The following is a 1153433-nucleotide window of genomic DNA, read 5'->3' on the forward strand; positions in this document are numbered from 1 at the left end:
CTCCTCCCCGTTCTGTGAAGTGGACATTTAGGTTTCTAAATAGGTCCCAGGTTGCGTTTGTATACTTTCATGCTTGCAATCTGTCACAGTTGATACATATATGAGGGTATGGTTGAATTGTAAAAGAAAACTCAACGTCTGCACAAAGGGGTTGGGCCGATATATGATTCGAAGGTGTTACTTCAGAAGCGGTGCGATGCTGTGCAGAGTCCGATGGCGCCACCTGTTGGAGCACAAGAGCAATTGATGAAACGTTTCCAATGCAGTCTGAGGGTCTTCAAAAGGTGAGGAATCTGCGGTCAGACAGCGTATCCACCAGAAAGAGCACTACAGAGGGTAAGTAACTTGTTCACCAAGGGGGGGATATGTATAATGGCCAAAGTGAGAGTGGAACGAGGTATCAGCATTGACAGCAGAGAGGGCACTGGGGGAAGAACGAGCCTGCACCTACCATGGCAAAAGGGGAAGGGAGAGGTATCTAGCCACAGTGGGGAGGAGGTGGGTTAACTGTGCAGAGAAAGGAAGATGCTGGACCAGTGGGTCACCGACTCCATCTCTAAACTATGCCCAGTCTTCTCAACTGTACTAGATTTAGCCATTTAAGGCTGAAATCAAGCTATGTTAATAGTAGTTCTGCAACCCAGGGTCTTCATTGATAGTCATGAACATTAGAATAATTCCCTGATGCATGCAGAAACCCTGAGCACTGCATTTGAACATATATGTCCATATATCATCAGGAAGAGTGAGAAACTAACTTGCCTGTATATTGCTTAGCACCGTCCAAAAGCCCATCACAGGCTAGATTTTCTGTTTTTAGACTGTTAGAAGCCTCCCAAAAACGCTGCTGACACATCTAAAGGATGAGGAAATGTGCAGCCTGATAAGCCAACATTTTAAGTGTTGAAGGCATCCTTTAAGGCTGTGGGATCCTGTGCTATTCATGATGTCTTGTGCTGGCTCTTGGCTCATCCACTCAGTTCTTTTTTTCTGGCTTCTGTGAGTAGGATTCTATAACACACTGTGTTTTCACACCTGCTTTTTTCAGAGATATTTCTCCCAGAATTTTTTTCTTCCTTCTCTCAACATCTTTTACACGTGACAAGTGAGCAAAGCCATTCCGAGGGCATTGAGGCCTCTGAATGCGCCACCTTCTCACACTGATGTCTTTATGCGCCTGCCAATGAGGATCTGTAGCCTTGAAATCCTGTCATACCAGGCAGCGATTTTTCTCTCAAACCTATAACAGCGTGCAGCATCTCACCTCCTAACACAACAGGGTTCAACCTGTGTCGTGTCTGTAATAGACATATGTTGGTTACTGACACCCACAACGACTGTTACTCTGATGCCTTGGCACCAAACACACCCATGCCAACGGCCAATATCCTGATGCTAGGCCCGACGTCAGTGAGTTTTATCGCACTCTGAAATGAACCTATCTGGACCCTGACACTGCACACAAAACTCATGTGCTCACTGAGGTCCTCAAACCTACACAAACATACTTGGAACCTCTTGTGGTCGATACTTCTAACCATAGATTCCTCACTTTGTGAATTTCCCCAGATGCCTGACTGGATCCAGAAGCATTCATAGCAATTCCTTTGCGCATTGACAGGTGACATCGTGGAGCTCCGCGTTAATTCCGCCCCACCCTGGACATGATGTCGGGACCACTGTATGTGTGCTACATCCACTCACTGGCATCAGTTCCTTTCTTTTTGCGTCTGACGGAGATTTTCCCCTCAGATTACTTCAGTGTGCAGACAATGTCACCCCCTAAAACAATAGGGTTTAGGCATTCTCGTGACCATTAAATGTTTGTGACGGAAACCTCAACGTCTCTGTATGGGCCTTGGCCCCAAACATGCCTCGGCGTCATGTCCATGCTGCACAAAAATGAACAAAAAGGCCATCTGTATCTGGGCAGCCAAACTAGCAGTTGCCAATAAAGAGGAGGATGTGGAATCTTGAACCCTTTGCCAGGAGTCGTTAAATCCCATTGCAGGCGGGGGCGTGGCCGGCGACCAATGGAGCTACACGCGGAGCGCGGAGCTCCGAACAGCATCCACCGGGCCTGATATAATCCTGACATCAAATAGCCTTAAATCAACTACAGAAACAGAGTTCCGATAATCGGAACATCCAGAGCACATACTGGGAGAATGGCTCATCTAAATAAGCACTAAAAAACAGAGAAAAACAGAAAAGAAAATCCCGATCAGCAAATCCAAGATGGCGGCCGCAAGTCCACGCTGAAAAAAGAAAAGTTCCCACGACGATCAGAGTGGCGCTGGACATCCCCCGAAACCCTCAGTAGGTGCAAGCCCCTAAGCACCCTCTCCTCCAACCCTTAAGATGAGAGGGGGTAAAATCCAAGTATGGCAAAAGACTCTGCCGAGAGCTCGGGGAAGAAGTGTAATGCAAACAGGGTGCGGCTGGGTCTGTAAGGGCCTAGAAGAGAGCGATGAAGCCATAATGGGACGGCCTACATTGATTCTGGCGACACGAGGGGAGGTGGAGCACTGAAGACCCTGCCCCAGAGGGCGAAACAGGAATACTTACAGCAGCTTAACTCTTTAACACTAACAACGAGTACCTCCTAAGCTGTAATTGACAAAACGTTCTTACTGAGGGAGCGCGGAGCTCAGAATAGCATTCACGGGCCTGATATTTCCCTGACAGCAAATAGCCTTAAACCAACTACAGAAACAAAGTTCCGATGACCGGAACATCCAGAGCACATACAGGGAGAATAGCATACCCAAATAAGCACTAAAAAAACTGAGAAAACCAGAAAAGAAAATCCCGATCGGCAAATCCAATATGGCCGCCGTAAGGCCACGTTGAAAAAAGAAAAGTTCCCACGACGATCAAAGCAGCGCTGGGCATCCCCCGAAACCCTCGGTAGGTGCAAGCCCCTATGCACCCTTTCCTCCAACCTTTAAGAGGAGAGAGGGAAAAATTCAAAAATTGGCAAAAGTCTCCGCCGAGAGCTCGGGGAAGAGGGGAAACGCAAACAGAGTGCAACTGGGTTTGGAAGGGAGCGGTGAAACTGAAACGAGACGGACTACATTGATTCTGGCGACACGAGGGGAGGTGGACACTGAAGAACCTGCCCCAAAGGGAGAAACAGGAATACTTTACAGTAACTTAATACCCAACACCTAGAGAAGTAGTATACAACTGAATAATAGTAACAAAACTCTCCAACACTAACATCGAGTACTCCCCCGAGCAGAAATTGACAAATCGATCCTATCGAGGTATCGAGTGGGAGATGAGGAGCAGGTGGGGAGCAAAGAGAGCGACTGGATCTGAGTGAGTCTGGAGAGGAACAGAGAGACCGAAGCACAGCGGTCATCCTTAATTCTAGCGATACGAGAGACGGAGGAGCACGGTAGACCCTGCCCCAGAGGGAGAAGTAGGAATACCTTATTGCAGCTTAACTTCCAGCACCCTGAGAAATAACATCTCGGGAAATGAGAGAGTCATAAATCTGGTACGAAGAGAGCAGCTGAATCTGAAAGTGTCGAAGGAGGAACGGAGAGACTGAAACACAACGGCCCTCCCTGAATCCGACGATTCCAAGGGTAATGGAACTCTGAAGACCCTATCCCAGTGAAAGAGGCAGGAATACCTTACAGCAGAGTAATACCCAGTACCCAGGGAAATAGGGTACAATTAAATAAAAGTTGCGGACTGATCCAACGCTAACAGATAGAGCGCCCTTGCCAGAAACGCAGAACGACCACTGACTATCTCCGACCTTCAGCCCTCACAATAACGATCTATAGCAACATCAAAGGGGAACCTAACTCTCAGATACACAGATCCCTAATCAAAACAAGCAAGCTCTCGGAACACTACAAAATGGGTAAACCCAAGAAAAGAGAAGGTCCTGAACGAGAGGAAACTGCGTTGGTTCAACCCACATCTCAAACACAAGCAGTAACAACAAACATTAACTCTCCTTCCACAGAAACCACGCTGGATATGATACTAACAGCGATAAATGACTCCTGAGAAGCACTAGAACAAAAAATAGACTCCCTGACATCGGACCTCTCGCTTTTAAGAGATGATCATAGAAAACTGTCAGATAGGGTAAGTGCAAACAAGAGAACACTGGAACAAATGATTCCGGATCAAAAATCCTACACCACCAACCTGAACAATCTAACAACTAGAGTGAGGCAGCTTGAAACTAGAGCTGAGGATGCCGAAAACCGCACCCGAAGGAATAACATTTGCATAGTAGGTCTCCCTGAAAAATCAGAAAATAGATCACAAGGCATGGAAGCGTTCCTTGAAGACTGGATAAAACAAATAATCCCACCAGAAGGGCTGTTCCCTTTTTTCGCAATCGAAAGGGCGCATAGAGTGCCAACCAGACTCCCCCCCCTCCAGGAGCAGGTCCAAGACCAGTGGTGGCCAAACTACTGCACTTTAAAGATAGAGACTACATCCTTTCACAGGCAAGACTCAAAGGGGACGTCATCCTTGATAATCAACTAATAATGCTGTTTCCAGACATCACCAAAGAAACTCAGAAGCAAAGAGCATCCTTCAGAGACACCAAGAAACGACTCCGAACCATGGGAACTCAATATGCCATGCTCTTCCCAGCCAAATTAAGAGTGGCACACGGAGATAGAACTCACTTCTTCACTTCACCCCAACTAGTGTGGGACTGGCTGGAAACGATGGAACAGCCCACACCCACTCCACAAAAAAAAAAGACAGACGGCCAAAAAACAACGGAATGATGCAATCAGCCGCAACCCAAGAAGAACACCAATAGACCAGCTACCATCTAAAGAAAGACTAGAAGCGGTATCTAACGTAGCTATAATAAGTGGAGGAGACCTGGCCATCATGAGATCAATGGAATCACTATCTGACCAAGACTCCAACTCGGGCCACACCTCCATTTCCTCCCAGGGCACTTCAGTCAGCATGCCAAAAGTAACACCAAGGTCCTCAGAAGAACTTTTTTGATCCTTTATTCTCAAAATAACAAGAACTCGAGGGAAAACACAAAAATATAGGTCACTCAGATACCTCCAAAGAAATGAACAAAATACAGGAACCGTAAGAAGCAGTTGGGAACTCCAATTTAAATACTAACATTGCCTAATGACTCCTAGCCTCAACAAACTGTAACATTCTCTGCGAGGGAACTTAATACTTAGAGTCATTGACCTAAATGTGACAAGAACTATGCTTGAAATGTTTGAGATATAATAGAATGTACATGGCCTGGAGGTCCAACCTAGAGATAGGTTTGGAGTCCCTGGTACACTGCCTCACCCAATAGTTACCAATCTTAGATTCAAAAGTTTGGACGGGGATAGTTTTAAATACCGGTCCTGGGGTAGGGAGGGGGGGAGTTGGGGAAATTTACATTCGAACAATAGGGGAACTACATCCAGCACCAATATGCTAATCACATTGTACCGTATGGAAGCAAGAAGAAAGAGGACCCTGGGAGAGGATCATAAGGGAGGTCACAACACATATCACTTTGGCCATGTAATAGGGATTCCCACCTGAAATACAAAATTCTTACTTGGAATGTTAGAGGCCTGAACAATATGAACAAAAGATATAAAATTTATAAGCAACTTAAAAGGAGAGGCGCCCATATAGCAATATTACAAGAAACCCACTTACTGGAACAAGAGATCAACGCCCTGGCGAAACGATGGCGAGGCCAGGTTTTCGCAACATCGTATTCAGCATTTGCCAGGGGAGTGCTAATTTGGATACGCCCAGGGGTCCCCTTCCAGAAAACCCAAGAGATACTCGATAAAGAGGGCCGTTATGTTCTGATCACTGGAAGCCTAGCTGGGAGAGATATTACAATAGGAGGAGTGTACGCCCCAAACCAGGAACAGGGTTCCTTCCTAGCTAGGATCTCAAGGGAATTAGGTCCTACCTTTACTCAAGCCACCCTAATAGGAGGAGACTTTAATTGCAATGCGGACCCTTTGCTTGATAGATCACCCCCCCCCCCCCCCACAGGGATCACCAACCATTAAAACAGCTAAACAATTTTCATAGTGGCAACACCAGTGGGGATTTAGTGACTGCTGGAGACATGTCCACTCCACTACCAGAGATTACTCGTTCCATTCTACAATTCATGACCTACATGTTAGACTAGACACATTCCTAGCCTCCCCCGAGTTACAAAGTGGAGTATGCTCGGCAGACTACCTGTGTCGTACTCTCTCTGATCATAACCCATTCATGATTTCACTGTCCTGGGAGAGGGAGAGAACCTGCATTCCGACGTGGAGACTAAGGGCGGAAATGCTGGAAGATGTAGCTTTCAAAAGCTCCATATCGGAATCCATCAAATAATTTTTCAATATCAATACGGGAACAGCAACTAGCAGGGCGATAGAATGGGAGACTTTTAAGACCGTAATCCGAGGGAAATGTATAGCAGAAATGTTGGGGTGAGGAGATCACTGGAACAAGATATCCCAAAATTTGAGAGAACCCTTAGAGAACTAGAGCGCCAGAGACCCGAACACCCAGAAATTGCCTCTGACATCACATCTATTAAAGAGAAAGTAGCGGAGGCCACAGAAATACTATGTAAATTTGACTATAAGAAATATCTAGATAGACAACACACAGAAGGGGGACAAAGCGAGCTCACTCCTAGCTTGGATGGCGGCACCCCCGAGACAGCAATCAATGATAGTGGAAATAGAAGATATAGATGGAAACCATTTATTTGAACTAAAGCAATTAACCAAAGATTTGCAAACTATTATGCACAACTATACGTCCCTCCCCCAGAACTGCTAACCTCCTCTCAGGTGAAATCTCTAGAAGATCTCGACATCCCACAGCTAGAGGAGAGAGAGTCACTAGCCCTTGCTGAACCTAATTCGATACCCGAGATTAGAACTGCAATACAAAACATGGCCAGAGGGAAAGTACATGGGGCAAATGGTCTCCCTGTGGAGTTCTATAGTGAATTCCTCGAAAAACTTGCCCCACAGTTATGTAACCTATATAAAGAAGCCAAAGAAAAGAAAACCCTCCCTCTAACCACCAATGAGGCGATTATGATCCCTCTACTAAAACCCAATAAAGCAATGAGAGACGTACGTTCATACCGCCCTCTTTCCATGCTAAACCTAGACTACAAAATACTTAGTAAAATATTAGCTTCCCGGTTACTGCCCCTTATGTCACAACTAATCCATAAAGATCAATCTGGATTCATTCCACAGCGCAACACTGCGCAGAATATACGGAGACTATTATCAATTATCCAATCGAGTTACCATCCCTACAACAGGCCGCAATAATTTCTGTTGACATAGAGAAAGCATTCGATAGTCTACGATGGGACTATCTGGAAAAAGTAATGCTGAAGCTGGGCCTCGGGCCTGAATTTGTGAAATGGACGCAACTGCTTTACACGAAACCTACAGCACGGGTACGCACGGGCAAAATAATCTCAGACTCCTATATAATCGGTAGAGGCACCAGACAGGGCTGCCCACTGTCCCCATTACTATTCGCCATAGCAGTGGAACCACTGGCCAGAATGGCCAGATCAGGGGTACACTATGGGGGACTTCTAGTAGGAGCACAGAGACACCATATTGCATTATATGCGGAGGATATGCTAATTTTCCTTGGAGACAAAAACAAGGAACTCCCCGGGGCGATGGCCATGTTAGAGAGCTTCAGCAAAGCATCAGGTCTTAAGATAAACTAGAAGAAATCCTCAATCTTCCCGTTGGTAGACGGAGTTCAAACGATGGCTGATACCAGGGGTCTCCCCTGGACTCCCACCACATTCCGATATCTCAGCATCAATATATATCACAAACCCTCAGACCTATTAGATGGGAACATATACACGGCAATCAGGAAACTTAAAACTGATATACAGTTCTGGAAGACACTACCCCTGACAGTTACGGGAAGAGTAGCAATATTAAAAATGACAGTTCTTCCAAAATTTCTATATTTCTTCTCCGCCATTCCTCTAATCATACCCAAAACAGTATTTAATGACGTAAACTCTATCATGTCTAACTTTATATGGGGACCGGGCAGACACAGGCTAGCTCTGAATACGCCAAGAGACCTACCCTAGAGGGAGGACTTGCAGCCCCTGATATGGAAACCTACTACTGGGCAGGCCAACTACAATGGCTGGCAAAATTCCTAAGCGAAGATGCGTCAATTTTGGAATCACAGAACAATACTAGATCGTTATCTCATACACTGTTGGAAGTGCTAATATCCCCAGGAGGGAAAAAAAAAATATCACTGCCCCCAGACTGGCAAGCAGTCAAATTCTCCTGGGAAAGAGTGGTCAGACGCTCACATCTGCACACTCCATACGCACCTGACATTCCAATAACGAGCCTGGTAAGTCTGTTAGGAAACCAAGCTTTAACCGGTTTAAATAAACTAATCAGACACAATATCACCACCCTGGGAGACTTATACCATGACGGGCAACTTAGGACCTTCACCGAATTACGTGCGCAATTTGATATTCCTCCAGGAACATTCATAATATACTCGGCAATAACTAGAACCATTCGAGGAACCTGGAAACAGGGAACACAAGAACCACCCACACATGAGGGCTGCAGAGTTATTTGTACCTGAGGAGGTGATAGGGGCTTGGTATCCACACTATACAAAACACTACACAAAGACACTCTTACCCAACTAGATAACCTTAGACTAAAATGGCAAACTGAATTAGAGACCACAATAGAAACACAACAATGGGATAGAATTACCGCACATATATACCCAGTATCAAGAAATGCTCGTTTTAAACTAATAAACATGTACATTTACCATAGAGCCTATCTCACTCCCCGTAGACTTGCCAAAATGTTCTCCTCCAGCGGAAACAACTGCCCCAGATGCAAGGAACCAGAAGCAGGACTAGAGCATATGCTTTGGAAATGCCAGCAGGTAGTCCCAATCTGGATAGAAGTATTTAAAACCTTGGAAACGATAACGGAACGCAGACTGCAACCTTCCCCGATGTCAGCACTGTTGGGGGACTTTCCACGCCCAGCCAACAAAAAAACAACGAATAAATTTATCGATTTAGCATTACTGCTAGCTAAAAGAGAAATAACGAGTCACTGGAAAGCATCGACCGGCCCTCAAATACAAGGATGGTTAAGTGCAGTGTTAAAATGGGCGGAAACAGAAGGACATATATTACATAGAGAGGCAGCCCAAGGAAGGAGACCCAGAGATACAGCAAGCCAAGGGAACACAATAATAGACGAACTTAAATACCCCGAAGAACGAGAATCAGATCACTCACAACACGTATCAGAGTTAAGCTCTGATGAAGCCTCATAAAATACATGACAAGAAGCTAATGACCTGAAGAAACACGGACTCACTATACGGTACTCAATTATGTATTAGGAAATAAACAAGAAATGTAATGGTTGCTGGATGTAAGAAGGGAGGGAGGGTACAGTTGGGGAGTATTTAAGACTTTGCAAATGGGAATGTTTACCCTTATTTTGAAAATTAATAAAAGATATTGTAAAAAACAAACAAATATATCCCATTGCAGGCTATGTGTCCTGTTACGAACCTAAAATACAGACTCGACATGGCACACTACCTGTGTGCCCTGACCACTATACACTGCATACACTATGGGTAAGACACCCCTCTGGCAGGCCTTACAACCCTAAAGTACATATAATGCACCATATTATATGTGAGGGCACAGCTGCATGAGCAATATGCCCCTACTGTGTCTTTGCCAAATCTGTGACATAGTGAGTGAACAGAGCAGACACTTTAATACATGTACTGGACACTGGTCAGTACGAGTTTCACAGCTACATGATGGCTGCTCTGAACTGTGGGTTGTTTGGTATCAAACAACTCAGAATGATAAATTCAGACTGGTACCAGTATTGGATTTATTACCGAATGTACACAGGTTTGACCATAGAGTTGTCCCCTGCAAAAGCTAACTACCCTAGCATGGTTGCTGACCGGTCCTATCCAGCCTGCCACTGCCAGACACCAGTCTACAACCTGGGGGAGATAGATCCTTCTCCCTGGGTTGCAGAACAAAGCCCTTCCTGGGTGGAGGGGCTAACACCCCCTCACTCAGGAATGTGCACTCCCCTGGCGAAGTGCACTCCCCTGGCTGACCGCCTTTGAAACTCGACCCCAGGCCTGCTGCTAGCAGCTGATGGCTGCCACTGTTGCAAACCCCCACTTTTGGTGGGAGCAACCACGGGGAATTCAAACAAAGGGCAGGAGGATTGGCCGTACTTGGCATGCACCACCCCTAAGGTGTTGCCTGCGAGGTGGACTCCCCATTTCATTTTCCTCCATCTTGGATGGAAGGAAAGTAGCCAGTCAGGTGTAGTCACTTAGTGGGTGTAGCCACCCTGAGGTAGATGACACGTTGGTCAGTGCCAGGTTCCCTCTAAAACGCCCACTAAATACAGCATCTAGTGGGCATCCCTGGACCAAGAAACCAGATACGACGGACAGAAGACCAACAACAACAAGATCAAAAGGCACAACAACTGTGGACCTGTTGCAAAGGCGCCAAACCCTGCTTGTCGCACCCAGGACCTGACAATCTCTGCTGCGGAGCTGCTGGACAACTGTAAACATTCTAAGAATCCCCAGAGGACCTACAGGCTTTGCAAATTGCCAGAGAACTCCCTCCAGAGTGGCGGTACCACTCTAAATCCACAAGGAAACAACTAGCCAGTGAGGTCCACTTCACTGATTGGACGCTAACTCCGGAAACGGATGCCACAGCCAGACCAACCTTCACACCGACGGCCGCGAGGTCAAACCCTGCCAGTGTGCCATATTTGGTGGCACTGCGCCCTCTAGCAGCTGAATCGTACCAGTTCCTTGGGTATTGGTCACCTAACTTCGAAACATCAAGAAAAACAGCCCACCCGGGACTGAAAAGGATCAGGAGGAAGCCCCAACCGAGTGACTTCAGAAACAACTTGGACCTCCTGCCAGAGTGCTGCTGTTGTCCTGCAAATGACGATTGAACTGACCTACCTCCTGCTTCTGAGGGCATCCTTGCACACAGCTCCTGGTTCACCGATTTGCTCTGCACCCGGCCACCCTGTGCCCTGCACAGAAGAACCAGCTGTGCCCTAAGGGTGCCCCATCCCTTGCAACCTCGACACTCCAAAAGGACCCCCAGAGTTCACCCAGAATTCACCTTTAAATTTACCTGTGCAGTGCTTTTCCAAGTGTTCCCTCGCAGCAGCCCTGCACCAGCTCCAGAGACCTTCTCCTGCTGCTCCTGGGAGCCATCCGAACTTCTCCAGCTGGCACAGTGTACCCACCGATGACCTTGACCAACCTGCAAAAGAAGAACTTGGTAAACCCACTGTGTGATTTTATACTTATTTTTAAAAGTTATCCTTCAGTGATTCCTATGGTGCATAATTACGCACAAAAAGACTTTATTAAACTTCAAAAAGTCATATCTTGAAAAATACTTAACCAATTTTGATGATCTTGGTCTTATAAATTATATAAAAATCTGAAGCAAGTTATTCCTTTGAGTGTGTGAGTTGCACGATTGATGCTGTGAGTACAACAAATGCTTTGCACTTTTCCAAGAGTGGCCTAACTGTTCGACCAAGCTACCTTAAGAATTAGAGCATTAGGTGGTCTACTTTTTAGGCCGGTAAACCAGCGTGTTCTTGCCTGGACCCCCTGCACAGTATGCCCAGCTTTGCAGACTACATATTGGACCAGCCTCCTACACCCTGGGTCAATCTATTCAACACCTCAGAGCACATGCAATGTCAAAGCGCCTGCGTGTTGGAGTTCCCAAGGCAGCCTGCTCTAGGAGATGCCATTTGCCTGCACTGTGGCTTGGGAGCCCCTGCACACCTTTCCGCCCCTCCCTCTCCTGGACTGAATACCATCAAGAGACCGGAGACAGGTGTTCCGAAGTGCCCCGGACTTGGCGTGGAGAGTGTGGTTCCCAGAACTTCTGGACATGAGCATTTGTCCTCCAATCCAGCTGTCCCTTCAGGAGTGCCTCCTTATGCAGCAACAGAACCGGGTCCTGCACCCAAGCTTGCAAAACCTACACCTTTATGCGTGGAGATTGAGTGGCGACAGTTGGTGGCCTTCGATCTTCCTTCTGACGTGGTTGGTGTTATTCTGTCAGCCAGGCATTCATCTACCAAAACTGCATATGCAGGATGCTGGGAGAAGTTTGTTGCTCAGTGTTCTTCCCCTAATTTTCAACCCTTGGCAAGTGCATCTGAGATTTTTCTGTTTTTTCACTCACCAAGCAAGGCTTTGTTATGACCACAGTTAAGTTATCCATCAACCCTTTCAGCCGTGCTAGGTTTACTGGATCAACCTTTCTTCAAATCACCTGTTGGGGTGCACTTTTGAAGAGCTTGACCCACAAGTTCCCGCTAACACATTTCTGATGCTGCAATGGGCTCTCACCTATCTCATGGGCACTCCTTTCAAGCACATGCACAGTAGTCGTCCATCCAAACAGTCTTCCTCATCACCATAACATTGGCCAGGTGAGTGAGTGAATTGCAGGCATTGCCTGTGGTACCACTGTACGCTTCGTTCTTTCCAGACTAATGGGTACTCCGGACAAAAGCAGCATTCCTGCTCAAGGTAGTCACGCTCTTCCACATAGGCCAATCCACCAACTTGACGGCTTTCTATGTACCACCTCTTACATCCAATGAGAAAGAACAGCTCCTCCGTCTTGACCGAAAAAGAGCCCTCAACGTTGATCACTCACGAGAATTCAGACAAGATTATCAACATTTCGTTGTAGGTGAGAAAAGAAAGCGGTGCAGAAGAGAAATGTCTCCTGATCGATTGTACTACATATCATTATCTGCAATTGGCTATCCACAAAGCAACCCTGAAGACAGGGCTGGCTTTAGCGATGGTGGCACCCGGTGGAAACAGTCGTTGTTGGTGCACCCCCGTGAGCTCCCCCACAAATTCCCTCACTACCCGTCTCCAACAGTGTGCCTCATCTGTTCGATGGTATGTGTAGCTGCGGATACACATGCTATGCATTATTCCGCCATCTAGTGTTGGGCTCGGAGTGTTACAAGTTGTTTTTCTTCAAAGAAGTCTTTTCGGAGTCACAGGATCGAATGACTCCTATTCTCGGTCATACTGCTCATGGGCATCGACTCCATTGTTAGATTGTTTTCCTGCAAAAGGGTGTAGGAAGGAGTGATAGAGTGTAATAATATAAATGTTGTATATAAATAGTAAGTAAAAATAGATGTCCATGCAAATGTAAATGTATATACATATGTACAAAAAATGAAAACACTGCAACAACTACAGGCTTCTGGGGAGGAGAGAGGGTTCATGTGAATCTGCAGCAGAACATGCCATGAACAGATTACACTGGATAAGGGACATTATCCGTTCGATGGCATGTGTAGCTGCAGATACACATGCCCCGCATAGACTACAAAGCAGTTACTCTCCCCAAGAAATGCGGTGGCTAGCCTGTAGGAGTTGGAGTTGTTTGAAATAATGTTCCTAAAACAGCTTGACCAACATTGGCCTGTTGCTTTGAAAATACATCTGCACAATAATGCTTTGTAAATGTATGTGGTGTAGACCAGTTGGCAACTTTACATATGTCTGCCATTGGTAGCATTTTCCTAGTGGAATGTGCTTTAGGTGTGATTAAAAGTTATCTTTTTGCCTTGATGTAACATGTTTGTATACATTTAACAACCCATTTTGCTAATCCTTGTTTAGAGATAGGATTACCTTTATGTGGTTGTTGAAAGGCAACGAAAAGCTGTTTAGTTTTTCTAAACTCTTTTGTTCTATCCACATAGTACATAAGAGCTCTTTTAAGGTCAAGAGTGAGAAGGGCTCTTTCTGCAATTCAATCTGGCTGTGGGAAGAAGACTGTCAATTCCACTGTTTGGTTTATGTGAAAAGGTGATACCACCTCTGGCAGAAATTTTGGATTGGTTCCAAGTACAACTTTGTTTGTGTACTTGGAAAAAAGGTTCTTCAAGAGTGAATGCTTGTATTTCACTAACTCTACGTAATGAAGTAATAGCTACTAGGAAAGCAACTTTCCAGGTTAAGAATTGAATCTCACAGGAATGCATGGGTTCAAAAGCTGGGCCCATTAATCTTGTGAGTACGATATTGAGATTCCAAGCAGAAACAGGTGGTGTACTGGGTAGAATAATATGTTTTAGTCCTTCCCTGAAGGCTTTTATAACTGGGACTCTAAAGAGTGAGGTATGTTGTACAGTCTGTAAATATGCTGATATGGCAGTAAGATGAATTTTAATAGATGAGAAAGCTAAATTTGATTTCTGTAAATGAAGTAAATAGCATACAATATCTTGTATTGATGCTGTAATTGGGTCAGTATATTTAGATTGACAGTAATAAACAAATTGTTTCCATTTGTTAGCATAGCATTGCCTAGTTGTAGGCTTGTGTGCTTGATTGAGAACTTCCATGCATTCTAATAAAAGTCATAAGTATCCAAATTCTATGACTTCGGGAGCCAAATCGCTAACTTGAGAGCACTGGGATTTGGATTTGTGTATTCCTGGGATGTATTCTGCTAGTAGATGAATTTGATTGTGAATTGCCCATTTCCATATTGTTTGGGTTAGAAGGGACAGTTGAGATGAATGTTTCCCGCCTTGTTTCTTTAGGTAATACATGGTCGTCTTATTGTCTGTTTTTATCAAGACAGTCTTGTGTTTGAGAAGCAGCTGAAATGCTTTTAGGACAAGGAACACAGCTAATAATTCTAAATGGTTTATGTGATAATTCAGCTGTTTTGAATCCCATTCCCCTTGTTGGGGAGATGACCTCCCCAACCTATCATTGATGCATCTGTTATTGTGGTCTGAGGCACAGGGCCTTGGAATGACTGCCCCATCATTAAATTGCTGAGATTCCACCATTTAAGGGACCTGTGCGTTTGGCGGTCTAACAACATAGATCTTGCAGTTGACCCTGTGCTTGAGATCATTGCTTTGAGAGGCACTGTTGTAGTGTTCTCATGTTTAATCTTGCATGTGGTACTATTGCTATGCAGGATGCCATCATTCCTAATAGTTTCATGATAAATCTTAGTGTATTATTGATTTGGCTGCATTTGTGGTATGAGATTTTGAAAAGCTTTTATCCGTTGTGTATTTGGCAGAGTAATGCATAGCATGTGAATCTGCAGCACTACATGCCACGAACAGATGTACACTGGACATTTTCCCTCCATAGCCCCTCTCTGACATACATTTCATTTTTTATAGCTCTACTCATAGTTCACTCACACTCAGTTCTGTGATCTGCACATTACAGGTTCTTTGCAGCAGGCACATTAACCCTCCACGCTACTTTATGATAAGTCAAAGCTGCCACTAGACAAAACTCCGATCTCTTACCAGTAGGAACATTATTCACTAAAGTCATCATGCATTTTTATTGTTGCCTGAAAACTGCTGGATTCACAAGGAAGTTCATGTGCTTTTAAACCAATTATTAGTTTTAAACAGCGCCCCCACTAGTCAGGGCTAGTTGCGGCTGCACCAGTCACATCACCCTAAAGCCAGCCTTGCCTAAACATTTGTGGGCCCATGCCACGTGGGCAAAGGCCGTTACTACTGCTCTGGTGCATGGTGTGCCAGTCTTGGACATCTGAAAGGCTGCTCCATGGGTGTCCTTCCAAACTTTCACTAAGCATTACTGCCTGAAAGCCTGGTTCTGGTGAGTAGGGAACTTGGCCAGATCTGTCCTGCAGGATTTCCTGGTCTGAGCCATTCAGCAAGGGGGATGTACTGCTTTGGTATCTATTCAAATGGTGAGGAATATGCAGTCAGAAGTCTGTATCAAAAGAAGAAGCTACCAACGGAATGACCTTTTCTGGTAGAGAGACTATCTAACTGCAGATACCTTGCGGACCCACCCTCCTGTTCGTTTGCTGTGGAATGGACTCATACTGTCCATTAATAAGGTTCCATTGATTGAAAACATCTGCACACTTCACATGTTGATTTCTATGGGCTCCACGTCTGTTGGCACATAAAGAGTTCAGAAAGAAACTGACGTCAGTATATGGAGCTTATTGGCGCCCCAATGCCATATCTGGGGTTAGATGGATCCATGGCAGAACTGCATGACACCACCCACCAATGCTCAATAGAACTGCTACAAAGGTTCCTTCATCCAGACTGAGCCCTGGGGATATTCACAAGGTGAGGAATCAGCATTTGCCTAGAGTCTCTGGCATAAAAGGCAGAACTGAAGGTAAGTAACTTGTTCTTTAAACTGTACCACATGTACAAGAAGCAGATGCCAGTCTTGTGATGTGTGACTGCACTCAACTACAAGTCATGTGACAAATGGTCCCTGATGCAGCCCCTCATCACTGAGCAAGAGGCGAAGCTCAACATCACTGAACACAACAAGCGAGGTAGGTTGCGTTCCAAACAGCGGATCCGCTTCAGGTTAAAGTCAAGAGACAAATCGTTCCCCTTGTGCAAGAGATCCAAATATGACTTGTCCCTATATGGCCTGTCCTTCAAGAGAAGTTGTGCAGTCAGCACTGCAACGACCCGACTCAAACCTTCTTCTGAGGCTGGTCCCAGCACACCCGACCTCACAGCAAATAGAAGCTGTAAGGAAATGTCTCTTTTTATGTGGCCACCCCAAGTTATTGTACTAATGCTGCTGGTTGGTTCGATTCTGGGAGTGCACTGAGGCTGCTAACCAGATCTTAGTGCTAGTACCCTGACCCCAAAACATGTATATGTTACATTGGCTTTACCCAACTGGAATAGGCAGACTTACCTGTAAGTCCATAGTACATGGTACTCAGGGCGTGAGGTTAGAGAATCACCCCAGGGATTGCAGCACTGGTTGTGCCACCCTCAGTGTGACACAGGTAAAACGAGTCTCCCAGCCTGCTATGGCGGACTGGAAGAACACTTTTAAAGTGTTAGCTTGACTTTGATATTTAAAGCAATGGCAAAGCCAAACCTCCCTCTGCAATAAGTGTAAGCCACCCCTGTAGTAGGCCCACCAAGCCCTAAGTCAGGTTGCAGCATATTTCACAAGCAGAACATGTATCTTACATGTTCTGGCAGTAAAAATGAGTAATGGTTGATTTTTCTGTAGAAGGACTTGGTTGCCCGATTGGCGAGTACAGCGTTACATGCTGATCCCTCAGCTATGCTAAATCCTGAACGGCGTGACCAGAATTGATACTCCAAAGTATCAAAAAACTTCTTACATTGAGACCGACTTGATTCTCAAGTCTAAATTAATTTAACATGTTGTAGTGTGCAACTTTTACAAATATGCTACTTTGTTGCCTTCATTCTTGTGGCTCTCAAGTGTTGTAGGAGGAGCCTGTCCCCGAAAGAGCATTCTGCCCTCCTGAGGAGAGGTGTTACCTCCCGCCTGCAGGAAGTCACATGCGTGTTTGCCCAAAAAGCGAGCTTCAAAGGAGAAGCCGCCTTGGCAGGGCAAGTGGGTAACACTTGGGAGAGGGGCTGCTCTTTTGTCCAGGTAAACAGTCTTCCTCATCCCCATACCATTGGCCAGGTGAGTGAGTAAACTACAAGGAGAAACCAGTTGCCTTACTGATTTTCCAGAAGCTTGTAAGCCCTTTGGTAGCCACTCATCTGGGTTTGGCATAGGATCTTTGGATGAAGAGAGAGGAGTTCTGCCATAATGGGAGTGGGCAGAATGGTGCACCTTGGGCTAGCCAGATGCACTTCTTCCCAGGAAGTGGTCCTCAGGAGGGAGGGAACCTAGTAGCCCATTGGCTAATGACTATGTCTACCCTAAGGGTACTTTCTGAAGGGAAATAGGGCACACCTGGCACTCAGAACTCTGATCTCAACTGAACTGAAAGACGGATCAAAAAAAGGACTGCCCTTCTACAGAGTAGGACCAGCAAAGAGAGGCCGCACTGCTGACCCTGGTGGCTAGCAAAGAAGAGGGCCTGTGCCTGCTGCCTCCTGCTTGAGGAGAAGTCGCCTCCAGAGTGCAGCCAAACCAAAGAGACTTCAGGGGTCAGTTGGCTGACCTGTTGACAGGACACGGCCACAACTGCTGCCTGGAGACTGCTTCATCTGTGGAGGTGACTGTTTCTTAGGACCTTGTTAGTGTCCCGGCCTACTGTTGGTTGCCAAAAGTGAGTTGAAGTGGCCGCAATACAACTAGCCAAACTTAATGATGAAAAAGGTTTTGTGTGTCCAATTCGTTGAATTTAACATTGCTTGTTTTCAGTTGAGTGAAGTGCTTTGATTCACTATACTTTGGAAATTGTATATCTCTGGAAGGCTCCAGTGGATCTTTTTTGTTGTGATGCCAAAACAATACATAACAATAAGGTCTATTTTCATAATCTGGTCTGATTTCTTCAATTGTTTTTGTGCTGTTTAAATGCTTTACACTTGTTCTTTTGTGTAAACCTTACTGCACAGAGCCACAGCTACCCGAGGTTGAGCTGGTTTTGACAAACGAAAACTACTGGTGGGGTTAGTAAGTGTATTACACGGTGAGGTCACACACCCACACCATATACTAAGCCCCATTTCCTCACAGTAATGTCTAGCGGTGGGATCCAGAACCTGTGTTTATCAGAACCAGACAGTTGGTAACGTTGAGACTACTGAGAATCCACATAAGGTGACACCTAAAAAGACGGTCTTGTGCCTCTCAAGCAGTTAGTGAGATGTTGTTGACCCCAAAGGACTGTTTCCAGAGGATTCAAGAAGTTAGGGAAAGTATGACGAAGTTGTGGCAAAGTTCCTAAAAGTTTCAAAAGGTTGAAAAAAGTTTAAGGAGACACTTTTTCTGGAAAAGCATGGAGCTCGACATGGCTGAATTGTCCTCCAAGAGAGGTGAGCTGAGGGCACTTTTGCAGAGATAGGAAAATCAACATGGGAACCAGAGCAAGGAAGAATGAGCCCTCAAAGCTTGGGAGGAGGCCCACAAAGTACCTCCAGACCTGGAGAAGGAATTGCCCCAAGGTAGTGGGGAAGAAGATAATGTGGAGGAACCGGGTAATGGTATCCTGGAGCGAGCAGGTGTGAGCCTTCCTGCCTACACCAGGCCCAGGGTGGCTTCCAGAGTAGGCTCCATCAGTAACCGGGGCTCCCTACAAGAGAGCATGGCACCACCAAACCTGGGGAAGAAAGCCATAGCCCTGGCTGAGAGAAGATTGGCCCTGGAAGAGAGAATGACCAGGCTGGGCCTAGAGCCAGAGAAGATGCTGACAGCAAATGTGTTACTGGAGGTGTTGACAGGTGTGCCCCCGATGTCAGATTGCCCAAAGGGATTTTCCCTAGTTATGTCCGGGTGTTGGGGGTGACATTGACAAGAGGCTGACGTATATGAGAGTGCCCTAAAAATGAGGAAGGTGGGTACACAACACGGGGGAACACTACTATAGGAGTTAGTACCAGTAGTTGCTTGGGACAGACTGCACTGGGGGAAGAGACAGCACGGTCCTACCTATGCATGAAGGCAGCACTCAGTTTGTTGATACTAGTTGGTTGGATTAACCCCTTCACTGCCAGGCCTTTTCCCCCTCAGGTGCCAAGCCTTTTTTTTGGCTATTTGGGGCAGTTTGCGCTTAGGCCCGCATATCTTTTTGTCCACATAAGCTACCCATGCCAAATTTGCGTCCTTTTTTCCAACATCCTAGGGATTCTAGAGGTATCCAGAGTTTGTGGGTTCCCCTGAAGGACACCAAGAAATTAGCCAATATACAGCGAACATTTAATTTTTTTTTCTTTAAATGGGAAAAAGGGCTGCAGAAGAAGGCTTGTGGTTTTTCCTCTGAAAATGGCATCAACAAAGGGTTTGCGGTGCGAAAATCACCATCTTCCCAGCTTTCAGGAACAGGCAGACTTGAATCAGAAAACCACATTTTTCAACACAATTTTGGCATTTTACTGGAACATACCCCATTTTCACTATTTTTGTGCTTTTAGCCTCCTTCCAGTTTGTGACAGAAATGGGTGTGAAACCAATGCTGGATCCCGGAAACATTTCTGAAAAGTACACAAAATTCTGAATTCAGCAAGGGTTCATTTGTGTAGATCCTACAAGGTTTTACTACAGAAAATCACAGCTAAAATAAAAAAAATATTGAAATTGAGTTGAAAAAAACCAGCCATTTTTCTCCACTTTTTACTCTGTAACATTTTCCTGTGATGTCAGATTTTTTAAAACAATATACCATTACGTCTGCTGGACTCTACTGGTTGCGGGGATATATAGGGCTTGTATGTTCATCCAAAACCCTTGATACCCAGAGCCAATAAATGAGCTGCACCTTGCAGTGGGTTTTCATTCTATACCGGGTATACAGCAATTCATTTGGTGAAATATGAAGAGTGAAAAATAGGTATCAAGAAAAACTTTGTATTTCCAAAATGGTCACAAGATAAGGTGTTGAGAAGCAGTGGTTATTTGCACATCTCTGAATTCTAGGGTCCCCATACGAGCATGTGAATTATAAGGCATTTCTCAAATAGATGTCTTTTTTACACACTGTCTTGCATTTGGAAGGAAAAAATGTAGAGAAAGACAAGGGGCAATAACACTTGTTCTGCTATTCTGTGTTCCCACAAGTCTCCCAATAAAAATGGTACCTCACTTGTGTGGGTAGGCCTAATGCCCACAACAGGAAACGCAACATGGACACATCACATTTATACATTGAAAACTGACGTGTTTTTTGGAAAGTGCCTAGCTGTGGATTTTGATCTCTAGCTCAGCCGGCACCTAGGGAAACCTAGCAAACCTGCACATTTTCTAAAACTAGACACCTAGGGGAATCCAGAATGGGGTTACTTGTGGGGCTCTCACCAGGTTCTGTTACCCAGAATCCTTTGCAAACCTAACAATTTGGCCAAAAAAACACTTTTTCCTCACATTTCGGTGACAGAAAGTTCTTGGAATCTAAGAGGAGCCACAAATTTCCTTCCACTCAGCGTTTCCCCAGGTCTCCTGATACAAATGGTACCTCACTTGTGTGGGTAGGCCTAGTGACTGCGACAGGAAATGCCCCAAAACACAAGATGGCCACATCACATTTTCCCAAAGAAAACAGCTGGTTTTTGCCATGTGCCTAGCTGTGGATTTTGGCCTCTAGCTCAGCCGGCACATAAGGAAACCTACCAAACCTGTTTTTGTCTAAAACTAGACACCTAGGGGAATCCAAGATGAGGTGACTTGTGGTGCTCTCGCCTGGTTCTGTTACCCAGAATCCTTTGCAAACCTCAAAATGTGGCCACAAAAAAAACATTTTCCTCACATTTCAGTGACAGAAAGTTCTGGAATCCGAGAGGAGCCACAAATGTCCTCCCCCCCCAGCATTCCCCGAAGTCTCCCGATAAAAATGGTACCTCACTTGTGTGGGTAGGCCTAGTGCCTGTGAAAATAAATGCCACAAAACACTATCTGGACACATCAAAATGATCAAATACAAAACTACCTGTTTTTGCGGGGGGGCACCTGCGTTTTTGGTCCTGGGCTCAGCAGGTGTCTTGGGAAACCTACCAAACCCAGACATTTCTGAAAACTAGACACCTGAGGGAGTCCAGGGAGGTGTGACTTGCATGGATCCCCCAGTGTTTTCTTACCCAGAATCCTCAGCAAACCTCAAATTTAGCTAAACAAATCAAAATTTTCCCACATTTCTGTATAGGATCACCGCTCCGGGACAAATTTCCTACCACCCAACATTCCCCTCAATCTCCCTGGAAAAATGATACCTCACTTGTGTAGGTGGGCCAAGTGCCTGTGACAGGGAAGAGCCAAAAACATGTCAAAATTAAGGGGGAACCAAAGTGGGCCAAATGGGCAGTTTGAAAAAAAAAAAAATTTAGGCTGACAAGTGGGGCAGAATGTTTAATGGTATAGATGAGACAATGCCTGGTGGTAGGAATTTTGTGGATTCCTGCAGATTCTGGAAGGTTCCATCACAAAAATGTGGGAAAAATGTGTGATTTCCAGGAAAGTTGGAGGTTTGCAGGGCATTGTGGGTAAGAAAATGGTGCGGGTGCATGTGAAGCACACCACCCTGGACTCACCCAGATGTTTAGTTTTCATATGTGTCAAGGTCTTGTGGATTTTTCTACATGGTAGCGTCCCAAAGTCCAAAAAGTGCAGCCCTCACCATTCCAAGTGGGACGATTTTGAGAGTTAGCCAAGCTCTCATGGCCCAAATGTAAAACCAAAACCCAAAATAATCAAATGTCCTCTTGCTTGCCGTGGGATAAGATGTTTTAGTGTGCGGGGGAGAGCTGAAAGACTGTTACCCCCTTCAGTTGGGATGGAGGCATAACCATGCCCATACTGGTTGGTAGCCACCACCCCACTATATTTTTATTTTTTTATTCCCTGGCATCTAGTAGGCTTTCTGTCCCTGGGCAGAATAACTTTGGCCCCATTTATTTGGGGTGGGGGTATGGCCATACCCCATCCTCCTATTTTGAAAAAAAAATCTTCCCTGGTCTCTGGTGGGCTTTCTGCCCCACTTGGGGGCAGATGGGCCTTCCAAAAATAGGCCGATCTGCCCCCATATGGAGGGACCCTTGCTCAAGGGGCTGGCCCCCCAAACAAAACACACACACCAAGTGGTTTCTACCCCTCTGGGGGCAGATCGGCCTAATAGAAATAGGCTGATCTGCACCCAAGGGGAGTAGAAATGGCCTAAAATAAATTTGCCCCCCAGGGGAGAAACCCTTGCTTAACGGGTCACTCCTCTTGTGTGAAATTGTCGCAAAAAAAATCCCCGGGGCCTAGTGGTTTCTGCCCCCCTTGCAGGCAGATCAGCCTAATAAAAATAGGCCGATCTGCCCCCAAGGGGGCCAGAAATGGCATAAAAAATATTTGCCCCCTGAGGGGAGTGACCCTTGCCCAAGGGGGGCAGAAATGGCCTAAAATAAATTTGCCCCTCAGGGGAATGACCCTTGCCTAAGGGGTCGCTCCCCTTGGGTGAAATTGATGCAAAAAAAAATCCCTGGTGTCTTATGGTTTCTGCCCCATTGGGGGCAGATTGGCGTAATAAAAATAGGCCGATCTGCCCCCAAGGGGGGCAGAAATGGACTAAAGACAATTTGCCCTCCAGGGGAGTGACCCTTGCCTAAGGGGTCGCTCCCCTCACGTGAAACAGCCATAAAAAAATATCCCTGGTGTCTAGTGGTTTGTGCTCCCCTTGGGGGCAGATTGGCCTAATAAAAATAGGCTGATCTGCCCCCAAGGAGGCCAGAAATTGCCTAAGGGGTCGCTCCCCACGTGTAAAACATAAAATAAACAAAACAAATCCCTGGTGTCTAGGAGTTTCTGCCCCCCCCCCCCCCCCGCCCCGGGGACAGAACAGCCTAATTATAATAGGCTGATCTGCCCTCAAGGGGGTGCAGAAAAAGGCCTAAAAATAATTCCCCCCCAACCCCCAGGGGAGCGGCTCTTGCCCAAGGGGCAGCTCCCCATATACATAAACAAACAAATAAATAATTCTATGGTGTTGAGTGGGCATTTCTGCTGCAGAAATGTTGTGAAACATGAAAGGAGAGGAAAGGCATTTTCTTTCCTTTAATGCCTCTCACGCCCCCTCCACGTGACCGGAGGAGACATGCTTTTGCATTTCTCCTCCAATCCGCGAGGGTTAGGCCTCTGATGAGGGCACCGACGTCATCAGACACCACGGGGTGGGGATGGAAGGGGAAGCGATTCCCCTGCCATCCCCGACCAAGGGAGGGGGTGCGAGGCCCCTGGGGGGAGCGCTAGCGTTTCCCCCGAGTGCCCCTACCAGGACGTAATGGTTACGTCCTGGGCACCCGAGCGGTGCTGCCCAGGACGTAACCATTACGTCCAGGGCACCCAAGGGGTTAAAAGCAACAAAGTAGACACCTGTGAAGGGATCTACAATTTAATTGTCAAGGAGCACATTTTCACAAATTGTCACTCAGAGAAGTTGCATAAGCACCTGGTTGACTCTGGTGACCCTGGTCAACTAATGTTTCCTGGTCTTAGTTCCCATGTTGGTCTTCCTTTCTCTCCAGAAGGCTGTCAGCTCATCTCTCTTGAATGCGGACAGGTTGGCCACGTGGAGCTTCATGTTTCCTTGCTGAAAACATGGCTCCTGACTTTGTCAAAAACATCTTGAAAACCTTTGTCAGACTTTTGAACTTTTCAGGAGCTTTGCCACAACTTTCCCAAAACTTTTCACAATTCTTTGAAAAGTGTTTGCGATCCTTTGGAACAATTATGGAGCCTACAACTACTCAACAGCTGCTTGGGAGGCACACAGACATCACCTTGGATGGTTTCTCAGTTTCCCAACTTCAAAAACTGTATGGTAGTGTTAAACACCAGTTCTAGAACCCACCGCTAGGCACCAATATGAGGAAATGAGGTGTATCATATGATGTGATTGTGCCCCCATCATGCAATACACTTAGCAATCCCTTTAGGACCAGTAGGTTTCATTTGTCAAACATTCAGGTCAACCCTGGGCAGCTAGGGCTCTGAGCAGCAAGGCTTACACAAAGGAAGAAGTATAAAACATTTAAACAATTGAAGTAGAAGTTGACATGACACTAAAGAAATCTGACACCAATTTATGAAAATAGATTGTATTTGCAGGAAGCACAACTCAACTGCAAACAAGCATTGGCAAACTAGTTGTAATGATGTTGATTAGAGTCACTTTAGGCGATCAAATCCAGTAGAGGGCCAGTCGGGGGGACCTGCAAGGCTCTCAGAAACAGTTACCTCTACAGAAGAAGCACCCTTCAAGCAGTTCCAGGTGCTTTATCCTCAGTCCAATTGATTTTTATAGAGTAGTCCTGATGCTGAAGATAAAAGATATTGAAGAATTCTGTGGATGCGATGTGGTCTATGGGGGGGTCTTCCTGTATGTACACCTAGGTTCACAAAGGTGATGAGGGGTACAGGGTACAGATTATGACATCACAGAGGGTTCTCTCCTGTCTGGCCGAGGTCCAGTCGCCACACACTACCTGTCATCCGGTGTTGCAGTCACAGCCATTCTGTCTCTGGGCTTTAGCTAGCCGTCTGGGTGATGAAGCTGCATTCCGACCACTCTTCCAGTCCCAGCAGAGCCTGGTGCAACTTCTGAGCATCAGGTCCTGATATGTGCTGCTGCATGACGGCAGAGAGTGGCAATCCGGGGATCTGGGCTACGACTCGCCCTTAGCAGGCTTCTTTAGCTGTTGTGTCCCTGTGCTGCGAACAGGAGGCCAGTCGGCTGGCCCTTGGAGTCTTCTGCTTTGGTTAGGCTCTGGAGACAACTTCACGTTGAGCAGGACCCTGCAAGCCTAGAACATCTTTGCTACCAACTAGGTGTGCACAGGTGCAGTCCACGTTGGTGCAGCCTCTCTTTGCTGGGAACATGGTGCAGCAGGGCAGTCCTTCTTTGGTTCTTCTTCCAGTCCAGTCGTGATCTGAGTTCTGGGTGCAAGGGGACCCATACTTATGCTCAGAAAATGCCCTCAGGGCAGGATTTAGTTGGTAACCAATGGGCTACAAGGTTCCCTCCCACCTGATGACCACTGCCTGTGAAGTATGGCACCTGACTATTCCAAGATGCACCATTCTGCCCACTCCCAACATGGGAGAACTTATCTCTATGTCCAGGGCTCTCTAGCACAATCCAGAGGTACCAACGGAGCTACACACACTTGGAAAACCTGTTTGACAACTGTCTTCCCGTCTCTGTCCCAAGTGTCAGCCTGTCTGCCTGAACAGTGGAGCTGCTCCTCTCCCAAGTGTTACCCACTTGCCCTGCCAAGGCGGCTTCTCCTTTGAAACTCACCTTTTGTGCCAACACCCGTGTGGCTTCCTGCAGGAGGGAGCTAACACTTCTCTCTAGTTCAGGCCCCTATTGTCTCCTTTCCTGGGGGTCGTTAGCACGTCTCCCAAAGCAGCCAGAAATCTGTCTCAGTGTAGGAGGCTGGCCTGGCTTGTAGTGGGTTCCAAAGGTACTTACACCTTGTGCCAGGTCCAGTCATCCCTTATTAGTAGAATAGAGGTGTTCCTAGCAGCTTAGGCTGATAGAAGGTAGCTATGGCAAATCAGCTTAGGCTGAACTAGGAGACATGCAAAGCTCCTACTATACCACTTATATCATATGCACAATATCGTAAGAAAACACAATACAGAGAGTTACTAAAAATAAAGATACTTTATTTTTATGACAATATGCCACAAGTATCTCAGTGAGTACCCTCAGTAAGAAGGTAAGTAATATACACAAGTTATATGTACACAAACCAAAATCAGGTAAGTAAGAGTCAGAAAAGTAATGCAACCAGTGTAGAATTACAATAGGTTGCAATAGGCAAGCATAGGTATAGGGGCAACACAAACCATGTACTCCAAAAGTGGAATGCGAATCACGAATGGACCCCAGGCCTATGTGAGCTTGTAGAGGGTTGCTGGGACTGTAAGAAAACAGTCAGGGTGTCCAAGTTACCCCACCCCAAGACCCTGAAAAGTAGGAGTAAAGTGCACCTACTACCCCAAAAGAGCACAATAGTCGTGATAGGGGGATTCTGCAAGAACCACAAACACCAGCAGTGCACTGACAACGGATTTCCAGACCTGAGGACCTGCAAGGCAAGGGGACCAAGTCCAATAGTCGCGACAGTGTCCAGGGGGGGCAGGAGCCCAGGAAACCCCGGATGAAGGTGCAAGGAAGCTGCCTCCGGATGGAAGAAGCTTGGAAAGAAAAGGGAGGACTAGGAACTTCTCCTTTGGAAGACAGATGTCCCACGTCGCGATGAAGCTTGCAGAGGTGTTCCCACGCAGAAATACCACAAACAAGCCTTGCTAGCCGCAAGGGTCGCAGTAGAGGTTTTTGGGTGCTGCTGAGGACCAGGAAGGACCAGGATGTCGCCTTTTGGAGGAGGAGACAGAGGGGGTGCTCAGCAACTCAGGGAGCCCTCACAGAAGCAGGCAGCACCCGCAGAAGTACCCCAACAGGCACTTAGAAGAATAGTGAACCGGAGTGCATGCGAAGTTACAAAAGAGGGTCCCACAACGTCGGAGGCCAACTCAGAGGGTTGTGCACTGCAGGACGGAGTGCTGGGGACCCAGGCTAGGCTGTGCAGGAAGGAAATCCTGGAAGAGTGCACAGGAGCCAGAGCAGCTTCAAATCACACAGTACACAGTTTTGCAGTCTAGCGTGGGGAGGCAAGGACTTACCTCCACCAAACTTGGATTGAAGAGTCACTGGACTGTGGGAGTCACTTGGACAGAGTTGCTGTGTTCCAGGGACCACTCTCGTCAGGATGAGAGGGGACCCAGAGGACCAGTGATGCAGTCTTTTGGTGCCTGCATTAGCAGGGGGAAGATTCCGTCGACCCACGGGAGATTTCTTTGGAGCTTCTGGTGCAGGGTGAAGGCAGGCTACCCCCAGAGCATGCACCACCTGGAAACAGTCGAGAAAGCCGGTAGGATTAGGCGCTACAATGTTGCTGGTAGTCGTCTTGCTACTTTGTTGCGGTTTTGCAGGCGTCCTGGAGCAGTCAGCGGTCGATCCTTGGTAGAAGGCGAAGAGGGAGATGCAGAGGAACTCTGGTGAGCTCTTGCATTCGTTATCTGAAGAATTCCCCAAAGCAGAGACCCTAAATAGCCAGAAAAGGAGGTTTGGCTACCAAGTTAGGAGGATTGGCTACCAAGAGGGGTAAGAGCCTATCAGAAGGAACCTCTGACGTTACCTGCTGGCACTGGCCACTCAGAGCAGTCCAGTGTGCCCCCAACACCTCTGTTTCCAAGATGGCAGAGGTCTGGGACACACTGGAGGAGCTCTGGGCACCTCCCCTGGGAGGTACTGGTCAGGGGAGTGGTCACTCCCCTTTCCTTTGCCCAGTTTCGCGCCAGAGCAGGGATGGGGAATCCCTGAACCGGTGTAGACTGGCTTATGCAGAGATGGGCACCATCTGTGCCCATCAAAGCATTTACAGAGGCTGGGGGAGGCTACTCCTCCCCAGCCCTTCACACCTTTTTCCAAAGGGAGAGGGTGTAACACCCTCTCTCAGAGGAAATCCTTTGTTCTGCCTTCCTGGGCGCCAGGGCTGCCTGGACCCCAGGAGGGCAGAAACCTGTCTGAGGGGTTGGCAGCAGCTGCAGTGGAGACCCCGGAAAGGCAGTTTGGCAGTACCCGGGTTTTGTGCTAGAGACCCGGGGGATCATGGAATTGTCACCCCAATACCAGAATGGTATTGGGGTGGCAATTCCATGATCTTAGACATGTTACATGGCCATATTCGGAGTTACCATTGTGACGCTATACATAGGTAGTGACCTATGTATAGTGCACGTGTGTAATGGTGTCCCCGCACTAACAAAGTCCGGGTAATTTGCCCTGAACGATGTGGGGGCACCTTGGCTAGTGCCAGGGTGCCCACACACTAAGAGGGTCATTACAACATTGGCGGTAAAAGGCGCTTACCGCTGTGCCGAAGACCGCCAATACACCGCCACGGCGGCGGGAGACCCCCACAGCTATTATGACACACATCACGGAATCCGCCGAAATTCAGACACCCACACAAGTCCGCCACACCAAAGGTCAGCGATAAATATGCGGAAACAAATCCTCCACCTCCACGCCAACAGAAACACGCTGTGGGAGGCTGGACTGGCTTGTAGTGAGTACCTAGGGGTACTTGCACCTTGCACCAGGCCCAGTTATCCCTTATTAGTGTATAGGGTGTCTAGCAGCTTAGGCTGATAGATAATGGTAGCTTAGCAGAGCAGCTTAGGCTGAACTTGGAGACGAGTGAAGCTCCTACAGTACCACTAGTGTCATATGCACAATATCATAAGAAAACACAATACACAGATATACTAAAAATAAAGGTACTTTATTTTTATGACAATATGCCAAAAGTATCTCAGTGAGTACCCTCAGTATGAGGATAGCAAATATACACAAGATATATGTACACAATACCAAAATATGCAGTAATAGTATTAGAAAACAGTGCAAACAATGTATAGTTACAATAGGATGCAATGGGGACACATAGGGATAGGGGCAACACAAACCATATACTCCAAAAGTGGAATGCGAACCACGAATGGACCCCAAACCTATGTGACCTTGTAGAGGGTCGCTGGGACTATTAGAAAATAGTAAGGGTTAGAAAAATAGCCCACCCCAAGACCCTGAAAAGTGAGTGCAAAGTGCACTAAAGTTCCCCAAAGGACAAAGAAGTCGTGATAGGGGAATTCTGCAGGAAAGACACAAACCAGCAATGCAACAACGATGGATTTCCAGTCGAGAGTACCTGTGGAACAAGGGGAACAAGTCCAAAAGTCACAAGCAAGTCGGAGATGGGCAGATGCCCAGGAAATGCCAGCTGTGGGTGCAAAGATGTTGCTACTTGACAGTAGAAGCTGAGGTTTCTGCAGGAACGACAAGGGCTAGGAACTTCCCTTTTGGAGGACGGATCCCTCACGCCGTGGAGAGTCGTGCAGAAGTGTTTTCCTGAAGAAAGACCGCCAACAAGCCTTGCTAGCTGCAAATCGTGCGGTTAGGGTTTTTGGATGCTGCTGTGGCCCAGGAGGGACCAGGATGTCGCCAATTGCGTCTGGGGACAGAGGGGGCGTCGAGCAAGACAAGGAGCCCTCTCAGAAGCAGGCAGCACCCGCAGAAGTGCCCGAAACAGGCACTACGAAGATGCGTGAAACGGTGCTCACCCGAAGTCGCACAAAGGAGTCCCACGTCGCCGGAGGACAACTTAGGAGGTCGTGCAATGCAGGTTAGAGTGCCGTGGACCCAGGCTGGACTGTGCACAAAGGATTTCTGCCGGAAGTGCACGGAGGCCGGAGTAGCTGCAAAAGTTGCGGTTCCCAGCAATGCAGTCTGGCGTGGGGAGGCAAGGACTTACCTCCACCAAACTTGGAATGAAGAGTCACTGGACTGTGGGAGTCACTTGGACAGAGTTGCTGGATTCAAGGGACCTTGCTCGTCGTGCTGAGAGGAGACCCAGGGTACCGGTGATGCAGTTCTTTGGTGCCTGCGGTTGCAGGGGGACGATTCCGTCGACCCACGGGAGATTTCTTCGGAGCTTCTAGTGCAGAGAGGAGGCAGACTACCCCCACAGCATGCACCACCAGGAAAACAGTCGAGAAGGCGGCAGGATCAGCGTTACAGAGTTGCAGTAGTCGTCTTTGCTACTTTGTTGCAGTTTTGCAGGCTTCCAGCGCGGTCAGCAGTCGATTCCTTGGCAGAAGGTGAAGAGAGAGATGCAGAGGAACTCGGATGAGCTCTTGCATTCGTTATCTAAAGAATCCCCAAAGACAGAGACCCTAAATAGCCAGAAAAGAGGGTTTGGCTACTTAGGAGAGAAGATAGGCTAGCAACACCTGAAGGAGCCTATAAGAAGGAGTCTATTACGTCACCTGCTGGCACTGGCCACTCAGAGCAGTCCAATGGGCCAGCAGCACCTCTGTTTCCAAGATGGCAGAGGTCTGGAGCACACTGGAGGAGCTCTGGGCACCTCCCAGGGGAGGTGCAGGTCAGGGGAGTGGTCACTCCCCTTTCCTTTGTCCAGTTTCGCGCCAGAGCAGGGCTGAGGGGTCCCTGAACCGGTGTAGACTGGCTTATGCAGAAATGGGCACCATGTGTGCCCATGAAAGCATTTCCAGAGGCTGGGGGAGGCTACTCCTCCCCTGCCTTCACACCATTTTCCAAAGGGAGAGGGTGTAACACCCTCTCTCAGAGGAAGTCCTTTGTTCTGCCATCCTGGGCCAGGCCTGGCTGGACCCCAGGAGGGCAGAAGCCTGTCTGAGGGGTTGGCAGCAGCAGCAGCTGCAGTGAAACCCCGGGAAAGGCAGTTTGGCAGTACCAGGGTCTGTGCTACAGACCATTGGGATCATGGGATTGTGCCAACTATGCCAGGATGGCATAGAGTGGGCAATTCCATGATCATAGACATGTTACATGGCCATATTCGGAGTTACCATTGTGAAGCTACATATAGGTAGTGACCTATATGTAGTGCACGCGTGTAATGGTGTCCCCGCACTCACAAAGTCCGGGGAATTGGCCCTGAACAATGTGGGGGCACCTTGGCTAGTGCCAGGGTGCCCACACACTAAGTAACTTAGCACCCAACCTTTACCAGGTAAAGGTTAGACATATAGGTGACTTATAAGTTACTTAAGTGCAGTGTAAAATGGCTGTGAAATAACGTGGACGTTATTTCACTCAGGCTGCAGTGGCAGGCCTGTGTAAGAATTGTCAGAGCTCCCTATGGGTGGCAAAAGAAATGCTGCAGCCCATAGTGATCTCCTGGAACACCAATACCCTGGGTACCTCAGTACCATATACTAGGGAATTATAAGGGTGTTCCAGTAAGCCAATGTGAATTGGTAAAATTGGTCACTAGCCTGTTAGTGACAATTTGAAAGAAATGAGAGAGCATAACCACTGAGGTTCTGATTAGCAGAGCCTCAGTGAGACAGTTAGTCATAACACAGGTAACACATTCAGGCACACTTATGAGCACTGGGGCCCTGGCTGGCAGGGTCCCAGTGACACATACAACTAAAACAACATATATACAGTGAAAAATGGGGGTAACATGCCAGGCAAGATGGTACTTTCCTACACACGCCCATGCTATTACGACCCACGAATCCACGCGGCGGTCTTTCAACCGCGGTATTCCATTGGCGGTACACACCGCCGCGCTCAAAATACACACACCTCTCCAAAACACCGCCACATTGGACAATTCAAAATACACACACCTGATACACATACAAACACCACTCCCACACATCCAATACAATATAAAACACACACTCACATCACCCACAAACCCCTACGACCACAAATTAGAGACGAAGGCCAGAGAGAGACAGCACAGAATAGATAACACCATCACACAGAGGCACACTACACCATCACCCACACAACATCCACGCACAAAACACCACATACCACTACACCCACCACACTCATCAACACATACACCACCCCACACATCACACACACCACCCCATGTCACGCCAAAGACACCCCCGCTTCTCCGAGGAGGAGCTCAGGGTCATGGTGGAGGAAATCATCAGGGTAGAGCCACAGCTATTTGGCGCAGAGGTACAGTACACATCCATAGCCAGGAAGATGGAGCTATGGCAAAGAATAGTCGACAGGGTCAACGCTGTGGGACAGCACCCAAGAAATAGGGAGGACATCAGGAAGAGGTGGGACGACCTACGGGGGAAGGTGCGTTCAACGGTATCCAGGCACCACATCGCGGTACAGCGGACTGCCGGCGGACCCCCACCTCCTCCCCCACTACTAACAACATGGGAGGAGCAAGTCTTGTCCATCTTGCATCCTGAGGGCCTCGGAGGAGTCGTTGGAGGAACGGACACTGGTAAGTCTAATCTTCACTATCATATCCCCCACCCTACCTGCATGCTATCACACACCCCAACCCTCACACCCTCCCCTATCACCCTAACTCCTCACTAATCTACCCATAAGACCAACCACCCATCCCAACCCCAAGACCTGCATGACACAACTAAGCATGGACACCCATCACTAAAGCATGTCCACTGCACAGACCCACAACACCCCCCAACCATCACCACACAAGCCCCCACACAGGAATGCCTGTACTGGGGTTCACGCACACCCATCCATAGCACACCATGAAACACACACATGCAATAATCATGTTCTCATACCCCTGCAGGAACCCGAAGGACCGTCACCACACCAGAGGGTCCAGACAACACCACTCCACCCCCAGAAGAGGCCCACAGTGACGACAGCAGCTCTGTCCTACTGGATCTTGATGACCAGCCCGGACCATCGTGGGCCTCAGGACAGTCGGTTCCCCTTGCCCAGCCACAGCCCAACACCGAACTGCCACCCTCTGGGAACACCAGCACAGCACCCACCCAGCGGACCCATACCTCCCTACCCAGGACAGGTCAATCAGCGGTGTGTCCACCACTACAGGGCACCCAGGCTAACCCACCACCCCAACAACAACAGGGACCTGGGGGCAGTGGTAGTGGGCACACGGTCCAGGGGACGGAGGCACAGGAACACTGGGGAACTGGGAGGGCTGATGTGCGACAGAGGGAGGACAGGCCAAGGGAACCCACTCTCCACGAGGCCCTATCCTCCATCATGGGAGCATACCACCACTCCCAGGAGACGAAGGCAACGGCCCTGGACAAGTTGCAGGAGACCCTGCGCCTGCAGGAGGAGCAGTATTTGGGGTTCAGGGAGGAGCTCAGGACCATCGGCTCCGCCCTGGGCACCATCGTAGGGGTGCTGACGGACATTCAAAAGACTTTGAGGGACACCGTGGCACTCCAAGGGGCCCCTGACACTAGCCAGGACGACGAACTGCCCACCACCTCCACCGGCGCTAGTGGACAGGAGGCCCGGCCACAGGACCACCACACCAGCACCCCACCCCCTGCAGACGGACAACCACCACGCAAGCGGGCCCTGAGATCCAGGAACAGGACACAGCAAGATGGCAAGACCCCCGCCAGGAAATAAGACTACCTTGATTGTCCCCCCACTGTCCCGCTTTGTTACCCTGTCCAGATTGGAACTGCCCCAGCTCCACTTCCAATGGCCAGATGTGCAATGTACCTGTGAGACTAATAGACTGGACTCTGCCATGGACATTATTCCACCATGACCTCTCCCCATTTCACAACCCCCCTACATTTTTATGCACTTCAATAAACACCCTTGAAACCTCAATAATATTGGAGTCAGTCAATGATTGTGAACTTTGTATTGTCAATTACAGTGTTAAAAAAGGTTAGCCATTGGAAGGTCAACATACCTATGTCACACATCACAAGCTTTTCAAGGGTGCAAGCTGTTGACACGTAGGTCAACACATTAGTGAAACTGAAATGGAAGGGGACAACTCAGTTAACAAATAGGGAGTGAAATGTAGGTACAGGATAGAGGTAGACGTGTGAGAGGTAATATAATGTGAAACATGCAATTGTACTCACCTGTGTCTCATTGAAAATATTGCTGTATCACTGACTCCCTGTTGTCGTTTTCATCTTCATCAGCTTCATCCTCATCACTGTCCACAGGCTCCACAGGCTCCCCCGCTGCAACAACACCGTCATCTGGATCATCCTCCTGCAGAAAAGGCACCTGGCGTCGCAATGCCAAGTTATGGAGCATGGAGCAGGCGATGATGATGTCGCACACCTTCTTCGGTGAGTAGAATAGGGACCCACCTGTCATATGGAGGCACCTGAACCTGGCCTTCAGGAGGCCGAAGGTCCGCTCGATTACCCTCCTAGTCCGCCCATGGGCCTCATTGTAGCGTTCCTCTGCCCTGGTCCTGGGATTCCTCACTGGGGTCAGTAGCCAGGACAGGGTGGGGTAACCAGAGTCCCCCAATAGCCATACACGGTGCCTCTGGAGTTCACCCATCATATCAGGGATGCTGCTATTCCGCAGGATGTAGGCGTCATGCACTGAGCCAGGGAACATTGCATTTACCTGCGAGATGTACTGGTCTGCCAAATAGACCATCTGGACATTCATCGAATGATAACTCTTCCGGTTCCTGTACACCTGTTCATTCCAGCGGGGGGACCAGAGCTACATGGGTCCCATCAATGGCACCTATGACGTTGGGGATATGTCCAAGGGCATAGAAGTCACCTTTCACTGTAGGCAAATCCGCCACCTCAGGGAAAATGATGTATCTCCTTACGTGTTTCAGCAGGGCAGACAACACTCTGGACAAGACGTTGGAAAACATAGGCTGGGACATCCCTGATGCCATGGCCACTGTTGTCTGAAAAGACCCACTTGCTAAGAAATGGAGCACTGACAGCACCTGCATGTCAGGGGGTATTCCAGTCGGATGGCGGATTGGTGACATCAGGTCAGACTCCAACTGGGTACATAGTTCCCGGATTGTGGCACGGTCAAACCGGTAGGTCACGATGACATGTCGCTCTTCCATTGTCAACAGGTCCACCAGCGGTCGGTACACCGACGGATTCCGCCATCTTCCAATATGTCCCAACGGACGGTGCCTGAGAAGGACAACAGAGAAAAAACTGTCAGCATTCCTCCAGGTATGTACCCACAGTCATACACAAGACTACACCAGACAATTAACCCATCCGGGAAAGTTTTTGAGTGTAGGCCTCGGTATGTGTGACGCAGTAGTAAATTAAGCCATGTGGGACCCTGAAATGGTGGCTGCCTGACCTCTAAAATGGGACAATGGAATTGTGGGGTAACTGCGCTGGCGTTGCACACCGTCGCGGTAGGCGGTCGTAGAGCGCGGCGCAATGCTGCATTGGTTAACATTGGACCCTATGGGTCCCAGCAGCCAATGAACAGGTGCGCTGGCGGTGATGATGCGCACCGCCGCGGACGTCACCGCCATTTTCTATCTGTTCAATCACTAGATACCTGACCTTCGACAGGAGAGGACCTACACTGCTAGTGCTGCTGTGACCTCGGTCTGGAAGAGACGATGGCTGCTGCGTCTGGGGAAAGGGCCCCTGCCTTCACTGCACAGGAGTTGGAGAAACTTGTGGATGGGGTCCTCCCCCAGTACACGCTACTATACGGTCCTCCAGACCAACAGGTTAGTACACAGTGAGCAAGTTGTATGGGCTAGGCCTGGGTGGAGAGGGCTGGGTGGATGAGGGAAGGGGGCAGAGTACATAGAACAGTCATGCATGGGGATGAATGGGCCACAGGGATGGAGTGGGGAGGGGGCCAATTACAACGACAGTGCAGTAGGTAATGACTGTTCCTCTTTCCTTGTGCATGTCATGTAGGTCAGCGCCCACCAGAAGAGGGACATTTGGCATGCCATCGCCAAAGAGGTCCGGACCCTGGGGGACCACCAGAGACGGGGCACCCACTGCCGTAAGAGATGGGAGGACATTCGCCGTTGCAGCAAGAAGACGGGGGAGGCTCAGCTGGGGATGGCCTCCCAATGTGGGAGGGGTGCCTGTCGCACCATGACCCCCCTGATGTTCCGGATCCTGGCTGTGGCCTACCCGGAGTTGGATGGGCGCTTAAGGACATCACAGCAGACACAAGGGGGTGAGTTCAACCTCATGCAATGGACTTTGCGTGCTGTGGAGCTGTCTGGGTGGGGGTGGTGGGCTGTGGGTGTCCCCAGGCCAGGGCGAGTTAGGTAGGCAAGGCCCCTCCGTTATGTAGGCCATGTGGCACTCTACCCCAGCTAAAAAAAAAAGGCAAATTGATGTATAGTTGCCCCTTTGCCATCCATGTGGGCAGATGTCTACCATTGCCATGTAGGCCATTTCCCAGGAATTGCATGTGCAGAGGGCAGGAGCAAGGCGTAATGCAGGGGGCTGCTGCGTTTGTCTTGTCCGCCAACGGTAGCGGTATGCCATGCACTAAAACTCTCTTTCTTCTGTCTCCACCCTTTTTCTGCTCTCCCTGTCCTTCTGTACATCAGCATCATCCGGCGGAGGTACAGTGGCACCGGAGCACGAGGGAGCTGCATCCCACATGGCCATGGAGGGCCACACCACAGACTCTGATTTCACCAGTGGGATGGAGGGCGAGGGGAGCTTCACGTCGGCCACATGATCACCAAACAGCGATACGGACTCGTCCCCCGATGGGAGCTCCCCTGTGGTGGCGGCACCATCTGTGCGCCCCACTTCTACAGGTACAGCCGCCACCTCCCCTACCAGCACCGCCCTCCCAGCAGCCCCTCAGCGTTTGCCCCGTGCCCGCTCACCCAGGAGGGTGGGCATCACCTTCGCCCCAGGCACCTCAGGCCCTGCACCTGTCACCCCTGCTGCCCTCAGTGAGGAGGCCATTGACCTCCTCGGGTCACTCACTGTTGGGCAGTCTACCATTGTGAATGCCATCCAGGGTGTAGAACGAGAGTTGAAACACGGTAATGCATTCCTGGAAGGCATTCATTCTGGTCAGGCTGTCCTTCAGCGAACCCTGCAATCTCTGGCCTCAGCACTGATGGCAGCCATTGTCCCTGTGTCCAGCCTCCCCCCTCCAACTTCCTCCACCCAGGCCCAATCCCCTGTACCCCAGCCCATCCCAAGCACACCTACAGACCAGCATGCACACAAGTCAACACCCAAAAGTAGCTCAAGCAAACATAGGCACCACACTCACCACAAGCACTCACACAAGCATCAGACCCATACAGACACAGCAACATCCACTGTCTCCACTGTGTCCCCCTCCTCCTCTTCTCCCTCCTCCCTCCCAGTCTCGACTACACACACACCTGCATGCACCACATCTACAGGCACTAGGACTCGCACCAGGACACCCAGCACCACAAGCCGCTCACCTGCACTCACCACCTCCACTGCCATATACACGTCCCCTGTGTCCTCTCCCAGTGTGTCTGTGACGCCCCCTCCCAAAGTACACAAACGCCGGCAATCACTCACCCAACATCCATCCACCTCATGACTGCCTCCAGTACCTGCACCCAAAACACCTAAAGTGACACCTCCTACAACCACCTCCTCTTCCTCCACTCCCAGAGCCCCTCCAACTACCCATCCCAGTGTACGTCCGAAACTGTCCCTATGTCAAATTGACCTTTATGCCCCCACCCCCCCCCTCCAATTCATCAGTCCCGTCGTACACCTCAGCCAAAATGCCTCCAGTACCAGTGGTGCGTGTTCCAGGTTTTTGGAGTGCCCCGTCCACCAGGGCAGGCAGGAGGACCCGGAGCCAAGGCACTGTCAGCCCACCCCCTGTGAAGGCTCCGAAATTGGAGATTGGACGACGGGACCGTGTCAAGACTCCTGGTGGTACAAACAGTGAAATGGGATCCAAGGCGATTGGTGAGTCATCTGTAACTCAAAAGAAGGTGGGGAAGGTCCCGAGGAAGTCTCCCCAACCTGTTGTGAGTGTCACGGTGGAGAAGTACGCCATCATTTCCGGCGGTCCAGACACAACCGTCAGCACCCTTTGTTACTGGTCAGGAGACCACCGCCAGAGTCATAGCCCAGGAGGGCTCAAGTATCGTTACTGGTCAGGAGACCACCGCCAGAGTCATAGCCCAGGAGGGCTCACGTATCGTTACTGGTCAGGAGACCACCGCCAGAGTCATAGCCCTGGAGGGCTCAAGTATCGTTACTGGTCAGGAGACCACCGCCAGAGTCATAGCCCAGGAGGGCTCAAGTATCGTTACTGGTCAGGAGACCACCGCCAGAGTCCTAGCCCAGGGGGGCTCAAGTATCGTTACTGGTCAGGAGACCACCGCCAGAGTCCTAGCCCCAGAGGGCTCAAGTATCGTTACTGGTCAGGAGACCACCGCCAGAGTCATAGCCCCGGAGGGCTCAAGTATCGTTACTGGTCAGGAGACCACCGCCAGAGTCAGAGCCCAGGAGGGCTCAAGTATCGTTACTGGTCAGGAGACCACCGCAACCGCCGGAGTCACAGCCCAGGAGGGTCCAGAATCTCACAGCCCCGCTGGGCAATGATGGAACGTCATGCCACACACCAATGTCAGTATCTGAACCGCCATCTTAGGCTACCACTGAACAGTCCATAGGCAGCCATGGCAAAGCACCGCTGAACAAGGCCAAGACCGCCATGGTGAAGACCGCTGAACAGGGCAAAGACCGCCATGGCAAAGCACCGCTGAACAGTCCATAGGCAGCCATGGCAAAGCACCACTGAAAAGGGCCAAGACCGCCATGGTGAAGACCGCTGAACAGGGCAAAGACCGCCATGGCAAAGCACCGCTGAACAGTCCATAGACAGCCGAGGCAAAGCACCGCTGAACAAGGCCAAGACCGCCATGGTGAAGACCGCTGAACAGGGCAAAGACCGCCATGGCAAAGCACCGCTGAACAGTCCATAGGCAGCCATGGCAAAGCACCGCTGAACAAGGCCAAGACCGCCATGGTGAAGACCGCTGAACAGGGCAAAGACCGTGTGGGTATGAATAGTCCGGCACATCAGGCATCGTTCTCCCATGTGCAGCTGGGACAGTGACAGGACAGGTACTTTCACGGGGAGACTCATCCAGTCTGGGCACCAGTCCCCCTCCAGAACCAGTGGAGACCTGCATCTGAGAGACTGTGGCTTTGCACTCCCCAGGATATGGCAGTGGGCAATCCACCCACTGTAGAGACTTGAGAGACTGTGGCTTTGCACTCCCAGGATGGCACAGTGGGCAATCCACCCACTGTAGAGACTTGAGAGACTGTGGCTTTGCACTCCCCAGGATGGCACAGTGGGCAACCCACCCACTGTAGACACTTGAGAGACTGTGGCTTTGCACTCCCCAGGATGGCACAGTGGGCAAACCACCCACTGTATGGACTTGAGAGACTGTGGCTTTGCACTCCCCAGGATACATCAATGGGCAAGGAGCCCCGTCGTGGATCTGGCTTCGCATTCATGTGGCTGAGGTGCCCCCCCCTTCCCTTCCCCCTGAGGTGCCTGTAGTGTTTCTATCAGATGCCCCGGCAGTGTTCTCTCGGATTTTGGTCAGGTATCTATTGTGGGCGTCGCCCATGCATTTTTGGACTGTGGGTGCACGGACATTGTTGTGTACATATCTGCACTACTTCTTGTTTTGTATATTTATTTTTGACAGATTTGGTGATATAGATCCGTATATTTTTTAATGAGTTGTATATTGGCTAAATACAAAGTTTGGGCGCTATTCGCTTTGTCATTGCATTCTTCCGGGGGGGTTGTGGGTTGTTACTGTGATTTTTGTGACTGCATTGGTGTGTATGTTGTAATATGCGAGGGTGGGGGTGGGGGTGTTTGGTGGGTGTCCCCGTAACTTTTGCCTCCGCCCTCCCCCGTGTCGTAGGTGCAGTACTCACTGGTATGTTCTGCCCCTACGTCGCTGTTGGTCGTAGATGAGCAGGAATGCAAGGGCAGGTAAGATTTGTAGTTCCGGGTCCATGGAGTCCTCGTTCCTCGTGGGATGTGTTGTGGTGAGCGTTTTCCCATTGCAAAAGCTGTTTCCGCCGTGTTTTTATCCACGGTGAATCCGCCCTGGAAAAGGTGGCGGATTGGTGTGTTGTGATAGTGTGGGCAGTACATTGTCTTCCGCCTGTCTGTTGGCGGTAACCGCCGCACTGTTTGTCTGTAACGCCCTGGCGGGCGATGTGTTAAAGTGGCTGTCTTTGTTGGCGGTTTCCGCCAGGGTCGTAATTCCATTTTTTTGTCCGCCGGCCTGTTTGCGGTATTACCGCAGCTTTAACGCCGTCCGCCAGGGTTGTAATGACCACCTAAGTAACTTGGCACCCAACCTTCACCGCAGAGGCAGAGAGAGGCGTCACGTCAAGGCGCGGCGTTACAGTAGGTTCCCTCCCCGAGGCCCCAGGTTTGTCAGGATGACTGTAAAAAAACAGGCAAACCAAACGGGAAGCATGGACGGAGGAAGCATCCTCCCAAGAACAGTCACTGAGAGGGTAGCCCTTCCAGTGAACCAAATATTGCAGTCTGCGCCGAGAAAATCGGGAATCACAAATTTCCTGCACTTCATATTCAGGCTGTCCGTCAATGGAAAGAGGAGGAGGACGCTGGAAATGTCGGTGGCATGGATCAGGAACAAAGGGTTTTGACTGGGACACATGAAAAACTGGATGAACCCTCCAGGTATGAGGTAAGCGCAGACGCACACCAACAGGATTCAAGATTTGCAAAATCCGAAAGGGTCCATAATTGAATTTATTGATAGAAAATCGGGAAGGTAGAAATCTGGAGGAAAGCTACACCTTGTGACCCACTTGATACGAAGGTGCCGTTTGTCGATAACGATCCGCTTTTCGTTTCATTGCTTGTTTCGAAGCTAAGAGAGTTGTATGAAGTAGGCCCTGAATTTGGCGGATCCGACGTGCAAAAGAAGTGACTGCAGGAACAAAAGAAAATGTTTGGGAAACAGTAGAGATGGTGCTCGGATGAAATCCATAGGTGCAATAAAAAGGTGTGGCCTTGATCGCACTATGCACTGTGTTATTATAGGAGAACTCGGCAAGAACAAGAAACTCAACCAATTACTTTGTGTGGCTGTAGGAGGCTGGCCTGGCTTGTAGTGGGTACCAAGGGGTACTTACACTCTGTACCAGGTCCAGTTATCCCTTATTAGTGTAGAAGAGGTGTTTCTAGCAGCTTAGGCTGATAGAAGGTAGCTATAGCAGAGCAGCTTAGGCTGAACTAGGAGACATGCAAAGCTCCTACTATACTACTGGTGTCATATACACAATATCATAAGAAAACACAATACACAGATATACTAAAAATAAAGGTACTTTATTTTTATGACAATATGCCAAAAGTATCTCAGTGAGTACCCTCAGTATGAGGATGCCAAATATACACAAGATATATGTACACAATACCAAAAATATGCAGTAATAGCAAAAGGAAGTAATGCAAGCAATGTAAAGTTACAGTAGATTGCGATAGGAGCACATAGGTATAGGGGCAACACAAACCATATACTCCAAAAGTGGAATGCGAATCACGAATGGACCCCAAACCTATGTGAGCTTGTAGAGGGTTGCTGGGACTGTAAGAAAACAGTGAGGGTTAGAAAAATAGCCCACCCCAAGACCTTGAAAAGTAGGTGTAAAGTGCACCTATATTCCCCAGAGAACACAGAAGTCGTGATAAGGGAATTCTGCAAGGGAGACCAACACCAGCAATGCAACCAAAGTGGATTTCCGGACGAGAGTACCTGTGGAACAAGGGGACCACGTCCAAGAGTCGCGACAAAGTCGAGAGTGGCCAGATGCCCAGGAAATGCCAACTGAGGGTGCAAAGAAGCTACCACCGGATGGTAGAAGCTGTGGATTCTGCAAGAACGAAGAGGGCTAGAAACTTCCCCTTTGGAGGATGGATGTCCCATGTCGTGAAGAAGCTTGCAGAGGTGTTCCCACGCAGAAACACTGCAAACAAGCCTTGGTAGCTGCAAGGGTCGCGGTTAGGGTTTTTGGATGCTGCTGTGGCCCAGGAGGGACCAGGATGCCGCCACTTGGATGAGGAGACAGAGGGGGCACCCAGCAAGTCAGGGAGCCCTCACAGGAGCAGGCAGCACCCGCAGAAGTGCCAGAACAGGCACTACAAAGAAGAGTGAACCGGAGCTCACCCGAAGACACAAAAGGGAGTCCCGGAGGACAACTCAGGAGGTTGTGCACTGCAGGTTAGAGTGTCGGGACCCAGGCTTGGCTGTGCACGAAGGAAATCTTGGAAGAGTGCACAGGAGCCGGAGCAGCTGCAAATCACGCGGTACCCAGCAATGCAGTCTAGCGTGGGGAGGCAAGGACTTACCTCCACCAAACTTGGACTGAAGAGTCACTGGACTGTGGGAGTCACTTGGACAGAGTTGCTGAGTTCCAGGGACCACGCTCGTCGTGCTGAGAGGGGACCCAGAGGACCGGTGATGCAGTCTTTTGTTGCCTGCGGTTGCAGGGGGAAGATTCTGTCGTCCCACAGGAGATTTCTTCAGAGCTCCTAGTGCAGAGAGGAGGCAGGCTACCCCCAGAGCATGCACCACCAGGAAAACAGTCGAGAAGGCGGCAGGATCAGCGATACAAGGTTGCAGTAGTCGTCTTTGCTACTTTGTTGCGGTTTTGCAAGCGTCCTGAGCAGTCAGCAGTCGATCCTTTGGCAGAAGGTGAAGAGAGAGATGCAGAGGAACTCTGATGAGCTCTTGCATTCGTTATCTAAAGAATTCCCCAAAGCAGAGACCCTAAATAGCCAGAAAAGGAGGTCTGGCTACCTAGGAAGGAGGATAGGCTAGCAACACAGGTAAGAGCCTATCAGAAGGAGTCTCTGACGTCACCTGCTGGCACTGGCCACTCAGAGCAGTCCAGTGTGCCAGCAGCACCTCTGTTTCCAAAATGGCAGAGGTCTGGAGCACACTGGAGGAGCTCTGGGCACCTCCCCTGGGAGGTGCAGGTCAGGGGAGTGGTCACTCCCCTTTTCTTTGTCCAGTTTCGCACCAGAGCAGGGCTGGGGGATCCCTGAACCGGTGTAGACTGGCTTATGCAGAGATGGGCACCATCTGTGTCCATCAAAGCATTTCCAGAGGCTGGGGTAGGCTACTCCTCCCCAGCCCTGACACACTTTTCCAAAGGGAGAGGGTGTAACACCCTCTCTCTGAGGAAGTCCTTTGTTCTGCCTTCCTGGGCCAAGCCTGGCTGGACCCCAGGAGGGCAGAAACCTGTCTGAGGGGTTGGCAGCAGCAGCAGCTGCAGTAAAACCCCGGGAAAGGCAGTTTGGCAGTACCCGGGTCTGTGCTAGAGACTCGGGGATCATGGAATTGTCTCCCCAATGCCAGGATGGCATTGGAGTGACAAATCCATGATCTTAGACATGTTACATGGCCATGTTCGGAGTTACCATTGTGACGCTGTACATAGGTAGTGACCTATGTACAGTGCACGCGTGTAATGGTGTCCCCGCACTCACAAAGTCCGGGGAATTTGCCCTGAACGATGTGGGGGCACCTTGGCTAGTGCCAGGGTGCCCACACACTAAGTAACTTAGCACCCAACCTTTACCAGGTAAAGGTTAGACATATAGGTGACTTATAAGTTACTTAAGTGCAGTGGTAAATGGCTGTGAAATAACGTGGACGTTATTTCACTCAGGCTGCAGTGGCAGGCCTGTGTAAGAATTGTCAGAGCTCCCTATGGGTGGCAAAAAAAATGCTGCAGCCCATAGGGATCTCCTGGAACCCCAATACCCTGGGTACCTCAGTACCATATACTAGGGAATTATAAGGGTGTTCCAGTATGCCAATGTGAATTGGTAAAATTGGTCACTAGCCTGTTAGTGACAATTTGGAAAGCAGAGAGAGCATAACCACTGAGGTTCTGGTTAGCAGAGCCTCAGTGAGACAGTTAGTCATCACACAGGGAACACATACAGGGCACACTTATGAGCACTGGGGCCATGGCTGGCAGGGTCCCAGTGACACATACACTAAAACAACATATATACAGTGAAATATGGGGGTAACATGCCAGGCAAGATGGTACTTTCCTACAGTGGCATTACAGTAACATCTCAGATACTGTTGAAGTTCCTGATTCACTCTTTCAGTTTGACCATTTGTTTGTGGATTGAAACCAGAGGATAAGGAGATCTCAATGTTTAATGAGGCACAAAAGACTCTCCAGAAACGTGACACATATTGAGACCCTCTGTCCGAAATGACCTCTTGCGGGAGACCATGGAGGCGAAAAATATCCTGCATGAAGATGTGACTCATTTCTGGGGCTGTCAGTAGTTTCTTTAAGGCTGTGAAGTGTGCCATCTTGGTGAATGAATCTACTGTCACTATGATTACGTGGTTACCAGAAGAGGTAGGTAAAGAACATATGAAATCTGTGGATAGAGTACACCAAGGAGCTGAGGGAACCAGTAAAGGCCTTAATAAACCTGCTGCCTTAGTTCGGGGTGTCTTAGTCTGAGCACAGACTGGGCATTGTAGGAGGCTGGACTGGCTTGTAGTGAGTACCAAGGGGTACTTGCACCTTGCACCAGGCCCAGTTATCCCTTATTAGTGTATAGGGTGTCTAGCAGCTTAGGCTGATAGATAATGGTAGCTTAGCAGAGCAGCTTAGGCTGAACTAGGAGACGTGTGAAGCTACTACAGTACCACTTAGTGTCATATGCACAATATCATAAGAAAACACAATACACAGTTATACTAAAAATAAAGGTACTTTATTTTTATGACAATATGCCAAAGTATCTTAGAGTGTACCCTCAGTGAGAGGATAGGAAATATACACAAGATATATATACACAATAGCAAAAATATGCAGTATAGTCTTAGAAAACAGTGCAAACAATGTATAGTTACAATAGGATGCAATGGGGAAACATAGGGATATGGGCAACACAAACCATATACTCCAAAAGTGGAATGCGAACCACGAATGGACCCCAAACCTATGTGACCTTGTAGAGGGTCGCTGGGACTATTAGAAAATAGTGAGAGTTAGAAAAATAACCCTCCCCAAGACCCTGAAAAGTGAGTGCAAAGTGCACTAAAGTTCCCCTAAGGACAAAGAAGTCATGTTAGAGGAATAATGCAGGAAAGACACAAACCAGCAATGCAACAACTGTGGATTTCCAATCTAGGGTACCTGTGGAACAAGGGGACCAAGTCCAAAAGTCACAAGCAAGTCGGAGATGGGCAGATGCCCAGGAAATGCCAGCTGCGGGTGCAAAGAAGCTTCTACTGGACAGAAGAAGCTGAGGTTTCTGCAGGAACGAAAAGGGCTAGAGACTTCCCCTTTGGTGGACGGATCCCTCTTGCCTTGGAGAGTTGCGCAGAAGTGTTTTCCCGCTGGAAGGACGCTAACAAGCCTTGCTAGCTGCAAATCGTGCGGTTAGCGTTTTTGGACGCTGCTGGGGCCCAGGAGGTACCAGGAGGTCGCAAATTGGACCTGAAGAGAGAGGGGACGTCGAGCAAGACAAAGAGCCCTCACTGAAGCAGGTAGCACCCGGAGAATTGCCAGAAACAGGCACTACGAGGATGCGTGAAACGGTGCTCGCCGAAGTTGCACAAAGGAGTCCCACGTCGCCGGAGACCAACTTAGAAAGTCGTGCAATGCAGGTTAGAGTGCCGTGGACCCAGGCTTGGACGTGCACAAAGGATTTCCGCCGGAAGTGCACAGGGGCCGGAGTAGCTGCAAAGTCGTGGTTCCCAGCAATGCAGCCCAGCGAGGTGAGGCAAGGACTTACCTCCACCAAACTTGGGCTGAAGAGTCACTGGACTGTGGGGGTCACTTGGACAGAGTCGCTGGATTCGAGGGACCTCGCTCGTCGTGCTGAGAGGAGACCCAAGGGACCGGTAATGCAGCTTTTTGGTGCCTGCGGTTGCAGGGGGAAGATTCCGTCGACCCACGGGAGATTTCTTCGGAGCTTCTGGTGCAGAGAGGAGGCAGGCTACCCCCACAGCATGCACAAGCAGGAAAACAGTCAAGAAGGCGGCAGGATCAGCGTTACAGAGTTGCAGTAGTCGTCTTTGCTACTATGTTGCAGGTTTGCAGGCTTCCAGCGCGGTCAGCAGTCGATTCCTTATCAGAAGGTGAAGAGAGAGATGCAGAGGAACTCGGATGAGTTCTTGCATTCGTTATCTAAAGTTTCCCCAGAGACAGAGACCCTAAATAGCCAGAAAAGAGGGTTTGGCTACCTAGGAGAGAGGATAGGCTACTAACACCTGAAGGAGCCTATCAGCAGGAGTCTCTGACGTCACCTGGTGGCACTGGCCACTCAGAGCAGTCCAGTGTGCCAGCAGCACCTCTGTTTCCAAGATGGCAGAGGTCTGGAGCACACTGGAGGAGCTCTGGACACCTCCCAGGGGAGGTGCAGGTCAGGGGAGTGGTCACTCCCCTTTCCTTTGTCCAGTTTCGCGCCAGAGCAGGGGCTAAGGGGTCCCTGAACCGGTGTAGACTGGCTTATGCAGAATTGGGCACCTCTGTGCCCAACAAAGCATTTCCAGAGGCTGGGGGAGGCTACTCCTCCCCTGCCTTCACACCATTTTCCAAAGGGAGAGGGTGTCACACCCTCTCTCAGAGGAAGTTCTTTGTTCTGCCATCCTGGGCCAGGCCTGGCTGGACCCCAGGAGGGCAGCTGCCTGTCTGAGGGGTTGGCAGCAGCTGCAGTGAAACCCCAGGAAGGGCAGTTTGGCAGTACCAGGGTCTGTGCTACAGACCACTGGGATCATGGGATTGTGCCAACTATGCCAGGATGGCATAGAGGGGGCAATTCCATGATCATAGACATGTTACATGGCCATATTCGGAGTTACCATTGTGAAGCTACATATAGGTAGTGACCTATATGTAGTGCACGCGTGTAATGGTGTCCCCGCACTCACAAAGTTCAGGGAATTGGCTCTGAACAATGTGGGGGCACCTTGGCTAGTGCCAGGGTGCCCTCACACTAAGTAACTTTGCACCTAACCTTTACCAGGTAAAGGTTAGACATATAGGTGACTTATAAGTTACTTAAGTGCAGTGTAAAATGGCTGTGAAATAACGTTGACGTTATTTCACTCAGGCTGCAGTGGCAGGCCTGTGTAAGGATTGTCAGAGCTCCCTATGGGTGGCAAAAGAAATGCTGCAGCCCATAGGGATCTCCTGGAACCCCAATACCCTGGGTACCTCAGTACCATATACAAGGGAATTATAAGGGTGTTCCAGTAAGCCAATGTAAATTGGTAAAAATGGTCACTAGCCTGTTAGTGACAATTTGGAAAGAAATGAGAGAGCATAACCACTGAGGTGCTGATTAGCAGAGCCTCGGTGAGACAGTTAGTCACTACACAGGTAACACATTCAGGCACACTTATGAGCACTGGGGCCCTGGGTTACCAGGGTCCCAGTGACACATACAACTAAAACAACATATATACAGTGAAAAATGGGGGTAACATGCCAGGCAAGATGGTACTTTCCTACACAACCCCCCCCCCCCCAAACGAAGGACAATAAGACTAGCCATGACCTGATGAGTCTTCATTGTCTAAGTGGAAATATCTGGAGAGTCCATCTGCATTGGAGTGGCTACTCCCAGGTCTATTTTCCACTGTATAGTCCATTCCCTGTAGGGATATGGACCACCTCAACAATTTAGGATTTTCACCTTTCATTTGTTTTAGCCAAAGTAGAGGTTTGTGGTCTGTCTGAACAATGAAGTGAGTGCCAAACAGGTATGGCCTCAACTTCTTCAGAGCCCACACCACAGCAAAGGCCTCCCTCTCAATGGCAGACCAACGCTTTTCTCTAGGGGTCAACCTCCTACTAATAAAAGCAACAGGTTGATCCTGGCCCTCAGAATTAAGTTGTGATAGGACTACCCCTACTCCTAATTCAGATGCATCAGTTTGGACATAGAATTTTTTAGAGTAACAAGGGCTTTTCAGGACAGGTGCAGAGCACATGGCCTGCTTCAGCTCCTCAAAAGCTTTCTGACAGTTTGCTGTCCATAATACCTTTTTAGGCATTTTCTTGGATGTGAGGTCATTAAGAGGGGCTGCAATGGAGCCATAGTTCTTAATGAACCTCCTGTAATACCCAGTGAGGCCTAGGAAGGCTCTCACCTGAGTCTGAGTGGTAGGGGGAACCCAATCAATAATTGTTTGGATTTTCCCCTGAAGTGGTGCAATCTGTTCCCCACCAACAAGGTGTCCCAGATAAACCACCTTACCCTGCCCTATCTGGCACTTTGAAGCCTTGATAGTGAGGCCTGCCTTTTGCAGGGCCTCCAAAACTTTCCATAGGTGGACCAGGTGATCATCCCAGCTGGAGCTAAAGACAGCTATATCGTCCAAATATGCTGCACTGAAAGCTTCCAGCCCTTGCAGGACTGTGTTCACCAACCTCTGAAAAGTGGCAGGTGCATTTTTCAAACCAAAAGGCATTACAGTAAACTGGTAATGTCCTCCAATGGTAGAAAATGCAGTCTTAGATTTAGCATCTTCTGATAATTTGATCTGCCAATACCCTGCAGTCAAATCAAAAGTGCTTAGATACTTGGCAGATGCCAGTGTATCTATAAGCTCATCTGCCCTGGGTATAGGGTGAGCATCAGTTTTGGTTACCAAGTTGAGACCTCTATAGTCTACACAAAACCGCATTTCCTTCTTTCCATCTTTAGAATTGGGTTTTGGTACCAGTACCACAGGAGAAGCCCATGGACTGTCAGAGTGCTCAACCACTCCTAGTTCCAACATTTTCTGAACTTCTTGCTTTATGCAGTCCCTGACATGGTCAGGCTGCCTATAGATCTTACTTTTGACAGGTAAACTGTCTCCAGTATCTATAGTGTGCTCACACCAAGAAGTGGTGCCTGGCACAGTAGAGAAGAGTTCTGAAAATTGTCCTAGGAGATTTATGCAGTGGTCTTTCTGCTCAGCAGTAAGACAATCTGCCAAAACTACACCTTCCACAAGAGCATCTTGTTCTGTGGAAGAGAAGAGATCAGGTAGAGGATCACTGTCTTCTTCCTGTCCCTCATCAGTTGCCATGAGCAGGGTGAGATCAGCCCTGTCATAGTAGGGTTTCAGGCGGTTGACATGGAGCACCCTAAGGGGACTCCTGGCAGTGCCTAAGTCAACCAAGTAGGTGACTTCACCCTTCTTTTCAACAATTGTGTGGGGTCCACTCCATTTATCTTGGAGTGCTCTTGGGGCCACAGGCTCCAAGACCCACACTTTCTGCCCTGGTTGGTACTGAACCAAAACAGCCTTCTGATCATGCCATTGCTTCTGGAGCTCTTGGCTGGCCTGAAGGTTTTTACTGGCCTTTTTCATGTACTCAGCCATCCTTGATCTGAGGCCAAGTACATAATCCACAATATCCTGCTTAGGAGCTTTTAAAGGTTGTTCCCAACCCTCCTTTACAAGTGTGAGTGGACCCCTAACAGGGTGTCCAAAAAGAAGTTCAAAGGGGCTGAAGCCCACTCCTTTCTGGGGTACCTCCCTGTAGGCAAAAAGGAGGCATGGTAGAAGGATATCCCATCTCCTGCGGAGTTTTTCAGGGAGACCCATAATCATGCCTTTGAGAGTTTTATTAAATCTCTCCACCAGTCCATTTGTTTGTGGATGATAGGGTGTTGTGAACTTGTACGTTACACCACACTCCTTCCACATGGCCTTTAAGTATGCAGACATGAAATTGCTTCCTCTGTCTGATACTACTTCCTTTGGGAAGCCCACCCTGGAAAATATTCCCAGGAGGGCCTTTGCCACTGCAGGAGCTGTAGTGGTCCTTAAAGGAATTGCTTCAGGGTATCTTGTGGCATGGTCCACTACCACCAAGATAAACCTATTGCCTGAAGCAGTAGGAGGGTCAAGGGGGCCAACTATGTCAACCCCTACCCTTTCAAAGGGAACCCCAACCACAGGCAGTGGGATAAGGGGTGCCTTTGGGGTGCCACCTGTCTTGCCACTGGCTTGACAGGTTTCACAGGACTTACAAAATTCCTTTGTGTCCTCAGACATCCTAGGCCAATGAAACAATGGAACCAATCTGTCCCAAGTTTTCATTTGACCCAGGTGCCCAGCTAGGGGAATGTCATGTGCCAGTGTTAGGAGGAACTTTCTGTACTCCTGAGGAATCACTAATCTCCTGGCAGCTCCAGGTTTAGGATCCCTATGCTCAGTGTACAAGAGGTTGTAAAAACCAGTAAACTCTGTGAGAGTCACTGACATCCCCATTAGCCTGTTTGACAGCTTGCTGTCTGAGACCCTCTAATGTGGGACAGGTTTGCTGTGCCACACTCAGCTCCTCTCTGGCAGGCCCCCCTTCACCCAAAAGCTCAGCAGTGTCTGCTTCCAGCTCCTCTGGTGTAGGTTCTGCACAGGGAGGGAATTCTTCTTCCTCAGAAGTAGAATCCACTGTAGAGGGAGGGATAGTAGGAAGTGGTTTGCTTCTACTAGCCCTAGCTTTAGGGAGCACTTGGTCCATTGTTCCAGGATCCAAGCTTCCCTGTCCTTTTTGCTTTTTGGCCTGAGCCCTTGTCAAAGCAAAAATATGCCCTGGGATGCCCAGCATTGCTGCATGGGCCTCCAACTCCACATCTGACCAAGCTGATGTCTCCAAATCATTCCCTAATAGACAGTCTACAGGTAAATCTGAAGCTACCACAACTTTCTTTGGACCAGTTACCCCCCCCCAGTTGAGATTTACAACAGCCATGGGGTGGCTTTGTGTTATGTTGTGAGCATCGGTTACTTGGTACTGGTGTCCAAGTATGTGTTGTTCAGGGTGCACCAGTTTCTCAATCACCATTGTGACACTGGCACCTGTGTCCCTGTAGGCCTGGACCTCAACACCATTTATTAGGGTTAGTTGCTTATACTTCTCCAAGTTATGGGGGCAAGCAACCAAAGTGGCTAAATCAATAGCCCCTTCAGAGACTAAAGTAGCCTCTGTGGTCTCCCTAATCAGACCAACCCCAACTAAGTTACCAAAAGTGAGCCCAGCTACTCCCTTGGATTGGCTATTAGTAGGTTTGCTCCCACCACCACTGCTATTAGTAGGGACACTAGGTGTAGCAGTAGGGGTTGTAGTGGTAGGAGCTGTGGTGCCTTTCTTTGGACAACTGGGATCTGTTGTCCAATGGCCTTTTATTTTACATAAATAGCACCATGGTTTCTTTTCCTTGTTCTGATTAAAGGAGGATTTGGACCCACCACCCCCACCAGAGTGTTTTTGTGGGCCTGATGAAGACTCATTTTTAGATTTGTCCCCACCCTTGTCAGAAGACTTACCATCCTTCTTTTTGTTGCCATCTTTGTCACCCCCTGTATGAACTTTTCTGTTCACTCTTGTTCTGACCCATTTGTCTGCCTTCTTTCCCAATTCTTGGGGAGAGGTCAGATCAGAGTCCACCAAGTACTGGTGCAACAAATCAGACACACAATTATTAAGAATATGCTCTCTCAGGATCAAGTTATACAGGCTGTCATAATCAGTAACTTTACTGCCATGTAACCACCCCTCCAAGGCCTTCACTGCCTGGTCAATGAAATCAACCCAGTCTTGTGAAGACTCCTTTTTGGTCTCTCTGAACTTTATCCTGTACTGTTCAGTGGTTAAGCCATAACCATCCAGGAGTGCATTCTTAAGAACTTGGAAATTATTAGCATCATTTTCTTTCACAGTAAGGAGCCTATCCCTACCTTTTCCACTAAATGATAGCCATAGGATAGCAGCCCACTGCCTTTGAGGGACATCCTGTACAACACAGGCCCTCTCAAGTGCAGCAAACCACTTGTTAATGTCATCCCCCTCCTTATAAGGGGGAACTATCTTGTGCAGATTCCTGGAATCATGCTCTTTTGCAGGATGACTATGGGGAATACTGCTGCTGCCACCATGGGTATCTAAACCCAACTTCTGTCTTTCCTTCTCTAATTCAAAAGACTGTCTATCCAAATCCAGCTGTTGCTTTTTAAGCTTCAGTCTGGTTTGTTCCACCCTCAACTTATTGAGTTCCCTCTCTAACATTCTGTCATCAGGGTTGGTGGGAGGGACATTTTTAGAAACAGAGCTATGATGGGAATGAACAGAAGGAGACCTGTCCCTTACAGAAGCTACCCTAACAGCTTGGTTTACAGAAACATTACTACCAGTATGGTGAGAATAAATGCTTTTGCTATGATGTGAGACAACACTATTTATTTGGTGTGGCTCATCATCATTACCATCTATGCTAGATTGTCTAGTAATGGGCAGGCTAGGAAGTTTCTTTCCTGAATCTTTTCCTGGGGGAGTCCCTGAATCAGATTGGGAACTATTAGGTACTTTTTCAACAGATGGGGCACCTATGGCCTTATCCTGTTCTCTAAGCATGTTAAGTAACAGTTCCAAGGAAGGATTTTTCCCTACACTCAAACCTCTCTCTATACAGAGACTCCTTGCTCTTTTCCAGCTAAGGTTGTCATATGCAAGTTTGGACAGATCAACACTTTGGCCTGTGCCAGACATTTTTTAGAGAGAGTTAAAGTGATAGAAAAAGAGAAAAAAGTTTTCAGAACTTTTTGGAAAGACAGAAAAAAACTTTTAAAACTTGTAAGAACTTTTTGAAAGTTTAGAAGTACTTTTCAGCACTTAGAAAAGAGTGAAAAGAGGAAATGCAAAACTTTTTGGCTATGGGTATATACACTGACCTTGTTTTGTATATTTTTCTCTTATGAAAAGTACAATGACAAGAGTGGTAAGCAGTCTCAAGCACTTATCCCACCACTGCACAACCAATGTAGGAGGCTGGACTGGCTTGTAGTGAGTACCAAGGGGTACTTGCACCTTGCACCAGGCCCAGTTATCCCTTATTAGTGTATAGGGTGTCTAGCAGCTTAGGCTGATAGATAATGGTAGCTTAGCAGAGCAGCTTAGGCTGAACTAGGAGACGTGTGAAGCTACTACAGTACCACTTAGTGTCATATGCACAATATCATAAGAAAACACAATACACAGTTATACTAAAAATAAAGGTACTTTATTTTTATGACAATATGCCAAAGTATCTTAGAGTGTACCCTCAGTGAGAGGATAGGAAATATACACAAGATATATATACACAATAGCAAAAATATGCAGTATAGTCTTAGAAAACAGTGCAAACAATGTATAGTTACAATAGGATGCAATGGGGAAACATAGGGATAGGGGCAACACAAACAATATACTCCAAAAGTGGAATGCGAACCACGAATGGACCCCAAACCTATGTGACCTTGTAGAGGGTCGCTGGGACTATTAGAAAATAGTGAGAGTTAGAAAAATAACCCTCCCCAAGACCCTGAAAAGTGAGTGCAAAGTGCACTAAAGTTCCCCTAAGGACAAAGAAGTCGTGTTAGAGGAATAATGCAGGAAAGACACAAACCAGCAATGCAACAACTGTGGATTTCCAATCTAGGGTACCTGTGGAACAAGGGGACCAAGTCCAAAAGTCACAAGCAAGTCGGAGATGGGCAGATGCCCAGGAAATGCCAGCTGCGGGTGCAAAGAAGCTTCTACTGGACAGAAGAAGCTGAGGTTTCTGCAGGAACGAAAAGGGCTAGAGACTTCCCCTTTGGTGGACGGATCCCTCTCGCCTTGGAGAGTCGTGCAGAAGTGTTTTCCCGCCGGAAGGACGCTAACAAGCCTTGCTAGCTGCAAATCGTGCGGTTAGCGTTTTTGGACGCTGCTGGGGCCCAGGAGGGACCAGGAGGTCACAAATTGGACCTGAAGAGAGAGGGGACGTCGAGCAAGACAAAGAGCCCTCACTGAAGCAGGTAGCACCCGGAGAAGTGCCAGAAACAGGCACTACGAGGATGCGTGAAACGGTGCTCGCCGAAGTTGCACAAAGGAGTCCCACGTCGCCGGAGACCAACTTAGAAAGTCGTGCAATGCAGGTTAGAGTGCCGTGGACCCAGGCTTGGCTGTGCACAAAGGATTTCCGCCGGAAGTGCACAGGGGCCGGAGTAGCTGCAAAGTCGCGGTTCCCAGCAATGCAGCCCAGCGAGGTGAGGCAAGGACTTACCTCCACCAAACTTGGGTTGAAGAGTCACTGGACTGTGGGGGTCACTTGGACAGAGTCGCTGGATTCGAGGGACCTCGCTCGTCGTGCTGAGAGGAGACCCAAGGGACCGGTAATGCAGCTTTTTGGTGCCTGCGGTTGCAGGGGGAAGATTCCGTCGACCCACGGGAGATTTCTTCGGAGCTTCTGGTGCAGAGAGGAGGCAGGCTACCCCCACAGCATGCACAAGCAGGAAAACAGTCGAGAAGGCGGCAGGATCAGCGTTACAGAGTTGCAGTAGTCGTCTTTGCTACTGTCCTGCCATTTGATAAAGTTTGTTTTGACCAATGACTTTGTGTTTCACCACTGCGCATATTAGTTGCTCAATGTTCACCAGTAGCACATGGTATGTTTTGTTCAGTTGAGCCGCCTATTGGCTTTGACATGGCATTAGCCATTACTTTCTGTATTCAGTTTAGCCGCCTATGGGCTTTGACATTGCATTAGTCATTACATTCTGTATTGTGCCTATTGGCTTTGACATGGCATTAGCCATTACTTTCTGTATTCAGTTGAGCCGCCTATGGGCTTTGACATTGCATTAGCCATTACATTCTGTATTCTGCCTATTGGCTTTGACATGCTGTATCCAGTCTAGCCGCCTATTGGCTTTGACATTGCATTCCTATTGACTTTGACATGATGTATTCAGTTTAGCTGCCTATTGACTTTGACATGCTATTAGATATTCTGCCTATTGACTTTGACATGATATTATATATTGCATTTTGTATTCAGCTCAGCTGCCTATGGGCTTTGACATGATATTATATATTGCATTTTGTATTCAGCTTAACTGCCTATTGGCTTTGACATGATATTATACATTGCATTTTATATTCAGCTCAGCTGCCTATGGGCTTTGACATGATATAAGACATTGCATTTTGTATTCAGCTTAGATGCTTATTGGCTTTGACATGACACTAGACATTGCATTTGATATTTAGGTTAGCTGCCTATTGCCTTTAACATGACATTGAATTTGATATTTAGGTTAGCTGCCCATTGCCTTTAACGTGGAGTTCTGTATTTTTCCAAGCTGTGTTTTTGCACCAGAGAACCAAGATGTTTTGCTCTCACAGTAGACTAGACCTGATAAGAGAGAGTACATGGGCGTCGTTTCTCTTCCCTTGAGCTTGGGAACAGGAGTAGTCTTGGAGACCTGGCCAGTCTCCAAAAGGCTTGCTCAGTTTCCCAGGTCTGAGGGGAGGGGGCACACCTTTGTAACGAATGTAACAGGCTGCAGAGAGTCAGATTCGAATCTGCCGGACCTCGTGCTGGAGCTTGGCGCCAGCTGCCAGCATCCCGTGTGGGTAGATGACACTCTTTCTCGCGGCTGACAGGGGTCATCAGCTTGCAGACCTTAGAAAGATGTAGCTGTAAATAGTTCCTACACGGTGAAGTATTTGTTTTGCTTTGCATTCAATATTTTATAAATATAACCTGCTGTGTATATTGCAAACTGATATATTTTGTTTGATTAACGCGGACTTGAAAGCTACTAATTCGTCATTCATTCATAAACATTGTGGTTGGGGAAGAATAAAATAACAATAAAAGTCTTCTTTGACCTCAGAAGTGCATTTCTGTTGTGTTATGTTAGTGCTTAGAAACTAAATAAGAGGAAAGCACTACAATTGGTACCTGGAGTCGTGGGGTCGGTCATTAAGAGGTGATTAAGAAGGGGTTTGACGAGTTAGTAGATTTCTAAGTGCACACTTTAGAAAGTGTAATTGTTTTTTTGTTGTTTGGAGAATTACAGAAATTGTTTTCTGTTTGGAGAATCACAGTAGCACGGCAGACCATGTCTGAGAATACATGTGTTGATGAACTGCCTGATGGTGCTAAGAAAAACTGTGAATTGTTTTCTGTTTGGGGAATTACAGAAGAAAATGCATGTGTAGCTAAAAGGCCTGATAATGCTTTGAGAAATAATTCCCGTTGTATATATGTAGAAAACGTGTGTTTTGGAAGTAATGATGACAGAAAGGTCTGGATACCTTTATCTGCTTACAGAGAAATGCAGGAGAAATGTAGGAAGTTGGAACATGAAAATAGGAATTTATGTGAGCAAATTAGCCAGGATACAATAATTCAAAATAAGACGGAAAGTTATAAAAGGGCTGTTTTTGAAGAATCTTTCTTGTCCCATTCCAGTAATGAGGGGGTTAAGACAGCTCCGAGCTGCACTGAGTTTCCATGTGAGCCAGGGTTTTTGGCAGACAATATGCATTCCTTAACTGATAACATGGACGAGAGAGCTCAGAATGTGATTTACGAGTTACTGTTGCAAAATGCACAAGTAAAACTAAGGATTTTAGAGCAAGACACCCCGAGTTTCATTAGCTTGTTTGATTTTTGGAAAAAGAATAGCCCTCATTTGAGAGAAATCCTAACACTTTTGTACATGGTCACTGTGAAAAATAATATGCAGCTGCGCGCTTGTGATTTGGCAAATGAAATAATGCAGACTTTAGGTTTTTGCGCAGTGCAAGAAGGAAATACTTATGTACATTTAAATCATGAACAAGGAAAGAAAATAGTGCCCCTAGATAGAATCATACAATGGATCTGGTACTTGCAAGACAGGGCTAGAGTACCACAGATAAAAGAATTACCGATGAAATTGTGTGCACCATTTGAATTCGTGTCTACTGAAGATAAAAAGCATGTTTGTTTTACTAATGATTCATTGACTGAAATGTTGCTTTCTGGCACCGTAGAAGGAACAGCGTTGTATAATGTGTGTCAGATTTTAAAGCAAGAGCTACGTGAGATGTGTCATTTTTATGCTGATTTTTGGTTCTTTGATAATGTTTTAGCACCTAACTGGTTCAATTACCTTGCAGATGTTAATGAGAAAAATGCAGAGAGAGAAGTGTTCACCCAGAATTCTGCCTTAGTGGGGATAGCTATGTGGGTGCCCCAGAAATGTGAAAAGGCCACTTACAGGTGGGCAGAGATGAGAGAGATGCCCATTCCCCTAGATTTGATAAAAACTGTGCAGCATGCACAAAAGCAATCTGTCATGCAAGCAGTCACAGAGCAGTTGGGGAGAGGAAAGTTACCAGGACAGAAATGGCAAAGTGATCAGGTTTTAGGGAGAGTGATTGCTGCAAATTACCAAGGAAAAATCGAAATTATGCTGATACCTAGAAAAGAATCTGATTTATTCATACAAATTGGAGACAGAATGGCCCAAATTGGCGAAAATGCAGTGAATGGAGGTTTGGTAAAGAAGGAGTCTGCCCCAGCCCTTCTGACAGTGCAAGAAAAAGGAAGCTGTGGCGCAGCAGATAAAAACCTCAGTACTGATGTGTAGGCTGAAGCCCCAAGTGACCCTCCAGAACCTGCAGAAAATATAACAAAGGGCCCCAAAAACGTCCTGCTGATTATAAAACAGGGAAAGAAAGAGGAAGGGTGCAGTTTAAATGAAAAATGTTATTTGCAAGAAAAGTCATACTTGTTTCTTTTGCAGATCCGACCACGTTTCGCCACTGTCCCTGAGTGCGCTGTGTGGTCCCCCTTCCGGTGTGTGCGTGTGGGGTCGGGGAAGGGACCGAATCCCCAACCTGAACCTGGCTGAGTAAAGTGCCAGCACCATGGATCCACTTTGCGCAAACTGCGCCTTCAGTTCAAGTTCAACTTGTTTGCTGTGTTTTTTTTTTTTCCCCTCTCGTATGGAACTCTGACTTTTGCTTACCTTCCAGAAAACCTTTCAGGTGGACCGTGCACCTTTACATGAGCAGAATTCATGCCACATCAAATTGCTAACACTGTTGAATTAGAGACTCATTCAGAGAAAAAAAAAAAAAAAAAAAATTGCCCAGTCTTTTCTATGTAGATGTATCTGATGTGAAAGGTTATGAGATCAATGTGTTAATTCACTTCTATTGCTTTACAGGGATTGCTTTGATCATAATGTTTTTGTTTTTTGTGCTGATGTTTTTTTTTTTTTTGTTTGTTTGAAATATGAGATATGTGAAACAAAAATTCATTGGTCAAAGGGCGGAATGTCCTGCCATTTGATAAAGTTTGTTTTGACCAATGACTTTGTGTTTCACCACTGCGCATATTAGTTGCTCAATGTTCACCAGTAGCACATGGTATGTTTTGTTCAGTTGAGCCGCCTATTGGCTTTGACATGGCATTAGCCATTACTTTCTGTATTCAGTTTAGCCGCCTATGGGCTTTGACATTGCATTAGTCATTACATTCTGTATTGTGCCTATTGGCTTTGACATGGCATTAGCCATTACTTTCTGTATTCAGTTGAGCCGCCTATGTGCTTTGACATTGCATTAGCCATTACCTTCTGTATTCTGCCTATTGGCTTTGACATGCTGTATCCAGTCTAGCCGCCTATTGGCTTTGACATTGCATTCCTATTGACTTTGACATGATGTATTCAGTTTAGCTGCCTATTGACTTTGACATGCTATTAGATATTCTGCCTATTGACTTTGACATGATATTATATATTGCATTTTGTATTCAGCTCAGCTGCCTATGGGCTTTGACATGATATTATATATTGCATTTTGTATTCAGCTTAACTGCCTATTGGCTTTGACATGATATTATACATTGCATTTTATATTCAGCTCAGCTGCCTATGGGCTTTGACATGATATAAGACATTGCATTTTGTATTCAGCTTAGATGCTTATTGGCTTTGACATGACACTAGACATTGCATTTGATATTTAGGTTAGCTGCCTATTGCCTTTAACATGACATTGAATTTGATATTTAGGTTAGCTGCCCATTGCCTTTAACGTGGAGTTCTGTATTTTTCCAAGCTGTGTTTTTGCACCAGAGAACCAAGATGTTTTGCTCTCACAGTAGACTAGACCTGATAAGAGAGAGTACATGGGCGTCGTTTCTCTTCCCTTGAGCTTGGGAACAGGAGTAGTCTTGGAGACCTGGCCAGTCTCCAAAAGGCTTGCTCAGTTTCCCAGGTCTGAGGGGAGGGGGCACACCTTTGTAACGAATGTAACAGGCTGCAGAGAGTCAGATTCGAATCTGCCGGACCTCGTGCTGGAGCTTGGCGCCAGCTGCCAGCATCCCGTGTGGGTAGATGACACTCTTTCTCGCGGCTGACAGGGGTCATCAGCTTGCAGACCTTAGAAAGATGTAGCTGTAAATAGTTCCTACACGGTGAAGTATTTGTTTTGCTTTGCATTCAATATTTTATAAATATAACCTGCTGTGTATATTGCAAACTGATATATTTTGTTTGATTAACGCGGACTTGAAAGCTACTAATTCGTCATTCATTCATAAACATTGTGGTTGGGGAAGAATAAAATAACAATAAAAGTCTTCTTTGACCTCAGAAGTGCATTTCTGTTGTGTTATGTTAGTGCTTAGAAACTAAATAAGAGGAAAGCACTACAGCTACTATGTTGCAGGTTTGCAGGCTTCCAGCGCGGTCAGCAGTCGATTCCTTATCAGAAGGTGAAGAGAGAGATGCAGAGGAACTCGGATGAGCTCTTGCATTCGTTATCTAAAGTTTCCCCAGAGACAGAGACCCTAAATAGCCAGAAAAGAGGGTTTGGCTACCTAGGAGAGAGGATAGGCTACTAACACCTGAAGGAGCCTATCAGCAGGAGTCTCTGACGTCACCTGGTGGCACTGGCCACTCAGAGCAGTCCAGTGTGCCAGCAGCACCTCTGTTTCCAAGATGGCAGAGGTCTGGAGCACACTGGAGGAGCTCTGGACACCTCCCAGGGGAGGTGCAGGTCAGGGGAGTGGTCACTCCCCTTTCCTTTGTCCAGTTTCGCGCCAGAGCAGGGGCTAAGGGGTCCCTGAACCGGTGTAGACTGGCTTATGCAGAATTGGGCACCTCTGTGCCCAACAAAGCATTTCCAGAGGCTGGGGGAGGCTACTCCTCCCCTGCCTTCACACCATTTTCCAAAGGGAGAGGGTGTCACACCCTCTCTCAGAGGAAGTTCTTTGTTCTGCAATCCTGGGCCAGGCCTGGCTGGACCCCAGGAAGGCAGCTGCCTGTCTGAGGGGTTGGCAGCAGCAGCAGCTGCAGTGAAACCCCAGGAAGGGCAGTTTGGCAGTACCAGGGTCTGTGCTACAGACCACTGGGATCATGGGATTGTGCCAACTATGCCAGGATGGCATAGAGGGGGCAATTCCATGATCATAGACATGTTACATGGCCATATTCGGAGTTACCATTGTGAAGCTACATATAGGTAGTGACCTATATGTAGTGCACGCGTGTAATGGTGTCCCCGCACTCACAAAGTTCAGGGAATTGGCTCTGAACAATGTGGGGGCACCTTGGCTAGTGCCAGGGTGCCCTCACACTAAGTAACTTTGCACCTAACCTTTACCAGGTAAAGGTTAGACATATAGGTGACTTATAAGTTACTTAAGTGCAGTGTAAAATGGCTGTGAAATAACGTGGACGTTATTTCACTCAGGCTGCAGTGGCAGGCCTGTGTAAGGATTGTCAGAGCTCCCTATGGGTGGCAAAAGAAATGCTGCAGCCCATAGGGATCTCCTGGAACCCCAATACCCTGGGTACCTCAGTACCATATACTAGGGAATTATAAGGGTGTTCCAGTAAGCCAATGTAAATTGGTAAAAATGGTCACTAGCCTGTTAGTGACAATTTGGAAAGAAATGAGAGAGCATAACCACTGAGGTTCTGATTAGCAGAGCCTCAGTGAGACAGTTAGTCACTACACAGGTAACACATTCAGGCACACTTATGAGCACTGGGGCCCTGGGTTACCAGGGTCCCAGTGACACATACAACTAAAACAACATATATACAGTGTAAAATGGGGGTAACATGCCAGGCAAGATGGTACTTTCCTACAGGCTTGCTGACACATAGGTTTCTGTATCTGTTTTAAGCTAAGGCCACCAAAATGATTGTTGAAGCAGCTCCTGGGTCTTCCTGATTCCTTAATGCCCGGCTATCGGGGAATCATGAGACATTTGTAGTGCTTCTGTCTGAACTTTCTTGGTAGGTAAGAAAAGAGCATGTTGATGATAGAAGTAGTCGTCCTTCTTCTGCAAAAAAGGGTTCACTCTATCCCATTCTGAAGTAGACAGAAACTGGTACTCTGATTTAACACGTTCTTGAAAAGATTGAGTAGCTCCGATGATTCTACTAGACTCTATAAGATGTGGAGAAGAGTTCTTGGCTACATCAGGATATCTACGGGATAAAGCATCTGCCACTGAATTCTGGGAGCAAAGTATGTACGTGATCACAAAATCGTATTGGCTAAAGAAGAAAGCCCATCTTGCTTGACGACTATTGCGACACTGAAAACTCCGAAGACATTGTAGATTGCGATGGTCAGTCCTGGCTTCAAAGGGCTCTCTGGAACCTATCAAGAAATGTCTCCATTCCTTACAAGTTACTTTGAGAGCGAGTAGTTCTCGTTCCAGTACTGAAGAATTGCGTTCTGCTTCTGATAAGATATGAGAAAGATAAAAGATAGGATGTTCTAATCCATCGTTGTCTTGTTTCTGCAGCAGAACTGCCCCAATGGCTCTGTCTGAGGCATCAGTCACAACAATAAATTTCTTGGCAATGCCAGGGTGTCGCAAAATGGGTGCTTGGGTAAAGGCCTTCTTCAATTCTTGAAAAGCACGTTTAGCATCCTTGGTCCAGACGAAGCCCTTCTTCAGGTTCTCTTTCCTAATTGTTTGTGTAATTAAACTTTGTAGGTGGGCAAAGTTCTGAATAAACTGATGATAGAAGTTTGATAAGCCAAGGAAACATTGTGTTTCCTTTATAGATGCTGGAGAAGGCCAATCTAAAATGGCTCTGACCTTGTCAGGGTCCATGGATATTCTGTGTTGATTGATACTGAACCCCAAATACTTTACTTCGGTCTTATGGAATTCGCATTTCTCTGGTTTACAAAATAACTGGTTCTTCTTAAGTCTTTCCAGGACCTGCAGTACATGTTCTGTATGTTTCTCATGATCACGGGAATATATCAAGATATCATCCAAATAGATTACTACATATTGGTTTAATAAATCAGAGAACACTGAGTCCATAAATCGTTGGAAAACAGAAGGTGCATTGGTCAATCCAAAAGGTATGACACGGTACTCATAATGCCCGAAAGGGGTACGGAAAGCTGTCTTCCAATCATCACCATCCTTGATCCGAAGAACATGATAGGCACCCCTTAAATCTAATTTGGTGAACATCTTGGCTCTTTGAATGGCATCCAATATATCCCTTATTAAGGGCAACGGATATTGATCCTTAATCGTTATTCTGTTGAGTTCACGAAAGTCAACACATGGATGCAGATCCTTAGTCTTCTTGGGGACGAAGAAAAGAGGAGCCCCAGCAGGGGATGTGCAAGGAGCAATTAGTCTGTTCTGTAAGTTATCATATAAGTATTCCTTTAGCACCTTCTTTTCTTGGTTTGTCAGAGAATACATTTGACCAAAGGGTACGACTTCCTCAGGAACTAAGGGAATAGCACAGTCATAGCTTCGATGAGGCTGTAGAACCGGATTACTGGGTTTCTGAAAAATCCCGATATATTCCTGATAATCTGGAACTCCCTGGATCATATTTATAGTTTGTACTTAGTTGACTGTCAGGGCCTTTTAGTAGTCCAATAGCAGTTATTGGAATAGCAGTTCTAGTGACAAAACAAAGACGTTAGAGATATAGTTCTCGTTCCCCAATTGATATAGGGGTTGTGTCGAGTTAACCAGGGCATTCCTAAAATCATGATGTGATTTGGTGAGGCTATGAGATCAAAGGCAACATGTTCTTGATGCCCCCAAATGTCAAACAAAGTATAGGAGTTGAGGTCACCACAGAACCTGAGGTTAACGGAGAGCCATCAACCTCGTGTACCTGCTCAGGAGTTTCTTTAAGAATACAGGAAATTCCTTTACTCATGGCCCAGGTCTCATCCAAATAGATTCCACTGGCTCCGCAATCTATGAGCGCCAGGAGATGTTCTTCTTGATTCTGTGAGCTTTGTAACTTGACCGAGAGGATTAACAGGGTCGACATACTTTCTCTGGAGGAACATATTGATGGTACTTCAGCTCCTCCCGTCTTGAAACGGGAGTTGGAGTTTCCTGCAGGTCTTGAGGGACGTAGCGGACAACTACGAATCAGATGGCCAGCCTTATCACAATACAGACAAAGTCCCTTTCGTCTTCGATCCTCCCTTTCTGATTCAGTCAATGGACCACGAACAAGATCAATCTGCATGGGTTCTTCAGGGGGGGATGGAGAGGCTTCGGATGGAACTTCTTCCGTTCGCCAACTACTAGTACGAAAATTACCAGACTGGTATGGAGCTAGCGTTCTACATCTCTCCATCTTGCGCTCTCGAAGTCTATATTCGATGTTCATAACTTGATCCATCAATTCCTTCAAGGAACAAGCTGGAGAAGAATGTAAAAGCTCATCTTTAATTTCTTTACGCGGGCCTCGGCTGAATAAGGTTATAAAGGTGCGTTCCACCCAAGAGGTTTCAGCTGCCAGCTGTTTGAAACAAGTTATATACTGCAGAACATCCTGATTGCCCTGCTGAATGTCACATAAGGCCTCTTCAGCTGCTGCTTCTACCCAGGCCTCTCAAACATTTGTTTGAAAAGAGTCAGGAAAGCAGGATAATCAGCCAGGACTGGATCTTCTGCAGAAACCAGAGAAGTCGCCCAAGCAAACGCTGGACCAGACAAGGCACTGATCAGATAGCCCACCTTAGCCTTATCAGAGGAAAATTGGAGTGTTCGAAAAGCAAAGAAGACCGTTAAGGCATCCAGAAACTCCTTTATCTTCAGAGGATCTCCTGAATATCGAGGTGTAGCAGCAGATACAGGTGGTATATCTATTGACCGGGAAGACAGGACTTGTCGTAGTGCAGTGTTTTCAGCCCGTAATTGCTGTAACTCTTGAGCTTGATGTTGGACTGTCTGCAGAACGGCTTGAGCATTTTCTGCCGCCTCTCCCTGTGGATCTTCCATGGCTGCCTCACAACGCAGAATCTTTTGGCGTTACAATCTGTCACGAACTGCACTTGACTTCTCACCTTTGGATACAGGGTTGGAGAATACACCCAGTCTTCTACAGGTTCTGCATAATCCCAGATAGGGGCGACCCTTTCTAGTAGCCACGGTGCCGCTTGACAGGAAACGCCATAGCAGACCTTACCCTCCAGAAGGAGTCTCAGAGGAAAAAAAAACAAGCACTGGGGAAAAGCCTCAAACAGGAACTCCTGAAAAAGATGAAGAAAAAACAGGACTTGACAACAGGAATAAAAATAGGCAAAAATACTCCAAGGCAAAAAGCAGGAACGAAGAACAGGAGCGAAGAGCACAACCAAAGGGAAGTGTTTGCAATGCAAGGTAGAGCAAGACTGACTGGCTTATATACTGAAAAAAAGGGAAGTGACATCACAGGAAAGGGAAAGAACACCATATTGAATTGGGAAAAGCTCATAGACAAGAATAGGGAAAAAGAAAGCAGTATACAAGAAAAGAGAGCATGCTGGGAATACAAACAGGAAGAAGACAAGATGGACATAACATGGACATGAAGAAGACAAAGGCAAGAAGGAAAAGGACCAGAGAAAAACCACCACCGACAGAAAAGAAAAAAAATGTTTTACAGGTAAGGGTAACGCGACCAGGAGCATAATACACGCTTCCCAAGACGCGCTACCACTGAAACCAAAAAACGCAGGGAACAGCGCTCCGATTGTCGGCAGCGCGGTCCTGCCGTGGAGGCAGAGGGAGACGCTGCATCAAGGTGCGGCGTTACACCGGGGCAAATACAAGCTAGTGCCCCCAGGACCTGGGCCACCTAGGGGAAAACAACAAAAAAAAAGGCAGGAGACCGTTGAATTTCCAGACATGTAAAAAAAATGCTTTTTAGCTCCGGCAGGGTCCATAAGGCACCCTAAGACCAGGGCTACGCGTTCAGGGTGACCCTACCCTGGCCCCTTTCTATTTTCCACTTTTTTGTGGGACTCTGCTGAAGATGGCTTCCTTGTTGAAGTGTTGGCAGCCAATCAGATATCAGCAACGGGACAGTTCAATGTACAGAGGATCTGCGTCCCTAGCTATCTATATTTTTTTACCTTACATTTTCCAGAACTACTGAGTGGATTTACACCAATCTGTGCAACAGGATCTACCTTCCTGCCGAACTTGGTGTAATTCCGTTCAGCAGTTTGGGCTGTACGTATGTCTAAAGATCCTATGGGAAAATAAATGGGGAAAACCCATTTTGGGCCCCCCCCTCTTTTTCTCGGCCTTTGTCTTGGACCCCACTTGAAGCATCACCCCAAAGCTTTTAAAACAACAGCTGAAGTGACCAAAGTATGAGTTTTGACAAATTCATAAAGATTAGTCAAGCGGTTCCAAAGTTATTGGCAAATCAAAAAACACTCTTCCTATGGAAACTAGGTCCTAACTATAACTACCTACTGGCGACTGCCAATAGGTAATGGTGTTTGTTTACTCTGGCGATTATTAATCATGAGTACTAAGTCTCTTGGAGTGCTGCATTTCCATTTGGTGATTACATTTATATATATATTCTTATGTGTAAGGAAATGCCTCCTTGACGTGGTTACCCCCTAACTTTTTGTCTTTTGCTGATGCCAGTTATGATTGAAAGTGTGCTGGGACCCTACTAACCAGGCCCCAGCACCATTGTTCTTTCCCTAAACTGTACCTTTGTTTCCACAATTGGCATAGCCCTGGCACTCAGATAAGTCCTTTGTAAATGGTACCCCTGGTACCAAGGGCCCTGATGCCATGTAAGGTCTCTAAGGTCTGCAGCATGTCTTATGCCACCCTGGGGACCCCTCACTCAGCACATGCACACTTCCTCACAGCTTGTGTGTGCTGGTGGGGAGAAAATGACTACGTCGACATGGCACTCCCCTCAGAGTGCCATGCCAACCTCACACTGCCTGTGGCATAGGTAAGTCACCCCTCTAGCAGGCCTTACAGCCCTAAGGCAGGGTGCACCATACCACAGGTGAGGGCACAAGTGCATGAGCACTATGCCCCTACAGTGTCTAAGCAAAACCTTAGACATTGTAAGTGCAGGGTAGCCATAAAGAGTATGGGGGTTATTCTAACTTTGGAGGAGGTGTTAATCCGTCCCAAAAGTGACGGAAAAGTGACGGATTTACCACCAGCCGTATTACGAGTCCATTATATCCTATGGAACTCGTAATACGGCTGGTGGTATATCCGTCACTTTACCGTCACTTTTGGGACGGATTAACACTCCTCCAAAGTTAGAATAACCCCCTATATGGTTTGTCAAATATGAACTCCACAGTTCCATAATGGCTACACTGAAATATGGGAAGTTTGGTATCAAACTTCACAGCACAATAAATGCACACTGATGCCAGTGTGGGATTTATTGTAAAATGCACCCAGAGGGCGTCTTAGAGATGCCCCCTGAATACCAGTCCGACCCCTAGTGCTAGGCTGACCTGTTTCTGCCAGCCTGCCACAACCAGACGAGTTTCTGCCCACATGGGGAGAGTGCCTTTGTCACTCTGTGGCCAGGAACAAAGCCTGTACTGGGTGGAGGTGCTTCTCACCTCCCCCTGGAGGAACTGTAACACCTGGCCCCTTTTGTTACAGCACCCCAGGGCATCCCAGCTAGTGGAGATGCCCGCCCCTCCGGCCACTGCCCTCACTTTTGGCGACAAGGTTGGAAGAGATAATTAGAAAAACAAGGAGGAGTCACCCACCAGTCAGGACAGCCCCTAAGAAGTCCTGAGCTGAGGTGACCCCTGCCTTTAGAAATCCTCCATCTTAAGTTTGGAGGATTCTCCCAATAGGATTAGGCATGTGCCCCCCTCCCCTCAGGGAGGAGGCACAAAGAGGGTGTAGCCACCCTCCAGGACAGTAGCCATTGGCTACTGCCCTCCTGACCTAAACACACCCCTAAATTTAGTATTTAGGGGCACCCCAGAACCCAGGAAATCAGATTCCTGCAACCTGAAACAAGAAGAACTGCTGACCTGAAAGCCCTGCAGAGACGACGGAGATGACGACTGCTTTGGCCCCAGCCCTACCGGCCTGTCTCCTGACTCGAAGAAAACTGCAACAGTGACGCATCCGATGGGGACCAGCGACCTCTGAAGCCTCAGAGGACTGCCCTGAACCAAAGGACCAAGAAACTCCTGTGAACAGCGGCTCTGTTCAAATCCAGCAACAACTTTGCAACTTTTAAGGACCTCACTCTTCCCGCCGGGAGCATGAGACTTCACCCTCTGCACCCGACGCCCCCCGGCTCGAGCTCCAGAGAACCAACACCACGGGGAGGACTCCCAGGCGACTGCGACCTTGTGAGTAGCCCGAGACGATCCCCCTGGACTCCCACAGCGACGCATGCAGAGAGAATCCAGTGGCTCCCCCTGACCGCGACTGCCTGTAACAAGGCACCCGATGCCTGGACCAAGCACTGCACCCGCAGCCCCCAGGACCAGAAGGATCCGAACCTCAGTGTAGGAGTGACCATGAGGCGACCCTGTGCATAGCCCAGTCAGTGGCTGGCCCGAGAAGCCCCCCTGTGCTGTGCCTGCACCACTAGAGTGACCCCTGGGTCCCTCCATTGAATCCTATACAAAATCCGACGCCTGCTTTGCACACTGCACCCTGTCGCCCCTGTGCTGTTGAGGGTGTGTTTTGTGTGCCTACTTGTGTCCCCCCCAGTGCTCTACAAAACCCCCCTGGTCTGCCCTCCGAGGACGCGGGTACTTACCTGCTGGCAGACTGGAACTGGAGCACCCCTATTCTTCATAGGCACCTATGTGTGTTGGGCTCCTCTTTGACCCCTGCACCTGACCGGCCCTGTGCTGCTGGTGTGGTAACTTTGGGGTTGCCTTGAACCCCCAACAGTGGGCTGCCTATGCCCAGGAACTTAGACTTGTAAGTGCTTTACTTACCTGACAAACTAACCATTACTTACCGCCCCCAGGAACTGTTGATTTTTGCACAGTGTACACTTTTAAAATAGGTTATTGCCCTTTTTAACTAAAACTGTGTATGTTACTGCTCTAATTCAAAGTTCCTAACTTACCTGTGTGGAGTACCTTGCATGTTATGTATTTACTTAAAATCTTGAATCTTGTGGTTCTAAAATAAATTAAAAAAATATATTTTTCTGTATAAAAATTATTGGCCTGGAGTTAGGTCTTTGAGTGTGTGTTCCTCATTTATTGTCTGTGTGTGTACAACAAATGCTTAACACTACCCTCTACTGCTCGACCCCACTACCACAAAATAGAGCATTAATATTATCTAATTTTGCCACTATCAACCTATAAGGGGAACCCTTGGACTCTGTGCACACTACCTCTCACTTTGAGATAGTATATACAGAGCCAACTTCCTACAGTGTCCTTATCTCTGAAAAAACACTTTGCCATTAACATGGCGACCCCGCAGCGGGTAGTGATTGCAGTAAATATGCGACCGCCCCTTACTGCACACTTATCAGCACATGGCCTAACGGCTCAGGGGGTTCAAGTCACATTTGTCGTTGAGGCTCATCCAGCCTACTGAACAAAATCATTTAATTCCTGGGTCATTTTTCCATCAGTTGATGGGAACACAAATACATTTCATTACTATACACCTGCCCTGCAAATATACTTGCACAATGCCGAGCTTATGTAAATTTAGAAATACCCTTATCTTATCAAGACCATATAAATTGGCTTGATGGCACCCTACCACATACAGTATTACATGATAGGTTAATTCCTCTTAGTAATGATGACCGGACCTGGCCTTTACTGGCCAGATATACACCGCACCCTGATGCAGCAACCATAGCGGTAGCTGAGGTTTGCCACTTATGTACAGATCTTACTGGAGTATACAGACTGTTAGTACAGTTTGTAATGCAAACATTAAATACTGACTGAGCACGAGCTGCCTCAGTGCGACCACATGCAGTTACACCAGGCATTAACCTGGCAACTGTACATTTGCTCACTGGTAAAGCACCCGCTAAGCAGGAGGAAATTCCGTTTTGGTTAACTCAAAAAAGAAATGCACTGGAAGCAGACTTCCCCCATACGGGTCCTCAGGATAAACATAGAATCCTCACTATGGGCTTGCCATTTGGGATGGTTCTCACAGTAGATAACTGCAACACATAGTGCACAGTATTTGCCACGCTGTATACTACCGCACCCAGTACACCAACACTTGCCAATCTTCCAGAGGCATTAAAACAAATTCAAGATGAGTACAGGGCTGCCCCGGCCCTGGACTTGGGGATGCAATTAATTAACAGTTTTGCCAATGCGCCTTCAATCATATTAAGTATCCTGAAGCAGTTGCACTAGCAGTGCGCATGCGGTTCCGGGATGTTCCTGTACAGGATCAAGAACGTGAACTGCCAAAGATTATCACTGAGACCAGACTAGTATTGGACGAGATAGTCTGGGGGCCAGACCAATTAAACAACAATTACAAGGTAGATCTAATAAATATTCTACTAAGCCAGCACCTGAAGGTTCTAAAAAGTGCTGGTATAAAAAATAAAAAAAACACCTAAAAAAGAAAGGGGAGAATCTCTGCAATCAGGGACCCCTCAAAATAGATATAATCTTAGAAGTAGAGATAATATAAAAACACCCGACAGATATCAATATATTGATACATGCCAATCTCGTTCCATTCAGGACTCACTGGAAAAAACCCAGTGAGAGAGGTGGGCGGTCAGACCAGCGAACAGAGTACTTGAAACCGAGAAACGTCTCACAACGCTTGTCCGAAGTTTTTGTTAAGAAAGAAGTGAAACTTCCTCAACAAAAACCCCAGTTCTCAACAGTGAGGCAGGGGTCACAATAGTTGCCGGAATGCTCAAGAGCATCCGGAGGTGAAATCAACTGATGACTTCTTACAAGTTGAGACTGCGGACATGCGTGTCTCCACACCCGACAGGGTGTATAAAGTAACTATACAGTTGGAGGTAGACACTGAACACACAATCAACGCTATCTTTTCGGACTGCTTCATCACTATTTATGATATTTTACTGGCCGAAAAAGATTGGCCACCAGAATTTGTCTGTGATCTCCCATTTGGAAAAGAGATTATTGAAAAATCCTTTTCGACCCTTGTTCCCAGAAAGCTCATGTAAATACACGCCATTGATTGGGTAGTGGCACAGGCACCTGTGTTATGTGGGATAAAGATTCCCCCTATCCTGTAATACTAATTAAATCCCAACCTCAACCCCAATATGCAATAAAGCATGAAGCTAAAGCACCCGTGAGGGAATTCCTCAAACAATTAGAACACCAGGGCTTAATTGATCTCTGTGTTACACCAATGAACAATCCATTCTTTCCTGTCGCTAAACCCAACCATTCTTACAGAATAGTCTTAGACTATAGACATTTAAACAGTCATAAACGCACATTTGCTATATAAAATGCACACAGCACAGCACTTATGAATAATGTAGTGCGCAAAAAATACAAAACTACCCTGGATATTTCCAGTGGGTTCTTCTGCAAAAATATAGTTCCTGAAAGTAGGGACTTAACAAGTATCATCACTTTAGGCTCTCAGAAAAAATTCTGCCAACTCCCACAAGGGTAGAAGAACAGTCCAGGACTGTTCTCAGCTTGTTTTACATCTATTTTACATGACATTGACCCTGAGGTGTTGTCATACGTGGATGCTATCTACCGTACGGACGACGACCTCATGCAACATATAAGACGAGTAGCCCGCATTGTTGTACGATTTGCCGAATTCGGCTACAAATTTAGCTTAAAAAAAAAAAAATAGCCTTCCTTAGCATCCTGTTTTTGGGATACGAATTATCAGATGAAGGCAAGAGCCTTGCGCCCCAATCTTTGGAAAAATGCACACAACTACAACCTCCAAACACCATCAAATAGCTCTGTACTGGTCTTTTTAAATTTTGGCAGAACATACATTCCAGACTATGCACAACACATTAAACCATTATATGACTTAATACGTCCTGACTTTACCAGCAAATACTGGACAGTCGAACACACATGCATTCTCAGAGCATTACAGAAAGACATGCTTGAAGCAAAACACCTACATACAAGGGACAACAAAAAAACACCTGGTTATCAGGTTACTTGCTGGTGCCACTGGTTTCACCTATGTAACATTTAATGAGAATGAGAACGTCCCAATAGCATACAAATCACATTTGTACTCTACTGCTGTTAGGATGGCTGTCATTAAAGAAAGACCACTGGCCCAGGGAAAACGCATTATTGTCATATCCCCCACACCATCTCTCGAGGCTGCTACCAAAGCTAGCATTTCTGACACTAAGGCATTACATCCACATTGGATCCAATGGACAACGTCTCTGACGGCCACTGATATTGACTATATTTTTTACTCAAAATTACAAACCCAAGAGTTTTTGCAATACAAACTTGAATACTTGAACACATTGCCTATTGAACAATATCAAATATAGACTATTGACTACACTGATGGTTTAGCCCAACCAGCAATAGGCACTAAACATTAGTATTCCACCGCTTGTGCAGTTGTGAGTGGATACATGAAAGATGGCAAGTTCCATCCACAACATACTTACACGCAGACCCTAGGGGACTGCACTGCACAACTTAAAGAGCTCAAGCCTCTGGTGAATGGCACTGGAACATACGGACCCTGAGCAGATGACGCTGATTGTCTGTGATTTGTACTATTGTGTCCTGTCCTTCAATAAATATCTGCATTACTGGTGCCAGAATGGGTTTGGAAATTCAAAAGGAAACACCATTAAACACAGTCTTCTGTTGGGGAAAGTAGCAGATCTGAAGGAAACGCTACCTCATGTCCATGTAGTACATACACTAGGACAGGGTTCTGCAACAGAAGCCGTAGCTACTGCTGATTTGTCTGCTTCATCAGCCAAGATGTTGCCTGCAACTTGTATTCCAACACGCTGATGTCCTAGATCAGGGTTCTACAAAGTCGGTCCTGGAGAGCCGGGACCATGCCAGGTTTTTATCATATCCACATTTAGAAAAAAGATGTTTCAGAAATCTATATTTTTCTAAATGTGGATATGCTAAAATTCTGGCATGGACCCGGCTCTCCAGGACCGACTTTGTAGAACCCTGATCTAGGACATCAGCGTGTTGGAATACACGTTGCAGGCAACACCTTGGCTGATGAAGCAGCCAAATCAGCAGTAGCTACCGCTTCTGTTGCTGCAGTAACTCGTTCTAGAACAAAATTGGATGATGAAACACTGGCAGCTGTGAAAGCTTCGACTGACGGCACGCTTTTACCAAAAGCATATCCTGACAAATATTCCTACTGCATATCATGCCTAAATACAGCCCTAGCAGTTATACCAGGGGTGGATAATTGTGTGATTCCCTACAAAGACCAAAGACCAGAATTGATCAAAGCAGCGCTTGAGGAAGTTGCTTCTGCCCATGCTGGACTGGCGGCTACAGTATCATTGTTACAAGCATGGTACTGGTGGCCAGGTCTCTAAAAACTGACCAAGCATTATGTCATTTTTTGTGACATCTGTCAGCAAATAAAAGGTTCCAACGTCAAATGCCCACCGTAGACACCCCTCCTAATATCCAACAAACCATTACAATGTGTGTACTTGGATCATTGTGGTCCACTGACACTTGATAGTGAATACAAATACATCTTAGTCGCTGTTGATTCATACTCCAGATTTCTATGGGTTTGGCCACAAAGCTCGGCTGATGCTCAACTGTTATTAAAGATTTACAAGTCTTTATCAGCACATATGCTGTTGCGGCTTTCCAGTCGGACCAGGACCCTGCTTTTGCCTCAAGGGCTATCAGGGATGACATGGCTTCGTTAGGGGTCCAATTGCACTACCCGTCTCCATTTCATCCCGAGGGAAATAGTGTTGTGGAATGACAAAACCGAAATTTAAAGCTATCCTTAACAACAAGAGTATTGGGCACGAGTCATAATTGGCTTACACACCTGTATGGAGTCCAGAGAGCACTTAACAATCTGTCCAGAAGGTCCCTGGGGGGGCGTACTTCATACGAATGCCTGTTCGGAACTCCAATGTATGTTCCAGATCTTGATGGTCCTGACGTGGAGGCGGCAGTTACACCTTTTGACATAAATGAACGTGTCACTGTCTTGCAGGACTTACAACAGTTCCATGATGACAACGTATTGCCAGTGCCGCCTCCTTGGGAATAAGGGATGTACCAGTAACATCTACTGGCTGGATTCCAAAAGTTGGGGATCTAGTGTGGGAAAAGATTGCTGTGAAAAAGGAGTTCGGTCCCTCTTATCGTGCACCGGTTACAGTCCTGGGAATGTACGGTACCAGAACTGTCAGTCTACCACCGCTGCCTGATTCTAATGAAAATCACTTTGTCTCCATCGACAGTGTCAAGCTACACCATATGGCTGATCCTGCACAGCAGATCTAGCGGACTCCTGGGTAGTACCCGAATCCCTCTCACTACAGACCAGTATGTTGCTCTACAGGTTTTCAGCCATAACACTGACACCTCTCCGAACTTGGGGAGGGTGGAAAATGAGCTTTCATTGGTTCCACTAACTTCTACTACTACAAATAACACCAATAATATTGATCTATTTTATTCAGATTCTACACAAATGGATGGCATAGTCTTGTCACAACCTACTCGTTGTCTGTGTCTGTGGCCCACTGGAAATGTGGCGAGGTTCTTGTTCTGATAGGTTCTGCCTTGGCCCAAATAGGGCCGACCCTTTCTGGTAGCCACGCTGCTGTTGACAGAGGGAACGCTAAAGGCAGTCCGTGCCCTCCAGAAGGAGTCCCCGAGGGAAAAAAAAACAAAAGGGGAAAAACCTCAAAAAGGAACTCCTGAAACAAAAAATGAAAGGTAAAAATAAATCAGAACAAAAAGGCAAAAATGACAAAGAAAAAGCTGGAACAGGCTCAGAAAATCAATATCTGACTCAGAAGAACAGCAGCGAAGATCACCACCAAAAGGAAGTGTTGCAGCGCAAAGAGGAGAGGAATCACATACCTTATATACCCAAAGAACAGGAAGTGACCGGCAGGAAGTAAAAGTCACCATATTGGATTGGGAACATATCATAGAATTCCATATTAAGTAAGGCTCCAAGGCATGCAAGGAAAAAGAAGGCATGCTGGGAAGGAGAAGGGAATCATGGGTAAGAAAGAAAGGCATAAAGTTAGGAAGAAAACAAGGATGACAGAAAAGAAGGAAAAAGAAACAGAAGGTAAGTGGGGAAGAAAAGGGAGAGTGGGGGAGAGGCAGGAACTAACGTGACGCGCCGTGCCAATGCAATAACGAGGCCCCATGCCCAATTTGGGGCCTCGACAAAGATAAGAAAGTGTAGGGGCACGGTGTGTCTTACTGCCGCGTGCCGCGTCCCGAGCCAAATGTTCAGCTTGCGCCGCGGCACGCGGCGCAACAAGTCTACTATGAACCACCGAGGGAGGCTTCTACAAGTTCTCCTCTTCTAAACACGGCTGCAGTTTTTGTACAAACTGCTTGTGGATATTTTGCCGAAATCAATGACACCTTCACTGACTCATTTGCCCCTACTGCAACAGAACTGTCAAGAGCACGTAAGCTGATAAATTGGCTCAAAATTAATGCTCTAATTCTTCCATGGAACTATCTATAGCTATTACTAACTGCACTTGCCTTTGTCCTTTGGATTGGGTTTGTCATTGTTTTCTTCTTACTTATACATGGTCATTAACTTCTTCAACGCTCTACAGTTGAACTGGTGGATGAGGTCTTAAAACCACATTTTTCTTCATACAAAGTCTGCAGAGACTTGTCCCTAGTGAATATTTCTGTCATACCAATTCCTGATGGGACTGTTTGGGATAAAGTATTATTTGTTATATATGGCCCGACGGAAGTCATTCAAATTCCATATGTATTCAAACTTCCCATGAACAATGTCATTACTCTGGAGTGGTTTCTGATGATTGGGATGTGAAAACAGTTCATGCTATGATGTCTGATTTGCAGTATTATACTATATCGGAAAATGGGGATGTGTATCAGTCCATAGAAAATTATGGAGAAATGTTCTGTTATAATTATTATGAACATCATTTCATTCACAGATCAAGTACCCCAAAGACTGTTTTTAATTGCACACAGTGAGAACATTGTCCGACTCCACCAATGAGGAGTTCCAAAACGTATACTGAAAAATGTGCATATTTCTCTGGGCACAATGTTAAAAATGCTGAGTCATATTATTTTAAATTGCCAGTGATGGAAAGTCAGCATGTTTTATTGACTGAAACAAAATTGATTTATTCTGATTCCTTTGTTTCCTGGTTAGCTATAGAAGGCTATGATTATTGGTTACAGTCAATAGACTTGAAAAGTATGTGGGGAACTGAAAATTGGCAAATAAGGGAAATGGAAGATTTATTTAGACCATGCCTGATACTTGTTCAAATGATATGTGTAAATGAAACTCTACAACAAACGAGTTATTTAGGCTTATCAAGGATTAAGGAATTGAATGTGCCCAGTATTTTTACCCCTGCAAAATTTTACAAATGGCAAAAGTAAATAAATGCATCTGACGATCAGCTCGATGAATGGGTCCAGAGTGGAACATTTAACACATCACTTTCATGTCCAGGTGGGTGGTTATTGTGGCCTCTAGACACCAATGGGTGGCATACACGTTTTGTAAACTCCACAGGGGGGTTTCGGACCCTCGCTATGTGTCCTCAGAACGCTTGGGTATAGTGACAACATACAGCGTAGGGAAACTATGCCAGCAATGGTTGAAAAGTTCCTCACTAGATGCTGTTAAAGAACACCTCAGTCTCCTGTCTAATGATACAGATTTACAGGACTTCCTGTTAGGTCCCAGAAGACAACGCAGAAAATGCTTCTTATATGCAGTATATAATGAGATTTGGAAACTTTCCCAACAAGAAGCGGCTGCCCAGTTAAGGCAAACTGATCAGGAAAATTTACAGAAAGCATTAGCCGTTGTAGATAATGGTATTAACACCTTGTCCGACTGGATATACACTTTAACTAACATTGTATCCTCTGCAATAGACATAGTACGGGGTAACATGTCATCTTTACACCCTGGACAGAGTCTGCTAAGGTCCATTGTGCAGTTAGGTTCGACACTGCAAACACTGAAAGCAGATCGCTTTCCCTGGCAGCACGTTAGAGCAAGGGACATATTTACAACATTTAATTTAACGTGACAACAACAAATAATGGCTAAGAAGGAAGCGACTTATGTAATGCTAAACATCGAGAAATTAGAAAAGTTTCCTTTTACTGTGGCTGAAATACCATGTCCTGAATGGCTAATACACAGGGTTATGAATCTTCCAATTTCAACACTTCAATTTACATCATGTTTGAAACACATTCCAGTAGGCAGATGTAGGAAGTTGGCTCTGTATGTTCTATTTCAAAGTAAGAAATAGCATGCACAGAGTCCAAGGGTTCCCCTTGGAGGTAAAATAGTGGCAAAAAGAGATAATTCTAATGCTCTATTTTGTGGTAATGTGGTCGAGCAGTAGGCTTATCAGAGGGTAGTGTTAAGCATTTGTTGTACACACACAGGCAATAAATGAGGAACACACACTCAAAAGACAATTCCAGGCCAATAGGTTTTTATATAGAAAAATATATTTTCTTAGTTTATTTTAAGAACCACAGGTTCAAGATTTACAAACAATACTTTAAATGAAAGGTATTTCACTCAGGTATGTTAGGAACTTTGAATCATCACAATAGCATGTACAGTTTAGGTAAAAATGGCAATAAGCTATTTTAAAATTGGACACAGTGCAAAAATCAACAGTTCCTGGGGGAGGTAAGTATTTGTTAGTTTCACAGGTAAGTAAAGCACTTACAAGGTCCAAAGTTGGGTCCAAGGTAGCCCACCGTTGGGGGTTCAAGGCAACCCCAAAGTTACCACACCAGCAGCTCAGGGCCGGTCAGGTGCAGAGGTCAAAGTGGTGCCCAAAACACATAGGCTTCAATGGAAATAGGGGTGCCCCGGTTCCAGTCTGCCAGCAGGTAAGTACCCGTGACTTCGGAGGGCAGACCAGGGGGGTTTTGTAGGGCACTGGGGGGGACACAAGCAGGCACAGAAAGTACACCCTCAGCGGCACAGGGGCGGCCGGGTGCAGAGTGCAAACAGGTGTCGGGTTTGCAATAGGATTCAATGGGAGACCCGGGGGTGTCTTCAGCAATGCAGACAGGCAAGGGGGGGCTCCTCGGGGTAGCCACTACCTGGGCTAGGAAGAGGGCCGCCTGGAGGTCGCTCCTGCACTGGAGGTTGGGTCCTGGGGGCTGCGGGTGCAGTGTGTTTCCCAGGTGTCGGGTTCTTTGAAGCAGGCAGTCGCGGTCAGGGGGAGCCTCTGGATTCCCTCTGCAGGCGTCGCTGTGGAGGCTCAGGGGGGTCAACTCTGGCTACTCACGGGCTCGCAGTCGCCAGGGAGTCCTCCCTGTAGAGTTAGTTTTCCACAGGTCGAGCCAGGGGTGTCGGGCGCAGAGTGGAAAGTCTCACGCTTCTGGCGGGAAACGTGTGGTCTTTGAAAGTTACTTCTTTGTTGCAAAGTTGCAGTCTTTGTGGGACAGGGCCGCTGTCCTCTGGAGTTTCTTGGTCCTTTTAGATGCAGGGTAGTCCTCTGAGGCTTCAGAGGTCGCTGGGCCCTGGGGGACGCGTCGCTGTTGCAGTTTCTCTTGAAGTGGGGAGACAGGCCGGTAGGGCTGGGGCCAAAGCAGTTGGTGTCTCCGTCTTCTCTGCAGGGCTTCAGGTCAGCAGTCCTTCTTTGTCTTCAGGTTGCAGGAATCTATCTTCCTCGGTTCTGGGAGCCCCTAAATACTCAATTTAGGGGTGTGTTTAGGTCTGGGAGGTTAGTAGCCAATGGCTACTAGCCTTGAGGGTGGCTACACCCTCTTTGTGCCTCCTCCCGGTGGGGAGGGGGTCACATCCCTAATCCTATTGGCGGAATCCTCCATCTGCAAGATGGAGGATTTCTAAAAGTCAGACTCACCTCAGCTCAGGACACCTTAGAGGCTGTCCTGACTGGGGGGGTGACTCCTCCTTGTTTTTCTCATTATCTCCTCCAGCCTTGCCACCAAAAGTGGGGGCAGTGGCCGGAGGGGCGGGCATCTCCACTAGCTGGGATGCCCTGTGGCGCTGTAACAAAGGGGGTGAGCCTTTGAGGCTCACCGCCAGGTGTTATAGTTCCTGCAGGGGGAGGTGAGAAGCACCTCCACCCAGTGCAGGCTTTGTCCCTGGCCACCGAGTGACAAAGGCACTCTCCCCATGTGGCCAGCAACATGTCTGGTGTGTGGCAGGCTGGCAAAACTAGTCAGCCCACACTGGAAGTCGGGTATGTTTTCAGGGGGAATCTCTAAGATGCCCTCTGGGGGTGTATTTCACAATAAAATGTACACTGGCATCAGTGTGCATTTATTGTGCTGAGAAGTTTGATACCAAACTTCCCAGTTTTCAGTGTAGCCATTATAGTGCTGTGGAGTTCGTGTTTGACAGACTCCCAGACCATATACTCTTATGGCTACCCTGCACTTACAATGTCTAAGGTTTTGCTTAGACACTGTAGGGGCATAGTGCTCATGCACATATGCCCTCGCCTGTGGTATAGTACACCCTGCCTTAGGGCTGTAAGGCCTGCTAGAGGGGTGACTTACCTATGCCATAGGCAGTGTGAGGTTGGCATGGCACCCTTAGGGGAGTGCCATGTCGACTTAGTCATTTTCTCCCCACCAGCACACACAAGCTGGCAAGCAGTGTGCATGCGCTGAGTGAGGGGTCCCAAGGGTGGCATAAGACATGCTGCAGCCCTTAGAGACCTTCCCTGGCATCAGGGCCCTTGGTATCAGAGGTACCAGTTACAAGGGACTTACCTGGGTGCCAGGGTTGTGCCAATTGTGGAGACAAAGGTACAGTTTAGGGAAAGAACACTGGTGTTGGGGCCTGGTTAGCAGCAGATATGAAAGGCCGGGAGATAGTTACATACACAAGGTGTGGGAGCTTCCTTTTTCGTACAAATGCTTCAGTGGCATGAAAGAGGTCTTTGTTAGCGGAAGTGAATGTGAGATTTCTGTGAGACATTCAATGGTCTGTAAGCAGTTGTCTTTGCACGGGGCGTGTAACGCCTCAGCAGCAAACTTAGCTTGCTATCTGAAGGGAGTTCCCGTCCTCTTGATTAGACCTGTGTTCCAGGTGCGCTCCAATGGCAGCTATGTGCTCCTTAATAGTGAGAGCTGTTGTGGAATGCGAGCCAGAATAGCTTATGTCATTTCAGTCTCCCAACTTGTCACATGTTGCGGGAATGTCTTTTTTCTCCTACTCAGCAAAAAGGAGTATGAGACGTTTGTCGGCTCAAGGCTTTATTGTTTCAAAGACATGTGGCACTTACATTTGCACACGAGATCTATGCGCTTCAAGACACTTTGGTGAACTTGTGGGAAGAATATTAAATGCGTCCAGTACTACTGGTATCACACATTTCTTTAAGGCTGTTGGTTCTGGTTTCGTTCACACCTTCTCCTCTATATGTTCTTTGGGCCGGGGCAATGCTGCTGAGCTTGACAAGAGCGTGGTCTGTCCAGGACACTGGTGTGGGCTCGTCGACTCAGATGTTGTTAAATTTGGTGAAAATAGAGTCCTGGAGGTGTACTGTGACGTGGGTAGGTCCCTTTACTCATTGGTTGAGGAACAGGCTTCCAAGGCCTTCAATCCTTGCTCTTGAGTTGGTATCAACGTGGTCATCCAGGTGGGAGTCCGGGTCTCCGAGTTGGATGTAATTGCTACCATTGAGGGCAAATGGTGCAATTCAGTCCTTGATGGTGTTTGAGAATTTGATGCGTGGTCCTGGTGCTCTGTAGATAAGAGTGATGCTTAGATGAAGATGGCTGTGATGTAGAGCTTGAGCTTGTTCCATGTTGGATAATGGCATGTCCATGCACGTGGTGTGTCAGATGGTGTTCTTATGGATTATGGTGATTCCACTTGTGAAGTCTGTCTTGACTGGCAATCTTGTAGCCGGCAGGAATGGCTGTGATGATTTCAACTGCTGATGGAAAAGATAGGTCAGGAACATTTTGCAGATCTCTGTGGTGTGTTTGGTGAATGACCGGGTATTAAGGGGCATGCATACAAGTGTGGAGTGTTCTTGTGGGTGGTTGCAAGACTGTGTGAGTGTAAGAGAGTGGGGTGTTGGGTGCTGTCAGTATGATGAGCGTTTGGGTATGGGTAGTGTTGGAAATGGCCCTTTTTGCAGGGTTATCGCCAAACTTTTTGCCTTCTTCCTCCTATTTTCTTAGGTCTGTTTTTGCTGGTTTATTGTCTCTGCACATGTTACCACTGCTAATCAGTGCTAAAGTGCAAGTGCTCCCTATAGAAATTGTACTGTTGATTGGTTTATCCATGATTGGCATATTTGATTTACTAGTAAAGTGCACTAGAGGTGCCCAGGGCCTGTAAATCAAATGCTACTAGTGGGCCTGCAGCACTGGTTATGCCACCCACATTAGTAGCCCTGTAGACATGACTCAGACCTGCTACTGCAGTGTCTGTGTGTGCAGTTTTAAACTGCCAATTCGACTTGGCAAGTGCACCCAATTGCCAGGCCTCAACCTTCCCTTTTACTACATGTAAGGCACCCCTAAGTTAGGCCCTAGGTAGCCCCATGGGCAGGGTGCACTGTATGTTTAAGGTAGGACATATACTAGTGTGTTTTATATGTCCTAACAGTGAAATACTGCCAAATTTGGTTTTCAGTGTGCAAGGCCTATCCCTCTCATAGGTTAACATGGGGGCTGCCTTTAAGTATCCTTAAAGTGCAGATTCCCTTTGAGAGCAGATAAAAATGTGGAGTTTAGGGTCTCTGAACTCACAATTTAAAAATACATCTTTTAGTGAAGTTGGTTTTTAAATTGTCTGTTTGAAAATGCCACTTTTAGAAAGTAGGCATTTTCTAGCTTATACTTGACTCTGCCTGTGTGTGGATTGTCTGTATGGGTCAGTTTGACAATTGGGCTGTTCACACCTCTCCTCTAGACAGTGACACAAAGGGGGCTGGGGTGTAGCCTGCATATCTTGATTAGCCATCTGTGCTGGAGAGGAGGGGAGGAGTGGTCACTCACACCTGAAAGGACTGTGCCTGCCCTCAAACAATGCCATCTGCGACCCCCTGGTGAGTGTCTGGGGCCTGGCCTGGCCAAAGAAGGATCTTGCAAACACTTGAGACTTTGCTTTGAAGTTTGCCAACTTCAAAGGCAGAACTGGGTATAAGAAGAAGACCCAAAACCCCAGGCTTTTAGAACCTTTCTAAAATCAAGAGGAACTTCTGCCCAGGAGAAGAGCTGAAGGAGGAGTACTGTCCCTTTGCTGTGTTGCTTTGCTGGACTGGCCGGCAGTTGCTTCTTCTGCCTGAAAAGAGTGCAAAGGGTGAACCTTGCTGTGTGTCCTGCTTGAGAAAATTCTCCAAGGGCTTGGAGTAGAGCTTGCCTCCTGTTGGAAGTCTCAGGGACACCAAAGATTTCAGTTTCCTCGACCTACATCACTGGGAACTATGTGTTTTGTGCTGTTCAAGAGGAGAAACCACCATGACGCCGCCAACTATGCCACTGGCCTGCACCATGACCTGCTGACGCCACACGGAGTCGCATTGCCCTGCTTCGCACCGCGATCTTGGTCTCACCGACGCCGTCATCGGACGACTTCACCGAGCCGCTGCTCGCATCGAAACCTGTGGGCCCCGCACTCCAGCATCTCCTGCTCACACCGCAGCCTGGGCATCCCCGACGAGGCTGTTCCTGCTGACATCAGCGCCGCTGCCTGCACTGTGGCCTGTGGACACCGCTCGTGTGGTACCGTCCCATCCCGCACTGCAGCCCCAGTCCACCGACACCAGCACCATCGACTCCTGTGTCGTCACAAGGCATCCTGCCTGCACCGCGGCCTGTGGGCACCGCTTGTGAGGGTCACGAAGCACCATCCCATCCTGCACCGCTGGCTTGGGCCTATCGGTGACAGCGCTTCAGCAACGACGATGCCGCTGCCTGCACCGTGACCTGTGTCACTGCATGTCGCACCGCCCCGCTTCACACCGCAGCCATGGTCTCACCGATGCCGCTGGATAGCATCACTGAGACGCTGCCCACGCCGTGACCTCTGGGCATCGCATCGTCCCGCTTCGCACCGCAGCTTCGACGCCATCCACACCGGCGCACCTGACTTCATCAGCCTGGAGTTCGATCTGCAACGCGTGTGACCTCAAGGGCCCGACGACTCCTGCACCGACTCTGGACCTGATTTGGCAATGGGGTAGTTAGGTAATTGAGTTCATAACTTAGTAAAAGTGTCATGGCCTCATTTGACAACAGTTCATAAAATAACTTCCATCGCGACTGTTCGTATTCTGAACCTGCCTATGTGAAACCTATCGATGTTTAATGTTGTTTTTGTGACACTTTGGGGCATATTCATACTCAGTTTGCACCAAATTTGCGTCAAAATGTTTGACGCAAATTTGGCGCAAACCTAACACCATATTTATACTTTTATGCCCGACCCCGCAAACGTAAAAATTCTGCAGTGTGCGTAATTTTCTGAATGCGTGAAACTGCCTTGCGTTAATGACATGCAAGGTAGGCATTGCCGTCCCAAAAATGACTTTAAGGCATGTGCACCTTATTTATACTCCTGCGTCATTTTGATGCACAGGAGGGGGCGGGCCTTACAAAATGGCACACAGCCTGATTTGCGCAGTCTTTTAACGCCTGGGTGAGGGCAGGCGTTAAGGGACCTGTGGGCTCATTTCCATGGTCTCTGACCATGGAAGCAGTCCACAGGTGCCCTTCCCTGCCCCCAGGGACACCCCCTGCCACCCTCGCCCACCCCTGGAGGACACCCATGGACTGGAGGACCCATGCCAGGTAAGTACAGGTAAGTAGAGATAAATCATTTTTTTTGTTTTTTTAAAGTGGCATAGGGGGCCCTAGATGTCCCCTGGGCATGGCCATTGGGCAAGGGGGCAAGACTCGTGTCTTTCCTAAGACAGGAGTCATTTCAATGGGGTTTGAGCGTCAAAAAATGGTGCAAGTCTGGTTAGTGCCATGATTTTTTACTCTAACCTGACTTGCACCATTTTTTGACGCACAACCCCCATTTTCCCCTACGCCTGCGTTGCCCGGTTAGAGTCATGTTTTTTTTTACTCTAACCAGGCCGCAGCGCCGGCTAACATCAATCCATAAATAAGGTGCCCGCCTGGCGCGTTGGAATGACGTGAGCCGGCGGTAAATGTTTTGACGCAAACCAGCGCTGGCACTGGTTTGCATCAAAAAGTATAAATATGGGCCTTTATCTTCTTTTGAATTAAATCACTCTTCTCTTTGAGCATCATAAACCTTTATTAATGCCATTCATTGTTTCCCTTTAATGCATGAGAGAGCGATCCATCGTCCTCTGTTGGATACCCACAAATTACAAAAATATTTGTTCACAACATTCTGTTATGGAGTCTGACCCTAGCAAAGCACCCCTTTGGTGCCCTGCTAAACCTGTACCATTGTAGTCATTACAGGACCCCTTTTCAGATATCCCAGACTACATCCATCCTGAAGGCTACTTAACGTGTCTACAAGGAGGCTCTAACACTGTCCCAACGCTGGATTTATGGACACTAGCAGATCTTATGCAGCCATATGCCAATCTTGTGACTGCTGTAGGTGTTCATGTGTACTGATTTTCCAGAACGTTCACCCTCTCTCCATACATAACACTCTCTAACAGAGCTCTGCATACTTGTGGTGCCAAGCTGCATAGAACTAGATATGATGCTGCCCCGGTTCAACCCATACATTTGTTTGTATAATCACTCAATCGTTGCTTACCATGCTGACTCTGACAAATGGGACATTAGACAGTTTAAATATATAGGTGCAATTGTTCCTACTTAAATCGTTTACTATGTATTCATCTCAGAAGGATGAAGGTGAGTTTATCTTGACATGATTGGATCTTGTCACCTACAGATCCCAGCAGAGCTTAGGTGTGACTGTGAACTCCATCTGGCTCTCCAGAAACAAACCTCCAGTTTCCTGCCCACTTGCCAACATCTTCTCTTCTGTGTTCATATATTTTACAATGTTATGTTATGTTGATTTGTATAGCGCACTAATCACCCAAGAGGGTATCATGGCACTTGGATACGATACCCCACTATTGCCCAATTTATTTTTTTGTCCAGGGCCCAAAATGTCAAAGGTTTTTTGCCTACATTTTTTGTTCAAACGTTGCCATATGGTATTTTCTTGAACATATAACCATGTGGTACGTTCTAAAACTCTACTTTGGTAAGAGCAAGCACGCTCAAACCTCCTCATTGCCTTATCACATGACAAAGTCACATCTGCTTGGTTCCGTATAAACTCAGCACATCTGCTTTCCTCTGTAGCTGCATATGTAAATAAGAGGGTTGTCACTCAGCCATATTAGACCCAGGTCATATCTATAATATAGGTTTGGGGATATACTGGGGGGCATTGCCAGCAGATCCAAGATGGCAGCCGAGTTTTAATTTAAGGCTCATGATCCGACAACACCCACCACCATCCGTGCTCTCTTAACTCAAGCTCGAGCAGGGATGTATCGTGGAGACTGGGCAGCGTCCTACCAGTCATCTTTCAAGCCATCCTGACTGGTGGCCACCTATGCAACGTAGCCTGTAGTGACTGGAGCAGGCCCCAGACCTGCGGCGGCCTTGAGCACACCATAAGCAGCTCGCAAGCCGAAGGGGAGGATTGAGCAGGCTTTCTGCATCTGCGAACACCCAAAGGGCGCTGGATGGAGCACAGCCCTGCCAAGTGTCACGCATCTTGCGTTAGATTAACGCAGATCCGGTCATTTTCCTGCATTACAGCAATCCCTGAGATTGTCACACAAAAGAACCGAGTCCTGAAGTGCGGTAAAACCTCTTGTTCCAGTTTCTCAAGCTCCGAGTAGTGTTTATCAAAGACTACAAGGTGACCAACGGGAGGTATAGGATTCTCGATAAATTACGATATTTCTATGGTTTCCTCATCTTCATCGCTTGATTTTGCTCTCGACAAAGTGTCACTCCTAGCCGTTGAAATGTCATTCATAATTACATTGAAATTATGAACATGTCACATGTACCAATCTGAAACCCTGGCAGCTATGGCCCGGGGCTGAAGAACGGCATGAGCAGCCCTGGACCCCTGTGGGGTAAGGTGAGACAACTTCAGGGGGGCCTAAAAAGACACTGCAACCCCACTATGCCTGTCCCTCTACATTGCAGGATTGAACGCTGCTCCCCACTGGTTTGGTCCCCCTCCCTTTACTGTTTCCTGGCATGAGCACCATAATTAGCGCCAAAAGTGAACTGGGGGTGTGCAGAAAGGCAAGAAGGGCAAGCAGCCCTACCCCCACCCCTGGGAGCCCTAAAGCCACATGAAATGGTAGCCCAGTGTGCCTGCAGCTCCAGACCTCCAGAGTGCACCACGCTTCCAGGACAGAGGGGGATCCCCCACACACATAACAAACAAACATGCTGGGTGCACCCCTCATGGGGGGGTACTCTACGCTCTCAACGAGCCATGCATAGTTGTGGACCCTGGTGAAGGGGTGGGGGGGCTGTGTGAGCTTATCCGCCCTAGAACATGCACCAGACACAGGATTCCCAAGGTCACATGAGGACACTGCGCCCATTGACCAGCCCCTACGGAGGTGCTGGACTTCTCGCTGTCCCTGCAATGAGTGCATGATTTCCCTCCCAGAGAGGAGGCAAGCACCCGCAAAAGGGACGAATGGCACCGGGGCCCTGACCCCTCTCATCACTGACAACATTTTGGAGTCCACTGCTGACACCAGGCAAGATCTACAGAATAGGGTTGACGCAGTGGCAGTTGAGGTAGGCCTACTGCCTGACAACCAGAGAAAACTCTCAACCAGTGCCACACATGGAAAGTGTCATAAATGAAATTTGCCCAACACTATCTGATTTGGAAGGAAAAGTCTGATCCCTCACTGAAAAGGTTCAGGAACTGGGGAGTAGGGTTGAAGACTCTAAGGGCCAATCCCGTCAAAACAACCTCTGCATTGTCGGTTTCCCGTAGGGGGCAGAGGTTGTGGACCCAGTGCGCTTCTTTGAAACCTCATTGGCCCAGGTGGCGGGCCTGACAAACTATCCCCCCACTTCTTAGTGGAACACACACATCAAGTACCAGCGAGACGACCGTTCGTGGGTGCATCCCACCAGACTGGTAGTAGCCAGGATAATAAGTTATAGAGAAAAGAGACTGTATTACGGGCGACTGAGAACGCAGAACCACTCCTGTATGAAAATATCAGAATATTCATTTTCCCAGACCACATCCTTGCAGTGCGATGCATCCTTCCTGGGACTGAAGAAGAAACTGTGCCAGGCCGGCCTCAGTTACTCACTGCTATTCCCAGCAAAACTGAAGAAGATGGTCAAACACTCAAGCTACTTGTTCACTGAACAGGCTGATGCCTGGGACTGGGTGGAACAGCGCAGATACAAACCCTCAGCCCCATCCTCACCATCCCCCCAGGCCTCGCTCAGACAGAAACATGAGCTACAGCAAACACGGGGTCTGAGATGCTGGAGTCGTTAAAATTTAGGGAGTCCACACCCCTGCGCAGGCTAAGGAGGAGCAGATACAGGTACTATCGACTGCAACTATGCTGTGGGCGGACTGACTCCTCAAACTTCAGACAATGTACTTTCGGAGACTGACTCAAGTGCATCAGCAAGCAGTGTTCCGGACGTGACCCCTGCAAATGGCAGACACCACGATGTGATAGACTCTCAGACCATACGTCACTGCCTAATAAGTTTGAAACCATCCATCAGCGACTATACAGGATGCCCGACATCACAGGCTGCACTCTTAGACACTTTACATTCCTGATAGATACCATACAGAAATGGGTCAACTAGCCTCTCTTAGATATGCAACAGTCATGTCTCTCAGTCTGGCCATGTCTGGTATTAACGCTTCGACCACCCCCATACTCCCGCGCCTTTCTCCTGGGCAGCAGTAGTACCCACTGAGGTGTGATTAGGAGACCCCATTAATGGAATTGTCTGTCTGTTTGGTATCTGCAGGTCTGTGACTGCCCTGGGTTGGGAGCTGATGGTTCTAGTTTTATTCTTTGCCAAGTCATACAGTGCATCCTGGTCTCCCCCTGTGAAGTACATCTCCCATGAACCGGTACAACAAGGGATCGCCATAAAACTCGCCTTCCTCACCCTAACCTACTCCTTACCCGAGAAGCCACCATGACTAGGGTGAACATGTTTATGTGGGATGTCCGTGACATGGGCACAGCACGTAAGAGACATGCATTGCAGCAATATATCAGAAGCAGAGGTACTCAGACTGCACTCTTACAAGAAACTCATATTGCAGGGGGTGAAGATGAAGGTTACAGGGGCGCTGGAGAGGCCAGTGCTACTGGTGGGAGTCAGTGCAGACCTGCATAGAGACCTGATGTGCATAGAAGCTTCATTGGGGACCTTGGAGACTGCGGCTCACCCCGACCCTGCAGGACAGTGCGTACTAACTGCAGCCAGACTAAGGGCCTGATTACAACTTTGGAGGAGGTGTTAATCCGTCCCAAAAGTGACGGTAAAGTGACGGATATACCACCAGCCGTATTACGAGTCCATTATATCCTATGGAACTCGTAATACGGCTGGTGGTAAATCCGTCACTTTACCGTCACTTTTGGGACGGATTAACACCTCCTCCAAAGTTGTAATCAGGCCCTAAATGTCCAATTGTGCTGCCTGGACATTAGGGCCCACCAGGAAAAAATGCATGCGGAAGGGAACAAGTTGGGACGCCTTTTATTGTGGGTCCAGAGGAGTACAACGCCAGTTTCCTCAGTCACCATGATTAGACTGACTCCAACACTCCCGGTTACTAATCAAGTCAACATCCATAATGCGTTCAGTGCTCACTACCAAGCCTTATATGACCCTCCTTCTGTAGACCGTCAACCCCGCATCTACAATTTCCTCAGCAAGGTTATGTTATCTGCCCTTGAGCCCCATTTTAGGGACAAGCTTAATATGCCTCTCACAATATAGAAAATCTGAGGAGACATAAGAGGTGCAGCTACCATAAGTCCCCTGGGCTAGACTGATTCCCTATAGAATTCCACAAAGCATAGAAACATCTGCTCACTCCTAAGCTCCTAGAATTATATCAGACAGCGCTAACGAAAGGCCACCATAGCTCGGAGAGTCCCTCCTTGTAGCCCTCTCCAAACCTGATAAAGACCCCTAGAGTTAACTTCACACCTCCCATTATCTATGCTTGGATCCGATTATAAGATACTAGGCAAAATCATAGCAACCCGACTCAGTGAGCATATGCCTACACTAGGTCATTTGGATCAGAATGGCTCTACCCCAGGCAGATCCACCACACCCAAAATCCGCAGACTACATAAAGTGATGGAGGTTTCTCCCGCTCACTGGCCCCATGCCAACTGCATGCTGGTAAACTTAGAGAAGGCATTTGATACAGTGGACTAGGAGTATTTGTTCTCAACCCTAACCGCTTTGGACACCACGGGCCGGTTGCGTATACGCCTCTTCTATACAGAGCCCACGGCCCGAGTGAAGATCAAACAATGCATTGCACCCTGTTTCAGGTGAGCAGAGGGACGTGGCAAGTTTGTCCCCTGCCTCTGCTTCTCTTCACCTTAGCTATGGAGCCTATGGCACACAGACTTCGACAACAGGGTCAGATGTGGGGCATTCCTCTAAATGGTTTGATGCGTATAGTCTTGCTATATGCGTAAGATGTTTTAATCTATATCCGCTGTTGGAATTTCAAGCAGCCTTGGGCCTAGGAGTAAACCGAGCCAATTCCTGCCTGCTTCCACTGCACCTGGATTGCCTGTCACAGCACTTATTGGTATGCTCAAACCCACTGTGATGGGAGCCCCGCACATTCAGCTTTTTAGCCATACATATCTATCATATGACCCAAGACCTCATAGATGGAAATCTCACCAAGGCCATCACTTCCCTCCACCCTCAAATGACATTTTGGTGTAGGCTTCCACTTGTAGTCTAAGGGAGAGTGTCTCTATCTAAAGTGGTCATGGTTCCACGTTTTCTATACTACTTTCATAATCTTCCTGTGCACATCCTTGAAGCACATTCCATGCACATCATGCCACGCTAGGCAGCTTCATCTGGAATAAAGGGAGACGCAGAGTTGCGCTGTGCAAACTACAACTACACGTAGACATAGGGAGCCCCCAACTTTGAGCATTACTATCTGGCAGCACAGCTTCAATGGCCCACTTGTTGGTTAGCGGGCTGCCTATTGGAGGAGCTAGGACTACCCTCTCTTGATCACACATGCCATGTGGTACAAAAGGTTCCCCTCTGTAGACGAGACCCCCCCCAGTCCAATAATCTACTATGTATAGCACAGAACTGCTTCTGCCGAAGTTTACAATTCATGCCACCCATCCCACTGTCATGCCACCCACCCCACAGTGCTCTCCTGAAATCCGGCTTAGCTCTACTGCCCCCTTCCGCAACATCATCAGGATGGAGGGCATGTGGGCGTGGATAGCTGCTGGGATGGGAACACTTGGAGCCCTATTTCATAATGGCACTCTCACACCATTTGAGCAGTTACAAACAAACTGTCAGCTACCAGCCGGACACTTCTTGGCGCATGGCTGACTATTGGCTGAGCGGGCCCAGTTGTGGCGCATCACAGACACAACCGGAGTAACACCCATTGGTGCACACACTCCACGCTATAGGCAGTGGACGCTGATTAATCACTTGGTTTACTCAGGCCCTGGCAGACACCACACATGACCCTTTATCACCGACCCGTAGTTGTTGGGAACGGGACGTGTGCACTACAGAAGGTTTGCTGTTGGGGCTTTTTAACACACAAAGGGGGTCATTCCAACCTCGGCGGTAAAAGGCGCTTACCGCCGTTCAGAAGACCGCCATAACACCGCCGCAGTAAACCGCCACGGTCATTCTGACCCACAACAGGCAAACCGCCAAAATACAGACATCCACAAAAGTCCGCCACACCACAGGGCAGCGGGAAACTGGCGATGACCAAACCTCCACCGTCACGCCAACAGATATACGCCCACACTATCACGACACACGAATCAACTCGGCGGTCTTTCAACCGCGGTATTCCATTGGCGGTACACACCGCTGCGCTCAAAATACACACACACTTACAAAACACAACCACATTGGACAATTCAAAATACACACACCTGAGACACATACACACACCACTCCCACACACCCAATTAAATATAAAACACACACCCACATCACCCACAAACCTCCACTCCTAGAGATTCGTGAAAATGCACCGAGAAAAGACATCCGAGCACCCAGACGCCCAATTCACTGTCACCCAGCAATATTTGCACGCACTTCACACAACACAACAATACACATCACCACACTTAGCACCACACAATCCACCCTACACATCACCCACACCACCCCATGGCACCGCAAAGACACCCCAGGTTCTCTGATGATGAACTCAGGGTCATGGTGGAGGAAATAGTACGAGTAGAGCCACAGCTGTTCGGGGCACAGCTGTTCGGGGCACGGGTGCAGCACACCACCATTGCCAGGAAGATGGAGTTATGGAACAGAATAGTGGACAGGGTCAACGCTGTGGGACAGCACCCAAGAAATAGGGACGACATCAGGAAGCGGTGGAACGACCTACGGGGGAAGGTGCGTTCCAGGGTATCCAGGCACAACATCGCGGTGCAGAAGACTGGCGGCGGACCCCCACCTCCTCCCCCAGAATTTACAACATGGGAGGAGCAAGTCTTGAACATCCTGCATCCTGAGGGCCTCGCAGGAGTAGGCGGAGGAATGGACTCTGGTAAGGCAAATCTTAACTACTTCTCCCCCCCACCCCACCTGCATGCCAACTCATACCCCCACCCTCACCCTCACCGCCATCACATCCTACTCCTTGCAACTGTCTCACCATCACAACCCACCCATCCCAACACCTAGCCCTGCATGCGTCCACAAAGCATGGACACCCATCACCTAAGCATGCCCACTGCACATACACATACAAACCCCCCCCCCCAACCACCGTCACAACAGCCCCCACAAAGGAATGCCAGCACTGGGGTACTTGGGCACCCACCCATTGCACGCTATGACACACACAGAAGCAATAACCATGCTTTTATACCCCTGCAGGACCCGAACGCCACGTCACCGCGCAGGAGGGTCCACAAATGTCCCCTCCACCCCCAGAAGGGGCCCACAGTGAGGACAGCAGCTCTGTCTCCCTGGATCTAGATGACCAGCCCGGTCCATCGGGGACCTCGGGACAGTCGGTTCCCCTCACACAGCCACAGGCCAAAGTAGACCTTCCCCCCTCTGGGAACACCAGCACAGCACCCACCCAGCGGGCCCATACCTCTGTCCCCAGGACACGTCAATCAGCGGTGTGTCCACCACTACAGGGAACCCAGGATAACCCACCACCCCAACAACAACAGGGACCTGGGGGCAGTGGTAGTGGGCACACGGTCCAGGGGACAGAGGCCCAGGGAAACAGGGGAACTGGGAGGGCTGCTGTGCGACAGGGGGGGGGGACAGGCCCAGGGAACCCACTCTCCACGAGGCCCTCTCCTCCATCATGGGAGCATACCACCGCTCCCAGGAGACGATGGCGACGGTCCTGGCTAGGTTTCAGGAGATCCAGCTTCTGCAGGAGCAACAGTATATGGGGTTCAGAGAGGAACTAAGAAACATCAGTTTCGCCATGGGTACCATCGTAGTGGCCCTGAATGAGGTAGTCACGACATTGCGGAACACTGTGGCACCTCAAAGGGCCCCTGACACTAGCATGCACCAAGAACTGCCTACCACTTCCGCCGGCGCTAGTGGACAGGAGGCCCCGACACAAGACCAACAGGCCACCAGAACCCCACCCCCTGCAGAAGGAGAACCACCCCGCAAGCGGGCCCTGAGATCCAGGAAGAAGACAGAGTAAGATGTCAAGACCCCCGCCAGCCAAGGATACCGCCCTGAATGTCAACCACTGTCCCACATTGTCACCCTGTCCAACCTTAAACTGCCCCTGCTCCACTTCCCACAGGCATTTGGACAATGCACCTGTGAAACTGATAGTCTGGACTCTGCCATGGACAATCCTCCACCATCACCCCTCACCGATTTGCAACCACCCATCCAATTTAGAGCACTTGAATAAAAACACTTATTGCACAAAACAATCTGGAGTCTGGCTGTGATTTAGAACAAATGTATTAGACATGACCGTGCCAAAATGTTCATTCACATTGTGATGCTAACAAACCACTGTCACACAGCTGTAGTCCATGGGGAAACAAAGCAGATGTCACGCAGTGGGGCCCACAGCTCTGAAAACGGAAGGGAAAGTCACAACACAGTTACCATACACTGGGGGAAAAAGTCAGAGAGTGGAGAGGTAGGAGTCATTAAGTAAATGTAATATGCCGGTGTCTACTCTTACCTGTGTGTCACTGAAAATACTGCTGTATTACTGTGTTCCTGTTCTCTATGTCGTCCTCTTCGGCTTCCTCCTCTTCACTCTCCACAGGCTCCACAGCTGCTACAACACCACCATCTGGACCATCCTCCTGCAGAAAAGGCACCTGGCGGCGCAAAGCCAGGTTGTGAAGCATACAGCAGGCCACGATGATCTGGCACACCTTCTTTGGTGAGTATATTAGGGATCCACCTGTCATATGGAGGCACCTGAACCTGGCCTTCAGGAGGCCAAAGGTTCGCTCGATCACCCTCCTAGTCCGCCCATGGGCCTCATTGTACCGTTCCTCTGCCCTTGTCCTGGGATTCCTCACTGGGGTCAGTAGCCAGGACAGGTTGGGGTAACCAGAGTCCCCTAATAGCCACACCCGGTGCCTCTGGAGTTGACCCATCACATACGGGATGCTGCTATTCCGCAGGATGTAGGCGTCATGCACTGACCCAGGGAACTTGGCATTAACATGGGAGATGTACTGGTCAGCCAAACACACCATCTGTACATTCATGGAATGATAACTCTTCCGGTTCCTGTACACCTGTTCACTCCTGCTGGGGGGTTACAAAGCAACATGTGTCCCATCAATGGCACCTATGATGTTGGGGATATATCCAAGGGCATAGAAATCACCCTTCACTGTAGGCAAATCCCCCACCTCAGGGAAAACGATGTACCTCCGCATGTGTTTCAGCAGGGCAGACAACACTCTGGACAACACCTTGGAAAACATAGGCTGGGACATCCCTGATGATATGGCCACTGTTGTTTGAAATGACCCACTTGCCAAGAAATGGAGTACTGACAGAACCTGCACTAGAGGGGGGATCCCTGTGGGTTGGCGGATGGGTGACATCAGGTCTGGCTCCAGCTGGGCACACAGTTCATGAATAGTGGCTCGGTCAAGCCTGTATGTCAGTATGACATGTCGTTCCTCCATTGTCGACAGGTCCACCAACGGTCTGTACACGGGAAGATTCCTCCATCTCCTCGCATGTCCCAGCGGACGGTGCCTATGAAGGACAACAGCGAGCAGAGAGTCAAGCAACCCACAGGTACGTAACCACAGCTTGCACATAGCACGATTCCCAATGCATTGAATGGGTTGTATGAGTGTTGGTGCATGGCCTAGGTATGTGTGACGCAGTTGGTAATTAGGCCATGAGGGCCCTTGAAATGGCGGCTGCCTGACCTGTGAAGTGCGACAGTGGGATGTGAGGTCAATGCGCTGGCGTGGCACACCGCAGCGGTAGGCGGTCGAAGACCGCGGCGCTAAGCCGCATTGGTTAACATTGAACCCTATGGGTTTCAGGAGCCAATGACGATGTGCGCCGGCGGTCGCGGTACGCACCGCCGCAGGCGTGACCGCCATTTTCTATCTGCTTAATCACTCGATACCTGATCTTCGACAGGAGAGGACCTACACTGCAAGTGCTGCTGTGACCTCGGTCTGGAAGAGACAATGGCTCATGCGACTGGGGAAAGGGCCCCTGCCTTCACTGCAGAGGAGTTGGAGAAACTTGTGGATGGGGTCCTCCCCCAGTATGCGCTACTCTACGGTCCTCCAGACCAACAGGTAAGTACACTGGGACCATGCTTAGTGGGCAATGCCTGGGTTGAGTCGGGTGGATGAAAGATGGTGGGGAGGGGAGCGATTGAGGCATGCATCAAATGACAGATGAGAGCATGTGCCACATGGCAAGGGTGGGGATGGGGGGCCACTCACATCGAGCATGCAGAAGGTGATGACAATTTTTCTCTCCCTGTACATGTCACATAGGTCAGCGCCCACCAGAAAGTCGCGATTTGGCGTGCCATCGCCAAGGACGTCCGGACCCTGGGGGTCCACAACAGACGGGGCACCCACTGCCGGAAGAGGTGGGAGGACATCCGACGCGGGAGCAGGAAGACGGCGGAGGCTCTGCTGGGGATGGCCTCCCAACGTAGGAGGGGTGCCAGTCGTCAATTGACCCCCCTGATGTCCCGGATCCTGGCGGTGGCCTACCCCGATTTGGATGGGCACGTGAGGACATCACAGCAGACACAAGGGGGTGAGTACAAATACATTCTGGTGACTTTGCGCGCAGTGGAAGTGTGTGGGTGGGGGAGGAGGGCTGTGGGTATCCCTAGGCCAGGGCGATTTCTGTAGGCTAGGCCCCTCCGTAAGGCATGGCCCTGTGCCCCCTCCCCCCACCTCTGTAGGGTGCCAAGTACAGGTATCCATGGCCCTGTGTCATCTATGTGTGCAGTTGTCGTCCATAGGCTTGTAGGCCATGTCCCACAGATTGCGTACTGGACCTCAAGTGCGCGGCGTAGTGCAGGGGGCTTCTGTGTCTGTCTTGTCCGCCAACGGTAGCGGTAATCCATGCACTCAACATGTCTTTATTTCTCCTCCACCCCTTTTTTGTGGTCTTCCTGTTCATGTGTGCATTAGCATCATCAGGCGGAGGAGAAGTGGCATCGGAGCACGAGGGAGCTGCATCTCACATGGCCATGGCGGGCCATGCAACTGACTCAGATTTCACCAGTGAGACGGAGGGCGAGGGGAGCTCCACAGCGGGGACTCGTGCTGATGTCAGTGACAGCGACTCGTCCTCTGAAGGGAGCTCCCTTGTGGTGGCGGCAACATCCGTGCCCCCCGCAACAACAGGTACAGCCGCCACCCAGCGCACCAGCACCGCCCTCCCAGCAGCCCCTCAGCGTTTGCCCCGTGCCCGCTCACCCAGGAAGGTGGGCATCTCCTTCGCCCCAGGCACCTCAGGCCCTGCCCCTGTCACCCCTGCTGCCCTCAGTGAGGAGGTCATTGACCTCCTAAGGACCATCATTGTTGGGCAGTCTACCCTTTTGAATGCCATCCAGGGTGTACAAAGAGAGGTGCACCAGAGTAATGCATACCTGGAGGGCATTCATTCGGGTCAGGCTGCCCATCAGCGATCGTTCAACGCTCTGGCCTCAGCACTGACGGCAGCAATTGTCCCTGTCTCTAGCCTCCCCCCTCCAACTTCCTCCACCCAGACCCAATCCCCTGTACCTCTGCCTATCCCAGACACACCTACAGACCAGCCTGCACACACCTCAACACCCAAGGGAAGCTCATCCAGACATAAGCACCACACATCACACAAGCATTCACACAAGCAACATCCACATGCAGACATACCAACAGCCACTGCCTCCACTGTGTCCCCCTCCTCCTCGTCTCCCTCCTCCCTCCCTGTGACGTCTCCACTCACACTTGCATGCACAACATCTTCAGCCACTACGTCCATCACCAGCACACCCACCAGAACACTCCGCACACGTGCAGTCACCACCCCCACTACCATTTACACGTCCCCTGTGTCCTCTCCAAGTGTGTCTGTCACCCCCTCCTCCAAACTACACAAATGCAGGCAGCCACCCACCCAACAGCCATCCACCTCACGACAGCCTCCAGCCCAAGCACCTGCACCCAAAGACACCAGACTTCACACTCCTACAACCACATCCTCTTCCTCCACTCCCATACACACTACACCTACCCATCCCTCTCTTTCCAAATTGCTTTTCCTTTCCAAACTTGACCTCTTTCCTACAACTCCCCCACCCCGTCCATCTCATAAGACTCCAATCAGCACCTCAGCCACCACAAAACCGGGACCAGTGAAGACTGTTGTCCATGGACTGTGGAGTCCCCCACCCTCAAGGGCATCCAGTTCAGCTAGGAGCCAAGGCACGGCCAGCCCACCACCGGAAAAGCATCCTAAGATTGCCAGTGCCCGGCGCGAGCGACCAAAGACCCCAGGGACCAAAATCCCTACATTGGCTCCGTCAGGAAGTGAGGTGCCACCTGGCACACCGCCAAAGGTGGGAAAGGGCCACAAGCGTGCAGGGAAGGGTGGGAAGGGCAGCACGCCCGACAAGTCCGGCAGCAGGCCAGCTGGCCAGGAGGGCCCCACCAGCCCCATCCCAGGTGTGCAGGAGGACACACACAGGCCCGGTACTGCAGCCCAGGAGGGCCCCGCCAGCCACAGCCCAGCTGCCCAGGAGGGCCCCGCCAGCCACAGCCCAGCTGGGCAATGAAGGACCGCCAGCCACAGCCCAGCTGGGCAATGAAGGACCGCCAACTCAAGCACCGCTGAACATGGCAAGGACTGCCAAGGCAAGCACCGCTGAACAGGGCAAGGACCGCCAAGGCAAGCACCACTGAACAGGACAAGCACCGCTGAACAGGGCAAGGACCGCCAAGGCAAGCACCGCTGAACAGGGCAAGGACCGCCAAGGCAAGCACTGCTGAACAGGGCAAGCACTGCTGAACAGGGCAAGGACCGCTGAACAGGGCAAGGACCGCCAAGGCAAGCACCGCTGAACAGGGCAAGGACCGCTGAACAGGGCAAGGACCGCCAAGGCAAGCACCGCTGAACAGGGCAAGCACCGCTGAACAGGGCAAGGACCGCTGAACAGGGCAAGGACCGCCAAGGCAAGCACCGCTGAACAGAACAAGCACCGCTGAACTGGGCCCTTCATCTCAAGCACCGCTCCACTGGGCACCGCTGTCTCAAGAATCGCTGAACTGGGCCCTTCATCTCAAGCACCACTGAACTGGGCCCTTCATCTCAAGCACCGCTGAACTGGGCCCTTCATCTCAAGCACTGCTGAACTGGGCCCTTCATCTCAAGCACTGCTCCGCTGGGCACCGCCGTCTCAAGAACCGCTGAACTGGGCCCTTCATCTCAAGCACCGCTGAACAGGGCCCTTCATCTCAAGCACCGCTGAACTGGGCCCTTCATCTCAAGAACCGCTCCGCTGGGCACCGCCGTCTCAAGCACCGCTGAACTGGGCCCTTCATCTCAAGAACCGCTCCGCTGGGCACCGCCGTCTCAAGTACCGCTGAACTGGGCCCTTCATCTCAAGCACCGCTGCACTGGGCCCTTCATCTCAAGCACCGCTGCACTGGGCCCTTCATCTCAAGCACCGCTCCGCTGGGCCCATCATCTCAAGCACCGCTCCGCTGGGCACCGCCGTCTCAAGCACCGCTGAACTGGGCCCTTCATCTCAAGCACCGCTGCACTGGGCACCGCCGTCTCAAGAACCGCTGAACTGGGCCCTTCATCTCAAGAACCGCTCCGCTGGGCACCGCCGTCTCAAGAACCGCTGAACTGGGCCCTTCATCTCAAGCACCGCTGCACTGGGTCCTTCATCTCAAGCACCGCTCCGCTGGGCACCGCCATCTCAAGCACCGCTGAACTGGGCCCTTCATCTCAAGAACCGCTCTGCTGGGCACCACCGTCTAAAGAACCGCTGAACTGGGCCCTTCATCTCAAGCACCGCTGCACTGGGCCCTTCATCTCAAGCACCGCTGCACTGGGCCCTTCATCTCAAGCACCGCTGAACTGGGCCCTTCATCTCAAGCACCGCTGCACTGGGCCCTTCATCCCAAGCACCGCTGCACTGGGCCCTTCATCTCAAGCACCGCTGAACTGGGCCCTTCATCTCAAGCACCGCTCCGCTGGGCACCGCCGTCTCAAGCACCGCTGAACTGGGCCCTTCATCTTAAGCACCGCTGAACTGGGCCTTTCATCTCAAGCACCGCTGAACTGGGCCCTTCATCTCAAGCACCGCTGGCCCATTGGCGGAAGGGGCAGGCCCGCATCTATCAGTCAATCAATCAATCAATCAGTGAATTTATAAAGCGCGCTATGTACCCGACAGGGTTTCGAGGCGCTGGGGGTGGGGAGGGGGGTGCTGCTAGCGTTCGAAGAGCCATGTCTTGAGGAGTCTCCTGAAGGTGAGGAGGTCCTGGGTCTGGCGTAGTGAGGTGGGGAGAGAGTTCCAGGTCTTGGCGGCGAGGAAGGAGAAGGATCTGCCGCCAGAGGTCTTGCGCTGGATTCGGGGGACGATGGCGAGGGCGAGGTTGGCGGAGCGGAGTTGACGTGTGGGGATGTAGAAGTTGAGTCTGGTGTTTAGGTAGGTGGGTCCGGTGTTGTGTAGTGCCTTGTGTGCGTGGGTGAGGAGTTTGAAGGTGATCCTTTTATCCACAGGGAGCCAATGGAGGTCCTTCAGGTGGGGGGAGATGTGACATCGGCGGGGTATGTCGAGGATCAGGCGGGCGGATGCGTTCTGTATGTCGTTTGATGTCTTTCGTTGGGATGCCTGTGTAGAGTGCGTTGCCGTAGTCAAGTCTGCTACTGACGAGGGCTTGAGTTACTGTCTTCCTGGTTCCTGTTGGAATCCACTTGAAGATCCTGCGGAGCATGCGGAGGGTGTTGAAACAAGAAGAGGAGACGGCGTTGATCTGTTTGGACATGGTGAGGGCAGAGTCGAGGACGAAGCCGAGGTTTCGTGCGTGGCTGGTTGGGGTGGGTGGGGGTCCGAGGGCGGTGGGCCACCAGGAGTCGTTCCAGGCCGAGGGGGTGCGTCCGAGGATGAGGACTTCCGTTTTGTCGGAGTTGAGCTTCCGGCGGCTGTTGTTCATCCACTCAGCGATGGATTTTAGTCCCTCGTGGAGGTTGGTTTTGTCGGTGAGCGGATCTTTGGTCAGGGAGAGGACGAGCTGGGTGTCGTCGGCTTAGGAGATGATGCTGAGGTTGTGATGACGGGCCAGTTGTGCGAGGGGGGCCATGTAGACGTTGAACAACGTTGGGCTAAGAGAGGAGCCTTGGGGGACGCCGCAGATGAGGTTGGTGGCTTTGGAGCGGAAGGGTGAGAGTCGGACTCTCTGGGTTCTGTCGGAGAGGAAGGATGAGATCCAGTTGAGGGCTTTGTCTTGGATGCCGGCTTCGTGGAGACGGGTTAGCAGGGTGCGGTGGCAGACTGTGCCGAAAGCGGCTGATAGGTCGAGGAGGATGAGGGCTGAGGTTTCGCCGTTGTCCATTTGTTGTCTGATGTCATCTGTGGCGGCGAGGAGTGCGGTCTCAGTGCTGTGGTTTCGTCTGAATCCAGATTGTGAGGGGTCTAGGATGGAGTTGTCTTCTAGGAAGTGGGCGAGCTGCGCGTTGACGATCTTCTCGATGACCTTTGCTGGAAAAGGGAGGAGAGAGATCGGTCGGAAGTTTTTGAGATCGTTGGGGTCAGCCTTGGGTTTCTTGAGGAGGGGTTGGATTTCTGCGTGCTTCCAGCTGTCTGGGAAGGTGGCGGTGTTGAAGGAGAGGTTGATGATCTTGCGGAGTTTGGGGGCGATGGTGGCGTCAGCTTTGTTGAAGACGTGATGTGGGCACGGGTCCGTGGGAGATCCTGAGTGGATGGAATTCATGGTTGTTAGGGTTTCGGCGTCGTCTACTTGGGTCCAGGTGGTGAGGCGGCAGGCGTGGGAGGAGTCGTCGGGGGTGGGGTCTGGCGGAGGTGCGGTGTTGAAGCTGTCGTGGATGGCTGCGATTTTCTGGTGGAAGAAGGTGGAGAGATCGTCGCAGAGTTTCTGGGAGGGAGGGACGTCGTTGACATTGGCGTTAGGGTTGGAGAGTTCCTTCACGATGCAGAAGAGTTCTTTGCAGTCGTGGGCGTTGTTGTTGAGGCGTTCTGTGAAGTGGGCGCGCTTGGCGAGTCGAATCCAATGGTGGTGTTCACGGTTGGCGTCCTTGAGGGTGGCAAGGTTGTCGGGTGTGCGCTCGAGGATCCATTTCTTCTTGAAATCTGTGTAGGGCAGGGCTGCACGAAGCACTCTGGGCATTAGTCCCCCTCCAGTACCAGTGGAGACTGTTATCCACTTGAGAGACTGTGGCTTTGCACTCCCCAGGATGGCACAGTGGGCAACCCACCCACTGTAGAGACTTGAGAGACTGTGGCTTTGCACTCCCCAGGATATGGCAGTGGGCAAGCCACCCACTGTAGAGACTTGAGAGACTGTGGCTTTGCACTCCCCAGGATGGCACTGTGGGCACCCCACCCACTGTAGAGACTTGAGAGACTGTGGCTTTGCACTCCTCAGGATGGCACAGTGGGCAACCCACCCACTGTAGAGACTTGAGAGACTGTGGCTTTGCACTCCCCAGGATGGCACAGTGGGCAACCCACCCACTGTAGAGACTTGTGAGACTGTGGCTTTGCACTCCCCAGGATGGCACAGTGGCCATGGAGGCCCCTCGTGGATCTGGCGTCGTGGACTCATCTGGCTGAGGTGCCCCCCTTCCCTTCCCCCTGAGGTGCCTGTAGTTTTCCTATCTGATGCCCCTGCAGTGTTCTCTCCGTTGGAGGCAGGTATCCTGTGTCGGCTTTGCCCATGTGTTTTGGCCCAGTGGCCCACGAACAATAGCTGATGGACATATCGGACTGGACAATTTATGTATATAAAGTTATAGATGTGTGATATATTTTATACTCAGTCTTACAATATAATTCTATATTTATAATCATTTCCTTTTGCCTTTGCATTCTTCCGGGGGGTTTGGGGGTGTAACTGTGATGTGTTGCTATGCATTGATGTGTGTGTTGTAGTGGTTGAGGGTGAGGGTGGGTGTGTCGCATATGTGTGTCCCCGTAATTTTTTGCCTCCCACTCCCCTGTGTCGTAGGCGCAGTACTCACCTTTGTCTTCCGCGCCGGCGTTCGTGCTCCTGGTAGAGGAGCAGGAAGACAATGGCTGGTAGGATGTGTAGTTTGGGTTCCATGCTGTCTAGATTCCTCGTGGGGTGTATGGAGGTGAGCGTTTTCTGTTTGAAATGTCTGTTTCCGCCCTGTTTTTATCGGCGGGGCTACCGCCCCGGAAAAGGTGGCGGATTGGTGGGTTGTGATAGGGTGGGCGGTACATTGTCTCCCGCCTGTCTGTTGGCGGTGACCGCCGCGCTGTTTGTTTGTCCCGCAGTGGCGGGCGGTGTGTTAAGTGGCGGTCTCTGTTGGCGGTTTCCGCCAGGGTCGGAATTGCATTTTTTTTACCGCCAGCCTGTTGGCGGTTTGGCCGCCGCTTTAACACCGACCGCCAGGGTTGGAATGACCACCAAAATCCAAAAAAGCTCGGAATTGCTTTATTGCTGTAGCTCTGCTGATAGCTTTCAGAATTATTTCCATGCACTGAAAGGCCCATATGCTCCCGGGGTTAAAACACTGCTGTGCAGCAATATTAAGGTGGGGCAGAGCTGAGGCGAGAGGAGGCATGCGCACTGCGTATGGCCCTATAGCTGCAGATTGGGAGGCACTACTTCATGATCTGCAAACATTTAAGGAAGAGCTCCCTGTATTTAGGTGCCCCTTTTGGCATGGTTACACCCCCCCAACACACCTTTTGCCTGATATTGATGCTGACTTGACTGAGAAGTGTGCTGGGACCCTGCTAACCAGGCCCCAGCACCAGTGTTCTTTCACTAAAAATGTATCATTGTTTCCACAATTGGCACAGCCCTGGCACTCAGGTACGTCCCTTGTAACTGGTACCCCTGGTACCCAGGGCCCTGATGCCAGGGAAGGTCTCTAAGGGCTGCAGCATGTCTTATGCCACCCTAGGGACCCCTCACTCAGCACCTGCACACTGCCTCACAGCTTGTGTGTGTTGGTAGGGAGAAAATGACGAATTCGACATGGCACTCCCCTCAGGGTGCCATGCCAACCTCACACTGCCTGTGGCATAGGTAAGTCACCCCTCTAGCCGGCCTTACAGCCCTGAGGCAGGTTGCACTATACCACAGGTGAGGGCATAGGTGCATGAGCACTATGTCCCTGCAGTGTCTAAGTCCATTCTTAGACATTGTAAGTGCAGTGTGTGTGGAAAAAATGGCCCCTTGTTGCAGTACCCCCTCCCCACGTTTTGCCTGGTTTCTGAATGCAACTTGGCCTGGAGTGCAGTGTTCCTACCCTAAAACATTGTAAAAGTGATTGGATACACCTTTAGCTACCACTATAAGTCCCTAGTGAAAGGTACTTAGGTACCTAGGGCATGGGGTACTATGGGTAGGCCCCTGAGGGCAGCAGCTCCGATTGTGTCACCCTCTAGGGCCATGCATCCAGATGCACCCAGCACTGCCATGGCAGGCTGAGTGTCCTGGTGCAAACCCAAAACTCAAACTCGACATGGCACACTGCCTGTGTGCCCTGTCCACCATACACTGCATTTACTATGAGTAAGACACCCCTCTAGCAGGCCTTACAGCCCTAAGGCAGGGTGCTCCATTGTATGTGTGGGCATAGCTGCATGAGCAACATGTCCCCACTGTGTCCTTGCCAAACCTGGGGCATAGTGAGTGAACAGAGCAGCCATTTTATTGTAGGTGCTAAACACTGCTCAACACAAGTTTCCCAGCTACATAATGGCTACTCTGAACCCTGAGTTGTTTGGTATCAAACAACTCAGAATGATAAACCCAAACTGGTACCAGTACTGGATTTATAATATAAAATGTACCCAGGGGTCACCTTAGAAGTGCCCCCTGCAAAAGCTAACTATCCTGGCATGGTTACTGACTGGTTCCAGCCAGCCTGCCACATCCAGGCAGCCAATATACATACCTGGGGGGACAGTCCTGTCTCAATGGTTTGTAAAACAATGCCCTTCCTGGGTGGAGGAGCTAACACCCCCTCCCTCAGGAATGTGCACTGCCCTGGCAGTGAGCTTCAAAGGGCTGCTGCCCTTGAAACTCGAGCCCCCAGGCCTGCTGCCAGCAGCAGATGGACTCCCCCTTTGCAAACCTCCACTTCTGGAGGAATCAAAGGCAGGAAACCACACAAACGGCAGGAGGAGTGGCCTCACATAGCCTGCACCCCCCTAAGGTATTGCCTGCGAAGTGGACCCTCAAATTCAGTTTCCTCCATCTTGGAATGGAGGCAAATAGCCAATTAGGTTTAGGGCAGTGACCCTTCCCACAGGAAGTGGTCACTATAATGGGTGTAGCCACCCAAAGGTAAGTGTCCCATTGGACACTACCAGGTTCCCCCTAAAATGCCCACTACATTCAGTATTTAGTGGGCTCCCTTCAGATTCATCTGGGAGAAAAGAAGACAGCACCAAAGAGCCCGACAGGATGAGAACAGAGGACCTGTTGCACCAGAAAAGGATCCAAGACCCCTGCTTGCTGAACCAGAGTCCCGACAATCGCTGCTGCGGAGGAGCTGACCACTGGACCGACCTCAAAAGACCCTGAGGACCTCCAGGCTTCACAAATAGCCCAAGATCTCCCGTCCTGAGTGGAGGCACCACTCAAGAAACTAAAGAAACCTGCAATGAACCAGCAAACCGGTGAGGGTCACTTCTCTGACCGGACGATACCTCCGCAACCGGAACAGCCTGGATGAGACCTGCAAGTGTGCCAACCATGGTGGCACAGTGCCCTCCCGTGGGCGAGTTGTGCCAATATCCCAGGTACTGGTCAGTGCACGTCGAACAACCCCAAAAACAGCTCAACTGGACCAGGAGGAAGCCCCAGTTGAGGGACTTCAGAGACACCCCGGACCTCCCATCAGAGTGCCCACGATGTCCTGCAAGGCCCACAGAAGAAGACTTATCTCCAGCTCCAAACAGTCCCTTTACGCACAGCATCCAAGTTCTTAAAATCGCCCTGCACCTGGCCCCCCTGAGCCTTGCATTGCGGGATCTTCTGTGTGCCACGGGTCCACAACCCCTTGTGACCTCAACAGCCCAAGGGGACCCCCAGGCACCATCTTTAAATCTGCAAATCAGCTCCTTTTCCAAGTGGCCCCTCCAGGTGGCCATGTGCCAAGAGGTTTTCCAACGCTGCTCCTGCTGGAACCGGGAGCCGCCCGAGGCTCTCCAGCTGGCATAGTGTGCTCGCCGACTACTTTGACCACCCTGCAAAAGAAGAGACTGGCAACTCAATTGTACGATTTTTAATCCATTTTTAAAGGTGACTATCCATTGATCTATGGTGCGTAATTACGCACAGAAAGACTAACTTTATTAAAACTTTGAAAAGTCATATCTCAAAAAGCACTTAACGTATCTTAAAGATCTTGGTCTGAAAAATTATATAAAAGTCTGAAGTATTTTTATAAATTCTGGTCTCAAGTTATTCATTGAGTGTGTGCGGTGCATGATTGGATTTGTGAGTACAGCAAATACTTAGCACATCTCCTGGATTAGCCTAACTGCTCGACCAGCTACCACAAACATTGGAGCATTAGGTGGTCTAATTTTTACCTCTGGAAATCAACATGTGGTTGCCGGGACCCCCTGCACAGTGTACTTAGTATTGCAACTCCATGATGGCTTCAGTGAAGACTGGGAAGTTTGGTATAAACCTTTTCAGCACAATAAACCTACACTAATGACAGTATTGGATTTATTGTACAATGCACCTAGAGGGCATCTTAGAGATGCCCCCTGTATTTTAACCAACCCTTTAGTGTAAGGCTGAACAGTCTGTGCCAGCCTGCCACTAAAAGACACGTTTCTGACTCCATAGGGTGAGAGCCTTTGTCCTCTTTGAAGTCAGAAACAAGGCCTGCTCTGGATGGAGGTGCTTCACACCTCCCCTCTGCATGAACTGCAACACTTGGCGGTGAACCTCAAAAGCTCAGGCCTCCTGTTACAGTGCCCCAGGGAACTCCAGCTAGTGGAGCTGCCCACCTCCCGGACGAAGCCCCACTTTTGGCGACAGGTCCGGTGGGAAAATTAGGAAAAACAGGGTGGAGTGAACACTCCAGCTAAGACCAACCCTAAGGTGTCCAGAGCTGAAATGACTCCCTCCCTACAGAATCCTCCCTTTTGATTTGAAGGAGAGGGACCAATAGGGTCAGGAATGTGCCCCCCTCCCCAAAGGTAGTGGGCACAGGAAGGGTGTAGCTAACCTCAGGGACAGTCGCCATTCGCTACTGCCCTGTGACCGCTGTAACACCCCTAAATCTAGGATCTAAGGGCACCCCTGAAAATAGCTCACCAGAGTCCTGGCGACCTCAAAAAGAAGAAACAAGAAGAAAGATGAAGGACTGCTAAGTCGACCCAGCAGTGAAGACTCCAGACGCCAATTGATTTGGCCTCAGCCCTACCGGCCTGTCTACAGCTTTAAAGACCTCTTCTCCAAGAAGGCGACACATCCTGCAGGACCAGCGACCTCTCCAAACCCACAGAGGACTGCCTGCCCAACAGAGGACCAAGAACTCCTGAGGACAGCGGCCCTGTCCACAAGAAACTCCAACAAGGACTCCAGAACTGCCCCAGATCCGCGAGTCCTGCCCACACTGCACCCGATGCCCACGGTCTGTGTCCAGGTGGTCCACCAGTCCAGAGCAGGTTCCCAGGCGATTCTGACATTGTGTCCACCTTGGGTTGACCCCTCCTAGCCAACACAATGACGCCTGAAGCCTGAAACCCGAGGACCCTCCTGACTGCGACAGGATCCGACGAAAATTCCCAACGCCTAAAGGTATCCCTGCACCCGCAGCCCCCAGGCTTTGGGGAATCCGACCGATGGTCCAGCGACGTTCAGCAGGGTGCCCTCTTCCTTGTCCAGCCTGTGGTTTTCCCGAACCGACTGCCTGGACCCAGTCTGCAGCATCTTTTGTGATCCCAGGATCCCCCTATTGAAAAGCATTTGGCACCCAGCCTCGTGTTTGCACCCTGCACCCGGCCGCCCCTGTGCCGCTGAGGGTGTGTGTTTGATGTGATTCTGTGCCCCCAGGCTTTGGGGAATCGGACCGATGGACCAGCGACATTCAGCAGAGGGCCTACTCCTTGTCTATCCTGTGATTTTCCAGAACCGACCCCCTGGACCCCACCTGCAGCATCTTTTGTGATTCCTGGGGTCCCCCCCATTCAAGAGCATTGGGTGCCCAGCCTTGTGTTTGCACTCTGCACCCGGCCGCCCCTGTGCCGTAGAGGGTGTGTGTTGCCCCCTATCACCCCCCACACCCCCCCGTAGCTGACCTAAACCCCCAGCCTGTGTACTGGAAACATGGGTACTTACCTGCAATATGCTTTCTACCGAGCACCCGCAGTCCTCCTAGGATTCAATTGCAAACCCAACGCCAACTTTGACCTTTGCACCTAGCCAGCCCCGTGTTGCTGGTGGTGCACTTTTGGGGTCACCCTAAACTTTGACCTGTGTACATCCTAAATCCCGAAGACTGAAATGGTAAGTCGTGTACTTTCCTGTTTTCTGTGCTAACACTCCCCCCCCCCCCAAAAGGACTCTATTGACTCCTGTAAACAATTACAGGGTGTCAACTTTTGAAATAAAAAATTGCTACTTACTTGTAAACTGTTTTATTTGCTAAAAGCAAACAAGATACATTTGATACATATGCTTGATACCTACTTACAACTGTACTTACCTGCAACAAAGTTCTTCATAAAGTAACAAAATACATTTTTGCCATATAAAAACAATTGTCCTGGAGTTTGACATGGAGTGTGTGCCTCATTTATTGCCTGTGTGTGTACAACAAATGCTTTGCACTACCCTCTGATAAGCCTAACTGCTCGACCGCACTACCACAAAAAAGAGCATTAGTATTATCTACTTTAGCCTCTGTTAAGCCTCTGGGGAACCCCTGGACTCTGTGCGTACTATTTTGCATTTTGATGTAGTATATACAGAGACAGCTTCCTACATTGGTGGAGCAGCGGTGGATCTATGACTCTGCATTTGCTGGACTATTCAGACAATATCTGATCACAAAAGTAAGTTCTAAAATTGCCTTTAGATTCAATTGATTTTTGAATTGACAAGTTTTCTAAAAAATGAAAAAAAATCCTGCTAGGGCCTTAGTTAAGCCCCCTTAGCATTGCCTTTTAGATTTAAAAGTTACCATAGTTAGAGGTTAAGTAGCTTTTAGTTCCAAAAAGTAATCCCAAACTTTAGCAACATAATGAGTAGCTCAGAGGACATGCGTGTGGAGCTCAGCCTCACCCCTTACCTCCATCTTGGGATGAGAGAGTTAAGGTCCCTCTGCAGGATCCATTGAAACATGTATTGCTACATTCCCTTTATGCACTAAGGACGATTACGCTGCACATTTCCCCCAAAAGCCCTCACCCCTGGATGCTTCTTTCTGCACTAATAATAGCAGAGATTTCTTCCCATTGCAACATATATAATCCCATGAAGGTAGTGTTATGTTTTTCACATGATGGTTATGTTTGATGATTATAAAAATGTTTACAGGCTTATGTCAAGAGATGCTCTTTGGTAGACCTCCGACTAGGCAATGTTCAGTTATACTGTGATACTGTTTGTGATGATAATAATTCGCTCAGTGAAACGATTTACTGTAATGTCTCAAATAACATTACTAAATCAATAAAAGAAAAGGTCCCTCTGCAGGATGAAACAAACCAAAACGGGTTCCAACCCTATCAAGACTAAGCTCCAGGAGCTCTTGGCAGAGTATACCAACGAACGCCCTACTGAGGATGAAGACCTCCCCTCAGATGGGGATGAAGCTAAGGATCAGGAGGATGAACTCCCCCTCCTAACCTAACTAGGGAGGGCAGGGTCCAAATGCCCCTGACTCCAAGGATAGTACTCACAGGATCCGGATCTCCCACAGGGGTCAAGCTCCCCTGGGAACATTGAGGGCAGCCTCAGTGAAGAGGATTAGCCTTGTAGAGACAGCTCCTGGGTATAGAAAGGGAGAGATCAGGAATGGGATTAGCACCAATTAATGGTGGCAGCAACTTAATAGCTAGGGACAGAGAGCACTCTGACAGCCTAAAATCCCAAAAGGGATTGTCTCAAATGTGAGGAAGGTGATGACATCACCAAATGGTTCATAGCCTTTGAGAGGGCTTGTGGAATATTAAAAAAGTCTCACTGGGGAGCTCTTCTTTGGGAACTGTTCACTGGTAAGTGTAGGGATAGGCTCCTCACACTCACTGGTGTAGATGCTGAATCCCGTGACCACATGAAAGCTACCCTGATTGAGGGCTCAGGATTCACCACTGAGGAGTATAGAATTAGGTTCAGGGGGGCTCACAAAACCTTGAGCCAGTCCTGGGTTCATTATGTAGACTACTCAGTGAAAACACCAGATGTTTGAATAACTTGCAGCGTAGTGCATGAGTATGATGGGCTTTATAATCTGTTTGTGAAAGAACCCCTTTAAATAACTGCTTCAATGACAAGTTGCATCAATATCTGGTATAACTAGGTCTACTTTCTCCCCAAGAATTGGGAAAGAAAGCAGACCATTGGGTCAAGACTAGGGTGACCAAGACTTCCACTGGGGGTGACCAGGTGGGATGAACAGTATGCCCAGAGCAAATTAGGTTCCACTGTTGTAATTTAGTAGCGATTAGATTAAGCATTAGCAGAAGACATCTTGTATTTAGCAACTATTGTGAACATTTCGCGGAATCCATTTTGTATTCATGGCAGCCATTTTCTCTGCCATGTGCTCGCCATGTGCTCTGTCCTACCTTTCTGTTAACTACTCTTGAAAATCTGTCTAGTGACAAGTTATATTTAGCATCTCCCACTTTCGCACATGCCCAGTAAGATCTGCAGCTGTTAGTAATCAGTGACAGACAGTAATGTGTCAACTAGTCCTTGAAAACTGTTAGCCCCTCCTACCTGTCGACTGTGCATTTCCATATGACCTTATATGTATGTAAGTCTTGCTTCTATAATTGTACCACCTTCGTTTAGCCCCTGCGTGGGTATAAAAGGACCATGCTCTCTTAGTTCAGTGTGCTACTTCAAACATTACCGAAGGGTGCTGTTTAAACTGTAGTACCACCTCATGAGGTTTAATAAACTTTGTCTGTTATTTCAGTTTCTGTGCCAACTTCTTCCTATATGGTCTGAGGACTTTGTGCAGAGAAGGGCGAACCCCTTGCACTAGTAGGCCTTGCTGAGGCTTACTTCGACAAATTGGCGCCCGAACAGGGACTCATCAGCGACTCGGACGCCCGACGGATTGGTCGCGACTAAGGATTGGGATCTCGCTGCGGACGATCAATGCCTGAGGAGACCTGAGTCTTGGCAACCACAGCGTTTTTCCCTTCTTTCTGATTTGACCATCCATGTGGCGCCGGTCCTCGACTGAGATCCTTTTTGTTCATTCGTCATGCAGTGACCATTTGGTCGATTTTAGAACTTGGCAGTTGGAACCTGGACGCCCTGTGATTGGTAAGAGCCGTTTTACGGCACTTGCTGTGGGTTTTGATGCCTTTGTTTGGTAATGAAGTTTAGCACCACTTACTGTGGCTCTCGTGTTTTGGGTGACTAGTCAATTTGTGTCCTTTGAATTGATATATAAATTGCAATTTATATAGGCAGGTAATGAGGAGAATTTTCTCCAATTTAATTTTGATTTGAACGGCACCTTAAGTGCTACTTTGATTATAATGTTGCATATTCTGCACTATTTTTGGCATGCCTGTTTTTAGTGCAGTTCGTAGGATGTGTTGCTTTTGTAATGGTACCAATTTGAGACTGGAAGAATCGCAACCGGCACCCCCAGAGGGGACGCCCAATAGAGATATGTATGTTAAACATGGTCTTTCTTCTATAATGTACAGCACATTATGGAATAAATACACTCGTGTGGATCCTGAGTTACGTTGGCCTATGCATGGATCATTTGATTTGCGAAAGATTGAGTATGTGGAACAATGTATGTGTAAGCGAAGGTCTAGGCAAGATATGTTTGACTGTGTACGAATGTGGGAGAAAGAAGTGCGTGGACGAGTGAAGCGTGAGCAAGCCTTGCTTGAGAAAGAGCAGCGGAAGAATGTATATGTGAAAGCATTGGAAATGAGAAAGAAAGAAATAAATGACTTAAAGGAGCTAGAAGAGAAAGAACGTAAATTACAGGTAACTTGCCAGTACACTGTTAGGCAACCTCTCTATCCTATCCTTAATAAACCACACAATGATTTTTTGTTACTAGATCGCCCTCCACCTCCGTATGGCGTTCCTTCTGCCCCTCATGAGTTAGCTGAGGTCTCCGGTTCGGAGCAACAGAAGATACAGGACAGTCGCTCTATGTTGCCTGCTGACCGTGCGTCTGAGCTTAGATCTATTGCTCGTAAAACAATTTGTAGCGTTGTCTCTCCTTCTGAACTTTTAGACAACATGAAAGGGTGGACGGAAAAGGAGCAGCTATATTTTACTGAGGCATTTGGCACAGAAGTTATTTAACTAATTCGGAAATATTCTGATGAGTTAGATCCCGATGATGTAGCAGCTGATCATAAGCAAATGTGTGATCGTCTTTTTGTTTTCTCCCAGGTGGCTGATGCAATCAGGCATTTGGTGAAATTATGTGTTGTGGCAGTCCTTTTGCAAGAGGAGAAAAGGGCCGTGGACGTAGTTGCACGGACATCTCAGACCGGCGGGGTGCAAGCTTCCATCTTCGGAACAGATAAGACTATGATAGTTCACGTGAAACCAATGCGGGAGGCCGTGCCTTTGTATGTTCCTCCTAAAGGATTGGGTACAAGTGATGATAAAACTTTTGTTGATGCTAAGGGTTATTTTATTTATGATTGGGTGTATACTCCTTGGAATAGGGCAGATGTAATGACACTTAAAACAGCATTACCTGACCCGCGGAAAAATCCAGCCGCCTTTTATGAGGAAGGTGAGGGAGCAATTAGTTCTTGTACTATGACTTTGGCTGACATTGATTTATTTTACGGATTGATATTACCGCCAGATATGTGGAGAACTGTTCGTAAAGTTGATTACTGTGTAGTTTTTGGGGCGTCATGGAAAGAATTAGAACAGATGGACGGGGATAGGGAACCTGCGAAAAAGCCATATCAGTTGATTCTAGGTCTTCCCGCAGCCATATTAGTTAAGTAAAAAACGATTATTCCCCCTAAAAGATAGATTGGACTGTTTTAACATCTTGTAAGCATAAGGCAGATGAATCAGTCTCTGATTTCTTTACACGCTTTGAAGTAGCATTTCATGATTTTAGCGGCCAGTTATTGTCAGATGATACGGGCAGACATTTGTTTGTTGATAAATATGTTGCAAATCTGTTACCAGGAATAGCTAGTCGTCTAAAAGCTAGTGAAAGTTCATGGACTACCTCTACTCCGGTTTTTCTTTTGACTATGGCTCAGTATTATGAACGTCAGGAATTAGAAGCAAAAGGTAGCGAGGATAAAAAGATTAAAGAATTAAAGACGAAGGTTATGTTGGCTCAAGCTTATGGTCCGCCTTTTAGAGGTAGTGATAGAAGTGGACGTGGATCTTATGGTTCTTCTTACACTCGTTCGAATTTGTCTGTTGATCAGTGTGCCTATTGTAAGAAATTTGGGCATTGGGCTGCCGATTGCCCAGCACTACGTGTTCAGCAGTGTTCACGTGGTCGGGGACAAATGAGAAATCGCTCAGGATATTCAGGGCCAAGAAGAAGCACGAATGATCATGCTAGGGTTGATGCTAATGTACGAGGGCAGGATGGGTTTAACACTTTCGATAGACGGAACCAATACCAGATGTCTAACTATGTGCAGCCTGATTTCAAAGATTCTGCTTATGTATAGGATTGCCTAGGATGGGGTAAGGAATCAGTTGAAGTTCCAGTAGATCAGCGGGGTCCCTATGTTACAGCACATGTTTTGGGTTCTACTGATCAGTTTCTGGTTGATACAGGAACTACTTGTAGCGCCTTGTCTAAACAATTGATTCCAAGGGCTCCCCTGTCTGGCTTAACCATTACATCGATAGGTTTCGATGGAACCCCTTCCCCTAGCCCATTGTCACAAACACTTGCATTCCATGTTGATAAATTTACTGCTCCATGTCCATTTTTGCTTTCTCCAAATACACCAGACAATATTGTGGGTCTTGATATACTCAAGTATTTCAGGGCTACAATACTATGCTCTCCTGAAGAGGTGCGTGTTATTTTGAATGATAATCATCCTGTGATGGAAAAAGTTTGTCTTGTTAAAGAGGATATTGCATTAGCTTCACTGCCTAGTACTTTGTAGGCTACTTCAGATACTGATGTGGGCCAAATGATTATTCCACTGGTACATATTAGTGTCAAGGAGGGAGCAGTATTGCCACGTTTGCCTCAATACAAAATTTCACAGGAGGGCGAAGAAGCACTCACACAAATTGTGCATGATCTTATTGCAGTTGGAGTTGTTGAGGAAGTACTGTATAATATTTGTAACAGTCCGATTGTTCCTATTCTGAAAAAGGATACTGATACTAGGATTTATCGATTCATTATTGATTTACGAGAAGTCAACAAGATTGTGGTACCACAATATCCTGTGGTATCTGACATCACAACACTTCTTACTTTGGTTCCTCCGACAGCAACTACGTTCTCTGTGATAGACTTGAAGAATGCTTTCTTTTCAATCCCTATTCATCCTGACAGCCGATATTTGTTTGGTTTTACTTTGAAGAAATGATCAAATAGATTTTGCAGAGTTTCTCAAGGCTATACTGAGAGTCCTAGTATTTATAGTTAAAATGACAACTTGATTCTTTTGTTTTGCCTGAAGGTGTGGCTCTCATACAATATGTTGATGATATTTTGTTGGCAGCTGATGCCCCTGAGCAATGTGAAAAGTGCACACTGTCCTTACTTTCTTTTCTTGCTTCACACCATCATAAAGTGTCACGAAAGAAATTGCAATATTGTAGACCAAAGGTAACCTATTTAGGTCACCTTTTGTCTAAGGAGGGCCGTGCACTTACATCAGATCGTATTCAAGCAATTTTAGACACACCAGTACCCTCTACTCAGAAAGATGTTCGTGCATTCCTTGGTCTTACTTCTTTTTGTAGGCAATGGATATTAGGGTTTTCACACATTGTCAAACCTTTGCTAGCACTTTTGACTAAAGATACTCTAATGCCCCTCCCATGGACAGATGAATGTGAGACTGCTTTCCGGCAGCTACGACAAGCCCTTTGTTCAGCACCAGTGTTAGGTACTCCAGATTACACAAAGCCTTTGGCACTTTACGTACATGAGAAAGATGGATGTGCATTGTCAGTTTTAGTACAGACACATGGCGATAAGCAGCGTCTCTGTGCATATTTTTCAGCAGTACTTGATCCTGTCGCTCGAGCGTTGCCTGGGTGTTTTCTTTCAGTTGCCGCAACAGCTGTGTCAGTACGTCAGAGTGAAGGGATAGTTTTGTCACATAAGCTGTTGGTGTTAGTACCCCATGCGGTTGATGCTCTTTTAAATCAAACAAAGATGCAACATGTAACTAGCGCTCGCATGACAGGATATGAATTGACATTGCTGGCTCCTCACATTACACTGAAGAGATGTGCAACACTAAATCCAGCCACTTTGTTTCCATATCCGGTGACTCAGCCTCAGTCGCAAGAAACACATGATTGTATATTCCTTACCAAAGAACAGACAAAGGGTCGTATTGATTTACAAGATACGCCCCTTCCAGATGTAGAGGGGGAATTGTGGGTTGATGGGTCTTGTTTGAAGTTGCCAGACGGTACGACCTCAGCTGCATATGCAATCACCACAATACACATGGTAGTGGAGACAGCTCGTATACCACAGAAGTCAGCTCAAGCAGCTGAACTAATAGCTTTGACACGTGCATGTGAGCTTAGTACTGACTTATGTGTGAACATTTATACAGACAGCCGCTATGCTTTTGGAGTGGCTCATGATTTTGATTTGCTTTGGAAGGAGAGAGGCTTTCTTACATCCCACGGGATGCAGATAATGCACGGAGAATTAGTGCATAACCTCTTGACTGCATTGACATATCCAAAGAAACTAGCTATTGTGAAATGTAGTGCACACAAGAAAGTGACCGATAAGATAGGGCAAGGTAATGCCCTTGAGGACCGCGTAGCACGTGAGACTGTGATGCAGCGAAGTACTACTTCTATGGATGTAGTGAAGTCACAAGCTGAACGTTGGCATAATGCTAGACAAGACGTATTAGATATACAGAAATCTGCTTCTGTGAAAGAACGTGAGCAATGGTCTGAAGAAGGAGAATTGGATGATGAGGGCTGTTGGCAGAATAAGCAGATGGATAAATGGAAATTGCCTATAGCTTTTGTACAACCTATGGTTCAGATGGCACATGGGCTGGCACATGTTGGAGCTTCAACAATAACGAAGTTGCTTACGCAAGTTTGGGAGCATCCAGAAATTTCCAGTACAGCTAAGAGAGTAGTATAGTCTTGTTTGATCTGTTTACAATACAATCCTGGAAAAGGGCCACAAACTCCTGCGGGAGGGTTTGCTACACCAACTGCACCCTTCGAAGTTCTACAAATGGATTATATTCAGCTTGAACGCTGCAACAATTTAAAGTATATCTTGGTTGTGGTATGTGCCTTCAGTAAATGGATAGAGGCGTACTCCACAAAGGATAATACTGCCATTACCACAGCAAGGGTGCTTTTGAAATAATTTTTCCCTAGGTTTGGTGTTTGCAGACTTTTATGGAATGATAATGGACCTCATTTTGTTGGGGAAGTTATTAAGTATGTCCTGAAAGGATTAGGGATCAAACCGAAGTTCCATGCGTTTTTCCACCCACAATCAGCAGGGTTGGTGGAAAGGTATAATGCTACTTTGAAGCTGAAGTTAGCGAAGATACAGGCTTCCACATCCTTAACTTGGCCGGATGCGTTACCGTTGGCATTATTGTCTATTAGGTCAGTGCCACACTCTCGAATAGGCCTTACGCCCTATGAAATAGTATTTGGAAGGCCAATGAACATTCGGGGAGTTTCTAAGCCAAATTCTGTATATGATGTACCTTGTGTCCTGATGAATGATTATTTGGCACAGTTAACAAACAATTTGGTTTCTATTCATCAACAGGTTCAAGAAGCACTTCCTGACAGATCTACAGGTGAAGGCCATGAACTCCGACCTGGTGACCAGGTGATGATTAAGTCCTTTGAAAAATCAAGCAGCTTGGAACCAAGGTGGCGAGGCCCAGAGCAGGTGCTCCTTGTCACAAGGACAGCAGTTCGAGTGACGAACCGAAAGAATTGGGTCCATAGTACTCACTGCAAGAGAGTGCTACCTACCTTGGTGGAACCTGCTGTGCTGACCGATCATCGAGAGATTTTGACTACGGAGAAAGGCTGTGCTAAATCACCTGACGAATCTGCGGAGTTCTTCCCGGACCATACGATTTCTGGAGTGTAGCGATATAATTTGAGACCGAGGAAAGACCCTGTAGTGCTGGAGAAAACTGGTTGAGCTACCGCCCTGGGTTAGTGAAACGGAGAGCCAATGTGGCAAGGGGGGGGGATCAGCCATGCATTAGAGTAGTGACACCCGTCTTGGCCCGTGGTGAAGAAATCAGCGGCTGCCCAGGGATAAGAGCTCCAACGATTGTTTTTAATTAATTTCTGAAAGGGTCGATTATCACTGTTGCTAAAATGAATAACAAACTGATCATTAGTACTATGGGGTTTGTTGTTGTTTTGGTGGTTATGGCAATTATCACCTGGTTTGTTGAAAAGAAGGCTCCTGCTCGTGAGTTTTTTGTGGCCACTACTCAAGTACCAGAGGATCACTATAACTTTATGCTTCCCTATCAGGAGCAGAAGCACCGTCAATCGTACTTCAATAATACTTTCATTCAGATGTTGCATCATACTCATAATGCTATAAATACTACTAACTGTTGGGTATGTGGAATGATACCTGCGCATCAAAAGAAAGGAGGAACACCTTTCATTCCTCTTCCTTTTTCACACAATGGTTCTTGTCAAGCTTGGTATACACTTTTGTTTGCATCTGGAAAACATACAGAGGGCGTCCTTCTTTTTCGCCTTAATAAAGTATGCTACCAAGACAAAGATGGGTATCCCCAAGCCAAAGGAACTAAATGGGAATGGGAAGAGTATCAACTGGAATGTTTCAATACCATATGTCTTCACAAATATAAGAGACTCTCACAAGAAAGAACAATTTGTGATTTCTGTTACAAAAACTAAAGCAGATTTATGTATACGTAGCATTGGGCGAATTCCAGTGGGGATAAGCGATTGTACATTGATTTTAACTATTGAGGGTGTAAATAATAGTAGTTTTACAGCTTCACATAATACATATTTTGTTTGTGGTAACTATGGATATTACCAACTACCTGTTGGGTGGTCAAGTGTGTGTTATGTATCTTTTCTATTACCCCCTGTGTTTTTGGCACCTGCATCATATCACCAAGATTTTAAACTGTTCAATGACATCATTAAAAATAGATATAAAAGGACAATAAGTACAAATGAGGTAGACCAAACGGACACTAGCCTGCAAAAATATGTTGATTTTAATTTAGGGTTGTTCTCCTTTGTGGGTGCTGCGTTAAACAGTAGGAAAGTGAGACGATTGACTAGGGTTGTGGAAGCTGTTACCAATCAGGCAGCTCTGGCACTTGGGAATATTACTGAGGAGCTCCAGATTGCGAGGATTGTAGCGCTCCAAAATCGTATGGTACTAGATGTGATATTAGCTGATCGAGGTGGTGCATGTCGCATCATCGGTAGTAGTTGCTGCGTTTTCTTTCCAGATCACTCACCTTCAGTATATGATGCAATATCTAAATTGCATAAAATTGCTGCAGAAATCCACACAGAGACTGGTACTTGGACTTTTTCTGGCTGGTTTTGGGCTCTTGTTTCCGCTTGGGGCTGGAAACTACTGACTATCCTGTGTGTAATGATTGCAATATTTTTCACATGCTGTATCTGTATTCAGTGTGGTCCAATGTTCTGCTCCATGTGTATTACTGCTTGTATGCCTACCAAAAGAAATATTACAGAAATGAAAGCACAACACATGTTAGATAAGGAAATAGCTGAAATGATGAGCATAAATACACAAGATGAATATTTAGATTATCCCAGAAAGACAAATGTCTTCAGCTAATGCTGAAAGGGTCGTCTGTTGTAATTTAGTAGCGATTAGATTAAGCATTAGCAGAAGACATCTTGTATTTAGCAACTATTGTGAACATTTCGCGGAATCCATTTTGTATTCATGGCAGCCATTTTCTCTGCCATGTGCTCGCCATGTGCTCTGTCCTACCTTTCTGTTAACTACTCTTGAAAATCTGTCTAGTGACAAGTTATATTTAGCATCTCCCACTTTCGCACATGCACAGTAAGATCTGCAGCTGTTAGTAATCAGTAACAGACAGTAATGTGTCAACTATTCCTTGAAAACTGTTAGCCCCTCCTACCTGTCGACTGTGCATTTCCATATGACCTTATATGTATGTAAGTCTTGCTTCTATAACTGTACCACCTTCTTTTAACCCCTGCGTGGGTATAAAAGGACCATGCTCTCTTAGTTCAGTGTGCTACTTCAAACATTACCGAAGGGTGCTGTTTGAACTGTAGTACAACCTCATGAGGTTTAATAAACTTTGTCTTTTATTTCAGTTTATGTGCCAACTTCTTCCTATATGGTCTGAGGACTTGGTGCAGAGAAGGGCGAACCCTTGCACTAGTAGGCCTTGCTGAGGCTTACTTCGACACCACACTGCAGCTACTTTAGTTTCTGAGGGTGGGGTAGATGTAGTTACAAAAATAAAGGTACTTTATTTTTAGTGACACAATGCCAAAAATACCTTAGAGACTATATACTCCCTTAGGAGGTAGGTAATATCCACAGTATATACACTAGAATGCAGAAATAGCTGTAACAACAGTTAGAAAACAGTGCAAATAGTGAAAATAACAATAGGTTGCAATGGGCCTAGGGAGAACACAAACCATATACTAAATTAGTGGAATGCGAAAGTCAGTCTCCCGCCTAGGCAAGTGTAGTGTGTAGAGGGGTGCTGGGAGTGTAACAAAAAAAAAAAAGGTAGGTAATAGAGCCTACCCCAGAGCCCAGGAAAACAGCAGTAAATCACAGTAAGTTTCCTAGAACACACAAGAAGTCGTGATAGAAGAATATGCAAGAACCAGAAGAGACTGCAAGACACCAACGATGGATTCCTGGACCTGAAGACCTGTGGAAGAAGGGGACCAAGTCCAAGAAGCACTGTAGAGTCCAGGGAGAACAGGAGCCCCTGCTAACCCGGATGAAGGTGCAAAAGAAGAACCACAGGTGAGAAAACAAAGTCAGTTATGCACCCAAGAAGACAGATGCAGGTTCCTGGTTGGTGCAGAAGATGTCCCACGCCGGATGGATGATTGCAGTCTGGTTTGCGTAGCTGGATTCCGTCAACAAGCCTTGGCACATGCAAAACTCACAGTTAGCGGAAAATGGCGCTGTCCGGGACCAGGAGGGACCTGGTGGCCTCTGCCAAGGAGGGGGGAACAGAGAAGGCTCTCAGCAACTCAGAGAGCCCTCAGAAGATCAGGCAGCGCGCATAGGAGGCCCACAGAACAGGACAAAGGAGGTGCAAATGGAGACCCACGCAGCATGACACAAAGGGACCCCATGCCGCCGGAGAACCACTCAGGAAGCTGTGCTTCGCAGGAAGGAGTACTGTGCGCTGGAGCTGTGCTGTCCACGAAGAACTTTGTGGAACGTCGCACACAAGCGGTGCGCAGGGGTACTGTGTTGCATGAGGAGGCAAGCTCTTACCTCCACCAAAGTTGGGCAGCTGGGCCTTAGGACCGTCGGGCCAACTTCAGCCCACCACCTGTGTTGCTGGATCCACACACTTCGTCAGGAGAGGGGACCAATTAAACCGGTCGTCGCTGCAGAGGGGTGCCTGCTGAAACAGGGGAGTGACTCAGTTACTCCACAGGAGATTCCTTTGGTTCTTCTGGTGCAGGCTAAAGACAGGCAGTCCTCTGAGGATGCACGACCTGGAAACAGTTGCAGTTGCTGGCAGGAGCTGAAGATACAATTTTGCAGAAGTCGTCTTTGCTTCTTTGTTGCAGTTTGTAGAGTTCTTGGAGGGTCCAGATGCAGTCCCGTCGGTAGAAGATGAAGTAAAGGATGCAGAGGATTCCTGCTGGAGTCTTGCAATCCGAATCTGAGGAAACACCCACAGTAGAGACCCCAAATAGGCCTGAAAGGGGGATTGGTCAGCTACACAGGTAAACACCTATCAGGGGAGGGCTCTGACGTCACCAGCTGGGACTGGCCACTTAGATGCTCCCAGAGTGCCCCACCACATTGGAATCCAAGATGGCAAAACTCAGGAACACTCTGGAGGAGCTCTGGGCACCACCCCTGGGGTGGTGATGGGCAGGGGAGTGGTCACCCCCCTTTCCTTTGTCCAGTTTCATGCCAGAGCAGGGACTGGGGGTCCCTGAACCGGTGTAGACTGGATTATGCAAGGAGGGCACCATCGGTGCCCTTCGAAGCATTTCCAGAGGCGCTGAGAGGCTACCCCTTCCATGCCTGTAACACCTATTTCCAAAGGGAGAGGGTGTACCACCCCTCTCCTAAAGGAAATGCTTTGTTCTGCCTCCTGGGCTTGAGCTGCTCAAGCAAAAGGAAGGCAGAAACCTGTCTGTGAGGTGGCAGCAGCTGGGGCTGCCTGGAAAACCTCATAAGGCTGGTATGACAGTACTGGGGGTCAACTGTGGAGCCCCCAGGGTGCATGGGATTGTACAACCAATATTAGAATCAGTATTGGGGTACAATTCCCATTTGTTAGACACCTTCCATGGCCATATTCGGAGTTACCATTGTGAAGCTGGACATAGGTATTGATCTATGTCCAGTGGAGGTGTAAAATGGTGTCCCCATACTCATGAAGTCCGGGAAAATGGTCCTTTACAACGTGGGGGCACCTCTGCTAGTGGGTGCCCACACACAGGTACTTTGCACCCATCCTTCAGGGTTGGAAGGCCTGACCTATAGGTGACTTATAAGTGACCTGGTGCAGTGTAAATGGCTGTGAAATTGTGCATGCATCATTTCACACAGGCTGCAATGGCAGTCCTGTAGAAGCCTTTGCACGTCCTCCCTATGGCTGGCAAAAGTAATGCTACAGCCCATAGGGATCCCCTGGAACCCCAATGCCCTGGGTACCTAAGTACCATATACTAGGGACTTATAAGGGGTGACCAGTATGCCATTTTGGGATGAAATACTGGGTTACCAGTATGTAGTGACAAATTTGAGAGGAGAGAGACCATAAGCACTGGGGTTCTGGTTAGCAGGACTCCAGTGACGCAGTCAAACACACTGACATCAGGCAGAAATTGGAGGTAACATGCCAAAAAGAGGGTACTTTCCTACACCTATCACAAGTACCAAGATCAGTAAGGCAAGGACACAGCCACAAGAAAAGACTAGTGAAATGGGTGGACAACATGATCACAGGAGTGGGTGTAATGGTACCATCAATAGGGATTGCTAACAACAGCCATAGAACAGAGTTAGCTAGGATGATTGAAAATATGGCTGACTCAAGTGCTGCTGCACTAGGAAATGTCACTGAGGAATTAATTATTTTAAGGGCAATGGTTATACAGAACCGCAATGGCCTGAATGTCATCCTGTCCAAGGAGGGAGGAGTGTGCCAGGTTGTACACCACAGGTGCTGTTCTTACGTCCCCGACAATAGCTATAACATTGTGGCTGCAATAGGAAATATGAGGGAAGTAGTGCCACAGGCACACAACATATGGAGAGGGAGACATATGGGCATCCCTATCACCCTGGTTGGGGGCCTGGAGAACATGGCTGGTGCAAGTTTTGGTAATTGGTGTAGTGATAGTAGTAACATTGTGTGTTCTTACCCAGGTGGTGCCACCGTGTCTCTCATACTTGGCCAGGGGTTGTTTTGGAAGAGCACATAAGACCTCTCCAGTGCAGCAATGTGTAAAAATGAAAGTGTTATGCCAGAAGCGGTGTTTACTAAGAACAGATATATTGGTGCCAACACCTACTGAGGACAATCAGGGATGGGAAGGAGCAGTATTTAAAGAGAAGTAGGTGTGGTTAGGGGTCATAATTAATTATCAGAGGAGGGGATGTGGAAGACATTTTTTAATGGAATTCAGTTAGTCCCTTCACCCTGTCCTGTGATAGTCAGTGATGACAAGGCCAGCAAGATGTGCCAGAAGTCGGATGACCTCAGGTAAATGAATGTAATCTGCTGAACAGCCTGTAACGCAAGGCTTACACAAAAGGACATCTCATGTGGTATGCATTGCCTAGCTCACCCAGCAATAGTTAGCCATAAATGATCATATATAGCCAAAGGCCTAGAGACCTACATTTTATTGGGAAGGAATTGTGCAGAATCTGTATATTTACACATTGAAAAGTCCCCTCTATCGGACATGCAAAAGTCACACCTCCAGACATCTTGTATCACGCTTTTGCCACAAGTTGCTATTTCATTTTGATTGGCTGGATACTTGATCATTTTGTAATTTCTGCACGTTCAGATAAACATCACCCCATGAATCTAAATATAAGGATGAAGTAATGATCTTTTCTGTATCACGAATAGATGAGCATTTTCATACCTTTTGTGGTTTTCATGAATAAAAGACTGAATGCAAGTTCTGCTATTTGGGACATGCAGCTGCCAGCTCTTGTTCCCGTGAATCATGAATAAACCTTTGAATATGAAACTTGACAGTTGTCTATGTTTCTTTATTGAGGTTTAACATGAGCACATGACGCAGCTGGTTTACGTTAGTGGAGTCAGATGTATTTTAAAAATGGGCACATTTAGGGCATACACCAGTTTTATTAATCATGAAGGTCCATAACGAGTACTGGAAATGGTAATAAATTACTTCATGATGCTATAAATTGGGGGCAACGGTTGGCAGCAGAAAGTGGTCAGAGGCCCGAAGAGTAGAGGCTGTCAATCAACTTATACATTTATTTTTTAAAACCTCTGCCTCAAAAAATGGGCAATAAGGACAAATGCAACAGTAGTTATTCATTGGGATTGTGGCATTTATTAAATTCAGGAATTCTGTGACTCTCAAATACCAGCACCATTATGGGGTGATCAGGTCACTTTCTGGATGTTTTAGTTAGTACTGGTAGCCCCATCAAGCCGAGATATTGATTTTTGTGTGTTCCTGAACATAGGGAGTCAACCATACTTATTGTCTGGTAGAAATGCTGGGATGATTCTTTTTTGTCCAATTCTCATTGGAAATTCTTACAATGCATACAAGATTTATTTCATTCAAAGCTTGAAAAAAAGTTAAAAACCTTGCCCGCCCCCTTGTCCCACCCTTATTCAAGCCTCAAACTCCACCCCTAGCCAACAGCTCCACTTGGTGAGTACTTGCACCTATTTTTGCCATTTAAAGCACTGCTCATGGGTATGGTAAATCCACATGAATATAGATGACATTGCTGATGGGCATGGTAGAGGCACTGAATGTAAGACACAGTGTTCATGGGTGTTGTATATGACCACAATGTAGGGCAAACTGCTCACAGGTATGATAGGGCACTAGTGCTCATCTGTATGTTACGCGCATTTAATGTGGGACACTGTGCTCATGGGTATGGTAAACGCACTGAATGTAGGTCACATTGTTCATGGGCATGGAAATGGCACTGAATGAAGGTCACATTGTTCATGGGCATGGTAATGGCACTGAATGTATGTCACGTTGCTCATGGGCATGGTAATGGCATTGAATGTAGGTCACCTTGTTTAGGGACATGGTAATGGTACTGAATGTAGGTCACATTGTTCATGGGCATGGTGATGGCACTGAATGTAGGTCATGTTGCTCATGGGTATGGTACAGGAACTGAATGTAAAGCCTAGTGATCATGGGTATTGTAACTGCACTGAATGTAACGCACAGTGCTCATGGGTATTCAATGGGCACTGAATGTAGGGTATAGTGCTCATGGATATCATAGGGGCACTGAATGTAGGGCATGGTGCCCACAGCAATTTTAAAGTAGGAACAGGATCACTGAGTAAAGAAACTGATATATGGGATGCAGGGGTCAAAAGTGGGTGGGATCTGAAGGGCACGATGTGTCCATAGTTTTTTATTTTAATAAAAGCACTTCCCCCTACTTTTTGTAGAAAGACAACCTTCCAAGGACAGTTTATTCTGACAGTTAAAATGCTTCAGCTGAGGCGTAAAGCAGGAAGTATCCTGTGCTGTGAATCCGAGGAAGGGGCAGAAAGCTAAAAAAACCTTATTGCCAAGACGCCTGCTTCTATGAAACAAATGTAAATGTGCACATCTGGTCAATCTGCTGATGTCAAGAGTGCTTGGAAGCCACTATTGGCTTTAATTAACAGATTCACTTGAAGCACTCTGACACAGATTTATTCTTTTTGAGTGGTATTTCAAGCAAGCTACCATGATAAGAGTGTGTGTTCAAAAAGGCAGTTATTAAGACATGCAGGTCCTCATTACAACTTTGGCGGTCTTTGCAAAAGACCGCCAAACCTGCGGGCGCCAGTATACCGCCAGTGCTGGCGGTATATCTGGCTCCCTATTATGACTTTTCCGCTGGGCCAGCAGACATTTACAGTGTTTCCGTCCGCTGTGCCAGCGGAAAAGTCACATCAGCATTGCAGCCGGCTCGTAAATTGGGGCAGTGAAATGCGGGATGGGGCTGTGCCTGGGGGCCCCTGCACTGCCCATGCCAAGTGCATGGTGTAGGAAGTTGGCTATGTATATACTATCTCAAAGTAAGAGATAGTGTGCACAGAGTCCAAGGGTTCCCCTTAGAGGTAAGATAGTGGCAAAAAGAGATAATTATAATGCTCTATTTTCTGGTAGTGTGGCCGAGCAGTAGGCTTATCAGAGGGTAGTGTTAAGCATTTGTTGTACACACACAGGCAATAAGTGAGGAACACACACTCAAAGACTTAACTCCAGGCCAATAGTTTTTATATAGAAAAATGTATTTTAGAACCACAAGATTCAAGATTTGAAGTAAATACATAAAATGCATGGTACTCCACACAGGTAAGTAAGGAACTTTGAAGAGCAGTAACATACACAGTTTTAGTTAAAATGGCAATAAGCTATTTTAAAAGTGGACATTGCAAAAATCAACAGTTCCTGGGGGGAGGTAAGTATTGGTTAGTTTTTCAGGTAAGTAAGGCACTTACAAGTTCAAGTTCCTGGGCATAGACAGCCCACTGTTGGGGTTTCAAGGCAACCCCAAAGTCACCGCACCAGCAACACAGGGCCGGTCAGGTGCAGAGGTCAAATGAGGACCCAAAACACATAGGCACCTATGGAGAACAGGGGTGCTCCGGTTCCAGTCTACCAACAGGTAAGTACCTGCGTCCTCGAAGGGCAGACTAGGGGGGTTTTGTAGAGCACTGGGGGGGACACAAGTAAGCACACAAAACCCACTCTCAGCGGCACAGGGGCGGCCGGGTTCAGTGTGCAAAGCAGGCATCGGGTTTTGAATAGGAATCAATGAAGGGACCCGGGGGTCACTCTAGCGGTGCAGGCAGGGCACAGGGGGGCTTCTCGGGCCAGCCTCCGACTGGGCTAGGCAGAGGGTCACCTGATGGTCAATCCTGCACTGGAGTTCGGTTCCTTCTGGTCCTGGGGGCTGCGGGTGCAGTGCTGGGTCCAGGCGTCGGGTTCCTTGTTACAGGCAGTCGTGGTCAGGGGGAGCCTCGAGAGTCTCTCTGCATGCGCCGCTGTGGGGGTCCAGGGGGGTCGTCTTGGGTTACTCACGAGGTTGCAGTCGCCTGGGAGTCCTCCCTGTAGTGTTGGTTCTCTGGAGCTCGGTCTGGGGGCGTCGGGTGCAGAGGGTGAAGTCTCACGCTTCCGGCGGTAAGAGTGAGTTCTTTAAAAGTTGCAAGAAAGTTGCAAAGTTGTTGCTGTTTTTGAACAGTGCTGCGGTTCACAGGAGTTTCTTAGGGGGTCATTCTGACCACGGCGGGCGGCGGGAGCCGCCCGCCTGGAGGGAGCCGCCAAATGGCCGCTACGCGGTCGAAAGACGGCGGAGGCCATTCTGGCTTTCCTGCTGGGCTGGCGGGCGACCGCCAGAAGGCCGCCCGCCAGCCCAGCGGGAAACCCCTCCCCACGAGGAAGCCGGCTCCGAATGGAGCCGGCGGAGTGGAGGATGTGCGACGGGTGCAGTGGCACCCGTCGCAAATTCCAGTGTCTGCAAAGCAGACACTGGAATTCAAAGTGGGGCCCTCTTACGGGGGCCCCTGCAGTGCCCATGCCATTGGCATGGGCACTGCAGGGGCCCCCAGGGGCCCCACGACACTCCTCACCGCCATCCTGTTCCTGGCGGTCGGAACCGCCAGGAACAGGATGGCGGTGAGGGGGTCGGAATCCCCCATGGCAGCGGAAAACCGGCGGGAGACCGCCGGTTTTCCTGGTCTGACCGCGGCCAAACCGCCGCGGTCAGAATGCCCTGCGGGGCACCGCCAGCCTGTTGGCGGTGCTCCCGCATCCCCGGCCCTGGCGGTCCTTGACCGCCGGGGTCAGAATGACCCCCTTAGTCCTTCGGGCTCAGGGCAGTCCTCTGAGGCTTCAGAGGTCGCTGGTCCCTGTTGGATGCGTCGCTGTGCAGGTTCTTTGAGTCTGGAGACAGGCCGGTAAGGCTGGGGACAAGACAGTTGTCGTCTCCGTCGTCTCTGCAGGGCTTTCAGGTCAGCAGTCCTTCTTCTTTGTGTAGGTTGCAGGAATCTGATTTAGAATACTGAATGTAGGGGTGTGTTTAGGTCAGGAGGACAGTAGCCAATGGTTACTGTCCTGTAGGGTGGCTACACCGTCTTTGTGCCTCCTCCCTGAGGGGAGGGGGGCACATCCCTAATTCTATTGGGAGAATCCTCTAAAACCAAGATGGAGGATTTCTAAAGGCAGGGGTCACCTCAGCTCAGGGCACCTTAGGGGCTGTCCTGGCTGGTGGGTGACTCCTCCTTGTTTTTCTCATTATCCTCTCCTGCCTTGCTGCCAAAAGTGGGGGCAGTGGCCGGAGGGGCGGGCATCTCCACTAGCTGGGATGCCCTGGGGTGCTGTAACAAAAGGCATGAGCGTTTGAGACTCACCCCAGGTGTTACAGTTCCTGCAAGGGGAGGTGAGAAGCACCTCCACCTAGTGCAGGCTTTTTTTTTGTCCTCGAAGAGCACAAAGGCTCTCACCCCAGGGGGGCAGAAACTCATCTCAGTGGCAGGCTGGCACTGACCAGTCAGTCCTGCACTGAAGGATTGGGTAAATTACAGGGGGCATCTTCTAAGATGCCCTCTGTGTGCATTTGGTAATAAATCCAACACTGGCATCAGTGTGGGTTTATTATTCTGAGAAGTTTGATACCAAACTTCCCAGTATTCAGTGCAGCCATTATGGAGCTGTGGAGTTCGTTTTGACAGACTCCCAGACCATATACTTAATATGGCCACACTGTACTTACAATGTCTAAGAATAGACTTAGACACTATAGGGGAATATTGCTCATGCAGCTATGCCCTCACCTGTAGTATAGTGCACCCTGCCTTAGGGCTGTAAGGCCTGCTAGAGGGGTGACTTACCTATGCCACAGGCAGTAGTTTGTGGGCATGGCATCCTGAGGGGGATGCCATGTCGACTTTGCCTTTTTCTCCTCACCAACACACACAATATGCAATGGCAGTGTGCATGTGTTAGGTGAGGGGTCCCTTAGGGTGGCCCAACACATGCTTCAGCCCTTAGGGACCTTCCCTGGTCATAGGGCCCTTGGTACCACTGGTACCTTTTACAAGGGACTTATCTGTGTGCCAGGGGTGTGCCAATTGTGGAAACAATGGTATATTTTAGGTGAAAGAACATTGGTGCTGGGGCCTGCTTAGCAGGGTCCCAGCACACTTCTCAGTCAAGTCAGCATCAATATCAGGGAAAAAGTGGGAGGTAACTGCAACAGGGAGCCATTATCCTACACATGGGCAGTGCAGAGGCCCCCAGGGGCACCCTGAGTCCCTTAGCGCCAGCCTTTCCATGGAGGTGTTTACCGCCGTGGACAGGATGGCAGTCGGGGACTCATAATCCCCAGGGCAGCGGTGCGTGCACCGCTGCCCTGGGGATTATGACCGCCAGGCAGAAGCCTGGCGGTATGTTGGAGGGGCCGGCGGTATGGCCGTGGCTATTGCGCCACGGTCATAATAGCTGGCGGAACACCGCCAGCCTGTTGGCGGTGTTACCGCCAGCTTACCGCCTGCCGCCAGGGTCGTAATGAGGCCCACAGTCTGGATATGACCAACATCTATATTTCTGCAGCACTTTTATTTTAAACCTTTTTGTGTATGTTGTAGCAGCCTATTTTCTACTGTGTGTAATGCAAGTTTCAGAAAATGACTTACATATTCACAATGCTTTCTGCCTGCCACAGACTGATCTTGTAGCACTAAACAAATACAAGTCACTGTTCTCACTGCACCAATCAGGATTCAATTCTGTGCCTCTCTGGTTACACACAGACTTCTGCAGTCCATTAACTAAAGGTTTCATGATGTATGACAGTGTACTATTTTAAATGTATTTTTACCTGAAGTAAAAAAATGGAATATATTTTTTAGCCACACCTTTGGTCCCATCCCTGTGCTAGCTTACCACGTCTCCATTATGCGCAGCATCACAGTTCCATGTCAGGACCGGAGGCTCCGATTATGCTTCCCTTTCTTTACTACACATAATACAGCAGCCAATCAGATACAATAAAGAAATACTGCAATAAACTACTAATCCCATGAACCCCAGTTTGTGAATCACATGGGCCAATCCCCAACTGTCTAGCCCTTCAATAGTCACTGCCACCATCTTAACCTCCTCTTTCTTTTCTGCCCGGCAGCCAGTTAAGTCAATTTTTATTTGTTCTCTGATGCGTGCACTGTACTAATCGCATTGTGTATTTCCATTGGTTATGTTTCTGTGGGAACCGTGTTGCTGTTGACACCGGATCACGGGCCATCAGCATCGCATTGTGGGTTTCTTGTTTCTGTGGCAACGGGTTGCAGACGCCGACGACTCATGGGCCGTCAGCAACGTGTGTTCACAAGGGCCGCCCCACGCTCCGACAATATCCCGATTGTTATCTGTGTGTGTCCTGTTACAAGGGAGCGCTCCGGCCTCCTGAGGCTGCGGCGGCTGTAGCGTGCCTCTTTCTCTTGTGGAGCAGGAGCAGGGAGCGGCTGCCATTTTGAGCTGACTGCTAATCCCCACTCTAGTCCTTCTGGACTATAGCACTCGCACGGATGCGCGTTATCACCCGCGCGTCTTTCGAACCCGTATTTTTAAGGGAATACTTCGATCCCACTGTACCCTAGAGGCTTGGAGCATTGTTTTGGGTGAAATCATACTTAGAATTGTACTACTTGGCTCCCTATGCTCTGAGTCCAGGGTCATATAAATCGTGCATAGGCTCTGCCTAGAGTGCTATCAGGCGTCTCCCTCCACGCTTTATATTGTTTGCGCCTGATGGGGTTGTACTCCCCATCATACAGTTCACAGACTTTTTGCCCTTGTTGAGGGGTTGCCCTTTCTAGTCTGCGCTATGGCTAACTATGACACCTATGAGGAGGAGTTTGGGCAAGAGATACCTCCTTCATTTGAAGACAGTCTGGTGGAGGCATTGGATTCCAATGTCCAACTCTGTGAATAAGGCTTTGGCCAAAGCCCTCGGCCCCCTGACGTCACACCTTAAGGGTTTTGCACGCCAGCAGCGCTGGTTGCCTTCGGTAGCGGCCGCTGCAGAGACACCTCCACAGCCGACAAAGCCTTCCAGAGCGAAATCTAAGGCTAAGAAGTGGGCGCACTCGGAGGCCTTCGAATGGTTGTCAGCCACCGTTCTGGATGGACATGGCTACAGTAACCCTCGTGCCCAAGAGCCCCCCTCGGATAATTCCGAATGGGCAGGTTCTGATTCCTCTCAGGAGACCTCAGATAGTGACCAGGAGGAAGAGCCTGGCCCCAGCAAAAGGAAGCGCCCAGACCATGCATCAGTCCACCAGGCACCTCTCAAAGTGCTAACTTTCGATTCTACGGAGATAGTGCACCCACGTTCCACCAACTGGACACCCTCCCTGAGGTGGTTAGCTATGTCCCGTCACACCTCCATCAGGGTTTCGACAAGGACATCAGATTGAGGCTCAGGTCGGAGTGTCCTAGACCAGACTTGGAGGGCAAAGTTTCTGATACAACAGAGGTAGATCCCACCATGGTGACTTTTATGAAGAAATGGGCCAAGGACCCCAAAAAGAGCTGGACAGGGACTGGCGGCCCTGTCAAGATAGATTGCTGGATATTTCAGGCCCCTTGACTAAGATCCTGGAGATGGGGGTCCAGGCTAAGGAAGCCGGGGTGACAGTGGACCTGGACATCCTCATTGGATGTGTGCAGCGTGCCGTCTGCCAGCTGGGCAATGCCAATGTTGCGATTTCAACAGAACGTAGGTGCTATATCCTAATGCGGATAGACCCTAAGCTCAACAACCTTGCTTCCTCAGAGGCAGGTCCGGTTGCGCAGGGTCTCCTATTTGGTGGGCCATTTGTAAAGGACCTGGCCAAGTTTGCAGCGACGTATACCACCTTAGACAAGGTGCACTTGTCTTTGAAAAAGGTCACCTTTTTGGCAGGGCCGGACGATATAGAGCCTGTTCGTCAGGCCGAGGTGTGTATCAGAGATGCCAAAGAGAAAACTTTAATCACCCCCGGGGAGGTTGGCAGGATCAGCAAGCCGATCAAACCTTCAACCCCACCAGGAATCATGAGGATCGCCAACGCTTACGCAGAGGTTACGGCAGTTGCCGACAAAGGAACAACCCTGAACCAGGATATTCCGGTGAGTCTCATTCCTTTATCAAAGGTGATTTTAGGGGGCAGGATCAGAATGTTTATTCACAACTGGAGGTCGCTGACTCTGGATCCTTGGGTTCTTGAGTCTGTCAGGGGGTACAAGATGGAGTTCTACAACTCCGTGATACAGACAGATCCTCCTCAGGAACTATGTTTTTCCCAACAAGATCGAAACCTCATCTCAAAGGAAATTTCCGCTCTTACGCAAAAAGACGCCATATGTGTTTCTGCTCCCCATTGCGGGGGATTCATCAGCTCTATATTTCTGGTCAGCAAAAAAGGAGGCGGATCTCGCCTTGTGCTTAACCTAAAGACTTTCAATTCTTGGATTGTCTATCGGCATTTCAAGATGGAAGGCATTCATCTTCAGGATCTACTGCAGGAGGGGGACTGGATGGTCCAACTGGATCTGAAGGACGCATACCTTTCAGTCCCCATTTTTGCTCCCCATAGGCATTTCTTTCAGTTTTACTGGCTCTGTCAATTTTACGAGTACAAGGTCCTTCCTTTTGGTCTCTCCTCGGCTCCATGGTGTTTCATCAAACTGATGAGACCAGTGGTAGAGGCTCTTCAAGCTCGCAGCGTCAGGTTAATCATCTACCTCAACGATATCCTCATTATGGCCCAGGATCCTCAGACAGTCTCCCTGCACTTGTCTTGGACAATTCAACTTCTGCAGGACCTGGGTTTCATCATCCATCAACCAAAATCCTGCCTTGTTCCCTCCTGGCAGATGGAATTTTGGGGATTCCGGATAGATTCGGTGTTGTGCCACTTGATTCTTCCATCGCAAAAAGTCCAGTCGATCAAGAAGTAATTGAGAGCAGCACTGCAAGGCCAGACAATATCATTGAGGTCAGTAGCTTGTGATTGTGGGCTTTCTGGCCTCTTCCATCCAGGCCATTTTTCCGGGTCCCCTCCATTACAGGGCCCTTCAATGCCTCAAGATACAACATCTTCAGAAGGGGTTGAGTTACTCTGAACTGATTCACCTCTCGTTGGAAGCCAGGCTGGAGATGAATTGCTGGTTAGCCCACATGGAGGCTTGGAATGGCAGGGCAATTTTTGGCAACATCCCTGACATTATCTTGGAGTCAGACGCCAGTAGGCGGAGATGGGGAGCCAGATGCGGGTCCCTCTCCACAGGTAGCCGTTGGTTGGAACAGGAACTTCAGCTCCACATCAACTGCCTGGAGCTTCTAGTGGGCTCCTTTGCGGTCAAGAGTCTATCCCCGTCCAAGACGGACTATTGCATTTTACTGCGGATGGGCAACATCTCAGCAGTCAGGTATGTCAACAGGCTGGGAGGTAAGAGGTCCCAGATGGTGGCAAAGATTGCCAAGGATTTTTGGCATTTTTGTCTGCAGCACTGGATTTCTCTCATAGCGGAGTATCTGCCGGGATCAAAACATTCGGTGGCGGATTGGCACTCTCGCCACCTTCGGAATTTCAGTGATTGGAGGTTACACCAGAGGGTGTTCTCCATTCTCAATCGCAGATGGGGCCCATGTTCAGTGGACCTCTTTGCATCGCGGCTCAATCGTCAGCTTCCAAAGTTTTTCAGCTGGTGCTTTTCCCCCATTCAGCATGATTCCCAGGGTATTGGCTCAGACGAGATGCCAGAAGGCTGAGATTGTTCTGGTCACGCTGATATGGAGGGCTCAGCCTTGGTTCCCCATGGTGTTAGGCATGACACGCGAGGTTCCTCTCCTAATTCCATCGAGGCACAATCTCCTTCTGGACCCGGTGAGCCTTACACATCCCTTGATCACATCAGACCAATTGAGGTTAGTAGCTTGGAGGGTTTCCGGAAACAATGGAGTTTGCCAGGCATTTTGGCACAGGCTTCGGCCTACATTGAGCAGGCCTGTGCACCTAGCACTCACAAACGATATGCCTCTGCGTGGCGGAGATGGGTATCTTGGTGTACCGAATGGAATGCAGAGTTCTCTCGGGCAGATGTCTGTCTGGTAATTAATTTTCTATTCTCATTGGCTGACTCTGGTTTTGCTCACAGGTTGGTAAATAACTACAGATCAGCTATTTCAGCAGGCCATTTCCAGGTTAATAGAAAACATGTTGGCGAGGATCCTTTGGTGTGCAGGTTAATGAGAGGCATTAAGTTTTCTAAACCTCCCCATGCCAGGTATTCGTCCTTGTGGGACGTGAACATTGGGCTTAGACACTTGGGGGGTTATTCTAACTTTGGAGGAGTGTTAATCCGTCCCAAAAGTGACGGTAAAGTGACGGATATACCACCAGCCGTATTACGAGTTCCATAGGATATAATGGACTCGTAATACGGCTGGTGGTAAATCCGTCACTTTTCCGTCACTTTTGGGACGGATTAACACCTCCTCCAAAGTTAGAATAACCCCCTTGATCTCTTGGCCTCATCACAAGGATTTATCACGTAAGCAATTATCAGCTAAACTGACTATGCTATTGTGCCTCATTTCTTGCACAAGGGTCTCAGATGTACGAGCTCTAGAGAGGTAGGAAATTTTCTCCTGAAGGGGTTGGTTTTTCAATATTCTGTAGAATGAAGACTAACATCAGGTCAGTGTCTTATCCGGCTTTTCCTTCTGACAAGAAACTTTGTGTGGTAGAGTGTATCAAAGCATACGAGGCAGCTACCAGTGAATTTCGTGTGGAGCCTTAGGGACAATTGCTCATCGATCCCCGGAAACCTTTTGGACTGGTGTCATCAGCAACCGTGGCTAGATGGATTCAATGGTTGTAATCTGAGGCAGGAATTGACACTTCGATTCTTGGTGCTCATTTGGCGCGAGGTGCTATGGCATCAAAATCTTTTGCTTTGGGATCTCGTTTGGAGGATGTCATGAAGGCACCGGACTGGTCTTCGGAATCCACGTTCAAATCTTTTTTATTATAAACCGATTGTGGATGTAGCGTCGGTTGTGGTAGCACGGCTTTGAACAAGCATAATCAGAGCCTCCTATCCTGACATAGAATAAAAAAAATTCTAGCTAACGCAATAAGAATTTTCAATTCTATTAAGGACACAGAGGTGAGGATTATCCCAACCTGAGTGTTGGCATTACTACGTAATTCCCACCCGTTATGGTTATTCTTTATGCATGCTATGGATACAGATTTTATGGCTATGGTTCCTCTCCTAGGTAACGACCAGAAGCAAGCATGAATTGGAGTTTTGGTTCCACGTGGTTTGGCAGTTTACAATGTCTTCTTCTGAAGCTCTTCGTTCTTGACCAGGAAAGTTTACGGAGTTCCAGGTCCTGTTTGTGTCCATTCAGACTTGTTCTATCTGACGGATTTATGGAAGTTTGACTTTTACTTCAGCCTCTGCAAAGAAAGAGAAGGGTTAAGATGGTGGCAGTGGCTATTGAAGGGCTAGACTGTTGAGGACTGGCTGATGTAATTCACGAACTGGGGTTCATGGGATTTGTAGTTTATTGCAGTTTTTCTTTATTGTATCTGATTGGCTGCTGTATTATGTGTAGTAAAGAAAGGGAAGCATAATCCTCACCTCCTTGTCCTTAACAGAATGAAAAATTTGCAGGCAATTGCGGCAAGAATTTTCAATTCTATTAAGGACACAGAGGCGAGGATTATGCTTCTCTCTCTTTACTACTCAAAATTTCAGCAGCCAATCAAAACACATAAAATACATCAACTACATTTCCCAATAGTCATTGCACAAAATGTCCACCAATCAACAGCCCCTTTGACCATATTAGAGTCCACAACCTTTCTGGAACCTCCTCTTTCTTTGCTTCACTTACTGCGTACTAAGAATTCATAACCAAGAACTTGAAAGAACGCCCAGGAAAGAAACAGCTGATTGAAGACAAACATTCACCCAGCAAGAACGTCCGAGCCAAATGTATCGTGCCAGAACTCCCTGCTATTCCGCTTTTTGCTCCGATCCTAGGCAGAAAAAATAACAATAATAATAATAGCAATGATAGCGTGTTCATCTATATAACAGCTGTATAACTCGAGCGGGAACATTAAAACATATCCCAATAGAAACTGCAATTAACATATTGGTGCCCAAAAACAACCACAATCCTTGGGAGGGATAATTCTCGCCTCTGTGTCCTTAATAGAACTGAAAATTCTTGGCGCGATTGCTAGCACATTTTTCATTCTATGGCAGGACCGGAGGCTCAGATTATGCTAGTTCAAAGCTGTCTGAAACACTCTACATGCAAAATCACCAACTGGCTTGTAATAAAACTGTTTGTAAGTGGAATCCGAGGACTAATCAGCTGATTTCATAATATCCAGCACTGACACACCCAAACCCACAGATTTGGAAGCCATCGCGCCCCGAACAGAGTGTGCTCCAAATAAATGTGTATCGATACCCGCTTCAACCATTACAAAACGCAACCATCTGGCAATGGTTGCCGCAGAGACAGGTTTAAAAGGTTTACAAAGTGAAATCAACAATTGGCCCGTCAGATTCTGCCTAAGAGATCTAGTACATTGCTCAAACTCTTTCAAGCAAGCAATGACACACAACTTTTTAGAAAACGGAAAAGCAAAGTATTCAATACTGGTAGACATTGTTTTAGTTCTTCTAGATATGGATAAAGAAACACCCTCAGGTGTAAAAACTCTACCTGCAAGATCCAAGGCCATCACATCAGAAGATCGTCGACAAGCTGCTAGGCATAGAAGCATTGCTAACTTCACTGATAATTGCTTCCTAGATAGATCAGAGTTATCAGGCCATCTCTCAAACAAATGGAGAACTAAGTTCACGTCCCAAAGGAACGTATACCTGGAAGAAGGAGGGTTGGAAACCCTCACACCCTTTAAAAGCTTAACCACCACCGGATGCGTACCTACCGGAACTCCATCCACTTTGACATGGCCTTCAGAAATGGCTGAACTAAAATTATTTACCGACCTGTACGACAATCCTTCGTCAGCTTTCTGTGACAAAAAAAATCACAATTTGGACAAGCTTGGTTGCCACGGGATCCAAATGTCGTTCCAGGCACCAACTCCTCCAGATTCTCCAAGCGGAGAGATACCTCTTCCTAGTGGAGGGCGCCCAAGTCCCACTGATAAACCTCTGAGCAGATCGCGAAATGCCTGGCAAGTGCCACTGTTGCCTGAAAGCCATCAGCTGCAACTGTCTCTCCGGCACCAGAGGATGCTTCTTGCCTTGCGGACCCAGAAGCATATCCGGAGACCAAGAAGGAAGTAGAGGAGAGTCGCACGCCAGCTCCAACAGCAACGGGAACCACGGCTGTGCTCTCTAAAGAGGAGTGATCAATATCACCTCCGCTTTCTGTCGTTTGATCTGAGTCGCCACCCTTGGTATCATGGCGAATGGAGGAAAAGCATAATTGAGGGATCCTTCCCAATCCTGAAAGAAAGCGTCTGTGGCCCTCGCCAACGAATCCGGTCTCCAACTGAAAAACTCTTGTAACTGCTTGTTCAGACGAGAGGCAAACAGATCTATCCTGCATTGGCCCCACAGTTGCTGAGTCAAAAGAAATAACTGAGGCAGAAGCCTCCAGTCGCTGTAATCCCTGAGATACCGGGAATTCCAATCCACCACCACATTGATCTGACCCGGAAGATACTCCGCCGTCACCCGCAGACGGTGCTCCAAACAGTAATGCCAAAAATCCTTGGCTATCTCGGCTAGGACAGGCAACCGCGTGCCCCCCAGCTTGTTGATATACCTGACTGACGCAACATTGTCCATCCGAAGCAGAATGGAACATGAAACTCTCTTGGGCGACAGAGTCCTTATTGCAAAAGAACCCGCTAATAACTCCAGGCAATTGATGTGCAACTGAAGTTCCTGCAAGGACCATCTCCCCGTCGATATGTCCCCGCATCTCACCCCCCAGCCCCAAAGACTGGCATCCAACTCTATCACCGTCTGGGGCTGGGAGCTGAAGATGGCTCTGCCATTCCATGTGTCGACCTGGGTCAACCACCAGTTGAGCTCCGAACTAACCTCCTCCGTCAGAGGAACCAAATCCGAATAGGTCATGCCCCTCTGGAGATGACGGATTTTGAATCTCTGTAACGCTCTGTAATGGAGGGGTCCTGGAAAAATCACTTGGACTGAGGATGCCAGAAGCCCCACAATCTGAGCGATTTTCCTCAGGGACAATGATGTTCTGGTTAAGGCCACCTGAAGCTCCTTCTTGATGGCCCGAAGCTTGGACTTGGGAAGAACCAGAAGCGATCTGTCGGAATCTATCAGAAAACCTAAGAATTCTACAGTCTTGGAAGGCACCAGGATCGACTTCTTGTCGTTTATGACAAAACCCAGGTCCTGAAGAAGGGCTATGGTTGTGAGCCCGTGCTGCCTGAGCAACTCTTGGGATTGCGCCATGATCAGAATATCGTCTAGATAAACGATCAAGCGAATCCCTTTCTCCGTCAGAAAAGCCACTACAGGCTTGAGCAACTTGGTAAAACACCAAGGCGCCGAGGAGAGCCCAAAGGGAAGGACCGCATACTCCATCCAAGAGTCCCTCCACCTGAACTGGAGGAAACGCCTGTGAGGATGCCAGATGGGAATTGTCAAATATGCATCTTTGAGGTCCAGACGCATCAGCCAGTCTCCCGACTGAAGGAGGTCTGGTAAAAGATGAAGACCCTCCATTTTGAAATGCTGGTAAACTATGAAAGTGTTGAATTCTCGAAGATTCAAGACCAAACGGTGACCTCCTCCACTTTTCTGTACTAGAAAAATGTTGCTGTAGAACCCTGATGGATGGGGTTCACAAAAGGCAATGGCTCTCTTCTGGAGCAACTCCTGAATCTCGGAATCTATGACGCTGGCGTCTTGTCGGAAAAAATGGACAGGAGGAGGAATACTCTCCTGCAGCGGAGTCTGATAGAACTCCAGACGAAAACCCTGGACAGTCTGCAACACCCATGCATCCTGAGTCATGCGAGACCAATTGTGGAGGAAAAACTGTACACGACCCCCCAACTGAATGAAAGGACCATCTTGAATTCTCACCTGCAGACAAACTTGACTGGGAGTTAGATCTTGAGCCGCCTCGTTGGCCACGCCGACGAATGAATCGGGAGCGGGAGGGGAAGAAGGCACCTCCTCTGACATAGTCCTGGCCCCTGAAAGAGCCTCGCTGGGAGCCTTGGAAGGTTGGACGGCCTGACGAGTGGCCCCTGCCTCGCCTGTCCCGTCCAAAAAGGCCCGATTGGAAAACCTTTTTGAGATTCGTCTGCGCCTTATCCAGGGTTGTGAAAGTTGCCACATACTTGGCTATGTCTTTGACGAATTTGTCACCAAAAAGACGACCGTCCGCCAAGGGACCTGCATCAACCGTCGCCAACTCAGTCAAGGTAGAATCAATCCTCATGAGAAGGGACTTACGCCGCTCCGTTGAAATGGCACAGTTAGCATTTCCTAATAAACATATCGCCCTCTGCGTCCACTCAGCCAGGGTGTGAGGATCAATTGGCTCACCAGACTCTTTAGCCCTTAAGGCCATTTCCAATATTTTGGCCAAAGGGCCTGAAAGGTCCAAAAGCTTGTCCTGACATGAGCACCAGGCCCTGTCAATGCCTTTCTTGGGGTCCTTGGCAAATTTCTTAAGGAAAGTCAGCATACTGGGATCAATGTTTGGCGTCTACGCCACCTTATCCGGAATCTCCGGCCTAGGGCACTCAGCCCGCAACCTATTCCGTACCTCCTTGTCAAACCCTTTCCTTGGCTTATCATGGAGGTAATCCGCCACGGCCTGCGCCGGGGCCCAATCCGCTGAACAAGGATGAATAATGTTCTCCGGATTGAACTGAAATGGATTAGAGGGCGACTGAGACCTTTCCTTGACATGGGAGGAGCTGGATTTCCTAGCTCTCTTGTGCTTACGCAGGGGACTGCTAGAATGAGAGGAGTCAGAGGAAGCTGAGTCAGAGACAGACGAAACTGCAGCTTCCAGGGAAGATCCCTTGGAAGTAGACGGATGGGAACAATACACGTGGTCAGAAGAAGCCTGAGTCAACGCTGACAAGGTGCCATCATGAGGCCATGAAGAGGTCTGCGGAGTAGCCGCAGCTGAAGGGCCTTCCTCCATCACCTTATCATCTGGCAAGGGAGCCGACCCTTGTTTCTTGACAAAACATTCAAATTGCTGAGTGATGGGCTTGAGAGCTGCAGGAACAGCTTGGTTGATCCTTTGCAGTACGGACACCGCCAGCGCCCTGCTCAGAGACTGAGGCATTAATTACCTCAGACAAACCTGCTCCCAACTGAGGACCTCCTCAAAACCATGCCCAATCTCCTCCTCATCAAAGGGCAGCCACTTGGTCATGGTAGCACAATTAACTGCCGCCGGCAAGCCAGTCTCAACACTGTGATCAAAAGAGAGGGGAGCCACCCCAGGTGCAAAGGAAAACTTCCAGCAAAGCTCCTCGGCCACAGCTGTATAAAAATGATTGCATCCCCCCAAAAAATTTAAGGGGCGTAAATGAGAGCCCAAAAACAACCTTCCACAAGTGTGCATACCGCTATCTAGGCAGGGCAAAGCTCAATTCTTGCAGCCAGGCGTGGAATGCCTATGACTAACACATCAGGAATGCAAAAAACGCGCAATTCCTACGTGCTGTCAATGGCTGGAGGAGGATAAATTGACAACGGAATGCGCATAGCCCAACTTGTAGATCTAGTAGGTTATGGGCTATGCGCTCCGTCGAGCTCTCAGACGTGGACGGTATAAGTGACAGGCACCGGTCAAGTGCAGACGCGCTAAATACACATCAAAAGAGGGAAAACAGATTGGAAAACCAACAGGGCTACGAGGCAACAAGGAGAGACACACAAGAGCAAAGCAGGCGCAACGGTAAGCAAGCGCACGCGCCACCAAATGTGACAAACACCCAATATCAAGAGATGAGAAACTTAACTCGCCTACGAGCAGCAAAGAAAGAGGAGGTTCCAGAAATGTTATGGACTCTAATATGGTCAAAGGGGCTGTTGATTGGTGGACATTTTGTGCAATGACTATTGGGAAATGTAGTTGATGTTTTTTATGTGTTTTGATAGGCTTCTGAAATTTTGAGTAGTAAAGAAAGAGAAGCATAATCTGAGCCTGTGGTCCTGCCATAGAATTGCAAATTCTTATTGCGTTAGCTAGAACAATTTTTACTCTCATACTTTATTTAATGCACTTCATCTGCTGAAGGGATGAGGAGGGCGAACGGGTGGGGGCTACCACCAGTGTTTAATTTGTAAAAATATAAGTGCCAGGGCCCTTGCCAGGAGGCCACTGCATCTTGTACCACCTTTTACTACCGCCAGTGCTATCAATGAAGGTAACAACACAAGTACTGCTCATCAACCTGTGCTGCTAATCCATAAATTACACAAACGGCGTCCCCATGTGACAGCTGCGATTAGTGCAGAGTAACGGCTCAAATAAAAAAAATGCTAGCTATCGCGTCAAGAATTTTCAATTCTATTAAGGACACGGAGGCGAGGATTATGCTTCTCTTCCTTTACTGACTTAAACACAGCAACCAAAGAGTTAAACATGAAAAACTACAACTCCCATAAACGTCTGTAGTACAGGCTGCCCAATCACAGGCTAGCCTCAGCTATAAGTGGCACCATAACAACGACTCCTCCTCTTTCTTTGCGAAGACGAACCAAACTCCAGCTCTTCTAAAACGTGCAGCGGAACATGCCAACGAAGACCCTCCGATCATAGACATCTGTCGTCCGAGAAAAAGGGAACTCAATCGCCTTTAGTAACTGCACCTAAGGGAAACAGAACAAACCAGTAGTGGTCTTGGAAAGAACCAGTAAACCTCAAGGGGGGGGGGAAATATTAACATATGTCAAAGACATAATATGCAATTGACAATAATCATCACAGTTAATATTACAAGATTGTATCGTTTAACGGGTGGGATAATCCTCGCCTCCGTGTTCTTAATAGAATTGAAAATTCTTGACGCGATAGCTAGAATTTTTTTTATTCTATGTCAGGAACGGAGGCTTCGGATTATGCTAGTTTAAAGCTGACTTACTACAGTAGATGCTATGTCAACAATAGGTTTATGATAAAATACTTTAAACGTATTGTCTGAAGACCAATCAGCCGCTGCCATAATATCTTCCAGTCTGGAACCCGCTCCAAAAGATTTGGAAGCCATGGCTCCCCGAATGGAGTGGGCCCCAAACATAGAGGTATCAATGCCTGCTTCTCCCAACAACCACTTAACCCATCTGGCCAAAGTGGCCGCTGAGACAGGACCGTAAGGTTTCTGCAAGGAAATCAATAATTGACCTCCCGAATCTCTGCGGGATTCTCTCGTACAGCTTTCATAAGCTTTCAAACATTGCAGCACACACAATTTCTGATTATGCGGGAAAGCTGGATAGGAAATACATCTAGATGCAGTTTTAGTACGCTTTGAAATTGTGAAAGAAACTCCCGTAGGAGTAAATACTCTACCTGTCAAATCCAAGGCTTTAACGTCAGAAACGCGTCTGCATGAGATAAGGCATAACAAAACTGTTAATTTAGCGGACAATTGCTTGCGTGACAAATCGTCATTACATGGCCAAGCCCTAAGGAAATGAAGAACAATATTAACATCCCACAAAACCGAATATCGCGCTTGAAGGGGATTAACCATCCGAATACCCCGAAGTATCTTCGAAATCAATGGGTGCTCGCCAACCGGTTTACCATCTACATGGGGATGACCTGCCGAAATAGCAGACCTAAAGTTATTAACTGTCCTGTAAGCGAGCCCCTGCGTTGCTAACTCAGAATGAAAATTAGCAATCATGGAAATTTGGGCCCCCAAGGGATCACTACTCCGTTCACTGCACCAACCCATCCATCTCTTCCAAGATGCTTCATATCGCTTATGGGTGGAAGGAGCCCAGGATTGGGACAAAAAGAACAAAGCTTCCCCTGAAACTCCTGACACTTGCCAAGAGTCTCCGGAAAGTCTCCATGCCATGAGGCTCAGTTGATTCTGTATTACCATCGGGTGAGGGCCCCCCACGGGATCCAGAAGAAGAGATGGGAACAATGGCAGAAGAACTGGCAAGGCACACGTTAGTGACATTGTAGGAAAGTACCATCTTGCCTGGCATGTTACCCCCATTTTTCACTGTATATATGTTGTTTTAGTTGTATGTGTCACTGGGACCCTGGTAACCCAGGGCCCCAGTGCTCATAAGTGTGCCTGAATGTGTTACCTGTGTAGTGACTAACTGTCTCACTGAGGCTCTGCTAATCAGAACCTCAGTGGTTATGCTCTAACATTTCTTTCTAAATTGTCACTAACAGGCTAGTGACCAATTTTACCAATTTACATTGGCTTACTGGAACACCCTTATAATTCCCTAGTATATGGTACTGAGGTACCCAGGGTATTGGGGTTCCAGGAGATCCCTATGGGCTGCAGCATTTCTTTTGCCACCCATAGGGAGCTCTGACAATTCTTACACAGGCCTGCCACTGCAGCCTGAGTGAAATAACGTCCACGTTATTTCACAGCCATTTTACACTGCACTTAAGTAACTTATAAGTCACCTATATGTCTAACCTTTACCTGGTAAAGGTTAGGTGCAAAGTTACTTAGTGTGAGGGCACCCTGGCACTAGCCAAGGTGCCCCCACATTGTTCAGAGCCAATTCACTGAACTTTGTGAGTGCGGGGACACCATTACACGCGTGCACTACATATAGGTCACTACCTATATGTAGCTTCACCATGGTAACTCCGAATATGGCCATGTAACATGTCTATGATCATGGAATTGCCCCCTCTATGCCATCCTGGCATTGTTGGTACAATTCCATGATCCCAGTGGTCTGTAGCACAGACCCTGGTACTGCCAGACTGCCCTTCCTGGGGTTTCACTGCAGCTGCTGCTGCTGCCAACCCCTCAGACAGGCAGCTGCCCTCCTGGGGTCCAGCCAGGCCTGGCCCAGGATGGCAGAACAAAGAACTTCCTCTGAGAGAGGGTGTGACACCCTCTCCCTTTGGAAAATGGTGTGAAGGCAGGGGAGGAGTAGCCTCCCCCAGCCTCTGGAAATGCTTTGTTGGGCACAGATGTGCCCAATTCTGCATAAGCCAGTCTACACCGGTTCAGGGACCCCTTAGCCCCTGCTCTGGCGCGAAACTGGACAAAGGAAAGGGGAGTGACCACTCCCCTCACCTGCACCTCCCCTGGGAGGTGTCCAGAGCTCCTCCAGTGTGCTCCAGACCTCTGCCATCTTGGAAACAGAGGTGCTGCTGGCACACTGGACTGCTCTGAGTGGCCAGTGCCACCAGGTGACGTCAGAGACTCCTTGTGATAGGCTCCTTCAGGTGTTAGTAGCCTTTCCTCTCTCCTAGGTAGCCAAACCCTCTTTTCTGGCTATTTAGGGTCTCTGTCTCTGGGGAAACTTGAGATAACGAATGCATGAGCTCAGCCGAGTTCCTCTGCATCTCCCTCTTCACCTTCTGATAAGGAATCGACCGCTGACCGCGCTGGAAGCCTGCAAACCTGCAACATAGTAGCAAAGACGACTACTGCAACTCTGTAACGCTGCTCCTGCCGCCTTCTCAACTGTTTTCCTGCTTGTGCATGCTGTGGGGGTAGTCTGCCTCCTCTCTGCACCAGAAGCTCCGAAGAAATCTCCCGTGGGTCGACGGAATCTTCCCCCTGCAACCGCAGGCACCAAAAAGCTGCATTACCGGTCCCTTGGGCCTCCTCTCAGCACGACGAGCGAGGTCCCTCGAATCCAGCGACGCTGTCCAAGTGACCCCCACAGTCCAGTGACTCTTCAGCCCAAGTTTGGTGGAGGTAAGTCCTTGCCTCACCTCGCTGGGCTGCATTGCTGGGAACCGCGACTTTGCAGCTACTCCGGCCCCTGTGCACTTCCGGCGGAAATCCTTCGTGCACAGCCAAGCCTGGGTCCACGGCACTCTAACCTGCATTGCACGACTTTCTAAGTTGGTCTCCGGCGACGTGGGACTCCTTTGTGCAACTTCGGCGAGCACCGTTTCACGCATCCTCGTAGTGCCTGTTTCTGGCACTTCTCCGGGTGCTACCTGCTTCAGTGAGGGCTCTTTGTCTTGCTCGACGTCCCCTCTCTCTGCAGGTCCAATTTGCGACCTCCTGGTCCCTCCTGGGCCCCAGCAGCATCCAAAAACGCCAAACGCACGATTTGCGTGTAGCAAGGCTTGTTGGCGTCCTTCCGGCGGGAAAACACTTCTGCACGACTCTCCAAGGCAAGAGGGATCCGTCCACCAAAGGGGAAGTCTCTAGCCCTTTTCGTTCCTGCAGAAACCTCAGCTTCTTCTGTCCAGTCGAAGCTTCTTTGCACCCGCAGCTGGCATTTCCTGGGCATCTGCCCATCTCCGACTTGCTTGTGACTTTTGGACTTGGTCCCCTTGTTCCACAGGTACCCTAGATTGGAAATCCACAGTTGTTGCATTGCTGGTTTGTGTCTTTCCTGCATTATTCCTCTAACACGACTATTTTGTCCTTAGGGGAACTTTAGTGCACTTTGCACTCACTTTTCAGGGTCTTGGGGAGGGTTATTTTGCTAACTCTCACTATTTTCTAATAGTCCCAGCGACCCTCTACAAGGTCACATAGGTTTGGGGTCCATTCGTGGTTCGCATTCCACTTTTGGAGTATATGGTTTGTGTTGCCCCTATCCCTATGTTTCCCCATTGCATCCTATTGTAACTATACATTGTTTGCACTGTTTTCTAAGACTATACTGCATATTTTTGCTATTGTGTATATATATCTTGTGTATATTTCCTATCCTCTCACTGAGGGTACACTCTAAGATACTTTGGCATATTGTCATAAAAATAAAGTACTTTTATTTTTAGTATAACTGTGTATTGTGTTTTCTTATGATATTGTGCATATGACACTAAGTGGTACTGTAGTAGCTTCACACGTCTCCTAGTTCAGCCTAAGCTGCTCTGCTAAGCTACCATTATCTATCAGCCTAAGCTGCTAGACACCCTATACACTAATAAGGGATAACTGGGCCTGGTGCAAGGTGCAAGTACCCCTTGGTACTCACTACAAGCCAGTCCAGCCTCCTACATTGGTTGTGCAGTGGTGGGATAAGTGCTTGAGACTACTTACCACTCTTGTCATTGTACTTTTCATAAGAGAAAAATATACAAAACAAGGTCAGTGTATATACACATAGCCAAAAAGTTTTGCATTTCCTCTTTTCACTCTTTTCTAAGTGCTGAAAAGTACTTCTAAACTTTCAAAAAGTTCTTAAAAGTTTAAAAAGTTTTTTCTGTCTTTCCAAAAAGTTCTGAAAACTTTTTTCTCTTTTTCTATCACTTTAACTCTCTCAAAAAAATGTCTGGCACAGGAAAAAATGTTGAACTGTCCAAACTTGCATATGATCACCTTAGCTGGAAAGGAGCAAGGAGTCTCTGCATAGAGAGAGGTTTGAGTGTAGGGAAGAATCCTTCTTTAGAACTGTTAATTAATATGCTTAGAGTACAGGATAAGGCCATAAGTGCCCAATCTGTAGAAAAAGTAGCTAATGGTTCTCAATCTGATCCAGGGACTCCCCCAGGAAAAGGTTCAGGAAAGAAACTTCTCAGCCTGCCCATTACTAGACAGTCTAGCATAGTTGGTACAGAGGTTGAATCACACCATACTAATGGTGTGCTCTCACATTATACTGGTAGCCAAGCTGTTAGGGTGCCCTCTGTAAGGGACAGGTCTCCTTCTGTTCATTCCCATCATACCTCTGTATCTAGAAATGTCCCTCCCACCCACCCTGATGACAGATTGTTAGAAAGGGAGCTCAATAGATTGAGAGTGGAACAAACCAGACTGAAGCTCAAGAAGCAACAGCTGGATTTGGATAGACAGTCTTTAGAAGTAGAGAGGGAAAGACAGAAGTTGGGTTTAGATACCCATGGTGGCAGCAGCAGTATTCCCCATAGTCATCCTGCAAAAGAGCATGATTCCAGGAATCTGCACAAGATAGTTCCCCCTTATAAGGAGGGGGATGACATTAACAAGTGGTTTGCTGCACTTGAGAGGGCCTGTGCTGTACAGGATGTCCCTCAAAAGCAGTGGGCTGCTATCCTATGGCTATCATTTACTGGAAAAGGTAGGGATAGGCTCCTTACTGTAAAAGAAAATGATGCTAATAATTTCCAAGTTCTTAAGAATGCACTCCTGGATGGTTATGGCTTAACCACTGAACAGTACAGGATAAAGTTCAGAGAGACCAAAAAGGAGTCTTCACAAGACTGGGTTGATTTCATTGACCAGGCAGTGAAGGCCTTGGAGGGGTGGTTACATGGCAGTAAAGTTACTGATTATGACAGCCTGTATAACTTGATCCTGAGAGAGCATATTCTTAATAATTGTGTGTCTGATTTGTTGCACCAGTACTTGGTGGACTCTGATCTGACCTCTCCCCAAGAATTGGGAAAGAAGGCAGACAAATGGGTCAGAACAAGAGTGAACAGAAAAGTTCATACAGGGGGTGACAAAGATGGCAACAAAAAGAAGGATGGTAAGTCTTCTGACAAGGGTGGGGACAAATCTAAAAATGAGTCTTCATCAGGCCCACAAAAACACTCTGGTGGGGGTGGTGGGTCCAAATCCTCCTTTAATCAGAACAAGGAAAAGAAACCATGGTGCTATTTATGTAAAATAAAAGGCCATTGGACAACAGATCCCAGTTGTCCAAAGAAAGGCACCACAGCTCCTACCACTACAACCCCTACTGCTACACCTAGTGTCCCTACTAATAGCAGTGGTGGTGGGAGCAAACCTACTAATAGCCAATCCAAGGGAGTAGCTGGGCTCACTTTTGGTAATTTAGTTGGGGTTGGTCTGATTAGGGAGACCACAGAGGCTACTTTAGTCTCTGAAGGGGCTATTGATTTAGCCACTTTGGTTGCTTGCCCCCATAACTTGGAGAAGTACAAGCAATTAACCCTAATAAATGGTGTTGAGGTCCAGGCCTACAGGGACACAGGTGCCAGTGTCACAATGGTGATTGAGAAACTGGTGCACCCTGAACAACACATACTTGGACACCAGTACCAAGTAACCGATGCTCACAACATAACACAAAGCCACCCCATGGCTGTTGTAAATCTCAACTGGGGGGGGGGTAACTGGTCCAAAGAAAGTTGTGGTAGCTTCAGATTTACCTGTAGACTGTCTATTAGGGAATGATTTGGAGACATCAGCTTGGGCAGATGTGGAGTTGGAGGCCCATGCAGCAATGCTGGGCATCCCAGGGCATATTTTTGCTTTGACAAGGGCTCAGGCTAAAAAGCAAAAAGGACAGGGAAGCTTGGATCCTGGAACAATGGACCAAGTGCTCCCTAAAGCTAGGGCTAGTAGAAGCAAACCACTTCCTACTATCCCTCCCTCTACAGTGGATTCTACTTCTGAGGAAGAGGAATTCCCTCCCTGTGCAGAACCTACACCAGAGGAGCTGGAAGCAGACACTGCTGAGCTTTTGGGTGAAGGGGGGCCTGCCAGGGAGGAGCTGAGTGTGGCACAGCAAACCTGTCCCACATTAGAGGGTCTCAGACAGCAAGCTGTCAAACAGGCTAATGGGGATGTCAGTGACTCTCACAGAGTTTACTGGGAGGACAACCTCTTGTACACTGAGCATAGGGATCCTAAACCTGGAGCTGCCAGGAGATTAGTGATTCCTCAGGAGTACAGAAAGTTCCTCCTAACACTGGCACATGACATTCCCTTAGCTGGGCACCTGGGTCAAATGAAAACTTGGGACAGATTGGTACCATTGTTTCATTGGCCTAGGATGTCTGAGGACACAAAAGAATGTTGTAAGTCCTGTGAAACCTGTCAAGCCAGTAGCAAGACAGGTGGCACTCCAAAGGCACCCCTTATCCCACTGCCTGTGGTTGGGGTTCCCTTTGAAAGGGTAGGGGTTGACATAGTTGGCCCCCTTGACCCTCCTACTGCTTCAGGCAATAGGTTTATCTTGGTGGTAGTGGACCATGCCACAAGATATCCTGAAGCTATTCCTTTAAGGACCACTACAGCTCCTGCAGTGGCAAAGGCCCTCCTGGGAATATTTTCCAGAGTGGGCTTCCCAAAGGAAGTAGTATCAGACAGGGGAAGCAATTTCATGTCTGCATACTTAAAGGCCATGTGGAAGGAATGTGGTGTAACTTACAAGTTCACAACACCCTATCATCCACAAACAAATGGACTGGTGGAGAGATTTAATAAAACTCTCAAAGGCATGATTATGGGACTCCCTGAAAAACTCCGCAGGAGATGGGATATCCTTCTACCATGCCTCCTTTTTGCCTACAGGGAGGTACCCCAGAAAGGAGTTGGCTTCAGCCCCTTTGAACTTCTTTTTGGACACCCTGTTAGGGGTCCACTCACACTTGTAAAGGAGGGTTGGGAACAACCTTTAAAAGCTCCTAAGCAGGATATTGTGGATTATGTACTTGGCCTCAGATCAAGGATGGCTGAGTACATGAAAAAGGCCAGTAAAAACCTTCAGGCCAGCCAAGAGCTCCAGAAGCAATGGCATGATCAGAAGGCTGTTTTGGTTCAGTACCAACCAGGGCAGAAAGTGTGGGTCTTGGAGCCTGTGGCCCCAAGAGCACTCCAAGATAAATGGAGTGGACCCCACACAATTGTTGAAAAGAAGGGTGAAGTCACCTACTTGGTTGACTTAGGCACTGCCAGGAGTCCCCTTAGGGTGCTCCATGTCAACCGCCTGAAACCCTACTATGACAGGGCTGATCTCACCCTGCTCATGGCAACAGATGAGGGACAGGAAGAAGACAGTGATCCTCTACCTGATCTCTTCTCTTCCACAGAACAAGATGCTCTTGTGGAAGGTGTAGTTTTGGCTGATTGTCTTACTGCTGAGCAGAAAGATAATTGCATAAATCTCCTAGGACAATTTTCAGAACTCTTCTCCATTGTGCCAGGCACCACGCCAGGCACCACTTCTTGGTGTGAGCACACTATAGATACTGGAGACAGTTTACCTGTCAAAAGTAAGATCTATAGGCAGCCTGACCATGTCAGGGACTGCATAAAGCAAGAAGTTCAGAAAATGTTGGAACTAGGAGTGGTTGAGCACTCTGACAGTCCATGGGCTTCTCCTGTGGTACTGGTACCAAAACCCAATTCTAAAGATGGAAAGAAGGAAATGAGGTTTTGTGTAGACTATAGAGGTCTCAACTTGGTAACCAAAACTGATGCTCACCCTATACCCAGGGCAGATGAGCTCATAGATACACTGGCATCTGCCAAGTATCTAAGCACTTTTGATTTGACTGCAGGGTATTGGCAGATCAAATTGTCAGAAGATGCTAAACCTGAGACTGCATTTTCTACCATTGGAGGACATTACCAGTTTACTGTAATGCCTTTTGGTTTGAAAAATGCACCTGCCACTTTTCAGAGGTTGGTGAACACAGTCCTGCAAGGGCTGGAAGCTTTCAGTGCAGCATATTTGGATGATATAGCTGTCTTTAGCTCCAGCTGGGATGATCACCTGGTCCACCTATGGAAAGTTTTGGAGGCCCTGCAAAAGGCAGGCCTCACTATCAAGGCTTCAAAGTGCCAGATAGGGCAGGGTAAGGTGGTTTATCTGGGACACCTTGTTGGTGGGGAACAGATTGCACCACTTCAGGGGAAAATCCAAACTATTATTGATTGGGTTCCCCCTACCACTCAGACTCAGGTGAGAGCCTTCCTAGGCCTCACTGGGTATTACAGGAGGTTCATTAAGAACTATGGCTCCATTGCAGCCCCTCTTAATGACCTCACATCCAAGAAAATGCCTAAAAAGGTATTATGGACAGCAAGCTGTCAGAAAGCTTTTGAGGAGCTGAAGCAGGCCATGTGCTCTGCACCTGTCCTGAAAAGCCCTTGTTACTCTAAAAAATTCTATGTCCAAACTGATGCATCTGAATTAGGAGTAGGGGCAGTCCTATCACAACTTAATTCTGAGGGCCAGGATCAACCTGTTGCTTTTATTAGTAGGAGGTTGACCCCTAGAGAAAAGCGTTGGTCTGCCATTGAGAGGGAGGCCTTTGCTGTGGTCTGGGCTCTGAAGAAGTTGAGGCCATACCTGTTTGGCACTCACTTCATTGTTCAGACAGACCACAAACCTCTACTTTGGCTAAAACAAATGAAAGGTGAAAATCCTAAATTGTTGAGGTGGTCCATATCCCTACAGGGAATGGACTATACAGTGGAACATAGACCTGGGAGTAGCCACTCCAATGCAGATGGACTCTCCAGATATTTCCACTTAGACAATGAAGACTCATCAGGTAATGGCTAGTCTTATTGTCCTTCGTTTGGGGGGGGGGGTTGTGTAGGAAAGTACCATCTTGCCTGGCATGTTACCCCCATTTTTCACTGTATATATGTTGTTTTAGTTGTATGTGTCACTGGGACCCTGTTAACCCAGGGCCCCAGTGCTCATAAGTGTGCCTGAATGTGTTACCTGTGTAGTGACTAACTGTCTCACTGAGGCTCTGCTAATCAGAACCTCAGTGGTTATGCTCTCTCATTTCTTTCTAAATTGTCACTAACAGGCTAGTGACCAATTTTACCAATTTACATTGGCTTACTGGAACACCCTTATAATTCCCTAGTATATGGTACTGAGGTACCCAGGGTATTGGGGTTCCAGGAGATCCCTATGGGCTGCAGCATTTCTTTTGCCACCCATAGGGAGCTCTGACAATTCTTACACAGGCCTGCCACTGCAGCCTGAGTGAAATAACGTCCACGTTATTTCACAGCCATTTTACACTGCACTTAAGTAACTTATAAGTCACCTATATGTCTAACCTTTACCTGGTAAAGGTTAGGTGCAAAGTTACTTAGTGTGAGGGCACCCTGGCACTAGCCAAGGTGCCCCACATTGTTCAGAGACAATTCACTGAACTTTGTGAGTGCGGGGACACCATTACACGCGTGCACTACATATAGGTCACTACCTATATGTAGCTTCACCATGGTAACTCCGAATATGGCCATGTAACATGTCTATGATCATGGAATTGCCCCCTCTATGCCATCCTGGCATTGTTGGTACAATTCCATGATCCCAGTGGTCTGTAGCACAGACCCTGGTACTGCCAGACTGCCCTTCCTGGGGTTTCACTGCAGCTGCTGCTGCTGCCAACCCCTCAGACAGGCAGCTGCCCTCCTGGGGTCCAGCCAGGCCTGGCCCAGGATGGCAGAACAAAGAACTTCCTCTGAGAGAGGGTGTGACACCCTCTCCCTTTGGAAAATGGTGTGAAGGCAGGGGAGGAGTAGCCTCCCCCAGCCTCTGGAAATGCTTTGTTGGGCACAGATGTGCCCAATTCTGCATAAGCCAGTCTACACCGGTTCAGGGACCCCTTAGCCCCTGCTCTGGCGCGAAACTGGACAAAGGAAAGGGGAGTGACCACTCCCCTGACCTGCACCTCCCCTGGGAGGTGTCCAGAGCTCCTCCAGTGTGCTCCAGACCTCTGCCATCTTGGAAACAGAGGTGCTGCTGGCACACTGGACTGCTCTGAGTGGCCAGTGCCACCAGGTGACGTCAGAGACTCCTTGTGATAGGCTCCTTCAGGTGTTAGTAGCCTTTCCTCTCTCCTAGGTAGCCAAACCCTCTTTTCTGGCTATTTAGGGTCTCTGTCTCTGGGGAAACTTGAGATAACGAATGCATGAGCTCAGCCGAGTTCCTCTGCATCTCCCTCTTCACCTTCTGATAAGGAATCGACCGCTGACCGCGCTGGAAGCCTGCAAACCTGCAACATAGTAGCAAAGACGACTACTGCAACTCTGTAACGCTGCTCCTGCCGCCTTCTCGACTGTTTTCCTGCTTGTGCATGCTGTGGGGGTAGTCTGCCTCCTCTCTGCACCAGAAGCTCCGAAGAAATCTCCCGTGGGTCGACGGAATCTTCCCCCTGCAACCGCAAGCACCAAAAAGCTGCATTACCGGTCCCTTGGGCCTCCTCTCAGCACGACGAGCGAGGTCCCTCGAATCCAGCGACGCTGTCCAAGTGACCCCCACAGTCCAGTGACTCTTCAGCCCAAGTTTGGTGGAGGTAAGTCCTTGCCTCACCTCGCTGGGCTGCATTGCTGGGAACCGCGACTTTGCAGCTACTCCGGCCCCTGTGCACTTCCGGCGGAAATCCTTCGTGCACAGCCAAGCCTGGGTCCACGGCACTCTAACCTGCATTGCACGACTTTCTAAGTTGGTCTCCGGCGACGTGGGACTCCTTTGTGCAACTTCGGCGGGCACCGTTTCACGCATCCTCGTAGTGCCTGTTTCTGGCACTTCTCCGGGTGCTACCTGCTTCAGTGAGGGCTCTTTGTCTTGCTCGACGTCCCCTCTCTCTGCAGGTCCAATTTGCGACCTCCTGGTCCCTCCTGGGCCCCAGCAGCGTCCAAAAACGCCAAACGCACGATTTGCGTGTAGCAAGGCTTGTTGGCGTCCTTCCGGCGGGAAAACACTTCTGCACGACTCTCCAAGGCAAGAGGGATCCGTCCACCAAAGGGGAAGTCTCTAGCCCTTTTCGTTCCTGCAGAAACCTCAGCTTCTTCTGTCCAGTCGAAGCTTCTTTGCACCCGCAGCTGGCATTTCCTGGGCATCTGCCCATCTCCGACTTGCTTGTGACTTTTGGACTTGGTCCCCTTGTTCCACAGGTACCCTAGATTGGAAATCCACAGTTGTTGCATTGCTGGTTTGTGTCTTTCCTGCATTATTCCTCTAACACGACTATTTTGTCCTTAGGGGAACTTTAGTGCACTTTGCACTCACTTTTCAGGGTCTTGGGGAGGGTTATTTTGCTAACTCTCACTATTTTCTAATAGTCCCAGCGACCCTCTACAAGGTCACATAGGTTTGGGGTCCATTCGTGGTTCGCATTCCACTTTTGGAGTATATGGTTTGTGTTGCCCCTATCCCTATGTTTCCCCATTGCATCCTATTGTAACTATACATTGTTTGCACTGTTTTCTAAGACTATACTGCATATTTTTGCTATTGTGTATATATATCTTGTGTATATTTCCTATCCTCTCACTGAGGGTACACTCTAAGATACTTTGGCATATTGTCATAAAAATAAAGTACCTTTATTTTTAGTATAACTGTGTATTGTGTTTTCTTATGATATTGTGCATATGACACTAAGTGGTACTGTAGTAGCTTCACACGTCTCCTAGTTCAGCCTAAGCTGCTCTGCTAAGCTACCATTATCTATCAGCCTAAGCTGCTAGACACCCTATACACTAATAAGGGATAACTGGGCCTGGTGCAAGGTGCAAGTACCCCTTGGTACTCACTACAAGCCAGTCCAGCCTCCTACAGACATCGCTACCGGAAACCAAGCTTGAGCTTTCCAAAGGGGTGTCACTAAAATGATGTCGGCCAACTGCCTCTTTACATGAGCCAGGACTCTCTGAATCATTGAAAAACGGGGAAAAGCATAAAGGAGGTGCTGAGACCAATCATGAAGAAAAGCGTCCGTTCCCATTGCCAACAGATCCGGTCTCCAACTGTAAAACTTTGGCAGTTGCGCATTGAGCCAGGAGGCAAACAAGTCTGTCACACAGGGCCCCCATCTCTCTATGAGTTTCCGAAAAATCAGTCGGTGCAACATCCAATCGCTGCTGCCCCTCAAAAATCGTGAGTTCCAGTCCGCTACCACATTGGAGCGACTCGGAAGGTATTCCGCTATAACATGAATCTGGTTCTGAAGGCAAAAATCCCAAAAGTCTCTGGCAATCTCCGCCAACAGGTGAGACCTGGTCCCCCCCCAGTCGTTTGATGTATCGTACTGCCGAAATGTTGTCCATTCTCAAAAGAATGCAACAGCTGGCTTTGTTGGGGGAAAGAGACCGAATCGCAAATGCTCCCGCTAGGAGCTCTAAGCAACTGATGTGGAGCCTCAACTCCTCCGAGGACCACCGTCCTCCCGTCTCCACCGAGCCACAATGAGCTCCCCAGCCCCAACGGCTGGCATCCGACTCTATGACAATCTCCGGAGAGGAGGCAAAAATGGCTCTGCCGTTCCACGCCTCCATATGACTCAGCCACCAGACGATCTCCGTCTTGGCCTCCTCTGACAGCGGAATCTGGTCCGTATAGGACAGGCCCTTGCGCAGATATAAAATCTTCAGGCGCTGGAGAGCTCTGTAATGTAATGGGCCCAGAATAATCGCTTGAATGGAAGAGGCTAGAAGCCCCACCAACCGGGCTAAGATCCGTAATGATATAGTTGGAGAGACAAGGGCTTTCCGTAACTCTTTCTTGATAGAAGTCCGTTTTGCCAAGGGTAATTTCAGTTGAGCTAGCACTGAATCCACCTGAAACCCTAAGAATTCTATACATTGCGACGGACGGCTGTTGATCAAGAAACCTAGGTCTTGAAGGATCTGAATTGACCAAGAGAGATGTCTTAGGACCAATTCTTTGGACTGAGCCATGATCAACAGGTCGTCGAGATAAATGATGAGGCGCACGCCTCTCTCCCGAAGAAATTGGGCTACCGGACGGAGAAGTTTCGTGAAACACCATGGGGCTGAAGACAGGCCGAAGGGAAGGACCTTGAACTCCAACCATTGGTGTTTCCATTGAAACTGAAGAAAACGCCGATGAGGGGCGAAAATAGGCACTGACAGATAAGCGTCTTTGAGGTCTAAACGCACTAACCAATCTCTTTCTTGAAGCAAATCGTGTAACATGTGGATTCCTTCCATCTTGAAATGATGGTAGACTATCCACTGGTTGAAGTCCTTCAAATTCAACACTAGGCGAAAGCCCTTTTCTTTCTTTGGAACGAGAAAAATCGTGCTAACCCGTTTGTCTGGGGCATAGAGGAGACAATCGCCTCTTTGAGAAGGAGGCTGTCGATTTCTGCGTCTATAAAACTGCTTTCTGCTAGGGAAAAATGGAGAGGGAGCGGGGAACGTCCCTGGATCGGAGTGGAGTAAAAATCCAACTTGTACCCTCGGACTGTCTGCAGTACCCAAGAGTCCTGAGATATGCGAACCCATGCTTGAGCATGTCGCTCTAATCTTCCCCCAAGAATCACTTCTGAAAAATGAATAATTCTCATCTGAATTAGTGGAGTCTTGAGAGCCATCGGCTCCACGACCTCTGAAGCCGCGGCCACGGCCTCTTCAACCTCTGGAGGGGTAGAAACCAGAGGATTGATAGTATCCTTGACCTCTGGGGGCATAGTTGGTGGAGGTCTGTTGGAAACCACGGCCTGACGCTCGAGCTCGGTAGCGTCCGGCCCTGGTAAAAAGGCCACCAGTGAACATCTGTTTCATGGAAGATTGGGCTTTGTCCAGGGCCGTGAACATAGAGACGTATTTACCCATATCTTTAACAAATTTCTCTCCAAAAAGGAGACCATTGGCCAAAGGGCCCGGCTCAGAGGGGGCAAGCTCTGCCAATTTTGGGTCAATTCTCATGAGAAAATACTTTTTTCATTCGGTAGACATGGCGCAGTTTGCGTTTCCGAGAAGGCAAATGGCCCGTTGGGCCCATTTCATTATCGTCTGAGGATCAAGCATAGTATTAGATTCCTTGGCCTGGACTGCCAACTCCAGGATTTTAGTAATGGGGCCGGCCAGGTCCAGCATCTTGTCTTGACATCCTATCCAGGCACAGTCAAGCCCTTTTTTGGGGTCCTTTGTAATTTTTTTCAAAAAGGTTGCTACACTGGGATACAGTTCCGGGGTGTCAGCCACCTTGCCCTATAGAGAGGGTCGAGGGCATTCTGATCGCAGAGTACTGCGAATATCTTTGTCAAATCCTTTGCGTAACCTGTCTTGGGCATAATGGGCCACCTCAGCAAAAGGAACCCAATCAGTGGATGTAAGATGAACAATGTTCTCTGGGTCAAAAAGTAAATTCCCATGAGGGAAAACTTCCTCCGCAGCATAGTGTTTAGCTTTCCGCTTGCGTTTGCCTCCTATTTTGGGTTCAGATAAGTCGGAATCTGAGTGAGACTCAGAGGACTGAGACAATTCTCCAGGCGCCCCCGAGGGGGGAATGAAATTGCTAGAGGGAGGTTGAAGATCCGAGCTATACTCGTGATCATTGATTACCGCTGATGCCATCTGGGCTAGAATTTCCGCTGAAGGCGGCAGAGCCAACGGGCCCTTACCGGGTAAACCAGTATCTCGGGGTGTAGGGTCTCTAGCCCCTGATCCAGTGGGAATAGGCCCCATCAACTCTCTCTGTCCATATCGGACTAAGGGCGCCGTAAAAGGTTTCAGGGCTTTAATTAAGGCCTGGTTAACAGAGTCCTGAACATGGTGCCCAAGAGCCTGAACCAATCTCTCCTCCATCTGCTCAGGGAAGGGAGCTTCCATTTCCTCTTGGTAATATCCCCCCCCCCCCGCAAAATAAGACATGGCAGAAAACAGATAGAGTTAAGCCCTGGCTATCACCATGTTGTAAACATAACTGTTTCTGGGTGCCACCAGCAGGACCAGAGAGAGCTATGCGTCCTCTACGCCAAGAGCGTGCGTGATGAGCTCACCGCTGCGACCGCGCCGGATATCCGGACCGGAGCAACGGTCGCTCATTGTCCCATTGCGAAGGCGGGGCGACAGCAAAGGCCTGACCTACATCTCTTTTGGCCGCGCCCCTCGTACGCTGCGCGTGAACGCTTGCGTGATGAAGTCACCGTGACGTCACAAGCACTGCTCTGGCGGAGCCTGCTTAGCGCCGTTCTCACTATTCCGTGACCTAACTCCAAGATGGCGGCGTACGGTACGGGGCGCATGCGCAGAGGTGTTTCCGAAGGCGCGATCCCGCCTGACTGAAGCCGTCATCGTGAGCGCGCACGGGTGACCCGGAAGTGACGACTCCGAATGGAAGCGGCCAATGGGAGAGTGTAACGGCTGTGCGCGCCTGCCAATAGGCTGAGCGGACATTGGCCCGTGAGAAATTTGAAATAGAAGCTGAGGCTCCGCCGGGGCATAGCGCCGAGAAGCAGGTAGGCCCCCGTGCCAGACAGCGCCCCAGTGCGGTCTCGCAGACGTGTGCACGCGCGGGACAGACGGGGTTGGTGTCAGAGCGCCCCCCCGTGGCTCGGCAGCCACTGCCTTCCGGGAGAGCTGAAGTACCCCCCGCTGACCACCGGTGGAGGGAGAGGCAAGGTGCGGTACCGGGGACCCCTCAGAGGAGTGGGTCAGAGGCACGGGAGGCCCCGGGGGCGGCACTGGAGCGAGCTCTTCACACCTGACCCCCCCCACCCCCCACCGCAGGGGGCTGTCAACATCTGGACCAGCTGTCAGTCCCTGGGGGCAGCCCCCCCACCCGGAACAATGTCCACTCTAGCGCCCCCCCCCGGGGGGCAATGTCCACCCTGCCCCCCCCCAAAAGGAGCAATGTCCACTCTAGCGCCCCCCCCCCCGGGGGCAATGTCCACCCTGCCCCCCCCCCCCCAAAAAGGAGCAATGTCCACTCTAGGCCACCCCCAAGGAGCAATGTCCACTCTAGCGCCCCCCCCCGCCCCCCCCCCCCAAGGAGCAATGTCCACTCTAGGCCACCCCCAAGGAGCAATGTCCACTCTAGCGCCCCCCCCCCCGGGGGCAATGTCCACCCTGCCCCCCCCCCCCCAAAAGGAGCAATGTCCACTCTAGGCCACCCCCAAAAGTAGCAATGTCGACTCTAGCCCTCCCCCCAAGGAGCAATGTCCACTCTAGGCCACCCCCAAGGAGCAATGTCCACTCTAGGCCACCCCCAAAAGGAGCAATGTCGACTCTAGCCCTCCCCCCAAGGAGCAATGTCGACTCTAGCCCTCCCCCCAAGGAGCAATGTCGACTCTAGGCCACCCCCAAGGAGCAATGTCCACTCTAGGCCACCCCCAAGGAGCAATGTCCACTCTAGCGCCCCCCCCCCCCCCGGGGGCAATGTCCACCCTGCCCCCCCCCCCCCCCAAAAGGAGCAATGTCCACTCTAGGCCACCCCCAAGGAGCAATGTCCACTCTAGCGCCCCCACCCCCCGCCCCCCCCCCCCAAGGAGCAATGTCCACTCTAGGCCACCCCCAAGGAGCAATGTCCACTCTAGCGCCCCCCCCGGGGGCAATGTCCACCCTGCCCCCCCCCCCCCCCCCCCCAAAAGGAGCAATGTCCACTCTAGGCCACCCCCAAAAGTAGCAATGTCGACTCTAGCCCTCCCCCCAAGGAGCAATGTCCACTCTAGGCCACTCCCAAGGAGCAATGTCCACTCTAGGCCACCCCCAAAAGGAGCAATGTCGACTCTAGCCCTCCCCCCAAGGAGCAATGTCGACTCTAGCCCTCCCCCCAAGGAGCAATGTCCACTCTAGGCCACCCCCAAGGAGCAATGTCCACTCTAGGCCACCCCCAAGGAGCAATGTCCACTCTAGGCCACCCCCAAGGAGCAATGTCCACTCTAGGCCACCCCCAAGGAGCAATGTCCACTCTAGGCCACCCCCAAGGAGCAATGTCCACTCTAGGCCACCCCCAAGGAGCAATGTCCACTCTAGGCCACCCCCAAGGAGCAATGTCCACTCTAGGCCACCCCCAAGGAGCAATGTCCACTCTAGGCCACCCCCAAGGAGCAATGTCCACTCTAGGCCACCCCCAAGGAGCAATGTCCACTCTAGGCCACCCCCAAGGAGCAATGTCCACTCTAGGCCCCCCCCCAAGGAGCAATGTCCACTCTAGGCCCCCCCCCAAGGAGCAATGTCCACTCTAGCCCCCCCCAAGGAGCAATGTCCACTCTAGCCCCCCCCAAGGAGCAATGTCCACTCTAGCCCCCCCCCCCCCCCAAGGAGCAATGTCCACTCTAGCCCCCCCCCCAAGGAGCAATGTCCACTCTAGCCCCCCCCCCCCAAGGAGCAATGTCCACTCTAGCCCCCCCCCCCCCAAGGAGCAATGTCCACTCTAGGCCACCCCCAAGGAGCAATGTCCACTCTAGCCCCCCCCCAAGGAGCAATGTCCACTCTAGCCCCTCCCCAAGGAGCAATGTCCACTCTAGCCCCCCCCGCCCCCCCCCCCCAAAGGAGCAATGTCCACTCTAGGCCACCCCCAAGGAGCAATGTCCACTCTAGGCCACCCCCAAGGAGCAATGTCCACTCTAGCCCCCCCCCAAGGAGCAATGTCCACTCTAGCCCCCCCCCCCCCCCCCAAGGAGCAATGTCCACTCTAGGCCACCCCCAAGGAGCAATGTCCACTCTAGGCCACCCCCAAGGAGCAATGTCCACTCTAGGCCACCCCCAAGGAGCAATGTCCACTCTAGGCCCCCCCCCCAAGGAGCAATGTCCACTCTAGGCCACCCCCAAGGAGCAATGTCCACTCTAGCCCCCCCCCCAAGGAGCAATGTCCACTCTAGCCCCCCCCCCAAGGAGCAATGTCCACTCTAGCCCCCCCCCCAAGGAGCAATGTCCACTCTAGCCCCCCCCCCCCCCCCCCCCCCCAAGGAGCAATGTCCACTCTGGCCCCCCCCCCCCCCCAAAAAAAAAGGAGCAATGTCCACCCCCGGGAGTAATGTCTACTCTAGCGCGCCCCCCCCCCCCCCTTTAAAGTGCTTCCCTGTAGGTTCAGCCCTGTCTGAGTGGTGCCCCAGGGTAGACACCTGTCTGCGGTGCAAACACTGCAGGTTGGCTTGTATAATCCTAAACACATTTCAAACATGCCGACCATCTCCGGTGGTTTCTGACCAGTGGGAGCAGAGGAAACGCTTCACTTTCAGATCCACGGCTTCTAGAAAATATCTGCTTCGCTGCCTTCTCAGGCCACGCAAATTACTTATCAGTGGCGTGATTATAAACCCTCCTTTAAACTGCTTTGTTAATCGTACTTCTAATAACCCACACTCCTCCTGCATTTCTTTACATTTTTAATTCAACTGGTTATAAAACTGTATTTGATTTCTGTTCACTCATCTTAAGTTATTTCAAAAGTGCGTGAGAATAAATCTGTTGAGTATCACAGATAAGTCAGAAAAGGGCAACCGCTGATCAGTATTATTGTTTACGCTCTGGTAAACCTTACCTCGTAAAGTATACCCCAAGACATCTAAGAACAAAATATTAATATTCATTGTGTTCCAAAATACCTTTAGTTCTTATGAGGAGTTAAGTCACTTAGCTGAATGCTTTGTTTCGTACATTTTTAAATAGGTTGATTATCCCTTAAAAATGAGTTCTCTTCCCACCACGTGAGCATGTCATATCCTTTTGCTGACCCACAGTTTATGAACTTTGCAACAGACAACTGATTAAAGTGTTTATTTTTTTTATTTGTTTCTAGAACTGTTTGGTGCGTATGTGATGCATAAGCAGTTGTAGGGTGTGTCAGTCGTACAGGGTTGGTGTTTCCGAAATAAAATTCTCGCTAAGTAGTAGTTTCGCTGGACAGTTTTGTATATCGTGTACTTAGCAATTCAAACTTGATTTTGGGGAATGCATATCCCTACGTCAGTGACGGAAGCATGGAATGCGAGATACAGCTCAGGTCTAGTTTGAGGAGCTTCAAACTTCCCAAAATTCTGGGCATCACAAATGCATCTGGCGTTGCTCATTAACTCACATATTGAACACTCATGACCTGTTCTATGGCATCACTGCTGACAACTCTGTGCACGGTAAGGGCACACCTGTTAGCTACTTCAGATGACGATCACTGTTGCATTTCAGTAGTTAGTTCAAACCATTGCTTTTAACTGACATTTTCGCCTTAAAACATCCCTTTAACCTTTGTTTTTGTAGTGTGTGTGTGTGTGTGTATATATATATATATGTGTATGTATATTTGATCTGCCCTAGATTACCCCTCGAGTTAGTATCTTGCATCCACCTGCTGAACATGTACCATAAATACAAACCTTTTCTGTTTCAAGAGCCCAGGATATGGCTCAAGCCCATAGTTGAATAGGAAGGTAAGAGTACATCTTGCGAGCAGAAAGGGCTGAATGCAGACCAGGTAACTGGAATCATGTAAAGGAGCCGAGTGTTAGCTATGACATTTAAATCAAGAGGTTGTCTAGTGACTGCATCTGGTTTGTGCACTGGGGAAGCTGCGGCCGAGGAGGTGAGTCAGGTGTGTGCTTGTGATTAAGATTTAGATGCATAGCCTTGGGACGGGTAAAGTGGTAAATCTGCGGCAGTTACGGGGGCCGTCTGTCAAGTAACGTCAATGATTGAATTGATCTTAATTGTACTTTCAATAGCTGTGAGGCACAGTAAGCCATCCCCTTCCGGTGTTACCGTATAGCTCGTTGTAGACTCCTAAACTAAGCTGAGACCAAGATTCTGCCCCCCCACCCCCGACTTCCCGAGTAGAGGAATACCCACCCATTCGCTAAAGTATCATCAGTTAAGGTGCTTACTATGGGTGCTCCACTATAAAGTTGTTTCTACCCCGGGTGTTGCCCTGTCCTCCGAAATGTAGATAAAGAGAAATTATCTAGAGACAGACCTCACCAGGAGAGCCCCACAAATAAAGCTCCCTTACTGACTTTGTCCTTTCTCCTCCTAGATGAGCTGTTCCCACTGACCTCGCAGCACTAACACCCGCACTAACTGTCTGAAAGGTGCTTTATTAGAGCTCAGAGGAAAATGTTCTGACAAAAGAAGCCTCCCTGCGGATGTCCCTTTAAATGTAAGACCCCCACACTAGAATCCAACAGGACTGTTCCCCTAACATTACCAGATAAGCCAGTCCTTCAGCATACATCACTTCTAAAGGCAGTCTCCCAGATCCTTGCTTTCTGACCCAATAATCCAGTCTCTCCCTGGTCTGGTGCCCTTTGCGTGAGCAGTGACCGCTCTGGCAGGCCGTGCTGTTCTAGTAGGCTGCTCCATGAATGGGTATTTTTTGCAGGGATCTTCAGCTTCGGTGGACGTTCCCGACAGATAGTTTGCCTTTTTGAATAGTTTATTTATGGCAAGGTGGTGTACGCGACCTTGTTGTGGAAGGAACCTTTACCGCAGATGCCCATGATATCTGGGTGGAGTTATATATTTGCTTTGCTAGTGGCTTTTATCTGTTGGAGTTGTGTTTTGTCGAGGCCCACTGTCTGGCTCTCTTTCGTTGGGACTTGTATCTGGTAGGGAGTGTAGCCTGTTAGGGTCCATCGTCTCTTTTCAAAGCCGTGTATCTTTGGGGACCTGCTGTCAAGGGTGGGTCTTTATGGTAGGGGTCTGATCTGCCAGGGTCTGTGTGGTTCTTTGTGGTAGGGGCTTGCATCTGTTAGGGGACTGCTGTCTGTGTTTGCCGTGGGACATGTATCGGGGGTCTGATGTCTGCATGTGTTTGGTAGGTGCTCACTTTTTGTGTATTTCTGTGGCAAGGGCCACGGTCTGTGTATGTTTGTGGTAGGGGAATGTATTTGTTAGGGATCAGCTATCTCTGTATGTTTGTGATAGGAGCTTGTGACAGACGCATTCTGTCCCTATGTGGTAGGGGCCGGTTTGTGTGGTAGAGGGCCCCTGTCTGTGTATGATTGTGGTAGTGGCCTGTATATTTTAGGGGCCCACTGTCGGTGGTATGGGTTTGTATCTGTTAGGGGCCTGCTTTGTGTAGGTTTATAGTAGGGGCTTGTATGTGTTTGGGGTCCACTGTCTGTTCGTGTGAGGGGCCATGTGTGTTAGAGGCCCACTATGTATTTTTGTAGTTGGGGCCTGTATGTGTTGGGGGCCCTCTGTCACTGTATATTTGTGTTGGGGGTCCTGTATTTGTAAGGGTTCTGCTGTCTGTTTGTGGTAGCAGCTTGTCTGGAGCCTTCTGCCAGTATGAGAGGTAAGGGCCTGCATGTGTTAGGGGTCCGGTTAGAGTATGTGAGTGAAATCCAGATCTTCTAGGGGTCCAATATCTGGGTCTGTGTGTGTTGGGGACCCACCGTCTGAGTGTTTGGTAGGGGCCAGATTTTAGGGGCCCAATGTTGTGGTAGGGGGTCTGTGTGTTTGAGGTCGTCTGTAGGTTTGTGGTGAGGGCTTGTCAGGAGCCCGCTGTTTGTACCGGGGAGTGGGGGTGCTGTGGGAGAGGCCTGCATGTTTGGGTACCACCTGTCTCTGTGGTAGGAGCCCGCTGTCGGCCTATGGGAGAGGGCTGCGTGTTTGGGGACCGCTGTCTGTAGGTTTGTGGTAGGGGCCGTATGTCTGTTAGGGGCCTTCTCAATGCTTGTGGTAGGGGCCCTTTGTATGCTTGTGGTGGGGCTATGCCTGTTAGGTGGGCCCTCTGTAGGCTTGTGGTAGGGGCCCTATGTCTTGGGGGCCTACTGTCTGGGTTGCTCAGGCTGGCACCTGCCAGCTGTTTCCGATGAGCCCTTCTGGTCCTCCCCACTCTCCTCCCAGGCTGGCCCTCCCCTCTCTCCTCCCAGGCTTGTCTTCCCATGGCCGTCTCTCTCCTCCCATGGCTGGTCCTCTCCACCCTCCTCCCAGGCTGGCCCTCCCCTCTCTCCTCCCATGGCAGTCTCTCTCCTCCCAGGCTTGTCTTCCCATGGCCGTCTCTCTCCTCCCATGGCTGGTCCTCTCTACCCTCCTCCCAGGCTGGCCCTCCCCTCTCTCCTCCCATGGCAGTCTCTCTCCTCCCAGGCTTGTCTTCCCATGGCCGGCCCTCTCCTCCCAGGCTGGACCGCCCCTCTCTTCTCCTCTCCTCCCATGGCCGGCCCTCTCCTCCCAGGCTGGTCCGCCCCTCTCCCCTCCTCTCGCCTCTTCCTTCTCTCCTCCCCCAGAGGCGGGCTCCTTGCAGAGATGATGCCGTCTCCCGGTTGCTAGAGCCTCCCAGGCGGACTGTGAGTGTTGGTGGTGGGGTGGGGTCGGTGGTACGGGGTGCCTGAATGCTCCCAGGCCCCCAGGATGTGGGTCCTGGCCCCGCGCACCGGGGCACTGGCAGCCGCTGCCGCCGCCTGGTAAACAATGCGGGAGGGAGGTGCCCCCTGGAGTCGTGGACACGGGGGAGTCCTCCCTCCGGCTGCTGCATGGCGAGGATGCGCCCCACTGCTTGCACTGGGGGATCCCTGTGCATCAAGGGTCCCCACTGTGCTCCCACTGCTTTCAGTAGGGTGATCCGTGTGTTTTTGGGGGTCCCCTGAGTGTGGTCCCTACTGCTGGCTCTAAGGGGCGGTGTGGGTTCCCGGTGCTGCACACTGTCTACTGGCTGCGTGCACAAGGGATGTGGGCCTCGGTGCTGCGCACTTGAGGTGCCCTGGCTTGCACTAGGGTGACTGTTGTGGTTTGGGGGCCTCCTGGGTACCGCACACTGGGGTGATAGGTCTGTGGTGCTGTGGGCCTCGGTACTGCGCACTGGAGGTGCCCTGGCTTGCACTAGGGTGACTGTTGTGGTTTGGGTGACTCCTGGGTACTGCACTCTGTGGTGCTGTGGGCCGCGGTACTGCGCACTGGAGGTGCCCTGCCTTGCACTAGGGTGACTGTTGTGGTTTGGGTGACTCCTGGGTACAGCACTCTGTGGTGTGATGGGTCTGTGGTGCTGTGGGCCGCGGTGCTGCGCACTTGAGGTGCCCTGGCTTGCACTAGGGTGACAGTTGTGGTTTGGTTGACTCCTCGGTACCGCACACTGGGGTGATGGGTCTGTGGTGCTGTGGGCCTCGTTGCTGCGCACTGGAGGTGCCCTGGCTTGCACTAGGGTGACTGTTGTGGTTTGGGGGACTCCTGGGTACCGCACACTGTGGTGTGATTGGCCTGTGGTGCTGTGGGCCTTGGTGCTGCAACGAGGTGCATACCTCCACAGTGTGCCTCTGAATGCTACAACCAGGGAGTGAGCCTCGTAGCTTCACTCTGGACGTGCTACGGCCCGCTGGTCTATAGAGTGGTAGGTTTGCAGGGGGTAGGCCTCCTTGATTCACTCCAGGGTGGTAGATGTGGAGGCCTCGTCCCCCTACTTTGCACATGCTCAGGCTGCTGCACTCTAGGTGGTAGATGTGAGCCTGCTTGCTTCACTCTAGGGTGGTAGGTGTGTGGTCCTCCTTGCTTTACTCCAGGATGGTAGGTGTGGAGGCCTCTCCCCCTTACTCAAGACGTGCTACGGCTGCTTCACTCTAGTGTGGTAGGTGTGTGGTCCTTTCTTAACTCTGGATGAGCTCTGGCCTGCTGCACTCTAGTGTGGTAGGGTGTAGGCATCTTTGCTTCACTCTAGGGTGGTAGCTGTGTGAGCTCACTTGCTTCATTCTAGGGTGGTAGATGTGAGCCTGCTTGCTTCATTCTAGGGTGGTAGATGTGAGCCTGCTTGCTTCACTCTAGGGTGGTAGGTGTTTGGTCCTCCTTGCTTTACTCCAGGATGGTAGGTGAGGAGGCCTCTTCCCCTTACTCAAGACGTGCTTCGGCTGCTTCACTCTAGTGTGGTAGGTGTGTGGTCCTTGCTTCACTCTGGACGAGCTCTGGCCTGCTGCACTCTAGTGTGGTAGGGGTGTAGGCGCCTTTGCTTCACTCTAGGGTGGTAGTTGTGTGATCTTACGTGCTTCATTCTAGGGTGGTAGATGTGAGCCTGCTTGCTTCACTCTATGGTGGTAGGGATGTAGACCTCTTTGCTTCAATCTAGGGCGGTAGGTGTGTGAGCCTGCTTGCTTCACTCTAGGTGTGTAGTTCTTGTAGGTAGGTGTGTAGTTCTTGCTTCACTCTGGGCGTGCCCCGGCCCGCTGCACTCTAGTGTGGTAGGGGTGTAGGCGTCTTTGCTGTACTCTAGGGTGGTAGGTGTGCGAGCTTACTTGCTTCACTCTATGGTGGTAGATGTGAGCCTGCTTGCTTCACTTTAGGGCGGTAGGTGTGTGGTCCTCCTTCCTTCACTCTTGACGTGCTCCAGCACATTGTACTCTACTGTGGTAGGGGTGTAGGCGTCTTTGCTTCACTTCTAGGGTGGTAGGTGTGTGAGCTTACTTGCTTCACTCTAGGTTGGTAGGGGTGTGGTCCTCCTTTCGTCACTCTGGACATGCTCCAGCCCGGTGCACTCTAGTGTGGTAGGGGTGTAGGCATCTTTGCTTCACTCTAGTGTGGTAGGGGTGTAGGCATCTTTGCTTCACTCTAGTGTGGTAGGGGTGTAGGCATCTTTGCTTCACTCTAGTGTGGTAGGGGTGTAGGCATCTTTGCTTCACTCTAGTGTGGTAGGGGTGTAGGCATCTTTGCTTCACTCTAGTGTGGTAGGGGTGTAGGCATCTTTGCTTCACTCTAGTGTGGTAGGGGTGTAGGCATCTTTGCTTCCCTCTAGTGTGGTAGGGGTGTAGGCGTCTTTGCTTCCCTCTAGGGTGGTAGGGGTTCAGGTGTCTTTGCTTCACTCTAGGGTGGTAGGGGTTCAGGTGTCTTTGCTTCACTGTAGGGTGGTAGGTGTGTGGTCCTCCTTGCTTCACTCTAGACGTGCTCCGTCACGCTGCATTCTAGGGTAATAGGGGTGTAGGCGTCTTTGCTTCCCTCTAGGGTGGTAGGGGTGTAGGCGTCTTTGCTTCACTCTAGGGTGGTAGGTGTGTGAGCCTGCTTGCTTCACTCTAGGGTAGTAGTTGTGTGGGCCTTTTTGCCTCACTATGGACATGCTCTGGCCGCTTCACTCTAGGGTGGTAGATGTGTAGCGGTGTGGGCCTCCTTGCTGCACTCTGCTTATGTAATGTTTGGGCTTCCCTTTAGCGCTCTAGGGTAGTAGGTGTGTCTCTCTCCTTGCCTCACTCTAGGGTAGTAGTTGTGTGGGCTTTCTTGCCTCACTATGGACATGCTCCGGCCGCTTCACTCTAGGGTGGTAGATATGTAGAGGTGTGGGCCTCCTTGCTGCACTCTGCATGTTTATTGTTTGGGCCCCTGTGTGGTACACTTGGGGCGGTCGCCTCGTGGCTGCTCTCCGGTGTAATGGGAGTGTAGTTATGTGGGCCTCAGTGCTGAATACAGGATTTGCTCCCAACTGTTGCAAACTGGAGTAAGATGGGGTGTGTGCCTCGTTTCCGCACACCTGGATGTACTTCCTGCTGCACTCTAGGTTTACTGGAGTGCTTGGGGACATCATTGCTGCAGTTATATTATGCTTGTTCTTATATTGCACTTCTTTCACCTGTTACGCTGTTGGCCATTAGGCGGTGTTAGCTTGGAAGACTGCAGGAATGCAGGGTGGCTTTTGTGGGAAGTGTTGATGCTTGTGAGTGGCAGGTGCCTCTCGTGCATTGTTACTGTTCTGTAGTTCTAGAGCTGTTAATGTGATGGCCCAGAGATGAACCTTGAGTATGCTGTGGGAAGTGTTGATGCTTGTGAGTGGCAGGTGCCTCTTGTGCATTGTTACTGCTTTGCAGTTCTAGAGCTGTTGATGTGATCGCCAGGAGATGAACCTTGAGTATGTTGTGGGAAGTGTTGATGCTTGTGATTGGAAGGTGCCTGTCATGCCTTGTTACTACTCTGCAGTTCTAGAGCTGTTGGTGTGATGACCAAGAGATGAACCTTCAGTATGTTGTGTGTTCCATTGTCTTTAACCCTTCTTGTTGAGATGTCACTGCGGTGGCTGTTCTCGTAGCAAAGATTACTCTCGCCCTGGTTGTCCCAGCAAAATGATCTGGGCTCATTACAGTAACCGTTGCTGCACACTGTGGGATGTGCCCAGTGCTGCAGGCTCAGGAAACTAGTAGGTTCTGCTCATCTAGTGGAGGATGACTGCTAGAAACTGGAAATTCTGGACTGCTGCATCTTGGGATGGTGGAGGTGACCTCATGAAGGGTTGCAGCATTCTACGGGAGAGGAGCACAATCAAACCATGCTGCCACATCCTTTAAGAGCTGCCTGCTGCACCCACCCCTGTTTGAGGACTCTTGGGTGACATGCAGCTCGCACATCATAGTGCCTGAGGGGAAGAGTAGAGGATGTTGGAGGAGATACTGCTGTACCCTGGATAGAGTTGAAGTCGTGGCTCGTAACTCTGGCCTTGGAAGTAGGTCACTGCGTCAGCCCAGGTTAATGGTTGGTGGTCTATGGATACTTATGTGGTTCTGGTGCATGTCTGGGCCCTGCTGAGGCCAGGGGACACTGCTGTGTCCTGGACGGGAGGAGAGGGGGGTGCTGCCTGAGTGCTGCTCTAAAATAAGTTTCTTATTGTAGTCTGATGGTTACTGAGTTTGTGAGCAAGTCTACGCTGTGCTTGTCCTGGGTCCACGGCTCCTCAAGTGTGGACGTTGCTGGTCATGGGGAAAGAGGAAACTTGCCTGGTGTGGGTGCTTCAGCATATATAGTTACTGCCTACTCTCAGCATTGTTTTGTACTGCTTTGTCCCTGAAGTTGCTGGGCCCTGAGAACTTCTCTGCCATCTACACTGCTGGGTCTGGTGGCAGTGGAAGGGGGTTGATTGGGTCTTCTTTCATAGATTCCGCTGTTTCTTTTGATGATCTCTCCGGGAGGTACTGCTCAGGCTTGGGCACCGCTGGCTCCAGTTGACTAGCCCTGGTGCTGCTTGTACCTAGGAGTCCTGACCTTCAGGCCCGGTTCTTCTCTGGCCTGGGCCCAGCTCCTCTTGACCCTGTTCCTTTCCTGGGAAAGAAACCTATCTAGGATGAGATGCATAGGTTTTCTATGCAAAAGCTGTTCCATAACTACCTAACCATAATTACCTGTTCAGTTGGACTCTAGGGGTAGCGCTGAATAAAGTAGTGGCTTGTATGCCCTCAAATGCAAAGTGATAAATACGTTCTCTTGGTTTACAAAGCTGTGTAAAGGAGAAGATGTTAAATCGGGGCTTGGGTGCTATAAAGTGAAGTACTAAAGGTTTTGCTTTTGGCAGTCTGCTAATGTTTTGCTTGTAGGAAATAGGTGACGCAGTGCAATAGTGGGTACGATCAGGGTGTCTAGTAGCTTTGGAATAATAGAGAAGTGTTTCTTTAGTACTGGGTCCTTTCCAGGATTTAAAATGTATTTTTTAACCACTTTAACTATTTGACTAAGAATTGCCTAGTTCTTGATATGAGGGCGATTGATTTTGGGACAGTAGGTTAAAAAGTTATCCCAGAGTTCAACAGCATTTTGTGTAGTGATTGTGTGTGGATGTGTAGTCTAAAAAAACTGCAAATTAAGACTGATCAACACCCTAGCAGGATGGTTTGAGCATAATCATTCCATATGGAACACTGTGTGGAGATGGAGTATTTTCAGTCTAATAATTCCATATAAACGGTGAATATTGAATTCACATTGCAGTATTAAGAACATCCCTTGACTACACAGGTGCTGAGACCAGACTTTTGTGCTCTCCAAACATTGTGTGTCCTTAGGGTCTATGTATCCTAGTTTCAGAGTGTACAAAGAATGCACACATTCACTCACCTAAGCGACTCTGTCTTCGGACATGAATTCACTTGCAATTGTTTTTATAGCCTTGGTATACTCTGAACCGTTTTTCATTTGAGGAGGCTCTATACCTTTTATCTTCACCAAATTTTTGTTCACCTTAAGTGCTGCCTATCCTCTGTGTACCCTAAACAGCCATGTGACTGTACTCTTTGTGCTCTCGACTTCATTCACTTGAGGGTGTGTATCCTTGGTGTGTTTTGCCTCCTAAATATTACTTACGCCTCCTGCCCCTCCTGTGGTATAGGCCATCAACCAGGACTCTCCAGCCACCTCTGTCCTGGGCTTTTCTTTCATTCTGACTCCATGTGTAACCAATCTCCTTGCAGTCAGCCTCGAGACCTTGGTGCCACGTTTGGTGGCCTTCCTCCTTTTCTTTCCCCTTGAGGGTTCCAGTTTAGAGCTTGCCTGGTGGTGGTTGATGCAGACTTACGGAGGGTTGGCCTATCCATCCCCATCATATTTCCCTAAATTCTTCATGAGCAGGGAATTGGAAAGTCTGCTGCCATAGGGTGTTGTTTCTGATGGTGTTTGGCCAGCGGATTTGGATGATTTTCCTCAGACAGGGTGAAGTCCTGCCAGGTCATCAGCAAAGTCAAGGTGGTCGAGCTGGCTCCTAGATGTCAACTGGCTCCCAAAAGGTGAGAGCAAACACCCGTGGCTGACTCCGGTCATCACTTGGAAGGCTTCAATAAGTTGTCATCTGTGGACTATCTTGCAGGTCCTTCCCTCATAATAGTTCCTGATGATTCTTAAACATTTATCTGGCACACTGTAGTGGTGGAGGAGTTTCCAAAGGGGGCTTTGTCCTTACACTGTCAAATTCACATATAGTGTGATATTATAAGTAAGGCCCCCCCCTTCCTAAAATAAATGTAAGTCTGGGTTCAAGGGTTAAAAACAAGCATATAGCCGATCAACGTCCCACGTGACCTGTATTGCTTCTACTATGCTTCAAAAGATGCTATCAGTTCTGATCCCCGTAAACAATAATATCCTAAACAAATTAATTCAAGTAAATAAATGTATTTACTTATTTCATCCAAAAATATCAATGACATATATGCTAGAAAAATATTGCATCATTTTTCTCAGTGTTTTTCATTTTTAGTGCAGCTTTTCACAGGCAAACTCTACAACAATTAATATGAAGAAAACTGACAAAATATATTAAATATGAATTCCAACCCCCCCCCAGCTGTTCGCTCACTCTTGATCACATACAACAACATTCTCTCACCCTTAAGTTCATATCCCATTCCAGCCATTCAACACATACAAGACTCCATACAATGGAAAAATATGATTTTCAGCCACTGCACTGTTGTGAGCTGGAGTCCTCCCAAAGATAGGTTTACACTGTTGAATGTCTTCTGCTACTCAATGAAGTTGATGTAGGAGGGAGTGCCATACCATTGACTGCTCAACGATGATGTGCAATGTTTTATCTGGTCTGTGCAGGATTTATTTTTGCAGAAGCCAGCTTGCTGGTCTTGCAACACATTGTCAATTTGTTCCTTCATTCTGTTCAGGATGAGGCTGTTGAACACTTTGCCTGGGGTTGATAGAAGTTATCCCAGTATAGTTTGCATGTTTCTTTGTCACATTTCTTGAAGAACTGTCCCTTCTTCCAGTCTGATGGCACCTTTTCCTCTTCCCAGATCCTTCCAAACATAAGGTGTAACATGTCTACTGATGTTTCAATGTCTGCATTCAGTGTCTGCCGTCATGTTGTCAGGTACTGTTGCATTTCCATTTCTTAGATGTCTGATGGCTTGTGTATTTCTTCCTTGGTTGGTCTGCCGAAGTTGATTGGCAAGTTCTTGTCAGCTCGCTGTATGGTGGAAGACTGCAGCACAGGCTGGTTCAGGAGGTCTTCTAAGTGCTCAACCCATCTTTGTTGTTGGTCTTTATTACCCTTGATTGTCTTCCCCGTTTGGTCTTTTACAAGTCTTTTTAGCTTGCTGTATCTGCCGGGAGAGATTCCTAGTATCGTGGCGTTCTTCCGAGTTTCCTTGGCTTGCTGCTTCCTGGGCTTCTGTGGCAATACCATCAATGAATCTTTACTTGTCTGCTCTTAAGCTCCTCTTTGCTTCCTTGTTGGTTTTGGTAAATTAACCTTGAGGTTTCTTTTTCTGCTCTTGTTCGGCTTGTGTTGACGGCAACTTTCATTTCCTTTGTCCCCTGAATTTTGCATAGTCTCTGTGGAGATCCATTCTTTATGCTGGTGTTTCTTGGAACCTAGTTCCTCCTGGCAAGTTGATGTCACTGTTTCTTTGATTTTCTTCCACTGAATTTCTACTGGGTCTGTCACCCTCTAGTTCTTGCAGGCCTTGAAACTGGTTACAGAGGGTGACTAAGTATTCACTCTGTTCTGTGCCTCTTCGAGGAGGGTAGTGTTATAATAATTGCGGGAAGCAAAAGTTAAAATCAATAGTTATTTTAGGATGGATTGTTATTTTTAAGTATTAAAGCATACAGAAAGGGATTTTGTTATATGAAATGCCACATATTACCTTTGTAGGGAAGTTTTTTGGTGTTGGTTACTGCCTCTGAAAAACTTTATGGCTAGAAGATTTGCACTGTGATCAATCTTGCTAGAATCTCTTCATAGCTGCCTGCCAGGATATTTGATCAAATAAACATTAAAATACATATCCGCATTTATAGGTGTGTATCTATATAGATTACAGAAGGGCTTTGTGTCCGCTCTGCCACTGATCCGTCTGTCATTTACTCTTTGCTTCCATCTGTGATCGTGTGCAGCATGGCGGAATGGCTCATTCCACAAGTCATTGGCTCTGCCCTGCAGATTACTGCATTTTCTGATCACATGTGCACATCCACCTGAAAATGAGTGCACTTCGGTATCGGGACTATCTGGCTTTTCATTTTGTCTTCATTTTTCTTTTTATCATTCCCTTTTCAATTCTTTGCTTTATTTTGTTCTTAGGAGGGTACAACAGCTCTCGAGGCAGTGCTAACAGGTGGCTTGTTTGCCACTCATTTAATCTGCAGTGCACCGCATCCCACGTGGCCACTTCGTCGAAACTAAGAGACCATTGTGTACTATTATTTTACCGTTCCAGAATGGTCAAAACATCAGTTTTAATTGTTCTTGTTATGCAGTAACTTTAAAACAATTAAAGTCTATGCAAATTCTTGTAAAAGACCAACTCCCACTATTGTTTAGTTGCTTAATTGTCGGTGTATGCCTGCAGTGTTTCGGTGGTAGCATGTTTTTTTTTTTTTACTTGTATTTTAATTTATCTTGCCTAGGTTGTTTGCGTATTTTAGTATTCTATTGCAGTTGTCAGAGGGTGTATGCAAGAATGAGTCAGTGGATGCAGGAGTGCAAAGGCGAGTGGCAGTGAGTGTATGTGACATCCGTGCCTAACCCCTTCAACGACACACAACCCTTTTTCATTCATAAGCCCAGACCTGTTTGCGTTGCTAATACTTATTTACATTAGGAACTGTATTGGTTTTTCTTATTCTTATTTGGAGTTGTTTGCTTGTGGTACTCTGAAAATGTATTTACGTTGGAATCTGTGAATCCTTCTTGTATTGTGCACACTTTATTCCAGCTACTGGGCTGGGTATGTTTGGTGTAAATTGGATTCTTTACGTGTCTCCACAAGCAGAGCTCATCAGATCATAGAGCATCACCATACTCTCCTATGCTGAGAAAACGCAACTGAAAATCTCTGCAGTCTGACAAGACCCCCACCACAAAAAAACAGTTTTGCCACGTGCATGACCGCTGTAACCTCATGGATTAAAACGAACTCCCTCAAACAAAAACAGGCAAAACTGAACTAGTGATCGTTGTAGAGAAAGCATCTACCTAGTGGCCAACTAATCTCTGACCCTCCCCCACCACCAGCTCAAGTTGGGAATCATCCTGGACCACAAGCTCGGCATGATGGAGGACCATTCACATGCTTGCACATCCTTAAGATGGTACAAAAGATCTTCAAATCAGTGCTAAAGTGCATATGCTTTCTCCTTAAAACGTGATGACATTGGCTCATACCCAATTGGCCTTATTTAATTTACTTGCAAGTCCCTAGTCAGTACACTACATGTGCCCAGGGCCTGTAAATTAAATGCTACTAGTGGTCTGCAGCACTGGTTGTGCCACCCACATTAGCCACCTAACCATGTCTCAGGCCTGCCATGGCAGGGCCTGTGTGTGCATTTTCACTGCCACTTCGACTTGGCATTTAAAAGTAATTGCCAGGCCTTCAACTCCCCCTTTTCTACATATGTCACCCCTAAGGTAGGCCCTAGGTAGTCCATAGGGCTTGGTGCCTTGTAGGTAAAAGGAAGAGCATGTACATGTGTGGTTTACATGTCCTGATAGTGGAAAACTCCCAAATTCGTTTTCCTCTACTGTGAGGCATGCCCTTTTCATAAGCTAACACTAGTGCTACCCTCATATACTGTTTGAGTGGTAGATTCTGATAAGAAAGGGGTAAGCAGGTCATATTACTATTATAGAAATGCTACTTTTAGAAAGCGATCATTTCTCTACACTCAAATCATTCTGTGCCTTACAATCAACGCCTTGCTAGGTTTGGTTGACAGCTCCCTTGTGCATTCACTCAGATAACCCCAAACACAGGATGATCAGTCACACTTGCACACATTTGCATACTGAATGGGTGTTCTGGGCTGGGAGGGTGGGGGGACCTGACACTTATATGTCAAAGGACAGTGGCCTGCCCTCCCACAATGGACTGCCCCACCCCCTACTGGAACCCTGGGAGACAGGATGGAACTGAAAGGGGACCTTGTGCACTTCTAAGCCACTCTTTGAAGTCTCCCCCACTTCAAAGGCACATTTGGGTATTTAGGCAGGGTCCTTGTCCCTACCAACTTAGACACTTCTGGACCTGTATCCGGCAAGAGGAACTGCCTGGCTGCCCAAAGGACCCACCTGACAGCTTTTCTGCAAAGGACTGCTGCCCTGCTGCCTTGCTGCCCTCTGACTCTGCTGAAGAAGTGCTCTCCCAGGGCTTGGATAGAGTTTGCCTCCTGTTCCTTGAAGTCTTGGGGCCAAAAAGACTTAATCTCCGCAAAGAACTCCTTTTGCGGCAAAAATTTGATGCACAGCCTGCCAGAAACGACGCACAGCCTGCATCGCAGTGAAAAAATCACTGCACACCAGAACGACGTAGCCCGGCTCCCCGAGTGGAGATAGACGCAGTGCCAGCATTGCGACTGGAACTTTGACGCACTGCCCACTGGATCGACGCATAGCCGAACCGGAACACAGCCTAACTTCCTGTGAGAAGAATCAACACAGCACCTGCCATGTGACACAAATTTCACTGTATTGCCCACCGGATCGACACAGCTCCTGTGACTTTGTCCTCCATGCCCAGGATTTCTCCGCATCGTCCCCAGGGGTCCAAATAACCCGCAACCTGAAGCGGATCCAAGCCAGCGCCCTGGAAATCAATCCAAAGCCTTTCCTGCATGGAAAATTATCGACACATCGTCCGTGTGTGCCCAGAGTAACCGACGCACACCTCCTCGTTTTCCACGCATCTCCTCCTCTGCCGGCCCATTGTGGATAACTTCGACGGAAACCAGGTACTCTGTGCTTGTAAGAGACACTTGTTGCTTTTTAAGAACTAAAGACTCTTATCATTTTCTAAAGTGATATCTCAACGTGTACTTATGAACCAGATAAATATTCTATAATTTTCCAAACACTGTGTGGTGTATTTTTGTGGTGGTCTACTGTGTTATTCCACCAATACTTTACACATTGCCTTCTAAGTTAAACCGGACTGCTCAGGGCCCAGCTACGAGAGGGTGGGCACAAAATAATTTGGATTGTGTGTGACTTACCCTGACTAGTGAGGGTCCATGCTTGGACAGAGGGTAACCTGACTGCCAACCAAAGACCCCATTTCTAACAGTGCATAATTCCACTTCATGAAAATTGCATTACACTAGTTTCCTATATTTTGCACACATATTAGTTTCTGTTCAGACTGTTTTCCTAAGAGAGGCTTTCTGCTTGAAGCAATCTCTAGTTGGCTTCTCAGTCACAAGATCATGGCAAACCACATAGCACACTAAACGCGTACCTTTAAGTGCTTATGAAGCTTGGTGGAATACCACCAGAAAAATATATGCAATGCCATACACCTCTAGTCTACACTGCACTCTTTAAAACAATTGGCTGTGTACAACAGTTTTTGCAACATGATAGGTTGTATATGGTGTACAGAGGATTTGTTTTCTACCTGGCTGCATAGCCTTGGGGTACACTGAGATGGTTGCATGGCCCAGTGGAGTTGGATATTCCCCTTGACTCTTCAGAGTCAACATCATTGGGATCTTTGGCAAATCCCCTCATGTGGCGAAGCTTCTGTATTCTGCCACATGCTGGTCTTTGTAAGACCTTGCTGGTTAAACTCCTTTTGCTTACCCTCTAATGCAAGCCTCAGTCATTGGCCTCCTGATATTATCTTCATTGTGCACACGCCCTTGTTCAGCCGTGTCTCCTATGGGTCCTGCTCTTTTGAACTGTAGCGCAGCTACGATTGTTTGGCATTGAAACTTCCTGTTCTTCCAGTTCTTTGCTAACTCAGCAGATGCATCCTTTCTGGTCTCCTATTAAATGTTTGATACTTTGAAACTTTACCTTGCATAATCTTTAGGTTGCGTGTGCTAGAAATCCATTGCTTTGTCTGTTGCCAAGCATTCTGGGGTTTGAAGGCAGCCCACTCAATGCTTATCATTGGCTGGCTTTCCTTGTCACTCATTTGCCTGCTTCTTATTTGTCTACTTTAGCCATGTTGTGCAGGATCTGGGGTGCTGTTTGGGAGCCTTAAAACCATTGTCAAAGCCAATAGATCACAAAGGTGACCTATTGTCTGCCAATGCTTGTTAATAAGAGCTTTTGGGTCTGCTTGGAAATGCAATGGTTGATATGGAAGGGCTTTGTCCTACGTTAAATCACATTTTAACTTTCTATGACCATGAAATGGCTCATTTATTTTGATTAACCATTGGCATAGCTGAATTTGAGCATCTGGACATTTACTCTTACCTTTACTGCCTCAGTACCAGTCTTGCAGGAAATGTGGGACAAACACTGTCCGAAACCATTTACTGAAAGGGGTGACTGTAAAGAAGCTCTTGGAGTTGTCTAGCACTGCAAGGCTGTACAGGGTGACCATGTTGTTGTCAGTGGGTCGTATTTCCTGCTATATTGACTTCCAGAATGGGCTCTTCCGCCATCAAAGCAGAAGAATCTTATTGACCTTGTTCATCCTCACCCTTCCATGTTCCCTTGTCACGCTTCTTTCTGCTCCCATCTCTTTTTGCATCATTTTCTGGTTTCTTTAGTACACAAGCATTGTCCCTGTTGTCAACTGTTTCCACTCTTTGCACATCCCTCTCTAATAAAGAATCAGTCTTTCTATAAAGTTTCCTCTAGTTTGAAATGTCTGGTAACAGCACTTTTCTGTTTTTCTAGGTGGAAACAGTAGCGGCTCATAGAAGTCAGAAGGTTAAGAAGCACTGAGTTAGACAAATACTTTCTCTAGTGCCGATGTGGGGTATAGAGGCACACAGCTTCAGACCCAAATCAAAGATGCGAATAGCTAATTCTGACGTAGCAGAAACTCATTTGCTGTAAAGCAGCTCTTCTCTGGACCGTCACTAACCACTTGCCATTCCAATGAGCTATTAAAACCCTACTCTCACCACCTAAAAACACGGGGTCCATGCATATACCCCGTCTCCTGTATGCTGATGACCTGATCTTCTTAGATTATACTGCCAATTGGTTTACAGAGAGAACCTAATGTCCTAGAATTTTACTGTAAAGAAAACTTGTTTATGATAAACATCAAGAAAAGATTATGGTTTTTGGGGTAAAAAGTGAACAACTTTAAATGGCACCTTGATACGATGCAGATTGAGCCAATAAATCAGTATAACTATCTGGGGATTACAATCTCCAGTAATTTGAGGTGGGAAAGCCCACATGAAAATGTTAACAGCTAGGGTTTTGTTACAAACGGGGTCATTTGTCATTCTGCTTCATGGAGGACTTTCATTCCCCCCCACTCCCCAATGTAATGATTTTAATTGCACTTTTTGATTATTTTATTGGTTCCTATGTACTTTATCTGTTTTTATCATGTTTAAACCGATTTACTTAAAGCTACTCTCCATCAGCTAAAAACGGGGCACACAAAATAAGAAAAAAGTGGTCTCTCCTATAGTGGGAGGAAGGATGCTTTTAGTACTCTGCTTGTTTCTCTAAGCTCAATGCCTGTCTGGACTTTCAGGCGGTAGCTTGTCTCTTGCGTCCTGCTTATCTTTTAACCCTTGGCTAATGTTTACACTCATATCATTGTACAACATGCGAATTATTTATATATATATATATATATATATATATTTTTTATTTTTTATTTTTTATTTTTTGTTTATTTCCAGAGAAAAAAGCTTGACCTGTTAAGATGCTGAATCTTCACCCCATCCTTAGTTTCTCTTGAATAAGCTTCTCATTGAGTTCTACGGACAAGTGAAACCTCTGTTCCACTTGTTAGACCAATTGCTTCTGACTGCTGACCTAGTGTAGAAAACTGGGTTCTGGTTGTAGTACCCCAACACTTTTTGCCTGGGTTTTTGATGCATGTTTGACTGAAGGGCACTCGTTTCCTGCTAAGTAGGTCCCAAATGCCAGTGTTTTTTTTTCCTAAACAAGACACCTGATCTCAAAGTAGGCAGGCCATTTAGCTCCTCTAAGTCCCTAGTAAATGGTACCCCTTATACCTATGGCAGGGGTCTTAAAAAGGGGGCCTGAAAGCTGTAGCACAACTTGTGCCTCTCTTAAGTGACCCAGCACCAACCTCATGCAGACTGCCATTGTAGGCTGCGTGACAAGATGCTCCCTAAAAGTGAAAACATGACACAGCCTGTGTGTAATGTCCCTTAAGCACTGTATGCAAGTCACCCCTGCAGCAGGCCTTAAAGCTGCCCTAACAGGCTGCATTATATTACATGTGAGGGCATATCTGCAAGAGAAGATATGTCCCTGCTATGTCTGTTGATTCTTTAGACATAGTAACTGGGCAGGAAAGCCAATTTAAATACAGATGCTGAAAACTGGTCAAGACGAATGCTGCAGCTACATGATGGCTTTACTGAAGTTAGGGATGTTTGGTATCAAACATCTCATATTGATAAGCCCACACTGATCCCAATGTTGGATTTATCAATACATGCATCCAGAGGGCACCTTAGAGGTGTCCCCTGAAAACCTACCAACCTCTAGTGTGCATGCTGACTAGTTTGAGCCAGCCTGCCACCACCAGACACAAGTCTGGACCCCTAGGTTGAGAGCCTTTACTCTCTGGCAGTTGGTGACAACCTGCTGTTACACCCCGCCCCTCCAACCACCACCACTAAACAAGTTGACCTGCAAATCTGCAATCCAAGGCTGGTAGCTTCAAAGAAGCCCACCGTCCTTGGTATACAGATCTGGCTTTCCTCACATGGGAAATGTTGACCCCCTGCCTCAGGGTCTATTTGGCATCTGGACAGGTGGAACATTTAGTATTAAGAAAGGTATGTCCACCCCTCAGGTCAGTCTCACCCCTGAAGGGGGTTGCCTTATCTAAATACCACATTTCAGAATCTACCATCTTGGTGTTGGCAGATTTTGGAATTCTGTGACAGGGTTATGCCCACTTCCCATAGGAAGTGGTCGTATACAGGGTGTTGTGACCCCATTGGCTACTACCATACATTCCCGTAACACCCCTAATTTCAGTGTTTAGATGAGCCCTTGGCACCATTGAAGCAGACCCTGTTGGCCTAAGAAGTCCAAGGACACCAAAGAGCTGCAAGAGTAGACCAGGAGAAAAGCAGCTGACCTGTACCAGCCCCACCGTCTTGTCTGCATCCCTTGTCAAAATTTGCACCAAAGTCGACTCGTCCTGCAGCTGGGACTCCTGGAAACTGGGAGGACTGCCTGCCTTCGAAAAAGACTCAAGACCACCTGTGAACAGCAGACCTGTTTTCCAAGAAACTGACTCCTCTGGGACCATAAAAACCAGACACCTGAAGTCACCACTGCACCCGCTGTCTCCGACCCGAGTTGAAGTAGACCACCGGTGCCAACAAGGTTCCCACCCCTCCAGAGTCTTGAGTCCATTGTGGTTTCACCCTTCCTGGACTCTCCGATGACACCTGCAGTCTCTGCATTCAGCCTCCCCCCACCCCCCCACTACTGCAACTGCTCCGGTCAGAAAAAGCCTGACACCTCTGCACCAGTCACCCCAAAGCTGTGGCAAAGAGGTCTAAGCAGCGTGAGGCATGAGCCCCGCTGTTTCAACCCGATTGGCCATCTGGACAAAGCCTGCAGCCTCTTTTTGCAGTGACCGATCTCCATTGAAACAATTTGAGCAGCAGACTCTGTTTTGCACCCTGTGCCGCGGATGGTGTACTGCAGGTGCTGCCTTGGACTTTGCCCTCCACTCATCCTAACTCCTGGCGATTGGTCTTGTAAGTCACTGTACTCTTCTTGTTTACAGAACTTGTTTTTCCTCCTGCAGGATAACATTGCGGAACTCAGAAATTGCACAGTGTCCGCTTTTTAAAGTAAAAAGAATTTCTATTTAAAAACACTTACCTGAACGATTTTTCTCGAATGCCTAAACATATATAAAAATACTTGCTTTTTTTAGGGTCGACCCTGCGTTGCATGCGTATCGCAGCGAGACGCTTTAGTTACTAGAAAAGGGCTTGGAGCCCTGTCGACATGTTTCATTGGTTCGTGGGCTTGCATAGTAAAATCTGCTTGCTTTCATTAGTGGAAGGCATGCACACGTCATGCCTTTTCCGGTGGTTAGCCCTCCTCGAGCGCAGGGACCAAGTACAGAAAACATGCGAGGCTTGCTGTTTTCTGTCGGATCGTGGACTACTTTTTCTCTTTTACTAGTGCGATTTCTCTTGGCAGAAGTCGAGTGCTTTACACAGTTAATTTCACTTTTTCGGGTTATGTACATAAAAGCACTTTTGCCGATAGATGAAAAGTCGGGTTAGGAGTTTACAACACGATCAGCTCTAACATGAGCAAACGCGAGACCTATTGCATTGCAAATGCTTGTTATAAATTGGTTTGGATCTACTTTTTGAGTTCTCATTTATTGACTATTGTGTGTACTTGTGGATGTCTTCCACTCATCTGTGCTAAGCCTTAGGCTGCTCGACCACACTACCTCAAACTTTTAGGCTTGCATAGCAAGCCCTGTCCACTCCTGGGGGAATCCCTCGACTATTTAAACAATCTATCTAGTTACTGATATACCACATTGTTAGACTTTTCATCCTTGACGTGGCCTCCCTTAACTTTTTGCCTCTGTTTCCCTGGTTGTTGATGTGTGCTGGACTCTGTTTGCTATTTTTGTTACTCTGGGCACTTTACCACTGCTAACCAGTGCTAAAGTGCAAGTGCTCCTATACAAAATGTGTATGTAATTGGTTCATCCATGATTGGCATATTCTATTTACTAGCAAGTCCCTAGTAAATTGCACTTGAGGTGCCCAGGGCCTGTAAACCAAATGCTACTAGTGGGCGTGCAGCACTGGTTGTGCCACCCACCTAAGTAGCTCTGTAATCATGTCTTAGACCTGCCAATGCAGTGTCTGTGTGTGCAGTTTTAAATTGTAAGTTTGACTTGGCAAGTGTACCCACTTGCCAGGCCTAAACCTTCCCTTTTTCTTTCATGTAAGGCACCCCTAATGTAGGCCCTAGGTAGCCCCAAGGGCAGGGTGCAGTGTATGATTAAGGTAGGACATATAGTAATGTGTTTGATATGTCCTGACAGTGAAATACTGCTAAATTCGTCTTTCACTGTTGCAAGGCCTGTCCCCCTCATAGGTCAATATGGGGGCTGCATTTAAATATGATTAAAGTGTAGGTTCCCTTTGGGAGCAGATAGACGTGGAGTTCGGGGTCTCTGAGCTCACAATTTAAAAATACATCTTTTAGTAAAGTTGATTTTAAGATTGTGTTTGAAAATGCCACTTTTAGAAAGTGGTCATTTTCTTGCTTAAACCATTTGTGGATTCCCTGTCTAGGTCAGTTTGACAGTTGGGCTGGTTGCACCTCTCACTAGACAGTGACACAAAGGGAGCTGTGGTGTAGTCTGCCTTTCCTGACGAGCCATCTGTGCTAGGAGGGAGGGGAGGAGTGGTCACTCAAACCTGAAAGGGCTGTGCCTGCCCTCACACAATGCAGTCTCCAACCCCCTCTTGTGTCTGGGGCCTGGCCTGGGCAAGGCAGGATTTCACAAACAAGAGACTTTTCTTTGAAAGTAAGCAAGCCTACTTCAAAGGGCAAAATGGGTATAAGAAGGGCACCCAAAACCACAGACTTTAGAACACTTCTGGAAACCAAGAGGAACCTCTGCCTGGAGAAGAGCTGAGGAAGAAGAGCTGCCCTACCTGTGACTGTGCTTTGTGGAGCTATCCTGCAGTTGCTGCTTCTGCCTGTGCTAGAGGACAAAGACTGGACTTTGTGTGCCTTCCTTCTTGTGAAGAACTCTCCAAGGGCTTGAATTAGAACTTGCCTCCTGTTTGAAGTCTCAAGGACAGCAAAGGCTTCTCTCTGCCAGCACCTGGAGCCTCTGCTGAGACTCCTACTCTGCCAAGTGGTGCCCATCCAGTTCTTGGGACCCTGAAAGGAGATGCTGACAGATCAAGAGTGGGAAATCCACGCACCGACCGCCGTGCCGGGAAAAGATCGACGCAACTCTGATCCGCGGCTGAAGAATCTATGCGCCGCCAGCTTCGCGGCTGAAAATTGACACTCGCCTACTGCGCGACTGAAAGATCGACGCACGCAGCTGGAAAAATGACACGCAGCATCGCTGACGGAGGCTGGTGAGATTGCACCCTGCGCTGTGTGGTTTTCGGATCATCATGCGGCTGGATTACCGACTCAAACATCAGTGGGCGCATAAAAACTATGCAAGGCCTTCCAGAACCCGAGAGTGCAGTTCGAATAGACACATCGCTCTCCTGCTGAGAGAAGAAACTACACACACCGACTCGACTGAAGGAGAAACGACGCATGGTCTTGCTCGTGAGTGATATTGATGCATCGCAAGCCCTTTTTGTCGCACACTCGCCCATACGGGTTTATTTTTGACACACCCAGGTATATTTTCACACTAACAGCGTTGGCATTGTGTTTAAAATTACATGAAGACTCTTTTTGGTTTTTAATTGATATTTTGACTTGTGTATTATGGATTTTTGTAGTTTTTGGTCTTGTGGTGTTTGGATAAATATTTTCTATTTTTCGAAACCTGTGTTCTGTGCATTTTGTAGTGTTTTCATTAAGTTACTGTGTGTGTAGGTACAAATACTTTACACCTAGCTCTCTGAAGTTAAGCCTGCTGCTTGTGCCAAGCTACCAAGGCGGTGAGTGGGGGTTAGCTGAGGGTGATTCTCTTTTACCCTGACTAGAATGAGGATTCTTGCTTGGACAGGGTGTAGCCTGACTGCCAACCAAAGTCCCCATTTCTAACACACATAAACAGCTAGCTTCCTACACCTAATAACCGTTCTTCCAACCCCTGAATCTCCAGGATACTATCCTTTACCTATCTTCAGTGACTGATAATCTGAAACATTAACAAACTGTCACTAGATGTAGAAGTGCTCTTTTCTACCCACATGCTTCTTCTCGACACAAATATATGTGCATGATTCTCCTACCATACAAGCCCCCCCTTCAAGATATGTCCCGCACTCTTGAGACGGGCACAAATGCTGCAAGTTCATATTTCTGGCAGAGGTTTGCTAAATACATGTAATTAAGTAATATTAATCTGTTGCTGGATTCTGACTACTGCTTCCCTTTATGTAGCCCCTTCCTTTCTGTTACTTATTTGTAAGTGCTAAAGATATCTTAATCAGTCAGATAATGTACTTGGAACTCTGCTCCTCCTTCCATGTGAAGCTGGACGGATCCCACCCAGCCACAGCTTTTCTCAACTTCGTTTTAGTACATTTTATTTTCCATACATAGAAACAAGAAAGGGACAAACCAATATAGGGATTGATATCTTTGACACATCATTTTAAAACATTTATCCTTGGAGTTGTACTAAGGCATAGACCTTCGAGTCTGGGGACCGTCATATATTTGCCGTCTAGCTTGGTGCTTACTGCCTTTCACAGGTCTGTTCAATCCGACCATCCCACTGTTCATTCCTATACCACTGTATGTTCCTTACTTGCAGCCTTATGCCTGGTTAGTCCCGGATACTTCCACAGGCTCCAGATCTTGTTAAATGTCTGAGGTCATCCTTGTTGTCTAGTGTCCCCTGCTTGTATACACCAATCCATTGTGTCAACTTGGGTACCTTGTTACTCCCCCATAACCTTATCTCGCGTGGCCCGAACCAGTTTTGCTGCTCGCTGCCCCCCCACTTTCTCTATAAATAGTTCATAGTGCTTGAAATAGGAAGATGCAGTTCAAACAGCTCTTGGGAAATAGAAGGGGACTCTCCCCTGTAAGATGTTTTTATGGGAGCCTAAAAGCTGCAAGAAGAACAGAACTTGCTCTTTGAAGCCTGATCTGCATTAGTCTGTCAAAAGCAACTAATGGAATCAGTCTAATTAGCTCTGCCAGTGGTATCTTTTGAAAAACGATTTAAAACTCGTTTTAAAATCTGATGATTTGTAACAGACAGCAGATCATAGAGTTACCAAAATGTATGCCTTCCGTAAATATCTTCCTGTGTAATCTTTTGCCTGCACTTAATCCCATGGTGAAGAAATATTCTAGGACTGGAGTTGGAATAGTAAATTAATCCAGTACAAAATTATGTGAAACTTGAGTTTGGTGATGTGTTGGAGTAGAAAGCATTGTAGGAAGACATTTAGGCAATGAGATTTTGGCTATTTAAGTGCAAGTCCTCTAGCACTTTGATATCAGATTTTTGTACAGATGCTTGTTACATTTCTGCTGGCGTTTCCGGTCTGTTAAATGGTCCATTTCAGTAGGTTGAACTATCAGTGTAGGTAAGGTGGAGTTATCTTTAAGAGTTGTTTTGGAAATACATTGGCATGTTGAACAACAGTCACAGTACAAGACACAGTAATAAGAGTCCCATCAACCTGAATAGCAGATGTAATGTCAGCAATAACTTGGGAACAGCCCAGGGTGCAGGCAACTCACTGGCCAGAACAAGTACTACCAAACAGCTGAGACATTCCTCTGGCATTCTAAAACAGCAACATAGCGCAGAAGAGGCACAAAGCTGTAAATAGTAGAAATAAGTGACTATATGGTTTCATAAGTAAGGGAATCGAAAGTGATTGGGGAGGGGGGAGGCTAGAGGGTTAATCAAACATCCCACCATACAGTTGTATCCCAATGGTGCCACCATTAAAGTAGCATACGTTACAGAATAGCAGGAGTGTCGGATCTGGGTTTGAAGGAAGTGTTTTCATATTTGTGCATTACGGCTAAATTAGCCCTTCACCCGATATTGCATGCACAGCTATCTCTGCCATCTCCAACTACTGAACTATATTAGCATGCCAGAGAATACACATTCTTGTGGTTGCCAATGCTGTGGAAACACTGGAATGAATTGAGAGGCCTGTTATCCCTGATCTGTCATGGAGAGGTGTTGCGTATCCTGGGGTCTAGGGCACAGGTCTACAAGATTTGAATTCCTAACCCATAAATGCAGGGACTTGGGCCACTGAATTATTACTGAGTAAGGAAATCTGGATTATTTCTGTCCCACACAAACCACTGAACATTTCTGCAAGCATATCAAGTGAGGGTTTTGCAAAATCTGAGATGCAACCGGTTTAAACCAATGACTCGTACCTCAATTCCGATTAAATGTTTATTTTACATGTCCTGTCTACTGGTAAACCTTGAGACATAGATATCAAGTAGCTCGTGGCAGACTTGTCTGAAGCTATAACAAATTAGTGTTCAGATTATGAGAGAATTTCTGCTGATTGTGGACCAAAGCTAAATTGATGTTTTCAAAATGGAGTCTGACTTGGGAGTTCACGACAGTGTGAGTTCCCCTGTCAAGGTGAACGAAATGTAAGTAGAGGAGAGCTTCTCTTGTGCACTTTGCTAGTAACTGTATATTGGACAGGACCACAGGTTTTTACTTGGTCTTTTCTTGTAATTACTTCATTTAATCTCTGAGTTACTGTTCTCCACAATTCATTGGTGTCTGACTCAATAGGCCTGTTCAACTCTCTCCCATTTGTTTCTGACCTTGTTCACCTGCCAGTTTCTTTATCTTCACTCTTTTGCACCCATGTCTAGACAGGCTTCTCTAATAAGTAGTACTGGCAACTCTAGCAACCTGGAAGTACCTCTCCTCTGTGCAGCCTTGCCTACTAAATTAGCACCTTTTGCTTGGTTGAATGAGTATATGTATCCCAAAAATAGTGTGAATTTGCAGTAAATGTATGCATTTTCAGAACGCATAAACTGAAAAACTGGATTAAAAAATATATTTAATTTGATCTTTGAGTAGTAAATCATGCAATATCACTATTATTGTTACCTTGATGTCAGTGGTATTGTGGCTGTCATGTATTACCCATGTAGAGATGCTCCAAAAAACGACAATACATTTGTACATTGCTGCTGGCATTCCTGCCTGATGTGCTGAGGTGATCACTACTGGTAATCTGGCATATGGTGGCCACTATTGTAAACGTCCACATTGTGGTCACTATTACAACCCTGCTAATAGCTCAGAACGATTTTCACTGAAGATAAGTAGCTCTTAGTGCAGAAGAGATTGGAGACCCCTGATCTAGAACATATCAAGATGATTTCACTTGCTGTTTCACTGTCCTATCATCTTCAATAGTTTGTTCATTGCATGCCTTCGCTTACTTAGTCTTGACCTTCAGTTGTGACATTTTTAGACGTGTAGTGCTGAAAACATTGGTTAAACAGAGGCATAATGGATTAAATACATCCCTTGTTTCTGGTACTGTGCCCATTGCATCAAAATCCTTAGAATGCTGCAGAATCATGTTGCTGTGTGTTGTTTTTAATGAGGTGTCCACGCTTGTTGTGATAGGTAGCTCTATACAGAAAACAGGCTCCTTTGCATGCCTGGAGATTGCTTGACTTCTCTCTGCGGTTCTTTTTCACAGTATTGATGCTATTTTCATTCGATTGGATCTTAACATTGATTTTAAATGCTAGAGTTTCTCCCTACATCAGATGTCGTAAACATTGATACTTTTAATTGGATGTCTGTAGTACTTGGGAATGGCTTATTGAAGCACAAATGGTTAGTCCTTGAGCAGATAACGTCTTTACTCTATGCAGAGTAATCCAGAGTATTACATTTATATAAGTGAGATTTGGTTTGGGGGAATGAGTTGGACCTGAAATGTAACCTATTGGAAATGAGTTGTGATGTTCTAAAATGGCCAATGTTGCCTTCTTCTAGATTAATGTGCAGATCTGACATTGAATTCAGCAGTACTTTACACAAGTCAAGTGCTACATCAGATCTTCTAGTTCCAACTATATTAGAGTACTATTTACACTTTAGTTGGCCTCATACTGCCCACAGGTTTAAGTCTTAACTGTACTCACCCATTCGAGCATCTATCTGTGTGTCCCATCAGCTGTAGGAGTTAGGTTTCTTAGGTCAAGCTCGAATTCCTGACAGATGCTTGAGGTCCAGGGTGAGGGTTAATGTTTCAGTCCAGATTGATACACGTGCTTCCCTTCTGGCTGTGGAAATAAGTGCTGAAGATTTAAGTAAAGGGTGAAATGAGAAAATTTGAGCCCGAGATATCTGGGATATTACAGCAAGACGACAGTCTGGAGAAGACTAAACATGGCCGTGTTCACGCAACAGGCGTGTGGAATGTTGTATTGAATTCAATTGCTCCCTGCTTTGGAATCCATATTGGTGAACCAATGTTTATTGTATTGTACTTATGATTAGGTAGGTTCCTAATGGGTTGCTCTTCTGCTCTCCGCTGTCCCAATGCAAGGCACTCGTGTACAGACAACACTACCCACCTCTGAAGAGCTCTGGCAGGGTAGTGTACAGGTCTTCAGATCGGTAAGGTGACTTAAATGGGCTGGTGTGTCCCCTCATGCGTAGATGGTCTGTTAATGTTCTCAATGTGGAGAAGCTTTAGCCCTCCATGTTTGGCTGGACTGCCTGTAAGGATGCACTGTTCCTTATATAAGGGTGATGCTGTCTCAAATACTTTACTTCACAACACCTCAAATCTGAACGTGTCCCAGTTTGACTCCCCTATATAAGTAAGGCTTCTTAATCCGCCATCTCCTTACATACGTTTGTGTTGTCTGGTCAATGGTGCCGCTATAAGCATTCACCTGAGCAGTCCAGGCAGTTGCTATAGGGACCCGAGAGAACATCTTACAACCATATCATTAGTTTGAAGTATCGGTACCAAAAATTAGGTTAGTCTTGGGCTTCTGGATAAAATGTAATGTTAAAGTATGATTTTTTTTTTTTGATTTTTTTTTTTACTGAGATTGTGTGCTTTCTTTTTTTGTGATTAAAGGTGTGGGATTAAAGCTACATGGTGGTACTCCCAATTTTAAAGGTATATCTTGCTGGCAAATTTAATTGTTTGTCTTGATGGTACAGTTGCCGATCTTCTCGGCTAGGCTTGTCAGTGGTTGCTGTTTAACCAATCCTGTAATCTTCCTGTTATTTTAGGTCTGGTGTTAAGTAAAATCAAAAGGTTTTGGCTAAGTTAAATCTATAATGTTCTTCGTTAGAAGGGCTTTCAGCCAATTTTTTTTAAATGAGTCTGACCTTCGCTTTTTAAAAAAAAAAAAAATTTCCTGCTCACTATGGGGAACTGATCAGCACAATTCATCCATTGGTTAACCTCACCGTGAGTGACTGCATTTTTGCTCTTTCACAAGAAGCACATTTACAACCTGCTTTCTGTTGTATACAACTACCTGTGGATTCATCACCTTATGAATTCTCCCAATGCGCCAGCATTCAACTGAAATTTTCTTCCTAGCGCCTCACGTCGACGAAGTCACAATTGCATGACTCCATACGCGACTCCGTCTGACGTCATCGGAGCAATAAGTCCTTGCCGGCGTGCTGACATCAGTTCCCTTTTTTCCGCACCTTCAGCGCTAACGTTTTTTTCCTACCTCCTTGGCAGTTACTGTTTTGAGGGAATGTCTCCACTGAAAAAATCGGTATTTAAGCCTTGTAGCAGTGTGAGGGACCACATGTCTGTGACCGATCCGCACGAAAATTGCCTGTGATACCTAAGCTCGGATCACAATATGGAGGGGTGCGTGTCCTCCCAGAGGATGAAACCGAAGGCCTTGAAAGGGAGAGGCTAAGCTTTTCTTGGCAAAAGCTAAGGGCAGAGAGGTCCACTGAAGCAACCCAGACCGCAACAACTTTAATCCAGAGATCGGTCTTTGTCTCCTCTGAGACAGTGCCACGCAAGGCTGGTGAGTTTTTGGACTTACCACTACTGTCGTCATAGACCAAAACAAACATTTTAACTGAGTTGTTGCATCCATCGGCTACGTCTTCTGAACCTCTCTTCCCTTTCAATGATGCCCTTCCTGAGCCCATTTTAGAAATTTGCCTGTCAACACCGGCGGTTTACAAGGCTTTGGCTAGGAGGTACAGAGTTGCTCCAGGAGATCCTCATTTCCTATCACAGCATCCAACGCCTAAGAGCTTGGTGTGGTGCAAGCCTCTTGTTCTGTGTGGTCGGCTCCTGGTTCGTTACCTACAACTCCATCTGATAGGGAGTCTAAACATATGGAGCAGACAGCTAAGAAGTGCTTCTCCAGCAGTATGGACACGGCAAGAGCAGTTGTACAAAATTTGCCTCAGGATGTGCAGGGGCACTTTAATGAACTCCTCCTGCAGGACAGTCAAGTGGCGGCATAGCAGGTCATTCAATCTCGTTTGGACACTTCAGACTCCGATGCTAGGACTATGGACACTTCTGTAGCAACAAGGAGGCATGCGTGGCTCAGGTTCTGGTTTCTCCTCTGATGTTCATGCTACGCTAATGGACCTTCCTTTTGATGGTGAGAAGCTGTTTGGGACTAAAGCGGACTCTGCTTTGGAACGATTTTAAAGAAAGCATTGCAACTGCTTAATCTTTGGGTCTCCAAGCATCCTCTTCTGCACTCTTTAGGTCTTTTCGGAGATTCAGAGGATTTGGCTGTGGGTCTTATTTCGTGGAAGGCTACAATCCAATGTCCAGCAGCCTACCATTTCTCTTTACATGTCTTATGGAGACTGAGGGAGGGTTAGAATGCAAGGAGCCACACAGCAGCCTTCCTCTTCATCCTCTTCCTCTTCCTCTGGGGGAGCCCTAGTTTTCTCTCCATATTCCAGCATGTTTTACCCCTAGGGGGAAGGCTGTTACATTTTCTCTACAGGTGGGAGTTGATTACATCGGACTCTTGGGTGCTGAGTATAGTGGGAAAAGGTTATGCCTTTCCTTTTCAGGAGTTTTCTCACTCTTCCCTCCCCATCATTCATTTTACATGGAAGAGCATCTCCTGTTGCTTCAGCAGAGAGTGCATGTCCTGTTAAAAGGTGCAGTGGAGTTGGTTCCAGAACAGGAAAAGGGTCAGGGATGTTATTCAAGGTATTTCCTGATTACCAAGAAAAATGGTCGATTGAGACCTATCCTGGATCTGAGGATTTTGAATTGGTTCCTCGAACAGAAGTTCAAAATGCTGACCCTTGCCCAGGTGCTTCTTGCGTTGAACAAGGGAGACTGGATGGTGTCTATCGATTTACAGGATGCTTATTTTCATATCCCTATTTTGAAGTCGCACAGGAAGTATCTCCGGTTTGTGCTAGGGTCGCAGCACTACCAGTTTGTGATCCTTCCTGTAGGAAAGTACCATCTTGCCTGGCATGTTACCCCCATTTTTCACTGTATATATGTTGTTTTAGTTGTATGTGTCACTGGGACCCTGGTAACCCAGGGCCCCAATGCTCATAAGTGTGCCTGAATGTGTTACCTGTGTAGTGACTAACTGTCTCACTGAGGCTCTGCTAATCAGAACCTCAGTGGTTCTGCGCTCTCATTTCTTTCCAAATTGTCACTAACAGGCTAGTGACCATTTTTACCAATTTACATTGGCTTACTGGAACACCCTTATAATTCCCTAGTATATGGTACTGAGGTACCCAGGGTATTGGGGTTCCAGGAGATCCCTATGGGCTGCAGCATTTCTTTTGCCACCCATAGGGAGCTCTGACAATTCTTACACAGGCCTGCCACTGCAGCCTGAGTGAAATAACGTCCACGTTATTTCACAGCCATTTTACACTGCACTTAAGTAACTTATAAGTCACCTATATGTCTAACCTTTACCTGGTAAAGGTTAGGTGCAAAGTTACTTAGTGTGAGGGCACCCTGGCACTAGCCAAGGTGCCCCCACATTGTTCAGAGCCAATTCCCTGAACTTTGTGAGTGCGGGGACACCATTACATGCGTGCACTACATATAGGTCACTACCTATATGTAGCTTCACAATGGTAACTCCGAATATGGCCATGTAACATGTCTATGATCATGGAATTGCCCCCTCTATGCCATCCTGGCATAGTTGGCACAATCCCATGATCCCAGTGGTCTGTAGCACAGACCCTGGTACTGCCAAACTGCCCTTCCTGGGGTTTCACTGCAGCTGCTGCTGCTGCCAACCCCTCAGACAGGCATCTGCCCTCCTGGGGTCCAGCCAGGCCTGGCCCAGGATGGCAGAACAAAGAACTTCCTCTGAGAGAGGGTGTGACACCCTCTCCCTTTGGAAAATGGTGTGAAGGCAGGGGAGGAGTAGCCTCCCCCAGCCTCTGGAAATGCTTTGTTGGGCACAGAGGTGCCCAATTCTGCATAAGCCAGTCTACACCGGTTCAGGGGACCCCTTAGCCCTGCTCTGGCGCGAAACTGGACAAAGGAAAGGGGAGTGACCACTCCCTTACCTGCACCTCCCCTGGGAGGTGTCCAGAGCTCCTCCAGTGTGCTCCAGACCTCTGCCATCTTGGAAACAGAGGTGCTGCTGGCACACTGGACTGCTCTGAGTGGCCAGTGCCACCAGGTGACATCAGAGCCTCCTTGTGATAGGCTCCTTCAGGTGTTGCTAGCCTATCCTCTCTCCTAGGCCAAACCCTCTTTTCTGGCTTTTTAGGGTCTCTGTCTCTGGGGAAACTTTAGATAACGAATGCAAGAGCTCAGCCGAGTTCCTCTGCATCTCTCCCTTCACCTTCTGATAAGGAATCGACTGCTGACCGCGCTGGAAGCCTGCAAACCTGCAACATAGTAGCAAAGACGACTACTGCAACTCTGTAACGCTGATCCTGCCGCCTTCTCGACTGTTTTCCTGCTTGTGCATGCTGTGGGGGTAGTCTGCCTCCTCTCTGCACCAGAAGCTCCGAAGAAATCTCCAGTGGGTCGACGGAATCTTCCCCCTGCAACCGCAGGCACCAAAAAGCTGCATTACCGGACCCTTGGGTCTCCTCTCAGCACGACGAGCGAGGTCCCTCGAATCCAGCGACTCTGTCCAAGTGACCCCCACAGTCCAGTGACTCTTCAGTCCAAGTTTGGTGGAGGTAAGTCCTTGCCTTCCCACGCCAGACTGCATTGCTGGGAACCGCGTCTTTTGCAGCTACTCCGGCCCCTGTGCACTTCCGGCGGAAATCCTTTGTGCACAGCCAAGCCTGGGTCCACGGCACTCTAACCTGCATTGCACGACTTTCTAAGTTGGTCTCCGGCGACGTGGGACTCCTTTGTGCGACTTCGGGTGAGCACCGTTTCACGCATCCTCGTAGTGCCTGTTTCTGGCACTTCTCCGGGTGCTACCTGCTGCTGAGAGGGCTCCTTGTCTTGCTCGACGTCCCCTCTCTCTCCTGGTCCAATTTGCGACCTCCTGGTCCCTCCTGGGCCACAGCAGCGTCCAAAAACGCTAACCGCACGATTTGCAGCTAGCAAGGCTTGTTGGCGTTCTTTCAGCGGGAAAACACTTCTGCACGACTCTCCACGGCGAGAGGGATCCGTCCACCAAAGGGGAAGTCTCTAGCCCTTTTCGTTCCTGCAGAAACCTCCGCTTCTTCTGTCCAGTAGAAGCTTCTTTGCACCCGCAGCTGGCATTTCCTGGGCATTTGCCCATCTCCGACTTGCTTGTGACTTTTGGACTTGGTCCCCTTGTTCCACAGGTACCCTAGATTGGAAATCCACAGTTGTTGCATTGTTGGTTTGTGTCTTTCCTGCATTATTCCTCTAACACGACTTCTTTGTCTTTAGGGGAACTTTAGTGCACTTTGCACTCACTTTTCAGGGTCTTGGGGAGGGTTATTTTTCTAACTCTCACTATTTTCTAATAGTCCCAGCGACCCTCTACAAGGTCACATAGGTTTGGGGTCCATTCGTGGTTCGCATTCCACTTCTGGAGTATATGGTTTGTGTTGCCCCTATCCCTATGTTTCCCCATTGCATCCTATTGTAACTATTCATTGTTTGCACTGTTTTCTAAGACTATACTGCATATTTATGCTATTGTGTATACTTATCTTGTGTATATTTCCTATCCTCTCACTGAGGGTACACTCTAAGATACTTTGGCATATTGTCATAAAAATAAAGTACCTTTATTTTTAGTATATCTGTGTATTGTGTTTTCTTATGATATTGTGCATATGACACTAAGTGGTACTGTAGTAGCTTCACATGTCTCCTAGTTCAGCCTGAGCTGCTCTGCTAAGCTACCATTATCTATCAGCCTAAGCTGCTAGACACCCTATACACTAATAAGGGATAACTGGGTCTGGTGCAAGGTGCAAGTACCCCTTGGTACTCACTACAAGCCAGTCCAGCCTCCTACACTTCCTTTTGGTCTTACTTCCGCACCTCAGGACTTCACGAAGGTGATGGCAGTGGACCTCGAAAGGAAGGGAATATCTGTATTCCCTTACCTGGACGATTGGCTGATCAAAGCCAGGTCCCCAGAGCTTGTGCTGCATCACTTGCAGGTGTCAACCCAGTTGTTCAACCTGGGCTTTACGGTAAATGTGCTTAATTCTCACCAGGTGCCCTCTCGGCGCCGCAGTCTGTTCAAAGGGGCAGTAATGGACACAATATTGAATCCGGCCTCTCCTCCTCAGAGGATTTAGGACGTTCAGGCGTTGATTCCAAAGTTTCTGAATGGAGTGGTTGTTTCAGTGCTCAAGGTCCGTCTGCTCGATCTGTTTGCTTCCTGCATTCTGTTGGTCACTCATGCACGTTGGCATATGAGGGCTTTCCAGTGGTGCCTCCGCAAGCAGTGGTTTCAACACAAAGGGGCTCTCGAGGAGTCTTAACTATCTCCAGAGACGCTGCAGCGGATCTACGATGCTGGGCTGTGGATGGCAACCTTTCCCATGGAAGGCCGTTTTGTCTACCGTCTCCAGTGACCCCAGTCATAAACGATGCTTCCACTCTAGAGTGGGGAGCTCATCTGGGGGACCTTGAGATCAAAGGCCATTGGTCTCCAGTGGAACAGATGTTTCACATCAATCTGTTAGAATTGGGGGGGCGATACGTCTGGCTCTACAGGCCTTCCTCCCGTCCATTCGCAGTCAGTCAGTTCAAGTCTTGACTGACAACTCTACCGTGATGTGGTCCATCAACAAGCAGGAAGGAGTGGGGGGTCGCACCTTCTCTGCAGAGAGGCTCTGGTCCTGGGCGCAGGACCATCGGATTTGCATAGAAGAAAACAATTTGGCCAGAGTACATCTTACCGTACGTGTGGACAGTCTCTGTCGGCACTTCCCGACAGATCACGAGTGGAGTCTCCATCCGGATGTGGTTCTTCACGTATTCCAGATGTGGGGAATTACTCAGACCTGTTTGCAACTCAGAGAACGCACACTGCCTGTCGTTCTGCAGCCTCCAGTATCCAGTGCAGAGAGCGTTGCTGTGACCAACTGCTTTGCGTGTTTCCTCCCATACACTTGATTCCGCGAGTTCTGAGGAAGATTTGCCAAGATCGGGCTCAAGTCATTTTAATCGCTCCGGATTGGCCAAGAAGGGTGTGGTACACAGACCTTCAACTCTCACTGTGCCTTCCGCTCTGTCTCCCTCACAGGGTAAACCTCCTCTTGCAGGGGCAGGTTCCACACCCCTCCCATCTCCAGAGCCTACATGCCTGGAGATTGAACGGGGCAATCTGAGTTCATTTTCTGTCCCTCCAGAAGCGGTGGACGTTATTTGTCAGTGCTGTCTGCCTTTCTTTGCCTTCCTGATCAGCCTTCCTTATTTAAGTCCCCTGAAGGCTTAACTAACAACCAGTTTCCTCACACTTCGTTTGTAATGCCTCAGTGGGATTTGAATTTAATTCTGACTTTTTTAATGGGTTCACCGTTTGAGCCTATGCATTCTTGCCCGTTGAGAATTTCTTTTAAAAACAGTTTTCCTAATGGCTATCGCGTCAGCTAGAAGTGTGAGTGAGCTTCAGGCTCTTAGTGTTAAACCTCCTTTTACAAGCTTTCATGCTGACAAGGTGGTGCCGAGAACCAGGGCGTCTTTCCCACTAAAGTAGTCACTCCCTTTCATCTGGGACAATCTAACACTCTTCTCCTTTTACCCTCCTCACCATCCATCAAAGGAGGAGGAAAGACTGCACCGCTTGGATCCAAGAAGGGCTCTGAGTTTCTACATTGAGAGGACGTGAGACTTTAGAATTGATTATCAACTCTTCATTGGATATGTGGGCAAAATGAAGGGTAAAGCTGTCCACAAAACTCTGTCCAGGTGGGTCATTCTTTGCATAAAGATTTGTTATTCGCTAGCAAAGAAGGTTCCTCCTGAAGGAATTGGGGCCCTTTCCACCAGGGCTATGTCTGCCACTGACTTTAGCTAGAGGCGTACCAGTTATTTGTAAGGCAGCAACTTGGGGGGGGGGGGGGGGGGTTAAATCAATGAGGATCTGGCTACTTCCAGAAGAATAAAGTTTTCAAAAACAAATTGACAAATCCAAAAGGCTGGACTTGTGAAACAGCCTTCTGTTTCTGTAATTTTTCTACTCTTCAGAGCCACATGAGGGGGGTATTTCTGTGGGGGGAGGGACAGTAATGCATTTCTTAAGTTGCGTTCCACAGTACGCTCCTATAAACAAGCTCCAAGATGCACATCTTGTGCACAGCGGAGTGCTGGCTCTTCAGCATTATTGCAAAAACAGTTGTGTATTTGCTAATTTGCTTGACGAGAGGAGAACCTATGCTGCTCTTGTGCTATATATTTGTGAAATTTGTTTGTCATCACATGCGGTGAACATCGTCTCCAGAATGTAAATGTGCTTCAGATATATACTTGTGATCCTTTGCTATTAAATACGTTTTTCTGTTTTCAGATTTTGCAGTAATTGTAAAAGACACCACTATTCACGATGGGGGATGACAGTGAATGGATCAAGCTCCCTATTGACCAGAAATGCGAGCACAAGGTTAGTGAAACCCTCCTGCAGTGGCAGTTTTGTGGAGTGTTCAGTGTTGGTTTACTGTGAATGCTTTCCGCTCGTGGTCTGCTGTAGTGTTATTAAGCTTTGGTTAATCATCCTGGATTTTTTTTAATCCTTTAGTATTTGGTAGGTGTTTTGTTGGCCCTGATTCCTCTAGTTCATTGTAGTTTCATTTGAGTAATACTTGTCTAAAGTCAAAGCAGTGCACGGCACAGAACCCCAGCTCCCTTTCGCCTTTAAATTTCACATCCCCTTTCCCAGACCTGTGGGCTCTACTTGTTCTGACACTTTTAGGCCACCACTGTGATGTTGACAGAATGTCACCAAGACAGGCCACTTGCTAGAAACCCATTGCAGGTCCTAGTTTTCCTAAGTTTGTTCCATGTGTTGGGAATGGTACACAAACCTTGCGTTAATGCAGCTTGAGATAGTTTAGGTAACCCTTACTTTTGCTCTACAAGTGTACTATCAGAAATGGACACTTTTGTCATGGGGGTGCTCTGATACAGATGGGTTTATGCTGTTTGACTGTCACTTGGAACTGGACCCTGTTAACTCCTCTTCCCTTCAGTGGAGACCGATGTAGTACTTTTCTTTCCACAGTAAGCACTGTTATGTTGCTGTGCCTCTATTCACCCACGAAAAGCACATGGGGTGCTAGGTTTACAACACTGTTGCCGGTAAATGTAATATCACCTGAAATTGGCCTCCTGATTGCAAGCAGTACGGTTCTTATAATTAGAAACATTCTATGTTTCTCAGCTGTGGAAAGCACGCTTGAATGGATACGAAGAGGCGGTGAAGCTATTCGGGAAAATAGACGAGAAGAGTCCAGAATGGTCAAAGTACCTGGGTCTGATGAAAAAGTTTGTGACTGACTCTAATGCAGTGGCTCAGCTGAAAGGCTTAGAAGCGGCTCTCATCTTCGTGGAGAATGCACACATCGCCGGAAAGTGAGTATCCCTGGTGATTGAAAATACTTGTAAATTTCATAGTTGCCTACCTGGTGCTCCTATAGAATGCTTTGTATCCCTAGTGTGGGCTTCAGGGAGAGCCCAGCCTTAGAGGGTGGTAAGATGAAAGGGTTGTGCTGCTTTGCCCTCATGTTTACTCTTTGGCTTTGTGTGTATTCCTGGTTCTCTTATTTTGCCACTAAAACATTGGAGTTCTCTGATGTGAAGGAGGCTGACCAAGCGTACCTCATTTTAAAGGGTACGTTTCTTCATAATAGTTTGTTATTGGATTCTTCACTATTCTTAAACTACTGTTGTAGGACTCTTGTAGGATCAAGACTGCTGGATTTTGAGCAAGAGCACCACTAAGCTTTGGGAGCGGAGTCTCATCCTACACAGTGTGTCTACTGTTGGCCAAAAACCTTTGACTAGCTAGCAGCACCTCTCCAGAACCCAAGAGTAAAGGTGATTTGTGGCAGCCTATTGCATGACACTCTTATGACTCCTCAGAGAAGTCATAGTGGAACATATCAAACTCCTTTCTCTCAGTTACACATGTCTCATACAGGCAAAGAAGAAAAGAAGTAGGATTTGGTTGAATAGATTTATTGAAGCAACTTTTTTCTATGTAAAAAGGCATGAATTGCTGTTATTAAGATAAACACAATGCCATTAAAGTGGTAACTAGGAAAGTGAAACTGAGGAAGAGTCCCACCATACTATCACAATCTTCTATCCCTACCTGCACTTCTAAGATTCTAAATGAGAGCAATAGCAGTGTTGGCCCTAAACCGCCCATCTAGTCCCTGGAAGGAAACCCAGTCTGTGTACTTGGACTATAAACTGCAACAACGTGCAGCATGAGATGGCAAGCTGGCCGGAAGGTCCTCTTTATGATGGTAGGTGGGCAGTGTGGTGTTTTATAATAAAACATCTGATGTTTCAAAAACTGCCCATGTGTGACAACACACATTCCTCCTGTGTAGGGTAGACATCGTATTCTTTGTACCATCAAGACCAGGTAGACTGTCTTGTGCACCCTTGGGTTGAGCACAGGATGAAAGTGTCATGCAAAGAAATGAATAACAAATTCTGCGTGAACGAGCAACTGATAGGAAAAAATAAAACCTCTCCACTAAAATGAAACTGTGCTAAAATAATAAAAATAAAATGTAGCTAGGTAAAAGGGCACGGACCGCAGGCCTGGAGCTAAAATGTACCCATGGAAATGGTAAAACAACCCCACAACACTACCTTCCACCCGTATGCTAATACCGCAGTTCCTCAAAGATGACATATTGGCACAATTAAATGAGTGAACCTGGCATCTGTCAACTACGTACTAGAGCATTCATCCCGAGTCCATCTGCCTCTCCTTCCTGGAGCACTGCCCCTACATCTCTCCTCCAAGGTTCTTGTACAGTTGGCCTTTTTCTGATGGATACTTACTGCAGATTCCTCACCTTGTGAATACCGGCATGTGGCAGACATCATCTGGATTCTTAGCTCAGCAATTCATTTGCACATCAGTAGGTGGCGTCGTGCAGCTCTGCATCAGGTCCATCCTGCCCCGGAAGTGACTCCTGTGTCAGCATGATTTCTTTGCTTTCTATGCCTTATGACATGGATCCACACTCTGCTCCCTTGGTTCTGAATCCCAAGGCTGTTTGAAACTGAGGCCAAACTCTATCGCTGAGTACTACAGTAAAGTGGTTAATGCCTGCTCTTGGTGTAAGTAGTGAACCCAGATAAGTCGTCAAGAAAAGTCTTGATCTTGTTCTAAGTCATCGGGTAAAAAAATAAAAAATCACTCGTCAAACGTAAGTTGAAGCATGAGCCTCCTTCTTGCCTCTCTCATCCAGGCAAAACATGTGGATGCCCGGGTACCTCATGGCCTCTGTCCCAGTCTACCATGGAACCAAACCATCACCCTGCTCTATGTGCCGCCCCAATTTCTGGTGCCATCAGCAATACCCATCAGATCCAGGCCTTCAAAAGCGGCATGTGTTTCTTTTGGTACCCTTCTAGTGTGCCTCTGGGCCCCAATTATCTGTGGAACCTACAGTCTGGCTACCACTAGTACATATATCTCCCCACATGCACATCTCAACCCTAATTCGTGGCCTACCCCAACACAGGACCATCATCCGCTTCAACTCCTCACGCAGCAGAAAGATCCTCGCAGGTTGCCTGTGCATCAACAACTCCTGAGGAAGACCCTTTTGTCTTATTGGACTTGGAATTAACCCACCACAAGCACGTTTTGAGTCGCACCACCTCAACCCCAGATTCACTTACATTTACAAGGTACGCTCCCTTTGGCACAATGCTATTCAGACCAGGAACCAATGTTAACAACGTTGTTGTGGATTAGAAAACTGTCACTTAAAAAGGTGCCCTGGTGCTAAACTAAACATAGACCCATCGAGGCATGTAATAACTTTAGATATTATAGAGCCAGGCCTTTAAGGCTTTCCTAAGGGCGTAGAGATTGCTAATAGAGCAAAGACAGTCTGCCATACTTCCATAGGCAAGCTGCCTGTACAGAGAATGATCGACCACCGGGGCCAGCTTTCTTAAATGTGGGACTTGGAGCAAATGGGCATTCGCAGAGTGTAATGATCTAGTGAGAAGATATCATTGCAGTTTACGGGAAAGTGGAGGGGGACCAGTGTGATGACAAGCTCTCTGCCATGCACAGTGCTCTAAGCTTTATATACTTGTCCGCGAGGAGCCAGTGAAGAGATTTCGGAGCCGCTGACGTAGAGGAAGATTGTGGCTCGGATAGAATCAGTTTTGTAGCTCTGCTTATAAACAATGGAGATGTTGTACAAGATGCCACCTAAAATGGCATTGCCATAATGAAGTCTGGCAGCAGAGGTAGAATTTTACATCATACCAACATTACTCCAAAACAAGTGGAGAATAGTTTAAGGAGTGGCGAGAAAAAGATTATCCATATCTTACTGCTCACACTGCAGTCGGATCGGAGCCATCCTCAGGTGGCCAAAAGGTCGCTGCCAGTGTTTTCAAAAGAGACCTTGAAAGACAATTACCTCAGACTTGCCTCCCTTAATTTTCGGGAAGTTAACTCTAAGCCACTATGAGACATCTCATTTGCATTCATGGAAAGCTGCCATTGGAGAATGTGAGGTACGATCCGAGGTGAGGGTTAGTTGTCAGCCTAATTCACAAATCTTGGGGCATAAAATTTAATAAGCTTAGCCAGTGGCCTTAATGATGCATTAAATAATGTCAGGCTTAGTGATGAGTCCAGGACTTTCCCTGTGTAACTGATTTAGAAGCAGAGCAAAAGGTGAAAGGGTGTGGGGGTGGAGGGTGTAAATGAACAGTCTGTGTTCTTTCTTCCAAGAAAGAAGCCAGCCACTGCAGAGCTTATCCTTTCACTGTATTTGTGGTGGCCTGGTGAGCAGCACGTCATGACAGTGCCAAACGCAGTATATAGGTCCAGTAGTACCAAATCTACCGGATGACCCTAGTCTGCTGCCGTACGCAGATCTAATGCAGGAACTCTCGTCTGCTGCCGTACGCAGATCTAATGCAGGAACTCTCGTCTGCTGCCGTACGCAGATCTAATGCAGGAACTCTCGTCTGCTGCCGTACGCAGATCTAATGCAGGAACTCTCGTCTGCTGCCGTACGCAGATCTAATGCAGGAACTCTCGTCTGCTGCCGTACGCAGATCTAATGCAGGAACTCTCGTCTGCTGCTGTACGCAGAGTTTTTTTTTTTTATGGCAGCACTGTGGGCTCAAACAAAAAAAATAAAATTAACTTTCAAAATAATGATTTTATTGTTGCAGCGGACCAGGCAAATAGGCATCCTAGTTTTGGTTTGGCTGTTCCTGGCTGCTCATTGAAAGTGGGGAGGGAAATAAGACGGATACGAGATTCGACCTGGGAAAGCAGAGATCAGAATGGGGGGGAAGATGCATCAGACATACAGGTGAGGCACACAAAAGCATAGATTTGTGCGAGTGAGACGGTGTAATGGAGCGAAAGAAATTAACAGATATTGGAAGAAATGAGGATAGAGTGCAGAGGTAATGAAAACAGACCGACTCAAAATAAACTGCAGACTGCCAGAGGGTAAGACAGGTGAGAGATGTGACAGGTATTCAGATGAGAGAAACAGTTAAGTGAGAGAGAGAAGCATAGGGGAGAATGGTGTGGAAAACATGATGGACAGCCTTGAATATTATCGGGAGGTCAGGTGAGGGAATAGGTGGAAGACATCTGAGAGGAGGAGAGATAAATGAGAGGCTCAGAAGTGAGACCGAGGAAGAGACTGGTGAGAGACCTGTAATAGAGAGATGCAGGATGGGGAGCTGATTTGGGGTGGGCGGGGGGCTGATTGGGTGGGGTGGGGGAGCTGATGAGGGGAGGGGGGGAGCTGATGAGGGGGGGGGGGAGCCGATGGGGAATGCAGAACTGGATGACTAGTCACCAGGGGTCAGAGCTGTGAGCCCTGACCTGCCCCTTCTTTCCACTGTCACTGCTTTTATAACCCCTGACCTCAAAGGGGGGGGGGGGGGGAGAAAGAAGTGTGAAAAGATAGGAAGGAACGTAAGAGGGGATAATTGAGAAAGGAGAGGATTGCATGAAAGCAAGCAAGGAAGGGAGGGGCATGAAAGGAAAAATAACTACTTTTTTCCGAAGTCAAAGCTGCATCATTCTGCACTGTCTGGCTTCGGGTTTAAGGAGCTGCTTGATCAGGTGGGCAGCTGTATATTTCGCAGCCTGCCGATGGGCATTTACTGCCTGCGAGCTGCTCGGTGGCAGCCTGCAAGATACTGTTGCTTGTGATCAATCTGTTAGACTCCTGTAGTGGAGGCAGTGCTTGCTGTGGGAACATCTGACACACAATGCTGCTGCTGGCACGCTGATGGTACTTCTTGGCATAAAGGCAGGTGTGGAAAATCCTTCCTTGAACCCTTCTTGAAGAAGTTGAGCTCACTCCCTACCCCTCAGGGCGCAAGTATCATCTTGGTTAAGGTTGTGAAATATCACATAGTGGGTCAGTAGTTGAATGAGTCTGGGTCAGGTGTCATATGTAACTTCCTGTGATGTCATTCAGGCCAAAAGTTGAGTGTCACTCATGCTACCTCTTCATTCTGATGAATTGACACTCATGGTCTCAACTCTTCTCATGGGCTTTATATTGAAGAATCTCCATCTTTTGTCATGGTGTATCAGGAAGTCTTTGACATCTAACTGCCTATGGGGGAGGTCACTACAATTGGCCTGATGCATGTTTTGCAAACAGGGCAGCCAGTGTTCTTCAGAACTGCTCCTCCCTTTAACAAATCCCCCACAAACACATTAGTGGGCACTTCGGCAAATCAAGGATTTTGATGCCGAGTCAAAAACAAATTAAGCGGCTTGGACCTCCTGGAGCCGTTCTGTCTTTCCTCCTCCAGCATTCCACACCAGAGAGTGTTCAAGTACAAGCAGGTTGAACCCTAACTGTTTTCCAACCATACCTACAGAGAGAATCTAAACTAATGCGGGCCTTCGGGGAAAATTGATCTCCTCTACCAGCCCCGCCCTCGAGTCTGCGTATTCGAGTGCCTTCTGGGACCTAACTCACTAGGATTGTGGGACATGGTGGCAAGATTTGGCTCAAGGTCCTCTGGCCTCTGAGCTAATTTGGCACTGAAAATACAAGATTCAGCGAAGGGTGTCATCAGGTCAGGCCTGTACTCTGACTGTTTAGGTAGTGCAGTTAGTACCACCGCGGTGCTCTGGCACCACGCAGGCATAAGCTCCACAGGCTTCTCAAATTATGTCCAGGAATCGTGGATGGATATGCAATTTGATGGCTCCTGTATCTTTGGGGGATAAAGACTGCCTTAGAGCACTTCAAAGAAAGCAGATGTTTGGTGGCATGTGTAGCTGCAGATACACATGCTGTGCATAGTCCGCCGTCTGGTGTTGGGTCGGAGTGTTACAAGTTGTTTTTCTTCGAAGAAGTCTTTTCGAGTAACGAGACCGAGGGACTCCTCCTACTTTGGTTCCATTGCGCATGGGCGTCGACTCCATGTTAGATTGTTTTTTTTCCGCCATCGGGTTCGGACGTGTTCCTTTTCGCTCCGTGTTTCGGGTCAGAAAGTTAGTCAGAATCAACGGAAAATTTGTCGGTATTGTTTCGTTCGGTATCGGGTTAGATTAGAATCGACACCGAATCTTGAAGAGCTCCGGTAGCCCTTCGGGGTAATTTCGATCCCCCGTCGGGGCCTGGTCGGCCCGACCGCGTGCAACATCGAGACTGATGGAACGGACCCCGTTCCGATTCTGTCCTAAATGCCACAGTAAATATCCCTATACAGACCAACATTTGGTCTGTAACTTGTGCCTGTCACCCGAGCACAAAGAAGAGACGTGTGAGGCCTGTCGAGCGTTTCGGTCGAGAAAAACGCTCCGAGACCGAAGAGCCAGAAGGTTGCAGATGGCGTCCACGCCGACAGGACAACAACGGTTCGAGGAAGAGGGAGAAGAAGAAACATTCTCCATCCACGAATCGGATTCCGAAGAATTCGACGTCGAAGAAACCGTGAGTAAGACGTCGAAACCAGCATCACACAGAAAAACAGACAAAGCCCAGGGGACGCCACTGCCGACAGGCCATGGCTCAACCCATAAAGTAGGTGACCGTCCATCGGCACCGAAAAAGGGCGAGCTGGTGCCGAGATCGTCCGACTCAGGTCGAGACACAGGCACGCAGCAATCTCGGGACTGAGAAAGTGCCGCAGAAAAGGGTCGACACAGAGACAGCGGCACCGAAGCTGCTCGGCACAGAGATAGCGGCACCGAAGATGGTCAACGCCAAGAAGGTACGACACCGAAAAAGAGGAAAATCTCTTCGGAGCCGAAAACAACAAAAGACACGGTTTCGGTGCCAAAACGCCCAGCAACCGAAAGCCAGTTCCTACTCAGAGGAACAATTACTGTCCTCCCAACTTCAAAAACACAGATTTGAGGAGGAATTACAAACAACAGCTGTAGATCACACGCAAAAGCGGATTGTAAGGAAATGCCTCCTTGGCATGGTTGCCCCCTGACTTTTTGCCTTTGCTGATGCTATGTTTACAATTGAAAGTGTGCTGAGGCCTGCTAACCAGGCCCCAGCACCAGTGTTCTTTCCCTAACCTGTACTTTTGTGTCCACAATTGGCAGACCCTGGCATCCAGATAAATCCCTTGTAACTGGTACTTCTAGTACCAAGGGCCCTGATGCCAAGGAAGGTCTCTAAGGGATGCAGCATGTCTTATGCCACCCTGGAGACCTCTCACTCAGCACAGACACACCGCTTGCCAGCTTGTGTGTGCTAGTGAGGACAAAACGAGTAAGTCGACATGGCACTCCCCTCAGGGTGCCATGCCAGCCTCTCACTGCCTATGCAGTATAGGTAAGACACCCCTCTAGCAGGCCTTACAGCCCTAAGGCAGGGTGCACTATACCATAGGTGAGGGTACCAGTGCATGAGCATGGTACCCCTACAGTGTCTAAACAAAACCTTAGATATTGTAAGTGCAGGGTAGCCATAAGAGTATATGGTCTGGGAGTCTGTCAAACACGAACTCCACAGCACCATAATGGCTACACTGAAAACTGGGAAGTTTGGTATCAAACTTCTCAGCACAATAAATGCACACTGATGCCAGTGTACATTTTATTGTAAAATACACCACAGAGGGCACCTTAGAGGTGCCCCCTGAAACTTAACCGACTATCTGTGTAGGCTGACTAGTTCTAGCAGCCTGCCACAAACCGAGACATGTTGCTGGCCCCATGGGGAGAGTGCCTTTGTCACTCTGAGGCCAGTAACAAAGCCTGCACTGGGTGGAGATGCTAACACCTCTCCCAGGCAGGAATTGTCACACCTGGCGGTGAGCCTCAAAGGCTCACCTCCTTTGTGCCAACCCAGCAGGACACTCCAGCTAGTGGAGTTGCCCGCCCCCTCCGGCCAGGCCCCACTTTTTGGCGGCAAGGCCGGAGAAAATAATGAGAATAACAAGGAGGAGTCACTGGCCAGTCAGGACAGCCCCTAAGGTGTCCTGAGCTGAGGTGACTCTAACTTTTAGAAATCCTCCATCTTGCAGATGGAGGATTCCCCCAATAGGGTTAGGATTGTGACCCCCTCCCCTTGGGAGGAGGCACAAGGAGGGTGTACCCACCCTCAGGGCTAGTAGCCATTGGCTACTAACCCCCCAGACCTAAACACGCCCTTAAATTTAGTATTTAAGGGCTACCCTGAACCCTAGAAAATTAGATTCCTGCAACTACAAGAAGAAGGACTGCCTAGCTGAAAACCCCTGCAGAGGAAGACCAGAAGACGACTACTGCCTTGGCTCCAGAAACTCACCGGCCTGTCTCCTGCCTTCCAAAGATCCTGCTCCAGCGACGCCTTCCAAAGGGACCAGCGACCTCGACATCCTCTGAGGACTGCCCCTGCTTCGAAAAGACAAGAAACTCCCGAGGACAGCGGACCTGCTCCAAGAAAGGCTGCAACTTTGTTTCCAGCAGCTTTAAAGAACCCTGCAAGCTCCCCGCAAAAGGCGTGAGACTTGCAACACTGCACCCGGCGACCCCGACTCGGCTGGTGGCGATCCAACACCTCAGGAGGGACCCCAGGACTACTCTAAGACTGTGAGTACAAAAACCTGTCCCCCCTGAGCCCCCACAGCGCCGCCTGCAGAGGGAATCCCGAGGCTTCCCCTGACCGCGACTCTTTTGAATCCAAAGTCCCGACACCTGGGAGAGACCCTGCACCCGCAGCCCCCAGGACCTGAAGGACCGGACTTTCACTGGAGGAGTGACCCCCAGGAGTCCCTCTCCCTTGCCCAAGTGGAGGTTTCCCCGAGGAACCCCCCCCTTGCCTGCCTGCAGCGCTGAAGAGATCCCTAGATCTCCCATTGACTTCCATTACAAACCCGACGCTTGTTTCTACACTGCACCCGGCCGCCCCCGCGCTGCTGAGGGTGAAATTTCTGTGTGGGCTTGTGTCCCCCCCGGTGCCCTACAAAACCCCCCTGGTCTGCCCTCCGAAGACGCGGGTACTTACCTGCAAGCAGACCGGAACCGGGGCACCCCCTTCTCTCCATTCTAGCCTATGTGTTTTGGGCACCACTTTGAACTCTGCACCTGACCGGCCCTGAGCTGCTGGTGTGGTGACTTTGGGGTTGCTCTGAACCCCCAACGGTGGGCTACCTTGGACCAAGAACTGAACCCTGTAAGTGTCTTACTTACCTGGTAAAACTAACAAATACTTACCTCCCCTAGGAACTGTGAAAACTGCACTAAGTGTCCACTTTTAAAACAGCTATTTGTGAATAACTTGAAAAGTATACATGCAATTTTGATGATTTGAAGTTCCTAAAGTACTTACCTGCAATACCTTTCGAAGGAGATATTACATGTAGAATTTGAACCTGTGGTTCTTAAAATAAACTAAGAAAAGATATTTTTCTATATAAAAACCTATTGGCTGGATTTGTCTCTGAGTGTGTGTACCTCATTTATTGTCTATGTGTATGTACAACAAATGCTTAACACTACTCCTTGGATAAGCCTACTGCTCGACCACACTACCACAAAATAGAGCATTAGTATTATCTATTTTTACCACTATTTTACCTCTAAGGGGAACCCTTGGACTCTGTGCATGCTATTCCTTACTTTGAAATAGCACATACAGAGCCAACTTCCTACATTGGTGGATCAGCGGTGGGGTACAAGACTTTGCATTTGCTGGACTACTCAGCCAATACCTGATCACACGACAAATTCCAAAATTGTCATTAGAAATTGATTTTTGCAATTTGAAAAGTTTTCTAAATTCTTAAAAGACCTGCTAGGGCCTTGTGTTAGATCCTGTTTAGCATTTCTTTTAGAGTTTAAAAGTTTGTTAAAAGTTTGAATTAGATTCTAGAATCAGTTTTAGTCTCTTAAAAAGTATTCCAACTTTTAGAAGCATAATGTCTAGCACAGATGTGAATGTGGTGGAACTCGACACCACACCTTACCTCCATCTACAGATGAGAGAGCTAAGGTCACTCTGTAAACTAAAGAAAATAACAATGGGCCCCAAACCTACCAAAATACAGCTCCAGGAGCTTTTGGCAGAGTTTGAAAAGGCCAACCCCTCTGAGGGTGGCAACTCAGAGGAAGAGGATAGTGACTTGGAGGACAATTCCCCCCTACCAGTCCTATCTAGGGAGAACAGGGTCCCTCAAACCCTGACTCCTAAAATAATAGTCAGAGATGCTGGTTCCCTCACAGGAGAGACCAACACCTCTGAAATCACTGAGGATAGCCCCAGTGAAGAGGACATCCAGTTAGCCAGGATGGCCAAAAGATTGGCTTTGGAAAGACAGATCCTAGCCATAGAGAGGGAAAGACAAGAGATGGGCCTAGGACCCATCAATGGTGGCAGCAACATAAATAGGGTCAGAGATTCTCCTGACATGTTGAAAATCCCTAAAGGGATTGTAACTAAATATGAAGATGGTGATGACATCACCAAATGGTTCACAGCTTTTGAGAGGGCTTGTGTAACCAGAAAAGTGAACAGATCTCACTGGGGTGCTCTCCTTTGGGAAATGTTCACAGGAAAGTGTAGGGATAGACTCCTCACACTCTCTGGACAAGATGCAGAATCTTATGACCTCATGAAGGGTACCCTGATTGAGGGCTTTGGATTCTCCACTGAGGAGTACAGGATTAGGTTCAGGGGGGCTCAAAAATCCTCGAGCCAGACCTGGGTTGACTTTGTTGACTACTCAGTGAAAACACTAGATGGTTGGATTCAAGGCAGTGGGGTAAGTAATTATGATGGGCTGTACAATTTATTTGTGAAAGAACACCTGTTAAGTAATTGTTTCAATGATAAACTGCATCAGCATCTGGTAGACCTAGGACCAATTTCTCCCCAAGAATTGGGAAAGAAGGCGGACCATTGGGTCAAGACAAGGGTGTCCAAGACTTCAACAGGGGGTGACCAAAAGAAAGGGGTCACAAAGACTCCCCAGGGGAAGGGTGATGAGACAACCAAAACTAAAAATAGTAAAGAGTCTTCTACAGGCCCCCAAAGACCTGCACAGGAGGGTGGGCCCAGAGCCTCTTCACAAAACAATGGGTACAAGGGTAAAAACTTTGATCCCAAAAAGGCCTGGTGTCATAGCTGTAAACAGCATGGACACCAAACTGGAGACAAGGCCTGTCCCAAGAAAGGTTCCACTCCAAACTCCCATCCAGGTAACACTGGTATGGCTAGTCTCCAAGTGGGATCAACAGTGTGCCCAGAGCAAATCAGGGTCCACACTGAAGCTACTCTAGTTTCTGAGGGTGGGGTGGATTTAGCCACACTAGCTGTCTGGCCGCCTAACATGCAAAAATACAGACAGCAACTCTTAATTAATGGGACTAGAATAGAGGGCCTGAGGGATACAGGTGCCAGTGTCACCATGGTGACAGAGAAACTGGTTTCCCCTGGCCAATACCTGACTGGAAAAACGTACACAGTCACCAACGCTGACAATCAGAGAAAAGTACATCCCATGGCAATGGTTACTTTAGAATGGGGAGGGGTCAATGGCCTGAAACAGGTGGTGGTCTCCTCAAATATCCCAGTGGACTGTCTGCTTGGAAATGACCTGGAGTCCTCAGCATGGGCTGAGGTAGAACTAAAAACCCATGCAGCAATGCTGGGTATCCCTGAACTGGTGTGTGTGAAAACAAGAGCACAATGCAAGGCACAGGGTGAAAAAGTAGAGCTGGAGTCTGGAAAAATGGCCCAGCCTACCAAGAGAACCGGAAAGTCAGTTGGGAAACCAACTGCAACACAGCAAAAGAAAGGGAACCTCTCTTCTCAGGAAGAAGTTCTGCCCTCTGAGGGAACTGAGCCTTTGGAGCTTGAACCTTACCAGGTTGAGCTCTTAGGCCCAGGGGGACCCTCCAGGGAGGAGCTGTGTAAGGGACAAGAAACCTGTCCCTCTCTTGAAGGCCTTAGGCAGCAAGCTGCTGAAGAGTCCAAAGGCAAGAAAAATGGAACGCATAGGGTCTATTGGGAGGATGGACTCCTGTACACTGAGGCCAGAGACCCCAAACCTGGTGCCACTAGGAGAGTGGTAGTGCCTCAGCTGTTCAGAGAGTTCATCCTAACATTGGCCCATGACATTCCCCTTGCTGGACATTTGGGACAAACCAAGACGTGGGAGAGGTTAGTCAACCACTTCTACTGGCCCAATATGTCCAACATGGTTAAGGAGTTTTGCCTCTCCTGCCCCACCTGTCAAGCCAGTGGTAAGACAGGTGGGCATCCAAAGGCCCCCCTCATTCCACTTCCAGTGGTGGGGGTGCCCTTTGAAAGAGTGGGTGTGGACATAGTTGGTCCACTGGAACCTCCCACAGCCTCAGGAAATATGTATATCCTGGTAGTAGTGGATCATGCTACCAGGTATCCTGAAGCTATTCCCCTTAGGTCGACTACTGCCCCGGCAGTAGCCAAGGCCCTCATTGGTATCTTTACCAGAGTGGGTTTCCCTAAGGAGGTGGTATCTGACAGAGGTACCAACTTCATGTCAGCATACCTAAAGCACATGTGGAATGAGTGTGGAGTGACTTATAAATTCACTACACCTTACCATCCACAAACTAATGGCTTAGTTGAGAGATTCAACAAGACATTAAAGGGCATGATCATGGGGCTCCCAGAAAAACTCAAAAGGAGATGGGATGTCCTCCTGCCATGTCTGCTTTTCGCTTACAGGGAGGTACCACAGAAGGGAGTAGGGTTCTCACCCTTTGAACTTCTGTTTGGTCATCCTGTAAGGGGACCACTTGCCCTTGTTAAAGAAGGCTGGGAGAGACCTCTCCATGAGCCTAAACAGGACATAGTGGACTATGTACTTGGCCTTCGCTCTAGAATGGCAGAGTACATGGAAAAGGCAACCAAAAACCTTGAGGCCAGCCAACAGCTCCAGAAGTTTTGGTATGACCAAAAGGCTGCACTGGTTGAGTTCCAACCAGGGCAGAAGGTCTGGGTTCTAGAGCCTGTGGCTCCCAGGGCACTCCAGGACAAATGGAGTGGCCCTTACCCAGTACTAGAGAGGAAGAGTCAGGTCACCTACTTGGTGGACCTGGGCACAAGCAGGAGCCCCAAAAGGGTGATCCATGTAAACCGCCTTAAGCTCTTCCACGACAGGGCTGATGTCAATCTGTTGATGGTAACAGATGAGGATCAGGAGGCAGAGAGTGAACCTCTCCCTGATCTTCTGTCATCAGACCCAAAAGATGGTACAGTAGATGGAGTGATCTACTCAGACACCCTCTCTGGCCAACAGCAAGCTGATTGTAGGAGAGTCCTACAACAGTTTCCTGAACTCTTCTCCTTAACCCCTGGTCAGACACACCTGTGTACCCATGATGTGGACACAGGAGACAGCATGCCTGTCAAGAACAAAATCTTTAGACAATCTGACCATGTTAAAGAAAGCATCAAGGTGGAAGTCCACAAGATGCTGGAATTGGGAGTCATTGAGCGCTCTGACAGCCCCTGGGCTAGCCCAGTGGTCTTAGTCCCCAAACCTCACACCAAAGATGGAAAGAAAGAGATGAGGTTTTGTGTGGACTACAGAGGGCTCAATTCTGTCACCAAGACAGATGCCCATCCAATTCCAAGAGCTGATGAGCTCATTGATAAATTAGGTGCTGCCAAATTTCTAAGTACCTTTGACTTGACAGCAGGGTACTGGCAAATAAAAATGGCACCGGGAGCAAAAGAAAAGACAGCATTCTCCACACCTGATGGGCATTATCAGTTTACTGTTATGCCCTTTGGTTTAAAGAATGCCCCTGCCACCTTCCAAAGGTTGGTGAATCAAGTCCTTGCTGGCTTGGAGTCCTTTAGCACAGCTTATCTTGATGATATTGCTGTCTTTAGCTCCACCTGGCAGGATCACCTGGTCCACCTGAGGAAGGTTTTGAAGGCTCTGCAATCTGCAGGCCTCTCTATCAAGGCATCCAAATGCCAGATAGGGCAGGGAACTGTGGTTTACTTGGGACACCTTGTAGGTGGAGGCCAAGTTCAGCCACTCCAACCCAAGATCCAGACTATTCTGGACTGGGTAGCTCCAAAAACCCAGACTCAAGTCAGGGCATTCCTTGGCTTGACTGGGTATTACAGGAGGTTTGTGAAGGGATATGGATCCATTGTGACAGCCCTCACTGAACTCACCTCCAAGAAAATGCCCAAGAAAGTAAACTGGACTGTGGACTGCCAACAGGCCTTTGACACCCTGAAACAGGCAATGTGCTCAGCACCAGTTCTCAAAGCTCCAGATTATTCTAAGCAGTTCATTGTGCAGACTGATGCCTCTGAACATGGGATAGGGGCAGTTTTGTCCCAAACAAATGATGATGGCCTTGACCAGCCTGTTGCTTTCATTAGCAGGAGGTTACTCCCCAGGGAGCAGCGTTGGAGTGCCATTGAGAGGGAGGCCTTTGCTGTGGTTTGGTCCCTGAAGAAGCTGAGACCATACCTCTTTGGGACTCACTTCCTAGTTCAAACCGACCACAGACCTCTCAAATGGCTGATGCAAATGAAAGGTGAAAATCCTAAACTGTTGAGGTGGTCCATCTCCCTACAGGGAATGGACTTTATAGTGGAACACAGACCTGGGACTGCCCATGCCAATGCAGATGGCCTTTCCAGGTTCTTCCACTTAGAAAATGAAGACTCTCTTGGGAAAGGTTAGTCTCATCCTCTTTCGTTTGGGGGGGGGTTGTGTAAGGAAATGCCTCCTTGGCATGGTTGCCCCCTGACTTTTTGCCTTTGCTGATGCTATGTTTACAATTGAAAGTGTGCTGAGGCCTGCTAACCAGGCCCCAGCACCAGTGTTCTTTCCCTAACCTGTACTTTTGTGTCCACAATTGGCAGACCCTGGCATCCAGATAAATCCCTTGTAACTGGTACTTCTAGTACCAAGGGCCCTGATGCCAAGGAAGGTCTCTAAGGGATGCAGCATGTCTTATGCCACCCTGGAGACCTCTCACTCAGCACAGACACACCGCTTGCCAGCTTGTGTGTGCTAGTGAGGACAAAACGAGTAAGTCGACATGGCACTCCCCTCAGGGTGCCATGCCAGCCTCTCACTGCCTATGCAGTATAGGTAAGACACCCCTCTAGCAGGCCTTACAGCCCTAAGGCAGGGTGCACTATACCATAGGTGAGGGTACCAGTGCATGAGCATGGTACCCCTACAGTGTCTAAACAAAACCTTAGATATTGTAAGTGCAGGGTAGCCATAAGAGTATATGGTCTGGGAGTCTGTCAAACACGAACTCCACAGCACCATAATGGCTACACTGAAAACTGGGAAGTTTGGTATCAAACTTCTCAGCACAATAAATGCACACTGATGCCAGTGTACATTTTATTGTAAAATACACCACAGAGGGCACCTTAGAGGTGCCCCCTGAAACTTAACCGACTATCTGTGTAGGCTGACTAGTTCTAGCAGCCTGCCACAAACCGAGACATGTTGCTGGCCCCATGGGGAGAGTGCCTTTGTCACTCTGAGGCCAGTAACAAAGCCTGCACTGGGTGGAGATGCTAACACCTCTCCCAGGCAGGAATTGTCACACCTGGCGGTGAGCCTCAAAGGCTCACCTCCTTTGTGCCAACCCAGCAGGACACTCCAGCTAGTGGAGTTGCCCGCCCCCTCCGGCCAGGCCCCACTTTTTGGCGGCAAGGCCGGAGAAAATAATGAGAATAACAAGGAGGAGTCACTGGCCAGTCAGGACAGCCCCTAAGGTGTCCTGAGCTGAGGTGACTCTAACTTTTAGAAATCCTCCATCTTGCAGATGGAGGATTCCCCCAATAGGGTTAGGATTGTGACCCCCTCCCCTTGGGAGGAGGCACAAGGAGGGTGTACCCACCCTCAGGGCTAGTAGCCATTGGCTACTAACCCCCCAGACCTAAACACGCCCTTAAATTTAGTATTTAAGGGCTACCCTGAACCCTAGAAAATTAGATTCCTGCAACTACAAGAAGAAGGACTGCCTAGCTGAAAACCCCTGCAGAGGAAGACCAGAAGACGACTACTGCCTTGGCTCCAGAAACTCACCGGCCTGTCTCCTGCCTTCCAAAGATCCTGCTCCAGCGACGCCTTCCAAAGGGACCAGCGACCTCGACATCCTCTGAGGACTGCCCCTGCTTCGAAAAGACAAGAAACTCCCGAGGACAGCGGACCTGCTCCAAGAAAGGCTGCAACTTTGTTTCCAGCAGCTTTAAAGAACCCTGCAAGCTCCCCGCAAAAGGCGTGAGACTTGCAACACTGCACCCGGCGACCCCGACTCGGCTGGTGGCGATCCAACACCTCAGGAGGGACCCCAGGACTACTCTAAGACTGTGAGTACAAAAACCTGTCCCCCCTGAGCCCCCACAGCGCCGCCTGCAGAGGGAATCCCGAGGCTTCCCCTGACCGCGACTCTTTTGAATCCAAAGTCCCGACACCTGGGAGAGACCCTGCACCCGCAGCCCCCAGGACCTGAAGGACCGGACTTTCACTGGAGGAGTGACCCCCAGGAGTCCCTCTCCCTTGCCCAAGTGGAGGTTTCCCCGAGGAACCCCCCCCTTGCCTGCCTGCAGCGCTGAAGAGATCCCTAGATCTCCCATTGACTTCCATTACAAACCCGACGCTTGTTTCTACACTGCACCCGGCCGCCCCCGCGCTGCTGAGGGTGAAATTTCTGTGTGGGCTTGTGTCCCCCCCGGTGCCCTACAAAACCCCCCTGGTCTGCCCTCCGAAGACGCGGGTACTTACCTGCAAGCAGACCGGAACCGGGGCACCCCCTTCTCTCCATTCTAGCCTATGTGTTTTGGGCACCACTTTGAACTCTGCACCTGACCGGCCCTGAGCTGCTGGTGTGGTGACTTTGGGGTTGCTCTGAACCCCCAACGGTGGGCTACCTTGGACCAAGAACTGAACCCTGTAAGTGTCTTACTTACCTGGTAAAACTAACAAATACTTACCTCCCCTAGGAACTGTGAAAACTGCACTAAGTGTCCACTTTTAAAACAGCTATTTGTGAATAACTTGAAAAGTATACATGCAATTTTGATGATTTGAAGTTCCTAAAGTACTTACCTGCAATACCTTTCGAAGGAGATATTACATGTAGAATTTGAACCTGTGGTTCTTAAAATAAACTAAGAAAAGATATTTTTCTATATAAAAACCTATTGGCTGGATTTGTCTCTGAGTGTGTGTACCTCATTTATTGTCTATGTGTATGTACAACAAATGCTTAACACTACTCCTTGGATAAGCCTACTGCTCGACCACACTACCACAAAATAGAGCATTAGTATTATCTATTTTTACCACTATTTTACCTCTAAGGGGAACCCTTGGACTCTGTGCATGCTATTCCTTACTTTGAAATAGCACATACAGAGCCAACTTCCTACACGGATCTTTATACAAAGTGGTACAGGGAAGATCAGCACCCTTCCCCCAATCAGAAGAAAAAGGAAACTGGATTTCCAACAACAAGAAAAAATACCACAAGCAAAAGTGGTAAAGAAGGTAACTCCACCACCCTCTCCACCACCGGCAACTCGTATATCACCGGCACAGACTCGTCACAATCACCAGCTCATACCACCATGAGCCAAGATGACCAGGACGCATGGGATCTCTGACGCCCCAGTATCGGACAATAGCCCTGAGTCGTACCCCACTAAGCCCTCACCACCTGAGGACAGTACAGCGTATGCTCAGGTGGTAGCTAGGGCAGCAGAGTTTCATAACGTATCGCTACATTCAGAGCCTATGGAGGATGACTTCCTTTTTAACACCCTGTCCTCCACCCATAGCAATTATCAAAGCCTTCCTATGCTTCCGGGAATGCTAAGGCACGGTAAACAAATCTTTAAGGAGCCAGTTAAAAGCAGAGCAATAACCCAAAGGGTGGAGAAGAAATACAAGGCACCACACACAGACCCTGCTTTTATTACATCACAACTGACACCAGATTCAGTTGTCGTAGGAGCAGCTCGTAAAAGAGCCAACTCGCACACATCAGGCGACGCACCACCTCCAGACAAGGAGAGCCGAAAGTTTGATGCAGCCGGGAAAAGGGTTGCAGTACAAGCTGCAAATCCGTGGCGCATCGCCAACTCGCAGGCACTCCTAGCGCGATATGACAGAGCCCATTGGGACGAGATGCAGCATCTCATCGAGCACTTCCCCAAAGAATTCCAAAAACGGGCAAAACAAGTGGTTGAAGAGGGACAAAACATATCCAACAACCAAATCCGTTCTTCTATGGATGCAGCAGATACAGCTCCAAGAACTATAAATACTGCTGTAACGATAAGGAGGCACGCATGGCTGCGCACATCCGGCTTCAAACCTGAGATACAACAGGCAGTGCTCAATATGCCGTTCAATGAACAGCAATTGTTTGGCCCAGAAGTGGACACTGCAATTGAAAAATTAAAGAAGGACACTGACACAGCTAAAGCCATGGGCGCACTCTATTCCCCGCAGGGCAGAGGCACATTTGGCACATTTCGCAAAACTACTTTCAGAGGAGGGTTTCGAGGTTAAGCCACACAAGCCAGCACCTCACAAACAACACAGTCTACCTACCAGGGACAGTATCAAAGGGGAGGCTTTCGGGGCCAATACAGAGGGGGCCAATTCCCAAGAAACCGGGGAAAATTTCAAGGGCCCAACCCCTCAAAACAAGCAGTGACTCACAAGTCACTCAACCCCTTCACACAACACCAGTGGGGGGGAAGACTAAGCCAGTTCTACAAATCTTGGGAGGAGATAACAGACACTTGGGTCTTAGCAATTATCCAACATGGTTATTGCATAGAATTTCTCCAACTCCCTCCAAACGTCCCACCGAAAACACAAAATATGTCAAAACAGCATTTAGACCTTCTACAACTAGAAGTTCAAGCATTACTGCAAAAAGACGCAATAGAATTAGTACCAGGTCCACAAAAGAACACAGGAGTTTACTCACTGTACTTTCTAATACCAAAAAAGGACAAAACTCTGAGACCGATATTAGATCTCAGAACATTAAACACCTTCATCAAATCAGAACACTTTCACATGGTCACGTTACAAGACGTAATACCACTACTGAAACAGCAGGACTACATGACAACCTTAGATCTAAAAGACGCGTATTTCCATATACCGATACATCCCTCGCACAGGAAATACCTACGGTTCGTATTCAAAGGAATACACTACCAATTCAAAGTGTTGCCATTCGGAATAAGAATCGCGCCAAGAGTCTTTACGAAATGTCTAGCAGTAGTAGCTGCACATATCAGAAGGCAGCAAATACATGTGTTCCCGTACCTAGACGATTGGTTAATAAAAACCAACTCGCTAACAAAGTGTTCACACCACACAGATTATGTTATAAAAACCCTTTGCAAACTGGGTTTCTCCATCAACTATGCAAAGTCACACATTCTGCCGTGTCAAACACAGCAATACTTAGGAGCGACAATCAACACAACAAAGGGGATAGCCACTCCAAGTCCACAAAGGGTTCACAATTTTCACAAGGTGATACAAGCTATGTATTCAACACAAAAAGTACATGCAAAGATGGTATTAAAACTCCTAGGCATGATGTCCTCATGCATAGCCATTGTCCCAAACGCAAGATTGCACATGAGGCCTTTACAACAGTGCCTAGCATCACAATGGTCACACGCACAGGGTCAACTTCTAGATCTGGTGTTGATAGACCGCCAAACATATATCTCGCTTCTATGGTGGAACAGTACAAATTTAAACAAAGGGCGGCCTTTCCAAGACCCAGTGCCACAATACGTGATAACAACAGATGCTTCCATGACAGGGTGGGGGGCACACCTCAATCAACGAAGCATACAAGGACAATGGGACGTACATCAAAGAAAGTTTCATATCAATCACCTCGAATTGTTAGCAGTATTTCTAGCGTTGAAAGCATTCCAACCCATAATAACCCACAAATACATTGTTGTCATGTTGTCTGTTTTGACCAGAATGTATTATTTAAACAAACGGGGGGACACACTCAACACAGTTGTGTCTCCTAACACAAAAAATATGGCATTGGGCAATTCACAACCACATTCGCCTAAAAGCACAGTTTATTCCAGGGATCCAGAACCAGCTAGCAGACAGTCTCTCTCGGGATCACCAACAGGTCCACGAATGGGAGATTCACACCCAAATCCTGAACACTTACTTCCAAATTTGGGGAACACCTCAAATAGATCTATTTGCAACAAAAGAAAACGCAAAATGCCAAAACTTTGCATCCAGGTACCCACACCGGCAATCTCAAAGCAATGCTCTATGGATGAATTGGTCAGAGATATTTGCATACGCTTTTCCCCCTCTCCCTCTCCTTCCATATCTAGTAAACAGATTGAGTCAAAACAAACTCAAACTCATTCTAATAGCACCAACATGGGCAAGACAACCTTGGTATATGTAGGAAGTTGGCTCTGTATGTGCTATTTCAAAGTAAGGAATAGCATGCACAGAGTCCAAGGGTTCCCCTTAGAGGTAAAATAGTGGTAAAAAGAGATAATACTAATGCTCTATTTTGTGGTAGTGTGGTCGAGCAGTAGGCTTATCCAAGGAGTAGTGTTAAGCATTTGTTGTACATACACATAGACAATAAATGAGGTACACACACTCAGAGACAAATCCAGCCAATAGGTTTTGTATAGAAAAATATATTTTCTTAGTTTATTTTAAGAACCACAGGTTCAAATTTAACATGTAATATCTTGTTTGAAAGGTATTGCAGGTAAGTACATTAGGAACTTTGAATCATTTCAATTGCATGTATACTTCAAGTTATTCACAAATAGCTATTTTAAAAGTGGACACTTAGTGCAATTTTCACAGTTCCTGGGGGAGGTAAGTTTTTGTTAGTTTTACCAGGTAAGTAAGACACTTACAGGGTTCAGTTCTTGGTCCAAGGTAGCCCACCGTTGGGGGTTCAGAGCAACCCCAAAGTTACCACACCAGCAGCTCAGGGCCGGTCAGGTGCAGAGTTCAAAGTGGTGCCCAAAACGCATAGGCTTCAATGGAGAGAAGGGGGTGCCCCGGTTCCAGTCTGCCAGCAGGTAAATACCCGCGTCTTCGGAGGGCAGACCAGGGGGGTTTTGTAGGGCACCGGAGGGGACACAAGCCCACACAGAAATTTCACCCTCAGCGGCGCGGGGGCGGCCGGGTGCAGTGTTAGAACAAGCGTCGGGTTCGCAATGGAAGTCAATGAGCGATCAAGGGATCTCTTCAGCGCTGCAGGCAGGCAAGGGGGGGCTTCCTCGGGGAAACCTCCACTTGGGCAAGGGAGAGGGACTCCTGGGGGTCACTTCTGCAGTGAAAGTCCGGTCCTTCAGGTCCTGGGGGCTGCGGGTGCAGGGTCTTTTCCAGGCGTCGGGACTTAGGTTTCAGAGAGTCGCGGTCAGGGGAAGCCTCGGGATTCCCTCTGCAGGCGGCGCTGTGGGGGCTCAGGGGGGACAGGTTTTGGTACTCAGTCGTAGAGTAGTCCGGGGGTCCTCCCTGAGGTGTTGGTCCTCCACCAGCCGAGTCGGGGTCGCCGGGTGCAGTGTTGCAAGTCTCACGCTTCTTGCGGGGAGTTTGCAGGGTTCTTTAAAGCTGCTCCTTTGGATAAAGTTGCAGTCTTTTTGGAGCAGGTCCGCTGTCCTCTGGAGTTTCTTGTCGTCGAAGCAGGGTAGTCCTCAGAGGAGTCAGAGGTCGCTGGTCCCTTTGGAAGGCGTCGCTGGAGCAGAGTTCTTTGGAAGGCAGGAGACAGGCCGGTGAGTTTCTGGAGCCAAGGCAGTTGTTGTCTTCTGGTCTTCCTCTGCAGGGGTTTTCAGCTAGGCAGTCCTTCTTCTTGTTGTTGCAGGAATCTATTTTCTAGGTTCAGGGAGAGCCCTTAAATACTAAATTTAAGGGCGTGTTTAGGTCTGGGGGGTTAGTAGCCAATGGCTACTAGCCCTGAGGGTGGGTACACCCTCTTTGTGCCTCCTCCCAAGGGGAGGGAGTCACATCCCTAATCCTATTGGGGGAATCCTCCATCTGCAAGATGGAGGATTTCTAAAAGTTAGTCACCTCAGCTCAGGACACCTTAGGGGCTGTCCTGACTGGCCAGTGACTCCTCCTTGTTATTCTCATTATTTTCTCCGGCCTTGCCGCCAAAAGTGGGGGCCGGGGCCGGAGGGGGCGGGCAACTCCACTAGCTGGAGTGTCCTGCGGTGCTGGCACAAAGGGGTGAGCCTTTGAGGCTCACCGCCAGGTGTTACAGCTCCTGCCTGGGGGAGGTGTTAGCATCTCCACCCAGTGCAGGCTTTGTTACTGGCCTCAGAGTGACAAAGGCACTCTCCCCATGGGGCCAGCAACATGTCTCTAGTGTGGCAGGCTGCTGGAACCAGTCAGCCTACACAGATATTCGGTTAAGTTTCAGGGGGCACCTCTAAGGTGCCCTCTGTGGTGTACTTTACAATAAAATGTACACTGGCATCAGTGTGCATTTATTGTGCTGAGAAGTTTGATACCAAACTTCCCAGTTTTCAGTGTAGCCATTATGGTGCTGTGGAGTTCGTGTAAAACAGACTCCCAGACCATATACTCTTATGGCTACCCTGCACTTACAATGTCTAAGGTTTTGCTTAGACACTGTAGGGGCACAGTGCTCATGCACTGGTACCCTCACCTATGGTATAGTGCACCCTGCCTTAGGGCTGTAAGGCCTGCTAGAAGGGTGTCTTACCTATACTGCATAGGCAGTGAGAGGCTGGCATGGCACCCTGAGGGGAGTGCCATGTCGACTTACTCATTTTGTTCTCACTAGCACACACAAGCTGGTAGGCAGTGTCTGTGCTGAGTGAGGGGTCTCTAGGGTGGCATAATACATGCTGCAGCCCTTAGAGACCTTCCCTGGCATCAGGGCCCTTGGTACCAGAGGTACCAGTTACAAGGGACTTATCTGGATGCCAGGGGGTGCCAATTGTGGAATCAAAAGTACAGGTTAGGGAAAGAACACTGGTGCTGGGGCCTGGTTAGCAGGCCTCAGCACACTTTCAATTCAAAACATAGCATCAGCAAAGGCAAAAAGTCAGGGGGTAACCATGCCAAGGAGGCATTTCCTTACAGTATACAACACTACTAGACCTGTCAGTAGTACCTCATGTCAAACTACCCAACAGGCCAGATCTGTTAACGCAAGCAACAAATCAGGCATCCAAACCCAGCATCGCTGAATCTAGCAATTTGGCTCCTGAAATCCTAGAATTTGGACACTTAAACCTCACACAGGAATGTATGGAGGTCATAAGACAAGCTAGAAGGCCATCCACTAGACACTGCTATGCAAGTAAATGGGAAAGATTTGTTTGCTACTGCCATAATAATCAAGTACAACCATTGCATGCATCTCCAAAAGATGTTGTAGGGTATTTACTACATTTGCAAAAGTCAAATCTAGCTTTCTCTTCCATAAAGATACATCTCGCAGCAATATCTGCATACCTGCAAATTACTCATTCAACTTCCCTATTTAGAATACCTGTCATTAAAGCATTTATGGAAGGCCTAAAAAGAATTATACCACCAAGGACACCACCTGTTCCTTCATGGAACCTCAATATTGTCTTAACAAGACTCATGGGTCCACCTTTTGAACCCATGCATTCTTGCGAAATGCAATATCTAACGTGGAAAGTTGCATTTCTCATTGCCATTACATCTCTAAGAAGAGTAAGTGAAATTCAGGCATTTACTATACAAGAACCATTTATTCAAATACACAAAAATAAGGTAGTTCTAAGAACCAACCCAAAATTCTTACCAAAGATCATCTCACCGTTCCACTTAAATCAAACAGTAGAATTGCCAGTGTTCTTTCCACAGCCAGACTCAATAGCTGAAAGAGCACTACATACATTAGACATCAAAAGAGCACTTATGTACTACATTGACAGAACAAAACTAATTAGGAAAACAAAACAACTATTTATTGCATTTCAAAAAACCTCATACAGGAAATCCAATATCAAAACAAGGTATAGCTAGATGGATAGTTGGGTGCATCCAAACCTGCTATCTTAAAGCAAAGAGACAGCTGCCTATTACACCAAAGGCACACTCAACCAGAAAGAAAGGTGCTACCATGGCCTTTCTAGGAAATATTCCAATGAACGAAATAGGTAAGGCAGCAACATGGTCTACGCCTCACACATTTACTAAGCACTACTGTGTAGACGTGTTATCTGCACAACAAGCCACAGTAGGTCAAGCTGTACTAAGAACTTTATTTCAAACTACTTCCACTCCTACAGGCTGAACCACCGCTTTTGGGGAGATAACTGCTTACTAGTCTATGCACAGCATGTGTATCTGCAGCTACACATGCCACTGAACGGAAAATGTCACTTACCCAGTGTACATCTGTTCGTGGCATTAGTCGCTGCAGATTCACATGCGCCCACCCGCCTCCCCGGGAGCCTGTAGCCGTTTGGAAGTAATCTTCAACATTTGTACATTTGTAAATATATTACTTTAACCTTCATTTTGTACATACTTATTCATTCCATTGCATGGGCACTATTACTAACATACACAACTCCTACCTCACCCTCTGTGGGGAAAACAATCTAACATGGAGTCGACGCCCATGCGCAATGGAACCAAAGTAGGAGGAGTCCCTCGGTCTCGTGACTCGAAAAGACTTCTTCGAAGAAAAACAACTTGTAACACTCCGACCCAACACCAGACGGCGGACTATGCACAGCATGTTAATCTGCAGCGACTAATGCCACGAACAGATGTACACTGGGTGTAGGAAGTTGGCTCTGTATGTGCTATTTCAAAGTAAGGAATAGCATGCACAGAGTCCAAGGGTTCCCCTTAGAGGTAAAATAGTGGTAAAAATAGATAATACTAATGCTCTATTTTGTGGTAGTGTGGTCGAGCAGTAGGCTTATCCAAGGAGTAGTGTTAAGCATTTGTTGTACATACACATAGACAATAAATGAGGTACACACACTCAGAGACAAATCCAGCCAATAGGTTTTTATATAGAAAAATATCTTTTCTTAGTTTATTTTAAGAACCACAGGTTCAAATTCTACATGTAATATCTCATTCGAAAGGTATTGCAGGTAAGTACTTTAGGAACTTCAAATCATCAAAATTGCATGTATACTTTTCAAGTTATTCACAAATAGCTGTTTTAAAAGTGGACACTTAGTGCAATTTTCACAGTTCCTAGGGGAGGTAAGTATTTGTTAGGTTAACCAGGTAAGTAAGACACTTACAGGGCTTAGTTCTTGGTCCAAGGTAGCCCACCGTTGGGGGTTCAGAGCAACCCCAAAGTCACCACACCAGCAGCTCAGGGCCGGTCAGGTGCAGAGTTCCAAGTGGTGCCCAAAACACATAGGCTAGAATGGAGAGAAGGGGGTGCCCCGGTTCCGGTCTGCTTGCAGGTAAGTACCCGCGTCTTCGGAGGGCAGACCAGGGGGGGGGTTTTGTAGGGCACCGGGGGGGACACAAGTCCACACAGAAATTTCACCCTCGGCAGCGCGGGGGCGGCCGGGTGCAGTGTAGAAGCAAGCGTCGGGTTTTCAATGTTAGTCTATGAGAGATCTCGGGATCTCTTCAGCGCTGCAGGCAGGCAAGGGGGGGATTCCTCGGGGAAACCTCCACTTGGGCAAGGGAGAGGGACTCCTGGGGGTCACTTCTCCAGTGAAAGTCCGGTCCTTCAGGTCCCGGGGGCTGCTGGTGCAGGGTCTCTCCCAGGCGTCGGGACTTTAGGTTCAAAGAGTCGCGGTCAGGGGAAGCCTCGGGATTCCCTCTGCAGGCGGCGCTGTGGGGGCTCAAGGGGGACAGGTTTTTGTACTCACAGTCTTAGAGTAGTCCTGGGGTCCCTCCTGAGGTGTTGGATCGCCACCAGCCGAGTCGGGGTCGCCGGGTGCAGTGTTGCAAGTCTCACGCTTCTTGCGGGGAGCTTGCAGGGTTCTTTAAAGCTGCTGGAAACAAAGTTGCAGCTTTTCTTGGAGCAGGTCCGCTGTCCTCGGGAGTTTCTTGTCTTTTCGAAGCAGGGGCAGTCCTCAGAGGATGTCGAGGTCGCTGGTCCCTTTGGAAGGCGTCGCTGGAGCAGGATCTTTGGAAGGCAGGAGACAGGCCGGTGAGTTTCTGGAGCCAAGGCAGTTGTCGTCTTCTGGTCTTCCTCTGCAGGGGTTTTCAGCTAGGCAGTCCTTCTTCTTGTAGTTGCAGGAATCTAATTTTCTAGGGTTCAGGGTAGCCCTTAAATACTAAATTTAAGGGCGTGTTTAGGTCTGGGGGGTTAGTAGCCAATGGCTACTAGCCCTGAGGGTGGGTACACCCTCTTTGTGCCTCCTCCCAAGGGGAGGGGGTCACAATCCTAACCCTATTGGGGGAATCCTCCATCTGCAAGATGGAGGATTTCTAAAAGTTAGAGTCACTTCAGCTCAGGACACCTTAGGGGCTGTCCTGACTGGCCAGTGACTCCTCCTTGTTGCTTTCTTTGTTCCCTCCAGCCTTGCCGCCAAAAGTGGGGGCCGTGGCCGGAGGGGGCGGGCAACTCCACTAAGCTGGAGTGCCCTGCTGGGCTGTGACAAAGGGGTGAGCCTTTGAGGCTCACCGCCAGGTGTCACAGCTCCTACCTGGGGGAGGTGTTAGCATCTCCACCCAGTGCAGGCTTTGTTACTGGCCTCAGAGTGACAAAGGCACTCTCCCCATGGGGCCAGCAACATGTCTCTAGTGTGGCAGGCTGCTGGAACCAGTCAGCCTACACAGATAGTTGGTTAAGTTTCAGGGGGCACCTCTAAGGTGCCCTCTGTGGTGTATTTTACAATCAAATGTACACTGGCATCAGTGTGCATTTATTGTGCTGAGAAGTTTGATACCAAACTTCCCAGTTTTCAGTGTAGCCATTATGGTGCTGTGGAGTTCGTGTAAAACAGACTCCCAGACCATATACTCTTATGGCTACCCTGCACTTACAACGTCTAAGGTTTTGCTTAGACACTGTAGGGGCACAGTGCTCATGCACTGGTACCCTCACCTATGGTATAGTGCACCCTGCCTTAGGGCTGTAAGGCCTGCTAGAGGGGTGTCTTATCTATACTGCATAGGCAGTGAGAGGCTGGCATGGCACCCTGAGGGGAGTGCCATGTCGACTTACTCATTTTGTTCTCACTAGCACACACAGGCTTGTAAGCAGTGTGGCTGTGCTGAGTGAGGGGTCTCTAGGGTGGCATAATGCATGCTGCAGCCCTTAGAGACCTTCTGTAAGGAAATGCCTCCTTGGCATGGTTGCCCCCTGACTTTTTGCCTTTGCTGATGCTATGTTTACAATTGAAAGTGTGCTGAGGCCTGCTAACCAGGCCCCAGCACCAGTGTTCTTTCCCTAACCTGTACTTTTGTATCCACAATTGGCAGACCCTGGCATCCAGATAAGTCCCTTGTAACTGGTACTTCTAGTACCAAGGGCCCTGATGCCAAGGAAGGTCTCTAAGGGATGCAGCATGTCTTATGCCACCCTGGAGACCTCTCACTCAGCACAGACACACTGCTTGCCAGCTTGTGTGTGCTAGTGAGGACCAAACGAGTAAGTCGACATGGCACTCCCCTCAGGGTGCCATGCCAGCCTCTCACTGCCTATGCAGTATAGGTAAGACACCCCTCTAGCAGGCCTTACAGCCCTAAGGCAGGGTGCACTATACCATAGGTGAGGGTACCAGTGCATGAGCATGGTGCCCCTACAGTGTCTAAACAAAACCTTAGACATTGTAAGTGCAGGGTAGCCATAAGAGTATATGGTCTGGGAGTCTGTCAAACACGAACTCCACAGCACCATAATGGCTACACTGAAAACTGGGAAGTTTGGTATCAAACTTCTCAGCACAATAAATGCACACTGATGCCAGTGTACATTTTATTGTAAAATACACCACAGAGGGCACCTTAGAGGTGCCCCCTGAAACTTAACCGACTGTCTGTGTAGGCTGACTAGTTCCAGCAGCCTGCCACACCAGAGACATGTTGCTGGCCCCATGGGGAGAGTGCCTTTGTCACTCTGAGGCCAGTAACAAAGCCTGCACTGGGTGGAGATGCTAACACCTCCCCCAGGCAGGAGCTGTGACACCTGGCGGTGAGCCTCAAAGGCTCACCCCTTTGTCACAGCCCAGCAGGGCACTCCAGCTTAGTGGAGTTGCCCGCCCCCTCCGGCCACGGCCCCCACTTTTGGCGGCAAGGCTGGAGGGAACAAAGAAAGCAACAAGGAGGAGTCACTGGCCAGTCAGGACAGCCCCTAAGGTGTCCTGAGCTGAGGTGACTCTGACTTTTAGAAATCCTCCATCTTGCAGATGGAGGATTCCCCCAATAGGGTTAGGATTGTGACCCCCTCCCCTTGGGAGGAGGCACAAAGAGGGTGTACCCACCCTCAGGGCTAGTAGCCATTGGCTACTAACCCCCCAGACCTAAACACGCCCTTAAATTTAGTATTTAAGGGCTACCCTGAACCCTAGAAGATTAGATTCCTGCAACTACAAGAAGAAGGACTGCCTAGCTGAAAAACCCCTGCAGAGGAAGACCAGAAGACGACAACTGCCTTGGCTCCAGAAACTCACCGGCCTGTCTCCTGCCTTCCAAAGATCCTGCTCCAGCGACGCCTTCCAAAGGGACCAGCGACCTCGACATCCTCTGAGGACTGCCCCTGCTTCGAAAAGACAAGAAACTCCCGAGGACAGCGGACCTGCTCCAAGAAAGGCTGCAACTTTGTTCCAGCAGCTTTAAAGAACCCTGCAAGCTCCCCGCAAAAGGCGTGAGACTTGCAACACTGCACCCGGCGACCCCGACTCGGCTGGTGGCGATCCAACACCTCAGGAGGGACCCCAGGACTACTCTAAGACTGTGAGTACAAAAACCTGTCCCCCCTGAGCCCCCACAGCGCCGCCTGCAGAGGGAATCCCGAGGCTTCCCCTGACCGCGACTCTTTGAATCCTAAGTCCCGACACCTGGGAGAGACCCTGCACCCGCAGCCCCCAGGACCTGAAGGACCGGACTTTCACTGGAGGAGTGACCCCCAGGAGTCCCTCTCCCTTGCCCAAGTGGAGGTTTCCCCGAGGAACCCCCCCCTTGCCTGCCTGCAGCGCTGAAGAGATCCCTAGATCTCCCATTGACTTCCATTACAAACCCGACGCTTGTTTCTACACTGCACCCGGCCGCCCCCGCGCTGCTGAGGGTGAAATTTCTGTGTGGACTTGTGTCCCCCCCGGTGCCCTACAAAACCCCCCTGGTCTGCCCTCCGAAGACGCGGGTACTTACCTGCAAGCAGACCGGAACCGGGGCACCCCCTTCTCTCCATTCTAGCCTATGTGTTTTGGGCACCACGTTGAACTCTGCACCTGACCGGCCCTGAGCTGCTGGTGTGGTGACTTTGGGGTTGCTCTGAACCCCCAACGGTGGGCTACCTTGGACCAAGAACTGAACCCTGTAAGTGTCTTACTTACCTGGTAAAACTAACAAATACTTACCTCCCCTAGGAACTGTGAAAATTGCACTAAGTGTCCACTTTTAAAACAGCTATTTGTGAATAACTTGAAAAGTATACATGCAATTTTGATGATTTGAAGTTCCTAAAGTACTTACCTGCAATACCTTTCGAATGAGCTATTACATGTAGAATTTGAACCTGTGGTTCTTAAAATAAACTAAGAAAAGATATTTTTCTATACAAAAACCTATTGGCTGGATTTGTCTCTGAGTGTGTGTACCTCATTTATTGTCTATGTGTATGTACAACAAATGCTTAACACTACTCCTTGGATAAGCCTACTGCTCGACCACACTACCACAAAATAGAGCATTAGTATTATCTATTTTTACCACTATTTTACCTCTAAGGGGAACCCTTGGACTCTGTGCATGCTATTCCTTACTTTGAAATAGCACATACAGAGCCAACTTCCTACATTGGTGGATCAGCGGTGGGGTACAAGACTTTGCATTTGCTGGACTACTCAGCCAATACCTGATCACACGACAAATTCCAAAATTGTCATTAGAAATTGATTTTTGCAATTTGAAAAATTTTCTAAATTCTTAAAAGACCTGCTAGGGCCTTGTGTTAGATCCTGTTTAGCATTTCTTTTAGAGTTTAAAAGTTTGTTAAAAGTTTGAATTAGATTCTAGAACCAGTTTTAGTTTCTTAAAAAGTATTCCAACTTTTAGAAGCATAATGTCTAGCACAGATGTGAATGTGGTGGAACTCGACACCACACCTTACCTCCATCTACAGATGAGAGAGCTAAGGTCACTCTGTAAACTAAAGAAAATAGCAATGGGCCCCAAACCTACCAAAGTACAGCTCCAGGAGCTTTTGGCAGAGTTTGAAAAGGCCAACCCCTCTGAAGATGGCAACTCAGAGGATGAAGATAGTGACTTGGAGGGAAATTCCCCCCCTCCAGTCCTACTTAGGGAGAGCAGGGCTTCTCAAGCCCTGACTCCACAAATAATAGTCAGAGATGCTGGTTCCCTCACAGGAGGGACCAACAACTCTGAAATCACTGAGGATAACTCCAGTGAAGAGGACATCCAGTTAGCCAGGATGGCCAAAAGATTGGCTTTGGAAAGACAGATCCTAGCCATAGAGAGGGAAAGACAAGAGATGGGCCTAGGACCCATCAATGGTGGCAGCAACATAAATAGGGTCAGAGATTCTCCTGACATGTTGAAAATCCCCAAAGGGATTGTAACTAAATATGAAGATGGTGATGACATCACCAAATGGTTCACAGCTTTTGAGAGGGCTTGTGTAACCAGAAAAGTGAACAGATCTCACTGGGGTGCTCTCCTTTGGGAAATGTTCACAGGAAAGTGTAGGGATAGACTCCTCACACTCTCTGGACAAGATGCAGAATCTTATGACCTCATGAAGGGTACCCTGATTGAGGGCTTTGGATTCTCCACTGAGGAGTACAGGATTAGGTTCAGGGGGGCTCAAAAATCCTCGAGCCAGACCTGGGTTGACTTTGTTGACTACTCAGTGAAAACACTAGATGGTTGGATTCAAGGCAGTGGTGTAAGTAATTATGATGGGCTGTACAATTTATTTGTGAAAGAACACCTGTTAAGTAATTGTTTCAATGATAAACTGCATCAGCATCTGGTAGACCTAGGACCAATTTCTCCCCAAGAATTGGGAAAGAAGGCGGACCATTGGGTCAAGACAAGGGTGTCCAAGACTTCAACAGGGGGTGACCAAAAGAAAGGGGTCACAAAGACTCCCCAGCAGAAGGGTGATGAGACAACCAAAACTAAAAATAGTAAAGAGTCTTCTACAGGCCCCCAAAAACCTGCACAGGAGGGTGGGCCCAGAGCCTCTTCACAAAACAATGGGTACAAGGGTAAAAACTTTGATCCCAAAAAGGCCTGGTGTCATAGCTGTAAACAGCATGGACACCAAACTGGAGACAAGGCCTGTCCCAAGAAAGGTTCCACTCCGAACTCCCATCCAGGTAACACTGGTATGGCTAGTCTCCAAGTGGGATCAACAGTGTGCCCAGAGCAAATCAGGGTCCACACTGAAGCTACTCTAGTTTCTGAGGGTGGGGTGGATTTAGCCACACTAGCTGTCTGGCCGCCTAACATGCAAAAATACAGACAGCAACTCTTAATTAATGGGACTAGAATAGAGGGCCTGAGGGATACAGGTGCCAGTGTCACCATGGTGACAGAGAAACTGGTTTCCCCTGGCCAATACCTGACTGGAAAAACTTACACAGTCACCAACGCTGACAATCAGAGAAAAGTACATCCCATGGCAATGGTTACTTTAGAATGGGGAGGGGTCAATGGCCTGAAGCAGGTGGTGGTCTCCTCAAATATCCCAGTGGACTGTCTGCTTGGAAATGACCTGGAGTCCTCAGCATGGGCTGAGGTAGAGCTAAAAACCCATGCAGCAATGCTGGGTATCCCTGAACTGGTGTGTGTGAAAACAAGAGCACAATGCAAGGCACAGGGTGAAAAAGTAGAGCTGGAGTCTGGAAAAATGGCCCAGCCTACCAAGAGAACAGGAAAGTCAGTTGGGAAACCAACTGCAACACAGCAAAAGAAAGGGAACCTCTCTTCTCAGGAAGAAGTTCTGCCCTCTGAGGGAGCTGAGCCTTTGGAGCTTGAACCTTATCAGGTTGAGCTCTTAGGCCCAGGGGGACCCTCAAGGGAGGAGCTGTGTAAGGGACAAGAAACCTGTCCCTCTCTTGAAGGCCTTAGGCAGCAAGCTGCTGAAGAGTCCAAAGGCAAGAAAAATGGAACACATAGGGTCTATTGGGAAGATGGGCTCCTGTACACTGAGGCCAGAGACCCCAAACCTGGTGCCACTAGGAGAGTGGTAGTGCCTCAGCTGTTCAGAGAGTTCATCCTAACATTGGCCCATGACATTCCCCTTGCTGGACATTTGGGACAAACCAAGACGTGGGAGAGGTTAGTCAACCACTTCTACTGGCCCAATATGTCCAACATGGTTAAGGAGTTTTGCCTCTCCTGCCCCACCTGTCAAGCCAGTGGTAAGACAGGTGGGCATCCAAAGGCCCCCCTCATTCCACTTCCTGTGGTGGGGGTGCCCTTTGAAAGAGTGGGTGTGGACATAGTTGGTCCACTGGAACCTCCCACAGCCTCAGGAAATATGTATATCCTGGTAGTAGTGGATCATGCTACCAGGTATCCTGAAGCTATTCCCCTTAGGTCGACTACGGCCCCTGCAGTAGCCAAGGCCCTCATTGGTATCTTTACCAGAGTGGGTTTCCCTAAGGAGGTGGTGTCTGACAGAGGTACCAACTTCATGTCAGCATACCTAAAGCACATGTGGAATGAGTGTGGAGTGACTTATAAATTCACTACACCTTACCATCCACAAACTAATGGCTTAGTTGAGAGATTCAACAAGACATTAAAGGGCATGATCATGGGGCTCCCAGAAAAACTCAAAAGGAGATGGGATGTCCTCCTGCCATGTCTGCTTTTCGCTTACAGGGAGGTACCACAGAAGGGAGTAGGGTTCTCACCCTTTGAACTTCTGTTTGGTCATCCTGTAAGGGGACCACTTGCCCTTGTTAAAGAAGGCTGGGAGAGACCTCTCCATGAGCCTAAACAGGACATAGTGGACTATGTACTTGGCCTTCGCTCTAGAATGGCAGAGTACATGGAAAAGGCAACCAAAAACCTTGAGGCCAGCCAACAACTCCAGAAGTTTTGGTATGACCAAAAGGCTGCACTGGTTGAGTTCCAACCAGGGCAGAAGGTCTGGGTTCTGGAGCCTGTGGCTCCCAGGGCACTCCAGGACAAATGGAGTGGCCCTTACCCAGTGCTAGAGAGGAAGAGTCAGGTCACCTACCTGGTGGACCTGGGCACAAGCAGGAGCCCCAAGAGGGTGATCCATGTGAACCGCCTTAAGCTCTTCCATGACAGGGCTGATGTGAATCTGTTAATGGTAACAGATGAGGATCAGGAGGCAGAGAGTGAACCTCTCCCTGATCTTCTGTCATCAGACCCAAAAGATGGCACAGTAGATGGAGTGATCTACTCAGACACCCTCTCTGGCCAACAGCAGGCTGATTGTAGGGGAGTCCTACAACAGTTTCCTGAGCTTTTCTCCCTAACCCCTGGTCAGACACACCTGTGTACCCATGATGTGGACACAGGAGACAGCATGCCTGTCAAGAACAAAATCTTTAGACAGTCTGACCATGTTAAGGAAAGCATCAAGGTGGAAGTCCACAAGATGCTGGAACTGGGAGTCATTGAGCGCTCTGACAGCCCCTGGGCTAGCCCAGTGGTCTTAGTCCCCAAACCTCACACCACAGATGGAAAGAAAGAGATGAGGTTTTGTGTGGACTACAGAGGGCTCAATTCTGTCACCAAGACAGATGCTCATCCAATTCCAAGAGCTGATGAGCTCATTGATAAATTAGGTGCTGCCAAATTTCTAAGTACCTTTGACTTAACAGCAGGGTACTGGCAAATAAAAATGGCACCTGGAGCAAAAGAAAAGACAGCATTCTCCACACCTGATGGGCATTATCAGTTTACTGTTATGCCCTTTGGTTTAAAGAATGCCCCTGCCACCTTCCAAAGGTTGGTGAATCAAGTCCTTGCTGGCTTGGAGTCCTTTAGCACAGCTTATCTTGATGATATTGCTGTCTTTAGCTCCACCTGGCAGGATCACCTGGTCCACCTGAGGAAGGTTTTGAAGGCTCTGCAATCTGCAGGCCTCTCTATCAAGGCATCCAAATGCCAGATAGGGCAGGGAACTGTGGTTTACTTGGGCCACCTTGTAGGTGGAGGCCAAGTTCAGCCACTCCAACCCAAGATCCAGACCATTCTGGACTGGGTAGCTCCAAAAACCCAGACTCAAGTCAGGGCATTCCTTGGCTTGACTGGGTACTACAGGAGGTTTGTGAAGGGATATGGATCCATTGTGACAGCCCTCACTGAGCTCACCTCCAAGAAAATGCCCAAGAAAGTGAACTGGACTGTGGACTGCCAACAGGCCTTTGACACCCTGAAACAAGCAATGTGCTCAGCACCAGTTCTCAAAGCTCCAGATTATTCTAAGCAGTTCATTGTGCAGACTGATGCCTCTGAACATGGGATAGGGGCAGTTTTGTCCCAAACAAATGATGATGGCCTTGACCAGCCTGTTGCTTTCATTAGCAGGAGGTTACTCCCCAGGGAGCAGCGTTGGAGTGCCATTGAGAGGGAGGCCTTTGCTGTGGTTTGGTCCCTGAAGAAGCTGAGACCATACCTCTTTGGGACTCACTTCCTAGTTCAAACTGACCACAGACCTCTCAAATGGCTGATGCAAATGAAAGGTGAAAATCCTAAACTGTTGAGGTGGTCCATCTCCCTACAGGGAATGGACTTTATAGTGGAACACAGACCTGGGACTGCCCATGCCAATGCAGATGGCCTTTCCAGGTTCTTCCACTTAGAAAATGAAGACTCTCTTGGGAAAGGTTAGTCTCATCCTCTTTCGTTTGGGGGGGGGTTGTGTAAGGAAATGCCTCCTTGGCATGGTTGCCCCCTGACTTTTTGCCTTTGCTGATGCTATGTTTACAATTGAAAGTGTGCTGAGGCCTGCTAACCAGGCCCCAGCACCAGTGTTCTTTCCCTAACCTGTACTTTTGTATCCACAATTGGCAGACCCTGGCATCCAGATAAGTCCCTTGTAACTGGTACTTCTAGTACCAAGGGCCCTGATGCCAAGGAAGGTCTCTAAGGGATGCAGCATGTCTTATGCCACCCTGGAGACCTCTCACTCAGCACAGACACACTGCTTGCCAGCTTGTGTGTGCTAGTGAGGACCAAACGAGTAAGTCGACATGGCACTCCCCTCAGGGTGCCATGCCAGCCTCTCACTGCCTATGCAGTATAGGTAAGACACCCCTCTAGCAGGCCTTACAGCCCTAAGGCAGGGTGCACTATACCATAGGTGAGGGTACCAGTGCATGAGCATGGTGCCCCTACAGTGTCTAAACAAAACCTTAGACATTGTAAGTGCAGGGTAGCCATAAGAGTATATGGTCTGGGAGTCTGTCAAACACGAACTCCACAGCACCATAATGGCTACACTGAAAACTGGGAAGTTTGGTATCAAACTTCTCAGCACAATAAATGCACACTGATGCCAGTGTACATTTTATTGTAAAATACACCACAGAGGGCACCTTAGAGGTGCCCCCTGAAACTTAACCGACTGTCTGTGTAGGCTGACTAGTTCCAGCAGCCTGCCACACCAGAGACATGTTGCTGGCCCCATGGGGAGAGTGCCTTTGTCACTCTGAGGCCAGTAACAAAGCCTGCACTGGGTGGAGATGCTAACACCTCCCCCAGGCAGGAGCTGTGACACCTGGCGGTGAGCCTCAAAGGCTCACCCCTTTGTCACAGCCCAGCAGGGCACTCCAGCTTAGTGGAGTTGCCCGCCCCCTCCGGCCACGGCCCCCACTTTTGGCGGCAAGGCTGGAGGGAACAAAGAAAGCAACAAGGAGGAGTCACTGGCCAGTCAGGACAGCCCCTAAGGTGTCCTGAGCTGAGGTGACTCTGACTTTTAGAAATCCTCCATCTTGCAGATGGAGGATTCCCCCAATAGGGTTAGGATTGTGACCCCCTCCCCTTGGGAGGAGGCACAAAGAGGGTGTACCCACCCTCAGGGCTAGTAGCCATTGGCTACTAACCCCCCAGACCTAAACACGCCCTTAAATTTAGTATTTAAGGGCTACCCTGAACCCTAGAAGATTAGATTCCTGCAACTACAAGAAGAAGGACTGCCTAGCTGAAAAACCCCTGCAGAGGAAGACCAGAAGACGACAACTGCCTTGGCTCCAGAAACTCACCGGCCTGTCTCCTGCCTTCCAAAGATCCTGCTCCAGCGACGCCTTCCAAAGGGACCAGCGACCTCGACATCCTCTGAGGACTGCCCCTGCTTCGAAAAGACAAGAAACTCCCGAGGACAGCGGACCTGCTCCAAGAAAGGCTGCAACTTTGTTCCAGCAGCTTTAAAGAACCCTGCAAGCTCCCCGCAAAAGGCGTGAGACTTGCAACACTGCACCCGGCGACCCCGACTCGGCTGGTGGCGATCCAACACCTCAGGAGGGACCCCAGGACTACTCTAAGACTGTGAGTACAAAAACCTGTCCCCCCTGAGCCCCCACAGCGCCGCCTGCAGAGGGAATCCCGAGGCTTCCCCTGACCGCGACTCTTTGAATCCTAAGTCCCGACACCTGGGAGAGACCCTGCACCCGCAGCCCCCAGGACCTGAAGGACCGGACTTTCACTGGAGGAGTGACCCCCAGGAGTCCCTCTCCCTTGCCCAAGTGGAGGTTTCCCCGAGGAACCCCCCCCTTGCCTGCCTGCAGCGCTGAAGAGATCCCTAGATCTCCCATTGACTTCCATTACAAACCCGACGCTTGTTTCTACACTGCACCCGGCCGCCCCCGCGCTGCTGAGGGTGAAATTTCTGTGTGGACTTGTGTCCCCCCCGGTGCCCTACAAAACCCCCCTGGTCTGCCCTCCGAAGACGCGGGTACTTACCTGCAAGCAGACCGGAACCGGGGCACCCCCTTCTCTCCATTCTAGCCTATGTGTTTTGGGCACCACGTTGAACTCTGCACCTGACCGGCCCTGAGCTGCTGGTGTGGTGACTTTGGGGTTGCTCTGAACCCCCAACGGTGGGCTACCTTGGACCAAGAACTGAACCCTGTAAGTGTCTTACTTACCTGGTAAAACTAACAAATACTTACCTCCCCTAGGAACTGTGAAAATTGCACTAAGTGTCCACTTTTAAAACAGCTATTTGTGAATAACTTGAAAAGTATACATGCAATTTTGATGATTTGAAGTTCCTAAAGTACTTACCTGCAATACCTTTCGAATGAGCTATTACATGTAGAATTTGAACCTGTGGTTCTTAAAATAAACTAAGAAAAGATATTTTTCTATACAAAAACCTATTGGCTGGATTTGTCTCTGAGTGTGTGTACCTCATTTATTGTCTATGTGTATGTACAACAAATGCTTAACACTACTCCTTGGATAAGCCTACTGCTCGACCACACTACCACAAAATAGAGCATTAGTATTATCTATTTTTACCACTATTTTACCTCTAAGGGGAACCCTTGGACTCTGTGCATGCTATTCCTTACTTTGAAATAGCACATACAGAGCCAACTTCCTACACCTTCCCTGGCATCAGGGCCCTTGGTACCAGAGGTACCAGTTACAAGGGACTTATCTGGATGCCAGGGTGTGCCAATTGTGGGATCAATGGTACATTTTAGGTGAAAGAACACTGGTGCTGGGGCCTGGTTAGCAGGGTCCCAGCACACTTCTCAGTCAAGTCAGCATCAGTATCAGGCAAAAAGTGGGGGGTAACTGCAACAGGGAGCCATTTCTTTACACTGGGTAAGTGACATTTTCCTTATAGTGTGTTGTTTTGGACTTTCAGCACCTGTGCAGCAGTTTCCCCAAGAATGTACCCCTTTCAAGACTCCGAAATGGGCTTTACCATAAGCAGCACCAAAACCCTCCACAACAGCAGAACTCTCAATCCTTTTTATGTAGGCGACCTAGCTGACGGCCTCAAGGAGCAATGTACTACACAGTCCCCTGCCACCGCTGCACCAAAGCGCTTTTAGTTTGTTTAGAATGTTTTGTTATATTGATTTGTATAGTGCACTAATCACCCGAGAGGGTATCCAGGTGCTTGGGCATGTGTTGTCTTCAAGTGGTTATGCGAAGAGCCTGGTCTTCAGCTTCTTGCGGACCTCAAAGTGAGGAGTAGGCTGATGTTTTGAGGGAGGTTGTTCCATTTCCTGGGTGCAATGAAGGAGAATGAGCAACCTCCAGTTTTTCTTTTGTGGATATGGGGAATGTGTGCTAGTGGAGTGAGGCAGAGTGCAGTTGTCTGATGGGTTGGTGAAAGTGCTTACAGCTGTTCATGTATTATGGTCCTGTGTTGTGTAGGGCTTTGTATGTTTGTGCGTAAGAAGTTTGAATTGGCTGCACTTGTAAATAGAGCGTCACTGAAGCTTCCCGAGTTATGGTGTGATGTGGGTGTGACATGGGAGGTCGAGTAGGAGTCTTGCAGCAGTGTTCTGAATGGTTGAAGTCTGTAGGAGTTGTTTGAAGATTCCACCGTAGTGTTGCTGTAGCCCAGCCTGCTGTTGATTGCTTGCATGACTGTCTGTCTTTTATTCTGGGGCAACCATCTGAAGAGCTTGCATAGCACACTTACGATGTGGAAGCAGGACGTGCACACTGCGTTGGCTTCAGCCATCATGTAGAGGTTGTCTAGGATGATCCCTAGATTTCTTGGTCTGTGGGAGTCTGTTTTAGCTCTGATGGCTAGCAGGCTGGGTGCCATAGGGAGGTCTTGTTGCCAAAGACCAGTACTTCCGTCTTGTCAGAGTTGAGCTGCAGTTGTTTGGCATCCAGTCTGCCACAGTGGTCATGCAGTTGAAGTTGATTGCGGGATGCTTGTCTGGTTAGCTAGGAAGAGTTGGGTGTGATTGGCATAGGAGATGAGTGCCTTGTGATGAGATGATGTTGGTGAGTGGTGTCATGTATATGTTGAAAAGGGTTGGGCTGCGCACATCAATTTCTTGGCCTGTTGTGAAGGGTGGCAGCCTGAACTTTTTATGCTCTTCTTGTGAGGAAGGAGCAGATCCATTTGAGCAGATCCTTGTATGCTAATGTCAAGGAGTCTTCTAATGAGGGTGTTATAGGAGACAGATGAGGGCTGTGGTGTCTCCTCCGTCCAGGATGGTTTGAATATCGACATGGGCCACGATGAGTACTTTTGGTGCTGTGGTTCTTTGCAAAATCTGATTGGTGTTGTCTAGAAGATGGTGAAGTTCGAGGTGAGTTGCTTGTAGATGGCCTTCTCAATCACTTTGGCTGGGTAGAGAGCAGGGAGAAGGGTCAGAAGTTGTTCAGTTGATTTGGGTCAGCTGTGGACTTCTTCAGGAAGTTTCCATTCATATGGGAAAGTGGCGAACATTATAGAGGTGTTGAAGTGGTTTAGGGTGGTGGTAATTGGTGATGTTCCAGGTTGTAAATGTAGTGTGGGCATGGGTCCATTGGAGCCCCTGAGCAGACTGTCTGCATGATTGCCACAGTTGTTCCTGGTGGTGAGGGTTGTCCATTAGGTCAGGGAGCTGTCTGGGTTGGTGGTGAGTAGCTTAGTTCTCTTGGGTTGGTTTGGTGTGCAAAGTTGCTGTAAATGTTTATTTTGCTGTGGAAGATGTTGGATAGGTTGTCAGAGTTGTTGGGATGCAGCAATGTTGACAGTGGTTGAGGGTGGGGTTAACAATCCCTAACTATCAAGATCATCTCCTGCAACTGTTGGAGCTTATTTTGATGCTGCCTACCAATGCTTTTTTCTTGGTCTCTTATTTACTGGTGATGGTGTCTGAGTGCAGCCTTGTAGGTTGTTCTGTTGGTGGTGTCATTGTTGGCTCTCCATTTCCTTTCGAGGTTGTCATTTGGTGTCTCTGAGGTTTTGTGTGTATCATCTGGCCTGCTTGTTTGATCTACTATGCTTGTGAGTTTCAGTGCAAGGTGGTCCGTGCAGTTCTTGATCCAGTTGAAGTTTTGTTGAGGTTGTCTGTGGTGCTAATTTGATCAGTGCTGAAGGTGCTGATCCGGTCTTCTGTGAATTTGCCTATACTGCAGCTTTGAATGCTGAAGTTGGTAGGGGTGCTGACTTGATGTGTTGATTTGGAAGTGAATGATGGAGTGGCTGGTCCATATGAGCACTGTGATAGAGTTGTAGTTGATGCTGTTGCTTGTAGTGAAGATGTGGTTCGGTTTGTGGATTCTGTGACAAGCTTGATGACTTGATGTTGCTCATGCTTTTGAGTTTGGTGGAGCAGGGGTCGTTTAGGTCTTCCAGGTGAAAGTTGAGGTTCCCCAGGAGAATGTAGGCTCTGGAGTCGATGGTGAGTGCAGGGGTGTGAAATTCCTACAGCCTGACTCCCAAGACTTATTGTTTGGGATCAAGGACAAAAAGTTTACATGTTTATTTTTTCCTTGGGAGAGAGGTAGGTCCATCCCCTACAGCACAAACTCTTTGGCTGCCAGTACCACATTATGGGGCAGGGAAAGGCATTGTCTGCTGTTAACGTAATGTGTCCATATATTATTAATGCAAAGCTTTCGTTATGAAGGTGAGAGCTTTAAGGAAATATTGTAAGCTCAGCTGTACGGCTGATAGGGGGCCTAGTATTAAAATGTGTCCACAGGTTTGCAAAGTTTAACCATATGCGGCTACGTGTTGTTGTAAGCTCGGCTGTACGGCGGACTGTGGTCCCAGTATAAAAATGTGTGTACACGTTTGTAGAGTAACAGTGCTAAGCAACATATAATGCTCCCAGAATGCTCTGCTCAGATGCAAATACTGTCAAGCTTGAAAGCAAGATTGTTTGTTTTGAAATGAAATGTTCACAAAAAATACAACTAGACAAAAAAAAATGTTAATCTACTTTGAAATTGTAGGAACTATTCCTTTGAAGCCTCATCTACTAAAATGTGTTGATAGGACAGTATTCCCCAAAAATTTTCACAATGGAAAATCGGTGCTACCAGTTTCAAGAAGCTTAAAATGAAAATAGAGAATCAAAGCCGATAGGTCTGATGTTGGTGTTGAGCCTTTTGGTTTTGTCTGTGTGTGTGTATTGTTTTAACATAGTTTTTGTAAAACGTTATTATTGTGGGAGCTGCCAGGCCCTCACCATTATAACAATCTCAAAAAGTACACGTTGCCACGGTGGTCTCTGGCACTGAACCAAATCTTTGTATGCTGAGGAGCTCTTTGTGAAAGAGCAGAATTCTCTCAGTGAAGCCAGTCTATAGATGGACCCGCATAATTTTATTTAAAACATTTGTGCTTGGTTAACTGAAGACCTAATTATGGGCCCAGTTAAAGTCACAAACGTGCACCCATGGTATATGCCTTTGAATTAGTGCAGATTTATAGCTTTCATGAATTCTCAACAATTTACATAAGTATGCCAGGCAATCGTACTCCTAGAAAATATTAGAACTACATTTCAGCACGAGCAAATATGCAGGTGTAGGTTTCGCTCAAGCAAAAATCTGAGCGTTTACAAGTTCACTTTCCCTCCACCCACTTTTTTCCCCAAACGTGGAAGAAATTTTCTTTCTGCCCTTGTCAGGACCAAATTTCAACCTCTCTCAGTATGGGAAAAGATTAGAAAAGAGCTGGTAAACTCCCAAAACATGCAAGCTCATAGATTTACACAGACTTCAAAAGGCATTCTACTAATGCTTACCATTATCTCCAGACCCAGTATGTAGATCTGTGGAAAGGTGGCAAAATGCAGGAGTTGCTAGAATTCAAACCCTACTATAATACGAGCCATGATCTAATCAGAGGGGCTATTTATTATTAGTACTTGTATTTGAGATTGCTGCCATAATTTGTCACAGCACTATCTGGCACCTAAGGGACAGGTGGATTTATTTACAGGGCAAGTAGATATATTAAGCAACCTGTCCCATGAGCAAGTAGATATTTTATTAAAAATCCACACCCCTGTGAGTGGAACGACAGAGTAATGAGGTTGGTAAAGGTTTGCCACAGTAGTGGCAGCCCTATTGCCCAGAACCAGGGGCAGTCGAACCATATGAAAGCTGCAATGGTGCTAGGAGATAATGTACCTTTTGAATGAAAATAAAATACCTATATATTATACATTTTAAAAGAAAATAGAATACCCATGTTACAATTTTTCAATGAAAATAAAATACCTATATACCACACATTTTCAATGAGAATTAATCTGTGCCCATAAGAAAATTCTTTTTTAGATGATTTTACACAAAGCTATCACAATACAGTATACAAACCATGTGTGCTCAACATATTACTCTAAACAAACACACATTATACAGTGTAAACAAACAGTGTCAGAGGGCCTTGAATTCAGTTAAGTAGTCCACACAGGATGGAACCTTTCGCAGTCAACGTTTCTTCCCTGGTTTGCCAAGGAGACATTGGTAAAGGTGGCTTGTGGTCCAGGAGGTCAGTGGGCGAGGGTTCTGTTCAGGGTGAAGTTTTCTGAGATTTAGAGCTTGAAGTGCAGGTGTTCCATAAATGGGGTGGCGTAGTCTGTGGGTGTTGTACATTTGATGGATTCCTTGTAGATGATGGAGAGGAGTCGTCGTGGCTGGTGAATGCAGTCCTGTCCAGCGATCTTGTAGCCCGCAGTGATTGCAGTGGTGATGTTGGGAGCTGATGAGGGGTTGATACCGGTCTCTTTGAAGAGGATGTGTGGTTCGTCGCTACTGAGCCAATGCCATATGTGTTTACGGAGTGATTGTGTGGTGAGAAGCATGCATGTGAGTGGGCTTTGATATGCAGGTTTGCTGTGGCATGTGTTGAAGGGTGGTGGTGTGGACGATGGTGCTTGTGTGGCAACTGTGTTGGGAGAGGGTGTTGAGGGCGTTGTTAGTATCTGGGTGATTGCTGGAAACGGCAGTGGATGCAACTGAAACCACCTACTGTGGTATGAGGTGCAGCTGCAATTGTGGGAACAGCATCTGGGGTTAAGTGACCTAAGGAGTGCTGTGGAGTATTGTGGGCAGTGGTTGGATGAGGGTTCCTTACGCTGGATGCGCTCCAGGCGCACCTCAGCTTGCCAGTGGTGTCCTAGTGTTGCAGCTGCCGTTAAGTAGGTCTTGGGTTGTGTGGGGTGATGGGGGGGTTTTGCAGGTTGCTGTGATGTAATTTCCAATGCTGATGGTTGATGGCAATTGAAGTTCACTTGCTTGACTTCTTCTTTTAAAGACTTTGGTGGGAAAACTAGTAACTTCCTTGCATGGAAAATGGATAGAGGACTTCGTCCTATTTTAGATCTTGCCCTGAACTACTACTACTACTACTTCAAAATGACTACCTGGCCCAGGTTTGGTCTGTTCTGGATCTTGGCAACTGGATGATGGCGTTGGACTTAAAGAACAGCTGTTTTCACATTCCTGTCCGATAGGCTTTACCTGCATTTTCAGATTGGCCATTCACCCTTTATTTCTTTGTGCTCTCCTATGGCCTCACCGGTGCCCCGGGGGTGTTCAGTGATGGTTGCTCCAAATCTTTGGAGGTTGGGAATACCAGTCTTCCCATAACTTGACAACTACTTGCTGAAGTGAAGGTCCCGTTCAGTCCTGGACCCCCTCCAGACGATGGCGAATTAGATAAAATCTTTAGTATTCTTGGTCAGTGTGCCAAAATTGCACTGGACTACTTCACAGAAGCTACCCTTCTTCTGAGCCATTCAAGATCTGGTGCTTTTCAAACCTTTCCTCCCCCTCAGCGAGTTCAGGACATTGTGGCTATGATCCTGATGTTTCAACCATTGACCTGCCTCTCTTTAAGAGACTTGTTTGACTCATGCATTCTGCTAGCGGGCCATGCCAGGTGGCACATGCGAGCTATGAAGCTATCTGAAGTGTCTGTGCCCTCTGCACGAGGGGAAGATTCAGGTATCAGAGGAGACTGCCGCAGACCTGAAGGCCTGCAGTGCTGACTGCTATTGGACCGGGTGCAGGCCTTCTCCATACTACCATAACACTTAGAACCAACAGTAGTGACAGATGCACTGTTGCTGGGTTGTGGAGATCATCTGAGAGATATGAAGATCCGAGGAGTCTGGTGTCCTGCAGATACTTGTTTCCACACAAGTCTGTTGGTGTTGCTGGTGACTTGCTTGGCCTCATGGACAACACAACCGACACATGGTACGGTAACAAGCCAGGTAAGGTTGTGAATCCTATGCCAGGAGGGTCTGTCTCTGGAACTGGCTGAATTGTCTGGGCAACTCTGGTTGTACAATACCTGACAGGGTCTTAGAACTGCAGAAGGTCGTCCTATTGAAGCAGCAGGGCCATGTTATGCACAACTTCACTTTCATTTTTGGGGGATTGAGCAGAGACCGTTACTGCTTTCCATCTTCCTCCCGAGGTAGTGAATGTAATTGTAGCAGCCAGGCATTATTCCTCCAAAACCATTTATGCTTGATGCTGGGTGTTAGAAATGGTGTCTCTAGCTGGCAGTCGGTTTGCACCCTTTCCAGGTAGGGACCTTCACTCTAGTCTGGATAAGGGAGATACCCGATCAGGTAACCCCTGCTCACCCCCTTGGTAGCTTGGCATGAGCAGTCAGGCTCATTTCAGAAGCAATGTCTAAAGCGTTTTCACATAACACACAGTAATAATTGAAAATACTACAAAAGGATACTACGCAAGTTTCAGAAAAATATCCAATATTTATCTACATAAAACAAGACCAAATACAATAGAAATCCACCATACAGTAATATATATATGAATCCTGCAAGATTTACTCAAATACAGTTCCTTGAAGTCGATAGCTCCACCTTGGGCTATCACGGTGTTGTGATCAACAAAACCAACTGTTTAGTCTAGCCGCGGTGTCGTGGGCCAGCTACAGTGTCGGGAAGACCCGCAAACAGTACCTTTGGAATTGCAGGGCGTCGTGATCCTCATGGTGAGCTCCGGAGAGCGGCGTCGCAGTGTCGATTCTGGAGTCTGTGCAGGAGTCGTTGGGCCCTTAAATTCACACACCTCGAATTCCTGGCTGATGAAGTCAGGAGCGTCGGGGCTGCGGTGCAGTGCGAAGCAGGACGATGCGATGTGCAGTGCCCACAGGTCATGGTGCAGGCAGCGGCTCGGTGACTGCGTCCAGTGGGGTTGGTGAGACCAGGGCTGCTGTGTGAAGTGGGGTGGTGCAGTGTCACCAGGTCACGGTGCAGACAGTGGTGGTGTCGTTGCTGAAGCGCTGTTGTCGGTAGGCCAAGCCAGAGGTGCGGGATGGGACGGTGTTTCGTGCCCCTCATGAGCGGTGTCCACAGGCCATGGTGCAGGCAGGATGCCAGGTGACTACACTGGAGTCTGATGCTCATGTTGGTGGACTGGGGCTACAGTGCGGGATGGGATGGTGCATCGTGTACCTCTCGGTGCAGGTAACGGTGCCGGTGTCAGCAGGAGCGGCGGCATCTGGGATGCCTAGGCTGTGGTGTGAGCAGGCGATGCTGGGTTGCGGGGCCCACAGGTCGCGGTGTGAGCAGCAGCTCGGTGAAGTCGTCTGACGGTGTCAGTGAGACCGGGGTTGCTGTGGGAAGCGGGGCAATGTGACTGTGTGGCGTCTGCTGGTCACGGTACAGGCCAGTGGCTTTGTTGGCGGCCCAGTGGTTTTTATTCTTGAACAGCACAAAACAGTTCCCAGTGCTTCAGGTGAGACTTCCAACAGGAGACCAGCTCTGCTCCAAGCAATTGGAGAACTTTTTCAAGCAGGACGCACAGCAAAGTTCACCCATTGCACTTTTTTTCAGGCAGAAGCAGCAACTGCCGGCCAGTCCAGCAAAGCAACACAGCAAAGGGACAGAACTCCTCCTTCAGCTCTTCTCCTTGGCAGAGGTTCCTCTTGATTCCAGAAAGATTCTAAAAGTCTGGGGATTTGGGTCTTCTTATATCCCATTCTGCCTTTGAAGATGGCAAACTTCAAAGCAAAGTCTCAAGTGTGTGTAAGATCCTTCCTTGTCCAGGCCCCAGACACACACAGGGGTTCGGAGATGGCATTGTGTGAGGGCAGGCACAGCCCTTTCAGGTGTGAGTGACCACTCCTCCCTCAGCTCCAGCCCAGATGGCTCATCCGGATATGCAGGCTACACCCCAGCTACCTTAGTGTGTCTCTGTCTAGAGAGGTGTAAACAGTCCAACTGACTCAGACAGGGAATCCCCAAACAGCCAGAGTCAGACTGGCTTAAACAAGGAAATGCCTAAATTCTAAAAGTAGTATTTTCAAACTCAGAATCTAAAAAACAACTTCACTAAAAGATGTATTTTTAAATTGAGTTCTGAGACCCCAAATTCCATATTTCTCTCTGCCCTCAAAGGAAGTCTGTGCTTTAAAGTTATTTAAAGGCAGCCCTCATGTTAACCTATGAGGGAGATTGGCCATGTTACAGTGAAACCCGAACTTGGCAGTATTTCACTGTTAAGGCATGTAAAACACACCAGTACATGTCCTACCTTTTTAAATAGACTGCACCCTGCCCATGGGGCTACCTAGAGCCTACCTTAGGGGTGCCTTAGATGTACCAAAAGGGAAGATTTGGGTCTGGCAAGTGGGTACACTTGCAGATCGATTTGGCAGTTTAAAACTGCGCGCACACACACACACACTGCAGTGGCAGGTCTGAGCCATGTTTACAGGGCCACTCATGTGGGTGGCACAACCAGTGCTGCAGGCCCACTAGTAGCATTTGATTTACAGTCCCTGGGCACCTCTAGTGCACGTTACTAGGGACTTAACAGTAAATCAGATATGCCAATCTGGAATAAACCAAACAACAATACAATTTACACCAAGCGCATATGCACTTAAGCACTGATTAGCAGTGGTAAAGTGCCCAGAGTCCTAAAGCCAACAAAAACTGGTCAGAAAAATTGGGTGGAAGGAGGCAAAAAGATTGGGGATGACCCTGCAAAAAGGGCAAGGTGCAACACTGGGGGAAGTAGATTTATTGGTTTTCTTCTCAGCATGTACAAGTTTTTCTTTTTTTACACTATCCAAACCCGGCAAGGCCTTGTGTAGCTACTCTCAAAGGTTAGTTGTCGACCCTGTCAGCTTTTTTGCGATTGCCTGATCAACCATCTGTTTAAGTCACCTGTTGTGAGGTGCTTTCTGTAAGGAAACAGGCTTTTTGTAGGTTCACACCCCCTATACACCCCCACTTTGATGATTAGGTACTGGTGTAATGACTGAAATGCCCGGAGCTTTGACAGTCCGAACTCTCTGCATGTTTTGTTTAATTGTTTTATACCAGTTGGCATAACATAACATACCTGTAAGTCCCTAGGATTTGTTGGCACTTACACCCCAAACCTGTAAGTTAATGTCCCCTCAGGGGCTGCAGCACTTGTTCCTACCTGAATGGGACAAAGTAAATCCTAGCTCCCAGTGTGCCGCTGGAGACTGGAAGGGCAGTTTTAGAACTGGTAACTCGACATTGCCTTCTAAAGTAACGGCAAAGCCCAGTCCTCCCATTTTAATGTCTCCCCTAAGAGAGGGTGCTGTATATTAAAAAGTGGAACATGTAATATTACATTTTCCAGCAATAAAACCCTAAATTGTTTTTATTGGGAAAGACCTAGTAGCCCTGTTGGCAAGTACAAAGTTAGACTGACAATGCAGCACTGAGAACCCTTGAATGGGACATCTAAGATTGGTCCTGTGAGGTAGCAAAAGAATCAGATCATTAAATCAGGTTTAACTTCAGAAGTTGCCATTTTGGTTGCCAAGATTTCTGGTGTCACTGAGACAGTTGCCTGCTCTCCTGGGGAGATGTGTTAACGACTTCCAGGAGAGAGAACCATTGAGTATTGTCAATGGAGGAGGTGTTTACCTCCTCCAGACAGGAATCATCATAGTTGTTGGCCCAAAAGGTGAGCTACGGAACTTAAGCTACCTTAGGAAAGCAAGTAGAGGAACTCTTGCAAGAGAGGTAGCCCTATTTTTTAGGTTGATAGGCTGGCACTTGGGAATGCAGGAAAACCAGTTGCCATACTGGTCTTTCGGGGGCAGGTAGTCCCCTTGATAGCCACACCTCCGGTTTGGGCTAGGGCGATCTGGACGCAGAGAAGGTTCTGCTGTGTTGTGAGTGAGCAGAATGTTGCATCTGGGGCAGCCAGATTCCACACTTCCAGGAAGTGTTCATCAGAAGGGAGGGAGGGAACCTGATAGTATCCCATTGGCCGTGTTCTACCCAGAGGGCATTTTCGGAGCACAAATAAGAGACCCTCGTAGGAAGCTGCCTTTATGTGGTGGCGCCAGTGTAAGAGCACGAAGTGAAAGGTCAGCATAACCCTTTGGTTCACAAGGTTTACTTCAGTAATCCCAAGTGCTCAGTTTGCGGTAGTGTGGTCGAGCAGTTTAGGATTAACAGAGGGAGGTGTTGAGCATTTGTTTACCCACAGTCAATAAATGGTTCACACACTCAATAAGACGTCTGTGACCAATTTATAAAAATAGAGCAGATTTTTTGGGACTTTAGACACCAAGATCTTTAGAATAACTTTAGTACAAGTGGTGATATCGATTTTAAAAGCAAACAGAAAAATAGCTCAAATAACAGTTTTGGGGAATGTGCCTCGAACACTACAATGTTATCCTATGGTAGAAAAACACCTATCAAACAGGTACTGGTAGGTGGAGTCCAGGGGTGCCCTTTTGTACTAAAGGTGCTAGAGGCTGTTTGTGGGCGGTAGCCTTGAGCGCTGCACCGTTAGTTACGGAGTCCAGAAGAACCCAAAGGGGGAGCTCAAATCGTGGGGACTCCTAGGTCAAAGGGAAGCAGACAGAAGTTGTGGACCCAGCCTCGGGCTCGTGTGCAGAGGGTCTTGGCTGACGGGTCACTTGTGTTTGAGGCTCCCATGATCAGGCAGTTGATCTGCAGAGGGGAGAAAAACAAAACAGGGCCACTCTTGTCGTGGGTCTCATTGGTCCTAATGCCACTCGATGTGCAGGACGACTTTTTTTTTTTCCTCCTACATATCTGTGACAATCAGTCAAGGCATTGTTACAAATGAATTAAAACAGTTAGGCACATGTCGAATCGATAACAGCCCCTGTAGCAAGGATGTGTACATAAGGTCTGAGTGGGCCCGTTCCAGCACGCCTAACAAGGATGTGTACATAAGGTCTGAGTGGGCCCGTTCCAGCCTGTGCAACAATGATCTGTATATAAGGTCTGAGTGGGCAGTTCCAGCACGCCTAACAAGGATGTGTACATAAGGTCTGAGTGGGCTCGTTCCAGCCTGTGCAACAATGATCTGTATATAAGGTCTGAGTGGGCCCGTTCCAGCCCGTGCAAAAAGGATGTGTATTTAAGGTCTGAGTGGGCCTGTTCCAGCCCGTGTAACAAGGATGTGTATATAAGGTCTGAGCGGGCCCGTTCCAGCACGTGTAACAAGGATGTGTATATAAGGTCGAGTGGGCCCGTTCCAGCCTGTGCAACAAGGATGTGTATATAAGGTCTGAGTGGGCCCGTTCCAGCCCGTGTAACAAGGATGTTTATATAAGGTCTGAGTGGGCCTGTTCCAACACGTGTAACAAGGATCTGTATATAAGGTCTGAGTGGGCCCATTCCAGCACGTGTAACAAGGATGTGTATGTAAGGTCTGGTTTTCTCTGTCCTCTTCTTTTCCTCCAACATTGGCACACAAGATTGTATTCCATCAAATCCTTGCAGCTTCTCTAAAGCAATGCAGTATCAGACCTCTGTCCACAATTACTGTGTCCATATATTTACCACAAAGAGAGGCAAAATGCCTGAAGTACAACCTCCCCTACAAGAACATAGCACACAACTGGTCTTTAAGTCCATAAAGTGAACAATTAGTTCACTCCCTTATCTCGACCAGCAGGTTTGTAAAGGAAATGGGTAGGACACCTCATCACATAGTATAGTGTCATGGTTAATCAATGGTGACCTATCCACACCAAGTTAGGTAGGTACCGGCTGACTCAACCGATTTGTGGGAGTTCAGACAAACTTAACATATTGGCAGGTAAGCAGGTTACTGTTAAAAATACCTGGAGTTATACACCTTTGGGATATTCCACTTTTTTGATTTAGGACCCCACATATGATCAAAAAATCTGCCATGTGGATGCTGGATGAGATCATGAGCCATCCATACGCTTCATACTTGGCCTACATGTTTCAGCCTTCTCAAATGCCTCTGCGGGTCAGCAGCCTTTGTGAGGGCTTTAACTAGTTTACGTGTACCTGCTCTTACTTGTCTCATACTATGAAGTGCAATAAGGAATGCAAAAAATTACATATGTAAAATTGTTTTTTAGAATGCTTCTGTATGGGTTAGTAATACGTCTTGGACCTGATGAGGTGCCGCCCTGGAGTAACGCACTTGTCAAGGGTTAGCAGCCTCACAAAAACCTAACGATCTCGCATCTGTCACATGAGAAGACCTGCTGCTTGACTTAGAGGAGTGAACTAATTGGTCAATTTATTGACTAAGCTCCTCATTTGTGCCATACACAGTTGACTCTGTTACATACTATGTATTATAAATATTTTAAAATAGCCATGTGCTGGATTTCTAAACGCCCCATAAATTCTGTTCTCTTTACGTTTGCCACATGATGCATACTAAAGCTTTGTTGATTGATCTTTGTAGGACAACTGGAGAAGTGGTTTCAGGAGTTGTAAACAAAGTCTTTAACCAGCCGAAAGCCAGAGCAAAGGAGCTTGGTGTTGACATATGCCTCATGTATGTGGAGATCGAGCGTGGAGAGCCTGTACAGGAAGAGTTGCTAAAAGGGTTGGACAACAAGAATCCCAAGATCATTGTGGCATGTGCTGAAACCTTGAGGAAGGCGCTATGGTAAGGCTTCGTGCTTTCCTTACACATGACTAGTTTCTGTTTTGGCAGCAGGCTCTAATCAATCAATCAATCATGGTATTTATAAAGCGCGCTATGTACCCGTCAGGGTTTCGAGGCGCTGAGGGGGGGGGGGGGGAGCGCTGCTGGATTAGCGGTCGAAGAGCCAGGTCTTGAGGAGCCTTCTGAATGTGAGGAGGTCCTGGGTCTGGCGAAGAGATGTGGGGAGAGAGTTCCAGGTCTTGGCGGCGAGGAAGGAGAAGGATCTGCCGCCGGATGTCTTGCGCTGGATTCGGGGTACGATGGCGAGGGCGAGGTTGGCGGATCGGGGTTGACGTGTTGGAGTGTAGAAGTTGAGTCTGGTGTTGAGGTAGGAGGGTCCGGTGTTGTGAAGTGCCTTGTGAGCGTGGGTCAGGAGTTTGAAGGTTATCCTCTTGTCTACCGGGAGCCAGTGGAGTTCCTTTAGGTGAGGGGAGATGTGACTTCGGCGAGGTATGTTGAGGATCAGTCGGGCGGATACGTTGGATGCGTTTGATGTCTTTGGTTGGTATGCCTGTGTAGAGTGCGTTGCCGTAGTCAAGTCTGCTGCTGACGAGGGCCTGGGTCACCGTCTTTCTGGTTTCTGTTGGAATCCACTTGAAGATTCTGCGGAGCATTCGAAGGGTGTTGAAACAGGAGGAGGAGACGGCGCTGACCTGTTTGGACATGGTGAGGGCGGAGTCCAGGATGAAGCCGAGGTTTCTTGCGTGGCTGGCAGGGGTGGGTGGGAGTCCGAGGACGGAGGGCCACCATGAGTCGTTCCAGGCCGAGGGGGTGCGTCCGAGGATGAGGACTTCCGTATTGTCGGAGTTGAGTTTCAGGCGACTGTTGTTCATCCAATCGGCGATGGATTTTAGTCCCTCGTGGAGGTTTGTTTTGGCGGTGAGCGGGTCTTTGGTCAGGGAGAGGACGAGCTGGGTATCGTCGGCGTAGGAGATGATGCTGAGGTGGTGTTGGCGGGCCAGTTGAGCGAGGGGGGCCATGTAGACGTTGAACAACGTGGGACTGAGGGAGGATCCTTGGGGGACGCCGCAGATGAGGTTGGTGGCTTTGGAGCGGAAAGGGGAGAGATGGACTCTCTGCGTTCTGTCGGAGAGGAAGGATGAGATCCAGTGGAGGGCTTTATCTTGGATGCCGGCATCTTGGAGGCGGGTCAGTAGGGTGCGGTGGCAGACGGTGTCAAAAGCGGCTGATAGGTCGAGGAGGATGAGGGCTGAGGTTTCGCCTTTGTCCATTTGATGTCATCTGTGGCGGCGAGGAGGGCAGTCTCAGTGCTGTGGTTTCGTCTGAATCCGGATTGTGAGGGGTCCAGGATGGAATTGTCTTCGAGGAAGTGGGTGAGCTGAGTGTTGACGATCTTCTCGATGACTTTCGCTGGAAAAGGGAGGAGAGAGATCGGACGGAAGTTTTTGAGGTCGTTGGGGTCAGCCTTGGGTTTTTTGAGGAGGGGTTGGATTTCTGCGTGTTTCCAGCTGTCCGGGAAGGTGGCAGAAGTGAAGGATAGGTTGATGATCTTGTGGAGTTCGGGGGCGATGGTGGCGTTGGCTGAGTTGAAAACATGGTGGGGGCAGGGGTCCGTGGGGGAGCCTGAGTGGATGGTGTTCATGGTTGCTATGGTTTCTGCCTCGTCCACGTGGGTCCAGGCGGTGAGGCGGCAGTCGCGGGAGGAGACGTCGGGGGTGAGGTCTGGCGGTGAACCGTTGATGAAGCTGTCGTGGATGGTGGTGATTTTCTGGTGGAAGAAGGTGGAGAGATCGTCGCAGAGTTTCTGGGAGGGCGGGATGTCGTTGGAGTTGGCTTTCGGATTGGAGAGTTCCTTCACGATGCCGAAGAGTTCTTTGCAGTCGTGGGTGTTGTTGATGCGTTCGGTGAAGTGGGCGCGCTTGGCGGTGCGGATCCGTTGGTGGTGTTCGCGGTTGGCGTTTTTGAGGGCGGCGAGGTTGTCGGGTGTGCGTTCTTGGATCCATTTCTTTTTGAGCTTCTGGCAGTTGCTTTTGGAGGTGGTGAGATCGTCTGTGAACCAGGCTGGTTTTTTCTTTCCTTGGATGGTGGTGGGTTTCTTGAGAGGGGCAAGGGTGTTGGCGCAGTCGAGGATCCATTGATGGAGGTTGATGGCGGCTGTGCTCGGGTCGATTGCGTCGGGTGGAGGGTTGTTGCTGAGGGTGCTGGTCAGTTGTTCTTGGGTGACTTTGCCCCAGCGGCGGTGGGGAGGTAGCTGGATGCGGTGTTGCTCTGTGGTTTTCTTATAGGTGAAATGGACACAGTGATGGTCAGTCCAGTGGAGTTCGGAGGTGTGGTTGAAGGAAATGTGGTTGCTAGAGGTGAAGAGGGGGTCAAGGGTGTGACCGGCGATGTGGGTAGGCGTGTTGACTAGCTGTCGGAGACCGAGGTTGAGGAGGTTGGAGGTCAGTGACGCGGTGTTGACGTCGTTGGCATTTTCCAGATGGTAGTTCAGATCTCCCAGGAGGATGTAATCCGGGGAAGCGAGGGCATGGGTGCTTGCAAGGTCAGCGATGGTGTCGTTGAAGGGGGCTCTTGGTCCTGGTGGGCGGTAAATGAGGGTTCCTCTGAGGGTCGTGTTGGGGTCCGTGTGGATCTGGAAGTGGAGGTGTTCTGCTGTCCTGAGGGTGTCGTCCGAGTGGGTGTGGATTTTGAGGGTAGCTTTGTGAGCGATGGCTATTCCGCCGCCGATTCCGTTGGTTCGATCTCTTCTGGTGATTTTGTAGCCGTCCGGTATGGCGATGGCGATGTCCGGAGACGAGGAGTCGTTCCACCAGGTTTCGGTCAGGAAAGCCACGTCAGGAGCAGTGGTGTCGAGCAAATCCCAGAGCTCGATGGCGTGTTTTCGTGCGGGGCGGGTGTTGATGAGGATGCAGTTCAGGTGGTTGGGGTTGGATGTTTTCGTAGTTGGAATGGTCGTTCTGGTGCAGGAGAAGTTGCAGGTACGGCAGGAAAAAGGTCCTTTCGTGTGCTTCGGGGATGCCCGGTAGCATTCAGTGGAGGGGCCGGGGTTGAAGGCGCGGAGTTCGTTGATCGAGTAGCGGATGCGGGGGGCGCGAGGGCCAGGGAGTGTGGCGCTGGGCGCGGTCCAGGCACGGACGGGCGCAGACAGGCTTGCCTCTGGCGCGCCAGCGGCGCGCGTCCGCTGCGCGGACGCGCAGCGCCAGCCATTAAGAAGGGAGGGGGGAGGGAGGAGCAGCTGGGAGGCGGGAGGCGGGAGGGAGCGGCAAATGGGGGCGCGAGGGGGGCGGGGCCGCAGGGAGGCAGCGGCAGGGAACGAGGAGCGCACAAGGGGCAGAAACACTGAAAAACGAGCAAAATACGAGCAGATACAATAAGAAAAATCACACAATCAGAAAAACAGTATGGCACAATTTACGATCGGGGAGACAGCAATCAGGGGGGCACAAAGGGGGCAGAAGCGCCGGCGGCGAGGCGCTGAAAAAGCGAGAAAAATGAAAAAACACTTACGGGACAGCGGAAGCGGCACACGGGTCAAGCGAAGCTAGTCAGAGCCCACTAGACCCCAGGGATGAGGCGCAGGAGGATGCCTGCGGGTGGAGGAGGGCCTTGAACACGCAAACAGCAGCGTGGTCAGGGGACAGAGGCAGGAGGCAGCAGGTTGGTGCTGCGGTCGTGGGGGGCGAGCTCAGGACCTGAAACAAGTCAGAGGTCGCTCCAGGCTCTAGGTATTTTTAACTGGCTCATCTTGTTATTCCAGCACATCTGATGTATGTAAAGGATTTCCATTTCTTTTGAATTTAACTTGTTTTTTTAGAGCGCCAGTGTGCTTTAAGTATTTTTCTTTTTTCCTTGTTGAAGCTTTTAACTTCCACTACGAATGATGGATCATATTTAGTTGTGAGGTTCTAGCAAAGAGATGATTGGTCGGGAGATTATTCTGCTCTAAGCCTTTCCTTAGCTGCTCCTTCCTACTTTTTCTTTAAATTGGTATTCCTTACTGGCGTCGTGCCTCAGTGAATTAAACGCTGTCTGCAGAGATCTGTACCAAATCAGAAGTTCGAGCTGTATTTTAAATCTCCTGCAGTTATGAAATACATTGAGTACAGTTTTCATGATACGTGGGTTGCTTTTAAGAGTCTGCTATGTCGAAAATATTTTACTGCACAATGTGCCTTTGTCTATTTAAACAGTCATGACAGCGCCAATGTGCAGTCTGTCCTTTATGGCCATATTCAGCCCGTTTCTCATGGACATTTCTACTTGCACCCAGGTACCAGAATAGATCTGGAAACCGGGAATAATTCTCCTGCACAGGTAGATGGTGTTGGCTTGCTTTTAAGTCTATTTTACAAATCTGACATCACTGGAGCCATATAGTGACTTTCTGGTGCCCTGACATAGGTTCCAGTTTTATGCTCCTTTCAGTGAGGATCTGCAGCTGCTCTCATTCAATTACTATGAAAAAAGTTCTATCTTTTGCAGTTCTTTAGGGATATTTTCTCCAAAGAAATTAGATTTTAAGCCTTACCACTCCTGTCTTGAACAGACATCCATTTCAGCTCACCACAAGGTCTGTTTGTGATACTTGGGCGTGAAGCAGAACTGTTGTGTGAGCATTGCAGTCTCTTAAAGACAAGTGATCAAGGAGCAGAAGGTAAAACTATGCAAAGAAGGTCAAATCATCCTGATTGCTCCCAACTACTGAACGGTGTAGTATTCTGAGCACCTGGGATTATATTTCGCTCTCCAGCTTCCTCTCTGCTTCAACCTCCTGGCAATCAGTGGACCAGGTTCTACACTCCAACCTCCAGAGCCTCCATCTTCATGCCTGGAGAGTAAGCTGGAACAGCTGACCACTTTTCACCAAGTGCTGGAAGTGGTTGTTGATTTGTCAGCATGTTGCCCCACCATGAAATGTTTATGCCAGATGTTTTTGTTCTCTGGTGGGCAAATAAGTAAGACACTCCTTTCTTAGGTTTTTCACTCTTGTTGGTCTAGCAATGTTGTGCAGTGGGACAATTAAAGACTATAGCACATCTTTATCTGCATTTGTTTTCCAGATCAACCTATGTTAAAGTTCCCCAATAGTTATGAGGTTTCTGCAAAGGCTGCTGTACAGGTTTCCTCCTTTACTGTTCATTATGCCCCAATGGGACGATTATCTGGTCCCAAGGTTCTTCATAGGGGACCCTTTAGAACCTCCACCCTCCCCAGAGAAGAAAGGGGACATCATTTATTTGCTGCCGTTCAAGACAGTTTTTACACTTCATCACTTACAAGATCACCTGCTGCCACTAACCATAGTTCACTTAATCATTGTTTGAATCCTTGGGTCATTTTTGTCCTGGATGAGGTTGAGTGACTTAGAAGCATGACAGAAAGAGGCACCTTCATACACACTGTACCCTTAATTAACCATACAGCCCTACACCACACTCCAGCCCTGAAGTGAACTGAAGTTTGATAGTGCGTCACAGGCTTTGGGCCTCAGTGGTGGAAGTGTACCATCATAAGAAAACGTTTTGTAGAAAACACTGTACTTTTTAAATATACATTGAGCACTGTCCTTTGCATTATAGCCTCTTATGACCGTCCTTCTTCTAGGACTCCATCTGATAAGGAAGGGTCATGTATGACAGAAAATACATGCCTGTAAATACAGATTGCATGTGCTATTGATGGGTACTTAAAGCCTTCTTTGTTTAATCAAGATTCACTTTGTGATTGCTTAGATTTACTTGTCTTTGGCTTAGATTTCACTGAGGTTTGAGAGGCTTTGGTCTTCTATATCCTAGGCTTGTCAGTCCTAAATATTAGAATAATTTGAAGTTGTGTGTGGGCATCTATTGTAAAGTGTGTAACCATTTAATCCCTCCTCTTAAACCAACAGTTGTTGCTTTCTTATTATATCTGCTTATAACTGTAGATTCCTCACCCTTTAAATATTCCTCTGGCACCAGACTGGAACCAGATATTTGAAAGCAGTACTTCTGTCTGCTGATAGGTGACGTTGTTCAGCTCTGCGTTAGTGTTCTGCTCTGTAAGTGCCACCCCTACATGCTGACCTACAGATCTGAAGTTTCTCTAACATTAGATATTTTATATATTCCGATGCTTGAATCATTCCTTGTTGTCAGGCTGGATCCGCCCCTTTCTGCCGCACTGACTCCAGCGAGGGCGTCAGCTTGCCTTTTGCTGTTCCTCCTGATATCCATCAGAGCGGATGTCTGCCCCTTAAGCACCCAGTGCTTTTGCAGCAAGTACAGTCCTTCAGAGACCATGCTGCATGTTTTGGGCACTTTACCCGGTCTCTCTGGCGTACCTTCAGTCCCTGAACGCTATACAGAGTTACTCCAGTCCGCCTTCTCTCATCGGGTCCTCTTGGTGAAGTCTGTGCCCCTTGAACTCGCCTCGGGTCAGGCAGCAGCTCTGGTGCAGACTTTGATTCCGGTGCCTCTTATTCCTGTTCCCTTTGCACTGATGCCACCGACTCCGGAGGGGATTCACAGGCCAGTGTGTACTGCAACAGAACCGCATTTACATCGTAGCCATCAGGCCATTCGGACACTGCCCTTATCACGTGGAAGGAACCTGCTCAGTCTTCTGGGTTCTGACTCGGACAGTGAGTATTACGATGAAGGGAATTAAGATAGTCCTATGAATCTCCGGAGAAGAGCTGCTATGGAAAACTCCCAAGATGCTATTGGTGTGGACACGTCTACAGATACTTGCCTTGTCTGTCCCACAGTCCTACTAATTGAGAAAGTGCCACTATTAGTTATACAAAGGGCAGTAGAAGTGTCAGACCTACAACTCACTACTATGGAGGAGACTGCTATTGTTTTGTCTAAGGTGCTTCAGCCTGGTTGGGCCCCTACGGAACCTCTATTCCCATTTAGTAAGGCCATCATGGATCACCATGTGAGCACAATGGTGAAACCATGTTCAAGGCCACCTGTTAATAGGCAGAATGTTAATCACAGAACCTAGTGTTACATAACATCCAATGCCACAGTTTGGTGGTACAGGTGGCCACCTGTAAAGTGAATCCCAAAACCTTTTCTGCACTCTGCCTGATGGAGTCAAAACTAATGGAAACAGATTTTTTTCTATGAGCCTGATTGAGGTCTGTGAATGCTGCTGTTTTCTAGGCTGCTATTCCCATGGCCTTTGGTACACGGCGGCAAGTTTTACTGAACAACCTTTGGACACCTCAAACTATTCAGGGTGCTTGCCATCCACCAAAATTAGTCATGTTCTTTCTGGGACACGAAGGATTGATCGGTCCCAGTGTGGGACTACGATGCTGTGCCTGGTTGATATCTGCGGTCTTCTCTGGGGATGTCCAAGCGTCCTGGATGGATGTTTGGCTCCTGCCTCGGTGAAAAGCAGGCTGTGCCTTGAAACAGTTCAGTAAAGCAGGGCCCCCTGTATTCTCTTTGGGTCTTTCTGCCCTCACCAGAAAATTCTGCCAACAATTTCACCCCCTGTGGCTGTGGTCTGGGTTTTCATTTTTGCCAACAGACCGCCTCACCAGTCCAACAGGCCTTAGTCCTTTCTTGGCCGAGGCCACAGTTCTCAGGCCTTGCCCAGGACAGCAGGGAGAACATGCAGCTCAGTCTCATGGCCTTCCTCTCTTGGCATCCACCAAACTGTTTAGTGTGTCCTTGCTTCACACAGCCACCCTGTCTCAGGCAGGAACTGATGTTTTTCCCAATGTGTGATAGGCCATTGATTCAGTCAGGTAGGTCCTCCAAATTGTACAATGGGGCTATGGCCTTCCATTTCTCTCCACCCTGCCGTACATTCCACCGCCTGATGAAGGGCCCCTTTTTGTCTTGCAGGCCTTTTTGGGCAGAGCGGCCACAGGAAGGGTTCCAGCCTCAAATAGGAACTGGGTACTACTCCTGCTGCTTCTTGTGCCAAAAGACTGAGGCCTGTTTTAGATCTCCGCGCTCAGTACCTTCATGAGGAATGACAAATTCAAGATGCTCACTGTAGGAAGTTGGCTCTGTATGTGCTATTTCAAAGTAAGGAATAGCATGCACAGAGTCCAAGGGTTCCCCTTAGAGGTAAAATAGTGGTAAAAAGAGATAATACTAATGCTCTATTTTGTGGTAGTGTGGTCGAGCAGTAGGCTTATCCAAGGAGTAGTGTTAAGCATTTGTTGTACATACACATAGACAATAAATGAGGTACACACACTCAGAGACAAATCCAGCCAATAGGTTTTTATATAGAAAAATATCTTTTCTTAGTTTATTTTAAGAACCACAGGTTCAAATTCTACATGTAATATCTCATTCGAAAGGTATTGCAGGTAAGTACTTTAGGAACTTCAAATCATCAAAATTGCATGTATACTTTTCAAGTTATTCACAAATAGCTGTTTTAAAAGTGGACACTTAGTGCAATTTTCACAGTTCCTAGGGGAGGTAAGTTTTTGTTAGTTTAACCAGGTAAGTAAGACACTTACAGGGCTTAGTTCTTGGTCCAAGGTAGCCCACCGTTGGGGGTTCAGAGCAACCCCAAAGTCACCACACCAGCAGCTCAGGGCCGGTCAGGTGCAGAGTTCAAAGCGGTGCCCAAAACACATAGGCTAGAATGGAGAGAAGGGGGTGCCCCGGTTCCGGTCTGCTTGCAGGTAAGTACCCGCGTCGTCGGAGGGCAGACCAGGGGGGTTTTGTAGGGCACCGGAGGGGACACAAGCCCACACAGAAATTTCACCCTCAGCGGCGCGGGGGCGGCCGGGTGCAGTGTAGAGACAAGCGTCGGGTTCGCAATGTTAGTCTGAGAGATCTCGGGATCTCTTCAGCGCTGCAGGCAGGCAAGGGGGGGTTTCCTCGGGGAAACCTCCACTTGGGCGAGGGAGAGGGACTCCTGGGGGTCACTCCTCCAGTGAAAGTCCGGTCCTTCAGGTCCTGGGGGCTGCGGGTGCAGGGTCTCTCCCAGGCGTCGGGACTTTAGGTTCAAAGAGTCGCGGTCAGGGGAAGCCTCGGGATTCCCTCTGCAGGCGGCGCTGTGGGGGCTCAGGGGGGACAGGTTTTGGTACTCACAGTATCAGAGTAGTCCTGGGGTCCCTCCTGAGGTGTTGGATCGCCACCAGCCGAGTCGGGGTCGCCGGGTGCAGTGTTGCAAGTCTCACGCTTCTTGCGGGGAGCTTGCAGGGTTCTTTAAAGCTGCTGGAAACAAAGTTGCAGCTTTTCTTGGAGCAGGTCCGCTGTCCTCGGGAGTTTCTTGTCTTTTCGAAGCAGGGGCAGTCCTCAGAGGATGTCGAGGTCGCTGGTCCCTTTGGAAGGCGTCGCTGGAGCAGGATCTTTGGAAGGCAGGAGACAGGCCGGTGAGTTTCTGGAGCCAAGGCAGTTGTCGTCTTCTGGTCTTCCTCTGCAGGGGTTTTTCAGCTAGGCAGTCCTTCTTCTTGTAGTTGCAGGAATCTAATTTTCTAGGGTTCAGGGTAGCCCTTAAATACTAGATTTAAGGGCGTGTTTAGGTCTGGGGGGTTAGTAGCCAATGGCTACTAGCCCTGAGGGTGGGTACACCCTCTTTGTGCCTCCTCCCAAGGGGAGGGGGGTCACAATCCTAACCCTATTGGGGGAATCCTCCATCTGCAAGATGGAGGATTTCTAAAAGTTAGTCACCTCAGCTCAGGACACCTTAGGGGCTGTCCTGACTGGCCAGTGACTCCTCCTTGTTTTTCTCATTATTTTCTCCGGCCTTGCCGCCAAAAGTGGGGCCTGGCCGGAGGGGGCGGGCAACTCCACTAGCTGGAGTGTCCTGCTGGGTTGGCACAAAGGAGGTGAGCCTTTGAGGCTCACCGCCAGGTGTGACAATTCCTGCCTGGGGGAGGTGTTAGCATCTCCACCCAGTGCAGGCTTTGTTACTGGCCTCAGAGTGACAAAGGCACTCTCCCCATGGGGCCAGCAACATGTCTCTAGTGTGGCAGGCTGCTAAAACTAGTCAGCCTACACAGATAGTCGGTCAAGTTTCAGGGGGCACCTCTAAGGTGCCCTCTGTGGTGTATTTTACAATAAAATGTACACTGGCATCAGTGTGCATTTATTGTGCTGAGAAGTTTGATACCAAACTTCCCAGTTTTCAGTGTAGCCATTATGGTGCTGTGGAGTTCGTGTTTGACAAACTCCCAGACCATATACTCTTATGGCTACCCTGCACTTACAATGTCTAAGGTTTTGTTTAGACACTGTAGGGGCACAGTGCTCATGCACTGGTACCCTCACCTATGGTATAGTGCACCCTGCCTTAGGGCTGTAAGGCCTACTAGAGGGGTGTCTTACCTACACTGCATAGGCAGTGAGAGGCTGGCATGGCACCCTGAGGGGAGTGCCATGTCGACTTACTCATTTTGTTCTCACTAGCACACACAGGCTTGTAAGCAGTGTGTCTGTGCTGAGTGAGGGGTCTCTAGGGTGGCATAAGACATGCTGCAGCCCTTAGAGACCTTCCTTGGCATCAGGGCCCTTGGTACTAGAAGTACCAGTTACAAGGGACTTATCTGAATGCCAGGGTGTGCCAATTGTGGATACAATGGTACATTTTAGGTGAAGGAACACTGGTGCTGGGGCCTGGTTAGCAGGGTCCCAGCACACTTCTCAGTCAAGTCAGCATCAGTATCAGGCAAAAAGTGGGGGGTAACTGCAACAGGGAGCCATTTCTTTACACTCACGCAAGCCCAGGTCCTATCGAACGTGAACCCTTGAGTCTTAGTGACCTTTGGACTCCGAATGCTTTTTTCCATCTCCCACCCCGCATGCGTACAGGCGCTACCTGCGTTTCACAGTCTCGTTTTCAAGTTGTACTGCTCCGTTTTGACCTCACCAATGCCCCTTGAACTCTTCTGCGTATGCTATACTCTTGTGCCTTTCTCTTGAGTGTAGCCACCAGGACATTCAGGCTATGATCTCACTATTTCTCCCTCTGTCCTGGATCTCAGAGCAAATGACTGAGGCTGGTAGGATTGTTGACCTCCTGCTGGCCAAACATATCAGGCGGCACATACAGGCTCTAGTAGAACCTCAAGTGGGCACATCGGGGGAATCTGTTGCATTATATCCAGATTTCGAAGAAGACTGCAAAATATCTGCAGTGGTGGCTGCCGAACCAGTATTGAGTCAGTGGCATACTCCTCTCCCTACCCCACACAGAATTGACAGGGATGACTGATTCATTGCTTGTGTTGGAGTAAGCCATTTAGGGAGGGGTGGAGATCAGAGGCCTCTAGTCTTCATCGGAACCTTAGCTCCACAACAATGTGTTGTAGTTTATGGCGATTTGCTGTGTTGGTATTCCTTCCTGCCCACCTTGAGAGGGTCACTGGTGCAGGTGTTTAGACACCACCACCGCCAAGTAGCACAGTTGGGTTCTTGGGTCCTGTGCCAGGAAGCTCTCAGTCTCCGGTAGTGGCTAGGCCAACAGGGAATCTGTTTTAGTGGCAAGCCACCTGGCGGGATCTTTAAGTACCAGGGCAAACTAGTATAGCTGCTTATGCTAGGCGGATCGTGAATGGGTATTGCAGCCAAAGTGGGGGGCACAAGGTTCTTTCTAGCAATAGAGTAAACCCTGGCTGGATATTTCTGCTACCGGTGAGAACGTGCAATGTCACCACTTCCGCCTGTGGGTGTTTCCAAGGCGGAATTCTTTTGAAGATGCTTTCTGTCTAGATTGGAGGTCAAGACACTTGTATACCTTTCTGCTGCTGCCACTCCTGCCCTGAGTTCTGGGGAAGATCGAGAGCAATTGGGCCCAAGTCCATGCTAGTAGCACCGGATTGTGACAGTGTTACCTGGATGCTCTGCCATGAGCATCCCTACTCTGATTAACCTGCCTGGATCTCTGGTCACAGCAGCATTGCAGGGTACTCTAAAGGGGCCTACACACTTTCTATCTGCCTGCTTGGAGACAGAGTAGCAGCAGTTTACATCATTCAACCTTCCCCTTGATGTTGTATTTACCTTCACAAAATTTGTGTACAACAGTCCAGTTATTCTCATTGCATGACTCTGGCTGGCTGCAGCCTTACCCAACATTTTTCCCAGATAAATCTGTGTTGATGGTCTGAGCGTCCTTCCTGCCACATCCGTCACTGCATCCCATGTCATGCAGGCGATCACTCTTCTGGTCCCTTAAAGGGCACTAGGCTTGTATATTGATTGCACCAGTGAACATTGAGTGCATGATCACCGTTGTGGGGGTTTGCAAATGGGTATCCAGATGGAATCTTCTCTGCATTAAGATCTGGTACACATTGATGAAGAAGTAACCTGCAGAAGGCTTACAAGCTCATTCCACCAGAGCTAAGGCTGCTGCTGCTGATCAGTCATACGGAGTACCTGTCCTGGGACTGTTGGCAGGGGCTACATGGGCATCTGTACATGTGTTCCAATAACACTACTGCCTCGAATTGTCACAGATCTGCCGCCTGGGGAGCTTCTGCTGTGCTGTGTATTATAGGTGAGGAATCTGCATTTAGAATTCTCTCAGAAGAACAAGTTACATCCCTTTGGTAACTATCTTTCTGGTGGATACTCTAACCATAGACTCCTCACTGACCCTCCTGCCTCCCTGTTCGGTGAACTTAACGTTTTTCTATCTTAAAAGGTCTCACTTTGGCACAAGCAGGGCGCAGATCTCTAATCTGCCAATAGGTTTGCATCTGTGGGCACCTGCAACCTAAGAAAGCAATAGGCGTCACTGAGCATTGGTGCAGAGCTGCGTGATACCACCTACTGGCGAGCAGGAGTACTAATTGGAAATTTTCAGGTTTAGTTTGACACCAGGGGAATTTTCCAACGTGAGGAATTTCTAGTTAGAAAGAGAATCAACTAGTGACTGAAAGATTGCTACTGAAGAGTAGTATCTTGTTCTTCTCTACCTTCACAGCTGAGTTGCATTTTTGCCTGCCCTATATCCTGACTTGTGTTGGCATTGCTACTGGCAAGGCCATCTTAGTCCTGCTAGAGAAAAAAAAAACAAAAAAAAAACAGTTGTGCGTAAACCTCTTTCCTGTCGTGGTGTGAAAAACACCCCAAGACATCAGTAGCAGCCTCGGCAAGCTTCTATTTGTGGTTCTTTTTTTTTTTTTTAGGTAGGGATCAGTAGGGTAGAAGAGCCCCTTAGGCAGTTCCTTGTTTCAAGCCCCCCCTCGCAAGGTGGATTTTTTTTAAAACATTTTTTTTTTTTTTTTTTTATAAAGTTGGTAGATTCATGCACCTGTTATTAATGGTGCTTAGAAATGGCAAAAGTGTGGCGGGGAAAATATGACACCCGTTTTATATATTTTTCCATTGGATTTCTTGTGCCATTCACTGCCTTAGCATTAATTGTGTACCTTCTGCATTGTAGACCAATGGATAGGAGGTTGATAATTGACTAAGCATTAGTTGGCAATCCTAAGGAGCAAGTGTCAGGGAGTCCCACCTCCTTGTCGGGATGGGGGACGATGAAAGCTGTATGGCTGAGGCAATGCTAGGGAAGTATAGTTGCAGTAAGTAAATCTTTTAGGTTGAGTATTGCAGCATGCAATTTTCCGGCATGTTACCTATTTGGGCTTTTAACCACGCCCACCTCACACCCATCACTTGCTCGTTCATGGGATTGCCCTTCAAAAATCTTTTATCATTGGTAAATGCTTTACGTTTGTCTCTCCTTGGGGCGGTTTGGTTACTGCCTTGGACATTGACCCCGTTACGTGGCTAATTGCACTTTTGCCGATACGTTTGACTGCGAGCGAACTTCTTTTTCCTTTTGTGTCTCCTTCACGCTCATGGCGAGGGGCTTTGAATTGTTTTCCTTATGTGAAACTATTACTTTAGATTTCAATTTATGTGGCACTAAAAAGTCCGGTTAGGAGTTTACAGTGCTAGTAACTGACTCGAGCAAATGTGAGACCTGTTGCATTGCAAATGCTTGTTCTTTCATACTGTTTCAGCCAACTGCCCACTTACTTTGATTCCTGCCAGTGGAGCCTCTCAGAATAGTACTTTTTATTTCATTCATCCCACTATAGTAAACTTGTATAGAATATTTTTTCAGACTTCTTTTTTTTTATCAATGAAAAAGGTGAAATCAAAAGAACACAATATTCTACTTTTCTCAACCCTCAGTGCTTTCAGTCTTTCCACTCTTCATAGTGCACCCCTTTCTGATGCTGTGTAAAACCGCTCACCCAGGAGAGTAGTCACTTCCTTGGATCTCATCCTATGCATAGCCCAGTGATCCCTGGTCTGCCAAGTAAACACACTTTTAAAATCCTATCCGACTAGAAACATAGGCTAAGACTCATTTTAGAATTACTCATTAAAAGGTAAAATATGCTGGAAGGAAGGCTGTATCCTTTTTCTTGCAGGAATTGAGGGCCTCTGCTTCAACAGAGCCAACAACTACTCATTCCGTTAATGCAGTATCAGTTGGAAATCGTTTAATTGTTGCTCTTTAGTGATCGCTAAACTCTGCTTTGGTTTAGTGTTCAACTTGGAGGGATAATCTTCTGGGTTACATATCTTTGCAGAGCATTTCTCTCAGCTTTTCTCAGGCTTTTTGTTCAACTTAAAAACAGTTTGTAATGGTCCTGCTTTTATTCTGATCACCGTGCTTTCACTTCAACTTGCCATTTCATGTGAGAACAGTGCTGGGTCAGTCTCATTTTGTAGATGGAAGTCCTCTTCAGCAGAGGTTGTCATGAACAATTAATCGCACTTTGACTAAGAGGAAAGCTGGGAATTGCATGGTACTGATGCTTGTGCCGAACATCTGCCCTCTGCTCACAGCTGGCAGGATGAGGATGTGCAATGGGTAATGATGGCATCCATGCTGGAGAACCAGCTGCAGCATTGTCCAGGGCTTTGGTAATGCCATCTAAGCTAGTGTGTAGTGTAATTGCGCTTCTTGCATGTTTGTAAACACATCAGATGTTTAGGGGCATGTCTCCAAATATCTTTGGAGACCTGTTATCCCATGAGGAGCTTGCAGTTTAACTGTTGGGCTAGGCATTTCAATCTTCTGCCAACGGCTACTCTCTTCTGGCACTCTTTTTTTCCTTTCACCTGTGCCACTGTGATACAATGTACGGCACACCTAACAACACAATTATTGTACAAATAAGAACTACATAAGTAATTTTGAGGAAATCAATGTCCATTTTTAATACACGTGTGAAACGTCCAGTCCAATTCACAGATCCAAATAATTTCTTCGAAATATGTGAACGTTGCGATTCTACTGTAATATGATCTGGAAGTGCGTTATATAATCATACACCAATTATTCGACTAATTTTTGGTCATTTACGTGTGGGATAATGAAAACCTTACCTATTAGGATTTGGACTCTGAACTAAAGGAGTTCGGTCTACAATTTACATACCAGATTATTTTGATGAATACTGTGGATGACTTACAAAGATGGTGAATCCTATCAGTCAGGAGCCCTGAAGAAGTGGTTCAGGATTTGAACAAGAATTTCCGATGACGAAACACGTGTTGGCTTAAGTTGTACTTTCATGGAGGTGTTTTGAAACAATTGAAGAAATTATTTGGATCTGTGAATTGGACTGGACGTTTCAAACGTGTATTAAAAATGGACATTTTGATTTCCTCAAAATTACTTATGTAGTTCTTATTTGTACAATAATTGTTAGGTGTGCCACACATTGTATCAATGTATGTGTGGTTTTGCTTAAACCTGTAAGGGATGGGTGTGTTCCCTTGTGCTGGCACCCTTTTCTTCTTTTTCTCTTTTTGTGTCCCTTTTTTTGATGTTTGAATCATTTTTGTGCCATTTATGATCCTGAGCGCCTGCACAACCCTAACTTCTCACCCCATTAGCATATTCACCTGTGCCACTGTGCAGTTGGAACCTTTTGAAATAGATCCAGTTCAGGTCAGATGTTGAGTTCAGCTTTGTGCTGTTTAAGGTGTGTGGTGCTCTGTTGGATTTCGGTAGAAAGTATTGATGCTTTAATAACTTGATGTTCATTTACTTGGTGCTTCTGTGTGGCTGTTTGGTGATGGAGACCCTGCCAGTTCCTAAGCATCGTTTCCAAAATGTCAGTCTTGCTAAGCCTCCAATGAAATAGGTCTTGGTTCCAATTCAAGTGCTCACCAATTGCCGTAAATTCGTTCAGCGGAGTCTGGTAGAAAAAGGAGCTAAATATGCAGTGCCTGAATCGCTTGTAAAAAAAACAAAAAAAAAACTTTCTGATGGATACAACTACTTTTGGATTCCTCACCTATTGAATACTCCCCTTGCGCCAGCATCCGACGGAAATCTTCTTCCTAGCTTCTGCACGTCGACGAGGACGTCACAATTGCCCACGCGACGCCGTCTGACGTCATACAGGCAATAAGAGGTCCTTGCCGACGTCAGTTCCCTTTTTTCTGTGCCATTCGAATGACTGTTATTCTTCGAGGGAGCTACTGTTACTACTCGACGTAGTTAGTTATTTTTGCTTTTTCTTCTTTGAGACAAGATAGAATGTCGCAAAGAAAATCTGGTTTCAAGCCCTGCAATGAGTGCGGTGGCAAAATGTCAGTTACGGACCCACATACTGACTGTTTGTGGTGTCTTAGCTCCGACCACGACGTTGACAAATTAGATTCTTGTCAACGGATGAATCCAAAGGCCTTAAAGGAGCGAGAAGCAAAGCTCTTTTTGGCGAAGTCGAAGAAAAAAGAAAAGCGACATCGCAAGTCATCTTCTCCGAAGTTGCATCGGCGTCATCGTGACTCCTGGCGCCATCGGGAATCTCGGCACCGGTCGAGTAGGGAGAGATCGCCTTCAACTCGACGCCGGAAGACATGGGAAGTGAGTCCCACCATCTCTCCCCAGCCGCAGACTCCGTTTGCATCACCGACATCCCCGACTTCGCCAACGTCGCCTGTGAATCCTCCTTCGGTATTCGAGGTTTCTCTGTGTCAGGAGTTTTCTCCAACTTCAGACACCGAGACTGGCATCAATGTCGCCTCCAACCCAGGCTCCTCAGTACCCGGCTTTCCCGGCCCCTGGAGCCGACAGTTTCGCATTCTTGAATGTGATGTTCTCAGTTTTTCAGCAGATGGCTTCAGGTGGTGGACCGGCTGATACTTCAGGCCCATTGGCCTACAATATGGGTGCTCCTTTTATGCCCTTACTTCCTATGGGAGATGTGGGCTCGGTGCCGGCGCCTATGGTGTCAGCCTCTCAGCCGGTGACGCAGAGTAGACCTGTGGCTCCGGCGCCGGAACAGTCTCCTGTCTGCCCTTCTCCTCGTTCGGCGCCAAAGAAATCCATGGTGCCAATGGATCCGGCGTCTGATGGATCTGAGGATCGGCGTCAAGCTTCGACGTCTGCTGAATTCATGTCGACGCCGAGGATTGAGGAAAGGTTACACTCGAGGAGGCTTGCTGTAAGGAAATGCCTCCTTGGCATGGTTATCCCCTGACTTTTTGCCTTTGCTGATGCTATGTTTTGAATTGAAAGTGTGCTGAGGCCTGCTAACCAGGCCCCAGCACCAGTGTTCTTTCCCTAACCTGTACTTTTGATTCCACAATTGGCACACCCTGGCATCCAGATAAGTCCCTTGTAACTGGTACCTCTGGTACCAAGGGCCCTGATGCCAGGGAAGGTCGCTAAGGGCTGCAGCATGTATTATGCCACCCTAAGAGACCCCTCACTCAGCACAGACACACTGCTTACCAGCTTGTGTGTGCTAGTGAGAACAAAATGAGTAAGTCGACATGGCACTCCCCTCAGGGTGCCATGCCAGCCTCTCACTGCCTATGCAGTATAGGTAAAACACCCCTCTAGCAGGCCTTACAGCCCTAAGGCAGGGTGCACTATACCATAGGTGAGGGTACCAGTGCATGAGCACTGTGCCCCTACAGTGTCTAAGCAAAACCTTAGACATTGTAATTGCAGGGTAGCCATAAGAGTATATGGTCTGGGAGTCTGTTTTAAACGAACTCCACAGCACCATAATGGCTACACTGAAAACTGGGAAGTTTGGTATCCAACTTCTCAGCACAATAAATGCACACTGATGCCAGTGTACATTTTATTGTAAAATACACCCCAGAGGGCACCTTAGAGGTGCCCCCTGAAACCTTAACCAACTATCTGTGTAGGCTGACTGGTTCCAGCAGCCTGCCACACTAGAGACATGTTGCTGGCCCCATGGGGAGAGTGCCTTTGTCACTCTGAGACCAGTAACAAAGCCTGCACTGGGTGGAGATGCTAACACCTCCCCTAGGCAGGAGCTGTAACACCTGGCGGTGAGCCTCAAAGGCTCACCCCTTTGTCACAGCCCCGCAGGACACTCCAGCTAGTGGAGTTGCCCGCCCCCTCCGGCCCCGGCCCCCACTTTTGGCGGCAAGGCCGGAGAAAATAATGAGAATAACAAGGAGGAGTCACTGGCCAGTCAGGACAGCCCCTAAGGTGTCCTGAGCTGAGGTGACTCTAACTTTTAGAAAACCTCCATCTTGCAGATGGAGGATTCCCCCAATAGGATTAGGGATGTGACCCCCTCCCCTTGGGAGGAGGCACAAAGAGGGTGTACCCACCCTCAGGGCTAGTAGCCATTGGCTACTAACCCCCCCCAGACCTAAACACGCCCTTAAATTTAGTATTTAAGGGCTTCCCTGAACCTAAAGAGTTAGATTCCTGCAACTACAAGAAGAAGGACTGCTGAGCTGACAAACCCCTGCAGAGGAAGAACAGAAGACACCAACTGCCTTGGCCCCAGACTTACCGGCCTGTCTCCTGCCTTCCAAAGAAACCTGCTCCAGCGACGCTTTCCAAGGGACCAGCGACCTCTGAATCCTCTGAGGACTGCCCTGCTTCGAAAAAGACAAGAAACTCCCGAGGACAGCGGCACTGCTCCAAAAGAACTGCAACTTTGTTACAAGGAGCAGATTTAAAGACCCCTGCAACTCCCCGCAAGAAGCGTGAGACTTGCAACACTGCACCCGGCGACCCCGACTCGACTGGTGGAGAACAACCAACTCAGGGAGGACCCTCCGGCGACTCTACGACTGAGTAACCAAAGTTGCCCCCTCCTGAGCCCCCACAGCGACGCCTGCAGAGGGAATCCCCAGGCTCCCCCTGACCGACTTTCTGAACTCCATTTCCCGACGGCTGGAAAAGACCCTGCACCCGCAGCCCCCAGCCCCTAAAGAAACGGAACTTCTGTGCAGGAGTGACCCCCAGGAGGCCCTCTCCCTTGCCCAGGTGGTGGCTACCCCGAGGAGCCCCCTCCTTGCCTGCCTGTGACGCTGAAGAGATCCCTTGATCTCTCATTGACTTCCATTGAAAACCCGACGCTTGTTTGCACACTGCACCCGGCCGCCCCGCGCTGCTGAGGGTGTACTTTCTGTGCTATCTTGTGTCCCCCCCGGTGCCCTACAAAACCCCCCTGGTCTGCCCTCCGAAGACGCGGGTACTTACTTGCTGGCAGACTGGAACCGGGGCACCCCCTTCTCTCCATTATAGCCTACGTGTTTTGGGCACCTCTTTGACCTTTGCACCTGACCGGCCCTGAGCTGCTGGTGTGATAACTTTGGGGTTGCTCTGAACCCCCAACGGTGGGCTACCTTGGACCAAAAACTGAACCCTGTAAGTGCCTTACTTACCTGTTGAAACTAACAATAACTTACCTCCCCCAGGAACTGTGAAAATTGCACTGTGTCCACTTTTAAAACAGCTTATTGTGTTTTATGTGAAAAGTATACATGCTAAAGTAATGATTCAAAGTTCCTAGAGTACTTGCCTGCAATACCTTTCAAAAGAGCTATTACATGTAAAATTTGAACCTGTGGTTCTTAAAATAAACTAAGAAAAGATATTTTTCTATAACAAAACCTATTGGCTGGATTTGTCTCTGAGTGTGTGTACCTCATTTATTGTCTATGTGTATGTACAACAAATGCTTAACACTACTCCTTGGATAAGCCTACTGCTCGACCACACTACCACAAAATAGAGCATTAGTATTATCTCTTTTTACCACTATTTTACCTCTAAGGGGAACCCTTGGACTCTGTGCATGCTATTCCTTACTTTGAAATAGCACATACAGAGCCAACTTCCTACACTTGCTCTTCGCCTTCTTGAGGAGCAAGAATATCAGACACAGGCGTTCGAGGAAGGAGAGATTGAGGAATCTCAAGGAGACCTCCATGGTTTAGACACGGCCAGTGGTCTGGACACCTCTCCAGAATGGGACTTATCACCTGGAGAGTATACGTAGGAGGCTGCAACATTTCATTCAGTCATCAAGAAAGCAGCTGATTTTTTAGACCTCCCTTTGCCGGTGTCTGAGCCTAAGCCTAATATTTTAACGGAGGTGTTGCATCCTGCTTTAACAGCTGCAGAGCCACTTCTGCCTTTTAATGAGGCTCTGTTGGATCCAATCCTGGAAATTTGGAAGAAGCCGGTGTCCTCTTCGGCAGTGAACAGATCGGTGGCTCGACGATATAGAGTGGCTCCTGCTAACCCAGGCTTCCTCTCCAGGCACCCAACCCCTGAAAGCCTGGTGGTTCAGGCTTCATGTTCAGCCTGGTCTGCCCCAGGATCATTTCCAGCAGTGCCCTCAGACAGAGACTCTAAGAAGATGCACCTTTCTTCAAAAAAGGCTTTTTAGTCATGTAGCATGGCTTTAAAATCCACTAATGCTACCTGTATTTTAGGGAGATACATTTACGCCCTGATGGACGAAATAGTCGTCTCATACTGAGGTGCCCCAAGAGGTTATGAGCCTAGTTTCTGATGCTCAAGCAGCGGCAACCCAAGTAATTCAATCTGGACTAGATACGACTGACTCTGTAGCCAGGGCTATGGGTACTGCTGTTGCTACAAGGAGGCAAGCCTGGCTTCGTAGCTCTGGTTTCTCGTCCGATGTACAGGCAACCCTCTTGGACCTTCCCTTCGATGGCGATAAACTTTTTGGCTCCAAGGCAGATTCTGCACTAGAGAGGTTTAAGGAGAGTAGGGCCACGGCGAAGTCTTTAGGTTTGCAGGCCTCCTCTTCTGTTTCCTCCAGACTTTTTAGGAGGTTTAGAGGGTTGGGTCATGGTTCCTCCTCCTTTCGAGGGAGATTTCAGCAACAACCCGCCTCTGCTCTCTCCTATAGATCCTACAGGGGGAGGGGTAGGGTCCGAACCAGGGGAGCTGCCCAGCAGCACTCTGCCTCTTCCTCTGGCGGGGTGCAGCATGGGAAGTTTCTTAGCCTTCCACCAATTCCTTCTCATACCACTCCTGTAGGGGGGAGGTTATTGAACTTTCTCCACAAGTGGGAGGTTATAACATCAGACTCCTGGATCACCAGCATTGTAGGGAAAGGCTATGCCCGTCCCTTTCGGGAGTTTCCTCCCCCCATCCCGCCCCGCCCATCCTACTGTTCAGAAGAGCATCTCCTGTTACTAGAACAGGAGGTTCAAGTCCTCCTTTCAAAAGGTGCAGTGGAGTTGGTTCCAGAGCAGGAGAGGGGTCAGGGTTGTTACTCAAGATACTTCCTGATCCCCAAGAAGGATGGTCGGTTGAGGCCGATCCTGGACCTGAGGATCTTGAATTGGTTCCTCAAACAGGAGAAGTTCAAGATGCTGACCCTAGCTCAGGTGCTTTTGGCGCTGAACCATGGAGATTGGATGTTGTCTGTCGACTTACAGGATGCTTATTTTCATATCCCAATACTCAAGTCGCACAGGAAGTATCTCCGGTTTGTGGTGGGGTCGCAGCACTTTCAGTTTGCGGTCCTTCCGTTTGGTCTTACTTCAGCACCCTGAGTCTTCACAAAGGTGATGTCTGTGGTTGCGGCAGAGCTCCGAAGGAAGGGGATAGCAGTATTTCCTTACCTAGACTGGTTGATCAAAGCCAAGTCTCCGGAGCTGGTGTTGCATCACCTTCAGTCGACAACCCAGTTGTTGTTCGACCGGGGTTTTTCAGTGAATGTGCCCAAATCTCACCTAGATCCCTCTCAGCGCCTCCTGTTCATAGGGGCAGTATTGGATACAACATTGAATCGCGCCTTTCCTCTGCCTCAGCAGATTCAGGACATTCAGGCGTTTGTTCCAATGTTTCAAAGTGGAGCGGTCGTTCCAGTCATCAAAGTCCTACGCCTGCTCGGTCTGTTTGCTTCTTGCATACTGTTGGTCACGCATGCTCGCTGGCACATGAGGGCTCTTCAGTGGTGCCTCCGGAAGCAGTGGTCTCAACACAAAGGGGATCTCGAGGGTTCGGTGAAGATCTCAAGAGATGCTGCTGCGGATTTAAAATGGTGGATTGCGGACTGCAATCTTTCCTGAGGAAGGCCGTTCTCGCAAACTCCGCCGGTGGCCACAGTAATAACAGATGCTTCCACTCTAGGGTGGAGAGCTCATCTGGGGGACCTGGAGATCAAAGGTCTTTGGTCTCCAGTGGAACAGATGTTTCTTATAAATCTGTTGGAGTTGCGGGCTATACGTCTTGCTCTCGAGGCCTTCCTCCCATCCCTTTGCGGTCAGTCGGTTCAGGTCCTGACGGACAATACTACTCCGATGTGATATGTAAACAAACGGAGGAGTAGAGTCGTACCTTCTCTGCAGAGAAGCTCTACGGCTTTGGTCCTGGGCAAGGGACCATCAGATTTGCTTGGTAGCAAATCTGGCCGGAGTCTTGAACGTGCGTGCAGACAGTCTCAGTCGCCATTTCTCGACCGATCACGAGTGGCGTCTCCATCCGGATCAAGTCTGTCAAATCTTCCAGATGTGGGGGATCCCTCGGATAGATCTGTTTGCCACTCGGGAGAACTCACACTGCCCATTATTCTGCAGCCTCCAGTATCCGGTACAAGGAGCGTTTGGGGGGGTGGGGGGTGCAGATGTCCTGGTGTGACCAGTTGCTTTACACGTCTCCACCTACCCCCCCCCCCCCTACCTTTGATTCCTCGAGTTTTGAGGAAAATTCGCCAAGAACGGGCTTACGACATCTTAATAGCTCCGGATTGGCCAAGGAGGGTATGGTATTCAGATCTTCTCCAGCTCTCTGTGCCCCCCCCAGCTCCGTCTCCCTCTCAGGGCAGACCTCCTCTTGCAGGGGCAGGTTTTCACCCCCACCTCCAGAGCCTGCACTTTCATGCCTGGAGATTGAACGGGGCAACCTGAGTTCCTTTTCTCTCCCACCTGACGTAGTGGATGTTATTTTATCGGCCAGACGACACTCCACTAAATCTATCTACGCTAATAGGTGGGCTAAATTTGTGAATTGGTGTGGAGAGAAGCAAATTGACCCCCTACGTGCCCACTTATCGGATATCTTGTCTTTTGCGTTGTCCCTGGCACAGAGGGGTTGTGCAGTGGCTACAGTCAAGGGATATTTATCTGCCCTGTCAGCCTTTCTATGTCTTCCGGAACAGCCTTCTCTATTTAAATCCCCTATAGTGCTAAGATTTTTAAAAGGTCTTGTAAGGAAATGCCTCCTTGGCATGGTTGCCCCCTGACTTTTTGCCTTTGCTGATGCTATGTTTACAATTGAAAGTGTGCTGAGGCCTGCTAACCAGGTGTAAGGAAATGCCTCCTTGGCATGGTTGCCCCCTGACTTTTTGCCTTTGCTGATGCTATGTTTACAATTGAAAGTGTGCTGAGGCCTGCTAACCAGGCCCCAGCACCAGTGTTCTTTCCCTAACCTGTACTTTTGTGTCCACAATTGGCAGACCCTGGCATCCAGATAAATCCCTTGTAACTGGTACTTCTAGTACCAAGGGCCCTGATGCCAAGGAAGGTCTCTAAGGGATGCAGCATGTCTTATGCCACCCTGGAGACCTCTCACTCAGCACAGACACACCGCTTGCCAGCTTGTGTGTGCTAGTGAGGACAAAACGAGTAAGTCGACATGGCACTCCCCTCAGGGTGCCATGCCAGCCTCTCACTGCCTATGCAGTATAGGTAAGACACCCCTCTAGCAGGCCTTACAGCCCTAAGGCAGGGTGCACTATACCATAGGTGAGGGTACCAGTGCATGAGCATGGTACCCCTACAGTGTCTAAACAAAACCTTAGATATTGTAAGTGCAGGGTAGCCATAAGAGTATATGGTCTGGGAGTCTGTCAAACACGAACTCCACAGCACCATAATGGCTACACTGAAAACTGGGAAGTTTGGTATCAAACTTCTCAGCACAATAAATGCACACTGATGCCAGTGTACATTTTATTGTAAAATACACCACAGAGGGCACCTTAGAGGTGCCCCCTGAAACTTAACCGACTATCTGTGTAGGCTGACTAGTTCTAGCAGCCTGCCACAAACCGAGACATGTTGCTGGCCCCATGGGGAGAGTGCCTTTGTCACTCTGAGGCCAGTAACAAAGCCTGCACTGGGTGGAGATGCTAACACCTCTCCCAGGCAGGAATTGTCACACCTGGCGGTGAGCCTCAAAGGCTCACCTCCTTTGTGCCAACCCAGCAGGACACTCCAGCTAGTGGAGTTGCCCGCCCCCTCCGGCCAGGCCCCACTTTTTGGCGGCAAGGCCGGAGAAAATAATGAGAATAACAAGGAGGAGTCACTGGCCAGTCAGGACAGCCCCTAAGGTGTCCTGAGCTGAGGTGACTCTAACTTTTAGAAATCCTCCATCTTGCAGATGGAGGATTCCCCCAATAGGGTTAGGATTGTGACCCCCTCCCCTTGGGAGGAGGCACAAGGAGGGTGTACCCACCCTCAGGGCTAGTAGCCATTGGCTACTAACCCCCCAGACCTAAACACGCCCTTAAATTTAGTATTTAAGGGCTACCCTGAACCCTAGAAAATTAGATTCCTGCAACTACAAGAAGAAGGACTGCCTAGCTGAAAACCCCTGCAGAGGAAGACCAGAAGACGACTACTGCCTTGGCTCCAGAAACTCACCGGCCTGTCTCCTGCCTTCCAAAGATCCTGCTCCAGCGACGCCTTCCAAAGGGACCAGCGACCTCGACATCCTCTGAGGACTGCCCCTGCTTCGAAAAGACAAGAAACTCCCGAGGACAGCGGACCTGCTCCAAGAAAGGCTGCAACTTTGTTTCCAGCAGCTTTAAAGAACCCTGCAAGCTCCCCGCAAAAGGCGTGAGACTTGCAACACTGCACCCGGCGACCCCGACTCGGCTGGTGGCGATCCAACACCTCAGGAGGGACCCCAGGACTACTCTAAGACTGTGAGTACAAAAACCTGTCCCCCCTGAGCCCCCACAGCGCCGCCTGCAGAGGGAATCCCGAGGCTTCCCCTGACCGCGACTCTTTTGAATCCAAAGTCCCGACACCTGGGAGAGACCCTGCACCCGCAGCCCCCAGGACCTGAAGGACCGGACTTTCACTGGAGGAGTGACCCCCAGGAGTCCCTCTCCCTTGCCCAAGTGGAGGTTTCCCCGAGGAACCCCCCCCTTGCCTGCCTGCAGCGCTGAAGAGATCCCTAGATCTCCCATTGACTTCCATTACAAACCCGACGCTTGTTTCTACACTGCACCCGGCCGCCCCCGCGCTGCTGAGGGTGAAATTTCTGTGTGGGCTTGTGTCCCCCCCGGTGCCCTACAAAACCCCCCTGGTCTGCCCTCCGAAGACGCGGGTACTTACCTGCAAGCAGACCGGAACCGGGGCACCCCCTTCTCTCCATTCTAGCCTATGTGTTTTGGGCACCACTTTGAACTCTGCACCTGACCGGCCCTGAGCTGCTGGTGTGGTGACTTTGGGGTTGCTCTGAACCCCCAACGGTGGGCTACCTTGGACCAAGAACTGAACCCTGTAAGTGTCTTACTTACCTGGTAAAACTAACAAATACTTACCTCCCCTAGGAACTGTGAAAATTGCACTAAGTGTCCACTTTTAAAACAGCTATTTGTGAATAACTTGAAAAGTATACATGCAATTTTGATGATTTGAAGTTCCTAAAGTACTTACCTGCAATACCTTTCGAAGGAGATATTACATGTAGAATTTGAACCTGTGGTTCTTAAAATAAACTAAGAAAAGATATTTTTCTATATAAAAACCTATTGGCTGGATTTGTCTCTGAGTGTGTGTACCTCATTTATTGTCTATGTGTATGTACAACAAATGCTTAACACTACTCCTTGGATAAGCCTACTGCTCGACCACACTACCACAAAATAGAGCATTAGTATTATCTATTTTTACCACTATTTTACCTCTAAGGGGAACCCTTGGACTCTGTGCATGCTATTCCTTACTTTGAAATAGCACATACAGAGCCAACTTCCTACATTGGTGGATCAGCGGTGGGGTACAAGACTTTGCATTTGCTGGACTACTCAGCCAATACCTGATCACACGACAAATTCCAAAATTGTCATTAGAAATTGATTTTTGCAATTTGAAAAGTTTTCTAAATTCTTAAAAGACCTGCTAGGGCCTTGTGTTAGATCCTGTTTAGCATTTCTTTTAGAGTTTAAAAGTTTGTTAAAAGTTTGAATTAGATTCTAGAATCAGTTTTAGTCTCTTAAAAAGTATTCCAACTTTTAGAAGCATAATGTCTAGCACAGATGTGAATGTGGTGGAACTCGACACCACACCTTACCTCCATCTACAGATGAGAGAGCTAAGGTCACTCTGTAAACTAAAGAAAATAACAATGGGCCCCAAACCTACCAAAATACAGCTCCAGGAGCTTTTGGCAGAGTTTGAAAAGGCCAACCCCTCTGAGGGTGGCAACTCAGAGGAAGAGGATAGTGACTTGGAGGACAATTCCCCCCTACCAGTCCTATCTAGGGAGAACAGGGTCCCTCAAACCCTGACTCCTAAAATAATAGTCAGAGATGCTGGTTCCCTCACAGGAGAGACCAACACCTCTGAAATCACTGAGGATAGCCCCAGTGAAGAGGACATCCAGTTAGCCAGGATGGCCAAAAGATTGGCTTTGGAAAGACAGATCCTAGCCATAGAGAGGGAAAGACAAGAGATGGGCCTAGGACCCATCAATGGTGGCAGCAACATAAATAGGGTCAGAGATTCTCCTGACATGTTGAAAATCCCTAAAGGGATTGTAACTAAATATGAAGATGGTGATGACATCACCAAATGGTTCACAGCTTTTGAGAGGGCTTGTGTAACCAGAAAAGTGAACAGATCTCACTGGGGTGCTCTCCTTTGGGAAATGTTCACAGGAAAGTGTAGGGATAGACTCCTCACACTCTCTGGACAAGATGCAGAATCTTATGACCTCATGAAGGGTACCCTGATTGAGGGCTTTGGATTCTCCACTGAGGAGTACAGGATTAGGTTCAGGGGGGCTCAAAAATCCTCGAGCCAGACCTGGGTTGACTTTGTTGACTACTCAGTGAAAACACTAGATGGTTGGATTCAAGGCAGTGGTGTAAGTAATTATGATGGGCTGTACAATTTATTTGTGAAAGAACGCCTGTTAAGTAATTGTTTCAATGATAAACTGCATCAGCATCTGGTAGACCTAGGACCAATTTCTCCCCAAGAATTGGGAAAGAAGGCGGACCATTGGGTCAAGACAAGGGTGTCCAAGACTTCAACAGGGGGTGACCAAAAGAAAGGGGTCACAAAGACTCCCCAGGGGAAGGGTGATGAGACAACCAAAACTAAAAATAGTAAAGAGTCTTCTACAGGCCCCCAAAGACCTGCACAGGAGGGTGGGCCCAGAGCCTCTTCACAAAACAATGGGTACAAGGGTAAAAACTTTGATCCCAAAAAGGCCTGGTGTCATAGCTGTAAACAGCATGGACACCAAACTGGAGACAAGGCCTGTCCCAAGAAAGGTTCCACTCCAAACTCCCATCCAGGTAACACTGGTATGGCTAGTCTCCAAGTGGGATCAACAGTGTGCCCAGAGCAAATCAGGGTCCACACTGAAGCTACTCTAGTTTCTGAGGGTGGGGTGGATTTAGCCACACTAGCTGTCTGGCCGCCTAACATGCAAAAATACAGACAGCAACTCTTAATTAATGGGACTAGAATAGAGGGCCTGAGGGATACAGGTGCCAGTGTCACCATGGTGACAGAGAAACTGGTTTCCCCTGGCCAATACCTGACTGGAAAAACTTACACAGTCACCAACGCTGACAATCAGAGAAAAGTACATCCCATGGCAATGGTTACTTTAGAATGGGGAGGGGTCAATGGCCTGAAACAGGTGGTGGTCTCCTCAAATATCCCAGTGGACTGTCTGCTTGGAAATGACCTGGAGTCCTCAGCATGGGCTGAGGTAGAACTAAAAACCCATGCAGCAATGCTGGGTATCCCTGAACTGGTGTGTGTGAAAACAAGAGCACAATGCAAGGCACAGGGTGAAAAAGTAGAGCTGGAGTCTGGAAAAATGGCCCAGCCTACCAAGAGAACCGGAAAGTCAGTTGGGAAACCAACTGCAACACAGCAAAAGAAAGGGAACCTCTCTTCTCAGGAAGAAGTTCTGCCCTCTGAGGGAACTGAGCCTTTGGAGCTTGAACCTTACCAGGTTGAGCTCTTAGGCCCAGGGGGACCCTCCAGGGAGGAGCTGTGTAAGGGACAAGAAACCTGTCCCTCTCTTGAAGGCCTTAGGCAGCAAGCTGCTGAAGAGTCCAAAGGCAAGAAAAATGGAACGCATAGGGTCTATTGGGAGGATGGACTCCTGTACACTGAGGCCAGAGACCCCAAACCTGGTGCCACTAGGAGAGTGGTAGTGCCTCAGCTGTTCAGAGAGTTCATCCTAACATTGGCCCATGACATTCCCCTTGCTGGACATTTGGGACAAACCAAGACGTGGGAGAGGTTAGTCAACCACTTCTACTGGCCCAATATGTCCAACATGGTTAAGGAGTTTTGCCTCTCCTGCCCCACCTGTCAAGCCAGTGGTAAGACAGGTGGGCATCCAAAGGCCCCCCTCATTCCACTTCCAGTGGTGGGGGTGCCCTTTGAAAGAGTGGGTGTGGACATAGTTGGTCCACTGGAACCTCCCACAGCCTCAGGAAATATGTATATCCTGGTAGTAGTGGATCATGCTACCAGGTATCCTGAAGCTATTCCCCTTAGGTCGACTACTGCCCCGGCAGTAGCCAAGGCCCTCATTGGTATCTTTACCAGAGTGGGTTTCCCTAAGGAGGTGGTATCTGACAGAGGTACCAACTTCATGTCAGCATACCTAAAGCACATGTGGAATGAGTGTGGAGTGACTTATAAATTCACTACACCTTACCATCCACAAACTAATGGCTTAGTTGAGAGATTCAACAAGACATTAAAGGGCATGATCATGGGGCTCCCAGAAAAACTCAAAAGGAGATGGGATGTCCTCCTGCCATGTCTGCTTTTCGCTTACAGGGAGGTACCACAGAAGGGAGTAGGGTTCTCACCCTTTGAACTTCTGTTTGGTCATCCTGTAAGGGGACCACTTGCCCTTGTTAAAGAAGGCTGGGAGAGACCTCTCCATGAGCCTAAACAGGACATAGTGGACTATGTACTTGGCCTTCGCTCTAGAATGGCAGAGTACATGGAAAAGGCAACCAAAAACCTTGAGGCCAGCCAACAGCTCCAGAAGTTTTGGTATGACCAAAAGGCTGCACTGGTTGAGTTCCAACCAGGGCAGAAGGTCTGGGTTCTAGAGCCTGTGGCTCCCAGGGCACTCCAGGACAAATGGAGTGGCCCTTACCCAGTACTAGAGAGGAAGAGTCAGGTCACCTACTTGGTGGACCTGGGCACAAGCAGGAGCCCCAAAAGGGTGATCCATGTAAACCGCCTTAAGCTCTTCCACGACAGGGCTGATGTCAATCTGTTGATGGTAACAGATGAGGATCAGGAGGCAGAGAGTGAACCTCTCCCTGATCTTCTGTCATCAGACCCAAAAGATGGTACAGTAGATGGAGTGATCTACTCAGACACCCTCTCTGGCCAACAGCAAGCTGATTGTAGGAGAGTCCTACAACAGTTTCCTGAACTCTTCTCCTTAACCCCTGGTCAGACACACCTGTGTACCCATGATGTGGACACAGGAGACAGCATGCCTGTCAAGAACAAAATCTTTAGACAATCTGACCATGTTAAAGAAAGCATCAAGGTGGAAGTCCACAAGATGCTGGAATTGGGAGTCATTGAGCGCTCTGACAGCCCCTGGGCTAGCCCAGTGGTCTTAGTCCCCAAACCTCACACCAAAGATGGAAAGAAAGAGATGAGGTTTTGTGTGGACTACAGAGGGCTCAATTCTGTCACCAAGACAGATGCCCATCCAATTCCAAGAGCTGATGAGCTCATTGATAAATTAGGTGCTGCCAAATTTCTAAGTACCTTTGACTTGACAGCAGGGTACTGGCAAATAAAAATGGCACCGGGAGCAAAAGAAAAGACAGCATTCTCCACACCTGATGGGCATTATCAGTTTACTGTTATGCCCTTTGGTTTAAAGAATGCCCCTGCCACCTTCCAAAGGTTGGTGAATCAAGTCCTTGCTGGCTTGGAGTCCTTTAGCACAGCTTATCTTGATGATATTGCTGTCTTTAGCTCCACCTGGCAGGATCACCTGGTCCACCTGAGGAAGGTTTTGAAGGCTCTGCAATCTGCAGGCCTCTCTATCAAGGCATCCAAATGCCAGATAGGGCAGGGAACTGTGGTTTACTTGGGACACCTTGTAGGTGGAGGCCAAGTTCAGCCACTCCAACCCAAGATCCAGACTATTCTGGACTGGGTAGCTCCAAAAACCCAGACTCAAGTCAGGGCATTCCTTGGCTTGACTGGGTATTACAGGAGGTTTGTGAAGGGATATGGATCCATTGTGACAGCCCTCACTGAACTCACCTCCAAGAAAATGCCCAAGAAAGTAAACTGGACTGTGGACTGCCAACAGGCCTTTGACACCCTGAAACAGGCAATGTGCTCAGCACCAGTTCTCAAAGCTCCAGATTATTCTAAGCAGTTCATTGTGCAGACTGATGCCTCTGAACATGGGATAGGGGCAGTTTTGTCCCAAACAAATGATGATGGCCTTGACCAGCCTGTTGCTTTCATTAGCAGGAGGTTACTCCCCAGGGAGCAGCGTTGGAGTGCCATTGAGAGGGAGGCCTTTGCTGTGGTTTGGTCCCTGAAGAAGCTGAGACCATACCTCTTTGGGACTCACTTCCTAGTTCAAACCGACCACAGACCTCTCAAATGGCTGATGCAAATGAAAGGTGAAAATCCTAAACTGTTGAGGTGGTCCATCTCCCTACAGGGAATGGACTTTATAGTGGAACACAGACCTGGGACTGCCCATGCCAATGCAGATGGCCTTTCCAGGTTCTTCCACTTAGAAAATGAAGACTCTCTTGGGAAAGGTTAGTCTCATCCTCTTTCGTTTGGGGGGGGGTTGTGTAAGGAAATGCCTCCTTGGCATGGTTGCCCCCTGACTTTTTGCCTTTGCTGATGCTATGTTTACAATTGAAAGTGTGCTGAGGCCTGCTAACCAGGCCCCAGCACCAGTGTTCTTTCCCTAACCTGTACTTTTGTGTCCACAATTGGCAGACCCTGGCATCCAGATAAATCCCTTGTAACTGGTACTTCTAGTACCAAGGGCCCTGATGCCAAGGAAGGTCTCTAAGGGATGCAGCATGTCTTATGCCACCCTGGAGACCTCTCACTCAGCACAGACACACCGCTTGCCAGCTTGTGTGTGCTAGTGAGGACAAAACGAGTAAGTCGACATGGCACTCCCCTCAGGGTGCCATGCCAGCCTCTCACTGCCTATGCAGTATAGGTAAGACAGGCCTTACAGCCCTAAGGCAGGGTGCACTATACCATAGGTGAGGGTACCAGTGCATGAGCATGGTACCCCTACAGTGTCTAAACAAAACCTTAGATATTGTAAGTGCAGGGTAGCCATAAGAGTATATGGTCTGGGAGTCTGTCAAACACGAACTCCACAGCACCATAATGGCTACACTGAAAACTGGGAAGTTTGGTATCAAACTTCTCAGCACAATAAATGCACACTGATGCCAGTGTACATTTTATTGTAAAATACACCACAGAGGGCACCTTAGAGGTGCCCCCTGAAACTTAACCGACTATCTGTGTAGGCTGACTAGTTCTAGCAGCCTGCCACAAACCGAGACATGTTGCTGGCCCCATGGGGAGAGTGCCTTTGTCACTCTGAGGCCAGTAACAAAGCCTGCACTGGGTGGAGATGCTAACACCTCTCCCAGGCAGGAATTGTCACACCTGGCGGTGAGCCTCAAAGGCTCACCTCCTTTGTGCCAACCCAGCAGGACACTCCAGCTAGTGGAGTTGCCCGCCCCCTCCGGCCAGGCCCCACTTTTTGGCGGCAAGGCCGGAGAAAATAATGAGAATAACAAGGAGGAGTCACTGGCCAGTCAGGACAGCCCCTAAGGTGTCCTGAGCTGAGGTGACTCTAACTTTTAGAAATCCTCCATCTTGCAGATGGAGGATTCCCCCAATAGGGTTAGGATTGTGACCCCCTCCCCTTGGGAGGAGGCACAAGGAGGGTGTACCCACCCTCAGGGCTAGTAGCCATTGGCTACTAACCCCCCAGACCTAAACACGCCCTTAAATTTAGTATTTAAGGGCTACCCTGAACCCTAGAAAATTAGATTCCTGCAACTACAAGAAGAAGGACTGCCTAGCTGAAAACCCCTGCAGAGGAAGACCAGAAGACGACTACTGCCTTGGCTCCAGAAACTCACCGGCCTGTCTCCTGCCTTCCAAAGATCCTGCTCCAGCGACGCCTTCCAAAGGGACCAGCGACCTCGACATCCTCTGAGGACTGCCCCTGCTTCGAAAAGACAAGAAACTCCCGAGGACAGCGGACCTGCTCCAAGAAAGGCTGCAACTTTGTTTCCAGCAGCTTTAAAGAACCCTGCAAGCTCCCCGCAAAAGGCGTGAGACTTGCAACACTGCACCCGGCGACCCCGACTCGGCTGGTGGCGATCCAACACCTCAGGAGGGACCCCAGGACTACTCTAAGACTGTGAGTACAAAAACCTGTCCCCCCTGAGCCCCCACAGCGCCGCCTGCAGAGGGAATCCCGAGGCTTCCCCTGACCGCGACTCTTTTGAATCCAAAGTCCCGACACCTGGGAGAGACCCTGCACCCGCAGCCCCCAGGACCTGAAGGACCGGACTTTCACTGGAGGAGTGACCCCCAGGAGTCCCTCTCCCTTGCCCAAGTGGAGGTTTCCCCGAGGAACCCCCCCCTTGCCTGCCTGCAGCGCTGAAGAGATCCCTAGATCTCCCATTGACTTCCATTACAAACCCGACGCTTGTTTCTACACTGCACCCGGCCGCCCCCGCGCTGCTGAGGGTGAAATTTCTGTGTGGGCTTGTGTCCCCCCCGGTGCCCTACAAAACCCCCCTGGTCTGCCCTCCGAAGACGCGGGTACTTACCTGCAAGCAGACCGGAACCGGGGCACCCCCTTCTCTCCATTCTAGCCTATGTGTTTTGGGCACCACTTTGAACTCTGCACCTGACCGGCCCTGAGCTGCTGGTGTGGTGACTTTGGGGTTGCTCTGAACCCCCAACGGTGGGCTACCTTGGACCAAGAACTGAACCCTGTAAGTGTCTTACTTACCTGGTAAAACTAACAAATACTTACCTCCCCTAGGAACTGTGAAAATTGCACTAAGTGTCCACTTTTAAAACAGCTATTTGTGAATAACTTGAAAAGTATACATGCAATTTTGATGATTTGAAGTTCCTAAAGTACTTACCTGCAATACCTTTCGAAGGAGATATTACATGTAGAATTTGAACCTGTGGTTCTTAAAATAAACTAAGAAAAGATATTTTTCTATATAAAAACCTATTGGCTGGATTTGTCTCTGAGTGTGTGTACCTCATTTATTGTCTATGTGTATGTACAACAAATGCTTAACACTACTCCTTGGATAAGCCTACTGCTCGACCACACTACCACAAAATAGAGCATTAGTATTATCTATTTTTACCACTATTTTACCTCTAAGGGGAACCCTTGGACTCTGTGCATGCTATTCCTTACTTTGAAATAGCACATACAGAGCCAACTTCCTACACCAGGCCCCAGCACCAGTGTTCTTTCCCTAACCTGTACTTTTGTATCCACAATTGGCAAACCCTGGCATCCAGATAAGTCCCTTGTAACTGGTACTTCTAGTACCAAGGGCCCTGATGCCAAGGAAGGTCTCTAAGGGCTGCAGCATGTCTTATGCCACCCTGGAGACCTCTCACTCAGCACAGACACACTGCTTGCCAGCTTGTGTGTGCTAGTGAGGACAAAACGAGTAAGTCGACATGGCACTCCCCTCAGGGTGCCATGCCAGCCTCTCACTGCCTATGCAGTATAGGTAAGACACCCCTCTAGCAGGCCTTACAGCCCTAAGGCAGGGTGCACTATACCATAGGTGAGGGTACCAGTGCATGAGCATGGTACCCCTACAGTGTCTAAACAAAACCTTAGACATTGTAAGTGCAGGGTAGCCATAAGAGTATATGGTCTGGGAGTCTGTCAAACACGAACTCCACAGCACCATAATGGCTACACTGAAAACTGGGAAGTTTGGTATCAAACTTCTCAGCACAATAAATGCACACTGATGCCAGTGTACATTTTATTGTAAAATACACCACAGAGGGCACCTTAGAGGTGCCCCCTGAAACTTAACCGACTGTCTGTGTAGGCTGACTAGTTCCAGCAGCCTGCCACACCAGAGACATGTTGCTGGCCCCATGGGGAGAGTGCCTTTGTCACTCTGAGGTCAGTAACAAAGCCTGCACTGGGTGGAGATGCTAACACCTCCCCCAGGCAGGAGCTGTGATACCTGGCGGTGAGCCTCAAAGGCTCACCCCTTTGTCACAGCCCAGCAGGGCACTCCAGCTTAGTGGAGTTGCCCCCCCCCTCCGGCCACGGCCCCCACTTTTGGCGGCAAGGCTGGAGGGAACAAAGAAAGCAACAAGGAGGAGTCACTGGCCAGTCAGGACAGCCCCTAAGGTGTCCTGAGCTGAGGTGACTCTGACTTTTAGAAATCCTCCATCTTGCAGATGGAGGATTCCCCCAATAGGGTTAGGATTGTGACCCCCTCCCCTTGGGAGGAGGCACAAAGAGGGTGTACCCACCCTCAGGGCTAGTAGCCATTGGCTACTAACCCCCCAGACCTAAACACGCCCTTAAATTTAGTATTTAAGGGCTACCCTGAACCCTAGAAGATTAGATTCCTGCAACTACAAGAAGGAGGACTGCCTAGCTGAAAACCCCTGCAGAGGAAGACCAGAAGACGACAACTGCCTTGGCTCCAGAAACTCACCGGCCTGTCTCCTGCCTTCCAAATATCCTGCTCCAGCGACGCCTTCCAAAGGGACCAGCGACCTCTGAATCCTCTGAGGACTGCCCTGCTTCGAAAAGACAAGAAACTCCCGAGGACAGCGGACCTGCTCCAAAAAGACTGCAACTTTATCCAAAGGAGCAGCTTTAAAGACCCCTGCAATCTCCCCGCAAGAAGCGTGAGACTTGCAACACTGCACCCGGCGACCCCGACTCGGCTGGTGGCGATCCAACACCTCAGGAGGGACCCCAGGACTACTCTAAGACTGTGAGTACAAAAACCTGTCCCCCCTGAGCCCCCACAGCGCCGCCTGCAGAGGGAATCCCGAGGCTTCCCCTGACCGCGACTCTTTGAATCCTAAGTCCCGACACCTGGGAGAGACCCTGCACCCGCAGCCCCCAGGACCTGAAGGACCGGACTTTCACTGGAGGAGTGACCCCCAGGAGTCCCTCTCCCTTGACCAAGTGGAGGTTTCCCCGAGGAACCCCCCCCTTGCCTGCCTGCAGCGCTGAAGAGATCCCTAGATCTCCCATTGACTTCCATTACAAACCCGACGCTTGTTTCTACACTGCACCCGGCCGCCCCCGCGCTGCTGAGGGTGAAATTTCTGTGTGGGCTTGTGTCCCCCCCGGTGCCCTACAAAACCCCCCTGGTCTGCCCTCCGAAGACGCGGGTACTTACCTGCAAGCAGACCGGAACCGGGGCACCCCCTTCTCTCCATTCTAGCCTATGTGTTTTGGGCACCACTTTGAACTCTGCACCTGACCGGCCCTGAGCTGCTGGTGTGGTGACTTTGGGGTTGCTCTGAACCCCCAACGGTGGGCTACCTTGGACTAAGAACTAAGCCCTGTAAGTGTCTTACTTACCTGGTTAACCTAACAAATACTTACCTCCCCTAGGAACTGTGAAAATTGCACTAAGTGTCCACTTTTAAAACAGCTATTTGTGAATAACTTGAAAAGTATACATGCAATTTTGATGATTTGAAGTTCCTAAAGTACTTACCTGCAATACCTTTCGAATGAGATATTACATGTAGAATTTGAACCTGTGGTTCTTAAAATAAACTAAGAAAATATATTTTTCTATAACAAAACCTATTGGCTGGATTTGTCTCTGAGTGTGTGTACCTCATTTATTGTCTATGTGTATGTACAACAAATGCTTAACACTACTCCTTGGATAAGCCTACTGCTCGACCACACTACCACAAAATAGAGCATTAGTATTATCTATTTTTACCACTATTTTACCTCTAAGGGGAACCCTTGGACTCTGTGCATGCTATTCCTTACTTTGAAATAGCACATACAGAGCCAACTTCCTACAGGTCTCATTAACAAATTTCCTCCCACTCCTTTCATTATGTCTCCGTGGGATCTAAACCTAGTCTTGACTTTCCTTATGGGTTCACCGTTTGAGCCTGTGCATTCTTGCCCCTTGGTTTGACCATTCAGGCACCCTCCACCGAGTGCGGTACTGCTTTGGGACTCTTCAATAGGTGAGGAATCCACAGGTAGTTGTATCCATCAGAAGAACGAGTTTGTTACCTTCGGTAACAACTTTTCTGGTGGATACATTAGCTACCTGTGGATTCCTCACGGTCCCACCCGCCTCCCCGTTGCCTGTCTTGTCTAACCAAGTTATTCTTGGGTGTGCTCCTCTTGGTATTTGAGGGCTTGTACATATACTGTATATATTTATTTATGTATTTATTTATTTAAAAAAAAACAAATCTTGAGTTTTTGGAATTGTTTTTATCTTGAATGTTATTAAATATTGTTATTTGATTCTCAATGGCCTATTAGTCTCAGGCACGTAAAAAATGTTGGTACTGACGTCGGCGAGGACCTCTTATTGCCTGTATGACGTCAAACAGCGTCGCGTGGGCAATTGTGACGTCCTCGTCGACGTGCAGAAGCTAGGAAGATTATTTCTGTCTGATGCTGGCGTAAGGGGAGTATTCAATAGGTGAGGAATCCACAGGTAGCTAATGTATCCTCCAGAAAAGTCGTTACCGAAGGTAAGTAACTCGTTCTTTTAGTTTAAATGATTTAAAGAAATAAGATTTGAATAATATTAACGAAAGACTGCTGCCTTTCCTGTGTTATACGTGTTTCTTCCTTTTTGGAGCTCGGTCCGCAGAGTGATAGTTTTTCTTTCGAAAACACTTGATGATTGATGAGATCAAACTCACTCTAGACGGTTCATCTACGAAAGAGACGGTTCATGCCTACATCTGTTGTACTTTTGGCTTGGTCTGCAGCGGGATTGTGAGCTGAATCTGCCCCTTTCTCGGTGTTCTGCGGCTTGTGTTTTCCCATCCTGCAGATGGCAGCTCTATTGCTCCCCGCCTCTTGCTCCACAGTGAAAGCTGTCCGTTTTGATATGTCCAGTTTCTTTTACTGCTGTACTTGCTGTTCTGCATGGATGAGAGAAGTGTGCACAGTCCTGCTCCTTCTCTTCCAGTGGGAGGAAGTGTGCATCGATGCTTTCTGTAGATTGTTTTTTTTTCTTCTTTTTCTTATGGAAGCTTGTACAGCTGCAGCCCATGCTGTTCCTCTGCTGGGGAATCTCCTTACTTTTTTCACTGTACAAAAGCGTAAATGATTAAAATTTGAAGTGCTCCTTTTCCGCCAGCTGACTTACAACTGTCACACTAACTGTACCTTGGTCCATGTACGCATTTCTTTTTGTGAGTCGTCCTTACCCTGCCCCAGACATTTGTGAGCCCTCCTAGTCTCTTGTACCTTGCATCTCACTATCCCCGCTTTGTGTTCAGTGTCTGCTGCTTCAGCTCCTACAACCCCATCTTTCAACTCTATCCTCCACATTCCTCTCCTGGCACGTCGCAAATTGGGCAGAGCAGTACGACCTGGTGCAGCTGCAACTGTGGCTTAGCTTGGAAGCTGCATGTGGTATTTCCATGTTTCCATTGTACCCGTGTGTTTCAGATGTGAGGTTTTACTGCTATGTGTCTGTAGATGATCAGTACCTTCATTTCTACATTTGTTATCTTTCAACACCGGTTTGTCTGGCAGTAGTGATGGTGAAATGTCACTGCTGATTGTTCTACTTTAGAGTCATCTTGGTAGTTTCAAGCCCTGATTTGGTATCTGAGTCATCAGACCTATCTTCATTAGAGCTGGGTGTACTTATGTTAGTAGGAATACGTATGTCTTGCGTATGTTTCTTGGTCCTTATCTGCTGAGACTCTAGTGGAGTACATTCAGGCATGAGATGTGCTTACTGTCTTTTTTTGGTAACCCCGATGTTGTGCACTCTTATCTCTATACTCATTGACTGTTTCTTCTCTATCTAGTGAATTTGGTTCGAAAACAGTTGCCCTGAAGCCAATCATCAAAGTTTTGCCAAAGTTGTTTGAGTCTCGAGAGAAGGCAGTTCGAGATGAAGCCAAACTCTTCGCAGTGGAGATTTACCGCTGGATACGGGATGCTTTGAGACCTCCATTGCAGAACATAAACTCTGTTCAGGCAAGTGGTGACTTTCTAATATTCCAGTGGTTGGGATGGGGTAGTGGTCTCCATAAGAGTCTCAGCATCTCCATCATGAAATGGCTACAGAATGTCTAGTCAAACTAACTTATTGTAGGAAGTTGGCTCTGTATGTGCTATTTCAAAGTAAGGAATAGCATGCACAGAGTCCAAGGGTTCCCCTTAGAGGTAAAATAGTGGTAAAAAGAGATAATACTAATGCTCTATTTTGTGGTAGTGTGGTCGAGCAGTAGGCTTATCCAAGGAGTAGTGTTAAGCATTTGTTGTACATACACATAGGCAATAAATGAGGTACACACACTCAGAGACAAATCCAGACCAATAGGTTTTGTTATAGAAAAATATCTTTTCTTAGTTTATTTTAAGAACCACAGGTTCAAATTTTACATGTAATAGCTCATTTGAAAGGTATTGCAGGTAAGTACTCTAGGAACTTTGAATCATTACTTTAGCATGTATACTTTTCACATAAAACACAATAAGCTGTTTTAAAAGTGGACACTTAGTGCAATTTTCACAGTTCCTGGGGGAGGTAAGTTATTGTTAGTTTTCACAGGTAAGTAAGTCACTTACAGTTTTCAGTTTTTAGTCCAAGGTAGCCCACCGTTGGGGGTTCAGGGCAACCCCAAAGTTATCACACCAGCAGCTCAGGGCCGGTCAGGTGCAAAGGTCAAAGAGGTGCCCAAAACACATAGGCTTCAATGGAGAGAAGGGGGTGCCCCGGTTCCAGTCTGCCAGCAGGTAAGTACCCGTGTCTTCGGAGGGCAGACCAGGGGGGTTTTGTAGGGCACCGGGGGGGGCACAAGTCAGCACAGAAAGTACACCCTCAGCAGCGCGGGGGCGGCCGGGTGCAGTGTTAGAACAAGCGTCGGGTTTTCAATGGAAGTCAATGAGAGATCAAGGGATCTCTTCAGCGTCGCAGGCAAGGGGGGGGGCTCCTCGGGGTAGCCACCACCTGGGCAAGGGAGAGGGCCTCCTGGGGGTCACTCCTGCACAGAAGTTCCGTTTCTTTAGGGGCTGGGGGCTGCGGGCTGTGGGTGCAGGGTCTTTTCCAGCCGTCGGGAAATGGAGTTCAGACAGTCGCGGTCAGGGGGAGCCTGGGGATTCCCTCTGCAGGCGTCGCTGTGGGGGCTCAGGGGGGACAACTTTGGTTACTCACAGTCGTAGAGTCGCCGGAGGGTCCTCCCTGAGCTGTTTGTTCTCCACCAGTCGAGTCGGGGTCGCCGGGTGCAGTGTTGCAAGTCTCACGCTTCTTGCGGGGAGTTGCAGGGGTCTTTAAATCTGCTCCTTGTAACAAAGTTGCAGTTCTTTTGGAGCAGTGCCGCTGTCCTCTGGAGTTTCTTGTCTTTTTCGAAGCAGGGCAGTCCTCAGAGGATTCAGAGGTCGCTGGTCCCTTGGAAAGCGTCGCTGGAGCAGGGTTCTTTGGAAGGCAGGAGACAGGCCGGTAAGTCTGGGGCCAAGGCAGTTGGTGTCTTCTGGTCTTCCTCTGCAGGGGTCTTTCAGCTCAGCAGTCCTTCGTCTTGTAGTTGCAGGAATCTAATTTCTAGGTTCAGGGAGAGCCCTTAAATACTAAATTGAAGGGCGTGTTTAGGTCTGGGGGGTTAGTAGCCAATGGCTACTAGCCCTGAGGGTGAGTACACCCTCTTTGTGCCTCCTCCCAAGGGGATGTGGTCACATCCCTAATCCTATTGGGGGAATCCTCCATCTGCAAGATGGAGGATTTCTAAAAGTTAGTCACTTCAGCTCAGGACACCTTAGGGGCTGTCCTGACTGGGCAGTGACTCCTCCTTGTTGTTTTCTTTGTTTCCTCCAGCCTTGCCGCCAAAAGTGGGGGCCGTGGCCGGAGGGGGCGGGCAACTCCACTAAGCTGGAGTGCCCTGCTGTGCTGTGACAAAGGGGTGAGCCTTTGAGGCTCACCGCCAGGTGTTACAGTTCCTGCCTGGGGGAGGTGTTAGCATCTCCACCCAGTGCAGGCTTTGTTACTGGCCTCAGAGTGACAAAGGCACTCTCCCCATGGGGCCAGCAACATGTCTCTAGTGTGGCAGGCTGCTGGAACCAGTCAGCCTACACAGATAGTCGGTTAGGTTTCAGGGGGCACCTCTAAGGTGCCCTCTGTGGTGTATTTTACAATAAAATGTACACTAGCATTAGTGTGCATTTATTGTGCTGAGAAGTTTGATACCAAACTTCCCAGTTTTCAGTGTAGCCATTATGGTGCTGTGGAGTTCGTGTTTGACAGACTCCCAGACCATATACTCTTATGGCTACCCTGCACTTACAATGTCTAAGGTTTTGCTTAGACACTGTAGGGGCACAGTGCTCATGCACTGGTACCCTCACCTATGGTATAGTGCACCCTGCCTTAGGGCTGTAAGGCCTGCTAGAGGGGTGTCTTACCTATACTGCATAGGCAGTGAGAGGCTGGCATGGCACCCTGAGGGGAGTGCCATGTCGACTTACTCATTTTGTTCTCACTAGCACACACAAGCTGGTAAGCAGTGTGTCTGTGCTGAGTGAGGGGTCTCCAGGGTGGCATAATACATGCTGCAGCCCTTAGCGACCTTCCCTGGCATCAGGGCCCTTGGTACCAGAGGTACCAGTTACAAGGGACTTATCTGGATGCCAGGGTGTGCCAATTGTGGAATCAAAAGTACAGGTTAGGGAAAGAACACTGGTGCTGGGGCCTGGTTAGCAGGCCTCAGCACACTTTCAATTCAAAACATAGCATCAGCAAAGGCAAAAAGTCAGGGGGTAACCATGCCAAGGAGGCATTTCCTTACACAACCCCCCCCCCAAACGAAAGAGGATGAGACTAACCTTTCCCAAGAGAGTCTTCATTTTCTAAGTGGAAGAACCTGGAAAGGCCATCTGCATTGGCATGGGCAGTCCCAGGTCTGTGTTCCACTACAAAGTCCATTCCCTGTAGGGAGATGGACCACCTCAACAGTTTTGGATTTTCACCTTTCATTTGCATCAGCCATCTGAGAGGTCTGTGGTCAGTCTGAACTAGGAAGTGAGTACCAAAGAGATATGGTCTCAGCTTCTTCAGGGACCAAACCACAGCAAAGGCCTCCCTCTCAATGGCACTCCAACGCTGCTCCCTGGGGAGTAACCTCCTGCTAATGAAAGCAACAGGCTGGTCAAGGCCATCATCATTTGTTTGGGACAAAACTGCCCCTATCCCATGTTCAGAGGCATCTGTTTGCACAATGAATTGCTTGGAGTAATCTGGAGCTTTTAGAACTGGTGCTGTGCACATAGCTTGTTTCAGGGTGTCAAAGGCCTGTTGGCATTCTACAGTCCAGTTTACTTTCTTGGGCATTTTCTTGGAGGTGAGTTCTGTGAGGGCTGTCACAATGGATCCATATCCCTTCACAAACCTCCTATAGTACCCAGTTGTAGGAAGTTGGCTCTGTATGTGCTATTTCAAAGTAAGGAATAGCATGCACAGAGTCCAAGGGTTCCCCTTAGAGGTAAAATAGTGGTAAAAATAGATAATACTAATGTTCTATTTTGTGGTAGTGTGGTCGAGCAGTAGGCTTATCCAAGGAGTAGTGTTAAGCATTTGTTGTACATACACATAGACAATAAATGAGGTACACACACTCAGAGACAAATCCAGCCAATAGGTTTTTATATAGAAAAATATCTTTTCTTAGTTTATTTTAAGAACCACAGGTTCAAATTCTACATGTAATATCTCATTCGAAAGGTATTGCAGGTAAGTACTTTAGGAACTTCAAATCATCAAAATTGCATGTATACTTTTCAAGTTATTCACAAATAGCTGTTTTAAAAGTGGACACAGTGCAATTTTCACAGTTCCTAGGGGAGGTAAGTATTTGTTAGGTTGACCAGGTAAGTAAGACACTTACAGGGCTTAGTTCTTGGTCCAAGGTAGCCCACCGTTGGGGGTTCAGAGCAACCCCAAAGTCACCACACCAGCAGCTCAGGGCCGGTCAGGTGCAGAGTTCAAAGTGGTGCCCAAAACACATAGGCTAGAATGGAGAGAAGGGGGTGCCCCGGTTCCGGTCTGCTTGCAGGTAAGTACCCGCGTCTTCGGAGGGCAGACCAGGGGGGTTTTGTAGGGCACCGGGGGGGACACAAGCCCACACAGAAATTTCACCCTCAGCGGCGCGGGGGGCGGCCGGGTGCAGTGTAGAAACAAGCGTCGGGTTCGCAGTGTTAGTCTATGAGAGATCTCGGGATCTCTTCAGCGCTGCAGGCAGGCAAGGGGGGGATTCCTCGGGGAAACCTCCACTTGGTTAAGGGAGAGGGACTCCTGGGGGTCACTTCTCCAGTGAAAGTCCGGTCCTTCAGGTCCTGGGGGCTGCGGGTGCAGGGTCTCTCCCAGGCGTCGGGACTTTAGGTTCAAAGAGTCGCGGTCAGGGGAAGCCTCGGGATTCCCTCTGCAGGCGGCGCTGTGGGGGCTCAGGGGGGACAGGTTTTGGTACTCACAGTGTCAGAGTAGTCCTGGGGTCCCGCCTGAGGTGTCGGATCTCCACCAGCCGAGTCGGGGTCGTCGGGTGCAGTGTTGCAGGTCTCACGCTTCTTGCGGGGAGCTTGCAGGGTTCTTTAAAAGCTGCTGGAAACAAAGTTGCAGCTTTTCTTGGAGCAGGTCCGCTGTCCTCGGGAGTTTCTTGTCTTTTCGAAGCAGGGGCAGTCCTCAGAGGATGTCGAGGTCGCTGGTCCCTTTGGAAGGCGTCGCTGGAGCAGGATCTTTGGAAGGCAGGAGACAGGCCGGTGAGTTTCTGGAGCCAAGGCAGTTGTCGTCTTCTGGTCTTCCTCTGCAGGGGTTTTCAGCTAGGCAGTCCTTCTTCTTGTAGTTGCAGGAATCTAATTTTCTAGGGTTCAGGGTAGCCCTTAAATACTAAATTTAAGGGCGTGTTTAGGTCTGGGGGGTTAGTAGCCAATGGCTACTAGCCCTGAGGGTGGGTACACCCTCTTTGTGCCTCCCCCCAAGGGGAGGGGGTCACAATCCTAACCCTATTGGGGGAATCCTCCATCTGCAAGATGGAGGATTTCTAAAAGTTAGAGTCACCTCAGCTCAGGACACCTTAGGGGCTGTCCTGACTGGCCAGTGACTCCTCCTTGTTATTCTCATTATTTTCTCCGGCCTTGCCGCCAAAAGTGGGGCCTGGCCGGAGGGGGCGGGCAACTCCACTAGCTGGAGTGTCCTGCTGGGTTGGCACAAAGGAGGTGAGCCTTTGAGGCTCACCGCCAGGTGTGACAATTCCTGCCTGGGAGAGGTGTTAGCATCTCCACCCAGTGCAGGCTTTGTTACTGGCCTCAGAGTGACAAAGGCACTCTCCCCATGGGGCCAGCAACATGTCTCGGTTTGTGGCAGGCTGCTAAAACTAGTCAGCCTACACAGATAGTCGGTTAAGTTTCAGGGGGCACCTCTAAGGTGCCCTCTGTGGTGTATTTTACAATAAAATGTACACTGGCATCAGTGTGCATTTATTGTGCTGAGAAGTTTGATACCAAACTTCCCAGTTTTCAGTGTAGCCATTATGGTGCTGTGGAGTTCGTGTTTGACAGACTCCCAGACCATATACTCTTATGGCTACCCTGCACTTACAATGTCTAAGGTTTTGTTTAGACACTGTAGGGGTACCATGCTCATGCACTGGTACCCTCACCTATGGTATAGTGCACCCTGCCTTAGGGCTGTAAGGCCTGCTAGAGGGGTGGCTTACCTATACTGCATAGGCAGTGAGAGGTTGGCATGGCACCCTGAGGGGAGTGCCATGTCGACTTACTCGTTTTGTCCTCACTAGCACACACAAGCTGGCAAGCAGTGTGTCTGTGCTGAGTGAGAGGTCTCCAGGGTGGCATAAGACATGCTGCAGCCCTTAGAGACCTTCCTTGGCATCAGGGCCCTTGGTACTAGAAGTACCAGTTACAAGGGACTTATCTGGATGCCAGGGTCTGCCAATTGTGGATACAAAAGTACAGGTTAGGGAAAGAACACTGGTGCTGGGGCCTGGTTAGCAGGCCTCAGCACACTTTCAATTGTAAACATAGCATCAGCAAAGGCAAAAAGTCAGGGGGCAACCATGCCAAGGAGGCATTTCCTTACACAACCCCCCCCCCAAACGAAAGAGGATGAGACTAACCTTTCCCAAGAGAGTCTTCATTTTCTAAGTGGAAGAACCTGGAAAGGCCATCTGCATTGGCATGGGCAGTCCCAGGTCTGTGTTCCACTATAAAGTCCATTCCCTGTAGGGAGATGGACCACCTCAACAGTTTAGGATTTTCACCTTTCATTTGCATCAGCCATTTGAGAGGTCTGTGGTCAGTTTGAACTAGGAAGTGAGTCCCAAAGAGGTATGGTCTCAGCTTCTTCAAGGACCAAACCACAGCAAAGGCCTCCCTCTCAATGGCACTCCAACGCTGCTCCCTGGGGAGTAACCTCCTGCTAATGAAAGCAACAGGCTGGTCAAGGCCATCATCATTTGTTTGGGACAAAACTGCCCCTATCCCATGTTCAGAGGCATCAGTCTGCACAATGAACTGCCTAGAATAATCTGGAGCTTTTAGAACTGGTGCTGAGCACATTGCTTGTTTCAGGGTGTCAAAGGCCTGTTGGCATTCCACAGTCCAGTTCACTTTCTTGGGCATTTTCTTGGAGGTGAGTTCAGTGAGGGCTGTCACAATGGATCCATATCCCTTCACAAACCTCCTGTAATACCCAGTCAAGCCAAGGAATGCCCTGACTTGAGTCTGGGTTTTTGGAGCTACCCAGTCCAGAATAGTCTGGATCTTGGGTTGGAGTGGCTGAACTTGGCCTCCACCTACAAGGTGGCCCAAGTAAACCACAGTTCCCTGCCCTATCTGGCATTTGGATGCCTTGATAGAGAGGCCTGCAGATTGCAGAGCCTTCAAAACCTTCTTCAGGTGGACCAGGTGATCCTGCCAGGTGGAGCTAAAGACAGCAATATCATCAAGATAAGCTGTGCTAAAGGACTCCAAGCCAGCAAGGACTTGATTCACCAACCTTTGGAAGGTGGCAGGGGCATTCTTTAAACCAAAGGGCATAACAGTAAACTGATAATGCCCATCAGGTGTGGAGAATGCTGTTTTCTCTTTTGCTCCAGGTGCCATTTTTATTTGCCAGTACCCTGCTGTCAAGTCAAAGGTACTTAAGAATTTGGCAGCACCTAATTTATCTATGAGCTCATCAGCTCTTGGAATTGGATGAGCATCTGTCTTGGTGACAGAATTGAGCCCTCTGTAGTCCACACAAAACCTCATCTCTTTCTTTCCATCTTTGGTGTGAGGTTTGGGGACTAAGACCACTGGGCTAGCCCAGGGGCTGTCAGAGCGCTCAATTACTCCCAATTCCAGCATCTTGTGGACTTCCACCTTGATGCTTTCCTTAACATGGTCAGACTGTCTAAAGATTTTGTTTTTGACAGGCATGCTGTCTCCTGTGTCCACATCATGGGTACACAGGTGTGTCTGACCAGGGGTTAAGGAGAAGAGTTCAGGAAACTGTTGTAGGACTCTCCTACAATCAGCTTGCTGTTGGCCAGAGAGGGTGTCTGAGTAGATCACTCCATCTACTGTGCCATCTTTTGGGTCTGATGACAGAAGATCAGGGAGAGGTTCACTCTCTGCCTCCTGATCCTCATCTGTTACCATCAACAGATTGACATCAGTACTGTCATGGAAGAGCTTAAGGCGGTTCACATGGATCACCCTCTTGGGGCTCCTGCTTGTGCCCAGGTCCACCAGGTAGGTGACCTGACTCTTCCTTTCTAGTACTGGGTAAGGGCCACTCCATTTGTCCTGGAGTGCCCTGGGAGCCACAGGCTCCAGAACCCAGACTTTCTGCCCTGGTTGGAACTCAACCAGTGCAGCCTTTTGGTCATACCAAAACTTCTGGAGCTGTTGGCTGGCCTCAAGGTTTTTTGTTGCCTTTTCCATGTACTCTGCCATTCTAGAGCGAAGGCCAAGTACATAGTCCACTATGTCCTGTTTAGGCTCATGGAGAGGTCTCTCCCAGCCTTCTTTAACAAGGGCAAGTGGTCCCCTTACAGGATGACCAAACAGAAGTTCAAAGGGTGAGAATCCTACTCCCTTCTGTGGCACCTCTCTGTAAGCGAAAAGCAGACATGGCAAGAGGACATCCCATCTCCTTTTGAGCTTTTCTGGGAGCCCCATGATCATGCCTTTTAATGTCTTGTTGAATCTCTCAACCAAGCCATTAGTTTGTGGATGGTATGGTGTAGTGAATTTATAAGTCACTCCACACTCATTCCACATGTGCTTTAGGTATGCTGACATGAAGTTGGTACCTCTGTCAGACACCACCTCCTTAGGGAAACCCACTCTGGTAAAGATACCAATGAGGGCCTTGGCTACTGCAGGGGCAGTAGTCGACCTAAGGGGAATAGCTTCAGGATACCTGGTAGCATGATCCACTACTACCAGGATATACATATTTCCTGAGGCTGTGGGAGGTTCCAGTGGACCAACTATGTCCACACCCACTCTTTCAAAGGGGACCCCCACCACTGGAAGTGGAATGAGGGGGGCCTTTGGATGTCCACCTGTCTTACCACTGGCTTGACAGGTGGGGCAGGAGAGGCAAAACTCCTTAACCATGTTGGACATATTGGGCCAGTAGAAGTGGTTGACTAACCTCTCCCACGTCTTGGTTTGTCCCAAATGTCCAGCAAGGGGAATGTCATGGGCCAATGTTAGGATGAACTTCCTGAACAGCTGAGGCACTACCACTCTCCTAGTGGCACCAGGTTTGGGGTCTCTGGCCTCAGTGTACAGGAGCCCATCTTCCCAATAGACCCTATGTGTTCCATTTTTCTTGCCTTTGGACTCTTCAGCAGCTTGCTGCCTAAGGCCTTCAAGAGAGGGACAGGTTTCTTGTCCCTTACACAGCTCCTCCCTTGAGGGTCCCCCTGGGCCTAAGAGCTCAACCTGATAAGGTTCAAGCTCCAAAGGCTCAGTTCCCTCAGAGGGCAGAACTTCTTCCTGAGAAGAGAGGTTCCTTTTCTTTTGCTGTGTTGCAGTTGGTTTCCCAACTGACTTTCCTGTTCTCTTGGTAGGCTGGGCCATTCTTCCAGACTCCAGCTCTACTTGTTCACCCTGTGCCTTGCACTGTGCTCTTGTTTTCACACACACCAGTTCAGGGATACCCAGCATTGCTGCATGGGTTTTTAGTTCTACCTCAGCCCATGCTGAGGACTCCAGGTCATTTCCAAGCAGACAGTCCACTGGGATATTTGAGGAGACCACCACCTGTTTCAGGCCATTGACCCCTCCCCATTCTAAAGTAACCATTGCCATGGGATGTACTTTTCTCTGATTGTCAGCGTTGGTGACTGTGTAAGTTTTTCCAGTCCGGTATTGGCCAGGGGAAACCAGTTTCTCTGTCACCATGGTGACACTGGCACCTGTATCCCTCAGGCCCTCTATTCTAGTCCCATTAATTAAGAGTTGCTGTCTGTATTTTTGCATGTTAGGCGGCCAGACAGCTAGTGTGGCTAAATCCACCCCACCCTCAGAAACTAGAGTAGCTTCAGTGTGGACCCTGATTTGCTCTGGGCACACTGTTGATCCCACTTGGAGACTAGCCATACCAGTGTTACCTGGATGGGAGTTTGGAGTGGAATCTTTCTTGGGACAGGCCTTGTCTCCAGTTTGGTGTCCATGCTGTTTACAGCTATGACACCAGGCCTTTTTGGGATCAAAGTTTTTACCCTTGTACCCATTGTTTTGTGAAGAGGCTCTGGGCCCACCCTCCTGTGCAGGTTTTTGGGGGCCTGTAGAAGACTCTTTACTATTTTTAGTTTTGGTTGTCTCATCACCCTTCCCCTGGGGAGTCTTTGTGACCCCTTTCTTTTGGTCACCCCCTGTTGAAGTCTTGGACACCCTTGTCTTGACCCAATGGTCCGCCTTCTTTCCCAATTCTTGGGGAGAAATTGGTCCTAGGTCTACCAGATGCTGATGCAGTTTATCATTGAAACAATTACTTAACAGGTGTTCTTTCACAAATAAATTGTACAGCCCATCATAATTACTTACACCACTGCCTTGAATCCAACCATCTAGTGTTTTCACTGAGTAGTCAACAAAGTCAACCCAGGTCTGGCTCGAGGATTTTTGAGCCCCCCTGAACCTAATCCTGTACTCCTCAGTGGAGAATCCAAAGCCCTCAATCAGGGTACCCTTCATGAGGTCATAAGATTCTGCATCTTTTCCAGAGAGTGTGAGGAGTCTATCCCTACACTTTCCAGTGAACATTTCCCAAAGGAGAGCACCCCAGTGAGATCTGTTCACTTTTCTGGTTACACAAGCCCTCTCAAAAGCTGTGAACCACTTGGTGATGTCATCACCATCTTCAAATTTTGTCACAATCCCTTTGGGGATTTTTAACATGTCAGGAGAATCTCTGACCCTATTTATATTGCTGCCACCATTGATGGGTCCTAGGCCCATCTCTTGTCTTTCCCTTTCTATGGCTAGGATCTGTCTTTCCAAAGCCAATCTTTTGGTCATCCTGGCTAACTGGATGTCCTCTTCACTGGGGCTATCCTCAGTGATTTCAGAGGTGTTGGTCTCTCCTGTGAGGGAACCAGCATCTCTGACTATTATTTTAGGAGTCAGGGTTTGAGGGACCCTGTCCTCCCTAGATAGGACTGGTAGGGGGGAATTTTCCTCCAAGTCACTATCCTCTTCCTCTGAGTTGCCACCCTCAGAGGGGTTGGCCTTTTCAAACTCTGCCAAAAGCTCCTGGAGCTGTATTTTGGTAGGTTTGGGGCCCATTGTTATTTTCTTTATTTTACAGAGTGACCTTAGCTCTCTCATCTTAAGATGGAGGTAAGGTGTGGTGTCGAGTTCCACCACAGTCACATCTGTGCTAGACATTTTGCTTCTAAAAGTTGGAATACTTTTTAAGAATCTACAACTGGTTCTAGAATCTAATTCAAACTTTTACAAACTTTTAAACTCTAAAAGAAATGCTAAACAGGATCTAACACAAGGCCCTAGCAGGTCTTTTAAGAATTTAGAAAACTTTTCAAATTGCAAAAATGAATTTCTAATGACAATTTTGGAATTTGTCGTGTGATCAGGTATTGGCTGAGTAGTCCAGCAAATGCAAAGTCTTGTACCCCACCGCTGATCCACCAATGTAGGAAGTTGGCTCTGTATGTGCTATTTCAAAGTAAGGAATAGCATGCACAGAGTCCAAGGGTTCCCCTTAGAGGTAAAATAGTGGTAAAAATAGATAATACTAATGCTCTATTTTGTGGTAGTGTGGTCGAGCAGTAGGCTTATCCAAGGAGTAGTGTTAAGCATTTGTTGTACATATACATAGACAATAAATGAGGTACACACACTCAGAGACAAATCCAGCCAATAGGTTTTTATATAGAAAAATATCTTTTCTTAGTTTATTTTAAGAACCACAGGTTCAAATTCTACATGTAATATCTCATTCGAAAGGTATTGCAGGTAAGTACTTTAGGAACTTCAAATCATCAAAATTGCATGTATACTTTTCAAGTTATTCACAAATAGCTGTTTTAAAAGTGGACACAGTGCAATTTTCACAGTTCCTAGGGGAGGTAAGTATTTGTTAGGTTGACCAGGTAAGTAAGACACTTACAGGGCTTAGTTCTTGGTCCAAGGTAGCCCACCGTTGGGGGTTCAGAGCAACCCCAAAGTCACCACACCAGCAGCTCAGGGCCGGTCAGGTGCAGAGTTCAAAGTGGTGCCCAAAACACATAGGCTAGAATGGAGAGAAGGGGGTGCCCCGGTTCCGGTCTGCTTGCAGGTAAGTACCTACGTCTTCGGAGGGCAGACCAGGGGGGTTTTGTAGGGCACCGGGGGGGACACAAGCCCACACAGAAATTTCACCCTCAGCGGCGCGGGGGCGGCCGGGTGCAGTGTAGAAACAAGCGTCGGGTTCGCAGTGTTAGTCTATGAGAGATCTCGGGATCTCTTCAGCGCTGCAGGCAGGCAAGGGGGGGATTCCTCGGGGAAACCTCCACTTGGTTAAGGGAGAGGGACTCCTGGGGGTCACTTCTCCAGTGAAAGTCCGGTCCTTCAGGTCCTGGGGGCTGCGGGTGCAGGGTCTCTCCCAGGCGTCGGGACTTTAGGTTCAAAGAGTCGCGGTCAGGGGAAGCCTCGGGATTCCCTCTGCAGGCGGCGCTGTGGGGGCTCAGGGGGGACAGGTTTTGGTACTCACAGTGTCAGAGTAGTCCTGGGGTCCCGCCTGAGGTGTCGGATCTCCACCAGCCGAGTCGGGGTCGTCGGGTGCAGTGTTGCAGGTCTCACGCTTCTTGCGGGGAGCTTGCAGGGTTCTTTAAAGCTGCTGGAAACAAAGTTGCAGCTTTTCTTGGAGCAGGTCCGCTGTCCTCGGGAGTTTCTTGTCTTTTCGAAGCAGGGGCAGTCCTCAGAGGATGTCGAGGTCGCTGGTCCCTTTGGAAGGCGTCGCTGGAGCAGGATCTTTGGAAGGCAGGAGACAGGCCGGTGAGTTTCTGGAGCCAAGGCAGTTGTCGTCTTCTGGTCTTCCTCTGCAGGGGTTTTCAGCTAGGCAGTCCTTCTTCTTGTAGTTGCAGGAATCTAATTTTCTAGGGTTCAGGGTAGCCCTTAAATACTAAATTTAAGGGCGTGTTTAGGTCTGGGGGGTTAGTAGCCAATGGCTACTAGCCCTGAGGGTGGGTACACCCTCTTTGTGCCTCCCCCCAAGGGGAGGGGGTCACAATCCTAACCCTATTAGGGGAATCCTCCATCTGCAAGATGGAGGATTTCTAAAAGTTAGTCACCTCAGCTCAGGACACCTTAGGGGCTGTCCTGACTGGCCAGTGACTCCTCCTTGTTGTTCTCATTATTTTCTCCGGCCTTGCCGCCAAAAGTGGGGCCTGGCCGGAGGGGGCGGGCAACTCCACTAGCTGGAGTGTCCTGCTGGGTTGGCACAAAGGAGGTGAGCCTTTGAGGCTCACCGCCAGGTGTGACAATTCCTGCCTGGGAGAGGTGTTAGCATCTCCACCCAGTGCAGGCTTTGTTACTGGCCTCAGAGTGACAAAGGCACTCTCCCCATGGGGCCAGCAACATGTCTCGGTTTGTGGCAGGCTGCTAAAACTAGTCAGCCTACACAGATAGTCGGTTAAGTTTCAGGGGGCACCTCTAAGGTGCCCTCTGTGGTGTATTTTACAATAAAATGTACACTGGCATCAGTGTGCATTTATTGTGCTGAGAAGTTTGATACCAAACTTCCCAGTTTTCAGTGTAGCCATTATGGTGCTGTGGAGTTCGTGTTTGACAGACTCCCAGACCATATACTCTTATGGCTACCCTGCACTTACAATGTCTAAGGTTTTGTTTAGACACTGTAGGGGTACCATGCTCATGCACTGGTACCCTCACCTATGGTATAGTGCACCCTGCCTTAGGGCTGTAAGGCCTGCTAGAGGGGTGGCTTACCTATACTGCACAGGCAGTGAGAGGTTGGCATGGCACCCTGAGGGGAGTGCCATGTCGACTTACTCGTTTTGTCCTCACTAGCACACACAAGCTGGCAAGCAGTGTCTCTGTGCTGAGTGAGAGGTCCCCAGGGTGGCATAAGACATGCTGCAGCCCTTAGAGACCTTCCTTGGCATCAGGGCCCTTGGTACCAGAAGTACCAGTTACAAGGGACTTATCTGGATGCCAGGGTCTGCCAATTGTGGATACAAAAGTACAGGTTAGGGAAAGAACACTGGTGCTGGGGCCTGGTTAGCAGGCCTCAGCACACTTTCAATTGTAAACATAGCATCAGCAAAGGCAAAAAGTCAGGGGGCAACCATGCCAAGGAGGCATTTCCTTACACCAGTCAAGCCAAGGAATGCCCTGACTTGAGCCTGGGTTTTTGGAGCTACCCAGTCCAGAATAGTCTGGATCTTAGGCTGGAGTGGCTGAACCTGGCCTCCACCTACAAGGTGTCCCAAGTAAACCACAGTTCCCTGCCCTATCTGGCATTTGGATGCCTTGATAGAGAGGCCTGCCGATTGCAGGGCCTTCAAAACCTTCTGCAGGTGGACCAGGTGATCCTGCCAGGTGGAGCTGAAGACAGCAATATCATCAAGATAAGCTGCACTAAAGGATTCCAGCCCAGCAAGGACTTGATTCACCAACCTTTGGAAGGTGGCAGGGGCATTCTTTAAACCAAAGGGCATAACAGTGAACTGATAATGCCCATCAGGTGTGGAGAATGCTGTCTTTTCTTTTGCTCCAGGGGCCATTTTGATTTGCCAGTACCCTGCTGTTAAGTCAAAGGTACTTAAGAATTTGGCAGCCCCTAATTTGTCTATTAGCTCATCAGCTCTAGGAATGGGATGAGCATCTGTCTTGGTGACAGAATTGAGCCCTCTGTAGTCCACACAAAACCTCATCTCTCTCTTTCCTTCTTTGGTGTGAGGTTTGGGGACTAAGACCACTGGGCTAGCCCAGGGGCTGTCAGAGTACTCAATTACTCCCAATTCCAGCATCTTGTGGACTTCCACCTTGATGCTTTCCTTAACTTGGTCAGACTGTCTAAATATTTTGTTTTTGACAGGCATGCTGTCTCCTGTGTCCACATCATGGGTACACAGGTGTGTCTGACCAGGGGTTAGGGAAAAGAGCTCAGCAAACTGCTGCAGGACCTTCCTACAGTCAGACTGCTGTTGGCTAGAGAGGGTGTCCGAGTAGATCACTCCATCTACTGAGCCATCTTTAGGGTCTGATGAGAGGAGATCAGGGAGAGGTTCACTCTCAGCTTCCTGGTCCTCATCTGTCACCATCAACAGATTTACATCGGCCCTGTCATGGAAGAGCTTAAGGCGGTTCACATGGATCACCCTCTTGGGGCTCCTGCTTGTGCCCAGGTCCACCAGGTAGGTGACCTGACTCTTCCTCTCTACTACTGGGTAAGGGCCATCCATTTGTCCTGGAGTGCCCTGGGAGCCACAGGCTCCAGAACCCAGACTTTCTGCCCTGGTTGAAATTCAACCAGTGCAGCCTTTTGGTCATACCACAACTTCTGGAGTTGTTGGCTGGCCTCAAGGTTTTTACTTGCCTTTTCCATGTACTCTGCCATTCTTGAGCGAAGGCCAAGTACATAGTCCACTATGTCTTGTTTAGGCTCATGAAGAGGTCTCTCCCAGCCTTCTTTCACAAGAGCTAGTGGTCCCCTTACAGGGTGGCCAAACAGAAGTTCAAAGGGTGAGAATCCTACTCCCTTCTGAGGCACCTCTCTGTAAGCGAAAAGCAGACATGGCAAGAGGACATCCCATCTCCTTTTGAGTTTCTCTGGGATCCCCATGATCATGCCCTTTAATGTCTTGTTGAATCTCTCAACAAGGCCATTAGTTTGTGGATGATATGGTGTAGTGAATTTATAAGTCACTCCACACTCATTCCACATGTGTTTTAGGTAAGCTGACATGAAGTTGGTACCTCTGTCAGAAACCACCTCCTTAGGGAAGCCCACTCTGGTAAAGATACCAATGAGGGCCTTGGCCACTGCAGGGGCAGTAGTCGACCTAAGGGGAATAGCTTCAGGCTACCTAGTAGCATGATCCACTACTACTAGGATGTACATATTTCCTGAGGCTGTGGGAGGTTCTAGTGGACCAACTATGTCCACACCCACTCTTTCAAAGGGGACCCCCACCACTGGAAGTGGAATGAGGGGGGCCTTTGGATGCCCACCTGTCTTACCACTGGCTTGACAGGTGGGGCAGGAGAGGCAAAACTCCTTAACCTTCTGGGACATATTGGGCCAGTAGAAGTGGTTGACTAACCTCTCCCACGTCTTGGTTTGTCCCAAATGCCCAGCAAGGGGAATATCATGAGCCAAGGTCAGAATAAACTCTCTGAACCCCTGAGGCACTACCACTCTCCTAGTGGCACCAGGTTTGGGATCTCTTGCCTCAGTGTACAGGAGTCCATCTTCCCAATAGACCCTATGTGTTCCATTTTTTCTTGCCTTTGGACTCTTCAGCAGCTTGCTGCCTAAGGCCTTCAAGAGAGGGACAGGTTTCTTGTCCCTTACACAACTCTTCCCTTTAAGGTCCGCCTGGGCCCAAGAGCTCAACCTGATAAGGTTCCAGCTCCATAGGCTCAGTTCCCTCAGAGGGCAGAACTTCTTCCTGAGAAGAGAGGTTCTCTTTTTGGTGTTGTGTTGCAGCTGGTTCCCCAGCTGACTTTCCTTTTCTCTTGGTAGGCTGGGCCATTTTTCCAGACTCCAGCTCTACTTTTTCACCCTGTGCCTTGCACTGTGCCCTAGTCTTGACACACACCAGTTCAGGGATACCCAGCATGGCTGCATGGGTTTTCAGTTCTACCTCAGCCCATGCTGAGGACTCCAGGTCGTTTCCAAGCAAACAGTCTACTGGGATATTTGAGGAGACCACCACCTGTTTCAGGCCATTGACCCCTCCCCACTCTAAAGTTACCATTGCCATGGGATGTACTTTAGTCTGATTGTCAGCATTGGTGACTGGATAGGTTTGTCCAGTTAGGTATTGGCCAGGGGAAACCAGTTTCTCTGTCACCATGGTGACACTGGCACCTGTATCCCTCAGGCCCTCTACACTTGTCCCATTAATTAAGAGCTGCTGCCTGTATTTTTGCATGTTAGGGGGCCAGGCAGCCAGTGTGGCTAAATCCACCCCACCCTCAGAGACTAATGTAGCTTCAGTGTGACACCTGATTTGCTCTGGGCACACTGTTGATCCCACTTGGAGACTGGCTGTAAGGAAATGCCTCCTTGGCATGGTTGCCCCTGACTTTTTGCCTTTGCTGATGCTATGTTTACAATTGAAAGTGTGCTGAGGCCTGCTAACCAGGCCCCAGCACCAGTGTTCTTTCCCTAACCTGTACTTTTGTATCCACAATTGGCAGACCCTGGCATCCAGATAAGTCCCTTGTAACTGGTACTTCTAGTACCAAGGGCCCTGATGCCAAGGAAGGTCTCTAAGGGCTGCAGCATGTCTTATGCCACCCTGGAGACCTCTCACTCTGCACAGACACACTGCCTGCCAGCTTGTGTGTGCTAGTGAGGACCAAACGAGTAAGTCGACATGGCACTCCCCTCAGGGTGCCATGCCAGCCTCTCACTGCCTATGCAGTATAGGTAAGACACCCCTCTAGCAGGCCTTACAGCCCTAAGGCAGGGTGCACTATACCATAGGTGAGGGTACCAGTGCATGAGCATGGTACCCCTACAGTGTCTAACCAAAACCTTAGACATTGTAAGTGCAGGGTAGCCATAAGAGTATATGGTCTGGGAGTTTGTCAAACACGAACTCCACAGCACCATAATGGCTACACTGAAAACTGGGAAATTTGGTATCAAACTTCTCAGCACAATAAATGCACACTGATGCCAGTGTACATTTTATTATAAAATGCACCCCAGAGGGCACCTTAGAGGTGCCCCCTGAAACTTAACCGACTATCTGTGTAGGCTGACTAGTTTTAGCAGCCTGCCACAAACCGAGACATGTTGCTGGCCCCATGGGGAGAGTGCCTTTGTCACTCTGAGGCCAGTAACAAAGCCTGCACTGGGTGGAGATGCTAACACCTCCCCCAGGCAGGAATTGTCACACCTGGCAGTGAGCCTCAAAGGCTCACCTCCTTTGTGCCAACCCAGCAGGACACTCCAGCTAGTGGAGTTGCCCGCCCCCTCCGGCCAGGCCCCACTTTTGGCGGCAAGGCCGGAGAAAATAATGAGAAAAACAAGGAGGAGTCACTGGCCAGTCAGGACAGCCCCTAAGGTGTCCTGAGCTGAAGTGACTCTAACTTTTAGAAATCCTCCATCTTGCAGATGGAGGATTCCCCCAATAGGGTTAGGATTGTGACCCCCTCCCCTTGGGAGGAGGCACAAAGAGGGTGTACCCACCCTCAGGGCTAGTAGCCATTGGCTACTAACCCCCCAGACCTAAACACGCCCTTAAATTTAGTATTTAAGGGCTACCCTGAACCCTAGAAAATTAGATTCCTGCAACTACAAGAAGGACTGCCTAGCTGAAAAACCCCTGCAGAGGAAGACCAGAAGACGACAACTGCCTTGGCTCCAGAAACTCACCGGCCTGTCTCCTGCCTTCCAAAGATCCTGCTCCAGCGACGCCTTCCAAAGGGACCAGCGACCTCGACATCCTCTGAGGACTGCCCCTGCTTCGAAAAGACAAGAAACTCCCGAGGACAGCGGACCTGCTCCAAGAAAAGCTGCAACTTTGTTTCCAGCAGCTTTAAAGAACCCTGCAAGCTCCCCGCAAGAAGCGTGAGACTTGCAACACTGCACCCGGCGACCCCGACTCGGCTGGTGGAGATCCGACACCTCAGGAGGGACCCCAGGACTACTCTGATACTGTGAGTACCAAAACCTGTCCCCCCTGAGCCCCCACAGCGCCGCCTGCAGAGGGAATCCCGAGGCTTCCCCTGACCGCGACTCTTTGAATCCCAAGTCCCGACACCTGGGAGAGACCCTGCACCCGCAGCCCCCAGGACCTGAAGGACCGGACTTTCACTGGAGGAGTGACCCCCAGGAGTCCCTCTCCCTTGACCAAGTGGAGGTTTCCCCGAGGAACCCCCCCCTTGCCTGCCTGCAGCGCTGAAGAGATCCCGAGATCTCTCATAGACTAACATTGCGAACCCGACGCTTGTTTCTACACTGCACCCGGCCGCCCCCGCGCCGCTGAGGGTGAAATTTCTGTGTGGGCTTGTGTCCCCCCCGGTGCCCTACAAAACCCCCCTGGTCTGCCCTCCGAAGACGCGGGTACTTACCTGCAAGCAGACCGGAACCGGGGCACCCCCTTCTCTCCATTCTAGCCTATGTGTTTTGGGCACCACTTTGAACTCTGCACCTGACCGGCCCTGAGCTGCTGGTGTGGTGACTTTGGGGTTGCCTTGAACCCCCAACGGTGGGCTACCTTGGACCAAGAACTAAGCCCTGTAAGTGTCTTACTTACCTGGTTAACCTAACAAATACTTACCTCCCCTAGGAACTGTGAAAATTGCACTAAGTGTCCACTTTTAAAACAGCTATTTGTGAATAACTTGAAAAGTATACATGCAATTTTGATGATTTGAAGTTCTTAAAGTACTTACCTGCAATACCTTTCGAATGAGATATTACATGTAGAATTTGAACCTGTGGTTCTTAAAATAAACTAAGAAAAGATATTTTTCTATACAAAAACCTATTGGCTGGATTTGTCTCTGAGTGTGTGTACCTCATTTATTGTCTATGTGTATGTACAACAAATGCTTAACACTACTCCTTGGATAAGCCTACTGCTCGACCACACTACCACAAAATAGATGTAGGAAGTTGGCTCTGTATGTGCTATTTCAAAGTAAGGAATAGCATGCACAGAGTCCAAGGGTTCCCCTTAGAGGTAAAATAGTGGTAAAAATAGATAATACTAATGCTCTATTTTGTGGTAGTGTGGTCGAGCAGTAGGCTTATCCAAGGAGTAGTGTTAAGCATTTGTTGTACATACACATAGACAATAAATGAGGTACACACACTCAGAGACAAATCCAGCCAATAGGTTTTTATAAAGAAAAATATCTTTTCTTAGTTTATTTTAAGAACCACAGGTTCAAATTTAACATGTAATATCTTGTTCGAAAGGTATTGCAGGTAAGTACTTTAGGAACTTCAAATCATAAAAATTGCATGTATACTTTTCAAGTTATTGACAACTAGCTGTTTTAAAAATGGACACTTAGTGCAATTTTCACAGTTCCTGGGGGAGGTAAGTTTTTGTTAGTTTTACCAGGTAAGTAGGACACTTACAGGGTTCAGTTCTTGGTCCAAGGTAGCCCACCGTTGGGGGTTCAGAGCAACCCCAAAGTTACCACACCAGCAGCTCAGGGCCGGTCAGGTGCAGAGTTCAAAGTGGTGCCCAAAACACATAGGCTAGAATGGAGAGAAGGGGGTGCCCCGGTTCCGGTCTGCTTGCAGGTAAGTACCCGCGTCTTCGGAGGGCAGACCAGGGGGGTTTTGTAGGGCACCGGGGGGGACACAAGTCCACACAGAAATTTCACCCTCAGCAGCGCGGGGGCGGCCGGGTGCAGTGTCGAAACAAGCGTCTGGTTCGCAATGTTAGTCTATGAGAGATCTCGGGATCTCTTCAGCGCTGCAGGCAGGCAAGGGGGGGGTTCCTCGGGGAAACCTCCACTTGGGCAAGGGAGAGGGACTCCTGGGGGTCACTTCTCCAGTGAAAGTCCGGTCCTTCAGGTCCTGGGGGCTGCGGGTGCAGGGTCTCTCCCAGGCGTCGGGACTTTAGGTTCAAAGAGCCGCGGTCAGGGGAAGCCTCGGGATTCCCTCTGCAGGCGGCGCTGTGGGGGCTCAGGGGGGACAGGTTTTGGTACTCACAGTATCAGAGTAGTCCTGGGGTCCCTCCTGAGGTGTCGGATCTCCACCAGCCGAGTCGGGGTCGCCGGGTGCAGGGTTGCAAGTCTCACGCTTCTTGCGGGGAGCTTGCAGGGATCTTTAAAGCTGCTGGAAACAAAGTTGCAGCTTTTCTTGGAGCAGGTCCGCTGTCCTCGGGAGTTTCTTGTCTTTTCGAAGCAGGGGCAGTCCTCAGAGGATGTCGAGGTCGCTGGTCCCTTTGGAAGGCGTCGCTGGAGCAGGATCTTTGGAAGGCAGGAGACAGGCCGGTGAGTTTCTGGAGCCTAGGCAGTTGTCGTCTTCTGGTCTTCCGCTGCAGGGGTTTTCAGCTGGGCAGTCCTTCTTCTTGTAGTTGCAGGAATCTAATTTTCTAGGGTTCAGGGTAGCCCTTAAATACTAAATTTAAGGGCGTGTTTAGGTCTGGGGGGTTAGTAGCCAATGGCTACTAGCCCTGAGGGTGGGTACACCCTCTTTGTGCCTCCTCCCAAGGGGAGGGGGTCACACTCCTAACCCTATTGGGGGAATCCTCCATCTGCAAGATGGAGGATTTATAAAAGTTAGTCACCTCAGCTCAGGACACCTTAGGGGCTGTCCTGACTGGCCAGTGACTCCTCCTTGTTTTTCTCATTATTTTCTCCGGCCTTGCCGCCAAAAGTGGGGCCTGGCCGGAGGGGGCGGGCAACTCCACTAGCTGGAGTGTCCTGCTGGGTTGGCACAAAGGAGGTGAGCCTTTGAGGCTCACCGCCAGGTGTGACAATTCCTGCCTGGGAGAGGTGTTAGCATCTCCACCCAGTGCAGGCTTTGTTACTGGCCTCAGAGTGACAAAGGCACTCTCCCCATGGGGCCAGCAACATGTCTCGGTTTGTGGCAGGCTGCTAAAACTAGTCAGCCTACACAGATAGTCGGTCAAGTTTCAGGGGGCACCTCTAAGGTGCCCTCTGTGGTGTATTTTACAATAAAATGTACACTGGCATCAGTGTGCATTTATTGTGCTGAGAAGTTTGATACCAAACTTCCCAGTTTTCAGTGTAGCCATTATGGTGCTGTGGAGTTCGTGTTTGACAGACTCCCAGACCATATACTCTTATGGCTACCCTGCACTTACAATGTCTAAGGTTTTGTTTAGACACTGTAGGGGTACCATGCTCATGCACTGGTACCCTCACCTATGGTATAGTGCACCCTGCCTTAGGGCTGTAAGGCCTGCTAGAGGGGTGTCTTACCTATACTGCATAGGCAGTGAGAGGCTGGCATGGCACCCTGAGGGGAGTGCCATGTCGACTTACTCGTTTTGTCCTCACTAGCACACACAAGCTGGCAAGCAGTGTGTCTGTGCTGAGTGAGAGGTCTCCAGGGTGGCATAAGACATGCTGCAGCCCTTAGAGACCTTCTCTGGCATCAGGGCCCTTGGTACTAGAAGTACCAGTTACAAGGGACTTATCTGGATGCCAGGGTCTGCCAATTGTGGATACAAAAGTACAGGTTAGGGAAAGAACACTGGTGCTGGGGCCTGGTTAGCAGGCCTCAGCACACTTTCAATTGTAGACATAGCATCAGCAAAGGCAAAAAGTCAGGGGGCAACCATGCCAAGGAGGCATTTCCTTACAATAGAGCATTAGTATTATCTATTTTTACCACTATTTTACCTCTAAGGGGAACCCTTGGACTCTGTGCATGCTATTCCTTACTTTGAAATAGCACATACAGAGCCAACTTCCTACACTGGCCATTCCAGTTTTAGCTGGATGGGAGTTAGAAGTGGTATCTTTCTTGGGACAGGCCTTGTCTCCAGTTTGGTGTCCAGACTGACTACAGTTACGACACCAGGCCTTTTTGGGATCAAAGTTTTTACCCTTGTACCCAGAATTGTTTTGTGAAGAGGCTCTGGGCCCACCCTCCTGTGCAGGTTTTTGGGGGCCTGTAGAAGACTCTTTACTATTTTTGTTTTTGGCTGACTCACCACCTTTCCCCTGGGGAGGTTTTGTGACCCCTTTCTTTTGGTCACCCCCTGTGGAAGTTTTGGACACCCTAGTCTTGAACAAATGGTCCGCCTTCTTTCCCAATTCTTGGGGAGAAATTGGTCCTAGGTCCACCAGATGCTGATGCAGTTTATCATTGAAACAATTACTTAATAGGTGTTCTTTCACAAATAAATTGTACAGCCCATCATAATGATTTACACCATTGCCTTGAATCCAACCATCTAGTGTTTTTACTGAGTAGTCTACAAAGTCAACCCAGGTCTGGCTCGAGGATTTTTGAGCCCCCCTGAATCTAATCCTATACTCCTCAGTGGAGAATCCAAAGCCCTCAATCAGGGTACCCTTCATGAGGTCATAAGATTCTGCATCTTTTTTAGAGAGTGTGAGGAGTCTATCCCTACACTTTCCTGTGAACATTTCCCAAAGGAGAGCACCCCAGTGAGATTTGTTCACTTTTCTGGTTTCACAAGCCCTCTCATAAGCTGTGAACCATTTGGTGATGTCATCACCATCTTCATATTTAGTTACAATCCCTTTGGGGATTTTCAACATGTCAGGAGAATCTCTGACTCTAGTTATGTTGCTGCCACCATTGATGGGTCCTAGGCCCATCTCTTGTCTTTCCCTTTCTATGGCTAGGATCTGTTTTTCCAAAGCCAATCTTTTGGCCATCCTGGCTAACTGGATGTCCTCTTCACTGGAGTTATCCTCAGTGATTTCAGAGAGGCTGGACCCTCCTGTGAGGGAGCCAGCATCTCTGACTATTATTTTTGGAGTCCGGGCTTGAGAGGCCCTGTTCTCCCTGGATAGGACTGGTGGAGGGGATTCTTCCTCCAGTTTACTATCATCCTCCTCTGTGTTATCCACAGAGGGGTTGGCTCTATCATACTCTGCCAACAGCTCCTGGAGCTGTACTTTGGTAGGTCTGGAGCCCATTGTTGTTTTTCTTATGTTACAGAGTGACCTTAGCTCTTTCATCTGGAGATGGAGGTAAGGTGTGGTGTCGAGTTCCACCACATTCATATCTGTACTAGACATTATTCTTCTAAAAGTTGGAATGCTTTTTAAGAATCTAAAACTGGTTCTAGAATCTAATTCAAACTTTTACAAACTTTTAAACTCTAAAAGGAATGCTAACAGGGACTAACACAAGGCCCTAGCAGGACTTTAAAGAATTTAGAAAAATTTCAAATTGCAAAAATCAATTTCTAATGACAATTTTTGGAATTTGTCGTGTGATCAGGTATTGGCTGAGTAGTCCAGCAAATGCTAAGTCTTGTACCCCACCGCTGATCCACCAATGTAGGAAGTTGGCTCTGTATGTGCTATTGCAAAGTAAGGAATAGCATGCACAGAGTCCAAGGGTTCCCCTTAGAGGTAAAATAGTGGCAAAAAGAGATAATACTAATGCTCTATTTTGTGGTAGTGTGGTCGAGCAGTAGGCTTATCCAAGGAGTAGTGTTAAGCATTTGTTGTACATACACGTAGGCAATAAATGAGGTACACACACTCTGAGACAAATCCATCCAATAGGTTTTGTTATAGAAAAATATCTTTTCTTAGTTTATTTTAAGAACCACAGGTTCAAATTTTACATGTAATAGCTCATTTGAAAGGTATTGCAGGTAAGTACTCTAGGAACTTTGAATCATTACTTTAGCATGTATACTTTTCACATAAAACACAATAAGCTGTTTTAAAAGTGGACACAGTGCAATTTTCACAGTTCCTGGGGGAGGTAAGTTATTGTTAGTTTTCACAGGTAAGTAAGTCACTTACAGTTTTCAGTTTTTGGTCCAAGGTAGCCCACCGTTGAGGGTTCAGGGCAACCCAAAGTTATCACACCAGCAGCTCAGGGCCGGTCAGGTGCAAAGGTCAAAGAGGTGCCCAAAACACATAGGCTTCAATGGAGAGAAGTGGGTGCCCCGGTTCCAGTCTGCCAGCAGGTAAGTACCCGCGTCTTCGGAGGGCAGACCAGGGGGGTTTTGTAGGGCACCGGGGGGGACACAAGTCAGCACAGAAAGTACACCCTCAGCAGCGCGGGGGCGGCCGGGTGCAGTGTGCAAACACGCGTCGGGTTTTCAATGGAAGTCAATGAGAGATCAAGGGATCTCTTCAGCGTCGCAGGCAGGCAAGGGGGGGGGGGCTCCTCGGGGGAGCCACCACCTGGGCAAGGGAGAGGGCCTCCTGGTGGTCACTCCTGCACAGAAGTTCCGTTTCTTTAGGGGCTGGGGGCTGCGGGTGCAGGGTCTTTTCCAGCCGTCGGGAAATGGAGTTCAGACAGTCGCGGTCAGGGGGAGCCTGGGGATTCCCTCTGCAGGCGTCGCTGTGGGGGCTCAGGGGGGACAACTTTGGTTACTCACAGTCGTAGAGTCGCCGGAGGGTCCTCCCTGAGTTGGTTGTTCTCCACCAGTCGAGTCGGGGTCGCCGGGTGCAGTGTTGCAAGTCTCACGCTTCTTGCGGGGAGTTGCAGGGGTCTTTAAATCTGCTCCTTGTAACAAAGTTGCAGTTCTTTTGGAGCAGTGCCGCTGTCCTCGGGAGTTTCTCGTCTTTTTCGAAGCAGGGCAGTCCTCTGAGGATTCAGAGGTCGCTGGTCCCTTGGAAAGCGTCGCTGGTCCCTTGGAAAGCGTCGCTGGAGCAGGGTTCTTTAGAAGGCAGGAGACAGGCCGGTAAGTCTGGGGCCAAGGCAGTTGGTGTCTTCTGGTCTTCCTCTGCAGGGGTCTTTCAGCTCAGCAGTCCTTCTTCTTGTAGTTGCAGGAATCTAATTTCTAGGTTCAGGGAGAGCCCTTAAATACTAAATTTAAGGGCGTGTTCAGGTCTGGGGGTTTAGTAGCCAATGGCTACTAGCCCTGAGGGTGAGTACACCCTCTTTGTGCCTCCTCCCAAGGGGAGGGGGTCACATCCCTAATCCTATTGGGGGAATCCTCCATCTGCAAGATGGAGGATTTCTAAAAGTTAGTCACTTCAGCTCAGGACACCTTAGGGGCTGTCCTGACTGGCCAGTGACTCCTCCTTGTTGTTTTCTTTGTTTCCTCCAGCCTTGCCGCCAAAAGTGGGGGCCGTGGCCGGAGGGGGCGGGCAACTCCACTAAGCTGGAGTGCCCTGCTGTGCTGTGACAAAGGGGTGAGCCTTTGAGGCTCACCGCCAGGTGTTACAGTTCCTGCCTGGGGGAGGTGTTAGCATCTCCACCCAGTGCAGGCTTTGTTACTGGCCTCAGAGTGACAAAGGCACTCTCCCCATGGGGCCAGCAACATGTCTCTAGTGTGGCAGGCTGCTGGAACCAGTCAGCCTACACAGATAGTCGGTTAAGTTTCAGGGGGCACCTCTAAGGTGCCCTCTGTGGTGTATTTTACAATAAAATGTACACTGGCATCAGTGTGTATTTATTGTGCTGAGAAGTTTGATACCAAACTTCCCAGTTTTCAGTGTAGTCATTATGGTGCTGTGGAGTTCGTGTAAAACAGACTCCCAGACCATATACTCTTATGGCTACCCTGCACTTACAATGTCTAAGGTTTTGCTTAGACACTGTAGGGGCACAGTGCTCATGCACTGGTACCCTCACCTATGGTATAGTGCACCCTGCCTTAGGGCTGTAAGGCCTGCTAGAGGGGTGTCTTACCTATACTGCGTAGGCAGTGAGAGGCTGGCATGGCACCCTGAGGGGAGTGCCATGTCGACTTACTCATTTTGTTCTCACTAGCACACACAAGCTGGTAAACAGTGTGTCTGTGCTGAGTGAGGGGTCTCCAGGGTGGCATAATACATGCTGCAGCCCTTAGAGACCTTCCCTGGCATCAGGGCCCTTGGTACCAGAGGTACCAGTTACAAGAGACTTATCTGGATGCCAGGGTGTGCCAATTGTGGAATCAAAAGTACAGGTTAGGGAAAGAACACTGGTGCTGGGGCCTGGTTAGCAGGCCTCAGCACACTTTCAATTCAAAACATAGCATCAGCAAAGGCAAAAAGTCAGGGGGTAACCATGCCAAGGAGGCATTTCCTTACACTTATGCTATGTAGTATCCTTGTCGGTGATCCTGTCTGTAGGAAAGTGAATTGTTCGGGGAATGTGGACAGTTGTCCACCTCAAAGCATAAGGCTACCATCTGCTAGATGTCCTGCAAATTAAACCATGCTCAGTCCCTGGTAATGTGACAGTCAGCCTTAAATCAAAGGGCAATGTGTAAAGTGCTTAAGCAGTACGTACACAATAGAAAGTGACATCACAGTTTTTTTAAATGTAGAGCAGTATTTTGAGTAAAATAAGAATAAAACTACAAAAATCACCTGGTACGAACCAGAGATGAATCTTTGAAGATTTGAGTGAAAATAGTACCAGGGATGGTCTATGTAAGCGGCAGGCAGCACCTAAGCACCAACAAGGTCCAGTCCAAGTCCAGTCCAAGGTCATATGTTAATTGTATGAAGCAGTCTTGTCCATTGTAGTAACTCAACTGGTGATGTGGGTCTACTAGGGTTGCATCATCATGACTGGGTATATATCCAGAGCCTTCACAGGTGGTACCTAGCATGACAGGAAATACCCTTCTGAAGTATAAAGTTATTTTGCCACCTGAAATGAACTATCAGGGGAAGAAAACACCTCCCCAGAAGCCTGCATGAAGTAGTGATGTTACCTGTCCCTGGCAGGAAGCCACAGTTGTTAGCCCAAAATGCAAGCTTCAAAGGAGAAGCTGCCTTTGTAGGTCAAAACGCAGCACTTGGGAGAGGGACTACTCTATTGTTTAGGTAGACAGGCTGGCACGGAGGATGGAGAGGAGAAGAGAAGCCAGTTGTCAAACTTGTTTTCCAATGGCATAGTGCCCCCTTGGTAGTGAGACCGCTGGGTTGGGCTAGGAAGTTCTACATGAGACATGGGTTCTGCCGTCTTGAGAGTGGGTACATGAGACTTCTGTGATGCCACACTTCACTGAAAGGTAGCATCAAACAGGAGGGACCCTGGTAACCCATTGGGTTAGTGACTTCACTGATGGAGTTTTCTTGGCATAGAAAGGGTATCCGTGGCACCTACTCTGATCTCATTGCACTGGGGATGAGGACCGGAGGACTGCCCTGCTGCGTCAAGGTCCCAGCAAAGAGGGGCTGCTCCGGAGTGGGCTGTACCTGCTGAGCCTAGTGGCTAATGAAGGTGAAGGAACTGTCCTTTTTATCCTGCTCGCAGAGAAGTCAACTCCCAAGCTTTGGCATCGCCCAAAAGACTCCAATGTTCAGGTGGCTGACCTGTTTCCAGCACAGGGCCACAACAGTTGAAGCATGCTGAGGAGAGTTAGCTCAGATTCCTGAGCCAGATGCTCAAAGGTTGCTCCTGATTCAGCTTGACCTGGGAGAGTCATGGGAGTACAGTTTGTTTGCCCAGAAGGCAAGTTACCGCCAAAAGAAGGGAAATGCTGAAACCACTGTCCTTGCGACTGGTAGCCCATTGGTGACCGGACTTCTGCCAAGCTTGAGAGAGCTTGGAGGGACGTTGACCCCTGGGGCCAGGAACGCCTCACCAAACATGTGGACTGAGTAGTAGCCCAAGGAAGACTCTGTCCACTGCAGCATCTTGAGAACCACTGACCATCTTCAGCATCCTGTATCCCTTGCATCAGTAGCACTCCATAGAAGTTGGTGGCAAGGAGCCACTGATGCTGAAACTGGTCTGAAGACTGTTTCTCCGCTTGAGATCTTTCTGAGGACCTTGCTTGTGCCCTGGCGCAGTTGGTTGCCTGAAGTAATTCTAATTAACCGCATTGATACTTGCTAAAGTTTTTCTAGAAAGCTTCTTGGTGCCAAATTAGATTTGCCAGTGCTTGTTCATGGTTCAGTAAAAAGTGCCTGTACTGTACCCTGTATATTCTGTATGTCTAAAAATATGTAAAAATGTTTCATGCTTATAAATTGGTGTCACATTGCTTGAGTTGCTCAGTTATTTCTTCATTTGTTCCGGTGCTGTTTAAATGCTTTACACTTGTCCCTTTGCTTAAGCATTTCTGCTCTGTGCGACAGCTAACCCGTGTTGAGATAAGCTTTAACAAAGACTGCTGATCCTAAAAGGGTTGGTAGATGTGTTAAACGGTGATGTCTCTCAAACTCACCAAATACACCACATTTCCTCACAGATTCTGAAAGAAGTGATTGGTCAGAGGGGCCTGGACACATGTCAGGAAGGAGATGGGGCTGATAGGAGAATCAAGAAGGGCACAGGCTGGTGGACCTTTGTAGACTTTTGATTAACTTATACCAGGGAGACTGGCATCTAGGTATCACCCTGTAGCCACTCCTATGGGGTGCCTTTTGCAGCTGACCAGTATGGAGACACTCCTGTGACAGACCACTTCCTGAAAGAAGGATCGGACTAAAGAGGGGGTACTTTGAATTTTGGGTTGTTAAGGCTCAATCAGTAACTTACGTTTTGTCTGGAAATGGATTATAAAAAGGGGAGCCTTGAGTCTCCTAACTTTTGTAAACCTGAAGCTATTTATCAGCGTGTGGAAGCTCAGCTTGGCCTAATATGAAAAGTGCAGGGTTTGGCCAAATAGCTTGGCCAAAGCCTGCATTTCATTTTTGTGAAGGAGAGTGTAGGAAGTTGGCTCTGTATGCACTATTTCAAAGTAAGGAATAGTATGCACAGAGTCCAAGGGTTCACCTTAGAGGTAAGATAGTAGCAAAAAGAGATAATACTAATGCTCTATTTTGTGGTAGTGTGGTCGAGCAGTATGCTTATCAAAGGAGTAGTGTTAAGCATTTGTTGTACACACACAAGCAATAAATGAGGAACACACACTCCGAGACAATTCCAGGCCAATAGGTTTTTGTATAGAAAAATATATTTTCTTAGTTTATTTTGAGAACCACAGGTTCAAGATTTACATGTAATACTTCAAATGAAAGGTATTGCAGGTAGGTACTTTAGGAACTTTGAATTAGCAAAATAGCATATACAGTCTTCACATAAATCACACATAGCTATTTTAAACTAGAGACAGTGCAATTTTCAACAGTTCCTACGGGGAGTAAGTTTTAGTTTTTGCAGGTAAGTAAACCACCTACGGGGTTCAAGTTTGGGTCCAAGGTAGCCCACCGTTGGGGGTTCAGAGCAACCCCAAAGTGACCACACCAGCAGCTCAGGGCCTGTCAGGTGCACAGGTCAAAGTGGTGCCCAAAACGCATAGTCTTCAATGGAGAAGGGGGTGACCCGGTTCCAGTCTGCCAGCAGGTAAGTACCCGCATCTTCGGAGGGCAGACCCAGGGGGGTTTTGTAGGGCACCGGGGGGGACACAAGTCCACACAGAGTACATACTCAGCAGCACGGGGGTGGCCGGGTGCAGTGTGCAAACAAGCGTTGGGTTAGCAATGGAAATCAATGGGAGACCAAGGGGTCTCTTCAGCGATGCAGGCAAGGGGGGGGGCTCCTCCGGGTAGCCACCACCTGGGCAAGGGAGAGGGCCTCCTGGTGGTCACTCCTGCATTGGAGTTTGGATTCTTCAGGTCCTGGGGGCTGCGGGTGCAGGGTCTTTACCAGGCGTCGGGATCTGAGGAGCAGGCAGTCGCAGTCAGCGGGAGCCTCGGGATTCCCTCTGCAGGCGTTGCTGTGGGGGCTCGGGGGGGGTAACTGGCTACTCACTGTCTCGCAGTCGCCGGGGAGTCCTCCCTGAAGTGTTTGTTCTCCACAAATCGAGCCGGGGGCGTCGCGTGCAGAGTAGCAAGTCTCACGCTTCTGGCATGAAAAGCAGGTTGTTTTAAAGTTGCTCCTTTGTAACAAAGTTGCAGTCTTGGGTGAACAGAGCTGCTGTCCTAGGGAGTTCTTGGTCCTTCTAGAGCAGGGCAGTCCTCTGAGGATTCAGAGGTCGCTGGTCCCTGGGGAAAGCGTCGCTGGAGCAGTGTCTTTAGAAGGGGGGAGACAGGCCGGTAGAGCTGGGGCCAAAGCAGTTGGTGTCTCCGTCTTCTCTGCAGGGTTTTTCAGCATAGCAGTCCTCTTCTTCTTAGGTTGCAGGAATCTGAGTTCCTAGGTTCTGGGGAGCCCTTAAATACTAAATTTAAGGGTGTGTTTAGGTCTGGGGGTTTGTAGCCAATGGCTACTAGCCCTGAGGGTGGGTACACCCTCTTTGTGCCTCCTCCCTGAGGGGAGGGGGGCACATCCCTATTCCTATTGGGGGAATCCTCCATCTGCAAGATGGAGGATTTCTAAAAGTCAGTCACCTCAGCTCGGGACACCTTAGGGGCTGTCCTGACTGGCCAGTGGTGACTCCTTGTTTTTTCTCATTATCTCTCCTGGACGTGGGGGCTGGGTCCAGGGGGGGGGCGGGCATCTCCACTAGCTGGAGTGCCCTGGGGCATTGTAACACGAAGCCTTAGCCTTTGAGGCTCACTGCTAGGTGTTACAGTTCCTGCAGGGGGGAGGTGTGAAGCACCTCCACCCAGAGCAGGCTTTTGTTGCTGTCCTCAGAGAGCACAAAGGCCCTCGCCACATGGGGTCAGAAACTCGTCTCTCAGCAGCAGGCTGGCACAGACCAGTCAGTCCTGCACTGAACAATTGGGTAAAATACAGGGGGCATCTCTAAGATGCCCTCTGTGTGCATTTTTTAATAAATCCAACACTGGCATCAGTGTGGGTTTATTATTCTGAGAAGTTTGATACTAAACTTACCAGTAGTCAGTGTAGCCATTATGGAGCTGTGGAGTTCGTTTTTGACAGACTCCCAGACCATATACACTTATGGCTACCCTGCACTTACAATGTCTAAGGTTTTGCTTAGACACTGTAGGGGCATAGTGCTCATGCACCTATGCCCTCACCTGTGGTATAGTGCACCCTGCCTTAGGGCTGTAAGACCTGCTAGAGGGGTGACTTACCTATGCCACAGGCAGTGTGAGGTTGGCATGGCACCCTGAGGGGAGTGCCATGTCGACTTAGTCATTTTCTCTCCACCAGCACACACAAGCTGGCAAGCAGTGTGTCTGTGCTGAGTGAGGGGTCCCTAGGGTGGCATAAGACATGCTGCAGCCCTTAGACTTTCCTTGGCATCAGGGCCCTTGGTACCAGTTACAAGGGACTTACCTGGGTGCCAGGGTTGTGCCAATTGTGGAGACAGTGGTACATTTTAGGTGAAAGAACACTGGTGCTGGGGCCTGGTTAGCAGGGTCCCAGCACAAATCTGTCAAGTCAGCATCAGGATCATGCAAAAAGTCGGGGGTAACTGCAACAGGGAACCATTTCTTTACAGAGAGGGCTTATCAGGGCTCTACACCTGTGTCACCCATGACTGAAGAGCTACACCATTTTGAATTTGGAAATATTGATGGGAAACAGATTCTTCCTAATAACAGTCACCCTCATCTAACAGTCAACTAGGCCCCAACAGCTATCACGCTGAAGAAACTCGTACTCTGCAACCTAGATCTCCTTACTTCCTGTATTGTTAAAGGAATAAGAGCTACAGGTTGAAGTCATACCCCCTTAAAAGTCCCATTGAGGACGAAACGTTTCAACTGATCATCATATATTTGGTGCCCTCACAGTTATTGTACATATACAAGTATTCTTTCTGTAGACTTTCTACACAGACTAGTTTAGTACTCTGCAACATCTGTTGTCAGAGCTACCTATCTCTATTTTTCACATAGATCTGTTTAACTTGTGCAGTATTTTTCTTTCTTAGCTAGAATTTTATTTTTTTATTTTTTTAATGAAGCAAGTAATTAGGCAATTAGTTACTGGTTTTTCCGGTGTGACAGTTTCAAAACCCAAATGTCTCCTGAAGAAAGGCTTGCCTCTGCTCCTCTGACAGGCCATTGGTAGAAGGGCGTACTTGGCTATTCAGTTTTAGTACGATAGTGGTGTGGTTTCATGACAACCTTAGTAAACAACCCTGCCAGTTAGTGTCTAGTACCCCCAAGTAGAGGCCTCTCAGAGTGTAATACTCGGCAAGTTAACATCTGCCGTTTCATTGTGCTCCAGTATCTGCCCATAGATTGATTCAATTGCTCAGGGGACGGCCCTAGGAGACATCAGTGTTTGTGTGCTTGTAATTTATGCATCAATTTTTAATGTGTTTTATCCGTTGAAAAGTATGTATTTGTTACTTAACAGAAATCTCCTTCCATACCTACGATGTTTTTGTAGATTGTCACAATAGCTTGGTGTAGAAAAGTGCCAGTTTTTCACATGGTTGCCCCACACTTTCGGCTCAGTATCCGATGTGATTTCAACTGGAAGTGCACCAGTTTCCTGCTAACCAGATTCCCAGTGTCAGATCTTTCCCTAAACTGTAAAATTGTTTCTACAGTTGGCAGATCCCTTAGCACCTCTAAGTCCCTAGTAATTGGTACCCAGGGCCTGAGGTGCTAACGAGGGTTTCTAAAGGCTGCAGCACCAAGCACATGACAGGCTGTCTTTGCAGGATGCATGTCTAGGTGAAGACAAAAGTGAAAACTCAGCATGACACACAGCCAATGTTTGTGCCGTGTCCCCAACACTGGATGCAATATATGTAAGTCACCCCTACTGCACGCCTTCCGTCCCTAAGGCAGGGTGCATTATATTACATGAGATCTGCAAGAGTAGATATTCCCATGCTATGTCTGTCAATTCTCAGACATAGCAAGTGGACAGGAAAGCCATTTTAAAAGCATGTGCTGTACACTGGTCAATACAATAAAAGTTCCCAACTACATGATGACTTCACTGAACATAGGGATGTTTAGTATCAACCGTCTCATATTGATAATCCTACACTGATGCATTTTTAAATACATGCACTTGGAGAGCCCCTTCGAGGTGCCCCCTGAAATCCGACCAGCCTCTGGTGTGCTTGCTGATTGGTTTCTGCTAGCCTGGCACCCGAGATACTCTTTTGGCCCCCAAAGGGGAGAGCCTTCTGCTCTCTGGAGGCCCGGGAAAAAAAAGCCTGTCTAGGAAAAGGGTGTAACGCCCTCCTTCCCTAGGGTGACCTACTGATTAGCCTTCCTAAGGCGGCAAGCCTCAAAGGGCTGCTGCCTTTGAAATGCAAATCTGACTCCCCTCACAGGAAAAGGAGCATCCACCCCTTCTCTAGAGCGCCCCCATGGCACCTGGACAGGCAGGAAAATTCGCTAGTCAGGGAGGCGTGCCACCTCCTGGCTTGTACCACCCTTACAGGTGTGCTAAGTTGAATTAAACTCGATTTTTCAGAGGTAGCCATCTTTGAGATAGTGTACCTAGGAATTCTGGGACCGGGCTATGCCCACTTCCCACAGGAAGTGGTCCTATGGGGGAGTATTGATCACAAGGGTCAGTAGCCCATTGGCTACTACCATACACACTCCTAATGCACCTAAATTAAGTATTTAGGGATGCTCCTGGCACCAGAGAAGCATATCATGACAACCTAAGACTAGTGACACTGAAGAGCAGTGGCCGGTCTGCATCCCTCATCGAAATCTACACCAAAGTTTATTCGTCTTGCAGCTGTGACTCCAGAAAACCTGGGAGTACTGTCTGCCTTTGAGAGATTCAAGACCTCCCATGAACAGCAGATCTGTTCTCCAGTAAACTCCAAAGAATGGACTCTGAAGCCTCCAGAACTTTCAAAACCTGACACCTGAAGTCACCACTACACCTGCTGTCTCAGACATGAGATGTAGTGGACCACCGGTGCCAATAGGGTCCCTCATTCCTCCAGAGTGAGTCAATTGTGGTTTCACCCTTCCTGGACTCCCTGACCACTCCTGCAGTCTTTGCACGCAGCCCCCTCTACTGTGACCACTCCGGTAAGGAAAACGGACACCTAAAGACACCTCCTGAGCTGTGGAGAAGAGGACCAAAGGTCCTGTGCCTAAGCATTGTGAGGCCCGAGCCTGGCTGTAAGTTCAGCCCGACTGGCTTTCAGGCCAGAGCCTGCAGCCTCTTCAGTGACCGATCTCCATTGAAACCTATTGAGGAGGCAAATCTGTTTTGTACCCTGCATCTGGCCACCCCTGTACAGTGGAGGGTTTACTCCTGGTGCTGGCTTGGACCTTGCCCACTACTCCCCTTTACTCCTGGAGATTGGTCTTATAAGTCGCTGTATTCTACCTGTTCGCAGGACTTGTTTTTCCTCCCATAGGGTAACACTGCAGAACTCAAATTGCTCTGTCCACTTTTTAAAGTGAAAAGAATTCCTACTTATCTGATTGATTTTTTTTTTTTTTCTCTGTTGCCTAAACATATATAAAGATACTTGCTATTTTTATACATTGGTGTGAATCTCCTTTTTGAGTTCATTTATTGACCAGTGTGTATTTCTAGATGTCTTGCACTTCTCTGTGATAAGCCTAAGGCTGCTTGATCACACTACCCCTAAACCGCAAGCCCTGTCCACTGACTGGGGAGCCCCTTGACACTTTACATGGTATTGACCTACCACATACAGGGCCAGCTTCCTACTCTTGGCCTCACAGCGGTTGTTCTATGTGAAGGCTTAAACTACCACTCAAATAACTTCATTGTAGAAGCAAAGCAGCAAACTCTCGTATGCCTACAGTTTGTAGGTTGTGATCAGAGAAAGTAGCTGTGGCATTCGTAGTTGCCGATGATACCCCTTTGTATTCTGGTAGTTTCATTGTCTTCCTGTCGCACCTGTGAGTACTGAGGTGTCCGGAGAAGACTCATGGCATTTGGGATGAAAGCCTACACCATGGCTTTTGAATGAAGCTTTAAACATGGGATGGCTCGTACTACGTTGTCTAATATTCAGTGAACTTCCAAATTTTCCACAATGGGATTTTGAGTAGTTCATAAGTGTTGAAATAGCTCTGCCTGTGGTAGGATCGCAGAACAATTATGTATGTTTGTGTGTGAGTGTACATTTTTTTTTTTTTTTTTTTTTTTTGACATCTTTAAGAGCTTTGTGTAACCCTTTCCCTAGTAAGTTTCCTCTGGAAAGATTACGTTAGACAAACATGGGAGGCATTGGTATAGGAGGAAAGTTGGTACCTTAATGGTTTTCACACACACTACCCTGTTTTGAGTTGTTGAGCTGTGAGTTTTAAAAATGTGGTTTTCCAGTGTTCCTTTAATGTGTATTACTATTACCTGCTTTGATTCAGGCTAGGATCCTGATTTCCCAGGATCTGTTGTCACTTTGAGCATTTGTTGGTTATGTGCAGTGTCTGAGTATAGGTGGTGATGGGGGTAGTTTTTGTTTCGTGTAGTAGACTTCAACAGAACGCAAATAAACGTGAACCTTTTGTGTATAAGGTGGCAGTGATGCGCTATTGGGGCTTCTTTGTGGTCTCATTCATGAAGGTTCAAGCACATTCTCCAACCTCTAGAGACTGAGGCGCTTCCTTGCAAGGCTTCTAGGGAGGACATCGCAATAGACCAGACATTCTCTTATGAATGATCTAGTGAGCTCTAACCACTACTCAGTTTGGAGTGGTGGGAGGGCTTTTATTGATTTGTCCTGCAAGTTGACTAATTGGCCCTTTCGCTTGGCGTATGATCAAGAACTCTTACAGGAGCAACCTTGGGCAGCTTCTCTGAAAGCTAGGCTTTCTTCATTCAGTTGATTCCGTCTTCGAGGCAAGGTTTGCCTGGGTCTGTTTTCCATCCGATCACGGCTGCAAATGCCTATCATACTGCACCTCGTCAATGACTGAACCAGAAAATTCTCTCAACACCTACACTTTTACGTATCTTTGGGCACCTCCTGCAGTATCACTCCAGATCATGTTGCCCTCCTGAAAGGGGCTCCAGTTTTTCTAATTTTGTTTCCCATTTCAAGCCAGGCAGTGGCGCAGGTTGTCCAGTCCTATGATATTTAAAATCTTTAACTAACGTCTGTGCTCTGTGAATTAGTTGCTTATATTTGGCACCCAACCACGCATTTAATCCATTCCTTTCTGTTGGTCAATGTAGACTCTTAAAAATTGTGACTGATCAGAGGTGGTTTTGTTCCTGTATTCATGCTGCTGTTGTATTGCTCTTTTCACGTTTTACCTAGTGGTTTGATGTTTGTTAAAAATCGTGTGTAATTGTTTTATCATCTTCAAGGAGAATTACCATATTTGAGAGATACCAACAAGCAATGGGATGATTGTTTTAATGGATGAGACTGGCCACCGTTCATTGGTAAACCAATTGCATTTCTTTTAATGGCCGGTTTCAGCGCCGCTTCAGTCTCCAGCCGTCTGGATGTATTGAAGTTGGTTTGAAGCTTTGGGGTATTGCGTTGAGGGAGGGGGTGCTGGAAGGGTCTTGAAATGGCACTCTGTAGTTGCTTGCAGTGGAAGAACGTAGGTTTTCAGTGTTGTTGAACAGGGGTAGTTCTTAGAGCAAACGGGAACAGACTATTGCTGAAAATTCTTGAAGAGCACCCTATTTCTTTATTTTGAAGAATAATGCATTTTAGAAAGTGGTTTCCTTGAATCCCCAATGTTTGCCGCATCCTTGTCTTCAGCAGTAGGGTTTGTGGTTAGTGGTCTGCAATTTGCACCATTTGCACTCCAGATTTTGACTGGTTTGTTTGAGCTAAGCTCGTTCCCCTTTCAGTTTGGCAAGTTTTATTTCCATATTTGGGGTGATCATGTGCGGTGTGGTAGATGTCAGAATCAAGCAGTACCTGGAGCTCTGCTGCACTAAGGCTTGACTCGGTGTGGTAGGTTGCCTCTGCCTGTTCCTGTGATGTCTGGTGAGTACGGGGAACTCTATAGCTGTACTTCAGGTTTGAGAGTTATTCAGAGATCTAGGAATGACTTTAAATTTAGAAGTTTCAGCTGTGGCATGGCTGTGTTATGCTGTAAGGAAATCTGCACCTTACGAGCCTGGCATCTCCGTAGAGGAAATGGAAGGAGGGATGAAATGGTGAGCACCAAACTCTGATAGTGGTCATCATTGTCAGCGGGCGCAACACGGGCATTGTTGGCAAGTGTTTTACAAACAGAATTTTTGTCGTCACTCTAGTTGTATTTGTGAGGAGTGCTTTTGTTGCGTCATAGGCATGCTTTAAATGTAGGTTGCAATTTTGTGCTGCTGCTTTTGGGTGTATGCATGTCCTTTTCAGCCATGCCTGACCAACTATTGTCCTTCGGATCACTGCCAGGTTAGACCTGTGCAAATCATGGGACTATCTAGGTTACTTGTTCTAGCAGGCGTCTCTCTTGAGCATTTCACGGACTGCATCTCACTCCGATTCTTTGTAGCCTTGGCAAAACAGTAACTGCATTGCAACTGGATGAGCATGTTAATCAGTAACAATCTAAAACACACCTGCCTTCCCTGCTCCATGCAATTCTTACTCTTCAGCCTGAAGCTTCCTGTGAGTGGCTTGTTGTACCTAATATCACTAATCATTTATTTGTCTGATTGTTCCAACTTGTGTTTCCCGCAGCAGTATGTACACTTTGGATGATTACTACATGTTTTAATTCTTTGCCTCCAGTTTACCTATAGCTTCTGGGCTAGTAAATCTTGAGTTAAACAACCCCAAAATAATCTTGACCCTTGCTGCAGACTTGTAGATGGGTAGGGTTGACTTGTTCTTCACTAGTTTTCAAAACTTCCTTAAGTAGTTTGGTCATTGCCACTGATTGGTGTCCCCCTTCTCCAGCTGAGATGGTATTTTAATATTTTTCTCTTTTGTAAGTCATTTGTTTGTTTTGTTATACCTAGAGACAGTAGAAGTTTATTTTCAAATTGCTGGCGGTCTCTGCCTTAGAACTTGCTGCTGCTTTCTAAACACAGATTTCCTTTTTTCAGTTGAAGGAACTGGAGGAGGAATGGGTGAAGCTGCCTCAGACTGCCCCGAAGCAGACCCGTTTTCTGCGCTCCCAGCAAGACTTGAAAGCCAAGTTTGAGCAACAGCAGGCGGCCGGTGGAGATGCTGATGCTGGTAAGTCAGTCTCCCGCGGCCATCACTAATGCAAATGGGCAAGTATTTATTGAACGGGGTTTAACGTAGTCTTCACTTGTATCATGTTATCTGCCTTTAGCTGCGTTCTTTGAATGGTGATTTGGCAGCATGCAAGACCTCTGCTTCTGTTTGCCTTGGCTACAGTATACGTTTAGTGTGGACCTATCTTTCTGGGTAACAGAACATACAGCATAGAATATTCTAGCAGCAAAGATTGGGTGGGGGTAAAAATAACTAGCAGTCAAACACCTTAGCATTAAAATGAAGTAAAGAAAACTTCAACAATACAGCAGAAGAGATTATAGCAGGGAAAACGCAGAGTGCAGTACACTGTAGCTGAACCTTGGCTGAGGATACTTGGTAAGAGGACTTGTTCGAGGTCTGGATTTACTTCCAATTTTAAAGATTTCTGTTGAGGTGTAAGGAAAGGCCTTTTTTGTGTGGTCACCCCCAAGTTTTTTGGCTGATGCTGCTAGTTTTTCAGCTCGGCAAGCACTGAGGCCTACTAATCATGCCTTAGAGCCAGTGACCTTACCCTAAAGTATAAGTCAAGTTGCCTGTACCCAATTTTAAAGGGCCAACTTACCTTAAAGTCCTTAGAGTATGGTACCCTGGTATGTAAGTTGGAGGAGTACCCTAGGGCTGGTTGTGCTACCCTGGAGTTCCTCCAAGTACGAGTCTCTCGGGCCACTGCAGACTGGTAGAGCAGTCGTGCACTGCTAGCCCGACTTTGCCTTTGAAAACAAGGGCAGAGTCCCCACTTCCCTGTACATCTTTGTCACTCCTCTGTCAGGCCTGCCCAGTCCTTAGGCAGGAAGCTACATATGTTCCGAACATGGAGTTAACATGTCTTGAAAGTAAACATGTGAAAATACATTTTTTTCTGTGGAAAGACTAGGCCACCCAATTGGTGACCCCCACATCCCCCCCTTCAGCTTTGTTAAAAGGTGCGACCAAAGTGGATGCTCCAGGATATCAAACAGCTCGTTGCGTTAAACCAGAGTGGTATCTCAAGCTGATGGTAATGTAACTTGTTGCAGTGAGCAACTTGTAGAAAGCTGCTACCTTGTCATTAAAACTCTGGTGCCTCCCCAAGCACTCATTATGACTTTTTCTTTGTGCCATCTGGTTTGGACGGGTGCTCCAGTTAGACAGTTGTGGAGCTCTTCTGTTCACTCAGTTCCTTCCCTCCATCTGTAGTGTACTTAGATCGTGTCTCCTTTACTTTGTCTCAGGCCAGTGTTTCATTACTTCTCTTGAGTGGGGTCTTGGTTGACCATGGCCCCACCTGGGCCTCGCTCTTCAGGGCCTACTCCCGTCAGTCATGTCTCAATGGTGTTGGAATGGATGCCATTGAGCTGCCCAGTCTGGGATTGCAGAGCACTTCCTCGCGCTTTGCGGCATGGAGGGCCACTGTATGGAGCCTGGGCTCTGCCCGAACTCTGAACTGAGGGCGCCCACAGCCTCCCTCCCTTCCAGAGAAGAAGGGAGAGGGCTTCCACCTTTGCCAAGCCCCGCTCGCTCTTAGGAGAACTGGTAAGCACTGAATTGGTTCTGGTTACGATGCCTCATGGGTGGCGGGACATCAACAGTGACTGCCATTCAAGACGGAGCCCAGGCATCTGCAGACATTTTCCTTGCATTCCTCGGTTCATGTTCCAGCTAGATGCCTGGGGGCTGGACCTTCGTGGAGGGATGGTTTGCCACAAACAGATGGTTACAGAGTAACTAACATTATCCTAATTGTTCACTTTCACATAGCAATTAGCTTTATGCAGGGTAGTCCGGCGATAATTTAAACTTTAGGCGGACCACAACTGCTGTTATACAATCAAAATAGGACAGCGTCAGTGTTTTTTGTTTTTTACTGACCCAAGAGAAAGAATGAAGTTTCAGGGTTTTTTGTTTAAAAAAAAAAAAAAAAATCTTTAGATACAGTTGGAAGGAGACAGTTTTGTTGCGTTAGGAATTAATACATTTTGTAGTTGAGAATAGAGCTAAAAAGGGAGATATATGTACAGGAGGAAGGCTGTTTTCACTGGGTTTAGATTTAAGCGGAGGAAAGAAAATTAGTTTTTCTCAGGAAGATTTAGGGTTATATATCAAAGAGAACTGGGTTAGAGGTCCAGTGTAGGCTCTTTTGTGTGATTTGTGGGCACATTCCTGATCTAGAATTTTAACTTAAAGTGCTCTATGCCTTGGGCCAATATAGTCACAGAAAAAACCAAAGGTTAAAGTAACGTGTGTGTTAGGAGTGATTAAAAATAGGTGAAGGTGTAGGTTATCTCTACTCCGGACTATTTTTTTCTGTGGACTGTTATTGCCAGGCATGCATGTGTCTCAGTTGTCCTTTGCAGAGGCCTCCTGTGGCCTATTCTGGGGACTCCTTGATGTCCTGGAAGACTTCCCTCATTTCCTTAAGGCAGTGGTTCTCAAACATGTTAATGCTGCGCCCCCCAATGGGGGAAAATAAAATTATCAGGCCCCCCCCTCAGAGTTGTTTACAATTATTCTATTAAGTTGGCTGTTTAAATATGTCTAAACTTATTTAAACTTTGCAGTTAAGTTGTTACCTTTTTAAAAATGTAGTAAAAGTATTTCTGCTTTAAAAAAAAAAAAAAAAGCAGTTATCTGCATAATGCCTCTTTTGGCCAGAGCCTGTTCCCTCCCATCCCCCCCGGGATCACTTGAGCCCCCCAGTTTGAAGACCCCTTCCTTAAGGGGTAGTTTGGGGTGTGGGGATGGACTACTAGCTTCTTGAAGTGAGCATCTGAACTCTTGTTCATGCCGCCTCTGGGACCATTCCTTTCCCACGTCTCAGCTTCCTCCCATTAAAAGAAAGTTATTATAATTGACTTGTTCCTTGGTGCCTTGCTCAAAGCTGTTTCCATTTATCTTCTGTGCTAGGAGGTGATGATGACGATGAAGTGTTGCCTCAAGTGGATGCCTACGAACTGTTGAGTGCTGTAGAGATCCTCTCTAAACTACCCAAAGACTTCTATGACAAAATTGTAAGTAAACGAGTTACGTTTGGTTTAAGAAAGCCTCTTCTTAAACCTGCTACCTAGTAATGTGACTTACTGGCTTTGCCTAGGAGGAGACATGAAAAGGTGTAAGTCACATCTTTGGGAAGTATTGACTTGGCTATACTTTTTAGCCATATTGTACATCACCGCCGGTGCTGTGCAGTAAGACTTTAAGAAAATAAATCCTATTATTTTGTAGGTGCCTGCCCCTACAAAAGGACACAGCCACATGTTTTTCTTTTTATTTACCGATCCAGCTTGCATCTGCAAATAAAAAGGAAAAAGTATGTGTTGTAGGGGCAATGCTCAGGGGGGGGGGGGAGGGGTGGTTGAAACCACCTGGGTGGAGAAGTGAAGACAAAAAAAAAGCAAACGGGCAAGAGGTCAACTTGCAGCTAGGAGGGGGAGAAACACTCCGGAGAGAAAGCAATGCAGGTGGAGAGGGCACAAGAGGGGAGCGTATCACGGGAGGGAGGGACTTAACCCTTGGAGCTGTAGTTGCATCAGCCCCGCTCCCAGACCCATGAGGACTCCTTTGGTAGTGTGCTACCTCAGCAGCAGTCAAAGGGGGTTAGTTTCCTTGCTTGCACCAGGGCCCATGGCATCTTTCCTACACTATTGGTGGAGAATCACCCGGGCAAGAGAGCAACACTTGGGGAGGGAGAGAAGCACATTAGGGAGACAGCAGAAAAGACATGCCCTCTCTTGGAGTGCGTAAGTGAATAGGAAAGAAGTAACGCCTAAAGTGAAGTGTAAAGGTTCAGCATTGCGCCCCTGCTCCTGCAGAGGGGACACAGACGAAGGGAAGCCCAGACATGCTAATGAGTAAGAAACCAGCTGAGTGACTCTGACAGTAGGTCTCACAACAGACCACGTTTGTGCAGTATAGCAGCTGGGACCTTGAAGTCGGTCAGCTGAGCTTAAAGAAGCTCGGCTCGTTTGCAAGATGAATGTGATCCTGTGCTTGTGGTGATACCGGCAACGTTTCTTCAAACTATATGGCACTCGGCAGTGCATTATCGTTGCAGACACCGCAGCCAAGCAAGTATAGGGTTCACGAAAAGGCTGCAGTGCATAAAATGGACTTGTAAGAGCCTTGAAGCTGAAATGAGTGGCACCGGATAGGCTTGATTAGTGAATTGTGTGTTTGTTTTTCTCCAGTAGCTCTTGCCTGAGCCTTGCATCCTAAGCTCATTAAAGTTTGAGATGCACGAACGCCTTGCCTACAGCAGAGGCCTTTCATAAGTCTCCCCAAGCACACTGGTCAGTCGCCTGCAGCACTTGAGTACCTGATCGTGTGGCACGTCTGACTCCAGACCAGTAGCGGCGTCTTTAGATCACTTTGAGAACCAGCTCCTTTACACTTCAAAGTTGAAAGCTACTACTTTGTAGAATTTGCTAAATCAACAAATTAATTCTGTTGAAAAACACTTCTGTAAAAAAATGTGGATCAAATAGATTTGGATTTATAGGGGAAAAATCGGTTTCTTGTAAATAGCTGTGTGCGTACTGGGCTTCGAGATGCACTGAGCAACAAAACAGCGAGTGCTGGTCCCTTGGTCGTGTGTTGCGTTAACGCCACTCCGTGGTATTCCACCTCACTGCTTCTTACCTCAATAACTCTGCCTTAGAATCTTCCGCTGATCGGCAGCAGAGGACTCTGTGCCATCTGGAGATGGTCGAACGCGAGGAATCCTTCTTTCCAGTTGTGGCATAAAAGACAAGAATAGGCAAAGTAAACGGGTCTCTCCTTCCAGGCCTGTTGATTGCTAAAGGACACGAAGTGGATTGGGGAAGACTTCAAAGCAATGCTGAGGGTGGGGAGCCGCACAGAAATGTGATGACCAGTATGGAGATTGTGGCTAACAAAGGATGTGGTGTCCTGGTCAGGGCTGCCACGGGGAACTGGGGTTGAGTCCCAGTGTCTGCTCACTTGTGTGATCCGTGCGCACGTTCCGAATCTCCTTGTGCCAAATAAATGAATGCCGCCTTGTGTAACATAACATGGTTCCTGCAATGCGCTCAATGCCCTGGGCTGATATATTCATTGAAAAAGTCAAAGGTTAATTAATGTAACGTTCTGGTTAGGTGTGATATTTTTTTATTTTTTTAAATACAACCATTAGAAATTCACAGAAAAAAGCAAAGGTTAAAGTAACATTCTAGTTAGGTGAATGTCGGTGGCAACTTTAACGCACAAAAACACAGAAATTCACAAGTTACCACAGCTAACTATTAGCTGTGTCCTTGCCGTACACTGCTTATGACCTAACCTAATTTGTCATCACTGCTGCCATACACCCTGGAGACAGCTAGAGCGCTTTCTCCCATGGGCGTCTGACTCCTCTGAGTGAGCTAGGTCCCTAAGTCCAAACAGAACGCTTTCTTAAATAGACTTACCTCGAGAGTCTCTTTAGCCTCTGTCACACAGAGCACAATCCGTGGGCGAAGATCTAGCTTCTTCCAAATTTGGAGTCATTTTGTTCAGCAGTTTTTGTTGTAGCCCTGCCGAAAAATTTATGGAAAATGCATTAATAGTTTGCATTTTGGGACCCTCTTTCTTGTACTCTGGTTAACAGATCACCCCAAATCTTTCCATGCACAAACTAGTCAAAAGGTAGCACCTTTTTTAAAAAAAAAAAAAAAATTTTTTTTTAGGGATTTGTCAAACGGGCTGTAGGAAGTTGGCTCTGTATGTGCTATTTCAAAGTAAGGAATAGCATGCACAGAGTCCAAGGGTTCCCCTTAGAGGTAAAATAGTGGTAAAAAATAGATAATACTAATGCTCTATTTTGTGGTAGTGTGGTCGAGCAGTAGGCTTATCCAAGGAGTAGTGTTAAGCATTTGTTGTACATACACATAGACAATAAATGAGGTACACACACTCAGAGACAAATCCAGCCAATAGGTTTTTGTATAGAAAAATATCTTTTCTTAGTTTATTTTAAGAACCACAGGTTCAAATTCTACATGTAATAGCTCATTCGAAAGGTATTGCAGGTAAGTACTTTAGGAACTTCAAATCATCAAAATTGCATGTATACTTTTCAAGTTATTCACAAATAGCTGTTTTAAAAGTGGACACTTAGTGCAATTTTCACAGTTCCTAGGGGAGGTAAGTATTTGTTAGTTTTACCAGGTAAGTAAGACACTTACAGGGTTCAGTTCTTGGTCCAAGGTAGCCCACCGTTGGGGGTTCAGAGCAACCCCAAAGTCACCACACCAGCAGCTCAGGGCCGGTCAGGTGCAGAGTTCAAAGTGGTGCCCAAAACACATAGGCTAGAATGGAGAGAAGGGGGTGCCCCGGTTCCGGTCTGCTTGCAGGTAAGTACCCGCGTCTTCGGAGGGCAGACCAGGGGGGTTTTGTAGGGCACCGGGGGGGACACAAGTCCACACAGAAATTTCACCCTCAGCAGCGCGGGGGCGGCCGGGTGCAGTGTAGAAACAAGCGTCGGGTTTGTAATGGAAGTCAATGGGAGATCTAGGGATCTCTTCAGCGCTGCAGGCAGGCAAGGGGGGGGTTCCTCGGGGAAACCTCCACTTGGGCAAGGGAGAGGGACTCCTGGGGGTCACTCCTCCAGTGAAAGTCCGGTCCTTCAGGTCCTGGGGGCTGCGGGTGCAGGGTCTCTCCCAGGTGTCGGGACTTAGGATTCAAAGAGTCGCGGTCAGGGGAAGCCTCGGGATTCCCTCTGCAGGCGGCGCTGTGGGGGCTCAGGGGGGACAGGTTTTTGTACTCACAGTCTTAGAGTAGTCCTGGGGTCCCTCCTGAGGTGTTGGATCGCCACCAGCCGAGTCGGGGTCGCCGGGTGCAGTGTTGCAAGTCTCACGCCTTTTGCGGGGAGCTTGCAGGGTTCTTTAAAGCTGCTGGAAACAAAGTTGCAGCCTTTCTTGGAGCAGGTCCGCTGTCCTCGGGAGTTTCTTGTCTTTTCGAAGCAGGGGCAGTCCTCAGAGGATGTCGAGGTCGCTGGTCCCTTTGGAAGGCGTCGCTGGAGCAGGATCTTTGGAAGGCAGGAGACAGGCCGGTGAGTTTCTGGGGCCAAGGCAGTAGTCGTCTTCTGGTCTTCCTCTGCAGGGGTTTTCAGCTAGGCAGTCCTTCTTCTTGTAGTTGCAGGAATCTAATTTTCTAGGGTTCAGGGTAGCCCTTAAATACTAAATTTAAGGGCGTGTTTAGGTCTGGGGGGTTAGTAGCCAATGGCTACTAGCCCTGAGGGTGGGTACACCCTCTTTGTGCCTCCTCCCAAGGGGAGGGGGTCACAATCCTAACCCTATTGGGGGAATCCTCCATCTGCAAGATGGAGGATTTCTAAAAGTTAGAGTCACTTCAGCTCAGGACACCTTAGGGGCTGTCCTGACTGGCCAGTGACTCCTCCTTGTTGCTTTCTTTGTTCCCTCCAGCCTTGCCGCCAAAAGTGGGGGCCGTGGCCGGAGGGGGCGGGCAACTCCACTAAGCTGGAGTGCCCTGCTGGGCTGTGACAAAGGGGTGAGCCTTTGAGGCTCACCGCCAGGTGTCACAGCTCCTGCCTGGGGGAGGTGTTAGCATCTCCACCCAGTGCAGGCTTTGTTACTGGCCTCAGAGTGACAAAGGCACTCTCCCCATGGGGCCAGCAACATGTCTCTGGTGTGGCAGGCTGCTGGAACTAGTCAGCCTACACAGACAGTCGGTTAAGTTTCAGGGGGCACCTCTAAGGTGCCCTCTGTGGTGTATTTTACAATAAAATGTACACTGGCATCAGTGTGCATTTATTGTGCTGAGAAGTTTGATACCAAACTTCCCAGTTTTCAGTGTAGCCATTATGGTGCTGTGGAGTTCGTGTTTGACAGACTCCCAGACCATATACTCTTATGGCTACCCTGCACTTACAATGTCTAAGGTTTTGTTTAGACACTGTAGGGGTACCATGCTCATGCACTGGTACCCTCACCTATGGTATAGTGCACCCTGCCTTAGGGCTGTAAGGCCTGCTAGAGGGGTGTCTTACCTATACTGCATAGGCAGTGAGAGGCTGGCATGGCACCCTGAGGGGAGTGCCATGTCGACTTACTCGTTTTGTCCTCACTAGCACACACAAGCTGGCAAGCAGTGTGTCTGTGCTGAGTGAGAGGTCTCCAGGGTGGCATAAGACATGCTGCATCCCTTAGAGACCTTCCTTGGCATCAGGGCCCTTGGTACTAGAAGTACCAGTTACAAGGGACTTATCTGGATGCCAGGGTCTGCCAATTGTGGATACAAAAGTACAGGTTAGGGAAAGAACACTGGTGCTGGGGCCTGGTTAGCAGGCCTCAGCACACTTTCAATTGTAAACATAGCATCAGCAAAGGCAAAAAGTCAGGGGGCAACCATGCCAAGGAGGCATTTCCTTACACAACCCCCCCCCAAACGAAAGAGGATGAGACTAACCTTTCCCAAGAGAGTCTTCATTTTCTAAGTGGAAGAACCTGGAAAGGCCATCTGCATTGGCATGGGCAGTCCCAGGTCTGTGTTCCACTATAAAGTCCATTCCCTGTAGGGAGATGGACCACCTCAACAGTTTAGGATTTTCACCTTTCATTTGCATCAGCCATTTGAGAGGTCTGTGGTCAGTTTGAACTAGGAAGTGAGTCCCAAAGAGGTATGGCCTCAGCTTCTTCAGGGACCAAACCACAGCAAAGGCCTCCCTCTCAATGGCACTCCAACGCTGCTCCCTGGGGAGTAACCTCCTGCTAATGAAAGCAACAGGCTGGTCAAGGCCATCATCATTTGTTTGGGACAAAACTGCCCCTATCCCATGTTCAGAGGCATCAGTCTGCACAATGAACTGCTTAGAATAATCTGGAGCTTTGAGAACTGGTGCTGAGCACATTGCTTGTTTCAGGGTGTCAAAGGCCTGTTGGCAGTCCACAGTCCAGTTCACTTTCTTGGGCATTTTCTTGGAGGTGAGCTCAGTGAGGGCTGTCACAATGGATCCATATCCCTTCACAAACCTCCTGTAGTACCCAGTCAAGCCAAGGAATGCCCTGACTTGAGTCTGGGTTTTTGGAGCTACCCAGTCCAGAATGGTCTGGATCTTGGGTTGGAGTGGCTGAACTTGGCCTCCACCTACAAGGTGGCCCAAGTAAACCACAGTTCCCTGCCCTATCTGGCATTTGGATGCCTTGATAGAGAGGCCTGCAGATTGCAGAGCCTTCAAAACCTTCTTCAGGTGGACCAGGTGATCCTGCCAGGTGGAGCTAAAGACAGCAATATCATCAAGATAAGCTGTGCTAAAGGACTCCAAGCCAGCAAGGACTTGATTCACCAACCTTTGGAAGGTGGCAGGGGCATTCTTTAAACCAAAGGGCATAACAGTAAACTGATAATGCCCATCAGGTGTGGAGAATGCTGTCTTTTCTTTTGCTCCAGGCGCCATTTTTATTTGCCAGTACCCTGCTGTCAAGTCAAAGGTACTTAGAAATTTGGCAGCACCTAACTTATCAATGAGCTCATCAGCTCTTGGAATTGGATGGGCATCTGTCTTGGTGACAGAGTTGAGCCCTCTGTAGTCCACACAAAACCTCATCTCTTTCTTTCCATCTTTGGTGTGAGGTTTGGGGACTAAGACCACTGGGCTAGCCCAGGGGCTGTCAGAGCGCTCAATCACTCCCAATTCCAGCATCTTGTGGACTTCCATCTTGATGCTTTCCTTAACATGGTCAGACTGTCTGAAGATTTTGTTCTTGACAGGCATGCTGTCTCCTGTGTCCACATCATGGGTACACAGGTGTGTCTGACCAGGGGTTAGGGAGAAAAGCTCAGGAAACTGTTGTAGGACTCTCCTACAATCAGCCTGCTGTTGGCCAGAGAGGGTGTCTGAGTAGATCACTCCATCTACTGTGCCATCTTTTGGGTCTGATGACAGAAGATCAGGGAGAGGTTCACTCTCTGCCTCCTGATCCTCATCTGTTACCATTAACAGATTCACATCAGCCCTGTCATGGAAGAGCTTAAGGCGGTTCACATGGATCACCCTCTTGGGGCTCCTGCTTGTGCCCAGGTCCACCAGGTAGGTGACCTGACTCTTCCTCTCTAGCACTGGGTAAGGGCCACTCCATTTGTCCTGGAGTGCCCTGGGAGCCACAGGCTCCAGAACCCAGACTTTCTGCCCTGGTTGGAACTCAACCAGTGCAGCCTTTTGGTCATACCAAAACTTCTGGAGTTGTTGGCTGGCCTCAAGGTTTTTGGTTGCCTTTTCCATGTACTCTGCCATTCTAGAGCGAAGGCCAAGTACATAGTCCACTATGTCCTGTTTAGGCTCATGGAGAGGTCTCTCCCAGCCTTCTTTAACAAGGGCAAGTGGTCCCCTTACAGGATGACCAAACAGAAGTTCAAAGGGTGAGAACCCTACTCCCTTCTGTGGTACCTCCCTGTAAGCGAAAAGCAGACATGGCAGGAGGACATCCCATCTCCTTTTGAGTTTTTCTGGGAGCCCCATGATCATGCCCTTTAATGTCTTGTTGAATCTCTCAACTAAGCCATTAGTTTGTGGATGGTAAGGTGTAGTGAATTTATAAGTCACTCCACACTCATTCCACATGTGCTTTAGGTATGCTGACATGAAGTTGGTACCTCTGTCAGACACCACCTCCTTAGGGAAACCCACTCTGGTAAAGATACCAATGAGGGCCTTGGCTACTGCAGGGGCAGTAGTCGACCTAAGGGGAATAGCTTCAGGATACCTGGTAGCATGATCCACTACTACCAGGATATACATATTTCCTGAGGCTGTGGGAGGTTCCAGTGGACCAACTATGTCCACACCCACTCTTTCAAAGGGCACCCCCACCACAGGAAGTGGAATGAGGGGGGCCTTTGGATGCCCACCTGTCTTACCACTGGCTTGACAGGTGGGGCAGGAGAGGCAAAACTCCTTAACCATGTTGGACATATTGGGCCAGTAGAAGTGGTTGACTAACCTCTCCCACGTCTTGGTTTGTCCCAAATGTCCAGCAAGGGGAATGTCATGGGCCAATGTTAGGATGAACTCTCTGAACAGCTGAGGCACTACCACTCTCCTAGTGGCACCAGGTTTGGGGTCTCTGGCCTCAGTGTACAGGAGCCCATCTTCCCAATAGACCCTATGTGTTCCATTTTTCTTGCCTTTGGACTCTTCAGCAGCTTGCTGCCTAAGGCCTTCAAGAGAGGGACAGGTTTCTTGTCCCTTACACAGCTCCTCCCTTGAGGGTCCCCCTGGGCCTAAGAGCTCAACCTGATAAGGTTCAAGCTCCAAAGGCTCAGTTCCCTCAGAGGGCAGAACTTCTTCCTGAGAAGAGAGGTTCCCTTTCTTTTGCTGTGTTGCAGTTGGTTTCCCAACTGACTTTCCTGTTCTCTTGGTAGGCTGGGCCATTTTTCCAGACTCCAGCTCTACTTTTTCACCCTGTGCCTTGCATTGTGCTCTTGTTTTCACACACACCAGTTCAGGGATACCCAGCATTGCTGCATGGGTTTTTAGCTCTACCTCAGCCCATGCTGAGGACTCCAGGTCATTTCCAAGCAGACAGTCCACTGGGATATTTGAGGAGACCACCACCTGCTTCAGGCCATTGACCCCTCCCCATTCTAAAGTAACCATTGCCATGGGATGTACTTTTCTCTGATTGTCAGCGTTGGTGACTGTGTAAGTTTTTCCAGTCAGGTATTGGCCAGGGGAAACCAGTTTCTCTGTCACCATGGTGACACTGGCACCTGTATCCCTCAGGCCCTCTATTCTAGTCCCATTAATTAAGAGTTGCTGTCTGTATTTTTGCATGTTAGGCGGCCAGACAGCTAGTGTGGCTAAATCCACCCCACCCTCAGAAACTAGAGTAGCTTCAGTGTGGACCCTGATTTGCTCTGGGCACACTGTTGATCCCACTTGGAGACTAGCCATACCAGTGTTACCTGGATGGGAGTTTGGAGTGGAACCTTTCTTGGGACAGGCCTTGTCTCCAGTTTGGTGTCCATGCTGTTTACAGCTATGACACCAGGCCTTTTTGGGATCAAAGTTTTTACCCTTGTACCCATTGTTTTGTGAAGAGGCTCTGGGCCCACCCTCCTGTGCAGGTTTTTGGGGGCCTGTAGAAGACTCTTTACTATTTTTAGTTTTGGTTGTCTCATCACCCTTCTGCTGGGGAGTCTTTGTGACCCCTTTCTTTTGGTCACCCCCTGTTGAAGTCTTGGACACCCTTGTCTTGACCCAATGGTCCGCCTTCTTTCCCAATTCTTGGGGAGAAATTGGTCCTAGGTCTACCAGATGCTGATGCAGTTTATCATTGAAACAATTACTTAACAGGTGTTCTTTCACAAATAAATTGTACAGCCCATCATAATTACTTACACCACTGCCTTGAATCCAACCATCTAGTGTTTTCACTGAGTAGTCAACAAAGTCAACCCAGGTCTGGCTCGAGGATTTCTGAGCCCCCCTGAACCTAATCCTGTACTCCTCAGTGGAGAATCCAAAGCCCTCAATCAGGGTACCCTTCATGAGGTCATAAGATTCTGCATCTTGTCCAGAGAGTGTGAGGAGTCTATCCCTACACTTTCCTGTGAACATTTCCCAAAGGAGAGCACCCCAGTGAGATCTGTTCACTTTTCTGGTTACACAAGCCCTCTCAAAAGCTGTGAACCATTTGGTGATGTCATCACCATCTTCATATTTAGTTACAATCCCTTTGGGGATTTTCAACATGTCAGGAGAATCTCTGACCCTATTTATGTTGCTGCCACCATTGATGGGTCCTAGGCCCATCTCTTGTCTTTCCCTCTCTATGGCTAGGATCTGTCTTTCCAAAGCCAATCTTTTGGCCATCCTGGCTAACTGGATGTCCTCTTCACTGGAGTTATCCTCAGTGATCTCAGAGTTGTTGGTCCCTCCTGTGAGGGAACCAGTATCTCTGACTATTATTTGTGGAGTCAGGGCTTGAGAAGCCCTGCTCTCCCTAAGTAGGACTGGAGGGGGGGAATTTCCCTCCAAGTCACTATCTTCATCCTCTGAGTTGCCATCCTCAGAGGGGTTGGCCTTTTCAAACTCTGCCAAAAGCTCCTGGAGCTGTACTTTGGTAGGTTTGGGGCCCATTGCTATTTTCTTTAGTTTACAGAGTGACCTTAGCTCTCTCATCTGTAGATGGAGGTAAGGTGTGGTGTCGAGTTCCACCACATTCACATCTGTGCTAGACATTATGCTTCTAAAAGTTGGAATACTTTTTAAGAATCTAAAACTGGTTCTAGAATCTAATTCAAACTTTTACAAACTTTTAAACTCTAAAAGAAATGCTAAACAGGATCTAACACAAGGCCCTAGCAGGTCTTTTAAGAATTTAGAAAACTTTTCAAATTGCAAAAATCAATTTCTAATGACAATTTTGGAATTTGTCGTGTGATCAGGTATTGGCTGAGTAGTCCAGCAAATGCAAAGTCTTGTACCCCACCGCTGATCCACCAATGTAGGAAGTTGGCTCTGTATGTGCTATTTCAAAGTAAGGAATAGCATGCACAGAGTCCAAGGGTTCCCCTTAGAGGTAAAATAGTGGTAAAAAATAGATAATACTAATGCTCTATTTTGTGGTAGTGTGGTCGAGCAGTAGGCTTATCCAAGGAGTAGTGTTAAGCATTTGTTGTACATACACATAGACAATAAATGAGGTACACACACTCAGAGACAAATCCAGCCAATAGGTTTTTGTATAGAAAAATATCTTTTCTTAGTTTATTTTAAGAACCACAGGTTCAAATTCTACATGTAATAGCTCATTCGAAAGGTATTGCAGGTAAGTACTTTAGGAACTTCAAATCATCAAAATTGCATGTATACTTTTCAAGTTATTCACAAATAGCTGTTTTAAAAGTGGACACTTAGTGCAATTTTCACAGTTCCTAGGGGAGGTAAGTATTTGTTAGTTTTACCAGGTAAGTAAGACACTTACAGGGTTCAGTTCTTGGTCCAAGGTAGCCCACCGTTGGGGGTTCAGAGCAACCCCAAAGTCACCACACCAGCAGCTCAGGGCCGGTCAGGTGCAGAGTTCAAAGTGGTGCCCAAAACACATAGGCTAGAATGGAGAGAAGGGGGTGCCCCGGTTCCGGTCTGCTTGCAGGTAAGTACCCGCGTCTTCGGAGGGCAGACCAGGGGGGTTTTGTAGGGCACCGGGGGGGACACAAGTCCACACAGAAATTTCACCCTCAGCAGCGCGGGGGCGGCCGGGTGCAGTGTAGAAACAAGCGTCGGGTTTGTAATGGAAGTCAATGGGAGATCTAGGGATCTCTTCAGCGCTGCAGGCAGGCAAGGGGGGGGTTCCTCGGGGAAACCTCCACTTGGGCAAGGGAGAGGGACTCCTGGGGGTCACTCCTCCAGTGAAAGTCCGGTCCTTCAGGTCCTGGGGGCTGCGGGTGCAGGGTCTCTCCCAGGTGTCGGGACTTAGGATTCAAAGAGTCGCGGTCAGGGGAAGCCTCGGGATTCCCTCTGCAGGCGGCGCTGTGGGGGCTCAGGGGGGACAGGTTTTTGTACTCACAGTCTTAGAGTAGTCCTGGGGTCCCTCCTGAGGTGTTGGATCGCCACCAGCCGAGTCGGGGTCGCCGGGTGCAGTGTTGCAAGTCTCACGCCTTTTGCGGGGAGCTTGCAGGGTTCTTTAAAGCTGCTGGAAACAAAGTTGCAGCCTTTCTTGGAGCAGGTCCGCTGTCCTCGGGAGTTTCTTGTCTTTTCGAAGCAGGGGCAGTCCTCAGAGGATGTCGAGGTCGCTGGTCCCTTTGGAAGGCGTCGCTGGAGCAGGATCTTTGGAAGGCAGGAGACAGGCCGGTGAGTTTCTGGGGCCAAGGCAGTAGTCGTCTTCTGGTCTTCCTCTGCAGGGGTTTTCAGCTAGGCAGTCCTTCTTCTTGTAGTTGCAGGAATCTAATTTTCTAGGGTTCAGGGTAGCCCTTAAATACTAAATTTAAGGGCGTGTTTAGGTCTGGGGGGTTAGTAGCCAATGGCTACTAGCCCTGAGGGTGGGTACACCCTCTTTGTGCCTCCTCCCAAGGGGAGGGGGTCACAATCCTAACCCTATTGGGGGAATCCTCCATCTGCAAGATGGAGGATTTCTAAAAGTCAGAGTCACCTCAGCTCAGGACACCTTAGGGGCTGTCCTGACTGGCCAGTGACTCCTCCTTGTTGCTTTCTTTGTTCCCTCCAGCCTTGCCGCCAAAAGTGGGGGCCGTGGCCGGAGGGGGCGGGCAACTCCACTAAGCTGGAGTGCCCTGCTGGGCTGTGACAAAGGGGTGAGCCTTTGAGGCTCACCGCCAGGTGTCACAGCTCCTGCCTGGGGGAGGTGTTAGCATCTCCACCCAGTGCAGGCTTTGTTACTGGCCTCAGAGTGACAAAGGCACTCTCCCCATGGGGCCAGCAACATGTCTCTGGTGTGGCAGGCTGCTGGAACTAGTCAGCCTACACAGACAGTCGGTTAAGTTTCAGGGGGCACCTCTAAGGTGCCCTCTGTGGTGTATTTTACAATAAAATGTACACTGGCATCAGTGTGCATTTATTGTGCTGAGAAGTTTGATACCAAACTTCCCAGTTTTCAGTGTAGCCATTATGGTGCTGTGGAGTTCGTGTTTGACAGACTCCCAGACCATATACTCTTATGGCTACCCTGCACTTACAATGTCTAAGGTTTTGTTTAGACACTGTAGGGGTACCATGCTCATGCACTGGTACCCTCACCTATGGTATAGTGCACCCTGCCTTAGGGCTGTAAGGCCTGCTAGAGGGGTGTCTTACCTATACTGCATAGGCAGTGAGAGGCTGGCATGGCACCCTGAGGGGAGTGCCATGTCGACTTACTCGTTTTGTCCTCACTAGCACACACAAGCTGGCAAGCAGTGTGTCTGTGCTGAGTGAGAGGTCTCCAGGGTGGCATAAGACATGCTGCATCCCTTAGAGACCTTCCTTGGCATCAGGGCCCTTGGTACTAGAAGTACCAGTTACAAGGGACTTATCTGGATGCCAGGGTCTGCCAATTGTGGATACAAAAGTACAGGTTAGGGAAAGAACACTGGTGCTGGGGCCTGGTTAGCAGGCCTCAGCACACTTTCAATTGTAAACATAGCATCAGCAAAGGCAAAAAGTCAGGGGGCAACCATGCCAAGGAGGCATTTCCTTACACGGGCCCATGTTATTAGCAACACATGTTTCCTATGGAATAGCTGACCCTACTATAAGTACCGAGTGGGGACCTTCTCGGCTCATATCTATTTAAAAAATGTGTCTGTATATGTATATCCCCAAGCAATCTTTGCAGCCAGAGTTGTTTGGTAGGTTTCAACCTAAAACAAAAATAAGACCACAGTGCTACTTTTTGATGCAGTGAAGCTTGAACTTATGCTCGTCAGGAGAAATTGAATGCGCCTGACTGGCCATAGTAAGAGAATTGCCTCCAGCTGCACAGGGAGGGCTGTGCTATAGGTGTTCACACTGTTATACACTTTGTTTGGTTTGTTTGTTGTAGGAGGCTAAAAAGTGGCAAGAAAGGAAGGAGGCGCTGGAAGCCGTGGAGCTCTTGGTAAAGAATCCCAAGCTAGAAGCCGGGGACTACGCAGACTTGGTGAAGGCTTTGAAAAGGGTAATGCACACTGCTTAGTGGTTAAGCGGTGCACATTCTACTGATGTATATTGTATTAAAGATCTAGCTTTGAATTGCACTTACCGTTGGAGAAATTCTGTTTTTGCTACTTTCTCCATCCCTTGTTGGAAAAGAGGAGACTGCCGTTGTAATTGAGTGAGGGAGCGTGGGGCAAATCTTTGAAGTGTTTGGTACTTATAGATTGTTCTGTCACATTACAGGTTGTTGCAAAGGATACCAATGTCTTGCTGGTGGCTCTGGCAGCCAAATGCCTCACCGGATTGGCCACTGGACTGCGCAAGAAATTTGGAACGCATGCAACACATGTAAGTGAGAATCTTTTCTTTGTACAGGTGGATAACCTTTCTGCACGGAACCATTGAGCCTTGTGGGTTAGGTGTCTGTGCTCCAGTGATACTCCACAGCTCGTATCTGTTCTGGGGTTTTTGAATTGTGTTCAGGGTGAATATGTTGAATTTTCTCAAAATATATTTAAACAAGTGGAGTTTGATGCTGGTATTTGTCACCTTGCACAAACATCCCCATTTAATTTAAATCATTCTGCAAGCTCTGGGGTGCCCCTCCATCCTACATGCCCTGGGTACCAGGCTTACACTCGTGGAGGCCTTGTTCCTGACATCTGTCAGGCGGCTAAGTTGGCATCTCTTCACATGTTTATTAAGCACTACTGTGTGCACAGTCGGGTCCTTCTTGGTGGGCATTTTGCTTGTCCAGTCCTTCAGGACTTTTTTTTGGTCTAAAACCTGTTCTGCAGACCCACGTCTAGGGAGGGACTGCCTAGGTGTCTATTCTAAGGTAAGAATCTGCGGGTAGAAACTTTTAAATGAGCAAGTTACTTACCTTTAGTAATGCATTATCTGGTAGAGATGGCTGCAGACTCCTTCTTGGCACTCCCACCTTCTCACTTGATGGACTGATTGTTGTAAGGGTCACCCTTCTAAGGACCTTAAACATGCGTTCCAGTCTGCCAGTGTCTTGTGGCTCTGTGCTTGTGGTATGGAAAGTCTAGAAAATGAACTGACGTCAGTGTGTAGGCACCACACATCACTTCTGGCGCTGTAGACTGGGCGCCAAATAACTCCACCTACCAGTGCTCAGAGGTACTGCTCAAAACATGTGAGTCCAATCTGATACCTGGGGGGGTTTACTCTAAGCTAAGCACTATGTGGCTAGTGTGTACCAGATGATTGTGGGACAGGTTTGTAGCTTGATGTGGTACCTTATGGCAAAACTGTTGGAGGAGCGTTTGTGCTGTTTTTTTAGCCAGCAAGGATTTGCTCCTGGCACTGAAAGGTTACGTGGACCTTTCATTCTTTTTTGTGTTTGCCTGTCCAATCATGATTATTCTACATTTCCACCTAAGCCCATTGTTTTGCCAAAGAAAGTTGGCCCTCCTATTTCGAATGCATAACCTTTCTGAACTGAAGCACAGTTGGTCATTGTGCATACTCTCTTAAAATGTTCTTCCTAGTTGCTATCCACCTGCATGACTGTTGAGCAAACTGCAGGCTTTTTCAGTCGGGCCTCCATATACCACCAGTTTTCCTGACAAACTGGTGGTGACCGATGTCCACATTGGACATGCTATTAAGCTTCTGACCTTCCTTGCGTCCCCATCCCTTGAAGGAGTTACAGGGAGGCTACCTCTTGGGCCCCGGCAGGGCACTCATCTCGATTGTACCAGAGAACATTGGGGGGATGATTCCCTGTTTTTTTGGGGGGATGGGGGGTTCTGGGTCAAAGAAGTATAAGACCGTGCAGAACAGGGCTGTCTCACGATGGGTAGTCCTCCGTATTAAGATCTGCTATAAATTGGCTGAGAGGGAACCCCAAGCAGCCTAAGGACCCACTCCACAAGGGCTAAGGCTGGTGCCACTGCGTTGGCACGTGGAGTGTCTGTCCTGGATATTTGTCAGGCAGCGATATGCATATTAACTTGCGTGTTCATCAAACACTATCTCATTGAGAGGGTCCTTCAAGATGGGCATTTAGCTTGGTTAGTCCTGCAGGGCGTTTAGTTTAAGCCATTCCATAGACCCTCTGGATTGGGAAGTTGTGCTTAGTTTTTATTGACCAAGTGCGAAATCCGTTTCCATCAGAAGAACAAGTTACTTCGCTGGTAATTCTTTCTAGTGGATTCTGTATCTAAAAACAAAATTTTCACTTAACTCACACTACCTCTTTCTGTGATCTGGGCTCTTTAGAAGAGGCCAGTCTAGCCATCGGCACCGTTTCCTTCAGTTTGCTTAAGGGCCGCTGAGGGTATGCAACAGTTTGTGAAAGAAGTGGACATAGGCATGGATTGGTGTTATATGCAGCTCAGTTCCACACTTCGGAGTCATGCAGCACCATCTACTGGTATTCCTGAACCGTGCTTTTGATCTATTCTTGTGTCTAAGGGAAATCCACAAAGTTGGAATCTGCTGTTAAGTAGACTATACACCAGAAAGAGTATTAGCAAAAGTAAGTAACTTTTCCATTGAGTTTTTTTTTTTATTTTCTTTTTTTTTTAAAGTGGGGGCGGGGGATGTCACCTTATTGAATTTCTGCTTTGAAGGTGAAAAACCATGAAAAGGCTTTCTAAAGTGTTGCTTTAGCTTTGGACAGTATGATACGTACTTTGTGTTGGGCATTTTCTGCTGTAGTGTTGTGATTGGTAATACTCTGGTTTATGAGCTTCTTGCTCTATCCGTCACTCCTGTAGGTCGTGTCAACTATTTTGGAGAAGTTTAAGGAGAAAAAGCCTCATGTGGTGCAGGCCTTACAGGAAGCCATTGATGCCACCTTCCTGACAGTAAGTACATTTCAAGTCACACCTTCCTCTTGCTTTGTTATAGTTGTTGGTGGTGTCTTTTCTCAAGTCTTCATGCATCCACCTGAGAAGTGTTTTTTTTTTCTTGCAGACCACACTGCAGGCCATCAGTGAAGATGTTCTCGCGGTCATGGACAACAAAAACCCCTCCATCAAGCAACAAACTTCCCTCTTCCTTGCTCGAAGCTTTCGCCACTGCATGGCCTCTTCCCTGCCCAAGAGTCTGCTGAAGCCCTTCTGTGCTGCCCTGCTCAAGGTGAACATAATCCAAAGCACTGTGTGAAGGGAGACGCCTAGGACTCTAAAGTGTTGTATAATCTTTTTTTCTTTCAATGTAGATGGATATGCTAGTGTGAAGAATGTGAATGAATGGAAAAACTGAGAAACTACATTGGAGGAAACCCAATCATTTTAAAATCAATTGTAATGGAAGACAATTTTAAGGAAGAACAGATTGTTAATTAACGGGAACATTTTATTGGAAAGATCATTTCAAGGAAACATCCGCAATCACATACTTGATTGTAAATTGGACCTAGCGAGGGCCTTTGGGTTCAGGGATGGGTGTTTTTTAGATGTATTGAGGCTATTTTAGGATTCAGGGATAGGTGGCGTGTAGGGGTGTGGAAGGGGTTTTTAAGGTTCTTGGAACAGTGTAGTTTAGGGGTAGTGGGTGATGTTTAGGCTTCTGGGATGGATGGCATGTAGGGGTGGGGAGTTTCTTTAGGTTTTATAGATGGAATTTAGGGCTGATTGGCTTTAAGGTTCAGTGATGGATGGTGAAGGGTTGTTAATATTTAGGAGTGTGTGGAGCTCAGGTTGGTGTGGGTTTTACGTGTTCGGGGTTAGATGGAGTTTATATGTTGAAAATGTTTAGGTTTCAGGGATGGGTAGCTTAGAAGTGAGGTTTTGCTCGACATTGTGTGGCTTTCATGGATGTTGAAGGGCTTTTAAAGGTTCAGTGATTAGTGGTGTTTAGATTTGGTGTGGGATTTTAGGAATGAGTGGGAGTTCAGGTGTAAACAGGGGCTTTTAGGGTTCAGCTATGGGTGCAGTTTAGTGATAGTGAGGGGTTTTAGGTTAAGGGATTAGTGCAGTTTGATTAGAGATGCCTTCAAGAGTTTGAGAATTGATGGAGTCTAGTAGTCGGAGATGAGTGGGTTTTCAGTTTGGGGAGACATTTTTGGGGGAGAGATGGATGGATGGTGTAGGATGCAGGTTCTTGGAAATCCCTGTGCAGTGTAGGCTGAGACTAAGGAGTAAAGGCATGCAGGTTACTATTGGAGTAGTACAGTATTTATACTAGTTTGGGGCAGTGTCGGACAGCCAGTGCCGTCCATGTAGTAGTGTTCACAGTGGGCAGGTAGAGATCAGATGGGCCAGAACCAGCTGGTTATTTTGCAAATCTGGCCTGGTGGCAGAGATCCCGTGGCTGCCAGCGAAGCACGGGACCTGAGTAGGAAGATGGAATTGATTAGAGAATCCATGTTTGGTGGAGAGTGCGAGGCCTTGCTTGCACCCTGGAAAAGAAAATGGGTAGGACTTTGGGTAGTAACCTACCAACACAGGAAGTGTGATTTGCCCGATCTACTGAGTAAATATTGAGATCTATTTATAATTAGTTTTAATAAAATAAGTGATAAGTGCTTAAGTCCGCAAGGTCAACTGATTGCAGCCCCATAGAATAAAATTCACCTTTGAGCAAATATTGCAGAATATCTAGTGCTTGGCGGATACATGCGGCGAAACATTTTCACCAGTAAGCTTCAAGCACCTTCTAGCTCTGTGTAGAGTATTTCGAACTCTTGTATAAAAAGCCCTTATTTTTGCCATAATTCTCTAGACACTGAGTTAGTGCTATTTTCGGGGCTGTGCTTTGACAGCTCATCATCCCAGACATCGGCTTGAGTGCTCGCTGCTTTACTAGTTGGTCAGTTATCTCGAGGTAGTCCAGTGACAGGAAGGGGGGGGGGGGGGGGGGGTGTGGTGTAAGTGGTTCTTCAGTTGGGGCGCCCCAGTGTTGTGACTCCACCCCGCACAGGTAACAGGTAAGAGGCTGTTCTCACACAGGACATTGCTTAGCGAACACTGAGATTCAGGGAACCAGGAGAGGGCCTCGCCATCCCTCCTGTGCAGCCGATGCCAATGGAGACACTTTATTGTCACTGCTTCTTCCGTCTTGGAAATCCTTTCCCCTGGGATGGGTGCAGATCTGATTTTACCTGGCCTCACTCTGTGAATGTGGCAGAAGGCGGTCTACTAGAAATGTGCTTCTTGGGTCTTCAGTTATTTGTCCATAGCCAGAATATTTTCAGTAAGTTTCTGCATTGTAGGATTTTCCTAGAAAGTCGTAAATGCTGAATAATTCCCTGCTGCCCGCGTTGACCACGGAACACTTCAAGATAACAATCTTTAAGGTTCATTATTGTTGAATGCCGTTAATCCCTCCAACAGTCCAGTGTAAATCTCTTAGATGCATTTCCTTTCTGAATGTTGAAATGTTAATTTGAGATGGTTACATGCCGGAGCCAGCTTTTCACGACTTGCTTGCTGCAGGATCTCAGTACCTCTGAGGCCTTGACAACTGGAAACATTCATTTTTCTAGTCAAATATTTTTGATCTAGTTTCACTCTGTTCATCTTTCTTTTTGAGAAAAGTATCCTGTGTGATAGTCATTATTCCGTCAAGTAGTAAACGCTGACATTTTTGGTGCTTGTGTGCAACATAAAATGTATTCTAGACAGCTGCACCCATGTTTCACTTGTGCAACTTCAAGAGTTTTCTCTAAGCCTCGGGCCTTGCAATAAATGTACTCTACAACAGCATGGGAGTGTCACCTTGTGGTGGGAGGGAGCTAATTGTGCAGTAGGTGCCACTCATAAGCCGCCTAATTAAGTTCAAGACTCCTACATTCAGGGTTGGCTTGACTGAGATGAATCAACACTCATTTTAGTACTCTATTTTGACTGAATTTGATACCCTGGGTATTTCATACCATGAGGTAAGGGACGTTGCATAGCCATGCAGTGATGTTTGTTTAGTCTGTGCCTCAATCTTGGTCTTTTCTCTTCCGATTGTAGCAAATCAATGACTCTGCTGCAGAAGTCCGAGATGCAGCCTTCGAAGCACTGGGGACTGTGCAGAAGGTAGTGGGAGAGAAAGTGATGGGCACTTTTCTTGCTGATGTCGATAAGCTGAAGCTGGACAGAGTGAGTACCGCAAGTGCTTGTTGAAGTATACAGTTTAGAACAGTGGTTCCCATCCTATGGTCTGGGGGTCCCCAAAACCTCCTCAGGGGGTCTGCGACTGCTCAGAAAATGAAATATTAACAAATTAGGTCCCCAGCTTTCAGTAATGACTCGGTGGGGGGGGGGGTCGTCCCCTGATTTTAAAAAAATGGTTCAGTGGGGGTTACCGGGTTCCAGTAACGATAAAGTGGGGGTCCACAGAAGTCAAAAGGTTGGGAACCACTGGTTTAGAACACAAGTTCTGTCTGCCAGAGATGTCATGTAAACCCACTGCTTCTGTACCTCGCACTGTCTTGCTGACCCACGAATTGGGTCCAGTCAGCCAATGGTTTATAGTGCGATTGTCCTATTTTTAACTTTGCCAATAATGCATATATGACGGTTTTTGAAGTTTGGCGATTCTGTGTGGCCCTGGTATTCTGATTGGGGCAGCGTTATTGTGAAGTGTTAATCTATCTGATCAACTTATCCATTTATCAGATCAAAGAGTGCGCTGATAAGGCAGAGCTGGCCTACGGCAAGAAGTCTGGAGGGGCCACTGCAGCAGACAAGAAAGAGGTCAAGGCCGCTCCTGCCAGCAAGGCCGCGCCAGCTCTTGGTAGTGGTGACAAAGAGGGCAAGGATTCCGCCAAGTCCTCTGGTCCCCCGAAGAAAGCTCCTGCTGCGAAGGTGAGGTCATTTGAGCGGGGTTGTTAAATGTTCAGAGATGATAGACATGGATCACTTGTCTTAAGGTCGATCTCAGAAGCGAGCATCCTTCTGTAAGCCATGGTTTTGCAGTATGAATCTTCTGTTACTGTACCTTCCTTACATTATTTAGTACATTAATTAGTGGTTGAACTCAGGACTCTCCTTTTTGTAGTTTCTTTACTTTTTTTTTTTTTCTTGTTTGGGCATCGCCTGTTGCCACCGGTTGGTGCGTAGCCCATCCTTCTGATGTCAGACGGCCACCACAAAAGCCCCTATCCGTTGTTGCCATCTTCAGGTTTGTTTTTTCTGCCATTGAGTCTGGAAGCTCTCCCGAAGACTCTGGGAAGAAACCAGGAAAGCAACACATCCTCGAATACAAATTTGTAGTAAAAAAAACAGCACCGTAGCTTAAGAACAAATATATTCAGAGCGATCCACCGATACCCACTGAAACAACCAAGTAGGAGGGGCATGTGTGCAGCCAATGGGAGGACGTCGGAGAATGAGTAGCCAAGGGCACCTTGTGCTGGGGACATGTAGAACACTACCTTTAGGTTCTGCCAGGAGTGCCACCACAAGTTTGTGCAGACATTCACCAGATGTGCAGCCTTTGCCTACTGAGAAATCACAACAACGAGGGCTGCAGGGGGTGTCCAGAGTTTGTCTAAGATGCTGAGGGCCGGGGGTGAAACTGAGGCAGCGCATTGCACCAAGCAGTTCCAGAGGGAATGTTTGTCGGTGAGAGACCTCGGCCGGTTCAGCGAGGAATAGGATACCCAATGCAAAGGAGAAGGGTTGGATGATCATTGTGTCTATTAGAAACCTCAGTTCCTGTGTGTACAGCACTGCCTTTTTCAAAAGTGTGAAGCTGCAAGAGCTGACCTTTTGCTTCAGGGAAAGCCTTGTGTGACTGCAGAACATACACGAGCATTAAAGTGACAGTGCTTGATGCTGATGCTGTAAACCTGTGCAGGTTGGTGGCAGCAACTGAAGAATGTGATGCACTTGTAGGCTGATGATGCAAACACCCCCAGTAGTGAGTTTTGCATCTGTTGACCTAGGACCGAGGAATCTTGTGGCTGCTTGTTAGGGGGTTTGACAGCAGAGTTTTGTCGCTGGGCACTCATTCACAGGCCCATCCCACTTGCAGCTTCTCGACAAATTCCACTGGCGCGGCTCACATTTCTCCTTCAGTAAGATAAGAGCATGAAGGTTTAAAGCCTGTGGTGCCTACCAAGGTAGAGCAAACCTTTTCTAAAACTGTTGTAGGAAGTTGGCTCTGTATGCACTATTTCAAAGTAAGGAATAGTATGCCCAAAGTCCAAGGGTTCCCCTTCGAGGTAAGATAGTGGCAAAAAGAGATAATACTAATGCTCTATTTTGTGGTAGTGTGGTCGAGCAGTAGGCTTATCAGAGGGTAGTGTTAAGCATTTGTTGTACACACACAGGCAATAAATGAGGAACACACACTCGGAGACAATTCCAGGCCAATAGGTTTTTGTATAGAAAAATATATTTTCTTAGTTTATTTTAAGAACCACAGGTTCAAGATTTACATGTAATACTTCAAATGAAAGGTATTGCAGGTAGGTACTTTTAAGAACTTTGAATTAGCAAAATAGCATATACAGTTTTCACATAAGCGACATATAGCTATTTTAAAACTAGACAGTGCAATTTTCAACAGTTCCTGGGGGGAGTAAGAGTTTGTTAGTTTTTGCAGGTAAGTAAACCACCTACGGGGTTCAAGTTTGGGTCCAAGGTATCCCACCGTTGGGGGTTCAGAGCAACCCCAAAGTTACCACACCAGCAGCTCAGGGCCGGTCAGGTGCAGAGGTCAAAGTGGTGCCCAAAACGCATAGGCTTCAATGGAGAAGGGGGTGCCCTGGTTCCAGTCTGCCAGCAGGTAAGTACTCACGTCTTCGGAGGGCAGACCAGGAGGGTTTTGTAGGGCACCGGGGGGGGGGGACACAAGTCCACACAAAGAAAACCCTCAGCGGCATGGGGGTGGCCGGGTGCAGTGTGCAAACAAGCGTCGGGTTTTCAATCGAAAGCAATGGGAGACCAAGGGGTCTCTTCAGCGATGCCGGCAAAGGGGGGGGGGGGGTGGCTCCTCTGGGTAGCCACCACCTGGGCAAGGGAGAGGGCCACCTGGGGGTCGCTCCTGCACTGGAGGTCGGATCCTTCAGGTCCTGGGGGCTGCGGGTGCAGTGTCCCTACCAGGCGTCGGGTTCTTAGAAGCAGGCAGTCACGGTCAGGGGGATCCTCCGGATTCCCTCTGCAGGCGTCGCTGTGGGGGCTCAGGGAGTGGCAACTCTGGCTACTCACGGTCTCTGTCGCCGGGGAGTCCTCCCTGAAGTGATTGTTCTCCACAAGTTGAGCTGGGGGTGTCTGGTGCAGAGTGCCAAGTCTCACGCTTCCGGCGGGAAACACAAGTTGTTTCAAAGTTGCTTCTTTGTTGCAAAGTTGCAGTCTTTGGTGAACAGAGCCGCTGTCCTCTGAGTTCTTGGTCCTTCTAGATGCAGGGCAGTCCTCTGAGGCTTCAGAGGTCGCTGGTCCCTGTGGAAAGCGTCGCTGGAGCAGTCTATTTAGAAGTGGGGGAGACAGGCCGGTAGAGCTGGGGCCAAAGCAGTTGGTGTCTCCGTCTTCTCTGCAGGGTTTTTCAGCTTAGCAGTCCTCTTCTTCTTAGGTTGCAGGAATCTGAGTTCCGTGGTTCTGGGGAGCCCCTAAATACTGAATTTAGGGGTGTGTTTAGGTCGGGGGGGTTAGTAGCTAATGTCTACTAGCCCTGAGGGTGGCTACACCCTCTTTGTGCCTCCTCCCTGAGGGGAGGGGGGCACATCCCTAATCCTATTGGAGGAATCCTCCATCTGCAAGATGGAGGATTTCTAAAAGTCAGTCACCTCAGGACACCTTAGGGGCTGTCCTGACTGGCCAGTGACTCCTCCTTGTTTTTCTCATTGTCTCCTCCGGCCTTGCCGCCAAAAGTGGGGCTGTGGCCAGAGGGGGCGGGCAACTCCACTAGCTGGAGTGCCCTGGGGTGCTGTAACAAAGGGGGTGAGCCTTTGAGGCTCACCGCCAGGTGTTACAGTTCCTGCAGGGGGAGGTGATAAGCTTCTCCACCCAGTACAGGCTTTGTTACTAGCCACAGAGTGACAAAGGCACTCTCCCCATGTGGCCAGCAACATGTCTGGTGTGTGGCAGGCTGCTAAAACTAGTCAGCCTACACGGATAGTAGGTTAAGGTTTCAGGGGGCACCTCTAAGGTGCCCTCTGGGGTGTATGTTACAATAAAATGTACACTGGCATCAGTGTGCATTTATTGTGCTGAGAAGTTTGATACCAAACTTCACAGTTTTCAGTGTAGCCATTATGGTGCTATGGAGTTCGTGCATGACAGACTCCCAGACTGTATACTCTATGGCTACCCTGCACTTACAATGTCTAAGGTTTTGCTTAGACACTGTAGGGGCATAGTGCTCATGCACTTATGCCCTCACCTATGGTATAGTGCACCCTGCCTTAGGGCTGTAAGGCCTGCTAGAGGGGTGACTTATCTATACTTCATAGGCAGTGTGAGGTTGGCATGGCATCCTGAGGGGAGTGCCATGTCGACTTAGTCTTTTTATCCCCACTAACACACACAAGCTGGCAAGCAGTGTGTCTGTGCTGAGTGAGGGGTCCCCAGGGTGGCATAAGACGTGCTGCAGCCCTTAGAGACCTTCCCTGGCATCAGGGCCCTTGGTACCCTTGGATTTTTGCACTGTGTCCACTTTGTAAAAATGGCAATAAGCTATTTTCAAAGACTGTATATGATATTGCTTTTATTAAAAGTTCCTAAAGTATCTAAGTGAAGTACCTTACATTTAAAGTGTTTAATGTAAATCTTGAACTTGTGGTTCTTAAAATAAACTAAGAAAAGAGATTTTTCAATATAAAAACCTATTGGCGTGGAGTAAGTCTGAGTGTGTGTTCCTCATTTATTGCCTGTGTGTGTACAACAAATGCTTAACACTACCGTCTGATAAGCCTACTGCTCGATCACACTACCACAAAATAGAGCATTAGAATTATCTACTTTTGCCACTATCTTACCGCTAAGGGGAACCCTTGGACTTTGTGCACTCTATCTCTCACTTTGAAATAGTGCATACAGAGCCAACTTCCTACAGTGGACCCTTCCTTTTTGGAGCACATCAGGTAGACCACCTTAGGCGGTGTGACTGCCCTGGTAGTGCACCAGACCTACTTGTATAGTACTGGTGTCAGATGGGCCTCAGAGCAGGGTGTGGCATCTCCAACGTCTGTGGGAAGCCAAGATCTCCTATCCAAGGGCGGCAGGGACTTTGAGGCCTCCAGCCCAGGTAAGCTGATTGATTAGCCATCCTATTGGCCATCCTGGTAGAGGAGGTGATAACACCTTCCTCTGGATCAGGCATTGTTTCTGGCCACTGAGTGCGGGCTTTAACCTCCAGGGGATCAGACACTTGCCTGTGGTGCAGGCTGGTTGATACCAGTCATCCAGCACACTAGAAGACTAGTAGGTTTGGGGGGGGGGGGGGGAGGGAGCATGAGGTAAGAGGAGATGTCGTGTTTTCACGCATGGCTCGCACCCGGACACGTCTGTGACACGCTGTGTGCAACTTGTTTTGCCCCCCCCCCCCCCCCCCCCCCTATTTTGGGTTCAGCCTGATCGGTCACCATGCCCCTACTTGCAGCCTCTCTTCTCCAGCAACGTTTCGCATTAAATTAAATGGGACACGTTGCGTTGTACTGCACCTATACCCCTGAATGCCCAGTGCCCCCCGAAGGGAGCTCTTAATGCTGCCTTCGAGCTTGCCCCCTTACTCATCGAACTCCAGAAGACTGGTGCTTTAAGTCGTTGCTAGGTGCCTGAATGCAGTATGCATTTTCTAGTTCTTGAAAAATCGCTAACTTGAAAAGTACTAACCCGATTACGATCTTGGTGTTTAATATAAAAATCTGTTATTTTTATAAATGGTGATTTCTTTGAGTGTCCTGCTTACTGGCTCTGTGCGTGCAATAAATGCTTAACACTATCCTCTGTAAGCCTAACGGCTCGCCCACACTACCTCGAAGAGCTCTTAGGGTTATTTTAACCCCTGTCAGCCAATAAGGGTCGCCCTGGACTATCTGCATAGCGCCCCCTAGCTTCCTAAACAGGTAAACAACATTCTCAAAGTAAATAATCAATGGTTGTATTTGGTGGGCAACTTTGAATTATTACCAGCCTGATATTTATCCTTGTAATCCTGTTCCAATACTAAAAGAATTTCCATTTTATATTATCTTTTTCCCACAAACAGCCTGGTGGACCTGCTAAGAAAGGGAAACCTGCAGCATCTGGCGGGGCTGCTGTCAAAGGAAAGAAGGGGGCAGAGATGAAAGAAGTTATTGAGCAGGAGTTGTCGGTATGCTTTTTGTACTGTTAGTTATTGGGGAGTGGGGGAGAGAGGAAAGATCTAGTGTGCGCTGTTTAAACATTGCGTCCTCTATACAGATTGAAGCTTGCGAAGAGAAAGCCGCAGCTGTCCTTCCAGCGACATGCATGCAGATGCTCGACAGTGCCAATTGGAAGGAGAGGCTTGCCAGCATGGAGGAGTTTCAAAAGGTCGGCTGGGCATCTTGAAGGGAATAGTCAGTCTCTTTACACATGTCTTGAGTGCCAGTTTTTTGTTGAATTCTCTTATCACCCCTTGTAATGAGGAGGCATTTGCCACTTGATCTTCAAGTGTAAGGGGAAACCCTAAATTGAAGTAATTTTTAAAGTAGGACTTTCTCCTGAAAGGCGATCGGAGACATGTTTGGCTTAGTTTTGTTCAACTAGTCTCCATTTGGTGGGAAAGGTACTATGTCTTGGGGGAGAAGGGTTGGAAAGAAGTCTTAGAGTATACTATTAGCGTTTGATGAAGTGGGTGTTTTACTTTGTCTCTTCTGCTTCCGGGTAATTTAAAGTGGAGTGTAGGAGACTTTCTTTGGCATTTAGAGTCTGTGATGATCAGGGTTGCGGTGATTGTGGTCATCTTGCACTGTGCAAGTCTGCCAGTCTGTAGTTTGTCACTAGCTTGTCCCTACTCTCCTGTATTTTACTGTTACCTCTTTCTGATTAGGCCGTGGAAGTGATGGAGCGAAGTGAAATGCCGTGCCAAGCTCTTGTCAGGATGCTAGCAAAGAAACCTGGCTGGAAGGAAACCAACTTTCAAGTAAGTGGTCTATTTCCTCTGTTCTCCACCGTGTAGTCCCGCCAACATGCAGGAACCCCAGACCCAGTTCTTTAATATACCTTAAGTGGAGATTTTCATCTTTCTTCAGGAAGACCTGTAAAGACTCTTAATAGACAGATAATGCAGTCTATGTACATTGGCTACAACAGCTCAATTCATCATGAAGTCAAAATTGGGCCAATACATTACAAATAAATACAATTTAAGATGTTTTGCAAGTGGTGTAAATCTCCTTCACAAACTCCTTTATATGATGGAGATGAGGGAGAGCAGGGCAGAGTACCTTCATAGGCTGCCGTTAGGTCTTAAATAGAGACTGTGCATTTAGGAACCTGTGGACCACCAGTATCCCATCATGCCCAGCAGGTGGCAGTTGCTTCAGTTCTTTACCCCCTACCCATCACCACCTCACAGCACTCACTCCATTTTTAAACCCACTGAGGTCTAGGAGCTCCTGGATAATCTCCCATGGACACAGCTCCCTATCACTAGTGAACCCCATTCCCTTTTTGTGATTATTGACTTTATATATAGGGAGTTAGTATGGGATGATTCCTATTTATTGCTTTGTTCCAATCTCCCTTTACTCTCTGTTTGTGTTATGATAGCTTGTGAGACTACTCTGCCCTACTCTCCCTCATCTGTCATAAAAAGGGATTTGTGAAGGAGATTTATACTGTTTGCAAAATATCCTAAAGTATACTCATTTGTAATGTACTGACCCTTCTTTGACTTCATGATGAAGAACTGGGCCATTGTAGCCTAGATATATAAGCTGCATTAACTCTTTCTTGAGTGTCTTTACAAGCCTTCATGAAGAAAGGTGAAAATCTCCACTGAGGAAGATATATTAGAGCTGCTCCGGGGTCCTGCACCTGAGTGGGCCTATACTATGCTTATGATTTATCATGGAAATTCCCTTACGAAAGAACAGGAGTTATTCCTTCCCTTTGAGCATTGGAAACAGAGGTTTTGGAAAGCAGTGCCGGAAGTGGCCCAGGGGCTGTAGTTTGGGGACCCCTACATTAGGCTGTTTAAGAGTAAGGGTTCTTTCTCAGACCTAAGGCAATGGGAGTGAACATAAGCTTCAAAACTACACCGAAGAAAGTCAGGGCCCAGTGCCTTGAATAGTTTGAAGTGATGGGCAGTGTGATTTTGACCACAAGGAAGAAAAGACACCGGACATGATTCGAATGGCATGTAAGATGAACAAAGTGAGCTTCTGTGTTCTGAAAGAGGGGACAGACAAAACTGTAAGAAAAAGGAGGGAGTGGTGGCGCTCATGAGAGCAGATAGTTAAACTAGTGTTCAGAAAGCCGTCACGACCAGCCCCCGCTTAGCTGTGAAGTCATGTCGTAGCCAGGACACCGGCAGACAGTATTAGAAATGAAACAGTATTGTAGGCTTCTTCCATCTGTACATCCAGGATATGGGACATCATTCCTGTATCAATAGGGACCGCCCAGAGCTGCGCCAATTTAGGAAAGATTTAACAACTCCTAGTTGAAGATGATCACTACATCGCTATGCATTAACTGGCCATATCCCAGCTTCCTCTCCTATTACTTGTTGTCTTTGACCATGCTGTCAGCGCCCCTTTGCCTTTTACCATATACATACATATAGCTACTATTGACAACATAGTGCGCAGCAGCTCAGACGTCCTAGCCAGTGTAGAGCTTTTCAAGGCCTTTCAGGTTATTCAGTAGTGGAGTGAACCATCTCTGTTGGGCACATGAATCTAGAGCATGTACATTGCAAAACTCGGCTGATTGTTGTGAAAGTCACAGAATGTTTGCTTTTTATTTTTGAGTCTCCACACATAGTGGACCGTGAAGTTGGATACATTTTCCAGTTGAATGCTAATGCAGGATTGTTGCTGCGCCTTTGCCTCAGGTTGGCAGGTCCACTGCAGCATTGTTTATTAATCAGCCTCTTCTCCTGTCTCAGGTGATGCAGATGAAGCTGCATGTGGTGGCTCTGGTTGCCCAGAATGGAAATTTCTCCAAAACCTCAGCTCTTGTGGTCCTGGATGGGCTGGTGGATAAGATCGGAGACGTCAAGTGCGGGGGCAATGCAAAGGCAGCACTGACTGCAATCGCAGAAGCCTGCATGCTTCCTTGGACAGCTGAGCAGGTCAGTTTTGGTTTTTAAATTGGTATTTTGTATAAACTGCTCTCTACCTCAAACGCGGGTAATCCTGCATGTCCCCCTCAGTCCATGGCTCTTTGCGATCATACTTTATTACAGACAGGCTGCTGCACTTTTGGCATAGTTGTGGATTTGGGTGCAGTGGGTACAGACGAGCCCAAACGTTTGTCTGCGAGACAGCGTAGGGACAAATAGAGTAACAATGTGTAAAACGAACTGATCCTAGGTGCTGTGACTGCTTGTTTAGTAGTAGAATGTAGCAATACTCGGCACGCTAGGCTTCCTAGAGGATTTTGCCCATGTGCCACTGCACTTGCTGCACCATTCACATCATAACCCTAACGCCTGCAAGAACAAATGAGGAAATAGTTCTTATCAAGTAATGTGTTCCGAAAAGGGCACAGTTGCAGACATAATACATAATTGTGTAGCTAAACATAACCTCAAAAGCTTTCATCAAAAGTGCCTTTAACCTTATGCACTCTTCAGAACGAGTAGCCTCAGACGTCGTAGATAAAGCATATGTGTAAGGAAATGCCTCCTTGGCATGGTTGCCCCCTGACTTTTTGCCTTTGCTGATGCTATGTTTACAATTGAAAGTGTGCTGAGGCCTGCTAACCAGGCCCCAGCACCAGTGTTCTTTCCCTAACCTGTACTTTTGTATCCACAATTGGCAGACCCTGGCATCCAGATAAGTCCCCTTGTAACTGGTACTGCTAGTACCAAGGGCCCTGATGCCAAGGAAGGTCTCTAAGGGCTGCAGCATGTCTTATGCCACCCTGGAGACCTCTCACTCAGCACCGACACACTGCTTGCCAGCTTGTGTGTGCTAGTGAGGACAAAACGAGTAAGTCGACATGGCACTCCCCTCAGGGTGCCATGCCAGCCTCTCACTGCCTATGCAGTATAGGTAAGACACCCCTCTAGCAGGCCTTACAGCCCTAAGGCAGGGTGCACTATACCATAGGTGAGGGTACCAGTGCATGAGCATGGTACCCCTACAGTGTCTAAACAAAACCTTAGACATTGTAAGTGCAGGGTAGCCATAAGAGTATATGGTCTGGGAGTTTGTCAAACCCGAACTCCGCAGCACCTTAATGGCTACACTGAAAACTGGGAAGTTTGGTATCAAACTTCTCAGCACAATAAATGCACACTGATGCCAGTGTACATTTTATTGCAAAATACACCCCAGAGGGCACCTTAGAGGTGCCCCCTGAAACTTAACCGACTATCTGTGTAGGCTGACTAGTTCCAGCAGCCTGCCACACTAGAGACATGTTGCTGGCCCCATGGGGAGAGTGCCTTTGTCACTCTGAGGCCAGTAACAAAGCCTGCACTGGGTGGAGATGCTAACACCTCCCCCAGGCAGGAGCTGTAACACCTGGCGGTGAGCCTCAAAGGCTCACCCCTTTGTCACAGCACCGCAGGACACTCCAGCTAGTGGAGTTGCCCGCCCCCTCCGGCCCCGGCCCCCACTTTTGGCGGCAAGGCCGGAGAAAATAATGAGAATAACAAGGAGGAGTCACTGGCCAGTCAGGACAGCCCCTAAGGTGTCCTGAACTGAGGTGACTCTAACTTTTAGAAATCCTCCATCTTGCAGATGGAGGATTCCCCCAATAGGATTAGGGATGTGACCCCCTCCCCTTGGGAGGAGGCACAAAGAGGGTGTACCCACCCTCAGGGCTAGTAGCCATTGGCTACTAACCCCCCAGACCTAAACACGCCCTTAAATTTAGTATTTAAGGGCTACCCTGAACCCTAGAAAATTAGATTCCTGCGACAACAAGGACTGCCCAGCTGAAAACCCCTGCAGAGGAAGACCAGAAGACAACAACTGCCTTGGCTCCAGAAACTCACCGGCCTGTCTCCTGCCTTCCAAAGAACTCTGCTCCAGCGACGCCTTCCAAAGGGACCAGCGACCTCTGAATCCTCTGAGGACTGCCCTGCTTCGACGACGACAAGAAACTCCCGAGGACAGCGGACCTGCTCCAAAAAGACTGCAACTTTATCCAAAGGAGCAGCTTTAAAGACCCCTGCAATCTCCCCGCAAGAAGCGTGAGACTTGCAACACTGCACCCGGCGACCCCGACTCGGCTGGTGGAGAACCAACACCTCAGGGAGGACCCCCGGACTACTCCCCGACTGTGAGTACCAAAACCTGTCCCCCCTGAGCCCCCACAGCGCCGCCTGCAGAGGGAATCCCGAGGCTTCCCCTGACCGCGACTCTCTGAAACCTAAGTCCCGACGCCTGGAAAAGACCCTGCACCCGCAGCCCCCAGGACCTGAAGGACCGGACTTTCACTGCAGAAGTGACCCCCAGGAGTCCCTCTCCCTTGCCCAAGTGGAGGTTTCCCCGAGGAAGCCCCCCCTTGCCTGCCTGCAGCGCTGAAGAGATCCGTTGATCTCTCATAGACTAACATTGCGAACCCGACGCTTGTTTCTACACTGCACCCGGCCGCCCCCGCGCTGCTGAGGGTGAAATTTCTGTGTGGGCTTGTGTCCCCCCCGGTGCCCTACAAAACCCCCCTGGTCTGCCCTCCGAAGACGCGGGTACTTACCTGCAAGCAGACCGGAACCGGGGCACCCCCTTCTCTCCATTCTAGCCTATGCGTTTTGGGCACCACTTTGAACTCTGCACCTGACCGGCCCTGAGCTGCTGGTGTGGTGACTTTGGGGTTGCTCTGAACCCCCAACGGTGGACTACCTTGGACCAAGAACTGAACCCTGTAAGTGTCTTACTTACCTGGTAAAACTAACAAAAAACTTACCTCCCCCAGGAACTGTGAAAATTGCACTAAGTGTCCACTTTTGAAATAGCTATTTGTGAATAACTTGAAAAGTATACATGCAATTGAAATGATTCAAAGTTCCTAATGTACTTACCTGCAATACCTTTCAAACAAGATATTACATGTTAAATTTGAACCTGTGGTTCTTAAAATAAACTAAGAAAAGATATTTTTCTATACAAAACCTATTGGCTGGATTTGTCTCCGAGTGTGTGTACCTCATTTATTGTCTATGTGTATGTACAACAAATGCTTAACACTACTCCTTGGATAAGCCTACTGCTCGACCACACTACCACAAAATAGAGCATTAGTATTATCTCTTTTTACCACTATTTTACCTCTAAGGGGAACCCTTGGACTCTGTGCATGCTATTCCTTACTTTGAAATAGCACATACAGAGCCAACTTCCTACATGCATATGCTTAACACATCAGCGTGAAAACCGAGCATTGATAGTTACAATGTAGCTGCCTCTTTCCTATGAAAAGATCTGATCCTGTGCTTGACAATAAATGGGCTGTAAACTGTGTAAATTGCCCAAGCTCACCATATGTTAAGCTGACACAAACTAAAAATGATCCTTGCCTCCCAAACAAGCTAAGCTTTTGTACGCCTTGGTCGTCCTCCCAGTGCTGTAACTTCATGACTGACCGAAGCTGGGGAACGAGAGATCCATCGTAGAAACTGTACATTCGACCCAGGGCCAGCGGCTGAGGGCAGATGTGTTAACCCCATGCTGAACCTTGTTTTGATTATTTGTGGCAGTTCGCGCTTAGGCCCTCATAACGTTTTGTCCACAAGTTATCCATGCCAAACTTGCGTCCTTTATTTCCACCATCCTGGGGGTTCTAAAGATACCCAAGGTTTGTAGAGTCCCCTGGATGGGAACGAGAAATCAGCTGAACAGCAAAATCTTTCGTTTTTTTTTTTTTTTTATTAAATGGAAAGAGTGATGCAGGAAAAAGCCCCAGCACACACGTGCACACCCACGCGCACACCCACGCGCACATACACACCATTAACAAAGCGTTTCTGGTGCTAAAATCAACATCTTCCCAGCTTGTAGGAACAGGCGGCAGACTTGAATCAGTAAAACACATTTCTCACCCCAGTTTTGGCATTTTAGTGGGACACAGCCGATTTCCTCTACGCCCCTCCCCCCTTATTTTTTTGTGCTTTCAACCTCTGTTCAGTTGGTGGTAGAAATGGGTGTGAAACCAATGGTGATCCCGGAAACCTATACAAAGTAATTGTTGAATAAAATATTGAAATGGAGTTGAAAACATGGGCACAAATATATATATATATTTTTAAATAAAATACCTGTGAATTTTAACTATAGCACATTTTCAAAGGCAATATATAGTTATGTCCGCTGGACCTTCTGAATTAGGTTCACCAAGAACCCGAGCTACCGAAGAGCCAGTATTTGAGCTGCACCTCACAATGGCTTTTCATTCTCTACCCAGGTTTTCAGCACTTCATTTGGTAAAATAGAGTGAAAAATAGGCATGAAGGAAACCTATGTATTTCCGAAATGGGCACAAGATATGGAGTTTAAAAGCAGTGGATATTTGCTACATCGGAGTTTGTGGTATCCATTCTAGCATGTGAATTACAGGGCATTTCTCAAAATTACTTCTTTCTTACACACTGTCTTACATTTGTGAGGTGCAAATGCCGAGAAAGACAGTTGATAATAACACTTTGTCTGCTATTCTGTGTCCTTGATACAAATTGTACCTAACTTTAGGTAGGTAGAGTGCCCACGACAGGAAACTGCCGAAATCTCAATATGAACATGTAAGGAAATGCCTCCTTGGCATGGTTACCCCCTGACTTTTTGCCTTTGCTGATGCTATGTTTTGAATTGAAAGTGTGCTGAGGCCTGCTAACCAGGCCCCAGCACCAGTGTTCTTTCCCTAACCTGTACTTTTGATTCCACAATTGGCACACCCTGGCACCCAGATAAGTCCCTTGTAACTGGTACCTCTGGTACCAAGGGCCCTGATGCCAGGGAAGGTCTCTAAGGGCTGCAGCATGTATTATGCCACCCTAGAGACCCCTCACCCAGCACAGACACACTGCTTACCAGCTTGTGTGTGCTGGTGAGAACAAAATGAGTAAGTCGACATGGCACTCCCCTCAGGGTGCCATGCCAGCCTCTCACTGCCTATGCAGTATAGGTAAGACACCCCTCTAGCAGGGCTTACAGCCCTAAGGCAGGGTGCACTATACCATAGGTGAGGGTACCAGTGCATGAGCACTGTGCCCCTACAGTGTCTAAGCAAAACCTTAGACATTGTAAGTGCAGGGTAGCCATAAGAGTATATGGTCTGGGAGTCTGTCAAACACGAACTCCACAGCACCATAATGGCTACACTGAAAACTGGGAAGTTTGGTATCAAACTTCTCAGCACAATAAATGCACACTGATGCCAGTGTACATTTTATTGCAAAATACACCCCAGAGGGCACCTTAGAGGTGCCCCCTGAAACTTAACCGACTGTCTGTGTAGGCTGACTAGTTCCAGCAGCCTGCCACACTAGAGACATGTTGCTGGCCCCATGGGGAGAGTGCCTTTGTCACTCTGAGGCCAGTAACAAAGCCTGCACTGGGTGGAGATGCTAACACCTCCCCCAGTCAGGAGCTGTAACACCTGGCGGTGAGCCTCAAAGGCTCACCCCTTTGTCACAGCACCGCAGGACACTCCAGCTAGTGGAGTTGCCCGGCCCCCGGCCCCCACTTTTGGCGGCAAGGCCGGAGAAAATAATGAGAATAACAAGGAGGAGTCACTGGCCAGTCAGGACAGCCCCTAAGGTGTCCTGAGCTGAGGTGACTCTAACTTTTAGAAATCCTCCATCTTGCAGATGGAGGATTCCCCCAATAGGGTTAGGATTGTGACCCCCTCCCCTTGGGAGGAGGCACAAAGAGGGTGTACCCACCCTCAGGGCTAGTAGCCATTGGCTACTAACCCCCCAGACCTAAACACGCCCTTAAATTTAGTATTTAAGTGCTACCCTGAACCCTAGAAAATTAGATTCCTGCAACAACAAGAAGGACTGCCTAGCTGAAACCCCTGCAGAGGAAGACCAGAAGACAACAACTGCCTTGGCTCCAGAAACTCACCGGCCTGTCTCCTGCCTTCCAAAGAACTCTGCTCCAGCGACGCCTTCCAAAGGGACCAGCGACCTCTGAATCCTCTGAGGACTGCCCTGCTTCGACGACGACAAGAAACTCCCGAGGACAGCGGACCTGCTCCAAAAAGACTGCAACTTTATCCAAAGGAGCAGCTTTAAAGACCCCTGCAATCTCCCCGCAAGAAGCGTGAGACTTGCAACACTGCACCCGGCGACCCCGACTCGGCTGGTGGAGAACCAACACCTCAGGGAGGACCCCCGGACTACTCTACGACTGTGAGTACCAAAACCTGTCCCCCCTGAGCCCCCTCAGCGCCGCCTGCAGAGGGAATCCCGAGGCTTCCCCTGACCGCGACTCTCTGAAACCTAAGTCCCGACACCTGGAAAAGACCCTGCACCCGCAGCCCCCAGGACCTGAAGGACCGGACTTTCACTGCAGAAGTGACCCCCAGGAGTCCCTCTCCCTTGCCCAGGTGGAGGTTTCCCCGAGGAAGCCCCCCCTTGCCTGCCTGCAGCGCTGAAGAGATCCCTTGATCTCTCATTGACTTCCATTGCGAACCCGACGCTTGTTCTAACACTGCACCCGGCCGCCCCCGCGCCGCTGAGGGTGAAATTTCTGTGTGGGCTTGTGTCCCCCCCGGTGCCCTACAAAACCCCCCTGGTCTGCCCTCCGAAGACGCGGGTACTTACCTGATGGCAGACTGGAACCGGGGCACCCCCTTCTCTCCATTGAAGCCTATGCGTTTTGGGCACCACTTTGAACTCTGCACCTGACCGGCCCTGAGCTGCTGGTGTGGTAACTTTGGGGTTGCTCTGAACCCCCCAACGGTGGGCTACCTTGGACCAAGAACTGAACCCTGTAAGTGTCTTACTTACCTGGTAAAACTAACAAATACTTACCTCCCCCAGGAACTGTGAAAATTGCAGTGTCCACTTTTAAAATAGCTATTTGTGAATAACTTGAAAAGTATACATGCAATTGAAATGATTCAAAGTTCCTAATGTACTTATCTGCAATACCTTTCAAACAAGATATTACATGTTAAATTTGAACCTGTGGTTCTTAAAATAAACTAAGAAAAGATATTTTTCTATAACAAAACCTATTGGCTGGATTTGTCTCTGAGTGTGTGTACCTCATTTATTGTCTGTGTATGTACAACAAATGCTTAACACTACTCCTTAGATAAGCCTACTGCTCGACCACACTACCACAAAATAGAGCATTAGTATTATCTCTTTTTACCACTATTTTACCTCTAAGGGGAACCCTTGGACTCTGTGCATGCTATTCCTTACTTTGAAATAGCACATACAGAGCCAACTTCCTACAGAACACGTCCCATTTTTCCACTGAAAACTGACACTTTTTTTAACAACCTGTCTAGCTGTGTATTTTGGACCCTAGCTCACCCGGCACGTAGGGAAACCTAGCAAACCTGTAATTTTTTTTTTAAAGTAGACACCTAGGGGAATCCAGGATGGGGTGACTCAGGTGGCTCTCACCAGGTTCTGTCACCCACAAACCATTGTCTCAAACACATTTTACTGACATTTGGTGGAAAGTGTTGGAATCTGAGGAAAGCCACAAATTTCCTACCACTCAACGTTCTTCTTGGTCTCCTAATAAAAATTATACCTCACTTGTGTGAGTCGGGCAAGTCCATGTGAGGGAAGGGACAAAAACAGGTTAAGTTTGAAAGGGGAACCAAAGCAGTTCCAAAAGGGCAGTTTTTAATACATTTTCAGGCTGACTCTGCTGTGGGCACCCACAGATGTGAAGTATCATTTTTATCGAGAGACCTAGGGAAATGCTGGATGGTAGGACATTTTTGGTTTGCTTTTTTTTCTTTTGTTAAAGACCCCTCGCCCACCAACCTAGTTGGTGGTATGCTTCTTCATTGGTGTAGGAAGTTGGCTCTGTATGTACTATTTCAAAGTAAGGAATAGTGTGCACAGAGTCCAAGGGTTCCCCTTAGAGGTAAGATAGTGGCAAAAAGAGAATACTAATGCTCTATTTTGTGGTAGTGTGGTCGAGCAGTAGGCTTATCAAAGGAGTAGTGTTAAGCATTTGTTGTACACACACAGGCAATAAATGAGGAACACACTCAGACAATTCCAGGCCAATAGGTTTTTGTATAGAAAAATATATGTTCGATGGCATCTGTCGCTGTAGATACCCATGTTGTGCATAGCCCGCCATCTGGTGTTGGGTCGGAGTGTTACAAGTTGTTTTTCTTCGAAGAAGTCTTTCGAGTCACGGGACCGAGGGACTCATCCTCTTTGTCTCCATTGCGCATGGGCGTCGACTCCATCTTCGATTGTTTTCTTTCCGCCATCGGGTTCAGACGTGTTCCTTTCGCTCCGGGTTTCGGAACGGAAAGTTAGCTATATATCGGAAAATTACATCGGTATTGTTGCGTTCGGGATCGGCTTAGTTAGAATCAACACCGAATCGAAGAGTGAAGAGCTCCGGTACCCTTGGGGTAGTTTTCGATCCCCCGTCGGGGCCTGGTCGGCCCGACTGCGTGTGAAACAACGCTGATGGAACGGACCCCGTTATGTTTCTGTCCTAAATGCCACAACAAATACCCGTATACAGACCAACATTTGGTCTGTAACCTGTGCCTGTCGCCTGAGCACAGTGAAGAGACTTGCGAGGCCTGTCGTGCGTTCCGGTCCTGAAAAACACTCCGTGACCGTCGAGCCAGAAGACTGCAGATGGCGTCCACGCCGACAGCTCACCGAGAGTTCGAGGAACAAGAGGAAGAAGGAACCTTCTCGATCCATGACTCTGACTCCGAGGAATTCGATGAACAAAGAACTGTGAGTAAGACATCGAAGCCAGCACACAAGAAGAGTGACAAGGCCCAGGGGACGCCACTGCCACCAGGCCATGGCTCGACCATAAATTCGGTGACCGACCATCGGCACCGAAAAAGGCCGAAATGGTGCCGAGATCGTCCGACTCCGGTCGAGACACCGGCACGCAGCCTTCTCGGGACCGAGAAAGTGCTGCTGAAAAACGTCGACGCCGAGATAGCGGAGCCGAAACTGCTCGACGCAGAGACAGCGGCACCGAGGAAGATCGACGCCGAGAGGGTTCGACTCCGAAAAAGAAAAAGGTCACCTCGGAGCCGAAAAAGAGTACAGACAGGGTTTCGGTGCCAAAACGACCCGCAACCGACCCAACTACCGGTTCCTATTCAGAGGAGCAATCACTGTCCTCTCAGCTGCGAAAGCATAGATTTGAGGAAGAGTTGCAATCCACCGAAGTGGACCACACTCAGAAACGTATTTTTATACAGGAAGGAACAGGGAAAATAAGCAACCTTCCCCCTATTAGGAGAAAAAGGAGACTGGAGTTTCAGTCAGACCAAGCACCACAAACAAAATTGGTGAAAAAGGTAACTCCGCCACCCTCTCCTCCACCTGTAACTAACGTTTCACCGGCACAAACTCCATCACATTCCCCGGCTCACGCCACCATGAGCCAAGGTGACCAGGACCAAGACGCTTGGGACTTATACGACGCCCCAGTGTCGGACAACAGTCCAGAGGCGTATCCTACAAAGCCCTCACCACCGGAAGATAGCACAGCATACTCACAAGTGGTGGCTAGAGCAGCAGAGTTCCACAACGTGTCCCTACACTCGGAACCAGTCGAGGATGATTTCTTATTCAACACCCTCTCCTCCACCCATAGCTCCTACCAAAGCCTGCCTATGCTCCCAGGAATGCTTCGGCACGCAAAGGAAATCTTCAAGGAGCCGGTCAAGGGTAGAGCAATAACACCAAGAGTGGATAAGAAATATAAAGCACCTCCCACAGACCCTGTTTTCATCACCTCACAGCTGCCACCAGATTCCGTCGTAGTAGGAGCAGCTCGCAAGAGAGCCAACTCCCACACATCTGGGGATGCACCACCCCCAGATAGAGAGCCGCAAGTTCGATGCAGCCGGAAAGAGTCGCAGTACAAGCTGCACACCAGTGGCGCATCGCTAACTCTCAAGCACTACTTGCGCGCTATGACAGAGCCCATTGGGACGAGATGCAACACCTCATTGAGCATCTACCCAAAGAGCTACAAAAAAGGGCGAAACAAGTGGTTGAGGAAGGACAGAACATATCTAATACTCAGATACGCTCCTCTATGGATGCAGCGGACACAGCTGCAAGAACAATTAACACATCTGTGACTATAAGAAGGCACGCATGGCTACGAACGTCTGGTTTTAAACCAGAGATACAGCAGGCAGTGCTCAATATGCCATTCAATGAGAAACAACTGTTCGGACCAGAAGTGGACACGGCAATTGAGAAACTCAAAAAGGACACTGACACTGCTAAAGCCATGAGCGCACTCTACTCCCCGCAGAGCAGAGGAACCTACAGCACCTTCCGCAAGACACCCTTTAGAGGGGGGTTTCGGGGTCAGGCCACACAAGCCAGCACCTCACAGGCAACACCGTCCAGCTACCAGGGACAGTACCAAAGGGGAGGCTTTCGGGGCCAATACAGAGGACAATTCCCTAGGAATAGGGGAAAATTTCAAAGCCCCAAAACCCCTGCAACCAAACAGTGACTCACATGTCACTCATCCCCTCCACACAACACCAGTGGGGGGAAGAATAGGTCATTATTACAAAGCATGGGAGGAAATCACTACAGACGCTTGGGTCTTAGCAATTATCCAACATGGTTATTGCATAGAATTTCTACAAATCCCTCCAAACATAGCACCAAAAGCACAGAATTTATCAAAACAACATTCAGACCTTCTGGAAATAGAAGTTCAAGCATTATTGCAAAAGAACGCAATAGAACTAGTACCAAAGACACAAACACAGGAGTTTATTCACTGTACTTCCTAATACCAAAAAAGGACAAAAAACTGAGACCAATCCTAGACCTCAGAACACTAAACACCTACATCAAATCAGATCACTTTCACATGGTCACGCTACAAGAAGTGTTACCATTGCTAAAGCAACAGGACTACATGACAACCTTAGATCTCAAAGACGCGTATTTCCACATACCAATACATCCGTCGCACAGAAAATAACTAAGGTTCGTATTCAAAGGAATACATTACCAATTCAAAGTATTGCCCTTCGGTTTAACAACTGCACCAAGAGTCTTCACAAAGTGCCTAGCAGTAGTGGCTGCACACATCAGAAGGCAGCAAATACACGTATTCCCGTATCTAGACGACTGGCTAATCAAGACCGACTCACTGACAAGGTGCTCACACCACACAGGTCATACAAACCCTCTACAAACTCGGTTTCACCATCAACTATGCAAAATCACACATTCTGCCGTGCAAGGTACAACAATACCTAGGAGCCACAATAGATACAACAAAGGGAATAGCCACTCCAAGTCCACAAAGGGTTCAAAATTTCCAAAAGATTATACAACGCATGTATCCAACACAAAGAATACAGGCGAAGATGATATTACAACTACTAGGCATGATGTCCTCATGCATAGCCATTGTCCCACACGCACGGTTACACATGCAGCCCTTACAACAGTGCCTAGAATCACAATGGTCTCAAGCACAGGGTCCGCTTCTAGATCTGGTGTTGATAGACCGCCTAACATACCTCTCGCTTCTATGGTGGAACAACATAAATTTAAACAAAGGGCGGCCTTTCCAAGACTCAGTGCCACAATACGTGATAACAGATGCTTCCATGACAGGGTGGGGAGCACACCTCAATCACCACAGCATACAAGGACAATGGGACGTACATCAAAGAAAGCTGCATATAAATCACCTCGAACTACTAGCAGTTTTCCAAGCATTAAAATCATTTCAACCAATCATAACTCACAAATACATTCTCGTCAAAACAGACAACATGACAACAATGTATTATCTAAACAAACAGGGGGGGGACACACTCGACACAGCTGTGCCTGCTGGCACAACAGATATGGCAATGGGCAATTCACAACCACATTCGCCTAATAGCACAGTTTATTCCAGGGATCCAGAATCAACTTGCAGACAATCTCTCTCGATCACCAACAGGTCCACGAGTGGGAAATTCACCCCCAAATTCTAAACACTTACTTCGAACGTTGGGGAACACCTCAAATACTTATTTGCAATAAAGGAGAACGCAAAATGCCAAAACTTCGCATCCAGATGCCCACACAGGCAGTCTCAAGGCAATGCCCTATGGATGAACTGGTCAGGGATATTTGCGTACGCTTTTCCCCCTCTCCTTCCATATCTAGTAAACAAATTGAGTCAAAACAAACTCAAACTCATACTGATAGCACCAACGTGGGCAAGGCAACCATGGTACACAACACTGCTAGACCTATCAGTAGTACCCCACGTCAAGTTGCCCAACAGGCCAGATCTGTTAACACAACACAAACAACAGATCAGGCATCCAAACCCAGCATCGCTGAATCTAGCAATCTGGCTCCTGAAATCCTAGAATTCGGACACTTAAACCTCACACAAGAATGTATGGAAGTCCTAAAGCAAGCCAGAAGACCATCCACTAGACACTGCTATGCAAGCAAATGGAAAAGATTTGTTTGCTACTGCCATCATAATCAAATTCAACCGTTACACGCATCTCCAAAAGATGTGGTGGGTTACTTACTACACTTACAAAAATCAAACCTGGCCTTCTATTCCATTAAGATACACCTAGCAGCAATATCTGCATACCTGCAGATTACCCATTCAACTTCACTATTTAGGATACCTGTCATTAAAGCGTTTATGGAAGGCCTCAAAAGAATTATTATACCACCAAGGACACCACCCGTTCCTTCATGGAACCTCAACATCGTCTTAACAAGACTCATGGGTCCACCCTTTGAACCTATGCACTCTTGCGAAATACAATTCCTAACATGGAAAGTTGCATTTCTCATCGCCATCACATCTCTAAGAAGAGTAAGTGAAATTCAGGCGTTTACAATACAAGAACCGTTTATCCAACTACACAAAAATAAAGTAGTCCTAAGGACCAATCCTAAATTTTTGCCAAAGGTTATTTCACCGTTCCACCTAAATCAAACGGTAGAGCTCCCAGTGTTCTTCCCACAGCCAGATTCCATAGCTGAAAGGGCACTACATACATTAGACGTCAAAAGAGCACTAATGTACTACATCAACAGAACTAAAAACATCAGGAAAACTAAACAACTGTTTATTGCATTTCAAAAACCTCACGCAGGAAACCCAATATCGAAACAGGGTATAGCCAGATGGATAGTTAAGTGCATCCAAATCTGCTACCTTAAAGCAAAAAGAGAACTGCCTATTACACCAAGGGCACACTCAACTAGAAAGAAAGGCGCTACCATGGCCTTCCTAGGGAATATTCCAATGCACGAAATATGTAAGGCAGCCACATGGTCTACGCCTCACACATTTACCAAGCACTACTGTGTAGACGTGCTATCAGCACAACAAGCCACAGTATGTCAAGCCGTACTAAGAACCTTATTTCAGACTACTTCCACTCCTACAGGCTGAGCCACCACTTTTGGGGAGATAACTGCTTACTAGTCTATGCACAACATGTGTATCTACAGCGACAGATGCCATCGAACTGAAAATGTCACTTACCCAGTGTACATCTGTTCGTGGCATCAGTCGCTGAAGATTCACATGTGCCCACCCATCTCCCCGGGAGCCTGTAGCCGTTTGGAAGTTAGCTTCAACTTTGTACATTTGTAAATATATTAAATCTTAGATACGTACATACTTATTCACTCCATTGCATGGGCACTATTACTAACAAACAACTCCTACCTCACCCTCTGCGGGGAAAACAATCGAAGATGGAGTCGACGCCCATGCGCAATGGAGACAAAGAGGAGGAGTCCCTCGGTCCCGTGACTCGAAAGACTTCTTCGAATTAAAACAACTTGTAACACTCCGACCCAACACCAGATGGCGGGCTATGCACATGTGAATCTTCAGCGACTGATGCCACGAACAGATGTACACTGGGTAAGTGACATTTTCATTTCTTAGTTTATTTTAAGAACCACAGGTTCAAATTTTACATGTAATACTTCAAATGAAAGGTATTGCAGGTAAGTACTTTAGGAACTTTGAATAATCACAATAGCATATATACTTTTCAAATAAATCACATATAGCTATTTTAAAACTTGACACTGTGCAATTTTCACAGTTCCTAGGGGGAGTAAGAGTTTGTTAGTTCTTGCAGGTAAGTAAACCACTTACGGGGTTCAAGTTTGGGTCCAAAGTAGCCCACCGTTTGGGGTTCAGAGCAACCCCAAAGTTACCACCCCAGCAGCTCAGGGCCGGTAAGGTGTAGAGTTCAAAGTGGTGCCCAAAACGCATAGACTTCAATGGAGAAGGGGGTGCCCGGTTCCAGTCTGCCAGCAGGTAAGTACCCGCGTCTTCGGAGGGCAGACCAGGGGGGTTTTGTAGGGCACTGGGGGGGACACAAGTTAGCACAGAAAGTACACCCTCAGCAGCACGGGGGCAGCTGGGTGCAGTGTGCAAACACACGTCGGGTTTCCAATGTAAATCAATGGGAGACCAAGGGGTCTCTTCAGCGATGCAGGCAAGGGGGGGGGGGGAATCTTCGGGGTAGCAACCACCTGGGCAAGGCAGAGGGCCTCCTGGGGGTCACTCCTGCACTGGAGTTCTGATCTTTCAGGTCCTGGAGGCTGCGGGTGCAGAGTCTTTACCAGGCGTTGGGATCTGGGAGTCAGGCAGTCGCGGTCAGGGGGAAGCCTCGGGATTCCCTCTGCAGGCGTCGCTGTGGGGGCTCAGGGGGGACAACTCTGGCTACTCACGGTCTCGCAGTCGCCGGGGAAGGCTCCCTGAAGTGTTGTTTCTCCACAAGTCGAGCCGGGGGTGTCTGGTGCAGAGTAGCAAGTCTCACGCTTCCGGCGGGAAATGCAGTTGTCTTGAAGTTGCTCCTTTGAAACAAAGTTACAGTCTTGGGTGAACAGAGCCGCTGTCCTCGGGAGTTTCTTGGTCCTTCTAGAGCAGGGCAGTCCTCTGAGGATTCAGAGGTCGCTGGTCCCTGGGGAGAGCGTCGCTGGAGCAGTGTCTTTAGCAGTGGGGAGACAGGCCGGTAGAGCTGGGGCCAAAGCAGTTGGTGTCTCCGTCTTCTCTGCAGGGTTTTTCAGCTTAGCAGTCCTCTTCTTCTTAGGTTGCAGGAATCTGAGTTCCTAGGTTCAGGGGTGCTGCTAAATACAGAATTTGGGGGGGTGTTTAGGTCTGGGAGGGCAGTAGCCAATGGCTACTAGCCCTGAGGGTGGCTACACCCTCTTTGTGCCTCCTCCAAAGGGGAGGGGTCACATTCCTATCCCTATTGGGGGGGATCCTCCGTCTACACTACTCACTCATGCCAAATTCAACCAATATGTGGGTACCTGTAAAGAGTGAGATGGGGTTCTATTTTACCTCTAAGGGGAACCCTTGGACTCTGTGCATGCTATTCCTTACTTTGAAATAGCACTGTAGGAAGTTGGCTCTGTATGTGCTATTTCAAAGTAAGGAATAGCATGCACAGAGTCCAAGGGTTCCCCTTAGAGGTAAAATAGTGGTAAAAAGAGATAATACTAATGCTCTATTTTGTGGTAGTGTGGTCGAGCAGTAGGCTTATCCAAGGAGTAGTGTTAAGCATTTGTTGTACATACACATAGACAATAAATGAGGTACACACACTCAGAGACAAATCCAGCCAATAGGTTTTGTTATAGAAAAATATATTTTCTTAGTTTATTTTAAGAACCACAGGTTCAAATTTAACATGTAATATCTTGTTTGAAAGGTATTGCAGGTAAGTACATTAGGAACTTTGAATCATTTCAATTGCATGTATACTTTTCAAGTTATTCACAAATAGCTATTTCAAAAGTGGACACTTAGTGCAATTTTCACAGTTCCTGGGGGAGGTAAGTTTTTGTTAGTTTTACCAGGTAAGTAAGACACTTACAGGGTTCAGTTCTTGGTCCAAGGTAGCCCACCGTTGGGGGTTTAGAGCAACCCCAAAGTTATCACACCAGCAGCTCAGGGCCGGTCAGGTGCAAAGGTCAAAGAGGTGCCCAAAACACATAGGCTTCAATGGAGAGAAGGGGGTGCCCCGGTTCCAGTCTGCCAGCAGGTAAGTACCCGCGTCTTCGGAGGGCAGACCAGGGGGATTTTGTAGGGCACCGGGGGGGACACAGGTCAGCACAAAAAGTACACCCTCAGCAGCGCGGGGGCGGCCGGGTGCAGTGTGCAAACACGCGTCAGGTTTGTAATGGTTTTCAATGAGAGATCAAGGGATCTCTTCAGCGTTGCAGGCAGGCCAGGGGGGGCTCCTCGGGGTAGCCACCACCTGGGCAAGGGAGAGGGCCTCCTGGGGGGTCACTCCTGCACAGGAGTTCTGTTCCTTTAGGTGCTGGGGGCTGCGGGTGCAGGGTCTTTTCCAGCCGTCGGGAAATGGAGTTCAGGCAGTCGCGGTCAGGGGGTGCCTCGGGATTCCCTCTGCAGGCGTCGCTGTGGGGGCTCAGGGGGGACAACTTTGGTTACTCACAGTCGTAGAGTCGCCGGAGGGTCCTCCCTGAAGCGTTGTTTCTCCACCAGTCGAGTCGGGGTCGCCGGGTGCAGTGTTGCAAGTCTCACGCTTATTGCGGGGAGTTGCAGGGGTCTTTAAATCTGCTCCTTGAAACAAAGTTGCAGTTCTTTTGGAGCAGTGCCGCTGTCCTCGGGAGTTTCTTGTCTTTCTTGAAGCAGGGCAGTCCTCAGAGGATTCAGAGGTCGCTGGTCCCTTGGAAAGCGTCGCTGGAGCAGGTTTCTTTGGAAGGCAGGAGACAGGCCGGTAAGTCTGGGGCCAAAGCAGTTGGTGTCTTCTGTTCTTCCTCTGCAGGGGTTTTTCAGCTCAGCAGTCCTCTTCTTCTTGTAGTTTCAGGAATCTAAATCTTTAGGTTCAGGGAAGCCCTTAAATACTAAATTTAAGGGCGTGTTTAGGTCTGGGGGGTTAGTAGCCAATGGCTACTAGCCCTGAGGGTGGGTACACCCTCTTTGTGCCTCCTCCCAAGGGGAGGGGGTCACATCCCTAATCCTATTGGGGGAATCCTCCTTCTACAAGATGGAGGATTTCTAAAAGTCAGTCACCTCAGCTCAGGACACCTTAGGGGCTGTCCTGACTGGCCAGTGACTCCTCCTTGTTTTTCTCATTATCTCTCCTGGACTTGCCGCCAAAAGTGGGGGCTGGGTCCAGGAGGCGGGCATCTCCACTAGCTGGAGTGCCCTGGGGCATTGTAACACGAAGCTTGAGCCTTTGAAGCTCACTGCTAGGTGTTACAGTTCCTGCAGGGGGGAGGTGTGAAGCACCTCCACCCAGAGCAGGCTTTGTTTCTGTCCTCAGAGAGCACAAAGGCTCTCACCGCATGAGGTCAGACACTCGTCTCTCAGCAGCAGGCTGGCACAGACCAGTCAGTCCTGCACTGAACAATTGGGTAAAATACAGGGGGTATCTCTAAGATGCCCTCTGTGTGCATTTTTTAATAAATCCAACACTGGCATCAGTGTGGGTTTATTATTCTGAGAAGTTTGATACTAAACTTCCCAGTATTCAGTGTAGCCATTATGGAGCTGTGGAGTTCGTTTTTGACAGACTCCCAGCCCATATACTCTTATGGCTACCCTGTACTTACAATGTCTAAGGTTTTGCTTAGACACTGTAGGGGCATAGTGCTCATGCACATATGCCCTCACCTGTGGTATAGTGCACCCTGCCTTAGGGCTGTAAGGCCTACTAGAGGGGTGACTTACCTATGCCACAGGCAGTGGGAGGTGTGCATGGCACCCTGAGGGGAGTGCCATGTCGACTTAGTCATTTTCTCCCATCAGCACACACAAGCTGGCAAGCAGTGTCTGTGCTGAGTGAGGGGTCCCTAGGGTGGCGTAAGACATGCTGCAGCCCTTAGAGACCTTCCCTGGCATCAGGGCCCTTGGTACCAGGGGTACCAGTTACAAGGGACTTACCTAGGTGCCAGGGTTGTGCCAATTGTGGAAACAATGGTACATTTTAGGTGAAAGAACACTGGTGCTGGGGCCTGGTTAGCAGGGTCCCAGCACACTTCTCAGTCAAGTCAGCATCAGTATCAGGCAAAAAGTGGGGGGTAACTGCAACAGGGAGCCATTTCTTTACAAGCACATACAGAGCCAACTTCCTACATTGGTGGATCAGCGGTGGGGTACAAGACTTTGCATTTGCTGGACTACTCAGCCAATACCTGATCACACAAATTCCAAAATTGTCATTAGAAATTGATTTTTGCAATTTGAACAGTTTTCTAAATTCTTAAAAGACCTGCTAGGGCCTTGTGTTAGATCCTGTTTAGCATTTCTTTTTAGAGTTTAAAAGTTTGTAAAAGTTTGAATTAGATTCTAGAACCAATTTTAGATTCTTAAAAAGTATTCCAACTTTTAGAAGCAAAATGTCTAGCACAGATGTGACTGTGGTGGAACTCGACACCACACCTTACCTCCATCTTAAGATGAGGGAGCTAAGGTCACTCTGTAAAATAAAGAAAATAACAATGGGCCCCAGACCTTCCAAACTACAGCTCCAGGAGCTGTTGGCAGAGTTTGCAAAGGCCAACCCCTCTGAGGATGGCAACACAGAGGATGAAGATAGTGACTTGGAGGAAAATTCCCCCCTACCAGTCCTATTTAGGGAGAGCAGGGCCTCTCAAGCCCTGACTCCACAAATAATAGTCAGAGATGCTGGTTCCCTCACAGGAGGGACCAGCAACTCTGAAATCACTGAGGATAACTCCAGTGAAGAGGACATCCAGTTAGCCAGGATGGCCAAAAGATTGGCTTTGGAAAGACCGATCCTAGCCATAGAAAGGGAAAGAAAAGAGATGGGCCTAGGACCCATCAATGGTGGCAGCAACATAAATAGGGTCAGAGATTCTCCTGACATGTTGAAAATCCCTAAAGGGATTGTAACTAAATATGAAGATGGTGATGACATCACCAAATGGTTCACAGCTTTTGAGAGGGCTTGTGTAACCAGAAAAGTGAACAAATCTCACTGGGGTGCTCTCCTTTGGGAAATGTTCACAGGAAAGTGTAGGGATAGACTCCTCACACTCTCTGGAAAAGATGCAGAATCTTAGGACCTCATGAAGGGTACCCTGATTGAGGGCTTTGGATTCTCCACTGAGGAGTATAGAATTAGATTCAGGGGGGCTCAAAAATCCTCGAGCCAGACCTGGGTTGATTATGTTGACTACTCAGTGAAAACACTGGATGGTTGGGTAACTGGAAATGAAGTGTATGACTATGTTGGGCTTTATAATTTGTTTATGAAAGAACACATTTTAAGTAACTGCTTCAATGAAAAGTTGCATCAGTATCTGGTAGACCTAGGTCCAATTTCTCCCCAAGAATTGGGAAAGAAGGCAGACCACTGGGTCAAGACTAGGGTAACCAAAACTTCCACTGGGGGTGACCAAAAGAAAGGGGTTACAAAGCCTCCCCAGGAGAAAGTGGGTGACACTAGAAACAAAGAAAAAGAGTCCCCTGTAGGCCCCCAAAAACCAGACCAGGTGGGTGGGCCCAGAGACACAACCCAAAACAAAGGTGGGTACCAGGGTAAGAGCTGGGATGCCACTAAGGCATGGTGCCATAACTGTAAACAGACAGGGCACCACACCAAGGACACTTCTTGTCCCAAAAACAAACCCCCTAGCAAAATCCCAGGGGTGACCAGTGTAGCCATTGGGGATGACTCCTCAGATGAGGAGGTCTTCATAGCCTTCAACTGGAAAAAGGGCCCAACAGGTGAGTTGGAGATTCCAGAGGGAAGTAGACACTTCCACCACCTACTGGTGAATGGAATCCCAGCCACTGCCCTGAGAGACACTTGTGCCAGTCACACTATTGTGCATGACAGGCTGGTGTTCTCAAACCAATACATCCCAGGTGAGATGGCCAGAGTAAGAGTTAGCCCAGACAGGGTCACTAATAGGCCTGTGGCTCTTGTGCCCATAGAAGTGGGTGGAACTTTTAGCTGGAGAAGGGTGGTAGTCAGCACAGACCTCCCCCCTTGATTGTCTCCTTGGAAATGACTACCCAGAGGTTAGTCAGAGCCCAAGAGAGGAACTGGTCCAGTGCCAGTCCTCTCCCAAGGATTCTGGAGTGCCTGCCTCTGCAGTAAATGCAAGTAGGCCCCAGAAGAAAAAGAAACAGAGTAGGAAAGGTGGACAACCTTTAGCCAAGGTTCCAGCCAGCCAAGGAGGTTCTGCTCCAGTAGGGGAGAACCCCAAAAGTGGCTCTGATAAAGTCCAACCTGACCCACAAGAAGTCCTGGCTAGTCAGGCAACTGTTAAGTCTGAGTGGGTGGCTCCTCAGCTAACAGAAGAAAGAGTGGAAGAAGGGTGTTTACTACAAGATGTGGTAACCCCCCACTCTAATACAGCAGACAGGCACCCTGAACCCAAAGAAGCCTGTAACTTAGCCCCTTCCCTTGTAGGTGAAGAGCGAAAGGTGTGGTTCTGGGCACTGACAGCTGTCAGTGGCCTCTGCTGGGTGTTAGCCTTTATGGCTGCACTATCCTTGGCATGGTGGTCAGACCCCATGCCAAATAGCAAGTTAGGCCCCCTGACCCTGTTGGTCATGGTGGGGTTACTCCAGCTCTGGGTAACCTCTTTGGGTAAGCTAGGGGTGACCCTGGCTAAGATAAGATTAGCAGAGGTGGATACCTCTAACCCCAAAATAGAGAGAATGGGTGGAGACATAAAAAGCACAGACAGGGTTTCGGTGCCAAAACTAGGTCCTATTACTGTGGAAGTGGGTCAGTTCCCCAGAGGGAATGGCCTGAACAGGAGGATGTAAGGCAGAGTAAGCCCTGCAACAAACCAGCCTATTTCCTCTACTCTTCCTCGCCTGACAGACTAGGAAGACTCTTCCAGCTTTGGCTGAGTCTCCTGGCCTGTGGGCTGGGGGGGGCTTGTGTAAAGAAATGGCTCCCTGTTGCAGTTACCCCCCACTTTTTGCCTGATACTGATGCTGACTTGACTGAGAAGTGTGCTGGGACCCTGCTAACCAGGCCCCAGCACCAGTGTTCTTTCACCTAAAATGTACCATTGTTTCCACAATTGGCACAACCCTGGCACCTAGGTAAGTCCCTTGTAACTGGTACCCCTTGTACCAAGGGCCCTGATGCCAGGGAAGGTCTCTAAGGGCTGCAGCATGTCTTATGCCACCCTAGGGACCCCTCACTCAGCACAGACACACTGCTTGCCAGCTGGTGTGTGCTGATGGGGAGAAAATGACTAAGTCGACATGGCACTCCCCTCAGGGTGCCATGCCAACCTCCCACTGCCTGTGGCATAGGTAAGTCACCCCTCTAGTAGGCCTTACAGCCCTAAGGCAGGGTGCACTATACCACAGGTGAGGGCATATGTGCATGAGCACTATGCCCCTACAGTGTCTAAGCAAAACCTTAGACATTGTAAGTGCAGGGTAGCCATAAGAGTATATGGGCTGGGAGTCTGTCAAAAACGAACTCCACAGCTCCATAATGGCTACACTGAATACTGGGAAGTTTAGTATCAAACTTCTCAGAATAATAAACCCACACTGATGCCAGTGTTGGATTTATTAAAAAATGCACACAGAGGGCATCTTAGAGATACCCCCTGTATTTTACCCAATTGTTCAGTGCAGGACTGACTGGTCTGTGCCAGCCTGCTGCTGAGAGACGAGTGTCTGACCTCATGCGGTGAGAGCCTTTGTGCTCTCTGAGGACAGAAACCAAGCCTGCTCTGGGTGGAGGTGCTTCACACCTCCCCCCTGCAGGAACTGTAACACCTAGCAGTGAGCTTCAAAGGCTCAAGCTTCGTGTTACAATGCCCCAGGGCACTCCAGCTAGTGGAGATGCCCGCCTCCTGGACCCAGCCCCCACTTTTGGCGGCAAGTCCAGGAGAGATAATGAGAAAAACAAGGAGTCGTCACTGGCCAGTCAGGACAGCCCCTAAGGTGTCCTGAGCTGAGGTGACTCTGACTTTTAGAAATCCTCCATCTTGTAGAAGGAGGATTCCCCCAATAGGGATAGGAATGTGACCCCCTCCCCTTGGGAGGAGGCACAAAGAGGGTGTACCCACCCTCAGGGCTAGTAGCCATTGGCTACTAACCCCCCAGACCTAAACACGCCCTTAAATTTAGTATTTAAGGGCTTCCCTGAACCTAGAAATTAGATTCCTGCAACAACAAGAAGGACTGCCTAGCTGAAAACCCCTGCAGAGGAAGACCAGAAGACAACAACTGCCTTGGCTCCAGAAACTCACCGGCCTGTCTCCTGCCTTCCAAAGAACTCTGCTCCAGCGACGCCTTCCAAAGGGACCAGGGACCTCTGCATCCTCTGAGGACTGCCCTGCTTCGACGACGACAAGAAACTCCCGAGGACAGCGGACCTGCTCCAAAAAGACTGCAACTTTGTTTCAAGAAGCAGCTTTAAAGAACCCTGCAACTCCCTGCAAGAAGCGTGAGACTTGCAACACTGCACCCGGCGACCCCGACTCGGCTGGTGGAGAACAAACACCTCAGGGAGGACCCCCGGACTACTCTACGACTGTGAGTACCAAAACCTGTCCCCCCTGAGCCCCCACAGCGCCGCCTGCAGAGGGAATCCCGAGGCTTCCCCTGACCGCGACTCTCTGAAACCTAAGTCCCGACGCCTGGAAAAGACCCTGCACCCGCAGCCCCCAGGACCTGAAGGACCGGACTTTCACTGCAGAAGTGACCCCCAGGAGTCCCTCTCCCTTGCCCAAGTGGAGGTTTCCCCAAGGAAGCCCCCCCTTGCCTGCCTGCAGCGCTGAAGAGATCCCTGGATCTCTCATTGACTTCCATTGCGAACCCGACGCTTGTTCTAACACTGCACCCGGCCGCCCCGCGCCGCTGAGGGTGAAATTTCTGTGTGGGCTTGTGTCCCCCCCCGGTGCCCTACAAAACCCCCCTGGTCTGCCCTCCGAAGACGCGGGTACTTACCTGCTGGCAGACTGGAACCGGGGCACCCCCTTCTCTCCATTGAAGCCTATGCGTTTTGGGCACCACTTTGAACTCTGCACCTGACCGGCCCTGAGCTGCTGGTGTGGTAACTTTGGGGTTGCTCTGAACCCCCAACGGTGGGCTACCTTGGACCAAGAACTGAACCCTGTAAGTGTCTTACTTACCTGGTAAAACTAACAAAAACTTACCTCCCCCAGGAACTGTGAAAATTGCACTGTGTCCACTTTTGAAATAGCTATTTGTGAATAACTTGAAAAGTATACATGCAATTGAAATGATTCAAAGTTCCTAATGTACTTACCTGCAATACCTTTCAAACAAGATATTACATGTTAAATTTGAACCTGTGGTTCTTAAAATAAACTAAGAAAATATATTTTTCTATAACAAAACCTATTGGCTGGATCTGTCTCTGAGTGTGTGTACCTCATTTATTGTCTATGTGTATGTACAACAAATGCTTAACACTACTCCTTGGATAAGCCTACTGCTCGACCACACTACCACAAAATAGAGCATTAGTATTATCTCTTTTTACCACTATTTTACCTCTAAGGGGAACCCTTGGACTCTGTGCATGCTATTCCTTACTTTGAAATAGCACATACAGAGCCAACTTCCTACAAAGAGCTTGCAAAAAAATGAAATCTCCTGTTAATAAAAAGGTTAAAAAAAAAGGAACCAATGACTCTGAGCTTCTGAGCTGTAAAGCCACCTCCAGTCACCAACTACTTTACAGTTGATTCACACACCTTTCATACATTACATGACGCACACAAGACCATTCACGCTGCCAGACGCGGGCCCAGCACATGACAACTCACATCAAGAGACGGCGCCATTCAAGGTCCCATCACTTTCATTAACCTGCATGCCTGACAAAGCAGTCACACTTGCTGACGGAGTGTGGACTGGTGTTTGGCTAGCAGTGTAGTGACCAGCAGCAAGTCACTACACTCACACCGCCAGTGAAATGTGGCTTGTATGGGGCTGGCTCAGTTTATGGTGTGGCGCCCTACACTGAGACCAGGTAACCCTTACTGATAATGAATAGGTGTCCAGATAGCAGACGCTCTCTAGGGGTAGCTGAGGCGAGCAGCTCAAGCTTATCCAGGTGGAATGTAAAGCACTTGAAATACCACAATAGTCAGACGGTAATTCACAAGAAAGAACCACACAAGTGTTGCAAAAATAAAGGATTCTTTATTACAGCACTACTACTAGACTAGCATTGGTATATCTCCCATTGGATATATCTACACACAAGCTATACATAAACTAACCAACAGGAATAGCATAACATACACCGGCTCTATTTTGGGGTTGGGGGAGGGGAGAGAGTTAGTGGGGGAGAGGGGAGAGTGAGGGGGGGGGGGGGGGGGAGTTATTGGGGGAGGAAGTTACTGGGTGGGGTGAGGGGGAGGGTGGAGGCAGGCAAACCATATACTAAGTGGATTGTGAAATAGTGACTCCAGCCAAAGTAAGTTTGGTAGTTAGCTAGGGACTGGGGGTCAGTTAGAAACACCAGAGGTAAGTACAGTAGGTGACCCCAGCAACAAGGCGCAAGGTAGTTACCCACCTAGTTGTCCCATCGGCTAACACAGATCAGAAGTTGGGCTTTGTGGAATTCAGGCCCCTTCCCAGTGGACCCTGAGGAAACCAGCAGGCAAGAGGATGGATGGGGAGTGCCCACATCCCAGGATACCCAGAAGATGGAGTACCCACACCAGGGGACCCGGATGCAGAGGGGAGAAGGGACTCTGAAGACTGTGAATGCATTGGATTGTCTCACTGCCGTCACGACCCATGGACCAGACCGGTGGAACCCAGAGACAGATTCCAGACGTTGAAAACCTGCAAAGGAAGGGGACAGAGTACAGCACTCTTGGAGGTGCCCAGGTGGTGCAAGTGTCAATGCCCACCCTCCAGAAGATCCCAGGAGTCGCCTACGAGCTGTCCCTTGGCGGTCACTGGATTGCAGGCAGGGTTAGTGACCAGCCAGGTCTCCAACAAGCACTGCCAAATGCTGAAGAGAAGTTTGCAAGGTTTTGGGGACCAGCAAAGTCCAACTAACTCTCTCCCCAGGAGAGGGAGTTGGGGGTGGCCCTCAGGACACAGGAAGGCTAGCAGAAATTGATGGCGCCCCCACGAGTGACCCACTTGTGCTGGACACGGAGTCACAAGGAGGCGTTACCTGCAAAGCAGAAATCCCACATCTCAGGATTTGCAGAGCGGGCTGATCTTTGGATTGCAGAGTGCTGGAGGCTGGGGCTTCTTGGAGCATGAAGATCTCCTGGAGGAAGTCAAGCCTTGGCAAGTGCAACAGTCGTGGTGCACAGAGGTTTCCGTCCAGTGGCAAGAGCAGGGACCCTCAGTCTCCCAAGTCTTTTAGAAGACCAGCAGCACCCAGACTAAGCCAAAGACTCACCACCTGTGTTGCAGAATCTTCAGATGTCCATGGACAGCAGACCCCCCCCACCAGCTGGCTGAACTGGTCTTTGAGGTGCCCGCAGTTGCAGGGGAATGACTCCTTCGCTGCAAGGGAGATTCCTTTGTGCTTCCTGGTGCCAACAGAGTCCTTGTGACTCTGAAGGATGTACCTCCTTGGATGTTGCAGATTTCTTTCAGGATCCGGAGAAACAATGTTGCAATGGGATCTTTCCCACCCAGAAGCGTACTTGTTCGGTTCCAACTAAGACCAGCAGCGGTTCCAGAGTCCAGGAGCAGATGTCTTGCAGAGTTCCTTGTAGAGTCGGGCTTGACGAATCTGAGGATCCGCCCTTGTGGGGGTGGGGGGTGGTGTCCTTAAGTAACCCTGAAAGCAAGTTGGTCACTGTGCAGTGACCCACCTATCAGACGGGGTTAGGAATGTCCTCTACCTGGCCTAACCAACAAGATGCTCCCAGGGGCCTGTGACTATCTTATTTCCAAGATGGCAGAATCAAGGGACCACATGGCAGAATGTTGTGCACCTACCTGGGGTGGTGATGAACAGGGAGGTGGTCACTCCTGTGCTTTGTGCAGTTTCATGCCAGAGCGGCAACCATGGGTCCCAGTACTTGGGCAAAGTGGATTATGCAAGGAGGGCACCAAATGTCCCCTTCGCAGTAGCCTGATGACTCTGTGGCCACCCCACCCCTGCGCTTAGACACCTAATACACAGGGAGAGGGAGCAGGGAGCCGGAAATCCTTTGTTCTGCCCCTCAGGCCTGAGCCAGACTCCTCAGCAGGAGGGCAGAGCTGTTTGAGTTCAGAAGCGGGCGAGCTCGCAGCTAGACCCCATAAGGCTTGTGCAGTAGCGCCAACCAATGAGGTGACTTCGTGTCTAAGTGCAGTGGCCAGGTTTGCTAGTGAAAGGGTGCTTGCACCATTTCACGCAGGCTGCACTGGCAAGGCTGCAGACAGTTTGCATGGGCTCCTTTGGGTGGCACAAATCATGCTGCAGCCCATGGCTGGACCCCTGGTGTACCAGTGACCTGGGTACCCAAGTATTATACACTAGGGATTTACATGGGTGCACCAGTATACCAACTGTGGGTAAAACGTTTACCAGCTACCAAATTTAGGGATGAGAGCACTGGCAATGGGGTCCTGGTTAGCAAGATCCCTGTGCACCACAGTCCAAAACCTACCAACACCAGGCAAAAATGTGGTGGTAGGGGATACTACTAGAACCCAGCTTAATACATGGCTCACGCACTGCCAGCCAAATGCAGCTCGCGCCCTCGGCCAGCCAGGGGCCGGTCTGCGCCCTCGGCCAGCCAATCTCCACTTAGATTTCAAAGGCGTTGCCTCCACATACAGACTGGGCACTAGCCTTTTGTCACCCTCGAACTCTTGGAGCTTGGGCAGGGGAAAGAAGTAATTTTCTAAGACAAGACGTGAGGTGGATTACACACCAGGGTGGCGCAAGGTATGAATATTGGACCCCCTGAGCCACTCCTCAGTTCCCTCCTGGGCCTGTCCCCAGAATGACTGTCTTGCGTTTCAGAGGACTGCCCTGCTGGTAGAGGCCTGCTTCACCGCTCAGAGGGCTGTCCTGTGGCTTGGTCTGCCTTGTACCCTCCAAAGACTTCCCTGCTGCTACCAGAGGGCTGCCCTGTACAATTAAGGGGTGACCCTGCTGCTTGAAGACTGTTTTGCTGCTTGATCCCAGGAGTACCAGAGTGACTCTAAAGGTCAGGTGGTTTGACCACCTGTTCTAAGCTACAGGAACACAAGCCACAGGCCACCTTGCAACTGCCCAGCTGACCTGCTGCAAATTACCTTGCCTGGACCCTTCTGGCCTCTACTGGAGGAGTTCCTGAATCTAAAGAGGTACCTCCTGAGGTTCTAAACCCTAGGCTGGCATTAGTTGAGCTCCTTCTGTTTAATCCTGATGTTTTGATCTTTGTGTGCCAGACTTTGATAAGGCAACCTTTTCAGCTAAACTAACCTGTATCTGGCCTGAACTTTTGACTTTGTCCCTTTCTAGCACTACCAAATACCCACAGTTAGCCTTTTCTCCTTGGCACTGTTTTTATTTAAACCTTCAAAATTGCATACCTCTGATCCTACTGTTTGAAATATTGTTGTTTTGGTCTCGTTAACTTTTCTGTACATGAATTCTGTTGTACATTTACTTTGTTTGACTGCTGCATAAAAAACATTTCATAGTACCTCTGAGAAAATACCTGGCTGCTTGTGTGCCAAGGAACCAGAGGGTTCAGTACATGTTCATTTAGTGACCTGTGGTTCACCTGAAAAGGATTGTGGTTATTGCTTGAAGGGCTTTCATACCCTCAGTGAAACCCAATTTCTTTCATTCGCCTTCTGATGTCCACCTTCAGTTTAGTTGAACAAGTTCTTTGTGCCCACTTGTGTACATCATTCCTACTGAGATTATGAGATTTTCATTATTAGTCAACCCCTCATATGACTAGAGTCCCCATGAAGAAGTAGCAATTAGAAGAAGAAATTTGTCTGGATATGGGCATTTATTACTGTGTGGGGATCTACTGTGTGGTAACTTCTGTTCTTGTTGAACTTTTGCTCTTCTAGATGTTTCTTCCATTGTTCCCACCCCCTTTTCTTTTGCTTTCAGGTGATGTCCTTGGCCTTCGCACAGAAGAATCCCAAGAACCAATCTGAGACGCTGAACTGGCTTGCAAACGCTATCAAGGAGTTTGGTTTCACTGGGTAACTATTATCACTGGTTATTAGCGGGTGGCTTTTGGTTTATGGTCAGGGATGCATTGAATACTTGGAGAGGGTCAGTAGTGCTTCTTCTAAAGGTTTGGTCATGCTAATGCTTTGCTGAGTCGACCTTTTTATAGCTAGAGCTAGCAGTGCAGTGATTTTGTTTTGGCAATGGCTTCATAGTTCTCTGCTTTGGGCCCTCACATTAGGGTTGTGTTTATCCATTGTCAGCTTTCACCCTGTTTACTCACTTAGTAGCTCCGTTGTGATGTCAAATCCAGTGAAAGGACAGTTTTGTCTGGTCTGACAGCAATTATGCTATGAAAGGACTCTTTAGCTTACTCTGCTTATGAAGTGTGCTTGCGTATACATGGGATAGTGAGAAATTGCTTTTTTGATGTGGTGATTTAGAGGGCCTTTTGTTTTTTGTAGGTGACCATGCAGCAAACCTTCTTAATTTCCCCTCAACATGTGTTGTCACAGAACCTTAACACATATATCTTACTCTAATTCAAAATCCAAAGATTTTCATCAGTCATGCCACACTTTCATATAATGTAAACTGCAAAACATTAAAGGGGCATTCACCACACCCCATCACACGGCAAGTCCCTCAATACAACCCTAACAAATCAACTTCTAGCCTTTTCTTAATGTCAGTGTCCACACATTGATATGCCATATTTCACTTATCAGAATGTGACACCATCCAAACTACTCACACCAGAGAACACTACCCCTTACATAACAAAACCACCTGAAATACCTTAATGTATCCCTATTTCTCTTCCAGGGGATCCTCATCAAAGTCATAAACATTGAATATTCCCGCCCTTGTGCGGGGACCCCGGAGCATATATAAAATATATACACATTATACATGTGTAACAAACAGTCATGCAGGCTATCATGTTAAAAACAGGCTAAAATGCTTTATTTCTATGAAGTTTTTTTTTTTTCTTTTTTTTTTTTTTTTTAAATACTACAATAGAGCATAAATAAGTACCCAAGCTCCTAAAACTAGGCTTGGGGAAGTAAGCAGTAGCAAACTCTAGTGAAAAAATAGAGAAAACTGCATTGAAAAACAATGAAGCATTCTTAGCCAATAGGCTGCATGTAGGTTAACACAGGAGAACCATAAAAACTTTGGCACTGTGCCTTTAAGACCCTGAGCACCTCCAGTATCCCACCATGCCTCAGGGGTGAAGGAAAGGTGACAGTTGGTTCACAGTTAGGCCAGTTCTTTTTTCCGGCTTCTTCTGAGAGGATCCTGGAGCATTGAGCTCTCAGTTTTTCTGAGTTTTCCTCAGAAAAATTCTTTAAAAAAGCGTTTTTTCACTTTTCACTCGACAAGTAACATCTTTGTCTGAGCTAGGAAGGTTTTTTCTGACAGAAAAATGCCTTCTCTTTTTGTCAAATGCCCTGCTTGTGGGAAGAAGGCCCAGTCAGATCCCCACTCTCTGTGCATAGTGTGCCTGCCTCAGAGTCACTGCCCTGACACTTGTAAGTACTGTAAGAACATGTCTAGGAGGACTCTGAAAGACAGGGAGAAGATCCGACTTCATGGGCTTCAGGAGAGGAAAAGAACATCGTCCTCCTCACTCCCCAGGCATCCAGAAGGCCATTCTCAGGAGAGAATGGCCCGGTCGACGTCGACAGGTAGGAAAATACCTGTTTGTTCACCGTCGACGTCGTCGCTACCACCGTCCCACCGGCATAGATCGCCGTCGACGGCGACGCACCCGACGTCGAAGGGAACGGCGTCGAGGGAACATCAGAGTAGGGGCAGGTCTCCGTCGACGGCAGCCCGCCGATCGACGTCGAGCCACCGCCGGCATGCCCGGTCGCCGCCAAAGGCTGTGCGCCCCCCGACGTCAGGACACAGGACGTCGAGATCTCCACGACGGCACGGGAAACATCCGCCGTCAACCTCCCATCGCTCCACGTCGAGGCACACGACGGCGAGCAGGTCGAGGTCCAAGGAACGCCGTTCGACGTCAAGGCACTCAACGTCGAGGCAATCAACGTCGAGGCAGGACCAACCGACTGGGCGTCCTTCGACGTCGAAACAGCCGTCGACGCAGGTTTTACCTGTCCAACAGGGAGCAGAACATCGCCCCTCGCCAGACAAGGCTCAGTCTCCAGTGGTCTCCATACCGAGCGACTCTTCTCGGTCAAGAGCATCTCCTGGGCATGTCTCGCCCATCAACCTATCTCCGAGATGGCTGGAAAGCCTCAACAGACCAGCGGCCTCCCCAGATTCGCAATATTCGCGAATGTATTCACCCACTGCCTCCCCGCCAAGAACGCCATCGCCGACAGCCGGGGCAGAACGGGCTCGTTCAGCTCCTCGACAGCTGACCGCGAGGCCTAGGCGCTCGGCTACAGCGTCCCGCAGCAGATCTCGCTCTCAACGGAGATCCAGGTCGCGCTCAAGAAGATCACCCTCTTGGTCTTCATCAGGTTCTTCTGTCAGGCGTTACTCACCTACTCTTACAGATTCACCACCTGCTAGAGTCTCACCAGTGGATGACATAACCACTTTCAACGAGGTGTTGCTAAGAGGAGCACAGAAACTCAATATAGAGGTTCCAGAACCATCTACCTCCTCATCAATCATCTTTGAGACACTACAACAGAGATCAGCGTCGAAAAAGTTGCTGCCTCTAGTGCCTGGTTTGTTGCAGCCGACCATGGACACTTTTCTGGCCCCAGCCTCGCTTAAGTCTGCCCCCGCTCGGATTCTTAAAAAGTACAAGGCTCCAGAGCAAGACCCTTTATTCCTTAGGAAGGATCCGCCACCAGACTCAGTGATCATAGCTGCCGCCCGAAAGACCCACTCGGTGGCATCTTCATCCACGGTACCCCCGGATAAAGAGAGCAGGCATTTAGACTCTCTGGGAAGAAAGATGTGCGGGACAGCGGCTTCAGCAATGAAGGTCTCTAGTGCGTCTGCGCTCCTGGGCAGGTACGATCGTTCTCTGTGGGATTCCCTCAGTAGATTTACAGAAAAATTGCCCAGAGAAGACAGGCAAGATTTCCAAGAGATTCTACAGGAAGGATGCCTGGTATCTAACCAAGTTATCAGCGCGGCAGCGGATGGGGCGGATTTGGCGGCTCATGGGTACGCACATGGTATCTGTGCGAGGAGATCTTCCTGGCTGAGGCTCACTGGCTTGAAACAGGAGGCACAACAACGTATCCTGAATCTCCCATTTGCCGGGAATTCTCTATTCGGTGCCCATGCAGACGAAGAGATGGCCCGCATGAAGACCGAGGTGGATACCATGAAGGCGGTAGGCCTCGAAAGAAGGAAAGATTTCAGGCGGAGGTACAGACCGTACCATAGACGCCCTTTCCAACAGAGGGTTCAAACCCCTCATTGGTCGCAAAGGTCTCAGCAACGACAGGGACGCCCTCTGTTTCAGCGAAGAAACACAAGGGAGCGAGGGTCAAGTAGACCTCAACAGTCCACTCCAAAAGCACCCACTAAGCAATGAAGTCTCGCTTCCCTCGACACTGTACACCACTCCGGTGGGGGGAAGTATTATTGCTCATCTTCACGAGTGGCACTCTATCACAAGAGACAAATGGGTGCTCAATATTGTCGAACATGGCTATTCTCTCCTTTTCAAGCAGCCTCCACCACACTTGCCACCAACCAAACACAATCCGGCTCATCTCACCTTGCTACGCAAGGAGGCTCTCGCCCTCCTAAGAAAGAATGCCATAGAAAGGGTTCCACCTGCCCACAGAGGAAAGGGGGTCTACTCCCGTTACTTCCTAGTAGCAAAGAAGGGTCAAGAGGGCGTTTTCAGGCCAATCCTGGATCTAAGACTGCTGAACAAATACATAAGAAACTAGAAGTTCAGAATGCTAGCGCTTCACCAAATTTTCCCTCAACTGCATCAGGGAGACTGGATGTGCTCCATCGACCTGCAGGATGCGTATTTCCACATCCCAATAGCTCCAAAGCATCGAAAATTCCTGCGCTTTCGAGTAGCGTTACAGCATTACCAGGTCAGGGTTCTACCCTTTGGCCTGAAATCTGCTCCAAGAGTTTTCTCGAAATGTATGGCAGTGGTGGCGGCGCATCTACGAAGACAAAGGATATACATATATCCATACCTAGACGACTGGCTACTAAAGGCTTCTTCTCCGGAGCAGGCGAGAAGCCATCGGGACATTGTACTAGGAGTTTGCGAAGCTCTAGGTCTTCAGGTCAATTACCAGAAGTCAACCTTGACTCCAACGCAGAGTCTTCACTACCTAGGAGCTATCATAAACACAGAACTACAAAAAGTGTATCCTTCGGAGGAACGACTGTCCTCAATAAACATGAAGTGCCAGGACCTGTTGAGAGCCAGCGCACCTACGGCACGTCAGGTGACATCACTACTGGGCTCCATGGCATTGTGCATCTTTATTGTCCCAAATGCCAGACTCCACATGAGACCCCTCCAAGAGGCATTGGAGGCCAATTGGAGCCAAAGAACAGGTCGCTGGGAAGACACAATGCGGCTACCGGAGGTAGCACTGCAGTCATTGAGATGGTGGATGCACAGACCTCACCTGTCAGTGGGCGCTCCGTTTCACCAGGTACTTCCATCCGACACTCTGGTAACGGATGCGTCTCTTCAGGGATGGGGGGCTCATCTGGGTCCTTTTCAAGCGCAGGGTCTGTGGTCAGACAAGGAGAAGCAGTACCACATCAATCTGCTAGAACTCAGAGCGGTCCATCTGGCTCTCAAGTCTTTCACACCGCTAATTCAGGGGAAAACTCTATTGATACAGACGGACAATACAACCACGATGTATTACTTGAACAAACAAGGGGGAACGAGATCCCTACCCCTTTCACGAGAGTCCCAAGCGATATGGCATTGGCTCCTGGCCAGAGGAATGTCAATCACAGCAGTTCACCTGCCAGGTCAGCAGAACGTAGAAGCAGACTTTCTAAGCAGACACCTGGAGGACGTTCACGATTGGGTCCTGCACGACGAAGTCGCAGAATACATCTTCGCGCAATGGGGTCGGCCTCAACTGGACCTCTTCGCAGACGATGTAAACAGGAAATGCCCAGACTTCGCATCCAGGTTCTACCGTCCAGGATCTCGAGGGAATGCCCTGTTGATCGACTGGTCAGGGACATTTCTTTACGCTTTTCCTCCGATTCCCCTCATTCCGGCAGTGATCAGCAAACTTTACGGATCCAGGACCAGAATGATTCTTATAGCGCCACAATGGCCTCGACAATTCTGGTACACGGATCTCCTCAACCTGTCGGAAAAACCTCACAGGAGGCTGCCGTGCAGACCGGATCTTCTGAGCAGAATGGAGGGCAGGATTCTGCATCCCAACCTACCCTCTCTGAGCTTAACAGCATGGCTCCTGAATTCCTGCAGTATGGGCACCTAGGACTCTCGCAGGAGTGCATGAACATCTTGAAAGAGTCCAAACGGCCTTCCACGCGGCGTTCCTACGCTTTTAAGTGGAAGAGATTCTACATATGGTGCTGTCAGCAAGGCCATAATCCCATACGGGCGCAGGAGGACGACATACTGTCCTATTTGCTTCACCTAGCGAAATCCGGTCTGCAGGTATCATCTATTAAGGTACATTTGTCTGCTATTACTGCCTATCGCAAGTCACCTTCTCAGGAATCCTTCTTTACGAAACCTGTAGTCAAGGATTTCTTAGAAGGTTTGAAGAAAGTTTTTCCGCCAATTCGGAGGCCTTCTCCTCCGTGGGAACTGAACATAGTCCTAGCAAAACTTATGGGCCCTCCTTTCGAGCCTATCCATAAGGCCTCCTTACAACACCTTACGTGGAAAACGGCTTTTCTGGTGGCCATTCCTTCAGCGAGGAGGGTCAGTGAGATCCAGGCCTTGTCTGCAAAAGAACCGTACACGGTTTTTCATGACAATAGAGTAGTTCTGCGAACTCACCCATCTTTCCTTCCGAAGGTGGTGTCAGAATTCCATATTAATCAGACCATAACTTTACCGACGTTCTTTCCCAATCCGGAAACTCCGGCTGAGAAAGCATTGCACTCATTAGACTTGAAAAGAGTGCTGAAATTTTATCTGGACAAGACAAAATCGATTAGAAACTCTAACCGCTTGTTTGTGAACTATGGTCATTTAAGGACAGGAGAAGCAGCATCTAAGCGAACAATATCAAGATGGATAGTCTCTTGTATTGTTAATACTTACCAGCTAGCTAATAGACAATTGCTAGCGCGGCCTAGAGCGCATTCCACAAGGGGAAAAGCGGCTACAGCTGCTCTCCTTAACAATGTTCCTATATCTGAGATTTGTAAGGCTGCTACATGGAAGTCTGTCCATACTTTTACAAGACATTATTGTTTAGACTCAGATGCAAGAGCGGATGCCCAAGTGGGGCAGGCCTCTCTAAGGAATTTATTTGCGTAAGACATGTCTATTCCTGCACTTCTATCGGACAGTCCGCTGGGTTTAGGGATGGGCTTGCTAATCTATTCAATGTTTGACTATTGATGAGGATCCCCTGGAAGAGAAGGATAAGTTACTTACCTGTAAATCCTAGTTCTCTTCCAGGGGTATCCTCATCAAAGTCATAAACAACCCACCCTCCTCCCCGGACACACGTCTACTGGAAGTGCAGGACAGACAGTATTTTGATTCAATTATACAAATTGTCACCGTAAAAAGAACTGACCTAACTGTGAACCAACTGTCACCTTTCCTTCACCCCTGAGGCATGGTGGGATACTGGAGGTGCTCAGGGTCTTAAAGGCACAGTGCCAAAGTTTTTATGGTTCTCCTGTGTTAACCTACATGCAGCCTATTGGCTAAGAATGCTTCATTGTTTTTCAATGCAGTTTTCTCTATTTTTTCACTAGAGTTTGCTACTGCTTACTTCCCCAAGCCTAGTTTTAGGAGCTTGGGTACTTATTTATGCTCTATTGTAGTATTTAAAAAAAAAAAAAAAAAAAAAAAAAAAAAAACTTCATAGAAATAAAGCATTTTAGCCTGTTTTTAACATGATAGCCTGCATGACTGTTTGTTTCACATGTATAATGTGTATATATTTTATATATGCTCCGGGGTCCCCGCACAAGGGCGGGAATATTCAATGTTTATGACTTTGATGAGGATACCCCTGGAAGAGAACTAGGATTTACAGGTAAGTAACTTATCCATCCTGCTGCTCACCATGTAAAGCTTCATAGCACCACTGTAGATAAACCATTGTACCTTAACTTGTCCCAGACTCTGTACCTTGAGCTATGGAATTGTATTTCACACACTGCTTGTTTGTGGGTGGCAGGAGAAGCTGTTAGTAGAAGGGACTGTCTGTACGTTGTTGGTGATTGGAGGTGGTGGACTGGGTGTTTCTGATCCTTATAGACAATGCCTAGATATGGCGAGTACTGATTGTGGTGATTGTCATCTTGTGATGGGAGATTGACTGTTTGGGGGAGACTTGACTGTTTAACTTCTGTGACTTATTACTTCTTTCAGGTTAAATGTCAAGGCTTTCATTGCAAATGTAAAGACTGCCCTTGCTGCTACCAACCCTGTAAGTATGTCAGCCATTCTTCTGTGATCACAAACCTCTTTCTGAGGTGGTCTCTAAATATCTCCACTATTTTGCAGGCAATCCGGACGTCTGCCATCACCCTGCTTGGAGGAATGTTTTTGTACGTCGGACCACCCCTTCGCATGTTCTTTGAAGACGAGAAGCCTGCACTTCTAACACAGATAGACGCAGAGTTTGAGAAGGTATCAGGGTACTGAAGTGATAGTTAATGCAGAATTGGCAGTCTGTTAAAATGCAGACGCTTGGACAAGATGAATGTCTCTTGAAAGCTATTGTGCCAGTCTCTTGCATGTTTTGTGGAGAGCTGTATAATTTTGACACTTGAGCCTTGAATCTGGTCCTATCGGGTTGGATCCCCAGACCTATTTAATCAGTTGTCTCATTCAGCTTCTTTTATTGAACGCTACTTTCTTGTTTCCAAAACATCTGGTCTGTAAGGTACCTGCAAGACCTTTGCACCTTTGTGCCTTTCATGTGACATTGCACCACCCTTGTTCTCAGGACTTGAGCTCCATCTGAGTAAAGGTGTTCTCTCAATGTTTTCCTTTTGGCCAAGCTTTCTTTGTGGAGAATTCCAGTTTGGACATGAGTCACCTGCCATCTGAGGTGTGGCAGCTACTCAGGATCTTTTTTTGGGCAACACTGCCCGAGTGGCTTGTTGCGAACAAGCAGCCAGAGGAGGTTTAAGATATTTGTACATTTTGGGTGGAGAGTAGCCACTGTCTTGCGCACAGCGTACTACCCAAAGTAAAGCACCATCTGTGGCATGCTCTAGGTGTGGAGTTGTCAGCCGTAGCAGCTAAGTGGGATGTCCCACACATCCTGCTTACAGTAGGCTCTTGATTTTTCCTGGAGTGATGTTTGATTTTGGAAATTAGTTTTCTAGTCAGTTTGCCAAAGATGGCAGTTGCTGCTTTTCTTCCCCAATTGTCAATGAGAATTGAGCAAAGAACCAAGTGCTAAGAGCATATAACTGGATTTAGTGTCTACCTGTTGTTCTTAGCTGACAGGCCATCTTACAAACTGCTCATTGACTCAAAGCACACAGATTGCCTTTTGTATTGTAGAACTGACAAACCTGTACATGTATGATGGGTTCATGTATGTCCCTGTAGGGCAATATAGGTAATTTCTGGTTTTACTACTAGGTGTTATATTTACAAGATAAAGGGGGGAGGGGGGAATAGTCTTTGAACGTACCCTTTCTACCTCCCAAGAGTTAGCTGTGCTTGCTATAGTTTACTAAGCTGGGTGACAAGTGTTTAAAGGAAATCTCTCATTTTTGGTGGTTTTCTGGTATTTCTCCAATTCAGACTAGGGAAACTACTCCCCCCCCCCAACCCCAAATGAAGTAAATGCAGAAATTGTTTCATTGCCCTATTTTTTGGTATCAAGGTTTTCAATGTGTTAAAACTAAATATAGTCCTTAACTGGAGAATAATGGCACATCTGGAATCCATGTTCTTAGGACCAGGGTTCAATTCCTGCCTCGGCTGTTCTTGGGCTCAATTCCCTTGGACCAGATCATTCTCACCTCGGTGCCTAATCTAATTAATGGGTCCCACTCTAACTCTGCGCAATAGCTTGCTTAATCTCCACAACGGCCTTGACAGCGCTTGGATGCCTGGCTTCACCCTGGGGGTGCTCAGGAGTGTGCGCCTCACGGGAAAAAGCCAGGAGGGGTTCCACAGCAGTATGCGTACAGCGCTTTGAGACCCTAACGGGTGAGTAGTGCGCTATACAAATGCAAAGTTTACAGTTTTGCAGTTTTTATTTTAAGAGGTAGGCACTCGGGACTGTGGCCTTCCAAGGAGCGGTTCCAGAGTTTTCATTACTAGTGGGAATGGCTAGGTTCTCTTCAAGTCAGATGGGTTGTATTGCTTCGTGCCTGCGCCTTTGACTTGGTTAAGGTAGAATTTGGGCATCTCTCCAAGATTCAAGCAGCATGGAAAAATTGTATAAAGTAGTTCATGAACCAGTAGCTCTCCTGCTATTTCCCTCTTTCTGAGCCTTGGTTGTCTTGAGAAATGGCCAAGATGCCTGGGAGTGGTTTGGTTCTTCCTTGCGTCGGAAGCTTAGGCTAAAGACCAAGGGGAATGTGCTGCTATCTCCACACCTTTCAGAGAGGACACCACCAGTCCATGTATTAGCATTTAAACTGTCCCACAGACGTCATGTTAGACATCCTTTGTGTGTTCAGGCATGATGGGGAAGGACTCCGGTTAGAGGCGCTGAATAAACCTTTTCCTAGACAATACCGGTTGTCAGATATTCCCAGTGAGAAGACTTGTCCCATACTAGGTCAGTGACAAAGCATTAAAAGCTATGCAGAGGACTTTCGCCACAGCTGTGTGTACATAACTCATTGACTCTTAGCCCCTAAATCCCTAATAATGTGATGACTTTCTTTATTTCTCCATGCAGTGTTGACTTTGGATTTCAGTCATTTCATACGTTGTTGCTTGCATACGGCAGGTTTGTGAAGTGTTCTGAGATACTCATTCTTGGTTTTGACAGATGAAGGGGCAAACTCCCCCGGCACCAACTCGTGGCAGCTCCAAGCATGGCAGCGGTGCCAGTGAAGATGCTGAGGAAGGAGACGAGGCAGAGGAGGAAGGGGTGCATGATGTTGTTGATCTCTTGCCAAGAACCGATATCAGGTGGGTTTGTATCAAGGTGCTTCAGTGGAGTCCACTGTGTTCTGACATACCTGAACATACAGCGGTTCGCCTCTTGAAGGGACTTCCATCTCTCTCCTAGCTTTTGATTTTCCAGGTGGCCTTGAATTACCCCCTCTCCGGTAGACTATGGTTATGAGGTATTTGTCTGATTGAAGATTTTGCTGTTCTGATGGACACATTGCCTTGATTCTAGTGCTGTAAGACTGGCTTTGAAAGCAGTGCTTCCTAATGTAATCTTCTCAAGCAGTATGTGTATCCAGCACGCTGTATACAGGGAGTGCAGAATTATTAGGCAAATGAGTATTTTGACCACATCATCCTCTTTATGCATGTTGTCTTACTCCAAGCTGTATAGGCTCGAAAGCCTACTACCAATTAAGCATATTAGGTGATGTGCATCTCTGTAATGAGAAGGGGTGTGGTCTAATGACATCAACACCCTATATCAGGTGTGCATAATTATTAGGCAACTTCCTTTCCTTTGGCAAAATGGGTCAAAAGAAGGACTTGACAGGCTCAGAAAAGTCAAAAATAGTGAGATATCTTGCAGAGGGATGCAGCACTCTTAAAATTGCAAAGCTTCTGAAGCGTGATCATCGAACAATCAAGCGTTTCATTCAAAATAGTCAACAGGGTCGCAAGAAGCGTGTGGAAAAACCAAGGCGCAAAATAACTGCCCATGAACTGAGAAAAGTCAAGCGTGCAGCTGCCACGATGCCACTTGCCACCAGTTTGGCCATATTTCAGAGCTGCAACATCACTGGAGTGCCCAAAAGCACAAGGTGTGCAATACTCAGAGACATGGCCAAGGTAAGAAAGGCTGAAAGACCACCACCACTGAACAAGACACACAAGCTGAAACGTCAAGACTGGGCCAAGAAATATCTCAAGACTGATTTTTCTAAGGTTTTATGGACTGATGAAATGAGAGTGAGTCTTGATGGGCCAGATGGATGGGCCCATGGCTGGATTGGTAAAGGGCAGAGAGCTCCAGTCCGACTCAGACGCCAGCAAGGTGGAGGTGGAGTACTGGTTTGGGCTGGTATCATCAAAGATGAGCTTGTGGGGCCTTTTCGGGTTGAGGATGGAGTCAAGCTCAACTCCCAGTCCTACTGCCAGTTCCTGGAAGACACCTTCTTCAAGCAGTGGTACAGGAAGAAGTCTGCATCCTTCAAGAAAAACATGATTTTCATGCAGGACAATGCTCCATCACACGCGTCCAAGTACTCCACAGCGTGGCTGGCAAGAAAGGGTATAAAAGAAGGAAATCTAATGACATGGCCTCCTTGTTCACCTGATCTGAACCCCATTGAGAACCTGTGGTCCATCATCAAATGTGAGATTTACAAGGAGGGAAAACAGTACACCTCTCTGAACAGTGTCTGGGAGGCTGTGGTTGCTGCTGCACGCAATGTTGATGGTGAACAGATCAAAACACTGACAGAATCCATGGATGGCAGGCTTTTGAGTGTCCTTGCAAAGAAAGGTGGCTATATTGGTCACTGATTTGTTTTTGTTTATTTTTTGAATGTCAGAAATGTATATTTGTGAATGTTGAGATGTTATATTGGTTTCACTGGTAATAATAAATAATTGAAATGGGTATATATTTTTTTGTTGTTAAGTTGCCTAATAATTATGCACAGTAATAGTCACCTGCACACACAGATATCCCCCTAACATAGCTAAAACTAAAAACAGACTAAAAACTACTTCCAAAAATATTCAGCTTTGATATTAATGAGTTTTTTGGGTTCATTGAGAACATGGTTGTTGTTCAATAATAACATTAATCCTCAAAAATACAACTTGCCTAATAATTCTGCACTCCCTGTATTTGCAAGCAGGGAGGGACACAGTCTGTACTGTTGCCTCGGGAGGCTCACAAGCCTTTGAACCTATTAGCAGAATGTGCCAAATTTACAAAGTGAGCTGAAGAACTTATAGAACCACAAATTGAAATTGGACAATTGGAAGTGTGACTTCCTGGTCTAAAGATGGTGATAACCCCGGGTGGATTTTTTTTGCATCAGACCAGAAGTCTAGCACTAGCGGGTAGTACAGTGTGCTACAAGCGCTATATAAAGAACAGCGCCTGCAATTCTCTGGGAACAAGGGTTTCTCCACTACAAATTGTAGGTTCATTCCTAATGTTCAGTTTTTCCTTTAAATCAAAATATTTATCAGCATTCCTTCCACTGTAGCGGAAAGTGCTTTGCACTCTCTAGACCTACGATATCTTAACTTTTACCTGCAAAGACCAAGGACTTTCATCAGTTCTTAGCCTCTGGCCTTCAAATGATGAAAGATGCTAGCAGATGAATTGGGTGTAACTCTGGTCCATGACTCCATGAACAGATCACTTGCTGGACTGTTGAAGGGCTGTCTGCAGAAAATGCTCTATTATGAAATCCCGATTAAAAAAAAATATATATATATTTAAAGCAGCAACTTGGACGTTTTCTCAAAGCAATACTATGTCTATACCAAGTTGTAAAGGGGAAGGAGTTGTACAGCTGTGCTCTGGAACTTTTTCGTAACACAAGTTTCATTTTACTGCCTCTAACTCTCTTTGGTCCTGCTTTGCTAATCTTGACCCAAGCATGTGAACCTATGAAATATCCAGTGCTGGAGAAAAAAGTGCGTTATTTTAACTTTAGCTCTGCACCACTGGTGTCTTTTCGACTGCAACCCTCCCTTGCCCCTTTTCATGAGGCTCTAGCTTAGTTCCAGTTTGACTGGCCCTTGGAGGTCTGTCTGGGGAAGAGTTGTGGGTCCTAGTGTCTGATTCACAGTTAGGTAGACAGGTTGTATGTATTCAGTTTTCTTTGTAATGTCGTGCAGTGGTACTCTTGGATTCACAGCCTGATTGACTGGTTTAAGATTAAGAATGTATAAAAGACTGATGCTGGAGCATTGACATTACAGGTAAGATTCTTTCCTTCTGACAGCAGTTGATAAGTGTTTGTCGTTGTTATGCTTGATATTGATTATTGTGGAGTGAGTGATGGACTGTGGTGTTCTGAGAGTTCCTGAAAGAGAAAGTAAAGCATGTCGCTCCTTGGTGTAGATACTGCAGTATAGGTAGGTAGATGTATGTGCTTGTTGGCAGAGGTACAATCTTTATACAATTCCATCTTTTAGTGACAAGATTACTTCGGAGATGGTTTCCAAGATCGGAGATAAGAACTGGAAGATTCGGAAGGAGGGTCTGGATGAAGTGGTGGCACTCCTGAATGAGGCCAAATTTATACAGCCAAACATCGGAGAGCTGCTCAGTGCTTTAAAGGGCCGTCTCAATGACTCCAATAAGATTTTGGTAAGTTTGCAGCATGTCTCGTACAGGGCTAAGAGGTCCGTATTCCCATTCAAAAAAGTGTTTGCTACATTTCTTAGCTTAAAGTGTATTTCATGCTGTAAAAATCTTAATCTAGAGGTGCCACAGGTTTTGTAAGGAAATGCCTCCTTGGCATGGTTACCCCCTGACTTTTTGCCTTTGCTGATGCTATGTTTTGAATTGAAAGTGTGCTGAGGCTGCTAACCAGGCCCCAGCACCAATGTTCTTTCCCTAACCTGTACTTTTGATTCCACAATTGGCACACCCTGGCATCCAGATAAGTCTCTTGTAACTGGTACCTCTGGTACCAAGGGCCCTGATGCCAGGGAAGGTCTCTAAGGGCTGCAGCATGTATTATGCCACCCTAGAGACCCCTCACTCAGCACAGACACACTGCTTACCAGCTTGTGTGTGCTAGTGAGAACAAAATGAGTAAGTCGACATGGCACTCCCCTCAGGGTGCCATGCCAGCCTCTCACTGCCTATGCAGTATAGGTAAGACACCCCTCTAGCAGGCCTTACAGCCCTAAGGCAGGGTGCACTATACCATAGGTGAAGGTACCAGTGCATGAGTACTGTGCCCCTACAGTGTCTAAGCCAAACCTTAGACATTGTAAGTGCAGGGTAGCCATAAGAGTATATGGTCTGGGAGTCTGTTTTACACGAACTCCACAGCACCATAATGGCTACACTGAAAACTAGGAAGTTTGGTATCAAACTTCTCAGCACAATAAATGCACACTGATGCCAGTGTACATTTTATTGTAAAATACACCACAGAAGGCACCTTAGAGGTGCCCCCTGAAACCTAACCGACTATCTGTGTAGGCTGACTGGTTCCAGCAGCCTGCCACACTAGAGACATGTTGCTGGCCCCATGGGGAGAGTGCCTTTGTCACTCTGAGGTCAGTAACAAAGCCTGCACTGGGTGGAGATGCTAACACCTCCCCCAGGCAGGAGCTGTAACACCTGGCGGTGAGCCTCAAAGGCTCACCCCTTTGTCACAGCACAGCAGGGCACTCCAGCTTAGTGGAGTTGCCCGCCCCCTCCGGCCACGGCCCCCACTTTTGGCGGCAAGTCTGGAGGAAACAAAGAAAACAACAAGGAGGAGTCACTGGCCAGTCAGGACAGCCCCTAAGGTGTCCTGAGCTGAAGTGACTCTAACTTTTAGAAATCCTCCATCTTGCAGATGGAGGATTCCCCCAATAGTATTAGGGATGTGTCCCCCCTCCCCTTGGGAGGAGGCACAAAGAGGGTGTACTCACCCTCCGGGCTAGTAGCCATTGGCTACTAACCCCCCAGACCTAAACATGCCCTTAAATTTAGTATTTAAGGGCTCTCCCTGAACCTAGAAATTAGATTCCTGCAACTTACCTGAAGAAGAAGGACTGCTGAGCTGAAAACCCCCTGCAGAGGAAGACCAGAAGACACCAACTGCCTTGGCCCCAGACTTACCGGCCTGTCTCCTGCCTTCCAAAGAAACCTGCTCCAGCGACGCTTTCCAAGGGACTAGCGACCTCTGAATCCTCTGAGGACTGCCCTGCTTCAAGAAAGACTAGAAACTCCCGAGGACAGCGGCCCTGCTCCAAAAGAACTGCAACTTTGTTTCAAGTAGCAGATTTAAAGACCCCTGCAACTCCCCGCAAGAAGCGTGAGACTTGCAACACTGCACCCGGCGACCCCGACTCGACTGGTGGAGAAACCACGCTTCAGGGAGGACCCTCCGGCGACTCTACGACTGTGAGTAACCAAAGTTGTCCCCCCTGAGCCCCCACAGCGACGCCTGCAGAGGGAATCCCCAGGCTCCCCCTGACCGCGACTGTCTGAACTCCATTTCCCGACGGCTGGAAAAGACCCTGCACCCGCAGCCCCCAGCCCCTAAAGAAACGGAACTTCTGTGCAGGAGTGACCCCCAGGAGGCCCTCTCCCTTGCCCAGGTGGTGGCTACCCCGAGGAGCCCCCCCCTTGCCTGCCTGCAACGCTGAAGAGATCCCTTGATCTCACATTGAAAACCATTGTAAACCAGACGCGTGTTTGCACTCTGCACCCGGACGCCCCCGCGCTGCTGAGGGTGTACTTTTTGTGCTGACTTGTGTCCCCCCCGGTGCCCTACAAAACCCCCCTGGTCTGCCCTCCGAAGACGCGGGTACTTACCTGCTGGCAGACTGGAACCAGGGCACCCCCTTCTCTCCATTGAAGCCTATGTGTTTTGGGCACCTCTTTGACCTTTGCATCTGACCGGCCCTGAGCTGCTGGTGTGATAACTTTGGGGTTGCCCTGAACCCCCAATGGTGGGCTACCTTGGACCAAAAACTGAAACCTGTAAGTGACTTACTTACCTGTGAAAATTAACAATAACTTACCTCCCCAAGGAACTGTGAAAATTGCACTAAGTGTCCACTTTTAAAACAGCTTATTGTGTTTTATGTAAAAAGTATACATGCTAAAGTAATGATTCAAAGTTCCTAGAGTACTTACCTGCAATACCTTTCAAATGAGATATTACATGTAAAATTTGAACCTGTGGTTCTTAAAATAAACTAAGAAAAGAGATTTTTCTATAACAAAACCTATTGGCTGGATTTGTCTCAGTGTGTGTACCTCATTTATTGCCTATGTGTATGTACAACAAATGCTTAACACTACTCCTTTGATAATGCTACTGCTCAACCACACTACCACAAAATAGAGCATTAGTATTATCTCTTTTTGCCACTATCTTACCTCTAAGGGGAACCCTTGGACTCTGTGCATACTATTCCTTACTTTGAAATAGTGCATACAGAGCCAACTTCCTACATTGGTGGATCAGCGGTGGGGTACAAGACTTTGCATTTGCTGGACTACTCAGCCAATACCTGATCACACGACAAATTCCAAAAATTGTCATTAGAAATTGATTTTTGCAATTTGAACTATTTTTCTAAATTCTTAAGACCTGCTAGGGCCTTGTGTTAGATCCTGTTTAGCATTTCTTTTAGAGTTTAAAAGTTTGGTAAAAGTTTGAATTAGATTCTAGAACTAGTTTTTAGATTCTTAAAAAGTATTCCAACTTTTAGAAACATAATGTCTAGTGCAGAGATGAATGTGGTGGAACTCGACACCACACCTTACCTCCATCTTAAGATGAGGGAGCTAAGGTCACTCTGTAAAATAAAGAAAATAACAATGGGCCCCAGACCTTCCAAACTACAGCTCCAGGAGCTGTTGGCAGAGTTTGAAAAGGCCAACCCTTCTGAGGATGGCAACACAGAGGATGATGATAGTGACTTGGAGGGTGATTCCCCCCTACCAGTCCTATCTAGGGAAGACAGGGCCTCTCAAGCCCTGACTCCAAGCATAATAGTCAGAGATGCTGGCTCCCTCACAGGAGGGACCAACGTCTCTGAAATCACTGAGGATAACTCCAGTGAAGAGGACATCCAGTTAGCCAGGATGGCCAAAAGATTGGCTTTGGAAAGACAGATCCTAGCCATAGAAAGGGAAAGACAAGAGATGGGCCTAGGACCCATCAATGGTGGCAGCAACATAAATAGGGTCAGAGATTCTCCTGACATGTTGAAAATCCCTAAAGGGATTGTAACTAAATATGAAGATGGTGATGAGATCACCAAATGGTTCACAGCTTTTGAGAGGGCTTGTGTAACCAGAAAAGTGAACAAATCTCACTGGGGTGCTCTCCTTTGGGAAATGTTCACTGGAAAGTGTAGGGATAGACTCCTCACACTCTCTGGAAAAGATGCAGAATCTTATGACCTCATGAAGGGTACCCTGATTGAGGGCTTTGGATTCTCCACTGAGGAGTATAGGATTAGATTCAGGGGGGCTCAAAAATCCTCGAGCCAGACCTGGGTTAACTTTGTAGACTACTCAGTAAGAACACTAGATGGTTGGATTCAAGGCAGTGGTGTAAGTAATTATGATGGGCTGTACAATTTATTTGTGAAAGAACACCTATTAAGTAATTGTTTCAATGATAAACTGCATTAGCATCTGGTAGACTTAGGACCAATTTCTCCCCAAGAATTGGGAAAGAAGGCGGACCATTGGGTCAAGACTAGGGTGTCCAAAACTTCCACAGGGGGTGACCAAAAGAAAGGGGTTACAAAACCTCCCCAGGGGAAAGGTGGTGAGACAGCCAAAAACAAAAATAGTAAAGAGTCTTCTACAGGCCCCCAAAAACCTGCACAGGAGGGTGGGCCCAGAACCTCTTCACAAAACAATCCTGGGTACAAGGGTAAAAACTTTGATCCCAAAAAGGCCTGGTGTCGTAGCTGTAGTCAGTCTGGACACCAGGCCTGTCCCAAGAAAGATACCACTTCTAACTCCACTCCAGCTAAAACTGGAATGGCCAGTCTCCAAGTGGGATCAACAGTGTGCCCAGAGCAAATCAGGTGTCACACTGAAGCTACATTAGCCTCTGAGGGTGGGGTGGATTTAGCCACACTGGCTGCCTGGCCCCCTAACATGCAAAAATACAGGCAGCAGCTCTTAATTAATGGGACAAGTGTAGAGGGCCTGAGGGATACAGGTGCCAGTGTCACTATGGTGACAGAGAAACTGGTTTCCCCTGGCCAATAGCTGACTGGACAAACCTATCCAGTCACCAATGCTGACAATCAAACTAAAGTACATCCCATGGCTATGGTAACTTTAGAGTGGGGAGGTGTCAATGGCCTGAAACAGGTGGTGGTCTCCTCAAATATCCCATTAGACTGTTTGCTTGGCAATGACCTGGAGTCCTCAGCATGGGCTGAGGTAGAACTGAAAACCCATGCAGCCCTGCTGGGTATCCCTGAACTGGTGTGTCAAAACAAGGGCACAGTGCAAGGCACAGGGTGAAAAAGTAGAGCTGGAGTCTGGAAGAAAGGCCCAGCCTACCAAGAGAAAAGGAAAGTCAGCTGGGAAACCAGCTGCAACACAACAAGAAAAAGAGAACCTCTCTTCTCAGGAAGAAGTTCTGCCCTCTGAGGGAACTGAGCCTATGGAGCTGGAACCTTATCAGGTTGAGCTCTTGGGCCCAGGGGGACCCTCAAGGGAAGAGTTGTGTAAGGGACACGAAACCTGTCCCTCTCTTGAAGGCCTTAGGCAGCAAGCTGCTGAAGAGTCCAAAGGCAAGAAAAATGGAACACATAGGGTCTATTGGGAAGATGGACTCCTGTACACTGAGGCAAGAGATCCCAATCCTGGTGCCACTAGGAGAGTGGTAGTGCCTCAGGGGTTCAGAGAGTTTATTCTCACCTTAGCCCATGATATTCCCCTTGCTGGGCATTTGGGACAAACCAAGACGTGGGAGAGGTTAGTCAACCACTTCTACTGGCCCAACATGTCCCAGAAGGTTAAGGAGTTTTGCCTCTCCTGTACCACCTGTCAAGCCAGCGGTAAGACAGGTGGACATCCAAAGGCCCCCCTCATTCCACTTCCAGTGGTGGGGGTCCCCTTTGAAAGAGTAGGTGTGGACATAGTGGGTCCACTGGAACCTCCCACAGCCTCAGGAAATATGTACATCCTAGTAGTAGTGGATCATGCTACTAGGTATCCTGAAGCTATTCCCCTTAGGTCGACTACTGCCCCTGCAGTAGCCAAGGCCCTCATTGGTATCTTTACCAGAGTGGGCTTCCCTAAGGAGGTGGTGTCTGACAGAGGTACCAACTTCATGTCAGCTTACCTGAAACACATGTGGAATGAGTGTGGAGTGACTTATAAATTCACTACACCCTATCATCCACAAACTAATGGCCTTGTTGAGAGATTCAACAAAACATTAAAGGGCATGATCATGGGGCTCCCAGAAAAACTCAAAAGGAGATGGGATGTCCTCTTGCCATGTCTGCTTTTCGCTTACAGAGAGGTGCCTCAGAAGGGAGTAGGGTTCTCACCCTTTGAACTTCTGTTTGGCCACCCTGTAAGGGGACCACTAGCTCTTGTGAAAGAAGGCTGGGAGAGACCTCTTCATGAGCCTAAACAAGACATAGTGGACTATGTACTTGGCCTTCGCTCAAGGATGGCAGAGTACATGGAAAAGGCAAGCAAAAACCTTGAGGCCAGCCAACAGCTACAGAAGTGTTGGTATGACCAAAAGGCTGCACTGGTTGAATTTCAACCAGGGCAGAAAGTCTGGGTTTTGGAGCCTGTGGCTCCCAGGGCACTTCAGGACAAATGGAGTGGCCCTTACCCAGTGCTAGAGAGGAAGAGTCAGGTCACCTATCTGGTAGACCTGGGCACAAGCAGGAGCCCCAAGAGGGTGATCCATGTGAACCGCCTTAAGCTCTTCCATGACAGGGCTGATGTAAATCTGTTAATGGTAACAGATGAGGATCAGGAAGCTGAGAGAGAGCCTCTCCCTGATCTTCTGTCATCAAACCCTAAAGATGGCTCAGTAGATGGAGTGATCTATTCAGACACCCTCTCTGGCCAACAGCAAGCTGACTGTAGGAAGGTCCTGCAACAGTTTGCTGAGCTCTTTTCCCTAACCCCTGGTCAGACACACCTGTGTACCCATGATGTGGACACAGGAGACAGCATGCCTGTCAAAAACAAAATATTCAGACAGTCTGATCAAGTTAAGGAGAGCATCAAGGTGGAAGTCCACAAGATGCTGGAATTGGGAGTAATGGAGTACTCTGACAGCCCCTGGGCTAGCCCAGTGGTCTTAGTCCCCAAACCTCACACCAAAGATGGAAAGAGAGAGATGAGGTTTTGTGTGGACTACAGAGGTCTCCACTCTGTCACCAAGACAGATGCCCATCCCATTCCTAGAGCGGATGAGCTGATTGATAAATTAGGGGCTGCCAAATTCTTAAGTACCTTTGACTTAACAGCAGGGTACTGGCAAATCAAAATGGCCCCTGGAGCAAAAGAAAAGACCACATTCTCCACACCTGATGGGCATTATCAGTTCACTGTTATGCCCTTTGGTTTAAAGAATGCCCCTGCCACCTTCCAAAGGTTGGTGAATCAAGTCCTTGCTGGCTTGGAGTCCTTCAGTGCAGCTTATCTTGACGATATTGCTGTCTTTAGCTCCAACTGGCAGGATCACCTGGTCCACCTGAAGAAGGTTTTGAAGGCTCTGCAATCTGCAGGCCTCTCTATCAAGGCATCCAAATGCCAGATAGGGCAGGGAACTGTGGTTTACTTGGGACATCTTGTAGGTGGAGTCCAAGTTCAGCCACTCCAGCCTAAGATCCAGACTATTCTGGACTGGGCAGCTCCAAAAAGCCAGACTCAAGTCAGGGCATTTCTTGGCTTGACCGGGTACTATAGGAGGTTTGTGAAGGGATAGGGATCCATTGTGACAGCCCTCACAGAACTCACCTCCAAGAAAATGCCCAAGAAAGTAAACTGGACTGTAGAATGCCAACAGGCCTTTGACACCCTGAAACAAGCTATGCGCACAGCACCAGTTTTAAAAGCTCCAGATTACTCCAAGCAGTTCATTGTGCAGACAGATGCCTCTGAACATGGGGTAGGGGCAGTTTTGTCCCAAACAAATGATGATGGCCTTGACCAGCCTGTTGCTTTCATTAGCAGGAGGTTACTCCCCAGGGAGCAGCGTTGGAGTGCCATTGAGAGGGAGGCCTTTGCTGTGGTTTGGTCCCTGAAGAAGCTGAGACCATACCTCTTTGGTACTCACTTCCTAGTTCAGACTGACCACAGATCTCTCAGATGGCTGATGCAAATGAAAGGTGAAAATCCAAAACTGTTGAGGTGGTCCATCTCCCTACAGGGAATGGACTTTATAGTGGAACACAGACCTGGGACTGCCCATGCCAATGCAGATGGCCTTTCCAGGTTCTTCCACTTAGAAAATGAAGACTCTCTTGGGAAAGGTTAGTCTCATCCTCTTTCGTTTGGGGGGGGGGGGTTGTGTAAGGAAATGCCTCCTTGGCATGGTTACCCCCTGACTTTTTGCCTTTGCTGATGCTATGTTTTGAATTGAAAGTGTGCTGAGGCCTGCTAACCAGGCCCCAACACCAGTGTTCTTTCCCTAACCTGTACTTTTGATTCCACAATTGGCACACCCTGGCATCCAGATAAGTCCCTTGTAACTGGTACCTCTGGTACCAAGGGCCCTGATGCCAGGGAAGGTCTCTAAGGGCTGCAGCATATCTTATGCCACCCTGGGGACCCCTCACTCAGCACAGACACACTGCTTACCAGCTTGTGTGTGCTGGTGAGAACAAAACGAGTAAGTAGACATGGCACTCCCCTCAGGGTGCCATGCCAACCTCACACTGCCTATGCAGTATAGATAAGTCACCCCTCTAGTAGGCCTTACAGCCCTAAGGCAGGGTGCACTATACCATTGGTGAGGGCACCAGTTCATGAGTACTGTGCCCCTACAGTGTCTAAGCCAAACCTTAGACATTGTAAGTGCAGGGTAGCCATAAGAGTATATGGTCTGGGAGTCTGTCAAACACGGACTCCACAGCACCATAATGGCTACACTGAAAACTGGGAAGTTTGGTATCAAACTTCTCAGCACAATAAATGCACACTGATGCCAGTGTACACTTTATTGTGAAATACACCCCAGAGGGCACCTTAGAGGTGCCCCCTGAAACCTTAACCGACTATCTGTGGAGGCTGACTGGTTCCAGCAGCCTGCCACAACCGAGACATGTTGCTGGCCCCATGGGGAAGAGTGCCTTTGTCACTCTGAGGCCAGTAACAAAGCCTGCACTGAGTGGAGATGGTAACACCTCCCCCAGGCAGGAGTTGTAACACCTGGCGGTGAGCCTCAAAGGCTCACCCCTTTGTTCCAGCACCGCAGGACACTCCAGCTAGTGGTGTTGCCCGCCCCCTCCGGCCACGGCCCCCACTTTTGGCGGCAAGGCCGGAGGAAATGAGAATAACAAGGAGTCGTCACTGGCCAGTCAGGACAGCCCCTAAGGTGTCCTGAGCTGAAGTGACTCCAACTTTTAGAAATCCTCCATCTTGCAGATGGAGGATTCCCCCAATAGGATTAGGGATGTGACCCCCTCCCCTTGGGAGGAGGCACAAAGAGGGTGTACCCACCCTCAGGGCTAGTAGCCATTGGCTACTAACCCCCCAGACCTAAACACGCCCTTAAATTTAGTATTTAAGGGCTCCCCTGAACCTAAGAATTTAGATTCCTAAAACTACAAGAAGAAGACTGCTGAGCTGAAAAACCCCTGCAGAGGAAGAACAGAAGACACCAACTGCTTTGGCCCCAGTCCTGCCGGCCTGTCTCCTGCCTTCCAAAGAAACCTGCTCCAGCTACGCTTTCCAAAGGACCAGCGACCTCTGAATCCTCAGAGGACTGCCCTGCTTCAAGAAAGACAAACTCCCGAGGACAGCGGCCCTGCTCCAAAAGACTGCAACTTTGTTTCAAAGGAGCAGATTTAAAGACCCCTGCAACTCCACGCAAGAAGCGTGAGACTTGCAACACTGCACCCGGCGACCCAGACTCGACTGGTGGAGAACCAACACCTCAGGGAGGACCCTCCGGCGACTCCGAGACCGTGAGTAACCAAAGTTGTCCCCCCTGAGCCCCCACAGCGATGCCTGCAGAGGGAATCCCGAGGCTCCCCCTGACCGCGACTGCCTGAACCTAAAGTCCCGACGGCTGGAAAAGACCCTGCACCCGCAGCCCCCAGCACCTGAAGGAACGGAACTTCTGTGCAGGAGTGACCCCCAGGAGGCCCTCTCCCTTGCCCATTTGGTGGCTACCCCGAGGGCCCCCCCCCCCCCCCCCCCCCCCCTGCCTGCACCGCTGAAGAGATCCCTTGGTCTCCCATTGATTTCAACGACAAACCCGACGCGTGTTTGCACATTGCACCTGGCCGCCCCGTGCTGCTGAGGGTGTACTTTCTGTGCTAACTTGTGTCCCCCCTGGTGCCCTACAAAACCCCCCTGGTCTGCCCTCCGAAGACACGGGTACTTACCTGCTGGCAGACTGGAACCGGGGCACCCCCTTCTCTCCATTGAAGCCTATGTGTTTTGGGCACCTCTTTGACCTCTGCACCTGACTGGCCCTGAGCTGCTGGTGTGGTAACTTTGGGGTTGCTCTGAACCCCCAACGGTGGGCTACCTTGGACCCAAAACTGAAAATTGTAAGTGACTTACTTACCTGCTAAAACTAACAATAACTTACCTCCCCCAGGAACTGTGAAAATTGCACTGTGTCCACTTTTAAAACAGCTATTTGTGTTTTATGTGAAAAGTATATATGCTACTGTAATTATTCAAAGTTCCTAAAAGTACTTACCTGCAATACCTTTCAAATGAGATATTACATGTAGAATTTGAACCTGTGGTTCTTAAAATAAACTAAGAAAAGATATTTTTCTATAACAAAACCTATTGGTCTGGATTTGTCTCTGTGTGTGTTCCTCATTTATTGCCTGTGTATGTACAACAAATGCTTAACACTACTCCTTTGATAAGCCTACTGCTTGACCACACTACCACAAAATAGAGCGTTAGTATTATCTCTTTTTGACACTATCTTACCTCTAAGGGGAACCCTTGGACTCTGTGCATACTATTCCTTACTTTGAAATAGTGCATACAGAGCCAACTTCCTACAGGTTTAAAAAAAAACTCCTGCAGGATTTATGCTGAATCATTGCACGATTCATGCCTCAACTTAAAAATGTCAGTAGGACTCAGTGCTTTAGTGTGCAGCCAAAAGTCATAAGAACCAGTTGTTGATTTCTAAAATTATATTAGAATGATATAAGCAAGCCAGAGTATCTGCTAAATGTTCAGAACAGCCAAGTAGACTTGGTGGGCAAACTGCACTGGCTCCCCACATACCGGATGGTATTCCTAACCTTCCCAGATGTCTCCTCCTCTCTGGTAGGAAAGTACTGATGATGCTTATTTTGGAGTCTCTAGTGGTCAGTCCCCAATGCTTGCACTCTGACCCCCAAAGTATGTGTAAAATTGGCTCATCCAGCTTAACTCCATAGTTTGTGTACAATAGGGACCCAAGGGCTTCTAAGTTAAATGTCTGTTAGTTGTGCCACCACCACCGTAACCAGGTTAAAACCTGGCTCTAGGTCTGCAATAGCAGTTCACCTGGGCAGCCTTAAATCTGCTGACTCAAGGCAAAATTAACCCTTATAAGGAAGCGAGGAGAAAACGTCAGAAAAGCAAGAAGGCAAACAAAAAAAACCCAGAAAGAATGGAGAAGTCTTACCAAGCTGGGGGAAAAGCAAGGAGAAGGCAGGCGCGATGCAGCATCACGGGTAAAGATGGGCCGCGGACCTGGTGTAGGAAGTTGGCTCTGTATGCACTATTTCAAAGTAAGGAATAGTATGCACAGAGTCCAAGGGTTCCCCTTACAGGTAAGATAGTGGCAAAAAGAGATAATACTAATGCCCTATTTTGTGGTAGTGTGGTCGAGCAGTAGGCTTATCCAAGCAGTAGTGTTCAGCATTTGTTGTACATACACATAGACAATAAATGAGGTACACACACACTCAGAGACAAATCCAGCCAATAGGTTTTGTTATAGAAAAATATATTTTCTTAGTTTATTTTAAGAACCACAGGTTCAAATTTTACATGTAATAGCTCATTTGAAAGGTATTGCAGGTAAGTACTCTAGGAACTTTGAATCATTACTTTAGCATGTATACTTTTTACATAAAACACAATAAGCTGTTTTAAAAGTGGACACTTAGTGCAATTTTCACAGTTCCTGGGGGAGGTAAGTTATTGTTAGTTTCAACAGGTAAGTAAGGCACTTACAGGGTTCAGTTCTTGGTCCAAGGTAGCCCACCGTTGGGGGTTCAGGGCAACCCCAAAGTTATCACACCAGCAGCTCAGGGCTGGTCAGGTGCAAAGGTCAAAGAGGTGCCCAAAACACATAGGCTATAATGGAGAGAAGGGGGTGCCCCGGTTCCAGTCTGCCAGCAGGTAAGTACCCGCGTCTTCGGAGGGCAGACCAGGGGGGGTTTTGTAGGGCACCGGGGGGGACACAAAGTAGCACAGAAAGTACACCCTCAGCAGCGCGGGGGCGGCCGGGTGCAGTGTGCAAACACGCGTCGGGTTTCCTTCAGTTTTCAATGGGAGACCAAGGGGTCTCTTCAGCGATGCAGGCAGGCAAGGGGGGTGCTCCTCGGGGTAGCCACCACCTGGGCAAGGGAGAGGGCCTCCTGGGGGTCACTCCTGCACAGAAGTTCTGTTTCTTTAGGGGCTGGGGGCTGCGGGTGCAGGGTCTTTTCCAGCTGTCGGGAAATGGAGTTCAGACAGTCGCGGTCAGGAGGAGCCTGGGGATTCCCTCTGCAGGCGTCGCTGTGGGGGGCTCAGGGGGGACAACTTTGGTTACTCAGTCGTAGAGTCGCCGGAGGGTCCTCCCTGAGTTGGTTGTTCTCCACCAGTCGAGTCGGGGTCACCGGGTGCAGTGTTGCAAGTCTCACGCTTCTTGCGGGGAGTTGCAAGGGTCTTTAAATCTGCTCCTTGTAACAAAGTTGCAGTTCTTTTGGAGCAGTGCCGCTGTCCTCGGGAGTTTCTTGTCTTTTTCGAAGCAGGGCAGTCCTCAGAGGATTCAGAGGTCGCTGGTCCCTTGGAAAGCGTCGCTGGAGCAGGGTTCTTTGGAAGGCAGGAGACAGGCCGGTGAGTCTGGGGCCAAGGCAGTTGGTGTCTTCTGTTCTTCCTCTGCAGGGGTTTGTCAGCTCGGCAGTCCTTCTTCTTGTAGTTGCAGGAATCTAATTTCTAGGTTCAGGGAGAGCCCTTAAATACTAAATTTAAGGGCGTGTTTAGGTCTGGGGGGTTAGTAGCCAATGGCTACTAGCCCTGAGGGTGAGTACACCCTCTTTGTGCCTCCTCCCAAGGGGAGGGGGTCACATCCCTAATCCTATTGGGGGAATCCTCCATCTGCAAGATGGAGGATTTCTAAAAGTTAGTCACCTCAGCTCAGGACACCTTAGGGGCTGTCCTGACTGGCCAGTGACTCCTCCTTGTTATTCTCATTATTTTCTCCGGCCTTGCCGCCAAAAGTGGGCGCCGGGGCCGGAGGGGGCGGGCAACTTCACTAGCTGGAGTGTCCTGCTGTGCTGTGACAAAGGGGTGAGCCTTTGAGGCTCACCGCCAGGTGTTACAGCTCCTGCCTGGGGGAGGTGTTAGCATCTCCACCCAGTGCAGGCTTTGTTACTGGCCTCAGAGTGACAAAGGCACTCTCCCCATGGGGCCAGCAACATGTCTCTAGTGTGGCAGGCTTCTGGAACCAGTCAGCCTACACAGATAGTCGGTTAAGTTTCAGGGGGCACCTCTAAGGTGCCCTCTGTGGTGTATTTTACAATAAAATGTACACTGGCATCAGTGTGCATTTATTGTGCTGAGAAGTTTGATACCAAACTTCCCAGTTTTCAGTGTAGCCATTATGGTGCTGTGGAGTTCGTGTAAAACAGACTCCCAGACCATATACTCTTATGGCTACCCTGCACTTACAATGTCTAAGGTTTTGCTTAGACACTGTAGGGGCACAGTGCTCATGCACTGGTACCCTCACCTATGGTATAGTGCACCCTGCCTTAGGGCTGTAAGGCCTGCTAGAGGGGTGTCTTACCTATACTGCATAGGCAGGGAGAGGCTGGCATGGCACCCTGAGGGGAGTGCCATGTCGACTTACTCATTTTGTTCTCACTAGCACACACAAGCTGGTAAGCAGGGTGTCTGTGCTGAGTGAGGGGTCTCTAGGGTGGCATAATACATGCTGCAGCCCTTAGAGACCTTCCCTGGCATCAGGGCCCTTGGTACCAGAGGTACCAGTTACAAAGGACTTATCTGGATGCCAGGGTGTGCCAATTGTGGAATCAAAAGTACAGGTTAGGGAAAGAACACTGGTGCTGGGGCCTGGTTAGCAGGCCTCAGCACACTTTCAATTCAAAACATAGCATCAGCAAAGGCAAAAAGTCAGTGGGTAACCATGCCAAGGAGGCATTTCCTTACACCTGGTCAATGGGGTTCATGGTGGCCTCTGTTATGTAGGTCCTGGGAGGGGTGCTGGTAGGCAGGGCTAGGGAGAGAGGCTTGAAATAACAGAGGCATGCAGGAGTGGCAATGAGGAGAAAAGGAAGGAGAAAGCAGTGAAAACGAGGGAAACGTAAGGTGAAGGCACACAAACTGGGGGAAGCAGGGAGAAAGCAGTGCAAGCAAGAAAAAAGCAGGAAGGCACACAAGAAGAGAAGAAATCAAATAGAAAGTGACTATAGCAAAACAAGGTGAAGACACTCCCCAAACTGATTGGGGGGGGCATGGTGGCTGGGGTGTGGGAGCAAAGAGAAAGCAGTGAAAATGAGGGAAAGCAAGGAGAAGACACAAAACTGGGGGGAGAGGCAAGGAGAAAGCCACGCAAACAAGAGAAAAGCAAGGAGAAGGCACAAACGAGGGGGAAAAGCAATGAGAAAGCACAAACGAGGGGGAAAAAGCAATGATAAAGCAGGAAGCGAGAGCAAAACATGAAGAATCCCTAAACTGGGTGGGGCTTCGGGGGAGCATTGAAAACAAGGGAAAAGCAAGAAGGCACACAACGGGGTGGGGGGCGGGAGCAAGGAAAGCTATGAAAGCAAAGGAAAAGCAAGGGGAAGACTCATAAAAAAAAAAAAAAAAACTGGGGGGAAACAGCAAGGAGAAAGCAGTGAAAATGAGGGACAAGCAAGGAGAAGGCCTGCACATAACTGGGGGCGAAAGCACAGAGGAGATAAGAGCGAAGCAGCGGCACCGGAGACCTGGGCCTAGCACCTGCTCATTGGAGTTGTGCTGTGACCTCCATGAAGAAGGTCCTGGGAGGAGGTAGGAGCGCTGGATAGTGGTGGGTGGGGCTAGGCGGGAGGCTGTAAATACCGGAAGTCAGGATCGGCAATGAGGGGGAACAGCAAGGAGAAAGCAGTGAAATTGAGGGTAAAGCAAGGAGAAAGCAGTGAAATTGAGGGTAAAGCAAGGAGAAAGCACACAAGGTGGGGGTGGGAGGAGCAAGGAGAAGGGGTACACAACACGGGAAAAGCAAGGAAAAGGTACTCAAACGGGGAAAAAGCAAAGACGAACAAGGAGAAGGCACACAAACGGTGGGGGTGGGAGGAGCAAGGAGAAGGCACACAAACGGTGGGGGTGGGAGGAGCAAGGAGAAGGCACATGGGCGATTGATGAGGAAAGCTAGGAGAATGCAGTGAAAAGGAGGGGAAGCAAGGACAAGGGGCACACAACACGGGAAAAGCAAGGAAAAGGTACTCAAACGGGAAAAAGCAAAGACGGGAGCAAGGGCGATGCAGCAGCATGGAGAGAGCTAGGCCTGGGACAACAGAACACATGAAACCTTGATTAGTATGGTTACTGTATGAGTGAACACGGCAAACGTTTGGATCATGGTTCACAGCACCAGCTTCCTGAATTTCTTCATCCACTCCTGTCACTTTCTACTTAATAAAATTGTCTGTACAGAGTTAGAATTGTTGCTCTGCGCACCGGTCACATAGAGAGGGCCTCCTTGTTGTCAGACCTTGAACCAGCAAGGCAAGCAGGAGTGAATCTTCTGTGATTAGAGTTCAGCTGTTCTCAGTTTCAGCTCTGTAGGCCCAACTTAGGCCCAGTCAGGACACCAGCCAATCTGGAATCTGACTTCTCCCTGGACAGCTCGAGGCGAAGACCCCTCTAATCTGAATAGTCAGATCTCAGTATTTATAAGAAACTGACCACTGTGTAATCTAAATGATTAGGAATGACCAGCAGGACAGAAGTACTGTGGAAAAATCCAGCGACGTCCAGTATTCTTTTGTTGCTTCACCTCTGTGCACATAATGGTACTATGGTATATGTACCAGTTGAACCTGAGAACATGTTGGGGCCTCTCGGCCAGACTCATGTCTCAGATGCTGCTTATAAACTAAGTAGAAACCTTGTTCAATCTGTGTAGGACGCTGCCTGGCTGGCTGGTGTGTGGTGGGTACCTGAGGTACTTACACCTTATACCAGGTATAGGTATCCCCTTATTAGTGAAGTGTAGGCAGTGCCTAGAAGGCAGGCGTTCTAGGGGTAGCTTTGGATGAGCAGCCAAGGCTTATCTAGGAGACCTGCAAAGCTCCAGCAATACCACTGTAGTCACACAGGAGGTAAGTAATACCCTAGTAATCCTAATTAGGCGTAGAAAAGATTAGAAAATTGTGTAAATAACAAATAGTGACCCAAGGGGGAGCACAAACCATATACTAAAAAAAAATGGAATGCGAACACAGGACCCCCACCTAGGTAAGTAAAATAGGTAAAATGTGTAGAGGGGAGCTGGGAGTACTAGAAAACCACAGAGGTAAGTAACACCATCCCACTCTCCCACTCCCCCCACCCACCCGGCGACCAGGAAAGCAGGAGTAAATCACTGGATTTTCCCCAAACCACCCAAAAGGAGGAAAAGAAGACAAGAAAATACACCCAGGGGAAGACTGCAAGAAAGGCCTGTGCAGAGAGGTGACAGTCCAAGAGTCACAGTGGAGTCCAGTAGGAGCCTCCTCCCACCCAGCTGCACTTGCAGGAGTTGGTCATTGGTGATGAAAAACAAGTCCACACTGCAGCCCTGGAGCCGGAGAAGAGAGTCTGATGGACGCAGATGTCCCAAGCTGGAAGGAAGATTGCAGACTGGTGTTTGTGTAGGAATTCCACAAAAGGCCAACTCAGTTAGTGGAAAAGTGGTGCTGTCTGGAACCAGCAAGGCCCAGGATGACTCAGCCCAGGAGGGGTGTCACAGGGGACACGCAGCGTCCGAGTCCACAGGAGCAGAGGCATCACCCAAACGAGTCCCACTGGACGGGGACAAGTCACAGGAGAAGCCCATGCAGCACTACAAAAGAGGATCCCACGCCACCGGAGAGCCACGCAGGAAGCTGCGCTTTGCAGGATGGAGTGCTGGGGGCTGGAGCTACAAGTCTCCTGAAGATCCTTTGGAGGAAATGCAAACAAGCCTTGGGAAGTGCAAGAGACTGGGTGCACGGGAGTACTGTCCTGAGTGGGAAGGCAAAGGCTTACCTCCACCAAAGTTGGACTGGCAGAGAGGACTACTCCAGGCCAGCACCACCCATGATGCAGGATCCACGCAGCTCAAGATGAGGGGAGATTGATGCAGCTGGAAGTAACGCCTTCACACCAAAGGACATTGCATCTTCTTGTGCAGGCTGAAGAGTTGCAGTCTTTGGAGGATGCACAACTGGGGAAATGTTGTGAAGCTAGCAGGAAACGTGGAAACAAAGTTGCAGACAAGTCTTCTTCGTTGTAGCAGTGTTGTCTGTTCCTGGAGGCTCCAGTCGCGGTTCCAGTGGCCAGAAGTCGAAGCAGAGGTTGCAGAGGAGTCCTGCTGGAATCTTGCAAGCCGAATCTTAGGACCTACTAGAGAGTCCCTAACTATCCCTGAAAAGGGGATTGGTCACCTAACCAGGTAAGCACCTATCAGGCCTGTCACTTTCCAGGCCTGGCAACTCAGATGCTCCCAGAGTTCCCTGCCAACCTAAGAAACAGGATGGCAGAACCCAGGGACCCTCTGGAGGAGCTCTAGGCACCACCCCTGGGTGATGATGGAAGGGGAGGCTACCCCTCCCAAGCCAGTCACATCTATTTCCAAAGGGAGAGGGTGTTACTTCCCTCTCTCAAAGGAAATCCTTTGTTCTGCTTTCCTGGGCTTGATCAGATCTTGCAGTAGGAGGGCAGAAACTTGTCTGAGGGGTGGCAACACCCAGGCTGCCCGGAAAACCCTGCAAGGCTGGTGGTAGCAATAATAAGGCTACTCTAAGGAGCCCCCAGAGTGCATGAAATCCTGCTTCCAATACTTGCAACAGTATTGGGGTATGATTGAGATGTTTGATACCAAACATGCCCAGGTTCAGAGTTACCATTATGTAGCTAGACATAGGTAGATTGACCTATGTCCAGTACAAGCATAAAATGGTGTCCCCCCACTCCCAAAGTCCAGGAAAATGGATCTGGAGTTTGTGGGGGCACCTCTGCTAGTGCAGGGGTGCCCTCACACACAGGTACCTGCACTGTGCCCTCTTTGCTGAGAGGGCCTACCATGGGCACCTGTAGTGAAAACAGGTGCGCACACCTGTTTCACTCCGACTGCAACGGCAGGCCTCCGGAACCCTTTGCATGGGCTCCCTGTGGGTGGCAGAATAAGTGCTGCAATCCCTGGGGATTCCCTGAAGCCCCACTGCCCTGGTTACCTAGGTACCATATACTAGGGACCTACATAGGGGACTAGTATGCCAATTGTGGGAAGACAAATGTACAGCTACTGTTGGGGGTTCAGAGCAACCCCAAAGTTACCACACCAGCAGCTCGGGCCGGTCAGGTGCAGAGTTCAAAGTGGTGCCCAAAACGCATAGGCTTCAATGGAGAAGGGGGTGCCCCGGTTCCAGTCTGCCAGCAGGTAAGTACCTGTGTCTTCGGAGGGCAGACCAGGGGGGTTTTGTAGGGCACCGGGGGGGACACAAGTTAGCACAGAAAGTACACCCTCAGCAGCACGGGGGCGGCCAGGTGCAATGTGCAAACACGCGTCGGGTTTGTCGTTGAAATCAATGGGAGACCAAGGGGTCTCTTCAGCGATGCAGGCAAGTGGGGGGCTCCTCGGGGTAGCCACCACCTGGGCAAGGGACCGGGCCTCCTGGGGGTCACTCCTGCACTGGAGTTCTGATCTTTCAGGTCCTGGGGGCTGCGGGTGCAGAGTCTTTACCAGGCGTCGGGATCTGGGAGTCAGGCAGTCGCGGTCAGGGGGAGCCTCTGGATTCCCTCTGCAGGTGTCGCTGTGGGGGCTCAGGGGGGGGCAACTCTGGCTACTCCCAGTCTCGTAGTCGCCGGGGAGTCCTCCCTGAAGTGTTGTTTCTCCACAAGTCGAGCCGGGGGCGTCGGGTGCAGAGTTGTAAGTCTCACGCTTCCGGCGGGAAATGCAGTTGTCTTGAAGTTGCTTCTTTGGAAACAAAGTTGCAGTCTTTGGTGAACAGGGCCGCTGTTCTCTGGAGATTCTTGGTCCTTCTAGAGCAGGGCAGTCCTCTGAGGATTCAGAGGTCAGAGGTCGCTGGTCCCTGGGGAGAGCGTCGCTGGAGCAGTTTCTTCAGAAGGGGGGAGACAGGCCGGTAGAGCTGGGGCCAAAGCAGTTGGTGTCTCCGTCTTCCCTGCAGGGTTTTTCAGCTTAGCAGTCTTCTTAGGTCGCAGGAATCGGAGTTCCTAGGTTCAGGGGAGCCCCTAAATACAGAATTTAGGGGTGTGTTTAGGTCAGGGAGGGCAGTAGCCAATGGCTACTAGCCCTGATGGTGGCTACACCCTCTTTGTGCCTCCTCCCAAGGGGAGGGGGTCACATTCCTATCCCTATTGGGGGGATCCTCCATCTGCAAGATGGAGGATTCCTAAAAGTCAGTCACTTCAGCTCAGGTTGCCTTAGGGGCTGTCCTGACTGGCCAGTGACTCCTCCTTGTTTTTCTTATGATCTCCTCCGGCCTTGCCGCCAAAAGTGGGGCCGTGGCCGGAGGGGGCGGGCAACTCCACTAGCTGGAATGCCCTGTGGTGCTGTAACAAAGGGGGTGAGCCTTTGAGGCTCACCGCCAGGTGTTACAGCTCCTGCAAGGGGGAGGTGATAAGTGTAGGAAGTTGGCTATGTATGTGCTATTTCAAAGTAAGGAATAGCATGCACAGAGTCCAAGGGTTCCCCTTAGAGGTAAAATAGTGGTAAAAAGAGATAATACTAATGCTCTATTTTGTGGTAGTGTGGTCGAGCAGTAGGCTTATCCAAGGAGTAGTGTTAAGCATTTGTTGTACATACACATAGACAATAAATGAGTACACACACTCAGAGACAAATCGAGCCAATAGGTTTTGTATAGAAAAAATATATTTTCTTAGTTTATTTTAAGAACCACAGGTTCAAATTTAACATGTAATATCTTGTTTGAAAGGTATTGCAGGTAAGTACATTAGGAACTTCATTTCAATTGCATGTATACTTTTCAAGTTATTCACAAATAGCTATTTTAAAAGTGGACACTTAGTGCAATTTTCACAGTTCCTGGGGGAGGTAAGTTTTTGTTAGTTTTACCAGGTAAGTAAGACACTTACAGGGTTCAGTTCTTGGTCCAAGGTAGCCCACCGTTGGGGGTTCAGAGCAACCCCAAAGTTACCACACCAGCAGCTCAGGGCCGGTCAGGTGCAGAGTTCAAAGTGGTGCCCAAAACGCATAGGCTTCAATGGAGAGAAGGGGGTGCCCCGGTTCCAGTCTGCCAGCAGGTAAGTACCCGCGTCTTCAGAGGGCAGACCAGGGGGGTTTTGTAGGGCACCGGGGGGGGGACACAAGCCCACACAGAAATTTCACCCTCAGCGGCGCGGGGGCAGCCGTGTGCAGTGTTAGAACAAGCGTCGGGTTCGCAATGGAAGTCAATGAGAGATCTAGGGATCTCTTCAGCGCTGCAGGCAGGCAAGGGGGGGCTTCCTCGGGGAAACCTCCACTTGGGCAAGGGAGAGGGACTCCTGGGGGTCACTTCTGCAGTGAAAGTCCGGTCCTTCAGGTCCTGGGGGCTGCGGGTGCAGGGTCTTTTCCAGGCGTCGGGACTTAGGTTTCAGAGAGTCGTGGTCAGGGGAAGCCTCGGGATTCCCTCTGCATGCGGCGCTGTGGGGGCTCAGGGGGGACAGGTTTTGGTAGTCAGTCGTAGAGTAGTCCGGGGGTCCTCCCTGAGGTGTTGGTTCTCCACCAGCCGAGTCGGGGTCGCCGGGTGCAGTGTTGCAAGTCTCACGCTTCTTGCGGGGAGATTGCAGGGTTCTTTAAAGCTGCTCCTTTGGATAAAGTTGCAGTCTTTTTGGAGCAGGTCCGCTGTCCTCGGGAGTTTCTTGTCGTCGTCGAAGCAGGGCAGTCCTCAGAGGATTCAGAGGTCGCTGGTCCCTTTGGAAGGCGTCGCTGGAGCAGAGTTCTTTGGAAGGCAGGAGACAGGCCGGTGAGTTTCTGGAGCCAAGGCAGTTGTTGTCTTCTGGTCTTCCTCTGCAGGGGTTTCAGCTAGGCAGTCCTTCTTGTTGTTGCAGGAATCTAAATCTTTAGGTTCAGGGAAGCCCTTAAATACTAAATTTAAGGGCGTGTTTAGGTCTGGGGGGTTAGTAGCCAATGGCTACTAGCCCTGAGGGTGGGTACACCCTCTTTGTGCCTCCTCCCAAGGGGAGGGGGTCACATTCCTATCCCTATTGGGGGAATCCTCCTTCTTCAAGATGGAGGATTTCTAAAAGTCAGAGGCACCCTCAGCTCAGGACACCTTAGGGGCTGTCCTGACTGGCCAGTGACTCCTCCTTGTTTTTCTCATTATCTCTCCTGGGCTTGCCGCCAAAAGTGGGGGCTGGGTCCAGGAGGCGGGCATCTCCACTAGCTGGAGTGCCCTGGGGCATTGTAACACCAAGCTTGAGCCTTTGAAGCTCACTGCTAGGTGTTAGTTCCTGCAGGGGGGAGGTGTGAAGCACCTCCACCCAGAGCAGGCTTTGTTTCTGTCCTCAGAGAGCACAAAGGCTCTCACCGCATGAGGTCAGACACTCGTCTCTCAGCAGCAGGCTGGCAGAGACCAGTCAGTCCTGCACTGAACAATTGGGTAAAATACAGGGGGTATCTCTAAGATGCCCTCTGTGTGCATTTTTTAATAAATCCAACACTGGCATCAGTGTGGGTTTATTATTCTGAGAAGTTTGATACTAAACTTCCCAGTATTCAGTGTAGCCATTATGGAGCTGTGGAGTTCGTTTTTGACAGACTCCCAGCCCATATACTCTTATGGCTACCCTGCACTTACAATGTCTAAGGTTTTGCTTAGACACTGTAGGGGCATAGTGCTCATGCACATATGCCCTCACCTGTGGTATAGTGCACCCTGCCTTAGGGCTGTAAGGCCTACTAGAGGGGTGACTTACCTATGCCACAGGCAGTGGGAGGTTGGCATGGCACCCTGAGGGGAGTGCCATGTCGACTTAGTCATTTTCTCCCCATCAGCACACACAAGCTGGCAAGCAGTGTGTCTGTGCGGAGTGAGGGGTCCCTAGGGTGGCATAAGACATGCTGCAGCCCTTAGAGACCTTCCCTGGCATCAGGGCCCTTGGTACCAGGGGTACCAGTTACAAGGGACTTACCTAGGTGCCAGGGTTGTGCCAATTGTGGAAACAATGGTACATTTTAGGTGAAAGAACACTGGTGCTGGGGCCTGGTTAGCAGGGTCCCAGCACACTTCTCAGTCAAGTCAGCATCAGTATCAGGCAAAAAGTGGGGGGTAACTGCAACAGGGAGCCATTTCTTTACAATAAGCATCTCCACCAGTGCAGGCTTTACTAGCCACAGAGTGACAAAGGCACTCTCCCCATGTGGCCAGCAACATGTCTCGAGTGTGGCAGGCTGCTAAAACCAGTCAGCCTACACAGGTAGTTGGTTAAGGTTTCAGGGGGCACCTCTAAGGTGCCCTCTGGGGTGTATTTTACAATAAAATGTACACTGGCATCAGTGTGCATTTATTGTGCTGAGAAGTTTGATACCATACTTCCCAGTTTTCAGTGTAGCCATTATGGTGCTGTGGAGTTCGTGTTTGACAGACTCCCAGACCATATAGTCTTATGGCTACCCTGCACTTACAATGTCTAAGGTTTGGCTTAGACACTGTAGGGTCACAGTGCTCATACTCGTGCACTCACCTATGGCATAGTGCACCCTGCGTTAGGGCTGTAAGGCCTGCTAGAGGGGTGACTTATCTATACTGTATAAGCAGTGTGAGGTTGGCATGGCACCCTGAGGGGAGTGCCATGTCGACTTACTCTTTTTGTCCTCACCAGCCCACACAAGCTGGCAAGCAGTGTGTCTGTGCTGAGTGAGGGGTCCTCACGGTGGCATAAGGCATGCTGCATCCCTTAGAGACCTTCCCTGGCATCAGGGCCCTTGGTACCAGGGGTACCAGTGGTACCAGTTAGAAGGGACTTACCTGGATACCAGGGTGTGCCAATTGTAGAAACAAAAGTACAGGTTAGGGAAAGAACACTGGTGCTGGGGCCTGGTTAGCAGGCCTCAGCACACTTTCAAATCAAAACATAGCATCAGCAAAGGCAAAACGTCAGGGGGTAACCATGCCAAGGAGGCATTTCCTTACACATAAGAAAAGGATTTGCTTGCCTGTAAGCAATGGCTGGACCTTCTGTAAACTTGGAGACCAGTTGCATTTGCACTGGGCTCCCCTTCCGCATCATATACATCAAAACCTGTGGTCGAAGATTACCCCTTAAGTTTGAGGACGGCATGGTGGCCCCAGGAAAACTCACTCTCTTCAGCATCCCTTCATCATCTTTGGCATTCTTTGCATCCTTCATCCACCAGCATCACTTCTTGCCTTGACCGCTTTACGGAGGAGAAAGACACTGATGCAAGACTGCTGACTATGACTGGTAAACTGTCACCCTGGACCTGAACGGTTGCAGTGGCTGACCCCAACTTTTTGTGGCTAGTCCAAGATCCAGGAAAATTCAGGGTTGCATTTTAGCTTGTTAACCGCCAACTGCTTTGAATGATTCATTGCATCTAAAAGACTAATACATTTTTGCTCATCTGATAAATCGTAGCTCCCATTCTCCCTCAATCGATTTGTCGTTTTAGTGTCTAGTTTAAGATAAAATACACTTGATGACCATAAATTGGTGTTGGATTTGTTTTGTGCTTAAGTTTTCCTACTTTGCACTTGTTCGTTTGATTAAGCCTGACTACCATCACATGACTGAGCAAATGGTTTATTTAAAGAAACCTAACTGAACCTGATAGATTGTGACATTACATGGGGAGGTCTCCACTTTCCTACAACCCACGTTTCTGCTTCACCCGTTCTCTTACCCGGACTGTATGTCAGCACTTTAGAAACCAGCTCGATTGAAAGCTGTTTCTACGGAGCTCTCTGCTTGTTGGCCTTACCTGTGATGCCTGTCTTGTTCGTTTCCAGGTTCTTCAGACGTTGAGCATCATCCAGCAGCTTGCCACAGCCATTGGACCGAATGTCAAGCAGCACGTGAAGAACCTGGGCATTCCCATCATCACCATCCTGGGCGACAGTAAGGTGAGTGACCTTGTGTGGGTGCCTTGAAAAAGAGCTGTGGAATGCTCTCCTTTATGGAGCGCAGCACTGAGGAAGGAGGTGGTCATGGATTTTTGTTTTCAGTGTGGATTAATAGGTTTCATCGGAATGTACTTTTTATTCTTTGCCCGTGAAGTTTGCAGCGTGTAGCTTTGTGCTTAGTCCAAGTGGCATTGCTGTAGTAGAATGATGCAAGAGGTGGGGGTTGGTGTTTGCTTGAAGAGGATGGGTGTAGCAGCATTGTAGGAAAATGGGTTCTCTCTAAGAGAGCAGTTTTAGGAAGCTTCAGACGGTTTTGATATCTGTTTCTGGTACCCTTTTGGTGTGCCGTTCTGGGTGGCGTGGCTCATATTTGAGTGCAGGTTGTGTTGCTGGTACCAGTCTTGTGTAATACAGTGAAACCACTTCTTGTAATTGTGAGAGGAGGCCTCTTTTTGTATGGTGAGCCTCCACTTTTTGCCTAATGTTGCTGTAACCTAGACATTGTAGTGCCCAGGGCCCCTGATAACCAGGTTCCCTGGGCCAGAGCTCTTTCCCTAAATCTGTTGTGATGCTTGGCACAATTGGATACTCTTACATAGCCCTGTAAGACCCTAGTACCCAGGGCATGGTATAGTAGGAGTAGGCCCCTGAGGGCAGCAGCACTGATTGCCACCCTCTAGAGCCTTGTACCCAGATACGCCCTGCCAGTGCAGGCTGAGTCTACTGGGGCAAACCTAAAAAGGCAAACTCGACATGGCGCACCCTCTGTGTGCCCTGTCCACCCTACACTGCATATGTTGTGGTTAAGTCACCCCTCAGGTAGGCCTTGGAGCCCTAAGGCTGGGTGCACCATACTATATGTGAGGGCATAATTCTATGAGCAGAGCAGCCTTTTTAAGTACATATACTGGACACTGGTCAAACACGAGTTCCCCAGCTACATGATGGCCACTCTGCACCCTGGGTTGTTTGGTATCAAACAGCTCAGGATGATAAATCCAAACTGATACCAGTATTGGATTTAACCCCAAAAGTACCCAGGGGCCACCTAACAGGCATAGTTGCGGACTGGTTCCATCCAGTCTGCCCCTTCCAGACAGCCAATATACAAACCTGGTGGAGAGCCATGGCTCTCTGGTTTGTAAAACAATGCCCTTCCTGGGTGGAGGAGTGAACACCTCCTAGCTGTGAGCTTCAAAGGGCTTACTGCCCTTGAAACGTGACCCCCAGGTCTGCTGCTAGCAGCAGATGGTCTCACCTTTGCAAACCCGCACTTTTGGTGGGAGCAAAGGTGGAAACCACACAAAGGGTAGGAGGAGGGGTCTCACTGAGCATGCACCACCCCCAGGGGCTTGCAGGGGAAGTGGACCCCGTTCCTGCATTTCATTTTCCTCTGTTAGGTGGCAGGAAAATATCTAATAGTTTAAGGAAGTAACCCTTCCCACATGAAGTGGTCACTGTAGTGGGTGTAGCCACCCAAGGGTGTGTCGCATTGGACACTACCAGGTTCACCCTAAAACTCCCACTAAATTCAGTATTTAGTGGGCTTAACTAGACCAAGAGTTTAGATTAATCTGGAAGAAGACTGCACCAAAGAACCCGACATGACTAAAACAGAGGACCTGCTGCACCAGATGAGGCTCCAAAGCCCCTGCTTGCTGCACCAGAGCCCCAAAAAGCGCCGCTGCAGAGGAGCTGACCACTGGACTGACCTCAAAAGACCCTGAGGACCTTGAGGCTTTGCTAATAGCCTGAGATCTCCCTCCTGAGTGGAGGCACCACTCAAACTAAAAGAAACCTCCAAGGAACAATCAAACTGGTGAAGGTCACTTGACCGACCAGACGATATCGCTGCAGCCAGAAGTCCCAGCTGGACCCTATGACACGCAGACAGCCCGGACGAGACCTACAAGTGTGCCAACTTCGGTGGCACAGCGCCCTCCCATGGCCGTTGTGCCAATACCCCAGGTACTGGTCAGTGCACGTCGGACAGTCCCAAAAACAGCTCACCCAGCGCTGCAACTGGACCAGGAGAAATCCCCAGTCGAGGGACTTCAGTGACACCCCGGACCTCCCATCAGAGCGCCCACGATGTCCTTTCAAGGTCCACGGAAGAAGACTCACCTCCAGCTCCAAAAGGGGCCCTTTGCCATAGCATCCAAGACCTTCACATTGCCTTGCATCCGGCTGCCCTGAGCTCTGCATCGCAGGATCTGCTGTGCCCTGGGTCCTCAACCCCTTGCGACCTCAAGAGCCCAAGGGGTCCCCAAGGCACCCTCTTTAAATCTGTAAACCAGCTCCTTTTCCAAGTGGCCCCTCCAGGTGGCTCTGTGCCCGGAGACTTTCTAACGCTGCTCCTGCCGGAACCGGGAGCTGCCCGAGGCTCTCCAGCTGGCAGTGTACTCACTGACTACTTAGACCACCCTGCAAAAGAAGACTGGTAACTCAACTGTACGATTTTTGTATGCATTTTTAAGGGTGACTGCCTATTGATTCCTATGGTGCGTAATTATGCACAGAAAAACTAACTTTATTAAAACGTTGCAAAGTAATATCTCAAAAAGTACTTAAAGTATCTAAAAGATCTTGGTCTTAAAAATTATTTAAAAGTCTGAAGTATGTTTGTAAAGAAATGGCTCCCTGTTGCAGTTACCCCCCACTTTTTGCCTGATACTGATGCTGACTCGACTGAGAAGTGTGCTGGGACCCTGCTAACCAGGCCCCAGCACCAGTGTTCTTTCACCTAAAATGTACCATTGTCTCCACAATTGGCACCACCCTGGAACCCAGGTAAGTCCCTTGTAACTGGTACCCCTGGTACCAAGGGCCCTGATGCCAGGGAAGGTCTCTAAGGGCTGCAGCATATCTTATGCCTCCCTAGGAACCCCTCACTCAGTACAGACACACTGCTTGCCAGCTTGTGTGTGCTGGTGGGGAGAAAATGACTAAGTCGACATGGCACTCCCCTCAGGGTGCCATGCCAACCTCACACTGCCTGTGGCATAGGTAAGTCACCCCTCTAGCAGGCCTTACAGCCCTAAGGCAGGGTGCACTATACCACAGGTGAGGGCATATGTGCATGAGCACTATGCCCCTACAGTGTCTAAGCAAAACCTTAGACATTGTAAGTGCAGGGTAGCCATAAGAGTATATGGCCTGGGAGTCTGTCAAAAACGAACTCCACAGCTCCATAATGGCTACACTGAATACTGGGAAGTTTGGCACCAAACTTCTCAGAATAATAAACCCACACTGATGCCAGTGTTGGATTTATTAAAAAATGCACACAGAGGGCATCTTAGAGATACCCCCTGTATTTTACCCAATTGTTCAGTGCAGGACTGACTGGTCTCTGCCAGCCTGCTGCTGAGAGACGAGTTTCTGACCTCATGCGGTGAGAGCCTTTGTGCTCTCTGAGGACAGAAACAAAGCCTGCTCTGGTTGGAGGTGCTTCATACCTCCCCCCTGCAGGAACTGCAACACCTAGCAGTGAGCTTCAAAGGCTCAAGCTTGGTGTTACAATGCCCCAGGGCACTCCAGCTAGTGGAGATGCCCGCCCCCTGGACACAGCCCCCACTTTTGGCAGCAAGTCCAGGAGAGATAATGAGAAAAACAAGGAGGAGTCACTGGCCAGTCAGGACAGCCCCTAAGGTGTCCTGAGCTGAGGTGACTCTGACTTTTAGAAATCCTCCATCTTGTAGAAGGAGGATTCCCCCAATAGGGAAAGGAATGTGACCCCCTCCCCTTGGGAGGAGGCACAAAGAGGGTGTACCCACCCTCAGGGCTGGTAGCCATTGGCTACTAACCCCTCAGACCTAAACACGCCCTTAAATTTAGTATTTAAGGGCTTCCCTGAACCTAAGAATTTAGATTCCTGAAACTACAAGAAGAAGAGGACTGCTGAGCTGAAAAACCCCTGCAGAGGAAGACCAGAAGACACCAACTGCTTTGGCCCCAGACTTACCGGCCTGTCTCCTGCCTTCCAAAGAAACCTGCTCCAGCGACGCTTTCCAAGGGACCAGCGACCTCTGAATCCTCTGAGGACTGCCCTGCTTCAAGAAAGACAAGAAACTCCCGAGGACAGCGGCACTGCTCCAAAAGAACTGCAACTTTGTTTCAAGGAGCAGATTTAAAGACCCCTGCAACTCCCCGCAAGAAGCGTGAGACTTGCAACACTGCACCCGGCGACCCCGACTCGACTGGTGGAGAACCAACACCTCAGGGAGGACCCTCCGTCGACTCCGAGACTGTGAGTAACCAAAGTTGTCCCCCCTGAGCCCCCACAGCGACGCCTGCAGAGGGAATCCCGAGGCTCCCCCTGACCGCGACTGCCTGAACTCCATTTCCCGACGGCTGGAAAAGACCCTGCACCTGCAGCCCCCAGCACCTAAAGGAACGGAACTCCTGTGCAGGAGTGACCCCCAGGAGGCCCTCTCCCTTGCCCAGGTGGTGGCTACCCCGAGGAGCCCCCCCCTTGCCTGCCTGCAACGCTGAAGTGATCCCTTGGTCTCATTGATTTACATTGAAAACCAGGCGCTTGTTTCTACACTGCACCCGGCCGCCCCAGTGCCGCTGAGGGTGTACTTTTTGTGTGAACTTGTGTCCCCCCCGGTGCCCTACAAAACCCCCCTGGTCTGCCCTCCGAAGACGCGGGTACTTACCTGCTGGCAGACCGGAACCGGGGCACCCCCCTTCTCTCCATTGAAGCCTATGTGTTTTGGGCACCTCTTTGACCTCTGCACCTGACCGGCCCTGAGCTGCTGGTGTGGTAACTTTGGGGTTGCTCTGAACCCCCAACGGTGGGCTACCTTGGACCCAAACCTGAGACTTGTAAGTGATTTACTTACCTGACAAAACTAACAAAAACTTACCTCCCCCTGGAACTGTGAAAATTGCACTGTCCACTTTTAAAACAGCTATTTGTGTTTTATGTGAAAAGTATATATGCTACTGTAATTATTCAAAGTTCCTAAAGTACTTACCTGCAATACCTTTCAAATGAGATATTACATGTAGAATTTGAACCTGTGGTTCTTAAAATAAACTAAGAAAATATATTTTTCTATAACAAAACCTATTGACTTGGAATTGTCTGAGTGTGTGTTCCTCATTTATTGCCTGTGTGTATGTACAACAAATGCTTAACACTACTCCTTTGATAAGCCTACTGCTCGACCACACTACCACAAAATAGAGCATTAGTATTATCTCTTTTTGCCACTATTTTACCTCTAAGGGGAACCCTTGGCCTCTGTGCATGCTATTCCTTACTTTGAAATAGCACATACAGAGCCAACTTCCTACAATGTTTTTTTAAAATTCTGATCTCCAGTTATTCATTGAGTGTGTGTGGTGCATGATTGGATTTGTGAGTACAGCAAATACTCAGCACATCTCCTGGATTAGCCGAACTGTTCGACCAGCTACCTTAAAAATTGGAGCATTAGGTGGTCTAATTTTTTTACCTCTGGAAACCGTGTGGTTGCCTGGACCCCCCTGCACAGTGTGCCTAGTTCTGCACACTACTTAGAGGGCCAGCCTCTTACAGTAACGAATAAAGGACTCAGGGCCTGCAAGACTTAAACCCTTATCTTCTAACTGATACTTCTAAGTGCAAACTGTTCTCCTTTAAAATACTCCCCAGGTAAAGAACTGAATGCCTGAAGCTGACAGCAGTGCTCCAGGGCATTTGAGTTGTGCCGCATGGCTCTGAGCGGAGCACCCCTGCACGTCTACGTTAGCTTCTTTATTTCAGCACCTTCAATAATGGATCCGCACTCTGCTCCGTTTTTCTTTGGTTTGACAAGCTTTTCAGACTGAATTCCAGTGTGCAAGTGGACATTTTCCCAACCTAATGCTACAGGCATCAAACAATGCCTTGACTGTATTAAACAAATATTGGTGACAGACACCCACAAGGGTTTGGGGCACCACTGTTTGAGGATTGTGCCCTCATGTACCTGAAATCGATCCGGGACAGGAAGCAAAGCTTTGTCTCTAAATATTAAAAGAAACACAAGAAGGCCAAGCTTGACTGTTCCCTTTCTTGCCACACTCTAAAGAGTAGTCCTAAGTTCTGTGAGCGGTTGACATGGTAGCACACCAAGGCTTTTCAAGAGGTCATACTGCTAATTTGTGGCATGCCTTTGGGTCCCAAGGATCTATAAGAGACCTTCAGTTGGTTACCGCCAACAGATCTGTCCGAACCCTTGGAATGTTCCTCTAGTCCACACCAACTTCAGTGCCAAACTCCATTCCAGCTCCAAGACCTGCTCTTGTCCTTTCTTCGTTGACTTTGGTTCTGACTGTGGCAGATGGGGGCCCTATGCGAACTTGAGGGAATCTGTTTTCCACATCAATTGTCTCGAACCTGACTAAGGTTGTACTCCAACTCCACTGTGGCACACCTTGCTCCCATACTGTCACATTGCACTCTATTGCCAAGCCAAGTTGCTCCACTAGCTTTTCAGGTCCAACTCTGACCAGAACTTGGTCCCACTCTGAAATGGCAATTGAGATGACTGGAATGATTTTCACCCCCACCCCATCCCCAGTTTATATATACATTCACCTTCGCCTTCTAACAGAAGATAGTGCTTCCATTGCTGTAGTCATCAGACATTCTTCTGAGGTGCAGGATCTATGGTGTTAAAGCAAATGTATGTCCTGAAGTTCTCCAGCCTAGGCTGGTGTCTTCTGAACCATCACTACTGTTCAAAGAAGCCGTAACTGATGCTCACATGGGCAGAGGATCTGAACTTTGCTCTTTCCTACCAGTGAACAGGCAGGTGACCAGATGCTACAGACAGGAGACTTGCAACCTTGCGTTACTTACACAACATCCTACTCCTGAGGTTTTTGTGGTCCGTTTCCAACCGCAATCAGACTCCTAATTTGTTTACCATATCTGTGCTTACAGTTATTTGAAAAGGATTGATGCTGTTGAGGTCCACCTAGTTTTGAGATCTCTCTCAATGCAAGTTGTCTACTAGATTGTACGCCTGCTTGCACATGGCCAGCAGATCCTACTGGTAGTACCAGAGCAGTGTAGGCTCTCCTTGATTCAAACCATTCAGGAGGCATCCAGATATGTGATTCTGGCAGACCTGGACTCTATAGATTGTTTGGGGCGGGCGGTCTGCAGTGATGTGGTGCTCTATCTCCATGCCTGAATGAGATACAGAGGCTTTTATGAAGATTTTCCGGCATGCCTTATGGATGTCTTTTGATGGATCCCTCCTTTTGTCAAAAACGGATTCTACCCTGGAGCACTTCAAGGCAATCTTATAACTCTGCACTTTCTGATGGATACAACTACCTGTGGATTCCTCACCTCATGAATACTCCCATGGCGCCAGCATTCGACGGAAATCTTCTTACTAGTCTCTGCACGTCGACGAGGACGTCACTGTCTCGCACGCGACGCCGTCTGACGTCATACAGGCAATAAGAGGTCCTCGACGACGTGCGGACGTCAGTTCCCTTTTTTCCGTGCATTCGAAACGGTTATCTTCGAGGGAGCAACTGTTACTCTTGCGGTTACAGTGTATATCTTGCTGCGTACTCTTTCTCTGTGGAAATAATGTCGCAGAGAAAGTCTGGATTTAAGCCTTGTCGTGAGTGTGGAGGCAAGATGTCGGTGACGGATCCTCATTCCGATTGCCTTTGGTGTTTGAGCTCCGACCACGACGTCTCGACTTGTGATTCGTGTCAGCACATGAATCCGAAGGCCATTAAAGAACGCGAGGCGAAGCTGTTTATGGCCAAGTCAAAGGAGAAGCATCACAAGAAAAAGTCTTCTCCAAGACATCGGCGTCATCGAGACTCCCGGCGCCGTAGAGAATCTCGGCGTCATTCAAGGGAGGCTCGTTCCAGGTCTCCGGATCGGCGCCGGAGGACATGGGAGGTCAGCCCCACGGTGACGCCGCATCCTTCGACGCCGTTGCTCTCTCCGACGTCTCCAACTTCGCCTGGACAGGCGTCGGTGATTGAGGTATTGGAGCCTCAGGTGTTTTCTCCGGCGCAGACGCCGAGGCCGGCGTCGGGGTCGCCTCCGAGTCAGGCACCCCAGTATCCGGCTTTTCCCACCCCTGGAGCCGATAGTTCCGCATTCTTGAATGCGATGTATGCCATCTTCCAACAGATGGCTCCAGGGGGTGCTCCGGCTGGGCCTTTGGCCTTTTCTTTGGGTGATCCTGCGCCTCTTCGGCCGGCACCCTTTATGCCCTTTCTCCCGTTTGGGAACGTGGGCTCGGCGCCAGTGTCGGCGCCGGTGGCCGCTCCGATGGCTTCGGAGGGATTGGCCCCAGGGATTTCCATCCCGTCGACTTCGAGATTTCGGCCTGTGACTCCGGTGGGTCCATCCGTTTCATCTGCTCTTCAGTCGGCGCCGAAGTTACCTGTGGCGCCGGATGCGGCGTCGGTGGCTTCGGAAGATCGGCGCCGATCTCCGACTTCGGCGGAGGTGTTGTCGACTCCGCGGATTGAGCAACGACTGCATTCAAGGAGGCGTGCTCTCCGGTTACTAGAGGAGCAGGAGTACCAACGAGCCCTAGAGGAAGGAGAGCTAGAGGACTCGGGTGATGGGCTGCGTGGACTGGAGTCGGCCAGTGGGCTGGACACTTCCCCTGAGTGGGACCTTTCGTCCCCGGGGGAATATACCGAGGAAGCTGCTTCCTTTCATACAGTGGTACGGAAGGCAGCTAGTTTTTTGGACCTGCCTTTGCCGGTGGTGGAGGCGAAACAAAACCTTTTGACAAAGGTGTTGCATCCGGCCTCAGCCGCGGCGGAGCCTCTATTACCTTTTAATGACGCTCTGCTGGATCCGGTTTTAGAGGTGTGGAAGAAGCCGGCATCTTCCCCAGCAGTTCAGAGCCGTGGCCAGGAGGTATCGGACGGCTCCAACTGATCCTGGTTTCCTATCTAGGCACCCTACGCCGGAGAGCTTGGTTGTGCAGGCCTCCTGTACGTCCAAATCAGCGCCTGGTTCTTTCCCGACGGTGCCTGGGAACAGAGACTCAAAAAAGCTAGAGGCGCAGTCGAAGAAGATTTTTTCGTCCTGCAGTCTGGCGTTAAAAGCCACTAATGCGACCTGTATCCTGGGGAGGTATATTCATGCTCTGATGGATGACATCTCCTCTTCGTTTACAGAGCTTCCCCAGGGTCTTTTGGATCTTGTCTCTGATGCCCAGGCTGCTGCGACCCAAATTATCCAGACAGGACTGGATACCACCGACTCGGTAGCCAGAGCAATGGGCACAACTGTGGTGGAAAGGAGACAGGCCTGGCTACGTAACTCGGGCTTTTCGGCAGATGTACAGTCCACATTGTTGGATCTCCCGTTTGATGGGGACAAACTGTTTGGGGCTAAGGCTGATTCGGCCTTGGAACGTTTTAAGGAGAGCAGGGCCACGGCTAAGTCGTTGGGACTCCAAGCTCCTTCTTCCACGGCCTCTTCCAGATTCTTCAGGAGGTTTCGTGGATTTGGGCGTGGCTCTTCCTCCTCTTCCTTTCGGGGAAGATATCAGCAACCTGCCTCTTCCCATCCCTATAGATCTTTTAGGGGGAGGGGTAGGGTCCGCACCAGGGGAGCCTCTCAGCAGCACTCTGCCTCTTCCTCATCCTCTGGCGGGGTGCAGCAGGGGAAGCAGCCTTAGGCTTCCACCATTTCCCACTCACTCCTCTCCTGTAGGGGGAAGATTACAGCATTTTCTCACCAAATGGGAGACTGTTACGTCGGACACTTGGGTTCTCAGTGTTGTGGGAAAAGGCTACACCCTTCCCTTTCGGGAGTTTCCGCCCCTCATCCCGCCCCGCCCTTCGTATTGTTCACAAGAACACCTCCTGTTGCTAGAACAGGAGGTAGAAGTCCTCCTTTTAAAGGGCGCGGTGGAGTTGGTCCCGGAGCAGGAAAGGGGTCAAGGAGTTTACTCAAGGTATTTCCTGATTCCCAAGAAGGATGGTCGTTTGAGACCAATTCTGGACCTGAGGATCTTGAATTGGTTCCTCAAGCAGGAAAAGTTCAAGATGCTGACCCTAGCACAGGTGCTTTTGGCGTTGAACATGGAAGACTGGATGGTGTCTGTCGACTTGCAGGATGCTTACTTTCATATCCCGATACTCAAGTCACACAGGAAGTATCTCCGGTTTGTGGTGGGATCGCAACACTACCAGTTTGCGGTCCTTCCGTTTGGTCTTACTTCAGCACCTCGAGTCTTCACGAAGGTGATGTCGGTGGTTGCGGCAGAGCTCAGAAGGAAGGGGATAGCAGTATTCCCTTACTTGGACGATTGGTTGATCAAAGCCAAGTCCCCGGAGCTTGTGTTGCGTCATCTGCAGTCAACAACCCAGTTGTTGTTCGACCTGGGCTTTTCGGTGAACGAGCCCAAATCTCACCTGGAGCCCTCTCAGCGCCTCCTGTTCATAGGGGCAGTACTGGATACGACATCGGGTCGGGCCTTTCCTCCGCCTCAGCGGATTCAAGATATTCAGGATTTGGTTCCAATGTTTCGAAATGGAGCGGTAGTTCCAGTCCTCAAGGTCCTTCGTCTGCTCGGTCTTTTTGCCTCCTGCATTCTGTTGGTCACGCATGCTCGCTGGCACATGAGGGCTCTTCAGTGGTGCCTCCGAAGGCAGTGGTCTCAACACAGAGGGGATCTAGAGGGTACTGTCAAGATCTCCAGAGATGCTGCTGTGGATTTGAAGTGGTGGATTGCAAGCAACAATCTTTCACAAGGAAAACGTTCCAGCAGTCGCCACCAGTGGCCACAGTCATAACGGATGCTTCCACTCTAGGGTGGGGAGCTCATCTGGGGGATCTGGAGATCAAAGGTCTTTGGTCTCCAGAGGAACAGATTTTTCACATCAATCTGTTAGAGTTACGGGCTGTACGTCTGGCTCTCAAGGCCTTCCTCCCTTCCCTTCGTGGTCAGTCGGTACAGGTCCTAACGGACAATACTACCACGATGTGGTACATAAACAAGCAGGGAGGAGTGGGGTCGTACCTTCTCTGCAGAGAAGCTCTTCGACTATGGTCCTGGGCAAAGGACCATCGGATTTGCTTGATAGCAAACCATCTGGCCGGAGTCTTGAACGTGCGTGCGGACAGTCTCAGTCGCCACTTCTCGGCAGACCACGAGTGGCGTCTCCATCCGGATCAAGTCCGTTTAATCTTCCAGAAGTGGGGGTTTCCTCGGGTAGATCTGTTTGCCACTCGAGAGAACGCGCATTGTCCGTTGTTCTGCAGCCTTCAGTATCCGATGCAGGAAGCGTTGGGGGACGCGTTTCAAATGACCTGGTGCGGCCAGTTGCTTTACGCGTTTCCTCCCATACCCTTGATTCCTCGAGTATTGAGGAAGATTCGCCAAGACCGGGCTCTAGTAATCGTAATAGCTCCGGATTGGCCAAGGAGGGTGTGGTACTCTGACCTTCTCCAACTCTCAACGTGCCCGCCGCTCCGTCTCCCTTTCAGGGCAGACCTCCTCTCGCAGTCGCAGGGGCAGGTTCTACACCCCAACCTCCAGAGTCTGCACCTACATGCCTGGAGATTGAACGGGGCAACCTGAGTTCCTTCTCTCTCCCGCCTGAGGTAGTGGATGTTATATTAGCGGCCAGGCGACACTCCACTAAATCTATCTACGCTAATAGGTGGTCTAAATTTGTTGCGTGGTGTGGAGAGAGGCAGATTGATCCTTTACAAGCTCATCTATCGGACGTTTTGTCTTTTGCTCTATCTCTGGCGCAGAAAGGTTGTGCAGTGGCTACCATTAAAGGTTATTTATCGGCCTTGTCAGCCTTCATATGTCTTCCAGACCAACCATCTTTATTTAAATCCCCTATTGTTATCAGATTCTTGAAAGGTCTTCTAAATCAATATCCTCCAAAGCCATTCGTTATGCCGCAATGGGATTTGTCCTTAGTCCTGACTTTCCTTATGGGGTCCCCTTTTGAACCTATGCATTCTTGCCCCTTGAGGTATTTGTTTTTAAAAACAGTCTTCCTGATAGCTATAACATCAGCAAGGAGAGTGAGTGAGTTGCAGGCCTTATCAGTAAAACCCCCTTATACAACTTTTTATGGGGATAAGGTGGTGTTGAGGACCAAGGCTGCTTTCCTCCCGAAGGTTGTTTCACCCTTCCATTTGGCTCAGGCAATTACTTTGTCCACGTTCTATCCTCCGCCTCATCCTTCCAAAGAGGAAGAAAGACTGCACCGTCTGGATCCAAAGAGAGCGTTGAGCTTCTTTATCGATAGAACAAAGGATTTCAGGCTGGAGGATCAGCTGTTTATTGGATACGTGGGCAAGAGGAGAGGAAAGGCAGTCCACAAGAGAACACTATCCAGGTGGGTTGTTCTTTGCATTGAAATATGTTACTCTTTGGCAAAGAAGGATCCTCCTGAGGGCATTAGAGCTCATTCCACCAGAGCTAAGTCGGCCACTTCGGCCTTAGCCAGAGGTGTTCCTGTGGTCGACATCTGCAAGGCCGCAACTTGGTCGTCCCTTCACACTTTTGCAAAACATTACTGTTTAGATTCTGAGGTTAGAAGGGACGGCCATTTTGCACGGTCAGTGCTGCAGGATTTCTTGGTTTGACCATTTAGGCACCCACCGCCGGGCGTGGTACTGCTTTGGGACTCTATTCATGAGGTGAGGAATCCACAGGTAGTTGTATCCATCAGAAGAACGAGTTACTTACCTTCGGTAACGACTTTTCTGGTGGATACATTAGCTACCTGTGGATTCCTCACGGTCCCACCCGCCTCCCTGTTGCCTTTATGGTCTTGCCAAGTAATCCTTGAGTGCGCTCCTCTTGATCTTTGAGGGTGCAATAGATGTATATATATAATATATTTATATATATATATAGGTATAGGTGTATATATCTTTATGTATATACTTGGTGTGTGTATATATTTTAAAAGAAAGAGTTTTATATATATATATATATGTACATAAAAAAGATTTACAGTTATTCATACAATGTGGTGTATTTTTACAATATAATGGATGTTGCTTTGTTCTTTCATTGCATTGCCTGGTTGTTCTCATGCACGTAAAAAATGATTGGTACTGACGTCCGCACGTCGTCGAGGACCTCTTATTGCCTGTATGACGTCAGACGGCGTCGCGTGCGAGACAGTGACGTCCTCGTCGACGTGCAGAGACTAGTAAGAAGATTTCCGTCGAATGCTGGCGCCATGGGAGTATTCATGAGGTGTGGAATCCACAGGTAGCTAATGTATCCACCAGAAAAGTCGTTACCGAAGGTAAGTAACTCGTTCTTTTGGAACTTTTAACCCCTGCCAAACTCGTCAGTTCCAGCCCTTCCAAGGGCATCCAGGGGTTTGGCTTCTGGGTGACATCAGACCTCTCTTCCCCCTGCTATAGTCACCTTGGCCCCATCATGGCCGGTGATGGGGATCAGGCAGGCAATGTGCAGGTCAACAGGTGTTCCAGTCTTTCCAATACGCCTCTGCAGCTCTCCAAGCTGGTTTAGTTTGCCCTTTGCGGCGCAGCACCCTGTTGGAGGCAGGATGCAACATTTCCACCCCAGTGGCAATCCATCACATCTGACAAGTATTCATGATAGTTCAGTGGGGCCTTGCCCTTCAGTTTCTTTCCCACCCACCACAGCTTCCACCCAACTCAAATCGTTACCTCCTCTATTTACTAGTGCCGAAGTAGGATGGAGGCCTTTGTCCTATTTTAGATTTCAGCTCTGTCTTCCCGCAGAAGGAAGGTTCAGAATGCTCACTGCGGCCCAAGTTTGGCTGCCGTGGATCCAAGCTCCTAGATGCTATCTTTGAACCTGTAGGACGTATATTTTCATGTGTCCTGTCCAGCAGTCCAACATTTAACTGCAGTTCAAGGTCGGACAAGAGCATTTTCAGTTTGCCATGCACCTCTTCAGCTCCTCTGGTTTCTGCAAAAGTGATTGGCAGTTGCTGGCCATCTTTGGTGGTTATAGTGGACCCCAAACCCCCTCCCCCCCGTGCAACCTCTGAGTAATACTTACCAACACCTTTAGGTAAAAAAGGTTTCCATTGTCCGTCCTTCAGCTCCACCCTGAACAGTGAGGCTTACACAAAGGAACAAGTGTAAGGAATTTAAACAGCACCAAAACAATTGAAGCAATTGACACAGCACTCAAGAACTCAAACGTCAATTTATACAAATAGACTGGGTTGATGGACACCACAATAACAAAAGATCCACTGGGGTGTACTGGAGGTATGGAATTTCCAAGGTATAAGTCATAGCATTTCCATCAACTTTGAACAAGCATTGGCACATTCATCAAATTTGACCTTTTCTTCAAAAGGTTGGGCTATTTGTATTATGGTCACTGCAAGACGCTTTAGGCAATCAACTCCAGTTGAGAGCCAGTCAAGGGGGACCAGCAAGGTCATCCAACAGTTACCTCAGCAGTTGAAGCAGTCTTCAGTTAGTTCCAGGCACTTTAATCCTTTGCAGAGCTTTCCTATGTTAGTGGTCCTGATGCAAGTGATGCTGCGGATGCGATGTGATCAATGGGGGGGTCTTTGTGCAGCTACTCCTTGGTCCACAATGAGAGTGAGGTGATCCTGGTCACAGGTGCAACGTCCCTCAAGGTCCTGTCGGTGCTTGTAGAAGTCCAGTTGCCCAATATCGCAGTCACAGCTAAATCCTTTTCTGGGTGAGGACTTGCCTTCTTTGTCACCAAGCTGCTTTCTGATGACTATACAGGCTCAGTGAACTCTTGTGCTACTTTGAGTATCAGGTCTTGGGGTCTTGGCGTCCTGGTGCTGCATGGTGGCTAAGTGTAGATTTTGGGCTAACCACCTGCTCCAGCAGGCTTTTCAGATATTTTTGCCCTGTGCTGCGAACAGGTCAGCCAGCTGACCGTTTGAGTCCCTTTGGTTTGGGTGCACTCCGGAGAGGTCCTCTCCACTGGCAGGACACAGCAGGCACAGTTCCTCTTTGCTAGCTACCAGGTTCAGCAGGTGCAGTCCTCGGCAATGCAGCCTCCTTGCTGGTTCCTTAGTGCAGCAGGGCAGTGCTTCAGTCTTTCTAGCCCGGTCGTGATTGAAGTTCTGGGTGCCAGGGGGTTCTCTTTCTATGCCTAGTAAGTGCCCTTTGGGGTGGCCACAGCTCATAGCAAATGGGCTACAAAGTTGCCTTTCCCATGATGACTGTTTCCTGTGAAATGTGGCGTCTGGCTATCCCAGAAGGCTGTTCTACCTTCAAGGCTTCATTCCAATGTTTGGATAGATTGCGATGGATAGTAGAGGTAGTCCTGAAAAATTTACTTTTTAAACCACGATTGTAGATTTACTGTTCTGAAGGTATTTCAGTTTAATATCATGATCACCTTTTATTGTCACTGGTCCAAAGGCAATTGACTCCTTGAATACCCATGGAGGCCCATAAAAAGTGACACTGCGAGAACGAAATACAAGCACCTGCAAAAGACTTGTTCTGTGATAGGTGGTGTTAGCAGCCCATCTTACTTTCAGTTTGTCCCCAACTCGAATTCCAGTGGAACTAGTACTACTGGTAGTCACCAGCGGCTAGGCATGTGATCACCAGCACACAATTTTCCAGTGCTAGGATCTCCGAAGGGTGAGATTCATTTCTACTGGTTCCATATTTGTAGGAGTAACTGCATTCCATTGTTGGCGTCTGTGACTTCACCTAGTGCCTGTGGTGCCAACTGTTGCCCATGCAGTGTAACATATGAAGAAGTTTTCAAATGTCTATTGTCCCCCTTAAAAGCATGTGCTTGGTGGACATACATTGACAACGTTTATGTAGAATCTTGAGCAAAGGAAAAGTTACATTTAAATCTGTGCATTTGTGTGCTTCTGTAACCCGTTAGCTTCCACTACAGTTTTAAACTGCTCCCTAATTCAAGCAGTCCTGCATTTCTTAGTACATGCTAGATCCTTCCTTTTAAGTATTTGCTTCAATAGTTTTGATTAAGTGCAACCTAGGCCATCTTTGGATGTCTGGATTGTTCCATATTAATGCCTGCTCTTACAAATGTCCTCAGTTTGCCTATTGAAACTCTCAAAGTATGTTATGGGCTATAACTACAAAGATCCATATGGAACTTGCCAAATCTTTTCAAAGTCTTAATGCTTGTGTTTTTTGGGTTTCTTGCCCTCTGCAGCTGAATGTTTTAAAAAAAAATGTATTTAAATGTTGAGTCGTTTAAACTCATTCTTGTTTGTCAACCTTTTCTTTAGAACAATGTGCGAGCTGCTGCCTTGGCTACTTTGAACTCATGGGTGGAACAGACTGGAATGAAAGAGTGGTTGGAAGGCGAAGATATGTCAGAAGAGCTCAAGAGAGAAAACCCGTTCCTGCGACAGGAGGTGTGAGGTTTTAATTTTGCCATTGAGGGGACCCATGTGCATTACTCTGAACAATCATTTAATGTCATTTAATACTGAAAGTTGATTTCTCTCTCGTGGGAGAAGTTAGTTGTCTGAAACTGATTGTGCACCTCTTCACTGTTTCTATCTTTTGTTTATCTTGTTTTGATTTTCAGCTCCTTGGGTGGCTGGCTGAGAAGCTCCCCACTCTGCGAACTGTCCCTTCTGATGTCCTCCTGTGTGTTCCTCATCTCTACTCCTGCTTGGAGGATCGGAATGGCGATGTGCGCAAGAAAGCTCAAGATGCTTTGCCCATGTTCATGATGCACCTGGGATATGATAAGATGGCCAAAGCTGCTGGCAAACTGAAGGTTTTACTTTATTATTTGACAATAGCTTGAACCTAGGAAAAATGTTGACCCTTAGTGGAATATTCTGTATCAAACGGGACTTGCACTTTTAGCTTCCAATGAGATAGGAATGCCAGTCTCAGTGCAGGCTAGAGCTGGCTTTATCAGCCTATGTCAAGATGTTATAACCAATTACCATGTAATGGGGCAGAGTCTGCGATGTCTGTTCTTTGCCATTCATACAAAAGGGTTTAGTTTGCTTGTATGTGTAAAGCCTAGCCTTGTGGTAGCCTGTCGTTTAATCAGTTGTTCCTCCATATTCTAAGGTGATCAATCTAGATTACAGCTGTAATTTCATATACTTCATAGTTTACCGTTGTAGGAAAGGGTCCCTTTTTGACATATCCCCCCCCCCCCCCTCTTTTTGTCTTGGTATCTGATGTGCTTTCAACTGAAAGTGCATTGGGTTGCTGCTAACCAGGTCCCCAGTGCCCGATCTTTCCCCAAAACTGCAATCGTTTCACCACTTAGAGAGGGGGCTAAAAGTTTTGCTGAGTCCCTAGTAAATGGTACCCCTGGTGCCTAGGGCCTGGGGTACTAAAGAGGATCCCTAAGGGCTGCAGCACAATTTCACACTCGGGGGACCCCTCACCAAGCACATGACAGGCTGCCATTGCAGGCTGCATGTCTTGGGGAGACAACAGTGAAAACACATGGGCCCTAACACGGCATGCACCCCTCTTGCAGGCCTTTCAGCCCCAAGGCAGGGTGCAATATTGCAGTGTTTGCTCTCATTGTATCAGACTGCTGGATTCAGGCGGCAGCTTCACTAGGAAGTGGGGATCTCAGTCAGTTCCACACCTTATGACAACTGTCGGCCTAACCCTTTTGACCAGCTAGCAGTACCTCACCACCTAGAAGTGGCGGTGATTTGTGGCAGCCGTGCTCATGACATTCTGATTTCTCAGGAGAACACGTGGTGGGGCAGATCTCATCCTTCTCTCTTCTCATTCATCTCACATATGCAAAGCCTGAAACAGAAATTGGTTCAATACATTTTATTGAAATAAATGCATTCTTGATAAAATAGCGTGAACTGCAAAGATTAGGATGATAAAACATAACAAAAATGTAGTTACAAGCAAAGTAAAACATAAAATCATTCCCACCATATTGCCAATATAAAGTGTTGGGATTCCTACCTACATCTCTAAAGTACTACGAGAGCGCGGCAGTGTTAGCCTAATCTGCTCTTCAGGCTCCCTAGGAATACACCCTCCCCCCCCCCCCAAAAAAAAATACCTGAATGTGGTGGTAGCAAGGAGGGACATGTAGTCTCAGCAGTAAGGGTATAACAGGTGCGGTTGCAAGTCTTCTGGCTGGAACCTTCCCTCTAACATGTAGGGGGCAAAGAGCTGTTTTATAATAAAACAGCTGCTTTTCTATGAAAGATGCCCTCAAGTGGAAATATGCATGCTTCTGTGAAGTGGCAGAGATCATGATGGAGTGTTTATTAGCGACAGCCTTGAACAAAGCACAGAATGAGAATATCAGAATAAATGTAATGAAAACAGTTCTTGTGCTAAGTGTACAAGATAAAGGAAAATAAAACCTCACCGCAGAGGAGAGCTTTTGTTCCAAAAAAGAAGTGAATGAATAAATTGTATCTAGGCTTAAGGGCATAGGCTGCTGGCTTGTGGCTAAACTACAGTGCCCAAAAGAAGCTGTTAAATAGGGCTCACTACACCCTTCCCATGTTGGTTCAAAGTGTTGGAGATAAGCCTAAAATATTAAATGCATCAAAATTAAAATATGTATATACATGTTCGGTGGCATGTGTAGCTGCAGATACACATGCTGTGCATAGTCCGCCGTCTGGTGTTGGGCTCGGAGTGTTACAAGTTGTTTTTCTTCGAAGAAGTCTTTTTGAGCCACGAGACCGAGGGACTCCTCCCACTTTGGTTCCATTGCGCATGGGCGTCGACTCCATCTTGGATTGTTTTTTTTTCCGCCATCGGGTTCGGATGTGTTCCTTTTCGCTCCGTGTTTCGGGTCGGAAAGTTAGTCAGAATCTCTGAAAAATCCGTCGGTATTGTTTCGTTCGGTATCGGGTTAGATTAGACAGATCGACACCGAATCTTGAAGAAGCTCCGGTAGCCCTTCGGGGTAATTTCGATCAGCCGTCTGGGCCTGGTCGGCCCGACCGCGTGCAACATCGAGACTGATGGAACGGACCCCGTTTCGATTCTGTCCTAAATGCCACAATAAATATCCTTACTCCAGTATTGGAACTTTCATAGATTCACATGCTTGAATCATTCCCCGTCGTCGAGATGGGAATCCCGGTATAAATTTTCATAAGTAATGTTAAAACATATTGAAGAGAAAAAGGCCCTAGGCCTCTTCAATTTGATAGTCTGTGTAACGAAATGCCTCCTTGGCATGGTTACCCCCTGACTTTTTGCCTTTGCTGATGCTATGTTTTGAATTGAAAGTGTGCTGAGGCCTGCTAACCAGGCCCCAGCACCAGTGTTCTTTCCCTAACCTGTACTTTTTGATTCCACAATTGGCACACCCTGGCCTCCAGATAAGTCCCTTGTAACTGGTACCTCTGGTACCAAGGGCCCTGATGCCAGGGAAGGTCTCTAAGGGCTGCAGCATGTATTATGCCACCCTAGAGACCCCTCACTCAGCACAGACACACTGCTTACCAGCTTGTTTGTGCTAGTGAGAACAAACTGAGTAAGTCGACATGGCACTCCCCTCAGGGTGCCATGCCAGCCTCTCACTGCCTATGCAGTATAGGTAAGACACCCCTCTAGCAGGCCTTACAGCCCTAAGGCAGGGTGCACTATACCATAGGTGAGGGCACCAGTGCATGAGCACTGTGCCCCTACAGTGTCTAAACAAAACCTTAGACTTTGTAAGTGCAGGGTAGCCATAAGAGTATATGGTCTGGGAGTCTGTCAAACACGAACTCCACAGCACCATAATGGCTACACTGAAAACTGGGAAGTTTGGTATCAAACTTCTCAGCACAATAAATGCACACTGATGCCAGTGTACATTTTATTGTAAAATACACCACAGAGGGCACCTTAGAGGTGCCCCCTGAAACTTAACCGACTATCTGTGTAGGCTGACTGGTTCCAGCAGCCTGCCACACTAGAGACATGTTGCTGGCCCCATGGGGAGAGTGCCTTTGTCACTCTGAGGCCAGTAACAAAGCCTGCACTGGGTGGAGATGCTAACACCTCCCCCAGGCAGGAGCTGTAACACCTGGCGGTGAGCCTCAAAGGCTCACCCCTTTGTCACAGCACCGCAGGACACTCCAGTTAGTGGAGTTGCCCGGCCCCCACTTTTGGCGGCAAGGCCGGAGAAAATAATGAGAATAACAAGGAGGAGTCACTGGCCAGTCAGGACAGCCCCTAAGGTGTCCTGAGCTGAGGTGACTCTAACTTTTAGAAATCCTCCAATAGGATTAGGGATTTGACCCTCCTCCCCTTGGGAGGAGGCACAAAGAGGGTGTACCCACCCTCAGGGCTAGTAGCCATTGGCTACTAACCCCCCAGACCTAAACACGCCCTTAAATTTAGTATTTAAGGGCTTCCCTGAACCTAAAGATTTAGATTCCTGCAACAAGAAGAAGGACTGCCGAGCTGACAAACCCCTGCAGAGGAAGACCAGAAGACACCAACTGCCTTGGCCCCAGACTTACCGGCCTGTCTCCTGCCTTCCAAAGAACCTGCTCCAGCGGCGCTTTCCAAGGGACCAGCGACCTCTGAATCCTCTGAGGACTGCCCTGCTTCGAAAAAGACAAACTCCCGAGGACAGCGGCACTGCTCCAAAAGAACTGCAACTTTGTTACAAGGAGCAGATTTAAAGACCCCTGCAACTCCCCGCAAGAAGCGTGAGACTTGCAACACTGCACCCGGCGACCCCGACTCGACTGGTGGAGAACAACCAACTCAGGGAGGACCCTCCGGCGACTCTACGACTGTGAGTAACCAAAGTTGTCCCCCCTGAGCCCCCACAGCGACGCCTGCAGAGGGAATCCCCAGGCTCCCCCTGACCGCGACTGTCTGAACTCCATTTCCCGACGGCTGGAAAAGACCCTGCACCCGCAGCCCCCAGCCCCTAAAGAAACGGAACTTCTGTGCAGGAGTGACCCCCAGGAGGCCCTCTCCCTTGCCCAGGTGGTGGCTACCCCGAGGAGCCCCCCCCTTGCCTGCCTGCATCGCTGAAGAGACCCCTTGGTCTCCCATTGAAAACTGAAGGAAACCCGACGCTTGTTTGCACACTGCACCCGGCCGCCCCCGCGCTGCTGAGGGTGTACTTTCTGTGCTATCTTGTGTCCCCCCCGGTGCCCTACAAAACCCCCCTGGTCTGCCCTCCGAAGACGCGGGTACTTACCTGCTGGCAGACTGGAACCGGGGCACCCCCTTCTCTCCATTATAGCCTATGTGTTTTGGGCACCTCTTTGACCTTTGCACCTGACCGGCCCTGAGCTGCTGGTGTGATAACTTTGGGGTTGCTCTGAACCCCCAACGGTGGGCTACCTTGGACCAAAAACTGAAACCTGTAAGTGCCTTACTTACCTGTTGAAACTAACAATAACTTACCTCCCCCAGGAACTGTGAAAATTGCACTGTGTCCACTTTTAAAACAGCTTATTGTGTTTTATGTGTAAAGTATACATGGTAAAGTAATGATTCAAAGTTCCTAGAGTACTTACCTGCAATACCTTTCAAAAGAGCTATTACATGTAAAATTTGAACCTGTGGTTCTTAAAATAAACTAAGAAAAGAGATTTTTCTATAACAAAACCTATTGGCTGGATTTGTCTCAGTGTGTGTACCTCATTTATTGTCTATGTGTATGTACAACAAATGCTTAACACTACTCCTTGGATAAGCCTACTGCTCGACCACACTACCACAAAATAGAGCATTAGTATTATCTCTTTTTACCACTATTTTACCTCTAAGGGGAACCCTTGGACTCTGTGCATGCTATTCCTTACTTTGAAATAGCACATACAGAGCCAACTTCCTACATTGGTGGATCAGCGGTGGGGGTACAAGACTTTGCATTTGCTGGACTACTCATCCAATACCTGATCACACGACAAATTCCAAAATTGTCATTAGAAATTGATTTTTGCAATTTGAAAAGTTTTCTAAATTCTTAAAAGTCCTGCTAGGGCCTTGTGTTAGTCCCTGTTAGCATTTCTTTTAGAGTTTAAAAGTTTGTAAAAGTTTGAATTAGATTCTAGAACTAGTTTTAGATTCTTAAAAGCATTCCAACTTTTAGAAGAATAATGTCTAATACAGAGATGAATGTGGTGGAACTCGACACCACACCTTACCTCCATCTCCAGATGAAAGAGCTAAGGTCACTCTGTAACATAAGAAAAATAACAATGGGCTCCAGACCTACCAAAGTACAGCTCCAGGAGCTGTTGGCAGAGTATGATAGAGCCAACCCCTCTGTGGATAACACAGAGGAGGATGATAGTGAACTGGAGGAAGAATCCCCTCCACCAGTCTTATCTAGGGAGAACAGGGCTTCTCAAGCCCTGACTCCAAAAATAAGTCGGAGATGCTGGCTCCCTCACAGGAGGGTCCAGCCTCTCTGAAATCACCTGAGGATAACTCCAGTGAAGAGGACATCCAGTTAGCCCGGATGGCCAAAAGATTGGCTTTGGAAAAACAGATCCTAGCCATAGAAAGGGAAAGACAAGAGATGGGCCTAGGACCCATCAATGGTGGCAGCAACATAAATAGGGTCAGAGATTCTCCTGACATGTTGAAAATCCCCAAAGGGATTGTAACTAAATATGAAGATGGTGATGACATCACCAAATGGTTCACAGCTTATGAGAGGGCTTGTGAAACCAGAAAAGTGAACAAATCTCACTGGGGTGCTCTCCTTTGGGAAATGTTCACAGGACAGTGTAGGGATAGACTCCTCACACTCTCTAAAAAAGATGCAGCATCTTATGACCTCATGAAGGGTACCCTGATTGAGGGCTTTGGATTCTCCACTGAGGAGTATAGGATTAGATTCAGGGGGGCTCAAAAATCCTCGAGCCAGACCTGGGTTGACTTTGTAGACTACTCAGTAAAAACACTAGATGGTTGGATTCAAGGCAATGGTGTAAATGATTATGATGGGCTGTACAATTTATTTGTGAAAGAACACCTATTAAGTAATTGTTTCAATGATAAACTGCATCAGCATCTGGTGGACCTAGGACCAATTTCTCCCCAAGAATTGGGAAAGAAGGCGGACCATTGGGTCAAGACTAGGGTGTCCAAAACTTCCACAGGGGGTGACAAAAAGAAAGGGGTCACAAAACCTGCCCAGGGGAAAGGTGGTGAGACAGCCAAAAACAAAGATAGTAAAGAGTCTTCTACAGGCCCCCAAAAACCTGCACAGGAGGGTGGGCCCAGAGCCTCTTCACAAAACAATTCTGGGTACAAGGGTAAAAACTTTGATCCCAAAAAGGCCTGGTGTCGTAACTGTAGTCAGTCTGGACACCAAACTGGAGACAAGGCCTGTCCCAAGAAAGATACCACTTCTAACTCCCATCCAGCTAAAACTGGAATGGCCAGTCTCCAAGTGGGATCAACAGTGTGCCCAGAGCAAATCAGGTGTCACACTGAAGCTACATTAGTCTCTGAGGGTGGGATGGATTTAGCCACACTGGCTGCCTGGCCCCCTAACATGCAAAAATACAGGCAGCAGCTCTTAATTAATGGGACAAGTGTAGAGGGCCTGAGGGATACAGGTGCCAGTGTCACCATGGTGACAGAGAAACTGGTTTCCCCTGGCCAATACCTGGCTGGACAAACTTATCCAGTCACCAACGCTGACAATCAGACTAAAGTACATCCCATGGCTATGGTTACTTTAGAATGGGGAGGGGTCAAGGGCCTGAAACAGGTGGTGGTCTCCTCAAATATCCCAGTAGACTGTTTGCTTGGAAATGACCTGGAATCCTCAGCATGGCATGAGGTAGAACTGAAAACCCATGCAGCCATGCTGGGTATCCCTGAACTGGTGTGTGTCAAGACTAAGGCACAGGGTGAAAAAGTAGAGCTGGAGTCTGGAAAAATGGCCCAGCCTACCAAGAGAAAAGGAAAGTCAGCTGGGAAACCAGCTGCAACACAACACCAAAAAGAGAACCTCTCTTCTCAGGAAGAAGTTCTGCCCTCTGAGGGAACTGAGCCTATGGAACTGGAACCTTATCAGGTTGAGCTCTTAGGCCCAGGGGGACCCTCAAGGGAAGAGTTGTGTAAGGGACAAGAAACCTGTCCCTCTCTTGAAGGCCTTAGGCAGCAAGCTGCTGAAGAGTCCAAAGGCAAGAAAAATGGAACACATAGGGTCTATTGGGAAGATGGACTCCTGTACACTGAGGCAAGAGATCCCAAACCTGGTGCCACTAGGAGAGTGGTAGTGCCTCAGGGTTTCAGAGAGTTTATTCTGACCTTAGCCCATGATATTCCCCTTGCTGGGCATTTGGGACAAACCAAGACGTGGGAGAGGTTAGTCAACCACTTCTACTGGCCCAATATGTCCCAGAAGGTTAAGGAGTTTTGCCTCTCCTGCCCCACCTGTCAAGCCAGTGGTAAGACAGGTGGGCATCCAAAGGCCCCCCTCATTCCACTTCCAGTGGTGGGGGTCCCCTTTGAAAGAGTGGGTGTGGACATAGTTGGTCCACTAGAACCTCCCACAGCCTCAGGAAATATGTATATCCTAGTAGTAGTGGATCATGCTACTAGGTATCCTGAAGCTATTCCCCTTAGGTCGACTACTGCCCCTGCAGTTGCCAAGGCCCTCATTGGTATCTTTACCAGAGTGGGTTTCCCTAAGGAGGTGGTGTCTGACAGAGGTACCAACTTCATGTCAGCATACCTAAAACACATGTGGAATGAGTGTGGAGTGACTTATAAATTCACTACACCATATCATCCAGAAACTAATGGCCTTGTTGAGAGATTCAACAAGACATTAAAGGGCATGATCATGGGGCTCCCAGAAAAACTCAAAAGGAGATGGGATGTCCTCCTGCCATGTCTGCTTTTCGCTTACAGAGAGGTGCCTCAGAAGGGAGTAGGATTCTCACCCTTTGAACTTCTGTTTGGCCACCCTGTAAGGGGACCACTTGCTCTTGTTAAACAAGGCTGGGAGAGACCTCTTCATGAGCCTAAACAAGACATAGTGGACTATGTACTTGGCCTTCGCTCAAGAATGGCAGAGTACATGGAAAAGGCAAGTAAAAACCTTGAGGCCAGCCAACAACTCCAGAAGTTGTGGTATGACCAAAAGGCTGCACTGGTTGAATTTCAACCAGGGCAGAAAGTGGGTTCTGGAACCTGTGGCTCCCAGGGCACTTCAGGACAAATGGAGTGGCCCTTACCCAGTACTAGAAAGGAAGAGTCAGGTCACCTACCTGGTAGACCTGGGCACAAGCAGGAGCCCCAAGAGGGTGATCCATGTAAACCGCCTTAAGCTCTTCCATGACAGGGCTGATGTAAATCTGTTGATGGTAACAGATGAGGACCAGGAAGCTGAGAGTGAGCCTCTCCCTGATCTCCTCTCATCAGACCCTAAAGATGGCTCAGTGGATGGAGTGATCTACTCAGACACCCTCTGGCCAACAACAAGCTGACTGTAGGAAGGTCCTGCAACAGTTTGCTGAACTCTTTTCCCTAACCCCTGGTCAGACACACCTGTGTACCCATGATGTGGACACAGGAGACAGCATGCCTGTCAAAAACAAAATATTTAGACAGTCTGATCAAGTTAAGGAAAGCATCAAGGTGGAAGTCCACAAGATGCTGGAATTGGGAGTAATAGAGCACTCTGACAGCCCCTGGGCTAGCCCAGTGGTCTTAGTCCCCAAACCTCACACCAAAGATGGAAAGAGAGAAATGAGGTTTTGTGTGGACTACAGAGGTCTCAACTCTGTCACCAAGACAGATGCCTATCCCATTCCTAGAGCTGATGAGCTCATAGACAAATTAGGGGCTGCCAAATTCTTAAGTACCTTTGACTTAACAGCAGGGTACTGGCAAATCAGAATGGCCCGTGGAGCAAAAGAAAAGACAGCATTCTCCACACCTGATGGGCATTATCAGTTCACTGTTATGCCCTTTGGTTTAAAGAATGCCCCTGCCACCTTCCAAAGGTTGGTGAATCAAGTCCTTGCTGGGCTGGAATCCTTTAGTGCAGCTTATCTTGATGATATTGCTGTCTTCAGCTCCACCTGGCAGGATCACCTGGTCCACCTGCAGAAGGTTTTGAAGGCTCTGCAATCTGCAGGCCTCTCTATCAAGGCATCCAAATGCCAGATAGGGCAGGGAACTGTGGTTTACTTGGGACACCTTGTAGGTGGAGGCCAAGTTCAGCCACTACAGCCTAAGATCCTGACTATTCTGGACTGGGCAGCTCCAAAAACCCAGACTCAAGTCAGGGCATTCCTTGGCTTGACTGGGTACTATAGGAGGTTTGTGAAGGGATATGGATCAATTGTGACAGCCCTCACAGAACTCACCTCCAAGAAAATGCCCAAGAAAGTAAACTGGACTGTAGAGTGCCAACAGGCCTTTGACACCCTGAAACAAGCTATGTGCACAGCACCAGTTCTAAAAGCTCCAGATTACTCCAAGCAATTCATTGTGCAAACAGATGCCTCTGAACATGGGATAGGGGCAGTTTTGTCCCAAACAAATGATGATGGCCTTGACCAGCCTGTTGCTTTCATTAGCAGGAGGTTACTCCCCAGGGAGCAGCTTTGGAGTGCCATTGAGAGGGAGGCCTTTGCTGTGGTTTGGTCCCTGAAGAAGCTGAGACCATACCTCTTTGGTACTCACTTCCTAGTTCAGACTGACCACAGACCTCTCAGATGGCTGATGCAAATGAAAGGTGAAAATCCCAAACTGTTGAGGTGGTCCATCTCCCTACAGGGAATGGACTTTGTAGTGGAACACAGACCTGGGACTGCCCATGCCAATGCAGATGGCCTTTCCAGGTTCTTCCACTTAGAAAATGAAGACTCTCTTGGGAAAGGTTAGTCTCATCCTCTTTCGTTTGGGGGGGGGGGGGGGTGTGTGTAAGGAAATGCCTCCTTGGCATGGTTACCCCCTGACTTTTTGCCTTTGCTGATGCTATGTTTTGAATTGAAAGTGTGCTGAGGCCTGCTAACCAGGCCCCAGCACCAGTGTTCTTTCCCTAACCTGTACTTTTTGATTCCACAATTGGCACACCCTGGCCTCCAGATAAGTCCCTTGTAACTGGTACCTCTGGTACCAAGGGCCCTGATGCCAGGGAAGGTCTCTAAGGGCTGCAGCATGTATTATGCCACCCTAGAGATCCCTCACTCAGCACAGTCACACTGCTTACCAGCTTGTGTGTGCTAGTGAGAACAAACTGAGTAAGTCGACATGGCACTTCCTATCAGGGTGCCATGCCAGCCTCTCACTGCCTATGCAGTATAGGTAAGACACCCCTCTAGCAGGCCTTCCAGCCCTAAGGCAGGGTGCACTATACCATAGGTGAGGGCACCAGTGCATGAGCACTGTGCCCCTACAGTGTCTAAGCAAAACCTTAGAAATTGTAAGTGCAGGGTAGCCATAAGAGTATATGGTCTGGGAGTCTGTTTTACACGAACTCCACAGCACCATAATGGCTACACTGAAAACTGGGAAGTTTGGTATCCAACTTCTCAGCACAATAAATGCACACTGATGCCAGTGTACATTTTATTGTAAAATACACCACAGAGGGCACCTTAGAGGTGCCCCCTGAAACTTAACCGACTATCTGTGTAGGCTGACTGGTTCCAGCAGCCTGCCACACTAGAGACATGTTGCTGGCCCCATGGGGAGAGTGCCTTTGTCACTCTGAGGCCAGTAACAAAGCCTGCACTGGTTGGAGATGCTAACACCTCCCCCAGGCAGGAGCTGTAACACCTGGCGGTGAGCCTCAAAGGCTCACCCCTTTGTCACAGCACCGCAGGACACTCCAGCTAGTGGAGTTGCCCGCCCCCTCCGGCCCCGGCCCCCACTTTTGGCGGCAAGGCCAGAGAAAATAATGAGAATAACAAGGAGGAGTCACTGGCCAGTCAGGACAGCCCCTAAGGTGTCCTGAGGTGACTCTAACTTTTAGAAATCCTCCATCTTGCAGATGGAGGATTCCCCCAATAGGATTAGGGATGTGACCCCCTCCCCTTGGGAGGAGGCACAAAGAGGGTGTACCGACCCTCAGGGCTAGTAGCCATTGGCTACTAACCCCCAGACCTAAACACGCCCTTAAATTTAGTATTTAAGGGCTTCCCTGAACCTAAAGATTTAGATTCCTGCAACTACAAGAAGGACTGCCGAGCTGACAAACCCCTGCAGAGGAAGACCAGAAGACACCAACTGCCTTGGCCCCAGACTTACCGGCCTGTCTCCTGCCTTCCAAAGAACCTGCTCCAGCGACGCTTTCCAAGGGACCAGCGACCTCTGAATCCTCTGAGGACTGCCCTGCTTCGAAAAAGACAAGAAACTCCTGAGGACAGCGGCACTGCTCCAAAAGAACTGCAACTTTGTTACAAGGAGCAGATTTAAAGACCCCTGCAACTCCCCGCAAGAAGCGTGAGACTTGCAACACTGCACCCGGCGACCCCGACTCGACTGGTGGAGAACAACCAACTCAGGGAGGACCCTCCGGCGACTCTACGACTGTGAGTAACCAAAGTTGTCCCCCCTGAGCCCCCACAGCGACGCCTGCAGAGGGAATCCCCAGGCTCCCCCTGACCGCGACTGTCTGAACTCCATTTCCCGACGGCTGGAAAAGACCCTGCACCCGCAGCCCCCAGCCCCTAAAGAAACGGAACTTCTGTGCAGGAGTGACCCCCAGGAGGCCCTCTCCCTTGCCCAGGTGGTGGCTACCCCGAGGAGCCCCCCCCTTGCCTGCCTGCATCGCTGAAGAGACCCCTTGGTCTCCCATTGAAAACTGAAGGAAACCCGACGCTTGTTTGCACACTGCACCTGGCCGCCCCCGCGCTGCTGAGGGTGTACTTTCTGTGCTATCTTGTGTCCCCCCCGGTGCCCTACAAAACCCCCCTGGTCTGCCCTCCGAAGACGCGGGTACTTACCTGCTGGCAGACTGGAACCGGGGCACCCCCTTCTCTCCATTATAGCCTATGTGTTTTGGGCACCTCTTTGACCTTTGCACCTGACCGGCCCTGAGCTGCTGGTGTGATAACTTTGGGGTTGCTCTGAACCCCCAACGGTGGGCTACCTTGGACCAAAAACTGAAACCTGTAAGTGCCTTACTTACCTGTTGAAACTAACAATAACTTACCTCCCCCAGGAACTGTGAAAATTGCACTGTGTCCACTTTTAAAACAGCTTATTGTGTTTTATGTGAAAAGTATACATGGTAAAGTAATGATTCAAAGTTCCTAGAGTACTTACCTGCAATACCTTTCAAAAGAGCTATTACATGTAAAATTTGAACCTGTGGTTCTTAAAATAAACTAAGAAAAGAGATTTTTCTATAACAAAACCTATTGGCTGGATTTGTCTCCGAGTGTGTACACCTCATTTATTGTCTGTGTATGTACAACAAATGCTTAACACTACTCCTTGGATAAGCCTACTGCTCGACCACACTACCACAAAATAGAGCATTAGTATTCTCTCTTTTTACCACTATTTTACCTCTAAGGGGAACCCTTGGACTCTGTGCATGCTATTCCTTACTTTGAAATAGCACATACAGAGCCAACTTCCTACAGTCTATCAGAGTCATTTTGTGAAAAGGACCAAACTTGATCCTCCACCAATCAGGCGACAGCACCCTTCAGAACCTCCTGAGAGAAGCTCTAGTACCTCAGATTTTCTACCGCACGTCGTGCTAGGGAGTCTCCTCAGAGCTCTGCTTTGTTTTCACACCTTTATTCAGCTCTTTTTCTCTCAGAGAAACTCAATTATTTGATTTGTCAGCTATTTTTCAACTATGTCTGACAAGGAAAAGAAAAGTCTCTTTAGAGACTGCAAGACTTGTGGGAAGAAAATACTTCATTCTGAAGATCCTCATCAAGACTGCATTTACTGCCTCTATCCAGATCATTCAGCCAAGGACTGTAAGATTTGCCGTACTTTTTCTTCTAAAACCTTAAAGGATAGAGAAGGCAGATTACTAATATGGCTGCAGAAACTGAAGCATAGGAAGGATCCAGTGTCTGATTCTGAGAGTGAGGAATCATCCACTTCCAAGAGATCAACTAAAAGAGCAAGATCTCGCTCTAGATCTCCCTCACAAACCTCAAGGAAAGCCCTCAAAAAGACTGCTTCAGGGTCTTATAAGGGTCGCAGCCCATCTTCTTCCCCAACTAGACTCAAGTAAAGAGGGGAAAAAACATTCTTCCAGTTCTGAGAGGCACAGAAAATCCTCATCTGTTCCATCTGTGCCTTTCAAAAAGCCATCTTCTGTGACTGGAAAAAAGGCCTCGTCGACGGCACCGTCGGTGGGCGCATTGCCGACGACTCCAACTACTTTAAGTGTTCCGTCGTCTACGGCTCCGTCGGCGACATCGTCGATGAGTACACCACCGTCGACGAGAACTACGACGACTTCAGCGTCGACGACTGTCTACACCTCGTCGACGGCGCTGATGTCAGTATCAGCTTTACCGTCGACGAGGACTTCGTAGACGGTAGACACGTCGGCGAAGCTTGCGGCTATTAAAATAACAGTGCGTCCAGCATCGACGGCACCGTCTACGACAAAGTCAGTTTACACGTCGACGAGATCGTCGACGACACCGTCGGCGAGTGGAAAAATACCAAAAAAGAACAAACATTAACTCCTACCCACACTTCACCTAGTAAGGTATCCTCCCTGGTACCAGTACATCTTTTGGAGGGAGATGATTCAGACGAAGATGGGCCTTTTGGTACGGCCCACAGCCCCTCTGAATTGAATGTAAAATATCAGGAAGAGGAGGAATATGAGGAAGCTTATGATCCCCAGGCTTCCTTCGAGCATCAGCAGTATCAACAGGGAACGTATATCCCTTCCGACCTGCTTACTGGCCTTAGAGCCATGTTGGTGGATTATAACAGCAGGTTTCCTCCACAAGGAGAACAGCCTCATCCATCGCCCATTTCTGGTCCTTTTACTCCACATCAAAGACCAACGTCTTTGCATCTCACAGATGTGGCTACCCCAGACATGACAATTCCCCAGGACACTGACATTTCAGATGGAGATCAAGAAGGAGAGCTCATAGATGCTCACTCAGAGTGGGACGAGTATGTTATTCCTGCTCCATCTTCTCCTTCGAAGGTGGAGTCCCCACCTGAAGACATTGGAGGTTTTCACAATCTCTTAGAGAGGGCAGCCAAGCGCTTTGCATTACCGCTACCTACGAAGCAAACAGATTGTTTCCTTTATGATTTTAAAGAGCCCTTCCAGAAGTCTGTGCGTTCCATCCCGATGGTGAACTACTTGTGGGAAGAAGGCCTTAAAGTCATGACTAATCCAGCAACAGTCACAGCAGTTTTACCACGTCTGGATAAGAAATACAAAGCTCCTGATGATGCCCCAACATGCTTGACAGGCCATCCTCCTCCAGATTAGGTAGTAGCTCAAGCGGCTCAAAGAAGATCAAAGAATCCTTCTGCTCCGATTTCCGCGCCCCCAGATAAGGAGGGTAGAAGGTTAGATAACATAGGAAAAAGATTCTCTTCTATGGCCAGCTTAGTGCTTAGAGCTGCCAACTCCTTGGCTATTTTGTCTCGATATGACAGACAGCTTTGGGCAGATATTGCACCTTTTATTAGTCAACTGCCGGAAGACGTAAAATCAGAGGCAAATAAGACTGTGCAAGAGGGTCAACGCGCGTCTGCAAAGCTTATAGACTGCGCAATGGACATAGCGACCACTGCTTTCAGACAGCTTGCAGGCGCTGCTGTATTGAGAAGACAGGGCTGGCTCAAAGCCACCTCATTTCGTCCAGAAGTCCAGAATAAGATCCTAGACTTACCCTTTGATGGCCAAGCGTTATTTGGGAAACATTTGGACGAAGCCCTACAGTCAATTAAAACGGACACTGCAAGGTCACTAGGGACCCTGCAATTTCGGAAATCGTCCTTTCGCCCTAGGGGGCGCGGCCAGCCCTCTTACAGAGGAGGGTATCAACAACAGAGATACTCTTCCTATCCGTCATCTTCACAACAATTTCGGCCATACTATTCCCAAAGACAACCGACTCAACCAGCCTATAATAGACCGGCAGGTCGTGGACGCTCAACCTGCCCTGCTAAGGATGCAGCTCGTCGAACCTGATGTCTTCGAGGCGCCGGCTACGCCCAGTCTTCCTCCTGTCACCCTGGGCGGATGAATTTCCTTATTTCTCAGTCAATGGCAAACCATTACGTCAGACAAGTGGGTCCTACAATTAGTGGAACGGGGCCGTACTTTAGAATTTGTCCAGAAACCTCCCCCCAACCCTCCCCGCAGGACTCCTTCAAGATACCCTCAACAACTCAAAGAAGAGGTCTACAAGCTCCTTCTCAAGGGAGCTATAGAGAAGGTGCCGCGGGTTCAAAGAGGAACAGGATTTTATTCCAGGTTCTTCATAATTCGAAAAAAGTGGAAGGATTGGAGACCGATCCTCGATTTAAGGCAACTAAATGTATACCTAAAGAAGCAATCGTTTCGAATGATCAGCCTGCAAGACGTCCTTCTGCGTCTCAATCAAAGAGATTTTATGTCATCGCTAGACCTCAAGGACGCATACTTCCACATACCAATCCACCCTGCCCACAGAAAGTATCTGAGATTTACCGTAGCCGGGAGCCATTATCAATATCGCGTCCTTCCCTTCGGGCTCAAATCAGCCCAAAGAATATTTACCAAATGCCTAGCACCAGTGGCAGCCTTTCTCAGGAGAAGAAAGCACCAGGTCTTTCCATACTTAGACGACTCGTTAATAAAGGCAAAGACTTACACAGGAGCACACAAGTCAACAAGAAAGTGCGTTTCCTTGCTGACCAGTCTCGGATTCACAATCAACTGGGAGAAGTCCAACCCTCTACCAGGCCGCAGTATTACTTTTCTGGGAGCAAAACTGAACACGGAATCCGGCATCGCATGTCCCACGTTAGAGAGACAACAAAGGTTACTAACCCTAGGGAGTTTCATACAAAGAAGACGAAAGGTTACAGTCCGTCTCTTCAAATCCCTATTGGGCATGATGTCTTCATGCATACCTCTGATCCCTCTGTGTCTGCTAAAGATGCGCCCCTTGCAGGAGCAGCTAAACCGTCAATGGCTTCAAGTATCAGGAACTTTCGAAGACCAGATACAAATTACTCCGATAATGATCAAAACTCTCAAGTGGTGGTCTCAAAAGCATCATCTTACAATCGGTCTCTCGTTTCTTCAACAGCCAGCCCCGTGGACCATAACAACAGATGCCTCACTGGAAGGCTGCGGCGCAGTATTACAGGACCTGAAAATAAGTGGCAGATGGTCAACTCATCTGGCATCAAGACATATCAATTGGCTAGAACTCAGGGCAGTGCACCTTGCTTTACAAGCGTTTCTCCCAAGAATCCATGGATCGCGAGTGGTGATAAGAACGGACAACACCACTACGATGCACTATCTCAACAAACCAGGAGGTACAAGATCTCTCACCCTCTCCAGGGAAGCCCAAGCGATCTGGAACTGGGCCTCGCAGCAAGGCGTCACACTGTCGGCGGTGCACTTGCCGGGAATAAACAACAAAGCAGCAGATGCACTCAGCAGACAGAAATCGGAATGCCACGAGTGGCAATTAGACCAGACGCTACTCACCCAGATTTTTTCCCAGTGGGGAACACCAACAGTGGATCTGTTTGCGAAGAAGGACAACGCCAAATGCCAGTTCTTCGCAAGTTGGCATCACCAAAAGGGATCTTGGGGGAATGCGTTTTCGATAGTCTGGTCAGACATCTTTGCTTACGCCTTTCCTCCCATTCCGTTAATCCCAAGGGTCCTCACGAAGATTAAAACAGAACCGTGCACTCTCATACTGATAGCCCTGTATTGGCCGCGCCAACATTGGTTCACAGAGCTCCTCATTCTCTCAGTCAAACCTCATATTCCGCTGGAGCCGTTACCTCATTTACTAACCATGAACAACGGCCAAGTTCAACACCCCGATCCACACTCAATGCGGTTAGCGGCATGGCTCCTCACCACAGAGAATTTGCGCATTTAAATATCCCGCAGGACTGCAGAGATATTTTGTCACAGGCCAGAGCGGATAGCACTAACAAGGCGTATCAGTGTAAATGGAGGAGATTCTGTGCCTGGTGTCATCAACGTCAAATTGACCCTTTTCTTTCACTACCAGAAGAGATGTTGCCGTATCTTAGCTCGATCTGGCCTAGCACACTCGTCCATTAAAGTTCATGTAGCAGCCATAGCTGCATACAGACGTTCAGAGGACACACCCTCGCTCTTCTCTTCTCGGCTGATTAAGAGATTTCTAAAGGGGCTGTTCAGGGTTTACCCTCCTTTCAGACCTCCACCTCCTTCGTGGAACCTGAACATTGTTTTGGCACAATTGAGGAAGCATCATTTTGAACCGATCCACCGTGCTTCCCTCAAACATTTATCGTGGAAGGTTGCCTTATTGATAGCTCTTACATCAGCTAGGCGGGTCAGTGAGGTACAAGCGCTCTCCATCCAAGAGCCATTCCTACAGTTTAAACAAGATAGACTACTAATGCGCACTAACCCGCATTTTATTCCAAAGGTTCCGTCAGACTTTCACATTAACGAACCTTTGGTCTTCAAGTCCTTTTTCCCTCATCCATCTACTCCAGCAGAGAGGGCATTACACTCTCTAGACGTGAAAAGATGCGTTCAATTTTATTTGGACAGGACAAAAGCTTTTCGACGCTCTAATCAGCTATTTGTGGCGTACAGTGCCCCTAGGAAGGGGTACCCGCTATCCAAGCAGAGTATTTCAAGATGGATCGCCTCTGCTATTCGCTTCTGCCATCAGGCAGCGGGCAAACCTTTGCAGTCATCTGTGCATGCTCACTCGACAAGAAAAGTCTCATCGTCAGCGGCACTGTTTGCCGGAGTGCCACTACAGGACATATGTAGGGCAGCAACATGGAAGAGCTGTCATACCTTTACTAAGCACTATTGCTTGGAGTCCCTCTCGCACGGAGAGGTAGCAGTGGGCCAAGCGGTTCTCAGGAATCTCTTCAGGTGAAGGTGAGCCATTTCTCCTCCATCCCTCCATCCTAGAAAAGGTATGCACATTAAAAAAAAAAAATGTATCTAAAGATAATAGAACACAATCATAATCCCATAGTAAGCGGGTTATCAGATATTGATCAGCTTACATTACTGTCTTATACTGTTTTAATACTGGTTTGTTATTTAAATTTCAGCATGTATCTTCACAGAAATATACCTATTTATATTAAGAGATAAAAACATACTGTTTATGTATATATACGTGTGTATAGATAGATGTGTATATATGTATATCTATATATAGATATATATGTAGGGACATATGTCAGTACACTTATATACTTCATCACTTTATATATGATGATGATAAGGTTTTGTGGCCTAAGATAACCTGTTTATTAATAGGGTTGTCATTTTACAATGTGCATACTTATTGCTTTCTACTCTGATTCAAGCATGTGAATCTATGAAAGTTCCAATACTGGAGTAAGAAAATAAGTTACTTACCTGTAACTGTAGTTTTCCAGTATTGGAATCTTTCATAGATTCACATGCGACCCACCCACCTCCCCGGAGAAGCTCACTTCACCTCTTTCTTTCTAGTAATACATATACTCATTGTAATATACGCACTTGTGCGTGGAAAATCTGAGGTGCTAGAGCTTCTCTCAGGAGGTTCTGAAGGGTGCTGTCGCCTGATTGGTGGAGGATCAAGTTTGGTCCTTTTCACAAAATGACTCTGATAGACTATCAAATTGAAGAGGCCTAGGGCCTTTTTCTCTTCAATATGTTTTAACATTACTTATGAATTTATACCGGGACTCCCATCTCTACGACGGGGAATGATTCAAGCATGTGAATCTATGAAAGATTCCAATACTGGAGAACTACAGTTACAGGTAAGTAACTTATTTTCTTACACGGACCAACATTTGGTCTGTAACTTGTGCCTGTCCCCCGAGCACAAGGAGGATACGTGCGAGGCCTGTCGCGCGTTTTGGTCGAGAAAAACGCTCAGAGACCGACGAGCCAGGAGGTTGCAGATGGCGTCCACGCCGACAGGACAACAACGGTTCGAGGAGGAGGAAGAAGAAACATTCTCCATCCCCGATTCAGACTCCGAAGAATTCGACGTCGAAGAGCAACCAACCGTGAGTAAGACGTTGAAACAAAGATCACACGAAAAAACAGAGAAAGCCCAGGGGACGCCACCGCCAACAGGCCATGGCTTAACCCATAAAGTAGGTGACCGTCCATCGGCACCGAAAAAGGGCGAGCTTGTGCCGAAGTCGTCCGACTCAGGTCGAGACACAGGCACGCAGCAATCTCGGGACCGAGAGAGTGGTGCAGAAAAGGGTCCACGCCGAGATAGCGGCTCCGAAGTTGCTCGGCACAGAGACAACGGCACCGAAGATGTTCGGCACCGAGAAGGCACGACACCGAAAAGAAGAAAGATCTTGTCGGAGCCGAAAAAATCAAAAGTCACGGTTTCGGTGCCTAAACGCCCGGCAACCGAACCGAAAACCAGTTCCTACTCAGAGGAACAAGGACTGTCTTCCCAACTAAAAAAAAACACAGATTTGAGGAGGAATTACAAACAATAGAACCAGATCACACGCAAAAGCGGATCTTTATCCAAAAGGATACAGGGAAGATCAGCACTCTTCCCCCAATCAGGAGAAAAAGAAAACTTGACTTCCAACAAGAAGACAAGCAGCCACAAGCAAAGGTGGTAAAGAAAGTAACTCCACCACCGTCAACCCATGCATCACCGGCACAAACTCCACCACATTCACCAGCTCATACCACCATGAGCCAAGATGATCCAGATGCATGGGACCTCTATGACGCTCCAGTATCGGACAATAGTCCTGAATCGTACCCAACTAAGCCCTCACCACCTGAGGACAGTACAGCATATGCACAGGTGGTAGCCAGGGCAGCCGAATTTCATAATGTATCGCTACATTCGGAGCCTATTGAGGATGACTTCCTCTTTAACACCCTGTCCTCCACCCAGAGCCATTATCAAAGCCTTCCCATGCTCCCGGGAATGCTACGGCACGCTAAACAGATTTTTCAAGAGCCAGTTAAAAGCAGAGCAATAACTCCAAGGGTGGAGAAAAAATACAAAGCACCGCCTACAGACCCTGCTTTTATTACATCACAACTGGCGCCAGATTCAGTAGTCGTAGGAGCAGCTCGTAAAAGAGCCAACTCGCATACATCAGGTGACGCACCACCTCCGGACAAGGAGAGCCGCAAGTTCGATGCAGCTGGGAAAAGGGTTGCAGCACAAGCTGCAAATCAGTGGCGCATCGCCAACTCCCTAGCACGATACGACAGGGCTCATTGGGACGAGATGCAACATTTCATCGAGCACCTCCCCAAAGAGTTCCAAAAACGAGCGCAACAAGTGGTTGAAGAGGGACAAAATATCTCCAACAACCAAATACGTTCTTCAATGGATGCAGCGGATACAGCTGCAAGAACAATAAATACTGCAGTCACCATAAGGAGACACGCATGGCTGCGCACCTCTGGGTTCAAACCCGAGATTCAACAGGCAGTGCTTAACATGCCGTTTAATGAACAACAATTGTTTGGGCCGGAAGTGGACACAGCAATTGAAAAATTGAAAAAGGACACCGACACAGCCAAAGCCATGGGCGCACTCTACTCCCCGCAGGGCAGAGGCACATTTGGCACATTTCGTAAAAATACTTTTAGGGGAGGGTTTCGAGGTCAACCCACAGAAACCAGCACCTCACAAACAAGACCACCTACCTACCAGGGACAATATCAAAGGGGAGGTTTTCGGGGACAATACAGAGGGGGACAATTCCCAAGAAACCGGGGAAAATTTCAAGGTCCCAAAACCCCTCAAAATAAACAGTGACTCACAGGTCACACAACCCCTTCACACAACACCAGTGGGGGGAAGACTAAGCCAGTTCTACAAATCTTGGGAGGAAATAACAACAGACACTTGGGTCTTAGCAATTATCCAACATGGTTATTGCATAGAATTTCTCCAATTCCCTCCAAACGTCCCACCGAAAACACACAATATGTCAAAACAGCATGTAGATCTTCTAGGACTAGAAGTTCAAGCATTACTGCAAAAGGACGCAATAGAATTAGTACCAGGTCCACAAAAGAACACAGGAGTTTACTCACTGTACTTTCTAATACCGAAAAAGGACAAAACACTAAGACCAATTCTAGATCTCAGAACACTAAACACCTACATCAAATCAGACCATTTTCACATGGTCACATTACAAGACGTAATCCCACTGCTCAAACAGCAAGACTACATGACAACATTAGATCTAAAAGATGCGTATTTCCATATACCGATCCATCCTTCGCACAGGAAATACCTGAGGTTCGTATTCATGGGAATACATTACCAATTCAAAGTGTTGCCATTCGGAATAACAACTGCGCCAAGAGTCTTTACAAAATGCCTAGCAGTAGTAGCTGCACATATCAGAAGGCAGCAAATACACGTGTTCCCCTACTTAGACGACTGGTTAATCAAAACCAACACGCTAACAAAGTGTTCACATCACACAAAGTATGTCATACAGACACTTCACAGGCTGGGTTTCTCCATCAACTATGCAAAGTCAAAACTTTTGCCGTGTCAAACACAACAATACTTAGGAGCGACAATCAACACAATAAAAGGGATAGCCACTCCAAGTCCACAAAGGGTTCAAACAATTCACAAGGTCATACAAGCCATGTATCCAACACAAAAGATACAAGCAAAAATAGTATTAAAACTACTAGGCATGATGTCTTCATGCATAGCAATTGTCCCATACGCAAGGTTGCACATGCGGCCCTTACAACAGTGCCTAGCATCACAATGGTCACAGGCACAGGGTCAACTTCTAGATCTGGTGTTGATAGACCGCCAAACATACATCTCGCTTCTATGGTGGAACAGTACAAATTTAAACAAAGGGCGGCCTTTCCGAGACCCAGTGCCAACATACGTTATAACAGATGCCTCCATGACAGGGTGGGGAGCACACCTCAATCAACACAGCATCCAAGGACAATGGGACGTTCATCAAAGAAAGTACCACATAAATCACTTAGAACTGTTAGCAGTATTTCTAGCGTTGAAAGCATTCCAACCCATGATATCCCACAAATACATTCTTGTCAAAACAGACAATATGACGACAATGTATTATTTAAACAAACAGGGGGGGACACACTCGACACATTTGTGTCTCCCAACACAAAAAATATGGCATTGGGCAATTCGCAACCACATTCGCCTAATAGCACAATTTATTCCAGGGATCCAGAACCAGCTAGCAGACAATCTCTCTCGGGATCACCAACAAGTCCACGAATGGGAAATTCACCCCCAAATACTAGACAATTACTTTCAAATTTGGGGAACACCTCAAATAGATCTATTTGCAACAAAAAACGCAAAATGCCAAAGCTTCGCATCCAGGTACCCACACCGGCACTCCCAAGGCAATGCTCTATGGATGAATTGGTCAGGGATATTTGCGTATGCTTTTCCCCCTCTCCCTCTCCTTCCATATCTAGTAAACAGATTGAGTCAAAACTAACTCAAACTCATACTAATAGCTCCAACATGGGCAAGACAACCTTGGTATACAACGCTACTAGACCTTTCAGTAGTACCTCATGTCAAACTACCCAACAGACCAGATCTGCTAATGCAAAACAAACAACAGATCAGGCATCCAAACCCAGCATCGCTGAATCTAGCAATTTGGCTCCTGAAATCCTAGAATTTGGACACTTAGACCTCACACAAGAATGTATGGAGGTCCTAAAACAGGCTAGAAAACCTTCCACTAGACACTGCTATGCAAGTAAATGGAAAAGATTTGTTTATTACTGCCATAATAATCAAATTCAACCATTGCATGCATCTCCAAAAGATGTAGTAGGATATTTACTACTTTTGCAAAAATCTAATCTAGCTTTCTCTTCCATAAAGATACATCTCACCGCAATATCTGCTTACCTGCAGATTACTCATTCAATTTCCCTGTTTAGAATACCTGTCATTAAAGCGTTTATGGAAGGCCTAAAAAGAATTATACCACCAAGAACACCACCTGTTCCTTCATGGAACCTCAACATTGTCTTAACAAGGCTCATGGGTCCACCTTTTGAACCCATGCATTCATGTGAAATGCAATACTTAACGTGGAAAGTTGCATTTCTCATTGCCATCACATCTCAAAGAAGAGTAAGTGAAATACAGGTGTTTACCATACAAGAACCATTTATTCAAATACACAAGAATAAGGTCGTTCTAAGAACAAATCCAAAATTCTTACCAAAGGTTATCTCACCGTTCCACTTAAATCAAACAGTGGAATTACCAGTGTTCTTCCCACAGCCAGATTCAATAGCTGAAAGAGCACTACATACATTAGACATCAAGAGAGCACTAATGTACTACATTGATAGGACAAAAGAAATTAGGAACACAAAACTATTCATTGCATTCCAAAAACCTCATACAGGAAATCCAATATCAAAACAAGGTATTGCCAGATGGATAGTACGGTGCATCCAAACCTGCTATATTAAAGCAAAAAGAGAACTGCCTATTACACCAAGGGCACACTCGACCAGAAAGAAAGGTGCTACTATGGCCTTTCTAGGAAATATTCCAATGAACGAAATATGTAAGGCAGCAACATGGTCTACGCCTCATACATTTACTAAACACTACTGTGTAGATGTGTTATCTGCACAAGCCACAGTAGGTCAAGCCGTACAAAGAACTTTATTTCAAACTACTTCCACTCCTACAGGCTGAACCACCGCTTTTGGGGAGATAACTGCTTACTAGTCTATGCACAGCATGTGTATCTGCAGCTACACATGCCACCGAACGGAAAATGTCACTTACCCAGTGTACATCTGTTCGTGGCATTAGTCGCTGCAGATTCACATGCGCCCACCCGCCTCCCCGGCAGCCTGTAGCCGTTTGGAAGTAATTCTTCAACATTTGTAAATATATTACTTTAACCTTCATTTTGTACATACTTATTCATTCCATTGCATGGGCACTATTACTAGCATACACAACTCCTACCTCACCCTCTGCGGGGAAAACAATCTAAGATGGAGTCGACGCCCATGCGCAATGGAACCAAAGTAGGAGGAGTCCCTCGGTCTCGTGACTCAAAGACTTCTTCGAAGAAAAACAACTTGTAACACTCCGAGCCCAACACCAGACGGCGGACTATGCACAGCATGTGAATCTGCAGCGACTAATGCCACGAACAGATGTACACTGGGTAAGTGACATTTTCCTTCCACCAACACACAACACACAATATGCAATGGCAATGTGCATGTGTTAGGTGAGGGATTGCATAGGGTGGCACAACACATGCTGCAGCCCTTAGGTACCTTCTCTGGTCACAGGGCCTTTGGAACCACTTGTACCTTTTTACAAGGGGCTTATCTGGGTGCCAGGGATGTGCCAATTGTAGAACAGTGGTACATTTTTAAGTGAAAGAACACTGGTGCTGGGGCCTGGTTAGCAGGGTCCCAACACACTTCTCAGTTAAGTCAGCATCAATATCGGGCAAAAAGTTGGGGGTAACTGCAACAGGGAGCCATCTTCACCCCCCTCACCCCCCAAATAGGATTAGGGAGTTGTAGCCACCCTCAAAGACGATAGCTATTGCCCCCCCCCCCATGACCCTGAACCCAGGAAATCAGATTCCTGCAACCTATAGAAAGGACTGCTGGCCGGAAAGCCCCGCATAGACAACAGACAACGTCGGACTTGGCCCCAGCCCTACCGACCAGTCTCCAGACTGAGAACCTGCACAGTGACTCATCCAGTGGGACCACTGACCTCTGAGGACTCAGCGGCCTGACCTACACCTGAAGGACCAAGAAAATCCTGAGGACATGAGCTCTGTCCAAAACGGCAACAAATAAACCAAGACTCCAGCCTCACTCTGGAACCGTGAGTCTAAACACTCTGCACCAGACACCCCCGGCTTGTGTCCAGAAGACCCCCGGGGCGACTCCAACAACGTGGACACCTGAGTCGACCTCCCAGCACCTCCACAGTGACGCCTGCAGAGAAGATCCAGAGGCTCCCTCTGACCGCGACTGCCCGGTAACAAAGGAACCAGATGCCTGGAAGAAGCACTGCACCCGCAGCCCCCAGAACTGAGCGGAAACCACCACTGGTGCAGGAGTGACCAGGGGGCAGCCCTCGTCCTATTCGAGTTGCTGTCTGGCCCGAGAAGCCCCCGTTCCCTGCCTGCATCGCCAGAGTGACCCCCAGGTCCCTCCATTGACTTCCATACAAAACCATGTTCACACACTGCACCCGGCCGCCCCTGTGCCTCTGAGGGTGTATTTTGTGTGCCTGTTTGGGGACCCTTCCCCCCCCCCCATTGCAGACTGGAACCGGGGCACCCCTGTTCATAGGCGCCGGGGTGTTTTGGACCATCCTTTGACCTCTGCACCTGACCGGCCCTCTGTTGCTGGTGCGTTGACTTTGGGTTGCCGTGAGCCCCCAACAGTGGGCCGCCTATGCCCAGGAGACTGACTGTGTAAGTGCTTTACTTACCTGAAAAACGAACCAAAACTTACCTCCCCCAGGAACTGTTGATTTTTGCACTGTCCACTTTTAGCTTATTGCCATTCAAACCAAAACTGTGTACTACTGTTTTAAATCAAAGTTCTATACTTACCTATGTGAAGTACCTTAAATTTTATGTACGTACATCAGATCTTGGATCTTGTGGTTCTAAGATAAATTAAGAAAATATATTTTTCTATATAAAAACCTATTGGCCTGGAGTTAAGTCTTTGAGTGTGTTCCTCATTTATTGCCTGTGTGTGTACAACAAATGCTTAACACTACCCTCTGATAAGCCTACTGCTTGACCACACTACCACAAAATAGAGCATTAGTATCTAATTTTGCCACTAAGGGGAACCCTTGGACTCTGTGCACACTATCTCTCACTTTGAGATAGTAGATACATGTAAGGAAATGCCTCCTTGGCATGGTTGCCCCCTGACTTTTTGCCTTTGCTGATGCTATGTTTACAATTGAAAGTGTGCTGAGGCCTGCTAACCAGGCCCCAGCACCAGTGTTCTTTCCCTAACCTGTACTTTTGTATCCACAATTGGCAGACCCTGGCATCCAGATAAGTCCCTTGTAACTGGTACTTCTAGTACCAAGGGCCCTGATGCCAAGGAAGGTCTCTAAGGGGTGCAGCATGTCTTATGCCACCCTGGAGACCTCTCACTCAGCACAGACACTCTGCTTGCCAGCTTGTGTGTGCTAGTGAGGACAAAACGAGTAAGTCGACATGGCACTCCCCTCAGGGTGCCATGCCAGCCTCTCACTGCCTATGCAGTATAGGTAAGACACCCCTCTAGCAGGCCTTACAGCCCTAAGGCAGGGTGCACTATACCATAGGTGAGGGTACCAGTGCATGAGCATGGTACCCCTACAGTGTCTAAACAAAACCTTAGACATTGTAAGTGCAGGGTAGCCATAAGAGTATATGGTCTGGGAGTCCGTCAAACACGAACTCCACAGCACCATAATGGCTACACTGAAAACTGGGAAGTTTGGTATCAAACTTCTCAGCACAATAAATGCACACTGATGCCAGTGTACATTTTATTGTAAAATACACCCCAGAGGGCACCTTAGAGGTGCCCCCTGAAACTTAACCGACTATCTGTGTAGGCTGACTAGTTTTAGCAGCCTGCCACAAACCGAGACATGTTGCTGGCCCCATGGGGAGAGTGCCTTTGTCACTCTGAGGCCAGTAACAAAGCCTGCACTGGGTGGAGATGCTAACACCTCCCCCAGGCAGGAATTGTCACACCTGGCGGTGAGCCTCAAAGGCTCACCTCCTTTGTGCCAACCCAGCAGGACACTCCAGCTAGTGGAGTTGCCCGCCCCCTCCGGCCAGGCCCCACTTTTGGCGACAAGGCCGGAGAAAATAATGAGAAAAACAAGGAGGAGTCACTGGCCAGTCAGGACAGCCCCTAAGGTGTCCTGAGCTGAAGTGACTCTAACTTTTAGAAATCCTCCATCTTGCAGATGGAGGATTCCCCCAATAGGGTTAGGATTGTGACCCCCTCCCCTTGGGAGGAGGCACAAAGAGGGTGTACCCACCCTCAGGGCTAGTAGCCATTGGCTACTAACCCCCCAGACCTAAACACGCCCTTAAATTTAGTATTTAAGGGCTACCCTGAACCCTAGAAAATTAGATTCCTGCAACTACAAGAAGAAGGACTGCCTAGCTGAAAACCCCTGCAGAGGAAGACCAGAAGACGACAACTGCCTTGGCTCCAGAAACTCACCGGCCTGTCTCCTGCCTTCCAAAGATCCTGCTCCAGCGACGCCTTCCAAAGGGACCAGCGACCTCGACATCCTCTGAGGACTGCCCCTGCTTCGAAAAGACAAGAAACTCCCGAGGACCGCGGACCTGCTCCAAGAAAAGCTGCAACTTTGTTTCCAGCAGCTTTAAAGAACCCTGCAAGCTCCCCGCAAGAAGCGTGAGACTTGCAACACTGCACCCGGCGACCCCGACTCGGCAGGTGGCGATCCAACACCTCAGGAGGGACCCCAGGACTACTCTAAGACTGTGAGTACCAAAACCTGTCCCCCCTGAGCCCCCACAGCGCCGCCTGCAGAGGGAATCCCGAGGCTTCCCCTGACCGCGACTCTTTGTATCCTAAGTCCCGACACCTGGGAGAGACCCTGCACCCGCAGCCCCCAGGACCTGAAGGACCGCACTTTCACTGGAGGAGTGACCCCCAGGAGTCCCTCTCCCTTGCCCAAGTGGAGGTTTCCCCGAGGAACCCCCCCCTTGCCTGCCTGCAGCGCTGAAGAGATCCCGAGATCTCTCATAGACTAACATTGCGAACCCGACGCCTGTTTCTACACTGCACCCGGCCGCCCCCGCGCTGCTGAGGGTGAAATTTCTGTGTGGGCTTGTGTCCCCCCCGGTGCCCTACAAAACCCCCCTGGTCTGCCCTCCGAAGACGCGGGTACTTACCTGCAAGCAGACCGGAACCGGGGCACCCCCTTCTCTCCATTCTAGCCTATGTGTTTTGGGCACCACTTTGAACTCTGCACCTGACCGGCCCTGAGCTGCTGGTGTGGTGACTTTGGGGTTGCTCTGAACCCCCAACGGTGGGCTACCTTGGACCAAGAACTAAGCCCTGTAAGTGTCTTACTTACCTGGTTAACCTAACAAATACTTACCTCCCCTAGGAACTGTGAAAATTGCACTAAGTGTCCACTTTTAAAACAGCTATTTGTGAATAACTTGAAAAGTATACATGCAATTTTGATGATTTGAAGTTCCTAAAGTACTTACCTGCAATACCTTTCGAATGAGATATTACATGTAGAATTTGAACCTGTGGTTCTTAAAATAAACTAAGAAAAGATATTTTTCTATACAAAAACCTATTGGCTGGATTTGTCTGAGTGTGTGTACCTCATTTATTGTCTATGTGTATGTACAACAAATGCTTAACACTACTCCTTGGATAAGCCTACTGCTCGACCACACTACCACAAAATAGAGCATTAGTATTATCTATTTTTACCACTATTTTACCTCTAAGGGGAACCCTTGGACTCTGTGCATGCTATTCCTTACTTTGAAATAGCACATACAGAGCCAACTTCCTACAATACAGAGCCAACATCCTACAGGAGGAATACTCCAAAAAAAGATGGAGGATTTCCTAAGGCAGGGGTCACCTTATCTCAGGGCACCTTAGGGGTTTTCCTGACTGGTGGGTGACTCCTCCTTGTTTTTCCCATTATCTCCTCTGGAATTGCCGCCAAAAGTGGGGCTGTGTCCGGAGGGGCGGGCATCTCCACTAGCTGGAGTGCCCTGGGGGGCGTTGTAACACCTGGCTTGAGCCTTTCAGGCTCACCCCCAGGTGTTACAGTTCCTGCAGCGGGAGGTGTGAGGCACCTCCACCCAGTGCAGGCTTTGTTCCTGGCCAGAGTGACAAAGGCACTCACCCCATGTGGCCAGAAACCAGTCGATGTGGCAGGAACTGGTTATACTCACACTAGTAGTTGGACTGGTATACAGGGGGCATCTCTAAGATGCCCTCTGATGCCAGTGTGGGATTTATTGAAAACGCGCACAGTGTGGATTTATTGTGCTGAGAAGTTAGATACCAAACCTCCCATATTTCAGTGTAGCCATTATGGAACTGTTGAGTTTGTGTTTGACAAACTCCCAGACCATATACTCTTCTGGTAGTGTGGTCGAGCAGTAGGCTTATCCAAGGAGTAGTGTTAAGCATTTGTTGTACATACACATAGACAATAAATGAGGTACACACACTGAGACAAATCCAGCCAATAGGTTCTGTATAGAAAAATATCTTTTCTTAGTTTATTTTAAGAACCACAGGTTCAAATTTAACATGTAATATCTTGTTTGAAAGGTATTGCAGGTAAGTACATTAGGAACTTTGAATCATTTCAATTGCATGTATACTTTTCAAGTTATTCACAAATAGCTATTTTAAAAGTGGACACTTAGTGCAATTTTCACAGTTCCTGGGGGAGGTAAGTTTTTGTTAGTTTTACCAGGTAAGTAAGACACTTACAGGGTTCAGTTCTTGGTCCAAGGTAGCCCACCGTTGGGGGTTCAGAGCAACCCCAAAGCTACCACACCAGCAGCTCAGGGCCGGTCAGGTGCAGAGTTCAAAGTGGTGCCCAAAACGCATAGGCTCCAATGAGAGAAGGGGGTGCCCCGGTTCCAGTCTGCCAGCAGGTAAGTACCCGCGTCTTCGGAGGGCAGACCAGGGGGGTTTTGTAGGGCACCGGGGGGGGCACAAGCCCACACAGAAATGTCATCCTCACCGGCGCGGGGGCGGCCGGGTGCAGTGTTAGAACAAGCGTCGGGTTCGCAATGGAAGTCAATGAGAGATCAAGGGATCTCTTCAGCGCTGCAGGCAGGCAAGGGGGGGCTTCCTCGGGGAAACCTCCACTTGGACAAGGGAGAGGGACTCCTGGGGGTCACTTCTGCAGTGAAAGTCCGGTCCGTCAGGTCCTGGGGGCTGCGGGTGCAGGGTCTTTTCCAGGCGTCGGGACTTAGGTTTCAGAGAGTCGCGGTCAGGGGAAGCCTCGGGATTCCCTCTGCAGGCGGCGCTGTGGGGGCTCAGGGGGGACAGGTTTTGGTACTCAGTCGTAGAGTAGTCTGGGGGTCCTCCCTGAGGTGTTGGTTCTCCACCAGCCGAGTCGGGGTCGCCGGGTGCAGTGTTGCAAGTCTCGCACTTCTTGCGGGGAGATTGCAGGGTTCTTTAAAGCTGCTCCTTTGGATAAAGTTGCAGTCTTTTTGGAGCAGGTCCGCAAAACCTTAGACATTGTAAGTGCAGGGTAGCCATAAGAGTATATGGGCTGGGAGTCTGTCAAAAACGAACTCCACAGCTCCATAATGGCTACACTGAATACTGGGAAGTTTAGTATCAAACTTCTCAGAATAATAAACCCACACTGATGCCAGTGTTGGATTTATTCAAAAATTCACACAGAGGGCATCTTAGAGATACCCCCTGTATTTTACCCAATTGTTCAGTGCAGGACTGACTGGTCTGTGCCAGCCTGCTGCTGAGAGACGAGTTTCTGACCCCATGTGGTGAGGGCCTTTGTGCTCTCTGAGGACAGAAACAATAGCCTGCTTGTAAAGAAATGGCTCCCTGTTGCAGTTACCCCCCACTTTTTGCCTGATACTGATGCTGACTTGACTGAGAAGTGTGCTGGGACCCTGCTAACCAGGCCCCAGCACCAGTGTTCCTTCACCTAAAATGTACCATTGTATCCACAATTGGCACACCCTGGCATTCAGATAAGTCCCTTGTAACTGGTACTTCTAGTACCAAGGGCCCTGATGCCAAGAAAGGTCTCTAAGGGCTGCAGCATGTCTTATGCCACCCTAGAGACCCCTCACTCAGCACAGACACACTGCTTACAAGCCTGTGTGTGCTAGTGAGAACAAAATGAGTAAGTCGACATGGCACTCCCCTCAGGGTGCCATGCCAGCCTCTCACTGCCTATGCAGTATAGGTAAGACACCCCTCTAGCAGGCCTTACAGCCCTAAGGCAGGGTGCACTATACCATAGGTGAGGGTACCAGTGCATGAGCACTGTGCCCCTACAGTGTCTAAACAAAACCTTAGACATTGTAAGTGCAGGGTAGCCATAAGAGTATATGGTCTGGGAGTCTGTTTTACTCGAACTCCACAGCACCATAATGGCTACACTGAAAACTGGGAAGTTTGGTATCAAACTTCTCAGCACAATAAATGCACACTGAAACCAGTGTACATTTTATTGTAAAATACACCACAGAGGGCACCTTAGAGGTGCCCCCTGAAACTTAACCAACTATCTGTGTAGGCTGACTGGTTCCAGCAGCCTGCCACACTAGAGACATGTTGCTGGCCCCATGGGGAGAGTGCCTTTGTCACTCTGAGGCCAGTAACAAAGCCTGCACTGGGTGGAGATGCTAACACCTCCCCCAGGCAGGAGCTGTGACACCTGGCGGTGAGCCTCAAAGGCTCACCCCTTTGTCACAGCCCAGCAGGGCACTCCAGCTTAGTGGAGTTGCCCGCCCCCTCCGGCCACGGCCCCCACTTTTGGCGGCAAGGCTGGAGGGAACAAAGAAAGCAACAAGGAGGAGTCACTGGCCAGTCAGGACAGCCCCTAAGGTGTCCTGAGCTGAAGTGACTCTAACTTTTAGAAATCCTCCATCTTGCAGATGGAGGATTCCCCCAATAGGGTTAGGATTGTGACCCCCTCCCCTTGGGAGGAGGCACAAAGAGGGTGTACCCACCCTCAGGGCTAGTAGCCATTGGCTACTAACCCCCCAGACCTAAACACGCCCTTAAATTTAGTATTTAAGGGCTACCCTGAACCCTAGAAAATTAGATTCCTGCAACTACAAGAAGAAGGACTGCCTAGCTGAAACCCCTGCAGCGGAAGACCAGAAGACGACAACTGCCTTGGCTCCAGAAACTCACCGGCCTGTCTCCTGCCTTCCAAAGATCCTGCTCCAGCGACGCCTTCCAAAGGGACCAGCGACCTCGACATCCTCTGAGGACTGCCCCTGCTTCGAAAAGACAAGAAACTCCCGAGGACAGCGGACCTGCTCCAAGAAAAGCTGCAACTTTGTTTCCAGCAGCTTTAAAGAACTCTGCAAGCTCCCCGCAAGAAGCGTGAGACTTGCAACACTGCACCCGGCGACCCCGACTCGGCTGGTGGCGATCCAACCCCTCAGGAGGGACCCCAGGACTACTCTGATACTGTGAGTACCAAAACCTGTCCCCCCTGAGCCCCCACAGCGCCGCCTGCAGAGGGAATCCCGAGGCTTCCCCTGACCGCGACTCTTTGAATCTAAAGTCCCGACGCCTGGGAGAGACCCTGCACCCGCAGCCCCCAGGACCTGAAGGACCGGACTTTCACTGGAGAAGCGACCCCCAGGAGTCCCTCTCCCTTGCCCAAGTGGAGGTTTCCCCGAGGAACCCCCCCCTTGCCTGCCTGCAGCGCTGAAGAGATCCCGAGATCTCTCATAGACTAACATTGCGAACCCGACGCTTGTTTCTACACTGCACCCGGCCGCCCCCGCGCCGCTGAGGGTGAAATTTCTGTGTGGACTTGTGTCCCCCCCGGTGCCCTACAAAACCCCCCTGGTCTGCCCTCCGAAGACGCGGGTACTTACCTGCAAGCAGACCGGAACCGGGGCACCCCCTTCTCTCCATTCTAGCCTAGGTGTTTTGGGCACCACTTTGAACGCTGCACCTGACCGGCCCTGAGCTGCTGGTGTGGTGACTTTGGGGTTGCTCTGAACCCCCAACGGTGGGCTACCTTGGACCAAGAACTGAACCCTGTAAGTGTCTTACTTACCTGGTAAAACTAACAAATACTTACCTCCCCTAGGAACTGTGAAAATTGCACTAAGTGTCCACTTTTAAAACAGCTATTTGTGAATAACTTGAAAAGTATACATGCAATTTTGATGATTTGAAGTTCCTAAAGTACTTACCTGCAATACCTTTCGAATGAGCTATTACATGTAGAATTTGGACCTGTGGTTCTTAAAATAAACTAAGAAAAGATATTTTTCTATATAAAAACCTATTGGCTGGATTTGTCTCTGAGTGTGTGTACCTCATTTATTGTCTATGTGTATGTACAACAAATGCTTAACACTACTCCTTGGATAAGCCTACTGCTCGACCACACTACCACAAAATAGAGCATTAGTATTATCTATTTTTACCACTATTTTACCTCTAAGGGGAACCCTTGGACTCTGTGCATGCTATTCCTTACTTTGAAATAGCACATACAGAGCCAACTTCCTACATTGGTGGATCAGCGGTGGGGTACAAGACTTTGCATTTGCTGGACTACTCAGCCAATACCTGATCACACGACAAATTCCAAAATTGTCATTAGAAATTGATTTTTGCAATTTGAAAAGTTTTCTAAATTCTTAAAAGTCCTGCTAGGGCCTTGTGTGTTAAGTCCCTGTTTAGCATTTCTTTTAGAGTTTAAAAGTTTTTAAAAGTTTGAATTAGATTCTAGAACCAGTTGTAGATTCTTAAAAAGTATTCCAACTTTTAGAAGCAAAATGTCTAGCACAGATGTGACTGTGGTGGAACTCGACACCACACCTTACCTCCATCTTAAGATGAGGGAGCTAAGGTCACTCTGTAAAATAAAGAAAATAACAATGGGCCCCAAACCTACCAAAATACAGCTCCAGGAGCTTTTGGCAGAGTTTGAAAAGGCCAACCCCTCTGAGGGTGGCAACTCAGAGGAAGAGGATAGTGACTTGGAGGAAAATTCCCCCCTACCAGTCCTATCTAGGGAGAACAGGGTCCCTCAAACCCTGACTCCAAAAATAATAGTCAGAGATGCTGGTTCCCTCACAGGAGAGACCAACACCTCTGAAATCACTGAGGATAACTCCAGTGAAGATGACCCCCTGTTAGCCAGGATGGTCAAAAGATTGGCTTTGGAAAAGCAGCTCCTAGCCATAGAAAGGGAAAGAAAAGAGATGGGCCTAGGTCCCATCGATGGTGGCAGCAACTTAAATAGGGTCAGAGATTCTCCTGACATCCTAAAAATCCCCAAAGGGATTGTAACAAAATATGAAGATGGTGATGACGTCACCAAATGGTTCACAGCTTTTGAGAGGGCTTGTGTAACCAGAAAAGTAAACAGATCTCACTGGGGTGCTCTCCTTTGGGAAATGTTCACTGGAAAGTGTAGGGATAGACTCCTCACACTCTCTGGAAAAGATGCAGAATCTTATGACCTCATGAAGGGTACCCTGATTGAGGGCTTTGGATTCTCCACTGAGGAGTATAGAATTAGATTCAGGGGGGCTCAAAAATCCTCGAGCCAGACCTGGGTTGATTTTGTAGACTACTCAGTAAAAACACTAGATGGTTGGTTAACTGGAAATGAAGTGTGTGACTATGTTGGGCTTTATAATTTGTTTATGAAAGAACACATTTTAAGTAACTGCTTCAATGAAAAGTTGCATCAGTATCTGGTAGACCTAGGTCCAATTTCTCCCCAAGAATTGGGAAAGAAGGCAGACCACTGGGTCAAGACTAGGGTAACCAAAACTTCCACTGGGGGTGACCGAAAGAAAGGGGTTACAAAAACTCCCCAGGAGAAAGTGGGTGACACTAGAAACAAAGAAAAAGAGTCCTCTGTAGGCCCCCAAAAACCAGAACAGGTGGGTGGGCCCCAAGACACAACCCAAAACAAAGGTGGGTACCAGGGTAAGAACTGGGATGCCACTAAGGCATGGTGCCACAACTGTAAACAGTCTGGGCACCACACCAAGGACACTTCTTGTCCCAAAAACAAACCCCAGAACAAAATTCCAGGGGTAACCAGTGTAGCCATGGGAGATGACTCCTCAGATGAGGAGGTCTTCATAGCCTTCAACTGGAAACAGGGCCCAACAGGTGAGTTGGAGATTCCAGAGGGAAGTAGACACTTCCACCACCTACTGGTGAATGGAATCCCCACCACTGCCCTGAGAGACACTTGTGCCAGTCACACTATTGTGCATGACAGGCTGGTGCTCTCAAACCAGTACATCCCAGGTGAGACTGCCAGGGTAAGAGTTAGCCTAGACAGGGTCACTAAGAGGCCTGTGGCTTTAGTACCCATAGAAGTGGGTGGCACTCTTAGCTGGAGAAGGGTAGTAGTCAGTACAGACCTCCCCCTTGATTGTCTCCTTGGAAATGACTACCCAGAGGTTAGTCAGAGCCCAAGAGAGGAACTGGTCCAGTGCCAGTCCTCTCCCAAGGATTCTGGAAGTCCTGCCTCTGCAGTAAATGCAAGCAGGCCCCAGAAGAAGAAGAAAAGAAAACAGAGTAGGAAGGGTGGACAACCTTTAGCCAAGGTTACAGCAAGCCAAGGAGATTCTGCTCCAGTAGGGGAGAACTCCAAAAATGGCCCTGATAAAGTCCAACCTGACCCACAAGAAGTCCTGGCTAGTCAGGCAACTGTTAAACCTGAGTGGGTGGCTCCTCAGCTAACAGAAGAAAGAGTGGAAGAAGGGTGTTTACTACAAGATGTGGTAACCCCCCACTCTAATACAGCAGACAGGCAGCCTGAACCCAAAGAGGCCTGTAACTTAGCCCCTTCCCTTTTAGGTGAAGAGCTAAAGGTGTGGTTCTGGGCACTGACAGCTGTCAGTGGCCTCTGCTGGGTGTTAGCCTTTATGGCTGCACTATCCTTGGCATGGTGGTCAGACCCCATGCCAAATAGCAAGTTAGGCCCCCTGACCCTGTTGGTCATGGTGGGGTTACTCCAGCTCTGGGTAACCTCTTTGGGTAAGCTAGGGATGACCCTGGCTAAGATAAGATTAGCAGAGGTGGATACCTCTAAACCCAAAATAAAAAGAATGGGTGGAGACATTGAAGAGGCAGACAAGAGGCAATTCAGACTAGGTCCTATCACTGTGGAAGTGGGTCAGTTCCCCAAAGGGAATGACCTGAACAGAAGGATGTAAGGCAGAGTAGGCCCTGCAACTAACCAGCCTATTTCTCCTACTCTTCCTCGCCTGACAGACTAGGAAGACTCTCCCAGCTTGGGCTGAGTCTCCTGGCCTGTGGGCTGGGGGGGGCTTGTGTAAAGAAATGGCTCCCTGTTGCAGTTACCCCCCACTTTTTGCCTGATACTGATGCTGACTTGACTGAGAAGTGTGCTGGGACCCTGCTAACCAGGCCCCAGCACCAGTGTTCCTTCACCTAAAATGTACCATTGTATCCACAATTGGCACACCCTGGCATTCAGATAAGTCCCTTGTAACTGGTACTTCTAGTACCAAGGGCCCTGATGCCAAGAAAGGTCTCTAAGGGCTGCAGCATGTCTTATGCCACCCTAGAGACCCCTCACTCAGCACAGACACACTGCTTACAAGCCTGTGTGTGCTAGTGAGAACAAAATGAGTAAGTCGACATGGCACTCCCCTCAGGGTGCCATGCCAGCCTCTCACTGCCTATGCAGTATAGGTAAGACACCCCTCTAGCAGGCCTTACAGCCCTAAGGCAGGGTGCACTATACCATAGGTGAGGGTACCAGTGCATGAGCACTGTGCCCCTACAGTGTCTAAACAAAACCTTAGACATTGTAAGTGCAGGGTAGCCATAAGAGTATATGGTCTGGGAGTCTGTTTTACTCGAACTCCACAGCACCATAATGGCTACACTGAAAACTGGGAAGTTTGGTATCAAACTTCTCAGCACAATAAATGCACACTGAAACCAGTGTACATTTTATTGTAAAATACACCACAGAGGGCACCTTAGAGGTGCCCCCTGAAACTTAACCAACTATCTGTGTAGGCTGACTGGTTCCAGCAGCCTGCCACACTAGAGACATGTTGCTGGCCCCATGGGGAGAGTGCCTTTGTCACTCTGAGGCCAGTAACAAAGCCTGCACTGGGTGGAGATGCTAACACCTCCCCCAGGCAGGAGCTGTGACACCTGGCGGTGAGCCTCAAAGGCTCACCCCTTTGTCACAGCCCAGCAGGGCACTCCAGCTTAGTGGAGTTGCCCGCCCCCTCCGGCCACGGCCCCCACTTTTGGCGGCAAGGCTGGAGGGAACAAAGAAAGCAACAAGGAGGAGTCACTGGCCAGTCAGGACAGCCCCTAAGGTGTCCTGAGCTGAAGTGACTCTAACTTTTAGAAATCCTCCATCTTGCAGATGGAGGATTCCCCCAATAGGGTTAGGATTGTGACCCCCTCCCCTTGGGAGGAGGCACAAAGAGGGTGTACCCACCCTCAGGGCTAGTAGCCATTGGCTACTAACCCCCCAGACCTAAACACGCCCTTAAATTTAGTATTTAAGGGCTACCCTGAACCCTAGAAAATTAGATTCCTGCAACTACAAGAAGAAGGACTGCCTAGCTGAAACCCCTGCAGCGGAAGACCAGAAGACGACAACTGCCTTGGCTCCAGAAACTCACCGGCCTGTCTCCTGCCTTCCAAAGATCCTGCTCCAGCGACGCCTTCCAAAGGGACCAGCGACCTCGACATCCTCTGAGGACTGCCCCTGCTTCGAAAAGACAAGAAACTCCCGAGGACAGCGGACCTGCTCCAAGAAAAGCTGCAACTTTGTTTCCAGCAGCTTTAAAGAACTCTGCAAGCTCCCCGCAAGAAGCGTGAGACTTGCAACACTGCACCCGGCGACCCCGACTCGGCTGGTGGCGATCCAACCCCTCAGGAGGGACCCCAGGACTACTCTGATACTGTGAGTACCAAAACCTGTCCCCCCTGAGCCCCCACAGCGCCGCCTGCAGAGGGAATCCCGAGGCTTCCCCTGACCGCGACTCTTTGAATCTAAAGTCCCGACGCCTGGGAGAGACCCTGCACCCGCAGCCCCCAGGACCTGAAGGACCGGACTTTCACTGGAGAAGCGACCCCCAGGAGTCCCTCTCCCTTGCCCAAGTGGAGGTTTCCCCGAGGAACCCCCCCCTTGCCTGCCTGCAGCGCTGAAGAGATCCCGAGATCTCTCATAGACTAACATTGCGAACCCGACGCTTGTTTCTACACTGCACCCGGCCGCCCCCGCGCCGCTGAGGGTGAAATTTCTGTGTGGACTTGTGTCCCCCCCGGTGCCCTACAAAACCCCCCTGGTCTGCCCTCCGAAGACGCGGGTACTTACCTGCAAGCAGACCGGAACCGGGGCACCCCCTTCTCTCCATTCTAGCCTAGGTGTTTTGGGCACCACTTTGAACGCTGCACCTGACCGGCCCTGAGCTGCTGGTGTGGTGACTTTGGGGTTGCTCTGAACCCCCAACGGTGGGCTACCTTGGACCAAGAACTGAACCCTGTAAGTGTCTTACTTACCTGGTAAAACTAACAAATACTTACCTCCCCTAGGAACTGTGAAAATTGCACTAAGTGTCCACTTTTAAAACAGCTATTTGTGAATAACTTGAAAAGTATACATGCAATTTTGATGATTTGAAGTTCCTAAAGTACTTACCTGCAATACCTTTCGAATGAGCTATTACATGTAGAATTTGGACCTGTGGTTCTTAAAATAAACTAAGAAAAGATATTTTTCTATATAAAAACCTATTGGCTGGATTTGTCTCTGAGTGTGTGTACCTCATTTATTGTCTATGTGTATGTACAACAAATGCTTAACACTACTCCTTGGATAAGCCTACTGCTCGACCACACTACCACAAAATAGAGCATTAGTATTATCTATTTTTACCACTATTTTACCTCTAAGGGGAACCCTTGGACTCTGTGCATGCTATTCCTTACTTTGAAATAGCACATACAGAGCCAACTTCCTACACTGCTTCACACCTCCCTCCTGCAGGAACTGTAACACCTAGCAGTGAGCCTCAAAGGCTCAGGCTTCGTGTTACAATGCCCCAGGGCACTCCAGCTAGTGGAGATGCCCGCCTCCTGGACACAGCCCCCACTTCTGGCGGCAAGTCCAGGAGGAGATAATGAGAAAAACAAGGAGGAGTCACTGGCCAGTCAGGACAGCCCCTAAGGTGTCCTGAGCTGAGGTGACTCTGACTTTTAGAAATCCTCCATCTTGCAGATGGAGGATTCCCCCAATAGGGATAGGAATGTGACCCCCTCCCCTTGGGAGGAGGCACAAAGAGGGTGTACCCACCCTCAGGCCTAGTAGCCATTGGCTACTAACCCCCCCAGACCTAAACACGCCCTTAAATTTAGTATTTAAGGGCTTCCCTTAACCTAAGAATTTAGATTCCTGAAACTACAAGAAGAAGACTGCTGAGCTGAAAGAACCCTGCAGAAGAAGAAAAGAAGACACCAACTGCTTTGGCCCCAGTCCTACCGGCCTGTCTCCTGCCTTCTAAAGAACCCTGCTCCAGCGACGCTTTCCCAAGGACCAGCGACCTCTGAATCCTCAGAGGACTGCCCTGCTTCAAGAAAGACAAGAAACTCCCGAGGACAGCGGCCCTGCTCCAAAAAGACTGCAACTTTGTTTCAAAGGAGCAGATTTAAAGACCCCTGCAATCCCCGCAAGAAGCGTGAGACTTGCAACACTGCACCCGGCGACCCTGACTCGACTGGTGGAGAACCAACACCTTAGGGAGGACCCTCCGGCGACTCAGAGACTGTGAGTAACTAAAGTTGTCCCCCCTGGGCCCCCACAACGACGCCTGCAGAGGGAATCCCGAGGCTCCCCCTGACCGCGACTGCCTGACTCTAAAATCCCGACGGCTGGAAAAGACCCTGCACCCGCAGCCCCCAGCTCCTGAAGGAACGGAACTTCAGTGCAGGAGTGACCCCCAGGAGGCCCTCTCCCTTGCCCAGGTGGTGGCTACCCCGAGGAGCCCCCCCTTGCCTGCCTGCATCGCTGAAGAGACCCCTTGGTCTCCCATTGATTTACATTGGAAACCCGACACGTGTTTGCACACTGCACCCGGCCGCCCCAGTGCCGCTGAGGGTGTACCTTTTGTGTGAGCTTGTCCCCCCCCCGGTGCCCTACAAAACCCCCCTGGTCTGCCCTCCGAAGACGCGGGTACTTACCTGCTGGCAGACTGGAAACGGGGCACCCCCTTCTCTCCATTGAAGCCTATGTGTTTTGGGCACCACTTTGAACTCTGCACCTGACCGGCCCTGAGCTGCTGGTGTGGTAACTTTGGGGTTGCTCTGAACCCCCAACGGTGGGCTACCTTGGACCCCAATCTTAACCCCGTAGGTGGTTTACTTACCTGCAAAACCTAACAATATTTTACCTCCCCCAGGAACTGTGAAAATTGCACTGTGTCCACTTTTAAAACAGCTAAATGTGTTTTATGTAAAAAGTATATATGCTACTGTGATTATTCAAAGTTCCTAAAGTACTTACCTGCAATACCTTTCAAATGAGATATTACATGTAGAATTTGAACCTGTGGTTCTTAAAATAAACTAAGAAAAGATATTTTTCTATAACAACACCTATTGGCTTGGAATTGTCTCTGAGTGTGTTTCTCATTTATTGCCTGTGTGTATGTACAACAAATGCTTAACACTACTCCTTTGATAAGCCTACTGCTCGACCACACTACCACAAAATAGAGCATCCTAGCCAAGTGACCACCTATTAGGAGGGGCTCTGACGTCACCTTCCTGATCTGGCCACCCAGATGCTCCCAGAGGTCCCTGTCAACCTTAGATTCAAGGTGAAAGAACCCAGGGACCCTCTGGAGCAGCTCTGGGCACCACCCCGGGGTGGTGATGGGCAGGGAAGTAGTCACTCCCTTTTCCATTGTCCAGTTTCAAACCAGAGCAGGGACTTGTGAGAAGGTAGCCTCTTTCTAGCCTTGTTACCCCCACTTTTGGCCTGTTTGTGAGTGTATGTCAGGGTGTTTGTCACGGTTTTCACTGTCTCACTGGGATCCTGATAGCCAGGTCTCAGTGCTCATAGTGAAAACACCATGTTTTCAGTATGGTTGTTATGTGTCACTGGGATCCTGCTGGTCAGGACCCCAGTGCTCATAGGTTTGTGGCCTATATGTATGTGTCACTGGGACCCTGTCACACAGGGCCCCAGTGCTCATAGGTGTGCATGTCTATGTTCCCTGTGTGGTGCCTAACTGTCTCACTGAGGCTCTGCTAACCAGAACCTCAGTGGTTATGCTCTCTAATTTCTTTCCAAATTGTCACTGACAGGCTAGTGACCATTTTTACCAATTTACATTGGCTTACTGGAACACCCTTATAATTCCCTAGTATATGGTACTGAGGTACCCAGGGTATTGGGGTTCCAGGAGATCCCTATGGGCTGCAGCATTTCTTTTGCCACCCATAGGGAGCTCTGACAATTCTTACACAGGCCTGCCACTGCAGCCTGAGTGAAATAACGTCCACGTTATTTCACAGCCATTTTACACTGCACTTAAGTAACTTATAAGTCACCTATATGTCTAACCTTTACCTGGTAAAGGTTAGGTGCAAAGTTACTTAGTGTGAGGGCACCCTGGCACTAGCCAAGGTGCCCCCACATTGTTCAGAGCCAATTCACTGAACTTTGTGAGTGCGGGGACACCATTACACGCGTGCACTACATATAGGTCACTACCTATATGTAGCTTCACCATGGTAACTCCGAATATGGCCATGTAACATGTCTATGATCATGGAATTGCCCCCTCTATGCCATCCTGGCATTGTTGGTACAATTCCATGATCCCAGTGGTCTGTAGCACAGACCCTGGTACTGCCAGACTGCCCTTCCTGGGGTTTCACTGCAGCTGCTGCCAACCCCTCAGACAGGCAGCTGCCCTCCTGGGGTCCAGCCAGGCCTGGCCCAGGATGGCAGAACAAAGAACTTCCTCTGAGAGAGGGTGTGACACCCTCTCCCTTTGGAAAATGGTGTGAAGGCAGGGGAGGAGTAGCCTCCCCCAGCCTCTGGAAATGCTTTGTTGGGCACAGATGTGCCCAATTCTGCATAAGCCAGTCTACACCGGTTCAGGGACCCCTTAGCCCCTGCTCTGGCGCGAAACTGGACAAAGGAAAGGGGAGTGACCACTCCCCTGACCTGCACCTCCCCTGGGAGGTGTCCAGAGCTCCTCCAGTGTGCTCCAGACCTCTGCCATCTTGGAAACAGAGGTGCTGCTGGCACACTGGACTGCTCTGAGTGGCCAGTGCCACCAGGTGACGTCAGAGACTCCTGCTGATAGGCTCCTTCAGGTGTTAGTAGCCTTTCCTCTCTCCTAGGTAGCCAAACCCTCTTTTCTGGCTATTTAGGGTCTCTGTCTCTGGGGAATCTTTAGATAACGAATGCATGAGCTCAGCCGAGTTCCTCTGCATCTCTCTCTTCACCTTCTGATAAGGAAACGACCGCTGACCGCGCTGGAAGCCTGCAAACCTGCAACATAGTAGCAAAGACGACTACTGCAACTCTGTAACGCTGATCCTGCCGCCTTCTCGACTGTTTTCCTGCTTGTGCATGCTGTGGGGGTAGCCTGCCTCCTCTCTGCACCAGAAGCTCCGAAGAAATCTCCCGTGGGTCGACGGAATCTTCCCCCTGCAACCGCAGGCACCAAAAAGCTGCATCTCCGGTCCCTTGGGTCTCCTCTCAGCACGACGAGCGAGGTCCCTCGAATCCAGCGACACCGTCCAAGTGACTCCCACAGTCCAGTGACTCTTCAGCCCGAGTTTGGTGGAGGTAAGTCCTTGCCTCACCTCGCTGGGCTGCATTGCTGGGAACCGCGACTTTGCAAGCTACTCCGGCCCCTGTGCACTTCCGGCGGAAATCCTTCGTGCACAGCCAAGCCTGGGTCCACGGCACTCTAACCTGCATTGCACGACTTTCTAAGTTGGTCTCCGGCGACGTGGGACTCCTTTGTGCAACTTCGGCGAGCACCGTTTCACGCATCCTCGTAGTGCCTGTTTCTGGCACTTCTCCGGGTGCTACCTGCTTCAGTGAGGGCTCCTTGTCTTGCTCGACGTCCCCTCTCTCTGCAGGTCCAATTTGCGACCTCCTGGTCCCTCCTGGGCCCCAGCAGCGTCCAAAAACGCCAAACGCACGATTTGCGTGTAGCAAGGCTTGTTGGCGTCCATCCGGCGGGAAAACACTTCTGCACGACTCTCCAAGGCGTGGGGGATCCATCCTCCAAAGGGGAAGTCTCTAGCCCTTGTCGTTCCTGCAGTATTCACAGTTCTTCAGCCTAGTAAGAGCTTCTTTGCACCAACCGCTGGCATTTCTTGGGCATCTGCCCATCTCCGAGTTGCTTGTGACTTTTGGACTTGGTCCCCTTGTTCCACAGGTACCCTCAGTCAGGAATCCATCGTTGTTGCATTGCTGATTTGTGTTTTCCTTGCATTTTCCCTCTAACACGACTATTTTGTCCTTAGGGGAACTTTAGTGCACTTTGCACTCACTTTTCAGGGTCTTGGGGAGGGTTATTTTTCTAACTCTCACTATTTTCTAATAGTCCCAGCGACCCTCTACAAGGTCACATAGGTTTGGGGTCCATTCGTGGTTCGCATTCCACTTCTGGAGTATATGGTTTGTGTTGCCCCTATCCCTATGTTTCCCCATTGCATCCTATTGTAACTATACATTGTTTGCACTGTTTTCTAAGACTATACTGCATATTTTTGCTATTGTGTATATATATCTTGTGTATATTTCCTATCCTCTCACTGAGGGTACACTCTAAGATACTTTGGCATATTGTCATAAAAATAAAGTACCTTTATTTTTAGTATAACTGTGTATTGTGTTTTCTTATGATATTGTTCATATGACACTAAGTGGTACTGTAGTAGCTTCACACGTCTCCTAGTTCAGCCTAAGCTGCTCTGCTAAGCTACCATTATCTATCAGCCTAAGCTGCTAGACACCCTATACACTAATAAGGGATAACTGGGCCTGGTGCAAGGTGCAAGTACCCCTTGGTACCCACTACAAGCCAGTCCAGCCTCCTACAGGACTGGAGGCCCCTGAACTGGTGTAGACTGGTTTATGCAGAGATGGGCACCAAATGTGCCTTTCAAAGCATATATGTGGCTTGGAGAGGTTACCCCTCCGAAGCCATGTAACCATCTGTTTCCAAAGGGAGAGGGTGTTACCCCTCCCCCCCCAAAGGAAATCATTTGTTCTGCCTTCCTTTGCCTGAGCTGGTCAAGCAGCAGGAGGGCAGAACCCTGTCTGAGGGGTGGCAGCACATGGGCTGCCTGGAAAACGCCAAAAAACTAGTAGGAGCAATGTTCGGTGTTCTCTAAGGAGCCCCCAGAGTGCATAGAATCATAGAACCAATACTGGCTATAGTATTGGGTATGATTCCAACATGTTTGATACACATGGCCAGGTTCAAAGTTACCATTATGTAGCTGGACACTGGTATTGAATGGCATGTTTCCAGTACACGTGAAAAATGGCTTCCCTGCACTTACGAAGTCCAGTGAAATGGAGCTGGAGTTCGTAGGGGCACCCCTGCATGAGCATGGGTGCCCTCACACACAGGTACCTGCACTGTGCCCTCTGGGGTAGGAGGGCCTTCCATAGGGGTGACCTGTAGTGAAAGGGTGCATGCACCCTTTTCACACAGGTTGCAATGGCAGGCCTGCAGACACATTTTGCATGGGCTCCCATGTGTGGCACAATACATGCAGCAGCCTGTGGGGGAACCCCTCGTGCCCAAATGCTCTGGGTACTTGAGTACTATATGCTACGGACTTATATGGGTGCACCAGTATGCCAATTTTGGGGTGTGCTAAGTCCTAAGAAACTAAATTCAGAGGCAGAGAGCACAGTCACTGGGGTCCTGGTTAGCAGGATCCCAGTGAACAGTCAAAACGCACAGCAGGCAAAAACTGGGGGCTACTATTCCAAAGAGGTTTTTTTCTACAGTGCTATCTTCTCCAGCAGGATGGCTAGTGAATCTGCACCCTAGGGCCAGGGACTTCAAAGCCCCTGCAGCCTTTGATGCGCCACCCCTTCTTCCCCCAGACCTGGGAGATGCTACCTCTTGTCCTGAGGCCCTTTGCTGTTCAGCAGGCCTGTTGCACTGCCACCTAAGGGGGGCTACCTGATGGATCACTTCTTTCATGGAGTACATCTTGTTTTTGATGGAGTTAGAAACTCTGGGACAGGGTTATGACCACTTCCCACAACGTTCAGGGCTATCCTTGCGACCAGCACCTCTGCTCCCGGATGTACTGGGCTCCTACTTACCTGAAGTTCAGAAGATCTAACTTGTAACTCTATTGGAAGTGTACCAATGCAGTGTATGTTTCTCCCATAGGATAACATTACCGTGTTCGAGGCTCATGCCTCAAATCTGACTGCTGTATTTTCTGTATTTTTAAATATCGCTAACTCTAAAAGTACTTAACTGATCCTGAAGATCTTGGTGTCTGTATAAATATATTAAATCTGTTATTTTTCTAAATTGGTATGAGGTTCTTCTTGAGAATCCTTTGACTGTGCAACAAGTGGTGAACGCTACCCTCTGATAAGCCTAAACTACTGCGTTCACTACCACAGAGGGCATTTGGAATAATTAAAGTACTTTAAGCCAGTAAGGATCGTCTGGGCTTTCTACATGGTGCACCTCATTTTGGTGCACTCCTTATAGTGCACTCCTTATGAAGCCAGCTTCTTCCGAGCTCGGTCCTGCCCAGAATGGGACTTGGATGCTGTTGATGACACTTCCCAACTCGCAGGAGCTGGGGAAACTTTTCTGGATCCAGTGTGGTGCCTGAAAACATTTTTTTTTTTTTAAGTGCAGGTGTGTGTGGTGGGGGGGAGAGAGAGAGTGTGTATCTTTAAAAAATAGGTTTAACAAGAGTAACTTAATCTACTGTTTGCTTCATGGTAATTTTAAATAGCAGCGACGTGACCTCTGTCATGACATTTCACAATGACTCACTGCGCACAATCTTATTTTCTTTAGCCCGCTTCCAAGGACCTGGTAGTGGGCATGCTTGAGAAAGCAAAAGCCAACATGCCAGCCAAGCCTGCACCTCCCCCATCCAAGGCATCTTCCAAACCTGCTGCTTCAGCGCCAGGCAAAGCCCCTCCACCTGCAGGTAAGAGATTTTGAACGGCACATTTTCATATTGTGAAGAGATGTGACATACCTTAACTCGTTAAACAGCCCTTCAGTGGACATTACTTGTCTCAATTTATAAAATTGTTTCTATAGCATGTTGTATGCGCTGGGCAAGAAATGTGTTGACTTTTTTTTTTTTTATTATAACCTGTGTGGAGAAGCAGGCTTGAGACCCTAGCGGACAGGTTGATCATGCTTTGTTTCCATGTTCACTGGGCCTGTTATGGCATCTTCTGATGTTCTTGGTCACTCCATTTCAACTATTGTGCATTCTTGTGTTGCTGTCTGAATATGTAAATAGATAATCTTAGTTTAAAAAAAAAATAATTAAGTACAGTTGACTGCTTACCACTTTATCAATTTCAAGAATAAGGAAAGTTACTAGACAAAAACGTAAGTATTGTTGAGTAAACTAGACTGATCCTATGAACCAGAATGCACAGCTGAGATAGTTGGAAGGAGGTTTATTTTTCCACTGAAGTTTTAAACATTTGTCTAAGAAGCTGGCTCTCTATAGTGCACTAAAATTAAGTACACCGTACAGAGCGTCCAGTGGATCCTCAGTTGGTTTGCAGGGGCCAGAACAGATCGGTCTAATGCCGTTTGTTGTAGTGTGGGCGAGCTGTTGGGCTTATCAAGGAGTTGTGTTAAGCATGTCCTCACCAAGGCAATAAATGAGACAATGAATACATCAGAGACTAATTTAGAAAAATAAATTACTTTTATATATGCTTTGAACCAAATTTGTTAAAATGAAAGCAGTTTTTAAATTAAAAAAAAACTTTGCTGTTTCAAAAACCTACCCAGAGCAATTGTCAGTCATCCTATGGGAGAAAAACAAGAATGCAGTTTTGCAGGTAAGTATTTGACTTAAAACCCCGAAAACTGGATTTTTAGGTCAACACCATGCAAGGTTCAGATTTGTATCAACAGTACATTCACAGTGGCACAATGGCGGCTGGGTTCATAGGTTAAGTTCCAGGTCGGGTGCCCAATGTTAGCCAATGGAGACTGGGGGTGAATGAATATGTGCTGCTCACAGGTGAGTAAAGCTGGGGTCAGGGCTTGATCTTCTGGGGTTAAGGCAAGCACCAAGGGGGTCACATGGTAGCACCATGCTTATACCCTCAGCAGGACAGGGGTGGCTGGGTGCAGTGTGCCAACAAAGCGTCTGGGTGCCCAGTGTTAACCAATAGGAGAGATCGGTGTTGGAAAAAGGCTGCAAGCTTTGGTCAGGAGGCTGGATGAAGAAAACCCACAGCTGCCCAGGTAAGTTCGGACGTTGAAGGACTCTGAAACCATCAGTCCAGCTTCCCAAGGTGCAGGGGCTCCAGGTGCTGGTGTGTCCTTTGACATCTGAAAACAGCTTACCAGGCGGTCGCGGTCTGGGGGAGTCTTTGGATTGAGGCTGCAGGCTTCAAGGCATATTCCAGCAGGGATCAGATCACAGTGGTCTCTGGCTCAGGATCGCTGGACAACCTACGCAAGACTGGTGGGCCACTTGGACTCAGCCTTTGGGTGCAGAGGTGGGTCTGGGTGCAGTTTTGTGGTTCCTCAGGGCAGAGGTTTTTTTTCTGTAAAGTTGGTTTCTTTTTTAACAGGTCTGTGGTTCTCTGATCTTCATTGAAGGTAGATTGTAGGAGGCTGGCCTGGTGTGTGGTGGGTGCCTAAGGTACTTACACCTTATACCATGTCCAGTTATCCCTCATTAGTGTAGTGTAGGCAGTGCCTAGAAGCCAGGCTCTGGAGGTAGCTGTGGATGAGCAGCCAAGGCTTACCTAGGAGACATGCAAAGCTCATGCAATACCACTCTAGTCCTACAGTGTAGGAGGCTGGCCTGGTTTGTAGTGGGTGCCTTTGATACTTACACCAGGTCCAGTTAGCCCTTATTAATGAAGTAGTAGCGTTCTAGTAGCTTAGCCTGCTAGAGGTAGTTATAGCAGAGCAGCTTAGGCTGAACTAGGATACATTTGAATCTCATGCAATACCACTTATAGTTACTCAGTACTTTCACACAAGTAAAGACAATACTCAGTGTTACCAAAAATAAAGGGATTTATTTGGGGAGACACAGTACCAAAAATACCTTTATAGGCAATACTCCTTATGCATGTATTATGCACAATATATACACTAGGCACCAAAATAAGGTAATTGGACATAGGATAGTGAAAACAATAGGAAATGCTATCGAATGCAATGGGAGATAAAACCATATACTAAAAGTGGAATGCGAATCTCTAATTCACCCCCCCTAGACAAGTGTAGCGTATGCAGAATCGCTGGGAGAGTAAGAATACAGTAAAGGTAAGTAAATTACCCCACCTCAGAGCCCAGAAAAGCAGGAGTTAAGTACTGCAAGTTTCCTACAGCTTGTGATTGGAATTATTGCAAGAACCAACCAAGTCTGCAAACCCAGTGGATTCCTGGAACTGAAGACCTGCAAAAGAAGGTAACCAAGTCCAGAAGTCAAAAGAAGTTCCAGGAAGGACAGGAGCCCTGCCAACCCAGAAGAAGGTGCAGAAGAAGAGTCCCCAGTTGGACCAAGACTGCAGAAATGCACTCGAAGATGCCAGCGTGTTCTTGCCTGATGCAAAGGATGTCACACGTCGTGAAGGTGGATGCAGGCGAGTTTTGGCGCTGGATTCCTCCAACAAGCCTTGAGCACCAGATATCACCCACAGGACTCCGGGGACAAAGGAGGTGCAAAATACACTACACAGGAAGGTCTCGTGCCGCCGGAGACCAACTCTGCGAGTTTAGCGTCACAGGATAGAGTGCTGGGGACCTGTGCCAGACTGTGCACAAAGGAATTTTGCAAGTAGTGCACAGAGGTCTCAGGAGATGAAGAAGACACGGTGCACAGGTGTAGGAAGTTGGCTCTGTATGTACTATTTCAAAGTAAGGAATAGTATGCACAGAGTCCAAGGGTTCCCCTTAGAGGTAAGATAGTGGCAAAAAGATAATGCTAATGCTCTATTTTGTGGTAGTGTGGTCGAGCAGTAGGCTTATCAAAGGAGTAGTGTTAAGCATTTGTTGTACATACACAGGCAATAAATGAGGAACACACACTCTGACAATTCCAGGCCAATAGGTTTTTGTATAGAAAAATATATTAGTTTATTTTAAGACCCACAGGTTCAAGATTTACATGTAATACTTCAAATGAAAGGTATTGCGGGTAGGTACTTTAGGAACTTTGAATTAGCAAAATAGCATATACAGTTTTCACATAAATCACCTATAGCTATTTTAAAACTAGACAGTGCAATTTTCACAGTTCCCAGGGGGAGTAAGAGTTTTTGCACGCAAGTAAACCACCTACGGGGCTCAAGTTTGGGTCCAAGGTAGCCCACCGTTGGGGGTTCAGAGCAACCCCAAAGTTACCACACCAGCAGCTCAGTGCCGGTCAGGTGCAGAGGTCAAAGTGGTGCCCAAAACGCATAGGCTTCAATGGAGAAGGGGGTGCCCAGGTTCCAGTCTGCCAGCAGGTAAGTACCCGCGTCGTCGGAGGGCAGACCAGGGGGGTTTTGTAGGGCACCGGGGGGGGGGGGGGGGACACAAGTCCACACAGAAAGTACACCCTCAGCGGCACGGGGGCAGCCGGGTGCAGTGTGCAAACAAGCGTCGGGTTTTCAGTAGGTTTCAATGGGAGACCAAGGGGTCTCTACAGCGATGCAGGCAAGGGAGGGGGCTTCTCGGGGTAGCCACCACCTGGGCAAGGAATTGGGCCTCCTGGGGGTCACTCCTGCACTGGAGTTCTCATCCTTCAGGTCCTGGGGGCTGCGGGTGCAGTCTCTTTACCAGGCGTCAGATCTTAGAAGCAGGCAGTCGCGGTCAGGGGAGCCTCGGGATTCCCTCTGCAGGCGTTGCTGTGAGGGCTCGGGGGCGGGGGGCAACTCTGGCTACTCACGGTCTTGCAGTCGCCGGGGAGTCCTCCACAAGTCGAGCCGGGGGCGTCGGGTGCAGAGTGCCAAGTCTCACGCTTCTGGCGGGAAACGCAAGTTGTTTGAAAGTTGCTTCTTTGTTGCAGTCTTTGGTGAACAGAGACGCTGTCCTCTGGAGTTCTTAGTCCTTCTAGATGCCGGGCAGTCCTCTGAGGCTTCAGAGGTCGCTGGTCCCTGTGGAAAGCGTTGCTGGAGCAGTGTCTTTAGAAGTGGGGAGACAGGCCGGTAGAGCTGGGGCCAAAGCAGTTGGTCTCTCCGTGTTCTCTGCAGGGTTTTTCAGCTTAGCAGTCCTCTTCTTAGGTTGCAGGAATCTGAGTTCCTAGGTTCTGGGGAGCCCTTAAATACTAAAGTTAAGGGCATATTTAGGTCTGGGGGGTTAGTAGCCAATGGCTACTAGCCCTGAGGGTGGGTACACCCTCTTTGTGCCTCCTCCCTGAGGGGAGGGGGGCACATCCCTAATCCTATTGGGGGAATCCTCCATCTGCAAGATGGAGGATTTCTAAAAGTCAGTCACCTCAGCTCAGGACACCTTAGGGGCTGTCCTGACTGGCCAGTGACTCCTCCTTGTTTTTCTCATTATCTCCTCCGGCCTTGCCGCGAAAAGTATGGCCGGGTGGGGGGGGGGGCAACTCCACTAGCTGGAGTTCCCTGTGGTGCTGGAACAAAAGGGGTGAGCCTTTGAGGCTCACCGCTAGGTGTTACAGCTCCTGCCTGGGGGAGGTGATAGAATCTCCACCCAGTGCAGGCTTTGTTACTAGCCACAGAGTGACAAAGGCACTCTCCCCATGTGGCCAGCAACATGTCTCGAGTGTGGCAGGCTGCTAAAACCAGTCTACCTACACGGGGTAGTTGGTTAAGGTTTCAGGGGGCACCTCTAAGGTGCCCTCTGGGGAATGTTACAATAAAATGTACACTGGCATCAGTGTGCATTTATTGTGCTGAGAAGTTTGATACTGGCAAGCAGTGTTTCTGTGCTGAGTGAGGGGTCCCCAGGGTGGCATAAGTTATGCTGCAGCCCTTCGAGACCTTCCCTGGCATCAGGGCCCTTGGTACCAGGGGTACCAGTTACAAGGGACTTACCTGGATGCCAGGGTGTGCCAATTGTGGAATCAAAAGTACAGGTTAGGGAAAGAACACTGGTGCTGGGGCCTGGTTAGCAGGCCTCAGCACACTTTCAATTCAAAACATAGCATCAGCAAAGGCAAAAAGTCAGGGGGTAACCATGCCAAGGAGGCATTTCCTTACACAGAGCCTCAGTGAGACAGTTAGGCACCACACAGGGAACACATATAGGTCACAGACTACTGAGCACTGGGGTCCTGGCTAGCAGGATCCCAGTGACACAGTAAAACACCATGTTCGAAAGAGGCTACTTTCTCACGCAGCGCTTACACACATGAAAGAAAACACTCAGTGTTACAAAATAAAGGTACTTTATTTTTGGTCACACAATACCACAAAGTACTAGAAGGGCAGATAGGAGTTAAGTAATACACTAATATATACACTAGTTAACAGCAATAGGCATAGAAAAGCTTAGAAAACAGTGCAGATGCCATTAGACCAAACCATACAAACCGTATACTAAAACAAAATGGCATGCGAACACAGGACTCCCACCTAAGTGGAATGTGAAGAGAGGAGCTGGGAGTACTGGAAAATCAGAGTTAAGTAACACAGTACCTCCCAGCAACCAGGAAAGCTGGAGTAAATCCCTGGAATTTCCCCGAACCACCCAAAAGGAAGGAAAAGACGACAAGACTACAAGAAACTAGCAGTCTCTTCCTGGAGAAGACCTGTGGAGAGAGGGGACCAAGTCCAAAAGTCATGGAGTCCAGGAGTAGGAGTTGGTCGACGGTGATGATCAGGTCAGCACTGCAGCCCTGGAGCTGGAGAACAGTTCCTTCGGGATGCAGAAGATGTCCCACGCTGGAAGGCAGATTGCAGACGGATGTCGGTCAAGGAATTCCACCAACAAGCCTTGGCAAAGGCAAGTATCTTGTTTGATGGAAAGTCGTGCTGCCGGGGACCAGCAAGGCCCAAGGGGGACTCCACCCAGGAGGGGGAGTCAGTGGGGAGCCTCAGCAATACAGAACCCACAGGAGCAAAGGCAGCACCCACAGGACGGTTAAACATAAGTCACAGAAGAAGCCCATGCAGCACACAAAAGGGTCCCATGCCTCAGGAGAACCACAAAGAGGGCTGTGCGTCGCAGGAAGGAGTGCTGGGGGCTGGAACTGCACGTAGCCTAAAGATCCCTTAGAGGAGATGCAAACAAGCCTTGGCAGCTGCAAGAGATGAGGTGCACAGGTGTACTGTCCTGCGTGGGAAGCAAGGGCTAACCTCTACCAAAGTTGGACAGCTGACAGAGGACCAAGAGGACTACTCCAGACCACCACCTGTGATGCAGGCTCCACCCAGCTCAGGATGAGGAGATCCACGCAGCTGGCCGCTGTTGTAGTAGTTGCCTGCGGATGCAGGAGAGTGACTCCTTTACTCCCCTCCAAGGGAGATTCCTTCTTCCTTCTTGTGCAGACTAAAGACTTGCCGCCCTCACAGGATGCACAGCCGAGGAAATGTTGCAGAAGCTGGAAAGAGCTGTGGAATCAATGTTGCAAGAAGAGTTCCCATAGATGCAGATTATTGGTTCCTGGACGGTTCAATGGCAGTTCCAGTAGCCAGAAGTAGAAGTCGAGGTAGAGGTAGCAGAGGAGTTCTGATGGAATCTTGCCAGCCCTTATGAACCTTTACGGACACCTACAAAGGCAGGAAATCTAAGACCTTATGCAACACCTCCGTGGGGATTATAAAAAGAGCCAAGGCGATCATTCAGGATGGAAAGGTCATTGAAAATACATGCCTAAAGTCTGCACTGTGTGCAGCACATACAGCCAGTAAATAGATGTGTCCAGGCACCACCCTAAGGAGACACCTGGCTCAGGGTATCAGGATTCAAGCCTGAGGTACAGGTATCAGTGATAAACCTGCCCTTCACTGGGGAGCCCTAATCGAACAAGCAGTGGATGACACCCTGCAACAAATAAAGGATGACGAGACAGCAAGAGCGCTTTGCAATTCAGAGACGTGCATTAAAAGGGCAACCCAGTAGAAGACCCACAGGCAGAACATCCTTCAATACAGGGCAGCAACAAGGCCAACAGCAGGGATCTTCTTTTCAAACCCCCCCCCCCCCCCCGCCGCAACCACCAACACCACAGATGCATCTCCAACCAACCTCCTGCTCTCCTGGATCCCCATCAACGACACCATTGAAATCATAAACACCATCCACTCCGGCTCTCCATCTGACACCTGCCCTCACCACATCCTCAACAAAGCAAGCTCAGTCATTGCACCACAACTTTGGAGTCCGCCACTTTCCCGGAGAGCTGGAAACACACAGAGATCAACGCCCTTCTCAAAAAAACCCAAGGCGGACCTAAAGGATCTCAAGAACTTCCGGCCTGTCACCCTGCTTGTAGGAAGTTGGCTCTGTATGTGCTATTTCAAAGTAAGGAATAGCATGCACAGAGTCCAAGGGTTCCCCTTAGAGGTAAGATAGTGGCAAAAAGAGATAATACTAATGCTCTATTTTGTGGTAGTGTGGTCGAGCAGTAGGCTTATCCAAGGAGTAGTGTTAAGCATTTGTTGTACATACACACAGGCAATAAATGAGGAACACACACTCAGACAAATCCAGCCAATAGGTTTTGTTATAGAAAAATATCTTTTCTTAGTTTATTTTAAGAACCACAGGTTCAAATTCTACATGTAATATCTCATTTGAAAGGTATTGCAGGTAAGTACTTTAGGAACTTTGAATCATTTCATTAGCATGTATACTTTTTACATAAAACACAATAAGCTGTTTTAAAAGTGGACACAGTGCAATTTTCACAGTTCCTGGGGGAGGTAAGTTTTTGTTAGTTTTGTCAGGTAAGTAAATCACTTAGAAGTCTCAGGTTTGGGTCCAAGCTAGCCCACCGTTGGGGGGTTCAGAGCAACCCCAAAGTTATCACACCAGCAGCTCAGGGCCGGTCAGGTGCAAAGGTCAAAGAGGTGCCCAAAACACATAGGCTTCAGTGGAGAGAAGGGGTGCCCCGGTTCTAGTCTGCCAGCAGGTAAGTACCCGCGTCTTCGGAGGGCAGACCAGGGGGTTTTGTAGGGCACCGGGGGGGACACAAGTCAGCACAAAAAGTACACCCTCAGCAGCGCGGGGGCGGCCGGGTGCAGTGTGAAAACACGCGTCGGGTTTTCAATGAGGTTCAATGAGAGATCAAGGGATCTCTTCAGCGTCGCAGGCAGGCAAGGGGGGGGGGCTCCTCGGGGTAGCCACCACCTGGGCAAGGGAGAGGGCCTCCTGGGGGTCGCTCCTGCACAGAAGTTCCGTTCCTTTAGGTGCTGGGGGCTGCGGGTGCAGGGTCTTTTCCAGCCGTCGTGAAATGGACTTCAGACAGTCGCGGTCAGGGGGAGCCTGGGGATTCCCTCTGCAGGCGTCGCTGTGGGGGCTCAGGGGGGACAACTTTGGTTACGCACAGTCGTAGAGTCGCCGGAGGGTCCTCCCTGAAGCGTTGTTTCTCCACCAGTCGAGTCGGGGTCGCCGGGTGCAGTGTTGCAAGTCTCACGCTTCTTGCGGGGAGTTGCAGGGGTCTTTAAATCTGCTACTTGAAACAAAGTTGCAGTTCTTTTGGAGCAGGGCCGCTGTCCTCGGGAGTTTCTTGTCTTTCTCGAAGTCGGGCAGTCCTCGGAGGATTCAGAGGTCGCTGGTTCCTTGGAAAGCTCGCTGGAGCAGGTTTCTTTGGAAGGCAGGAGACAGGCCGGTAGGACTGGGGCCAAAGCAGTTGGTGTCTTCTGTTCTTCCTCTGCAGGGGTTTTTCAGCTCAGCAGTCTTCTTCAGGTAAGTTGCAGGAATCAATTCTTAGGTTCAGGGGAGCCCTTAAATACTAAATTTAAGGGCGTGTTTAGGTCTGGGGGGTTAGTAGCCAATGGCTACTAGCCCTGAGGGTGGGTACACCCTCTTTGTGACTCCTCCCAAGGGGAGGGGGTCACATCCCTAATCCTATTGGGGGAATCCTCCATCTGCAAGATGGAGGATTTCTAAAAGTTGGAGTCACTTCAGCTCAGGACACCTTAGGGGCTGTCCTGACTGGCCAGTGACTCCTCCTTGTTTTTCTCATTATTTTCTCCGGCCGTGCCGCCAAAAGTGGGGGCCGGGGCCGGAGGGGGCGGGCAACTCCACTAGCTGGAGTGTCCTGCGGTGCTGGCACAAAGGGGTGAGCCTTTGAGGCTCACCGCCAGGTGTGACAGCTCCTGCCTGGGGGAGGTGTTAGCATCTCCACCCAGTGCAGGCTTTGTTACTGGCCTCAGAGTGACAAAGGCACTCTCCCCATGGGGCCAGCAACATGTCTAGTGTGGCAGGCTGCTGGAACCAGTCAGCCTACACAGATAGTTGGTTAAGGTTTCAGGGGGCACCTCTAAGGTGCCCTCTGGGGTGTATTTTACAATAAAATGTACACTGGCATCAGTGTGCATTTATTGTGCTGAGAAGTTTGATACCAAACTTCCCAGTTTTCAGTGTAGCCATTATGGTGCTGTGGAGTTCGTGTAAAACAGACTCCCAGACCATATACTCTTATGGCTACCCTGCACTTACAATGTCTAAGGTTTTGCTTAGACACTGTAGGGGCACAGTGCTCATGCACTGGTGCCCTCACCTATGGTATAGTGCACCCTGCCTTAGGGCTGTAAGGCCTACTAGAGGGGTGACTTTATCTATACCTGCATAGGCAGTGAGAGGCTGGCATGGCACCCTGAGGGGAGTGCCATGTCGACTTACTCGTTTTGTTCTCACCAGCACACACAAGCTGGCAAGCAGTGTCTGTGCTGAGTGAGGGGTCTCCAGGGTGGCATAAGACATGCTGCAGCCCTTAGAGACCTTCCTTGGCATCAGGGCCCTTGGTACCAGGGGTACCAGTTACAAGGGACTTATCTGGATGCCAGGGTGTGCCAATTGTGGATACAAAAGTACAGGTTAGGGAAAGAACACTGGTGCTGGGGCCCGGTTAGCAGGCCTCAGCACACTTTCAATTCAAAACATAGCATCAGCAAAGGCAAAAAGTCAGGGGGTAACCATGCCAAGGAGGCATTTCCTTACACTGCTCCCCTTCCCGGCAAAAGTAATTCAGAAGGCCATCAACAGACAACTAACCCGCTTACTAGAGGAGAACCGCATCATGGACCCTTCCCAATCTGGATTCCGCAGCAACCACAGCACCGAAACCGCCCTCATCGCTGCCACAGACTACATCAGAACCATACTGGACAACGGTGAAACCGCAGCCCTCCTCCTGAACCTCTCGTCCGCGTTCAACAGTCTGCCCCCACATCCTACACCCATGCCTCAGCAATGCTGGAATCCACGACAGAGCCCTGGATTGGGTCACCTCCTTTCTCACCGGCAGAACCCTAGTCCGCCTTCTCCAGCCCTGACCCCCACCATTCCGCTCGGAGGCCACTGAAATCTGCGGCGAACCCCAGGGTTCGTCCCTCAACCTGACCTTCTTCGTCTACATAGCCCAACTCGCTAACATCGTCCGATCCCACAACCTTAACATCATCTCATATGCGGACGGCACCCAACTGATCTTGTCCCTCACCAAGGACTCCGCCAAGACCTACCTCCAAAAAGGAATGAAGGCCATCCCCGAATGGATGAAGAGCAGCTGCCTCAAACTCAATTCCGTCAAGACGGAAGTCCTCATCTTCGGCTCCACCCCCTCTGCATGGGATGACTCCTGGTGGCCTGCCACTCTCGGAACCGCTCAGACTCCCAGCGACCACGCACACAACCTAGGATTCATCCTGGACCCCTCACTATCCATGACCCAGTAAGTCAACGCAATCTCCTCCTCCTGCTTCAACACCCTCTGCATGCTACGAAAGATCTACAACAGTCACCCAAGCCCTCGTAAGAGGCAAACTGGACTATGGCAATGCCCTCTATGCAGGAACCACGGCCAAACTTCAGAAGAGGCTGCAATGCATCCTGAACACCTCCGCACGCCTCATCCTGGACATCCACTGCCACATCAGACCACCTGAAAAACCTACACTGGCTCCCAGTCAGCAAGAGAATCACCTTCAAACTCCTCACCCCTGCTAACAAAGCACTGCACGACACCGGACCAGAATACCTCAACAGACTCCTACACCCCGACCTGGAAGCTCCGCTGACCCACACGTCTGCAGAACTAAAACCAGCGGTAGATCATTCTTGCACCTCATCGCCAAAATGTGGAACACACTTCCCCACCCACCTGCGCCAGACCAAAGACCTCTTTACCTTCAGGAAACTTCTCAAGCAGCACTCTTTCCCCCTCCCCGGCGCCTTGAGACTGTCACGGGTGACTAGTGCGCTTTACAGATCCCCCTGATTGATTGAAAGGGTACCTCCTTTGGGGAAAAACATCACCACAGACCAATGGGTTCTGAACCTCATCAGAATCCATAGATACTGCATAGAACTGAACAAGCAACTCCAAGGGCAAGGTTCTTTAGTGGAAAGAACTAAGTCAACTCGGAACAGAGGTGAAAAAACTACTCCTGAAAGGAGCTACAGAACCGTTCCCAACACAAGAGAGGGGTACAGGGAACTATTCCCCATTTTTCCTAGTGCCAGAACAAGATCTAACCCGAAGGCCAATCCTAGACCTCGGGTTCATAAACCAATTCAAACGAACATGCTTCAAAATGACAAACTTACTAGAGCTAATAGCAATACTGCAGGAGGGAGATTACATGGCTATCCTAGACCTAAAACATGCGTACCTACATATCCCCATGACTAAAGGCCACACAAAATATAAATGATTCATGCTAGACAAGGAATACTACCAATTCACAGTGCTGCCTTTTGTCATAAAATCTGCGCCGTGAATTTTTACAAGTGTTTTTTTATTTATTTTATTTATTTATTTTTTGCAACCATAAATTCTCAATACCAATCTCCTTCAAACAGTCCATACTGATAACTGATTATGCACAACATGTGAATCCAGGAACAATTCACTTACCTGCAACATTGCCACAGCTTCAAGGTACACAATTGTTAGATGTAGGTAGTTTTTCCTTCTGTCAAGTTTCATGTTTTTATCTGAAAACGAAGAATTTAAGGTTTATCCTCAAAAATCCTGTATTAGTAGTAGTCACTAGAATAACCTGTTTGCTTTTGGTAAAAAACAATTATCATGTATACCGCGTGGTTGCCAGTCTAGCTGCTGTTGAGTGTGATTATGGTATGTTCAATGTTTTCTGGATGTGTTCTTTGTTGCCGGTCTCTCCTCTGGTTTTATCGTGAAAAGTAAAATTAGGCGGAACGTGTCATGGGTGCAGTCTGCATGTTGTTGTCACGTTTGTTCTCCTAGATTCTACTGTTAACTTTTCCATATCTTGTTTGACGCCTGCAAATAACACATGAAGGGGGGAGACGTTTCAGGAATAGTTTTCCTTGCCCATGAAAGGATCTGGAAATACCAACACTTTGCTTGTACTGTGCTATGGAGACCCGGTGGGCGCTGGGGTTAGTGGTAGTGTTTTTATGAATTGTAAGTAGTGCTGTACTCCTGCAACTCATGCTTTCTGCGGGATATTTGTAAATCAGCTCCTGGCCCGCCAGCACCTTCGGAGGACTACGGGAGCAGCTCCGTGGAGGCCAAGCCAGACGCCAAGAAGACCAAAGCTGGAGGACCGGCTAAAAATAAGGTACAGCGCTTATTAACCATGTACGGTTTGTCAGTCTCTCACTGTTTGCAATGGCTAAGATTTGAAGGTGTTGCCCCTTTGTTCCCTAACATAATATTGTGAAGCAGACTCTTAGATAGTTCTGCAGTGCAGGACTTCAACTTGTTATCGGTGCTGTGACTTGGTCAGTTAAGACGGTTAGTTGGCTGCAGCATAATCCATGTTTCTGATACAGGTGCTAGTGGAATTTGGGTTACTAGGTGACTGGGATGTTAAGCCTGGGCAAACAGCAACCACATTCCTAGTCAGGGTAAGACCCAAGCAAAACCTCCTTATTTAACCCGTGCTCACCTCCTAATTAACCCCCCACCCCACCCCACCCCCCCACCAGCTTGGCACAGAGCAGTTACACCACACAGAGATCCCACACCATGGTATAAAAGTAGACCCTAATTTAATAAATTAAACAAGAGCAAAACAACCAACATCCAGTAAGTAGAACCGGAGTTATGAATTTTTAAAAATAGTTTCAAATATCTCCAGAAAGCACCAACTGAGGCTTTCTGATTGTTGGACTGGGTCACAGTTGGGGCGGGTGTTGGTCAGGAGCGCACTGCAGCTGGGTCCAGGAGCTGGTTGGGGAGTCTTATGTCCCTGCAGCTCAGATCAGTAGGCCAGCAGACTAGCCTTTGAGTCACTTCTAGGTTAAAAATGAATTTGCAAGTCCTGTTCTTCCCCATGCAAGAGGGAAGCAGGTCAGCCCAGCAAGGCAGCTATTCTGTTAGAGCAGCTGTCCTTGTAGCTGCTGAGCAGTCATTTCCAGCTGTCAACAGGTCCAGAAGGGTACTGAAGAGTTGGTGTCTCAGGTTGTCATTTTTGTGCCCTGGTTATGGAAGGTGGGAGAATATTTTACAGTGACTTTGAAGTGTGAATGTCCTGCCCCCTATTCTCTGGCTCCAAGCAGGCTGAAGTGGCAATTATCTGGGTGAAAGTAGAGCAAATGCTCTTCAAGTGTGTGTGTGTGTGTGTGTGTAGGGCAGTGCTCAGCTCTGTGCCCCCACCCCATCCTGTGCAGAGGCCCCTGGGAACATCTGACTAGTTAGGCCAGATAGATGACCTTCCCAACCCCCTCTGATGGGTGGGTCCTCACGTTCATCGAGAGACTCTGCAAGGAGCCCCCTCAAGACAACTTGTGCTCCTGGCCTCTGGAACCACTGCTGGTTTGCTTTGGAACCAAACAAGTCTGCTTCTGGTGGAAAGGCTCCCATTGCAACATTGTTTTGCCGCATTCTGCAACATCCAAGGCTGTGCATCCTCCAGGGTCACAAGGACTGTTTGCACCAGGAAGTACGAAGGAATCTCCATGTAGTGAAGGAGTCACTATCCTGCAACCACCAGCACCTCAAGACAACATCGACCGGCTTGTGGGGGTTTGCTGTCCAAAGACATCTGAACATCCTACAACACAGGTGGCCTCCTGAGTCCTCCTGGTCTTCTAACCAACCTGGGAGACTTTGAGCCACTGGACCGGAACCCCTGTGTACCATGACTGTTGCGCTTGCCAAGGCTTGTTGACTCTTCCTCCAGGCTCCAAGAAGCAATGGCCTCAAGCATTCTGTAAGCTGAAGATGAGCCCCTGTCCTGCGACGTGGGACTTCTGCTTTGTTGGGCTGGTAAGGTCTCCTTGTGACTCCATGTCAGCGCCTGTGGGGGCTCCATCAACTTCTGTTGTTGGACAGCTCGTAGGAGACTCTTGGAAGCTTGTACAGCTACTTGACCCTGCAGCTGGACTACTACTTCCACCAACTTGCAGAAACTTTACCTTCAGGAGGGTAGGCGTTGACACCTGCTCCAATGGGCACCTCCAAGGGTGCTGGTCTTTGTCCCTTTCGTATGCAAGCCCTCCATGTCCGAAATCTGTCCCTGGGTTCCACCATCCTGGTCCACGGGTCATGAGAGCAGTTGGACAATCCGAGGCATCCAGTCTTCAGAGAGTCCCTTCTCCCCTCTGCATCCGGGTCCCCTGGTGTAGGTACTCCTGTCTTCTGGGTGTCCTGGGGTGGGGGCACTCTCCATCCTCTTCCCTGCTTGTTTCATTAGGGTCCACTGGGAAGGGTCCTGAATTCCACAAGCTCCAGCCTCCGCTGTTTTAGCCCATGGAACAACTAGGTGGGAAACTACCTTGCACACCTTGCACACCTGGTTGCTGGGAACACTTCGTGTACTTACCTCTGTTTCTAGCTGCCCCCAGTCCCTAGCTAACTACCACACATACTTTGTTTGGGGTCACTATTTCACATTCCACTTTTTTAGTGTATGGGTTGGTCCTCCCTTAAGGCCCTGTGTATTTTTATGCTTTTTCTTATGGTAATTTGGCGTATTGCTTGTGTAGATATCTCCAAAGGGAGATATGCCAATGTCAGTTTAGAGTTGTTGCAAAAATAAAGGGTCCTTTATTACAGCAGTGTGTGTGGTTCTTTCTTGTGAGTGAGTTACTGTCTGACTGTTGTGGTATTGCAAGTGCTTTACATTCCTCATGGATACGCTTCAGCTGCTCCCCTCAGCTATCCCTAGAGAGCTTCTGCTATCTGGACACCTAAACCTTATCACTAAGGTTTGCCTGGACTCAGTATAGGGTGCCACACCATAGGTGTACACCATAAACTGAGGCAGCCTCTGACAAAGTACCTCAGATTTGTAATTGTGGAGAAACATTATCAGTTCAAAGTTTTCCTTTCAGGGTATCGACCGCCCCCAGGGTCTTCACAAAAAGTCTAGCAGTAGTTGCAGCATACCTCAGACGTCAACACATTCTTCACCTTGTTTGACGTTTGACTCATCAAAGCCAGTGCCATCCAACACTGTCTGCGTCACACTTTGGTCACAGGAGACCTCCTTCATACTCCCAATCAACACATCCCATCTCCATCTTTTGCAGATACAGCCTATCTAGGAGCAATTATCAATGCTCAGCTAGGGTTGGTATATCCAAGCCCAATTCAGATTCAAACTTTTCAAGCTTTCGTTTCTTAGCTACAGCAAAATCAGACTTGCACAGTCAGAAAAATGATGCATGTGCTAGGGATGATGGCATCTTGTATTGCCATTGTTCCCCATACCAGACTACACATGCGTCTTACAGCAATCAATCACTGCATTTGTAAAGTGCGCTACATACCCGTGAGGGTCTCGAGGCGCTGGGGAGGGGGGGTGCTACTGGTTGAAGAGCCAGGTCTTGAGGAGTCTTCTGAAGGCCAGCAGGTCCTGTCGTAGGATGGTGGGGAGAGTGTTCCAGGTCTTGGCAGCGAGGTAGGAGAAGGATCTGCCGCCAGCGGTGGTTTTTCAGATGCGGGGGACTGGGGCGAGGTTGGCTGAGCGGAGGCTTCGGGTGGGGGTGTGGAAGCTGAGTCGGTTGTTGAGGTAGGTGGGTCCGGTGTTGTGCAGTGCTTTGTGTGCGTGGATCAGGAGCTTGAAGGTGATCCTTTTGTTGATGGGGAGCCAGTGCAGGCCTCTCAGGTGGAGTGTGATGTGGCTGCGGCGGGGGACATTGAGGATAAGTCGGGCCCAGGCGTTCTGGATGCGTTGGAGTCGTCTCAGGAGCTTGTTTGTAATTCCTGAGTAGAGGGCGTTCCCGTAGTCGAGTCTGTTGGTGATGAGGGCCTGGGTAACGGGTTTTCTCGTGTCGAGGGGGATCCATTTGAAGATCCTGCGGAGCATACGTAGGGTGTTGAAGCAGGACGCGGAGACGGCGTTGACTTGCCTGGTCATGGAGAGAGTGGAGTCGAGGATGACCCCCAGGTTGCGTGCGTGGTCCGTGGGTTCCGAGGCTGTGCCTAGTGACGTGTGCCACCCAAGAGTCGTCCCAGGCTGATGGGGTGGGTCCGAGAATGAGGACCTCCGTCTTGTCTGACTTCAGCTTGTCTGGTGTCCTTCATCCAGTCGGCTACGGCCTTCATTCCTCGGTGGAGGTTAGCTTTGGCGGTGTGGGGATCTTCGGTGAGGGATATGATCAACTGGGTGTCGTCGGCGTAGGAGATGATGTTGAGGCTGTGTTGTCGTGCGACGTGGGCGAGGGGGGCCATGTAGATATTGAACAGTGTCGGGCTGAGGGAGGATCCCTGTGGGACGCTGCAGATGATCTCAGTGGTTTTGTAGCGGAAGGGTGGGAGGCGGACACTCTGGGTTCTGCCGGATAGGAAGGATGTGGTCCAGGCCAGGGCCTTCTCTTGGATACCGGCGTCATGGAGGCGTGCTGATAGGGTGCGGTGGCAGACCGTGTCAAATGCTGCTGATAGGTCCAGGAGGATGAGGGCGGCTGTTTCTCCTTTGTCCATCAGGGTCCGATGTCAGTGGCGGCGATGAGGGTGGTCTCGGTGCTGCGGTTACTGCGAAAACCGGATTGGGAAGGGTCCAGGATGTTGTTGACTTCGAGGTAGCGGGTCAGCTGTTTGTTGACAATCTTCTCAATCACTTTGGCTGGGAAAGGGAGCAGGGAGATGGGCCGGAGGTTCTTGAGGTCCGCCTTGGGCTTCTTCAGAAGGGCGTTTATCTCGGCGTGCTTCCAGCTTTCTGGGAAGGTTGCTGTCTCGAAGGAACAGTTGATTGTTTTCCGGAGGTGGGGCGTGATGGCTGCGCTGGCTTTGTTGAAGACGTGGTGAGGGCAGGGGTCCGATGGGGATCCGGAGTGGATGGAGTTCATGGTTTTGATGGTGTCTTCGTCGCTGACGTTGGACCAGACGGTCAGGTGACTGGTGCAAGTGGTAGTCGCAGGGGTGGTGGACTCGGTGGTGGGTGCTGGGAGGTCGGGGTTGAAGCTGTCGTGGATGTCGGTGATCTTGCGGTGGAAGAAGGTGGCCAGGGAGTCGCACAGATCTTGAAATGGCAGGATGTCGTTGGTGATGGAGCTGGGGTTGGAGAGTTCTTTCACGATGCTGAAGAGCTCTTTGGTGTTGTGTGCGTTGTGGTCTAGGTGGTCCTTGAAGGCGGTCTTCTTGGCGGTCCTGATGAGTTGGTGATGTCTGCGGGTGGCGCTCTTGAGGGCTGTGTGGTTGTCTGGTGTTCGGTCGTGGAGCCATTTCTTCTCCAGCTTCCGACAGGTGTGCTTGGAGATCCGGAGGTCCTCTGTGAACCAGGCGGCTTTCTTGTTGGTGTGGTTGATTGTAAATGTCTTGAGAGGGGCGAGGGTGTTGGCGCAGTCGTTGATCCACTGTGTGAGGTTGGTCGCGGCGGGGTCGGTGGGTGGTCTCATGGTGAGGGCGGTAGTCAGTTGGTCCTCGGTGACCTTGCCCCAGCAGCGGCGTGGTAGCTGTTGGGTGCGGTGGTGTGTGGTGGGTTTTCTGAAGGTGAAGTGGATGCATCTGTGGTCGGTCCAGTGTGGTTCGGTGGTGTGGTTAAAGGAGACGTGGGGGCTTGCGGAGAAGATGGGGTCGAGCGTGTGTCCAGCGGCGTCACTGGGTGTCGTTACGAGCTGTTTGAGTCCGAGGTTGGCGAGGTTGTCGATCAGGGCGGTGGAGTTGGTGTCGTCGTTGGTGTCGTTGTTGTTCTCGAGGTGGAAGTTCAGGTCCCCGAGGAGGATGTAGTCCGTGGAAGCGAGGGCGTGGGTGCTGATGAGGTCGCGATGGGGTCACTGAACTGTGGGCGGGGTCCGGGAGGTCTGTAGATGAGAGTTCCTCTGAGGGTGGTGTTGGGGTTGGTATGGATCTGGAAGTGCATGTGCTCGGCGGTGGTGAGGGTGTCATCGGTGTTCGTTGAGATTTTGATGGAGTCTTTGTGGATGATGGCGATTCCTCCTCCCACTCCGTTGGTGCGGTCTCTGTGGGAGATCTTGTAGCCCTGTCGGATGGCTATGGCGATGTCTGGTGCTGAGGTGGCGTTCAGCCAGGTCTCCGTCAGGAATGCGACGTTGGGGGTGGTGGAGTCTAGGAGGTCCCAAAGTTCGATGGCGTGTTTGGGAGCGGAGCGGGTGATGAGGAGGATGCAGCAGAGGTGGTTGGGTTCTCTGGCTGGTGGTGTGGAGGGTTGGATGCTGGTGAATCTGCAGGTTCGATGGCATATGTTGCTGCAGATACACATGTTTGGCACAGTCCGCTGCCTGGTGTTGGGCTCGGAGTATTACAAGTTGTTTTTCTTCGAAGAAGTCTTTTTTGGTCACGGGACCGAAGGACTCCTCCCTCTTCGGCTCCATTGCGCATGGGCGTCGACTCCATCTTAGATTGTTTTTTTCCGCTGTCGGGTTCGGACGTATTCCTTTTCGCTCCGTGTTTCGGTTCGGAAAGTTAGTCAGAATCTCGGAAGAAAGCGTCGGTATTGTTCCGTTCGGTAACGGGATAGTTAGGTACATCAACACCGATCATCGGAAGACTTTGGGGTAGCTTCGATTCCCCCATCGGGGCCTGGTCGGCCCGACCGCGTGCGACATCGAAGCCGATGGAACGGACCCCGTTCCGTTTCTGCCCAAAATGTCACAGTAAGTATCCTTATACAGATCAGCACTTGGTCTGTAACTTGTGCTTGTCCCCCGAGCACAAGGAGGATACCTGTGAGGCCTGTCGAGCCTTCCGGTCCAGAAAAACACTCCGGGACCGAAGAGCCAGGCGTCTACAAATGGCGTCCACGACGACAAAACAACGTTTCGACGACGAAGAGGAAACATTCTCGGTTCCGGACTCAGAATCCGGAGACTCCGACGTCGAACAACAGCAACAAACTGTGAGTAAGACGTCGAAAAGTAAAACCATCGACAAAACGAAAGCCCAGGGGACGCCACAGCCAACAGGCCATGGCTCGACCCATAAAACAGGCGACCCGTCGAAGGCGCCAAAAAAGGGCACGCCCATAGCGAAGACACCCGACTCCGGTCGAGGGACCGCCATGGAGCAACCTCGGAGCCGAGAAAGCGGCTCCGAGAGACAAAAACAAGATACCGGCACCGAAAAACATCGGCACCGAGAATCCATGCCGAAAGGAACAAAAAATCTGTCGGTGCCGAAACCGAAAAAAGATTCTCTCTCGGCGCCGAAAAATACCACACCTTCATCCTACTCAGAGGAACAAGGAATAAGTGGCCAGATGCACAGATTTGGACAAGAGCTCCAAAGTGTAGAATCAGACTACACACAAAAGAGACTGTACATCCAGCAAGACACAGGGAAGATATCAACCCTTCCCCCAATAATGAGGAAAAGAAGGATCAGTCTCCTCAAGGATGACGCACAACCACAAGCCAAAGTGGTTAAAAAAGTCACGCCTCCGCCCTCTCCACTACAACAGGCATCGCCGGCACAAACACCGCCACAAATGCACTCACCAGCGCAAACTACCATAAGTCAAGATAATCAGGATCAAGACGCTTGGGACCTATACGACACCCCAGTGCCGGACAATGATCCAGATTCATACCCTACAAAGCCGTCACCGCCAGAGGACAGTACCTCATACTCACAACTGGTGGCTAGGGCTGCAGAATTCCACAATGTCCAACTGCATTCCGATCCTATAGAGGATGATTTTTTATTTAACACCCTCTCGGCTACACATAGCCAATATCAATGTCTCCCAATGCTACCGGGGATGTTACGGCACGCAAAACAAATTTTTGAAGAGCCCGTAAAATCAAGAGCCATCACCCCAAGGGTGGATAAAAAATACAAACCACCACCCACAGATCCAGTGTTTATTACTTCGCAGTTACCACCTGACTCCGTAGTAGTAGGGGCAGCTCGCAAAAGAGCAAATTCCCATACATCTGGCGATGCCCCACCTCCGGACAAAGAAAGCAGAAAATTTGATGCGGCAGGAAAAAGAGTAGCATCACAGGCAGCCAACCAGTGGCGCATCGCAAATTCTCAAGCGCTGCTGGCCAGATATGACCGCGCTCACTGGGATGAGATGCAACTTCTCGTAGACCATCTTCCCCAAGAATACCAAAAAAGGGCGCAGCAAATAGTTGAAGAGGGACAAACGATCTCAAACAATCAAATCCGCTCTTCACTGGACGCAGCAGATACTGCAGCGAGAACAGTCAACACTGCTGTCACCATAAGGAGACACGCTTGGCTCCGCACTTCAGGCTTCAAACCTGAAATCCAGCAGGCTGTCCTTAATATGCCCTTCAACGAAAAACAACTTTTTGGCCCTGAAGTGGACACAGCCATTGAAAAACTTAAAAAGGACACAGACACGGCCAAGGCCATGGGCGCACTCTACTCCCCGCAGAGCAGAGGCTCTTTTAGAAAAACTCCATTTAGAGGGGGGTTTCGTGGCCAACCCACAGACACCACCAACCAACAAACAAGAACCACACCATTTCAGGGTTCCTTCCAAAGGGGAGGTTTCAGGGGATATAGAGGGGGTCAATTCCCAAGGAGTAGGGGAAGATTCCAGACTCCAAAAACACCTCCACCTAAACAGTGACTTTCAAGTCACGCAACCCCTTCACTCAACACCAGTGGGGGGAAGACTAAGCCAATTCTACCAATCTTGGCAACAGATTACAACAGACAATTGGGTATTAGCAATAATCCAACATGGCTATTGCATAGAATTCCACAAATTCCCACCAAACATCCCTCCCAAAACACGCAAAATGTCACCACAACATTTAGAACTTTTAGGACTAGAAGTTCAAGCACTACTGCAAAAGGATGCAATAGAGTTAGTACCAGTACAACAAAAAAACACAGGAGTTTACTCCCTGTACTTTCTAATTCCAAAAAAAGACAAAACATTAAGACCAATATTAGATCTCAGGACACTAAATACCTACATCATATCGGACCATTTTCACATGGTCACACTACAAGACATCATTCCACTGCTCAAACAGCAAGATTACATGACCACATTAGACCTAAAGGATGCGTACTTTCATATACCAATACACCCTTCTCACAGAAAGTACCTACGGTTCGTATTCAAAGGAATACATTACCAATTCAAGGTGTTGCCGTTCGGAATAACAACTGCACCAAGAGTGTTCACAAAATGTCTAGCAGTAGTAGCAGCACACATCAGGAGACAACAGATACATGTGTTCCCTTACCTAGACGATTGGCTAATCAAGACCAACACAGTAAAAAAATGCGCAAACGACACCACATGTCATACAAACCCTTCACAAACTGGGGTTTTCCATCAACTATACAAAATCACACCTAGAACCGTGTCAGACACAACAATATCTAGGAGCAACCATCAACACATCAAAAGGAATTGCCACTCCAAGTCCACAAAGAGTGCAGGCATTCCACAAGGTAATAAGTGCTATGTTTCCAAACCAAAAGATACAAGCAAAATTTGTGCTAAAACTTCTAGGCATGATGTCATCATGCATAGCCATTGTCCCAAACGCAAGACTACACATGCGACCCTTACAACAGTGTCTAGCATCACAATGGTCACAGGCACAGGGTCAACTTCAAGATCTGGTGTTGGTAGACCGCCAAACATACCTCTTGCTTCTATGGTGGAACAGCAAAAATTTAAACAAAGGGCGGACATTTCAGGACCCAGTGCCTCAATACGTTATAACAACAGATGCTTCCATGACAGGGTGGGGAGCACACCTCAATCACCACAGCATTCAAGGACAATGGGATATACACCAAACAAAATTTCATATCAATTACCTAGAACTGTTAGCAGTATTTCTAGCGTTAAAAGCCTTCCAACCCATAATAACACACAAATACATTCTTGTCAAAACAGACAACATGACAACAATGTATTATTTAAACAAACAAGGAGGAACACACTCAACACAATTGTGCCTCCTAACACAAATAATTTGGCAGTGGGCGATTCACAACAACATTTGCCTAATAGCACAATTTATTCCAGGAATACAAAACCAACTAGCAGACAACCTTTCGCGAGACCACCAACAAGTCCACGAATGGGAAATTCACCCCCAAGTTCTGAACAAGTACTTTCAAATTTGGGGAACACCCCAGATAGATTTGTTCGCAACAAAAGAAAACTCAAAATGCCAAAACTTCGCATCCAGGTACCCACACCGCGAATCACAAGGCAATGCTCTATGGATGAGTTGGTCAGGGATATTTGCATACGCTTTTCCCCCTCTCCCTCTCCTTCCATATCTAGTAAACAAGTTGAGTCAAAACCAACTCAAACTCATACTGATAGCACCCACATGGGCAAGACAACCTTGGTATACAACTCTACTAGACCTTTCACTAGTACCGCATGTCAAACTACACAGCAGACCAGATCTGTTAACACAACACAAACAACAGATCAGGCATCCAAACCCAGCATCATTGAATCTGGCAATTTGGCTCCTGAAATCCTAGAATTCGGACACTTAGACCTCACACAAGAATGCATGGAGGTCATAAAACAAGCTAGAAAATCTTCCACTAGACACTGCTATGCATCTAAGTGGAAAAGATTTGTTTACTACTGCCATGCCAATCAAATACAACCATTACATGCCTCTACGAAAGACATAGTAGGATACTTACTACATTTGCAAAAAGCAAATCTCGCTTTTTCATCTATAAAAATACACCTCGCAGCAATATCTGCTTACCTACAAACTACTCATTCATCGTCTCTATTTAGAATACCAGTTATTAAAGCATTCATGGAAGGGCTAAAAAGAATTATACCACCAAGAACACCACCAGTTCCTTCATGGAATCTTAACATCGTCTTAACAAGACTCATGGGTCCACCTTTCGAACCCATGCATTCCTGTGAAATGCAATATCTAACCTGGAAAGTCGCATTTCTCATTGCAATCACATCCCTCAGAAGAGTAAGTGAAATACAGGCATTTACCATACAAGAACCATTTATTCAAATACACAACAATAAAATAGTTCTAAGAACAAATCCAAAATTTCTGCCAAAAGTAATCTCACCATTCCATTTAAATCAAACAGTAGAATTGCCAGTGTTCTTCCCACAACCAAATTCCGTGGCTGAAAGGGCACTACATACATTAGACATCAAAAGAGCACTAATGTACTACATTGACAGAACAAAGCTAATCAGGAAAACAAAACAACTGTTCATAGCTTTTCAAAAACCACACATAGGAAATCCAATCTCTAAACCAGGCATTGCTAGATGGATAGTCAGATGTATTCAAACATGCTATCTTAAAGCCAAAAGAGAATTGCCTATTACACCAAAGGCACACTCAACCAGAAAGAAAGGTGCTACAATGGCCTTTCTAGGAAACATTCCTATGAGCGAAATATGTAAGGCTGCAACCTGGTCTACGCCTCATACGTTTACTAAACACTACTGTGTAGACGTACTAAATGCACAACAAGCTACAGTGGGCCAAGCTGTACTAAGAACATTATTCCAAACTACTTCAACTCCTACAGGCTAAACCACCGCTTTTAGGGGAGGTAACTGCTTTATAGTCTGTGCCAAACATGTGTATCTGCAGCAACATATGCCATCGAACTGAAAATGTCACTTACTCAGTGTACATCTGTTCGTGGCATTAGTCGCTGCAGATTCACATGTACCTTCCCACCTCCCCAGGAAGCCTGTAGCCGTTTAGAAGTAGATCATAAATCTTAAACTTCTGTACATTTGTAAATAATTATTATAAACTCTTAACGTACATACATATTCACTCCATTGCATGGGCACTATTTATAGCAAACAACTCCATCCTCACCCTCTGCGGGGAAAACAATCTAAGATGGAGTCGACGCCCATGCGCAATGGAGCCGAAGAGGGAGGAGTCCTTCGGTCCCGTGACCAAAAAAGACTTCTTCGAAGAAAAACAACTTGTAATACTCCGAGCCCAACACCAGGCAGCGGACTGTGCCAAACATGTGAATCTGCAGCGACTAATGCCACGAACAGATGTACACTGGGTAAGTGACATTTTCATTCCGGCAGGTGAGAGGCCCCTGGGTGCGTTTTGGGGTGGCCCGGTAGCAGGGGTGGTCTCGCCTGGTGTTGAGTGTGTGGAGGGTGCTTGCGTCGTAGTGCAGTCTGGCGTTGCGGGGGTGTGGGTTCCAGGGGTTCGGGTGCTGGGTGCGGTACAGGCGCAGACGGGCTTGCCTTAGGAGCACCTTCGATGCGCCAGCGGCGCGTCCGCTGCGCGCCCTCCATATGAGGGCAGAGGGAGGAGGAGGTGGGAGCGTGGCAGCCAATGGGAGTGAAGGGGGCGGGGCAGCAGGGGCTCAGCAGCAAGGGGATAAGACGGCGGGAAAAGACGGCGGGAGAGGGACAACAGAGCACAGGGGTACAGAAAGCAAAACACAGGGGCACAGAATGAAAAAACAAAGTGGCACAGAAGCCAAGCGCAGGGGTACAGAAAAAAGGGAGCAAGTAGTCAGGCTGCAAAAGCGGCAACGGAGGTTCAACCCACAGGGGGCTGCGTGGCAGATGGGGGGGAGCGACCTGCCTGGTGACTGTGTCAAAGGTCGCAATGTCTGTCTCGTCTGTGGTCGGTCATAGGGTCTTCTCCAAGATCTAGTGTTGGTGTACTGCCAGGCTCACCCCTCTCTGCAGTGATGGAATCCCACCAACCTTTCCAAAGGGTGGCACTTTCAGAACCCTGTGCCTCAAATCACTGACTACAGATTCATCACAGACTGGTTGGGGAGCTCACCTCAACCTCACCATACAATAAATATGCCATTCCATTCAACAAGCCTCCCACATCAATTACTTGGAGTTCCAGGCAGTTTTCCTAGCAGTCAAAGCCTTTCTGCAACAACTTTACGCCTCTCCCACTCATTCCGTCTCAAGTGCGCAAACTGAGACAAACCTCACACACCATGATCCTTGTAGCTCTCACGTGGGCACGCCAACCTTGGTTCACAACATTTCTGGATCTGTCCATAGTTCCCACGAGAAACTCCATGAGGCCGGACCTTCTCTCTCAAAATCAAGGTCCAATCCGGCAGCCAGACCCCAAAACACTCAACCTTGTGAGATCGTTCCTGAAGTCATAAAGTTTGGTTATTTAGAATTACCACCAGAATGCATGGACATTCTTAAAAGGCATGTAAACCTACAACCAGACAGTGCTCTGCTGTGAAATGGAAGCGCTTTGTATTCTTCTGTACGCCAAAACACATTGACCCACTCAGTCTGTCCAAGACATTGTTTAATTGCTGCGTTTGGAAAAGGCGATTTTAGAATACTCATCTACACGTCTTGATTCAGCGGCTATATCTGCTTACCTCTAAAAACGGGCAACAGTTCTTTATTCACAATTCCAGTTATCAAAGCCCTCATGGAAGTCCTCGAGTCCTTCCACCGATGGTTCCTCCAGCGCCTGGAATCTTAATGTTTTACGTACTAGGCTCGTGGGCCACTTTCTGAGCCCATGCATGCTTGTACCCTACAATACCTTTCATGGAAAATGGCTTTTTAGTGGATCACTTCCCTAAGACGAGTGTGGACTCCAGGCTCTAACTTTAGAAGAACCATTTTTCCAGTTACACAAAGATAGGGAGGGTAGTTTTCCGCACAAACTCTAAATTTCTTCAAAAGTAGTTTCACAATTTCACATCAATCAATTGAATTGCCTTTTTTTTCCGCACCAAGACTAGGTTGCAGAGAACTCATCACACACTAGATGTAATAAGGGCTCTTCTGTATTACATTGACAGGACCAAGCAGTTTAGGAAATCTAAACCTTTTGTACCATTTTCTAAGCCTCAAAGGTTACCCAATATAAAAAAAATGGCATAGCCAGATGGATAGTCAAATGTATGCCAATGCCAAACAGCAGTTACCTGATACTTCCAGAGCACATTCCACCAGAAGGAAAGGTGCTTCTATGGCTTTTTAGGGAACATACCAATAGCAGACACGTTAAGCTGCTACATGGTCTACACTGCATATTTACTAAACGCCATTGTGTAGATCTTTTAGCACGTCAAAAAGCCAATGTTGGCCAAGCAGTGCTCAGGACACTTTTTCAAGCAACTCTAACTCCTGCGTGCTAGCCACCGCTTACTCGTAGGGACTAATGTACACACTATGCAAAGCATGTTTATCTACAGCCACACGCCATTGAACGGAAAAATGTTACTTACCCACTAGACATCTGTTCGTGGCATGTAGTGCTGTAGATTCACATGCCCCCTCCCTCCTCTCAGAACGCCTGTGGATGTAGCATTCTTATGTAGATATTGTATATATGTATTTTCAATGGCATGTGTAGCTGCAGATACACATGCTGTGCACATCCCGCCATCTAGTGTTGGGCTCGGAGTGTTACAAGTTGTTTTTTCTTCGAAGAAGTCTTTTTCGAGTCACGAGATCGAGGGACTCCTCCCCTTTCGGCTCCATTGCATGGTCGTCGACTCCATCTTAGATTGTTTTCTTTCCGCCATCGGGTTCAGACATGTTCCTTTTCGCTCTGCGTTTCGGTTCGGAAAGTTAGCTAAAATCTCTGAAAATTCGACGGTATTGTTTGCGTTCGGTATCGGGTTAGTTACAACAGATCGACACCGAATCTCGAAGAGCTCCGGTGGCCCTTCGGGGTTTTCGATTCCCCGGCGGGGCCTGGTCAGGCCCGACCATGTGCGTCTTCAAGGCTAATGGAACGGACCCCATTCCGCTTCTGCCCCGAATGTCACAACAAGTATCCTTATACGGATAAGCATCTGGTCTGTAATTTGTGTCTGTCTCCAGAACACAGAGGATACCTGTGAGGCCTGTCGAGCGTTTCGGTCCAGAAAGACGTTAAGAGACCGAAGAGCAAGAAGACTACAAATTGCGTCGGCGCCGACAGGACAAAAACACTTGGAAGAGGAAGAAGAAACCTTCTCCATCGAGGATTCTGACTCGGACGAGGTCGATCCCGAACAGACGCCGAAAACCGTGAGTAAGACGTCAATACACAAAACTCACGGAAAAACCACTAAAGCCCAGGGGACGCCACCGCCAGCAGGCCATGGCTTAACCCGAAAAGTAGGTGACTGACCATCGGCACCGAAAAAGGGCATGCATGTGTCAGTCATCCGACTCCGGTTGAGAGACCGGCACAGAGCAGACTCTACCCCAAGACACCGGGTCAGAGCAATCTTGGCACTGAGAGGGCGGCACCAAAACGAGTCTGCACCGAGAGATCAGTACGCCGAAGATAAAAAAAAAAAGTGTTGTCGGAACCGAAAAAGACAGCCGAAAAAGTTTCCATACCGAAACATCCGGCCTCGGAACTGAAATCAAGTTCCTACACAGAGGAACAGGGCCTGTCCTCACAAATGCAAGGACACAGATTCTGACAGGAATTGGAGACAATAGAGCCAGAGTACACTCAAAGAAGGCTCCACATACAAAAACACAGGGAAGATCAGTACTCTTCCCCCAATTCGAATGAAAAGGAAACTTGCCTTCCAAGAGAAAGACAAGCAGCCACAGGCAAAGGTGGCAAGACAAGTAACCCCGCCACCATCTCCACAACTCTCTCCGCAACCATCACCGGTAGCCACTCCACCAATGATGCAGTCCCAACTCATACTGGAATGAGTCAGGATGATCCAGACTCATGGGATCTTTATGATGCGCTGGTATCAGATAACAGTCCTGACTGTTATCCAGCGAGACCGTCACCACCTGAGGACAGTACAGCCTACACACAGGTGGTGTCAAGAGCAGCGGCGTTTCATAATGTCACCCTACATCTTGAACCTATCCAGGATGACTTTTTATTTAACACACTATCGTCCATACATAGCCGGTACCAGAGTCTCCCTATGCTACCTGGAATGCTGAAACACTCCAAACAGGTGTTTCAGGAGCCTGTGAAGGGCAGGGCCATAACCCCAAGGGTGGAGAAGGAGAAGAAATACAAGCCGCCACCAACAGACCCTGTGTACATGACGCAGCAATTAACACCAGACTCAGTGGTAGTAGGGGCAGCTCGCAAGAGAGCGAACTCGCACACCTCAGGAGACGCACCATGTAGGAAGTTGGCTCTGTATGCACTATTTCAAAGTAAGGAATAGTATGCACAGAGTCCAAGGGTTCCCCTTAGAGGTAAGATAGTGGCAAAAAGAGATAATACTAATGCTCTATTTTGTGGTAGTGTGGTCAAGCAGTAGGCTTATCAAAGGAGTAGTGTTAAGCATTTGTTGTACACACACAGGCAATAAATGAGGAAAAGACACTCGGACAATTCCAGGCCAATAGGTTTTTGTATAGAAAAATCTCTTTTCTTAGTTTATTTTAAGAACCACAGGTTCAAGATTTACATGTAATACTTCAAATGAAAGGTATTGCAGGTAGGTACTTTAGGAATTAGCAAAATAGCATATACAGTTTTCAGATAAATCGCATATAGCTATTTTAAAACTAGACAGTGCAATGTTCACCAGTTCCTAGGGGGGAGTAAGTTTTAGTTTTTACAGGTAAGTAAACCACCTACGGGGTTCAAGTTTGGGTCCGAGGTAGCCCACCGTTGGGGGTTCAGAGCAACCCCAAAGTTACCACACCAGCAGCTCAGGGCCGGTCAGGTGCAGAGGTCAAAGTGGTGCCCAAAACGCATAGGCTTCAATGGAGAAGGGGGTGCCCCGGTTCCAGTCTGCAAGCAGGTAAGTACCCGCATCTTCGGAGGGCAGACCAGGGGGGGTTTGTAGGGCACCGGGGGGGACACAAGTCCACACAAAGTACACCCTCAGCGGCACGGGGGCGGGCGGGTGCAGTGTGCAAACAAGCATCGGGTTTGTAATAGAAAGCAATGGGAGACCAAGGGGTCTCTTCAGCGATGCAGGCAAGGGGGGGCGGCTCCTCGGGGTAGCCACCACCTGGGCAAGGGAGAGGGCCTCCTGGGGGTCACTCCTGCACTGGAGTTCAGATCCTTCAGGTCCTGGGGGCTGCGGCTGCGGGTGCAGTGTCCCTACCAGGCGTCGGGTTCTTAGAAGCAGGCAGTCGTGGTCAAGAGGAGCCTCGGGATTCCCTCCGCAGGCGTCGCTGTGGGGGTTCGGGGGGGGGGGGGGGCGCAACTCTGGCTACTCACGGTCTGGCAGTCGCCGGGTAGTCCTCTCTGAAGTGATTGTTCTCCACAAGCCAAGCCGGGGGCGTCGGGTGCAGTGTCAAGCTCACGCTTCCGGCGGGAAACGCAAGTTGTTTCAAAGTTGCTTCTTTGTTTCAAAGTTGCAGTCTTTGGTGAACAGAGCCGCTGTCCTCAGGAGTTCTTGGTCCTTCTAGATGCAGGGCAGTCCTCTGAGGCTTCAGAGGTTGCTGGTCCCTGTGGAAAGCGTCGCTGGAGCAGTGTCTTTAGAAGTGGGGAGACAGGCCGGTAGAGCTGGGGCCAAAGCAGTTGGTGTCTCTGTCTTCTCTGCAGGGTTTTTCAGCTTAGCAGTCCTCTTCTTCTTAGGTTGCAGGAATCTGAGTTCCGTGGTTCTGGGGAGCCCTTAAATAGTCAATTTAAGGGCGTGTTTATGTCTGGAGGGTTAGTAGCCAATGTCTACTAGCCCTGAGGGTGGGTACACCCTCTTTGTGCCTTCTCCCTGAGGGGAGGGGGGCACATTCCTATCCCTATTGGGGGAATCCTCCATCTGCAAGATGGAGGATTTCTAAAAGTCACCTCAGCTCAGGACACCTTAAGGGCTGTCCTAATTGGCCGGTGACTCCTCGTTTTTCTCATCTCCTCTGGTCTTGCCACCAAAAGTGGGGCCGTGGCCGGAGGGGGCGGGCAACTCCACTAGCTGGAGTGCCCTGGGGTACTGGAACAAAGGGGGTGAGCCTTTGAGGCTCACCGCTAGGTGTTACAGCTCCTGCCTGGGGGAGGTGATAGCATCTCCACCCAGTGCAGGCTTTGTTACTAGCCACAGAGTGACAAAGGCACTCTCCCCATGTGGCCAGCAACATGTCTCTAGTGTGGCAGGCTGCTAAGACCAGTCAGCCTACACGGGTAGTCGGTTAAGCTTTCAGGGGGCACCTCTAAGGTGCCCTCTGGGGTGTATGTTACAATAAAATGTACACTGGCATCAGTGTGCATTTATTGTGCTGAGAAGTTTGATACCAAACTTCACAGTTTTCAGTGTAGCCATTATGGTGCTGTGGAGTTCGTGTTTGACAGACTCCCAGACCATATACTCTTATGGCTACCCTGCACTTACAATGTCTAAGGTTTTGCTTAGACACTCTGTTTGAATAGTGCTCATGCACTTGTGCCCTCACCTATGGTATAGTGCACCCTGCCTTAGGGCTGTAAGGCCTGATAGAGGGGTGACTTATCTATACCTGTAGGCAGTGTGAGGTTGGCATGGCACCCTGAGGAGTGCCATGTCGACTTAGTCTTTTTATCCCCACTAGCACACACAAGCTGGCAAGCAGTGTGTCTGTGCTGAGTGAGGGATCCCTAGGGTGGCATAAGATATGATGCAGCCCTTAGAGACCTTCCCTGGCATGAGGGCCCTTGGTACCAGGGGTACCAGTTACAAGGGACTTACCTGGATGCCAGGGTGTGCCAATTGTGGAAACAAAGGTACAGGTTAGGGAAAGAACACTGGTGCTGGGGCCTGGTTAGCAGGCCTCAGCACACTTTCAAATCAAAACTTAGCATCCGCAAAGGCAAAAAGTCAGGGGGTAACCATGCCCAGGAGGCATTTCCTTACACACCACCTCCAGACAAGTAGAGTCGCAAGTTCGATGCCGCGGGGAAAAGGGTTGCGGCACAAGCAGCCAACCAATGGCGCATTGCCAACTCACAGGCCTTGCTGGCTAGATATGATAGGGCTCATTGGGACGAAATGCAACATTTCATAGAACACCTGCCCAAAGAGTTCCAAAAAAGAGCACAACAAGTGGTGGAGGAAGGACAAAGTATCTCGAACAATCGGTCAATATCAGCGGGGACTTTTTCGGGGACAATTCCCAAAGAGTAGAGGGAAGTTCCAGAGTCCCAAAACTCCACAAAATAAACAGTGACTTCAACGTCACAAATCCCCAACACATAACAGCAGTGGGGGGGAGACTAACCAAGTTCTACAAACACTGGAAAGAAATAAGACACGTGGGTCCTAGCCATTATCCAGCATGGTTATTGCATTGAATTTCTACAATTCCCTCCAAATGTCCCACCGAAAACACACATGTCCAAACAACATATGGAACTCTTACAACTGGCGGTCCAAGCGTTGTTGCAAAAAGATGCAATAGAGATAGTACCAATTCATCAAAGAGGAACAGGAGTTTACTCCCTGTACTTTCTCATACCCAAAAAAAGACAAAACTCTAAGACCTATATTAGATCTCAGAACACTAAACCTCTTCATCAAATCAGATCACTTTCACATGGTGACACTGCAAGACGTGATCCCACTGCTCAAACAACAAGACTACATGACAACACTAGACCTAAAGGATGCATATTTCCATATACCTATACATCCTTCCCTCAGAAAGTACTTAAGGTTTGTATTCCAAGGAGTACATTACCAGTTCAGTGTTGCCATTCGGTATAACAGCGCCAAGTGTTTTTACAGAATGCCTGGCAGTAGTGGCTGCTCATATCAGAAGGCAGCAAATACATGTTGTAGGAAGTTGGCTCTGTATGTGCTACTTCAAAGTAAGGAATAGCATGCACAGAGTCCAAGGGTTCCCCTTAGAGGTAAGATAGTGGCAAAAAGAGATAATACTAATGCTCTATTTTGTGGTAGTGTGGTCGAGCAGTAGGCTTATCCAAGGAGTAGTGTTAAGCATTTGTTGTACATACACATAGACAATAAATGAGGTACACACACTCAGAGACAAATCCAGCCAATAGGTTTTTATATAGAAAAATATCTTTTCTTAGTTTATTTTAAGAACCACAGGTTCAAATTCTACATGTAATATCTCATTCGAAAGGTATTGCAGGTAAGTACTTTAGGAACTTCAAATCATCAAAATTGCATGTATACTTTTCAAGTTATTCACAAATATCTGTTTTAAAAGTGGACACTTAGTGCAATTTTCACAGTTCCTAGGGGAGGTAAGTATTTGTTAGGTTAACCAGGTAAGTAAGACACTTACAGGGCTTAGTTCTTGGTCCAAGGTAGCCCACCGTTGGGGGTTCAGAGCAACCCCAAAGTCACCACACCAGCAGCTCAGGGCCGGTCAGGTGCAGAGTTCAAAGTGGTGCCCAAAACACATAGGCTAGAATGGAGAGAAGGGGGTGCCCCGGTTCCGGTCTGCTTGCAGGTAAGTACCCACGTCTTCGGAGGGCAGACCAGGGGGGTTTTGTAGGGCACCGGGGGGGACACAAGTCCACACAGAAATTTCACCCTCAGCGGCGCGGGGGCGGCCGGGTGCAGTGTAGAAACAAGCGTCGGGTTCGCAATGTTAGTCTATGAGAGATCTCGCGATCTCTTCAGCGCTGCAGGCAGGCAAGGGGGGGGTTCCTCGGGGAAACCTCCACTTGATCAAGGGAGAGGGACTCCTGGGGGTCACTCCTCCAGTGAAAGTCCGGTCCTTCAGGTCCTGGGGGCTGCGGGTGCAGGGTCTCTCCCAGGTGTCGGGACTTTGGATTCAAAGAGTCGCGGTCAGGGGAAGCCTCGGGATTCCCTCTGCAGGCGGCGCTGTGGGGGCTCAGGGGGGACAGGTTTTTGTACTCAGTCTTAGAGTAGTCCTGGGGTCCCTCCTGAGGTGTTGGATCGCCACCAGCCGAGTCGGGGTCGCCGGGTGCAGTGTTGCAAGTCTCACGCTTCTTGCGGGGAGCTTGCAGGGTTCTTTAAAGCTGCTGGAAACAAAGTTGCAGCTTTTCTTGGAGCAGGTCCGCTGTCCTCGGGAGTTTCTTGTCTTTTCGAAGCAGGGGCAGTCCTCAGAGGATGTCGAGGTCGCTGGTCCCTTTGGAAGGCGTCGCTGGAGCAGGATCTTTGGAAGGCAGGAGACAGGCCGGTGAGTTTCTGGAGCCAAGGCAGTTGTCGTCTTCTGGTCTTCCTCTGCAGGGGTTTTCAGCTAGGCAGTCCTTCTTGTAGTTGCAGGAATCTCATTTTCTAGGGTTCAGGGTAGCCCTTAAATACTAAATTTAAGGGCGTGTTTAGGTCTGGGGGGTTAGTAGCCAATGGCTACTAGCCCTGAGTGTGGGTACACCCTCTTTGTGCCTCCTCCCAAGGGGAGGGGGTCACAATCCTAACCCTATTGGGGGAATCCTCCATCTGCAAGATGGAGGATTTCTAAAAGTTAGTCACCTCAGCTCAGGACACCTTAGGGGCTGTCCTGACTGGCCAGTGACTCCTCCTTGTTGCTTTCTTTGTTCCCTCCAGCCTTGCCGCCAAAAGTGGGGGCCGTGGCCGGAGGGGGCGGGCAACTCCACTAAGCTGGAGTGCCCTGCTGGGCTGTGACAAAGGGGTGAGCCTTTGAGGCTCACCGCCAGGTGTCACAGCTCCTGCCTGGGGGAGGTGTTAGCATCTCCACCCAGTGCAGGCTTTGTTACTGGCCTCAGAGTGACAAAGGCACTCTCCCCATGGGGCCAGCAACATGTCTCTAGTGTGGCAGGCTGCTGGAACCAGTCAGCCTACACAGATAGTTGGTTAAGTTTCAGGGGGCACCTCTAAGGTGCCCTCTGTGGTGTATTTTACAATAAAATGTACACTGGCATCAGTGTGCATTTATTGTGCTGAGAAGTTTGATACCAAACTTCCCAGTTTTCAGTGTAGCCATTATGGTGCTGTGGAGTTCGTGTAAAACAGACTCCCAGACCATATACTCTTATGGCTACCCTGCACTTGCAATGTCTAAGGTTTTGTTTAGACACTGTAGGGGTACCATGCTCATGCACTGGTACCCTCACCTATGGTATAGTGCACCCTGCCTTAGGGCTGTAAGGCCTGCTAGAGGGGTGTCTTACCTATACTGCATAGGCAGTGAGAGGCTGGCATGGCACCCTGAGGGGAGTGCCATGTCGACTTACTCGTTTTGTCCTCACTAGCACACACAAGCTGGCAAGCAGTGTGTCTGTGCTGAGTGAGAGGTCTCCAGGGTGGCATAAGACATGCTGCAGCCCTTAGAGACCTTCCTTGGCATCAGGGCCCTTGGTACTAGAAGTACCAGTTACAAGGGACTTATCTGGATGCCAGGGTCTGCCAATTGTGGATACAAAAGTACAGGTTAGGGAAAGAACACTGGTGCTGGGGCCTGGTTAGCAGGCCTCAGCACACTTTCAATTGTAAACATAGCATCAGCAAAGGCAAAAAGTCAGGGGGCAACTGTAAAGAAATGGCTCCCTGTTGCAGTTACCCCCCCACTTTTTGCCTGATACTGATGCTGACTTGACTGAGAAGTGTGCTGGGACCCTGCTAACCAGGCCCCAGCACCAGTGTTCCTTCACCTAAAATGTACCATTGTATCCACAATTGGCACACCCTGGCATTCAGATAAGTCCCTTGTAACTGGTACTTCTAGTACCAAGGGCCCTGATGCCAAGAAAGGTCTCTAAGGGCTGCAGCATGTCTTATGCCACCCTAGAGACCCCTCACTCAGCACAGACACACTGCTTACAAGCCTGTGTGTGCTAGTGAGAACAAAATGAGTAAGTCGACATGGCACTCCCCTCAGGGTGCCATGCCAGCCTCTCACTGCCTATGCAGTATAGGTAAGACACCCCTCTAGCAGGCCTTACAGCCCTAAGGCAGGGTGCACTATACCATAGGTGAGGGTACCAGTGCATGAGCACTGTGCCCCTACAGTGTCTACACAAAACCTTAGACATTGTAAGTGCAGGGTAGCCATAAGAGTATATGGTCTGGGAGTCTGTTTTACACGAACTCCACAGCACCATAATGGCTACACTGAAAACTGGGAAGTTTGGTATCAAACTTCTCAGCACAATAAATGCACACTGAAGCCAGTGTACATTTTATTGTAAAATACCCCACAGAGGGCACCTTAGAGGTGCCCCCCTGAAACTTAACCAACTATCTGTGTAGGCTGACTGGTTCCAGCAGCCTGCCACACTAGAGACATGTTGCTGGCCCCATGGGGAGAGTGCCTTTGTCACTCTGAGGCCAGTAACAAAGCCTGCACTGGGTGGAGATGCTAACACCTCCCCCAGGCAGGAGCTGTGACACCTGGCGGTGAGCCTCAAAGGCTCACCCCTTTGTCACAGCCCAGCAGGGCACTCCAGCTTAGTGGAGTTGCCCGCCCCCTCCGGCCACGGCCCCCACTTTTGGCGGCAAGGCTGGAGGGAACAAAGAAAGCAACAAGGAGGAGTCACTGGCCAGTCAGGACAGCCCCTAAGGTGTCCTGAGCTGAGGTGACTCTGACTTTTAGAAATCCTCCATCTTGCAGATGGAGGATTCCCCCAATAGGGTTAGGATTGTGACCCCCTCCCCTTGGGAGGAGGCACAAAGAGGGTGTACCCACCCTCAGGGCTAGTAGCCATTGGCTACTAACCCCCAGACCTAAACACGCCCTTAAATTTAGTATTTAAGGGCTACCCTGAACCCTAGAAAATTAGATTGCTGCAACTACAAGAAGAAGGACTGCCCAACTGAAAACCCCTGCAGCGGAAGACCAGAAGACGACAACTGCCTTGGCTCCAGAAACTCACCGGCCTGTCTCCTGCCTTCCAAAGATCCTGCTCCAGCGACGCCTTCCAAAGGGACCAGCGACCTCGACATCCTCTGAGGACTGCCCCTGCTTCGAAAAGACAAGAAACTCCCGAGGACAGCGGACCTGCTCCAAGAAAAGCTGCAACTTTGTTTCCAGCAGCTTTAAAGAACCCTGCAAGCTCCCCGCAAGAAGCGTGAGACTTGCAACACTGCACCCGGCGACCCCGACTCGGCTGGTGGCGATCCAACACCTCAGGAGGGACCCCAGGACTACTCTAAGACTGTGAGTACAAAAACCTGTCCCCCCTGAGCCCCCACAGCGCCGCCTGCAGAGGGAATCCCGAGGCTTCCCCTGACCGCGACTCTTTGAATCCTAAGTCCCGACGCCTGGGAGAGACCCTGCACCCGCAGCCCCCAGGACCTGAAGGACCGGACTTTCACTGGAGGAGTGACCCCCAGGAGTCCCTCTCCCTTGACCAAGTGGAGGTTTCCCCGAGGAACCCCCCCCTTGCCTGCCTGCAGCGCTGAAGAGATCCCTAGATCTCCCATTGACTTCCATTACAAACCCGACGCTTGTTTCTACACTGCACCCGGCCGCCCCCGCGCTGCTGAGGGTGAAATTTCTGTGTGGGCTTGTGTCCCCCCCGGTGCCCTACAAAACCCCTCTGGTCTGCCCTCCGAAGACGCGGGTACTTACCTGCAAGTAGACCGGAACCGGGGCACCCCCTTCTCTCCATTCTAGCCTATGTGTTTTGGGCACCACTTTGAACTCTGCACCTGACCGGCCCTGAGCTGCTGGTGTGGTGACTTTGGGGTTGCTCTGAACCCCCAACGGTGGGCTACCTTGGACCAAGAACTAAGCCCTGTAAGTGTCTTACTTACCTGGTTAACCTAACAAATACTTACCTCCCCTAGGAACTGTGAAAATTGCACTAAGTGTCCACTTTTAAAACAGCTATTTGTGAATAACTTGAAAAGTATACATGCAATTTTGATGATTTGAAGTTCCTAAAGTACTTACCTGCAATACCTTTCGAATGAGATATTACATGTAGAATTTGAACCTGTGGTTCTTAAAATAAACTAAGAAAAGATATTTTTCTATACAAAAACCTATTGGCTGGATTTGTCTCTGAGTGTGTGTACCTCATTTATTGTCTATGTGTATGTACAACAAATGCTTAACACTACTCCTTGGATAAGCCTACTGCTCGACCACACTACCACAAAATAGAGCATTAGTATTATCTATTTTTACCACTATTTTACCTCTAAGGGGAACCCTTGGACTCTGTGCATGCTATTCCTTACTTTGAAATAGCACATACAGAGCCAACTTCCTACAGCAACCATGCCAAGGAGGCATTTCCTTACACATGTGTTCCCGTACCTAGACGATTGGTTAATCAAAACCAATACGCAACAACGGTGTTCACAACACACATTCTCTTCCAGGGGATCCTCATCAATAGTCATAAACATTGAATATTCCCGCCCTTGTGCGGTGACCCCGGAGCATATATAAAATATACACATATTATACATGTGTAACAAACAGTCATACAGGCTATCATGTTAAAAACAGGCTAAAATGCTTTATTTCTATGAAGTTTTTTTTTTATATATATTAAATACTACAATAGAGCATAAATATGTACCCAAGCTCCTAAAACTAGGCTTAGGGAAGTAAGCAGTAGCAAACTCTAGAGAAAAAAATAGAAAAAACTGCATTGAAAAACAATGAAGCATTCTTAGCCAATAGGGTGCATGCAGGTTAACACAGGAGAACCATAAAAACTTTGGCACCGTGGCTTTAAGACCCTGAGCACCTCCAGTATCCCACCATGCCTCAGGCGTGAAGGAAAGGTGACAGTTGGTTCACAGTTAGGTCAGTTCTTTTTTCCGGCTTCTTCTGAGAGGATCCTGGAGCATTGAGCTCTGTTTTTCTGAGTTTTTCTCAGAAAAATTATTTAAAAAAGTGTTTTTTCACTTTTCACTCGACAAATAACACCTTTGTCTGAGCTAGGCAGGTTTTTTCTGACAGAAAAATGCCTTCACTTTTTGTCAAATGCCCTGCTTGTGGGAAGAAGGCCCAGTCAGATCCCCACTCTCTGTGCATAGTGTGCCTGCCTCAGTCACTGCCCTGACACTTGTAGGTACTGCAAGAACATGTCTAGGAGGACTCTGAAAGACAGAGAGAAGATCCGGCTACATGGGCTTCAGGAGAGGCAAAGAACATCGTCCTCCTCACTTCCCAGACAGCCAGAAGGCCATTCTCAGGAGAGAATGGCCCGGTCGACGTCGACAGGTAGGAAAGTACCTGTTTGTTCACAGTAGACGTCGTCGCTACCACCGTCTCACCGGCATAGATCGCCGTCGACGGCGACACGCCCGACGTCGAAGGGAACGGTGTCGGGGGAACATCAGAGCAGGGGCAGGTCTCCGTCGACGGCAGCCCGCCGATCGACGTCGAGCCATCGCCGGCGTGCCCGGTCGCCGCCAAAGGCTGTGCGCCCCCCGACGTCAGGACACACGACGTCGAAATCACCACGACGGCACGAGAGACATCCGCCGTCGACCTCCCATCGCTCCACGTCGAGGCACACGACGGCGAGCAGGTCGAGGTCCAAGGATCGCCGTTCGACGTCAAGGCACTCAACGTCGAGGCATGAGCAACCGGCTGGGCGCCCTTTGACGTCGAAACAGCCATCGACGTCGACACAGGTTTTACCTGTCCCACAGGGAGCAGAACATCGCCCCACGCCAGACAAGGCGCCATCTCCAGTGGTCTCCATACCGAGCGACTCTTCTCGGTCAAGAGCGGCATCATCTGGGCATGTCTCGCCCATCAACCTATCTCCGAGATGGCTGGAGAGCCTCAACAGACCAGCGGCCTCCCCAGATTCGCAATATTCGCGAATGTATTCACCTACTGCCTCCCTGCCAAGAACGCCATCACCGACAGCCAGGGCAGAACGGGCTCGTTCAGCTCCTCGCCAACCGACCACGAGGCCTAGACGCTCGGCTACAGCGTCTCGCAGCAGGTCTCGCTCAACGAAGATCCAGGTCGCGGTCAAGAAGATCACCTTCTTGGTCTTCATCAGGTTCATCTGTCGGGCGTTACTCACCCACCCTAACAGATTCACCACCTGCTAGAGTCTCACCGGTGGATGACATTACCACATTCAACGAGGTGTTGCTAAGAGGAGCGCAGAAACTCAACATAGAGGTTCCAGAACCATCTACCTCCTCATCGGTCATCTTTGAGACTCTACAACAGAGATCAGCGTCAAAAAAGTTGCTGCCTCTAGTGCCTGGCTTGTTGCAGCCAACCATGGACACTTTTCTGGCCCCAGCCTCGCTTAAGTCTGCCCCGGCTAGAATTCTCAAAAAATACAAGGCTCCAGAACAAGACCCTTTATTCCTTAGAAAGGATCCGCCACCGGACTCGGTTATCATAGCTGCCGCCCGAAAGACCGACTCGGTGGCATCTTCATCCACGGTGGCCCTGGATAAAGAGAGCAGGCATCTAGACTCTCTAGGGAGAAAGATATGCGGGACAGCGGCTTCAGCAATGAAGGTCTCCAGTGCGTCTGCGCTCCTGGGCAGGTATGATCGTTCTCTGTGGGACTCCCTCAGTAGATTTACAGAAAAATTGCCCAGAGAAGACAGACAAGATTTCCAGGAGATACTACAAGAAGGATGCCTGGGATCCAACCAGGTTAGCGCGGCAGCAGATGGGGCGGATTTGGCTGCTCATGGATACGCACATGGTATCTGTGCGAGGAGATCTTCCTGGCTGAGGCTCACTGGCTTGAAACAGGAAGCACAACAACGCATCCTGAATCTCCCATTTGCCGGGAACTCTCTATTCGGTGCCCATGCAGACGAAGAGATGGCCCGCAAGAAGACCGAGGTGGATACCATGAAGGCGGTGGGCCTCGAAAGAAAGATTTCAGGCGGAGGTACAGGCCGTATGACAGGCGCACTTTCCAGCAGAGGGTTCAAACCCCTCATTGGTCGCAAAGGTCACAGCAACGACAGGGACGCCCTCTTTTTCAACGGAGAAACACAAGGGAGCGAGGGTCAAGTAGACCTCAACAGTCCACTCCGAAAGCACCCACCAAGCAATGAAATCTCGCTTCCCTCGACACTGTACACCACTCCGGTGGGGGGAAGTATTACGGCTTATCTTCACGAGTGGCACTCTATCACAAGAGACAAATGGGTGCTCAATATTGTCGAACATGGCTATTCTCTTCTTTTCAAACAGCCTCCACCACGCTTGCCACCAACCAAAGACAATCCATCTCATCTCAGCTTGCTACGCAAGGAGGCTCTCGCCCTCCTAAAAAAGAATGCCATAGAAAAGGTTCCACCTGCACACAGAGGACAGGGGGGTCTACTCCCGTTACTTTCTAGTGGCAAAGAAGGGTCGAGAGGGCGTTTTCAGGCCAATTCTGGACCTACAGCTGCTGAACAAATACATAAGGAAGCAGAAGTTCAGAATGCTAGCGCTTCACCAGATTTTTCCTTAACTGCATCAGGGAGACTGGATGTGCTCCATCGACCTGCAGGATGCGTACTTTCACATCCCGATAGCTCCCAAACATCGAAAATTCCTGCGCTTCCGAGTAGCGTTACAGCATTACCAGTTCAGAGTTCTACCCTTTGGCCTGAAATCTGCCCCAAGAGTTTTCTCAATGTATGGCAGTGGTGGCGGCACATCTCCGAAGACAAAGGATATACATATATCCATACCTAGACGACTGGATACTAAAGGCTTCTTCTCCGGAGCAGGCGAGAAGCCATCGAGACATTGTACTAGGAGTTTGCGAAGCTCTAGGTCTTCAGGTCAATTACCAGAAGTCAACCTTGATTCCAACGCAGAATCTTCACTACCTAGGAGCTATCATAAACACAGAACTCCAAAAAGTGTATCCTTCGGAGGAACGACTATCCTCAATAGACAGGAAGTGCCAGGACCTGTTGAGAGCCAGCGCACCTACGGCACGTCAGGTGACATCACTGCTGGGCTTCATGGCATCGTGCATTTTTATTGTCCCAAATGCCAGACTCCACATGAGACTCCTCCAAGAGGCATTGGAGACCAACTGGAGCCAAAGAACAGGTCGCTGGGAGGACACGGTGCGGCTACCGGCGGTAGCACTTCAGTCATTGAGATGGTGGATGCACAGACCTCACCTGTCAGTGGGTGCTCCGTTTCACCAGGTGCTTCCATCCGACACCCTAGTAACGGATGCATCTCTTCAGGGATGGGGGGCTCATTTGGGTCCTTTTCAAGCGCAGGGTCTGTGGTCAGACAAGGAAAAGCAGTACCACATCAATCTGCTAGAACTCAGAGCGGTCCATCTGGCTCTCAAGTCTTTCATACCGCTAATTCAGGGGAAAACTCCCTTGATACAGACGGACAATACAACCACGATGTATTACTTGAACAAACAAGGGGGAACGAGGTCCCTACCCCTATCGCGAGAGTCCCAAGCGATATGGCATTGGCTCCTGGCCAGAGGAATGTCAATTACAGCAGTTCACCTGCCAGGTCAGCAGAACGTGGAAGCAGACACCTGGAGGACGTTCACGATTGGGTCCTACACGGCAAAGTCGCAGAATACATCTTCGCGCAATGGGGTCGGCCTCAACTGGATCCAGGTTCTACCGTCCGGGATCTCGAGGGAATGCCCTGTTGATCGACTGGTCAGGGATATTTCTTTACGCTTTTCTGCCGATTCCCCTCATTCCGGCAGTGATCAGCAAACTTTACAGATCCAGGACCAGAATGATTCTTATAGCGCCACAATGGCCCCGACAATTCTGGTACACGGATCTCCTCAACCTGTCGGAAAAACCTCACAGGAGGCTGCCGTGCAGACCGGATCTTCTGAGCAGAATGGAGGGCAGGATTCTACATCCCAACCTACCCCCTCTGAGCTTAACAGCATGGCTCCTGAATTCCTGCAGTATGGGCACCTAGGGCTCTCGCAGGAGTGCATGAACATCTTGAAAGAGTCCAAACGGCCTTCCACGCTGCGTTCTTACGCTTTTAAGTGGAAGAGATTCTACATATGGTGCTGTCAGAAAGGTCATAATCCCATACGGGCGCAGGAGGATGTCATACTGTCCTATTTGCTTCATCTAGCGAAGTCCGGTCTGCAGGTATCATCTATTAAGGTACATTTGTCTGCTATTACAGCCTATCGCAAGTCACCTTCTCAGGAATCCTTCTTTACAAAATCTGTAGTCAAGGATTTCTTAGAAGGTTTGAAGAAAGTTTTTCCGCCAATTCGGAGGCCTTCTCCTCCATGGGAACTGAACATAGTCCTGGCAAAACTTATGGGCCCTCCTTTCGAGACTATACATAAGGCCTCTTTACAACACCTTACGTGGAAGATGGCTTTTCTAGTGGCCATTACTTCAGCGAGGAGGGGTCAGGGAAATCCAGGCCTTGTCTTCAAAAGAACCGTACACGGTTTTTCATGACAATAGAGTGGTTCTTCGAACTCACCCATCTTTCCTTCCGAAGGTGGTGTCAGAATTCCATATTAATCAGACCATATCTTTACCGACGTTCTTTCCCAATCCGGAGACTCCGGCAGAGAAAGCATTGCACTCATTAGACTTGAAAAGAGTGCTGAAATTTTATCTGGACAAGACAAAATCGATTAGACACTCTAACCGCTTGTTTGTAAACTATGGTCATTTAAGGACAGGAGAGGCAGCATCTAAGCGAACAATATCAAGATGGATAGTTTCTTGTATTGTTAATACTTACCAGCTAGCTAATAAACAATTACTAGCGCGGCCTAGAGCGCATTCCACAAGGGGTAAAGCGGCTACTGCTGCTCTGCTTAACAATGTTCAATATCTGAGATTTGTAAGGCTGCTACATGGAAGTCTGTCCATACGTTTACAAGACATTATTGTTTAGACTCAGATGCAAGAGCGGATGCCCAAGTGGGGCAGGCCTCTCTAAGAAATCTATTTGCGTAAGACATATCTATTCCTGCACTTCTATCGGACAGTCCGCTGGGTTTAGGGATGGGCTTGCTAATCTATTCAATGTTTATGACTATTGATGAGGATCCCCTGGAAGAGAAGGATAAGTTACTTACCTGTAAATCCTAGTTCTCTTCCAGGGGTATCCTCATCAAAGTCATAAACAACCCACCCTCCTCCCCGGACGCACGTCTCCTAGAAGTGCAGGACAGACTGTCTGGAATCAGTTATACAAATTGTCACCGTAAAAGAACTGACCTAACTGTGAACCAACTGTCACCTTTCCTTCACCCCTGAGGCATGGTGGGATACTGGAGGTGCTCAGGGTCTTAAAGGCACGGTGCCAAAGTTTTTATGGTTCTCCTGTGTTAACGTGCATGCAGCCTATTAGCTAAGAATGCTTCATTGTTTTTCAATGCAGTTTTTTCTATTTTGTCTCTAGAGTTTGCTTCTGCTTACTTCCCTAAGCCTAGTTTTAGGAGCTTGGGTACATATTTATGCTCTATTGTAGTATTTAATATAAAAAAAAAAAACTTCATAGAAATAAAGCATTTTAGCCTGTTTTTAACATGATAACCTGCATGACTGTTTGTTACACATGTATAATATGTGTATATTTTATATATGCTCCGGGGTCCCCGCACAAGGGCGGGAATATTCAATGTTTATGACTTTGATGAGGATACCCCTGGAAGAGAACTAGGATTTACAGGTAAGTAACTTATCCAAGTATGTCATAGAAACCCTTCACAAACTGTTTCTCACTCAACTACAAGTCACACCTACAACCGTGTCAAATACAACAATACTTAGGAGCAACAATCAACACAACAAAAGGGATTGCCACTCCAAGTCCACAAAGGGTACAGGCATTTCAAAACTTAATACAAGCCATGCACCCAAAACAAAAGATACAGGTAAAGTTAGTGATGAAACTACTAGGCATGATGTCCTCATGCATAGCCATTTTCCCAAACGCAAGATTGCACATGCGGCCCTTACAACAGTGCCTAGCATCACAATGGTCACAGGGTCAACTTCAAGATCTAGTGTTGATGGGCCGCCAAACATACACCTCGCTTCAATGGTGGAACACTATAAATTTAAACAAAGGGCGGCCTTTTCAAGACCCAGTGCCTCGATACGTAATAACAGATGCCTCCATGATAGGGTGGGGAGCACACCTCAACCAACACAGCATCCAAGGACAATGGGACACTCAGCAGAGACAGTTTCACATAAATCACTTGGAACTACTGGCAGTATTTTTAGCGCTGAAAGCATTTCAACCTATAATAACCCACAAACACATTCTTGTCAAAACCGACAACATGACAACAATGTATTATCTGAACAAACAGGGAGGAACACACTTGACACAGTTGTGTCTCCTGGCACAGAAAATATGCCATTGGGCGATTCACAACCACATTTACCTAATAGCGCAGTTCATACCTGGAATTCAAAACCAGTTAGCAGACAATCTCTCTCGGGATCACCAACAGATCCACAAATGGGAAATTCATCCCCAAATACTAAAAACTTACTTCCAAAGGTAGGGAACACCGCAAATAGACCTATTTGCAACAAAAGAAAACACAAAATGCCTAAACTTCGCATCCAGGTACCCACAGGCTCACTCTCAGGGCAATGCGTTATGGATGAGTTGGTCAGGGATATTTGCTTACGCTTTCCCCCTCTCCCACTCCTTCCATATCTAGTAAACAAATTGAGTCAAAACAAACTCAAACTCCTACTAATAGCACCAACTTGGGCAAGACAACCTTGGTACACAACACTACTAGACCTCTCAGTAGTGCCCCCTATCAAGCTACCAAACAGACCAGATCTGTTAACTCAACACAAACAACAGATCAGACACCCAAATCCAGCATTGCTGAATCTAGCAATTTGGCTCCTGAAGTCTTAGAATTCGGGCACCTAGACCTTACACAGGAATGTATGGAGGTCATAAAACAAGCTAGGAAACCAACCACAAGACATTGCTATGCAAATAAGTGGAAAAGATTTGTTTATTACTTCCATAATAATCAAATTCAACCATTACACGCATCTGCTAAAAACATCGCCAGCTACCTACTGCACTTACAAAAGTCAAAGTTAGCTTTTTCATCCATTAAAATAAATCTCACCACAATTTCAGCTTATCTGCAAATTACGCAATCAACTTCATTATTCAGGGTCCCAGTCATAAAAGCATTTATGGAGTCTGAAAAGAATTATCCCACCAAGAACACCACCAGTTCCTTCGTGGAATCTCAACATTGTCTTAACACGACTTATGGGTCCACCTTTTGAACCCATGCACTCATGTGACATACAGTACTTAACATGGAAAGTAGCTTTTCTGATAGCTATCACATCTCTCAGAAGAGTAAGTGTAAGGAAATGCCTCCTTGGCATGGTTGCCCCCTGACTTTTTGCCTTTGCTGATGCTATGTTTACAATTGAAAGTGTGCTGAGGCCTGCTAACCAGGCCCCAGCACCAGTGTTCTTTCCCTAACCTGTACTTTTGTATCCACAATTGGCAGACCCTGGCATCCAGATAAGTCCCTTGTAACTGGTACTTCTAGTACCAAGGGCCCTGATGCCAAGGAAGGTCTCTAAGGGCTGCAGCATGTCTTATGCCACCCTGGAGACCTCTCACTCAGCACAGACACACTGCTTGCCAGCTTGTGTGTGCTAGTGAGGACAAAACGAGTAAGTCGACATGGCACTCCCCTCAGGGTGCCATGCCAGCCTCTCACTGCCTATGCAGTATAGGTAAGACACCCCTCTAGCCGGCCTTACAGCCCTAAGGCAGGGTGCACTATACCATAGGTGAGGGTACCAGTGCATGAGCATGGTACCCCTACAGTGTCTAAACAAAACCTTAGACATTGTAAGTGCAGGGTAGCCATAAGAGTATATGGTCTGGGAGTCTGTCAAACACGAACTCCACAGCACCATAATGGCTACACTGAAAACTGGGAAGTTTGGTATCAAACTTCTCAGCACAATAAATGCACACTGATGCCAGTGTACATTTTATTGCAAAATGCACCCCAGAGGGCACCTTAGAGGTGCCCCCTGAAACTTAACCGACTGTCTGTGTAGGCTGACTAGTTCCAGCAGCCTGCCACACCAGAGACATGTTGCTGGCCCCATGGGGAGAGTGCCTTTGTCACTCTGAGGCCAGTAACGAAGCCTGCACTGGGTGGAGATGCTAACACCTCCCCCAGGCAGGAGCTGTAACACCTGGCGGTGAGCCTCAAAGGCTCACCCCTTTGTCACAGCCCAGCAGGGCACTCCAGCTTAGTGGAGTTGCCCGCCCCCTCCGGCCACGGCCCCCACTTTTGGCGGCAAGGCTGGAGGGAACAAAGAAAGCAACAAGGAGGAGTCACTGGCCAGTCAGGACAGCCCCTAAGGTGTCCTGAGCTGAAGTGACTCTAACTTTTAGAAATCCTCCATCTTGCAGATGGAGGATTCCCCCAATAGGGTTAGGATTGTGTCCCCCTCCCCTTGGGAGGAGGCACAAAGAGGGTGTACCCACCCTCAGGGCTAGTAGCCATTGGCTACTAACCCCCCAGACCTAAACACGCCCTTAAATTTAGTATTTAAGGGCTACCCTGAACCCTAGAAAATTAGATTCCTGCAACTACAAGAAGAAGGACTGCCTAGCTGAAAACCCCTGCAGAGGAAGACCAGAAGACGACAACTGCCTTGGCTCCAGAAACTCACCGGCCTGTCTCCTGCCTTCCAAAGATCCTGCTCCAGCGACGCCTTCCAAAGGGACCAGCGACCTCGACATCCTCGGAGGACTGCCCTGGCTTCGAAAAGACAAGAAACTCCCGAGGACAGCGGACCTGCTCCAAGAAAAGCTGCAACTTTGTTTCCAGCAGCTTTAAAGAACCCTGCAAGCTCCCCGCAAGAAGCGTGAGACTTGCAACACTGCACCCGGCGACCCCGACTCGGCTGGTGGCGATCCAACACCTCAGGAGGGACCCCAGGACTACTCTAAGACTGTGAGTACAAAAACCTGTCCCCCCTGAGCCCCCACAGCGCCGCCTGCAGAGGGAATCCCGAGGCTTCCCCTGACCGCGACTCTTTGAATCCTAAGTCCCGACCCCTGGGAGAGACCCTGCACCCGCAGCCCCCAGGACCTGAAGGACCGGACTTTCACTGGAGGAGTGACCCCCAGGAGTCCCTCTCCCTTGATCAAGTGGAGGTTTCCCCGAGGAACCCCCCCCTTGCCTGCCTGCAGCGCTGAAGAGATCCCTAGATCTCCCATTGACTTCCATTACAAACCCGACGCTTGTTTCTACACTGCACCCGGCCGCCCCCGCGCTGCTGAGGGTGAAATTTCTGTGTGGGCTTGTGTCCCCCTCGGTGCCCTACAAAACTCCCCTGGTCTGCCCTCCGAAGACGCGGGTACTTACCTGCAAGCAGACCGGAACCGGGGCACCCCCTTCTCTCCATTCTAGCCTATGTGTTTTGGGCACCACTTTGAACTCTGCACCTGACCGGCCCTGAGCTGCTGGTGTGGTGACTTTGGGGTTGCTCTGAACCCCCAACGGTGGGCTACCTTGGACCAAGAACTAAGCCCTGTAAGTGTCTTACTTACCTGGTTAACCTAACAAATACTTACCTCCCCTAGGAACTGTGAAAATTGCACTAAGTGTCCACTTTTAAAACAGCTATTTGTGAATAACTTGAAAAGTATACATGCAATTTTGATGATTTGAAGTTCCTAAAGTACTTACCTGCAATACCTTTCGAATGAGATATTACATGTAGAATTTGAACCTGTGGTTCTTAAAATAAACTAAGAAAAGATATTTTTCTATATAAAAACCTATTGGCTGGATTTGTCTCTGAGTGTGTGTACCTCATTTATTGTCTATGTGTATGTACAACAAATGCTTAACACTACTCCTTGGATAAGCCTACTGCTCGACCACACTACCACAAAATAGAGCATTAGTATTATCTATTTTTACCACTATTTTACCTCTAAGGGGAACCCTTGGACTCTGTGCATGCTATTCCTTACTTTGAAATAGCACATACAGAGCCAACTTCCTACAGTAAGTGAAATACAAGCATTTACTATACAAGAACCCTTTATTCCGATACATAAGCATAAAGTAGTTCTACGAACAAATCCTAAATTCTTACCTAAAGTCATATCACCGTTCCACTTAAATCAAACAGTGGAACTCCCAGTGTTCTTTCCAGAACCAGATTCGGTAGCTGAGAGAGCATTACATACATTAGACATTAAAAGGGCACTAATGTACTACATAGATAGAACGAAACAAATTCGCAAAACAATTGTTTGTTGCATTCCAAAAACCTCATACAGGGAATCCAATATCCAAACAAGGCATTGCCAGATGGATAGTTAAATGTATTCAAACCTGTTATATAAAAGCAAAAAGAGAACTGCCTATTACACCAAAGGCACACTCAACTAGAAAGAAAGGTGCTACCATGGCCTCCCTAGGAAACATACCAATGACTGAAATATGTAAGGCAGCCACATGGTCTACGCCTCATACATTTACCAAACATTACTGCGTGGATGTGTTAACAACTTCAACTTCTACAGGCTAAACCACCGCTTTTGGGGAGATAGACTAGTAAGCAGTTATGCACAGCATGTGTATCTGCAGCTACACATGCCATCGAACGGAACATGTCACTTACCCAGTGTACATCTGTTCGTGGCATGAGACGCTGCAGATTCACATGCCCACCTCCCCGGGAGCCTGTAGGCGTTCTTAGTTGTGAAAAAATTAGACTTGTACATTTGTAAATTTGTAAATATATTACTTTTAAACACATTATGTACATACATATTTACTCCATTGCATGGACACTATTACTATATACACAACTCCTACCTCACCCTCTGCGGGGAAAACAATCTAAGATGGAGTCGACGCCCATGCGCAAATGGAGCCGAAAGGGGAGGAGTCCCTCGATCACGTGACTCGAAAAATACTTCTTCGTAGAAAAACAACTTGTAACACTCCGAGCCCAACACTAGATGGCGGGATGTGCACAGCATGTGAATCTGCAGCGTCTCATGCCACAAACAGATGTACACTGGGTAAGTGAAATTTTCCATTCACTGCATGGACATCTTTATCTTTACTCTATACAAATTCTACCTCACAAGCCTGTGGGAAAACAATCTAAAAAAGGATTCCATGCCCATGCTCAATATCAGAGAAAGGAGTCACTCTATCTTGTGACTCAAAAACACGCTTCGAACAAAAATAACTTGTAACACTCCGGACCCAACACTAGTTGGCGGACTTATGCAAAGCATATGACCCTACAGTACTGCATGCTACAAACAGATATCTACTAGGTAACATTTTCCTTCCTTACATGTACACACTTATATATGAAAAACAACTCTGAAGTACATTATATGTGAATTTTTTTCACTCTTAGGACTGTTTATCTTGTGGCCTTTACTTCAGCAAGACATGTCAGTGAGTTGCAGCCACTCTGTCCTGGTGTTGAGGACTAAAGTCTTTCCTGCTTAAGAAGGTGACCTCTTTTCACCTGGGAGAGACCATCACCCTACTCACCTTTTCCTCCACCCCATCCCACCAAGGAATGAGACCGCATCGGCTGGACTCTAATGAAATGGTTGAAATTATATCAACTGGGCTTATAAGATTGTATCTATTAGCTTACTTGGAGATGCAGGCAGCAGTAAAGGCAGAACAGGACCTCAGGCTGGATCATCTTGTGCTTTAATGTTATGAGCTTGCAGAAAGGGAAGCATTCAAGGGAATCTACTCATTCCACCAAAGGGAAGATTTCAGCTTCAGGACTTATCACTCGTGTTCCTGTGGACGAGCTGTCTTACGGTGACATGGTCTTTGCCACATTTTTGCAAAGCCCTATTTTTTAAATCTCTGAAGTTAGAAGGGATGGCCTTCTCTTGTGATACAAGATTTCCTTTACAGACCAATCCTTCAGACATGCCAGCAGGGCACAAGTACTGCTATGGCATCTGTTTAAGTGATGAATCTGCAAGTAGAAATATCCGTCAGAAAAAAGTTCCTCATGGATGCCGTCCACCTCTGCATTATGAAGGATAGTCGTAGGTCACTGATATGAAAAGGTTCCAGGGTTGTTGTTGCACTGCACATCTGTGCTCAACCTGTCATTTTCCAGTGATGGAGCAAATAACGTTTGTCGGAATGTGTGAGCTATGATGACTTTCCCGATCTTCCAAAGGGCTGATTCTGCAGTGAGATGGGGTATCTACTGGTAAAATCAGTCTGAGGAAACGGAGTGTGTTAAATAATGTGGTTCTGACACCTCACCATGTAATACACTGCCAGCCCCTTTGTCAGGTTTTGTTTTCAAACCTTCAGCTCAACCCTGGGTAGCTGTGGCTGAGCAGCAAGGCTTTCACAAAGGAGCAAGTTTAAAGCTTTTAAACAGCACCGAAAGAAATTCAACGCAAGAAATCCCACATGGTTTATAAAACTAGAGTATTTTAAAAAAAATTAATTTATGCACAGTAAAATCCAAAATATCCCCTGGTAGTTTCCGGCAATATACATTTTACAGGAAATCAAGACTTTTCACTTGTGTGAACAAGCATTTGCAGATTCAACATTTAACACTTCGTCTTTTTTTAAATGTTTGTCAGTGGAATGCAGTTAGTTACTTTGGATGACCAACTCCAGCAGGGAGCCAGTGAAGGGGCCCAGCAAGGCCCAGCAGAGCACTTACCTCTTTCACTCCTGTTCTAGCTTCTGGCTCCTTGCTGTTGACTTTCCATGGAGTGGTCCTGATGCATGGGGTACGGGGTGCTGTAGATAATTTGAGGGGAAGGAGGGGGTTTCGCTCTTTGTGGGTCTGCTCCTGTGCCCATGGTCGTCCTGGTGGTGATTCTGGGCCAACACCCCTTGTGACGTCCTCAGAGCACCACCCGAGTCCTGATTAGTAGGTTTATGGCGTTTGTCACTACGCCAGTGCCTTGTAATCACCAATGGGGCATAAAGTGGAGGTGAAGCATGCAAAGTCTTTTTCCTCAATTGTTATCAAAGGTAAGTAACTATTGTCAAAGCCTGTGTTTTACGCTCGCACTGCCTGTAATGCGACTGCTTTGGCGCCAGCCTCTGCAGGTTTCTTTTGCTGATTCCTGGTGCTGCCGTAGCATGCAAAGAACAGTTGATGGATGGAATGCAGAACAAATCAAACATTCACCCCAAGTCACAGATCTGGGTTTAATCCATCAGTCACTGGATTCAAGCTAGCCTGGCTGATGAAGGGTGATACCCTGAAACCGGTCCCAGGATGCTTGTTTCCGGTCCAGGGATGACCTGGCCTGGCAATTCGGGCTGGACTGTTCCCATCGGAAACATGGTCAAGACTGATTTGCATATGGCTGGGTCCAAACTGGGGTGGCATGGTGAGCAAAAGAACGATGGATTAAACCCAGATCTGTAACTGGGGGTGAGTGTGTGCATTGTCAGCACTCCGTCCATCATCCTTTTGTGTTGCTAAAGCTGCCGTAGCATGGACCAGGGTTGTGGCCATATACTGCCATGCAAGATGTAAGATCTGCTAACCGTGTGCTTTCATGCTCTATTCTCAGAAGTAGTCATTTTTTCTTCAACAGGTAAACTGGAGTAGCATAAAGTATTATGACCTATATTTTGAGTTTAAATGGATTAAGAGTTCAGACATTTTCTTTCAAGTTTAAATTTCATGAATAGACGCTCTATTGGAGAGCTTTAAATCGGACCACTGGTAATTTGGCACTATTGATCCTCACATGGTGCCTTCCTTTATGCTTGACAACGTGCTCTCTCAAAGTAGTTTTAAAGGCCTAACTAACTAGGACCGTGATCTGCCAGGTCAGTACTCATCGGGGTCAATAGCTGGTGGTGCTTCATTCTTTGACCCTGGGGTCTGTGATTTGGTGGTTTGACACATCTGTAGCCGACATTAGTCCGGTCTGCTTCCCAGCTGCAGCCTTGTAACCCGCAGGCCTTCCTTTGTCTAGACGCCATCGCAGTCATCTGAGGGAAATAACAGCATGTCTAAAGCCAACACCAGCCAGTCAAAGGCAAAACCAGCCAAACAGGTACCAGCCGCAGCAAGTGGTGAAGGGGTTACGTTGTCACCTTTTGGGTGTTTGGGGGTGCTGCCGGTGTTCTGACCTCACACTTTGATACCCCATCCTAAAGATCCACCTGTGTATTTTCATATCGTAGCTCTTTGACACAGGGTGTGTATCGGAGGCTGGGCTCTGCTAGCCTTGACCACTTGCCAAGCAGTTCTTTCACTGTGTGCATTGTGTTTAGGGCATGCCTGGGAAGAAGCTGCCAAGCAAGCCCAACCTGAAGGATGAGGAGGACCGCTCCGGGCCCATTTATATCATTGTTCCCAATGGAAAGGAGCAGAGAATGAAGGACGAGAAAGCTCTGAAGGTAAGAAACTGCTGGTCTTGGGTAACTTCACTGAGCTCTGTCCTCGTCGGTCTGTTGTGACCTGCCCCCCAGATTCCACACCCACTTATGTCTCTGCTCGCGCAGTTTTGTTATGTTAATTTGTATAGCCATGTATTGCCATTAGCAGGGCCTTTCAGCCCGGTGTTGGTCAGGTACAATCACCCTTTGCCTAAGGATTCTGTGACACTGTTTGCTAATCCCTTGGGTTATCAGTAGTGAGGGCCGTGTGTAGCTAAAGGTCTTTAGAAGAAAGCTTTTTGCATGAATGTCGCACATCTGTACCAGTTGCACTCCTCTGTGGATATTTTACATGGTATGACTTGGATATTGAAGTATTTTAAAAGTTTGATATTTCAGTCTGTATTTCCTCCTGCTTCCTTTCTACTTCCACCACCCTTGTTTGAGTGTCTTGTATCATGTTCCTTTGGCCTTTAAATCCTTCGCCCCCCCTCTGACATCTTCCAATAGACTCTCAGCCTTCCCATCTCTTCCTTCTAAAGCCCTCAGCAGGCAGTTTTTGATTGTGTTGCAGGTGCTGAAGTGGAATTTCCCTGCTCCCCGTGATGAGTACATAGAACAGCTGAAGACACAGATGTCTGGTTCTCTTGCCAAATGGTTGCAGGATGAGCTTTTTCACTCAGACTTCCAGCGCCACATCAAGGCGCTCGCCGTGATGACTGATGTAAGTTTTATGATGGTTATTGTTTCCAGCAGACACGATTTCAAATGACTGGGTTCAAATGTGCTGGGGATGTTTCTTTAGGCATTACTTGTAGTTCATTATTGCATTTCATTTAGTTGCCGGAGTGCTTCAACTTTCTTAGCTGCACCAGAATAGGTGATCCCCTAGACCCACATGCCATGAGTGCCTCCTAACTGTCAGAGCCACGCAGCAGTATTCACTTGGGTAGCACACAAATGTGGGCCTTTTAAAGCTTTAAAAAAAGCTGCAGGTTCAGCAATAACCATGAACTTTCACTTTCGCTTTGGTGAGCCAGGCTTACTTCAAGGGGAGTAGTTGTGATGCCCAGCATCAAAATGCAGATGAATTTCTTGTTAAGTGGGTCTCGCACCTCCTGCTCGCTTGGTTTAGAGCAGTTGAACCTTGGGCTTGATTTGCTTGTGCCATCCTGCTCTGCTCAAAGCTTGTGGCTTGTCAACCTTCTATCAGCCCCCATTTAAGGCCTAAATGGTGGGTTGGGGTGTCCCAGATCAAGCGGCTTACTGTGTCCCATCTCTGGTGGTGAGGTTGTTTGTCATTGGTTTCTTGAAGCCTGCCCTACGGCTCTAACTGGGCCGGGTATACCCTTTACACTCTTGACTGTCAGAGTAACAGTCAAGCAGTTCAAAGCCGCCTTACATAAGTAGTGTGAGGTGAGCAAGTGCTCAGAATTTAAGTCAGCCAACCGACACACTAGCTTATTGTCTCGTCCTGTGCTCATCTTAAGTTAAAAAGAAGTCCCTGTAATCTCACAGCAAATCAAAATACTGCACACACCAAAGATGGTTTGGTTCCAGGCCAGAGAACTCACCAAGTTGTAGTGAAGTGCTTTGTTCTCTATGCTGTACTGATTGTTCATCGTTCCATCCATCACTTGTTCTTTTTGCAGTTGTTACCCCATGTGGGCTGGGTATGCCCAGACGTGGGTCCCATGTTCCTCGTGCCCCTGGAGTCAAGCTACCCTGGCTGAGGAGTGATACCCCAAAAGCGGCCCCAGGATGCTTGTTTCCCATCCAGAGAAGACTTGGCCTGGCAGTTTGGGCTGGACTTGTCCCATGGGGAACAGGGCCAAGACTGATTTGCATACGGCTGTGTCCAAACTGGATTGGAATGGGTAGCAATAAACTATGGATTAAGGCCCATATTTCTTCTGGGAGTGACTGTTTTATGTTTAGCATTTCGATCATCACTTGTTCTTTTTGCAAGTACTTCTCTCCTTAGCATCCTCTGGGAGCTTCCCCAACATTTATGGTGGCTTCGAAAAATATAGGTCTAGGCATTGATTGGGCAGATTTTCAAATACCTATTACCTCAGTAAATAGATTATAGGTCCGTTCAGTAGCCGTTCTACCCACAGTTCGTACTGGCAGTTGTTAGCATTCTAGCAGCAGGTTTAACCTTCGTGCAAAATGGATACGTTCTGTCAGTTGTGAAATTACAGCTGTTAGCCACTCAGTGGCAATGTTTATCAATGGTACTGGCTGGTGGATAAGCAACCTTGCACCCTCTCAATGAGGGGAGACCGTAGATAGCAGTCTCACTACTCCCTTGACAGCACCAGACCTGCTCAGTGGCTGCTTCTCGTTGGTACTTGCTCCCTCTGGCCTGGTGCAGGCAGGTGCTCGTCTTTGGCAATTGCAGCTTCTTGGCCGGTGCAGCAGCCTTTCACGGGTGAACACCATGGGCAAGCTGCAGCAACACCCGTCCTTCAGAGCCTGGAGCAGGTATGCCAGATAGGAAATGCCCTTCTGATGATATAAAGATGTGCGATTCTTCTCAACACGATTTGTCTTTATAAGCAGTCTGCTACTTCTGGGTGGGCCACATCCTGCAAATATTCTGGGCTTCTCCTGCTGGAGGGTTTATACTTCTATACGGCCAGGGACCTTCTTCCCCTCTGTGCTGGCAGATTCAGGTTTCTAAGCTGTTTGCAGGACCTCTGCTTCAGCAAGTTGCAGATGTCAAGTGATCTCCTCAACCTGTGGTAGACTGATTGTAATGTAGCCACCAGCCCTTTTAAAACTTTGCAGAGCACTTCCTTTCTTGATCCAAAATAATTTGCAGCTCGTTCAAAGTGGAGTGGTTTGGATCACACTTTTTATGCTCCTTTTCCAGACAGAGGATGTGGCTTTGCTCTCTAAGACTTTGAAACAAATTTGCATTGCTATGTTTTATAGACACACTGTGCAATCTGATGTCTTACAGCAGGTGGCAGGGTTTCTGAGATCGTCTGGCTTTCTAAAACAAGTACTGGATGAAACATGACATCCTTGCACCTGGCTACCAGTCTTCTTGAAGCAGTAATTGGAGGCGGAAAAAAAGTTCCTAGACACGAAGGAACCACTGATCCTGTCACGCTAGCAGGGCAGGGTCCAAACCTGTGGAATCCACATCTTCATGTTTGGGGATTGAGGAGCGTTAGTTGACTCTGTGATCTGGCTGAAGTAGTGGTCATCAGTGCTGCCAGATGCTCTCCCACAAGGTCCATTTATGCCGGTGCTGACAGATTAGTGGCCTGGTGTGGTATCCACCGGTTTGATTCTTTGCAAGTCAAGCTGTTGGATGTTGGTTTGTCTTTGGCCCACAATTGTCTTGTAGTGGGCACCATGAAAGCTTATTTGTCTGCTTCTTGGCCTTTCTAAGTTGCTGGGCCAACTGTCCTTGTTTAAATCACCTATTGTGATGAAGTTTATGGAAGGTTTAACTCTGCTTTCTTCAACCTTTTTGTGATGCCACTGTGGGATCTTAATTTGATCTAAACTTTTCTCATGTGCATGCCCTTAGAGCTGATGCATAGCTGCTCGCTGCATCTCTTGACTTCGAAGCCCATCTACTGCACTGAGCTTTAGGTGCCGTCAGTGTTACTCCCATACGTCACATTTATTTTTTCTCAGATAAATTAGTGTTGAAAACCTGGGTGACCGTCTTGCCTACAGTTCTGATTCCTTTCCACATTAGGCAATCTGTCACCCTGCCTGCATTCTTAGTCACCCCATGCCCCCGCATCCTGCTCCCTCCAAACTCCTTGAACGAGGACAGGATCCTTGAATTGGGCTCATAAAGGGCAGTGAGCTTCTGCATTGATTTGGACCGAAGAACTCCCCGTGGACAATAAATTGGGGTTTGGGGTTCTCTGGAGCAAATACCAGGAGTGCTATCAAGGCTATATGAAGGTAAATTGGCCTCCGCGTCAAACTCTTCTACACACTGTAGGAAGTTAGCTCTGTATGCACTATTTCCAAGTAAAGAATAGTATGCAGAGTCCAAGGGTTCCCCTTAGAGGTAAGATAGTGGCAAAAAGAGAATACTAATGCTCTATTTTGTGGTAGTGTAGTCGAGCAGTAGGCTTATCAAAGGAGTAGTGTTAAGCATTTGTTGTACATACACACAGGCAATAAATGAGGAACACACACTCGGAGACAAATCCAGGCCAATAGGTTTTGTTATAGAAAAATATATTTTCTTAGTTTATTTTAAGAACCACAGGTTCAAATTCTACATGTAATATCTCATTTGAAAGGTATTGCAGGTAAGTACTTTAGGAACTTTGAATAATTACAGTAGCATATATACTTTTCACATAAAACACAAATAGCTGTTTTAAAAGTGGACACAGTGCAATTTTCACAGTTCCTGGGGGAGGTAAGTTATTGTTAGTTTTATCAGGTAAGTAAATCACTTACAAGTTTCAGATTTGGGTCCAAGGTAGCCCACCGTTGGGTGTTCAGAGCAACCCCAAAGTTACCACACCAGCAGCTCAGGGCCGGTCAGGTGCAAAGTTCAAAGTGGTGCCCAAAACGCATAGGCTTCAATGGAGAGAAGGGGGTGCCCCGGTTCCAGTCTGCCAGCAGGTAAGTACCTGCGTCTTCGGAGGGCAGACCAGGGGGGTTTTGTAGGGCACCGGGGGTGACACAAGTCAGCACTAAAAGTACACCCTCAGCAGCGCGGGGGCGGCCGGGTGCAGTGTGCAAACACGCGTCGGGTTTTCAATGGTTTTCAATGAGAGACCAAGGGATCTCTTCAGCGGTGCAGGCAGGCAAGGGGGGGCTCCTCGGGGTAGCCACCACCTGGGCACGGGAGAGGGCCTCCTGGGGGTCACTCCTGCACTGAAGTTCCGTTCCTTCAGGTGCTGGGGGCTGCGGGTGCAGGGTCTTTTCCAGCCATCGGGATTTCAGAGTCAGGCAGTCGCGGTCAGGGGGAGCCTGGGGATTCCCTCTGCAGGCGTCGCTGTGGGGGCTCAGGGGGGACAACTTTGGTTACTCACGGTCTTGGAGTCGCCGGAGGGTCCTCCCTGAGGTGTTGTTTCTCCACCAGTCGAGTCGGGGTCGCCGGGTGCAGTGTTGCAAGTCTCACGCTTCTTGCAGGGATTGCAGGGGTCTTTAAATCTGCTCCTCTGTAACCAAGTTGCAGTCTTTTTGGAGCAGGTCCGCTGTCCTCAGGAGTTTCTTGTCTTTCTTGAAGCAGGGCAGTCCTCTGAGGATTCAGAGGTTGCTGGTCCTGGGGAAAGCGTTGCTGGAGCAGGTTTCTTTAGAAGGCAGGAGACAGGCCGGTAGGTCTGGGGCCAAAGCAGTTGGTGTCGTCTTTTCTTCTTCTGCAGGGGTCTTTCAGCTCAGCAGTCCTCTTCTTCTTGTAGTTTCAGGAATCTAAATTCTTAGGTTCAGGGAAGCCCTTAAATACTAAATTTAAGGGCGTGTTTAGGTCTGGGGGGTTAGTAGCCAATGGCTACTAGCCCTGAGGGTGGGTACACCCTCTTTGTGCCTCCTCCCAAGGGGAGGGGGTCACATTCCTATCCCTATTGGGGGAATCCTCCATCTGCAAGATGGAGGATTGCTAAAAGTTAGTCACTTCAGCTCAGGACACCTTAGGGGCTGTCCTGACTGGCCAGTGACTCCTCCTTGTTATTCTCATTATCTCCTCCGGCCTTGCTGCCAAAAGTGGGGCCGTGACCGGAGGGGGCGGGCAACTCCACTAGCTGGAGTGCCCTGTGGTGTTGGAACAAAGGGGGTAAGCCTTTGAGGCTCACCGCCAGGTGTTACAGCTCCTGCCTGGGGGAGGTGTTAGCATCTCCACCCAGTGCAGGCTTTGTTACTGGCCTCAGAGTGACAAAGGCACTCTCCCCATGGGGCCAGCAACATGTCTCGGTTGTGGCAGGCTGCTGGAACCAGTCAGCCTACACAGATAGTCGGCTAAGGTTTCAGGGGGGCACCTCTAAGGTGCCCTCTGGGGTGTATTTCACAATAAAATGTACACTGGCATCAGTGTGCATTTATTGTGCTGAGAAGTTGGATACCAAACTTCCCAGTTTTCAGTGTAGCCATTATGGTGCTGTGGAGTCCGTGTTTGACAGACTCCCAGACCATATACTCTTATGGCTACCCTGCACTTACAATGTCTAAGGTTTTGCTTAGACACTGTAGGGGCACAGTGCTCATGCACTGGTACCCTCACCTATGGTATAGTGCACCCTGCCTTAGGGCTGTAAGGCCTGCTAGAGGGGTGTCTTACCTATACTGCATAGGCAGTGAGAGGCTGGCATGGCGCCCTGAGGGGAGTGCCATGTCGACTTACTCATTTTGTTCTCACTAGCACACACAAGCTGGTAAGCAGTGTGTCTGTGCTGAGTGAGGGGTCCCCAGGGTGGCATAAGATATGCTGCAGCCCTTAGAGACCTTCCCTGGCATCATGGCCCTTGGTACCCGGGGTACCAGTTACAAGGGACTTACCTGGATGCCAGGGTGTGCCAATTGTGGAGACAAAGGTACAGGTTAGGGAAAGAGCACTGGTGCTGGGGCCTGGTTAGCAGGCCTCAGCACACTTTCAATTCAAAACATAGCATCAGCAAAGGCAAAAAGTCAGGGGGTAACCATGCCAAGGAGGCATTTCCTTACAGTAACCATGCCAAGGAGGCATTTCCTTACAGTAACCATGCCAAGGAGGCATTTCCTTACAGTGACCATGCCAAGGAGGTATTTCCTTACAGTGAGGAATCTGAGAACCAGACAGGCAGCAAACTCTCTCACACCTATGGGAGACTGAGCCCGTTAGATTGTCTGACAAGAGCGCCTACTGAGGAAAGCAGATTGGGTTCCCACATATCATGAGACTGGCCCTAGAGTCAGCCAGATAACTAAATGCCTGCTGCAGAGATCCCTGGTCAGACTCCACGGGATGAAGCGAGACACAACCTGAATGTCCTTGTGCTCTTAGCAGTATTCAACGCACTAGTCTCCATCCATGACCAGAAGGAAAACCCCAATCTAATAAGGTTAACCAAAGCCGGTGCAAACCCCTTAAAAGCCCATGCGACTTCACTTCCAGAGCTCCCTGAAATATCCATCTCTTAAAATGATTCCCTCGGATCTGACATCTTCACACGCTGCACCGCCTGCTGGATGTAAAGCCTGACTACACAACTACATGTAGCAAAGTCACCTCCAAAACAAGATGGAGGAATTTAAAAAGTAGTGTCCACTTCAGCTCTTCCACCTTCGGGGTGGGACTGGCTGATATGGGCACTCCAATCCAAGTGATTTCTTCACCTCTCTTGCCTCCAAGAAGTGGGACCAGGACAGGGGTGTTGGTCATTTGAGCCTTCTTGAGAGGACTTGGTTACCTTTCAAACTGAGCTAGGCCTTTGAAGCTTCCTGCCCTGGAATGTCCATCCTGCCTGGAGGAAGTGTCCACTCCCCCACCCAGTGCAGGCTTTTGTCCCTGGTATCTGAGATTGCTGGCTGACAACCAAAAGTGGTGAAAAGAGTTACCCCACCACCCTCTCCTCCGCCCGTGATTAACGTCTCACCGGCACAAACTCCATCACACTCCCCAGCTCACACCACCATAAGCCAGGGTGACCAAGATCAAGACGCATGGGACCTATACGACGCCCCAGTGTCAGATAACAGTCCGGAGGCATACCCTACGAAGCCATCTCCACAAGAGGACAGCACCGCGTATTCTCAAGTGTTGGCTAGAGCAGCACAATTTCACAACGTAAGCCTCCACTCAGAACAGGTCGAGGATGATTTTTTATTCAACACACTCTCCTCCACCCACAGCTCATACCAAAGCCTGCCTATGCTCCCTGGTATGCTCCGGCACGCAAAAGAAATCTTTAAGGAGCCGGTCAAAAGTAGGGCAATCACACCAAGGGTGGAAAAAAAGTATAAGGCGCCTCCTACAGACCCGGTTTTCATCACTACACAGCTGCCACCAGACTCTGTCGTTGTAGGAGCAGCTAGGAAAAGGGCCAACTCCCACACATCTGGAGATGCACCACCCCCAGATAAAGAAAGCCGCAAGTTCGATGCAGCTGGTAAGAGTCGCAGCACAAGCTGCAAACCAGTGGCGCATCGCGAACTCCCAGGCACTACTTGCGCGCTATGACAGAGCCCACTGGGACGAGATGCAACATCTCATTGAACATCTGCCCAAGGACTTACAAAATAGGGCAAAACAAGTGGTTGAGGAGGGACAGACCATTTCCAACAACCAGATCCGCTCCTCCATGGACGCTGCAGATACAGCTGCACGGACAATTAATACATCTGTAACTATCAGAAGGCATGCATGGCTCCGAACGTCTGGATTTAAACCAGAGATTCAACAAGCAGTTCTCAATATGCCTTTTAATGAAAAAGAACTGTTCGGTCCAGAAGTGGACACAGCGATTGAGAAACTCAAAAAAGATACGGACACTGCCAAAGCCATGGGCGCACTCTACTCCCCGCAGAGCAGAGGGAATTACAGCACATTCCGTAAAACACCCTTTCGAGGGGGGTTTCGGGGTCAGAGCACACAAGCCAGCACCTCACAAGCAACACCGTCCAGTTACCAGGGACAGTATAGAGGAGGTTTTCGGGGACAATATAGAGGAGGGCTATTCCCTAGGAATAGAGGAAGATTTCAGAGCCCCAAAACCCCTACTACTAAACAGTGACTCACATGTCACTCACCCCCTCCACACAACACCAGTGGGGGGAAGAATAAGTCATTATTACAAAGCATGGGAGGAAATCACTACAGACACTTGGGTTCTAGCAATTATCCAACATGGTAATTGCATAGAATTTCTACAATTCCCCCCAAACATACCACCAAAAGCACAAAATTTGACAACACACCATTCCAATCTCCTGGAGATAGAAGTGCAGGCACTATTGCAAAAGAATGCAATCGAATTAGTGCCAAACACACAAATAAACACAGGAGTTTACTCACTGTACTTTCTGATACCAAAGAAGGACAAAACGCTGAGACCAATCCTAGACCTCAGAGTAGTGAACACTTTCATCAAATCAGACCACTTTCACATGGTCACACTACAAGAAGTATTGCCATTGCTAAAACTACACGACTACATGGCAACTTTAGACCTCAAGGATGCTTATTTCCATATACCAATACACCCATCGCACAGAAAATACCTAAGGTTTGTATTCAAGGGAATACATTACCAATTCAAGGTACTGCCTTTCGGATTAACAACCGCACCAAGAGTCTTTACCAAATGTCTAGCGGTAGTCGCTGCACACATAAGAAGGCAGCAAATACATGTGTTCCCATATCTAGACGACTGGCTAATCAAGGCCCATTCGTTAATAGAGTGCTCAAATCACACAAATCATATCATACAAACCCTCTTCAAACTAGGGTTCACCGTCAATTTCACAAAATCCAAAATTCTGCCGCGCAAGGTACAACAATACCTAGGAGCCATAATAGACACATCAAAAGGAGTAGCCACTCCAAGTCCACAAAGAATTCAAAATTTCAACACCATCATACAACGCATGTATCCAACACAAAGGATACAAGCAAAGATGGTACTACAACTCCTAGGCATGATGTCTTCATGCATAGCCATTGTCCCAAACGCAAGACTGCACATGAGGCCCTTACAACAGTGCCTAGCATCACAGTGGTCACAAGCACAGGGTCACCTTATAGATCTGGTGTTAATAGACCGCCAAACATACATCTCGCTTCTGTGGTGGAACAACATAAATTTAAACAAAGGGCGGCCTTTCCAAGACCCAGTGCCACAATACGTAATAACAGATGCTTCCATGACAGGGTGGGGAGCACCCCTCGATCAACACAGCATACAAGGACAATGGAACGTACATCAAACAAAACTGCATATAAATCACCTAGAACTTCTAGCAGTTTTTCAAGCACTAAAAGCTTTCCAACCAATAATAGTTCACAAATACATTCTCGTCAAAACAGACAACATGACAACAATGTATTATCTAAACAAGCAAGGGGGGACGCATTCCACGCAGTTAAGCCTGCTAGCACAAAAGATTTGGCGTTGGGCAATTCACAACCAAATTCGCCTAATAGCACAATTTATACCAGGGATCCAAAATCAACTCGCAGACAATCTCTCTCGAGATCACCAACAGGTCCACGAATGGGAAATTCACCCCCAAATTCTGAACACTTATTTCAAACTCTGGGGAACACCTCAGATAGACTTGTTTGCGACAAAGGAGAACGCAAAATGCCAAAACTTCGCATCCAGATACCCACACAAACAGTCCCAAGGCAATGCCCTATGGATGAACTGGTCAGGGATATTTGCTTACGCTTTTCCTCCTCTCCCTCTCCTTCCTTACCTGGTAAACAAACTCAGTCAAAACAAACTCAAACTCATATTAATAGCACCAACTTGGGCAAGGCAACCCTGGTACACAACGCTGCTAGACCTATCAGTAGTACCCTGCATCAAATTGCCCCACAGGCCAGATCTGTTGACACAGCACAACCAAAAGATCAGACACCCAGATCCAGCATCGCTGAATCTAGCAATCTGGCTCCTGAAATCCTAGAATTCGGACACTTACAACTTACCCAAGAATGTATGGAAGTCATAAAACAAGCCAGAAGGCCATCCACCAGGCACTGCTATGCAAGTAAATGGAAGAGGTTTGTTTGCTACTGCCATATTAATCAAATACAACCATTACACACAACTCCAGAACATGTAGTGGGTTACTTGCTTCACTTACAAAAATCTAACCTGGCTTTCTCTTCCATTAAAATACACCTTGCAGCAATATCTGCATACCTGCAGACTACCTATTCAACTTCCCTATATAAGATACCAGTCATTAAAGCATTCATGGAGGGCCTTAGGAGAATTATACCACCAAGAACACCACCTGTTCCTTCATGGAACCTAAATGTTGTCCTAACTAGACTTATGGGTCCACCTTTTGAACCCATGCACTCCTGCGAAATACAGTTCCTAACCTGGAAGGTGGCATTTCTCATCGCCATTACTTCCCTAAGAAGAGTAAGTGAGATTCAGGCGTTTACAAAACAGGAACCTTTTATACAACTACACAAGAATAAGGTCGTCCTAAGGACCAATCCTAAATGTTTGCCAAAGGTTATTTCACCGTTCCATCTAAATCAAACAGTGGAACTTCCAGTGTTCTTTCCACAGCCAGATACCGTAGCTGAAAGGGCACTACATACATTAGATGTCAAAAGAGCATTGATGTATTACATTGACAGAACAAAAAACATCAGAAAGACTAAACAACTATTTATTGCATTTCAAAAACCTCATGCAGGAAACCCAATATCAAAACAAGGTATAGCCAGATGGATAGTTAAATGCATCCAAATCTGCTACCTTAAAGCTAAACGACAGCTGCCCATTACACCAAGGGCACACTCAACCAGAAAGAAAGGTGCTACCATGGCCTTTCTAGGAAACATCCCAATGCAAGAAATATGTAAGGCAGCCACATGGTCTACGCCTCACACATTCACCAAGCACTACTGTGTAGACGTGTTATCCGCACAACAAGCCACAGTAGGTCAAGCCGTATTAAGAACATTATTTCAGACTACTTCCACTCCTACAGGCTGATCCACCGCTTTTGGGGAGATAACTGCTTACTAGTCTATGCAAAACATGCGTATCTACAGCGACAGATGCCATCGAACTGAAAATGTCACTTACCCAGTGTACATCTGTTCGTGGCATCAGTCGCAGTAGATTCGCATGTGCCCACCTGCCTCCCCGGGAGCCTGTAGCAGTTTGGAAGTTACCTTCAACTATTTATATATGTATCATCTCAACCTTAAATAGGTGCATACTTAGTCACTCCATTGCATGGGCACTATTACTACAATTCAACTCCTACCTCACCCTCTGCGGGGAAAAACAATCGAAGATGGAGTCGACGCCCATGCGCAATGGAGACAAAAGGAGGAGTCACTCGGTCCCGTGACTCGAAGGACTTCTTCGAAGAAAAACAACTTGTAACACTCCGGCCCAACACCAGATGGCGAGCTATTGCAAAACATGCGAATCTACTGCGACTGATGCCACGAACAGATGTACACTGGGTAAGTGACATTTTCATTCTGGTGGATACTCTAGCTACAGAGTCCTCACTGCCCTCCCGCTCCGTGAAGTGGCCTCTTCAACATCTAAAAAGAGCCCAAGTTGGAAATAAGTACACTGATGGTAACGATTTTTCACACTCTGTCTCTGAGCATGAAAATAAGTTAAATAAAAAGTTGGCGGGCAGGGGTATGGTTCTACCTAGTGGCCTACTGGAGCATTCCAGGAAAGTTTCTATCCTGGCTCCTGGGAAATATTCCAAGGTGAGGAATCTGCAAACTGGCCCTTCAGTGGTAAGTATGGCAGTGGCCCAGTCTCTGAATCTTGCCACTTTCCATTGGAACTGAGGAGTTCCCTCAAGGGATTGCCTTGACTAGCAGGTCTTACAGCTTGCATAAGTCATATGCCTTCTGTCCGTAAGTGTTCTTTTAGACATTTTGTGGCAGAATTCACATGTTTGACAGAGGGCAGCCACTCCACTTAGACCTTGTGTGTCCGAAGCTGTGTTCCCCCACTCCCCCGGTCTCCCCACCCTCCCAAAGTGAGCGACACTTCATGAATAGAGGTGGCATTTTGAGTGGCAAAATGTCTCGTCAGGGCAGAAAAAATGTTTTACTCTTGGTAGTCTCTAGAGGATGAGTGATCAAACCTAGTGTGTTTCCAGTATTCCATTCTTAAGTATTGAAAAAAAGCTCATTCTGCGTGTCAATTTGCCAGTATAAGGCACTGAGTAGTCCAGTCTCCAGGAGCCTTGGAAGGATAAGTACGTATTGTCCGCTATTAATGTTAGCCTGTCACACTACTCTTTTCCTCATTGTTCATGCATTTCAAAGCAAGGTTTTACATAGGTGCTGCAACGTAGCCTGAGGAAAAAGTTCATTCCTTATGCTTTTAATGCCTAGAATTTAAAAGAAACCTTGTTTCTATAGGTTTTTGGAAAGCGTTCAGCAACGTAGATTTCTCCAATCTTTCTGCTGGATAATGGGCAATTTATAAGCCAGTGTTGAAATGTTCCAGGACACAGTGGTGAATTGTAACATACAGGACTTGATGACGATACTAAAATGCAGTTGTTTCAGACTTGGCTCTGGCTGGCTGGAGTGTGCATAGCATGGTTCAGTCAGTGCTGGTGTTTGGCATAGGATGGGCGATAGCATGGTACATTTCCTAATTGGGCTGTATGGTCAGTCCTGAATGGTCACCTTTTCTATTCCCAGCACCTGGAAATCGAGAAGGAAGGTGTGCTCGGCTCCCTGGACCTGATCTTGAAGTGGTTCACCCTGCGGTTCTTCGACACCAACACCAGCGTCTTGATGAAAGTCCTGGAATACCTTAAACTGCTGTTTGCTGTGCTGAGCCAGGAGGAGTACCACCTTACGGAAAACGAGGCCTCGTCCTTCATTCCGTATCTTGTGCTTAAGGTAGGTGACTGTACAGACGTCATGCTTATAATGTGCTTTCCAGTGTCCTCATCCCCTAAACCCTCACGCTTGCAGCCTCATCCTGGGAAGCAAAGTTAGGGTTGATGAGATGAACCAGTGGAGGCTGTAAAGCCCTCTCACTCGCTTACTCAACCTGATTACGGCCCCTTCCACAGGGGTCAATAACTCAACCTTCCTGCGGGCTGAGGGTTATTTAAACAATCTTGGAGTCCTCCTTACCTTTCTTTTTAAAGAGTAACATGCATTTACTGAAATGTTTTAGATTTGTAATGTGATATAAATGAAAAGGTTGTTTTTTTTTCTTGGTAAATTGAGATTAAAATGGAAAAGCACTCAGGTGTGCAAAGGTGTCGGTAGGTGGTGACACTGCGTCGGTTCCATCAGGGCCTGGATGTGACGTTGAAATCACTACGTCTGCTCCATGTCAGCGTGCTGATGTTGGTTCCTTTTTTTCTGTGCCTTCTGACATGGATGCGGACAGTAGTTCTCTGCATCAAGTTTTCCAGTGTGCAAGCCTCATAGCCAGCTTCCTACACTGGGTTTGAGGGAGATGTGAACGGATGTAGGGTACCTCACACAGATAGTCCAGTCGACTCTTACTTGCTTACTCCCAAATGCTCTTTGTGGTAGTGTGAACGAGCAGTTTTACGCTGATCTGAGGGTACTGTTAAGCATTTGTTTTACAGTCAATAAATGAGACTTGAAGAAAGCTGAGACCAATTTAGAAAAATAACACTTTTATATTTAGACACAAATCTTCAAGATCAGATCAGCACTCTTCGAGTTAGCCATTTTTAAAGTTACAGTAAATAGAGCTGTCAGATTTTGAGGCATGAGCCTCAAATGTGGTAATGTTATCCTATGGGGAATGTGTACACTGCATAGGGTCCCTTGCAAACGGACTGTTCTTCTGGGTTTAAGGGACTTAGGGCCCAAGTACCTAGGAAGCGCCAACAGTTCGGGTTCACCTGCCCTGTCTGGGTGCAGAGGTGCTTCCGGCGGTGGTAGCCTAGAACGCTACACGTTTAGGTCAATGGGAAAAGCACCCGTAAGAAAGTAGATTAGTAGTAGATTTTTAGGGGGCACCTGTAAGATGCCCTGTGACTGCATGTCATAAATCCAGGACTGGCATCAGTATGGATTTATTAAGAAGAGCTGTTTGATACCAAACCCCATAGGTTTTAATGAAGTCTTTATGTAGGTGGATAACTCGTTTTGATCAGTGCCCATTTCATACCTCAAGGTGGCTTCTGTTCACCTGCAGTATCTAGTAATTGAACTAGGTGTCACAGGGGCAGATCTGCTCATGCAGATGTCCTCACATCAATTATAATGCACCCTGCTCTTGAGCTTGAAGGCCTGCTGTTTGGGTCAATCATAGATTTGTAAAGCTCGGCTGATCACCCACAGGGTCTCCAGGCGCTGTTTGTGGGCGTGCTGCTCAGTCGAAGAGCCAGGTCTTGAGGTCCTTCCTGAGCTGCGTCAGTGATGCGGTGACTTGAATATATTAATTAGATGCAGTGACTGGTGCATGGCACGCAGTGTGCCGTGTCATCTTTTCACTCCTGGCCTGCACCATGTCACGCAGCCTGCGATGGCAGACTGTGTACGTTTTTAAGGAGGGCTGTAGGAAGTTGGCTCTGTATGTGCTATTTCAAAGTAAGGAATAGCATGCACAGAGTCCAAGGGTTCCCCTTAGAGGTAAGATAGTGGCAAAAAGAGATAATACTAATGCTCTATTTTGTGGTAGTGTGGTCGAGCAGTAGGCTTATCAAAGGAGTAGTGTTAAGCATTTGTTGTACATACCCACAGGCAATAAATGAGAAAACACACACTCAGAGACAATTCCAGCCAATAGGTTTTTGTATAGAAAAATATATTTTCTTAGTTTATTTTAGGAACCGCAGGTTCAAATTCTACATGTACTATCTCATTTGAAAAGGTATTGCAGGTAAGTACTTTAGGAACTTTGAATAATTACAGTAGCATATATACTTTTCAAATAAAACCCAAATAGCTGTTTTAAAAGTGGACACAGTGCAATTTTCACAGTTCCTGGGGGGCGGTAAAGTATTGTTAGTTCTTGCAGGTAAGTAACCCACCTACAGGGTTCAGATTTGGGTCCAAGGTAGCCCACCTGTAAGGAAATGCCTCCTTGGCATGGTTGCCCCCTGACTTTTTGCCTTTGCTGATGCTATGTTTACAATTGAAAGTGTGCTGAGGCCTGCTAACCAGGCCCCAGCACCAGTGTTCTTTCCCTAACCTGTACTTTTGTATCCACAATTGGCAGACCCTGGCATCCAGATAAGTCCCTTGTAACTGGTACTTCTAGTACCAAGGGCCCTGATGCCAAGGAAGGTCTCTAAGGGCTGCAGCATGTCTTATGCCACCCTGGAGACCTCTCACTCAGCACAGACACACTGCTTGCCAGCTTGTGTGTGCTAGTGAGGACAAAACGAGTAAGTCGACATGGCACTCCCCTCAGGGTGCCATGCCAGCCTCTCACTGCCTATGCAGTATAGGTAAGACACCCCTCTAGCAGGCCTTACAGCCCTAAGGCAGGGTGCACTATACCATAGGTGAGGGTACCAGTGCAGGAGCATGGTACCCCTACAGTGTCTAAACAAAACCTTAGACATTGTAAGTACAGGGTAGCCATAAGAGTATATGGTCTGGGAGTCTGTCAAACACGAACTCCACAGCACCATAATGGCTACACTGAAAACTGGGAAGTTTGGTATCAAACTTCTCAGCACAATAAATGCACACTGATGCCAGTGTACATTTTATTGTAAAATACACCACAGAGGGCACCTTAGAGGTGCCCCCTGAAACGTAACCGACTATCTGTGTAGGCTGACTAGTTTTAGCAGCCTGCCACAAACCGAGACATGTTGCTGGCCCCATGGGGAGAGTGCCTTTGTCACTCTGAGGCCAGTAACAAAGCCTGCACTGGGTGGAGATGCTAACACCTCTCCCAGGCAGGAATTGTCACACCTGGCGGTGAGCCTCAAAGGCTCACCTCCTTTGTGCCAACCCAGCAGGACACTCCAGCTAGTGGAGTTGCCCGCCCCCTCCGGCCAGGCCCCACTTTTGGCGGCAAGGCCAGAGAAAATAATGAGAATAACAAGGAGGAGTCACTGGCCAGTCAGGACAGCCCCTAAGGTGTCCTGAGCTGAGGTGACTCTAACTTTTAGAAATCCTCCATCTTGCAGATGGAGGATTCCCCCAATAGGGTTAGGATTGTGACCCCCTCCCCTTGGGAGGAGGCACAAAGAGGGTGTACCCACCCTCAGGGCTAGTAGCCATTGGCTACTAACCCCCCAGACCTAAACACGCCCTTAAATTTAGTATTTAAGGGCTACCCTGAACCCTAGAAAATTAGATTCCTGCAACTACAAGAAGAAGGACTGCCCAGCTGAAAACCCCTGCAGCGGAAGACCAGAAGACGACAACTGCCTTGGCTCCAGAAACTCACCGGCCTGTCTCCTGCCTTCCAAAGATCCTGCTCCAGCGACGCCTTCCGAAGGGACCAGCGACCTCGACATCCTCTGAGGACTGCCCCTGCTTCGAAAAGACAAGAAACTCCCGAGGACAGCGGACCTGCTCCAAGAAAAGCTGCAACTTTGTTTCCAGCAGCTTTAAAGAACCCTGCAAGCTCCCCGCAAGAAGCGTGAGACTTGCAACACTGCACCCGGCGACCCCGACTCGGCTGGTGGCGATCCAACACCTCAGGAGGGACCCCAGGACTACTCTGATACTGTGAGTACCAAAACCTGTCCCCCCTGAGCCCCCACAGCGCCGCCTGCAGAGGGAATCCCGAGGCTTCCCCTGACCGCGACTCTTTGAACCTAAAGTCCCGACGCCTGGGAGAGACCCTGCACCCGCAGCCCCCAGGACCTGAAGGACCGGACTTTCACTGGAGAAGTGACCCCCAGGAGTCCCTCTCCCTTGCCCAAGTGGAGGTTTCCCCGAGGAATCCCCCCCTTGCCTGCCTGCAGCGCTGAAGAGATCCCGAGACCTCTCATAGACTAACATTGCGAACCCGACGCTTGTTTCTGCACTGCACCCGGCCGCCCCCGCGCTGCTGAGGGTGAAATTTCTGTGTGGGCTTGTGTCCCCCCCGGTGCCCTACAAAACCCCCCTGGTCTGCCCTCCGAAGACGCGGGTACTTACCTGCAAGCAGACCGGAACCGGGGCACCCCCTTCTCTCCATTCTAGCCTATGTGTTTTGGGCACCACTTTGAACTCTGCACCGGACCGGCCCTGAGCTGCTGGTGTGGTGACTTTGAGGTTGCTCTGAACCCCCAACGGTGGGCTACCTTGGACCAAGAACTGAACCCTGTAAGTGTCCTACTTACCTGGTAAAACTAACAAAAACTTATCTCCCCCAGGAACTGTGAAAATTGCACTAAGTGTCCACTTTTAAAACAGCTATTTGTCAATAACTTGAAAAGTATACATGCAATTTTGATGATTGGAAGTTCCTAAAGTACTTACCTGCAATACCTTTCGAATGAGATATTACATGTAGAATTTGAACCTGTGGTTCTTAAAATAAACTAAGAAAAGATATTTTTCTATATAAAAACCTATTGGCTGGATTTGTCTCTGAGTGTGTGTACCTCATTTATTGTCTATGTGTATGTACAACAAATGCTTAACACTACTCCTTGGATAAGCCTACTGCTCGACCACACTACCACAAAATAGAGCATTAGTATTATCTATTTTTACCACTATTTTACCTCTAAGTGGAACCCTTGGACTCTGTGCATGCTATTCCTTACTTTGAAATAGCACATACAGAGCCAACTTCCTACATTGGTGGATCAGCGGTGGGGTACAAGACTTTGCATTTGCTGGACTACTCAGCCAATACCTGATCACACGACAAATTCCAAAATTGTCATTAGAAATTGATTTTTGCAATTTGAAAAGTTTTCTAAATTCTTAAAAGACCTGCTAGGGCCTTGTGTTAGATCCTGTCTAGCATTTCTTTTAGAGTTTAAAAGTTTGTAAAAGTTTGAATTAGATTCTAGAACCAGTTGTAGATTCTTAAAAAGTATTCCAACTTTTAGAAGCAAAATGTCTAGCACAGATGTGACTGTGGTGGAACTCGACACCACACCTTACCTCCATCTTAAGATGAGGGAGCTAAGGTCACTCTGTAAAATAAAGAAAATAACAATGGGCCCCAAACCTACCAAAATACAGCTCCAGGAGCTTTTGGCAGAGTTTGAAAAGGCCAACCCCTCTGAGGGTGGCAACTCAGAGGAAGAGGATAGTGACTTGGAGGAAAATTCCCCCCTCCCAGTCCTATCTAGGGAGAACAGGGTCCCTCAAACCCTGACTCCAAAAATAATAGTCAGAGATGCTGGTTCCCTCACAGGAGAGACCAACACCTCTGAAATCACTGAGGATAACCCCAGTGAAGAGGACATCCGGTTAGCCAGGATGGCCAAAAGATTGGCTTTGGAAAGACAGATCCTAGCCATAGAGAGGGAAAGACAAGAGATGGGCCTAGGACCCATCAATGGTGGCAGCAACATAAATAGGGTCAGAGATTCTCCTGACATGTTGAAAATCCCTAAAGGGATTGTAACTAAATATGAAGATGGTGATGACATCACCAAATGGTTCACAGCTTTTGAGAGGGCTTGTGTAACCAGAAAAGTGAACAGATCTCACTGGGGTGCTCTCCTTTGGGAAATGTTCACAGGAAAGTGTAGGGATAGACTCCTCACACTCTCTGGACAAGATGCAGAATCTTATGACCTCATGAAGGGTACCCTGATTGAGGGCTTTGGATTCTCCACTGAGGAGTACAGGATTAGGTTCAGGGGGGCTCAAAAATCCTCGAGCCAGACCTGGGTTGACTTTGTTGACTACTCAGTGAAAACACTAGATGGTTGGATTCAAGGCAGTGGTGTAAGTAATTATGATGGGCTGTACAATTTATTTGTGAAAGAACACCTGTTAAGTAATTGTTTCAATGATAAACTGCATCAGCATCTGGTAGACCTAGGACCAATTTCTCCCCAAGAATTGGGAAAGAAGGCGGACCATTGGGTCAAGACAAGGGTGTCCAAGACTTCAACAGGGGGTGACCAAAAGAAAGGGGTCACAAAGACTCCCCAGGGGAAGGGTGATGAGACAACCAAAACTAAAAATAGTAAAGAGTCTTCGACAGGCCCCCAAAAACCTGCACAGGAGGGTGGGCCCAGAGCCTCTTCACAAAACAATGGGTACAAGGGTAAAAACTTTGATCCCAAAAAGGCCTGGTGTCATAGCTGTAAACAGCATGGACACCAAACTGGAGACAAGGCCTGTCCCAAGAAAGGTTCCACTCCAAACTCCCATCCAGGTAACACTGGTATGGCTAGTCTCCAAGTGGGATCAACAGTGTGCCCAGAGCAAATCAGGGTCCACACTGAAGCTACTCTAGTTTCTGAGGGTGGGGTGGATTTAGCCACACTAGCTGTCTGGCCGCCTAACATGCAAAAATACAGACAGCAACTCTTAATTAATGGGACTAGAATAGAGGGCCTGAGGGATACAGGTGCCAGTGTCACCATGGTGACAGAGAAACTGGTTTCCCCTGGCCAATACCTGACTGGAAAAACTTACACAGTCACCAACGCTGACAATCAGAGAAAAGTACATCCCATGGCAATGGTTACTTTAGAATGGGGAGGGGTCAATGGCCTGAAACAGGTGGTGGTCTCCTCAAATATCCCAGTGGACTGTCTGCTTGGAAATGACCTGGAGTCCTCAGCATGGGCTGAGGTAGAACTAAAAACCCATGCAGCAATGCTGGGTATCCCTGAACTGGTGTGTGTGAAAACAAGAGCACAATGCAAGGCACAGGGTGAAAAAGTAGAGCTGGAGTCTGGAAAAATGGCCCAGCCTACCAAGAGAACAGGAAAGTCAGTTGGGAAACCAACTGCAACACAGCAAAAGAAAGGGAACCTCTCTTCTCAGGAAGAAGTCCTGCCCTCTGAGGGAACTGAGCCTTTGGAGCTTGAACCTTACCAGGTTGAGCTCTTAGGCCCAGGGGGACCCTCCAGGGAGGAGCTGTGTAAGGGACAAGAAACCTGTCCCTCTCTTGAAGGCCTTAGGCAGCAAGCTGCTGAAGAGTCCAAAGGCAAGAAAAATGGAACGCATAGGGTCTATTGGGAAGATGGACTCCTGTACACTGAGGCCAGAGACCCCAAACCTGGTGCCACTAGGAGAGTGGTAGTGCCTCAGCCGTTCAGGAAGTTCATCCTAACATTGGCCCATGACATTCCCCTTGCTGGACATTTGGGACAAACCAAGACGTGGGAGAGGTTAGTCAACCACTTCTACTGGCCCAATATGTCCAACGTGGTTAAGGAGTTTTGCCTCTCCTGCCCCACCTGTCAAGCCAGTGGTAAGACAGGTGGGCATCCAAAGGCCCCCCTCATTCCACTTCCAGTGGTGGGGGTTCCCTTTGAAAGAGTGGGTGTGGACATAGTTGGTCCACTGGAACCTCCCACAGCCTCAGGAAATATGTATATCCTGGTAGTAGTGGATCATGCTACCAGGTATCCTGAAGCTATTCCCCTTAGGTCGACTACTGCCCCTGCAGTAGCCAAGGCCCTCATTGGTATCTTTACCAGAGTGGGTTTCCCTAAGGAGGTGGTGTCTGACAGAGGTACCAACTTCATGTCAGCATACCTAAAGCACATGTGGAATGAGTGTGGAGTGACTTATAAATTAACTACACCATACCATCCACAAACTAATGGCTTGGTTGAGAGATTCAACAAGACATTAAAAGGCATGATCATGGGGCTCCCAGAAAAGCTCAAAAGGAGATGGGATGTCCTCTTGCCATGTCTGCTTTTCGCTTACAGAGAGGTGCCACAGAAGGGAGTAGGATTCTCACCCTTTGAACTTCTGTTTGGTCATCCTGTAAGGGGACCACTTGCCCTTGTTAAAGAAGGCTGGGAGAGACCTCTCCATGAGCCCAAACAGGACATAGTGGACTATGTACTTGGCCTTCGCTCTAGAATGGCAGAGTACATGGAAAAGGCAACCAAAAACCTTGAGGCCAGCCAACAGCTCCAGAAGTTTTGGTATGACCAAAAGGCTGCACTGGTTGAGTTCCAACCAGGGCAGAAAGTCTGGGTTCTGGAGCCTGTGGCTCCCAGGGCACTCCAGGACAAATGGAGTGGCCCTTACCCAGTACTAGAGAGGAAGAGTCAGGTCACCTACTTGGTGGACCTGGGCACAAGCAGGAGCCCCAAGAGGGTGATCCATGTAAACCGCCTTAAGCTCTTCCACGACAGGGCTGATGTCAATCTGTTGATGGTAACAGATGAGGATCAGGAGGCAGAGAGTGAACCTCTCCCTGATCTTCTGTCATCAGACCCAAAAGATGGTACAGTAGATGGAGTGATCTACTCAGACACCCTCTCTGGCCAACAGCAAGCTGATTGTAGGAGAGTCCTACAACAGTTTCCTGAACTCTTCTCCTTAACCCCTGGTCAGACACACCTGTGTACCCATGATGTGGACACAGGAGACAGCATGCCTGTCAAGAACAAAATCTTTAGACAGTCTGACCATGTTAAGGAAAGCATCAAGGTGGAAGTCCACAAGATGCTGGAATTGGGAGTCATTGAGCGCTCTGACAGCCCCTGGGCTAGCCCAGTGGTCTTAGTCCCCAAACCTCACACCAAAGATGGAAAGAAAGAGATGAGGTTTTGTGTGGACTACAGAGGGCTCAATTCTGTCACCAAGACAGATGCCCATCCAATTCCAAGAGCTGATGAGCTCATTGATAAATTAGGTGCTGCCAAATTTCTAAGTACCTTTGACTTGACAGCAGGGTACTGGCAAATAAAAATGGCACCTGGAGCAAAAGAAAAGACAGCATTCTCCACACCTGATGGGCATTATCAGTTTACTGTTATGCCCTTTGGTTTAAAGAATGCCCCTGCCACCTTCCAAAGGTTGGTGAATCAAGTCCTTGCTGGCTTGGAGTCCTTTAGCACAGCTTATCTTGATGATATTGCTGTCTTTAGCTCCACCTGGCAGGATCACCTGGTCCACCTGAGGAAGGTTTTGAAGGCTCTGCAATCTGCAGGCCTCTCTATCAAGGCATCCAAATGCCAGATAGGGCAGGGAACTGTGGTTTACTTGGGACACCTTGTAGGTGGAGGCCAAGTTCAGCCACTCCAACCCAAGATCCAGACTATTCTGGACTGGGTAGCTCCAAAAACCCAGACTCAAGTCAGGGCATTCCTTGGCTTGACTGGGTATTACAGGAGGTTTGTGAAGGGATATGGATCCATTGTGACAGCCCTCACTGAACTCACCTCCAAGAAAATGCCCAAGAAAGTAAACTGGACTGTGGACTGCCAACAGGCCTTTGACACCCTGAAACAGGCAATGTGCTCAGCACCAGTTCTCAAAGCTCCAGATTATTCTAAGCAGTTCATTGTGCAGACTGATGCCTCTGAACATGGGATAGGGGCAGTTTTGTCCCAAACAAATGATGATGGCCTTGACCAGCCTGTTGCTTTCATTAGCAGGAGGTTACTCCCCAGGGAGCAGCGTTGGAGTGCCATTGAGAGGGAGGCCTTTGCTGTGGTTTGGTCCCTGAAGAAGCTGAGACCATACCTCTTTGGGACTCACTTCCTAGTTCAAACTGACCACAGACCTCTCAAATGGCTGATGCAAATGAAAGGTGAAAATCCTAAACTGTTGAGGTGGTCCATCTCCCTACAGGGAATGGACTTTATAGTGGAACACAGACCTGGGACTGCCCATGCCAATGCAGATGGCCTTTCCAGGTTCTTCCACTTAGAAAATGAAGACTCTCTTGGGAAAGGTTAGTCTCATCCTCTTTCGTTTGGGGGGGGGTTGTGTAAGGAAATGCCTCCTTGGCATGGTTGCCCCCTGACTTTTTGCCTTTGCTGATGCTATGTTTACAATTGAAAGTGTGCTGAGGCCTGCTAACCAGGCCCCAGCACCAGTGTTCTTTCCCTAACCTGTACTTTTGTATCCACAATTGGCAGACCCTGGCATCCAGATAAGTCCCTTGTAACTGGTACTTCTAGTACCAAGGGCCCTGATGCCAAGGAAGGTCTCTAAGGGCTGCAGCATGTCTTATGCCACCCTGGAGACCTCTCACTCAGCACAGACACACTGCTTGCCAGCTTGTGTGTGCTAGTGAGGACAAAACGAGTAAGTCGACATGGCACTCCCCTCAGGGTGCCATGCCAGCCTCTCACTGCCTATGCAGTATAGGTAAGACACCCCTCTAGCAGGCCTTACAGCCCTAAGGCAGGGTGCACTATACCATAGGTGAGGGTACCAGTGCAGGAGCATGGTACCCCTACAGTGTCTAAACAAAACCTTAGACATTGTAAGTACAGGGTAGCCATAAGAGTATATGGTCTGGGAGTCTGTCAAACACGAACTCCACAGCACCATAATGGCTACACTGAAAACTGGGAAGTTTGGTATCAAACTTCTCAGCACAATAAATGCACACTGATGCCAGTGTACATTTTATTGTAAAATACACCACAGAGGGCACCTTAGAGGTGCCCCCTGAAACGTAACCGACTATCTGTGTAGGCTGACTAGTTTTAGCAGCCTGCCACAAACCGAGACATGTTGCTGGCCCCATGGGGAGAGTGCCTTTGTCACTCTGAGGCCAGTAACAAAGCCTGCACTGGGTGGAGATGCTAACACCTCTCCCAGGCAGGAATTGTCACACCTGGCGGTGAGCCTCAAAGGCTCACCTCCTTTGTGCCAACCCAGCAGGACACTCCAGCTAGTGGAGTTGCCCGCCCCCTCCGGCCAGGCCCCACTTTTGGCGGCAAGGCCAGAGAAAATAATGAGAATAACAAGGAGGAGTCACTGGCCAGTCAGGACAGCCCCTAAGGTGTCCTGAGCTGAGGTGACTCTAACTTTTAGAAATCCTCCATCTTGCAGATGGAGGATTCCCCCAATAGGGTTAGGATTGTGACCCCCTCCCCTTGGGAGGAGGCACAAAGAGGGTGTACCCACCCTCAGGGCTAGTAGCCATTGGCTACTAACCCCCCAGACCTAAACACGCCCTTAAATTTAGTATTTAAGGGCTACCCTGAACCCTAGAAAATTAGATTCCTGCAACTACAAGAAGAAGGACTGCCCAGCTGAAAACCCCTGCAGCGGAAGACCAGAAGACGACAACTGCCTTGGCTCCAGAAACTCACCGGCCTGTCTCCTGCCTTCCAAAGATCCTGCTCCAGCGACGCCTTCCGAAGGGACCAGCGACCTCGACATCCTCTGAGGACTGCCCCTGCTTCGAAAAGACAAGAAACTCCCGAGGACAGCGGACCTGCTCCAAGAAAAGCTGCAACTTTGTTTCCAGCAGCTTTAAAGAACCCTGCAAGCTCCTACACGGGTACTTACCTGCAAGCAGACCGGAACCGGGGCACCCCCCTTCTCTCCATTATAGCCTATGCGTTTTGGGCACCACTTTGAACTCTGCACCTGGCCGGCCCTGAGCTGCTGGTGTGGTAACTTTGGGGTTGCTCTGAACCCCCAACGGTGGTGTAGGAAGTTGGCTCTGTATGTGCTATTTCAAAGTAAGGAATAGCATGCACAGAGTCCAAGGGTTCCCCTTAGAGGTAAAATAGTGGTAAAAATAGATAATACTAATGCTCTATTTTGTGGTAGTGTGGTCGAGCAGTAGGCTTATCCAAGGAGTAGTGTTAAGCATTTGTTGTACATACACATAGACAATAAATGAGGTACACACACTCAGAGACAAATCCAGCCAATAGGTTTTTATATAGAAAAATATCTTTTCTTAGTTTATTTTAAGAACCACAGGTTCAAATTCTACATGTAATATCTCATTCGAAAGGTATTGCAGGTAAGTACTTTAGGAACTTCCAATCATCAAAATTGCATGTATACTTTTCAAGTTATTGACAAATAGCTGTTTTAAAAGTGGACACTTAGTGCAATTTTCACAGTTCCTGGGGGAGATAAGTTTTTGTTAGTTTTACCAGGTAAGTAGGACACTTACAGGGTTCAGTTCTTGGTCCAAGGTAGCCCACCGTTGGGGGTTCAGAGCAACCTCAAAGTCACCACACCAGCAGCTCAGGGCCGGTCCGGTGCAGAGTTCAAAGTGGTGCCCAAAACACATAGGCTAGAATGGAGAGAAGGGGGTGCCCCGGTTCCGGTCTGCTTGCAGGTAAGTACCCGCGTCTTCGGAGGGCAGACCAGGGGGGTTTTGTAGGGCACCGGGGGGGACACAAGCCCACACAGAAATTTCACCCTCAGCAGCGCGGGGGCGGCCGGGTGCAGTGCAGAAACAAGCGTCGGGTTCGCAATGTTAGTCTATGAGAGGTCTCGGGATCTCTTCAGCGCTGCAGGCAGGCAAGGGGGGGATTCCTCGGGGAAACCTCCACTTGGGCAAGGGAGAGGGACTCCTGGGGGTCACTTCTCCAGTGAAAGTCCGGTCCTTCAGGTCCTGGGGGCTGCGGGTGCAGGGTCTCTCCCAGGCGTCGGGACTTTAGGTTCAAAGAGTCGCGGTCAGGGGAAGCCTCGGGATTCCCTCTGCAGGCGGCGCTGTGGGGGCTCAGGGGGGACAGGTTTTGGTACTCACAGTATCAGAGTAGTCCTGGGGTCCCTCCTGAGGTGTTGGATCGCCACCAGCCGAGTCGGGGTCGCCGGGTGCAGTGTTGCAAGTCTCACGCTTCTTGCGGGGAGCTTGCAGGGTTCTTTAAAGCTGCTGGAAACAAAGTTGCAGCTTTTCTTGGAGCAGGTCCGCTGTCCTCGGGAGTTTCTTGTCTTTTCGAAGCAGGGGCAGTCCTCAGAGGATGTCGAGGTCGCTGGTCCCTTTGGAAGGCGTCGCTGGAGCAGGATCTTTGGAAGGCAGGAGACAGGCCGGTGAGTTTCTGGAGCCAAGGCAGTTGTCGTCTTCTGGTCTTCCGCTGCAGGGGTTTTCAGCTGGGCAGTCCTTCTTCTTGTAGTTGCAGGAATCTAATTTTCTAGGGTTCAGGGTAGCCCTTAAATACTAAATTTAAGGGCGTGTTTAGGTCTGGGGGGTTAGTAGCCAATGGCTACTAGCCCTGAGGGTGGGTACACCCTCTTTGTGCCTCCTCCCAAGGGGAGGGGGTCACAATCCTAACCCTATTGGGGGAATCCTCCATCTGCAAGATGGAGGATTTCTAAAAGTTAGTCACCTCAGCTCAGGACACCTTAGGGGCTGTCCTGACTGGCCAGTGACTCCTCCTTGTTTTTCTCATTATTTTCTCCGGCCTTGCCGCCAAAAGTGGGGCCTGGCCGGAGGGGGCGGGCAACTCCACTAGCTGGAGTGTCCTGCTGGGTTGGCACAAAGGAGGTGAGCCTTTGAGGCTCACCGCCAGGTGTGACAATTCCTGCCTGGGGGAGGTGTAAGCATCTCCACCCAGTGCAGGCTTTGTTACTGGCCTCAGAGTGACAAAGGCACTCTCCCCATGGGGCCAGCAACATGTCTCGGTTTGTGGCAGGCTGCTAAAACTAGTCAGCCTACACAGATAGTCGGTTAAGTTTCAGGGGGCACCTCTAAGGTGCCCTCTGTGGTGTATTTTACAATAAAATGTACACTGGCATCAGTGTGCATTTATTGTGCTGAGAAGTTTGATACCAAACTTCCCAGTTTTCAGTGTAGCCATTATGGTGCTGTGGAGTTCGTGTTTGACAGACTCCCAGACCATATACTCTTATGGCTACCCTGCACTTACAATGTCTAAGGTTTTGTTTAGACACTGTAGGGGTACCATGCTTATGCACTGGTACCCTCACCTATGGTATAGTGCACCCTGCCTTAGGGCTGTAAGGCCTGCTAGAGGGGTGTCTTACCTATACTGCATAGGCAGTGAGAGGCTGGCATGGCACCCTGAGGGGAGTGCCATGTCGACTTACTCGTTTTGTCCTCACTAGCACACACAAGCTGGCAAGCAGTGTGTCTGTGCTGAGTGAGAGGTCTCCAGGGTGGCATAAGACATGCTGCAGCCCTTAGAGACCTTCCTTGGCATCAGGGCCCTTGGTACTAGAAGTACCAGTTACAAGGGACTTACCTGGATGCCAGGGTCTGTCAATTGTGGATACAAAAGTACAGGTTAGGGAAAGAACACTGGTGCTGGGGCCTGGTTAGCAGGCCTCAGCACACTTTCAATTGTAAACATAGCATCAGCAAAGGCAAAAAGTCAGGGGGCAACCATGCCAAGGAGGCATTTCCTTACACAACCCCCCCCCCCAAACGAAAGAGGATGAGACTAACCTTTCCCAAGAGAGTCTTCATTTTCTAAGTGGGAGAACCTGGAAAGGCCATCTGCATTGGCATGGGCAGTCCCAGGTCTGTGTTCCACTATAAAGTCCATTCCCTGTAGGGAGATGGACCACCTCAACAGTTTAGGATTTTCACCTTTCATTTGCATCAGCCATTTGAGAGGTCTGTGGTCAGTTTGAACTAGGAAGTGAGTCCCAAAGAGGTATGGTCTCAGCTTCTTCAGGGACCAAACCACAGCAAAGGCCTCCCTCTCAATGGCACTCCAACGCTGCTCCCTGGGGAGTAACCTCCTGCTAATGAAAGCAACAGGCTGGTCAAGGCCATCATCATTTGTTTGGGACAAAACTGCCCCTATCCCATGTTCAGAGGCATCAGTCTGCACAATGAACTGCTTAGAATAATCTGGAGCTTTTAGAACTGGTGCTGAGCACATTGCCTGTTTCAGGGTGTCAAAGGCCTGTTGGCATTCCACAGTCCAGTTTACTTTCTTGGGCATTTTCTTGGAGGTGAGTTCAGTGAGGGCTGTCACAATGGATCCATATCCCTTCACAAACCTCCTGTAATACCCAGTCAAGCCAAGGAATGCCCTGACTTGAGTCTGGGTTTTTGGAGCTACCCAGTCCAGAATAGTCTGGATCTTGGGTTGGAGTGGCTGAACTTGGCCTCCACCTACAAGGTGTCCCAAGTAAACCACAGTTCCCTGCCCTATCTGGCATTTGGATGCTTTGATAGAGAGGCCTGCAGATTGCAGAGCCTTCAAAACCTTCCTCAGGTGGACCAGGTGATCCTGCCAGGTGGAGCTAAAGACAGCAATATCATCAAGATAAGCTGTGCTGAAGGACTCCAAGCCAGCAAGGACTTGATTCACCAACCTTTGGAAGGTGGCAGGGGCATTCTTTAAACCAAAGGGCATAACAGTAAACTGATAATGCCCATCAGGTGTGGAGAATGCTGTTTTCTCTTTTGCTCCAGGTGCCATTTTTATTTGCCAGTACCCTGCTGTCAAGTCAAAGGTACTTAAGAATTTGGCAGCACCTAATTTATCTATGAGCTCATCAGCTCTTGGAATTGGATGAGCATCTGTCTTGGTGACAGAATTGAGCCCTCTGTAGTCCACACAAAACCTCATCTCTTTCTTTCCATCTTTGGTGTGAGGTTTGGGGACTAAGACCACTGGGCTAGCCCAGGGGCTGTCAGAGCGCTCAATTACTCCCAATTCCAGCATCTTGTGGACTTCCACCTTGATGCTTTCCTTAACATGGTCAGATTGTCTAAAGATTTTGTTCTTGACAGGCATGCTGTCTCCTGTGTCCACATCATGGGTACACAGGTGTGTCTGACCAGGGGTTAAGGAGAAGAGTTCAGGAAACTGTTGTAGGACTCTCCTACAATCAGCTTGCTGTTGGCCAGAGAGGGTGTCTGAGTAGATCACTCCATCTACTGTACCATCTTTTGGGTCTGATGACAGAAGATCAGGGAGAGGTTCACTCTCTGCCTCCTGATCCTCATCTGTTACCATCAACAGATTGACATCAGCCCTGTCGTGGAAGAGCTTAAGGCGGTTTACATGGATCACCCTCTTGGGGCTCCTGCTTGTGCCCAGGTCCACCAAGTAGGTGACCTGACTCTTCCTCTCTAGTACTGGGTAAGGGCCACTCCATTTGTCCTGGAGTGCCCTGGGAGCCACAGGCTCCAGGACCCAGACTTTCTGCCCTGGTTGGAACTCAACCAGTGCAGCCTTTTGGTCATACCAAAACTTCTGGAGTTGTTGGCTAGCCTCAAGGTTTTTGGTTGCCTTTTCCATGTACTCTGCCATTCTAGAGCGAAGGCCAAGTACATAGTCCACTATGTCGTGCTTAGGCTCATGGAGAGGTCTCTCCCAGCCTTCTTTAACAAGAGCAAGTGGTCCTCTTACAGGATGACCAAACAGAAGTTCAAAGGGGGAGAATCCTACTCCCTTCTGTGGCACCTCTCTGTAAGCGAAAAGCAGACATGGTAAGAGGACATCCCATCTCCTTTTGAGTTTTTCTGGGAGCCCCATGATCATGCCTTTTAATGTCTTGTTGAATCTCTCAACCAAGCCATTAGTTTGTGGATGGTATGGTGTAGTGAATTTATAAGTCACTCCACACTCATTCCACATGTGCTTTAGGTATGCTGACATGAAGTTGGTACCTCTGTCAGACACCACCTCCTTAGGGAAACCCACTCTGGTAAAGATACCAATGAGGGCCTTGGCTACTGCAGGGGCAGTAGTCGACCTAAGGGGAATAGCTTCAGGATACCTGGTAGCATGATCCACTACTACCAGGATATACATATTTCCTGAGGCTGTGGGAGGTTCTAGTGGACCAACTATGTCCACACCCACTCTTTCAAAGGGAACCCCCACCACTGGAAGTGGAATGAGGGGGGCCTTTGGATGCCCACCTGTCTTACCACTGGCTTGACAGGTGGGGCAGGAGAGGAAAAACTCCTTAACCATATTGGACATAGTGGGCCAGTAGAAGTGGTTGACTAACCTCTCCCACGTCTTGGTTTGTCCCAAATGTCCAGCAAGGGGAATGTCATGGGCCAATGTTAGGATGAACTTCCTGAACAGCTGAGGCACTACCACTCTCCTAGTGGCACCAGGTTTGGGGTCTCTGGCCTCAGTGTACAGGAGTCCATCTTCCCAATAGACCCTATGTGTTCCATTTTTCTTGCCTTTGGACTCTTCAGCAGCTTGCTGCCTAAGGCCTTCAAGAGAGGGACAGGTTTCTTGTCCCTTACACAGCTCCTCCCTTGAGGGTCCCCCTGGGCCTAAGAGCTCAACCTGGTAAGGTTCAAGCTCCAAAGGCTCAGTTCCCTCAGAGGGCAGAACTTCTTCCTGAGAAGAGAGGTTCCCTTTCTTTTGCTGTGTTGCAGTTGGTTTCCCAACTGACTTTCCTGTTCCCTTGGTAGGCTGGGCCATTCTTCCAGACTCCAGCTCTACTTGTTCACCCTGTGCCTTGCATTGTGCTCTTGTTTTCACACACACCAGTTCAGGGATACCCAGCATTGCTGCATGGGTTTTTAGTTCTACCTCAGCCCATGCTGAGGACTCCAGGTCATTTCCAAGCAGACAGTCCACTGGGATATTTGAGGAGACCACCACCTGTTTCAGGCCATTGACCCCTCCCCATTCTAAAGTAACCATTGCCATGGGATGTACTTTTATCTGATTGTCAGCGTTGGTGACTGTGTAAGTTTTTCCAGTCAGGTATTGGCCAGGGGAAACCAGTTTCTCTGTCACCATGGTGACACTGGCACCTGTATCCCTCAGGCCCTCTATTCTAGTCCCATTAATTAAGAGTTGCTGTCTGTATTTTTGCATGTTAGGCGGCCAGACAGCTAGTGTGGCTAAATCCACCCCACCCTCAGAAACTAGAGTAGCTTCAGTGTGGACCCTGATTTGCTCTGGGCACACTGTTGATCCCACTTGGAGACTAGCCATACCAGTGTTACCTGGATGGGAGTTTGGAGTGGAACCTTTCTTGGGACAGGCCTTGTCTCCAGTTTGGTGTCCATGCTGTTTACAGCTATGACACCAGGCCTTTTTGGGATCAAAGTTTTTACCCTTGTACCCATTGTTTTGTGAAGAGGCTCTGGGCCCACCCTCCTGTGCAGGTTTTTGGGGGCCTGTAGAAGACTCTTTACTATTTTTAGTTTTGGTTGTCTCATCACCCTTCCCCTGGGGAGTCTTTGTGACCCCTTTCTTTTGGTCACCCCCTGTTGAAGTCTTGGACACCCTTGTCTTGACCCAATGGTCCGCCTTCTTTCCCAATTCTTGGGGAGAAATTGGTCCTAGGTCTACCAGATGCTGATGCAGTTTATCATTGAAACAATTACTTAACAGGTGTTCTTTCACAAATAAATTGTACAGCCCATCATAATTACTTACACCACTGCCTTGAATCCAACCATCTAGTGTTTTCACTGAGTAGTCAACAAAGTCAACCCAGGTCTGGCTCGAGGATTTTTTGAGCCCCCCTGAACCTAATCCTGTACTCCTCAGTGGAGAATCCAAAGCCCTCAATCAGGGTACCCTTCATGAGGTCATAAGATTCTGCATCTTTTCCAGAGAGTGTGAGGAGTCTATCCCTACACTTTCCAGTGAACATTTCCCAAAGGAGAGCACCCCAGTGAGATCTGTTCACTTTTCTGGTTACACAAGCCCTCTCAAAAGCTGTGAACCACTTGGTGATGTCATCACCATCTTCAAATTTTGTCACAATCCCTTTGGGGATTTTTAACATGTCAGGAGAATCTCTGACCCTATTTATATTGCTGCCACCATTGATGGGTCCTAGGCCCATCTCTTGTCTTTCCCTTTCTATGGCTAGGAGCTGTCTCTCTAAAGCCAATCTTTTGGCCATCCTGGCTAACAGGAGGTCATCTTCACTGAGAGCATCCTCAGTGATTTCAGAAATGTGGGACCCTCCTGTGAGGGACTCACTATTTCTGACTAACACAGTTGGAGACAGGACTTGAGGGGTCCTGTTCTCCCTATTTAGGACTGGAGGAGGGACATTGGCCTCCAAGTCACTAATTTCTTCCTCTGTGAGGTCATCATCAGAGGGGTTGGCTTTTTCAAACTCTGCCAACAGCTCCTGGAGCTGAATTTTGGTAGGTCTGGAGCCAATGGTTATTTTTTTGATATTACAGAGAGACCTTAGCTCCCTCATCTTAAGATGGAGGTAAGGTGTGGTGTCGAGTTCCACCACCTGCATCTCTGTATCAGACATTATTCTGCTAAGAGTTGGGATACTTTTTTAAGAATCTAAAACTGTTTCTAGAATCTAATTCAAACTTTTAACAAACTTTTAAACTCTAAAAAGACAATGCTAAACAGGGACTTAACACACAAGGCCCTAGCAGGACTTTTAAGAATTTAGAAAACTTTCAAATTGCAAAAATGAATTTCTAATGACAATTTTGGAATTTGTCGTGTGATCAGGTATTGGCTGAGTAGTCCAGCAAATGCAAAGTCTTGTACCCCACCGCTGATCCACCAATGTAGGAAGTTGGCTCTGTATGTGCTATTTCAAAGTAAGGAATAGCATGCACAGAGTCCAAGGGTTCCCCTTAGAGGTAAGATAGTGGCAAAAAGAGATAATACTAATGCTCTATTTTGTGGTAGTGTGGTCGAGCAGTAGGCTTATCCAAGGAGTAGTGTTAAGCATTTGTTGTACATACACAGACAATAAATGAGGTACACACACTCGGAGACAAATCCAGCTAATAGGTTTTTGTATAGAAAAATATCTTTTCTTAGTTTATTTTAAGAACCACAGGTTCAAATTCTACATGTAATATCTCATTTGAAAGGTATTGCAGGTAAGTACTTTAGGAACTTCAAATCATCAAAATTGCATGTATACTTCAAGTTATTCACAAATAGCTGTTTTAAAAGTGGACACTTAGTGCAATTTTCACAGTTCCTAGGGGAGGTAAGTATTTGTTAGGTTAACCAGGTAAGTAAGACACTTACAGGGCTTAGTTCTTGGTCCAAGGTAGCCCACCGTTGGGGGTTCAGAGCAACCCCAAAGTCACCACACCAGCAGCTCAGGACCGGTCAGGTGCAGAGTTCAAAGTGGTGCCCAAAACACATAGGCTAGAATGGAGAGAAGGGGGTGCCCCGGTTCCGGTCTGCTTGCAGGTAAGTACCCGCGTCTTCGGAGGGCAGACCAGGGGGGTTTTGTAGGGCACCGGGGGGGGACAAGTCCACACAGAAATTTCACCCTCAGCAGCGCGGGGGCGGCCGGGTGCAGTGTAGGAACAGGCGTCGGGTTCGTAATGTTAGTCTGAGAGATCTCGGGATCTCTTCAGCGCTGCAGGCAGGCAAGGGGGGGATTCCTCGGGGAAACCTCCACTTGGGTAAGGGAGAGGGACTCCTGGGGGTCACTTCTCCAGTGAAAGTCCGGTCCTTCAGGTCCTGGGGGCTGCGGGTGCAGGGTCTCTCCCAGGCGTCGGGACTTTAGGTTCAAAGAGTCGCGGTCAGGGGAAGCCTCGGGATTCCCTCTGCAGGCGGCGCTGTGGGGGCTCAGGGGGGACAGGTTTTGGTACTCACAGTATCAGAGTAGTCCTGGGGTCCCTCCTGAGGGGTTGGATCGCCACCAGCCGAGTCGGGGTCGCCGGGTGCAGTGTTGCAAGTCTCACGCTTCTTGCGGGGAGCTTGCAGGGTTCTTTAAAGCTGCTGGAAACAAAGTTGCAGCTTTTCTTGGAGCAGGTCCGCTGTCCTCGGGAGTTTCTTGTCTTTTCGAAGCAGGGGCAGTCCTCAGAGGATGTCGAGGTCGCTGGTCCCTTTGGAAGGCGTCGCTGGAGCAGGATCTTTGGAAGGCAGGAGACAGGCCGGTGAGTTTCTGGAGCCAAGGCAGTTGTCGTCTTCTGGTCTTCCGCTGCAGGGGTTTTCAGCTGGGCAGTCCTTCTTCTTGTAGTTGCAGGAATCTAATTTTCTAGGGTTCAGGGTAGCCCTTAAATACTAAATTTAAGGGCGTGTTTAGGTCTGGGGGGTTAGTAGCCAATGGCTACTAGCCCTGAGGGTGGGTACACCCTCTTTGTGCCTCCTCCCAAGGGGAGGGGGTCACAATCCTAACCCTATTGGGGGAATCCTCCATCTGCAAGATGGAGGATTTCTAAAAGTTAGAGTCACCTCAGCTCAGGACACCTTAGGGGCTGTCCTGACTGGCCAGTGACTCCTCCTTGTTATTCTCATTATTTTCTCCGGCCTTGCCGCCAAAAGTGGGGCCTGGCCGGAGGGGGCGGGCAACTCCACTAGCTGGAGTGTCCTGCTGGGTTGGCACAAAGGAGGTGAGCCTTTGAGGCTCACCGCCAGGTGTGACAATTCCTGCCTGGGGGAGGTGTTAGCATCTCCACCCAGTGCAGGCTTTGTTACTGGCCTCAGAGTGACAAAGGCACTCTCCCCATGGGGCCAGCAACATGTCTCGGTTTGTGGCAGGCTGCTAAAACTAGTCAGCCTACACAGATAGTCGGTTAAGTTTCAGGGGGCACCTCTAAGGTGCCCTCTGTGGTGTATTTTACAATAAAATGTACACTGGCATCAGTGTGCATTTATTGTGCTGAGAAGTTTGATACCAAACTTCCCAGTTTTCAGTGTAGCCATTATGGTGCTGTGGAGTTCGTGTTTGACAGACTCCCAGACCATATACTCTTATGGCTACCCTGCACTTACAATGTCTAAGGTTTTGTTTAGACACTGTAGGGGTACCATGCTTATGCACTGGTACCCTCACCTATGGTATAGTGCACCCTGCCTTAGGGCTGTAAGGCCTGCTAGAGGGGTGTCTTACCTATACTGCATAGGCAGTGAGAGGCTGGCATGGCACCCTGAGGGGAGTGCCATGTCGACTTACTCGTTTTGTCCTCACTAGCACACACAAGCTGGCAAGCAGTGTGTCTGTGCTGAGTGAGAGGTCTCCAGGGTGGCATAAGACATGCTGCAGCCCTTAGAGACCTTCCTTGGCATCAGGGCCCTTGGTACTAGAAGTACCAGTTACAAGGGACTTACCTGGATGCCAGGGTCTGTCAATTGTGGATACAAAAGTACAGGTTAGGGAAAGAACACTGGTGCTGGGGCCTGGTTAGCAGGCCTCAGCACACTTTCAATTGGAAACATAGCATCAGCAAAGGCAAAAAGTCAGGGGGCAACCATGCCAAGGAGGCATTTCCTTACAACCCGCGTCTTCGGAGGGCAGACCAGGGGGGTTTTGTAGGGCACCGGGGGGGACACAAGCCCACACAGAAATTTCACCCTCAGCGGCGCGGGGGCGGCCGGGTGCAGTGTTAGAACAAGCGTCGGGTTCGCAATGTAAGTCAATGAGAGATCAAGGGATCTCTTCAGCGCTGCAGGCAGGCAAGGGGGGGCTTCCTCGGGGAAACCTCCACTTGGGCAAGGGAGAGGGACTCCTAGGGGTCACTTCTGCAGTGAAAGTCCGGTCCTTCAGGTCCTGGGGGCTGCGGGTGCAGGGTCTTTTCCAGGCGTCGGGACTTAGGTTTCAGAGAGTCGCGGTCAGGGGAAGCCTCGGGATTCCCTCTGCAGGCGGCGCTGTGGGGGCTCAGGGGGGACAGGTTTTGGTACTCACAGTCGTAGAGTAGTCCGGGGGTCCTCCCTGAGGTGTTGGTTCTCCACCAGCCGAGTCGGGGTCGCCGGGTGCAGGGTTGCAAGTCTCACGCTTCTTGCGGGGAGTTGCAGGGTTCTTTAAAGCTGCTTCTTGAAACAAAGTTGCAGTCTTTTTGGAGCAGGTCCGCTGTCCTCGGGAGTTTCTTGTCGTCGTCGAAGCAGGGCAGTCCTCAGAGGATTCAGAGGTCGCTGGTCCCTTTGGAAGGCGTCGCTGGAGCAGAGTTCTTTGGAAGGCAGGAGACAGGCCGGTGAGTTTCTGGAGCCAAGGCAGTTGTTGTCTTCTGGTCTTCCTCTGCAGGGGTTTTCAGCTGGGCAGTCCTTCTTGTTGTTGCAGGAATCTAATTTTCTAGGGTTCAGGGTAGCCCTTAAATAATAAATTTAAGGGCGTGTTTAGGTCTGGGGGGTTAGTAGCCAATGGCTACTAGCCCTGAGGGTGGGTACACCCTCTTTGTGCCTCCTCCCAAGGGGAGGGGGGCCACAATCCTAACCCTATTGGGGGAATCCTCCATCTGCAAGATAGAGGATTTCTAAAAGTTAGTCACTTCAGCTCAGGACACCTTAGGGGCTGTCCTGACTGGCCAGTGACTCCTCCTTGTTGCTTTCTTTGTTCCCTCCAGCCTTGCCGCCAAAAGTGGGGGCCGTGGCCGGAGGGGGCGGGCAACTCCACTAAGCTGGAGTGCCCTGCTGGGCTGTGACAAAGGGGTGAGCCTTTGAGGCTCACCGCCAGGTGTCACAGCTCCTGCCTGGGGGAGGTGTTAGCATCTCCACCCAGTGCAGGCTTTGTTACTGGCCTCAGAGTGACAAAGGCACTCTCCCCATGGGGCCAGCAACATGTCTCTAGTGTGGCAGGCTGCTGGAACTAGTCAGCCCACACAGACAGTCGGTTAAGTTTCAGGGGGCACCTCTAAGGTGCCCTCTGGGGTGTATTTTGCAATAAAATGTACACTGGCATCAGTGTGCATTTATTGTGCTGAGAAGTTTGATACCAAACTTCCCAGTTTTCAGTGTAGCCATTATGGTGCTGTGGAGTTCGTGTTTGACAAACTCCCAGACCATATACTCTTATGGCTACCCTGCACTTACAATGTCTAAGGTTTTGTTTAGACACTGTAGGGGTACCATGCTCATGCACTGGTACCCTCACCTATGGTATAGTGCACCCTGCCTTAGGGCTGTAAGGCCTGCTAGAGGGGTGACTGACCTATACTTGCATAGGCAGTGAGGCTGGCATGGCACCCTGAGGGGAGTGCCATGTCGACTTACTCGTTTTGTTCTCACTAGCACACACAAGCTGGCAAGCAGTGTGTCTGTGCTGAGTGAGAGGTCTCCAGGGTGGCATAAGACATGCTGCAGCCCTTAGAGACCTTCCTTGGCATCAGGGCCCTTGGTACTAGAAGTACCAGTTACAAGGGACTTATCTGGATGCCAGGGTCTGCCAATTGTGGATACAAAAGTACAGATTAGGGAAAGAACACTGGTGCTGGGTCCTGGTTAGCAGACCTCAGCACACTTTCAATTGGAAACATAGCATCAGCAAAGGCAAAAAGTCAGGGGGCAACCATGCCAAGGAGGCATTTCCTTACACAACCCCACGAAAGAGGATGAGACTAACCTTTCCCAAGAGAGTCTTCATTTTCTAAGTGGAAGAACCTGGAAAGGCCATCTGCATTGGCATGGGCAGTCCCAGGTCTGTGTTCCACTATAAAGTCCATTCCCTGTAGGGAGATGGACCACCTCAACAGTTTAGGATTTTCACCTTTCATTTGCATCAGCCATTTGAGAGGTCTGTGGTCAGTTTGAACTAGGAAGTGAGTCCCAAAGAGGTATGGTCTCAGCTTCTTCAGGGACCAAACCACAGCAAAGGCCTCCCTCTCAATGGCACTCCAACGCTGCTCCCTGGGGAGTAACCTCCTGCTAATGAAAGCAACAGGCTGGTCAAGGCCATCATCATTTGTTTGGGACAAAACTGCCCCTATCCCATGTTCAGAGGCATCAGTCTGCACAATGAACTGCTTAGAATAATCTGGAGCTTTTAGAACTGGTGCTGAGCACATTGCCTGTTTCAGGGTGTCAAAGGCCTGTTGGCATTCCACAGTCCAGTTCACTTTCTTGGGCATTTTCTTGGAGGTGAGTTCAGTGAGGGCCGTCACAATGGATCCATATCCCTTCACAAACCTCCTGTAATACCCAGTCAAGCCAAGGAATGCCCTGACTTGAGTCTGGGTTTTTGGAGCTACCCAGTCCAGAATAGTCTGGATCTTGGGTTGGAGTGGCTGAACTTGGCCTCCACCTACAAGGTGGCCCAAGTAAACCACAGTTCCCTGCCCTATCTGGCATTTGGATGCCTTGATAGAGAGGCCTGCAGATTGCAGAGCCTTCAAAACCTTCTTCAGGTGGACCAGGTGATCCTGCCAGGTGGAGCTAAAGACAGCAATATCATCAAGATAAGCTGTGCTAAAGGACTCCAAGCCAGCAAGGACTTGATTCACCAACCTTTGGAAGGTGGCAGGGGCATTCTTTAAACCAAAGGGCATAACAGTAAACTGATAATGCCCATCAGGTGTGGAGAATGCTGTTTTCTCTTTTGCTCCAGGTGCCATTTTTATTTGCCAGTACCCTGCTGTCAAGTCAAAGGTACTTAAGAATTTGGCAGAACCTAATTTGTCTATGAGCTCATCAGCTCTAGGAATTGGATGAGCATCTGTCTTGGTGACAGAGTTGAGCCCTCTGTAGTCCACACAAAACCTCATCTCTTTCTTTCCATCTTTGGTGTGAGGTTTGGGGACTAAGACCACTGGGCTAGCCCAGGGGCTGTCAGAGCGCTCAATTACTCCCAATTCCAGCATCTTGTGGACTTCCACCTTGATGCTTTCTTTAACATGGTCAGACTGTCTAAAAATTGTTTTTTTGACAGGCATGCTGTCTCCTGTGTCCACATCATGGGTACACAGGTGTGTCTGACCAGGGGTTAGGGAGAAGAGTTCAGGAAACTGTTGTAGGACTCTCCTACAATCAGCTTGCTGTTGGCCAGAGAGGGTGTCTGAGTAGATCACTCCATCTACTGAGCCATCTTTTGGGTCTGATGACAGAAGATCAGGGAGAGGTTCACTCTCTGCCTCCTGATCCTCATCTGTTACCATCAACAGATTTACATCAGCCCTGTCATGGAAGAGCTTAAGGCGGTTCACATGGATCACCCTCTTGGGGCTCCTGCTTGTGCCCAGGTCCACCAGGTAGGTGACCTGACTCTTCCTTTCTAGCACTGGGTAAGGGCCACTCCATTTGTCCTGGAGTGCCCTGGGAGCCACAGGCTCCAGAACCCAGACTTTCTGCCCTGGTTGGAACTCAACCATTGCAGCCTTTTGGTCATACCAAAACTTCTGGAGCTGTTGGCTGGCCTCAAGGTTTTTGGTTGCCTTTTCCATGTACTCTGCCATTCTAGAGCGAAGGCCAAGTACATAGTCCACTATGTCATGTTTAGGCTCATGAAGAGGTCTCTCCCAGCCTTCTTTAACAAGAGCAAGTGGTCCCCTTACAGGGTGACCAAACAGAAGTTCAAAAGGTGAGAATCCTACTCCCTTCTGTGGCACCTCTCTGTAAGCAAAAAGCAGACATGGCAAGAGGACATCTGTAAAGAAATGGCTCCCTGTTGCAGTTACCCCCCACTTTTTGCCTGATACTGATGCTGACTTGACTGAGAAGTGTGCTGGGACCCTGCTAACCAGGCCCCAGCACCAGTGTTCTTTCACCTAAAATGTACCATTGTTTCCACAATTGGCACAACCCTGGCACCTAGGTAAGTCCCTTGTAACTGGTACCCCTGGTACCAAGGGCCCTGATGCCAGGGAAGGTCTCTAAGGGCTGCAGCATGTCTTATGCCACCCTAGGGACCCCTCACTCAGCACAGACACACTGCTTGCCAGCTTGTGTGTGCTGATGGGGAGAAAATGACTAAGTCGACATGGCACTCCCCTCAGGGTGCCATGCCAACCTCCCACTGCCTGTGGCATAGGTAAGTCACCCCTCTAGTAGGCCTTACAGCCCTAAGGCAGGGTGCACTATACCACAGGTGAGGGCATATGTGCATGTGCATGAGCACTATGCCCCTACAGTGTCTAAGCAAAACCTTAGACATTGTAAGTGCAGGGTAGCCATAAGAGTATATGGGCTGGGAGTCTGTCAAAAACGAACTCCACAGCTCCATAATGGCTACACTGAATACTGGGAAGTTTAGTATCAAACTTCTCAGAATAATAAACCCACACTGATGCCAGTGTTGGATTTATTAAAAAATGCACACAGAGGGCATCTTAGAGATACCCCCTGTATTTTACCCAATTGTTCAGTGCAGGACTGACTGGTCTGTGCCAGCCTGCTGCTGAGAGACGAGTGTCTGACCTCATGCGGTGAGAGCCTTTGTGCTCTCTGAGGACAGAAACAAAGCCTGCTCTGGGTGGAGTTGCTTCACACCTCCCCCCTGCAGGAACTGTAACACCTAGCAGTGAGCTTCAAAGGCTCAAGCTTCGTGTTACAATGCCCCAGGGCACTCCAGCTAGTGGAGATGCCCGCCTCCTGGACCCAGCCCCCACTTTTGGCGGCAAGTCCAGGAGAGATAATGAGAAAAACAAGGAGTCGTCACTGGCCAGTCAGGACAGCCCCTAAGGTGTCCTGAGCTGAGGTGGCTCTGACTTTTAGAAATCCTCCATCTTGTAGAAGGAGGATTCCCCCAATAGGGATAGGAATGTGACCCCCTCCCCTTGGGAGGAGGCACAAAGAGGGTGTACCCACCCTCAGGGCTAGTAGCCATTGGCTACTAACCCCCCAGACCTAAACACGCCCTTAAATTTAGTATTTAAGGGCTTCCCTGAACCTAAGAATTTAGATTCCTGCAACAAGAAGGACTGCAAAGCTGAAAACCCCTGCAGAGGAAGACCAGAAGACAACAACTGCCTTGGCTCCAGAAACTCACCGGCCTGTCTCCTGCCTTCCAAAGAACTCTGCTCCAGCGACGCCTTCCAAAGGGACCGGCGACCTCTGAATCCTCTGAGGACTGCCCTGCTTCGACGACGACAAGGAACTCCCGAGGACAGCGGACCTGCTCCAAAAAGACTGCAACTTTGTTTCCAGAAGCAGCTTTAAAGAACCCTGCAACTCCCCGCAAGAAGCGTGAGACTTGCAACACTGCACCCGGCGACCCCGACTCGGCTGGTGGAGAACCAACACCTCAGGGAGGACCCCCGGACTACTCTACGACTGTGAGTACCAAAACCTGTCCCCCCTGAGCCCCCACATCGCCGCCTGCAGAGGGAATCCCGAGGCTTCCCCTGACCGCGACTCTCTGAAACCTAAGTCCCGACGCCTGGAAAAGACCCTGCACCCGCAGCCCCCAGGACCTGAAGGACCGGACTTTCACTGCAGAAGTGACCCCCAGGAGTCCCTCTCCCTTGCCCAAGTGGAGGTTTCCCCGAGGAAGCCCCCCCTTGCCTGCCTGCAGCGCTGAAGAGATCCCTTGATCTCTCATTGACTTCCATTGCGAACCAGACGCTTGTTCTAACACTGCACCCGGCCGCCCCCGCGCCGCTGAGGGTGAAATTTCTGTGTGGGCTTGTGTCCCCCCCGGTGCCCTACAAAACCCCCCTGGTCTGCCCTCCGAAGACGCGGGTACTTACCTGCTGGCAGACTGGAACCGGGGCACCCCCTTCTCTCCATTGAAGCCTATGCGTTTTGGGCACCACTTTGAACTCTGCACCTGACCGGCCCTGAGCTGCTGGTGTGGTAACTTTGGGGTTGCTCTGAACCCCCAACGGTGGGCTACCTTGGACCAAGAACTGAACCCTGTAAGTGTCGTACTTACCTGGTAAAACTAACAAAAACTTACCTCCCCCAGGAACTGTGAAAATTGCACTAAGTGTCCACTTTTGAAATAGCTATTTGTGAATAACTTGAAAAGTATACATGCAATTGAAATGATTCAAAGTTCCTAATGTACTTACCTGCAATACCTTTCAAACAAGATATTACATGTTAAATTTGAACCTGTGGCTCTTAAAATAAACTAAGAAAAGATAATTTTCTATAACAAAACCTATTGGCTGGATTTGTCTGAGTGTGTGTACCTCATTTATTGTCTATGTGTATGTACAACAAATGCTTAACACTACTCCTTGGATAAGCCTACTGCTCGACCACACTACCACAAAATAGAGCATTAGTATTATCTCTTTTTACCACTATTTTACCTCTAAGGGGAACCCTTGGACTCTGTGCATGCTATTCCTTACTTTGAAATAGCACATACAGAGCCAACTTCCTACATTGGTGGATCAGCGGTGGGGTACAAGACTTTGCATTTGCTGGACTACTCAGCCAATACCTGATCACACGACAAATTCCAAAATTGTCATTAGAAATTGATTTTTGCAATTTGAAAAGTTTTATAAATTCTTAAAAGACCTGCTAGGGCCTTGTGTTAGATCCTGTTTAGCATTTCTTTTAGAGTTTAAAAGTTTGTAAAAGTTTGAATTAGATTCTAGAACCAGTTTTAGATTCTTAAAAAGTATTCCAACTTTTAGAAGCAAAATGTCTAGCACAGATGTGACTGTGGTGGAACTCGACACCACACCTTACCTCCATCTACAGATGAGAGAGCTAAGGTCACTCTGTAAACTAAAGAAAATAGCAATGGGCCCCAAACCTACCAAAGTACAGCTCCAGGAGCTTTTGGCAGAGTTTGAAAAAGCCAACCCCTCTGAGGATGGCAACACAGAGGATGAAGATAGAGACTTGGAGGGAAATTCCCCCCCTCCAGTCCTACTTAGGGAGAGCAGGGCTTCTCAAGCCCTGACTCCACAAATAATAGTCAGAGATGCTGGTTCCCTCACAGGAGGGACCAACAACTCTGAAATCACTGAGGATAACTCCAGTGAAGAGGACATCCAGTTAGCCAGGATGGCCAAAAGATTGGCTTTGGAAAGACAGATCCTAGCCATAGAAAGGGAAAGAAAAGAGATGGGCCTAGGACCCATCAATGGTGGCAGCAACATAAATAGGGTCAGAGATTCTCCTGACATGTTGAAAATCCCTAAAGGGATTGTAACTAAATATGAAGATGGTGATGACATCACCAAATGGTTCACAGCTTTTGAGAGGGCTTGTGTAACCAGAAACGTGAACAAATCTCACTGGGGTGCTCTCCTTTGGGAAATGTTCACAGGAAAGTGTAGGGATAGACTCCTCACACTCTCTGGAAAAGATGCAGAATCTTATGACCTCATGAAGGGTACCCTGATTGAGGGCTTTGGATTCTCCACTGAGGAGTATAGAATTAGATTCAGGGGGGCTCAAAAATCCTCGAGCCAGACCTGGGTTGATTATGTTGACTACTCAGTGAAAACACTGGATGGTTGGGTAACTGGAAATGAAGTGTATGACTATGTTGGGCTTTATAATTTGTTTATGAAAGAACACATTTTAAGTAACTGCTTGTAGGAAGTTGGCTCTGTATGTGCTATTTCAAAGTAAGGAATAGCATGCACAGAGTCCAAGGGTTCCCCTTAGAGGTAAAATAGTGGTAAAAATAGATAATACTAATGCTCTATTTTGTGGTAGTGTGGTCGAGCAGTAGGCTTATCCAAGGAGTAGTGTTAAGCATTTGTTGTACATACACATAGACAATAAATGAGGTACACACACTCAGAGACAAATCCAGCCAATAGGTTTTTATATAGAAAAATATCTTTTCTTAGTTTATTTTAAGAACCACAGGTTCAAATTCTACATGTAATATCTCCTTCGAAAGGTATTGCAGGTAAGTACTTTAGGAACTTCAAATCATCAAAATTGCATGTATACTTTTCAAGTTATTCACAAATAGCTGTTTTAAAAGTGGACACTTAGTGCAATTTTCACAGTTCCTAGGGGAGGTAAGTATTTGTTAGTTTTACCAGGTAAGTAAGACACTTACAGGGTTCAGTTCTTGGTCCAAGGTAGCCCACCGTTGGGGGTTCAGAGCAACCCCAAAGTCACCACACCAGCAGCTCAGGGCCGGTCAGGTGCAGAGTTCAAAGTGGTGCCCAAAACACATAGGCTAGAATGGAGAGAAGGGGGTGCCCCGGTTCCGGTCTGCTTGCAGGTAAGTACCCGCGTCTTCGGAGGGCAGACCAGGGGGGTTTTGTAGGGCACCGGGGGGGGACACAAGCCCACACAGAAATTTCACCCTCAGCAGCGCGGGGGCGGCCGGGTGCAGTGTAGAAACAAGCGTCGGGTTTGTAATGGAAGTCAATGGGAGATCTAGGGATCTCTTCAGCGCTGCAGGCAGGCAAGGGGGGGGTTCCTCGGGGAAACCTCCACTTGGGCAAGGGAGAGGGACTCCTGGGGGTCACTCCTCCAGTGAAAGTCCGGTCCTTCAGGTCCTGGGGGCTGCGGGTGCAGGGTCTCTCCCAGGTGTCGGGACTTTGGATTCAAAAGAGTCGCGGTCAGGGGAAGCCTCGGGATTCCCTCTGCAGGCGGCGCTGTGGGGGCTCAGGGGGGACAGGTTTTTGTACTCACAGTCTTAGAGTAGTCCTGGGGTCCCTCCTGAGGTGTTGGATCGCCACCAGCCGAGTCGGGGTCGCCGGGTGCAGTGTTGCAAGTCTCACGCCTTTTGCGGGGAGCTTGCAGGGTTCTTTAAAGCTGCTGGAAACAAAGTTGCAGCCTTTCTTGGAGCAGGTCCGCTGTCCTCGGGAGTTTCTTGTCTTTTCGAAGCAGGGGCAGTCCTCAGAGGATGTCGAGGTCGCTGGTCCCTTTGGAAGGCGTCGCTGGAGCAGGATCTTTGGAAGGCAGGAGACAGGCCGGTGAGTTTCTGGAGCCAAGGCAGTAGTCGTCTTCTGGTCTTCCTCTGCAGGGGTTTTCAGCTAGGCAGTCCTTCTTCTTGTAGTTGCAGGAATCTAATTTTCTAGGGTTCAGGGTAGCCCTTAAATACTAAATTTAAGGGCGTGTTTAGGTCTGGGGGGTTAGTAGCCAATGGCTACTAGCCCTGAGGGTGGGTACACCCTCCTTGTGCCTCCTCCCAAGGGGAGGGGGTCACAATCCTAACCCTATTGGGGGAATCCTCCATCTGCAAGATGGAGGATTTCTAAAAGTTAGAGTCACCTCAGCTCAGGACACCTTAGGGGCTGTCCTGACTGGCCAGTGACTCCTCCTTGTTATTCTCATTATTTTCTCCGGCCTTGCCGCCAAAAAGTGGGGCCTGGCCGGAGGGGGCGGGCAACTCCACTAGCTGGAGTGTCCTGCTGGGTTGGCACAAAGGAGGTGAGCCTTTGAGGCTCACCGCCAGGTGTGACAATTCCTGCCTGGGAGAGGTGTTAGCATCTCCACCCAGTGCAGGCTTTGTTACTGGCCTCAGAGTGACAAAGGCACTCTCCCCATGGGGCCAGCAACATGTCTCGGTTTGTGGCAGGCTGCTAGAACTAGTCAGCCTACACAGATAGTCGGTTAAGTTTCAGGGGGCACCTCTAAGGTGCCCTCTGTGGTGTATTTTACAATAAAATGTACACTGGCATCAGTGTGCATTTATTGTGCTGAGAAGTTTGATACCAAACTTCCCAGTTTTCAGTGTAGCCATTATGGTGCTGTGGAGTTCGTGTTTGACAGACTCCCAGACCATATACTCTTATGGCTACCCTGCACTTACAATATCTAAGGTTTTGTTTAGACACTGTAGGGGTACCATGCTCATGCACTGGTACCCTCACCTATGGTATAGTGCACCCTGCCTTAGGGCTGTAAGGCCTGCTAGAGGGGTGTCTTACCTATACTGCATAGGCAGTGAGAGGCTGGCATGGCACCCTGAGGGGAGTGCCATGTCGACTTACTCGTTTTGTCCTCACTAGCACACACAAGCTGGCAAGCGGTGTGTCTGTGCTGAGTGAGAGGTCTCCAGGGTGGCATAAGACATGCTGCATCCCTTAGAGACCTTCCTTGGCATCAGGGCCCTTGGTACTAGAAGTACCAGTTACAAGGGATTTATCTGGATGCCAGGGTCTGCCAATTGTGGACACAAAAGTACAGGTTAGGGAAAGAACACTGGTGCTGGGGCCTGGTTAGCAGGCCTCAGCACACTTTCAATTGTAAACATAGCATCAGCAAAGGCAAAAAGTCAGGGGGCAACCATGCCAAGGAGGCATTTCCTTACACAACCCCCCCCCAAACGAAAGAGGATGAGACTAACCTTTCCCAAGAGAGTCTTCATTTTCTAAGTGGAAGAACCTGGAAAGGCCATCTGCATTGGCATGGGCAGTCCCAGGTCTGTGTTCCACTATAAAGTCCATTCCCTGTAGGGAGATGGACCACCTCAACAGTTTAGGATTTTCACCTTTCATTTGCATCAGCCATTTGAGAGGTCTGTGGTCGGTTTGAACTAGGAAGTGAGTCCCAAAGAGGTATGGTCTCAGCTTCTTCAGGGACCAAACCACAGCAAAGGCCTCCCTCTCAATGGCACTCCAACGCTGCTCCCTGGGGAGTAACCTCCTGCTAATGAAAGCAACAGGCTGGTCAAGGCCATCATCATTTGTTTGGGACAAAACTGCCCCTATCCCATGTTCAGAGGCATCAGTCTGCACAATGAACTGCTTAGAATAATCTGGAGCTTTGAGAACTGGTGCTGAGCACATTGCCTGTTTCAGGGTGTCAAAGGCCTGTTGGCAGTCCACAGTCCAGTTTACTTTCTTGGGCATTTTCTTGGAGGTGAGTTCAGTGAGGGCTGTCACAATGGATCCATATCCCTTCACAAACCTCCTGTAATACCCAGTCAAGCCAAGGAATGCCCTGACTTGAGTCTGGGTTTTTGGAGCTACCCAGTCCAGAATAGTCTGGATCTTGGGTTGGAGTGGCTGAACTTGGCCTCCACCTACAAGGTGTCCCAAGTAAACCACAGTTCCCTGCCCTATCTGGCATTTGGATGCCTTGATAGAGAGGCCTGCAGATTGCAGAGCCTTCAAAACCTTCCTCAGGTGGACCAGGTGATCCTGCCAGGTGGAGCTAAAGACAGCAATATCATCAAGATAAGCTGTGCTAAAGGACTCCAAGCCAGCAAGGACTTGATTCACCAACCTTTGGAAGGTGGCAGGGGCATTCTTTAAACCAAAGGGCATAACAGTAAACTGATAATGCCCATCAGGTGTGGAGAATGCTGTCTTTTCTTTTGCTCCCGGTGCCATTTTTATTTGCCAGTACCCTGCTGTCAAGTCAAAGGTACTTAGAAATTTGGCAGCACCTAATTTATCAATGAGCTCATCAGCTCTTGGAATTGGATGGGCATCTGTCTTGGTGACAGAATTGAGCCCTCTGTAGTCCACACAAAACCTCATCTCTTTCTTTCCATCTTTGGTGTGAGGTTTGGGGACTAAGACCACTGGGCTAGCCCAGGGGCTGTCAGAGCGCTCAATGACTCCCAATTCCAGCATCTTGTGGACTTCCACCTTGATGCTTTCTTTAACATGGTCAGATTGTCTAAAGATTTTGTTCTTGACAGGCATGCTGTCTCCTGTGTCCACATCATGGGTACACAGGTGTGTCTGACCAGGGGTTAAGGAGAAGAGTTCAGGAAACTGTTGTAGGACTCTCCTACAATCAGCTTGCTGTTGGCCAGAGAGGGTGTCTGAGTAGATCACTCCATCTACTGTACCATCTTTTGGGTCTGATGACAGAAGATCAGGGAGAGGTTCACTCTCTGCCTCCTGATCCTCATCTGTTACCATCAACAGATTGACATCAGCCCTGTCGTGGAAGAGCTTAAGGCGGTTTACATGGATCACCCTTTTGGGGCTCCTGCTTGTGCCCAGGTCCACCAAGTAGGTGACCTGACTCTTCCTCTCTAGTACTGGGTAAGGGCCACTCCATTTGTCCTGGAGTGCCCTGGGAGCCACAGGCTCTAGAACCCAGACCTTCTGCCCTGGTTGGAACTCAACCAGTGCAGCCTTTTGGTCATACCAAAACTTCTGGAGCTGTTGGCTGGCCTCAAGGTTTTTGGTTGCCTTTTCCATGTACTCTGCCATTCTAGAGCGAAGGCCAAGTACATAGTCCACTATGTCCTGTTTAGGCTCATGGAGAGGTCTCTCCCAGCCTTCTTTAACAAGGGCAAGTGGTCCCCTTACAGGATGACCAAACAGAAGTTCAAAGGGTGAGAACCCTACTCCCTTCTGTGGTACCTCCCTGTAAGCGAAAAGCAGACATGGCAGGAGGACATCCCATCTCCTTTTGAGTTTTTCTGGGAGCCCCATGATCATGCCCTTTAATGTCTTGTTGAATCTCTCAACTAAGCCATTAGTTTGTGGATGGTAAGGTGTAGTGAATTTATAAGTCACTCCACACTCATTCCACATGTGCTTTAGGTATGCTGACATGAAGTTGGTACCTCTGTCAGATACCACCTCCTTAGGGAAACCCACTCTGGTAAAGATACCAATGAGGGCCTTGGCTACTGCCGGGGCAGTAGTCGACCTAAGGGGAATAGCTTCAGGATACCTGGTAGCATGATCCACTACTACCAGGATATACATATTTCCTGAGGCTGTGGGAGGTTCCAGTGGACCAACTATGTCCACACCCACTCTTTCAAAGGGCACCCCCACCACTGGAAGTGGAATGAGGGGGGCCTTTGGATGCCCACCTGTCTTACCACTGGCTTGACAGGTGGGGCAGGAGAGGCAAAACTCCTTAACCATGTTGGACATATTGGGCCAGTAGAAGTGGTTGACTAACCTCTCCCACGTCTTGGTTTGTCCCAAATGTCCAGCAAGGGGAATGTCATGGGCCAATGTTAGGATGAACTCTCTGAACAGCTGAGGCACTACCACTCTCCTAGTGGCACCAGGTTTGGGGTCTCTGGCCTCAGTGTACAGGAGTCCATCCTCCCAATAGACCCTATGCGTTCCATTTTTCTTGCCTTTGGACTCTTCAGCAGCTTGCTGCCTAAGGCCTTCAAGAGAGGGACAGGTTTCTTGTCCCTTACACAGCTCCTCCCTGGAGGGTCCCCCTGGGCCTAAGAGCTCAACCTGGTAAGGTTCAAGCTCCAAAGGCTCAGTTCCCTCAGAGGGCAGAACTTCTTCCTGAGAAGAGAGGTTCCCTTTCTTTTGCTGTGTTGCAGTTGGTTTCCCAACTGACTTTCCGGTTCTCTTGGTAGGCTGGGCCATTTTTCCAGACTCCAGCTCTACTTTTTCACCCTGTGCCTTGCATTGTGCTCTTGTTTTCACACACACCAGTTCAGGGATACCCAGCATTGCTGCATGGGTTTTTAGTTCTACCTCAGCCCATGCTGAGGACTCCAGGTCATTTCCAAGCAGACAGTCCACTGGGATATTTGAGGAGACCACCACCTGTTTCAGGCCATTGACCCCTCCCCATTCTAAAGTAACCATTGCCATGGGATGTACTTTTCTCTGATTGTCAGCGTTGGTGACTGTGTAAGTTTTTCCAGTCAGGTATTGGCCAGGGGAAACCAGTTTCTCTGTCACCATGGTGACACTGGCACCTGTATCCCTCAGGCCCTCTATTCTAGTCCCATTAATTAAGAGTTGCTGTCTGTATTTTTGCATGTTAGGCGGCCAGACAGCTAGTGTGGCTAAATCCACCCCACCCTCAGAAACTAGAGTAGCTTCAGTGTGGACCCTGATTTGCTCTGGGCACACTGTTGATCCCACTTGGAGACTAGCCATACCAGTGTTACCTGGATGGGAGTTTGGAGTGGAACCTTTCTTGGGACAGGCCTTGTCTCCAGTTTGGTGTCCATGCTGTTTACAGCTATGACACCAGGCCTTTTTGGGATCAAAGTTTTTACCCTTGTACCCATTGTTTTGTGAAGAGGCTCTGGGCCCACCCTCCTGTGCAGGTCTTTGGGGGCCTGTAGAAGACTCTTTACTATTTTTAGTTTTGGTTGTCTCATCACCCTTCCCCTGGGGAGTCTTTGTGACCCCTTTCTTTTGGTCACCCCCTGTTGAAGTCTTGGACACCCTTGTCTTGACCCAATGGTCCGCCTTCTTTCCCAATTCTTGGGGAGAAATTGGTCCTAGGTCTACCAGATGCTGATGCAGTTTATCATTGAAACAATTACTTAACAGGTGTTCTTTCACAAATAAATTGTACAGCCCATCATAATTACTTACACCACTGCCTTGAATCCAACCATCTAGTGTTTTCACTGAGTAGTCAACAAAGTCAACCCAGGTCTGGCTCGAGGATTTTTGAGCCCCCCTGAACCTAATCCTGTACTCCTCAGTGGAGAATCCAAAGCCCTCAATCAGGGTACCCTTCATGAGGTCATAAGATTCTGCATCTTGTCCAGAGAGTGTGAGGAGTCTATCCCTACACTTTCCTGTGAACATTTCCCAAAGGAGAGCACCCCAGTGAGATCTGTTCACTTTTCTGGTTACACAAGCCCTCTCAAAAGCTGTGAACCATTTGGTGATGTCATCACCATCTTCATATTTAGTTACAATCCCTTTAGGGATTTTCAACATGTCAGGAGAATCTCTGACCCTATTTATGTTGCTGCCACCATTGATGGGTCCTAGGCCCATCTCTTGTCTTTCCCTCTCTATGGCTAGGATCTGTCTTTCCAAAGCCAATCTTTTGGCCATCCTGGCTAACTGGATGTCCTCTTCACTGGGGCTATCCTCAGTGATTTCAGAGGTGTTGGTCTCTCCTGTGAGGGAACCAGCATCTCTGACTATTATTTTAGGAGTCAGGGTTTGAGGGACCCTGTTCTCCCTAGATAGGACTGGTAGGGGGGAATTGTCCTCCAAGTCACTATCCTCTTCCTCTGAGTTGCCACCCTCAGAGGGGTTGGCCTTTTCAAACTCTGCCAAAAGCTCCTGGAGCTGTATTTTGGTAGGTTTGGGGCCCATTGTTATTTTCTTTAGTTTACAGAGTGACCTTAGCTCTCTCATCTGTAGATGGAGGTAAGGTGTGGTGTCGAGTTCCACCACATTCACATCTGTGCTAGACATTATGCTTCTAAAAGTTGGAATACTTTTTAAGAGACTAAAACTGATTCTAGAATCTAATTCAAACTTTTAACAAACTTTTAAACTCTAAAAGAAATGCTAAACAGGATCTAACACAAGGCCCTAGCAGGTCTTTTAAGAATTTAGAAAACTTTTCAAATTGCAAAAATCAATTTCTAATGACAATTTTGGAATTTGTCGTGTGATCAGGTATTGGCTGAGTAGTCCAGCAAATGCAAAGTCTTGTACCCCACCGCTGATCCACCAATGTAGGACGTTGGCTCTGTATGTGCTATTTCAAAGTAAGGAATAGCATGCACAGAGTCCAAGGGTTCCCCTTAGAGGTAAAATAGTGGTAAAAATAGATAATACTAATGCTCTATTTTGTGGTAGTGTGGTCGAGCAGTAGGCTTATCCAAGGAGTAGTGTTAAGCATTTGTTGTACATACACATAGACAATAAATGAGGTACACACACTCAGAGACAAATCCAGCCAATAGGTTTTTATATAGAAAAATATCTTTTCTTAGTTTATTTTAAGAACCACAGGTTCAAATTCTACATGTAATATCTCCTTCGAAAGGTATTGCAGGTAAGTACTTTAGGAACTTCAAATCATCAAAATTGCATGTATACTTTTCAAGTTATTCACAAATAGCTGTTTTAAAAGTGGACACTTAGTGCAATTTTCACAGTTCCTAGGGGAGGTAAGTATTTGTTAGTTTTACCAGGTAAGTAAGACACTTACAGGGTTCAGTTCTTGGTCCAAGGTAGCCCACCGTTGGGGGTTCAGAGCAACCCCAAAGTCACCACACCAGCAGCTCAGGGCCGGTCAGGTGCAGAGTTCAAAGTGGTGCCCAAAACACATAGGCTAGAATGGAGAGAAGGGGGTGCCCCGGTTCCGGTCTGCTTGCAGGTAAGTACCCGCGTCTTCGGAGGGCAGACCAGGGGGGTTTTGTAGGGCACCGGGGGGGGACACAAGCCCACACAGAAATTTCACCCTCAGCAGCGCGGGGGCGGCCGGGTGCAGTGTAGAAACAAGCGTCGGGTTTGTAATGGAAGTCAATGGGAGATCTAGGGATCTCTTCAGCGCTGCAGGCAGGCAAGGGGGGGGTTCCTCGGGGAAACCTCCACTTGGGCAAGGGAGAGGGACTCCTGGGGGTCACTCCTCCAGTGAAAGTCCGGTCCTTCAGGTCCTGGGGGCTGCGGGTGCAGGGTCTCTCCCAGGTGTCGGGACTTTGGATTCAAAAGAGTCGCGGTCAGGGGAAGCCTCGGGATTCCCTCTGCAGGCGGCGCTGTGGGGGCTCAGGGGGGACAGGTTTTTGTACTCACAGTCTTAGAGTAGTCCTGGGGTCCCTCCTGAGGTGTTGGATCGCCACCAGCCGAGTCGGGGTCGCCGGGTGCAGTGTTGCAAGTCTCACGCCTTTTGCGGGGAGCTTGCAGGGTTCTTTAAAGCTGCTGGAAACAAAGTTGCAGCCTTTCTTGGAGCAGGTCCGCTGTCCTCGGGAGTTTCTTGTCTTTTCGAAGCAGGGGCAGTCCTCAGAGGATGTCGAGGTCGCTGGTCCCTGTGGAAGGCGTCGCTGGAGCAGGATCTTTGGAAGGCAGGAGACAGGCCGGTGAGTTTCTGGAGCCAAGGCAGTAGTCGTCTTCTGGTCTTCCTCTGCAGGGGTTTTCAGCTAGGCAGTCCTTCTTCTTGTAGTTGCAGGAATCTAATTTTCTAGGGTTCAGGGTAGCCCTTAAATACTAAATTTAAGGGCGTGTTTAGGTCTGGGGGGTTAGTAGCCAATGGCTACTAGCCCTGAGGGTGGGTACACCCTCCTTGTGCCTCCTCCCAAGGGGAGGGGGTCACAATCCTAACCCTATTGGGGGAATCCTCCATCTGCAAGATGGAGGATTTCTAAAAGTTAGAGTCACCTCAGCTCAGGACACCTTAGGGGCTGTCCTGACTGGCCAGTGACTCCTCCTTGTTATTCTCATTATTTTCTCCGGCCTTGCCGCCAAAAAGTGGGGCCTGGCCGGAGGGGGCGGGCAACTCCACTAGCTGGAGTGTCCTGCTGGGTTGGCACAAAGGAGGTGAGCCTTTGAGGCTCACCGCCAGGTGTGACAATTCCTGCCTGGGAGAGGTGTTAGCATCTCCACCCAGTGCAGGCTTTGTTACTGGCCTCAGAGTGACAAAGGCACTCTCCCCATGGGGCCAGCAACATGTCTCGGTTTGTGGCAGGCTGCTAGAACTAGTCAGCCTACACAGATAGTCGGTTAAGTTTCAGGGGGCACCTCTAAGGTGCCCTCTGTGGTGTATTTTACAATAAAATGTACACTGGCATCAGTGTGCATTTATTGTGCTGAGAAGTTTGATACCAAACTTCCCAGTTTTCAGTGTAGCCATTATGGTGCTGTGGAGTTCGTGTTTGACAGACTCCCAGACCATATACTCTTATGGCTACCCTGCACTTACAATATCTAAGGTTTTGTTTAGACACTGTAGGGGTACCATGCTCATGCACTGGTACCCTCACCTATGGTATAGTGCACCCTGCCTTAGGGCTGTAAGGCCTGCTAGAGGGGTGTCTTACCTATACTGCATAGGCAGTGAGAGGCTGGCATGGCACCCTGAGGGGAGTGCCATGTCGACTTACTCGTTTTGTCCTCACTAGCACACACAAGCTGGCAAGCGGTGTGTCTGTGCTGAGTGAGAGGTCTCCAGGGTGGCATAAGACATGCTGCATCCCTTAGAGACCTTCCTTGGCATCAGGGCCCTTGGTACTAGAAGTACCAGTTACAAGGGATTTATCTGGATGCCAGGGTCTGCCAATTGTGGACACAAAAGTACAGGTTAGGGAAAGAACACTGGTGCTGGGGCCTGGTTAGCAGGCCTCAGCACACTTTCAATTGTAAACATAGCATCAGCAAAGGCAAAAAGTCAGGGGGCAACCATGCCAAGGAGGCATTTCCTTACACTGCTTCAATGAAAAGTTGCATCAGTATCTGGTAGACCTAGGTCCAATTTCTCCCCAAGAATTGGGAAAGAAGGCAGACCACTGGGTCAAGACTAGGGTAACCAAAACTTCCACTGGGGGTGACCAGAAGAAAGGGGTTACAAAGCCTCCCCAGGAGAAAGTGGGTGACCCTAGAAACAAAGAAAAAGAGTCCCCTGTAGGCCCCCAAAAACCAGACCAGGTGGGTGGGCCCAGAGACACAACCCAAAACAAAGGTGGGTACCAGGGTAAGAGCTGGGATGCCACTAAGGCATGGTGCCATAACTGTAAACAGACAGGGCACCACACCAAGGACACTTCTTGTCCCAAAAACAAACCCCCTAGCAAAATCCCAGGGGTGACCAGTGTAGCCATTGGGGATGACTCCTCAGATGAGGAGGTCTTCATAGCCTTCAACTGGAAAAAGGGCCCAACAGGTGAGTTGGAGATTCCAGAGGGAAGTAGACACTTCCACCACCTACTGGTGAATGGAATCCCAGCCACTGCCCTGAGAGACACTTGTGCCAGTCACACTATTGTGCATGACAGGCTGGTGTTCTCAAACCAGTACATCCCAGGTGAGATGGCCAGAGTAAGAGTTAGCCCAGACAGGGTCACTGATAGGCCTGTGGCTTTTGTGCCCATAGAAGTGGGTGGGACTTTTAGCTGGAGAAGGGTGGTAGTCAGTACAGACCTCCCCCTTGATTGTCTCCTTGGAAATGACTACCCAGAGGTTAGTCAGAGCCCAAGAGAGGAACTGGTCCAGTGCCAGTCCTCTCCCAAGGATTCTGGAGTGCCTGCCTCTGCAGTAAATGCAAGTAGGCCCCAGAAGAAAAAGAAAAGGAAACAGAGTAGGAAAGGTGGACAACCTTTAGCCAAGGTTCCAGCAAGCCAAGGAGATTCTGCTCCAGTAGGGGAGAACTCCAAAAGTGGCTCTGATAAAGTCCAACCTGACCCACAAGAAGTCCTGGCTAGTCAGGCAACTGTTAAGCCTGAGTGGGTGGCTCCTCAGCTAACAGAAGAAAGAGTGGAAGAAGGGTGTTTACTACAAGATGTGGTAACCCCCCACTCTAATACAGCAGACAGGCACCCTGAACCCAAAGAAGCCTGTAACTTAGCCCCTTCCCTTGTAGGTGAAGAGCTAAAGGTGTGGTTCTGGGCACTGATAGCTGTCAGTGGCCTCTGCTGGGTGTTAGCCTTTATGGCTGCACTATCCTTGGCATGGTGGTCTGACCCCATGCCAAATAGCAAGTTAGGCCCCCTGACCCTGTTGGTCATGGTGGGGTTACTCCAGCTCTGGGTAACCTCTTTGGGTAAGCTAGGGGTGACCCTGGCTAAAATAAGATTAGCAGAGGTGGATACCTCTAACCCCAAAATAGAGTGAATGGGTGAAGACATAAAAAGCACAGACAAGAGGCAGTTCAGACTAGGTCCTATCACTGTGGAAGTGGGTCAGTTCCCCAGAGGGAATGACCGGAACAGGAGGATGTAAGGCAGAGTAGGCCCTGCAACAAACCAGCCTATTTCCTCTACTCTTCCTCGCCTGACAGACTAGGAAGACTCTCCCAGCTTTGGCTGAGTCTCCTGGCCTGTGGGCTGGGGGGGGCTTGTGTAAAGAAATGGCTCCCTGTTGCAGTTACCCCCCACTTTTTGCCTGATACTGATGCTGACTTGACTGAGAAGTGTGCTGGGACCCTGCTAACCAGGCCCCAGCACCAGTGTTCTTTCACCTAAAATGTACCATTGTTTCCACAATTGGCACAACCCTGGCACCTAGGTAAGTCCCTTGTAACTGGTACCCCTGGTACCAAGGGCCCTGATGCCAGGGAAGGTCTCTAAGGGCTGCAGCATGTCTTATGCCACCCTAGGGACCCCTCACTCAGCACAGACACACTGCTTGCCAGCTTGTGTGTGCTGATGGGGAGAAAATGACTAAGTCGACATGGCACTCCCCTCAGGGTGCCATGCCAACCTCCCACTGCCTGTGGCATAGGTAAGTCACCCCTCTAGTAGGCCTTACAGCCCTAAGGCAGGGTGCACTATACCACAGGTGAGGGCATATGTGCATGAGCACTATGCCCCTACAGTGTCTAAGCAAAACCTTAGACATTGTAAGTGCAGGGTAGCCATAAGAGTATATGGGCTGGGAGTCTGTCAAAAACGAACTCCACAGCTCCATAATGGCTACACTGAACACTGGGAAGTTTAGTATCAAACTTCTCAGAATAATAAACCCACACTGATGCCAGTGTTGGATTTATTAAAAAATGCACACAGAGGTCATCTTAGAGATACCCCCTGTATTTTACCCAATTGTTCAGTGCAGGACTGACTGGTCTGTGCCAGCCTGCTGCTGAGAGACGAGTGTCTGACCTCATGCGGTGAGAGCCTTTGTGCTCTCTGAGGACAGAAACAAAGCCTGCTCTGGGTGGAGTTGCTTCACACCTCCCCCCTGCAGGAACTGTAACACCTAGCAGTGAGCTTCAAAGGCTCAAGCTTCGTGTTACAATGCCCCAGGGCACTCCAGCTAGTGGAGATGCCCGCCTCCTGGACCCAGCCCCCACTTTTGGCGGCAAGTCCAGGAGAGATAATGAGAAAAACGAGGAGGAGTCACTGGCCAGTCAGGACAGCCCCTAAGGTGTCCTGAGCTGAGGTGACTCTGACTTTTAGAAATCCTCCATCTTGTAGAAGGAGGATTCCCCCAGTAGGGATAGGAATGTGACCCCCTCCCCTTGGGAGGAGGCACAAAGAGGGTGTACCCACCCTCAGGGCTAGTAGCCATTGGCTACTAACCCCCCAGACCTAAACACGCCCTTAAATTTAGTATTTAAGGGCTTCCCTGAACCTAAGAATTTAGATTCCTGCAACAACAACAAGAAGGACTGCACAGCTGAAAACCCCTGCAGAGGAAGACCAGAAGACAACAACTGCCTTGGCTCCAGAAACTCACCGGCCTGTCTCCTGCCTTCCAAAGAACTCTGCTCCAGCGACGCCTTCCAAAGGGACCAGCGACCTCTGAATCCTCTGAGGACTGCCCTGCTTCGACGACGACAAGGAACTCCCGAGGACAGCGGACCTGCTCCAAAAAGACTGCAACTTTGTTTCCAGAAGCAGCTTTAAAGAACCCTGCAACTCCCCGCAAGAAGCGTGAGACTTGCAACACTGCACCCGGCGACCCCGACTCGGCTGGTGGAGAACCAACACCTCAGGGAGGACCCCCGGACTACTCTACGACTGTGAGTACCAAAACCTGTCCCCCCTGAGCCCCCACAGCGCCGCCTGCAGAGGGAATCCCGAGGCTTCCCCTGACCGCGACTCTCTGAAACCTAAGTCCCGACGCCTGGAAAAGACCCTGCACCCGCAGCCCCCAGGACCTGAAGGACCGGACTTTCACTGCAGAAGTGACCCCCAGGAGTCACTCTCCCTTGCCCAAGTGGAGGTTTCCCCGAGGACGCCCCCCCTTGCCTGCCTGCAGCGCTGAAGAGATCCCTTGATCTCTCATTGACTTCCATTGCGAACCAGACGCTTGTTCTAACACTGCACCCGGCCGCCCCCGCGCCGCTGAGGGTGAAATTTCTGTGTGGGCTTGTGTCCCCCCCGGTGCCCTACAAAACCCCCCTGGTCTGCCCTCCGAAGACGCGGGTACTTACCTGCTGGCAGACTGGAACCGGGGCACCCCCTTCTCTCCATTGAAGCCTATGCGTTTTGGGCACCACTTTGAACTCTGAACCTGACCGGCCCTGAGCTGCTGGTGTGGTAACTTTGGGGTTGCTCTGAACCCCCAACGGTGGGCTACCTTGGACCAAGAACTGAACCCTGTAAGTGTCGTACTTACCTGGTAAAACTAACAAAAACTTACCTCCCCCAGGAACTGTGAAAATTGCACTAAGTGTCCACTTTTGAAATAGCTATTTGTGAATAACTTGAAAAGTATACATGCAATTGAAATGATTCAAAGTTCCTAATGTACTTACCTGCAATACCTTTCAAACAAGATATTACATGTTAAATTTGAACCTGTGGCTCTTAAAATAAACTAAGAAAAGATAATTTTCTATAACAAAACCTATTGGCTGGATTTGTCTCTGAGTGTGTGTACCTCATTTATTGTCTATGTGTATGTACAACAAATGCTTAACACTACTCCTTGGATAAGCCTACTGCTCGACCACACTACCACAAAATAGAGCATTAGTATTATCTCTTTTTACCACTATTTTACCTCTAAGGGGAACCCTTGGACTCTGTGCATGCTATGGGGAAACCTCCACTTGGGCAAGGGAGAGGGACTCCTGGGGGTCACTTCTGCAGTGAAAGTCCGGTCCTTCAGGTCCTGAGGGCTGCGGGTGCAGGGTCTTTTCCAGGCGTCGGGACTTAGGTTTCAGAGAGTCGCGGTCAGGGGAAGCCTCGGGATTCCCTCTGCAGGCGGCGCTGTGGGGGCTCAGGGGGGACAGGTTTTGGTACTCAGTCGTAGAGTAGTCCGGGGGTCCTCCCTGAGGTGTTGGTTCTCCACCAGCCGAGTCGGGGTCGCCGGGTGCAGGGTTGCAAGTCTCACGCTTCTTGCGGGGAGTTGCAGGGTTCTATAAAGCTGCTTCTTGAAACAAAGTTGCAGTCTTTTTGGAGCAGGTCCGCTGTCCTCGGGAGTTTCTTGTCGTCGTCGAAGCAGGGCAGTCCTCAGAGGATTCCGAGGTCGCTGGTCCCTTTGGAAGGCGTCGCTGGAGCAGAGTTCTTTGGAAGGCAGGAGACAGGCCGGTGAGTTTCTGGAGCCAAGGCAGTTGTTGTCTTCTGGTCTTCCTCTGCAGGGGTTTTCAGCTGGGCAGTCCTTCTTCTTGTTGTTGCAGGAATCTAATTTTCTAGGGTTCAGGGTAGCCCTTAAATAATAAATTTAAGGGCGTGTTTAGGTCTGGGGGGTTAGTAGCCAATGGCTACTAGCCCTGTGGGTGGGTACACCCTCTTTGTGCCTCCTCCCAAGGGGAGGGGGTCACAATCCTAACCCTATTGGGGGAATCCTCCATCTGCAAGATGGAGGATTTCTAAAAGTTAGTCACCTCAGCTCAGGACACCTTAGGGGCTGTCCTGACTGGCCAGTGACTCCTCCTTGTTGCTTTCTTTGTTCCCTCCAGCCTTGCCGCCAAAAGTGGGGGCCGTGGCCGGAGGGGGCGGGCAACTCCACTAAGCTGGAGTGCCCTGCTGGGCTGTGACAAAGGGGTGAGCCTTTGAGGCTCACCGCCAGGTGTCACAGCTCCTGCCTTGGGGAGGTGTTAGCATCTCCACCCAGTGCAGGCTTTGTTACTGGCCTCAGAGTGACAAAGGCACTCTCCCCATGGGGCCAGCAACATGTCTCTAGTGTGGCAGGCTGCTGGAACTAGTCAGCCCACACAGACAGTCGGTTAAGTTTCAGGGGGCACCTCTAAGGTGCCCTCTGGGGTGTATTTTGTAATAAAATGTACACTGGCATCAGTGTGCATTTATTGTGCTGAGAAGTTTGATACCAAACTTCCCAGTTTTCAGTGTAGCCATTATGGTGCTGTGGAGTTCGTGTTTGACAGACTCCCAGACCATATGCTCTTATGGCTACCCTGCACTTACAATGTCTAAGGTTTTGTTTAGACACTGTAGGGGTACCATGCTCATGCACTGGTACCCTCACCTATGGTATAGTGCACCCTGCCTTAGGGCTGTAAGGCCTGCTAGAGGGGTGACTGACCTATACTTGCATAGGCAGTGAGAGGCTGGCATGGCACCCTGAGGGGAGTGCCATGTCGACTTACTCGTTTTGTTCTCACTAGCACACACAAGCTGGCAAGCAGTGTGTCTGTGCTGAGTGAGAGGTCTCCAGGGTGGCATAAGACATGCTGCAGCCCTTAGAGACCTTCCTTGGCATCAGGGCCCTTGGTACTAGAAGTACCAGTTACAAGGGACTTATCTGGATGCCAGGGTCTGCCAATTGTGGATACAAAAGTACAGGTTAGGGAAAGAACACTGGTGCTGGGGCCTGGTTAGCAGACCTCAGCACACTTTCAATTGTAAACATAGCATCAGCAAAGGCAAAAAGTCAGGGGGCAACCATGCCAAGGAGGCATTTCCTTACAAGGACAATTCCCTAGAAACAGGGGAAAATTTCAAAGCCCAAAAACACCTGCAACCAAACAGTGACTCACAGGTCACTCATCCCCTCCACACAACACCAGTGGGGGGAAGAATAAGTCAGTATTGCCTATCTTGGGAGGAAATAACAACAGACACTTGGGTATTAGCAATCATCCAACATGGTTATTGCATAGAATTTCTCCAAATCCCTCCAAATATACCACCAAAAACACAGAATATATCAAAACAGCATTCAGACCTTCTGGAGATAGAAGTTCAAGCATTACTGCAAAAGAACGCAATAGAACTGGTACCAGGTACACAAATAAACACAGGAGTTTACTCACTGTACTTTCTAATACCAAAAAAGGACAAAACACTGAGACCAATCCTAGATCTCAGAACACTAAACACCTACATCAAATCAGAACACTTTCACATGGTCACGCTACAAGAAGTGTTACCATTGCTAAAGCAACAAGACTACATGACAACCTTAGATCTCAAAGACGCATATTTCCACATACCGGTACATCCCTCGCACAGGAAATACCTAAGGTTCGTATTCAAAAGGAATACATTACAAATTCAAAGTATTGCCGTTCGGTATAACAACCGCACCAAGAGTCTTTACAAAATGCCTAGCAGTAGTAGCTGCACACATCAGAAGGCAGCAAATACACGTATTCCCGTATCTAGACGATTGGCTAATCAAGACCAACTCACTGACCGTGTTCACACCACACAAATCAGGTCATACAAACCCTCTACAAGCTCGGTTTCTCCGTCAACTATGCGAAATCACGCATTCTGCCGTGCAAAGTACAGCAATACCTAGGAGCAACAATAGACATAACAAGGGGAATAGCCACTCCAAGTCCACAAAGGGTTCAAAATTTCCAAAAAGTTATACAAACCATGTATCCAACACAAAAAATACAGGCAAAGATGGTATTACAACTCCTAGGCATGATGTCCTCATGCATAGCCATTGTCCCGAATGCAAGACTGCACATGAGGCCCTTACAACAGTGCCTAGCATCACAATGGTCACAAGCACAGGGTCACCTTCTAGATCTGGTGTTGATAGACCGCCTGTAGGAAGTTGGCTCTGTATGTGCTATTTCAAAGTAAGGAATAGCATGCACAGAGTCCAAGGGTTCCCCTTAGAGGTAAAATAGTGGTAAAAATAGATAATACTAATGCTCTATTTTGTGGTAGTGTGGTCGAGCAGTAGGCTTATCCAAGGAGTAGTGTTAAGCATTTGTTGTACATACACATAGACAATAAATGAGGTACACACACTCAGAGACAAATCCAGCCAATAGGTTTTTATATAGAAAAATATCTTTTCTTAGTTTATTTTAAGAACCACAGGTTCAAATTCTACATGTAATCTCATTCGAAAGGTATTGCAGGTAAGTACTTTAGGAACTTCAAATCATCAAAATTGCATGTATACTTTTCAAGTTATTCACAAATAGCTGTTTTAAAAGTGGACACTTAGTGCAATTTTCACAGTTCCTAGGGGAGGTAAGTATTTGTTAGGTTAACCAGGTAAGTAAGACACTTACAGGGCTTAGTTCTTGGTCCAAGGTAGCCCACCGTTGGGGGTTCAGAGCAACCCCAAAGTCACCACACCAGCAGCTCAGGGCCGGTCAGGTGCAGAGTTCAAAGTGGTGTCCAAAACACATAGGCTAGAATGGAGAGAAGGGGGTGCCCCGGTTCCGGTCTGCTTGCAGGTAAGTACCCGCGTCTTCGGAGGGCAGACCAGGGGGGTTTTGTAGGGTCCCGGGGGGGGACACAAGTCCACACAGAAATTTCACCCTCAGCAGCGCGGGGGCGGCCGGGTGCAGTGTAGAAACAAGCGTCGGGTTTGTAATGGAAGACAATGGGAGATCTAGGGATCTCTTCAGCGCTGCAGGCAGGCAAGGGGGGGGTTCCTCGGGGAAACCTCCACTTGGTCAAGGGAGAGGGACTCCTGGGGGTCACTCCTCCAGTGAAAGTCCGGTCCTTCAGGTCCTGGGGGCTGCGGGTGCAGGGTCTCTCCCAGGTGTCGGGACTTAGGATTCAAAGAGTCGCGGTCAGGGGAAGCCTCGGGATTCCCTCTGCAGGCGGCGCTGTGGGGGCTCAGGGGGGACAGGTTTTTGTACTCACAGTCTTAGAGTAGTCCTGGGGTCCCTCCTGAGGTGTTGGATCGTCACCAGCCGAGTCGGGGTCGCCGGGTGCAGTGTTGCAAGTCTCACGCTTCTTGCGGGGAGCTTGCAGGGTTCTTTAAAGCTGCTGGAAACAAAGTTGCAGCTTTACTTGGAGCAGGTCCGCTGTCCTCGGGAGTTTCTTGTCTTTTCGAAGCAGGGGCAGTCCTCAGAGGATGTCGAGGTCGCTGGTCCCTTTGGAAGGCGTCGCTGGAGCAGGATCTTTGGAAGGCAGGAGACAGGCCGGTGAGTTTCTGGAGCCAAGGCAGTTGTCTTCTGGTCTTCCTCTGCAGGGGTTTTCAGCTAGGCAGTCCTTCTTGTAGTTGCAGGAATCTAATTTTCTAGGGTTCAGGGTAGCCCTTAAATACTAAATTTAAGGGCGTGTTTAGGTCTGGGGGGTTAGTAGCCAATGGCTACTAGCCCTGAGGGTGGGTACACCCTCTTTGTGCCTCCTCCCAAGGGGAGGGGGTCACAATCCTAACCCTATTGGGGGAATCCTCCATCTGCAAGATGGAGGATTTCTAAAAGTTAGAGTCACTTCAGCTCAGGACACCTTAGGGGCTGTCCTGACTGGCCAGTGACTCCTCCTTGTTGCTTTCTTTGTTCCCTCCAGCCTTGCCGCCAAAAGTGGGGGCCGTGGCCGGAGGGGGCGGGCAACTCCACTAAGCTGGAGTGCCCTGCTGGGCTGTGACAAAGGGGTGAGCCTTTGAGGCTCACCGCCAGGTGTCACAGCTCCTGCCTGGGGGAGGTGTTAGCATCTCCACCCAGTGCAGGCTTTGTTACTGGCCTCAGAGTGACAAAGGCACTCTCCCCATGGGGCCAGCAACATGTCTCTAGTGTGGCAGGCTGCTGGAACCAGTCAGCCTACACAGATAGTTGGTTAAGTTTCAGGGGGCACCTCTAAGGTGCCCTCTGTGGTGTATTTTACAACAAAATGTACACTGGCATCAGTGTGCATTTATTGTGCTGAGAAGTTTGATACCAAACTTCCCAGTTTTCAGTGTAGCCATTATGGTGCTGTGGAGTTCGTGTTTGACAGACTCCCAGACCATATACTCTTATGGCTACCCTGCACTTACAATGTCTAAGGTTTTGTTTAGACACTGTAGGGGTACCATGCTCATGCACTGGTACCCTCACCTATGGTATAGTGCACCCTGCCTTAGGGCTGTAAGGCCTGCTAGAGGGGTGTCTTACCTATACTGCATAGGCAGTGAGAGGCTGGCATGGCACCCTGAGGGGAGTGCCATGTCGACTTACTCATTTTGTTCTCACCAGCACACACAGGCTTGTAAGCAGTGTGTCTGTGCTGAGTGAGGGGTCTCTAGGGTGGCATAATACATGCTGCAGCCCTTAGAGACCTTCCTTGGCATCAGGGCCCTTGGTACTAGAAGTACCAGTTACAAGGGACTTATCTGAATGCCAGGGTGTGCCAATTGTGGATACAATGGTACATTTTAGGTGAAGGAACACTGGTGCTGGGGCCTGGTTAGCAGGGTCCCAGCACTCTTCTCAGTCAAGTCAGCATCAGTATCAGGCAAAAAGTGGGGGGTAACTGCAACAGGGAGCCATTTCTTTACACAAGCCCCCCCCAGCCCACAGGCCAGGAGACTCAGCCCAAGCTGGGAGAGTCTTCCTAGTCTGTCAGGCGAGGAAGAGTAGGAGAAATAGGCTGGTTAGTTGCAGGGCCTACTCTGCCTTACATCCTTCTGTTCAGGTCATTCCCTTTGGGGAACTGACCTACTTCCACAGTGATAGGACCTAGTCTGAATTGCCTCTTGTCTGCCTCTTCAATGTCTCCACCCATTCTTTCTATTTTGGTCTTAGAGGTATCCACCTCTGCTAACTTTATCTTGGCCAGGGTTACCCCTAGCTTACCCAGAGAGGTTACCCAGAGCTGGAGTAACCCCACCATGACCAATAGGGTCAGGGGGCCTAACTTGCTATTTGGCATGGGGTCAGACCACCATGCTAAGGATAGTGCAGCCATAAAGGCTAACACCCAGCAGAGGCCACTGACAGCTGTCAGTGCCCAGAACCACACCTTTAGCTCTTCACCTAAAAGGGAAGGGGCTAAGTTACAGGCTTCTTTGGGTTCAGGTTGCCTGTCTGCTGTATTGGAGTGGGGGGTTACCACATCTTGTAGTAAACACCCTTCTTCCACTCTTTCTTCTGTTAGCTGAGGAGCCACCCACTCAGGTTTAACAGTTGCCTGACTAGCCAGGACTTCTTGTGGGTCAGGTTGGACTTTATCAGGGCCATTTTTGGAGTTCTCCCCTACTGGAGCAGAATCTCCTTGGCTTGCTGTAACCTTGGCTAAAGGTTGTCCACCCTTCCTACTCTGTTTTCTTTTCTTCTTCTTCTGGGGCCTGCTTGCATTTACTGCAGAGGCAGGACTTCCAGAATCCTTGGGAGAGGACTGGCACTGTACCAGTTTCTCTCTTGGGCTCTGACTAACCTCTGGGTAGTCATTTCCAAGGAGACAATCAAGGGGGAGGTCTGTACTGACTACTACCCTTCTCCAGCTAAGAGTGCCACCCACTTCTATGGGCACTAAAGCCACAGGCCTCTTAGTGACCCTATCTAGGCTAACTCTTACCCTGGCAGTCTCACCTGGGATGTACTGGTTTGAGAGCACCAGCCTGTCATGCACAATAGTGTGACTGGCACAAGTGTCTCTCAGGGCAGTGGTTGGGATTCCATTCACCAGTAGGTGGTGGAAGTGTCTACTTCCCTCTGGAATCTCCAACTCACCTGTTGGGCCCTGTTTCCAGTTGAAGGCTAGGAAGACCTCCTCATCTGAGGAGTCATCTCCCATGGCTACACTGGTTACCCCTGGAATCTTGTTCTGGGGTTTGTTTTTGGGACAAGAAGTGTCCTTGGTGTGGTGCCCAGACTGTTTACAGTTGTGGCACCATGCCTTAGTGGCATCCCAGTTCTTACCCTGGTACCCACCTTTGTTTTGGGTTGTGTCTTGGGGCCCACCCACCTGTTCTGGTTTTTGGGGGCCTACAGAGGACTCTTTTTCTTTGTTTCTAGTGTCACCCACTTTCTCCTGGGGAGTTTTTGTAACCCCTTTCTTTTGGTCACCCCAGTGGAAGTTTTGGTTACCCTAGTCTTGACCCAGTGGTCTGCCTTCTTTCCCAATTCTTGGGGAGAAATTGGACCTAGGTCTACCAGATACTGATGCAACTTTTCATTGAAGCAGTTACTTAAAATGTGCTCTTTCATAAACAAATTATAAAGCCCAACATAGTCACACACTTCATTTCCAGTTAACCAACCATCTAGTGTTTTTACTGAGTAGTCTACAAAATCAACCCAGGTCTGGCTCGAGGATTTTTGAGCCCCCCTGAATCTAATTCTATACTCCTCAGTGGAGAATCCAAAGCCCTCAATCAGGGTACCCTTCATGAGGTCATAAGATTCTGCATCTTTTCCAGAGAGTGTGAGGAGTCTATCCCTACACTTTCCAGTGAACATTTCCCAAAGGAGAGCACCCCAGTGAGATCTGTTTACTTTTCTGGTTACACAAGCCCTCTCAAAAGCTGTGAACCATTTGGTGATGTCATCACCATCTTCATATTTTGTTACAATCCCTTTGGGGATTTTTAGGATGTCAGGAGAATCTCTGACCCTATTTAAGTTGCTGCCACCATCGATGGGACCTAGGCCCATCTCTTTTCTTTCCCTTTCTATGGCTAGGAGCTGCTTTTCCAAAGCCAATCTTTTGACCATCCTGGCTAACAGGGGGTCATCTTCACTGGAGTTATCCTCAGTGATTTCAGAGGTGTTGGTCTCTCCTGTGAGGGAACCAGCATCTCTGACTATTATTTTTGGAGTCAGGGTTTGAGGGACCCTGTTCTCCCTAGATAGGACTGGTAGGGGGGAATTTTCCTCCAAGTCACTATCCTCTTCCTCTGAGTTGCCACCCTCAGAGGGGTTGGCCTTTTCAAACTCTGCCAAAAGCTCCTGGAGCTGTATTTTGGTAGGTTTGGGGCCCATTGTTATTTTCTTTATTTTACAGAGTGACCTTAGCTCCCTCATCTTAAGATGGAGGTAAGGTGTGGTGTCGAGTTCCACCACAGTCACATCTGTGCTAGACATTTTGCTTCTAAAAGTTGGAATACTTTTTAAGAATCTACAACTGGTTCTAGAATCTAATTCAAACTTTTACAAACTTTTAAACTCTAAAAGAAATGCTAAACAGGATCTAACACAAGGCCCTAGCAGGTCTTTTAAGAATTTAGAAAACTTTTCAAATTGCAAAAATCAATTTCTAATGACAATTTTGGAATTTGTCGTGTGATCAGGTATTGGCTGAGTAGTCCAGCAAATGCAAAGTCTTGTACCCCACCGCTGATCCACCAATGTAGGAAGTTGGCTCTGTATGTGCTATTTCAAAGTAAGGAATAGCATGCACAGAGTCCAAGGGTTCCCCTTAGAGGTAAAATAGTGGTAAAAATAGATAATACTAATGCTCTATTTTGTGGTAGTGTGGTCGAGCAGTAGGCTTATCCAAGGAGTAGTGTTAAGCATTTGTTGTACATACACATAGACAATAAATGAGGTACACACACTCAGAGACAAATCCAGCCAATAGGTTTTTATATAGAAAAATATATTTTCTTAGTTTATTTTAAGAACCACAGGTTCAAATTCTACATGTAATCTCTCATTCGAAAGGTATTGCAGGTAAGTACTTTAGGAACTTCAAATCATCAAAATTGCATGTATACTTTTCAAGTTATTCACAAATAGCTGTTTTAAAAGTGGACACAGTGCAATTTTCACAGTTCCTAGGGGAGGTAAGTATTTGTTAGGTTAACCAGGTAAGTAAGACACTTACAGGGCTTAGTTCTTGGTCCAAGGTAGCCCACCGTTGGGGGTTCAGAGCAACCCCAAAGTCACCACACCAGCAGCTCAGGGCCGGTCAGGTGCAGAGTTCAAAGTGGTGCCCAAAACACATAGGCTAGAATGGAGAGAAGGGGGTGCCCCGGTTCCGGTCTGCTTGCAGGTAAGTACCCGCGTCTTCGGAGGGCAGACCAGGGGGGTTTTGTAGGGCCCCGGGGGGGGGACACAAGTCCACACAGAAATTTCACCCTCAGCAGCGCGGGGGCGGCCGGGTGCAGTGTAGAAACAAGCGTCGGGTTTGTAATGGAAGACAATGGGAGATCTAGGGATCTCTTCAGCGCTGCAGGCAGGCAAGGGGGGGGGTTCCTCGGGGAAACCTCCACTTGGTCAAGGGAGAGGGACTCCTGGGGGTCACTCCTCCAGTGAAAGTCCGGTCCTTCAGGTCCTGGGGGCTGCGGGTGCAGGGTCTCTCCCAGGTGTCGGGACTTAGGATTCAAAGAGTCGCGGTCAGGGGAAGCCTCGGGATTCCCTCTGCAGGCGGCGCTGTGGGGGCTCAGGGGGGACAGGTTTTTGTACTCACAGTCTTAGAGTAGTCCTGGGGTCCCTCCTGAGGTGTTGGATCGTCACCAGCCGAGTCGGGGTCGCCGGGTGCAGTGTTGCAAGTCTCACGCTTCTTGCGGGGAGCTTGCAGGGTTCTTTAAAGCTGCTGGAAACAAAGTTGCAGCTTTTCTTGGAGCAGGTCCGCTGTCCTCGGGAGTTTCTTGTCTTTTCGAAGCAGGGGCAGTCCTCAGAGGATGTCGAGGTCGCTGGTCCCTTTGGAAGGCGTCGCTGGAGCAGGATCTTTGGAAGGCAGGAGACAGGCCGGTGAGTTTCTGGAGCCAAGGCAGTTGTCGTCTTCTGGTCTTCCTCTGCAGGGGTTTTCAGCTAGGCAGTCCTTCTTCTTGTAGTTGCAGGAATCTAATTTTCTAGGGTTCAGGGTAGCCCTTAAATACTAAATTTAAGGGCGTGTTTAGGTCTGGGGGGTTAGTAGCCAATGGCTACTAGCCCTGAGGGTGGGTACACCCTCTTTGTGCCTCCTCCCAAGGGGAGGGGGTCACAATCCTAACCCTATTGGGGGAATCCTCCATCTGCAAGATGGAGGATTTCTAAAAGTTAGAGTCACTTCAGCTCAGGACACCTTAGGGGCTGTCCTGACTGGCCAGTGACTCCTCCTTGTTGCTTTCTTTGTTCCCTCCAGCCTTGCCGCCAAAAGTGGGGGCCGTGGCCGGAGGGGGCGGGCAACTCCACTAAGCTGGAGTGCCCTGCTGGGCTGTGACAAAGGGGTGAGCCTTTGAGGCTCACCGCCAGGTGTCACAGCTCCTGCCTGGGGGAGGTGTTAGCATCTCCACCCAGTGCAGGCTTTGTTACTGGCCTCAGAGTGACAAAGGCACTCTCCCCATGGGGCCAGCAACATGTCTCTAGTGTGGCAGGCTGCTGGAACCAGTCAGCCTACACAGATAGTTGGTTAAGTTTCAGGGGGCACCTCTAAGGTGCCCTCTGTGGTGTATTTTACAACAAAATGTACACTGGCATCAGTGTGCATTTATTGTGCTGAGAAGTTTGATACCAAACTTCCCAGTTTTCAGTGTAGCCATTATGGTGCTGTGGAGTTCGTGTTTGACAGACTCCCAGACCATATACTCTTATGGCTACCCTGCACTTACAATGTCTAAGGTTTTGTTTAGACACTGTAGGGGTACCATGCTCATGCACTGGTACCCTCACCTATGGTATAGTGCACCCTGCGTTAGGGCTGTAAGGCCTGCTAGAGGGGTGTCTTACCTATACTGCATAGGCAGTGAGAGGCTGGCATGGCACCCTGAGGGGAGTGCCATGTCGACTTACTCATTTTGTTCACACTAGCACACACAGGCTTGTAAGCAGTGGGTCTGTGCTGAGTGAGGGGTCTCTAGGGTGGCATAATACATGCTGCAGCCCATAGAGACCTTCCCTGGCATCAGGGCCCTTGGTACCAGAGGTACCAGTTACAAGGGACTTATCTGAATGCCAGGGTGTGCCAATTGTGGATACAATGGTACATTTTAGGTGAAGGAACACTGGTGCTGGGGCCTGGTTAGCAGGGTCCCAGCACTCTTCTCAGTCAAGTCAGCATCAGTATCAGGCAAAATGTGGGGGGTAACTGCAACAGGGAACCATTTCTTTACACCGCCAAACATACCTCTCGCTTCTATGGTGGAACAATATAAATTTTAAACAAAGGGCGGCCTTTCCAAGACCCAGTGCCACAATACGTGATAACAGATGCTTCCATGACAGGGTGGGGAGCACACCTCAATCAACACAGCATCCAAGGACAATGGGACGTACATCAAACAAAGCTGCATATAAATCACCTCGAACTGCTAGCAGTTTGCCTTGCGTTAAAAGCATTCCAACCCATCATAACCCACAAGTACATTCTTCTCAAAACAGACAACATGACAACAATGTATTATCTAAACAAACAGGGGGACACACACTCGACACAGCTGTGCCTCCTGGCACAAAAAATATGGCAATGGGCAATTCACAACCACATTCGCCTAATAGCACAGTTTATTCCAGGGATCCAGAATCAACTTGCAGACAATCTCTCTCGATCACCAACAGGTCCACGAATGGGAAATTCACCCCCAAATTCTAAACACTTACTTCAAAATTTGGGGAACACCTCAAGTAGACTTATTTGCAACAAAGGAGAACGCAAAATGCCAAAACTTCGCATCCAGATACCCACACAGGCAGTCCCAAGGCAATGCCCTATGGATGAACTGGTCAGGGATATTTGCGTACGCTTTTCCCCCTCTCCCTCTCCTTCCATATCTAGTAAACAAATTGAGTCAAAACAAACTCAAACTCATACTGATAGCACCAACATGGGCGAGGCAACCATGGTACACAACACTGCTAGACCTATCAGTAGTACCCCACGTCAAGTTACCCAACAAGCCAGATCGGTTAACACAACACAAACAACAGATCAGGCATCCAAACCCAGCATCGCTGAATCTAGCAATCTGGCTCCTGAAATCCTAGAATTCGGACACTTAAACCTCACCCAAGAATGTATGGAAGTCATAAAGCAAGCTAGAAGACCATCCACTAGACACTGCTATGCAAGCAAATGGAAAAGGTTTGTTTGCTACTGCCATAATAATCAAATTCAACCATTACACGCATCTCCAAAGGATGTAGTGGGTTACTTACTACACTTACAAAAATCAAACCTGGCCTTCTCTTCCATTAAAATACACCTCGCAGCAATATCTGCATACCTGCAGATTACCCATTCAACTTCACTATTTAGGATACCTGTCATTAAAGCGTTTATGGAAGGCCTCAAAAGAATTATACCACCAAGGACACCACCCGTTCCTTCATGGAACCTCAACATCGTCTTAACGAGACTCATGGGTCCACCTTTTGAACCCATGCATTCTTGCGAAATACAATTCCTAACCTGGAAAGTTGCATTTCTCATCGCCATCACATCTCTAAGAAGAGTAAGTGAAATTCAGGCGTTTACAATACAAGAACCTTATATCCAAATACACAAAAATAAGGTAGTCCTAAGAACCAATCCAAAATTTCTACCAAAGGTTATTTCACCGTTCCACTTAAATCAAACGGTAGAACTACCAGTGTTCTTCCCACAGCCAGACTCGGTAGCTGAAAGGGCACTACATACATTCGACATCAGAAGAGCACTAATGTACTACATTGACAGAACAAAACAAATCAGAAAAACAAAACAACTGTTTATTGCATTCCAAAAACCTCATACAGGAAACCCAATATCAAAACAGGGTATAGCCAGGTGGATAGTTAAATGCATCCAAATCTGCTACCTTAAAGCCAAAAGGGAGCTGCCCATTACACCAAGGGCACACTCAACCCGAAAGAAAGGCGCTAGCATGGCCTTCCTAAGGAATATTCCAATGCACGAGATATGTAAGGCAGCCACATGGTCTACGCCTCACACATTTACTAAGCACTACTGTGTAGACGTGCTATCCGCACAAAAAGCCACATTAGGACAAGCCGTACTAAGAACATTATTTCAGACTACTTCCACTCCTACAGGCTGAACCACCGCTTTTGGGGAGATAACTGCTTACTAGTCTATGCACAGCATGTGTATCTGCAGCTACACATGCCACCGAACGGAAAATGGCACTTACCCAGTGTACATCTGTTCGTGGCATGAGACGCTGCAGATTCACATGCGCCCACCCGCCTCCCCGGGAGCCTGTAGCCGTTTGGAAGTTATCTTCAACTTTGTACATTTTGTAAATATATTACTTAAACCTTAACTGGTACATACTTATTCACTCCATTGCATGGGCACTATTACTAACACACACAACTCCTACCTCACCCTCTGCGGGGAAAACAATCGAAGATGGAGTCGACTCCCATGCGCAATGGAAGCAAAGGAGGAGGAGTCCCTCGGTCTCGTGACTCGAAAGACTTCTTCGAAGAAAAACAACTTGTAACACTCCGACCCAACACCAGATGGCGGGCTATGCACAACATGTGAATCTGCAGCGACTAATGCCACGAACAGATGTACACTGGGTAAGTGACATTTTCATTCTTTGACATTGCTCTTTTCACACTTGGAGAAAGTAAATTGAGTTGTTGCTCCACTGAGCCTGGGGGTGGTCCTGGTTCCTTGTATATTTATTACTTATCTAAAATGTTTGTGGTAAAGTCCAGATCTGCAGTGAGGACACTAGCGACATACTTCCATTTAGGCTTTGTGCATCGTTGGTCTGTGCACACCTTGCTCTTTCTTGCTGTAGCTGTTTTATAATTATTTAATGTGTCAAGAAAATGGTTCTGTGTACAGTGATCTCTGCAGGCTGTTTTACGTATCACTAAGTCCTGAATACAATTACTCCTGGTACTTCAGAGGCAGTGTTGAGGATACCACCTCTTGTACGATGTAGCCCCTGCCTCATGGTGTGTTCTGTGAACTGTGTAATAAGTGTGATGGGCGGGTGCCATTGCCATTGGAGCTCTTCTCTGCATTTATCTTGATCTGGTTTGCCCTGCTATCCATCCCATCTCTTTATATGTTTCAGTTATAGTCCCCACCACTGTTTTTTCTACCTCAGGTCGGAGAACCGAAGGATCTTGTTCGCAAAGATGTGCGTGCCATTCTGAATAAGATGTGCCTCGTGTATCCCGCCAGTAAAATGTTCACCTTCATCATGGAGGGGACCAAGTCGAAGAATTCTAAGCAGCGTGCAGGTGAGCGCACTAGGGTTCGGTGTTGAGTGCGGTGCAGCGGGACCCTATTCTATGTTACCAATCGGAGTATTCCTGCACAGGGGGAGGTGTAATGTTGCTTATAACTTCTTATAGCCACAGATTCCTCACCTATTGAATATTCCTCAATCACAGAGGATCAGGAGACCTCACAGTAGCACTTCTGTGCAGCTCCAGATTGATGCTGTTCTGGAAATGACGTATGAAGCCTGTATAGGTGTTACTGCTGTGTACGGGCGTCAGCTTTGTTGCACAAATCCTTTTCTGGATTCACATGTAGTGCATTATTCTGCAAACTAGTGGTTGGGTCTGGAATCTTCTTGTTAGCCCTTTTAAGGAAACAAGCCATTCATTGAGTATGATCACGGTAGCCAAGCAGAGTAGTCCAAGGCCTACTTGGGGATCTGGCTGATTAGCTAGTAATCAGCATTTGCTGGCTCTCAATAAAACTGAGACGCAGACAGATGGTGAGGCACAACCCCATGTGACACGCCTAGGTGTGGGTGCCAGAGTTTAAGATGGATGTGCAGGCAAGCATCATTAATACCCTCAGCGCTGGATAACATCTGTTCGGGTCAGTGGTGGATAACACCCTGCAACACCTAAAAAGGCGACAAAATGGCCAAAGCCATGGGATCATTGCAGTTTCAAGGTAGTCAGTGGAGTGGAACAGCTTCCATGAGGAAACCAACAGGGAGGTGAAGTTTCTAGAGTGCACTGCTACATGCACCTTACCACCACACAGGGCAACATCAGTCATCAACGCTCTTGCAACCCCAAGCAGTCCAGTAGCAGCCCATTTGAGTCACAGCAAGAGGGAGGGGACAGCCCTCAGACTTCTGTTCCTCAACAAACTAACTCCCCTTGACCATCCCACCACCTACCCCCAGTGGGGGGGCACAATTTGCGTTCCTTTAGGAATGGAGGAGGGGGGGGGGTCACGTCATACAATTGGATCCTCAACATTGTCCAACATCTTTACTGCATAGAACTTAGAAAGATGCCACCCAGGTTCAGACCAAAGAAAAGCTCACACTCTAAAGAGGCATTGCCTGCAATGTGAAGTACACAACCTCTTAGAAAAAGAGGAGTAGAGTGCAAGAGCAGAAACCACACTTTTAAACTACTCCACATAGTCCCAAAACCGTGCTAGGCTTAAGACCAGTTCTAGAGCTCTGCTTCTTAAAGTTCATTAGTGTACTAAAATTCAAAATATCCACAGTGCAGGAAGGCGTCCTGTGGCTGCAGAAAATGGCTTTATGGCAACCATAGACTTAAAGGAAACTTGCACCTCACCTTGAACTGTTCGCACAAATAAGAACCCGGGATTGTTGTCAACCAAAACCACTACTAATTCATAGTAGTCCATTTCACAATCTAGTCCGCACAAAATACCTGCCAAGCATAGAAAATAGATTAGCAGACAAAGCAAACCAGCATCTGTACTGTATGAATGGGAACTAAGCCAGTGCTCCTAGAGGTCTTCGGGCCAGAGGGTGATCTGTTTGCAACCCCGGAAAATGCAAAATACCAAGACTTTACATCGAGACACCCAGACCACCACTTCCAGGGGAATCTATCACGACTGGTCAATGACATTTATGTCCCCTTTTTACAGATTTTCCTCATAACTTTAGTGATTGAGTTGAGTGACACTAATCCTAATTGCGCTTCAGTGGGCAAGCTGAACGTTATTCTCGGACCTGCTTAGAGATGCGACAAGGAAACGTAAAAAGGCTTCTGGCAAAGCACCTCCTCTCCATGCAGGGAGAGGAAAACAAGCGGCTTGAACCTAGAAGCCTGGCTCCTAAGGACGTCATTTGGACATTTGAACCTTTCAGAATGATCCATGGGCATTGTAAAGGAGACTAGAAGGACAAGAACAAAAGTTACACAAATGAGAGGCATGTCCACTTGTCCAGAGACAAACTGTTCTAGAACAGAGGACACCACAGTGATCAAATATCTTCAGTATGTGATAGATAAGTTTAACATATGCTTCACTATAAGTACATTTGGCAGCAATAATACTCTACTCAAGCAGACGTATAGGAAGAAACCTCTTCATAAAATAATTGATTACAAGGTTTCTAGAAGGAACGAAAAATAAGCTCCACCCAGGTCAGCACCGGTGTGGAACCTCATCCTGGTGTTAACCCAATTAACAAAGGGGTGACTTTGCACAAATTCACAAGGCAGAGCTGCAGTTTGACCTTGGAAAATCCCCACCCCCCCCTCCTAATTGTGATAACATCAATGTACAAGGTGAACGAGCTGCAGGCACTAACCACCCAAGAGACCTACCTGCAAATACAGAGTAGTCATGCAGCACGACCCAGGCTTCATCACAACAAGCCAGCTTCCATGCTTCATCCAACAACCAAAATTAAAAGCTGAAAGAAGTCTAATTGCTGGGTGGTGATGTGCTACCTGGAAAGGACAAGAGGCCAAAGGAGAGGCGTCTTTTGTATCATTCGCAGACTCCAAGGGTAATCACTGACTATGGGCACCTCAAGATGGATTATGCAAACAATCCAGTGATGCTGACAAAGCAGGCATACCATGAAAGGCAAGACCCAGAGCACAAAAGTGGCGGCCATCCCGTTCCTAGCAAAAGTGCAGACATGCATATTTATATGGCAGCTACATGGTCACCAGTCCATACTTTCCCAAAACACTATTGCGTGGGCATCCTAGTAAACAGTTGCAAGTGGGAGCAAGTTTGCAAGCCCAACCTCCATTTTAATTCTACCGCCGAGAGTGAACAGAAATCCAAATCCATGCACAGCACAACCAGAGTGTCTGGGGGCGCCCGCCACTCAAACAGATTGAAGAGTTGCCAGAGGCCATGCTCGGACTCTTAGGATCCTTACTGACTCCCCCCTTTACGCCCAATGGAGTCGAGTGGCCCTTCATATAGAACACCTCTGGCGGGTCTGCTTTGCACTGGTTGGACTGTGAGCCCGTCACTTGGCTGCTTCTGGCTCCAGTTCTGGCTCCACCGCCGTTGCCAAGGTCCACACTGATTCCTGTAACTTTGCTGTAGATTCATCGATGCCGGAAGATGAGGTATCCATTCTACCCTCTGACTCAGAGGCCTTGCCCAGCTGCTGCTGAGGTGCTGCTTCCTCCATCTGAGTCTTCACAAGGGAACAAATAATCTCTATTCCCTGTTTGGCATTAATTCAGGCAATTGACACAATGAGACTGACCAGCCATACCTTTAAGAGAATTGGTACAGTGAGTTACAGTAGGCTAGTGGCCTTGACAGCCCCTTAATTGGGGGCTCCACTCAGCCCTTGGTCGTGCCACTGCGGTGAGTGCTTCTTATGGCATGGTAATGCATATGGCTGCTGATGTCCTTGACCCTTAGCTCACCACATTGGAGGTCAAGACTGATGGTCCAGAAGTCCTGCAGTCGAGGAAAGCATCCACTAAGCTCCTCTTGCCTTTTAATGAGGCCTTAATGGATACTTTGTTGGGGGCATGGCCCAGACTTTCTTCTGCCTCCCCACCCACAAGATCTCCCCATCCTAAGTCAATCACCATATTGCACGACTCCAACCTCCCCCAGCACACAGTTTTCTTGCCATCCCTCCCCTGAAAGCTTGGAGATGTAGGCCTTTTCTAACAAGACTAATTCCAAAATATTCCTGCAAATTGTTCGGCTGGGATACATACGCCCTATCTTTCATTCTCTTGCTGCTGTACCTTCCCGTGTACCCTGCAGTTTATTTCCAGTGTGGAACACCAGCGGTTCAGAGCTGCACTGCGCCACCTAGTAACACACAGCTACTTCTGAAAAGTTTCAGGGTCCAGCCCGGGGAATTCTCGAAAGGTGAAGAACCTGCAGCTCGCTTTTACCAGTAGGGTGTTAATGTAGGTGAGTAGCTTGTTCCTCGATCTGTGACAAGTACGATATCCTAGCCGTTGGTTCAGGTTTCCGAGAGTATTACTGCAGTCAGTGCTTTCTCTTCTTGCATTTTCTTGAAGGCCTGTTACTTCTCTCTTGCCCATTAGAGTGCCTGGAAGAGCTGGGATGCTTGGTGGAATCCTACGGTATGAATGTCTGTCAGCCAACACCCAGCAAAGCCTTGAAGGAGATTGCTGTTCACATTGGAGACCGTGACACCTCTGTGCGGAATGCTGCGCTCAACACCATCGTGGCTGTGTACAATGTGCACGGAGAGCAGGTCTTCAAGCTGATTGGCAATGTAAGTCCTGTTATGACTAAAGCTTTTTTTGGACTTCAGAAAGTACTGGGCCCTGTACTAGTTTGGTGGGTAGCTACACTCTGAATGCAGATCTGGGCAATCATCCCTATTGAAACCGCTCGAGGGTGAGCCTCCTCTGTGCTCTACCTATGAAAACTGCTGTTTAAGCCCTTCTGGTGATAACCTACATCTTAAAGCTACAGAGCTAGATTTAAGTGCTTGTGATGCCTTGTAGGAAGCTGGCTCTTCATGTGGTATATTTAATAACTGGATGCACCATGTAGAGTCCAGGGGTTCCCCAATGAGGGGACCGAGCTTGCTATGCAATCATAACGTGCTCTGTTTAGGTGTAATGTGGTTGAGCAGCCTTAGGCTTAACACACAGGAGCGCAAGACCTCCGCAGATGCACACACTAGTCAATAAATGACACGACTTAAAAAAGAGATCCACACCAATTTCTAAAAATGGCAAGCATCTTTATATGTTTAGCAGACATCAGAGAAATCGTTCAGGTGAGTACGTTTGTAAATAGGAATTCCTTTCACTTTAAAAAGTGGACACTGCAGTTTCTGAGTTCTGCACTGTTATCTCATGAGGGGGACAACTATTTCTGCAAACAGGTAGAGTACACTGTTACTTCTCTCTTGCCCAGGAGTTGAGGTGAGTGGTGGGCAAGGTCCAAGGTAGCACCAGCTGTACACCACCAGGGGCACAGGGGTGGCAGTGTGCAAAACAGCATAAGGTGCTGTAAGGAAATGCCTCCTTGGCATGGTTGCCCCCTGACTTTTTGCCTTTGCTGATGCTATGTTTACAATTGAAAGTGTGCTGAGGCCTGCTAACCAGGCCCCAGCACCAGTGTTCTTTCCCTAACCTGTACTTTTGTATCCACAATTGGCAGCCCCTGGCATCCAGATAAGTCCCTTGTAACTGGTACTTCTAGTACCCAGGGCCCTGATGCCAAGGAAGGTCTCTAAGGGCTGCAGCATGTCTTATGCCACCCTGGAGACCTCTCACTCAGCACAGACACACTGCTTGCCAGCTTGTGTGTGCTAGTGAGGACAAAACGAGTAAGTCGACATGGCACTCCCCTCAGGGTGCCATGCCAGCCTCTCACTGCCTATGCAGTATAGGTAAGACACCCCTCTAGCAGGCCTTACAGCCCTAAGGCAGGGTGCACTATACCATAGGTGAGGGTACCAGTGCATGAGCATGGTACCCCTACAGTGTCTAAACAAAACCTTAGACATTGTAAGTGCAGGGTAGCCATAAGAGTATATGGTCGGAGAGTCTGTCAAACACTAACTCCACAGCACCATAATGGCTACACTGAAAACTGGGAAGTTTGGTATCAAACTTCTCAGCACAATAAATGCACACTGATGCCAGTGTACATTTTATTGTAAAATACACCACAGAGGGCACCTTAGAGGTGCCCCCTGAAACTTAACCGACTGTCTGTGTAGGCTGACTAGTTCCAGCAGCCTGCCACACCAGAGACATGTTGCTGGCCCCATGGGGAGAGTGCCTTTGTCACTCTGAGGCCAGTAACAAAGCCTGCACTGGGTGGAGATGCTAACACCTCCCCCAGGCAGGAGCTGTAACACCTGGCGGTGAGCCTCAAAGGCTCACCCCTTTGTCACAGCCCAGCAGGGCACTCCAGCTTAGTGGAGTTGCCCGCCCCCTCCGGCCACGGCCCCCACTTTTGGCGGCAAGGCTGGAGGGAACAAAGAAAGCAACAAGGAGGAGTCACTGGTCAGTCAGGACAGCCCCTAAGGTGTCCTGAGCTGAGGTGACTCTGACTTTTAGAAATCCTCCATCTTGCAGATGGAGGATTCCCCCAATAGGGTTAGGATTGTGACCCCCTCCCCTTGGGAGGAGGCACAAAGAGGGTGTACCCACCCTCAGGGCTAGTAGCCATTGGCTACTAACCCCCCAGACCTAAACACGCCCTTAAATTTAGTATTTAAGGGCTACCCTGAACCCTAGAAAATTAGATTCCTGCAACTACAAGAAGAAGGACTGCCCAGCTGAAAACCCCTGCAGCGGAAGACCAGAAGACGACAACTGCCTTGGCTCCAGAAACTCACCGGCCTGTCTCCTGCCTTCCAAAGATCCTGCTCCAGCGACGCCTTCCAAAGGGACCAGCGACCTCGACATCCTCTGAGGACTGCCCCTGCTTCGAAAAGACAAGAAACTCCCGAGGACAGCGGACCTGCTCCAAGAAAAGCTGCAACTTTGTTTCCAGCAGCCTTAAAGAACCCTGCAAGCTCCCCGCAAGAAGCGTGAGACTTGCAACACTGCACCCGGCGACCCCGACTCGGCTGGTGGAGATCCAACACCTCAGGAGGGACCCCAGGACTACTCTGATACTGTGAGTACCAAAACCTGTCCCCCCTGAGCCCCCACAGCGCCGCCTGCAGAGGGAATCCCGAGGCTTCCCCTGACCGCGACTCTTTGAATCCAAAGTCCCGACGCCTGGGAGAGACCCTGCACCCGCAGCCCCCAGGACCTGAAGGACCGGACTTTCACTGGAGAAGTGACCCCCAGGAGTCCCTCTCCCTTGCCCAAGTGGAGGTTTCCCCGAGGAACCCCCCCCTTGCCTGCCTGCAGCGCTGAAGAGATCCCGAGATCTCTCATAGACTAACATTGCGAACCCGACGCTTGTTTCTACACTGCACCCGGCCGCCCCCGCGCTGCTGAGGGTGAAATTTCTGTGTGGGCTTGTGTCCCCCCCGGTGCCCTACAAAACCCCCCTGGTCTGCCCTCCGAAGACGCGGGTACTTACCTGCAAGCAGACCGGAACCGGGGCACCCCCTTCTCTCCATTCTAGCCTATGTGTTTTGGGCACCACTTTGAACTCTGCACCTGACCGGCCCTGAGCTGCTGGTGTGGTGACTTTGGGGTTGCTCTGAACCCCCAACGGTGGGCTACCTTGGACCAAGAACTGAACCCTGTAAGTGTCTTACTTACCTGGTAAAACTAACAAAAACTTACCTCCCCCAGGAACTGTGAAAATTGCACTGTGTCCACTTTTAAAACAGCTATTTGTCAATAACTTGAAAAGTATACATGCAATTTTTATGATTTGAAGTTCCTAAAGTACTTACCTGCAATACCTTTCGAATGAGATATTACATGTAGAATTTGAACCTGTGGTTCTTAAAATAAACTAAGAAAAGATATTTTTCTATACAAAAACCTATTGGCTGGATTTGTCTCTGAGTGTGTGTACCTCATTTATTGTCTGTGTATGTACAACAAATGCTTAACACTACTCCTTGGATAAGCCTACTGCTCGACCACACTACCACAAAATAGAGCATTAGTATTATCTATTTTTACCACTATTTTACCTCTAAGGGGAACCCTTGGACTCTGTGCATGCTATTCCTTACTTTGAAATAGCACATACAGAGCCAACTTCCTACAGGTGCCCAGTGCGTTTCAATGGAAATTGGTCACTGTAAAAAAGAGGCTACAGGCTTTGGCCAAGAGGCCTGTCGGGCCGTACCAACAACTGGGTTCAGGCCTCATGATGGTCTGGCACAGGTGGGCACCTTTGGTCCTCTTCTCCATGGCTCCGGGGCGACTGGTTCAGGTGTCTTCAGTTGGATTTTGCTGACCGGATCGGTTGCGGTAGAAGGGGGCTGCGTCCTGAGGCTGCAGCTGTCGTTGGGAAGTCCGGGTGGGGTGAAACCACAATCGACTCTGACTGTGGAGGGCTAGGGAGCCTTGTTGGCACCAGTGATCGACTTTAACTGGGGTCGGAGAGAGCAGGTGCAGTGGTGACTTCAGGTGTTGGTTTTAGTGGTCCCGGAGGTTTCAAAGTCACTGTTTTGGAGTTTGCTGGAGAACAGGTCCACTGTTCCTCTGCTGTCTTGGGTCTTTTTCGAAGGCAGGTAGCTTTCTGGAGTCCCACTTCAGGACAAGTCGAGTTTGGTGCAGATTTCGACGAGGGATGCTGTAGGAAGTTGGCTCTGTATGCACTATTTCAAAGTAAGGAATAGTATGCACAGAGTCCAAGGGTTCCCCTTAGAGGTAAGATAGTGGCAAAAAGAGAATACTAATGCTCTATTTTGTGGTAGTGTGGTCGAGCAGTAGGCTTATCTAAGGAGTAGTGTTAAGCATTTGTTGTACATACACACAGGCAATAAATGAGGAACACACACTCCGAGACAAATCCAGCCAATAGGTTTTGTTATAGAAAAATATATTTTCTTAGTTTATTTTAAGAACCACAGGTTCAAATTCTACATGTAATATCTCATTTGAAAGGTATTGCAGGTAAGTACTTTAGGAACTTTGAATCATTACATTAGCATGTATACTTTTTACATAAAACACAATAAGCTGTTTTAAAAGTGGACACTTAGTGCAATTTTCACAGTTCCTGGGGGAGGTAAAGTAATGTTAGTTTTAACAGGTAAGTAAGTCACTTACAAGTCTCAGGTTTGGGTCCAAGGTAGCCCACCGTTGGGGGTTCAGAGCAACCCCAAAGTTACCACACCAGCAGCTCAGGGCCGGTCAGGTGCAGAGGTCTAAGAGGTGCCCAAAACACACAGGCTTCAATGGAGAGAAGGGGGTGCCCCGGTTCCGGTCTGCCAGCAGGTAAGTACCCGCGACTTCGGAGGGCAGACCAGGGGGGTTTTGTGGGGCACCGGGGGGGACACAAGTCAGCACAAAAAGTACACCCTCAGCAGTGCGGGGGCGCCCGGGTGCAGTGTGCAAACACGCGTCGGGTTTCCAATTTTTTTCAATGAGAGATCAAGGGATCTCTTCCGCGTTGCAGGCAGGCAAGGGGGGGGCTCCTCAAGGTAGCCACCACCTGGACAAGGGAGAGGGCCTCCTGGGGGTCACTCCTGCACAGAAGTTCCGTTCCTTTAGGTGCTGGGGGCTGCGGGTGCAGGGTCTTTTCCAGCCGTCGGGAAATGGAGTTCAGGCAGTCGCGGTCAGGGGAGCCTCGGGATTCCCTCTGCAGGCGTCGCTGTGGGGGCTCAGGGGGGACAACTTTGGTTACTCACAGTCTCGGAGTCGCCGGAGGGTCCTCCCTGAGGTGTTGGTTCTCCACCAGTCGAGTCGGGGTCGCCGGGTGCAGTGTTGCAAGTCTCACGCTTCTTGCGGGGAGTTGCAGGGGTCTTTAAATCTGCTCCTTTGAAACAAAGTTGCAGTTCTTTTGGAGCAGTGCCGCTGTCCTCAGGAGTTTCTTGTCTTTCTTGAAGCAGGGCAGTCCTCAGAGGAGTCAGAGGTCGCTGGTCCCTTGGAAAGCGTCGCTGGAGCAGGTTTCTTTGGAAGGCAGGAGACAGGCCGGTAAGTCTGGGGCAAAAGCAGTTGGTGTCTTCTGTTCTTCCTCTGCAGGGGTTTGTCAGCTCAGCAGTCTTCTTCTTGTAGTTTCAGGAATCTAAATTCTTAGGTTCAGGGAAGCCCTTAAATACTAAATTTAAGGGCGTGTTTAGGTCTGGGGGGTTAGTAGCCAATGGCTACTAGCCCTGAGGGTGGGTACACCCTCTTTGTCCCTCCTCCCAAGGGGAGGGGGTCACATCTCTAATCCTATTGGGGAATCCTCCATCTGCAAGATGGAGGATTTCTAAAAGTTAGTCACTTCAGCTCAGGACACCTTAGGGGCTGTCCTGACTGGCCAGTGACTCCTCCTTGTTATTCTCATTATTTTCTCCGGCCTTGCCGCCAAAAGTGGGGGCTGAGGCCGGAGGGGGCGGGCAACTCCACTAGCTGGAGTGTCCTGCGGTTTTGGCACAAAGGGGTGAGCCTTTGAGGCTCACCGCCAGGTGTGACAGCTCCTGCCTGGGGGAGGTGTTAGCATCTCCACCCAGTGCAGGCTTTGTTACTGGCCTCAGAGTGACAAAGGCACTCTCCCCATGGGGCCAGCAACATGTCTCGGTTGTGGCAGGCTGCTGGAACTAGTCAGCCTACACAGATAGTCTGTTAAGGTTTCAGGGGGCACCTCTAAGGTGCCCTCTGGGGTGTATTTTACAATAAGATGTACACTGGCATCAGTGTGCATTTATTGTGCTGAGAAGTTTGATACCAAACTTCCCAGTTTTCAGTGTAGCCATTATGGTGCTGTGGAGTTCGTGTAAAACAGACTCCCAGACCATATACTCTTATGGCTACCCTGCACTTACAATGTCTAAGGTATTGCTTAGACACTGTGGGGGCACAGTGCTCATGCACTGGTGCCCTCACCTATGGTATAGTGCACCCTGCCTTAGGGCTGTAAGGCCTACTAGAGGGGTGACTTATCTACACCTGCATAGGCAGTGAGAGGCTGGCATGGCACCCTGAGGGGAGTGCCATGTCGACTTACTTGTTTTGTTCTCACCAGCACACACAAGCTGGCAAGCAGTGTGTCTGTGCTGAGTGAGGGGTCTCCAGGGTGGCATAAGACATGCTGCAGCCTTTAGAGACCTTCCTTGGCATCAGGGCCCTTGGTACCAGGGGTGCCATTTACAAGGGACTTATCTGGATGCCAGGGTGTGCCAATTGTGGATACAAAAGTACAGGTTAGGGAAAGAACACTGGTGCTGGGGCCTGGTTAGCAGGTCTCAGCACACTTTCAATTCAAAACATAGCATCAGCAAAGGCAAAAAGTCAGGGGGTAACCATGCCAAGGAGGCATTTCCTTACAGATGCGGACAGGCCGGCTGGGTTGGTAGCAGTTCAGCTGCTTATTTTCTCCTCTTCTGCTTTAGTGGCTTTTTGGTGTCCTTGGGCTTCTTGGGTTGTCGGAATCTGCTTCTCTGGTGCCAGAGGCCCCTTTATGGGCGTTGGGAGTGATAGTAGCCAATAAGCTACTGATCCTTGGAGTCACTACGCCCCCACTATGTCAACTTCCTGTGGGAAGTGGCCATAACCTATTACAGAATTCCTAGTTATGTCATCTCAAAGGTGCCTACCCCTGAAAAACCGTGTTCACTTCGACTGAGCCCACCTTAGGGGTGGTACTAGCCTGCAGGTGGCACGCCTACCTGACTAGCTAACTTTCCCACCTGTCCAGGTGCCAAGTGGTCTCTGAACAGAGGGGGTGGCTTCACCTCCTATAAGGGGAGCCAGATTTTCATTTCAAAGGCGGCCGCCCTTTGGGGCTTGTTGCCTTGGGAAGGCTAATCAGCAGGCCATCCTAAGGGGAGGGGGGTGTTACACCCTCTTCCCAGACAGGCTTTTATTCTGGACCTCCTGAGAGAAGAGGGCTCTCACCGTAAGGGCAGGCTGGCGGGACCAGTCAGCAAGCACACAAGAGACTGGTAGGTTTTCAGGGGGCATCTCTAATGTGCCTTCTGGGTGCATATATTGGTAAATCCATCACTGGAATCAGTGTGGGCTTATCTACATGAGATGTTTGCTACCAAGCATCCCTAGCTCCACTGAAACGGGCGAACTTGTACTGACCAGTATCTAGTACGTGCATTGAAAATGGCTTCCCTGGCCACTTAGTATGTCTGAGAATTGGCAGATGTAGCAGGGGCATAGCTAGTTGTGCAGATATGCCTTCACCTGTAATATAATGTACCCTGTGATAGGACGGTTAGGCCTGCTAGAGAGGAGACATTCATATATTGCATGCATTGTTAGGGGACATAGTAGTAGTTGGTGAGGGGTCCCTTAGCGTGCTGCAGCCTTTAGGGGCACTCTTTAGCATCTCGGGGCCCTAGGCACCAGGGTACAATTTACTAGGGACTTACAGAGGGTGCTAAAGGGTTTGCCAGTTGGGTAAACAATTGTACAGTGTTGGGAAAGAGATCTGGCACTGGGGACCTCGCTGGGAGGAACCCAGTGCACGTCCAATCACATCAGATACCATGTCAAAAATAAGCACTTTCCTACATAGTGCACTTCAGTCAGTTGCTTCAAAAAATAGGCAAAAAGCCTGTGGGAGTATTGGAACCAGAACCCAGCTTCCTTCAACCACTACAGCAGGCATTACAACTCTAACACAAGGGTGCATTGTATCCCATGCGAGCACATATCTGCAGGAGCAGATATGCCCCTGTGCTGGCCAGTTCAATTACTGACCGTGCAAGCAAGCTGGGAAGCCATCTTAAGTTATGTTCTGGGCACTGGTCAAAGTGCGTTTCCAAGCTACATAATGGCTTCACTGAATCCTATGGTGTTTGGTGTCAAACACCTCGTATTAATAAACCCATACTGATTCCAGTGATGGATTTATTAGTACCTGTACCCAGAGGGTACTTTCAAGGTACCCTCTGAAAACCTACCAACTACCAGTGAGCTGGCTGACCAGCTTGCCACCGCAGACCAGTTTCTGACCTCCAGAAGGTGAAAGCCTAAGCTCTCTGAGGTCAGAAACAAAGCCTGCCCAAGCAGGATGTCCGGTAATCAGCATATCAAGGCAGGAGACTTTAAATTCCTCAACTACCTTTGATGTGACCTTGGCTTCCCCAGAGAGGGGAAATTCCCTGTCCAGAGCCCATTTGGCCAGGTGGGGAAATTAGCTAGTCAGGAGGTGTTCATCCCTGAGGTGGTGCTACCTGACGTGCACATGAGTAGGAAAGTTAGGTCCTATTGGTTAGGTTTATGCCTACTTTCTACAGGAAGTGGTCATTTAGAGGGTGTAGTCACGGTAAAGGTAGGTTAGCCATTTACTACTACCTGACACTCCCTGTAACACCCCTAAATATATTACTTAGGTGGCTCCCATGATGCCAGGACCAGAGATTCGATAGACCGTGTCCCTAAATGCCCGAGCGTCTTAAGGACTGACCTATTTCCCCCCACACATTGGGTTTCCACAGACTGGCTCCCCCCTGTTGCAACTTGCAGACTCTGTCACCAGACAGATGCCCCATAGACTTAAAAGGGGCATCCAATGCTGAAAAGCACCTCTGCACCCTGAGGTGACCTGTTGGTGCTGCCTTGGACCCTTTCCCATACTCACCTTAAGTCCAGGAGAAGAGTTCCATAAGTCGCTGACAAGTGCCCGAATGCAGTATACGTTGTTCGCTCATAGGGTAACATTACCACTCCAGAAATTGCACTTAGAACTTCTGAAACCTATAAAAATTCTTGTCTCAAACTACTTACCCTATACTGATGATTTTGGTATCTAAACTCATATAGGTAATTTATTTTTATAAATTGGTGTCTGACTTACTGACTGTGCAATAAATGGCTTAGCACTGCCCCCTGATAAGCCCGACCTGCTCATCCACACTAGCACAAAAGAGCTTTTAGGTCGCGTTTGCCTGGACTCTTTACACAGCGTTCCTTGTTTTGGTCTCTAACTAAAGAGCCAGCTTCCTACATATGACGTGTGTGGAGTTGCATGCGGCCATTTATGGTGCATAGGAGCACTGCGTTTGAGTTTTCCAGATCTAGTCTTGTACCTCTGGGTAAATTCACAAGCTGAGGAGTCTACGTCTTAACCCTAGAATCGCATTTGTCATTTTCCTACCAGAGATGCACCAGAAAGAGCCTTTCAGAATGTAACTGTCAGTGACTGTACTTGTTGGGGTTTAGTCCAAAGGACCCTTTTGTTACGTTGGTAATGGCAGTCAGGATTTGTAATGCAGGCATGTTCCCTCTTTCCTATACAGCTTTCTGAGAAGGACTTAAGCATGCTAGAAGAAAGGATTAAGCGTGCTGCAAAGAGGCCAGCTTCAGCTGCTGCACCCGCGAGGCAGGTAGAGGAGAAACCTCAACGGGCTGCAACCGCCAACCCCAATGCGAGCGTGCTGCGGAAGGGGCCAGCGGAAGATGTATCCTCCAAGCTCAAGTGAGTGCCCGCTTGTCCTACACTAGTCGCATCCCATTCTGTTCACCAGCATTCGAACACAAGTCATGTGAAAACCTTGTTCATACCCCTCCTGTCAAGCCTCAAACACTTTGTGCCTCCAGTTTCTGCAACACTAAGTTTCTTCTGTCCAGCCAGTTTTCAAAGCTCCCTACATCGTATTTTTGAGGTCCTTTTTCTAGCAGCCTATTTTTTAACATCGCTATCACATAATACCTTTATTGAAATGTAGGTTTTCTTTTTAGTTAAAGGCCAGTTGTAAGTGCAGATTATCTATACTCTTGTCATAGAGACCCAGACAAACTTCTTGTGTAAAAGGGGTGCTTGTGACTTGCAGAAAAGAAATCTGTGGGGCAGCTCTCCTTCAGGGTAGCTTTAGCCTCTAAACCTCCTGACTTGAACAGCTGGATGCTGCTTCATAGGCTTGTTGAAGTAACTTGCTCTGCTTGGCTTTAAATCAAACTTGATTCCAGAAACATAATGTGAAGGACTAAAGTTCACAGACCATGATTTAAGGGCCTAATTTCTTAAAAAGGTTTATTCTAACAGTTTGCATTTTTCCAGAGTTTCTGTTGTATATAAAGGATCTGAAGCACAGTAAACTATTTACTCTGTTACTCCGCTTTAATACTTCTCTCATTTGTCGAGACCTGTGCCAACCGAGACATGATCTTACCAGCAGTTTCCTGATTTCGTTACTCAAGTATACATACAGAACATCGCTGGCAATTGGCCTCTTCTCACTCTTACAATCAAAACACACAAATTGATTCAACTTTCAGTCTTGAAAAATGTGGACTAGAATGTTGTGTAACTGAATGAACACCTACTTTTATCCAAGCGTGTGCTGCCTCCAATGAAGCACTTCAGTCAAGCGCTCAGTTGTTTTGTTCACATCAGGCCTCGTCAGTGAGGTGTTGGTTGAGTCCTAACAAGACAGTGATTTATGGGTCCCACGTAGTAATCACTAGAAGTAGCACTCTGTGTGCCAGCGAAGTCTAAAAGTGATTACTGGAAATACTTGACTTAATATTAATTGGCGACATTTGAGCACCTGTCAAAATCAGGCATGCCTGAGGACCCCTAAAAAATCATCTATCTGAGCCCAACGAAATATTTGTTTGATAGCGTGTGGCTGTAGATACACAAGCTCTGCATACTCCTGCCACCTAGTGTTGGGTCCAGAAGGTTACACGCATTTGCTCAAAAGTCTATTGGTGTAGTGACTCCTCCTCTTGCTGGTAATGCGCATGGCCTGGACTTCATCTTCAGATTGTTTTCTTCTATCATCGGGTCTGGTCATGTTTCTTCAAAGCTCTAGTTCAAGACTGTAAAGTCTCTTCTGCTGGCAAACCCTCACCAACCCTGTCAGTATTGTTTCTGATTGCGTTATTCTTAATCCATTTCGATCCGGGACTGAAGAAATCTTCATGGGATTCGATTTTTCTACTCCGGCCCTTTGGGCCACTGTAGGAAAGTACCATCTTGCCTGGCATGTTACCCCCATTTTTTACTTATGTATGTTTGTTTTTGCCTGTGTCACTGGGATCCTGCTAGCCAGGACCCCAGTGCTCATAGTGTATGCCCTGTATGTGTTCCCTGTGTGGTTCCTAACTGGATCACTGAGGCTCTGCTAACCAGAACCTCAGTGTTTATGCTATCTCTGCTTTTACAATTGTCACTTCAGGCTGGTGACTAATTTTACCAATTCTGATTGGCACACTGGAACACCCTTAATTCCCTAGTATATGGTACTGAGGTACCCAGGGTATTGGGGTTCCAGGAGATCCCTATGGGCTGCAGCATTTCTTTTGCCACCCATAGGGAGCTCGGACAATTCTTACACAGGACTGCCCCTGCAGCCTGAGTGAAATAATGTCCACGTTATTTCACAGCCATTTTACACTGCACTTGGGTAACTTAATAAGTCACCTATATGGCTAACCCTCACTTAGTGAAGGTTAGGTGCAAAGTTGCTTAGTGTGAGGGCACCCTGGAACTAGCCAAGGTGCCCCCACATTGTTCAGGGCAAATTCCCCGGACTGTGTGAGTGCGGGGACACCATCACACCCGTGCACTACATATAGGTCAATACCTATATGTAGCGTCACCATGGTAACTCCGGACATGGCCATGTAACATGTCTAGGATCATGGAATTGTCACCCCAATACCATTCTGGTATTGAGGGGACAATTTCATGCATCCCCGGGTCTCCAGCATAGAGCCCGGGTACTGCAAAACGAACTTTCCGGGGTCTCCTCTGCAGCTACTGCTGCTGCCAACCCCTCAGACAGGTTTCTGCCCCCCCTGGGGCCTGGGCAGCCCAGTCCCAGGAAGGCAGAACAAAGGATTTCCTCAGAGAGGGTGTTACACCCTCTCCCTTTGGAAATAGGTGTGAAGGGCCTGGGAGAAGAGTAGTCTCCCCTGGCCTCTGGAAATGCTTTGAAGGGCACAGATGGTGCCCTCCTTGCAAAAGCCAGTCTACACCCTTCAGGGATCACCCCCCCCCCCCCCCCCCCAAGCCCTGCTCTGGCGTGAAACTGGACAAAGGGGAGTGACCACTCCCCTGACCAGCACCAGGTGCCCAGAGGTCCTCCAGTGTGTCCCAGACCGCTGCCATCTTGGATGCAGAGGTGTGAGGGCACAATGGACAGCTGAGTGGCCAGTGCCAGCAGGTGATGTCAGAGACCCCTCCTGATAGGTGCTTACCTTTCTCTGTAGCCAATCCTCCTCTGTGGGCTATTTAGGGTCTCCCCTGTGGGCATCTCACCAGATAACGAATGCAAGAGCTCACCAGAGTTCCTCTGCATCTCCCACTTCGACTTCTGCCAAGGATCGACCGCTGACTGCTCCAGGACGCCTGCATAACCACAACAAAGTAGCAAGAAGACTACCAGCAACATTGTAGCGCCTCATCCTGCCGACTTTCTCGACTGTTTCCTGGTGGTGCATGTTCTGAGGGCTGTCTGCCTTCACCCTGCACTGGAAGCCAAGAAGAAATCTCCAGTGGGTTGACAGAATCTTCCCCCTGCTAACGCAGGCACCAAACGTCTGCATCACCGGTCCTCTGGGTCCCCTGTCAACCTGACGAGCATAGTCCCTGGAACACAGGAGCTGGGTCCAAGTGTCTTCGACAGTCCAGTGGCCCTTCTGTCCAAATTTGGTGGAGGTAAGTCCTTGCCTCCCCATGCAAGACAGTAATCCTGTGTACTGCGTGAACTGCAGCTGCTCTGGCTTCTGTGCACTTTTGAAAGACTTCCTTTGTGCACAGCCTAGCCCAGGTCCCCAGCACTCTGTCCTGCATTGCCCAACTTGCTGAGTTGGCCTCTGACGTCGTGGGACCCTCCTTTGGTTCGGAGTCGACCGTCTTCCTCAGATCTTCTAAGTACCTGTTCCAGTACGTCTGTGGGTGCTCCCTGCTTCTGCGTGGGCTTTTTGTGTTGCTGAGCACCCCCTCTGTCTCCTCCTCCAAGGGGAGGTCCTGCCTGGGCCCTGGCAGCACCCAAAATCCTCAACCATGACTCTTGCAGCTAGCAAGGCTTGTTTGCGGTCTCTGCGTGGAAACAACTGTGCACCCTCAAGCACGCCGTGGGACATCTTCTGACCAATGGAGAAGTTCCTGGCACCTTCCATTGTTGCAGAATCTTCGGCTTCTTCCACCCGGAGGCAGCCCTTTTGCACCTTCGTCCGGGGTTTAGTGGGCTCCTGCCCCCCCCCCCCTGGACACTTGCGCGACTCTTGGACTTGGTCCCCTTCCTTTACAGGTCCAGGAATCCGTCTTCAGTGTTGTGCCGTCAGTTGTTGTCCTTGCAGAATCCCCTATCTCGACTTTACTGTCTCTGGGGTGGTAGGGTAACTTTACTCCTACTTTTCAGGGTCTTGGGGTGGGGTATCTTGGACACCCTTAGTGTTTCCTTACACTCCCAGCGACCCTCTACACACTACACTAGGCCTGGGGTCCATTTGTGATTTGCATTCCACTTTTGGAGTATATGGTTTGTGTTTTGTCCCTAGGCCTATTTCACCCTATTGCATTCTATTGTGTTCTACAGTGTTTGCATCACTGTTCTAACTGTCACTTACCTGATTTTGGTTTGTGTGTATATTTTGTGTATCTTACTTACCTCCTAAGGGAGTATATCCTCTAAGATACTTTTGGCATATTATCACTAAAATAAAGTACCTTTATTTTTAGTAACTCTGAGTATTGTTTTCTTATGATACTGTGCTATATGATATAAGTGGTATAGTAGGAGCTTTGCATGTCTCCTAGTTCAGCCTAAGCTGCTTTGCCATAGCTACCTCCATCAGCCTAAGCTGCTAGAACCCCTCCAATCTACTAATAAGGGATAACTGGACCTGGCACAGGGTGTAAGTACCTCTGGTACCCACTACAAGCCAGGCCAGCCTCCTACAGCCACGCCCTTCAGGTGGCCGTTTTTTCCACTCTACATCTTTGGAGAATGAGACTGATGGAACGGTTACCCTTCCGTTTCTGTCCGAAGTGCCATTCCAAATTGCCTCTGACCGATCAACACCAGGTCCACAGAGGATTGTGAGGCCTGCCAGTCCTTCTGTTTAAAAAAAGACTACGCGACAGAAGAGCTTGTAGAAGAGCTACAGAGGCAGGAAATTGAACAGATGTCCTAGATACCGAAAAGGTCGGACATCACTGCAAACATGGAGCAGGAAATCCAGGAGGCCTCAGCTGCCGAGGAGACGACTGCATTCTCATACAAGATTGTAATTCCGATACCGAAGTCACACTGGAGATACACGAAGTCCCCTGGGTCAACAAACCATGAATTAATCACCTGCCAGCCCCCACCCCCAGGAGGCCTCAGCTGCCGAGGAGACGACTGCATTCTCATCCAAGATCGTGACTCCGAAACCGAAGTCACACTGGAGATACACGAAGTCCCCTGGGTCAACAAACCATGAGTAAATCACCCCTCACCCCCAGGGAGGCCTCAGCTGCTGAGGAGACCACTGCATTCTCCATACAAGATCGTGACTCCAAAACTGAAGTCACACTGGAGATACACGAAGTCCCCTGGGTCAACAAACCATGATTAAATCACCTGCCAGCCCCCACCCCCAGGAGGCGTCAGCTGGCGAGGAGACGACTGCATTCTCATCCAAGATCGTGACTCTGAAACCGAAGTCACACTGAAGATGCAGGAAGTCCCCTGGGTCAACAAACCATGAGTAAATCCCCCCCCCCCCCCCCCCCCCTACTAATAACATACCACCTTGGAAGCCAAAACTCTCAAGCCGCCACTGCATTCCAGCCATGGCAGGCATTAAAAAACCTTTTCGGACGTCCTGCCCTCTGGCTTGGCACCAAAACTTAACCCCAAAAAATGTTGCTTCTACTCAAAGCCGAAAGCCATCCATCTTGGCACAGAAACCTTCCACCTCTATTTGATTGACTCTCTCTGCACCAAAAAGACCACTTGCCTCAGCTCAGACTACTTTGGCACTGAAACGGTCCGCTTGTGGAACCGAAAAAACATGTCCAGAACCGAAATTGTTACTAGAGCCGATCCTCCATAGAATGAAGCAGCCGCTCCAACGCAAGCCATCTCACCTCCATATCCACTTGAAAACAGGAAGGGTGTTGGTAAAAACTGTCATCTCCACACCTTCTAAAAGACAGCTTTCATTTGAGGAGGTTTTAGACAATTCTACACCTCCAGTCAAGCAGTGGAGGACAGATGTGGACATACAAGAGGCGCACCAACCCTCTTCATCTCCTCCACTGACCCCCCCCCCCCCACCCCCCCCCCCCCATGCCTCCACCACGTTCTGTCTCCACAACAATTGCATAGTGATCCCTTGGAGTTTTCACCACAAGTGTCGCCGCATTTCCCATACAGGATACTGGAGGTGACTTTGACCAGTTGCACACCGATCCCCTTGAGGATCTAGCGCTGCCTTCAAGCAGTGACTTATTTCGGCTCCTCTCGGAACACTAAACAGCTGTAGGAGGGCGCCTTCAGCCCTTTTATCATATCGTATTATCTAACATGGTTATTTTCTGGAGCCCAGTTACACACCGCCAGATATTCCACCTTGTACTCCGTCTCTCACAAGATCACATCACCCTACTTAAACAGGATGCCTAATCACTGCTTGCAAAAGGGGCATTGGAGCAGGTTCCTATTCAGCATCAAGGGGCATGGTTTTTAAAAAATAAAAAATTATTTTAATCCCCAAGAAGGATGGCTCCCTAAGACCCATTCTGGCTCAGATTTTAAATCATTACATACCAGAGTATTTTCACATGGTCACTCTTCAGGATGTTACCCCTGCTTCAGAAAGGCGATTTCCTATACGCGCTAGATCTAAACGACGCCTACTTTCATATTCCTATTCACCCGCTCATTGCAAGTTTCTCAGGTTAGTCGAAGAAGACCAGCACTATCAATTCAAGGTGGTGCCATTCAGGATCACCGCAGCACCAAGAGTGTTCAGTGTCTTGCGGTGGTAGCACATCACCTCTGCAGACAAGATCTGTGTGCACCCATACCTAGGGGGCTAGCTTATCCGAGCCAGCTCTCACAATCGGTGTCTCACCCATATTCAAACCACAATAGACTTGCTTCACTGGTTAGGGTTCACTATCAATTTTCAGAAATCTCACCCCACTCCAGATACAGCCTTACCTTGGGGCTGTAATCAATACATAGCTTGGCATAGCTTATCCAAGTCCACAAAGAATTCAGAATTTTCAAGTTCAAAGTCTTTACTTTCGCACCAATATATGGGTTTCGGTGAAGGTAACAATGAAACTTCTGGGAATGATGGCCTCCTGCATTGCCGTAGTACCACACGCATGACTTCACAAGCGCCCGTTGCAGGAATGTCTTGCTACGTCAATGGTCTCAGGCACAGGGTCACTTGGAGGATCTAGTGTTGGTAGACAACTACACCTTTCACTCTTTGCAACAGTGGAACGAAACCAACCTTTAGATGAAAGGGTGTTATCCTGGACCCTGTTCCATGGGACACCCTTGTTGCAGCGGTCTTGCCTTGCATAGACAATTTGGCATTGGGCTTCCCTATAAGGAGTCCCAGCAACCCTTAGTGCAGGAGGCTGTCATGGTGCACACCTATGGTGTGACACCCTATACTGAGTCCAGGCAACCCTTAGTGCAGGAGGCTGGCTCAGTGTATGCTGCACACTTATGGTGTGGCACCCTATACGGAATCCAGCCAAGCCTTCATGCGCGAAGATGTCTCAGTTTATGGTGTACACCTATGGTGTGCCACCCTATACTGAGTCCAGGCAACCCTTAGTGTAGGAGACTGGCTCAATTTATGGTGTACACCTACGGTGTGACACCCTATACTGAGTCCAGGCACTCCTTAGAGATAGGGTTTAGGTGTCCAGATAGCAGAAGCTCTCTAGGGGTAGCTAGGACGAGCAGCTAAAGCTTATCCAGGAGGAATGTAAAGCACTTGCAATTCCTAAAGGACCCTGAGTACCATGTACTAGGGACTTACATGGTTGCACCAGTATGCCAATTGTGGGGTGTAAATGTTACTAAGCAACTGCATTTAGAGGAGACCGCACACCCTGGGGTCCTGCCTAGCAGGATCCCAGTGTATTAGTCTAAACACATTGAGCTTAGGCAAAAAGTGGGGGCAACTATGCTAGAAAGATGCTGCTTTCCTACATATACTTCTTTAAGGTTGCATCTAGCAGCTATTGCGTATTTCCAGAACAAAGTTCTTCTCTTTTCAGAATCACTGTTGTCAACACTTTTATGGAAGAGCTTAAAAGGTGATACCACCAAGATCACCTCCAGTGTCTTCCTGGAATCTTAATGTGGTACTCACTAGCCTTATGGCGGACTGCCTTCTTAACCATTTTCCCAAATACATAAAAACAGTGGTTCTTTGTACCAATCCAAAATTTCTACCAAAAATAATGTGTTTCATCTCAGGCTATTGATTTGCCAGTTTTCTTTTCACAACCTGAACCTGTTGCTGAAAGAGCCATCCACACGTTAGACGTGAAGAAAACTCTTATGTTTTCTATTGATAGAGAAAAACATTTAGAAGGACTAAACAGCTGTTTGTTGCTTTCTCTCCACCTAATAAAGGCAACCCTGTTACTAGAGCAAGTAAAGCAAGAATGAGTGTAAAATGTACACAAACTTCTTAGAACCTAAGAGACCACTGCCTGTTGCCCCTAGAGCGCATTCAGCACACAAAGGTGCATATGTGGCTTTTCTAGGTAACATACCCATAGCTTACATCTGCCAGGCAGCGCCATGGTCAACACCTCACACAGTCACCAAACACTACTGTGTGGATGTTTTAGCACACCAACAAGCTAATGTGGGTCAGGCAGTGCTACATACTGTTTCAAAACACCAACACCCACGTTAGCCACCACTCATGAGGAGGCACTGCTTTATAATCCACGCAGAGCCACACGTGCCATCAAACAGAATGTTACTTGTCTAGTAAGCATTTGTCATATAGTGCTGTAGATTCACATATGCCCACCACCTCCATTGACACCTGTGGTTGTTGCAGTGGTCTAATGTTTTACACATATGGTCAGCATATATTGCACCTGCTTGCAGTACTCCATTCAGAACCTCCTGCAGAAAAACAGTCTGGAGGAAGAGTCCAGGACCGTGCGCATTACCAGCAAGAGGCGTTGCTGCACGCGTTACTCAAGACTATTTCAAACAAAAACAACTTGTAACCCCTCAGACCCAGCACTAGATACGCCAAGTATGCAGAGCATGTGAATCTACAGCATATGCCACGAACAGATACTTACTGGGTAAGTAACATTTTTCCTTCTCCAATGTCTGTCATACACCTACCCAAAATGTACTAGACTGGGGTGCATTTGCTTTCTTTGATTAGTGGAGTTGTCAGATGGACCTCCGATTTCCTCAGTCTTACCTGATGAATAAGCTGTTGAACTGATAGCTTCTTGGAAGATGTTTGCTTACTACTTATCTAGTTTTTCGATTACCATTACATAGACTGTGCACATAAGCGCAGAGAAAACTAATTGTCCTCCTGAACCAGGCATCATAGAGCTTTACCCATCTCCTCCTTATTGTAAAAATTTGGCAACCAACTTGCCCCAGCGGGCTTCTTCAGCTGTTTCCCAGTGCATTGAGCAGGAGGCTCCCTTGGAGTCTCTTGGCTTTGAGCTCTAGAGACAGTCTCCTTGAGCAGGACACAGCAGACAGTCTTTTTTGCTGGCCACCAGGTGCAGCCTCTGCTGGTTACTCTGTGCAGCAGGGCAATCTTTCTGTCCTTCCAGGTCATTTGACATCTGAGTTTGGGGTCCTAGAGTGCCCTCTTCATGCTTGGAAAGTACCCCCAGGTCAAGATTAGTTTGGTAACTAATAGACTACAAGGTTGCCTCCCACCTGGTGATCCCTTCCTGTGGAGTATGGCACTTTCCCATCCCAGGATGCACCATTCTGCCCCCTCTGAAGATGGCACCCACGCCGGAAAAGAGGCACCTCAGAGTTATACACCCATGGAGAAACCGATATGGCAAGTGGTGTTTCCTCTCTGCCTGCAAGTCTGTCTAAAGAATGGGGCAGCCCTCCATCCTAGTATTACACATTTACCCTTCAAAGGTGGCTTCCCCCTTGAAGCCTACCTTCTGGGGCCAACACCTTTGTGGCTTTCTGCAGGACACCTCCACCTGAACTCCCTCATTGTTTCCCTTTCTTAGTTAACACGTCCATTCAGGAGAGCGGACTGCTGTCTCTTGGAACAGGTTGCATGTGTGCCCGGGAAAGCACAGGAGTTTTAAAGACAGTGACCGCTTTTTAAAAGCAGCACACTACAGTAAGTTAGACTAACTTCGACCTGATACTAAAGTCCAACGATGTAACGAGGAGTTTGATATCTAGAAGTGCCTGCTTTGGTCGCCATGTTGAGGATTCCGCACGACTAAGGTCAGCGTGTAATCCTACACTCGCCTTTTAGGTGTAAAAACTGCAGTTTGGAATTTTCACTGTCCGAACATGTAACCTACATGCCCTGCCCGTGTCATATGCTGCACCCGCCTTAGGGCTCGGTTGGCCTGCCTGAGGGGTGATTTACAAAGTGGATGCTTTGCCGTTGCTTTCAATGGCAAATTTGGACCACCAGTCCACTCTGTGGCTACCAGTCCCAGCCCGCCCTGCGGCTACCAGTCCCAGCCCGCCCTGCGGAAAAACCTCCCGGGTGGCACAACCAGCACTACTGACCGATGGAGTTCCGAAGACTGCTCTTGCTCAGGCTTGTTCTGCTTCAAGTGGAACTCTGTAATCCTTTATGCTTTTCCGTCGATACCACTTCTGCCTTGAGTTCTCGAAGATCCGAACCTAGCACGCCAAGGTCATCTTAGTGGCTCTGTTAGGCACAGCGAGTATAGAATCCATAACCCCTAGTGTGGAGCTTGTGTCCTCCGGTCAGGCCGCCCCTCCAGGAAGATCTTCTATTGCACATCAGGATTCTGCCCCTGGTAATTCAGTCTCCACTTTCAAGCTCTGAGATTGAGTGGAACTGCTGAGCACCTGAGACCTTTTTCAGGAGGTGTTTAATCTCATTTGGGCAGCCTACGTCCCTCTGCAAAAACTGTATATGCTTGTTGTTGGGAGAAATTTGTGGCTTGGTGCAGTATTTGCCAGACCCCCTTTTTGTTTTTGTCATCCGCCTGATAAGGCTTTGTGCTCGGCACAGTTTAACAGTACCTCTCACAACATCCTCTGAGACGACACTCCTCGGTTTAACCCCAAGAGTACTGAGCTTAGGTTATACCAAAGAACACTGGGTGGATTCTCTTTAGAGGGGGGGACAGTGGGAGGGAGGGGGGGGGGAGGCAGGCCTGCAGAAAAGAACCATCTCCTCCTGAATTGTGCTTGGTATTTAGATTTGCTTCACACTGGCCAGAAAGCAGCCGCCGCAAGGACTGCTAGCGCAATCTACCAGGGCCAAAGCTGCAACCACTTCATGGCAGTTAGTCCCCCTCCTGGATTTTAACCAGTTAGCTTTGTGCATTTCTCTCCATATGTTAATTATGAGTTTGGTTCGCTGAGAGGTCATTTTGCCCCCTCGGTTCTGCAGGACCTTTGTTTTGTGTCCATCCACAGACCCACTACTTAAAACTTTACCCCAACATACTGTTACTTGATAATACATTACATTGATTTAGAAGTATTTTGTAGAATGATAATGACCTAGTAGGTGGTAAGGTTAATTTTTATAGAGTATATTTAGCATTTGCATGGGATACACTGCAAAAATAAAGCTTTGTGGCACTGTCAAAACTGTTGCAGAATCGATAAGATGGCAACAAGAACTTGTGTTCAAATGGAGTTTTATGTTTTTTGTATTTTATAGAGAAGTATTTCTTGAGTATCTTATCCTGGCCCTTACCTGTTATAAGGGTTATTCTATAGTCCTAATGAGACCTCCACACACTCGCTGTCTTGGAATCCAAGATCTTCTAATAAATTTGGTGTTGAGTTGGGCATCACAACTCCCATCTTACAACGCTGCCTAAATGTGGCTAGATTTTAATACTTTTCTAAATACTTAATGTGTGATAATATTGAAGGGAAATTGGGGTTTTCATGCAATCTTATTTTTTCTATTCCATTCCTATCTGGAGGGCTTTTCTCTGTAATCTTCTCATTGTTTGTCAGTTGTGCTGTCATCATGTTAGTCTGCTTTAAATTTCTGCTTGTTTGGTCTCTTGTCTTCTCTAAATGGTCTTGTGCCTTCTTTCACTGCTTCTCCATGGACAGAATTATGTATCGCACTTACAGAATGTAAGTACATCACTCTTGCTTCTCATTCCCTAGCAATGCCTTTCGACACGGACGGTGAAGCAAACTGCTGGACTCTTGTCCACTCTGGCCCAGATTAATGTCCATTTGTGCGCTGGAGTAGTGGTAATGTTCACTGCTGCTGCCTAAAGTGGTCAGTGCTTCACAATTGTATCCACAGGCCACTGCATTTTTGTGTGCATTGGAAGATGGCCGAATAGGAATTAAATTTGAGCCCTCAAACGCCTGGTGGCCAGGCAGTTGCATTCATGGCAACTGAAGACATTACTTTAGATTTGTGCTTCAAACCCGTGCATGGGGGTTGCTTTTGATGTGGACCCAGAGGCGTTAATTGACTGACCCGTATTAAGACTGAAGTATTTGTTGCATGTGTCATAGAGAACTGTTATGGGTTTGGTTGCTCTCGCCGTGTGGTTGAGCATTCATCATTTTGCGTTTTGTGGACACTTAAATATTTAATGTGAGAGCACTCATTTCCCAGGTGTCAATATTGTTATAAATTCTTGTTTGTACCAGCTCCTTTTATGTAATACTTGCAGAATCCGATACAGTTGCCTGTAACTGAAGCTGGTGATGTTTAATGTGGACTCTGCATGAATGTGGTGGTCTTGAGAGTTGACGGACCCTCACTCCCAGGCCCTTCCTACTCACACAGCCCGCCACACATCCGTCTGGCTTGGCTGTGTACCAGACCTTCAGCGGAGACTGGGTGAGGGTAGCAATAGAGTAACAATCTGTCCATACGGCTTATGCCACAAGCACTCCTATTATAATTTTCTATATGTGCCCAAATCATTGTATCGCCCTGATTAACAAAGTGTTTATTGTAGGTACTGAATGTTCTTCAGTTTAGATTTGAGGTTTAAAAAGTTTCTTTTTTTTTTTTTAAGAATAGGAAGGAAGCGGCAAGAAAGGGAAATTCTTATTTCCTCTACTGTGGTTTTGTGACCAGAAGACCAAACTTGAATTATGTGAAACGCTACATAGTTTAGTAATTGAGGGAACAGGCCTAAAGTAAGAAATACATTCAGAACATAGCCTGTAAGTTTCTCAGGTGAAGTTGAAAACGTGATGAAGGGTTAATTTGAGAGAGATGTAGGTTCTTGAAGGATCCAAATAACCCTTTGAAGAGATGGAACTTTCAACTAGTGTTCCAAAGTTTCCAGTCTTATGAAAATAAGAGGTGGCATAAAGATGTATTTAGTGTTGTGCCAGTGACCTAACTGGGCAGCGAGCACTAACGTGACCCTGAGGTGGGAGGGAGTTTTGGTCCCATCCCTCCATTTTGTATGTTATGTTGAATTTGGCCCAGTGGTCACGTGGGTCGCAGGTAATAGATAATGGGGGCTGGCAGGCGTGGTCAGAGCGGAGGAACCCACCCTTGGAGCCTCTTGCATACATATATTGTGGTGTTCGTGTCAGTTATTTAGCAGCGCATGATGCAGAGGCCGTGTCACCCTTTACAACACAAGCTATACACAATTTCATTTTTTCCCATCATGCAATACAAACTTAGCGATTTCAGATTCTGTGCTTGTAAACTATACCAGCCAAGGTTCCTGATCTTCATTCCACCCCCAAGTGCCAGACTGGAGCCAGATCATTTTTCAGTAGCTTCCTTGTGGACTGGTAAGGTGGCATTGTGTGGCACTGAGTCGACTCTGAACTGCACAGCCAATCTCTGCTACACCACACACAGCGCATGAGGGTTGGACCCAGTCGAAGTAAAGGACTTGGACCCATTCTCAAGCATTCCCTGACAAGGTACTGTTCCCTCCAAGTCATCAGGTAACTACATCAAAGAGGCAGCATATGAAACAGAAGCGTGACTCCTCCTTCCTGCTATTCAAGTCAGGATAGCTGCATAGATGTCAGGTTGCGCCTCAGTCCTGGTTCCCGACTGTGGAGCATATCACCCACACATTCCATTTGAACCAGATTTCCCAGGTGTAGGAAGCCAGCTCTGTATATACTATATCAAAATGAGAAAGTGTGCACAGAGTCCAGGGGTTCCTGAGAGGTTTAACAGAGGCTAAAGTAGATAATACTAACACACTTTTGTGGTAGTGTGGTCGAGCAGTTAGACTTATCAGAGGGTAGTGCAAAGCATTTGTTGTACACATAGTCAATAAATGAGGCACTCACTCAATGACTAACTCTAGGCCAATGTATTTGTATTAGAAAAATATATTGTTACTTTATTTCTAGCCCCAAAGGATCTTGTTGCAGGTAAGTACATTTGCAAATAAGTATCGAACATATGTATCTATAGCACTTTGATTAGATTTGGCGAAAAACGGTTTATAGGCAAGTAGCACTCAACTTTTAAAAGTTGACAGTGCAATTTTCAGAATAGACCCGTGGGGGAAAGTTAGTGCAGTTTTGAGGTAAGTACTTGACTTACCGTTCTAATCTCCGGTGGTTAGGATGTCCACTGGTCAGGGTTCATGATGATCCCAAACTTACACCACCTGTGGTTCCGAGAAGCCACAGACTGGACAAGAAGGGCAGAATTGTCTGGGGACCTGCTCTGGGCCAATGGACCACCTGGAATTTGGCCTATTGCTAACCCTATTGGTCCTTGTCCTCCAAACCAAGATGGAGGATTCTGCATGGAGGTGGGGTGCCCTGGGACAGTGTAACACGAGGCAGGAACCTTTGAGGCTCACTGCCAAGTTTTGCATTTCCTGCAGGGGGGGGGGGGGGCTATGAAGCACCTCCACTCAGAGCAGGCTTTGTTTCTGGGTTCAGAGCACAAAGGCCCTCACCCCATGGAGTCAAACGTTTCTGCTAAGGGGTCAGAACCGCCAGGTGTTACAGTTCCTGCAGGGGGTCAAACTCGTCCCTCAGTGGCAGGCTGGCACAAACCAGTCAGTCCTGCACTGAAGGATTGGGTAAAATAAAGGGGGCATCTCTAAGATGCCCTCTGTGCATTTTTTAATAAAGCCAGCACTGGCATCAGTGTGGGTTTATTATTCTGAGATGTTTGATACCAAAACTTCCCAGTGTTCAGTGTAGCCATTATGGAACTGCGGAGCTTGTTTTGACAAACTCCCAGACCATATACTTAATATGGCCACACTGTACTTAAAATGTCTAAGAATGTACTTAGACACTGTAGGGGCATATTGCTCAAGCAGCTATGCCCTCACCTGTGGTATAGTGCCCCATGCCTTAGGGCTGTAAGGCCTGCTAGAGGGGTGACTTACCTATGCCTCAGGCAGTATTGTGTGCATGGCATCCTTTCGGGGATGCCATGTCGACTTTGCCTTTTTCTCCCCACCAACACACACAATCTGCAATGGCAGTGTGCATGTGTTAGGTGAGGGGTACATTAGGGAGGCACAACACATGCTGCATCCCTTAGGGCCCTACCCTGGTCACAGGGCCCTTGGTACCACTGGTACCTTTTACAGGGGACTTATCTGTGGGCCAGGGGTGTGCCAATTGTGGAAACAATTATACATTTTTAAGTGCAAGAACACTGGTGCTGGGGCCTGGTTAGCCGTGTCCCAGCACACTTCAGTCGTCTGCATCAATATCAAACCAATAAGTGTTTTTGGGGGGAGGGGTGTAACTGCAACAAGGAGCCATTTTTCTGCACTGGGCTTTTGCCACTCTGCTCCTGGTGACCCACCTTACTTTCTCCAACGCCCTATACCTTTAAGTTTAGTGGTGTAGGCGTCAACAAGCATTCCCTTCTGTCTCTCCAGGTGGAATCCAAGCTTAGAGAATGTTCTCAGCCAGGCTCTCTCTCCTCAGTCAATGGTAGTTTCCTCTTGGGACACTTAATATCGTTTAGGGGACGTGGTCTGTGAGATTCTCGGTGGTCTGTGATCTTGCACATAGTCCTTGAGTAACACTGCTTCAGTCTGGCACAGATTATGCAGGATAGCCACGATGTAGTGGTGCCACATGCTGAACACCACTGGGTGCCTGAGCAGTGCAGTTGGTACCAGCGTGGTGCTCAGAATGGGATCCACAGGCTATCCGAGTGATCTTCAGGTGCCACTAATGGACCAGTCATTTGACAGCATCAATCTCTTCAGGGGAAAGGCAGAGACTGCCTTTGAGAAGCTCCAAGAGAAGAGCCACAGTGAGCACCATTGACCGTTCTGCACATGTGCAACAGTGTCCTGAACAGTATTGCCACTTTCCAGACTTCCGAAGAGGTCTGGCAAAAAGGCAATGCGGACGTCGACAACATACCACTAAACGTTTTTGGTGCCGGAGGTCTGGGTGACAAGGTTCAGGTCCTTAGTGACAACATCCTGCTTAGTCCCCTGATCCTCCTGCCTCCAGGCAGGATAAGGTAGGCACAGCATCACGTCTGGCAGATGGGTGTCAGTTCAGCAAGGATGTTTTACCATTTCTGTGCATCGGACACCCATTGCACTGACACCAGAGCAAGTGTCTGAGGATCATTTGCTCATCTTGCAGCAGGAAGTTTAGAACCTTTTAGAGAAAGGAGCCAGCAAGAGAATCATGGCATAGGAAAATATGAACTGAATGTTACTCCTGTTATTTCCTGGTACAGAAGAAGAATTGAGGGCTTCACCCCAATTTAAAGCTTCACCCTTCTTGTTTCTCGAAGGACAAGTTCCGGATGCTCACACTGGACCATGTTCTATCTGACTTGGGTCCAGGCAGCTGGGTGATGGCATGGGATTTGCAGAGCACTGATTTTTCTCGTGCCTGTCCTGCAGTCCCACAGGTGGTACCTATGGTTCTAGGTGAGACAAGCATTTCACTTTTCTGTGCTTCACCAGCTCCCCTTTGGGGATCTTGGATCTGACACCTCAATCAGTACATTATCTCAGAGCATTTCCACATGGTCACTCTAAAAAGACGTCATTCCCCTGCTACAGAAACAAGACTACATGACAGCATTAGATTTAAAAGATGCTTATTTCCTCATTCCCATTGCTCCAGCACATCGCAAATTTCTAAGATTTGCAATAGCAGGACAAACAATATCAGTTCAAGGTATTTCCCTTTGGAGTAACCGCAGCACCAAGGGTATTCACCAAATGCCTTGCAGTGGTTGCATCATACCTCAGAAGGCAAAATATACATGTCTTTCCCTATCTGGACGACTGGCTCATAAAAGCCAGCACAATTCAAACCTGTCAACAGCACACACAGTGGACACCCTACGCAACCAGGGATTCACAATCGATTACCAAAAATCACATTTACAGCCAGCACAAATGCAACCATATCTGGGAGCAATTCTGGGCACATCAACATTAGCGTACTCAAACACACCTAGAATTTTAACTTTTCACAATCTTATATCTCAACTACAGTACAACCACACTTACACACTGAGGTTCATCACAAAACTCTTGGCAATGATGGCATCATGCATAGCAATAGTACCCAGTGCACACCTAAACATGAGACCCCTGCAGCAGTCTCTCGCAACAATGGTTTCAAGCACACCGTCAACTTCAGAATCTTATGGTGTTGGACCGCCAAACTTTCCACACTGCAATGGTGGAATCACACCAACTTATTAAAAGGGCTTCCATTTCAGGACCATAATCACAACTGATGCATCAATGACCGTTTTGGGAGCCCTCCAACAACCTCACCATACAAGAGGAATAGAACTCCATTCAACAAACTATCACTTAAGCCATTTGGAATTACTAGCAGTGTTTCTAGCATGCAAAGCTTTTCAACCACAGATCACATGCAGAACAGTGTTGATAAGGACAGACATGACCACAGTGTATTATCTACAAAAACAGGAGGGGAGACACTCTTCTCCGTTCTAGCACAGACAATTTGGAAATGGGCAGTTCAGTCACATTCAACTACTAGCGGAGTATAACCCAGGGATAAACAACTAGTGCACCTAGAGAGCAGGACGCAGCAACAAATACACGAATGGGAGATTCACCCACAAGTGATTCAACAATACTTCCTAATGTGGGAACCCCACACAGAGACCTCTTTGCCTCAAGCGAAAACGCAAAATGCCCAAACTTCGCATCCAGATACCCACACCCTCAATCCAAGGGCAGTGCTCTATGGATCAATTGGTCAGGGATATTTGCTTACGCTTTTCCGCCTCTCCCACAAATTCCATTTCTGATCAACAAGATCTCACACCTCCCTCACTATGATACTCCCAGCTCCCACGTGGGCGCGTCAACACTGGTACAGAACACTGGTGGATCTGTTTGTAGTACCACATTGCAAGCTTCCAAACAGACCAGACCTTTAGACTCAGAACAAAGGTCAAATCAGGATCCCAATCCCAGTGTGCTCAACCTGGTGATTTTGGCTCCTAAGGTCATAGTTTGGTTATCTACAGCTTCCATCTGACTTTAGGAAGCGCACAAACTTACAACTAGACAGTGTTATGCAGCTAAATGGAAACGTTTTGTATATTACTGTCAACCCAAAAACATTCCCTTTAAAGCATCAGTACAGGATATTGTCTGTTATTTGCTGCAGTTATAAAAAGCAAATCTTGCATATTCCTCTATTAAAATCCATTTAGCAGCAATAGCTGCTTACCTCCAAAACAGACAGCATACTTCTTTGCTTAGGATTCCTGTTATTAACGCTTTCATGGAAGGCCTTAAAATAATTATTCCACCTAGAACTCCACCAGCCTGGAATCTTAACATCGTACTCACAAGACTTATGGGCCCACCATTTGACCCCATGCATTCTTGCCCTCTACAGTTTATCATGGAAGGTTGCTTTCTTAGTAGCAATTACTTCGTTAAGAGTTAATGAAATTCAAACATTTGCTTTAGAAGAACCTTTCTTTCAAATTCACAGAAATAAAATAGCCCTTAGGACAAACCCAAAATTCCTACCTAAAGTAGTTTAACCATTTCATATCAATCAGTGGAATTGCCAGTCTTCTTTCCACAGCCAGATTGAGTTGATGAAAGAGCTCTTCTCACCCTTGATGTTAAAAGGGCTCTCCTGCATTATATAGATAGAACAGAAGATTTCAGAAAATCTAAACAACTTTGTGGCTTTTCAACAACCTCAAAAGGGTATCCTATTTCCAAACAAGGATTAGCCAGATGGATAGTAAAATGTAATCAGAATTGCTGTCTTAAGGCTAAAAGACAGTTATTAACTCCTAAAGCACATTCTACTAGGAAGAAAGGAGCGTCAGTGGCATTCTTTGGGAATATACCAATGGCAAGCATATGTAAAGCAGCCATATGGTCCACACCACACACGTTTACTAAACACTACTGTATGGATGTGGTCTCTCGCCAACAAGCAAATGTTGGTCAAGCAGTGCTTAAAACACAATTTCAGACTACTCCAACTCTTACAGGCTAGCCACCCCTTATTCTGGGAGGGGGACTCCTTTACAGTCTATGCACAGCATGTGTATCTGCAGCTACACATGCCACTGAACGCAAAATGTCACTTACCAAGTGTACAGCTGTCCGTGGCATGTAGTGTTGCAGATTCACGTGCACCCTCCCTCCTCCCTGGATACCTGTAGCCGTTTTGGTACTTTAGGTAAGTATGTACATATACATTTCTACACTCTGTCACCCTCCTGCAGGAAAACAATCTAACAAAGGACTTGATGCCCATGCACACTATCACCAAGGGGAAGAGTCATTCAATCTCGTGACTAAAACCTTCTTTGAAGAAAAACTTGTAACACTCAGAGCCCAACACTAGATGGCAGACTTATACAAAGCATGTGAATCTGCAGTACTACATGCCATGAACAGATCTGTACTGGGTAAGTAACATTTTCCTTATGTTCTGCTTTTGATTAATCCACTGGAGTATGGGATGGGCTTGCTATTCTCTTCAGTTCTTAGGACTATTGAAGAGGATCCCCTGGAAAGGAAGGATAAGTAACTTAACTCTAATCCTAGTTCTCTTCCAGAGGAATTCTCCTCAGTCATAAGCAACCCGCCCTCCTCCCCCAGACACATCTTACTTAGAGCAGTGTATAATTAATTCAGTTATTCTTTGTTACCATAAAAAGTACTGACCTGTCACCCAACAGCCTAGGGCATGATGGGACACAGGCGGTCCTGGAGGCCTTAGAGCCACGTTGCCAATAGTGTCCTGTTGTGCTTTTAAATGCAGCCTATTGGCTAATAATACCTTTGAGTTCCTTTTTAGTTTTCATGTTAATAAAAGCTGTGGTTTTGCACCGTTTTGTTCTTACAGAAATGTTAGTCCAGTAAGAGGATTATTAAAATCTAATGAAAGTGCCATTTTAGCCTTTGCTATAGGGTGTATAGATGTGTATATAAATAATGCTTTATATATTTTTTTTTTCACCGTCTCTAGTGGGTTAACTCAAGTAACTAACTCGTGCCCTAAGGGAACTATAACTCTGCAAAATTGTCAGCTTTTCAAAGTGAATACTGTTACTTGCCTGTAAACTGTTTTATTTGCCAAACCTAAAAGTACATTTGATACATAACTAATACATACTTACAACTGTACTTACCTGCAACGAGAATCTTTTGGTTCTAGAAACAAAGTAACAAATATATTTTTCCTATACAAATACATTGGCCTGGAGTTATTCATTGAGTGTGTGCCTCACTTCTGGACTGTGTACAACAAATGATTGGCGGCACCCTCTGATAAGGCTAACTGCTCGACCACACTACCACAAAGGAACATTAGTGTTATCTACTTTAGCCTCTGTTAAGCCTACAGGGAACCCCTGGATTCTGTACACACTATACCTCATTTTGAGATAGTATATACAGTCCGCTTCTACAGAGAATTCTTCAGAAAAGATGTTACTTTTTCATTCTGAGCCTTCTAATCTAAGGCATTAAAATGTAACCACTTAAACCTTCATATGTCAGGTGTGAATTCCAGCAGGGTTGACTCCTCTCTAGTTCATTAGCCTTCATTTAATATAAACCCAGTGATACTGTAATTATGCTGCTGTGTACTGACTTAAAAGCCTCCAGCCATAGTGATGTACAAAGAAGGCGTTATCTTATTTTTAATCCTTATTTCTGGCGGTGGCTTCTGGTCATGCAGTCTAGAGCGATGCTAATTGTGTGAAGATCCTTAGGTGTATTCACTGTGCTGTATCTTTTTCACCAGTGCTGTTTTCCGCTGTCGTGCGATTGGTTCCAAGGTGTGAACCTGGCTGCCCGGTGCTGTGATGGTTCTCGTTTGGTCTTGTGGAGTCCAGAGGATTGGTTTTAGGTGGTCTGAGCCTACCAAGATGGTGTTAGGACTTCAGTCACAATATAATGTTCTTTTTCTGTATCCTTAGCCAAGCTCGGTCCATGGGCGGGCACTCCGAACCTACACATACAGTCCCTCGTGAGTTCCAGCTGGACCTGGATGAGATTGAGAATGACACCGGTGCAGTGAGATGTGAGATGCCGGTTCTCGTGCAGCACAAACTGGATGAGATCTTTGAACCAGTCATGATCCCTGAACCCAAGTAAGTTCTTCATTTGCAAAAATGGCCTTTGGGCTGCTCCCATCTTTTCACAGTGTAGGAGGCTGGACTGGCTTGTAGTGAGTACCAAGGGGTACTTGCACCTTGCACCAGGCCCAGTTATCCCTTATTAGTGTATAGGGTGTCTAGCAGCTTAGGCTGATAGATAATGGTAGCTTAGCAAAGCAGCTCAGGCTGAACTAGGAGACGTGTGAAGCTACTACAGTACCACTTAGTGTCATATGCACAATATCATAAGAAAACACAATACACAGTTATACTAAAAATAAAGGTACTTTATTTTTATGACAATATGCCAAAGTATCTTAGAGTGTACCCTCAGTGAGAGGATAGGAAATATACACAAGATATATATACACAATAGCAAAAATATGCAGTATAGTCTTAGAAAACAGTGCAAACAATGTATAGTTACAATAGGATGCAATGGGGAAACATAGGGATAGGGGCAACACAAACCATATACTCCAAAAGTGGAATGTGAACCACGAATGGACCCCAAACCTATGTGACCTTGTAGAGGGTCGCTGGGACTATTAGAAAATAGTGAGAGTTAGAAAAATAACCCTCCCCAAGACCCTGAAAAGTGAGTGCAAAGTGCACCAAAGTTCCCCTAAGGACAAAATAGTCGTGTTAGAGGGAAAATGCAAGGAAAACACAAATCAGCAATGCAACAACGATGGATTCCTGACTGAGGGTACCTGTGGAACAAGGGGACCAAGTCCAAAAGTCACAAGCAGCTCGGAGATGGGCAGATGCCCAAGAAATGCCAGCGGTTGGTGCAAAGAAGCTCTTACTAGGCTGAAGAACTGTGAATACTGCAGGAACGACAAGAGCTAGAGACTTCCCCTTTGGAGGATGGATCCCCCACGCCTTGGAGAGTCGTGCAGAAGTGTTTTCCCGCCGGATGGACGCCAACAAGCCTTGCTACACGCAAATCGTGCGTTTGGCGTTTTTGGACGCTGCTGGGGCCCAGGAGGGACCAGGAGGTCGCAAATTGAACCTGCAGAGAGAGGGGACGTCGAGCAAGACAAAGAGCCCTCACTGAAGCAGGTAGCACCCGGAGAAGTGCCAGAAACAGGCACTACGAGGATGCGTGAAACGGTGCTCGCCGAAGTTGCACAAAGGAGTCCCACGTCGCCGGAGACCAACTTAGAAAGTCGTGCAATGCAGGTTAGAGTGCCGTGGACCCAGGCTTGGCTGTGCACACAGGATTTCCGCCGGAAGTGCACAGGGGCCGGAGAAGTTTGCAAAGTCGCGGTTCCCAGCAATGCAGCCCAGCGAGGTGAGGCAAGGACTTACCTCCACCAAACTTGGGCTGAAGAGTCACTGGACTGTGGGGGTCACTTGGACGGTGTCGCTGGATTCGAGGGACCTCGCTCGTCGTGCTGAGAGGAGACCCAAGGGACCGGAGATGCAGCTTTTTGGTGCCTGCGGTTGCAGGGGGAAGATTCCGTCGACCCACGGGAGATTTCTTCGGAGCTTCTGGTGCAGAGAGGAGGCAGGCTACCCCCACAGCATGCACAAGCAGGAAAACAGTCGAGAAGGCGGCAGGATCAGCGTTACAGAGTTGCAGTAGTCGTCTTTGCTACTATGTTGCAGGTTTGCAGGCTTCCAGCGCGGTCAGCGGTCGATTCCTTATCAGAAGGTGAAGAGGGAGATGCAGAGGAACTCGGCTGAGCTCATGCATTCGTTATCTAAAGTTGAGACAGAGACCCTAAATAGCCAGAAAAGAGGGTTTGGCTACCTAGGAGAGAGGAAAGGCTACTAACACCTGAAGGAGCCTGTCACAAGGAGTCTCTGACGTCACCTGGTGGCACTGGCCACTCAGAGCAGTCCAGTGTGCCAGCAGCACCTCTGTTTCCAAGATGGCAGAGGTCTGGAGCACACTGGAGGAGCTCTGGACACCTCCCAGGGGAGGTGCAGGTCAGGGGAGTGGTCACTCCCCTTTCCTTTGTCCAGTTTCGCGCCAGAGCAGGGGCTAAGGGGTCCCTGAACCGGTGTAGACTGGCTTATGCAGAATTGGGCACCTCTGTGCCCAACAAAGCATTTCCAGAGGCTGGGGGAGGCTACTCCTCCCCTGCCTTCACACCATTTTCCAAAGGGAGAGGGTGTCACACCCTCTCTCAGAGGAAGTTCTTTGTTCTGCCATCCTGGGCCAGGCCTGGCTGGACCCCAGGAGGGCAGCTGCCTGTCTGAGGGGTTGGCAGCAGCAGCAGCTGCAGAGAAACCCCAGGAAGGGCAGTCTGGCAGTACCAGGGTCTGTGCTACAGACCACTGGGATTATGGAATTGTACCAACAATGCCAGGATGGCATAGAGGGGGCAATTCCCTGATCATAGACATGTTACATGGCCATATTCGGAGTTACCATGGTGAAGCTACATATAGGTAGTGACCTATATGTAGTGCACGCGTGTAAGGGTGTCCCCGCACTCACAAAGTTCAGTGAATTGGCTCTGAACAATGTGGGGGCACCTTGGCTAGTGCCAGGGTGCCCTCACACTAAGTAACTTTGCACCTAACCTTTACCAGGTAAAGGTTAGACATATAGGTGACTTATAAGTTACTTAAGTGCAGTGTAAAATGGCTGTGAAATAACGTGGACGTTATTTCACTCAGGCTGCAGTGGCAGGCCTGTGTAAGAATTGTCAGAGCTCCTTATGGGTGGCAAAAGAAATGCTGCAGCCCATAGGGATCTCCTGGAACCCCAATACCCTGGGTACCTCAGTACCATATACTAGGGGATTATAAGGGTGTTCCAGTAAGCCAATGTAAATTGGTAAAAATGGTCACTAGCCTGTCAGTGACAATTTGGAAAGAAATGAGAGAGCATAACCACTGAGGTTCTGATTAGCAGAGCCTCAGTGAGACAGTTAGTCACTACACAGGTAACACATACAGGCACACTTATGAGCACTGGGGCCCTGGGTTACCAGGGTCCCAGTGACACATACAACTAAAACAACATATATACAGTGAAAAATGGGGGTAACATGCCAGGCAAGATGGTACTTTCCTACACACAGATCATGGTGGTTTTCTGGGTTTCTTTTTGCTTATTGTGGGGATTTCAGAGTATAGGAAGGAATTGTTGCCACACTTTGGAAAAACTGTTTTGAATCTGTACAAACCTGCAGAGTAACAAGCTTTACTCACTTCTTTCCTTGCTCCTCAGGATGCGTACAGTCTCCCCTCACTTTGATGACATGCACAGTAACACTGCTTCAACCATCAACTTTGTGATCTCGCAAGTAGCGAGTGGGGATATTAATGCCAGCATTCAGGCTTTGGCTCAGGTAAGGTGACTTGTATCATGTCCATGTCAGTGGTTGCACAAGTTGCCATGTTGTGCGGGTGATGAGTTGCACCTCGGCAGAGCTGCAGCGTCTGTGATGCTGGCTCTGTTCCGTATCACCCTGGTGACAAAGCCATGTGCACAGGGGCCATCTGACTCGCAACATGGGAAACTTGTCACATTTCTAATCTACCTGAACTGGAAGGAATGCAACTGACGTATTTCAAATGTATTGGTTCTTTAGGGAAGGGAGGATGATGGGGTAGTGGGAAGAAGGTATGGGCTGTTCACTGTAAACATTTCACTGCCTTGTGTTAGTAAAGATTGACACACTTTAGCGGGTCAGTACTTTCTAAATGTTGATTTGGTGATTTTGGTTGCAGATTGATGAGGTATTAAGACAAGAGGATAAAGCTGAAGCCATGTCTGGTCACATCGATCAGTTCCTTATTGCCACCTTTATGCAGCTACGTCTAATCTACCATACGCACATGGGGGATGACAGACTGGACAAGGACGAGATTGTAAAGTTATACAGCTGTATCATTGGGAATATGATCTCGGTAAGAGCAGTTTTACCATATAGATCCCTTACCATACCTGTTTGTCGATGACTTTTGTCGATGTTCTCAGTCTACAGTATGGAATCTTCTTTTACAATCTTAAAAATCTTACCTTAAACAAGAGTTTTGATGGTGTTTTTGCATTGAGGGCTCAATGAAAATGTTCCAGTGATGTGAACACAGGAAGCAGTAAATCCTGCAAATGACTCTTTGTAAGGAAATGCCTCCTTGGCATGGGTACCCCCTGACTATTTGCCTTTGCTGATGCTAAGTTTTGATTTGAAAGTGTGCTGAGGCCTGCTAACCAGGCCCCAGCACCAGTGTTCTTTCCCTAACCTGTACTTTTGTTTTCACAATTGGCACACCCTGGCATCCAGGTAAGTCCCTTGTAACTGGTACCCCTGGTACCAAGGGCCCTCATGCCAGGGAAGGTCTCTAAGGGCTGCAGCATATCTTATGCCACCCTGGGGTCCCCTCACTCAGCACAGACACTGCTTGCCAGCTTGTGTATGCTGGTTAGGACAAAACGACTAATTCGACATGGTACTCCCCTCAGGGTGCCATGCCAACCTCACACTGCCTATGTAGTATAGAAAAGTCACCCCTCTAGCAGGTCTTACAGCCCTAAGGCAGGGTGCACTATACCATAGGTGAGGGCATAAGTGCATGAGCACTATGCCCCTACAGTATCTAAGCAAAACCTTAGACATTGTAAGTGCAGGGTAGCCATAAGAGTATATGGTCTGGGAGTCATGCACGAACTCCACAGCACCATAATGGCTACACTGAAAACTGGGAAGTTTGGTATCAAACTTCTCAGCACAATAAATGCACACTGATGCCAGTGTACATTTTATTGTAAAATACACCACAGAGGGCACCTTAGAGGTGCCCCCTGAAACTTAACCGACTATCTGTGTAGGCTGACTGGTCCCAGCAGCCTGCCACACTAGAGACATGTTGCTGGCCCCATGGGGAGAGTGCCTTTGTCACTCTGAGGCCAGTAACAAAGCCTGCACTGGGTGGAGATGCTAACACCTCCCCCAGGCAGGAGCTGTAACATCTGGCGGTGAGCCTCAAAGGCTCACCCCTTTGTCACAGCACCGCAGGACACTCCAGCTAGTGGAGTTGCCCGCCCCCTCCGGCCCCGGCCCCCACTTTTGGCGGCAAGGCCGGAGGAGATAATGAGAAAAACAAGGAGTCGTCACTGGCCAGTCAGGACAGCCCCTAAGGTGTCCTGAGCTGAGGTGATTCCAACTTTTAGAAATCCTCCATCTTGCAGATGGAGGATTCCCCCAATAGGATTAGGGATGTGCCCCCCTTCCCTCAGGGAGGAGGCACAAAGAGGGTGTAGCCACCCTCAGGGCTAGTAGCCATTGGCTACTAACCCCCCAGACCTAAACACACCCCTAAATTTAGTATTTAGGGGCTCCCCGGAACCTAGGAACTCAGATTCCTGCAACCTAAGAAGAAGAGGACTGCTAAGCTGAAAAACCCTGCAGAGAAAACGGAGACACCAACTGCTTTGGCCCCAGCTCTACCGGCCTGTCTCCCCACTTGTAAAGACACTGCTCCAGCGACGCTTTCCCCAGGGACCAGCGACCTCTGAAACCTCAGAGGACTGCCCTGCATCTAGAAGGACCACGAACTCCCGAGGACAGCGGCTCTGTTCACCAAAGACTGCAACTTTGCAACAAAGAAGCAACTTTGAAACAACATGCGTTTCCACCCGGAAGTGTGAGACTTGGCACTCTGCACCCGACGCCCCCGGCTCGACTTGTGGAGAACAATCACTTCAGGGAGGACTCCCTGGCGACTGCGAGACCGTGAGTAGCCAGAGTTGACCCCCCTGAGCCCCCACAGCGACGCCTGCAGAGGGAATCCAGAGGCTCCCCCTGACCGCGACTGCCTGCTTCTAAGAACCCGACGCCTGGTAGGGACACTGCACCTGCAGCCCCCAGGACTTGAAGGATCCGACCTCCAGTGTAGGAGCGACCCCCAGGTGGCCCTCTCCCTTGCCCAGGTGGTGGCTACCCCGAGGAGCCCCCCCGCCCCCTTGCCTGCCTGCATCGCTGAAGAAACCCCCTTGGTCTCTGTAAGGAAATGCCTCCTTGGCATGGTTGCCCCCTGACTTTTTGCCTTTGCTGATGCTATGTTTACAATTGAAAGTCTGCTGAGGCCTGCTAACCAGGCCCCAGCACCAGTGTTCTTTCCCTAACCTGTACTTTTGTATCCACAATTGGCAGACCCTGGCATCCAGATAAGTCCCTTGTAACTGGTACTTCTAGTACCAAGGGCCCTGATGCCAAGGAAGGTCTCTAAGGGCTGCAGCATGTCTTATGCCACCCTGGAGACCTCTCACTCAGCACAGACACACTGCTTGCCAGCTTGTGTGTGCTAGTGAGAACAAAACGAGTAAGTCGACATGGCACTCCCCTCAGGGTGCCATGCCAGCCTCACTGCCTATGCAAGTATAGGTCAGTCACCCCTCTAGCAGGCCTTACAGCCCTAAGGCAGGGTGCATTATACCATAGGTGAGGGTACCAGTGCATGAGCATGGTACCCCTACAGTGTCTAAACAAAACCTTAGACATTGTAAGTGCAGGGTAGCCATAAGAGTATATGGTCTGGGAGTTTGTCAAACACGAACTCCACAGCACCATAATGGCTACACTGAAAACTGGGAAGTTTGGTATCAAACTTCTCAGCACAATAAATGCACACTGATGCCAGTGTACATTTTATTGTAAAATACACCCCAGAGGGCACCTTAGAGGTGCCCCCTGAAACTTAACCGACTGTCTGTGTAGGCTGACTAGTTCCAGCAGCCTGCCACACTAGACATGTTGCTGGCCCCATGGGGAGAGTGCCTTTGTCACTCTGAGGCCAGTAACAAAGCCTGCACTGGGTGGAGATGCTAACACCTCCCCCAGGCAGGAGCTGTAACACCTGGCGGTGAGCCTCAAAGGCTCACCCCTTTGTCACAGCCCAGCAGGGCACTCCAGCTTAGTGGAGTTGCCCGCCCCCTCCGGCCACGGCCCCCACTTTTGGCGGCAAGGCTGGAGGGAACAAAGAAAGCAACAAGGAGGAGTCACTGGCCAGTCAGGACAGCCCCTAAGGTGTCCTGAGCTGAGGTGACTCTGACTTTTAGAAATCCTCCATCTTGCAGATGGAGGATTCCCCCAATAGGGTTAGGATTGTGACCCCCTCCCCTTGGGAGGAGGCACAAAGAGGGTGTACCCACCCTCAGGGCTAGTAGCCATTGGCTACTAACCCCCCAGACCTAAACACGCCCTTAAATTTAGTATTTAAGGGCTACCCTGAACCCTAGAAAATTAGATTCCTGCAACTACAAGAAGGACTGCCTAGCTGAAAACCCCTGCAGAGGAAGACCAGAAGACAACAACTGCCTTGGCTCCAGAAACTCACCGGCCTGTCTCCTGCCTTCCAAAAGAACTCTGCTCCAGCCAAGGGACCAGCGACCTCTGACTCCTCTGAGGACTGCCCTGCTTCGAAAAAGACAAACTCCCGAGGACAGCGGACCTGCTCCAAAAAGACTGCAACTTTGTTTCAAGGAGCAGCTTTAAAGACCCTGCAATCTCCCCGCAAGAAGCGTGAGACTTGCAACACTGCACCCGGCGACCCCGACTCGGCTGGTGGAGAACCAACACCTCAGGGAGGACCCCCGGACTACTCTACGACTGTGAGTACCAAAACCTGTCCCCCCTGAGCCCCCACAGCGCCGCCTGTAGAGGGAATCCCGAGGCTTCCCCTGACCGCGACTCTCTGAAACCTAAGTCCCGACGCCTGGAAAAGACCCTGCACCCGCAGCCCCCAGGACCTGAAGGACCGGACTTTCACTGGAGAAGTGACCCCCAGGAGTCCCTCTCCCTTGCCCAAGTGGAGGTTTCCCCGAGGAAGCCCCCCTTGCCTGCCTGCAGCGCTGAAGAGATCCCTTGATCTCTCATAGACTAACATTGCAAACCCGACGCTTGTTTCTACACTGCACCCGGCCGCCCCCGCGCCGCTGAGGGTGAAATTTCTGTGTGGGCTTGTGTCCCCCCCGGTGCCCTACAAAACTCCCCTGGTCTGCCCTCCGAAGACGCGGGTACTTACCTGCAAGCAGACCGGAACCGGGGCACCCCCTTCTCTCCATTCTAGCCTATGCGTTTTGGGCACCACTTTGAACTCTGCACCTGACCGGCCCTGAGCTGCTGTTGTGGTGACTTTGGGGTTGCTCTGAACCCCCAACGGTGGGCTACCTTGGACCAAGAACTGAACCCTGTAAGTGTCTTACTTACCTGGTAAAACTAACAAAAACTTACCTCCCCCAGGAACTGTGAAAATTGCACTGTCCACTTTTAAAGTAGCTATTTGTCAATAACTTGAAAAGTATACATGCAATTGAAATGATTCAAAGTTCCTAATGTACTTACCTGCAATACCTTTCAAACAAGATATTACATGTTAAATTTGAACCTGTGGTTCTTAAAATAAACTAAAAAGATATTTTTCTATAACAAAACCTATTGGCTGGATTTGTCTCTGAGTGTGTGTACCTCATTTATTGTCTATGTGTATGTACAACAAATGCTTAACACTACTCCTTGGATAAGCCTACTGCTCGACCACACTACCACAAAATAGAGCATTAGTATTATCTATTTTTACCACTATTTTACCTCTAAGGGGAACCCTTGGACTCTGTGCATGCTATTCCTTACTTTGAAATAGCACATACAGAGCCAACTTCCTACAGTCTCCCATTGCTTTCTATTGAAAACCCGATGCTTGTTTGCACACTGCACCCGGCCGCCCCCGTGCCGCTGAGGGTGTACTTTGTGTGGACTTGTGGTCCCCCCCCCCGGTGCCCTACAAAACCCCCCTGGCCTGCCCTCCGAAGACGCGGGTACTTACCTGCTGGCAGACTGGAACCGGGGCACCCCCTTCTCCATTGAAGCCTATGTGTTTTGGGCACCACTTTGACCTCTGCACCTGACCGGCCCTGAGCTGCTGGTGTGGTAACTTTGGGATTGCTCTGAACCCCCAACGGTGGGCTACCTTGGACCCAAACTTGAACCCCGTAGGTGGTTTACTTACCTGCAAAAACTAACTAACTCTTACTCCCCCTAGGAACTGTTGAAAATTGCACTGTCTAGTTTTAAAATAGCTGTCATTTATGTGAAAACTATATGCTATTTTGCTAATTCAAAGTTCCTAAAGTACCTACCTGCAATACCTTTCATTTGAAGTATTACATGTAAATCTTGAACCTGTGGTTCTTAAAATAAACTAAGAAAAGAGATTTTTCTATACAAAAACCTATTGGCCTGGAATTGTCACGGAGTGTGTTCTCCTCATTTATTGCCTGTGTGTGTACAACAAATGCTTAACACTACTCCTTTGATAAGCCTACTGCTCGACCACACTACCACAAAATAGAGCATTAGTATTCTCTTTTTGCCACTATCTTACCTCTAAGGGGAACCCTTGGACTCTGTGCATACTATTCCTTACTTTGAAATAGTGCATACAGAGCCAACTTCCTACAGGTATGATTCCAACGTGTTTGATACCAAACATGCTCAGGTTCGGAGTTACCATTATGTAGCTGGACATAGGTAGACTGACCTATGTTCAGTACCTGCGTAAAATCGCATCCACACTCTCACAAAGTCCAGGAAAATGGATTTGGAGTTTCTGGGGGCACCTCCGCTAGTGCAGGAGTGCCCTCATACACAGGTACGTGCACCCTGCCCTCTGGGCTGAGAGGGCCTACCATAGGGGTGACTTAATTACCTGGTGCAGTGACGTAGTGAAAATGAGTGAGTGCACCCGTTTCACGCAGGCTGCAATGGCAGGCCTGCAGTACCCTTTGCATGGGCTCTTTATGGGTGGCAGAATAATAACTGCTGCAGCCCATAGGGATCCCCTTGTACCCCAATGCCCTGGGTACCATATACTAGGGACTTACATGGGTGTACCAGTTTGCCAATTGTGGGAAGAAAAAGGTACAGTTAACAAGTTTTAAGGGAGAGAGCAAAATAACTGGGGTTTTCGTTAGCAGATACCAGTGAACAGTCCAACACAGGCATAAAATGAAGGTAACCATACCAAGAAATAGGGCACTTTCCTGCACAGGGCTTTCTGATTTGAATCAATTCAGTCGCTCTCCCATAAGGTGCTATTGTGTTACTTATTCACAAGGTGGGGTATCTTCAGCTATCAGAAGAACAAGTTAGTTATCTTCAGTAACGCTCTGTCTGGTAAACTATATAGCTGCAAACTGCCCTCCCATCCTCCCCGTTCTGTCTATACCTGTCCTTAAACAGATCCCAGGTCTAGGACTCTGCACATTCTACCAGTTTGGTTTTGGGGCTTTGTGTCTAGGGGATGCACACATTCTTAAAAAGAACTGACGTCCGTGTGCGGGAGTGGTGCCTATATAGATCCTGCACATAATTTCTGAAACTGCATCAGTGCAGAGGTACAGTGGAGACAATGTTGATCAGTCTGACGCCTGGAGCACGCCCAAAAGGTGAGCACTATATAGCTAGATAGACTCTACCAGAAAGAGCATTACTGAAGGTAAATAACTTGTTCGCCTAGTCAGTCTCGGACACCAGTTTCTCACATACTTGGTATGTTTTGTTTTCCAGTTGTTCCAGATAGAGCACCTGGCCCGAGAAGCTTCCACGGGGGTGCTGAAAGACTTGATGCACGGCCTCATCACCTTAATGTTGGATTCAAGGGTTGAAGACTTGGAGGAGGGGCAGCAGGTCATCCGGTCTGTAAACCTCCTGGTTGTTAAGGTGTTGGAGAAATCAGACCAGACTAACATTCTGAGGTATGTGAAGCTCCTTTGATAGCCTTCTCTGAGTGACCTTTAAACCAGTCAAAAAACAGTACCTGAAGAGTTTTTGCAGCTGGGTTTGTGAATGTCTTAACCTGTGACCATGTTCTTTATTCACCTTGGACTTACTCATCTGTTACAGATGGGACTGGATCCGATAGCATGTCCACTTGGGGATCCACTGGACTCTGAGTGGTGGTGTTCTTTTTAGTACACAATATAGGGAGTGAGCTTCCTACCCCAGCCCATTTAGGACCTTTAGGTTTCATTTGTGAAACGTTTAGCTCAACTCTGGGTAGGTATGGTTCTGAGCTGCAAAGCCTACACAAAGGAACAAATGTGAAGCATTTAAACAGCACCAAAGAATTGAAGAAATTGAGAAGACACTCAATCTGGCACCAGTTGATAGAAATTGACTTTTTATGCATTTTAGACACTACAACAAAATAAATACACCAGGGTGTACCGAAGATGTATATTTTAGAAGAAACAAATCAGTATTTTTCAGTTACAACGTATAGTAAATCAAAGCATTTCTCTCAACTGCAAAAAGCATTAGTAGATTTACTGAATTTGACACTTGGAAACGTTTTCCCTAAAAATGTTAGGCTAGTTGTAGTCATTTTAGGTGACCAACTCTCGTGGAAAGCCAGTCAGGGGGACTAGCAAGGTCCTCAGTGGCCTCCAAGATAGAAGCAATTCGCTGCCAATACCAGGCACATTTATCCTTTGCTATGGTTTCCTATGGAAGTGGTCCTGATGCAAGTGATACAGGATGCTAAAGATGCTCAAGGATGCAGTGCAGTCAACAGGGGTCTTACTGCAGCTACTCAGTCCTTGAAGGGGGTGAGGCACTCCAGGTCACAGGATCGACGTCCCTCAAAATCCTCTCGGGCCTGGTACAAGTTCATTCGTCACTGGCCACCAGTTGCCTTGTATCGTGGTCACAGCTAAATCATTCTTTGCGTGAAAACCTACCTTCTGGGAAACCAAACTGCATTCCAACTCTCCCGGGCTTAGTAAAAACAGGTGCAACTTTGAGCATTGTGTCATGGTCTCTGCTGTACGGTGGCAGCTGGCAGTGAGATGAAGATTCTGGGCTAGCAACTTGTCCCACCTGGCGCTGTGTGCTGTGAACAAGAGGTCTGCCAACTGACTCTTGGAGTCTTTGCTTCGGGTGGGCTGCCGAGATTACCTTTTCATGAGCAGAACTCAATATGCACAGTCCTCTTCTTTGCTAGCCCCCAGGTTCAGCAGGTGCAGTTTATACTGGCGCAGTTTTTGCCGCCTGCACTCTACAGGCAGGGCAGTCCTCCGTCCAGTCGAGATCGCAGTTCTGGGTGCCAGTGGGCTACAATGTTCCCTCCCTCCTGATTAATGCTCCCTGCGAAGGGTCGCATCTGGCGTTCCCAGGATGCACCATTCTTCCCACTCCCAACATGGCAGAACACCGCTCTCGGCGACCAGAGCACCATAGCCCAACCCAGAGGTGTGGCTTCCAAGAGGAGTATCCAAGACCCTGGAAAATCAGTTTGGCAACTGTTCCCCTTCCCTGTCCCTAGTGCAGTCTGTACGTAAACATTGGAGCAGTCGCTCTCCCAAGTGTTGCCTATTTGCCCTTCAAAACCAACTTGTCCTTTTGAAGCTCGCCTTTTGGGCCAGCTCCAGTGCAGGCATCTGTCGCCGTTACTGGGCGTTGTTAGCATCCCTCCCCAGGAGGGCAGGAAGCTTAACTTGGAGACGGGGTCCGTGTGTAACCATTTACGGCACAAGAGACTAAAGGCAAGTGGCTATTTTTAAATTTTGCACACTGCAACCAGCTACATTATGCCTGACTTGATTCGTAAGTCAAAATTAATGTAAAGAGTTGTTTCACACCTTGGGGTATCAACTTTAGTCGCACTGATCAGGAGTTAAAACAGCTGAGGGGGACAGAGAGTAACCCAGTGCTCGCCAATGGGGTTACCGAGCCTTTCCACAGAGTTTTGCTTTTACTTTTCAGAACATGTCAAATTAATGTTCTGCCCATGAAATAAGCTCTCACTTCCTTAAGGCTTGGTAGATGTGCCATAGGGGTGACTTGTATATATTGCCAAGGGGGGGGTTGGCTTTGACAGGGCTTTTTATGTCAGTCGGGCTAGTAGTTTAAAACTACTCTTCCATTCTGCAGTGGCAGACTGGGAGACTTGTTTTTATGTGTCACACCCAGGACTGTAATCCCTGTCGTGGCTCTCTAAATGACATGCTCTGGGTTCCATATACCAGCAACCTACAGGCAAGTTAGCCTATGCCAATTGGGTATAGCCAATATACCTTGCATGTTTTGGGGTCGGGCACTGGCACTGAGGTCTGGTTAGCAGCCCTCAGTACACGGAGTTGAAACAAGCTGCATTAGTTCATTTCTTTAGATAGCCCCTGCGTAGTTTGGGCACTCAAGCTGTAGAGCAGCCATTACTGGTTCACAACCACTAGCACCTGTACATAGGTCCGTAAGGGGGACTGTGTCTCCTGGAGGAACAGTAATCATGAGCACCAATCTGTGTTTGGTTACAGATTCATATCCGAATGATCCGCAAGAGACCTTGGAGGAGTTTCAGGGCCTGGCTGTGGCCACTTGCATTGACTCCTCCCCATAATTGATTTTTGGACCCATCTGTTCCCTTTCTCCTGTTTGCATCTTCCTACTGTTCCATAATGTGAACGTCTGCATTCGTTCTGGAGCTTCCTTTGCCTACTATAGAATCTAAATTAAATATCCTGACCGAGGTCCTGTAGCCCACAGTCCACACCTCAGACACTCTTCTAGACCTGGTACTAGCCACAAGGACTAAGCCATCCTCTCCCTCTGCTTTCATTAATTCAGATATAGACTGACACCACCCCCCCACCCCCCAAGTGGGCCCTTTAGTATTCAGTCCCCATACCACTCTGCAGCACCATATCCCACACTGAGCCCACACTGCGACCCCGTGAGTAGCCCGAGACAACCCCCCTGGGCCCCCCACAGCGACACCTGCAGAGAATCCAGAGGCCCCCCCTTGACCGCGACTGCCTGTAACAAGGGACCTGACACTTGGAACCAGCACTGCACCCGCAGCCCCCAGGACCTGAAGGAACTGAACCTCGGTGCACGAGTGACCCCCAGGCAACCCTCTGCCTAGCCCAGGTGGTGGCTGTCCTGAGTAAGCCCCCCCTGTGTCTGCCTGCACCGATAGTGACCCCCGGGTCCCTCCATTGTTTCCTATCTGAAAGCCGACACCTGCTTTGCACACTGCACCCGGCCGCCCCTGTGCCACTTAGGGTGTGTTTTGTGTGCCTACTTGTGTCTTCCTATAGGCCACGGTCGTTATTGAATACCGATAGAAAATAGTGGCTAACGTGTTAGCACACAGACTACTCCCACTCATAAGTAAATTGATACATACAGATCAATGTGGATTTGTAACAAACCTGTAATACGTCCCTAAATATACGCTGTTTAGATCATATTATGGAGTACGCTGGAGAGATCCTCAAGCTGGCTGCATTTCCCTAGATCTAAGTCAGGCATTTGATACATCAAACTGGGACTATGTTGGCTTGCTTGCACAACTTGGGCTCCCTAAGGAATATATGCGTAGGGTGCGACTATTATATGCCTGTCCACAGCAATGGCACGCACTGGACAGAACATATCGGACTCCTAACCAGTCTTTCAGGGCACTAGGTAGGGGTGCCCACTGTCTCACCTGCTGTTCGTCCTGGCGGTGGAGCCACTGGCACAGTGACTTTTGAGGAGCGCTGAGACATGGGGTATTGAGATGGGCACCATAATGCACTCGGTGTCTTGGTATGCTGATGATATTGTACTGTATACGAAAGATCTGGGCCAGAACCTAAAGTCAGCTGCACAGGTATTTGCAGCTTTCGCTCCCCTGTTTGGATTGGAGATTAATTATAACAAATCTATAGCATTCTCATTCAGTAAGTCAGACATAGAGACCATTACTTTATGTTGCACACCAATACAAGTAGCCAAGAATACCTTTTAAGTACCTCAGAATTTACACATATAGAACCCCAGCTGATTTATTGGACGGCAATCTGCAGAGGGCGCAGGTCCGGTTCTGGATGCCGCTGCCCACTGCTGGTCGGCTCGCACTGGCAAAGATGGTGGTTACCTCCAGTTATGTAGTATTCCATAAACCTGCCAGTAATGGCCCCTACTGCCTATTTGAAAACACTACATTCTAGTCTATCAGACCTTGTCTAGGGGACGGAGAAGCTTAGTGAAGCTGCAGATGACTGCACACCAAGGAGGTATGGGAGCCCCAGATTTCAAAGCCTACTGTATAGTGGGTCAGCTGCAGTGGCTAGCATACTGGTTAGCTGGACGCAACTTACTTGAAATATAATTCACGCAATCCATGCTCGACCGAGGTCTACTCCATTGTCTGATACGTCCTGGACTCTGCTCCCGGAACGGCTACCGCTCACTGTGAGTGGCCCTACAATACTGGAAGCTTACCCTCAGATACACTACCAACACAATTCCTTGTGCTTCGAATATCACACTGCTGGGACTCCCCACGACTGTCGGAATACTGTCCCAAAGTAGAATACAGGTGCGGACATGAAGTGGATACTATTGGGGCGCTGTTCAAGGACCACCTATTCACACATAGACGTCACTCGTGAACACAACCTGCCCCCCTCATTATTTCTATTATATGCAAATATAAGATTCTATGTTAGGGATCACTAGGCACCGGATGGAATTGAACCCCCCACACATGATTTCATTTGCGCAGTGCACACCATTAGACATGGAGGACACTTAATTAAATGGCTTTATAAGGGCCTCAGAGTGCATTCACCTCAAGCCCCCTTTCACTCCTGAGAACCAAATGGGGGGTGGATACGGGTAGAGAACTCTCTGACAAGGAGTGGTCCTACATATTGACATATCCAAAAATAATATCCTGTTAAAACTCTATTTAAATTCATACAATACAACATATAACATAGAGCATATCTTCCACAGCATAGGCTGCACTTATTCCCAACGTTGTCACTGACATGCCTGAGATGCAAAGCAGAACTACTCAATATGCTGTGAAACTGTCCTAGCATCACTCAATATTGGCACTATATTGGTACCATACTACAGAAGGTGACTGGGAGGGACAACTGGCGGACAGCACAGGCGTGTCTGCTCAGTCTTTTCCCACATGCAAAGAAGGGAAAGGTGACGTCACGCTTTGCAGACTTGGCCTTGCTCCTGGCAAAGCGCCTTTTAACTAGACGCTGGAAAGCAACAACCGCACCCTCGGTGATGCAGTGGAGTACAGAGGTGAGGGAGTGAGGCGCAGGAGAGATCGCAGCCCTCCGATGGGAGGAGAGCAGGGGTTTACGACGGTGTCCCATAGCATTAGAATGGGATGCACTCTTAGAAGTCTTTAAGAACACCTGTGAAAACGACACGAGGAATGGGTGAGGAAGAGGGTTTTGTCATCCACATAGGGCTGGGCCTTCTATGATTCATAAGTATGGAATAGAGATAGCAGACACAGGGTATGACGTCAAGAACAGTAGTTCTATAAGATATCAGCAGAGACAAGCTACTAGACCAACATCCGGCATGGATCCACGTCATAAATACATGACACATAACGGAGAACTAACGCTAAACAGTATTACAGCGGTGCCCACCACACAGGACCTCTGTCAAGTTCATGGGGGGAGGGGGGTGGGGAATGGGGAATGCTAATAGTTATTGGAGGAAACATAAGCAGGTATCGAAGTTGTGCATGTTATGGACAAATGACTAACCTATATGATGTATCGAAAAAGACCACACAGATATGATGTATGGTGGTCAAGTTGAGCAGATATATACAACAGCTGCACTTTACTTGGTAGGGATCCAGTACAGAAGACACGCTATCCTGTAATGTGAAACATGTGAATTGTCATGTCAACTGTGATGAAAAACAATTAAAAAATATATTTTTTTTTTAACCATAGTTACCCCCTACAGGGCATAACCCCATGGGGAAAAAAAGGACAAAGTAATGCAGTCTAACTAAATTAGAAGATGTTTTAGGGCTAGCAGTCCTACTGCAATGATATTGAATACAAGGCCTTTAAAACAAAACTTCATCCAGCTGTAAAACAAAGTTCTTGCCATGAGAAAGCTTAAGACACTGGTGGGAGGGGTTTATTATTTTGGGGTCCCCACTAACCTAGTGTGGGGGCCCAGAGATAATGTAGACAGAGGGTTTTTAAGGCGGTCCCATTGTCTTAGGACCACCACAGGCTGAGTTAAGAGCAAAAATGTTTTGTAGAAGTAATGCCCTGCAAAGCATTATGGGACGAGTTTCTCAAGTGCAGTGAATATTGTGGTATCAGCTCTCCCACTGTGTTGGGAGAGCATCTTGGTTCGAGGATTTCAGTTTTACATAAAGCATTAAAGTTGAAGTGTTTTAAGGGGAAAGCCACAAGAAATGACTGATTAGGTAAATGAACAATGCAACTAGCGCTCCAGTACCGCTGGTTGAGTTCATGCTGTTGTGCTTGTTCACTCTGTCAGCACCATAGCCGGCATGCAGCACGAAGGGGAGAGACAAAACAAAAAATAGTTCGCCCACGCTGAAGTATATAGTGAATTATGCAATAATCCATGTAACGGGAGCAGCCTGAAAGGCAGGACAAACGTAAAGCATTTACCAATGACAGTGATTTTTGAAAGGCAAGCCCAGCAACGAATGAAAGTGATGGGTGTGGTTAGAAGCCCACAGTAATTACAACAGGTCAAAATGCTTGCACACTGGCCTTAAAAAGGAAACTGCAGGCTGCGTAACACATCAGATCAGCATCTGGAGCTGCTCATTATGTATGCATGCTTCCAGGAGGAAACTCCCTCAAGTGCCATGTGGGGCATTTGTTCAGCTCAAGGCTTTAGCAGAGTTGTGGCCCCATGATGGCAGGGGCACCACTGATACCAAGTCGCTGCTTTTGAGGGAGAGGGGCTGCAGGAGTAGAGCAGCTCCCTCTAAGCCTAGAGGGTTTAGAAAGTGATGACCACCCAAGCATTTCCCTTGGGATTTTAAGCACGCCCAAGGCTGGAGCTTTTTCTCTACAGCTGTAACTGCAGCGCCTTTCTAGGGGCCGACTCTGGCTGCATTCCAGGCTGTTTATAAAAATAAATAAAAGGGACACACAGATGGTTTAGGCTTGAACAATGCTTTATTCAAACGTTCACAATTATGGGACCAGTGGTTTACTCAGACGTGGTCTTTAGTATATTCTCCAATGCTTTATTCAAGGGTGGTGTTATTGTTAATAGTAATGCATATTCATGAAAGGCTGAAGCAGTTTATTCATGATATAAGCACATGATTGCAGTGCTTGATTACTCATAAGTGTAGAGTAATTATTTGTTGTTTAAGTCAGTTATGAATTATTTCAACATATTTCTTGCCTTTCAGTATGGTGAAACTGCCATGATAGGTGACATCACCCTACATGGTTATGTGCTGTATTGTACATCTAGGGGAGTGGGTGGTACTGTGAATCTTGGGGTCATGACCTTTTAGGGGGTCAAATGTAATGTTGCCAAAGGTATTTCCACCAGCCTTATATATGTTTGTACGTTACTGCATAGTATTAGGTAGTGTGTGTAATAAGTGTACTTCTCCTTTCTGAAGAGAAACCACAGACTGGACAATCCCTTGAGTTGTTGCATACCGGCGAAAGGGGATTACTAGCCCACACCACCTGCCTTGAATAGACCTTGCACTGCTCAGCTGCACTACCCGGAAAGTCGAGCTCTACAAAGGGGTGTTTGTTTCCCAGTGAAGTGGGTGACACTGAACCCATTACTTGTGCAGGCCACACAACTAATGGCCGTTTCCTCACAGTTAAGTTGTGTGACCTCAAAGTGTAATTGACTACAAACCCCTTTAGGACCAGTCTGGTTTAGTTTGTAAATCCTTAGCTCAACCCTGGGTAGCTGTGGCTCTGAGCAGTCAGGCTGCCACACAGAAACAAGTGTAAAGAATTTAAACAACACATAAACAATTGAAGAAAGACACTCAAGAAATCCTAATCTATTTTTTTTAATTTGTTGTCGATTCTAATGTACTTTTTGACACCAAAACACAAGATCCTTCGAAGGGTTCCGGAGATGCAGAATTGACAAGATATAGTAAATCACTTTTTTTATTTTATCTAACCACAAGCAAGCATTGGCAAAACCAAATTTGACACTTACAAATTTTTCTTTAAAAAAGATTTTATTAGTACAAATGCTGTTACTAGGGTTTAAGTGACCAGCTTTGGCAGAGATAGCCTGTCAGGATGGATTAGCAAGCCCCACAGAAAGTTAGCTTGACAGGAGGGGCAGTCTTCAATGCAGTTTCATCATTATTGCTTCCTTGTCATTGACTTATATGGAGTGGTCCTGATGCAAGCAATATAAGATGCTAAGGATGCTCAAAGATGCTATACGGCTGACAGGGGTCTTCCTGGGGCTACTCAGTTTATGGCTTGATGAGGCGATTCTGGCCACATGTGTTAACATCCCTCGTCCTCTCGAGCTTGGCAGAAATCCAGTTGCTCTGTAGCGCGGCTTCCTTCTTTTTGCAGTAACTTGCCTTCTGAACAGCCAAGCTGCATTCTGACAGCTCTCCCAGGTCCAGTAGTCTCTGGGGCAACTCTTGAACATATGGTCCTGGTACTTGGGGTCCAAGATGGAGAAAAGGAATGATTCTGAAATCTGTGCTATAAACTCACCCCAGCAGGCTTCTTCAGCTGCTGTAGCCCTGTGCTGTGAACAGGTCAGCCAACTGACCCTTGGGGTCTTTTGCTTTGGCTGTGCTCAGGTGTCGACTTCTCCACAAGCGGGACACAGCAGGCAGAGTCCTTTCCTTTGCTATCTGTAGGAAGTTGGCTCTGTATGCACTATTTCAAAGTAAGGAATAGTATGCACAGAGTCCAAGGGTTCCCCTTAGAGGTAAGATAGTGGCAAAAAGAGAATACTAATGCTCTATTTTGTGGTAGTGTGGTCGAGCAGTAGGCTTATCCAAGGAGTAGTGTTAAGCATTTGTTGTACATACACACAGGCAATAAATGAGGAACACACACTCCGAGACAAATCCAGCCAATAGGTTTTGTTATAGAAAAATATATGTTCGATGGCATCTGTCGCTGTAGATACACATGGTATGCATGAGCTCGCCATCTGGTGTTGGGTCGGAGTGTTACAAGTTGTTTTTCTTCGAAGAAGTGTTTTCGAGTCACGGGACCGAGTGACTCCTCCTTCTGTGCTCATTGCGCATGGGCGTCGACTCCATCTTCGATTGTTTTCTTTCCGCCATCGGGTTCGGACGTGTTCCTGTCGCTCCGGGTTTCGGAACGGAAAGATAGCTGAAAACGGAAGATTTTCGACGGTATCGTTGCGATCCGGTTCGAGATAGACACATACGACGACGCGTTGAACATCGAAGCGCTTCGGTGCCCTTCGGGGTAGATTTCGGCACCCCATCGGTGCCTAGTCGGCCCGACCGCGTGGAGAACAACACCGATGGAACGGACCCCGTTTCGATTCTGCCCCGAATGCCACAACAAATATCCTTATACGGACCTACACTCGGTCTGTAACCTGTGCCTGTCACCCGAGCACAGCGAAGAATCCTGTGAGGCCTGTCGGGCGTTCCGGTCCCGAAAAACTCTGCGCGACCGTCGAGCGAGAAGACTGCAGATGGCGTCCACGCCAAAGGAGCGTCGACAATTCGAGACAGAAGAGGAACAGGAGGAATCCTTTTCCATCCAGGATTCAGACTCCGACGAGCTAGACTCTACAAAAACTGTGAGTAAGACGTCGAGATCAGAACTTAAAAAAGGAAAGAAGGCCCAGGGGACGCCACTGCCAACCGGCCATGGCTCCACCCAAATTCTCTGTGACCAACAATCGGCACCGAAAAAGGCCCATTCAGTGTCGAGATCGTCCGACTTCGGTCGAGACACCGGCACGCAGCCTCCTCGGGACCGAGAGAGTGCTAAACAGAAGCATCGACACCGAGAGTTCGGTGTCGACACGGATCGACGCCGAGACAGTGGCGCCAAAGACCATAGAGGCCAAGAATTTTCGGCACAGAAAAAGAGGAAGGTTACCTCGGAGCCGAAAAAACAATCAACAGGGTTTTCGGAGCCGAAAAAACAATCAACAGGGTTTTCGGAGCCGAAAAAACAATCAACAGGGTTTTCGGAGCCGAAAAAAGCGACATCAGACCCTGTTTCAGGCTCCTATACTGAAGAGCATTCTATGTCTTCACAAATGAAGAAACATAGATTTGAACAAGAACTGCAATCCACTGACGTGGATCACACGCAAAAGCGTATCTTTATTCAGCAGGGGACTGGGAAGATCAGTACCCTTCCACCTGTAAAACGAAAGAGAACGCTTCAGTTTACTCCTCAGCAACAAACAGCACAAAAGGTAACACCTCCTCCCTCGCCTCCACCTGTAACTCCGGCTTCACCAACTTACACCCCGTCACATTCGCCAGCTCACACCGCCATGAGCCACGATGACCAAGATCAGGATGCGTGGGACTTGTACGACGCACCAGTGTCTGATAACAGCCCAGACACATACCCAACTAGGCCATCACCACCGGAAGTCAGCACAGCCTACTCACAAGTGGTGGCTAGAGCAGCACTATTCCATAATGTGGAACTACACTCGGAACAAGTAGAGGAGGATTTTTTATTTAACACCCTCTCTTCAACCCACAGCTCCTACCAAAGCCTGCCGATGCTCCCAGGCATGCTACGCCATGCAAAGGACATTTTCAAGGAGCCAGTTAAAAGTAGGGCAGTGACGCCTAGGGTGGACAAAAAGTATAAGGCGCCTCCTACGGACCCTGTATTCATCACCTCTCAGCTGCCACCAGATTCTGTGGTGGTAGGGGCTGCCAGAAAACGGGCAAATTCACACACTTCTGGGGATGCACCTCCCCCAGATAAAGAAAGCAGGAAGTTCGATGCAGCCGGGAAGAGGGTTGCTGTCCAAGCAGCAAACCAGTGGCGCAAAGCAAATTCACAAGCGCTGCTAGCGCGATACGACAGAGCCCACTGGGATGAGATGCAGCATCTCATTGAACATCTCCCAAAAGATCTGCAAAAAAGAGCAAAACAGGTTGTTGAGGAGGGTCAAAACATTTCCAACAATCAAATACGCTCCTCCATGGATGCAGCAGACACGGCCGCAAGGACCATTAATAGGTCGGTTACCATCCGTAGGCACGCATGGCTCAGAACGTCTGGATTCAAGCCAGAAATTCAGCAGGCAGTGCTTAACATGCCAGTAAATGAAAAACTTCTGTTCGGTCCGGAGGTCGACACAGCCATAGAAAAGCTCAAGAAGGACACTGACACTGCCAAGGCCATGGGCGCACTCTACTCCCTGCAGAGGATCTTATAACACCTTCCGCAAAACACCTTTTAGAGGAGGGTTTCGGGGTCAGGCCACACAAGCTAGCACCTCACAGTCCGCACCGCCCACCTACCAGGGACAGTACAGGGGAGGTTTTCGGGGCCAGTATAGAGGGGGGCAATTCCCTAGGAATAGGGGAAGATTTCAAAGCCCCAAAACCACTACCAACAAGCAGTGACTCACACGTCACTCACCCCTCCCACACAACACCAGTGGGGGGGAGGATACGTCAATATTACGAAGCATGGGACAAAATAACTACAGACACATGGGTCCTAGCAATTATCCAACATGGTTATTGCATAGAATTCCTGCAATTCCCTCCAGACATACCACCAAAATCACAAAATTTATCAAAATACCATTCACAGCTTCTAGAGATAGAAGTTCAAGCACTACTGCAAAAAAATGCAATAGAATTAGTACCAAGCACACAAATAAACACAGGAGTTTATTCACTGTACTTCTTGATACCAAAAAAGGACGAAACACTGAGACCAATTCTAGACCTCAGAGTAGTAAACACATTCATCAAATCAGACCACTTTCACATGGTCACACTACAAGAAGTGTTACCATTGCTCAAAAAACACAACTACATGACAACCCTAGACCTCAAGGACGCATATTTCCATATACCAATACATCAATCACACAGGAAATATCTAAGGTTTGTATTCAAAGGAATACATTACCAATTCAAAGTATTGCCTTTTGGTTTAACAACCGCTCCAAGAGTATTCACAAAATGCCTAGCAGTAGTCGCTGCACACATCAGAAGGCAGCAAATACATGTGTTCCCGTATCTAGACGACTGGCTAATCAAAACCAGTTCGCTCACACAATGCTCAAACCACACAAATCAAGTCATACAAACCCTCTACAAACTAGGGTTCACCGTCAACTTTGCAAAATCAAACATTCTGCCAAGCAAAGTACAGCAATATCTAGGAGCCATAATAGACACGACAAAAGGAGTAGCAACGCCAACTCCACAAAGGATCCACAATTTCAACAGTCATTCAACACATGTCTCCAAACCAAACAATACAAGCAAGAACAATACTACAGCTCCTAGGCATGATGTCCTCATGCATAGCCATTGTCCCAAACGCAAGACTGCACATGAGGCCCTTACAACAGTGCCTAGCCTCACAGTGGTCTCAAGCACAGGGTCACCTTCTAGATCTGGTGTTGCTAGACCGCCAAACTTACCTCTCGCTTCTATGGTGGAACAGTATAAATTTAAACATAGGGCGGCCTTTCCAAGACCCAGTGCCACAGTACGTAATAGCAACAGATGCTTCCATGACAGGGTGGGGAGCACATCTCAATCAACACAACATAAGAGGACAATGGAACATACATCAAACAAAACTGCATATAAATCATCTAGAATTATTAGCAGTTTTTCAAGCACTAAAAGCTTTCCAACCAATCATAACCCACAAATACATCCTTGTCAAAACAGACAACATGACAACGATGTATTATCTAAACAAACAAGGAGGAACACATTCAACGCAGTTAAGCTTGTTAGCTCAAAAAATATGGAAGTGGGCAATCCACCATCAAATTGGTCTAATAGCACAGTTTATTCCGGGGATCCAGAATCAGCTGGCAGACAATCTCTCTCGATCACCAGCAAGTCCACGAATGGGAAATCCACCCACAGATTCTGAACACCTACTTCACACTCTGGGGAACACCACAAATAGACTTATTTGCAACAAAAGAGAACGCAAAATGCCAAAACTTCGCGTCCAGATATCCACACAAGCAATCCCAAGGCAATGCCCTATGGATGAACTGGTCAGGAATATTTGCTTACGCTTTTCCTCCTCTCCCTCTCCTTCCTTACCTAGTAAACAAATTGAGTCAAAACAAACTCAAACTCATTTTAATAGCACCAACTTGGGCAAGACAACCCTGGTACACAACACTGCTAGATCTGTCTGTAGTACCACACATCAAACTGCCCAACAAACCAGATCTGTTAACGCAACACAACCAACAGATCAGACACCCGGACCCAGCATCGCTGAATCTAGCAATCTGGCTCCTGAAATCCTAGAATTCGGACACTTACAACTTAGCCAAGAGTGTATGGAAGTCATAAAGCAGGCCAGAAGGCCATCCACTAGACACTGCTACGCAAGTAAGTGGAAAAGATTTGTTTGGTACTGCCATCATAATCAGATACAACCACTAGACGCAACTCCAAAACATATAGTAAATTACTTGCTCCATTTACAAAAAGCAAAGCTAGCCTTCTCTTCTATTAAAATACACCTTGCAGCAATATCTGCATACCTGCAAACTACCTATTCAACTTCCTTGTATAGGATACCAGTTATCAAAGCATTCATAGAAGGGCTTAAAAGAATTATACCACCAAGAACACCACCTGTTCCTTCATGGAACCTAAACGTGGTTCTAACAAGACTCATGGGCCCACCTTTCGAACCCATGCACTCTTGCGGAATACAATTCCTAACCTGGAAAGTTGCCTTTCTCATCGCCATTACATCTCTAAGAAGAGTAAGTGAAATTCAAGCGTTCACAACACAAGAGCCTTTTATACAAATACATAAATATAAGGTCGTCCTACGACCTAATCCAAAAATTTTACCAAAAGTTATTTCACCATTCCATCTAAATCAAACGGTAGAACTACCAGTTTTTTTCCCACAGCCAGATTCTGTGGCTGAAAGAGCACTACATACATTAGATGTCAAAAGAGCATTAATGTACTACATTGACAGAACAAAAAACATCAGAAAAACTAAACAGCTATTTATTGCATTCCAAAAACCTCATGCAGGTAACCCAATATCAAAACAAGGTATAGCCAGATGGATAGTTAAATGCATCCAAATCTGCTACCTTAAAGCAAAAAGGCAACTGCCCATTACTCCCAGGGCACATTCAACAAGGAAAATAGGTGCTTCAATGGCCTTTTTAGGAAACATCCCAATGCAGGAAATATGTAAGGCAGCCACTTGGTCTACGCCTCACACATTCACCAAACACTACTGTATAGATGTGCTATCCGCACAACAAGCTACAGTAGGTCAAGCTGTATTAAGAACTCTATTTCAGACAACTTCTACTCCTACAGGCTAAACCACCGCTTATGGGGAACTAACTGCTTACTAGTCTATGCATACCATGTGTATCTACAGCGACAGATGCCATCGAACTGAAAATGTCACTTACCCAGTGTACATCTGTTCGTGGCATCAGTCGCTGAGATTCACATGGACCCACCCACCTCCCCGGAAGCCTGTAGCAGTTCAGAAGTTACCTTCAATTTTGTACATTTGTATATATATTATTTAATCCTTTAATAGGTACATACTTACATTTTTCATTGCGCGGGCACTATTACTATAGTACAACTCCTACCTCACCCTCTGCGGGGAAAACAATCGAAGATGGAGTCGACGCCCATGCGCAATGAGCACAGAAGGAGGAGTCACTCGGTCCCGTGACTCGAAAACACTTCTTCGAAGAAAAACAACTTGTAACACTCCGACCCAACACCAGATGGCGAGCTCATGCATACCATGTGAATCTCAGCGACTGATGCCACGAACAGATGTACACTGGGTAAGTGACATTTTCATTTCTTAGTTTATTTTAAGAACCACAGGTTCAATTTATACATATATCTCATTTGAAAGGTATTGCAGGTAAGTACTTTAGGAACTTTGAATCATTACATTAGCATGTATACTTTTTACATAAAACACAATAAGCTGTTTTAAAAGTGGACACAGTTCCTGGGGGAGGTAAGTTTTTGTTAGTTTTGTCAGGTAAGTAAATCACTTACAAGTCTCAGGTTTGGGTCCACGGTAGCCCACCGTTGGGGGTTCAGAGCAACCCCAAAGTTACCACACCAGCAGCTCAGGGCCGGTCAGGTGCAGAGGTCAAAGAGGTGCCCAAAAGCATAGGCTTCAATGGAGAGAAGGGGGTGCCCCGGTTCCGGTCTGCCAGCAGGTAAGTACCCGCGTCTTCGGAGGGCAGACCAGGGGGGTTTTGTAGGGCACCGGGGGGGACAGCAGTCCACACAAAGTACACCCTCAGCGGCACTGGGGCGGCTGGGTGCAGTGTAGAAACCAGCGTCGGGTTTTCAATGGAAATCAATGAGAGATCAAGGGATCTCTTCAGCGTTGCAGGCAAGGGGGGGGCTCCTCGGGGTAGCCACCACCTGGGCAAGGGAGAGGGCTTCCTGGGGGTCACTCCTGCACAGGAGTTCCGTTCCTTTAGGTGCTGGGGCTGCGGGTGCAGGGTCTTTTCCAGCCGTCGGGAAATGGAGTTCAGGCAGTTGCGGTCAGGAGGAGCCTCGGGATTCCCTCTGCAGGCGTTGCTGTGGGGGCTCAGGGGGGACAACTTTGGTTACTCACGGACTGAGTCGCCGGAGGGTCCTCCCTGAGGTGTTGGTTCTCCACCAGTCGAGTCGGGGTCGCCGGGTGCAGTGTTACAAGTCTCACGCTTCTTGCGGGGAGTTGCAGGGGTCTTTAAATCTGCTCCTTCGAAACAAAGTTGCAGTCTTTTTTGAGCAGTACCGCTGTCCTCGGGAGTTTCTTGGTCTCTTGGAAGCAGGGCAGTCCTCTGAGGATTCAGAGGTCGCTGGTGTAGGAAGTTGGCTCTGTATGCACTATTTCAAAGTAAGGAATAGTATGCACAGAGTCCAAGGGTTCCCCTTAGAGGTAAGATAGTGGCAAAAAGAGATAATACTAATGCTCTATTTTGTGGTAGTGTGGTCGAGCAGTAGGCTTATCCAAGGAGTAGTGTTAAGCATTTGTTGCACATACACATAGACAATAAATGAGGTACACACACTCAGAGACAAATCCAGCCAATAGGTTTTTATATAGAAAAATATCTTTTCTTAGTTTATTTTAAGAACCACAGGTTCAAATTCTACATGTAATATCTCATTCGAAAGGTATTGCAGGTAAGTACTTTAGGAACTTCAAATCATAAAAATTGCATGTATACTTTACAAGTTATTGACAAATAGCTGTTTTAAAAGTGGACACAGTGCAATTTTCACAGTTCCTGGGGGAGGTAAGTTTTTGTTAGTTTTACCAGGTAAGTAAGACACTTACAGGGCTTAGTTCTTGGTCCAAGGTAGCCCACCGTTGGGGGTTCAGAGCAACCCCAAAGTCACCACACCAGCAGCTCAGGGCCGGTCAGGTGCAGAGTTCAAAGTGGTGCCCAAAACACATAGGCTAGAATGGAGAGAAGGGGGTGCCCCGGTTCCGGTCTGCTTGCAGGTAAGTACCCGCGTCTTCGGAGGGCAGACCAGGGGGGTTTTGTAGGGCACCGGGGGGGGACACAAGTCCACACAGAAATTTCACCCTCAGCGGCGCGGGGGCGGCCGGGTGCAGTGTAGAAACAAGCGTCTGGTTCGCAATGTTAGTCTATGAGAGATCTCGGGATCTCTTCAGCGCTGCAGGCAGGCAAGGGGGGGATTCCTCGGGGAAACCTCCACTTGGGCAAGGGAGAGGGACTCCTGGGGGTCACTTCTCCAGTGAAAGTCCGGTCCTTCAGGTCCTGGGGGCTGCGGGTGCAGGGTCTCTCCCAGGCGTCGGGACTTTAGGTTCAAAGAGTCGCGGTCAGGGGAAGCCTCGGGATTCCCTCTGCAGGCGGCGCTGTGGGGGCTCAAGGGGGACAGGTTTTGGTACTCACAGTATCAGAGTAGTCCTGGGGTCCCTCCTGAGGTGTTGGATCGCCACCAGCCGAGTCGGGGTCGCCGGGTGCAGTGTTGCAAGTCTCGCGCTTCTTGCGGGGAGCTTGCAGGGTTCTTTAAAGCTGCTGGAAACAAAGTTGCAGCTTTTCTTGGAGCAGGTCCGCTGTCCTCGGGAGTTTCTTGTCTTTTCGAAGCAGGGGCAGTCCTCAGAGGATGTCGAGGTCGCTGGTCCCTTTGGAAGGCGTCGCTGGAGCAGGATCTTTGGAAGGCAGGAGACAGGCCGGTGAGTTTCTGGAGCCAAGGCAGTTGTCGTCTTCTGGTCTTCCTCTGCAGGGGTTTTCAGCTAGGCAGTCCTTCTTCTTGTAGTTGCAGGAATCTCATTTTCTAGGGTTCAGGGTAGCCCTTAAATACTAAATTTAAGGGCGTGTTTAGGTCTGGGGGGTTAGTAGCCAATGGCTACTAGCCCTGAGGGTGGGTACACCCTCTTTGTGCCTCCTCCCAAGGGGAGGGGGGTCACAATCCTAACCCTATTGGGGGAATCCTCCATCTGCAAGATGGAGGATTTCTAAAAGTTAGAGTCACTTCAGCTCAGGACACCTTAGGGGCTGTCCTGACTGGCCAGTGACTCCTCCTTGTTGCTTTCTTTGTTCCCTCCAGCCTTGCCGCCAAAAGTGGGGGCCGTGGCCGGAGGGGGCGGGCAACTCCACTAAGCTGGAGTGCCCTGCTGGGCTGTGACAAAGGGGTGAGCCTTTGAGGCTCACCGCCAGGTGTCACAGCTCCTGCCTGGGGGAGGTGTTAGCATCTCCACCCAGTGCAGGCTTTGTTACTGGCCTCAGAGTGACAAAGGCACTCTCCCCATGGGGCCAGCAACATGTCTCTAGTGTGGCAGGCTGCTGGAACCAGTCAGCCTACACAGATAGTTGGTTAAGTTTCAGGGGGCACCTCTAAGGTGCCCTCTGTGGTGTATTTTACAATAAAATGTACACTGGTATCAGTGTGCATTTATTGTGCTGAGAAGTTTGATACCAAACTTCCCAGTTTTCAGTGTAGCCATTATGGTGCTGTGGAGTTCGTGTTTGACAGACTCCCAGACCATATACTCTTATGGCTACCCTGCACTTACAATGTCTAAGGTTTTGTGTAGACACTGTAGGGGCACAGTGCTCATGCACTGGTACCCTCACCTATGGTATAGTGCACCCTGCCTTAGGGCTGTAAGGCCTGCTAGAGGGGTGTCTTACCTATACTGCATAGGCAGTGAGAGGCTGGCATGGCACCCTGAGGGGAGTGCCATGTCGACTTACTCATTTTGTTCTCACTAGCACACACAGGCTTGTAAGCAGTGTGTCTGTGCTGAGTGAGGGGTCTCTAGCGTGGCATAAGACATGCTGCAGCCCTTGGAGACCTTTCTTGGCATCAGGGCCCTTGGTACTAGAAGTACCAGTTACAAGGGACTTATCTGAATGCCAGGGTGTGCCAATTGTGGATACAATGGTACATTTTAGGTGAAGGAACACTGGTGCTGGGGCCTGGTTAGCAGGGTCCCAGCACACTTCTCAGTCAAGTCAGCATCAGTATCAGGCAAAAAGTGGGGGGTAACTGCAACAGGGAGCCATTTCTTTACACAAGCCCCCCCCAGCCTACAGGCCAGGAGACTCAGCCCAAGCTGGGAGAGTCTTCCTAGTCTGTCAGGCGAGGAAGAGTAGGAGAAATAGGCTGGTTAGTTGCAGGGCCTACTCTGCCTTACATCCTTCTGTTCAGGTCATTCCCTTTGGGGAACTGACCCACTTCCACAGTGATAGGACCTAGTCTGAATTGCCTCTTGTCTGCCTCTTCAATGTCTCCACCCATTCTTTCTATTTTGGTCTTAGAGGTGTCCACCTCTGCTAACCTTATCTTGGCCAGGGTCACCCCTAGCTTACCCAGAGAGGTTACCCAGAGCTGGAGTAACCCCACCATGACCAATAGGGTCAGGGGGCCTAACTTGCCATTTGGCATGGGGTCAGACCACCATGCTAAGGATAGTGCAGCCATAAAGGCTAACACCCAGCAGAGGCCACTGACAGCTGTCAGTGCCCAGAACCACACCTTTAGCTCTTCACCTAAAAGGGAAGGGGCTAAGTTACAGGCTTCTTTGGGTTCAGGTTGCCTGTCTGCTGTATTGGAGTGGGGGGTTACCACATCTTGTAGTAAACACCCTTCTTCCACTCTTTCTTCTGTTAGCTGAGGAGCCACCCACTCAGGTTTAACAGTTGCCTGACTAGCCAGGACTTCTTGTGGGTCAGGTTGGACTTTATCAGGGCCATTTTTGGAGTTCTCCCCTACTGGAGCAGAATCTCCTTGGCTTGCTGTAACCTTGGCTAAAGGTTGTCCACCCTTCCTACTCTGTTTTCTTTTCTTCTTCTTCTGGGGCCTGCTTGCATTTGCTGCAGAGGCAGGACTTCCAGAATCCTTGGGAGAGGACTGGCACTGGACCAGTTTCTCTCTTGGGCTCTGACTAACCTCTGGGTAGTCATTTCCAAGGAGACAATCAAGGGGGAGGTCTGTACTGACTACTACCCTTCTCCAGCTAAGAGTGCCACCCACTTCTATGGGCACTAAAGCCACAGGCCTCTTAGTGACCCTGTCTAGGCTAACTCTTACCCTGGCAGTCTCACCTGGGATGTACTGGTTTGAGAGCACCAGCCTGTCATGCACAATAGTGTGACTGGCACAAGTGTCCCTCAGGGCAGTGGTTGGGATTCCATTCACCAGTAGGTGGTGGAAGTGTCTACTTCCCTCTGGAATCTCCAACTCACCTGTTGGGCCCTGTTTCCAGTTGAAGGCTAGGAAGACCTCCTCATCTGAGTCATCTCCCATGGCTACACTGGTTACCCCTGGAATTTTGTTCTGGGGTTTGTTTTTGGGACAAGAAGTGTCCTTGGTGTGGTGCCCAGACTGTTTACAGTTGTGGCACCATGCCTTAGTGGCATCCCAGTTCTTACCCTGGTACCCACCTTTGTTTTGGGTTGTGTCTTGGGGCCCACCCACCTGTTCTGGTTTTTGGGGGCCTACAGAGGACTCTTTTTCTTTGTTTCTAGTGTCACCCACTTTCTCCTGGGGAGTTTTTGTAACCCCTTTCTTTTGGTCACCCCCAGTGGAAGTTTTGGTTACCCTAGTCTTGACCCAGTGGTCTGCCTTCTTTCCCAATTCTTGGGGAGAAATTGGACCTAGGTCTACCAGATACTGATGCAACTTTTCATTGAAGCAGTTACTTAAAATGTGTTCTTTCATAAACAAATTATAAAGCCCAACATAGTCACACACTTCATTTCCAGTTAACCAACCATCCAGTGTTTTTACTGAGTAGTCTACAAAATCAACCCAGGTCTGGCTCGAGGATTTTTGAGCCCCCCTGAATCTAATTCTATACTCCTCAGTGGAGAATCCAAAGCCCTCAATCAGGGTACCCTTCATGAGGTCATAAGATTCTGCATCTTTTCCAGAGAGTGTGAGGAGTCTATCCCTACACTTTCCAGTGAACATTTCCCAAAGGAGAGCACCCCAGTGAGATCTGTTCACTTTTCTGGTTACTCAAGCCCTCTCAAAAGCTGTGAACCATTTGGTGATGTCATCACCATCTTCATATTTTGTTACAATCCCTTTGGGGATTTTTAGGATGTCAGGAGAATCTCTGACCCTATTTAAGTTGCTGCCACCATCGATGGGACCTAGGCCCATCTCTTTTCTTTCCCTTTCTATGGCTAGGAGCTGCTTTTCCAAAGCCAATCTTTTGACCATCCTGGCTAACAGGGGGTCATCTTCACTGAGAGCATCCTCAGTGATTTCAGAAATGCTGGACCCTCCTGTGAGGGAAGCAACATTTCTGACTATCATTTTTGGAGACAGGGCTTGAGAGGCCCTGGTCTCCCTATTTAGGACTGGAAGGGGGGAATTGCCCTCCAAGTCACTAATTTCTTCCTCTGTGAAGTCATCCTCAGAGGGGTTGGCTTTTTCAAACTCTGCCAACAGCTCCTGGAGCTGAATTTTGGTAGGTCTGGAGCCAATGGTTATTTTCTTTATATTACAGAGAGACCCTAGCTCCCTCATCTTAAGATGGAGGTAAGGTGTGGTGTCGAGTTCCACCACATTCATCTCTGTATCAGACATTATTTTGCTAAAAGTTGGAAGACTTTTTAAAGAATCTAAAACTGTTTCTAGAATCTAATTTCAAACTTTTAACAACCTTTTAAACTCTAAAAGACAATGCTAAACAGGGACTTAACACACAAGGCCCTAGCAGGACTTTTAAGAATTTAGAACAATTTCAAATTGCAAAAATGAATGTTCGATGGCATCTGTCGCTGTAGATACGCATGTTCTGCAATAGCTCGCCATCTGGTGTTGGGCCGGAGTGTTACAAGTTGTTTTTCTTCGAAGAAGTCTTTCGAGTCACGGGACCGAGTGACTCCTCCTTTTGTCTCCATTGCGCATGGGCGTCGACTCCATCTTCGATTGTTTTTTTTCCGCCATCGGGTTCGGACGTGTTCCTGTCGCTCCGAGTTTCGGAACAGAAAAAATAGTTAATTTCGGAAGATTTTCGTCGGTATTGTTGCGTTCGGGATCGGCGTACTTAGATTCAACACCGCATCGAAGATCGAAGAGCTCCGGTGCCCTTCGGGGTAGTTTTTCGATCCTCCGTCGGGGCCTGGTCGGCCCGACCGCGTGCTGAGGAACGCCGATGGAACGGACCCCGTTCCGTTTCTGCCCCAAATGCCACAATAAATACCCCTACACAGACCAACACTTGGTCTGCAACCTGTGCCTGTCACCTGAGCACAGCGAAAACACCTGCGAGGCCTGTCGTGCGTTCCGGTCCCGAAAAACACTCCGAGACCGTCGAGCCAGAAGACTTCAAATGGCGTCCGCACCGACAGCCCGACGGGAGTTCGAGGAACAGGAAGAGGAAGGTACCTTCTCGATCCAAGACTCAGACTCCGAAGGATTCGACGATACACAAACCGTGAGTAAGACGTCGAAAACCACACAAAGAAACATTTACAAGGCCCAGGGGACGCCACTGCCACCAGGCCATGGCTCAACCCATAAAATCGGTGACCGACCGTCGGCACCGAAAAAGGCCCAAACAGTGCCGAGATCGTCCGACTCCGGTCGAGACACCGGCACGCAGCCTTCTCGGGACCGAGAAAGTGCTGGAGACAAGCCTCGACACCGAGATGCCGGTGTGGACACGGCTCGACGCCGAGACAGCGGCACCGAAACAGATCGACGCCGAGAGGTTTCGGCCCCGAAAAGGAAAAAAGTCACCTCGGAGCCGAAAAAACACGCAAACAAAGTTTCGATGCCGAAACAAACTGCAAGCGACCCAGCTTCAGGCTCTTATACAGAAGAGCACTCGCTAACCTCCCAAATGCAGAAGCATAGGTTTGAGGAAGAGCTACAAGCAACTGATGCGGACCATACGCAAAAGCGTATCTTCATTCAGCAGGGGACAGGAAAAATAAGCACCCTTCCCCCCATTAGGAGAAAGAGAAGGTTGGAGTTCCAGACGGAACAAGCACCACAACCAAAAGTGGTGAAAAGAGTTACACCACCACCCTCTCCTCCGCCCGTGATTAACGTTTCACCAGCACAAACGCCATCACACTCCCCAGCTCACACCACCATGAGCCAGGGTGACCAAGACCAGGACGCATGGGACCTATACGACGCCCCAGTGTCAGATAACAGCCCAGAGGCATACCCTACAAAACCATCTCCACCAGAAGACAGCACCGCGTACTCTCAGGTGGTGGCTAGAGCAGCACAATTTCACAACGTAAGCCTCCACTCAGAACAGGTCGAGGATGATTTCTTGTTCAACACACTCTCCTCCACCCACAGCTCCTACCAAAGCCTGCCTATGCTCCCTGGTATGCTCCGGCACGCAAAAGACATATTTAAGGACCCGGTCAAAAGTAGGGCAATCACACCAAGGGTGGAAAAAAAGTATAAGCCGCCTCCTACGGACCCGGCTTTCATCACAACACAGCTGCCACCAGACTCTGTTGTTGTAGGAGCAGCTAGGAAAAGGGCCAACTCTCACACATCTGGAGATGCACCACCCCCAGATAAAGAAAGCCGCAAGTTTGATGCAGCTGGTAAGAGAGTCGCAGCACAAGCTGCAAACCAGTGGCGCATCGCGAACTCCCAGGCACTACTTGCGCGCTATGACAGAGCCCACTGGGACGAGATGCAACATCTCATTGAACATCTGCCCAAAGACTTCCAAAATAGGGCAAAACAAGTGGTTGAGGAGGGACAGGCCATCTCCAACAACCAGATCCGCTCCTCCATGGACGCTGCAGATACAGCTGCACGGACAATTAATACATCTGTAACTATCAGAAGGCATGCATGGCTCCGAACGTCTGGATTTAAACCAGAGATTCAACAAGCAGTTCTCAATATGCCTTTTAATGAAAAAGAACTGTTCGGTCCAGAAGTGGACACAGCGATTGAGAAACTCAAAAAAGATACGGACACTGCCGAAGCCATGGGCGCACTCTACTCCCCGCAGAGCAGAGGGAATTACAGCTCATTCCGTAAAACGCCCTTTCGAGGGGGGTTTCGGGGTCAAAGCACACAAGCCAGCACCTCACAAGCCACACCGTCCAGTTACCAAGGACAGTATAGAGGAGGTTTTCGGGGACAATATAGAGGAGGGCAATTCCCTAGAAATAGAGGAAGATTCCAAAGCCCCAAAACCCCTACTACTAAACAGTGACTCACATGTCACTCACCCCCTCCACACAACACCAGTGGGGGGACGAATAGGTCATTATTACACAGCATGGGAGAAAATCACTACAGACACTTGGGTTCTAGCAATTATCCAACATGGTTATTGCATAGAATTTCTACAGTTCCCTCCAAACATACCACCAAAAGCACAAAATTTAACAACACACCATTCCAATCTCCTAGAGATAGAAGTGCAGGCACTATTGCAAAAGAATGCAATCGAATTAGTGCCAAACACACAAATAAACACAGGAGTTTACTCACTGTACTTTCTGATACCAAAGAAGGACAAAACACTGAGACCAATCCTAGACCTCAGAGTAGTCAACACTTTCATCAAATCAGACCACTTCCACATGGTCACACTACAAGAAGTATTGCCATTGCTAAAGCTGCACGACTACATGGCAACTTTAGACCTCAAGGATGCTTATTTCCATATACCAATACACCCATCGCACAGGAAATACCTAAGGTTTGTATTCAAAGGAATACATTACCAATTCAAGGTACTGCCTTTCGGATTAACAACCGCACCAAGAGTCTTTACCAAATGTCTAGCGGTAGTCGCAGCACACATAAGAAGGCAGCAGATACATGTGTTCCCATATCTAGACGACTGGCTAATCAAGGCCCATTCGTTAATAGAGTGCTCAAATCACACAAATCATATCATACAAACCCTCTTCAAACTAGGGTTCACCGTCAATTTCACAAAATCCAAAATTCTGCCACGCAAGGTACAACAATACCTGGGAGCCATAATAGACACATCAAAAGGAGTAGCCACTCCAAGTCCACAAAGAATTCAAAATTTCAACACCATCATACAACGCATGTATCCAACACAAAGCATACAAGCAAAGATGGTATTACAACTCCTAGGCATGATGTCATCATGCATAGCCATTGTCCCAAACGCAAGACTGCACATGAGGCCCTTACAACAATGCCTAGCATCACAGTGGTCTCAAGCACAGGGTCACCTTCTAGATCTGGTGTTAATAGACCGCCAAACTTACCTCTCGCTTCTGTGGTGGAACAACATAAATTTAAACAAGGGGCGGCCTTTCCAAGACCCAGTGCCACAATACGTAATAACAACAGATGCTTCCATGACAGGGTGGGGAGCACACCTCGATCAACACAGCATACAAGGACAATGGAACGTACATCAAACAAAACTGCATATCAATCACCTAGAACTTCTTGCAGTTTTTCAAGCACTAAAAGCTTTCCAACCAATAATAGTTCACAAATACATTCTCGTCAAAACAGACAACATGACAACAATGTATTATCTAAACAAGCAGGGAGGGACGCACTCCACGCAGTTAAGCCTGTTAGCACAAAAAATTTGGCATTGGGCAATTCACAACCAAATTCGCCTAATTGCACAGTTTATACCAGGGATACAAAATCAACTCGCAGACAATCTCTCTCGAGATCACCAACAGGTCCACGAATGGGAAATTCACCCCCAAATACTGAACACTTATTTCAAACTCTGGGGAACACCTCAGATAGACTTGTTTGCGACAAGGGAGAACGCAAAATGCCAAAACTTCGCATCCAGATACCCACACAAACAATCCCAAGGCAATGCCCTATGGATGAACTGGTCAGGGATATTTGCTTACGCTTTTCCTCCTCTCCCTCTCCTTCCTTACCTGGTAAACAAACTCAGTCAAAGCAAACTCAAACTCATATTGATAGCACCAACTTGGGCAAGGCAACCCTGGTACACAACGCTGCTAGACCTATCAGTGGTACCCTGCATCAAATTGCCCAACAGGCCAGATCTGTTGACACAGCACAACCAAAAGATCAGACACCCAGATCCAGCATCGCTGAATCTAGCAATCTGGCTCCTGAAATCCTAGAATTCGGGCACTTACAACTTACCCAAGAATGTATGGAAGTCATAAAACAAGCAAGAAGGCCATCCACCAGGCACTGCTATGCAAGTAAATGGAAGAGGTTTGTTTGCTACTGCCATATTAATCAAATACAACCATTACACACAACTCCAGAACATGTAGTGGGTTACTTGCTTCACTTACAAAAATCTAACCTAGCTTTCTCTTCCATTAAGATTCACCTTGCAGCAATATCTGCATACCTGCAGACTACCTATTCAACTTCCCTATATAAAATACCAGTCATTAAAGCATTCATGGAGGGCCTTAGGAGAATTATACCACCAAGAACACTACCTGTTCCTTCATGGAACCTAAATGTTGTCCTAACTAGACTTATGGGTCCACCTTTTGAACCCATGCACTCCTGCGACATACAGTTCCTAACCTGGAAGGTAGCATTTCTCATCGCCATTACTTCCCTGAGAAGAGTAAGCGAGATTCAAGCGTTTACTATACAGGAACCTTTTATACAACTACACAAAAATAAAGTCGTCCTAAGGACCAATCCTAAATTTTTGCCAAAGGTTATTTCACCGTTCCATCTAAATCAAACAGTGGAACTTCCGGTGTTCTTTCCACAGCCAGATACCGTAGCTGAAAGGGCACTACATACATTAGATGTCAAAAGAGCATTAATGTATTACATTGACAGAACAAAGAACATCAGAAAGACTAAACAACTCTTTATTGCATTTCAAAAACCTCATGCAGGAAACCCAATTTCAAAACAAGGTATAGCCAGATGGATAGTTAAATGCATCCAAATCTGCTACCTTAAAGCTAAACGACAGCTGCCCATTACACCAAGGGCACACTCAACCAGAAAGAAAGGTGCTACCATGGCCTTTCTAGGAAACATCCCAATGCAAGAAATATGTAAGGCAGCCACATGGTCTACGCCTCACACATTCACCAAGCACTACTGTGTAGACGTGTTATCCGCACAACAAGCCACAGTAGGTCAAGCTGTATTAAGGAGATTATTTCAGACTACTTCCACTCCTACAGGCTGATCCACCGCTTTTGGGGAAATAACTGCTTACTAGTCTATTGCAGAACATGCGTATCTACAGCGACAGATGCCATCGAACTGAAAATGTCACTTACCCAGTGTACATCTGTTCGTGGCATCAGTCGCAGTAGATTCGCATGTGCCCACCCGCCTCCCCGGGAGCCTGTAGCAGTTTGGAAGTTACCTTCAATTATTTATATATGTATACTTAGTCACTCCATTGCATGGGCACTATTACTACAATTCAACTCCTACCTCACCCTCTGCGGGGAAAAACAATCGAAGATGGAGTCGACGCCCATGCGCAATGGAGACAAAAGGAGGAGTCACTCGGTCCCGTGACTCGAAAGACTTCTTCGAAGAAAAACAACTTGTAACACTCCGGCCCAACACCAGATGGCGAGCTATTGCAGAACATGCGAATCTACTGCGACTGATGCCACGAACAGATGTACACTGGGTAAGTGACATTTTCATTCTAATGACAATTTTGGAATTTGTCGTGTGATCAGGTATTGGCTGAGTAGTCCAGCAAATGCAAAGTCTTGTACCCCACCGCTGATCCACCAATGTAGGAAGTTGGCTCTGTATGCACTATTTCAAAGTAAGGAATAGTATGCACAGAGTCCAAGGGTTCCCCTTAGAGGTAAGATAGTGGCAAAAAGAGATAATACTAATGCTCTATTTTGTGGTAGTGTGGTCGAGCAGTAGGCTTATCCAAGGAGTAGTGTTAAGCATTTGTTGCACATACACATAGACAATAAATGAGGTACACACACTGAGACAAATCCAGCCAATAGGTTTTTATATAGAAAAATATCTTTTCTTAGTTTATTTTAAGAACCACAGGTTCAAATTCTACATGTAATATCTCATTCGAAAGGTATTGCAGGTAAGTACTTTAGGAACTTCAAATCATAAAAATTGCATGTATACTTTACAAGTTATTGACAAATAGCTGTTTTAAAAGTGGACACTTAGTGCAATTTTCACAGTTCCTGGGGGAGGTAAGTTTTTGTTAGTTTTACCAGGTAAGTAAGACACTTACAGGGCTTAGTTCTTGGTCCAAGGTAGCCCACCGTTGGGGGTTCAGAGCAACCCCAAAGTCACCACACCAGCAGCTCAGGGCCGGTCAGGTGCAGAGTTCAAAGTGGTGCCCAAAACGCATAGGCTATAATGGAGAGAAGGGGGTGCCCCGGTTCCGGTCTGCTTGCAGGTAAGTACCCGCGTCTTCGGAGGGCAGACCAGGGGGGTTTTGTAGGGCACCGGGGGGGACACAAGTCCACACAGAAATTTCACCCTCAGCGGCGCGGGGGCGGCCGGGTGCAGTGTAGAAACGAGCGTCGGGTTCGCAATGTTAGTCTGAGAGATCTCGGGATCTCTTCAGCGCTGCAGGCAGGCAAGGGGGGGATTCCTCGGGGAAACCTCCACTTGGGCAAGGGAGAGGGACTCCTGGGGGTCACTTCTCCAGTGAAAGTCCGGTCCTTCAGGTCCTGGGGGCTGCGGGTGCAGGGTCTCTCCCAGGCGTCGGGACTTTAGGTTCAAAGAGTCGCGGTCAGGGGAAGCCTCGGGATTCCCTCTGCAGGCGGCGCTGTGGGGGCTCAGGGGGGACAGGTTTTGGTACTCACAGTATCAGAGTAGTCCTGGGGTCCCTCCTGAGGTGTTGGATCGCCACCAGCCGAGTCGGGGTCGCCGGGTGCAGTGTTGCAAGTCTCACGCTTCTTGCGGGGAGCTTGCAGGGTTCTTTAAAGCTGCTGGAAACAAAGTTGCAGCTTTTCTTGGAGCAGGTCCGCTGTCCTCGGGAGTTTCTTGTCTTTTCGAAGCAGGGGCAGTCCTCAGAGGATGTCGAGGTCGCTGGTCCCTTTGGAAGGCGTCGCTGGAGCAGGATCTTTGGAAGGCAGGAGACAGGCCGGTGAGTTTCTGGAGCCAAGGCAGTTGTCGTCTTCTGGTCTTCCTCTGCAGGGGTTTTCAGCTAGGCAGTCCTTCTTCTTGTAGTTGCAGGAATCTAATTTTCTAGGGTTCAGGGTAGCCCTTAAATACTAAATTTAAGGGCGTGTTTAGGTCTGGGGGGTTAGTAGCCAATGGCTACTAGCCCTGAGGGTGGGTACACCCTCTTTGTGCCTCCTCCCAAGGGGAGGGGGTCACAATCCTAACCCTATTGGGGGAATCCTCCATCTGCAAGATGGAGGATTTCTAAAAGTTAGTCACTTCAGCTCAGGACACCTTAGGGGCTGTCCTGACTGGCCAGTGACTCCTCCTTGTTGCTTTCTTTGTTCCCTCCAGCCTTGCCGCCAAAAGTGGGGGCCGTGGCCGGAGGGGGCGGGCAACTCCACTAAGCTGGAGTGCCCTGCTGGGCTGTGACAAAGGGGTGAGCCTTTGAGGCTCACCGCCAGGTGTCACAGCTCCTGCCTGGGGGAGGTGTTAGCATCTCCACCCAGTGCAGGCTTTGTTACTGGCCTCAGAGTGACAAAGGCACTCTCCCCATGGGGCCAGCAACATGTCTCTAGTGTGGCAGGCTGCTGGAACCAGTCAGCCTACACAGATAGTTGGTTAAGTTTCAGGGGGCACCTCTAAGGTGCCCTCTGTGGTGTATTTTACAATAAAATGTACACTGGTATCAGTGTGCATTTATTGTGCTGAGAAGTTTGATACCAAACTTCCCAGTTTTCAGTGTAGCCATTATGGTGCTGTGGAGTTCGTGTAAAACAGACTCCCAGACCATATACTCTTATGGCTACCCTGCACTTACAATGTCTAAGGTTTTGTGTAGACACTGTAGGGGCACAGTGCTCATGCACTGGTACCCTCACCTATGGTATAGTGCACCCTGCCTTAGGGCTGCAAGGCCTGCTAGAGGGGTGTCTTACCTATACTGCATAGGCAGTGAGAGGCTGGCATGGCACCCTGAGGGGAGTGCCATGTCGACTTACTCATTTTGTTCTCACTAGCACACACAGGCTTGTAAGCAGTGTGTCTGTGCTGAGTGAGGGGTCTCTAGCATGGCATAAGACATGCTGCAGCCCTTAGAGACCTTTCTTGGCATCAGGGCCATTGGTACTAGAAGTACCAGTTACAAGGGACTTATCTGAATGCCAGGGTGTGCCAATTGTGGATACAATGGTACATTTTAGGTGAAGGAACACTGGTGCTGGGGCCTGGTTAGCAGGGTCCCAGCACACTTCTCAGTCAAGTCAGCATCAGTATCAGGCAAAAAGTGGGGGGTAACTGCAACAGGGAGCCATTTCTTTACAGCTGGTCCTGGAGAAAGCGTCGCTGGAGCAGGGTTCTTTAGAAGGCAGGAGACAGGCCGGTAGGACTGGGGCCAAAGCAGTTGGTGTCTTCTTTCTTCTTCTGCAGGGGTTTTCAGCTCAGCAGTCTTCTTCTTCGGTAAGTTGCAGGAATCTAAATTCTTAGGTTCAGGGGAGCCCTTAAATACTAAATTTAAGGGCGTGTTTAGGTCTGGGGGGTTAGTAGCCAATGGCTACTAGCCCTGAGGGTGGGTACACCCTCTTTGTGCCTCCTCCCAAGGGGAGGGCGTCACATTCCTATCCCTATTGGGGGAATCCTCCATCTGCAAGATGGAGGATTTCTAAAAGTCAGTCACCTCAGCTCATGACACCTTAGGGGCTGTCCTGACTGGCCAGAGACTCCTTGTTTTTCTCATTATCTCTCCTGGACTTGCCGCCAAAAGTGGGGGCTGGGTCCAGGGGTCGGGCATCTCCACTAGCTGGAGTGCCCTGGGGCATTTTAACACGAAGCTTGAGCCTTTGAGGCTCACTGCTAGGTGTTACAGTTCCTGCAGGGGGGAGGTGTGAAGCACCTCCACCCAGAGCAGGCTTTGTTTCTGTCCTCAGAGAGCACAAAGGCTCTCACCGCATGAGGTCAGACACTCGTCTCTCAGCAGCAGGCTGGCACAGACCAGTCAGTCCTGCACTGAACAATTGGGTAAAATACAGGGGGTATCTCTAAGATGCCCTCTGTGTGCATTTTTTAATAAATCCCACACTGGCATCAGTGTGGGTTTATTATTCTGGGAAGTTTGGTATCAAACTTCTCAGTATTCAGTGTAGCCATTATGGAGCTGTGGAGTTTGTGTTTGACAGACTCCCAGACCATATACTCTTATGGCTACCCTGCACTTACAATGTCTAAGGTTTTGCTTAGACACTGTAGGGGCATAGTCCTCATGCACTGGTGCCCTCACCTATGGTATAGTGCACCCTGCCTTAGGGCTGTAAGGCCTGCTAGAGGGGTGACTTACCTATGCCACAGGCAGTGTGAGGTTGGCATGGCACCCTGAGGGGAGTGCCATGTCGACTTACTCGTTTTGTTCTCATCAGCACACACAAGCTGGCAAGCAGTGTGTCTGTGCTGAGTGAGGGGTCCCCAGGGTGGCATAAGATATGCTGCAGCCCTTAGCGACCTTCCCTGGCATCAGGGCCCTTGGTACCAGGGGTACCAGTTACAAGGGACTTACCTGGATGCCAGGGTGTGCCAATTGTGGAATCAAAAGTACATTTTAGGTGAAAGAACACTGGTGCTGGGGCCTGGTTAGCAGGGTCCCAGCACACTTCTCAGTCAAGTCAGCATCAGTATCAGGCAAAAAGTGGGGGGTAACTGCAACAGGGAGCCATTTCTTTACACTATCCACGAGGAAGTTGTCATCAGGATGGAGGTAACCTGGTAGCCCATTGGCTAGTGACCATGAACTCCCCTGAGGACATTAAATAAAAAGGGCACCCAGAAACCAGCTCTTGATGCACTAGAGAAGAGGACCAAATGACTGCTCTGCTGTACCAAGGACCTGGTGAGATGCTGCACCGAGGTTGGACTGCACCTACAGCGCCTTGGGGATAGCAAACAAAAGGACTGTGCCTGCTGTATCCTTCTTGAGAAGTAATAGACTCCTCAGCCCAGCCAATAGTGGGAGACTTCAAGGGTCAGTTGGCTGACCTAATTGCAGCACAGGCCCACAAAAGCTGAGGTGGACTGCCTGGCAGGTTGGTAGCTGAAGTCTCTGGATTGAGGCTCCTTGCCCCCATGAAGCGTAAAGTACCAAGACCAGTCTGGCAGACCTGAGAGAGTAGTCGTAGTGCAGCTAAGTTACCCAGAAGGAGAATTACTGCCAGAAGAAGAAAACCACTGAGGCCTCTGTGCTGGAAGACTGGTAGCGCACAGGCGACTGGACTTCTGCCGAGCTCAAGAGGACTTTAAGGGATGTCGACACCTGTGGTCAGGATCGCTTGACCAAGGAGTAGCCCATGGAAGACACTTTGTCAACCGCACAATAGCTTCAGCATCTTTGAGCTTCAGAATCCCTTGTGCTAGGACAACTCCAATCAATGTCAGTAATTTCCAAGTGGCAATCTTGATGAATTTGCAAATGCTTGTTCGCAGTAAAGTGAAAGTTATGATTTACTATGGATTTTAAAATCTGTATCTCCATAACCCTCCAGTAGACCTTTCATTTTGGTGTCTAAATTCTTTAAAAAAATATTTTTAAGAATTTGTCAGATTGAGTGTCCAGTTTCTTTCTTCAATTGTTTTGATTCCATTTAAATGCTTTGCCCTCGTTTCTGTATGTAGGCCTAACTTCTCAATGCCCAGGGTTGAGCTCATGTTTAACAAAACCTGACTGGTCCTCAAGAGGTTGGTGATGTATTACACAGTGAGGGCACACATCCACACCATGTAATACATCCCATTTCCTCACATTATCCTTTAGAGGTACAAGTTACTTGGCGATGCATTCTGATCCTCGTGGATATTTTATCTACAGATTACTCACTGCCCTACCCCCTCCCTGTTGCATGGAATGCATTCTTTCCTAATTTAAAAAGGTCCTAATTTTCTAATCTGCTCACCGGTACCTCCTATTCCGCATTTCATGAAATGGACAGTCGAGAAAGAAACTGACTTCTGCAGCAGTGGAGAGCTTAGACGCGGCATCATTGTTCGCTTCATGGGTGGAGCAAAGCCAGTTTGGTGCTGCATGGTGGCACATACCAGCTCACGGGAGCCCTGCATTTGATATCTCACAGATCCATTTGGTTCCAGGGGGTAGTCTAAAGGTGAGTAATCTGCTGTTAGGTCAAGTTCCGACCAGAAAGATGCAGTTAGATTACCTATCCACCGGACAGTTTCCAAAGGTACATAACTTGTTCATCTGTACCTATGGAAGAAATCAAATACGGATAAGTTGGGGTTCGATGGCATCTGTCGCTGTAGATACACATGTTGTGCATAGCCCGCCATCTGGTGTTGGGTCGGAGTGTTACAAGTTGTTTTTCTTCGAAGAAGTCTTTCGAGTCACGGGACCGAGGGACTCCTCCTCTTTGTCTCCATTGCGCATGGGCGTCGACTCCATCTTCGATTGTTTTTTTTCCGCCATCGGGTTCGGACGTGTTCCTTTTCGCTCTGTGTTTCGGGACGGAAAAACAGTTAGAACTTCGGAAAATACGTCGGTATTGTTTCGAACGGTATCGGGATCAGATAGGATCGACACCGAATCGGGAAGAGTTCCAGAAACCCTTCGGGGTATTTTCGATCCCCCTTCGGGGCCTGGTCGGCCCGACCGCGTGTAACATCGGGGCTGATGGAACGGACCCCGTTCCGATTCTGTCCTAAATGCCACAACAAATACCCATATACAGACCAACATTCAGTCTGTAACCTGTGCCTGTCGCCCGAGCACAGAGGAAACTTGCGAAGCCTGTCGTGCATTCCGGTCCCGAAAGACACTCCGTGACCGTCGAGCCAGAAGACTGCAGATGGCGTCCACGCGGACAGGACACCGAGAGTTCGAGGAACAAGAAGGAGCTTTCTCGATCCATGAAACTGAATCGGACGAATTCGACAAACTTGAAACAGTGAGTAAGACGTTGAAAATAACACACAAGAAAAGTGACAAGGCCCAGGGGACGCCACTGCCGTCAGGCCATGGCTCAACCCATAAAATCGGTGACCGACCATCGGCACCGAAAAAGGCCGAAAAAGTTCCGAGATCGTCCGACTCCGGTCGAGACACAGGCACCCAGCCATCTCGGGACCGAGATAGTGCTGTCGACAAAGATCGACGCCGAGATAGCGGAGCCGAAGCTGCTCGACGCAGACACAGCGGCACCGAGGAGGATCGACACCGAGAGGGCTCGACTCAGAAAAAGAGAAAGGTGGCCTCGGAGCCGAAAAAGAGCGCAAACATAGTTTTGGTGCCGAAACGACCCGCAACCGAGCCAACTACCGGTTCCTATTCAGAGGAGCACTCAATGTCCACTCAAATGAAAAGGCACACATTCGAGGAAGAGTTACAATCCACCGAGGTGGACCATACTCAAAGACGGATTTTTATACAGAGTGGAACAGGAAAGATAAGCACCCTTCCCCCTATTCGAAGAAAAAGGAGACTTGAATTTCAGCAAGAACAAGCACCACAAACAAAGCTGGTGAAAAAGGTAACTCCGCCACCCTCTCCTCCACCTGTAACACACATTTCACCAGCACAGACTCCGTCACATTCCCCGGCTCACACCACCATGAGCCAAGATGATCAAGACCAAGACGCCTGGGACTTATACGACGCACCAGTGTCAGACAACAGTCCAGAGGCGTATCCTACAAAGCCCTCACCACCAGAGGACAGCACAGCATATTCACAAGTGGTGGCTAGGGCAGCAGATTTCCACAACGTGTCCTTGCACTCGGAACCTGTCGAAGATGACTTCCTGTTCAACACCCTCTCCTCCACCCATAGCTCCTACCAAAGCCTGCCTATGCTCCCAGGAATGCTTAGGCACGCAAAGGAAATATTCAAAGAGCCGGTCAAGAGTAGGGCAATAACACCAAGGGTGGAAAAGAAATATAAAGCACCTCCAACAGATCCTGCTTTAATCACCTCACAACTGCAACCAGATTCGGTCGTGGTGGGAGCAGCTCGCAAGAGAGCCAACTCTCACACATCAGGCGATGCACCACCCCCTGATAAGGAGAGCCGCAAGTTCGATGCAGCCGGTAAGAGGGTCGCAGTACAAGCTGCAAACCAGTGGCGCATCGCTAACTCTCAGGCGCTCCTAGCGCGCTATGATAGAGCCCACTGGGACGAGATGCAACACCTTATTGAGCATCTACCCAAAGATCTACAAAAGAGGGCGAAACAGGTGGTTGAGGAGGGACAGAACATTTCTAATAACCAGATACGCTCCTCCATGGATGCAGCGGACACAGCGGCAAGAACAGTTAATACGGCAGTAACTATAAGAAGGCACGCGTGGCTACGAACCTCTGGTTTTAAACCAGAGATACAGCAGGCAGTGCTCAATATGCCATTCAATGAGAAACAATTGTTCGGCCCTGAAGTAGACACTGCAATCTAGAAACTAAAAAAGGACACGGACACTGCAAAAGCCATGGGCGCACTCTACTCCCCGCAGAGCAGAGGCCCTTTCAGCACCTTCCGCAAAACAACCTTTAGAGGGGGGGTTTCGGGGTCAAAGCACACAAGCCAGCACCTCACATGCAACACCGTCCCCCTACCAGGGACAGTACCAAAGGGGAGGCTTTCGGGGCCAATACAGAGGAGGACAGTTCCCTAGAAACAGGGGGAAATTTCAAAGCCCCAAAACACCTGCAAGCAAACAGTGACTCACACGTCACCCATCCCCTCCACACAACACCCGTGGGGGGAAGAATAGGTCAATATTACCAAGCGTGGGAGGAAATAACAACAGACGCTTGGGTCTTAGCAATTATCCAACATGGTTATTGCATAGAATTTCTACAAATCCCTCCAAACACACCACCAAAGACGCAGAATATATCAAAACAACATTCAGACCTCCTAGAAATTGAAGTCCAAGCTTTACTGCAAAAGAACGCAATAGAACTGGTACCAAAAACACAAAAGAATACAGGGGTTTACTCACTGTACTTTCTAATACCAAAGAAGGACAAAACACTGAGACCAATCCTAGACCTCAGAACACTAAACACATACATCAAATCAGAACACTTTCACATGGTCACGCTACAGGAAGTGTTACCATTGCTAAAGCAACAAGATTACATGACAACCTTAGATCTCAAGGACGCGTATTTCCACATACCAATACATCCGTCGCACAGGAAATTCCTACGGTTCGTATTCAAAGGAATACATTACCAATTCAAAGTATTTGCCGTTCGGTTTAACAACTGCACCAAGAGTCTTCACAAAGTGCCTAGCAGTAGTGGCTGCACACATCAGAAGGCAGCAAATACACGTATTCCCGTATCTAGACGACTGGCTAATCAAGACCGACTCACTGACAAGGTGCTCACACCACACAGATCAGGTCATACAAACCCTCTACAAACTCTGTTTCACCATCAACTATGCGAAATCACACATTCTGCCGTGCAAGGTACAACAATACCTAGGAGCGACAATAGATACAAGGGGAATGGCCACTCCAAGTCCACAAAGGGTTCAAAATTTCCAAAAACGTATACAACGCATGTATCCAACACGAAGAATACAGGCGAGGATGATATTACAACTCCTAGGCATGATGTCCTCATGCATAGCCATTGTCCCAAACGCAAGGTTGCACATGCGGCCCTTACAACAGTGCCTAGCATCACATTGGTCACAAGCACAGGGTCAGCTTCTAGATCTGGTGTTGATAGACCGCCTAACATACCTCTCGCTTCTATGGTGGAACAATATAAATTTTAAACAAAGGGCGGCCTTTCCAAGACCCAGTGCCACAATACGTGATAACAGATGCTTCCATGACAGGGTGGGGAGCACACCTCAATCAACACAGCATACAAGGACAATGGGACGTACATCAAAGAAAGCTGCATATAAATCACCTCGAACTACTAGCAGTTTTCCAAGCATTAAAAGCATTTCAACCAATCATAACTCACAAATACATTCTTGTCAAAACGGACAACATGACAACAATGTATTATCTAAACAAACAGGGGGGGGACACACTCGACACAGCTGTGCCTTCTGGCACAAAAAATATGGCAATGGGCAATTCACAACCAAATTCGCCTAATAGCACAGTTTATTCCAGGGATCCAGAATCAACTTGCAGACAATCTCTCTCGAGATCACCAACAGGTCCACAAGTGGGAAATTCACCCCCAAATTCTAAACACTTACTTCAAACGTTGGGGAACACCTCAAATAGACTTATTTGCAACAAAGGAGAACGCAAAATGCCAAAACTTCGCATCCAGATACCCACACAGGCAGTCTCAAGGCAATGCCCTATGGATTAACTGGTCAGGGATATTTGCGTACGCTTTTCCCCCTCTCCCTCTCCTTCCATATCTGGTAAACAAATTGAGTCAAAACAAACTCAAACTCATACTGATAGCACCAACATGGTCAAGGCAACCATGGTACACAACACTGCTAGACCTATCAGTAGTACCCCACGTCAAGTTGCCCAACAGGCCAGATCTGTTAACACAACACAAACAACAGATCAGGCATCCAAACCCAGCATCGCTGAATCTAGCAATCTGGCTCCTGAAATCCTAGAATTCGGACACTTAAACCTCACACAAGAATGTATGGACGTCATAAAGCAAGCTAGAAGACCATCCACTAGACACTGCTATGCAAGCAAATGGAAAAGGTTTGTTTGCTACTGCCATCATAATCAAATTCAACCATTACACGCATCTCCAAAAGATGTAGTGGGTTACTTACTACACTTACAAAAATCGAACCTGGCCTTCTCTTCCATTAAAATACACCTAGCAGCAATATCGGCATACCTGCAGATTACCCATTCAACTTCACTATTTAGGATACCTGTCAAAGCGTTTATGGAAGGCCTCAAAAGAATTATACCACCAAGGACACCACCCGTTCCTTCATGGAACCTCAACATCGTCTTAACAAGACTTATGGGTCCACCCTTTGAACCTATGCACTCTTGCGAAATACAATTCCTAACCTGGAAAGTTGCATTTCTCATCGCCATCACATCTCTAAGAAGAGTAAGTGAAATTCAGGTGTTTACAATACAAGAACCTTTTATCCAACTACACAAAAATAAAGTAGTCCTAAGGACCAATCCTAAATTTTTGCCAAAGGTTATTTCACCGTTCCACCTAAATCAAACGGTAGAGCTACCAGTGTTCTTCCCACAGCCAGATTCCATAGCTGAAAGGGCACTACATACATTAGACGTCAAAAGAGCACTTATGTACTACATCGACAGAACTAAACACATCAGAAAAACTAAACAACTGTTTATTGCATTTCAAAAACCTCACGCCGGAAATCCAATATCGAAACAGGGTATAGCCAGATGGATAGTTAAGGGCATCCAAATCTGCTACCTTAAAGCAAAAAGACAACTGCCCATTACACCAGGGGCACACTCAACCAGAAAGAAAGGCGCTACCATGGCCTTCCTAGGGAATATTCCAATGCACGAAATATGTAAGGCAGCCACATGGTCTACGCCTCACACATTTACCAAGCACTACTGTGTAGACGTGCTATCAGCACAACAAGCCACAGTAGGCCAAGCCGTACTAAGAACCTTATTTCAGACTACTTCCACTCCTACAGGCTGAACCACCGCTTTTGGGGAGATAACTGCTTACTAGTCTATGCACAACATGTGTATCTACAGCGACAGATGCCATCGAACTGAAAATGTCACTTACCCAGTGTACATCTGTTCGTGGCATCAGTCGCTGAAGATTCACATGTGCCCACCCACCTCCCCGGGAGCCTGTAGCCGTTTGGAAGTTAGCCTCAACTTTGTACATTTGTAAATATATTAAATCTTAAATAGGTACATACTTATTCACTCCATTGCATGGGCACTATTACTAACAAACAACTCCTACCTCACCCTCTGCGGGGAAAACAATCGAAGATGGAGTCGACGCCCATGCGCAATGGAGACAAAGAGGAGGAGTCCCTCGGTCCCGTGACTCGAAAGACTTCGAAGAAAAACAACTTGTAACACTCCGACCCAACACCAGATGGCGGGCTATGCACAACATGTGAATCTTCAGCGACTGATGCCACGAACAGATGTACACTGGGTAAGTGACATTTTCATTACATGTGTGTATCGGTTTCTTAAAGGGGTAATGATTGGTTGTGCATTACAGGCTTGTGTGATTGCCTGGCAGCGTCCAATAGTTGCTGCCTTTTCATCCTGACCAGTTTAAAATATCACCAATGTTCAGTGTCTTAATGTTTCTCCTCATGGTTTAACGGGTGCTTTACTGAAGTTTTTTTTTTTTTTTTCTTTTTCCCCCACAGTGCCCTGCTTGTGCTGCTTCAGGACAGCCTTCTGTCCACAGCTAGTTCACCTAAGTTCTCGGAACTAGTCATGAAGGTAAGCTGCAGCCTCAATGGTATGACCGCATTAGCGCCTTACTTTCCCTAGTTTTAGATGGAAGTTTTGATCAGCTGTTTTTCCATGGGAACAGAACAATGTGTAAGGCTAATGGTTTGGATGTGGTTATTGCTGTTATGGTTCCAAAATCTGTAATCCAGTGTTAACCTAACTCGCACCCCTCAATGTTGAACCTCATATTTGAGATCCTTCCAGTATGAAAAATGTTTTCTGTCTAGCAGTCCTTTGGGCCCGTGGATGTGAGCAAATAACCCAGCACTTAACACAATTCTTGTTCCTCCAGCCCTCCAGTAATGGTGTTATTGAAACGGGTCACTCACCAGTGCTTTAGCCAGACCTACAGATGGGCAAATGATAGTTTGAATTATCTTCATTGATCTTAAGTGTTGCAAATTATTCTCTCAATTATAGATGCTTATTTAAGCACAGCTTTTCTTTTTAATCCTCCCAGGTAAAGTTAAGTTTTGTTCAAGAGTGCAGTTACACTGTGTTGCCCCTCTTTTAGTCTCTGAAAGGAGTAGATAGTAGTGAGGTCAGTTCCACTGTTCACCATTTGCCAGGTATTTTCCTGCAGGCTCCAGTACTGGGGTGCAGAGCAGAAGCGGGCCAGGGAGGTGGGGGTACAGGACAAAGACGCAAGGTGACTGCCATAAGGCCGATCCTCTGGTAAGGGGCAAAGAGCAGTGTGCTAAAAACGCTGCGTGGGGTTCAGCATATAACAGGTGTAAGGAAATGCCTCCTTGGCATGGTTACCCCCTGACTTTTTGCCTTTGCTGATGCTAAGTTTTGAATTGAAAGTGTGCTGAGGCCTGCTAACCAGGCCCCAGCACCAGTGTTCGTTCCTTAACCTGTACTTTTGATTCCACAATTGGCACACCCTGGCATCCAGGTAAGTCCCTTGTAACTGGTACCCCTGGTACCAAGGGCCCTGATGCCAGGGAAGGTCTCTAAGGGCTGCAGCATATCTTATGCCACCCTGGGGACCCCTCACTCAGCACAGACACACTGCTTGCCAGCTTGTGTGTGCTGGTGAGGACAAAACGAGTAAGTCGACATGGCACTACCCTCAGGGTGCCATGCCAACCTCACACTGCCTATGCAGTATAGATAAGTCACCCCTTGTAGGAAGGTGGCTCTGTATGCACTATTTCAAAGTAAGGAATAGTATGCACAGAGTCCAAGGGTTCCCCTTAGAGGTAAGATAGTGGCAAAAAGAGATAATACTAATGCTCTATTTTGTGGTAGTGTGGTCGAGCTGTAGGCTTATCAAAGGAGTAGTGTTAAGCATTTGTTGTACATAGACACAGGCAATAAATGAGGAACACACACTCAGAGACAAATCCAGCCAATCGGTTTTGTTATAGAAAAATATATTTTCTTAGTTTATTTTAAGAACCACAGGTTCAAATTCTACATGTAATATCTCATTTGAAAGGTATTGCAGGTAAGTACTTAGGTACTTTGAATCATTACGTTAGCATGTATACTTTTTACATAAAACACAATAAGCTGTTTTAAAAGTGGACACTTAGTGCACTTTTCACAGTTCCTGGGGGAGGTAAAGTAATGTTAGTTTTAACAGGTAAGTACGTCACTTACAGGTTTCAGTTTTTGGTCCAAGGTAGCCCACCGTTGGGGGTTCAGAGCAACCCCAAAGTTACCACACCAGCAGCTCAGGGCCGGTCAGGTGCAGAGTTCAAAGTGGTGCCCAAAACGCATAGGCTTCAATGGAGAGAAGGGGGTGCCCCGGTTCCAGTCTGCCAGCAGGTAAGTACCCGCGTCTTCGGAGGGCAGACCAGGGGGGTTTTGTAGGGCACCGGGGGGGACACAAGTCAGCACAAAAAGTACACCCTCAGCAGCGCGGGGGCGGCCGGGTGCAGTGTGCAAACACGCGTCGGGTTTTCAATGGTTTCCTATGAGAGATCAAGGGATCTCTTCAGCGTGGCAGGCAAGGGGGGGGCTCCTCGGGGTAGCCACCACCTGGGCAAGGGAGAGGGCCTGCTGGGGGTCACTCCTGCACAGGAGTTCCGTTCCTTTAGGTGCTGGGGGCTGCGGGTGCAGGGTCTTTTCCAGCCGTCGGGAAATGGACTTCAGGCAGTCGCGGTCACGGGGAGCCTCGGGATTCCCTCTGCAGGCGTCGCTGTGGGGGCTCAGGGGGGACAACTTTGGTTACTCAGTCTTGGAGTCGCCGGAGGGTCCTCCCTGAGGTGTTGGTTCTCCACCAGTCGAGTCGGGGTCGCCGGGTGCAGTGTTGCAAGTCTCACGCTTCTTGCGGGGAGTTGCAGGGGTCTTTAAATCTGATCCTTGAAACAAAGTTGCAGTTCTTTTGGAGCAGTGCCGCTGTCCTCTGGAGTTTCTTGTCTTTCTTGAAGCAGGGCAGTCTTCAGAGGTCGCTGGTCCCTTGGAAAGCGTCGCTGGAGCAGTTTTCTTTGGAAGGCAGGAGACAGGCCGGTAGGACTGGGGCCAAAGCAGTTGGTGTCTTCTGTTCTTCCTCTGCAGGGGTTTTTCAGCTCAGCAGTCTTCTTCTTCTTCTTGTAGTTTCAGGAATCTAAATTCTTAGGTTCAGGGGAGCCCTTAAATACTAAATTTAAGGGCGTGTTTAGGTCTGGGGGGTTAGTAGCCAATGGCTACTAGCCCTGAGGGTGGGTACACCCTCTTTGTGCCTCCTCCCAAGGGGAGGGGGTCACATCCCTAATCCTATTGGGGGAATCCTCCTTCTACAAGATGGAGGATTTCTAAAAGTCAGTCACCTCAGCTCAGGACACCTTAGGGGCTGTCCTGACTGGCCAGTGACTCCTCCTTGTTATTCTCATTATTTCTCCTGGACTTGCCGCCAAAAGTGGGGGCTGTGTCCGGGGGCGGGCATCTTCACTAACTGGAGTGCCCTGGGGCATTGTAACACGAAGCTTGAGCCTTTGAGGCTCACTGCTAGGTGTTACAGTTCCTGCAGGGGGGAGGTGTGAAGCACCTCCACCCAGAGCAGGCTTTGTTTCTGTCCTCAGAGAGCACAAAGGCTCTCACCGCATGAGGTCAGACACTCGTCTCTCAGCAGCAGGCTGGCACAGACCAGTCAGTCCTGCACTGAACAATTGGGTAAAATACAGGGGGTATCTCTAAGATGCCCTCTGTGTGCATTTTTTAATAAATCCAACACTGGCATCAGTGTGGGTTTATTATTCTGAGAAGTTTGATACCAAACTTCCCAGTATTCAGTGTAGCCATTATGGAGCTGTGGAGTTCGTTTTTGACAGACTCCCAGACCATATACTCTTAAGGTTACCCTGCACTTACAATGTCTAAGGTTTTGCTTAGACACTGTAGTGGCATAGTGCTCATGCACATATGCCCTCACCTATGGTATAGTGCACCCTGCCTTAGGGCTGTAAGGCCTACTAGAGGGGTGACTTATCTATACTGCATAGGCAGTGTGAGGTTGGCATGGCACCCTGAGGGGAGTGCCATGTCGACTTACTCGTTTTGTTCTCATCAGCACACACAAGCTGGCAAACAGTGTGTGCTGAGTGAGGGGTCCCCAGGGTGGCATAAGATATGCTGCAGCCCTTCGAGACCTTCCCTGGCATCAGGGCCCTTGGTACCTGGGGTACCATTTACAAGGGATTTACCTGGATGCCAGGGTGTGCCAATTGTGGAATCAAAAGCACATTTTAGGTGAAAGAACACTGGTGCTGGGGCCTGGTTAGCAGGGTCCCAGCACACTTCTCAGTCAAGTCAGCATCAGGCAAAAAGTGGGGGGTAACTGCAACAGGGAGCCATTTCTTTACACCCCTCTTGCAGGCCTTACAGCCCTAAGGCAGGATGCTCTATACCATAGGTGAGGGCACCAGTGCATGAGCACTGTGCCCCTACAGTGTCTAAGCAAAACCTTAGACATTGTAAGTGCAGGGTAGCCATAAGAGTATATGGTCTGGGAGTCTGTCAAACACGAACTCCACGAAAACCTTAACCAACTACCCGTGTAGGCTGACTGGTTTTAGCAGCCTGCCACACTCGAGACATGTTGCTGGCCACATGGGGAGAGTGCCTTTGTCACTCTGTGGCTAGTAACCAAGCCTGCACTGGGTGGAGATGCTATCACCTCCCCCAGGCAGGAGCTGTAACACCTGGCGGTGAGCCTCAAAGGCTCACCCCCTTTGTTCCAGCACCACAGGGCATTCCAGCTAGTGGAGTTGCCCGCCCCCTCCAGCCACGGCCCCACTTTTGGCGGCAAGGCCAGAGGAGATGATGAGAAAAACAAGGAGGAGTCACTGACCAGTCAGGACAGCCCCTAAGGCAACCTGAGCTGAAGTGACTGACTTTTAGGAATCCTCCATCTTGCAGATGGAGGATCCCCCCAAAAGGGATAGGAATGTGACCCCCTCCCCTTGGGAGGAGGCACAAAGAGGGTGTAGCCACCCTCAGGGCTAGTAGCCATTGGCTACTGCCCTCCCTGACCTAAACACACCCCTAAATTCTGTATTTAGGGGCTCCCCTGAACCTAGGAACTCAGATTCCTGCAACCTAAGAAGACGACTGCTGAGCTGAAAAACCCTGCAGAGAAAACAGACACCAACTGCTTTGGCCCCAGCTCTACCGGCCTGTCTCCCACCCCTTCGGAAGAAAACTGCTCCAGCGACGCTTTCCCCAAGACCAGCGACCTCTGAATCCTCAGAGGACTGCCCTGCTCTAAAAGGACCAAGAAACTCCCGAGAACAGCGGCCCTGTTCAACAAAGACTGCAACTTTGTTTCCAGAGGAGCAACTTTAAAGACCCCTGCAATTCACGGCAGAAGCGTGAGACTTGCAACACTGCACCCGGCGACCCCGACTCGACTGGTGAAGAAACAACGCTACAGGGAGGACCCCCAGGCGACTCCAAGACTGTGAGTAACCAAAGTTGTCCCCCCTGAGCCCCCACAGCGACGCCTGCAGAGGGAATCACGAGGCTCCCCCTGACCGAGACTGCCTGACTCTGAAATCCCGACGCCTGGAAAAGACCCTGCACCCACAGCCCCCAGGACCTGAAGGATCGGAACTCCAGTGCAGGAGTGACCCCCAGGAGGCCCTCTCCCTTGCCCAGGTGGTGGCTACCCCCAGGAGCCCCCCCCTTGCCTGCCTGCACCGCTGAAGAGACCCCTTGGTCTCCCATTGATTCCTATTACAAACCTGACGCTTGTTTGCACACTGCACCCGGCCGCCCCTGCGCTGCTGAGGGTGTACTTTCTGTGTGGACTTGTGTCCCCCCCGGTGCCCTACGAAACCCCCCCTGGTCTGCCATCCGAAGACGCGGGTACTTACCTGCTGGCAGACTGGAACCGGGGCACCCCCTTCTCCATTGAAGCCTATGTGTTTTGGGCACCACTTTGAACTCTGCACCTGACCGGCCCTGAGCTGCTGGTGTGGTGACTTTGAGGTTGCTCTGAACCCCCAACGGTGGGCTACCTTGGACCCCAATTTGAACCCCGTAGGTGGTTTGCTTACCTGCAAGAACTAACAATAACTTACCTCCCCTAGGAACTGTGAAAATTGCATTGTGTCCACTTTTAAAATAGCTATATGTGTTTTATGTAAAAAGTATATATGCTATTGTGATTATTCAAAGTTCCTAAAGTACTTACCTGCAATACCTTTCAAATGAGATATTACATGTAGAATTTGAACCTGTGGTTCTTAAAATAAACTAAGAAAATATATTTTTCTATACAAAAACCTATTGGCCTGGAATTGTCTGAGTGTGTTCCTCATTTATTGCCTGTGTGTATGTACAACAAATGCTTAACACTACTCCTTTGATAAGCCTACTACTCAACCACACTACCACAAAATAGAGCATTAGAATTATCTCTTTTTGCCACTATCTTACCTCTAAGGGGAGCCCTTGGACTCTGTGCATACTATTCCTTACTTTGAAATAGTGCATACAGAGCCAACTTCCTAAAACAGGCAAAGAGATACAGCCAGGAGAGGAAGCCACCCCAACAAAACATGACAATCAGTTAAGTCTTCTGCTCACTGCATGACTTCCAAATATCAATCTGCTCTCAAAAGCAGAAATATTCTGTGGCAATGGAGTATAAGAAGGCAGTTGGCAAGGAATGAGTGCAGACCAAGAATGTGGATTGTTTTTTTTTTTTTTGTTTTTTTTTGAACATTCATAAGTGATGAACACTCAGAGTGTAGAGCCAACAACTCCATAGTAACCAACATGCATTGACCGTTAACCTTTCTTTCATGTTTTTCACTCTGAGCAAGGATTTTCAAATGACGTGCATCGTGTGTGGCTGTGGATGCAGCTACAGACTCCTTCCATCTAGTGTTGGGCCTTGACCTTGCAGCGTGTTTTTAATCAAAGGTTTGATACTCAAGACTTGATATGACTCTGCCCTTTTTGTCCGCAGTGCACCGCCATACTGGCTCTACCTCAGATGTTCTTCCTCCAGCAGGCTTGGAGGTTTTGGGATGCCGGAGGTACAGTTGAGAATACACCTAGGACAACATTATCGAACGTACTCCATTCCACATTTGTCCTAGGTCTACTGCGCAATACCACCACGAGCTCTGCACCCTCTGCCTCTTCCTTGATCTTGTCGAGAAATCCTGCTAAGCTTGCCTTACCTTCCATTGTAAAAAGGCACTCCAGTTTTGGAGGGCGAGAATTTGGGAACACCCGCAGATGCAGTTGTAGGAAACTGGCCCCTTGTTGCAGGATTCCCCCCAACGTTTTTCCTAACATTTCTTATTAACTTGACAGAAGGTGTGCTGGGATCCTGCTAACCAGGTCCCATCACCAGTGTTCTTCTGCTAAACTGTACCATTGTGTAGGAAACTACCCTCTTTCTTGGCATGGTTAACCCCATTTTCTGCCTGTTGTCCGTGTGTTTGTCTACTGGGATCCTGCTAACCAGGACCCCAATAGTTGTGCTCTCTCCTCTAAATTGTACCTTTTTCTTGCCACAATTGGCATACTGTTTCCCCCCAGTCCCTAGTATATGGTACATAGGTACCAAGGGCATTGGGGTCCCAGGTGATCCCTATAGGCTGCAGCAGTTATTCTGCCACCCTTAGGGAGCCCATGCAAAGGGCTCTGCAGGCCTGCCATTGCAGCCTGCATGAAATGGGTGCATGGGAGGTTACACCCTCCTAAGCCAGTTTTCACTACAGGTCACTGCACCAGGTTACTATGTCACTCCTATGGTAGGCCCTCTCAGCCCAAATGGCAGGGTGAAGGTACCGGTGTGAGGGCACCCCTGCACTAGCGGAGGTGCACCCACAAACTCCAGATCCATTTTCCTAGACTTTGTGAGCGCGGGCCGGCATTTTACACTTATACTGGACACAGTTTACTACCAATGTCTAGCTACATAATGGGCCTTAGAGGACCCCCAGAATTGCTACCACCAGCCTTACAGTGTTTTCCTAGCAGCCCAAGCTGCTGCCACCTCAGACAGGTTTCTGCCCTCCTTCTGCTTGATCTGATCAAGCCGAGGAAGGCAGAACAAGAGATTTCCCTTTGGAGAGGAAGGTAACACCCTCCCCCTTTGGAAATTGGTGTGACTGGCTTAGCAGGGGGTAACCTCCTCAAGCCACTGGTTTGCTTTGAAGGGTGCATTTGGTGCCCTCTGTGCATAAACCAGTCCACACCGGTTTAGGGACCTCAAGTCCTTGCTTTGGCACGAAACTGGACAATGGAATGGGGAGTGGCCACTCCCCTGTCCACCACCACCCTAGGGGTGGTGCCTGGAGCTGCTCCAGAGGGTCCCTGGGTTCTGCCTACTTGTTTCCAAGGTTGGCAGGGAACTCTGGGACCATCTGAGTTGCCAGGCAGGTGACTTCAGGGCCCCCTCCTGATAGTTGCTTACCTGGTTAGATGACCAATTCCCCTTTCAAGGCTGTTTAGGGTCTCTCTTGTGTGGGTCCTTAGATTCAGCATGCAAGATTCCAGCAGGACTCCTCTGCAATCTCTGCTTCGACTTCTGTCCACTGGAACCGCAACTGGACCCTCCAGGAACCGACACGCTACTACAACGAAGACCCTTCCTCGTCTCCTGCCAGCTTTGTAATGTTTCCTCGGCCATGCATCCTCAGAAGACTGCAGCTCTTCAGCCTGCACAAGAAGTAATAATCTCCCTTTGAGTGAAGGAGTCACTCCCCTGCAACCGTAAGCACCTACAAGTGACTGGCTGCGTGGATCCCCTCATGCTGAGCTGTGTGGATCCTGCATCATGGGTGGTGGTCCAGAGTAGTCTTCTCCGCCAGCTGTCCAACTTTGGTGGAGATAAGCCTTTTCCGTCCCACGCAGGGCAGTACCCCCGTCCACCACGTCTCTTGAAACTTCCAAGGCTTGTTTACATCTCCAAGGGATCTTCAGGTGAGGTGTAGCTCCAGCTGCCAGCACTCCTTCCTGGAAAGCACACCCTCCTATGTGGTTCTGCATCGTGGGACCCTCCTTTGTAGTGCTGCGTGGGCCTCTTCTGCAACTCCTGTGTCCCCATCCTGTATGACTCCTGTGGGTGGTGCCTCTGCTCCTGTGGAGACTCTGCAATGCTGAGGGTCCCTGGGTTGAGTCCTATCCTCCTGGGCGTTGCTGGTCCCCGGCAGCACCTCTTTTCTACTAACAGCGAGTTTGCCTTTGCCAAGGCTTGTTGGTGGAATTCCTTCACCAACACCTGTCTGCAGTCTTCCTTCCAGCATGAGATTCCATCAGCATCCATCAGGAACTCTTCACTGGCTGCAGTGCTGACCTGTTCATCAGTCAACCAATTCATGCATCCACTGCTGGGAAGGTAGAGGCTCCTACTCCTCCTGAACTCCAATGTGACTCTTGGATTTGGTCCCCTATCTTCACAGGTCTTCTTTCTTCAGGAATCCACTGCTGGCTTTCTTGCAGGCTTGCCTGGGTGACTTTGTTTTCCTCTTTCCTCCTTTTGAGTGGTTTGGGGAGAATCCATTGTTTTACTCCTGCATTCCTGGTTTGTGGTATTGTGTTCCAAAAATAGTTTCTTTATTTTTGTACAACTGAGTGATTCCCTTCATGTGTGTAAGTACTGTGTGACTACAGTGGTATTGCATGAGCTTTGCATGCTCCTCCACAGCTACCTCTAGAGAGACTGGCTTCCAGACACTGCCTACACTTCATTAAGAGGGGATACCTGGACCTGGTGTAAGTACCATAGGTACCCACCACACCCCAGGTCAGCTTCCTATAAATTGCTTCCACAATTGGCACACCTCTGGCTCTCAGCTGATGCTCTTGTAAAATGTAGCAGTGTTACCAAGGGACCTATGGCCAGAGAGGGTCCCTAATGGCTGCAGCATGTATTATACCACCCTAAGGGACCCCTCACCAGACACATGCACACTGTGTAGGAAGTTAGCTCTGTATATACTATCTCAAAGTGAGATAGTGTGCACAGAGTCCAAGGGTTCCCCTTAGAGGTAAGAGAGTGGCAAAATGAGATAATTCTAATGCTCTATCTGTGGTAGTGTGGTCGAGCAGTAGGCTTATCAGAGGGTAGTGTTAAGCATTTGTTGTACACACCCAGGCAATAAATGAGGAATACACACTCCAAGACTAAACTCCAGGCCAATAGTTTTTTATATAGAAAAATATATTTTCTTAATTTATTTTTAGAACCACAAGTTCAATATTTGACGTAAATACCTAAAATGCAAGGTACTTCACACAGGTAAGTTAGAAAGAGCAATAAATACAGTTTTAGTTAAAATGTCAATAAGCTATTTTAAAAGTGGACACAGTGCAAAAATAAACAGTTCTCCTTGGGAGTTAAGCATTGGTTAGTTTTTCAGGTAAGTAAGGCACTTAGAATGCCTTAATACCAAACTTCCCAGATTTCAGTGTAGCCATTATGGAACTGTGTAGTTCGTATTTGACACTCTCCCTGACCATATACTATTTATGGCTACCTGCACTTACAATGTCTGTTTTGCTTAGACACTAGTGGCATAGTGCTCATGCATGTATGCCCTCACCTGTGGTATAGTGCACCCTGCCTTAGGGCTGTAAGGCCTTCTAGAGGGGTGACTTACCTATGCCATAGGCAGTGTGAGGTTGGCATGGCACTCCGAGGGGAGTGCCATGTCGACTTAGTCATTTTCTCCCCACCAGCACACACAAGCTGTGAGCACACCCTGAGGGGTCCCCAGGGTGGCATAAGACATGCTGTAGCTCTTAGAGACCTTCCCTGGCATCAGGGCCCTCGGTACCAGGGGTACCATTTACAGGGGACTTATCTGAGTGCCAGGGCTGTGCCAATTGTGGGAACAAAGGTACCGTTTAGGGAAAGAACACTGTGCTGGGGCCTGGTTAGCAGGGTCCCAGCCCACTTTCAATCATAACTGGCATTAGCAAAAGGCAAAAAGTCAGGGGGTAACCATGACAAGGAAGGCATTTCCTTAACCTCCATTGTATATTGTGTGTTGGTGGGGAGAAAAAGGCAAAGTCGACATGTAACCCCTCCCCGTGTGCCATGCCCACAAACCACTGCCTATGGCATAGGTAGGTCACACCCTCTAACAGGCCTTACAGCCCTAAGGCAGAGTGCACTATGCCACAGGTGACGGCATAGTGCATGGGCAGTCTCTTCCCCCCCCCAGTGTCGAAGTCCATTCTTAGACATTGTAATTGCAGTGTGGCCATATTGAGTACATGGGCGGGGAGGCTGTCACTACTCCATAGCTCCGTGATGGTTTCAGTGAATGCTGGGAAGTTTGGTATCCAACTTCTCAGCTCAATAACCAAACACTGATGCCAGTGTTGAATTTATTTCAAAATGCACACATTGGGCATCTTCGAGATGCTCCCTGAAATTCACCCAACTTTCTAGTGTGTGGCTGACTGGTTTCTGCCAGCCTTCCACCACCAGACAAGATTCTGACCCCATGAGTGAGAGCCTTTGTGCTCTTGGGACTCTGAGACAAAGCCTGCTCTTGGTGGAGGTGCTTCACACCTCCCTCTGACAGGAACAGCAGCACTTGGAGGTGAGCCTCAAAGGTTCTTGCCTTTTGTTGTGTTCACACAGGGCACTCCAGCAAGTGGAGATGCCCGCCCTATGGACCAAGCCCCACTTTTGGCGGTAGGTTCAGCTGGAAAATTAGTGAGGAGGAGAGTCCACCCCAGGTGAGACCACCCTCGGGGTGCCCAGAGCTGAGGTGAACCCCTCTGTTCAGAAACCTCAATCTTGCTTTGGAGGGTGTTAGCCAATAGGATTAGGTATGTACCCCCACCTCAAAGGGAGTGGGCACAGGAAGGCTGTAGCCACCCTCAGGGTCAGTAGCCATTGGCATCTCCCTCTGACCCTAAATCTAGAGCTTGGGGGCACCCCTGAACCGTGCATTTCATATTCCTGGCAACCTAAAGGAGGACTGAAGAGCCACACCAGCAGTGAAGACTCCAGATGCCAACTTACTTGGCCATAGCCCTACCAGCCTGTCTGCAGCTTCAAGACTCCTGCTACAAGAAGTCTCATCTTGCAGGACTAGTGACCTCTAAAAATCCTCAGAGTGCCTGCCCTCCCTAAATACTGGATCTCCTGAGGCCAGTTGCCTGGTCCACAAAAAAACTTCCAACAAGAACTCCAGAGCCCTCCAGATCGGCAAATCCTGCCCACTCTGCACCCGACACATCCTGAATCCAGAGAATACCCCCCCCCGCCCCCCAAACAGATCCAGTGAAGATACCAGACGCCTAAAGGCGTTGGGGAACCCAGCTGATTGTCTATCCCCGTCCAGAGGGATCTCTGGTCTTCAGACCGTTGGTCTTCAGTGGACCCCCCTGGACTAAGCCTGCAGCCTCTTTGTGAACCTGGAGTTCCTCATTGAAAAGCATTGGGCGTCTGATACTGTTTGCACCCTGCAACTGGCTGCCCCTGTGCTGCCAAGGGTGTTTGGTGCTGACCTGTGCTCCCCCTCAGGGCCTGTGCCCTGATACAGTGGATACTTACCTGCAAATCAGTCACTTCAGCGTGCCCCCAGTCTCCATTGGAATCCATTGGGTGCTGACACCAACTTTGTTCTTTGCACCCGGCAGGCCCCATGTTGCTGGTGGTGCACCCTTGGTGTTTTCCTAAACTTTGTCCTGTGGCACTTTAACACCCGGAGACTGGGAACGTAAGTAGAATACCTGTACACTGTGCTTGTACTCTTCCCCCTCCTGGACTACATTGCCTTCAATGATTTTTGCACTGTCTACGTTTGATATTGAAAAATTTTGCTTACCTAAAACCTGTTAACTGTGAATTACAAAGTGCATTTGATACTTGCAAGTGATACATTCTTGGAACTGAAATAACCTACAACTAAGATCCTTTTGGTTCTAGAAATAAAGTAACGAAGTATATCTTGATACATGAACATTGGCCTGGAGTTAGTCTTTGAGTGTGTGCTTCATTTCTTGACTGTGTGTGTACAACAAATGCTTAACACTACCCTCTGATAAGCCTACTGCTCGACCACACTACCACAAAAGAGCATTCGTATTCTCTAATTTAACATCTGTAAAGCCTCTGGGATCCACCAGACTCTGTGTACGCTACACCAGGGGTCGTACTCTGACGACTCAACATCGAGGGATAGATGGAGTTCCTCGAGCCAGCAGTCCAGTACACAACAGCATTGGGCCAAAGACAAAGTTTTGCTGCATGGATATCTTGTAGATTCCCATACTAGTGATGTATCCCACTTCCTAGTACTAAGGAAATGCCTCCTTGGCATGTTTACCCCCTGACTTTTTGCCTTTGCTGATGCTAAGTTTTGATTTGAAAGTGTGCTGAGGCCTGCTAACCAGGCCCCAGCACCAGTGTTCTTTCCCTAACCCAGTGGTTCCCAAACATTTTCGACCAACGGCTCCCTTGATCTATTGGCCACTGGCTGCGGCTCCCCTTTATGTTACTTTTTGTTGGCGGGTGGGGGATGTAAGCCTGGCCTAGGGAGTACATCCATTTTTCTCCCTGAAAAGAATTGGGATGACGCCAATGAAGGTATTGTAATTCTATATATAACTGTAAAAACATTTTTAACAGTTTAATTACAGCATGCATAGGGTTTTTTAGTAAGGGGAAAATATTGGTTGACGGTAACCCTAGTAAAATGGGCAGGTCTCATTTTTATGTAGTTATAACGTAACTGTTTAAATAGTGTGAAATGTAGAATCACTTTAGTTGTGTTTAACCACCTGAGGGCGCTCAAGGACAAAATTAAAAAAGAGCTGCTACAACGGAGTAGTTTTATTTTGTACGAACTGGCCCAAGGGCAATAAATAGCTCAGTGGTTCCCAAACTGTGTGCGGCGCCCCTGGCTAGTTTTGATGGCACACCAGGGAGCCGCGGCGCACAGATTGGGAACCACTGCCCTAACCTGTACTTTTGTTTCCACAATTGGTCCACCCTGGCATCCAGGTAAGCCCCTTGTAACTGGTACCCCTGGTACCAAGGGCCCTGATGCCAGGGAAGGTCTCGAAGGGCTGCAGCATGTCTTATGCCACCTTGGGGACCCCTCACTCAGCACACACACTGCTTGCCAGCTTGTGTGTGCTAGTGAGGACAAAACAAGTAAGTAGACATGGCACTCCCCTCAGGGTGCCATGCCAACCTCACACTGCCTATGTAGTATAGATAAGTCACCCCTCTAGAAGGCCTTACAGCCCTAAGGCAGGGTGCACTATACCATAGATGAGGGCACCAGTGCATGAGCACTGTGCCCCTACAGTGTCTAAGCAAAACCTTAGACATTGTAAGTGCAGGGTAGCCATAAGAGTATATGGTCTGGGAGTCTGTCATGCGCGAACTCCACAGCACCATAATGGCTACACTGAAAACTGGGAAGTTTGGTATCAAACTTCTCAGCACAATAAATGCACACTGATGCCAGTGTACATTTTATTGTAACATACACCCCAGAGGACACCAGGCATGTTGCTGGCCACATGGGGAAGAGTGCCTTTGTCACTCTGTGGCTAGTAACAAAGCCTGTACTGGGTGGAGGTGCTTCTCACCTCCCCCTGCAGGAACTGTAACACCTGGCGGTGAGCCTCAAAAGGCTCACCCCCTTTGTTACAGCACCACAGGGCACTCCAGCTAGTGGAGTTGCCCGCCCCCTCCGGCCACGGCCCCACTTTTGGCGGCAAGGCCGGAGGAGATAATAAGAAAAACAAGGAGTCGTCACTGGCCAGTCAGGACAGCCCCTAAGGTGTCCTGAGCTGAGGTGACTGACTTTTAGAAATCCTCCATCTTGCAGATGGAGGATTCCCCCAATAGGGATAGGAATGTGCCCCCTCCCCTCGGGCGGAGGCACAAAGAGGCTGTACCCACCCTCAGGGCTAGTAGCCATTGGCTACTAACCCCCCAGAACTAAACACGCCCTTAAATGTAGTATTTAAGGGCTCCCCAGAACCTAGGAACTCAGATTCCTGCAACCTAAGAAGAAGAGGACTGCTAAGCTGAAAAACCCTGCAGAGAAGACGGAGACACCAACTGCTTTGGCCCCAGCTCTACCGGCCTGTCTCCCCCCTTCTAAAGACACTGCTCCAGCGACGCTCTCCCCAGGGACCAGCGACCTCTGAATCCTCAGAGGACTGCCCTGCATCTAGAAGGACCAAGAACTCCAGAGGACATTGGCTCTGTTCACCCAAGACTGCAACTTTGTAACAAAGGAGCAACTTTAAAACCACTTGCGTTTCACGCCGGAAGCATGAGACTGGCCACTCTGCACCCGACGCCCCCGGCTCGACTTGTGGAGAACAAACAATTAACAAGTAAGGAATAGCATGCACAGAGTCCAAGGGTTCCCCTTAGAGGTAAAATAGTGGTAAAAATAGATAATACTAATGCTCTATTTTGTGGTAGTGTGGTCGAGCAGTAGGCTTATCCAAGGAGTAGTGTTAAGCATTTGTTGTACATACACATAGACAATAAATGAGGTACACACACTCAGAGACAAATCCAGCCAATAGGTTTTGTTATAGAAAAATATATTTTCTTGGTTTATTTTAAGAACCACAGGTTCAAATTTAACATGTAATATCTTGAGTGAAAGGTATTGCAGGTAAGTACATTAGGAACTTTGAATCATTTCAATTGCATGTATACTTTTCAAGTTATTGACAAATGGCTACTTTAAAAGTGGACACTTAGTGCAATTTTCACAGTTCCTGGGGGAGGTAAGTTTTTGTTTTACCAGGTAAGTAAGACACTTACAGGGTTCAGTTCTTGGTCCAAGGTAGCCCACCGTTGGGGGTTCAGAGCAACCCCAAAGTCACCACACCAGCAGCTCAGGGCCGGTCAGGTGCAGAGTCCAAAGTGGTGCCCAAAACGCATAGGCTATAATGGAGAGAAGGGGGTGCCCCGGTTCCGGTCTGCTTGCAGGTAAGTACCCGCGTCTTCGGAGGGCAGACCAGGGGGGTTTTGTAGGGCACCGGGGGGGACACAAGCCCACACAGAAATTTCACCCTCAGCAGCGCGGGGGCGGCCGGGTGCAGTGTAGAAACAAGCGTCGGGTTTTCAATGTTAGTCTATGAGAGATCAAGGGATCTCTTCAGCGCTGCAGGCAGGCAAGGGGGGGGGCTTCCTCGGGGAAACCTCCACTTGGGCAAGGGAGAGGGACTCCTGGGGGTCACTTCTCCAGTGAAAGTCCGGTCCTTCAGGTCCGGGGGGCTGCGGGTGCAGGGTCTTTTCCAGGCGTCGGGACTTAGGTTTCAGAGAGTCGCGGTCAGGGGAAGCCTCGGGATTCCCTCTGCAGGCGGCGCTGTGGGGGCTCAGGGGGGACAGGTTTTGGTACTCACAGTCGTAGAGTAGTCCGGGGGTCCTCCCTGAGGTGTTGGTTCTCCACCAGCCGAGTCGGGGTCGCCGGGTGCAGTGTTGCAAGTCTCACGCTTCTTGCGGGGAGATTGCAGGGTCTTTAAAGCTGCTCCTTGAAACAAAGTTGCAGTCTTTTTGGAGAAGGTCCGCTGTCCTCGGGAGTTTCTTGTCTTTTTCGAAGCAGGGCAGTCCTCAGAGGAGTCAGAGGTCGCTGGTCCCTTGGAAGGCGTCGCTGGAGCAGAGTTCTTTGGAAGGCAGGAGACAGGCCGGTGAGTTTCTGGAGCCAAGGCAGTTGTCGTCTTCGGGTCTTCCTCTGCAGGGGTTTTCAGCTAGGCAGTCCTTCTTCTTGTAGTTGCAGGAATCTAATTTTTCTAGGGTTCAGGGTAGCCCTTAAATACTAAATTTAAGGGCGTGTTTAGGTCTGGGGGGTTAGTAGCCAATGGCTACTAGCCCTGAGGGTGGGTACACCCTCTTTGTGCCTCCTCCCAAGGGGAGGGGGTCACAATCCTAACCCTATTGGGGGAATCCTCCATCTGCAAGATGGAGGATTTCTAAAAGTTAGAGTCACTTCAGCTCAGGACACCTTGCCGCCAAAAGTGGGGGCCGTGGCCGGAGGGGGCGGGCAACTCCACTAAGCTGGAGTGCCCTGTGGTGCTGGAACAAAGGGGGTAAGCCTTTGAGGCTCACCGCCAGGTGTTACAGCTCCTGCCTGGGGGAGGTGTTAGCATCTCCACCCAGTGCAGGCTTTGTTACAGGCCTCAGAGTGACAAAGGCACTCTCCCCATGTGGCCAGTAACATGTCTCGAGTGTGGCAGGCTGCTAGAACCAGTAAGCCTACACGGGTAGTTGGATTAGGTTTCAGGGGGCACCTCTAAGGTGCCCTCTGGGGTGTATTTTACAATACAATGTACACTGGCATCAGTGTGCATTTATTGTGCTGAGAAGTTTGATACCAAACTTCCCAGTTTTCAGTGTAGCCATTATGGTGCTGTGGAGTTCGTGTTTGACAGACTCCCAGACCATATACTCTTATGGCTACCCTGCACTTACAATGTCTAAGGTTTGGCTTAGACACTGTAGGGGCACAGTGCTCATGCACTGGTGCCCTCACCTATGGTATAGTGCACCCTGCCTTAGGGCTGTAAGGCCTACTAGAGGGGTGACTTATCTATACTGCATAGGCAGTGTGAGGTTGGCATGGCACCCTGAGGGGAGTGCCATGTCGACTTACTCGTTTTGTTCTCACCAGCACACACAAGCTGGCAAGCAGTGGGTCTGTGCTGAGTGAGGGGTCCCCAGGGTGGCATAAGACATGCTGCAGCCCTTAGAGACCTTCCTTGGCATCAGGGCCCTGGGTACCAGTTACAAGGGACTTACCTGGATGCCAGGGTGTGCCAATTGTGGAATCAAAAGTACAGGTTAGGGAAAGAACACTGGTGCTGGGGCCTGGTTAGCAGGCCTCAGCACACTTTCAATTCAAAACATAGCATCAGCAAAGGCAAAAAGTCAGGGGGTAACCATGCCAAGGAGGCATTTCCTTACATCATGCGTAAGTCAGCTGATGTCCTCCAGCTTCCCACCTTAGAGGCAAAAACTATTGTTGTGAAGGAAGGGCTTGATCAGAGTCCAGCATCTACTGAGCCCCTCCCACCCCCAATGAGGCACTTATAGATACTCTCTAAGGGACTTGGGGCGAAATCTTGCTCTGGCCCCAGTCAGTCACCACATTGCGAGACAACACTGCCTGGGTTACCCAACAATTTTTGCCCAGCGCCTCCCCCTCCCCTGAAAGATTGGTGCTGCAGGTGCCTACAAGTCAGACACAAATTCCTGTCAGAGTACTTCCATTCACCCCCTTTTTACCCACCTTTGGTATCCAAATGCATAGAGACTTTTGGAGAGGTGGTGTTTTCTTCCACCAGTTTAGCTCTCAGGTCTGCCAATGCCTGCTGGATGGCTATTACCACTCTTTGATATTTGGTAGCTCAAGTCGTCACAAGTGTCCCAGTAGATCTGTGGCTGCCTTCTGACCCAAGACAAACTGCACAGTTGACACGCATCCAAGTTCACAGTTTGGTGTGGCTTGGATACTAGAGTCCATTGAGGGCCTTTAGCACGAGTGTTGCTGTTCACCACCATGCCTGACTGGTCCGTGGGGTTTCCTGGCGCTGTCCAACCATTCATTTTGGACATGGCATTTGACAGGACTCGCCTGCATTGAGGCAAGGCAGACTCTGCTCTGGAAAGGTTCAAAGAGCAGGGAAGGGCACAGCACACTGCCTGGGCTCACGTGCACCGCTTAGTCAGCAGCATCAACCCTACTGTTCCTTTCCTGGTTTCGGCAGAGGTGCCTCGCCCTAGCTGCCAATTTAACATCCGCATGGTGCCCAGCGGTTTTGCACTCACTGTGCCCCCGTAGTCGAGCCACTTTGTCGACTTCCCCACCCATTAATACCCACCCCCAGTTGAACCCCACCCACCAAAACCCTTTAGCCTGCTCTTAGTGGTGCACAGCCCCCTGGTTGTAGGCAGGATCCAGTGATTCTTGCCAGGCTGGCATGCCATAGCAACATAGGACCAATGGGTCCTGCCGCTAATTCACAAGGGGCCCGTCCCCTCCTGGCTACTCCACTGCACCTTCTACCTTCCCCAGAATAACTGATGGACTGTCTCTTTTATAGCAGGAAGTGAAAGCCCTTTTGTCTACATGGGCTATCGAGAGGGTGTCTGCTTCATAGTTGTTACTGCTGCTACTTCCTGGTGCCAACAGAGGACTGAGGCCTTTGTACTATTTTAGACCTGTGCCCTCTCAGTTCCGTGTTCTGCAAGGGCAAATTTAAGATGTTCACTGTGGCACAGATCCTGTCTGCACTGGAGAATGGATGGTGGTATTGGACCTGCAAGGGCACCTGTTTCCATACACCCATCCTACAGGCCCATCGGCACTACCTGAAGTTCATGGTGGGACTGGAGTATTTTCAATTTGCTGTGCTCCCCTTCAGTCTTAGCTGTTCGCAAAAGTGAAGACTGATTGCAGCTCCTCTTCGCCATCACCCGTCTGTAGCACTGAAGACTTTCTACAGCGAGTTTTGTAGAGTATTTATTCATTAATTTTTTTAATTTATTTTTTAGCTTCACAGGTTTTTAGCGAAAGGTGTATTCCTAAAAGTAGTGAAAGTCCGCAATAAATCCTTGCAAAGCAAAAATGTAGAGCTTCAAAACCATAGACTCAATTAACTAGAATTACAATTAAAAGAAATATTGAACGTTCCTGGTGCGTTCTTGTAGTCTGGTGATATCTGGGGAGTTCTGAGTTGATGGTGGGTCCATCAGAAAGATCCCAAAGTTAGGTAATTTTGTCTCTGTGATGCATCTACTAATAACCAAACACAAGCAGCAATAAATGCTAGCACTTTGAATTGTTTACTTGGATAAATTGCTAAAAGACATTCAAAGCTTTTCTAGTTTGGTATTTTGGTATGAGCTATTTGCATGCTGCCGCAGGCACCCAGTGTTGCATTAACCCAGCCACTGGCATCACTATGGCTTATTTTGGAATCCGCAACAGTTGTGCATGTTCTGTGATGACAGTTCTGTGCACTTAAGTCATGAATTATGTAATAAGTTTTTAACAGCTGCTTCAGTGTTGCACAGTACAGGGTTCTGTATCCACACTTCCTTACCTCTTGCATTAATGTTTCTTCTTTCCTCAGTGTCTCTGGAGAATGGTGCGACTTCTTCCCGAATCAATAAACAATCTCAACTTGGATAAGATCCTTCTGGACATCCACAACTTCATGAAAGTGTTTCCTAAAGAGAAGCTGAAGCAGCAGAAGGCGGAACTCCCCATCAGGACGCTGAAGACGCTTCTGCACACCCTGTGCAAGCTCAAGGGAGCGAAGGTCTGTGTGTAAAATCTTTTTCCATGTTCACATTCACTACCCTCCCGCTAACATCCAGACGCTAGTGTTAAAGCACTTCTCAATGTTTGAATGCAGTGGTTTGGCTTAGCTGTCTGTTCTGTACATTGACTTGTAATGAGTTATGACTGCTAGTAGTCTGGCTGTAAAGTTCCCACTTGTGAATGAGGCAAGATCAGAAACAGTAAGATTCAGTTATTATGGCGGATGACAATGTGGTTTTGGACAATAGATTGAATAGGTCGGACTCTTGTAGGTCTTTGGGTACACCCAAAGCGCAATGTTTTTTAAAGAGAATGATGAAAGACCAAGGTCTGTGTGATATTTGGCGGAAGAAGAAAGGGGAGGCTAGAGCCTTCTCCTTTTTTAATAAGAAATATAGCCACGCGTCCCGTATCGATTATTTCCTAGTCGATTAAAGGTTGTTGGAAAACGTTGAAGTCGAATATCTGCCTCCACGTTTGTCGGATCATGCGGCAGTAATTCTGCATTTGTCTGCTCCACAGAGAAGGCTGGTTAGGAGGTGGACATTGGAGCGTGCACTATTATTAGATGAAAATGTCTTGCTGCATGTACGTAGGGAATCCGAGGCCTTCTTTAACATTAACATAGGGTCGGCACCATTATCAGTGGTTTGGGATTCTTTTAAGGCGGTAATACGAGGGGTGCTCAAAAGTATAGCATGCTACAAATATAAAGTGTTTAGAGACAAAATAAAGGCTTTAGAGCAGGAGACGCTGTTAAAAACCGAAGTGTTGGTTGGTAGAGGGATTGGGTCGCAGGAGGAGGAGACTGGAAGAGTGGAATTGGCTGAGTTAAGATCGCAACTGGCTGATATTTTGCAGGCACGCATTGCGAAAAGATGGGAGGTCAGCAAATTAAGACACTTTGAATATGGGGAAAACTCAGGGAAGCTTTTAGCTTGGAAAGCCAAATCAGTTCAGGTTAGGAGCCAGATTAAGGAAATAATGATTGAGGATACAGGTGAAAAACTGATATATAGGGAGGATATTGAACGTGGGTTTCAAGATTTTTATGTATCTCTGTATACGGAACATGTGGATGGGCAAGTAAAGCGGGTAGAAAACTGGCTAGCTCAAGATACCTTGCCACAGATTTTGCAACAAACTCGGGAATGGTTAAATGGCCCTATTACGGCTGAGGAGGTAAGGGCGGCCCTAGCGGGGGGGCAAAGACGGGAAAGCTCCGGGCCCCGATGGAGGTGTATAAAGTCTTAGGGGACCTAATAAACCCGATTTTGTTGGAATTATTTGGTAGAATCTTTTTTAATGAGATAGATATGCCTCTCTCTTGGAATGAAGCGGTTATCACGTTGATTTTGAAGCCGGGTAAAAACCCGACTAACCGTGCATCTTACAGACCTATCTCACTTTTGAATAGTGATTATAAGCTATTTTCTAAAATTATAGCTGACAGACTAAATAAAGTTGCAAATAACTTAATACACTCAGATCAGAAGGGCTTTTCAAAAGGTAGATACCTCCACGAGTTGACTTACGAATTGATTGGGGCAATAGACCTTGCGGTATCACTTGATTCCCCTTTGGGGATTATTACAATTGATGCAGCTAAAGCCTTCGATCAAGTGAATTGGGATTATCTAAAGTTTCTGTTAAGGAAGGCTAATCTGGGAACTAATGTGTGTGGGGTAGTAAATCAAATCTATAAGGCCCCCACCGCCAGAATATTAGTGAATGGGAATCTTACCGGCCCAATTGTTATTGCAAGGGGTACTAGACAGGGTTGCCCGTTATCCCCTGTACTGTTTAATTTGTATATGGAGCCTTTTGCAAGAAAGATTCGGCGGAACAGGGTGATTTCCCCTTTCCGTTGTCAGGGCTGGGAGAAAAAATTATCTCTGTACGCAGACGATCTTCTGCTTTTTACTGATAATCTTTCAACGGCATTCCCTGAGGCTATTAGGCTTGCGGAAGAATTTGGCAAGATTTCAGGGTATCAGGTGAATGTAGAAAAAACAGAGATAATGGCATGGAATATGGATTATAAATCAGTCCATTGTAAGAAGGAAATCCGATATTTGGGAATTTTGATACCTCAAAACATTGATCAACTAGTAGAGAGGAATCAGGTTAAATTACTGCTGGAATGTAAGGGCCTATTAAAAGGCTGGACCCATCTCCCTTTGTCTATTATAGGCAGGGTTAACTTGGTAAAAATGTCTCTTCTCCCAAAATGGAATTTTTTGTTCAACTTCTCCACTCCCTATGCAGAAAAAATATATAGAAAAAATGCAGTGCCTAATAAGCGATTTTATTTGGAACTCTAAGGGGGTTAGAATTTCAAGGAGAAAGTTGAGGCGGCGTAAGCAAAAGGGAGGTTTGGCATTACCGGATTTGCAATATTATGCTTGGGCTTTCCTTTTAAAAAACTTTAGAATTTTTTCCACATCGGACTCTACAACAGTTGGTCTTATGTTCAAAACAATGGCTTCTAATATTAAGGGTACGTCAACAAACTTTATTTTTAAATTTGGGGACCCCAAATTCTACAAGAAGATAAGGCTGAAAATTATGCGGGGCCTAGCGGAATGTTGGTATCGGATCAGATGATTAGTAAAACTAACCTATTATAACTCCAATGCACCTATATGGGATTCCCCGGGTACTCCAGAATGTTTTCAAGACATACTAGCGCTACCGTTAAAACAGGCGAGAGTAGAGCACTGGGGAGAGTTGTTTTTTGAAGGAGACCTGCTTTCATGGGAAGAATTAGTGTTACTAACGAGAGGAGCCTTGTCTAGGTGGAAATATTTGCAAGTTAGAGAATGGGCCAAAGGGATTAAGGAAGGTGTGGGTAAGAACAACCCTTTGGATGTGATTACCCCGTGCCCTTTAATAGGCCCCCACAAAGTGTCAGCTTGGTACTGGGGGATCCTGGAAGGGGTAGATGGCGATTTTGACCTTCCTGCAAAATTGTGGGGAGATTGTTTTTCGGAAGAACTGCTTGAAAGGTGGTGGAAGGAGTCATTAGCACTGCTCCATGGTACAGTGAAACCCGCTGTGCTAAAGAAAAAACATTATTACACGCTACATAGAGCTTACATTTCCCCAGATAAATTATCTAAAATGAAAGGAGGCCAGGGGGTGAACTGTTCAAAATGTGGGCTGGCCCAAGCTACAGATATTCATATGTTTTGGGAATGCTTGGATGTCCGACATTTTTGGGAAGAAGTATGTGGAGCAATTTCGAGTATTCTGAAACTGAGAATAGAGGCCTCCTTAAGGTTGATAATTTTCGGGCAAGCCCAGGATTGGTTGGGACGGCCTGTTACGGTGAGAGAGAAAAAGTTAGTATTCTATGCAATAGTGTTGGGGAGACGAGAAATATGCAGGAAATGGATGTCGACGGCTCCGCCAGGATATGCAGAATGGCTTAGAGATATATTAAGTATAGCAGATTTGGATCAAGCTATAGGGGGAAAGGATAAGGTGCGAGGGGATTTCTGGGCACCATTGTTGGATTGGAAAATAGATCACTGAGGGTTGTAACTTTACTTTTATTTTTATTGTTTGTTGAAATTGATATGGTTTTGTCATTGGTCCGATGATTACACACCCTACTCTGAAATCCTTGGGGACTTAAGATAGTCTAAGGATTGGTCGAAGAGAGGGTAACCCCTGGCCGAAAGTAACTTCCCATGTGTCGGTTGACAAGCAAAGGGAGCTCTATGCACTGCCTAGGGTGAATGAGGACTAAAAAATAAATAAAATAAAAATCAAACAGTGGCTGGATCAGGCCACCAAGCTTAGAGGGTTAAAATCAGTCCATTGTAGATCTGTAAGACTACAACCTCAAGGGCCAAGGTAGGAATCCACAGTGATGTTTCCCCCACCGCGCATGATTCCTCCAGGACGGTACCTTCTCCAGATTCGTATGCAGGTTATTGTTCCATACAAAGCACAAGTTTTCTACCTTCTACAGTTAATTTTCTTACAAAAGCACTACGGTCTTTAACACTTAAAATAGACTTGTTGTTTAAAAAACAAGCATGCAGGAAGCGTTCTGCTCTTTACAGAAGTCTGTGGTCCTATCCAGGAGGAAGGAGTAATAAAGTGCAGTACCAGCTGATGTTATGCTGTTTTCAACACGTTTATTTCCATTGTTATTTTCCACTTGGATTAACAGAGCTGCAGTCGTAGATGCTATAGTCCTAGTACAAGGTGGAAGTGGCATGGCATTTGTTTTCAGATTTATCATGCGGTTTGTCAAGCTATCAAAGATGTCCCTTGGATTAACTTTTGCATACTGTATCCTATTTGTGGGCCGTTTAGACTGGTGTAGCTGCTGATCATACTAGTAATGTTTCTGTATTTCCAACCTTGGTGTCTCGTTTATAGTTTAATCTAAACATAACCCATATGCTAGTTACAGACCTGCCAAAAACAAGTGTCAAACAGTAGAACATAGGGGCACTCAGATTCAATGCCAAGATACTCTGTTAACGGAGTACGTATTCATAGTCTGTAGTGAAGGGAGAAAGAATGATCAGACATCCCAGGACGTCACACCTATAACCGATACCTTGTGCATTTTTCTGGGTATTGTGTGTACGTTTAATGAATATATTGTAAACCAAAATGTCTAGAAATTGTGTGAATATGCAAGGATCTGACATAATTTTCTACCTTAAATGGATAATTCTTCCTACAGATTCCTCACCTTATATCTTTCATTCTGGATCCAGAAACCTCTGGCATAGCTCTCTGGTAGCAACAGCAGTCTTTGGCATAGATTCAGTACCAGAACCTCAGTCCTGGTGACATCAACCATGCATCAGTTCTGCTTTTCCCATGCCTTTCAACAGGGCTCTGTAGCCTGTCATCAGCTCTGAGGGGAGGAGGTTTTGCTTTCTAAATTTGTAGGAAAGTGCCCTTTTTTTTTTGCCATGGTTACCCCAGTTTCTGCCTGATCTCAGTGTGTTTGACTATGTTCACTGGGATCCTGCTAACCAGGACCCCAGTGATTCTGCGGTCTCCTTCAAATTTGGTTGCTTCTAACCTTTTCTCCCTCCCTGTATGTCCCTAGTATATGGTACCTGGGGCTTTGGGGTTCGAGCGGATCCCTATGGGCCTCAACTGTTCTGCCACCCATAAGGAGCCCATGCAAAGGGTTCTGCAGGCCTGCCATTGCAGTCTGCATGAACTGTGTGCACGCACCTAGTTTCACTACAGGTCACTGTAAGTGACCCAAATGATAGGCCCCCTCAGCCCAGAGGGTAGGGTGCAGGTACCTGTGTGAGGGCACCCCTGCACTAGCAGAGGTGCCCCCACGAACTCTAGCCCCATTTTACTGGACTTCGTGAGTGCAGGGACACCATTTTATATATGTACTGGACAATAGGTCACTACCTCTGTGCAGCTATGCATTGGTACCACCAAACCTGGGCATGTTTGGTATCAAACATTTCGGAATTATACCCCAATACTGTTGCCAGTATTGTAAGTATGATTCCTTAGAGGACCCCCAGCATTGCTGCCACCAATATTACAGGGTTTTTCCAGGCAGCCCAGGTGCTGCCACCAATCAAACATGTTTCTGCCCTCCTGTCCCTTGAGAAGCTCAAGCCCAGGAAGGCAGAACAAAGGATTTCCTTTGGGAGAGAGAGGTAACATCCTCTCCCTTTGGAAATAGGTGTTACAAGCTGAGAGGGGTAGCCTCCCCAAGCCACTGGTATGCTTTGAAGGACACATTTGGTGAGCTGCTTGCAAAAACCAGTCTACACCTGTTCAGGGGCCCCCACTCCCTGCTCTAGTGCGAAACTGGACCAAAGGGAAGGGGAATGGCCAATTGGTCCCCTCTCTCCACAGGTCTCTATCTTCATTAATCCACCGCTGATTTCTTGCCGGCTCTTCTGGGTGTCTTTTCTTTTGGTACCTTGGTACCGAAAAAAGCAGCTTCGGAGCTGAAAAGAAGCTCTTACACAGAAGAGCAAGGACTTTCCAGCCAAATGAAGGAAAGACATAGATTTGAGCAGGAATTAAGTATGGAAGAACCGGACCATGCACAAAGGAGGTTACATATCCAGTAAGCGACTGATAAAATACAAACTTTATCTCCAATCAAATCTAAAAGGGAACTTGCATTTCAGGAGACAGAAATGCAGCCTAAGGCAAAGATGGTTAGAGACAAATCACCACCACCAAGGGTATCACCACAACCGTCCCCACCGCACTCACCACAACTGTCACCAGTGGGAACGCCTCCAATGCAGTCACCCACACATACAGGGATGACACAGGATGATGCTGATGCATGGGACTTATATGATGCACCAGTATCGGATAACAGTCCGGATTATTATTCAGCAAAGCCGTCACCTCCAGAAGACAGTACTGCATATACGCAGGTACTATGCAGGGCAGCTACGTTCCACAACATAACAATGCACTCGGAGCCAATAGAGGATGATTTCCTGTTTAACACCTTAGCATCCACCCATGCTTCCTATCAGTCTGCCAATGCTCCCGGGTATGCTCAAACACGCAAAACAAGTCTTCCAGGAGCCAGTTAAGGGAAGGGCTATCACGCCTAGGGTTGAGAAGTACAAACCTCCCCCAACAGATCCTGTGTTCATAACACAATAACTTACACCGGACTCAGTGGTTGTAGGAGCAGCAAGAAAGAGCAAACTATCAATCGTCAGGAGACTCTCCACCGCCTGACAAAGATAGCAGAAAGTTTGACGCAGCAGGCAAATGAGTGGCAGCACAAGCAGCCAATCAATGGCGGATTGCTAATTCGCAAGCCCTACTTGCTCGCTACGACAGGGCACACTGGGACGAGATGCTACACATCATACAGCACTTGCCCAAAGAACATCAGAAACGTGCTCAACAGGTTGTGGAAGGACAGGCCATATCTAACAACCAGATAAGGTCCGCACTAGACTCAGCAGACACGGCAGCACGAACGATCAACACAGCGGTAACCATTCGCAGGCATGCATGGTTAAGAAGCTCTGGATTCAAGCCAGAGATCCAACAAGCGATGTTGAACATGCCATTTAATCAGGAACAGTTGTTTGGGCCGGAAGTTGACACAGCAATTGAGAAGTTAAAAAAAGACACAGACATGGCCAAAGCCATGGGCGCGCTCTATTCCCCACAAGTCAGAGGAATCTTTAGGAAACCACAATTCAGAGAAGGTTTTCGACAGCAAACATCAGAGCCTTCCACCTCTCAAACCAGACCCACCTATCAGGCACAATATCAAAGGGGAGGGTTTCGTGGTTCCTATAGAGGACAATTCGCAAGAGCAAGAGGAAGGGGAAAGTGCCAGGCAGCCAGACCAAACAGTGACTTCAATGTAAAAAAAACTCCAACACTTATCACCAGTGGGGGGAGGCTAACCGCATATTATCAAAACTGGACACATTACCACACACGCATGGGTCCTATCAATTATCCAACATGGTTATTGCATAGAATTCACAAAATTCCCGCCAGATGTGCCACCAAGAACACAATCTGTCCAAACAACACTTAGACCTATTACAAATAGAGGTCCAAGCACTATTACAGAAACAAGCAATAGAGCTAGTACCCAATCATCAGAAAGGAACAGGCGTCTACTCACTATATTTCCTAATTCCCAAAAAGGACAAAACATTAAGACCTATCTTAGATCTCAGAACACTGAATCTCTTCATCAAATCAGACCACTTCCACATGGTAACACTTCAAGACGTGGTTCCCTTACTAAAAAAGGAGGAATACATGACCACATTGGATCTCAAGGATGCGTATTTCCACATACCCATCCATCCTTCTCACAGAAAATACTTAGTTTGTAATGCCTGGCGTACACTTTCAATTCAAAGTGCTACCTTTCGGGATAACAACGGCCCCAAGGGTATTCACAAAATGCCTAGCAGTAGTAGCCGCTCACATAAGGAGACAGCACATGCACGTATTCCCATATTTAGACGACTGGCTAATAAAAACCAACACTCAACAACAGTGTCTTCTTCACACGCAATACGTCATAGAAACTCTACACAAACTAGGGTTCTCTATAAATTACCAGAAATCACATCTGCAACCATCCCAAATACAACAATACTTGGGACCAACACAACACACGAGCAATTGCCACTCAAGTCCACAAAGGGTCCAAGCGTTCCAAAATGTAAGATCAAGCATACAGTCAAACCAACACTACCCAGTAAGGTTTGTAATGAAACTTCTAGGCATGATATCTTCATGCATAGCCATTGTCCCAAATGCGAGATTACACATGAGGCCCTTACAACAGTGCCTAGCAAAACATTGGACACAAGCACAGGGTCAACTTCAAGATCTAGTGTTGATAGACCGCCAAACACAGTTCTCGCTTCAATGGTGGAACCCTATAAATTTAAACAGAGGGCGGCCATTCCAAGACCCAGTGCCTCAAGCTGTTATCACAACAGATGCTTCCATGATTTGGTGGGGAGCACACCTCAACAAGCACAGCATACAGGGTCAATGGGACAATCAACAAAAACAACTTCACATAAATCATTTGGAACTGCTAGCGGTGTTTCTAGCATTAAAAGCATTTCAACCACTGGCAGCCCACAAACCCATCCTTGTCAAAACCGACAACAATGTATTATCTCAACAAACAAGGGTGGGGGGGGACACACTCGTCACAACTGTCTCTTAGCACAAAGGATTTGGCATTGGGCAATTCACAATCACATTCGCCTGATAGCACAATACATACCAGGCATTCAGAATCAGTTAGTCGACAATCTCAGTCGATCACCAGCAAACTCACGAATGGGAAATTCATCCCCAGATCCTACGGGATCACTTCCTTTGCTGGGGAACACCAAACATAGACCTATTTGCAAGAAAAGAAAACGCAAAATGCCAAAACTTTGCGTCCAGGTACCCACACCCTCAATCCAAGGGCACTGCACTGTGGATCAGTTGGTCAGAGATATTTGCTTACGCTTCCCCCCCCTCTCCCACTCATTTCTTATCTGGTCAACAAACTCAAACTAATAATCATAGCACCAACCTGGGCTCGCCAACCGTGGTACACAACACTGTTGGACTTATCAGTAGTACCCAACATCAAATTACCAAACATATCAGATCTGTTAACACAACACAAACAGATCAGACACCCGAATCCAGCATCGCTCAATCTAGCAATCTGGCTCCTGAAGTCTTAGAATTCAGATATTTAAATCTTACACAAGAGTGTATGGAGGACATTAAACAAGCGTGAAAACCAACAAGACATTGTTACGCAAACAAATGGAAAAGATTTGTTTGCTACTGCCACACTAATCGGATTCAACCACTATATGTCTCCACAAAGGACATCGTAAGCTACTTATTACACTTACAAAAGTCTAATCTAGCATTCTCTTCCATTAAAATACATCTCACTTCAATATCTGCCTATCTGCAGATTACACATACAACATCGCTTTTTAGAATCCCAGTCATTAAAGCATTTATGGAGGGACTAAAAAGAATCATACCCCCAAGAACACCACCAGTACCTTCGTGGAACCTTAATATTGTATTAACATGACTCATGGGCCCACCATTCGAACCCATGCATTCTTGTGAAATACAATATCTGACTTGGAAAGTAGCCTTTCTAATAGCTATCACATCACTTAGAAGAGTAAGTGAGATACAAGCATTTACTATTCAAGAACCCTTTATACAAATCCGAAATTCTTACCAAAGGTCATATCACCATTCCACTTAAACCAAACTCTGGAACTCCCAGTCTTCTTTCCGCAACCAGACTCAGTAGCCGAAAGAGCCTTACATACATTAGACATAAAAAGAGCACTAATGTATTACATTGACAGAACAAAACAATTTAATAAAACAAAACAATTGTTTGTAGCCTTCCAAAAACCTTATGCAGGTAATCCTATATCCAAACAAGGCATTGCCAGGTGGATAGTTAAATGTATTCAAACTTGCTATATTAAAGCAAAGAGAATTACCTATTACACCAAGAGCACATTCCACTAGGAAAAAAGGCGCCACAATGGCTTTTCTTGGGAATATACCTATGACAGAAATTTGTAAGGCAGCCACCTGGTCTACACCTCATACATTCACTAAGCATTACTGTGTAGATGTGTTAGCAACGCAACAAGCCACAGTAGGACAGGCTGTATTAAGAACATTTCAGACAACTTCAACTTCTACAGGCTAAACCACCACTTTTTGGGGAGATTACTGCTAATTAGTCTATGCACAGCATGTGTATCTGCAGCTACACATGCCACCGAACGGAAAATGGCACTTACCCAGTGTACATCTGTTTGTGGCATGAGACTCTGCAGATTCACATGCGCCCACCCGCCTCCCCGGGAGCCGTTCTTAGTTGATTGAAAATTGTAAAGTTGTAAATAAATATTCTTTTGATACACATTAACCCCTTCGCTGCCAGGCCTTTTCCCCCTCCTGTGCCAGGCCTTTTTTTGCCTATTTGGGGCAGTTCGCGCTTAGGCCCTCATAACTTTTTGTCCACATAAGCTAACCAAGCCAAATTTGCGTCCTTTTTTTCCAACATCCTAGGGATTCTAAAGGTACCCAGACTTTGTGGGTTCCCCTGAAGGAGGCCAAGAAATTGGCCAAAATACAGTGAAAATTTCGTTTTTTTCAAAAAAATTGGAAAAAGGGGCTGCAGAAGAAGGCTTGTGGTTTTTCCCCTGAAAATGGCATCAACAAAGGGTTTGCGGTGCTAAACTCAGCAGCTTCCAGGAACAGGCAGACTTGAATCCGAAAACCCAATTTTTCAACACAATTTTGGCATTTTACTGGGGCATACCCCATTTGTGCAATTTTTTTGTGCTTTCAGCCTCCTTCCAGTCAGTGACCGGAATGGTCATGAAACCAATGCTGGATCCCAGAAACCTAAACATTTCTGAAAAGTAGACAAAATTCTGAATTCAGCAAGGGGTCATTTGTGTAGATCCTACAAGGGTTTCCTACAGAAAATAACAGCTGAAAAAGAAAAATATTGAAATTGAGGTGAAAAAAACATCAATTTTTCTCTACTTTTTACTCTGTAACTTTTCCCTGCAATGTCAGATTATCGAAAGCAATATACCGTTACGTCTGCTGGACTCCTCTGGTTGCGGGGATATATAGGGTTTGTAGGTTCATCAAGAACCCGAGGAACCCAGAGCCAATAAATGAGCTGCACCCTGCAGTGTGTTTTCATTCTATACCGGGTATACAGTAATTCATTTGCTGAAATATAAGGAGTAAAAAATAGCTATCAAGAAAACCTTTGCATTTCCAAAAAGGGCACAAGATAAGGTGTTGAGGAGCAGTGGTTATTTGCACATCTCTGAATTCCGGGGTGACCATAGTAGCACGTGAATTACATGGAATTTCTCAAATAGATGTCTTTTTTACACACACCCCTATATTTGGAAGGAATAAATGTAGAGAAAGACAAGGGGCAATAACACTTGTTTTGCTATTCTATGTTCCCCCAAGTCTCCCGATAAAAATGATACCTCACTTGTTTGGGTAGGCCTAGCGCCCGCGACAGGATATGCCCCAAAACACAACGTGGACACATCACAGAAAACAGAGCTGTTTTTAGCAAAGTGACTACCTGTAGATTTTGGCCTCTAGCTCAGCCGCCACCTAGGGAAACCTACCAAACCTGTGCATTTCTGAAAACTAGAGACCTAGGGGAATCCAAGGAGGGGTGACTTGCGGGGCTCGGACCAGGTTCTGTTACCCAGAATCCTTTGCAAACCTCAAAATTTGGCTAAAAAAACACATGTTCCTCACATTTCTGTGGCAGAAAGTTCTGGAATCTGAGAGGAGCCACAAATTTCCTTCCACCCAGCGTTCCCCCACGTCTCCCGATAAAAATGATACCTCACTTGTGTGGGTAGGCCTAGCGCCCGCGACAGGATATGCCCCAAAACACAACGTGGAAATATCACAGAAAACAGAGCTGTTTTTAGCAAAGTGACTACCTGTAGATTTTGGCCTCTAGCTCAGCCGCCACCTAGGGAAACCTACCAAACCTGTGCATTTCTGAAAACTAGAGACCTAGGGGAATCCAAGGAGGGGTGACTTGTGTGGCTCGGACCAGGTTCGGTTACCCAGAATCCTTTGCAAACCTCAAAATTTGGCTAAAAAAACACATGTTCCTCACATTTCTGTGGCAGAAAGTTCTGGAATCTGAGAGGAGCCACAAATTTCCTTCCACCTAGCGTTCCCCCACGTCTCCCGATAAAAATGATACCTCACTTGTGTGGGTAGGCCTAGCGCCCGCGACAGGATATGCCCCAAAACACAACCTGGACACATCACAGAAAACAGAGCTGTTTTTAGCAAAGTGACTACCTGTAGATTTTGGCCTCTAGCTCAGCCGCCACCTAGGGAAACCTACCAAACCTGTGCATTTCTGAAAACTAGAGACCTAGGGGAATCCAAGGAGGGGTGACTTGCGGGGCTCGGACCAGGTTCTGTTACCCAGAATCCTTTGCAAACCTCAAAATTTGGCTAAAAAAACACATGTCCCTCACATTTCTGTGGCAGAAAGTTCTGGAATCTGAGAGGAGCTACAAATTTCCTTCCACCCAGCGTTCCCCCAAGTCTCCCGATAAAAATGATACCTCACTTGCGTGGGTAGGCCTAGCGCCGGCGACAGGAAACACCCCAAAGCGCAACGTGGACACATCCTAAATTTTGGAAAAAAACAGAGGTGTTTTTTGCGAAGTGCCTACCTGTAGATTTTGGCCTCTAGCTCAGCCGGCACCTAGGGAAACCTACCAAACCTGTGCATTTCTGAAAACTAGAGACCTAGGGGAATCCAAGGAGGGGTGACTTGCGGGGCTCGGACCAGGTTCTGTTACCCAGAATCCTTTGCAAACCTCAAAATGTGGCTAAAAATACACATGTTCCTCACATTTCTGTGGCAGAAAGTTCTGGAATCTGAGAGGAGCCACAAATTTCCTTCTACCCAGCGTTCCCCCAAGTCTCCCGATAAAAATGATACCTCACTTGTGTGGGTAGGACTAGCGCCCACGAAAGGAAAGGGCCCAAAACACAACGTGGACACATCACATTTTTTTTATAAAAAGCAGTGCCTACCTGTGGATTTTGGCCTGTAGCTCAGCCGACACCTGAGGAAACCTAGCAAACCAGTGCATTTTTGAAAACTAGAAACCCAGGGGAATCCAAGATGGGGTGACTTGTGTGGCTCGGACCAGGTTCTGTTACCCAGAATCCTTTGCAAACCTCAAAATTTGGCTAAAAAAACACATGTTCCTCACATTTCTGTGGCAAAGTTCTGGAATCTGAGAGGAGCGACAAATTTCTTTCCACCCAGCATTCCCCCACGTCTCCCGATAAAAATGATACCTCACTTGTGTGGGTAGGCCTAGCGCCCGCGACAGGATATGCCCCAAAACACAACCTGGACACATCACAGAAAACAGAGCTGTTTTTAGCAAAGTGACTACCTGTAGATTTTGGCCTCTAGGTTTCTCAATCAACTACGCAAAGTCACACCTGCAGCCGTGCCAAACACAGCAATACTTGGGAGCAACAATCAACACAGCAAAAGGGATTGCTACCCCAAGTCCACAAAGAGTACAAACATTTCACAATGTAATACAGGCCTTGTATCAAAACAAAGAGTACAAGTCAAAATAATATTGAAACTACTAGGCATGATGTCCTCATGCATAGCCATTGTCCCAAATGCAAGGTTACACATGCGGCCCTTACAACAGTGCCTAGCATCACAATGGTCACAAGCACAGGGTCAGCTTCTAGATCTGGTGTTGATAGACCGCCAAACGTACATCTCGCTTCAATTGTGGAACAGTATAAATTTAAACCAAGGGCGACCTTTCCAAGACTCAGTGCCACAATACGTGATAACAGATGCTTCCATGACAGGGTGGGGAGCACACCTCAATCAACACAGCATCCAAGGACAATGGAACATACAGCTAAAACAGTTACACATAAATCACCTAGAACTGTTAGCGGTATTTCTAGCGTTAAAAGCATTTCAACCCATGATAACCCACAAATACATTCTTGTCAAAACAGACAACATGACAACAATGTATTACCTAAAAAAACAAGGAGGGACACACCCAACACAGTTGTGTCTCCTAACACAGAAAATATGGCATTGGGCGATTCACAACCAAATTCGCCTAATAGCACAATTTATTCCAGGAATTCAGAATCAGTTAGACAATCTCTCACGGGATCACCAACAGATCCACGAATGGGAGATTCACCCCCAAATACTGAACACTTACTTCCAAATTTGGGGAACACCACAAATAGATCTATTTGCAACAAAAGAAAACTCAAAATGCCAAAACTTCGTATCCAGGTACCCACAACATCAGTCTCAGGGCAATGTGCTATGGATGAACTGGTCAGGGATATTTGCGTACGCTTTCCCCCTCTCCCACTCCTTCCATATCTAGTAAACAAGTTGAGTCAAAACAAACTCAAACTCATACTAATAGCACCAACATGGGCAAGGCAACCTTGGTACACAACACTACTAGACCTGTCAGTAGTACCTCATGTCAAACTACCAAACAGACCAGATCTGTTAACACAACACAAACAACAGATCAGGCATCCAAATCCAGCATCGCTGAATCTAGCAATTTGGCTCCTGAAATCCTAGAATTCGGACACTTAGACCTCACACAAGAATGTATGGAGGTCATAAAACAGGCTAGAAAGCCTACCACTAGACACTGCTATGCAAATAAGTGGAAAAGATTTGTTTATTACTGCCATAATAATCAAATTCAACCCTTACACGCATCTACAAAAGATATAGTAGGATACTTACTACATTTGCAAAAAGCAAAACTAGCTTTCTCTTCCATAAAAATACATCTTACTGCAATTTCAGCTTACCTGCAAATTACGCACTCAACTTCATTATTTAGGATACCAGTCATAAAAGCGTTTATGGAAGGCCTAAAGAGAATTATACCACCAAGAACGCCACCAGTTCCTTCATGGAACCTCAACATTGTCTTAACACGACTCATGGGCCCACCTTTTGAGCCCATGCACTCTTGTGAAATGCAATACTTAACGTGGAAAGTTGCATTTTTAATTGCCATCACATCTCTAAGAAGAGTGAGTGAAATTCAAGCGTTTACCATTCAAGAACCATTTATTCAAATACACAAAAATAAAGTTGTTCTACGAACAAATCCTAAATTTTTACCAAAAGTAATCTCACCGTTCCACTTGAATCAAACGGTAGAATTACCAGTGTTCTTCCCACAGCCAGATTCTGTAGCTGAAAGAGCACTACATACATTAGACATCAAAAGAGCACTAATGTACTACATTGACAGAACAAAACTAATTCGAAAGACAAAACAACTATTTATTGCCTTTCAAAAACCTCATACAGGAAATCCAATTTCTAAACGAGGCATTGCTAGATGGATAGTTAAGTGCATTCAAACCTGCTATCTTAAAGCTAAAAGAGAACTGCCTATTACGCCAAAGGCACACTCAACCAGAAAGAAAGGTGCTACCATGGCCTTTCTAGGAAATATTCCAATAACCGAAATATGTAAGGCAGCAACATGGTCTACGCCTCATACATTTACCAAGCACTACTGTGTAGATGTGTTAACTGCTCAACAAGCAACAGTAGGTCAAGCTGTACTACGAACATTGTTTCAAACAACTTCAACTCCTACAGGCTGAACCACCGCTTTTGGGGAGATAACTGCTTACTAGTCTATGCACAGCATGTGTATCTGCAGCTACACATGCCATCGAACGGAAAATGTCACTTACCCAGTGTACATCTGTTCGTGGCATGAGTCGCTGCAGATTCACATGCGCCCACCCGCCTCCCCGGGAGCCTGTAGCCGTTTAGAAGTAGATCTTAAACATTTGTACATTTGTAAATATATTACTTTAAACTTCATTATGTACATACGCATTCACTCCATTGCATGGGCACTATTACTAGCATACACAACTCCTACCTCACCCTCTGCGGGGAAAACAATCTAAGATGGAGTCCACACCCATGCGCAATGGAGTCGAAATGGGAGGAGTCCCTCGGTCTCGTGACTCGAAAAGACTTCTTCGAAGAAAAAACAACTTGTAACACTCCGAGCCCAACACCAGATGGCGGGATGTGCACAGCATGTGAATCTGCAGCGACTCATGCCACGAACAGATGTACACTGGGTAAGTGACATTTTCCATATATATATATATATATATATATATATATATATATGTATATATATATACATATATATATATATATATATATATATATATGTGTGTGTGTATATATATGTATGTGTGTATATCTATAGATAGATATGGAAATGGCTCCCTGTTGCAGTTACCCCCCACTTTTTGCCTGATGCTGACTTGACTGAGAAGTGTGCTGGGACCCTGCTAACCAGGCCCCAGCACCAGTGTTCTTTCACCTAAAATGTACCATTGTTTCCACAATTGGCACACCCCTGGCACACAGATAAGTCCCTTGTAAAAGGTACCAATAGTACCAAGGGCCCTGTGACCAGGGAAGGTCCCTAAGGGTTGCAGCATATGTTGCGCCACCCTAAGGGACCCCTCACCTAACACATGCACACTGCCATTGCAGATTGTGTTGGTGGGGAGAAAAACAGTCGACATGGCATCCCCCTCAGGATGCCATGCACACAAAATACTGCCTGTGGCATAGGTAAATCACCCCTCTAGCAGGCCTTACAGCTCTAAGGCAGGGTGCACTATACTACAGGTGAGGGCATAGCTGCATGAGCAATATGCCCCTACAGTGTCTAAGTCTATTCTTAGACATTGTAAGTACAGTTGTGGCCATATTAAGTATATGGTCTGGGAGTTTGTCAAAAACGAACTCCATAGCTCCATAATGGGTACACTGAATACTGGGAAGTTTGGTATCAAACTTCTCAGAATAATAAACCCACACTGATACCAGTGTTGGATTTATTAAAAATCTTAGAGATGCCCCCTGTATTTTACCCAATTGTTCAGTGCAGGACTGACTGGTCTGTGCCAGCCTGCTGCTGAGAGACGAGTTTCTGACCCCATGTGGTGAGGGCCTTTGTGCTCTCTGAGGGCAGAAACAAAAGCCTGCTCTGGGTGCCTCAAAGGCTCAGGCTTCGTGTTACAATGCCCTAGGGCACCCCAGCTAGTGTAGATGCCCGCCCCCCTGGACACAGCCACCACTTTTGGTGGCAAGTCCAGGGGAGATAATGAGAAAAAAAAAGGAGTCATCCAGCAGTCAGGACAGCCCCTAAGGTGTGCTGAGGTGACCCCTGCCTTTAGAAATCCTCCATCTTGATTTTGGAGGATTCCCCCAATAGGATTAGGGATGTGCCCCCGTCCCCACCAGGAGGAGGCACAAAGAGGGTGTAGCCACCCTCAGGGCTAGTAGCTATTGGCTACTGCCCTCCCAGACCTAAACACACCCCTAAATTCAGTATTTAGGGGCTCCCCAGACCCTAGGAAACTAGATTCCTGCAACCTGAAGACTAAGGACTGCTGACCTGAAGCCCTGCAGAGAAGACAAAGACACTAACTGCTTTGGCCCCAGCCCTACCAGCCTGTCAAGAAAAACTGCAACAGCAACGCGTCCCCCAGGGTCCAGTGACCTCTGAAGCCTCTGAGGACTACCCTGCATCTAAAAGGACCAAGAACTCCCGAGGACAGCGGCTCTGTTCCAAAGAAACTGCAACTTTGCAACAAAGAAGAAACTTTTAAAGACCACACATTTCCCGCCTGAAGCGTGATACTTTCCATTCTGCATCCGACACCCCCGGCTCGACCTGTGGAAAACCAACACTACAGGGAGGACTCCCCAGTGACTGCGAGCCCGTGAGTAGCCAGAGTTGACCCCCCTGGGCCCCCAATGTGACGCCTGCAGAGGGAATCCAGAGGCTCTCCCTGACCGCGACTGCCTGCTTCAAAGAACCTGACGCCTGGGAAACACTGCACCCGCAGCCCCCAGGACTTGAAGGATCCGGCCTCCAGTGCAGGAGCGACCCCCAGGTGGCCCTCTCCCTAGCCCAGGTGGTGGCTACCCTGAGGAGCTCCCCCCCCCGCCTGCCTGCATCGCTGAACAGAACCCTGGGTCTCCCATTGAAACCTATTGCAAACCCGACGCCTATTTGCACTCTGCACCCGGCCGCCCCTGTGCCGCTGAGGGTGTACTTTCTGTGCTGACTTGTGTCCCCCGGTGCCCTACAAAACCCCCCTGGTCTGCCCTCCGAAGTCACGGGCACCTACCTGCTGGCAGACTAGAACCGGGCACCCCTATAACTATTGGAGCCTATGCGTTTTGGGCACCTCTTTGACCTCTGCACCTGACCGGCCCTGAGCTGCTGGTGTGGTAACTTTGGGGTTGCCCTGAACCCCCAATGGTGGGCTACCTTGGACCCAACTTTGAACCCTGTAAGTGCTTTACTTGAAAAACTAACAAATACTTACCTCCCCCAGGAACTGTTGAATTTTGCACTGTCCAATTTTAAAATAGTTTATTGCCATGTTTGCCATAACTGTACATGCTATTGTGATGATTCAAAGTTCCTAAGATACCCGAGTGAAATACCTTTCATTTAAAGTATTTTGTACATCTTGAACCTGTGGTTCTTAAAATAAACTAAGAAAATATATTTTTTTATATAAAAACCTATTTGTCTGGAATTGTCTGAGTGTGTGTTCCTCATTTATTGCTTGTGTGTGTTAAACAAATGCTTAACACTACCCTCTGATAAGCCTACTGCTCGACCACACTACCACAAAATAGAGCATTAGAATTATCTCTGTTTGCCACTATCTTACCTCTAAGGGGAACCCTTGGACTCTGTGCATGCTATTTCTTACTTTGAAATAGTACATACAGAGCCAACTTCTACAATGTGTGTTGAGCCTCTAGTATTTTCTGATACTGTTCCAAAAATAAAGTACCTTTATTTTTGTACAATCAAATGTTTTCTGTGTGTAAGTAATGGACTGTAGTGGTATTGCATGTCTCCTAGATTAGCCTTGGCTGCTCATCCGTAGCGACCCTGAATCTAGTCACTGCCTACACTTCACAGAGAGGGGATAGGTCTGTAGGAAGCTGGCCTGGTGGACACATACGGTGTTATCGACCAATACCTGTTCCTGGCTGTAGGAAGTTGGCCTGGTGTGTGGTGGAAACCTATGATGTTCGCACCATATACCAGGTCCAGGCTGTAGGAAGCTGGCCTGGTGTGTGGTGGATACCTAGGCTTTATCACCCTAAAACAGGACCTGTTAGTGAAGTATAAGTGGTATCCAGGAAGTCAGAGCTCTCTAGAGGTAGCTGTGGATGAGCAGCCAAAACTTATCTAGGAGACATGCAAAGCTCATGCAATACCACTGTAGTCACACAGCACTATCACACATACAAGAACCAGTGTTAGAAAAATATAGGTACTTTATTAGGGTAAAAAAACTAGAATACTAATATGCAGTCCCCCAACTGGAGGCAAGTGAACACACTATTATATTCACATTAGCAATCAGTAAAGAGCACAGAAAGCAATAAGCAATAAGCATTGGCAATAGCAATAGAAAATAGGGAGGGCAATGCCATGTACTAAGTGGAATGCAAGATAGTCCCCCCACCCAAGCATGTGGAATAGGAGGGGAGCTGGTGGAACCAGGAACCTCAAGAGGTGAGTACCAGAGTGACCCCCAGCAACCAGGAGAGCATAGGTAAGTACCTGGTTTTCCCCAAACCAAACAGGAGGAAAAGAATTGTGCAAGACAAACAAGATGAAGAACCCAAACATGGATTCTGACAGAGGACCTTCAAAGGAAGGGGACCAAGTCCAGTTAGTGATGGAGTGTCCGGTTGTGGCAGGAGCCACTACCCCACCTTTTGTGGATGCAGGACCAGGTCAACAAGGGACAGAGACCAGCTGTGCAGCTCAGGAAATGGAGTCCCTGAAGTGATGCAGATGGTGTTGCACACCGGCTGTCTGGTTGCAGTAGGTCAGTGGTGCACGAAGACCACCAACAAGCCTTGACAAATGCAGAAGACCGAAAGGTTTTGCAAGGCTGGAGACTGAGGTGAGCCTCCCCCCCCCCCCCCCCCCCCCCCCCCCCCCCCTACCAAGACCAGGATATCAGAGGTAAGTTAGCTGGACTTGCCAAAGACTAACAAGGGGTTCTTGGTAAAGGAATATTGCACGACCAGGACCAGTCCAGGGTAACCCAACGGTGGATTCTGGAAGAGGACACCGTCCAATCCACACAGGAGTGTCCAGTCTGGCATGAGCCCCTACCTCATCCTTCTGTGGATGAAAATCCAGGTGGGTGAGGGAAGATGATCAGATGTGGAGCCCAGGAGCTGCTGAGAGTTCGTCTGAGTCGTGCAGATGTCCCACATTGGTCATGTTGCAGGTGGTCAGGAGAACTCGCCAACAAGCCTTGGCAAATGCAAGTTGGCGCAAAGTAAGATTTGCAATGAAGAGGACCAGCAAGATCCAGCTGACTTGACCCTTGGAGAGGAGTCTGGGCTGGCCCTCAGCAGTCGTGAGAGCCAGCAGAAGCAATTACAGTAAGTTGCAGTGAGGCCCAGACAAGACACTAGGAGAGGAGTTTCATGTCGCCAGAGCAGCAGAGAGGAGACTGTCCTTGCAAGGGTGAAGTGCTGGAGGCCGGGGCTACTTGGAAAATCCTCGGAGCAGGAGTCAACAAGCCTTAGTTGCGACAAGAGTCGCCGTGCGCTGTCCTGCAAGGAGAGGCAAAGGCTCAGTCCTCTCTACCTGCTGTCCAACTTGAGAGACTAAGGGAACCACTCAGATCCACCACCTGTGTTGGAGATTCTTCCTGGAGCCGGATGGCAGAAGATCACAGCAGCTGGTCGTAGATGTCTTGGGTACCTGAGGATGCACAGGAGTGACTCCTTCTTTAGTGCAGCTGAAGCCTTGCAGACCCCATAGGATGCACATCTGTGGAAATTTTGCAGTTGCTGGAAGAAGCCTGTGAAACAATGTTGCAAGGTGAAGTCTCCTCGGGAGTTGCATAATTGTTTGGTTCCTGAAGAGTCCAGCAGCAGTTTTGGTGGCCAGGAGCAGAAGAGGTCGATGCAGAGGAGTCCTTTGTGGAGTTTTGCACGTGGAATCTGGGGATTCACCCACAATGGGAGTACTCAAATTGCCCTACCAGGGGTTTGGTCACCTATCGGAGGTGATCACTGACATCGGTCACCTGTCCTGACCAACCAGATGCTCCCAGGGGCTGCTGCACATATTGGTTTCAAGATGACCGAATCAGTTGGCCACCAGCAGGAGCTCTGGGCACCACCCCTGGGGTGGTGATGAACAGAGGAGTGGTCACTCACCTTTCTTTGTGTGCCTTCACGCCAGAGCAGGGATTGGGGTCCCATGGACTGGTGCAAACCGGATTATGCAAGGAGGGCACCAAATGTGCCCTTCAGAGCAAGCCGTTGGCATGGGGAGGCTGCCCCCTCCCCAGCCATGTAACACCTATGTCCAAGGGAGAGGGTGTTGCTTCCCTCTCCCACAGGAAATCCTTTGTTCTGCCCTCCCTGCTTGAGCTGGTCATGCAGCAGGAGGGCAGAAGCCTGTCTCAGGGGCTGCAGCAGCACGGGCTGCCAGCAAGCCCTGTCAGACTGGTCGGAGCAATACTGGGGGTGTGGGGGGGGGGGGTCTTCTAAGGAGCCCCCAGAGTGTATGAAATCATGCCACCAATACTGGCCTTTTTATTAAGTTATGATTCTGACATGCTTGATACCAAACATGCCTAGGTTCGGTGATACAATTATGTAGCACGACCACAGATAAGTGGCCAGTACAGGGGTAAAATGGCTTACCCGCATTTACAAAGTCCAGTGCATTGGAAGTGGAGTTCGTAAGGGCACCTCTGCTCGTGCTTAGAGTGACTTGGTGCAGTGAAAGGGTGCATGCACCTTTTCACGATGGCTGCAATGGCAGGCCTGCAGACACGATTTGCAGGGGCTCCCATGGGTGGCATAATACGTACTGCAAGCCTGGTGGGGGGGGTCCTGGTGTACCAGGACCCTGGGTACCTAAGAGCATATACTAGGCCCTTACGGGGGTACACCAGTATGCCAATTGTGGAGTGTAACTGGTACCAAAGCAACCAGATTTAGATGAGAGAGCGCAATCACTTGGGTCCTGGTTAGCACAATCCCAGTGAAATAGTCTAAACACCGTTAAACAGGCAAACATTCGGGGTAACTATGCCAAAAAAGTGATTTTCCTACAGTGTCCCCTCCAAGGAATTATGGGTTTAAGCCCTGCTGAAGGACTGATGGACAGATATCTCATTGCTGATGCGCCTGATGACTGTTTATGGTGTCTTGACTCAAACCATGACTTCGTCTTGTGCCCTCTGCCTCCACATGAATCCCAAAACCATACAGAGGCCAAGCTTTTAATGGCTCTCCCCGGGATGATTGCAGGGGTTATTTGTCGTGGGCCAGAACGAGATCCAGGTCACCATTGTTGTGTAAACGTGAGTTCTGGCCTAGCTTTACAAGGGTTTGCTTTCCTGCCCCCAGATGCCTGAACATAGGTGGGTGCACTTCAATGTGAAAGTCCAGGCGACGTTAGCCTCACAGCACCTCTTCACACACTTATCTGATAGTTCTAGCTGCAGATTCCTTACCTTTGAATCCTCCCCAGGTGTCTGAGTGGATCCTGAGGACTTTTCATGAGCAGTACCGCTGCGTGCTGGTAGGTGGCGTTGATCGGCTCCGCGTTAGTCTGCATCGTCAGTGCCAGAAATTAGGTTGTGGTTCCTATTAAGCACCACCTAGGTGCACCAACGTCCGTTTTCTTTCTGTGGCAGTCATTTTTTTTTTTTTACTGGCTATTTTTGGTCTTTTTGACATTTATTCCTCCTGGTGTGTCAAGATGTGACATAAGATTGGTTTTAAGTCCTGTGGCCCTTGTCATTGAGCGATGTCTGTGACAGATCTACCCCTCTTCTGCATGTGGTGTCTGGAGTGTGACTGTAGGAAGTTGGCTCTGTATGTGCTATTTCAAAGTAAGGAATAGCATGCACAGAGTCCAAGGGTTCCCCTTAGAGGTAAGATAGTGGCAAAAAGAGATAATACTAATGCTCTATTTTGTGGTAGTGTGGTCGAGCAGTAGGCTTATCCAAGGAGTAGTGTTAAGCATTTGTTGCACATACACATAGACAATAAATGAGGTACACACACTCAGAGACAAATCCAGCCAATAGGTTTTTGTATAGAAAAATATCTTTTCTTAGTTTATTTTAAGAACCACAGGTTCAAATTCTACATGTAATATCTCATTCGAAAGGTATTGCAGGTAAGTACTTTAGGAACTTCAAATCATCAAAATTGCATGTATACTTTTCAAGTTATTCACAAATAGCTGTTTTAAAAGTGGACACTTAGTGCAATTTTCACAGTTCCTAGGGGAGGTAAGTATTTGTTAGGTTAACCAGGTAAGTAAGACACTTACAGGGCTTAGTTCTTGGTCCAAGGTAGCCCACCGTTGGGGGTTCAGAGCAACCCCAAAGTCACCACACCAGCAGCTCAGGGCCGGTCAGGTGCAGAGTTCAAAGTGGTGCCCAAAACACATAGGCTAGAATGGAGAGAAGGGGGTGCCCTGGTTCCGGTCTGCTTGCAGGTAAGTACCCGCGTCTTCGTAGGGCAGACCAGGGGGGTTTTGTAGGGCACCGGGGGGGGACACAAGCCCACACAGAAATTTCACCCTCAGCAGCGCGGGGGCGGCCGGGTGCAGTGTAGAAACAGGCGTCGGGTTTGTAATGGAAGTCAATGGGAGATCTAGGGATCTCTTCAGCGCTGCAGGCAGGCAAGGGGGGGGTTCCTCGGGGAAACCTCCACTTGATCAAGGGAGAGGGACTCCTGGGGGTCACTCCTCCAGTGAAAGTCCGGTCCTTCAGGTCCTGGGGGCTGCGGGTGCAGGGTCTCTCCCAGGTGTCGGGACTTAGGATTCAAAGAGTCGCGGTCAGGGGAAGCCTCGGGATTCCCTCTGCAGGCGGCGCTGTGGGGGCTCAGGGGGGACAGGTTTTGGTACACAGTCTTAGAGTAGTCCTGGGGTCCCTCCTGAGGTGTTGGATCGCCACCAGCCGAGTCGGGGTCGCCGGGTGCAGTGTTGCAAGTCTCACGCTTCTTGCGGGGAGCTTGCAGGGGTCTTTAAGGCTGCTGGAAACAAGGTTGCAGCTTTTCTTGGAGCAGGTCCGCTGTCCTCGGGAGTTTCTTGTCTTTTCGAAGCAGGGGCAGTCCTCAGAGGATGTCGAGGTCGCTGGTCCCTTTGGAAGGCGTCGCTGGAGCAGGATCTTTGGAAGGCAGGAGACAGGCCGGTGAGTTTCTGGAGCCAAGGCAGTTGTCGTCTTCTGGTCTTCCTCTGCAGGGGTTTTCAGCTGGGCAGTCCTTCTTGTAGTTGCAGGAATCTCATTTTCTAGGGTTCAGGGTAGCCCTTAAATACTAAATTTAAGGGCGTGTTTAGGTCTGGGGGGTTAGTAGCCAATGGCTACTAGCCCTGAGGGTGGGTACACCCTCTTTGTGCCTCCTCCCAAGGGGAGGGGGTCACAATCCTAACCCTATTGGGGGAATCCTCCATCTGCAAGATGGAGGATTTCTAAAAGTTAGTCACCTCAGCTCAGGACACCTTAGGGGCTGTCCTGACTGGCCAGTGACTCCTCCTTGTTTTTCTCATTATTTTCTCCGGCCTTGCCGCCAAAAGTGGGGCCTGGCCGGAGGGGGCGGGCAACTCCACTAGCTGGAGTGTCCTGCTGGGTTGGCACAAAGGAGGTGAGCCTTTGAGGCTCACCGCCAGGTGTGACAATTCCTGCCTGGGGGAGGTGTTAGCATCTCCACCCAGTGCAGGCTTTGTTACTGGCCTCAGAGTGACAAAGGCACTCTCCCCATGGGGCCAGCAACATGTCTCGGTTTGTGGCAGGCTGCTAAAACTAGTCAGCCTACACAGATAGTCGGTTAAGTTTCAGGGGGCACCTCTAAGGTGCCCTCTGGGGTGTATTTTACAATAAAATGTACACTGGTATCAGTGTGCATTTATTGTGCTGAGAAGTTTGATACCAAACTTCCCAGTTTTCAGTGTAGCCATTATGGTGCTGTGGAGTTCGTGTTTGACAGACTCCCAGACCATATATTCTTATGGCTTCCCTGCACTTACAATGTCTAAGGTTTTGTTTAGACACTGTAGGGGTACCATGCTCATGCACTGGTACCCTCACCTATGGTATAGTGCACCCTGCCTTAGGGCTGTAAGGCCTGCTAGAGGGGTGTCTTACCTATACTGCATAGGCAGTGAGAGGCTGGCATGGCACCCTGAGGGGAGTGCCATGTCGACTTACTCGTTTTGTCCTTACTAGCACACACAAGCTGGCAAGCAGTGTGTCTGTGCTGAGTGAGAGGTCTCCAGGGTGGCATAAGACATGCTGCAGCCCTTAGAGACCTTCCTTGGCATCAGGGCCCTTGGTACTAGAAGTACCAGTTACAAGGGACTTATCTGGATGCGAAGGTCTGCCAATTGTGGATACAAAAGTACAGGTTAGGGAAAGAACACTGGTGCTGGGGCCTGGTTAGCAGGCCTCAGCACACTTTCAATTGTAAACATAGCATCAGCAAAGGCAAAAAGTCAGGGGGCAACCATGCCAAGGAGGCATTTCCTTACAGTGACCATGACCCAAAGTTATGTTCCGAGTGCCAGGCATCCAAAGTTCCTGAGGGATCAGTCCCTAAAGCTGATGGAGGCCTGGCATGCGACTGTGCAGGTCAAGGTCCCGGTCGAGAGGAAGGTCCCAGGGCTAGTTGTGGAGTCCCAGGTTGTTTGCCACCAAGTCCTCGAGGATTGGGTTAGCTCAGGTCTTGTCTGCCCTGGACCCAGGAGGCAGGATGGTAGCATTGGAGTTGCAAAGCGCTTTTTTCCATATGTCTTGCCTGTACACAGTCTTTACTTGCGGTTCGTGATAGGCCACAAGCACCTTCAATTCACCAGGCTTCCCTTTTGACTTATCAGTGCCCCTCAGGTGTTCATCAAGGAGATGGTGGTGATTGCAGGTCATCTGCACAGATCAGGATTGTCAGTCTTCCTCTATCTCATGGACTGAGGGCGGGCTCACCCTAGGCTGCCCTCTTCCATCTCCAGGCTATGGTGGACCTCCTGCATTCACTATGGTTCACCTTAAACATGCCAAAGTCACACCTGACTCCCTCTAAGACACTCCCTTTCGTCTGAGCTGTTTTGGACACAGTGCAGTTTTGGGCTTATCCTCTGGAGAGGCGAGTCTTCCTCTATCTCATGGACTGAGGGCGGGCTCACCCTAGGCTGTCCTCTTCCATCTCCAGGCTATGGTGGACCTCCTGCATTCACTATGGTTCCGAGTGCCAGGCATCCAAAGTTCCTGAGGGATCAGTCCCTAAAGCTGATGGAGGCCTGGCATGCGACTGTGCAGGTCAAGGTCCCGGTCGAGAGGAAGGTCCCAGGGCTAGTTGTGGAGTCCCAGGTTGTTTGCCACCAAGTCCTCGAGGATTGGGTTAGCTCAGGTCTTGTCTGCCCTGGACCCAGGAGACAGGATGGTAGCATTGGAGTTGCAAAGCGCTTATTTCCATATGTCTTGCCTGTACACAGTCTTTACTTGCGGTTCGTGATAGGCCACAAGCACCTTCAATTCACCAGGCTTCCCTTTTGACTTATCAGTGCCCCTCAGGTGTTCATCAAGGAGATGGTGGTGATTGCAGGTCATCTGCACAGATCAGGATTGTCAGTCTTCCTCTATCTCATGGACTGAGGGCGGGCTCACCCTAGGCTGTCCTCTTCCATCTCCAGGCTATGGTGGACCTCCTGCATTCACTATGGTTCACCTTAAACATGCCAAAGTCACACCTGACTCCCTCTAAGACACTCCCTTTCGTCTGAGCTGTTTTGGACACAGTGCAGTTTTGGGCTTATCCTCTGGAGAGGCGAGTCCAGGATAGTCTGGCTATTTTATCAATGGTTCATCCTATCCTGGGTTTGGTGAGGATGACAGAGGCTCTTGAGGCTTATGGCCTCCTGCATCCTGCTCGTGAGACATGCCAGATGGCATGTGCAGGCTCTGCAGTGGAGTATGAATATCCAGTGGGCGCAGCATCAAAAGAATCTCTCCGACATAGTCCAGGTCTGAGGGAACTGCGACAGATCTGCAGTGGTGATGAGTCAAGGGCTTTGCTTACTAATTGACAGGGGCTTGCTCTAGCAATGCCAAGGTGCTCTTTTAGGGGGTGGGGTGGTCGAGCAGCCTCAGGCTTATCTAGAGGAGCTTGGGGCATCTGCAAATACAGTCATTAAATGAGACTCACAACTCAGTAACTCCACAGCAATTTCCAAAAATTAGTATTTTTATATATGTTCAGGCACTAGAATCAATACGTTCAGGTAAGTACCTTTTTCAAGAGAAATTTTTACTATTTTGAAAAGTGCAATTTCGGAAACTGCAATGTTATCCTGTAGAGGAAAAACAAATACAGCAAACAGGTATATTACAGCGACTTATGGGACCAATCTCCTGGACTTGAGGTGGGTATTGGGCAAGGGACAGAACCACCAACCGGTCACACCAGGTGGCAGTAAAGTAGGATGGCTGAATGCAGAGGTGTAGTACAGCTTCAGGTGCGCAATGTTGGTCAGTGGGGAACGGTATGGTTGCAAGAGGCTTCGGGATTGGACAGGGAGTCCAGTCAGGGTGAACCAACCAGTGGGTTTAAGTCTTGAGTTGCTCAGGGACAAGGGGAAACCTTTGGTCCTCTTCTCCAGGGGTGATCGGTGCAGAGGTGTCCTGAGGCATGTGCTTTTCTCAACTAGGAGCACTCGCGGTTAAGGAGGCCTGCAGGCTGGTGTTGGGGAGTCCAAAGTGGGCAAGCCCAATTGGGCCCGGTCTTTGTAGGGCTGGGGGAATCACATTGGCACTGTTGGTCCACTCCAACTCTGGCTAGACAGCACAATTCAAGTGGTGCTTTCTGGTGTCAGGTTTTTGAGGTCCAGGGTCCTCTCTGGTCTCTTAGGGTGCGTGCAAGTTGCAGGGAAGCAGCTCCACTGCTCCACAGGAGTTCCTGGGTCTTTATTGAAAGTACGCCATCCTCAGGCTTTTAGAGCTACAGCAGCTTGCAAGACGAGTCGATTTTGGTGCCAGTCGGTGGAAACCGAAGTCTGACAGGGCTGGGGTCAAGTCAGGTGCTTCTTCCTCAGTCTTTGCTTTTGCAGCTCTAGAGTGTCCTTTGTAGGTCAGCATGAACCTGATTTCCTGGTGCCATCGGCTCCACAATATACTGAATTTAAGGGAGCTTAGGGAAGTATTTGTCAATAGGTAACTTACCTCTGGGGTCACAACATCCCCCATATGACCACTTCCTGTGAGAAGTGGGCATAACTCTGTCCCCAAAGTTCCTACATCTGCCAATATCTTGAGGGCAGATTTCTAAATGTGTTCACATCAGCAAGCACACCTTAGCGATGGGACTGACCTGAAGGGGGGGACTCACCTCTCTAAATCCTAAATTTGCTGCCTGTCCTGTTGCCAAATGGGTGGGGGTGCGGTCGGCATCTTGAGTGAAGCCAAATCTGTGTCAAGGGCGTTGAGTTTCTTTAAAGCCCCGCCTTGGAATGCAGGTTCGTAGATCATCTTGCTGGAAGGGGTGTGTAAATCACCCCTCTCCGGGCAGGCTTCGTCTCCGACTGCCCGAGAATGAAGGTCCTCACTCTTGGGGTCAGAAGCATGTCGGACCATTTTTAGCCAGTTTGCCACGACCAGTCTGCACACTGGTAGTTGGTAGGTTTTCCGGGGGCACCTCGGAGGTGCTCTGACTGCATGTACTAATAAACCCTGACTGATGCGAGTGATGGATTTATTAATACGAGATGTTTCATACCAAACGTCCCTATTTTCAGTGAAGCCATCATGGAGCTGGGGAACTCACATTGACCAGTGTCCAGCACATGTACGTAAACTGGCTTACCGGTTTACTGTCTAAGAATCAAGAGACATAGCAGGGGCATATCTCCTCCCTGCAGATATGCACTCACGTGTAATACAATGCACCCTGCCTTAGTGCTTTAAGGCCAGCTGTAGGGGTGACTTACATATATTAAATGCAATTTTAGGGGGTATGGTGCTTAGACTGCCATGTTGTGTTTTCACTTTTAGCTGCTCCAAGACGCACAGCCTGCAATGACAGTCTGCGTCTGTTAGGTGAGGGCTCCCGGAGGGTGGCAAAATACATGCTGAAGCCCTTGGGGACCCTCTTTGGTGCCCGTGCCCTAGGTACCAGGCGTATATTTACTAGGGACTGACCTGGGTGTGGGGGGGTTGCACAAAGGTATTGCCAATTGGGGGGAACAATTGCATAGTTTTAGGGAAAGCTATCTGGCACTGGGGACCTAGTTAGCAGTCAAAAAGGCATCATGTATCAGGCAAAAAGGGGTAGTGACCATGTCAAAAAAGGGCACTTCTGTACGCTGACATTCTGGGGGGGAAAAGAGAAGCGTACTTGTGTATCGGACCCGCTGCGCGGGGGCTAATGTATTGGAAAAAGCCAAGTATTTAGATGTTTTCTGAAAAGGCCGAGGAAGATTCTGCTTTTAACACTGTTGGTGGGATGTTCCTTAGGCTTGGTGCAGTTACCAAGGAACCTCTCGCTCCCAGAGTGAGACTATATAATCTGGGAACCTTGGCCTTGAGACCCAGGCGTGATAAACTGTGCTATAGAAGTATTGATTGAGGACAGAAATGCTTTCTTTCATCAACGGTAGTGACTCAGTTAAACCATCAAGAGCTTGTGAGATTAACTATTTCAATGACCATTTTAAGAAATCTTTGTGAACCAAGCAATGTCAGCACAACCTGGAGGGGCTACCGAGCTGTTGCTTCTAGAAAATGTTTCTAGATTTAGTGGCATTTGGGGATACGAAGGTAAGGAATCTACAAGAAGTCTTGAACAGATAGATTAACCCGGGCAAGCTCACTTCCTTTCTCCTTTCTTGTGTATGTTTCCACTTCAACAGTTTACTGGTTTGATCCTTTGCCGTGTCTGCTGATGACGGGCCACTCATTTCTCATGGTTGTATTTTTTTTCAGATTATGGATCATATGACCATGATTGAGAACAGAAAAGAATCTGAACTAGAAGCTCATCTCCTGAGGGTCATGAAGCACTCTTTGGATCAAAACGGGTCAAAGGTTGACAAGGAGACCGAAAAAGGAACGTCACATATTGTGAGTAACTGGCCTTTGTCCGTAATTGTTGGTAGTTGTAAGAAATAGGATTGCTAAACCTGGCCCAAGAGGCCTCCCTCTGGACAATGGTTCAAGTCCTACAAAAATCAACATTATGTAAATCTGTGAACAAGTTACTGAGGTGAATCCAAAGCTTAGCACTGGTAGATTAGCAGAAGCAGTAAATGTTTTTCAAAGAAATTTCTTATTGTGCAGGAACAGCAACACTTAGTTAAGACATGAAGGACCGCATTCGCCCAGAGCTGCTCCAGGTGGCAGACATGAAGGACCGCATTCGCCCAGAGCTGCTCCAGGTGGCCAGTCGAGTCTTCCATCTTGGGAATGAGATGTGCAGATGCCACTGGGAGCATCTGACTGATCAGGTGGGGTAGGTGACGTCAGTGTCCCCCTCTGATAGGTGGTCACTCAGGTGACCAGGCCCCTTCTTGGGCATTTAGTGCCTCCCTTGCGTGTGGGTTCCCAGATTCATTAGGCAAGATTCCACCAGGACTCCTCTGCAAAGACCTTCTGCTCCTGGCCACCAGAGCTGCTGCTGGACTTCACAAGAACCAAACAAGACTGCAACCCTGAGACGACCTCTCCTTGCAACATTTTTTATGCATCCTCTGGGTTTGGCAAGACTTCAGCTCACCAAACAAGCAAGAAGGAATCTCCCTTGGAATAAAGGAGTCACTCCCCTGCATCCGCAGGCACCTAAGGCAACGACGTCCGGCTGCTGGGATCTGCTGCCCTCTGGCTTTGTGAATATTCTCCAGCACCAGTAGTGGTTCTGAGGGGGTCCTCCGGGTCCTCTCTGCCTTTTGTCAAACTTAGGAGACAGTGAGTCCTTGCCTCTTCCTCCAAGAAAGAACCCCTGTGCACTGCCACTGTTGCAGCAACCAAGGCTTGTTGACTCTTGCTCTGAGGGATCTTTAGGCTCCAAATAGCCCCAGCACTCTATCTCTGCAAGGACAGTCTCCTCTCTGCTGGTCTAGTGACGTGAGACTAGTCAAGTGTGCTTTCTGGGCCTCACTGGAACTTACTGTGCCTGCTGCCAGTGGGTTGCTCGTGGGGGCTCTGACTGCTTCTGCTGGCTCTTCTGGCCTCTGAGGGTCACCCCGGACTCCACTCCAAGGGTCGAGACCCCAGGTCTTCGCTGATCCTCTTCAGCTCTGCAAATCTCCAACAGGTGCATTTGCTTGTGCTTGTTGGTGGTCCTCCTGATCTGTCTGCAATTCGGGTACCAATGCAGGACAGCTCCCAGGTGACTTCAGGGACTCCTCTGCAGCTCCTGGACTCCGCAGCTCGGTTTTCTCCATCACAGACAGCAGGGTGGGCATGGTCTCCTGCCCTCCTTGTTCATTTCTACGTGAACTGGACTCTGTCCCCTTTTGCAGGTTCTCTTCATCTGGAATCCACGGTTGGGTTCCACCAGCCTGGTCCTGTTCCTGCATTGTTCCAGTTCCTATAGCCTGTGGGACGACCAGGTAAATTACCTCTGCCCTCCTGGTTGCTGGGCATCTTCTAGATACTTACCTCTAGATACTTACCTCTTGGGGTTCCACACTCTCCCAGCCGTTGGCTAACTACTCCGTAATCTCTGGTGGGGGACCCATTCTTGCATTCCTCTATTTTAGTGTATGGTTAGGACCACCTATAGGGCCCTTGCTATTTCTAATGTTTTATAAGCTAATTCCTACTACTTGCCTCCAGAAAGGGGGTGGTTGCCTATAGAATTCTACTTCAGTGTTCCTATAATAAAGTACCTTTATTTTTGCAACACTGTGTGGTTCCTTTCAGGTGTGATAAGTTGCTGTGACTGCTGTGGTATTGGAAGTGCTTCACACTCCTCCTAGATAAGTCTTGGCTTCTCACCAGATACCACTAGAGAGCCCTGGCTATCTGGACTCTAACACTATCTAGTAAGGGTTGCCTGGACCTGGTATAAGGTGCCAACACCATAGGTGTCAACCGCACACTGGACCAGCCTCCTACATAATCCTGCTGTGATTTTCAAAATTCTCTAAGTGAATTCTACAAATTCCCACAAATTCCCCTTTTACAGCAACATTACCGAATTCCTCACTCTCAAAACTAACCTGCTACAAAAAGTAGGCAAGGCTTCTCTCTCTAATTTTCAAAAATGCCTTTTCTGACTTTACTTGAAATTCCTTTCTCTCTCGCTCGCACTCGACCTAGCGCCTCCTTTTTTATCTTCTCGTAGGATTCCTTTCCAAGCCAACCCACTCTTTCCTGGGCACGATCAGAGAAAATGCCACTTACTCCTAGGCACATCTGCTTTACCTCACTCAGTGATGGGCTTTTTCGTCCTGGCCTGTAAAGTCCCTTTCCTTGATAGCAGACAAGTGTTTGAGTACATTTGACAGGCAGCTGTCACAATAGAAAGTAACTAGAAGGCAGGAAAGGCTTTGCTTGGAAAGTCCTTGAATCATTCTACTTTTTGAAGGCTGTCTGAAAAGAAGCACATCGCCATGCGCATGCCAGGTCCCAAGGATACCATTTTTAAAGTGAAATTTATAGCACTGCAAGGCATTTGATGTTGCTTTTTCATTTTTATAAAGTAAATCAAAAAGTGACTCTAGGGGAGTTTGCCTCAGTGCAAATCAGGGATATTAGTTCATTCAGTCTGTCTTCGGCTTCGAGGGGCTAGAGAACTGCCACTCATTTAAACATCAAAACAATTGAAGACACTTGACAAGACACCGGTTAGACTGTATTTTTAGTCACCACAACCAAAAAGATACACAATAGTGTTCAGGAGATGTAGAATTTACAAGGCATGGTAAATCAAAGCATTTCTCTCAGCCGCAAATAAGCATTTACGTATTCTGTGAATTTGACACTTAGAAACATTTTCATCAAAAAGTTGGGCTAGTCGTATTGCGATCATTTAGTCACTTTAGGTGACCAGCTCCAGTGGGGACCAGCAAGGTCCTCAGAATCAGTCACCAGTCGGTTCCAAGCACTTCATTTCCTTTGCAATGGATACTTATCAGTGGTCTTGATGCAAGGGATGAAGGATGCTGAAGATGCTCATTGATGCTGGGCAATTCAATGTGGGTGACTGGTCTTCCTGCGCGGCTACTCGGTCCACGAAGAGGGTAAGGTAGTTCAGGTCACATTGTCTACATTCCTCGAAGTACTCCTGTTGTTGGTAGAAGTTGTCACTGGGTATCGCGGTTACAGCCAAATCCTTTCCTGGGCGACTAAACCTTATCCTGATGACTGTGCTCAGCGAACACTGGTGAAAATTGGCCCATTATGTCCTGATCCCTGTTGCTGCATGTCGGTCAACTCAAGATTTTGGGTTACGAACTTGCCCCAGCACCCTTCTCATATTTTGTCTCCCTGTGCTATGGACAGGTGGTAAGCTAACTGACCTTTGTAATCTCTTGCCTTGTGCCCTGTAGATGACTTCTGCTTGAGCAGTACCCAGCAGGCACAATCCCTCTCCTTTGCTAACAGCAAGTGCAGTCCATGACTGTGCAACTTCTCTGAGGGTTCCCTGGAGCAGCATGGCAGCCCTCCTTCAGTCCTTCTTTAAGCCCAGACAAGATCTGAGGTCAGAGTGCCAGGGGTGCCCTATATGTGCCCTATATGTGCCCTATATGTACTCAGAAAATTCCCTCAGGGTAGAATGCGGTTGGTAGCCAATGGACGACCAGGATCCCCCACACCTGATGACCACTTCCTGCAAAGTGTGGCATCTGGGCATCCCAGGATGCAGCCATTCTGCTCACTTACAACTTTGTCGGACCACTCTTTTGACATGTGGAGTTCCCTAGTCCAACCGAAAACCAGTTTGACACCTGGCTTCCCCTTCCCTTGCGCCAGCATGTCTGCCTAAATACAGCAGCCCATCTCAAGAGTTCCCCATTAACCCTTTGATGGGAAGCCTCCTTTTGAAGGGCAGCCGGTGCACACAGAGTAGAGCATTCTGGGATAGCTTGATGCTACACTTCACAGGAAATGTTCTATAGGCGTGAGGGGTTCAAGTAGCCCATTAGCTAGTGACTGAGACCTCCCCCGAGGGCACGCAGTATAAAAGAGGCAGCCCTGGCCCCCAGAACTTCGATCATGCTTGGACTGGAGAAGAGGACCGAGGGACTTCCCTGGTGACCCTGGAACCAGCAAAGAGGCTGCACTTGTAGTTGGACTGCACCTGCTGCTCCTTGGGCTGGCAAAGGAAAGGACTCTGCCTGCTTGTGAGAAAAGGCCTCTTTTTGACCTGGTTAGACCCACTTTTTGGCTGATATTTGATGTAGCCTAAAAATTGTAGTGCCCAGGGCCCCTGCTAACCAGGTTCCCTGGGCCAGAGCTCTTTTCCTAAAACTGTTGATACATTGGCACAATTGGATACACCTTTAACTACTACTATAAGTCCCTAGTGAGAGGTACTTAGGTACACAGGGCATCAGCACTGATTGTACCACCCTCTAGGAACATGCATCTAGATCAGCGGTCTTCAAAGCGGGGGTCATGAAGTCAATCTAAGGGGTCGCGCATCCCCGGTCGCACTTCTGCTGCCTGGAACTGCCTTGAACTGGAATCCAAAACGTTTGCTCTTCATTTTGGATTCCAGAGAGTGGCATCTCAAGGGGCTCTCTGATTGGAGGACGTTGGAAAATAATGAAACGTCATTGACGATTGTCCTCCAATCAGAGAGAATGCAGGATGAAAACCAGAAAATGCCGGGAACTGGGGCCATAAATACGAAGCTGTGCAATGCTTTGTAAAGGAGAAATGTTTTCTTCCCCGCTGCCTTGCACTCCGTCCTGCTGCCTTTCCTGGGCTTAATCCCTGCAGAACTGGTAAGTAGCACACATCTCCTTCACGATCTGCTGAAAACCAAATTGGTGTTATTCTATGTGATTTCATAATTTGAAGCAGGGGAGGTGTGAAAGCCCTCCTTCGATTCTTTCAGCATGGACACACTTTTAAAAACTTTACAGAGACCGGTATTTACAAACAGTATTAATAAAGTTCTCCGCTGTGAGCGGTAGCGTACATGAACTAATGCTTTGGCGTGTAATTTTATAAGACTACATCTTTCAGTTAATTTCAAAAGGTGAATTCAGACAATTCTACAAAGCACGCTCGGTGAATACAAGCCTTTTGGTTGACTTTTATAACATCAATTAAACATTCTTAAAATCAGTTCATTTGTATGGATGGCACTTTCATAGCAATGTAAATATTAGTAATGTATTTCCCTTTAATAAAAATATTAGGTTTGATCGGATGTGTGCTATCGGGAGTGAAATTCATTCCAAACGTGTAGAGATGGCCTAAAGCCGTCAAGCAGAAGCAAGTTGATCATATCGTAAGTGGCCAATAACTGTTAGCCTGCCGAGCCTGAGTATGCCTGTTCCAATTGAAAGGAGCAGCAGTTTAACAAAGGAGTCCTAGAAAACACAAACAAGCGGCATCTTACTTGTAACTGCATTTTGTTTTTGCTTTCAGTTGTACATGTGTTTGTTTTTCCTTTCCCAACTGATTTGTCTCATAAGGCATAGATGAGTCATAGGACTGTGCTCGAGAGTCTTCCAAGTGTCGATGCAGGTGTCTATCTGCCCCTTCTGTGTACATTTGCCGTCTCTCCGTTTTATCTCCCTGCCTCGTTTGGGAGTCAGATGTGGCTTTCACAAGGTAACGACAGAACTGACAGTGCCTAATAAATCATGTGTAACACTGTGCTGAAAACCAGAGGACTGCTTGTACATTGACAAATATAGCTGACAGCCTGAGTCCTCACCTGGTTGTTGGGAGGAGGGGGTATTCCAAGAAAGGGAAAGACATACTGAGAAAGTGAGATCCCTAGGAGTTCTTAAAGAAGATAGGCTTGCCAACTATCCCAACCAATAAAATTGCACATGCAGAGTGGCAAGAGAGGAAACAAATCTAGTCAGATTGGCACAGATGTACTATTTAACGTTAGCAAAAACCAGGTCTCAATTTGTGGGCAGTATATTTTCAATCAGGAAAAAAAACAGTAGCAGATTGAGGTGCTGGTTCTTTGGATGTTTGTGGCAAGGTATATTTACTATTTTTAGGATTGTAGGATGCTGGCCTTTAGATAGGAGCAAAACTTTGGGTTATGTGCAGGTGTTGGGTTTTAGGTACGGATTGTGAATACCAGGGTGTTGGGCGCTGGTTGATAGTTTTTGTTGGTTGTTGCATTGATATTTGCTGCTTTATGTGTACTGATGCTGACAACTGCATTTTATTTTATTGGATGTGCTAATTTTTTTGCAGAGTTCATAGGTGATGGTGTTTTGGGTCACTAGGTGCAGGCCCTTGGATTGTTTGATGCCATATTATGATGTATAATGTGAAAACATCCGTACGCACATGTAGTAAACCGTCTGGGGTAATGGGTCCAGAATAGGGGCTTTTACTGCAAGGCAAGACTCTGGCTGTATTTTTTGTAACTTTTGAACCGCTTGTCCAGGGTCAAGAGGAAGCATTTTTTGTTAACATCTGCAGATTATGCAGCAGATACTTGTCTTGCAAATGTGTAAAATTCTTAATTATGTGGAAAAGTAGAAAAACTAAATTGCCTAATTCCAGGGCCCTGCATATGGAGGACACATATTGGTAGTTTTCTTTTGGGTTGGCTCTTTACATTCAAAATCTAGACCTCTTGCTCCTGGACATCACCTGCATGCAGCTACCCATCCACCTCTGCTCCAGAGGACCTGCTTATGCAGTGCTTAATTTGTAAATAAAAACGTGTCGTTGCCCAAAGCCCTCTTCAACATGCGGCTGCTGCAATTTCTGTTTTAATCACGTGGAAGGAACTGACTGTTATTTGTGTTTTTAAAGAAAATACGATTTTTGAGATATTCTGAGAACTGCAAAGAGTTTTTTGAAAAAAGACCGCTATACCGCATGTAGCAGCAAGTCTGAGCTATTCAGTAATATTGAACTTTGGAATTTTGTACCGTAGGACAAACACACATTTGCCATGGATCGTTTCCTGCTGCAAAAAGATGGTAGGCCATTCAAACGAAAGGCTGAAACAGACGGTGAGAAAAGACCTGGAAAAATTAAGTCATATGATACCTCCTACCTGAATTTTGGGTTCACCTGCATCACCATAAATGGCGAAATCAGGCCACAGTGTGTGGTTTGTGGCATGACCTTGGCTAACGAAAGTCTGAAACCAAACAAATTAAAGCGTCACTTGGAAACTACACATGAGTTACTGGTAGGAAAAAATACAGATTTTTTTGCCAGAAAGCTGGAAGACATCATCCACCAAAAAGACACTGTGAAAAATCTGGTCTCCACGCCAACAAATGCCTTGAAAGCATCTTACCAAGTGGCATACCACATTGCCAAAAACAAACAGCCTTTTACAGATGGGGAAAAAGTGATTCTTCCAGCAATTCTTGACATGGCCAGGACAATGCTTGGTGAAAAAGCAGTGGAGAAGTTTAAAATGGTACCCATCTCAGAAACAACAGTTTGCCGTCCCATCTCTGACCTGTCAGAGGACATCCACAGACAACTCATAGCACGCTTGAAATCCAGTTTGTTTGCTTTGCAATTGGATGAAGCAACTGACTTATCCAAGGAAGCTCATTTAATTGCTTATGTCCGATACTGCCACAAAACTGTAATATTGGAAGATTTTGTATTCTGTAAACTAATCAAGGGACATGCAACATCAGCAGCCCTGTTTGATATTCTCAATGACTTCCTGTGCTCCAATGACTTAAATTGGGAGAGCTGTGTTGGGATCTGTACAGATGGTGCTCCTTCCATGTGTGGGGCTAGGGCAGGCCTAAAAGCTAAAGTGTTGAAAGTGGCTCCTCATATTCTATGGACCCACTGTATGATACACTGGGAAGCCCTTGCAGTCCGAAACATGGATAGAGAACTTAGGGAAGTGTTGAATTCTGCTGTGAAAATTGTTAATTTCATAAAGGCACACCCAACTAGAGCTCGTCTGTTTGCAATTGTAAGTGCCAAAATGGGAGCCGAACATGATGGTTTGCTTTTCCATACAGAAGTCTGATGGTTATCCAGAGGGAAGGCTTTGAATCCTATTTTTGAATTAAGAAACGAAGTACGACAGTTCCTTCTGGATGTGGACCTCTACAAAGCAGAACAGCTATGTAATCCCCGTTGGCTTGTGCTTTTAGCATACCTCTTTGATAAATTAAATTCCTTGAATTTGTGTTTTGCAAGGAGCTGAAAGTACGTCTTTCACCATGTACAAAAAAAATCTGCCTTCAAGAAGAAACTGGAGTTGTGGAGAAGACTAATTCAAGATGGCCTGCTTGAGGCATTCCCCCGTTTAGCAGAAGCTCTTGAGGACACAGGATATGAACTTGAAAGTGCTGCTGAGGTCATAATAAATCACTTGTCTTCTCTCAGGGGCAGTTAGGAAAGTACTTTCCTGAGGAAACTGATCATGACAATGACTGGGTCTTTCAACCTTTCCTAGTGGGTGCAGGTACTCGTCTTCCAGTACACCTTCAGGGAGACCTAGTTGAGGTCAAGAGTGACCGTATTCTCCAGATGCAGTTCAACAAAATCTCATTGGGAGAACTTTGGCTGGCAAAGTCTGAAGAACATTCAGGTTTGTAAAAAATTGCAGTCAAGGTTCTTCTGCCTTTTAGCTCATCATATTTATGTGAGATTGGGTTCTCATCATTGGCAGTATTAAAGACGAAGTACCGTTCAAGACTAGAGGTGGAGCACAACCTGAGGATGTCAGTAGCAAGAATACATCCACAAATTGACCGTCTCTCTGGAGAGGCACACCCATCACACTAGTTCAGACATGTGTTATCATCCAAATAGGTTTTGTTAAATTATGTTTTGATTGGGAAAAATAAAGTACCATTGCATATTTTTGGGCACTTCTTTTGGTAGATTTTTTGTTTGAACTGTGTAGTAAGTCTTCCTCCAAACCAGTCACCCACAAACCATTGATCTGCTAAATACTGTCTAATAATATTTCCTCACCATAAAAATGATTTGCCATGGATATTGGAGCCATTTATGCTTGTCGCTGATGAGGAGTATCAAGTTCTAGAATTTTGTTTTGACAGGAAGGTGTCCTCACACCTGAAAACTTTGGCAAGAGGGTTCCGGCATCCCAAAGTTTGAAGACCTCTGATCTAGATCAACCCAGCACTGCCATTGCAGACTGGGTGTCCTGGTGCAAGCCTAAAATACAAACTCGTCATGGCACACTGCACAAAAAGACTATTTATTAAACTTCAAAAATTCATATCTCAGAGTACTTAACCAATTTTGATAATCTTGGTCTTAACAAATTATATGAAAATCTGGAGTATTACTATAAATTGGTCTCAAATTATTCCTTTGTGTGTTTTAAGATTGATGCTGTGAGTACAACAAATGCTTTGCACTTCTCCAAGACTGATCTTACTGCTTGACCAACCTACCTTAGAAATTACTGCTTTAGGTGATCTAGTTGTTACCCCTGTAAACCGTGTGGTTGCCTGGACCCCTTGCACAATAAGCCTAGCTTTGCACACTACATAGAGGGCCATCTTCCTACACTGCTGTGTCCTGCTCGTGTAGAAGTAGTCTCCTGAGCCCAGCCAGAAGAACAGACTCCAATAGTCTGTTAGCTTGATTATCTGATCGCAGCACAGGCCACAAAAGCTGAAGAAGCTGTCTGGGCGAGTTGGTAACCCAGATCACCAGACTGCCGCAGCTCTGGAGACCAAGACCTGACACTCAAAAGTTGCACCGAGTCTGCTGGACCTGGGAGAGTTGTCTTCATGCAGTTTGGTCTTAGAGAAGGACAGTTCTTGCCGAAAGAAGGGAAGAGGACCTCGAGGGACATCGACCCCCATGGCTAAGGTTGCCTCTCCAGGACACAGCGTTGGCCCCCGGAAGGCCCCCGTCGACTGCACAGCTTCTTCGGCATCTTGTATCCCTCGCATTAGAAGCAGATGGCGGGGAGCACTAATGCTGGACCTGGACTGAAGGCTGCTTTCATTGACGACGTATCTGTCTTTATGGACAATGCTGTCCCTTTGACTAGCTCCATGATGGATTTGTTCTCCAAAAGTAACTCTAAGTCACATTATTTTACTGCGACTAAGGTTTTCTTCAGTTTCTAAGTGTCAGGTTTGTTGACCTTGCCAATGCTTGTTCATGGTTATAGTGAAAAGTTGTGGTTCACTGTTACTTACAAAAATCTATCTCCAGAGTCCTCCACTGGATTCATCTCATTTTGGTGTGCATAAATTCATAAGAATAGTATTTTTATAAATTCATCACTGATTTCTTGAGTCCGGTTTCTTCAATTGTTATGGTGCTGTTCCTTATTCCTTTGTGTAAGCTTTGCTGTTCAGAGCCACAGCTACCCAGGGCTGAGCTAGGTTTTGACAAACTGAACCGGACTGCTCCTAAGAAGAGTTGTTAAATGTATTACACAGTGTGTTCTTACAACCACACCATATAATACACCCATTTCTTCACAGTAGATAACGCCTTCATTTGAGGGAATCATTGGAGTTTTTGTGCCATCATTGTGTAAAATAGACAATCAGTAATACTAATTGTAGTAATTGCACTGGCTTTTGAGAGCTTCGGTGCATGTAACATTCACATATTCTGCTAGGGTTCTGGATCAGTGACTCCCTCATTCAGGAGGAGGGTGAAAATTTTGTACACAAGGATTAATGATGCAAGCAGAGATTATGGTTTGTTTCAGCTAACATGAGTCGCACGTTTCGACCTGCATGTCCTAGGACCTGCTGCAGTACTGTCCATTAGTGGACATGACATTCTGTGACACAAGTGATGACTCAATTTTGAAGGCTGGAAGTATTGATTGTTATGGACTTATGAGCTGCAGGAATCTGGTGTGAGATGTACTGTGTAAAAGACATTAAGGAGTTGATAGTTGGTGCCCTTGACTATTTCTAGCTCTATAATGTACATGCGATTATTATTGACCAATTATTCTGGTCCTGCTTTAAAAAACAAAAACAAAAAAACTGAACAGCAACTGCAAGGGAGCCTATTTTCTACTATACCTCTTACCATTAAAATAGTTGTAGTGCTAGCGAATTAATGCCAAATTCTGGGGGCAAATGTGTATTTTGCTGTTTGGGAAATGATGTGTTTTTTTCAGGTGGCTGGCATCTCTCAAGGTGTTGAGGAAAAAAGATGTAATACCTTCTGTTGGGTTGAATTTAAATTCTAATATTCTGTTTTCTTTCTAGGATGAAAAGGCCTCCAAGGCAAAGGTCAGTGACATTTTAGCAGAAATATTCAAGAAGATTGGCTCCAAAGAGAATACCAAAGAGGTAAGCACTTTGAGCACCTAGGGGCCTGCATGCATTGTGGGAAGGCACCGTCTAGTCGAAGCGTTCACTTTCAGTGTCTCAGAGACCTCATCCAGCTCTTATTTAACCACAGGGTCTTGCTGAGCTCTATGAATACAAGAAGAAATACTCGGACACCGACATCGAGCCCTTCTTGAGAAACTCCTCGCAGTTCTTCCAGAGCTATGTGGAGCGAGGCCTGCGGATCATAGAGTCTGAGCGAGAAGGCAAGGGTCGGATCACATCGACAGGTATCACCAGCTCTGTGCAGAAAGGCTACAAATAAATGAATCTTATAACCTAGTTGAAGGCTTCCTCCAAGCTTTGGTGTGAAGTGTTTCTGGTGTTGCTGCTAGAGTGCATGCGTTCCTTTCATTGGCATCATCCAGTGTTCGTGTGCTTTCTGGGGTGCTGCCTGCACAACTGTGATGCTTACTCAGGTGTTTTCAAAGCATTGGTTAGAACAGTTTGGTTATCGCTCCTCGCACGTACGCATTTGACCTTTCAGGTGTTGTGTAGATCCCGGGTGTGCTGCTTTGTTGCATGCTTTGCTTACGCTTGGAGTTGCTGCTGCTTCCTTGCACTACTTGCGCTGATTCTTCTGGCCCTGCTCGTCCGGCGCACGTTACTCCACTTCACATTGTCCGTGTGCACAGTTGCACCACAATCTGCACTTCACTTCCTTTCAGCAGCATCTAAACATGAATCAGAATGGGGTTCGTGTCGCTTGTTCCTGCAGATTCGTTTATTGTTGCGAATATCCCCAGGAACGTGACCGTAAGGTCGTATTCCATTTAAGGAAGAAAATGGAGCATGTTTGGGATCGGACTTCCATGGTATTGCCTCGCGGATGTAATGCTACTTTGTTTCCTATTTTTATGCAATCTGCAGCAAAGCAGTCTTTGTAGACCACCGCCTTTGTTTTGGCCATAAACAAGGCCTCCTGCTGACTTCACGCTTTTCAATTACTGCAAGTACCAGATTTGTGTTGTGCCTGAGCCATGTGTTGGATCATGAACTACCTTAGAGTCCTGCTGAATCCTGGATACACCGACCAATAAGAATGTGCAGCTAATGTGCCCGATTTTACCTGCCTGGAGAAGGTCTCCATGTCTTGTTACCTCTTTTGTATTGTATTTTATTGTATTGTACCTCTTAGATCGGAGCTAGAACTACAGGGCTGCTTAGACCTGATGCTAGACCTACTGCCTCTGATGGTTTAATTTTCTCCCAGACTACTCGTTATATTGCTCTGGGAAAGCTCTTTTTAAGCCGTGTTAGCCACCCCTGTCAGGTGGTTCCATGCACTTGGCCTTGACTCTGCTTCCCTCCTTGCCGACTTAAGTATATTGGCTGCCAATTGGTGGGCTGGTCTCCGTTCTTGTTTTTTGTGCTTCATGGATGCAGGCCCAGTGCAATTTGTCTCACCAGTGAATTTCCTCAGTATTTAGGGAGCGATTAGGTAAAAATGAAACCTCAAAAACATGTCTCCTCTCATACTTGCAGGTTTCAAAGTTTTGTTACAGATTGAGGAAGATGCCTGTATCGGATCCACATGACAACTGTAGGTGGTACTTCAGTTTGAAGCACGACTCTTCGGCCTGCAATCTTGTGCATCCATGTCCCCAGAGGTCATCCGGGAATAGGAGGCCAGGTTGTTTCAGGCTATTGCCCACAGGGAGGTTTTTCAGTGAGCTTAGTTTGCTGGCAGGTAAGTCACCTGCATAAGAATGATCTCCTGAAACATAAGAGACGTTATCATCCTTGATGAAACAGTCTTTCTCTCTAGACCATTAAACTTCGTGACATCAAACTTTTATCTAACAACCAGACATTGAAATGGTAGCGACTGAAGTTTAGTTTCTTCGGCCGTCTGCTGTACTGGTGCAGATTGAAACCTTCCAGAGTGCTGTATTGGATCTGTTCATAAGTGCTCCAGTAGCGTGTAGGCCATCGAATGGGGAGCATTGGAACTAGGCTTGGCAACGCCAGCAGGTCTGCCGCCATGATTCCACGGCTCTGGCCACATCTGAGGTTGAAGTCTGCCGAAGCACTGTCGCGGTTCACGCTCAGCCCCACTAGCACCAAAAGACATTGCCCAATGAGCTCACTACAGTGTTACTGCCAAAGCTGTTCACATTGGGGGAAGTTATCCTTATGACAGGCACAGCAGACAATTGACCTTTGCAATATGTGAAAAACAAGAATACATATTTGTTTGACCTAGTGCTCGGGTAGAGGTACCACTTCTAAAGCAGTTACCGCTTAGAATAGACATACAACCCGCAGTGAAAATGGAAAGTGGCGATAAGCATGGTAAGTTAAGCGAGCCTGCTTGTTCATACGGCACCTTCACATGACCTTTATTCATATAATCTAGAATACTATCCCTTTTTCCCCAATTTGACATTTGAGTTTTTACAAGTTTTTTGGGGATTTGCTCAAACAAGTTGTGTGTGAATGCTGTGACATTCCCTACAAATGATGGTTTTCTTTCTGTGTTGCGTTTCTGGCTGTCCTGTCCTGCCTAACAAAGCTCGTGCCCACCTGTATTAAACTGTCCTCTCCAATCACCATCACAGCCCCCTCTCTGTGTAAAATGTTTTCTTCCCACACACACACACACGTGTGAAGGCATGTGTGGCCGTTGATACACATGCCTGCATGCTCCTGCCATCATGTTGGGTTCGGAGTGTTGCACTTTTTTATTCAAAGGAACATTTTGTAGTCGCTGGGTCAAGTGGCTCCTCCTCGCCCCCCAGATTTTCATGGGGGCAGCGTTAAACTCAATACCGGGGAGAGCCTTTCCCAGCGAGAGGACGCAATCGCTGCTGGAAGAAACTCCCCGTTGGGGCAAGCTCGGAGTGAGGATGGTGGGGAAGATACTAGGGAAGATGGCTTTTTGCATCCCTTTAATCCCATTTGCGAGGCTTCACATGGGACCGGTACAGGAGTGGCTTCAGAGCCAATGGTCACAGGCAACAGCGAGTTGGGAAGATCTAGTGGTTGTCATGCAGGGATTACAAGAGGAAGTTTTGTGGTGGAACAAGTACATCATTGTACAAGGAAGTCGTTTTTTTTTTTTTTTTTTTTTTTTTTTTTTTTGCAACCAACTCCATCAATGACAATCACTGCAGACGCCTCTCATATGGGGTAGGAGGGCACACATGTATGTCCTAAGAGTGAGGGGGTGCTTGGAGGGAGGAGGATGTAGTACAACACATCAATCTCCTGGAATTGGAGATGGTGGCTGGCACTCAAGACTTTCCAAAACACCTTTTGGGGGGGGAGGGGGGGGGAAATCTTAATCCAGACAACACCACAACTGTTTTTATATCAACAAATATAGGGGGGGAGGCACAATCCCCATCCTTATCAAAGTATCTCAGCAACTCTGTAAATGGGTGATATATGAATATAGAAATTCATACACTACATGTGCCAGGAAAGGAAAATGTGGAAGCAGACGGGCCTCATGCTCACACAAGTGGGAACTCCAACAATAGACTTATTTGCAACATCCCAGAACGAGAGATGCCAGTTCTTAGCCTTCCAACAATCACCCCTTCAGTCTCTAGGGAATGCCCTTTCAATCAGTTGATCAGGGACATTAGCATACGCTTTTCCACCAATCCTTTGTTGCACAAGGTAATCAACAAATGCAAGTCAAATGATTAGTTGCTCCTCAGTGGGAAGACCGATTTGGTATTCAGAAATAATTCATTTAGTTCAAGGAAGAGTCCTGAGACTACCTAGACATTGGGGGTCTGTTGTCAATGGAAGGGGAAAAGTGTTACTCCCAGAGCCAGAATCATTAAACTTAGCACCCTGGCTCTCGAAGACTTAAGAGTTAGAACATTTTAAACTACTAAAAAAAGAATGGCTGTGTAAGAAAGGATTTTGTAAAAAACACAAGGCAAAACCCAGTTCTAAAATACCTAAGATCTTTCAAGAGCGACATACGTATGCATCCTTGAATGTCCATCTAGCTGTGATAGCTCATACAGGGGGTATACCAGGACAAGTTTCTTCACAGCACTCGTAGTGATACACTCTTGTAGGGAGCAACGATATAGCACCACCAAGAAAAATGCCAGCATGAGACCTCAATGTGGTACTAACACAGCTCATGAGGGCACCATTTGCACCTATAGACAGCTACCCTGCAAATGTTAACTTTTAAAACAGCTTTTCTGGTAGCAGTTAATTCATTAGGTAGTGAGCGAGTTATAGTCAGTCACACTACAGCAACCATATTTCCAAATTCACAAAGATAGGATAGCCATGAAAACAGACCCATAATTTCTACCAAAGGTGGTAACAGTTCCTTACTAACCAAAATGTGCAAATACCAAGGTTCTTTCAAAACACTAAGGCGCACGCAGAAAGAACCCTACATACGTTGGACGCAAGGTCAGTGATGTACTATAGTAAAAAGACAAAACCTCACAGGAAAACTCAATTGTGTTTTGCAGACAGGTACCTGGGAAAATCAGTAAAAAAAACACTATAGCTAGGTGGCTTGCACAAAGAATTCTATTGTTTCACAAAAATGCAGGAGAAACTCTACAAGGAACACCAAAGGCTCATTCAACCAGGACAAAAAGGTGCAACTATTGACTTTCTAGCAAATACCCTATTACAAGAAATATGCAAGGCAGCAGCATGGTCATCTATACACGTTTACTAAATATTATTGTATCGATAATGAACAAGGAAGCTCACGCTGGACAGAAGGTTCTACAACATCCATTTTCAAATCAGGTTCCATCTTCAGCCCAGCCACCAGAAGAATAAACACTGCTATAAAAACAATGCATAGCATGTGAATCTTGAAAGGATTCATGCTGCAAAATGAAACGTTTCTTACAGGTAGGTGTAGTATTGCAGCTTGAAGAATTATATGGATTCACAGGCGACCCACCTCCACCAGGAAAATGGAAAAGAAAAAAAAAATCTGACGATGACCAAAGGTGAGAACATCCAGAAAGGCGTCACCACATGGTGTTCCCTCGACGCCCACCAACAAGCAAAAAATCAACATAGAAGAAAGACTACAAACAATGAAGAATTCCAGACCCTGCCACTAGATGGCAGATTATTGCGCAGCATGGAATCCAGAAAATTCTTCAATCTGCAAAACTACACCTACAGATAAACTTTTCTTCTCTCACAACTTTCTCAAATACCACCTTCAACCTCTCCAGATAAAGCCCTATCTAGGAGCCATACTCCATGCACAACTGGGGATAGCATACCCCAGTCCAGCTCATGTGCACGACTTCCAGTCTCTCTCCCCCCCCCCAGTTTCAAGAGAATGCTTCATACACGGTAAGGTCTGTGATGTGCCTTTTAAGGATGATGGCCTCCTGTATTTCCATCATTCCCCATGCCAGACTTCACATGCGTTCCCTACATCACTCTCTCACCAGTGGACTCAAATCATAAGGAACTGGGAGGACCTAGTGGTGGTACCCTCCTACCTGCCAAGTGTGGTCAACTTGTCCCCTCTGCACCCTCCTCCTTGCCCTCAGTTGTGCCCATGGCATCTCCCTCCCCAGTCAGTTTATGGTGTTTAGGATCTAACCAGGATTCGTAGACTTACCCCTCATGCCTCAGTATACATCCCAAAGCTATCAAGGAGCAAAAGGCCAAACTCTTCATGGCCAGGGCAAGAAGAAATGTTCCCAAGGTGTCTCCTCGTAGCTATCTTGTCTGCGGAACTAGAGCTTATTGACCTGATGCCAGTGTATCCTCCTTGCAGCCCTGCTCTTCCCATGGATCCAGCTCCAGACAGACCATCTCTATTCCTGGAGCCTTCAGCTACAGCACCTCAGCCACTCAAGACTTTGTTGCTGATTTTCCACAAGTTCCTAAACACAACGTATTCCACTTTTGTAAAGGCCCCCACTCCATCTCGTGCACTTTGGACTCAGCTGCTTTTTTGTGCCTTTCATGGTTACTGCTTTCCAACCAATGCCCTTTGGTGTTGCACTGTTGGAATCTGTGCCTTCGCGACATTGCTTTTATCTGGCACTTTGCCTTTTGACACCTCAATCGATGCCGTGGATGGTGCCACTCACCTCTTCCACGGCCACCTCTGGCTCCACATTCAATAGCATTAGCAGGAGCAGCCAAACGTTGAGCCTCAAATCCATTATCTCAGGGAGTCCTAGAGAGTGTTGGAAGCCTAGGCTTATAGAGCACTTCATGAGCTTTTTGGGACAGACTCAATCTATGGATTACATTCCTAGTGATGACTGAGACCTTTTCGAATTTCAGCGCCTCTCTTCGGCCAGTGGCATGCCCACCTATCTTGAGGTAGCTATGGACTTCCCTATTTGACCACAGCGTCTGATGCAGCCTCGCTACAGTCATGTAAAAGGACACAAAGATTTTCGGTTTGCAGCTGCCAACAACTAAGACTAATGTCCTCACTGAGGTCCTCCTGCCCTCATCTGCCTCCTCAGAACCCCTTCTCCCTTTGACTTGTGCTGGCCTTGTTTGGCTTAAGGAAAGCCTAACCATCGCCCCCATACTCCGCAACATAATCAACTCCTCTTTCGACTCCACCACCTACCCAGACCCCTGGAAGCACGCGGAAATCGCCGCTCTCCTAAAAAAAAACAAGCTGACCCGGAGATCCTCCAACTACTGCCCCATCTCCCTCCTCCCTTTCCCCGCCAAGGTTTCAGAGAAACTAGTCAACGCCCACCTATCCCACTTCCTCGAAGCAAACACTCTTGACCCCTCACAATCCGGGTTCCGCAAGAACCACAGCACGGAAACCGCCCTCATCGCATGCACTGACAACATCAGGACGAAAGTCGGCAAAGGCGAGACCGTCGCACTCATCCTCCTAGACCTCTCCGCAGCCTTTGACACCGTCTGCCACCACACACTCCGCACACACCTTCACAACATAGGAATTCGCCACAAAGCCTTAGACTGGCTCACCTCCTTCCTCACCGGCCGGACCCAGAGAGTCCACCTTCCACTCTTCCACTCCAACGCTACCAAGATCATCTGCAGAGTCCCACAAGGGTCCTCCCTCAGCCACACACTCTTCAACATCTACATGATCCCCCTAGCCAACATCCTCTGAGCACACGGAATCACTATCCTCTCCTATGCAGATGACACCCAACTCATCCTCTCCCTCACCCGCAACCCCACCACCGCCAAAACCAACCTACACGCTGCTCTCCTCTACACCGCCAACTGGATGATCACGGACCACCTCAAGCTCAGCTCCAACAAAACCGAGATCATCATCATCTTCGGCCCCAACAAAACCACATGGGATGACTCCTGGTGGCCCACCACCCTAGCCCTCGCACCCACCCCCGCAAACCACTCACGCAACTTCGGCATCATCCTTGACCCCCCCCCCCACTCCACGACACAGCAAATCAATGCTCTAACCTCCTCCTGCTTCCACACACTCCGCACTCTAATGAAATTGTTTTTTTTTCCTTCAAATGGATTCCCCCAGTGACCAGGAAGACAGTCACCTATGCACTCATCAGCAGACTAGACTACGGTAACGCCTTCTATGCCGGCACAACACTCCAACGCAAACTCCAGAGAATCCAGAACACAGCCGCACGCCTCGTCCTTGGCCTCCCCTGCCACGGACGAATCTCACCACACCTCAAATCCCTTCACTGGCTCCCCATAGACAAGAGAATCACATTCAAGATCCTCATCCACACACACACACACACATCCCTCCACAACACTGGCCCAACCTACCTCAACGAAAGAGTGAACTTCCATACGCAACCTCTGATCAGCCGACCTCGCCCTAGCCACAGTCCCCCCCGCATCCAATGCACCACCACAGCAGGCAGGTCCTTCTCCTACCTCGCCCCCAAAACCTGGAACTCCCTCCCCACCAACCTTCGCAAAACCAAAGACCTCCAGCTCTTCAGAAAGAACCTCCAGACATGGTTGTTCGAACAGTGACCCTCCCTGGCCCCTTTATTCCCCCTCCCCCCCCCCCCCCGCACCTTGAGACCCTCACTGATGAGTAGCGCGCTTTATAATTTTTTTTGATTGATTGATCTTGGAGGCATGGGAGAGGCACTCCTTTGTTCTGGCTGCAGCAGCCTTGTGGACTGCCATTTTTGCTCCTCTGCTGGCAATCTGCCCTTCTGCTCGATGAACCTTCACCGGAGGGCCTCTTAACTCAAGCTTTGTTTAATCTGGTGGTGTTTTCTCAACCGCTCCCTCTGACCGTCGAAACGGTTAAAAGCTTTGGGCAAGAACTCCCTTTCTGCAGGGAGTATGGCCTTAAAATCCCTCCGTGCAAACTACCTTCTTGCCCCACTACAACCGTGCCTTGTGAGACATCCCTGCTGATGTGAATAACCTTTTGCAACAAGTGGTCAGAATTCCTCTCAGCACATTATCAAGTCTGGGCTGAACACTGCAGACTCGTTGTCTGAGCTGTGGATTTACCTCTGTTACAGTATGGCATCGTGCTTTGCTCAGAACATCCAACTTTTTCTATGATGTCCAAGCCAACCTGATGGACATCCCTTTTGAGTGCCTGTTTGCAGACAAGTCTGACTCTGTCCTTGAATGGTTCAGAGCTTGCAAAGCCACATCCAGGTCTCTGGGCCTTCAGATCCCACCTCCAACCAAAAACTACCAGTCTTTTCACCACTTTCGTGGCTTTGGAAGAAGCCACCTGTGTAAGGAAATGCCTCCTTGGCATGGTTACCCCCTGACTTTTTGCCTTTGCTGATGCTATGTTTTGAATTGAAAGTGTGCTGAGGCCTGCTAACCAGGCCCAGCACCAGTGTTCTTTCCCTAACCTGTACTTTTGATTCCACAATTGGCACACCCTGGCACCCAGATAAGTCCCTTGTAACTGGTACCCCTGGTACCAAGGGCCCTGATGCCAGGGAAGGTCTCTAAGGGCTGCAGCATGTATTATGCCACCCTGGAGACCCCTCACTCAGCACAGACACACTGCTTACCAGCTTGTGTGTGCTAGTGAGAACAAAATGAGTAAGTCGACATGGCACTCCCCTCAGGGTGCCATGCCAGCCTCTCACTGCCTATGCAGTATAGGTAAGACACCCCTCTAGCAGGCCTTACAGCCCTAAGGCAGGGTGCACTATACCATAGGTGAGGGCACCAGTGCATGAGCACTGTGCCCCTACAGTGTCTAAAGCAAAACCTTAGACATTGTAAGTGCAGGGTAGCCATAAGAGTATATGGTCTGGGAGTCTGTTTTACACGAACTCCACAGCACCATAATGGCTACACTGAAAACTGGGAAGTTTGGTATCAAACTTCTCAGCACAATAAATGCACACTGATGCCAGTGCACATTTTATTGTAAAATACACCACAGAGGGCACCTTAGAGGTGCCCCCTGAAACCTAACCGACTATCTGTGTAGGCTGACTGGTTCCAGCAGCCTGCCACACTAGAGACATGTTGCTGGCCCCATGGGGAGAGTGCCTTTGTCACTCTGAGGCCAGTAACAAAGCCTGCACTGGGTGGAGATGCTAACACCTCCCCCAGGCAGGAGCTGTAACACCTGGCGGTGAGCCTCAAAGGCTCACCCCTTTGTCACAGCACCGCAGGACACTCCAGCTAGTGGAGTTGCCCGCCCCCTCCGGCCACGGCCCCCACTTTTGGCGGCAAGGCTGGAGGAAATAATGAGAATAACAAGGAGGAGTCACTGGCCAGTCAGGACAGCCCCTAAGGTGTCCTGAGCTGAGGTGACTCTAACTTTTAGAAATCCTCCATCTTGCAGATGGAGGATTCCCCCAATAGGATTAGGGATGTGACCCCCTCCCCTTGGGAGGAGGCTCAAAGAGGGTGTACCCACCCTCAGGGCTAGTAGCCATTGGCTACTAACCCCCCAGACCTAAACACGCCCTTAAATTTAGTATTTAAGGGCTTCCCTGAACCTAAAGATTTAGATTCCTGCAACTACAAGAAGGACTGCCGAGCTGACAAACCCCTGCAGAGGAAGAACAGAAGACACCAACTGCCTTGGCCCCAGACTTACCGGCCTGTCTCCTGCCTTCCAAAGAAACCTGCTCCAGCGACGCTTTCCAAGGGACCAGCGACCTCTGAATCCTCTGAGGACTGCCCTGCTTCGAAAAAGACAAGAAACTCCAGAGGACAGCGGCACTGCTCCAAAAGAACTGCAACTTTGTTACAAGGAGCAGATTTAAAGACCCCTGCAACTCCCCGCAAGAAGCGTGAGACTTGCAACACTGCACCCGGCGACCCCGACTCGACTGGTGGAGAACAACCAACTCAGGGAGGACCCTCCGGCGACTCTACGACTGTGAGTAACCAAAGTTGTCCCCCCTGAGCCCCCACAGCGACGCCTGCAGAGGGAATCCCCAGGCTCCCCCTTACTGCGAATGTCTGAACTCCATTTCCAGACGGCTGGGAAAGACCCTGCACCCGCAGCCCCCAGCCCCTAAAGAAACGGAACTTCTGTGCAGGAGTGACCCCCAGGAGGCCCTCTCCCTTGTCCAGGTGGCGGCTACCCCGAGGAGCCCCCCCCTTGCCTGCCTGCATCGCTGAAGGGACCCCTTGGTCTCCCATTGAAAACTAAAGGAAACCCGACGCTTGTTTGCACACTGCACCCGGCCGCGCCCGCTGCTGAGGGTGTACTTTCTGTGTGGACTTGTGTCCGCCCCGGTCCCCTACAAAACCCCCCTGGTCTGCCCTCCGAAGACGCGGGTACTTACCTGCTGGCAGACTGGAACCGGGGCACCCCCTTCTCTCCATTGAAGCCTATGTGTTTTGGGCACCTCTTTGACCTTTGCACCTGACCGGCCCTGAGCTGCTGGTGTGATAACTTTGGGGTTGCTCTGAACCCCCAACGGTGGGCTACCTTGGACCAAAAACTGAAACCTGTAAGTGACTTACTTACCTGTGAAAATTAACAATAACTTACCTCCCCCAGGAACTGTGAAAATTGCACTGTGTCCACTTTTAAAACCGCTTATTGTGTTTTATGTAAAAAGTATACATGCTAAAGTAATGATTCAAAGTTCCTAGAGTACTTACCTGCAATACCTTTCAAATGAGATATTACATGTAAAATTTGAACCTGTGGTTCTTAAAATAAACTAAGAAAATATATTTTTCTATAACAAAACCTATTGGCTGGATTTGTCTCTGAGTGTGTGTACCTCATTTATTGTCTATGTGTATGTACAACAAATGCTTAACACTACTCCTTGGATAAGCCTACTGCTCGACCACACTACCACAAAATAGAGCATTAGTGTTATCTCTTTTTACCACTATTTTACCTCTAAGGGGAACCCTTGGACTCTGTGCATGCTATTCCTTACTTTGAAATAGCACATACAGAGCCAACTTCCTACAACCTGGAAAAGGAGCTGGTTTGCAGATTTAAAGGTGGTGCCTGTGTCCCCTTGGGCTGTTGAGGTTGCAGCGGATTAGGGACCTGTGGCACACAGCAGGTTCTGCGATGCAGAGCTCAGGGCGGCCGGATGCAGGGCGAGTTGAAGGACTTGGATGGTGTGTGAAATGGAATCCTTTGGAGCTGGATGTAAGACTTCTTCCTGGGCCTTGCAGGACTACGTGGGTGCTCTGGTTGAAGGGCCAGGGTGTTCCTGAAGTCCCTCGACTGGTGCTTCCTCCTGGTCCAGTTGCAGCTTTGGGTGAGCTGTTTTTGGTGTTGGCTGACGTGCACTGACCAGTGTCTGGGGTATTGGCAACTCTGCCACGGGAGGGCACAGTGCCATCTGAGTTGGCACACTTGTAGGTCTTGTCTGGGCTGTCATTGGTGTCATCGGATCAGGCTGAGTCTTCCGATTGCGGAGAAATTGTCCTGTCAGTGAAGTGACTATCACTAGTTTGCTGGTTCTTTGTAGGTTTCTTTGGTTTCTTGAGTGGTGCCGCAACTCAGGAGGAAGGTCTTGGGCTATTTGCGAAGCCTGGGGCTCCTCTGGGTCTTTTGAGGCCGATCCAGTGGTCTGCTCCTCTGCAGCAGTGATTATCGGGACTCTGGTGCAGCAAGCAGGGGTCTTGGATCCTCTTCTGGTGCAGCAGGTCCTCTGGTCTTGTCCTGTCAGATTCTTTGGTGCGGTCTTTTCTTCCTGATGAATCTGGTTTCTTGGTCTAGGGGAGCCCACTAAATACTGAATTTAGTGGGCGTTTTAGGGAGAACCTAGTAGTGTCCAGTGGGGGACACACCCTTGGATGGCTACACCCACTACAGTGACCACTTCCCTAAACTTCACTTGGCTATTTTCATGATGGAGAAAATGAAATGGAGGGTCCACTTCCTCTGTAAGTCCCTATGGGTGGTGCATGCTCAGTGAAACCCCTCCTCCTTCCCTTTGTGTGGTTTCCCTCCTTTGCTCTCTCCTAAAGTGGGTGTTGGCACAGGGGCAAGCCATCTGCTGCTAGCAGCGGGGATGGGGGCTTAAGTATCCAGGGCGGTAGCCCTTTGAAGCTCACCGCCAGGAGAGTGCACATTCCTGAGGGAGGGTAGTGTTAGCTATTACACCCAGGAAGGGCATTGCCTTACAAACCAGACACACAGGGCTCTCCCCCGGGTTTGTATATTGGCTGTCTGGAGCGGCAGGCCAGATGAAACCAGTCGGCAACCATGCCAGTTAGGTTAGCTTTTGCAGGGGCACCTCTGAGGTGAAGCATGGCTACATTTGGGGATAAATCTAATACTGGTACCAGTTTGGATTTATTATCCTGAGCTATTTGATGCCAAACAACCTAGGGTGCAGAGTGGCCATCATGTAGCTGAGGAACTCCTGTTTGACCAGTGTCCAGTACACGTACTCAAAATGGCCGCTCTGTTAACTCACTATGACCTAGGTTTGGCAAGGACACAGTGGGGAGGGGGCATATTGCTCATGCAGTTATGTCCTCACATATAGTATGGTGATCCCTGCCTTGGGGCTAGAAGGCTTGCTATAGGGGTGACTTACCCATAACCTATGCAGTGTAGAGTGGACAGGGAGTGTGCCATGTTGTTTGCCTCGTTAGGTTTGCCCCAGTACACTCAGCCTGCAATGGCAGTGCTGAGTGCAGGGCACTAGAGGGTGGCACGGTCAGTGCTGCTGCCCTCAGGGGCCTACCCTTAAAACCTTATTCCCTGGGTACTGGTGTACCCATTTATTAGGGACTTAGTGATATTCAAGAGTGTATCCAATTGTGCCAAGCATCACAACAAATTTAGGGAAAGAGCTCTGACCCAGGGAACCTAGCTAGCAGGGGCCCTGGGCACTACAACTTCAAGGACACATCAACATTAGGCAAAAAGGAGGGGTATAGAACCATGCAAAAAGAGGCCGCCTCTCACAGTCAGAAGCAGATTTGTTTGGTTTCTGCGAAGACCAGCACGGTTCTGGAGGCCAGGAGCAGACGATGTCTTGAAGAGTTCCTTGGAGAGTCTTGCTTGAAAAATCTGAGGACCCACCCATGGGGGAACCCTTAAGTAGCCCTAAAAGGGGATTGGTCACTCTCTGTAGTGACCCACCAATCAGACGGGGTCAGGGACGTCATCTACCTGGCCTAACCAGTCAGATGGTCCCAGGGGCCTCTGCACATCTTGTTTACAAGATGGCAGAATCACCTGGCCACCTGGCAGAGCTCTGCACCTGTCTAGAGGAGGAGCTGGACAAGGGGGGTGGTCACTCCCCTGTCCTTTGTGTAGTTTCGTGCCAGAGCGGGAACCAGGTGTTCCTGAACTAGAGCTAACTGGATTACGCAAGGAGGGCACTCAATGTGCCCTTCAAAGTAGCCTGGTGGGGCTCAGAAGCCACCCCACCCCAGTGCTTAGACACTGAAGATGTCTTGTGAATCTGGGAATGGGATGGAATGTTTAGGTTCTGTGATGTCAGTTGTGGAATATAGAAGACTGGGGAAGAAGAGGAGAAAAAGCCAAAGAGAGAAGCTCGGCTGGAGGTGTTGCATACTTGAAGCATAAATAAAGAAAAAAACAATATCCTTGCTGTCTTCATCTTTACACTGGCGACGAGGAACAGTCTGCGCAGGGGGCAGATTAACTGTAAAGGACACCTCCGCCCCTGGAAATATTGCCATTCCAAGCCCACATTGAAACTGTTGAACCGGAACATTGAAGGCAAGTCTATTTAGTAACTATAACTTGGTTGGAATACTTTATTAAATCCTATGGAATTAGAGGATCCTCAATAACAATACGTTCCAAAAGTTAAAGTGAACGTTTATGACTTATTGACTTATAGGTCTCATATTTTTGAAAACTCTGCTATAAAGGAAATGTCTTCGAAGTCCGAGAAAGTAAACACCGGAATGTTTTGAATGCACTTTTAGTTAAGTCCTCTGCTCGAAATAGCGAGGTTTTTTTTTTCTCTTTCAAACAAAGTGCAGCCGACAGCTCTCCGTGCGTGACCTTTCCGTTGCAGAGTAGCGCAGCAACACTGTTATGGCAACACTGTTATGGCAACACTGTTATGGCAACACTGTTATGGCAACACTGTTATGGCAACACTGTTATGGCAACACTGTTATGGCAACACTGTTATGGCAACACTGGTCATGCACTCGAGCGCGGCCACGCGAAACCACTATACGCTAGAGGGCAACAACATGTAACAGCGTTACATGTACTAGAGTGTGGCCGCGCAACGCGTCTTAACAAAAATCGGATCGCCTTAACGAAGAAAGGATCAAATTAATACTGTATCTGTAAAATAACAAGGAATTAATGCACAATACCTGACCAGTACAATACCAGAGCAGCATGATACCTGACCTAACGCGACCATCATTAACCAGGAAGTGGAAGAAGGAAGTAGAAGTAAAAAGAGGACAGCAAAGAACATAGGAAATTGTAATAAAGAGGACTAAAAGGAGTTTATTTTATTTTTTAGCTTGTTATAATAATTATATTAATTTATTATTTTAATTGTCTTAGTTTGTGTTGATTATAATATTTAGGTAGAAAAGACAGAGATTAAGGACACATACTGTACAATGGGGGATCAAAGCATGGCATCACCACCCTCTTTTCTGTGAACTCCGGGCAAACCTCCAATACCATGGAAACAATGGAAGAAGATGTTTTTGACTTACATTTTGGCAATTGGGGGTGATCGCTATAGTCCAGTAAGGAAGCAAGCTATTCTCTTCCTTCATTTGGGAGTTGAAGGGAGAAGAATCTGAGGATCTACCGGAAATGTCTTTGGGGATGGGTGATGGTCAACCAATGAATGTGTTCGATATGTCAATACAAATGTTGGACATTCAATTTATTCCTAAAATAAATTTAGTCTTGGAAAGCCACACATTTTTTTACAGAGTGCAGAAACCCGATGAGGATATCGCATAATTTGTAGCAGCATTAAGGGGATTGGCTCTATCGTGCCGTTTTGAACAATTAACTGATTCATTAATAAGATATGAAATTGTGAGATGTTCTTATGAAAAAAAAATAAGAGAAAAATTATTGATTAAAGGTCCGTCCTTAGAGGAAGCCATTCAGATTGCAAAAAGAATGGAACATGCAGCCATGTGGATGCAAGAATTTGATCAGCCGTCGCATGGAACATACTGTACTGTTGAGAGAAAAAATAAGTCTGAATTGAACAAAAATATGAGGGATAGAAAGTGTGAACAGAGTATAGAAAGAGGAAAAGTGAGCTAATTGAGAGCCAGTGAAAATTTGAGTGGGGAGAGAGTAAATGCTATTGGTGTGGGGCTCCGGGACACATTGCAACCAGTAACGTGTGCAGCAAGGAATGCATTATGTAGAAGCTGTGGGAAGAGAGGGCACTTTGCTAAAGTGTTTAGATTCAAATTGGAGATAAGTAGTGGCAAGAAAATTAATGTAGCTGATCAAGAAACCAAAGATCTGGGCGAGAAAGGTTGTCGGGTAGTTTTGACAGTGAATGGGGAATAAATGGACAGTATATCTGGTGTTCAATGTGTGGGTGGTTCAACAATGGAGAACACGCAAATAAGGATTGAAAGTACTGATGAATTGGAAAAACATGCTCAGTTAAGTTTGAACAATGTGTCTGTCAGTGTACTAATAGATTCTGGGAGCTTGTTTACACTTATTTCTAAAGTGACGTATCAGTCAAAATGGCCAAATGCACAGAATTCTCAACTTGATGAACCAGATATCAAAGCTGTGGGTTATGCTGGAAAACAAATAGAAATTCTGGGAATGAAATGGATGACAATTACCTTCAAGAATAGAGCTGTCTATGGAAGAGTGTATATTACTGATTTATGGGACAGACTTCTTAGGGTGGAGTCATCAAAAGGATCGGCGCATAATTTTAAATCCCAATGCTAAGGAACCAGTGATAACAGAAGTTAATGAAGAAATTAATGAGGTACTTCGTCAAGATTTGTATAAAAAATATCCAAAAGTATTTTCTACCAAGTTAAGTTTATTGAAAGTTTTTTCACATAAGATCATATTGAAGGACAATGCTAAACCTGTAGTTAATAAAGTCTGCAATAGTCCCTACATGATGAGGGACCCATTGAAACAGGAGTTAGACAAATTATTGGATGAGGGCATTATTGAACCCATTGAAGCTTCAGAGTGGCTAGCACCAATTGTTGTGGCGCCAAAGGATGGAGGAAAAATTTGGTTATGCATTGACCTTAGAGACTTGAATAAAAATATATGGGTTGACAGACAACCACTCCCTAATAGTTCTGAAATGCTAACCTTGGAAGGGAAAGGTGAGATATTCAGTGTCCTAGATAGGTCATCCGCTTATCAAGTAGAGCTGCATGAGCATTCCAGGCACTTAACATCTTTTGTTACGCCATTGGGAGTGTTCTGTTACAGAAGGATGCCTTTTGGTCTGGCCTCGGCATCCTCTGTTTTCCAGAGGGTGATGACAAATATTTTTGGAGATATGAAACGCGTACTATGCTTTCAAGATGACATAATGATTGTAGGGAGGAATGAAACGGAGCATGACTTGTTTGAGGAAGTGATGAGAAGACTTGAAGAATATGGTTTTACCATAAAAATGGAAAAATGGCAAATTAGACAACGTGAAGTGACGTATCTAGGACATGTTGTGAGTAGTGAAGGAATTAAACCAAAGAAGAGTATTGTAACTGCAATTGAAAATGCTCTGGTACCTAGTAGTAAGGATGAACTGAAATTGTTTCTTGGTTTGGCGGAGTATTGTTCAAAATTTGTAAAGAACTTCTCTGAAGTGGTGAAACCCTTGAGGAGACTAATGAAGAATTATTTTTAGAGTATATATGGGATAAGCAATGTGAGTCTGCTTTTAGTAATATCAAGAGATGTATTGCGCATGTGCCCACATTAGGACATTTCAATGTGACAGTGAAAACCTATATTACTACATATGCCAGCAAAGTGGGCATAGGTGCAATTCTAACACAAGTCAAGGATGGAGCGGAGTATGTAGTAGGATTTGCTTCTAGGAGATTGCAAGGTGCAGATATTTCATATTCGGTTATTGAGAGAGAAGCCTTAGCATGTTGCTGGGGAATCATTCATTTCACATTTTACATTTGGGGTATACCCTTTAATTTGAGGACAGATCACAAGCCCTTGACGTATATCTTCGAAGGTGGTAAGGGCTTGGAAGGCAGTATCACTCCGCGAATATCGAGATGGCTGTTAATGGTAATGGGTTACAATTTCCAAATTGAATTTTTACGAGGTAAAAAGAATGTAGTGGCAGATTATCAAGATTGCCAGTGGAAGTAGGAGGAAAAGAGGAGGAAGATACTGTGGTGCCGGAAGTTGGAGAAGTTTTGGGAAATGTGGTGATTAGTGTAGAAGAATCGGAACTTGGTAGAAGAAATTATGTAATCATGTATGAAGTAGAGGAGAAAATTGTGCATGGTTGGAAGAATGAGGATGGATTGAAGGGTAAGTTATCTAGCTTTTTTTAAGTTAAAGATCAATTGAGTTTACAAGTCAGTAAAGTGATGAGGAGGGAACAATTAATTCCGCCCGTTGGCGTTCGTAAACACATAATTAGAATTGTTCACGAAGGCCATTTGGGCAGAGGAATGATGAAGAGGAAAGTAAGACAATTCTTTTGGTGGCCAGGAGTGGATCGGGAGGTGGAGGAAATTGTAATTGTACAGCGTGTGCAAATAGTGTTAAGACTAAAGATGTGCGGCAACCTCCTTTGAGGGCGGTGCCAATTCCCGAGCAAACCTTGGGAAAAGTTTGCTATATATTTTATAGGTCTTATGAGTAAACTTGGTGAAAGGAGCAAGTACATAATAGTTTGAGTGGACTATCACTCCAAGTGGTTTTTGATCAAAGCCGTAGGGCAAGTGACTACGTCAGATGTTGAGTTTTTTTGAAGAAGCTTTTGTTGAAGGTATTCCTAAGATGATTGTGTCGGATAATGGTGTGCAATTTGTCTCTAGAGAGATGACTGACTACTTGGATAGGATGGGGATAACTCATGAAAGGGTTGCTTTGTTCCGTCCGCAAGCTAATGGATTAGTTGAGAGGGTGAATCGCATTATAATGGAAAATATTCAGTTGTCACTAGTTAATCATCTCCGGTGGATGCGTGAGTTAAAAAAAAAAATATGGGCGCACAGGACGACCCATCATTCAGTTACAGGAGTGTCACCGTTTGGCTCCTTGAAAGGTAGGGAGCCTGAAGTGTGAGAGTGCCCCGTGTGGCTTAGAGAGAAAGGGAAGGTGATGGTGGATCGGAAGCTTGTAAAGAAAAAAGTTGAATGTAAACAAAGAAAAGATGCTAGGTATTATAATAGGAGAAAGGGTGCCAAACCGTGCCACATACAGGTGGGAGATTGGGTTGTCATAAAGAAGAGAAATATAGTCCAAAAAGGGGAAAGTAAGTACTCGACTCCTCAAAGTAAAAGAAACCAAACATAATGTAGTGATCCTTGAAAACGGGTCGGTGTGGAGTTTAGGGAATGTGTGTAAAGTTAAAGGTTGATGCATTTCCATTGTGGTGTTTGTGTAATATAGCATTGGTGTATGGTATCATAGCATAAACTTTTTTTATTTCTGGTTATTAACATATTCAGTGTTATAAGGGGAAAGATGTGTGAAGATTTCTTGTGAATCTGGGAATGGGATGGAATGTTTAGGTTCTGTGATGTCAATTGTGGAATGTAGTAGACTGGGGAAGAAGAGAAAGAGCTGAAGAGAGAAGCTCTGCTGGAAGTGTCGCATATTTGAAGCATAAAAGAAAAAAGAAGATCCTTGCTGTCTTCATCTTTACAGACACCTAATACAGAGGGAGACGTGGTCACTCCTCTGACTTGCAGGAAATCCTTTGTTGTGCTTCTGGCCTGAGCCTGGCTCACCAGCAGGAGGGAAGAACAGTGTCTGGGGTCAGCAGCAACGTGGGCTGGCAGATAGACCCATAAGGCTGCACTGGCAAACTGGGGGAATCCTCTAAGGAACCCCCAGAGGTGATGGTATCATGCAACGTACACTGAAATCGATGTAGTTGCATGGTTTAAATATGTTTGATACCACACATGCCTAGCTTCAGAGAAGCCATTATGTAGTTGGACCAATTGTGTTGACCAGTGTCCGCTGCATGCCTTAGGATGGCTTCCCCCCTGTTTAGAGTCCAGGAATTGGCCTGGGGTTTGTGAGGGTACACTGCTTATGCAGGGTTACCCTCACACTTCTAGATTGGGCAGCAGGGCCTACCAGAGGGGTGACTTATGTCTAAGTGCAGTAGCCCTGTTCGGTGGTTAAAGGCTGCAATGGCAGGCCTGCCGACACATTTTACATGGAATCCCATGGGTGGCATAATACATGCTGCAGCCCATGGGGGAACCCCTGGTATACCAATGCCCTGGGTACCTAGTTACCATATACTAGGGACTTACATGGGTGCACCAGTAAGCCAGTTGTGGGCGTAAGTAGTTACCAGCCTAAATGTAAGGGAGCGGCACAGTCCCTGGGGTCCTGGTTAGCAGGGTCCCAGTTAACTACAGCCCAGACACACTGACATCAGGCAAAACGTGGGGGTGGCAGTGCCAGAGAGACGGCACTTTCCTACAATGAGTACCCAAACCCATCTCTTTGCCACCGCCAAGAATGCGTAATGTCCATTTGTCCATTGGAGTTCCCAAGAAGGCCTCTAGAAGAGATGCGTGCTGGCCCGAGTGAAGCTTAGGACTTTGGCTTTCATTTCCACCGCCGCTGCTCATGTCCCGAGTTCTGAAGATGAAGAAGGACCAGACCCCCAGGTATCCTAGCCTTTACAGACTGGGGCAGGAGATTGTGGCTCCTGGAAATTCTGGGCATGAGCATTTGTCCTTCAGTCATGCTGCTGCTGTGGTAGAATCTTTTTTCAGCAAGAGGACAGCAGGGTTTTGCACCCTGTTCTGTGCAATCTACCCCTCCACGTATGAAGATTGAGCAGCGGCCGTTGATTGCAGTCGATCTGTCTCCTGAAGTAGTGGATGTCATCCCAACAGCCAGGCAGCCTTCTACAAAACCTGTTTATGCTGGGTATTTGGACAGATTTGTGGCGTGTTTGGCATCCTGAACAAGGACTGATCTCAAGCTAAACTTTTTTAATTCTTTGTTTTTCCTCTTGGCCAAGCAAGGACCTGACAGTGAGCATGGTTATAGATTATCTTTCGTCCATTTTGAGTATAATCGACCATTGATTCTTATTCAGATCACCTGTTGTGATGTGTTTTCTCAAAGGTTTGGTCCACTTGTCCCTCTTTAGTGTTTTTGTGATGCCCCAGTGGGACTTTAATTTGATCCATACAATCCTTGTGCTTTTCTTTTGAGCCATTGCACTGACCTCATCGTGATAATCTCTGGTTATTGCCTGAGCAGCTTCAAGCTCTTGTCAGTTCAGCCACCTTACAACACCACCTTTCTGGGCAAACTGGTGTCTGACTAGAGTGGTCTTTCTACCAAAAGTAGTTACTGTTTCACGTTAGGCAATTGTAGGAAGTTGGCTCTGTATGCACTATTTCAAAGTAAGGAATAGTATGCACAGAGTCCAATGGTTCCCCTTAGAGGTAAGATAGTGGCAAAAAGAGAATACTAATGCTCTATTTTGTGGTAGTGTGGTCGAGCAGTAGGCTTATCAAAGGAGTAGTGTTAAGCATTTGTTGTACATACACACAGGCAATAAATGAGGAACACACATAGAGACAATTCCAGGCCAATAGTTTTTTGTATAGAAAAATATATTTTCTTAGTTTATTTTAGGAACCACAGGTTCAAATTCTACATGTGATACTTCGCATGAAAGGTATTGCAGGTAAGTACTTTAGGAACTTTGAATAATCACAATAGCATATATACTTTTCAAATAAAACACATATAGCTATTTTAAAACTAGACACAGTGCAATTTTCACAGTTCCTAGGGGAGGTAAGTAATTGTTTGTTCTTGCAGGTAAGTAAACCACCTACGGGGTTCAAGTTTGGGTCCAAGGTAGCCCACCGTTGGGGGTTCAGAGAAACCCCAAAGTTACCACACCAGCAGCTCAGGGCTGGTCAGGTGCAGAGTTCAAAGTGGTGCCCAAAACGCATAGGCTTCAATGGAGAAGGGGGTGCCCCGGTTCCAGTCTGCCAGCAGGTAAGTACCCGCGTCTTCAGAGGGCAGACCATGGGGGTTTTGTAGGGCACCGGGGGGGACACAAGTTAGCACAGAAAGTACACCCTCAGCAGCATGGGGGTGGCCGGGTGCAGTGTGCAAACACACGTCTGGTTTTCAATTGGAATCAATGGGAGACCAAGGGGTCTCTTCAGCGATGCAGGCAAGGGGGGGCCTCCTCGGGGTAGCCACCACCTGGGCAAGGAAGAGGGCCTCCTGGGGGACACTCCTGCACTGGAGTTCCGATCCTTCAGGTCCTGGGGGCTGCGGGTGCAGGGTCTTTTCCAGGCGTCGGGATTTCAGAGTCAGGCAGTCGCGATCAGGGGGAGCCTCTGGATTCCCTCTGCAGGCGTCGCTGTGGGGGTTCAGGGGGGACAACTTTGGTTACTCAGTCTCGGAGTCGCCGGGGAGTCCTCCCTGAAGTGTTGTTTCTCCACAAGTCGAGCTGGGGGCGTTGGGTGCAGAGTTGCAAGTCTCACGCTTCTGGCGGGAAACGCAGTCGTTTTAAGTTGCTCCTTTGGAAACAAAGTTGCAGTCTTGGGTGAACAGGGCCGCTGTTCTCTGGAGTTTCTTGGTCCTTCTAGAGCAGGGCAGTCCTCTGAGGATTCAGAGGTCGCTGGTCCTGGGGAAAGCGTCGCTGGAGCAGTGTCTTTTCGAAGGGGGGAGACAGGCCGGTAGAGCTGGGGCCAAAGCAGTTGGTGTCTCCGTCTTCTCTGCAGGGTTTTTCAGCTCAGCAGTCCTCTTCTTAGGTTGCAGGAATCTGAGTTCCTAGGTTCTGGGGAGCCCTTAAATACTAAATTTAAGGGCGTGTTTAGGTCTGGGGGGTTAGTAGCCAATGGCTACTAGCCCTGAGGGTGGATACACCCTCTTTGTGCCTCCTTCCAAGGGGAGGGGGTCACATTCCTATCCCTATTGGGGGAATCCTCCATCTGCAAGATGGAGGTTTTCTAAAAGTCAGTCACCTCAGCTCAGAACACCTTAGGGGCTGTCCTGACTGGCCAGTGACTCCTTGTTTTTCTCATTATCTCTCCTGGACTTGCTGCCAAAAGTGGGGGCTGTGTCCACGGGGCGGGCATCTCCACTAGCTGGAGTGCCCTGGGGCATTGTAACACAAAGCTTGAGCCTTTGAAGCTCACTGCTAGGTGTTACAGTTCCTGCAGGGGGAGGTGTGAAGCACCTCCACCCAGAGCAGGTCTTTGTTTCTGTCTTCCGAGAGCACAAAGGCTCTCACCGCATGGGGTCAGAAACTCCTCTTTCAGCAGCAGGCTGGCAGAGACCAGTCAGTCCTGCACTGTACAATTGGGTAAAATACAGGGGGCATCTCTAAGATGCCCTCTGTGTGCATTTTTTTATAAATCCAACACTGGCATCAGTGTGGGTTTATTATTCTGAAAAGTTTGATACTAAACTTCCCAGTATTCAGTGTAGCCATTATGGAGCTGTGGAGTTCGTTTTTGACAAACTCCCAGACCATATACTCTTATGGCTACCCTGCACTTACAATGTCTAAGATTTTGCTTAGACACTGTAGGGGCACAGTGCTCATGCACCCATGTCCTCACCTGTGGTATAGTGCACCCTGCCTTAGGGCTGTAAGGCCTGCTAGAGGGGTGACTTACCTATGCCACAGGCAGTGTGAGGTTGGCATGGCACCCTGAGAGATGTGCCATGTCGACTTAGTCATTTTCTCCCCACCAGCACACACAAGCTGGCAAGCAGTGTGTCTGTGCTGAGTGAGGGGTCCCTAGGGTGGCATAAGACATGCTGCAGCCCTTCGAGACCTTCCCTGGCATCAGGGCCCTTGGTACCAGGGGTACCAGTTACAAGGGACTTACCTGGGTGCCAGGGTTGTGCCAATTGTGGAGTCAATGGTACATTTTAGGTGAAAGAACACTGGTGCTGGGGCCTGGTTAGCAGGGTCCCAGCACACTTCTCAGTCAAGTCAGCATCAGTATCAGGCAAAAAGTGGGGGGTAACTGCAACAGGGAGCCATTTCTTTACAGCAATCCATCGTCCTTCTGACGTTCTTTGCTCTACATTGGTCTTTGATTATATAAAGGGCTATCCAGTGGATAATTAGCTCTTTGTGGGGTTTACAAGGGTACAGAAAGGCAAAGCGCTGCAGTTGACTTTGTTCAGATGGGTAGTCCTCAGTATTAAGACCTGCTATGCAGTGTCCACAAAGCATACTCCAGAAGGCTTAAGGGCTTCCGCCACCAGTACCAAGGCTGCTACAACTGTTAGCACATGAGGAATCTGTGGTTAGAAGTATTCATCAGAAGAACAGGTTATTTACCTGAAATGGGCTCTTTTTCCATCTAAAACGGTCCCAAATAGGTCTGCACACTGGCCAAACAATGTGTTTGGGTTCCGTGTCTGGCGTGGATGATGTCCAGAAAAACTGATGTCATCTCAATTGGACGGTGCTTGTGTGTGGCTGCAGCCGTCACTTCGGGGGGGGGGGGGGGGGGTGACGATGTCGATGCGGGGGGGCTCTGTGCTATTTACTGGTGTGCAGGGGCTATGCTGAAAAATATTCCAGATCCAGCCTGGCGCCTGGGGATATTCTAAACATGATGAATCTGCAGTGAGCTGTACTATCCACCAGGAAGGGCATTACTAATGGCAAGTAACTCTTAGTCTGGCACCTGGGAGAATAGGCTCAGGTGAGGTATAGTCAGATAATCCACCAGAAAGCTTTACCGAAAGCAGTTTGTTCTTTACTTGGATGGCCTGTTCTAGACTTGTTCTGCTACATCATGGCCTTGGTGCCTTGCCAGCTAAATTGAGACTTGGAGCAAAGCAGACATCAGCAATACAGTTTTATTTAATTTTTTCTTTAAAATGGATGGTCAATATTTTTTGTCACTTAAATGTGGTGTTTTGATTGTGATGCGTTGGAATCTTTGTATAGGTGAGAAGTCTCCAGTAAAGAATATTGAGAAAAGGAAAATAAACTACTTCGGCTGTAATGTTATTTCTGATGGGCAGTCTGTCTTCATGCCAGTACTCCTCCTCCCTGCCCCAAACTCTGTGGTTGGTTACATATTGTTTTGTCTGCCTGACATCTCTGGTTAAGGCCACATTGATAGTCGGAGCAGCACCATTTTTCAATACCATGGCACTGCTGTTATCGGTCATTCTAGCCGAACTCTTTCCTTGTGTGAGGGCCAGGAATCTTTCCATGGACAAGTACTCTGCAGGAAAAAGCTTTAGAGGTTAGTAACTTCTCATTCATCCTTAAGATATCTGATTTGTGGTATTGCTAGCACGGACATTGACTACATGTAAACGTCACTTAAATAAATCCAGTCATTAGATACTAAAAGAAGGGCTTCATAAGATAGTTAGGTGTATGCAGTCGTATGGGATGGATCATTGCCTGGTCTCAATTTCATTGAACCCAAGCAGGAAATCTGTTAAACTATTGCATTGGCCATTGCTGCAAACACCATGCCTTTCAACTAGGGTGGTTGAAACCAGGCCCTGGGACTCTTGAGCTATGTTAAGTAAACCACAAAAACTTCAAGATAATGCAGCTGTTGAGAATTTTTTTTTTTTCTTTAGCGATTTCTTCTCATTTGGCAGAGGTGACGTGTGCCCCTACATCTACCAGCACCGTGACGCACACGTCCAACAGTAATGGCGAAGAGCTGGGGCCTTCGGTTTACCTGGAGAAGTTGAAGATCCTTCGTCAGCGCTGCGGTCTTGACAATGCAAAGGTATCCTACCTCTAGTACACTGAGTGAGCTGAACCAACCCCTGCATTATCTGCCTATTGCATATCATGTGGTGGTGGTGGTGGGGGGGGTGGGGTGGGAGAGGCGGTGTTACTGCAAACCTGTCTGGTCTGCCTGCACACCATTAGGCAGTCATGTTTTTAAGGCATTTCCAAATCTCAAGGTGAGGATTCTGAGAGTAAAATTACAGACAATTCTCGCTTGTAACTTACAAATATAATTTTGAAGGTATATTTATACAAACGGTCGCCCAAGCAGTTGTCTGAGTTTTCTAGTTTACATACTGTCCTGGACCCTGCTGTTCCTAGCTAAAAATGTGTTTTCTCTGTTGCATAGCTTTTAGTTTTTTATTCTGTAATAATCCTTCGAAGGCTGACTGAACTTGACTCACTTTCTGAACTTACATTTCTTTGCTTCCCTTTGCTGGTATTAGATTTCCTCCAGGCACCATGGACCCCAGCATGCCTGCTGATGAGAGGTCAAAATTAGAATGTTAAGTTTATATTTGACACATTAATGTTGGTTAGTTCCTAACTCTTACAATTATGTACTCCACACATAAGCACGTAGGTTGAAGAGCATTGTTTGGTGCAATCGCTTCAAGTAATCTCTGGGCCGGTCCCCACCTACACTTAGCGTTCAATTAAAGTACATTTTGACCTCCTATGGAAGTCAGTGCAGGGACTGTGGACTAGGAAAGGTGGTTTATCTTTCATAGTTAAGATATCAAGCAATGCAACCTTTCCCCCCCCCCCCCCCCCCCCCTCCCCCCCCCCCCCAAGATGAAGAGCTGCACCATATTCTAGCTAAACATAGACACAGTTCACTAGACTGCCATACCGGATTTGTGGAATCCGATTGATCTTAATTCACAGGCAGGTGAGATGGAATATAGTCTTCTGCTCCTAGTTGTATTGTCCAGAAGAAAGCGGATTCTTCCCAGTACGGTTAGTCCTTTAGAATAATTCCTTTGTCTGTACTCTGAGCTGTGCACATTCTTATAACTATAAGGGAGTTTGGAGAGCAGGGGTTCTTCTGCATTTCTGCTACCAGTCGCCTGTTTTCTTGTTAGAAAGATTGTCATTTTACAAAGTTGCTTGTTTTTTTGCCCTTCTAGGAAGACCGGCCACCCGTAACCACCCTACTATCGAAAACCTCTGTTCCTGCTGTTGCTTCATCCACTGACATGCTTCAAAGTAAACTTTCGCAACTGCGTGAGTCCCGGGATCCATACCAGCATTTGGACCTGGACTCCAACCAGACCCTCTCCACCAGTGTCACGAGCACGGCTGCCTCCAACGTAACAAACATTGACGAACTGAAAAAGAGACTGGAAAAAATCAAAAGCAGTCGCAAATGAAATCTGGCTTCCAGGGGTTCTCGTGCTGCTCCGCGGTCTCATAATGTACTCGGCTAGCAACCTTCATAGTTCTTGGCCCAATCGGCCTGCTGTTCACAAACTGGTTTATGTAGAAAACTGTGGGTTCTGCGAGAAGTCAAGTTAATGTGGCACAAGTATATGTAAATACTCTTCTCTTTGAGGAATCTCGAAGAGGCTATCAATGTATGTTTGTGTACAGACTGTCCACTCTGTCTTTTCGCCTTCTTTTAATCTCATCTCTTCCGTTTTTAAAAGCGTTGTAAATTATTTTTTCATGGTTCTTATTTGTTCAGCCTTCTTTGCTTTTTGTTTCATATTTTTAATTTTGAGACGTCCTGTAACTCTAGACATGTTGGTTCTCTTTGGAATCGAATGGCATGAACTAATTTAAATGTTATTTTTTGTAAATAAAGTTTGCATTAACGACAGCCCTTATAACAAAAGCTGAATAGTTTGTTTTTGTGGGGCAGCTTCAACAGTGCTACAATCTATCCAACACCTGCAGTCTTGACTCAGTGAATCGTCACTTTTGTTCACTAAACTGACTCTAACTCTGCTGCAGAACTATAGTTTCTAATGTGACTATCGTTGGCTACCCTCCCACTGCTTAAAATTTCAGTGTATCTGCAACACTTACCTGTTTCCAGTTTCAAAGAAAGGGAACACACTGCCTACACTCCAGCAACAAGTATGACCCCAAAGCATCATGGTAAATGCAGTCGATTCATAGTCCATTAAAAAAGTAAGTCTTTCACCTCCGTCAGTGCAGCAAGTGCTGTATATCCCTGTACAGGCGTTTCTGGCTTTAGCCCGTCATCAGGGAGCAGCGTGGACTAGGGGCTTGCTTGGAATGCCGCCAAATGTCTTCTCAGGTTTAAGTACCGCTCATGGCGCACAGGTGCCTCCCAAGGCTCGTCAGCCGTGGCTCATGGGAGCCGTCAAGACAGTTTCAAAGAAAGGGAGCACACTGCCTACACTGACAATCAATACTGCTGTTACTATTCGGAGACACGCATGGCTTCGGTCAGGGTTTAAGCCTGAAATTCAGCAGGCTGTCCTTAATATGCAGTTCAATCAAAAAACGCTTTTTGGCACTGAAGTTGATATGGCCATTGAAAAGAAGAAAAAGGACACTGACACCGCTAAAGCCATGGGTGCTCTGCATACCACGCAATAGAGGTTCATTTAGAAAACCTCAATACAGGGGTGGTTTTAGAGCGAAAACACCTGAGGCATCCACCTCACAATCCAAAACATCTTACCAGCCTCAATACCAACGAGGTGGGTTTAGAGGAAATTATAAAGGCCAATTCCCCAGAGGTAGGGGGAAATAACCAACAAACCAAGCCTCACAGCCAAAACAGTGACGCTTGCCATCTCTTCCCAAATCACACCTTACCTGTGGGAGGAAGACTGCAGACGTTCCACAACAATTGGATACCACTTACAATAAACAACTGGGTATTGTCTATTATCTGCAATGGTTATTGCACAGAATTGGCACAAGTTCCCCCAGACATACCTCCAAAACCATACAAACTCTCCTCCCAACACATCTCCAAGTTTCAAGAAGTACAATCACTATTACTCAAACAAGCCATAGAACTTGTACCTCAAAAACAGATAGGAACAGGGGTTTACTTCCTTATTCCCAAAAAAGATGGAACCTTGAGACCAATATTAGGTCTCAGAACTCTCAATCTGTACATCCTATCAGAACACATTCACATGTTAACACTACAAGATGTAGTCCCACTGCTACAACCGCAAGATTTCATGGCAACATTAGACCTCAAGGATGCGTATTTTCACATACCCATCCATCCAGCGCACAGAAAATATCTCCTGTTTGTAATACAGGGAAAACATTACCAGTTCAAAGTGTTACCCTTCGGGATAACAACAGCTCCCAGAGTAATTACAAAATCTCTGGCGGTAGTTGCGGGCTATCTAAGAAGGCAACACATTCATGTCTTTCCATATCTGGACGATTGGCTAATAAAATCCAACAGTCCTACACAGTGTCAAAACCATACACATTATGTAATACAAACCCTACACACTCTAGGGTTCTCTATAAACTACCAAAAATCCCACCTGCAACCTGCGCAAATTCAACAGTATTTAGGAGCCACACTAAATACGCAAACAGCACTTGCAAGCCCAAGTCCACAAAGAGTGCAAACATTCCACAATGTATTGGCACAAATTCACTCAAACCAACAGTACACAGTCAAATTTGTAATGAAACTGTTGGGCATGATGGCATCCTGCATCGCCATTGTCCCACATGCAAGACTAAACATACAGCCTTTATAACAGTGACTTGCGCAGCAATGGTCACAGGCACAGGGTCAGCTTCACGATCTACTGTTGATAGACCGTGAAACACGCATATCACTTCAGTGGTGGAATTCCACAAATCTAAACAAAGGGCGGCCATTTCAAGACCCTGTGCCTCAGACCATACTTACAACAGATGCATCAATGATTGGATGGGGGGGCAGAGAGCACACCTCAACAATCACAACATTCAAGGACAATGGGACACCAAACACAAACAATTTCACATAGATCACCTAGAATTGCTAGCTGTATTCCTAGCACTCAGAGACTTTCAGCCTCTTCTCATTCACAAAAACATTCTTATCAAGACAGACAACATGACTACAACAAACAAGGAGGGACCCACTCATCGCAACGGTCCCTTCTAGCACAAAAGATTTGGCATTGGGAAATACACAACATTCACCTGGTAGCACAATATATTCCAGGAATACACAACCAATTAGCAGATGTTCTCAGCCGAGATCATCAACAAACACACGAGTGGGAGATTCATCCTCAAGTGCTTCAGACATACTTTCATCACTGGGGAACGCCAGACATAGGTCTATTTGCCCCCAGCAAAAATGCGAAATGCAGAAACTTTGCATCCCGGTTCCCACACCCTCTATCCAAGAGCAATGCTCTATGGATCAACTGGTCAGGGATATTTGCTTACGCTTTTCCCCCTCTCCTGCTCATTCCATTTCTAGTCAACAAACTGCATCAAAACAAACTCACTCATACTTGTAGCACCATCGTGAGCACGTTAACCCTGGTACACAGCACTGTTAGATCGGTCAGTGGTACCACACATCAAACTCCCCAATGGACCAGATCTGTTAACGCAAAACAAGCAACTGATCAGGCATCTAGATCCCAAAATACTCAATCTAGCGATTCGGCTCCTGAAGTCTTAGAGTTTGGATATCTACATCTTCCAACAGAATGTATGGAAGTAATTAAACAAGCAAGAAAACCCACTACCAGGCAGTGTTATGCGAACAAATGGAAAAGGTTTGTGTTTTACTGTCAATCTAAGCAGATTGCCTCTCTTTCAGCATCAATACAAGATATTGTAGGTTATTTGCTTTATCTGCAAAAAGCAAATTTAGCCTTCTCGTCCATCAAAATGCATCTCACTGCTATTTCAGCGTATTTGCAAAATATACAACACACCTCTCTATTTAGGGTCCCTGTTATCAAAGCCTTTATGGAAGGACTAAAATACATCATACCACCAAGAACACCCCCGTGCCTTCGTGGAATCTAAGTATTGTACTCACACGACTCATGGGTCCCCCATTTGAACCTATGCATTCATGTCAGATTCAATACCTAACATGGAAAGTTGCATTGCTAGTGGCAATTACTTCATTAAGAAGAGTTAGTGAAATCCAAGCTTTCACTATTCAAGAACCGTTCATACAAGTACACAAACAAAGTGGTACTTCGAACAAACCCAGAATTTCTACCAAAGGTGATATCACCGTTTCTTTCAATCAAAGAGTGGAACTCCCAGTCTTCTTCCCACAGCCAGACTATGTAGTGGAAATAGCCCTGCATACTTTAGACATTAAAAGAGCTCTAATGTATTACACAGATAGAACTAAATCATTTAGGAAAACCAAACATTTATTTGTGGCATTCCAAAAACCACATACTAGCTAAATGGATAGTAAAATGCATCCAAACATGTTACCTAAAAGCTAAAAGGCAGCTATTATTAACACCAGAAGCACATTCCACCAGGAAAAAAGGGGCAACAATGGCTTTTTTTAAAGGAAATATACCAATGACAGAAATCTGTAAAGCAGTCACTTGGTCAACACCCCATACATTTACTAAGCATTACTGTGTAGATGTGTTAGCAACACAACAGGCCACAGTAGGATAGGCTGTACTAAGAACACCATTTCAAACAACTTCAACTCCTACAGGCTGACCACCGGTTATGGGAGGTAAAACTGCTTTGTAATCTATGCATAGCATGTGTATCTGCAGTTACACATGCCATCACACGGAAAATGTCACTTACCCAGTGTACATCTGTTCGTGGCATGTTCCGCTGCGAATTCACATGCATCCTCCTGCCTCCCCGGGAGCATGTAGCCGTTTAAGTTAAAACATTCATTTGTACATATGTATATATATCTTTATTCCATTTGCATGGACATCTCTTTGCTTTATACCCTATCACTCCTACCTTACCCTCTGCGGGAAAACAATCTAACATGGAGTCGATGCCCATGCACAATGGAGCCGTAGAGGAGTCACTCGATCCCGTGACTCAAACACTTCTTCGAAGAAAAACAACTTGCGACACTCCGAGCCCAACACTAGATGGCAGGACTATGCATAGCATGTGAATCTGCAGCGGAACATGCCACGAACAGATGTACACTGGGTGACATTTTCCATACAGCACTTGCTGCACCAACAGAGGTGAGTCTTTATTACTTTTTTAATGGACTATGAATTCAACTGCATTTTCGATGATGCTTTGGGGTCATATTTTGTTGCTGGAGTGCAGGCAGTGTGCTCCCTCTGTTTGAAACTTCCCTGTTGTCGTTTGCCGGCATATTGCATTCTCTGGTCCGACCTGGGACACTCCTCTGATATTCCTGATGAATACTTCTAACAGCAAATTCCTCACCATAAGAATATCCCCAGGTATCCAACTGTATCTTGAGAATTTTCCCAGCAATTCTTCCAGGCACCAACTGGTCCTGCTAGAACTGTTACTTCCCTGGATCCGAGCCGCATGTAATCATGGTCTTGTGCACTGATTTAAGTTGCTTTCTTTCCGTGTTGATTCAGATCTGGACCTCTATTTCCAACTTGTTTGTTTTTTGATGACTTCAGACTATTAACAGTGTGCCAGGGATGATGTATCCACTGAAAAGACAGAGTTCAGGCCTTGCTGAGACTGCAGGAAGCAGTGTGCCTGCTATGTGTGCCTTTAGTGCTTGGGCTCCAGCAGTACTTGAAGATGTGTGATAAATGTACCCAAAGATGATCAAAGGCAAAATTCTATATCGCCAAACACCAGAAATAGTAATAGTTAAAAAATATATCACCACTCCAAGGCATGCTGCAGCTCGCGGTCCCATTCCAAGAGTCTATACTGCAACCAGAGTCCCAATCCCATTCAAAGCCTTTCACTTTGTCAAATATGTATAAGAAGGCTGCCTGGGACTTGGGCCCCATCTCACCACTTAAAATCAGATAAATGTGTGAGGGCATCATTCATAGTCATACATCACAAACATTTTTCAGCTCAGATCTGCAGCATGTGTTGTGCCACCCTAAAGGACCCCTCACCAAGCAAACGCACACTCCCATTGCAGCTTGTGTGTGCTGGTGGGGAGACAGTCGACATGGCACCCCTCTCAGGGTGCCATGCCCACAAACCACTACCTGTGGCATAGTTAAGTCACCCCGCTAGCAGGCCTTATAGCCCCAAGGCAGGGTGCACCATACCACAGGTGAAGGCATAGTTGCATGAGCAATATGCTCCTTTAGTGTCTAAGTCCATTCTTAGACACTAAGTGCAGTGTGGCCATATCGGCTGGGAGTTTGTCATTACCACCCAGGACCAAAGGTGTGCCGGTGAGACCAAATTGGAGCACAGCAGACTGAAAATGCTCCCCTCCCACCATGAACTGCAGGTAGTGCAATAGGCCTTTAGGACAGGGATATGGAAATCGCCATCCTGAATGTGCAACGCATCCATCCAGAGTCAAAGGCATGCAAGGCCAGGGTCATCATTCTCTATTTCTCCTTCCAGTGGAAGAAGAGATTGAGAAGGTGCAGAACTAAAATGGGCCAAAGACCTCTGTCCTTGGGCCCCAGGAATAACAACCATGTCCTACTTCAGTGGCCTCTTCAGCCAAAATGACTTGTACTTCCTGACACAAAATGGAGACTGTCCTCTTAGTTTTGAAAGATGCAGCAGGGGCAAAAGGAATGGTAAGGCATAGACTTTGTGAACAGTTTGAGGGACCCACCTGTCAGATGCAATAGCTTGCCCACCCATATAGAATTGGTGGATTGTCTTCCACTGTCTGACTGTGGCCCTGTAAGGATGTGTCTGACTGAGCAGCATGTTGATCTTGTCCACGGCGACAGTGGGTCCTACGGTCTCTCCTGCAAAGCTGCTGGAATAATTGCTGGTGAGGCTTAGTAGAGTGGCTGAGAGCAGGTGGTAACCCTACTCTTCTTGAATCATTCAATGGCAGAATCCACTTTTTTCCCCTGTGCATGCACATCCCGTCAAACTGCATGTACATCAGGGAGAGTTGGACAGAACCCAAGTGCCCAGTTGATTGCAGCCATGCCTAGATGAATGGCAACACTGGTGCCTGTAGCCCACCCAACTTAGTGGTGTCCAAATCACAACGAATTGTGAACTTGGCTGCATCACAACTATCTTGAATTGCCCATGAAAGAAGGGGATGAAGGTCTTCTGGAAGACTTGGAAGATGTAGTGCCATAGAGTCCCAGAGACATTGATCAATAGAAGAGCTGAGAGGATTAATAGTTTCCGGTAAATCTCCACTTTTTGCTTCCATGTCAGGAGTAGTGCTAAGGAAATTTTTTAGGCTGGTCCAGATATTGGAAATCTGCAACACAACTCTCCATAGGGGTGCTGTGACCAAAAGTCTGTCACCTGGAGCAGGAAGGTGGCACCTGGCAATTTGCTGGGTACCTGGAGTGCCAGAACAAGGCTTAGCCCTAGCCCCAAGAAGGTATCTGTCAGAAAGCTTGCCTTGGAGATCACTGGTGCAAGACGGTGGGAGACTCCAGCACGCTGGAGACCTCCCAGACCTGGTTTAGTCTCCCCTCCTGGCCCGGGCACTGAGGAGAGTGCATCTTTTGTGATGAGGGCAGCTGAGGTCCTTGATCTCTGGCTTCGATCAATAACAGTTAAAACTATTGCTAACTGATTTGACTGTTAACTAGTTTAACTGAGGTGCTGAAGCTAGGCCACTCAATAATTGAGTCCCTGCTTCCATTTAACAAGGCCTTCATGGATGTTCTGCTAGGGGCTTGTTCAAAGCCTTCTTCAGGGGCCCTAGTCAACCGGCAGATTGCCTGTCAGCCATTGCCCTGTGCCTGGGGACCTGGCATTCACCATCCCGCACCCAGAGCCTGGTGGTGCAAGATTTGGTGACAAGGGTTTTCTAACTGCATTCCGTACGACTCCGGACCAAGAGTTCAAGAAGTTGGAGACTTTAGGGAAGAGGTTCTCCTCCACCCGTTTGACCTTGCGGTCGGTAAGCACAGCATATGTATTGGGCTGATACACCCATGCATTGAGAGATTTGTTTACATAGGTGCTGCCCTTGGTCCAGAAGGAGTCTTGTGCCTTCAGTACACAAGCTAAGCTTGATGGTTGGGGTGCAGCAAAGTTCACCATCAAATGTAGATTGGACAACATGAACTCAATAGGTAGAGCCACGGGCGCCACAGTTAGGTTTTGGTGCCACACTTGGTTGTGTTCAGTGGGTTTTTTCGGGGAACGTCCAAGCGAGTCTCATGGACATGCCATTTGATGGCTCTTGCCTGTTCGGCATCAAGGCTGAGACAATGCTTGAGCACATTAAAGACAGCAGAGTCACAGCTAAATCTTTGGGCCTGTCCATTACACCCACCAACCATACTCTTTTCACATCTTCTGTGGCTATGGTAGAGGGTTTGTCTCATCCATAATTTTTTTTTCCATAAATGTTTATTTGCTTTTTGTTTAAACTTTACATTTTGTCGTAATTGGCATTCGTTTCAGTACAACATATTTTAGCTTGTAGTGCTCATATTGTTAAATGTTTAGGACACTGGTGACACGGTTATATGGCATATGTTACATTGTGTTTCTGCAATTGTTCAGTTCATCATAGTCACAACTCTTACTGGGATAACATTGTGTTCGATGGCATCTGTCGCTGTAGATACACATGTTCTGCATAGCTCGCCATCTGGTGTTGGGTCGGAGTGTTACAAGTTGTTTTTCTTCGAAGAAGTCTTTCGAGTCACGGGACCGAGTGACTCCTCCTTCTGTCTCCATTGCGCATGGGCGTCGACTCCATCTTCGATTGTTTTCTTTCCGCCATCGGGTTTGGACGTGTTCCTGTCGCTCCGAGTTTCGGAACGGAAAGTTAGTAAATATCGGAAGATTTTCGTCGGTATTGTTGCGTTCGGGATTGGCGTAGTTAGATTCAACACCGCATCGAAGATCGACGCGCTCCGGTGCCCTTCGGGGTAGTTTTCGATCCCCCGTCGGGGCCTGGTCGGCCCGACCGCGTGTAGAACAACGCCGATGGAACGGACCCCGTTCCGTTTTTGTCCCAAATGCCACAACAAATACCCGTATACAGACCAACATTTGGTCTGTAACCTGTGCCTGTCACCTGAGCACAGTGAGGAGACTTGCGAGGCCTGTCGCGCGTTCCGGTCCCGAAAGACACTCCGTGACCGTCGAGCCAGGAGACTTCAGATGGCATCCACGCCGACAGCGCACCGAGAGTTCGAGGAAGAAACCTTTTCGATCCACGAATCGGACTCCGAAGAATTCGACGATCAAAGAACCGTGAGTAAGACGTCGAAAAGCCCACATCAGAAAAGTGACAAGGCCCAGGGGACGCCACTGCCACCAGGCCATGGCTCCACCCATAAATTCGGTGACCGACCATCGGAAAAGGCCCAAACAGTGCCGAGATCGTCCGACTCCGGTCGAGACACTGGCACGCAGCCTTCTCGGGATCGAGAAAGTGCTGGAGAAAAGCAACGACACCGAGATAGCGGTGTGGAAACGGCTCGACGCCGAGACAGCGGCACCGACGAAGATCGACGCCGAGAGGTTTCGACTCCAAAAAAAGAAAAAAGCCACCTTGGAGCCGAAAAAAGATACAAACAGGGTTTCGGTGCCGAAACAACCCGTAACCGACCCAGGTCCAGGCTCTTATACAGAGGAGCAATCACTGTCCTCTCAGATGCGAAAGCATAGGTTTGAGGAAGAGCTGCAATCCACCGAAGTGGACCATACGCAAAAACGTATTTTCATACAGCAGGGAACAGGAAAAATAAGCACCCTTCCCCCTATTAGGAGAAAAAGGAGACTGGAGTTTCAAACAGACCAGGCGCCACCAACAAAAATGGTGAAAAAGGTGACTCCGCCACCCTCTCCTCCACCTCTAATTAACGTCTCACCAGCACAAACTCCGTCACATTCCCCGGCTCACACCACCATGAGCCAAGGTGACCAGGATCAAGACGCTTGGGACTTATGACGCCCCAGTGTCGGACAACAGTCCGGAGTCATATCCAACAAAGCCCTCACCACCAGAAGACAGCACAGCATATTCTCAGGTGGTGGCTAGAGCAGCACAATTCCACAACGTAAACCTCCACTCAGAACAAGTCGAGGATGACTTTTTATTCAACACCCTTTCCTCCACCCACAGCTCCTATCAAAGCCTGCCTATGCTGCCAGGTATGCTTCGGCACGCAAAGGAAATCTTCAAGGAGCCGGTCAAAAGTAGGGCAATATCGCCAAGGGTGAAAAGAAATATAAGGCACCTCCTACAGACCCTGTTTTCATCAACACACAGCTGCCACCAGATTCCGTCGTAGTAGGAGCAGCTCGGAAAAGAGCCAAATCCCACACATCTGGGGATGCACCACCCCCAGATAAAGAGAGCCGCAAGTTCGATGCAGCTGGGAAAAGAGTCGCAGTACAAGCTGCAAACCAGTGGCGCATCGCTAACTCTCAAGCACTACTTGCGCGCTATGACAGAGCCCATTGGGATGAGATGCAACACCTCATCGAGCATCTACCCAAGGACCTACAAAAGAGGGCAAAGCAGGTGGTTGAGGAAGGACAGAACATATCAAATAACCAGATACGATCCTCTATGGACGCAGCAGACACAGCTGCAAGAACAATTAATACATCTGTGACCATTAGAAGGCACGCATTGCTAAGAACGCCTGGGTTCAAACCAGAGATACAGCAGGCAGTGCTCAATATGCCATTCAACGAAAAACAACTGTTCGGACCAGAAGTGGACACGGCAATCGAAAAACTAAAAAAAAAAAGACACTGACACTGCTAAAGCCATGGGCGCACTCTACTCCCCGCAGAGCAGAGGAACCTATAGCACCTTCCGCAAGACACCCTTTAGAGGGGGGTTTCGGGGTCAGGCCACACAAGCCAGCACCTCGCAGGCAACACCGTCCAGCTACCAGGGACAGTACAGGGGAGGCTTTCGGGGCCAATACAGAGGAGGGCAATTCCCTAGGAATAGAGGAAAATTTCAAAGCCCCAAAACCCCTACAACCAAGCAGTGACTCAGATGTCACTCACCCCCTCCACACAACACCAGTGGGGGGAAGAATAGGTCATTATTACAAAGCATGGGAGGAAATAACTACAGACGCTTGGGTCTTAGCAATTATCCAACATGGTTATTGCATAGAATTCCTAAAATTCCCTCCAAACATAGCACCAAAAGCACAGAATTTATCAAAACAACATTCCGAACTTCTGGAAATAGAAGTTCAAGCACTATTGCAAAAGAATGCAATCGAATTAGTACCAAACAAACAAACACAGGAGTCTATTCACTGTACTTCTTAATACCAACAAAGGACAAAACACTGAGACCAATCCTAGACCTCAGAATACTAAACACCTACATCAAATCAGACCACTTTCACATGGTCACGCTACAAGAAGTGTTACCATTGCTAAAACTACAGGACTACATGACGACCTCAAAGACGCGTATTTCCATATACCAATACATCAATCGCACAGAAAGTACCTACGGTTCGTATTCAAAGGAATACATTACCAATTCAAAGTATTGCCTTTTGGTTTAACAACCGCACCAAGAGTCTTGGTCTAGCAGTAGTGGCTGCACACATCAGAAGGCAGCAAATACATGTATTCCCGTATCTAGACGACTGGCTAATCAAAACCAATTCGCTAACAAAGTGCTTACACCATACACATCAAATCATACAAACCCTCTACAAACTAGGTTTCACCGTCAACTTTGCAAAATCCAACATTTTGCCGTGCAAAGTACAACAATACCTGGGAGCCATAATAGACACAACAAAGGGAGTAGCCACTCCAAGTCCACAAAGAATTCAAAATTTCAACAAGATCATACAACGCATGTATCCAACACAAACAATACAAGCAAAGATATTACAACTCCTAGGCATGATGTCCTCATGCATAGCCATTGTCCCGAACGCAAGACTGCACATGAGGCCCTTACAACAGTGCCTAGCATCACAATGGTCACAAGCACAGGGTCACCTTCTAGATCTGGTGTTGATAGACCGCCAAACTTACCTCTCGCTTCTATGGTGGAACAGTATAAATTTAAACAAAGGGCGGCCTTTCCAAGACCCAGTGCCACAATACGTAATAACAGATGCTTCGATGACAGGGTGGGGAGCACACCTCGATCAACACAGCATACAAGGACAATGGAACGTACATCAAACAAAACTGCATATAAATCACCTAGAAATGCTAGCAGTTTTTCAAGCATTAAGGGCTTTCCAACCAATTATAACTCACAAATACATTCTTGTCAAAACAGACAACATGACAACAATGTATTATCTAAACAAACAAGGGGGGACACACTCAACGCAGTTGAGCCTGCTGGCACAAAAGATATGGCGATGGGCAATTCACAACCACATTTGCCTAATAGCACAGTTTATTCCAGGGATCCAGAATCAACTTGCAGACAATCTCTCTCGAGATCACCAACAGGTCCACGAATGGGAAATTCACCCCCAAATTCTAAACACTTACTTCAGACTCTGGGGAACACCTCAAATAGACTTGTTTGCAACAAAAGAGAACGCAAAATGCCAAAACTTCGCATCCAGATACCCACACAGGCAGTCCCAAGGCAATGCCCTATGGATGAAGTGGTCAGGGATATTTGCCTACGCTTTTCCTCCTCTCCCTCTCCTTCCTTATCTGGTAAACAAATTGAGTCAAAACAAACTCAAGCTCATATTAATAGCACCAACTTGGGCAAGGCAACCGTGGTACACAACACTGCTAAACCTATCAGTAGTACCCCACATCAAATTGCCCAACAGGCCGGATCTGTTAAAACAACACAACCAACAGATCAGACATCCAGATCCAGCATCGCTGAATCTAGCAATCTGGCTCCTGAAATCCTAGAATTCGGACACTTACAACTTACCCAAGAATGTATGGAAGTCATAAAGCAAGCCAGAAGGCCGTCCACTAGGCACTGCTATGCAAGTAAGTGGAAGAGGTTTGTCTGCTACTGCCATCATAATCAGATCCAACCTTTACACGCAACTCCAAAGGATGTATTGGGTTACTTGCTTCACTTACAAAAATCTAACCTAGCCTTCTCTTCCATTAAGATACACCTTGCAGCAATATCTGCATACCTGCAGACTACCTATTCAACTTCCCTATATAGGATACCAGTCATTAAAGCATTCATGGAAGGCCTTAAAAGAATTATACCACCAAGAACACCACCTGTTCCTTCATGGAACTTAAATGTTGTCTTAACAAGACTCATGGGTCCACCTTTTGAACCCATGCACTCTTGCGAAATACAGTTCCTATCCTGGAAGGTTGCATTTCTCATCGCCATTACATCTCTAAGAAGAGTAAGCGAAATTCAGGCGTTTACAATACAAGAACCTTTTATACAACTACACAAAAATAAAGTCGTCCTAAGGACTAATCCTAAATTTTTACCAAAGGTTATTTCACAGTTCCACCTAAATCAAACAGTGGAACTGCCAGTGTTCTTCTCACAGCCAGATTCCGTAGCTGAGAGGGCACTACATACATTAGATGTCAAAAGAGCATTAATGTACTACATTGACAGAACGAAAAACATCAGAAAGACTAAACAACTATTTATTGCATTCCAAAAACCTCATGCAGGAAACCCAATATCAAAACAAGGTATAGCCAGATGGATAGTTAAATGCATCCAAATCTGCTACCTTAAAGCAAAACGACAACTGCCCATTACACCAAGGGCACACAACCAGAAAAAAAGGTGCTACCATGGCCTTTCTAGGAAACATCCCAATGCAAGAAATATGTAAGGCAGCCACATGGTCTACGCCACACACGTTCACCAAGCACTACTGTGTAGACGTGCTATCCGCACAGCAAGCCACAGTAGGTCAAGCCGTGTTAAGAACATTATTTCAAACTACTTCCACTCCTACAGGCTGATCCACCGCTTTTGGGGAGATAACTGCTTACTAGTCTATGCAGAACATGTGTATCTACAGCGACAGATGCCATTGAACTGAAAATGTCACTTACCCAGTGTACATCTGTTAGTGGCATCAGTCGCTGGAGATTCACATGTGCCCACCCGCCTCCCCGGGAGCCTGTAGCAGTTCGGAAGTTAGCTTCAAATTTGTACATTTGTATATATATTATTTTAACCTTAAATAGGTACATACTTAGTCACTCCATTGCATGGGCACTATTACTACAACACAACTCCTACCTCACCCTCTGCGGGGAAAACAATCGAAGATGGAGTCGACGCCCATGCGCAATGGAGACAGAAGGAGGAGTCACTCGGTCCCGTGACTCGAAAGACTTCTTCGAAGAAAAACAACTTGTAACACTCCGACCCAACACCAGATGGCGAGCTATGCAGAACATGTGAATCTCCAGCGACTGATGCCACGAACAGATGTACACTGGGTAAGTGACATTTTCATTCCGTCACAAGTATCCAATTATTGCGCTTTGATTAAAAAGAAGCAGATAATATGAATTTTATATAGATTAACCTTAAAGTAAAAGAAAAAAGGAGGAAAGAAGAACATCTATAACAATAACATCTGCCGAGGTCAACACCTATGTGATTATTTTAGACTTAGCTGTTTTCGTGCCGCGCTGGGGATCAATCGTGACTAATCAGTTTGCAGACGGGGGGGTTGGGTCATTTGTCAGGTTTAGTGCATGCGATTTTCCCACTCCTCAATGTCGTAGCGTGTCCAGTAGTGTCCTTCATTCTATCCCTTTATATGGTGTGACCTTCTCACCCATGGATACTAGTTCGCTTTAGTCCAGTCCCTCCCCGATCGGGTGTGCCTCTGTGTTATGCAGTTGTAGTAAGAACCCCTCCCAGCGGGCGGAGATCAGAAATTGTCATAGTCCCAGGGTTTCTTCTCGTTTAAGTGCTAAGCCCTCTGCTCCCGCCCACACCTCAAGCGAGCGTCTCCAGGTCTGTATCGGCGGAAGGTCTGGCGATTTCCACCTTCGGGTCACTAGTCGTTTTGCGACAATGAGTCCTAGGTCTGTGAAGCGCACCTCTGCTCTGTTTGTCTCTTGGGAACAGTCCCAGGATGCATGTCTCCCATGTGAAGGGTATTTGTTGTGCTATGCAGTTAGATAGGTTGTCGATTACCGCCCTCCAATAGGTGTTTAGGTTAGGACAGGACCACACCATGTGCAGCATATCCGCCCGATCTCACAGCATCTGGGGCAGGCCGCATCTTGACGGGTAAAGTATTTGTTCACGCGTACAGGTGCAAGATAGGCTCTATTCACTATATAATATTGGATTAGTCTGAATCGCGAGTTGCCTGGTATGTTGAGGTGGCCTGAGAGAGCAGATCTCCATCGCGTTATCGCGATGGAGTCGCCAGTGTCCATTTCCCATGCCACACGCAGTGCATCATTATCGGAGGCAGTTTGGATTCTCAAGGCGTCCGCCAGCCAGCTGACCTGGTGTTGGCCACGGCCCACCACCTGTAGGTGGGTAGGTGGAGCCGTTGTGATGTCTCCCCACTTGGAGCCCAGAGTCCTCACCAGTGAGCAGTATAAAAGGAATTGGCCAGGTGGGAGTCCCATTTCCTGGAGTCTAGCAAACGGCAATAATTGGTTTTCTTCATATGTCGCCCAGTGTGTGTAATTCTGATTCGTGCCATGTGCGCAATTCTGAATCTGACGTGACCCTAGGGCCCCTTGGTGTACCCGCCAACGCTAAGGCGGGTGCAAATGGGATCACTGATGTTGTGAGGTGGAGCGATCTGCGGAAGCGTTTGAGCGGTTCTAAGGAACAGTTGCTGTGGGGTTTGTGCGTGTGTGAGCGGGTGGAATAAGTGCTGTATTTGTTGGAGAGTTGCGGTGTCTGCAAGCTGCATACCAGCCAACCATCTAGATATCCATTGAAGTTGGGCTGCCAGATAATAGTGCTCCAGGTTGTGGCCCGCGAGTCTGCCCTTATCAGGCGGTAGGTACAGTTTAAGGGCAACCCTGCAGCGGCCGCCGTTCCATATAATTTCCCTCAGCCCTGTCTCCAGTGCCCTGAAGAAGCTGGGGGGAACGTAATGTGGGAGGTTAGAGAAGAAGTACAGGAGCCGTGGAAGTATCACCATTTTTAGGAGTGATATCCTGCCCGCCACAGATAGTGGCAACGTCCTCCAGAACGCCATTTGGGACCTGACTGAGGATAACGCTTTTACAAGGTTACCCTCAAAATGTCTTCTTCGCTATGATAGACTCGGACGCCCAGGTATCTGAATGTGTTTGGTTGCCATGGGACAGGACTCCCTGCTAGGATAAGTCCCGGGTCTGGTAGGTCCGGGTCGAATGGGAAGAGGCATGACTTAGACCAGTTGACCTTTAGACCCGATATCGACGCAAAGTGTTGTTGGAGCGAACTGCCCGATGTGGGATCTGTGTGATCTCTGAAGTATAGCAAGAGGTCATCCGCATACAGTGACACTATGTGTAAATCATCTCCCAGAGGAATTCTCCAGCTGTTTCCCTCCTCACGTAAGGCCGCCGCCAGGGGCTCCATTGCAAGTGAGAATAGTAACGGTGAGAGTGGGAAGCCCTGTCTTGTACCTCTGCATACCCGGATTGGCTCTACCTCAGAACCCAGCCCCACCCGTATCATTGGTCTGGTATATAATAGTTTAACTAGGCGAGTGAAGGATGCTCCCATGCCGTATTGTTGCAGCACCTTAAACAGGTAGGGCCATTCCAGGGAGTCAAAGGCCTTCTCTAGATCGAGGACAAGCCAGCCCGCCCGCGGCCAGTCACGTCTCGCATACTGCATAACTCGGAATAGTCTTCTGATATTATGGGAGGTATCTCTAGCTGGTACAAACCCGTTTTGGTCAGGGTGTATTAGTTCTGGCAAGCTTGGTGCTAGTCTTGTCGCCAACACTTTGGCTAATATTTTATAATCTGTTTAGCATTGCCAGTGGTCTGTATGAGCTCATGTCTATTGGATCCCTTCCAGGTTTGGGAAGGGAGATCAATAGTGCCTCCCTTTGTGTAGCCGATAGGTAGCCCTTTTGCTCAGCTGTCTCATATACCTGAAGTAGCTTGGGCGCTAACTGCACCGCAAAGGTTTTGTAAAAGTCGACTGGTAGCCCATCTGGGCCCGGTGTCTTGCCGGACGTAAGTTCCCGGATACTGGCTTTGATCTCCTCAAGGTCGAGGGGTGCCTCAAGCGTTTCAATCTGATCATTTTCTAGGTGTGGGAGCTTCACCCTAGTAAGAAATTCAGCACTGGAGTCTCCCCCAGGGGCTGTCCTTGAGGTGTAGAGCGCCGCATAATGTCTTATAAATTCGTCCTGTATCTCCACAGGTGTGTATACTAATTCCCCTGTTTGTGAGCGAATTTCCAGTATCGGTTTCCTCTCACAATCCCGACGTATCAGCCAAGCCAGCAATTTACCTGCTTTATCCGCTGATGCATGAGTTCGCGGAGTGTGTGGTGCAGTTTAGACATCTCAGACGCTCTAGTAGCGCCTGGTGCTCTGCGCGTATTGTTGCTAGTCTCGCCTTTTCAGTTTGGTTATTGGTGGTTTCGTCTTCTGACTGGAGTAGGGTCCGCTCTATTCGGGTCAGGTTGCGTTCTATTGAACGGCGCATGTTACACTGAGCTCCCAGACAGTGCTCTCGGGTGAAGACCTTGAATGCATCTCATTCGATCAACCTCAAGGTAGCCGTGCCTTCGTTTTGTTAAAAAAAAAAAATCTAGGATTGCAGCACTTAATGATGCTCTAAAATCAGCGTCTTCTAGGAGTTCTGGCCTCAACTTCCACGTGGGGATGGGTGAGCGAGGGGATCACCAGCACAAACGTGCTATCAAAGGATTATGGTACGAGTGTGCACATCCCATGTATTCTGAGCTCACCACAAGTGGGGCGAGGCTCGCAGTGCAAAATATGCGAGCTAGGCGCACGTGTAAGGAGTGTGGGCGGAGTAGGAGTAGACTGTCTTCCCTGTGTCTCTGCCGCCATACATCCACCAGCCGCCATTGTTGAGTCCAGTTTATCAGACCGCGCTACCACTGGGGATGTAGGCAGTGGGGGAAAGGAGTGGTTCAGTTCAACGTCCAGCACGCTGTTGAAGTCTCCCCCCAGTAGCCACGGAAATGTACTCCAGTTTGCCAGGTGGTGTGATAGATTATGTAGAAAGGCAGTTTGGTCTGTGTTTGGGGTTTATATGGAGCCCAATACAACTGTGCGCCCTGCCAGCTTTCCCTTGACGAGTACGAATCTACCCTGCGGGTCTATAATCTGCTCTTCCGCCACAAAGGGAGTGCCTGCCCTAATCCAAATAAGCGTGCCCCTGGCGTAGGCTGAGTGACCTGTCACGTAAAATTGCCCTCTCCAGCGCTGGTGCAGTCAGGGAATCTCATGGTTTGTTAGGTGTCTCCTGTAAGAACGCCAGTTGAACTGAGTGTCTTTTAAGGTAGGAGTAGGTAGCATAGCTTCGCTTGGGAGTATGTATGCCTCTTACATTCCAGGTAATTGTTGTGTATGTAGCCATGTCATGAGTGTTGGGTCTTTTTTTCCCTTCACCCGCCCGAGCCCTCTAAGCTGCGCTACTTCATTAGTCTTCTGTTCCCAGCTAAAACTCAGAGAGGTTGTGTGTGACCATCAGCAAAAACAAAACATATCTAATGCCATCGGAGCAGTTAAACAACGGGTCACCGCCCAAACACTACCACAAGAACAATAACGTGCCGTCTCGTATCCATACATTTTGTGGCTCCACTGTTAGGAGTGTGGGGGGTAGGCCAAATATACCGGGGGATGGTGTAGTCTTGGGCCTTTTAGTCCGGCTGCGACGGATAATTAAGATAATTGGTGGGAGCACGGGGGCCCTCATTGCGTTTATTCACCAAAAAAGTGTAGTATGCAGTGTCAGGCATTGCATCAGTCTGTGCGCTCACAACTCCGCGTGGGCCGACACGGGTGTTTCTTAGCTACGTTTGTTGTTTGCTAGTCTTTTTGGGCAATTTGCGTAGGTGTCTCTAGTTGGATGTTTCCTGCTGTGTGTTGTTTCTTTGCATTGTTCAAGAGTCCTTTAGAAAAGTCCATCTGCGGTGGCCGGCGTCACAGGGGGTCCCTCGATAAGGCCCGGTTCTGATAAGCGATCCGGTGTGAGGGGACGGTTGCTGGTCAATTGTGAGAGTTCAGTGTCTGATCCTGAGCCCGGGGGGGATGCACCCATCGCTGCCGCAGTGTGAATCGCCCCTCTTCTCTCCTGAATTAGTTGTTCCAGGTCTGGAGCGCATTTTGTTTGTCCTGCGTGTGTTGTGTTTCTTCTCCGATCACGTCTGTTTTGACTGCACTTGGCTCGGGGGGGCCTGTTTGGCTCGCTCCGGCATGCCACCAGTGGACAGTCCTGTCGACTCAAGCCATTCCCAAGCTGCCTTAGGTGTTGGGAAGAAGTGTGTTTTATCCTCCACCACGACTCGTAGTCTGGCCGGGAACAGCAAAGAGTAGGTTATGCCCAGTGATCGTAGCTTACGTTTCAGGGGGAGGTAGGAGGCCCGGTCTCTTTGCACAGCGAAGGTGTAATCTGGGAATAGCAGTATTTGCATGTCGTCTATCTGGAGTGGTGGTGCAGCCCTTACTGTCCGCAATATATCTCTGTCCGCGTAGTGAAGGAGGCGAATGATGAATGTGCGTGGAGCGCTTCCCGGCGGTCTTGCCCGAGCCGGGATCCGGTGAGCGCACTCCAAGGGAAAAAAAGGGGTAAGCACTCCATCTGGTACCAGCCCTCGCAGCCAGCCCTCCGAACAAGTCGTCGGGTCTTGGCCCTCCGTGCCCTCCGGCAGGTTCACCACGCGGATGTTGTTTCTTATGGAGTGGCCCTCTGCATCCTCTGCTCGGCGTTCCAGCTCCGCCACTCTGGCTTGTATGTCTTCCATTCCTGCTTTCAGCTGGGTGGTCGCAGGTGTTAGTTCCTTTACTGTGGCTTCAATCTCATTGGTTTTGTCTGATAGTTTGCGGTGATCCGCGTGTAGAAGGATAAGGTCACTCGCCACCCTGTCTATCTTGGTATCCAATGACGTGCAGGCACGCTCCAGCGAGTCTCCAATGCGTTCTACTGCGGCAATCACAGAATCTAGTTTTTGGTTGTCTTGAGTTGGGAGGTCTTGTGCTTTCTCAGATCCACCTCCAGAACGAAGGCGCCCGGTTCTGGCCATAGTTCAGATTGTTGAGGAGTTCGGTTTGGTTTCTGGTCGGCGCTCTCCGTTCGACTAGTCTCCGCTCACGCTACATATCATGGATCAGTTTCCATTAGGGTGGTGTGAGGTAGGTATGCTGTTTGTCGCCAGTTCCCAGATGTTTGGTGAGAGGTCTCGCTGGGAAGTGTTTCGTTCATCTTTAATCATCAGCAGGTCTCGTGGTTTCAGCGCTGTTTCCACTCGGTTAAGCACCAGTGTTTATTGAGGGAGGGTCGGGCCCGCTTGTCGGGGGTCAGCAGATCGCAGCCCCATGGCAGCACGAGAAGCCCGGCCGATCAATTCCTCTGAGTCCTGCACCAACCATTTCTGTGTTTGTAGTGCTCCACGAATATCAGGGGGACCCGGCAGGTCGAGGGGCACAGTGTCGGCGCGGGTCTAATTTCACCGGTCTCAGCAGGTTCAACATGTGTTGAGTGGGGTCCTTATCTGTGTCTCTCCAGCTGCTTCTCACTAGGCCCCAGCCACCAGGGGAGGTTCTCCCTCTTTTCAAACGTCTCTGCCAATGGTGGAGGGTAAGGTCCCCCAGGTCTCACCGGCCTGCACAGAACCCCCACATTTGTCGTCAGGGTCCGCCTTTGTGTGACGCAGGGTCTGAATGGGTCGCACCCCCACTCCGCTTCTCCGCAGTCGGTGGAGACCCAGTCTCTGCCTCAGGGGCGCATCTGCATCCCGGGTAGGGGAGCCGCAGACCCCAGGGGGGCGCCCCAGCTTCGGTGCTCAGCCCTGGCCTCATCGGTCGTTTCCTTTCCCGTAGTAGGGCCTCCCTGTAGCCGCCCGGCGGGTCCGGTCTTCAAGGCCTCATCGCTACCCCCCAGTTGAAGATGAAGAGAATAGGGGGGGGCGGGAGGGAGAAAAGGGGGCTGCAGGCACCCCTCGTTTCTCTCCGCAGCCCCGGTGCAGCTCCCCTGTGGGACGCGCGCACGTTTCGTTGTTTTAGTGCTGAGGGGGGGAGGGCGCCGTCTTTCACCAGGATATGCTGGTTGATTGATGAGGGGGGGCCAGGAGCGTCCTGATTCTGGCGTGAGGCTCCAGCTGCGCCAGTCGCTCCCCCCTCCGCACGATCACCTCCCCAGAGCCCGGTCTCTGGGCGCAGTCCACACAGCCGCGGCGCAGGTCCACGAGCGGAGAAACCAGTCCCCACCGCAGGGGGGCGCAGCCGCAGCCCAGGCCAGGAAGCCGCCGACCCAGAGGGGGTGCCCCAGCCCCGATGCACGTTTCTGGTCGCAGCGGTCGTTTCTCCCCACTCAGTAGGGCCTCCTCACAGCCACCCGGCCGTCCCGGTCCTTGAGGCCTCGACGATTCCCCCCCAGATGAAGATGAAGAGGAAAAGGGGGGGGGAGAGGGGGCTGCGGGCACCCCTCGGCCTCACTCACAGCTCCAGGGCACCTCCCCTGTGGGACGCGTGCACACCTAGTTTTTATGCCGGGGGGAGGGGGGCGCCGCTCTCACCAGATTGTGCAGAGTAACTGCGGAAGGGGAGTCAGGAGCGCCTCGATTTCGCCACGCGGCTCCGACTGTGCCAACTGCCCCTCCTCTCGCACGGTCACCGTCTCGCGGCCCGGTCCTCGAATGCGGCCCGTACAGTCGCGCCGCAAGTCCGGGGGCCGAGGGCGCCGGAAGACTGCTCTCAGCCCAGATGGCCCGGCGTGTTCTTTGTCTCCGGGCAACCAATGTAGGGTGTTGTGCCCCCTCCTGGATGTTAGTTTGGCCGGTTGCGGCGCAGAGCTCTAGCAGCTCGTGCCCGCCATGTTTGGTGGCTTGGCCACGCCCATCTTCAGTCTCATCCATAATACCAGCTATACCTACAGGGCCAGCATGCTTCCCAGACTTTGTGGCTGCAGTCAGCGTTCCTGACACATCTTATGGACAGTGGCACCGTGCTTCCCAGTCATTCCTCCCGACTGGCTTTCGCACCCTCCAAACCTCTTTAGTTTGCCCTAAGTGACAATCCACCTTCTAGCTGGAGGGAGGATCCGGCACTTCTTACGAGAATGGCTATCTGACACCTCAGTGGAGTTACACCCTTCAGTCATAGAATCCCTGCCACCTATGTCACCATCTGTAAAACGGCTGATGGAGGACCACCTGTCCTTGTTACTTCAAGAAGTGCATGCTGTTTTGCCCAAAGGAGCCATCCAGAGGGTGCTGACGTAAGAAGCATATCACAATTGTATTGCCACTACTTACTAGTGCCAAAAAAGGATGGAGGCCTCCTCCCTATTCTAGACCTTTGCCCTCTCATTGCCTTCCTGAGTAAGAACAAAATGTGATACTTCTAGTTGCAGATGCCTTACCTTAAAATTTCCCCAGGTGTCAGTCTGTATCCAGAGCTTTTTCTTCGAGCAGTACCTGTGTGTGGTCAGGTGGCGTTTGTGTAAAGGCACCACCTGGTGTGTTGTCGTCAGTTCTTTTCACGCCAGCCTATGCACAGATCTGGAGAAGAGCTACCTCTACAGTGGCTTTTTGACTGGATTTTTGACTTTTTGTCAGGTTTCCCCAACCCACCCACACCCGACTTCTGGGGTGTTGAGATGTCACAGAAGAAAAGATTCAAGCCGTGCGACTCCTGTTATCGGATGATGTCTGTGACTGATCCGCAACGCATGTGCTTTTGGTGTCTGGAGCGCAACCATGACCTGAAGTCATGCTCAGAATGTCGGGCCATGAAGCCGAAGGCTTTGAGGGAGAGGTCCTGGAAGCTCATGGCGGCCCAGTGCTCTGTTTTGCTCAAGCGGAAGGTCACAAAGTTGAAGCTTTCTTCAACTTCACCCCGTTGTTTGGATGATGAGAGACGGGACAAGAAGCATTGACGCGCTCTGCATCGTTCCTGCCACTGCATCCTTCCCCGACAATGGTTCCAACATTGCCGCTCCAGACTTCAACTGGGCCCGCGGTTGGCATCGACTTCATACTGATTGCCGACTCCTACATAGGGCCAGACCAGTGTTGCTCAAAAAGGCTGGATCCTCCTAGAAAAAGATGTTGTCTTCCAACCTGGCATTGCGGTCTGTGAACACCGCATGCCATTTGGGCCATTGTAGGAAGCTGGCCTGGTGTGTGATGGACACCTATGGTGTTTGCACATTATACCAGGGCCAGGCAACCCATATTAGTGAGGGTGTCTCGGAAGCCAGAGCGGTCTGGTGGTAGCTGTGGTGAGCAGCCGAGACTTATCTAGGAGGAGTGTAAAGTATACCAGAGCAACTTAATACACATGAAAGGAACCACAATGTTTCAAAAATAAATGTGTTTTATTACATAACACTGAACTAGATCACTTGTAGCCAATTCCCCAACTGGAGGTAAGGACACACTATATATACACACAGTAAGTATTAGGACTTAGCATACAAAAACAACAAACATTGGCAAGAAATAGATAATAGCTAGGGCCCTATAGGAGGCCAAACCATAAACTAAAATGGTGAAATCCGAAGTTGAGTCCCCCACCCAAGGATGTGGAGTAGTTAGAAGGGAGCTGGGGGACTTGGGACCCCAAGACATGAGTATCTATGTGACCTCCATCTGCCAGGAGAGCATAGGTAAGTTACCTGGGCTTTCCAAAGACTAACAAAGGGGACTTGGAAAAGGAAGATTGCAAAGCCAGGACCAGTCCAGTGGAACCTAATTGTGGATTCTGGACGAAGAGGACCTGCAAAAGAAGGGGACATAGTGCAGTCCAGGTGGGGCGGGAGCCACTACCCACCCTTCTGTGGATGAAGATCCGGGTTGACAGGGGGAAGATGAAGCTCAGCTTTGGAGCCCAGGAGCTACAGAGAGGGCATTGGAGTTGTGCAGATGATGTCCCACACTGGTTGCTGGGTCGCAGAGGGTCAGTGGTCAGGAGGACCACGAACATGCCTTGGGAAATGCAAATCTGGGCAGATGAGGACCAACAAGGCCCAGGGGACCTGACCCTGGGAGGGGAGTCTGGGCTGACTCCCAGCAGAAGCCGACGTAACCCCCACAGACAACCGGCACAGTAAGATGCATTGAGGCCTATTCAGCACACCTGGAGAGGAGTCCCATGTCACTGGAGCAGCAGAGGAGAGACTGTCCTTGCAAGGATGAAGTGCTGGTAAAGGGCACATTTGTGGGCTCTGCAGTGAGACCTGACGTCCAGGTGGGCACAACACCATAGGAATCTCTCCGATCGGGTCCAGATTTTGGGGAGACTGAAAAAGATCTGCATAGGTTGTTGCTGAATCGCAATTGGGTCAGTGGCACACCCCTCTTCCTTCCCCACCCATGGTTGACAGTGGTGACTGATGCATCACTTCTGGGATGAGGTGGCCACCTGGGAGAGGTGTAGATCAGAGGTCTCAGGCGGAGATATGGTTTTACATTGCCTTGGGAGTGGCCATTCACTTTGTAAACCTTCCTGGTATCCATCAAAGGAAGCTGGTTTAGGTGTTCATGGACACTACCATGTTCTACTGAAACAAGCAGGGTGAGGTTTTGGACCCTGTGGCTGGAGGCTGTGCACCTCTGAACATTACTTGACCGCTAAGACATTTTCCTGGTCGTGCAACACCTGGTGGGATCTCTGAACACCAGGGCAGACAAACTCTGCTGTTAATGCCTTGTGGACCACAAATAGCGTCTACACCTGGATGTGATGCAAGGTCTCTTCCAAGAATGGGGAAAACCTTGGTTCGATCTATTTGCCACCAAAGCGAATGTGCAGTGTCAGCACTTCGTGTGTTGGAGTTTCCAAAGCAGTTCTCACTAGGAGACGAATTGCACTTACAGTGGATGCCCCGAGTTCTCAAGAAGATAAGGCCCGACTGGACACAAGTCATCCTAGTGGCTCCGACTAGGCACAGAGACTATGGTATTCTGAAGTCCTGGGCAGAGCATCCATCCTCTGCTCAGGCTGCCTCTCCGAGAGGATCTCCTGTCACAGCAGTAAGATAAGGTTCTTCATCCAAACCTGTGCATGCTCATCTGTAATGCTTTGTCATTGAGCTGAGACAGCTGATCTGTGAAGTCTTTGCGGTTAAAAAAAAACAGGTATTAAAGAAACTTGCACCAAGTATAGTCTGGGTATTTCAATTTTTTGGAAGCACTTATCTTAAACCTTTGCGCATTTTGTAGCAGTCTGTCTTATACTGTGTGTAATGCAAGTTTTAAAAAAAAATTGAGATTGGACTATTGCAATGCATTGCACTTGAATATTAACCAGTCTTCTTTAAATAAGCTCCAGCTCATCCAGAATGCGGCTGCCCAAGTATTCTTCAGTCAGGGAGGGTCTGAGGCATCTTCACTGGTTACCGATAAGGAAATGAGTATCTTTCAAGGCTCTCTGCCTTCCCTCCATTCTCAGGGCTCCGGGTATCTGCAATGTGCATTGAGTGGTATGCTCCCAGCCGAACCTTATGATCTGCAGGCCTCTTTAAGGTAACTGTATCCTACTGTAAGAAAGTTAGATGGGGTGACTGGCTTTTTCAGCTACTGTGGCTAGGCTTTGGAACACGCTCCCAGTTCAGATCAGGAGTCTGAATTCCAGTTTACTTCAGCGTGGGGAACTATTTTTTTTCTTTTGTCTCTCTCCTTCGTGCTGCATGGCGGCAATGGCGCTCGCAGTGTGAACAGGCACAACAGCGTGAACTCAATTGGAGGTATTGAAGCACTGGTCACATTGTTCAGTTACCTAATCAGTCATGTCTTGTGGCTCTCCCCTTAAAACACTTGAAATCTGTAAATGCTTTAATAAAACAAATCTTCAGAGCGAAAGCGGCTATCCTGACACAGCGGGAGAGCGATACTACAATATTCACTGTACTCGGGAAACTGGCCCCATAATGCTTTGCAGGGTTATTACTTTCACAAAACACTTTTGCTCATACCTAAGCCTGTGGTGGTCCTTGGTCAATGGGACCACCTACAAAACGTTCAGCATGATGTGCTCTTTCTATCTACATCATCTCTGGGTCACCACACTAGGTTAGTGGGGGACTCCAAAATAATGACCTCTCACAACATTCAGTGTCTTTTAAAGCACACTCATGGCTGGAACGTTTGTTTTACAGATGGAAATAGCTTCTGTTTTAAGGACCTTGTTTGAAATGTTGCTGTAGTCCTGCTACCCCTGAAAATGTGTAATGCAGTACACCCTCCAAGGGCTAAATATTTGGTTACACTACATTATTTAATGTCATTTTCCTTTGGGGTGGTTATGCTCTCTAGGGGTTAACAATACATTTACATGGCCATGTTTCTTCCAAATGCTATTTTCATTGTGGCGTAAACTTGCCCCATAATGCTTTGCAGGGCACTGCTTTAACAAAATATTTTTACTCATAACTCAGCCTGTGGTGGTCCTAGGACAATGTGACCACCACCAAAACATTCAGGACGATGCGATCTTTCGGTCTACATTATATCTGGGTCCCCACACTTAGTGGGGACCCCAAATAAACCCTCCCACTATTTAGTGTCTTTTTAAGTGCTCTCATGGCTGGAACTTTTGTTTTACAGCTGCGAGTAATTTGTTTTAACGGCCTTGTCAATAATAATATTGCCATAGGCTTGCTACCCTTGAAAATGTGTAATATACTACACCCCTAAATATATAATGTTGTATTATTTAATGCCATTCTCTTTTTGTGTGGTTAGATCCTTTAGGGGTTAACTATACAGTTACATGACCATGTTTCTTCCAAATGCAATTTTCATTGTGATGTCCTCTAGGGGCTGTTCTAAGCATTACTTATCTCAACATACTAAAATATTTGTTCCATAATGCTCTGCAGGGCATCACTTTTACAAAACAGTTTTGCTCATAACTCGGCCTGCGGTGGTCCTAGGACAATGGGACCACCTTCAACACATAGACAACAATGTGCTCTTTCTGTCTGCAGCATCTCTGGAGCCCCACACGTTAATGGGGACTCCAAAATAACCCCCTACCACTATCCATTATATTTTAAGCTCTCTCATGGTTAGAGCGTTTGTTTTACAGCTGAGAGAAATTGTTTTATGGGCCTTGTGTGTAATATCATTGCAATAGCCTTGAAAATGTGTAATGCTCATGCCTTTTAGGGGCTACGTATATAGTTAGACTGCATTACAGTTTCCTGTTTTTTTCACGGGGTTGTGCCTTTTAGGGGCTAACAATATAGTTATATGACCAGGTTTCTTACAAATAATTTTATTTATGGCATTTTAAGCATTAGAGTCTAATGCCAATGTTTATTTCTGCTAAAGGTTTATATGATTGTGCATGTTTTAATAATCTCTCCTTATCAATTATGACCATGATTTAGACCAACTTACCTCCTAATTACACTGACTGTTTGAACACTTGATATCTTTGGGTGACTCTTCTAGTTTATTTCTCCTTTCTCCATGTCTTGGGTCTTTTTGGGGGGAATTGTTAGCCAGCAGCTCTGACAGTGAGTGGTGAAAGTGGTATTCTATTGGAATTAGCATTGCAGATTTAAATTAGGATGATAAATGGCACCATTTTCTTTTTTTGATGCAGATAAAGAAAGAAAGGAAGTGCTTTAGTTATATGCAGGGCCAATGGAATTATATGGTGGAAAAGACGAAATTATGAGGCAGGGTTGACCAATTTATATGGCAAGAAAAGTCCAGTTATGAATTTACAATACCAATAGCTCTAACTCAAGCAAATGCAAGACCCATTGCATTGCAAATGCTTGTTTTTCATTTATGCTGTGCCTTGTTTTTTTTATTACCTGAAGGTGAAAGACCAAAAACAAAATGGAAGATTTTTTTTTAGGGTTTTTAGCCATGCTTTTGACCCAGCTCTCACTCACACTGCCCCCCACCCCCGTTCCCATTGCTCACAGCATCACAGTTCATGTACTGTTTTGTAAGGCACTTCGGTCACTGATCACAAGAACCAGTTACTTAACGTTAGCAACCCCCTTTCAGATGGAGATTCTGTGTAACTACAGATTCCTCACTCCCCACCATCCTCCTTGTACTGTGGAGTGGATTTTCAGAAGCAACAAGGTTACAAATTAGGTCCTGTGCATTGAAAACATTCAGAATTTGTAAGTCATGCATCCTATCTGACAATTTGTAAAATGTCATTCAATAAAGTGACATTATTGCACAGGTTGTCGTGGGGTTGTTTTAGCTCTTTGTATGGGCACATTTATTTTAGCGGTGGGCCTGTGCCCTTTGACCTACTTCATTTAGTTTATCCAATTGTATTATTTTAGCAAGGGTTCATTTTAGCGTAGATATTTTATTGCTTTTATCAGTTGCCCTTTTGCTCAGAATTAGTTCTTTTGCGCAACATTTCATCTTGGGTCTGCCCAACGCTGTACATGATAATTTAGCAAGTATTACCTGTCCAAGAATACAATGTCTACCTTGCACAGAAAAGATGCAGTATCACGTCAGGTCCGTTCTCAGAACACCACCACGTTTTGCTATAAAACGCTGCAGAAACAGGTTAGAGGGGACATTCCAGCCATCCATTTTACGCTGTACCATGTCTTCACAGCTCTGCTTAGCTTGGCCTCGTCGCTCCATCTACTTGTGAGGACTGCAAGCAGTTCACAATCCGAGAACCCCTGCTTATTCAGCTGTGTAGATTGGGCTTCCTTGCATAGAGTAGTATGGACAGATTAGGGCTAACACTACTAACACTCATGTAGATTTTTAGTAGTCCAGGTAGGGATTTTAGTTTCTCTAGTGTGAAAGGATGTTTGGGATTTTCATCTGTTTCACTTTCCTGGTCACAATAATGGTTGTTTCATCTTCATAATAATTGCAGTTCATGCATTTTTACATAAAACGGTTGCTACAATGAATGTATTGAACCAAATCCTGCTTCTGTTTCTTTGCATGTATGGACTTGTGTAACACAGAGGGGTAAGAAATGTTATACCATGACTTCCTTGAAGTCATTGAGTGTCATGCGTCAGGCTGCCACAAAACACCTTTACTTTTGGGTAGGTACTGCTAGCTAGCCAAACGGTGTGGGATAGACTCAGTCCCCCACATGCGGTGGTGCTGCCGCCTGAAACCAGCACTCTTGTCCCCATACAGAGTCCTATTTGGTGCCTGTATTCAGCTCCTATTCATGTTCAGAGGAAAGACAGATTTCAATAGAGGCCAATGGTGCCATCTTTCAGCATGCAGGAGATACAGTGGAGAGTTTTCTGCATCCAGAAAAAGTATCCACTAGAAAGAACATTACCTGAGGTAAGTAATTTGTTCATTGCAGAAAGTCACACTTTAGCCGAGCATCTCGGTAATACAGGTGCAGCCTCTCGGTCTGTAAACACATCTTGTGAGAGGGTAAAACTAAGGAACGGGTGAGGTGCTGTGCATCATTCAAGGTGTCTAGTCCTAGAAAGTTGTGTAAATACGTTAAGTGTGTGTGTGCGCTCTGTGTGATTATAATATTAAGGTGCCTGCTGTCATTCTTCATATTTGTGATTTATTTTTTAAGTCCTAGGCTAGGGGTCTCCAAACCTTTCAGTATGAGGGCCACATAATACATTTTACAAATATTCACATGCTGAAAAAAAACAGTTTGATAAATGAATACAATTTAAATGAATAAAGTTTACTTGAATCTTTTTTGTAATTGGCATGATATAATTCAGAACAAAGCATAAATGTAGCAATTACAAAGAAACAATGTCGTGCTTAAACTGAGAAATAATATACAATAAGTAAAACATCGTACATTAGCAAATTCGCTGACAAAATCAGTTATTTAACAGTAGATAACAGGAAGCCAGGTAAACTCTTGTAGAGGGACCTGGTGTGAGCCATAGTTTGGAGACCCCTGTCCGAGGCTATAATTGAAACAGTGGCTTTGGTTTGCCTGTCCGTGGCAAAGCGCTTTAACAAGCTATCTACCTGTCTGCCGCTTGGATCTTAATCTTGTCTTGGGTGTCCATGATGGGTTCACTTTCGGAACCCATCAACATTCGTCTTCAGAAATAATTGATTCTAAAGATGGATTATGTGAGTTAAGAGACTTGTCCTGTAGACGGATCCTTCATCTTTAAAGTTGTGTTTTCACGTGAAGCAGAAATATCTCTATAAGCTGGATGTCATAAGGTAAGCAAGCATTGGGAATGCCAATACACAGCTGGCTTTAAAGGAATGTTGTGTGGTAAGGTAAAGCATTACCCCTAAATAGCATGAGAATGGATATGTATTTGGGTAAAAATTCCATTGTCGTGTGCTTTTCTGAAAGTTCAAGTGTAGAGAGGAAGAGGCTAATCATCCTAAGGGGGGCATAAGAACAAGATTGTGGGACAAGAGTCTCAGCACACTAGTTGATCTGGGGTTGAATGTGACAAATATATCTGATAAAACCTTATCAGCAGACATGGTATCATTACTAAGTAAGGGGTTAGGTTTTTGCCCAACCAGTAGAGGTGATATATGCAGATACAAAATAGATTTATTTAAATTCATTAGAAGACTTAAACTAAAAAGATTTTTTACATTGAAACAACAAGTCGAACGAGAAGTGGTAACTATAAAGGAGAGATCTGAAAAAAGTAACTTTTCCATACAAGGTACTGCAACAGTACTGTCTACTGCAGATTACGAGGATCTTCCGAACATGACAACAAAGGTGCTCAGGGACCTGAATATTGTATCAGATGTACATGAGACGAGTGGTCTGAAGACTAAATCCAAATGGATACCAAGTATGAGTGGTGATACTAATATTGAGATGTTTAATAGATTAGTGTATAAAGACTTAGATAAACAGCTGTATAAAAAGGGTAATATCCAGGCAAGGAGTAATTTAACAAGTGGGGAATGGCAGGCATTGAAAACATTACAGAGAGATGAAAGCATTTTTATTAAACAAGCTGATAAGGGTGGAAACATTGTGATAACGAACAAACGAGATTATGACAATGAAGTATATAGCCAATTAAAAGATGGGGATTGTTATGAGACCCTTACATGGAATCCCATCAAGGATCTAACCAACAAAATCAATAGCTGTTTAAAAATATGGCACCTACAAGGCTTACTGGATGATGATGAATACATTTACTTAAAAATGGACCGGCCAAGATTCCCATGTCTATATATGCTTCCAAAAATACATAAAAACCTTGACTTTCCCCTGGGTAGACCGATAGTTTCTGGGATAGGAGGACCAACAGAAAAGTTATCAGAATTTGTGGACACTTTTTTACAACCTTTGGTGAATAACTTACCATTGTTCATCAGATACAAAACACATTTTGAACTTGTTGACAGATATACAATGGGAACGTGGCATGATTTTGGTCACCCTGGATGTGGTAGCATTATACACTAGTATAGAACATGCAGTGGGTATACGAGCATTAAAACATATGCTTTACAGAAGATCGGTGAGCTTACTAGAACACACAGACATGATTTTGGATATGATTGAATTGATTTTGAATCCTAATTTGTTCTTATTTAACAATAAATGGTATAGACAAAATCAAGGGGTAGCCATGGGCTCCAGGTTCTCTCCCTTGTACGCAAATCTCTTTATGGGATGGTTCGGGGAAAAGTGGGTCTGGGGACCAGGGGCGGCAAAATGGCAGACACATATTCTGTACTGGGGTAGGTATATAGATGATTGCCTCATGATATGGACAGGAACTACGGCACAGTTGGAGGAATTCTGTAATTACCTCAACGGCAATGACGCCCGTATTAAATTCACTTACCAATACAGTATGGAGAAAATAGAATTTCTGGATGTTGAATTTTTCGTTTTAGATAATAAAATCCAGAGTAAACTATACAGAAAACCAACTTCGTGCAATGCTATACTGCATGCCTCGAGTGCACAACCCAAATATCAAATAAACACAATCCCATATGAGGAATTGGTAAGGGCAAGATAGAACTGTAGCAGAACTGAAGATTTTGATATATGTATACATGATATGGGATGTTTTGTGCAAAGAGGTTACCATACTCGGGTGATTGAGAAAGCTAAACTAAAAGTCAGACAAATAAGTAGGGATGAGACATTACTATCACGGAGAACTAAGGATAGAAATCAGGATAGGGTTACTATGGTCACAGATTTCTCGGTATCCTGCAATATGCTGAGGAGGTCACTGACCCGGCATTGGGATATCCTAAGACAGGATGAGACATTGGTGGACTACATAACAAACAGGCCAGAGATAACATATCGCAGAGGGAGATCATTAATTAATTTTCTAGGTGCTAGTTACCCCCGTCATGGAAATAGAGACGACTGGGTAACAGAACGGAGCAGGGGATTTTTTAAATGTGGACAATGTGGGGTCTGTAATTGGGCTTGGCATGCAAAGGAGGAGTTTACTGATCATGATGGTCATCAGTTTAAAATACAATCAAATATCACATGTGTGACACCGTTTGTGATCTGTATAATACTATGCAAATGTGAGCGGATATATGTGGGGAGCACAATTTATCCTTTGAAAGTCAGGATTGGGGAACACATGAGGGCCATCAAACAGGAGGACAAGAGATACCCTATTGTGCAACATTTAAAATTGTGTGAAAGACCTAATGCGAAGAAAAACTTAAAATGTTTTGCCGTTGAACATGTACATGTTGACCCTAGGGGAGGCAACAGAGAACTGCAATTGAGAAGAGAATCAATGTGGATCATGAAATTACGTGTGATAGAAAAAGGTCTTAACACTGATTCAGAACTTGAGTATTTCTTAGGGACATAATGTTGATTTGTTATATATGACTCTTAGGCCCGTATTTATACTTTTTGACGCTAAACTGCGCTAACGCAGTTTAGCGTCAAAAAGTTTAGCGCCGGCTAACGCCATTCTGAAGCGCCATGCGGGCGCCGTATTTATTGAATGGCGTTAGCCCGCGCTAGCAGACCGGCGCTGCCTGGTGTGCGTGGAAAAAAACCACGTACACCAGGCAGCGCCGGCGTTGGGGAAAATGGCGTTAGGGCGTCTTAAAATGGTGCAAGTCAGGCTGACGCCAAAAAATCGCCTCCCCCCGATTTGCGCCATTTTTAACGATGCCCAGACGCCATTTACATGACTCCTGTCTTAGTAAAGACAGGAGTCATGCCCCCTTGCCCAATGACCATGCCCAGGGGACCTATGTCCCCTGGGCATGGTCATTGGGCATTGAGGCATGTAGGGGGGCACAAATCAGGCCCCCCTATGCCAATTTTTTTTTTTTTTTTAAATAAAAAATTATACATACCTGAACTTACCTGAATGTCCCTGGGATGGGTCCCTCCATCCTTGGGTGTCCTCCTGGGGTGGGCAAGGGTGGCAGGGGGGGTCCCTTGGGGCATGGGAGGGCAGCTGTGGGCTCATTTTGAGCCCACAGGTCCCTTAACGCCTGCCCTGACCCAGGCGTTAAAATCCGGCGCAAATGCGGGGTTTTTTGCCCCGTCCACTCCCGGGCGTGATTTTTGCCCGGGAGTATAAATACGACGCATTTGCGTCGCAGTCATTTTTTTAGACGGGAACGCCTACCTTGCATCTCATTAACGCAAGGAAGGCGTTCACGCAAAAAAATGACGCTCTTTCCTCATACTTTGGCGCTAGACGCGTCTAACGCCAAAGTATAAATATGGCGTTAGTTTTGCGCCGAATTTGCATCGAAAAAAACGACGCAAATTCGGCGCAAACGGAGTATAAATATGCCCCTTAGTATATATGTTTATTTAGTTGTTAGTGCTGTGTATATGAATGTTATATAATGGCCAAGCACTTCAGAAATTATTACTTGTATCATGGAATATTGGTTGTTTTCAGTACCAGTGTGCAAGTATACACATGTGCAAATGTATATATTTTACCTCATGATGGGAAGTTTATTAGGAATTTATATTAGGATACTGTTGTGATGTTTTAGACACATGATTTAAGATATTTCTTCTGATCAAAATTAATGTTGTTTTTATTTTCAGTAAGGTCCAATAATATAATATGAAAGGAACAAAGAACTATGAGATATGTATCACGATGTTTATCATATTGTAATTAGTGCTGGTTTTCTTATAAGAATGTGGACGTTACAAAATAGTCCATAAGAAACATAGGACTATAACACACTGAAACCACGATCCTTGGCTGATCTAAGCTAGTCCTATTTTTACTTCCATGGGTAGCTGACAATATATATAGTCAGAATAGACAACAGACCATTAGATAATAATGGAAGCGTACTTGCGGTGAAGTACAAAAACGCACTAATTTGGTAAGGAGATTTTGTTATTTTTAACTCGGCGTGGTGCACATGTTATATATTCACTAAGCGCCTATGAGAGAGGCATTCCAGGGAACACTATGAGTACGAACTTTCAGACTATGTTGCTTTTGGAAGCGTACTCGCAGCGAGAGTTAAGTCGCCTCTATTTGATGAGATTTCTCCTTTTTTTCTGTTCAAACTTAGCGCGGAGAGGCCTATAGCTATATTTATGCAAGAACAGCTATGAGAGGGCACCTCTAGATAACATGTCAAGAACACTATGATAGATTAACTTGGAATAACGATGGCACTATATAACACTTAACCGTTAGCGTTTCTGACAATTTGCCGATATGCCGGCTATCAAGGCATACGTCGGGATTGGAATTTCTGCCAACGCGGCTTGTTTATTTAGATTAAAGCACCAACAGAGCTTACATTTTGAGTACGGTCCTACTTAGATTGTTACCGTATTATTCAATAGATTAATAGCGCATAATGCGTTTCGATAACATCCTCAGATCTTAAGATATACGGTGTTATTAATTCATATTGGTTTCAATTACAGGAGTCATTATAGATAATAGTAAATAAGGGATACAGGAAAACCAAAAGGAAGAGTCCTTAATAAGAATCAACAGGTATTTTATTTAGGTGACGGGTATTCTTTATGTTGCTTTAAACTCACGACACACTAAATTGTGGTCATGACTACACAGGTGTATGCTTACAGATTGGGAGACTTGTTTCGGAATGAAAATCAACAATGAATCGATTATGAGTTAAATCGTATTCAAGTGAATACAGTTTATGGATTGCACTAGAACACTGCTCTAGTACTTAGGCCCATATTTATACTTTTTGACGCTAAACTGCGCTAACGCAGTTTAGCGTCAAAAAATTTTGCGCCGTCTAACGCCATTCTGAAGCGCCATGCGGGCGCCGTATTTATGGAATGGCGTTAGACGGCGCAATCAGACCGGCGCTGCCTGGTTTGCGTGTGAAAAAACCACGTAGACCAGACAGCGCCGGCGTAGGGGGAAAATGGCGTATGGGCGTCTTAAAATGGGGCAAGTCAGGTTACGTCGAAAAAATTGTCGTAACCCGACTTGCGCCATTTTTTTTCGACGCCCATCCCCCATCAACATGACTCCTATCATTGTAAAGATAGGAGTCATGCCCCCTTGCCCAATGGCCATGCCCAGGGGACTTCTGTCCCCTGGGCATGGTCATTGGGCATAGTGGCATGTAGGGGGGCACAAATCAGGCCCCCCTATGCCACAAAAAAAAAAAAAAAAAATACTTACCTGAACTTACCTTAATGTCCATGGGATGGGTCCCTCCGTCCTTGGCTGTCCTCCTGGGGTGGGCAAGGGTGGCAGGGGGGGTCCCTGGGGGCAGGGGAGGGCACTCTGGGCTCATTTTGAGCCCACTTGTCCCTTAACGCCATGCCTGACCCAGGCGTTAAAAAGCGGCGCAAATGCGCCGTTTTTAGCCACGCCCACTCCCGGGCGTCTCTTTTGCCCGGGAGTATAAATACCACGTAAAGGCCTGGGAGTCATTTTTTAAGACGGGAACGCCTCCCTTGCATATCATTAACGCAAGGAAGGGGTTCACGCTAAAAAATGACGCACATTCCGGGAACTTTGGCGCTAGACGCCTCTAACGCCATAGTATAAATATGGCGTTAGTTGGCGTTAGTTTAGCGTCGAATTTGCGTCGAAAAAAACGACGCAAATTCGGCGCAAACGGAGTATAAATACGGGCCTTAATCTTTTACGCATTGATTTTCTTTTCTCTTTTTTTTTCTTCGCTTTCCACCTTCTTGTGACGGTTACTAATTATATGATTTATCTCTTGAAATGTAAATCTTATTTTACTTGTTATGGTAGTTAATCTTTAATCACAGTAGTAGCCCATTCTTTTCTTGAGAGGTGTATAAAATTGTATGTTTTCAATGATTTCGTATTTCTAAGGATTGTATAGACAGTTTGTTATATCTAATTGCAGCCCTGACGAAGTCATGGGTTACACCCCTGACGAAACACGTGTTGGTTTCTGGCGACAATTGGCAAGTGACGATTGAATCCTATAGCGGAAATTCAAGATTTGAAGAATAAAAGACACAAAAACTGTTTTCAAATGGACTTTACGTTTGATGTGTGCCTTATATAAAGTAATAAGCAGCTAGATAAGTAAACAAAATGATCGCAACTGCATGGAGGGAAGCACTCTTCTCTATCAAAACATGTACTCCTGGCATCCAGCAAATGGGTGGAGCCAAAACTCTCTAGTGATGCTCACATAAATGTCTGGTGACAACTGCACTGTCAAGCCAGACTCTAAAAAGCAGAGCTTTTCTTCTCAACAATGTATGGGCTTCTGGGGCCTGGATACGAAGTTGTCCATCACAGATCGTCTCTTTTGCCAAATAGTTCAAGGCATCAGAGTGTGTTCCAAAATGAGAACAGATCTAGGCAAAACGGTGTAAGTGGACGCTTTTACATCAAAGATTAGATTTACTGGTGGCTTGTTGGGAACCTCGATTGGCCTGCTGTGTGGACATATGTGCATACCACCAAACATTGGAAGCTTTTTGTGTTCTCCTGGACAGCAGGGTGTTTGGAAGGGCAGTCTTATACAGTGCTCTTATCTCTATGGAGTAACATTGTCAAAATGACCCCGGTGGGTGTGGATAAGTAATTGGGTCTTTCCAGTGGCAATGTTTGTTTAGCACCCAGGCCCCACATTGTCCATCCTTTCTGCTTGTTTGGGGGTTTAACTGGAGTCAGTTTGTGATAACCAGTGAACGTGATAGACTTCTAACCACATATTCCATACCTTAAAATATCCTCCAGGCAGCCGACTGGAACCTGGAAAATCGTGAGCAATATCCTTGCACGCTAGTCGGTGGTGTCAAATGGCTATGGATCCTCGCAGGATGTGACGTGCATATATAGGCCAGTATTTATACTTTTTGACGCTAAACTGCGCTAACGCAGTTTAGCGTCAAAAAATTTTGCGCCGGCTAACGCCATTCTGAAGCGCCATGCGGGCGCCGTATTTATTGAATGGCGTTAGCCGGCGCAAGCAGACCGGCGCTGCCTGGTGTGCGTGGAAAAAAACCACGTACACCAGGCAGCGCCGGCGTTGGGAAAAATGGCGCTAGGGCGTCTTAAAAATGGTGCAAGTCAGGTTGACGCAAAAAATCGCCTCCACCCGATTTGCGCCATTTTTAATGACGCCCAGACGCCATTTACATGACTCCTGTCTTAGTAAAGACAGGAGTCATGCCCCCTTGCCCAATGGCCATGCCCAGGGGACTTATGTCCCCTGGGCATGGTCATTGGGCATTGAGGCATGTAGGGGGGCACAAATCAGGCCCCCCTATGCCAAAAAAAATATTTAAAAATAATATATATATACTTACCTGAATGTCCCTGGGGTGGGTCCCTCCAGCCTTGGGTGTCCTCCTGGGGTGGGCAAGGGTGGCAGGGGGGGGTCCCTGGGGGCATGGGAGGGCAGCTGTGGGCTCATTTTGAGCCCACAGGTCCCTTAACGCCTGCCCTGACCCAGGCGATAAAATCCGGCGCAAATGCGGGGTTTTTTGCCCCGCCCACTCCCGGGCGTCATTTTTGCCCGGGAGTATAAATACGACGCATTTGCGTTGCAGTCATTTTTTTAGACGGGAACGCCTACCTTGCATCTCATTAACGCAAGGAAGGCGTTCACGCAAAAAAATGACGCTCTTTCCTCATACTTTTGCGCTAGACGCGTCTAACGCCAAAGTATAAATATGGCGTTAGTTTTGCGCCGAATTTGCGTCGAAAAAAACGACGCAAATTCGGCGCAAACGGAGTATAAATATGCCCCATAGTTTCTTTCAAGACTGTTCCTGTGCCAGAAGCATGGAGCCATATTAGAAGGCACATCGATCAGTGTGCAGATTCTAAGAGCCTACATGGACTGGTTTAGGTGGAAAAGTCCAGTAGTTTGCAGAACCAGAGGATGAGAGGGTCAGTAAGGTATCTATGGCTAGATAGTCTCTAGCAGATAAAACGTTACTAAAGGTAAGTAACTTATTCATCTGATAGACTTCTAGCCATCAGTTCCTTTTCTTTCCACACCAACATCACAGAGCCAGAAGAAAAGAACATTTTTGTCAATTTTTTATTTTTTTTGGTAGCATTTTGCTCGCAGTGTGTTAGGTATGTCCCCTAAGAAACCAGTGGGTTTTAAGCCCTGTGGGGCCTGTCACTGACAAATGTGTGACAGACCCCCATCTGTTTTTTCTGTGGTGCCTGTAGCTGGACCACGACTCCAGGAACTGTCCGTACTGCCGCACAATGAATCCAAAGATTATGCAGAAGTGTCAGACAAAGCTCTTGTGAGACAATGCAGAACTGTCGAACATCCGAAGACTCCGGGCCACTCAAGGTCCCATTTGTGTGGAAGGTCATCAGCTTGCTTTCATAGTCGTTCCAGTTGGTCGTCATTGTGGTCAGTCATTCTCTGTTGAGTGCCACAAACATTTAAAAAAAAAATCTAAGAAATTGGATCGCTTTTCGACCTCGCAGTACCCTCCCACGTCATCAGACGAGGCACTGAAATGATGCTGCAATTCAGGTTCCTGGTCCCTTACTTCAGCCGTGGAACCTGAGATCGGGTCTACTGGGTGCTTCTCTGAATTTCTTGGAGCCAGAGCCGCCCCTGCTCAACTTAGACTTTTATGAGGCTCTGTACCTTATATTTGGGTGGTATGATCCCTTTGGAGTGCCTTCGGGCCCCAAGTGTCTGCAAGGTACCCTCACTGGACTTACACCAGCAGGTTTGCCCCTGGCGCCAGTCCGGTCTTCTGAATACTTTCCTGGATCCGAACCGACTCCAGTTGCGAACCATGACCTTCGCTAGGATTTGGCCCCATGGTGCCATTCCTGGTGAGACAGTCCATAGTAATTTCTGACACTTACTCATACCGGTGCCTCTTGATCTCAACCCCGCCTCTGACCGAACAAGGACGACTTAAGTTCAAAGACATTGCCTCCTTTCTTCGGCAGGCCCTGTGGGGATTTTGTCTGGGAGGTATCTGAGCATTCTAAGGCTACTCTGATCCCTATGAAGATCCTTTAGCCCAATTGGATGACAACAACTGATATGAAGAGCTGGTGAATGCTAGTGGCCTGTACACCTCAACATACTGGCTGGTTTCTCCTAGTTTGGCTTTGGTGAAAAGGTGCTAAGGTGGTGAGCAGGGTGGCAGAGGCCTTCGACCTCCAGCTGTCCTCAGTGGAAGTCAGGTGCTTCAGCCGAGGGTATCCCACACACAATCTCTACTGCCCTTCAATGAAGCCCTCCCTGATGTTCTGTTCGAGGTCTGGGCCAAGCCCTGCAGGGCACCTCCTTGCACAGGGTAACTGCACGTCACCTACTGCTCACTTCCTCAACTCCTCACTTCCTCAAGCAGCACCCCACAGCCTGGTGGTGCAGGCCTCAACATCCAAGGTGATGCCCGGCATGTTCTATACCACTCCACTGGACAGGGAATCTAAGAGCCTGGTTTCCTTAGGGAACAGGATTTTCTCTTCTGCCAACATTGCACTGCTTGCCTCTTAGGCCGATACAGCCACACTGTGTGGGACTTGGTTGCCCACGTGCTACCTATTTTCTTAGGGGAAGCGAAGCCATACTGAACCAGGCTATTGCCAATGACAGGGATGCAACACAATTTCCCATCAGAAGAGGACTGGACACTATTGGCTTGCTGCTCAGGGCCATTGCTTCATCGGTGACACCCCAACACCATGCCCGGCTGAGGTCAGCTGGGGATGTCCAGTCATTCCTTATGGACATGCCCTTCCATGGCACTTGCTTGTTCTGCAGCAAAACTGATTCAGCACTCAAACGCTTCAAGGAGAGTATGGTTATGGACACACACCAGCAACACTTATTTTTGCTCCTTCTGTGACTCCAATAAGTCCTGTGGGAACAAAGGCCAGAGATCTGCCCAGTCCACCACTCCTCCAGCAGCTGCAGCCTCCAAACACCTTTAATATACCCTTGCACCCTTAAGGAGGCAGGATTAGGCACCACCTGTTCCAATGGCAAGAGGGTTCTCCAAATTGTCCAGCGATGTTACACTGTCCCATTACTAGAAGCCTCACCGTCTCTGCCACCATCCTCAGATTGGTAAACAGAGGATTACCTCTACTTGTTGCACAAGGAAGTGCAGATTTTTTTGGCCAAAGGAGCCATGGAGAGGGTGACTGCATCAGAAGTAGGCCCTGGTTGCTATTCCCACTACTTTCTGGTGCCAAGGATCCGCGCTTTCTCAATACCTTCCGTAGGAAGGGGAAATTCAGGATGCTACCACTTCCTCACGTCCTGTCTGCTTCACACCATGGAAACTGAAATGAAGCATTGGACCTGCAGGATGCCTTTTTTCATTTCCCAATCCTGCAAACTCACTTGTGCTACCTGCTGTTTAAGGTGGGACATGAGTGTTTCCAGTTCACTGTGCTCCTCTTTGGTCTCACCAGTGTCCCTCAGGTGTTCAAAAAGGTGATGGCTGTGGTTGCTGCACATCTGCCGAGGTCGAGAGTTCCATTCTTCCCTACCTCAATGACTGACTGTAAAGGCAGGCTCATCCCAGGGAGTCGTCCCCTACCTCCAGACTACGGCAGACCTTGGGCATTCAGTGGGGTTTACTATCAACGTGCCAAAGTCACACCTGACTCCTTCTCAGACTCCTTCATCAGAACCTTTCGGGATGCGGCCCAGTTCTGCCCCTATCCTTCGGAGTGGAGAGTACAGGACATTCAGGTTATGATCCCGATGTTTCAACCTCAGTCCTGGATTTCGATGAGACTGAGCCTGAGACTACTGGTATGGGTGGCCTCCTCCGTCCTGCTGGTGAAGCATGCCCGATGGCACATGTGGACTCTGCTTTGAGAACTGAAGTCCGACTGGATGCAACACCACGGGCATATCCTTGACCTCGTCCAGATGTTGAGGGAAACTGCAAAAGACCTGAAGTAGTGGCTAAGAGACCACAATTGGGTCAGCGGCAGACCAATCTCCCTTTCCCACACAGAGTTAACAGTCGTGATCGATGTATCACTTATGGGCAGGGACAGCCATCTGAGTGAGATGGAGATCAAAGGCCTCTGGTGGAGGCTCGGCTCCAATCTTCTAGAGCGTAAGGCAGTTCATTTGGAATTGAAAGATTTCTTGTCTTCCATCAAAGAGAAGCTGGTCCAGGTGTTACCACCATGTGATACTGCAACATGCAGGGTTGAGTGGCGTCCTGGATCCTGTGCCATGGGGATTTTTGCCTCTGGATATGCTGGCATGTCAGGTCATTTTCTGGTCGTGCAGCACTTGGTGGTCTCTCTAAATGCAAGAACAGAGAAGCTTAGCTGTCGATGCCTTGCGGACCACGAATGGTATCTGCACCCAGAGGTAGCTTAAGGTATCTTCCAGGACTAGGGAGAACCTTGGCTAGATCAATTCACCACTGCTGAGGCCATGCAATGTCAGCACTTCTGTGTGCTGGATTTTCCAAAGCAGCTCTTGCTCGGGTACCATTCTGACTACACTGGAATATGGGACTCCTATATGCCTTCCACTGATACCTCTCCTCCCTCGAGTTCTGAAAAAGATAAGAATCGACCAGGCCCAAGTCATATTGGTGGCTCTGGATGGGGCACAAAGAATATGCAATCTAGAACTTGTGATCATGAGCATCTGTCCTCTGATCAGGCTTTCTCTGAATAGCAGGGAGGGTTCTGCACCTGACCCTATGCATTCTCCATTTTCACATTTGGAGATGGAGCGGCTACAGTTGAGGGTCTTTGACTTTCCTTCTGAATGTCTTCTTGCCGCCAGCAGCATCATCTGTATGGCTTGTAGTTGGGGCAGATCTGGGCTTGGTGCACTGACAAATACACTGACCCACTTTCTGCCCCCTGTTGTTTTTGTCCTTAGCCCATCAGGGGCTTTCTCTGGGCACAGTTAAGGGACATCCTTCCGCCATCTCTGGCTTTTATGCAGTTGCAGACCTACCATCCCTATTTAAGTAACTCCTTTTGATACGTTTTCTAAAAGGTCTTCAGCACGTTCCCTCCTAAACCTTTTATTATGCCCAAATAAAATCTAAATTTTGGTTTTAACCTATTTTATTTGCTTCCCTTTTGAACCCATGCATAGCTGCTCTCAAAGACTTGTGAAACTCAACATGAGCCAGGAAGGTCAGTGAGCTACAGGCTCTTTCTGTTCACCCTCCATACACCAGCTCCTTCTCAGACAAACAGGTTCTCCGACACCGTGCCTCTTGTCTGCCAAAGGTGGTGACACCTTTCCATGTCGGCCAAAACTTCACACTCCTGACCTTTGCTCTACCTCACCCCTCCACCGAGAAACAGAGACTCCACCTCCTGGACCCTAAGAGGGAACTGTTATTTTATATTGATTGCACTAAAAAACATTCTGTGGACGATCAGCTTTTTGTAGGGTTTATTGGATCAAAGAAGGAAAAAGAGGTGCAGAAATGAACCATCTCCAGGTGGATTGTGCTCTGCATAAAAATCTGTTATGCATTAGCCATGAAGCAGCTACCTTGCAGGCTCATTCCTCTAGAGCCAAACTGTCAACTTGTGGGTTTTCTGCACTGGACATCTGTCAGGCTGCTGCATGGGCATCTGTCACACGTTTGCCAAGCACTACTGCCTTCTCTGGTCCATTCTGATGGGCACTTTGCCCGTTCGGTCCTCAGGACTTTTTGGTCTGAGCCATTTTGCAGACCCACCTTCATGAAGGTATTGCTTTGGTATCTATTCTAAGTTACACTCTATCTACCCACAGGTTCTTTACCGATCCTCCCTGCTCTGCAAACTGGACTTTTCCCACCTAAGGTGCTCCTTGTAGGCCCTTAGTATCTGCACACTGGTAGATCAGCTTTCTGACATGGCTCCATGCTTCTGGCACCGAAATAGTCATGAAATAAATGGATGTCAGCACGTTGGGGTGGCCCCTAGATAGGCACGTCACAACCGGCACATACGCAGAGCCGCTCAACTCCATCTACCGGCAAGCAGCGGGTACTGCTCAAGATTTTCTGGATCTGTCTGACGCCTGGGGATATTCTAAGGTATGGGATCTGTGGCTAGAAGTCTCTATCATGTAAGGCGTTACCAAAGGTAAGTTACTTGTTCTTCTCACCAATGCAGCCTTCTGGCTGGTGCTCCTGTGATGCAACATAAAACAAAAGGCAGGAGACAGCAAGCCCTTCCCCAAGAATGAGTCTTTTATTGACTTGTATTTTTCAGACATTTCTAGTAAGTTTTGCTTCTTTCTCCGGATGCGCGAAGGTCCGCAGCATTCCCTCCTAGCTCCCGCACTTCTCTATGGTCTTCATCATCCACTGGCGCATGCGGTGCAGGTGGGTGTAGAATCCATACTTGCCATCCCGGTCACAGCCCTCGCCCCAGGAGACGATGCCGACCTGGTACCAGCGTTTATCGTCTGGACTCTGGACGGGATGAAGAGAGACAACAGTCATTAACCTGTCTCATCCTGTCGGAGACCAACTTCTAGAGAAAACACCAAACCCAGAGAAGAATCGACCCCTAATGCAAGGTCCGGGGAGCAGTTTCCCACGGTGAGACCTCTCCAGAGATAGCACTTCTTCTAGAAGTGTCTGGATTTTTCAATATAGCCCAAATCAATCTAAGGGCCTTATTTAGAACTTTGTGGACAAGTTACTCTGTCACAACGGTGACGGATATCCCGTCTGCCAAAACCTAAATCTCATTATATTCTATGGGATTTATATTTTGGTGGATGGGAAATCAGTCATCGCTGTAAGAGAGGAACCCGTCCCCGATATCTAAATCAGTCCCCAAGTCAGTTCAATTATGTGTTTCTCAACTCCTTCAACAACTAACTCATTGCAGCCGAGATGACCTATTGCCCATATGCAGCATATGGGGTTTACTGACCAATGGCATGCTATCCAAGGGCAGACACCCCTTTTTACTCTGTGTCACAGGGCAAAGTCCCTGATTTACCATGATGCACACTATCCTATGGCAGACCACTCTCTTTACCGTGGTGCACATTGCTTTACCACAATGCAGTCTTCCTAGTTTACCATGATGCACACTGTCCAAGGACAGACTCCCCTCTTTACCATTATGCACACTGTGACAGGACAGACCCCCTGATTTACTATGAAGTACACTGTCCTAGGGCAGACTCCCCTCTTTACCATCATGCACACTGTGACAGGACAGACCCCCTGATTTACTATGAAGTACACTGTCCTTTGGGCAGACTCCTCTCTTTACCATTATGCACACTAACAGGACAGACCCCCTGATTTACTACGAAGTACACTGTCCTAGGGCAGACTCCTCTCTTTACCATGATGCACTCCGTGTTCCAGGGCAGACTCCTGCTCTGTGGCCAGGACAGGCTGCCTGCTTTACTATGATGATTTCTGTGCCACAAGGCAAACTCCCCACTTTACTATGATGCACAATGTCCTGAGCAGACTCCCTGCTTTAGTGTGATGCTCTTTGTCCTAGGACAGACTCCCCGCTTTACTTTGATGCACATTGTCCTAGGGCAGACTCCCTGCATTAGTGTGATGCACTTTGTCGTTGGACAGACTCCCCACTTTACTATGATGCACGCTGTCCAAGAACAGATTCACCGGTTTACTATGATGCACACAGTCCTAGTGCAGACTCCTTGCCTTTGTATGTTGCACACTGTCCTAGGGCAGATTCCCTGCCTTCATGCTATGCACACTGCCTTATGGCAGGGTCCCCCTCCGCTCCGCTTACACTTTGACACCTTCAAGGCCATGACGGAGTCACAGTCCTGTTGTGGGTTCATTTAGCTCTGCTTGGGTACAGGAGTTCCTTTGTTTCACGATTGCTGTTGAAGGCTACGAGTATTAGAAAAACACTATTGATGTGAAGAGTGTATGGGGAACAAAGGATTGGCAGATATAGAGTAGGGAAGGTGTGTTTAAAGTATGCTTTCTTCCTTTGCAAATTATATTTTTAAGTGAAACTGTCCAGCAAACATCTTGTTTGGGGTTAGAAAAACTAAAAGGAAGTAATGTGCCCAGTATCCCTACACCAGCTAAATTTCACAATTGGCAAACGTTTTTAAATGTCACTGAAGATTAGCTCACTTCTTGGGTTCAGAATGGTACCTTTGATTCTCCACTCAAGTCCCAGCGGATGGTTATTGTGGCAAAAAGGACACAAATGGTTGCCAGTCACATTTTGTTAATTCCTTGTTGGGGAAGGGCGGAGTTTAAGGCAAGCTGGCCAGACCCTTACTATGTCTCGAGCCAGCACTCTAATATTGTCAGTACATACAGGGGGTTATTCCAACTTTGGAGGAAGTGGTAATCCGTCCCAAAAGTGACGGTAAAGTGACGGATATACCACCAGCCGTATTACGAGTCCATTATATCCTATGGAACTCGTAATACGGCTGGTGGTAAATCCGTCACATTTGGGACGGATTACCACCTCCTCCAAAGTTGGAATAACCCCCACAGTGTGGGCAAACTGTGCTAAAAATGGTTAGATTCTCCACCTTAGCAGCTGTAAGGGGACACTTTTGTCTCCTTTCTGAGGAAATAGACTTACAAGATTTCTTGTTAGGTCCTAGGAAGCCACACTCAAAACGTTTTCTGTATGCCACATAAAATGAGATCTGGAAGCTTTCTCAAATGGAAGCTGGTGCACGTTTAAGGAAGATAGATAAAGAAAATATGGAAAAGCCTCTAGCTGTTGTTGATAATGACATGAACACTTTGTCCAACAGAATTTACACTTTAAATAATATTGTGTCATCTGCAATTGATATTCAGAATAACGTCCTTTTTACAACATGGGCAAAGCCAGTTGCGTTCCATTATGCAGTTAGGTTGGACAGTGCAGATTCAGAAAAATGGCCACGTGCCCTGGAAACACATACAAAGCAGCGAACTATCTGCAGCTTATAATTTGTCGCAATAACAACAGATAATGGCTAAAAAAGAAGCTAGTTACATCATGCTTAACACTGAAAAGCTCAAGAAATTGCTTTTTACTGTAGCAAAAATATCAGCGGTATGGTTAATGCACAGTTATAAATCTGCCCCTTTCCACCTTTCATTTCACAAACTATTTAAAACATTTTGTTGTATGCAGATACGAGTGGCTAGGAGACAGTTATATTCACGAAGTGTGGGTGTTGTGTTTTCATTTGAAATTTCTGAACGGCAAAGCAGAGGTCTTTTTAGCGAAAGCGAATGTGAGACTACTGTTAATCATTCTGTGATTTGTAAGCAGGTGTCCTTGCATGGCCTTTGCAATGCTGAGGTCACAAACTTGGCATGCTGTCTGAAGGGTACTCCCGTCCCTTTAATTCGTCCAGTATTTCACATACTTTCTAATGGACGTTATGCGGTTCTGAACGATGGAAGCTGCTGTAGCATGAAGCCTCGACTTTCCTATGCCATTTTGGTTTCTAAAATGGTAACTTGTTGTAGCCATGTTTTATTCCCCTCCCCACAGGAGATATGAGTTTCAATATTGCAGACACAAGTTTGCGCACACAAGCTAATGTTTAGGTACATTCCGACGTCAGGCTTCTTGCAAGAACAATAACATGTGCCTTATAAAAGCATCTTGTGAGATCAAGGCCATTAGAGGAGACCCCTGCCGGGATATTCCTTCTATACTGCACGCCGTTTTGCTGCAAATCACAGCCTTTGTGTCTTTAAGGATTCTGATTTGGAGACAGGAGGACAACCTTGTTCTAAGGTAACGAGGGTGGGGATGCTTTTTATGGACACTGCACGGGCAGATTGGGTTTATCATGCCTAGCTCTCTAGGGTAGAGAATATGCTTAGGAAGGAATTTTGTCTATTCATGTTTGATTGCAGTCTTTTCAGTAAATGTATTGAAAACTATCCTGCATCTCCTTTCTTGCCTGTGTGTTTGTAAGAGACTTATTGCCATTTTCAAAGCCCTCGTCCACGCTCACAAAGCCCTCCACGACACTGGACCGGCCTACCTCAACGAACGAGTAAACTTCCACATACCAACCCGCCAGCTCCGCCGACCTCACCTTCGCTACAGTCCCCCGCATCCAACGCACCACCTCTGGTGGCAGATCCTTCTCCCACCTCGCCACCAAGACCTGGAACTCCCTCCCCACCAACCTACGCAAGACCCAGGACCTCCTAACCTTCAGAAAGCACCTAAAAACATGGCTTTTCGAGCAGTAACAACTCCCCCTCCCCTCCGAGCCGTGAGACCCTACCGGGTGAGTAGTACGCTTAAGAAATTATTTGATGAGAGGCAAGGGTAAGATTCATTTCACCACAACTTCCCTGAGGGGTTTTCAAATTCCATGTGCTAGGCTGCCAGAAATCACCTTTACTGTTTGGGTGGGGTGCTGATAGAGAGCAGGGAGGGTTGACCCCACAGTTGGCAATTGGTGTAGAAGTGAGTCAGGCACCTACAAGCAAGGGTGCTGCCACCCCTAATCTAGCAATCCCTTTGAGATACGAGAGTCCGTATGATACTCCCCCCACTTCAATAGGTCTCCCTGTGGTTAGAGAGCGTAGTTCCTAGAGTGGTCACCCCTGTCATTCAGGCAGTCACCACTCTGTGATGCCTCTACCCATCCTAGAAGTAGGGTCACAAAAACCTAGCCCTCTGTACCACAAGCACCACCTTCACGAGTGGCCCTGCAGTGCCTCTGTCCTATTTTATGGGTCACCTACCTTCATTACGAACGGGCCGCCACTGTCCCCCTCACAGGCATCTCCTCTGTTCGGATCATCTGGATTGTAACCTGTAAGGAACCGAGAGTAAGTCAGCAACAGCTAGCCTGAACCTCATTCAAGCCTGTAACATTTACTTATGTAGCCATCCATTATTTTATTCATTCATCAGAGCACTTTGTGTAGGAAAGTGCCCCCTTTTGGCATGGTTACCCTCACCCCACACACACTTTTTGCCTGATAGCTGATGCTGGAATCCTGCTAATCAGGTCCCAGCATATGTGTTCATTCCGTAAACTGTACCACTGTGTCCACAATTGGCATACCTCTGGCACACAGCTAATTCCCTTGTAAAGGGTAGGGCCCTGTGGACAGAAAGACTCCCCAAGAGCTGCAGCATGTATTATGCCACCCTAAGGAACCCCTCACCAAACACATGCACACTGCCTCTGCAGATTGTGTGTGCTGGTGTGGAGAAAAAGGTAAAGACATGGCATCTCTCCCTGGGTGCTATGCCCACAAACCACTGCTTGTGGCATAGGTAAGTCACCCCTCTAGCAGGACTTACAGCCCTAAGGCAGGGTGCACTGTACCACAGGTGAGGGCATAGACACTGTAGGAGCATATTGCTCATGCAGCTAAGTCCATTCTTAGACATTGTAAGTGCAGTGTGGCCATATTGAGTACATGGGCTGGAAGTCTGTCATTGCGAACTCCACAGTTCTATAGTGGCTACACTGAATACTGGGAAGTTTGGTATCAAACTTCTCAGCTCAGTAACCCACATTGATGCCAGTGTTGGATTTATTGTAAAAGTAACACAGAGGGCATGTTAGAGATGTCTCCTGAATGTCACCCAACTCTCTAGTGTGTGGCTGACTGGTCTATGCCAGCCTGCCACTACCATACCAGTTTCTGACCCCATGGGGTGAGATCCTTTGTGCTGCCTTTTGACCTGCTACCCTGGGGCACTCCAGCTAGTGGAGATGCCCGCCCCTGGACCGAGCCCCACTTTTGGCGGCAGGTCTAGCGGAGAAATTAGTAAACACCATGAGAAGTGTCCACGCCAGCTGGGACCACCCCTAGGGTGCTCAGAGCTGAGATGAACCCCTCCTGCAGAATCCTCCATTTTGTTTTGGAGGGTGATGTAGGAAAGCACCCTCTTTCTGGCATGGTTACCCCTACTTTTTGCCTGATATCAGTTTGCTTAGTCTGGGATTCTGCTAATCAGAACCCCAGTGATTGTGCTTTCTCCTCCACATTTTGTTGTTTGGTACTTCATACACCCCACAATTGGCATACTGGTGTACCCCTGTAGGTCCCTGGTAGATGGTACATAGGTACCCAGGGCATTGGTACATCAGGAGTCTCCCATGGGCTGCAGCATGTATTATATCACCCAGGGGAGCCCATGCAAACTGTCTGCAAGCCTGCCATTTGAAGCCTGCGTGAAATGGTGCATGCACCCTTTCACTGCTGGTCACTACACCAGGGCACTGTAAGTCACCCCTATGGTAGGCCCTTTCAGCCCAAAGGGGAGGGTGCAAGTCCCTGTGTATGGGCCCCCTGCATGAGAGAGGTGCCCCTGCAAACTCTAGCTCCAATTCCCTGGACTTCTTAAGTGTGGGGAAGCCACTTTATCTACGTACTGGCCACTGGTGGTCCAGCTAACTAATGGTAACTCCAAACCTGGGCATGTTTGGTATCAAACATGTTGGACTCATACCCCAATACTGATTCCAGTATTGGTGGCATGGTCCCATGCATTCTGGGGGTTCCTTAGAGGATCCCCCAATTCTGCTACTACCAGTCCTTCAGGGTATGCGGGCAGCCCGCGCTGCTCCCCAGACACGATTCTGCCCTCCTGCTGCTGTGAAGGAGTCCCTCCCCTGCACCGCAGGCACCTGAGGCAACGGCGTCCGACTGGTGGAATCCTCTGTCAGATCTGCAAAGATTCTCAAACACAGGTGGTGGTTCTGAGGGATCCCCTGGGTCCTCGCTGCCTTCTTTCCCATATGGGAGACGGTGAGCCCTTGTCTCTGCCACTAGGACAGAACCCCTTTGCACTGCAACTGTTGCACCAACCAAGGCTTGTTGACTCCGGCTCTGAGGGATCTTCAGGCTCCAAGTAGCCTCGGCACCCAGCACTCCACCTCTGCAAGGTTAATCTACTCTCTGCAGTTCCAGCGACGTGAGACTCCTATTCAGGTATGCTGACTAGGCCCCACTGCGACTTACTGTTTCTGCTGCCCGTGGGTTTCCTGTGGGGGCTCCAACTGCTTCTTCTGGCTCTCCATCCTGTGGGTCAGCTCAGACTCCCACCTAAGGGTCGAGTACGCAGGACCATGCTGGTCCTCCACAGCTCTGCAAAACCTCTAATAGCTCATTTTGCATTTGCCTGTACTTGTTGGTGGTTCTCCTGACCACTGACCCATCTTCAATCACTGACGGTCGAGGGACAACTCGTAGGTGACTTCAGGGACTCCTCTGCAGCTCCTGGACCCCAAAGCTGGACTTCATCCATCACTGTCGACCCATCTCTTCAGCTACAGAAGGGTGGGCATTGCCTCGTGCGACCTGGACACTCCTGAATGGACTGGACTCTGTCCCTTTCTTTTGTAGGTCCTATTTGCCTGGAATCCGTCCCTGGGTTCCACCGGTCTGGTCCTGGTTCTGCATTTCTCTAATCACAACATCCCCATGTTAGCCTATGGGACAACTGAGTAACGTACGTCTCTGCACCCGGCTGCTGGGGATCTTAATGGGAACTTACCTTTTGTGTTTCCACTCTTCCCCAGCCATTAGGTAACTACTGCATACACTCTGGTGGGGAGACACCCTTTCGCATTCCATTTTTTTATTATATGGATTGCCCCTGCCCCATAGGCCCCTAACTAATATATACTTTTCCTGAGTACTTATTAGTGTATATTTTGTGTGCTCATACCTCCAGAGGGAGATATACCAATGGTAGTCTTGTTTGGTGTGCCTATAATAAAGTAACTTTATTTTTGCAACACTGTGTGGTTCATTTCATGTGCAATAGGTTACTGTATGACTACTGTGGCATTGCAAGTGCTTCACATGCCTTCTAAAAAAGTCTTGGCTGCTCACCACAGCTACCCTAGAGCATTCTGGCTGTCTAGACACTGTAACAGTGTCTAATCAGGGATGTCTGGACCCAGTATAAGGTGTGACACTATAGGTGACCACCACACACTGGGCCAGCTTCCTACAGGTGATAGCCAAAAGGGTTAGGTATGTGCCCCCCTCCCCATAGGGAGTGGGCACAGGAAGGGTGTGGCCATTGGCTAATGCCCTCTGACACCTGGAAAGCCCCTAAATCTATTATTTAGGAGCACCCCTGAACCTTGCTCTTCAAATTCCTTGTGACCTAAAGGAGAAGGACTGAAGAGCCGCACCAGCAGTGGAGACTCCAGACGTCAACTGACTTAGCCCCAGCCCTACCATCCTGTCTGCAGCTTCAAGACTTCTGCTACAAAAAGGTGATGCATCCTTCAGGACCAGCAACCTCTACGAACTCCCAGAAGACTGCTTGCTTACCCAAGGACCAAGAACTCCTGAGGACACTGGCCCTGTCCACAAAGAAACCCCCAAGAAGGACTCCAGAACCTCCTGGATCCATGAGTCCTGCCCACTCTACACCCAACGCCCACGGCCCGAGTCCAGTCAGAGAAGGTCTCCATCATTACACATGGAGAGAGGAAGAGGGAGGAGGGGGGATAACTATGGAGGAACACTCCGTACTTAGCTCCCTATAATTCAAAGTACACACGAAAGTACGGGGTTCTCTAGAAGCGGACGTCGCGGATATTAGCGTAGTCCTAGGTTGTATGTATTCCTATTTGGAAGGGTAACGTCAGTGGAATGTCAGTTGGAAATTACCGAGTGGAACAGCGAGGGGAGGGAAGAAGGGAATTTCCTTTTACGGACTAGGTGGTCTCACACACTATATAGTGTCATGCTTCATCATTTGACCACCTAGACCCACCCAGGTAGGACAGTGCCACCTGGGCGGACTCAACCTCACTGTTAAAGGAACAGGAGGGAGTGCGTAAATAAACTTGTTTCTGGAAAGGTCGGGATCCAGCTAATCTACTGAAAAACTAAAAACACCTAAGCAGACACCTGTGAAGAGCAACAAATTTAATGGTGGTGTCTGTCTGGTGTAGTTAAAAAGGGGGGTTGGGACACCTCTGTGAGGACAAGGACTCACAGGGTCACCTAACTAATTACTAGCCAACATGTTTCTGCCCTCAAAAGTGAGCCAATGAAGGTCTCGGGGCATTCGTCAGGGCCTAGGATCCCTACGTCTCACGTTGGAGGAAAATACTCTATGGGGAAATCAAAGAGTGAGAAAATGAAAAAAGAATGATCTACATTACCCAAGGAATTACCTTGAGGCGGCCCTTTTCTTAGAGGCAGCTAGCCTCTGGTATCCAGGAGGGGGAGTGTCCCCTTATAGTCACACATACATCAAAGGGGACGCTCGCCGTGCGCCTACTTCGTCCTCTCCTTGGACCGCTTGTGACAAAAGCGACTAGGGATCCTAGGCCCTGACGAATGCCCCGAGACCTTCATTGGCTCACTTTTGAGGGCAGAAACATGTTGGCTAGTAATTAGTTAGGTGACCCTGTGAGTCCTTGTCCTCACAGAGGTGTCCCAACCCCCCTTTTTAACTACACCAGACAGACACCACCATTAAATTTGTTGCTCTTCACAGGTGTCTGCTTAGGTGTTTTTAGTTTTTCAGTAGATTAGCTGGATCCCGACCTTTCCAGAAACAAGTTTATTTACGCACTCCCTCCTGTTCCTTTAACAGTGAGGTTGAGTCCGCCCAGGTGGCACTGTCCTACCTGGGTGGGTCTAGGTGGTCAAATGATGAAGCATGACACTATATAGTGTGTGAGACCACCTAGTCCGTAAAAGGAAATTCCCTTCTTCCCTCCCCTCGCTGTTCCACTCGGTAATTTCCAACTGACATTCCACTGACGTTACCCTTCCAAATAGGAATACATACAACCTAGGACTACGCTAATATCCGCGACGTCCGCTTCTAGAGAGAAGGTCTCCAGACAATTCCGACCTTGATTCCTCCATGGGTTGACCCTTTCTGACCAACACGACAACGCCTGCAGCCTAAATCCAGAGGACCCCCCTGACCATGACCTGCTCTGGTGAAGATTGCAGATGCCTAAAGGTACCCCTGCACCAGCAACCCCCTGGTGTTGGTGAAGCCAACCGACGGTCCAGCAACATCCAGTGGGCTCTCTACTTTCCTGTCCAGCTGTTGGTTTTCTTCAGCCAACTCCCTGGACCAAGCCTGCAGCATCTCTGTGACCCCGAGGGTTCCTCCATTGAAGAGCAGGAGGTGGCCAACGCTGTGTTTGCACCTTGCACCCAGCCGCCCCGTGCCACTGCGGGTGTGTTTGGTCCTTCCCTTTGGCCACCCCCTGTTGCTGACCTAAACCCCCCAGGTCTGTGCCCTGAAGTTATGGTACTTACCTGCAACCTGTTTCTTTCCAAGCGCCCCAGGTCTCCATTGGTTTTCATTGGGCTCCCAACATCAACATTGACCTCCGCACCCAGCCGCCCTCGTGCTGCTGAGGGTGTGTGTTTGGTCCTTACCTGTGGCTCACCCTGTTGCTGACCTAAACCCCCCAGGTCTGTGCCCTGAAGTTGTGGTACTTACCTGCAAGCTGTTTCTTTCCAAGCATCCCCAGTCTCCATTGGCTTCCACTGGGAGTCCAACGCCAACATTGACCTCTGCACCCGGCCGGGTCCGTGTTGCTGGTGGTGTTTTCTTGAACCTTGCCCTGTGGACATTCTAACCTCCGAAGACTGGGATTGTGAGTTGAGCACTTACCTTTAAACTGTGTAGCTACTGTTTCTCCCCTAGGACTGCACTGCTTTCTTTGAAAATTGCACTGTCTACTTTTGAAATTGAAAAGTATACTTACCTGAAAACTGTTTTATCTGTGAATGCTAAACAGAGTGCATTTGATACTAGAAAGTGATACATTCTTGAAACTGCACCTACCTGCAACAAAGTTCTTTTTGGTTCTAGAAATAAAGTAACAAAGTATCTTTTTAATACATAAAAGATTGTCCTGGAGTTAGTCATTGAGTGTGTGCTGCATTTCTTGACTGTGTGTGTGTGTGTGTGCAACAAATGCTTAGCACTACCCTCTGATAGCACTAACTTCTCGACCACACTACCACAAAAGAGAGCATTAGTATTATCTACTTTAGACTCTGTTAAGCCTCTGGGGCTCCACTGTACTCTGTGCACACTATATCTCACTTTGATATAGTATATACAGAGCCAGCTTCCTACGGTTTGCATGACACGCCCTATACAAATGGTGACATCATCATTTCCATATCAGCTGCTGTAAGGAAACGCCTCTTTTTGTGGGGTTACCTCTTAGTTGTTGGACGGATATTGCTGGTTTATTGACTGCACTGAGACTGCTAACCAGACTTCATCGCCAGTGCCAAGACCCCAACGTGCATGTTACATTGGCTATACCCAGTTGGCATAAGCCAACATACTGTAAGTCTCTAGTATATGGCATGCATGGCATGTAAGAGTCACATCAGGGATTGCACCACTTGTTGTGCCACCCAGGGTGTTACATAGGTAAAATGAGTCTCCCAGCCACCAGTGCAGACTGGGAGAGCAGTTTTAAACTGCAAACTATGCCTCCATCTGCAATAAGTGTAAATCACCCCATGACAGACCTACCCTGCTCTATGGCAGAGTGCAGCATATTTCATAGGCAGATCATGGATTTTACATGTTCTGGCAGTAAAAACGCAAAAAGACTTGGTCATCCTGTCAGCGAGTGCAGGTTACATGCTGACCCCTCATCTATGCTAACTCCTGAACGGTCCCACAAACATTGATACTCCAAGGTATCAAAAACTCCTTACATTAAGCCTCACTAGATTGTCAAGACAAAATTAATGTAACAGGTTGAAGTGTGCAACTTTTACAAAGTTCTCAATTTGTTGCATTTAGCCTCCAGTGCCCTTAACAGTTGCACAAGGAGCCTGCCCCCAAGACAGCTTCCTGCCCTCCTGGGAAGATCTGCTAATGACTTCCAGGAAAGAAGAGAATAGAGAGATGTTACCTCCTTCCTGCAGGAATCCACACAAGTGTTAGCTCGAACGGCAAGCTTCAAAGGAGTAATGGTTGGCACTAGGGAGAGCGGTGCTCTCTTGCTTAGGCAGACAGACCAGCACCAGGAACAAAGAAGTGGAAGCCAGTTGCCAAACCGGTCTCTCGGGGCGTGTAGCCCCCTTGGTAGTAACACCTCTGGCTTGTGCTAGGAAGCTCTTGACATGATAAAAGGGTTCTGCCACATTGGGAGTGGGCAGAATCATGCATCTTGGAATAGCCAGATGCCACACGTCCCAGGAAGTGGTCATCAGAAGGGAGGAAACCTAGTAGCCCATCAGCTACTGACTGCATCTAGGCTGAGGGCACTTTCTGAGCATAGAAAGGGCACCCCTTGCACCTAGAATGCAGATCACGACTGGACTGAAAGAGAAGGGCTGCCTTGCTGCACCAAGGAACTAGCAAAGAGAGGCTGCACTGGCGTGCAGTGAATGTGCGGAGACTGGTGGCTAGCAAAGAAGAAGGGATTGTGCCTGCTGCATTGGCTCATGCACTCGTCGTCTCCGGAGCTCAGCCAAAGCAGGAGAACCCAAGGGTTAGTTGGCTTGCCTTCTGTTTGCAGCACAGTACCACAACGCTGAAACTGAGGAGGCAAAAAACCATTGGTTGGGAAGTGACCCGAGCAATTACCAGTGGCCTAGATTAATTCGAGCATTCCATCCATCACATTGTTGTTTTTGCATTTGTCGCTCTAAGTGCGCCAGGTATGCCCAGACGTGGGTCCTGGGCGAAAACAAGCTATTTCTGGCTGAAAAGCTTTAACTATGGCGAAACCAGTCCTGGGTTGGTTGCGTTCTGGTCCAGAGAGGACCTTAGCTGGCATGTCGGACTAGACTGCTTTCATGAGGAGCAAGGCCAAGACTGATTTGCATATGGCTGGGTCCAAACTGAGGTGGCATGGTGGGCAAAAAAACATGGATTGGGGTGCGGCCCGAGCAATTGCCGGTGGCTGAGAATAATTCAAGCATTCATCCATCACCTTGCTTTTGCATTAAGTACACAAAGAAGGTCATTTCGCCCAATCGGACTTACAGGACTTTCTGGTTTGAGTCCATCCATAGACCCGATTCAAATAGATAGTGATTTGGTATCTATTAAATAGATTGGAAATCTGCAAGTAGAAACTTTTATCAGAAGAGTTTCTGTTAGAGGCTCTAGCTAACCACAGATTCCTCACTGACCCCTCTCTTCCTCCCTGTTTTGTGATTGGACTCTATCCAGAGCCCAAGTCTAGGAAACTACACATTGGTCTCAACTAAATTGTTAATGGGGCTCTACGTCTGGGGGAGCAGACAACTTTGAAACCAACTGACCTTAGCATGTGCGATTGGCGCCTGCATATATGCTGCGCACATCATTTCCAGAGCGGAACATCATCAGTGTGAAGCCACTCACTGCCACCTACCAGCGCACAGAAGATTTAAGGTAAAAAGTTTCCGAATCCAGAGTGAAACCTGGGGAATATTCAAAAGGTGAGGAGTCTGCAGTTAGTCCCTCTACTGGAAAGAGCATTACCGAAGGTAGGTAACTTGTTCATATTGCCTTTGTTTTACCAGAATGGCTGATGTGTAGCATGTCTTTTGTTTTGGAGTGTATTTACCATCTTTTGATAAATAGAGCTGAAAGTGGGTGGCCTGTATTTTGTTGGTGAAGATGGGGTGATGTGGTCCCAGTTCTTTTGTTTCTGTATGTTGTTTTTTGCAACTTAGAGAGGCAGGGGTTTGCCTTGTCATTTGTTAAAGATTCAGTGATGTGTGTTCTCTTTCATGTTAGAAATGCAGTGGTGTATTTGTGCTTGTTTGTTAGGGATACAGTGGTATATCTTCACTTGTTTGTTAGGGATGCAGTGGTATTTTCCTCTCTTGTTTTAGGAATACTTTGATCTGGCTTGTCTTTTGTGTGGTATGGATTCAGTGGTCTTGACTGTCTTTTGTTTTCTAAATAGATTTGCAAGTGTGTGGCTTTTTGTTATGATCTACTTGTTCTGTCCAATGAAATTTTAACTATGTCAGAAGTTATACAATTACTGACGTATGTCATAGAGAGTGAGGACTCTGAAAAAAGCAGTTATAAAAGGAGAGCTGAAGGTGACTGGTGGTTTTTTACTTCATCTCTTAAATTCAAGAGTAAACCACGTACCTTTCAACTTGGTTAGGTGTGGTTTGTGATCATAACAATGGCAATGAGCGCCTGCAACTCCAGGCTGGAAAACCACCAGATTTAAATAGAACCCACAATGATTTTATCGTAATTCACTGTGTTAGTTCATTGTTCTTGTTGTCTCATCGAATTGCTGCTGAATCCTGAAAGGTACTGACCAAGATACGGTGGTGCTGCAGTTCCTACGCAAACGCCTTTGAAAACAAGAGAAGCACATTCGGCGGCCATCTTTACAGATTGGGAATAATTTTCATACAAGCCCAACTGAGCATAGAAATTGTCTTTCAGTGTTGGCATTCAACTGTAAAGATTGGCATAGTATTATTTTTGTTTAATAGAAGCTCCACCAACCACTAAAATTGCGTAGTTAGTATATGTGACAGCCATTTTTTAGGTCTATGCTAGACCATGCTTGCACTCTCTCTTGGAGACATGTTGTATATACTTTGTGGGCTTCAGCCTTCCCATATGCTTCCCATTTGCTGGCTCCATTGTCGCTCACCTATTCTTGCACCCCATTTGTCCATGGTATGCATTTGTCATGCCTCTTCCTGGGTTTAGCTGTCCCGAGAGCAGGTCACAATATTTGATAGACACTATTTGCAGATTCTGTCCCTTAGAATTTCCCCCAGACGTCAGTCTGGATCCAGATATTTTTATCGAGCAATACTCCTGTGTGCCGTAAAGTGGCATTGGTTGACTCCGCGTTCGTCATGATGTTGCAGGTCATATATAGGCACCACCCCGGTGTGCTGATGTTAGTTCTGTTGTTTGTGTGCCAGCCTATGTGCAGATCCGAAGAAGAACTACCCCTACAGTCGCTTTTTGACTGAACTTTCAACTTTTGTTGAAGCTTTTTGACTTCTTGGTGCATCCAGTATGTCACCACAGATGACCGGCTTCAAGCCTTGCGACTCCTGTTAACGGATGATGTCTGTGACCAATCCACACCTTGTGTGTCTCTGGAGTTTGGAATGCGACCACGACCAGATGTTGTGCTCCAACTTCCGGGCCATGAACGTGAAGGCTTTGAGGGAGCAGTCCCTAAGCTGCTTGAGGCCCGGCTCTTGGTTATGCGTCACTCCTGGACTTGGTGAAGAGGAAGATTTTGAGACCACTCACGGAACCCCCACCACTCGTTGTTGTCCCATTCGAGATCTTCAGGACACTCGGTAAGCACAAGAGAAAGTTGAAGAAGCACAAGCATTGTTTGACTGCATCCCGCCGGTTGGCTGACTCAATGCGGGAAATGGAGCATTGACGCTCTAGGATTTTGTCCTCCAAGCCTACTTCTGATTCGGCTCCGCCCCTTCCAGAGTTACCGGGAGCCGGAGCCACTACTGCCCAATTGAAGGAGTTTTACAATGCCATGCTCCTCATGTTTGGGCAGTCACAGGTTCCGTGCTGGTGGCTTCGGCCCCAGCTCCGGAGGGCACCCAGGGATCCACTAAAGGTCTGGCTTTCTAGGAGATGTCCAATCTACCCTTATGGACATGCCCTTTGATAGCACTCGTCTTTTCTGAGACAAAACTGACTGCGCTTGAGCGCTTTAAGGGGTCTCAGGCTACAGCTCAGTCTCTAGGCCTTGCAGCTGCCCCTTGCCCACCTCAGTCTGCTTTTTCGCCCCTTTCGTGGCTAAGGAATGGGCGCCCAACCATGTCCATTTACCTCCAGCACCGTGCAGCGCATGTTCACAGCCTCTGTGTGGCTAAGGATGTGAGATTCAGGGTCTGCGTGGATCAGGGAGCCAGCGGTCTAGCCACTCCACCTTGCCCTCCGCTCCAGCCTCCAAACCCTCCTAATCTGATGCTATCCCATCTGGGACCAGGCAGCAGCTGCAAATTGAAAAATAAAAATGAAAATAAAGAATGTTTATTATCGTTTTTGTTTTTCAGGGGTCGGGCCAAAGGGATGACCAGCACGGAGGGGGAGTGGTGTGCACTCCCCTCAGTGCGCATGTGTGTTTGGCCGTCTCAGGCCAGCCAAACACACACGCTCACTGTGCTCTCTCCAACCCGGCACAGCAGGCAGAGGCTCCCAGTCTGGCTCGGAGCGCCAAGCCAGGGTGCTCAATACTAATGCTGCTTTCATGCTGCCAGCTTTAGGATTGGCCGCAGTCTGCTGTGAGTGAGGACCGAGGAGCGGCGAGGCAGAGGAGGCAAGTAAGGTAAGTTTAATTTTTTTAATTTTTTTTTTCTTCTCCTCATTATTTTTTAATTTGTAATGTTGTTTGTAACCCCCCCGCCACTTTGCCCAGACTTGAGCCGCCCCTGTTTATGATACGTCTCCATGCACATTTGTTTAATTCAAGGCTACCACAGCACGTTTGTTATGCATTTGTTTGATTGGGTCATGGTAAGTACTTGGAATAATAAATTAAACTCTTTAAAAATGCCATCATGATACATTTGTGCAGAGCGATGCATGCCTGCATGTACGTCATCACATTACAGGTTTTTTTTTTTTGCCGATGTCGCTCCACATCAGAAAACAAGTATTTTATTTCTTCTTTTTCCTTCTTGCGGATGTGGACAGCATCAGCAACAACAAAAAAAGCACTGGTAAAGGCAAAAATCAGGTACCGCTAGTGAGTGGCAAGACCTGTTGCCTTTGCCAATGCTTGTTTTTAAAGGATCCTCTGTCGTGCACATGGATGCTGCAATATCCAGTGCCTGTAGGCGGTGCTAGGCACATTAATTTAAGATTTATGGGGGAATGTGGAGGCGGCGCTCAGTGCCCTGTGCCTGCGAGCGCCGTCGGGCGCACTCTTTTAATGTACTTGATATGGGATCGGCTTCCCATAATGCAGCTGTTAGATGCTGCTCTGGTTTGCTGCTGTTCACATCACATTGCTCATAGCTCAATGCTAAACCATATACCTTCCTAAAGTCACATCGTCAAACGTCCCACGACGATTTCAATTCGTCTGTTCAATTCACAGATGTGGCTGCTGCTAACCTGTGCAGTGGAATCTTAACCATCTCAGAACTTATGTCACAGAGTCAGGATGGAGTCAGGATAGAGTCAGGGCCCTGAAAAGGGCAGAGCTCAGGGTGGCTGGATAGTCATCTCCTAAATTCAAGATTAAAGCACTTACCTTTCAGGTTAGTTCTGTGTGATTGTAAACTTGTGTGTGTTTGCTGAGCCTGCAGTGAACGGAGGGTGCTACATGTCGTAAACTTGTGTGTGTTTGCTGAGCATGCAGTGACCGGGGGGCTGCATGTTGTTGTAAACTTGTGTGTGTTTGCTGAGCCTGCAGTGACTGGGGGGGGGGGGGGGGCTGCATGTTGTAAACTTGTGTGTGTTTGCTGAGCATGCAGTGACCGGGGGGCTGCATGTTGTTGTAAACTTGTGTGTGTTTGCTGAGCCTGCAGTGACCGGGGGGCTGCATGTTGTAAACTTGTGTGTGTTTGCTGAGCCTACAGTGACGGGGGGCTGCATGTTGTAAACTTGTGTGTGTTTGCTGAGCCTGCAGTGACTGGGGGGGGCTGCATGTTGTAAACTTGTGTGTGATTGCTGAGCCTGCAGTGACTGGGGGGGCTGCATGTTGTAAACTTGCGTGTGTTTGCTGAGCCTGCAGTGACGGGGGGCTGCATGTTGTAAACTTGTGTGTGTTTGCTGAGCCTGCAGTGACTGGGGGGGCTGCATGTTGTTGTAAACTTGTGTGTGTTTGCTGAGCCTGCAGTGACTGGGGGGGCTGCATGTTGTAAACTTGCTTTTGTTTGCTGAGCCTGCAGTGACGGGGGGCTGCATGTTGTAAACTTGTGTGTGTTTGCTGAGCCTGCAGTGACGGGGGGCTGCATGTTGTTGTAAACTTGTGTGTGTTTGCTGAGCCTGCAGTGACGTGGGGCTGCATGTTGTAAACCTGCGTGTGTTTGCTGAGCCTGCAGTGACGGGGGGCTGCATGTTGTAAACTTGTGTGTGTTTGCTGAGCCTGCAGTGATGGGGGGGCTGCATGTTGTAAACTTGCGTGTGTTTGCTGAGGATGCAGTGACGGGGGGTGGGTTTCTGTGACAGACATGGGGGGGCTGCATGTTGTAAACTTGTGTGTATTTGCTGAGCCTGCAGTGACCGGGGGGGGGAGGGCTGCATGTTGTAAACTTGTGTGTGTTTGCTGAGGCTGCAGTGACGGGGGGCGCATGTTGTAAACTTGTGTGTGTTTGCTGAACCTGCAGTGACCGGGAGGGGGAGGGCTGTATGTTGTAAACTTGTGTGTGTTTGCTGAGCCTGCAGTGACGGGGGGAGGGCTGCATGTTGTTAACTTGTGTGTGTTTGCTGAGCCTACAGTGACGGGGGCTGCATGTTGTAAACTTGTGTGTGTTTGCTGAGCCTGCAGTGACAGGGGGGCTGCATGTTGTAAACTTGTGTGTGTTTGCTGAGGATGCAGTGACGAAGGGGTGCGTTTCTGTGACAGACATTGGGGGGGCTGCATGTTGTAAACTTGTGTGTGTTTGCTGAGCCTGCAGTGACAATGGGTTTCTGTGACAGGCATGGAGGGAGGGGCTGCATGTTGTACAGACTGTCAGTGAGACATGGTTTATGCTGCTCTGGTGTGGTTTTGTCATGGGGCATATTTACTAACTTTTGACACTGGTCAGCACTGCAAGGCTTTCTCCTGCGCTGCCCTGCGTTGAAAGAAAAGTGCAGGAGTGCACCGTATCTACAAGACATAGCGCATTCTTGTCATTGTCCCTGGCACTGGTGCACAAACTGCTGCCTAGCGTCAACGCACGCACCCTTGCACCACGGTGCCTGCGATGCAAGGATGATTGTGTTTGTGCAGGAAGGGACACCTTCCTGCACTAAAACAATCACAAGAGGTATTCTCTTTCAATGTGTGCTGCAGAATGCAGCACACACACTGTAGGAAGTTGGCTCTGTATGTGCTATTTCAAGGTAAGGAATAGCATGCACAGAGTCCAAGGGTTCCCCTTAGAGGTAAAATAGTGGTAAAAATCGATAATACTAATGCTCTATTTTGTGGTAGTGTGGTCGAGCAGTAGGGTTATCCAAGGAGTAGTGTTAAGCATTTGTTGTACATACACATAGACAATAAATGAGGTACACACACTCAGAGACAAATCCAGCCAATAGGTTTTGTTATAGAAAAATATCTTTTCTTAGTTTATTTTAAGAACCACAGGTTCAAATTCTACATGTAATATCTCATTCGAAAGGTATTGCAGGTAAGTACTTTAGGAACTTCAAATCATCAAAATTGCATGTATACTTTTCAAGTTATTCACAAGTAGCTGTTTTAAAAGTGGACACTTAGTGCAATTTTCACAGTTCCTAGGGGAGGTAAGTATTTGTTAGGTTAACCAGGTAAGTAAGACACTTACAGGGCTTAGTTCTTGGTCCAAGGTAGCCCACCGTTGGGGGTTCAGAGCAACCCCAAAGTCACCACACCAGCAGCCCAGGGCCGGTCAGGTGCAGAGTTCAAAGTGGTGCCCAAAACGCATAGGCTAGAATGGAGAGAAGGGGGTGCCCCGGTTCCGGTCTGCTTGCAGGTAAGTACCCGCGTCTTCGGAGGGCAGACCAGGGGGGTTTTGTAGGGCACCGGGGGGGACACAAGCCCACACAGAAATTTCACCCTCAGCGGCGCGGGGGCGGCCGGGTGCAGTGTAGAAACAAGCGTCGGGTTCGCAATGTTAGTCTATGAGAGATCTCGGGATCTCTTCAGCGCTGCAGGCAGGCAAGGGGGAGATTCCTCGGGGAAACCTCCACTTGGACAAGGGAGAGGGACTCCTGGGGGTCACTTCTCCAGTGAAAGTCCGGTCCTTCAGGTCCTGGGGGCTGCGGGTGCAGGGTCTCTCCCAGGCGTCGGGACTTTAGGTTCAAAGAGTCGCGGTCAGGGGAAGCCTCGGGATTCCCTCTGCAGGCGGCGCTGTGGGGGCTCAGGGGGGACAGGTTTTGGTACTCACAGTATCAGAGTAGTCCTGGGGTCCCGCCTGAGGTGTCGGATCTCCACCAGCCGAGTCGGGGTCGCCGGGTGCAGTGTTGCAAGTATCACGCTTCTTGCGGGGAGCTTGCAGGGTTCTTTAAAGCGGCTGGAAACAAAGTTGCAGCCTTTCTTGGAGCAGGTCCGCTGTCCTCGGGAGTTTCTTGTCTTTTCGAAGCAGGGGCAGTCCTCAGAGGATGTCGAGGTCGCTGGTCCCTTTGGAAGGCGTCGCTGGAGCAGGATCTTTGGAAGGCAGGAGACAGGCCGGTGAGTTTCTGGAGCCAAGGCAGTTGTCGTCTTCTGGTCTTCCGCTGCAGGGGTTTTCAGCTGGGCAGTCCTTCTTCTTGTAGTTGCAGGAATCTAATTTTCTAGGGTTCAGGGTAGCCCTTAAATACTAAATTTAAGGGCGTGTTTAGGTCTGGGGGGTTAGTAGCCAATGGCTACTAGCCCTGAGGGTGGGTACACCCTCTTTGTGCCTCCTCCCAAGGGGAGGGGGTCACAATCCTAACCCTATTGGGGGAATCCTCCATCTGCAAGATGGAGGATTTCTAAAAGTTAGAGTCACTTCAGCTCAGGACACCTTAGGGGCTGTCCTGACTGGCCAGTGACTCCTCCTTGTTTTTCTCATTATTTTCTCCGGCCTTGCCGCCAAAAGTGGGGCCTGGCCGGAGGGGGCGGGCAACTCCACTAGCTGGAGTGTCCTGCTGGGTTGGCACAAAGGAGGTGAGCCTTTGAGGCTCACCGCCAGGTGTGACAATTCCTGCCTGGGGGAGGTGTTAGCATCTCCACCCAGTGCAGGCTTTGTTACTGGCCTCAGAGTGACAAAGGCACTCTCCCCATGGGGCCAGCAACATGTCTCGGTTTGTGGCAGGCTGCTAAAACTAGTCAGCCTACACAGATAGTCGGTTAAGTTTCAGGGGGCACCTCTAAGGTGCCCTCTGGGGTGTATTTTACAATAAAATGTACACTGGCATCAGTGTGCATTTATTGTGCTGAGAAGTTTGATACCAAACTTCCCAGTTTTCCGTGTAGCCATTATGGTGCTGTGGAGTTCGTGTTTGACAAACTCCCAGACCATATACTCTTATGGCTACCCTGCACTTACAATGTCTAAGGTTTTGTTTAGACACTGTAGGGGTACCATGCTCATGCACTGGTACCCTCACCTATGGTATAGTGCACCCTGCCTTAGGGCTGTAAGGCCTGCTAGAGCGGTGTCTTACCTATACTGCATAGGCAGTGAGAGGCTGGCATGGCACCCTGAGGGGAGTACCATGTCGACTTACTCGGTTTGTCCTCACTAGCACACACAAGCTGGCAAGCAGTGTGTCTGTGCTGAGTGAGAGGTCTCCAGGGTGGCATAAGACATGCTGCAGCCCTTAGAGACCTTCCTTGGCATCAGGGCCCTTGGTACTAGAAGTACCAGTTACAAGGGACTTATCTGGATGCCAGGGTCTGCCAATTGTGGATACAAAAGTACAGGTTAGGGAAAGAACACTGGTGCTGGGGCCTGGTTAGCAGGCCTCAGCACACTTTCAATTGTAAACATAGCATCAGCAAAGGCAAAAAGTCAGGGGGCAACCATGCCAAGGAGGCATTTCCTTACACAACCCCCCCCCAAACGAAAGAGGATGAGACTAACCTTTCCCAAGAGAGTCTTCATTTTCTAAGTGGAAGAACCTGGAAAGGCCATCTGCATTGGCATGGGCAGTCCCAGGTCTGTGTTCCACTATAAAGTCCATTCCCTGTAGGGAGATGGACCACCTCAACAGTTTAGGATTTTCACCTTTCATTTGCATCAGCCATTTGAGAGGTCTGTGGTCAGTTTGAACTAGGAAGTGAGTCCCAAAGAGGTATGGTCTCAGCTTCTTCAGGGACCAAACCACAGCAAAGGCCTCCCTCTCAATGGCACTCCAACGCTGCTCCCTGGGGAGTAACCTCCTGCTAATGAAAGCAACAGGCTGGTCAAGGCCATCATCATTTGTTTGGGACAAAACTGCCCCTATCCCATGTTCAGAGGCATCAGTCTGCACAATGAACTGCTTAGAATAATCTGGAGCTTTTAGAACTGGTGCTGAGCACATTGCTTGTTTCAGGGTGTCAAAGGCCTGTTGGCATTCCACAGTCCAGTTCACTTTCTTGGGCATTTTCTTGGAGGTGAGTTCAGTGAGGGCTGTCACAATGGATCCATATCCCTTCACAAACCTCCTGTAATACCCAGTCAAGCCAAGGAATGCCCTGACTTGAGTCTGGGTTTTTGGAGCTACCCAGTCCAGAATAGTCTGGATCTTGGGTTGGAGTGGCTGAACTTGGCCTCCACCTACAAGGTGTCCCAAGTAAACCACAGTTCCCTGCCCTATCTGGCATTTGGATGCCTTGATAGAGAGGCCTGCAGATTGCAGAGCCTTCAAAACCTTCTTCAGGTGGACCAGGTGATCCTGCCAGGTGGAGCTAAAGACAGCAATATCATCAAGATAAGCTGTGCTAAAGGACTCCAAGCCAGCAAGGACTTGATTCACCAACCTTTGGAAGGTGGCAGGGGCATTCTTTAAACCAAAGGGCATAACAGTAAACTGATAATGCCCATCAGGTGTGGAGAATGCTGTTTTCTCTTTTGCTCCAGGTGCCATTTTTATTTGCCAGTACCCTGCTGTCAAGTCAAAGGTACTTAAGAATTTGGCAGCACCTAATTTGTCTATGAGCTCATCAGCTCTTGGAATTGGATGAGCATCTGTCTTGGTGACAGAATTGAGCCCTCTGTAGTCCACACAAAACCTCATCTCTTTCTTTCCATCTTTGGTGTGAGGTTTGGGGACTAAGACCACTGGGCTAGCCCAGGGGCTGTCAGAGCGCTCAATTACTCCCAATTCCAGCATCTTGTGGACTTCCACCTTGATGCTTTCTTTAACATGGTCAGATTGTCTAAAGATTTTGTTCTTGACAGGCATGCTGTCTCCTGTGTCCACATCATGGGTACACAGGTGTGTCTGACCAGGGGTTAAGGAGAAGAGTTCAGGAAACTGTTGTAGGACTCTCCTACAATCAGCTTGCTGTTGGCCAGAGAGGGTGTCTGAGTAGATCACTCCATCTACTGTGCCATCTTTTGGATCTGATGACAGAAGATCAGGGAGAGGTTCACTCTCTGCCTCCTGATCCTCATCTGTTACCATCAACAGATTGACATCAGCCCGGTCATGGAAGAGCTTAAGGCGGTTCACATGGATCACCCTCTTGGGGCTCCTGCTTGTGCCCAGGTCCACCAGGTAGGTGACCTGACTCTTCCTTTCTAGTACTGGGTAAGGGCCACTCCATTTGTCCTGGAGTGCCCTGGGAGCCACAGGCTCCAGAACCCAGACTTTCTGCCCTGGTTGGAACTCAACCAGTGCAGCCTTTTGGTCATACCAAAACTTCTGGAGCTGTTGGCTGGCCTCAAGGTTTTTGGTTGCCTTTTCCATGTACTCTGCCATTCTAGAGCGAAGGCCAAGTACATAGTCCACTATGTCCTGTTTAGGCTCATGGAGAGGTCTCTCCCAGCCTTCTTTAACAAGGGCAAGTGGTCCCCTTACAGGATGACCAAACAGAAGTTCAAAGGGTGAGAATCCTACTCCCTTCTGTGGCACCTCTCTGTAAGCGAAAAGCAGGCATGGCAAGAGGACATCCCATCTCCTTTTGAGTTTTTCTGGGAGCCCCATGATCATGCCCTTTAATGTCTTGTTGAATCTCTCAACTAAGCCATTAGTTTGTGGATGGTATGGTGTAGTGAATTTATAAGTCACCCCACACTCATTCCACATGTGCTTTAGGTATGCTGACATGAAGTTGGTACCTCTGTCAGACACCACCTCCTTAGGGAAACCCACTCTGGTAAAGATACCAATGAGGGCCTTGGCTACTGCAGGGGCAGTAGTCGACCTAAGGGGAATAGCTTCAGGATACCTGGTAGCATGATCCACTACTACCAGGATATACATATTTCCTGAGGCTGTGGGAGGTTCCAATGGACCAACTATGTCCACACCCACTCTTTCAAAGGGAACCCCCACCACTGGAAGTGGAATGAGGGGGGCCTTTGGATGTCCACCTGTCTTACCACTGGCTTGACAGGTGGGGCAGGAGAGGCAAAACTCCTTAACCATGTTGGACATATTGGGCCAGTAGAAGTGGTTGACTAACCTCTCCCACGTCTTGGTTTGTCCCAAATGTCCAGCAAGGGGAATGTCATGGGCCAATGTTAGGATGAACTTCCTGAACAGCTGAGGCACTACCACTCTCCTAGTGGCACCAGGTTTGGGGTCTCTGGCCTCAGTGTACAGGAGTCCATCTTCCCAATAGACCCTATGCGTTCCATTTTTCTTGCCTTTGGACTCTTCAGCAGCTTGCTGCCTAAGGCCTTCAAGAGAGGGACAGGTTTCTTGTCCCTTACACAGCTCCTCCCTTGAGGGTCCCCCTGGGCCTAAGAGCTCAACCTGATAAGGTTCAAGCTCCAAAGGCTCAGTTCCCTCAGAGGGCAGAACTTCTTCCTGAGAAGAGAGGTTCCCTTTCTTTTGCTCTGTTGTAGTTGGTTTCCCAACTGACTTTCCTGTTCTCTTGGTAGGCTGGGCCATTCTTCCAGACTCCAGCTCTACTTGTTCACCCTGTGCCTTGCATTGTGCTCTTGTTTTCACACACACCAGTTCAGGGATACCCAGCATTGCTGCATGGGTTTTTAGTTCTACCTCAGCCCATGCTGATGACTCCAGGTCATTTCCAAGCAGACAGTCCACTGGGATATTTGAGGAGACCACCACCTGTTTCAGGCCATTGACCCCTCCCCATTCTAAAGTAACCATTGCCATGGGATGTACTTTTCTCTGATTGTCAGCGTTGGTGACTGTGTAAGTTTTTCCAGTCAGGTATTGGCCAGGGGAAACCAGTTTCTCTGTCACCATGGTGACACTGGCACCTGTATCCCTCAGGCCCTCTATTCTAGTCCCATTAATTAAGAGTTGCTGTCTGTATTTTTGCATGTTAGGCGGCCAGACAGCTAGTGTGGCTAAATCCACCCCACCCTCAGAAACTAGAATAGCTTCAGTGTGGACCCTGATTTGCTCTGGGCACACTGTTGATCCCACTTGGAGACTAGCCATACCAGTGTTACCTGGATGGGAGTTTGGAGTGGAACCTTTCTTGGGACAGGCCTTGTCTCCAGTTTGGTGTCCATGCTGTTTACAGCTATGACACCAGGCCTTTTTGGGATCAAAGTTTTTACCCTTGTACCCATTGTTTTGTGAAGAGGCTCTGGGCCCACCCTCCTGTGCAGGTTTTTGGGGGCCTGTAGAAGACTCTTTACTATTTTTAGTTTTGGTTGTCTCATCACCCTTCCCCTGGGGAGTCTTTGTGACCCCTTTCTTTTGGTCACCCCCTGTTGAAGTCTTGGACACCCTTGTCTTGACCCAATGGTCCGCCTTCTTTCCCAATTCTTGGGGAGAAATTGGTCCTAGGTCTACCAGATGCTGATGCAGTTTATCATTGAAACAATTACTTAACAGGTGTTCTTTCACAAATAAATTGTACAGCCCATCATAATTACTTACACCACTGCCTTGAATCCAACCATCTAGTGTTTTCACTGAGTAGTCAACAAAGTCAACCCAGGTCTGGCTCGAGGATTTTTGAGCCCCCCTGAATCTAATCCTGTACTCCTCAGTGGAGAATCCAAAGCCCTCAATCAGGGTACCCTTCATGAGGTCATAAGATTCTGCATCTTTTCCAGAGAGTGTGAGGAGTCTATCCCTACACTTTCCAGTGAACATTTCCCAAAGGAGAGCACCCCAGTGAGATCTGTTCACTTTTCTGGTTACACAAGCCCTCTCAAAAGCTGTGAACCACTTGGTGATGTCATCACCATCTTCAAATTTTGTCACAATCCCTTTGGGGATTTTTAACATGTCAGGAGAATCTCTGACCCTATTTATATTGCTGCCACCATTGATGGGTCCTAGGCCCATCTCTTGTCTTTCCCTTTCTATGGCTAGGAGCTGTCTCTCTAAAGCCAATCTTTTGGCCATCCTGGCTAACAGGAGGTCATCTTCACTGAGAGCATCCTCAGTGATTTCAGAAATGTGGGACCCTCCTGTGAGGGACTCACTATTTCTGACTAACACAGTTGGAGACAGGACTTGAGGGGTCCTGTTCTCCCTATTTAGGACTGGAGGAGGGACATTGGCCTCCAAGTCACTAATTTCTTCCTCTGTGATGTCATCATCAGAGGGGTTGGCTTTTTCAAACTCTGCCAACAGCTCCTGGAGCTGAATTTTGGTAGGTCTGGAGCCAATGGTTATTTTTTTGATATTACAGAGAGACCTTAGCTCCCTCATCTTAAGATGGAGGTAAGGTGTGGTGTCGAGTTCCACCACATTCATCTCTGTATCAGACATTATTTTGCTAAAAGTTGGAAGACTTTTTAAAGAATCTAAAACTGTTTCTAGAATCTAATTTCAAACCTTTAACAAACTTTTAAACTCTAAAAGACAATGCTAAACAGGGACTTAACACACAAGGCCCTAGCAGGACTTTTTAAGAATTTAGAAAAATTTTAAATTGCAAAAATGAATTTCTAATGACAATTTTGGAATTTGTCGTGTGATCAGGTATTGGCTGAGTAGTCCAGCAAATGCAAAGTCTTGTACCCCACCGCTGATCCACCAATGTAGGAAGTTGGCTCTGTATGTGCTATTTCAAGGTAAGGAATAGCATGCACAGAGTCCAAGGGTTCCCCTTAGAGGTAAAATAGTGGTAAAAATCGATAATACTAATGCTCTATTTTGTGGTAGTGTGGTCGAGCAGTAGGCTTATCCAAGGAGTAGTGTTAAGCATTTGTTGTACATACACATAGACAATAAATGAGGTACACACACTCAGAGACAAATCCAGCCAATAGGTTTTGTTATAGAAAAATATCTTTTCTTAGTTTATTTTAAGAACCACAGGTTCAAATTCTACATGTAATATCTCATTCGAAAGGTATTGCAGGTAAGTACTTTAGGAACTTCAAATCATCAAAATTGCATGTATACTTTTCAAGTTATTCACAAGTAGCTGTTTTAAAAGTGGACACAGTGCAATTTTCACAGTTCCTAGGGGAGGTAAGTATTTGTTAGGTTAACCAGGTAAGTAAGACACTTACAGGGCTTAGTTCTTGGTCCAAGGTAGCCCACCGTTGGGGGTTCAGAGCAACCCCAAAGTCACCACACCAGCAGCCCAGGGCCGGTCAGGTGCAGAGTTCAAAGTGGTGCCCAAAACGCATAGGCTAGAATGGAGAGAAGGGGGTGCCCCGGTTCCGGTCTGCTTGCAGGTAAGTACCCGCGTCTTCGGAGGGCAGACCAGGGGGGTTTTGTAGGGCACCGGGGGGGACACAAGCCCACACAGAAATTTCACCCTCAGCGGCGCGGGGGCGGCCGGGTGCAGTGTAGAAACAAGCGTCGGGTTCGCAATGTTAGTCTATGAGAGATCTCGGGATCTCTTCAGCGCTGCAGGCAGGCAAGGGGGGGATTCCTCGGGGAAACCTCCACTTGGACAAGGGAGAGGGACTCCTGGGGGTCACTTCTCCAGTGAAAGTCCGGTCCTTCAGGTCCTGGGGGCTGCGGGTGCAGGGTCTCTCCCAGGCGTCGGGACTTTAGGTTCAAAGAGTCGCGGTCAGGGGAAGCCTCGGGATTCCCTCTGCAGGCGGCGCTGTGGGGGCTCAGGGGGGACAGGTTTTGGTACTCACAGTATCAGAGTAGTCCTGGGGTCCCGCCTGAGGTGTCGGATCTCCACCAGCCGAGTCGGGGTCGCCGGGTGCAGTGTTGCAAGTCTCACGCTTCTTGCGGGGAGCTTGCAGGGTTCTTTAAAGCGGCTGGAAACAAAGTTGCAGCCTTTCTTGGAGCAGGTCCGCTGTCCTCGGGAGTTTCTTGTCTTTTCGAAGCAGGGGCAGTCCTCAGAGGATGTCGAGGTCGCTGGTCCCTTTGGAAGGCGTCGCTGGAGCAGGATCTTTGGAAGGCAGGAGACAGGCCGGTGAGTTTCTGGAGCCAAGGCAGTTGTCGTCTTCTGGTCTTCCGCTGCAGGGGTTTTCAGCTGGGCAGTCCTTCTTCTTGTAGTTGCAGGAATCTAATTTTCTAGGGTTCAGGGTAGCCCTTAAATACTAAATTTAAGGGCGTGTTTAGGTCTGGGGGGTTAGTAGCCAATGGCTACTAGCCCTGAGGGTGGGTACACCCTCTTTGTGCCTCCTCCCAAGGGGAGGGGGTCACAATCCTAACCCTATTGGGGGAATCCTCCATCTGCAAGATGGAGGATTTCTAAAAGTTAGAGTCACTTCAGCTCAGGACACCTTAGGGGCTGTCCTGACTGGCCAGTGACTCCTCCTTGTTTTTCTCATTATTTTCTCCGGCCTTGCCGCCAAAAGTGGGGCCTGGCCGGAGGGGGCGGGCAACTCCACTAGCTGGAGTGTCCTGCTGGGTTGGCACAAAGGAGGTGAGCGTTTGAGGCTCACCGCCAGGTGTGACAATTCCTGCCTGGGGGAGGTGTTAGCATCTCCACCCAGTGCAGGCTTTGTTACTGGCCTCAGAGTGACAAAGGCACTCTCCCCATGGGGCCAGCAACATGTCTCGGTTTGTGGCAGGCTGCTAAAACTAGTCAGCCTACACAGATAGTCGGTTAAGTTTCAGGGGGCACCTCTAAGGTGCCCTCTGGGGTGTATTTTACAATAAAATGTACACTGGCATCAGTGTGCATTTATTGTGCTGAGAAGTTTGATACCAAACTTCCCAGTTTTCCGTGTAGCCATTATGGTGCTGTGGAGTTCGTGTTTGACAAACTCCCAGACCATATACTCTTATGGCTACCCTGCACTTACAATGTCTAAGGTTTTGTTTAGACACTGTAGGGGTACCATGCTCATGCACTGGTACCCTCACCTATGGTATAGTGCACCCTGCCTTAGGGCTGTAAGGCCTGCTAGAGGGGTGTCTTACCTATACTGCATAGGCAGTGAGAGGCTGGCATGGCACCCTGAGGGGAGTACCATGTCGACTTACTCGGTTTGTCCTCACTAGCACACACAAGCTGGCAAGCAGTGAGAGGTCTCCAGGGTGGCATAAGACATGCTGCAGCCCTTAGAGACCTTCCTTGGCATCAGGGCCCTTGGTACTAGAAGTACCAGTTACAAGGGACTTATCTGGATGCCAGGGTCTGCCAATTGTGGATACAAAAGTACAGGTTAGGGAAAGAACACTGGTGCTGGGGCCTGGTTAGCAGGCCTCAGCACACTTTCAATTGTAAACATAGCATCAGCAAAGGCAAAAAGTCAGGGGGCAACCATGCCAAGGAGGCATTTCCTTACACACACAAAGAGGAAAAAATGGGGAGAAAAAAAGGTATTTCTCCTAGTTCCACCTCCCTTACGCCTCCCCTGGGAAGGCGTAGGCTTTTGACGCATTACCAGGTTTACAAAGTCTCATAACTCTGGGAATGTGTCAAGTGCCATGGGTGTTACATGGGCACTCCCACCGTAACGCCCATGGCACGCCTCCCTATCGCAGGGTGAGGCGACGCAGCAACTTGCACTGTTGACTCAGTCCATATTTACAAGGCCATGAAAGGACACACAGGGAGGCCTTGTAGATATGGCCTTGCAGTGTGCGCCGCCGGAGCGACACTAGAAGTGTTCCATCGGCACAAAGTGGCTTGTAAACAAGCCAACGTGTGTGGTTGGAAGTACAGGGAGTTATGTTAGTGATTCTGGCTCTGATTTAGCTCACACTGCAGGCTGACTCACCAGGATGTGTTGGTCTCTTACCTGCACAGAACATGTTGCCAGTGACTTTGATTTTGGTTGAGGCTTTGCAGGTTTCTTGGTCCACGATTGGCAGATTGACCTGCTGCAGGACTTGTGGAAGAGCCTGCCCCCCAGAACTCCAGGTCTCATGCAGGTTCCCCCAGCCGGACACGCGTCCTTTGTGTCTGTTCAGCATCAACCTGAAGGGTGTGGAAAGCAGGACATATTCAGTTAATCTTAGACTGGAATAGTAAAGTCAAAGTCTGGGTGCCTTGGCACAAACTATCTGAGTCTTTATGGGAGGGTAGGCCATGGTCTAATGGAGACAGAGCAGTGATGCCCAGGAGCGTGACACGGATAGACATATGGGCCTCATTTACACGAGGGCCGATGCGTCAGATTTCTTGTGCTGTCCAATGATCCCCTAATGACACCATGGATGGCACTGTATTTACAAGACCGAGCTCCATGGCGCACGTTTTCACAGATGCATCAGAAATTCTGACGCATCTGTGGCGCTAAACTCACGCATTGCTGGAATGTTGCTACTCCAGCAATGTAAGGAGACCACCAAATAGAAAAGATCTGCGTCAATTTTTTCCCTGCTCTGAGCAGGTGGTAAAATTCTGATGCAGTGAAGTTGCAGATGGTGTAGTGAAATGTAAATTTCACCACAACAGTTCTGGGTGTTTTTTCCTGTGGGAACACCTACCCTGGCGTAGGTATATTGTGATGCAAGTGTTTAAAGTTTTAAATCTGGGGCAGTAGAGAGCACTGCCAGCACCACTGCTACGTAAAAAAAAAAAAAAAAAAACCACAACTGTGGTGCAAAGACCTTGTAAATGAGGCCCTATATATATATATACATACACACACACACATGATGGGAGCTCAGAGCTCCTCAGGGTTGGATGCCTGTAGGAAAGTACCATCCTGCCTGGCATGTTACCCCCAATTTCACTGTATGTATGTTTGTTTTAGCCCTTGTGTCACTGGGATCCTGCTAGGCAGGACCCCCGTGCTCATACTATGTGCCCTGTATGTGTTCCCCTTGTGGTGCCTAACTGTATCACTGAGGCTCTGCTAACCAGAACCTCAGTGTTTATGCTCTCTCTGCTTTCTAAATTTGTCACTGCAGGCTAGTGAGAATTTACCAATTCTCATTGGCACACTGGTACACCCATATAATTCCCTTGTATATGGTACTTAGGTACCCAGGGTATTGGGGTTCCAGGAGATCCCTATGGGCTGCAGCATTTCTTTTGCCACCCATAGGGAGCTCAGGCAATTCTTACACAGGCCTGCCACTGCAGTCTGAGTGAAATAACGTCCAGGTTATTTCACAGCCATTTTTCACTGCACATAAGTAACTTATAAGTCACCTATATGTCTAACCCTCACTTGGTGAAGGTTAGGTGCCAAGTTACTTAGTGTGTGGGCACCCTGGCACTAGCCAAGGTGCCCCCACATCGTTCAGGGCAAATTCCCCGAACTTTGTGAGTGCGGGGACACCATTACACATGTGCACTATACATAGGTCACTACCTATGTATAGCGTCACAATGGTAACTCGGAACATGGCCATGTAACATGTCTAAGATCATGGAATTGTCTCCCTTTTTACCATTCTGGGATTGGGGAGACAATTCCATGATCCCCCGGGTCTCTAGCACAAAACCTGGGCACTGCCAAACTGCCTTTCTGGGGTTTCCACTGCAGCTGCTGCTACTGCCAACCCCTCAGACAGGATTCTGCCCTCCTGGGGTCCAGGCAGCCCTGGCGCAGGAAGGCAGAACAAAGGATTTCCTCTGAGAGAGGGTATTACACCCTCTCCCTTTGGAAATAGGTGTGAAGGGCTGGGGAGGAGTAGCCTCCCCCAGCCTCTGGAAATGCTTTGATGGGCACAGATGGTGCCCATCTCTGCATAAGCCAGTCTACACCGGTTCAGGGATCCCCCAGCTCTGCTGCGAAACTGGACAAAGGAAAGGGGAGTGACCACTCCCCTGACCAGTACCTCCCAGAGCTCCTCCAGTGTGGGGAGCTCTGGGAGGTGCCCAGAGCTCCTCCAGTGTGTCCCAGACTCCGCCATCTTGGATTCAGAGGTGATGGGGGCACACTGGACTGCTCTGAGTGGCCAGTGTCAGCAGGTGACGTCAGAGACCCCCTATGATAGGCTCTCACCTCTCTTGGTAGCCAATCCTCCTTTCTTGGTAGCCAAACCTCCTTTTCTGGCTATTTAGCGTCTCTCCTCCGGGGTATTCTTCAGATAACGAATGCAAGAGCTCACCAGAGTTCCTCTGCACTTCCCTCTTCGACTTCTGCCAAGGATCGCCCGCTGACTGGTCCAGGACGCCTGCAAAACCACAACAAAGTAGCAAGACGACTACCAGCAACATTGTAGCGCCTAATCCTGCCGGCTTTCTCGACTGCTTCCTGGTGGTGCATGCTCTGAGGGCTGTCTGCCTTCACCCTCCACTGGAAATCCCGCAGGCACCAAACTTCTGCATCACCAGTCCTCTGGGTCCCCTCTCATCTCGACGAGCATGGTCCCTGGAACACAGGAGCTATATCCAATTGACTCCCACAGTCCAATGATCCTTCAGTCCAAGTTTGGTGGAGGTAAGTCCTTGCCTCCCCACGCTAGACTGCAAACCTGTGTACTGCGTAATTTGCAGCTGCTCCGGCTTCTGTGCACTTCTCCAAGGATTCCTTTGTGCACAGCCTAGCCTGGGTCCCCAGCACTCCGTCCTGCAGTGCTCAACCCTCTGAGTTGGACTCCGACGTCGTGGGACCCTCCTTTGTGACTCTGAGTTGACTCCGGTTCACAAATCTGCTCCGGTACTTCTGCGGTTACTGCCTGCTTCTGTGGGGGCTCTCTGAGTTGCTGAGCGCCCCCTCTCTCTCCTCCTCCAAGGGGCGACATCCTGGTCCTTCCTGGTCCCCAAGAGCACCCAAAAACCTCTACTGCGACCCTTGCAGCTAGCAAGGCTTGTTTGCGGTATTTCTGCGTGGAAACACTTCTGCAACATCCAGCACGCCGTGGGACATCTTCTATCCAAAGGAGAAGTTCCTAGCCCTCTTCGTTGGTGCAGAATCGTTGGCTTCTTCCATCCGGAGGCAGCCTTCTTGCACCTTCATCCGGGGTTTCCTGGGCTCCTGCCCCCCACAAACACTATCGCGACTCTTGGTCGCCTTGCCTTGCACGTCCTCAGGTCCAGGAATCCGTCTTCAGTGCTTTGCTGGTGTTTGTGGTTCTTACAGAATCCCCCTATCACGACTATTGTGTCCTATTGTGGTAGTACGGGTACTTTACTCCTACTTTTCAGGGTCTTAGGGTGGGGTATCTTGGACACCCTGACTGTTTTCTTACAGTCCCAGCGACCCTCTACAAGCTCCCATAGGTCTGGGGTCCATTCGTGATTCTCATTCCACTTTTGGAGTATATGGTTTGTGTTGCCCCTAGGCCTATTGTCTCCTATTGCATTCTATTGTGTTCTACAGTGTTTGCACTACTTTTCTAAGTGTTTTATTTACCTGATTTTGGTTTGTGTGTATATTTTGTGTATTTTACGTACCTCCTAAGGGAGTATATCGTCTGAGATACTTTTGGCATATTGTCACTAAAATAAAGTACCTTTATTTTTAGTAACTCTGAGTATTGTGTTTTCTTATGATATTGTGCTATATGATATAAGTGGTATAGTAGGAGCTTTGCATGTCTCCTAGTTCAGCCTAAGCTGCTTTGCCATAGCTACCTTCTATCAGCCTAAGCTGCTAGAAACACCTCTATTCTACTAATAAGGGATAACTGGACCTGGCACAAGGTGTAAGTACCACAAGGTACCCACTATAAGCCAGGCCAGCCTCCTACAATGCCTGTGAACAGTGTTGTGTTACATGATGGGAGCTCCTCTGGGTTGGCTGCACATGGACTTGTTTGTTGTTTTACTGGTAAGAAATTTGCCTTGTTTTATGGTACCCAAGGTCTGACGACTGTTGGTAAGACTGCCACTAAACCAACACTTGTCCAAAAAGTGAGGTATTTTGAGCTGGATTTATGACTTAATGTACTCCCATTGCCAAAACATCATGACGATCCCCTTCACCAAAAACACAGAATGGACCTCCCCAGATGCCCCTGACAACAGGCACAGATCATTAGAATGGACACAACTCAGGAATTCACCAGCATCAGATCACATTTTTACACCAGCCACAGGAAAAAGTCTGTTTGCAGCTCAACAAAGGTGCCCACATGAAAGCAATCCACTGACTAACAGTGTAACACATGATCATATTTACTGGGGGAAGGAATTAGGATATTCACACCCAACTACACCACAGTCAGATGCCCGAGGTCCAACAAACCACAAGTCCATGGGTTTGGGTACACCCTAGCCAAATGTTCCATGAATAGCTTGGGCTCTTCAGGAAACAACAAATCCCAAGTTTAAGTCCTTGCTGTAAAAGACAATACCTCAGTCCTCACCGGAACATCTGGTCTTCAGCACACTGTCAGATTAAGTCTGGTCACCTCTTACTAGTATGTGTGTAATATGTGTATGTATTGTCTATACATGCTTCTCCCTCTGTGTGTGGGCATCACCAGTCTTTTATAAGTTTGTGTGTCTCTCAGGGTACCATATACTACCATAATCTTCTCCTCGCCGGTTCCTCGGCGCCAGGATGCCCCCTAGATGCACTATATAAATAAATATAAAAGATTGTTCCTATCTGGGATTCTTGTCATATTTAAAAATTTCTCAGTAATTTATTTTATGATGGACACTTCTAACTGCAGATTCCTCCTCTTGTGAATCTCCCCAAGTGCCAGACTGGATCCAGAAGCTCGAGCTCCTACCCACTGGCGGGTGGTGCCATCGGCGTCGGTCATGACTCCGTCCTGTCTCCAGACATGACAACATGGAGCCCTGTATACGACCAACCCTGCCCGGGACATCAGCTCTTATCTACCCTTCAATGTGCATCCAAAGCTACTCTTGTTCTCTTTTCAAGTTATTGACAGAAGTTTTTTCATCAAAAAAAACTTTGACAGTGTGAAGGTAAGCAGTGGGCATGCCTCAAAATCACAGTGTGAACTGCGCCTTTTGTTTCCCAAACATGTCGGTCACAGAACTGTGCATTGTCTTTGGTACTTCAGCACCAAGCCCTGCTACAAACTCTACCTAAGTCATCCAAAGGCTGCCGGGGAGCAAAAAGCACAAAAAGCAAAACTGTGCTTCTGAGCATAAGAAAGAGGGTCGGTCCCACTCCTATTCATGGGAGCTTCCCGGTCCATTCACCCTCTTCAGGTAAGTCAAACACAAGGGGGAGAGACAAATTAAACTGAAAACTCAAGAAGTGTACTCAAGGCACTTTGATTTCTCAATGCGCGCTCTCCACCACGGTTCGGTCTCCTAGTTGGCACTCTAAGGGCCTGGTGCGATGTCCAGTTCGGATCAGGTACAGGTTCTGGAGCCGCTGAGTCTCACATTCCTCGAGCCATCATTAACTCCACCTCAAACTGCAGCCTTCGAGAAAGCCCTGTGCAGCATCTCGGATGGTTCTGGATCCCACTGGCACACCTTGAACTCAGGCGATCCATCTCTGCTTCCACTAGGGTTTCGGGTTTCTGTCAGTGGGTCCTCTACCAACTTTGACTGGCACCAGAAGTTCTCCACCTCTGGAGGCGTACTCTGCCTGTTGTTCCCTTATCAGCACCTTCCCTGCTCCAGAGGCACTGGAATCAGACCCCACACTGACTAAGATTTTGGATCCAGAACTGGCTTTGGCGAGGGTGTGCCCCATTTCAGGCAATGCAATCAACAAATCCTCACCTCAGTTGAAGAAAGGCTGTTCCTGTTGGCTTGCCTCAGAAAACTTTCAGGCGGACAGAAGTCCTCTGTGGCTATAATTCTGTTCTTCAATGCCTTGAGCATGTTACCCATAATGAGGACAGTGATGAAAATGTGACCACTTGCTCCCTCCTCATACTACTGATGCTGGCTTGTATATTGCACTCCAAAATGGCAGTGGCTTGGCACTGACGCTGCCCTTAAGTCCCCAGCAGAGGAGGGTGCCTCTTTGCTTCTTTTGCCAGTGGAGGTATGTAGAGCAGTGGAGGTGTAAGACTTGCAGCTCTCTACATGGGAGACTAACCCCAGCCTTCTGACGACACTTTTGCAGGCTAGCGTTTCATCATTAAAGCCTCTAATGCTATTTAAAGTAGCCCTGACTGAGTTCCTCATGACAGCTTGGTTGAAGCCCTGCTCAACGCCCCATCGTAAGATGACACAGACCTGTACCAGTTGACCCAGTTTTCCTTACACAGGATCCTATTCCTGACACCCATAAGTATAGGTTTTGACAAGCAAAGGCAATTCAAAATGTGTCCATACTATTCCATTCGACAGAAAATTGAAAATAATAAACAGCAATGGCACGAGTCTTCATCATCTAGCCTAGACTTTCACTCTAAATGCATTTTGTCTCCTGTCTCTCTGCACTCATGCCTCTTAGGACACAGCGAATAAGGGTTTGTCTCATTTGCCTGAGAAGTTCTGAAATTCCTTTACCAAGACAGTACAGGATTGCTGGGTGCGGTGAAGTATATTTTAAGATCTAGCCTGGAAACCATGGACTCTCTTGCCAGGGGCTATGGCATCAGTGTGGTTGGGTGCACGCTGCAGGGCTTTCTGGAGACGTCCTAGCCTTGCTTGTGGATATTACCTTTGATGGGTCTAAATTGTTTGGCAACAGAGAAAATGCAGCACTGGAGCTTTTCAAGAGTAGAAGAGGTATGACTTGTCACCGAGCCACCAATCCCATCACCAGTACTGGAAGTGTCAGGGATACTTGAGGGCTCTTCCCATCGATAGTTGCCCTTTCAACAATCATTCAATCTTTTTATTGCTCCAGGGACAAGATCTGCTGTATGCAACGTGGTCAGCAACAGCATCCATTCTGTGCACTTTCCCTTCATGTTCCTCTCATTTTTGTTTAGAGGTGAGTGGATCACGCTGTTCTTCTTTCCAAAGTTGTGATTTCACTAACAATCAAACTCGTACCCAACACGCTGAGAGGCTTGGGTTGCTATTCCAGATACTTCATGTTCCCCAAGAAGGATAGGAACTGAGGCTGATTTTGGACCTGAGAGTACTGACTTTTTTCCTCAAGAAACAGAAGCTCAAAATGAAGAGGCTCAGGTTCTGCGATCGTTGGACCCCATGGACTGGATCTGTCCCTGGACCTTCAGGACTTGTACTTCCATTTGATGACCCCACAGTCTCAAGGGAACGTATCTTTGCTTTGTACTGGGGTCGGACTACCTCCAATTCACCATCCTGCCCTTGGATCTCACATTGGCCCTTTAGGTCTGTACAAGGTCATGTTGGAGGTTGCAGAGCATCTTCACAGGTTGGGGACCTATGTAGTCCGGTACATCGATGACTGGCCTTTGTTTGCGGGCACACTGAAGCACATCTCAGAACACCTCCAGACAGCGATGTTGTTAATGTCTCCTCTGGGATTTACTATCGGTGAGCCCAAGTCTCATCTTCAACGTTATCAGAGGCTCCTGCTTATTGGGCCAATTCTAGATTTCGTTGCCTTGAAGGTTTTTCTACTGCCACAAAGAGTCTGGGAGATTCAAGGTATGATCCCTACATTTCACAGGAGAGCTACTCTTCTGCTTTCCATCAAGGGTAGGTCGTTCCAGGTGCTGACAGACAACAAGGTCCCCATCTGGTACTGCAGCAAGCTTGGCAGAGTTGGGCTCTGTGCCCTGTCTAGAGGCTCTGAGTCTGTGGCTGGAAATCCACAGCATCTTCCTGATGGCGAGTTCCCTGGCGGTCCCTCCACATCACAGCAGATGAACGCAGCCGGTGCAGATTGCCGATCCCAAGTGTCAGTGCGGATCACCCGGCAGCAGCAGGCTACTTTTTCCCATTATGGCGTGCTTTCTGTAGATCTGTTCAATACCTGCAAACGCACTATATCCATATGTGCTCTAGAGTTTCGTCCTTGTGGGTGTCTAGAAGATGAGTTACGCCCTTGGTGGCGTTCTAGCCTCCGAGATACAGTTCTCCCTCTGCCGCTAATCCAGTGACTCCTGAAGAAAACCAAGCGGGACCCAACACAGCTGATTCTGGGGGCCTTATATTGGGCTATGGGAATCTAGTATTCCGAACTGCTAACCCTAGCATCTGACCTCTTTTTTGGCTATCTGTTTGGGAGGATCTGCTGTCTCAATAACAGGGAAGAATAATGCATCCCGAGCTCTACAATCTACACTTCCATGTGTGGAATTTGAGCAAAAACAGCTGAGAGGTTTTGATCTTCTATCGGAGGTGGCGGTGCTTGCTACTGCTCCACAAGGTTGCTGTGATTAGGCTGTTGGTCCTCATTCATCTCATACTGTGAAGAGAAACAGGTTGAACCTCCACAGGCTAAGTTGCCTGAGGTCCCTTTGTTTTGGCTATGTTGTGGGCATTGTTATAGGTTACTTCTTGACCCTTTGGCATTTCTTTGTTGCCTTATCAGCTCAATTTAAATCACCCATTTTATGTGCTTGAATGAGTTCTCAAAAGCGTGTCCATTCCACCTTTGGTATGCTTCATTGGGACCTCAATTTACCCTTTTGAGCCACTGCATAGCTGTACGTAGAGGGTTCTAACTCTGAGCACTGCCTCTCACTGCAACCCCTTCCGCATGGCGTGTCAGAGACCTGTAGATGTTGCAGCCCAGCTTCCGTATGCTCTCTGCTTTCTTCTCTCCAGTATATCCTCTAAGGAAGAGGAGAGGCTATGCAGTTTGGTTCCAAGTGGGTGATCAGATCTTTGCTGGATTTGCTGGTACAAAGAAAGGAAAGGCAGTTCATAAACAAACTTTATTGAGATGGATTGTCCTTTGCATCAAACCATCTTATGCCTTGGCCAGAAAGGATACTCCAGAGGACCTTTGTGCGCGTTCTACCAGATCAAAAGCCAACACAACAGCCTTGACTTGGGGTGTTCCTGTTTTAGACATCTGCCAGCCTGCCACATCGGCAACCATCCATATTTTCACAAAGCACTGCTGTGGTAATGCTTGGGTCCACACAGAGGGTAACTTTAATCACTCTGTACTTGAGTTGTAAAGTCCACTCGTTAGACGCATTTTCTCAGTGGGGATATTGCTTTGATATTGATTCACAAGGTGAGGAAACAGCGGCTAGAGGTACCCATCAAATAATCTCTTATAATGGCTATGTCCCATCAAATAGCCTATTATAAGTTCTATGTTCCATTAAATAACCTCTTAGAATGGCTACGTCCCATCAAATAACCTCTTAGAATGGCTACGTCCCATCAAATAACCTCTTATAATGGCTATGCCCCATCAAATAACCTCTTATAATGGCTATGCCCCATCAAATAACATCTTATAATGGCTATGCCCCATCCAATAACTGCTTATAATGGCTATGCCCCATCAAATAACTGCTTATAATGGCTATGCCCCATCAAATAACCTCTTATAATGGCTATATCCCATCAAATAATTTCTTTAAATGGCTATACCCCATCAAATAACTTCTTATAACGGCTATGTCCCATCAAATAACCTCTTATAATGGCTATGTCCCATCAACATCTCATAATGGATATACCCTCCCTCAAATAACTTCTTATAATGGCTATGCCCCATCAAAAAAACATCTATGTCCCATCAAATAAACTTTATAATGGCTACGCCCCATCAAATAACATCTTATAATGGCTTTGTCCCATCAAATAACCTTTTAAAATGGCTATGGCCCATCGAATAAACAATTATAATTGCTATGTCCCATCAAATAACCTCTTATAATGGATATGGCTCATCAAATAACCTCTTATAATGGCTATGCCCCATTAAATAACCTCTTATAATGGCTATGTCCCATCAAATAACCTCTTATAATGGATGCAGCTCATCAAATAAGCTATAATGGCTATGCCCCATCAAATAACCTCTTATAATGGCTATGCTCCATCAAATAACCTCTTATAATGGCTATGTCCCATCAAATAATCTCTTATAATGGCTATGTCCCATCAAATAACCTCTTAGAATGGCTATGTCCTATCAAATAACCTCGTATAATGGCTATGTCCCATCAAATAACCTCTTATAATGGATGCAGCTCATCAAATAAGCTATAATGGCTATGCCCCATCAAATAACCTCTTATAATGGCTATGTCCCATCAAATAATCTCTTATAATTACTTTGTCCCATCAAATAACCTCTTATAATGGCTATGTCCCATCAAATAACCTCTTATAATGGCTAAAATAACCTCTTATAATGGCTATGTCCCATCAAATAACCTCTTATAATGGCTATGCCTTAACAAATAACCTCTTATCATTTTGATAACCTTAACTAGCGAGTTACTATTGAGGGAACAGGCAATGTTTCAATATTTTGAAATAAATAGAACAAAAGAGTAAATAGGTGGGAAGCCATTAAAATGAATTTTAGGGCTGCACCAATGGAAAACAGGTATACATTCACGACGAGCAGAGCGGTATATGCTCACGACTATCAGACAGGTATAGGTTCACGAGTACCAGGCAGGTATACGTTCATGACTAAGAGCCGGGTATACGTTTGTGATTAGCAGACAGGTATATGTTGAAGACTAGCAGATAGGTATACATTCATGACAATAAGGCATGTATATGTTCACAACTAGCAGACAGGTAAAGGTTCGCCAGTACCAGGCAGGTATACGTTCATGACTATCAGAGATGTATACGTTCACAACTAGCAGATTGGTGTATGTTCATGACTAGCAGATAGGTATACGTTTACTCCTAGCAGACAGGTATACGTTGACTAGCAGATATACGTTTACTCCAAGCAGACAGGTATATGTTGACTAGCAGACAGGTATGCGTTGACGACTAGGAAAGGACATCAAACTTTGGCTTTGAGCATGCAGTTAGAGAACATGATGCCAGGTGTACTGGCACATCTAGAACCCGTGCAGGAAAGAAAGATAAGCTGGTAGGCTACGGTGTGATTTAGAGAGACATCAGAGAACAACATGTGTAGCTGCTACACATGGAAGGGGAAACATCTGGAAGATTACTGGCAAGAGTACATAAAATACAAGCTTATCCCAACCATCCTTAGAGCTGCAAATTATTAGAATCCATGCACTTTCACGTTCAAAAAGTAATTCATGCTATTTTCTGTGGCTACTTAATAGAATCATTTACAAGCCCACAGTCCGGGGCTTGTCCCTGATATGGCATGTTTGAAGACTGCTAGCTCCCAACATTCTCACATGAGCAAAGGTTCTTGCTCCAGAGTGAACTGTCCAAAGTTGGTATTGTTAAGAATACCCAGAACTTGACCTTCCAGCAGGATATCATACTGCTTGTGAGCAGACGTTACAGGAGGCCAAGGAACTGGGCAGGTTCCCTGAACTGATGTATGATCCTTAAACTTGAGAAAGATACCCCGACTGGCAAAATGTGCAAACCAATGTCATTTTTAGGTGTTGCAAAAAAATATGCAGCAAAACACTTGCCTTGAGATTGTAAAGGGTGGAAACAGTAATCCACCAAGATCAATGTGGATTCATGCCACACAGGAGACACACAAAACATAACCTTAGACTAGTGGTAACTATTACGGGAGAGACCTCCAGTGTAAATGAAAATCTTTGAGGGGTGATGGAAAGGTTTTGATACAACTGTTTGGACATAATTACTACAAAGGTCAAGGATGCCTTAGTACAGTTATGATAACCTAATTGATTTGCACCGGTGTCACTAATTGTGCTATTCTGACCAGTGTGATTTAGGTGTTGGCACTAGACGTGGTGACGGCTGTCACCCATGTATCTAGAGTGGCCTCAGCCAACAAACTAGGGAAGGTGCTGACAGGTCAGGGGCTAGCGGTGCGACACCCGGACCACGACTTCACTGCACTCTGGCAACGCCCTTGGGTACCTTGGAGCCAGCGGGACAACTAACACACCACTAAGAAATGGACCAGTTCAGTGTGACTTATAGTCGGATTTAACTGAGATACCTCTTTATTATTTCCATCTGTAGCCGTTAAAACAGAGCAGTGAGTGATCTCCCAGGGCTCTTCTCGAGCTGAAAAACCAGGGCTTTTAGATATCTGGGAACACAGAGTACAAATAAAGCAGTCCTCAGTCTCAACCGAGTTGAGCCAAAACACACCCCTAGTAGGACCTTAGGCACTTATAAGGCGCCACTCCTTCTGGTGCCGTGAATGCAGAGGCATGCACTTCCCTCCTAATCGTTACCTGGGGGATGCCTTCAGGTTCAGCTGGTCACTGAGCCCACTTTACTCAAGCTCACCGGTTGCACGTCTGTTGTGAGTGGAGCAAAAGATGCATGAGCATCGCCGATTGCCCCAGAGTGGGCAAGGAGGGTTTGGTATGTACCACGTGACATTGGTCAACCCTTTGCATTAAGATTTACTGCACCTTGGCCAACAAAGAGACCGAAGCTGGCATGGCTTTCAGCAGAGGCATTCCAAAGGTTGGCAACTGCCGGGCAACAACATGGTCATCTTGGCATACCTACGCTAAATAGGCACACCAGATTCTTTGCCAGAACTGTGTTGCATGACTCCTTTGGATACTCAGCACTACTCAGTCCCTCCTCCCGGAGGGTACTACTTTGGGAATCATTCACAAGGTGACTAATCTCTGGCAAAATGTATTCATCAGAAGAAAAAATTACTTCCATTTAGTATTTCTCGGGAGATGCTATGTCTTCTGATGAGATTCCTCACCTTTTGATATCCCCGGGGGTCTGAATGGATCCACAATTGTTCACAGCAACTGATCCTGCACACTGGCAAATGGCTCTGTCGGACTCCCTGGCGACCTCACCTCATCTCGAGAAGGGATGGCAGGGAGCCGGATATAGGCATCGCTCGTGTGCTGACATCAGTTCCTTTCTATCTGCAACCTTTGATGCGGATTCAGAGCTCTGCTCCTAGCTTGTGGTTTTTCAACACCAAGTCCTTCTTTGTAACAGTCTGCCAGAGGAACCTCCTTCTCTGAAGACAACAGGCTTCAAACTGCTGCAACTGCAGGAAGCAGAAGTCAGTTACGGATCCACATGATGTCTGCCTGTGAGGTTTAGGCATGATTTGAAGTCGTACAATAAATGCTCACTGATACCCTCAAAGGCTAAGAAGAAGGGGAGGCAAACTGTGGGTCACAGAACACAAAAGAGAGAGTTTACGCGTCACGCAGAGCACAAAAATAGAGGTAGGTCACACTCCAAGCGTCCTGCTCCTTGTTGAGAACCCTTTTCTGCTGCTGATCACGGTCCCCCTGCAAGCCTCCATCGTCAGAAACGAGAAGGACAAATTGCACCACCAACACATGAAGTCCAGGTGAGAGTCATCTGTATCTCGCCGTTCCTATACCAAGGGCACTCTGCACAGTTGACACACTTAGGGTCTGAAGGGAGCACTATCTTCGCCTCTGAGCCTCTTTCGAGGCTGGTCGCGGCACACCCTAAGTTCACTGGGCTATTGTCAACCCTGTAGCAGATAGCGGCCTTCAGGGAAGCCATGCTCAACTGTCCAGGACCACCTTCTGTCCTGACACAGCTACAGGGACCCCACTTGGACTTCTAATGCCAGTTTTGGCTCCAGTGCCAAATGCCCCTCAGGGTGTCTTTCCCCAGTTACCTGCTGGCACAGATTTATGCCTGCCCTCCGGTGCCACAGTCCTCATTGGCGTCTGCCACATGGACCCAGATTCTAGCAGCGCCAGCGCTGGGTCCGGTCCCAGTGCCCAGCTCAGACCCAGAAGAGTCAACAGTGACCGAGAGATAATGGGACGGACAGGGCAGCGCGTGGATGGCAGAGGAGGCAGCTGATGACAGGCTGACGAGGAGAGATCAGTGAACAAAGGAGGAGTGCAGCAGGTGGGGCAGCACTCGGATGAGAAATGCGTCAGCCAATGACAGTAGGGTGAGGAGGATGGAACTGGAAGAGGAGGAGAGAGGCAAGAAGACAGCCATCTGGTCGGCCAAGCCTGACAGTGAACCTTTCTGCGCCTAGCTGTCAGATGTGAATCAGCTTTTCAGAGTGCATGTTGCCAACCACAATATAACACTTGGACGTACACATCTTCCCAACCATGGGATGGTAGACACGGCAACTGATGACAGGGTGGTGCCTTTGCAGGGTTCCTTGCTTGGCGATGGAATTCTGAGTCACGCCAGCCACCACAGCACTGAGTCCCATTCAAGCAGGACCAGTCCAAGATCTAGTCCTGATGCCCAAGAGAGTCAGCCTGCGCCAAACCTATGTCTCATTATGAGACCACCAGGGCGCAGCCCCCAACTTTGGGGGTTGCTCTCCCTACACCTCGCCACCAGTACTGGTAGAGGCTGAAAGCCTTGTTTGGATTGGAATCTGTTTCTGTTCAAGGGCTTCAGAATGTCTCACCCGACAAAAACGATGATGAGAAGGTGCATAACTTCCCTCCCACTACACGTACGCTGGCCTTTCCCTAGATCTGCAGAAAGCCTCGAGACTTCTTCTGGGACAGAGAAGGGCTCCCACTGGGCTCCCCCTCGGAGGAGAAGGCCTCTTTCACAGTAGTAGTCCAACAAGCAGCAGATGTGCCAGGCTTACAACTGCTCATAGTGGAAACCAAGGCAAACATTTTGCAGGAACATTACAGCCCGGGCCTGTGACCTCAAGCCCGGATGCCCTTCAACAAAGCTTTGGTGGAAACTTTGATGGCGACCTGGTGTTAGCGATGTTCAGCCCTGTCTGGAAGTCACCGTCTGCCTAGGTGTCATAAGCATTACCTGATGAACCGGCCTCTCTGTGCCAGCACCTGACTCCAGAGACCCTGGCAGGTTAGGCATCTCCTAGAAAAGTGAATCCAAGCGCATTCCTTGCTGCTCGTCCAGACGTGGAATCAAAGGGCATCACCACGTTTGGTTAAAGAGTCTTTTGTCCGTCAGCTTGGCCTTAGTCTCTGAACGCTGTTTGCCTGCTGGGATGATGTTCACATGCTCAGAGAGATCTTGCTGGCCATCCATGATAAATTTCGAAACACCTTTGCTCAAGCTGTGCAAGACGGACAAGGTGCAGGTAGATCGATCTTGAGAGGTGGTTTAGCCACCATGGGTTGCGTCAGACGTGCCACGCACAGCAGGGTGGTGGTGATCTGGTACTATGCCTCCATGCACGCCACAGGGTTCTCTGGTCACATGCAGGGATCCCTGAAGAACATGCCTTTGGATGGCTCCAGACTTTTGGGTGAAAAGGCTGATTCTGTGTTGGAATGCTTCAAAGACGCTCCTTGGGTCAGACCTCTTCAGCTCATCAGTTCCGCCTGCCGTACCAGAAGGTCAGAGAACACTTGCGGTGCCTTACCTTGCAACCGGTACAGCATCCAGTACATCCATTGCCGAGCTCAAGAGGACATGGTGCTGGCAGAGAGTGTGCACATCACCAGGGACTGCAATCTTCCTCTTTTTCCTAGTCCGCCACGAATGTGTGCAAGCTGCTATATTCTCCTATAGTAGTGTTCAGCCAACAGGAGGGTGGGCGAGCAGCTTGTTCAGAGAGGTTATGCCATGCCCATCACTTCCTGCAGCCTCACATCCCTCCTGTTTTTGTTCAACTTTCAGAGCATCATGTCACAGTCCGTCTGCAGGAGGCCAGATCACTCATAGAACGGATCGCCGAGGTGGAGAAAGGAGAGGAGTGCTGCTCACGTTATTTCATGGTGCCCAAAAAATATGCAGGACTCAAGGCGATTTTAGATCTCTGCCCCCTGAACACCTTCCTGTGGGGTATCAAATTCAAGATTCTGACTTAGGCCCTTTTCACCCTGGATGCGGGTGGACTGGATGGCATTCTTGGGCTTGCAGGACACATACGTCCATGTGCCCATCATGCAGTCCTACAGACGCTACCTTTGGTTTGCGGTAGGCTCGGGGCATTTCCAATTCGCCATTTTGGCCTCGCCTCTGCCCTTCGAGTATTTAAATAGGTGTTGGCGGTGGTTGCAGCCCAACTGCGAAGGTCGGGAATATATGTAGTCCCGTACCTTGAGACCTGGCTGAGGAAGGTGGGCTTGTTGTAGTTACCACCTTCAGACAACGGTAGCCCTTCTATCACCCCTCAGATCTTCCACTTTACAGTCCCCCCTGATGCCCATGCTGAGAATTCCCTTCATAAGGACCATTCTGGACCTGGTGGCATTCAGAGTCTTTCTGTCTCCACAGTTAGCCCAGGACATTTAAGGGCATGTTTCTGCTGGCACATGCAAGCCTTGCAGTGGATATCTGCCCCCCTCCAAACGTTACCAATGCCCCATTAAGAACTAATAAGGGCCTGATTACAATCTTGGCATATACTCTGTCCCAAAAATGATGGATATCCCCTCGATGTAATTTGGAGAGGGGCCTTCATGTCGATTGCAGGGGGGGAGGGGTGCTCAATTTTGGGTACGCAAAAGCATATGATCTCAGGCCGTGGCACCAACATCAAAATCTTCCTACCCATGTCAGAAGCATCTGATCTCATGCCATGAAACCTACACCTGAACCTTCCTGACCACTCTCAGAAGCATCTAACATCACACCTTGGCACCTACACCTGAACCTTCATGTCACTGTCAGAAGCGTCTGACTTCACACCCTGGCACCTACATATGAACCTTCCTGCCACTCCCAGAAGCGTCTGACCTCACGCCTTGGCACCTACACCAGAACCTTCCTGACCACTCTCAGAAGCATCTAACATCACACCGTGGCACCCACACCTGAACCTTCCTGTCACTCTCAGAAGCGTCTGACCTCACGCCATGGCACCTACACCTGAACCACTGGCCCATCTGAAAAGCATTTGACCTCACGCTGTGGCACTACGCCTGAACCTTCCTGGCCTCTCTAAGAAGCATCTGAGCTCATGATGTGGCAACTACACCTGAACCACTGGCCACTCACAGAAGAATTTGACCTCAATCTATGGCACCTACACCTGAACTGCTGGCTCTTCGGAGAGCTCTGCTGTGTCCAGAGGCATAACAGACAGATCTCCCCTCTTTCACAAAGGTGATCCCACACGTTGGGGGCCTAAGGAGAGTGGTCTTTGGTCACCCAGAACTGAAAGAAGAAAGCCTGATGTGTCCTGTCTAATTTCTAAGACTTCCTCAGTGTCAATGTTGGCCATACCGTGCTCTGAAAGTGTTTTGATTCATTGTAAGTAGAGTTCATACCAACCAGTGCTGTCTTGGAGCTGTTGGACATAAAATGGCGCAAACATGGACAGGAGCAGAATTCTAGATTTGAACTGTTAAGAGTTTTGACATCTCGGTTTCCCTCGATCATGGGGTAAAACCAGCAGGGCCCTCGGGCGGAGGCTGTAGCCCTAGAAGGCTGGGTTGAGGTTGGCCATCCATCTTGCTCTTGGTTACATTTAGGGTATTCACGTTCCTTCCCTCCAGGTGATCCCCCCCCAACCCCCACCAGAGTGGTACTCACGTCTGGACGATTTCCTTGGTGGGCAGGCAGACCGGGTGAATGTAGTTGGTGAAGCCAATGGGTCGCTTCAGCTGGATCAGGGCGATGTCTCTGTCCAGGTTCTCCCTCCAGTTGTACTTGGGGTGGATGATGATACGTTCCAGCATTGCGATCTTCTCCTGTTGTCTCTCGTACCTGTGCGCGGGGAGATATGAAAGATCAGGGCCCTGGCACGGATGGCACATTAGCTACAGGAGTGTGCACCACTGAGCCTCTGTGCTTCTGGGTGCACGCCCCAGTAGAGCTCTCTCTGAACCAAAGGGACCAGACCCCAGGAGAGACCTCAGCAGGCACAGAATTCACCTCACCCGGTAATTACCAGATGCATTAAATACCTCACCCTTCGTTACATTTTGGCAGGTCACACCCAATGGAGTTTAACAGAAGAAAATACCATGGTATGAACCGTGACATACAGACCTGGGTGCAGTAAGCATCAAAATCGGCATGTTTTCCATCAACAAACTTAGAATGGGGTCACCCAGTAAGTAACTTGCCCAATAGAATTGCTATTTATCAGGTGCGATAAATGTTGAACTTAACGGCAGGCCATTGGTAATGAGGCCCTGGGTAGAACCCCTGTTAAAGAGGGCCCATGCCATGTGTTTCTTTAGGCCACTTGGTGACACTAGCAGTTTCCTTAAGTCCAATTGCCACCATCCCTCTGATCGTGTGAATATTGCTGTGATGCCCGAATCCATAACCCTTAGAGTGCAAGGATATTGGGACCATGCCTGTAAGTGACACCAAGGTGTGATGAGTGTATTTATGAACATGTGACTTCTCTATCCAGACCGAAAATGAGTCAGCTTCAACTGCCCTTTTCGGTATCTTTTTTTGGCTTGTTACAAAAGCTTTAATTGGCCTCTCGCAACTGCTTTAAGTATCCCATGTGATGGAGGCTACCACATCCTCTGACATATTTTCATAAACTCATGTATTTTATTATTTCATCCAGTAACCCTGGGTCCTTTAGAAGATTCTTGCCCACCTTCCAGGTTCTGGTGAGATGCTCTTAGGGGCTGTCTCTACATCACTCTGGGAAGCAGTGTGATCAGATACGAAAGTATTTCCAATGGCTGACTTCTTTTTTGGGCTGAGGTTCTCAATGAGTAAATTCTTGGAAAACCCTGGTGGACGTGTGAGTAAAAGGTAGAACTTTGGACGCCACTTTTGACAGCCCTTCAGAGATGAGCTGGCCAGGTTATACATTTTCCCCGTGTCTGCCATCAGAGCTCCATGCTGTTGAATAGTAAGTCACTACTTATCAACAGGCGGAGGTTCAGCGTGTGAAACTGAGACATCTGTCCCAGCCGCTGGGGGTTAGGGTTTTCTAGTTACCACAAGTGAGTACAGCTTGTCCAGTGTGTGTATGAAGTAACTGCCTCGTCTTCTGCACTCTGGGCTGACTCTAATGCCCTTTACGAATGATGGCAAGGGTTTCTACAGAAGTCTGCAAGACACCGTCTCATCTATAAACCATTCTTACACACAATTGATCCCTGAGACCTGATAGGCTGATTTCTTCTCTTCAGTTCCTATTCTCCAGGTCCTCGCATCTTGCAAGCATGTTGCTAGCATGGTCACATTATACTTTTCCATGGTTCAGAAATGCCTGTCACCCTCAACTTTTTGTCCACTTTGTTTTCATTTTTTAAGTGTCTATGCAAACAAATTTAGGATCTTAAGCATGGGGTTACTGGTGCCTCACTTGTGGTTACTAGTAACGGGATTGACAAGTATTATTGCTTCCTCTCTTGCAAGGTCCTATGAATGAATCAATCAATCAATGAGGCATATTTATGAAGCACAACAGCTGCCCCAACCAGGCCTCCCGGCACTAATTGATGAAGAAAAGCAACAGTCTGAGTCCCCTACTGGAAAGTAGAGTCTCAGAGTTAAACTGAGAGCCTGAGTCATATTTCTTTAAAGAGTTGTCTCTTTAGGAGAGCCTTGAAGATTGACCGTGAAGAGGTACAACTGGATGTTCTGGAAGGGAGTTCCACAGACTGGGGGCTAGACAAGTGAAGGATCTACCTCCAGCTCTTGCTTCACAGCCCCTAGGAATGCACAAAAGATTTTGGCTTGCAGAGTGCAGGGTTCTGGAGGGGCAATACTTTTTTATCTTATCGTGAACATAAGTAGGGTGTGCATCTCTTGTACAGCCCTGTGAGTGGTCATAAGGGCTTCAAATTGTATTCTTTGGCTGATTGGTAGCCAATGTTCAGCTCTCAGACCCTGTTGAATAGAGTTGCGTTTTAGAATGTTTAATACCAGTCGAGCCGCTGCGTTCTGTACCTGTTGTAGTCTGTTGATCAGCTCTTGTGGAGACCCAAGGAGAAGGACATTGGTATAGTCTATCCTTGAGGTAATTAAAGCATAGACAATGGTAGACGTGGCCAGCGGTTTGTATGAAAGGGACGTATCTACTTTTACCCCCATCTTTTTGCCACAGATGTGGGGGCAGGAGGCTTTCCCAACTCAGCTGGCCAAATTCTGATCATAGCAATTGGAGATGTACCAAATACTAAAATCACAGATTTATCTGAGTTTAGGCAAAGGCAACCTTTGTGCATTTACTCAGCTACTGCCAGAAGGCGGCCCTTGAAGTTGGCTGTGGTAGTCATCCAGGTGACTGAAGGCGCGCATCAGCTGAGTGTCATCTGCATCAGACACAACATTGAAGCCCCAGGATTGTACAATGCAAGCAGGGGGTGGGGGTGGATATAGATTTTAAATCAAGTTGGACTAAGGGCTGATCCTTGAGGAACGTGCAGTTAACTTCCATATATCCCAAATTGTAGTGCAGTAAGTATGCTGCTTGCTTTCTGTCGGAGAAGAAGGATTTTATCCAGTTCCAAACAATGCAGACTGTACAAGCTTTTTCCAACCGCTGTAGAAAGATGTCACGAGACACCGTATCGAAAGTGGTAGATACGTCAAGCAGTACTAGCATAGGTTTTTCTCCAAGATCAAGCATGGTTTTGATTAAATCTATTACCTCTAAAAGTGCAGATTCTGTACTGAAACCATCAAGAAAGCGGGACTGCGAAGGGTGCACAAAATTAGTGTTTGCCATAAACCTAGTAATCTGATGACTGACCAAAGACTCGAGCATCTTCCCTAAGGCAGAAAGTAAAGAGATGCTCTGTAATTACCGAGATTTAGTAGCTCAAGATTGACTTTTTTAATAAGCGGTAACACCAGTGCCTTTTTCCAGCTTGTCGGCACTGATCCAGAGCCAAGGGATGGATTAGATAAAGAGTCAATTTGTGGGTTTAGGGAGTCAGCTGCTCGCATCAAGATATGAGGAGCACAGACGTCCAACGGGGAGCCCGATCTAGCTTTTTGAATGATAATTTCTGAGTCATTCAAAGATATATTCTCGAAAGTGGCTAACTGAGGAACATTGCTCTGCCATTCTTGGGGTGACATGAACGAATCATGGGGCCACATGTACAAAAGTATTTAGCGTTAGCAAATGGCAAATTGGGCCGTTTGCGGATGCTGAATGGCCTTTTGCCTTGTACCAGCCCTATTTTGAGATTCGGTAACCAATTACCAAATTGCAAAATAGGGTTTGCGAGTCGGTATTAGGAAGGGGGCGTGTTAAGGGCGTCCCTTCCTAATAGCGAGTCTCATAGGCATGTATGAATGTTTAGTAACGGGAATAAGGTCGCAAAACATTCATCTTTAACTGACTCCGTGAAGGAGGTGATAACCCATTTGCAAATGGGAAGGGCTCCCCAAGAGACCCCTTCCCCTTTGTGAATGTGGAAGGCAACATTTTGTAAGAGCAGTCAGTGGCCCACTGCCTACTCTTAAAAAATGAAAATACAACTTTTTTATTTTTGTTTTTGTAACGCATCCAGTATTCCTTTAAGGAAAATGGGCTGCATTACAAACAAAATCAGCTTTATTTAAAAAGCAGTCACAGACATGGTGGTCCGCTGACCCCAGCAGGCCCCCATCCCTGTGAGTGTGGCCATTCCCAATCGGTCGCAAATTGCGAGTGCGTCATGACTATTGATGAGGCAGGTCCCTTGCGACCCATTTGGGAATTGCTAAAAGTGCTAAACACACTCTTGTCCATCACATTTTGCGAGTTCCTAATTGCGAGTCGCAAAAAGTTGCAATTAGGAACTTGCAAAATGTTGCAATCATAAATGCGGCCCATGGTCCTCATTGTCTTTGAACTTAGAGTAAATATGTATGGAAGTATGTGTAGCAAAAGGGAGGCGTAATACAAGCCAGGGATGGAATGTAAATCTACTGGGACATCGCTGCACTGAGGTCCAGTTATAACTGAGTAGACAATTGCAGGCTACCTCATGGCGCGCTGAGGCACTGAACCCCATAACGATAGGAGGGTTAGAACATCATCAGTTTCATCTCAAAATTATTAGATGCTTTGTATATAGAGCAGAACTAGGGTTCCAGTGGAGGCAGTGGATAACATTGTCACAAAAAGGAATTGCAGGTACGTTTCACCCCTAAAATACCGTACTTTTTTTGTCACAAGAGTCTCCTGACTATTCGACTTAAACCCATGGACTCCTGTCCTGCATGGAAAATTGTGAAAACTGAGGACAGAGTTAAAGAGGGAGCGCTGGCTGCGTCTAATGCATGGCGCAGACCAATCATGTTACATCATTACGCCAAAGCGCTGCGATATCATGGGAAATTTGATCAATCTATATCAAACAGGCCGGGACAGGATGTCACTCGGGAAAAAAACATCGGCTTCATGAGTACTCTGCAGGCAGGAGGGCAAGTACCAAAATCGCTAATAATTACTGTAATAAAAAATGGCTGTAGTAAAATGCTGAAGGACATTCCCAGCCAAATTAGAGGGTACAATTAGCCTCAAATATCCTATATTTCTCCATGACAATATTCTGAGGACTGCGCGGACAGGGAGGCACAGATCACAATGTTCCTTGTAATGACTATGATGAGAGTAGAGACAAAACGTACTTATATATATTTTATGAGACACTGTCCAAAGTTTGTGATGTCTCATAAGTTTTTTGTGAATATAACTTTGAAACAAGCAGGGTTGATAGAAGATGCATTGCTTATAGAGGAGCCAAAGTATTTCATCATTTAGTCCCAACCTGTGAGTCTGTAGTCATTAGATCCATCTCTGTATCTGCCTAGTAATCTGATGTTGGAAGCCCTGGTGGCGAGACTGTTTCCAACACTGCCCTGTGGGATTCCAAAAAAACGGTTGGCTATCCGTGCTGAAGCTCGGGGACAATAGATCTTATTTCAGGTGTTCCCCAGTGCGGGTCCTGATCTTTGTCAGATCAATGTATTTTAGTCCACATGGACAAATATGAGAATATAGCTCATATTCCTAGACTCCGACCCTCATATAGAGTTTGGCCGATGCCGTTACTCCGTCACAAACATGACAGATATCCGTCCACCGTATTACGATCCCATTTTATCCCATGGACATTGTAATATGGCAGCCGGGATAACCAGCACATTTGTTATGGAGTAACCCATCTGCCACACTCTAAATCAGCCCCTCTGTCTTAGCTTCCGGGGTCTACTGTCCTTGTTGGTGCTCGTCAGGGGGCCTCTGCACAGCTGGAAAATGCCCTGTAACTGGGAGGAGGCCCCAGCTTGTTGTGTGTTTGTCTGGAATTTTTTTCGGGCCCTTAGAATGCGTCCTCATTTGAAGGGGAATAAAGGGTTTTTCAATCACATTTTTCTGGTGTTCAAGATCTTCCAGTGTCTATTGATGACTTTTTAATATTGTTAGAGATCGAAGAGAAGGTGGTTATGCGTGTGATTGTTTTATCTTTAGCACACAGCCTTGGCTCAATCACCCCTCCACGGTACGATTCCGTGAGCGTTTTCTCAGTCTTGCATATCATGACATACAATTTGTAAAGGGCATCTTGGTGGCCGCTCTGAAAGGTGCATCCATCAGGGGCATTGCAGTGGCTCCCCAGTTATTTGGATAGAAATACCCTAGGGATGCTCAGTACCCAGCTGATGGAAACACGTGATGGACTGCAATCTCCTACTGAAGGTGGCAGTTTTGAAATCTAAAATGAATTGGCAAAGTCAATAGCTCTCACCTATGACAAAGCTATTGGCTTTGTCAATGTCGTTTACCTCCGTGTACAGCAGCGCAGCTGCTGGACAGCATGGCTGATAGTAAAATGAAACAAGCATCCTATGCAACAGCTATTGGCTTTGCCAATATGTTTTAGCCATGCTGCACACCAGCATGGCTGCTGCTCAGCATGGTTAAAACTTAGTGGGGTAAAGGAGAGTGGCATGAAGTGGAGTAAAGTGAAGTGTTATGGAGTGGCTTAGAGAGTCGTGCAGGGGCGTAAAGTTAAGTGGAGTGTCAGGGAGTGGCGTAGAGTGGTGTGGGGTAAAGTGTTGTGGAGCGTGGTGGGGGGGTAGAATGCCATAGAGTGAAAGGAAGGGAATAGAGTGGAGCACAGTTGAGTGGCGTAGGGTGTCATAGAGGAGTAGAGTGGAGTGGCATGGAGTGTCTTGGAGTGGTCTAGAACAGAGTCGAGTGGGGTAGAGTGTGTTGCATAGAGTGTTGTAGAGTAGAGTGTCATAGAGCGCAGTAGATTGTCGTAGATTGTCATAGAGAGGAGTGGCATAGACTGGAGTAGAGTGTTGTAGAGTCGAGTGGCGTAGACTGGAGTGGCATGGAGTACTGAGTGGCATGTAGTGGAGTAGAATAGAGTGGTGCAGAGTAAAGTGCAGTGGTGCAGAGTAGAGTAGAGCGGCGTGGAGTGGTGCAGGCTGCAGTGATGCGGAGTAGAGTGATGCAGAGTAGAGTGGGGCAGAGTAAGGTGCAGTGGTGCAGAGTAGAGTAGAGTGGTGTGGAGTGGAGTGGTGCAGGGCAGACTGCAGTGACGCGGAGTAGAGTGGGGCAGAGTAAAGTGCAGTGGCATAAAGCGCAGTGTTGCAGAACAGACTGCCGTAAAGTGCACTTGTGTATAGTAGTGTGGCATAGACTGCACTGGCATGGAGTGCAGGTGTGCAGAGTAGAGAGGTCCAGAGAAGAGTGTAATGAGTAAAATGGCATAAACTGAGTTGGCTTTGAGTGCAGTGGTGAAGTGTGGATGCATAGAGTAGATTGTTTCAGAGTAGAGTAGAGTAGTGCCAGGTAGGGTACAGTGGCGTAGAGTGCAGTGGTGTAGAGTAGATTAGAATTGCGTGGAGTGGATTGGCATAGAGTGCATTGACATAGAGTGGAGTGGTGCAGAATAGAGTGCATTGGTGCGGAGTAGATTAGAATAGCGTGGAGTGGATTGGCATAGAGTGCACTCGGAGTGGAGTGGTGCACAATAGAGTAGTGTGGGGTAGATGCACTGGCAGAAAGTGGTGTAGAGTAGAGAGGAGTAGAGTGGAGTAGTGCAGAGTACATTAAAATAGCATGGAGTGGATTGGCATAGAGTGCACTGGCAGAGTGGAGTGGTACAGAGTACAGTGCATTGGCGTAGAGTGTAGAGTAGAGTGGCGTGGAGTGGTGTAAACGTGCACCGAAGAGTAGTGTGGGGTAGATGTATTGACAGAGAGTAGTGTAGAGTAGAGAGGCATAGAGTAGACTGGTGCAGAGTAGAGTGCAGTGGTACAGGGTAGATTAGAATTGCGTGGAGTGGATTGGCATAGAGTGCACTGACATAGAGTAGAGTGGTGTAGAGTAGAGTGCATTGGTGTTGAGTGCAGAGTAGAGTGGCGTGGAGTGGTGTAAACTGCAGTGGTGCACAAAAGAGTAGTGTCGGGTAAATGTATTGGCAGAAAGTGGTGTAGAGTAGAGAGGCGTAGAGTGGAGTGGTGCAGAGTAGAGTGCAGTGGTGAAGAGTAGATTAGAATAGCAGGGAGTTGATTGGCATAGAGTGCACTGACATAGAGTGCAGAGTAGAGTGACGCATAGTGCAGTGGAGAAGAGTGCAGTGGTGCACAATATAGTAGTGTGGGATAGATGCATTGGCAGAAATTGGTGTAGAGTAGAGAGGCATAGAGTGGAGTGGTACAGAGTAGAGTGCATTGGTGTAGAGTGCAGAGTAGAGTGGCGCAGAGGGGAGTGGTGTAAACTGCAGTGGTGCACAATAGAGTAGTGTGGGGTAGATGTATTGGCAGAGAGTGGTGTAGAGAGGCATAGAGTGGAGTGGTGCAGAGTAGCGTGCAGTGATGCAGTGCTGAGTGGAGAGGTGCAGAGTAGAATGCTATAGTGTGGCTTGGTGGAGAACAGAGTTGAGTGACGCAGTGTGTAGTGGCGTGGTGAGGAGATGTGCCGAGTGGAGTGCGTTAGTGTGGATTGGTGGAGAGTTGAGTGGAGTGATACAATGTGGAGTGGCGTAGTGCTGAGATGTGCAGAGTGGACTGCAGTAGTGTGGATTGGTGGTGAGTGGCGTAGTGCGGAGATGTGCAGAGTGGAGTGCAGTAGTGTGGATTGGTGGTGAGTGGAGTGATACAGTGTGGAGTGGCGTAGTTCGGAGATGTGCAGAGTGGCGCTCTGCAGAGTAGAGTGGAGTAGTGTGGATTGGTGGTGAGTGGAGTGATACAGTGTGGAGTGGCGTAGTGCGGAGATGTGCAGAGTGGAGTGCAGTAGTGTGGCTTGCTGGAGAGCAGAGTTGAGTGACGCAGTGTGTAGTGGCGTGGTGCGGAGATGTGCAGAGTAGAGTGCTATAGTGTGGATTGGTGGTGAGCAGAGTTGAGTGACGCAGTGTGGAGTGGCGTAGTGCGGAGATGTGCAGAGTGGAGTGCGGTAGTGTGGATTGGTGGTGAGTAGAGTGGAGTGACAGTGCGGAGTGGCGAAATGCGGAGATGTGCAGAGTGGAGCTTTGCAGACTGGAGTGCAGTAGTATGGATTGGTGGTGAGTGGAGTGACAGTGTGGAGTAGCGTAGTGCGGAGATGTGCAGAGTGGAGTGCGTTAGTGTGGATTGGTGGACAGTTGAGTGAAGTGACAGTGTGGAGTGGCGTAGTGCGGAGATGTACAGAGTGGAGCTTTGCAGACTGGAGTGTAGTAGTGTCGATTGGTGGTGAGTGGAGTGACAGTGTGTAGTGGTGTAGTGCGGAGATGTGCAGAGTGGAGCTTTGCAGACTGGAGTGCAGTAGTGTGGATTGGTGGTGAATGGAGTGACAGTGTGGAGTGGCGTAGTGCGGAGATGTGCAGTGTGGAGTGCGTTAGTGTGGATTGGTGGACAGTTGAGTGGAGTGACAGTGTGGAGTGGCGTAGTGCGGAGATGTACAGAGTGGAGCTTTGCAGACTGGAGTGCAGTAGTGTGGATTGGTGGTGAATGGAGTGACAGTGTGGAGTGGCGTAGTGCGGAGATGTGCAGTGTGGAGTGCGTTAGTGTGGATTGGTGGACAGTTGAGTGGAGTGACAGTGTGGAGTGGCGTAGTGCGGAGATGTACAGAGTGGAGCTTTGCAGACTGGAGTGCAGTAGTGTGGATTGGTGGTGAGTGGAGTGACAGTGTGTAGTGGTGTAGTGCGGAGATGTGCAGTGTGGAGCTTTGCAGACTAGAGTGCAGTAGTGTGGATTGGTGGTGAGTGGAGTGACAGTGTGGAGTGGCGTAGTGCGGAGATGTGCAGAGTGGCGCTTTGCAGAGTAGAGTGGAGTAGTGTGGATTGGTGGTGAGTGGAGTAATACAGTGTGGAGTGGCGTAGTGCGGAGATGTGCAGAGTGGAGTGCAGTAGTGTGGCTTGCTGGAGAGCAGAGTTGAATGACGCAGTGTGTAGTGGCGTGGTGCGGAGATGTGCAGAGTAGAGTGCTATAGTGTGGATTGGTGGTAAGCAGAGTTGAGTGACGCAGTGTGGAGTGGCGTAGTGCGGAGATGTGCAGAGTGGAGTGCGGTAGTGTGGATTGGTGGTGAGTAGAGTGGAGTGACAGTGTGGAGTGGCGAAATGCGGAGATGTGCAGAGTGGAGCTTTGCAGACTGGAGTGCAGTAGTGTGGATTGGTGGTGAGTGGAGTGACAGTGTGGAGTGGCGTAGTGCGGAGATGGACAGAGTGGAGTGCGTTAGTGTGGATTGGTGGACAGTTGAGTGAAGTGACAGTGTGGAGTGGCGTAGTGCGGAGATGTACAGAGTGGAGCTTTGCAGACTGGAGTGCAGTAGTGTGGATTGGTGGTGAGTGGAGTGACAGTGTGTAGTGGTGTAGTGCGGAGATGTGCAGAGTGGAGCTTTGCAGACTAGAGTGCAGTAGTGTGGATTGGTGGTGAGTGGAGTGACAATTTGGAGTGGCGTAGTGCGGAGATGTGCAGTGTGGAGTGCATTAGTGTGGATTGGTGGACAGTTGAGTGGAGTGACAGTGTGGAGTGGCGTAGTGTGGAGATGTACAGAGTGGAGCTTTGCAGACTGGAGTGCAGTAGTGTGGATTGGTGGTGAATGGAGTGACAGTGTGGAGTGGCGTAGTGCGGAGATGTGCAGTGTGGAGTGCGTTAGTGTGGATTGGTGGACAGTTGAGTGGAGTGACAGTGTGGAGTGGCGTAGTGCGGAGATGTACAGAGTGGAGCTTTGCAGACTGGAGTGCAGTAGTGTGGATTGGTGGTGAGTGGAGTGACAGTGTGTAGTGGTGTAGTGCGGAGATGTGCAGTGTGGAGCTTTGCAGACTAGAGTGCAGTAGTGTGGATTGGTGGTGAGTGGAGTGACAGTGTGGAGTGGCGTAGTGCGGAGATGTGCAGAGTGGCGCTTTGCAGAGTAGAGTGGAGTAGTGTGGATTGGTGGTGAGTGGAGTAATACAGTGTGGAGTGGCGTAGTGCGGAGATGTGCAGAGTGGAGTGCAGTAGTGTGGCTTGCTGGAGAGCAGAGTTGAATGACGCAGTGTGTAGTGGCGTGGTGCGGAGATGTGCAGAGTAGAGTGCTATAGTGTGGATTGGTGGTAAGCAGAGTTGAGTGACGCAGAGTAGAGAGGCGTAGAGTGGAGTGGTGCAGAGTAGAGTGCAGTGGTGAAGAGTAGATTAGAATAGCAGGGAGTTGATTGGCATAGAGTGCACTGACATAGAGTGCAGAGTAGAGTGACGCATAGTGCAGTGGAGAAGAGTGCAGTGGTGCACAATATAGTAGTGTGGGATAGATGCATTGGCAGAAATTGGTGTAGAGTAGAGAGGCATAGAGTGGAGTGGTACAGAGTAGAGTGCATTGGTGTAGAGTGCAGAGTAGAGTGGCGCAGAGGGGAGTGGTGTAAACTGCAGTGGTGCACAATAGAGTAGTGTGGGGTAGATGTATTGGCAGAGAGTGGTGTAGAGAGGCATAGAGTGGAGTGGTGCAGAGTAGCGTGCAGTGATGCAGTGCTGAGTGGAGAGGTGCAGAGTAGAATGCTATAGTGTGGCTTGGTGGAGAACAGAGTTGAGTGACGCAGTGTGTAGTGGCGTGGTGAGGAGATGTGCCGAGTGGAGTGCGTTAGTGTGGATTGGTGGAGAGTTGAGTGGAGTGATACAATGTGGAGTGGCGTAGTGCTGAGATGTGCAGAGTGGACTGCAGTAGTGTGGATTGGTGGTGAGTGGCGTAGTGCGGAGATGTGCAGAGTGGAGTGCAGTAGTGTGGATTGGTGGTGAGTGGAGTGATACAGTGTGGAGTGGCGTAGTTCGGAGATGTGCAGAGTGGCGCTCTGCAGAGTAGAGTGGAGTAGTGTGGATTGGTGGTGAGTGGAGTGATACAGTGTGGAGTGGCGTAGTGCGGAGATGTGCAGAGTGGAGTGCAGTAGTGTGGCTTGCTGGAGAGCAGAGTTGAGTGACGCAGTGTGTAGTGGCGTGGTGCGGAGATGTGCAGAGTAGAGTGCTATAGTGTGGATTGGTGGTGAGCAGAGTTGAGTGACGCAGTGTGGAGTGGCGTAGTGCGGAGATGTGCAGAGTGGAGTGCGGTAGTGTGGATTGGTGGTGAGTAGAGTGGAGTGACAGTGCGGAGTGGCGAAATGCGGAGATGTGCAGAGTGGAGCTTTGCAGACTGGAGTGCAGTAGTATGGATTGGTGGTGAGTGGAGTGACAGTGTGGAGTAGCGTAGTGCGGAGATGTGCAGAGTGGAGTGCGTTAGTGTGGATTGGTGGACAGTTGAGTGAAGTGACAGTGTGGAGTGGCGTAGTGCGGAGATGTACAGAGTGGAGCTTTGCAGACTGGAGTGTAGTAGTGTCGATTGGTGGTGAGTGGAGTGACAGTGTGTAGTGGTGTAGTGCGGAGATGTGCAGAGTGGAGCTTTGCAGACTGGAGTGCAGTAGTGTGGATTGGTGGTGAATGGAGTGACAGTGTGGAGTGGCGTAGTGCGGAGATGTGCAGTGTGGAGTGCGTTAGTGTGGATTGGTGGACAGTTGAGTGGAGTGACAGTGTGGAGTGGCGTAGTGCGGAGATGTACAGAGTGGAGCTTTGCAGACTGGAGTGCAGTAGTGTGGATTGGTGGTGAATGGAGTGACAGTGTGGAGTGGCGTAGTGCGGAGATGTGCAGTGTGGAGTGCGTTAGTGTGGATTGGTGGACAGTTGAGTGGAGTGACAGTGTGGAGTGGCGTAGTGCGGAGATGTACAGAGTGGAGCTTTGCAGACTGGAGTGCAGTAGTGTGGATTGGTGGTGAGTGGAGTGACAGTGTGTAGTGGTGTAGTGCGGAGATGTGCAGTGTGGAGCTTTGCAGACTAGAGTGCAGTAGTGTGGATTGGTGGTGAGTGGAGTGACAGTGTGGAGTGGCGTAGTGCGGAGATGTGCAGAGTGGCGCTTTGCAGAGTAGAGTGGAGTAGTGTGGATTGGTGGTGAGTGGAGTAATACAGTGTGGAGTGGCGTAGTGCGGAGATGTGCAGAGTGGAGTGCAGTAGTGTGGCTTGCTGGAGAGCAGAGTTGAATGACGCAGTGTGTAGTGGCGTGGTGCGGAGATGTGCAGAGTAGAGTGCTATAGTGTGGATTGGTGGTAAGCAGAGTTGAGTGACGCAGTGTGGAGTGGCGTAGTGCGGAGATGTGCAGAGTGGAGTGCGGTAGTGTGGATTGGTGGTGAGTAGAGTGGAGTGACAGTGTGGAGTGGCGAAATGCGGAGATGTGCAGAGTGGAGCTTTGCAGACTGGAGTGCAGTAGTGTGGATTGGTGGTGAGTGGAGTGACAGTGTGGAGTGGCGTAGTGCGGAGATGGACAGAGTGGAGTGCGTTAGTGTGGATTGGTGGACAGTTGAGTGAAGTGACAGTGTGGAGTGGCGTAGTGCGGAGATGTACAGAGTGGAGCTTTGCAGACTGGAGTGCAGTAGTGTGGATTGGTGGTGAGTGGAGTGACAGTGTGTAGTGGTGTAGTGCGGAGATGTGCAGAGTGGAGCTTTGCAGACTAGAGTGCAGTAGTGTGGATTGGTGGTGAGTGGAGTGACAATTTGGAGTGGCGTAGTGCGGAGATGTGCAGTGTGGAGTGCATTAGTGTGGATTGGTGGACAGTTGAGTGGAGTGACAGTGTGGAGTGGCGTAGTGTGGAGATGTACAGAGTGGAGCTTTGCAGACTGGAGTGCAGTAGTGTGGATTGGTGGTGAGTGGAGTGACAGTGTGTAGTGGTGTAGTGCGGAGATGTGCAGAGTGGAGCTTTGCAGACTAGAGTGCAGTAGTGTGGATTGGTGGTGAGTAGAGTGGAGTGGCGTAGTGTGGAGATGTGCAGAGTGAAATGCAGTAGTGTGGATTGGTGGTGAGTGGAGTGGCGTAGTGTGGAGATGTGCAGAGTGGAGTGCAGTAGTGTGGATTGGTGGTGAGTGGAGTGATACAGTGTGGAGTGGCATAGTGCGGAGATGTGAAGAGTGGAGTGCGTTAGTGTGGATTGGTGGACAGTTGAGTGGAGTGACAGTGTGGAGTGGCGTAGTGCGGAGATGTGCAGAGTGGAGCTTTGCAGAGTAGAGTGCAGTAGTGTGGATTGGTGGTGAGTAGAGTGGAGTGGCGTAGTGTGGAGATGTGCAGAGTGAAATGCAGTAGTGTAGATTGGTGGTGAGTGGAGTGGCGTAGTGCGGAGATGTGCAGAGTGGAGTGCAGTAGTGTGGATTGGTGGTGAGTGGAGTGATACAGTGTGGAGTGGCGTAGTGCGGAGATGTGCAGAGTGGAGTGCGTTAGTGTGGATTGGTGGACAGTTGAGTGGAGTGATAGTGTGGAGTGGCGTAGTGCGGAGATGTGCAGAGTGGAGTGCAGTAGTGTGGATTGGTGGTGAGTGGAGTGGTACAGTGTGGAGTGGCGTAGTGCGGAGATGAGCAGACTGGAGTGCAGTAGTGTGGCTTGGTGGTGAGTGTAGTGGTACAGTGTGGAGTGGTGTAGTGCGGAGATGGGCAGAGTGGAGTGCAGTAGTGTAGATTGGTGGTGAGTGGAGTGGTACAGTGTGGAGTGGCGTAGTGCGGAGATGTGGAGAGTGGAGTGCAGTAGTGTGGATTGGTAGTGAGTGGAGTGGTACAGTGTGGAGTGGCGTAGTGCGGAGATGTGCAGAGTGGAGTGCAGTAGTGTGGATTGGTGGTGAGTGGAGTGGTACAGTGTGGAGTGGCGTAGTATGGAGATGTGCAGAGTGGAGTGCAGTAGTGTGGATTGGTGGTGAGTGGAGTGGTACAGTGTGGAGTGGCTTAGTGCGGTGGTACAGTGTGGAGTGGCGTAGTGCGGAGATGTACAGAGTGGAGTGCAGTAGTGTGGATTGGTGGTGAGTGGAGTGGTACAGTGTGGAGTGGCGTAGTGCGGTGGTACAGTGTGGAGTGGTGTAGTGCGGAGATGTGCAGAGTGGAGTGCAGTAGTGTAGATTGGTGGTGAGTGGAGTGGTACAGTGTGGAGTGGCGTAGTGCGGAGATGTGCAGAGTGGAGTGCAGTAGTGTGGATTGGTAGTGAGTGGAGTGGTACAGTGTGGAGTGGCGTAGTGCGGAGATGTGCAGAGTGGAGTGCAGTAGTGTGGATTGGTGGTGAGTGTAGTGGTACAGTGTGGAGTGGTGTAGTGCGGAGATGGGCAGAGTGGAGTGCAGTAGTGTGGATTGGTGGTGAGTAGAGTGGAGTGACACATAGTGGAGTGGCGTAGTGCGGAGATGTGCAGAGTGGCGCTTTGCAGTGTAGAGTGGAGTAGGCTATACTGGAGAATGCACGGTGTGGTCGCGCACTGCCATTACAGACAACACATCTTCATTTGAAATGGTCATTACATTTGCACAGACGTCCTATTTTACTGATGAAAGTACAGAGCACACAAATGATGTGTGGAAATGTCATCACCTAGTATATTGATTTGTTTTGATCACATCCAAATATTTCTTTCCACCGCACTTTAGAATTCCCAAACAATGTGCTTCATGTGTGCGGCCCTAATTCTGAAATATCTGTACTGTTCATTACAGGCTTTTAAATGTTGTTATGCGGGGAGGGAATGTGTGTTTTCTCTAAATGTACATATAGTGATTGTTGCTTATTGCAGTGGGGCCTATTATTGTGCGTTGAGTTGTTCATTGAGATCCACGCCTATGTTTACAGTGTGTTATTATACCTTGTGTGCTCATTGAGCCCTGGGTGGAGATGTATTTTAATTGAGCTGCGTTGGTCACGTGTGTGTGAATACAAGTTTTCTATACATACAACCTGTGTGAAGTCTCTTTTTGGGGTTGTTCAGCGGGGTGTTGTGGGAACGTGCTGTGCTGTGGCTTCACACATTGCCTCTGGGATAAGCCTGACTGCTCTGTGCCAAGCTACCCAAGGGTGAGCCCAGGTTATCTAGCAGGTGTATATGACCACCCCGGACTGCAGTAGCGCGCTCCGCCTGGCTGGGCCAACGCCTTAGCCAACCGGACCGAGCTCCCTCCAACATTTGGCAGTCAAGCGGTGGGATAGGACTTGCAGCTATGCGTGACTTCACGCGGTGAAAGGTGTTCTACTTACTAGATGAAAAGACTGGTCTTGGTACTAGTGAGGTTGGTTCCCCGTAGATCTCTAGTTCGACTCCTGCTGTTGGCACCGTCACTGGACACCTACCTAATGGGGGCCCCTTGGAGTTGGCTGAGATGGACCAGTATACAGTTAATCCACTTAGGGGTAACGCCTGCAAGGGCGGTCTTTGAGGGAGGGAAGGAGGGAGGGAGGGGCCATGAAAGGGGAATCTCAAGGGGCCCCGAGAGCATGGGCAGAAGCTCACTCGGGAAGGTCAGTGAACGGGGAGAGATCCTGAGAGTGGGGCGAGAGAAGAACTGGAGCTAAGGTTCCCAGGGGGTCCAGCTGTTGTGGGGGGAGAACCCAGTCTCTGCGAGAGGAGGGTATCCTCCCCGGCCGGTGGTAGTTCGTTCTCTGGGGACCTGTCCACTGAAAACCGCGAGGACAGGACACCGGTTGGCCATTGCCAACTGGAATAGGAGCAGGTCCTGACCCGACTGTCAGGTGACCAGGTCTGGGCTGAAAGGAGACTGGCCATGGAAGAGAAAAGCGTAGCCCATGAGCTGACTTTCCAGGAATTGGATTCGCGGGCCCTGCAAAAAGGCTCCTCCAAACAAGATGTTGGCAGCTTAGCTGCTGGGTCTGTCAAGCTATGGGGAGGACACATCCCAAAAAAAGCAATACGTAAATTCCCGGTTGTCAGGGTACATCAGGCAATGGCTGGCCAGGTACGAGGTGATGTTAACAGAGCTCAGGGTACCAGAGGAAGTCTAGAGGGGGTAACGTTGGTCTGGACGTCCCTAAGTTGGGGAGGGGCCCTTCACCTTGCATGCAGCGAGGGCCCTGCAGGCTACCAGGCTAGGAAAGCCATACTGATTTGTACGTTTGGGGAAGGACCCAAACCGTCCATCCCGTGCGGGAAGGGCCTCATATTGTATGCAGGACAGACCAGGTCGGGGGCCAACCCTCAAGAATAAGTTGGGTGGGGAAGATGCATCTGAGTAGGCAATTCCCCATGGAGTTGGATGGGGAATGGGTCTCATGTTCCCACTCATATGGAGCAGAGGGATGGAGACGCCCAAAGCCCAGGAAGTCTCATGTCCCCCCCCCACCGCTTGGGGGTGACACCAGAGATGAGCCAGTCTCCAGGGGGTCTCAAACTCTCTCTCAAGGTGAGGAATGCACCACAGGAAGGCCGAAGCCTAGGAAGCCTTAAGCTCCCTCTAATGTAAGGGGGAGCTCCAGAGGTGGGCCAATGCCAAAAACACCCATTATCCAACTAGGCGGACCAGGGCAGCCCCACTGGGGGAGCCCTGGGGGGGAGTACGGCCATAGCCGGCTGTATATACATTGAGGAGAGGCCCCTGGGAGCAGGGGGAAAGGGGAAGTCGACCGGAGCCGAGGGACCAAATGGTCACGGAGGGGGTGGAACTCCTTCCAAATGGTGGGGCCTGGTCAAAAGAGCTTACCTCGGGCCCCAGACCCACCCCAGGGCTGAGGTCCGGGGGGAAGCCAACTGCAGGAGGCCATCCCTGACTTTGGGGAACCGGAAGTGAAAGACTGGTGCCCCGCAGAGGTGACCAGGGGCCCCTCCTTTCGGTGGTCACCGAGGATTGCACCCCTTGGGTGGTTGAGTGGTGGGTTATGGGCACTGCTGTCAGCAAGCACCATCCCAGTCAACTAAAAACAGGCCCTGTGGGTAGGAAATGACCCATAGCCCCTCCCCCCCGGGAACAGCTAGGGTCCTACTTTGGGGGGAGGGAGGGGAGACCCAGGGAGCAGCACAAGGAGACCTTATGTAGGTCCGCATGCATAGAAGCCAGAGGGGTACCACCGCAGCAGTGTGCCATCATCCAATATTGATCGGCCTCCCTCAGCTGTCAGATCACTGTGACCACCCTGGCTTTAGGCTGGGAGGGGGTTGTGTTGGACATGGCTCTTCTTAGGGAAAAATCCTGAAACTTTTGCCCTCCCCCCTGCCCATGCTGTCTCCCTGTGCTGTGCCTTAGGATTCTGGACATTTTCCCACTGTCTGACAAGGGGAATGTGAGTCCCCCCCCTACCTGTAGTAGGAAGAGGCGGGGGAAGGACATGGCGGCACTGCACCCAGGTTGACCCCGGAAGAGAGGTATACTAGATACCTGGTGGGGGGGGGGTTGGGGGTGACCCTGCTTGCCAGGAAAAATAGGGGCACCTATGCTGCCCCTGTTGGCAACACCTGTAGCCACGTCCATGGCCTAATGGAGTAGGCCAGTCGGCACCTGTGCTCAGAATGAGTACCCCTCGACCGGGAGCCACCCCTGAGTGGGCCCTACCTCATTCCCAGAGACCCGGTAGAGACGTGCCCGGGGAGAGAAGGCCTCCTAAGAGAGTGGCCCCCTACTAGAGGGAAGCTGGCCGGGACCCCAAGGGGGAAAGCAAGATCCCGGATAAGTGGCAGTGGGCCACAAGGCCCTGGCCCCCTGTGTGGGCAGGAGGGAAGGGACAAGGCGGGTGCTCCCCGAATGTGGAGACTGCACTGATGCGCGTATGAGGCCCTGGGCCCTGCTGGCTCTGGGTGGACCTTGGTAAGAACCTCAAAGACCCCCAAGTCATTGTATCCCTGAGTAGGGTCCTCTGTTGTGTGGGGACACGGCACTGAGCGCTTTCTACATTGAATCGAACCGGTCTGGGACCAATGGAGGTTCCTGGCTGGGAGGGTGTCTCTAGTCCGGAGCCACGAACCTGTGACTTGTTTTGTATAATCTGAAGTGTCTGGGGTGGGTCGAGACAACACACCTTAACAGAGTCTCTTCATTCCGGATGTGCTGAACTTGGTTACTTTTTTACAACATTGGATCATCTGCAGGGCTGGGCACCTCCGAGTCTGTCGGATGGTTACAGGGACTGGGCTGGGCACAGGGACCCCCCTGAGTTTTGTAGACCTCTGAGTGAACCTCCTATTTTGAGCCTTGATCTCCTCCGTGTTTGTCAGTGTGAGGACTGTGAAATACATTTTAGCTGGTACTGCCAGCCTCGGGGATCAGCCTGATTTACATGTTACACTGATTGTGGGGGACGCGAGTGTGGGCCTAATGCTGACAGTGGGTGGGCACCTCATGCAGGTGTGGGGAGGGAATGTCTCTTTTCTCCAAATGTATATACAGCGATTGATGCTTATGGCGGTGGGGCCCATAATCATGTGTTGCTTGTTCATTGTGAGTGACACCACGTTCACAGTGTCTCTCGTTATGCGTTGTACGCTCATCGACCCATGGGGGGAGATCACATTGTACCTGAGCTGCATTGATCATGTGTGTGGTGAATGCACGTTTTCTATACATACAACTCGTGTGAAGTCTCTTCTTGGGGTCGTTCAGCGGGGTGTTGTGGGCACCTGCTGTGCTTCACACATTGCCTCTGGTATGAGCCTGACTGCTCTCGGCACAGGTTATCTTGTGGGTGGACCTGACCACCCTGGACAGGAGTGGCGCGCTCCCCCCTGCTGGGCCAACGCCTTCGCCAACTGGACCGAGCTGCCTGCAACAGCAGACGGTTGTGCTGCCTAGTAGGCTTGGACCTAAAAAAGCGCCATGATGTGGCCGCAGCCGGTCGCGCTATAGTGCTTTTGTGGTGCTGGCAGGAGGAGAGGCATGTGGAAGGGTGGCAAGAACAGAGGGTGTGGGTAACATTGATAGCGCCTGCTGCTTCAACGCCGCCTTCTTGTGAGGTGAGAGGCGGGGGCAACACGGAGGAAGAGGAGGAAGTCAGGGGGCAACACGGGGTAAGAGAGCGAGTCGTGGGGCTATAAACAGGGGGGGGGGGGGGAGATGAGAGAGACAGTGGCCAGTGCACAGACAACGGGGGTGGAGGGGCAAGCTGACGGACAGTGGAGGGTGGGAAGGGCTGGGGCAGGCAACAATAACAGGAGGAGGGTGGGCAGGTAGGGGGCAAGTAACGGAAGAAAGAGATTGGTTGGGGCGTAGGACGGAGGGCAGGTAGGGCACAGACCACAAACGAGGGAGGGACAGAGGGAGAAACATGGAGAGGGAGAAGTACATGAGGGAGCAAGCGGAAAAAGATACACTGGTAACTCCTTAAACACAAAGGAAAAAAGGTTGAGCCTAAAAAAATCAGCAGTGAAACACAAGCAATAGGTCCATGCTCCAGGGGAGGGACAAGCACACAGGGGAAGATAGCCCCTGTCAATCCACCAATAAGTAGCAAGCAAATGAGAGTGACAATGTAGCCAACCAGTGGCAAGCAATGGGTGGCCTCTAAGCCCAGTTAAAAAACAAAAGGTACCAAGGAGACTAGGCATGCGTTGTGTAGGCGAGACCTAAAAACCATGGCCCATTGTTATGGGGTTTGGCATAGGGCAACGATGCCAATCTTTTTTGTGCGTTGTGCTACGCCAATGTGAAAGGCAGGAATGCACCGCATTCATGGCGCACAATTGGCTACCTACAGCCAATGCAGGCACCCTTGCATCACGGTGCCTGCGTTGCATGCAGGATTGTTTTTATGCAGCAAGGGACACCTTCCTGCACAAAAACAATACCAAAAGGTGTTTTCCTCTTTATGCAGCAGACAGGGAAAGAGGAAAAAACGAGGAGACATGAAAATATTTCTCCTGCTTGCGCCTGCTTTGGGGGCGACCTAAGGTTTTGGCGCTTCCCGGGTTTACGTCCGGGGCAGCATCAAAACCCCTGGGTGCTGCGTGGGAAACCCCGCCACGACGCCCACGGAGCACCTCCAGCGCGCAGAGTAATGCAACGCAGCGACTTGCACTGCCTTACACCTATGTATGAGGCCTTGAAAAGCCACATAAAGTGGCTTTTTGTGGCCTCACAGGCGTGGAACACAGTGGTGCACCAGCGCGCAAGCCTCTGCTAAACTTGCCCCTCTGTTCCCTTTGTGGGCAGAGCATGGCAGGGCATTACAAATGCCATCTCTGCCCGCCGAGTGCAGCGTCCACCCTCCACTGCCCCATCCCCCCGGCGCCTCTTACTTGGCCCGGAAGTGTTTGCCGATGCGCACCAGGATGTCTTCCGTGGTGTAGTTCTTGTCCCAGGGGGGGTAAAAGATGCAGTGCGCTGCGGTGAGGACCCAGCGGTCACTGATGAGGCTGGCGCCACAGATAAGCTCCTGCGGCTGCTTCTTGAAGAGCATCACCTGCCTGCAGAGGATCAAACGGTGCGAGTTACAGCAGGGACCGTGGCTGGGGAGGGGGCTGTGAAGCAGGGCAGAGGAGAGAGAGGACAGAGGGGAAGGGAGGTGTGAACCAGGGTAGAGACAGAGGACAGGGGCTGGAGAGAGGAGATGTGAACCAGGGCAGAGGAGAGGGAGGACAGAGGAGAAGGGAGGTGTGAACCAGGGCAGAGGAGAGGGAAGACAGAGGAGAAGGGAGGTGTGAACCAGGGCAGGGGAGAGAGAGGACAGAGGAGAAGGGAGGTGTGAATCAGGACAGGAGTGAGAGGACAGAGGAGAAGGGAGGTGTGAACCAGGGTAGAGGGGAGAGAGGACAGAGGAGAAAGGAGGTGTGAACCAGGGTAGAGACAGGGGGCTGGAGAGAGGAGCTGTGAACCAGGGCAGAGACAGGGGGCTGCAGAGAGGAGCTGTGAACCAGGGCAAGGGGAGAGGACAGGGACTGGAGAGAGGAGCTGTGAACCAGGGCAGGGGAGAGGAAGGACAGAGAGAAGGGGGCTGTGAACCAGGGCAGAGGAGAGAGAGGACAGAGGAGAAGGGAGGTGTGAACCAGGGCAGAGACCGAGGACAGAGGAGAAGGGATGTGTGAACCAGGGCAGAGACCGAGCACAGGGGAGAAGGGATGTGTGAACCAGGGCAAGGACAGAGGACAGAGAAGAAGGGAGTTGTGAACCAGGGCAGAGACAGAGGAGAAGGGATGTGTGAACCAGGGCAGAGACCGAGCACAGGGGAGAAGGGAGGTGTGAACCAGGGCAGAGACCGAGGACAGAGGAGAAGGGATGTGTGAACCAGGGCAGAGACCGAGCACAGGGGAGAAGGGATGTGTGAACCAGGGCAAGGACAGAGGACAGAGAAGAAGGGAGTTGTGAACCAGGGCAGAGGAGAAGGGATGTGTGAACCAGGGCAGAGACCGAGCACAGGGGAGAAGGGAGGTGTGAACCAGGGCAAGGACAGAGGACAGAGGAGAAGGGAGTTGTGAACCAGGGCAGAGACAGAGGAGAAGGGGGCTGTGAACCAGGGCAGAGACCGAGGACAGAGGAGAAGGGCGGTGTGTACCAGGACAGAGACCGAGAACAGAGGAGAAGGGAGGAGTGAACCAGGGCAGAGACAGAGGAGAAGGGGGCTGTGAACCAGGGCAGAGACCGAGGACAGTGGAGAAGGGAGGTGTGAACCGGGGCAGAGACCGAGGACAGAGGAGAAGGGAGGTGTGAACCAGGGCAGAGGACAGGGGCTGGAGAGAGGAGCTGTGAACCAGGGCAGGGGAGAGAGAGGACAGAGGAGAAGGGAGGTGTGAACCAGGGTAGAGACAGAGGACAGGGGCTGGAGAGGGGAGCTGTGAACCAGGGTGGAGGACAGGGGCTGGAGAGAGGGCTGTGTACCAGGGCAGAGGACAGGGGCAGGAGATGGGGCTGTGAACCAGGGCAGAGGACAGGGGCTGGAGAGGGGGCTGTGAACCAGGGCAGAGGAGAGAGAGGACGGAGGAGAAGGGAGGTGTGAACCAGGGCAGGGGCAGAGGAGACAGAGGAAAAGGGAGGTGTGAACCAGGGAGGAGACCGAGGACAGAAGGATGGGAGGTGTGAACCAGGGCAGAGACCGAGGACAGAGGAGAAGGGATGTGTGAACCAGGGCGGAGGACAGTGGAGAAGGGGGCTGTGAACCGGGGCAGAGACAGAGGAGAAGGGGGCTGTCAACCAGGGCAGAGACCGAGGACAGAGGAGAAGGGCGGTGTGTACCAGGACAAAGACCGAGGACAGCGGAGAAGGGAGGTGTGAACCAGGGCAGAGGACAGGGGCTAGAGAGAGGAGCTGTGAACCAGGGCAGGGGAGAGAGAGAACAGAGGAGAAGGGAGGTGTGAACCAGGGCAGAGGGCAGAGGACAGGCGCTGGACAGGGGGCTGTGAACCAGGGTAGAGACAGAGGACAGGGGGCTAGAGAGAGGAGCTGTGAACCAGGACAGGGGGCTAGAGAGAGGAGCTGTGAACCAGGACAGGGGCTGGAGAGAGGAGATGTGAACCAGGGCAGAGGACAGGGGCTGGAGAGAGGAGATGTGAACCAGGGCAGAGGACAGGGGCTGGAGAGAGGAGATGTGAACCAGGGCAGGGGAGAGAGAGGACAGAGGAGAAGGGAGGAGTGAACCAGGGCAGAGACAGAGGAGAAGGGGGCTGTGAACCAGGGCAGAGACCGAGGACAGAGGAGAATGGAGCTGTGAACCAGGGCAGAGACTGAGGATAGGGGAGAAGGGAGGTGTGAACCAGGGGAAAGACAGAGGACAGAGGAGAAGGGCGGTGTGTACCAGGACAGAGACCGAGGAGAAGGGAGGAGTGAACCAGGGCAGAGACAGAGGAGAAGGGGGCTGTGAACCAGGGCAGAGAACGAGGACAGAGGATAAGGGAGGTGTGAACCAGGGCAGAGACAGAGGAGAAGGGGGCTGTGAACCAGGGCAGAGACCGAGGACAGAGGAGAAGGGAGGTGTGAACCAGGGCAGAGACCGAGGACAAGGGAGAAGCGAGTTGTGAACCAGGGCAGAGACCGAGGACAGAGGAGAGGGAGGTGTGAACCAGAGCAGAGACCGAGGACAGGGGAGAAGGGAGGTGTGAACCAGGGCAGAGACCGAGGACAGAGGAGAAGGGGGCTGTGAACCAGGGCAGGGTCATAGGACAGAAGGATGGGAGGGAGGTGTGAACCGGGGCAGGGGCAGAGGACAGAGGACAGAAGAATGGGAGGGAGTTGTGAACCAGGGCAGGGACAGAGGACAGGGGAGAAGGGGGCTGTGAACCAGGGCAGGGACAGAGAACAGAAGGATGGGAGGTGTGAACCAGGGCAGAGACCGGGGACAGGGGAGAGGGGAGGTGTGAACCAGGGCAGAGACCGAGGACAGGGGGAGAAAGGGACTGTGAACCAGGGCAGAGACCGAGGACAGGGGAGAAAGGGACTGTGAACCAGGGCAGAGACCGAGGACAGGGGAGAAGGGGACTGTGAACCAGGGCAGAGACTAGGGACAGAGGACAGAAGGATGGGAGGTGCGAACCAGGGCAGGGACAGAGGACAGAAGGATGGGAGGTGTGAACCAGGGCAGAGACCGAGGACAGAGGAGAAGGGAGGTGTGAACCAGGGCAGAGACCGAGGACTCGCGAGAAGGGGACTGTGAACCAGGGCAGACACCAAGGACAGAGGAGAAGGGAGGTGTGAACCAGGGTATGACAGAGGAGAAGGGGGCTGTGAACCAGGGCAGCGACAGAGGAGAAGGGGGCTGTGAACCAGCGCAGTGACAGAGGAGAAGGGGGCTGTGAACCAGGGCAGAGAACGAGGACAGGGGAGAAGGGAGGTGTGAACCACGGCAGAGACCGAGGACAGAGGAGAAGGGAGGTGTGAACCAGGGCAGGGAGAGAGGACAGAGGAGAAGGGAGGTGTGAACCAGGGCAGAGACCGTGGACAGAGGACAAGGGTGGTGTGTACCAGGACAGAGACCGAGGACAGAGGAGAAGGGAGGTGTGAACCAGGGCAGAGACAGAAGAGAAGGGGGCTGTAAACCAGGGCAGAGACCGTGGACAGAGGAGAAGGGCGGTGTGTACCAGGGCAGAGACAGGGGAGAAGGGGGCTGTGAACCAGGGCAGTGACAGAGGACAGAGGAGAAGGGGGCTGTGAACCAGGGCAGATACCCAGGACAGAGAAGGGGGCTGTGAACCAGTGGAGTCAGGGGAGCTTGGCCCTGGGATCTGTCCTGGAGGGGGCAGTGCTTGTCACAATGAGTGAGACCCGGGCACAAGGGGGCGCCACGTGCCCCTGTCATGACATGAGGACGTACCAGGGGGCGCTGCCCGGCTCCGCATCTTCTCCTTTCACGATCCGGCCTCCGATGTAGGAGTCCAGCAGCTCCTGCTCACTCTTGTCCGCCTTCTGCGTCTTCTCGAAGAGGGGGCGAAGCCCACAGTCTGCAAACAAGCACAAGCCATGTCAATACTGCCCTGGCACCTGCTGGGGAAACAGAACCCTGGGCAGAGCGTGGCCTGGCACTGCTCCGCGGGCTGAGCATAGCTTGGCACTGCTTCTAGGCTGAGCATAGCCTGGCACTGCTCCGCGGGCTGAGCATGGCCTGGCACTGCTTCCCAGGCGGAGCGTGGCCTGGCACGGCTTCCTATCCTGAGCATAGCCCGGCACTGCTCCGCGGGCAGAGCGTGGCCTGGCACTGCTTCCTACCCTGAGCAGATCCTGGCACTGCTTCCTATCATGAGCAGATCCTGCCACTGCTTCCTAGCCTGAGCACACCCTGGCACTGCTTCCTAGGCTGAGCAGATCCTCTCACTGCATCCGAGGCCGAGCATGGCCTGGCACTGCTTCCTATCCTGAGCAGATCCTGGCACTGCTTCCTAGACCAGATCCTGGCACTGCTTCCTATCCTGACCATATCATGGCACTGCTTCCTGGCACTGCTTCCTAGGCTGAGCGTATCCTGCCACTGCTTCCTGGCACTAATTCCTAGGCTGAGCGTATCCTGGCACTGCTTCCTATCCTGAGCAGATCCTCTCACTGCATCCGAGGCCGAGCATGGCCTGGCACTGCTCCGCGGGCTGAGCATGGCCTGGCACTGCTCCGCGGGCTGAGCATGGCCTGGCACTGCTCCGCGGGCTGAGCATGGCCTGGCACTGCTTGCCAGGCGGAGCGTGGCCTGGCACGGCTTCCTATCCTGAGCAGATTCTGCCACTGCTTCTAGGCTGAGCATAGCCCGGCACTGCTCCGCGGGCAGAGCGTGGCCTGGCACTGCTTCCTACCCTGAGCATAGCCCGGCACTGCTCCGCGGGCAGAGCGTGGCCTGGCACTGCTTCCTACCCTGAGCATAGCCTGGCACTGCTTCGCGGGCAGAGCGTGGCCTGGCACTGCTTCCTATCCTGAGCAGATCCTGGCACTGCTTCCTATCATGAGCAGATCCTGCCACTGCTTCCTAGCCTGAGCACACCCTGGCACTGCTTCCTAGGCTGAGCAGATCCTCTCACTGCATCCGAGGCCGAGCATGGCCTGGCACTGCTTCCTATCCTGAGCAGATCCTGGCACTGCTTCCTAGACCAGATCCTGGCACTGCTTCCTATCCTGACCATATCCTGGCACTGCTTCCTGGCACTGCTTCCTAGGCTGAGCGTATCCTGCCACTGCTTCCTGGCACTGCTTCCTAGGCTGAGCGTATCCTGGCACTGCTTCCTATCCTGAGCAGATCCTGGCACTGCTTCCTATCCTGAGCAGATCCTGGCACTGATTCCTATCATGAGCAGATCCTGGCACTGCTTCCTAGGATGTGCGCACCCTGGCACTGCTTCCTATCATGAGCAGATCCTGGCACTGCTTCCTATCATGAGCAGATCCTGGCACTGCTTCCTAGGCTGAGCACACCCTGGCACTGCTTCCTAGGCTGAGCACACCCTGGCACTGCTTCCTAGCCTGAGCAGATCCTCTCACTGCATCCGAGGCCGAGCATGGCCTGGCACTGCTTCCTATCCTGAGCAGATCCTGGCACTGCTTCCTATCCTGAGCAGATCCTGGCACTGCTTCCTAGGCTGAGCGTATCCTGGCACTGCTTCCCAGGCGGAGCGTATCCTGGCACTGCTTCCCAGGCTGAGCGTATCCTGGCATTGCTTCCTAGGCTGAACAGATCCTGGCACTGCTTCCTAGGCTGAGCGTATCCTGGCACTGCTTCCTAGGCTGAGCGTATCCTGGCACTGCTTCCTGGACAGAGCATAGCCTGGCACTGCTTCCAGGACAGAGCATAGCCTGGCATTGCTTCCTAGGCTGAGCAGATCCTGGCACTGCATTCAAGGCTGAGCATTACCTGGCATGGCTTCCTAGGCTGAGCATATCCTGGCACTGCTCTTCAGGACAAAGTGGATCCTGGCAATACTTTCCCAGACAGACACTGCTTTCTAATGTCAGCAATGCTCTCTAATGTGAGAAGCTGTCCTCCTGACACATCATATCCTGGCACTGCTTGCCACGCCAAGCATATCATGGCACTGCTCTTCAGGACAAAGTGGATTCTGGCACCACTTGCCCTGAGAAAGTATATCCAGTCACTGCGTCTGTCTGGCAGAGCATATCCTGGTATCGCTTGCCCTGGTAGTGAGTATATTGGCATCACTTCCCCTGACAGTCTGTATCTTAGTAGCAGAACATATCCTGGCACTGCTTAACATGGCACCAGTTCCTTGGTAGCGCATAAGCTGGGACCATCTTTGCATGGTAGATTGTACTGCTGTGCTCCATAAGTTGGCACTACATCCACTGACAGCGTTTCCTGGCACCGCTTCCTGCACCAGAGCTTATCCTGGCACATTTCTCCTGACAGTGTTTTCTTGCGCCACTATCTGCAGAGCCTATCTAGCTTGTCCTGGCAAACTATATCCTGGCACTTCTTCCCATGGCAGCGCTTATCCTGAAAGAAGTCACTCCGAGCTTATGCTGGCACAGCTTTCCCTGGCAGAACTTATCCTGATATGCCTTGGCACTGTGTATCCTGACACAGCTGTTCCTGGCAGATCTTACCCTGATTTGCTCTGGCACTGTGTATCCTGAAACAGCTTTCCCTGGCAGATCGTATCCTGATTTGCTCTGGCACTGTGTATCCTGGCACAGCTTTCCCTGGCAGATCGTATCCTGATTTGCCCGGGCACTGTGTATCCTGGCAAAGATGTCCCTGGCAGATCGTATCCTGATTTGTTCTGGCACTGTGTATCCTGGCAAAGATGTCCCTGGCAGATCGTATCCTGATTTGCCCTGGCACTGTGTATCCTGACACAGCTTTCCCTGAAGATCTTATCTTGACTTGCCCTGGCACTGTGTATCCTGGCATAGGTGTCCCTGGCAGACGTATCCTGATTTGCCCTGGCACTGTAGATCCTGGCACAGCTTCTCTTGGCAGCATTTTCTCTGGCCTAGCAAATCCTGCACCTGCTCCCCCTAGCAAAGCACACCCCAGAGCACTCTCAGGTGGCAGAGAGTACCCTGGCACAGACTGCTTAGGCAGAGCTTACGCCACCAACCCCCGCCTGGCACAGATCCCCGGCTCAGCTTGCCCAATCACAGCTTATCCTGGTTACCCCTGGTACAGTCTCACCGGGTACAGCTTTCTCTGGTGAGCCTATCTTGGCCTCTCCTGGCACATCATCCTTCAAGGACATGCTCCAAGGGCAGCTCCTTCCCTAGGGCCTCGCGGCGCCACGCCCCCAGAGGCGCTGCCCAGCACACAAAAACAGATGCCACCGAACATGGCCCAGCTCTGGAAGACATCATCTGTGTGTAACTTGAATGACGCCCCCTTGGCACAGCGCCTCCCTAGGAGATTCCTACACACTTGCAAAGTTTATAAAGATTAGCCCTGCTACCTCGTTTATAACTGCGGTATGTGCCAGCGCCTGGATACCCTCGCGGGTGATTAGTAGCGCTATACAAATCCTGTTTGATTGATTGACTGGTATGAAATCTTTAAACTGAGGGATCCCTTCAGTGACACCCTTTTAGGTCTTCTCATGGCCGCTTGGGGGAAACCCTCTAAGACCCTGAAGCTCACAGGCAGATAACCAGACACCACAGGCCTGCTCCAGGTAACCCCCACATTTCATCCCTCCCATCACCTACAAATGTGGTTGTCCAAATGCCCTCGTGAAGCAGAATCCGAGTGCCTTCCTCAGGTCGCCACAGGAGAAGAAACCTGGATCTGCGGACCACAAAGCCTCTGTTTCTGGCAGGATGGCCCACTGCACAGCCAGGGCCACTTGCCGTTTGGGGCTTGTGGGAACTGGCGAACCGTACAGTGATCAGCTTGCCCCACCACATGAAAATGCTGTTTTCAGATCCGGTCAGTGGCTGTTTAGCCTGGACCCTGTGGACATCATTGATTGATCTATGGGCAAGGCTGTCATGATGCAGTGGGCACCCTAAGAGGCAGGGAGACCTCCAAGCAACGCTGATGAACATGCACAGTGAAGGACCAGCATACATCAACAAACGAATGACCTTCCACCAACGACAAACACCTGTGATCTGCCTCCCTCTTCTTCCCAGACACCCCTGGGATCGGCTGATACCACAGCAGAGGACGCTCCTTCTCTCACCTGGTGGCCAAAGCTTGGAATGACCTCCCCCCTGCACCCCAAGAATGCCGCATAGCTCTGGGAATCCAGGAAAGGACTCAAGACATGGCTGTTGGAATGAACAGAGCACCGCAAAGCAGCTAGCAAGTCCAGCGCCTTGAAACCCTCACGGGTGATTTGCCACTCTTTATAAATCCTGATTGATTGATTGATTAATTAACATGCTCTTTAATGGGAACTGGCTGGTTCAAGAAAAAAAACAGCTGCCCCCTGGAGTCTTTCAAAAACACCAGAGCTATGGCTCGTGCCCTGGAGCTGGCCTCCCTCGCTTGGCGATTCCACCTGGAAAATTAGATAGGCAGTACCACCACACCAGACAACCTTCTCGGACTTTCCAACAGCTGTACTAGTCCGTTCGGGGGCAGTGGTGGATCTAGCGTACAAACCATCGACAGCAGATGCAATCTCAAAAATCATCTTCTCTCTCAAAGCACCTCTGACTCGTTCCCTTAGGTCATCATCTTCCTGTGTGGGACAGCGCCTCCTGTTTTTCCACCATTTGGGGGGCAATCACAGTGGATTGCTGGATCATCCAGATAATTTGCAAGGGCTGTGTCCTACACTCCCAACCGCTCCACCCACTCCTTGGCACATCCCTCAATTTTGGAGGTGGAGGCCTTTGCCCTACTGACCAAAGGGGCCATAGCAATGGTGCTCTGGAAGAATGGAACATGGGGTTCTCCTCCTTTTACTTCTTGGTCCCCAAGGGAGATGTAAGCATGAGGCCCTTCCTGGATCCTTCAGCAGGAACAGCACAAGATGCTGTCTCTGTGCCAAGCCTTGTTGACCTTCAATGCGGGTGATTGGTTGTCATCCATGGATCTCTGAGATGCCTATTTCCATCTCCAAGTTCTTCCCACCCACTTTACTGGATGTTCAGAGTGGGATTCCAGTGCTATCACCTGGTGATTCTATTGTTTGGACTGACGCTGCTCTACATGTCTTTATGAAGGTGTTAGCGGTTGTGGCAGCTTCACTGGTCAGGAGACCATGTATTTCTACTTAGATGACTGTCTAGTAAAAGAGGACTCCCTGGTGCTGGTCAAGGAATATCTCAAGCAGGCTTGGATCACCACCCGAAATTCTCACCCCTCTGCAATGCAGAGGCCAAATTTCATCGTGGGTGCACTGGACACGGCCTGCATGAAGGTCTTTCCTCTTCTTCAGAGGATCATGACTGTCTGGGCGATTATTCTGATGATTCTGGATCAAACTTTTCTCTCAATTCTGCAGGTCTTGGGTATTGTTGGCCTCATGGCCTTGTGTATCCCATCAGTGTCATGTGCCAGATAGTGACGCAGGACTTTCAGTGGTGCCTGAAGTCACTGTGGCTTCAGCGTAAGTGGATGTGCATGGCTGAGCTGACGATCTTTAACTCCGTGTGCCAAGATCCGCACTGGTAGATAGACTTATCCCTTTGCCCCTCCGGAGGATCAAGCTACAGTGGTCACGGATGCCTCCCTGGGTGCCCATCGGGAGAAGATGATGGTGTAGGGCCTTGGATCGTGTTGGAGCAGCTCCTGCACATATATGTGCTTGGGCTGCGGGCAGTCGGTTTTGCCTTGAATGCATGTCTCCCTTCCATCTCAGGGAGAAATATTCAGATTCTGTCATAGAAGGACACCCCTGTACCTTCATCGAGCAGGATCTCTCAGTGTGGATCTTCTCTGCCGCCTCTCATTAGAAGACCATGGGTGGGAGCTGTATCCCTCAGTGATGGGGGTGACCTTCTCCAGATTGGGTTTTCCATTCATGGTTCTCTTTTTGCCATGGGTCAAAACAGGAAGTGCCCTTGGCTTTGTGCTTTCCCAGTGTTTCCCATAACGTGGGTAGCGACCCACTGGTGGGTCGCAAGATCATTTTTGGTGGGTAGTGAAAAGTTTGTGAAATGTGAAAACTGCATCACAAAAAGGGCAGCCTCGTTTGTGCCTCCTAATAACACAGTCCCAGTGCTCTACATGTGAGCATTTTGTAGTGATTATGCATGCTCTTTGTATACTGTAAGAGTTTCTGAATTCATGGCAAAGCTTGCCCCGGCTTTCCCTGGATACCCTTATCTCTTGTACCACTAGCTGCCCCAGGGACAGCGTTTCCTTGGAAGAGTGTATCCCTGCCTCCACTGATATTATCACACTGGTGGCCTGAGCCTGGCTTCCAGTGGTAAAACTACCCCTACCCCTGTACTCCTTAATACAGCGTCTCTTGCGCAATCCTCCAGCCAAGCACTGCTCACCAACACAGATGTTGTCCCTACCACAGCCCTGCTCTTTAGCAGCATTGCTCAAACAGGAGGAAGGAACACTGCCTTAGTGTCATGTAACATTCCACTGTACAGATATGTGTAAGCACATTCTTGCTTCAGCCATACTGGAACAAAGCTTATAGTCCCCTCAGCAGCACTTGAATCAATTGTCCTAACTTTTCTAACCCTTGGACGCTATGCTGCATCTGACAGCCAATAACAGATAGTGGCGGAGTTTGCCACCCTCGATGCAGCAGCTCATGTGATCCGCATCCTAGTGCTGTGGTGGCCATGATGGGACACAAAACCTTTCTGCCAATTGCAAATGGAGCTGCTGTGATCAATTATGATAATTTCATTGCTCTTGAATTGCTTTTTGTTAATTATCCTATCCTGCTTTAGCAGTTTAAAATTGCAAAATGTAATTCAAATATTCGCTTTGAATGATCTGCGAACACTGGCAGTTTAGTACAGATCACAATTTACGCATTGTTGGCTTCCAATAAAAATAATTTTCAAAATCAGAGTTTGTATATCTAATAATGTAAGCGTTGTTGCATCAGATAAAATTAATTTTGAAAATCAAATTTCGTAATGTGTTCCACAAACAATATTTTATTTAAAGCCTATTCTATTACTTGAAAAAGTGCCACTCCGAGATGGCTGCCCATTTTCAAATCGCAGAGGTTAAGGGTTGCATGCAGGGTTTCAAAACCTCCAATCGACATGTAGTGCTGGGGTTTAGGCTCATTACTAGTCTCTGGTTTCGTTTTTCTTCATGACTGCAGCATTATTGCCACTCTCTTTGGTGGGATCAAAAAATCCTGACTTGATGGTCACCCTAAATAATCCCACAGTTAACTCCACAACAAATGGGGCGACTCACCAGCTTCACCCGACCCAAAGCACTTCTCATTGAAGAAGGTCTGGTGCTCCTTGACCACCGTCCGTCCACCCAGGGTAGAGAGATCCTCTTCTTCGATGGTGTGGTCTGTATAGACATACAATCATGCTGTTACTAACAGTGTTGAAATTGTATTCATTGAACCATTTAGTGCATGAATTGTCAACAAGTGTGTCATTACCCTGTTACCTGCAGAGTCTTATCACCGTACTTTGGCTATCGTAGAATGGCCTGTCTTTCAGTATGGACTGTCCTCCAGCCTTAGCATACCAGCTAGTCAATCTGCTGATCCAAATGTAAGCCCTACCCATCCCAAGTGCCCTCTTGGGAACGGAACCCTTGTCGGGGAGTCCATCTCTGGGATTACCTGTGAATCCTTGTGCTTGTTCTAAGATCCTGGGCACTGCCAGACTGCCCAGACTACAGTCTGATGTCACATTTCTAGGCTGCCCCGTTGTTCTCACCCATGCATTTTAGTAACTACCCCAATCAGTTCCCCAGTGCACGGCTACCAAGTGTTGCAATGTCCTATTTGGCACCTTTAGTTAGTCTTAATCTTTTAAACTACAGAATCGCCTTTGCTAGGATTTTTGAGAGTTCCAGAGTACAGCATACTTATCAACATACCAGGCCATGCACAGGGAGCTCAGATGAAACCAGTGACCATCAGGTCTTAGCTCAAGAATGTCCCAACAGCTCAGATACTTTAAAGGTGCAGTATTGTTGCCCCTGAGGCTGATGCTCCTGGTTGTAGTGCATCATTGAGGCACCAGTATGTATGCCAAGTTCTTTGTTTGTGGGGGGCTCAGAGATACATTAGTTGTAACTTTGCTGAGGCCCTTAAACACTGCCTAACCTTATCAACTAATAAAAATGTCTGTTTGAAGGTTTGGACTTCCTCAAAGACATAGATCTAAAAACTGATCCAGCCAGGAGGTTTGTGACCCTGAGACTCTGAAAGATACTATTCTAGATCTTTCCAAACGAACAGGAACTAGAGAAGCTGGATGCACAATGGGGAAAGTGAAGAGCCGAAATCCCAGCTGTCATCAATAGTGATGGCACAGAAGTCCAAGCAGTAACAATAGGAATATGTGTTGATATGCGGCTCCCCTAAAACACATCATGCACGAGTACTCCAACATAATAACTCTTAATGCCATTATAGCCAGCCCCAGTAGGGCCCATAGATTGGTGAATCTTGATGAGGTTGTCACAAGCTGAGGCTCCACAAAAACCTTACAGACATTCCAACTCTAGGAAATTTGACTATTAGCTGTGTTGCTTGCATAAGTAATAGGTCCACAATAGTCCTTACTGGGAACCAAACACCCTATTGTAGTGCGTGACTCTCACAGGATAGGGGAGGCGTCGCAGTCCAAGCCCTATCTGAGGGAGGTGGTGTGGGCTGGTAATCACTATTCACTGACACTCATTAATACCACTCAATAAATGATTGTCCAGTCAGTACTTTTTCTTTTGAAAAAGGAGAAGTACATTTATTACACACTTTACTAAATACTGCTCAATAATTTATACATATGTAAATTGAGAGATGGAACATACCATAGATGACATTGTGTGACCACTAATGACTCCCTAGCGGGTCACCCAAACCTACCAAATGAGTTTGATCATTTTATTTTGTATTAAAACACATTTAGATACATTTAGTAGGAATCATTGTCATTATTGGTGTGATCAACAAAGCACTATGAATCATTATAGTAGACTAATAAGTTATGTGCAACCATTAGGGTAAACCAGTAAAGCATTTATCAGGAATAAACCATGTGTTTGTGTATTTTGCATGCATTTGATACCAAACTGCATTTATAAAGACAGCCCCTAGAGGTCATCACATTATGATGATATTGAATTACAACCATACAGTTGGCCCTTCGAGAGTGTAACAATACCAGCATTACATTTAACACCTTTAGGCCTTCTAAAATGTCACCAATCACATGGCCCCCAGAGGGTGTAAGACTCCCAGCTGTAAAACAAAAGCTCCAGCCGTGATAGTGCTCAAAAACATGAAGGAAATCCAGAGGAGGTGATGGTTTTGGAGTCCCACCCACCTTAGAGTGGGGGCTCTGGAAACCCACTAGGAGAAAGGCTGCGCATTGCTGAGTTCATAGATGGTGACCACATCCTCCTGGTGCTAACACAAGGAGAAAAGCAGGCAAAATGATCCAGCCCACAAGGCATTATGGGGCGCTTCTCTGGGAGCAGTGAGTATTACAGTATCAGCTCTCTGGCTGTGCTGGGAGAGCCATGCTGCCTTTTTTCTTCCCTTTTTTTGGTGGCCTTATGCTGCATGCCTCTCTTTGTTTCGGGGTGCCCGGTCCCACAGCAGCAATCTGTGCAGGCACGTGTTGGGGGGCGGCCCAGGGAGTCCACCCCTGGATGCCCCCACCAACTCACGCAGGGGCAGCATCTCCTTTGCTGCCATGGAAGGCCGAGAGCGCTGTTCTCTGCCTGCCGCAGACACCCTAGGTTCTGGTGGCCCCGTGATGGGGTCCTGGGCCCCTTCCTGACATCGCTGGGGAGAGAGTGGACGTATCAGGGGTCTGGGGATGGGGTCCCAGAGCCCTAAACAGCCACTGAAAGGGAATACTGTCCCCGGGCAAGGAAAGGAAATGGAGCAGGGGCCCTACGCACTCACCCTTCCAACACTGTATCTTTTTGGCTTTTGTCTTCCGTGTGCCATCCCCCGGACCCTGGACCACCCCAGGGAAATTCACTGGACCTGCAGCAGAGCCCCACACAATGGGTGGCAGAAAAGGTTGCCAAAATGTAAAATGCCATAACTCTGGCCCTGTTGGACCGACTTGTAAGATCTAGGACTCATTCGACTCCTGGGGGCAAGCTAAAGCCACCAGGGACAGTGGCAGCAACCCTTCTCACCTCCAAAGTGATGCAGTCTTCAAAAGAGCTGGTCCTCTTGGTTCCCTGGGCCAGCTCTCCTTTTGATCTATGTTTCTTGACGTAGAAAAGTCCAGGGCTTTCCCTCAACTGGTTCCCAGGAGTTGTAAGAAGGCCAGCCTTACTGGCCACCAGGGAGACCCACTGGTCCTGGGGTTAACTAGGCAGAGTCCAGGTCCTGAGTGAGGGTCAGTGGGTTCCTCCTTCCAGTCCTTCATGGCAGTCCCGGGACTCAGCCACGAAGTCCATAGGCAAGAGAGGTCACCCCTTTAGCCAATCCTAGGGTGTCACATCACCTCTCTACCCCTGTCCCAAACATTTTGCACTGCATGCTGGTGCAGTCCAAAATGGCCTGGTCACATCAGCTCCTGGGGTCTCAGCACCACCCGTTGCTGACATCACCACCAGGGACTTACACACTAGAATTTTAAAGGGGGTCCCCCAGTGGGCTTGCTCCAGTTGTCTTGGCATGCTCCTTTGTTTAATGGGCCCGGGCAGGCCCATCCCTGGTACGGTGTGACAGCTGGGTGATTGGTGCAGATCATTCAATCCCACCCCGTTACTACCTCAGGAACTCTTTTTCTGAAGGGCCTTTGTTCCTGCTGCTGGAGAAAATGTAATTAATTGGGCACAGCAGGGTGACATGAGGCCTGGGCTCTGATTCTGAGCTGAGCTGAGCCAGGGAAATATGGAAATCCTGGATGACCTATAAGATGTACAATAACCATTTTGGAAGTTACATGTTTGGTTTTCTCACACAAGTTACACTCCAATTCAAGACGTCAATGGTCTCTGTTAGGCAAGGGGAGTGAAACTACACTTTAAAGCAATTCCCTACCTATGAGTATCATAGGGTACCACTATAGACAATGCAGTAGTGTACACTGACTTACTCTACTAGTGTGCACTACCCGTATAGGGCCTATCCCAGGTGAATACTGAATCCTGCAGGGTCCCCATTGCGCCAGGCTGCCTGGCCGCTGAGACTAGGCTGTGCCCGGCAGTAGTGTCCCACCTGCAACCCGCACATGTGCACACGTGTTTACGTGGAACCAGCCACCAGCCCCTTACCCTTGCTGCGTCACAGTGGCCTTATCTTAAAAGGCAGGCTCTGGGGTTCAAATGTGCAGTCCTTTTTCCATGTGATTACCGTGGGGGAGACACCGCTAGTGAGGTTCACCCACAGTAAAAAGTCCAAAAAACAGGTGATCAGAAATGCAAATAAATCTGGGCGTACTGAGTAGGCAGAACCCAACTGCAACACGAAGATGCTCTACAGACAGAGCTCTCCAGATATACACTGATCTTCCCTTCGGAGTGAGTGCGTTTTCCTCTGCCCCTCAATGGTGGGTCCAGTGAATGAGTCACCTCCCTCTACAGTGGATCAAGGCGTAACTCCAGACTCTGCCTGTGAGCTTGGCCGGCACCAGACTCTGCCTGTGAGCTGGGCTCCATCTTGGCCGGCAGCAGCAGCAGCTGTGTTCAGGGCAGTAGCCCGGGGCTCCCGTCGGTGTATTCCTTCCTCAGCTCTCGGAGCCTCGCCATCACCTCTGCAGTCTTTGCGCATTACCCAATCCTTCACACGTGGGGCGCCTGAGCTTGCTTGTCCCATCCAAGTCTGCCCGGCCGGGACCTTTGCCTAGTTTTGTAATGTTTGATCTGTTCTTGTTTTCTCAGCAGTGTTTGCTTTGCTGTGCACGTGCTCTGTCCGTGCACTTGTGTGCGTCTCCCCCCACACCAGGCACGTGCCTTGCAGGGGGCCCCCGCGCCTCTGTGTGTTTGTGTTCGTCAATGAACAGATATCCACACCCTCTGTCTTCTGAACATCCAGTACCTGTGGTCCAGGGGGGTCGGTACTCAGTAGTGGGCGGGACTTTGGCTGCGGGACGTCTCGTGAAGTCACCCTTGGGATGTAACTAACATCATGAATAGAGTCCCCCAGAGTCACCCGGAAGAACCCCTGACTCAGTCATCAGCATTACAAACCTCAAGAAAGGGGGGCATCGGGCCATGGACGCGCCTCCTCACCCCAAGTGCGGGCTAAGAAGAGACCCTGGTAGCCCTAGTCCATCAAAGTGGGGTCCGGGTGGTGCGGATCCGAAGCCCTCCGGGGTTGGGTCCTTTGAGTCTCCTCGCCCCATGGTACTCAGACGTGGATCGCATTAATCTGGATAAATACTCCAAGGGGACCTTCTGCCGGGTCCTGGTCCACTTTCACACCACAACGGAATGTCATCAGATGGCTGTGGAACTAGGCAGAGAGTGTTAAGTACCAGATTGTAACTCACACTTGGCAAGTCCAGTTACACACGCGAGGGTCTGTGGACATGTGGACAGAGGAGTCCAGCTGGGCTCCTCTCCAGCCTTCTTCCAGGCAGGAACCACCCAGAGGAGAGGAAAGCTTCCACAGAGGACCCTGCAGAAGAAACTGGCCAGTTCCTGGGAGTGGTCATGTGTGGCCTGCACTTCCAGTGGGGCCGGCTGCACATGGAGCCTGGGCCCCGTGTAAAGGATGCTGAACTTTGGATAGTGAACCGGATTCTTGAATATGGCGAAGACAGGCCCGCCTCTACCCGCTGATGGTGAATCAGGTCAATGCTTTTGTCATGCGTCACCTTAAGTCCAACCATCTTCTTTTCCAGCCTCCATTCTGTGTACAGTGACCAAGTTTTAATTACTGCAGAAATCCTGGAGCGCGCAGGTGGTCCGGAGGGATCTACTGTTCTGTAGTCGCTTCACGGGCACTGCTTAGTAGTTTGGGATAGGTTGTACATTGCGCAAGGTGCTCCTCACTTCAGATGATGTTTTACAGTGCACCACTCAGAATATGTTCCTTCATCCACTCAGTCTTCCAGGCAGACCCTGTTGTGACCACATCTTCAGCCTCCCCTCTTCCAAAGCAGTGATGACACCAGGGGGCATATTTACAACATATTGGTGTAGGGCAGCACCGCATGTCTTTTTGCCTTCCTACTCTACACCTATGTGAAAGGGCAGGAATGCACCATTGCCCTGAACTGGCGCACAATTGGCTGCCTGGCACCAATGCAGACACCCTTGCAGCCTGCGTTGCATGCAGGATTGTTTCTGTGCAGGAAGAGACACCTTCCTGCACACAAAACAACCCCAAGAGGCGTTTCCCTCTTTCTATGTGTGCTGCAGTCTTATACCATATCTCTGAGGCCGTGTAACACATTGCAAAGTGTCTCGTGGATACGGTTCTGCAGTCTGTGCCGTCAGAGCGCCAAAAAACGCGATGCACCGGGGGCGCAAGAGGCTTGTAAATGAGCCCCCAGGTCTTTAGCAGCCATTCTGCACAGGCAGCTCCGTGAACGCGTCTGTCTTTTGTCCCAGTGGATCACCGGCGCTTGACGCCCACGGGGATGGATCTCACAGACTCTCCCTCTCGTGTCCTGCTTTCAGGCTCATCCTACTTCGCCTCCTAGATGTCCAGGCAAGCACAAGCTGCTCTTGGTGGTCCTGCTCCTGGCCAGGAAGGCATATCCATCAGGGCCCTCATTCATCGTCCTTGCCCGGAAGCGTCCTGGAGCGTCTCTTCACCAGCACCAATACGTTGTGCTCCATCACCCTTCCAAGGTGGCGACTCAGCAGTGGGTCATCCCCTGAATGAATGAATATGAATGAGTATTGAGCTTGTATAACGCACTGTCACTCGTGACTGAGCATCCTGGCACTGGTATATGTAAGAATGTGTAGATTTGGACTTCAAAAGATACTCATCTGTTTCCAGAGGATTCTAAGGTCAAGAACCTCTTTCCTCTCGGTGACCCACTCATGCACCATGTAGAGTCTGCCTGTCGTGGGCTCAGGTGACCTGCCTCCTTGGGGTTCCACCTCTATCATAGTTCATGTGACCGCCACACTCTTTGGGGAACCCCTGGCCCTATATAGCTACAAAAATCAGGCAAAAATGTAAGCTTCTGTGGGGACCGGGACAACACAAGCCTTAACCACCTTTGTGTTGAAGTCCAGGCACCACTGTTTCTATAGGAAGACGAGAGCAAGAGCGCCTACAGTGTACATGTTGTAAATACCTGGACACGTGTGTTCCTCATATGAACCTTTACCTTTGATGGATAACTCTCTGATGGGTTCAGATACACTTTTAGCAACTTCGACTAGCCACCGAGTCAGGTGATTGGCTTTTAAACATTAAAAGGAATGAGGACCACATAGGGAACATCCTCTCCTAGCAGCCACTCACCCCCTCACAGACTAGTTTAGGGCAGACACCAGAACCGTACCCACAGAGGACCAGGAACTCAGAAACACCCTGGGTGCCTAGCAACTCCCCCCCCCCCACACACACACAGACACATTTCAGCTAAAGCATCAAACCGTGACTTACCCTAGAGCACTGGTTCCCAACCTGTTCACTCCTGAGGACCCCCAGTGAATCACTACTGGAAGCCGGGGACCCCCAAGCAATTTGTACGATTTACATTTCAAACATTAAAATAGTAATTCACAAAAAATATACAAACAAATCAATATCCCAAACAAATACACAAATTACTAAGGATATCATTATTTTATATTGAAAAAATATGCAAAAATTGAAGCGTTTTAATGGGGAGATTGGCACTGCATCTCTGCGACTAACATTTCATTGTTTGGTTTTATTTAGGAAAGCTGAATCCTCCGGCCAGATTCTACATTTCCCAAGCAAATTCTGTGTTTACTTTTTAGGTACATAAGATCTGAGAAAGCTTTATCACATAAATGTGTAGTGGGGAACAAAAGTAAAACAATAAGGGCCGCTCTCCGCTCCATAACTTCTCTGTCGCATGTAATTGGTTTGTTTTATAGCGCCTCTCATACTAGTGTAGGGTGTCGGAGCGCTTTACAGGGGACTACAAGGTGTAGGATTCACATCTCATCCGCACTGGTACGCATGTTCTAATAGTGCTTGGTCTGGAGAAGCACAAACTCAGGATTCAGAACACAACACAGTGGTTACCGTTGTCTTTAATAATAAGAATGTATTTCTACGCAAGCAAACCTTTTTAAGTAACATAAGGAAAATGAAAGACTGAGAAAAATATAACTTTCTAATGTGTACCATACAGTTTTCATGCAGCTCTTTGTTGGGGGTTCATAGCTCACTGGGCTAGATTACAATTGTAACTTATGAACTGCTCAGTAACAAAAGAATCTCTGTGACAAAAGCAGTAACCCACTGTGCTATGCACATAAAATACTGTTCTTTGCATGATACACGTTCTTTGCAGCAGGCACATTAACCATCTACGCTACCCTAGATGAGTCAAAACTGCCACTACACATAACTACCATCTCTCGCCAGCAGGTACAACAATCACCCAAGTTATCTCAATGCTTTTATTTTTCCCAAAAGTTGCTGGATGTACATGAAACTTTGCCGTGCTTTTCAAACTGCTGCACAAATGAAGTAATAAATATATAAACACACAGTGAGAAGCCCCAGCTGGAGAAGTACCTTCCTGCTGGCCCAGGCCTGTGGACCCCCTGGGCATGTGTCATGGACCCCTAGGGGTCTGTGGACCACAGGTTGAGAACCGCTGCCCTAGACGATCAAAGCCAATCACATCAAATGCCTACAGTGACTAGATCTGAATAATAAATAAAGTGGTTCATAATATTAACCACTACGTTTACTTCAAGCAGTTTACTCAGTGGTCCATGTGTAGCTCATATATATACAGACATATCCTTTCACTTCCAGTTCTGAATAGGCGTGCTCTACTTTATAATGTTCACTTTCAAAATGCTGTGTGTCCTAATGAAGGCCAGAATCTAAAACATCACAGGCCGAAACATGCCAACATTACACCTTTTTAAAATTGTGTAGCTCCGCCACTTCACTTGTCTCAACACGTGGAAACTATTAACAGTTTTGAGTACAGGCACTGGAAAATTACCCTGTGCACTATAACTTTCACTTATGTGAGTCAATCCACCATTTTCTGCCAGCAGAGTTTATTTAGATGCGTCTTCTCCCACTCTCATGTGCGCGCTCAAATCGCCAGGGCAAGTTATTTTCCCCATTCCAACATGATCAGTGATCCTGGGGTCAGAATCCACAAACCCTATCTCTCATGAGTCAATGTTCCAAACATTTGTTCAGTAAATGTTGATTTTCTGTTTAATGTTTCACATGTCTCTATGAACTAGTTTATAGAAGCTGGGAGAGAAATAGACAAACAAGACAATTTTTCTAGGGAACTTGTCTTGAATTCTCTCATTTGGTAATAATCAAATATAAACAAATATTCTCTATGATTAGCCCTTCCCACCGCTTCCCATAAAAGTGTTCTCTCACAGTAGGCTTGATCACACAACAATCTACAAACATGATTTGCAGCCCGGGGATCTTTGCCTCAGTTCCCTGCCGGGGGCCAAAGCCTCGACATCAAAGACTGTGAAATATGTGATATTACAATGTAGTTATTATCATGGTTTACAGAGTGTGTCTAAAACTTCTCTCTCTGGGTTGGCTCTCACTGACTCTTAGTGGGAACCTCTATAGTTTTTCCTGACTCCCAAACTATTTGGTGGCTATGTCCTGGATCTACCGTGATTCTTCCTTATGTGTAAAGATGGATGCCAAGCACTTCCCAGAAGGCTGTGCATCAAATAATGCATTTATAATATTACAACCTCCAATGGCTCCCCATCCAGAAGAGATGCCTGTTCAAGACTCTTACACACACATCTACAAAGCCGTACACAACCAGGGACCGGCCTGCATCAACCACCGAGTGAACTTCCACAAACCCGCCAGAAACCTGCGCTCCACCACGCTGGCCCTCACCCACACTGTAGGAAAGTACCATCTTGCCTGGCATGTTACCCCCATTTTTCACTGTATATATGTTGTTTTAGTTGTATGTGTCACTGGGACCCTGGTAACCCAGGGCCCCAGTGCTCATAAGTGTGCCTGAATGTGTTACCTGTGTAGTGACTAACTGTCTCACTGAGGCTCTGCTAATCAGAACCTCAGTGGTTATGCTCTCTCATTTTCTTTCAAAATTGTCACTGACAGGCTAGTGACCATTTTTACCAATTTACATTGGCTTACTGGAACACCCTTATAATTCCCTAGTATATGGTACTGAAATACCCAGGGTATTGGGGTTCCAGGAGATCCCTATGGGCTGCAGCATTTCTTTTGCCACCCATAGGGAGCTCTGACAATTCTTACACAGGCCTGCCACTGCAGCCTGAGTGAAATAACGTCCACGTTATTTCACAGCCATTTTACACTGCACTTAAGTAACTTATAAGTCACCTATATGTCTAACCTTTACCTGGTAAAGGTTAGGTGCAAAGTTACTTAGTGTGAGGGCACCCTGGCACTAGCCAAGGTGCCCCCACATTGTTCAGAGCCAATTCACTGAACTTTGTGAGTGCGGGGACACCATTACACGCGTGCACTACATATAGGTCACTACCTATATGTAGCTTCACCATGGTAACTCCGAATATGGCCATGTAACATGTCTATGATCATGGAATTGCCCCCTCTATGCCATCCTGGCATTGTTGGTACAATTCCATGATCCCAGTGGTCTGTAGCACAGACCCTGGTACTGCCAGACTGCCCTTCCTGGGGTTTCACTGCAGCTGCTGCTGCTGCCAACCCCTCAGACAGGCAGCTGCCCTCCTGGGGTCCAGCCAGGCCTGGCCCAGGATGGCAGAACAAAGAACTTCCTCTGAGAGAGGGTGTGACACCCTCTCCCTTTGGAAAATGGTGTGAAGGCAGGGGAGGAGTAGCCTCCCCCAGCCTCTGGAAATGCTTTGTTGGGCACAGAGGTGCCCAATTCTGCATAAGCCAGTCTACACCGGTTCAGGGACCACTTAGCCCCTGCTCTGGCGCGAAACTGGACAAAGGAAAGGGGAGTGACCACTCCCCTGACCTGCACCTCCCCTGGGAGGTGTCCAGAGCTCCTCCAGTGTGCTCCAGACCTCTGCCATCTTGGAAACAGAGGTGCTGCTGGCACACTGGACTGCTCTGAGTGGCCAGTGCAACCAGGTGACGTCAGAGACTCCTGCTGATAGGCTCCTTCAGGTGTTAGTAGCCTATCCTCTCTCCTAGGTAGCCAAACCCTCTTTTCTGGCTATTTAGGGTCTCTGTCTCTGGGGACACTTTAGATAACGAATGCAAGAGCTCATCCGAGTTCCTCTGCATCTCCCTCTTCACCTTCTGATAAGGAATCGACCGCTGACCGCGCTGGAAGCCTGCAAACCTGCAACATAGTAGCAAAGACGACTACTGCAACTCTGTAACGCTGATCCTGCCGCCTTCTCGACTGTTTTCCTGCTTGTGCATGCTGTGGGGGTAGTCTGCCTCCTCTCTGCACCAGAAGCTCCGAAGAAATCTCCCGTGGGTCGACGGAATCTTCCCCCTGCAACCGCAGGCACCAAAAAGCTGCATTACCGGTCCCTTGGGTCTCCTCTCAGCACGACGAGCGAGGTCCCTCGAATCCAGCGATGCTGTCCAAGTGACCCCCACAGTCCAGTGACTCTTCAGCCCAAGTTTGGTGGAGGTAAGTCCTTGCCTCACCTCGCTGGGCTGCATTGCTGGGAACCGCGACTTTGCAGCTACTCCGGCCCCTGTGCACTTCCGGCGGAAATCCTTCATGCACAGCCAAGCCTGGGTCCACGGCACTCTAACCTGCATTGCACGACTTTCTAAGTTGGTCTCCGGCGACGTGGGACTCCTTTGTGCAACTTCGGCGAGCACCGTTTCACGCATCCTCGTAGTGCCTGTTTCTGGCACTTCTCCGGGTGCTACCTGCTTCAGTGAGGGCTCTTTGTCTTGCTCGACGTCCCCTCTCTCTGCAGGTCCAATTTGCGACCTCCTGGTCCCTCCTGGGCCCCAGCAGCGTCCAAAAACGCCAAACGCACGATTTGCATGTAGCAAGGCTTGTTGGCGTCCTTCCGGCGGGAAAACACTTCTGCACGACTCTCCAAGGCGAGAGGGATCCGTCCACCAAAGGGGAAGTCTCTAGCCCTTTTCGTTCCTGCAGAAACCTCAGCTTCTTCTGTCCAGTCGAAGCTTCTTTGCACCCGCAGCTGGCATTTCCTGGGCATCTGCCCATCTCCGACTTGCTTGTGACTTTTGGACTTGGTCCCCTTGTTCCACAGGTACCCTAGATTGGAAATCCACAGTTGTTGCATTGCTGGTTTGTGTCTTTCCTGCATTATTCCTCTAACACGACTACTTTGTCCTTAGGGGAACTTTAGTGCACTTTGCACTCACTTTTCAGGGTCTTGGGGAGGGTTATTTTTCTAACTCTCACTATTTTCTAATAGTCCCAGCGACCCTCTACAAGGTCACATAGGTTTGGGGTCCATTCGTGGTTCGCATTCCTCTTCTGGAGTATATGGTTTGTGTTGCCCCTATCCCTATGTTTCCCCATTGCATCCTATTGTAACTATACATTGTTTGCACTGTTTTCTAAGACTATACTGCATATTTTTGCTATTGTGTATATATATCTTGTGTATATTTCCTATCCTCTCACTGAGGGTACACTCCAAGATACTTTGGCATATTGTCATAAAAATAAAGTACCTTTATTTTTAGTATAACTGTGTATTGTGTTTTCTTATGATATTGTGCATATGACACTAAGTGGTACTGTAGTAGCTTCACACGTCTCCTAGTTCAGCCTAAGCTGCTCTGCTAAGCTACCATTATCTATCAGCCTAAGCTGCTAGACACCCTATACACTAATAAGGGATAACTGGGCCTGGTGCAAGGTGCAAGTACCCCTTGGTACTCACTACAAGCCAGTCCAGCCTCCTACATTGGTTGTGCAGTGGTGGGATAAGTGCTTTAGACTGCTTACCACTCTTGTCATTGTACTTTTCATAAGAGAAAAATATACAAAACAAGGTCAGTGTATATACACATAGCCAAAAAGTTTTGCATTTCCTCTTTTCACTCTTTTCTAAGTGCTGAAAAGTACTTCTAAAACTTTCAAAAAGTTCTTAAAAGTTTAAAAAGTTTTTTCTGTCTTTCCAAAAAGTTCTGAAAACTTTTTTCTCTTTTTCTATCACTTTAACTCTCTTTAAAAATGTCTGGTACAGGCCAAAATGTTGAACTGTCCAAAATTGCATATGATCACCTTAGCTGGAAAGGAGCAAGGAGTCTCTGCATAGAGAGAGGTTTGAGTGTAGGGAAGAATCCTTCCTTAGAACTGTTAATTAATATGCTTAGAGTACAGGATAAGGCCATAAGTGCCCAATCTGGTGAAAAAGTAGCTAATGGTTCTCAATCTGATCCAGGGACTCCCCCAGGAAAAGGTTCAGGAAAGAAACTTCTCAGCCTGCCCATTACTAGACAGTCTAGCATAGTTGGTACAGAGGTTGAATCACACCATACTGATGGTGTGCTCTCACATTATGCTGGTAGCCAAGCTGTTAGGGTGCCCTCTGTAAGGGACAGGTCTCCTTCTGTTCATTCCCATCATACCTCTGTATCTAGAAATGTCCCTCCCACCCACCCTGATGACAGATTGTTAGAAAGGGAGCTCAATAGATTGAGAGTGGAACAAACCAGACTGAAGCTCAAGAAGCAACAGCTGGATTTGGATAGACAATCTTTAGAAATAGAGAGGGAAAGACAGAAGTTGGGTTTAGATACCCATGGTGGCAGCAGCAGTATTCCCCATAGTCATCCTGCAAAAGAGCATGATTCCAGGAATCTGCACAAGATAGTTCCCCCTTATAAGGAGGGGGATGACATTAACAAGTGGTTTGCTGCACTTGAGAGGGCCTGTGCTGTACAGGATGTCCCTCAAAAGCAGTGGGCTGCTATCCTATGGCTATCATTTAGTGGAAAAGGTAGGGATAGGCTCCTTACAGTGAAAGAAAATGATGCCAATAATTTCCAAGTTCTTAAGAATGCACTCCTGGATGGTTATGGCTTAACCACTGAACAGTACAGGATAAAGTTCAGAGAGACCAAAAAGGAGTCTTCACAAGCCTGGGTTGATTTCATTGACCATTCAGTGAAGGCCTTGGAGGGGTGGTTACATGGCAGTAAAGTTACTGATTATGACAGCCTGTATAACTTAATCCTGAGAGAGCATATTCTTAATAATTGTGTGTCTGATTTGTTGCGCCAGTACTTGGTGGACTCTGATCTGACCTCTCCCCAAGAATTGGGAAAGAAGGCAGACAAATGGGTCAGAACAAGAGTGAACAGAAAAGTTCATACAGGGGGTGACAAAGATGGCAACAAAAAGAAGGATGGTAAGTCTTCTGACAAGGGTGGGGACAAATCTAAAAATGAGTCTTCATCAGGCCCACAAAAACACTCTGGTGGGGGTGGTGGGCCAAAATCCTCCTTTAATCAGAACAAGGAAAAGAAACCATGGTGCTATTTATGTAAAATAAAAGGCCATTGGACAACAGATCCCAGTTGTCCAAAGAAAGGCACCACAGCTCCTACCACTACAACCCCTACTGCTACACCTAGTGTCCCTACTAATAGCAGTGGTGGTGGGAGCAAACCTACTAATAGCCAATCCAAGGGAGTAGCTGGGCTCACTTTTGGTAATTTAGTTGGGGTTGGTCTAATTAGGGAGACCACAGAGGCTACTTTAGTCTCTGAAGGGGCTATTGATTTAGCCACTTTGGTTGCTTGCCCCCATAACTTGGAGAAGTACAAGCAACTAACCTTAATAAATGGTGTTGAGGTCCAGGCCTACAGGGACACAGGGGCCAGTGTCACAATGGTGATTGAGAAACTGGTGCACCCTGAACAACACATACTTGGACACCAGTACCAAGTAACCGATGCTCACAACATAACACAAAGCCACCCCATGGCTGTTGTAAATCTCAACTGGGGGGGGGTAACAGGTCCAAAGAAAGTTGTGGTAGCTTCAGATTTACCTGTAGACTGTCTATTAGGGAATGATTTGGAGACATCAGCTTGGTCAGATGTGGAGTTGGAGGCCCATGCAGCAATGCTGGGCATCCCAGGGCATATTTTTGCTTTGACAAGGGCTCAGGCCAAAAAGCAAAAAGGACAGGGAAGCTTGGATCCTGGAACAATGGACCAAGTGCTCCCTAAAGCTAGGGCTAGTAGAAGCAAACCACTTCCTACTATCCCTCCCTCTACAGTGGATTCTACTTCTGAGGAAGAAGAATTCCCTCCCTGTGCAGAACCTACACCAGAGGAGCTGGAAGCAGACACTGCTGAGCTTTTGGGTGAAGGGGGGCCTGCCAGAGAGGAGCTGAGTGTGGCACAGCAAACCTGTCCCACATTAGAGGGTCTCAGACAGCAAGCTGTCAAACAAGCTAATGGGGATGTCAGTGACTCCCACAGAGTTTACTGGGAGGACAACCTCTTGTACACTGAGCATAGGGATCCTAAACCTGGAGCTGCCAGGAGATTAGTGATCCCTCAGGAGTACAGAAAGTTCCTCCTAACACTGGCACATGACATTCCCCTAGCTGGGCACCTTGGTCAAATGAAAACTTGGGACAGATTGGTTCCATTGTTTCATTGGCCTAGGATGTCTGAGGACACAAAAGAATTTTGTAAGTCCTGTGAAACCTGTCAAGCCAGTGGCAAGACAGGTGGCACTCCAAAGGCACCCCTTATCCCACTGCCTGTGGTTGGGGTTCCCTTTGAAAGGGTAGGGGTTGACATAGTTGGCCCCCTTGACCCTCCTACTGCTTCAGGCAATAGGTTTATCTTGGTGGTAGTGGACCATGCCACAAGATATCCTGAAGCTATTCCTTTAAGAACCACTACAGCTCCTGCAGTGGCAAAGGCCCTCCTGGGAATATTTTCCAGGGTGGGCTTCCCAAAGGAAGTAGTATCAGACAGAGGAAGCAATTTCATGTCTGCATACTTAAAGGCCACGTGGAAGGAGTGTGGTGTAACTTACAAGTTCACAACACCCTATCATCCACAAACAAATGGACTGGTGGAGAGATTTAATAAAACTCTCAAAGGCATGATTATGGGACTCCCTGAAAAACTCCGCAGGAGATGGGATATCCTTCTACCATGCCTCCTTTTTGCCTACAGGGAGGTACCCCAGAAAGGAGTGGGCTTCAGCCCCTTTGAACTTCTTTTTGGACACCCTGTTAGGGGTCCACTCACACTTGTAAAGGAGGGTTGGGAACAACCTTTAAAGGCTCCTAAGCAGGATATTGTGGATTATGTACTTGGCCTCAGATCAAGGATGGCTGAGTACATGAAAAAGGCCAGTAAAAACCTTCAGGCCAGCCAAGAGCTCCAGAAGCAATGGCATGATCAGAAGGCTGTTTTGGTTCAGTACCAACCAGGGCAGAAAGTGTGGGTCTTGGAGCCTGTGGACCCAAGAGCACTCCAAGATAAATGGAGTGGACCCCACACAATTGTTGAGAAGAAGGGTGAAGTCACCTACTTGGTTGACTTAGGCACTGCCAGGAGTCCCCTTAGGGTGCTCCATGTCAACCGCCTGAAACCCTACTATGACAGGGCTGATCTCACCCTGCTCATGGCAACAGATGAGGGACAGGAAGAAGACAGTGATCCTCTACCTGATCTCTTCTCTTCCACAGAACAAGATGCTCTTGTGGAAGGTGTAGTTTTGGCTGATTGTCTTACTGCTGAGCAGAAAGATAATTGCATAAATCTCCTAGGACAATTTTCAGAACTCTTCTCTACTGTGCCAGGCACCACTTCTTGGTGTGAACACACTATAGATACTGGAGACAGTTTACCTGTCAAAAGTAAGATCTATAGGCAGCCTGACCATGTCAGGGACTGCATAAAGCAAGAAGTTCAGAAAATGTTGGAACTAGGAGTGGTTGAGCACTCTGACAGTCCATGGGCTTCTCCTGTGGTACTGGTACCAAAACCCAATTCTAAAGATGGAAAAAAGGAAATGAGGTTTTGTGTAGACTATAGAGGTCTCAACTTGGTAACCAAAACTGATGCTCACCCTATACCCAGGGCAGATGAGCTCATAGATACACTGGCATCTGCCAAGTATCTAAGCACTTTTGATTTGACTGCAGGGTATTGGCAGATCAAATTGTCAGAAGATGCTAAACCTAAGACTGCATTTTCTACCATTGGAGGACATTACCAGTTTACTGTAATGCCTTTTGGTTTGAAAAATGCACCTTCCACTTTTCAGAGGTTGGTGAACACAGTCCTGCAAGGGCTGGAAGCTTTCAGTGCAGCATATTTGGACGATATAGCTGTCTTTAGCTCCAGCTGGGATGATCACCTGGTCCACCTATGGAAAGTTTTGGAGGCTCTGCAAAAGGCAGGCCTCACTATCAAGGCTTCAAAGTGCCAGATAGGGCAGGGTAAGGTGGTTTATCTGGGACACCTTGTTGGTGGGGAACCGATTGCACCACTTCAGGGGAAAATCCAAACTATTATTGATTGGGTTCCCCCTACCACTCAGACTCAGGTGAGAGCCTTCCTAGGCCTCACTGGGTATTACAGGAGGTTCATTAAGAACTATGGCTCCATTGCAGCCCCTCTTAATGACCTCACATCCAAGAAAATGCCTAAAAAGGTATTATGGACAGCAAGCTGTCAGAAAGCTTTTGAGGAGCTGAAGCAGGCCATGTGCTCTGCACCTGTCCTGAAAAGCCCTTGTTACTCTAAAAAATTCTATGTCCAAACTGATGCATCTGAATTAGGAGTAGGGGCAGTCCTATCACAACTTAATTCTGAGGGCCAGGATCAACCTGTTGCTTTTATTAGTAGGAGGTTGACCCCTAGAGAAAAGCGTTGGTCTGCCATTGAGAGGGAGGCCTTTGCTGTGGTCTGGGCTCTGAAGAAGTTGAGGCCATACCTGTTTGGCACTCACTTCATTGTTCAGACAGACCACAAACCTCTACTTTGGCTAAAACAAATGAAAGGTGAAAATCCTAAATTGTTGAGGTGGTCCATATCCCTACAGGGAATGGACTATACAGTGGAACATAGACCTGGGAGTAGCCACTCCAATGCAGATGGACTCTCCAGATATTTCCACTTAGACAATGAAGACTCATCAGGTCATGGCTAGTCTTATTGTCCTTCATTTGGGGGGGGGTTGTGTAGGAAAGTACCATCTTGCCTGGCATGTTACCCCCATTTTTCACTGTACATATGTTGTTTTAGTTGTATGTGTCACTGGGACCCTGGTAACCCAGGGCCCCAGTGCTCATAAGTGTGCCTGAATGTGTTACCTGTGTAGTGACTAACTGTCTCACTGAGGCTCTGCTAATCAGAACCTCAGTGGTTATGCTCTCTCATTTCTTTCAAAATTGTCACTGACAGGCTAGTGACCATTTTTACCAATTTACATTGGCTTACTGGAACACCCTTATAATTCCCTAGTATATGGTACTGAGGTACCCAGGGTATTGGGGTTCCAGGAGATCCCTATGGGCTGCAGCATTTCTTTTGCCACCCATAGGGAGCTCTGACAATTCTTACACAGGCCTGCCACTGCAGCCTGAGTGAAATAACGTCCACGTTATTTCACAGCCATTTTACACTGCACTTAAGTAACTTATAAGTCACCTATATGTCTAACCTTTACCTGGTAAAGGTTAGGTGCAAAGTTACTTAGTGTGAGGGCACCCTGGCACTAGCCAAGGTGCCCCCACATTGTTCAGAGCCAATTCACTGAACTTTGTGAGTGCGGGGACACCATTACACGCGTGCACTACATATAGGTCACTACCTATATGTAGCTTCACCATGGTAACTCCGAATATGGCCATGTAACATGTCTATGATCATGGAATTGCCCCCTCTATGCCATCCTGGCATTGTTGGTACAATTCCATGATCCCAGTGGTCTGTAGCACAGACCCTGGTACTGCCAGACTGCCCTTCCTGGGGTTTCACTGCAGCTGCTGCTGCTGCCAACCCCTCAGACAGGCAGCTGCCCTCCTGGGGTCCAGCCAGGCCTGGCCCAGGATGGCAGAACAAAGAACTTCCTCTGAGAGAGGGTGTGACACCCTCTCCCTTTGGAAAATGGTGTGAAGGCAGGGGAGGAGTAGCCTCCCCCAGCCTCTGGAAATGCTTTGTTGGGCACAGAGGTGCCCAATTCTGCATAAGCCAGTCTACACCGGTTCAGGGACCACTTAGCCCCTGCTCTGGCGCGAAACTGGACAAAGGAAAGGGGAGTGACCACTCCCCTGACCTGCACCTCCCCTGGGAGGTGTCCAGAGCTCCTCCAGTGTGCTCCAGACCTCTGCCATCTTGGAAACAGAGGTGCTGCTGGCACACTGGACTGCTCTGAGTGGCCAGTGCAACCAGGTGACGTCAGAGACTCCTGCTGATAGGCTCCTTCAGGTGTTAGTAGCCTATCCTCTCTCCTAGGTAGCCAAACCCTCTTTTCTGGCTATTTAGGGTCTCTGTCTCTGGGGAAACTTTAGATAACGAATGCAAGAGCTCATCCGAGTTCCTCTGCATCTCCCTCTTCACCTTCTGATAAGGAATCGACCGCTGACCGCGCTGGAAGCCTGCAAACCTGCAACATAGTAGCAAAGACGACTACTGCAACTCTGTAACGCTGATCCTGCCGCCTTCTCGACTGTTTTCCTGCTTGTGCATGCTGTGGGGGTAGTCTGCCTCCTCTCTGCACCAGAAGCTCCGAAGAAATCTCCCGTGAGTCGACGGAATCTTCCCCCTGCAACCGCAGGCACCAAAAAGCTGCATTACCGGTCCCTTGGGTCTCCTCTCAGCACGACGAGCGAGGTCCCTCGAATCCAGCGACGCTGTCCAAGTGACCCCCACAGTCCAGTGACTCTTCAGCCCAAGTTTGGTGGAGGTAAGTCCTTGCCTCACCTCGCTGGGCTGCATTGCTGGGAACCGCGACTTTGCAGCTACTCCGGCCCCTGTGCACTTCCGGCGGAAATCCTTCGTGCACAGCCAAGCCTGGGTCCACGGCACTCTAACCTGCATTGCACGACTTTCTAAGTTGGTCTCCGGCGACGTGGGACTCCTTTGTGCAACTTCGGCGAGCACCGTTTCACGCATCCTCGTAGTGCCTGTTTCTGGCACTTCTCCGGGTGCTACCTGCTTCAGTGAGGGCTCTTTGTCTTGCTCGACATCCCCTCTCTCTGCAGGTCCAATTTGAGACCTCCTGGTCCCTCCTGGGCCCCAGCAGCGTCCAAAAACGCCAAACGCACGATTTGCATGTAGCAAGGCTTGTTGGCGTCCTTCCGGCGGGAAAACACTTCTGCACGACTCTCCAAGGCGAGAGGGATCCGTCCACCAAAGGGGAAGTCTCTAGCCCTTTTCGTTCCTGCAGAAACCTCAGCTTCTTCTGTCCAGTAGAAGCTTCTTTGCACCCGCAGCTGGCATTTCCTGGGCATCTGCCCATCTCCGACTTGCTTGTGACTTTTGGACTTGGTCCCCTTGTTCCACAGGTACCCTAGATTGGAAATCCACAGTTGTTGCATTGCTGGTTTGTGTCTTTCCTGCATTATTCCTCTAACACGACTACTTTGTCCTTAGGGGAACTTTAGTGCACTTTGCACTCACTTTTCAGGGTCTTGGGAGGGTTATTTTTCTAACTCTCACTATTTTCTAATAGTCCCAGCGACCCTCTACAAGGTCACATAGGTTTGGGGTCCATTCGTGGTTCGCATTCCACTTCTGGAGTATATGGTTTGTGTTGCCCCTATCCCTATGTTTCCCCATTGCATCCTATTGTAACTATACATTGTTTGCACTGTTTTCTAAGACTATACTGCATATTTTTGCTATTGTGTATATATATCTTGTGTATATTTCCTATCCTCTCACTGAGGGTACACTCCAAGATACTTTGGCATATTGTCATAAAAATAAAGTACCTTTATTTTTAGTATAACTGTGTATTGTGTTTTCTTATGATATTGTGCATATGACACTAAGTGGTACTGTAGTAGCTTCACACGTCTCCTAGTTCAGCCTAAGCTGCTCTGCTAAGCTACCATTATCTATCAGCCTAAGCTGCTAGACACCCTATACACTAATAAGGGATAACTGGGCCTGGTGCAAGGTGCAAGTACCCCTTGGTACTCACTACAAGCCAGTCCAGCCTCCTACACACACCCCACGCATCCACAGCAGCCACAGTGAGGTGTGGAGGTTGCGTCTTTTCTTACACCATCGCCAAGACCTGGAACGACCTGCCCCTCCACCGATGGACGTCTCCCTCCATAGCCATCTTCAGGAGGAAACTCAAGACCTGGCTCTTCGACTGAGACCCCGCAACCTCAGCACCCATAAACCCCCCAGTGGTGATGGTGTTGCACTAAATAAATGCAAATTGACTGATTGATTGATTGACACAGTTCATCTGGTGGCCAGGTTAGGACTTTAGGTATCAACGATAAGGATCATGCTATTAGTCCAGTTGACCCAGGACCAGAAGGCTGGGCTGTTGACCACAGTCACTGGGGTCTCCGCCATGTTTGCACCCACCCTGGTAGAAGTGTACTCACCGCAGTAGTTCAGGCTGCAGTATTCAAATGTCTTCTCAGGGTGGTCGACGAAGCACCAGACCCCCTCCTGGTCTTCGTCTGGGTTCCGGCAGTAGTTCTCAACCAGCTTCACGTTGTTTGTGAACTTCCTGGTGCTACTGAGCTCCAGGGCCTTCTTGGACTGCCAGGCCAGGCATGGCAGGCCAGACACTGTGACCGCCAAGGTGCCGCTGTACAGTACACCATTGTAATCAACACATGGTTCCTGCTTGACTGTACTTCTTGGCAGGTTCTCTACCGCAGGGCGCTCAACCACGGGCACCGTGGTCCGGTTCTGCCCTAAAATGGAAAAATAAAAGATTCTGTGTTAGGATGCAGAGCGCAGACATAGGAGGGCAGAGGTAGGTGGCATGGGTTTACAACAGATAACAGAGGGTGGGATCAGATGGAAAAAGTGGGGATCAGAAGGTATGGGGGATCAGTCAGAAGGTGCAGGGTGGGATCAGACGGTGCAGGGTGGGATCAGACGGTGCAGGGTGGGATCAGAAGGCGCACAGGGGGTTCAGACGGCGCAGGCTGGGATCAAAGGTGCAGGGTGGGATCAGAAGGCGCAGGGTGGGATCAGACGGCGCAGGGTGGGATCAGACGGTGCAGGGTGGGATCAGACGGTGCAGGGTGGGATCAGACGGTGCAGGGGGGGATCAGACGGTGCAGGGTGGGATCAGACGGCGCAGGGTGGGTTCAGACCGCGCAGGGTGGGATCCGAAGGAGCAGGGTGGGACCAGAAGGAGCAGGGGGAGTTCAGACGGCGCAGGGTGGGACCAGAAGGCGCAGGGTGGGTTCAGAGGGCGCAGAGTGGGTTCAGAAGCCACAGGGTGGGAACAGAAGGCGCAGGGTGGGAACAGAAGGCGCAGGGTGGGAACAGAAGGCGCAGGGTGGGATCAGACGGCACAGGGTGGGATCAGAAAGCGCAGGGTGGGAAAAGAAGACGAAGGGTGGGTTCAGTAGGCGCAGGGTGGGATCAGAAGGAGCAGGGTGGGTTCAGAAGCCGCACAGTGGGTTCAGAAGCTGCAGGGTGGGACCAGAAGGAGCAGGGTGGGTTCACACGGCGCAAGGTGGGATCAGAAGGCGCAGGTTGGGACCAGAAGGAGCAGGGTGGGTTCAGAGGGCGTCAGGGTGGGATCAGAAGGCGTCAGGGTGAGATCAGAAGGCACACGTGAAATCAGAAAGCGCAGGGTGGGAACAGAAGCCGTAGGGTGGGATCAGAAGGTGCAGGGTGGGTTCAGATGCTGCAGGGTGGGTTCAGACGGCGCAGAGTGGGTTGAGAAGCCGCAGGATGGGTTCAGAAGCCGCAGGGTGGGTTCAGAAGCCGCAGGATGGGTTCAGAAGGTGCATGGTGGGATCAGAAGGCACAGGGTGGGATCAGAAGGTGCAGGGTGGGTTCAGAGGGTGCAGAGTGGGTTCAGAAGGCGCAGAGAGGGTTCAGAAAGCGCAGGGTGGGAACAGAAGCCGTAGGGTGGGATCAGAAGGTGCAGGGTGGGTTCAGATGCTGCAGGGTGGGTTCAGACGGCGCAGAGTGGGTTGAGAAGCCGCAGGATGGGTTCAGAAGCCGCAGGGTGGGTTCAGAAGCCGCAGGATGGGTTCAGAAGGTGCATGGTGGGATCAGAAGGCACAGGGTGGGATCAGAAGGTGCAGGGTGGGTTCAGAGGGTGCAGAGTGGGTTCAGAAGGCGCAGAGAGGGTTCAGAAGGCGCAGGTTGGGATCAGAAGGCGCAGGGTGGGATCAGAAGGTGCAGGGTGGGTTCAGATGCTGCAGGGTGGGTTCAGACGGCGCAGAGTGGGTTGAGAAGCTGCAGGGTGGGTTCAGAAGGTGCATGTGGGATCAGAAGGTGTAGGATGGGTTTAGAAGGCGCAGGGTGGGATCAGAAGGCGTAGCGCAGGGTGTGATCAGAAGGAGCAGAGTGGGTTCAGAAGCCGCAGGGTGGGATCAGAAGCTGCAGGGTGGGTTCAGAAGGTGCAGGGTGGGATCAGAAGGCGCAGGGTAGGATCAGAAGGAGCAGAGTCGGTTAAGAAGGTGCAGGATGGGATCAGAAGGCGCAGGGTGGGTTCAGAAGCCGCAGGGTGGGTTCAGAAGCCGCAGGGTGGGATCAGAAGCTGCAGGGTGGGACCTGAAGGCGCAGGGTGGGGTCAGAAGCCGCAGGGTGGGATCAGAAGATGGAGGGTGGGTTCAGAAGGCGCAGGGTGGGATCAGACGGCGCAGGGTGGGATCAGACGGCGCAGGGTGGGTTCAGAAGCCGCAGGGTGGGATCAGAAGCTGCAGGGTGGGACCTGAAGTCGCAGGGTGGGTTCAGAAGCCGCAGGGTGGGATCAGAAGCTGCAGGGTGGGACCTGAAGGCGCAGGGTGGGTTCAGAAGCCGCAGGGTGGGATCAGAAGATGCAGGGTGGGTTCAGAAGGTGCAGGGTGGGATCAGACGGCGCAGGGTGGGATCAGACGGCGCAGGGTGGGATCAGACGGCGCAGGGTGGGTTCAGAAGCCGCAGGGTGGGTTCAGAAGCCGCAGAGTGGGATCAGAAGGCGCAGGGTGGGTTCAGAACCCACAGGGTGGGATCATAAGGTGCAGGGTGGGTTCAGAAGCCGCAGGGGGGGTTCAGAGGGCGCAGAGTGGGTTCAGAACCCACAGGGTGGGATCATAAGGCGCAGGGTGGGTTCAGAAGCCGCAGGGTGGGTTCAGGGGGCGCAGAGTGGGTTCAGAAGGCACAGGGTGGGTTCAGAAGCTGCAGGGTGGGTTCAGAAGCCGCAGGGTGGGATCAGAAGCTGCAGGGTGGGACCTGAAGGCGCAGGGTGGGACCTGAAGGCGCAGGGTGGGTTCAGAAGCCGCAGGGTGGTTTCAGCAGCCGCAGGGTGGAATCAGAAGATGCAGGGGGGGATCAGAAGGTGCAGGGTGGGATCAGACGGCGCAGGGTGGGTTCAGAGGGTGCAGAATGGGTTCAGAAGCCGCAGGGTGGGATCAGAACCGGCAGGGTGGGATCAGAAGGCGCAGGGTGGGATCAGAAGGCACATGGTGGGATCAGAACCGGCAGGGTGGGATCAGAAGGTGCAGGGTGGGTCAGAGGGCGCAGAGTGGGTTCAGAATCTGCAGGGTGGGTTCAGACGGCGCAGAGTGGGTTGAGAAGCCGCAGGATGGGTTCAGAAGCCGCAGGGTGGGTTCAGAAGCCGCAGGATGGGTTCAGAAGGTGCATGGTGGGATCAGAAGGCACAGGGTGGGATCAGAAGGTGCAGGGTGGGTTCAGAGGGTGCAGAGTGGGTTCAGAAGGCGCAGAGAGGGTTCAGAAGGCGCAGGTTGGGATCAGAAGGCGCAGGGTGGGATCAGAAGGTGCAGGGTGGGTTCAGATGCTGCAGGGTGGGTTCAGACGGCGCAGAGTGGGTTGAGAAGCTGCAGGGTGGGTTCAGAAGGTGCATGTGGGATCAGAAGGTGTAGGATGGGTTTAGAAGGCGCAGGGTGGGATCAGAAGGCGTAGCGCAGGGTGTGATCAGAAGGAGCAGAGTGGGTTCAGAAGCCGCAGGGTGGGATCAGAAGCTGCAGGGTGGGTTCAGAAGGTGCAGGGTGGGATCAGAAGGCGCAGGGTAGGATCAGAAGGAGCAGAGTCGGTTAAGAAGGTGCAGGATGGGATCAGAAGGCGCAGGGTGGGTTCAGAAGCTGCAGGGTGGGTTCAGAAGCCGCAGGGTGGGATCAGAAGCTGCAGGGTGGGACCTGAAGGCGCAGGGTGGGGTCAGAAGCCACAGGGTGGGATCAGAAGATGGAGGGTGGGTTCAGAAGGCACAGGGTGGGATCAGACGGTGCAGGGTGGGATCAGACGGCGCAGGGTGGGTTCAGAAGCCGCAGGGTGGGATCAGAAGCTGCAGGGTGGGACCTGAAGGCGCAGGGTGGGTTCAGAAGCCGCAGGGTGGGATCAGAAGCTGCAGGGTGGGACCTGAAGGCGCAGGGTGGGTTCAGAAGCCGCAGGGTGGGATCAGAAGATGCAGGGTGGGTTCAGAAGGTGCAGGGTGGGATCAGACGGCGCAGGGTGGGATCAGACGGCGCAGGGTGGTATCAGACGGCGCAGGGTGGGTTCAGAAGCCGCAGGGTGGGTTCAGAAGCCGCAGAGTGGGATCAGAAGACGCAGGGTGGGTTCAGAACCCACAGGGTGGGATCATAAGGTGCAGGGTGGGTTCAGAAGCCGCAGGGGGGGTTCAGAGGGCGCAGAGTGGGTTCAGAACCCACAGGGTGGGATCATAAGGCGCAGGGTGGGTTCAGAAGCCGCAGGGTGGGTTCAGGGGGCACAGAGTGGGTTCAGAAGGCACAGGGTGGGTTCAGAAGCTGCAGGGTGGGTTCAGAAGCCGCAGGGTGGGATCAGAAGCTGCAGGGTGGGACCTGAAGGCGCAGGGTGGGACCTGAAGGCGCAGGGTGGGTTCAGAAGCCGCAGGGTGGTTTCAGCAGCCGCAGGGTGGAATCAGAAGATGCAGGGGGGGATCAGAAGGTGCAGGGTGGGATCAGACGGCGCAGGGTGGGTTCAGAGGGTGCAGAATGGGTTCAGAAGCCGCAGGGTGGGATCAGAACCGGCAGGGTGGGATCAGAAGGCGCAGGGTGGGATCAGAAGGCACATGGTGGGATCAGAACCGGCAGGGTGGGATCAGAAGGTGCAGGGTGGGTCAGAGGGCGCAGAGTGGGTTCAGAATCTGCAGGGTGGGATCAGAAGGCGCAAGGTGGGATCAGAACCCACAGGGTGGGTTCAGATGGCGCAGGGTCGGTTCAGAAGCTGCAGGGTGGAATCAGAAGGCACAGGGTGGGATCAGAAGGCGCAGGGTGGGATCAGAAGGCGCAGGGTGGGATCAGAAGGCGCAGGGTAGGATCAGAAGGCGCAGGGTAGGATCAGAAGGCGCAGGGTAGGATCAGAAGGAGCAGAGTGGGTTCTGAAGGCGCAGGGTGGGATCAGAAGCTGCAGGGTGGGACCTGAAGGCGCAGGGTGGGATCAGAAGCTGCAGGGTGGGTTCAGAAGCCGCAGGGTGGTTTCAGCAGCCACAGGGTGGAATCAGAAGATGCAGGGTGGGATCAGAAGGTGCAGGGTGGGATCAGACGGCGCAGGGTGGGTTCAGAGGGTGCAGAATAGGTTCAGAAGCCGCAGGGTGGGATCAGAACCGGCAGGGTGGGATCAGAAGGCGCAGGGTGGGTTCAGAGGGCGCAGAGTGGGATCAGAAGGCACATGGTGGGATCAGAAGGCACAGGGTGGGATCAGAGGGTGCAGAGTGGGATCAGAAGGCACAGGGTGGGATCAGAAGGAGCAAGGTGGGATCAGAAGGCACAGGGTGGGATCAGAAGCCGCAGGGTGGGATCAGAAGGCACAGGGTGGGATCAGGTGGCGCAGGGTGGGATCAGGCGGCGCAGGGTGGGATCAGGCGGCGCAGGGTGGGATCAGGCGGCGCAGGGTGGGTTCAGGCAGCGCATGGTGGGATCAGAAGGTGCAGGGTGGGTTCAGAAGGAGCAGGGTGGGTTCAGACGGCGCAGGGTGGGATCAGACGGCGCATGGTGGGTTCAGAAGCCGCAGGGTGAGTTCAGTAGGCGCAGAGTGGGATCAGAAGGCGCAGGGTGGGTTCAGAAGGCAAAGGGTGGGATCAGAATTCGCAGGGTGGGATCAGAGGGCGCAGGGTGGGATCAGAGGGTGCAGAGTGGGATCAGAAGGCACAGGGTGGGATCAGAAGGAGCAAGGTGGGATCAGATGGCGCAGGGTCGGTTCAGAAGCCGCAGGGTGGGATCAGAAGGCAGAGGGTGGGATCAGAAGGCGCAGGGTGGGATCAGGCGGCGCAGCGTGGGTTCAGGCAGCGCAGGGTGGGATCAGAAGGTGCAGGGTGGGTTCAGAAGGCGCAGGGTGGGATCAGACGGTGCATGGTGGGTTCAGAAGCCGCAGGGTGAGTTCAGTAGGCGCAGAGTGGGATCAGAAGGCGCAGGGTGGGTTCAGAAGGCATAGGGTGGGATCAGACGGCGCAGGGTGGGTTCAGAGGGCGCAGAGTGCGTTCAGAAGGCGCAGAGTGCGTTCAGAAGCTGCAGGGTGGGATCAGAAGACGCAGGGGGCGATCAGACGGCGCAGGGTGGGTTCAGAGGGCGCAGAGTGCGTTCAGAAGGCACAGAGTGGGTTCAGAAGCCGCAGGGTGGGAATAGGGGCAGCAGGGTGGCAACAGAGGCAGCAGATTGACAACAGAGGCAGCAGGGTGGGAACAGAGGCAGCACAGTGCGAACAGAGGCAGCACAGTGGGAACAGAGGCAGCAGGGTGCGAACAGAGGCACCGCAGTGGGAACAGAGGCAGCAGGTTGGCAAAAAAAGGCAGCAGGGTGGGAACAGAGGCAGGAGGGAGGGAACAGAGGCCGTAGGTTGGCAACAGAGACAGCAGGGTGGGAACAAAGCCACAGGGCAAGCAGAATCCCCCCCACTCTCTCCCTTCTCCCAGGTTGAGGTCTGCCTTGTGTAGGTTTCAGGCGCAGGTGCAGTGTTTCCTCCTCTATTGAGTTTGTGTTATTATTCGCAATTGTCATTATGTTATATGAATTTGTGAAATGCACTGTCACTGAGAAGGGTATCCTGGTGCTGAGTAGGTGTGAGCCTCTGGCTAGGGAAAGTTGATTAATTGAAAAGCCAGGTCTTCAGCTTCATGCAGAATTCAAAAAGAGGAGCGGTGGCTTTGATGGCCGTTCCACCCTTTAGGAGTGATGTAAGAGAACGCAAGTCCTCCCTTTCTGGTTCTGTGCATGTGTGGGATGTGTGTGAGTAGGAGTCTTGGGAGGGGAGGTCCCTGGGTGGTTGGTGGAAGGAGATGAGACTGTCCAGATAGGCGGGGCCTCAGTTGTACAGTGCCTTGAAAGTGTGTGTGAGGAGTTTGAAATTAGCACTTTTGTGCAAACTGAGCCAGTGAGGTGTGATGTGATGTGAGTTCTGATGTGGGGGCTTTGAGGATGAGTCTAGCTGCTGAGTTCTGGATGGTCTGTAGTTCTCTAATGAGTTGTTTGGTTATTCCCCGAACTTTGTGAGTGCGGGGACACCATTACACGCATGCACTATACATAGGTCACTACCTATGTATAGCGTCACAATGGTAACTCCGAACATGGCAATGTAACATGTCTAAGATCATGGAATTGTCACCCCAATACCATTCTGGTATTGGGGGGACAATTCCATGATCCCCCAGTCTCTAGCACAGAACCCGGGTACTGCCAAACTGCCTTTCCGGGGTTTCCACTGCAGCAGCTGCTGCTGCCAACCCCTCAGACAGGATTCTGCCCTCCTGGGGTCTGGGCAGCCCCGGCCCAGGAAGGCAGAACAAAGGATTTCCTCTGAGAGAGGGTGTTACACCCTCTCCCTTTGGAAATAGGTGTGAAGGGCTGGGGAGGAGTAGCCTCCCCCAGCCTCTGGAAATGCTTTGATGGGCACAGATGATGCCCATCTCTGTATAAGCCAGTCTACACCGGTTCAGGGATCCCCCAGCCCCGCTCTGGCATGAAACTGGACAAAAGAAAGGGGAGTGACCACTCCACTGACCTGCACCTCCCAGGGGAGGTGCCCAGAGCTCCTCCAGTGTGTCCCAGATCTCTGCCATCTTGGATTCAGAGGTGTTGGGGGCACACTGGACTGCTCTGAGTGGCCAGTGCCATCAGGTGACATCAGAGACCCCCTCTGATAGGCTCTTACCTCTCTTGGTAGCCAATCCTCGTTTCTTGGTAGCCAAACCTCCTTTTCTGGCTATTTAGGGTCTCTCCTCTGGGGTATTCTTCAGATAACGAATGCAAGAGCTCCCCAGAGTTCTTCTGCACTTCACTCTTCGACTTCTGCAAAGGTTCGATCGCTGACTGCTCCAGGACGCCTGCAAAACCGCAACAGAGTAGCAAGACGACTACCAGCAACATTGTAGCACCTCATCCTGCCGGCTTTCTCGACTGTTTCCTGGTGGTGCATGCTCTGGGGGCTGTCTGCCTTCACCCTGCACTGGAAGTCAAGAAGAAATCTCCTGTGGGTCGACGGAATCTTCCCTCTGCTAATGCAGGCACCAAAAGACTGCATCACTGGTCCTCTGGGTCCCCTCTCATCCTGATGAGCGTGGTCCTTGGAACACAGGAACTGTATCCAAGTGACTCCCACAGTCCAGTAATCCTTCAGTCCAAGTTTGGTGGAGGTAAGTCCTTGCCTCCCCACGCTGGACTGCAAACCTGTGTACTGCGTGATTTGCAGCTGCTCTGGCTTCTGTGCACTTCTCCAAGGATTCCTTTGTGCACAGCCTAGCCTGGGTCCCCAGCACTCCGTTCTGCAGTGCTCAACCCTCTGAGTTGGACTCCGACGTCGTGGGACCCTCTTTTGTGACTCTGAGCCAGCTCTGGTTCACAAATCTTCTAAGTGCCTTCTCTGGTACTTCTGCGGGTGCTGCCTGCTTCTGTGGGGGCTCTCTGAGTTGCTGAGCGCCCCCTCTGTCTCCTCCTCCAAGGGGCGACATCCTGGTCCTTCCTGGTACCCAGCAGCACCCAAAAACCTCTACTGCGACCCTTGCAGCTAGCAAGGCTTGTGTGTGGTATTTCTGCGTGGGAACACTTCTGCAACCTTCAGCACGCCGTGGGACATCTTCCATAAAAAGTTCCTAGCTCTCTTCGTTGTTGCAGAATCCTAGGTTTCTTCCATCTAGAGACAACCTTCTTGCACCTTTATCCGGGGTTTCCTGGGCTCCTGCCCCTCCTGGACACTATTGCGACTCTTGGACTTGGTCCCTTGCCTTGCAGGTCCTCACATCCAGGAATCCGTCTTCAGAGTTTTGCTGGTGCTTGTGGTTCTTGCAGAATCACCCTATCACGACTATTGTGTCTTTCTGGGGTAGTAGGGTAATTTTACTCCTACTTTTCAGCATCTTGGGGTGGGGTATTTTGGACACCCTTACTGTTTTCTTACAGTCTGAGCGACCCTCTACAAGCTCCCATAGGTCTGGGGGTCCATTTGTGATTCGCATTCCACTTTTGGAGTATATGGTTTGTGTTGCCCCTAGACCTATGTTCACTTATTGCATCCTATTGTAATCCTACACTGTTTGCATTACTTTTCTTACTATTACTTACCTGTTTTGGGTTTGTGTACATATAACTTGTGTATATTACTTACCTTCTAACTGAGGGTACTCACTGAGATACTTGTGGCATATTGTCATAAAAATAAAGTACCTTTATTTTTAGTAACCCTGAGTATTGTGTTTTCTTATGATATTGTGCTATAGGATGTAAGTGGTATAGTAAGAGCTTTGCATGTCTCCTAGTTCAGCCTAAGCTTTACCATAGCTACCTTCTATCAGCCTAAGCTGCTAGAAACACCTCTATTCTACTAATAAGGGACAACTGGACCTGGCACAAGGTGTAAGTACCAAGGTACCCACTATAAGCCAGGCCAGCCTCCTACAATGACGGTGGCCAGAGGGATCATGGTGCACCTGCTGTGTGTGTGGATGATGGTGGCCAGTGGGATCAGGATGTCCTGTTGTGTGTGCGGATGACCGTGGCCAGTGGGATCAGGATGTTCCTGTTGTGTGTGCGGATGATGGTGGCCAGTGGGATCAGGGTGTTCCTGTTGTGTGTGCGGATGACGTTGGCCAGTGGGATCAGGGTGTTCCTGTTGTGTGTGTGGATGACGGTGGCCAGTGGGATCAGAGTGTTCCTGTTGTGTGTGCGGATGACGGTGGACAGTGGGATCAGGGTATTCCTGTTGTGTGCGGATGACGTTGTCCAGTGGGATCAGGGTGTTCCTGTTGTGTGTGCAGATGACGGTGGCCAGTGGGATCAGGTTGGTCCTGTTGTGTGTGCGGATGACGTTGGCCAGTGGGATCAGGGTGTTCCTGTAGTGTGTGTGGATGACGTTGGCCAGTGGGATCAAAGTATTCCTGTTGTGTGTTCGGATGACGGTGGCCAGTGGGATCAGGGTGTTCCTGTAGTGTGTGTGGATGACGGTGGCCAGTGGGATCAGGGTGTTTCTATTGTGTGTGCAGATGACGTTGGCCAGTGGGATCAGGGTGTTCCTGTTTTGTGTGTGGATGGCGGTGGCCAGTGGGGTTAGGGTGTTCCTGTTGTGTGTGCGGATGACAGTGGCCAGTGGGATCAGGGTGCTCCTTTTGTGTGTGCGGATGACGGTGGCCAGTGGGATCAGGGTATTGCTGTTGTGTGTGCGGATGACGGTGGCCAGTGGGATCAGGGTGTTCCTGTTGTGTGTTCGGATGACGGTGGCCAGTGGGATCAGAGTATTCCTGTTGTGTGTGAGGATGACGGTGGCCAGTGGGATCAGGGTGTTCGGATGACGGTGGCCAGTGGAATCATGTATGTGTTGAAGAGGGTGGGGCTGAGTGATGAACCTTCACACACTCCGCTGATGAATTTGTAGGCTACTGAGGAGTAAGGTGCCAGGCTGACAGCTTGTGTCCCTCTGTTAAGAAGGAGCAGATCCAGTGGAGATGAGGTCCTTGGATGCCAATCTCATGCAGGTGCCTGATGAGGATGCGGTGTGAGACCATGTCACATGATGCAGAGAGGTCCAGGAGAATGAGGGCTGTCATGTCTCCTCTGTCAAGGATAATGCGTATGTCATCTGTGGCGGCGATGAGTGCTGTTTCTGTACAGTGGTTGGGCTGATTCCAGACTGCATGGCATTAAGTAGCTGTGGTTGCTGAGGTGGTTGGTGAGGGGTCGGTTGATTAGTTTCTCCTTTGTTGGGTATGGCATGAGGTAGATGGGTCTATAGTTGGAAAGAGTAGCTGAATCAGTGGATGGTTTCTTGTGCAGGGGTACGATGGTGCATGTTTCTAGGTGTCCGGGAAAGCATCTGAGTCGATTGAGGCGTTGAGAATTTGTGTTAGTTCTTCACTGATCTGTAGGAGTCCTTTGGTGAAGGTGTAGTTGGGGAAAGGGTCAGATGGGGCCCTCAAGTGGTTGGTCTTCATGGTAGCAGTGATTTCAGTGGTGGTGACAACAGCCCACGCAGTCAGGGCTCATTCATCGGTCGTGATAGGAAATTGAGTTGCAACGGTGACGGGGTTCAGTTGAGAGTAGAAGTTGCCATGCATGGGGGTAATTTGTGACAGAAAAATTCTGAGAGCTTGTTGCAAAGGTCTTGTGAAGGGGTGATGTGGCTGGAGGCAGCAAGATTCATGGTGAAATCTCACCACTGTCGAGTTTTCCTCTGCTCTTTAGCCATAGGAGGGACATACAGCATAGGGTCAGGATTCACAAGACTGTCTCTAGGCACTATTCTCCTGGCAGCACAAACCCTCCCACAGCCTACGTTGCTGTGTTAGCAGTACAGTCCAATCAAGTAGAGTACAAAGTCACAGTCAAAGCAGCCCACCCAGGCCACTTGGGCACAGCTTCAAGGTGTTGCTGTGGCACGGGCCACTCGGGTACAGCTTCAATGTGTTGCTGTGGCACGGGCCACTCGGGCACAGCTTCAAGGTGTCACTGTGGCAGAGTCCACTTGGGCACAGCTTCAAGGTGTTGCAGTGGCACAGTCCACTTGGGCACAGCTTCAAGGTGTTCCAGTGATAAAGTCCACGTGGGCATAGCTTCAAACTGTTGCTGTGGCACAACTTCATGGTGTCACAGTAGCACAGTCCGCTCAGGCATAATTTCTGTCTGCATAGGGTGCACAGCAGCATAAATAAGGGCTGTGCACCCAAAATTAAATGCATCCCTGGTGGCCTTGCACCCTGCTCCCTAGCAGTTAAAAATAGATCATGTATCTGTCCTCAGTGAGTATCGTGGTGGACCATGAAGCAATTTGGGTCCAGCTTTTGGTGCAAAAGCAGAGGATATGGAACATCCAAATTGTGAGCACCAAATTGCGAAACTCCTTTGCATCTGACATTTGCAGCAGCTATGCCCCAATGACTTGTCACAAGACATTTACATGTCGAAAGAATAGTAGCTTACAAGGCATCTCTGTGAGTTAAACAATTGCCGCTGATATCTGTTGTGACCTGACCTTCTGGTCATGAGTCTAAATACTGGTAAGGCCAACTAAACCTCCCATTCTTTCTTTACACCCTTGATAAATTGAATATTGGTTAACTGAGTGATAATAATTATTCACAGTGCCTAGAAGTGTCAGAAGTGTGCTATGAGGAGCTCTATATGAAAACAAGCTATTGTTAATATTTGTTTGCATTACTTTACTTTGACTTCATATATTTTTCTGTTCCTCAATTTGTTGGCTTTAGGACTCTGGCCACCTTACCACTGCTAATCAATGCTAAACTACATGTACTCTCTAAACTAAAACTTAGTATGACTGGCTTACACCTGTTTGGCATATTTAATGCACCTGTAAGTCATTTGTAAAGTGGTATACCATATACCCAGGGTCTGTAAATTAAATACTACTAGTGGCCCTGCAGAGCAGATTGTGCCAACCACAGAAGTAGCCTTTCAAACCTGTTTTTTGCCTGCCACTGCAGGGCCTGCGTGCAGAGTTTACTGCCACATTAACTTGGCATTTCAAACTACTTGCTAAGGCCTAACCTCACCTTTTACTACATCTAAGTCATCCCTAAGGTAAGCCCTAGGTAGGTCTCTGGGCAGGGTGCTGTGTAGGTAAAAGGTAAGACATGTACTGTTATGTCTTACATGTCCTAGTAGTGACAAAGAACCTATTTTCATTTTTCACTAGTGTAAGGGCTGCTCCTCTCATATGTTAGCATTGGGAATTCCTTTATATAATTTTAAGTGGTAATTTCTGATCTGAAAGGGGTAGCGTGGGCATGTTTGGTATGCTTGGAATGGTAGTGGAAAAACCTGCTTACTGGTGTTGTTGGAATTTATATTACTATTTTAGGAATGCCACTTTTAGAAAGTGGGCACTTCTCTGTGCTTATAACTTCAGTGTTTTGCAGACTGACTCCAACCAACATCTAGGGCTGAGAGACAGCTACACTCTATACATACTTTCCAGACAGCCACAACACAGGAAGTGTTTGGATGTGACAGGAGAAACATCTGCATACTGATAGCCACCCTAGGCTGGGGAGAGGGAGGGTCGTTCACACCTTACACGTCAAAAGGTTGTGTCCCTGCCTCACACAATGGGCTGATTTACCCCTACTGATGTCTGGATCCAGGGCTGAGTTGAAAAGGGTTGAGTTACACTTGAAAGGGTTCCTTTGAAGTCGCCCCATGAACAAAGACATTTTGGAGTATAAGTAAAAGGGCGTTGGAACTGGGACTGAACGTCTGTCAGAAGGACTGCTGCACTGCTTGAAGGACTCATCTGGACTGCTTTTCTGCTTGTTGCCCTCCTGCCTGTTTACTGCTGGGCTGCTTAAAGGACTCAACTGGACTGCTTTTCTGCTTGTTGCCCTGCTGGCTGCTGCTCCCTGACACTGCGTGGGACTTGTAACTAAACACAGCTGGCTCTGCCCATCACCAGAGGCCTGCTGTGCTGCCAGGAGAAAATGCCACCCCTCCCAACTGCTTTGTTGTGCTGGCCTGCTTCCTGCCACTGGCTGGGTTAAAGGAAAGACTGCCACTTTGCCATTTATGGGGGATGAGCTGGCATGCTGCCTGCCTGTGCCCTACCAGTGCGCTCCTAAGTATGTTGGACTGCCCCCCAGCACCTCTGCCCTGGACTCTGCTCCCTGTGAGTCCAGCAGCAGTGTGCTCTGATGTGATTTGCTGCCCATCGTGGTTCTCCCAGTGCATGGTGAAAGCTTTTCTTGCACCCCCACACACGCGCCTCGACTTTGGCCTGCTCCCCGCCTGCATGCCTGGGCTTTCGGCACCTGGCATCAGAAGGAATCCCCTTGTTTGCGCAGAATTCTCACCCTTCCCTCGTGTTGCTGGAGTAGCCTGGGGCCATCAAGGAGTGCACTCAACCGCCAAGGGATCCAGCGCTGGGTCTGTAGCGAGAACGTCGCCACAGACTCAGGTGATGCCAGGAGGGTGCTTTGCCCTTGCCCCGGTGCCCACAATACAGAGGCATTTCTGGTCCTGGCCCGCGGCTGCAGCGGTGTATGTGGGTTGAGCTAACTTATTTGGACCCGAGCGGTCCCAACAACAGTTTGCGGCGCACCTTGCCAGTGAGGGGTGATTATAAGCAGGGCCGGCTTTAGGGCGGTTCGAGCGGTGCAGCCACACCGGGTGCTGACCTGGATTGGGAGGTGCTGACCTCAGGGGGGTGCTGTGTTTAGCAATGACTTACGAGCCTTGCCATTTAAAAGCCCCTGCTGAAAAGTTCCTTGTGCTCCAGCCTTCAGGAAACAATTAAAATGTCAAGATACCTCTTGTGGTTAATGTTCCTGCTAAGGAGAGAGAGAGGAGTTTGCAGCTTTGACTCTCCATAAAGTAGCGTTGAGGGTTAATATGCCTGCTGCAAGGAGCAGAACTATATTTTATGTGGATAGCTGAGTGGATTAGTAAAGCCAGCCTTACAAGCGCTTTAAAATAAATGAATGCATGTTAAGAGGGGCTATGGAGAGATTAAGGGCACATTTGCCGGGGCGGTAGTGAGGTGGTAATGCGGTTCGGGGGGGGGGGGGTGTGCCAAAAAAGACTGTCACACATGGCGCCACCAGTGCTAAAGCAGGCCCTGATTGTAAGCATATTCTTGGAGCGGTGAATGTTGGTTGACATTATTCAGACCTGCGCTGTCTTGAGAACTTCGTTGCGCTCCCCGCAGCGGAAACTCCCTCACCCAAGTGTCCCCTAAGAAACTCTCCGCGCTCCTCACAGCACGAACCTGCTCGCCATCACCTTCACCACTGGACTGCAGCATACCGGACCCAACATCCTCTACTGCCACTGCTAACTGAGGGGGGAGGGGCATGGACGTTATTTAGGGGTTGCCAGGGGTTGCAGCTGCGACCCCTGGCTTCCCCTTGTGACCCCTGGCACTGCTTTCACGACTCCTGGCTCACACGCAAAAATTAGTACCAGGGACACAGAGGGCAGCTCGTCCTTATGAATGTCGACTGGGGCTCTATTTTTCTTGTTTTCTGTCATATTATTATTGTAACCAATAGTGAATAATAGTAAAAAATGACGTGCAATTAGCTGGAATATGACTCTCCCAGTCAGCTGAGGTAAGCAAAAAATGCTTTTAAATATACATTGTGTGCGTGGTTGCAGGGCTGTGATTATGGGAGGGACAGTGTGCACATGTGTAAATCTAACCTGTGTGTGAGCGAAAGTAAAGGCCAAATGAAGGGTGATATCACTTCTGCTACCCCTGGCATTTTGGTGAATTGACGTTCATGTTTTGGGGGGTCCCAGTCTCCTTACAACCACGGGGACATTCAGACACAGGAATCAGTCATTCAATCAATCAATCATAGAATTTGTAAAGCGCACTACTCACCCGTGAGGGTCACAAGTTATTGTGCTGGCCCTGCAAAAGCTAACGTACACCTTGTGGTGGGCGCACAGGTGCTCCTGCGGCCTACCTTCATACCTACAAGCTATTTTCTTATTCAGGTCTCCTAAAGATCACAGTAACCCCACTAATAGGGGTGCAGGGGTTCAGTTGCTTACCTGGGCTTACTGGCACTGATGTGTTTACAGTGATTTCTGTACCACTGGTGAGTTATCTCTCTCTTCCTTCATAACCCAATGAGTTTCAAGAGCCTGAGGATTGCTGATCTGATGACACCTATCGCACTGGTTCTTTTATTTCCAGGATAACCAGTGCTATGTCAGTGATTACGTGATATGCACATATTTAGGGGTTATGTGGCTTATGGTCTAAGATATGTATGTACAATATAAGACATGCATTTTTATATAATCCCGCGTGGAGTCTCTTTTGTGGTGTGTTCATTGTGTCATTGGTGTGAGTGTGCTGCACAAACGCTTTACACGTTGCCTTTGCTTGCACATGACCTCTGGGGATAAGCCTGACTGTTCTGTGCCAAGCTACCAGGGGGTGAGCACAGATTATCTTTGGTGTGTAACTCCCTCGTCCTGACTAGAGTGGTGGGTTCTGCCTGGCTGAGGTGCACACCCTAGTCACCCAGAAACCCCATTTGTAACGCCGCCCTTTCGATAATGGATGCTTAGCTGCTGGAGGCGGTCGCGTGCGCGCTGCTCCCGTGTTAGAGACATAACGTGGGCGCTGCACTCACCACAGATGGGCACGGCGCACTCCTCCCGCTTCAAGGTGCTGTCCCTCGTGTAGCACCAGGGCCCCGTCGGGCTGTTGTCGGGGTTCCGGCAGAGGTTCTTCACAAGGCTGGAGTTCGGGTGCGTATTGGGGTTCACGCTGTTAAGGGAGAGCACATTGTACATGGAGAAGTGAGATAAAAGGTCACATTGAATTATTTGATACCAGTTTAGAAAAGGAGAATGCCCAACCAAGCTTCCCCTTGTTCCTCTCTGCCTCTGCTGCCCAGCTCAGCCAATCAAACCAAACCAAATCAAAGTGTATTTATATATAGCACTGATTCTCACCAGAGCGGGTGTCCAGGCGCTGTGCTGCTGAATCAATGCACTTCACTTCTCACCTGCAGCAAGCCAGGTTATTCCAGTACTGAGGGTGACTAACAGCTCTACAAGTGCACCTGAATCCTGACCGGAAACACACATTGGGGCATATTTACGACCCCCTAGCTCCACTGGAGCGTCACTTTATGTAACGCTCTAGTGGAGCTAACCTCTGCTCCATATTTACAAGGAGGTGTAACGTCACTTTTTGTGGCGTTACACATCCTTGCAAATATGGGCCCCTCCTATGCAGTTTTCTGTGTCAGAGGGGCGTGCAGTGGGTGTTGCTGTGGGCGTGCCACAGCAACACCCATCGCATTTTGACACTGCCCCAGATTTAAGACATTTCGTAAACCTGAGGCAGCGCCAAAATCTAACGCCACCCCAGGGATGGCGTTAGCAAGGCACAACGAGGAGGAATACTTTTATTCCTCCTCATTTTTTGCTTTTTCTATTTCATAGAAAGAGCAAAATGCCAGAAATTATTGTTTATGTGCAGGAAGGTGTCCCTTCCTGCACATAAACAATCATTTGAAAATGACGCTTTGGCACTTCTGCAGCACACACAGGAGTGCCAAATCGCCATCAGTGATTGTCTATGTGCAGGAAGGGACACCGTCCTGCTCATAAACAATCACACCCCTCCACACAGATATCAGCGATGGTGCACGGATGCCTGCGTTGGTGCTAGCTGCTAAATTTAGCATCATCACAGGGGACAACACAGGGGTGCGCTGTATTCAATTAAATATGGCGCATCCCTGCGTTAGGAAAATTACGGAGTGTGGCGCTGCCAATTTTGGCGCAGTGTCGCGTTCCATCATTTTCCCATAAATATGGGCCATTGTGTCCTAGTGCAAGGACCCACACACAGCTCCACCAGTGCACCTCAATCCTGGCCTGTGACCCACATTGTGTCCTATTGTGGGTACTCATACACAGCTCTACCAGTGCACCTCGCTCCTGGTCTGTAACACATATTGTGTCCGAGTGGATGGACAGACACACAGCTCCACTAGTGCATCTCAATCCTGACCTGTAACACACATTGGGCCAGATGTACAAGGCCCTAGCGCCACTGGAGTGTCACTTTTCGTGACACTCCGGAGGTGCTGCGCACTCCGCTGTATCTACAAGGAGGCGTGAAGCCACTTTTTGTGGCTTAACGCCACCTTTTAAATACGGCCCCTTCACAGTCAGACACAGATCCTGACTGTGACACACGTTGTGTCCTAGTGCACAGACCCACACACAGCTCCACCAGTACATCTCGATCCTAACTGTGACACAGGTTGTGTCCTAGTGCACGGACCCACACACAGCTCCACCAGTGGCGAATGTTTTTTGACCCCGTCCTTTAAATTTAGATCTCAAAACCTCTTCTGCAGAGTCCCTCAAGGATCATGGATAAGCCCTACCCTCTTCAGCATCTGCATGGCGGCACACGCCCGCACCACAAAACTCCACGGAATCACACTGTCTCCTACGCAGACCACACCCAGCTCATCCTCTCCTTCACACAAAATAACCACACCACCAGGACCAACTTCACCACCTGCATGTCAAACGTAGCAAACTGGATGAAACAGAACTGCGTAAAACTCAACACGGATAAAACAGAAGCCCTGATTTTCAGAAACAAGATCTCTCCAAGGGACTCCTCCTGTTGGCCAACAGACCTAGAGCCCACCCCACCGACCAGGCCAAAAGCCTCTGCATCATCCTGGAGGACAGAGTCAAGACAGCCAAACAAGTGAACGCTGTCACCTCCCTGCTTCTTCACTCCTCGTATGCTCCGTTAAATATTCCAACGGCTCCCCACTGACACCAGATCCCCTGTCACCAGGGCCCGCATCCCCAACAGGCTGGACCCAGACCCCCTGTCACCAGGGCCCGCATCCCCAACAGGCTGGACCCAGACCCCCTGTCACCAGGGCCCGCATCCCCAACAGGCTGGACCCAGACACCCTGTCACCAGGGCCCGCATCCCCAACAGGCTGGACCCAGACCCCCTGTCACCAGGGCCCGCATCCCCAACAGGCTGGACCCAGACCCCCTGTCACCAGCGCCCGCATCCCCAACAGGCTGGACCCAGACCCCCTGTCACCAGGGCCCGCATCCCCAACAGGCTGGACCCAGACCCCCTGTCACCAGGGCCCGCATCCCCAACAGGCTGGACCCAGACCCCCTGTCACCAGGGCCCGCATCCCCAACAGGCTGGACCCAGACCCCCTGTCACCAGCGCCCGCATCCCCAACAGGCTGGACCCAGACCCCCTGTCACCAGCGCCCGCATCCCCAACAGGCTGGACCCAGACCCCCTGTCACCAGGGCCCGCATCCCCAACAGGCTGGACCCAGACCCCCTGTCACCAGCGCTCGCATCCCCAACAGGCTGGACTACATCAATGCGCTCTACGCTGGCATCACGAATCGACTCATACACAGGCTACAGACCACCCAGCACGCCACGCAACTCATCCTTAACATCCCGCAGTGCACACATCACGCCTCAACTCGGAAAGCTGCGCTGGCAACCAACCTGGAAGCGATGCCAATCCAAACCACTCACCCACGCATGCAAAGTGCTCCACAATGTCGGACCAGTCTTCCTCAACCACCTCCACAACTTCCACCAACCCACCTGGCCACTGCGCTCACCCCCTCCCCCCCCTCGCGTCTGCAGGAGCAAATCAGGAGGACGCTCCTTCTCCTACATCGCCACCAAATCCTGGAACAACCTTCCACGCCGCACCAGGACCTCTCCATCCCTACTCGAGTTCTGCAAGAAACTGAAGACCTGGCTATTCAACTAGGAGCCGGGTCAGCCGACTCACCTACTCCAGCGCCTAGATACCCCTCGGATGACAAGCACGCTATACAAATCCTCATACCATAACATGACCAATGCTTGTTTAAAGAGAGAGCTGTTGTGGACAATGGTTTGTTATGCTCCCCATGACACATATACATAGATTTATAAGCAAGAAACATTGTATGTTTAACAAGGATTCCTCAACCACTTCCTCAGTTTTTCACACCTTCTGTTCTAGCATAAAAGGCCCGCAGCCCCTGCTAGTGATCCACTGAGAGGTGTGCTGCTGAGCCAGCCCCGCCCTCTGCCCTCTCTGATTGGCAGCTGTCAATCATTGTTGAGGCGGCCCCTGGACTGGGACCTGAACACTTACAGCGTCTTGTGGGGGAAGTTGCTGGCCCAGTACTGGCACTCGATGCCCGACCTGGTCACACTCAGGTCGCCCCTGTAGTTGGCTCCGGCGCCAAAGGCGCAGTGACCTGTGGATTCAGACACAAGGGGTCAGTGGGTGAGAGAGGGCAGGGAGAGGGCAGTGGAGGGGTCTCTCAGTGGGTGAGAGAGGGCAGAGAGAGGGCAGTGGAGGGGTCTCTCAGGAGGTGAGAGAGGGAGGGAGGGGGCAGTGGAGGGGTCTCTCAGTGGGTGAGAGGGCAGGGAGGGGGCAGTGGAGGGGGCAGTGGAGGGGTCTCTCAGTGGGAGAGAGAGGGCAGGGAGTGGGCAGTGGAGGGAGCAGTGGAGGGGTCTCTCAGTGGGAGAGAGAGGGCAGGGAGGGAGCAGTGGAGGGGTCTCTCAGTGGGAGAGAGAGGGCAGGGAGAGGGCAGTGGAGGGGTCTCTCAGTGGGTGAGAGAGGGCAGAGAGAGGGCAGTGGAGGGGTCTCTCAGGAGGTGAGAGAGGGAGGGAGGGGGCAGTGGAGGGGTCTCTCAGTGGGAGGGAGGGGGCAGTGGAGGGAGCAGTGGAGGGGTCTCTCAGTGGGAGAGAGAGGGCAGGGAGGGGGCAGTGGAGGGAGCAGTGGAGGGGTCTCTCAGTGGGAGAGAGAGGGCAGTGGAGGGAGCAGTGGAGGGGTCTCTCAGTGGGCGAGAGAGGGCAGGGAGGGGGCAGTGGCGGGGTCTCACAGTGGGTGAGAGGGCAGGGAGGGGGCAGTGGCGGGGTCTCTCAGGGGATGAGAAAGGGCAGGGAGGGGGCAGTGGAGGGGTCTCTCAGTGGGTGAGAGGGCAGGGAGGGGGCAGTGGAGGGGTCTCTCAGTGGGAGAGAGAGGGCAGGGAGGATTGTGCAGTCACAGCGCACTCTGGGAAAACACATGGCATTCTCTACCCAACACCCCATCTTCTACCCTCAGTCTCCCATCCTGTGCCCTAAGCCCCTCACCCTCTACATCAGTCCCTCACTCTCTACTCTTAGTCCCTCATCCCCTCCTCCCAGTCCCTCATCCTATCCCCCAGTCCATCACCCTCTCCTCTCAGTGCCTCATCCGCAGCCCTCAGTCCCTCACCCTCTCCCCTCAGTCCCTCATCCCCTGCCACCAGATCCTCAACTTCTAACCTAAGTCTCTCAACCTCTCCCTTCAGTCCCTCATCCTCTACCCTCAGTCGCTCTCCCCTCATTTCCTCATCCTGTACCTTCATCCCCTCAGTCCCTCATCCTCTCCCCTCAGTGCCTCATCCGCTGCCCTCAGTCCCACACCCTCTCCCCTCAGTCCCTCATCCTCTGCCAGCAGATCCTCAACTTCTACCCTGTCCCTCAACCTCTCCCCTCAGTCTCGCAACCTCTACCATCAGACCCTCACCCTCCTCTTCTCTCATTCCCGCACCCTCTCCCCTCAGATCCCCATCCTATCCCCCAGTCCATCACCCTCTCCCCTCAGTGCGTCATCCGCTGTCCTCAGTCCATCACCCTCTCCCCTCAGGCCCTCATCCTCTCCCCTCAGTGCCTCATCCGTTGCCCTCGGTCCCTCAACCTCTCCCCTCAGTCCCTCATCCTCTACCCTCATCCCCTCAGTCCCTCACCCTTTCCCCTCAGTCCCTCACCCTATGCCCTCATCCTCGCCCCTCATCCCCTCACCCTCTGCGTTCACCCTTTGACCTCAGCCGTCACCCTGTCTCCCAGCCCCTCTTCCCCTTCCCTCCTCTCACCATCCAGGCAGCCATCCATCAGTTCCCTCGGCTTCTTCGTCTCAGGCTGGCAGGCTGCAGAGGGGGCAAGGAGAGGGTTCATTAGCATCACTGACCCCAGAGCAGAGGAGAGAACAGGGGCCCTAGAGAGACGACGTCTCCGAGGCCAGGAGGCCCGGGCGGAGTCAGTCACTCTGAGGCAGTTACTTCCACATCTCGGCCTGTATCCAAGCTCCTGCTACATCTGGCGCTATAATAGAGGCCACATAATCGGCGATATAGGCAAGCTTCAACATCTAGGCCTATCCTGCTACACCTGGTGCTACACCAGAGACCCCACATCTAGCACTACAGGCAAGCTTCTCACTGTCTATATCACCCAAGGTCCAGCTACATCTGGCGCTACACCAGAGGTCGCACATCTGGCACTATGGGCACGCTTCTCACTGCCTATATCACCCAAGGTCCTGCTACATCTGGCGCTACACCAGAGGTCGCACATCTGGCACTATGGGCAAGCTTCTCACTGCCTGTTTCCAAGCTCCTGCTACAGATGGCGCTATAACAGAGGACCCACATCTGGCGCTATAGGCAAGCTTCAACATCTAGGCCTGTATCCAAGCTCCTCCTACCTCTGGCACTACACCAGCGGTCTCACATCTGGCGCTATAGGCAAGCTTCCACATCTCGGCCTGTATCCAAGCTCTCGCTACATCTGGCGCTACACCAGAGGTCCCCACCTGGCACTATAGGCAAGCTTCCACATCTTGGCCTATATCCAAGCTCCTGCTACATCTGACGCTGTACCAGAGGTCGCACATCTGGCACTATAGGCAAGCTTCTACATCTCGGCCTGTATCCAAGCTCCTGCTACATCTGGCGCTATACCAGAGGTCCCCATCTGGCGCTATGTATGTATGTATGTATGTATTGAGTATTTATAAAGCGCATTCCGGCCCGAGGGCATCGAAGCGCTAACTGGGAGAGGCAGAGTCAGCTAACAAGGGGACTCCAAGACTTATTGCGGAAAAAGCCAAGTCTTGACCAGTCTCCTGAATTTTAGATAATTGTGTTCTTGCCTTAAGTCCAATGGTAGTGAGTTCCAAATTTTAGCAGCCGCAATGCTAAACGCTCTATCTCCCCACTTCGCCTTCTTAGTGCGGGATGTTTGAATTCGATAGGCAGAGGCAGATCGCAACAGCCTATTGGGCCTGTACCATTGCAGCTTAGTGGTTAGGGCTTTAGGCCCAATCCCATGGACAGCCTTGTGAGTGATGCAGAGAGCCTTGAAAGAGAGCCGCTGGGCTACCGGAAGCCAATGTAAATCTCTAAGGCACCTCTTAGCAGAGGCCCCACGAGGCAGTTTCAATAATAGCCTAGCCGCAGTGTTTTGCATCAACTGTAGCTTATTCAGCGATTCTTTATCCAAGTTGAGCAGAAGCGCATTCCCGTAATCCAATTTGGAAATGACTAGAGCCAGAGTGGCAGTAGTTCTGCAGGATTGTGGAATAAAAGGAAATAATTTCTTTAATTTCTTCAAAGTCCACATACAGGTCTTGATTATCTGGTTGACCTGAGGTTTGAACGACAATTGATCGTCAAACAATAATCCTAAATTTCTCGAGGTAGACCGTGGTACAGGGAGAGTGCCACACTCTTCAGGCCACCAGATGGAAGACAGGTGTTCTCTCCTAATCCCAAAGCACAGAATCTCAGTCTTTTCACAATTAAGTTTTAGCCAATTGGCCTTCATCCAGTTATTCACTGCTCTCATACAAGTGTTGAAGTGGATGGCCACTTCCTCCATGTCTTCGTTAATAGGGATAATAATCTGAGTGTCGTCTGCATACGAAGTAGGGATAAAACCAAAAGAGCGAATTAGCTCTGCCAGCGGTGCCACGTACACATTAAATAACGTAGGGCTGAGGGAAGAGCCCTGAGGGACCCCACACGGCAAAAGGTAGGCTGGGGATCTAAAATCACCGCTGCTAACTGTGGCCCACCTATCTGATAGAAAGGATTCAATCAGCTTGAGAGCCTGATCTCTAATGCCTACCTGATGTAGACGGTCTAGCAGAATATGAGGGGCAATGGTGTCAAATGCTGCCGACAGGTCCAATAGAACCAGAAAGACCCCCTGCCCCTCATCAACCAATCTGCATATGGTATCGGATGATGCAATGAGAGCTGATTCAGTGCTGTGAGATTTCCGGAAACCATGTTGCGAGCTGTCTAGGCCCTTTGAGGTTGACAAAAAGTCAACCAATTCTTTATTAAGATGTTTTTCCAGAATTTTGGCCGCATAGGGAAGAAGGGCTATTGGGCGTAAATTCGTCAGGTCATCGAGTTTGCCAGTTTCCTTCTTTTTTAACGGAATAATGGTGGTTTCTTTCCATGCCTTAGGATACACACCCGTAGTAAGAACTTCCTGAATAATGGGGGCCAGCATAGATGCCACTAATTCTGGCACTAATTGAAGGATGGCAGGGGGGCAGGGGTCTGTAGGGGAACCCGATTTACATTCCAGGAGTAGCTTACACATGACCTCTTGAGATGGCATTTTAAACCTAGAAAGTAAAAATGGCTTATCAGGCAGCCCATTAAGTGTCAATACAGGGTGCAGTGGCACAGCTAACCAAAGAGGGGAGTTAGCTTGATCCTTGTCTAGCATGAAGCTGGAGTAGATGTTAAGAATTTTACATTCAAAGAATTTGGCTACTTTATTGCAAAAGTCTTGGGAGTTTTCTACTTTAGGAGTACCTAAGGGAGTGGTAAGGACATTAATGGTTCTAAATAGCTCTCTAGAAGAGTTGGCTGCCTCGCTAATTTTACGTGTAAAATAGTCTGATTTGGCTACCAGACAGGCTTCTTTGTAAATATTTAGTGCTAGTTTTAGCTCTGCCCTCTCGGCTTCCCGGGGGCTAAGTTTCCAGCAGCGCTCCTTCTGCCGGTATTTTCTCTGTAAGATTTTGAGGTCTTGAGAGAACCATGGTTGGTTGGGTTTTTTCCTGGTGCGAGGGACAAAGACCCTCGCCGGTGCTAGCGAGTCCATTGCCTGCGTAATGCCCAGATTGAATCTAGCAAGCGGTGACAGAGAGGATGCCTTTAAGTCATCCCAATTATGTATTAAAGCTATTTCCAACGGTTCTGCTTCAATGTTTCTCCAGGGTCTTAGCAGTTTTTTCTGGGGAATGGGTATCAAAGGCTGCTGCCTGACCAGAAATTTGAATGTCAGGAGAGCGTGATCCGTCCACTCTAGCGGGGTCGTTAAGAGATTAAATTCTTCCTCAGGGTGGGTAAAAATCCCATCTAGGGTATGGCCTGCTCTATGAGTGGCCAGCCCATCCTTTAGGACCCAGTCCAGATCCGCCATAAGATTGAGAAATTCCACGACCAGCAGATCACTCGTATTATCGAAGTGAATGTTAAAGTCTCCCAGGATAATTGCTTTAGGAGCCATGATTAAAGGTTCCAATAATGAGGTCCATATCGAGAGGAACTTAGAGATGGGGCCGGGGGGCCGGTAAATTAGCAGGCCTTCAAAGACCAAGGATTTACTAAGGAAAAGTTTAAAAGCCATAGTTTCACAGACCTCTGGCATGTGGCTAGCACTATTCCAAATGCAGGTAAACTCAGACCTGCAAATAATAGCCAGGCCTCCTCCTCTGCCTGTATTTCTGTCTACCCTATAAAAGGAGAAGCCAGTGGGGGCTGCCTCAATAAAATCAGGGTCCGAATCAGGCCTCGCCCACGTTTCTGTTAGGAAGAGACAGTCTATGTTGAGAGTGAGAATAAGTTCGTTAATTCCAAATTTGTGTTTTGGGAAGGATCTGACATTGATAAGGGCAAAAGAGCCCACAGCTCTAGAATCCCTTATACCTCCACCCGAAGCATACTCTAAATTGTTGCCTCCTACTCCCCGAACTCCCTGAGTTTTCTGCTGTCCCACCATCGATGGTATAGGTGCCATCCAGTTACACTGCGCGCACCTCCAGACATGAGTGATGTCAGGGGTAAGTGTGTGCGTGCACCGGGGACCCGCCAAGTTCTTAAGCTCCGCTATGGTGTACCTATACTTTTCAGTGCAAGGTGCGAGGTCCCTGGCCCTCTGACCCGTTCTGGCGCGGACGGGCGCAGACGGGCTTGCCTTTGGCGCGCCTTTGGCACGCCAGCGGCGCGCCCGCTGCGCGGCCGTGTTTCTGCCCTCATTTATCCCCCTTGGTGAAAGGCAGATCAACTAGACTGCAAACCGCGGTTTCTGCCGAGAAACAGGAAGTGGGCTGTAACAGGCCCAAACTTCCTGCACCTAATGGGTCCAAAGTCTCCAAGGACCACCGGCGAAAATATGCCCCCCACAGGAGAGTATTATCGAGGTAAGGAAGGTGCTTTTTCCCAGACTAAAAGGTTAAGGCACATTAAAAAACAAATATCTCCTAAAAACTAGTAAATATCTTCTAAAATCGGCCCAGCAATAATTCGTTTTCTTTAAAAAAAATCAGTATACACAGATTCAAATTCAAACACAACAATGCGGCAAAAATGGGAACCATTAGACTAAATTTGATAAAATCGGCAGTGAACACGGAAACGCGCTCACCTCAGTCTGCGCGGCCGTGTTTCTGCCCTCATTTATCCCCCTTGGTGAAAGGCAGATCAACTAGACCGCAAACCGCGGTTTCTGCCGAGAAACAGGAAGTGGGCTGTAACAGGCCCAAACTTCCTGCACCGAATGGGTCCAAAGTCTCCAAGGACCACCGGCGAAAATATGCCCCCCACAGGAGAGTATTATCGAGGTAAGGAAGGTGCTTTTTCCCAGACTAAAAGGTTAAGGCACATTAAAAAACAAATATCTCCTAAAAACTAGTAAATATCTTCCAAAATCGGCCCAGGAATAATTTGTTTTCTTTAAAAAAAATCAGTATACACAGATTCAAATTCAAACACAACAATGCGGCAAAAATGGGAACCATTAGACTAAATTTGATAAAATCGGCAGTGAACACGGAAACGCGCTCACCTCAGTCTGAGGCAAGCTTCCACATCTCGGCCTGTATCCAAGCTCCTGCTACCTCTGGCGCTACACCAGAGGTCCCCATCTGGCAGTATAGGCAAGCTTCCACATCTAGGCCTGTATCCAAGCTCCCGCTACCTCTGGCGCTGTACCAGAGGTCCCCATCTGGCGCTATAGGCAAGCTTCCATATCTCGGCCTGCATCCAAGCTCCTGCTACCTCTGGCGCTGTACGGACTATAGGCAAGCTTCCACATCTCAGCCTGTATCCAAGCTCCTGCTACCTCTGACGCTACACTAGAGGTCCCACATCTGGCAGTATAGCCAAGCTTCCATATCTCGGCCTATATTCAATCTCCTACTACATCTGGCGCTACATCAGAGGTCCCACATCTGGCACTACAGGCATCTTAAACTCGGCCTATACCCAAGCTCCTCCTACATCTGGCACTACACTAGAGGTCCCCATCTGGCACTATAGGCAAGCTTCCACATCTCAGCCTTATCCAAGCTCCTGCTACCTCTTGCGCTGTACCAGAGGTCCCCATCTGGCACTATAGGCAAGCTTCCACATCTTGGCCTGTATCCAAGCTCCTCCTACATCTGGCGCTATACCGGAGATCCCCATCTGGCACTATAGGCAAGCTTCCACATCTCGGCCTGCATCCAAGCTCCTGCTACCTCTGGCGCTACACCAGAGGTCCCCATCTGGCGCTACAGGCAAGCTTCCACATCTCGGCCTGTATCCAAGCTCCTGCTACCTCTGGCGCTATACCAGAGGTCCCCATCTGGCGCTAAACCAGAGGTCCCAGATCTGGCACTATAGGCAAGCTTCCACATCTCGGCCTATTCCCAAGCTCCTGCTACCTCTGGCGCTGTACCAGAGGTCCCCATATGGCGCTATAGGCAAGCTTCCACATCTCGGCCTGTATCCAAGCTCCTGCTACATCTTGTGCTACACTAGAGGTCGCACATCTGGCGCTACACTAGATGTACCACATCTGGGGGTAGACTCGATCTCCCATCACATCTGGCAAATACTGCTGTGAACCTTTCGTGCACTTTAAGTGCAGAAGTGACATTCTCTGTCAGTTGTTTTGCGAAGTGTTCACACGTCATCTGGGGTACCTGAAGACACCAGGGAGAGGTCACCAGTGCTTCCTGCCAACTCATGAGATTTGTGGTGCACTGTGGTGTTTCTTGGCCACTTTCCTACCTCTTGTTGAGGCTCAACATGCTCTCACCTGTTTAGGGAGGTGGTAACTCACTTTTCCAGCACCTAGATGTGGTAGGTGATGGTAGCAGCATCAACTGTTAGTTCTGGGTTTTGATGGTGTGTGTTGGGTGTTGTCCATGAGGCCCGGAGTGTAGCTGCTGGATTGCACCAGTTGTAAGACGTGCCCCGGTCATCACACTCTGTGTGTAGTTTTTGGGTGATGTGTGTACATAGAGGTTGTGGGGTGGCAGGTGTGAGGCGATGTGTGTTGCAGATTTCTGTGTGAGATATGGTGGGATGCACTCAAACAATCAATCAATCAGGATTTATAAAGTGCGGCTAACACCCAATAGGGTATCCAGGCGCTTGCAGGTACTGGAGGCTTAGTCGAACAGCCAGGTCTTGAAGGCCATTTGGTATTCCGGAGGTGCGTGGGGAGGCTGTTCCAGGTTTTTGCTGCACCGTGAGAGAAGGAGCGTCCTCCACTTCTGCTTCGGTACATGCAGGAAGTATGGGCAAGTGAAAGGGAGGCAGAGCGTAGTCTTCTCGACGGTTGGTGGAAGTTCAGATGGTGGTTAATGTACGCGGGTCCTTGTTTATGTACAGCCTTGAGTGCGTGGGTCAGCAGCTTCAATTGGCACCTCTTCTGTATGGGGAGGGAGCCAATGGAGTTGCCTGAGGTGGGGTGTGATGTGGGTTCGTCAGGAAGGCCGAGGATGAGTCTGGCTGTGGAGTTCTGTATGGTTCGAAGTCTATGTAGGAGGTACACGGTGATTCCTATGCAGAGGGTGTTGCCTTTCTCCAGTCTGCTGGTGATGAGGGCCTGTGTCATGGTGCGTCTCATGTGTAGCGTTAGCCACTTGAAGATCTTATGTAGCGTGCACAAAGTGAGGAAGCAAGTGGAGGAGATGGCGTGGATCCGTGATTTCATGGTGAGCTTGATGTCTATGATGATTTTGAGGTTTCTGGTGTGGTCAGGAGGAGGTGTGGGTCCTAGGTCTGATGGCCACAGGATTCATTCCATGTGTTGCTGCTGTTGCCAAAGATCAGTACTTCCGTCTTGTCTGTGTTCAGCTGCGGGAAGTTATTCTTCATCCAATCAATGGCGCTTGTCATGCATCTGTGGAAGTTGGTTCTGGTAGTGGAGGGGTCATCGGTGAGTGAGAGGATGAGTTGGGTGTCGCCTGAGTAGGAAATTATGTTGACACTGTGGGATCTGAGGATGTTGACTGCGGGATCATATATGAGAAGAAGAGCGTGGGGCTGAGGAATGACCCCTGGGGGACACCGCAGGTGATCTCCTTGGGTTCAGAGGTGAAAGGTGGGAGGTGGATCCTCTAGGTTCTTCTGGTGAGGAAGGAGGTGATCCATATGAACGCGTCCCCTTGGATGCCGATATGGTGGAGTCTTTCAATCAGCACGTGGTGAGATACGGTGTTGAAGGCTGCCGAGAGGTCAAGGAGGATCAAAACTGCATGTTTGTCCTCGGTGGAGGAGGGTTCGGATGTCGTTGGTTGCTGCAATCAGGGCAGTTTCAGTGCTGTGATTACTGCCGAAGCCGGTTTGGGAGGTGTTGAGTAACTGGTTCTGCTGGTGTCATGAGAAAAATGGTCACCCATGCCCTCATCGGCAGCAGACTGGACTACAGCAATGCCCTCTATGCTGGTACCACAGCCAAGCTTCAGCAAAAAACTCCAGCGAATCCAGAACGCAGCCGCACGTCTCATCCTCAACCTCCCCCGCCACAAACACATCTCTGCTCACCTCAGATCCCTACACCGGCTGCCCATCAGAAAAAGGATCATCTTCAAAGTCCTCATCCACGCTCACAAATCCCTCCACGACACCGGACCAGCCTACCTCAACGAACGAGTAAACTTCCACGCACCTACTTCACTTCTCTGTTACGCTGACCTCACCCTCGCCACAGTCCCCCGCATCCAACGCACCACCTCCGGCGGAAGATCCTTCTCCCACCTTGCCGCCAAGACCTGGAACTCCCTCCCCACCAACCTACGCAAGACCCAAGACCTCCTAACTTTCAGAAATCACCTCAAGACATGGCTTTTTGAGCAGTAAATGCCAACCCTTCCCCCCACCCCAGCTCCTTGAGACCCTAACGGGTGAGTAGTGCGCTTAATAAATTTTTTGATTGATTGATTGATGAGTTGCTTGTTGATGATCTTTTCCAGGACCTTTGCTGGGAATGGAAGCTGGGAGATTGGCTGGTAGTTTTTGGATGTCGTTTTTGGATTTGCATTTGTGTGTATGTGTATGTGCACAGTGATCGTCAACATTTGGGTAGTGACAGTGTGTACAGTTGTTTGTATATCTGTTTGTGAGTGGTATGTGTGTGCTAGATACAATGTGTCTGAGTTTGAGGGTTGTTTGAAACTTGGGTGGTTTGACTTGTGTGAGTGTTGTGTGCATGTGTACCTGCTTGTGCAAGTGTTGTGTGTGGTGTGTATTACTTTGGTGTGTGTGCGCGTGCTACGTGTTGTGTGTGTGCATGGGTAACTGCTGGGTGTTGCGCCTGTGTGTGCAATAGTTGACTGTATGAGTGTTGTGTATGTGGTGTGTGAGTGTTGTGTGAGCGCTAGTGTTGTGTGTAGAGTGCAGGAGAGTGGTGTGTGAGTGTTCCATGTCTGTGTGAGTGCAAGTGTTGAATGCTGTGTGTATATCTGTGTGGGTGCTAGTGTTTTGTTTGTGTGGTGTGTCAGTATAGTAATTTTGTGTGCGTTCTATTGTGTGCAGTAGCTGTGAGTTCATGGGTAAGCGTTGGGTGCTGCACTTCTGTGAGCGAGTGAGTGAGTGAGTGAGTGAGTGAGTGTGAATGCTAAAGTTATGTATTATGTGCATGAGTGTGGTATGTGTGTTCTATGTCTGTATGAGTACAAGTGCTGTGCGTGCTGGGTGTGAGTGTTGTGTGTATGTGTGTTGCTATGCTAGTGTTGTGTGTCGATGACGTTGTGTTTTGCATGTTATTAAAGTCGACTCTTACCTTGGTACTTCGCCCAGAATACATCCTGTAAGAGAGCAGAGAATCTGTTAGGAGCAAATGGTATACCACCCCACATACACAAATACCAACTTGGCACGGTGCCACCCTGGGGAGGGATAGCTCTGCTGTGCCTGGACAAGCCTGTAAGAGCTTTATTAAATTCCGCCGTTTCCTCTGACACATTTGCCTCCCTCCCTTTTCTTTGCACCCCCCCACTGCTTCTAATGTCTCGTTGCCTCTAATGTAATGCACCACGCTGCGCCAAAATTGACAGCACCTCGCACCGTTATTTTCACAACACAGGGATGCTCCGTATTTAATTGAATACTGTGATGTCCCCTGCGCTGGCACTAAATGTAGCTGCCAGCGCCAATGCAGGCATCCTTGCACCATCGAGCAAGGACGTCTGTGTTGAGGGGGTTTGATTGTTTATGTGTGGGAAGGTGTCCCTTCCTGCATATAATCAACAACTAATGGCGCTTTGGCACTTCTGCGTGTGCTGCAGAATGCAGCACACCCAGAAGTGCCAAAGCGCCATTTTGAAATGATTGTTTATTGTTTATGTGCAGGAGGGGACACCTTCCTACACAAAAAAAATCATGTCTGGCATTTTGCTCTTTCCATTCCTCCTTGTTGCCCCTTGCTAAGGCCACCCCTGGGGTGGCGTTAGATTTTGGCGCAGCCTCAGGTTTACGAAAACTTGTAAATCTGGGGCAGCGTCAAAATGCAATGGGTGTTGCGGTGGCACGCCCACAGCATCACCCATTGCATGCCCCTTCCATGCAAAGGGCTGCTTGTGATGGGGTTGTATTCACAAGGTCGCGTTAAGCCACAAAAAGCCCCTAGTGCCACCTTTTAAATACGAGGCAGGGCACAGCTCCGTTGGCGCTAGGGGCTCATAAACATGCCCCTGAATGTTTATCCTTCTCTTGCTGCTGGCTTTGTAAATCTACTGTTTCTTCTCATCCTGTCCACCCCTTACTGCTACAGACATAGCGACATCTGTCACAATAGTAGTGCCTAGAGTCCAAACACTGTATTTGCAATTCCGCAACAGTTTGCAATCATAATCACTATAATGTGGCACTAGACCTATAAGTGTGGTTTTAGAACATCAGGAGTGTCAGGCTATCAGATCTGAATGACCTACCCACCCGAATGATAGGCGCTACCCAACCAGGGCCTGTACGACACATGCAGCGCGCTGTCCTTGTTTGCGCCAAGGAGCACCTTTCAAAACCTGCGACTGGCACAAACTGGAATGGTGAACCCTATTACCATAAATGCACTGCCCCCAGGGCAGCAGTGAACTCATGCATTCAGTGAAATACAGAGCTGCTCTATGTTTCACAGAGCACGCTGCAACCCGCTTGCAATTTAAAGAGGGCAGAGAGATCTCCCTGGAGGTCAGTGCGGTGTCCATCCCTCCACAGGGCTGCCCTTTGGCTTTGTAGGGCACTGTCAGTGCACTTCCTAAAGTCATGTTTGCCTCTGCACCCACATCAGTCATAAAGCAAAGTGATCACCTCATTTTCATGCAGTCACCCCCCCCCCCCATGGAAATGAGGGAACGCCCTCTCATGATAGTGTTGACACTCAGCAGCCTCTTCTGTAATGCCAAAGTGCCCTGGAAGTGCTCAAAGCGGGAGAACACACCCATGTCATCCCTTGTGCACCTGTGTAAAACAGCCCCTGGAGTTGGGATGTGACCCACTTGATTTTATTCCATGGCACAGGTTTGAGTAGGCCTCAATCCTGTATTGGTTGGCAGAGCCATAATTCAACCTGTGGCAACAAATAAGACCGCAGAGGCGGTTCTGGAACAGTTCTGAAACTGTTTAAGAACTGCCAGGATGATAGGGAAATGGCTACCTCAGCCAGTCACGTTATTTCTGTAGTACGTAATCAGTACTAGATTTGCTGATCCTGAACCAAACTATCTAAAAGTACACAAGTTTTAACCCGTCAAACCCCACCCATCATATTTTCGTATCACAGATTTGGCCTTGCGTTGCTTGATAAATCTCACTTAGGCTTTGCGTCGCCCTTTCGCACCGTTGCGAGGCACAAGGGTGACGCCTGCAGAGAACTGTACTACATGGAGAAGCATATTTGCTATGTTATGTACCACTATGCGTGGTACAACCTCCTAAGTGGTATTACCAGGTGTTCTGAAATCCAAAATGAACATGAAGATGGTCCGGCAGCTGACAGAGGTATGAAGTTAATAGGTCACTTTGCTACTGTTTTTTTTATAGTATTCACTAACATTCACTAACATTCATGAGTCGGCTTTGTTGTCAATACGCCAGCTTCTAGCTACAGTTCCTTTGAATGAGCATGAATTTGCAATAACACAAAATCATTTCATAACTATATATATCTGTAAGTCGGGATACCTTTAGTACTCATCCTGTAAAACCATACCTCAAGCCTAAGGCTGAGACTGAGTAGACAGTAAAAGTGAACTCCCTTGAAACCAAGAAAAAGTAGAAAGTTAAACAAAAAAACATGTCTTAAATTTTCTCCACAGCCGGTGTCTAAAGGGGGTGTTTATAATTTGAGGGACAGTGAAAGAAATTAGAAACTCAGATCAGTACCAGGAGGAAAACGCCTCCCAGTATTGTTTTTGTGCAGGGAAGTACCCCTTCTTGCCCAAAAGCAACCATCCTTGCAACGCAGGCACACTTGCACCATGGTGTATTAGCTCGTGGGAGCCCATCGTGCACCAGCACTGAGGAGAAGGACCTGCCTCTCATAGATACAGTGCGTTCCTGCCCTTTTCTTTTGAGGCAGAGCAGGGCAGCAGGAATCCTTGTGGCTCTGCCCTGCGCCAAAACCTTGTAAATGAGGTCCTAAGAAAGGACAGTCGCATGATGTTCAGCATAATGTAAAGAAGTACGTAGAAGAAAGTGGCTGGTTTGAGAGGAAAGAAAAAGCATGCCACGGAAAATATGAGTACTCTTGTGTACACAGAACTGTGGCTTCTGGGTACCACAGAGGAAGAACCATAGTTCACCCCGCAGCATGGGGCCATGACTCCTACTGATGAAAATATTCAGATGGAAACACCGGCTGGACATGTAAACGCCCATGCCAGAGTCTATAATGTAGAAATACAGATAGATATTGCATACTATAAAAAACATTTTCTGCTCACTTTTATCAGATGTCCATGAGATCATCAGCTGGGGATGACTAACCTTCACGCTTTACTCAATGGAGCGGGGTAATACTTGAAGGATTTTCCTCCTTAGTGACTGAGGATCTATCTCAGACGTAAATATGAATATGAAGGGGGCTTTGAAACAAGTTTCTCTGCCACATGTGATACCACTATGGAGTGAACCACAGGTACAGGCCCAATACCTACTGAAGACAGAGGTGAAACGAGATACAAAAGCAACCCTGACATAGTTACAGTATCACGGGGTGAGGGTGCCTTGTCACTCAAGAATGAACACTCCTCTTTTTCCGGTGCTTAAACCAGACAAATCATATAGAGTTGTACTGTGCTATAGAAATTTAAACTTGTGTACACATGTGGGTCAAAACGTGTACAGTACTGGACTGATGACAAATCTACTTAGGAAAAAGTATAAAACAGTTTGGGGGAGTGCTAATGGTTTTGTTATACAAAATATATCACCCATATCACAATATGTAACTGCCTTACATTTGATGGCACTCGGTATGTGTGTACACGAATACCCCAGGGATAAGAAATAGTCAGGGGTTATTTGCAGTCTAAATAATGGAAATTCTACAATACAATCCTACTGTGTTGCTGTGTATCAATGAGATATAAGTTTGTCAAAATGAATTGAATAAACACCTAGACGGAGTGGATAGAATAGTGATGATTTTACCTTGATACGGTCATAAAATACATTTTTATAAACCAAAGATTGCATTCCTTTATGTTCGTTTTAGGATTTGAATTATCCAATGCAGGGAAAGGATTTTCACTGGATTTTCTACATAAATGTGCCTCCCTCCAACCTCCAAATACATTGAGAATATTAGAAGCCCTTATGGGTTTTTGAATTTTGGAAGAGCTGCTTGCTTGACACACTGCGCTGAGTGAGTGAATCCCTTATATCATTTATTGATGCTAGCACTCAGAAGAAATGGAAAAACATGCTTACAGCTATTTTACTAGACTGTAAGCAGACATGTTGGAAACAAAATTTCTCCAGACACAGAACAAGAAAAGCCTAGTGATGGGGTTTTTCTTTGTACTTCATATGTAAAACACGAGGTACAGATGGTTTACATAGTCTATAAATCACACTGATGCTTCACAGGGGAGGAACTATTCATTCTAACTGAGGAAACTTTCGTGGCAGTGCAGACAACCATTTTAAAGGACATCCTGTGGCGCACAGCAAATATGAAAGTAAACATCTTTAATGCACATGTTCTTAACATCTGTTCTGGGTGCAATTGCCCTTGTTGCAACATTTTTGTGATATAAAGTTTGAATATGATCTCACACTCAGAACACAGGACTTTTTACAGTTAACAACAGGTGATACAACAAACTGATCACATACCTCTTATGTGTATAAGAGACTGTTCTACCTGGACAGCTGTGCACAGCTGTTGGTTGGAACTAAACAAAATATTATGCAACTTGCTCTGTAGTGCGGGGAGTTGTTCAAGATGGTGACTTCAACACACTACAAACCCGCACTAAAACCTTAAGGTCCTGATTTAGGTTTGGCGGAGGTGTTACTCCACCAAAACGTGACGGATAGCCTGTCCGCTGTATTACAAGTCCCATGGGCTATAATGGAATTGTAATACAGCGGACGGGATATCTGTCATTATTGTGACAGAGTAACCCCCCCCCCCCACCAATTACTAAATCAGGCCCTAAGTGTTTCTGCTACACAAATAGCTGAGAGTCATGCACTCGTCCTTGCCATTCAGAGGGCTGAACAGTTTCCACACACGAAATTCACTCTTAAACGGATTCAGTGATTCAGAAGGTAAATCACTACATGTTAATGAGGTTTGGAGAAAGGTGGCCATCATCTAGAGTTAGGAACCAAAGGCCCACCTACAACATGCAATGGCCCATAAACATGAAGGGATTCACACTAAAGGGAACTGTCCGACTTCACTGTAAGGACTGCGGTGCAAACATTCAAGGTTGATTCTGTAACTCGATCCCAAAGATCGATGCAGATATTATGGGGGCATTACAGGTAACAATGAAAATAGGAATGTTCTCCTGATATTACTTCTAAATATTCTTTTAGTCTCACCAAAGTCAATGTACCTATGGCATTTATTCTAGGGATAAGAAAAAGGCATATTCCTAATAGAGCAGTTACGTTAGAGCGTAGCCAAGCAAGCCATGAAGGGTCAGGCTCAGATTTATAAAGATGTCCCGGAAAGTGGAGCAGCACCCAAAGTTGCTGAGCTGTGTGACAGGAGAGAGCGGGAAAGTGCATATATACAGAGACATGGCACTTTCCTGCTCTCTCGCTAGCGCTGGTGCACAATCTGGCTTCCGAGCACCACACAAACACCTTTGCACCATAGTGCAAAAGAGTGCATGTGATATCTAGCATAGATTTTGTACTGAAGGACTAGTATTCCAGTACAAAATAGTATAGCTAGATACATTTTAAAACGTTTTCCATATTGGATATTTGCTGTACAATGCAGAAAACATGCAAAGTGGAAAAAGTTAGGAGAAATAAAAGCATATAGAACATCCCTTGACACAGAGTAACACAAAGCAACAATTTGTGGTGCTTTGCATGACTTTCAGGCAACTTTCTTGGGCTAAACAAAAACTGTGCTGGTTTGCATCACTTTTGTGATACAAAACCACGCAAAAGTTTCATAAATCTGTGTCTGCTCATGCTGGCACCAGTGCTACATTAAATCACTGCTACACGAATACTATTGATAGCCATATCTACCAAGAAATACTCAAACATATGAACAGCAATTCACTTTTTGTCAACAAATGAAACCTACCACTTCTGTATGACCAGCACCAACCCCTCTCAGGATGTCCGATAAACCCTTCGGTATTGTCTCCTTCAACCACATTGGGCCACTACCAAGTATCAGTCAATATAAGTATATAATGATTGTGGTCACGTTGTGTTCTAGATTTCTGTGGGTTTGTCCACAAAACACTGCTCCTGCTTAAGCAATCTATAAAAGACTTGCACCTCCTAGGAGCAGTGCATCTGCTCCCATAGCTACCAGGCACCACAAGTCTTTTATGACTACATCTCACATTTCCATTCATTGCTGAGCTTTCAAGATGTGAAACAGAAACTAGCAAAGGAGAAGACTTTTCCTGAATATGCCACTAAAGATGAAGTTGCTGTTAACAGATGGCTGCAAAGACCTAGTTCAGGAACAGATCCTGGCAAAGTGCTATTATGGCCCCACTACAGACCACCTGTCCCAGTTCGTGGGGGAGAAAGGACTTGCACCATCATCCTGCCACCGTTGACTGGTGCTAAGAAAAAAAGGGAGGTGTTAACCTATCACATAAAGAAATATCATGTTGCTGATTCCCACCAATGCCGAGGTGCCTCCAGATTAGTCCAGTACACCCTCTCTCTGTTCTGGAGCTTCCCTAACAAGACACCACCCAAGTTGAAGTCATTGGTCCAATTTAAGAGGCTGCTGCATCACCACTTTCACTACGATCTTCTAATCCTGATCCTTGTGTGGTGCAAGCAGCATCTGCAACAAGTGAACTTGCTGCAAGCTCAACTATGACTACAATTTCAGCACCAAAAGAGTCTACATCAACTACAGATGCTATTCCTTTGAAAGCAAGTGCATTATCAAGAGATGAACGCAATACTAAAGCTTTCTAAGTCCCGCCCTGCTTGCAAATTACTTAATGCACCTGCATCTGTCATTGCTTCCTATATGCTATACTAAACTACAGCAATGGTTTTAGGACAAATATTTTTTGCCGTGGCCTTCCTCAAGGCCATTTTTATGTTTTCACTGTGCAGAAAATAGTGAAATGTTGCAGGTATGGCTTCGGCTTCTTCAGGGCCCAAACCACAGCAAAGGCTTCCCTCTCTATGTCAATCCATTTTTGTTTCCTAGGGAGTCATTTTTTGCTTATAAAAGCAACTGGCTAGTCATGTCCATCGTCATTTGTCTGGGAAAGGACCGCTCCTATCCTCATTTCAGAAGCATCTGTTTGGACTATGAATTCCCTAGAGTAGTCTGGTGCTTGTAGAACTGGAGCAGAGCACATAGCTTCCTCCAGAATGTCAAAGGCCTTTTGACAACTCACTGTCCAGTTAATATTTATGGGCATTTTCTTGGAGGTGAGCTCTTTGAGGGAGGCAACTATAGTGCAATAATCCTTCACAAACCTCCGAAGTACCCAGTCAAGCCAAGGAATGCCCTGACTTGTGTCTAGGTTGTGGGAGCTTCCCAAGCCAGAATAGTCTGAATCTTGGTTTGGAGGGGCTGTACTTGGCCTTCACCAACCAGGTGGCCCGAGTAAACAACGTTTCCCTGATATATCTGGTACTTACTGACCTTGAAAGTGAGGCCTGCCTTTTGCAGAGCCTCAATGACCTTTCCCATGTTGATCAGGTGATCCTGCCAGGTGGAACTATAGACAGCTATATCATCTAAGTAACCTGCACTAAAAGTTTCCAGTCCAGGAAGGACCTGGTTCACCAACCTCTGAAAGGTGACAGGTGCATTCTTTAATCCAAATGGCATAACAGTGAACTGATAATGCCCACTAGGAGTAGAAAATGCTGACCTCTCTTTTGCTTCTGGGGTCAGACCAATCTACAAGGACCCAGATGTTAAATCAAAGGCACTCCGATATTTGGCTTACCCTAATCTGTCTATGAGCTCATCAGCTCCTGGAATTGGGTGTGCATCTGTCTTTGTCACAGAGTTGAGGTCCCTGTAGTTCACAGAGAACCCCATTTCATTTTTCCCTTCTTTGGAGTAAGGCTTGTCGACTAAAACTACTGGGTTTGCTCGGGACTCTCAGAGTGTTCTATGATACCCAAATCCAGCATCTTTTTGACTTCTGCTTCTATACTCTCTCTGACATGGTCTGACTGTCTATAAATCTTGTTCTTGACAAGCAAGCTGTCACCAGTGTCCACATCATGGGTACACCAGTTGGTCTTTCCAGGGGTCAGAGAGAACAGTTCAGCAAATTAGTTGAAGACTTGCCTGCAATCAGTTTGCTGTTGTCGTGTGAAGGTGTCTGATAAGACCACTCCATCCACAGAACCATCTTGTGGGTTGCTGCAGAGAAGATCAGAGAGAGGCTCCCTCTCATCTTCCTGTCTCTCATCTGTAATCATGAGCATGGTTACATCATCTCTATCATAAAAAGGGCTTTATGCGGTTGACATGGATTATTCTTTTGGGGTTACTCAGCCATTCTGGAATGTAGGCCAAGCACATAGTCCACAATATCGTGTTTGGTCTCTTTGAGAGGCTTCTCCCAGCCTTCCCTTACAAGATTTAGTGGTCCCCTAACAGGGTGCCCAAACAAAAGTTCCAATGGAGAAAAACCTACTCCCTTTTGTGGCACTTCCCTGTAGGCACGTAGCAGGCAAGGAAGCATGACATCCCACCTCCTTCTGAGTTTTTCAGGGAGTCCTCTAATCGTTCCTTTTAGGGTCTGGTTAAATCTTTCAACCAACCCATTGGTTTGTGGATGGTATCGGGTAGTGAACTTATAGGTCACTCCACATTCCGGCCACATGTGTTTTAAGTATGCAGACATGAAGTTTGACCCTCTGTCTGATACTACCTCCTTAGGGAACCCTGCCCTGGTGAAGATACCCAGAAGGGCTTTTGCAACTGCAGGTGCAGTAATGGTCCTAATGGGTATAGCCTCAGGATCCCTAGTAGTATGATCCACCACCACTAGTATATGTCTGTGTCCTGATGCTGTTTGAGGGTCAGTGGGCCAACAATGTCGACCCCTACCTTTTTAAAGGGCATCTCAACCACTGGAAGTGGCATTAAGGGGGCCTTTAAGTACCCACCTGCTTTGCCACTGGCCTGGCAGGTGGGGCAGGACTCACAAAAGTCCCTCACTTTTTGGGACATTCATGGCTAAGAAAAGTGATTAACTAACCAACTCCAAGTTTTGTTTTGGCCCAGATGCCCTGCAATGGAAGTGTCATGGGCTAGAGTGAGGAGACATTCTCTGAACTTCTGGGGCACTACCACCCTCCTGCTTGCACCAGGATTGAGGTCTCTGGTCTCAGTGCACAGGAACCCCTCCTCCCAATCGACCCTGTGGGTACCATTGACATTTTCTAGCTCCTCCTGTGCAGCTTGCTGCCTCAGGCCTTCAAGAGCGTGACAGGTTCTCTGCCCCTGGCACAGATCTTCCCTGGAGGGTCCTCTTGGCCCCAAGAGCTCTAGGTGGTAAGGCCCAAGCTCTTCATGCTTAGTTCACTCTAGGGTGGGTGACCCCTCCTCCTGAGAAGAGGGGTCCTGACTTGTGATCTGTTTTGAAGCTGGTCCCCCAGTCTTCTTGCCTTTTATCTTGGGAGGCTGGTCCACTATTTCAGGATCCAGAATTCCTTTGTCTCTCTTGTCTTGACACATGCCCACTCAGGGATCCCTAGCATTGCTGCATAGGTCTTCAGTTCTACTTCAGCCCAGGGGGATGCTCCAGGTCATTACCAAGCAGGCAATCTACAGGGATGGATGAGGACACAACCACTTATTTTAGCTCTACTACTCCCCCCCCGATTCAAAGGTTACCATAGCCATGGGATGGAACTTTGTCTCATTGTCAGCACTGGTGACAGGATAAGACTTCCCTACCAGGAACTGATTTGAATGGACCAGGTGCTGAGTTACCATGGTAATACTAGCTCCTGTGTCCCGCAATGCTTCTATTATCTCCCCATTAACCAAAGGGTGATGCCTGTACTTTTGCATATTACTTGGCCAGGTAGCACAGGATAATTCTACCCCACCTTCAGTGACTAATGTTACCTCTGCGGGGACACTGACAGGGTCAGGCCACACCACTGACCCCATCTGGATATTGGAAGCTGTGTTTACTGCAGGTTGAATAGCGGCATTTTTCTTGTTTTTACAGCCAGAGTCTCCAGTTTGGTGCCCTTTGGTTTTGCTATCTTGGCACCAAGCCTTGCTGAGGTCAAAGTGTCTCCCTTTGTACCCACCCCTTGACTGTGAGAAGTCTATGGGCAAACCCTCCTGTGCAGATTTTTGGGGGCCTTGAGAAGACTCTTTCATAGTTTTACCCTGGCTCCCATCTTTCCTTTGGGGGGGCGGCCTTTTGGCCTCTTTCTTTTGGTCTCCCCCATCAGTGATAGCTTTTTCACCCTTGTTTTGACCCAGTGGTCTGCCTTCCTCCCCAATTCTTGAGGGGAAAGTGGACCCCCGCGTACCAGATGTTGATGTAGCATTTCATCAAAACGATTAGTAAGCAGATGCTCTTTCATGAACAAGGTATACAGCCCATCAAGATCTTGTACCTTGTTTCCAGCTAACCAACCTCCCAGGATTTTTTGTGAATGATCCACAAAGTCTACCCAGGTCTGGCTCTGGGTTTCTTTTTTCAAGCCCCCTGGAACTTTATTATGTACTCTTCAGTTGTAAATCCAAAGCCCTCAATTATGGTACCCTTCATGAGGTCATAGGATTTAGAATCTGCCTCGTTCAGTGTAAGGAGCCTATCCCTGTACTTTCCTGAGAATAACTCCCACATCAGTGTGCCCAAATGTTTCTTTTCAATTTCCCACCAAATGCAGGCTCTTACAAAGGCAGAAAACCATTTTACTATATCATATCCTTCAGTGAAGGGAGGGACAACTCCTTTTGGGAGTTCAATGTTGAAAGCTTTTTCCCTCAACACTTGTATGCTGCCATCAGAGATTGGTTGTACGCCCAACTCTTTTCTCCGTTTTTCCAAGAGCTGACTCTCTAAGGCCAGTCTCTTGGTCAGCCTGGCAATATCCAGGTTTTGTTTCTGTGGGCGCTCTAGAACTGCTGCGGGAAGAGGAGGTACCCTCATCCCCATTCTCCATAGGATCTTCACCCATTACAGATGCATCATCATCATCTACTTCTTCTGTGGGGTTGTCTCTTTCATACTGGGCCACCAGAAACCTTACGTTTCTCTGTTCTGGGGCTCTTTCCAGTCTGAAATTTGGATAGTCTGCAGAGTTTCCCTAATTGGGCATAAATATATACCTCATAAGCTTCCAGGTCGAGCTCCTGGGTTCTGACCTCTATATATTTACTTTACTAAAGTTGGAACCATTTTAGAAATTTGGAATCCCCTTTTTGGATAGGTTAACTAAAGTAAGGACCTTTAAAACTTTTTGCTAGAGTTGTAGGGACCTAACCAGGGTCCTAACAATTATTTAAAAAATTTGCAAAAAATGTTTAGTCAATTAAAAATCAAAAATAATTAACTAAAGGCAGTTTGGAGAGTTATCTGTGTACTCACAAAATAGACAAAGTGGTATCAACAATGCAAAGTCTTTATCCCACCGCTGATACACCAAATGTAGGAGGCTGACCCTCTAAGTAGTATGCAAAACTAGGCACAGTGTGCAGAGGGTCCAGGCAACCACACGTTAGTTTCCAGAGGTAAAAAGTAAACCACCTAATGCTCTAATTTTTGAGGTAGCTTGGTTGAATAGTTAGGCTAATCTTGGAGGAGTGCAAAGCATTTATTGTACTCGCAGTATCAATCATACACTGCACACACTCAAAGGAATAACTCAAGACCAATTTATAAAAATACTTCAGATTTTTATATATTTTTTAAGACCACGATTATCAAAATTGGTTAAGTACTTTTTAAGATATGAAATTTTGAAGTTTTATTAAATGCAGTCTTTCTGTGCATAATTACGCACCATAGGAATCAATAGGCAGTCATATTTAAAAATGGATATAAAATCGCACATTTATGTTACCAGGTTCCGCTTTTGCAGGTTGGTCGAGGCCGTCGGTGGGCATACCGTGCCAGCTAGAGAGGCTCGGGCGGCTCACGGTTCCGGCGGGAGTAGCATTTGAAAGTCAGGTACAGGGCCACTCAGAGGGACCACTTGGAAAAGGGTAGTTCTTGCAGATTTAAAGGTCGTGCCTTGGGGTCCCCGTGTGATGTCAAGATCGCAAGGGGTGTGGGACCCTGTGGGCACAGTTGGTTCCTCGTTGCAGGATGCTGGGTGGCTGGGTGCAGAGCGAGTTGGTGATCCAGGAGCTGTGCGCAACGGAGTCCTTTGGAGCTCGAGGTGAGTCTCTTTGAGGCTGCGCACAGGACAACGGAGGCACTATGGCAGGAGGTCCAGGGTGTTCCTGAAGTCCCTCGACTGGGGCTTCCTCCTGGTCCTTTTTCAGCTCTGGGGGAGCTGGTTTTCTGGGTGTCTGATGTCCACTGACCAGTACCTCGGGTACTGGTATGGTTCGGGCACCAGGGGATACAGTGCCACCAAACCTGGCACACTTGCAGGGTTGGTCCTGGCGGTTGTCGGTGTTTTGTCGGGTCTGGCTGCAACTTCCGGTCTGGGTGATATTGGCCAGTCAGTGAAGTGACCCTCACTGGCTTGTTGGTTCTTGCTTGCTTGTAGAGCGATACCTTCACTCTGAAGTGAGATCTCGGGCTATTGGCAAAGCTTGGGGGTCCTCAGGGTTTGCCTAGGTCAGTCCAGTGGTCAGTCCAGGGGGAGGCCAGCTGCTGCTAGCAGCAGGCGTGGGGGTTGAGTTTCAAGGATGGGAGCCCCTTGAAGCTCACTGCCAGGGCAGTGCACATTCCTGAGGGAGAGGGTGTTAGCTCTCCACCCAGGAAGGGCATTGTCTTACAAACCGGAGAGGCAGGGCTCTCCCCTAAGGTTTGTATATTGGCTGTCTGGAGATGGCAGCTGGATAGGACCAGTCAGCAACCATGCATGGATAGGTAACTTTTGCAGGGCACACCTCTGAGGTGACCCCTGGGTACATTTTATAATAAATCCAGTACTGGTACCAGTCTGGATGTATAATTCTGAGTTGTTTGATACCAATCAACCCAATGTTCAGAGTAGCCATCATGTAGCGGAGAAACTCGTGTTGACCAGCGTCCAGCACATGTATTAAAATGGCTGCTCTGTTCACTCACTATATCCCAGGTTTTGCAAGGTCATGGTGGGGGCATACTGCTCATGCAGCTATGCCCTCACATATAGTATAGAGCACCCTGCCTTAGTGCTGTAAGACCTGCCAGAGGGGTGTCTTACCGATAGTAAATGCATTGTATGGGGGGACAGGGCACACAGAGAGTGTGCCATGTTGGGGTTGTGTTTTAGGTTTGCACCAGGGCACTCAGTCTGCAATGGCAGTGCTGGGTGCATCTGGATGCATGGCCCCAGAGGGTGGCATAATCAGTGCTGCTGCCCTCAGGGGGCCTACCCATAGTACCCATGCCCTGGGCACATATGTGCCCACATACTAGGGACATATAGTGGCATCTAAGGGTGTATCCAATTGTGCCAATGCATCACGACAGATATAGGGAAAGAGCCCTAGCCCAAGGAACCTGGTTAGCAGGGGCCCGGGCACTACAATTTCTAGGACACATCAACATCAGGCAAAAAGTTGGGGGATAACCATGTCAAAAAGAGGCCTTCTTTCAGAAACACATGAAATTGGTAAATGCTTTATGTAATACAGAAATCCTCAAAGTGAAAGCGTTTCTCCCGACACCGTGGGAAAGCCGATACTACATTATTCACTGCACTCGGGAAAACTCAAACCATAATGCTCTGCAGGGCATTTCTTGCTCATAACTTAAGCCTGTGGTGGTCCTAGGATAATGAGACCACCTACAAAACATTCACCGCGACACTGGGTCCCCACAATAGGATAGTGGGGAACCCAAACTAATAACCCCTCCCACCATTCAGTGTCTTTAAGCACTTTCATGGCTGGAACATTTGTTTACAGCTGGTAATAGCTCGTGTTTTAATGGCCTTGTTTGTAATATCATTGCAGTAGGCCTGCTACCCCTGAAAATGTGTAATACACAATGCTCTCTAGAGGCTAAATATATAGTTACTTGCCCATGTTTCTTACAATGTTATTTTCATTGTGGTGTCCTGTAGGGGCTGTTCTAAGAATTACAGTCATATCAACGTACTAACCCATAATGCTTTGCAAGGCATTACTTTCACAAAATGTTTTACTCATAACAGCATGCGGTGGCCCTCGGACAACGGGACCACAATCAAAACATTGACCACAATGTGCTCTTTCTGTCTATATCATCTCTGGGTCCCAACACTATGTTAGTGGGAACTCCAAAATAATAACCCCTACCACCAGTCATTATCTCTTTAAGCTCTCGCATGGGGGGGGGCTTTTGTTTACAGCTGGAAGAAATTATGTTTTATGGGAATTGTTTGTAATTTCATTGTAATAGACCTACTAACCTTGAACGTGTGTAATGCATTACTCCCTCCAGGCGATAAATGTATGGTTGCATTGCATTACTTTCTCCTGTTCTTTTTTCATGTGGTTATGCTCTATAAGGGCTGACTTTATGGTTACTTGACCCAGAGGCACATTTACGAGCCCCTAGCGCCCCCTTGTGCCACGTTAGCTTCATTTCTTTACGCTAATGTGGCGTTAAGGAGGCATTTTTGCTGCACCATTATTTGCAATGTGGCGCAATGCATGGATTGCGCCACTCTGTAACCCCTTGTGCCACATTATGCCTGCGCCAGGCATAATGTATGCAAAGGGAGTGTTCTGGCTCTAGGAAGCCCGCAACAACGGCACATTGAAATTTAGAAGATTTGGCGTTATTTTTAACGCCTGTTCAAAGCAGACGTTAAAATGACGCACCCATAGTAAGCTATGGGTCTCCTTGCTCTGTGCTGCACTAGGGTAACACTTTTTGACGCTAGTGCAGCAAGGTGCCACAATAGCATCAATAATTCTGATGCTGTAGGCCTAACGACCACCATGGTACGCCTTATCATAAATATGTTGTTAGGTGCCGGTAGGGGGGAATGCAAGAAAAGTGGAGCATCATCTGTGATGCACCATCAGCCTGTGGTGGTCCTAGGACAATGGGACCACCTTCAAAACGCTCTTTCTGTCTACATCATCTCTGGGTCCCCACACTAGGTTAGTGGGAACCCCAAAATAATAACTCCTCCCACTATTCAGTGTCTTTTCAGCTTTCTAATGGCTAGAACTTTTGTTTTACAGCTGGGAGAAGTTGTGTTTTAAGGCTTAGTTTGTAATATCATTGCATTAGGCCTACTAGCTCTAAAAATGCCCTCTAGGCACTAAGTATATGGTTACACTGCATTACTTTCTCTGTTTTGGTCGAGCATAAGCGTTCAACCTCGTTTATGCTTTTAGTATACTTCTTACGGCTTAAAGTGAATTCATTTGTTGGTTGCAGTGTCCTTTAAAAATTCTTGCTCTCTATTGGTCAGTTCAGACTTTTTCTGCCTCCTTATTCTGTTTCAGAGCTGTGACCAACTACTGTATTATTCTGTGACAAACTTTTCTTGTTATTTCTTTGTTGCTCCCCTTTCACTGTGAGTGTTTTAGGCTGGTAGCTGTCTGTGTTTTTTTGCAGCACTCCCTTCCTCCCACCTCCTCCCATGCCGCTGATATTTGTTTTGGCTTTATTCCAGTGCTGTCCTTGTTTACTGCTGGCTCCTAAAATAAGCTTATTTACAAAAGAAACCCATTGGCCCTCATTACAACCCTGGCAGACGATGGTATTTTGGAGAAAGGTACTGCCAACAGGCTGGCGGTACCTTTACCCAAAATATGACATTGGCGGTTTGGCTCCGGCAGCAGCGTCCGCCAGAAGAACACCGCCAGTCTACCGGTGTGGCGCTTCTGCTGGCAGCAGCGCCACCTTACCGCCGTCCGCCGGCATGACTGAGGCCGGAATTCCATTCCGCCAGCCTTCTAGTGGAATTCCGGCTATGGTCATACTATGGCAGACGATAGGTAGCCGCAATGACGGAGTTTTGGCAGCCGTTGCCGCGGTGGTAGGGGGTCATTACCGCCGTTGACATAATGAGGGCCATAGTCGTTAACGTAGCTAAACCTAGAAGCAATGATGTGAAACTTGTTTTGCCTCGCAGAGGCTCTCTCTCCAGGGCCCCTCCCTGCCAGCGCTCAGGACATCGCACAGGCATTGCTTATCTCCTTTATTGGGGCCATAAAACTTCTCAGGCTGTTCTGCTTTTGTTAACTTCATTAGAGCTTTAGTGAAATCTCTTGCAAGAGTTTTTATTCTGTTAAAAAAAAGGAAAATACTTTTCCAGTCTTATGTTCCAATTTCTGTTCAGACGTTTCTGATATCAGTAGGCACCAGTGACCACCAAAATATAGCAAGAAAAGACAAAATTATGAGACAGGGTTAACCACTTTATATGGCAAGAAAAGTCCAGTTCTGAATTTACAATGCCAATAGCACTGACTCACGAAAATGTGAGACCTATTGCATTGCAAATGCTTGTTTTTTCATGGGGTTATGCCCTCTAGGGGCTTACAGTATGGTTACATGCCCATGTTTCTTACAAATTATATTTTTGTTGTGGTGCCCTCTAGGGGCTGTTTTACGATTTACAGTCTAATGCCAAAAGTTTATTTCTGATAAAGGTTTATATGATAATTGTATATGTTTTAATAATCTCTCCTTATTACAGTTATGACCATGATTCAGGCCAACTTAACATCCTTATTACACTATGACTGTTTGAACACTCTTGATATGTTTGGGTGACCCTTCCAGCTTATTTCTTCTCTGTGGCTGTCTTCTGGTGGAGGGTGCTGAAGGTGCTGTTCTATTGGAATTAGCATGGCAGATTTAAATTAGGAAGCTAAATGGCAACATTTTCATGTTCTGCTGCAGATAGAGGAAGAAAGCAAATGGAAGTGCTTTAGTTATATGCAGGGCCACTGGAATTATGTGGCAGGGAAAGACCAAATTATGAGGCAGGGCTGACCAATTTATGTGGCAAGAAAAGTCCAGTTATAAATTTACAATGCCAATAGCTCTAACTCAAGCAAATGCGAGACCTATTGCATTGATAAGTATATGGAATTATAAAATACTGCTCTAAACTGAAAGACAGTCACAAAGCACCACCATGTGGGCGACTGTCGCACCTAAGTGCCAGTGTTTAGAAATAAGTGCCAGTGCTGAGTGCCTGCAAACACCGGCACAAATTTAGAATTGCTTCCCACCCTCCTTGAAACAGTGTGTGCTTTCAAATGTTTTATCCAAGAGTTTCTTTCTGCACCCCCCTGCTGCCACCAATTTAAAAAGGTGAGTATATGTCTGCCCTCAGAGCCCCCTCACCGCCTTGTCCTTGGAGTCGTCTATCTCGAAAGCCTCCTCATAGCTGCAGATCTCCTCCAGACATTCCCGCTCCAGGTTCCCGGGTTTCAGCTCCTCCAGGAAGCTGTTTGCCCTCCGGGAGCGCTTCAGCACTGACTGGGCCTGGCGGGCATCGAGGAACACTGTGGGGAGGCAGAGAGAGCAGTGAAAGGGTCAGCCAATCAGCTGGGAGAAAGAGAAAGTGGTCACTGAGCAGGGAGCAAGAGAGGGCGGTCACTGAGCCAGTCAATGAGCAAGAGAAGGCGGTCACTGAGCCAGTCACTGAGCACAGAGCAAGAGAGAGAGCGGTCACTGAGCCAGTCACTGAGCAGGGAGCAAGAGAAGGTAGTCACCGAGCCAGTCACTGAGCACACAGCAAGAGAGAGAGCGGTCAATGTGCCAGTCACTGAGCAAGAGAAGGTGGTCACTGAGCCAGTCACTGAGTAGGGAGCAAAAGAGGGCAGTCACTGAGCCAGTCACTGAGCAAGAGAAGGCAGTCACTGAGTCAGACACTGAAAACAGAACAAGAGAGAGAGCGGTCAATGAGCAACTCACTGAGCAAGAGAAGGCGGTCACTGAACCAGTCACTGAGCGGCAGTCACTCAGCCAGTCACTGAGAAAGAGAAGGCGGTCACTGAGCCAGTCACTGAGCACAGAGCAAGAGAGAGAGCGGTCAATGAGCCAGTCACTGAGCAAGAGAAGGTGGTCACTGAGCCAGTCACTGAGCAGGGAGCAAGAGAGGGCGTTCACTGAGCCAGTCACTGAGCAAGAGAAGGCAGTCACCGTGCCAGACACTGAAAACAAAACAAGAGAGAGAGCGGTCAATGAGCCACTCACTGAGCAAGAGAAGGCGGTCACTGAACCAGTCACTGAGCAGGGAGCATGAGAGGGCGGTCACTGAGCCAGTCACTGAGCAAGAGAAGGCGGTCACTGAGCCAGTCACTGAGCACAGAGCAAGAGAAAGAGCGGTCAATGAGCCAGTCACTGAGCAAGAGAAGGTGGTCACTGACCCAGTCACTGAGTAGGGAGCAAGAGAGGGCAGTAACTGAGCCAGTCACTGAGCAAGAGAAGGCAGTCACTGAGCCAGACACTGAAAACAGAACAAGAGAGAGAACGGTCAATGAGCCACTCACTGAGCAAGCTAAGGCGGTCACTGAACCAGTCACTGAGCAGGGAGCAAGAGAGGGCGGTCACGGAGCCAGTCACTGAGCAACAGAAGGCGGTCACTGAGACAGTCACTGAGCACAGAGCAAGAGAGAGAGCGGACAATGAGCCAGTCACTGAACAGGGAGCAAGAGAGGGCGGTCACTGAGCCAGTCACTGAGCAAGAGAAGGCAGTCACCGAGCAGGGAGCAAGAGAGAGGGCAGTCACTGAGCCATTCACTAAGCAGGGAGCAAGAGAGGGTGGTCACTGAACCAGTCACTGAGCAGAGAGCAAGAGAGGGGGGTTACTGAGCAGGGAGCAAGAGAGAAGGCGGTCACTGAGCCAGTCACTGAGCAACAGAAGGTGGTCACTGACCCAGTCATTGAGCAGGGAGCAAGAGGGAGGGCAGTCACTGAGCCAATCACTGAGCAAGCGAAGGTGGTCACAGAGCCAGTCACTGAGCAGGGAGCAAGAGAGAGGGCGGTCACTGAGCCATTCACTAAGCAGGGAGCAAGAGAGGGTGGTCACTGAGCCAGTCACTGAGCAGAGAGCAAGAGAGGGGGGTTACTGAGCATGGAGCAAGAGAAGGTGGTCACATAGCCAGTCACTGAGCAGGGAACAAGAGAGAAGGCAGTCACTGAGCCAGTCACTGCTGAACAAGAGAGGTGGTCACTGACCCAGTCACTGAGCAGGGAGCAAGAAAGGGCGGTCACTGAGCCAGTCACTGAGCAAGAGAAGGTGGTCACAGAGCCAGTCACTGAGCAGGGCGCAAGAGAGAGGGCGGTCACTGAGCCATTCACTAAGCAGGGAGCAAGAGAGGGCGGTCACTGAGCCAGTCACTGAGCAGAGAGCAAGAGAGGGGCTTACTGAGCATGGAGCAAGAGAGGGAGGTCACTGAGCCAGTCACTGACCAGGGAGCATGAGATGGCGGTCACTAAGCCAGTCACTGAGCAAGAGAAGGTGGTCACTGAGCCAGTCACTCAGCAGGGAGGAAGAGAGAGGGAGGTCACTGAGCCAGTCACTGAACAAAAGAAGGTGGTCACTGATCCAGTTACTGAGCAGGGAGCAAGAGAGAGCGCAGTCACTGAGCCAATCACTAAGCAGGGAGCATGAGAGAGGGGTCACGAGCAAGAGAGAGAGTGGTCACTCAGCCATCACTGAGCATGGGACAAGAGACAGCAGTATCAGAACCAGTCACTGAGCAAGAGAAGGTGGTCACAGAGCCAGTCACTGAGCAGGGAGCAAGAGAGAGGGAGGTCACTGAGCCATTCACTAAGCAGGGAGCAAAAGAGGGCGGTCACTGAGCCAGTCACTGAGCAGGGAGCAAGAGAGGGGGGTTACTGAACATGGAGCAAGAGAGGGTGGTCACTGAACCAGTCACTGAGCAAGAGAAGGCGGTCACTGAGCCAGTCACTGAGCACAGAGCGAGAAAGGGTCAATGAGCCAGTCACTGAGCAGGGAGCAAGAGATTGCGGTCACTGAGCCAGTCACTGAGCAAGAGAAGGTGGTCATATAGCCAGTCACTGAGCAGGGAGCAACAGAGAAGGCGGTCACTGAGCCAGTCACTGAACAAGAGAAGGTGGTCAATGACCCAGTCACTGAGCAGGGAGCAAGAGAGAGGGCAGTCACTGAGCCAATCACTAAGCAGGGAGCAAGAGAATGAGTAGTCACGAGCAAGAGAGAAGGTGGTCACTGAGCCAGTCACTGAGCATGAAGCAAGAGAGAGCAGTCACAGAGCCAGTCACTGAGCCAGAGAAGGTGGTCACAGAGCCAGACACTGAGCAGGGAGCAAGAGAGAGGGCGGTCACTGAGCCAATCACTAAGCTGGGAGCAAGAGAGGGCGGTCACTGAGCCAGTCACTGAGCACAGAGCAAGAGAGGGGGGATACTGAATATGGAGCAAGAGAGGGCGGTCACTGAGCCAATCACTGAGCAAGAGAAGGTGGTCACAGAGCCAGTCACTGAGCAGGGAGCAAGAGAGAGGGCGGTCACTGAGCCAATCACTAAGCAGGGAGCAAGAGAGAGGGGTTACTGAAAATGGAGCAAGAGAGGGCGGTCACTGAGCCAGTCACTGAGCAAGAGAAGGCGGCCACTGAGCCAGTCACTGAGCACAGAGCAAGTGAGAGAGCGGTCAATGAGCCAGTCACTGAGCAAGAGAAGGTGGTCACTGACCCAGTCACTAAGCAGGGAGCAAGAGGGAGGGCAGTCAGTGAGCCAAACACTGAGCAGGGAGCAAGAGAGAGAGTGGTCACGAACAAGAGAGAGAGTGGTCACTGAGCCAGTCACTGAGCATGGAGCAAGAGAGAGCAGTCACAGAGCCAGTCACTGAGCACAGAGCAAGAGAGAGAGCGGTCACTGAGCCAGTCACTGACAATGGAGCAAGAGAGAGAGGTAGGTCACGAGCAAGAGAGAAAGTGGTCACTGAGCCAGTAACTGAGCATGGAGCAAGAGAGAGCAGTTACAGAGCCAGTCACTGAGCATGGAGCAAGAGAGAGTGGACACTAAGCCAATCACTGAAGGCGAGTCACTGAGAATGGAGCAAGAGAAAGCGGTCACAGAGCCACTCATTGCAGGTGAGTCACTGAGCATGGAGCCACAGCGAGCGGTCACAGACCCAGTCACTGCAGTCGAGTTACTGATCATGAAGCAAGAGAGAGCAGTCACTGAGCCAGTCACTGAGCCAGTCACTGCCAATGAGGGCGAGTCACTGAGCATGGAGCCACAGCGAGCGGTCACAGAGCCAGTCACTGCATGCGAGACACTAAACATGAAGCAAGAGAGAGCGGTCACTGAGCCAGTCACTGAGCAGGGAGCAACAGAGAGTGGTCACTGAGCCAGTCCCTGCAGTTGAATAATGGAGCATGAAGCAAGAGAGAGCGCTCACTGAGCCACTCACTGAAGGCGTGGTGTGGGCAAGTAACTGAGCATGGAGCAAGAGAGGGCGGTCACTGAGCCAGCCACTGAGCAGAGAGCAAGAGAGACAGCGATCACTGAGGAAGTCACAGCAGGTGAGAGTGAGTCACTGAGCATATAGCAAAAGAGAGCGGTTACTGAGCTAGTCATGACAGGCAAGTCACTGAGCATGGAGCAAGAGAGAGTGGTCACTGCAGGGGAGGGCAAGTCACTGAGCAAGGAGCAAGAGAGAGTGGTCACTGCAGGGGAGGGCAAGTCACTGAGCAAGGAGCAAGATAAAGCAGTCACTGAGCCACTCACAGACCAGGGAGCCAGAGAGAGGGATCACTGAGCCAGTCACTGAGTAGGAAGCAAGAGAAAGCGGTCACTGAGCCAGCCACTGAGCAGGAAGTAAGAGAGGGTGGTCACTGAGCCATTCACTGTGAGCCAATCACTGAGCATGAAGCAAGATAGAGCAGTCACTGAGCCAGCCACTGAGCAGGGTGCAAGAGAGGGTGGTCACTGAACCCATCACTGAGAGCCAGTCACTGAGTTGGGAGCAAGAGAGAGCAGCCACTGAGCCAGCCACTGAGCAGGAAGCAAGAGAGGGTGGTCACTGAGCCATTCACTGTGAGCCAGTCACTGAGCATGAAGCAAGATAGAGCAGTCACTGAGCCAGCCACTGAGCAGGGTGCAAGAGAGGGTGGTCACTGAACCCATCACTGAGAGCCAGTCACTGAGTTGGGAGCAAGAGAGAGCAGCCACTGAGTCAGTCATAGACCGGGGATCAAGAGACAGCAGTCACTGAGCCACTCACTGCCAGTCAGTCACTGAGCATGAAGCAAGATAGAATGGTCACTGAGCCAATCACAGAGTGAGGGCCAAAACAGAGCAGTCACTGAGCCAGTCACTGAGCAGGGAGCAAGAGAGAGCGATCACTGAGCCAGTCACTGACAGCCAGTCACTGAGCATGAAGCAAGATAGATCGGTCACTGAGCCAATCACAGAACGGGAAGCAAGAGAGAGCGGTCACTGAGCCGAGAGTAAGAGAGAGCGGTCACTGAGCCAATCCTTTCCAGACAGTCACTGAGCATGAAGCATGATAGAACGGTCACTGAGCCAATCATAGAGCGGGGAGTAAGAGAGAGTGGTCACTGAGCCAGTCACTGCAGGCGAGTCACTGAGCCTGAAGCAAGATAGAGCGGTCACTGAGTCAGTCACTGAGAGGGAACCTAGAGAGAGTAGTCAATGAGCCAGTCACTGCAAGCCAGTCACTGAGCAGGGAGGAAGAGAGAGCAGTCACTGAGCTAGTCACTGCAAGCCATTAACTGAGCGAGGAGCAAGAGAGAGTGGTCACTGAGCTGGTCACAGAGCGTGGAGCTAGAGATATAGATCACCGAGCCAGTCACTGAGTGGCGAGCCAGGGAGATAGGTCACTGAGCAGAAAGCTAGAGAGATAGGTCGCTGAGCCAGTCACTGAGCGGGGAGATAAGAAGATAGGCCACTTAGCCTGTCAGCGACAGCAGTCACTGAGATAGACAGGGTGAATCAGCAATTGAGCGGGGAGTAAGAGAGAGCAGCCATTGAAACTTTAATTGAGCAGGGAGTGAGACAGTATTCACTGGAAGAGCCATGGAATGCCTTCACTGAGCTAGTCACAGAGGAAGACAAAGTGGTCACTGCGAGCCCGCAAGAGTAGTCATTGAGGAAGTCAATGTGGGGCAGTCACTGAGTGGGAGCAATAGTGAGCAGTCACTGCAAGCTATCAACTGAGAACGAGTTACTGAGAACAATCATCTGCGAGACAGTCACTGGAAAACAGTCACTGAATGTGAATCATTGTGTCACTGCAAATCAATCATTGAAATTAATCAGTGAGACTCAGATGCCGCAAACCACTCACTTCAAACCAGTCACTGAGAACCAAACACTGTGAACTAGTCACTACCAACCCCTGAAAACAAATCACCAGTGAATACAAATAATTCCCTTTAAAGTAATAACTGACTACAGTCACTGTAGACCAGTCACTGCAAACCCATCACTGCAGATCAGTCACTGCAAACCCATCACTGCAGATCAGTAACGGCAAAACCATCACTGCAGGTCAGTCACTGCAAACCCATCACTCCAGATCAGTCACTGCAAACCCATCACTGCAGATCAGTCACGGCAAACCCATCACTGCAGGTCAGTCACTGCAAACCCATCACTCCAGATCAGTCACTGCAAACCCATCACTGCAGATCAGTCACGGCAAACCCATCACTGCAGGTCAGTCACTGGAAACCCATCATTGCAGAATAGTCACTGCAAACCATCACTGCAGATCAGTCACCAAAAAGGTATCACTGGAGATCTGTCACTGCAAACCCTTCACTGCAGATCAGTCACTGCAAACGCATCCATGCAGATCAGTCACTCCAAACCCATCACTGCAGGTCAGTCAATGGAAACCCATCACTGCAGATCAGTCACTGCAACCCATCACTGCAGATCAGTGACTGAAAACCCATCACTGTAGGTCAGTCACTGCACACCCATCACTGCAGATCACTCACTGTAAATGCATTACTTCAAGCAAGTCACTGCAAACCAATCACTGCAGATCAGTCAATGCAAAGCCATAACTGCAGATCAGTCACTGCAAACCCATCACTGCAGATCAGTCACTGCAAACCCATCACTGCAGGCCAGTCAATGGAAACCCATCACTGCAGATCAGTCACTGCAACCCATCACTGCAGATCAGTGACTGAAAACCCATCACTGCAGGTCAGTCACTGCACACCCATCACTGCAGATCACTCACTGTAAATGCATTACTTCAAGCAAGTCACTGCAAACCAATCACTGCAGATTAGTCACTGCAAACCCATCACTGCAGATCAATAACTGCAAACTCATCACTGCAAATCAGTCACTGCAAAACCATCACTGCAGATCAGTCACTGCAAGCTCATCACTGTAGATCAGTCACTGCAAACCCATCACTGCAGATCAGTCACTGAAACCTCATCACTGCAGATCAGTGATTGCAAACCCATCACTGCAGATCAGTCACTACAAACGAGTCAGTGCAGATCAGTCACTGTAAATCCATCACTTCAGATCAGTCTCTGCACACCAATCAGTGCAGATCAGTCACTGCAAACAATCAGTGCAGATCAGTCACTGCAAACCCATCACTGCAGGTCAGTCACTGCAAACTCATCAATGCAGATCAGTCACTGCAAACTCATCACTGCAGATCACTCACTGCAAGCTCATCACTGCTAGTCAGTCACTGCTAAGCCATCACTGCGGATCAGTCACTTCAAACCCATCTTTGCAAATCAATCACTGCATACCCATCACTGCAGATCAGTCACTGCAAACCCATCACTGTGGATCACTCACTGCAAACCCATCAATGCAGATCAGTCACTTCCGATGCATCACTGCAGATCAGTCACTGTGAAACAATCATTGCAGAACAGTCACTGCAAACCCATCACTGCAAATCCATCACTGCAGATCAATCACTGCAAAAGCATTTTTTCAAGCCATCACTGCAAACCAATCACTGCAGATCAGTCACTGCGGGCCAATCACTGCAGATCAGTCACTGCAAATGCATCACTGCAGATCAGTCACTCCAACATCACTTCAGATCAGTCACTGCAGACCCATCAAAGCAGATCAGCCACTGCAAACCCATCACTGCAGATCAGTCACTGCAAACGCATTAGTTCAAGCCATCACTGCATCAATCACTGCCGATCGTCACTGCAAACCCATCACTGTAGATCAGTCACTGCAAACCTGACACTGCAAATCAATCACTGCAAAACCATCACTGCAAATCAGCCACTGCAAACCCATCACTGCAGATCAGTCACTGCCAATGCATCACTGCAGATCAGTCACATCAAACGCATCACTGTAGATCAGTCACTGTGAAACAATCACTGCAGATCAGTCATTGCAAATCCATCACTGCAGTTCAGTCACTGCAGACACATTACTTCAAGCCAGCCACTGCAAACCAATCATTGCAGATCAGTCACTGCGAACCCATCACTGCAAAACCATCACTCCAGACCTGTCACTGCAAACTCATCACTTGAGATGACTCATTGCAAATGCATTTTTTCAAGCCATCATTGTGAATCAATCACTGCAGATCAGTCACTGCGAGCCAATCACTGCAGATCCGTCACTGCAAACGCATCACTACAGATCAGTCACTGCAAAAACATCACTTCAGATCAGTCACTGCAAACCCATCACTGCAGATCAGTCACTGCAACCCCATCACTGCAGATTAGTCACTGCAAACCAATCACTGCAGACCCATCACTGCAGATCATCCACTGCAAACTCATCATTGCAGATCACTCACTGCGAATGCATTACCTCAAGCCAGTCACTGCAGACCCATCACTGCAGATCAGCCACTGCAAACTCATCATTGCAGATCACTCACTGCGAATGCATTACCTCAAGCCAGTCACTGCGAACCAATCACTTTAAGTCAACTAATACAAACCAACCACTGAGAGCCACACGTCCCTCTCCTGTCCATCACAACACCTTCTCCTGCCAATCACAACATCCTCCCTTGTCCATCACAACAATCTCCCCTGTCCATCACAACACCCTCTCCTGCCCATCACAACAACCTCCCCTGTGCATCACAACACCCTCTCCTGCCCATCACAACAACCTCCCCTGTGCATCACAACACTCTCTCCTGCCCATCACAACAACTTCTTATATCTATCAGAACATCCTCTCTTGTCCATCATAACACCCTCTCCTGTCCATCACAACTCCGTCTCCTGCCCATCACAACACCTTGTCCTGTCCATCACAACACCCTCTTATATCTATCACAACATCCTCTCCAGTCCATCACAACATCCTTCGCTGTCCATCACAACACCATCTCCTGCTCATCACAACACCCTCTCCTGTCCATCACAACACCCACCCTCTCCTGGCTACCACAACACCTTCTCCTGTCCATCACAACACCCTCTCCTGCTACCACAACACCCTCTCCTGTCCATCGCAACACCCCCTCCTGCCCATCGCAACACCCTCTCCTGTCCATCACAACAACCCCCTCTGTGCATCACAACACCCTCTGCTGTCCATCACAACAAACTCTCCTACCCATCACAACACCTTCTTATATCTATCACAACGTCCTCTCTTGTCCATCACAACACATTCTCCTGTCCATCACAAAAAAACTCTTCTGTCCAACACTGTGAGGGGCCTTCACTGGTGGGCTGTGTGAGGAGCTGGCACTTGTGGGCAGTGTGAGGAGCTGGCACAGATGGGCAGTGTGAGGAGCTGGCACAGGTGGGCAGTATGAGGGGCTGGCACTTGTGGGCAGTGTGAGGAGCTGGCACAGGTGGGCAGTGTGAGGAGCCAGCACAGGTGGACTGTGTGAGGAGTTGGCACAGGTGGGCAGTGTGGAGAGCTGGCACAGATGGGCAGTGTGAGGAGCCGGCACAGGAGGCAGTGTGAGGAGCCGGCACAGGTGGGCAGTGTGGAGAGCTGGCACAGATGGACAGTGTGAGGAGCCGGCACAGGAGGCAGTGTGGAGAGCTGGCACAGATGGGCAGTGTGAGGAGCCGGCACAGGAGGCAGTGTGAGGAGCCGGCACAGGTGGGCAGTGTGGAGAGCTGGCACAGATGGGCAGTGTGAGGAGCCGGCACAGGAGGCAGTGTGAGGAGCCGGCACGGGTGGGCAGTGAGAGATGCTGGCACAGGTGAGAAGTGTGGGGAGCTGGCACAGGAGGCAGTTTGAGGAATTGGCACAGGTGGGCAGTGAGAGGAGCTGGCACAGGTGGGCAGTGTGATGAGCCGGCACAGGAGGCAGTGTGAGGAGCTGGCACAGGTTAGAAGTGTGAGGAGCCGGCACAGGTGGGCAGTGTGAGGAGCTGGCACAGGAGGCAGTGTGAGGAGCCGGCACAGGTGGGCAGTGTGAGGAGCTGGCACAGGTGGGCAGTGTGAGGAGCTGGCACCGGTGGGCAGTGTGGGGAGCCGGCACAGGTGGGCAGTGTGGGGAGCTGTCACAGGTGGGCAGTGTGGGGAGCTGTCACAGGTGGGCAGTGTGAGGAGCTGGCACTGGTGGGCAGTGTGAGGAGCCGGCACTGGTGGGCAGTGTGAGGAGCCGGCAAAGGAGGCAGTGTGAGGAACCGGCACAGGAGGCAGTGTGAGGATCTGGCACAGGAGGCAGTGTGAGGTGCTGGCACAGGTGAGAAGTGTGGGGAGCTGGCACAGGTGGGAGTGTGGGGAGCTGGCACAGGTGGGCAGTGTGAGGAGCTGGCACAGAAGGGCAGTGTGAGGAGCTGGTGCAGGTGGGCAGTGAGAGGAGCTGGCACAGGTGGGCAGTGTGAGGAGCTGGCACAGAAGGGCAGTGTGAGGAGCTGGCACAGGTGGGCAGTGTGAGGAGCTGGCACAGAAGGGCAGTGTGAGGAGCTGGCACAGAAAGGCAGTGTGAGGAGCCGGCACAGGTGGGCAGTGTGAGGAGCTGGCACAGGTGGGCAGTGTGAGAAGCTAGCAGTGATGGGAAGCTGGGACTTGTAGACAGTGTAGGGGCTGGAACTAGCAGGCACTGTGAGGAGCGGGGGAACTGGTGGGTAGAGTGTGGGGCTAGCACTAGTGAGGCAAATGCTGAGTCAGCACCGGTGGGCAGTGCAAGGAGCTGGCACTGGCGGATGGAGTGAGGAGATGCCCCTCGTGGGCATTGTGAGGACCTTGCACTGGTGTGAAGTGTGAGCAACTGGCAGTGGTAGGCAGTGCCAGGAGCTGGCAGTGGTGGATAGTGTGAGGAGCTGTCACTAGTAAGCCCTATGACCAGTCACCACTCTGCAAGGAGCTGGATCTGATGGGTAGAGTGAGGCGATGTCACCAGAGGGCAGCGTTACAAGCTGGAAATAGTGAAAGGTGCAAGGAGCCATCACTGGTGAGTCGTGCACTAGTGAGCCGTGTGACAGGAGCTGAAGATGTAAAGAGAGAGCACAGGTGGGCAGTGCCAGGACCTGGCACAGGTGGGCAGTGTGAAGAGCTGTCACAGAAGGGCAGTGTGAGAAGCTGGCACAGGTGGGCAGTGTGGGGAGCTGGCACAGGTGGGTAGTGTGAAGAGCTGGGACCAGTTGGCAGTGTGAAGAGCTGGCACAGGTGGGCAGTGTGGGGAGCTGGCACACGTGGGTAGTGTGAAGAGCTGGCACCAGTAGGCAGTGTGAGGAGCTGGCACAGGTGAACGGTGTGAGAAGCTGGTACAGGCGGGCAGTGCCAGGAGGGCATCACTTACCATTGGCAGAGAGGACCACGGGAAGGAGCCATGTCAGCAGCAGGGTCCCGGGCAGGAGGCGTCCCCTTTAGTCCATGGTCAGCAGTGACTGTCACAGATGGGCAGTGTGAGGTGCTGGCATAGGTAGGCAGTGTGGGGAGTTGGCACAGGTGGGTACTGTGAAGAGCTGGCACCGGTTGGCAGTGTGAGGAGTTGGTAGAGAAGGTCAGTGTTAGGAACCAGCACTGATGGGTAGTGTGACGAGCTGGCAGAGGTGTGCAGTGTGAGGAGCTCGAACAGGAGGGTACTGTGAGGAGCTGTCACAGGTGGGCAGTGTGAGGAGCTTAAACAGGTGGGCAGCGCCAGGACCTGGCACAGGAGGCAGTGTGAGGAGCTGGCACAGGAAGTAGTGTGAGAAGCCGGCACAGGTGGGCAGTGCAAGAACCTGGCAAAGGTGGGTAGTTTGAGAAGCTGGCACAGGTGGGCAGTGCCAGGAGGGCACCACTCCCCATCGGCAGAGAGGACCAGGGGCAGGAGCCATGCCAGCAGCAGGGCCCCGGGCAGGAGGCCTCCCCTCCAATCCATGTGCAGCAGTGACTGTCACTGGTGGGCAGTGTGCAGAGCTGGCACAAGAGGCAGTGTGAGGAGCCGGCACAGGTGGGCAGTGTGAGGAGTTGGTACAGGTGGGCAGTGTGGGGAGCTCGCACTGGTGGGCAGTGTGAGAAGCCAGCACAGGTGGGCAGTGCCAGGACCTGGTACAGGTGGGCAGTGTGAGGAGCTGTCACAGAAGGACAGTGTGAGGAGTTGGTACAGGCGGGCAGTGCCAGGAGGGCATCACTTACCATTGGCAGAGAGGACCACGGGAAGGAGCCATGTCAGCAGCAGGGCCCCGGGCAGGAGTCGTCCCCTCCAGTCCATGGTGCAGCAGTGACTGTCACAGGTGGGCAGTGTGAAGAGCTGGCACAAGAGGTAGTGTGAGGATCCGGCACAGGTGGGCAGTGTGAGGAGTTGGTACAGGTTGGCAGTGTGGGGACATGACACTCGTGGCCAGCGTGAGGAGTTGTCACAGGTGGGCAGTGTGAGGAACTGGCACAGGTGGGCAGTGTGGGGAGCTGCACAGGTGGGAAGTGTGGGGAGCTGGTACCGGTGGGCAGTGCCAGGAGGGCATCACTTACCGTTGGCAGAAAGGACCAGGGGCAGGAGCCATGCCAGCAGCAGGGCCCCGGGCAGGAGGCCTCCCCTCCAGTCCATGGTGCAGCAGTGACTGTCACTGGTGGGCAGTGTGAGGAGCTGGCACAGGAGGCAGTGTGAGGAGCCGGCAGAGGTGGGCAGTGTGAGGAGTTGGTACAGGTGGGCAGTGGGAGGAGCTGGCACTGGTAGGCAGTGTGAGGTGCCGGCACAGGTTAGAAGTGTGAGGAGTTGGTACAGGTGGGCAGTGTGGGTAGCTGTCACAGAAGGGCAGTGTGAGGAGCCGGCACAGGTTGGCAGTGTGGGGGAGCTGGCACAGGTGGGCAGTGTGAGTAGCTGTCACAGGTGGGCAGTGTGGGGGAGCTGGCACAGGTGGGCAGTGTGGGGAGCCGGCACAGGTGGGCAGTGTGAGTAGCTGTCACAGGTGGGCAGTGTGAGGTGCTGGCATAGGTGGGCAGTGTGGGGAGCTGGCACTGGTGGGCAGTGTGAGGAACTGGCACAGGTGAGAAGTGTGGGGAGCTGGCACAGATGGGCAGTGTGAGGAGCCGGCACAGGTGGGCAGTATGAGGAACTGGCACAGGTGGGCAGTGTGGGGAGCTGGCACAGGTGGGCAGTGTGGGGAGCTGGCACTGGGGGGCAGTGCCAGGAGGGCATCACTTACCGTTGGCAGAAAGGATCACGGGCAGGAGCCATGTCAGCAGCAGGGCCCCGGGCAGGAGGCCTCCCCTCCAGTCCATGGTGCAGCAGTGACTGCTCCGAGCACAGGGGTCCGGACTCCGCCAGGTTAATATTGCACTGAGGTGAGGAAACATCCGGACAGGTCACCTGGTGTCAGGGACACAGAGAGCCCTCGCCCCCCTGGACTTGGGGCCCTCCTCCTGCCCCAATCCCCGCTCACAGGGTCTGAGGGGGTGGGCTCTGCCCTCCTGGACCTGGGGCCCTCCCCGCTCACAGGGTCTGAGGGGGTGGGCTCTGCCCCCCTGGACCTGGGGCCCTCCCCCTGCCCAACCCCCGCTCACAGGGTCAGATTAGGAGGGCTCTGCCCTCCCTCTGTCCTTTTAACAAGAACTCTCTGTACCCCGGCCCCAGGGCCCTCCCTGTACTGTCAACCTCAGCGCTCCTTGCCCTAACCCCAGGAGCCCTAATGTCCTCTAAAAGCAGGGCCCCTCGTGTACCCCAACCCCAGGACCCCTTATGTACTCTAACCCCAGGGCCCCTCATGTACCCTAACACCAGGGCCCCTCATGTACCCTAACCCCAGGGCCCCTCGTGTACCCCAACCCCAGGACCCCTCATGTACTCTAACCCCAGGGCCCCTCATGTACCCTAACACCAGGGCCCCTCATGTACTCTAACCCCAGGGCCCCTCATGTCCTCTAACCGCAGGGCCCCCCATGTACTCTAACTCCAGGGCCCCTCATGTACCCTAACTCCAGGGCCCCTCGGCACCCTAACTCCAGGGCCAGTCATGTACCCCAACCCCAAGGACCCTCATGTACCCTAAATCCAGGGCCCTTCATGTATTCTAACCCCAGGGCCCCTCATGTACCCTAACCCCAGGGCCCCTCATGTCCTCTAACCGCAGGGCCCCCCATGTACTCTAACACCAGGGCCCCTCATGTACCCTAACTCCAGGGCCCCTCGGCACCCTAACTCCAGGGCCACTCATGTACCCCAACCCCAGGGACCCTCATGTACCCTAACCCCAGGGCCCCTCATGTACCCTAACCACAGGGCCCCTCATGTCCTCTAACCGCAGGGCCCCTCATGTACTCTAACACCAGGGCCCCCCATGTACCCTAACCCCAGGGCCCCTCATGTACCCTAACCCCAGGGCCCCTCATGTCCTCTAACCGCAGGGCCCCCCATGTACTCTAACCCCAGGGCCCCTCATGTACCCTAACCCCAGGGCCCCTCATGTACCCTAACTCCAGGGCCCCTCGGCACCCTAACTCCAGGGCCCCTCATGTACTTTAACCGCAGGGCCCCCCATGTACTCTAACCCCAGGGCCCCTCGTGTACCCTAACTCCAGGGCCCCTCATGTACCCTAACCCCAGGGACCCTCATTTCCTCTAACCGCAGGGCCCCTCATGTACCCTAACTCCAGGGCCCTTCATGTACTCTAACCCCAGGGCCCCTCATGTCCTCTATCCTCAGGGCCCCTCGTGTACTCCAACCCCAGGCCCCTGATATACCCTAACTCCAGGGCCCCTCGGTACCCTAACCCAGGGCCCCTCATGTACCCTAACTCCAGGGGCCCTCATGTACCCTAACCCCAGGACCCCTCATGTACCCTAACTCCGGAGCCCCTCGGTACCCTAAATTCAGGGCCCCTCGTGTACTCTAACTTCAGGGCCCCTCGTGACTCTACCCCCAGGGCTGTCTCTGTACCCTAACCCCAGACAGTTCCCTGCACTCTAACCCCAGGGCCCCTCACGTACCCTAACCCCAGGGCCCCTCACGTACCCTAAACCCAGTGCCCCTCTAATACGCCAACCACAGGCCCCTCCTGTACCTTAACCCCAGGGCCCCTAATGTACTCCAATCCCTGGGCTCTCCCTGTGCCCTAACTGCAGAGCCCTCTCTGGACCCTAACCACAGGGAGCTAACTGTACACTAACCCCAGGGAGCTCACTGTACCCTAACTCCGGGGCCCCTCAAGTACCCTAACCCCAGGGCCCCTCATCTATCCTAACCCCAGGGTCCTTCATGTTCTCCAACCACAGGGCTCTCCCTGTACCCTAACTACAGAGCAGTGATGGAGGCAGGAGGGCCTGTCAGACTCTAGAGACCACCAGGGTGGGCAGTGGTGGAGACAGGAGGGCCTCAGACTCTAGAGGCCACCAGGGTGGGCAGTGGTGGAGACAGGAGGGCCCCGGGCCCTAGAGGCCACCACGGTGGGCAGTGATGGAGGCAGAAGGGCCTCAAACTCCAGAGCCCACCACGGTGGGCAGTGATGGAGGCGGGAGGGCCTCAGACTCTGGAGGCCACCACGGTGGGCAGTGATGGAGACAGGAGGGCCTCAGACTCTAGAGGCCACCACGGTGGGCAGTGATGGAGACAGGAGGGCCTCAGACTCTAGAAGCCACCACGGTGGGCAGTGATAGAGGCAGGAGGGCCTCAAACTCCAGAGCACACCACGGTGGGCAGTGATGGAGGCGGGAGAGCCTCAGACTCTAGAGGCCACCACGGTGGGCAGTGATGGAGACAGGAGGGCCTCAGACTCTAGAGCCACGGTGGGCAGTGATGGAGGCAGGAGGGCCTCAGACTTCAGAGCCCACCATGGTGGGCAGTGATGGAGGCAGGAGGGCCTCAGACTCTAGAGGCCACCAGGGTGGGCAGTGGTGGAGACAGGAGGGCCTCAGACTCCATGGAGGCAGGAGGGCCTCAGACTCCAGAGCCCACCACGGTGGGCAGTGATGGAGGCAGGAGGGCCTCAGACTCTAGAGGTCACCAGGATGGGCAGTGATGGAGGCAGGAGGACCTCAGACTCTAGAGGTCACCACGGTGGGCAGTGATGGAGGCAGGAGGGCCTGTCAGATGCTACAGACCCCCAGGGTGGGCAGTGGTGGAGACAGGAGGGCCTCAGGCCCTAGAGGCCACCACGGTGGGCGGTGATGGAGGCGGGAGGGCCTCAGACTCTAGAGGCCACCACGGTGGGCAGTGATGGAGACAGGAGGGCCTCAGACTCTAGAGGCCACCACGGTGGGCAGTGATGGAGGCGGAAGGGCTTCAAACTCCAGAGCCCACCACGGTGGGCAGTGATGGAGGCGGGAGGGCCTCAGACTCTAGAGGCCACCACCGTGGGCAGTGATGGAGACAGGAGGGCCTCAGACTCTAGAGGTCACCACGGTGGGCAGTGATAGAGGCGGGAGGGCCTCAAACTCCAGAGCCCACCACGGTGGGCAGTGATGGAGGCGGGAGGGCCTCAGACTCTAGAGGCCACCACGGTGGGCAATGATGGAGGCAGGAGGGCCTCAGACTCCAGAGCCACGTGGGCAGTGATGGAGGCAGGAGGGCCTCAGACTCCAGAGCCCACCATGGTGGGCAGTGATGGAGGCAGGAGGGCATGTCAGACTCTAGAGGCCACCAGAGTGGGCAGTGGTGGAGACAGAAGGGCCTCAGACTCTAGAGGCCACCACGGTGGGCAGCGATGGAGGCAGGAGGGCCTCAGACTCCAGAGCCCACCACTGGTGGCAGTGATGGAGACAGGAGGGCCTGTCAGATTCTAGAGGCCATCAGGGTGGGCATTGGTGGAAACAGGAGGGCCTCAGACTCTAGAGGCCACCATGGTGGGCAGTGATGGAGACAGGAGGGCCTCAGACTCTAGAGGCCACCACAGTGGGCAGTGATGGAGGAAGGAGGGCCTCAGACTCTACGGAGGCAGGAGGGCCTCAGACTCCAGAGCCCGCCACGGTGGGCAGTGATGGAGGCAGGAGGGCCTCAGACTCCAGAGCCCACCACGGTGGGCAGTGATGGAGGCAGGAGGGCCTCAGACTCTAGAGGTCACCAGGATGGGCAGTGATGGAGGCAGGAGGACCTCAGACTCTAGAGGTCACCACGGTGGGCAGTGATGGAGGCAGGAGGGCCTGTCAGATGCTACAGACCCCCAGGGTGGGCAGTGGTGGAGACAGGAGGGCCTCAGGCCCTAGAGGCCACCACGGTGGGCGGTGATGGAGGCGGGAGGGCCTCAGACTCTAGAGGCCACCACGGTGGGCAGTGATGGAGACAGGAGGGCCTCAGACTCTAGAGGCCACCACGGTGGGCAGTGATGGAGGCGGAAGGGCTTCAAACTCCAGAGCCCACCACGGTGGGCAGTGATGGAGGCGGGAGGGCCTCAGACTCTAGAGGCCACCACCGTGGGCAGTGATGGAGACAGGAGGGACTCAGACTCTAGAGGTCACCACGTGGGCAGTGATAGAGGCGGGAGGGCCTCAAACTCCAGAGCCCACCACGGTGGGCAGTGATGGAGGCGGGAGGGCCTCAGACTCTAGAGGCCACCACGGTGGGCAATGATGGAGGCAGGAGGGCCTCAGACTCCAGAGCCACGTGGGCAGTGATGGAGGCAGGAGGGCCTCAGACTCCAGAGCCCACCATGGTGGGCAGTGATGGAGGCAGGAGGGCATGTCAGACTCTAGAGGCCACCAGAGTGGGCAGTGGTGGAGACAGAAGGCCTCAGACTCTAGAGGCCACCACGGTGGGCAGCGATGGAGGCAGGAGGGCCTCAGACTCCAGAGCCCACCACTGGTGGCAGTGATGGAGACAGGAGGGCCTGTCAGATTCTAGAGGCCATCAGGGTGGGCATTGGTGGAAACAGGAGGGCCTCAGACTCTAGAGGCCACCATGGTGGGCAGTGATGGAGACAGGAGGGCCTCAGACTCTAGAGGCCACCACAGTGGGCAGTGATGGAGGAAGGAGGGCCTCAGACTCTACGGAGGCAGGAGGGCCTCAGACTCCAGAGCCCGCCACGGTGGGCAGTGATGGAGGCAGGAGGGCCTCAAACTCCAGAGCCCACCAGGGTGGGTAGAGATGGAGACAAGAGGGCCTGTCAGACTCTGGAGGCCACCAGGGTGGGCAGTGGTGGAGACAGGAGGGCCTCAGACTCTAGAGGCCACCAAGGTGGGCAGTGATGGAGGCAGGAGGGCCTGTCAGATGCTACAGACCCCCAGGGTGGGCAGTGGTGGAGACAGGAGGGCCTCAGGCCCTAGAGGCCACCACGGTGGGCGGTGATGGAGGCGGGAGGGCCTCAGACTCTAGAGGCCACCACGGTGGGCAGTGATGGAGACAGGAGGGCCTCAGACTCTAGTGGCCACCACGGTGGGCAGTGATGGAGGCAGGAGGGCCTCAAACTCCAGAGCCCACCAGGGTGGGTAGTGATGGAGACAGGAGGGCCTGTCAGACTCTGGAGGCCACCAGGGTGTGCAGTGGTGGAGGCAGGAGGGCCTCCGACTCTAGAGGCCACCAAGGTGGGCAGTGTTGGAGACAGGAGGGCCTCAGACTCTATGGAGGCAGGAGGGCCTCAGACTCCAGAGCCCACCACGGTGGGCAGTGATGGAGGCGGGAGGGCCTCAGACTCTAGAGGCCACTACGGTGGGCAGTGATGGAAACAGGAGGGCCTCAGACTCTAGAGGCCACCATTGTGGGCAATGATGGAGGCTGGAGGGCCTCAGACTCCAGAGCCCACCACAGTGGGCAGTGATGGAGGCAGGAGGGCCTCAGACTCTAGAGGCCATCCCAGTGGGCAGTGATGTTGGTGGGAGGGCCTCAAACTCCAGAGCCCACCACGGTGGGCAGTAGTGGAGACAGGAGGTCCTCAGACTCTAGAGGCCACCACGGTGGGCAGTGATGGAGACAGGAGGGCCTCAAACTCCAGAGTCCACCACGGTGGGCAGCGATGGAGGCGGGAGGGCCTCAGACTCTAGAGGCCACCACGGTGGGCAGTGATGGAGACAGGAGGGCCTCAGACTCCAGAGCCACAGTGGGCAGTGATGGAGGCAGGAGGGCCTCAGACTCCAGAGCCCACCATGGTGGGCAGTGATGGAGGCAGGAGGGCCTGTCAGACTCTAGAGGCCACCAGGGTGGGCAGTGGTGGATACAGGAGGGCCTCAGACTCTAGACGCCACCATGGTGGGCAGTGATGGAGACAGGAGGGCCTCAGACTCTAGAGGCCACCAGGGTGGGCAGTGATGGAGACAGGGGGGGCTCAGACTCTATGGAGGCAGGAGGGCCTCAGACTCTAGAGCCCACCACGGTGGGCAGTGATGGAGGCAGGAGGGACTGTCAGACTCTAGAGACCCCCACGGTGGGCAGTGATGGAGGCAGGAGGGACTGTCAGACTCTAGAGACCCCCAGGGTGGGCAGTGGAGGAGACAGGAGGGCCTCAGGCCCTAGAGGCCACCACGGTGGGCAGTGATGGAGGCGGGAGGACCTCAGACTCTAGAGGCCACCACAGTGGGCAGTGATGGAGATAGGAGGGCCTCAGAGTCTAGAGGCCACCGCAGTGGGCAGTGATGTAGGCGGAAGGGCCTCTGACTCTAGAGGCCACCACGGTGGGCAGGGATGGAGACAGGAGGGCCTCAGACTCCAGAGCCACGGTGGGCAGTGATGGAGACAGGAGGACCTCAGATTCTAGAGGTCACCACGGTGGGCAGTGATGGAGGCGGGAGGGCCTCAAACTCCAGAGCCCACCACGGTGGGCAGTGGTGGAGACAGGAGGGCCTCAGGCCCTAGAGGCCACCACGGTGGGCAGTGATGGAGACTTCATTGGATCCACACCTCACTCCCTGAAGCCCATGACTGTCTACCTGAGACCCGTACTGTGGCCCCCTGGGGCCCATGTCTGGCTCCGGGAGGTACATAGTAGATTTGTGAGGCCTAGGCTACTGACACCAGCTTTTTGGGCCAAATGCTTCACACTTTGAAGATCATGCCTTACTCTCTGTGGATCATACCTCACACTCTGAGAAACATGCCTCACTCTCTGTGGATCATACCTCACACTCTGAGGAACATGCCTCACTCTTTGAAGATCATGCCTCAAACTCTGTGGATCATGCCTCACTCTCTGTGAATCATGCCTCACTCTCTATTGATCACGCTTCACTCTCTGAGGATCATGTCTCACTCTTTGAAGATCATGCCTTAAACTCTGTGGATCATGCCTCACTCTCTGAGGATCATGCCTCAAACTCTGCGGATCATGCCTTACTCTCTGATGATCATGCCTCACTCTCTGTGGATTACGCTTCACTCTCTGAGGATCATGCCTCACTCTCTGTGGATCATGCCTCACTCTCTGTGGATTACGCTTCACTCTGAGGATAATGCCTCACACTCTGTGGATCACGCTTCACTCTCTGAGGATCATGTCTCACTCTCTGAGGATCATGCCTCACCCTTTGAGGATCATGCCGCACTCTCTGTGAATCATGCCTCACTCTCTGTGGATCATGTCTCACTCCCTCAGGATCATGCCTTACTATCTCTGGATCATGCCTCACTCTCTCTGGATCATGCCTCACTCTCTGAGGATCATGCCTCACACAATGTGGATCATGACTCACTCTCTGAGGATCATGTCTCACACTGTGGCTCATGCCTCACTCTCTGTGGATCACGCTTCACTCTCTGAGGATAATGCCTCACTCTCTGTGGATTACGCTTCACTCTGAGGATTATGCCTCACACTCTGTGGATCATGCCTCACTCTGTGGATCATGCCTCAATCTCTGTGGATCATACCTCACTCCCTGAGGATCTTGCCTCACTCTCTTAGGATCGTGTCTCACTCTCTGTGTATCAAGCCTCACTCTCTGAGGATTACGCCTCACTCGCTGAGGATTACACCTCATCTCTGGATAATGTTTACTCCCTGAGGATCATGCCTTATTCTCTGAGGATCATGCCTCACTCTCTGAGGATCATGCCTCACTCTCTGTCAATCATGCCTCACTGTTTGAGGATCATGCCTCACACACTGTGGATCATGCCTCACTCTCTGATGATCATGCCTCACAGTCTGTGGACCATGCCTCGCTCCCTGTGGACCACGCCTCAATCTCTGGGATTCACTTATCTCTTTCTGTTGATCTCACCTCACTCTCTGTGGATCATGCCTCACTCTCTGAGGATGATGTCACTCTGTGGCTCACGCCTCACTCTGAGAATCATGCCTCACTCTCTGTGGATCATGCTTCACTCTCTGAGGATTACGCCTCAATCTCTGTGGATCATACCTCACTCCCTGAAGATCATGCCTCACACTCTGTGGATCATGCCTCACTCCCTGTGGACCACGCCTTAATCTCTGAGGTTCACTCATCTCTTTCTGTTGATCTCACCTCACTCTCTGAGGATCATGCATCGCTCTCTGTAGATCATGATGCTCCCAGAGGATCATGCCTCACTCTCTGAGGATCATGTGTAACCCCTTGAGGATCATGCCACACTCTCTGAGGATCATGTATCACTCACTGAGGATAATGCCTCACTCTCTGAGGATCAGGATCATGTCTCAGTCTCTGAGGATCATGTGTCGGTCCCGGAGGATCATGCCTCACTCTCTGAGCATCATGCAACAGTCTTTGTGGATCATACCTCACTCTCTGAGGATCATGCATCACTCTCTGTAGATCATGTCGCTCCCGGAGAATCATGCCTCACTCTCTGAGGATCATGAGTCGCTCCCGGAGGATCATGCCTCACTCTTTGAGGATCATGTGTCACTCGCGGAGGATCATGCTTCACTCTCTGAGGATCATGTGTTGGTCCCGGAGGATCATGCCTCACTCTGAGGATCATGTAACAGTCTTTGTGGATCATACCTCACTCTCTGAGGACTATGTCTCACTCTCTGAGTTTTACACCTTATGCTCTGTGGATCATGTCTCACTCCCTGAGGAACATGCCTCATTCTCTGTGGACCATGCCTCACTCTCTGAGGAGGGTGCCCCACTTGCTGTGGATCATTCCTTACTCTCTGAGGATCATCCCTCACACTCTGAGGAGCATACCTCACTCCCTGTGGATCATGCCTCAATTTCTGAGGTTCACTCCTTGCTTTTTCTTGATCACAACTCACTCTCTGAGTTTCATGCATCGCTCTCTGTGGATCATGCCGAACTCTCCGTGGATCATGCCTCACTCTCTGAGGATTACACTTCACTCTCTGTGTATCGAGCCTCACTCTCTGAGGATTACACCTCACTCTCTGTCAATAATGCCTCACACACTGTGGATCATGCCTCACTCTCTGAGGATCATGGCATACTCTCTGTCAATCATGCCTCACTGTTTGAGGATCATGCCTCACACACTGTTGATCATGCCTCCCTCTCTGAGGATCATGCCTCACACTCTGTGGATCATGCCTCACTCCCTGTGGACCACGCCTCAATCTCTGAGGTTCACTGTTGATCTCACCTCACTCTCTGAGGGTCATGCATCGCTCTCTGTAGATCATGTTGCTCCCGGAGGATCATGCCTCACTCTCTGAGGATCATGTGTAGCTCCTTGAGGATCATGCCTCACTCTCTGAGGATCATGTGTAACTCGCGGAGGATAATGCCTCACTCTCTGAGGATCAGGATCATGCCTCAGTCTCTGAGGATCATGTGTCGTCCCGGAGGATCATGCCTCACTCTCTGAGGATCATGCAACAGTCTTTGTGGATCATACCTCACTTTTTTAGGATTATGTCTCACTCTCTGAGGATTATGCCTCACTCTCTGTGTATCGAGCCTCACTCTCTGAGGATTACACCTCACTCTCTGTCAATCATGCCTCACACTCTGTGGATCATACCTCACTCCCTGAGGATCATGCCTCACACTCTGTGGATCATGCCTCACTCCCTGTGGACCACGCCTCAATCTCTGAGGTTCACTCATCTCTTTCTGTTGATCTCACCTCACTCTCTGAGGATCATGCATCACTCTCTGTAGATCATGTCGCTCCCAGAGAATCATGCCTCACTCTCTAAGGATCATGTGTCACTCCCGGAGGATCATGCCTCACTCTCTGAGGATCATGTGTCATTCGCGGAGGATCATGCCTCACTCTCTGAGGATCATGTGTCGGTCCCGGAGGATCATGCCTCACTCTGAGGATCATGTAACAGTCTTTGTGGATCATACCTCACTCTCTGAGGACTATGTCTCACTCTCCGAGTTTTAAACCTTATGCTCTGTGGATCATGTCTCACTCCCTGAGGAACATGCCTCATTCTCTGTGGACCATGCCTCACTCTCTGAGGAGCGTGCCCCACTTGCTGTGGATCATTCCTTACTCTCTGAAGGATCATCCCTCACACTCTGAGGAGCATGCCTCACTCCCTGTGGATCATGCCTCAATTTCTGAGGATTACGCCTCACTCCTGTGTATCGAGCCTCACTCTCTGAGGATTACACCTCACTCTCTGTCAATCATGCCTCACACACTGTGGCTCATGCCTCACTCTCCGAGGATCATGGCATACTCTCTGTCAATCATGCCTCACTGTTTGAGGATCATCCCTCACACTCTGAGGAGCATGCCTCACTCCCTGTGGATCATGCCTCACTCTCTGAGGAGCGTGCCCCACTCGCTGCAGATCATTCCTTACTCTCTGAGGATCTTCACTCACACTCTGAGGATCATGCCTCACACTCTGAGGAGCATGCCTCACTCCCTGTAGATCACGCCTCAATTTCTAAGGTTCACTCCTTGCTTTCACTTGATCACAACTCACTCTCTGAGGTACATGCATCGCTCTCTGTGGATCATGCCTCACTCTCTGTGGATCATGCCTCACTCTCTGAGGATCATTCCTCACTCTCTGAGGATGATGTCACTCTCTGTGGCTCACGCCTCACTCTGAGGATCATGCTGCACTCTCTGTGGATCATGCCTCACTCTCTGAAGATTACACCTCAATCTCTGTGGATCCTACCTCACTCCCTGAGGATCGTGCCTCACACTCTCTATGTATCGAGCCTCACTCTCTGAGGATTACGCCTCACTCTCTGTGTATCGAGCCTCACTCTCTGAGGATTACGCCTCACTCTCTGAGGATTATACCTCACTCTCTGGATAATGCTTACTCCCTGAGGATCATGCCTCACTCTCTGAGGATTACACCTCATTCTCTGTTTGTAGATCATATCTGGTTGTGAGGATCATGCCTCACTCTCTGAGAATTATGACTCACACTGTTTGGATCATGCCTCACTCTCTGCGAATCATGCCTCACTCTCTGAGGATTACGCCTCACTCTCTGTGGACCATGCCTCACTCTATGAGGATCACGACTCACTCTCTGAGGCTAACACTTCACTCCATGCTTGACTCTCTGTGGATCGTGCCTCACTCCCTGTGGATCATGCCTCATTTTCTGAGGATCATGCCTCACACCCTGAGGCCTAGGTCTCACTCCCCGGGTCCCATATCTCGCTCTTTGAGGCCTACATCTCACTCCCATGGTCCCATGTCTCACTCTCTGAGGCCTATGTCTCACTCCCTGGGTTCCATGTCTTGCCCTCTGAATCCTAATTCTTGCTCCCAGTGTCTCATGTCTCGCTCTCTGAGGCCTACGTCTCGCTCCCTGCGTCCCATGTCCCGCTCCCTGCGTCCCATGTCTCGCTCTTGGAGGCCTTCATCTCACTCCGCTGGACGTCTCACTCCCCGGGTCCCATGTCTCGCTCTCTGAGGCCTTCATCTCACTCCGCTGGACGTCTCACTCCCCGGGTCCCATGCCTCACTTTCTGAGACCTATGTCTCACTTCCCGGGTTCCATGTCTCGCCCTCTAAGGCCTACGTCTTGGTCCACGGGTCCCATGTCTTGCGCTCTGAGGCGTAGATCTCGCTTCCCGGGTCCCACATCTCACTCTCTGAGGCCTACATCTCGCCCACTGGGTCCCATGTCTCGCTCCCCGGGTCCCATGTCTTGCTCTCTGATGCCTAGGTCTCGCTCCCAAGGTCCCATGTCTCACTCTCTGAGGCCTACATCTCGCCTACCTTGTCCTATGTCTCGCTCTCTGAGGCCTAAGTCTCACTCCCCTGGTGCCATGTTTCGATCTCTGAGGCCTAGGTCTCGCTTCCCGGGTCCCACGTCTCACTCTCTGAGGCCTACGTCTCGCCCACTGGGTCCCATGTCTCGCTCCCCGGGTCCCATGTCTTGCTCTCTGATGCTTAGGTCTCGCTCCCAAGGTCCCATGTCTCACTCTCTGAGGCCTACATCTCGCCTACCTTGTCCTATATGTCTCGCTCTCTGAGGCCTAGGTCTCACTCCCCTGGTGCCATGTTTCGATCTCTGTGGCCTAGGTCTCGCTTCCTGGGTCCCACGTCTCACTCTCTGAGGCCTACGTCTCGCTCTCTGAGGCCTATGTCTCCCCCACTGAGTCCCATGTCCCGGCCATACCCGAGGCCATACCTCTCCTTGAGGCACATCATCCTCTCGCCCATCTCTTTCTCTGAGGCCATGTCTCTATGAGGCTCCTCGTCTTCTGGGCCCTGTCTATGAGGTCATGTCTCTCTATGAGGTACCTCGTCCTCTGGGCCCTGTCTCTTTCTCTGAGGCCATGCTTCTTTATGAGGCAATACCTCTCTATGAGGGACATCTTCCTCCGTGCCCCTGTCTCTGAGGCCAAGTCTCTGTCTATGAGGCCATACCTCAGTCTGTGAGTCACATCATCCTCCGAGCTCGTGTCTCTGAGGCCATGTCCCTGTCTCGGAGGCCATACCTCAGTCTGTGAGTGCCATCGTCCTCTTGGGTGTGTGTCTCTGAGGCCACAACTCAGTCTCTGAGTGACACTGTCCTCTGGGGTCTCTGTCTCAGAGGCCACACTTCAGTTTGTGAGTCATTCCTCTGGGGTCACTGACTCTGAGGCCATACCTCAATCCGTGAGTGAAATCGTCCTCTGGGGTCTCTGTCTATGAGGCCACACTCAGTCTGTGAGTCACTCCTCTGGGGTCTCTGTCTCTGAGGTCCAAGGCCATACCCCAGTCTGCGAGTCACATCGTCCTCTGGGGTCCCTGTCTCTGAGGCCATACCTCAGTCTGTGAGTCATTCCTTTGGGGTCTCTGTCTAAGGGCCATACCTCACTCTGTGAGTGACATGCCACTCTGGAGTGATGCCTCGCCCCCTGCAGTCTATGGAGAGGGGCCCCCGAGCCTCCCATATCCCACATAGAATCATTGATCTTGAGCTGAATGTGGCCCTTCCTGAGGGGATGGGGCGCCTTGAGGGGGTTAGGTCCCCTGTAGGGTTGGGGCCCCAGGCACTGCAGGGTTCAGGGGCCTACCTTACCCCTCTGGCTCCCTGGGCCCCCCTGATTCTCCCATGTCCCCGTAGATTCATTGATCTTGGGTTGAATGTGGGACCCCTGAGGGGTGCAGGGATCTACAATACCCCCCGGCTCCCTGAGGCCCCCGCCCCTCCGCAGGTGGATCGTCCCCCCCCCCCCCCCCCCCCCCCCCCCCCCCGTGGCCCCACCGAGCCCCTCCAGCCCCCTGGGCCCCTCGCCCCGGCCCACGCTCCGTCAATATTTGCTGGGTCCATGGACCAGCGCTGACCCAGCCGAGGGTACAAAGGGCAGGGCGGGCACTGATAGCGGCCCCCGGAGCCTGGCCCCGAGGAGGGGCCCAGGGAGCCCTCAGCACAGCCGGGCTACCTTAGCGCCTAAACACAGCTAAAGCGCCCAGGCGCTTCACAGTGACCACTCCGAAAGAGGGGTCAGGTACCCGAGGGTGCACCGCTCCTCCCTGTATGTAATCCGAGGGTTTTTAGTGTTTACACCCAAACTAGGCGCTATGAATGGGGGATGGGGGGTGTCAAAAAGTGCTCAAACCATTCTCTCTCCCTCTCTCTTTCTCTCTGCCTCTCATTTTCCCAGCCACCCACTCTCTCTCTCTCTATCTCGCGCGCTCTCTCTCTGTCCTCTCTCTCGTTTCCAACCACCCATTTTCTCTCTTCCCCTCTCTCTTCCCCTCTCTCTCTCTTTCCTCTCTCATATTTCCAGCCACCCATTGTCTCTCTCTCCTTCTCTATTTCTCTCCCCCTCTCTCTCTGTCCTCTCTCTCTCATGTTTCCAGCCACCCATTGTCTCTCTCTCCTTCTCTTTCCCTCTCTCTCTCTCTCTCTCTCTTCTCTCTCCTTCTGTGGTCGGTTTCTCTCTGTCTCCCTCCTCCAGTGGTCGAAATGCATTTAGAAAACAGGCCTGGGCACCCTGATGCTGTGTGCAATGGGGCAGGGGCAGTGAGTGAGGGGGCGGGGCCACTGTGTGACTGAAAAACAAAGAGCCTCATTTACAGGAATGATGCATCAGATTTCTTGCACCTGCTGCACATTCCCTAGGGACGCCATGGATGCGCTGAATTTACAATACAGAGCTCTATGGCACACGTTTTTACACATGCGTCAGAAATTCTGACGCATCTATGGGCGCTAAACTGACGCATTGCTGGAGTTGCATTGCAAAAATGACGCTGCGGCAGAAATGCGAGGAGTCTTCCTTTGCAAAAAGCCCTGCATCCATTTTACGGCCATTCTGAGCTGCCGGTAAAATTCTGACGCAGTGAAATATTGTAACTTTCACTGCGTCAGTTCTGCGCGGCTTTGCATACATTATACCTGGCGCAGGTATAATGTGATGGGACTTTACAAACTGACACATTGGGCCCACTGCGTCAGTTTGTAAATGTGAAGCAGTGTACAGCATTGCTTGCGCCACCGTTGCACGGAACATTAATCATGCCGCAGTGGCACAAAGGCCTTGTAAATGAGGCACAAAATATTCTGTAACGTTTTTTCGGTGTTTCACCTTCAGTTATATAAAATAACACACGACTTATACAAAAAACAAACGCAAGTTAAGGTAATCAGTGGGAGATGCTCTGTTGTACTTTCTGAAACCTCTGTGAGTTAATGCTCTGCAGAGGTCAGTATGAAGCCAGAGAGCCCCGGAATTAAAGCTTGGTTGTTGCAGCTGGGAATAGTGATGTGTATGTTTAGTGCTACCGGGCCCTAGTCTGTGGCAGAAAGCACTGTCAATATGTAAGTCATTATTTTAAACTTTCATTACACACAGTATAAGATAGACTGCCTCAGAATGCTCAAGAAATTTTAACATAAAAAGTATTCTCGCAAAATATAGATTTTAGTAATATCCAGACTGCAGATAGTGCAATTTTTTAATAACTGTCCTTTAAAAGCGCCCACTTCACATCTCAGCTGCTAACTCCCTTATAATATCGTCAAAAAGAATAAATCTCTGTCATCAGGAAGTTTCAAGTGATTCCATAAATTAAAGCCAGTCCAAGCACCCTCTCCATTTGCAGACTGACCAGTTGTGCACATTTACATATCTTTCAGGCAGCAGCACCCTGGCAGGAAGGCTTGTTTAGCTGTCTGTCCGGCTTCGGTCCCACAGCACAGGAGACTCCTTGAATGATACTTCAGCTGAAGCATTTCAGCTCTGGCATCCCTGGATGGCTGCCCTTTGACAAAAAGTAGGGGGACAGTTTTACTTAAATTAATAACACTCTGGGACCGTCGTGCCTGTCCGATCCCGCCCACTTCGACCACTGCCTCCCTCCCTCTCCCCCTCTCTCAGGAGCTGGGTGGCCCCGGGCTTCCAAAACCGGCCTCCGAGGACCACAGTCCACTGGGGAAATGCCAAGTGTAATAAAAGGCCTGTCCGGCTCTCTATTAATGACAGAGTGACACAGTTACCCACATGGCTGCCCAGCTGGACCTGGTGGTGGCTACACCGACCCGCCGTGTTGGATGCAGAGCCGGCTTTAGCCTTGGTGGTACCTGGTGGGACGGCCTCCATCCCCCATCAAACGATGCAGGTTTTCCTAACACCTACACTTTCCAGAGAATAATAATTAGGGCTCCCGGTTTATGGTATTTATTTTTTGACATTTCTGTCTGTATTTATCCATATTTATTGTTTGCTAATTTTATTAGTATTTATCCATATTTGTTTGCTAATTTGATCTGTACTTATCCATATTTATTTTAGGTTTTGTAAAAAAATGAAGCTGAAACTAGTGTAATTCCATATTTACATAACCGAAAAATGTACATTATTTGGTTGTTTGCCAGGTTTCAAAGACATTAAGACGTGCTGCTGTATAAATCAATTTCCTTTAAGAAAATATAAAACTTTTAGCATCAATCGTAGGCCTATGTACTGCTCTTTAAGCATCCTTTCTAAAATGTCTTTATTTTTAACCTAGCTACCTGTCAGTCCCCACAGGTATTAGCCTGAAAGTCATGAGTGGCAGTATTTAGAACTGCTCAGAAAAGTTCCTGATTTCTGATTTATTCCCATTTAAAAATAAATACAGACAGCACAGTAAAAGGGTTTCTGTCGGTATGTTCCTGTAAAAACAGAAAACAGGGAGCCTTAATCATATTTTCAGTTGGCCCAAATGTGACCCTGGGCCCTCCAGAGCTCTCACCCTGGTCCTGTGCTCCTGCCTATCAGGGAGGGCAGTGGAGGTGGACAGAGGAGGGGAGGAGGAGGTGGACAGAGGAGGGGAGGAGAGGGAGGGTGGAGGAGGGCGAGCCCTTGAAGGCTTCAGCTTGGCTCAGCTCGGGGTTCCCTTGGACCTTCCAGCCAAAAAAGAGCCAAGCCTGCACCCCCAGTGTTAAGTAAAAGTAAAGAGCAAAAACACTTCACCATGACCACAAGTGTGTCTTCCCAGGCAGCTGGATGTATGGACGCTCTTGGTACTTGTAGAAAGGTGCCCCTTTTTGACATGGTCGCCCCCCACATTTGCCTGGTATTGAGGTTTTTTGACTGAGGTGCACTGGGTCCCTGCTAAACTGGCCCCCAGGGCCAATGCTCTTTTCCCCAAAACAGGTAACATGGTGTACGTTTGGCACACTTCACCCGTTTAGGTCCCTAGTAAGTGGTACCTTGGGCCTGGGTAGAGGAGAGGGTCCCCCAGGGCTGCAGCACAGGTTGTGCCACCCTCAGGGTCCCCCCTAAAAGACTCCAAACGGAAAAGAAACTGTCGGGAGTGTGGCATACCCGGTGCCATGCTATTCCCAGCCAAATTGCTCTTTTGCTGGACGGGAAGGCCGAAGAAGTTCACTGAGTGGAGACCACCCTGAGCCCAACTGCCAAAATATACAATTATCATTTACCCTTAATTTCACTGCAGCATTGCCCCTCCCACAGAAACACCCTCCATCACGGGGGCATCCTCATCTCATGACATTGATGCTGGTTCACCTCTGGACGCCGTGGAATGACTAACCACATTTGTCACGATTCCATATATGTTACTTGTGCATGACGAGATACTCCCACCATCTCTATAAATGTGGGTTTGCGAATATGCCTGATCTCATGATAGCACTGGGTTAGACATTGCTGGATGCCACACTGAACTGCCTCACCCAGACTGATATGTGCAGGCTACCGCTGAGTGACACTCATACCGTACCAGTGATCTGGCCGATCCCGGCTGTACGCCATCTTCTGACCATGATCTAGGACTCTCGTTAGATTTCGCATTTTTCCTGTAGATCTGATTGTTTACAATGTTTGGGGATCTCGCTAGGATTTTGGGTCCTGGTGTGGGAGGGTTGGGTGGTAGGTGAAAGGGTTGTTCGACATACTAGCAAATTTATGCCACACTTTCAGTGCCAAACTCCTGGTTTTCAATGGTGCGGACAGTCAGTACCATTTGTAACTTGGAATGTCTGAGGTCTTACATCCTCGACAATGCTGACAGGCTCTTGCTTACCTCGACCGCCGTACAGTGGATATCATTTTTTTGCAGGAGACACATTTATTGCCTGGGAAAGAACCGAGGTTTCTCATTACATGTGGCCCTTACCAATGCTGTGCTTCCTACTCCAAGGCTGCTATCGATATTAGAATGCACGCACATTCCCGCACCTCACGACCCTTGTAGTCCCGGGTGGTCGATGTTCATTGCCGCAACGTCTAATCGGTGATACACCTTACAATAATCTACACATATGGTCCCAATGTGGATGGCCCTGACTCTTCCAGTCCGTGCTGAAGCGCTGCCTAACTGCTCACTGTTGTACAATTCTGATGAAACGATGCTGCTGGTTAAAAAACCCTCAGTAAACATGACTGCTATTATTGAGGGGAAAAGTGGGGTTTGGTTGGTGGTCCGGTCTCTGGGTTAATTAGTCCAAATCTATCATGGTCCCCCTAGCAAATGCCACCACCAGACCAGATCCACCTATTAGCCACAATAACAGGCGGAACCCACTCAATATCTGGGTATTTTCTACCCCACAGACATCCCCACCATTACCTGTGTAAATTACTGGCACTGTATAGAAACCCTGCAATCCCAAGGTGACTGATGGATCACCCTGCCGCTGTCACTGGTGGGTAGGGGGGCCCTGATGAAACTGATTGTTTTTGCTTATGTTACTCTATTTGCTTCAAAATATTCCCATGTCTCTAAATAAGGTATTTTTTGCTCAACTGGCCTCCCTTACGATTAAGTTGGCATGGAGAGGTCAAGAGCCACGGATTGAGTGGCACACACTGCAGGTTCTATATCATACAGGGGCCCGAATGTAAGAAAAGTGGAGCTGCATCCAACGCACCGCCACTTTCCTTGCACCTCTTAGCTCCCCCCACCGCACCATGTAGCACCGTATTTAACGAGCAATAGCATCAGAATGTTTGACGCTATTGATCTACTGTGCAGGATTAGTGCCACAATTTTGGCGCTAATCCTGCAGAGTACATAGGGGACACTTGAAAACAAAGCTATGTCCCCTTTTAACGCCCGCTGTGTGCAGACATTAAAAATAGCTGCTGAAAATTGCTCTTAGATTGCACTGCGCCATTTATGCGGTCCCCCGAATGAGGCAACACCCCCCTTGCATACTTTATGCCTGGCGCAGGCATAATGTGGTGCAAGGGGTTACAAATGGCACAAAGTACGCATTGCATCACTTTGTAAATATGGTGCAGCAGATTTTGCCTTGTGATGCTAATGTGGCACCAGGAGGCGCTAGGCCTCCTAAATCTGGCCTGGGTGTTTTGCGGCCCTCACTTTGAGGCTTATTATCTGGCGGCACTGGTGCAATTCATCCACCACTGGTCCTACAATAGTAGCCGGACCTCCACATGTTGTTACAGAGCGAGGCCTGATATCTCCCACGGCACTTCCTGCGGCCCCTTGTGTAGCGCCTACACAGCCATCCCAGGAAGTCCATACGGTTCAGTGTACTGTTTGAGCCTGGAATAGACTGACCTTTTTGTGTAATGTCCCAGTGCCACCCTCTTCACAGATACCCAATATTACCATACGCTGCAGCTCGACTGTGCCCCTGAAGTCTCTGGGAAAGAAACACTGGGTTCTTCCTTATGGTAAACTCTCCCATGAGGTTCTTTGACTCTTTGTCATGTTTCCAGAGGAGCTCCAGGGACAGCTGGTATTGATGATGTTGCTCTCTAACCCACAACCATTTAAACTCATTACAAGATTATACAATGCAGGGGTGGACGGCTTGTCTATGGAGTCCTCTAGGGCTCGCCTGGCATGGGAGGGGGATCTGGGTCAGGACATAACAGATGATCAATGGAAATTCTGTTTACAACAGACCAAGGAGGAATCCCCTAATGGTAGATATAGGTTAATTGTGCTTGCACAGAGTGTACCTTTCCCCTCTAGACGTCGCCCACTATTATCATAACGATGACACCAAATGTAAGGATTGTGGTATTTGGGGGGTGGATTTCCTCCATCTGGCCTGGTCCTGTCCAGTGGTGGCCAAGTTTTGGAATCAGACACTAACAGCGCTGCTTGACATGACAGACCATGCTCTTCAACTCGCTCCCACTAGGGTTATGTCAAGGAGATGCCTAAAAAATTCCATAAGTTGACTGCCACAGGTGTTCTTTTGGGTAAACACAGAGTGGCCATGATGTGGAGAAGCAGACATGCTCTGAAATGTCAGGACTGGCTAAAGGACATGGCCTTACGTGAGGACTGGTTGGGGACCTGTGCTGCAACTTTACTGCCGGCCGCTCAACCACAAAACTTTTGGGACCCTCTACGTTCTTATTTGTCAAACCTGTATCCCTGATTAAGGAGCACATCGCTCCTGCCCTGGTATTGTTTCATAAAAGGTCCCCTGCGATTCTAAAGCCCAAGAGTTTTTATACACAAATCCCACATTCTTTTTCAATTTCAAATTCATAAATTCTGCATGGTGTGATCATAACTAGGGCCACACTGCCAGATCAGAAACAGCAACACAATAAAATCTTTAGCATTAACCCATTTCTTAAGGTAAGAGAGGTCTTCCTCCGACTCTCCGAGTAACTGCACTCCGGAGCTGATCAGCACAAAATGACGCATCTCTCAAACAATGGCTCACGGCTCATGGAATTAACGCATAGAATTAACGCACCTTCAGTGGAACTTCCAGCGGCAGTCCATAAATATCATACATTGGGTACACAATGGAAGCTTCGTTCACAATCACACTTCATTCATAGTTCATTTTTGTATCTTTGATGTTATTCGATCGGTGCTCCTTGGAAACGAGAGGAGAGATGGTTTGTAGCAGGACAATGATTGGGTGCTGTAGGAAAGTACCATCTTGCCTGGCATGTTACCCCCATATTTCACTGTATATATGTTGGTTTAGTCTATGTGTCACTGGGATCCTGCCAGGCAGGGCCCCAGTGCTCATAAGTATGTGCCCTGTATGTTTCCCTGTGTGATGCCCAACTGTCTCACTGAGGCTCTGCTAATCAGAACCTCAGTGGTTATGCTCTTTCTGCTTTCCAAATTTGTCACTAACAGGCTAGTGACTAAATTTACCAATTCACATTGGCATACTGGAACACCCTTATAATTCCCTAGTATATGGTACTGAGGTACCCAGGGTATTGGGGTTCCAGGAGATCCCTATGGGCTGCAGCATTTCTTTTGCCACCCATAGGGAGCTCTGACAATTCTTAACAGCAAATGGCAACTCATTAATTGAAATAAATGCACATTCTAATTATGTAAGAAGGAACTTATGGGTGCTCATACACTGAAACACATCGTTGCCTTGATGTGTAAAACAGGGTTTATAAAAGTAAACCCGTTCTAGTAATAAAGAAACATACCAGTGGGGCACACCAACAAATCAATATTTATACTTTAAAGATAATATGATATCTTGATGAGATAACATGAAGAATCATAATAAATTCAACTAGAATGCTTGTTTAGTCCTCTCCCTTTCTTGAACAGTGTAAACAATCACATAACTGACCAAAGAATATGATATACACAAATGTAAGGCTACCCAAAAGAAGAGTATGTCCATGCAGATAGAAATTTTAATACAAAAAGAATATAACTTCTTATACACATTAACATATATTTATATACACAAAACATATAGAAAAAGAATGAACAGCCATCAGCCGACACGTGTTTCGTCCTGACTGGACTTCTTCAAGGCTTTCATCACTTCTATGTCCGTTATACTCATATCCCATCTATCATACTCTGTTTTAAACCACAGTCAGTCTTTCTTCGAAATCAATCTAAATACTGGGCATCGTAAGTTTCATATATTCAGGAACCAACTATCCACCCCTCTTTCTGTTATTTGACACGTGTTTCGTCCTGACTGGAGTTCTTCAAGGCTGAGAAAATCACAACAAACAACAATCAATCACGGCAAACATATATATACAAATTTACACAAAAATTAAAATATATATACATCTAACATTTTTTTCCCCTTCATTTTCCCAGATAAATAAACAAAGGATTTTTTTTGGTCAGTTAAATACCCAAAATGTTATATACACATCATGTTTGTAATATGACTCTTGATTTAAATCTGAACAAGAAACTACACAGGAAAAGAAGAGAACCACCACCACATATCCTTAGTGGCAAAGTGTTATTTAATGTCCGAAGGTATAACATAAAATACTCCCCATGTCTCCAAGAATAGGTATGTTAAAGTCACAGGAATGATTATACATGCCACATGCAAACCCAAGTGTGAGTGAATTTTTTTTCTCTTTTGTTGGAATTAGACTGCTTCATGTCTAAAATAACCCCTCCTTGTGCAATGGTGAGGAAAAAGATATCCAATAAGTATGTACCTTTGATCACTTCTATGTCCGTTATACTCATATCCCATCTATCATACTCTACAAAAAAAGGGGGGGAAAGTGACAATTTAATTATCCTCCTTTTGCTTGTCAAAAATATTCCTCAAGAATGTGAATGTAATTTATTGTAATGCCATTACTGACCTGTTTTAAACCACAGTCAGTCACCTCTTTTCTTTCTTCGAAATCAATCTAAATACTGGGCATCGTAAGTTTCATATATTCAGGAACCAACTGAAATTCAAACAATTGAAATAACTCTAGTAGCCTCTCTAAGCAAAGCTCAGTTTCTATTGTTACTATGTAATCACCGTCCGCCCATCTAACAAAATGTGAATCCGTATCTCCACAGTTTCCAGTAATGGAGCAGACTCACTAATGAGGCTCCGTTATTTACATTAAATACACTTCCCAGACTTGTGCTGTTAACTTACCTATCCACCCTTCTTTCTGTTATTTTATTTCATCCCAGTCCTGTTTGCTGATCTATCTCGGCAAAAACGTCGAGGGATTGTGTACCTCCTGTCAGTCTTCCGGCTTTTTCAAAGTGAACGCGAGCCCCTCACCGGCATTTTAAATGCCGCGTTCGTATTCAAAAAGAGCTAATTAGCAACGAAGACGGACTTCCGCCTATCCATTAAAACTGCGGCGGCCATTTTGAAGTGGTTTGTATTCAATAAAAGCTAGAAAACAACGAGGACGGATTGGCGTCTATTACATATATATACTGCGGCCATTTTGAAGTGACGATTTTAATATATCGTATCATTCAACTAATACACCAGCCACATTAACAACCTCCGGCAATATACTTCAAACTTTATGATAGGATACAAATTAGGTCTATTTACCAACAAAAGGAATGAATTTTCCCTTAACTTTCAGCCATCAAGTTTCATGGTGGCAACGTAATTCATGTCCCAAATATGTACAGAAATGTCACATCAGTACACATGCAGAGTGAAGAAGTAAAATGTCCCCCCAGTATATAGAAAATTAGGGTGAGAAGAGGAAAGATCCCCCAGTATATAGAGGATTAGGGTGTGCAGTGTATGTCACCAGAGTAAGTTGCTTTTATTATATGTATGTTATTCTTCATCAATAGTATACCAAATAGATACATTCAGAGGAAATGATACAGTTCGTCATCCAAATTCATGCCCATTTCGATCGTTCTTAATTTAATGATCCATTTTGCTTCATTTTTTTGCAAATCCAATGTTCTATTGCCACCCCTAACGTTCATCGGGATGTGATTTATACCCATGTATTTTACTAAAGTGTATTTAATGTAAATAACGGAGCCTCATTAGTGAGTCTGCTCCATTACTGGAAACTGTGGAGATACTGATTCACATTTTGTTAGATGGGCGGACGGTGATTACATAGTAACAATAGAAACTGAGCTTTGCTTAGAGAGGCTACTAGAGTTATTTCAATTGTTTGAATTTCAGTTGGTTCCTGAATATATGAAACTTACGATGCCCAGTATTTAGATTGATTTCGAAGAAAGAAAAGAGGTGACTGACTGTGGTTTAAAACAGGTCAGTAATGGCATTACAATAAATTACATTCACATTCTTGAGGAATATTTTTGACAAGCAAAAGGAGGATAATTAAATTGTCACTTTCCCCCCCTTTTTTTGTAGAGTATGATAGATGGGATATGAGTATAACGGACATAGAAGTGATCAAAGGTACATACTTATTGGATATCTTTTTCCTCACCATTGCACAAGGAGGGGTTATTTTAGACATGAAGCAGTCTAATTCCAACAAAAGAGAAAAAAAATTCACTCACACTTGGGTTTGCATGTGGCATGTATAATCATTCCTGTGACTTTAACATACCTATTCTTGGAGACATGGGGAGTATTTTATGTTATACCTTCGGACATTAAATAACACTTTGCCACTAAGGATATGTGGTGGTGGTTCTCTTCTTTTCCTATGTAGTTTCTTGTTCAGATTTAAATCAAGAGTCATATTACAAACATGATGTGTATATAACATTTTGGGTATTTAACTGACCAAAAAAAATCCTTTGTTTATTTATCTGGGAAAATGAAGGGAAAAAAATGTTAGATGTATATATATTTGAATTTTTGTGTAAATTTGTATATATACTGTATGTTTGTCGTGATTGATTGTTGTTTGTTGTGATTTTCTCAGCCTTGAAGAAGTCCAGTCAGGACAAAACACGTGTCAAATAACAGAAAGAGGGGTGGATAGTTGGTTCCTGAATATATGAAACTTACGATGCCCAGTATTTAGATTGATTTCGAAGAAAGAAAAGAGGTGACTGACTGTGGTTTAAAACAGAGTATGATAGATGGGATATGAGTATAACGGACATAGAAGTGATCAAAGCCTTGAAGAAGTCCAGTCAGGACGAAACACGTGTCGGCTGATGGCTGTTCATTCTTTTTCTATATGTTTTGTGAATATATATATATGTTAATGTGTATAAGAAGTTATATTCTTTTTGTATTAAAATTTCTATCTGCATGGACATACTTTCTTTTGGGTAGTCTTACATTTGTGTATATCATATTCTTTGGTCAGTTATGTGATTGTTTACACTGCTCAAGAAAGGGAGAGGACTAAACAAGCATTCTAGTTGAATTTATTATAATTCTTCATGTTATCTCATCAAGATATCATATTATCTTTAAAGTATAAATATTGATTTGTTGGTGTGCCCCACTGGTATGTTTCTCTGACAATTCTTACACAGGCCTGCCAGTGCAGCCTGAGTGAAATAACGTCCACGTTATTTCACAGCCATTTACCACTGCACTTAAGTAACTTATAAGTCACTTATATGTCTAACCTTCACCTGGTGAAGGTTAGGTGCAAAGTTACTTAGTATGTGGGCACCCTGGCACTAGCCAAGGTGCCCCCACATCGTTCAGGGCAAATTCCCCGGACTTTGTGAGTGCGGGGACACCATTACACGCGTGCACTGTACATAGGTCACTACCTATGTACAGCGTCACAATGGTAACTCCGAACATGGCCATGTAACATGTCTAAGATCATGGAATTGTCACCCCAATGCGGACAATTCCATGATCCCCCGGGTCTCTAGCACAGAACCCGGGTGCTGCCAAACTGCCTTTTCGGGGTCTCCACTGCAGCTGCTGCTGCTGCCAAACCCTCAGACAGGTTTCTGCCCTCCTGGGGTCCAGGCAGCCCTGGCCCAGGAAGGCAGAACAAAGGACTTCCTCTGAGAGAGGGTGTAACACCCTCTCCCTTTGGAAATAGGTGTGATGGCTGGGGAGGAGTAGCCTCCCCCAGCCTCTGGAAATGCTTTGATGGGCACAGATGGAGCCCATCTCTGCATAAGCCAGTCTACACCGGTTCAGGGATCCCCCAGCCCTGCTCTGGCGCGAAACTGGACAAAGGAAAGGGGAGTGACCACTCCCCTGACCTGCACCTCCCAGGGGAGGTGCCCAGAGCTCCTCCAGTGTGTCCCAGACCTTTGCCATCTTGGAAACAGAGGTGTCTGTGGCACACTGGACTGCTCTGAGTGGCCAATGCCAGCAGGTGACGTCAGAGGCTCCTTCTGATAGGCTCTTACCTCTCTTGGTAGCCAATCCTCCTTCCTAGGTGGCCAAACCTCCTTTTCTGGCTATTTACGGTCTCTGCTTTGGGGAATTCTTCAGATAACAAATGCAAGAGCTCACCAGAATTCCTCTGCATCTCCCTCTTCAACTTCTGCCAAAGGATCGACCACTGACTGCTCAGGACGCCTGCAAAACCGCAACAAAGTAGCAAGACGACTACTAGCAACCTTGTATTGCTTCATCCTGCCGGCTTTCTCAACTGTTTCCAGGTGGTGCATGCTTTGGGGGTAGCCTGCACCAGAAGCTCTGAAGAAATCTGCCGTGGGTCGACGGAATCTTCCCCCTGCAACCGCAGGCACCAAAAGACTGCATCACTGGTCCTCTGGGTCTCCTCTCAGCACGACGAGCGTGGTCCCTGGAACTCAGCAACTCTGCCCAAGTGACTCCCACAGTCCAGTGGCTCTTCAGTCCAAGTTTGGTGGAGGTAAGTCCTTGCCTCCCCACACTAGACTGCATTGCTGGGTATCGCGTGATTTGAAGCTGCTCCGGCTCCTGTGCACTCTTCCAGGATTTCCTTTGTGTACAGCCAAGCCTGGGTCCCCGACACTCCTTCCTGCAGTGCACGACAATCTGAGTTGTCCTCCGGCGTCGTGGGACTCCCTTTTGTGACTTGGGGTGGACTCCAGTTCACTTTTCTTCTAAGTGCCTGTTCAGGTACTTCTGCGGGTGCTGCCTACTTCTGTGAGGGCTCCCTACGTTGCTGGGCGCCCCCCGTCTCCTCTTCCAAGTGGCGACATCCTGGTCCCTCCTGGGCCACAGCAGCACCCAAAAACACTTACCGCGACCCTTGCAGCTAGCAAGGCTTGTTTGCGGTCTTTCTGCGTGGGAACACCTCTGCAAGCTTCATCGCGACGTGGGACATCCATCCTCCAAAGGGGAAGTTCCTAGTCCTCTTCTTTCTTGCAGAACTCCAAGCTTCTTCCAACAGATGACAGCTTCCTTGCACTCAACTGGCATTTCCTGGGCTCCTGCCCACTCTCGACACTGTCGTGACTATTGGACTTGGTCCCTTGTCTTACAGGTACTCAGGTCCGGAAATCCACTGTTGTTGCATTGCTGGTGTTTGTTCTTCCTGCAGAATCCCCCTATCACAACTTCTGTGCTCTCTAGGGGTAGTAGGTGCACTTTACACCTACCTTTCAGGGTCTTGGGGTGGGCTATTTTTCTAACCCTCACTGTTTTCTTACAGTCCCAGCGACCCTCTACAAGCTCACATAGGTTTGGGGTCCATTCGTGGTTCGCATTCCACTTTTGGAGTATATGGTTTGTGTTGCCCCTATACCTATGTGCTCCTATTGCAATCTACTGTAACTTTACACTGCTTGCATTACTTTTCTTGCTATTACCTGCATAATTTTGGTTTGTATACATATATCTTGTGTACTGTATATAACTTATCCTCATACTGAGGGTACTCACTGAGATACTTTTGGCATATTGTCATAAAAATAAAGTACCTTTATTTTTAGTACTTCTGTGTATTGTGTTTTCTTATGATATTGTGCATATGACACCAGTGGTATAATAGGAGCTTTACATGTCTCCTAGTTCAGCCTAAGCTGCTTTGCCATAGCTACCTTCTATCAGCCTAAGCTGCTAGAAACACCTCTTCTACACTAATAAGGGATAACTGGACCTGGCACAAGGTGTAAGTACCTCTGGTACCCACTACAAGCTAGGCCAGCCTCCTACATTGGTGGCAGCGGTGGGATAAGTACTTGTAACTACTTACCACTTTGTCATTGTGTACTTTTCATAAGAGAATGATATACAAAACAACTCCAGTGTATGTACACCTAACCAAAAAGTTTTGCTTTTCTCCTCTTAAACTTGTTACAAAGTTCTGAAAAGTACTCTAAAACTTCTAAAAGTTTCTAAAAAGTTAGAAAAAGTTTTTTTCTCTGTTCTTTAAAAAGTTCTGAAACTTTTTCTTCCTTCTCACTGTCTCTAAACCTTTTGCTATCATGTCTGTGGTAGACTCTAATCTTAAAATGGTCAATACTACTTAAGACAATTTGAATTACAAGAGCCTAAGGAGTCTCTGCTTAGATAGAGGTTTATTGATAGGAAAAAAAACCCTACAAAAGAGTTCCTATATAACATGCTTATTGTGAATGATGAGTCCCAAGCAGGCACTTCAAATGAGAGGTTAATAGAAGGTTCCCATTCTGACTCAGGGGATCTCCTTGAGGGAGGTGGGGAGGGTTCTGTTCCAGATCTGCTCCCTAGCAGGACACCTAGTAATGCTCGTAGTAATGGAGGTTCCCATCATAGCAGGGGAGTCTTTATTCCTGGAGGCCAAGTTATTAGGGTCCAGTTAGTTAGGGACAGATCTACCTCTGTTGTTTCCAATCTATCTTCTGTGTCCAAGCATTCCCAACCCACCCACCATGAAGACCACATGTTAGAAAGGGAACTCAAAAAGGTGAGAGTGGAAGAGACCAGATTGAAGCTTAAACGGCAACAGCTGGCCTTAGGGAATCCCTAAACCTGGAGAAGGAGAGACAGAGATTGGGGCTTGGACCCCATGGTGGCAGCAATGACAGTATTCCTGATAGTAATCCTGTTAGAGAGCATGATTCCAGGAATCTGCAAAAGATAGTCCCCCCCCTTACAAGGAGGGGGATGACATCAACAAGTGGTTTGCTGCACTTGAGAGGGCCTGTATAGTACAGGGGGTCCCTCAAAGGCAGTGGGCTGCTATATTGTGGCTATCTTTCAATGGAAAAAGTAGGGATAGGCTCCTTACTGTTAGAGAAAGTGATGCTAACAATTTTTCAGTTTTGAAGGATACACTCTTGGATGGATTTGGCTTAACCACTGAACAATACAGGATTAAGTTCAGAGACACCAGAAAAGAGTCCTCAAAAGACTGGATAGACTTTGTTGACTGTTCAGTGAAGGCCTTGGAGGGGTGGTTACATGGCAGCAAAGTTTCTGACTATGAAAGCCTGTATAATGTTATTCTGAGAGAGCATATTCTGAATAACTGTGTGTCTGACTTGTTACACCAATATCTAGTGGACTCAGATCTGACCTCTCCCCAAGAATTGGGAAAGAAGGCAGACAAATGGGTCAGAACAAGAGTGAACAGAAAAGTTCATACAGGGGGTGACAAGGATGGCAAGAAGAAGGATGGTAAGTCTTCTGACAAGGGTGGGGATAAAAGTAAAACTGAGTCTTCATCAGGCCCACAAAAATCCTCAGGTGGGGGTGGTGGGTCCAAATCCTCTTCAAATCAAGTTAAAAAGCCTTGGTGTTATTTGTGTAAAGTCAAAGGCCATTGGACAACTGATGCCAGTTGTCCAAAGAAAAACACCAAACCTCCCACTACCACAACCCCTACTGCAAATTCTAGTGCCCCTAGTAATAGCAGTGGTGGTGGGATCAAACCTACTAATAGCCAATCCAAGGGAGTAGCTGGGCTTACTTTTGGTTATTTAGTTGTGGTTGGTCTTGTTAGGGTGACCACAGAGGCTGTGTTAGTCTCTGAAGGTGCCATTGATTTGGCCACTTTGGTTGCTTGTCCCCTTAATATGGATAAGTACAAGCAACTTCCCCTAATAAATGGTGTTGAGGTTCAGGCCTACAGGGACACAGGTGCCAGTGTTACCATGGTGATAGAGAAACTGGTACACCCTGAACAACACCTACTTGGTCACCAGTACCAAGTGACAGACGCTCATAACAACACTCTTACCCACCCCATGGCTGTTGTGAATCTCAACTGGGGGGGGGGGGATGGGGTTTACTGGTCCAAAGAAAGTTGTGGTTGCCTCAGATTTACCTGTAGACTGTATACTAGGGAACGATTTAGAGACATCAGCTTGGGCAGAAGTGGAGTTGGAGGCTCATGCAGTAATGCTGGGCATTCCTGGGCATATTTTTGCTTTGACAAGGGCTCAGGCAAAAAGCAAAAAGGACAGGGTAACTTGGATCCTGGAACAATGGACCAAGTGCTCCCTAAAGCTAGGGGTTGCAAGGGTAAATCCCTACCCACTATCCCTCCTTCTGAGGAAGAAGAATTTCCTCCCTGTGCAGAGCCTTCACCAGATGAGCTGGCAGCAGACACTGCTGAGCTTTTGGGTGGAGGGGGGCCTGCCATGGAAGAGCTGAGTGTGGCACAGCAAACCTGTCCCACATTAGAGGGTCTCCGACAGCAAGCTGTCAAGCAGCAAAATGGGGATGTCAGTGACTCACATAGAGTTTACTGGGAGGACAACCTCTTGTACACAGAGGCAAGGGACCCAAAACCTGGAGCAGCCAGGAGATTGGTCATTCCTGTGCAGTACAGAGAGTTCCTCCTAACTCTGGCACATGACATTCCCTTGGCTGGGCATTTGGGCCAGATCAAAACATGGGAAAGGCTTGTCCCCCTGTTTCACTGGCCTAGGATGTCAGAGAACACAAAAGATTTTTGTAAGTCTTGCGTGACCTGCCAAGCCAGTGGCAAGACTGGTGGCACACCAAAAGCTCCCCTTATTCCACTACCTGTGGTTGGGGTTCCCTTTGAAAGGGTAGGGGTTGACATAGTTGGCCCCCTTGACCCTCCTACTGCTTCAGGCAATAGGTTTATCTTGGTGGTTGTGGACCATGCCACCAGATATCCTGAAGCAATTCCTCTAAGGACCACTACAGCACCTGCAGTGGCAAAAGCCCTCCTGGGAATCTTTTCCAGGGTGGGTTTCCCAAAAGAGGTTGTATCAGACAGGGGTAGCAACTTTATGTCTGCATACTTAAAAGCTATGTGGAAGGAATGTGGTGTAACCTACAAATTCACCACTCCTTATCATCCGCAGACTAATGGACTGATAGAGAGGTTTAATAAAACTCTCAAAGGTATGATAATGGGACTCCCTGAAAAACTCAGGAGGAGATGGGATGTCCTTTTACCTTGCCTCCTTTTTACTTACAGGGAGGCACCCCAGAAAGGAGTGGGCTTCAGCCCTTTGAACTCTTCTATGGACACCCTGTAAGAGGTCCACTAACACTTGTGAAGGAGGGTTGGGAACAACCTTTAAAAGCTCCCAAACAGGACATAGTGGACTATGTACTTGGCCTAAAATCCAGAATGGCCGAGTACATGAAAAAGGCCAGTAAAAACCTTCAGGCCAGCCAAGAGCTTCAGAAGCAATGGCATGACCAGAAGGCTGTTCTGCTCCAGTACCAACCAGGACAGAAGGTATGGGTATTGGAGCCTCTGGCCCCAAGAGCACTCCAGGACAAATTGAGTGGACCCAATCTAATTGTTGAGAAAAAGGGTGAGGTTACCTATCTGGTAGACCTGGGCACTGCCAGGAGTCCCCTTAGGGTGATTCATGTCAACCGCCTAAAACCCTACTATGACAGGGCTGATCTCACCATGCTCATGGCAACAGATGAGGGACAGGAAGAAGAGAGTGACCCTCTCCCTGATCTCTTCTCCTCCACTGAAGAGGATGCTTTAGTGGAGGGAGTAGTTTTGGCAGATTGTCTGACTGCAGAACAGAAAGACAACTGCATAAATCTCCTTGGACAGTTTTCTGAACTGTTTTCAACTGTGCCTGGCACCACATCTTGGTATGAACACACAATTGATACTGGAGACAGCTTGCCTGTCAAAAGTAAAATCTATAGGCAGCCTGACCATGTCAGTGAATGCATAAAACAAGAGGTTCAGAAAATGCTTGATCTAGGAGTGGTTGAACCTTCTGAAAGCCCATGGGCGAGTCCTGTGGTGCTTGTACCAAAGCCTCACTCAAAAGATGGAAAAAAGGGAGGTGAGGTTTTGTGTAGACTACAGAGGTCTCAATCAGGTAACAAAAACTGATGCTCACCCTATACCCAGGGCAGATGAGCTCATAGATACACTGGCATCTGCCAAGTATCTAAGCACCTTTGATTTGACTGCAGGGTATTGGCAGATCAAATTGGCTGAGGATGCTAAACCTAAAACTGCATTTTCAACTATAGGAGGGCACTACCAATTTACAGTGATACCCTTTGGGTTGAAGAATGCACCTGCCACTTTTCAGAGGTTGGTGAACACAGTCCTGCAAGGGTTGGAGGCTTTTAGTGCAGCATATCTTGATGATATAGCTGTCTTTAGCTCCACCTGGGATGAGCACCTGGTCCACCTTTGGAAAGTTTTGGAGGCCCTGCAAAAGGCAGGCCTCACTATCAAGACCTCAAAGTGCTAGATAGGGCAGGGAAAGGTGGTTTATCTGGGACACCTGGTAGGTGGAGAATAGATTGCACCACTCCAGGGGAAAATCCAGACAATCATGGATTGGGTTCCCCCTACAACACAGACCCAGGAGAAAGCCTTCCTAGGCCTCACTGGGTATTACAGGAGATTCATTAAAAACTATGGCTCCATAGCAGCTCCACTTAATGATCTCACCAGTAAAAAGATTCCTGAAAAGGTATTGTGGACAGGTAGCTGTCAGAAAGCTTTTGAGGAGCTCAAACAGGCCATGTGCACTGCACCTGTCCTAAAAAGCCCATGTTACTCCAAGAAATTAATTGTTCAAACTGATGTATCTGAATTAGGGGTAGGGGCAGTCTTATCACAACTGAATTCTGAGGGCCAGGATCAACCAGTTGCTTTTATCAGCAGAAGGTTGACCCCTAGAGAAAAGCGTTGGTCTGCCATAGAGAGGGAGGCCTTTGCTGTGGTCTGGGCACTGAAGAAGTTGAGGCCATACCTGTTTGGCACTAACTTCATTGTTCAGACAGACCACAAACCTCTACTTTGGCTAAAACAAATGAAAGGTGAAAACCCTAAATTGTTGAGGTGGTCCATATCTCTACAGGGAATGGACTATACAGTGGAACATAGATCTGGGAGTACACACTCCAATGCAGATGGATTCTCCAGATATTTCCACTTAGACAAAGAAGACTCATCAGGTCATGGCTAGTCTTATTGTCCTTCGTTTGGGGGGGGGGGGGGGGTTGTGTAGGAAAGTACCATCTTGCCTGGCATGTTGCCCCCATATTTCACTGTATATATGTTGTTTTAGTCTATGTGTCACTGGGACCGTGCCAGGCAGGGCCCCAGTGCTCATACATATGTGCCCTGTATGTGTTCCCTGTGTGATGCCTCACTGAGGCTCTGCTAACCAGAACCTCAGTGGTTATACTCTCTCTGCTTTCCAAATTTGTCACTAACAGGCTAGTGACTAAATTTACCAATTCACATTGGCATACTGGTACACCCATATAATTCCCTAGTATATGGTACTGATGTACCCAGGGTATTGGGGTTCCAGGAGATCCCTATGGGCTGCAGCATTTCTTTTGCCACCCATAGGGAGCTCTGACAATTCTTACACAGGCCTGCCAGTGCAGCCTGAGTGAAATAACGTCCACGTTATTTCACAGCCATTTACCACTGCACTTAAGTAACTTATAAGTCACCTATATGTCTAACCTTCACCTGGTGAAGGTTGGGTACAAAGTTACTTAGTGTGTGGGCACCCTGGCACTAGCCAAGGTGCCCCCACATCGTTCAGGGCAAATTCCCCGGACTTTGTGAGTGCGGGGACATCATTACACGCGTGCACTGTACATAGGTCACTACCTATGTACAACGTCACAATGGTAACTCCGAGCATGGCCATGTAACATGTCTAAGATCATGGAATTGTCACCCCAATGCCATTCTGGCATTGGGGGGACAATTCCATGATCCCCCGGGTCTCTAGCACAGAACCCGGGTGCTGCCAAACTGCCTTTCCGGGGTCTCCACTGCAGCTGCTACTGCTGCCAACCCCTCAGACAGGTTTCTGCCCTCCTGGGGTCCAGGCAGCCCTGGCCCAGGAAGGCAGAACACAGGACTTCCTCTGAGAGAAGGTGTAACACCCTCTCCCTTTGGAAATAGGTGTGAGGGCTGGGGAAGAGTAGCCTCCCCCAGCGTCTGGAAATGCTTTGATGGGCACAGATGGTGCCCATCTCTGCATAAGCCAGTCTACACCGGTTCAGGGATCCCCCAGCCCTGCTCTGGCGCGAAACTGGACAAACTCTATTTTCTTGCTATTATTTAGCTAATTTTGGTTTGTGTACATATATCTTGTGTATATATCTTATCCTCATACTGAGGGTACTCACTGATATACTTTTGGCATATTGTCATAAAAATAAAGTACCTTTATTTTTAGTATATCTGTGTATTGTGTTTTCTTATGACATTGTGCATATGACACCAGTGGTATAGTAGGAGCTTTACATGTCTCCTTGTTCAGCCTAAGCTGCTTTGCCATAGCTACCTTCTATCAGCCTAAGCTGCTAGAAACACCTCTTCTACACTAATAAGGGATAATTGGACCTGGCACAAGGTGTAAGTACATCTGGTACCTACTACAAGCCAGGCCAGCCTCCTACAGGTGGGAGGATCCATTTTAAAATAAATGGCGTCTCACATAAAAAATATGGCATAACCACTATTGTTAATTACATTTCAAAGTGACTCAGTAAACTTGTTTCAAGTGCAACATCATTAATTCATCAATTATGACTATGCATCATTTAAGCCAAATATTTTTCACCCGAAGTTAGACCTTTGTACATTTTTTAAAAAGCTGCTATAGTTGTGTTCAGTATTATTAACAACTGGGACAGGACGTGTGTAGCTGCAGGCACAGACGGCCCCTCATGGCATCATCTCTTGGAAGAGCAGAGGCACACGGTGTAATATGTGCTGTTTTAGGTAGTGCATCATAGGGGTACACGTTTTACTAATGTCAGTGGCTTATAACTGGCGAATTTCAGTCTTTTTTTTATTATAAAATTGTATTTTACTTATTATTAGAAAAGCCATGTATAACTCCACTTTAACCTTTGTTTTTTTTCAGTGAATTTCTAAGGTTTTGTAACAAAGTAATATCTTATTACAATTCATCTGCAGCCAACCCTCCGCCAGGGTAAGGCCCTGCACCCAACCCCAGCGGGTGTCCAACTCCCCCACAGGCCCTCAAGCTCCCATTAGCAGACATTCTCCCACAGACCCCGCCCCTACATTCTCTGTTTTTTAAAAATTATTTTCCCAATCCCTTGAAACTCCTGTGGAAGCCAAGGCCTGCACTGGCTCCAGTGGGACTCCTGCAGGAGTCCAGAGGTGAGTTATCTCTCATGGGATTGCAGCGCCCCCACATAATTTACTTTTTAATTTCACCTGAGGGGTTCCCTCTGGGACCCCAACAAGGTCCAGGGGGTCAGGGTACTCAATCAATCAATCAATATTTGTAAAGCGCGGCTACTCACCCGTGAGGGTCTCAAGGAGCCCTGCTACCCTGCTCTCATATACCTTATGTTTTTTTCATTTACAGGACATTTTTTGCTCAGGTAGCTGCCCGTCACTCACACCACAAACTGTTGCAGGACAGTTTTGCTCCAGTGGGAGCAAGACAGACAATGGGAAAATCGCCCTCTTGGGCAATTGGAACAATTTATTTTTTGAATTGGCAGTCCCAAAGAAATCCCGTGGGATCAACCAAGCAGAAAACTCTATTTTTAACCTTAATTTCTCAAACACTACTGATAGATTTAGACCGAATAACAAAAGCACAATTACTAGGTAAAGGTCTAGCTTTCCAACAAATTTAGTTTAATTCTGTTCAGCAGTTTTCTCTGTATTGTTGTCTGATTTTTCCTATGGAAATTGCATGGTGGACAAAAGCATTTTGGGACCCCACTTTTTCTTGGCCCCTGCTTAACACATCTCCCCATAAATAATAAGATCGGCCTGGGTGTAATGGTTCAGAAGACGAGCTGTGCGTACCCACTCCCCATAAAAATAGTTTTTGGCTTAAGGAATAGGCTCCCAGGGCTTATAATAAAAATAAATGCAGCCGCTGATGCACTATTTTGTTTTCGTTTTTTCGATCCTGCAAGAGTCTCACAGGAATGCAGCAATTTTTACCATTGTTTTTTTCCCTTTTGGCCCGTAGGTGCCTCTGGATCCTCCCCAAGTGGCTTAAGGAGTCAGGGAATCCCTAGGCCTGCAGATCATACTCAACGGACACAAGGAAGCCAGTGACAAGGACCCAAGGCTTGAGAACAGAAGTCCTGCTGCAAGAACAAAAAGGGCCCAAACTGCGCCTGCTACACCCAGGACTCGACAGTCGATGCAGAGGGTTCGACCCTGCCTCCATGGATCTTTTTTTTACAAAACTTCAGGGCAGGGACTAAGTCACCGAGCCCTGGAATGGCCGCCAGCAACATTTTTCTCGCCTTGCTGGCAGCCAGTCAGAGCGCTCTCTCACGGAGGAGTCCGGCTCCCACAGGAATTAAAGCTCCCTTGGCCAATCAGAACGCTGGAGACTATCCTGAGCCCAACTGCCAGTTTATACAATTATCATTTACCCTTAATTTCACAAGAAAACTGAACAGACATATATCAAAGCACAAAAAGCACAATTTGCGGACTAAGATCTAGCTTCCTGCACAATGTTGTGTAATTCCCCTCAGCAGTTTTTGCCGCAGCCTTCTCTAAAGAGGTCGATGGAAAATGGCATGGGGATTTTACAGTTTAGGACTCCCCTTTTCTTGGAAGTGAGGGACCCCCACTGAATCACTATTGGAAGCGAGGGACCCCACTGAATCATTATTGGAAACGATGCACCAACACAGAATCACTATTGGAAGTGAGGGACGCACAGCAAATCACTATTGGAAGTGAGGGACCCCCACTGAATCACTATTCGAAGCTAGGGACCCTCACAAAATCACTATTTGAAGCGAGGCACCCCCACGGAATCACTATTGGAAGTGAGGGAACCCCTTGGAATCACTATTGGAAGAGAGGGACCCCCACTGAATCACTACTGGAAGCGAGGGAACCCCTTGGAATCAATATTGGAAGTGAAGGACCCCCACTGAATCCCCATTAGAAGCTAGGGACCCTCACTAAATCACTATTGGAAGCGAGGCACGCACACGGAATCACTATTAGAAGCTAGGGACCCTCACATAATCACTATTGGGAGTTAGGGACCCCCACTAAATCACTATTGGAAGAGAGGCACCCACACAGAATCACTACTAGAAGTGAGGGAACCCCTTGGAATCACTGTTGGAAGTGAGGGACCCCCACTGAATCCCTATTAGAAGATAGGGACCCTCACTAAATCACTATTGGAAGCGAGGCACGCACACAGAATCACTATTAGAAGCTAGGGACCCTCACATAATCACTATTCGAAGCTAGGGACCCTCACAAAATCACTATTGGAAGCGAGGCACCCCCACAGAATCACTATTGGAAGTGAGGGAACCCCTTGGAATCACTATTGGAAGAGAGGGACCCCCACTGAATCACTACTGGAAGCGAGGGAACCCCTTGGAATCACTATTGGAAGTGAAGGACCCCCACTGAATCCCTATTAGAAGCTAGGGACCCTCACTAAATCACTATTGGAAGCGAGGCACGCACACGGAATCACTATTAGAAGCTAGGGACCCTCACATAATCACTATTGGGAGTTAGGGACCCCCACTAAATCACTATTGGAAAAGAGGCACCCACACAGAATCACTACTAGAAGTGAGGGAACCCCTTGGAATCACTGTTGGAAGTGAGGGACCCCCACTGAATCCCTATTAGAAGATAGGGACCCTCACTAAATCACTATTGGAAGCGAGGCACGCACACAGAATCACTATTAGAAGCTAGGGACCCTCACATAATCACTATTCGAAGCTAGGGACCCTCACAAAATCACTATTGGAAGCGAGGCACCCCCACAGAATCACTATTGGAAGTGAGGGAACCCCTTGGAATCACTATTGGAAGAGAGGGACCCCCACTGAATCACTACTGGAAGCGAGGGAACCCCTTGGAATCACTATTGGAAGTGAAGGACCCCCACTGAATCCCTATTAGAAGCTAGGGACCCTCACTAAATCACTATTGGAAGCAAGGCACGCACACGGAATCACTATTAGAAGCTAGGGACCCTCACATAATCACTATTGGGAGTAAGGGACCCCCACTAAATCACTATTGGAAGAGAGGCACCCACACAGAATCACTACTAGAAGTGAGGGAACCCCTTGGAATCACTGTTGGAAGTGAGGGACCCCCACTGAATCCCTATTAGAAGATAGGGACCCTCACTAAATCACTATTGGGAGCGAGGCACGCACACAGAATCACTATTAGAAGCTAGGGACCCTCACATAATCACTATTGGGAGTTAGGGACCCCCCACTGAATCACTATTGGAAGAGAGGCACCCACACGGAATCACTATTGGAAGTGAGGCACCCACACGGAATCACTATTAGAAGTTAGGGACCCCCACTGAATCACTATTGGAAGAGAGGCACCCCCAGAGAATAACTATTGGAAGCGAGGCACCCACAAGGAATCACTATTGGAAGGGAGGGACCCGCAGCAAATCACTATTGGAAGCGAGGCACCCACACGGAATCACTATTGGAAGCGAGGGACCCACAGCGAATCACTATTGGAAGTGAGGGACGCGCAGCAAATCACTATTGGAAGTGAGGGACCCACACAGAATCACTATTAGAAGCTAGGGACCCTCACATAATCACTACTGGGAGTCAGGGAACCCCACTGAATCACTATTAGGAGTAAGGGACCCTCGCCTTCGAAAATGTGTGCATTTTGATCATCAAACAATAGACAAAAATGCAGAAATAATACACATCAACAGACACATTATGAAACGTATCTCATTCACAAACAAAAAATATACAAACATCAAAATGTTTATTTTGGTGGGAAGGTTGGAGCTTTTCAAAATGTAGTTTTATTCTTGAAAGACCATGTTAGACTCTAGTGGATTAGTTTGACATTTTTGCTCCCTAGAGATACATTTCATTGGCACACCTGGGGCTTCAGAGGAGGCCACCGGTCACTCATACTCGATTCCGATTGGTGCTGCTCTCACCAATCAAGCTAAGGACACCAACTTAAATTTTAGCCTCCAAATTTGAAATTCTTTTCTATTTACAAGGCGCTAAAACACAAGTGAAACATGTAAGAAAGTGTTTAAAAAACGGTGCCACTCGTGAAAGCATCCTCTGAACTCCCCAACTAGTTTAATAATAAGAACAAAAGTAAACATATATCGTGTAGATGAGGGGGCTTCTGAATATTGTTTCATTTTATAACTCAGACAGCAGTCAGGGGGGCATTTCCTTCCTTGATACACTGGCTAGGCTACTGCATGGCAGAGGGAGCCGGGGGTACTAACAAGCAGAGCCACTGGAATTGTGCGGCGTGAGGTATTAAATTATGTGGCAGAATTGAAAAAATTATGTGGCAAGAAAAGCCAAATTATGCTGTACGTTTTTTGATAGCATGACTTCGTTATTGTGTACTTTTTACACACGGTATATATAATAAGCAACTGAAAGGTGACCAATTAGCCTTTGCAAAGGGCCTTCTACTGCAGGAGACCACATTGTCACGTTTTAAGTAACTTTTCACCTGTTTCAACTAGAATGTTTTTTTTTGTTTTGCTAAAATTCACAGGTTATGCAGCAGACGATGGATTATGTGGCAAATGTGGCAAATCCATAATTATGGGGAAAACGCTGCAGCCGCACAATTGCATGTAGTGCTTTACTCTGGCGCTTACATACATAGTCTCCCCAGGCTCGTGAAGTAATAACGACAGAGGAATTCATGCCCTTATCCAGGGGGTTTCTTTGGACATCTGATGTTGTATTTCATTGATTTTAGATTCAACATATACATATGGTTCTATGATACTAGCACATGCACTCTTTTGAGGGTTGTGTTTCTATTCCAGTGTTTGGGATTAAATCCATCCACGACTGTAGGTGGTACTATTGAGTGTGAAGTCTAGAGCCCTGAAGAAGTCTTTATCTTTAAGACGAAACACGTGTCGACTGTCAGTCCTTCAATTCAACTTTGGTTGGATAATAGATCTGCTTCGCAACTATAACCAAGGACTCCAAAGAATATATGAAATTCATGGCTGGATTTGCAACAACCACACTGGTAAACATTGCTTCTCAAAATCAGGGAAAATCTTTTTATTGACATGTTTTGTAACAACTGATGTGAATATCAATACATACATGTTCTTTTATATAGGTGGATTTTGCAGTGATACTATGTAGTCTATCAATTGCTTTCTCTACTGTCGTTGAGCGCTCCACAATGGTTTGTAATATTGTTGATGTGGTTGTGCTGTGGCACTTCCCAGAAGTGTACCATTCTGCAGCAAGGGTACCAGGTGGTAGCGCTTAGTTATTCCTTGGACTGGACCACTTGTGTGGGTGGGTTTGTGCATCAGGTCCATTGCTGCAGTTTTCTTTTAGGGAGATATTGAGATGGCAAAACCTGTTGTGTATTTTAAGGAGTTAAAAGTGCCCCTGGTCCAGATTGTGCCCACTGCAAATCCAGGTCCAGATTGTGCCCCCTGTGAATCTGGGTCCAGATTGTGTCACCTGTGAATCTGGGTCCAGATTGTGCCTCCTCTGAATCCGGGTTCATATTGTGCCCCGTGTGAATCCGGGTCCAGATTGTGCCCCGTGTGAATCCGGGTCCAGATTGTGCCCCCTGTGAATCCAGGTCCAGAGAGTGACCCCTGTGAATCTCGGTCCAGAGTGTGTCCTCTGTGAATCCGGGTCCAGGTTGTGCCCCATGTGAATCCGGGTCCAGGTTGTGCCCCCTGTGAATCTGGGTCCAGATTGTGCCCCTTGTGAATCCGGGTCCAGAGTGTGCCCCGTGTGCATCCGGGTCCAGATTTACCTCCTCTGAATCTGGGTCCAGATTGTGCCCTGTGTGAATCCAGTTCCAGATTGTGCATCGTGGGAATCAAGGTCCAGATTGTGCCCCCTGTGAATTCAAGTCCAGATTGTGCCCCCTGTGAATTCAGGTCTAGATTGTGCCCCGTGTGAATCCGGTTCCAGATTGTGCCCCTTGTGAATCCGGGTCCAGAGAGTGCCCCCTGTGAATTCAGGTCTAGATTGTGCCCCGTGTGAATCCGGGTCCAGATTGTGCCCCTTGTGAATCTGGGTCCAGATTGTGCCCGTGTGCCCCTTGTGAATCCAGGTCCAGAGTGTGCCCTCTGTGAATCTGGGTCCAGATTGAGTCCGCTATTAATCTGGGTCCAGATTGTGCCTCCTCTGAATCCGGGTCCAGATTGTGCCCCGTGTGAATCCGGGTCCAGATTGTGCCCCGTGTGAATCCGGGTCCAGATTGTGCCCCCTGTGAATCCAGGTCCAGATTGTGCCCCGTGTGAATCTGGGTTCAGATTGTGCCCCCTGTGAATCCAGGTCCAGAGAGTGCCCCCTGTGAATCTAGGTCCAGAGTGTGCCCTCTGTGAATCCGGGGCCAGATTGTGCCTCCTGTGAATCCGGGTCCAGATTGTGCCACCTGTGAATCCGGGTCCAGATTGTGCCCCCTGTGAATCCGGGTCTAGATTGTGCCCCCTGTGAATCTGGGTCCAGATTGTGCCCCCTGTGAATCCGGGTCCAGAGTGTGCCCTCTGTGAATCCGGGTCCAGAGTGTGCCCCCTGTGAATCCGGGTCCAGATTTACCTACTCTGAATCCGGGTCCAGATTGTGCCCTGTGTGAATCCAGGTCCAGATTGTGCCCCCTGTGAATTCAGGTCCAGATTGCGCCCCCTGTGAATCCAGGTCCAGATTGTGCCCCTTGTGAATCCAGGTCCAGAGTGTGCCCCTTGTGAATCCAGGTCCAGAGTGTGCCCCTTGTGAATCCAGGTCCAGAGTGTGCCCTCTGTGAATCCAGGTCCAGATTGTGCCCCATGTGAATCCGGGTCCAGATTGTGCCCCATGTGAATCCGGATTGTGTCCCCTGTGAATCTGGGTCCAGATTGTGCCCCGTGTGAATCAGGGTCCAGATTGTGCCCCATGTGAATCCGGGTCCAGATTGTGCACCGTGTGAATCCGGGTCCAGATTGTGCCCCATGTGAATCCGGGTCCAGATTGTGCCCCATGTGAATCCGGGTCCAGATTGTGCCCCATGTGAATCCGGATTGTGTCCCCTGTGAATCTGGGTCCAGATTGTGCCCCGTGTGAATCCGGGTCCAGATTGTGCCCCGTGTGAATCCGGGTCCAGATTGTGCCCCCTGTGAATCCGGGTCCAGATTGTGCCCCGTGTGAATCCGGGTCCAGATTGTGCACTGTGTGAATCCGGGTCCAGATTGTGCACCGTGTGAATCCGGGTCCAGATTGTGCCCCCTGCACTCAGAAGCTGTGAACAGTGGAGACTGGGGATCAGACTCAGCAGCTGTGAATAGTGGAGATTAGTGATCGGATTCAGCAGCTGTGAATAGTGGAGACTGGTGGTCAGACTCTGGGGTTGAAAACTTGTGCTTCACTCTCAGAAGTTGTGAACAGTGAAGATTGGCGACCAGACTCTTTGGATGAAAACTTCTTTCACTCTCAACAATTGTGAACAGTGAAGATGGGTGACTGGACTCTTGGGATGAAAACATGTGTTTCAGTCTCAACTGTGAGAAAGGGCCTCTTTTTGCATGGTTAACCCCCCACTTTTTGCCTAGAAAAGTATGTGGTTTCAAAATTCGAAATGCCTTGGGCCCCTGATAAACAGGTTCCCAGGGCCAGATATCTTTCCCCAAAACTATGTATTGGCTCTTCAGCCACCCCTATGAGTCCCTAGTAAATGGTACCCCTGGCACCCAGGGCATGGGTACTGAAGAGGGCCCCTTAGAACTGCAGCACCAACTGTGCCACTCTGAGAGGCCCCACAGCAGCCTCATGTAGACAGTCACTGCAAGAGCATGACAAGGTGTATTCAGAAGTTGCAAACTCGACATGGCGATCACCAAGAGGGCCCTGTCTACTAGCACTGCATGCACCATAGGTAAGTCGCCCCTCTGGCAGGCCTTACACTCCTAAGGCAGGGTGCACTATAATTGCATGTGAGGGCATCTGTGTGCATGAGCAAATATGCCCCTACTCTGACTTTACAAAACCTGAAGGCATAGTAAGTGTACAGGGTAGCCACAGCAAGCACATGTACTGGACACTGGTCATTACGAGCTCTCCAGCTACATGGTGGCTACTCTGAACCCTGGGTTGTTTGGTATCAGAGTAACAAATCCTCACTGGTACCAGTGTTGGATTTATTATAAAATCACCTTAGAGGAGCCCTTGCAAAACCTACACAACCCTGGCATGGTTGATAGCTAGTCCAAACCAGCCTGCCACCTGCAGACACGATTCTGGATCCCCGGTGTGAGAGCCTCTGCTCTCTGGGACCAGAGCACTTCTTGGGTGGAGGTGTCACACCTCCTCACCCAGGAATGTGCCCTGCTCTGGCAGGAAGGTTCAAAGGCCATGCCACCTTTGACGCACTGCTCCAGCCATTTGCTGCTAGCAGCAGATGGCCGCCCCTGTCCCCGATCCCAATTTTGGTGGGAGAAACGGTGGGAAAACTAACACAGGATAGGGGAAGTGACCACGCTCAGCCTGCACCACCCTTCAGTAATGGAAGGCGAGGTGACCATTCCATTTCATTTTCCTTCATCCTGGATGGCAGGATAATAACCAATCAGGGTTAGGGATGTGACCTCTTCCCACAGGAAGTGGTCACATAGTGGATGTAGTCACCCTTAGGTAAGTGGCCTATTGGCTACTAACAGGTACTCCTCTAAACTCCCAAAAAATGCAGTATTTAGTGGGCATCCCTAGACCTGCAGATCAGATTCGATGGACACAAGAAGGCCAGCGACAAAAAAAGGCCCAAGTCTTGAGAACAGAAGTCCTGCTGCAAGAAGAAAAAGATGCCAAACCCTGTCTGCCGCCCCCAGGACTTGGGAATCACCGCCGAAGAGTGGACTAGACATTAGACGGACTCTAAGAAACCCTCCAACTTTCTAAATTTTGCCAAGAACCTCCCTCCAGAGTGAAGATACCACTCCCTGCAGCAAGTAGGCAAGAACCAGTGAAATCCAGTTCACTGACCAGCCGCTGACCAATGAACCAGACAAAGCAGCCAGACCAAACTTCACCCAACGGACCCGGAGGACAAACCCTGCAAGTGTGCCATGTTTGGTGGCACTGTGACCTCTAGTGGCTGAGATGTGCCACAGCCCGTGCTACTGGACCCCCAATGTCGGACACCCAGAAGAAAAGTCCACTCTGGACTCTCCAAGGACAAGGAATAGGCAACAGTTGAGGGACTTCAGGGCACTTAAGAACCACCCCCCTGAGTGGGCCTGCTGTCTGCAAACCACCCTCCAAATGACCTGCACCTGGCTCAAAAAGCTTCTTGATGCATGAACCTTGGCTGCCCTATCTGCTCTGCACCCGGCCTCACTAGCCCCTGCATCAGAGAACCAGGCGTGCTATAGGGGTCCCTAATCTCTTGTGACCTCTACCCTCCAAAGGGACCCACCGTCTTACCCCTACATCCCCCAGCGTAGTGCATTTCCAAGTGGTCCCCTTTGCTACGGTGCAGCAGCTCCAAGTCCTTCAGATGCTTCTCCCAGCGGAATCAGGATCCATCTGAACTACTCCAGCTGGCCCCACAGAACATCTCGAAGACCTCAACCTGCAAACAAAAGGTGAGACTTGTGAGAGTATTGCCTGATTTTATATGCAATTTTAAAGTTCTCTTCCATTGATTCCTATGGTGCGTAATTACACACAGAAACAGAGCAAACTTTTAAAAATCATACCTTAAAAAGTACTTACTCAATTTTGATGATCCTGATCTTAAAAATGTTATAAAAATCTGAAGTATTTTTGTAAATTGGTCTCGAGTTATTCTTTTGAGCATGTGTCCACATTTACTGATACTGTGAGTACAAGAAATGCTTAGCACATCTCCTGGATTATCCTAACTGCTTGACCATGCTACCACAGTAGTGATGTGCAGGTATTCCCACTATGTAGTCCCAGTAATCGGTGTGTTTGACAGTACTGCCTGGTGCACAGTGTCTGCTAGTTCACCATAACACACCTCAGTTTACGTTACTGTGAGTGAGTGACTGAGTGGACATTGGTTTTGTTCTGCCTGATGTACTTGTTCTGCCATACCTGGTTTCTTGTGCATGTACATCTGTGGTAAAGGGGCTGTACACAGTGTGTGTGTGTGTCTATGATAAAAGGTCGGTATACAATGAGTCTGTGCCTGCAATAAGGGACTGTAGGCAGTGTGGGTGGGTCTTTGTGATAAAGAGCTGTACACGGTATGTGTCTGTGATTAAAAAGAAGTGTTGTACACAGTGTGTGTATTTGTCCATGCTAAAGGGGCTGTACGCAGTGTGTGTGTTTGAGATAAAGGGCCGTACACAGTGTGTGTGTGTCTGTGATAAAGGGGCTGTACACAGTGTGTGTATGTGTGTGTGTGTCTGAAATAAAGAGGCTGTACACAGTGTGCGTGCATGTCGGTGGTAAAGGGTCTGTACCCAGTGTGGGTGTTTGTCTGTGATACAGGGTCTGTACAGAGTGTGGGTGTATGTCTGTGATAAAGGGGCTGTACACAGTATGGGTGTATGTCTGTGATAAAGGGGCTGTACACAGTGTGGGTGTATGTCTGGGATAAAGGGGCTGTACACCATGTGGGTGTATGTCCGGGATAAAGGGGCTGCTTACAGTGTGGGCGTGTCTGCGATAAGGGTCTGCACACAATGTGTGTGCGCCTGTGATAAAGGGGCTGGACACAGTGTGGGTGTGTGTATGTCTATGATAAAGGGGCTGCATACAGTGTGGGTGTATGTGTCCGTGATAAAGGATAGGTATACAGTGTGTGTGTGCCTATAATAAGGGGGGTGTAGACAGTGTGTGGGTGTGTGCCTGTGATAAAGGGGCTGTACAGTGCATGTGTCTGTGATGAAGGGGCTGCACACAGTATGTCTGTGATAAAAAAAAGGATTGTATACAGTGTGTGTGTTTGTGTGTGATAACGGGGCTGAATATAGTGCATGTGTGTATTTGTTCAAGATAAACGGGGTGTACACTGTGGGTGTGTGTATGTCTGTGATAAAGGGGCTACATACAGTGTGGGTGTATGTGTCTGTGATAAAGGGGCTGCACACTGTGTGTGTGAGAGAGATGAAGGGGCTGTATACACTGTGTACAAGTGTCTGTGATAATGGGACTATACACAATGTTGGTGTGTGTATGTCTGTGATAAAGGGGCTGCACATAGTGTGGGTGTATGTGTTTGTGATAAAGCGGCTGTACACAGTGTGTGTGGTTGTGTGATAAAGGGGCTGTAAATAGTGCTGGTGTATGTCTGTGATAAAGGGGCTGTATACTGTGAGTCTGTGATAAAGGGGCTACATACAGTGTGGGTGTAGATGTCTGTGGCAAAGGGGCTGTACACAGTGTGTGCATGAGATAAAGGGGCTGTATACACTGTGTACATGTGTCTGTGATAAAGAGGCTGTACACAGTGTGTGTGTGTGAGAGATAAAGGGCCTGTACACAGTGTGTGTCTGTGATAAAGGGGCTGTACACAGTGTGGGTATGTGTATGTCTGAGATAAAGGGGCTACATACAGTGTGGGTGTATATGTCTCTGATAAAAGGGCTGTACACAGTGTGGGTGTGTGTATGTCTATGATAAAAGGGGCTATATAGTGTGGGTGTATGTGTCTGTGATAAAGGGGCTGTACACAGTGTGGGTGTACGTATGTCTGTGATAAAGGTGCTGTACACAGTGTGTGTGGTTGTGTGATAAAGGGGCTGTACACAGTGTGTGTCTGTGATAAAGGGGCTTTACACAGTGTGTGCGTGTCTGAAATAAAGAGGCTGTACACAGTGTGGTTGTATGCTTGTGTTAAAGGGTCTGTACACAGTGTGGGTGTATGTGTGTGATAAAGGGTCTGTACACAGTGTGGGTGTATGTCTGTGATAAAGGGGCTGTGCACAGTGTGTGTGCGTGTGTGTCTGTGATAAGGGGGTTGTACACAGTGTTTGTGTGTCTGAAATAAAGAGGCTGAACAAAGTAAGGGTGCATGTCTGTGATAAAGGGTCTGTACACAGTGTGGGTGTATGTCTGTGATAAAGGGTCTGTACACAGTGTGGGTGTATGTCTGTGATAAAGCTGCTGTTCACCGTGTGGGTGTATGTCTGTGATAAAGGGGCTGTACAACGTGTGGGTGTACGTATGTCTGTGATAAAGGGGCTGTACACAGTGTGTGTGGTTGTGTGATAAAGGGGCTGTACACTGTGTGTGTGCCTGTGATAAAGGGGCTGTACACAGTGTGTGTCTGTGATAAAGGGGCTTTACACAGTGTGTGTGTGTGTCTGAAATAAAGAGGCAGTACACAGTGTGGGTGTATGTTTGTGTTAAAGGATCTGTACACAGTGTGGGTGTATGTGTGTGATAAAGGGTCTGTACACTGTGTGGGTGTATGTCTGTGATAAAGGGGCTGTACACAGTGTGTGTGTGTGATAAAGGGGCTGTACACAGTGTGTGTGTGTCTGAAATAAAGAGGCTGTACAAAGTGAGGGTGCATGTCTGTGATAAAGGGTCTGTACACAGTGTGGGTGTATGTCTGTGATAAAGGGGCTGTACACAGTGTGGGTGCATGTCTGTGATAAAGCTGCTGTTCACCGTGTGGGTGTATGTCAGTGATAAAGGAGCTGTACACCGTGTGGGTGTATGTCTGTGATAAAGGGACTACCTACAGTGTGGGCGTGTCTGCGATAAAGGGTCTGAAGACAGTGTGTGTGCGCCTGTGATAAAGGGGCTGTACACAGTGTGAGTGTGTGTATGTCTATGATAAAGGGGCTACATACAGTGTGGGTGTATGTCTGTGATAAAGGGGCTGTACACAGTGTGGGTGTATGTCTGTGATAAAGCTGCTGTTCACCGTGTGGGTGTATGTCTGTGATAAAGGGGCTGTACAACGTGTGGGTGTACGTATATGTCTGTGATAAAGGGGCTGTACACAGTGTGTGTGGTTGTGTGATAAAGGGGCTGTACACTGTGTGTGTGTCTGTGATAAAGGGGCTGTACACAGTATGTGCCTGTTATAAAGAGGCTGTAAACAGAGTGTGTGTGTGTGTGTGTGTGTGTGCCTGTGATAAAGGGGCTGTACACAGTGTGTGTCTGTGATAAAGGGGCTGTACACAGTGAGTGTGTGTGTCTGAAATAAAGAGGCAGTACACAGTGTGGGTGTATGTTTGTGTTAAAGGATCTGTACACAGTGTGGGTGTATGTGTGTGATAAAGGGTCTGTACACTGTGTGGGTGTATGTCTGTGATAAAGGGGCTGTACACAGTGTGTGTGTGTCTGAAATAAAGAGGCTGTACAAAGTGAGGGTGCATGTCTGTGATACAGGGTCTGTACACAGTGTGGGTGTATGTCTGTGATAAAGGGGCTGTACACAGTGTGGGTGTATGTCTGTGATAAAGCTGCTGTTCACCGTGTGGGTGTATGTCTGTGATAAAGGGGCTGTACACAGTGTGGGTGTATGTCTGTGATAAAGCTGCTGTTCACCGTGTGGGTGTATGTCTGTGATAAAGGGGCTGTACAACGTGTGGGTGTACGTATGTCTGTGATAAAGGGGCTGTACACAGTGTGTGTGGTTGTGTGATAAAGGGGCTGTACACTGTGTGTGTGCCTGTGATAAAGGGGCTGTACACAGTGTGTGTCTGTGATAAAGGGGCTTTACACAGTGTGTGTGTGTGTCTGAAATAAAGAGGCAGTACACAGTGTGGGTGTATGTTTGTGTTAAAGGATCTGTACACAGTGTGGGTGTATGTGTGTGATAAAGGGTCTGTACACTGTGTGGGTGTATGTCTGTGATAAAGGGGCTGTACACAGTGTGTGTGTGTCTGTGATAAAGGGGCTGTACACAGTGTGTGTGTGTCTGAAATAAAGAGGCTGTACAAAGTGAGGGTGCATGTCTGTGATAAAGGGTCTGTACACAGTGTGGGTGTATGTCTGTGATAAAGGGGCTGTACACAGTGTGGGTGCATGTCTGTGATAAAGCTGCTGTTCACCGTGTGGGTGTATGTCAGTGATAAAGGAGCTGTACACCGTGTGGGTGTATGTCTGTGATAAAGGGACTACCTACAGTGTGGGCGTGTCTGCGATAAAGGGTCTGAAGACAGTGTGTGTGCGCCTGTGATAAAGGGGCTGTACACAGTGTGAGTGTGTGTATGTCTATGATAAAGGGGCTACATACAGTGTGGGTGTATGTCTGTGATAAAGGGGCTGTACACAGTGTGGGTGTATGTCTGTGATAAAGCTGCTGTTCACCGTGTGGGTGTATGTCTGTGATAAAGGGGCTGTACAACGTGTGGGTGTACGTATATGTCTGTGATAAAGGGGCTGTACACAGTGTGTGTGGTTGTGTGATAAAGGGGCTGTACACTGTGTGTGTGTCTGTGATAAAGGGGCTGTACACAGTATGTGCCTGTTATAAAGAGGCTGTAAACAGAGTGTGTGTGTGTGTGTGTGTGTGTGCCTGTGATAAAGGGGCTGTACACAGTGTGTGTCTGTGATAAAGGGGCTGTACACAGTGTGTGTGTGTGTCTGAAATAAAGAGGCAGTACACAGTGTGGGTGTATGTTTGTGTTAAAGGATCTGTACACAGTGTGGGTGTATGTGTGTGATAAAGGGTCTGTACACTGTGTGGGTGTATGTCTGTGATAAAGGGGCTGTACACAGTGTGTGTGTGTCTGAAATAAAGAGGCTGTACAAAGTGAGGGTGCATGTCTGTGATACAGGGTCTGTACACAGTGTGGGTGTATGTCTGTGATAAAGGGGCTGTACACAGTGTGGGTGTATGTCTGTGATAAAGCTGCTGTTCACCGTGTGGGTGTATGTCTGTGATAAAGGGGCTGTACAACGTGTGGGTGTACGTATATGTCTGTGATAAAGGGGCTGTACACAGTGTGTGTGGTTGTGTGATAAAGGGGCTGTACACTGTGTGTGCGTCTGTGATAAAGGGGCTGTACACAGTATGTGCCTGTTATAAAGAGGCTGTACACAGAGTGTGTGTGTGTGTGTGTGTGTGTGCCTGTGATAAAGGGGCTGTACACAGTGTGTGTCTGTGATAAAGGGGCTGTACACAGTGTGTGTGTGTGTCTGAAATAAAGAGGCTGTACAAAGTGAGGGTGCATGTCTGTGATACAGGGTCTGTACACAGTGTGGGTGTATGTCTGTGATAAAGGGGCTGTACACAGTGTGGGTGCATGTCTGTGATAAAGCTGCTGTTCACCGTGTGGGTGTATGTCAGTGATAAAGGAGCTGTACACCGTGTGGGTGTATGTCTGTGATAAAGGGACTACCTACAGTGTGGGCGTGTCTGCGATAAAGGGTCTGAAGACAGTGTGTGTGCGCCTGTGATAAAGGGGCTGTACACAGTGTGAGTGTGTGTATGTCTATGATAAAGGGGCTACATACAGTGTGGGTGTATGTGTCTGTGATAAAGGGGCTGCATTCAGTGTGGGTGTATGTGTCCATGATAAAGGATAGGTACACAGTGTGTGTGTGTGTGCCTATAATAAAGAAGGGTAGACTGTGTGTGTGTGTGTGTGTGTGCGTGCGTGCATGTCTGTGATAAAGGGGCTGTACAGTGTATGTGTCTGTGATGAAGGGGATGCACACAGTATGCCTGTGATAAAAAAAGGATTGTATACAGTGTGTGTGTTTGTATGTGATAAAGGGGATGAACATAGTGCATGTGTGTATTTGTTCAAGATAAAGGGGCTGTACAGTGTGTGTATGTCTGTGATAAAGGGGCTACATACAGTGTGGGTGTATGTTTCTGTGATAAAGGGGCTGTACAGTGTGTGTGTGTGTGTGTGTGATAAAGAGGCTGTATACATGTGTCTGTGATAAAGGGTCTGTACATTGTGTGTGTGTGTGTGCGATAAAGGGGCTGTACACACTGTAAACATGTGTCTATGATAAAGGGGCTGTACACTGTGTGTGTGTGTGTGATAAAGGGGCTGTACACACTGTAAACATGTGTCTATGATAAAGGGGCTGTACACTGTGTGTATGTGTGATAAAGGGGCTGTACACACTGTATACAAGTGTCCGTGATAAAGGGGCTGTACAGTGTATGTGTGTGTGTGTGTGTGTAATAAAGGGCATGTACACACTATAAACCATGTGTCTGTTATAAGTGGGCTGTACACTGTGTGCGTGCCTGTGATAAAGGGGCTGCATACAGTGTGAATTAGACCTCTAGGGTCAAGGTTATACCCACTTCCCAATGAAAGTGGTCATGGAGAGGGTGTAGTCGCCCTAAAGGTAGGCAACCCATTTGCTACTACCTGGCACTCCTTCTAACACCCCTAAATTGAGAATTTAGGGGACACCCATGAACCCAAGAACTCCGACCCTGAAGACCTAAGAAGCCCAAGGACACTGAAGAGTCGCACAAGCAGAAGAGGAGAAAAGAAGCAGCTGACCCCGCCGGCATGTCTACAACCCTTGATTGACTCTGCACCAAAAGACGACTCGTCCTGCAGCTGTGTCTTCATAAACCCAGGAAGACTGCCTCCCTTTCAAAAAGACTCAAGGCCTTCCATGAAAATCGGACCTGTTCCCCAACAAAACTCTAAAAAACAGACCCTGAAGCCTTCAGAACCACAAAGATCCGACACCTGATGTCACCACTGCACCTGCCGTCTTCGAACCAAGTTGAAGTGGACCACCGGTACTAACAAGGTTCCCAAGAGTCCAAGTCCATCGTGATTTCACCCCTCCTGGACTCTCTGGAGTTGCCTTCAGCCTCTGCACGCAGGCCCTCTCTCCTGTGGCCTCTGTGGTAAGAGAAACCAGACACCTGAAACAACCACTGCACCCGTCGTCTCCAGCCTGAGTTGAAGTGAGCCCCTGGTGTCAATAACATCTCCCAGCTCTCCAGTGCTTGAGTCCACTTTGGTTTCAGCCCTCCTGGACTCCACAACAATGCCTACAGCCTCAGACCTGGGCATGGAAACCTGACACCAAAGGACACCCATGCATCCATTGCCCCTAGGGCTTGGAGAAGAGGACCAAAGGTGCACCTATGTCCGCGAGCACCCCATGTTTGTAACCTACCTGTTGGTTGTCATTGACTGGCTTCCTAGCCACAGCCTGCAGCCTTTTTCCACAGAGACCGATATTCATTGAAATGCATTGGGCACTCGACGCTGTACTGCACCTCTGCACCCAGTCGCCCCAGTGCCTCCCAGAGTGATGTTAGTGTGGTCCTGTCTCTTGCCCAATACTCACCTTAAAGCTCAGAGATTGGTCTCGTAAGTCATCATACATTACCTGTAAATAAGTGACTACACGAGTAAATCCAAACATTGCCTTTAGACAAATTGCATTTTTTAATTGCCTATTTTCTAAAATTGTTAGAAGCACCCAAAAGTAACTGTTATGGCCTTGGTTAAGTCCCTGTAGTTTTAACAGTATAACATTAAAATCCTTCTTTAGTTAGGACTATAAAAACCTGTGTAAAGATTTTTTTTTCTAGCTTCAAAAGACCCTAACCTTAGTACAATAATGAGTGCCTCACAGGGTATGGATAAGGAGCTCGACCTTACCCCTAACCTCCAGCTTTCTCATAAGCAGTTAAGGACCCTCTGTAAAGGGTATAAGATCAAAACTGGCCCAAACCCTCCCACTCAAAGCTTCCGAAGCTGTTATGAGCAGGCCCATCCTACTGATGAGGCCACTGACCTTGAAGATCAGGGCAGACTGAGTGAGGAGAAAGATTCAGACCCTCCACCACTTCAAAGAGAGGAACCTGTACTTCGCAGCCAGCACTAGGTGTCTAGAGCACCTCCCTCTAGTGAGGACAAATCAGGCCCCTCAAGGTCCAGTGAAGAACTCTCTGAAGAAGAGATTCTTTCAGAACGATTGGCTCGAAGAATTGCCCTGGAGGACAGGCTACTGGCCATAGAAAGGGGAAGGGCAGAAATGGGATTAGCACCCACGAATGGTGACAGCAGCTTGCTACATAGGGAGAGAGTAGGAATTTCTGGCCCAAAGATCCCTGTAAAGAAATGGCTCCCTGTTGCAGTTACCCCCCACTTTTTGCCTGATACTGACTTGACTGAGAAGTGTGGTGGGACCCTGCTAACCAGGCCCCAGCACCAGTGTTCTTTCACCTAAAATGTACCATTGTTTCCACAATTGGCACAACCCTGGCACCTAGGTAAGTCCCTTGTAACTGGTAACCCTGGTACCAAGGGCCCTGATGCCAGGGAAGGTCTCTAAGGGCTGCAGCATATCTTATGCCACCCTAGGGACCCCTCACTCAGCACAGACACACTGCTTACCAGCTTGTGTGTGCTGGTGGGGAGAAAATGACTACGTCGACATGGCACTCCCCTCAGGGTGCCATTCCAACCTCACACTGCATATGGCATAGGTAAGTCACCCCTCTAACAGGCCTTACAGCCCTAAGGCAGGGTGCACTATACCACAGGTGAGGGCATAGGTGCATGAGCACTATGCCCCTACAGTGTCTAATCGAAACCTTAGACATTGTAAGTGCAGGGTAGCCATAAGAGTATATGGTCTGGGAGTTTGTCAAAAACGAACTCCACAGCTCCATAATGGCTACACTGAATACTGGGAAGTTTGGTATCAAACTTCTCAGAATAATAAAACCACACTGATGCCAGTGTTGGATTTATTAAAAAATGCACACAGAGGGCATCTTAGAGATGCCCCCTGTATTTTACCCAATTGCTCAGTGCAGGACTGACTGGTCTCTGCCAGCCTGCTGCTGAGAGACGAATGTCTGACCCCATGTGGTGAGGGCCTTTGTGCTCTCTGAGGACAGAAACAAAAGCCTGCTCTGGGTGGAGGTGCTTCACACCTCCCCCCTGCAGGAACTGTAACACCTAGCAGTGAGCTTCAAAGGCTCAGGCTTCGTGTTACAATGCCCCAGGGTACTCCAGCTAGTGGAGATGCCCGCCCCCTGGACACAGCCCCCACTTTTGGCGGCAAGTCCAGGAGACATAATGAGAAAAACAAGGAGGAGTCACTGGCCAGTCAGGACAGCCCCTAAGGTGTCCTGAGCTGAGGTAACTCTGACTTTTAGAAATCCTCCATCTTGCAGATGGAGGATTCCCCCAATAGGATTAGGGATGTGCCCCCCTCCCCTCAGGGAGGAGGCACAAAGAGGGTGTAGCCACCCTCAGGGCTAGTAGTCATTGGCTACTAACCCCCCAGACCTAAACACACCCCTAAATCGAGTATTTAGGGGCTCCTAGAACACAGCAAGATAGATTCCTGCAACCTAAGAAGAAGAGGACTGCTAAGCTGAAAAACCCTGCAGAGAAGACGGAGACACCAACTGCTTTGGCCTCAGCTCTACCGGCCTGTCTCCCCACTTCTAAAAGACACTGCTCCAGCGACGCTTTTCCCAGGACCAGCGACCTCTGAAATCCTCAGAGGACTGCCCTGCTCTAGAAGTACCAAGAAACTCCTGAGGACAGCGGCTCTGTTCACCCAAGACTGCAACTTTGTTTCCAAAGAAGCAACTTAAAGACAACTGCTTTTCCCGCCGGAAGCGTGAGACTTGCTACTCTGCACCCGACGCCCCCGGCTCGACTTGTGGAGAAACAACACTTCAGGGAGGACTCCCCAGCGACTACGAGACCGTGAGTAGCCAGAGTTGCCCCCCCCGAGCCTCCACAGCGACGCCTGTAGAGGGAATCCCGAGGCTCCCCCTGACCGCGACTGCCTGACTCCCAGATCCCGACGCCTGGAAAAGACTCTGCACCCGCAGCACCCAGGACCTGAGAGATCGGAACTTCAGTGCAGGAGTGACCCCCAGGAGGCCCTCTCCCTTGCCCAGGTGGTGGCTACCCCGAGGAGCCCCCCCCTTGCCTGCATCGCTGAAGAGACCCCTTGGTCTCCCATTGATTTACATTGGAAACCCGACGTGTGTTTGCACACTGCACCCAGCCGCCCCCGTGCTGCTGAGGGTGTACTTTCTGTGCTAACTTGTGTCCCCCCCGGTGCCCTACAAAACCCCCCTGGCCTGCCCTCCGAAGTCACGGGTACTTACCTGCTGGCAGACTGGAACCGGGGCACCCCCTTCTCCATTGAAGCCTATGCATTTTGGGCACCACTTTGACCTCTGCACCTGACCAGCCCTGAGCTGCTGGTGTGGTAACTTTGGGGTTGCTCTGAACCCCCAACGGTGGGCTACCTTGGACCCAAACTTGAACCCCGTAGGTGGTTTACTTACCTGCAAAGAACTAACAAACTCTTACTCCCCCTAGGAACTGTGAACATTGCACTGTGTCTAGTTTTAAAATAGCTATATGTGATTTATTTGAAAAGTATATATGCTATTTTGATTATTCAAAGTTCCTAAAGTACCTACCTGCAATACCTTTCATTTGAAGTATTACATGTAGAATTTGAACCTGTGGTTCTTAAAATAAACTAAGAAAATATATTTTTCTATACAAAAACCTATTGGCCTGGAATTGTCTCTGAGTGTGTGTTCCTCATTTATTGCTTGTGTGTGTACAACAAATGCTTAACACTACTCCTTTGATAAGCCTACTGCTCGACCACACTACCACAAAATAGAGCATTAGTATTATCTCTTTTTGCCACTATCTTACCTCTAAGGGGAACCCTTGGACTCTGTGCATACTATTCCTTACTTTGAAATAGTGCATACAGAGCCAACTTCCTACAATCCCCAAAGACATTGTTCCCAAATATGATGCATTTGAGAGGGCCTGTGTCAACAGAGAGGTTAACAAAAGGTACTGGGGTTCTGTTCTTTGGGAACTGTTCTCAGGAAAGTGCAGGGATAGACTCCGGACATTGAAGATGTTGGAACTCTCGAAGGACACCCTGATTGAGGGGTTTTGGCTCACTTCCGAAGAGTAAAGAATCAGGTTCAGGGAGGCTGGAAAAACCCAGTCAAGTCCGGGGTAAATGTTGTAGACTTTTCAGTAAAAAAAACACTAGGTGGCTGGTTAAAAGGTAACAATGTAAAGGATCGTGATGGGCTTTACAACGTAATGATGAAAGTGCATCTGTTGTGTAATAGTGCTAAAAAAAAGTTACGTCAGTACCTGGTAGACCTAGATCCACTGTCTCCTCAAGAGCTCGGGAAGAAGGCAGACCATGGGGTCAAGACAACGGCGACTAGGGAAGACCACAGAAAGGAGGCCAAAAAGCTCCCCCCCCCCCCAGAGAAAGGTGGTAACCAGAACAGGGATAAAGCAAAGTCTTCTAAAGGCCCCCAAAAACCTGCACAGGAGGGTTGGCATAGAGACACTTCACAATCCAAGGGTGGGGGCAAAGGTAAAAACTGGGATCCCAAAAAAGGCTTGGTGTCATGACTGCACGGCTCTTGGACACCGGAACTGGAACTGGAGACTATACCTGTCCCCACAAACCGAATGGCTCTAGTGCACCTGTAGTAAATGCGGTGGTAAGTCTCCAAAATCTGGAAAGATACAGACAACAGCCACAAATCAATGGGATTTAGAGTTGAAGCACTGAGACACCATGGTGACTGAGCAACTGGTGTCCTCAGATCAATACTTGACTGGTAAGACATATACAGTCCTCACACTGATAATCAAAGTTGGGGAAGAAGGCAGTCCACTGGGTCAAGACAAGGGTGACCAAAATTACCACTGGTAGGGGGGACCTCAAAAAGGAGGCTAAAATGCTGCCCCAAGGGAATGATGGTAGCCAAAGCAAAGATAAAAACAAAGAGTCTTCTAAAGGTCCCTAAAAGCCTGCAAAGGAGGGTGGGCCCGAGACTCTTCATAATCCAAGGGTGGATATAAAGATAAGAACTGAGATCCCAAAGTTCTTGGACACCAAACTGGAGACCCTACCTGTCCTAACAAAAAGAATGCCTCTAGTACACCTGCAGAAAATGCAGTGGTAAGTCTCCAGATGGGATTCCAGGTGGGGCCTGACCATTTCAGTGAACCCACTGAGACAACACTAGTTTCAGAGGGTGGCGTAGATGTAGCTGCCCTGGCTGTATGGCCCAGTAATCTGGAAGGACACTGACGAGCTGCACAAGCAGAAGAAGAGAAAAGAAGCAGCTGACCTGCCCGCTGGCCTGTCTGCAACCCTCAACTGACTCTGCACCAAAAAACGACTCGTCCTGCAGCTGTGTCTCCAGAAAGCAGGAGGACTGCCTGCCTTCGAGACTCAAGACCTTCCGTGAAGCCTTCGGAACCAGGAAGACCCGACACCACAAAACCCACTGTCTCCGACCAGAGTATAAGTGGACCACCAGTGCCAACAAGGTTCCCCAGCTCCCCCGAGTCCGAGTCCATCATGGTTTCATCCTTCCTAGATTCTCCAAAGTCACCTGCAGCCTCTGCACACAGGTCCCGCTCTCAAGGCCTCTTTGGTGAAAGAAACCCGACACCTGAAACAACCTATGTGCCTAATGCCTCCGGCCAGAGCTGAAGTGGGCCGGGCCCCTGGTGTCAACGAGGTCCCCAGCTCCCCAGAGTCCGAGTCCATCATGGTTTCATCCTTCCTAGATTCTCCAGTCGCCTGCAGCCTCTGCACGCAGGTCCCGCTCTCAAGGCCTCTGTGGTGAAAGAAACCCGACACCTGAAACAACCTATGTGCCTGATGCCTCCGGCCAGAGCTGAAGTGGGCCGGGCCTCTGGTGTCAACGAGGTCCCCAGCTCTCCTGAGCTCGAGTCCATCATGGTTTCATCCTTCCTAGATTCTCCAAAGTCGCCTGCAGCCTCTGCACGCAGGCCCCTCTCTCAAGGCCTCTGTGGTGAAAGAAACCCGACACCTGAAACAACCTATGTGCCTAATGCCTCCGGCCAGAGCTGAAGTGGGCCGGGCCCCTGGTGTCAACGAGGTCCCCAGCTCCCCAGAGTCCGAGTCCATCATGGTTTCATCCTTCCTAGATTCTCCAGTCGCCTGCAGCCTCTGCACGCAGGTCCCGCTCTCAAGGCCTCTGTGGTGAAAGAAACCCGACACCTGAAACAACCTATGTGCCTGATGCCTCCGGCCAGAGCTGAAGTGGGCCGGGCCTCTGGTGTCAACGAGGTCCCCAGCTCTCCTGAGCTCGAGTCCATCATGGTTTCATCCTTCCTAGATTCTCCAAAGTCGCCTGCAGCCTCTGCACGCAGGCCCCTCTCTCAAGGCCTCTGTGGTGAAAGAAACCCGACACCTGAAACAACCTATGTGCCTGATGCCTCCGGCCAGAGCTGAAGTGGGCCGGGCCTCTGGTGTCAACGAGGTCCCCCAGCTCTCCTGAGCTCGAGTCCATCATGGTTTCATCCTTCCTAGATTCTCCAAAGTCACCTGCAGCCTCTGCACACAGGTCCCGCTCTCAAGGCCTCTGTGGTGAAAGAAACCCGACACCTGAAACAACCTATGTGCCTGATGCCTCCGGCCAGAGCTGAAGTGGGCCGGGCCCCTGGTGTCAACGAGGTCCCCAGCTCCCCAGAGTCCGAGTCCATCATGGTTTCATCCTTCCTAGATTCTCCAGTCGCCTGCAGCCTCTGCACGCAGGTCCCGCTCTCAAGGCCTCTGTGGTGAAAGAAACCCGACACCTGAAACAACCTATGTGCCTGATGCCTCCGGCCAGAGCTGAAGTGGGCCGGGCCTCTGGTGTCAACGAGGTCCCCAGCTCTCCTGAGCTCGAGTCCATCATGGTTTCATCCTTCCTAGATTCTCCAAAGTCGCCTGCAGCCTCTGCACGCAGGCCCCTCTCTCAAGGCCTCTGTGGTGAAAGAAACCCGACACCTGAAACAACCTATGTGCCTGATGCCTCCGGCCAGAGCTGAAGTGGGCCGGGCCTCTGGTGTCAACGAGGTCCCCCAGCTCTCCTGAGCTCGAGTCCATCATGGTTTCATCCTTCCTAGATTCTCCAAAGTCACCTGCAGCCTCTGCACACAGGTCCCGCTCTCAAGGCCTCTGTGGTGAAAGAAACCCGACACCTGAAACAACCTATGTGCCTGATGCCTCCGGCCAGAGCTGAAGTGGGCCGGGCCTCTGGTGTCAATGAGGTCCCCAGCTCTCCTGAGCTCGAGTCCATCATGGTTTCATCCTTCCTAGATTCTCCAAAGTCGCCTGCAGCCTCTGCACGCAGGTCCCGCTCTCAAGGCCTCTGTGGTGAAAGAAACCCGACACCTGAAACAACCTATGTGCCTGATGCCTCCGGCCAGAGCTGAAGTGGGCCGGGCCTCTGGTGTCAACGAGGTCCCCAGCTCTCCTGAGCTCGAGTCCACTGTGGCTTCACCCTTCCTGGACTTTATGGCGATGCCTGTCGCCTCAGACCACAGGACCCCTCACCCGCGAGTGCCCCCGGACACAGAAACCCGACACCAAAGGACACCACTACATCCATCACCCTTGGGCCTTGGAGAAGAGGACCAAAGATGCACCTACCTCTCGAATACCCCACATTTGTAACCTACCTGTTGGTTGTCCTCGACTGGCTTCCTATCCAGAGCCGTCCGACTTTTTCCATGAAGACTGATCTCCATTGAAATGAATTGGGCACCAGACACTGTAGTACACCCGGCTGACCCAGTGCAGCCCAGAATAACCCGTTGGTGTGGTCCTGACCCTTGCCTAATACTCACCTTAAGTCTCAAGCATTGGTGTTGTAAGTCGTCATACAGTACTTGTTTGCTGAACTTGTTTTTCCTCTCATAGGATAACATTACAGACTTCAGTAATTGCAGTGTCCACTTTTGCAAGTGAAAAGATTTCATACTTAAAAACGTCCTTACCTTGTAACAAAGTTCTTAGTTTCAAAGTATACTAAAGAAGAAGTGTAATTTTCTAAATTGGTCTTGGATTTATTGTTTGAGTGTGTGTCTCATTTATTGCCTCTGACTACAACAAATGCTGAGCACTGCCCTCCGATAAGCCTAACTGCTCGACCACGCTACCACAAAACAGAGCATTAGTCCTCTTTATTTCTGCCTCTGCAAATCACTGGGGATCCCCTGGACTCTGCACAGTGTACTTCTTTTAGTGCACAATATAGACGTCCAGCTTCCTACATGACGCTTTTCCCCATTTTGGCGCCGTGGCGTGTGGTGGCTACTACTCCTCACGGGTGAGTAAAGAAGAATGGGTGTTGAATTACTTGAGATGCAAGATGGGAAGATATGATATGTATATATATATATATATATATATTTAAATAATATCCTTAAACTTGTAGTAAACAATTTAAATTTTATTTGTGCCAAAGCCTTAAACTATAAACCTTTTAAAGTACTGCTGCAGAATTCTGAAACTGAATATAGAGACCTCTTGCTGCACATTGAAGTACAGTGACTAAGCAAAGGGAGGATACAGGGTGGTTTATAGATTTGCTTCCTGAAACTGAACACTTTGTAAAACAGTGAATGTCAATCCTTCCCAGAATTGAAGGGTGTGAAACGGCTCACTGTGCTCTGTTTTCTTTCAGATATATTTACACATTTCAATGCCCTCAACGTCTGGGCTCTATGATGTATTCTAGTTATTCATTTCAAAGTAACTTCTTTATACTCAAAACACACCTGCAAGATGGTGATTTCACCCACTTTTCAAAACTGTTGGTTGTAACTCAAAGGTCTGCAAATGCTTAAGAAATGCTGTCAGTACTAAACTTTGGTGCATGTCTCTTGCATGTCTTGAGGACATTTCTGGAGAGATCATAATTTCTCAATTCAGTGCCCTCACCCTCCTGTGCAGGCTGATTGAATCTCCACTGACTGTGACTGCAAGAAAAGGGCACACGCAGGAAGGCAGCCAACAGACAGGCAGCGCACTGCAGTATTTCAAAATCACAAGGGGAGCTTTTCAAACAACTCCTTCAGAGGTATGTACAATTTAGAAAGCACATTCTGTGGACACTTAGGTAATGGATTTTTATTGTCAAACACAAAGGCAAGCACATTACATATTGTGTGGCAGTGCTCATTAACCTGACATTCCACATGGGCCCAACGTGTTAGAGATTTAACAGGTTCCTAAGTGAGAGAGATATTTTATGTGCTTATTTTACATTTCGTGTCTCCTATTTAAGTCCTGTAATCTTGAACAATGCCAGAGACTGCAAGCCACAAGAGCTCATCCAGATGCAATTCAGTAAGTTTAGTTATGAGGTTTTTTTTCTTCAACACACCCACTGTGGAAAACAAACATGTGTTGATCTAAACATACAATTTACTTTCTGGGCCTGTGTAAAAAGGAGAGGTAATTTATCAGAGGGGAACATTTTTAAGAATTGTTCTGGTTCCCACACCAAATGGATGCATCAAGAACTGAAGTTTCTATTAATGTTTTGAAGAGGCATGGATGTTTTTTTCTTCTAAATCACCCCCACCTCTCCCCGCCATAGATGCAGCCCTCAGTCCTAAACCTTTTGGGCCCAAAGAAAATATATGAGTACCCATGCTATATACATTCACACAGATAGATGTTCAACTCACATCCAGTGCATTCTCAGTCCATACAACACATACAACTACCTCTAGATTCATTGCACTCATTCAAAAACATGCAAACTCCCAACTCATATTGACACACTTGACACGCGATGGCTGCACACATCACAAGCTCTGATACACACAAAGCAGGCATGCTCAACTCTAGATGCACTCGACCTGATGAGACACACCCCTGACGCCTTACACATTTTGAACAGACACCTATTACTGCATACATGTTGAAAAACACACTTAAATTTGGACTGTGAACACTCAGTTGGATATACATTTACACTAATGAATGCATCCGACACACATTGGCTACAAACACTCCATGATACCCGTAAGTCAAACTCCATATATTCTACATATTGCACATACTCACTCAATACACTGATAACACACCCACTGACTGTAAAGACTCAACTCTACACACTCTACAGAGATAAACACTCCTGACACTATGTGTCACACTGAGAACCCCTCCAACTCCCACCAACCATGCACGAAATCTAGGATTCATCCTCGACTCCTCCCTCTCCATGGCCAAACATGTCAACGCAGTCTCCTCCTCCTGTTACAACACCCTCAGCATGCTCCGCAGGATCTACAAGTGGATCCCGACTGAAACAAGAACCGTGACACAAACCCTCGTCAGCAGCAAGCTAGACTACGGCAACGCACTCTACACAGGCATCCCTGCCAAACACCTACGACGCCTCCAACGCATCCAAAATGCCTCCGCCCGACTGATCCTCAATGTACCCTGCCACAACCACATCTCCCACCACCTGAGAGACCTCCACTGGCTCCCTGTGGACAAGAGGATCACTTTTAAACTACTCATCCACGCACACAAGTCCCTCCACAACACCGGACCTGCCTACCTTAACAGCAGACTCAACTTCTACACCCCCGCCCGCCAGTTCCGCTCCATGAACCTCGCCCTTGCCACCGTCCCCCGCATCCAGCGAAAGACCTCTGGCGGCAGATCCTTCTCCTACCTCGCCGCCAAGACTTGGAACTCCCTCCCGACCAACCTACGCCAGATCCAAGACCTCCTCGCATTCAGAAGGCTCCTCAAAACCTGGCTCTGCACCCCCCCCTTTTTTTTCCCCCAGCGCCTTGAAACCCTCACGGGTACGTAGTGTGCTTTATAAATTTTATGATTGATTGATTGATTGACACTGACACCCACACACACACAGTTCTTTGTACATTAGAACTGATACACATGGCTGAGACTACATGCAATAGACACCTAACACCCACACACAATCTACGTGAAGAGTTGCCCACCTAGTACACTGATAACACACACACTGACTGACAAACATTTTGCTGAAATGTTACATTTCTTCAAAACAGAACAAAATATCTATCACATGATAGCATTTATCATACACTTTGTGTACACCAATAATGACATGCTTACACAGCCACTAGTATACGCACACGCAACTGCACTGACACAACCACGTAACCATGTTCATACCCTCACGCGACATTCATAATTACATGCGTTCACACTCATGATAAACTCACACAGTCGCTATCATACACCAACACACCGTAACAATACATTTATACAGCCAACATTTACAAATGCTATACAGTGTCTACAACAAAACACCAACTCTGACAGGAGTATTTATAAATCATATGTAACTAAATATAAGCCATTATGTGTGCACAACTAACACAATAAGTTGAAAGCCCTGATGAGACAGCCGCAGAGCCTTGTTTATATGCCCACACCCAATTATATATGTTCATGCACCAACCTACACACTCAGTATCATACGCTCAAGCAACCACCATCACACGCCAACACATCCATTTACCAGTGGTCTACACTGTTAGTCCAACACCTTCAGGTAACCTTAAAACCCTTCCAACATCATTTATGACTCTAAAAATTCTCATGTTAAACTCTCTCAAGTAGTATCCTAGGTGGCAGTTAAACTTAACACAGTGGGTGGAAGACAGCAGCTTAACTAACGCACACTCTGCTCACAAGCAAGCTGGACTACCGGAACACCCTACATGCCGGGATCAACAAAATCTCACCAGAAGGCTGTGGACCATTGGGAACTCAGCAACCAGAAGCACTGTCTACTTCTCACACCGCAGCTACATCACGCCACACCTGAAGGAGCCCCACTCGCTACTCATACAAAGAACGAGCACAATGTGGACGCACTGTCCACACTTTTAAGACACTATGTACTACTGGCCCACACAATAAGTCTGACACCCTGGACTCGCAGGCTAATCGGAAAAGACATCGGCAAAGAGCCCCCTTGCGCTACACGTCGGGCTTTGTAGCGGCAGCCCGACAAGAAGCCCGACAAGGAGGGCGACCCAGCGATGAAGCATGCCACCTGTGGGTGAGGGCTTGTGCTCCACAAGTATGTTGCCTCCGATGACTTTTTCTCAGGCAATCAATCACATGAAATAGATTGGGCCACTATCTGCACAGATATTTGTGAGATTATTGTAAGAGGGAGGACATGTACTGAACTGGTACCCTCTTTCCTTCGTCATGTAGCTACACTCACACTTGCATTTCCGTCCAAGTGCTCTACAAGTCTGCACAACATAACATCAGTTTCCTGACTTTTTTGTTCATGCAGAAGCCGTCTATTACTTACCATCAACTCCATTTTAAAGATACATACATATTTCATGTTTGTTCATACTTCTGCGGACCTCCCCAGTCACCCTAAAAGAATGTGGTCATAATTCTGTGCCAACAAGCTGAGTTTGTCCTCCCCCACGCATTCCTCCATTCAAACACGATTCTGGGATCCAAAGCAGTTTACTCCTGTCTGTTTTACAACACAAATTTTCAAAACCCTCTGGACTACTATTAGAAATTGGATCTCTAGTTGGCAGAGGTATGTACCCTGTCCAAGTAGGGACCACAATCCTACTCAGGGCAATTCCAATATGCAACATAAATTAGCCTGTGCTCACCCTCTGGTAGCTTGGGGCAGAGCAGGCAAGCAGGCTAAAATTAAAAAAAGCAATGTGTAAAGTATTTGTGCAACACAGAGTAATCACAATAGGCACACCACAAAAAGACTCCACACAGGTGTAGAAAAATAAAACGTGTTTATCTGTGTAAATCAAGACCAAAACCACAAACATCCAATCAGTAAATTATTCGCTTTTTTAAATTATGAAAGCAGTGCTTTTAGGAAAATGTGTGGCTCAATGCGAAGAACCCTGCGATGTGAACGCGCTTCTATTAGAGAAAGCACTGTAAAAGGTTCTCACTTGCACTTCGCTCCGCACAGCGGTTGGGTGCTGTGGGTTAAGATGTAAGCAGCGCAGAGGAATTGCAATCCAGCTCCCAGCCGGCACGGCCACAGAATTTGGTGAATACGTGGTAGCTGCTGGAGTTCCACAAGTGTGACGGGGGAGAAAGGTTGCCACGGTCACTGAGCCACGATCACTGTTGACACACAGTGGGCTCTTGTCTGGTAGGGGAATCCGGCTCCCCTGAATTTCTCTGGGTCAGTGGGAGGGTGCCCTAGAAGCAGCTGTGTAGCGCCCCTCAGCAGGCGAGCATGGAGTTCTCCTCCTCTCGGATGAGGACGTGGCCTGGCAGGTACGACGGGCAGGATGCAAGAAAGTGTGAGGTAGTCCAGCGCGCTCTAGCAAGAAGACGCTTGTTACTCCATCTGAGTCAGTGCACCATGGCTGTCGGGACAGATGCACAGGACAAGGTTTTTGATTTCCGAGTGACCTTGCAAGAACAAGGGGCAAGCCAGCAAGCCCTTGGAGTCACTCTGGGGGTGACTGTTGGGTCTTGGTTTGCAGGTCAGCACAACAAGGTAATGCAGCAGTTCCTGGGAACAGTCAATCCTGGCAGTGGCAATCCTGGCACACAGCAGTCTTTACTCCAGCAGAGTTTCCTTGAGTCCAGAAGTGTACTGAATTTAGGAGGTCAGAGTAGTTATACTAAAAAGTGCCTTTGATGTGGGGGGTAATTTTAAAAGGTTTCTCTGAAGTGCACAGGTCCCCCTTTCAACCCTGCCTCCGCTCCAGATTATAAGTGGGATGTAATCAGCCCCTTTGTTATGGGCACTGGTCACTACCCTTTGAGGGGTGAGCCCTTCCCAACCTCCTCCCGAAGAAGACCCATCAGTATACAGATGAATGCAGATGCACTTGAGTATCCTTTGTTTTGGCTGTCTGGAGGGAATGCACAAGTGTAGATGTCACCTAGCCCAAGTCAGACATATATTGGAGACAGGCTGTACACAGGACAGTGAGAGCAGCAAAATGTACAATTTCTAAAATCGGCATTTCTAAAATAGTAATAATGAATCAGACTTTACCAGTAAAGAGGATTTATCATTAGCATTCCATTGATACCCTACATGATGCATCTACTCCTCTCTGATCAGTAATTACAGCTTAAAAGTATTTTAAGGAACTCCGAGTGCTGGCCTATGAGAGGGGCAGACCTCCCAGTAACAAAAAATGACTTTGGGAGTTTTTAATTACCAGGGCATGTAAAACTCACAAGTACATGCCCTGTCTTTTACGTACACGGCACCCTGCCCTATGTGCTACCTAGAGCCTACTTTATGCAAGAGAAGGCTTGGCAAGAGGTTTTGAATGCCAAGCCTAGGTGGCAGTGAAGCTGCACACACAGGTTCTGCGGTGGCAGGCCTTAGGTATGTTTACAGGGTACTTCTGTGGGTGGTGCAATCAGTGGTGCTGGTCCACTGGTAGCATTTAATTTACAGGCCCTGGGTATATGGTATACCACTTTTCAAGGGGCTTACAGGTACATTCCATATGCCAAATGTGGATACTCCAAGGTTACCAGGTTTAGGGGAGAAGCTCTGGTTAGCAGTGGTAAAGTGCTAAGGCCAACAAAAAGAAACAGAAACAAAACTAGAGGTAAGAGGCAAGGAGTCTGGGGGAAGACAGTCCTAAAGATGCCAGATCTAACAACTACTATCCAACCATTTCTCTTCACAGCCTCGTTGGCATTTCAGGAGTGATCACCATGGAGATTAACTCATCTTCCCTCTCTCTCTACCTCCTTCTGTTCTCTCCAACAACTCTTGCTGTCCCAGCCAATCAAATACTCCCAAAGCTCCCTTCAGCTTCCCCATACTATACCCTGTGTTTAATATCTGTCTTCCTCCTCTCTGGACCCCCTTACTTCAGTCTATTCAGGGATAGCCACTGGAATGCATCCACCGTGCATTCAAACCTCAACGCCAGGTCCAGATCTCACTTCCATCAAATCCTCTTCTCTAACGTAATAGTCTACTATGCCGTCTCCAAGCACTCCATTGTTTGGAATCAGCGCATCAATTGAGGCCTTGTCTTTTCTCTATAGCTATGATGAAAGGCTGGTTTGAATGGAGGAGTTAAAGGGACTGGGGTGAACTCTGCTAACCTAGGCTCAGTAGCATGGAGAACATGGTTATGACCCTGTACCAATAAGCAGACATTTGAACAAATGTGTATATATTTTTATTTGTATGTATGGTCCAATGTTGCGTAACCTTCCCATACCCACACACACATAGCATGTACTGCATATGTAAAGACGACTGCCCATATCCAGTCCAATATTCATAGGGTTATTGGCTTATAATTTGTGTAGCAGACTTTAACTTCCAAATTTCATGGGATTTTAAGCTTTGATTTTGAACCATTATGTAACTTCAACTGTATTTTTGCAGTGTTTACAGGTTTGAAACTGTCTGAACCACAACTTTATATTACCTGTGTTTTTATGTGAAAAGCTGAAGCTTTTTTCTTTTAAAGGAACATTCGCATTCAGACAAAGGTCCCCTCTCCCGATTCCATCCTACGGCGAACGCCGGTGAACTGACTTGTAGCATGGCCTGGCAACCAATCACTCATGATTCTGGAACCTACAGCGCAAAGCCTTTAGCTGTGCACCATGGGTTTAGAAGGATGGCCTTGCTGCAGTGAGCCCAACACTTGCACACATGGACTCGCCAGAGGTTCTGTGCCTACCCGCCCAAACGTCCCATTGGTTGGATGCAAGACTTGGGCTGTAGGCAGGCTCTGAGGCCATCCACCCATACGTCAAAGCAGGCCCCTGCGCATAGTCAGCTGCTTGATGAGTGAAGCCTCCTAATTCACAAATTCACTGAAACTCTAAAATTCAGAGTCCATTCCTGAAGTCAAAATGGTGGTATGTGCTTCTTGAAATTGCCATCCGCTCATTTCTTGAAGAAGGAACCCAAGTTTCTGGGTACCTCTATACCCTATGTGTGTCTTACAAATGATCATTCTCCCATTTTCTTTGTGATTTTTTCCCACTGTGCACAACTTACAATTTTGGCCAAAATCACAAATTCCAAGATGGCAAAAAACATATTTCATGAAAAAGTCACATGTGATTGATAGAACTAGCGGGTTTCAGCTTGTGTGTAAATCGGTCAAAATATTTCTAAATTTTAAATCTTCGCTGCCTGCTGCACATCTTGTTCAATTTGTAAGATCTTAAAACCTACTTCATGGGTTTACAGCAAACTACAGGAACACATTTTGAGTCAAGTTCTACTTTTAAGGCAAGCTTGGTTTGTACTGAATCACCGTTATTTGCTGTATCTCACAACAACATTTTAAATGGAAACTAAAATGGTAAATGCATCTCTCCCCCAAGCAGGTAGTGACAAAACGCTTGGCACTCAAAAACTGCACCAGTTTTGCTAAGAGTGTTTCACATTCCATGCCAATTCTTCAGAGGATAACAAAAAATGCATTTTTGATGGAAAGTGTGGCTGAACTGTAACAAGGGATTTGCTGTTGCCAATTCTAGATATACTCAATAGATCATATAGTTGTGGCCCAGGGTGGTGAGCTTATCACATTAATGCACCAGTGTCCAAGGCTGGCTCTGCAACACACAGCTGGGGTGAGGCACATTTGTGCCTCTGCACATCTACCATGAATTAGGTCCTTGCATTTGTTTGGCTGCAAGTGCTGCTGGGGGAATCAGGACCACTGTTTCATGTCACTGCTTCTAATCTTTGCTTCCCCAGAAGGGGTTCCCAATCAACTCTTTATACATGCAGGATGAGACTGGAGGGGGAAGAGGGTGTCAGCTGCCTGACTGCACCTCCACTTCCCCTGCAATTGGGGTGAAGTTCATACCATCCTGGATAATCACCACATTAATCTGGGGCTCTTCACCCTGCAGAACAAGGCACTTTCCATCGTGTTCAGAGGTGGTAAACCTCAGGATGTCGGTCACCTGGACGTGTTCAGTGGACTCGGTCTCGGACTGCCCAAGGAATGGCTGAACCAGGCTTCGTGGTGGGCTGGTGGGAGGTGGACCGCTGGCAAAGGGTGGACTAGTTGGTTTTTCAAAAGATTCCTTGTCCTTCACCAAGGAGGACATGGTCACTGGTTTTAGTGTGATGGTGGAGGCTTGGCTGAGGTCCACGAGCCCTTGCTGCCTGTGGGTCCTTGGTTTCTTTGAGGGAACAGAGGGCTCAGTACAGCCGCTCTCCATGGATGCTGTGGACACCGCCATCCCAATGACCCTGTGGGTGACCTGATGCCGCCTCAGGCTGTGCAGCAGTGTGTACCCCATGCCACACGTGTCACACTTGTATGGTTTCTCATCCAAATGGGATTTCTGGTGCCGTCGGAGCTTGGTGGCTAACGTGTATGACTTCCCACACTGCTCACACTTGAAGGGCCGTTCCCCGGTGTGCAAGCGTTCATGGGCCCTCAGGGTGTGGGGATCCTTCAGTTCCTTCCCACAAATGGTGCATGGGTAGCCTTCACCTGTGTGCAAGATCAGGTGCCGCCTCAGCTCGGACTTTTGAGGGAAGGCATCACTGCAGAAGCTGCACGTGTAGGGCTTCTCCCCAGTGTGAAGTCGCATATGCCCCCTCAGGTTCCCCATCTGACGGAAGATCTTGGCGCAGAAGGGACAGGCATAGGGCTTCTCCCCAGTGTGCAGCCGCATGTGGTTGTTCAGTGAGCCCGGGTTGGCCAGGTCTCGCTCACAGATGCCACACTTGTAAGCCTTAAGGTTTTCTTGGTTCAGCTGCTTGGCCTGGTGGGTCTTTCGGTGGATGCGGAGCGCAGGCCGCCGGGTAAAGGCCTTACCACACACCTCGCACTGGAATGGGCGCTGACCGGTATGGAGCACCTCATGCTCCTTCAGGTCACGTTTGGTCCCGTAGGTCTTGTCACACTGTGTGCACTTATATGGTCGGACACCGCGATGTGCAAGGACATGGGCTTTGAAGCTCTCCTCTGAGCTGTAGCTCTTGCCACACTCTGTGCACAGGAATGGCTTTTGGCCACTGTGGATATACTGGTGTTTTTTCAGGTGGCACAGCTGGATGAAAGCTTTGCCGCATTCTTGGCAGCGGTACCTCCGCTGGTCAGTGTTGGTCGTCTTTCCCTCATGGCAAACCTTGGTAACATGTGGTATATCAATGGCCACTTCAGTGTGATGAAAGTCTCCGTTACTCTCTGAACTTCGCGTCCGCTTTGGGTGGTGGTTCTGATGTTCCACCCTGGAGCTGACATCAGAAGCCTCTGCCTTGTTGACTACTTCAGCGTATTCACTTGGTGAAACTTGCGTTCTTGCACCCTGCTGGCTCATCTCAAGACTTTCTTCAAGCTGCCACTGCCCACCCACCTCACCGTGCACCGCCAAATCACTTTGACCCTTTGTTGCTGCACCATGCTTCTGCAGGGCTGGAGTGCTACTGATAGTCGGTCTCTCTTCTGGGTCGGCACATCTCAAAGGCTTGCTGTCCTGGTCCATCTCAACTGTAGCCTGAAGGTTCTTGGGTGGCAGCCACTGGGGACCTTCTTCCAATCTCCCAACATCAGGAGAGGTCACAAGGGCAAGTTCAGCTTCTGTCTTTGAGTGACCACCATTCCTTGCCCTTCCAGCAGGTGGTGCTGTTGAGACAAAGAACCAGCATGAGTATTACAACAAAAAAACACCTGCCAGCATTCACTCGTCTTCCTGAATAGAATACAGACATCATAACACATAAAATCACCCCATGAGATGTAACACCTTAGCCACGTTGGACTTCAGGGATGGCCCCACCGGAATAAAAGGAGCCCATAGTGACCCATGGCATCCTCAAGCCACATGAAGAGGACTCGCAGTGCAGATTCTACCACTCATCAGAACATGGAGCCCATTAAAGGTAATCCTGAACATGTCCCAAGATCCTCAGGGCAACTTTATTTTTCAGTAATTATGTAGAATTCATAACAAAACAATTGTCACAAACCAAAAAAAAAGCTACAGATATGGTGTAATGAAAGGGCAATTTTCAGTGGGCATACTTAAAACAAAATCATGGCAAAAAAAGGGAAGCAAGTGGTTGCCCAAAACAATTTAACATATGCACATCTGGTACTAAGTTGTGAATGCCCTCAGTTTACCATCTTCCATCACTGGTCAAGTGGCCGGTTCTTGTTTGGGGATACTACGAACATCTTACATGCAAGGACGAACAATGACTATCTGCCCTAAATCGGTTTCATCCATTCATAGGCCCCCTCCTTCTGCCACTGAACTTTAAGCAGGCGAGGCCTGCTCTCTTGCACCTTCAGTTTTCAGATAATTACACAGTTTGTTGTTCTGTATTTTGGTTTTCAGCAGATGTGTTTCATTCCACCCAATGAACTCAGAAGTATTGTTTTTAGACTCTTTTTCTGACTCTATTTGCTTTTATGATTTACTGTGTTATATCGAATAAAGTGTAATTTAGATTTGATTTGACTATAGGAGTCTAAGAAAGCGCTCCTTTTGGCCCAATAAGGCTCCTCTATCCAAAATGCCTCGAGAATATCAGCACAGACTTTGTCTTCAGGTGTGCAGCCACAAAATCATCCAGAAAGTAAATTAAATCTTTCAAGAGAAAATGCCATGTAGCCTTGCTTTTCTACCAGGAACCAGCATTAGCAAGGCCAATAGGTCTGGCTTGCATTTTGACTTCTGATGACATAATAAAAAAAATGCTTGCTGCATTAAAAAACAAAGTCTGCTTTTGTTTACAGTGCGTCTCAAGGATGAGTAGCGTAACGTGTGGTGCTACACAGTACTTTCAGATGTAAAATAGTCCCTCAGGTGTTGCGATGCACGGACCCCACAGGAGAATGATATACCAGGTTGCCACCAGCACGACGGTGAAAGAGAAATGATCCTTTGGGTGTAACCACAGCCTACTTGGACTGTATTTGGTAACAATGGGTGGTGCTGCCAGCTTGGTTGGCAAACCAGGTCTAAAAATGTCCACTTTGTGTTAGACCACAGGCTGGCGGTAAAGCCACATCAGGTATGTTTTTTTTGGGTGAAAACATTAGTAATTCAAGAATGGACTTCAATGGCCTTAGAGGATCCCTGCTCAAGGACACCGCGTCTGTCCCATGTTTGTACTGAGTCATGTCTGAGGCTGATAACTTCGAATAGTCCCACATGCTCTTCTTACCCATAACTCACCAAGAGGACCCGAGATTCAAGCAATGTGGCTATTTAGGTGACTGTGATTTGTAAGAACCTACTAGCAACGTCAGAGTGCCACGACTGGTGATGTTCCCAGGGGTTTCAACAGTAAACAGTACTATAAATGTACTAATCCTTAGTACAAAGAATGTAAACATCCAGGGAAGAGCAATGCATGCCGCAGCCCAGGGAAGCCATTTAGCTTTCCCCAAATCTGTGCAAGTTGAGAGTCACTGAGGCAACCTGGCAAACTACACATTTCTGAAGGTGACATTTCAGAGAGTGACTGGGGATGCAAGTTTTATCTACACTGGCATTTGGCGTCTGAAATGTCCCAAAATAATCACCTATTTGGGTTTGTCATCACTTATAGTATTTAATTAATAATAACAAGCTACTAGAATATATCTGCAGAGGAAGTATGATATATGGATAAAGAAGCTGGACATCCTCATAGGTGATGGCGTGCTCTACAAATCCATTATTGATTGATTGATAAAGTAACCCCAACTGTATAATGTAAGGAGTTCAATGAGCTGTGTGCTTATGGTGTTTCTGTAGCACACATCCAGCCACAAGGCAGCAGAGCACTGTACATGGTCAAAGGTAAATATACTGCCGACGGATAGCAGGAGAGGAAGCTGGCTGGTGGACGGTTATTGCACTGTGATGTAGTCATCTCTAAAGAAGCGAGCCCTCAACTCTTTCCTAACTTGCAGCAGCGCTGGGGCGGTCCTGCTGGATACAGGGATGTCTGTTCACATCCTAGGTGCACAGATGCTAGAGGCCTTGTTTTTTCTTTTTAGGGTCAAGCCTGCGTCACATGCGCTTGTGAGACGCTTTAGTAGATAGAAAAGGGCTCGGAGCCCCGTCCATGTCACATCAGTGTTTTTCATTCGTTCGTGGGCTTGCCTTTCAAACTCTGCTTGCTTTCATTAGTGGAAGGCACGCATGTGTCATGCCTTTTCCGGTGATTAGCCCTGCTCGAGCGCAGCGACCAAGTACTGAAAACATGCGAGGCCCGCTGTTTCCCGTCAGGTTTGTGGACTACTTTTTATCTTTTTTTCGCAGCACGATCTCGCTTGGCAGAAGCCCACATAGTTAATTGCACTTTTGCCGGTTACGTAGATAATTGCACTTTTGCTGATAGGTTTCACTACGAGTGACCTGTAGCAGTGTGATCGTGCTCTTTTTTTGCATTTATTGTGGCAAGAAAAGTCCGGTTGGGAGTTTACAACTGCTAATAGCTGTAACTCGGAAAAATGCGACACCCTATTGCATTGCAAATGCTTGTTTATACTTCTTACTCTGCAGTCTGATGGTGCCCTGGCTGTGGGTGTGCCGAGACCCACCAGAGATTGTGAGTTTGTCTGCAAGATAAGTGGGTTTGCTAGTAGTGATGAGAATGGGGTTGAAGGCCGGGTGGAAGGTGACAGAGCTATGAGGTGCCTTGAAACATTCTTTAAGTTTGGAAGAGATTATATCATTGACTCAGTTACATAGTCACGCCAACATCCTCGCCATTCCCTTCATAAACATCCATCTTTTGTTCTTCTCGATTCAATGGATCTTCAGGATACAGAATAAATGGGAAACCTATACATTGAAAATAAAGCGTCCTATGCAGATTGCGATATCTTGCAAACCATTTCACAGAGGTCTCTCACTCCCTGTTCTCCAGAGACACAAACCTTTATCCTGTTCAAATGGTGAGTATACATAATATCCTCCACAACAAGGTGGAAAGCGATATAAGCATTTAACAGCCCTAGCACTGGATTATAGCTTTTGGATGGACCATTAAACCCCAACGCAAGCTGAGAAGGAATGCAGCAAAAGGTCTTAATATATTTCAGCCCAGAGACGAGCAAGGCAGGCATTACTAGTAACACTAAACTAATCTGAGTGCTGCATAAATTAAGCAAAACAGATGTAAAAACTATGGGCTGTTTGCACTGCAGGCGGAGAGCATTCCATGTGAAACCTCAGTACACCAGCAACACCCCATTTTGGCGTTTGTATTGCGTGACGCACGACAGTTTATAGGAAAATACCATCTATGCAAAGGAAGTACAGGACATGTTAACGCCCAAAGTCAGCAATGCGACGATATGGGCTTGTCCTTTTCTTTCACAGTGCAATAGTAGAAGCCGAAAGCAGGACTGTGGTGCCAGGAAGATGGTTGCCCAAGCACACGACTGTTCCGCATGCCCATATATGCAGTAGAAAAGCCTCTCTTCAGAGGCCCAATTTGCAGTTCCCTAGGACATCACAGACAGCATACATATCTTTTGCACTAATATACACCCTAAAAGATTGACTTCCAAAATGTCAACATTATATAAATATCTTCCTACAAATCTGTTCGGTTAAACTTAGGGCCTGATTTACAGTTTGTGGGAGGAGTTACTCCGGCCCAAACATGACAGATATCCTGCCCACCATCTTACACTCCCATTATATCCTATGGACATTGTAATATGGCGGATGGGACATCCGTCACGTTTGTGGTGGAGTAACCAACCTTTTGTGATCGAGTAACCCGTCTGCCAAACTCTAAATCAGGCCCTTGGTATTCAAACTCCAAGACTTTGGTACCTGGAAGACACTTCTACTTCTTGTTAGTGAGATCAGGTGCAGGTTAAAAGTTGAGTCCAGGCTGAACGTTTTGACTTGTTGGGCCTGCTGTGTTTGCCGCGAGTAAGTATTTTTATGCAGTCTGGTTTATAAGAAAACTTTAGAGTAGACCCTTATAATTCTCCATCATTCTGCAGTGTCTTGGTGACTTGTTCAACTTATAGAAGCATGACTGGTGCGGGTTGGTTCCCCGGACACTTGCAGTTGCTATATGATTCAGTAGAGCTGTTGGTGTAAATGTCTGACGTTGGATTTTTAGGGAAATGATTTACCATGAACTGATTTCTAGTAATGCACTCATGGCACTGTGATCACACCAGCACTTTACGTAACTAGTTCAACACATCATGACCGTGTTTATTTAACAATTGTATCTTTTTAGTATTTATATTAGTCTGTTTACAATGTTTTACACATGTTCTTCCTTACAGCTGTGCAGGTTTTATGGGTTCATTGAAAACCCGAAATAAACTTTAGATGATCACTTGGTTGTCAATGTCCCTCTCAATAATCTACCTCAGAAATGGTAGTCTGGGACGGACGGTGGCCGCTGTGGTCCACAATGTGTTACTCAAGATGGATAGGGTATGATCACTCTTGAAGCAGATCCGGGTGTAACCTTGGATGTTATGATGATGAGTAGGTGTGTCCAGCTCCACTGCAGATTTCATCCTCTGTTGGCCATTGGATGACATGACGTGGCCTTAAAGATACCAGCTCATATGCGGAGACACAAGTGAGGGCACATTGTGGGGTTCTGCCATGGTAGGAGGATTGAGGATGCTGATGAGTTGTTACCCTGTTTCTGAAGCTAGTACAGATAGCAGTGCACTTCTAACATCCGAGCGTTGGAGTGGAGGGATCATGAAGATGAAGCAATGTTTTATCACCATGAAGTGTGGCCTCGTCTCCGTATGTCGGGCAGCGTTGCAGCGTTGCGCCCGATATGCACGGCAATGCAAGATAATAAAACAGACTTATCACAACTTCCTTCTTTCTCCCTCTAAGTCATCAGCGCTCCTGTTGTTGCATCGGTTGTAGGCTGAGGGACTCTACTCTGAGGATCACAAAGTAGTTGCTGTTGGGGACTGCAAGATACCCTATCCCAGGTGAATCCGCACAGGCTATGGACACGCTGGACATCCTGCACATAATGGGACATGGGGAGACAATGCATTCTGCTTGCAGTACATCTGCACATGTCATGGGCCATGCGTGACCTTCCTTTCTGCTCCCAGTGCATATGCACAGCTTATGGACACCAGCAAGCGTGTGTACTCTGCTCTCTGCACGTGATGACCACCGGACGGACCCAGCATTCTGCTACACGCATGACAGACATGTCGTGTGCACCAGAATCAATCTGCTTCCGGTGCATTTGCACACCACATGCAGTGTGCAGACCCGAAACAGGCAATGTGGAGACCCGACACACTGCTACAGCTATGTCATGGCCACCACTCTGCTTCGGTGCATCTGCATGCCGTGGACACTGGAGAGTCCTTTCACTCTCTTCCAGATGAGCCTGCAAAGGTCAAGGCAACGAGCAAGAATAAAGACAGTGTCTGACATGTCTTGGGTATGAGTGATCTGACCCTTCCCTCCACTGCCATCTACAAAGACAACAGCCACCGTTAGGACTCGCTCTCTACTGCCGGCGTGTTGGACATGGAGTGTGCAAAAGTGACCTTGTACTCTTCGTTTTGTGCATCACCACGAGAGGTGCATCAGACGTGCCTTGCGCATGAAGCTTCTGGGGCACCTGCACATGTCCTGGGCACTGGAGAGACCTTCTACTCTGCAGCAGGCTCATCTGCATAGAACATGGAAGCATGGCATGCTTTACCGTGTTCGTGACCTTGTACGGTCACGTGCCGTCATGTGTCCTCAGGCGATGGCTAAATATACCAAGTACCAGTCACAGAGGACCCCTGTTACCTAGTCTAGAGCAGTTTCCAGGGGAAAGAACAAATACAATTGCAATGCGCACTGCTCCTATAAATATTGTACACGTAGGGACGTACTCCAAACAGATAAAGGATTATCACAAGAAACAGGGGTTGGAGCCAAGAAGTACAAATGCAAAGTGTATTCCATTATTAACATAAATTATACTGTACTTTTCACATGATCCAGATCCTCAAAAATATTATAAATCTAAATGTTTTGTATCAATACATTGTTCCAAGTTTTTCGCATCATCCCATTCAACCATTCAATAACAGTCATACAGAACAGTCATCCCTCCACTCCACTCAAACAGTCAACAAACTAAAAGTGAAACCGGCGCCGGACAATAGTTTGCAACATGAATGAATGCTTGCATCAACAGTCATCCAATAATACTTGATGTACGCATAGTATTGAAATAATCTATAAACCTGCACTTTATTTAACTCAGTGTTGTGGCGTAAATGCCCTATATTCAAATTCCCAGATTCAGTAACTGAATGATTTCGATGCTGCTCAATTGCTTCCCAATAGATTCTCACAGATTTTGTTGTCCAACGTCGTGAAGTCCAACAGTACTGCCTCAGTCCTGAGGGTCGAGGGCCCGAGGAGATGCTACACTCTGCTCTAGGTGCCTCTGCACAGCCTCTCGACCCGGGATACCCGACACAAACTCGGCTATGAAGCTACTCACTATTCCAGCCCCGCCATCGATGGCTGCTACTCTTCACGGATCCTGCTAGGAAGTGATATGATCTTTCAGGACCGATGGCGCGAGGGACTGTTCACATATGAAATGCTCATGGATAGAAGAACCCTGATGAAGTTTTGATAGGATGAAATGCCTTGGCTGGGCTCAATTTTGTTACCAATAAAGTAAATTTTTGTTCCTGAAGTATGGCTGCCGTCTAATGATGATTTAAAAGAAGAACATTAACTTCAGCTCAGATACGGATCATCCTTTGGATATGCTGAACGTCTATAACAAGGACAATTCACTTTGTGAACTGTGGCGCTCCCTTTTCTTTGTCAGTCTGCCGCAGGTGCGTCTGCATGTGTTGCATGTGAGCACCGAGGAAATGCTACTCTCGGCTGCAGATGTGTCTGCACCTGCCATGGTGGACATCAGGGGATGCTACGTTCGGCCACAGGTGCATCTGCAGGTAAGCAGAGAGGGAATGCTACTCTCGGCGGCAGATGTGTCTGCACCTGCCACGGTGGACATCAGGGGATGCAATGTTCAGCGCAGGTGCTTTTCACATGTCCTGGGCATCAACGAGAACATGCTCATTTCCTGTCTCGTTCCTCATGAAATGTTTACTGGAGTTTGTAGTCTATTGTGAGTTTTTTTTTTGTATAACTAGCTTTTATAGTACAGTCAGATATGGTTTCTACGAAATAAATATATAGCTTGAGAAATACTTGGCACTGATGTACAGTACATCTACGGGTACAGCACATATATGGTGCAGGTGTATAAAACAGGAACAGTACTCACTGTGCTCTGTAGGAAAAACAGCAAATGTTCCAATTGTGACATTTGGGGACAGGAAGCAATATTGTCTCTTCTGGTGTGATGAAGTTTAAGTTTCTTTCTGTTTCAATGACTCCTACTAGTTACTTTATAGGATTTTGGAAACCTGACAGAATGTAGTTAGTTACTTCTGAAGCTGGTTGTTTGAATCTGGGCACGGTAGGATGAAGGGCAGTTGACTAGAAGCACAAGGGGAGTTATAGTGCAAGAGAGGGACTAGAAGCTCAGGTGCAAGCAAGGAGAGGAGGCAGAGGTCAATATGGCATCTGGAGGCCGTGTGGGATGCGAGAGGGCCATAGGTCAGCTCAGCCACAGGCCAAGAGGTACACAGGGCAGGCAGAGGCCTCGATGACAAGTCGAGGTCAGAAAACAGCTACTGCTGAGCTTACAGCAGGTCTGGGGGTAGCAAGAGTAGCTGGGGATGGCTGCCAGGGTCCTAACAAACATCAAGGGCCAGATGTGGGTCATTAGGGCTGGAAAGGCAGCTTCAATCACGAAGGGCTTCTGGTGCTCAGGATGGCTAGTAGGTGCCATGCTCTCCATGTATAGTCACTGAAAACACTATAGTCAGAGGTTAGTTGAACCTCTGACTACTAAGTAGGGTCAAGTAATACAAACCCAGGGGACCCCTGATATCTGCCAGGTATAATGCGCAATGCACTCCATGACTGATGCGCACTACCAGCCTTCTTGATCTTTTTAACACAAGCCTTTGGGCAAGGGCATGGCATGAGTTATGGGGTGTGCTGTTCACTGCTTAACATAACTGGGTAATGCAAGTTTCATGAACCATAGCTAACCTTATGCTGTGTTTTTTAAGTGAATTTCTGAGTGGTGGGGAGGGGAATAATGCTGCATTCACCTGTCGTATGCCAATTTTATCACTTCTTTAAATGTGTCCTAACTCTCCCGTCCCCCGGTCTGAGCTATAAGGATTCTTATATTCTGCCACTGGGCCTAATTTGCTAACATTTAAAAGTTCACGCAGGTCCATCAAATAGTGCCAAAGTTACTAGCGAATAAAACATGTATTGCCCCTCGTTCATCTTAGTCCCGCTTTTGACTGGTATGCTCAAAACTTGACAAAGAAAGCTAGGATGGCAAAAAGGCCAAATTTCATGCAGATTAATCAAGTGGTCCGTCATTTGATTGCAAATGTACATTTACACTACCCACCCTTTAAATCTGCCATCCCCCGCCTTTGGACCTGCATGAAATGGTCACAACCAAGGGTATGCAAAATATGCCAAGTCTTTGCCACATCCCATGCGCATCCATAAAACTGTGTCAAAGGGATTAATCAATCAAAAATGTCCACCCCTCTTTGAATTTGTCCCCCCTATTGGATCTGCACAAAACTTGAAATCCCTGCACTGGGTGCAACTTGGTAACTGCCTGTCACATTTCTAGCAGATTCACCAAACATTGCCAAAGTTATAAGCAAATGAAAATGTTGTCCCTCGCCCGCGTCCCTGCCTTCTTGCTGTTCCCAGGGGATGGACTGGCACAAATCCTAACATACAAACAGGAAAACTGAGAATTCCAGGATTCTACTGATTTGTGCAGATTCATAACAGTGCGAAAGTTATAACGAAATTAACACTTTTTGCCCTTTCCCTTTTATTTTTAATTTTATCAAATGTGCAAATCGTAATCTCAACATATTCACTGTCCGCCAACTTCATGAAAATTTATAAATTTGTGAAATGGTTTTAAGCACAACCACAAATGGCTTTTCTACTCATAAAAGGGTTAACTCCCACCTCTGTGCAGCTAAGAGTGCCAGGTTGTTTGCAACAGAGATAAGGTGCAGCCCTTAGGGGCCAAAGCCCACTGGGCAGCCCTTCACCCATGCACCTCCAGGGCTTGGCCACATGGCCCAGCCTGCAGCCAGGCCCTGCACCCATCCCAGTCTGTGCCTAGAGCTTGGGTCTTTGCCCCATAATCTGTGCAGGGATATCACAAGTGAAGTAAGTAACGTTATAACTGACATCATCAATGATGCAACTTGAAATGGCGATGATGTCATGAAATCATATGCAGTGCAAAGGAATAGTGTGAGCTATGATTTGTACTGTGAACCATAACTGGTGAATTTCAGTGGTTTGTACAGTTTGAGCCAAAACCATAACTCACTTTCCTGCTGTGTTCTTTTTCAGTGAATTTCTTGTTTTTAAAAAAAATATGTACAAAATCTTTGCTGAACACGTCAGAAGGTTCTGACCAGTAGGGTTTGACAGCATCCCCTGAGTGCCTGCACCCAACCCGGTGTTACTAACCAAACCTACCCTAGGGGCAGTGCCGCAGGGCACATGCATGTTCCAACTGTGATATTTAGAGACAGAAGTATGGTTTTTCTCTCCTGTTTTCAGGTTGAAAAAAGTCTAGGCAAGAATTTTCTTTCTGCTTTAGTGATTCTCACTAAATACTTCCTCAGGTTTGGACAACTTGACAAAACGCAGGTTACCTTATATTTTGAGTTGGTTAGCAGCCTTTGGCTTTGCACAACTGGCGAAGCTGCAAGATATGGTCTGTTGCCTAACCCTGTGCCCCCGCCTACAGCCGGCGACCAGGCCCTGCTGCGCACAATCTTTCAATGTGTACCGCAAGGGTATCTGCCGGGCAAACCCACTGCAAGAAGCCAACCACCGCTGCACTTTGTGTTTTTGTTGCTTTTTATACATAAGTTCGTATAGAAGATACATTTTTATTGCTTTTAAATTACTACAGTCATTTTTCAAAATCTTTGTATACTTTCTGTTAACCATTTTCAGACTATTGTGTTGAACTCCTATTTTGTGGACTTTTTCACTAATTCAACTTGTGATGAAGGCTCTGTGGTATTTTTTTTTTTTAGCTGCTGGTTCATTGCATGAGAGATGACCTATTAGTTCACTTCTCCTGAAAAAATATATGGAAAATGTTACTTACACAGTAGACATCTGTTTGTGGCATGTGGTGCTGTAGATTCACATGCTTTGCAAAAGTCCGCCATCTAGTGTTGGGTCAGGAGTGTTGCAAGCTTTTTTTAATTCAAAGAATCTTTTCAAATCACGAGATCGAGTGAGCCCTCCTCTTGGTGATACTGCGCATGGGCATCGAGTCCATAAGTTATATTGTTTTCCAGCTGATGGGTGAGGTAAGGAGTAAATAGACAGTAAAGAGAAAGAGTTGACTATGCAGTGTATTTACACCTATACAATACTTATATAACAATACAACTACAATGGCCACGGGCATCCGGGGAGGAAGGTTGGTGCATGTGAATCAACAATGCTACATACCACAAACATATGTCTACTGGTTAAGTAACATTTTCCCTTTGATGGCATGTGTAGCTGTAAAGAAACATGCTTTGCATAGAATCTAAAGCAGTCCCTACGAGTAGGCAGTGGCTAGCGTGCGGGATTTAGAGTTGCCTGAGAGTGTCCTGTGCACTGCTTGCCCAACATTGGCTTACTGTCCTGCTAAAACATCTACACAATAGTGTTTAGTAAATGTATGCAGCACCTTTACATATGTCCGCTATTGGGATGTTCCCTAAAAAGGCCATATAAGCACCTTTCTTTCTGATGGAATGTGCTCTGGGAGTGATAGGTAACTTCCTTTTGGCTTTGTCATAGTAAGCTTGCATACATTTGACTATCCCTCTTGCTATGCTATTTTTTTATACTGGGTTGCCTTCGTGAGGCATTGAAAAAGATACAAAAAGTTGCTTTGGAATTCCTAAACTGTTTGGTCCTGTCAATGTAATACATAAGAGCCCTTTTAACATCTAGTGTGTGAAGAGCTCTCTCTGTAACTGAGTCTGGGTGCGGGAAAAAGACTGGTAACTAAATTGATTGATTGACTGATGTGGAAAGGTGAAACTACTTTTGGAAGGATCTAGGGTTTTACTCTATCTCTGTGTAACTAGAAGAACGGATCTACTAAAGTTAGAGCCAGGAGTTCACTTACACGTCTTAGGGAAGTAATAACTACTAGAAAAACTACTTTCCATGAGAGAAATCGTAAAGGACAGGTATGCATAGGCTCAAATGGTGGACCCATGAGGCTAGTAAGTACAACATTAAGGTTTCAGGGTGGTGCTGGGGGAACCCTGGATGGAATGACTCTTTTGAGACCTTTCATGAAGGCTTTGATAACAGGGAAAGAAATATGTTGTCTGCTTTGGAGGTAAGCAGCTATAGCTGCCAAATGGAGACGAATAGATGAGAAAGCTAAGTTTGCCTTTTGCAAATGCAGCAGATAACAAACAATGTCTTGAATTGAGGCTCTGAGTGGGTCAATGCTTTTAGGTTGACAGTAGCAGACAAAACATTTCCATTTTGCTGCATAACACTTTCTAGTTGTAGGTTTATGTGCCTCCCTAAGAATTTCCATACACTCTGAGGGAAGATTGAAATAACCAAACTCTATGTCTTCAGGAGTCATATCGCAAGATTGAGCATTTTGAGGTCTGGATGTCTGATCTGACCTTGACTTTGAGTGAGAGGTCTGGCCTGTTGGGGAGTTTCTCGTGAGGAACTAGAGACACATCCAACAATGTTGTGAACCAAGGTTGACATGCGCACTTGGGGGCTGCAAGGATCATTGTGAGTGAGGTTTGTCTCAGTTTGCGAACTAGAGACGGAATGAGTGGGAGAGGTGGAAAAGTGTAAGCAAATATCCCTGACCAATTCAACCATAGAGCATTGCCCTTGGACTGAGGGTGTCCGTTTCTGGACGCAAAGTTTTGGCATTTTGAATTTTCTGCTGTGGCGAAGAGATCTATTTGTGCTGTTCCCCACCTTTGAAAGTACCAGTGTTGGACTTTTGAGTTCCCACTCATGGACTTGTTACTGCATCCTGCTGAGGAAGTCTGCAAACTGGTTGTCCATGCGTGGGAGATACTCTGCTAGTAAGTGAATGTTATAGTGAACTGCCCATTTCCAGACTGTTTAAGCAACAAAGCACAACTGAGGAAGAAAGTGTCCACCCTGTTTCTGCAGGTAATACATGGTTGTCATGTTGTCTGTACGGACTAGAACGACCTTGTGGGAAAGCTGTGGTACAACGGCTCTGACTGCTAGGAAGACTGCCAGTAATTCCAGGAAGTTGATGTGAGAAGCTTGCTGAATGGGATCCCATATACCTTGTATCATGAGGTTGTTGAGGTAAGCTCCCCAGCCTGCCTGTGATGCATCTGTAGTGCGAGTGATCTGAGGCACAGGGTTCTGAAAGGCCCCCAGATAAGGCTGTATGTGTAAAGGTTGGAGATGAATCCCAGGGTGTAAAGGAGGTCTACTGTGATCTGAATATGACGTTGACATTGTTGGATGGTACTGGCTTTGATGAGCTAATCGTCCAACTAGAGGAAGACAAGGATGTGTTGTTGTCTGAGGTATAATGCTAGACATTTTGTGAAGACCCTGGGGACTTTTGTGACCCCATATGGTAAGACCTAGAATTGATAATGTTTTCCCGCAATGACAAATCTGAGGTATTTCTGGTGTGCTGGATGAATAGAAATGTGAAAGCTTGCATCCTTGAGATCTAAAGTTGTCATTAAGTTGCCTTGTTCTAAGACTAGAATGACATCTTGAAGAATAACCATATAAAAATGCTCTGAGAGAATGTAGAGGTTTAGTGGTCTGAGATCATTGGTATGAGGAAATATAGGGAGTATACTCCTAACCCTTGCTGTGAGAGAGGAACTGGCTCTATAGTCACTTTAAGAAGAAGGGATAGTACCTCTTCTTTCAAAAGAGTAAGATGGTCTTATGAGAGTTTGTGAGTCCGAGGAGGAATGTTTGGTGGAGCTGAAGTGAGCTCCAGACAGTAACCAAGTTGGATAATTGAGCGAACCCACTGATCTGTGGTGATATTGGACCACTGTGGATGGAAATGAACTAATCTTCCCCCTGCTGGAGAAGTGTGAGCTGGTGGAAGGTGGAAGTAGTCAGTGGTGTGTGGTGGAGGTCGATCCTCTGGAGGTGGACACCTTTCCTCTACCTTTATTGTTTGCTCCTCTGTAGGAACCTCTATTATAGAAATGGGTGCCCTGTTTGATCTGAGAGGTGGAAGGTTCAGTAGAGGATGGTTTAATGTCTCCCCTGAAAATGACCCCTTTGTGGTGTTGTGAGTAGTGTCCCCATAAGTTTTGCTGTTTCAGAGTCCTTCTTGAGTTTCTCCAAGGTGTTGTCGACCCCATGACCAAACAGATGATCCCTGTCGAAAGGCATGTTAAGAACTGCCTGCTGAATTTCTGACTCAAAGACTGAGCATCGAAGCCAAGCATGCTGTCTGATAATAATGTTACTATTAATACTACTTGCTGTGGTATCTGTGGCATAGGTTGCACACTTGATGGAGCTGTTGGAAATGGTTTGACCCTCGGAAACTATCTCCTGTCCCCTTTTTCGATGTTCCTCTGAGAGGTACTGCCGAAGATCCTCCACTTTGTCCCAGCCGGCCCTGAGGTATTCTGCCAAAAGTGCCAGGGAACTGGCGATACGCCAATGACTGGCAGCTTGTGCAGCCGCCCTTTCCCTGCAGCACCTAGTTTTTTGCTCTCCTTATCAGGGGGAGGTGCATCTCCTGTTGACTGGCTGTTGGCACGTTTCCTTGCTATGCTGACGACTATTGAGTCAGGAGGGATTTGTGAACAAAAGAATATAGGGCCTGTGGGTGCAGCCATATATTTTTTATCTACCCTTGGGGTGATAACTCTTGACCTAACAGGTTCTTTAAAGATGTCGGCGGCATGTCCAAGCATGCCTGGTAGCATAGGCAAAAACTGACTATATTTATGAGTGTTAGTAAGTGCATCAAAGAGGAAATCCTTTTTAATAGGGTCAGTGTGCATTTGTACGGTGTGTTATGCAGCTGCCCTTGCTATGACCTGCTGACATTAAGTTGCGTCTTCAGGAGGTGATGGGCGTACGGGATATAGATCAGGGTCATTTCGTAAAATGGGATCTGAAGCGTATGAATCACATGGGCCAATATCCTGTGGCATGTCCCCTAAACCATCTCCTTGAGGTAGAGGTGATCCTTGTGTAGAAAATTGTGGTTCGGTAATAGGTGGAGGAGATTAGGGAGGTGATGGAGTGGTAGAAGGGGAAGTGATGGAGTGGTAGAAGGGGAGGGGATGGAGTGGTAGAAGGCAGCGCAGGAAAGTGTCGAGGAGAAGGAATGGGTTGAACTGGAGCCTTATCCTTGGAGGCATTTTTAGGCAGAGGAACAGTTTGCTAGGCCTCTTGAAAAGTAAGTTTTCTCCTGATTGGAAGGGGGGGGTGGAGAGGGGTGGAAGCAATTACTCTTCCTTTTTCCTTTTGAATATGGAGCTAGCGCTGACGAGCGTAAATTACTTGTAGGATGGGCTCCACTGGGGAGGCTGCTTCAGAGGAGTGACTGGAGTCTCTGGAAAGCAAAATCTTCAATTCCGAAGTTTTTGGAGTGGAAACCTTGTATTGAATGGAAGCCGTCGGCTTCAAGCCAAAGTGGATGGCTTCTTGGTTGGCACCAAAATGCTCGGATCGAATGGTCGAGCCGATCCGAAGGCTGTGTGGGATGCTACTAAACTGGAGGTCGATGCCGAAGACAGATTAGTCTTGGCTATTTTCGGTGCCGAGCCAGACGGCGGGGTATCTAAGGTATCTTTGGGATCCGACTATGGCCCGAAGACAGTGGCAGTCTGATGACCTGGTTGTGGGTTTTCTTTGTATGGGAGGTTGGGGCTGATGTACTCACGGGTTGCGTTGAGGTGAGAGGCTCACTTTCTATTTTGAATTGGACGTCCGACCCTGAATCTTTTATGGAGAAGGACTCCAAGTGTTCGATCTCCTCCTGGGCTTGTTCTTCCCCGAAAATATTGGGAGGGCCGTCTGGTGTCTTCAACGCCATCTCCAACCATTGCACCTTATAGTCCTGGAAGGTCTTTTTGGATCGAAAAGACCGAAAGATGTTGCAGCTTTCTTCATTATGGTCCAAGGAGAGGCACAAGTTACACACCAGGTATTGGTCAGTGTGTGGAAATTCCAAATGGCATCAAGGGCAAAAACAAAATGGAGTCCATTCCATCAGCCCTACATGTCCCGAAGCCACATGGAGGACTAGGCCCGAGAGGGGTGCGGATGCCACAAAGGGTGATAAGTTGAGCCTGATGCAGTAATTCGGATCAACTACGTTAGATAGAAAAAAACGCAATTGAATTACAATACCGTCGCTGAAAGAATGATGGAAGGAATAAACTGAGTTGAGGAATACCGGAGCGAGAGGAAGACACATCTGAACCTGATGGTGGAGAGAAAACAATCTAACAAAGGACTCGATGCCCATGTACAATATCACCGAGAGGAGGGGTCACTCGATCTTGTGACTCGAAACGATTCTTCAAACAAAAACAACTTGCAACACTCTGGATCCAACACTAGATGGCAGACCTATGCAAAGCAAGTGTACGTACAGCAACACATGCCAGCAAACATATATTTACATCTTTTGCTGCATAATGAAAACATCTGCAACCTTGTGTCTTCTTACTCATCTGCAGCTTGAAGTACTTCTGGTGATCCGTCTCCCTTCTACATGTGATCCTGTTGTTACTTGACCACTGCGCTCAGGAGTCTTTGTTAAGGTGCATGGGGGTTGCTTGCAGGGCCTGACAGAAGCAGCCATTCTTCACACTGTATAGCATTCAGCCATCGGAAGCAGGAATTGAGTTGGCAATTGGACCTGGCGTGGCTGCATGCAGTCGGGGTTGGTCTGCAGGCCATGACTTTTCCCTAACCAGCCACAGTGAGCTCCTGCTCCGCAAGGCTTTTGACTGTAAATAGTGGGAATCTGTGCAAGGCCCCCACTGTGCACAGAGCTTGGCGTTTGGCAATGTTTATTTTTTTCTTAGATCTGCAGATCCTGGTTTGGCACTGGAAGTGGAGTCTACACCAAACCAATAAAAGCCGACCTGCTGTGTCATGTTGTACTTTGGTGTCATTTTTGGTGTAAATCCATTCAATGGTTTAGGCAGTAGAGGGCAAGAAAAATTTCCCACTGGAGCTGAAACACAAAAACACAACTACTCTCCACTCCATTTGAACTTGTTTCCACCTGCACAAATCTGCACAAAATTGGTATGCCAGACCTTAGCTGACTACGCTAAGCATGGCCAAATTTGGTGCAATCTATCCAAAGAAGGGAAAAGGTATGAACAAATAAAAAAATGTGTTTTTAGTGGAAAGGGTGGCTGAACCACAACTACAGAGCTGCAACTGCCATGATGTATTACACGATTAAAACAGGTAAGACTCAGCACTGTACCTGCTCCAGAGAGAATAGTCCTGTTGTCCACGACAGCACGAGACTCTTGATTTAGGAATGTAGTGTTGGCCCTCTCAGGCACCACAGTGCTCTCCTCCGCAGACTCACTAAGTTCTACCACCTTAACGGCGGGTCTGGTTCCCTCATCCTTTACGGGTACAGCCGCCATCAAAGCAAGACTCTGGTGCTGACTCACCAAAGCAGGTTTAACCTCCTTCACAGTCTTGCCCTCTTCTGCAGGAATCACCTCCACCGCACCAGGAATGAGGCCCTCCACCTTCTTTGGAGGCACAGCCTCCTGCTCAGCGAGGGCTACAGTATCCACATCCTTAGCAGGATCCGCCTCCTCTGCGGTGAGCGACAGACGTTCCACATCCATGTCAATAACATCTTCCTGGGCACAAGCTTGGTCATCTTTTTCAGGGCTCCCCTCCAATGCAGCATGGGTGTGTCTCTCCACCTCCTCTGCAGGCAATGCCTTCTCCCCTGAAGGCCCTCCATTCTCGGAAGGCTGTCTGGGCTCCTCAAAGTCTTCAGTCCAGAAGTGCAGCTCAGTGCCGGGCTGAATGTTGCAGCAGACAGAGATGTACTGGGACCCAGAGTGCTTGACACGTATCACATTCCCATCCGCAGCACATTTACCCCTCTTCACAAAGCTGCAAAACGATAAGAAGAAAACAAAGCTGGTATTAATCTGGGAAGACTGTGCCAAGCATTAGGAGTTTTCATGAATCTCTATTGGAAGGCAGACAAGCAGAGGCAGCCCAACGACCAATGCCACATTGAAAGTAAGCAGTGACCCCAAACGTCTGTGTCCCTCCCAATAATCACTACAATTCCCATATATGGAAACCTGTAAATATTTAAGTGCTTTCTAGTAAAATAAAAAGATTTGGATTTATAAATACTGGTGTGGTGGTCCTTCAGTAAATATACAGGATACACCGGGTTCTAAATAATCAGAACTCCTTGAGTTGAAGTGAAAAATATACAAAGAATCCAGTAGGCCACAACACAGCTGTACCGAGAGGGCTTGACCCTTCTAGCGGACATTACAAATCATGTGGTTCGGGCAAGGCACTATGGAGATGCTTTTCATCAACTACTGCAGCCCAAAAGCCAGAGTACCTCCGAGCTGCACACCATCCACACTGATCTAACTAGGGAGAGTTGTGAATTGAGGCTACCAGTTTAAGTTCATGTTTGCCTTTGTAATGAAACAGCCAACCTTTAGAATTGTGGTTCATCAGTAGTAAAAGCCAACATTTTAGAAACAAAATGTACAGGTTTGCTGATAACCTATTGAGCTATCCTGTGGATCCCCCGATGAGGTCTCCAAGGATTTATAAATTCTGAGGGTTTACAATAAACTTCATTAAACCAAGTGTTAAACCTATCGACACTCAACCTTGGGGGAGTCAACATCTTGCTTGAGGTACTTAGGGGCAAAGCTAACCAGGCCAGGCAAGGCCAGGCAGTCTAACCTGACAGTGTGAGGGTCAAGAAGAACTATAGTTAGGCTGCACATTTCACCCCATCGCCTGTTACTTCTAGCTTGTTTATTCAAGAATAGACAAGGACGAACACAGAGATCCCTAAAACGGGATGCGGAGGATTGAGAGGAATAATCAGGTGCTGAGTGACCCCAGACATATTCTACATTCTAAATAGAAAGACGGGGGGAGAGCATCTGAACATCAACCTCTAGTTTGAGGCAATTTGGCTCTGAATATTAAACAAATGGTGTTCTGTGTCTTTTTCCAAAACACTGGTGGCCCACGGACAAGGTACAGACTGGTTGCGCCCTGCCGAGTCTGATGGAGCTGCTGTCGAGTGTGATAGGGCTGCCCAACAAAAAAAGAAAAAAAAACACAAGTCATCTCATGCGAACATCAGCTCACTCAAAACATCATGCTAAAGACTTGAGGTAGATTGGTGGGAGAATCAAAGAGTATATTTTTCTGTCATGTGGCTTCCCACTACAGGAGAAACCCAGACTTTCTTCAGCAATGCTAATGAGAGTTTTCCAGTCTTTAAGAAGGGGTGACTGTGTATGGCTTGAATGAATCAATTTCTGATATCTTGATGGTTGTAGGTGAGAGTTCAATTTGCATGAGATGAATAGAATGGGCTATTTCCAGCTTGCATTCTAGACATCAACCACCAAAGGGAAAACCAATTGCTGGAGTGGTTCATGCTGGAGGGAATGCGGTCAAACAGGATCAGCACTTTCATTGGGTGGGAACAACAGACTGTGGAGAGGTTCTGAAACTACGTAATAACAAGTGTTCAAGGAACAATTGGGAAGACCATTTTTCTGGGACCTGAATACTGTTATAATGGGTTTGAGCGACTCATGAGAGACTCAGGATCCTAGCAGACAACATCTAATGACAGAGTAGATGCTATTGTTGGATAAGTATTCAAAAGTAACAATGTGGGGCTGGAAAATCTTAACGTAGTGTACAAAATAGTGGCACTCGTTGAAACTCCTTGCCACAAGTGTTAACGGGAGAATTAAATAATTTGCAGGCTACATGGATTACAGTGTAAAGAACGTTGGCTTTAGGGGCAGCGAACAGTCATGCCCAGTAGGACCGGGGGCCTGGAATTTATACCTCAGCTGAGCAGCTTCAGTGAATAACTGCCTTAGGTGTTAAGTAGTTGGAGGTGTCAGCGAGGTAAGCTGAAAGTGTATTGTAATGTGAAACAAATGTTAATAACATTCTTGAACTTTAGGCTTTCCTCCAGGATGAGTGGAGGGGAAAGGTCCTCAGTGCTGAGGAGAGCTTTCATAACCTGGCAACTGACACAAGGTCTTTGTTGTGTCAACTGTGGGCCTCTCATCACATTTTAATGCACGTGTGGGCTTTTTCACAAGCACATTATATGCTGCAGGCTTCAATCCACCTCATAGGCAACCCTCACGTTCAAACACCAAATCACAGGGTACAATTATTTTAATCACCCTTACAATGGGTTTAATTTCCCCACAAGGCATAGTATTGGTCTCACCTTCTCTTGCATGCCTCACTGTCAGTCTCGCCACCCCCTTAGTACAGATGCTTCCAGAAATCACTGAAAGTTTCACTGCACCCCACAGTACACGTTTTGTGCCCCCAAACCATCCAACTCTGCACTCTACAGGCCTCGCTCTGCCTCTCACTGCAAACACCAGGTCCTGACAGTTCTTCACTGTAGCCTTTTGCAATTCCCCACTCACCTCGTCCATCCAGCATTCCTCTCCAGAGCCCACGTGTCACCCAGAAAACCAGAGTGCACCTCCTAGAAAATCAAGAAAAGAGAAAGCAAGTTTTGGTGGATCACAACATGCACTGGGTACAGATTACATCACAGTGGCCTCAGGTTATACTGCTGTAGTCCTGCTTTGGAGTAGGCACAGATTGTATTAAGTGAATCATGACGTGTAGCTGGCAAAGTTTCTGCAGCCTCTGAAAAATGAAAGAATGAATTTCTGACCCACTGAAGGCAACACAGGCTATTTAAACTAGAACACAGGCACATAGTTCATGTGAGACGGTAGCCTCTTTCTAGCATTGTTACCCCCACGTTTAGCCTGTTTGTGAGTGTATGTCAGTGTGTTTTTACTGTCTCACTGGGATCCTGCTAGCCAGGGCCCCAGTGCTCATAGTGAAAACCCTATTTGTCAGTGTGTTTTATATGTCTCACTGGGACCCTGCCAGCCAGGACCCCAATGCTCATAGTTTGTAGCCTGTATGTGTATACCTATGTAGTGCCTAACTGTGTCACTGAGGCTCTGCTTCCCAGAACCTCAGTGCTTATGCTCTCTCTACCTTTAAAATTGTCACTGCAGGCTAGTGAGCATTTTTACCAATTCTAATTGGCACACTGGAACACCCTTATAATTCCCTAGTATTTGTTACCTTAGTACTCAGGGTATTGGGGTTCCAGGAGATCCCTATAGGCTGCAGCATTTCTTTTGCCACCCATAGGGAGCTCAGACAAATCTTACACAGGACTGCCACTGCAGCCTGAGTGAAATAATGCACCCGTTATTTGACAGCCATTTTACACTGCACTTAAGTAACTTATAAGTCACCTATATGTCTAACCCTCACTTAGTGAAGGTTAGGTGCAAAGTTACTAAGTGTGAAGGCACCCTTGCACTAGCAAAGGTGCCCCCACATAGTTCAGGGCTATTTTCCTGCGGGGCACCATTACATGCGTGCACTACATACTGTATAGGTCAATACCTATATGTAGCTTCACAATAGTAACTCCGAATATGGCCATGTAACATGTCTAAGATCATGGAATTGTCCCCCAATGCCAATCTGGTATTGGGGTGCCAATCCATGCATCCCCGGGGCTCCACTATGGACCCCGGGTACTGCCAAACCAGCTATTTGGGGTTTTCTCTGCAGCTACCGCTGCTGCCAACCCACAGACAGGGTTCTGCCCTCCTGGGGTCTGGGCGGCCCAGTCCCAGGAAGGCAGAACAAAGAATTTCCTCTGAGAGAGGGTGTTACACCCTCTCCCTTTAGAAATAGGTGTTAAGGGCCTGAGAGGAGTAGCCTCCTACAGCCTCTGGAAATGCTTTGAAGGGCACAGATGGTGCCCTCCTTGCAAAAGCCAGTCTACACCGGTTCAGGGATCCCCCCAGCCCTGCTCTGGTGCGAAACTGGACAAAGGAAAGGGGAGTGACCACTCCCCTGACCAGCACCTCCCAGGGGTGGTGCCCAGAGCTCCTCCAGTGTGTCTCAGACCTCTGCCGTCTTGGATTCAGAGGTGTGAGGGCACACTGGGGGCCTCTGAGTGGCCAGTGCCAGCAGGTGACGTCAGAGACCCCTCCTGATAGGTGCTTACTTCATTAGGTGGCCAATCCTACTCTGAGGGCTATTTAGGGTCTCTCCTGTGTGTGGGCTTTTCCTCAGATAACGACTTGCAAGAATTCACCAGCGTTTCTCTGCATCTCCCTCTTCGACTTCTGCCAAGGATGGACCACTGCCTGCTCCAGGACACCTGCAAAACTGCAACAAAGTAGCAAGAAGACTACCAGCGGCATTGTAGTGCCTAATCCTGCCGGCTTTCTTGACTGTTTCCTGGTGATGCATGCTTTGGGGGCTGCCTGCCTTCATCCTGCACTGGAAAAGAAATCGCCTTTGGGTTGACGGAATCTTCCCCCTGCTCCAGCAGGCACCAAACTTCAGCGTCACCGGTACTCTGGGACTCCTCTCATCCTGACGAGCATGGCCCCTGGAACACAGGTGGTGGACCCAAGTGACCCAGACTGTCCAGTGGTCCAACTGTTCAAATTTAGAGGAGGTAAGTCCTCCCCTGCCCTCTCCAGACAGTAATCCTGTGCACTGCGTGAACTGCAGCTGCTAGGGCTTCTGTGCATTTTTGCAAGGAATCCTTCGTGCACAGCCAAGCCCAGGTCCCCAGCACTCCATCCTGCACTGCTCAACTTGCTGAGTTGACCTTCGGCTTCACAGGACCCTCTTTTGTAGTGTTGAGACGACCGCCGTGCTCAGTCTTCTTTAACCCGTGTTCAAGGACTTCTGCGGGTGCTGCCTTCTTGTGTGCGGGCTCTCTGTGTTGCTGGGGGCCCCCTCTGTCTCCTCTCCCAAGTGGCAACATCCTGGTCCTTCCTGGGCCCGGGCAGCACCCTTTTTCTTCAACCACAAACTTTGCAGCTAGCAAGGCCTGTTTGCGGTCTTTCTCCAAGTAAACAACTCTGCATCCTCCAGCACTCCGTGGGACATCTTCTGCATAAAGGAGAAGTTCCTGGCACCTTTCGTTGTTGCAGAATCTTCAGCTTCTTCCATCTGGAGGCAGCCATTTTGCACCTTCATCCGGGGTTTAGTGGGCTCCTGCCCCCCCGGATACTTTCACGACTCTTGGACTTGGTCCCCTTCCTTTGCAGGTCCTCCGGTCCAGGAATCCGTGTTCAGCGTTTTGCAGTCTGTTGTGGTCTTTGCAGAATCCTCTATCACGAGTTTAGTGTGTTTCTGGGGAAGTAGTATCACTTTACTCCTACTTTTCAGGGTCTTGGGGTGGGGTATCTTGGACACCCTTAGTGTTTTCTTACACTCCCAGCGACCCTCTACACACTACACTAGCCTAGGGGTCCATTTGTGGTTCCCATGGTTTGTGTTGCCCCTAGGCCTATTGCATCCTATTGTATTCTACAGTGTTCGCACTACTTTTCTAATTGTTTACTTACCGGATTTTGGTTTGTGTGTATATTTTGTGTATTTTACTTACCTCCTGAGGGAGTATATCCTCTGAGATATTTTTGGCATATTGTCACTAAAATACCTTTATTTTTAGTAACCAGGAATATTGTGTTTCTTATGATATAGTACCTATATGATATAAGTGGTATAGTAGGAGCTTTGCATGTCTCCTAGTTCAGCCTAAGCTGCTCTGCTATAGCTACCTCTATCAGCCTAAGATGCTAGAACACTACTAATCTACTAATAAGGGATAACTGAACCTGGCACAAGGTGTAAGTACCATCAGTTACCCACTATAAGCCCAGGCCAGCCTCCTACAGTTCAGAGCTATAGAACATACACAAACCATGGAAGCTGTGAAAATGTTAAACTTGCAGCAAATCCAGGTATAATAAATATCCTTATAACAATCAAAGATACATGCATTTGTATGGACACTCCTCTGATCCAACCAGGCCCACATACATGGAAAGGCTTGTCTGCGAGTCCTCTAAAAGGGGGTTACACTGCTCTTGGGATTCCAACGGGGGGGCAGCTCTTTGTTTACTGTGCAAAGCCACGTAAGATAGAAAAGGGGGTACGGGTGGGACAGACTTTATTAGAAAGGATCTTGTGACAAGATATACGAATTCGTGGAGCCAATCCCAAGGATCCCAAAGTGGAGAGTTGGAGGGAAAGATGGGAACCCTTGGGTTCTTGGGGCGATTTCAGAGAGAGAAAAAGCATTCCTCGTAGGATCTGCTGCAACATTCACAAAAATTGGACAGGTGAGAGGCACATTTCAGGGAGATTAGTACCAGGTATTCTTGGGCAAGGAATCACAACAGGTATTTCCCTGATTAGTGTAAGGACCTGCACTATTCATTACAATCAGTGGTAATGCTAGCTGAACCTGTAACCTGCTAAGCATATTTAACAGAGGACTGACAAGTACTTTCTGTTTGATGTATGATCACCACTATAGACAGCACCTCGTCGAGCCAAGGTGGCTGCAGCACGACCGATACTCAAGGTAGCGCAAACCGCATCCGACACTTGAAGAGCCTCTGGGAGCACGTCCGATAGTGCAGACTTGGTGCCGTGCTGCAGCGATTATTATTCAGATTGATTCGCCTCACATCATTCCTCATTTCAAAAAGCAAACCTGGTCCTGGAAACTTGTACTTGGGGTCTTGGCAAAGTGTGGCATTCCTGATGAAGGCTGTCTATGCCGGAACGCGTGTGGACTACATAAAATGTTTGCCACAGTTGTTAAAGAGAATAGACAAATGATCTGTGAGAAAATAATTGAATAATGTGAAAAGCAGTATAAACAGATCTGATTAATGCATAAGGAAATGTAACTGTGGTCCCTGATTCTGAATATTATGATAAGAGAAGATATTTTAGGAAAAAATTCTCAAGACCAGTACTGCCTTGTAAAGGATGTTTTTAATTACTGGCGGAATGGCTGAGAGGTAAGAAGAGTATGTAGTTGCATGAATGGGAGAAATGTTATGTTTTCTTATGAATTCTGAATTTTTATCCATGGTAACCTGTGTTGACAAAAGTAGAGCTTTACCAAGGAATTAAATTGAATATCAAGCAGAATGAATATTTTTGTACTGGACAGTACAGGGTAATGAATAACAAAAGTTATGTCCTTTGAGCCGTGGATGTGTATTGATAAGAGAAGTTGCCAGAATATTGAAAGAAGACGGCAGACTGGGGTCCTAAGTTCTATCGATGCTCCCCTGCAGCCATCTGTTCTGAGACACTCAGTATTCACAAAAACAACCATCTCGGAGGCACCACCGTGTTTCAGACTAGTATCCGGCTTGGTTCCCAGTAGCTCCTGCCACCTCAAGAAAACATCTTTGCACCACAAGTAGCTGCCAACCTGATCCAAGGCTGCTTTCGGACTCCACTACACACTGAACCTTGTTTTCCAGAACTTAGCTTTGTAAATGCATCTGCAATTGGACCAACTGGTGCAAGGGCGATATCACAGAGTTGGTTTAGGGTCACGTTTCTTGTAGAAGCCTTCTGCAGCACTGATTTTAATGGGAGCCAATAATAAACCTTAGTTTTAGCACATTACCCTAAACCCTCTCCAACAGACCTGTAATTCTTTTTTTATATTATCTTTACATTTTACCTTTCAGTGGTGCATAGTCAATCTATTATTTCTTAGGTTGGAAAAGGGCCTGGCACTTGGCCTGCAGAGGGATTCAGATATCACAGAGAGGACGGCACATGCTACAGTCACTATGTTGCTTACTTAAGGGCTCAGAGATCTAGACTCACATCCTGCCTTTGGTATCAGAGCAAAAAAAAGAAGTGAAGCTATTCTGAAAAAAAACCTCAATTTCCCTGTGTCTCAAATTGCACAAATATGTTTGAAATATGAGTATTATGTAATCTAACGTAGATATGTGCAATGCTTTGTGTGTTGTTTATCAATGATCCACTTGTATGTCTTACTCTAGTCCTCCCAATCATACTTTGGTATTTGTACTTCGGTTTCAAGTTAACACCACACAAACAACACCACAGTCTGTGACTGCTACCCAGAAAGTGCTCTTACGCCCTACATTTTCATTCAATTTTCATTGGCAACAGTAAAAAAAAGGCAATTACCCAGAATATAATAAACTCTTCCGGCCCATTTTGAAACAAGTGCAAACAAATCCTAAGTGTGGGTTTAACGGAGTGCACAAGGTGGGGACAAGCTCACAGTAGGACCTACCCTTGTAAATAATTGATAAACAAAGGACTTAAAGCTTAATTCAAGCAAAGCTAAGGCCACAAGATGCTCTGCCCATTTAAAGAGTATGCTGCTGAAATTGTGGAGCTGAACTAGAAAAGGCGTACCCTGTTCACCATGTAAAGGGTGGTTGTTAGAAATGGGGTCTCTAGTTTGCAGTCAGTTTACACCCCGTCCAAGTACGGGCTCTCACTCTAGTCAGGGTCAGGTAGATACACAGCTCAGACAACCCCCAATTACCCCCTTGTTAGCTTGGCACAAGCAGTCAGGCTTATGTAAGAGACAATGTGTAAAGTATTTGTACATAGACACACACAGTAACACAGTGAAAACACCACAAATGACCCCACACCAGTTTAGATAAATAGCCAATATTTATTTATCTGAATCAAACAAGACCAAAACAAAAAAAATCCAAAATGCACAAATATCAATGGATGTGTTGTTTTAGCAAAAAGTACCCGGTAAGTGTCCAAAAAAAAGCTGCACGGGCGAGTGTGCATTGGAAAAGCAAATGTAGCGTCAATTCCTTACTCACAAGTGAGGCCGTGACTCAATTCTTTCTCTGCGGGTAAGTGAAGTGTCAATTCTTTTCTCACAGGGAAGAGATGCCTCGATTTCCGGGTCCGTGCAGTGACGTTGAAGATTTTGACGCCCAGCAACGATGTGTGGAAAATCCAGATGCTAAGCTGGCGATGCGTTGATTTCACAGGAGCTGCGTCGATCTTTCAGCCACGGTGCAGGTGCTGCGTAAATTTTTTTGCAGCTCGGCTCCGGTGTGTGGATTTTTACTCTGGTTTTGCTAGCTTCTCCTTCCAGGGGCCAGGGACTGGATGTGGCACCACTTGCCAAGCCAAGGGGTCTCAGCAAGAGAACCCAGGTGCTGGCAGATGAAGTCTTTAATGTTGCTGAGTACAAGAACTTGCCTCTTTCTTGCCCTGCCCCAGACACACACCAGGGGATCAGAGTCTGTATTGTGTGAGGGCAGGCACAGCCCTTTCAAGTGCAGGTGTCATCTCCTCCCTCCCACTCCAACCCAGGAAGACTCATCAGGATATGCAGGACACACCTCAGCTCCCCTTTGTGTCACTGTCTAGAGTGAATTCACAAACAGCCAACTGTCAATCTGACCCAGACGTGGATTCAGCAGCTAAGCAGCCACAGAATGGTTATGCAAGAAAATGACCACTTTCTAAAAGTGGTATTTTCAAACATACAATCTAAAAATCAACTTTACCAAAGGATGTATTTTTAAACTGAGTTCAAAGACCCCAAACTCCAGATCTCTATCTGCTCCCAATGGGGAACTGCATTTAAAAAATATTTAAAGGCAGTCCCCATATTAACCTATGGGAGAGATAGGGTTTGCAATAGTGAAAAATGAATTTAGCAGTATTTCACTCACTGGACATGTAAAACACACCAGAACATGCCCTACCTTTTAAATACACTGAACCCTGCCCATGGGGCAGCATTGGGCCTACCTTAGGGGTGACATATGTAGAAAAAGGGTAGGTTTGGGCCTGGCATGTGGGTGCACTTGCCAAGTCAAAATGGCAATTTAAAACTGCACAACAGACACTGCAGTGGCAGGTCTGAGACATGTTTACAGGGCTACTAATGTGGGTGACGCAATCAGTGCTGCAAGCCCAATAGTAGCATTTGATTTACAGGCCCTGGCCACACATACTGCACTTTACTAGGGACTTACTAGTAAATCAAATATGCCCATCATGGAAAAGCCAATTACCAATACAATTTAAACAGAGAGTACTTACGCGTTAGCACTGGTCAGCAGTGGCAAAGTGCCCAGAGTACCAAAACCAGCAAAAATGAAGTCCAGCTCACAGTAAAAAATACAGGAAGCAGAGGCAAAAAGACAGGGGAGACCATGCCAAGGATGCCAGGTCTAACAGTGGTAAAATCCCTTCCACACAATTGTGAGCTAAAGAAAAGCCTTGGCGTAATGGGAGACCTGGAAATACTGGCAGACCTGAACCATGAGATGAGAGACCATGCTCTTAGCCACTGGGGGAAATGTGTAAGGGAATGCCTCTTTTTGTATGATCACTCCCCAAAGTTTTGGACTGATGATGCTGGTTTTCGACTCTGAAGTTGCAACAAGTCCTGCCAAAGAGGCCTCAATGCCAGTGCTCTGACCCTTAAAATGTGTACTGGTTCACCAACAACTGGCATAAGTTAACCTGCTTATAAGTCCTTAGTATATGCTACCGGGGTACCCAGGACATGTAAGTTAAAGTGTCCCTCGTGGATGCAGCACTTATTATGCCACCATGAATGTGACAAGCAAAGCATAACTTCCAGCCTGCCATTGCTGGCTGGCAAAGCAGTTTGCACACTGCTAACTCGACTTTGCCAATTTAAAAAATGACAAAGTCCAGACCTTCTTTTTTAATAATGATATATATATAAAACATACCTAAGGGAGGGTGCTGTATATTAAAAAGTAGAACATATGTAACACCTTGTAACTGTAAAAACCCTAAATTGTCGTTTTTGCTGTAGAAAGGCTAGTAGCCCAATTGGCAATTACAGAGTTACATGCAGACAACTCAGCTGTTGCTAACGTCCGAACGGGACTACTAAAGTTGGTACTTCAAGGTATCAAAGTAATTGTTACATTAAACCCGAACTGATGCTCAAGTTTAATTTAATGTAACCTTTAAGTGAACAACAACTTTTGAAAGTTGCCACTATGATGCCTAAAGTTTTTCATGGATCCTTTATAGTTGCTTGCCACCAGCCAGCCTTCTGCCCTCCTGGGGGGGAGAGGTGTGAACGACTCTCGGGAAGGAACATGAATAGTCTGTCACTGGAACAGGTGTTACCTCTCCCTGGCAGGAAGGCCAAACAGGGTGTGAGCCCAAAATGCAAGCTTCAAAGAGGAATTGCCACCTTTGAAAGGCAAATGGTGGACACACGAGAGGGACCGCTCTTTTGTTCTGGTAGACATTTGGCAGTTGGGACTAAGAGGGGAGAACTGTTGCCAAATTTGTTTTCCCATGAGCATCTAGCCCTCAGGTAGCACACTTTTAGGGTGGGCTACCAAGCTGCACACACCAAGAGAGGGGGGACTGCATCCTGGGAGTAGGCAGAATGTTGCACTCTGGCATAGCTATATGCCACACACACCAGGAAGACGCCATCACACGGGAAAGGATCTGGTAGCCCATTAGGTAGTGACTGCTGCATCCTGAGGGCACTTTCTGGGCCTAAATATGGCACCCAGACCTCAGGTCACATTTACACTGGGTGGAGGACCCAAGGAGGACTACCCTACTGTTGCCTGGACTTGGCAAGAGTTGCTGCACCAACTGCTCCTTGGGCTAGCAAAAAGAATACCGTGCCTGTAGTGCCTGGCTCATGCAAAAGTCATCTCCAAACCCCAGACAGAACAGGTGAACTCCAAGAGTCAGTTTGCTGATGGCTACTGGGCAACAAAAGCTGAAGTAGCCCATCTTGGCAAGTCATTAGCCACATTGCTTGACTGCTGACGTGCAGCCTGGGAGACCGACGTCCAACACTCAAACGTTGTCCCCAAGTCTGCTCGACTCAGGAGAGCCATCAGAGTGCAGTCTGGTTGCTCAAGAAGAACACTAGACTGGACCAAAGGGAACCGCTGGTTTTGCTGTGACTAGAGACCAGTGGCAACTGAGCTTTTACTGGACCACCAGGACTTCGAGGACATCGCCCCCTGTGGCCAAAGTTGCCCCACCAAGACCGTGGACTGAGGAGTAGCCCCAGGAAGACCTCTGTTGACCACACAGCATCCTGCATCAGGACCACTCCATTGAAATCTATCACAGTTCACCCATAGAGCCTAGACCTGGACTGGAGACTGATTTGGTGACAAGCGAACTGTCCTACAACTCTTTACTGGCCCCTTTAACTTGCTTCCTGACGGAACTGGTCACCCAAAGCTGGCCAAAGTACCCAAACACAACTCTTTAAAAGTTTTACATTGTTTCTAAAGTTGCCGCTAAGCTCAATAGATGCCAATGCTTGTTTGCATTTTATGTGAAAAACTGTGATTATGTTTTACTTAAAAATCTACACCTCTGGAACCTTTGGTTGATTTTATTAATTTCAGTGTCTAAAAATTCATAAAAATAAGATCTATTTGTATAAATTGATGTTGGATTTTTTTCATGTTGCGTGACTTTATTTTGTTGTTTTAGTACTTCTAAATGCTTTACATTTGTTCCTTTGTCTAAGCCTGACTGCTCGAAGCCACAGCTACTCAGGGTTGGGTTAAGGTTTAATAAACCTGCCTTACTGGACCCGAGTCATTATCGTGAGTGTATGCATGGTAAGGTCACTCAACAATACCATAAAATCTACCACATTCTGCACAAGTGCCCTTTCAAAGACATGCTGCATGTGGTGCAAGATGGCGATTTTCTGCCTCTTTGGCTTACCTGTCTTTGGAGCACCACCTTTGAGAGCACCCCATACAGCCCATAGCACTGTCCAGCTTCCCCACCTTCTGGTTCTGGCTCCAATATGCATTCATCTAAGAGACGTGTTTCAACCAACAGATCAAGTAAACCAATAGTCTGCTTAGGGCCCGCCTCTCAACCTTTTCCAGCATGAGTGTTCCCCCATGTATGACTTTAGAAACTAGTTTAAACAATAACCAGTCTGCTGTGTCAAGAGCGCAATTTGTCATGAACCACCAGTCATGGTTACTGTACCCTGGAACACTGACTTTAGACTAGTACTTTGGCGACCTAAGTGTATCAACTTACTGGATGTGTGAAACAGTGGTGTGTTTTTGAGAGTTTAAACCGGTTTTGTGCTTTTGGCATTTTGTGGCTGATTCTATGCTATTGGGCACAAATACACTGCATTGTGCCTACTGCTGCCACCACCTCCCAACCCCCTTTGTTCTGGAGGGCCCCTAGTATTCTGTCTTGGACCTTTCTTCCATTGATCAGGGACTTTAAAACCAGCAATAGTACGAGGTCTGAGGCCACTGTTTTCAAAGCCAACTGAGATCATCTTACCTTCCCAAACCTTCAAGGGGCATTATCCATAGGCCCTAATGTTATTTTCCTAGGCTCTGTTTGGAATCCCATCACAGCCCAGAAGCTGGTTTGTGTGTAGATCATCACGTTAACTGTCTTACATTTCCTATATATGAATAAAAACATTGTTTTTAAAAACTGTAGCGGTGACTGCAGAGTGAGTCTGTCTATGTTTACTCTCCGAGTTTCAATCCTGCTACTCAGTGCTTAATTTGTGAAAACATAATTACTAGGGCCCTCGTCAGGACGCAACTGCAGGTTGCACCAGCTCTTGCGCCTGTCAGAGACATCTATGACAGAACCAGCACACCTACTAACCATGAAACTCTCCAAGTATGACAATTCAGACTATTCCAAGTCCCCAGAGCTGTAGGAATGGCCTGGAAAGCAGGTAACAGCCATTTTAAGGTATCTTGAGATAATACCCCACTGTTGTTGTACTCGTCTCTACATTAGACAAACAGCACCATAGTGCCGCAGACTGTCCTAAGCGTCAGTGTTGACAATCCAGAGCTGATGCACAGCACCAGAAACCACCGGCTCAAATTAACCACTTCGCTACTACCTCTTGCGATAAGCCTAGGTTACTCACTCCTGACTACCTAGAGAGCCAGGTGCCTAAAGGGAGAAAAGTAGTTGTCACTTAGAGTGCAATTGTGATCAGGGTCCCTGTACATGAGTAGTGCTGGTTGCTCTAGGACCGAAGAAAAGCCCTCACAATTACTGGAGTCATAACATGTTCAAGGCTCAGTCCTCATTACTGTGGCCATAACCAAAGCTGGACAAAAAAAATATTATTGTGGTCATAACACATACCAGAATCATACCAAGCTCACATTAGATTACAGAGGTCCCCAACACATACCGGGCCCACACTGCATTGTAGTCGCCCAACACACCAGATTCAGGTGACATCATGGGGCCTAAACAGATGCCAGAGTCATATTACATTAGGAGTCCCAAGCACGATACACAGATTAAAGTACTGGGGTTGCTGGTTTCCTTAGGGCACAAATCGTAAACCGGCCTACCGTCCACATCTCTGAGGCTCCATCTTCCACCTTTAGTGGCCCGAAGAGAGTCCCACTGGAAAGGGCCTCCCCAACACACCAGACTCCCAGGCCTTTATCCTGAGTGAGAGTGGGTCCCAAAGCCAGACCACAAGGAAGGCTCCAAAGAGCCCAGTGAGGGGAGCCTGACATCACCTCCTGTATCCTGAGGCAGCTTTGAAAGGCCAGGACCTGAGGATGGGTGCAGACCGGTCCAGGGGCAGCTCACAATCTGTAGAGAGAGAGAGAGAGAGGAGTAGAAGTCAGAGGGTGTGCCCTTGTGGAACACTAATGGGTCATCACTTTCATTCCTTAAACTACAGCCCTGCGTCCTTGATTGGTCTGTGAGTAAACATAATGGTGTTCTCCATACAAACACTGATTGGTTATGGACCTTGTTCTTGGGCAGTGATTGGTTTGGGACCTTGTACTAACCTGGGAGGTGTGCCCCAAGTCCGCCCTCAGAGTACTATTGTGTGGAGTACAGTGGTGGCAGCGTAGTATACTGTGCAGAGTGAATTACGGTACTGTTTCTAAAAGGGAAAATGTGGTTAGTACTGTTTTGTCACACATCGATTTTGGAAAGTGAGGCATAACATCGATGGCAAGCCATTCGCTGCTTCTTATGAGGGATTGCTCCCACTACTTAGTTTTAATATTGAATCATTGTGGTTATCTCTATTTTAGATTTTGTGTACGATGTATATCATGAACATGGATGAGCCATTTTATCATGTAGATTGTTGTCTTTAAAATTTTTGTACTTATTAATAGTGTTTGTGTAAGTTGTGCTTTTATGGTATTTTGTACCGAAATAAAGCTGAATTGAATTACATTAACAGATCTTTTTACCTGTGAGACATGAATTTGTGCCTACAGGTCCATTTATCTAAAACAGTGGTCTTCCAACGTTTTGATGCAGTCATACAGGCTTCTTTAGAAATGCCAGGCTGCTTACCAATACATGGGGCTGTAAACGACTGAATGCAGCAGCCATTAGGTAGATGGCTGGGAGAGACCTGCTCTATCTATGTTTAAGGAAACAAGTAGTAGAAGGTGCGGCTTCTTGTCTCTCTTTTTGATCTCTGTGAGGAGGGGTTGTAAACAGCTGGCTGCAGCCGGTTCTCACCGCTTTGTACTTCTGTGGAGGGCACTGCACCCGGAGACTGTGCTGCTGCCCAGAGCAGCATAGCAGTCAAATGCCTGGTCTGGAAGGTGGCCTGGCGAGGACAAAAGAATGTGGAACCGATCCAAACCAATTCAAAAGAAACAGACTTGAAAAACACATCCTCCATCTGTAAAATCAGTTCTTCCGTCCCGTGGCCCCCACATACACCTTCACACCCTTCACTACTTCCACTCCATGGTCTCGCTAGTCACCGTCAACCCTTCCCTCCCACTGTTTCTTCATATACCTTCTTTCCTTCCCCGGTGTGCTCTCTACATGCACCTTCACAGCCTACTGGCCTTCTCCTCCTAAGGTCTTTATATTCACTGTCACACCTTTTGTTCCCTTGCGCCTGTCGTGTCTATATTCACCATCAAGACCCAATGTTGTTCATTGTTGTGGTCTTTTCTAACAAGGGAGAAGTGGCAAATCCCATGTCTCACGTTGCCTCAAAAATGCCCTGGACTACTGGTTCCCAACCTGTGGTCAGGGGGCTCCGGGGGGTCCGCAAAGCCTCCTTAGGGGATCCATGACTGCTGAGAACACCCTCTGCCTGACAACTACCAACAAGTCACAGAATCGTCCAACCAATGAACACCTACACTTACAGATCCAGACTAACCCCAGCTACTCCTGCCATGCCATTCTCGCCTACAGACCACCTGGACCCCGACCTCAATTCAACGAAGCCATCACCGACCTCGTCACCCCCCAAGTGATCACCACCACCGACTACCTCCTACTCAACTTTCACATTGATATCCATGATGACCCCTACACCACAAGCCTCTTGGACAACGTCGCAACGCTCTGCCTCAAACAACTTATCAACGTCCCCACCCTCACAGCCGGACACACCCTCGACCCAGTCTTCTCAGCAGGGAACAACATCACCATCTCTCACATCTCGGAACACCATTAGACCGACCACAAGTGTATCCACTTCATCTTCATGAAGAACACTGCACGCCACTATGCCTACCGCTCCTCTGTCAGATGCTGGGGCAAAGTCACAGAAGCGCAACTCACCAGCGCGCTCAGCCACTTCTCCCCACCGGACACCTCAAACGCGAATTAATCCGCATGTAATCTAAACTGCTGGATCTCGGAATGCGCTAACAGCGTAGCTCCCCTCAGGAAACCCACAGGAAACCAACAAAGCAAAACACCTAGATGGTTCTCAACAGACCTACAAGAGTACAAACGCTGCTACAGGCGACTGGAATGGAAATGGAGTAGCAGCAAATCAACCAAAGACTTGCTATGATACAAGAATGCAGTCACCGCGCACCACCAGAACATCAGAGCCACCAAGAAAGCCGCCATTCAAGAACGCCTCAGCACCAGCGCTCACAACAGCAAGGAGCTCTTCACCATTGTCAAAGAGTTCACAAACCCCGGGACAGAAACCTCAGCCATTCCTCCCTCTCAAGACCTCTGCAATGACCTTGCCACCTTCTTCCACCAGAAAATCCGGGACATTTCCGAAGGCTTCAAGAACCAAAACTCACCCGCACCACCAACAAACACCACCATGGACCCCACACCAGATCTTCAACCCTTGGACCCCTATCACCACAGAGGAAACCCGAAAACTCATGAACTCAATCAACGCTGGAGCACCCTCAGATCCGTGTCCACATCACATCTTGTACCTGGCCTGAGCCACCATAGCACCAGAGCTCTGCCGGACTATCAATCGATCCTTCAAGACCGTCACCTTCCTATCCAACTGGAAGCACGCCGAGATCACCACCGACCTAATGGAACTGAAGAACTACAAATCCATCTCTCTACTCCCTTTCTCAGCCAAAGTAACGGAAAAGGCTATCAACCGGCAACTCAACGAATTCCTAGAGACACACCAGATCCTAGACCCATTCCAACCCAGATTTAGGAGCAACCACAGCACTGGAAACAGCACTCCTAGCAGCCACCGATGATATACACACCAAACTAGATTGACAGAGACACGGCCGAACTCATTCTCCTCAACCTTTCTGCCGCATTTGACACTGTCTCCAAGTCTCCACGATGCCAGCATCCGCAAAGAAGCACTGGAATGGATAAGATACTTTATCACCGGAAGAACACAGTAGTGTCAAACTACCACTGTTTACATCAGAACCCAAAGAAACATGCTGCGGAGTCCCCCAAGGATCCTCACTCAGCCCGACACCCTTCAACATGGCCCGCTCGCCAAGCTCATCAGACAACAAGGTCTAAACACTGTCTCCTGCGCCACCCAACTGATCCTCTCCCTGACCGACGACCCAGCAAAGACCAAGAGCAATTTCCACATTGGGACAAGAGCAGTTGCCGCCTGTATGGAAGCCAGCTGCCTCAAACTCAACTCGGACAAAATGGAGATCCACGCAATCGGCTCCACCCCCTCCGCCTGGAACGACTTCTGGTGGCCTACCGCACTGGGAAACGCCCCGCTCCAACAGACCACGCATGCAATTTGGGCATCATCCTGGACTCCTCTCTGTCCATGACCCGCCAAGTCAATGCCGTCATGTTTCCCCACCCTTTGACTCCTTCAAAAGATCTTGAAGTGAAGTGGATCGCCAACGAGAAAAGGGGGGCAATCACTCACGCACACATTAGTAACAAACTGGACTACAGCAACTCACTCTATGCCGGTGTAGTGTAGCCATTTTTTAATATAGCTTCATGCACGTTAGGTTAACATATGAGGCCTCTGGGCACTTTGCTCTAGATACATTTTATTCAGCCTTGCACTGTTATTTTACAATAACCAGTTTTACGGTCTTGTTTTTATTTCTTCTATCACACTATTTAGCTTAGTTCAGCACTGTGTTCTCCAACAATGCATTCTTGATCGCCCTGTGCTTCAGTCAAGGCAACAGTCTGGTACATTGCCGGTAACCGTGGTAGAAGTTTAGTCTCTAGTGTTCGTAGAAAAAACGCATCCTTACGTAGGGACATTTTATTAGAACATCTGCGTGTTAGTTATAAAAACTCTTTCTAGTCCTAGTACACGTAAGAGGGAGATTCCGACCAGGAACCTACAACTAGATGCTGACTGTCCCGTTGCAGATGCTGATGCAGATTACAGGCCTTTGCTCAGGTATGAGGGTTGATGTCCTCCCGGGGGAACCTGAAAGGCAGGCTTAGAGCTTTACATGCTGTGCTAAGAATATAACTTAAAGAGGACCTAATCTAGTTGCACTATGATGGCCTTATTCTTGTGGTTCACTCTCATCGTCACTATTTTAATCGTAGTGTGTTGTGTAGTTCTGGTAATTGCAGCTCACGCTTTGCTATCTAAAATGCAGTCGTTTTATTAAAACAAACTTTAAAACTTAAACTGCCTTTGTCATTTATATATGAGACTGTCCTGTGTATGAGAGAACCGGTTGTGACCTGAGTGACCATGACTTTCCTGGGAAGTGCTAAGATGTCATGTGCTCGGCTGCCCAATTGTCTCTTCCCTTTGGGAGAGATGAGGCACTGCTAGTTAGCCGGAGGAAAACTTGGATTTAGAGTGACAAGGGTCCTCCACTGTGGGTCAGACTTAGTCCCCCACACTGTGAATGATCTTGCTGCTCAAAATCCAGTAGTCTCATTAGGCTAATGAGAGCCTACGTGACACTGGCATCACCAAGAAACTGCAATCAAGATACAAAGAGTCCAGAATGCTGCAGCTAGACTCATCCTGGACATCCCCCGACACAGCCACATCTCCTCCCGCCTCAGAAACCTACACTGGCTCCCAGACAACAAGCGCATCACATACAAACTCTTGAGCCACACCTACAAAGCACTGCACAATACAGGACCGGCATACCCAAACCACTGCCTCACCTTCTACGTACCCAACAGGAGTCTCCGTTCCTCCCAGCACGCCCTCGCAGCCATCCCCAAGATCTGAAAAAGCACAGCAGGAGGAAGATCATTCTCCTACCTAGCAGCCTGGACATGGAACATGCTGCCTCTCATACTCAGACAGACCGCATCACTGAAGCAGTTCAGGAAGGACCTCAGTTTGATTGAGCAGCACACCTGAAACAGTGCCTTGAGACTCCACGGTGATTAGCCACGTTATAGAAGTACTGTTTGATTGATTGAGGAATTTGAAACTGAAAGATAAAAACTAAATAAGTATCCTCATATTAATTTGTGGGAGTAGTGTAGGTGCACAAATCAGTTGAAATCAATGACAATGTTTGGGATGGGTTCCTCGGCTTCCAGTCATGAGTCCCCAGATTTCAATAATGATTCAGTGGGGTGCACGGATTCCAACAATGACTCAGTGGGTGTTGCAGGGTTCCAGTAATGATAAAGTGGGGGTCCACAGAAACAAAAAAGGTTAACAGCAACTACCCTGGGCTGGTATGTTCCACGACACACAAATAATCTTAAAACATGCTTTTAGTGCAAGTTGTTGCATTGTTTTTGAAGTCTGGCTGTGTTCAACCAGGTAAGGTCTTCTACCAAAGCATTGGACTCTCTCATGCCAGGTCCTGCAGCTTCATCATAATAGTGGACCTTTACATTATTTCAAGGAGTAAAACAGGCTGTGACTATGTGTAACCCCCCGTTCTTTCTTCCCCCCCTAATACACTCGACTCTTCTGCCCTTCCATGCTGTCCCACCAAAATACTTCAACCTGCAGCCCTTCCAGCCCCCGCCCCACATATCCCACTCCCAGCCCTTGCTACCTCTCCCCCTAATACTCTCCACCCTGCGGCCCTTCCATGCTGCACCACTAATATATTCCATTCTCCAGCCCCCCATCCTCCCGCTGCCCTCCCCTCTTCCTCGTCTCAGGCACTCCTTGCCCCTCCTCTCCTTCCCTCGCGCCCCCTCCCCCTCACTTTCCTCGGGTTCTCCGTCGCTCGTCCCGGGCGGGGCTGCACCTGCGGCGGCTCCGAACTCCGGGCAGCTCCCGGCGTCCGCAGACCGGAAGTGCCCCCGCGTAACCGGTCCGGCCGGAAACAGCGGCCGCGCGCGCAGGGTTCCGGGAGGGGGCGGGACTGAAGAGGGGGTGATCAGGAGGGCCCCTCGGCCCCGCCCGAACTGCATGCTGGGACTCGTAGCCCATTATCTTCCACGGGACCACAAGTCCCAGAATGCACCGGCTGTATATCGGGGAAGTGACCTTTAAACACAGGGTTTGCATCAGCCAATAGCAAGTACAACCAGGAGCGGAGGAGCAGAGGCGAGTCATTAAATACAATGAGAACCAGGAGCGGAGGAGCAGAGACGAGTCATTAAATACAATGAGAACCAGGAGCGGAGGAGCAGAGGCGAGTCATTAAATACAATGAGAACCAGGAGCGCAGGAGCAGAGACGAGTCATTAAATACAATGAGAACCAGGAGCGGAGGAGCAGAGACGAGTCATTAAATACAATGAGAACCAGGAGCGGAGGAGCAGAGGCGAGTCATTAAATACAATGAGAACCAGGAGCGCAGGAGCAGAGACGAGTCATTAAATACAATGAGAACCAGGAGCGGAGGAGCAGAGGCGAGTCATTAAATACAATGAGAACCAGGAGCGGAGGAGCAGAGGCGAGTCATTAAATACAATGAGAACCAGGAGCGGAGAAGCAGAGGCGAGTCATTAAATACAATGAGAACCAGGAGCCGAGGAGCAGAGACGCGTCATTAAATACAATGAGAACCAGGAGCGGAGAAGCAGAGGTGAGTCATTAAATACAATGATAAGCAGCAGCAGAGGCGAGTCATTAAATACAATGAGAACCAGGAGCCGAGGAGCAGAGACGAGTCATTAAATACAATGAGAACCAGGAGCAGAGGAGCAGAGACGAGTCATTAAATACAATGAGAACCAGGAGCGGAGGAGCGGAGGCGAGTCATTAAATACAATGGGAACCAGGAGCGGAGGAGCAGAGGCGAGTCAATAAATACAATGAGAACCAGGAGCGGAGGAGCAGAGACGATTCATTAAATACAATGAGAACCAGGAGCAGAGGAGCAGAGACGATTCATTAAATACAATGAGAACCAGGAGCAGAGGAGCAGAGGCGAGTCATCAAATACAATGAGAACCAGGAGCGGAGGAGCAGAGACGAGTCATTAAATACAATGAAAACCAGGAGCGGAGGAACAGAGGCGAGTCATTAAATACAATGAGAACCAGGAGCGGAGGAGCAGAGACGAGTCATTAAATACAATGAGAACCAGGAGCGGAGGAGCAGAGGCGAGTCATTAAATACAATGAGAACCAGTAGCGGAGGAGCAGAGGCGAGTCATTAAATACAATGAGATCCAGGAGCGGGGGAGCAGAGGCTAGTCATTAAATACAATGAGAACCAGTAGCGGAGGAGCAGAGGCGAGTCATTAAATACAATGAGAACCAGGAGCGCAGGAGCAGAGACGAGTCATTAAATACAATGAGAACCAGGAGCGGAGGAGCAGAGACGAGTCATTAAATACAATGAGAACCAGGAGCGGAGGAGCAGAGGCGAGTCATTAAATACAATGAGAACCAGGAGCGCAGGAGCAGAGACGAGTCATTAAATACAATGAGAACCAGGAGCGGAGGAGCAGAGGCGAGTCATTAAATACAATGAGAACCAGGAGCGGAGGAGCAGAGGCGAGTCATTAAATACAATGAGAACCAGGAGCGGAGAAGCAGAGGCGAGTCATTAAATACAATGAGAACCAGGAGCCGAGGAGCAGAGACGCGTCATTAAATACAATGAGAACCAGGAGCGGAGAAGCAGAGGTGAGTCATTAAATACAATGATAAGCAGCAGCAGAGGCGAGTCATTAAATACAATGAGAACCAGGAGCCGAGGAGCAGAGACGAGTCATTAAATACAATGAGAACCAGGAGCAGAGGAGCAGAGACGAGTCATTAAATACAATGAGAACCAGGAGCGGAGGAGCGGAGGCGAGTCATTAAATACAATGGGAACCAGGAGCGGAGGAGCAGAGGCGAGTCAATAAATACAATGAGAACCAGGAGCGGAGGAGCAGAGACGATTCATTAAATACAATGAGAACCAGGAGCAGAGGAGCAGAGACGATTCATTAAATACAATGAGAACCAGGAGCAGAGGAGCAGAGGCGAGTCATCAAATACAATGAGAACCAGGAGCGGAGGAGCAGAGACGAGTCATTAAATACAATGAAAACCAGGAGCGGAGGAACAGAGGCGAGTCATTAAATACAATGAGAACCAGGAGCGGAGGAGCAGAGACGAGTCATTAAATACAATGAGAACCAGGAGCGGAGGAGCAGAGGCGAGTCATTAAATACAATGAGAACCAGGAGCGGAGGAGCAGAGACGAGTCATTAAATACAATGAGAACCAGGAGCGGAGGAGCAGAGGCGAGTCATTAAATACAATGAGAACCAGGAGCGCAGGAGCAGAGGTGAGTCATAAAATACAATGAGAACCAGGAGCGGAGGAGCAGAGGCGAGTCATTAAATACAGTGAGAACCAGGAGCGGAGGAGCAGAGACGAGTCATTAAATACGATGAGAACCAGGAGCAGAGGAGCAGAGGTGAGTCATTAAATACAGTGAGAACCAGGAGCGGAGGAGCAGAGACGAGTCATTAAATACAATGAGAACCAGGAGCGGAGGAGCAGAGACGCGTCATTAAATACAATGAGAACCAGGAGCGGAGGAGCAGAGACGAGTCATTAAATACAATGAGAACCAGGAGCAGAGGAGCAGAGACGAGTCATTAAATACAATGAGAACCAGGAGCGGAGGAGCAGAGACGAGTCATTAAATACAATGAGAACCAGGAGCGGAGGAGCAGAGGCGAGTCATTAAATACAATGAGAAGCAGGAGCGGAGGAGCAGAGACGAGTCATTAAATACAATGAGAACCAGGTGCAGAGGAGCAGAGGCGAGTCATTAAATACAATGAGAACCAGGAGCAGAGGAGCAGAGGCGAGTCATTAAATACAATGAGAACCAGGAGCGGAGGAGCATAGGCGAGTCATTAAATACAATGAGAACCAGGAGCGGAGGAGCAGAGGCGAGTCATTAAATACAATGAGAACCAGGAGCGGAGGAGCAGAGATGAGTCATTAAATACAATGAGAACCAGGAGCGGAGGAGCAGAGGCGAGTCATTAAATACAATGAGAACCAGGAGCGGAGGAGCAGAGACGAGTCATTAAATACAATGAGAAGCAGGAGCGGAGGAGCAGAGGCGAGTCATTAAATACAATGAGAACCAGGAGCGGAGGAGCAGAGACGAGTCATTAAATACAATGAGAACCAGGAGCGGAGGAGCAGAGGCGAGTCATTAAATACAATGAGAACCAGGAGCAGAGGCGAGTCATTAAATACAATGAGAACCAGGAGCGGAGGAGCACAGGCGAGTCAATAAACACAATGAGAACCAGGAGCGGAGGAGCAGAGACGAGTCATTAAATACAATGAGAACCAGGAGCGGAGGAGCAGAGACGAGTCATTAAGTACAATGAGAACCAGGAGCGGAGGAGCAGAGGCGAGTCACTAAATACAATGAGAACCAGGAGCGGAGGAGCAGAGGCGAGTCAATAAATACAATGAGAACCAGGAGTGGAGGAGCAGAGACGAGTCATTAAATACAATGAGAACCAGGAGCAGAGGAGCAGAGGCGAGTCATTAAATACAATGAGAACCAGGAGTGGAGGAGCAGAGACGAGTCATTAAATACAATGAGAAGCAGGAGCGGAGGAGCACAGGCGAGTCATTAAATACAATGAGAACCAGGAGCGGAGGAGCAGAGGCGAGTCAATAAATACAATGAGAACCAGGAGTGGAGGAGCAGAGACGAGTCATTAAATACAATGAGAAGCAGGAGCAGAGGAGCAGAGGCGAGTCATTAAATACAATGAGAACCAGGAGTGGAGGAGCAGAGACGAGTCATTAAATACAATGAGAACCAGGAGCGGAGGAGCAGAGGCGAGTCATTAAATACAATGAGAACCAGGAGCGGAGGAGCAGAGGCGAGTCATTAAATACAATGAGAACCAGGAGTGGAGGAGCAGAGACGAGTCATTAAATACAATGAGAACCAGGAGCAGAGGAGCAGAGGCGAGTCATTAAATACAATGAGAACCAGGAGTGGAGGAGCAGAGACGAGTCATTAAATACAATGAGAAGCAGGAGCGGAGGAGCACAGGCGAGTCATTAAATACAATGAGAACCAGGAGTGGAGGAGCAGAGACGAGTCAATAAACACAATGAGAACCAGGAGCGGAGGAGCACAGGCAAGTCATTAAATACAATGAGAAGCAGGAGCGGAGGAGCAGAGGCGAGTCAATAAATACAATGAGAAGCAGGAGCGGAGGAGCAGAGACGATTCATTAAATACAATGAACCAGGAGCGGACGAACAGAGACGAGTCATTAAATACAATGAGAAGCAGGAGCGGAGGAGCAGAGGCGAGTCATTAAATACAATGAGAAGCAGGAGCGGAGGAGCAGAGGCGAGTCAATAAATACAATGAGAAGCAGGAGCGGAGGAGCAGAGGCGAGTCAATAAATACAATGAGAACCAGGAGCGGAGGAGCAGAGACGATTCATTAAATACAATGAGAACCAGGAGCAGAGGAGCAGAGACGATTCATTAAATACAATGAGAAGCAGGAGCAGAGGAGCAGAGGCGAGTCAATAAATACAATGAGAACCAGGAGCGGAGGAGCAGAGACGATTCATTAAATACAATGAGAACCAGGAGCAGAGGAGCAGAGACGATTCATTAAATACAATGAGAACCAGGAGCAGAGGAGCAGAGGCGAGTCATTAAATACAATGAGAACCAGGAGCGGAGACGAGTCATTAAATACAATGAGAACCAGGAGCGGAGGAGCAGAGGCGAGTCACTAAATACAATGAGAACCAGGAGCGGAGGATCAGAGACGAGTCATTAAATACAATGAGAACCAGGAGCGGAGGAGCAGAGACGATTCATTAAATACAATGAGAACCAGGAGCAGAGGAGCAGAGGCGAGTCATTAAATACAATGAGAACCAGGAGCGGAGACGAGTCATTAAATACAATGAGAACCAGGAGCGGAGGAGCAGAGGCGAGTCACTAAATACAATGAGAACCAGGAGCGGAGGATCAGAGACGAGTCATTAAATACAATGAGAACCAGGAGCGGAGGAGCAGAGACGATTCATTAAATACAATGAGAACCAGGAGCGGAGGAGCAGAAACAAGTCATTAAATACAATGACAACCATGAGTGGAGGAGCACAGGCGAGTCATTAAATACAATGAGAACCAGGAGTGGAGGAGCACAGGCGATTCATTAAATACAATGAGAACCAGGAGCGGAGGAGCAGAGGCGCGTCATTAAATACAATGAGAACCAGGAGCGGCGGAGCAGAGACGAGTCATTAAATACAATGAGAACCAGGAGCGGAGACGAGTCATTAAATACAATGAGAACCAGGAGCGGAGGAGCAGAGACGAGTCATTAAATACAATGAGAACCAGGAGCGGAGACGAGTCATTAAATACAATGAGAACCAGGAGCGGAGACGAGTCATTAAATACAATGAGAACCAGGAGCGGAGACGAGTCATTAAATACAATGAGAACCAGGAGCGGAGGAGCAGAGGCGAGTCATTAAATACAATGAGAACCAGGAGCGGAGACGAGTCATTAAATACAATGAGAACCAGGAGCAGAGGAGCAGAGGCGAGTCATTAAATACAATGAGAACCAGGAGCGGAGGAGCAGAGACGAGTCATTAAATACAATGAGAACCAGGAGCGGAGGAGCAGAGACGAGTCATTAAATACAATGAGAACCAGGAGCGGAGGCGAGTCATTAAATACAATGAGAACCAGGAGCGGAGGAGCAGAGGCGAGTCATTAAATACAATGAGAACCAGGAGCGGAGGAGCAGAGACGCGTCATTAAATACAATGAGAACCAGGAGCGGAGGAGCAGAGGCAAGTCATTAAATACAATGAGAACCAGGAGCGGAGGAGCGGAGACGAGTCATTAAATACAATGAGAACCAGGAGCGGAGACGAGTCATTAAATACAATGAGAACCAGGAGCGGAGACGAGTCATTAAATACAATGAGAACCAGGAGCGGAGACGAGTCATTAAATACAATGAGAACCAGGAGCGGAGACGAGTCATTAAATACAATGAGAACCAGGAGCGGAGGAGCAGAGGCGAGTCATTAAATACAATGAGAACCAGGAGCGGAGACGAGTCATTAAATACAATGAGAACCAGGAGCGGAGGAGCAGAGGCGAGTCATTAAATACAATGAGAACCAGGAGCGGAGACGAGTCATTAAATACAATGAGAACCAGGAGCGGAGGAGCAGAGGCGAGTCATTAAATACAATGAGAACCAGGAGCGGAGACGAGTCATTAAATACAATGAGAACCAGGAGCGAAAGAGCAGAGGCGAGTCATTAAATACAATGAGAACCAGGAGCGGAGGAGCAGAGGCGATTCATTAAATACAATGAGAACCAGGAGCAGAGGAGCAGAGGCGATTCATTAAATACAATGAGAACCAGGAGTGGAGGAGCAGAGGCGAGTCATTAAATACAATGAGAACCAGGAGCGGAGGAGCAGAGGCGAGTCATTAAATACAATGAGAACCAGGAGCGGAGGAGCAGAGGCGAGTCATTAAATACAATGAGAACGAGGAGCGGAGGAGCAGAGGCGAGTCATTAAATACAATGAGAACCAGGAGCGAAAGAGCAGAGGCGAGTCATTAAATACAATGAGAACCAGGAGCGTAGGAGCAGAGGCGAGTCATTAAATACAATGAGAACCAGGAGCGTAGGAGCAGAGACGAGTCATTAAATACAATGAGAACCAGGAGCGGAGGAGCAGAGACGAGTCATTAAATACAATGAGAACCAGGAGCGTAGGAGCAGAGGCGAGTCATTAAATACAATGAGAACCAGGAGCGGAGGAGCAGAGACGAGTCATTAAATACAATGAGAACCAGGAGCGGAGGAGCAGAGACGCGTCATTAAATACAATGAGAACCAGGAGCGGAGGATCAGAGGCGAGTCATTAAATACAATGAGAACCAGGAGCGGAGGACCAGAGGCGAGTCATTAAATACAATGAGAACCAGGAGCGGCGGAGCAGAGATGAGTCATTAAATACAATGAGAACCAGGAGCGGAGGAGCAGAGGCGAGTCATTAAATACAATGAGAACCAGGAGCGTAGGAGCAGAGGCGAGTCATTAAATACAATGAGAACCAGGAGCGGAGGAGCAGAGACGAGTCATTAAATACAATGAGAACCAGGAGCGGAGGAGCAGAGACGCGTCATTAAATACAATGAGAACCAGGAGCAGAGGACCAGAGGCGAGTCATTAAATACAATGAGAACCAGGAGCGGCGGAGCAGAGATGAGTCATTAAATACAATGAGAACCAGGAGCAGAGGAGCAGAGACGAGTCATTAAATACAATGAGAACCAGGAGTGGGGGAGCAGAGGCTAGTCATTAAATACAATGAGAACCAGGAGCGGAGGAGCAGAGGCGAGTCATAGAACCAGGAGCGTAAGAGTAGAGGCGAGTCATTAAATACAATGAGAACCAGGAGCGGAGGAGCAGAGGCGAGTCATTAAATACAATGAGAACTAGGAGCGGAGGAGCAGAGACGAGTCATTAAATACAATGAGAACCAGGAGCGGAGGAGCAGAGGCGAGTCATTAAATACAATGAGAACCAGGAGCGGAGGAGCAGAGACGCGTCATTAAATACAATGAGAACCAGGAGCAGAGGAGCAGAGACGCGTCATTAAATACAATGAGAACCAGGAGCGGAGGAGCAGAGACGAGTCATTAAATACAATGAGAACCAGGAGCGGAGGAGCAGAGACGAGTCATTAAATACAATGAGAACCAGGAGCGGAGGAGCAGAGACGAGTCATTAAATACAATGAGAACCAGGAGCGGAGGAGCAGAGGCGAGTCATTAAATACAATGAGAACCAGGAGCGGAGGAGCAGAGACGCGTCATTAAATACAATGAGAACCAGGAGCGGAGGAGCAGAGGCGAGTCATTAAATACAATGAGAACCAGGAGCGGAGGAGCAGAGACGCGTCATTAAATACAATGAGAACCAGGAGCAGAGGAGCAGAGACGAGTCATTAAATACAATGAGAACCAGGAGCGGAGGAGCAGAGACGAGTCATTAAATACAATGAGAACCAGGAGCCGAGGAGCAGAGACGAGTCATTAAATACAATGAGAACCAGGAGCGGAGGAGCAGAGGCGAGTCATTAAATACAATGAGAACCAGGAGCGGAGGAGCAGAGACGAGTCATTAAATACAATGAGAACCAGGAGCGGAGGAGCAGAGGCGAGTCATTAAATACAATGAGAACCAGGAGCGGAGGAGCAGAGGCGAGTCATTAAATACAATGAGGACCAGGAGCAGAGGAGCAGAGACGAGTCATTAAATACAATGAGAACCAGGAGCGGGGGAGCAGAGGCAAGTCATTAAATACAATGAGAACCAGGAGCAGAGGAGCAGAGATGAGTCATTAAATACAATGAGAACCAGGAGCAGAGGAGCAGAGACGAGTCATTAAATACAATGAGAACCAGGAGCGGGGGAGCAGAGGCGAGTCATTAAATACAATGAGAACCAGGAGCGGAGGAGCAGAGGCGAGTCATTAAATACAATGAGAACCAGGAGCAGAGACGAGTCATTAAATACAATGAGAACCAGGAGCGGAGGAGCAGAGACGAGTCATTAAATACAATGAGAACCAGGAGCGGAGGAGCAGAGGCGAGTCATTAAATACAATGAGAACCAGGAGCGGAGGAGCAGAGATGAGTCATTAAATACAGTGAGAACCAGGAGCGGAGGAGCAGAGACGAGTCATTAAATACAATGAGAACCAGGAGCGGAGGAGCAGAGGCGAGTCATTAAATACAATGAGAACCAGGAGCGGAGGAGCAGAGGTGAGTCATTAAATACAATGAGAACCAAGAGCGTCAGAGCAGAGGCGAGTCATTAAATACAATGAGAACCAGGAGCGGAGGAGCATGGACGAGTCATTAAATACAATGAGAACCAGGAGCGGAGGAGCAGAGACGAGTCATTAAATACAATGAGAACCAGGAGCGGAGGAGCAGAGGCGAGTCATTAAATACAATGAGAACCAGGAGCGGAGGAGCAGAGACGCGTCATTAAATACAATGAGAACCAGGAGCGGAGGAGCAGAGGCGAGTCATTAAATACAATGAGAACCAGGAGCGGAGGAGCAGAGACGAGTCATTAAATACAATGAGAACCAGGAGCCGAGGAGCATGGACGAGTCATTAAATACAATGAGAACCAGGAGCGGAGGAGCAGAGACGAGTCATTAAATACAATGAGAACCAGGAGCGGAGGAGCAGAGACGAGTCATTAAATACAATGAGAACCAGGAGCGGAGGAGCAGAGACGAGTCATTAAATACAATGAGAACCAGGAGCGGAGGAGCAGAGGCGAGTCATTAAATACAATGAGAACCAGGAGCGGAGGAGCAGAGACGCGTCATTAAATACAATGAGAACCAGGAGCGGAGGAGCAGAGGCGAGTCATTAAATACAATGAGAACCAGGAGCGGAGGAGCAGAGACGCGTCATTAAATACAATGAGAACCAGGAGCAGAGGAGCAGAGACGAGTCATTAAATACAATGAGAACCAGGAGCGGAGGAGCAGAGACGAGTCATTAAATACAATGAGAACCAGGAGCCGAGGAGCAGAGACGAGTCATTAAATACAATGAGAACCAGGAGCGGAGGAGCAGAGGCGAGTCATTAAATACAATGAGAACCAGGAGCGGAGGAGCAGAGACGAGTCATTAAATACAATGAGAACCAGGAGCGGAGGAGCAGAGGCGAGTCATTAAATACAATGAGAACCAGGAGCGGAGACGAGTCATTAAATACAATGAGAACCAGGAGCGAAAGAGCAGAGGCGAGTCATTAAATACAATGAGAACCAGGAGCGGAGGAGCAGAGGCGATTCATTAAATACAATGAGAACCAGGAGCAGAGGAGCAGAGGCGATTCATTAAATACAATGAGAACCAGGAGTGGAGGAGCAGAGGCGAGTCATTAAATACAATGAGAACCAGGAGCGGAGGAGCAGAGGCGAGTCATTAAATACAATGAGAACCAGGAGCGGAGGAGCAGAGGCGAGTCATTAAATACAATGAGAACGAGGAGCGGAGGAGCAGAGGCGAGTCATTAAATACAATGAGAACCAGGAGCGAAAGAGCAGAGGCGAGTCATTAAATACAATGAGAACCAGGAGCGTAGGAGCAGAGGCGAGTCATTAAATACAATGAGAACCAGGAGCGGAGGAGCAGAGACGAGTCATTAAATACAATGAGAACCAGGAGCGGAGGAGCAGAGACGAGTCATTAAATACAATGAGAACCAGGAGCGTAGGAGCAGAGGCGAGTCATTAAATACAATGAGAACCAGGAGCGGAGGAGCAGAGACGAGTCATTAAATACAATGAGAACCAGGAGCGGAGGAGCAGAGACGCGTCATTAAATACAATGAGAACCAGGAGCGGAGGATCAGAGGCGAGTCATTAAATACAATGAGAACCAGGAGCGGAGGACCAGAGGCGAGTCATTAAATACAATGAGAACCAGGAGCGGCGGAGCAGAGATGAGTCATTAAATACAATGAGAACCAGGAGCGGAGGAGCAGAGGCGAGTCATTAAATACAATGAGAACCAGGAGCGTAGGAGCAGAGGCGAGTCATTAAATACAATGAGAACCAGGAGCGGAGGAGCAGAGACGAGTCATTAAATACAATGAGAACCAGGAGCGGAGGAGCAGAGACGCGTCATTAAATACAATGAGAACCAGGAGCAGAGGACCAGAGGCGAGTCATTAAATACAATGAGAACCAGGAGCGGCGGAGCAGAGATGAGTCATTAAATACAATGAGAACCAGGAGCAGAGGAGCAGAGACGAGTCATTAAATACAATGAGAACCAGGAGTGGGGGAGCAGAGGCTAGTCATTAAATACAATGAGAACCAGGAGCGGAGGAGCAGAGGCGAGTCATAGAACCAGGAGCGTAAGAGTAGAGGCGAGTCATTAAATACAATGAGAACCAGGAGCGGAGGAGCAGAGGCGAGTCATTAAATACAATGAGAACTAGGAGCGGAGGAGCAGAGACGAGTCATTAAATACAATGAGAACCAGGAGCGGAGGAGCAGAGGCGAGTCATTAAATACAATGAGAACCAGGAGCGGAGGAGCAGAGACGCGTCATTAAATACAATGAGAACCAGGAGCAGAGGAGCAGAGACGCGTCATTAAATACAATGAGAACCAGGAGCGGAGGAGCAGAGACGAGTCATTAAATACAATGAGAACCAGGAGCGGAGGAGCAGAGACGAGTCATTAAATACAATGAGAACCAGGAGCGGAGGAGCAGAGACGAGTCATTAAATACAATGAGAACCAGGAGCGGAGGAGCAGAGGCGAGTCATTAAATACAATGAGAACCAGGAGCGGAGGAGCAGAGACGCGTCATTAAATACAATGAGAACCAGGAGCGGAGGAGCAGAGGCGAGTCATTAAATACAATGAGAACCAGGAGCGGAGGAGCAGAGACGCGTCATTAAATACAATGAGAACCAGGAGCAGAGGAGCAGAGACGAGTCATTAAATACAATGAGAACCAGGAGCGGAGGAGCAGAGACGAGTCATTAAATACAATGAGAACCAGGAGCGGAGGAGCAGAGACGAGTCATTAAATACAATGAGAACCAGGAGCGGAGGAGCAGAGGCGAGTCATTAAATACAATGAGAACCAGGAGCGGAGGAGCAGAGACGAGTCATTAAATACAATGAGAACCAGGAGCGGAGGAGCAGAGGCGAGTCATTAAATACAATGAGAACCAGGAGCGGAGGAGCAGAGGCGAGTCATTAAATACAATGAGGACCAGGAGCAGAGGAGCAGAGACGAGTCATTAAATACAATGAGAACCAGGAGCGGGGGAGCAGAGGCAAGTCATTAAATACAATGAGAACCAGGAGCAGAGGAGCAGAGATGAGTCATTAAATACAATGAGAACCAGGAGCAGAGGAGCAGAGACGAGTCATTAAATACAATGAGAACCAGGAGCGGGGGAGCAGAGGCGAGTCATTAAATACAATGAGAACCAGGAGCGGAGGAGCAGAGGCGAGTCATTAAATACAATGAGAACCAGGAGCAGAGACGAGTCATTAAATACAATGAGAACCAGGAGCGGAGGAGCAGAGACGAGTCATTAAATACAATGAGAACCAGGAGCGGAGGAGCAGAGGCGAGTCATTAAATACAATGAGAACCAGGAGCGGAGGAGCAGAGATGAGTCATTAAATACAGTGAGAACCAGGAGCGGAGGAGCAGAGACGAGTCATTAAATACAATGAGAACCAGGAGCGGAGGAGCAGAGGCGAGTCATTAAATACAATGAGAACCAGGAGCGGAGGAGCAGAGGTGAGTCATTAAATACAATGAGAACCAAGAGCGTCAGAGCAGAGGCGAGTCATTAAATACAATGAGAACCAGGAGCGGAGGAGCATGGACGAGTCATTAAATACAATGAGAACCAGGAGCGGAGGAGCAGAGACGAGTCATTAAATACAATGAGAACCAGGAGCGGAGGAGCAGAGGCGAGTCATTAAATACAATGAGAACCAGGAGCGGAGGAGCAGAGACGCGTCATTAAATACAATGAGAACCAGGAGCGGAGGAGCAGAGGCGAGTCATTAAATACAATGAGAACCAGGAGCGGAGGAGCAGAGACGAGTCATTAAATACAATGAGAACCAGGAGCCGAGGAGCATGGACGAGTCATTAAATACAATGAGAACCAGGAGCGGAGGAGCAGAGACGAGTCATTAAATACAATGAGAACCAGGAGCGGAGGAGCAGAGACGAGTCATTAAATACAATGAGAACCAGGAGCGGAGGAGCAGAGACGAGTCATTAAATACAATGAGAACCAGGAGCGGAGGAGCAGAGGCGAGTCATTAAATACAATGAGAACCAGGAGCGGAGGAGCAGAGACGCGTCATTAAATACAATGAGAACCAGGAGCGGAGGAGCAGAGGCGAGTCATTAAATACAATGAGAACCAGGAGCGGAGGAGCAGAGACGCGTCATTAAATACAATGAGAACCAGGAGCAGAGGAGCAGAGACGAGTCATTAAATACAATGAGAACCAGGAGCGGAGGAGCAGAGACGAGTCATTAAATACAATGAGAACCAGGAGCCGAGGAGCAGAGACGAGTCATTAAATACAATGAGAACCAGGAGCGGAGGAGCAGAGGCGAGTCATTAAATACAATGAGAACCAGGAGCGGAGGAGCAGAGACGAGTCATTAAATACAATGAGAACCAGGAGCGGAGGAGCAGAGGCGAGTCATTAAATACAATGAGAACCAGGAGCGGAGGAGCAGAGGCGAGTCATTAAATACAATGAGGACCAGGAGCAGAGGAGCAGAGACGAGTCATTAAATACAATGAGAACCAGGAGCGGGGGAGCAGAGGCGAGTCATTAAATACAATGAGAACCAGGAGCAGAGGAGCAGAGATGAGTCATTAAATACAATGAGAACCAGGAGCAGAGGAGCAGAGACGAGTCATTAAATACAATGAGAACCAGGAGCGGGGGAGCAGAGGCGAGTCATTAAATACAATGAGAACCAGGAGCGGAGGAGCAGAGGCGAGTCATTAAATACAATGAGAACCAGGAGCAGAGACGAGTCATTAAATACAATGAGAACCAGGAGCGGAGGAGCAGAGACGAGTCATTAAATACAATGAGAACCAGGAGCGGAGGAGCAGAGGCGAGTCATTAAATACAATGAGAACCAGGAGCGGAGGAGCAGAGATGAGTCATTAAATACAATGAGAACCAGGAGCGGAGGAGCAGAGACGAGTCATTAAATACAATGAGAACCAGGAGCGGAGGAGCAGAGGCGAGTCATTAAATACAATGAGAACCAGGAGCGGAGGAGCAGAGGTGAGTCATTAAATACAATGAGAACCAAGAGCGTTAGAGCAGAGGCGAGTCATTAAATACAATGAGAACCAGGAGCAGAGGAGCAGAGACGAGTCATTAAATACAATGAGAACCAGGAGCGGAGGAGGAGAGGCGAGTCATTAAATACAATGAGAACCAGGAGCGGAGGAGCAGAGGCGAGTCATTAAATACAATGAGAACCAGGAGCGGAGGAGCAGAGGCGAGTCATTAAATACAATGAGAACCAGGAGCAGAGACGAGTCATTAAATACAATGAGAACCAGGAGCGGAGGAGCAGAGACGAGTCATTAAATACAATGAGAACCAGGAGCGGAGGAGCAGAGGCGAGTCATTAAATACAATGAGAACCAGGAGCGGAGGAGCAGAGATGAGTCATTAAATACAATGAGAACCAGGAGCGAAAGAGCAGAGGCGAGTCATAAAATACAATGAGAAGCAGGAGCGGAGGAGCAGAGGCGAGTCATTAAATACAATAAGAACCAGGAGCGGAGGAGCAGAGGCGAGTCATTAAATACAATGAGAACCAGGAGCGTAGGAGCAGAGGCGAGTCATTAAATACAATGAGAACCAGGAGCAGAGGAGCAGAGACGAGTCATTAAATACAATGAGAACCAGGAGCCGAGGAGCAGAGACGAGTCATTAAATACAATGAGAACCAGGAGCGGAGGAGCAGAGGCGAGTCATTAAATACAATGAGAACCAGGAGCAGAGGAGCAGAGGCGAGTCATTAAGTACAATGAGAACCAGGAGCAGAGGAGCAGAGATGAGTCATTAAATACAATGAGAACCAGGAGCAGAGGAGCAGAGACGAGTCATTAAATACAATGAGAACCAGGAGCGGGGGAGCAGAGGCGAGTCATTAAATACAATGAGAACCAGGAGCGGAGGAGCAGAGGCGAGTCATTAAATACAATGAGAACCAGGAGCAGAGACGAGTCATTAAATACAATGAGAACCAGGAGCGGAGGAGCAGAGACGAGTCATTAAATACAATGAGAACCAGGAGCGGAGGAGCAGAGGCGAGTCATTAAATACAATGAGAACCAGGAGCGGAGGAGCAGAGATGAGTCATTAAATACAATGAGAACCAGGAGCGAAAGAGCAGAGGCGAGTCATAAAATACAATGAGAAGCAGGAGCGGAGGAGCAGAGGCGAGTCATTAAATACAATGAGAACCAGGAGCGGAGGAGCAGAGGCGAGTCATTAAATACAATGAGAACCAGGAGCGGAGGAGCAGAGGTGAGTCATTAAATACAATGAGAACCAAGAGCGTCAGAGCAGAGGCGAGTCATTAAATACAATGAGAACCAGGAGCAGAGGAGCAGAGACGAGTCATTAAATACAATGAGAACCAGGAGCGGAGGAGGAGAGGCGAGTCATTAAATACAATGAGAACCAGGAGCGGAGGAGCAGAGGCGAGTCATTAAATACAATGAGAACCAGGAGCGGAGGAGCAGAGGCGAGTCATTAAATACAATGAGAACCAGGAGCAGAGACGAGTCATTAAATACAATGAGAACCAGGAGCGGAGGAGCAGAGACGAGTCATTAAATACAGTGAGAACCAGGAGCGGAGGAGCAGAGGCGAGTCATTAAATACAATGAGAACCAGGAGCGGAGGAGCAGAGATGAGTCATTAAATACAATGAGAACCAGGAGCGGAGGAGGAGAGGCGGGTCATTAAATACAGTGAGAACCAGGAGCGGAGGAGCAGAGGCGAGTCATAAAATACAATGAGAAGCAGGAGCGGAGGAGCAGAGGCGAGTCATTAAATACAATGAGAACCAGGAGCGGAGGAGCAGAGGCGAGTCATTAAATACAATGAGAACCAGGAGCGGAGGAGCAGAGGTGAGTCATTAAATACAATGAGAACCAGGAGCGTCAGAGCAGAGGCGAGTCATTAAATACAATGAGAACCAGGAGCAGAGGAGCAGAGACGAGTCATTAAATACAATGAGAACCAGGAGCGGAGGAGGAGAGGCGAGTCATTAAATACAATGAGAACCAGGAGCGGAGGAGCAGAGGCGAGTCATTAAATACAATGAGAACCAGGAGCGGAGGAGCAGAGGCGAGTCATTAAATACAATGAGAACCAGGAGCGGAGGAGCAGAGGCGAGTCATCAAATACAATGAGAACCAGGAGCGGAGGAGGAGAGGCGAGTCATTAAATACAATGAGAACCAGGAGCGGAGGAGCAGAGGCGAGTCATTAAATACAATGAGAACCAGGAGCGGAGGAGCAGAGGCGAGTCATTAAATACAATGAGAACCAGGAGCGGAGGAGCAGAGGCGAGTCATCAAATACAATGAGAACCAGGAGCGGAGGAGGAGAGGCGGGTCATTAAATACAGTGAGAACCAGGAGCGGAGGAGCAGAGGCGAGTCATTAAATACAATGAGAACCAGGAGCAGAGGAGCAGAGACGAGTCATTAAATACAATGAGAACCAGGAGCGTCAGAGCAGAGGCGAGTCATTAAATACAATGAGAACCAGGAGCGGAGGAGCAGAGGCGAGTCATTAAATACAATGAGAACCAGGAGCGGAGGAGCAGAGGCGAGTCATTAAATACAATGAGAACCAGGAGCGGAGGAGCAGAGGCGAGTCATTAAATACAATGAGAACCAGGAGCAGAGGAGCAGAGACGAGTCATTAAATACAATGAGAACCAGGAGCGTCAGAGCAGAGGCGAGTCATTAAATACAATGAGAACCAGGAGCAGAGGAGCAGAGACGAGTCATTAAATACAATGAGAACCAGGAGCGGAGGAGCAGAGGCGAGTCATTAAATACAATGAGAACCAGGAGCGGAGGAGCAGAGACGAGTCATTAAATACAATGAGAACCAGGAGCGGAGGAGCACAGGCGAGTCATTAAATACAATGAGAACCAGGAGCGGAGGAGCAGAGGCGAGTCATTAAATACAATGAGAACCAGGAGCGGAGGAGCAGAGACGAGTCATTAAATACAATGAGAACCAGGAGCGGAGGAGCACAGGCGAGTCATTAAATACAATGAGAACCAGGAGCGGAGGAGCAGAGGCGAGTCATTAAATACAATGAGAACCAGGAGCAGAGGAGCAGAGACGAGTCATTAAATACAATGAGAACCAGGAGCGGAGGAGCAGAGGCGAGTCATTAAATACAATGAGAACCAGGAGCCGAGGAGCAGAGGCGAGTCATCAAATACAATGAGAACCAGGAGCGGAGGAGGAGAGGCGGGTCATTAAATACAGTGAGAACCAGGAGCGGAGGAGCAGAGGCGAGTCATTAAATACAATGAGAACCAGGAGCAGAGGAGCAGAGACGAGTCATTAAATACAATGAGAACCAGGAGCGTCAGAGCAGAGGCGAGTCATTAAATACAATGAGAACCAGGAGCGGAGGAGCAGAGGCGAGTCATTAAATACAATGAGAACCAGGAGCGGAGGAGCAGAGGCGAGTCATTAAATACAATGAGAACCAGGAGCGGAGGAGCAGAGGCGAGTCATTAAATACAATGAGAACCAGGAGCAGAGGAGCAGAGACGAGTCATTAAATACAATGAGAACCAGGAGCGTCAGAGCAGAGGCGAGTCATTAAATACAATGAGAACCAGGAGCAGAGGAGCAGAGACGAGTCATTAAATACAATGAGAACCAGGAGCGGAGGAGCAGAGGCGAGTCATTAAATACAATGAGAACCAGGAGCGGAGGAGCAGAGACGAGTCATTAAATACAATGAGAACCAGGAGCGGAGGAGCACAGGCGAGTCATTAAATACAATGAGAACCAGGAGCGGAGGAGCAGAGGCGAGTCATTAAATACAATGAGAACCAGGAGCGGAGGAGCAGAGACGAGTCATTAAATACAATGAGAACCAGGAGCGGAGGAGCACAGGCGAGTCATTAAATACAATGAGAACCAGGAGCGGAGGAGCAGAGGCGAGTCATTAAATACAATGAGAACCAGGAGCAGAGGAGCAGAGACGAGTCATTAAATACAATGAGAACCAGGAGCGGAGGAGCAGAGGCGAGTCATTAAATACAATGAGAACCAGGAGCCGAGGAGCAGAGACGAGTCATTAAATACAATGAGAACCAGGAGCGGAGGAGCAGAGACGAGTCATAGAACCAGGAGCGTCAGAGACGAGGCGAGTCATTAAATACAATGAGAACCAGGAGCGGAGGAGCAGAGACGCGTCATTAAATACAATGAGAACCAGGAGCGGGGGAGCAGAGGCTAGTCATTAAATACAATGAGAACCAGGAGCGGAGGAGCAGAGACGAGTCATTAAATACAGTGAGAACCAGGAGCGGAGGAGCAGAGGCGAGTCATTAAATACAATGAGAACCAGGAGCGGAGGAGCAGAGGCGAGTCATTAAATACAATGAGAACCAGGAGCAGAGGAGCAGAGACGAGTCATTAAATACAATGAGAACCAGGAGCGGAGGAGCAGAGGCGAGTCATTAAATACAATGAGAACCAGGAGCGGAGGAGCAGAGGCGAGTCATTAAACACAATGAGAACCTGGAGAGGAGGAGCAGAGGCGAGTCATTAAATACAATGAGAACCAGGAGCGGAGGAGCAGAGGCGAGTCATTAAATACAATGAGAACCAGGAGCGGAGGAGCAGAGACGAGTCATTAAATACAATGAGAACCAGGAGCGGAGGAGCAGAGACGAGTCATTAAATACAATGAGAAGCAGGAGCAGAGGCGAGTCATTAAATACAATGAGAACCAGGAGTAGAGGTGCAGAGACGAGTCATTAAATACAATGAGAACCAGGAGCAGAGGAGCAGAGGCGAGTCATTAAATACAATGAGAACCAGGAGCAGAGGAGCAGAGACGAGTCATTAAATACAATGAGAACCAGGAGCGGAGGAGCGGAGGCGAGTCATTAAATACAATGAGAACCAGGAGCGGAGGCGCAGAGACGAGTCATTAAATACACTGAGAACCAGGAGCGGAGGAGCAGAGACGAGTCATTAAATACAATGAGAACCAGGAGCGGAGGAGCAGAGGCGAGTCATTAAATACAATGAGAACCAGGAGCGGAGGAGCAGAGACGAGTCATTAAATACAATGAGAACCAGGAGCGGAGGAGCAGAGGCGAGTCATTAAATACAATGAGAACCAGGAGCGGAGGAGCAGAGGCGAGTCATTAAATACAATGAGAACCAGGAGCAGAGGAGCAGAGACGAGTCATTAAATACAATGAGAACCAGGAGCGGGGGAGCAGAGGCTAGTCATTAAATACAATGAGAACCAGGAGCGGAGGAGCAGAGACGAGTCATTAAATACAGTGAGAACCAGGAGCGGAGGAGCAGAGGCGAGTCATTAAATACAATGAGAACCAGGAGCGGAGGAGCAGAGGCGAGTCATTAAATACAATGAGAACCAGGAGCAGAGGAGCAGAGACGAGTCATTAAATACAATGAGAACCAGGAGCGGAGGAGAAGAGGCGAGTCATTAAATACAATGAGAACCAGGAGCGGAGGAGCAGAGGCGAGTCATTAAATACAATGAGAACCAGGAGCGGAGGAGCAGAGGCGAGTCATTAAATACAATGAAAACCAGGAGCAGAGGCGAGTCATTAAATACAATGAGAACCAGGAGCGGAGGAGCAGAGGCGAGTCATTAAATACAATGAGAACCAGGAGCGGAGGAGCAGAGACGAGTCATTAAATACAATGAGAACCAGGAGCGGAGGAGCAGAGATGAGTCATTAAATACAATGAGAACCAGGAGCGGAGGAGCAGAGGCGAGTCATTAAATACAATGAGAACCAGGAGCGGAGGAGCAGAGACGAGTCATTAAATACAATGAGAACCAGGAGCGGAGGAGCAGAGGCGAGTCATTAAATACAATGAGAACCAGGAGCGGAGGAGCAGAGGCGAGTCATTAAATACAATGAGAACCTGGAGAGGAGGAGCAGAGGCGAGTCATTAAATACAATGAGAACCAGGAGCGGAGGAGCAGAGTTGAGTCATTAAATACAATGAGAACCAGGAGCGGAGGAGCAGAAGCGAGTCATTAAATACAATGAGAACCAGGAGCGGAGGCGAGTCATTAAATACAATGAGAACCAGGAGCGGAGGAGCGGAGGCGAGTCATTAAATACAATGAGAACCAGGAGCGGAGGCGCAGAGACGAGTCATTAAATACACTGAGAACCAGGAGCGGAGGAGCAGAGACGCGTCATTAAATACAATGAGAACCAGGAGCGGAGGATCAGAGGCGAGTCATTAAATACAATGAGAACCAGGAGCGGAGGACCAGAGGCGAGTCATTAAATACAATGAGAACCAGGAGCGGCGGAGCAGAGATGAGTCATTAAATACAATGAGAACCAGGAGCGGAGGAGCAGAGGCGAGTCATTAAATACAATGAGAACCAGGAGCGTAGGAGCAGAGGCGAGTCATTAAATACAATGAGAACCAGGAGCGGAGGAGCAGAGACGAGTCATTAAATACAATGAGAACCAGGAGCGGAGGAGCAGAGACGCGTCATTAAATACAATGAGAACCAGGAGCAGAGGACCAGAGGCGAGTCATTAAATACAATGAGAACCAGGAGCGGCGGAGCAGAGATGAGTCATTAAATACAATGAGAACCAGGAGCAGAGGAGCAGAGACGAGTCATTAAATACAATGAGAACCAGGAGTGGGGGAGCAGAGGCTAGTCATTAAATACAATGAGAACCAGGAGCGGAGGAGCAGAGGCGAGTCATAGAACCAGGAGCGTAAGAGTAGAGGCGAGTCATTAAATACAATGAGAACCAGGAGCGGAGGAGCAGAGGCGAGTCATTAAATACAATGAGAACTAGGAGCGGAGGAGCAGAGACGAGTCATTAAATACAATGAGAACCAGGAGCGGAGGAGCAGAGGCGAGTCATTAAATACAATGAGAACCAGGAGCGGAGGAGCAGAGACGCGTCATTAAATACAATGAGAACCAGGAGCAGAGGAGCAGAGACGCGTCATTAAATACAATGAGAACCAGGAGCGGAGGAGCAGAGACGAGTCATTAAATACAATGAGAACCAGGAGCGGAGGAGCAGAGACGAGTCATTAAATACAATGAGAACCAGGAGCGGAGGAGCAGAGACGAGTCATTAAATACAATGAGAACCAGGAGCGGAGGAGCAGAGGCGAGTCATTAAATACAATGAGAACCAGGAGCGGAGGAGCAGAGACGCGTCATTAAATACAATGAGAACCAGGAGCGGAGGAGCAGAGGCGAGTCATTAAATACAATGAGAACCAGGAGCGGAGGAGCAGAGACGCGTCATTAAATACAATGAGAACCAGGAGCAGAGGAGCAGAGACGAGTCATTAAATACAATGAGAACCAGGAGCGGAGGAGCAGAGACGAGTCATTAAATACAATGAGAACCAGGAGCCGAGGAGCAGAGACGAGTCATTAAATACAATGAGAACCAGGAGCGGAGGAGCAGAGGCGAGTCATTAAATACAATGAGAACCAGGAGCGGAGGAGCAGAGACGAGTCATTAAATACAATGAGAACCAGGAGCGGAGGAGCAGAGGCGAGTCATTAAATACAATGAGAACCAGGAGCGGAGGAGCAGAGGCGAGTCATTAAATACAATGAGGACCAGGAGCAGAGGAGCAGAGACGAGTCATTAAATACAATGAGAACCAGGAGCGGGGGAGCAGAGGCAAGTCATTAAATACAATGAGAACCAGGAGCAGAGGAGCAGAGATGAGTCATTAAATACAATGAGAACCAGGAGCAGAGGAGCAGAGACGAGTCATTAAATACAATGAGAACCAGGAGCGGGGGAGCAGAGGCGAGTCATTAAATACAATGAGAACCAGGAGCGGAGGAGCAGAGGCGAGTCATTAAATACAATGAGAACCAGGAGCGGAGGAGCAGAGACGAGTCATTAAATACAATGAGAACCAGGAGCGGAGGAGCAGAGGCGAGTCATTAAATACAATGAGAACCAGGAGCGGAGGAGCAGAGATGAGTCATTAAATACAGTGAGAACCAGGAGCGGAGGAGCAGAGACGAGTCATTAAATACAATGAGAACCAGGAGCGGAGGAGCAGAGGCGAGTCATTAAATACAATGAGAACCAGGAGCGGAGGAGCAGAGGTGAGTCATTAAATACAATGAGAACCAAGAGCGTCAGAGCAGAGGCGAGTCATTAAATACAATGAGAACCAGGAGCGGAGGAGCATGGACGAGTCATTAAATACAATGAGAACCAGGAGCGGAGGAGCAGAGACGAGTCATTAAATACAATGAGAACCAGGAGCGGAGGAGCAGAGGCGAGTCATTAAATACAATGAGAACCAGGAGCGGAGGAGCAGAGACGCGTCATTAAATACAATGAGAACCAGGAGCGGAGGAGCAGAGGCGAGTCATTAAATACAATGAGAACCAGGAGCGGAGGAGCAGAGACGAGTCATTAAATACAATGAGAACCAGGAGCCGAGGAGCATGGACGAGTCATTAAATACAATGAGAACCAGGAGCGGAGGAGCAGAGACGAGTCATTAAATACAATGAGAACCAGGAGCGGAGGAGCAGAGACGAGTCATTAAATACAATGAGAACCAGGAGCGGAGGAGCAGAGACGAGTCATTAAATACAATGAGAACCAGGAGCGGAGGAGCAGAGGCGAGTCATTAAATACAATGAGAACCAGGAGCGGAGGAGCAGAGACGCGTCATTAAATACAATGAGAACCAGGAGCGGAGGAGCAGAGGCGAGTCATTAAATACAATGAGAACCAGGAGCGGAGGAGCAGAGACGCGTCATTAAATACAATGAGAACCAGGAGCAGAGGAGCAGAGACGAGTCATTAAATACAATGAGAACCAGGAGCGGAGGAGCAGAGACGAGTCATTAAATACAATGAGAACCAGGAGCCGAGGAGCAGAGACGAGTCATTAAATACAATGAGAACCAGGAGCGGAGGAGCAGAGGCGAGTCATTAAATACAATGAGAACCAGGAGCGGAGGAGCAGAGACGAGTCATTAAATACAATGAGAACCAGGAGCGGAGGAGCAGAGGCGAGTCATTAAATACAATGAGAACCAGGAGCGGAGGAGCAGAGGCGAGTCATTAAATACAATGAGGACCAGGAGCAGAGGAGCAGAGACGAGTCATTAAATACAATGAGAACCAGGAGCGGGGGAGCAGAGGCGAGTCATTAAATACAATGAGAACCAGGAGCAGAGGAGCAGAGATGAGTCATTAAATACAATGAGAACCAGGAGCAGAGGAGCAGAGACGAGTCATTAAATACAATGAGAACCAGGAGCGGGGGAGCAGAGGCGAGTCATTAAATACAATGAGAACCAGGAGCGGAGGAGCAGAGGCGAGTCATTAAATACAATGAGAACCAGGAGCAGAGACGAGTCATTAAATACAATGAGAACCAGGAGCGGAGGAGCAGAGACGAGTCATTAAATACAATGAGAACCAGGAGCGGAGGAGCAGAGGCGAGTCATTAAATACAATGAGAACCAGGAGCGGAGGAGCAGAGATGAGTCATTAAATACAATGAGAACCAGGAGCGGAGGAGCAGAGACGAGTCATTAAATACAATGAGAACCAGGAGCGGAGGAGCAGAGGCGAGTCATTAAATACAATGAGAACCAGGAGCGGAGGAGCAGAGGTGAGTCATTAAATACAATGAGAACCAAGAGCGTTAGAGCAGAGGCGAGTCATTAAATACAATGAGAACCAGGAGCAGAGGAGCAGAGACGAGTCATTAAATACAATGAGAACCAGGAGCGGAGGAGGAGAGGCGAGTCATTAAATACAATGAGAACCAGGAGCGGAGGAGCAGAGGCGAGTCATTAAATACAATGAGAACCAGGAGCGGAGGAGCAGAGGCGAGTCATTAAATACAATGAGAACCAGGAGCAGAGACGAGTCATTAAATACAATGAGAACCAGGAGCGGAGGAGCAGAGACGAGTCATTAAATACAATGAGAACCAGGAGCGGAGGAGCAGAGGCGAGTCATTAAATACAATGAGAACCAGGAGCGGAGGAGCAGAGATGAGTCATTAAATACAATGAGAACCAGGAGCGAAAGAGCAGAGGCGAGTCATAAAATACAATGAGAAGCAGGAGCGGAGGAGCAGAGGCGAGTCATTAAATACAATAAGAACCAGGAGCGGAGGAGCAGAGGCGAGTCATTAAATACAATGAGAACCAGGAGCGTAGGAGCAGAGGCGAGTCATTAAATACAATGAGAACCAGGAGCAGAGGAGCAGAGACGAGTCATTAAATACAATGAGAACCAGGAGCCGAGGAGCAGAGACGAGTCATTAAATACAATGAGAACCAGGAGCGGAGGAGCAGAGGCGAGTCATTAAATACAATGAGAACCAGGAGCAGAGGAGCAGAGGCGAGTCATTAAGTACAATGAGAACCAGGAGCAGAGGAGCAGAGATGAGTCATTAAATACAATGAGAACCAGGAGCAGAGGAGCAGAGACGAGTCATTAAATACAATGAGAACCAGGAGCGGGGGAGCAGAGGCGAGTCATTAAATACAATGAGAACCAGGAGCGGAGGAGCAGAGGCGAGTCATTAAATACAATGAGAACCAGGAGCAGAGACGAGTCATTAAATACAATGAGAACCAGGAGCGGAGGAGCAGAGACGAGTCATTAAATACAATGAGAACCAGGAGCGGAGGAGCAGAGGCGAGTCATTAAATACAATGAGAACCAGGAGCGGAGGAGCAGAGATGAGTCATTAAATACAATGAGAACCAGGAGCGAAAGAGCAGAGGCGAGTCATAAAATACAATGAGAAGCAGGAGCGGAGGAGCAGAGGCGAGTCATTAAATACAATGAGAACCAGGAGCGGAGGAGCAGAGGCGAGTCATTAAATACAATGAGAACCAGGAGCGGAGGAGCAGAGGTGAGTCATTAAATACAATGAGAACCAAGAGCGTCAGAGCAGAGGCGAGTCATTAAATACAATGAGAACCAGGAGCAGAGGAGCAGAGACGAGTCATTAAATACAATGAGAACCAGGAGCGGAGGAGGAGAGGCGAGTCATTAAATACAATGAGAACCAGGAGCGGAGGAGCAGAGGCGAGTCATTAAATACAATGAGAACCAGGAGCGGAGGAGCAGAGGCGAGTCATTAAATACAATGAGAACCAGGAGCAGAGACGAGTCATTAAATACAATGAGAACCAGGAGCGGAGGAGCAGAGACGAGTCATTAAATACAGTGAGAACCAGGAGCGGAGGAGCAGAGGCGAGTCATTAAATACAATGAGAACCAGGAGCGGAGGAGCAGAGATGAGTCATTAAATACAATGAGAACCAGGAGCGGAGGAGGAGAGGCGGGTCATTAAATACAGTGAGAACCAGGAGCGGAGGAGCAGAGGCGAGTCATAAAATACAATGAGAAGCAGGAGCGGAGGAGCAGAGGCGAGTCATTAAATACAATGAGAACCAGGAGCGGAGGAGCAGAGGCGAGTCATTAAATACAATGAGAACCAGGAGCGGAGGAGCAGAGGTGAGTCATTAAATACAATGAGAACCAGGAGCGTCAGAGCAGAGGCGAGTCATTAAATACAATGAGAACCAGGAGCAGAGGAGCAGAGACGAGTCATTAAATACAATGAGAACCAGGAGCGGAGGAGGAGAGGCGAGTCATTAAATACAATGAGAACCAGGAGCGGAGGAGCAGAGGCGAGTCATTAAATACAATGAGAACCAGGAGCGGAGGAGCAGAGGCGAGTCATTAAATACAATGAGAACCAGGAGCGGAGGAGCAGAGGCGAGTCATCAAATACAATGAGAACCAGGAGCGGAGGAGGAGAGGCGAGTCATTAAATACAATGAGAACCAGGAGCGGAGGAGCAGAGGCGAGTCATTAAATACAATGAGAACCAGGAGCGGAGGAGCAGAGGCGAGTCATTAAATACAATGAGAACCAGGAGCGGAGGAGCAGAGGCGAGTCATCAAATACAATGAGAACCAGGAGCGGAGGAGGAGAGGCGGGTCATTAAATACAGTGAGAACCAGGAGCGGAGGAGCAGAGGCGAGTCATTAAATACAATGAGAACCAGGAGCAGAGGAGCAGAGACGAGTCATTAAATACAATGAGAACCAGGAGCGTCAGAGCAGAGGCGAGTCATTAAATACAATGAGAACCAGGAGCGGAGGAGCAGAGGCGAGTCATTAAATACAATGAGAACCAGGAGCGGAGGAGCAGAGGCGAGTCATTAAATACAATGAGAACCAGGAGCGGAGGAGCAGAGGCGAGTCATTAAATACAATGAGAACCAGGAGCAGAGGAGCAGAGACGAGTCATTAAATACAATGAGAACCAGGAGCGTCAGAGCAGAGGCGAGTCATTAAATACAATGAGAACCAGGAGCAGAGGAGCAGAGACGAGTCATTAAATACAATGAGAACCAGGAGCGGAGGAGCAGAGGCGAGTCATTAAATACAATGAGAACCAGGAGCGGAGGAGCAGAGACGAGTCATTAAATACAATGAGAACCAGGAGCGGAGGAGCACAGGCGAGTCATTAAATACAATGAGAACCAGGAGCGGAGGAGCAGAGGCGAGTCATTAAATACAATGAGAACCAGGAGCGGAGGAGCAGAGACGAGTCATTAAATACAATGAGAACCAGGAGCGGAGGAGCACAGGCGAGTCATTAAATACAATGAGAACCAGGAGCGGAGGAGCAGAGGCGAGTCATTAAATACAATGAGAACCAGGAGCAGAGGAGCAGAGACGAGTCATTAAATACAATGAGAACCAGGAGCGGAGGAGCAGAGGCGAGTCATTAAATACAATGAGAACCAGGAGCCGAGGAGCAGAGGCGAGTCATCAAATACAATGAGAACCAGGAGCGGAGGAGGAGAGGCGGGTCATTAAATACAGTGAGAACCAGGAGCGGAGGAGCAGAGGCGAGTCATTAAATACAATGAGAACCAGGAGCAGAGGAGCAGAGACGAGTCATTAAATACAATGAGAACCAGGAGCGTCAGAGCAGAGGCGAGTCATTAAATACAATGAGAACCAGGAGCGGAGGAGCAGAGGCGAGTCATTAAATACAATGAGAACCAGGAGCGGAGGAGCAGAGGCGAGTCATTAAATACAATGAGAACCAGGAGCGGAGGAGCAGAGGCGAGTCATTAAATACAATGAGAACCAGGAGCAGAGGAGCAGAGACGAGTCATTAAATACAATGAGAACCAGGAGCGTCAGAGCAGAGGCGAGTCATTAAATACAATGAGAACCAGGAGCAGAGGAGCAGAGACGAGTCATTAAATACAATGAGAACCAGGAGCGGAGGAGCAGAGGCGAGTCATTAAATACAATGAGAACCAGGAGCGGAGGAGCAGAGACGAGTCATTAAATACAATGAGAACCAGGAGCGGAGGAGCACAGGCGAGTCATTAAATACAATGAGAACCAGGAGCGGAGGAGCAGAGGCGAGTCATTAAATACAATGAGAACCAGGAGCGGAGGAGCAGAGACGAGTCATTAAATACAATGAGAACCAGGAGCGGAGGAGCACAGGCGAGTCATTAAATACAATGAGAACCAGGAGCGGAGGAGCAGAGGCGAGTCATTAAATACAATGAGAACCAGGAGCAGAGGAGCAGAGACGAGTCATTAAATACAATGAGAACCAGGAGCGGAGGAGCAGAGGCGAGTCATTAAATACAATGAGAACCAGGAGCCGAGGAGCAGAGACGAGTCATTAAATACAATGAGAACCAGGAGCGGAGGAGCAGAGACGAGTCATAGAACCAGGAGCGTCAGAGACGAGGCGAGTCATTAAATACAATGAGAACCAGGAGCGGAGGAGCAGAGACGCGTCATTAAATACAATGAGAACCAGGAGCGGGGGAGCAGAGGCTAGTCATTAAATACAATGAGAACCAGGAGCGGAGGAGCAGAGACGAGTCATTAAATACAGTGAGAACCAGGAGCGGAGGAGCAGAGGCGAGTCATTAAATACAATGAGAACCAGGAGCGGAGGAGCAGAGGCGAGTCATTAAATACAATGAGAACCAGGAGCAGAGGAGCAGAGACGAGTCATTAAATACAATGAGAACCAGGAGCGGAGGAGCAGAGGCGAGTCATTAAATACAATGAGAACCAGGAGCGGAGGAGCAGAGGCGAGTCATTAAACACAATGAGAACCTGGAGAGGAGGAGCAGAGGCGAGTCATTAAATACAATGAGAACCAGGAGCGGAGGAGCAGAGGCGAGTCATTAAATACAATGAGAACCAGGAGCGGAGGAGCAGAGACGAGTCATTAAATACAATGAGAACCAGGAGCGGAGGAGCAGAGACGAGTCATTAAATACAATGAGAAGCAGGAGCAGAGGCGAGTCATTAAATACAATGAGAACCAGGAGTAGAGGTGCAGAGACGAGTCATTAAATACAATGAGAACCAGGAGCAGAGGAGCAGAGGCGAGTCATTAAATACAATGAGAACCAGGAGCAGAGGAGCAGAGACGAGTCATTAAATACAATGAGAACCAGGAGCGGAGGAGCGGAGGCGAGTCATTAAATACAATGAGAACCAGGAGCGGAGGCGCAGAGACGAGTCATTAAATACACTGAGAACCAGGAGCGGAGGAGCAGAGACGAGTCATTAAATACAATGAGAACCAGGAGCGGAGGAGCAGAGGCGAGTCATTAAATACAATGAGAACCAGGAGCGGAGGAGCAGAGACGAGTCATTAAATACAATGAGAACCAGGAGCGGAGGAGCAGAGGCGAGTCATTAAATACAATGAGAACCAGGAGCGGAGGAGCAGAGGCGAGTCATTAAATACAATGAGAACCAGGAGCAGAGGAGCAGAGACGAGTCATTAAATACAATGAGAACCAGGAGCGGGGGAGCAGAGGCTAGTCATTAAATACAATGAGAACCAGGAGCGGAGGAGCAGAGACGAGTCATTAAATACAGTGAGAACCAGGAGCGGAGGAGCAGAGGCGAGTCATTAAATACAATGAGAACCAGGAGCGGAGGAGCAGAGGCGAGTCATTAAATACAATGAGAACCAGGAGCAGAGGAGCAGAGACGAGTCATTAAATACAATGAGAACCAGGAGCGGAGGAGAAGAGGCGAGTCATTAAATACAATGAGAACCAGGAGCGGAGGAGCAGAGGCGAGTCATTAAATACAATGAGAACCAGGAGCGGAGGAGCAGAGGCGAGTCATTAAATACAATGAAAACCAGGAGCAGAGGCGAGTCATTAAATACAATGAGAACCAGGAGCGGAGGAGCAGAGGCGAGTCATTAAATACAATGAGAACCAGGAGCGGAGGAGCAGAGACGAGTCATTAAATACAATGAGAACCAGGAGCGGAGGAGCAGAGATGAGTCATTAAATACAATGAGAACCAGGAGCGGAGGAGCAGAGGCGAGTCATTAAATACAATGAGAACCAGGAGCGGAGGAGCAGAGACGAGTCATTAAATACAATGAGAACCAGGAGCGGAGGAGCAGAGGCGAGTCATTAAATACAATGAGAACCAGGAGCGGAGGAGCAGAGGCGAGTCATTAAATACAATGAGAACCTGGAGAGGAGGAGCAGAGGCGAGTCATTAAATACAATGAGAACCAGGAGCGGAGGAGCAGAGTTGAGTCATTAAATACAATGAGAACCAGGAGCGGAGGAGCAGAAGCGAGTCATTAAATACAATGAGAACCAGGAGCGGAGGCGAGTCATTAAATACAATGAGAACCAGGAGCGGAGGAGCGGAGGCGAGTCATTAAATACAATGAGAACCAGGAGCGGAGGCGCAGAGACGAGTCATTAAATACACTGAGAACCAGGAGCGGAGGAGCAGAGACGCGTCATTAAATACAATGAGAACCAGGAGCGGAGGATCAGAGGCGAGTCATTAAATACAATGAGAACCAGGAGCGGAGGACCAGAGGCGAGTCATTAAATACAATGAGAACCAGGAGCGGCGGAGCAGAGATGAGTCATTAAATACAATGAGAACCAGGAGCGGAGGAGCAGAGGCGAGTCATTAAATACAATGAGAACCAGGAGCGTAGGAGCAGAGGCGAGTCATTAAATACAATGAGAACCAGGAGCGGAGGAGCAGAGACGAGTCATTAAATACAATGAGAACCAGGAGCGGAGGAGCAGAGACGCGTCATTAAATACAATGAGAACCAGGAGCAGAGGACCAGAGGCGAGTCATTAAATACAATGAGAACCAGGAGCGGCGGAGCAGAGATGAGTCATTAAATACAATGAGAACCAGGAGCAGAGGAGCAGAGACGAGTCATTAAATACAATGAGAACCAGGAGTGGGGGAGCAGAGGCTAGTCATTAAATACAATGAGAACCAGGAGCGGAGGAGCAGAGGCGAGTCATAGAACCAGGAGCGTAAGAGTAGAGGCGAGTCATTAAATACAATGAGAACCAGGAGCGGAGGAGCAGAGGCGAGTCATTAAATACAATGAGAACTAGGAGCGGAGGAGCAGAGACGAGTCATTAAATACAATGAGAACCAGGAGCGGAGGAGCAGAGGCGAGTCATTAAATACAATGAGAACCAGGAGCGGAGGAGCAGAGACGCGTCATTAAATACAATGAGAACCAGGAGCAGAGGAGCAGAGACGCGTCATTAAATACAATGAGAACCAGGAGCGGAGGAGCAGAGACGAGTCATTAAATACAATGAGAACCAGGAGCGGAGGAGCAGAGACGAGTCATTAAATACAATGAGAACCAGGAGCGGAGGAGCAGAGACGAGTCATTAAATACAATGAGAACCAGGAGCGGAGGAGCAGAGGCGAGTCATTAAATACAATGAGAACCAGGAGCGGAGGAGCAGAGACGCGTCATTAAATACAATGAGAACCAGGAGCGGAGGAGCAGAGGCGAGTCATTAAATACAATGAGAACCAGGAGCGGAGGAGCAGAGACGCGTCATTAAATACAATGAGAACCAGGAGCAGAGGAGCAGAGACGAGTCATTAAATACAATGAGAACCAGGAGCGGAGGAGCAGAGACGAGTCATTAAATACAATGAGAACCAGGAGCCGAGGAGCAGAGACGAGTCATTAAATACAATGAGAACCAGGAGCGGAGGAGCAGAGGCGAGTCATTAAATACAATGAGAACCAGGAGCGGAGGAGCAGAGACGAGTCATTAAATACAATGAGAACCAGGAGCGGAGGAGCAGAGGCGAGTCATTAAATACAATGAGAACCAGGAGCGGAGGAGCAGAGGCGAGTCATTAAATACAATGAGGACCAGGAGCAGAGGAGCAGAGACGAGTCATTAAATACAATGAGAACCAGGAGCGGGGGAGCAGAGGCAAGTCATTAAATACAATGAGAACCAGGAGCAGAGGAGCAGAGATGAGTCATTAAATACAATGAGAACCAGGAGCAGAGGAGCAGAGACGAGTCATTAAATACAATGAGAACCAGGAGCGGGGGAGCAGAGGCGAGTCATTAAATACAATGAGAACCAGGAGCGGAGGAGCAGAGGCGAGTCATTAAATACAATGAGAACCAGGAGCGGAGGAGCAGAGACGAGTCATTAAATACAATGAGAACCAGGAGCGGAGGAGCAGAGGCGAGTCATTAAATACAATGAGAACCAGGAGCGGAGGAGCAGAGATGAGTCATTAAATACAGTGAGAACCAGGAGCGGAGGAGCAGAGACGAGTCATTAAATACAATGAGAACCAGGAGCGGAGGAGCAGAGGCGAGTCATTAAATACAATGAGAACCAGGAGCGGAGGAGCAGAGGTGAGTCATTAAATACAATGAGAACCAAGAGCGTCAGAGCAGAGGCGAGTCATTAAATACAATGAGAACCAGGAGCGGAGGAGCATGGACGAGTCATTAAATACAATGAGAACCAGGAGCGGAGGAGCAGAGACGAGTCATTAAATACAATGAGAACCAGGAGCGGAGGAGCAGAGGCGAGTCATTAAATACAATGAGAACCAGGAGCGGAGGAGCAGAGACGCGTCATTAAATACAATGAGAACCAGGAGCGGAGGAGCAGAGGCGAGTCATTAAATACAATGAGAACCAGGAGCGGAGGAGCAGAGACGAGTCATTAAATACAATGAGAACCAGGAGCCGAGGAGCATGGACGAGTCATTAAATACAATGAGAACCAGGAGCGGAGGAGCAGAGACGAGTCATTAAATACAATGAGAACCAGGAGCGGAGGAGCAGAGACGAGTCATTAAATACAATGAGAACCAGGAGCGGAGGAGCAGAGACGAGTCATTAAATACAATGAGAACCAGGAGCGGAGGAGCAGAGGCGAGTCATTAAATACAATGAGAACCAGGAGCGGAGGAGCAGAGACGCGTCATTAAATACAATGAGAACCAGGAGCGGAGGAGCAGAGGCGAGTCATTAAATACAATGAGAACCAGGAGCGGAGGAGCAGAGACGCGTCATTAAATACAATGAGAACCAGGAGCAGAGGAGCAGAGACGAGTCATTAAATACAATGAGAACCAGGAGCGGAGGAGCAGAGACGAGTCATTAAATACAATGAGAACCAGGAGCCGAGGAGCAGAGACGAGTCATTAAATACAATGAGAACCAGGAGCGGAGGAGCAGAGGCGAGTCATTAAATACAATGAGAACCAGGAGCGGAGGAGCAGAGACGAGTCATTAAATACAATGAGAACCAGGAGCGGAGGAGCAGAGGCGAGTCATTAAATACAATGAGAACCAGGAGCGGAGACGAGTCATTAAATACAATGAGAACCAGGAGCGAAAGAGCAGAGGCGAGTCATTAAATACAATGAGAACCAGGAGCGGAGGAGCAGAGGCGATTCATTAAATACAATGAGAACCAGGAGCAGAGGAGCAGAGGCGATTCATTAAATACAATGAGAACCAGGAGTGGAGGAGCAGAGGCGAGTCATTAAATACAATGAGAACCAGGAGCGGAGGAGCAGAGGCGAGTCATTAAATACAATGAGAACCAGGAGCGGAGGAGCAGAGGCGAGTCATTAAATACAATGAGAACGAGGAGCGGAGGAGCAGAGGCGAGTCATTAAATACAATGAGAACCAGGAGCGAAAGAGCAGAGGCGAGTCATTAAATACAATGAGAACCAGGAGCGTAGGAGCAGAGGCGAGTCATTAAATACAATGAGAACCAGGAGCGTAGGAGCAGAGACGAGTCATTAAATACAATGAGAACCAGGAGCGGAGGAGCAGAGACGAGTCATTAAATACAATGAGAACCAGGAGCGTAGGAGCAGAGGCGAGTCATTAAATACAATGAGAACCAGGAGCGGAGGAGCAGAGACGAGTCATTAAATACAATGAGAACCAGGAGCGGAGGAGCAGAGACGCGTCATTAAATACAATGAGAACCAGGAGCGGAGGATCAGAGGCGAGTCATTAAATACAATGAGAACCAGGAGCGGAGGACCAGAGGCGAGTCATTAAATACAATGAGAACCAGGAGCGGCGGAGCAGAGATGAGTCATTAAATACAATGAGAACCAGGAGCGGAGGAGCAGAGGCGAGTCATTAAATACAATGAGAACCAGGAGCGTAGGAGCAGAGGCGAGTCATTAAATACAATGAGAACCAGGAGCGGAGGAGCAGAGACGAGTCATTAAATACAATGAGAACCAGGAGCGGAGGAGCAGAGACGCGTCATTAAATACAATGAGAACCAGGAGCAGAGGACCAGAGGCGAGTCATTAAATACAATGAGAACCAGGAGCGGCGGAGCAGAGATGAGTCATTAAATACAATGAGAACCAGGAGCAGAGGAGCAGAGACGAGTCATTAAATACAATGAGAACCAGGAGTGGGGGAGCAGAGGCTAGTCATTAAATACAATGAGAACCAGGAGCGGAGGAGCAGAGGCGAGTCATAGAACCAGGAGCGTAAGAGTAGAGGCGAGTCATTAAATACAATGAGAACCAGGAGCGGAGGAGCAGAGGCGAGTCATTAAATACAATGAGAACTAGGAGCGGAGGAGCAGAGACGAGTCATTAAATACAATGAGAACCAGGAGCGGAGGAGCAGAGGCGAGTCATTAAATACAATGAGAACCAGGAGCGGAGGAGCAGAGACGCGTCATTAAATACAATGAGAACCAGGAGCAGAGGAGCAGAGACGCGTCATTAAATACAATGAGAACCAGGAGCGGAGGAGCAGAGACGAGTCATTAAATACAATGAGAACCAGGAGCGGAGGAGCAGAGACGAGTCATTAAATACAATGAGAACCAGGAACGGAGGAGCAGAGACGCGTCATTAAATACAATGAGAACCAGGAGCAGAGGAGCAGAGACGAGTCATTAAATACAATGAGAACCAGGAGCGGAGGAGCAGAGACGAGTCATTAAATACAATGAGAACCAGGAGCGGAGGAGCAGAGACGCGTCATTAAATACAATGAGAACCAGGAGCAGAGGAGCAGAGACGAGTCATTAAATACAATGAGAACCAGGAGCGGAGGAGCAGAGACGAGTCATTAAATACAATGAGAACCAGGAGCCGAGGAGCAGAGACGAGTCATTAAATACAATGAGAACCAGGAGCGGAGGAGCAGAGGCGAGTCATTAAATACAATGAGAACCAGGAGCGGAGGAGCAGAGACGAGTCATTAAATACAATGAGAACCAGGAGCGGAGGAGCAGAGGCGAGTCATTAAATACAATGAGAACCAGGAGCGGAGGAGCAGAGGCGAGTCATTAAATACAATGAGGACCAGGAGCAGAGGAGCAGAGACGAGTCATTAAATACAATGAGAACCAGGAGCGGGGGAGCAGAGGCAAGTCATTAAATACAATGAGAACCAGGAGCAGAGGAGCAGAGATGAGTCATTAAATACAATGAGAACCAGGAGCAGAGGAGCATAGACGAGTCATTAAATACAATGAGAACCAGGAGCGGGGGAGCAGAGGCGAGTCATTAAATACAATGAGAACCAGGAGCGGAGGAGCAGAGGCGAGTCATTAAATACAATGAGAACCAGGAGCAGAGACGAGTCATTAAATACAATGAGAACCAGGAGCGGAGGAGCAGAGACGAGTCATTAAATACAATGAGAACCAGGAGCGGAGGAGCAGAGGCGAGTCATTAAATACAATGAGAACCAGGAGCGGAGGAGCAGAGATGAGTCATTAAATACAGTGAGAACCAGGAGCGGAGGAGCAGAGACGAGTCATTAAATACAATGAGAACCAGGAGCGGAGGAGCAGAGGCGAGTCATTAAATACAATGAGAACCAGGAGCGGAGGAGCAGAGGTGAGTCATTAAATACAATGAGAACCAAGAGCGTCAGAGCAGAGGCGAGTCATTAAATACAATGAGAACCAGGAGCGGAGGAGCCTGGACGAGTCATTAAATACAATGAGAACCAGGAGCGGAGGAGCAGAGACGAGTCATTAAATACAATGAGAACCAGGAGCGGAGGAGCAGAGGCGAGTCATTAAATACAATGAGAACCAGGAGCGGAGGAGCAGAGACGCGTCATTAAATACAATGAGAACCAGGAGCGGAGGAGCAGAGGCGAGTCATTAAATACAATGAGAACCAGGAGCGGAGGAGCAGAGACGAGTCATTAAATACAATGAGAACCAGGAGCCGAGGAGCATGGACGAGTCATTAAATACAATGAGAACCAGGAGCGGAGGAGCAGAGACGAGTCATTAAATACAATGAGAACCAGGAGCGGAGGAGCAGAGACGAGTCATTAAATACAATGAGAACCAGGAGCGGAGGAGCAGAGACGAGTCATTAAATACAATGAGAACCAGGAGCGGAGGAGCAGAGGCGAGTCATTAAATACAATGAGAACCAGGAGCGGAGGAGCAGAGACGCGTCATTAAATACAATGAGAACCAGGAGCGGAGGAGCAGAGGCGAGTCATTAAATACAATGAGAACCAGGAGCGGAGGAGCAGAGACGCGTCATTAAATACAATGAGAACCAGGAGCAGAGGAGCAGAGACGAGTCATTAAATACAATGAGAACCAGGAGCGGAGGAGCAGAGACGAGTCATTAAATACAATGAGAACCAGGAGCCGAGGAGCAGAGACGAGTCATTAAATACAATGAGAACCAGGAGCGGAGGAGCAGAGGCGAGTCATTAAATACAATGAGAACCAGGAGCGGAGGAGCAGAGACGAGTCATTAAATACAATGAGAACCAGGAGCGGAGGAGCAGAGGCGAGTCATTAAATACAATGAGAACCAGGAGCGGAGGAGCAGAGGCGAGTCATTAAATACAATGAGGACCAGGAGCAGAGGAGCAGAGACGAGTCATTAAATACAATGAGAACCAGGAGCGGGGGAGCAGAGGCGAGTCATTAAATACAATGAGAACCAGGAGCAGAGGAGCAGAGATGAGTCATTAAATACAATGAGAACCAGGAGCAGAGGAGCAGAGACGAGTCATTAAATACAATGAGAACCAGGAGCGGGGGAGCAGAGGCGAGTCATTAAATACAATGAGAACCAGGAGCGGAGGAGCAGAGGCGAGTCATTAAATACAATGAGAACCAGGAGCAGAGACGAGTCATTAAATACAATGAGAACCAGGAGCGGAGGAGCAGAGACGAGTCATTAAATACAATGAGAACCAGGAGCGGAGGAGCAGAGGCGAGTCATTAAATACAATGAGAACCAGGAGCGGAGGAGCAGAGATGAGTCATTAAATACAATGAGAACCAGGAGCGGAGGAGCAGAGACGAGTCATTAAATACAATGAGAACCAGGAGCGGAGGAGCAGAGGCGAGTCATTAAATACAATGAGAACCAGGAGCGGAGGAGCAGAGGTGAGTCATTAAATACAATGAGAACCAAGAGCGTTAGAGCAGAGGCGAGTCATTAAATACAATGAGAACCAGGAGCAGAGGAGCAGAGACGAGTCATTAAATACAATGAGAACCAGGAGCGGAGGAGGAGAGGCGAGTCATTAAATACAATGAGAACCAGGAGCGGAGGAGCAGAGGCGAGTCATTAAATACAATGAGAACCAGGAGCGGAGGAGCAGAGGCGAGTCATTAAATACAATGAGAACCAGGAGCAGAGACGAGTCATTAAATACAATGAGAACCAGGAGCGGAGGAGCAGAGACGAGTCATTAAATACAATGAGAACCAGGAGCGGAGGAGCAGAGGCGAGTCATTAAATACAATGAGAACCAGGAGCGGAGGAGCAGAGATGAGTCATTAAATACAATGAGAACCAGGAGCGAAAGAGCAGAGGCGAGTCATAAAATACAATGAGAAGCAGGAGCGGAGGAGCAGAGGCGAGTCATTAAATACAATAAGAACCAGGAGCGGAGGAGCAGAGGCGAGTCATTAAATACAATGAGAACCAGGAGCGTAGGAGCAGAGGCGAGTCATTAAATACAATGAGAACCAGGAGCAGAGGAGCAGAGACGAGTCATTAAATACAATGAGAACCAGGAGCCGAGGAGCAGAGACGAGTCATTAAATACAATGAGAACCAGGAGCGGAGGAGCAGAGGCGAGTCATTAAATACAATGAGAACCAGGAGCAGAGGAGCAGAGGCGAGTCATTAAGTACAATGAGAACCAGGAGCAGAGGAGCAGAGATGAGTCATTAAATACAATGAGAACCAGGAGCAGAGGAGCAGAGACGAGTCATTAAATACAATGAGAACCAGGAGCGGGGGAGCAGAGGCGAGTCATTAAATACAATGAGAACCAGGAGCGGAGGAGCAGAGGCGAGTCATTAAATACAATGAGAACCAGGAGCAGAGACGAGTCATTAAATACAATGAGAACCAGGAGCGGAGGAGCAGAGACGAGTCATTAAATACAATGAGAACCAGGAGCGGAGGAGCAGAGGCGAGTCATTAAATACAATGAGAACCAGGAGCGGAGGAGCAGAGATGAGTCATTAAATACAATGAGAACCAGGAGCGAAAGAGCAGAGGCGAGTCATAAAATACAATGAGAAGCAGGAGCGGAGGAGCAGAGGCGAGTCATTAAATACAATGAGAACCAGGAGCGGAGGAGCAGAGGCGAGTCATTAAATACAATGAGAACCAGGAGCGGAGGAGCAGAGGTGAGTCATTAAATACAATGAGAACCAAGAGCGTCAGAGCAGAGGCGAGTTATTAAATACAATGAGAACCAGGAGCAGAGGAGCAGAGACGAGTCATTAAATAAAATGAGAACCAGGAGCGGAGGAGGAGAGGCGAGTCATTAAATACAATGAGAACCAGGAGCGGAGGAGCAGAGGCGAGTCATTAAATACAATGAGAACCAGGAGCGGAGGAGCAGAGGCGAGTCATTAAATACAATGAGAACCAGGAGCAGAGACGAGTCATTAAATACAATGAGAACCAGGAGCGGAGGAGCAGAGACGAGTCATTAAATACAGTGAGAACCAGGAGCGGAGGAGCAGAGGCGAGTCATTAAATACAATGAGAACCAGGAGCGGAGGAGCAGAGATGAGTCATTAAATACAATGAGAACCAGGAGCGGAGGAGGAGAGGCGGGTCATTAAATACAGTGAGAACCAGGAGCGGAGGAGCAGAGGCGAGTCATAAAATACAATGAGAAGCAGGAGCGGAGGAGCAGAGGCGAGTCATTAAATACAATGAGAACCAGGAGCGGAGGAGCAGAGGCGAGTCATTAAATACAATGAGAACCAGGAGCGGAGGAGCAGAGGTGAGTCATTAAATACAATGAGAACCAGGAGCGTCAGAGCAGAGGCGAGTCATTAAATACAATGAGAACCAGGAGCAGAGGAGCAGAGACGAGTCATTAAATACAATGAGAACCAGGAGCGGAGGAGGAGAGGCGAGTCATTAAATACAATGAGAACCAGGAGCGGAGGAGCAGAGGCGAGTCATTAAATACAATGAGAACCAGGAGCGGAGGAGCAGAGGCGAGTCATTAAATACAATGAGAACCAGGAGCGGAGGAGCAGAGGCGAGTCATCAAATACAATGAGAACCAGGAGCGGAGGAGGAGAGGCGAGTCATTAAATACAATGAGAACCAGGAGCGGAGGAGCAGAGGCGAGTCATTAAATACAATGAGAACCAGGAGCGGAGGAGCAGAGGCGAGTCATTAAATACAATGAGAACCAGGAGCGGAGGAGCAGAGGCGAGTCATCAAATACAATGAGAACCAGGAGCGGAGGAGGAGAGGCGGGTCATTAAATACAGTGAGAACCAGGAGCGGAGGAGCAGAGGCGAGTCATTAAATACAATGAGAACCAGGAGCAGAGGAGCAGAGACGAGTCATTAAATACAATGAGAACCAGGAGCGTCAGAGCAGAGGCGAGTCATTAAATACAATGAGAACCAGGAGCGGAGGAGCAGAGGCGAGTCATTAAATACAATGAGAACCAGGAGCGGAGGAGCAGAGGCGAGTCATTAAATACAATGAGAACCAGGAGCGGAGGAGCAGAGGCGAGTCATTAAATACAATGAGAACCAGGAGCAGAGGAGCAGAGACGAGTCATTAAATACAATGAGAACCAGGAGCGTCAGAGCAGAGGCGAGTCATTAAATACAATGAGAACCAGGAGCAGAGGAGCAGAGACGAGTCATTAAATACAATGAGAACCAGGAGCGGAGGAGCAGAGGCGAGTCATTAAATACAATGAGAACCAGGAGCGGAGGAGCAGAGACGAGTCATTAAATACAATGAGAACCAGGAGCGGAGGAGCACAGGCGAGTCATTAAATACAATGAGAACCAGGAGCGGAGGAGCAGAGGCGAGTCATTAAATACAATGAGAACCAGGAGCGGAGGAGCAGAGACGAGTCATTAAATACAATGAGAACCAGGAGCGGAGGAGCACAGGCGAGTCATTAAATACAATGAGAACCAGGAGCGGAGGAGCAGAGGCGAGTCATTAAATACAATGAGAACCAGGAGCAGAGGAGCAGAGACGAGTCATTAAATACAATGAGAACCAGGAGCGGAGGAGCAGAGGCGAGTCATTAAATACAATGAGAACCAGGAGCCGAGGAGCAGAGGCGAGTCATCAAATACAATGAGAACCAGGAGCGGAGGAGGAGAGGCGGGTCATTAAATACAGTGAGAACCAGGAGCGGAGGAGCAGAGGCGAGTCATTAAATACAATGAGAACCAGGAGCAGAGGAGCAGAGACGAGTCATTAAATACAATGAGAACCAGGAGCGTCAGAGCAGAGGCGAGTCATTAAATACAATGAGAACCAGGAGCGGAGGAGCAGAGGCGAGTCATTAAATACAATGAGAACCAGGAGCGGAGGAGCAGAGGCGAGTCATTAAATACAATGAGAACCAGGAGCGGAGGAGCAGAGGCGAGTCATTAAATACAATGAGAACCAGGAGCAGAGGAGCAGAGACGAGTCATTAAATACAATGAGAACCAGGAGCGTCAGAGCAGAGGCGAGTCATTAAATACAATGAGAACCAGGAGCAGAGGAGCAGAGACGAGTCATTAAATACAATGAGAACCAGGAGCGGAGGAGCAGAGGCGAGTCATTAAATACAATGAGAACCAGGAGCGGAGGAGCAGAGACGAGTCATTAAATACAATGAGAACCAGGAGCGGAGGAGCACAGGCGAGTCATTAAATACAATGAGAACCAGGAGCGGAGGAGCAGAGGCGAGTCATTAAATACAATGAGAACCAGGAGCGGAGGAGCAGAGACGAGTCATTAAATACAATGAGAACCAGGAGCGGAGGAGCACAGGCGAGTCATTAAATACAATGAGAACCAGGAGCGGAGGAGCAGAGGCGAGTCATTAAATACAATGAGAACCAGGAGCAGAGGAGCAGAGACGAGTCATTAAATACAATGAGAACCAGGAGCGGAGGAGCAGAGGCGAGTCATTAAATACAATGAGAACCAGGAGCCGAGGAGCAGAGACGAGTCATTAAATACAATGAGAACCAGGAGCGGAGGAGCAGAGACGAGTCATAGAACCAGGAGCGTCAGAGACGAGGCGAGTCATTAAATACAATGAGAACCAGGAGCGGAGGAGCAGAGACGCGTCATTAAATACAATGAGAACCAGGAGCGGGGGAGCAGAGGCTAGTCATTAAATACAATGAGAACCAGGAGCGGAGGAGCAGAGACGAGTCATTAAATACAGTGAGAACCAGGAGCGGAGGAGCAGAGGCGAGTCATTAAATACAATGAGAACCAGGAGCGGAGGAGCAGAGGCGAGTCATTAAATACAATGAGAACCAGGAGCAGAGGAGCAGAGACGAGTCATTAAATACAATGAGAACCAGGAGCGGAGGAGCAGAGGCGAGTCATTAAATACAATGAGAACCAGGAGCGGAGGAGCAGAGGCGAGTCATTAAACACAATGAGAACCTGGAGAGGAGGAGCAGAGGCGAGTCATTAAATACAATGAGAACCAGGAGCGGAGGAGCAGAGGCGAGTCATTAAATACAATGAGAACCAGGAGCGGAGGAGCAGAGACGAGTCATTAAATACAATGAGAACCAGGAGCGGAGGAGCAGAGACGAGTCATTAAATACAATGAGAAGCAGGAGCAGAGGCGAGTCATTAAATACAATGAGAACCAGGAGTAGAGGTGCAGAGACGAGTCATTAAATACAATGAGAACCAGGAGCAGAGGAGCAGAGGCGAGTCATTAAATACAATGAGAACCAGGAGCAGAGGAGCAGAGACGAGTCATTAAATACAATGAGAACCAGGAGCGGAGGAGCGGAGGCGAGTCATTAAATACAATGAGAACCAGGAGCGGAGGCGCAGAGACGAGTCATTAAATACACTGAGAACCAGGAGCGGAGGAGCAGAGACGAGTCATTAAATACAATGAGAACCAGGAGCGGAGGAGCAGAGGCGAGTCATTAAATACAATGAGAACCAGGAGCGGAGGAGCAGAGACGAGTCATTAAATACAATGAGAACCAGGAGCGGAGGAGCAGAGGCGAGTCATTAAATACAATGAGAACCAGGAGCGGAGGAGCAGAGGCGAGTCATTAAATACAATGAGAACCAGGAGCAGAGGAGCAGAGACGAGTCATTAAATACAATGAGAACCAGGAGCGGGGGAGCAGAGGCTAGTCATTAAATACAATGAGAACCAGGAGCGGAGGAGCAGAGACGAGTCATTAAATACAGTGAGAACCAGGAGCGGAGGAGCAGAGGCGAGTCATTAAATACAATGAGAACCAGGAGCGGAGGAGCAGAGGCGAGTCATTAAATACAATGAGAACCAGGAGCAGAGGAGCAGAGACGAGTCATTAAATACAATGAGAACCAGGAGCGGAGGAGAAGAGGCGAGTCATTAAATACAATGAGAACCAGGAGCGGAGGAGCAGAGGCGAGTCATTAAATACAATGAGAACCAGGAGCGGAGGAGCAGAGGCGAGTCATTAAATACAATGAAAACCAGGAGCAGAGGCGAGTCATTAAATACAATGAGAACCAGGAGCGGAGGAGCAGAGGCGAGTCATTAAATACAATGAGAACCAGGAGCGGAGGAGCAGAGACGAGTCATTAAATACAATGAGAACCAGGAGCGGAGGAGCAGAGATGAGTCATTAAATACAATGAGAACCAGGAGCGGAGGAGCAGAGGCGAGTCATTAAATACAATGAGAACCAGGAGCGGAGGAGCAGAGACGAGTCATTAAATACAATGAGAACCAGGAGCGGAGGAGCAGAGGCGAGTCATTAAATACAATGAGAACCAGGAGCGGAGGAGCAGAGGCGAGTCATTAAATACAATGAGAACCTGGAGAGGAGGAGCAGAGGCGAGTCATTAAATACAATGAGAACCAGGAGCGGAGGAGCAGAGTTGAGTCATTAAATACAATGAGAACCAGGAGCGGAGGAGCAGAAGCGAGTCATTAAATACAATGAGAACCAGGAGCGGAGGCGAGTCATTAAATACAATGAGAACCAGGAGCGGAGGAGCGGAGGCGAGTCATTAAATACAATGAGAACCAGGAGCGGAGGCGCAGAGACGAGTCATTAAATACACTGAGAACCAGGAGCGGAGGAGCAGAGACGAGTCATTAAATACAATGAGAACCAGGAGCGGAGGAGCAGAGACGAGTCATTAAATACAATGAGAACCAGGAGCGGAGGAGCAGAGGCGAGTCATTAAATACAATGAGAACCAGGAGCAGAGGAGCAGAGACGAGTCATTAAATACAATGAGAACCAGGAGCGGAGGAGCAGAGGCGAGTCATTAAATACAATGAGAACCAGGAGCGGAGGAGCAGAGGCGAGTCATTAAATACAATGAGAACCAGGAGCGGAGGAGCAGAGGCGAGTCATTAAATACAATGAAAACCAGGAGCAGAGGCGAGTCATTAAATACAATGAGAACCAGGAGCGGAGGAGCAGAGGCGAGTCATTAAATACAATGAGAACCAGGAGCGGAGGAGCAGAGACGAGTCATTAAATACAATGAGAACCAGGAGCGGAGGAGCAGAGATGAGTCATTAAATACAATGAGAACCAGGAGCGGAGGAGCAGAGGCGAGTCATTAAATACAATGAGAACCAGGAGCGGAGGAGCAGAGGCGAGTCATTAAATACAATGAGAACCAGGAGCGGAGGAGCAGAGGCGAGTCATTAAATACAATGAGAACCTGGAGAGGAGGAGCAGAGGCGAGTCATTAAATACAATGAGAACTAGGAGCGGAGGAGCAGAGTTGAGTCATTAAATACAATGAGAACCAGGAGCAGAGGAGCAGAGGCGAGTCATTAAATACAATGAGAACCAGGAGCGGAGGAGCAGAGGCGAGTCATTAAATACAATGAGAACCAGGAGCGGAGGAGCAGAGATGAGTCATTAAATACAATGAGAACCAGGAGCGGAGGAGCAGAGACGAGTCATTAAATACAATGAGAACCAGGAGCGGAGGAGCAGAGACGAGTCATTTAATACAATGAGAACCAGGAGCGGAGGAGCAGAGACGAGTCATTAAATAAAATGAGAACCAGGAGTGGAGGAGCAGAGATGAGTCATTAAATACAATGAGAACCAGGAGCGGAGGAGCAGAGGCGAGTCATTAAATACAATGAGAACCAGGAGCGGGGGAGCAGAGGCGAGTCATTAAATACAATGAGAACCTGGAGAGGAGGAGCAGAGACGCGTCATTAAATACAATGAGAACCAGGAGCGGAGGAGCAGAGGCGAGTCATTAAATACAATGAGAACCAGGAGCGGAGGAGCAGAGGCGAGTCAATAAATACAATGAGAACCAGGAGCGGAGGAGCAGAAGCGAGTCATTAAATACAATGAGAACCAGGAGCGGAGGAGCAGAGGCGAGTCATTAAATACAATGAGAACCAGGAGCGGAGGAGCAGAGGCGAGTCATTAAATACAATGAGAACCAGGAGCGGAGGAGCAGAGGCGAGTCATTAAATACAATGAGAACCAGGAGCGGAGGAGCAGAGATGAGTCATTAAATACAATGAGAACCAGGAGCGGAGGAGCAGAGACGAGTCATTAAATACAATGAGAACCAGGAGCGGAGGAGCAGAGACGAGTCATTAAATACAATGAGAACCAGGAGCGGAGGAGCAGAGGCGAGTCAATAAATACAATGAGAACCAGGAGCGGAGGAGCAGAGGCGAGTCATTAAATACAATGAGAACCAGGAGCGGAGGAGCAGAGGCGAGTCATTAAATACAATGAGAACGAGGAGCGGAGGAGCAGAGGCGAGTCATTAAATACAATGAGAACCAGGAGCGGAGGAGCAGAGATGAGTCATTAAATACAATGAGAACCAGGAGCGGAGGAGCAGAGACGAGTCATTAAATACAATGAGAACCAGGAGCGGAGGAGCAGAGACGAGTCATTTAATACAATGAGAACCAGGAGCGGAGGAGCAGAAGCGAGTCATTAAATACAATGAGAACCAGGAGCGGAGGAGCAGAGGCGAGTCATTAAATACAATGAGAACCAGGAGCGGAGGAGCAGAGACGAGTCATGAAATACAATGAGAACCAGGAGCAGAGGAGCAGAGGCGAGTCATTAAACACAATGAGAACCAGGAGCGGAGGCGAGTCATTAAATACAATGAGAACCAGGAGCGGAGGAGCAGAGGCGAGTCATTAAATACAATGAGAACCAGGAGCGGAGGAGCAGAGGCGAGTCATTAAATACAATGAGAACCAGGAGAGGAGGAGCAGAGGCGAGTCATTAAATACCATGAGAACCAGGAGCGGAGGCGCAGAGGCGAGTCATTAAATACAACGAGAACCAGGAGCGTCAGAGCAGAGGCGAGTCATTAAATACAATGAGAACCAGGAGCGGAGGATCAGAGACGAGTCATTAAATACAATGAGAACCAGGAGCGGAGGAGCAGAGACGAGTCATTTAATACAATGAGAACCAGGAGCGGAGGAGCAGAGGCGAGTCAATAAATACAATGAGAACCAGGAGCGGAGGAGCAGAAGCGAGTCATTAAATACAATGAGAACCAGGAGCGGAGGAGCAGAGGCGAGTCATTAAATACAATGAGAACCAGGAGCGGAGGACCAGAGGCGAGTCATTAAATACAATGAGAACCAGGAGCGGAGGACCAGAGGCGAGTCATTAAATACAATGAGAACCAGGAGCAGAGGAGCAGAGGCGAGTCATTAAATACAATGAGAACCAGGAGTGGAGGCGAGTCATTAAATACAATGAGAACCAGGAGCAGAGGAGCAGAGACGAGTCATTAAATACAATGAGAACCAGGAGCGGAGGAGCAGAGGCGAGTCATTAAATACAATGAGAACCAGGAGCGGAGGAGCAGAGGCGAGTCATTAAATACAATGAGAACCAGGAGCGGAGGAGCAGAGATGAGTCATTAAATACAATGAGAAGCAGGAGCGGAGGAGCAGAGGCGAGTCATTAAATACAATGAGAACCAGGAGCGGAGGAGCAGAGGCGAGTCATTAAATACAATGAGAACCAGGAGCGGAGGAGCAGAGACGTGTCATTAAATACAATGAGAAGCAGGAGCGGAGGAGCAGAGGCGAGTCATTAAATACAATGAGAACCAGGAGCGGAGGAGCAGAGACGAGTCATAGAACCAGGAGCGTCAGAGACGAGGCGAGTCATTAAATACAATGAGAACCAGGAGCGGAGGAGCAGAGACGCGTCATTAAATAAAATGAGAAGCAGGAGCGGAGGAGCAGAGGCGAGTCATTAAATACAATGAGAACCAGGAGCGGAGGAGCAGAGGCGAGTCATTAAATACAATGAGAACCAGGAGCGGAGGAGCAGAGGTGAGTCATTAAATACAATGAGAACCAGGAGCGGAGGAGCAGAGGCGAGTCATTAAATACAATGAGAACCAGGAGCGGAGGAGCAGAGGCGAGTCATTAAATACAATGAGAACCAGGAGCAGAGGAGCAGAGACGAGTCATTAAATCCAATGAGAACCAGGAGCGTCAGAGCAGAGGCGAGTCATTAAATACAATGAGAACCAGGAGCGGAGGAGCAGAGGAGAGTCATTAAATACAATGAGAACCAGGAGCATAGGAGCAGAGACGAGTCATTAAATACAATGAAAACCAGGAGCAGAGGAGCAGAGGCGAGTCATGAAATACAATGAGAACCAGGAGCAGAGGAGCAGAGGCGAGTCATTAAATACAGTGAGAACCAGGAGCGGAGGAGCAGAGGCGAGTCATTAAATACAATGAGAACCAGGAGCAGAGACGCGTCATTAAATACAATGAGAACCAGGAGCGGAGGAGCAGAGACGCGTCATTAAATACAATGAGAACCAGGAGCGCAGGAGCAGAGACGAGTCATTAAATACAATGAGAACCAGGAGCGGAGGAGCAGAGGCGAGTCATTAAATACAATGAGAACCAGGAGCTGAGGAGCAAAGACGAGTCATTAAATACAATGAGAACCAGGAGTAGAGGTGCAGAGGTGAGTCATTAAATACAATGAGAACCAGGAGCGTCAGAGCAGAGGCGAGTCATTAAATACAATGAGAACCAGGAGCGGAGGAGCAGAGGCGAGTCATTAAATACAATGAGAACCAGGAGCGGAGGAGCAGAGGCGAGTCATTAAATACAATGAGAACCAGGAGCGGAGGAGCAGAGACGAGTCATTAAATACAATGAGAACCAGGAGCGGAGGAGCAGAGGCGAGTCATTAAATACAATGAGAACCAGGAGCCGAGGAGCAGAGACGAGTCATTAAATACAATGAGAACCAGGAGCGGAGGAGCAGAGACGAGTCATAGAACCAGGAGCGTCAGAGACGAGGCGAGTCATTAAATACAATGAGAACCAGGAGCGGAGGAGCAGAGACGCGTCATTAAATACAATGAGAACCAGGAGCGGGGGAGCAGAGGCTAGTCATTAAATACAATGAGAACCAGGAGCGGAGGAGCAGAGACGAGTCATTAAATACAGTGAGAACCAGGAGCGGAGGAGCAGAGGCGAGTCATTAAATACAATGAGAACCAGGAGCGGAGGAGCAGAGGCGAGTCATTAAATACAATGAGAACCAGGAGCAGAGGAGCAGAGACGAGTCATTAAATACAATGAGAACCAGGAGCGGAGGAGCAGAGGCGAGTCATTAAATACAATGAGAACCAGGAGCGGAGGAGCAGAGGCGAGTCATTAAACACAATGAGAACCTGGAGAGGAGGAGCAGAGGCGAGTCATTAAATACAATGAGAACCAGGAGCGGAGGAGCAGAGGCGAGTCATTAAATACAATGAGAACCAGGAGCGGAGGAGCAGAGACGAGTCATTAAATACAATGAGAACCAGGAGCGGAGGAGCAGAGACGAGTCATTAAATACAATGAGAAGCAGGAGCAGAGGCGAGTCATTAAATACAATGAGAACCAGGAGTAGAGGTGCAGAGACGAGTCATTAAATACAATGAGAACCAGGAGCAGAGGAGCAGAGGCGAGTCATTAAATACAATGAGAACCAGGAGCAGAGGAGCAGAGACGAGTCATTAAATACAATGAGAACCAGGAGCGGAGGAGCGGAGGCGAGTCATTAAATACAATGAGAACCAGGAGCGGAGGCGCAGAGACGAGTCATTAAATACACTGAGAACCAGGAGCGGAGGAGCAGAGACGAGTCATTAAATACAATGAGAACCAGGAGCGGAGGAGCAGAGGCGAGTCATTAAATACAATGAGAACCAGGAGCGGAGGAGCAGAGACGAGTCATTAAATACAATGAGAACCAGGAGCGGAGGAGCAGAGGCGAGTCATTAAATACAATGAGAACCAGGAGCGGAGGAGCAGAGGCGAGTCATTAAATACAATGAGAACCAGGAGCAGAGGAGCAGAGACGAGTCATTAAATACAATGAGAACCAGGAGCGGGGGAGCAGAGGCTAGTCATTAAATACAATGAGAACCAGGAGCGGAGGAGCAGAGACGAGTCATTAAATACAGTGAGAACCAGGAGCGGAGGAGCAGAGGCGAGTCATTAAATACAATGAGAACCAGGAGCGGAGGAGCAGAGGCGAGTCATTAAATACAATGAGAACCAGGAGCAGAGGAGCAGAGACGAGTCATTAAATACAATGAGAACCAGGAGCGGAGGAGAAGAGGCGAGTCATTAAATACAATGAGAACCAGGAGCGGAGGAGCAGAGGCGAGTCATTAAATACAATGAGAACCAGGAGCGGAGGAGCAGAGGCGAGTCATTAAATACAATGAAAACCAGGAGCAGAGGCGAGTCATTAAATACAATGAGAACCAGGAGCGGAGGAGCAGAGGCGAGTCATTAAATACAATGAGAACCAGGAGCGGAGGAGCAGAGACGAGTCATTAAATACAATGAGAACCAGGAGCGGAGGAGCAGAGATGAGTCATTAAATACAATGAGAACCAGGAGCGGAGGAGCAGAGGCGAGTCATTAAATACAATGAGAACCAGGAGCGGAGGAGCAGAGACGAGTCATTAAATACAATGAGAACCAGGAGCGGAGGAGCAGAGGCGAGTCATTAAATACAATGAGAACCAGGAGCGGAGGAGCAGAGGCGAGTCATTAAATACAATGAGAACCTGGAGAGGAGGAGCAGAGGCGAGTCATTAAATACAATGAGAACCAGGAGCGGAGGAGCAGAGTTGAGTCATTAAATACAATGAGAACCAGGAGCGGAGGAGCAGAAGCGAGTCATTAAATACAATGAGAACCAGGAGCGGAGGCGAGTCATTAAATACAATGAGAACCAGGAGCGGAGGAGCGGAGGCGAGTCATTAAATACAATGAGAACCAGGAGCGGAGGCGCAGAGACGAGTCATTAAATACACTGAGAACCAGGAGCGGAGGAGCAGAGACGCGTCATTAAATACAATGAGAACCAGGAGCGGAGGATCAGAGGCGAGTCATTAAATACAATGAGAACCAGGAGCGGAGGACCAGAGGCGAGTCATTAAATACAATGAGAACCAGGAGCGGCGGAGCAGAGATGAGTCATTAAATACAATGAGAACCAGGAGCGGAGGAGCAGAGGCGAGTCATTAAATACAATGAGAACCAGGAGCGTAGGAGCAGAGGCGAGTCATTAAATACAATGAGAACCAGGAGCGGAGGAGCAGAGACGAGTCATTAAATACAATGAGAACCAGGAGCGGAGGAGCAGAGACGCGTCATTAAATACAATGAGAACCAGGAGCAGAGGACCAGAGGCGAGTCATTAAATACAATGAGAACCAGGAGCGGCGGAGCAGAGATGAGTCATTAAATACAATGAGAACCAGGAGCGGAGGAGCAGAGACGCGTCATTAAATACAATGAGAACCAGGAGCAGAGGAGCAGAGACGAGTCATTAAATACAATGAGAACCAGGAGCGGAGGAGCAGAGACGAGTCATTAAATACAATGAGAACCAGGAGCCGAGGAGCAGAGATGAGTCATTAAATACAATGAGAACCAGGAGCGGAGGAGCAGAGGCGAGTCATTAAATACAATGAGAACCAGGAGCGGAGGAGCAGAGACGAGTCATTAAATACAATGAGAACCAGGAGCGGAGGAGCAGAGGCGAGTCATTAAATACAATGAGAACCAGGAGCGGAGGAGCAGAGGCGAGTCATTAAATACAATGAGGACCAGGAGCAGAGGAGCAGAGACGAGTCATTAAATACAATGAGAACCAGGAGCGGGGGAGCAGAGGCAAGTCATTAAATACAATGAGAACCAGGAGCAGAGGAGCAGAGATGAGTCATTAAATACAATGAGAACCAGGAGCAGAGGAGCAGAGACGAGTCATTAAATACAATGAGAACCAGGAGCGGGGGAGCAGAGGCGAGTCATTAAATACAATGAGAACCAGGAGCGGAGGAGCAGAGGCGAGTCATTAAATACAATGAGAACCAGGAGCGGAGGAGCAGAGACGAGTCATTAAATACAATGAGAACCAGGAGCGGAGGAGCAGAGGCGAGTCATTAAATACAATGAGAACCAGGAGCGGAGGAGCAGAGATGAGTCATTAAATACAGTGAGAACCAGGAGCGGAGGAGCAGAGACGAGTCATTAAATACAATGAGAACCAGGAGCGGAGGAGCAGAGGCGAGTCATTAAATACAATGAGAACCAGGAGCGGAGGAGCAGAGGTGAGTCATTAAATACAATGAGAACCAAGAGCGTCAGAGCAGAGGCGAGTCATTAAATACAATGAGAACCAGGAGCGGAGGAGCATGGACGAGTCATTAAATACAATGAGAACCAGGAGCGGAGGAGCAGAGACGAGTCATTAAATACAATGAGAACCAGGAGCGGAGGAGCAGAGGCGAGTCATTAAATACAATGAGAACCAGGAGCGGAGGAGCAGAGACGCGTCATTAAATACAATGAGAACCAGGAGCGGAGGAGCAGAGGCGAGTCATTAAATACAATGAGAACCAGGAGCGGAGGAGCAGAGACGAGTCATTAAATACAATGAGAACCAGGAGCCGAGGAGCATGGACGAGTCATTAAATACAATGAGAACCAGGAGCGGAGGAGCAGAGACGAGTCATTAAATACAATGAGAACCAGGAGCGGAGGAGCAGAGACGAGTCATTAAATACAATGAGAACCAGGAGCGGAGGAGCAGAGACGAGTCATTAAATACAATGAGAACCAGGAGCGGAGGAGCAGAGGCGAGTCATTAAATACAATGAGAACCAGGAGCGGAGGAGCAGAGACGCGTCATTAAATACAATGAGAACCAGGAGCGGAGGAGCAGAGGCGAGTCATTAAATACAATGAGAACCAGGAGCGGAGGAGCAGAGACGCGTCATTAAATACAATGAGAACCAGGAGCAGAGGAGCAGAGACGAGTCATTAAATACAATGAGAACCAGGAGCGGAGGAGCAGAGACGAGTCATTAAATACAATGAGAACCAGGAGCCGAGGAGCAGAGACGAGTCATTAAATACAATGAGAACCAGGAGCGGAGGAGCAGAGGCGAGTCATTAAATACAATGAGAACCAGGAGCGGAGGAGCAGAGACGAGTCATTAAATACAATGAGAACCAGGAGCGGAGGAGCAGAGGCGAGTCATTAAATACAATGAGAACCAGGAGCGGAGACGAGTCATTAAATACAATGAGAACCAGGAGCGAAAGAGCAGAGGCGAGTCATTAAATACAATGAGAACCAGGAGCGGAGGAGCAGAGGCGATTCATTAAATACAATGAGAACCAGGAGCAGAGGAGCAGAGGCGATTCATTAAATACAATGAGAACCAGGAGTGGAGGAGCAGAGGCGAGTCATTAAATACAATGAGAACCAGGAGCGGAGGAGCAGAGGCGAGTCATTAAATACAATGAGAACCAGGAGCGGAGGAGCAGAGGCGAGTCATTAAATACAATGAGAACGAGGAGCGGAGGAGCAGAGGCGAGTCATTAAATACAATGAGAACCAGGAGCGAAAGAGCAGAGGCGAGTCATTAAATACAATGAGAACCAGGAGCGTAGGAGCAGAGGCGAGTCATTAAATACAATGAGAACCAGGAGCGTAGGAGCAGAGACGAGTCATTAAATACAATGAGAACCAGGAGCGGAGGAGCAGAGACGAGTCATTAAATACAATGAGAACCAGGAGCGTAGGAGCAGAGGCGAGTCATTAAATACAATGAGAACCAGGAGCGGAGGAGCAGAGACGAGTCATTAAATACAATGAGAACCAGGAGCGGAGGAGCAGAGACGCGTCATTAAATACAATGAGAACCAGGAGCGGAGGATCAGAGGCGAGTCATTAAATACAATGAGAACCAGGAGCGGAGGACCAGAGGCGAGTCATTAAATACAATGAGAACCAGGAGCGGCGGAGCAGAGATGAGTCATTAAATACAATGAGAACCAGGAGCGGAGGAGCAGAGGCGAGTCATTAAATACAATGAGAACCAGGAGCGTAGGAGCAGAGGCGAGTCATTAAATACAATGAGAACCAGGAGCGGAGGAGCAGAGACGAGTCATTAAATACAATGAGAACCAGGAGCGGAGGAGCAGAGACGCGTCATTAAATACAATGAGAACCAGGAGCAGAGGACCAGAGGCGAGTCATTAAATACAATGAGAACCAGGAGCGGCGGAGCAGAGATGAGTCATTAAATACAATGAGAACCAGGAGCAGAGGAGCAGAGACGAGTCATTAAATACAATGAGAACCAGGAGTGGGGGAGCAGAGGCTAGTCATTAAATACAATGAGAACCAGGAGCGGAGGAGCAGAGGCGAGTCATAGAACCAGGAGCGTAAGAGTAGAGGCGAGTCATTAAATACAATGAGAACCAGGAGCGGAGGAGCAGAGGCGAGTCATTAAATACAATGAGAACTAGGAGCGGAGGAGCAGAGACGAGTCATTAAATACAATGAGAACCAGGAGCGGAGGAGCAGAGGCGAGTCATTAAATACAATGAGAACCAGGAGCGGAGGAGCAGAGACGCGTCATTAAATACAATGAGAACCAGGAGCAGAGGAGCAGAGACGCGTCATTAAATACAATGAGAACCAGGAGCGGAGGAGCAGAGACGAGTCATTAAATACAATGAGAACCAGGAGCGGAGGAGCAGAGACGAGTCATTAAATACAATGAGAACCAGGAACGGAGGAGCAGAGACGCGTCATTAAATACAATGAGAACCAGGAGCAGAGGAGCAGAGACGAGTCATTAAATACAATGAGAACCAGGAGCGGAGGAGCAGAGACGAGTCATTAAATACAATGAGAACCAGGAGCGGAGGAGCAGAGACGCGTCATTAAATACAATGAGAACCAGGAGCAGAGGAGCAGAGACGAGTCATTAAATACAATGAGAACCAGGAGCGGAGGAGCAGAGACGAGTCATTAAATACAATGAGAACCAGGAGCCGAGGAGCAGAGACGAGTCATTAAATACAATGAGAACCAGGAGCGGAGGAGCAGAGGCGAGTCATTAAATACAATGAGAACCAGGAGCGGAGGAGCAGAGACGAGTCATTAAATACAATGAGAACCAGGAGCGGAGGAGCAGAGGCGAGTCATTAAATACAATGAGAACCAGGAGCGGAGGAGCAGAGGCGAGTCATTAAATACAATGAGGACCAGGAGCAGAGGAGCAGAGACGAGTCATTAAATACAATGAGAACCAGGAGCGGGGGAGCAGAGGCAAGTCATTAAATACAATGAGAACCAGGAGCAGAGGAGCAGAGATGAGTCATTAAATACAATGAGAACCAGGAGCAGAGGAGCAGAGACGAGTCATTAAATACAATGAGAACCAGGAGCGGGGGAGCAGAGGCGAGTCATTAAATACAATGAGAACCAGGAGCGGAGGAGCAGAGGCGAGTCATTAAATACAATGAGAACCAGGAGCAGAGACGAGTCATTAAATACAATGAGAACCAGGAGCGGAGGAGCAGAGACGAGTCATTAAATACAATGAGAACCAGGAGCGGAGGAGCAGAGGCGAGTCATTAAATACAATGAGAACCAGGAGCGGAGGAGCAGAGATGAGTCATTAAATACAGTGAGAACCAGGAGCGGAGGAGCAGAGACGAGTCATTAAATACAATGAGAACCAGGAGCGGAGGAGCAGAGGCGAGTCATTAAATACAATGAGAACCAGGAGCGGAGGAGCAGAGGTGAGTCATTAAATACAATGAGAACCAAGAGCGTCAGAGCAGAGGCGAGTCATTAAATACAATGAGAACCAGGAGCGGAGGAGCCTGGACGAGTCATTAAATACAATGAGAACCAGGAGCGGAGGAGCAGAGACGAGTCATTAAATACAATGAGAACCAGGAGCGGAGGAGCAGAGGCGAGTCATTAAATACAATGAGAACCAGGAGCGGAGGAGCAGAGACGCGTCATTAAATACAATGAGAACCAGGAGCGGAGGAGCAGAGGCGAGTCATTAAATACAATGAGAACCAGGAGCGGAGGAGCAGAGACGAGTCATTAAATACAATGAGAACCAGGAGCCGAGGAGCATGGACGAGTCATTAAATACAATGAGAACCAGGAGCGGAGGAGCAGAGACGAGTCATTAAATACAATGAGAACCAGGAGCGGAGGAGCAGAGACGAGTCATTAAATACAATGAGAACCAGGAGCGGAGGAGCAGAGACGAGTCATTAAATACAATGAGAACCAGGAGCGGAGGAGCAGAGGCGAGTCATTAAATACAATGAGAACCAGGAGCGGAGGAGCAGAGACGCGTCATTAAATACAATGAGAACCAGGAGCGGAGGAGCAGAGGCGAGTCATTAAATACAATGAGAACCAGGAGCGGAGGAGCAGAGACGCGTCATTAAATACAATGAGAACCAGGAGCAGAGGAGCAGAGACGAGTCATTAAATACAATGAGAACCAGGAGCGGAGGAGCAGAGACGAGTCATTAAATACAATGAGAACCAGGAGCCGAGGAGCAGAGACGAGTCATTAAATACAATGAGAACCAGGAGCGGAGGAGCAGAGGCGAGTCATTAAATACAATGAGAACCAGGAGCGGAGGAGCAGAGACGAGTCATTAAATACAATGAGAACCAGGAGCGGAGGAGCAGAGGCGAGTCATTAAATACAATGAGAACCAGGAGCGGAGGAGCAGAGGCGAGTCATTAAATACAATGAGGACCAGGAGCAGAGGAGCAGAGACGAGTCATTAAATACAATGAGAACCAGGAGCGGGGGAGCAGAGGCGAGTCATTAAATACAATGAGAACCAGGAGCAGAGGAGCAGAGATGAGTCATTAAATACAATGAGAACCAGGAGCAGAGGAGCAGAGACGAGTCATTAAATACAATGAGAACCAGGAGCGGGGGAGCAGAGGCGAGTCATTAAATACAATGAGAACCAGGAGCGGAGGAGCAGAGGCGAGTCATTAAATACAATGAGAACCAGGAGCAGAGACGAGTCATTAAATACAATGAGAACCAGGAGCGGAGGAGCAGAGACGAGTCATTAAATACAATGAGATCCAGGAGCGGAGGAGCAGAGGCGAGTCATTAAATACAATGAGAACCAGGAGCGGAGGAGCAGAGATGAGTCATTAAATACAATGAGAACCAGGAGCGGAGGAGCAGAGACGAGTCATTAAATACAATGAGAACCAGGAGCGGAGGAGCAGAGGCGAGTCATTAAATACAATGAGAACCAGGAGCGGAGGAGCAGAGGTGAGTCATTAAATACAATGAGAACCAAGAGCGTTAGAGCAGAGGCGAGTCATTAAATACAATGAGAACCAGGAGCAGAGGAGCAGAGACGAGTCATTAAATACAATGAGAACCAGGAGCGGAGGAGGAGAGGCGAGTCATTAAATACAATGAGAACCAGGAGCGGAGGAGCAGAGGCGAGTCATTAAATACAATGAGAACCAGGAGCGGAGGAGCAGAGGCGAGTCATTAAATACAATGAGAACCAGGAGCAGAGACGAGTCATTAAATACAATGAGAACCAGGAGCGGAGGAGCAGAGACGAGTCATTAAATACAATGAGAACCAGGAGCGGAGGAGCAGAGGCGAGTCATTAAATACAATGAGAACCAGGAGCGGAGGAGCAGAGATGAGTCATTAAATACAATGAGAACCAGGAGCGAAAGAGCAGAGGCGAGTCATAAAATACAATGAGAAGCAGGAGCGGAGGAGCAGAGGCGAGTCATTAAATACAATAAGAACCAGGAGCGGAGGAGCAGAGGCGAGTCATTAAATACAATGAGAACCAGGAGCGTAGGAGCAGAGGCGAGTCATTAAATACAATGAGAACCAGGAGCAGAGGAGCAGAGACGAGTCATTAAATACAATGAGAACCAGGAGCCGAGGAGCAGAGACGAGTCATTAAATACAATGAGAACCAGGAGCGGAGGAGCAGAGGCGAGTCATTAAATACAATGAGAACCAGGAGCAGAGGAGCAGAGGCGAGTCATTAAGTACAATGAGAACCAGGAGCAGAGGAGCAGAGATGAGTCATTAAATACAATGAGAACCAGGAGCAGAGGAGCAGAGACGAGTCATTAAATACAATGAGAACCAGGAGCGGGGGAGCAGAGGCGAGTCATTAAATACAATGAGAACCAGGAGCGGAGGAGCAGAGGCGAGTCATTAAATACAATGAGAACCAGGAGCAGAGACGAGTCATTAAATACAATGAGAACCAGGAGCGGAGGAGCAGAGACGAGTCATTAAATACAATGAGAACCAGGAGCGGAGGAGCAGAGGCGAGTCATTAAATACAATGAGAACCAGGAGCGGAGGAGCAGAGATG

General features: G+C 48.6%; 3 protein-coding genes and 1 non-coding gene across 11 annotated transcripts; 2 read left to right on the forward strand and 2 right to left on the reverse strand.

The window, feature by feature from the left end:
• The first annotated feature begins 156193 nt into the window (after positions 1 to 156193).
• Positions 156194 to 783779, forward strand: CKAP5 (cytoskeleton associated protein 5). Of its 6 annotated transcripts, none has more exons than XM_069221686.1 (45): positions 156194 to 156324; positions 195054 to 195146; positions 195924 to 196114; positions 247001 to 247207; positions 285757 to 285928; positions 324045 to 324177; positions 327106 to 327209; positions 340692 to 340805; positions 341027 to 341131; positions 343531 to 343620; positions 343730 to 343894; positions 346720 to 346848; positions 347368 to 347556; positions 352904 to 353008; positions 353098 to 353208; positions 353708 to 353800; positions 355772 to 355957; positions 384037 to 384131; positions 391637 to 391694; positions 391772 to 391897; positions 394233 to 394375; positions 397541 to 397715; positions 421667 to 421780; positions 438008 to 438136; positions 438313 to 438507; positions 484731 to 484866; positions 497496 to 497596; positions 537128 to 537208; positions 537429 to 537554; positions 538108 to 538257; positions 550879 to 551082; positions 609824 to 609959; positions 613998 to 614191; positions 623762 to 623940; positions 645048 to 645221; positions 648418 to 648538; positions 648921 to 649100; positions 655760 to 655947; positions 695137 to 695212; positions 714752 to 714940; positions 745144 to 745281; positions 756525 to 756608; positions 756721 to 756877; positions 781798 to 781952; positions 783088 to 783779. In XM_069221686.1, the coding sequence occupies exons 2-45, from the start codon at positions 195090 to 195092 to the stop codon at positions 783328 to 783330; spliced, it is 6198 nt and encodes a 2065-aa protein (XP_069077787.1). In that variant the 5' UTR covers positions 156194 to 156324; positions 195054 to 195089; the 3' UTR covers positions 783331 to 783779. The 6 variants fall into 6 exon arrangements, with proteins under 6 accessions (XP_069077787.1, XP_069077790.1, XP_069077792.1 ...); XM_069221688.1 differs by lacking the exon at positions 156194 to 156324 and adding an exon at positions 156361 to 156487; XM_069221687.1 differs by lacking the exon at positions 156194 to 156324 and adding an exon at positions 162992 to 163092.
• LOC138286300 (small nucleolar RNA SNORD67) lies at positions 648590 to 648699 on the forward strand. The gene has a single exon (XR_011201953.1). It is a non-coding gene; the product is annotated as a small nucleolar RNA SNORD67 (small nucleolar RNA).
• Positions 783780 to 826700: 42921 nt separating the features above from the next.
• Positions 826701 to 988904, reverse strand: F2 (coagulation factor II, thrombin). Of its 3 annotated transcripts, none has more exons than XM_069221692.1 (14): positions 988738 to 988904; positions 975546 to 975706; positions 958193 to 958217; positions 948988 to 949041; positions 947235 to 947340; positions 943691 to 943827; positions 927561 to 927878; positions 906150 to 906254; positions 898692 to 898818; positions 894691 to 894858; positions 873852 to 874025; positions 856333 to 856511; positions 831217 to 831287; positions 826701 to 826947 (listed from the first exon to the last, which is right to left on the reverse strand). In XM_069221692.1, exons 1-14 carry the CDS (start codon positions 988886 to 988888, stop codon positions 826804 to 826806), a joined length of 1920 nt encoding a protein of 639 aa, XP_069077793.1. In that variant the 5' UTR covers positions 988889 to 988904; the 3' UTR covers positions 826701 to 826803. The 3 variants fall into 3 exon arrangements, with proteins under 3 accessions (XP_069077793.1, XP_069077795.1, XP_069077796.1); XM_069221694.1 differs by lacking the exon at positions 988738 to 988904 and adding an exon at positions 988064 to 988162; XM_069221695.1 differs by lacking the exon at positions 988738 to 988904 and adding an exon at positions 987731 to 987816.
• A 63875-nt stretch (positions 988905 to 1052779) lies between these two features.
• ZNF408 (zinc finger protein 408) lies at positions 1052780 to 1096637 on the reverse strand. The gene is made up of 4 exons (XM_069221696.1): positions 1090648 to 1096637; positions 1078825 to 1078886; positions 1075602 to 1076257; positions 1052780 to 1058619 (listed from the first exon to the last, which is right to left on the reverse strand). Exons 1-4 carry the CDS (start codon positions 1090816 to 1090818, stop codon positions 1056791 to 1056793), a joined length of 2718 nt encoding a protein of 905 aa, XP_069077797.1. The 5' UTR covers positions 1090819 to 1096637; the 3' UTR covers positions 1052780 to 1056790.
• Positions 1096638 to 1153433: the final 56796 nt, after the last annotated feature.

This window comes from Pleurodeles waltl, chromosome 3_1, assembly GCF_031143425.1.
Source record: "Pleurodeles waltl isolate 20211129_DDA chromosome 3_1, aPleWal1.hap1.20221129, whole genome shotgun sequence".
Lineage (NCBI taxonomy): Eukaryota > Metazoa > Chordata > Amphibia > Caudata > Salamandridae > Pleurodeles > Pleurodeles waltl.

Excerpts from the sequence above, each read along its gene's own strand:
- CKAP5 (XM_069221686.1), top strand. The coding sequence starts at position 195,090 with ATGGGGGATGACAGTGAATGGATCAAGCTCCCTATTGACCAGAAATGC. Across the intron at positions 324,178-327,105 it reads CGGTGGAGATGCTGATGCTG|GAGGTGATGATGACGATGAA; the intron begins GTAAGTCAGTCT and ends CTTCTGTGCTAG. Across the intron at positions 537,555-538,107 it reads AGGACGAGAAAGCTCTGAAG|GTGCTGAAGTGGAATTTCCC; the intron begins GTAAGAAACTGC and ends ATTGTGTTGCAG.
- F2 (XM_069221692.1), bottom strand. The coding sequence starts at position 988,888 with ATGTTTCCTCACCTCAGTGCAATATTAACCTGGCGGAGTCCGGACCCC. Across the intron at positions 927,879-943,690 it reads GTGCGCCGTGCCCATCTGTG|GGCAGAACCGGACCACGGTG; the intron begins GTGAGTGCAGCG and ends TTTCCATTTTAG. Across the intron at positions 856,512-873,851 it reads ACCAAGGAAATCGTCCAGAC|GTTGATGCTGAACAGACACA; the intron begins GTGAGTACCACT and ends CACACCCTTCAG.
- ZNF408 (XM_069221696.1), bottom strand. The coding sequence starts at position 1,090,818 with ATGTCAGGCTCCCCTCACTGGGCTCTTTGGAGCCTTCCTTGTGGTCTG. Across the intron at positions 1,078,887-1,090,647 it reads GAGCCTCAGAGATGTGGACG|GAGGTGCACTCTGGTTTTCT; the intron begins GTAGGCCGGTTT and ends TTGATTTTCTAG. Across the intron at positions 1,058,620-1,075,601 it reads GACTATTCTCTCTGGAGCAG|CACCACCTGCTGGAAGGGCA; the intron begins GTACAGTGCTGA and ends TTGTCTCAACAG.